Consider the following 1,078,363-nt stretch of genomic DNA (forward strand, 5'->3'; position numbering starts at 1 on the left):
TTCATTATTTGTATTTCATTTTCATTAAAAATATAAACGACAGTATTTCTTATCAGAGTTGTCTGCGGTTCATTTCAAACATAATCACAGCAAATTTAAACCGGGAATTTTTCTTTTATGCCTATTATAGAGGAAGTACTATTGTTTCCGACCTTGGAGGGTATCTGCTCCAGAGAGTGCACTTAATCAGTTATATATATTTTTTTTTTTTTTTTTTTTTTTTTTTTTTTTTTTGGGGGGGGGGGTCACTTCGAAGGTGATTCTAATTTGTGATTACATGCTCTTCACTTTTGTATCGATGCATTCCCTGGTAAAAATTTGCAGTAGAATCCGTGCTCCAATATACCATACACCTAAAGCCGGCTGTTAGATTTTCAATAGCTTCTTATAGCCTTTTATAGCCGATGGTGATTAAGCAACAGCCAGGCGATAAAGTGTATGCTAAATGTTACTAATTACGGATGCTAGGACTTAGTGAGTTTTTGGACTATCGCTCTAATTCTCGGCCGTAGTATCTTGATTTATTTTGCGCGGAAAGTTCCGTACTTTTGAAGGATGCCTGCCATTCCTAATATGATGGAGCGCCTTCCATTTCGTATGATACTGTGCAATACTTCTGGTATGAAATAGTTGCTTCAAGCGCCGTGGCACGCTGCGGCGCAGCGCGGCGGGCGGGCAGCCAGCGCGAAAAGCGCATTAGCGCCTACAAACCTAACAGGGATACTTCACGCATTGCGCAATGCGTGAAGCATCCCTGTTAGGTTTGTAGGCGCCAGTGCGTCGCCGCTCCGCTCTGTGTTAGACTCCAATATATCTTAATCTCGCGAAGTCAGCGTTTTTCAACTCATGATTTTGAAATGTTTGCACATCCTGTGAGGATTATTCTCATATTAATTGATGAAAAAAAATATGTATTAAAGGAAAATATAATGTGTGTTTTATAAATATTATGGTGGTTCTGTATCAAACTTAATGATTTCCAAAGCACACGAATTTCTACACAATTTCTTACAGCCTTTTATAGCCGATGGCGATAAAGTGTAAAGCCCGGCGATAGGAACTATAGCCCGGCTGTATACTTTTTTATCGCTTCGTATAGCCCGGCTGTATGATTTGCTCCGCTTTCTACAGGCAGAAGCTATTGCCTTCTTTAGCCGGCTATAAGAATTCCTATGGTATTTTGAAACGCAGCTCCTTTCGCCAATTTTTACCAGGGTTTATTTGCTACGACGCACTGTTCTTGCATTAAAAGACATTTTCAATGGCAGGAACGTTTTTCCAATAAATTGTAAAAATAACTGACAACACGAGATTTTTATATGAAGGGAAAACAATCGCTGGCACGTGTTCTAAAAATGGTCTGATGGGTTTAAATCCTTGGATTTTCTTACAACACCTACTCTTGGGAAACCAGGGAGCAAAGCTTTTCCCACTTTTTCCCGCCTTTCTAGTCAACGAGAGCTCCACCAATCGCGTGATCAAGTGACTCAGGCCTACATCTAGCCTACATGCGATTAAGCTACGTCATGGTTCCTCCTCATAGGTTGATCATCCACCAATGGCCGCCGAATGGAAATTGCCCTCTCCCTCTCTGCAATCGTGGTCTTTAAATTTTTGCGTTGTTTTTGCTAGGTTAAGTTCTGTAACTCACTGATTGTTTATTTTTATAAAGTTTTTTATTCTTATCAGTTTTTCGTCGCAATCGTAAGATTTTAGCTGTAAAAGCATCTACGCAGTTTACATTACCATGCTCGTTTATCACCTTGGCGAGTAACATTCCTCGGAAGTTGCGTGTAGTTCTAGAATGGTGTCAATAGTCCAAACATACATGGTAAGTTATTTGCCAAAGTTCTTGGAGTATAACTTTTTCTAATCTTTTATTACTCTTCATAATGGAATTTAAACTTGGTCCAGCACTATTAAATTCAAATCGAGATAATCAGGAATCCGAACACAATGTATTGCAGCAACACCCCTTCAGGACACGCGCCCATGAAAGTGTGAACGATGAAGAATCTGACACAATTTGCTTTATCACTCATATGGCTGTTAATTTTATATTCTCTCAGTTCATTCTTGAGCATTTCACAGTATTACAGCGAAAAATTGAAACTTCTCCAACTTTTACTGTGAGTGGCAGATTCACCTTGAACACTGAGATAGATCAGCGTATATCTGTCTCACCCTTGCCATCAAGAACACAGTTGTCTCCAACAATAGTGCTTTATCATGCGAAAATTAAGACCCTTTTCATCAAACATTTTGATTCAGTTTGATAGTTTTGTCGAATTAGGCTGAAGAGAATATACACCTATGAATTTGGAGTAGAGTTTGCGAGAAATTTCTTCGCCAGGTACGAGCGGGCAGCCAGAGATCTTTTGGCTTCATTGCAGAATTGAACTTGGTTTCAGATCTGTGAGTTATCTTCTCTCCAATTGTAAGTTGTAGAAGTTTGCTGGGGAATTTTGTGCGAACTGAAGGATTCCGATCATAATTCCATTCAGACCTTTACTTCCGATCATAATAGACCATCTTATGACTGTTGGTCACCATGCCGCATTCTTATTCGATTGGAACGAAGTGCCACCAATCATCATTTCTTGCTGCACGAAACATTTTTACGCACCAAGTTTTTATTTTAATAATGGACCGATGACTCCAGATATTTGTATGAGAATTGGTACCGGAATTTGATCGTCTGTCAAGGTCTTACTCATCTGTTTGTAATTGATGTCGAAGAATTTTTTTCCAGGACATGTTGTAAAGTCTAGGTAGTGTTACCATAGGTTTCTGTGGTCCTATTTCACTCTCCATGAGTGTTCATGGTTACTCTCCTGCCTTAACTGCTCAAAATCCGTAGCAGTACTCAAAGTCACCTAGATCATCTGTTACAGAAGTGAAATGATGCTAAATCATCAAAGCAATATGTTATACTTACAATAAAATCACTAATATATTTATGTAATTTTCTCATTATCTTCCTGTTTGATTCTGTGTTTCAGGAGATAGAAGGTTTTCGATCTTATCTTGACGAACTTTACTCACCAGATCCTGAAAAATGCCTCTCAGCTGTCCTGTGAGTTAACTTGCACCTACAAATATTTGAAATCTAGGAGAAAAAGTTACCTTATCTATAACTCTGGCAATCTGTATCATCTGAATCATCATCGCCAACATGAGAATCTGTTCGATGAATGGCCACAATGGGTCAGATCTGACTAGTGACAGAATAGTGTTTTGATGGCTAGAGCTTATAAATTAGCAGAAAGTACAGCGGTCCATTCAAACGCCAAGTTTCTACATCCAGTGTCAATGGAGATTTCGATCATTAAAAAATATGGTATATGATGTTATCCATCATGGTAGTGCATACCATGGTTTCATATTTGACATAAAAAGTTAGCATTTGAACTGATCGGATACAAGTTTGCTGATCTATACCATTAAACCACCAAAACCTGATCCTGTGGCTAGCGCAACTGATCCATTGTGAGAAATATTAGTTTTGAGGTCTATGCTCATTAAAGCTGTTTTGCATTACATTAGAGCAAGACCTTGATTTTCTAGTTCAACTAAGCTGTTGCCGGTACTTTATTCGAAAATAATTGAAAAATAATCAAGTCGTGATGGTTATGTTATGAATGGAGTGTTGCATCTATATTATGGGAAATTAGTCAAAATCAAAGTAAAATTTACCGTATATTGCCTGAAATAAACGAATTTTTTAAATGCACTTAAAATATTTTAGAAGTACAGAATTTTATACAGCAATATACTGTAATTTTAATTTTGACTCCCTTCATAATCTTCTAAAGTCAATTAGTATCTGAAATTTTAATCACCTGTACAGTAGAGCCTTTAGCACCTAAGTCCCGCTCTTTTAAAATCTCAATCATTGAAACAAACTTATACCATCCTTTCTATATAACCAAAATTTTTTGATTCCTTAAAAGTTCTCCCTCATGAAAACTCATTATTCGAAGCAAGCAGAAGGTTATCACTAGAAGAATGAAAATCTCAAAATTGCCAGCAGCGATTCATTTTACCTGCAAGACCTAGAACTCTCTTTACAATGAAATTGAGAAGAAGACGTTCTACCTTTGCCGTAACTTCTTTGGTTTTATCACTCTCTTATTCTTAAATTTGTGTTTGTTCTATTTTGTCAGGAGTTTAAAAAATTCTGTCATCGGAAGCAATCGTCAAAAAGGAAACATGATTGCTCAAGGAGTCGTTACAAGGCTAATGCAAATTTTAGGTGATATTGGTCTCAAAGCAGAACTAAGGACAGAAGCAGCCTTTACATTGGGGTCATTAGCAAAAGGTTCTGAAGCCCACGTTGGTGAACTCATCAAAATAGGCGTTGTACCTCTACTGCTCGATAGTAAGATTATTTATTATTTTACTCTTTATCCCTAACTGAAATTTTTAATAACCTGCAATCTCCATTTGTTGCCATGAAATTTGCAATGTAATGAATCCGTTGTATGATCCAGGAATCACCTTAATATTAGGTATTCTCAAAGTAAATTTTACCGAGAAGAGCACCTTTCTATAAGCTGAGATGCTGAAAATAGCTTTTTTGATTGAAAAACATATTCTTAATGTTTCAGTAATAAAAAAACTATTTCTCTTCAGCTTGAAATTTGTGACATCTTATGAAGCAACAACTCATGATTTCAACCACCTCAAAGCCAATGCAACATGACTGCTGCACCTGTGTAATTCACATCACAATAAAAGAATTTCACTCTCATAACAGCAAAAATATTCACTTTAAACAGCAATGATACTGCAAGTTGGTTGACATAACCTCTCATCACAACTGAGACCTGAACATAAATGAACAAACGTGGATGAAAGGATAAATTGGTGGTCAATTCTTCTTGTAACGCCACAAGATCTGCTGCCACTTTATTTTTCCATTCAAAGTGGGACTAAATTTTCGACAGCTTTGAAAGGCATGTCTTTTGTTTAAATGGAAAACAGAAAAATTGTGGTACTCTCATTTTTTACATTCTCTCTCAAAATTCATTTAAAGAATCATGTTAATTGTTATTTGGTACACTTTGCAGTATTACAATTGTCCAACAAAAAATTTGAAGCTCATACGTGATGAATTGCCTTTTAATTGCATCAACTTGGTGTATAGTACGTAATTAATACTATCGTAGGTATGTAATCTTTGCTGACCCATATGCATCAAGTTAATATTTAGTGCAGCTTCGTTTTCAACACCATGAATTTTTACTCTATCACAATTTATTTTTTTTTTTAATGTTTCATTCTTTTGTCAGCTCATTTACTTTTCTTGGTTATAATTTCAGGCATTTTAACCAGTGAGGATAGCAAATTAACTGAAGCTTGTCTGCGGTGCTCTTGTTCGATTTTCAAACATCCAACAGTCCCTGTAGAGCTAGTTTTCCAGAATAGGCAACTTGTATCACACTTACTTCAATTAGCTATGAATTCAGTCCCCAGTCAAATTTGTGTCATGACAATTCTGGCTGCATCATGCAAGGTAACCAATTATCTCACTGAGTCTTATGCATCTGCGATAGGTTGAGCGATTCTTATAATTAGAATTTTATTTCGGCTTTTACATGATTGGGAATAACCAAATATCTTTCACTTTAATAGCGTAAAAAAAAGACTGAAAGTATTACTGTAATTATCAAAAATGAAAAATTAATTAAGGTAAAAATTACTAAATGTAGTATAGAATTAATAAACTACTTACTTATGTTCTAAACTTAAAGCATTGTATATGCTTTATAGTATTATCACTGTTTTTTTCTGGAAGCCCTGTCCATATAAGCAAAAGTTCACAAAACTAAGCGCGAAAGTTAAAGCTGATCTTCTGTATCACTTAATGACAACAAAATTAGAAATTACTGTAATATTATTTTTGGGAAGTCAGAGTTTTGCCGCTTATACCAGCTGATAATATTTTTTCTGAATCTAAATTTTTTCATTTAAGTATATCTATGTTTAAACGAATTGCAAAATTTGCCGCTATGGGCTGTGGCCCGTGTGGCCCCTCCTAAATCCGACTCTGTTGGAAGAAACTGATAATTGTGTCTCTTAGACTCTCTCTAATCTTTGTTGTTTCTTTAGATAGTTTGTCTGTTGTCTATATTTTGAGTAAAAGGAGTCGTATTCTTTATAGAAAGTAGTTAATCATTGACTCGCATTGATCAAAGTGCAAAATTTCAATTGAGCTAATTTTTATAAATTAACCAATTGAATTCATAAGCGTTTTTTATACTTCTCCTTTTTGCAGAGTCAAGACAATCAAAATATTTTAAATGATGAAGGAGCTGTTTCGTTGATTGCCTCTCTCTTATGTTCTCCCCACTACGCTGTTATTATGCCCACCCTTCATTGCCTGGCTAATCTCTGCTATCAGAACCCGAATATAGCTGCTATAGTTTCAACAACCAGGTCTGTAAAATTAGCATAATTCTAAAGTTGTAAAAATTAGAAATTTGCTGCTTGTAAATTAATTTAAGACAACCTCTGTAAGGGCTTGGAATTTACAAGGATGCAGCGAATGCAGAATCAACAGATTTTAAATCGCTAGCAGTGTTCGGAAAGCGAGAGGTAATTTGGAAAGCAGCACCCTGCCCCCCTCAATTTTGGCGAGCATAATTATGAGAAGAAATAAAGCACAGAGAATTTTTGGTAAAAACTTTGCAACAACAATTTTGTGTGAAATTTTTGCAACTGCCATCCTTGATTGCGCACAAGAATCTAGCGATTTTGATGGAGAATTCTGATTTTGGAATATTTTGTTGCATCTCAATCCACTGGTGAGAATTTCCAAATCCTAATTCTCCAACTGATTTGTAAAAGAGAATTGTCATTCATGACACTAAAATTAATTTATTTCATTTTTTTCTCGTACTTGGGAGACTGTTCTCTAGGAAAGATCTTTCCATCTCCTTGTATAGTCAAAGAGTACTAAAATATTTGTCAATTTTTAGTCAGGGTTTACTTTTCTGTTTTTTGCACAGTCCACACACTGTTTCACGTAAGTACGGACTAGGAATAGACCAATATTTCAGAATGTTTGAACTCTGCTGAAAGGCAAGAAGTACATGCTGGCTGAATATCAACGAATATTTTAGTCCACATCTCTTACCTTTTTGTGATTTTTCTATGTAAGGAAAATAATTAGAGTGGCTAAAAGTCACATTACTAAGTTTTTCATTATACAAAATTCCAATTATGTTATTGGATCAGTGTGAAAATTCTTTCACTGCTACTGCTGTGAAAATATAATATCAAGATACGGCCCTACCTGACTGCGCTGTGTGGGGCCCGCTGTGGTTGTGAAAAAGCCACTCTGACTACCAATCTATGTACTTTGAGACAATTTTGGGATGCATTTTGCATTCTTTTCAAGCTTCATATTGTAAGGAAATAAGAAACATTGCAGTGCTCTTTAGGATAAGATATCCATGCTGGTTGAAAAGCAAATTCCGAGGGGCACAAAAAAAATTGTCCTTTCTGACTCACCCAGAATCCTAAGATTTGCTTTCATACTTTCCCTCTTTTGCACCTCTAACCATTGAAATATCCTCTACCAAGTTTTGGACTAGACCTACTAAATACAATTTTTTTTTCTGAAGTGAAATGCCGCTGTTGAACCTTTACTGTGGATGGAATTAATGTTTATACTCTTGTGTATTTTGCTGATTCTAGTTATGGTGGCAAAAGTATCCCAGATTTGCTTGTTCCTTTGATGTCTCGTGACCAACCCTCAGACACACAGTTGGCTGCTGCAAAATGTGCCACAAATCTGCACAGAGCCCATGCACTAAGTGCGGAAGACCCTAGAATACTGTACAAGGCCCTTCCAGTTCTGGTAAGTTCTTTATAATCATCGCACGGTCATAAACGTAATTAATCATGTCAATTGGTGAGCCTTTAACCAATTTTATTAGTCCAGTTTATAATCAATAACAGTTTCGTAACAACACTCCCCTTTGAATTATTTGAATTCTGAGCAACTTTCCACTGTTTTATACATTATTTTAATTAACCATCATAAACTCAATATAATTTTACTGACAATGTCTTTTGCAGGTATGTCTCTGTAAAAAAGAATGTAAATGGGAAGAAAGAGTGAAAGCTGCCGAAACATTGGCATTCTTAACAGAAGTAGACACCCAATTACAACAGTTGGCCTCAATATCCAACCATCTAATACCCACGCTAGCTGAATTCTTGCATTATCGACCGGAAACCTCAAATTCAAGTTTATCTCCCTCAGACCATGACCATATTGCTCGAGAACTGAAACAGGCTGCTTTTCGGGTAATCATCTTCTCTTTTCTAAGTTTAAATTACACCATCACGTACTGAAAGCGTGAACTTTTCCTAGACCTTGGGAAAGAAAAGAATAGACAAATCTGATTCAACCTGAAGTGCATCAATCATCAAGTAGCACATTGATTAGCATATAAATTTCTGTTGAATGGTCCATTTTCTGATGTAACCTTTGTCCATGCTTCTCTTTTCTCTGCTTTAGTTTTAAATATTGATTTTATTCAATCAAAAGTAAATATTTAAATGCAATTTTTGGGATTGACTCTGCAGCACCAAATTATGAAAGTCAGCTGTCGGCAGTTTGATAAAGAAATTATCTCCCACCTTTCAGGCTTTCTCATCACTGGGTGCAAACGATGAAGACATCCGGAAGAAAATCATCGAGACGGATAGCATTATGAAGCATATTGTCTCAGGACTTCAAGACTCCTATCTTAAAGTTCGGCTTGCCGCCATCCGTTGTTTGCACTCTCTTTCCCGGTCTGTTCAGCAACTGCGCACAACTTTTCAGGTACTCAATTTTTCCATTTTCACTTTTCAAAGATTCCTCTTTTTGCTGCTGATAAGGGTGAATCCTCACTTATTTTACCAGGTAAAGCTCAAATTAGTAAAGCAGTTTACTTGTGAAAGTGTTCTCTCAATGCCAGTGAAAACTTGCACTTTTAGATCAGTAGGTATGAAGAAAAAGCTAATTAAATATGTTGATAACTATGTAAGTCCAATAAGAGAAAACATACTATCGTCTCATTTTACTGATTTTGGCCAGAAATTCTCACTTTTATCCTCTTCTCTGTCTAATTTGAAGACTTGTAACGTTATTTTTCTCATGATTTTTTTTCTAGGATCATTCAGTGTGGCGGCCATTAATGAATCTGCTTCAACACGCCACGGATGATATTTTGACCGTGAGCGTAGCTTCGTCCACATTGTGTAATCTTCTCCTAGAATTCTCCCCTTCTAAAGAACCTATTCTTGAATCTGGAGCAGTTGACTTACTTTGTAGCTTGACAAAAAGAGACGATCCAGCCTTGAGGTTAAATGGAGTTTGGGCATTAATGGTATGCATGATTTATAATTTGTATGACTTTTTTTATTCAATTGACAACAATGAATATTTCTTTAGGTAATTTTTCAGTTAAGCTCAATTAGGTGCAATTAGTGTATCAGAATTTTATCAATACTGTGCAAATAATGAATACTTCATAGTTAGAATAAAGACTGTTAGAAAAAAATACTGTCAGAAAAAAGACTATTAAAAGGGTCTAAACCTAAGAAATCATGAAAATCAAGTGTTCTAATCACCTCATTTCTCTATTTCCAAAATAGAGATTGTAATCCTTGGTATGGGCTTAATTTGCAAAAAAAAAATTGGCTATTTACTCATCATCCATGCATGCAAATCATGCTCAACCACTGGGAATAGCTTATAATCAAAACCTCATTTGGACTACATTTTGCTATTTGGAACTATAAATTCCGGCCTAGTTTAAAAACAACGTATGTGCCATTAGTATCCCTATGCACATAAGTGTTTTTTCAGATGAGCCAGAAATTATAGGTCCAAATTGCAAATTGCAATCCATTTCATCTTCATCAGTTCCAAAGCAATTGAATTCCGGCCTCTCTGACTAGCATAATTTCAGTAATGCACTTATCAATACTCCAGAGGCATGAGGTACCTAACTCACATTATTGGAAATATTGAGTCAGTGGAATCAGTGTGGCGGACCAGTGGTTCCCCCTTGAAATCTCAAAATAGCTAAAATGGAATTGGGTGCCTGTCAAATCTGGGGCACTGACATCATGTGTGCTCTCATATTTTCTATTCAGAAAAAATGCATAATTTTTATAATACATGTTGTTTTTATCATTTTACAGTGATAATTTGTTTAATTTCATAGAGAATTGGATGGTATACAAATCGTCAATTTTGTAGCCCTAATGGCGCTTTCAATACCACTTATGATAACCATTTCAGCATCACTTTTTTTATGTCCTTCTCTTTTTTATTCTATAAATTCTCCTTGTTTTTCAGAACATGGCATTTCAAGCTGATCAGAAAATAAAATTACAAATTTTACATACTCTCGGTACAGATCAGCTCTTTAGATTACTTTCCGACTCTGAAGTAAATATCATAATGAAAACTTTGGGTTTACTAAGGAATTTACTCTCTACCAAACCTCATATCGATCACATAATGGGACTGTGTGGAAGTCAAATTATGCAAGTAAGTTTATGTTCCGCCGTATTGCTGTAGTCTATACTTAGCTTGAATGGACCATATTGTATGTTATTTAAAATATGAAGGATGTCATCATTCAAATCAGTCAATAAGATTTAATGTTGAATTGTGGTAAAATCACGTCATAAAATTTTGCCGAATCGAAAATGCACACCAATCTAGGTGAGCTTTTGAGAGCTTTAGCCACAGCTCAGGCTGGATCTTGTTAGACATATGTTCTGAACATTGAACATTGAACCATGTTGTCTTGCTTCTGAAATTTGAGTCACCCAAGAAATTTAATGCAATGCAAGTCAATTGTATTGTGAGTGCAAGGCAAAACTAGTTGCAAAATCATGAAAATATACAGTGAACTTGTTCCACCCAAGCATCTAACACTTCCTTTCCTCTCTAAAAATTGCTATCCTTCTGAAGCTTGACAGTCAGCTTTCTCAAGACGGAAACATATCCATTTATTCTAATTGAAGAGTAGTAAAAATTTTCTTGCTTTTGCTAACATCAACCACAATTTTGAAAGTTAATCGCCAAGTTCTACAACGTCCTGCACTAACCTAACTGGTATACTATCCATTCTAAAAACATCAGTTCGGTTTTGGCACTATTACACCAACACTTTTATTTGATTATTATACTTTACACGTGAAGATTGTAAATCCAGATCTGTGTCTTGTGAATGGAAGTTGATCTAATTATTTTAAATTAAAATGTTTTGCTATTGTTTATATTGTAGCAAATTCTCTGCATTAAAGCCCCAAAATTGGCATCTGCACAGAGAATGTAAAGAGAATCATTTCTGAAACAGGATAGCCAAATCAGCAGTTATGAGAAGTAGTCAACCCTTTCAAGTCTCCATAAAAGAAAACGAAACGTGTATCATAAAAATTTTATATTTTCTAGGCTGTAATTTTAATTCTGGAAGGAAACCATTCAGTGGAAGTCAAAGAGCAGGCGCTTTGTATTTTAGCCAATATAGGAGATGGCATTACTGCAAAAGATTATATTATGGCCAATGAAGATGTTTTGAAAAAACTTCAAGATTATATGGTGAGTAAAGAATCTTCATCCGTCCGCAAGTCAGGTTTGTTAAAATGGTGATTTCCTCAAAGATTGTTTTTTATTTTTATTTTTGTGCTACTAATGGTATTTATCAGTCAGTGTCAAACTGAAGGCAGCAAATGCGCAGAATTAAAATTCATCACTTTACAATGATACTTTTTATATCTATAAAGATGTTTCCCTCAGCAGGAGACCATCATTTTGATTTAGCCGACTGCACACACAGCAAATGGGGACCTGCAAGTGGCACATCGATGCCGCTGTTTTGAGTGTTGATCACTGATGTAACCAATGAGCCACTGGCAGTCACTTACAGGTCCCCATTTGCTACATGTGCAGTCAGCTGTCATCAAGATTCTCTCCTAATGAAATCAAGTAGTTCTCCAAGTACCTTAATTCAAAAATCTTAATGGAATGCAGGAAAAAGTCTGCTTACCTCTGTACGGGGATAATAAGAGACTTTACAGGAGTTTAAAATTTGATGACTTTCATTGTTAAGTTAAAATGACTGAGTGACTGGAGCACGAGGATATCCTTGGTTTCCAAACTGAAAAATTATTGGACGAGATGTCATAAAATGATCTAATCATCTGAAAATATGTTTGTCATTAAATGATCTAATCATCTGAAAATATGTTTAAATAGAATATGCTACCTGATGAAATCAAGATTCTTTTAAATCATTTTTTTTTTTTTACTGTTTTCTATAACAGAAAGTAACCATAAGAATACTGCGAGATCAGCTCATTTGGCATTCTCAGATGATTTTTGTGCAAATGCTCCATTCTGCCGTCTGAGGTAAAGAATGTTTCAGTAGTGAGGATATACACTGTACAATTTAACTGCCCTGTGAATTAGCACAATGTCGTAGAGCGCTAATGAGCATGATGAATTATCATTCAGCATGATTCAAAGTTTCGACGAAACAAGAAGCCCAAACATACAGAAGAAACAAAAGTATTTAAGTACAAGAAGAAATTATTTGAAGTAGTTAGCCTGATTTTAATCAAATCTGTTCAGCAAAGACTCTAATGTATTCATAATCCAATGGCGGCAGCTGAAAAAACAAATAGGTTCAAAATGGAAATCTCATAAAAATAGTCTCATTTTCATTCATTGTTTTAAGAAGAGGTTTCAACTTACAATTAAAAATACTTTCTTTCTTTTAAAGTATCATCCTGAAAATTAATATGTAACATTTAGGATCTTTGCCAATGTTTGGCCAAAATTTAACACTTGATCGCCCTCTAGAACGAAATCCAATCAGTATTAAATACGAAATATGTGACAGTTGATTCAATTGGAATTGAAGTCTAAATGTACTTCTGTTGATTGGCTTTTTATTTTGATTTTCAGTTACATAGCAATGAAAAACTTCAAATAGCAGCAATATTCTGTATTTCAAATCTAGTATGGAAAGAAGACAGCGGCTCTGCTGAAAGACAAGCAAAGCTCAAAGAAATGGGAATCTATGCTCTCCTTCAGCAACTAATAATCACTTCCGATGCTCTCTTATTTGATAAGTAAGTATGACGGTTAACTCTGTTTAAAACAAACTTGTATGTTGTCTTATTCTTTTTGCAGCTTTGACTTCCTTTTATTTTCCATTTTAAATACAAAAATGTTTGAACTTGTACCATTTACCAAACAGCTGTAGTTAGGCTTCAAATGCCAACATAATTAACAACTATTTTAACTTGGAAGCTTTATCATCAACAACAGGCTAAGTGCAAAAAAGTTGATTTCGAGTCATTCATACTTTTATTTTTGACAATTATAGTATTCCATGAATCCATGGTAGCTCATTAAAACTACAAAAGTTGGGTTCCTTATTCCACAAATCTCTTAAAAATAAAAATGGATAACAAAAATTTTCCGACTTCAAAGATTCAACTCCTCTTTTAAAACGCTGTTTTCTTGTACCATTATCTATAAATTAACACACGGAAAAAAATGGATTGCTGATTAAATTATTCAATTGTTAAAAAAAGTGACTGCAATGTTTCAAATGTACATTTTACAATAGTGGAAAGCTAATTTAACCACGGGGGTGATTAAAATACAATTTTTGTATGGTAAAATCTACATCGCAACATTGCAGTCACGTTTTTTAACTACAAAATTGTTAAATCGGCAATTGAATTTTTCCCATGACATACCATCATCTTGTGACCTCTAATCCTAATTTTTTTTCTTTTTCTCACAGAGTTAAAACCGCAATGACTCAATTCTCTGATGCGTGACATGCTGACGCTGCTGCATTATGCATCCACCCCACTTTACTTTCTCCTTCAGCGTGGAAATTACCCTTCAAGTTTCCGTAGTGTAATGAACATCTCAGCCCCTCCTCTGCCAATTGAATATCAAAAGAATGAAGTGCCACTATTTGTTGTGTGTGAAAAATTAGGAAAGCTTATGAAGTTTCCCCCCTACTTTTTTAATGGTTTGGAAATTACGCCCAGAATTTATTTGAGTAAATAGAAGTCATTATCACTTCCTGGAAAAATATCAACCAAATTCTTGCTCCTTTAAATCAGCAAGGCATCAGAGATTTTTTCATACTGTCGGGATATTTTTTAGTGCTCTTAATATTTTGAAAGCCCTTGTTCTGAAAAAACTTTGCAGTTCAGTTGTACGTAAAACCCATCACTGTTTTCATTTTAATTGCCCCAGATTAAGAAGGCTTATGAATCACTTTCCCAAAATGGATCAATTGACTCAACAGAACCCAATAACTGTATATTTAATGATTTTAGCACTACTCACATAATCAGCCAGAAAATACCAGTGTTAATATCTGCTGGAAGTATCAGCGAATGTAGTTTTATCAAATTTCAAAATAAATTTTTTTTCCCTATAATGATCTGGAACTTTGAGAAAGACTGTTGCCTTTTAAATATTTCTATAAGCAGCAATGTGCCTGTTCTTAAAGTTGTTCTATACATATTCCTCATTTCAGTGATCAGTTAATTAAGGATGAAAAAAAGATTTCGACATCTTAAAAATTTCTTTTAAGACTAATGCAGTTTTATCCCCGTGATTTTAGGCATCATTGTGCACTAACTTATTCTTAACTGTCTCCAAGAGCTGTATCTAAGTTAAATATCTTATGAAGAAAGAATCTAGAATTTACGCTAATGTATCAGTTTGCAATCTCAAGTCCTTGAACTTTCAGCAGATGCAAAAGCTAAAGTAGCCAATAGAAAGAAAACGTCTTCAGGAAAAGCTTTCTAGGTAGCAAAGAGAGCTGAGGAAGATCATGTATGTACCTTAAAGCTGAATCACAAATTAGAAAAATACATGAGTTGATTTTTGCCAAAGACCCTCTAAAAGAAAATTTGACTCTCAATTTGCTCTCAGTTACAGTTACGCTTACTCCTTGTTTCATCTATGTCATCCTGCATAATAGATCTGAGTTGCATGTAACAAAGTTTGTGGGAAACGTACTAATCTTCTATTAATGTTCCGTTTGTAATCTTAACTTTATTTTTAAACTTTTTATTTCATCTGATTTTATTCCATTGTCAAACCTGAGAAACTATACAATTTTCCGTCTTTTTTTCTTTTTCTTATTGTTTAGTAATGTGATTCACACTGTCAGTCTTTAGTAAAAAGAACTTGTCTGTACCCACAACCCAATAGGAAAAACTGTATCAAAATACATCATTGTTTTGAAATTATGCCTTTGTCATTGCTCTTTCACACTTAAACCTATGGTTTCTGAAGATAAATATGTCTACAAAAATCAAATTAAAAATATCTAACCAATATAATCATGTTCATCCCAGAATAATCAAGTTTTTTAGAGCCTCATAAAAATGAATATGCTTCCCTTCAATGACCATTGATTCATTTATATTCTCCTACTTATTTGAATGTTCTGCCACCAATTTTTCACATCATGCAAATTTTAGTACTGGCGCCGTCATTTTGCTGCAAATAACTTCATGTTTTATGTGAAACCGTTCTGCAGCAGGAACAGTTCTCCTCTGCTCCTTCTTGATGGTGAAACTGCAGGAATGCGTGTCTTGTTTATGTTGTTTCGAAATCACTAATTCCATTTTATTTTAAGAAAAGAGAACAACTTAGACCTCACCAGAAATGTTCACAAAAGTATTCTTCAATCAAGGAGAAATAATTAGGGATGCGTTCAAGAAATGACATTGAGTATTGAGGACAAAAAGAAGTCGCGAACCGAAAAATGCGTTTTTGCAGAATTACTGTCTTATGATAGGTGTAACACTGGCCTACTAATTTCTGTTACAATCAAAATTGCACAATTTTATCTGCAACTGAATATCATTTAGAGGCTCAAATTTGTCCCAAACAAATAAATGTATCTGTAATTAATAGGTACTCGCTCCTTTGAATGATTATGTATGTATGCAACACCGCGAACTTGACCAGGGGAAGAAAGGTTAAAATTGAAACGAAATAGTCAAGACGTTTCGTATGGAGGTATGTATATAAATATAATGCCGAATCTTACAAGGCATGTAAAAATTACAAATCGCGAATTCAGAATTTTATTAATGAAAAATCGCTCCAACTATTTTTCAAATAACTTTCAAATCGCGCCTTTTATGTGCCAACATGATGGTGTTGCCTACGGTCAGAGTCCTGACAGTTTTTTACTCTTATACGTTTTCTTAGTTTGAATTTCCATTTACTTCTATATTTTTGTTGATTTTAAATAATTTTTTTGAAAAGAAAACACAGCGCAGAGGCCATCATTGAGTCTTAGAATATATTTTTCTTTTACATTCTTGGTTTGTCTAAAACGGCACCATGCTGAGGAGTGAGGAAACGAAAGTAAGGTTATGTTGTCAAATAGAGTAAACATTCCGACTTCGATCACTCTTTTTATGCATTTCATATGTTCTTTTTCCTAGTTCGGTGTGATTTTCCCCCTCATCATAGATTTTCTTTGAATTTTTAATTAAAATGTATATTCTGTGTTTCTCTGCACGTGCCCATCATATTATCCTCTTTTAACAGTCCATGGAATCCTGGGAAGATACTGAAGATGAATGTGATAACAGCTGTGAAACTATACCTCACCAAAATGACCGAAGAAAGCGGACCAGGAATGAAAATCTTAGTGATGGACAAACAAACAGTAAGGCTCCCCAACAAAGCATTCATCCCTGTCTATTTCCTAAGCTTCCTCTTGTAGTTGTCCTTTGGTTTGAGCGGAACGACTCTAATGAATCCTGTACCTCTTTACGAGGAAAGATTTCATTAGAGCACAATAACTCTGCACACTCTCTTCTATTCATTTGTCCTTATGATCTACTTTTCATTGGTCAGCCTCTTTGGTTTTGGCAAAAATGCAGTGCCTCCAAAATTTGGAGAGAACGTTTGGCAGGTGTGGTATCTTTCAGTTGCAATGAAGGCTTTTCATTATCCATGGAATGCATGGATCGGGGTCTCCGCGTTTTGATACAGGCTAAGATTGCACACAGCTGCTTGCAACTCATGTCGAAAGAAGGACTCCAGTGTTCCACTGAAATGCTAGGAACAGGCTGGACCACGCCAGTGGACAGTCTTTCACTGTGCCAGTGAACAATCCTTTATAGTTCAGATGAAAAAAAAACTCTACCGTGATTGACTTTAACAGGAATGCTCCAAGTTCCATCAAGTTTGAACCCAAAGAAAGAGATTTGAAGTTTTATTCCTATCGTAGAGTCAACATGAAGGGCACAGTTTAAATAATGACAAATGTCGTTTTCAAAATATTTTTTTTTCTACTTCAAATTTTTGACAGGATAACTTTTGATGAGCTGAGTTCAAAATTATTTCTAACTCATTTTTGTTCAAAATACCATTTGGTGCGTAACTGTCAAACCCTGTCCATTCAAAGACGGCTTGTCTATCATTAAGTACTTTTCTTATTTTTCTAGACGAGTATCACAACCATGGTGTACAGTCAATCGGAGATGCTCCAACGTGAAGTCTATCTCTTTGAACGTCTGGATATGATCAGTGCCCGAGAACCAATGAAGTATCTAAAATGCATTGCATTCCTGCGGCCAACGAAAGAAAACATCTCTCTCCTCAGCAAAGAACTCAGGAATCCAAGATTCGGAGTTTATTATGTTTGTAAGTTTTTACAGAATTCGTTATCTCTGAATTAAATCTTTTACTTACTTCTCTCATTAGCATCCCTTACATTGGGGCTAAGCAAAACTGAATCAAATTAGTTGAGCATTGCGTAGTCATCTCTATGGTGTCCCAACCTTTCCCACTAAGTGATGATGCCCTCATACTTACTGCCGTGAAACCCTAAATTCATGAAGACAACGCTTTTCTAATACCAAAATGCTTTTTGAGAAATACCAATATCAATCCTGCATTTGGAACAAATTATAATTAGGAAATAATTTAATTTTCCGAAATCTTGAAAAAGAGATTTAGAGATTAATGCTCATGGTTTCGACTGCTATAAAATTTGGTTTTTGTTTTTTTCAAATTACTCAAAAAGGTGACATTTTGTTAGCTTTACAGTGACATGTTCAAGTTGTGCTCATTTACTGCTCAATTTTTCATTTTCAATTCTTAATTGATAAGGGACTGCAATCATTTGAATTAGTTTCAGTTCTTTTTGATCTGTTAAAAAAGCTCTCATGCAGTCTACTTCACTGATGTATTATTTGTCTGCACAAGGCCTCAAACGTGAAAAGAACCAATTATTGAGAGGAGTTCTGGAGAAGTAATGAGTTCTGTTGAGTTAATTTATCCAGGCCCTTTAAAAATGATGATCGTCATACTGGTCATTATAATTAGGTATGAATGCTTCCACTGATTAGGAATGCATCGTCTTTGACCAGTTTGATGTCATCTTGATAAACATGTTTTCCTCCAATTTTTTGTTTGTTAATGTAATTGGCGTCAGCGGAAATATATATAAATAGAAAAGAATAGCATTCATAAGCATTCAAGCAAGTATTAGCAAGTATTAGTATTATAAGCAAGTATTTTTGCTTTAAATATTTGTTCCTCAACCTTTTATGACTATTTTTTCAGATTGGAGTAATATTGTAAGAAAAGCAGATATAAAAACCATAGCCGAATGTGACGAGTATGAATCTGTCCGTGAGGTAGAAGAATTTTATGCTGATTATTTGGCAATTGCCCCTCACTTATTCTCCTTGAACATTCCAGTATCTTATCAAGGTGAGATTATCTTACTGTTGGAGATACTAACTAACACAACCTATAAAAAGCATGGGTCCTCGCACAACCGAATATCATTTATAGCTTGTTCCAGATTATTCATAATAGAGTATCCACTTATTCAGTGTTGCGATTGTCAGTCTGAATTTTTGAAATTTTTTATTAAGTAATAGGTGGCGTAGGTTATGTTAGCTATTTAGCACCTGCAAGTGTTAATGTACAAAGTTTCAGGAAAATACACGTTGACTGTCAAGTTGATTATTCACCTCCGTGAATTGAGAGAAAGTGAAGTCTTCAGTGATTTGTGCATCAGGCTCAAGTATTTTTCAAATAGAACCAAGGAACGTTGAATTTTTACTTTTTAAAAAGGGAATTTTATAATGGCAGAACTTTAATATCTTGCATCTCCACCTTGAATTTGTGGCTAATGGGATTCTCCTTGTTTTTCTAGATTTAGCCTGGGACCCAGTAGAACTGCTTCGTAGTACGCAAGGGGTTACAGCTGTGCTCTTGTCATTAAAGAAATGTCCAAACATCAGATATCAAAGCTCCTCTGAAATGTGCAAAAGACTTGCCGAGAAGGTTTGTGCCTGCTGTATCATTTTTATGAAGTAATACCTGTTGGCAGATCTATATTCCTATTCATGTGCATATTTAATTTTTAGTCGAATGCCAAGTCAAAACCTATGAAAAATAGTCCTAAAATTTGAATTCCATTCCATAGCTTCAGATAACCGTAAATATGAAAACTGAAAATCAATCAATATACTAGTAATAAAATTAATCGAGATAAAAGTATCCAATTTGTTGCATAGGCGGTTCGTTACTAAATTATTTTGAAAGGAGGACCAGTCTGAGGTATGCAACTTATGATCACATCAAATCATGGTCCTAGTTTGCAATTTGTGCAACTACAGGATGCTTCTAGCATATTTCAGATAGGAAAAAAGGTGATAGGTCAAAATGTCCAAAAGTCAAAATGTCCAAACCCTGAATGCCCAAAAATTTAAAAAGGCCAAATATTAGTAATGTCCAGCAGACAAATAAGTCCAAAAGTAGGCAAATGTCCAAATGTGAGATTAGGCATAGGTTGAGTTGTCATTGGATTTTTTGGACCAAAAAGTTGCTACTTATGACCGAGGAACATTGCCAAAGTTTCAAACTTCTATCTCAATTAGGAAAAAAGATACAGGGGTGGTAGGTGACTTTTGGATAACCCTGTACATTGACGTTGCTGAGAGCGATCGACTTGTGCTGCTGACACTGATTCTGACGAAGATGTCTGAAATCAGTCAGTATATATTTACTCTTTCCATTAATTTGGACATTCGCCTACTTTTGGACTTATTTATCTGGTGGACATTACTGATATTTGGCAGGGTGGCAAGCGTCAGGGAAAACCGGGAAAACCGGGAATTGTCAGGGAATTTTGAGTGACCGGGAAAAGTCAGGGAAATGTCAGGGAATTATTGCCGCGGTCAGGGAATTTTCGTAGTGCATCAGCGCATCTTATGAACTAACGTGTACATTACGTAGCAAACAGAGTTCCGTCCCTCCTCCACATGGCAACAGTGTTCCACGATCGGTCATTTCCGTCCGACTCCGTTGGGTGTCGTTCCTTTTCGTCGGTCCCCCACTCCTCCGTCATTGTTGTGACTTACCAACCTATGCACACTAAAAGAATGATCCTGTCGGTTATTTCGTTGCGCCCGGCGGCTTTCGGTAGGGGGAACCAAAGACATAAAGACGGAGCGCTCGTATCTAAAAGCACGGGGAAAAAGTGAAGCTAGGTTCGGCGCTGCGCGCTTGTGTGAGTGTGTAAATGAGCGCGGGAATCCATGGCGGCAAACGGAAATTTGATTTGAACTTGTCCTCTTGATTTTTGCACATTTCTTCTTTGAAACGTATTTTAAATTCCTAAAACGAATATACTAAGAAAGTTCGGTCTGCGTCCTAATATAATACACCTACTTTTGCTCGGTAACAGGCAGTAATCTCAGATAAAGTTACTTTTTCTTCTGCTCATGGTGGTTCTGCAGGTTCAAACAGGCCGTTACAGTTCTAGATCAACGTTACTCCCAAATGAAATTAATCGGTCGACGACGGACTGAAACTAACCTAAAGTTAAAAAAATATGAGTGTGTACCTGAATTTGGGCAAAAATCAACCTAAAATACTTTGTTTCCGCAATTTTATTTATTAGTTCCCGCCCTACATTTGAATTCAAACTTGTCCCGATTTCGCCGCCAATCCTCTAGCCAATAGTAGAGGTGATTGAAAAGAAGCTCTAGAAGCTTCATTTTTTGCTTTTAGTGCTCCGTCTTTATGTCTTTGGGGGGAACTAACAGAAACACGCGCGTATCGGATATCGTTGACAACCGTGTACCAATAAAAACTAGTTTATAATAACCGCGAAGTCAGGTCCGCGCAGATCGTGGTGTGTAACTATCATAGTTTTCGATTCTGCGCGTGTTTTGGTGAAAACATGTCAGCGTTGGTGCACTGCATGGCTGGGCTGTGAAATCCTCCTAAACGAACATCGTAAATGAAGTGGTGCTGGGGCTGAACGAACTGCCGTATTTTCGGGATTGGTGAGACAAACCAGGATGCGCAGGTAATTTCGAATACTTCAGTTCTTTTCTTTTTCTCATCGCCGGAATGAAATGATGCTCAGTTGATATCACCGGCCGGACCTAATGAGGTGGCAAGTCATTCCTGCCCTCTGCATGGTTCGTAGTTTTACTCTAACTCAGGATGGAATCACAACGATGCCTGTGTAAATGATACACCTCTTGTTTTAAATTGAATCGATTACAGTATTTGTTTAGAAAGCGAACCTCGTGAAATTTCTTTTTTTTGTCAATGTTGTACTTAGTGTACTTGAGATAATAAATTCAGTTGCCAGACGTCTGCATATTCAAACTTGAAATTGTAACCATTTTTCCAAATATTTTTGTAGTGAAAATACATATATTTCTTCAATTATTTTTCTCATGAGGCAAAGTATTTAAGCGGTACTCATTATTGTTTTGCCTGTATCAAAAATAGCATTACTTTTTTTTTTTGGATCTCAGGATCTCTGACACTTTTATGCGCAGAATACTAAATTATCAGTTTTCGCTATGTTTGGTTTATTTATTCCAAGGAGGTAAGTCGGGTCACGCATACTCAGATCATTACTACTTTTATGATTTCATTGATCGTGTTTCTAAATGTCTCTTCTAAATGCTTAAGTGCATAATTGTTTTCAATTTAATGCTAGTTTCTTGATCTCCCAGACCTAATATGGGTTATTTGTTCCTTTTAATTTAATAAATTATGAACTTTTTTCTGTGTTCAAAATCTTGTTTTCTTGCTTTCTGCTTTTGCTCCCTCATACCATGTTCACTTCTTCTACAAAGTACTCCCTGATTGGCTAGTGTTATTATCTTAGGACAAATTTTGTAGCTATTACGCACCATCTCATAGCTTTTGCAGCTGACCGATTCATGGATTTAATACAGAGACTGATTCATCGTAAGCCACTCCTTCCCTTCATACATATTAAGAAGTTTAATGAAAATTTAAAATTTTAATATGTGTGTAATTTTTTTTTTCTGAATTTTCTTGATTTGTGAAATGTTAGTCTCTTTTTATCAAATAGTGTTAAAGAAGTGCATTCCAGGCTATAATTCATTCTATTATCAGCACCGAATTTACCCACATCATTCTGAGTGCTACGGCGCGTCGATGACTTTATAAAGTCAGAAATAATCGTATTCAGAAAAGTCGCGGTCTCTTGCCTACAAAATGTCAGGGAATTTTATTGTAAATTCAGGAAAGTCTGGAAAAGTCAGGGAATTTTGAATTGAACTTGACCTTGCCACCTGTATTGGGCTTTCAATTTTTGGCATCAGGGTTTGGACATCTGACTTTTGGAAATTTTATTTGGACATTTTTTGACCTATTTCCAGAAAAAAAGAAAAAAAAACAGTATCAATTGGTTTTTTTGTGTGTTCTGAATTCAGGTGCGAGATGTGATAGTGACCGAAGAGTCTCTATTCAATTTCAAACAAGATGACATAACACCTGTACTGTTAATCGTCGACCGAAGAGATGACCCCATCACCCCTTTATTGAATCAGTGGACGTATCAAGCTATGGTTCATGAGCTCCTTACAATTACGAATAATCGAGTAGATTTAAGTCACGTCAAAGATATTTCCAAAGATTTACGGGAAATCGTCCTCTCACCAGAGCATGATGAATTTTATGCAAAAGTAAGTTGCTCTGCAAAATTTATTGGATTTTTCCTTTCAATTGAACTTAAACGTAATTATTGAGCCACCATTAAGGTCAAGTTTTTCTTCAGCAAGCTTTCACCTACATTTTAAGCCAGGAATGGGTTCATGAAAACCCACAATCAGACCCTCTCTCTCTTTTTTACCTAGTTACATTTTCTAAGCTTACAGCTAAACTCCAGAAGGTGACCTGCATTTTAAAAGAAACTTTGATGACTGGTGTGCCTTGGTTCCCTCAATCTGAAAATAACTTTGGACAAACCTTTAAAATTTTTTAGGTCAAAAATTCTGGTTTTTCTTTTCTTTTTAAGAAAAGCTTAATCTAAAATGAGATGAACACTTCTTGAAGCGTACGATTTTGAAAATATTTTTTAGCTGTTTCCAAAAATGTTTAAAAACAGAGCAGTTTTAAACGGACTCAATTTTGCCTCCTAAAATAAGCTTAGGGGTGCACATGTGAATTTAAATCTAAAATAATCTGGCATAAAATTTGTCAAGTCTATCAATTCTCCAAAAATTCCCATCCATCTCTTATGAGATCGCAATGACACACTTACTGAAAACACTCTATCCGCAGACTAGTTTCCAAAGTACTATACATCTTTTTAATTTAATGTACATACCTAACACCTGTTTCTATTTCTTTGCAGAATTTATATTTGAACTACGGTGAGATAGGACAAACCATGAAACAGTTGATGGAAGAGTTTCAAAGGAAAGCTAAAAGTCAGCAAAAGGTTGAAAGTCTAGCAGACATGAAAAATTTTGTAGAAAATTACCCCCAGTTTAAGGTAATCTCAGTGCATCTATTTGTGGTTAAAATATCTTACCAGGATTTGATCATTTTTAGTCAATTCCTGTTTTTATTTTCTAAAACACTCTTTCGACTTAAAAAGAGAACACTTAAAATTATGTGTGTAAAGGCTGGAACTGTGCTCGTATTCGTCGAATTTCAAGTGTGCATCTGAGCACTAAACAGTGGCGCTACAGTATGGTTTAATTACAGAATAAAAAAATTGATCGAATTCACACACAGAAAGTACCGTGCTCATTTCTTTTGCTCTTCATTGACGGCAACCTTTAGAGGTTTTTAGTTTTCAAAATCTTGGGAGTAGTAGATTTTCTATCATAATGGGTCAGTTGCACAAGTCAATTGTCTTTTGATTATTTCAAATTATAGATCAGCTAAAAATAGTAAGATCTGTCCAAAAAACAAGTTTCAACGTCCAACGTTACTGCATCATCCACCACAGTATGGTTTCTTTGTCCTTGGTTTCATCCATTTTAAAGTGCAGCAACCAGTGCAAATGTGTGTATCATCAATTGATGAATCCAAATTAAAAGGAATCGTAGTATGTTGCACCGCCTTGGATAATGTCATACACCTATGTTTTTCAAAGGGCGATATTTCTGTTAATGTTAGATTTAGAAACTAGGTGTTTGGACACCCTGTATATTTTTGCTAATCTATGAGCATAAACTATCAAAACAGGATTCTTTGATCAGCGCAACTAGCTCACTCCAATCAGGGCTTAATTTTGTCCTTGTAAGAGTTCTATTACAGGGTTTTTGATTTTCTGCCTGATCATTGCCTGTAGAATCCTCTATCAATTATCTTTTCATTTGTTTTTGGTCACAGAAAATGTCAGGAACAGTTTGCAAACATTTGGTGCTTGTCAGTGATTTATCCAACACAGTTGCAAATAATAATTTGCTGGAGGTTTCGGAGTTAGAACAACAACTTGCTTGCCAAGAATCACACTCTTCGCAGCTCCAGGTACTGTTACATGCCACAAAATTCTTTTCCGCTTTTAAGTTGCAACACTTAAAAGTAATACGCCTTACCTTATTACCATTTGTGTTGAAACCAACGCTGAAATTGAGAAGCTATAACAATAAATGCAGAAAGTATTTTCCAGATTAAGTTGCTCATCAAAGTTAGGAAACTCTGCAAACACAAGAGAGCTATAAATAGACGCATTTATGAAGGTGACTTGTCAGTTGCTGTATAAAAGCATTAGTATTATATCAAAGGATATGTCGCAGTTTATATCCTCTTAAAATGCATGAGCCAGAGACATCTACAGCAGAATTGGCGATTTGAGAGTTGCCTGAGTTACTACATCCTACAAGCTTTCTTTTGTAAATTCGGCAAGAAGCGACAAAATATGTGGGCATGAAAGGGTTCTCAAACGTCATCAGAAGAGTCTACTGATGTTGTGGTGCAGAAAATAAGCAGTTTCGATGAAATGAAAACTAACCTCTAGTCTCAATGCCTGCTCGCACAGCAGAAGTTGTTTGTATCAACATCAAAATACGTTGTTTAAAAGATATAAAATATTAATAGTAAAATAGTTATAATAGTATGTTTTAAGAAAAATGTTTGTCTAAGTGGAGCATTGCTTTGAATCTTTACCTCTGAAGAGGAGGAAGCGAACTGTGTACCTACATTTCTTACATTAGTTTGTATGTGTTTTTGCGTAGGCTCATCAAACGGACCTTGAATTTCTAAGTGATTAATTGGACAGCATCTATCAACAAGGAAGCTTATGAGATTGAAGTCTGCACAATCATAAATAGGTTTAAAGAGAACCCATAGTAAAGAATAATTCTCTCGACAAAGTTTGGCAACTAAATGTTTTTGTGCTTTTAAAATTTTTGCCATGAAACAATATGTTTCGTAGCGGGTCCAAAACTACCATTAATTTTTTTCTTTTTTTTTTTCTAAAAAAGAATGTCACTATTGGTTCCCTTCATTAAATAGTACTCCACATTGTCTCAAATACAATTTTTATTTCTACAGAATTTACGAACGCTTTTAAACAGTGGAAACGTTAGGCACAAGGATGCCACAAAACTAGTCATGTTATACGCACTGCGGTACGAACGGCATAGCAACAATGATATAGACGGTCTCCTCAATATTCTTAAAAAGAATAGCGTACCTGACTCATTTATCAAGGTAAAGTAGTACATAATTACAGAAGCAGTTATCTCTGAGGATTAGCCAATGAGCATTTGTTCTTGACAGTAATCTATCAGTAGTATGCAACTTTTTTTTTAGATTCAAAAATACAATTAAACAAGTAATGATTTTTTACATAAAGTGGAAAAACCAAGTGGTGGATGACTTTTTCCATTGTTTTTTCTTAAATTACGTTAATTTTGACTTTATGTATTCTATGATTTGCTGATGTTTTCAGTTGTAATTGGCCTTTCTTATAAACTCTCACTCCATGTTGTTAAACGCCGTACAAAGGTTGTCAGACACTTCCAGAAAGAATGAAAATCTTTGGCAGGTACCCTTCAGAGAAACAGGAAGTGTAAAAAAAATGCTATAGTTTGAAAATCGATTGGTAAAAAAGAGTGTATATTTTTTTTTATTTTCTTTAACTGAGGGAGGGGGTTGCACACCCTGACTTAATTTTTGAGCATTGTGGTCTAGAGGTGCCTAATAAGAGGGACTGGTAAAAAAAATCGGACTGAAAGCTAATTCGATTATTGAATGGCATCATATCTCGGATCCACTTTTCCAATATTTTAGTGTTGTCCGTTTTTTGTGCATATTTTCTATTGAGAAGGCTGAAATTTATTTATTCTCTGTTGATAGATGATTCCTCGTATTTTAAAATTCAGAAGTAAAAACTCAAGACTGAATGAAACGTTTGATACCCAAGAGGCCGTTGTAAAGATTACCAAACGCTTTTTTAAGGTATGTACCTCAGCTTTACAGCCCAAGCAAACAGATTAGACAGAGTAAAAAAGCGCTTTTTGGGGCACCCATTAAATTTCATTGTCTTATTCTGATACGGAGATGCTGGCTGTAGTAGCATCTCTCCTATCGTGTCAATAACAGATTGGTTCATCCCAATGTGTCCCTTTGTCAACTTAATCTCTGGCTAGTGGCTGCAAAAAATTTGCCCGATGAATTTTTTCAAGCCCTAAAAATCTGTCTTTTTTTCACAAATTTGGATTCTCAATCAATTCGCAACACCAATGAATAATATACCTGTATAATTACTAGCAAACAGTGGCAAGGCGTCACTGACCAATTATCGATTTTTCCCCATTTGAAGCCATGGTAAAGGATCGATTATTAAGGTCTTCGTTGTGAACACCCTGTTTATCAATCCTTTTCCATAGGTTTAAATGGCAAATCAATGGATATATTGCAAAGCATGCCACGCCACTGCTAACCCAACCATAAGTATCTAGACTTTTTGGAAAACTGCCAATAGAAATTAGCAAATTTTGTGATACAACTTAATTTGCCATTAACCATTATTAAATTTTACTATCTGAATGTAGTACATTTTTATAAAGCTCCTCTGATGGTGTGGAACATATATGTATATTACTCGACGATGTTTAAAGAAAGTGCTATAGTTCATAGTGGAGTCACAGCAATGTTGCTAGAATTGCTGTCAGTGGCATATTAGGTAATACCGCAGTAAATTTGATATGTACATCCTTGTTAGATGGGCAGCAGCCCATGTTGAAGATTTAATTGTAAAATTCCTTTTGATTCATGTTATGCTACTTTCCTACCTTGATAGATCTGGGACAATAAAGGTTTCAAAAGAATGTATACATTCAGTGTCTTTCCTAAACAATGGAAAAGTTTTGAAGATTTCTCTTGCTTCTCATCTCACATTCTCTAGACAGTACATCCATTTAATTTTCTGTAAGATTGTTTTGTTTTCCCCTTCCTTCAAGGTTTTTTCGTTGTTTCCAGGATTTAAAAGGAGTGGAAAATGTCTATACGCAACATGTACCTTTACTAAGAGAAACCCTTGATGACTTAATCAAAGGTCGGCTTAAAGAGACAACTTTCCCCTTCTTGGGAGAAAACAGTGCTCAAATATCAAGACGGTAAGTCTTTTTAATTTGTGTCTCAGCCTTTGGACTGACATTTTTCCTATGGGTCCAAGCGCTAAAATCCAAGTCTCAAGAGAAACGGAAAAAAGTGTGCCATTCGGCGTGTCTTCAATCTTTTGAGCCAAGCCTCAACAGGTATTCTTTAGACCCATACATATTTTGGGCTCAAGAGAAAGAGCGGATGCTAAATTTCACATTTCTCCCTGTGTTCCTTGAAAATTGAACAATGATGTATGGGCTTTTAGAAAAAATATTGGTTTATTTGTGTTTTCCTGCAGTTTGTTTTGCCTCAGGAAGTTAAATTTTTTGAACAATTTTCAATATGAATTATTTTCTGCTTTGTATTGGCATTATAATTAAAGGTTTTAGAACTGTTCATTACCAATGCCCAGCATTCTGGACTGGGTTAGCTATTCTGTTTGTTGCTTAGCAAAAACGGAAACTAGGAATATGGAAAGAATTCGCAGTTTGTGTATTCGCAGTTTTCCCAAGAAAAATTTTCAGAATTGAATCAATTTCAAAGCGTTAACTAACAACTAATAAGTGGATTGATTTTTAGGCTCTCTTTGATGTTTAATGGTTAAAGTATTTTTTCGTCAACCTCTTTTCACAGGATCAAAGATGTGATCGTTTTCATGATCGGTGGAGTTACTTATGAGGAAGCTCTTGCTGTTCACAATATCAACTGTTCTCATCAGAATATTCGAATCGTATTAGGTGGAACAACCATTCACAACTCTGCCAGTTTCTTCACTGAAGTTCAGAATGCTACAGCAAATCTTCCCACGACAAGACATGATAATCGTAGAATGTAATAACTCATTCTGTAGTTGTGATGGAAATTGAAGGCATCAACAGAATTTTATGTCAATCTTGCTTGCTGCAAGAAGCAAAGTTCAAGCTTAACTCATGTTAGAGTGTGAATCCTGAATCTTGGAAAATTTAAGTTTCACTAAACTTCGAAGGTTGATGTATCCAGTCATGAAATCTCAATTCAATCAATACCTGGCTGTGACTTTGTGTTTAATCTTCTATTTGATAACCAAGACTTAGAAAATTCAGCTCATGAAGCAAGATTTTATGAAGTTTATACATTTGATCAGTGAACACTGATTTGTGAAGGACTTATTGCTATTTGCTGTTTTTTCAACAAGAGAAATTTTACCAAAGAACCTGTATTTCATATATTTTGTTTTCGTAAAATATTCATCCATGATTGAGCCAAAGATTTCGTATAATCTTGACTTAAGACGTACAAATATTGCTGTTGAATGAATTTCGGACTTAGCTCAATTCTACAGTGAAATTGCAGGGACGTGTATCTCATTTGCGGTGTTTCAAAATCTTCGCTTTCACTTTATTTCATCAAGGGTGAACAAACCAAAACTGCTTCTTGATGTTTCCATTGATTATTCTTCTCACAGAAAAGAAGAATTAGGAAAGCTTTCAAGAGATGACTTCAAGTACTTTTCTATTAAAAAAAATAAAGTATGACAGGAAGCCTGCAACGTTGCAAATGGAGACACGCGCTCCTGCAGTCTCATCGCCGAATTGCTACCTTTCCTGCAAATGTTAAAAATCTGGTTTTCTTCCATTCAACATTTCTATTTTGTGCTTTCTTGCTCAGCTGAAGCTAGAATTCAACATCTCTCTTCTATTAATGTATAATGATATCAAGTTGCAGTATTTAACATGATTTGTTACTTTAAGTTATGAATAGAGATTGGCTATAGCACTCCAGACTATGGCAGGCTGTCTCAATTATTACCAGAATAGATGTGTGTTGAAAAATTGTCGCACATTTAATGCCCTCAGTTTGTATGTTGCTAAAATAATTTAAAATCATCATTGTAATCGCTATTCCATTATTTTTTTCTCTGTTTTTTTATTCATTTATTTTTTGTTGAATGCATGTGTAAGCACCATGAATCTCAATGTAATCTTGTAAATTACTGCAAATGGGTATATTTTGAACGTCAATATCATCTCTCATGAAGTGTTTAACGCTACGGGAAAGCATCTCAAGAACATGTCGAAAGCCAACTTGATCTAAAAGGACTACGCACGTAATATCAAGCAATCCAGCTTCAGCCAAATTTTGATACATATTGTTCAATATGATGTTCCTCACTACCCTCTCGAGCTTTTTGACAAGCTTTTATAATCAAACATTATTTCTGCCAATAAGGTGAAAAGTGGAGTTGATCCATGAATTCTCTGGATTTCTTACCTGCATTTTCTTATGGAGGTGTGGGGCTGTTGATATGCGTGGGCGGATGCTGCTCTGTACTCAGTTATCATTAGGAGGAATTTGATTCTTTTTAGCTCTGTTATCCTCTTGACCAGAGAAGGAACAAAAGCTACCTTTGATCACTAATGTTGCAACATTTTTACTGGCTAATGCGTCTAAGAGTGCTGAAAAATTCACATTTCTTGTAAGGCACACAGTAAGTTTGATTTTCAAAGCTTATTGTGCTCAAGAGATTCTGAGGAACATCTTATCAAATAAAATCTAAATTTGGCCAACGCTGCATTTCGTGGTGTTAGTTGGACCACATCACCAATTGCCACATTTAATTGGGCAATATAATTTTTTTAAATGTAAATGGTTGTACAGATTTTTGTGCAAATTTCAGTGAATTTTCTGCATATTAGGAAGCAAACTCCGTAAAATTTTCAAATGAATCCGCACAATCGTTTCATGCAAAAAATGAAATGACCCGGTTAAATTTGGCAATAGCTGATGTGGCTTGGTTCCTTTCTGCTAAGCGCAGTCCAGTTGTGTAGTCCATTAATTATTGTTCATTCATTTAATTTTTTTTAATGCTCATATCGATATTTTACCGCCTCTCACTTCATCTAGAAATCTTGTTATCATTGAACTATTTTATCTTAAGCCTATGGCAGGAAACAAAGCATTTTCTGTTACCTATCTTGTAACATAAATTATTAATTTATCGTGGCTTTTCATACTGTAGGAAAATATAGTAATTGAATTGTTATTGTGTTGTGTTCATTCTCTTTTACTATGAACCTAGGGTTGTCATAAATCGATGGCCCAAAGTGCAAAACCACATATCGCCTCCGCGATGTTACAAAATTTCCACTACTATTTTTTTAAAATGAGAGACGAGCTAAATTTATTGCTCGAATTATAGAATATTCTGCTGATAGAGAAGAAAAATCAAAGAAGTTTTCAAGATTGACTAGTTTTCCAAAGAAAAAATAAATTATGACAGGAAGTCTGAGCATTCGTGAAAAGTGCGCAGAATTTCTTTGTCAAATTGACTGTCCCCAAGAGAGAGTAGTATAATGATTTTGCAAGTACACTTAATAGAGAGGACTTTATATTCTCTAAGAATACAATAAAATACTGAAGAAGTTTCTTCGAAGGAGATAGCTCACAAAATGTTCGCAAGATTCGTAAGGGTGAGACAGTGGGGAGAGCAAATTTTTACCTCCTTAGCAATTGATGACCACCCTCTGATACATGTTCCAGGATTTTTAACACCTCACGGATAAACAACGCAGACAATTTTTAAATTTCTTCAAAATTTTCTACCTATCGCAACGAGATTCTGAACCTGTACCTACGTTATCGATTCTCCCGAGTTCAACATTTGAAAGTGGCGCCAAGTCGTCTGATTGGTTGTTGATTCCAGCCTCAGAACCACTTTACCAAACCTCACAAAAAAGCCAAGAAACCAAAAATTGTCTAATTTTTTGTAAAAAATACACATGGAGCCTGCAGAAATTTTAGCTTTATTGCTAAAAACGGTTTCATTATGATGAACTTCTACTGAACGACATCCGCTTGAGATAAAACGGCATTCACTTCTGTGATCCTAGGGGATTTTCGTATGGTGATGTATGGGTACTCCTGCTTGCGCAAGAGTTTTCGGTCAAGTGAAGTCGAGAAGAAGTTTGGAAATCTGATGTGAAATTTTACGTCGGTCTCTGTTTTTTTCCGTTAAATAATTACTATTTGTCGTTTTTTCCCTCCATACTTAATCTTTTAATAGACGGCCGCAGTTACCATTCTTCGCCGCTTTTATTCTCCCGTAATAAATGTGGTGAATTACTGTGAAATTTTATTTATAGCATGGCCTTAGGTTCTCAAGTGGAATCCAATGATTACGGGACTATCACCAAAGAAAACACAAGTGAGTGCACACAATTCTCTTTACACCTACAATTTGTCATCTTTATGCAGCTGCGGTAGCGATATTCTTTAGATACCTAATCCTACAATTCCTTAATTTTCTCGTCGGCAGCCGGAAGAACCCGTGCGGCCGGGAGGTTGTTATCATTCATCCACACTAGCCATTGTTTTACTGAATAATGATGTAATCTACTCCTTCAACCATGTGCACTTTTCGGCATTTTTCGTGAAACTCATGATCTGAAGTTACATTGAGCTCTTAAAGGTGGTTCTGAAAGGAAACTGCTCTATGGGCTTATTTTTACCGGAAACCAACGAATTTTCTCAATTCCACCTCTCATGTCTTCAGCCACTCTAACCTCATTTTCATTCACTCGTCTTCACCTTACATTCCCTCTTTCCACCCTCATAAAATTCCAACAATCCAAAGATTTCCGTGTACTGTTTAGCCTTGTAAAGTATTGCCTCAGTGCTGCAGTTCTCTAATCTCTACTGCCACTGCAAGATAAGACCATTTTCATGTTTGAGACCTCGGGTGCGCACCATGTGACCTTCAACCTTTAATTTCTAAAGTTATCTAGGCGGTGTGCTAACACCTATTCAATTGCTTGTGTTGCAATACTTTCACTGACCAGTTGATCAAAGGGCCATTTTGCCATGCCGGGAGGAGAAACACCATGAGTTCAGCACGAATTGAGGTTGGGAGAAGTCAAATCCTTCTTGAACATCCAATGCCCATCCTCATCCAGCTAGTGAGCTAGCCCTTCCAAAACTACCTCTCCCAAAATTTCCAAGCGTCCATCGGGAATAATTTCTGACCTACCAGGAATTGAGAAAATCCCATTTTAAAGTTCTGTGTTTAGGCTGTTTTTCACTTGATCTTACCTGTGTTTCTCTGAACATACTAATATTTCTCCTGTGTCAGTCCTAAATGGTAGCCAAACATTCATAAAAGGTCCCTAATATACCTATCTCGGTTATAGGTCCCTAATATATCTCGGTTGCGACTGATTGTGAGTTGGAACCTTCGTCAGCTTGTTTTTTCTTAACCGTTTTCATTGAATATTCCTACCGTTACAACGTAAATAATAGTTTTTTTTTCTTATTTTTTTTTAATGAAACAACATTTTAAATGTAGATAGTGAAAAAAGGTATTATTGCATGTACCCATTTAAAATGATTTTTCATATCCATGTGGAGTAGGTCAAAGGACCCATGTAGTGGAGGCTATAATTGTTCAGTAAGTGCGGCAAAGAAATAGATTCGGATTTAATTAACTATTTTCAGATTTGATGCCGAATGTGCTCTATTTCTATCTAGAATATCGAGTCAATATTTGAAGCCATAATTTCTACCATTGACGATGTCATAGGCGTTAGTAATTACTCACTCTCTTAGCTAACTACAGCGCTGGCAAACTTCGTCAGTATCTTCCTCAAAGGTGCAATTTATCATTATCAAACGAAAGCATTAGTTTACAAACACTGTTCCATGGAACTTTATGGAACCCTTGTGTTTGGAAGGTTTTGGCTTTTGTTATTGCGTCAAATGATGTAGAATTATCTTGTCCTGGCTGAAGTTCAGTTATTTGTTTCTTATTTTTCCATCTGAAGGACCCTTTTGCCTCACTTAATTACGTATTGTGTACCCACCATACCAGTTTTTAGTCAATTCACATTTTAAGAAATAACATGATCAGATTGAGGTTCAACGCATGAGTCATTCAGACAGAGCATTGGTGATTTTGCCTTTCTCTTCTTATGCCTTTCTTTTCGCCCGGGTTGCCATCCTCCTCCCTCCCCTCTTCCCCTTTTCCATGAAAAGTCAGCAACAATCTTTGAATTTGCAGGGGAAGGGGGGGAGGAATTGATCCCCCCCCCCCCCTCCCAGGGATCCTAATGTTTAGTTAAAAAATGAAAAGCAATGAAAAGTTCTTCCCCACACAAGAAAAAACAAACAACAACAACAGCTTCAGATCAACATCTTACGCCAAAGTGTGCGCAGAATTATTATAGAGTGTGAATTTCTTGTGACTACCTCCCACTACTGGCACACAAATTATCTGAGCCGTGTGCGGCCTTATATGTACGATACTAAAAGAGAGAGCTTTTCAGTCGAACTTATTCTCAACTCTACTAGCTTTGTTTTGACCTCAAGAATCTACTCCCGAAATTTTGCCTCTTAATCCTGAGACACCCTGTATTGTTACCTGTGGGGAAAGTCCTAGGGTTTTACAGAGTTCACGCGATTTCCGGAGAGATAAAATACAAATTTTCATCCCCTCCCCTTCCCCCGCAGCATGGGAGTCCGGAAGCTGAAATGGGCTGCACAAGTCCATTTACATTTGCACTCGGGGCCTCAGTGGAGCTTTGCCTTCCAGTGATTGAGGGTTTCAACCGAAATACCCACGGCGAAGGCCTCCCCAAACTCGTCTTATTTTACCGACGGACGTCGCGCCGCGTCGCGCCTTGCGCGTGCGTTTGAATGTCTCCGGTGACCGAGTATCCCTCTCCGTGTCACTCGAACCGCTTATGAATATGGATGAAACAAACGCACCGTAATGAAACACCATTCTTAGTAAAGCAGACGGTCTATCCTGGATGTTTCAAATTCGGTTCGTCCGAACTCCTTTTCTAACTTTTACGTTCGTAGACTCCAAACACTGGAGAAAAAAACACATTGGATCTGGAGTCCAGACTCTTGAATACATTGACAAGAAAAAACACTCTTGATTCAATCAGATTTTTGCTTAAATCAAAAGGAAATCCGCTCAAATTAAGAGGCTTGGTTCTTGATCTAAGCAAAAATCCGATTGAATCAAGAGTACTTTTTCTTGTCGATGTTTTTAGGAGTCTGGACTGGACTCAAGATCCAATGTGTTTTTTTTTTTTTTTTTTTTTTTTTTTCCAGTGAATCTAACATGCTTTCACGTATGCTGGGAATTTTGAAATAGCCAATTGAGGAGCTTTCTGGAAAAAGGGCACATAGAAAAAAATCGCGTTGGAGAAAAATGCATTTGGAGCCTCCATCATTATTCTATGGCCACTGATTGTGACTTACGTTCTCAATCGGGAGTCCAAGCAGCGATGTAAGTTACCATCAGTGGCCAGGAAGTAAGAATGGAAAATTAAAATTCATTTTTCTTAAACGCAATTTTTTGCATATGTGCCCTTTTTCCGGAAAGCTCCTCAATCCTCGGCAGTGCCGGATTCATGCACTTTTTTCTGGTCACAGATTGATCCGATTGTGAGCAGTTCGTAAAGCAGGGTGTCTACAAGTCCAGAATTTCCGGAAAGCCCGGATATAGTACTGATTTTTTAAGGGCGGTCTGGAAGTACTGAAAAAGTATGGGATTTCGCGAGAAAGTCCGGAATTTTCGTCATTTTTGTCGCAATTCGAGCGAGAAATTCAAATTTTCAAAATTTTCGTATTTCGTCAATTTGGGGTACTTACTGAAAAAGTACTGAATTTCTCTTATGAGGAGATACTGAATTTCTTGGGAATGGACTGTAAAAGTACTGATTTTTGGCCAGCCTGTTTTAGTAGACACCCTGGTAAAGGGGGGGATACCCTCAAAGCCAAAGGGGGATCTGGAGGCTGATCTCCAAATTTAGTTTAATTTAGTGTCTTTTAAACGGCATTTTTAGTATATTTAGTACTCTCTGGTCCCCTATGTTTACCAACAATTTAGTGGAAATTCACAGGGCTACTGACTGTTTCAGCCTTCCCATTTTCCTAATTGGTCTTCCACTTTCGAGTACCATTTTTTCCTTAAAAATTTCAAAGTGGTGTCCCGTTTTTTCCCCTTCACGTAGACAGTGTCAGGGGTGCAAACACTTCTCGACCATACGACCAGTTGGTCGCTTGTGTAAGTGGGAAAGCCCCGAAAAACGGTGTTTTCCAGTGGGAAAGCCGGGAAAATCGGTTTTTTTTTTTTTTTTTTTTTTTTTTGCGAAACCGCTGTATAAATCACGTGTTTTTCGCGAGATCACGGCAATTTAAAAGCTCAGATCTATATGAGAAAATCATCTTTTTGAAATTTTTTGGTGAGAAGGGGTTTTGAAATGGGAAGGCCAAGAACTTTCTGCATCTTTGGACAAGTGGACACTGTCGCAATTCTGCGCAATTTGTACGATTTTTATCGCGGTTACATAAGTAACATGCGATTCGCACCTTGATTTTGCGGTGTTTCTCGAATTTTGAGATCGCATTCCTGTTTTCAGGAGACTAAAGAATTCACTCATCAATTTTGACAAACAATTCAACGTGATAAAGGCGCGGTTTTTTTTAGAGAGAAAATATCGCATTCGAGTGCAGTTTCGATATCAGTAATGAAGGCGACAATTTTCCTCTATAAAAAACCACGCCTTAATTATGACGTCAAGTTTTTTTTGTCAAAATTGATGAGTGAATTCTTTAGTCTCCTGACAACAGTATTGCGATCTCAAAATTCGAGAAAAATGACGAGTAGCTGAAAAAATTGGAACCAATTGACGCGATATATCGCATGTCGTTCTGACACAAAATATGATGTCCATCGAATCATCTTAAGGCGTGGAGATAAACCATTTAGGTTTGAAAAGGTCTGCCGCGTGAAAAGATGAGAAGGCAAAAAGTAGAATTCGATTCAAATTAATGTATGAGAGGAGAAGTCAGCGGACATGTTGAAACGTTTCATCCGCGTTTCAATGCCTCAGGTTGCAACGGGCATGGTCACGTTACATCCGCGAGTCCATCATCACAGAGTCAGAGAAGTAATGTTGTAATGATGCTTTACTGCCGTGCTAAGGAAGAACGCCGTATGAATATTCGAGAGTTGCCAAAGTTCCCTCAATTAAATACTTATTTTTGAGGAAAGTTGTGAATATTTTTCCTTGAAATTTTCAGGTGCTTTAGTTGAAATTCGGAATAAAATTATCCGAAAAATTCGAAGGATAATAGTCACATAGGTTTACCAGGAAATTCGTGTTTTATCAAAGGAAATTTGGCAACGCTTGAAGGTTCATACGGCGTTTTTCCATAGCACGGCAGTTTACTCTTCTAGTTGAGGCACACGCTCAAGTTCAGCGCGGTTTGTTTTGGCAGTGACGTGAGGGTTAGGGGGACGAGACGTGCGGGGGATCGGGGACCGGGGGGAGGGGGGGGGGGGGGGGAGAAAGGGACAAGAAAAGAGTAGACCGTTCGGAAGCAGCGAAAAGCATTGACTATCGCTGCATCGCCAGCTTCTGAATGGCACGAGAGGGCGGAGGGAGAGGAGGCCAAAGAAACGAATACAAAAATATCTTGGCATCTAATTTTAAATTCAAACTCGGACTCCGTAGTTAGTTTAAATGCAAGGACCCTACGAGTTGTAGCGTAACATCAGGTGAAGAAAACGCGCCTGTCGGTACGGGGAACGGTACCGCCGTGTTGAGGAAGAACGCCGTATGAGCCTACAGACGTTGCCGAACCTCCTTCGATAAAAACCGAATTTACTGGGGGAAATGTAAATATTTTCTCCCACAATTTTCGGACGATTTTGTACGCAATTTAATCTAAAATAACTAAAAATTTCGAGGAAAAATACGCCTAAAATGCGTCAAAAATGCACGTGTTATCAAGGGAAAGCTGGCAACTCTCGAATGTTCATATGACGTTCTTCCTTAGACGGGCAGGGTACCTTTTGGGACTCGTGAAGCCACAGCCTGGAGGTACACTTGCAGAGTTTGTTAATGCGTTCCAGCACCACTTCGATGTAGCCTGTCATCATTTCAAACAGTAAAGGCATTTTTCTCGTGAAAGGGAGGGGGAGTGTATGCACATTTTAACACTAGTTCTTAGCGCGTCAGGTATTGCACCACAAAATTTGATTGAATTTAAACACACGTATTTTAGCAGATAACATCATTTTGTCATATCTTCTCCAATAATTGTTCAATTCATGAACCAATGGTATCCTCGTGTTCAGTTCACTCAGTAGTTTCCATTTAAACACGGAATTCATCAAATTTCAGACACCTGCAAATTCTCCATCGGTGAAAATGTAATTTTTTTCCCCGTCTGTGACACTGTGGACTGTGGAGGCCTAAAATACGGGAACCAATCAGAAATGGATTTACATTGTCTTAACTCTCAGTACAAAGGGACTCTACTCTACACTCGACAGGGTAATTTTCTCCAAGAACCTCGGCCCGCTATCGAAGTCATTCTTGATGAGCTTCCCTCGTGAGTTCCAAATCCGTTTCTCGGAGGCTCTGAAACATTTAATTTCCGTTTGCTGGGAGCCGACGCCGATGGTTGTCGTCGATTCGAGCGTAATGGACTTACTTCAATTGTCTGTTGATTCATCAAGTCGGATGCCGACCAGTTGCGTCAAGCTGTCATCAGAAACGCGCTGCTGAGACGCAGCTCGTTGCGTGCTGCGTACTCTATGTTCTCATCCCCCTCCACCTGCTCGGTTGAAGCTTCCAGTCACTTAAGTAATCAAGTTCACTTCTAGGTTTCTCGTTTCGTGATTATTCAACCCAACCCGCTGTGGAGTACGCACTTAAAAACATTGAGATCGGAAAGAGATACCCGGTGACCGCAAGCGATAGACAGGGTGTCTAACGACCTGGGAAATCGGGAAATGACAGGAGATTTTTCAGGGTGCATGTCTACATGTCCGGAATGGAGATGTTGCATGTGTGAGGAATTTGCGATTTGACTGATGATTCTTATGTAAAAGTTCGCGAGAAACATGATGGTGCCACTGGTTCTCTCTGAAATCAATTCCCAAGCTCCAAAAAAGCTCAAAAAAAGCTCAAAAAGAGGCCAAAATGGAGGGGATATCCCACCCTACCCTGAGAGTCCACGTCTACATCAAAACGAACTCTCTATGCAAAGATAGGGAGCAAATACATTGACAGGGCTGCCACTTTATTTGGGGACTCCAAAACTGAAAACACGGCAACCCTGCTAATGTATTTGCTCCCTATCTTTGCATGGAGAGTTTGTTTTGATGTAGATGTGGACTCTCAGGGTAGCGTGGGATATCCCCTCCATTTTGGCCTCAACTTGAGAGCTTTTTTTGAGTTTGGGAGTTGTATTCAGAGAAAACCAGTGGCACTATCGTGTTTCTCGCGAACTTTTACATAAGACTCAACAGTCAAATCGCAAATTCCTCACATATGCAACATCTCCATTTCCGGGAAGTCCGGAAATAGTGCTGATTTCTTAAGGACGGTCGGGAAGTACTGAAAAAGTGCGGAAATTCCGCAAGAAGGTCCGGAATTTTTGTCATTTTTGTCTGAATTTGAGAGAGATATTCAAATTTTTGACATTTTTTGAAGTAAGGCACTGAAAACGAACTGAATATCTCTATTAAGGAGGTACTGAATTCCTTGGGAATGTACTGAAAAAGTACCGTAAAAGTACTGATTTTTGGACAGCCTGCTTTAGTAGATACCCTGTTTTTTTTGCAAACGATTTCCGTGTCAGGAAAACGTCAGGCAAATCGAAAAACACGGATTTCTTTTGTTTTACTATCGAAAATTGACGGCGAATCAAGTTTCAGGAAAATGTAATCGACACCAAAATTTCTACCAACATTTTTGATAATGAATTTTAAATTACCTTTTTAAAGGGGATGCTTTTTTTTCAGAACAGAACTTCGTTAAAAGTGTGTAGAATTTATTGAAGTTTCTGATTTCATCAGTTCAGGCTAAGAACAGACCTGAGCCCCCGAAATAAAAATACCCCCTCTAACCTAGGCATCGCTACTGAGTGGGTCGATACGTATGTACAGAAATTTAGGAATAAAGAGTTTCCCACAAAGAAGTGGCCCCTAAGAGTACACGCCATCCGGGCCTTTTTCCACCTGTCCGGCGCTGGATACCACTATTCGATCACGTGGAAGCTCGTGTTGCCTACATTGAAAACTGAAGGCAAACTACGACCGTGAGGCTTGATCACCGTTCCACGCCACGCTTGGTGAATTATTCCTACTCTCTTCCTCGAGCTGTGGTCACATTTGAGGGTGGTGCCACTATGCGGCCACGTGCACGGAGAAAAAAACTTCGTGCGTGGGACCACCAAGTTCAGGTCATATGGATCTCTATAGTTTTCGGATTGAGCATTCGAACACTTAAGGTCCAGCTGCTGAGGTTTGGATCACACATCTGAAACTTCAGTTCTCATGTCTGAAGTACTTCGGTTTTCACATCCGTAGAACTTTGGTTCTCACATCCGAAAAACTTCGGTTCTCACATATGAAGTACTTCAGATGTAAGAACTGAAGTTTCAGATGTGTGATCCGAACCTCGACAGCTAGACATTAAGTGTTCAGATGCTCAATCTGAAAACTTCAGAGATCCATATGACCTAAACTTCGGGTCCTACGCACGAGGTTTTTTTCTCCGTGTGGGAGCTCCTGTCTCTTATGCTAAAAACTAAGGGCAAACTGAGAAAGAGTTAAATTCAAATTCACGACGTTTTTAAAGGTTTTTGTCGATGCTGCAAAAATTCCCCGATAGCTCTCGATTGTTCAAGTTGCTAGACTCCCTGGTATTTCTCGTATTTTTTGACGAAAATGTGTCTTCCGATGAAGACTTTTTAAAATTAGTCAGGAGGATCCCCAGGCCCAGTCTTCTCGGGGGCATTCCGTACCCTCCGGCCCCCCTGGTGTGGGGCCGAGGCCCTCTAGAGGTGTACGCCTTCCGCCCCTTTTCCCACTAGTCCGACCACGGTTTTGATCGACTTATTTCCAACGTGCAGACAAACAGCTACATACCTATGGTATAGAGAGTTAGGATCATGAAAAGTTCACTGGTATCCCATAGAGCCTCCGAAGATTGCATTGGAAAGTAGACTTTCTTTCGCACTTTTTCAACTCTATATTTTCAAGATTGATATGCATAAGTCCTTGGTTTTCCCCATCGTAGAAACCCTTCGCACCTCAATAATTTCGTAGCGATTCCCTTTGATTTTGCTCCTCATATTTGTCAAATCACCACGATTTTGCGAGAAAACGTGCTTTCCACGGCAGTATTGTAAGAAACGCGCGTTTTTCACCTCGATTTCACGGAACATACGCTACAGCGCGCCGGCTTTCCCATTTTTAAAACCATTTCTCGGAGCCGGTCAAGTGGTCGAGAAGTTTTTATGCACTCCTGCATTCCTGCAATAATTATTAATGGACCTATTTCTGCTTTAAATGGAACTAAAGACGTGCGGGAAAGACGGGGTGTGCTCGTGATGAGCTGCACAAGAAACAGTGTAAAAGTGGACGTGATTCCTTTTGGCAAAATGGAAAAGTGGGAATTTACATTGAGTCGAACGGAACTAAGCGCCAACCGTGTGCTATCTCATGAGCCGTGGGCATGTTACAAGAGCGTTATGGACAGGGCTCATGAGCTAATGCATCATCGTTAAGCTCGTCAAGCCCGGTCGTCGACACTGACGTCACCGGCGCTTTATAATTCCCAACCATTCTTACAGTCCTTAACTAACGAGCACACCCCTTCTTTCCCTCCTGTCTCCGGTCCCGTCTAGCAGAAACACGTCCTTTTGATCGATGGATGTTCAACGATCAGTGTTCGAAACTCACCCTGGAGTTTCAGGAGCCATGTGGCGCATCAAGCTCAATTTTTAGGGGCCAAATTGACTTTTTGCCCATGTATCTTGGCGCGTTTAGTGGCAAGTTAGACGCATGATGTTTTAGTTACAGAACTAGTAGCTGTTACTTGGGGGAAATTTCGAAAAATCACCGTACAGAAAAACTAGGATTTTTTTTTTTTTTTTTGGGGGGGGGGGGGGGGCAATTTTTAGGGGCCACGATGGCGCAGAGCCTTCATTTTTTAGGCGCCATGGCCGATTTCGTTGGCGCGTTGGCGCACTGTCAACAATCCTCTTCATCTGAGTGTTGACTAAAACTTTTGACTTTTTTTTTTGGCAGATGGAGTAAACGGTGGTGTTACCAAAGAAATCAAAACAATGGCTGTGTCAAACGGTATCCCGGACAACAACAACAAAACGATGACGAACGGGTACCACACGAACGGTTCGAGCGAAGAACACCAAGATTCGCCGGTCAAGCAGACGGGCTCCAAGAAGGGAGCGAGCATGGTCACTTCCGTCAACAACAACGTCTCCGTCAACGGCGAAGGAGAGGGCACGAAAAAAGACACCTGCTGCTCAGGCTCCAAGCACGAAGAGTCCTCGTCGACCGTCGAGAAAGGAGAAGTGGAGGCGAGCGAGAAGTCCGCCGAGAAGAAAGAGGAGCCCGAAGTCGTCTTCATCCAGGACATGGGCTTCACCGTCAAGTTTGTGTCTCCCGGATCAGAACCTTTCCACATCCAGGTGAGTTTTCAGCAGGGCCGGATTTACATTTTTAGCGCCCTAGGCTAAACTTAGGGTGGCGCCTCTAAAAGTTAGCGCTCTCGCGGGGGGGGGGGGGGAAGTCCTCCCCAGACGCCCCTCCCCTCCAGATCAGAAGGAGGATGTTAGGTATCCGGGAAATGTTCAAATTCACCTTTAAAAAAACACCTTTGTCAACCACAACGTAGACATTTTTTAATAAACACGTTTTTAATAAATTTTCAAAAATGTTGCGCTCCTCAAAATGTTGTGCCCTAGGCTGTATCCTATGTAGCCTATTGGTAAATCCGGCCCTGGTTTTCAGCGATAGTCGCGTCTGCTTGTCGTGCTCCTTCAATCTCGGAAGGCATGCAACCAGCCGAGTTCGTGCGGTGCCCCTTCAAATTCACGGGTACTCCACCGGCACACAGTGGATCGAGTCAATTAGAGAGGTCGGACCTGAAATTTTTGGACTAAAACTGCAAATGATGTTTATTTCGTCACCAGGGTGTCTACAAGTCCGGAATTCCCTGAAAGTCTAGAAAAAGTACTGATTTTTTCAGGGCGGTCTGGAAGTACTGAAAAAGTGCGGAATTACGCAAGAAGGTCCGGAATTTTCGTCATTTTTTGTCGCAATTTGAGCAAGAAATGCGAATTTTTGAAATTTTTCGAATTTCTTCAATTGAAGGTACTGGAAAAGTACTGAATTTCGTGGGAATGTACTGAAAAATTTAAAAGGACTGATTTTTAGCTAGCCTGTTTTAGTAGACACCCTGGTCACGTCTTTCAAGGGGTGCTATTCTGGAGGAAAACGTGAGGAAACCAATGAAACTACTTTTAGAACCTCAAATGTTTGTTTACATGGAGCCATAAGCGTTTCAAGTTTCCTCATTTTGTCCGACCTCTCCTATTAACTCAATCCCTTGTGTGGCAGTTCATCATAACGGGGCAGGGGTCGCAAGAGTCTATTATGTGAAATACTAATCTGGTAATAGTAGAAGAGGTTGAAATAAATATAGAGTAATTCCTCTTCAAAATATGTCAACAAGTCAAGATATTGATATGCAGTTAGTAAATTATTTAAGCCAATTTATTCTCTAACTATCACAGCATGTGCTGTGCATTTGTCCAAATCAAATATCATGAACATAAACTGCAGCTGTCATTTCACACCAGATTTATCTCAAGTCTCTATTTCTAGTTTACTCCACTCTCTAAAAAACCATAATGTAGCCAAAATTCGATCGACTTTTTTCAATCCTAGCTAGAGAATACCTGAAGAATTTATAATCAGATTATGTAGAAGGACTATATCTTTATAACTGAAAGAATTTCAAGTTTGTGTAAAAGATCTAAGCCTTAAATCTTTGTTTTTCTCATTATTCAGGTCTCAAGTATGGAAATGGTTCAAGAAATTCACCAGTTATTAATGGACAGAGAAGACACTTGCCACCGTACTTGTTTCTCACTCCAGCTGGATGGAAATACATTGGATAACTTTGCAGACTTAAAAAGTATTGAAGGATTAAATGAAGGATCTGTAATCAAGGTATTTTGAAAATCGTACACCATCTGTAGCTCTAGAAATTAAGTTTGTTTTAACCATAGCTCTTCAATTGAGCCAAAAAACAATGTGCAGTCACCAGTTTTCTTGGTTAAAGGTGGTTTTTCCATTTGCCTGTTCATGAGCCTGAACAACTATTTGCCCATCATAAATAGCAAAATTCAAAGAAATTACAACAGAATTTGTAGAAAATCACCAAAAAAGTATTGCATCTTGAGAAAAGTAAATCACCCTACAGGAAGTTCAAAAATCAACTACCAAACAAGGTACAAGTGTTAACAATTAACATATTTTTAATGGGAAAATACAACTGATATCATTTGTATAATCTAACGTCTATTTGATCTGTATCAAAAATACATGTTGATATCTCTCAGGAATTCATTTCTGAACTTCTCTTTGTGTGAATCGTTTTCTACGTAAGATTTTGAAGAGAAAACAGGTGACAGTTTTTTCCAACTCAGACCATGTCTAGTGGTTCATAGTTGTTCGCCCAAACTCAATGTCTGAATTTTCGATTCAACGGATGTGACATAAATTTGACCTTAACCAAATCCCAAGAAGAATCATTCGAAGCTTCTTCAATTGTTCCGCACTATGTGAAGAAGAAAAGAACACCCCTAAAATGAAGTTTTGATTAACCTTACCTGTCGAAATACATGTGATCATTATTATAAACCAACAGGATAAGTGGGGCTAAAATCCCAGTTGATCAGTAAAATAAGAAATCCCTTTACCTAAGATTAATTTTCATTTAATTGACTATAACTGAAGTTGTACATTTTTCTTTTTAGGTTGTAGAAGAGCCATACACAATGCGGGAGGCTCGAATACATGTCAGGCATGTGAGAGATTTGTTAAAGTCATTAGATCCTGCAGACGCATATAATGGCGTTGATTGTTGCTCATTGGCATTTTTAAATGTTATCACTCAAGGTGATATCCTAGGTATGATCTACTTCTTCTGCATCTTGATTCAAATATAAAAGCACTGTTAATACATTTCCTGTCATCATGTTGTGGCATATGTATACCCACTAGACTTACAATAAAATGTCAAAGTGTGATGGCTGTATAATTGTCACAATGTCGCTACCTTATGATAAGGTTCTAGTACGCATTGTGTGATTATTTCCATGGTAGACCCGCAGCTAGTGGTTTTACCTCTTGACAGCTGGATAGAAACACGCTGCAGTCTGCTACAATGATTAACTTTTTTATGAGCTCGTAACTTCGTTAATACTCTCTAGATGGAGTAACCAGAAAGGTGGAATCTCCCCACTTTTACACATTACATGTAAAATCAAACATCCACATCTTGATGATAAAGCCATCTTGACTTGCTCCCTAGATCTCCATTTGAATGGAAGCAAAAGAAACAAACACATCAAAACAATTAATTTTTAACTTGGTCTAAGTGATATAGATACCACTTTAAGCCCGAGTGATCAAATTTGGCAAAAGTTACCCATGATGTCGACTAACAAGAAAATAAGTTTTCCCTGTAAGTCTCATGGGATGCAAATGGGATTTTTCTTGTCATGTCCCCAAACAGCATTCCTTTATGTTCCAAAATTCATCATGAATAGTTGGAATATTATGGTTGGAATTGAAGAAGTTGACCCTAAATTTTTTGTATACAACTGTAAATTTACTGTAAATAGAAGAATGAATTATTAATTATTATTTTCTGTTTTCCCCCTCTCCAGAGAAGAAAAAGAAGAGTCAAGAAAGTGTTGATTGTACTCCCCCCGAATACATTATGCCTGGGTGTAAGGAACGACCCCTAATGCCTCTACATCCTTTCAGCAAGGAACAGAAAGGGCCTCAGTGTATTAAGGTAAGTTTTCTCAAGTTTATTGTTTGAGACTGTAGGAGCAATATTAAAATAATTGCACTTTAATTCATTGAGATTGATTTTTTTCACCTTTTTTTTTTTTTTTTTTTTTTTTTTTTTTTTATCATCTTCATGACTGCTCAACCCCTTTGACAAAAGTATCTCCCCTGAAAAAATCAGTTTTAAGCTGCAGGGAGAAAAAGAGAAACAATCAAGTTTAGTGTGACAAGATATTTATCCAAAGTATACCCATACCTAAACTGAGAAAAATTAAAAAAGCGACTCATAATTTTTATCGAAAGCTTGAGACTCATTTTAAGGTTATGAAGTGTAACGAATTCTCAGTGCCTCGAAAATATCAATTTGGATTTAAAGCTCCATGAGATTAACATCATGGTGCTGAATGAAAGCAGAAAGAGTTCTGAGATTTGTGAATGTAAGTGACCAAATTGTCTAACAGACTAGCCTTATAACAGTAAGGAGCAAGAGAAATATGTATATTGAAGATCTATCGAGAACTGTAATTTTAAGATCAAATTAGTGTCATAACAGTGAGGAGCAAAAGCATTTCACTAAAATTTTATTGTAAAAGGTAATTTTAAGATCCAGAAGTGTTTTAATTTTCAATCTGAAGAATGTTTGCAACTTGCCAACTGCATCTTCTATGTCCTATTATTTCACACACGGTAGGTTTTCAGTCTTAACAAAATTATTTAGCCTTAGATATTATCCGTTTCAAAGTAAAGAATAAGCTCTGTTAATACATATTTTTTATTCATTCTCTGTCCATTTAGGTTCTAACGACGTCTGGTTGGAACCCTCCTCCTGGTTGCCGCAAATTACATGGAGATTTAATGTACCTGTATGTGGTAACGTTAGAAGACAAACGTCTTCACATCACTGCCTGCACTCGTGGGTTCTTCTTGAATCAGTAAGTACTCAGCTTTTCTAAAAGTGTTTACTGGTTCTGTTTCAATTGAAAACTTAAGAAACTTGTTTGTTGATATACTCAGCCACATCAAGTATATGAAGGTTCAACTGGGATCCTCCAGTTACACCTATGGCATAGCACCAATGCCCCAAATAATGTAATCAGCATCTCTGCAGTGATTTCTTGTGAATTTGTTCGCATGTGATGATAAAATTACCTGCTGCACCTAGAAATAGAATGATGTCTTTAATATAGAAAAATACTTTGTTGCTCTCTATGAAAAAAAAATCACTAGGATTCACTCAAGTTAGTAACAGAATACTCCAAAATGGTATCTAGTACAATGCTAATAGTGCTATCAAAAAATTGGAGAAAATTGACAAAAACAATCGCCCCTCAATGCTGCAAGATGGCTCAAGTTAACTCGTTAATGCATTTGCGTCCCAGGCGCATCATGATGAGCAAACTCGTCAATACATACAAATGGGTTAAGTAAAGTAGGAGCTCCTGCATATTAGTCTCTTTATTTCTTAAGTTGTATCAATTAATTTCACTGGTTTGATTAATATATTTTGCATTTGCTTTCCTCAGATCGTCAGAAGAAGAATTTAATCCAAAGCCACTAACACCTAGTCATCTCAGTCATTCACTCATTGAGTTATTAAATCAGATCAGCCCTGGCTTCAAAAAGAACTTCTCAATCCTACAAAAACAGAGAACGTCCAGACATCCATTTGAGCGTGTTGCTACACCTTACCAGCTGTACTCATGGGCTTCCCCTCTCTTGGATCACACGGTGGACTCCATCCGAGCTGAAGATAGTAAGTTGATTTTCCTTCTCTCAGAAGTCTCCTGTCTGTGAGCTTTTTGTCCCTGTGGAAACTCAAATTAATGGAATTTTAAAAATTATATGTTATCTTCTCAAAGTGGCTTGTGTTTAGCTTTACTTGTCTGCTACAAATACCACAAAAATCTCTCTGTACCTAAACGCAGCCCTCATTCTAAGGGTCATCTTACCCTTCAATCATTTCGAAGTTTTTCAAATTTCTCTTCTCATAGTCATAGCTTGTTAAAATATTCATCCATGTATGAACATGACTACTATGCTGTATGAGCTAGCTCTTACTATGAAGTAAGAGTGATACTTTTTTTCACAACTGATTTGCTATGTTCTTATAGTATTCTAAACAAGCAAAAATATAAGCCTTTTTTCTAAGCTTCAAAATTTTTATTTCACAACATTGATGTCTGCAGATTTTTTACACCATTTTCTAGCATCGCTACAATGCTCTGATAGCTGCAGATTTTCAAAGGAATCCATTAATTAGCTGTTAATTTGTAGGTTGTAAATCATCTGATCATAAAGCAAGCTGTAAATATTATCTTTAAATACCATCTCTGAGTCAAAATTTTTGTTGCAGGCAGCTCAGGAAGTTGTAGATTGTTCCATTTTGTAAATTTCTCCTCTAAAAGAGAATACTTTCAGTCAGCATTCTTGCAAGAAAGCGAGTAATGAGTTTCTGTCATAAATTAAGGAGTATTTTCAGTCAATAATAAAATATATTTTCCTCTTGCAGCTTTCTCATCAAAATTAGGCTATGAAGAACATATTCCTGGGCAAACAAGGGATTGGAATGAAGAATTACAAACGACGCGAGAGCTACCAAGAAAAAATCTACCTGAGCGACTCCTAAGGGAAAGAGCAGTTTTTAAAGTAAGCGTTTTAGTATTTCATAGTTTTATCTGTCCGTCAATTTGTCAAGCAACTCCTCAACTATCATCGCTTTTAGCATGCTAGAGACACAAAAATTTCTCTTGTTTCCATTTGAATTTAGTAGGCAATTTGCGATGATGAGCTAGCACCTCTGAAGACCAGTGGATTTATTTTATTTTATTTTAAAATTCTCATACATAAAAACTGCAATTACAGACATTATATAGGTCAATAACAAATGAAAATATTACAATAACAACAAAACAACTAATTAGCATGAAGCATATTTTTTTAGAAGCAGCTCATCAATACTATAAAAAGCTTCTCAAAGTAGGAGCTGTTTTAGCTCCAACATGAATGATGCGGAACCTGTTTCCTGGAACAGGAGTTCTAGTCTTAGTGGCAGCAAATTGAGAAATTGAATAGATGCAAATTTGATATTGCTTTCGGACTCCTTTAATGAGATTCTGATGTTTTTGATGTTCTAATGCCTGGAATTATAATTGTGGCTGGGAAGCAGATTAGATGGAGAGATTAAATCATTATTTATTGCCTACTTTAGACATTCAAAGATGCAGAGTGACGAAAGAGTGAATAAACCATGTCCGATGGACAACTGCCTGCAGGGATACTTAAATAATTTATTAAATAAAATTCTCATGACTTTCCTCTGTTCAATGAACACAGACTCCGCACCGGTAAGCCTGCTAAATCCACAGATTTAGCAGGCTTATCAAGATATAGGCTACTGGAATTTCATGTGCATGCTGATTTCAAGGTAAAATAAGACCTTCCTCTGAGAACATCTTTAATTAACAACAATACGACGATCTTCATTTAAAATAGCTCGAGATTTCCGTTCCCCCACTCCCATCTTACGAGATGAGAGTGGCAGTGACATCATCCTCTCCTTGAACCAAGCTTGCTGACCAGCTGAGCCGACGCCATCTTCTTTAGTCAGTGCTTTGCTTTGCTCTCGTTGAAAACAAACAAAACAACGCTGCTCGAAACAATGGCTGTGATCAAATGATTGCTCTTTGGCAGGAATTCCAAATAAATCAAAGAACACTCGCAAGGTTGCCCTACTCCAAACCATGTACCGACAAAGCTAGTTTAAATCTTTCAAATTTATGAATGTAGTGTTCCTTTGCATGTTATCCGCTCTCAGAAAAGTCTACGAAACCCTGATTCAGACGTTTTTGTTGATTTTGGGATGGTGAATTGCAGAATTATCGCAATTGAAGTTCAGTGCAGCTCAATTTGCATTTTAACAGTTGCAGGTCTATTATCCTAGTTGACAGTGAATTCTTTTATTTTCTAACTATTTTTTATCCCAGTCTAATTCATGAATTCAAATTTTCTTTCCTGGCAGGTTCATAGTGATTTTGTAGCGGCAGCAACGCGAGGTGCTATGGCTGTTATTGATGGAAATGTGATGGCAATAAATCCAGGAGAGGAGGCTAAAATGCAAATGTACATTTGGAACAACATTTTCTTTTCACTCGGGTTTGATGTTCGAGACCATTATAAACAACTTGGAGGTGATGCTGCAGCTTTTGTTGCTCCGGTAAGGAATATCAATCCCTTTTATTTTTGTTATTGTTTATTGTATCAGCACAGAATTGTCAGATGCATCCTATTTCATTCTCTGCCCGCGTACGGTCACAGGCACGACCACCATGTATCATTAGCTCAGCTAACTGCCCTTCGGAAAAGATGAATCTGTAGCCTCCATTTTCCTTCCCTTCTTCTTTTTCTTGAACCTGAAAGAGGATGCCATCCAAATCCAGGCATCTCCGCAAATTCATCCGGAGGCACCCCTGTTGCTTTAGTAGCAATGGCCAATCATATTCCATGGTTGTTTCACATTCATGTTCCATGGTCTGCGGAAGCGTTCGCATAGTTCATATAAATTAGATGCACTTCCCTTCTATAGCCAACTCTCTCCTGTTTATCGCCTAGAAAAAGAACTAAAATCCTCATTTCAAATCTCTTTCATTTTAATAACTTGTATGTGTTCATGATAAATTCATAAATGAGATTTTGGAAACAATTATTTTACAGAGAAATGATCTGCAAGGTGTACGAGTCTACAATGTGGTTGATCAGCCCGGTCTGTACACGCTAGGAACTGTTGTGATTGATTATCGAGGTTACCGTGTCACTGCTCAGTCAATTATACCTGGTATCTTGGAGAGAGAACAAGAACAGTCTGTCGTATATGGATCCATTGATTTCGGGAAAACTGTTATCACCCACACAAAATACATGGATTTGGTAAGATTAGTGATATTTTCTAGCATATTCTAAGCTTTTCTGGTTAATATATGAAAGAATGCCTAAACAAACATCTTTTAACCTGTAACTCACGTTTTTGATCATTAGAAGATTTTTTTTTTCAATCAAATTCTAATTATCAACCTGATACTTTATTTTGAGAAAACTGGATCTGAGTAAATTCACCAAGAATTTTCCGCTACTTCAACCTGCATTTTCTCTTCATCCCTCTTGAGAATAATTGTCAGTCAGCCTATAATTCTTACTTTTTTGCAGAATTGAAGTGCGTTAAAGCACTATTTGATTTTCAGTCCGCTGTAGTATTTTTCGATTTTTGATCCACACCATTTTTCATCTTTTTCATAGCCTCAAAAAACTAGAGCTTGTTCGGGAAACTAATTTTGAGATCCTAGGTGAATTCATTAAGGAAATTTTCCAGCAGGTCTTAGTATATAATTTAATTTTAACCAATGAATCATCAAATTTTAAAATTATATTCATCTTGTGTTTTGGTTTTTTCTTTCAGCTCAGTAAAGCTGCTCAGCAGTTGAAAATATTACCTCACAAAGTTCTAAATGATAAAAATGAGGAGGTAGAATTATGCTCCTCTGTCGAGTGTAAAGGCATAATCGGTAATGATGGTCGGCATTACATTTTGGATCTATTGAGGACGTTCCCTCCGGATGTCAACTTCTTGAAATGTAAGCAAATAACTCTGACTTTTAAAGTAGCGCCTGAAGAATTTTGTTTTACCTTTTCTCAGTTACTTTTTCCTAGGAGGAACCTCAATCAAAACCATTCTTAAATCATTCAATATCCAAGCACAATTAAACTTTGACCTACTGACCCTCTATCCTATGATCAATAATGTCTTTCTTAGATCTAACAATGATTGGGCTTTGTGTTGAAAATGCACTTTCTCTTCAAAATAACATTTTCGAAACCAGTGTTGACGGAAAATAATAAGTTATCTTCAACTGGTGAAAGAAAAAATGGCTAATTTTTGCAGACAACTTCAAAAACATTCCAAATCTTATCTTGCTGCAGTATGCTGGGGATCAAATGCCATGCTGTAATATGCAGTATCCCTTTCATCACCGCACTTGAGAATTTTCATTTTGCTCAAAGCAAGTGTTGTAAATAATGCCTGACAATTATAATTTTGCCCCACACCTTTGCATCTCCTGCTCTAGCCTCCACATGCCTACATAAAATTAAGCATGTAGAGTATGCATACTGTTGGCAAGAATATGAATTACAATAATGTTTTTTTTATTTTTTGGAAGCTTCATTGCTTTGAGTGCTCTATCCACTTTGTTCGTTCAGTCAAAGGGCCTTGAAGACTGAATTTCTTGTTTTTGATCAAAACACCAAATTTTATCAGCTCATTTATTTTTCTTTCTGTTTTTCTAGTGGAGGATGAAACGTTGAGTGATGAGGTTCAGGGACAAGGTTTTCCTATCGAACACAAACATAAACTTAGTTGCTTACGTCAGGAACTAATAGATGCCTTCGTTGAGTAAGTAAAAAATCAGTAGGTACTCTTATCTCTTGCTAAAAAATTATTGAGAGCCAAAGTAATGAGGAAGGGGTTGTCCTAAAATAAGTGGAGTTAGAATTTGACTCGGTTGATGTGATTAGAGAATTTCATATGAACCTATGGTCTGGAGTAATTGTATCTAGTTCAATCTTTATGTAATTCAAATATCCAAGCTCAAGAAACGAGTCAATACACTTGACATGTGTTCAGAGAGCTCTCATGCAGCCCTCCTATTTTTCCAGCTAATTTCCTCATTTTTAACCAGCCGTTTCCATTCTTGAATCTTCCTTTCCCCCAAAATTTTCAAAGCTATGGACCGTTCTTATATCCTTCATTCACAAATAGCCACGATTTTGTGAATGTCATCACAAACATATGTGAACATCAACGCGATTTTATCTTCATTATGAGCAGCTTGGCAGCTTGTTTTACAGCTTTTCTACTGTCATTAGAAAATCAAACTGGCAAATGCTAGACATTTTTAGCAGTAATTTGGTACTTGGGACAGTCAGAGCTTGTCAAGTCAACTTGCATAGCAACAATTATCGTAAACGTTTAATAAGTTTTTTTTTTTTTTTTTTTTTTAACCGCAGATCAAGGTATATGCTGTTCATTAAGTATGCCGCCTTTCATCTTCAGCAACTCGGTTTGAAGGAACAGAGGGATAGAGAAGTGAACCCTCCTTCTCAAGATAAAAATGTGCCTGCCATTACAGAAAAGGTATTATATATCTCCAATTTCTTTATTATTATTAACCTCTTATTTTCACTCTGTAATGTTTCCAGTCTCATTTTCAGGAGAAAGTCAAAGCTTATTTTTAGTTTTGATTTGATTGTAAGTTTGTGAAGTTTTCAGTATTTACACAAGTTTCCTCCCTTCAAGTATTAGCCCTATCCTTTATTAATCAGCAAAATTTTTACAGAGATTTGTTCTTCTTGCATGGTGATGATGTCTGTCAGTAATAGGTTTCATTCAAGCTCAAGTAAAGTTTAATTAATATACTTTTGTTAGACTTGTGTAAAGTAAAGAGCTCCCTGCAAACAGGGAGAGAAAAGTGTCAAGTTGTTAGAGTACCTAGAGAAAAGATGAGAGCTGTAAGTGACAGCTGTTGCTTAAAAATCAACTTAATTTTCAAACTGAAAGTGCGTATTGGTATACATTAGCTAGACAGTAACTTTAATCATTTTGTTACAATTGAAAAAATATCATGCCCTATGAGATGTTTAGATTATGCTAAAATTTACATTTGAAGTTCAGCAGAAATATACATTAATCATCTACCTCAAGCTCAGCCTAAATATTCTTTCTTTTTTCAAAATGATTGTTTTTCTCTTACAGGAGGTAAAAAAGACTGACAATTCCACGACTTGTACTGAAATTGAGAAAGTAACAGGAGAGAATTCCTTGGAAACGGATGAAGCAAAAAAGATTGTTGAAAGTATGACTGATTCAATGACTAATGGTAATAATATTTGGAATTTAATTTGTTGATTAATTACCCTATTGGTAGAGGGATTTTAGCGATTTTTTTCTCTATCATTTCATTGGATAACAGTTTAATTAATTGTTCTTCAAATTCAGATAAATCCGGTTAATGAGCTCAGTACGTTCGAAAGTAAAATTTCGCATACTCTGATTTTTTTTTTGGAACAAAAATCTAGACAGTTAAAACTCTGTGCCACTAATGATTATATGTATATATTAGAAGCATTTGGTATGACTGGTGAGGATACCTACCAAAAATATCATAGCACAGTTCCAGCTCGATTTATTGGATAAATCCGGAACAACTGAAAAAGCCGGTAATTCTGTGAAATTGAGAAGTCAGTTTTTGGGGCATGGTTTTTTATCCATTATTTAGTGCAAAATTTGAAGTCCAATTCTCTAAATGTTTTTGTTTTTTCATTCGAATAGTCAAAGTGTATTGTGGGGTGAACCTCAACAATAAGCTCAGGAATAGCAGAGATTAATTAGTTAACACATCAATTTGCCAGTGTTTTTTTTTTTTGCCGGTACTCATCCCTTTACTGTGTAAGCAATGTTAAAAAAAAAAAGTTTGCCTTGGCCAAATTTCCACATCGATGAATCAAAATTCTTGACCCTGATACCCAACAACAAACTTCCACTTTATTACACTTTACCATGGTGATTAAAGGATGATAACGATCAGATGAAGGAAACAAAACAGAATAGTGTAGTATCTAAGGAAAAAGTGTTTTTTTACTTTATTTTCAAGTGCATATCTCACACATTCTGTAAAATACTTATCACATCTGCTGCCATGGATTTTAGCATTTATTTGAATCTTTTCTTTTCTTCTTGTTTGCAGTGGAAGAAAGTACAAAACAAATCGTTAAAAAGGCTGCCCAAGCAATAGGTTCTTTGAAAGACACAGAATTTGACGTTCGATTCAACCCAGATGTTTTCTCCCCGGGAGTGCGACATGCGGATTCTGAAGATCAACTGAAGAAAGAAAAGAAGCTAGTGAAAGATGCGGCTGAGTTTCTTGTCATGCAACAAATACCAGCCTTTGTAAGTGTTTTACTAAGCTACAACAAACTGATTCCATGGTTTGTTTGAACCATCAGAATGCTGACTAAATTTGTTGTATTTTAATACCCCTCAGAAACTCACAGAAGTTTTACATGAGTTCAAATTCTCCCAGATTAATCATCTCCAAAGTCTTGTCTTCATTCTTCTCACTGACCAATAAAATGTCACATCTCTTGCACAGTCTCTTGTCCCTAACACTGTATTTAGACGTAAGAGAAAAAGGGAAAAGGGAGGGATAGCAGGAAATTAGAACACTAAGGATCAGCGTGTTAAGGCCATGCCCAGAGTGAACAGAAGAAACAGTAACAACAAAATACAAATACTAGATACCCCCACACTTTTGACCGATGCAATAACTTTAAAGTCAAAAAATAGTTGGCCCTTTAAAAAGGTACCAGCCTCGCAAAGGATACTCATATAATGACAAACTTGGAAAATTCCCATGAGCCTACAGGCAACTTGAAAAAGATACGTGGGCAGAAAGCCGCCTGCTCATGCGCATACTCCAGCGACAAAAACAGCGGGCAAATTGAAAATTTGGCTGGTCGAGTGTGATAGATGATATAAATAGAACTAAGAGGGAAGGGGAAGAGGGTATCTACTTTTCACCCTCATGCACATAGCATCTTTTCCAAAGGTTCATCGAAGTAACACTATTGCTTTAAAGAAAATGTTTTGCAATCTGTGACAAAGAACATCGCCATGAATTTGCAAATGTTACTTCCTCTATTCCATACAACAAGATGGCTTCTTGAATACTTTTTCATACTGCCCCTACGATTTTAATTCACTACAATAAGTGCATGTGTATCTTAACGTGAGGAAACCAATTTTTTGTCTAATTTTCAGATTCGAGACTGCATGGATCACTCAGGAGCTCCGATGGATGGATTTGCATTGTCCGAAGCTATGCACTCACGTGGAATAAATATTCGTTACCTTGGAATGATCACAACAATGCTATCAAAAATTAAACAGCTAGAGTACCTGTTGAGCATAGCTGTCTCTGAGCTGATAACAAGGGCAGCAAAACACTTATTCACAAGTTACCTCCAGAACACAGAGATGATGTCCTTATCTGCAGCTGTTGCCCATTTCCTAAATTGTTTCCTGTCCTCTTGCCAATTCAACAATACTCAATTCACTACAGACGAGTTGAACAACAAAGTCTTTAAAAAACGGACTACCCAACGCACCAAACGCAAGAGCCGCATCAACCGACTGGTAAATACAGACAGCAATGAGTGGATCACTCTGACTCCTAAGTATCTTTGGTCTCAAATTGAAACAGAACTTAAGTCCTACTATGCTTGGGAACTAGTTCCTAACTCGATTGAAAGTGTTTGTGAAACATTCACGTTGCAGCGCATATCGCTGTTGCGGTCATTTTGCATCAAGACTGGTGTACAGATATTACTCCGTGAGTACAACTTTGACAATAAGAATAAGTTCACTTTTGTAGAAGATGATATTGTAAATATATTCCCTGTGGTGAAACATATCAACCCCCGTGCAAGCGATGCATATAACTTTTACACAACAGGACAGTCCAAGATTCAGCAGGGCTACTTGAAAGAAGGCTACGAACTCATCAGTGAGGCATTGAATCTGCTCAACAATGTTTATGGAGCAATGCATCCCGAAATTGCCCAGTGTTTGCGCATGCTGGCACGACTCAATTACATCATGGGCGACCATGCAGAGGCTATGGCGTATCAACAGAAAGCTGTGCTTATGTCAGAACGAGTCAATGGCATTGATCATCCCTACACTATCACAGAATATACTCATCTAGCACTCTATTGTTTCGCGAACAATCAAGTTAGCGCAGCTTTGAAACTACTTTATCGAGCAAGATACTTAGCATTGATAGTATGTGGAGAAAACCACCCAGAAATAGCACTACTGGATAGTAATATTAGTTTGATCTTACATGCTTTAGGGGAATATGATTTGTCACTTAAGTTCTTAAAGAAGGCATTGGCATTGAACATTCAATTCTATGGTCCAAAGTCCTTAAAAGTTGCTGTCAGCTATCATCTCATTGCACGAACAGAAAGTTGTATGGGTGATTTCCGATCCGCGTTAAATAATGAGAAAGAAACTTACACGATTTACAAGCAACAATTTGGAGAGGATCATGAAAAGACGCGAGAGTCATCCGATTGCTTGCGGCACCTAACTCATCAAGCGGTCATCCTGCAAAAGAAGATGAATGAGATCTATAATGGCAAAATGAGTGCCTATTTCCCGCCCATCCAAATTCAACCTCCTTCAATGGGGTCTGTCCTAGACATGCTGAATGTGATCAATGGAATTCTTTTTGTTCAAATTAGGTAAGTCAAGCTTTTCATCTTTAAAAAGTATGCAAAGTTGCAAGTTAGCGAGCGTGGTAACGTGATCAAGTTGCCAGTTCTTTTACCCTGTACGAAAAATTTGAATTTTAAAAATGAATAGTAAGTTTCAAAGCACTTGTATCAGGGCCACAGTCAGGGAAAACCGAGAAATGTCAGGAAAAATGACGAAAATGTCAGGGAAAATTTGTTAAATCACCTTCATTTGCTTTCTAGAATGGTTTGAGATTTTGAACAAGAAATTTTGACTGAAAACTATTTTCAATTATGCCCTTTTAACCATCCGTCACATTTTCAGTTGTCAGGGAATTTCACCGAAATGTGTCAGGGAATTTCATTTTCTAAATTGTGTGGCAACTCTGTTATATTCACAATTTACTGTAGACTTAGAATGCAGTACTTTAGGTTTCTAGAATACTTTTCAGAAGACTTTGATTTTTAGTATGTTTACGATTTAGTTGATAACGTTAGTTGTTAAGCATTTTTTTCTGTTTCAATATCTTTCAGAGAATTTGATTCTGAAATCCTACTAAAAATAAATTTCACCGTGAAGACAGAAGAGGTTGGATGATAATGAAATTCTGAAAAAATTACAAAGGTCTTATAAAAAATTTCTTGCCAAGCAACTCCTTAAATATTTCAAATGCAATTTTCCAAGGCAAATTTTGGTAAGATAGAAAAATTGCAAACACAGATGGATATTCTCTTGTTAAAAAATTATTGATCATCTAAGACATTGATATGTGTTTATGGTAACAAGTTTCACTGCAAGTGATAAAAAATAATTTTTTCCTAGCCCTCTAGGCTTCATTTGGGGAACCCACCTGAGGTGCCTCTCAATTTTATTTTCGAAGTTTTACTTGGATATGAATTTACTATCCATCTTGCCAGCATTTATGCAATGTTTGTGAATCGGCAATTATTGATTGTTTTTCCTTTTATCTTTTAGCCAGCAAGATATTGAGAATTTCAAAGCAGAAATGGAGAAACGTGCTGCTGCAGTCTCAGAAATAACAGATGAGAAAACGGTTGCAAAGGATAAGCATGATGAACCAGAAGGAGACCTTGAAGCAAAATCAAGAAAAAGCGTTGTGAATCAAGCTGTGAAAGAGGGTGGTTAAGTATAAAACTATTCCTTCATCTTCACAAATCAGTTCCATTGTCGTAGTGAAAGTTAATGTCAATAACTTTGTAGTGTTTTTTGTATTTTTTACTTTTTTTTTCTTAGTTCAAGTTATTTCAGTGTGAAAACCTTTTTTTTCCTTTTCATTTCAAGTTGCCTTATATTTTTTGAAGGATATCAGCTTTCAAGATCGTCCTTCTTTCAAGCATCTAGTTTTCATCCTTAGAAAATAGAGTTTTAGGATTTTAAAAAAGCAGGTGGCCATAAAAAAAGGCATAAATATGTTAAAGGCAAAAAACTGCATAAAAGTCCTCTGACTTAAAATTTACCCTCATCACCCTCCCCCCCCCCTTTTTTTTTAAAAAAGTAATGTCTTATTCTTGTTTCTTTATTCAAGGAATATTTTCCAAATCACTCTCTCATAAACATTTGCCAACATTGCATTCCTCAGCTCAATTGATTCTTTTGTTTTCTATCAATTGGTTGTTCGACATGATCAACTTTCCCCTTGTTTTTGGCGATCCCTCTCAAACTGTAGATGTGCACCAGAATTGCACTGTTTTTTAAATGACACCGGTTTTATTTCTTCTTTTTTTGAACTCATTGGCTCAGAATTTTCACACACGATTTTAAGATTTTTTTTGTTCTAAGTTTTTTCTCTCAGCTACATACTCCGCAGATGCAATATGCTTGCTCGAGTATTACAGTATCAGAAAAACCAGAAATTATGTAACATGAGCTAATGAATGTAACTTTTCCTCTTTAAAATTAAAAGGAGCCATGCAATTTCTGTCAAAAATAATGTGGGATAGATCGGTCAATTGTATCAGAATGCAGCCTCATCAGAAGAACCAACCGTGAAACAAAACCAGTAGATCAAGTTGCTCAAGTTTGAACAATTTCAGTGTGTCGTTATAGACACGAAAGGAAAATTTCAAACATTTTAATGTGATTTAATCTGAGCAACTCTCATACTACAGAAATAAATCAAATACCCCCAGCCTCTCCTACTATTGATCCTTCAGCTCTGAAGTTGAAATTTAAATAATGTTGCACTGAGTGTTAAGGGTTACCAGGGAAAAGTATGAACACTATTCTTTAGAAATGACTCTGCAAGCAAGAGATTTGTCCATCTTTATCTCATTGCCAAAATCACCATGTAGGCATCGTGTGAATTCAAAACGTAGTATCGTTGTTCTAAACAAATTTTGTTGCTGATCTTTGCATAACGTTCTTCCTTAACCACTATATTGCCATTCAAAATCGTGTCAGAAATGCAGTATCTCAGACTTCTTTCTTTTTGTTCAATCATCGTTATTATACAATGTTAACTGTTTTTTTGGTTGATACCATCTTCAATCCAAAGTTATTTTATATGTAGTGCTTTCCCCTCCCCAATTTTCATGGTTCAAATAGAGGTGGATTTAAATTGTAAGCGACTGAGTACTATCTAGTTTAGTTTTAAGGTTTTAGTTAATGAAACCAACTGTTTCTTTTTTGTTTCACTATTAGTCAAAGCTTTTTGTAAATCTTGTTAACTTTTGTTAATTGTTTGAATTGTTAAATCAATTATTTTTTCTCTGACAGGCGTCCAGACTCTAGACATGGTCTGTACTTTAATTTCTCATTTAAATATATTTTGCACTATTTGTTGTTAGCTCAGTACTATTCTTCTTTCAAGCAAAATATAAGATGAATTTTGGATTGTAATCTTTAATCTGCTTCTTTGGGTAAGTTGAACAGTTATGCGTAGGATCATATAGTCTATAATTCTAGAGTTAAAAGAGATTCAAGTGGTTATTAAAAAAATTAGTTGAAAATTATTGACAATTAACCGATCAAGTTTGAAAGATCAATTATCTTGTCTACTTCATCAATTTTTTTTTCATGTAGAAACTATGTCTTATCTCTTTGTATTTCTGTCATGCAATTTAGTAGGTCTCTAAGTTGCCAAGAAGCACTATGCTTCTAGACCTATCAGAAGCCAGAACTTTGTAGTGGGACTCATCTCATTCAGAACAGCCAAAAAGTAGCCAATTGACTGCCTGGTGTCACTCAATTCTCAAGGAGTGTTCCGTAATTCACTATTTTGGACATGGAACTAAAGCATTGGACTGAATGAGACATTCCTGAATTCACCCTTGGCACTGACTAAGGGTTATTTACTTTTCAGTCAAAATCAGAAGTCATTTGTTAGCATGGAGCCATCTAATTTTCCTTTATTCTCTTGCGAAAAGTTTAAAATAGTATCCATGAATTTCGAATAGTTTGCTTTTGTCTGGAATATCAAGAAAAATGACCTTCCATTCTTCCAGAGTCATTCGTCTCATTTGGCAGGGCTAACTGGGGAAAACTAAGAGGTTCAATTATTTGCCATTGCTTTTGACCGGTCTAATGGCAATTTTTGGCCATTTCAAGTGAAGTCCACGCCAAGTGAGATTATTCATTTTGTGATGTGACTGATGGATCTCACTCCGATAATAGATAAATGTATTTGCTGTGAACTTAATTCTGGATGCCTGGTTCTGCTCATTTTTTAAACTCTCCTGGAACAGAAGGAAGTTTTGCAATTTTTTGCAAGTTTATTACTGTAAATTTTATTGCATATGAAATGGTTCATAATATCCCTTGCCATCCTATCTTTCTCCTCTGAAATTGAAATAGAAACTTTTTTGATACCTCCTAAGCCTTTATACTTAATGGTGAATAGGACAGAATAATTAAATGTAAATATCATCAAGTAGTCCAAGTAATCTGAAAACAGTGGTCCTTGTGTCTTAAATATTAGTTTGTTGATCATTCATCATTCAATTAAGTCCAGTTTCCTTCTCTCCTCCTCCCTCTTTTTTTCATTTTTCATTCAAATCTAATTGTCTTTGCAACAGCCCTTGCTCTTTTTAGCTCTAGCTGTGGAAAATTATTTTCGTTATTTGGCAAAGACTTTCGTCTCTGAAATTTTGCCCCAAAATGATAAGTACCATTTTAAGACTAATTGAATCCAGCATAAAAAACAAAGAGCTCTAAAAAGTATGAAGTATGTTTCGCTGTAAATTGTGTTGACCTCAGCAAACGAAACTGCTTGCCGCGAGTTTCTCTGCGAAAGATTGTATCCCATGATAGAAGGAAAACAGCTAATGACAGAGGACTGACTTTCCACTGATTGGTTCATCCAGCTGGTACATCAGATACCTCAATGTTTTCCTCTATCATGTACCTATACCAGTTCGATCTCAGGAAAGGCAATCAGTGTTTTAAAGAAGGCAAAGTTGCTCAACTTATTCAAGGAGACCATCAGAGTAATTGTTGGAAGTAGAGTTTCAAGTTACTATTGTCTGTCTCAGTTTTTTCAGCCATATTTTTATCATAAAATTGAAAACAATATGAGAATTCCCCATTTTTTTCCTGCTGTTTTCCCCAGCATTGAGACATAACCTCCTAGGAATTATGCAGGATATACTCACCAAAAATATTTTCTTTTTTTCATTGAGGTCAAGAACACCTTCAGTGTGCTTGTGTGTTGATTTGAAAATTGAAGAAAAAGAGGTGAAAGACTGGATCTTTGAGTTTCTTAATTTTTTTTTCAGTTTTTTTGGTTTGATTTTCTTGTGGCGAAATGAAGAAGTCAAAAGTATGTTTCCTTATATTTTACTATTAGTTTAACTTCCTGTATCTTGCTGTTGTTATGAGCTTTACTTGTTATATGACTGTATTGTTAACATCATTTTGTTATTTTAATTCACACCTCTCTTAAAAAGTAAGTATTCTCAAGTCCCATTGTTGGTCCGATTTTAGCTGGCTCTAATGATATAAGTGTACACTTAATAATGTAAGTACACTTTTTGTACTGATAATTTTACGACTCGAAAATATTTACTCGAGAAGAGATTTACCTAATTCGAAATCAGCATCATATTAGAGATAGCAGGTACAGAAAGTATCTTATTAACACTATATAGTAATAAACATCAGGTCAGGTGCTCTGAGACTAGTAATATTAAGAGTTCATCTTTGAATAGCATATCAAAAGTATGACTGAGCTAAACCTTGACCTTTTTTTATTTTATTTTTTATCCAAGGTATCAGCACAGTTTCTGTACCACCTTTTAAATTTATTTTTAAACCGCTTAAATATGAAGGTTTGCCGTTCACTGAAACATAGTTTTGTTTTGTGTTTTTCACACTGTCAATTTTTTTCTTCTTTCTTCAAGTTTCAGCATGTAATTACTATGTTTGAACTTAATTCCCCTCAATTGAGTACTGAAAGAACTTTCTTAATTTTTTGCTTTAAGGGTATTAAAAGATGTTCTGATCAAGAAGAGTCAAAGCCGTTCTCCTCTAAAAGAACAATGGTTGGTGCAGCAATTGAATTGATCAAATATAAATATTTTGGTGCAAATAAGCTCCGGGCTAGGATTTTGTTGGCTATGGTTGGCTGTAAGTTTGGGAATCTAACTTCAAAATGTGAATTATAGGTAAGCAAATTATACTCTAATCTTATGCTATATGCAAAATGAGTTTTTTTTTTTTTTTTTTTTTTTTTTTTTTTTCACAGCAGCTAGAGGTACCATTAGTTCCTCAACAGTGAAGACCATTACTCAACAATCAAATAACAAATTCAACTTCCTTGCCTCAACTTGCAACCAACCGCAAACCTGCCAACAATATTCGGCCCCTGTACTCTTAAGACGGTAGTCAGTTTTATTTTGTAGTCAGTGGAGAGTCTTCAGCTTGTCCTTGTTTTGGTGACTCTACTTGTATTTCTTGTTAAGTTTATTTTTGTCAAAAGAAAATCGTGAATTTTGCACTTGGGCTCTATTCCCGGTTATTGGTATTTTTCACCGAGAAAAATTGCGCGGTACAAACAAAACAATCAAAATTTTCTTTATATTAACAACTAAGTTTTACAGTTTTTTAATTCTCTTCTTATGTTGCCACAGATAGTAGTGGATATTCGTTAAGTGCGGTTTTCTTGTCAAGATCTTGCTCTATCTCAAACACCTTGCAATTTTATTCTCAATTAGTGTAAAATATGGTAACATCCAATACTTAAGTGTCCAAATGATTACAAAGCTCATATTTTGAACCATCTGTCTCTCTAGTCGCAAATTTACGTCAGATGAACAATCTAGCAGCAGGATTTTTGAAAACATTCTCAGTGTAAATGTTAGTTTTTATCTTTTGCTTCTCCTAGAATACCTGTTAACTCCTTGTTAGTCCCATATTTATTTTTTTTATTTTTTTTTTTTCCTACAAAAGGAAGAAACAATATTTGTATCCACGCATGTTTCAGTTTAATTGGCTAAACGTTCAAGTTGTAAATTCCTGAAACTGTTTTTCTCCAGTTTTTTCTCTCTAATTGGCAGTGAATTCTCTTATAAATCCTCATGAAATGTGTACTATGTGCTCATTTTTTTTTTTTTTTTTTTTAAATTGGTCCTCAGAGAAGCCATGAATTTATTATTCCTGCTATCTCAAGAACAAAATGTTACTTAAGAATCGAAAATTTGGCTAGATCTATCATTTTTTTGGGTATTGAAGACATTGTTCACTCTATCTACTCTAGTATTGTGCCATGCAAGGACTCAAAGTACAGAGCTGATCGCTATCTAATTGGTGATTAAAAAAGTCTAATGGCCCTGAAGTGTTCAGTCAGGATTTATTTCCCTATGTCTAAAAAATGATAGCTTTACTCTTGAATTTTTTTCAACTTCAAATAGTTATTGTTTTAGTCAGAAAGAAATCCCCTCAATTCTTCTAAATTTGTTCATCTTTTTCAATTCTGTTTGAAAAAATATTTCATTTTGTGATTCTGTTTGGTTGGAAAAAACAATAATTGAATTTTACTCAGACGTGCCTTTTTTTAAAAAGTTTTTTGTTCCAAGGACTAAACTTTCTATCATCAACGTAATTTTTCAGATTTTAATTTTGTAAAATTAATGAAGAAAAGATGATAAAACCATTGCATCGATTTTTGACAACCTTAAGAAAAATTACCTTATTTTAGTCAATAAATTGTATGCCATGCAGATTTTTGCAGCTTGATAGTTGCTAAGAAAGTTTTCTCCTTTTGTTTTTTGTTTTTTGTTTTTTTTTGGTGTGTGTCGACTAACCATTTTAATTAATTAGATACCTGTAGTATCACTGTGATTGAGTGTAAATTTTAATTTAATAATGTCACTTAGTAATATCATTGTAGATCAAACCATTAGCTGCTTTTCACGTAGTGGTTTTGAACCTAAATAATATCCAGTAAAGTGTGGGTAGATAGTGGTCAGGGGTATGCCAAAAACAAATTTCATCCCAGCGTATGGACAATACATTCAGAAACAACTTTAAGAGCTAGTCGAATTTTGGTTTGTTTTTTTTTCCTTTCTTTCCTCTACCTCTGACTGAATTGGTCAAATTCTGTTTTTTTAAATTTCCACTAACTTCATCAATGAAGGGTTGCAATAATCTTCGATTGTAAATTGAAATATCTTTTCAAGATTTTCTCGTATGCATTATTTTACACTCACATTGTTGTAATTCTATGACACAAACATCTTCTAATCCATCTACCTAATCCATATTATTATTTCTCCTTCTGAAAATGTTCAAGAGAATGCAGCCTTTTTTAAATTTCTCCATCTCTAGGTCAGCCACGTCTGTATGTTTTTGCACCACAAGTACAACAATTCCTTCAAAATTCCTGAAATGCTCAATCATAATCATACCTACATTTCAGTCTTAACTGATGTGGTGTGTCTAGATAATGCTTTCCTTAGCTTTTCTGAGGTAGCTTCACTTTTTTGCCAGAGTTTTCACTTCCAACCCATACAGTAGAAAGAAAGGAATTTGGCAATCCCAGTAAGCCAGTCAAGGAAAAATGTGTACCATTTAAGAGTGGTTAATACATCCTCCGTCATTTATGTTGCATATTCCATTGTACCTATTACTCTCGGCTGAAAAATGAGGCTATTGAATGCTTTCATCTTCCTCTGTTTCAATCAATTTTCTTATAATCTATTTTTAGTTCAGAATTGGTATCATAAATTTTCTCCAGCACTTGGCATTTAAAGAATCGTGAAAAGCCAAGTGTAGTCATAGTGAATTACAATTTTTTCCAAATGTTGTTGTTAGTCAAACTCATTAGTTTAGTTAAATTAAAGTAACAAATGTTACTAGATCTAATATGCGCCTAGAAAAATAATCAAAGCATCTTGTCTCTGATGCTAAGGGTTTTTTCTTCTTTTTTTTCTCTCATACTTAGTCCATGAAATTTCAGGCAACTTCCTGCTGTTAAGAACCATTGTTAGTACCTCCCTTGGCTCTCAAGAAATTTTTATTTGTCGTTCTCTTATGTTTCTATCCTTTAACATTTATTTTATGAATACCTATTCTCTACTCAAGGTGCATAAATATTTCATGTATTGCATTAGGCATTATTATCTTAAAGATAGTTCGGTGTGAACTTGTAATTGTAATTAATTACCATGAAGTTTGTTTATTTCATGATATTTCTCAAATTCTGAACCAAAACCCTTGTAAAAAGCATTTTCCAGAACTCTTGAACCATCAATAGTTTTGGTGTAGAACCATGTTTTAAAACAAATTCTACTAGTATTTTCTAATCTAAACCACTGGTTTTTTCTCAGACAGGGTTTCTTAGCCTCATTTTGTTAACTTATTCAATTTTTAGTAGAAGAAATAATTCTTTGCATCAACAAGATTGGTGCAATAATTTATTGTTGCTCTAATGAGGTTAAATTTTTCGTCAAGGAACTTCCATTTTCGGCTTTTTTCAGAAACATTGTATGTGTATTTCCCAATGCATATAGTTGCACTCATTTATGAGCCAGAAATAGTAATTCCTTAGCGCAACATGAAGTTCAATTCTTGTCATAGAGCAGAACACTTAGGTTTCATTCTTGCATCAAAATCTTGTCCATAATGCAGGCATTCGCTGGGAAAAACCCCCACTTATTTTACTGATTCAAAGTTGATTTAACTAGAATAAAATATTTTAGAACAAAGGAGGGTGCTTGCATGCCTGTATAATACAGATGCAATAAGATGGTGTTTAAAAGCTGTACATATTACATCTGTGAAGTGTTCAAAATATGGCCGCAAGAAATTATGAAGAGGAATTTTCCAAGTCTCTTGAAAATTGTCCTACTCATTTCGATAGAACTTGGTCACATTAAAGTTTAAGAACATGACATGCTTCTGGACTTTAAATAACTTAATATACCACCGAATTCGTACTGAAAGCAAGACAGGTTTTACTCAACAAAACGTTTTACTTTCATAACCTTCTTATGATTATTTTATAGACAACAAGCAATAATAGTACAATGAAGATGCTATTATCTACAAGAACACATCTTTGAAAACGGTTTTTCAGAATTGCTGATTTTACTTTATTATTGTAAGGAAATATTACTATGAATTTTAGTACACACTTTTCAAAAAAGGTTCTTTGGCGGGCTAAGAAAATTACACAAAATCTTTCCGTAAGTGATGCTCGGTTACCTTTTGAAATAGCGAAGTATGACAGAACATCTGCAACCCTGAAAACCGAGATACACGTTTTTGCAGTTTCACTGTCAAGCAGGATCAGATTATCCTAGTTCACTCATAATTTAGAATCTCTTAGGCCTTTTACTTCCATTTTTGGTCTTAGGAACCGGAGAAAAAGGAAACCTCTGAAAGTGGCTCGGAATAGATTTATAATATAGGTGTATTGGGTTTTTGATAGTCTGACCCCTTCTCTTAATAAATATCCTTCTTTGAGCATACAGAAATTTGAACAGTCGACAGCTCATTTTCAGCCATGCCAGCACCTACTATGTTTGTTCTAGATCACCGTAGGTTTATCCAAGGAACCAAACAAAATATGCAGAAGCTTATCTTATGTTCCAAAAAAATTATGTCTAGACTTATTTCACAGCCTCAAGGGCTAATCTGATCCATTGTTACATCACTGAAATTGAAGTATAAACATGAGCTCCTGACTTGAAATGGTTCTTTTCTCAGCTATTAGCTACTTACTCACTAAGCCGTTGAGAGGTGGAGCTGATGAGAATTAACACAAGATTTTAATCACCAATAAACTTTGAAAATTTACAAATTATTTTGCATTTTCTGAGGAGTATTTTAACATGTTTATATTGTTTTTCTTTTCTTAATTTTCACTTGAACTACCAGGAGATCTGAAAATTTAGACAGTTTGCAGCAAAATTTCTTATATTTCATAGAAGTTCAGTTAATTGATTTGTTAAATTTCTAAAATCATAATCATCCTTCTTTTTTTTCGATTAGAGACCATCATTGTCAAGCCATGTCATTCTACTACTATCTTCTGTGAGTCAATTTAAGTGCTAGTTTCTTTAGAGTTTAATATGTCGGTTAGCTTCCTCTTAATTTTGATACAGCTTGTTTCAAGAGGTTAATGTTTGATGAGAGGGTGCGAAATTAGTCTGCTCCGTTCAGGTACTTTTTTTTTCTTTTTTTAAAAGCTGTAATTATCTCATGCCTTAGCTTTAACCGCTGCAGTCATTTGCCATGTTTAATAGCGTACGGGGAAAGTTAGAAGTAGCCATGGAAAATTTAGTAGATCCTTCAAATTTTTTGTTCCGTCAGAAAGATGTAGATTTTTCCTTTCATTATTCTGTTTTATGTAAATATACACATTTTATATTTTTAAGAATTGGTTTCTTCTTTGTATTTCATTCTTCGTCTTGTTCAGTTCTGGGAATCTTATGAACATTTCCAGACTACAATTGCAACGTTTCCACCAAAAAACATGTACAGCAGAGTTTTACATTCAAATGTAATTTCAAAACCGTAGCCCTCACCCACTACTACTTGCCAAGAAGGACCACATTTTTTATCCATCATCTCCTTGATCATTTTAGCTGCTGCCTAAAAAACAAACAAATAATTTTCTATGAAGAAGACACTAAAGACTCTTATCTAGGAATTCTGATGTATTATTCTCATAAGATTCTATGAATGAGTCAGTTGAGCTTGTTATGGAGTCTAGTTTTGCCTCTAGATGAGAAGTATGGCCAGACAGCATTGTCTGATCAATTTTAACTGAGATATCGCTTTTTGGTAATCATGTCGGAAAATGTAATAATACTTGTGAAAATGTGTTCATGCACATCAAGATTTCCAAGAACTTTTTTCTATGAATTTTTGGCTTCTGCTTCTTTTAAGTCTTACACTTTATTTCCTTTTTTTCTGCACTTAAAAAATAGCTAATCGAATTTATCCATTCATGATCGATAAAGTGAAGGTGATACCTTGGTATTACTAGAAGCAGTAGAACACCATAATTTTCCGAAGGCGATATCTCATAGTTATTACTGGACATAAAAATTTGGCCTTTGGCATATTGTTTATCAACCTATGAGATTCAATCGTGAAAACTTGACTTGCCTTGATCACTTTCTCAGCCAAAGATTCCGCAAAATAAAGTAAAAATTATTAGAGACCCTTTCTGAGCTACCTAAAACCTAATCTTTTTAAAATGCCAAATCATTCTAAAATAGTAGCTTTGCCACATTGAAAACACCTTTAAATCTTCTTAAAAGCCTACACCCTCAAGGCGTATCCTATGGCTCAAGAACATTCAAAGATCCAGGAATAACTTCAAGAGTCAAATCATCCATTCGTTCAAATTGTGCAAAGTTATAATTACGGGCTTCTTTGATAAAAGAGCGCATGAGACTTCCAATGCTGCTAAAATTGTGCAAATATTTATTTAATTGGACGTATTTCTATCAAACGGAACTATGTGCTTTAAGACATGAGCCCTGAGGCTCATAAGAATATGTGCATAACAGGGCTCACGTCATAATGCACGTCGTTCCGTTTGATAGAAATACGTCCAATTACAAGTAGCCCATCCAGTAGCTCTGCCATGAATTTTCCCCGAATCTGCTCCGAATTTTTCCTCACTATAGTGTGGAAGTAAGTCGACTGTGAATGAATTTCATTATTGCTGCAAATGCTATAAAAACCTGTACAATCTTAGCAGCATGCGATGTTGCTGAGTAACCTCATACGCCTTTTTATCAAGGGAAGAAGTGGGACTTGGTCTTCACTAGCTAGTTGCATTGTTAAGTTTCAATCAGTTACCTGAATTAGCAAAAATAAGATTCACCCACCTCATTGTTGGCATTGAATTTTTCACACGCTGTCACACACATTTCTATTGCCTCAGACTTCATCTCATCACTCATGTCAGACTTCTAGAATGTCAGATGAATATTCAATTCAAAATAATAGTCAGGATAACTTCATACATAAAATAGCACATCTAAGCTTTTTACTTCTACCAAAAATCCATCGCCAAGCTCATAGCATGAAGTTTTGTAGTGTATTATTTTCGATTCTGTCATGCCAATTCAATGAGAGTATTTTTTTATTTGAACCTTTTCTCTTGAAAATAAATCTATTTAATCGGTTGATCAAAATCGGAAAACAATCGTGGAACCTCACATTTATGTCTCGAGAGTCGAGGCCAACTTATTAAAAACAACAAATCATTAAATTTTGTTGTACATCTTTTTTCATTCTTGGTTCTTCTACGAAATCTTCTAAACATTCTCCCCCTGAAATTAGATTTTAGAAGGCGAACTATCAGGTATTCGTATCCTACTCTTTTCCATACCTACATATTGAAACTCTAATTTTAGCTCGTCAATTCAAATGTGGAAGACAAAGTTTAACGCCTATTTTTACGTTCGAAATATTTTTTCTCGACTTAGTATTTTTGCTATAAGGAGGAAATTTACTTTTACTTGAATTTATTCAGAACTAGGTGCTTCCAACTCATTTTTTTTTTTCTGTAAAACTCGGTTCATCTAACAGGAATTGATACTCACAACAACCAAAGGATATGTATGGATCACTTTTTTATTTTCATCCTCCTTCTTCCCCTCTCCAGCATCTCCCATAGTGACTGTATATTGCTACTTGGCTATGAGTAATATTTTCCACACACACACACACAAGAAAAACAAAAACATGAAAATTCCAATTACAGCAATGGAAGCTTTAAGTAGTTTTTCTTTTCCATCTTATGCTGTAGTACTGGTCTGTATGCGCCTGGTTTCATCAAGTGACTGCATGCCATCAATCTCTCTCAAAATCCTGCATCAACAGATGCCAAGTCAATAAAAAAATTGTATGTACTTGTACTTCTTTGTATTCATAGCACAGGCTAAATAGGAAAAAAGAAGAATATTTGATTCATGTTAGATGCACCAATTTTGAGGAATCAAATACCACCCAGCACAGTTTAAATTGAAAAAATACCAGTGTGAAATAGCCCTGACATTGATCCCTTAGCGACAGAAGTTGTTGATTTCAAAGCCATGATGTAAGTAGGTATACTATAGGTAACATACCTACCATGGGTGGGGAGGATTCTATCCGTTGAGGAAGTTTCAGTAATGAGACCTGAATCTGATTTTATATTACGGATTGATTTTTTTTCAAGGATCCAAACTAACTCTCAAAGTAGTCTGCCCATGCATCCTTCCTAGATCGCAAATATGAGTTTAACTATCTCACCCCCCCCTCCCCCCCCCCCCCCCTTCGCAAGAAAAAAGATCACGTCAAGATTTGAAATTCCCGCTTACAATGCATCATTGCTAATAGAAAAAAATATCGCATAAAATCAATAGTATTCTAGAGGGAGTTAATACCTAAATCATTCAAAAAATAATTCATAAATTATGCAGAAGTCTAAACGAGATTCTTCCCTTCGTATTTTTCTTTTCCTTCTTTTCTTTATCGTTAAATTTGAAAACCTCCCTCAATGGCAGGTTAGCACCCCTGTATAAAAAATTAATAGATCGTATTCGATACATCAAACGGGTGAGATTGTATCGATATCGATTGGTTCAAAACATAAATATAGCCTCAAAAGTAAATTCAGAAATCTGAGAGAACGGATCTTTTGAAACAGATTTTTTATTCTTTTGAGTACCAAATGCCAATGCAAAGTGAAATTGTCAGGAAATTTCTCATTTTCAGCTTTTCCAATTAAAATCCTTACAGTTTGGTTTGAGGTTATGTTCTATTGTTTTGAACCAAACGATACATCGAACCGTTATCGAATACGGTCTATGAACGTTCAAATTCAACAAATTGCTACATTTTCCCAATTATTCCTCTTTTCGAACAGAAGGAATCTTAACCGCAAATTCTGAACCAGACGCTTTGATTGGTCAAGAGCGGTTCATTCCATTTATACCGAGTTGAACCAAAATAAGCGGGAATTTCAAATAATTCCGGATATCCTGTTTACCTAATAATTTCCTTTTCCGGTAAAGCGGTGTTGTCAGTTTTATTTATCAATTCTCAGAAAAGCGACAACACTGTTTACCGGAAACGGAAACGATTTGGTAGACAGGATATCCGGAATTATTTGAAATTCCCGCTTGTTTTGGTTCAACTCGGAATAATCGGAATGAACCGCTCTGGACCAATCAAAGCGTCTGGTTCAGAATTTGCGGTTAAGATTCCTTTTGTTCGAATAGAGGAATAATTGGAAAAATAGGTTGTACTGTGATTAAAAAGTAAACAAAACACAGTTCTAACTTCTAACCTCAAAGTGAATCACGCGGTCCTTGCAAGTTGAAAGTTTGAAAATTTGAAACAAGGTTGAAACCTCTCGTAGCTCCGGATTTATTACTTTTTTCAATTTTCTTTAAAAAAGTAAATATCTTACTACTCTTGGGTATCTTCAATAACTCAAACCAGCTCGATCCCGGCCAACCACTGCATGAATTGAAGCAAAATGTGTAATGTGACCAAGAAGAACTTTACAGAGTGCTTATCGAACATCAAGGATGAATTGAAAACTGCCACCTTTGTCGCAATTGATTCAGAGTTTAGTGGGTTATTATCAGACGCCGAGTTCAAGAGTAGGTAAGTGTCAACTAAGCTGTGACCCATTAAAGGCATCTCAGCTTTATTGTAACACAGCGCTGTTGTTTTGGTTCAGCGCAGGGATGGTGTCCCAGCGGGACAAATTCCTGACAAACTGAAACAAGCGTCTAGCTGTGATCACATTACCGAGCATCGAAGCTTGCATCAGACCAGTAGAGGTAACTTCCTATAAGTCATCTCTATCAATGCTAAAATCATTGCGATTCAGTTCAACCTAGGAACTGCTCAATGAATAAAAATTCTACAAATTTCTGGTTTGTGTAGGCATCTGAATTTCCGTCAGGCCACGCTACAAGCTGAAGCAGCACAAGCCTTTATTAGCAGATAAGATCCTCCTCCACCTCATGGCATAATGATCTGCATAACAGGTCTTCCCTCCCCCTCCGCGCTCCTTCCTGATTTTTTTGCCATCAGTAAGGGAAGCACAATGAAAATTTAATCACACTGAAAATGTTTTTTCATGACGTCAAGATCTACAAGATTTTTTTTTTTCGGATGAGGAGAAAAATTAGCTACAGTGCCCCCATCATGAGGGTCGCCAAAGCTCCGCATGAAAGGGGCACACCAAATACCAGGACGGCAACGGCCATCAGCTGGTGAAGAGCCGCCGAAGCGACCCCTAACCGACCCGACTGCTGTGAGATGGACAAAACCCGGTTATGTAGGGGTGGAGCACGCCGCCATGTTCCGTGCCCACTAAACGACCCCTTCAGGCCACACCCCGTGCAAGTGTGGCCCATCGGACGCTCTATCCTCCCGTCAGGTGTCCTTAAGGCACTCTTCGAACGGCAGTCCCCAGCCCCGGTAAAGCCGGCGCCTCTCAGGCCCCCCACTTGGGGGAGGGTCCCCCCATCCTCGGGACTGATCTGACGAAGCCATCATTTTACCCAGAGTCAAGGGCGTAGGAGGAGAGCTTAGGCGCAGCTTGTGGCAACCCCACAGCAGGGCTCTGGAGCCGAGGACTGGAGGGCAGGGAGGGCAGACCAGCTACGTCTCGCTCAGTCCTCAAGGCACCAGATCTTATGCGGCCCCAGAAGGGGGCAGCCTACACATAACTCAGCTACGCAGGTGCGTCGAACCCGATATCCCCAATTGGATAGCCTGCGGTAATCTACAAGATTTGCCGGTATATTTTGTATCATCAAACAGCGTTTTTCAAACTTGGTGATTTTCTCCTTTCATAGGACCCTTCTTAAATTTTCACATGTTTTTCCTTCGTACTCACTTGATAAATTTTTACTCTGTCACTTAAAAATCATAATTGTTCTAATTACCTACGCATGAATTTTTTCAAAGTAAATAGCTTCGCATCTTTCATTGAAATTCTCAAGGTGATTTTTCGTTGTGTTTTCCTTAAAAACAATTAAAATAATTTTGAAGGAAGGAGATGCCTCTCAGGTATATATGTTATGACAAGGGGGTAGATATGAAATCATTCATTAAACTTGCTCAACGTAAGTTCTGTATGAGAATTGATCAAAATGAATTTCATGTTTTTATTTTTGTCTCAGTCTATTTGACTCGGGTGATGATCGGTACTTGAAACTTAAATCATGCCTTCAGCAAGTTATCATGATGGAAGTTGGTCTCTCAATATTCAAGTATGATCGAGATACACATGCGTTCAAAGCTTCGGTGTACAATTTCTATGTTTTTCCACAACCATTCGGATCCATTGATGCACGGTTTCTCTTTCAAGCCTCCTCGGTGCAGTTTTTGTGTCTACACGGATTTGATTTCAATAAGGTAAGTAATCAAACACTTCCAACAACAATTCACAACTCTTAAATGAGAAGTATCTAAACTTGAAACAAGTCACCCTTTCTGCTTCAAAGCTGATCTTGTTTGGATAGATTCTAATAAATTATCATTAACTTTAGGGCATATTTCTCCTTTCTTGAGAGAATATCACAAGCAACAAATTGTCAATTTTACAGGAGAGACATAAGTAAAACTTATTTCTAACGGCTAAAAAAGTTATTTTGGTTTGAGTTTTGGCACCAGGGTATGGAATAAGTTCCAGAAGAAAATCATATCCGCAAAGAAAATTGGCAAATGTAATATTGTGCTCTGAGAGGATTTTGTGAGCTATTGTATCGGATGTAATAGGTATTATGCGTGTTTCTTTTCCTCAGTTTTAATTCTTGCATTTTCTATTTGAACCTTAGTTGGAAGTTAAGCATAAGTGAATAAATTGAAGAAGGCTTCATAATTCTTCTCATTGTTGTAAAACTTGGCGCTTGTGATACTTTTCTTCATACGAGGCTCATGTAATAAGCATATTTTATACTACAACATTTTTCAAAGGATTTAAGTAATGATTATAATTTAAAAAAATCTATTATCTTTGCATGTAAGAGTATCCAAAGAATTTAGAACTGTGAATAACTCAGTTTCATTGAAAATAGCATTTTCATTACTTTTCCCAGAAGAGGATGAAATTCAGAATTTTTTAAAACTTTCGCTCTCCCCACCTTCAAGTACGTTTTGTTCTGTCCGAAAATCTCTCTTTTCCTCTAAAATTTGACTGAAATGATGTTCCTGTTCTTTAGTTTCGTTTAAAAGTCTTCTCTGAGTGTTTTTCCACTGAATTTGCTGTATGCATTTTAAGCTTTTACCAGCCCTCTCAACATGGTGATTTCAAACTGGCTGAGATTTCTAGAGTTTACTCGAAAGATGATTATCAAGAAAATCTCATGATTTCATGAAATAGTTCGAGAATTCTTAATTTAATGGTATTTGGTGGAATTGAAACATCAAATCCATTTAAACCTTCCCAAACCATTCAATACTTCTTGAAAAATCCTTGATAAATAGGTCACTGCCAACTATAGAGTGGCTTAACAAATAAATTATATAAATGAGAGGATTGCATGCCTTTGTACTCTCAAAAATGTGTTTACTGCAGTACCAAAAAAGTGTTTGAATTTTACAGGTGATGTTCGAAGGTATTCCATATTTAAATGTAAAGCAAGAAATTCAAATTCGAGAAGAAATCCAGAAAGGTTCGTTGTTCCGTCATCTAGAAAGGAATATTTCAATGGAAACTGAGAGAATTCTGCAAAATGAATGCAGCAAAGTTGCTGAATGGGCCTCCACCTCTATTGTTGGAGACGATTTACTCCTTAAAGTCTATTGGCTGGGAGAAGAACCAAAACTTATGAATTTTATACTTCATCAGGAAATTCGAAGAAGATTTCATAACTTATGGACATACACTGCTCCTGAAGAACAGGTATTTAATTTTACTTTTTTTACACTACTCCTGAAAGACTCCTGAATAATAATTTAAAGGGGAGGGAGGGGTATTCAGTCATTAACTTTGCTTGGAAAAACTATTAGAGGCTAACGACAACAAAAAGCACCAGAGACACTGAAGTGTATTAAACGTTAGGGTCTGTTCTTAAAGTTCAGGGCAAGTTAAGTTTGATGTGTATGAATGATGTATGACTCATGTACATTGTTTTTATTATTTATACTGGTTTTGAAGTGTAAACTTTTTTACCCTACTGAGAAGTGAACCAAAGAAAACTTCTCACATCATGCTATCATTACAAGCAGTGGTCAAATGATTTTGTTTTCTTTTTTCTTTCCAGGTCCGTGTCGTTAGAATCACTGAGAGCCAGCACAAGGATTTGGTCAAGAAAGGTGTTTCGAAAGACCTAGAAGATTCTGTGATAGATGCACTCGTAGGTTTTTCAAAAATTGTGAAGCTCCTAATGGAATTTAAAAAGCCCATTGTGGGTCACAATTTACTTTTGGATTTGTTAATCCTGCATAACCAGTTTTACCTACCTTTACCAAGTAAGGTTATCACATTCTTAAACTTAGTTATGTTCTATTCCTCTGTAGGCACCTTTAAAAAAAGTTACCTAATGCTGTCTCAGAAGTTTCAAGATGTCAGAGAAAAGCAGCTTTTCTTTGGACACAAATAGCAGTTTTTCATCTCATCTGTTTCATCTGGTCATTTCATGCGTTAAATAAAGTAATTAATCTACTAACATAATAGTAACTTTACTCTGTGTTACAATATCGTCCTTCAAGTTCCATAGCAGTGATGACAATATTTTTCCTGACGTCACACATATGAATATACTTACTATTAATCAGCCGTCGTAATTTAAGAAAAAAAAAATAATGTGACAAACCTGTGGCACAATATAGATCAAAAGCCTCAATTAATAGAAAGCTTCAAAATCGTGTGACTCTCAAACACAAAGGTTGGTTTTGGTTGATGTCAAAGAAAGAAAAAAAAAACTAAAAAAATTGAGGAAGTTGAAAAGATTTGACTAAGGAACTGCTGAAGATTTTCAGGAATTCTACGGAAAACTAGTTTAGAATGTGGACAAAATTTTGCAGGCTCAAAGGTCAATTTAGTGAATTTGCTACAAGCATGTGCGGAAGAAACTACTCATTTAAAAATTTTGAATTGGACTTCAAGATCATGAAGAAATAGTCTTATTCCTCCAAAACATCTAATCATTAATTACAAATAAACTTCTTCAAAATTGAACTGCTTTAGCTCCAAATTTCAGTAGATTACCTTTTATCATGCAATTGCCTTGAATATTGACTGAAGCATGGTGAATTCTACTAACGCTGCATGCCCCTTTAACAACAGAGGACACCAACAGCCTCACTCATAAATGTTCTCTCTTTGTTAGAGAGGGAATGCAAGTGGACATACCCCTTTTTTAAAAGAGTTTGAAAGCTTTTTTTGAGCTTCCCTATTTTTGAAAAACGTGCACAACGCTCCAGCTTTTCCTCATGTTGAAAAGGAGAATAATTCTGTTTTGTAGTCCGTCCCTAAGGGCTGATTTCAATTCGAATTATGTGTTGGTTGGTTAGTGAAGTAAACGGCTGGATGGGTGTTTTGTAGCTTGCGTGTTTGTTTGTTTTTAAATATCCTTACACCAGTTTAAGTCGGTCTCTGCCTGGTTTGTTGGTTTCTTACAAAACCTTGCGTTTTCATTTTTTTCTTAAGTGTGGTAGTTCTGTGGGGCAGAATGAACACAATTTTTCTTCCATAATCCGCTTTTGATATTCATTTTTTCTTGTTTTCAGAAACGTACAAAGAATTCAAAGCCAGTATACGTTTGTTGTTTCCTCAAGTTTATGATACAAAATTTTTGAGCTTCGAGCTGAAACGGCTGTTGAAAAAAGAAGGTAAAAAGAAGTTTTTTCAATTTGTAATTTTAGTATTTTTTCCGTTTCACAATTTTTCCTCTTTACAATTTTTTCAACCAAATACCAGATGAGCAGTGACAATATTTCCAATAAAATGGACGTGGTACTCAAACTTTCATTTTTGTTATCCTCTCAGGTGCCAAAAAAAATTGAATTTTTCAAAATTCTGGACAAATAGACTTTAACACAATCTCAAGGTGTGCAGACTGTTCCAAAATTAACCTTTTCATCACAAAGAACACAGCTTCTGCAAAACCATATAATTTCCCCAGTATTTCCGGTATGGACCACTAGACAATGTACAAAGTTAAGCACTCTGATACATTTTTCCTGACCGAAATTTCACATAGAACACAATTTGCGCAGTGAAAATTACTGAAATGATCTCTTAACTAAGATTTTTAATGTTTCTTGACATGTAAATTCAAACCTTCCGCTCATGGAAAAAATAGTCTACGTGAGTCAAATCGCATACTAAACTTTACCATTACAATCTCTGCGGTATGAAAATCTGGAAAGCTCAGTCGTTACGCTTTGGCTCAGCTATAGCAAATTGTTTACACTTTGAACGATAAAGGATGGGGAAGGAACAATGATCGATTGAGAAGCCTGCCGTAACTGTTGTAGTTCGCAATTGGACTCTTGTAGAGTATTGCGCTTCTTGTGACCGGGCAATTCAAAGTTCCCACAAACAATGTAAAATAGAAACGTTAATACCTTAATTAGGAGTTCATCCCAGTAATTTTCGATACAAGAATTGTGTTCTACAAGAAATTCTAATTAAGGAACATGTATCAGAATACTTAAATTCGTACCATGTCTAGTGGTCCATTACTGAATAACCTCCACTCAGAAGTATTCATAATTGTGGCTTCATATCTGAAGAAGATGAACTACAACTCCAGCCCATGTCCCGGCAGGGTTCACCACAGTTTGTTTGATAGGCATCCATTTTCCATCGTGAGGTATGCGGGCGCAGAAACTAGCCTGAGTATGAGAGGGTAAAAATTTCATAAGTCTTATTTTGACCCGGAGAACTCACTCTTCCAGCCTGGCAGTTGAAACTTGGATCTCACTAGATAGTTACCTTGAGGTTTAATGAGGGAACTATGTCATACCTAGAGACACTGGTTTTTTTTTTTAAATAAGATAAGATATTGCTCATTACTGGTTTGTTGCAGATGCATGGACTGTAAACACTTTGCAAGAGCTGTATAATTATTTCAAGAAAGGGAAAGGCACCTGTATGGTCATATACTCACCATCCATTAACTTCACTGATGACATTGATGGTAAGTACATTTCTGGTTTTTTTCAGGAGGAGAAGATTCCGGCCTTAAACAATGACCATGAGAAACAAACAAATTATGATTTTATTCGTGTCCTTTTAGCAGACATAAAAACTACTATTGTTCTCATCACTGTATTTACCTTGCTCCTGTGGCTTTCAATGTTGGCGACTAAATCAATTTGACTCCTGCAACTATATTTATCTGTTTCATTCACAGCTCATTATGTGTACTGATTTTAACTCCTTCGATGAACCTCCGTAAACTTGGACTCTACTGTCATCTCAAATACTATCTCAAAAATTTCTTCTTCCAGAGAGCTCTATAAAATACCATGAGGCTGGTTGGGATTCTTTTGTGACAGGGTACTGTTTTGTCAAAATCGCAAACATGTTTGCTGTTTATAAGGAGAACAAATTTTTTCAAGCCTCACGAATGTTGACCTGCACTGAAATATTTAACGCAATCAAACACATGCGAGGAAGAGTAAATTTAATTCGAGCGAACATTTCCAACTTGGTAAGTTCTGGGTCCTTTAATATCTGTCAGTATTTTTTAGTTTATAGATTTTCTTGTACTTGGCTGAGCAGACAGAGGTGAGAGGAAACTTCACAGGAAGTCCCTCATTACGGAGATATCTATGATTATTTCACAGTAAATCTTTCAGGTTGGAATTTTTTAAAGCTTGTGATTAAAAATAGGTTCCACCTACAGATGCTTACTTCAAGCACGGTATCAAAAGTATTGAAACCTGGACTATAATGCTAATAAGTGCTAAAGGCTTTAAAGAATATGGTGTGTTTGTCTCTGAACGTCCTGTTTCACTTCAAAATCAGCAGTTTTTAAACTATGTTCCATGTGCCCATAAGAGTCTGTAAAACAGGAATCGGAGCAATATCAAAGAAAGAAAAAGAGCAATAATAGTAGAAGTAGTAGTAGTATTAGTAGTAGTAGTAGTAGTATTAGTAGTAGTAGTAGTAGTAACAGTAGTAGTAGTAGTAGTAGTAAGTAGTAGTAGTAGTAGTAGTAGTAGTAGTAATAGTGGAGACAAAAAGAAGGAATAAAAAACAGACGTAATTGGAAGGAAGTGCAGCCTTAGAAATTCAGGCCAGCAATATTTTGCAATAATAGTAGAAGTAGTAGTAGTATTAGTAGTAGTAGTAGTAGTAGTAACAGTAGTAGTAGTAGTAGTAGTAGTAGTAGTAGTAGTAGTAGTAGTAGTAGTAGTAAAAGTAGTAGTAGTAGTAGTAGTAGTAATAGTGGAGACAAAAAGAAGGAATAAAAAACAGACGTAATTGGAAGGAAGTACAGCCTTAGAAATTCAGGCCAGCAATATTTTGAATGATGTAACCATGGTTCTGTTTTTAAAAATTCTCTTTCAAAAGAAGAAAGATTGTGTCAGATTTTACATTTGCCTTTCTTACTGTACACTTTTCCTCAACTATCATAATTATTTCTTTACGCATCTCGCTATATTACTTTGGGTAGGTACTTATGCAAAATTTTCAAAAAACGTAAGGCAAAAGTACCACAAGTGAATACATGAACCTCCCAAGAGATCCGTTGGCACAAAGGAAAGGGAGTCAATGTTCAGTTACATCCCATGTTTTTGTAAGTTACTTCTCGTTTGTTTCAGGTTACATTTTACTCACAAAGATGAACTCACTCAGAGTGCTAAGATTTTTTTTGTTCTTTCCTCACTCTAAATTTCCTTATTATTGTCTCTTTTCCCAGAATCTGGAGGGTGATGATCCACTTTCAACCAGACCCGAACTTCTATATGTGGCTTCTAGAAATTTTTCTTGTCCTATCGATTTAAACAAGGTAATAAAATGTATAGCAGTGAAATATTATCACATTGTACTCAAAGCTGCTGTTCCACTTCCTTTTTTGCCTTCTCTTTTATAACCCCAATAAATGCAGAAAAACTAAAAAAAAAAATTGTACCTATTGTACACCGGTTAGAATGTAAACAAAGTTTGCAAAAATAATGGATTGTTTTAAAAGAGATAATCTCTTCCTTTTTTCAAATAACTCTTTACATTGTGGTGGTGAAAGTAATGAGTTTTTTGTCCCTTACATTCTCAGTATCCCACACTTTCTACTAAACATCAAACTTTGTATGTGTCAACTATTTAGAGCTTTACCTTTAGTTAAATGACCCTTATCATAATTAATTCATATTTTTTAATGCGCTCTGCCTGAAATTCAATTAAAATTCAATGGAGAATCAGATTAGTACAAACAAAACAAAACAACAACAAAACAAAATTCTGTGTAAGTGTATGAGTTATTTAAAACTTGGCGGGGCGTATAAAACCTCCAGATAAATGAACAGCTCAAAAATCACCAGTTAATTGCTCTTGATAGCTGTTACTAGTTTGGTAAATTACGTCTTTACTAACAGAGATGGATCTATATTTATTTTCCAGGTTACAGAGTTATTTGCAAGGTATGGTTCTGTTGATGTGAAACCGTATTCAAGTGGGTCAGCATTGGTTGCTGTATCAACGCATGGATGGTAATTATCAATTAGTCTCAACAATATTTCTTGAAGCACCAAATCTCTAAGTGCTGTCAAAGAGTTAGTTGAAAAAAGATTATTTCACCCCTTGTTTAATAATTTTAATGGTTGGGTTCGTTGCTCGGCAGCGTGCGACCCTCGCAGGCCAAGAGCGTGTGCCCTTACAATTATATTCTCTATTAGAGTTTCTCTCCTGTATCTTTTTACCATTTTCCTTTTTGTACTTCATGCAGCCTAGCCTAATAATCCTTGTAGAGTGAATCCCTCCTGCTTGTTTTTTAATCTGATTTACATTCCTCAACTCCACCAGAAAGTGGTGGCTGATCCTCGGATCTCTTCAGATCAGCTACCAACAATAGCAAAATTTGACCCGTTTAGTCTTCAAGAATAACTCCAGAATATCTTCCAGAAAAGTCCACGTAGTGCTTATTTGGTCAACAGTTTCTCAAGGTATGACGTTGTAAAGATAGTTTGCCAATAAGGGGTACCCTTGCAAATTTTCAAATAGTTTTTTGAGAAGAAAACAGGGACTTCACGATCAAGCTGTAAAAGCTTGTTTTTAAATCTATTTTTTCAAATTATTGCGTATTTGCTGCTTTAAAATACTTTTTTTCTTATTTTTCAGTGCACAAGATATCCTAAGGGACTTCAAAAACAGCAAGCACCTTAAGGTGTCATCTTTTAATAGGTTTAAGCATTCGCCAATAGCCAAGGCAGCTGTGTGGTAAGTCAAAATTAATTAAATTTAATTAATTAACTTTTGTTGTAATTCTAAAAATTAAACACTCGATTCTCTCTAAAACTCTTTTAGAAAAAATGTTTTTTCTGGTAACAAATTTTGATTTTTCAGATCCTTGTTAAACTGCCCTTAGAAATAATATAAAAATATTTGGTTAACTTGATCAGGGCTCATTATTACATTGATAGCGTATTGTTTCTACTCAATGAAAAAGAGGAACACGTGATTAGGTAATTCGCATTTCAGGTACTATTTAACCCTTTTGCAAGCGACCTTGTCAAATGTTTAATTGTTAATAACAAACAGCTGTGACAACTTTAAAACTTTCGTTGATAAAACTTTAATTCCAAACCGATAAAACACATTAACATTTTAATTGCGGCTTGAGAACATAAACAATTAGGACTTATACAATTATACAAACATTAACAATTAGTGCCCCATTCCTCACCTTTGGGGGTCGTTTTTTTGAAGACAGTTTTATTGGATGTTCTTTATATAATTTTCTCTAATTTTTACTGTTTCAGGACTGGAGTATTAGCCATGACTAGTCTTTGCTCTTGGCTAACATACAAACATGTTTTAAAGAAATGATGGTTCATCCCGATATCAATCTTTCCTAGCCTCTTCAATTTTGCTTTTGAATCTTCTGATTTTCATCACGCAGAGCACAAAATCTATTGTTAAACTTGTTTCTACCATTTTTTATTGCTTGCATTGTTAACATCAATCCATACAAGATTTCTTTGACTTTGGAAGAGTGCAGTTTCAAATCCAGGAGCATTTCAGAAAGATTTTGGCCCCTAGAATGGGCATAACATTTGTCGTGCTTGTGACCACCAGGAAAACATACTGTCAGCTACTCAAGTAGTTTGATCTTTGCTAATTAAAATTTAGCGCATGAGCTCTAATGGCTGTGACGTAAAATTTTCTAATTCTGACAAATTCAGTGTTATTCTTAGGTTACTACATATAAGTTGTCTCTGTCTAAATATTAAGTTGTTAAATGTTGTTGATTACACTTACTGAGATGTTATATTGAAGGTGAAACTGCAGAAACGCACATGTCACTTTGCGAAGTAGCAGATCTCTTGTTACAATTTATTTCTCAGAGGAAAAATACTCGATGTTACCTCTCAAAAACTTCCCAAATTTTTTCTCCCTGGGTGAAGACTATCCTGTGAAAATTTCAAGTAATAGTCTCAGTTAGCTCTACTATGATTAAATAAAACGGGAACGGAGATTTTGAAACACCACCATTTTGATACGCATCTTTGCAGTTTCACATCAATGTGTAGAAAATCATGAAGAAACTCTCATAATTGTAGATTTCTACTGAGTGATGATTAGTGATTGGGAGCCAGAGAATTAGAGGAAGTTTAATAGCTCGCCAAGAATCCCTTAAAATTGTTCGCCGCTCTTTACTCAAAGAGTGATTCTCTATCAACCCTACAAATATTTTGATGATAAGGCTCAGGTTAAGAATAGCTGATGTTGGGTAAGTTCCTGCATGTAATAGTAAGTTTTCATCAATATGTTCTGAAATAATTTTAAGTTTTCCTTTTATCTGTAATAATCTCATTTGTGGAAGTATGTTAAGATTTCAAAACCCTTATATTTCTCTCAGGTTTCAACTTATCTTTCATCTCATTCTCTTTGTAAACCTTGATTGTTGAACCTTATGATCCCAAGAATTCAGAGTTGTTTTCAAGGGTCCAGCCCCCCCCCCCCCCTTCCCTTCATTGAGAGCCTTCTGCTAGAAAGCAGCATCTTTGAATGCCCATTCATTCTTAAACCTTTTTTTTGTGCCTTATCCTCCCGATCATTTGTTCATATTCTTTTATTTCTCATCAATTTCTCATAGTTTCTTATAGAAATTCACTCATCATCCTCAGGAGGAACCAATAAAGACTGAAATCAATTGTATCTTTGATATTGTTTTTTACTTGAAGAATAACGATATACTGCAGACCAAAAAACGAATAAAATTTTCATAGACTGAATTATTGTTTGATAAACTTGTTTATTTCAAGTGAGCTTATTTAAATGAAAGTAGAAGTAGAAAAACTATTTGCTCCTATTGCTAAACATCGGCCATTGTACTTTTTTTTCTAAGAAAACAATTGGTCCCACTGAAACAAACAGAGAACCAAACTAGGACGGGAGTTACAAGAGAGGAGCAGAATTTCAATATGTGTGGAAAGTTCTCTGAAGTGATTTCTCTGCAAGAAGGAAATGTGTCAGTGAAAAAGTACAACCAAACACCAGGAGGTCTCTCCAGGGAAATGCAAGTGCTAGATTTTGATGCTTAAGTACTCCGTGTCTTGTCTACTATCCGACTGTCCTAATAAAAAGCGCCAGCTGGGAGGCTTGCTTTGGGTGATGCATACTTCTGATGAGCAGTGTCATTATATATGTGCTCAAGCAAAAACATGACGGAAGACTCAAGGCCTGGAAAAAACCTGTGACTTAAAGTAAAGCACAAAGTATAAGAAGAATTAAAAAAAGTAGAGAAAGGCCTGTACATCGAGTGGAAGTAATGACCGACTAGCAAGTTTTCTTCCGGTAGAAAATCGAAAGACAAGGAGATCAATTGAGAATTCAAATTTCCTGTTCTTAGTTCAGTTTGTCAGAGCGCAGATCATCAATCCCAAGGAATCCGGATTTCATCGTCCCAAAACCCTCTTCCTCCTCACCGGTTCACCCTTGGTTGTGATCCTGATTTTAAATTTCAAGGTCCTGAGGCATAACATTGAGATGAATCTGTAAAAATTGGGACTTACTGAGAATTTTAGCCAATTTTGACATGAAAAAGTATAAACTCGGCCTATCCATGTCCAAAATACTGACCCCTCCGAGGGGGACAGAAACCCCCCCTCCACAAAATATCAAATTGATGCAGATGCTTGAAAAAAGTATATTTTCTTGGTAGGAAATTGGCTCCAAAAAATCTGAATTTGATAGTACTCTGGCCCCTCAAAGCTTCACCGGTGAGGTATTGGAGGACCTCAAGCTCGCTACATTTGGAAGGTTTAACTCCCGTAATTTTTGAGAGAAACGCCTGGTAGTCAAGAGGGGTCTTGATCACTCGTATGTGTTCGGCAGAACTTCTCTTTCCTTCATTTTCATTGTTTTCTAATAAATTGTGGACCAAAAGCGTTATCCTTTTGAAATTTAACCTCCTTCCTGCATGCGCTATGTAATATATGAACTCTCTTTTAAACCTCTCTAATCTTTAGATTCCTAAATAACCTGTTTCAGTTCATGGCTTTTTATAGAGGAATCTTTGCCTTTTTGGATGATTTAGAGGGGGAAAAAACAGATCCACAAATAGTGTGTCCCCAGAATACATAATTGTTTAGTCCTATTTCCTCATAATAAGTTGGAATTGTATAGATAGACGAAAGCTTTATTGTTTAAAAGATGGTAAGTATAAATGTTGGTAGAATTACCTGAGCCGTAAAATGGGCAACTTTTAGGCAACTTACCTACTTAAATGAAAAAAGCATTCATAGAGACATTCATTCAGTTAAAGTAAATGTTCACCTCCCATGTATTTAATTTTTTGGAAATCATCCATTAAAAACTCGGAGATCATATATCCGTATAAACTAAATGCGTGCAAACCTTGGGCTTAGTACCTAAATGAACCTCTAGTCATGTGTTAGCGAGTAATTCAAACTGTGCTGCGATATAGAAGAAATCATTCTTGAAGAAAGCGCTCCGCGCGTGTTCATTTAGTTTTTTAGATCTTCCGCCAGCTTATTAGTTTTGCCGCTATTCGATCCCGCGCTTTTTGCTATCGTGTTGCCATCCAATCAGGCAATGAATTTTGTGAAGCCCCTCCTTCTTTACCCCTACGCTTTATTTTCGGCATCCTAACCTCAAACAATCTGACTTTCGAGTGTTATTGCAAGTGGTGCAAGCAGGTGCTCAACTTTATCTATTCGTATTTAGATAACATCCTGAAACAGAGATAATATTTGTAAAATTAACTTCATGTTTGGGTTTAAAATACGTTAAGACTTGTGCTCCGTGCATATTGCGTCACTATCGAGCGGTATGCCGCTTGACAGCGTGGGTGAAGGTGTGATCAGACTTCAGTGAATAAAAGCTAGATGATAGCACTTACTATTTTTGTGGAATTAATCGTGAATAAATTAGTCATTTTACCATGATTTTGGACGACGTTTGTGGTCCCAACTCTTCTTTTTGGGTAAGTTCATCTCCTCATCATTCAGACAATCCATCAAGCATGATTGGCATGCTTTTTGGTTTTCTAGGAGTGCATACCAGTGGTAGCGAAAGGCTGAAGGTTATGTACCTCATGTTGCATATTGTCAGTAACGACTCACGACTCACACCGTCCACTCTTTTGACCATCCTAAATTTTGTCCCTTGCTTTCTCTTCAAAAGGAGGGGCTCAATTGATACTTTCAGACCGAAACGCTCCGTTTCCCTTCTGAATATAAATCGTAGGATGGGAGCTCACACTGTGTGCTCCGTGTGAAAATCAGGCATAGGAATTTTATTTCCTCACTCTTCATTCAATGAAAAGCATTGAAGGCTTTGTCAGATGAGGAATATATTATTTATACTGAGTATAACTACACTGCAGACTGCTAAAACTTCCTTGCAGCTCTATAAGCTGAAAACCAATATCATCAGTTTATTTAGCTCTCTTGTCCTTTGTGGCGATTTCTCAGATCCACGACTAATTGAGAAAGAGCTGAGCATCAAGGAAAAGAGACGGTTGTATTCAGTCATAGTAATAAGTTAATACCTCTCGAATCCATGAATAACAGTCAGAATATACCTACTCACAATGGTGATCGTCTCAAAGAACGCATCTCAATCTGTAACATTCCAGGTCTCATGTTGCATGTCCTATCCTCAATAAAAAAAATCAACTAAATCTACCATTTTTCTTCATTCTGCACAGTATATTATGTCAAAATTTCCAATTATCACGCTGCTTGCATTTTCATAATAGTGAAACTATAGTGGAGGTTTAGAAATGTCTCAATTTGAGATACGCTTTGCGACTTTCGTGTCATAACTCTCACCCATATTTACATTTACAAGTTGCTAGTGCTTTTGCTGCAACCAAGGTCTCTCTCGGTGTTGAGTGCAAATACACTAAAGCAATCTTGATGCTTGTGAAGCGACTGCATACAAACACTCAAAATTTGTATTCCTTTTTTATTATTAAAAAAACTTCATATAAATTTAAAGAACCAAATAAATAATTTGTTATCCTCCCTGTCCACCCAGCCCTCAAGTAATCGTCCAGCTTTCTACCTAAAAAATATGATTCATTGTCTTCAGTCTTTTCCATTTAATACTCAATGTTCATAATTTCTTACAGGATCCTGATGTTTCGTGGAACACGCCCGATCCAGATTTCACTCCCTGCTTCCAGAAGACAGCTTTGACGTGGGGACCTTGCTTGTGTTTTTGGATTTTTTCACCAATAGAAATTAGTTACCTAGTCAATAGCAAGGCTCAGAATATTCCATGGTCATGGCTAAACATAGCGAAAATGGTGAGTTAAATGAAGTATATCAACTTTATTTCTATTTCTGTTTGCATGAGATGCTTTCACCCCTGAGGAAAATGTGATAGATGAAGAGCAACCATACTCTCTCTGCAGCAAGTATGCCCCTGCAAGCAGGACCCATCTTCATTCTAGAACCTGCAGGACAATTGTTAAATTTTGCCCTTTTTGATGAGCTATGGTAAAACTAACCCATCACCTTCTGTTATTTCTTTCCCCAGTGGATACTTCCAAGGGTGGAATTTGGAATTTCTTGTAAGAGGGTGCCAAGGAGGGGAGGGCACCTCATCCAGGAAGGTCTGGGGCTCTGGGGGGGGGGGGGGGGGGCACAGAGAGGCACCTTACCAAGTAGTGTCTAAAGGCATTTCTGCAGCTTTAAGGGTGGATCCAGGGTAGCGGAGGCTCCCGGGGAGAATTTTGAAAATTGACATGTCTTTGGAGGAATTTTGAGCTCTTCTCAGTGATAAATCTGTCGAAATAAAATTTCAAATGTGACATGTGTTGGTTTTTTTGCCAAGTCCTGAAATTTTCTGAAGGGGCGGAATAGAATTAGGAGAACGGACGGGGGGTGCAGGCGCTCACAGCTTCTCTCTAGTTCTGCCCACCGACACCTTTATTCAACTCTTATTCAACTGGAATCATCACCCAATCAGCTCCATGTAATTTTTTCACTCACTTTTAACGTTCTTAACTGAATGTGTTTAGAGTGCTCTATAAGTCAGCAAAGGATCAGATTAATGGAGGAGATATGAGGGGCTTGGAGGACAAGGTGCACAAGTGCAGTTTTTGCTATTTTGAGAAATACAAGTATAAAGTCTCGAAATTATAGGAATCCTTGTGGCAAAAAAAAGTTCAAACTGACTTTTTGGCGCTTAAAAATTAGAATTCGGGAGCAAATTTTTCTCAGAATGTGCATCAAGACTAGTTTCACTTGAAATCATTCATATCTAAATTTCTTTCAAAAACTGCACTTATGCACCCAGTCCTCCAAGCCCCTTTTAAGTACAAGGTACTGAAAAAGTTCTTTAAACGCTTCTCTCTGAGGAGTGTAAACTTTAAGCCCTAAGTATCGGTAACAGGAAGTTAAAAAATATACGCCTAAAGCGGAATAGGAAGTATAATTTCAATTGCATCGGAGAAAATCTCACCCACAGTATTAGGGGGCTTTAACTAGTGCACCACATTCTTGGAAATTCTTGGTCGTAAAGGGAGTGATAGGTTATGAAGAAAGATTCAGATGCCTTAATCTATCACAGTTCTGTTGCGGTGGTTGCATTTTAGTGGTTTATTTTAATCACAGTGGTTGTATAATGTTTCACTCCTACAATTTCTTTTAGCTATCGAGTTGATTTATCCTCTTACTTAAATGCCAAACTAAAAATTTTTTTAAAGTTTTATTGTAAGGGATGGGTGGGTGTCAAAAAATTGGAAAAGTCATGTTATGTTATTTATTCTCAAGCGGACTCGAGAGATCACTCATCTATTTTACAAAACAAATCATCTCTCTCCTGTCTTTTATAATGACGCACCCACTGCTCCTGGATACTCATGCAAACAAAAACTAAATAATTCTCTCAGTGAGGTTGTTTTTGAGCATTAACACCCGCTCTCCCCCCTCCCCCCCCCCCAATATTTGCCTAAATATTGTAAACATTTTGTCCCTAAACTGCAGGATTAATTTTTTTTCTCTCTGATCTCCAGGGGAAGGAAATTATCTGAACATAATTCCCGTCCTTGAGGAGAAGAAGTAGAAAAAAAATATCTCGTTCTCGCCTTTCCATTTTTGAGTATACTTACTCGAAATTATCTGTGCAAGTACTCTCAACGCTCTCTTTCCCTCGCCCAACCACCCGCATCCCCGCGCGTTTTGCGTTCGCGAATCTTCAGTACCCAACTTATCACAATATCTGAATCCGCAGCTTTTAACTTTCCTCCCAAGCTTATCGTTTCATTCATTGTGAGTGGAACAAAGGGGGAAATTATGAGCTGCGGCCAATCATTAGTTAATCATCTATTATTAACTTATCACTCCTCGCAAAACTTACTCATAATCTCGATAAAGTTGTGTGTGTGTGTGTGGAACTATGACAATAGGAAAGGCGAGTGACGTAATGTTGACGCAGTGGGTCAATTTGTCGCTCCTGTGACGTAAGGGCGTATCTCTATTTCTAAATGAGCCTCGAAAAGCATGGCGTCATATGGACAACAGGGCTCAAGTGGAAATCGAGATACGCCCTTCCGTCAGAGGAACGACGAATTACGCAACCTCCCGAACTAGAAACCTGAAAGGGTGCTCCTGTGTACCTACTTCACGGCTGCAAGCTTCAGTATCAAGTGTCACAGGGGCCGAATTTCGTTGGTCCTTCCACCTTACTTACTGAAATATACTTAGGACGAGTCTCAACTGCACTTAAGCCCGGCTCAGCGCTTCTGATTGGCCGACAGTGCGGTTTGGACTCAGCGATGGATGTTGCACTTCATGTGAAAGAACCGACAAAATTCGGCCCCAGGGTTTTCCGAACTTCGTCGTTTCGGAATATCGTTTCAACTATCATGATTTAAAAATCGATGTTGTAATTTAAAAAAAGAAAGAAAAGAATAGAAAAGAAAACCCTGTACATAAACTGACAGGCTTCAAAGTTTCTGCTCTTCATATTGACAAAGTGAGGAACCACCAAACCGGACCACAAGGCGTTAGCCGAGATTTTGCAAGAGGAGGCTGAAATTTTCGCCTATGGTGTAAGCGCCCCCCCCCCCCCCCCAATCACTGTACTTTAGATTTTAGTTCAATTCAAGTAGATTCAAAAAAATTTTAGGAAGAAAAATTTTGGTAAATTTCACTATAGGGGTGGTGGTGGGAGAGCCTCCTGGTCTCTGCTCTGCGATTTGTATGTAACTAGTCTTGCTCCCACTTCATCAGTATGCTGATACTGCGGGGGTGACGAGAAACGGTACTGAGGTAGGTTGCATTAAAAAATTGAAGATTGTCAAGAAGGGTTCTTAGTCCCCGAGCTCGATTAGTCAAGCCAAGCTGGAGTGCTGGAGCTGGACTAGTGTTGGGATTTTTTCAAAATAATCGATTAATCGAATCGATTCGATTTTTAAAAAAAATCGATGAATTCGATTAAAATCAACCAAGATAAATCGATTTTTAAAAAAATCGATTTCCCATCGATTTTTTAAAAAAACGATTAGAAATCGGAAATAATAAGCGCGCCGAGAGAAATTTCTTCGTGGAAACTCGGTTTAAATCGGTCTTTCTTCGTTTAAATCGATTTTGCTAATAAAAATCGATTTACACGATTATTCGACTCAGAAAAATCGATTCGATTTTTCCGATTATTTTATTGAAAAAATCGATTTTGTGAAAAAATCGATTAAAAATTCCCAACACTAAGCTGGACTGTCTATCGAGCAGATTTTTTTTCACCACCTTCTCCCTCCATGCACCTATCGAGTTCTCCTTCCTCTCGGTTACGCAATATTTTAAGTGGAGAAGTCGCATTTTGACCCACATTCACACTCGTCGATCGTCGTGATCCTTCACGAAACGGGCAGTGGCGTGGCGTGAATTGCGATACATCGATTGTTAGGCCATTTAAACCTATGGTAAAGAATCGATTATTAAGGCGTTCGCTGCGAACACCCTGTTTATCGATCCTTTTTCACAGGTTTGAATGGCATAAAAATCGATATATCGCAAAGCACGCCACGCCACTGGAAACGGGAGTCTCGCCCTCAGCAGAACGTCGCTTCGGAAAGCACACACACTTGTCGTTAAGTGGATTTGGTTTCTTCGATTCGAAAACGACAATACTGCCGTGCTAAGGGAAAACGCCGTATGAACACTCGAGAGTTGCCAAATTTCCCCAGATAAAACGCATGTTTTTGAGGAGAGTTATTCATATTATTCCTTGAAATTTTCAGTCGTTTTAGATCAGATTGCGAACAAAATTGCCTGAGAATTTTAAAGTAAAATGTGCAAAATGTTCCCAGTAAATTCGGCTCTGGTTAAAGAAAATCTGGCAGCGTCTAAATGCTCATATCGACGGTGAAACTACCAAACCACGTATCTCGTTTGCGGTGTTTAAAAATCTACGCTCGCATTTTATTTTTTTGAAGTCGACCAAATCAGTATCATTCCTTGAAATTTTTACAGAATTTTCTCCGCACAAAGAGGAAAAATCACAGAAATTTTCAAGACTAGACGTTAAGTAGTTTTTCATTTAAAAAATAAAGTATGACAGGAAGTCTGCGACGTCGCAAACCGAGATACGTGGTTTGGTAGTTTCACCGTCGATATGTCGTTTTTCCTCGGCAGGACAGGATAAGACCTCATTCATCGTCCTTTTTTTACCCAGGCCCGATTATATGACTTGTGGTTCAAAATCCTCCAGTTTTTGACTTGTTCTGTAGAGAGCTTTCTAAAGGTTTTTAGCTCAAAGATGTTCGTTGATTCCAAATTCCAAGTCGTGCTTTGCCAAGAGGATTTTTTCTAGCGGTGGTCGGTGGTAGTGCCAGACTTTAGTTTGGTGGCAGGGGTGCGATTTGTGGCTAGCTTTCATCTTAAATGCTGAATCTCGGAAATGACCATGTCTTTTTCTCGATCATCCAAAAATTTCCCGAAAATCTAGATTTTCCTAAAAAAAACGGGGTTTTCTGGGGAAAAATTCAAATTTCCAGGCTAGTGGAACACGGACAGCTAAAAATTCCTGACAAAACTTTCCATTGCAGCTCTGTTAAATACCTATGTCCCATGGGTTCCCATGAAAATTTCATGGGGATTCATGGGAATTACACTACCATGCTAAGCAAGAACGCCGTAAATCCATCAAGATATTCCCTCGTTTTTTGGAACTTTATACTTCATACTTAAAATTAAAACTGTTTTACCCATGCACCTCAAATTTTCAGATTAAGTTCTCGATAGTATTTGCAAAATAATTTTGTAAAAAAAATTGTCCCAAGGTACACAAGTTTTTTCGCTATGAAACATTGTTTCCAAAAAATGTAAAAAGGCGTTTACGGCATTTTTGCGTCGCACGGCAGTACGTGGGGACCTATGGGAGCTCATGGGTACCGGTACCCGTGAGGAAGAGTATGGTGCCCATGGAGAAGACAAGGATGTTCATGGGGAAGACCGGGGTGCCCATGGGGACCCCAGGTTTTTCTGTGGGCCAAATTACCATGTGCTCTTGTGGGACATTTTTAACAGGGAGGCCGTACAAATTTTCCCCTCAGTTCCTAAGAACAGGGTTAAAACTTGTCAATTTAGAAAATTCAATTGACCCGTAAACTGGTAGGTGATGAAAGTGAACCGATGTCATTTTTAACTGCAGCAGCAAAAATTGGCAGGGCCGGCTCTGTGAGATGATGAAGAAAAAAGTGTGTGCGTTCTTTTTAGACCGTGGACGCTCATTTCGCGCCAGGGTTAATTTGAATATCATACAAACCAGTATTCTGGAATTTTTAACCTCTGATTTTTTTCATACTGTCGGGTGTTTTAAAAACACTATGCCCCTTACGAGTTACAAGCTTATAATAAAGGTGACCTCATCAACTCCCCCCGGTTTTCTCGACGGTTTTTCGTGGCGCAAGCCATTATCTCTGCTCGCGTGCTTTGATTAGATAGTATTTCCAATGTAGCGGCGCCAATTTTGGCATCGAAATTCGCTCATTTTTCGTAGATCATGTACGAAAACATACCGTAGAAGAGGAATGAATTAATGATGCTCCGAAAATTGGCAACTGTGTTCTGCACACTGTTCAAGTGAGCATGGTGACATCAATCATTTCCGGTGCAATAAAAATCTACCTGATATTTCCAGCCGGAAAAATTAAAGATTCCTAAGCGGTCACAAATAACTATTTTTGGTCGTGAACTCGCAACTCTAAGGCCATTTACAGCCAAAGCCCATCAAAGGTGTAACTTTTTCGTCCATTTTCCCCGTTTTTTTGCTGTAAAAATGCTGTCAAAAATGATGGCAATTTTGCAACTTTGCCCCACCTCCCATTTCTCAACTCTACGCGTATACTCCCAAGCTAAAATTTTTACCAGAGTTTTAGGGTATCATGAGGTATCGATCGGGCCCGGTTTCAGAAAAATCCCCTCGGACCCAAATTGTGCCAAAAACGGTCGTAGGTATATGCTAGCTGCTGGCATATCCTCAATTGTCACGGAATTTCACCAAAATGTGACAGAGAAATCAGGGAAGTGTCAGCTAATTTCATTTTCTAAATTCTGCGGCAACTCTGATTTTTCGCGGAGTGAGTGCTCAGAATCGCAGAGTGACTTGTTCGTGTTATCAGTCGAAATTAGATCCCTTCACCGAAGGATATCGCCAGAAAGAGGAGATAGAAGGAATAGGTTATTTTTCCCATCGTCTTCTCTCTGATTAAACCTCCCAGGGTCTACGATTTTTATCGCAGCCTATTAGGTATCATTAGGATGTATACGGCCGTTGTAAGCAGTTGAGTATCTTCTCACTTACATACTTTAATCTTGACCGATATGGAATTTTTAATGTCGTAGACACAGCTACCAGCTATCAGCCCCTCTTACTCGGAGTATCATTTTATTGTAATCTTAGTAAGAGGGCAGATCGTAGACAGAGGTGTAACTAGGTGCCTCAGTGAAGGAGGCCGGCCAGAGTGTACATAATTTTCAGGGGTAAATTAATATCGAAAAAGAAATAAACGCTGAGAGAATCGGAGATACTCGGATGCTTGAAATTTTTTTGAACATTCAGCATTTACGGAAAATTTGATACTTTTTGAACCGTGAACAATTCCAAGATTCCCGGGTATTTTTATGATAGTCCGTCGTTCCTCTCACAAAAAACTTAACCGCATTCCAATGTTGCCAAATTTCCCCTCGCAAATTGCACTTTTACCAAGAGAATTTTGGGAATTTCTACATGAAATTTTCACTGGTTTTTCTCCGTATCTCATGCAAAAATCAGGAAAGTTTTGGACGAAAATTTTACGGGTATGTTCTTGTGAAAAAATGCGATTATTTGAGACAATTTTGCAACCTTTGGATGGAGTTACGTACCTTCGTGCGGGAAACGACGAGTAAACACTTAAAATAACTGTAGGGTCACGAAATTCTAGATTTAGCGGAGTATTTTTGACCCTCCGCTTAGAAATATAGGATAGTATTTAAGTTACTCTCGAGAAGAATTTTCTAGTTGTTGCGTTCCTTTCTAGCAATGGCGTACTTTCTTCTCTGAGGAGGCAGGGAAACTGGGTCTGAAATTGATCCTCTGGAGTTTGGAAAACCCATGAAAGGTTAATTAACCTACTTGCAGTGACGCATACGAATTTTCTTTAAAAAATTACTCCTTTAAGATCCGATTGTGCTCGGAGCTTGATGAGATGAACTGAAAATTTTAACCATGGCAATGTTGTAACAGAGTGTCTTGTACAGAGTCTTTTAAAGGCGGTGTGTTAACATTTTTACTCTCTCGCTCCCATTGTTTTTTTACTTAAATGCTACATATACTGCTAGGGTAGGGATTCCCCCTGGAAAGGGTATCGGGGGTCCTTCATGCCATGATTAGGGTGGGGAAATTTCGGCCGAAAATTTAGCGGCACATATGAACTACACCCAGACATCAAATCAGCGAATGCAGTCGGTACGGTGTTGTAAACGCATCAAAAGATTGGCTATCATAAATTTCGCTTTCTTAAACGCTCCTTGACGCTGCAACCGAAGACTAAAATGATTTTCAAAGTTCCAGTCTTACTTTTTATTGTGTCGGCTCAACGTTTTGGAATTGAGTGTCGTTGTTAATATTGCCGTGCTAAGGAAGAACATCGTACGAACCTTCAGGCGTTGCCAAATTTCCTTAGATAAAACGAGCATTTCTTGGTAAATTCTTCAATATTTCCCTCCCAATTTTTCAGATAATTTAGATCGCAATTTTACCTAAAGATTCTGAAAATTCCAAGGGAAAACATTCAGAACATCTCTCATAAATATACGTTTTAACGAAGGAAATCTGGCAACTCTCGAATGTTCATACGGCGCTCTTCCTTAGCCCGGCGGAATAGCCCTTGCGCCTCGGTGTCCACGCGTACGTAGGCACATTAAGTACATACTTTAGCATGCGAGGTCAGCGAGGAGTGAAGGCTTTCAGCTTCTCCCGTTCATGACCGCGTCAGTGACCATGCCCGGTCAGAGAGAAAAATAGAAAAAGACTAAATTATCATCATTAATGGCATCTCCCAGTCGCGCTTTTATTGTAGTTATGACGGGACGGAACGCTCTTGCCTCGCCGCCACACAGTGGATCGAGTCAATAGGAGAGGTCGGACAAACTTTCGAATCTTTAAGAGCTTACAGTTCCATCTATACAAAATTTTGAGATTTATAAGCGGTTCCATTGGTTCCCTTGTGAAATTTTTTACAAGAAGCACTCCTTAAAATTTAAGATGTGACGGAATAAACACCAAAATCTGCAGTTTTAGTCGAAAATTGTATGTCCGACCTTCCTGATTGACTCGATCCACTGTGCGCCATCAAGCTCTTGTCACACACGTTGTCACGACTGAACGAGTCATTGGGGCACATTTACTACCGCGCTCTGGACCAACGCCGTAAGAGCCTTCCGACGTTGCCAAATTACTTTGATCAAATACGAATTTTCAAGGCAACCTGCCAACATATTTCGTCCAATTCCTCAGAGAATTTTATTTGCCGTCAGCTCTAAATTTTCTGAAAATTTTGACAGAAAATATTCACGACTCTTGTTAAAAATAAATATTTTACTGGAGGAAATTTGGCAACTCTCGAAAATTCATACGGCGTTTTTCCTTAGCACGACAGATTAGGAGCTCGTCGATTGACTCGATGAGGAGTGGGAAGAGATTTTTTCTTACTCGTATAGTCATTTCATTTGAGACCGAGATTCAATCGAATTCACCTAGTTAGTAATTGACCACTCCCCTCCCCATCCCCCCCTCTTAACGCCCTTCAAGCGAAGTCTCTATCTCTCATTGATGAGGCCGCAGTCATCGGTATCATCTTCGGCTTCCTAAATTCCAATTCATTCAATTAGATTTTTATCAAATTTTATATGATTGAATTTTTTTATTTTTTTTTTTATCACATTATCGGGTACATATGTGCCTAATGCTGTATGCATGTCTGATCAAACACTTGCCCGTTTGAATTCGGTTGTGGGTGAAAAAGATGTGGTTTCAAGAATGAAACTTGAGAGTTTCTGGTGGTCTGGAAAACTTTGAAAATCAGGGAATTCATGGCGACTTGGAAAATTCTGGAAATTTCGCGAGAGCCTCGGTTCAGCAACCTCAGCTGATGCCACTCCAGAGAGCGCGAGCAACTTCCAAGTGTCTTCCTACGTAAATAGAAGTGGAAACGTTCTAAGTTTAGCGAAAGCAGTCGTCCTTATTTGAGGGGGAAAAATCCAAGAACAAGGTTTATTCAAAGGTCAGGGAATTTGGATATTTTGGAGCCAGACAGGGCCGGATTTACCTACTTGCCGCTCATGGGCCGCCTTTATTTTGCCGCCCCTTCTCATTCGTTTTGAAACACCGATACAAACCATCAAGTAAGCGTGCCGGAGGAGGAGGGGTGCATAAGACGCGTTTACTCGCAATGGGCCCATTTTTGATGAAAGCCCTGTCAACACTAGCAAAAGTTCACGGAACTTTGCGGACACGGAAGTTCCGTAAACCTATCTCTGCGAGGCCTTTCATTCATAAGAAAAGAGCGAACAAATTTTGTAAGACTAAACATGAATGTGGTTTAATATTTTTAATTTCCGCCACCGCGCCAACCGCACTGCGTTTGGCGCAATGCGTGAAGTATCTCGACAGTCTTGTAGGCGCTATGCGTTTGACGCGCCGATCGCTGCTTTACCGCACTATGTTTTAACGCGCCGATCGCTGCTGACCGCACCACGTTTGACGCAACGCGTGAAGTATTCATGGAGTCTTGTAGGCGCTATTATGTGTTTAATGCTGACCGACGCGCTGAGGGCTTCTCCTTCCCATCTCAAGTCCTCGTCATCATTACTCTCTGCGCCCGCGCCGCGCGCCGCTCCGGGCCAAATTGCGTGTTTGGATTTTCTCTCAACTTCTGTCTCTTGTATCACCGAAAGACGAACAAATTAGAAATTACTGTACTTTAACTCTCAGGAAATGAGAGCTTTTTTCGCCTTTTCTCGTTTGATATCTACTTTTGAAAAAATTACAACATTTGCCGCCCCCCTAAATTTGCCGCCATGGGCCGCGGCCCATGTGGCCACACCCTTAATCCGGCCCTGGAGTCAGAGAACAGCAAAAAAGTAGGAGAATGGGAAAATTAATTCCTATGGTAACCCTGTAATTAAAATCTAAAAACTTTCAGAATCGTCCATAAATGAAGTCACGTGGTGGTTTAGAATTTCAGGCCCCGCTTCTCCCTCTGTGTTGTACGTCCTATGCAGGCACGCGTTTGCGCCACCCCCTCCCCCTCCCCCCCTGCCTATGGGAGTTGGTAGTAAGGTATATCAATTGTTTTCTGGATCCTTTCCACTTAACACTAGAAATTGGCATTTTTTATCAGATCTTGTCACCGAAAAATCTTCCAAAAATTGTCGCCTCGTGCCGTGATATCAAGCAATTTTAGATGCCTCTCGCTCCCCTTGTCTAGTCCTGGCCACGCCGGACCCAACCCTAGGGTAGAGCGAAAAGCACTTATTTCCGAAATCCCTTGACGGCTATACTAGAAAAATTTCCTCTCGTAATATAAACGGACCAATGTTTTTTTTTCCGAAATTCTAACTCCTTCCGTCGGCACGGTCCACCTAAAGTTTCGAATTCAACGAAAAAATATCGTTTTTTTCACCTTAAAAACGGTCTAGCGCCGTTTGGTTTCAACTTTAAGTCTTGAACCTGTCGTATCCCCTTGATTTTGACACGCCGAGTTCATTTATGACCATTGCAATGTTGCCAGAAATACGTAAATTGTAAAATGTCGCCACATCGCACATTTTGTAAAATTTGCCACCCGATAATTGAGATTTTTGACGATTTGATGATTTTTTACAGGGACGAAGCACTCATGCTTGAGCCCCGAAAATTTCGAATTTCGGAAAAAGAAAAAACACGGATCCGTTTATATTACGAAAGGCAACTTTTCTGATATAGCCGTCAAGCAATTTCGAAGAAAAGTGTTTTTCGCTCCACCCTACCATACCCACCCTTTCCACCCCCCTAAAACAGGATGCAATTTTTGAATGACCTATGCGCAAGAATATTCTCAGAGGTCCAAATATTATTACTCAGTGCCTGGCAAACGAAACGTTTCAAATTGAGGAATTTTCCCACAAAAAAAAATTACTCTGCTTCAGGACAAGGAAATAATATTACAAGAACAAATTAAAACTATTCATATCATAAGAACTTTGAAGCGCCACATTCATCCTTCAAAGAGCTTATATAGTTTGTACTAAAAATGATTTTGAATGACAAAAGTTTTACGGAAACACGCACCCTAATAAAAATAAAATTATCCGGCAAATATGAATGACATAACGTATTGAATACAACATCAGAACAAAGTTTCACTAGCAGAATTTTAGTGGGTATCTAATTAGATTTATCGTCAAAAGATTGAGTCAATACAAGTATATTACAGTATGTTGCTTTTTTGTGTTTCAGGTAGCAACCTCAATTCTAGTTTTATTATGTTTAGTAGATGTAGGATTTATATTCAAAAGGCTGGTCCTAGACGGTAGCTATGTTGCCACAGTAGACGAATTTACACCACTAATTAAACTAATAACATTTGTAAGTATCCGTTCAACCGATTTTAAATCTTCTTCATTGCTATTGATAAATAACGCCCACTGATTGTATGCTATCTAATTTGTCTTTTTCTTTGCCTTTTTCTTTTGATCTTATGACCAAATAAAGTCCTGAGAAATTTTTGTCCTCCTCTTAATTTTCATTTATTTTTTTTTTTTTTTTCAAGTTTTCAAGAAATTGTAATGATTTCGGTCATCAATACTTTAATTCGACGCTTCCTCCTTTTTCTACAGCTACCCATGCACGTATTCTAGATAATTATTAAACTAAAGAAGTACAAGTACCCCTATAAAATTTAGGCAATATTAATGACAATGAATAAAATCTTAAATGCAGTGAACAATTTATGAATTGAATAAAATACTGGCTACATTCATCACTTAATGATGAGCAACAGGTGGAAATCTTTCTTTTAAAAAATTATGTATGTAGCATGTGTATCAGGGTACACTTTCTAGTATCTCAGTGTGAAAAATATAGTTCTTTTCGGCACGATTTTCAACAGGTATAAAAATACTGAGAAAATATCTGATGATAAACCCTTACTAACTGTACAAGCTGTGTTTTGCATATCCTTTGAAACACTCATTATTGATTTCATCCAGAAGAAGAACAGAAGCAGCAGACAATAACAAGAAGCATGTAGAGTACTCAAGGCAGTCGTTATCAGAAATTTTAATGAGGTTATTCATTTCATATGTATTAAAGTTAATTAATAAGTGTTTGTTAATTTTTCCCCTACAGATAATGGCAGGAATTTTCGTGTATGCTAACAAAACTCGAGGGATGCGTACATCAGGATTTCTCTTCCTCCTGTGGCTCAGTTTAGCAATTTGTGGGGTTGCTCAATATAGAACTTTGTTACGATTAGCTTTAAACAAGGTAACAACTTTTTCAATCTTTTCAATAATTCCAGATAAATAGAGATACGAATTTGCATGTTCAATGGAAACAGCGCAGTAGCGCAATATGTTCCTAAGATGAAAAACACACTAAAAAAGGGTAACTATGACTGAAAAAGTCAGGAGCTTACAAAGCCACGTTCTTGGGTCCTAGCGAACTCCATTTTCAATCGGATAAATGAAAAATAAAATTGAAGAGGAACCAAAGCTAGAACCTATTCGAAGGCTCATGCAATGTACCGTTTTAGTACAAGCGATATATTCACCCATTTGTTCGAAGACTGTTTGTAATGATTAAGTTTTTACTTCAATGAGCTGAGTTCTTAGTAAATTTTAAGTAAACTTCATGTTTCCTTGTACTTTCATGTGCTATCAATGTATCTATTCGTGAGATGTATTTATTTCTTTATTTATTCATCAGATATTTTTTTTTTTATAGGAATTAATGAATCCTGTGTATCCATTCGTTAGTTACATGGTTTACTATCCAATTGTTTTGGCATTATTCATTCTAAATTTCTTCGCAGATGTGCCTCCTAAATCTTTTGATTATCCACCTACAAACGTAAGTATCAATATGAGTCATTTAAGTATTCTGATATGTATTGAATTTTGTCTTCTTGATCCAAGACCCAGTTTCCTCTTTTCTTTTTGTTTCTTTAACTGAGCTCTGTTCTCTCCCTGCAATTTTTCTTCCACTGAAGAGAATAATTACAAATGAAGAAAGTAAAATCCAAGTTTTGGCATCAATTTCTGGAATTATATTTGCTCTTTTTTTTCTTTGTCATTTAATTACTGAAGTTTAATTACTTTAAACCAAAAATCTTAATATTTCCAATATCAAACAATTTTTATTTTGCTTAAAGTATTTTCATACTTTTTTATGGTTTTTTTGAGTATTGTATAAAAAGCTGATCTTCTTAATTCGGACATCACCAGTTTTACAGCAAGTGAAAGAATTACTTGGTAATTTCTTACTTCCTTTTTCTTCTTCTTCTTCTTCTTCTTCTGTTAGTCCTAAAAATATTTAACATGGTTCTAAAAGACTCAGTCTGACACCTTAATTTCCTTTACATCAATCTAATGTCAGTTTCAAAAAAAAATATTGTTCAAATACTGTCCTTAATCGAACTGTGTAACCTCCTCCAAAAATGTATTACCCCTTAAGTCCGAATTATTTGATATTTTCATGAGTTGTGTAGTCAATTACTTCTTCTGATATCAAAAACTTTTAAATAACGTGAGACGTACAACGTTTTCAAGCTAATAAAAGGGTTGCATTTAGCAGAAGGGACCAATGAGATTATAGTGTTTTGAAATCGTGCAACTTCTTGCTTTAAACATCTAAATGTATCAAATTTCCCAATCGTTCTTCTTTAAAATGAACAATTTATTGGTATAAAAACAAATATCATTTGCTGTTTTAGGCCTTTTTTAGATAAAACTGAAGATGCTTAATTTTTACAACACTGCAATAGGGTTAATTCCTTTCTGTTAAATACAATCCTAATAAGATACCATCAAGAAATATACTCTTTAGGTTCCCATTTCCCTCTCATAGTATGAGAACCTGTAGAAGCAGAAGAATTGCTGCAATACAAATTCCAAATAATCACCACTAAGCCATTATTTCTTTTCTCTTTTTTTTTTAATATACGGAAAAGAGGGAGAAAATAGAAGCCCCCGTTTAGTAAATTTTTAGTTGGCTTCTCATAAAGTATCTTTATTTTCTCTGTTGCTCTATTTTCTGTAAGCTCAGAATTTAGATAGATGAACCATTGATCCTCATACTTGATCAATCAAATTTGTAATTTAATGAAACATTATAGTGCCCTAAATTCAGGATTCTTTATTCATTTCTAAATTTTTATCTTAGAAGCCGTGCCCAGAACTAGCGGCGTCCTTTCCATCCAAGCTTGTCTTTGCATGGTTCGAACCCTTTGCAAAAAAAGGTTTTGAAAGGCCACTGGAAGTGAAAGACCTATGGAGCATGAAAGATGAAGACACAGCTCGACAAATAATTCCCAAATTTGACAAATACTGGAGGAAAACAGTAGCAAAGCAATCTAAGTAAATTCCTTTTTTTATTATTATTATTATTTTGCGCTTTACTTGTGATAGGCAATTTGAAATGGGGGTCCTTAACACACAATCTACTGTGACGCAATGTGGGAAAAGAGCTCTTATACATTAACACAATATTTGCAAAATTGAAGAATTTGTATGTTGTGGTCAATTATCCATCGACCATTTATTTAATGTCTCAAACGAAGTTAACACGTTGCATGTCATGCTGGGCCTTCAAGTTTGGGAAACATTTGGTTCTTGCAGTGCCTCCTTTGACTTAATTTTTTAACAATAAGCCGCTGCATGGAGCTGAATATTCACCCTTAAATTCAGGCTGCTGATCATTGCACAATAGTATATATTAGGCATAATATTGCCTGATGAAGCTTACCACAACCACAAAATATTTCCTGTCATTCTAATTTTCTTTTCTGCTTTTTGCATTTATACTGATAGAGTAGCCATTGGCCAGTAGTATTTCATGCCTTTATCTTAACTAGATCTTGAGGATGAATTTCTGCATGCTAAATTACGGCTACCAGCAGTCATTGTCTGTGGCCAGTTAGTTTTTAGTGATGAAGAGGTGTACATTATCTCATAGCCTCGCCTGATGTGAAATGCTGAACTAATTACACCGCTAAATTGCTTATTCTTTGTAAATTACCTCTCCTTCGTATCTTTAACTTCTTTTATATTCAGCTGTGTTACCAGATGATGACAGAATGGTTGATATGAATAGCATGACATGGAACTTTTTCAAGTCCTGTTGAAAAGTGATAATGGACCACAGAGGGTCGAGTATTGAAATTTTACAGCAGTACGATAAGACACCAAAATGCGATATGTGGCATGGTTAAGATAGGACTAGTCTTGTCATTCTAACATACCTTCAAACGAATCGCTGGACAAAGTACGAATTCAAGCTATTGATACATGTTTCCTCCTCAAAATTTCACGTGAAACATGATACGCAAAAAGAAAATTTAATAGAACAATAGCTGTCTCTCTCTGTGAAGGCAAATTTTGCTTTCACATTTACCTCTTTCAAAACGCCTCCAAGATTAAAATTCAAGTATTTAAGATTTTCTCTAATGAAGTGAACATTCAGAGTATTTCACCTCTTATACCCTACAGATGTTCTCATCAAAAAGGTTGGTTTCAAAAACATAGGTTTGTCCAGTGTGTTGATAGTTAGATCTAGAAAACAAATAAGCTAGTGTTATTTTGAGGAGAAGTTAATCTAGGGAGTAATATTTTTGGGAGAGGGGGAGTCTTGCCTTTAAATTTTATCTCTCATGTAGTAAATGTTCTATCTGACATTGTCAAGTTTTTAGAGACTTGTAGCTTCTCTATTTTCTTCTTGTTTTTTTTTCTCTCTCAAGTGAATAAGATTGAGTCTCAAAATCAAATTAAAATAACTGGATAAAACAGTAGATGCGACAGGTGATTCATGTAGACTGCATGAAAAAACGATCCAAAAAATTCCATATAAAGCCATTATACTCTATTTTTGAATAGCGAAACTGCCTTTAAATCTCTCTCGTCCTTTTTCATCCAGACGCTCTACTAATTTAAAATTAGTATGTATATTGCCGAACAAAAAAGTCCCCGCAGAATTTCCTAGCAGTATCAAAAGTTTATTCTTTTTGTTAGTCTCTTAATAATTCTGTCATGAGAGCTTTCCAGATGATAGCAAAATAATTATTTCAAGATTTGAGACATGTTAACAAGAATACTTGTCATGAGAAACTCTGTTAGGTAATTTCATCCACATTGTACTTGTAATGAAAAGCAAAGGTTTTCATCTATTTTTTATAGTCAAAGTTTTGTCCATTTAGTGTCCTGACCCCATTAGGAATTGTAATTTTTAGATAAAAAATTGAAACCGTCCGGAAAACTGACCCCAGAGCTTTATGGCTCTACCCCTCATCACAGTAGAATTTTCCCTCCCAGATAGTTTTAGTTTAAAATTTTTGAAATATTTATTTTTTATTCTTAGCTCTGGAAAGTAATTGTCTTCATTTATTTGGACTTTCAGTTCAGCAGGACATAAAGCATCCTTTTTAAAACGAGGAGCTAGTATTCAACTGGAATCTGGAGACCTTTCCAAAGGAGGCAAGGAAGGGAAAGCCTCTATCTTACCTGCATTGTGTAAAGCCTTTGGACCCACTTTCGTTTTTGGATCACTTCTGAAACTGATGCAAGATTTACTTACATTTATCAGTCCTGAATTACTGAAGTAAGTGCTGAAGGAGGCCTGTCAGTTTTTACTTTCTCGCTACCCTAGGGTAGAAGAAGTATTGTCATTCTGCAAGGGGGGAAAAAAAGTTTTTTCATTATGGCGTTGGCATGGAAAGCTTGTGAAGCAAGACTTTGACGACTGTTAGACGAATGAATAGCCTCCTAATAATATGTGTTTTTTGCTGCTTTTTGGATATATCAACAGGCCAATGAAATATGACTCTAACGAAAGCCTGTAATGACTTCTTCAAGGCTTCAGGCCTCTGAAAACTTCAACGGAAATATCAGCATCAGGCAGCTTTTTAGTTAGGTCATCCATGTATTTCCAAATTTATATTTTTTAAATACTGAAATATTGCAATTCTCTTATACTAAATTGGTATAGCTGAACTCAACAAACATTTTTCTTGACCTGCAAGCCATATACCACTATATGACAACAATATGCCTCTTGGTGAAAGGAAGAGTCCTTAAAATCACAGTTTTTTAGCATTCGACTTGAAAATATCTTCATTTTATCATAAACCATCCGAAACATTCCTCTGAAAATTCTATTTTGGTCTCAAACAGCAATACTGCACTGTTACTTAACAGTATGCCCTGTGTATGATGTATGCAATCGTAGTTTTCAAAGGCTAGAAGTATGGTATTCGTGCAATGACCTGCAAAACGATTTTGACAAAATTACTTTATAAAATAATTTGACATTGATAAATTCATTTTTTCGTCAAATAGCAATTCTTCACTATCGCAAGGCTATATTCAGCCTACAGCCAAAGAAACAATTACCGGGTTTCCTTGGAGGGAGGCTTGCGTCAGGTTGTCAGCCTGGTAGCGGTCTCCATGAATGATTGGAGAGAGGTGCACAGTGCACATGATGGCCAATGAACCTGAAACTAGTCTCTTGGTCCTCTCTCTGAATCAGGAACCAACGCCTCACTAATTTCTCAATTTTTAGATCTGCAGCCATAGCACAGGCTAGATCCTACTAGCTGCATGCTCTGTTGCCATTTAGAGGTGCACTTCTATGTGCCAACGCGTTGATAAAATGACGTGAATTTTTTCACAATTCAAGGTCAAATGCATGTATACATTTTTTGTCTATACCATCAGTTACAGTATTTTGCATAAATTTTCTGTTTAATAAGAAGTATAATTTGTATAGGTAGACTCAGAGATAATGATGTATTTTAAGAATGTTCTCATTTTCAATTTTAGGTTGCTGATCAATTTTATCCAAACGGAAAGTGAACTTACCTGGCGAGGGTACTTATATGCTTTTGGTTTGTTCTTCACTGCGACCATCCAGACCATCTTTCTATCCCAATACTTCACCAGGATGTTTTATGTTGGGCTTAGAATACGAACAGCCCTGATCTCTGCTATTTACAGGAAGGTAAAATCATTATGATGAGCCAAATCTGAATGCATCATGTGTTTGCCTCTCACCTTCACTTTTTCATCCATCGCCACTAGGAGATCTTTTAAAGAGCATGATGTACAAACGCCATTTTTGACCTCATTAGATCTTTCCAAACACTTTCAGTCAATTATTTTTAATAGAGCTTTCAATTCCCAAATTTTCAGCCCCTTTAAAAATATTGAGGGAACGCTGAGAAAGCTCAATGTCTGATTCTTTGTCCTTTGATATCTCTGAGACTGAAAAATATTTCGAATTTTGTTTTTCAATATACCTTAATTGTGACCAAAAGCCTTTTCCTTTGGTTGTTTCTCATATTCCAGTTTTAGCAATTTTTCAGAGTGACGCATATCGTATAGTTATGGCAGTTAGGGTCATTACATAGCCACATTTTTTACTGTTGCCAGCATTCTGGCTTGAGTGTGTGTTGTCTCATTATCATGAAGAGGTGTCAGAATGTGAAAAGTTTTTAATAAAACGTATTTTCCTCAGGCTCTAAGAATATCCAGTGCATCTCGGAAGGAATCAACTGTGGGAGAGATTGTAAACTTAATGGCCGTTGACGCACAAAGGTTCATGGACTTGTTGACGTACCTTAACATGATTTGGTCAGCGCCTCTGCAAATCACCCTTGCAGTTTACTTTCTGTGGGGGATTTTAGGTTGGTAATTATTTTGCTGTTTTTAAAAATTCACCCTAGAAAAGTTAAATTTTCATCCCATTGAAAAGATAAACTCTTTACTGTGCAAAAGCCCCTACACCATGACAAAAACAGCCATAAGAATTTTTTCTAAAATTTTAGTCAGGAGTCAGCCTTTTCTTTACAACAATGCTCAGTGGGTCTTGTAGCTTCAATCAATGCTCACCAAATACCTTAATGGTTTAAGTGGGGGACCTCGTATCTCCGTTTCTTGACATATTTTATTTTTTCTCTGGAAATCTAGTCACCTTAAATTCTTGAAAACCTCCTTGATTTTTCCTTTCTATTGTCAGAATATTTTGTATAAATTTCAAGCCATGTCTTCAAAAAAATGAACTAAGAGCGGAAACTTTGAAACATTACTGTGGAGATACTTCGTTTCGCACTTTGGCCCTCGATATAGCATCATGCAACCACATGTAAAAGGAGTTGAAGGCACAGCTGTTAGGACACACAGTAGGCTCCACCAAAGCTGTGAGGAAAGTCTTCAAGTTGAAATATCCAGTTCCTCTGCAACACTCAGTTTCTCTCGAATAAGCCATTTCAGCATGCAAATTAGTTAGGACAGAAAATTGCAAAGTTGGACACAGTTGTTACTAGTTAACTTTTATAAATTAGTCAAGGTAAAGGTGAGTCACGGCATACAATAGAAAAGATAAGGAAACAAACTTGACCTGCGAAACATCCAATATCAGCTCAAATGTTTAACCTGGATCAGTTTAGATTTTCTGAAGAACCGAACCGGCTACGAATTGAAGAAATTAATTGATCACCAAAATTAAAATGATTTTTCTCCTAATTTCTATGATAGGACCAAGCGTTTTAGCGGGTTTAGCTGTGATGATTGTCATGATACCAATCAATGCTGTTGTGGCTGCCAAAGTGAAAACTCTACAGATCAAGCAAATGAAATACAAGGATGAAAGGGTCAAGCTCATGAATGAAATTTTAGCCGGAATAAAAGTGAGTTCCAACCAAATTATCAAGATCTATTTATCCTGTTTATCTTGTACCTATCATTTAACCCTTTTTATTTGACAAAAATAAATACAACTTTACCTTGAAACTTTTTTAAACTCTGACACAGTGGTCAAAGGAATGTTAAAGTGAAAAATGTTAAGCTTTCACCGCCAAGTACATACATTTATTTACATCAATCATAGAAATTGTGAAATGATTGCAGGAAAATATAGTATGTCTTAGCTCACGCATTGTATAACTCTATCCCTAGTTTTATTCCTGCATACTCACCGGCAGTGAGGAAATTTTGCGATTCTGAGTCGGGAAAACAGTGGCCACAGAATGATACAGCATAAAAAGCTTGTTAATGTTCCAAGTACAAGCTGTAGGGCCTCTCACGAGTAAAATCCCCTTAACTGGTTGTAGATGTCAAAGAAAGGGAAGCTTCAAGCCACGAGTTTCTCTTCTATGTAAGAGAAATCTGTTTGCTCTATAACTGAATTTTTGCAAAATGTTTTTAAACCGTGTTTTAAATCAAGTCCTTGAAAGGACTGAATTAATTTTTTGGTCGAATGATTTTGGGAACAGGACTTAATTCTCAGAAAAGTAAACTTTAGAAATAGTATTAATTCCTCTGTGCTTTGACATTAAAGAGACTCAAAGGTATAATGGAGTGATTTTCTCTCAAAAAATGAAAAACTTCTCTGCCGTCTTGTTGCGATAGTGCACTATATATATAGGGTTGTTGCAGCACAGTTTTTTTTTGCTCTGAAGTAGCCCTGAAAAAGCAGGTCAAAAACAAAAAGCTTTTCCCATCAGTTGAGAGCTTATTAAAGTCATCTCTAAGAATACTCATACAAAAAGCATGAGGGAAGGATCAGTCTCATCAAAATCATGGGCGCAAAAAGGGAAATAGTGATGACCAGATAATGAAATTGAATGGAATAAATTATTGTGGAGCGTGGTATTGAAAATCCAACTAGAGTCTGCCCTCTTTATATCCATCAAAAATATTTTATTAATAGCTGCCTTCTGGAGTCTCAAGTGTATCCTTTTTTTCTAGGTCCTGAAATTATATGCCTGGGAGAGAAGTTTTGAAAAACAGATTCTGAAAATTCGAGACAAAGAAATTAAAGTATTGAAGAAAGCTGCCTATCTCAATGCTGCCACTTCTTTCATTTGGTCTTGTGCTCCTTTCATGGTGTGTCATATTTTACTTCTATTTCTTTTTTTTTTAATTCGAAAAGTTGTAAAAAAAATTTTTCAGTTGTCTTTCCAAAATACTTTTCTGGGAAAATGAGGAGTGCGTTTATTGGGAGTATATTTTCATATTGGTGTTACAAAGATATGTGCACAATTTTTAAACTGAACATCCCATCCTGAATTCTCACATTGTTTTTTACTCCAATGCCCAATATTTCCGCAAGGTTTCTCCCATAGACTTGATAAAGTAAAAAAAAAATGATGGCACTTATTTTTTAGATTGTTTGAAGTGTTTTCAGTGCATTTTCCGAAGAAGATACATTTTTGTGTTTTTTTTCTGTTTCCTATTCTTTTCCAAGTTTTTTAATAAAAAAATTGATTCCCTTTCCTTACAGGTATCTCTTGCCACATTTGCTGTCTACGTGCTTATTGATGAAAACAATGTTTTAGATGCAAAGAAAGCATTTGTCTCGTTGGCTTTGTTCAATATTTTACGATTTCCACTTTCTATGTTACCAATGTTGCTCTCTAATATTGTTCAGGTAGTACTCTTACAAATTAACACTAATTATAACCAATTACAAAATCTTAAGAAGTAAAGCAAAATTAATTTTAATAAAAAAATTTAAATAAAATTTAATTAATAAGTTAAATTTTACCTAAAAAAATTGTTCTCCAAGCTTCAGCAGAGGCAAGCTCTTCGGTGGTTTTAGGTTCTAAGGCTATGGTTGTGTCGCTTATTATACTCAGCTCTGTTGTTTCTAGACAGATTTATAATTTTCAAGGCTACAAAGTTGAGAAGGTATTTTCCATTTTTCAGAACAGATGATTTCCTAAAATTTTGAGATGCTGGAATGTCAGGCACAAAATATATTACACTAATTTTTTAGGAAGACCACTTTTTTCAAGAAATGTATTGTGCAAATTTTAACAGATTTAGTAATTAAGATCTACTTGAAATCTAAGGAGGAAAGAAAGAAAACAATGGAAATTACTTAATTAATTAATTGAATAAATTTACTGTCTTCTCATGCTGCAGGCGAGTGTCTCTGTCAAAAGAATCAACAATTTCATGAACTTGCAAGAGTTGGATGTCAATGCAGTCAGTCATGATGAAAATGAAAGTGAGTGTTCGTCTATTTTTATCATCTCATGATTACTCAAAATCTATGACTTTAGCAACTCAACATCTATGACTTTAGCAACTCAACATCTCTCACTACCCAATGGTCTTAATTGTATTAAGTTACATATTGTATCTAATTGAAATGAATTGAATGTCCAAGATGCCTGCATTTGGTTGTCACATCCCCTATCTTAGTGATTTGCAGTAGTTAGCAATTTAATCAAGAAAATTTTTCTACCAACAGACTTTTGATATGGAAAAGAAATTGACTTAAGCTTTGCCCTTTACCCTTATTTACATTCCTTTTTGTAATCTTCTCGCATAATTACTTTCTCCTCTTTCCGTCAGCTTTATTCAGAATTTTCATTCAAATTTATTTCCTAAGTTACAAAAAAACAGTAGTTGTTAAATTAAAGTTAAATTTTGTCTTTGTAATTTGATTTCTACAGAGGATGCTCTTATCATTGAAAATGGAACGTTTTCATGGGATGGGCTGGCTCCAACATTGCGTAACATCAATTTGAGTGTTGCTCCCAATGCTCTTGTTGCCGTAGTTGGCACTGTTGGATCTGGGAAGTCGTCTCTATTAGCTGCATCTCTTGGTGAAATGGAAAAAATGTCAGGACGAGTCAATATCAAGGTATTGTTGTCGTTCTTATATCCATCAATCAAGAAATCTTAATTGTAGTCGACTGACTATTTTATTGTTATTTTGAACCAAAGTCCATCAATCACAGTTCTCAATCATATCAGAGGTATCCCTAAGTAAAATGGACTTATTTATACAAAAAGGTGCACAAGGTTTGCTTGCAACATAGTTCCTTAGGGTGCGTCAAAAAAAATGAAAGTCTAAAATGTTCCGCTCCCCAGGCGGCAATCGATGACGTTTGGTAAAAAAACATGTTTGCCAAAATTTGGGCCGATTTCAACCATTTTAAATGGTGCCAAAGATTGATTTTGTGATGAAATTATGATATTTGGGTTTAGACCTCGGTTTCGTACAAAAAACTCGATTTTACGCTGAAATCGTGCGTTTACGAGAAAAATGCCACTGAACTCAAGTTGTAGAGGATGGAATTTTACACTGGGAAGACGTCTTTGTAAAAGATAAAAATCAAATTGAACTATAAAACTCACCTCGGTATTTATTTTTTTGGTCCTCGGAATTTCCGAGGTCTTACAAAGTAGCGGTTTAAAAGACTCATTCTTCACGAAAATAAGTCGAAAGAGGGTATAAATGAACTTTAGGCAAGTGTTGAAGATGCCAATGTCATCAGAACTTCCTCAGTTTCAAAAAAAGTTCCAACTATTTTGCACAATCCTCCAAAAAGTGTATGGCTCGAGAAGCAGGATCACTTGCCTAAAGTTCATTTATACCCTCTTTCGACTTATTTTCGTGAAGAATGAGTCTTTTAAACCGCTACTTTGTAAGACCTCGGAAATTCCGAGGACCAAAAAAATAAATACCGAGGTGAGTTTTATAGTTCAATTTGATTTTTATCTTTTACAAAGACGTCTTCCCAGTGTAAAATTTCATCCTCTACAACTTGAGTTCAGTGGCATTTTTCTCGTAAACGCACGATTTCAGCGTAAAATCGAGTTTTTTGTACGAAACCGAGGTCTAAACCCAAATATCATAATTTCATCACAAAATCAATCTTTGGCACCATTTAAAATGGTTGAAATCGGCCCAAATTTTGGCAAACATGTTTTTTTACCAAACGTCATCGATTGCCGCCTGGGGAGCGGAACATTTCAGACTTTCATTTTTTTGACGCACCCTAATAGTTCCTACGTCTAAATGATTACCACTATGTTTAAATAGCTTGAATAAATCTTTATACAAGAAATGGCGAAAGGAATTTTATCCTACCAGGGCATTGATGCCAGTGACTTAAAAAATGTCTTCAAGGATGTAATTTAAAGATGTCTCTGAAAACTTCTTTGGCTCAAAATCTCCTTGAAATTGCCGCAAGGAACAGGGATACCAATGCAACTAATCATTTATGAAAAAGATGTCAAGTTGAGGGGGTTCCTGGGTGCATCTTAAAATTTTAACCATAGTTTTATTGCCATCTTAAATCGTTCTTTTAGTCTTTATGTTAGTATTTTTCCTCGGCATGATTATGAACAAATTCAGTACTTACCTTAAAAAGCGAGTGAAAGTTCCAAAAAGAAAACCAGCAAGATTATAGATCAATCTGCTTTCCTTTGGCAAAGTTTTTATCCGTACTCTCAGTTTTACACCCGCTTCAACCGCTAGCGTTGTCTTTTGTTACACAATAGCAATGTCAACTTCCAATGCCTTGTTCTCATGGAAGATATTTGTATTTTTGGCAGGGATCTGTTGCCTATGTTTCACAGCAAGCCTGGATTCAAAATGCAACGCTCCGAGAAAATATTTTGTTTGGAAAGCCCTTCAATCTGAAACTTTATAATAAAGTTATCGAGGCATGTGCTCTTCGTCCAGATTTTGATATGTTACCAGCAGGTGATAGCACAGAAATCGGAGAAAAAGTGAGTAAATGCTTCTATTCTAAAAATTTCTACTTACAAAAGTACTGAAATGAATTCAGTTTTAGACTCAACAAGCTCAACCAAAATCAGAGCTTTGTCTTCCTCGGATCAAAATTTATTCTACAAAAAAAAGTTCAACCATTTTAGAAGAAAAATTAACCAACTTTTCAAACATCTCATGGGAAAAAATTCACCGTGAGCTGATTGGAAGTGGTAGGCAGCTGAACAGGGTTTCTCGTGATCTTGGAAACCAGAAAAGTCAGAAAACTTTCAGCGGCCAGAGAATGTCAGGGAACTCAAGGTAGTAGTCAGATTTTGCAAGTAACACATCTCCAACTTCATCCGGTTTCATTCAAGAGAGCTGTAGTCTTTGCAAAGGTGCGTCATACACAGCATCAGAGAGTATCTTTATGATGAAAGGTAAATAGAAAATATTTGTGTGGAAGTTGTTTTTGAAGATCAGGGAATAGTTTTAGCTCCTAAAAGAAAAAAGTTGTTTAATAAAATCCTGAAAAATGTCAGTATGAGTGTCAGTGACTTTTGGGTTCTCCTCACACTGCAGGTATTTTTATTCCATCATCCATCAGGTTGGGGGAAAAAATAAGGTTTTTATGCACTAGGATTTTGCTGCTAAGTTTGCATGTAATGAAATCATGCCTGTAAAGTAGCGTTTCTTTTTTCCCTTTGAGTGTTTAACAAGCAAGAATTGGAACTGCTTCTGTTCAAGTACTCTTGCTGATATGTTTATTTTTCAAAGCTAAATGTTAAGGTTTTTTTATACCATTCCAGTAATGTAAAGTTCATAGCTAATCGTCAAGGAATGAGCATTTTAAAGCCATTTGACTTTTCCAGGGTATCAATCTGAGTGGTGGTCAAAAGCAACGAGTGAACTTAGCAAGAGCGGTGTACAATGACCGTGAGGTGTATCTTTTGGATGATCCTTTGAGTGCTGTTGACAGTCATGTGGGTAAACACATTTTTGAAAATGTCATAGGACCAAAAGGACTGCTTCGCAACAAGGTGCCAACATTTATTTAGATTTTGTGATGTTTCCGAAAGTTGAATATTTTAGATTTGTCTGGTGAGACACTCTCAAAGTATTCAGTTGGGTTTTATAATTTACTTGTTCGAGATAAAATGTTACTAATGTGTTTGTATTAGACCGCTGGAAGTATATAGATTCAAGCAGGTCTCTCACTAAAATAGATTTTAGATTTGTCTGTTCGGATTTTATGCCTTCATCCAGCAGAAATTTACCTGTTGCTTTTGTACATACAAACTATAAAGCAATCTATACACTTATGCAACAATATTTCCTATGAATATAGTGGACCTTAGGAGGCAGTTTCAACTGGACAGCAATTTTTTTTTATGGCAATCAAGAGAACGACTCCTCTCAAGTTTGTACAAGGAGTGTTCAACAAGCTTTTTCAGCCCCCCTTTCCTCTCTACCAGGTCTGAAATTCACAAAAATGGACTAATTCCCTTGATCTTTGGTCCAAAATCTTTCTATGGACATATCAAGTTCAAAAATCAAAACCGCAGAACTAACGGATAAAACGTACCCTTATGAATGTAGCTTCAAGTTTACGCAACGGCATGCAGCTCACAAACGATATCTGGAAGAAAATGAAGAGTAAGTGGATCTCTCTTAAATTTTATGGAAACTGAAATATCTGAATAATTAGGATAGAATGAGGGCATACTTTTCTTTTCCATGCAGGCACAATCTCTTGTCAGTGCAATTCTGAGACCGAGAGGCTAGCTTTATGATACTGCACATGTGCAGCAAGCCCAACAACTTCTATGCACTGGAGATCGTGAACCAGGCCTTTCTGCACCTGAAGTAATTTGATAGAAGTGAATGGAAAGGAAAATTAAGGTATGTCTTTATTTCACCCTCGTCATCCACATTTTTCAATGTCTGTAAAATTTTGTGATGGGTCCTCTTACTGAGCATTTAATTTCAAGTTCCAGATGAGATAGGAACTCAAATATCTCATGTAGCGGCATTTCATTCAATTGATCTTTGATATTGATTCATGTACCTAAAATACTCAAGGAAAAATTTTAGGACAGTGATCAATAGAATTTTACACGGGAAACAAAGATACTCAAAGAAAGCCTTGTTGATAATCTCAAAGTCTGCTGCTGCTTTTTAATTTATAATCTCTTATTTAAATTTTAGTTATCAATGCGAAAAAAGCAGCATTTTTCCACTGATGAGAATATTTTTATCTCAGACAGTGTTTTATTTGTTGGTAGACAAGAATATTGGTGACACATGGACTCACATATCTTCCAGATATGGATCAAATTTTCGTAATGAAAGAAGGAGAAATATCAGAAAATGGTTCGTACAAAGAGCTTCTTCAGAAAAAAGGTGCTTTCGCTGAGTTCCTGATCACTCATCTCCAAGAGATTGATGATGCTGACGATGAGCTAGGTAATCCTCTTGAACCAACTTAATCAAATAATGTTTACAGTGTCTTTGCTTCAGCAAAATTGCCTCCAGAAAATGCTTTGCTGGCTTCAGGACCATCAGATTTGGATTTTTTTAGGCCTATTATCCATGGAAACGCCTTTTTCCTGGCTTTTATGTCAATTTAGTGCCCTGGCATTTTATCAAGGTGGGGTTCTATCCCCCAACTTCAGGGGCCAACATTCCAAATGGAATTGGGCCAATCTTGGACTTCATGGTATCAATTTACTTTGAAATCACCTGTACAGTGCATTTTTTGACCCCTACCTATTTTGACAGAATAATTTCAAAATCGTCAGTAAAACCTTGGTTTTAAAGTTATCACTCACCTTTTGGCGCCTATTAGGGACCAGAAGGGGCAGAGGCTATGAGATGATGAACATCAGACTCTTCGGGGTCAGTTTCTCCTTTGTTCCTACAGTGTTCAACTTCAAGTGACTTTAACCAAACAAAGAAGCCTGGTATGGGTGGTCTGGGCCACCCTGTACGTATCTCATTGTATCCTGTTTTGTTCGTCACTTACCTGTGTCACATTATTTTTGAGAAATAATGGGCTCTCTCCTACATTTCCTTGAAATAAATATTTATGTATCAATTTGGTAAAAATGTGAGTCATGCTCTCTGTTAAGAATATTCTGATTTCTTTTTTGATACTGTCTCTTAATATCAGATGTGCCGTAATTTCAGAGTCAAATAAAATGATCATTACTCCAATTTTCTGTTAAAACGTTTGTTTCCAACAAGATTTAGAAATTCTTTTCTTTGTATAGACTGTTTCGTCTCTGGTTGCAAAATGTGTATGACAATACATTCAACATAAACTTCTTTTAAAAATCTATTGGCTACTTCTAAAAACATTATTCTCAGTATTTATAATCAGACTATGTACCTAATTTAATTCGCTCTTGGGTCTAAAATTTTGTCAGGATTGAAACAGCAGCTATTGACAACGCCTGGATTGGTTCCTCGGAAGGGACATAGAACCTCCAATTCTAGTGAGACAGGTTCAACTGTCTCCCTACACAGGTAATAATTGTTTTATTTTCTTTCCTCGATAGGTCTGTTAAAAGAATCAAGGATCTGCGAATTTAATTGGGCCAATTTCCTGAAGAACATTAGCCTAAGACTATTCTATTGGTTGTCAGTAAGCTACCAAAGCAGCTCCGTCAAGAAAAACTTACGATAAGAGCGCTCTTGCCGATAGCGATCAGAGTTTTCAGAGCTGACAAAATAAGCTATTGCCATTTGTACATCCATTTTACGCGCCGCTGCACCAGGCAATCAGATAAACCGACACACAGGGCAACAATGCATTGAGTGCGAGCTCTCAAAAATCCGTTAAGGCCAGCTGTTAACGATATCATCGCCACTGTTGGTACTGCCGCCAGTTTCGGTAAGAGACGATATCGATAGTGTTCCGGCAATAATTCGTTTGAACACCCCTACATTAGCCACATTAAAAATCTTGAAATCATCATCCAAACTCAAAAAAGGGTGCTTTTGGAACTGATCCATTCAAAACAGTCACTTTTGGGCAAGAATGAGGTCGATACACTAGCTATGTCACAGTACATGACAAACCTGGTTACTACTGGTCAGCAAACCTTGATTTGAAATGAAAACCCCTCTTTTGATCCTAGATATCCTCTTCTTCTATAAAATTTGTAGCAGTGTTCAAGTAATGACATTTTATGTTTAATATTTTCAGACAAGCGTCAGAAGATGAAACAGCAAATGGATTGAACGCCAATAATGTAGCAACTGGACAAAAATTAATAGAAGTTGAAAAAGCAGAAACTGGAAGTGTGAGTATTTTTATTTCTTAAGTCTCTTTTCACTCTGAATTAAATCATAAATTTGATTGCCTTTTAAAATGTTGAACAATTCAGCAATTGTTCCTGCATCCTAGTGCATCAGCTGATATAAGTTTTCTATTCTTTTTGTTCAAAACTTCAGTGAGAAAAATTATTCAGTGATGTCCAATGGAGCAGGTGAAAAAATAATTTCTTCTATGCGAACCAAAAATAAACCCACGTGGAGCTATAACCCTACCAAGTTTCATTGGGAAGGCAGTCAATAATTTAATCAACTGATTCAACGGACCACCAGAAAAAGTGCAAATTTAAGCATAATAATGTATTTTTTCTTGTCAAAATTTGATGAATCGTCTGTAAGGTAAAAATTATTGAAAGTAACTCTTAACCAAGATATTGATGTTTTCAATGAATAAATTCAATTTTACCTCCCCTGATAACACCCTACCTGAGCTAAATCGCTTTTTAAACTTCATATTAAAATTTTGAAGAGGTATATATGTTGGTATGCTTAAATTTGTACCTTGTCGAGTGGTTCTTTGGCAAAACAAAACAGCTGAAAATTAGGGGGCGGGTCAAATTAAGATTACAGTTTTTAAATAGCACATCTAATCAAGAAGTAAAAAATCCGAAAGTTGCCTTTTGACAAATAGACATTTTTCTGCTTGTAGGTTCAATGGCATGTATATCTCCACTATTTCAAAGCCATCGGATGGTCTTTGAGTTTAGCTACGATCATCTTAATCATCATGTTTCAAGGATTCTCGATTAGTTCTAATCTGTGGCTGTCAAAGTGGTCATCAGATAATCAGACTAGTTATTCGGCCTCTGAGAAATCGGAGAAACGAAACTTATATCTTGAAGTTTATGCTGCATTAGGATTTGGACAAGGTAACAAGTTAAACCTTTATTACCGTTTCTACCTTTTTCATGATGTTTTATAACCTCCTCAGTTTTTAAGTAAGATTATAAAAATGAAGGGTAGGAAAATTTTGGACTCTGGAGTCCCTGTATCCAAGCGGGTACTCCAAAACTCCTCTATGTTTAAGCGAGGCAGGTAACAAATTACATAAAGCCCTCGAACCTTACAATACTTCCAAAATTGGGGTGCCTAGCTAGTGCCAGGTAGAACAAATAAATGTACTGCCGCTGTACAACCATGAGATTTTCAGAATCAGTCCAGTATCTTTGAAAAGAAGATAAATTGCCTCAGTAACTTTGAAATATCTTTCAATACAAAGATCCACTTCTACTGAATCGAAATCATACGCTCTGCATGATCATGTTTACTTTTAACAAAGGACTACTTCTTTTCCGTAATTTAAACTGAGCGCAAGAATTTTTGTTCAGTAGAGTCCATTTTAATTGGCATTTTCACCCTAAAACTGATGGGTAGGTAAGTGGAGATTTTATTAAGCTTATCTAGATGATATGAAGCAAATTTTCATCCTTATCATAATCTTTTAACTTCCAAAAAATCTGCCTCAAGAAAATTGTACCCCTCCTTTTAATACATGATATTTTCAAACAGTCGCTATACCCCCTTTGGTGCCTGGAGTACCTACTTTAAGCCAAGAATTATAATGGAAACAAAGAGAATGAACCCTTGTTTTTATTAAGTTTTCCACCTTCATAAGTTGTATTATAATTTCTTGGAGTTTTGAGAAAGATTAAAAAAATGTAAAAAGCCATACAAATGTGGATTCCAAAGTGCTAAAATAATGTCCTCTCATCAGCCTGAATTTCCCATAACTTTCGTTAAAATTATGGTGGTGTTTCTTTATTGTGATCTTGATGAGCTTACATATCTCTAGGCAAAGCGAAAGGTTGAACTCCCTTCTCCCTCTCTATGCTCGTAGTTAACTTTTTCAAAATAGGTGAAACTAGTCCACTAAGTTATCTAAAATCATTTCTGGACCAATGGTCATGATGGTAAGTGCCTAGATGATAGCTTGAAGAACATATTGTCGCCATTCAGCTTGGCAGACCTTTCACAGGGAATAAAGTTAAATTTCTTATTTTTATGAATTCTTCCGTACAAGCTTTCTTGGAAATAATGAAGCAGATAGTAACTTATTTGAATTGTCACAGAATCGTCATGGTTTATTTTACTCTCCAATACTGAATATAATCATTTTATTTTCATTCATTTTCAATCTTGACTTTAAAATATTTTCGTCAATTGTTTATTGTTTTGTTGACGTGTTCATTTCCATCAGCATATCACGAATAGGATCTCAGGAGACGTTTTCAGTTTTTACAGGAACTAAGCATTTTTAAACTTTATTGGGTCAGTGTGCAAATTTTTGTTAATTCATTTTCCTAGAGCTCTTAGTGAGCCGACTGCCCAGTAATTTTTTCTGATTTTTTTTTCACTAGAAATGATAGAGGTAATCGATTTTGAAGTTTCCTAAATCAGGACCCGTTCAAAATGTTTTTGGCCGTCTGTTATGACGTAGGTGGGCAATAAGTAGGTTCCCATTCGCTGATTGGCTGAGGCATGAAGCTCAGCCTAAGATGCGGCCTAGTTTTGTCATTATGACTGTTGGCCTTTTGGTTGGTCAGATTTTAATTAGGTTTGCCTCCCTTTAAAAATGCCTTCATAAACTTTTTAATGGACTTTTTGGACTCATGTAGGTAAATTGTTTTGAAAACTCCAAAGAAATTCTTAATTTCATCACTGTTTAAGTTTAAAGATAAAGGTATACCATGCGTGATGCAAGAGGAAGTATTCCGATGATCTATTAAAGTAATCTGTCATAAAGGTAATTCTTCAGTTACCTCTTTTATCTGCCCTTGGAAAAACATGTATTTTCCTCTCATCTCATACATACTGGATATGCTCATTTTGAAATGAATTTTTATTTAAACAGCGGCCACTACATTGCTTTCATCATTCAGTATCGCAGAAGGGACACTGCAAGCAACTGCTGTTCTACATTTGTCTTTGCTAACAAATATCCTCCATGCACCAACAAGTTTTTTTGATACAACGCCTGTTGGTCGAGTCGTGAATCGTTTCAGTAAAGATATCGATACAGTTGATACAGCTCTGCCCCAAATTATTCGAACTTGGCAAAACTGTCTTTTTGCGGTATCGTTGAAATTTTCATTTTTGATTGGTTGAATGCGCTTTTTGAACCTGTGAAAGGTTTTTCTTAGTAGATTGCTGGAATTAAGCATGCTACTCAGGTGTTCGTTAAATCTCAGTATTTTTGTTGATCTTCCTTTTTCTGTCATTTTTAAAGGTCCTCTTTTTCCTGTTCTATTTTCAAGTTTCTTAAATGCAGCGTAATATTTTTCCAATGAGTTTCCTAGAGCCTAAGAGAGTCCTGCTTAAAAAGAGAGGTTCCTCCATTGTTATCATCATAATTTTTTCTCTCTCAATTTTACTTCTACTTTCAATAGGGCATAAGTCTCAATAATGAAATCATTACATGATCATAATTTTTACCCCGGCAAAGTTTCTTTTCACATTCAAAGTCTATTGTCAATCAATTAGCCATTTCTTTGATATTAGGAACATTCCTCTATCATTTAAAAAAAATGTATGCCTGATTATCAAGCCCCGACCTCCTTTTTTGAATTCTAAAAAATTCTCTTGAATTTAATCAGAATTTCCCAAGAAACATGACTGAATGCTTATTTCAACTTGCATTATGAGGCACTTCTCTCTCTTTAATTAAAAATTTGCATTTCTTTCATTAAGTTTTGAGGCTATTTATTGACTATTTTGCATTCACATGAATCTCTCATCTTCAGAATGAACAAAAAGAAGTTTTTCCCAGGAATCTCTTAGAGCAAAATATTTAGTTTTTTTTATTCTTCCCTTAATGTAAACTTCATCCTTGTTTTTCAGGTCGTTTTGGCTACTTTTAGTTGTTGTTTTATATCTAACCAGCTTAGTTAATAATTTCAATCTCTCGAGGTTGTAATTTATAACTTATATGCATACTACCTAATTAAGTATTAAAGTTCCTCTTTCTTTGCAAAGTACCGCTCCGTGAAATTCTGTACTGTACTTCTTCTTTTGCCCTAAAGCAGCTGCTTTTGAATTCAAAATATGCCTGTATCTTGTTTTATAGAAAGTTTAAATTCTTTCTTGGCAAAACATGTGAGCGGATAGCACTATTAGTCAAACTTCCTATGAAGTCGTTTGTGGGATTTCCTAGTGTACAGTTTAATCCCAGCTCAAATTCAGAGCCAAATTAAATTCTGAGAATTTGAACTTCTGAGCTGTAGTATTAAATGCAAATTTATGGTTTCAGGGCAGAACTCTTGATCCATGTCCTTTTAATTACTTTTTAATAGCGAGGTCTCCTTACTTTACTTCCCAGGAAGTAATTGAATATCACAGAATGGTTCTTTTGGAATGGTCCCTGAACAAAGTTCTCTGCTCGACGTCTCCAACCTCTTTTTGAAGGTGTAGATAAAGGTCAACTCCAGTAATTATCACCCCTTTTCAGTGATAAGACGACCCAGAGGGGTAGTGCTGGCATTAGCTATTGTCCGAGGAATATTTGGGCAACTCAGAGCACAGAGCAAGAAGCAGAAAAATTACCAGACCATTCTGGAACGTTCAATTCTTCGCTGTGTTGTTACTTGACTGTGATTGCTCAAAAATTATGAATAAAATTATCTTTAAATATATTATATTGTTTAATGGAAGGTTAGAATATAATCTTGCTTATTCAGAAATTGGTTTGACCTGTCATTGACTCTTATTTCGGTCAAACAGCTTGTTTGTTAGCTGCTCAGCATAGTTAGATAGGCAAGGGAGACAAGCAGTCGCTTGGACTGGTATACTCGTCCAGAAAACACAAAGCATGATGCTTAATCAGAGAATTCCATCATTTAAGTTCCATGCTGTTGATTATTGGTTTTTAAGAGTTCTGCTAGCTTCTGATCATTCAATGGTATGTTCTCTTTATGCTTAGCTCTGCTCTTCATCATTATTGACCTAATCTCTGCAGAAAGGAATGTGAGAGGGTCGCACGTGCTCCATAATTCGCTTCTCTTAAGTGCATTTCGCTGGCCAGTAGCATTTTTTGATGTAACTCCCATTGGGAGGATCTTGAGTCGATTCAGCCTTGATATCGATAGTATTGATGTCAGACTCCCTCCGTGTTTTAATAACATCGGTCATCGTTTCTTCGGGGTATGTTGTAATTTCATCCTTTAGGTTAATCATGCAAACTCAGCCAAATGCAACTTATTTGGGTAACTTACTAAATAAGTTTGTAACTCAATTTTAAGAAAAGCAACTAGTATTTATTATCATAGACTATTTTTGTTATCAAAAATTGTGAATTTGTATCAAAATAATTATTGAATGGAACTGCAAAAGGTAGGCACAACAATTGTTTCTAGTACAATATCTTTCGTGTATTTGTAAAATATGAAGGTAAGATTTTCAGTTTATTAGGAGAACTTCATTTGCTCTTCATTAGTTAACAAGACCAACAATCTTTACACAGCTTACTGGTTTTCCATTAATATTGAAAACTTATAATTACGTTATCTGTTCTTTCCTCTATGTCTCAGTCGCCCTCAGCATCTCTATTGATTTTGTCTCCGTAAAGAGGAATGTGGGAGGATCCCGTAAACTTCATAACTCTCTCTTGTCAAGTGTCTTTCACTGGCCAATGGCACTTTTCGACACAACTCCAATCGGGAGGATCTTGAGTCGGTTCAGCTCTGATATGTATTGTGTTGATTTTGCACTCCCCATGTTTTTTAACCAGATCGGTCAGAACATATTTCGGGTACGTTTTAATCCCTCCTTTAGATAAGGTTCAAAACAGCTGCCTGAGTATTGCTTTTCCTCCTTTAAAATTGTGACTTAATTTGGTGCACCTTTCCCTTTGCCTTAATTTGAATGAACATGTCTACTGAAATTCTAATAGCTCTGGGTGGAATTGTGTTGATGTATGGACGGACTATTTATCCCCAGGCTTGACGAAAAATACAACATGCTAACAGAAGCGAAAAATTAGTCATTACAGCCCCTTAATGATGAATTGATTTGATCACCATATTAAAATTTATTTGATTGAATACTTCTCTGTCCACAAAAGTATAAATTTTTCGTAAAGATTAACAGTTATGTTACCATACTTGATAAACTGGGAGTACCAACAACAGGTTTCCTTAAATAAAATATCTGAGGAGCAAATTTCTCGAAAAAGGCACTACTGTTCGAAAGTTTTCAATTGACTCCATTCGGTCATGTCTTGTGCATGACCCAAAAATGGAACAGTTACCAAGTAAGAATAGGAGTACCAAACTCAATTAAGTTAAGTCTGATAATCCTTGTGTCAGAAGTATAAGTTCAACCACCATTTGTATTTTATCAAAATTTGAGTAGAAAATGATAATAAGTAAATATGTCTCGCTCCCGATCAAATAAAGCTGGACTTTCAAGTATGCTGTCTTTATAAAAATCTCCATCAAATGCAAAAAGAGTGGAATATCCTTTCATTAGTTGCTGAGATAAAAGTGGTTGCTTCAGAGGGGCGGATTTGTGGTGGTGGGTAAAAATCAGCTGATTACAGCAGCAATACAAGATAAGTGAGAAAAACAAAAATTTGGGTGAAATATTTTTGTCTTATCGCCTCTTAAACTGTAACATTTCTGACGTTACTTTTTACAAGCAGTAGGGTGCATGCTCATTCCTGCAACTTTCCAGCTTTTTGAATCGTTACTTACACGAAAATTGCATGATAGAATTTTTGTTAATCCCAAATGACTTCACTCGAATCAAGTCCTGAGAACCCTCTCATATATTTGATAAACAGTATCGATCGGAAGTAATTCATGATTGTATTTTATAGAGCTAGTTTGATAGATGGAGGAAATGAATAGAAATGATTGGTGCCAAAAAGCTACCATAATTCATAAATCAAGTCGAAAATTTTTTTTCTAATAGGGGTTTCTCTCTGTGTGTCCCAGCAATTATCGTCATAGTGATAGACATTGTTTCTACCCAAAGGATTGTAAAGGGATCTCACAAAATTCACAACATGCTCTTATTAAGTGTATTCCGCTGGCCAATCATGTTTTTTGAATCTAATCCAGCGGGTAGAATTTTAAGCCGGTTTAGTTCAGATATAATGAGTGTTGATCTCGTATTACCAGACTGTTTGTATGGCGTTTGTTTTCGATTTTTTAAGGTATGTCTCTACCTGTTCGTTTTATTAAATTTCAAGCCACTGTCATTTTCCACGCTACTCTTTTTGTCATTCTCTATCTTATGCCACTTTGTGTGAAGATGCTATTCTCTGTTCTTTTTTGGAGGATCCCTGTTTGGAGGTGTTTTTCGCTACCATTGGCAACACTGAAGCCAACCCAACTCAAGCACTGGGCTTTGAGACTAGAAATGTAGGAGAGAATTTTCCCAAATGGGAATATTTCCGGGAAAGATTACGATATTTCCTGGCTTAAATCTACTATCTTGAGACATACTGATCCTTAACATTGACAGATAGCCAAAATCCAGGCTTATCTCATCGTAACTCCTTGTGATCTCTTGTTTGTTTATCCGTTACTCATGAAAAACTTGTGTTTTTTTAAATGAAGTGTATTTTTACCGATTTTGCCTCAACGATTTGATTCTTCATGAAGTATTATTTATTTTAATAACAAACACAGTTCATAAGTTCACAGTTCATAATGGAGGCATAGAGTGCTCTCTATAATCAAGATTTTTTATTATTTACTCCAGAGCAATCCCACTACACATCGGTATTGTCCTTCATGGCTGAAACAATGAAACATCGCACATTTTAAAAAAACCTTTCTATCATTTTCATGTTCCATTCGAAGCTTAAATCAAAGAACTCCTCATAGAAAACCATTTAGTTCGGCCCCTGCTCAATTTCACTATTATGCATTTGGTATGATATTCTTTACAACCTCTTAAACTAGATGAGCCTTCACAATTAAACTTTCTGTATGTCAATGTAGAGCAAAATGGAGCTGGAAAGTGGATCTTTAGATGAGATTTTTTATGGAGCCATCGCGCAGTGACTGTGTCAACCTGCACAGCTTTTTTTCTGGAGTAGTTTTCAGGACCGTTGAAAGCTTGTCTAATCTTCCTGGCTGGCTTGTAGCGCGGAAGAAAGAGCTCTCCTTGTTCACCAAAATTTTTACATGATGCTTGTATAAATTCTGAAAAATTCCCTTTTCAACCTTCCTTATCTCAAAATTGGCATGCCAAAAGTTCGATTTCCAAAAGTTATTGCGTTCAAGTGGTCATAAAAGAAATTTTTATCACATATGAACAACATTTAGTGGGCATTAAATCCCTCGGTTTTCAGTGTAGAACCCTTTGAAAAGAATTTGACGCAAGTTATCCAAGTGAAAAATTTTGATTTTATTATCGGGTACGCTGATGAAGGGAATGATTGCCTGGAATAACAGGGTGATAGGTCAGCAATCAATGCACGGTAATGGGGTGGGCAGTTTGTTATTGTTCATGGTTCTTTTTGATAGCGTTATTGAATAGTTGCCAACTGCAGTTAACAAAGAAATTTTAGGGATCTTTCGAAAGTGATTAGAGTTTAATCTGCAATCTATGTTTTATTTTATTATTAAGTGAGGCATATACTGAATTCTCATTATTTGTTGGTATGTGCTATTTGATCGGATCTAACAACAGATTAAAAGATACCCATAATTAGGAAACAACGTAAAAAATTTTATTGCAGGTTCTTTTTGCCCAAGATTTTTACATTATTTCAATATGCCCAGCAAATTTCACCAAAATCTAAGGTGTCCATGAAAGTTCATTGGTTGAATTGACATGGAATAACCCATTACTTGTGTGAATGAAGGATGAGTATAATTAGCCTAAAAGACTGATTATTTCAGGTTTTCAAGATTTTCCAGCCTAGAATTGAGAGTAATTTGTGTCTTGAAACAACAGAAAAATCAGAATTGCATCAATGGATTAGTTTTTTACCTTCTTCTTCATGCCTGTCCTTTCTTAGTTACTAATCAAACTGTCTTCAATTTCCACTTTACTCTATCTTGTATTGGCGCTAGTCTACATTAGTTTCACAAAACCTTTTGATTAGCTGCAAATTTATCAAAAAGGTAAAAATTGCTAATTGAATTTGGCAATTGAATCAACTCCCTTCCTGTTTTCAATCAATATTCATGACAATAAAGAGTTGAATTTGCTGAATCTATAGTCACTTTCGGACCTCCTGTCCCTTTTTCTTGAAACTCAACTGGAGACACCCCTGGAAATTAACATATTTGGTTCAGATACTGAAACATCACCAATCTTTATCTGCCTACAAAGTATTATGTTAGGTTGGTCGGATTGCTTTTCTCCACATGTGTGCCGATAACAGTGTTTGGGAGCCTTTAACAATTTATTATTTTCTAATAATTTGGTTTTCCTGTTCTCTGTTTTTTTTCTGTTTTCTTAATTTACTACTAGTTTCATCGGATATCCTTCAAGTTTTATGCTTCTCACTTTAAACTTTATTCAGTTTGGTCCCTAACCTATTCTGCAATCCTGCGTATGTCTCGACACAGATATGTTCTTTGGTAGTAAGATTACAAGTATAAGTCAAACAAAACTGGTCTTGTAGCAGTGGGAGTTGGGCGTGGAAAAAAATATGTCACTCCTAAACCAGTAGAAGAATTTTAAAAAGTAGGGAACTTTTGGAAAGCTGAGAGATTGTTGGGTGAGACTTTTTTTTTTACCAAATCTAATTATCTTCATTAGTTTCAAAGATAATCTAAATGTATCCTTGCCCCTCGTGTTTTTAAAGCTCTCTTATTGGAATCTAATTCAAAGGTGCAACTGTCATGTCTTTCTCCGAGACCAGTAATTTTAGAATAGGTATTGATCATTTTGCTACTGAATAAGTTTAACAGCAATATTCATGCCTGCGCTAACAGGTTTTACCATGGCCATCTTTGAAATATTTTTTAATGTTATTGCATTTGTTAAAAAATGAACCTTGTATGAAATGTTCCTTTTATTGCAAAGAAGTACTGCTTTTTTTTCACCAAAAGTTTTTTTCCTCCTTTCCTGCGGAAAATCAACAGAGGTTGCTTATTTTTTTTTCCTCTGAAAAACCTTAATTAGTAAGTAAGTTAAACCCTCTGTTAAGAGATATAAATACAATACCAATTGATCGTTTTAGTATCACCAACAGAATTCTCCAAGTTTTATTTTGTACTAATTATTTTAATATTTGGTGAGTTTTCTTTGCTATTCTCTGCTTTTTTTATGTTATTGTGAGAAACAATTTTATTTTTCCTTTTTTTCATTTCTTCTTCGATAAGTGTCTATTTATGTTCTCCAGACATAATTTTTATCATGTAGCTTTAGTTTCAAATCATCCTTGGAAAATTGTCCTTTTCCTACTTTCTTTTGACACTTGTGTGTCATTTCAATATTTCCACTGATAAAAATAAGAAAAACTTTGAACGTGGATAAACTTTTCTTTTTTAATGAGGTTTTCCTTCTCTATTTCTTAGCAATTATCCTCATAACGCAAGACATAGTAAATGCTGAAAGGAATGTAAGGGGATCTCGCAAAATTCACAATACTCTTTTAGCAAATGCATTCCACTGGCCAATGGCATTTTTTGACTCGCGCCCAATAGGTAGAATTTTGAGTCGGTTCAGTTCGGATATAATAAGTGTTGATCTCCAATTACCAGCCTATTTTATCGGTGCAGCTTGGCAATTTTTTTCGGTATGTCGTAATTTTCTCACTCTATCATATTGCAAGCTCCCTGCTTGGCTTTCTCTCTTCCTCTGCCATGCTTTGTAAATGTCTCATACTTTTCGTAGCCAGTGGTAATAAGATGTATTCTGTAGTTCCATTGTTTGGTGTGTCCATGACTAAACGGTGAACAGTTATCCAACACTGAGTTTTCATTCTCAGGAATTGGACAAGTTTTTCACTCTGAAACACGTTTTTTCTCAGGTGAATAACGTCTGAACTTTAATGAACAAATCAATTAAAAAGGGAAAGCCAATGTAAATCTTCATGAATATTAGGTGGTTGATACCAGACTATTGCCCACTCCTTTCAAACTTCATTGTAAGATTTTAATATTTGTAAAAATGAATGTATTTCATTTTTCATAAGTACCTAATTTGTCATGGTTGGAATCCTCTGACTAAAAACTTGTTTAAGGAGGTTATCATTTTAGTTTTCTAGCCATTGCTCTTTGTGTATTTTCCACTTTCTGGGATGCCTTAAATCGTATTCACTTTCCTTTTCACTTATGTTTTGAGCATTCAAATGCAATAGGTCAATATCCTTAGGCTAAATGTTTGAATTTATCAATGAATGCAATGAGAATCAGAAAAAGTATACTTATCTGACAATTATGAAAGTGAAGAGGCAGCACCAGTGAGTAATGTAATGACAGAGGTGAAGACATGAATTACTGATGCATCTCAAAAGATTAGTCAAATCTTGATGTTGAAACAAAAGAAATCTTAAGAAAACGAATTGAAACAATGGCACTGATCATGAAAGAGATACAATAAAAGATTGATATAGGAACAGGGAGATTAACTGGAAGAGAAACAAGCCTGCCCTTTTGTTGACCACATGCAGTGCTTTCCCAACTCCAGACAACACTTAAAATTTTTTCTTGGGGAGAAGAAAAAAATCAAATTTTTAACCCTTAAGTGCAATGTACATATAGCAGGAGCTTAATTAATTCAAGGTGAAAAATTTAAAATTATGATTTTATTTTTTTTTACATTTACGTACCTTTTGTGCTGCATCGCAACACGTCTTCAAGTTCCAGACGCTAGCAGTTGCCACTGCAGATTTTTTTTAGCTTTTCTATTCTCAAATTCTTTGCCACTGCTTGCGCATTGTATGTTGGCACCAAAGTCATTTATGTTCACAAAAACCTTCAGAACAACAGGGACTCACTTTGTCCTCAACATACATTACGCAATTGAAAGCCCCGCTTTAAATGCTTAACCCTTATGAAATCGCCTTTAGCTTTGAACAACTCATAGCTTTACTAATCTGATATTTAAACAAAATTGACACAATAAATTATAATGTGGTGAAACCAAACTAACTGGTTAATAAAAAGGAATAGAGATGAAGGCTTACTCCAAAATAAGTTTCCACGAAGGGTACCTACTTCGGCGTTTTCTTTTCCCTCTCTTCTCTCTTTGTGCGCCACAAAGTGGTCTCTAATACTGTTCAAAAACCCGATCATCATTTGAGAGGGTACTGAAGGGTAAATGGCAGACAGGACCCATTTTGGAAAAGCACAAAAACGCGATGTTAATCATTTAAACCTTTGCCAGGAACCTTATCAAAAATTCCAAATATGGAGATGTAGAGCTCCTTTGAATCAAAACGTTTTTTATTTTGGCTTTTCAGCGTTGAGTGCAGTTTTTGGAAACTATTTTCCAAGAATAGGTTGTCTCTTGGCAAGTCGTTCAATATTCTTTTTCTTTGTTGACGGTGTTATAAATGCACCTCTCTCTTTCATGGATGTAACCCCTTCAGGACGAATTTTAGTGCGCTTCTTAAAAGATCTCGATGTTATGGACTACTCTTTGCCTTTGATACTCCATGATATGGTTTACTGTCTCATCCAAGTATGTCTTTATTTTTCAATCTTTTGAAAATGGAGGTATTTGCATACAAATTCTTGCAAGCAACTTTTTTACGGAATGATGTCTATGTTCTCTGGAGTCAAGTCTGTCTGGGCGTCCTGCTGTTGGGAATCCATGCGTTGCCACCATCCAGGATCATTTTCAAAGATTTAATCTTTTCTGAGTGGTGCTAATGGCGCCTACGATTTAAGCATTCAGCAGGCATGATTTGAATTTAATGGAAATTTTAAATTATCAAGACCGTGTTGATTGCCGTTTGCTAGTTGCATTTTCCTCACGTTTCTTGCATGGAACTATTCAATAATTGTTTTCCGTACAATTTTGTCGTGAGATTTGAAAAAATATTACATAGTAAGTTCTATCACACATTGTATAACTGTCATGAGGGACGTCCAGCCACTACTAGGGTTCACAGATCAAAAAGCTGAAAATTGTCAGTATTATATGTAGACTGGCACACTGATTTTTGCAATGTCTGCACTACATGAACGACAATGGGTAGGAAAATTTTGTGTCAGCCTCGAAAAAACAGCCGCAGAAACTTTTTCAAATCTTTAAAAAGTTCTCAAAGGCTCAGTTGCTGGTTACTGTTCAAGTTGTTAGCGTTTTCATCGTTTAAAGAGGGCTAAACTAAGCACAAATTGCAAGGAGGTCCTAGTGCCCCTGAATTCATGATCACCAAATCTGCAATTAGTGCAGCTAGCATAATTGAATCCGTGGTCATTCTCAAAAAGACTTAAGCGCCAAAATTATGATACCAAAAAAACCCTTTTAAATCGACCTGTTCCAAATCTCATAGCTCCCATGTATGAAAGCATTTAATTAAGTAATCACATCATCACTTCATTTAAGATTTAGAACTGGTCAATTAATGCTGTTTTTACTATTCTCATTGCACTACCATTTTTGACGCTTGAGTCTTCTTGAGAATGACCGACTTCACAATGGAGTTTAATCATAGCATTGCCATCAATCAATTAACTCATCAGTTGGCTTGAAGTCCGTTTCTGCTCATTTCAACACTTGATGATAACTGACAAAGGCCTCCTTGCAATCTGCACTCATTTTAGTTCCCCTTTTAAAATGATTAAACCATCAACAACAGGATTCGTGAATCACAGTCTAATACTAGTTCTGAAAATTGAAAATGAAACATGAAAACAGTGATATGCAATTAGAGGTACCTGCCATGCTACTGAACCATCAATCATCTGTCCAAACTTGCATGTAAATGGCATCTGAAATTTCATTGATCTTCAATTATCGCATGACCTGTTTGAGCTATACTTCTCTATTTAACGTCCTCTGTCTTGCTTGAAGGTATTGAATGCCTGAAATTTTGATGAAATTTAGTGCATTTGTCTTGTAATTGCTTTTTTTGTATCTGTAGTGTTGCTTAGCTGTCACGAACAATTCCGTAGCATGATTTATCTCAATGTTTTATTTTTCATTCATGTAAAAACTAAGTTTTTTACAATTATGTCTTTCCCAAGTTTGAAAATTTCTGTGAAGAAAATCTCCTTTGAAAATAACTAAGCTTGTTTTTCAGTTTTTCTCAACCTGGTATGGCTTATCAAAATTGGCAATAGAATTTCAGAAAGTGTCACGTCTAGTATAACCTTAAAATAGAGTGTCCATATCTTTACTGTTGACTAGAAAGTTAATTATTTTTCATATCATTCTTGAGGGATCAGAGGCCAAGTGGTACGCTCTATTTGCTTTGTGACTTGAAGTGTATTGCAACATTGCTAAGCTACTTTAATTATTTTTCCCCTGATTATAAAACTAAAATAAAAAAAAATAAAATAAAATAAAAAACTTGATACTCCTTTCACTAATATCAAAATATGTATCATCATTATTATTAGTGAAATACTCATAGAGCAATATTAAGAAAAAAATTACTTCTGAGTGAGGTCCGAAAAAGAATAAAAAATGATTGGAATTGCATATTATGAAAGAAATTATAACGTCTCGCCAGCTTTTATTTCCTGAGTACCGTGATAATGGATAATTATGTCACTTTAGTAAAATTTTGTGACCTCTAGTTTGGTCAATCCAGTTTTTCAACATTAATGGAAAGCGAGGAAGATGATGTAAGTCATTAGAAATTGCATCATGGTGGATTTCATCTTCAAATCTATCATATGCAAACCATTTTCAAACCATCATAATGATGTGCATGTTCATTAGTTTTAATGTTAATTTTTTCTTCCAGGTCATAGCAACGCTCTTCGTGATCAGCTTTTCCACCCCATTGTTCATTGTTGTTATCTTACCAATCAGTGTTGTTTACTACCTCATCCAGGTAAATTGTCTAGCCATGTTTTTCACTTCCTTAGGGAAATTAATTTTGCAGCTGAAACTAGGTCCAATGAGGTCCAAACTCCATAGAGAGACTTTGCTTTAGTTTCGTAATTTGTCTGTGTAGTAATGATCGTAAGAAGAAAGAGTTGACTATTTTTGACAAGTGGGCCACCCTGATATAAGATGCACATAAAAAAATATTTTGTAAATGGGAATTTCCTGTGAAGCTCAATATTTTTGACAGCTTTAAACAAAAAAAAAAGTTAAGCCTTGTAATTGTGAAGGCTATGATCCAGGATGAATGCAAAACTAAGTCAGTAAACAATTAGCTCTTGTTTGAGAGTTCATGCCTGATCTTTTAATCATGTGTATCTTTTTTTTAAGTAACATCTGAGTAAATTTTTTTCATTATATTCACCAGAATTTAAAAATTTTATGATACATTTATAGTCTCCTCCAACATTTTATTCTGATTGCAGCGATTCTACGTGCCCACCTCCAGACAGTTGAAGAGATTAGAATCTGTATCAAGATCACCAATTTATTCGCATTTTGGTGAAAGTGTCACAGGTATGTATCCTTATTTTTTCCTCTTACTTTTTTCAGAGACTTCAGACTTTTTTTTTTTACTTTTTTCTTTTCTAGAGACTATTTATACCAGTGAATTAATATTTTTAAATCGATTAAAAAATTTACCCAGACACATCTCGAACAAGTATTTAGATGCATAATAAAGATTTCTCAACACATGTGTTACTGCTGAATACTTTCAATCTCTGATACCTTCTGATCTTTAATGTCACATTGCAGAGGAAAATAGATGATCTCCATTTCATCCTTTTCAATTGTTCTTCATTCCATCAAATAAGGCAAACAGTGTACTAAATAATATTGATACATATAATTCAATAACAAACAAATTCCATACAAATAATTCAAAATAGAAGTCCTCAGCAGATTAACATCCAACCGAAGTTGTATTAGTTTTATCCGTATCTCCTCCATAAATATGAATCATAATATTGTAGGTAAATGAAATAGGTTATAGTAGGTGAGGTCTTAGTTTATTTGGAATTGAATATATCTCTGTTTGCAATAAAGATTTACTGTCGCAGGTTTACAAATTGAGACAAACAATATTTATGCTAAGGATAGAGCTAACGCTAATGATAATCTCAATTCCTTTTTCACAGGTGCTGCAGTTATCCGTGCATTTGGTGTTCAAAACAGATTCATTGCTGAGTCAGAACAAAAAGTTGATTTTAATCAAGTGTGTTACTTTCCAAGTATCATTGCCAATAGGTAATCATTTTATATCCCATTCCGTTTGCCTCTTGAAGATCGCCAGAAGCATTTTTATTTGAATTAATGTAACCCCCTTTTTTTTTTTTTTTTTTTTTTTTTTTTTTTTAATTTAACTGTTTGTCTAAAGTAAAAGAGAAGATAACATGGATGTGATCTGCTTTTACTCATAAAGTGAGTGCTTAAAAACTCAAAAACTTGAAGTATTATCTGTAATTTAGATGAAGGGCTATTGCACCACTATCAATGTCACTCATTTGCTTTGAATTACAAGTACCAAACATGATAGAATTGGCTGTGTGTCCTCAATCCTCTCTACCTATTGTCTAATTAATGTCCACTTTTTCAATTTTTTTTTCACCAAAAAGCACTGATGAAAACTGTAAAAGTCTTCAAATTGCAGAATGAATTAGTAGCTATTAATGAAGGCTAATTTTTTCACTGATAGATCACAGAAAACTGTATCTACTCATTTTGAGTCTTCTTTACTCTTGAGCTGCAGTAATTTGAAGAAAAAGCTATTGAATTCGGATATCTTTGCATGCATGCTACAAGGAAAAGGGGTATAGACATAGCAATGACTCGGCTCTGATTGGTTGGTCTGACTTTTATGTCTCAGATCTGAAAACGTTTGAAAAATTGGTGAAAAAATCCCAAAGTTATCATTGTCATGCAGAATGGGTCGGTTGCGCTGATCACAGAATCAAGTTTTAATGCTTGATTCTTGTAAATTAGCAAAAAATAATAAGATTTGTCCAAACGGCAACTCTTTACATTCTATATTATCACATATAACATGATGTGTGCCAACACACAGTTCTAGATGCTCTCTGTCTTATTGTGTCACACTCTAATAGTGAAGAAAACAGACCAGAATAAGTGGGTTTTAGCTCGGTTGGAGATTTGGAACGTGCAGAAATCTCTCCTGCAAAATACTCAAAGTTAAATAGGGTCATAAGGTTTACACAATCTGATTCAACTCTGTTTGATCCTTTCAAGATGGTTGGCTGTTCGACTGGAAAGTATTGGCAATCTAATCATCTTGTCTGCTGCAATTTTTGCGGTTTTGGGAAGAGATACTTTGAGTGCTGGTCTAGTAGGTCTATCTATCAGTTATGCTCTTCAGGTAAATGAATCCACTCTCTCTATCCTGGTGAATAATTCACTCAATTTTTTCCATGTCCTCTAAAGACTTTAAGTCACTTGACATTGCTTTGAGACATCTCTTTGAGATAAGCTATCGCGGAGCTTCAGCAATGCTTTATCACTTTTAATTAGTTAAAATGAATAAAAAATTACACACACGCACCTCAATAAGGAAGGAAATCATTGTGTTTTCAAGTAGAAAAATATTTTAAAAAGCTAGGTAACGTGTGCAATAAGGTTGATTTTTATCAATCCTTTTTTTCTTTTCTCTCTCAGTTCTGTGCACAATAGCCATAATTTATTTCATTCTGTTCTAAAGATGACGGAAAAATGTTTTTTCTTGATTTTGAATGATTTTAACCAGTGAGGCATCAATCGTTCAGCCATCAAGTTTTCAGTTTTTTGGAAGGTATGATTTTCCTCTTGAAGTTGGAATTCCTGGTAAAAAAAAGCCTTCTTCTCTGGTTTTGGCTGATCAATCTAGTTTCGATTGTTCATCATCTGCAGGATGAAATTTAACTGATTTTTGCTATCACAAGGATGAAGAAAAATTTGTTTTTCATTTCATTCCATTATTCATGCCCGTATTGAAAGGTATAAAAAATTGAAAAGCTCCCATGAGAGACATAGAAAATTTCCTTGTTGAATATTTTTTCTCCCCTCGATTAGAGGACTAGCCCTACAACCCAACACCACAATCGGCCACTAACTTTGATGCGTGTTCGTTACAGATGACTCAAACCTTGACCTGGCTAGTCAGAATGACATCTGATGTAGAGACTAACATCGTTGCAGTTGAGAGAATTAAAGAATATGGAGAAACTAAACAGGTATGTCTTAACTGTGTCTGGGCGTGCCCTCTAAAGGGTGTCAACGGTAACAGTAGTCGGTGAATTTACCGGTAAGGCACCCTCTTTGACCTAGGCAGCCGGCATACTTCTCATTATGCCATCTAAATAGAACTGAGAAGAATTGAAGTGGTATGGGTACCTGTGACAGATTTTTTACTGTCCTCAAGAATTGTTTCATCACCACACCATAGAGATTGGGTCATTTCCTAATGATAATCTGAAGATATTAAAATATTGCTGAAAGGAAATCGGTGAATTTTTTCTGTACAAATCTTATTTCACGTTTTAAGAATTTGTCTACTTTTTTTTCATAAAACTATCAGCTGCTGTCTATTTCATTGTATATTTTTCATGAGTATGGTTACTTTTTGCTGCTCCTCGATCATCCTTTAGTCATCGTATTTTTCACATTTATTCAATGCTTAAATTTTTTTTTTTTTTAAATATAATTGGCAATAATTAATATTTTATGATTTTTTCCCCTCATCAGGAAGCAGCTTGGAATATACCAGAAAAAGCTCCACCATCTACCTGGCCAGAGAAGGGGCAAGTTGTTTTTAAAGACTTCAAAGTTCGTTACAGAGAAGGTCTGGAGCTTGTTCTGAAAGGGATTAATTTTACTGTGGAAGGAGGCGAGAAGGTGAGTTTTTTAAGCTGTTTGCTAAGATGTAAATAGGTCTTTCAAAAGAAGATTAATATCTTAGTGATCCTTGTGGTTATTACTTCACCACTAAGAAGCAAAAATGCCAAGTATTCAAAAATGTAAGAATGTTGTTGAAATAAGCAGTGGCGTCGGCGTTTGACTATATCGTAGGCGTTTCTGTGTAGGAGTGTTAACTATAGGGGGGGGGGGTGGTCGGAAAGTCACTTCCCATCCTTAAAGGGGGTTTGGGGGGGCCTCCACCGGAAACTTTTTAAAAAAATGAAGCCGCAAGTACACGATTTTAACCATTTCTAGTGAAATTGTGCTGGTTAAAATTGTCATTGTAATTTTGTTTTTTTTACCGTTCGTTTTCCTGTAATTTATTTTGTTAATTGTAATGTATTTTCGCAACCGCACTGCGAGATAGGTGGGGGAGCAGGGAGACTGCGAAACTGGGAGATGCAGGCCCCTGGCAGGCGCGGGGGGGAAGCGGAGGGCGAATCGCGGTTATAGAGAAATTCGGGCGGTTCGCAAACACCCTGCGGACCCATTGCTATAGGAAAACAGCTGAACTGATGAGCGGCTCTCCCTCTTGGTTCTTTTCCCTTCTTTTCTCTCTGCTGTGACGAGCGCGGTCCGCACTCGTCTCCGAACCCAATGCTCACGCTCCGCTCTGCGCCCGCGCGCGGTTGCCTTTCCTCTCCTGTGTACCCTTTGCCCCTTCATCATTGCACCTGGCTCTGCCCAAGTTCTCTCTCTCACCGTACGGGATCATCCAAGGTTGGGTAGCCGGTGCGGGACGACAAGTCACAGGATTTTCTCTCTTCCGCCGCGCCACATTGCTGCTGTCGGAGCCAGGCGCCCGATACTTATTTGCGATCTACTATTCCGGATTCTTATTGCTTTCCCACTATGTCTTAGCCATAATTTATTAATTGTTTCAAAATATTTTAGGGTGTTCGGCGAACACTGCGAACCTATGGACGCCACGCCACTGGAAATAAGAAACATATTACGCCATTTAGAATCTATTTAGTGGTAACTTTCACTAAAATCACTCAATGCTAATCCCTTCATGCTACTGGCACGCGGTAGGGAACTCAAGACCAAAGTGACACTCATAACAACAGCACTGCAAGGAAAGGGGCAAGAAATCATTGATTAGGCTCTAGTTTAAACAAGCATTTATTTCTACCTTCTCAATAGAAGACTTTTCAGACTCTTTGGAGTTTTCTTATTGCAAGCTTTAAAACTGAATGTTTATTTTTGTCATTGTAGTTCATAGTAATGGGCAAATCCTAGACACATGCTGGAATAAACACCTTAGTGATCACACCATAAACACTATGATGATCTTTTGATGGTAATTAAGCAGAGCTTTTCTCAAAAGTAATTTCTAATTTTGTTTTTAGGTAGGAATTGTCGGTAGAACTGGAGCTGGCAAGTCATCATTAACTCTCAGCTTGTTCCGTATTATAGAATCGGCCGGAGGAGCTATTTACATTGATGATGTAGATATTTCTACAATAGGTCTGCATGACCTAAGATCCAGACTTACAATTATTCCACAGGTAAAAAGACAAATGGTCATATTTATTCTTCATACTGTGTGTTTTGTGGTAGCATAATTTAGAATGCTCAAGAAAAATCCGTACCATATGTGAATCTTACAGTAATTGCTACGCTTTTTCAATTCATCATGTTGCTATATATTTAGCATTGTGTGATTGTTTAGTACCTTGAGTAGAATTGTGGAAGCTCAATAAAAATCCAACTGTTGCCTGATTCTTGAATTTTATGATTATCGGCCAGACAAGAAAAGACTGAGGAGGAATAGAGTTATGTGTTTGGTTGGCTTTGTCAGTCATCCTCTTTGTGGTGGCTATGGTGGGTGTATTAGAAACGAAAGTCTCCTTTTGAGTTGCTAATAATACTTGGTTGTCAAATCCACCTGATATAGGGACAACAAAGAGGACGACTGATTAAGCCAACCAATCATATAACTTTATTACCTCTCAGTCTTGTCTTGTGTCTGTTGACAAACTCAAAATCGCGACAGTCAGGCAGCTGCTTGGAGTAGCATCTGAACTATCATTATTGCAGCAATGTTTTTGCATCCTCTTGGGTGTGTTCTCACAGAGGACTAGATAGATTAGTCTGGTGGTAAAAGCAAAGAAAGGGCTACTAATTCTGAGAAAAATTAAGAATACTCACCCTTAGTTAGTGCTGATTACATGTTATTGCTGTGCTGACAGAAATGTGTGATTCCATTTTTATAAGAGCCTCAGAAACCATGGATCAGCATGACTTATCTTGAAGTGAAAATTCAGGTCTCCCTTATTGTTTGTAGAAATTATACAAGTTGAAAGTTTTCAATTTTCATAATATTTTTATCCTCTGAACATTTGTCTTTTCAGGATCCCATCCTATTTTCGGGGACCCTGAGGATTAACCTAGATCCTGTAGGTTTATATTCTGATGAAGATGTCTGGCGAGCATTAGAACTGTCTCATTTAAAGAATTTTGTCAAATCTTTACCCGCTGGTTTACAGCAAGAGGTTTCGGAAGGAGGTGAAAATTTAAGGTAAGCCGATTTACCAAGCCAGTCAATTTCATGTGAAATGGTGATTTTCTCAAAGAATTGTTCACTGAGTGTATTTAGCCCTGGTCATAATAATTTTGTAATATACCAAGGCACTTAAAACGTTTCATAATCATGTAAAAATCACCATGTTAATTGAACGGTGTCAAGAGAAAACTGCTAATGTCCATTTTTCCAGAGCTACTTTGGGTTGATAATACTTTTCATAGTAGAATAGAACCATGGAAGTGATGTGAAGACTCATTATGGAGATATCTTAATCCCAGAATGAGTCCTGACACCAGTTTCATGAGTGTATCGATTTTTTAAAAGTATTCTTTACACAAACAGACTCAAAGATAAGAATAATGGACTTTAGCGGTTTTCACACAACACAATTCATATGAAAGCCTCTTTTATCTTTTCCAAAAGCTTTACAGAGCCTCATTTTGCAGACCTTTGTAAGACCAATTTATGTGCAACAAATGAAATGAAAAAGTTTTGCCCGACAAAGAGAATTGCCATTTTTAGTCGTGCGGCGAAGCCGTATAGACTCTAGGTTTCGCCGGAGGCTAAAAAGTGTCCACACTTTTAGGCTAAGTCCAAGAGGAGAATTTTCGAGGAACCAAGTAACATATGAAGTATTGATATCGGTGCATTTTGGCCCAATGGAGATGTTACATGTGCGAGGAATTTCCAATTTGACTGTTGATTCTTGTATAAAAGTTCGCGAGGAACACGATGGTGCCACTGGTTTTCTCTGAAATCATCTCCCAAGCTCAAAAAAAGCTCTCAAGTTGAGGCCAAAATGGAGGGGATATCCCACCCTACCCTGAGAGTCCACGTCTACATGAAGACAAACTCTCCATGCAAAGATAGGGAGCAAATACATTAGCAGGGTTGCCGTGTTTTCAGTTTTGGAGTCCCCAGATAAATTGGTAGCCCTGTCAATGTATTAGCTCCCTATCTTTGCATGGAGAGTTGGTCTTGATCTAGACTTGGACTCTCAGGGTAGGGTGGGATATTCCCTCCATTTTGGCCTCAACTTGAGTGCTTCTTTTTTGAGCTTGGGAGATGATTTCAGAGAAAACCAGTGACACCATCGTGTTTCTCGTGACCTTTTACACAAGATTCAACAGTCAAATCGCAAATTCCTCACACATGCAACATCTTTATTATGCCAAATGGAATTTCTGATCATTTAGCCATGGTTTGGTAGCGTTTAGCAATCAACTGTGACCATAATGTAAAGAACCCACACAGGTGCCTTTCGGCGGAATGTCGCCCTATGGCATTCTTTATCATCAAGTCACTGTTGAACATTTACTGTTAAGTAGCGTTTAGCAACCAAGTATAGCCAAAATTTCCAGAACTCATACCTCAGATGTTCAAAGAGTGTTAACATGTGTCGCCAAATGGAATTTCTGATCATTTAGCCATGGTTTGGTAGCTTTTAGCAATCAACTGTGACCATAATGTAAAGAACCCACACAGGTGCCTTTCGGCGGAATGTCGCCCTATGGCATTCTTTATCATCAAGTCACTGTTGAACATTTACTGTTAAGTAGCGTTTAGCAACCAAGTATAGCCAAAATTTCCAGAACTCATACCTCAGATGTTCAAAGAGTGTTAACATGTGTCGCCAAATGGAATTTCTGATCATTTAGCCATGGTTTGGTAGCTTTTAGCAATCAACTGTGACCATAATGTAAAGAACCCACACAGGTGCCTTTCGGCGGAATGTCGCCCTATGGCATTCTTTATCATCAAGTCACTGTTGAACATTTACTGTTAAGTAGCGTTTAGCAACCAAGTATAGCCAAAATTTCCAGAACTCATACCTCAGATGTTCAAAGAGTGTTAACATGTGTCGCCAAATGGAATTTCTGATCATTTAGCCATGGTTTGGTAGCTTTTAGCAATCAACTGTGACCATAATGTAAAGAACCCACACAGGTGCCTTTCGGCGGAATGTCGCCCTATGGCATTCTTTATCATCGAGTCACAGTTTAATAGCGTAAATAAGCAACCAATGGTGGCCAAAATGTCAAGACTCCAAACTGGTGCTTTTTGGCTGAATTTCGCCCAATAGGATCTTTGATGATTTATCAGTAATGGTTGATGTTTATGTTGATTAATTATTACTGTCTGAAAGTGAATCCTGTGGGAGAATATTATAGGGTTGGTTCAAACAAGTTTTAGAATTTTTTTCCTTAGCGCTAATGGACCCTAAGGGACAACTTCAATTCATCGAACTAAAAGTTTTCAATGTTCATAACCATTTTTTAACTGTCAGAACTCACTAGACCACATTATATTCATGATGAATTTAAAGAATATCGCTGTCAAAAGTTGAGTTCTCCTCTCCTTCAATTTAGCACTTTTTGTCATTACCCTAAAGACCATACGGAAAGTGCTAAATCTACGGAAAACTCAACTTTTCACAGCGATATTCTTCAAATTTATCATGAATATAATGTGGTCTAGTGAGTTCTGACATTTAAAAATGGGTATGAACATTTAAGGCTTTATTTTCCTTGAATTTAAGTGGTTTTTCAGGGTCTACCGTAAGAAAAAAAGTCTAAAACATGTTAAAAGTTACTTGAACCTACCCTATAATGTTGAGCTATGACTTCAACTTTCATGAACCCTTACTTGTGCCTTTCAGCTTGATTTCGCTGAATGGAATTATTTATGATTGAAGTCGTGTTTGAGTTTACTATGCTGATAAAATATCATTGGAAAATTTAGGTTTCACCATCATAGTCTTCTAAAAATAACCATCAGCATTACTGCACCAACCAAAATCTAGCCCAAAAAAAAAAATAATTCGGCTGAAAAAGTGGGAGAAGTTGGGATGTGCAGTCTCAAAATAAAAATACCTAGCTGTGATTGGACATAGCTTTGCTTTCATTGAGACTTTCAAATTTTATGAATAAAAAACAGTAAGCGTTTAGCAAAAACAGTTAGTTTTGTCCTTACCCGTAGACCATACAAAAAGAGCTAAATTGAAGGAGAACTTAGCTTTTGACAGCGATGCTCTTCAAATTTTTCATATACCTATACAAAGTGTTCTAGTGAGTATGGATGGTAAAAAATGGTCAGGAACATTTAAAGCTTTATTTTCCATGAATGTAAGTTGTCGTTCAGGATAGATTCTGACGACTAGATCCTTACTAGAGTAAGGAAAGAAAGTCTAAAATTGTTAAAAGTCACAGAAAAACGCGAAAAAAGAAAAAAGTCGGAAAAGGAAGTCAAATTTACATAACAATTAAATTAACATAAAAACTTCGTAAAAAGTATTGGAAATTACGAACAAATGTATTTACGTAAAAACTATTAAAAAGAAAGTTAATTTTAATTAAGAAAAATAATCTTGGTAAATCAATTTCTCACGTAAATTTGACTCAAAATTCATTTAAAAAACAGGGCCGGATTTACCCACTTGCCGCCCATGGCTACTTGCTGCCTATGGGCTACCTGTATTTTGCCGCCCCCTTCTCATTCGTTTCAAAACATCAATAAAAAACAACTTAATCGGCCCGAAACAGTAACAGAGAAACAACTTAAAACGGGACTAAGGCCGCAAATAATAGAAAGAAACACATAAAATATAATAAGAAACCCGGGACGTTTCGCAGGGATCACACCCGCATTTTCAACCGGCAAAACAAGAAAAATTAAAAGAAAGGACACTATGCCCCTCACTACTAGCAAAAGTTCGCACGGAACTTTGCGTGAAAGTTAAGTTCCGTGAACCTATCTACATATGTGTGAACAAGGCCTTCCATTTGTAAGAAATGAAGGTAAAAATTATGCAAGAACAAACATAAATGTGGTTAAATAATTTTAACTTCCGCCGGCGCGCCGCGCTGACCGCACTGTGTTTGGCGCAATGCGTGAAGTATTCCTACAGTCTTGTAGGCGCTATGCGTTTCACGCCGACCGCCGCACAGTGGATTGAGTCAATTAGAGGGGTCGGACATGAAATTTTTGACAAAAACTGCAAATGTTGATGTTTATTTCGTCACATTTTAAAGTTCAAGGGGTGATACTGGAAGAAAATATCACGAGAAAACCAGTGGAACAGCTTGCAGAACATTAGATTCTTGTATAAACGGAGTTATGAGCGTTTTAAGTTCCCAAATTTTTTCCGACCTCTCTCATTGACTCGATTCACCGTGCGCCGCGCTGAGGGCTTCTCCTTTTTATCTCAAGTCCTCATCATCACTGCTGCACCGCTCCATGCCAAATTGCATGTTTAGTTTCTCTCTTAACTCGACTAATTAAAGGTGCTGTCTCTTGTGTCACCGAAAGACGCTTTCTCGTTTGTAATTTTTTTTTTTCTGAATCCGATTTTTTTTAAACCTACATTTTAAAAAAATGCAAAATTTGCCGCCCCCTGCGTTAAGAAATGAGAGATGCTGTACTTTATTACCCAATGCATCTGACGAGTTTTTCAATTCAAAAAGGAACGTATGACACTCCACAAATAAATCACGTTTGAAGCGCAAACCGGAAAAAACACGATTTGTCAAAAGTATTCATTAAGTATTGCACTTTCCACAGAAGCATATTGCACAAAAATGTCACTGTAACGACTTCCGGATATGGTTGCGACCAACTTAAGGCTCAAAATTTTGATTTGTTCGCTCCCTAAAAAAAATGGTCCATCTCTGTAACTGAGCTCACCAAAACTGACACCCAGGGTCACAGGCTGGCAGTGGTCCCGAGAGGACATTTTTCAGGGTTGAAATCCTTCCTCTTATTTAATTGTTTTTTAAATAAACTTATGCTAGGACACTATCCCTGAATAACAAACAGACCAATTTGGCTACAATGCTCCGAGCCCTGCACGTGTGAACTTGAGTCATTCGTTTTTACGACTTTTCCGAGGGTCGGTGGCCGCTAGCCTAGCGGAGCCGCTGTGAGGCCCGCTCGGCCGCGATTGCAGCCTTGGGCCCCTCTTTGAGACCCGCTCGAATGAGGCTCAATTTGGGTTCGGGCTTCGGGTGCGATTATTCTATCGTTTGACGACTGGCCGCTACGCGGCCCAACCCCTCGAAGACGCTCCGCGCCACCAGAATATCGATTTTTTAGACCAAAAACTCGTATCGATATTTCAACGTTAATATATCGTCCGTATCGATACATTTATCTCTAGAAATATCAAATCGATTTTTCTTTCTTTCTTCTGCTGAGTTGTGTATTTTACACCTCGGAAAATCGGAAATTATGGTCAATTTTTCATAGTTCGAATTTCGGATTTCGCTGGCCAAGTTGTACAGACCTACGTCACAGGGTAAACAAACCACAAGATGCAAATACCTCCTTTTTTTCTCTATGTAGGTATAGGACTTTTCGCGTGGCTGCTCGACGGTTTGTTAATCTGTGGAGGTTAAGCTACATTCACGCGTCGCAAGCAACCTGGCGCGTCTGCTTCTTGCTACTGCGAGCGCGCCTTCATTTCCTCCCGCACGCAACAAGGACAACCGCGATGATAAAGAATTCCATTCGGCGAAATCGAGCCGAGAGCAGGCACCACGAGTATATACATTATGGGTTATTTTAGTGATGGGTGGGATTTTTTTTAAAATTCCTAGGAATCCTAGGTATAGTATTTACTGTAGTAAACAATTATCATTTATTCCATCACTTCTTCGGATTATTTATTTTTAATCAATCTATATTCATGTGAAGTGTAGCTCTTCTGCATTTTTCTTTCCCTGGAACCTAAATGTATATTATGAGTTTGAATCCATCAGAAACTAAGTCAGTCAAAATCAAATTTAACTACATACGAAGTGAAAACGATTTGTATTTCGCAAATCAAAGTGATAGTTAAAGCAAATGTGTGTCAGAAATGTTCCCAAATTACTAGGTAAGGCTTTTATCAGCTCATCATCTGATCCAATAATTTTAATTGTGGCATTTCATTCGGCATGTTGCCGCACGACTTCTATGATACTCAAAGTCTCACATATATAATTTGAAAGGGGGGGTCTGGGGGGGCGGCGCCCCCTCAGCAGGTAGCTTTTGCTATTTGTTTTTACTTGTTCATGAAAGTTTTGGTTAATAAATGGCATTTTAGTGGAACTTATTTAGTGATGATACAAAGCATCAGCATCCTCAAGCTGTTGAAGTTGCGAACTGTCGACTCAGATAATAGAGAAATTTCTCACAGAATCAATGCAACCTCAAAAATTATATTGTAGTCTGAGGAAGGTCGAACTTATGTTCAAAATGTGATGTATGAGTCAGCTTGACCCTGCATCAAAAAAAAAAATAAAATCAGACTTCTACTGATCTAGCATTTCATGAACGGTTTTTGAAAAGTATGATGGTCAGCTTGACAATTGATAGCGTAAATAAAAAGGAATTCAAACTGAAGAAAACTAGTAATTTTTCTCCTTATTTGATTTTTAGTGTGGGCCAGAGGCAACTCATTTGTCTTGCTCGAGCCTTGCTCCGCAAAACTAAGATTCTGATCCTGGACGAGGCAACTGCTGCTGTAGACTTAGAAACTGATGATTTGATTCAAGCAACTATTCGGTCCGAGTTCAAAGAATGCACTGTTCTCACAATAGCCCATAGACTCAATACTATCCTGGACTCAGATCGGTAAGTACTATCGAGGCCTGCTGTTCTATCTCATGTCCACAATTCTCAAACGTATTGTGACCCTAGTTTTCTACATTTTTCCAGAAACAGTAGGAAAATCTAAAAAAAAATTTAAAATAAAATTCGCACTTCCCTTAAAATTTCCTCACATTTATATTGTAATCCGTCAGTATCTCTAAAAAGTCAGCCACTTGCTCAGGTCGTGAAGATAAAGTTTTTTGTGATAAATTGCTACTAAAACCTTCTCTCTCAAGGGTGTAACTTATCTCCAGACCATGAGGTAGGTTCTTGACTCTTACTATATTATCTGTAAGCAGATGGTTGACAGGTCACTGCTGAATTCCTGATTTTTTTTTTTTTTTTTTTTTTTAACACTTCAAAAACCACATGAGGGGTAATCCTCAGCCCTTCAGTCTTTAGTTGAAGCCTCAACTTCTTCTCGATCATGTGAACATGATCATGTGGCCGCTTGTATGAAAAGTAGGAAGGCTATGAAAATTAGGAGGGCCAGCACTCATTTGCGTCAAATTTCCATGTTTATTGAAATCCTGGTGAAATTTATGTTTTGTCGGACTTGCGGAGTAAAATATTTGCATCTTTTTTTAGTATCGCAAGGAAATCCTTGTGTTTTTTGCTAAATTGTGGCTATCTGTGAACAAAGGCAAAAAATGGCTACTGTTGAAAATTTTAGGGAAAGAAGGGTTTTTAAAATGGGATGGCTGGTTCAAAAAATGAGAAGGCTAAAAACTCTCTGCACCCCCCAGCTACGAGTAATCTAAGTCTAGTGACCTTGAGCACATAAGCAGCCACAATTCAGGCTTCTCTAGTAATTCAGACCTGGCTAGTACCCTCAACTAGCCACTCATCCTTATTTTGTAATGTTGTGGAGCACTTATAAAATATTTGTTTTCTTCTGTCTTTCTAACAATTAACCATACAATGATTATTTTTCTGCTTCTAGGGTGCTTGTTCTGGACAAAGGCACGATAGTAGAGTATGATGCACCAACTAAACTACTAAAGAATCGTAGCTCTGTGTTCTATTCAATGGCAAAAGATGCTGGCCTGATATCAGAGGTTCCGTCCATACATCCCGTTGAACAATAATTTGTGCGCTAAGCATTTACTTGTCCTAATCTTGTTCTGGTTTCTCTATTTCTAGATTAATTTGTACTTACTGGCAACTCCTCAAGATATCCTGTCTCTAGAGATCTCTGAGATCCTGTCTCTAATGTGTGGATGTTTGCTTTATTTGTTTAGTGTTCAAGAAAGTATACATTTTTATTTCATCATGTCATGAAGAGTGTTACATCCGCAGGAAGGCACTGCTAATGCTGAATGCTCTTCTTACAATTGACTTGAGGGCTTTACAGACCTCAATCTTTAATATGAATCGGTGTTATTTACAATTATCTTTGATTATTACCTTGACTTTAGAAAAAAAAAATCAGTGCAATATGTTCCTTACTGAGAATTTTATGAATTGCTTAGGCAAGATTTTCCCATGTTCGTCACTTACGCATGATAACATTTCAATTTATTTATATATTTGTAAGGATGTTCAACCAATCTTGTCTAGAATTATTATATTTGGCAAAGTTTTTCTGAGTTGCCTCAAAACAGCATCAAATGAAATGTAAAATTCACCGTGATCATTGTTTAATGATCAATGATTAGATTTTTTGATGATTGCTTTTTATTGCATACCAAGTGAATGAATTTTGAACCACTATTTTTAATTTAAATGGAAGAAGAGTTTTCTCAGAATTCTGCAAATCCACAATTTGGATTCCAGCATTCAATTTAAGGAATTCTTGGTACATTTTATGCTCTCCATCTCTTTTTTTTTTTTATTACCTCATCATCTATCCGAATAATATATTAAGCCCTTTTTTTATTTTTATGTCATCACAGTTTGAAGTTTGAAATAATTTTTGCACATAATCCTTGCATCATTAAATGGGAAAAAGAAAACCTACCAAGCAAATTCAGAAGAATATGCGAAAATTTCACCCTATTAATGTGTAATTAGCCTTAAGGAGTCATTGGGTGGATTGAAGAGAAACTTCTTTTTTGCCTTCATCCTAATAGCAAAATGCAAGCATCAAATGTAATAAAACTGACAAGTATGAAGTTTTAGCCCTCTACGTCACCCCTAACATAGAGTCCTAGACACTTCAATGGATGGAAATTAAAATAAATTTTCATTTTTTTAAAAATTTAAGCACGTCAGTCCGCAAGGAAGCCAACGTTCCTTTGCAAAAAATTTCAACCGTTTGGACAAGCAGAGAAATGAGTGAGTTCCAATTGACAATTTTCGGGGCTTAAAATAGCTCTTTTGTCAGTATGTGGAGGAAATTCTGATTGCATTCAAATTTTGGCCGTATGGCAGGCAATCCTGTATGACATCACTAAGTTAACTAACAAAGGGCAAAAATTTCATCAGCTGTGATGTATCTTAAAGCATTTAACCACAGATCACGATCTAAAACGGTGCAAAACTATTATATTGTTGCTGTCACAAGCGCATCAAGGTGCTACTTGAGGTGCAGCGACAACAGGACCATGACAACACCACTGCAGTAATTTTGTGCAATTTTAATTCTTGATTTGTGGCTTAACAGTTCTTGATATGTCAAATGCACACAATGTTCAACCTTGCTGTAACAACTTGTTGATTTCATGAGGGATAGAGTTTAATATCGCCGAAATTTGTACATCCTCAAAAGTCCCTTAATGGAGTGACTAAAAAGGTTGTTTGTAGCCCCAAAAATTTTCATTTTGGGCTTGCTCCTTTCTTTGCATTGAAGACGTTTGAAATTTTTGTTCTAAGAGTCATTGCCCATTAAATTCCTTGCAGATTGACTTTTCATTTTTTCAAAAAATGCATATTTTTATTTTCGTTCCTTATAGTGCCCGGGAGTGTATGTCAGGGGTGGTATGAAGGGCTGAAACTTTTTTACATGTGTGAATTTTATCACCATCGACACTTGTTTTTTTGTTGTTTTTTTTTGCATTCATGGTGGAAACATAAAAAAAGTCTTTAACCTGTCCCAAGGAGTCACTGTACTTGCCGATTCCAAAATCTTTTAACCGATCAATTATTACCTTAGTTATTTTATTGGATTGTTTCACTTAGTTATTTTACCTTGGTCCCTACTTTTACTTATACATTTTTATAAAATTTCACCGAAGTGCCACAATTTTTTTCAATTTGATCTTCTTAAGTTAGTGTTGCATCACAATCAAGTCAAGTAGTCCTCAAAAAGTTTGAGCTTAAAAGCTGCAGCTAAATGAGGAAGCTAAAATGCTCAAATCTACCTGATGAAATCCTTCGTAGATTTTTAATTGAGGATTATTATTTGTTTACATTTTTGTAATTTTTGTAATTGATTATTTGTTAACAATTTTTCTAATTTTTAGATCAAATATTATCACATCACCTTGTTTTCAATTTTATGGTACTCTTGCTCAAACGTGGTGCCTGCGTTTTGTATTGTTACATTCTTAAATTAGCTTAAAAGCATCCCTTTAGGAGGAATTGGGTGATGAAAAAACGTCTACCGGAAACTTGAATTGTACCGAGTTAAAAAGCTTCTTGTAAAACATAGGAAGAAGAAAAATGCCAAGGCTTTCAGTGAAAGTGCTGAATTATTCATTATCAATCATTCATCATTTTAGATGGTAAATGTTTATTTAAAGCCGCCACAATTTTTGAGTGAGAGTGCCTATGTTGCGTACTGAAATTGTGTGTATCCATATTTACAGAAGGTTCAAAGTGTTCCCTCTCTCTCTATTCTGTAAATCTTGATGCCCATGTTAAAGGATTGAATTGTGATATGTCTCTGTGAACACACGAGTCACCTAAAATGCCTGTAACAACTCTTTTTAACTCTATCTTTACCCCTAATTTTCATCAGGTATTACCTAGTTTATCTTCGGTTGCACTTTCCTAAACTTACCTGCCAGCATGAATTTTTTTAGTTATGCTAGTGGAGTTTTTGTCAATTTTAATTTTACATTAGTTCCTCATTTTAACACCATGTCCATGTGACCAACATTAGAGGATGTTTTGTTAAACTAAGTACATACATATTCAGTCCTGTGAAGTGATTAGTTTTCAGAATATACTCTCTCACATTACCGCAGCCCAGTCAGGTGCTTTTGCAAGTTATTCCTGAATCATTGTGAAGTATGCCATTAGTATTGTAAGAAAGAAAATTTTATCGGTAAGTTTTTTAAATTAAAATTTACCTGTTACCTCTCCTGAATGAGGATTCTTCGTTGTTCCCTAGTTTTAGATTTATTGTAAAAATTGTGAGATTGCTCTTTTTACTGCAAGTAAAATAATTTCTTTATCATTCTCACAGTTGTTCGTTTTTTTTATCCATGTTGCAATTAGTAGCAAAATTATTTCAGTAGCCAGTCATAATTTTATCAATATGGGAAAGAGGAGAAGCCTATGTATTTCGCCACTCCGCACCGTAACCCTTCTTATTCATTCGTTTTGTGCAGTTCCCAACCAAAGCATTCCAGAAATATTTACAATATCATAAATTATCTTTCAATCTCTCTCTCCCCTTCTCTTTCGTCGTTATTCTTTCTGCCAATCCAGTTTTTCCCTCCCTCTCTCCCATAGTAGTATTATTTTTTTTACATTCAAAGACAGTAATGAAAAAAAAAAAAAAAAAAAAAAAAAAAAAAAAATTGTACGGAGAATGGAAGTATTCTCTGTAAAACGGGCGATCTAACAGAATAAATAAAATAATTTGTTGAATGTCAAAAAAATCTCCCTTGTAAAAAATTGAAACAATCGTAAAAAACAATTCATCCTTTTTTAAGACTGACAACATTTAATTAAATTTATTTACCTGAAGTTGAGTTAAACAAGAAAATTTCTAGGTTAGCCCATTTATTTCTTCCTCTTTTTTCTAATGACTTAAGTACCTTTCAAAGGTTGGAGATAAATCATTTATTCTATAGTATTTATTTCCTTGTTCTCTCTCCTTCATTTGATTGACAAGATTGTCTAAGAAATTTGGTGCTCCTAAAAGCATGATGGGCCCTATCTTAGTTAACTTTTTTTTGTAAGGAAACTCCACCTGAAGATGTACCTAACATCGTGGATAAAGAATGACAGTATTTGGCAGTCTGGAAAGTCAGGAAATTCCGTGAGTAGTGCCTTGGCTCACAATCAGCAACTTCACCCAGCACCTTCCGGCGATAGAGTGTGAACAAACATCCTTTAGTGCCTTTTTTTAACATTTGAATCTCCAGAAGTAAGAAGTTTGGCAGCTGTAGGAACGGACTCAGGAGATGTAAAGAGCAACGGATATGGATTTCTGGAGGGGGTCGGCTGGAATTTCTAGGAGAGATCGGGTCCGCAATGAAAGAGTGCGTCAGATCATGGGAGTCGAAAATGACATCGTATTCGACGTCATGTCCAGACAGCTTGTCTGATATGGTCATGTCAATAGAATGACGGACGAAAGACTGCCGAAGAAGATGCTTGATTGGATTCCTCCTGGGAGGAGACGAAGGGGACGACCAGTGAAAGGGTGGCGACAGGGGGTCTTAGAAGAAATGAGGACGTGCCAACTTCCTGAAGGGCTTTGGAAGGATAGAGGACTTCGGCGGCCAGGTGTCGTAGAGCGCCAAAGAGCGCTATAAAAGCGGCTTTATTCGACGGTGTAAGTCGGCAATCACATAACTCGTTTGCAGTGTCTGAAAATCTCCGCCTCTATTAAATTATTTTAAAGGAGAACAAATTGACATCATTCCTTGAAGTTTATGTAGAATTTTCTTCGCAAAATAAAGTATGACGGGAAGTCTGCGACGTCGCAAACCGAGTTATGTGATTGCCGACCTACACCGTCAATATACATATCTCTAGGAGTAGAGGTTTTGTCAACAGTTCTGCGGAAGTCAGCTTAGTAAAAAACCAAAAAAATTGAAGTGGAAAATGATTGAAACAGGTCCGAGAATTCGGAAATAGAGTCGAGGAAAAGTAAAATAGTCAATGAATTGGAAAATAAAGAAATTATGGAAACCCTGGAATGGCTAAAGAGACGTTTTAATGGAAATGAGGGGTCCCAGCAATCAGTCGCTGATATGAGCCCCTTCAACCGTTCATATCGCGGAAAGAGCGACGATTTGAATCTCCCGCGCCTAGCGCGGTTTTCAGTTGCATCATAGTTCAAAGTACAGCCGCTATCGCGCTGCGGTAGGGGAACATAACAACACGAACGTCGCTGCATGGTCACTACATCTTTTGTTTGAATGCTGACGCAGGATTTTTCACAATTTTCTTCTGCTGCCACCTTGGCAATCTTCAGTGAAATTTCAGTTCTCAAAGATATATTTAATCGTCCCTTAAAAAATCATCCATTCCGCGTGTTATCAAAACATGTCGACTAGCGAGGAGAAAGAATGCAAAGCTGGGCACCCACCTGCACGTAAGCATATACTTTAGCCATAAGTAAACACTTCTTATCACCTAGATTCTCGCAGTTTTCGTTAAGTCAAAAAGATTGACTTTTTGACCCATCTGATCCGATGCTTATTATAAGTCTCGTCAATTTTTGAAAGCTTCCCCCTTCTCTGAAAAATTGTCACCAACTTTTGTGAAGGATGTCATCCTTCTTAGAAGATCCTCATTTTGAAGTATATCTGTCTTAGCAATCAGATTCATGAATCCACTTTGATACTACGATTGACTTTTATAGACAGTGTGGAAAATCAACCTAGATATTAAAGGCTCCTCTTTCTTGTAATGATTCATGTACGTAAATGCTCACATTTTCCAGCCTGACAAAATTGACAAATCAGTAAAAGTGCGAATCCACAGAAATGAAGGCCAACTAGTTTATGGTAGGTATGTCGAAATGGTGAGCTCAGCTCCAAATATGATTTCAATGCACACACTTGGATGCCAAAAACTTAGGCCTTTTTCACATATTCCTGTTCCAATGATTTTTCCTCCTTTTAACTTAATGCCAACAGTAGGGAAGACAGAATTGCAAATCAAAACTACATAATGGTGGCATTATTTCCATCAGAACTTATCAAATTTTAAAGTAAGTTTTTAGCATTTGTTAATGGAGTATCTACACCCCCTTTAGTACAAGCATCCTCTGAAAAAATTCAAACTGCATTAATGTATTCAAAAATAAATTTTGATCATCAATCGTGATCGATTCGTTTCTGAGAATTTAATGTACATAACTGCACAGATTGCCAACTAAGGTTTAGGTTTTTGGGTCTTACATTTCATGAAAGCAGTAACTTTAGAATCTTGTAGATGAGCGGGAAATTAATTTTCCAAGTTGATGTTAAAATTGACCATTCCATACTATTTCTCTTGTGTTGCCGAAAGCTCACAAGTGGTTGTTAATCAAACTTCATTCATTACATGAGAGTCCTAAGTTTGAATCGTTTTTCTATTTTTTAACTTCTTCTGTTAATTTTATTTTTTGACATTATTTTGCAGAAAAAGCAGGAGCCATGAGGATTACTCAACACAAGGGGTCCAGCCACCACAAAGAAGGAGAAGTCCCGGATATTGATAAGAATAGCGTGTTTAAAGTTTCGATCAGGTGAATGATTGTCTCAAGTACTGAGTTTCTCCAAAATGTTTCTTACAATGAGTGACATTATTTGGGGAGTCCATAGACTTTTATCCACTTTTTTTTTGAACCTCATATTCTAGGAAGCAAAAGTGTTTTTCGATTGATTTTTTTAACAAGCTGAAAGGGAATTTAACTTTCTTTGAGAAATATTTTTCTTGAAATATTCTTCAAAAATCAACAGCTCATAAAAAAAAATGAGGAAAATTCCACTGGTCTATAGATATTTTGCCACGACTTTTTTTAAATCATGCACTCTCAGCGGCAAAAATTTTTTCAATGTATTTTCTATTACAAGCTGACCGAAAATTGTACAGCCTTTGATGAAAGCCGATCTCTAAACATTTTCTTTGGAGTTAACCACCTTAGTGAACAAGACAAAGGATGACTGATTCCAAGACTTTTGCAACTGCCTTTTTTCGAATCCTTATTTTGAGTCCAAAAAATTTTGTTTTAAATTGGTTGTGTGTAGAAAACTAAAGTATAAATTTCACATAATCTGATGAAGGTCTCAAACATCTCTTCAAGAATTAAGGGTTTGAAAGATATATCAGAAAAAAGACCTCTGGTTTATGAATTTTTTGCTGCTGCCTTTTTCAAATCCTCTATTTTCAGCCATGGAAAGTCGTTTGGATGCACACTTTGTAACCTCTAATATGAAATTTTGCATTTCTTATGTAAAGTCTCAGAATGTTCCCTCTTGAATCAACCACCTACAAAGTATTTGAGAAAAATGAATTTGCTCCAACCCAAAGCCAGCCTGGATAATCACCCCAATCACTCTCCCTCCTGCTGCATGTCGTATCATGGTGCGTCTGAGAAAAGGGTAACTATGCGCAAGCGTGGTGAGAAATGGGAATGCACAGTTTGTAAGATTTAATGTCCTTAGTTGTATTTCATCAGTTGTTTTTTTCATTCTCTCAAGTGAAGGTGTCGAATCCCATATCAAAATCTTGACCACCTCTAGGACTTGTAACTGCAGTCTGAAGTGCAACATAGTCTTTTTCTTATCTCACCAAACTTGAGCCTTTATTGTAGCATTCCGTAGCAATACTAACTTTTTTGTTTGTTTTTTCTTCGTAGTCCACCCAAATCATCAACTGTTGTTTCTGGAGTGCCAATCCAGAAAGTTTCTGACCAGCCTGTCGAGGCAATCCAGTCATACCATGAAAAACAGTTACCTACACGTGATGCTCACTCCGCCCATGCACCGAAACCGGTCATTCACCAACCTAGGAAGTAGGCTAAGCTATCTTTTACCCTTCCATTGTCATTACTTACAATGCATTTAATATTTTTATCCATGTTAAAATCTATATTATATTTTTTTATTTGAACCGTGCAAATTTGTTTTTTTGAGCAACTAGTGAAGAGTCACCTAGTGTGAATATGCTCTGAATCCATTCTGGAAACTGTTCTAAATTACAAAGTATTTTCAGTCTTTGGTGTAAACAAAAGATTTATTGATATGATTGAAAATAGGTATCTAAAAAATCAAAAGAAATTTTGATGTGGATGCTATTTTTTATTTGGACACTACTGATGCCTCAGGTAAATGCAGTCAACCAAACAATCTGCCCTAGAAAGTCCAGGAAAGGAAATAATGATATCAAGACTTTTCAAGAGCTTTTGAATTCCTTACCTACTACTCAGTTAATTTTCTCAAAACCCTAGTAAAACTGGAGGCTACCATTCCTGGTACCACCATTATTATTTATGTATGGTGATTTAGTTGCCAGTAAATGAATATCAGTTGTGCCAATATAAATTTTTATTTACTCACTGATGGTTTATGAGCCTTGGAAGTTGATCAAAAATTGCTAGTTATTGCTCAGCGTGAATATTGATATGGTTAAGCAAACAACATTACAATTTGAATCTTGGGTCTGTTTTCCATAATACCTATAAATGTAAAAACTCAAGTTATCCTTTCACATAGTGGGGTCCCTTGAAGATTATTTTTCCTTCGCGTAAATGTAAGTTAGAGCTCACGTTCCTGATGACAACCGCTTATTCTTCTAGTTGAATAACATATGCCCACATCATTTGCAAGAAGAATCTTATTCCACAAAATGGGAATTAATGCGTTATGTAACACTTATGAAATAAAAATATGGATCGCAAAAGTTAGTGCTCACAACATCAGTGTACGTCTATAAACAGAAAGCACATGCATAATGCACTCAGTCTGTACCTACATTTTTTGGCTACATTTGTACTGATTATTCATCTTGCTTAGTTTGATATCACTTTGTTCTAATTGGCTCCCACTATCAACATCATGAATGGATGTTATGATCTCAATTTTGATAATTCCAGACTTTGTTTTGCATTTTTTTTAAAGGTTTCAAATAAAAAACACAAAATTAACCAGAAAAAAAACAAAAAAACCTCTTTTTTTTTTAAATTTAAACCCTAGCCAAGAATATTTCAAAAGAAGAAGGTGCATAATATTTTTACTGCGAAATGTTGCCATCAATCAAATTAAATCAAATCAGAAGAAATCCTGAATAATGGCTGAAATCTATCCTACAAGAAGGGAAAGTCATTATTGCTTGTATAAATGCTAGCTACATATAATGATGCTCCGTTAGTATGCGGTATCAGACCTCAGTATGTGACCTAGGACACTCTCAGAAAAGCTCTCAGAAATGTAGACTTTAATGGTTGAAGTAAGTTTTTTGTACCCTGCTCCTTTCTAAACTGAAAGCTTTGAAGAAAAAAAAAAATACACTGCCAAGAAAGGAATGTCTCGTAATATTTGAAGAGAAGTCTGTATAATAGGCAGAGAATTTGTAGATAATCTTAAGATTCTATGACTTTTTAGCCTTAAAAATAATACATGCAACTCGCATGAAAATTGCACAATCCTCAATGTGCCTTCATGAAGACTTCAATGCAACAGCTTTGTTCCTTGATTATTATAATGACCTTTACTAATAGGAAAGAGGTTCCTATAGCTTAAAAGAGATTTTGTGACCATCAGGAATCCTTTCAGATTGGATCTGTAAGCCCCTCTAAATTATTCCTTGTGAAACATGCCATTTATAGGTGATTATAGATCTTAAGTAAAAAAATGAATTGAACCTCTCTTGAACTCTATACTCTAATATGGATGTCACAGTAAAGACCTAGAAGCAAATCTTCAAATTAAAGTACCACATAGAGAAAAAAAAGGAGGTGTTTGCATTTCGGGCATCTTGGAATTTTTTTTGATGATGTCGGTACTGCGACGTTTATCATCGATTTTCTTGGAAATGGTGTAATTTATGGTAATAAGTCATTCTATAAAAAGTGCTCGAAATTATATCATGAGTTGATTTAAGTAAAAAAATCTGACATTATGGTCCGTTTTTCATATTTCGAAGTCCGGATTTCAAAGAACGCAAGAAATGTTGAGGGCAACTGAAATGGATTTTTGGCGGCGATCTGCCGGCATTTCGAGACGGGACCGTGTCCGTAATGAGAGAATTCGCCAGGTGATGAAGGTTGAGAAAGATATTGTGCACGACGTCATGTCCAGGCAGTTATGCTGGTATGGACATGTGCAAAGAATGTCGGAGGAGAGGTTGCCCGAACAAGTTTTGGATTGGGTACCACCTGGGAAGAGGCGACGGGGACGTCCCGTAAAGGGTTGGCGGCAGGGCGTTGACGAAGAGATGTCACGGTGTCAGTTGCCCAAGAACCTCTGGGAAGACAGGCATATGTGGCGTTTGGGTGTCGTAGAACGCCAGAGTGCGTTGTAAAGCGACTTCATATATATATATTCCGGATTTTGCTGGCCAAGTTGTAGGTACCGACCTACGTCACAGGGTAAACAAACCTCAAGATGCAAACACCTCCTTTTTTCTCTCTATGAAAGTACCAAGATTTCTTATCTGCTGTCTTCAATAATACGTGGTTGCTATTCTAGAGTTAGTTCTGTTCTAAATATTTATTATCTAAAGACTGCTGTCGGATCTCGTTAAAGAGAGAGGAGTCAGCTTTTGTTAGTCTACAATATCGTTGGGTTCTCTCTCTGAATTGATTTTACCAACAGGGAATATGAGAGAGACCCAACTGTGCCCTTGGTTCTTCTCTCTGCATTAATCGAGCTCTTATTGCGTTAAGGAGAGGGGAACCAAGTTATTGAAAACTAGAAAAAAAACAGTGATTTTTTACAGAAGACTCTCTTTGTCAGAAATAAAAAAACAAAGCTCCTACATTTTTTTTATAAAAATAAAAATTGTGAAAGGAAAAATTTCACTCACCCCTGTAAGTAGCCCTGCATTAAGACTTTTCTCATTTTTTAAACCTAACTTAAATTTTTTTCTCCTTTACTTGTAATCACAAAAAATATAAAGAAAACCAGTTGAACTTGCTATGATACGTTTTGTTGAACCGTAGAGTAATTCCCTGTTTTCTTGCCAATTTTCTGGCTGAGCACATAGTTTTCTCCCTAGGAAGCATAATCTGAAAATCTTCATCGAAGTGAAACTTCATAAACTCTCTACTGAAGCCAAGCTAATTTTTTTGCTGAAATTTCATCCGGCAACAACCCCAGGTGCAAAAGTATAGGTTGATTTTCAGCTTTTCAAATGTATCATGACAGGGTTATTCTTTCCTCCTCTTTTTTTTCATATTATTACTTTAAGATAAAAAATTGATAGAAGTAATAAAATAGCATTTGGCACCAAAAACTTCAAAAATTTAGAGTGATTTTCTCATGGTGAGATGGAACTCGAATACTTAGGCACTTAAAACTAATTGAAAAATAAAAACATGAGTGGTTCAAAAACCTTACTTTCAGAATGATCGCTGTGCTATGATTCGAAAATTGTAACACTTCAGAATTCCTATGAAATTGCTGAAAGCTTAAATCTTCAACCTGAGATAGAGCACCTTTCCATTATTTTTTTCGGGAGTAAAAACCTGAATTTTTGAGTTCAGTTTATTATAAAGTTGAGCTAAGTTCAAAAACGCAATAGTGTACTTTCTTCGGAAAATACACTAAAAATATCTTCAGCACAAAATAAATTCTTGTGCCTCCGCTTTGGCCGAGAATGAAGAGAGAAGGCGCTGAGACCCTACCCTCAGTCAGGAGTAGGTTTACGACATCGAAGTTATATATACAGATTTTGTTTTCTCTTTGGGGTCCCACTCAGTGGTTCTTGTACTTAGTTGTTGAGTGAAATCCTCTTAGAGAAGGGAGGAAAAGTCTGTTAAAACATCCCCCTCCTGAACCACTACGTAAGGCCTTAATAGGCGTAGTCACGGTGAAGTGGTGATATTGCATCTGGCCAAGGGTGGCAGAAACTCAGGTATGAGGAGGAAGTGGGGAGACCTGCCAGAATTTTTTAAAAAGTTTGATATTCTATTGGAAAAGCCCAATTTTTCAAGCAAAAGGTTTGTTTTATTTTCATTATTATTATTTTACTTTTCATTTTTTTTGGTCGGAGGAACCGATCATGAATTTGGGTGAAAAAGAGAAAAGGTTTGACCTTTTCTCTTTTTCACCCAAATTCATGATCGGTTCCTCCGACCAAAAAAATGAAAAGTAAAATAACTTTCTGTACCCCTGCTCTGACCTATCTACTGTAATTCCCCTGGAGGAACAAATAGTTTCTGATCAGAAGAAGTCAGGTTTGAGGTTTAGGAAATATGTGTCATCCTTTCTCGAGGGCAAAGTCTGCTCCTCAATTATTCATTAAGTCTAAAGAGGGTCACGCTGTCCTTCGAATTTTCAAATATCCGCGCCTTACGGAACATGGCAGAAGTGCAGCTACCTAGCGGGCAAAGTTCTACATCTCCGATTCGAAACAAACACACAAATCAGCTGTTTGATGTAAACAAAAGAAAGTTCTACTCCCCTCCGCTTCTATCCCCTCTTATCTTTTTTTCTGACGTCATTTGACAGCTGACCATTAAAATGGCGTATAAACAAACGTAAATAAAGAGAAGAACAAAGGGATTGTTTATTTATTTATCAGTGACATCGTTTGCAGTGCTACAATTATTTTTTTTTCATTTATTGTCGACTTCAGTAACAATGTTAGAGTTAGAAGTTGTGCCAGAAACTTCCCTGGGATGTGATCAATGGGAATTCGTGCTAGGTTTGTCTATTATCTCTCAATTCTTCTTGAAGCTCTCATCTTTTCACAGAAACTTTTCATGAAGTTTCCAATATTCTCTTCAAAATGTCCTGTATGCAGTTTGCGCAATTGCACCTAGAATCACCTCTCACTAAGTATATCACTTGCCACAAACTGACAAAATATCAATCATCACCAATGCATGATGCGTTGGACGCCTCCTTTTTCTCTTAACTAGAAGCATTTCTTTACTTCTTCTCATACCCTTCGCACTCAATTCCCACCGCTCTCTGAATCTTACTAGGCAGTGGAACTCACTCACAGAGCAGTTTATTGTACCCACTACAGTCTTTGAATGTTTTAAGAGGTATCATCAACAAACTTCTTAGATGTCCTTGTACTTTGTCCGCTTACATCATTTCCATTTCTCAAAGCTTCTCACACATACGGATTAATTATCCTCAATTTTTTTGTCATTATCTATACTCAAATGATGTAAGAAGCTGCTTCTGCATCATCCTAAAATATTTCATGCTTTAGGATTGTAAGAATTCCATTGTAAAGGCTGTGTCCCGCAATCTAACGCTCTTTAAAGTCGGAAATCTCAGCACCCAGAGTTTAACAACTCTTTGCTTTTACATCAGCATCAAAGAAATATCCATATCTATCAGTGTCATTAGTAACTTGAGTAATACCCAAGTGACTTGGTGAGGATTTCAGAAATATAATCAGCATATCTGCCATTTATGAAGACATCTCTATCACTCGTTTAAATGCTTAAGGGTGAAATTTTGGGGATGCGTGATGGAGACGAAAATTCTCCTCTAATGAGAGCAAATTTCTGCAGAGCATTGTCATCAGTAAAAGTTATAAAATGAGAACTGAAGAGATCTCCTTATCTGATCCTTTCTATGTTTACATGACTTGGTTGATGAATATAGTTCCTACCTTTGTTACACTGCAACGAGCCTTTGAATAAACATGGTCTCTTTTTAACAGAATCCCAAATTTACTAAACCTTCTTTATTTTCTAGGAATGCACTTTTCACAGGCTGTTGCCATCATTCAATCTCAAGTAGGAATTATCAAAGGGGTCCAAGTTTTGTACAGCGACTCAGTAAGTTAGAAACTTTTGATTCTATTCAATACTGAATACTTACCATGTTCTTTGTATGATTTGTTCTTACTTTGGAAGCTCTGAAATAGCTCTAATATTTAGACTGTACAGAATACCTCAATTTTTGGAATATTTTCTTGAAGGTATAGTATGTACTATCCAGACTCCACGAATATCATTGAACATCACTATAGAGCATACAGGGATGTGGAAATGCTTGAGGACGCGAGCTGATGCTTGCATCGTGAGTTAGGAAATCTGTGAGCTTTAAGAATTGTTTTTTAAAATTTTTTTGCTCAATATGTATTTAAGATAGTTTTGCTGAGAAAGTAAATTTCAATGTAGAGATTGCGATTGACATTTGCTCTGAAGAGCTTCTTGCACTGCTATCAAAACAAAGTCGAGGGTGTTTTATTATTACAGCCTCTTAAAGTTTAAATCCTGGAAGTTGTAACAGGGGAAATTATATTTACTGTTCCTCGTTATTAGGTACAGACTATTTATCGGGAAAAGGAAAATAGTGTAATAATTGCGAGGGCTTTCACTCAAATGATTAAGGCATTCCTGTAATCATGATGAGGCAATATCTCTCATCAGTGTCGTCGTTTTGGCATTTTTCATCATTCCCTTTTTTTTCAGGCTCCTCTAGAAGCAGATCTCGTGTTGAGTTTACCCCAGGATGGCATCAGACTTGTATTTGACCCGATCTCACAACGTTTAAAGGTTAGTTTTCCCTCCTCTTGCATGGTTTAAAATTGAAAGGCTTCGATTTATTTCATCAAGCCAATCGCTTTCTTTTTCCTCTTTTTTTACTAAAGATAAAAAAATTGAAGAATGGAATTCTGTACGTATCTTTTTAAATCCCATCGATTGGACCATTTTGATACCGTACCATGAACGGATAGAATGTGCCTATGATGCAATGAAAAAGCTAGTTAAACTGATTCAAAGAAGGAGTAAAAATGTTTCACATTTTTAATCAGCACTTGAAGAACGAGGGCGAAACACTTGCCAGCCTTCATTTTAACTAATTATAATTTGTAAATTAGTTTTCTTAAATGTATACATCTAAGTATTTACTTATCTAACTCTTTTTACTCTCTCAGCAGCCTGATTGTTGAAACTCTACCTGGCTTTGTCGGCAAGATAAAACACAATATAAACCTGCGCCTATGATATAGATCTGTACTGTACAATGTATCGATGCCTTGACAGTAATTTTAACAACCAGGCCACTGTTCTTCCAAATCATTTATCTTGTCTCTCATTTTTCAACCTGTCTGACGGAGGTTTTAATCTAATGTTGTATAATTTTTTTTTTTTTCAGATAATTGATATAGTTAATATGAGATTAGTGAAATTAAAATATTGGTAAGCACACTATGATATTATCAAAAGCTCCACTAGCATATGTATATTTTATTTTTTTCATTTTGAGAACCATTCATCATTAGTATTTCCCTTTAATGGAATGGTAATTACTGGTTCACTTTCTGCCCAAGCAGAGTTGAGCTCTTACTGTTTTAGAACCTTAATTTCTAGTCCTGAAATTTTTCCATGGATACTTTAATTTTTTCAAGATTGAAATTTTACTTGTATTAGGTAGTTTGAAGTCAGAATTCATGACTGAAATAAAGAGAAGAAAGCTGTAAGAAAATCGTTTCACAAACTTCCACGAGAAGGAGAAAAGAATTAGAAAATAGAGTGACTCAAATTATCAGTACTCCAAGAATCCAAAATCAATGGTGAAACTGCAAGAATGCGTAACTTGGAAAAAATAATTTTTCAGGAGAGCTGAAGTACTCCTAAATTCCCTAATTTGACGTTCGAAAGGTAAAAATTCATTGAGATGGCAAAAATTATATGCTTTTCAGTTCTGCAAGCATTCATAAAAATAACTTCAAATATTGGGAATTATGAGAGAATAAGCGAGATATGCATCTTGCAAATCAGGTTCCAATACTTCGTACCAAGATACGCAAATATTGCATTAAGGCTCTGAGCCAGTATTTAACTTAATTTAGTTTTATGAATACCAGACAAAGACTTCTGAAGAATAGCTAAAATCAATGGTGAAACTGCAAGAATGCGTAACTTGGAAAAAATAATTTTTCAGGAGAGCTGAAGTACTCCTAAATTCCCTAATTTGACGTTCGAAAGGTAAAATATTCACTTATGGGGACCCTAAGTATACTAAACCCAAGAAATCACTAATTGGGATATTTAGCTCTAATGCCAGTGAATTGCTAAAGGAGCGTTTGCATATGAGTTCATAGTGGTACCTATAACAGCAGCTAAGGTAATTACAGACAGGGAAGGCAGCGCTTGATTTGATTACTCTATGAACACTGGTTTTTTATGCATTCAGGAGAACCACACAAAGCTAGCATGAGATTCATGTTATGGGAATCAGCGCCAAGATAGGCACTAATTGAATAACATTCTTGAGTATTTACCTGATGAGTTCAGCTCTCATTTTTTGCAAGATTAAATTTTTCCTTTTTAATTAGGTCTTGTTCCATTCTCTCCTTTCCAGTGGAATGTTATTCAATACACCTGAAATACTGCCGAGCATCGAGCAAATTGAACACTCATTTGGAGCAACGCATCCTGCAATATACGATGCTGAGCGACAAACGTTTGTTCTAAATTTCCGCGGTCTTTCCTTTACTTTCCATGTCGATTCCAAGCTCCAGGTAAATTATTTTCTCTTCTTATCAAATAATTACAGGAAATTAACTAGCTTACCAGGTTTGTTGATTTTGACATTTCATAACATTTTTTGACAGTTCAATCAAAGCATTTTTAATAATTTTGAACTTTCAAACTGAAATTTATAAATCAATCAGTGAGATTACAAACCTTCCCCTAACCTTATACTACTCAATTTTAGGAAGAACCCTTGCTTGAAACCTCTTGAAAAGTACTTTTCAGTGATGGTAGTACCTCTTTTCTTTGCTATCTGTAGAAACAGAGAAAAATACAACTGGCAATCAAGAAGCTTAAACATTTGAAATTTTACTGTTTCAATTACTCCCCTGTTTTACCTTTCCTATTTATTATTAATTTTTTTTTTCAAATTTTGCTTTTCTTAATAATTCTTTATCTGAATTTCAGTCCAACATATCCCATGCAGGGTTGACATCTCTCAAATTCCCGAATGGACTATCCCCAGTCGTTTCACAGCTGAGTGTGTATGTTGGCAACAAACTTTCTAGCGCTTCTCCTCCACCATTGCCTTTCTCATGCTACCAGCATCTCATTTTTCTGGAGCAGGCTCATATTTTACGAGATAAGAACTCGACTAAAGGTCTCAGACTGCATCTGTTTTATGAAGGTTTGTACAACTAGTTTTCATTGTGTACGGCATGAAAACAGTGCAATCAGTTTGATTATTCGAGGAAAGGACCTTTCGTATCACTGGAGGTAATTAAATTAAAGATGAAAGCAGAAGAAAATCAGATTCAGGGAAGAAAATAGAATAAAAATAAAAAAAAACACCCCCTCAACCAAATTGCTCTGTGTACACTTTTTCCTTAATGCATTAAGACAGACAAAATCTCATTTTACCTGGCTTTTAATCTGAGTAAAATACTTCACATTGTCAATCTTCTTCCCCCCCCCCCCTTCTCTATTATTTGTCTGAGTTCTCGGGTATTATTCTGCAAGTAAAACTTTACTCAACCTGACTGACATGTAATAAATATAAATTTACGCTGGTCTATCAGGGTTAAAAATTTATTTTAAATAGATCATCTTTATTGTTGCCTATTTCATCTTATTAGTATCTTTACTCTGTTTCAAAAGTCAACTCTAAACTCTCTTTTTTGCAGGGGTCAGTCGAGGAACAGAGAGCAAGAAAAATTCCCTAGTCACTGAAATCTATTTTAATGCCACCTGTCAAGATGTTACCACAATTCTCGGTGCTCCATCACGCGTTTTTTACAAGGCAGAGGACAAAATGAAGATTCACAGTCCCAACGCACATAAGCGAGTGACACGCAGGCGTTCTGATTTCTTTTTCAACTACTTTTCTTTGGGCCTTGTATGTTTGTTCTTTCACTTCCATGTCTTGTGTAGTGTTCGATATTTTGAAGCAAATTGTCAATTATAATATAGGAATAATTATGACCAAGGTGATTTGTGAGGCGCTACGTGGCAACTGACAGACTTGTCATGCTACCAAAGAATTATTGATGGTAACTGTAAGGTATTTAACAAAGAAGAGCCTTTTCAGAAATATTTTTTCAATGTACAGTCCGTGCTTCCCTTAAGGTGGTTTCCCTGAGTAATTTCTCTTTTACCAAAGGGTATTTTCCGAAAATTTCAAGTCTATATCTTAATTAATTCCAAAGTTACAGGGCTGGTGTGGAATTTTTGGATCACCCTGTATGGCCAAGACTGTGCTGTACTTTAGTACGAATCTTCTAATCATATTAGTCTTATAAGATAATAATTTTTGCTCATGTTTCCGCGATTCTAAGTTTGTTTTGGAGGCAAACCACATAAAATTATTTTGATTTTTGTCAGATTTTGAATAATTTTTAAGTAAATATTAATTTTTTGTCAATTTGATTAATTTGCTTATTTTTTGTTCAATCTTCAGGATATTCTCTTTGATGCCAAATCCCAAAAAGCGAAGAAGTTTGTCCTGCATACCAACTACCCAGGACATTATAATTTTAATATGTGAGTACTTATTTTTCATATCACATTATTCATGATACAATCATTATTTTGTAGTAATTGGGCCTATTGATGCTCCTCTGACCTCAGGGCGTATTTCAATTTTCATTAGAACCCTAGAAAGCACGGAGTTATATGGACAATCAGGCTTATCTATCCCAAAATGGAATTACACCATATTAGAGGGGCAACGATATGGTTTGATGAATTAGTTCCATAACTCCCTCCTTTACCTTGTGCATCACAGGAACAAATAGATTCTCTTTTCATGAAGATTGTAACAGTTCCACCAACTTCTGCGATGTTTATGAGAGCTATGTTGATGTATTTCTATGAAAATGCAAAAGCTTGAAGAGTCAGCACAATGTTGTCTGGTGCATATGAATCCAGGCGTTGTTGCAGGTGCTCAGTATAGACGCACCTTTGCCTGTGAGAGGGTAAAACTGAAGTTTGTTTTTACATCAATCATATTTGAACAAATAATCTTGCAACCTCCCTCTCGTTCATGATTTTCGTCATTTTTGAGCATTTTGTTCCTTCTCATTTCTTTGCGTTGCAAAAAGAGAAGCTTTAGTTTTGAATCATAGTAAGAAAAGTTTGCAACAGTTTGCGAGATTATTTATTTATTAAGGTTAGATTTTCTCAAATCACTGCAGGCAAACTTGATTGCTAGGTACAAAGAAAAACTGTCCGCTGACGGGAAATTTCAAAGAGCTTGTTACAAACTCTGCAGATGGCGCGTAGGGCTGTTCTATCGGTTGTCGGTAAGTTACCGAAACAGTTCCGTCAAGAAAAAGTTACAATAAGAGTGCTCTTGCCGATAGTGATCAGAGTTTTTGGAGCTGACGAAAATAAGCTGTTGCCATTTGTACATCTATTTCACGCGCCGCTGTGCCAGGCAATCTGATAAACCGACGCACGGGGCAACAATGCATTGAGTGCGAGCTCTCAAAAATCCGATAAGGCCGGCTGTTAACGATATCATCGCCACTGTCGGTACTGCCGCCAGTTTCAATAAGAGACGATATCGATAGTGTTCCAGCAAGAGTTCGTTTGAACACCCCTAATGGCGCGTTAAGGATTGACTTTTGGACTGTTTTTATGTGCTCATCATGATTTTCCTGCAATTTTACTGTGTAAAGGAAACATATTAATGTTTTTATAAACTAGTTAGGTTTGAATAATTATTATATCTGGGCTAACAGAATTTAAATTTATTGGAGTAATGTGTAATATGGAAGTATTTTTATTTTTCGAGTTGAAACTTCTGATTTTTATATTTGATTTTTTAAAAATTCTGTGAGTTGTGATCATAAAATTTGATCAGTTCATTATTGATTTAAATGAAAAAAATTTACCTACAATTTGATTGGAGGAGGTATGGGAGAATTTCCCATTCACGTAAAAAATCATATGGCTACTGCCATAGGAATTATTGAAAATATCCCTTTGTTACGAATAATTCTGCAAGACTTAGAGTCTACGTCACTCGGCTTTATCTCTTGAATCATATCCATTGAAAGAAATACGAATAATTAATTTTTAAATGTTTTCCTCTCTTCAGGTATCATCGTTGTGAGTTCAATCTCAGTCTACCAGCTTCCCAAATTCAAACTTCCAACACAGACATCACCGAAACTAGGTGTACAACTCTGCAGGTAATAAAGACAGTAAAAGAATGTGAAGAATTTTCTAAAGCTACGTAACACGAGTGTGAAGTACAGTAAAATTTGCAACTCTTAAAATGTAGCCCTACATAATTTACACTGAAATCATATTCCTCCATCTGATACTTTTTTGTGACTCAAAAGCATCGAAATGAGATGCAGCATATTCCTGTTTAATCTAAATGGCATGATTTTGAATGGTGATTTGCTCCCGTCTTTTATGGTTTCTTTTTCAAAAAAAACAAGGAATACTTGTTGCAAGCATGTAAAACCCAGGATTTGAAAAAAAATAATGCTGTCAATAAAGAGTTAAAATTATGAGGCCCTGCTCATGTGAACTCAAATAAGAGCTATTGCTCTTTTCTCCTTACTGGAAGAAATTGGGAGGAAATCTTAAAATTTTCGAAGACACGAATACAAACAAAAGAAAGTTTGCCTCAGGAGGAATATTGTTGAAGCCATCGAAAGAGCAGTGATTTTGAAAAATCTTTACTATTTCTAAAATTTAGTAACTTTTTTAGATAGTTGTTAGCACAACAACATTTAATGCTGAATGAGCTAAATGACGGTTACCCTAACTTCTTAGTCGAACCCCTTTTTCTTAATATTACTTTATTTTTGCCCAATTGAATATGAAGCCGTTATATTATGCCGTTTTAGTCTTTGGCACAAACACCATTTGACATAGTATTCTGTGCTGAAGGCCAACCTGATCAAAACCTGATATTGGTAAGGCTCTTTACTGATGGATCTGATGGAAACGTTTGCTGGATCTTATCCACGTGGTAGATACATTGACGTATAATACAATCTAGACTGTGCATTAGAAAATTTTGGCGAGACTAGAGTCCCTTCAGGCGAGACGATAGGCAACCCAGCAAGTGAACCAGCAATATGTACCGAGACAATGGAAATGCCAGTCTTGCCAGTGCCGTTAGCCGTTGCCTGGTACGCTTTGTTCGTATATCTAGCTGTATCAACTAAGCTGAAGGCGCGTCTTTACCCTGATTTACCCCGCTAGCTGTCTTACCTCCCCCGCCTAAAGTCGGGCCTAGTGCGCGGTCTGGATTGTGTTATAAGTCAATGAGTAGATAGCTCCAAATTCACAAGGGACTCATCAGAAAAGTTTGAAATTCACTCTAAACTGCACAATCTGTGGAAGAAATTTGCGCATTTCTAAGCTTCCTTCGTTAGTGACTGTAATACGGTAGAGACATATTGATTCTGAAAAGTAACCTCAATTTTACAACTCCTCAAGAAACAGCCGCCATCATATTTTGCAATCAAGATCAAACAACATAACAAACTCCACACATCCCTCATCCTCACTTTCCTGCTTCAAGTTAAGTTCAACAAGCAAAAGTACTTACGTTCTTTGTTTTCATTCAAAGAACGGTGTCACATGAAGGGTGACCATCTTAAGTTTTACATGGAGTTGTAAACCTGAGGTGAATTTTCTTTAACAAAGTATGTTATTGTTGTACTGTAAGTTTTGAAGCAAGAAGTTTAAAAATGCCTCAATTGTATAATTAGGAGTAAACTTTAGACTCTATCAAAGTGCTCATCATGATTTCTGAGTAATGGCAACTAGTAGCAACTCCTCTTTTCAGTTAAGTGAAAGTTTGCAGCAGACTCATTGCCCTTGCTATGAAGTGCATTATGTATCTTTGGCGAAGAGAAAACCCACCAGCTAGCCAGCGAGCCAGAATGTTGGCAATCAATGTACACAAAATATGACACATATTTATAGACATTGTTAAATTATTTACATTTTAAGACATTTTAAGACAAAATAATTTTATCTATTCACCTCACACCAAAAATTGAAAATTTGTACAGCTTTAGTAATAACAGTCATAACGAAGCTAATGCTAATTTGGGCTCATTCTGCTTGATTAGGTATCAGCGTATACCAAATGGGACACAATTTCAGAGTACCTGAAACCAAGTGAACGACCAGTCGTCCTGAACCGGGCATCTTCTACCAATACGACTAATCCATTCGGTTCAACATTTTGCTATGGTTACCAGGATATTATATTTGAGGTAAGCTGTAGGTTTGCAAAACTATTCAACTTTTCTATGCAATCATGGAGGTAAATTAGTGCCAAGAGACAAAGAAATAAAATTTCATTTTTGGGTACCTCCCAAATAATTTTTGATAAAAGTATTTTTATGGTAGATAGAAGACATCTCCCACAGCTCATTTATGCAGCTGACTCCCAACTGACTATATTGAAGGTTCGTCGTTTTGTAAACCCACCATCAATAAGTAAGATAGTCATGTAGATGAACAAGGAATTTTGGGGAAAAGACTCATCATGCATCATTATGTTACAATTGGCAACATGTATTAGACACGTAGCAAAGTTTGAATAGACACTGTTCCTGCATTGACTTTCTTTCTTAGATCTGTTCTACATAATTCTTAGCCGTTATTTTTGAGGTACTTTCGCAAGCAGAGGAGATGTACATTTTTCTTGAAATCGCAATGGAACGAAAAATCACCGATTTTTGTTTCCAAATATTTCCCTTCATGAAAGCATTTAAACTCCATTCTGAATAATTTTTTTTTTTTTTAAAATTCTGTGTGCCTTGCACTTGTCATGATATTGGACGCCCCAGCTTTTCTGGTGCCTATCCAGTTCTGATTTAAGATGAATTTTTGTTAAATATTTCTCTAAGAGTATCACCTACACAATCTTGTAATCTTTTTTTTGTTAATAAATGAAATTTCACTTGTTTCTCTTAATGCTCTCGATTTTCCAGCATGGACTTGAGCCTTGTGATGTCAGTAAATACAGAACTTACCTTAAATTCCATCACTCAAACCTTGCTCTCTTTCACCGTACACAGCTAATGTGATCTCCTGTTCTGTTTTAGGTCATGCCAAACAATCATATTGCATCCATGACTTTGTATACTCAAGAATTAACCATTGGCCCCGATCAAGTGAATGATGAGGTATGACGATGGCTTACCGCCACTGTCGCCACAGTGTGCACGTTGGCGGGCAAGTGTTGATAGTTGACAGCTGTCAAGTGAGTATTTCTAACTTCTGATATTAGTTTCGAACATACCTAATTAAACATAAGGCCCTAACACTTAAAGCTTGTAAGTTCTGAAAGTATAGATTACCTTCATTGCTTTGGTCAAATCCCTACTTCCGTAAAGTGTAAGAGATGATAATTTCAGTAATCTGAATATCCTTACCTACACCAACACAGTTTTTCTCTGCTAAGAAATTTCAATCATATAGGACCCACTTATTTTCTCAAAAAAATCTCACTTCCAGTTGAATACTCGAATGGGAATTATTACCAATTAAGATTATGTACTGTTGAAATAAATCACTAAAGCCATTTCAGGATCTGACGATTGTCTTTTTATTACATATAAAAGTAGACGAGCACATGGATAAATCATCTTAACGTAATAGGCCACATTACAGCTTACAGCATTACACAGAGATGCACACACACACACATTGGATACAGAAGAGAGGGGAGAATAGCGTTGGCCCTGCATGGTGCTGCTCTCTATACTCAGATAAATTTACTACTCAACACACCTCCTTAAATTTATCAAAATTTTTAGACTTGAAAGATTGGAGAACAAATAATTATTAAAAATGAACAGAATTTGAATACACCTTAGCTTTTACATATTGAAGACATTATACTCTGAAGTAATGACAAAAAAATATATTCAATTTAAGTTTGAGCTCTCTACAAAGAAAATTTATCGATGACAACATATTGAATCTGAATTTGAACTCTGGGCAAGGAAAATGTACATGTAGTTCCATTACCCCTCCTTACATTTTACTTGAACAAGAAAGTGAATTTAATCTGAAACAGGTTTCACATTACATTAAATTTAATTTATTTCGCAGTTTTTCAAATTGTGCCTTACCTAACGGTTTTGTAAGCAAATCAGCTACATTTTCTTCAGACGCAATTTTTTGAATAGCTATTATTCCTTTTTCGTAATTTTCATTGACAAAGTGGTATTGGATTTCAATGTGTTTAGAATTTTTTGTGAAGTTTCCATTTTTTGCAATATCTATTACGCTTGAGTTGTCTTCATAAATATTAACAGGATTTCTGATAATTGTGTTAAAGCTTACGAGAATTTCCTTAATGTACAAAATTTCAGACACCAATTCAGATAGTGCTACATATTCAGCAAAAGTGCTAGATTTGGTTACAGTACTTTGTTTTTTGGTCTTCCATAGGACTACATTTCCATACAATTTTATAACATATCCTGAAGTTGATCTTCTATCTGTCCGATCACCGGCCCAATCTGAATCAACATTACAACCAAGAATTTCTGCTCCGGGATTCTTCTTAAATGTTAATTTTAAGTTTTTTGTTAAATACAAATACTTCAAAATTCTAAGAGCATACCTAAAGTGGGTATTATTATAACTGTTTTGGAATCTGCTCAAATAATTTACTGCGAAACTTATGTCAGGTCTACTTGCTGAACTAATATATAATAGAGCTCCTAACACATTTCGAAATTTTAAATCAGAATTTGGCTCTTCAGCAGGTTGAAGTTGAAGTTTCTCTTCCATTGGTGTTGCGTACAACTTAGAGTCTTCGATTTGGTACTTTTTCGCTAAACTCTCAATGTAACTTACTTGACTTAGAGTCATGTCTCCTCTCTTATTTTCAAAATTATAATTAACTGTAATTCCAACATAGTTTTTCACTGGACCCAAATCTTTCATTTTAAACCTGCTTGCTAATTTGGCTTTAGTCTTTATTACTTCTTTGAAGTCAGAACAAATTAACAAATCATCAACAAAAATTAAAATATACACAACCTTGTGGTCATCAGTAAGTTTAAAAAATAGACAACTATCATGTTTACTTCTTACAAAGCCTATTTCAAGTACATAGTTATAAAAAGTATCGTACCAAGTTTTAGGACTTTCATTTAACCCATATAGAGACTTTTCTAGTTTAAATACTTTGTTAGTACCATCTTCAAAACCAGGTGGCTGTTTGACATAAACCTCCGATCTAATTTTTCCATTCAGGAAAGCAGTCTCAACATCCATTTGATGAATACACAAATTATTATGATGACAATAAGCAAGCAAAATTTTCAACGTTTCAGCCCTAGCCACAGGTGAATACATATTTTCTAAAGAAAAATCTACTTGTTGAAATCCTTTAACGACAAGGCGCGCTCTGTGAGTGTCGGGTTTTTTCTTAAACACCCATTTTACATCTAATACTTTAGAGTCAGTTGGTCTGGGGACCAGTTTCCATGTTTTGTTCTCCTCGATATTTTTCAACTCAGTTTTCATTGCTGTTTCCCACTCTTGACGTTCTGTACAATTCATTGCCTCATCGTAAGTTAAAGGTGAGGAAGCATCACAATAATTGACATAAATCAAGTTATTATAAATGAAATCATCCTTTTTATTGGGTTTTCTTGGCCTATCAGATCTCCTTAAGATTGCATTATCTGTGTTTGTTGTATTTTCATTCGATTTAATTGTTTCATCTAATTCATCATCTGTTTCACTTACGTTTTCTGAATCACTGTCAGTTTTCAAATTAATACACTGTTTATCATCTTCAATAAATTCAACATGTCTAGCAACAACTATTTTACCATTTACGAGGATTCTATATCCTACATCGGCATATCCAATCAGGATTCCCATTTCTGCTTTGTTATCAAACTTCGACTTCCTTTTTACCTCTGGTGTTCTTACAAAAGCTTTACACCCGTACAGTTTTAAATTCGATACATTTGGCTTTTTTTGAAAGAAAATTTCATAAGGTGTCTTACATTCAGAAGTACTTCTACTCAAAATTCTATTTTTGAGATAAGCGGCTGTTTTTACTACCTCTGGCCAATATCTCACATTGACTTTTGACTCAGACATCAAACATCTAGCCATATCCATTACAGATCTATTGTACCTCTCGGCTACACCGTTCAATTCGTGTACATACGGTGGGCACGATTTCAAGTAAATTCCTTTTTCTCTAAGAAAATTAGACACATTTTTGTTTATATATTCTTTACCGTTGTCACAGATTACTTGTTTAACATTTTTACCTGTGAGATTTTGCACCAAATTCACATAATCAACAAAACAATCATATGTTTGATCCTTACTTTTTATACAATAAATTTTGGACAGCTTACTGTAATCATCGATAAAAGAGAGAAAATATTTTTCACCTGAGTTACCAACTGTTGAATGGGGACCATTAAGGTCTGTATGAACAATTTCAAGAACATCCTTCGCTTTAGAGCGATTATTTTGAAAAGGCAAATTATGCATTTTACTTTCCAAGCATGTAGCACATTTCATGAATTCAGTTTCCATACCTTTAGGGGCTCCATCTAATAAATCCTTTTTAAGCATGATATTTAAGCATTTAAAATTAACGTGGCCCAGTTGGCGATGCCATTTTTCTTTCACTGTTAATCCTGCATAACTTTCACAAGAAAAAACTTTTGGCTCAGTCGGAATGAAACCTCTTAACTTATATAAACTGCCTTCTTTAACAGCAACAGCTATCAATTCTCCATTTTGGTTATAAATCTTTGATGTATTCCCTTTAGATATTATTTTATTTTTCTGTGTAACTTTGGCATAACTAATCAAATCAGCTTTCATTTCTTTAACATAGAAAACATTTGGAAGAATAACTGGTACATTTTGTCCATACACTGAAAATGAAACTTTTACCTTTCCTACTTTAGTTGCTTTTAAGATTCGGCCGTCACCAATCCTAACATCTACTGGATCCTTTAATGTGATACTCTCACTGAAATATTCGTCATTTCTGATTATGTGGTCTGTGCAACCACTGTCTAGGAGCCAATCTACATGATTATCATCGCTTAAATTAGTAGTATTACATGAAATATTTGTTGTGTTCACCACCACGTTAAAGCAGTTACCGCTAGTACTCACTTCAGAGCTGTCTTGATCCTGCCGTCTTTGTCCCCGGTTACCTCGATACCAGCTCCGTTGTCCTCTGTACTGACCTCGATGACCTCCACGAAAATGACCTCTTTGACCATGATGGTGACTTCTGTTTCCCCGGAATTGACCTCTTTGATAAGAACCTTTGGCTTGATCACAGAAGCGTTGAATGTGTCCAGGGCGATTGCACAAGTAACATACTTGTTGGGCATTCTTGTTGTTTCGCGACTCAGCTTGAAATACATTTGATTTCTCGTCCACTCCTGATGCCTCCACTGATTTTGTTTGTTGCCATTTCAATAACACTTTGCTTTTGACGTATTCTGTCGTCTTCTCTGCTTCTGGTAATACGTCGATTAAATCACCTATGTGACTGTATTCTTTAGGGAGCGCTTTCAATAGATAGTTCAATTTTTCCGGCTGTTTGACACTTGCTCCGGCATTGATTAACTCGTTGTAGATTCTTTCAAAATCATCAAAGAATGGCGTTGGATCAGAATCGGATTTCAATCTAAGAGCTTCCAGGTTGTTCCGACACACAATTTGCAAAGCTGTGGAGGGTTTCAGATACATTTCGTCAAACTTCTTTAAAATTTCATACGCTGTTTGCATACTAGCAACGTATTCTAACTGCTTATTACTAATAGAGCTATAAATGTAGTTAGTGGCTTTAACATCCAGCTCATCGAACCTCTCCAGCGTGTTCTTGTCTTTCTCAGCATCAAGTTTCTTCTTAGATTTTTCTACAACGCATTTGCATTTCTTGAACTCTAAAAACTTTAGCAGCCTCCTCTTCCAGTGCACGTATTCTGACCCATCAAATATCGGCAAAACAATTTCATCGAATTTCACGTACCTTTGCGCCATCTTAACCTCAGAACGCACTTTCACGATCACGCTATTTTTCACTTTGCAGAAACACGAAACTTAGTCGGTTCATCGCGAACTTCAATCACGGACTGCTACCATGTTGAAATAAATCACTAAAGCCATTTCAGGATCTGACGATTGTCTTTTTATTACATATAAAAGTAGACGAGCACATGGATAAATCATCTTAACGTAATAGGCCACATTACAGCTTACAGCATTACACAGAGATGCACACACACACACATTGGATACAGAAGAGAGGGGAGAATAGCGTTGGCCCTGCATGGTGCTGCTCTCTATACAAAAAATTAGAGATTTGATTAGTTTGACATTCCGTCTTCTCTTTTGTTTCAGCCAGCACTGAACGTTGGATGCCAAAAATTTTGTCTGACACCATGGAGCACAACTGCACTTTGGATTTTTCGCAACTTCTAATTAACCTTGTTACATGAAATCTCCTCAATGCAATTTGCACAAGTCTAGATTATCTACGAGTACTAACCTTGCATCGAACTTGGTGGAAATATGCATCTCCAAAATCTTCTCAACGTAGTGAGTCTCTAATATGAAGATCATCGTTGTCTCTTTATATCAAAGAAGTGTCTGTAAGTAGGTTATTAAGTTCTCTCTTTCTACAGATAAGAAATGCCATAAATGTATATATTTATTTTAGCTGTACTGTATCCGAATGCTTTACACATTCAAAGAACTCTGAAAATATCAATCCGCCAGGTGAAGCTTCTGTGCTCTGTTTAATGATTCGCTATCATTGAAAAATTGGTGTGTATTTGTATCCCTTAGAGGATATGTATAAGCAAGAGTTTGTTATTTACACTTTGTCTCATCCTTTGAGGCGCTTTGTTAAAAAGTTTCTGATCTTAAAAATGGAAATAAAACCCGTGAGTTATCAATTAAAAGGAACTTGTCCTCATATCCCTTGATTTTCGTTTATTTATTTTGAACCTTGTATTCATATAGAACCTTGCGCTGAGCTTATGGACCCATAACACCTTGTAACTTAGGAATGAGTGTTGTACAGATGGATTTCATTGATTGTCCTAAGTAAGAAAAGCTCCAAGGATGGTTGCGTTTTGTGGCTTGGAAAAACCATACTCAACTATCAAACTTCATTACTTTCCTCAGGCTTTGAGAGGAACACAATTTATTTAAATTGTTCAAAGTCTTAGTTGTTGTATTATAGAACTATTATTTAGTTTCCCCCCTTCAAAGGTAATTTATAATCTTGTCAGAAAAAAGTCAGGACAGAGGAAAATTCTTCCATCATAAAATACACCAAAATTAGTTTAGTGCTGGATTTGACTTGAGGAGACTTTGGTTTTGGTGTAGCGGGAAGTGTGAATTAACAAACACGCAGACCGTCATTTTCTCACTTATGAGTTGCAAATTTTTAATGCAACCATCGTCTTCTACATAAAATTTCGCTGAAGAAACATACATAGGGATGCTTAGTTTTGTACCCTTTCTTGTGGTCCATTGCGACCTAAGAGTAAATAAACAAACAAGGGTGAAAGGATACACGGTAGTCAATTCTATTAGTAACAACACGAAATCTGTAGGTGCAATATTTTTCAATTCGAAACAGGGTTGGATTTTCAGCAACTGAGAAAGTTTTTACCTTGGCTAAAATTTGATTAAATGAAAAACTGAAAAAAGTACGCATTCTCAATTTTACATATGTCCCAAAATTGAATTAAATAAAGTGTGCAAAACTCCCATTATTATATAGAAAATATAAATCAGTCGCTACTTTTACCTTAAAACTATCTTGATTTCATGGAATTACAAAGATTGATAAACTCAGTTTTTGTTTCCTTACACTTTCATCACTCTAAAAAGCGGGTAACAAGGCTAAAATTTCACACACAAAACTAAAACGTTTCGGCTGAATTTTCAGCCGAAACGTTTTGGTTTTGTTTGTGAAATTACAGCCATGTTACCCGCTTTTTAAAATGTTTTTTATCGTATATCTTGTCACAGGCTGCGGAGCATCTATCATATCTCACTCTAAAGACTGATTTAGTGACTGTATACATTCATTAGATCGATGTATCAGCTGGTCCAATTGTAATTAAAAACATATCCTCAATCTCAAAAAATTTAACCCTCTAATTAGCTGTTTGAATTTTACTGCGCTTTCAAAGCGCAGCATCAAAATTCAAAAGGGCATATTAAATTTAAATTATATTATCGCTATGTATTGAATGACGTAGCTACTAAATCAATCGATGGCGGAAGAACAAAAAAAAGACCGAGATAAACGAGACAATGCCAAAGTATCACAAGCACCATTTATGCTCAGACGCTACATTGCTCAACATCTTAATATTGTTATAATTTTCTTTTTAAACTTCTACACTAAATTTCATGAAATAAATTCTGCTTTTAATCTTGATGAGGAAAGAAATATCAGGTAAAATTTTCCAGTGACTCTGTTCATTGGTTTCTCCGTAAAAAAATTGGACAAGTTAGAGAAGTTTGACAGCCCAGTGCCTAGGCACAAATGGCGCTTGTGATACTTTGGCCGGAAGGTGACGATATGAATTTAAATCCTTGATGGTAGGAAGAAATAATTGTTTAACTTCTTTCTGAATTACTCTTGTTGAAAATTCACTTCAGCTTTATTTCTTTAGGAACTGACTCATGAAATTTATAATGGTAAAAAAAATATCAATTTAATAAAAAAAACCAGATTAGTCGGACTCACAGTGCGAAGCATTGGAGCAGCCACTTTCATCTAACGGTTGAGATGGCACAGGGAAGTGCCCCAATTTTGCTCTAATGACCATCACAGACAATATCGCTAAACTTAACCACAAACTCACCGCAACAAATGACATGTCAAAGATACACATGAATAAATAAAAAAATGGCAGCAATGCCAAATATCCATAAGATGCTAAAGATCGGAGGCTTAGTCGTGGTGGGAGGAGCCTGGAAACTCGCGGACAATATCCACTTTCAGAGTGTTTGTTGTAATAATAGATGACTTGCGGCCCACAGAGTATTTGCCTTGCAATCCCACCAACAAGGTCCTCTCTCCAGTATAGTTCCTTGAGTGTGTCTTTGAACTACACAATAACAGAACAAGAAGCTTAGGCGTTTTCGAAATGAAGTAAGGGTCTAATGAAATTTATTGAATGCATGTTGCCCGCATTATACTTGAACTTTTGGGGTCTCCTTGTAAGCATATTTGCAAAGAATACTTGTATTTTGGTTCACTTACACCATCTATTTAGATTCATTTCACATGAGGTAAAAACTGAATTTCAAGAATAATCAGCGTTTCAAAATTTTTTGCACCCCTGCCACAGAGTCACTTTAACAATTTTTTTCTCTCTTGAATATCATTGTGAATAATGTTCATACGAAAAAAATTCCCGGGAAATACAATGCAATAGAATTAAGTCTCTTGTTTCTCTTATAAATGAATGGCTATGTATCTCCACAAACAATGTCTGTAGGAGACGCTATCAAAACTATTTATTACTATTTGTTATCCTGAAAACTGCGGTTGTAAAAAACCCTATCTTTTACAAATAAGATTGGTTTTTCTATTCTAAGTTCAAAGAATAATGATCAAAAATCAGTAATGGTTGTGATCATCGAAGAGTATAGTTACCGGTTTCCCAGCATTGCGTGGGCATGATGAAAACTAGACCAAAAAGTTACCTAAAGGTTTTTTTTTAAATATATATCTAAAATGGAGAATTTGCACGCAATTTTTTTATTGCTTCATCTGAAAGTGCCTAATGAGCTGAGTTCGCAATATTTTTCATAATTTTTTTCTGACATGGGAAATTGGAGAAAAATTGATTTAAAAGTGAGAAAATGCGCCGCCTTGTGACGTCATCTGGCGGCATTTCCCATTTAAACACATGTATTTTAGCAGAATCGGTTATTTTGTCATATCTCCTCTAATAATCGCTCAATTTATGAATCAAGGGTATCTTCGTGTTCAGTTCACTCAGAGGATTCCACTTAAACAGGAAATTCATCAAATTTCAGACCCTTGCAAATTCTCCATTATTAGATTAATACTCATTTCTCGTTGCTTTAAACATTTGTGCTTTGCCAGTAGCACAAGTTTCCTCCAAAACAATTTTTAGCCGCCAGAAAAAAGGATCAGCAAAAACAGCATATGAAAGCTTTTTTTTTGCCCCTGTAACTTTAACTATAATGAAAATTTGTAAAAAGTATTCTTTAGAGGAGTGTTTGCTCTATATCAGAAACATGAGTAGAACATCCACTGTACAGATGGCTTCTAAATGCATAGCTCCACAAACTTTAAATGCAATTTTCTCAAAATGGCAAAACTCTACATCTGATATTAATTCGTATGATGCCTTATATGCGGAGGGCACTGATGGAAGCCCAATAAATGCATGTGTAAAATCTTATCTTAATAAGAAAGCTGACCCTCTAAGTGCTCCCACATTCTTTGTGAATCCACATGACTTGAAGACAAACTGAAATCGAATAAGAACAACACTTACCAGAGTATTGATGCAAAATGATAAATGAAACAGTATCCGAACGAAGACGGCACATTCCCAACTTCGGATGGGCTGCAGGTCAGGATCTCCTTGATACTTCAACTTCAGTCTTTTTTGTTTTCTGGATGAATTCTGGGGAAGCAATGAAAAAAATAAATGAACAAGACCACATTAAGCAGAGGAATTGGACAATAGCTAATTGTTTTTATTATGTAATATGATGTTCTTCATGACCTCATGGGCACAAAAAGCTTTAAAAATCAGACTTCCAGCGGGAAAAGCGAATTTTTTGGGCACATTTACACACATCATCTGATAGAAGTGTTGTAGTGCCAGATTACGATTGGTACTCAAGGAGAGCAAAACAGAGAAAGGAATGTGGCTCAGGATAGCTGGAAGAGACATGGATGGGAAAAGGACAAGGGTGCAATGCATACCTTTCTCTTCATGCTCTGTTGGCAGTGTGTGTTTTGTTTTGATTTGAAGTCAAGCCAAAGCATGAACGAATATGGGATGGCAGAGGACATAAGTTCAATCCCAAGGAGAGATTGAGGAAGGTAACATTTGTGCTGAGAGACAAGCTAGAGATTCCATTTGCCTGTTAGAGGCTGGTCCATTCAAATTTTATGGTTATGTACCACCATTAATTTGTCTTTTCTTTGGTCACCGGTTCTCTAAAGTACAAAGTTACATATGTAGAAGGATTTCATGCGGAAATTCTTTAAAATGTCTTCTCAAATCGTGATGCATGATTTACATCATACTTTTCTCTAAATGTAAAATTTTTCCCTTAGTATTTTTCGTGGAAACCTAAATACTAAAATCTCACCAGGGAGTCATCATCTTGATACCGAAATGATGCAGATAAGAAGGAAGAATTTATGAGATCACTTGAAAATGGCACAGATGAGTCAACGCAATCGAAGTTCTGAAAAAAAAAGAAAAATTATTTTAGATATTTTTTACCTGCAGAGGATAGGGCTGTTGTGCTAAGTTTTGGGCAGTAAATCCATATTTTGCCGGAGGTCCACTAATTACAGAATACGATTCTGCTTGTTTCGAAGAATAAGATATTCTTAACATGAAAGCCACGATTGAAACATTTATGCCGATAATTACAGAGATAAAATTGCGACTTCTCCTTCGGACCCCATATATTAAACATACTACATTTGTGTATTACTGTAAATTCGAAATCCTGTACTTACTGCTGACTGACTTAGCACAGCACAGAGTACTTGGTGTTCTGATAGCTATAACGTTCTCTGAACACATCAAGTGGAAAAAATCTTCTTCCGATCTAACATTTTTATATAGAAATTGTGGTGAAATAATAGGTTTACTATTTTCGTACATAGGAATTACTATTAAATATTATTTACTATGGAAAAAGGGATTTAAATTCATAGAGGCAAAAATTTCAGAAAAAACAATTTGTGTGAAGTTGGATCGAAAAATAGAGCTTGAAGATTTTCACCGAAAACCATTTATAGTGTCCTAAAAAATAAATTGCGAGCAAAGAAGTTATTTTATTTTATTTTATTTTAAAAGTCTCTTGCATAAAAACTGCATTTACAGTCATTATACAGGTCAATAACAAATTAAAATATTACAATAACAACGAAACAACAAATTAGCATGAAGCATACTCTTTCTGAAGCAGCTCATCATTACTATAAAAAGCTTCACGAAGTAGGAGCTGTTTTAGCTCCAACATAAATGGTTCATTTTTCGTTCATATTCGTGCCCAACGAGGGCGTAAAATTTCATAGAAATCTGACAATTTCACAACCAGAACATGGCAGTGTGTCACGGCTTTTCGACAGTTTTTTCTTAAAGCTGCGTTTTTTAAGCTATTTACTTTAACTTATGGGCGTTTTCCAACTTAAAATGTTTGTAGAGGACTCCTCTATGCAATGATATTAATAAATGATTAATTATGTGGTGTTGTGGTCTAAAATCCCTTTTCCTGTAGAATAGTCCAGTACCACATGTGCATCCGTGTGCAGTTTCGTGGGTAAAATTGTTGTGATATGTCATTCTCTTCTTTAGGATGTCTAGAATCAGAATTTCGATGGTGTCAAGTTCAAAAATTGAACCGACGCCCAGAATTCAAGATGGCGTCCAAGATGGCCGCCGCCATGGTGAAAGTTTTAAATTTTGCGGATAGCGTCGAGTCAGATGTCGATTCCTATGTAAAATGACACGAGGAATCCGAATATCACATTTAAAAACACCCCCGACCCAAAGGAGGGCTCCAAATCCAAGATGGCGGCCAAAAATACCACTCAGGGGTACTAATTTGCCTATACGGGTCCAAGTGCATAGTGATGTATCAATTATTAGGTTTTCGGGGTCGTAGAGTCCGAAAATGAGGTCCATTTTTCGCTGCGGCCCTCCAGAGACCCTAAAATCAAATATGGCGCCCAAAATGGCCACCGGTTTTACGGCTGAAACACCAATTTAGCGCAGCTATGATAAGCAATACGTTCAAAATTTAGTTTTGTGGGGCAAGGAGTTCGAATAGGAGATCAAATGTTTATTCCTACAAAAAATTAAGCCTCCGAATCGAAAATGGCTACCGACATGGTTGCCAGTTAGAGGCGCAGGCCGGTAAATGACTATTGATATTAAGGGGATTTGCCAAAGGAGCTAGGGGTTTCGATAAGGGCCGTTTTTCGGCCCATACCCTGAAATTCTTCAATTTTACGATTTTTTTGCTTCTTGGGAGTCTAAATTTTACGGAATGTGTCATGCTTTTGTCATTTTCGGCCTATTTAGGGGTCTAATGCTGGCCTAAACATGAGTCTGAAGGCTAATTTTTGCGGAAAATTCGGGTTTCTTGGCATTCGACGCGCTGCGCCCGCTGTTTCATAACGATCAAATATCATCGGAGGAGCAAATTTTCCTTCAAGTATGTTCTTTAAGGGTGTAAGATATAGTCACTCTGGCCAACTTTCGTCGATGGCAACCCTTGTGCTCAGTATTCGAAACTCACAGGCGCCAACGCGCCAAATGCGCCTAAAACATAGGTCATTGCTTCTAAAAAAGAAGGCTCTGCGCCAACGTGGCCCTTAAAAATTGCCCCTTTAAAATCTGAATATTCATATTAGGTGATCATTCGAAATTTTCAGCATTACAATTAGTGAGAGCTTTTTCTATTCTTCACGATTTCATCCTTAGTGCTTTTGTCTTCACCAAGTCACAGCTACCTACTAGTTCTGTTACAAAAACATCTAAATTTGCGTCTAATTTTTCACTAAATATGCCGTAATATATAGGCAAAAAGTCAATCTGGCCCCTAAAAAATCTTCAATGGCGCCTAAAATTCAGGCTTGATGCGCCCCATGGCTCCTAAAACTCAAAGGTGAGTTTGGAACACTGCTTGCGCTCATAGTGAAAACGAAATTTTTAGACTTTACTTGTTTTTCATCATTATTTAGATGGCGTCTGATTAGATCACAAATCTTAGAAATGTGTAATCTTATTAGGCGCAGTTCGAGGCTTTCATAGCGCAAATTTATCATAAAATGCAGAAAAATTACGCTTTCGTACCTTTAACACAACATACTTTCGAATTGTTGCATTTAACAAATCTGAAATTTGTTTGAAATTTTAACTCTGTTTGGACGCATTTCGAGGCTACCGTAACACAGAGCTTCATGAATTTCCGCAGAAAAACTTTTTTTTTACCTTAACACGAAATACTTTCGAATTGTTGCAATCAACAAATCTGGAAATTGTTTGAAATTTAAACTGTATTTAGACGCATTTTTTGACGAAAATTTTATAAAATACTAATCAAATGAACACTGTGGTTTCATTTAAGACTCTACATCAAAAGAGATAAATATCTTCGAAGGCCTCAAACTTTTTCTTTTCTCGTCTTTCCTCATCATCTTCTGTCTCCTCTTTCCTTCACTCTTTCCCCCTTTTTTTTGCTTTCGGCGGGGAGGGGGGGTGGGGGGCTTGAGCCCCGTACCTGAAAGTGACATAGAACCCTGTGGGCATATCCGGGTGGTATTACCAACGGCAGGTGGACGGTAGAGTCGTGGGCTGCCCAGCGCATATTGCATCTGTCATCTAGTACCTCGCTCATTACAGATATGAGGCTGAACTAGAAAAACTAAGCGTTTGCTAGATGAATACGCGTCATTTCTCCAAAATTCTACAATGGTAGCTCCAAATGAGTTGTCTGATGGGAGGAACCTGATGAAGAGGCAACAGATGAGGAAGCGGTAAGGAGGCTAGGCAGGAGTGAACCAGGAAAACCAGAGTTTCCAATTATTTTTGGGAAGTAGAATTCTGATCGATCGCAGGCAATAAAAGTGACGGAGGGCAGGGCTTGTCAGGGTGGGTAAAAAATCAGCATTGAGAACTCGTGATTCTGACACATGGCTTACTTTTTATTCGGATCCCAGATCACGGTCAATGTTTCAAAGTTGCATCTTCGTGCGTAAATATCACGTCAAAAATTCGTAAGATATTGGGTCGCCTACAAGCCCAAGATCATAAAAAAAACTTTACCTGCAAAAAATATGATCTATTTGCATCCCTGAATACAGTAATTTGAGTCCTACGTATTTATTTAATGCGCGTAATGCGAAATAATGGCTCAAATCTTGGGCCAACTCGGAATAATTTTCTCGATTTTTACCGATGATATGTGGCAATGCCGCGCCGCGATGGGAGTCTCTTTAGATAAGTACATGTAATGAACAAAATAATAATAGATAAATGCATGTGCATATTCACTAGTCATGTGATCGTTACGTATGAAAAATCAAGGGTTTTGAACTTTGCTGAATGAGCTCGACGAAGAACAGCCTCCAAATACTGAAATAATCACAAATAGTTTTCTGTGATTTTAGGCAACAAAATATGGCAACACCGGCTTTTTCTTTGGAGGAGGGGGGGGGCTTTTAATTCCATAAAGTTTTTTGGAGGGCTACGTACAATTTCCGCCAAGGAATCTATTTCTGGTTCAAGATGAGTAGCCCTTTTTTATGCCATTTTAATAATAATGATGAAAAACAAGAAAATTCTAAAAAGTTCGTTTTAACTATGAGCGCAAGGGTTGCCATCGACGAAAGTTGGCCAGAGTGACTATATCTTACACCCTTAAAGAACATACTTGAAGGAAAATTTGCTCCTCCGATGATATTTGATCGTTATGAAACAGCGGGCGCAGCGCGTCGAATGCCAAGAAACCCGAATTTTCCGCAAAAATTAGCCTTCAGACTCATGTTTAGGCCAGCATTAGACCCCTAAATAGGCCGAAAATGACAAAAGCATGACACATTCCGTAAAATTTAGACTCCCAAGAAGCAAAAAAATCGTAAAATTGAAGAATTTCAGGGTATGGGCCGAAAAACGGCCCTTATCGAAACCCCTAGCTCCTTTGGCAAATCCCCTTAATATCAATAGTCATTTACCGGCCTGCGCCTCTAACTGGCAACCATGTCGGTAGCCATTTTCGATTCGGAGGCTTAATTTTTTGTAGGAATAAACATTTGATCTCCTATTCGAACTCCTTGCCCCACAAAACTAAATTTTGAACGTATTGCTTATCATAGCTGCGCTAAATTGGTGTTTCAGCCGTAAAACCGGTGGCCATTTTGGGCGCCATATTTGATTTTAGGGTCTCTGGAGGGCCGCAGCGAAAAATGGACCTCATTTTCGGACTCTACGACCCCGAAAACCTAATAATTGATACATCACTATGCACTTGGACCCGTATAGGCAAATTAGTACCCCTGAGTGGTATTTTTGGCCGCCATCTTGGATTTGGAGCCCTCCTTTGGGTCGGGGGTGTTTTTAAATGTGATATTCGGATTCCTCGTGTCATTTTACATAGGAATCGACATCTGACTCGACGCTATCCGCAAAATTTAAAACTTTCACCATGGCGGCGGCCATCTTGGACGCCATCTTGAATTCTGGGCGTCGGTTCAATTTTTGAACTTGACACCATCGAAATTCTGATTCTAGACATCCTAAAGAAGAGAATGACATATCACAACAATTTTACCCACGAAGCTGCACACGGGACCTCTTATTTGTACATGTGGTACTGGACTAGAATATTAGAAATAAAAAACAAATAGTCTACTTGTTTATGGTTAGAAAAATATAAAAATACATAAAATAGGAAACGACTGACAGATGCTATCTAATTGTTTCGATGGATTCTGACAAAAAATTGATCTGAGTCTCAACACTTGCTGCTTAAACTGACAATGAGACTCTTGTACTGCTTATACTTGTTTGTCTTACCCTTAAGTGTTACTACACTATAAAAGAAAAGCGTTGCAACTTGATAAGAATGCACCAGCAGAGAATTAACAGATTCCTTGAATAAGACAAAAACACAACTAGTATGAAGAAACTCTAGGTAATTTTAGGTAAACTTACAGGAAAAATATTACGAAGATGATTCAAAGATTGAGATAAGAAAAACGGTGTCTTTTTCCTTTCTTCAACTGATTCCTGAGCGTCATAGTTTGTTGTAAAAAGAGTTGACCAAAAGCTTTTTTTTTCCAGACTTCGATCTGTTTCCAATCTAGACTGTGCAACATTCAATGCTTGCTCAATGACAGTTTTGAAGCCGACGAACTAAATTTAAAAAGAAAAGAGAAACATCATTCAACCAAGATAAATAAAATCCTACGGATAAAAATAGAGGGGGAAAAATTCAACGAGCTGATTCTCTAGTCTTTTGTGGTGTGAATGGCAGATTCTATATTCACGAGAGTATAAAACATTTTTCTTGGTCTGATATCAATTCAACTTAGAGAGAGACAATTGGTTATCTCAGTTTCGTCAAAGAAAGCTATTCATGTTAGGGGCGTGTGAGACTTGTGAAAGGATACAAATATTTTTTTTCTTATGATGATTATTAAAGTGTACATACCAGATTAACAGAAGAAGATCCAGTGATTGGCTCATAAATGAAGTTAGAACCTTCCATGTCTAGAATTGATTGCCGAGCAATTACACCCAGGCTACTGCTTTTATTCAACCCGTTTTCAACTTCCTTCAGCGAGTCCATCAAATTAGGCGTTGCAAATACCTAGATTTTAGACAGATTAATTATTATAAAGTGCAAATTGTATAGTCTTATAATAAACTTTGTAAATTATCTTGATTTTATTTGCCAAAGGTTGTGTTAATTTTGACCAGGAAAGTTACGAGACTTCACAAAGTGGCAAGGAATTTTTTGATACATATGGGTTCCCTCTCCGCTCAGCATATATTTGCTCCTATTTCAATGGAGCCTTCCTTTGCACAGCCATGAAAATAAATGGAGCAAAGGACTCCAAACGGAACACCGTAGAATTTCGTGCCCGCTAAATTGTGTCATTATTTGATATGATGTCCTCTACGACCCTCTAAGCTTGGTAAGCTTTTGAGATCAGACTTTTTTTTTCAGCCAATTTCAAAAAAGGTAGAGCTGAAAAATGAACTTTTGGAAATTTGTGTACGAATTTTCTTATAAAACAAGGCACTACTGCTGTCAAAAATGTTGTCCTGTTATGATCCCATCATTGTAGAGCAACTGACGCTCAGTTACGTAGCATCTGTCTTATCTTTTTGGGCGGCGAGCAGCAAGGAAAGGGGAGCTCTAGTCGATCATTAACAATTCTAATAGATAATGCATATTAAAATGCCAAAAAAATTCACTTTTCAGCCTTGTCATTTTAGATTTTTATGCACAGAAAGTATGATTTTAAAAGCTCATCGTTCTCAAGAGGTCATGAAAAACATCAAATCAAAGAATGATTAAGTTTGACTGGCACAGAATACCTTAATTTTTCGTATAAACCTATGGCTCCTAGTAACTATGGTGGGATTATTAGGCTAAGAATGAAGAAAGTTTTGGGCCTCCTTATTTTCAAAACTCCTCATTTTCCTGAATATTTCGAAAGAGCTGACCTTTTTATTGTGCTTGCAAATCTCTTTAATTTTGCAAATGGTGCATGGTTTTCACACTAATACAAAACAGCCACCTTATTTCTAAAGTCTTTTTTTATGAGCATTGCATTTTATTCATTTAGAAAAAAACAAGCTAACAGCATACACAAAACAAGTGTAAGCATTACACAGTATAGAACCAACCAGTGACATGATGAGGAAAATGAAAACAAAAAAGAAGATAACAGCAAAAAAATAACAATCTCAGTAAACAGAGAGAATCTTGTCTTTGATGAAATTCGTAAAAAAAAAAGTAGGAATACGTGGTCATTTTCAAAATGTTTTTCTTTACAACCTTTCTATTTTCGCATTCAACTCTTTTCCTGAAACCATCAATTCGAAAATACTTTTTGAGCGTTTATGTGACTGATCAAAAACAAGCTTACTTGTAAAAGCCTGTTCATTTTTCAAAAAAAAAAAAAAAAAAAAAAAAAAAATATTCAGTATGTAATTCATTCAAAAACGCAAAACAGAGAGTGCAATTGCATGACAATTCAATTTTAAACCTGAAACAGAAGAGAAAAAAAGACATCCGGGTTTGATATTACCTTCGTGAACCTGAAGAGCATACAGGAATTTTTTGGTGTTGCAAGGTCTAGCCTAGCAAACCGTCCCACAACTTGCTGGAAAAAATATGTGTAGAGTAGAAGATTGCTTGCTATGAACTGCAACCAAACGCTGTCAATTGGCTCTTGACTAACATCTTCATTTAACCTTGACAGAAAACCAGAAGGAGCAATTTAGTGAACAAAAACAAAATACTTCCTCCTCGTCCTACCTGTGCGAAATCATGTTTTGTGCTCCTTTACAGGTACTTCTTTTGCTATGATAATTTGTAGGTCATTTTGTAAGTACGTTGTTTTCAACATGGTGAGTGAGATGAGTGGGATGTAATAAATACTTCTCATTATTATTTTCTTCTTCTTAAAAATAAGAAAAATTTAACCGATTGTCTGTGCGCAACAAGACAAGTGCGCATGAATGAGACAAGTGCAGAAAAGTTCAATACATATGTGATGCAATGCAGTTACATACTGCCTTGCATACGAAGAAATGCTGTAAGAGCAGTATTTCTCCCTCACTCAATGATCTCTATTTCATGTCTTTTTACAGAAATATGTAAAAAATTTATATCATTGGATACTTTATGGTACAAGGACTCAGAAAACGCGTCCTCCCTGAAACAGGCGTACGCAAGTATACATTTTTTTACCAAAGAGGTCCTATATTATTTTCTTCCCTTTCAAAAAAGCAAATTTGAAGTGTTCTATTACAGGGCTTCAAATTTTCTACAGTTCAAATGATTCACCATTGCCTTGTAAAGTGTTGGTGAAGAAGTGTCCTTTCACATACCAAGACATCGGTCAATCTTCAGGCAACATTGATTAAAATTGCAAACTGAAATTTGAAATTTTACAAAAAATGAAGGGGAAAAGAGCTCCTTTCAAACATTTCTGTCATCCTCATCTGCTCGGGAGTTGCTAATAAAAGCTTATTTTTTTCTCTTTTAACTGGAAAATGTCATGCATTACTGAAACTGAGAAATCACATTGCTTGATACTTCGCGCTCCAGAGATCTAAGATGATACAATCCTCAAGAAAATCCAAACGAATGTTACAACTCCTGTCCAGTAACACTACTTGTTGAAACAGTGACACAATTGAAAGGATTTTAGTAACTTCTCCATTTTATAAACAATCTTTTTTCTCAATTACCTCCAACGATTTGATGTGTATCTCCATGGTTGGATATAGCTGAGCCATGTTTCTTCGACAAGACGAAAGGAAGAATCAATGGGCCAATGTTGCATTGCTTCTTTCAGGAACAAATAAATATTCTTCTGACATGATATTAAGAGAGACCTGTTGATCATTAATAAGATAACTATGATAAGTGATGATCAATAAAAAACAAGCAGTGAACTCCAACACAATGTGTTGATAAGGCGCGTCATTAACTCGCACATATCAACCCCTTTAGTTTTCATTTACAGAGATTTCAAAAAAGGCAAGCAGCACAACAAGAGAATTCACGATCCAACAGTGCAAGGTCAACGACGCACCTTGACGAGACCGTGTATTGTGAATCTAGAAAGCTATTCGAACAAATTTAAGTTTTTTGATCTGCCTCAAGCAAAATCTTATCAGATTCTTGAAGAAAAGTGCTACGGAAAAATTTAAGCGAAGAAAGGAAAAATTCTGTCGAACTCCTAGAAGATAAAGTCGATTTAAAGGTATTTTGGGGCTAAAATACCCAAATCACCGGTATTATAAATCCCGTTATATTATTGAAAAGAGATTTACTCGATATAAATGCAATTGTATTAAATATGTCTTGATTTTTTTATTTTAAACGTCTTTTCATGCAAAGAAGCTTAACCATGTCCATGCTTTATTCATTCATGAATTGAAAGTAAGCAATCCACATCCCGAAAATCTACCGATTTGCCGTGAAAAATTGCAGAAACTTGATATACCAGGTCGATGTACCCACTCTTTGAATTTACCAATCGATTTAGTGAGTGCACGTATGTGAAAGTCAAAATGCTATAGTCATTTTGGGTGCATTCATTTTTCATGAAACAATTGTAAGTAATTTCAATCCCGAAAAACCATACATTTTCCGTATAAAATCGAAAAAATCAAAATATGTCGACTCCCTGACGTGAAAATTAAATTCTACGTGTGAAAATACTTATGTATCGATATGCTGAACAGAATGCCCGCCTCTCCTCGTAATTTACAAACCGTTCCTATACTCATCTCAAAATTTTTCTCAGAGCTTTGTGTTATTATCAGCTTCCATTTAAACCCCGGTTTGATGGCCGAATCGGCTGCCCAAAAAGCAAGCCATTTTTGAAGGGCTCTATGAGAAATTCGTGATATTATCAGCTCTCAGGAAATCACCCCATGGGTAAAATTGCTGGTATAAATTTTCGAGAGCTTAAAATAATCGTATTCAAGAAACTAAGGCATTAAACTATGGAGTCAATTTCGTTTTAATAATGTAACGGGATTTACTTGTCTTCAGGTCAAAACTCATACAAGGAAGCCCCTTGCAAGAGGCTAATTTTTTGTAATTTCACTCAATTTTTTCTCCTTTTTATAATTGAAATTGCTTGTCACATTCTGAGGTCAATCATATTAAATTGTAATTTATACATTTCTTTTTTTCCCCCTTCATTTTATTTTTTGTTTGGAGAAGTTTTGTTGATTTCTTCGGATTTCGAATACTGTAACTTCTCTTCTATTTGGCCGATTTTTATGAATGAGACCTCTTTTAATTCGTGTTTCAACGGAGAGTAAGAAAAAAATTGCTAAAAACTCGCGAAACAATTTTTTTTGAAAATTGGGCGAATCCTAGCGTGACGGTGAAATGGTTAATGAAGCGTAAGTAATTGGGCGAGGGGCTGAGGATCCCGGCCTAGCTTGGCGACCGTCATTAGCTATTGTTCGTCGAGACGCCGACGCAGTGATCAGGAGCGTGGGGAAGAGAGGGGTAAGTGGATTCCTGTATGAGCCACGTTTAGCTAATGGTCTAATGAGTCTCGAGGCTCATCACAGATTGCACTTACACAGATTGCACTGTATTTCTTAGTTTTAATAAGAAATAAAATATAATTCTGTAAAATTAGTAAATAAATACCAAGACAATTATTCAGGATGTCAAAGACTGACTGAAAACTTTTTATTAACCTCATATGATAAGAATATTATTATCAGCTGATACTGACATTGTTGTCAGATGAACAGCACTATTAGAGCACGGGTACCAACTTTTGAAAAGTATAACAGAGGTGTGGAGATCTGTCAGAGCAACGTTTTGAACAAAACGGAGGAGTTAAATTCTCATTCCGAGAGTGCCGACCTGCTCAGCCATCCTCGAATCAGTTCGCTTGATTCTGCTTATATATGCATATTTTAAATCAGCGCGTCGTACTCTTAGGCTTTTTTTAAGAAAACCAAGTAACGTAGACTCTTGGTATTCACTGCACATAAACTAGAGAGCCCCAGAATGAGAAACAACTTTAAATCATAATTATTGACGGATAAATAAACTTTTTACACGCTTTGGAAAATCTCAGAAGTTCGCGGTAGTCACTTTTCGGTAAGGAACTAAGGGACTCGGTTATTGTATCGAGCAGGGTTCGAAACGATCGCAAAGGCGGTATACTACGTATACGCGCCAAAATGCTCAAAGTCAACTCCTGCTGAGGGTAAAATAACCTGCACAAGTGAGAAACCCCACTAAATGAGTAAGATCGGTTGGTCGAGTTTTTTTGCCCATTCATGCAATGGTAACAAATTCCTTGATAAGAGAAAATCCACCCAGCCAAGTGAGCAGATTTTCTTGGTCAGATATTTCGCAAATCCCGAATATGTGAAGAACTTTCACGTTTTTCCCTCCAAATTATTTTTAGCTCATCCAGTTTTCAGATCTTATCTTCCTTTTTCCATAACTTTTTATTACTCCTTTTCGTTTCCGGTGCGCAATGGCGAGGCACCATCACTCGCCACCTCGGTGACTCAGCACTTGCTGTTGGGATTCATAACCACTGGAACATAAGGCGAGTCGATGTGATGACCATCTTCTGTCCACATCATTATTTATCTTTCCCCACATCAGCCGGGATATTACTAATAATGCAGGCGCCAGGCATGCACTTGTCTGCAGGCTACAGGGCATGGGGGGGGGGGGGGGGGGGCAGACCAGTGTTCGAAACTCACAGGTGCCAACGCGCCAAATGCGCCTGAAAAATGAAGGCTCTGTGCCACCGTAGCCCCTAAAAATTGCCCCCCCCCCTCCCAAAAAAAAAAAAAATCCTAGTTTTTCCGAAATTTCTCCCAAGTAACAGCTACTAGTTCTGTAACTAAAACATCTTGCGTCTAACTTGTCACTAAATTCGCCGTGATACATAGGCAAAAAGTCAATTTGGCCCCTAAAAAATCTTCAATGGCCCCTAAAAATTGAGCTTGATGTGCCACATGGATCCTGAAACTCCAAAGAGAGTTTTGAACACTGGGGCAGACCGCAGGGGGCTGCAAGAGATTCTTAACTGACGTATTGCATCGGCAGCAGTGGAGCATAAGGGATGTATTGCCATGTGGGACAGCGGGCACTTCTCAAGCTCCCTGATGCTTTATAGTTGGAGTTCCAATTATGCGTTATTATAATTTATGCATAGTTCAACCCACAAAGATGCAATCTATGGGTCCATAATTAACTAGGGTGACTTTGCTGATGTTTTGATGCAAAATTTGAAAGTAAGTCATGGAAAATAGGAGATTTCGTTAAAGAGTGAAACCTTGTTGAGAGAGCACAGAGCCCCGATCTCAGTGTGTGTTATCACTTAGCAGGAGTTGACTGTACTGACTTGCATTTTTCCCCGGCTTTTTCAAGTAAAATTTAAATATATATTAAAAGTGCTGCTAACTTCAAAAGTGAATTATTACTGAGTGAAGAATATTCCTTAGTAAGCCTAATGTTACCATTAATCAAAGGTTTACTTGTCAAATGGATGCAAAGTTTTGTGAAAAATATTGATAAATTCTCTAAAATAGGTACCTCCTGAATTCTAACATGGCTTCAGAACCATCAGCTCTAGAATTGGAAAAATAATGAAAATGTTTGATCATGACTCTAACTAAACGAAAATGTTCAATGGAGGTAGTAGAATCGGTAAATTTCCTGGCCACCTGAAACAAAAAAATAAAAAATTAAGGCATGTTATCTACATGCAGACTAATGTAGAGTTCTCTCCTTGTACATTGAGATGACTGTCAATCTCAAATTAGCTTTATATCCTATCCTGTAAGTATGTGGGTGCATTCAGATGGCACGATGAATAGTTAGACTAAAGATCAGCCGATAGTCAATCAATGTTGTTTCAGAGGAGATTTGCCTTTGTCTTCAACCTGCAATGACTGAGCTCGAACAAAGATTACTTTGAAAAGTATTATAGATGTAACTATTTAGGTAGATAAGATTCATTGGAGGTAATTGCTGAAATTTCAAGGCTATCACTAAGAGAGTTAAAAGTATTTCCTATGAACAAAAGCCCTTTGCAGCTTATTCTTTTGCAGACTAGAGAGAGTTTCCCATCAAGATTTTAAAATAAGATTTTTCAACCTAGCTCGACAAAAATTGATCCACTGGAAATTTTATGTGGAGGACTAAGTTATACGTATACTATCACAAATAAAGAACATTTTTTAATTTTTCAAAACTTTTCTGTTATATGTTCACCTTTTTTTGCAGTATTAACTAGACTTTCCTTGGAAAAACAATAAGAGGATGGCAACGCTTCGAGAAATGAGTGGCCTTGCATATAAAGCTTAATGGGAAAGAGATAAGAAATTGGGTATACCGCTTACTTTAAAGGTTGATGAACTTCTAACATAAGAACCCCCAACAGGAGATTTTCGAGATCGGGACAAAGTTGGTGAACCAGGCAACTAGAAAGAGGAAAACAATTAAAAATCATTAATTTTAACCATCTGAAAATATTAGGCACATGAAACTGGCTCCACTAGGGAAACCTAAAATTACACAGTTTGGATGTTTGAGATTTTGTCTCGAGATTTAAAAACCAAAAGCCTACGGGTACAGATCATCTTTTATCTTATTTAGTGGAGGATTGAGATCCCATAATTATATAGGAATGCATGTGCAAAAGTTGATCCTATGGCGCAATTCAGCACACTATGACATATTTCTTGCAGTTTTGGATGTAATAAACATCCCTTGGCTCTATGTCGCAGTTGCTATGTAGCCCTCACAACAAGCTTCTTTGTCTTAGCCATGCTTACGTCCAAGTCCCATTTTCCATATTCTTCTACCAACTAGCACATTATCCAATCTAAATCTTCTTATTCATTTAGGGCGATTGCGACCTGATCATCCGCAAAGCATAGAAAGTAATTGGATCGCCCATCAGTAAAGGGAAAACCTATTCTGGAATTTTTCTTTTCTATCCTTTTAAAAAATCCTTTAAATATACTTCAAAGAATATCAGTGGCAAACTAGAGACTTGTTGTAATCCTTATGTGACTGACAAGGAGAAATCTCAAGTCTGCAATTCTACCTTTTATGATATAGTATTACTGAATAAGTAATGGCGAAAAATTGCAGAACACCATGTTCCTCATTTTTGTCTTCAGTCTCTACTGTGTGTTCGGAGCAAACACACGTCCTCACTGCTACGCAAGGCTGCACTTCTAATTTTTACAAAGTTGGACCACTAAACTTGACCACTAAAGTGTGTAAGCAAGAGTTGCATTTATAGTGTACTAGGGCGCTTTGAGACACCTAGACACTACTGGAATCTACCAAGGTGGAGATTTTCCAGTCGCTGGTATTTTGCCATCTCTTCCTGAGTGCCATCTATGCATCTTTTAGTTGGACGCCCTCTCTCTGACGGCCCTCTGTGATGTAGACCTGGAGGTGCCCACTCTGAAATCTTTTTGGGCAATGCGATATCAGCCATTTTCTGCGCATGCCCATAACAAATCAACTATGTACCAACTGCTTCATCATGATATCATGCGTCATTGCCTCTTCAATGCCCATCGTCTCTTGCACACGTACATTTCTAATATGTTCTCTCCTCAAGATTCCACTCCCAACAAAAACGCACCATTGAAGTGCTAAGTATAAGATATTTTTCAATTGAACACCTGTAGGCCTATAGGTGATATAAGACTGAGTTAAAAAATGCATCGAGTTCAATCGCATTACCAGAGATTACACTTAATTACATCTTCCTTCTGTTTTGATGTAAAATATTTTAATGAATACTTTTATTTTTACCAGATACATCCATTTTTATGATAATAAGCAATTAACCAGTAGTTGCTTTACCATACATTATTTCTAACTTATGATAATTGTATATGTTTCCTCTAATTGGAAGTTACAATAAATAAAACTCTTTAAAAAAAAAAAAGAAAAAGAAAGAAAAGATACATCCATGGAAAAAAATTACACTTACTTGAGAGCTTTGACTTGGAATGTTTAACCAAAAATCAATAAGAACTTGAGCCAGTAACTCTGAACGCCAAATTTCCGGCCTTGATATTTGACTCCTTGTGCTAAGGGTAGGGGGCGGTTCTTGCAGAAGAAAAACTCCTGGCTTGAAAATGGTGGATGACCTCATCGTTCTAAAAAATAAAAAATCAAATGAGCACTAGGGCTGTCTTCAAATGACTGCAAGGTCCTCGTAGGTAGAAGGGGGGGGAAGGGAGTGGCAAGGGGAGTCAGAAATGTACCTGACTTGAGGAGGGGGGGGGATTTGAAAAGAAAAGCCTGACATAATTTGAGGGAGACTCTACAGTGCAAATTTACAACAAATGTTAATAAAAACTTTTAACAGCTTCATCTGAGTACTGAGCAACTAAGCCAATTCAATGCTAACTTAAACAATCATTAGGGCCTTTACTAATTCACTCACAGACTCAGAACTTGATCAAAATTATGAGTGACTTCATTAACAACTGAGTAAGATCTTGAATCAGTATTAATAACACTAATCCAGTCGATATGAAAGAGGCGGTTTTGTTAAAAACTCTCTAATCAGCCAGAGATGTGCGAATCATGTAAATTTGAATTATGAAAATAATATGCTAAAATCTGTATTTTGTATTTAATGTTGTATAAGAAGATATCCAGAACTCTAGGCAGGCATATTGTGAAGAGACTAAGCTTAAGAAATGCTGAAGGCTGCTGATCATGCTGTATTTTTGAACGGTAGGACGAGATGGAAACCTAAGTGAGAGATGTACAGTGAGCATTCTTACGCATGGTTCAGATAATGCGCTTTTCTCAACCCTAGAATTATTCAGTGCTGAGATGAAAAAGTATTATGAGTTACCTTGGTGAACTTTGAACCGGACTCCTGATTCGATGCATGCTAACAGAGTTGTAAACTGGAGGTAGAACTTGTGAATTATCAATCGGTAAAAATGCAAGTAGATACTCGTGCGTCAGACGTGCATATAATGACTCGACATTTGCGATATCATAGAAATCTGCTGAATTAGCAATCCACGGGTTCACCAGATGATAACCAAAGTTGAAAAGAAACAGTTCCAAAGGATCTAGAAAATTTGTATTAAGGAAAAATTACCTTGAAGTAAGCTCTTACATTAAAATTTTAGTTACAAGACCAAGTATGTATTATTATATATTACAAAATAAATAAGCACTTAAGAGAGAATTTACCAACTTCTCAAAGATTTTCTGATGAAATTTCTTTGTTGTCCATGGTAGTTGAAGAAAACCAATTAATACAGAGAGGTTTGGAAGCTTACGGTCTCCGCCCAGACGGATTTAGCAATATGGCACCATTTTAGCATCTATGATGGAAAAATATAAGCAAGATCAAGCAATGAAAGAAAATAATAGGAAGAATTGAGACAAAACTAATTTTTTCCCCGACCAGAAGAACACGATTCACACAACAAAAATTGCTTAAAATTTAACTCTAACCACAATATTGGCACTGGTTATGAAAACTTATAATTTCCTGCTTACAGGAAAAATCATAGTCTACATGAATCAAACCGGGCATTACGACAGCGGGCTTATTGATCAAGCAGTGATCCTTTAATTTTAAAATTGCGACAGCCTAAAAGCAAAATTCCTAAAAAGGGTTTGGAATAAACTCAATGAGTCAACTCAAATGATAACCTATTTCAGTAAGAGATAAAAACATATAAAAGTAAATTTTATTAAAAAAGGATACTCAAGGACAAAGAGACTGGATTTCTCGATCGGTGATCTATTTGAGCTCTTGACTGATAAAAAGATGAACTAACACCATTTTCAATTTGTTGACAGACTTGGTCCTAAAAAACAACAAAAAAAGGAGAGATTGTTACATAGGTTGATAACAACAGAACAGAAAATTTTTCTATTACCTACCCCAAATCCCCCCCACCCCCAAAAAAAAATTAAGTTAGGTAATGTCACACAGAGAATACATGAGAATAGAGAAGTGGTTACTGTTGTCCCGACAACAGTTGAAACAGAAATAATAACCTGTCAATAATAATTTGTCTCTACCAGCTCAACATTTTGCCTATCCATATCTTCTTTAAATTTTATGGACTTAATCACTATGACTTGCTGCAAAGCACCTCAGCATAGTGAATGGCAGGTACACTAAAATATGCTTGACAGAGATAGAAGTTCATGAAACAAGCCAAAAAACACAAACTGTGTGAACAACTGCCAAAACTACAGATTTTTGTGACGTTATTGAATACATTGGAACAATTGCTTGAAATCTTTTAAATTTCAGGCAAATTGTTTTTCTCTTGAATTTCCCAAAGTGATTAGTGCACTGCTTGCAGGCTCACCTTCATATTTCAATGCTTTTCATTAATCAACTCCATTTGGTCAAAATATTATACAGAATCAGATGTCAGAGTTAAAAAACCCACCCAGAACTTGAGATGTTCTCAGTTCAAAGCTTTGGAACACAAATTTTTGAACGAATGATATAATTAACTGCATTTAGTAAAAAACGAAAAAAAAGAAAGACACAAAATAGTTGCAATAAAATGGAAAATTTCTTAATTCAAAAATTATTAAGAACATACAATGTGTCTGGCTACCAGGAAAACCGGTATGGGTGCTCAGGAAATGTGGTGGCCCTGAAAAGGGCCGTTTTAGAGATGGTAAGAAGCTGGATGCCTGAAGGCTGGAGCGAGTGAGGGAGAGCAGGGGCTGCGTTGCATGATTCGGCTGGACTGGATGACTGAGCACAAGTGATCGTATCATGGGAAGCCGGGGGCGCTGCTCTTATACCCCCGGGGAGTGATCGTGTTGGCCAATCACAAGTGAGCGCAGGACGCGGTGCTCTGGAGAGGCGGTGATTGGCCGCCACAGGTCACCACTATGGGTGCTCAGGAAATGTGGTGGCCCTGAAAAGAGCCGTTTCAGAGATGGTGAGAAGCTGGATGGCTGAAGGCTGGAGCGAGTGAGAGAGAGCAGGGGCTGCGTTGCATGATTCGGCTGGACTGGATGACTGAGCACAAGTGATCGTATCATGGGAAGCCGGGGGCGCTGCTCTTATACCCCCGGGGAGTGATCGTGTTGGCCAATCACAAGCGAGCGCAGGACGCAATGCTCTGGAGAGGCGGTGATTGGCCGCCACAGGTCACCACTATGGGTGCTCAGGAAATGTGGTGGCCCTGAAAAGGGCCGTTTTAGAGATGGTGAGAAGCTGGATGGCTGAAGGCTGGAGCGAGTGAGAGAGAGCAGGAGCTGCGTGGCGTGATGCAGCTAGACTAGATGAATGAGCACAAGTGATTGTATCGTGGAGAGCCGGGGGCGCTGCTCTTATACCCTCGGGGAGTGATCGTGTCGGCCAATCACAGGCGAGCGCGGGACGCGCTGCTCTGGAGAGGCGGTGATCGGCCGCCACACCGGGAAGTTGAGTTGGAAAAGAAAATTAGGGAAAATCGGAAGCCAGAGGGTAGGGAAAGAAAATTTTGCCAGATACCCTCGCGCATAAAAGAAGCATTGGGTCTTTTCGATACTCCAATATGTAACTTTAACATTGATATGCTCTTCGTTACTGAGTAGATCTTTTGATGGTAGTATGGACTAAGCCGTGAAGGGTGCTCATCGTGTGGTGGCCCTAAGAAGGGCCGTTGGAAAGAGCGAGCCGGCCGGCTGCATGATGTCCGCTGCGTGCTGTGTGGTGACGTGAGTCCCGTGTGACGTACGGGCGCGGAGTGACAGGTGAGATGAGCTCGCGGCTACATATAGCCGTGGCAGTGTCGAACTCCAGCCAATGAGCTGCGCTGGTTGGCGGAGTGGTGGCTAGCCGCCACAGTAGGTAAAAGGGGAAACTAAAATTTTTGCAAGAAAAAAGACTCACCGGCAAATATTGGAAAGGGAAGTCATATTTCACACAACTGTCAGATAAGAGTTTATAACAAAGTTTCAGAAATGGTCCTGATGGATGGAAAAAACTCAACAAATAGTTATACGTCCTAGGGTTGGCACTATAATGTGTTGTTCGCAGACCCCATCCCATTGAGTTGAGACCAAAAATGTCTGCGATCAGTACTGGAAACAATTCCTCTAATTCTTTGATTGTGAACTCCTCAAACAGTTTGGTAGCATACTCTGCCCGTTCCGGAAGAGGAAAAGCAAACAACTGTTGTATTTTGGCCTGTGAACAAATATGGAAAGCTTAATTAAAGCACGGTAAATGTATTCTTAATTTATCACAGAATAGAGCTAGCCCATATAGGGTGCCTTTGAAATTATTCTGCGTTTCTGAGTGCACGTCCAACTGAAGTACAGGTACTAGAGTTCCAAACCTATTTGGACATGGCATAAAAATGTGTTCAGGATATCAGGTCAAAAGTTTAATAATGAATCAGAAAACTGATTTGCTATCTGGTTACTTGTCAAGTTTCAGAGAATAGTTATTTAGCATCAAAATATGTAATTTTGAGCAATTAAAGAGGGGATGAGAAGTTTTCTTTAACTTAAAATGTTCGTGACTTTCCCAGGGTTTTAAGACTGAAAATGCTTTGTGCAAGAAATTTTTTTTTTTTGGAGTTACTAACACTGAAAACCGCATGGGTGCAGAGGGTTCTTTAGAGCAAAAGGTAGTCACATTCTCAGCCTTAAAATGCCTTCATTTTGGAGAGATATTCTCATTTTGCAGGAAGGTTCTGAGTTTGCATAGAGCTAAGCTATCTTAAGAAACAAAGCGCTGACCTGATTTTTCTTATTCTTCCTTGAGTAAAATTGGAGACAAGAGTGAAATAATAAATAAAGGAGTACCAGCTTTCATGTCCTTTGGACCGACAATAAGTGCCAGAGAGAATTTTAAAAGTGGCTCTTGTGTTTCAATGTGTGTAGTCATTTCAAACGGAACTAGCGTCAAATAAGTTGGCGGTTGTTGACCAACTACCACTTCTCAAATGTAGACCAGGCCATGCAACTGTGTAGGGCAGCAATAGCGCCTGTGGTCAATCCTTGATCAGCACTAAACGACCAGGAAAGAGTCTCTAGCAAATAGAAAGTAAATAGCTGCCAGCTTTTCTGATGCTAGTTCCACTTGAAACAGTACTTTAATAAATTATTTTCCGATTCATTTTTTAAATGAAGACAAGATATTGGCATTTGCATAGTTGCGGAAAACTATTGACTATTCTTCCTGAGTTACAATGGAGCATTACTTAGAATTTTTGGTAGATAAAGATGATTTTCTGGAATAGTTTCACCCTGGGCTTCCCCAATGTGAGAGATTACTTTGTTGATTTTTTGACAGTCTATCCAAAAGATAATTCAAGATTTTGATCCTAGTCATAATTAATTGGCTGTAATTATGAGGACTTCCTTTGAAAGGTCAAATCCTCCCACTGGTATTAACAGTGCAACAAGCCATGCGCCTCGTATTGGACATTAGACTAAATTCAGCATCCCGAGTGCCCCCTTCAACGCAGGAGCATTGCTAAGGAATTATGAAACAGGGAAAATTTTTGGGAGTATCTCAATATTTTAGCTAGAAGCAGAGTTCATAAAGATTACGGTGAGTAAGTCTCATAAGGCATGAAAAGCGGACAGAAGTAACTTACATTCATGGTAAACATTGGGACGTAGAAACTAAAGGCCAACACTCTTAATTAATTCCTTCCAAACACAAAAGAGAGGCAGATTTCACACTAAGCAGTATTCAAAAAAAGTTAAGAAAGTGATATCGAAATTAATTTTGATGTCTCCGGCAATGAATAAATTTTTGAAAATGTGTCTGTAATCTACTATCAACGAGAAACAGAAACCTAACCAACCAAAGAAATTGTAACCGACCATAGAGTACAATAGAGTCGCAAAGTACTGGAGCGCCGATGAAGCCAATCCATTAACAGGCGTTTCCGAGCCACGTGTGCTCCGAAAATAGTGAACCATTTGCGAACCCAACGGCATTTTGTAACACGGCGGCTTATGGAGAAATCAAGAATTGCTTGTGTTTTTTAGGTATTTTATAATTCAATCAGCATTAATTTTTGCAAATTTTGCTATTTAAAGGTAGTCAAAGCCATAATGAATCCATTGATGTATATTACTCCTGGATAATATTCATATTGGGATTTAATTTCTGACTTATACCAAGTGTGAACCAACCGGCATTTCTTATCACGGCGGCTTACGGGGAAAGCAACGACTGCCTGTGTTTTTTCGACATTTTTTATTCAATCGATATTAATTTGTGCAAATTTTGCTATAATTAGATAGTCAAAGCCATAACGAATCCATTGATGTATATTACTCCTGGAGAATATTCATATAGGGATTTAATTTCTGACTTAACTACCAAGTTGTGAACCAACCGGCATTTTTTAACACGGTGGCTTATGGAGAAATCAACGACTGCTTGTGTTTTTTCGACTTTTTTAAATTCCATCTATATTAATTTGTGCAAATTTTGCTATAAATAGATATTCAAAGCCATAACGAATCCATTAATGTATGTTACTCCTGGGTAATATTCATATATGGACTCAATTTCAGACTTATTACCGGCCTACTTAGCTGATTCAATGTGTGTGGACCTAGCCGACGAACGGAGCCGAGTCGGGAGTGGGGAGGTGGGGAGCGCTGAGCGCGAGTCTCTGCGTATGCGTCGTCGCTAGTCGCCGCACACTAGTCTCCGGAGAACTGGACAAAACAGCCTCGAAAAGTGACTTCAACGGCGATCCAGTACTTTGCGACTCTATTGTACTCTATGTAACCGACATACTTCCACGTTTCGTGATTCAATAAAAGTACGAAAGACAGCGCTAGTGTCTGTGTTTATGTAAACAATATAGGTTAGGATTGTCTCATTCATCATCTCAGTTTTCACCACTTCACCACTATTTTCCATTCACCAGTGAGTTATCGAATCTGAAGTCGAGGAAAGTAACTTTTTCAATTCGATCTTAACTCTATTTGATTATACTTTAATTTAAAATGGTCTCAGAAGATGTAAAAGTTGGTCATTTTGGTAGAGAAGCCATTGTAGGTAGTGTGGTGTTGCCTGGTCAAGTTGTCGAAGAGGCCTCATCAGCCGAGCAAAAAAAAGTTACATTAGGACCTGGGGTTGAAAGAGTTAAAGAAAATATTGTGGTTTGTAATAGTGGAATTTTGAAGAAAAGTGAACCCAACATTTACTATGTTGATAATTTGCAAAAGAGGTACACTCCTGTGCGGAAAGAATGTGTTATTGGTGTAGTTACGATGAAAGCAGGTGACATTTTTAAGATAGACATAAATTCAAGTGAACAGGCATCATTATCATATCTAGCTTTTGAGAATGTTTCGAAGAAGAACAGGCCACGTATTGAAGTTGGAGATCTGGTCTACGCTCAAATTCTTTCTGCAAGCAAAGACATGGAACCGGAACTCGTTTGTGTTAATTCATACGGAAAGCAAGTCACAATGGGTGTACTCCCAGCAGAAGGATTTTTATTTCAGTGCAGTATCAATTTAATAAGAAAAATACTTAGCCCTGAGTGTCCCTTGCTTTCCAAACTGGGCAAAAGAATACCATATGAGACGGCTATTGGAATGAATGGACGAATATGGATCAAAGCCAAAAACGTAGATGCAACTCTCCTGATTGGTAATGCTATTCTAGCCTCTGAATATGCGTCAACAGAAACAATCAATGAAATTTGCGATAATTTGCTGAAAAAATTGCCAAATGTTTAAGGAATCAATCACCTTGGATAATTTTTTTTTTTTTTTTAAAAAAAAGGAAAGGATGTTTTTGTTAGGATTTAATCCTTAATTGTACAAAACATCTCCTAGAATTTGCATAAGATTATTTGGCTGTTCTTTATGACTTACTTTCAAGAAGTGTACCGCAGTCAACCATTTTCTAGCAAGGATTGACTGTGGGGTCACTGCTGCCTTGCGTAAATACTCAGGTTAAACGATCTACTGAGTGGCAGTTGGATGTATTTATGCTAAAATGACCATATGTACTTGAATTAAATCAAAAGAAATTGTTTAACAAGTAAACCCTATGCAGATGGTTCCCTTTGATTTCATTCATTTTCACATATTTCATTATCGCATAATTACATCCAGTTGAAAGTAAACAACTACTGAGTGATAAAATATGAGTTTTAGCACAAGTTAATAAGACATTTGCAAAAAGTTCCAGCACATATTACTATGAACAAAAAATTTCAGGGTATTTTTTATCTGTCTTGTAATCAAGCAAGAATTGGGGTTGCGTTTGTTCCGCCTGTAAGCTAATAAACTAGTTGAGGGCCAAAGAAACATTAAAATAAATATTTCCTTCTTTTGAAAGAAAGCTAAATTTTTTTTTCTTTCTCTTTTATAGTATGAATAGGATTTTTGGTCCATTTCATGGAAGAGTCTCTGCGACTGAAGTATCATAAGTGCCATTTGTACCTAGGCACTGTATTTTCAAAAATGTCCAATTTTTCCCAGAATAAATGATGGACAGAATCACTTAAACTAAATAAATATTTCTCATATTATCAAAGTTAAATCTTGAAAGAATGTGCTAAAGTTTTAAAGAAGGAATTGAAACAATACATGTATTGTAATGTCCGGTAACATAGTGTCAAGGCGTAAACACCGCTTGTGACACTTTGTCCAGAAAGTTGACGATATCAACTCCTCCTCATTTCTATCAATAGTTCTCTAATTTAGCGCATCTTTGTATTATTGCATCCCCAATATCGGACATGATTTTCAAGATTAATAGTAAGTTGTAAGGAGACTACCTGGATAGTCAGAGAAAGAAAATACCGATCATGAACAGATTTTATCTTTATTTTATGTCACTCAACAATACATAACTTATCAAGGCTTGCCTACTCAGGTAAGTACAGAATAAGAGGAGTAAGCATTTCACCAGGTTGATGGTGAAGTGAGACTCACTGTCTTTTTCTGAAACTTACTTGAATTGCTTCAACTAGAGTACCTGTATAGGGAGAGTATGGACAGATCGGTTCATGGAGGGCTTAGGGCCCAAAAGTGCAGCCACTCTTCTGAGCAACTTCTAACACACAAAATTTCACTGCCAGCCTACAGATTTCAATTCTAACCAAGATGGCTAAGAATGTATATAAATGAGCGTTCTTTCGCAAAAATAAAAAAATTTATGCAAAAAGTAAGCCAAATACATGCTTTCTAAACGACGGTTCGTAACAATTGTATTTGTAAATCGCTCTGGACACTCGAAATTCATAGGTTGGCTGCCCTTTTGGGCCCTAACTTTATTCGCGGAGGCATTGGCGAAGGTCTGATGGACTTTCGGAGTTCCAGATCTGTCCATACTCTCCCTATACAGGTACTCTAGCTTCAACCAGTCATTACGTATAGTTTACAAAAAGATGAATTTTGTAAAAAAAAATTTAGTGCTAAGAACACCTCATTTATCTCGGATGTGATTGGCTCTCTTTCATCTCCAGTTTTACAAAATATGTCAATCATTTCTCAAAACATACAAATGACATGCTTCTGAGTTCAGTTTAAATAAAAGTGAGCCCCTAAGCACAGCGACTTGAAGTGAAGAACTACTTAGCGTTTGCTTAATTTTCACTGATTTCATTCTACTTGGCAATTAATATTTAGGTTCCATTAGGATAACATTTGAGTTCATAGAAAAAGCAGTCAAGCTAAAAATTTCACTTTTAATAGATCACAGCATGATAGGCCACATTCTTTTGTGTTTTTTCCTCCAACTATGTGGTTTCAACTCATGAACTAGAGTTATTATATTTCAGCAGGCAGATATTTTGCCCTGAGTTATCATTTTGGTTGGACATGACAAGAATAATTTAGGTTCTCTGTAAACTTACAACTTTGTAAGTGTATCAAGAATTATCAGTGGAGCACTAGGGGAGAATTTGAATCACTCTAGAAGTGAAACTACTGAGTTTCAAACGAAGGTAAAAATACATTCATTGAACCTGAGACATCTGTTTTGGATATCATTACTAATTCCCTTACAGCACATTGAAAATCAAGCTTGTTTTAAGTACGCTTCATTCTTATCTTTAAGAAACTTTTTTGGGATGTTAAAGAATGTTTCTAGGCAAGTTTGGGAAACAACTTCGAGGCATTACCTGATAATTCTGAGAACCATTTTTTGAATGCAAAATAAAATTATTTTATGTTTACTTTTTAAAATAAGAAATAAAAATTTTTCATTTTCTTTTTCATGAAAAACCCTCTTAAAAAACCCCTTTTAGAATGTAAAAAAAATTCTTATTTATTTTACCTACATTTCAAAAATCCTTATGGCGGAAAGAAAGTTCAAACTGACTTTTTGATGCTTAAAAAGTGGAATTTGGGAGCGGATTTCTCAAAACATACGCATCAAGACTAGTTTTACATGAAATCATTAGGTACTATTTCAATTCTTTAAAAAACTGCACTTATGCGCCTTGTCCTCCAAGCCCCTCGATTTTTTTCATACATTCTTCATAGGGTTCTTACCTACTTCTAAACAAATTTTAAACATTTTCAAGCGCATTTGCATTTGGCAATTCCTGCATATCAATTGAATTTGAATAAATTTTCGAAAGTAAAAAATGGATTGAAATAAATGCCGAGTTACTTGGAAAAATTTTCAAGAGGCTACATAAAACATGTTCTATGTATTACTCACCAACACTCACTTTAAAAAATTTAATTAAGAACATGGATCAGAAGCTGTGTTGGAACAGCAGGCCAATTAATGAAATTGTGAGACAAAGCGATAGAGAAAGAAGACACATGGATAGTGAAGCGATCCTATTGGTTAAAACAGGTGATTCTTATTCGCTGGCTAAAAGGTACCTTGTGGGTTGCCGTTTTTTAGTCTATTACCATCTGTGTCCATTGCAATCACAAGCTTCCACCAATAGGATTGCCCTATTTCCTCTTGGTCTCCTTTGTCTATCTATTTCAATAATCAGCACCCTGGACTTGGGACATGCGCCCTACTACGGCTTAAATGCAACAGCATCAGGGCTGAAATTTTTTAAAAGCCTTAATTCTGCAATTTCAACTATTTGGCATAGAATAAAGTAGGTGCATTTGCAGAGCTTGAATAACCATATTCTTGAGGCTTGAGACCTATTCTCAGCAACTGCATGACCTTCCATCCAAACCAGATAAGCAACGAACACAAAAAGCACTCTATAAAAAACTTTAATATTTTAAGCTCTCTCACATACAAAACAGTATTACTGCTCCCTTGGACTGTGTGGTGAAAAGCTATCCACTTCAACCAAGTATCACTATCGAATTTCAGTTGAAAGATTGGAATGATTTTAACCAAATAATTGTACAATTACTTAGATGACAGGTTTTTTATGCAATCTTTTACATAAAGAACAAAAAACAAAAGCTATTTCTGTAGGAGTTCAAACAGATAAGGCCTCCTAAGGCGTATGAGGTGGCTCCGATCTTGTACAAGCTTCAAGTTACTCCATTGAATAGAGGTCTGAAACCTCTGCCTAAGTCTCTGATTAACTTCAATTTCAGGCATTTAGAAAGCAAGTTTCTTTTATCTCAAAGGCTTTAAAGAATTAACCATGGAAAAATAGTTGATACGAGGAAACAGAGGGAGATAAGTGATTTATTGTTAAACAATTCCTCACCATGATGACAACTTTTTTTTTCTTTTTGAAAACGTAAAATTAAAATTTTCAAAACATCTCATCATTCTTTACTACAATTTTAACTGTGTATGATAGCATGCCGAAATTCCTGCCTTACTAGGAAATCTATTACATTTCATAACTGACTGCATGACTGAAATTTTGCTCTAGACTTATCTCAAAGCAGTGAAATACCTAATCAATGAACATTGTTGGTTCAAAAAATAAATGTTAAGTAAAGTACAATAAATGAATATTTTATTAACTTCAACTGGAAAATAAAAAAAATTAAATAAAATTAACGCCTATGAGAAAAAGGAAAAAAGGGAGATAAGGAAATTAGAAGTTGGATTTCAAAACCTCAGGTCGAGATTCAAAACAACAATGTACAAATTAGAGGGGAATTTAAAATAAGTAAAATACAAAATGTATGTACAACAGGAACGAAAATAGAACAAGAAGAAGCTATTAGATGTGAATGCCAAGGGGGGAAAACAGAAATTCATTTGGTTATGGGACAAAAGAAGCCTGCGCGAAAAAAAAAACTTTTTACAAAATTAACTTATTTTACTTCCGCAATCGCAAAATGAGGATATCTTTGAAATTAAAACATAGTTTCGAAGTAAGAGGAAAAAATCTACAATTGTTTATCTACACAGTACAATGTACAGTTAAAATTACTGTAATATTCACAAGCGAGCCACCTGTCATGATGACAAAAATAAATAGTAAAAAATTTGCAAAGTTAACGTGCAAAACGAAAGAGCATAGCGGTGAAGTTGTCGTTCCAATTGATTTCGAATCGGCACGGTTTGATTAACGGCACTCCCAGACCTTGATTGTTTTATCCACACTACCAGTTATTACATATGGCTGGGTCCTGTGAAAGTCTACAAACAAAAAATTTCAGGGTAAAATTTATGATAACTGAAAATAGTTCTGCAAATCTTAGTGATAGATAAAATAATTGCGCTATTCTACTTGGAAAACAGATAGAATGCATGGTAAGGTACAGCAGTGAATTGAGAAAAAGGAGGGTACAATATAAAGGTTTCCTTATGTATGCTTACTTTTTTCCAACTCAAGGTTGGACAAAAAAAAACTAAGGAAACCCATGCTTAAAATGTGAAATGTTAAATGTGTCTGAAGCAATGTTGGACGCGGACCTGAAGTTATAGATGATGTGAACGCTGCTCTTATGTATCTTTGATCTATTGATTCTTAGCATCACTCAGCTAGAGAATATATTTGCAACTAATCAAATTTTTTGAGAAGTTAAATGGGACTAGCGCCAAATAAGTTTCCAAGAGGAGTCTCTTTGAGTCTCCAGTGTTCACACATAGTTTGTGAAGATTTTTCCAGATCTATGCACAGGCAGGTTGCAATCAAATTTAGATTCAAATGTTTACTGGTAGGTAGTTTTCACTTTCTAGAGTGACACTAGGACCCAGGTTGTTTCAGAAAGTTTGGAAGTTTCGTCCACTTAAATTAGTTTTGTTCCACGTGTCATGAAAGAGTCAATCCTCAAACTAGTCTTCTGTAACTGGAAAAGTTGAGTAATATCGCTTCTTGTGAAAACCCTAAGTCTCTCCCTACTGGTTCTGCCATTCGAGTTGGTTCCCCTTAGTTGCAACATTAGAGAACTTCATCCCTGGACCCGTTAAGTAAGCAGTCCGTTGTGTCTCTTCCCCATGCATTGTCACGTTTTGGTCAGTCCATCAAATCTAATTTCACATTTTGATTTACACAAGTGCTCCAACTACAGTTTCCTTCGAATAATTAAAATTATGTAACATCAAATATGATTTGAACTGCAAAAAAACACAGTATTTATCCAGACCAGAAAAATTGTATCAAGTGAAAGAAATTGTTTCATCAAAAGTCAAATTACACTGTGCTCACAAAGAGGAGAAGCCTGCATATAGCGCCGGATACACCTGCGAGTTAGAAGCACGTCTTGAATGGCGAGAGGGCCTTTGGCCATGTCCGGCAATCTTCGTGGCCAATCAGGTTGCAACTCGCCGCCAGTAACTCCCTCAAAGTAGGATCAGATTCTTATTTTCGCTGCTGGATGCGCGTCTAGCCAGCAGGTGTATCTAGCGCTTTAGGTATTCAATCTTACCTGTGCCATGCCCTTTCCCTGAGGAATACAAACTGATTTTGTGAAAAGCTGAAGCTGGCTCTAAGGTATCATTTTTTCTCTCTTTTCATTTCTGCTCCTTCTCCGCATGAGGGACCTCAAAGAAGTAGCCTGATAGCCTAACCCAGTTTTCTGTCAGTTGGGCCTTCCGAAGGGTTACTCGACATTCATTTTATTTGACTTCCTTGATGGATTTCTAGTCTTTCATGGGTATTTAAAAACAATAATCCCTCATTGACACAATTTGGCAACGCTAATGCTCAATTAAACTTAGATAATTTTACCCTTGAAGTGACAATAGCTCTTTTCACATTCAACAAAAGCTTTGTTCACCATCACACTGACGATTTCAGAGGCTAGTGATGCAGTAAGGTAATAAATACAGGGAGCCTTACCGAGGGATGTACAGAAATGCGAATGAGCGTCCAGTGTTTTCATATTCCTCTTGTTGCGAATATCCCACACACGAAGCGTTTTGTCATCACTGGCTGAAATTATGTACTTGCCACCAGGATGGAAAACTACACCTCGGACCCAATTATCATGGCCTATGAGGGTGAACAAGCATAAGCCAGAACTAACGTCCCACACCTGAAAGCAAAATAATTTCATGATACAAGAAAAGAAAAAACAAAAGGAACATTCGTATTCATAATCTTTTCTTCTCTCTGAATCTTGAGAAGAAAAAACAGCCTTTAAACTCTATGAGAACCAAGATTTTACTTTATGTGTTAGTTTTGATTTGATTTTCAGAGCCATGAACATACACTCTTGGGGCTAAAGTTTAGAAAAACCTAAATTAAATAATTTGTTATAATGTAAACCTAAAGGCAGTGAGGAAATATCCTGATGAGCAGTCGCTAACATTGTCTGACAAGATTCAAAGTAGGTAATGCACATAATATCCTCCTTCAAGGATTGTTTCGCTTATTCATCCCATCTGCTAGGTACTTTGAGGTAAATCTTGTGAGGGACGAATCCTATATAAAACTGAACTCCTGTCAGAGCCGATGTAAAAATCTGAGAGCAATTGCTGGTACTGTAACTTCGTGTATTAGGATCCTTGCAACTGACTGCATTTATCAGATGTCAGGCATCACAAAAAGTATGTCACAAATGGCCACCTGAAATCCGTCTTGATCATCCATATGGGACAAAATCAGGCTTTACCTGGTCATAGAGGGTCGGAAAACGTCAAAAAAATATTTAATTCTCATCACTATACCCACCATACACGTTATTTTCAGACTCTCAACTTAACCTCACTTTTGGAGCTCTTGATGGATGGGGCGAGGTTTGGCGGAAGGAACCTCTGACTTTACAATGGTCTCAGGCGAGGTTGCGCTGCAATTGGGCTGCCATGACAATATGGCATCTTGTAGAATTCGTCCTTTCTTGTTAGTAAATCATACAGCTGTGAATTCTTCCATTGATCAAGAGTAACATGCTTTCAGACTATTAAAACTTCAGGATATTGTCTTGTGATATGTACCTAATTGTAGGATTTCGCTAATTCTTAGATACTTGCATTTTTCAAATGGTAATTGTGGATATCTGCAATGGACCGGTAGACAAGTTGCGAATTCAAGTATTATCTTGCATGTATCCTGACCAAAATTTCACACAGAACACGATTCGCACAACAAAAATTACAAAATCAACACTCGACTAAGATGATAACGTTTTAAGTTAACATTTGTTACAGGAAATTTGAATTCCCCACTTACAAGAAAAACAATAGTTTACATGAATCAAATCATGCACTCGAACAGTTTTGGTAGGTTTCTTAATCCAATGATTTTTCATTTTTGCTATTTTTTTGTTATAAAAATCTAGAAACCATCTTAACTTCTAAGATGAGAAGCGATCAAAGTACTTACTCTCAGTGTTTTGTCTCTGGAACCTGAGACGAGGAAGGGCCCTTCAAAAGCTCCTTTCTTGTTATCACCCCCAGCTGCTTCGTTGATTGCAGAATTTGCTGACTCGTTAGCCCATGCTATACATTCAACTACATGCTCATGATCTCTGAGTTCCACCTATAGGATAGTGAAAGAAAATAAAAAATTCGTCTAAGAGAGATTGAGATTGACATAAGACCAGAAAATCTAAAAGCCTAGCAGATAAAATGGAAAAAATATTAAATCAATTGAAAAAAAATCACAGACTGTAAGATTTTAATCAATTTCTACTTTGAAACTATCACTATAGTCGGAGTTTTATCTTCTACACACATAAAACAGAAAAAGCCCTAAAAAATTGAATTATACATGCCACTAAGAAAATCAATGTTGACTTAATTAAAACATGCGTTTCCTACACTGCTGTACAAGTAGAGCAATTTATTTCATCATTCAACATTGATTTAAATGGATTTTTCAACATCACAGACACTTGGGTCAATCTTTAAACAAGAAACAGATTCATGGCCTCATAAATATAACTGAGCAGAGGTCGCCCAAATAAACTAAGATATCAAACTTATTGTAAAAAGGTCATGTTAAGGCAATTGTGACGATTGTGCAATTTTAATATTGATAGCAAAATAAGAGGCCACCGATCAAAGTGAAAAATTTTTGGTTCAAATTTTAGGTTGCATTGTCACTTCAAGCGTTTTAAAACTCTGGGCTCAAAAGTATATCCTTCCTTTCTCATATAGAGTCCAAAGTTATATAAAAACCAATTTTCTTAAATTCAGTTTTCCTCGAGAAAGTAATTCGCGGTGTATTCTTGATATTTCTTGGAAAAAAAGAAAAGGATAAGTATTTAGGAGATTTTTGGAGAAATATGTGCCTATCGATGAATAAATCTTCTGCTTGCACAGATTGAGCAAGGAAAATACTCTCATTAGGAGAAGGAACGAACAAATAAAGAATCTTGTCCTTGGGATTAACAGTTTTCAATAATTGTTCAAAGTTTGAAGGTTTCTATCAAAAGTATACTTTGAGCTGGGACAGCGCAATAATTGCAAGATAACTGATGGATTCTTCAGCCTCCTGCTGCTGTACGAAGACTGAGGCAATTTGCACATAAAATATTGAAACCACAATCAGAAAAGAAAAAAAAAACCTTATTATTTACGCACTTTGCATTCTTTCGTAGCAGCTACCCACACTCGGACAGTATGGTCATTAGAGCAGGATGCAATATAAGACCCATCAGGCGACACTTTGACTTGTCTCACCCATTCTCTATGACCAGAAAAGGTTTTTACACAATACCTGCAACAGACATCGTATCGCCAATTAAAAAATGAGGACCATGATAGAAAAAGTATTTGTATAGTTTTAAGTTATAACCAAAGAACAAGAAACATTAATTCTAATTTCTCAAAAAGTCTACAAATAACCGTCTTCTAAGAGCCGGCCACCCATGATTATCGAGTGATATTTTATTACCTTTCCCAGAAAACTCAAAAAGGCTTTTTTCATTTCATTTGCAAAGAGGTTGTTGTGGGAACGTATTAACAGGGGTATAGGAAGTTGTTAAGTTAACGCTTCACGAGGAAAACAGATTTTTTATATGCCCTGTTACAAAGTGCAATCTGCATGACTTAGAAAAAAAATCAGCAGCATTGAAGTAGTTTGGTGTAAAAATCAGTACATCTGCAGTTCTTTAGAAGTATAATATGAAGGCAGCCACTTCCGTTCCTTTTTTTTATTCAAATTTCCTATAATGCAACTGCTACAGTGTGCATTGCGTTAGCTGAGTGTACTCTGTGAGATGTACCCAACTGGCTTTAGTAAAATCTGCAAGCTTCACAAACTATACACAAGAATGAGTTAGTTAAGCTCCGGAAGGATTTGGCTGCAAATAGTCAAATCTTACAGTTTTTGGTACGAGAAGGACGATGCACACGTTAAAATTTCACGAAAAATTGTCTCTGCGGAGATGTAATGCTCCCTTTTTAGGGGTCCTCGAAAACATGTTTGAACCGACCGCCGTGAATCTTCAAATCTACGTGTCATCGATGGAAGATGGCGGCAGCAAATCCAACCTGCTTACTACCACCATACCATGCTGTCATTGTTGACATCTCGATTTTCCGTTTGAAGTTAAGTGAGTTCTGTGCTCTGTTGTTGTGTTGCGATAACGTGAGTTGAAATTACGTTGTGCAATGACATTAATGACAGTTTAATGCTCTTAAGAAATGACACAAACAAACAAACCTACATAACCTCAAACAGTAACACACCAGCAACGCAGACGCGATGCCGCCGTGTATTCTTCCACTACGCATTCCACCGCCATATTGATCGTGACGTGTACATTGGAAACCTACGAGCACGTGGTTCAAACGCAGTTTTAGGCCACCCTAATTTTTGGCACTTTATTTTCAAATAAACTTTTCTTTCGTTTGCAGTCATCAAAAAAAATTAGGAAAAAACTGTTAGCTTCGGTCACTTACTACTTTCGAATGACACAATAAAAAAAAAAAACTTAATTGACTCATTATAATTTGTTCACACAAATATAGTGGTTTCTTACCCTGTAGCAACTTCCCAAATTTTGATGGTTTTGTCCCGGGATGCTGACACAATGAAGTCACCATTGGGCATAAAAGCTACTCCAGAGACATTGTGATCATGACCGTGCATAGTCTTGATACACTGGTATCCTTGAGTAAAATCCCAAATTTTAATGCTCATATCGGCACTGCATGATACTGCAACAAGGAAGAAAAAAATGTATTCACTAAATAGCAAAGGCAATCTGTATTGTATTGCGGCTCTTAAAAAAGAACGACTACTACATTTATGGCCCATTTGTGTACCAGCATTTTTTTGTTCCCCTCCCCCCGCACATAGCAGTACAAACAAACAGGAGGGTTACAGAATACTCTTGAATGATCTTTAGAACAATACCTAAAGCCCTATCAATCAAAAAATTGGACAAACACAACCAAAACAATTGTCTAGCAACCACGCGAGTTAACTCATACATGCACAGTTGTCCCAAAACAGCGCTGATGAGGATGCTTCTTAATCTACTCGTATTAATTACTTAAGAAGCACTTTGTTATTTAATTTCCTTAGAATTTTTCAGAAAAACTTCATTCTGGTAATAATGTTTTGTTCGGAAACATTCTATGTTTACTCTTAGGGAGGGGTTTAAGCACCTAAAAAAGGGAGATGCATCTTGTTAAAAATATTTATTTTGGGGAAAAAAAGGATTGGCAGATGCAAAATAGATTTGAGGTAAAGTCATTGTAATTTATTGAAAAGGAAGAACTCAAAAGAAAAAACTCACCTAAAATTTTACCAGTATGGTCAAACGCTATGTCCTGTATTGAATCAGTGTGTCCTTTCAACGATCGCTCATATTCCCCTGTTTCATAGTCCCATACTCTAATTGAAGCATCTTCACTAGCAGACACTATCAGACCAAATACTGGATGAAAGATAACTTTGGTTACAGGGGCACGGTGACCTGACAGACAGAATTTTTCAGGGCCTCTAGGGATCCATTCTGTTGGTGACCGCTTCGCTCGCGTCGGAGCTCCTTCAATAAACTCCTTCTCTGCCTCAGACAATTTTGATTCTAGTTCCATAACCTATTAACAGAAAAAAGAAGGGTAATACATTTGAGCACTCAAAATCTGACTCTGTAAATAGGTAGATTAAAGACAAAGGTAGAACTTTATGGAGTCCAGAAATTAACTGACTAAATCTTAAAATTAAAATTTTGGTGGCCCAAAAATGTATCCACGTATTACATTCCATGATTAATTATCCAAGATTTATATTCTTGTTTCATTCGCAAAACATTCAAAAGATGAACTTATTTCTAAGATTCAAATTAATGCCTAAGTGGGTCGTGCTGGGGTTGGGTGTGAGGGACTGGGAGATCAAATGCAGCATTAGCCCTGAGGTTGAGAGATATTTAAAACTTGATTAAAAGAAAAAAAAGGCGGCGTTACAACTGGAGGTTAAAACAGCTTTCCAGATTATCAAGGAATCCAAAGAGCGCTTTTTTTTTATCTAAGTCTTTACTAAACTGACTAAACAATGGAGAAAACTTACAAAAATGACTAAAAAATCGAGGAATGATTAAAAAATTATATAAAATCGAGAAAAAGTCGAGGATTTCAAAATTTTTCCTGCCCATTGAAATGTGTATGTGACTGTAATTTTAATGTACTTTATTATTTCCTGCCTTTGATATGGAATGTTGCTCATACATTTCATGAATCTTGAGCCGTCGTGGGGAATAAAATAATTTAATAATAAACAACTTATGCATCCAAAAGATTGAAAGCCACCCTGAATATTATGCAAATGAATACTACATTCTAAATGATTAATTGAGAAAGTACTTTAGTAGAAGGAAGAGAAAAGTGAACTTACTTTTTTCTGCAAACGAATGACTGAAGTCCATTTCTTTTCCAGCAATCCTCCATACTTCTTTTCCACTTCTCCTGAGATATCTGCATCTCTCTTTAAGCCTTCAAGGGCAGTTGTGTATCCGTTGCTGGATAGGTAGTCTGCAATTGCTTTGTTTCTGAAAAATACAAATAAATGAACAGATTAAACAAACGAAACGAACATTCTTAGCTAAAACTGACCAGATAAAACAAACACCTTGATGAGTCATTTCTAATGCTACCTAGCTTTCATTTTTAAACATTGTTAGTTATCCAGCAGATTTCTCAGGTGGGAACATATGTGAAGTTCCTATCTTCAAAATGGTATAAAACATGTTGTGTTCCTTGAAAAGCTTGTGACAGCATGAGCATTTATTTCACTGATGTGAGTTTTGATCAGGGGTTGATAAAGTTCTCTGCTTTCCAAAATTTTGCGCATGCCGAAAATGTTTTTCCACAAAAAGTGATGAATTTTTTTTTTAAGTGGTCAGGTTTTTTGATCAACTGGTGAAAAGGAAATCTTAATATGGTAGTAAATAGGGCTTAATCAATGCTTACTTTACAATTTCTATGCCAGAAGTCGCCAAAAAAAAATCTGAGGGCTGTCTACAATTTTCCAGCAAGTTGGCTCGCAGAATCAGGAATATTATTGACCACTGGTTTTGCTTTAATCGGACGAAATATTTTTTACTTTGCACAAATTTTAATTGACAAGTCAAGAGAATGATAAGGATACTTACAGCTCCTCTTTCTGACGCTGAGATAAAACCATTTTCATGATCTCTTAACGCTCCGAGAATGACGAACAATGCGGGGTTGGGATGAAGTGACTTCAACACTTAGACTAGCAGGAAAAACATCATACTCGCTGAAACAGAGAATCATATATTATTAGTGCTGAGACTCAAACAAAAATAATTGTTCTCAAATAGAAAAGAAATTCATTACTTAAGAAGACAGAGGAAAAGACTTCAAAGATTTTACTCCCACGGATACAAAAACTTTCTTAACTGGCAATATTTCTCATAATTTCTCCCTATGCCTCACAGCCTAATTCGAGATTTGCCTCACGTTTGCTAAGATCCACTGACTGCAAGATAGACCATTTTCCACACTCCACTTACAATTTGAGAGAATCGATAATTCACCATTTCTATGATCTTTTGGATCTTGGTCAATGTTGATAAAAATTTGATGGGATTTTTTTTTCTTTTTGGAGAAGGTTATCAATGTCCAAGCAATATTAATCTTTCCTAGAATAGGAAGCACAATGTAAGTTAGTACTTAAAGTATCTATGTGGTTCCACTCTTTTGAAAGCTGAGAGGGAAGAAGAACCTCAAGGAGGATCATAGACAAATTTTTCAACTTAGAAAACTGCTGACACCTGAACGCCTGCTGCGGTTTACAAATCATAGTCAAATCAGATAAAATTTTTAGAGTTTTCAGAGATGAAAAATGCAAAAAATGAGGATTGCAGGTCATGTTTGGGAAGGCAAGGGAAATTGGTAAGCCTCAGAACACATCGATGATGAAACGACAGAAATGCGTAAATCAGTTGGGGGCGTTGCAGACTTCCTGTCATACTTTATTTTCGGCGAGGAAAATTAACAAACGTCATTCCTTGAAAACTTCGGTGATTTTTATTCTCTTTGTGATAAATGTATTATGGGAATTTCAATCCATAATGTTGGTTGGGTCTCCTTTTTAAACATAAAATTTGAGCTGAGATTTTGAGACCCTGCAACCGAGATACACATTTTTGCAGTTTTACCATTGATATATTCTAGGTGGCGGTAGCCACTCCGGCCCAATCCTAAAAAACTCCCCTTAAAAAGTTGACGACCCAAAAAAAAAAAAAAAAAAAAATCACTTGACTATGAGAACTTCACAATGTACTCTAAAGTAAGATTTTTAAACCTTTCTAGCGAGTCCAAAACTTACTGGGGAGAAAAAATTCATCAACTTAGTGTCTCAGGGGACAAGCCTGCTTAAATTTTAATACATCCAAAAAATTTACAAATTTTTCCAGAATTCAAGAATTTTGGGCTTTAGAGTGTTTTTTAAGAGACGTAATTCGTGCAAAATCCATGCTCTGACCCCAGAGAGCATGGGTGCAATTAAAATCTTTTGAAAGATTTGACAAAATAATATAATTCAAAGTTTACCTATTTATTTAAGGTGCTAAGCAGATAATGTTGGTGCAGGTTAAATATTTTACAACATTACTTCGTTTTATCCCCTCCCCCCATAAGAAACTAATCTTGCTTGACACCTAGTGGGAATGACAAGCAGCTATGAGTTCAGAGGAAGTGCCTTGAACAATTGGATGAGTGAGACACTGAGTTGGTTTGAAGGTTTGGTAGAGAATTTCCTGACTTTTCATGGTTGAATATCTAAATTTACTAAATTTTCCAGGTTTTCCTCGAATTATCAAGAACTTCTCAACGTGTCTTATCTTCAGAAAAAATACCGTTCTTTCTATTATCCCATTTTTCAAGTCTTTCCTTAAAAATTAGGAAACTCCTCAGAGGCCCTGATCTTGGAAGATAAGGAAGTGTCCGAGAACTTATAGTTGTCGTAAGATCTTTTCCTCTGAAATTTCCTGCTTCTGTTAAAGCAACTGTGATACTGTCAATTTTCTGCCAAGAAGTATTTTTCCCCCATTTACTCCCTTCCCGTGGATTGAGAAATTGTTTGAAAAATCTCAACCGAAGATATTACTTACTTAGATTGATTCGGAAGAAAAATCGGTCAGCACTAACTTCAATGAATTGTAAACATAACTCGTATCAATATTTAGACTGAGCTACATTCTTCAATGCAAAAATGTCTGTGCTTATTCTCAAAGGAAAGGCCCATAGGATTTCCTTTCATAGGACCGGTTTTACCCTGCACCATGGAAAACTCGAAGGTAAAGTTTACTCTCATTTCAAAATGGTACCAAAGCTGACTTTCTTCTTTATCTTACTAAACGTGACATTATGATTATTGTTTTGGATTCGCCGATTAAAGTGACTGCACAATAACCGCTGGGAGACATAAGCGTAGAAAGTATTTATGGCTGCAAACTATTTGTCAGCCAATTGTGGTGTCTGTATTGAGTGAGAGGATCCATTAAGTCTTTTAAAGTTAAAAAAATTCAAAAACCTTAAGCTGATGACTAGTAATTATTACTGTTATTCCAAAGGGAAAAATTAGGATTTCTGTCAACAGTAGGTAGTGAGGAAAAAATAATAAAAATGGACTGCTAGTTTTTCTGTACAGTAATGTAATACAATAATACCATAATGAAAAAGAATCTAGAAATCTTAATGAATTTTTTGGTTAACTTTAAATTTACAATTTGGACACTAAAGTCATTCAAACTCATCTTGTCTTTGTCAAATGTCAAAAAGTAGCATTAAAATCTTGTTCTAATCAAAGACCAATAAACTCCCTCTTAAGTATTAAAAAAAAAAAAAAAAAAAAAAAAAAAAAAAAAAAAAAAAATATTAATGAGACAGATGCGGGGCAAAATGAGCCCGGAATCTAGAAAAAAATTAATCGTTTTGTATACCATTAAGGCCTTCCATTATTCTTAAAGCACTCCCCCCCCCCCAAAAAAAAAAAAAAAATTGTTGCTCATTCATAACTCAAGATGCTGAAGCCTAGATAAATTGTCACATATATCTGATACAACTCCATTACTTAGGATTCAAAAAAAATTAAGTGAAACAGTATAACTTCAACAGAATATAGTAATGTTTAATACTGAGCAAAAAATTTGACTGAAATGTAAAATTTCGACTTGGTGAAAAAATAGGTATGATAAAATAGGAATAAGAAACAATAGCAGATCATGTAGAGCAGTCTGAACGTAATGGATGAAAAATGTTAATGAGCATGAACTTAAATAGAACATTGTTTTCCTTGAGATTTCAAATAAGTAAATGCAAGTAACCAGATATGTCTCCAAGGCTGTAAGGATTCTACTCATTTAAACCCCATCTTTGAGATTATTGTCTGAGAATTTTCCCTATAGTAAATGATATGTCACTGAGATTGAACACCTAGTGGTTAATCAATAGTTTTTAAATTGACTCTCCTGCGCTAATGGAAACGTGAGACTGATAAAAAATCATTGGTATCTTGTTACTCTACCTTGAGAAAGACAAGTTAAAAATGCGCTCCTTCTACTAATAAGAAGAAACTGATGGACATCTAGGAAAAATCAGGCGTACAAGACATTTAATTAAAATAATTTGCTGATGTGACATATATGTTCTCACTTGTCTGAAATTAGACTTAGGCGGCTCATTGACTTAAACGTCTTATGTCAATTCCCATCAGGCTCTTGCAAAACTAAACTAGTGCTTTCTGCTAAGGACTCAAAAAGAATTGATCAAGTGAGAAGTATACAATAAAAAATGCAGCTTTTCACCAGATGTTGCTTTCGGGACACAGAACACGGTGACTGATAAACAGCCTCATTAGAGATTCTAATTCAGCACAGGGACTTCTTTCATAGTGTGGCATTCTGTCAGAAGATGCTGAGAATGCATTAATAGTGAGTCTTAGTGTGTCCATAGTTTATAAAAAGCCTGCTGACAATACATCTACATTTAAATTTACAGGGCATCAAGAACTAGTAGCAGTACATTAACCTCCACCCCTTTCATTATAGTGAAATAGGGGAAGGTCCAGGGAGGAGGTTTGAAAATTAAAACCTTGCAAAAAAAAAGGTTTAGACAGAAAAACGAAAACAAAACAGGGTTACGAGGAAAGAGGGATACTCGATAAAATAGGCTTCAGTTCTCAATATGTCAAAACAGATATTGATAAAAATATGCTTATCTTCACCTGATTTCTGACGGCTGGAGGTTCACGCGAAGTGGGACTGCTTGAGAGGGAGGGATCCAAGAAGCCTCAGACAAAACGAAAACACGATTAGATAAAAAAATAAACTATCAAATAAGTTAAAAAGACATAAAATCACAGACCATGATAGGTTTCAGACTGTAATACTGTATTCTTTCTTTGGGATCGAGGAGACGACGACAGGACAGACACAGATGAAATTACAAAGGTAAACATTCTTTATCAGAATGGTGGTCGCATTTCGATTTTGGCTGCCATCTTGAAGCGCTGTGACGTCAAGAGGGTACGGTTTTTGCCATGCAATTCGAGGTTGAGCCGGCTCCCCCGGCCTCGGCCGGCCCATGTACCCGATACCGTGTGACGTCCAGAGGGTACAAAATGCGACCACCATTCTTTTATCCGCCTCCCCAACAAACGAACATGGAGGAATCTGCGGGATATAGGCAGGGGGGGTAGGGGTATTCGTTCGATGACTGTCTATGATATTACGATCTTATTTTACAATCAATTCTTGTGATTGTGATCTCAAACGTTTTGATAAATAAGTAGCTTTCATAATTTTAAAGTCCCATGGATTAATTGTTTGGTTTCAGGCTAGTTTTAGCTTATTTCGTCAATTGTTCATTTTGTAGGTTATGTTTGTTTGTTGGGGCACATTTCGACTTTCGAGATATCGAACCACCATGATAAGAGATAAGAACGTGTTAGGTTAGATTATAAAATTAGAGCTAGCTAGGTTTAGGTTTAAATTTTGATTCAATCTCTGTGCACTTATTTAAGTTTCCATGTCACCTATACATTGCTGGAAGGTGTAATTTTCCGAACATCGTTTCCTCTAATATGCTTGCTTATTGATGAGAAGTTTCAAATTGTCCATCGGAAAAGGCGATCATACATCATGCAAGCCCTGAACATCCTCAGATCCGGAGTAGTATCCCGAAGGTTTGTAATTTTACCCCAAATTTTTCCATTCTCAGTCAGTCCTTTGATGCTTTGAATGCGTTTGCCGTCTGGTTTTCAGCGAACGCAAGGGTTTGCGTCAGCTGTAATGCCACTAGACGCGGCAGCTACACACGGTCCTTTGCCCAATGGCTCAGTGCTAGCCGTTCGTTTCATTGATAACCAGGACATAGTGAGACATCACTTTCTCTGTGTTAGTAGCTCCAGCTGCTAAGAACTGGCTGTCTAAGTGGAACGCGTTTAGCAAAAAGGAACCAGCGCAATCACAGTGTTGTAAGAATGTTGCTTCTTTACAATTATCTATAAACCTCTCAGAACAGCAAATATATTTTGCTTCCCACCAAAAAATTGTTAATTTTACTGTCAGGAAAATAATCTTGTAAATGTTGGTAATTTACCTGTATTGGAAATTTTTATAAGGACAGAAGAAGTCGCACGATTTTGAAAACACTGGAATGGCGCTGATTCCTTTTTGATGAATGCGATCCAAGTCTCAGTGCCAAGTGTTTGGTTCAAATCCTGCACTCAGGAATGGCCAATACTCATTAGATTTAGCCTGATTTTTAACATTTCTTTCAGTGCCTTCTAAAATCGATGTTACATGGCATAGACAGGGCTATGTCTTGTCTTTCTTGCTGACAGAGGCAGAAATAGATTAAACGATCAGGCTGCTAGGGTCTTCACGGGGTTGATCTCTGGGTGGTGGGGGTGGAATCGAGAATTTTTGAAAGATCTTCTCTACTGGAGAGAACTAGGCTTATTAAGTGAGGCCATGGATGATGGAAGACAATAGAAGTATTAGTACCTTGAACCTCCTAATGAAAGGGGCTTGAGTAAATACATTACAGGTGTGAGGGTTATGCTGATCGCAATCAAGTACGCTCTTGAGAGCCTTTTACCAACTGTGAAAGCTCTTCAGGGAGCCGATCATGAGTCTACAGACCCTTAAAACATAGTTAATATTGAATTTAAATAGATTTTCTCTGCATCTGCATGGAGTCGGTCCAACCCCTGTCTGTCCACTGAGGAGGCGTAATCTCAGCGATGTTAACCGTCAGTCAGGAGGGGTATATCCTCCTTGACCGAGCAAGATATGCCTCTAATTATTCAAATGGTTCACCTAAATCTCAGGGTGAAGCTCCTCTTTGGAAATTTATCTTCAGAAACTGTATTTTTATATGCAAGTGTTCTTTTTGGTAAAATGATGACACATATGGACGGACAAAGTACAAAACCATGTATTTCCGTTTGCGATGAAATAGATTTCCTGTCATACTTTATTTTCCCTTTGGAAAACTAGTCAAAGTACCTAATTTCTTGAAAACTTCCTTTATTTTTCACCTCTATTAGCAGAATTTTACAGACAACTTTCAAGCTGAAATTGGCTTGTCTCTCTTCAAAAAAAGGAAATAGGAGTGTAAATTTTGAAACATCACAATGGGGGTACACGGCTTCACTTCTTGGACATCAATACACATCCAACCCAATTATAGTGTCCCATTTTCTAATGCTCATGATTTATATTATTTTCATTTCAGTTATTCTTTTCTGGAAGCCTCCAGGGCGTGCTGGGATAATGATGTCTTCCGCAGCTTCTCACGAATTAACTCAGTTCTAATGTATAATGAATATAACTGGCAGAGACTCTATAAAGAACCCCGTCCGTATAAAAGGCCTAGAACACCAACCAGAGATTACATGCCTAGGGCAAATGAGCAAAAACGTTTGGTTACACATGGTTGGTTGGTGCGCATGATGACTCCATCTGGACGAAGGACCATCATGAGGCGGATTTTAAAAGGCAAACATGTCCTATCTCACTGAACTTATTCATAACTAGTGATGCCCTCTTATAATATTTAGTTTTTGTATGTGTATACTTGTATTATGATTAAATGTTTTAACAAAAATTTTTGCTTTTTCAGTATAATTCTTTCTTACCCCATACATTTCTTAAACAAACAGATGGTCTTTCAGCAAAAAAATATCTCTTATCTGCTTCTAGAGAGGAGAGGAATACCATTTAAAAATTTCCTGCAGTTAAATTTGTTCAATTGGGTACTTAAAATGTGATAAAGTCAGGCAAAAACATGAGTTCAAAAAGAAAAAACGTTGTTGAAGTTTGTTATCGTCGTCAGCCTACATATCGATTCAGTCTTCATGCTGTGATTAAATATAATATTATTTATAAGTTGCATTAATTTTAATGCCAATTATGGCTACATATTTGGACCAAGTGTTTTTAAGAATATTTAAAGGCATTTAGAATAGAGAACTGATGATCAATATTTTCCATTGAATCTTTCAAACAATTTCGAGTTTTCACTCCATAGACCTTTTTGCCTGGCTCTATCACAGACAAAGGGGTAAGAGACTTGGTCGCTCAATTGTATTGGGGCTTCCAAAAATTTCACTTGACCATTATGTCATCAGTAACAATTGCTAATGGACCCTGAACACTCTTTATGGAAATGTGTGCCCTGTTTGATTTCCAATTTTTTTATTGCATTAAATTCATCGATGGATGCTGACCCAAAGTCATCATTGCACTTACTTTCTTCGAGCCATCCTTCTGACATATCCCGCAATTGAAAGTTTTGATTATTTCAAGGACAGGACAGCTGAAATCACAACGCAGCGAGTTTCTGTCTGGTAAAACATGGCACAAAACATAGCACACAGCCCCATAAGGAGTGTGGAAGGTCCTTTTCCGAAGGCAGTTGAAAAATTTCCCATAAATAAGTAATTTCATAAACATGTCAATTGACTGCCAGATAGAAAGAAACTGATTTGGATAGTGAGAAGAAAAGGTGTGTGGAATCAGAAATAAGATTGTTGCTCGGCTGCTGGTCAGTTTTTCTGCTTTATGTCATTTACACAAACCCTTACAACCCAAACTGTACTCGATCTGCTAAAATGAGGGATCTCTTTCACTTTTTTTTGCAAAAACGGTTACTCGTGGAATGTTGGCACAATGATGACTTTTGGTCAGCATCCATAAACAAGTTTAATGCCATAAAAACTGGAAATCAAACATGGCACACAGTCCCATATGGAGTGAGGGGCGTCCTTTTGCGAAGGCAGTTGAAAAATTTCCCATAAATAAGTAATTTTATAAACATGTTTTTGCCCACTGAAGAAAGAGGAAATTCAACAAAACACTAAGGAAAAAGGAACAAATAAAACTCTGCAATGTAGCAATGCAATTAAACTCTTCTGCCCCTCATCTCTTATAAGTTCTAATCCTAAAACTCTTTTAATATGATCAATTGTGATTGAAGTGTTGGGTGTAGAAAGAACACTTCTCTGTTACAGGTTGCAGAATCTTTACTGGTAATTAATTTTATGAAGCACTACCTTCAGGTTGAATTTCATGCAATGTTTCGTTTAGAGCTGTAGAATAATAAAGAAAGATTCGTAAAAGTTTCAATGAATCACATACATTTGCTCTGTGGCCAAAATGATCGGAATATTGGTACAGATTCCGGGACACCGCAATCGGGAAGTGCCTTTTCTGCACCAAGTGCTAAGGATTATCTCGGTATCTAATAAAAGTGAAGTTATGATAAAAAATTGTGCTGATTTCTGGGAATGAGAGGTACAGCACTGAATATTTGATTATGATGAGAGGATTGAGAAAAAAACAAACTACAATATAAAATAGAATATCTGGTTCTAAAATTACTGAAAGGGGGAGAAATAATTAGATGATGCTCCTTGGAGCCAAAATAGCGCAGAGTTTAGATTTAGCAACAAAAACCTATTTCCAACACAAATAATATAACTGATTAAGTTTCTATGGTAATGATCATTAAAAAAAACTGAGGGAATATAAAAAGAATGCCACCATATAAAACTTAATACTAACATCTGATCATGAATAAGAGGGAATAACCTTGATCTGGTGCCAAAAATAAAGCTGATGGAATTGATACAAAGCCAAAAAGGAAATCTGCAAATTCATTGGTTTGACCGTTCTCATTTGAAAGTAGCTACCAGTAGAAGTGCCATCTGCCTGAACTTCATATTACATAGCTCAGCGGGAGGATCAGTTATGTTAATAGAATCACCACTGATTTTGCATTAAACCATGAAGTACCTAAGTTCCTCCTAAGACAGGTGAAATTCGAAACAACTGTTAAATTAAACAAAAATTCAGGTACACAAGTGCGGACATGATGCTATCACACGGACAGCAGTGACCGCAGTCATCATGGCTACATTTAAAGCCCGGGATAGACAATCAAATTTCCGAACCTATTCCGATCAAAGTAGCATCAAAGTGTCGGGAGTCATCAGTCTTGAACTCATTAATTTGCTTCATTTTAAAATGAAAACTTGGCAGAAATGTTTCCTGTGGCAGAAAATGATGAATGGTGGCACTCCATTCTGATCTTACTTTTAACAAATAAGTGCGACCCGTCAAAATTTGATGGTAGATGGTGACCATCAGTCATCAGCATGTCTACTTTGATCGGAATTGGTTCGAAATTTGATCGTCCATCCAGGGCTTCACAAAAGAAAATTTCTCCGAGTAGCTTTACTTTTTTCAATAGATAACCAAGCTAAATGGTACCTAGAAATTTAGTCAAGCACAGTCCTTGTATTGCTCCGGGAGTTTCAAGGTTTGATGCTGCCAAGTTTTTGGTTAGAAACAAAAATGATACGCTAGGAAATTTTCTGAAGAACAAAATGTAGAGAAGCTGGTTTCAATCAGAGCTGTCCATGTGTTATTGCTAGATCTCAAGCAGATTGACCACCACTGCTGATACTTTGCCACTGCTTAAATTAATTGCACGCTTTTTCCTGCTGGCTTTTACAAAATGGCACACAGGATAAAATAAACTTTATCTTGCTAGCCAAAAATGTTAAAACAAAGATATTAATTTACTTAATATGCTTCATCATGGCACATTTTACAACTTATTATAGAAGCAATTGATGTGGAGAAACTAATACTCCGCAAGAGACTAATTTACACAATTTGGCGAGATTAAAGAGCACAGATAAAAATTGAAATAAATTCGCTAATTACTGTACAGAAATAACAGTATTTCAATATTGCCAAAATGCTTCAATTCTCATCATACAGGGGCGTAGCATCACCCAGCCGATCGAGGACTTGCTACAGTCCTGAGGGTTGATCTGCCTGAGTGAGGGGTTGCAATGGTTGGAGAGCCTGAGTGTCCACCCAGAGATTTGTACATACATATGAATGGACATCAAACTCGACAATATACTCGAATTTTGTATTAATGACCCCTGCGGCGGCCATTTTGGGCGCCAGGGTCCTTTTTGAACTTGACAACATCGAAAATCGAATTCTACACGTAAAAACGAAGAGAATGATGTATCATTCAAACTTTGATACATTAGCTGCACACAGGAGTCTTTTTTTGTACATTTGCAACCACACTAGTGCTCCTGTGCACTCTCTGATATCTAATTGTTTCTCATGTCTATCTACTCTGAGGAGGTCTGGCAAATTTCAATTTTCTAATTTTTGTAATTAACATCAATTTATGATTGCTAATGCATACTCAACAGGGAGAAATATGAAATTAGATAAGGGAGGTGTCACCGACTGGTGAAAAAGACGTTTGTAGGAGCAAAAACAGCTTGCAGAAACCACTTGAGGCTCTATTAAAATTCATGGCCGCATCAATATTATGAATACTTTTGTATGTATGTCTTGCAAGTGTAGTTAAATTTCCACTCAAATACTATTCAGCATGACAGAGTTATCTACATAAATGCTGCAGAAAATGGTTCAATCTACCCAATACCACCATTTAGGCTACTCAATGCTCAATTTTCAATTATGCCTGTGGCCGTAAATGTAGAAATACTCAAGATCCAGGCTCTATATGAATAAATTTAGGCAAAATTCATCCGCCAAATAGATGGACTCTCTAAAGAAAAAGTTAAATGTAGACGTGTCCTGTTTACTGAATTCCATCCATTGCACTTTGAATGCCACCCATTAAAAATTTTAATGGGGGTCCTTTAATAGACCATTAGCCAAATATTTCGAATTTTCAAATAATCTGCTTTAGTAGTATTTTTCTCTTTGTTGCCAGCAACCAGGCTAACCAAGAAAGAGATGAAAAGGATAGAGAAATAAGCTGATTATTTCTGTTTTTTATTTAACATAAGTAACTCACTTTGTTGGGATGCGCCAACATGGCTGCAGCTGCATAAGCCACTGGAGTCTGCGGATAGTGAGGGGTATGCATAAGACCCATTGGGAATGGTACCCTTTACATGTCTACACTCTGTCTGAAACATAAAAAAGGGGGAAATATCATCATTAAAGAAACATAACAGTTGCTATTTTCGTATTCTCTTCCTGCTCATCATGATGTCTATAATAATTACCGAGTTACTTAGAAAAGGCTGATCGCACAAGTCTTCAATTGGTATTGAGATTTTGAGGTGGTGTTGGAGAAGATGAAAAGGGTTTTAGAACGACTAGATATCTGGTTGAAAAATAATTGTACCGAATTCTTTTTGTGAGGGCCCAAGCCCCAAAATCCAAAATTCGAGAAAAGCGGAGAAAACTGTGCTATTCGGCATGCACTCAATCTTTTGAGTCCAAAACCGATATTCAGAATGCTTATTTAGGTAATTTGAGAATGTAGTTTGAGCCTAGGGTGCGTTTAATAAACTCAACATCAACCTAAAATGAACAGGAGATATGTAATGAACGGTGAACATGATGTCACCATCTCTGGCCCTTGTCTTATTCATGTTGCTCTCGTTTATTCTCATTAATGTTACATACAGGAAATCGATTTTTCCTTTATTTTTCAAATAAAACAGATCTTATTTCACCGACAGATATTGTTGACTCTCATTTACATTGCCTGAAAAGAAAAACAAACAAGAGAGCAAAAAATTGGGAGAAAGCTTACTCAGCATATTTGGTGTGTGAGGCTGGAATGGTGTGCTTTTCATGTTTACAGATCTCAGAGTGCTTCGTGTTTCTGGAATAGCATCTCTGAAATGTTCCTTGAACCAACGGAACAAGCTACTTATGCTGTCAAATATTTGTCCTCTATAACGATATCCTTTCGCTGTCACTGTTACATACTCATGTTTGCATCGAGTTTGTGGCAGATACGATAATAAGAATTTTCCAGGGTAGTCCTGAAAGAAAAAATGGTGATGAAGTCGTTAGATTTTGATGGGTGGTGAGAATTTGAGACTTTTGGGCATTTCGATGGTTCTCAGTAACTGGAACTTTGAATAGACTGAGAGACTTTTTAATAAAGGGGTTTAAGAGCATAAGAATCTTAAATTGGACGTATTTCTGTCAAACGGAACTAAGCGCCAATTTGAGTTCCTTTTGAGGGATTTAGAATGCCGAATAGCGCGTTCTGTCAAACAGAACTAAGCACCATGGAAAAGCATTGCGAGTATAGGACAGAATGAGCCCGACCAGTGGCGTGGCGTGAATTGCGATATATCGATTTTTATGCCATTTAAACCTATGGAAAAGAATCGATTATTAAGGTGTTCGCTGCGAACACCCTGTTTATCGATCCTTTTCCATAGGTTTAAATGGCATAACAATCGATATATCGCAATTCACGCCACACCACTGAGCCCGACGCCCGGTTCCACCGCTAATCCAAGGCCCCCTTTACCTTTCTTTCCCTATGATGCTTAGTTCCGTTTGACAGAAATACGTCCAATTGTAACCTTGGGAAGTGTTGGTGTAAAGTACGTACTACTTATGAGGATTTCAGATTTTCAGACGATTCTCATTCTCTTTGACTCTTCAAACAAAGGGATCAATTAATCTTATCTCTCCCAGCCTCAATCTAGCAAAGATCATCTGATAATTATCTCCCCCTATGTAAATATATGTGAATCTACTGCATGTTGACAGAATTGTATGTAATAACTTTCCAAAAAAGAGAAAAGGAAGGTAGATAGACAGAAAAGTTTGAAAAAATAGTATCTTTCAAAAAATAAGACATTCATCTTGTGTCACAATCACATTTGAAAAGAAAGAACTCAAACATATTTCCCTGTAAATGAACTAAATTTAAACGAAGAAGGATTAGGATGGAAACGTTTTAATCTTTCCTTCAGAATTGTACTGTTGAGCTCCAAATTTCAGAAAACAAAGACATCAATATTGTTGACGTCTGTCCTCCTGTCTGGATGTCTCTTCCTCCAAACAGATAACAACACTACACATCAAACAATATCAAACAGTAATAAAATCAACTTTGAGAGGCTGTTGTATACAATACTGAAACTGGATTGAGTGAGTTTAATGGCAAAACAACTGAGCTAATATAGAGCTTGCATAAGTCAGATTGTTGAAATTGGGAGAAACTGATGAAAATTATGAAGAAATCTGCCATGCAATAAAAAGTCCAGAAGGGAGGTGTTTGGAGTTGTACTTTAAAGGGAGAGGGGGAGAGGTGAAAACCAGACATAGTGAGATACGTATTTCTGGATGGCCAATGAAGACACATCAATATTCTTACCTTGCTCACAGAGATTATGTAGTGGATTTTGGATGGATTTTGCTTTCTTTCTTCCTTAATTATTTCTTCAGCTTTATCTTTCAAACCTCCATCTGTGTTTCGGTAATACCTAAATGAAAAAATATCCCGGCAGTATGCAGCCATGGGGTTAATATGTAGTGCAATGATTTCATCAATGTCCTCAAACTCCTCATTATCAATCAGCAATGTTGGCCCAAGTGAAAAAGCATTTCCTTTGTCCACTTCTTTGACGGCAATATGTTGACAAATACCATCAGCGACCTTCCACGTTACTGAGAGATTGTTAGCTCCCTGACTGGATGGCCGAACAATAACTTCACCGGGCTCCATTGAGGCCATGAGAGCTTCTGCTTCTATATAGGAAATGTGGTGGAAGGAGGGATGGAATATGACTCGTTTGATATGAGTCTGCCGCTTCTTTTGTTGCATGGCATCATCTTCAGTCTTCTTATCTTTCATTCCCGCTCCTAGGTCATAGAGAGGGTCTTTGGGGGGTCTCCACTTACGATTCTTGTCAAGCAAGTCTGAGAATTTGGAGGTGGCATCTATTGAAAACCTTTCCACATCGATTTTTATTATCCGACATTGGATTACTTGATTTCGCTGCACCCTCTCTTCAGGATCCGTGACACACTTGTCTGATAGATTTTTAATATGAATAAAGCCGGAGACGCCGTTGTCTAGCCTGATTTTGACTCCAGTTGCAGATCCAGGACAGCCTTTGGAAGTACTGAAATGATACCATACTTCTGACAATTCTGGGAAATCATTTTTGAAGCAAAGAGGACATTGCCACAAGCCTGTTTCTTCATTTCGAATAGGGTTGGCTTTGTCAAGCTGTTCAGGCGTTGCCTGCTTTCTTGAGATTCCTGAAACGACTGCTGAAATCATTTTTCCAATATAGAATGTTTCTGGGGTCTCTTTGGTCAACATATTAAATAACTCCTCTGGATTTGGTGACCGATAAGGAGTACGCAGATCCTTATAACGATGGTTCAACTCAGCACGGATGTCATACAGAGTATTACTCATGTTGCCAAAACCTTGTCGCTCCAACTCCTCAGCAAATGCGTCTAAGTCCAAGTCTTTTAACCTTTCTGGTGCTTCAAGAACTTCTTCTAAGGCAAAAGCTGGATTTGCATGATTATCTTCGTACTTCAGGGCATCTGCTGCCATTTTTTGGGCCCATTCATACCTTTCTGGATGAATTCGAGAACCATCCAAAACTTCTACATACGGATCTGTACTATCACCAAGCGAAGTGATATCGATTTTGATGAAACCTGCACAATTGGTGAATACTTTAGGACCCATATGACAAGAGGTGACCAGTTGAGTTCGGTTTTCTAGTTGTTGGTTTGTTTGTTTTAGTAATTTTAACAATGCTGCAGCTTTCCTGGGCCCCAACCCACAAACAAATTGAACTAGATTGCTGGCGTAAACTTGCTGCACAGTTTCATTGATGTCCACACCTACTTCGTTGGTTCGATTCACAAACTCGATGGTCAAGGCATCCAAGAGCTCTTCTTTGCTTAGCTGGTCTTGTAATGCGTGATATCGAAGGCATAGAATTTCATCATCTGATGTACATAATTGAGAGAATTCTATGAGGGGATCTTGCAGGCGCCTGGCAAGAGAAACAGCTTGCCGTAGTAGGAGAGGATATTCTCGAAAATCACTAATTCCTTTATTTGAATTGGCATAGATCTTTGATAATTCATTGTCAACAATTTCAACAGGGATCATTGGAAACTGCTCATCCTCTACTAGATTTGCGATGATCTCTTTTACATCTGCAACAATCATGAGAGCTTCTCGAGACTCGCCACCCACACAAATAGCATGCGGTTTTTTTGTAGAAATGAACTCTCGTAAGGCACGAAGGTCTGCCTCTTTGAGAGCTTTGTCATCCACTCTGAAAGAATGCTTACGTTTCAACACGTATGGAAGCCTTATATGCTTAATAACTTCACCTTCTGGGGAGATCACACAGCCAAATGCTGCTTGGGAGAGATCTGGCTCATAGGCTATACTCATGATTCGGAGTCCTTTGCTCGTGTCCCACTCCTCATCGTCTCCATCAAAATCGACGGAGAACGGAGCAACCTGCAAACATAAAAATTAATTCCTTTAAACAAAACTTAAACTCAAGATTGTATTTGGGACAGATTTTACTCAATAATTTTGAAAAGGCAAGAAAAATTCATTATCCTGAGCTATATATGTAAAATGCAAAATTTCTTCAATTTAATTTTGGATAATAATTCTATTGCTGAAAAGAAATATACATATGGTAGTTGGAAAACCAGTTGCATGGCGTGCTAAGCAATATATCTATAGATCTGTCATTCAAACCTATGGAAAAGGATCAATAGACAGGGTGTTCGCAGCGAACACTTTAACAATCGATTTTTTACCATAGCTTCAAATGGAGAAATATCAATAATCGATCATTCACGCCACGCCACTGTGGAAAGCATCAAATCTACCAACATTTTATTGTAGTTGTCCATAATTTGATGTGGGTATGGTGACTAACAGTAAAATAATAGAAAAGTCAGAGAATTGTGTTTTTGTTTCTTATGTTACTGATAATATGTTCATGATTTGCCTTGATATCAAAATTAGCACAGATCTTAAGAATTTTATTTTGCAGTCTTGCAAACGAAAGTATTTAGATTCCATTGATTTTGCAAGAAGGAATCATGGAAAACTTCACTGCTTGGCAAAACTGCCTGCTTAGGTGTAAAAATAAAAATCATCATGACTTGGAGACTTCATGTCTACATTTTAGCAATCTTCCTTTCACTACTTAAAATAAATCTAACTTTTGGACTATTAATGCTAATACAGAGTTTCCGTGATTACTCCATTTTTAAATTCTCTGACTTCTGTTGTTTTACCCTGATTCCAAAATTTCCAAATTAAGTGACATTCACTAACTTTGTCTGGCCTTCAACCAAGACCTCCACTAAGATTTTTTCTTTTGATTACGCTGACTTTTGCTGAACCATATACAAGATCTCTACTTCTACAAATTCAAATTAAGGGAGAAGGTGCTCGGAAGTTGTCTGCTTCCTCTCAAATGGCAAAAGCTGAAGTTGCTGAGCCAATGCACTTCCCAAGAAATTCCCCGACTTTCCCAGGTTGTAATAAATTCTTTACCTTTTCAGGTTTACAAGACTGCCGGAAACTCTACATGTATTTGAAAACTCTCAGCCGATTTAAGTATCTTCTGTTCATCTTCTAGACTCTTTTATTTTTGATTTATATTGAAAATTAGGGGTAAACAACAGTCAAAAATCTAAAGTAAATAAACTATAAAAATTACCTTCAGCCAATTGAAGAGTTTATCACAGCAATTTTTCAGTACAGATTCTTTCGATTCATCTAATAAGATTGTGCGAAGCTCTTTGCAAAGATTGGGGAATAGAATTTTGGAGAGTGCTATTTCAACAGCCTCCAACCTGAGCTTGTTCCATTCTTGGACATGTTTACTGCACTCATTACGATAGAAGAGTTGCTTCACCTCCTCCACATAGGATGAATTGTGGGTGATACCTGGAAAAACAATGTTCACAGTATGTACGCACTGCTTTGAAATTGTAAATGACCTCTCTTGAAAATTCAATCTTACTTTGAGTACACAAAAAACTCCATTAGTGATCACTTCCAAACAGAGGACATTCTCCCATGAAAAAATATCAGGCAGCATTTGGTGAAAGGAAACCAAATGACATGTTTAAACAATGAAAAATAAGTTATCGGCGATTTTGAGCTCTTCTAAAAGCAAATTTTTTTCAGTAAAATCTTTAAAGTCTGCAAAAATGTTGAATAAAAATGAGCAATAATTAAATTTAAAGTTTGAGGATTCATGGAGGAGTGAGCATTGCGTATTTTATGAATGGTCCCTGACACTTTGGATTCATCTTCAGTACTGCAAAGTATTCTGCATCTTAACATGTTTTATACAGTGGAAATAGCTGCATTGGCTATAGACAGCTGAAGCAATGCAAATTCATGTTCTCTCAGGACCCATTCCAAGATATTTGTGTGAGTATCTTTTTTTCATGATTGGACTATCGACATATGGGTATTCTTGTTGGAGCGGATACACCAACTTTATTGACAATGATGAGCAGTACAAGTTTCCTTCTTTGGAGTCAATAAATGTTTATGAACACAAAGACATCAAAATGTTGGTAAGAATTTCCATCAAGATTATTCAGAATTTTTGATGTTTAAACACTTACATGACTAACAAGCAAACTCTTTAAATGGAGAAACTTTCTCAAGTCCGATAGATGTCTGTTCCTCAAGCACTAGATAACACCCAGATTTTCAAACATGGATTCAAAAATTAACAACCTCCCTTACAAAAGTGCTTGCGTTTCTACAGATGTCATTACCAGGAAGGCATGGCACTAATGGCTGGCACAGATTGACGCCAAAGTCAGCAAGCAAAATTAGCACTTACAATCTGTCCGAATCGAAAAAACCCAGAAATTGAAGCAAAGAAGTCGGCTTGACAAACAGCTTGCACAGCTATCTCTTTGGTGCCACACATTGTGCGTTGACAGGGCTTTACCTTAATGGGTAATATGTTCAACATGAAAAACTATTGTAATCATTCTATAAGTTTTGCGAATAATCCTATTTCTCCTTTTTAAATTTGTGATAATTTTTTTTTAATGATACTTTTGAAAAACGAAAAAACTTACATACCTTCAATATGTTCGTTTATTATTATGTTCACAAGCTTGTCTTGCTCTGCAATTTGAAGTTTCATAAACTGCTCTCCCCATAAATCCCTGACTGGTTTTCCCTTAAAGTATTTCATGGCATAGCAGCTGTGGTTTTCGTCAATCTCTTTCATTCCTTTTTTTGTTGGTCTCACATCGATTTTTGCCCGCTCAAAAAAGGTTTCTCGCACGCAGCTTTTGACTAGTGGCTCTTTGGCAATCTGCATGGCTAGCATATATTTGGCTGCTAGCACTACGTCTTCAGGAGACGTGAACCGACTGAAAAAGAAGGTGGAAACGTTTCAGCAAAGTACCAAGTAAAAAAAAAGACAAAAACAGACTGAAAAAGTCACACATTATGAAGCATCAACAAAGTTTAATTACTTTATTAATTATTTTCCGCAAAGTTATTAAAGGGAATGTATTGATTGGGACCTTGTCCTACACATGGAAAATCTGCTTTTTAAGTCTAAGAATGGAGCTTGGAAATTTTATTGGGTCTATCAGCCATACCTAAGCTAGCTTGTTTAGTAAATCTTTCTTATTATAAGTAGAGAGGGGACAGTTTTAATTTTGCAATTAAGGCTGCTAAATTGCTGAATTAGGGTAAAAAGGCCCATAGACTTGAAAATCTTGTGACTTAGAGCTTTAAAATTCATTTTAATTTTGCTTCTAGGTGAAAATGATCAGGCCTACTGGAGGGTACTAGTTCTGATCATTTGTAACAATTTAATTGGTTCTGACAAGGGAAATCCAGGCAACCAGCTTCCATAGGAATGTACTGTATCCACAGAATCTCTTGTTCCATTCAGCTTCATATTGTCAATTTTATGTCGACTATCAACTTTTAGATAATCTCTATTGTCATTTAAAGCTTTTCTGGATTCAGCCACCCCTACAATAGGTGTCACTTCAACTTTATTTCTGCGTGCAAGATATTCCAAAAATACTATTTAAATTCGAATGATATGAACTTTGATAATTTTCCAACACTTTTTGCACACTTGCTCTCTAAAAGGTACATAATGAACCACAGGACATAAATAATTAGTTGAACACAAAACATTGGACCTACCTCATGGTGTCTAGTTTTCTTGGCAAAGCTCATTCCCTGATTTTCCCTGATTTTTTGGAGCCCATTCCCTGATTTTTCCTGATTTTCAGGAGCTCATTCCCTGATGAGAAACCAAAGTTTTCTCCCATTTTCCCAGGATTTTCTTGGGGAAAAAAATATAATTTTCCAGAGTTTCAAATATGAATATCGATTTTAATTAATCTTACAGTCATTTTTTTGGCGCACATTCAAAATTTTAATTCAAAGAAGTTCTTGATGTTGATATTATCTGGTCAATGGAAGCTTCTACATTATTTTGATAATTTGAAGCTTTAAATGCGGCACTCAAGAAGTTAAAAAAAGCGGCTCGGGTGCAATAACATTGCGCGATAATTGCCGAAGGCTGACGGACTAGCCGAATAGCGCTCGGTCAGATTAGACCGCCAAATTTGAGAATGAAATGATCCTTCGGTGGTTGGAGAAGAGATTCCTGGTTTCTGGAACAAATTACCTGATTTTCCTGGTAAATTTTCATTCCCTGATGAATCCCAGTTTTTAAAAAACTAGACACCATGACCTACCTAGAAGTGTATTCTTTTGCTAGCACCAAAGGTCCAACAGGCTCTTGTTTGACTTCATTCCGTTGATACTTATCTCGCAGGTTCTCAGCGAACTGTTCTGGCAATAATCCAAACCTTTTCACGAAACCACCTGAAAATTGAAAAGAAAAAGTTTCATGTATAGTGACAACTTTAGTAAGGTTTTCACTATGTGTGCTTAAATTGGCTGAGGAAAAATCAGCTCTTTCTCAGTAGTTTCCCAATACATTCAGCATCTCCTCAACAGAAAAATTCATTACTTGTTCAGTACCATCATGTGACAAAATTCATCCGCCAAACGCGACAAAAATGACACAAGTGGCTGCACTATCCTGATCTGACAGGCAAATACCGCACTATGAGAATTAATATGCAAGGGATCGCAGACTTCCCAGGCTGTCTTAAAAGATTTGCATGGCCTCAAGCAAAAACTTCTGGACCTTTTTGCAGGATTTCCATACTTTTTCAGTCCCTCCGGACCACCCTCAAAAAATCAGTGCTATTTTCGAACTATTGAGACCAGTAAACACCCTGGGTTTTCCTATTCATTCTGGTTCTTCTTCATATATTATTTCAATAAAAAACAAATAAACAATACCAAGCTCCTTTAAAATGGATAGTGAATAGGAATGTAAATACAGTGGAAACTTGATTAATCAGCTTATCGATAAGTCGGAAATTCAGATTTTTTCACTGGTCCCGTCAATTTCTCTGTATCAACAGTGTACTGCGTTTCGAGGTAAATTGAAATCTCCATTTTGGTCTGAGTAGGAAATTTGGCACGGTTTTATCATTCAGTTTTTTGATGCTTTGAGTCAAACAAAAATGCAAACAACATTTAACAAACATGAGACAGTCTGACTTTTTTTTACAAATAAAAAAAAGTTTGGCTTTAGCTCACCAGAATTTCAGTTGGCAATTTGGGCTTCTGCCGCCAAGAGAGCCTTTAGCTCAGAAAAGAGTGCTTTGAATACAGTCTGATTATTACCCTAGCGATATGCTTCAGTCATTGCATCTACGTATGCTTGGGAGGAAATTTCACCAATTTGAGGTTTGAGCCAACAGAATCCAGTATGCAATGGCACATAGTGTCTAGCCAATTGAAGGCATAAGCAATTTGCGATCCATAAGATTAAATGAGTTGCCAAACGCAAGGTCCATCCCACCTAGCAAGTCATGGTAATCCTGCTGCCTAACCTTGAGCCGCACAGTTTGCTCTTGAGCAAAACTTTGCTGTGATGGATTGATTACCTTTGGTGCTAATACTGATCTCCAAGCAATGAATATTTCAATAGTTGGCACAGTCTAGATTGATCTTTGGGTCCGGCTGATGACGAGCGCGCACATGCCATGCCATTGCACGCCACAATCTGCGTGTTCAGATCTTTACTCGTTAAAGTCTGAGAACACAAAATCTGGCACACAATGGCTCGGCTTGAAACAGAAATTAGCCAGAAGATGACGTAACTTCATTCAAGTCGGAATAATCCACCCATTCTGACTTGGTTCGATTTATCGAGATTTTACTCTAACATGAATAGGACTGAACTAACCAATTCCAGCTTTGCGACAAAGACTATAAGGACTTCGCCGAACAGCTGGTTTGACCACCTCTGGTTCCTCATCTTTTTCTTCTGATTGGGTTTCTGGCTCTGCTTCATCATCAGTTACCTCAACCTCTACTTCGTTTCCATCATCATCCATCACCATCTTCTTCTTTTTCGGTCTATCTTGCTGTTTTTGCTTTGCAGCCTCTTTCTTCTTCTGTCTTTCTTTTTCTAGCATTAGGGGAATTATATTTGAGTAATAAAGCAAGAAATGTGAGTGTACATCCTTCAATTCCTCTGTGGTTTGAACTGCTTTCAGCCGATCTACGTCCTCATCTGAGATCAGCCGTACATTCTCTGGAATAGGGGCATCGAGGCTTCCTTTCATTAATTCTTGCGACTGAAATTCTTGCATATTCTCAAAATGTTTCTGCAGAGCACTTTTTCGAGCCTTCAGTTGACACCACTTAGCATCGAACTTGTATACTCGCCACAAGTCATTTATCGTCAGTTCTGGTTGCACATGTTCTTTCCGGTAGAGGGCAATAAAGGGGACTTCAAAGTGCTGATTTCTAATAAAATCAAGAGCTTTCTTGATCTTTCCGATTGTCTGTGGCCCTTTTCTGGATTTGTATCGCGGATCAACTCCACCAGGGTTCTCCTGCAAAGTTAAAATTGAAGTAAAGCTAAGATTCAATTCAAGGACAGAATTTATGCAAACTTTCATTATTTAAAAATAAATGTATTTACAAGTTAAGCCCTTTCTCCTTGTTGCAAGTGGGAGCTGAAAATGACATGAAAGTGGGGTCATCGGTGCAGTGTTGAGTGTTGATGCTCGAACTCACTCTCAAGCGTGTTTACACGGAGTTTTGCAGGATAAATCGATCGATCTGACCAATGAACAAGCTCCGTTTTGTTTACATGTTTACTTCGATCAAAACACCGGGTGCAAGGAGTGATAAGAGTTTCCTTGATAATTATTAAATAGTGATTTTTTTTTGTGGAAATGGATGAATTTGTGCCAATGATGTTCCTCTTCTTGCTCCTTGCTGCTCTGCTTCTGGCTCAGTGGGAGCCAAAAGTGCATTTTGGTACGACATCTGAGAAGAGATGCAGGGTTTGGGATTCAAGGTACTGCGGCTGTTGGTCGCATAACAATTTGACAGGCCTTACCATTGACAGAATTGGCAGCAGGCCGCAAAATTCGGATTATTTGCAATCTGGGTACGTGGATTTCATCCATGGCAAAAATTGTACACTAGTCACAAACTATTTACAAATTCTCTTTTACACGACACACTCCCGCGTATTTACTCTATGTGGCTATAAATGGGGATGTGATTGCTGTTGATCCCCGAAGTCACAGGTGATCAACAATCAACTTTCAGTTCATTTTCAGCTCCCACTTGTGACATTAAGAAAGGGCTTTAGTGCCATGCTAAGCTAGTGGACTCAACAACAAGGTGTTCTTATGTTGTGTTCTCAAGAGACTGACTCCGGCAAACTGATGTCAGTTGACAAACATTTTTTCATCTCAAGTTTCAGAGTTCATTTCGTGACAAAGTTTGCTCCTTTTATCATGAATGTTTTCTTTGAGCTATACTCACTCACCAATGGTTGCTGAAAAGGTTGCAGATTTGTTATGGAAACGTTGCCACAACGTGGTTTTTGGCTTCATTCATAAGAAATGTTGTAGCCACATTTCTGCAACCTGGCAAATATTGCCATTGCCTGCAAATAGGATTATGTATAAATACGTTGGTAGGAAACATATTCAATGCTTACCAAAGAGAATTTGTCTGGCTCTCAGCTGAGGCTATTTTTGATACTGAAAGGAAGTTTAAGCAATCTACACACAAGCTCTAAGGGGATGTAATTTTACTGTAGATCAGAATAATTGGATGAAAAAATAAATTCTATGTCCTGATTAATAAAGAGTAATGAGATTCACTTGCAAACACTCCTAGTGAAAAAAAAACTTTTGAAGGAGAGCGAGTGTTACCTGCGTAGATATTGTTGGTTTACAGAATGCTTGTTTGTAGATCCATTCCGCCTCATGATCCAGCTCATCAGAGCCCTCCCACACAGAGAAGATAGGAAACTCACGTAGTTGCATTCTTTCAGGAATATCTGTGTTTCCGACCTCATTATCAAAGTCAGTGAAATGCCCTCGTTTCAGCTCAATTGGCTCATACAACTCAAAGATGGACTTGCGCGTCGCTTTGCGAGCTGTTTTCTTGCGTGTTTTTCGAGGTCTGTCCACATCCTCACCAGCCTCTTCATCTATATACTCATCATCTTCCTCCTCCTCTTCCTCTTCTTCTTCATCGTATTCATCGCCATATCTGTCAAACTCGTCGAAGTCGAAATCCACCCCGAATATGTCTTGGGCTTCTTGGAGGGCAGCATCTGCAAGAATTGGCTTCTTCTTTTGACAACTGGCTATTGGGCGACCTTCATCTTCCACGATGAAATCATCTGCATCTAAGTAGTCTCCCTCACCATCTTCTTCTTCCCCTCGTTCTGATCCACGTTCTTCTTCCTTTAGAGGACAATTCATTAGTTGTGTCCTTACAAATAAAATACATCAATAAAGAGAAATTAGTCTTCAAACCTTGTAGGGCGGGGGGGAGGGGGCTCTAAACCTTTCCAAAAAATTTGTGGGGGTGCGAACATTTTTAAGATTTGTTGCTGGAAAATCAGAATCTTAGAAATGAATGGCAAGCTGTGATGTTATTCTTAATTGGTCTCTGTTAATGGAAAAATCAACATAAGATACTATAATATTGAAAGTTGGGAGGTTTAATAAAAACTTTCCGTCCAGCTGTGGAAAAATGGCAAGGTAAGTATGACAATGTTTGTCATTGGTTTTTAGATTGTTGTTCAAGGTAAAATTCATGGCTAACCTGGGAACAAATTCTGTTCATTGATATACGATGACAGTGATTGATCTAGTAAATTTTTTTTTAAAAAACTCATTCAATGGAGCATCATCATAGAATAAGATTTTGAGCACGCATCGCAAGAAAACAATTTGTGTGGGTTCTGATACCAAGTATACTGCAGAAACCTTTTATCAACACAGTTGCTCGATCCAAAGAAGTTGGAGCTGGCGTCAAGCAAGTTGATACTTATTTATTTTGACAATGTTCTGACTTCACCAGGCGCCACACTCCAAGTACACCTATAGATGAGGCTTTGTTGCCTAAAAGCTTAGAGTTTTAGCCGAATAAGTTCATAAAGAGTCAAATGTAACCTGCTGCAAATTCTTGAAGCAGCAATAGTGCACCATGCCCATAAACACAAAAAATCATTTTGGACCTTAAAAAAATTGTTGACTGCTCCTATAATTTTACGGTGAAGTTGGAACACTGCCTTTAAACAGGTGTGTATAATTGACCATATTACACATTCTAGATTATGCAGTATCAAATTTGGTATTGACAAAGCAAGTCTCTCCCACCTTCATTACATCTTTTAAAAATAAATAAAAATTGAGTTGCTATCAGAGTATAATTCATAAACAGTATTCCACGCCTAAATGAATTAAAATAAAACTGCATTAAGTGCACGAATTTATAACTCAATGAACTTAATCAATATAGTAATGAATTTTAGTGGTATATGATAGTCTGATGGTTACACAAAGGTGGCGGTGGCCTTCGATGCGACGGTTGCCATTAACCAAAATAAGTGAGAGACTGCAAATTCACTTGACACCAGCTCTACACGAGAAAAGCCTTAAGTGCAGAAAGGGCGCTTTTCAGTCTCAGCAGAGTCTTAGAATTTCTGCTGACATTTCATTCATTAAGATCAAAGCAACTGTATGTAATGCATTGAAACTTATATTGAATATTCTTTCTTATTTTACAATGCTCTAGCCCAAAAATTTCAGAAAATTCACCGAACGGTTCACTCTCTAAAATGTAAATTAACAGTAAAGATTCTGAAACTCTGCAACCAAGAAGTTCCTTTTGTGCACCCAACGCCTCAATTGCACACAAGAATAAGCCAACTCTTCAAAAGCACATTATTCTTTTAGAGCCAATTTGTTTGGATTTAGTCTCACAAAATTTGACTGTTCTTGGGAAAAGGAGCTTTAGTTCACGATAAATCAAAATTGAGTTGTCAGTAGCGGAGCATAGAAGAGTGGTTTAAGAAAATTTTGGGACAAAAAACGCCAAAAATGGACAAATCAAACCTGAGTTATATTCGTTTGAAGTTTGCAGTTCTAGAGCACAGTCTTGAGAAACTGTTATTTAAAATCGTATTTTGTCATAAACAGGGCAAAAAATCACGAGAGTATAAAGCAGCTTCACACTGTGAATTGATACAAAAAATGAAATAAAATGCTCGCAACTAATTCCTCGGGACACCGGAGCATTTTCCGTACAAACCTCAAAATCTGGGCACAAATATAGATAGCTGTGGTTCACTGCAAGTTCCGAAACCTAACCTCTAGATTCACTAAGATTCCTAGATCCGCTAGATTCCTAACCTGTGGTAAGGAATGAGATGTATTGTTTTTGTTCAGATTAACTGAATTTGACCGTGATACTAAAAACAAGAGACTTTCTTTGAGAACCTTAGCACTTAATCCCTTTCGAAATATGTCGGAAATCTTAAGAACTTTTTCCTAAACTTTATTCATACTATTTATCCAATCTCAGTACTTAAAGCACAAATTGCACACAGCCAAGAGCCTGCAAGTATCCTTTTATACTCTGTAAAACAACAGAGGCAAGAGCAAAATGAAGCTCCAAGTATCATACCCATTCTGAGTTGTAGAGGTCTTCACCATCCTTTTCTTCATCTCCTTGGCCTTTTTCATCTCCTGACTCGTCACCTTCTATTCGACGCAATCTCTTGAAACGATTGAAACGTTTCTGGAAAACGATAAATTAAGTTTACAGAAGAAAAATAAAACCTTAACCTCATACTGTCAAAGCTGGTTTTGCACAATACAAGATTAATTCTCAGCGATATTCCTTTCTGTGTCCAGGATGTAAAATAGTTTACAGCTGTTGCCTTATTAAAAAGGATCAAAATTTTTCATTGTACACAGGTGTGCAGATGGTTATTTGCCTATACATTCCTTGAGGTTGCCCTCACATTGCTGTCCTCATAAGACTTGCACGTTTCACTATTTCCTACACAGTTTCCTTCACAGAAAGCTATGAGCTTAGCAGGTTTATACATTATTTTTTTTACTACTTCAAGTAACCCACAATGGCTAATCCTGCGCCTCAGCCCCGTCCCCCCTTTGCCCCTAGCAACTAGTCCCAGGCAACCATTGTTTGAGACCATCACACTCGGGTCGCCTAGCCGGGAATCAAACCCGGGACCTCCCGATCATAGAGCTGGCGCTATAACCACTACACCATAGGAGGCCGACAATATGCCTTCTGCCCTCACATTTTTCCCCCTTCTCCAGATCCCTTCACATTTTTTAACCCCTTTTCAGATGCTTTCACATTTGCTCCTTGATCAGTCTACATTGTGTCATCTCAATCGAGCATTTTTGGCACCCCTGATTGTACAAGTGAGTTTCTGGGATTTCTCTCAAGTTTGCTTCAAGTAGTTTGGATTACAAGACACCAAACTTTAAAAACCTATTGATTCAAAAATGGTTTCATATTTTTTGCAACTTAGTAGATAACTTGGCTTTAAATTCAGATATACATATGTTCATTACATTCTGGAGGGAATTTTGTGATTTTTAGATTAGCTTTTTTTTAATAAATTATTTAATTTTTCTCCTTCTTTTACTTACCATTGAAGATTACACACAGTGGAATCAGTAAGTACTTAAGCAGAAGATTATTCCTGATTGCATAAGTCTGTTACCAAGTAATAACATTCACAAAACTCACCTTCCTGGATATTTTGTGTCCAAGATTTTCTTCCAGTAGATCATAGTCATCATCTTCCAAACGGTCATCATAGTCATCTTCTTGATCTGACCTCTTACGCTTTTTCAATCCAGATCCATCTGATTCTTCACCATTACTCTCACAAAGCCTTTCCTCTGCCTCCGAATCAATGAAATCAGCCATCTCTAGAAAAAAAAAAAATAAAACATCGTAGAGTGAGCAATCACCAGAATTAAATAATTTGGCTGCTTAAAAATTATCGATTAGAGTTCCACGGTCATAAATTGCAACTGGGACAAGGAGCAATTAAATGTCTCTTCCTACATAATCCCAATTCTAAAATGCAGGCTGTGAAGTAAGAAACTCAACTTTTTTATAAACTGAGATTCAACTTAGTTTATTACTGCAGCAATTTTTTTTTTTTTTTTTTTTTTTTTTTTTTAGAAAAAAAAATCCATGTTAGCTATGATTTCAGAGTTTCTTAGCTGTAACATTGATTCTGACATCAGACATTGGATCATTAGAGTTTATAGTGCAACTAAAGCATACTCCTGCCGTAAACATTGGCTAACTCCGAGTGAGACATTCAGCAGGCCTTTCGCTATTTGTTCAGCATGTACTTTAAAAAAGGATGCTGTAGGATAAGCAAAGAATGCTTAATCTCACAAGCTGAAAATTACAGCAAACAAAAGGTAAGGAAATCATGAGTTCGTCACCTTCCAGGCAAAGTATCACAAGCGCCATGCGACGTTTAAAAATTTCCGCCACCATTTTATTTCTTTACTGAGAAATTGTTGGTTGAATCTGTTTGGAAATTTCACTAAATTTTATCAGCAGCACAAAGAAAATTCAGTGAAATTTTCGGACAGCTTCGTTGAACAATTTCTCTGTAAAAAAATAAAATGGCAGCGAAATTTTTAAACGTCGCATGGCGCTTGTGATACTTTGCCTGGAAGGTGACGAGTTGTGAAGCAATTTTCAAACTGATGACCAATTTTTCTCTTAATTGTAAAAAAAGTGGGAAGGATCGAACATAAGGCTGAGAGATTGTGCATTTAGTAATGCAGGGTGCACATAGTTTTTTGCCTTCACATATTTTAAGGCTGCCTTCAAATTGCAGACCATTTCAGACTGGGCACTTCACTATTCTCTTTGTATAAGACATGAAGTTCACAATTTCCTTTCATAAAGCTATTGCACTTCGCAGTTTTCCTCTGAGATGATAATGCGTTTGTTAGTTTCATTCACAAAAAGTAGCGCTGCCCTCATATTATTTACCCCTTTCCAGATGCAATTGCATTCAATGTGATGACCTGTAGCCTTAGAAAAAGGTAAGAGAAAGCCATTCTTACTTCCTTCCGTCTATAGCAGAAAACGTGGCAAATTAAGTGAAATTATGCTACAGGATTATGGTGACGCAACTTCAAATTAACATCATCCTATTTCCACCGCACTTGGGTTCCAAAATGCTCCGTTGGGTCATTGTCTGTCTCAGTTCCCGGGTACATGTTCAAGGAGAACTGGAATGGTCAGAGGTTTGGAACTGCAAAAGCCATACGAGTAAAAAATGACCTTCACTAGATAGAACTATAACATTCATGAAACCTTGGGCCACTTGTTATCAGCCTTGTAAAATGCCAGACTGACCTAGGGAGAAGATGCCTCCATGCCGATTTCCGATCCAAGTCTGACCGTTTTCGTGCACCCTTCAAGTTGGGGAGAACAAAAGCTATTGAAAGTTGAGAACACTGAGGGTGAAAAAAATTATCAAAAATAAAAGCTGAGAGCAGAGGCTACAAGTTTATACTGAAGAAAAACTCAATTTTCTTACCCCAAGCTGGACATTGCCGGTGTAGCCTTCCTTATTATTCTGATTCTATCAGAGTCAGATAAGTCAGATCAGAAGAGGAGCACATGTCATTCAGATTCAGAACATAAACAAAAATGGACGATGAAAACAAACCGCCACGATTACCTACTCTGGAACACTAAAATTCTCATTCCTGATAAATAGCGAATGCGGGCGGGGATTTTTCTACAAAGGCTCAGAAGTTTGGAAATATGCATGATATTCTATATCATTTAAAAGTAGATTTTTTTTTAAAAAAAAATTGCCTAATTTTTAATGGTCCTAATTTTGCTTGCCTTCTAAAGGAAAGTATATTTGAATTCAATTTTGGCAAAAAATTTTGATCTCTACGAATGGGAATTCCATTTTTTATTGCTAGCACACCTGCTGTGTCGGCCATTGCTGTAATTTCCTGAAAGCTCGGTGGCGTGTTCCCGAAATTCCGCTTTCAGTCAAAGTTTTACCACCATGGCTGAGCCGGACATGGATAATAAAGCCGTCAAAGAAGTTTCCGACTACGTTTCTAGACGGGTAAGTCTCGATCAGCCATTCTATATCTTTCAATCTTATTAACCGAGCGATTCCTATTGTTGTCCCTCACCGCGCTGCCACTCGCACACGTGTATTAACATAGGCCACCACGGGAGGTTTCTGCCGACGTGCACGCTTTCAACATCCCTTACGGGGTTATTCATAAAAATCTCGGAAAGTTCGACTTGTAAAAGCACCCTTGCGTTAGATTCAGGTGTTCTGCAATCCTCCCATACTGCTACTTCACCATGTTCCTCAGCTCACCGACAGCTGCAAGTTCGCAGAAGGCTCAATAGCCTGCCATGTTGAGCGATGTAAGCTACTGCGACCATTCCATATCGGATGCACACTTTTCAATTCTATGCCCCAGCTTTAAAAAATCCAAATTTTTTACCTTGGCCCGAACATTCTATGTTGAAACTGCGTTGTACTACGTCTATCACGCGCAGCACACGCGTCAACAGTGTTTACATCCTAGAGGATCTAGTTCAAAATATCATGCTGTTTTTTAATGGTACCCTCAACATTTCTTGTGCATTTTTTTGTTGCAGAAACTAGTCATCGATGGAGAGGGACACCTCAAAGGACGTTTGGCCTCAGTTGTGGCCAAAGCTCTTCTTCTAGGTCGAGTGGTTGTTGTTTACAACTGTGACAAAATCTGTATCACAGGAAAGTTTAAGAGGTAAAATGCATCTTTAGATCAACCAAAGTAACTCATAAGATAGAACTGGGGAAAGAAAAGAAGAGATAAATGTCACATTCAAAAATTGCACCGTTCAACAGATATTTACATGCTAACCATTGGGCCAATAGATGATTGATGCATCCCTACTGATGTGACCTTTGTCTCTTCTTTTCTTTCCCCGGTTCTAGCGTCATACTAGAAAAATGCCACAGCACCTCATTTTCATGGCGTACCAACTATCTAATGAGAAAAAATTATAGACGCTCACCCTAAATCTGCTTTTAAGCACGATTCTTCTACACTTTTCTGTAGTAGCCTCTACCAGCAGTTGCTATTGAATCAAACTTACTTATTTCTCAACCTGCGGTATTCCTGAAATCGGAGACCATCCACCATGACCAACCCACACAAGTCAGTTATCACTGTTGACAATTTTCAAGATTCCTCTCCTCAGCAATATGCATCATCTATTCGCAGTGCTTTTCTCATGAGATCAGAATCTCAAAATGAGCCTATCTTTTGTTCTTACCTGCTTTGTTTTGATGTGTAGGGGAAGATGTGTTGTGACTGACTTGCATGGATTGGTCAGGCTATCAAACTATTTTACAACCACCCCGATCCTCAGACAATTCAATCCATTGCGTTCTGCAAAGTGAGAATAACAGCCCTCATGTCTTACTTTCACTGAGGTGAAGGAAACTTTCTATTTGTTATACATTCATAACACTTTCATCATTGCCTTTCACGTCGATGAAAGGAAATATGTACTTGTTTTATAGTAAGTAATGCAAAGAAAATCTCTCTGTCTCCATGAAACATTTTTAGGTCAATTATCAGAAAATGATTTCAATTGCAGGTTATAGTTAAATTGGCATCACACTTGTAAAGATAAAATAATCCTTTAGTGTTTATTTAGAATTCACATTATTCCAGACTCTTCATATTTTCTCTTGTCATTTTGTAGGAGTAAACTGAAATGGTTCAAATTTTGGGGTCAGAGGTGTAATGTCAACCCAGCCAGAGGTCCATTCCACTACAGAGCTCCAAAAGCTATTTTCTACCGATGCGTCAGAGGTAATGAAATCTCTTTTTTTGGAAAATCTATTCTCAAAGTCTTCTATTACACCCAAAATTCTGTCAAACAGAGACAATCGCTTATGTTTGCTCTCATTTGTGAAACTAAGTTTAAAGTGAGAAGTGCATCAAGTATATTGCCAAATGTATCTCTAGCTACCATACCGTTGTCTCTAAAAGTCTATCACTTAAGTCGCAGAATGACCCTTTACCATTACACTACATAAGGACCCCAAGCACTCCTTATGGAAATGTGTACCCCGTTCGATTTCCAATTTTTTTACTGCATTAAATTCGTCAATGGATGCTGATTCAGAGTTCTTATTGGGCCAACTTTCTACAAGGCACCATTTTCACACAATCTGTTGTTGAAGTGTCATTCATTCCTCTAATGAAAGATGGTAGTCCGACAACCAAGGGTCAAAGAGATGCCTCTTTTCGGCATTTGAGTACAGGTTGGGAGTGTAAATAAGGTAAGCCGAAAAACTACAGCGCATTTCGGTACATCATGATCAGCAGCCATTACGGTCAAATAACAGTAGCCTGGCGGATTCCGCATGCCTTTTCTTTTCAGCAGCCAAATCAGTTTCTTTCCCTCTCATCCTCACCAGACGGACAAGCACTGCGTTTTTCCTTGATTACAGCTGGCCTGTCCTGGAAATTATGGAAACTTCAATTGCGGATTGTGCAAAACGGTGGCTTGTAGGAAGTTGATGCTGTGATGACCTTTAAGCAGCATCCATAGACAAGTTTAATGCAATTCAAAACTTGAAATTGTCCAGGGCACACATTCCCCTTAGGAGTGTGCAGGGTCCTTTAAATCCCGAATGTATCAAGTAATTCCTTAGTGTATTTTCACTACTGTATTCTCCCCTGATTTCAAACCAGATTGAACTGGGGGAAAAAATGAAGAGACAAATGTCACATTAGGGAGCAGCACCATTCAACATGAAGGACCCTGCACACTTCTCATGGGAAAGTTCACCACAATCGATTTTTATTAATTTTTTTATTGCATTCAATTCATCTCAAGATGCTGATCAAAAGTCATCGTAGCGCCAACTTTCTACGATGTACCGTTTTCGCATAATACGCCCAGAACGCTTCAATTATTTGGTGATAAAGAGTCGGAAAGATTCCTCATTTCAGCACTCGAGTGACCAGTCGGCTGTGTGTCAACAAGGAAATCAGGGGAACTCCAGCACTGAGCGGCAGTCTTATCTCGGATTCTGCACGCCTTTTTGCTTGATCATCCAAATCATACTTGCGAGGAGCTTAAAAACAGGAAAGTCGGAGAACATAAGTGAACGTCAAACGGGGGAGAGTGGGAGGGAGATAGCCTCAAAGTAGGCAGGAATATTTAAGAAGACAGACAGACACTGCTACGGTTTTCCTTAATCACATCAGACCTGTCCTTGAATGCCTTGTTCTTTTTGACTCATCACCGAATAATTGAAGCATTCCGGGCTTATTTTGTGAAAATGGTGCATCATAGAAAGTTTGCGCAATGATGACATTTGATCAGCATCTTTAAATGAATTAAATGCAATGAAAAAATTAATAAAAATCGATCGTCGTGCGCTTTCCCATAAGGAGTGTGAGGGGTTCTTTATGTGGTAACTAATTGGCCAACTGATGATTGATGCATTCAGGTTGATGTGACATTTGTCTCTTTTTTCTTTCCCCAGTTCTATATCTTGTTAACTTCAATCATATCCTCAGTGCCAAGCTATGCTTAGAATGTTTGCTTGCAGCGAACTTGTATCTTAGGCCGCATTAGGGCCTTTTTACCGAAATTTCAACAAAACGGAATCATCATTGCTGCTACACCTGAGTTATCCTTGCTGAAATGTTTAAATAGTTGCATTTGTTTGATGGCATAATCCTTTTATTTTTTCTAGGTATGGTGCCGCGTAAAACGCTGCGTGGACGTAAAGCCATCCGAAACCTGAAAGTTTATGAAGGTATTCCACCCAAGTATGCCAAGACCACATCTTTGGTTGTTCCCTGTGCTATGAGGGTACTTAATTGCAGACCTGACTACAAATGGCACACAATTGGAAAACTTTCCTCTGATGTTGGTTGGAAGTATGGTCCTGTCATCAACAAGTTGAATAGGAAACGCGAAGAGAAGGAGAGAATTGCTCTTAAGAAGAAACTGAAGATTAAGGTAAGTTTGAAAATTCTTTTCAAATAGAAGCCTGAGTAAGCTTTTGCCATATGAGGAGATAGTACGCACTACGAAACCCCAATTCAATGGTTTTGAAGAGGGGCTTAATCAATCTCTTAATCTTCCCAAGCCATTCTGTAGATTTTGACGGAAATACACTTATCCAAATCCACTAATCAAAAAGAAAACACCAAGAAATTTCTGCTTCCATGCTTAACAGTTTCAGTCAATCTAGACTTAGGTTTTATGTTAAAAGGGAAGCATATTCAAAGTTGTTGGTTAGAATTACTTCCCTGTTCTATCTGAGCATGCATGATGATCATTTTACCCTTACCTATTCTGAAAATTCATGATGAGGTACAAATGCTGATATGCTCTGAATGAAAAACTCTGTCAGGGAAACTTTCCCTCGCCTATCAACCGTTTTCTTTTTGACAATCGGGATTTTGTAATCTGTTTGCTTTAACATACAGATTCAATTTATGCTGTTTTGTGAATGGTTACAGATGGTAACCTCAAATCTCAGCTGAAAATTTTCTTGTTTTTAAAATCCTCCTAACCATAACATGGTACCTAGGGGGCCGCTACTTGAAAAGAAAAAGTCAGGATCTGTGTTTCCTTTCAAAGGCTATTGCATGTTAGGGGGGCTCATAAAATAAAAAACTCCTTTTAAAGTAAAAACTACGAGGGGCGTTCAATAAGTAAGTATCCCCCCTCTCTAAAATCGACATGAATGGACCAATTTTAAAAAACTTGGGCTCAAAATCTTCCTTAGGATATATTGAGTTCAACAAAACAAATCGCAACAAAATCGGACCATGTGCGGCCGAACGCGAGTCGTTTGAACGCGCAGAGGTGCACGCTGCTCCCGCCGAATCCGTGGAGATTTGAAGTCCACAACAAGAGAAGAGCTTCTCTGCCAACGCTTCAGTCGTTCATCACTGACGAAAAATCGACGAAGTTTTTGTAGAATAAGGTGCTTACCTCACCTCTCCACATAACCAGCTCGATCCAATTAGGCCTGAGACTGATTGTGAGACTAAGAGAACAGCTTTTGGATACCATGCCTGTAGAAGTCTTTCAATTGGCTGGGATGAAAGTGTTGACGGCTTGTTTGACCTCTTCCACTGATTCAAAATGAGCTCCCCGAGTTCAGATTATAGAAAGGGAATAAATGGTGGTCTTTTTTGCCATTTATTACCGTATCTAGTATCTGAACGCGGGGGAGTTCATTTTGAATCAGTGGAAGAGGTCAAACAAGCCGTCAACACTTTCATCCCCAGTCACTTGAAAGACTTCTACAGGCGCGGTATCCAAAAGCTGTTCTCTTAGTCTCACAATCAGTCTCAGGCCTAATTGGATCGAGCTGGTTATGTGGAAAGGTGAGGTAAGCACCTTATTCTACAAAAACTTCTTTGATTTTTCGTCAGTGATGAACGACTGAAGCGTTGGCAGAGAAGCTCTTCTCTTGTCGCGGACTTCAAATCTCCGCGGATTCGGCGGGAGCGGCGTGCACCTCGGCGCGTTCAAACGGCTCGCGTTCGGCCGCACATGGTCCGATTTTGTTGCGATTTGTTTTGTTGAACTCAGTATATCCTAAGGAAGATTTTGAGCCCAAGTTTTTTTAAAATTGGTCCATTCCTGTCGATTTTAGAGAGGGGGGATACTTACTTATTGAACGCCCCTCGTACCTCAAAGTTTCAACTCCATAGCCTCATTTGAAGAAGTTATCAGGACCGTGCGAAGCTTTTTAGTATCTTTACCGCTACCATTTTGGACAATTGAATCGTTCAGTTGAAAAATATGCCATCTCCCTTTTCTGATCAAGCTGGTCTACTCTAATCTCCATTCCTCCACAGGAAAATTTGTCTGAATCACTCAAAATGCTAGGGGTGCAAAAAATTTTAGACTAGCTGTCACTTGGTCGCAAATAGGGGATCCTTCCTGAGGGCAGAAAAATCTATTGGAATTTTTTGAAATTTTGTTTGTACAGCTTTAATTTTTTAAGGAAGATGAAGAGATTCGGGGGAAGAGAGGTTTTCCCTCCTTTTTCTCTATTTTCTTTCATTATGTCTAGAGGGAACTGTTTTCCCCCCCTTTTTTTCTAGTTTCTTTCTTAGTGTCCAGGGGGAACTGATTATGAATTTTGAATACCTATTGACTGCGGGGAAAGGCCAAGGACTTTCTGCGCTCCTTCTAATAGCATCCTTGCTGTTGGAATTGGAGACGGCAAATGAGAAGCATCTAAAAAAATAAAACAGGAAAAAAGAAACTTTTGTTTTTGAAGTGAATGATTCAATTCAAAATGAGATGTTGTAGTGGATTTTATGGTAAATTTATTTAATTTTCAATATGAAAGAAATTCATTAATACATTCAAAATGAATCCATTGGCAGGTATGTATCAGGGTATTTCAAAATAGGAAAACAACTGTTTCTGTGGTAAGATCGGAAAATTACTCTTCCTGTACTGAATTTAAATTCCCCAACAAAGAGGTTGTTCCAAAAACGCCGATTTTGGCCCCCCCCCTGGATTCGGCCCAAACTTTGCTCAGATGTTGTACTAAGTGTTCCCGATGCTTGGGCAAAATTTCAGCCCCCTCGGATAATTAGGGGGGAGGGGGCAGGGGGGCAAAGTTGCAATTTTTTTAAAACTTTAAAAATCGATATCTCGCGAACGGTTTGAGTGTAAGTGTTGCGGTTTGCGCTAAAAAACGTTAAAAAATATTCTCTACAAGAATATTAATGCTGTTTGCAAGGTTGCGTAATTTATCGCGGTCATAAATCGATTTTTTCGATTTTGAAGGTTCGACTTTTTTTCGTTTTTCGTCTCCCCTCTCCAGGCGATCGTTGCTACGTGAATAAAAACCGGTTGAGATGATTCTCCATGAAATTCTGCATCTGCTACACTTTGTTTGACCTTGGGGAAACGATTCGTTCGTGAGTTATAGCGATTTTTCTGCGCGTTACCGGTTACGCGCGGGCGGCATATCGGCGGCGCTCCATCCCGCACGGGCGAGGCAGAGGTTGTTTCACCGCTAGGGCCTTATATTCATGCTGTAGGCTGTAATTATCGATATTTTCTCCTCCCCCCACCCTTCCCCTCCAATAAATATTGTTTTAATACTTCGTTATACAGGGTGTCCCAGACCATCCGTAACAGGTCTTTTTCTCGGTTGGTTTAGGTAGTACGCAGTGGGGGACCGCGGGGTTATGTAGGGAATTGACCCCAAGGAATCCGAATTTCACGGTCCCGAAACCCCCCATGCCCCCCCTTGGAAGGTAGGTGCTCCCCTTGGGGTCATGATCCCAAAATTCGGGAGACATTGTGCCTCCCCCTTTTACGCCCCGAGGGTGGCTAGGGGGGCCTCGGGACCATAAAAATCGGATTCCTTGGGGTCGATTACCCGGGAAATCATCTTTTTTCGGAGAATCAACGTCAATTTTTGACCAAAGGGAAATTATGGAGGAGGCCGATGTCCCCGTTTTGAAGAGATCATTTTTGGGCGCAAATTGACGTAGACCCTCCGGAAAAAGATGATTTCCCAGGTAATCGACCCCAAGGAATCCGATTTTTATGGTCCCGAGGCCCCCCTAGCCACCCTCGGGGCGTAAAAGGGGGAGGCACAATGTCTCCCGACTTTTGGGATCATGACCCCAAGGGGGGCACCTACCTTCCAAGGGGGGGGCATGGGGGGTTTCGGGACCGTGAAATTCGGATTCCTTGGGGTCAATTCCCTACATAACCCCGCGGTCCTCCACTTCGTACTACCTAAACCAACCGAGAAAAAGACCTGTTACGGATGGTCTGGGACACCCTGTATAACGAAGTATTAAAACAATATTTATTGGAGGGGAAGGGTGGGGGGAGGAGAAAATATCGATAATTACAGCCTACAGCATGAATATAAGGCCCTAGCGGTGAAACAACCTCTGCCTCGCCCGTGCGGGATGGAGCGCCGCCGATATGCCGCCCGCGCGTAACCGGTAACGCGCAGAAAAATCGCTATAACTCACGAACGAATCGTTTCCCCAAGGTCAAACAAAGTGTAGCAGATGCAGAATTTCATGGAGAATCACCTCAACCGGTTTTCATTCACGTAGCAACGATCGCCTGGAGAGGGGAGACGAAAAACGAAAAAAAGTCGAACCTTCAAAATCGAAAAAATCGATTTATGACCGCGATAAATTACGCAACCTTGCAAACAGCATTAATATTCTTGTAGAGAATATTTTTTAACGTTTTTTAGCGCAAACCGCAACACTTACACTCAAACCGTTCGCGAGATATCGATTTTTAAAGTTTTAAAAAAATTGCAACTTTGCCCCCCTGCCCCCTCCCCCCTAATTATCCGAGGGGGCTGAAATTTTGCCCAAGCGTCGGGGACACTTAGTACAACATCTGAGCAAAGTTTGGGCCGAATCCAGGGGGGGGCCAAAATCGGCGTTTTTGGAACAACCTCTTTCCTGTCAGCAACCAGTAAATTGCTTACCCCCAGAATCAGCTGAAAAATAATTAGCTGATAGCAGATGAAGATAGGAACATGCTTTTTCAGTACGGGAGAAACTTTTTATTTAGTCAATAGTGATTTCTTTCGTTAATTTTGTTTAGCCTAACTTTTTCTCTATTTCTTTGCAGCAACTCAAGTACATTTCCCGCGTCCAGACCCGTCGCGATACTTCCAAATTGGAGAAAAAGATCCGCAAAACAATTAATCAAGCACACTTCAAAACTTTTGACCAAGGCTACACACTGAAACCAGCCGCTAAGCCCAAACCCAAGAAGACAAAAGCATCGAAAGCTGCTCCAAAAATAGCAGCAAAATAGAGCTCTGACTTTGTTATCTATCTTTAAGTTTTATAACTTTGATCAATAAAATTTTGTAAATTATTTCAATAATTGTTTTATTTTTCTTCTCCTTTGAATCTGGGGTCCTCTTTCTATTCATGGAAGTACATACGTAATAACCTCATTCCAAAAAGACAAAGATTCCGACTTAAATGCAAAAAATGAAGTCAGATCTCTTGGGCCCGACCCTTTGCCATCCTAGGGAGGAAGGGTACTTTTCAGTCATGGTGTTTCAGAATCTACTAAGAAATCGGCTGCTACCTCAAATTTTATGGAGGGAACTAATGGACCATTTTTCTAGAATTCCTCCATTAGGATAGTGTGGATTGATACAGAATATGTAGCCAGTTAAAGTTTCAATGAGATGCATGCATTCGTTTTTGTTTCGAAGGATAAAATGTTAGTGGACATTCTGTGACAGCTTAGCTGAGAAGTGTCCTTTTCGCACCCAGTGCCTCAATTGGTCTCAACAGAATTAATGTTCGAGAGAAAGATGATTTTGATGTGGTTCTTAATGAAATCTTGGCAGCAATTTTTAAATCCTCGAGTGCACCTTTAGTGTGTAAAAATATCATGAGGTAGAATACAAATGGATTGCATTTTGCAAAATGGAACCAAGAGTATTCCAATGTTGTTAGGATTGTGCAACATACATTCTTTGCAATAAATTACTGAAATAATGAATAAAATCAAACTTACAAAGATAATTTTCATCTTGAATTCATGGTTTATTGTGAGTAAACGAGTAAAGATAAAACTTGTGTAGATGATCAGTTTACATTTGCTGGGTCAAGGCGCAATCTTAGCGACTTTGGAGTGCTCCTGGTTTTTTTTTTTTTTTTTTTTTTTTTTTTTTTTTTTTTGCAAAATGCAATCTAAATATCTGTTTTTTTTTTTTTTAAAGATCTCCTAACAAACAAAAACTGCAATTGAACACCCTATCACTTAAGATCCACAGAAGAAAAGCAGAAAGTGATTGCAAGCTAGCTTGTCCACTTAAATACATGGTTGATGTATATTCAAAATAATTTTAGTCCAATGCGACAGGTTAAATTTTTACGTACCATTATAACAGATGATGAAGAAAGTAACACCTACTTGGCTGATTTTCGACCTAGTGGCATCAGTGGGTTCAAATCCTTCACTCACAACCAACTTCTCTTCTTTCTCTACAACAAATTCTTTTTTCCTATGATAAAAAGTGCTTCTAATCTTTCCAAGAAAAGTAGGTAAACACACTGGAGAAGTCTCCCATTTCAAAATATATTGATATGGTTGGGTGGATTTGGTCCTAAAGACATAGCCCCATGTCTTCATGCAATATGAATGTTGCATTTCAATGTCTTATTGTGCTACTTGAAGCTCTCAATAATCCGTCTGCAGGGGTTTCCTGTCAAATGTAATAACTGCAATGATCCAGGCTTCTACAGGGTTTTTGCATTTGAAGTTGTCAATGTAAAAGCCCAAATTATCGACAGAGCACAGGGGAGAATTTCATGAGCCGTCCGCAGAGTACATGGCGCACGACCCGCCTTTCATTATTACACTTTATCTGGCGCTGGGAGTTCAGTAATTACTTCACATGACGAGTGTGTAATTTCAAAATTTAAACAAAAAATTAAAAAAAAAAAGTTAAACGATGTACGAGTTTCTCCGCCAGGGAGCTCTTCCCGCTAGAAATCGTTCACCGCCCGCCCGCTGCGCCAGGAGTGCCGCGCCGCGGCGGGTGTGCTGCCAGCGCAAAACGCGCACCAAGGCGCACTGACCCTTACAAACCTACGGAGCTAATCCACGCATTGCGTAATGCTGGAAGTATCCCTTCAGGTTTGTAGGCGCCGATGTGCATTTCGAGCTGGCAGCAAGCCACGCCGCAGCGCAGCGTGGCGACCACCATAAAACCAAACCATAAACCAATAACGAAACTTTCGTGTGATCTCTCAGTCATTATCCGGCTTACTTCTTCCTATTCTTGAGTTTTGGACCATAGGGCGGCGGCTCATGGAATTCTCCCCTGTGCTCAATTGCTGAACAGTGAGCCAAATGCTGAAACTAGAGATAAACTGGATTAAGGCTAATATTTCTAGCACTGCCTGAACTGTAGGAAAGTGATGTAATTTCCTTAGCAGCAAGTTCTTGAGCTTTGAAACAGTACATCAATTTATTCCATTGGTCAATTTAGAAAATTCGGCTCAGCTTCACCCATGGACTAACTGGAGCTGGAGCCCTTGATTTAATTCCTAGGAATTTAAGGCTCATTAGATGCTTTCATTTTTGTGCTAACAAGGCCTAAGTAAGTTGATATCAATAACTTGGCTGGTTATCCTTTTGGGAGAAAATTTTCCTTTTCTTCTTGCAAGGTCGTGTGCCACGGTTTCCTACGATCTATAAAATTTTGTCATGGAACTTCAGTGCTAATATTTTCCTCAATTTCTGAGATTTTAGGATGAAACTGATGCCAATTTTCTAGATTTTCTTCCTCCATCAATTTGTTGTAAAAAGTTACAGAAAATTTTTTCCTGGAATGGGTACCTTTTGGAGACTTAATGGTTTCCCCAGTTGATACCTAATTCTCCTTCTGGAAACGGAAGAAGCGCAGAGTGTACTGTAACCTGGTTACTTTTACAGCTCATAGAGACTGGGCTCAATCATAAATGCAATTTATGTTTTTCTGCACTTACTGATGAGGCAAAAGAACATATTGCACAAGCAGCGAAGGTCTGCTTAAGCTGTATGGGGTTTTTAATCTCAAAATTGAAAGTGACAACAGCAATCCAGCAAAATGTTTTCGATCTCATAATGAGGTCAATTAAGCTCAAAATAATTACTCCTCCATTGAGCCAGGTAATGAGTGCAGAAGAAATTAATATAAAATTTGTATCTAAAAACTTTTAATTGTTAAAAAGTATACAATAAAATCCAGTGGAGCACAAGTGTGCTCCTTGTAAACTTGATAAATTACATAAAATTTTAAAAATTCCATAAATACAAAAAAACTCAATTTTTAGACATTGTTGGACTTGATTCACTTAGAAACTAATCAAATTGATATGTACATGTAACAATTACCTACTTCATTTTTCTAAACTAAAATTAAGTGAGCATTTTATCAGGTCTTAATATCTATCAGTGCTTTCGGTTTCATCAGTCATTAATTGCAAAAGCTGCTCAGGCAAAATGAGGCGTATAACTTGAAAGCATGCATGGTTTCTAGCATGTGAATTGTCTTTCTTCATAAAATTGAAATCTTCATCTGCAGCCTGATTGTTGAAATTCATGTCGGCACGACAAGAATCAAAAATCGATGTATTACACGGCGTAGATAGGGCTATGTCTTGTCTTATCGTGCCGGCATGGCCAGTTAAAGTTTCAACAATCCGGCTGCTGACCTGTGATACTATCTTGACTTTGAGAGGATGTGCTTTCTTGAAGGGTTAAAAATGGACTACTGGCTTTACCTAATTCTAAATTTCATTGAAGATTCAGTGAAGATTTCATTAAATATTTAAAAGGATATTCATTTGACAGTGGTTCCAGGTTCCCTCAGGGTTACATTAGTACAGATGAATGGATAAATAGCAACCAAAATATAGGTCAAAATAAAAGACATCTTAGATAGAGGTACACTCGCCCACTTACTGACAGTTTCCTCACCTGTTTCTTTACTAAAATCATTTTTCTTCATGCCTGTTAACCATTGTACAAAGTAGCATTGCTTGTCCAGTACATGTGCTGTAGTTCTAAAGTATTATAATTTTTCCAGATAGACTTCATAGTTCCTACAGCAAAGAATTTTATCTTCCTCTAGATAGAATCATGCATGGTGAAAAGTTTTTTAAATTGCAAAATTCCCTGATTTTTCGCACATGATTTCTCACAAGAATGCTTTTAACCATTTATTTGTTGGGCACAAAATCTCTTGAAATTGTAAAAAACCAAATGTTTTGGCCTGCAGAAAGAACTTCAAGGTTTCTCAGCGAAATTCACTGATTTTTTCAGGGTTGAGCGAAATTCCCTGACTCCTCCATGTTTTCTCTTTTTTTTCAAGAAATTGTCACCCTGTTATGTGAAAACAATTGACTTTCTGTCAGTGTTAACAAGCAATTTATAACAGAATTTTTTTCATTGCTATGCTATTACCATTATAATTATTCAGATTAGAACAATTGTTACAACCCTGAGGTAGAAATGCGTGTACATACAAAACGTTGGCATTAACAGAATTTTGCCTCTAAGAAGTCGATTAGAAGAAGAAGAAAAAAAAATTAACCTTTCTCTAGGGCATGTCTGTGGTGACAAGAAACAGATATCCCTGGAGAAGTCAAACAAAGAATAACAATTCATGCAATTTCGCCGCAGCAGTATAGAAGAGATAACGCCATTATGTACATGCTTTTACCCACTTTTAAAGGGGTGGAATTCCTTTGTTCAAGTGATGTAAAACAGAAAAATAAGGCCTCACTTTTTCCTAGCTTACATTGTATAATGGATGAAACTAACCTATTGAAAAAATCCATTTACGTAATATTTCTAATAAATTTCACAAAACTTTCAACTTACGTTTAAAAATGGCATCGTAATTTGGACGAATTCAATTCATCCAAGAGAAAACTTTTTACAAAAATTAAAGGGTGACTACAAGATTCATAATTTACTTGAAATAAACTCCTCTTTTTATAGAGACAAAATATTATTGATAAAAACACCTTTGGCAAGCCAGTAGAGACGAAGTTGCAAAATTATTGACATTGGTTGATTCATCAATATAAGTTGTCAGGGATTTTTCTTCTTGCTCTAGGATATGCGTTAAAATAAAAACGAAATGCATTTTTATAGTTCCTCCGTTAGTTCATTCCAGTTCTGGCTATAAAGTCTGTCTTTTAAAAGGGAAAATTAGGCAGTTGATCAAATCAGCAGCGGAAGATGTTTGCGTTACAGAGGAAGTGATTCGAGTTTCAGAGGTCTCAATTCTTGTTAAAAGGGAGTGCAGTTTTAACTGGGATAATGAATAATTTAAAATTGCATCATAAGAAATATTAGAATGAAATTGAACTAGAGCAATATTTCCCAAAGTCACGCAATAATGTTTTCTGAATCAATTTGATGAGTTACATTTACGTTCCTCAAATGTTGGGATGATTTGATAAACGAGCGAATCTCCACTTTCTTAACATAATTCGGAGGAAAGTAGAGAAGAAGGTACCGATAAAATGTAATGCCAACTCCGATTAAAAACCAAAACTTCATTTTCTGATGATCAATTGGGTACAAAAATGTTTTTGTCAATTTTTTTAAAGTTCTGTTTCCCTAATGAGAAAGTCATTTGAAAATTCAATGAACCAACCGTCATTTAAGTTGACCAAAAAAATTTATATTCAGAAAAGACTACATTTATCAAAACTGCGAAAACAAATTTATCAACAAAATGATTATTTCAACTGAAGATTCACCAGAGACTTAAACCTTGACTGATGATTACAGTGAATTGGAGCTCATCTACCTATTAGTTTACTCTCAATTTTGTTGATTGGACAAGGATGATTTGCAAAAGAGAAGCTTTGCACCAAATAAAAGATGCGTGATAAAACAATGATAGGTGTCAGCGATTCATCTGTTCAACTTTTCTTTGATTTGTGTTTAACATTAATCAGTCTAGAAACAGCAATGTACACAGCAATAACATAACAATAAAAACAACAGATATATAAATAAAAACTAGGATAACATCTTGATATGCTAAAATACATGGTAGTATTTACAAATTGTTTGAAATAATCCAAGTTACATACATCAGAGTTTCTCTTCGAGAGAATATTTATGTCATTCTTTAATATTTTTTGAATTGAAAAATACCCTGTTCTTCAACCACAACAATTATGGCCAAATATAACACAGAAATAAGTACACTCAAATCAAACCGAAGAACAGTCACACTACATAATATCCAAATAAAAAAGTCTTTTCCTCTCATTTTACTTTGATTGAAATGTAAAAATGTCAATGTAGTATATTTTGCATTTTGCAAAGATTAGAGTTAATTTGTCTCTTTGAAGTGTACATACAGCAGATTAATTGACTCTGTAGAGTATTATCTGACTGATAAGTGTTCCTGTTATAAGAACTGTATTGAAAACCAATAAGAACAGAAAGTCATGGACATTTTCACCAATGGTTGGCATAACTCGATTGATGAAGTTGCACTTCCTTAGGAGGCCCACAATTCCAGTTTCAGGTAATGTATTCGAGGGATGTTATGTCCATAATAACGGAACAGTGAAAGAAAAAAAGGATAGGACGATTTTCTTCTGCAAGCAACGCTCACAATAGTTGCTGAGAACAAGCAACGCATTTTGTTCAAAATTGTTTTGCATTGTGGGGACAGGGCTCATTCTCATGCGCAAAATTTGTAAACTCCTGAAGCAACAATGTTGTACAAGAATTGCAACAGGCTTAGAGGCAAGTTGTTTTTGTGCTGTGTTCCCAATCCATGACAGGAACACTGCTCCAGTCGTGAACTTGAACGACTGAACGTGGTTCTCTCTTTGGCTGTTGAGAACTGAGTTAAAAAACCAAGAAAAGCAGAAACATTTTGTTGCTTTGAACAAAATAAATCTATTAAAGGACAACTGTACAGATAAAAAAACACAGGATAACAGGGAATGGTTCTGAAAGAGACAAAATTAATTTCTGACTAATTGATCACGGGTAGAATAATCAAATTTACAAGTTTAGTTCGGAGTGTTAATACTGTGATACCAGTTAAAGATTAGTACAAAAATTAACTGAGACACATTTTGTCGCTCTTCGGACAAAAAAAAGTAGCTTAATTTCCATATGAGCTTTGGAAAGCATGGATCAAAGGGCTAACATAAAAATATAGATACAATCTCACGTCAGAGGAGCGACGGTTTTTCAATCAAGTTCCACAACTAACAGGACAATTATGAGTTTTTCAATATGATACCTTGCTTAATTTAAAGTAGATCCACGTGCATTTGATTCATAATTTTAAAATTAGGGTCCTACATAAAGTACTTAACATCAAATTTACAGTTTATCGGCAGCCACCTCATGGAGCACTAGAAGAGAGACGCTACTAACCCACCTCATCCTAAGAACGCAGAAAAGCGAGATACTTTTGTCAAATGGACTTGGATTGCCACAAGAGATGGAAAAATGTATATATTTTTTTGAAAAACAAGAGTAACAAATTATTAATTTCTCATCGTTTCCTATTATGAATGTAAACCATTTTAGATGAGATATTGTTGAATAGTTTTCCCACTCCCAAAAATGCTGCATGATGATAGTAGATTACCCACTCACCACCTAGAGTAGAAAAGTTTTAGGAGAAAAATTCTTAGAAGAAGCAATTTACAATAGGTATTGCAATTTCACACTTGTCCATTGGTACACCAGGTGAATGAAATTCAAGTAGCCACAGCTCAGTGTCATTTTGCAAAGTCTAGGCTTACACAATGCCTTTGTAATGAGGTTCAAGTGTGACAAATTGTCTTACTTCTTGATTTTGCTTTTGGAGGCTTGCTTTGGCCTAATGAGTTATCTTAAACTTGACGATTTCAAGTTTACAATAGTAGTATTTAATGTACTGCAGAATGTTTTCAAATTGAGAATTCTTTACGTAAAAATTGGTCTTGAAAATTGTATGATGATCAATACCTATACCAAATCAACCCATTCAAAATTAAAGTGGTGATGAAACAATTATAACAATACATACAGCTTTGTGGATCTAATTTAAAAGTTTACAAAAATTTCATACTTTGCTTTTTGGTAAAATCTGAGCATAAGAAATTTAACTCAATATTCATTTGAGGTAGCAAAAAACTCCAACATCCCAAATAGCAAAAGTTACAATAAATTGCTATTAAGCAGTAAAATTCATGCTAACCTAGTGGAAATCCACCTCGCACAGAGAATAGGTATTGACCCCATGCAGCAGAAGGTGAGTTCCCATCACCTCAAGCGACCATGAGTGACCGCCTGCAAAAGACGGGATTCCCAAAACTATGCCTTTGTTTCGCTTTCCTCTGCACGGTCTAACGCGAGGTGCGGGACATAGACCATGGTCCACCTCCTGCCGCACGAGGTCGACTTCCACTAGGGTAGAGTCCTTGCCAAATATATATATATATATATATATATGCAAGTTACGAGTGCAACTGAGGATCAGCTATCTTCAGTTTAACATCAAAAGTAAATGCAAGAATCAAGGTGACAGATCTTTTGTCGCAGTCTAAGTGCTAAAACTTATTCAGCTACACTCTAATTATACTAGAGTGTTGTGTATGTTGTGTACCTTCTAATTAGAGGGGCTCCTCTTACTTAAATTTAATGCAATCAAATTTAAATAAGTAACAATTTTTTCAGCATTATCAGTTACCTACCTCTCTCACACATGAAACTCATTTTGTTATGATAATTTAAGTTTGGCACTTATCAACTGCATAATGTAAAAATATTGCAATTCCATGGTAAAAAAATTAAAATGTTCTTTCATTAAATTGTTAAATTAATTCAATATGTTCATCGCACCGTGCTACTTAGGATACTTAAGTTGCCATTTTCAACAGTTCAGATAGCCACTGGACTGGGTTTCAGTTCAAGAAACTGGAAAGGAACATGTAAACTAGTATTACTGTGTTCTACTACTAAGTGTCCTCGCCGGTTTGAAGCACCTACTACAACAACCGTGTCTCCTTTCATCAGTGAAACTTCGCCATTTCCATCCTCTGAAAAGAAAAAAAAAATTAAAAATTAATATAATGAGTCTATTCAAAAAGAATTAGTTGCAAAAATAATACGATTTGAATTTTACAGTCGTTTCAACAGAGAAAACACCTGTCATCGGAGGCCTGCTTCCCTAACGCTTTTCAAAAATCAGGGATAACGTTACATTTTCAGTCCTCCTAGGCTGAACTTTGTTTGGCACCTCTAAAAGTAGGTGCTATTGGGGGAGGGGGGTGTCAGGGACACAACCAGGAAGTTCACAGGAAGTTTTGGAATTATTGGCAAACAAAACATTTAAACCTCCATCAAAATAATTGAATGGTCATTGAGTTAAAGACCAACTCTAGATTTCTGGTATAATTCTTGAAAGGAAGCGAAACTTAACTTTGTATAGGTACCCACTTTGTTACTGGCAATCTTGGTCTAAACTAGTGGATTTTATGAATAAGATTTTACCTGGGAAGGGCATCTTCATTACTCTGGTCTGAGGGTATCCTAGTTTCGTGTTTCCTGCGACTGTATACGGTCGACTAGGCGGAACAGGTGGAGGTCGTTCCTGAAAATAAAATAGAACCATCATTAATTCAGAATGACCACAAAAATGAATTGATCTTGTGTCTCAAATGTTTCATTTTCAAAACTGATGAAGACAGTTCATTTTTGTAAAAATGGTGCACTAAGAAAACCTTCCAAGAAATTTTACGTAATTTAATTGGTCATGAGAGGAACATCCTTTGTTTTCTCCCCAAAAATTTGCCCATTTGTTCGTCCATACAAGAATAAACGGCCAGTGGTGATTCTGTAGTATTGCAATGGACTTACATCCTATGCAAAAATCTACACAAATAAAAGCTTAATAAATTCCTCAATAGCTGATAGAAAGAGTGATAACAACTTCCTGTTCAAGTCTCTTTGACTTGCGAAAGAGTGCAATATAAAATGCAACTCAAATATGTATAAGTACAATCAAATATTCATTGAAAATAATTATTGGTACCTTCAGAATACTATGTATTATAATTTTTTATGTAATTTTGTGATAAACGATGGTAAGAAAGAGTTGGAGAAGATTGCAAAATTAATGCTTAAAATGTGATTCAATATTAACCAAATGAAATGCTTTTTAACTTGAACCAGAGGCACTACAGACAGACAATCAATTCATCCCATTTTAGCAATGGACTTTGCTAAATAGCCGTTCCCTAGGAGTATTCAACCGATCCATTAGCGCTGAAAATAGCTTGAAAGGGGCGAACATTATTGTCCAGTTCTTCAATTCTCATACACTTTCATGTGTGAACCCTCACATCTTAGGTTACTAAAAGCTCTTAAACGTTAAATACCAAGGTTAGATGGGACAGTTAAACTAGGCAGATCATCAAACAATTTAGTTGAGTATAGGTAGGTACAACAGTGATATTTGTGACAGAAAACACTGCCTCTCTTCCCAAACATACTGCAATGATTAACTGTTACATAGGGCTGTGCGAATATTCGCAATTCCGACTATTCGTGCCGCGAATATTCGCTTCGTCTGCCTCGCGCACTATTCGCCGATTTCGACTAATCGCGCCGTCGCGAATAGTGAATTTTTGAACTGACTTTTTCAAATATTCGCGCCGTCACGAGGAATGAATTTTCAAATATTCGCGCCATCAAAAATAACGAATTTTCGAGTGGCAATCGTGAAACGTGAAACGCTTCTACCCGAGACATCGTGAACGGCGGATCTCCTATGATCTGCACCGACTTTGCCGAGTTTACGAACAGCAAGCGCGATTGGGATTGGGGGAATGAGCAAAGAGCCCAAATTAAGGATTGAAAGACACAGAAATGTCTGAAATTGAAAAAAAAAAGTTCATAAACACATTTTTATTTACACAAAAAAAAATAAAATACTAAAATGTGTCTAGTGATCCTTCGATACTACCTTGACTGCCCGAGCAGTTATCTTCAAATCCTGGAAATGCATACGTAACTGCAGGGACAGTCAAGCCAGCATCCAGAGATCTTCGAACAAATTCTTAACAGCCTAGGCTACTATCATAGCATTTCATTGTTTTCTGTGCAGGCGTATGAACAAATGGAAAATTCTTAAAAAATTAATCACATTTTTTTTGTAGACTTTTGTAATATTCGCGAATTTTAACTCTTCAAAAAGTCATTTCCAATTATTCGTTTTACTATTCGTAGTTGTGAATAATTGACATAAATTATTCGTTATTCGCTTTGCTATTCGCGAATAGTTACTGAAATTATTCGCTATTCGCTTTGTTCGGAGAATTCACTATTCGCACAGCCCTACTGTTAAATTGTATAATTTTAAAAATTTCACTTTCAAGATTTACACTGAAAAGACACAAGGAACAGTTATCCGAGGTTCGGCTCTGTCCATTTTTATTTGGTGCCTAAAATTTTATGATTCTTCAGTTTTGCAATTAATCTCTGGAGTTCAGTCTTTGCCTTTAAAAGTACATTACCTGACGCATAGACAGAAAAGAAAAGGAAAAGGCATGAGAAAATAAAATTTACCAAGTCAAGTCCAAACAAAGTGCAAGTCTGTTGTATCATCTTTTGATCACACTTTTCATTAGGGTCTGGGGGTGGAGTGCCTGCAATGGGCTGTGGCCGCGGTCGACTCAAAGTTGCAGTTGTGTTTCCACTGTTTGATGCGTTACCAGACCTTCCTGAAATGCCAGTTGTTCCTCCTGAGGAAACACCAAAAATGAAATGCAAACATACATATTTGATAGTCAAGAAGCCTCTTAATAAGGACTATAAAACGATTAAAAGAAATTTGATTAGATTAAGTTGTAAAATTGTTGGTCAGGTATCAATATCGACAATTGAAGCATGTCTAATTTCCTTCAGTGCAAGCCCTTCCTTTTTGAGGGCGCAAAAATTTGTCCGTTGTGAACTGAAGGCAGTAGTTCAATTTAAGTAATGAGATGGTAGAATAGTGCCCAAAAATTCCAAAAATTGTCATTGGATTAAAAACTTGAACTCTACTGAATATCAGTGCAAGACCGAAAATCTATATCGATTTGGGTCTTCTTAGATCCTCATCAGTACCCAAGTAGCATTTCTCAACGGACAAATCGCTGTATATTGCAATTTCATCTGCGATAAAATCGCCAGGATCATCAACATCTGAGCAATTATCCTCAATCTTATAACGATAAAATCACGCTTCCATTGCCCGACAATTTATCGCGATATTTTCGAAATAAAAAAACGATGAATGGCAATTTAATCTCCATTTCATCGACAAAATTGATAACGATTTTATCGAACCAAAAATTGCAATGTGTAGCGATTTAGTCGCCATACATTGCAATTTTTAATGCAATAATGTCTCGATATATTGCCACTAATATAATCGCGACAATCAACCGATAAAATCGATATTTATCGCAATCACTGCTACTTGGGTAGATCATATTAATACCACAGCTTAAGTTACTCAGAATAGGAGTTGCTACAGTGCTGTCCGAATCCTACTCCAAATAGTTCTACAGATGGGAGAAGCTAAAAAATAAAAAAGTTTACCTCCAACGTTGCCAGTAGGATGTTGTAGTTCAAGCGATCTTTTCAGGGCTGGCCAGCGTTTCCTCAGATGCCAACCTCGCCATTTTGTCTGAATTAAGGTAGCTGCGTGTTGCCTAGTATTTGTTCTCAATGTCTCTAACTGCTGTCTTAAACCTTCGCTGTAATTGAAAAGTAACAAAATTCAGACATTTTCCTTTTATCAGAATGCAGATTGACAAAATTAGATCTTCCGCTTGTTAAAATTATTTAATTCACTTCCTTCTCAGAAATAAAGAAGAATAATGATTGAAACTGATGAGAGGATAGTTACACTCCTAGATTGAATGCAAAGTTATGGGCATATTGGGAATTTCTCTCCTCCCCCTCCCCTCTTTAAACTTCTAGCTGGACCATGAGGCAGAGATGGAAAAGAAAAGTTGGTTATAATCACTCTGGATGGTAAACACAATTGACTTTGTGGTGAATGCAAATTCAGATTGCTAGCACTCAGCCCATTTTAATAATAATTAAATGATGAAATGATTTTTCTGACTTAGATTCAACATCTGTAAACAAAATTCTGTAAAACTTAGGAAAAAGTAACAGGGGATTTGATATAACAGCTGTTGCAGAAGAGTCACAGACAGAGGGGAACACTTTAAAGAAATGAGAGATATTGATATTCTCCATTCTTTGCACCTTTTTCCTGTAATGGTTTAAAAAGCGTTTTTCTCAAAACTTGAACATTTTTTAGAGCAGTTATCAAAAAGTATCCGTAATCATTGATACAAATTGTTGAGGGGGATTTTTATGACTTTTTCTTTCCATAAAGTAATGATTACTGTGTATTTACGTGTAAAATAAAGTCCCCAACCCGAAAAAAATAATATGGAAATCTTGTGCATCAATCGAATACCTTAAGAATATGTGCCTTTTGCCGAAGGCCCATGAAACGGACACTTCAGACTGCAACTGTTTCAGTTGCTGTTTCTCCTCCAGTCGATGTAAAATTAGTTGACAGTCTTCTATTGCTCCTTCTTCGGACCGGCGCAATTGTGTGAATGGTGCTAACAGCCTATACCGTGAATTGAATGCCTTAAATCTCATTCTGTGGGGGAATCCTGCAGGAATACATTAAAATTAGAAAGCAACATTCAGACAACAATGTAAACGTATTGCAAAACTTATGCTTTCAATAGAAATATTTAACTATCCAGCCCAACTTCACTTTTGCACCATTTCATAAAGAATTTTTTCTTCAGACAACATACAGGATTCTCTGATCAAAGACTAATACTTGAAGGATCCATTCTCTGAAAAAAAATGAAACTTTTCCGCAATACATAATTTAGAATAGCTCTTAGGATGGCTTAGCGGGAAAAAGGTAGTGGAGCAAATAAGTCTTATTTTGGCAAAAATAATTCTTCTCTTACATATCTGTATCTCTATTTGAAACATCCTGTGTAAACAATTTCACAGAATTGAAGAGACTATTTCTGAAGCTGATAAAAAGAGGAGAAGTTTGCCCATAAAAAGTATGCATGTTAAGTTCAATGTCAATTTTAATGTGCAAATAGGAATGTTTTGAACAGTATAGCTACTAAAGTTATCTTCAAAAGTAAGATGACAAAATTCTTCCTCTTTCTTTTTTTCATTTTTTGTTGCACTTTCATCTCTAAATAATTTTACAGTGGCCAAGGATCTTGCTGTTGATCTTGCTTGCATGAGTTCAGTCGATTAACGAAGGAAAAAAAGTGATACATATCTTGAATGTAATATGGAGATGCATCGCTTTATATTCAAAGAAAATTTTATTGACGATCGATCTTACCTCCAACCATTAAATTAACTGTTTCTAGAACTTGCAAGGAACGAATTTGCCTCATGACAGTACTACGATCAAATCTTGCAGGGCTCTCTGCAGAATTTGCCTTAACACAGCGTACAAAGTGAGGTCGTGCATGAACTAATGAACGTAGTAAATTATCTAAGCGAGTGTGAAAGTCTTGAGTCAAAGTTGAAACGGGCTCATCACCATTTAACCTGCACAATAACAAAAAGGCACATCCATGTTACACAAAAATGACAAGTATATTGTTGGAACGTGACGCAATATGATGAAAATGTTTGAAATTAAAAGTACATTTAAAATTTTTCCCTATATCAAAATACCTTTATGGAACTTTGATTTAATTTATTTTTTCCTTCTTTTACTTTTTTGCTTCGTTTTTCTTATCACAAAACCTGGCTTAAAGAACTATTTTAATAATTTGACAAACTGCCTAAAGTATTTTGAGGATGGTGAATTTTTAAAAATTAAAATTACTATTTCCTTAATTGCAGCATATCTTTTTTGGCTTGTTCTCAGAAATAATATGCGACTGGTCAAACATTTTTTCATTCTTAATTAAGATCACCCAGGGGCTGGAAAAAATAAGAGAAAAAAATTTAAGGAGGAAATTATTTTAAAATGAATATATTTTCTTCATTAACTTACATGGAAACCCATTTCTTTAACACTCCTTGAGTTAACTTTTCAATGATAGATTTTAGAGAAATAATTGAGAATGTTTGGTGTGCTGGTTATAGGTAAGAGAAAAAAATCCTCCATGACAGGGGCCTCGGCAAGAGAATGTGACGGTGTGGCTACTGAATTACAATTATGTAATTCTTTCCAATATAGGCTCGTGTTCAAGAGAAAAAAAAATTATTGAAGTGATGTCTGTTCTTGTCTTAAATGATCAAGAGGATACTCACAAATCAGAATGCGAAGTGGGAGAAATGCGGAAGCTAACTCCTCTTGGAACTGTTTCCAAAGAAAAAAGTGCTTTTAATTCGCTGCCAAATAGGTGTGTTGCAAAACCAAAGCTACATGTTTGTTTATGAAACACAGCAACAAGGTCATCTGGTACCACATCTTTGTTGGTATCTGAAATATCATACAAAATTATATTAATTTCTCTTACCTTCCCTCAGTAGTCAATAGGTAGATTGCTAACGGAGAGAAGAAATATTCACTGAAAAAAAAAAAAAATCTGACGGAAGGCAATCCAGATGGACTGAATGGATTTTCATGGACTGAAATATATTGGCCTAGAGGTGTTGTCAGCTAAGTTGGCAGTTGTTTACTTTTGTTTGCAAGCAACAGCAATGCAGTCGTCCAATAGCCATTGACTGCGAGCAATGCTGCCACCATGCACGGAAATGTAAATCAGTCTACTGGACTGGACAGTTAAAAGTAAGCAACTGCCAACTTAGCTGACAGCACCTCTGCAGATTTGATTCCTTGAGGATACTTTTTTCTGGTGTGACCGTCCATGGGAGAGGATATCTTAGTTTACAGCATAGTTGCCAGTTGGTGCTGAAAAACCTGCACTTTTCCATATTTGAGCGCATCTGTTGACTGCAAATGACAACAGGGTATCATCAGCAAGCCCAATTGACGCAATTATACCACTGCAACCTTTCCCTTTGCTACCTCATACTAGTGCTCCTGCGCCTCTCCTGTAGAGTAAAATTGTTTCCCCTTCCACTTTCCACTATTTTGCGAGAGGCCCATCATTCTATGACAGATTCAACTCGCCAATTATACAGGTAAAGCTTTTCCTAATGTAAGAGTTTTTTCTTTTCTCTAGTGCCCCCTCCCTCCAAAAAAGTTATTGGAATACATCTAATTTACAATTTATGGCTGGGTTATTCTTTTCCAATTTTTGATAAAATTATTTTAAATATTTAGGTACCTAAGAAATTTGTTGCATCATAAACCACTCGTCCTGCAAAGTGCTGGATTCCAAAGGATCTGGGCTCCAGAGGTTTTGGTTCGTACAAGCGTGAATTATGTCTATGTTGAGCTTTGACTTTGGCAATATAGGACTCAGCGGAACCACGAATTGAGCATTCAACATCTAACATACTCAACAAACCAGTTCTCTGAAAAAAGTAGCAAACTAAATTAATGAAAAATATTTGATAAAATCCATTCCTGTTAGGCACACGGAAAAAGACAACTGCATTCATTACAAACAAACCATAATTTTGGAAATGAGTTACATATATAATTGTGACTTTGTAAATGTTTGTTTTCATGGCCGAAGAATACAGTGATATGAAAACCTTTTCTTTTCCAATCAAAAGAATGATTTTTAACTTAGATACGAATATTTGTTTGTTGGATGAAAAAGAGGATGAATCTCTTTTGATTATTATATTACAGGATAGAAAATAAAAAAATGAAGCACTCACCAAAGAAGAAATCAGATCAATGCACGGAACATTGTCAGTATAGTCAACTTCAACATCACTATGAATGCCTTCGTCTCGGCATGACTCGATGCTAGATTTAAAGATATGAGTGTTGTAAAAATGCTGCATTGTTTCTGCACACAAATTGATGCAAAGGTGCTCCAATTGACTTGGCTGAAAATTGATAAAGCAATGAAAATTGGAAAATGGCTTTCATTTGAAGGAAATATTTGTAGATGCAATGATGCCGAGGCTATTTTGCTGCCTCCACAAAAAAAAAATAAGAAAAAAAGAAGAAGAAAAAGAAGAAAAAAAGGCTACAAACTGAACAAGCTCCAATAATTATTTCTGAATATTTTCCAAGTTTTGAAATTCAACAGTTATGACTGCTTCTTCAGATACAATTGACAATTGAGAGCATTCTTGGTAGAGTTTATATAATTAATATTTGGAGACTTCAAGCGGTGTGAAAAAGATAAAATAATAAGATTCAAACTTTTTGAAAAAATCAAAGGAAAAAAATATAAAAACCGATGGAATAACACTAAAATTGAAAGAGGTATGCAGGATTCTATGAGCTCAGAGCTTGAGAACATTCAATTCTTTGAACTTAAAAGGAATTTTTCCACTCCTAAACTTTTTCTAGCAACACTAGTGATAGATTCTATTCATACAATATACTATATACCACATACTATATATACACAACTTACTTTGGGTTCTTCAAATCCGAACATGTCAAGGATGCCGATTGACCCGTCTGTGGCATGCCGCACTGCATTGTTGAGAGCCGCCATTGATTTACTAGACTTGGATCCCGCAGTACCAACAGTTGATGCATGCTGACTGGCAACCTAAAGGCACACCAAATTCCCAATTAAAATCATAGAATAGATCCAACTAAGCGACACTGGAGAAAACAAAAAATCATGTCTAATATTTCTTGCTGATTCTTAACACACACACACAAAAAGACGTAGCTCTTGCAAAATTTTTGTGAGATTATGGTGCTAAAATGGTAAGGGAGACTAAAATTTACTCAATTCTATTTTTATACCCAGGTGAAACTAAAGAAAAATCTGGGGCAAGTGAAGAGTAGTTGTGAATAGTAGTCAGAAGAGGAAGAGGATGGATTGGACTTATGGAAATGGCTTTGAATAAGAAGAAATTACTTACATCAGCTTGGTTGTGAACAGATTCATTTGAGTCACTACTCAGCGTTCCTAAAGTTGATCCCAGACGTTTCAGACTATTCGCTCGTCGCACAATTGTTGCAACTGTGCGACAGTACAGAGCTTTTGCTAGAGAATCACGAATCATGTTTGACTAGAAAGAAAAGCAGAAAAAAACTTAAAATACTAAAATACCCGAGGCACATTTTTATGAAATACCTACAGCTATTGGGATGTTCATAAAATATGTGACGCTGTAGGTGGGAAGGGGGCGCAGGCTTGTGGTACTGGTACGATATAGTAGGAGATGGAGGTGTCATAACATTTGACTTCCAGCATTAAGCACATTTTGAATGGCCCCTTACCCTTACATTCTTATAACATCTTGCTACACTTAGTGGTCTCCCTTCCAAGGGGGGTATTACACGTATTTGTTAAGAGCTCTCCATTATGAAGGCAACACCTTTCCTTTGATAGCTTGCTGTATGATTAGTTAGCTGTCAAAAATAATAAGTTATTTAACTCTTATTCTTCGTTGAGACCAAACTTAAGCATCACAGCTGCTTAATATATCGGAACTTTCAATAAAAATCTGATTATGTTGTGATTCATAGAATATCATGAAAATAAACGCACCAGCTATTTGCTCACAATAGAAACTTTCAAAAAATTTGAAAAATCTGAATTATAAAAATTAAAGAAGACCATGCACAAAAAACCAAAGAATGCGGTGCCGACTAAATTTTTTTACGATTTGATATTACCTATGTTAGTTATGACCTCTTGAACATAATGAGCTTTTAAAATTAAACATTCAGTGTACCACTTATGATAAAAGCAGGGCTGAAAAGTGATTTTCAGAATTTTTAAATGTATTAGCCAGTAGAAATGTTTCAACATTTGAATGAATTATTGAGGAGAGTTTTTCTTCCCTCAATGGCAGAGAAGACAAAACAGATGAAAAGAATCTCTAAAAATTCCTCTCAATTATAACAGTGTACAGCGTAGTGTTCCAAATCTTCTATAGAGAACTCGTTTAAGAGTGCGGGAAAAATCGCTTTTCAGCCCCACTTTGCGTGTTATTTGCACAAGTACAGTTCGATTTTGAGAGCTCATTGTACTCTAGAGGTTGTAAAGATTAGCATATCAAATAATACGTAATTTTAGCCAGCACCAAATTTTTTGGTATTCCGAGCAGGGTGTACCGTTGGACCGGTGGAGCAGGTTGTTCTGTTTACACAGGACCCACAAATAAAGGACCCACCCTGCTCCCTTCTTTTACAAACAAAGAAAGGAAAAAGTTTTATTACAGCTTGGATAGGGAGAAAAGGAAACTGTTACTCATTGTTGGGCAGCAGAGGTGGAAATTATTTTTTTTTCCAATTTCACTTATCTTTACAAACATTTTACAGGGGTTCTTGTCCAGGGGGGGAGAGACCTTTTTTAAATTCTAGATTTAGAAAAAACTCACCATGTTAGCATCACAAAGGGATTTCACCAGCTGGCCTCTGGCATTGTGAGTGCGAGTTGTAATACCTCTGAATAGTGCTGATGCTGTGACGCCCAACAAACCAGCTACTGCAGTCAGCTCTGCTTCACCATTCACTATCACTTCCCCTACCGTTCCATTAGGTCCAGGAACTTTGTCAACAAACTGCATATTACCCAAAAGTAAAACTGCAGCTAGAACTCTGACAACATCCAAGAATGGAATTCCCAGAACACCTAAAAAGCGCAAAATCTATTATTCTCTCTTAATGAATTCAAGAACACAGTTTGTTGTCCACATAAAATTAAATTTTTTTTAAAAAATTGACCTATACTATTTTTTGTTAAAAAATTTGTAGTGAATTAGTGATATCAATGTTGAAAACCTTTCCAGATAATTTGAAGAGAACAAAATCTCCACTTTTTTCTTTCAGTGTCAAAACAGGAACATATAACAAAAGTGAAATCTGAAACCATACAACTTATTGTTATTTCGAAACGTTACATAGTTTCGGTAAATAATAATGTAGTTCAATGAGGGAAAATTGAACATTTTAATCTTCAATAATATTGAATACTTTTTTTTTCATGGGCATAGAAGTATCCTTGAAAAAATCAGTTGTTTTTCCTTTAGACAAAAAAAAGTTCGATAGAAAATTTAGAACCATTGTATTAAAACTCGGAGTTTTCCAATTTCTCTGACATTGAACTAATTAGGAATTTGTTTCAATATCATTTTTTTCCAACAAATGTTGATGAAGTGCACGAAAGGATCTAGACAACATACCTAAACAAGCTTTCCATGCCAGAAATCTTGCAGCATCTTCAGCCTCATCTTGATAGGTATCTCCATTCTGCAGGTAAAATAAATTCAGGGGAGAATAGCCCTCCAAGTTCAATTTAACTGAAAATACGGAAGAAAATACAATTATAAACAAATGCATAAATTGAGGTTCTAAGCAACTTAAAAAAAATTATTATGTCAGTCTAAATACATCTGGAATATTAAACATTTTGAATGACTTCTGTAGACTTTTGAAAAAAAGATATCTGAGAAATGGATTGTGAGGAGAAGAGTAGTTGCTTGACAATCAAGAAACCAATACGAATAGAGCCTGATTGTCTGGTAGCCCAGTTCATACATTAACGATACAAGTATCTTTAAAACTCATTGTAAGAGCTATTAAATAATAAGAAATCAATATCGATGGGAAACAAATCTCCTCTGGGTCATAATGTTAAATATTATCTATTCTGACTCAGTGGTTTCAAAGATTTCCACTGGATTCATTGAGAATCATTTTTTTATTTTCTTTTTTAGATAGCATTTAGTAACCAGCTAGAAAATTGATTGAGATTGGGAGAATTTAAATGATGAATCCAACCAAGTATTTGGAGGAATTAGTAGCTGAGGGACTTCAATGACAGTAACAGCTCTATTAAAATATTTTGTTTTTCTGGGGCTCCTACCTCTTTCTTCTGGCGTTAAACCGGCAAGCATCTGATAGAAAATGTGATAGTTTTTCTCATTTGGTAGAGGACGAATAACTCGAGTTTGGTCCAAAAAATAACAATGAATTTTTGTGCGGTACAACGCTCCATCAGTGACTTGAACTTCTATAAAATGACCCTAAAATAAAAAAATAGCAAATACAAATTGAATGAGATAAAATATAAGACCACTGCATGTTGGACTGCTTGGACATTGCTATTACACACTGCCTAAATGTATTTCAATAGTATTTCAATTAATATTTCAATAATATTTCAATTTTGCAATTGCAGAAGCGTAAATATGTTCAAACTTGATGGTTTCAAACTTTGAGTCATAGTATCATTTCCTCTTGAATATTTTATGGTTTCAAGTTAAAAAAGTCTGGTTTTCATAAATCTCTCAGGAATCTATGAAAATGTTATCTTAAACTGGGACTAGATATTTTCAATTAAAGTCTAGTTGCAATCAGTAATAACTGAATTGTAACCGAGAGACATTTTTTGGAAGAGTTAAAACATTTGAAAACTAATTTTTATGGAGAGGAGACTTCATTAAACACTATCTTAAATGGACAAAACAGAACATTTTCCTAGCTGTAACTGAAAATATGGACAGAATCCTTTCATGAGGGATTGAATTATTTCATGATTATATTTTGAAACATAGCTGTGAACAATATACTTTGATAAAGTGTGCAGCACAGCAGATAATATAAGGCACAGAAGTGTTAATTCCGAAATTACACGAATCCTTCCGGCAAAGAGAAAGTTTAAACTAACTTTTTGATGCTTAAAAATTGGATTCAAGGCGCAAAATTTTTCACAGAGTATGCATTGAGACTAGTTTTACTTAATATCCCAATTTTTTCAAAAACTGCACTTATGCGTCTTGTCCTACAATTAAGCCCTTCAAATGAATACTTGACAAATAGTGTAGAAAAGAGGAATGACTCTAGGAATTAAAATTCTGAAATTTAATGAAAGTTGACATGGTGAGGAAAATTGGTCTTACAATGCGACTAGATTCCGAGTTGGAGGTGGTTTTGGCAGATCCGAGTGAGCGGAGGACAGTGAAAGCAGCAGCAAGATGCTTGAAGGCATCAGTTTCTGGGCCTCCTCCAGCGACATCAAACAATTGCCTTAATAATAGCATGGAGCAATATGTCTTTCCACTTCCACTGGTACCTACATCACATAAAAAATTGAGATAAGGTAAATAAACGTTGCTGAAACGGAGAAAGAAGACTTAGTGAGTTGGTAATAAGAGCATCCGCTTTTTTTGAGATCAGATACCCTTGCAGATTGCAGAAATCGAAATATGAATTTCCCGACATTTTTAAGGTAATCAAAATAATTACTACGCATAAGACTTTTAGAAGTAGACAAAAAATGGTGAGAGAAACAAAAGTTTTCAGCGCATTGTCTAAGCCATTAAATTAGGGGTAGTTCCATTTTACTGAGTTTAAGAGTTTAGTTAAAAAATGAACCAACATTTACCTAAAACTTGACCTAAAATAAAATAAGATTATCATGTTTTTCACCTTGTAAAGATTAGTCCATGATTTATTCTAATTGCTCTGATTTGCTTGTTTACAGTATCTAATGTCAATGCTTAACATGCTAACACAGGAAAAAGTGGGCTCAGATTTATATTTTCCTCACACTAAAGAGATTAACGGTCTAAATATATTGTATAATTGAGAGTTTGAGATGAACGAGATAAAACAATACAAGGAGTCTAATTACAAAAATATACGTTGGGGGGGGGGGGGGGCTCAGAAAAGAAGATCTAAGTGTCTTCAAAATTTTTAAATTGTATGCTTGTTGTATCAAGCTAGAAAATCGTAAGTCGGAATCAGTACGAGGAAAGGCGGTTATTATCATTGGCTCCTGACACACCAAATACGCTTTGGGTTTCTGATTGCCTTCGATCTTCAGGGTGTCTACCAAAACAGGCTGGCCGAAAATCAGTACTTTTACAGTACTTTTTCGGTACATTCCCAAGAAATTCAGTGCCTCCACAACAACAAAATTCAGTACTTTTTCAGTGAAATTCGTAAAATTTCAAAAATTGGAATACCTCGCTCTAGTTGCGACAAAAATGATAAGAGATGAAAAACATTCCGGACCTTCTTGCGGAATTTCCGCACTTTTTCAGTACTTCCGGCCCGCCCTTAAAAAAATCAGTACTATTTCCGGGATTTCCGGAAATTCCGGACTTGTAGACACCCTGATCTTGTTCAGACGAATAAAGCGCAAGGGAGTTTACTAGTTACCTGAGAGGATGATGGCTTGGGGGTAGCCGGTCTCCGACTGCTGACGCACAGCGTCCTGGACGACTTTGAGTAGCGACGCGCTCAGCGTCACCCCGCGCATGCTCGTCAGCGTGAGTGGGTTCCCTACGTCCGTGTACGGGTTGATCGACAGTAGAATGGGGCCCATATTCGTCTGTAACAGACAAATCAAACATCAAGTGAAAACAAAGACAAGAAAAGAAACTTGAGAAATGACACAGTAGGTACGTGGGATGTGGAATGAAGGCAATGCAAGTATATTTGGATGACATTTTGCAATCAGAAACTACAATTGTTTACTCATCCGTAAAAACAGGGTGTCTACTTAAATAGACTGGTCAAGAAAAAGTACTTTTTCAGTACATCCTCGTGAAATTCAGTATCTCCTCCAACAAAGAAATTCCGTACTTTGTCAGTACCTTCATTTGACGAAATTAGAAAAATTTCAAAAATTTGAAATTGCGACAAAAATAACAAAATTTTTTAAAAAATTCCGGACTTTTTTGCGGAATTTCCGCACTTTTTCAGTACTTCCGGACCGCCCTTGAAAAATCAGTATTATTTCCGGACTTTTCGGAAATTCCGGACTTGTAGACACTATCTCCGTAAAAACCCGAACGCCCACGAATCATGAACGCCGTATGGACATTCGAGAGTTGCCAAATCTTCTTCGATAAAATGTTCATTTTTCAGGAAAGTTATAGATATTTTTCCTTGAAATTTTCAGGAACTCGAGTTGAAATTGCGAACAAAATTGGAAGGAAAATTGGAAGGAAAATATTCATAAGTTTACCGGGAAATCCGGGGTTTATCAAAGGAAATGTGGCAACGCCTGAAGGCTCATACGGCGTTTTTCCCTAGCAAGGCAGTATTAGAGAGTAATCTAAACTTTATGGCAATCTCTATTGTCTATTTCGCATTGGCGTGACAAGTAGATACAATAAAATGAAGGCTCCAATAGTGCTAACGATGGTTTTAAAATACTTCGTGTGACAACTGAACCATACGGCCGTGTACTTCGGTGGTACATCAGTAAATTTGAAGAGGTTTCCTTCAAGTATCCATGAAAGTGCGGAGCACCATGGAATATAACGCAGACATCAATATTATAAGGAGGCCGCGAAATAAAAAGGTCAAATACTGGGGACGAGGCCCGTCCTTAGACGAAGCTCGCTTAGTAATAACTGAGCAGAAAACCTGAGCCACTTGCTCGGTAATTGGGTAGAGAACCACTTTTTTTTCGGATAATTCGATCGCCTCAAGTTGTGGCGAAGACGGGCGCTCCGTCAGAGTGGCAAGATTTATGAAAAATTCCGACTTTCGAGACAGTTTTCGCTTTGAAGAATCTTTAGGTACATTTCCATAGGTCTAACTGGAGAAAAACAATGTTGCCACTTTCCTGGATCCGCCAAAATTAGACTTGATCCCCGGTTATTATGAACGAAAGTAATGCACTCAACACAAATAAGACGTCGCAAGCATAAGGTTTCCCATTATGCACGGCTCCTTTTACAACAATTAAGTCAGAGTATCCTAGTGTATCATATTTCAAGATGTGATACAAGTACAAAGAAAAGAGAGGGAGAGATACAGGGAGAAGGCAACTTAAGATGAAGGGGTTACATTTGACCTGACCATATTTTGTCGCTTCTGATGTAAGAGCAAGACTATTTTTGAGTTCAGCTCTATTGTCTTTATATCTTCATACTTTTCAGGGCTCAAATTGAAATAAAGACAAGACCTTACGTCTTAGAAGCTGGGATTTCACTGCCTAAAAGCATTGGTTATGCCAATAGGAAAACTTGGAATGCAAGATCATTTTTAAATTTTCTTACGAATTTCTGGTCCTTTGGTGGTGCATGTGCGTTATTAAGTCAATTACACCATAGGCAGCAGGGCTGCAGGGTTGGTTGGGTTGAATGCGACTCTTCCCATTGATCCCTGACTGCGTTGCACACCTAAGCCCTGGTAAAAGAGGTGTGCTTCAAGTCGTCATTTGATTGGTTTTCATGGTTGTAGGATCCCTAAAATCGCCACTCGATTGGTCTTCATGGTTGTAGGATCTCCAAAGCCGCCATTTGATTGGTCTTCATAGTTGTAGGATCTCCATGAAATCAGTCAGCAGCGCGAGGCGCGGCGTGACCGGTTTATACAGCTTTAGAAATCAAAACGGCTCTTCTCACCTTAAAAGAAGTTCTTATGAGCTTCAAATCTAAATGATTTGAAACCCTTTGATGAAACCAAGGATTTAAGGACTACAGATTGGTAGTGACCTATGAGGAAACGCCCTTCAGGGCCCTGAAAACTCCATGATCTATACTCTCAAAATTATCAACTTGTTCACAATCGCCAGAGACAGGAGACCCCACTCGTATCTCGTGGAAGCTTTTACTTTTGGGACTTCAACAGGAAACTGTCGACTTATTTACATGGTTGATGTTTAACAACGTGTTGGTAGTTTCGTTTTGCAAACAAGCCGAAGTTTGGGAAACTTGTTTGGCTCATGACGTCACCCGGGGCTCATCATCCACCATGTAGGCACGTCAACAGCCGAAAAAAGAGTGATGACTGTTGCTCGCTTATGATTGTCCATGAGGAATTGTTGAATCCCCGAAAGTAAAAGCTTCCACTTGTGGCCAGGAGGCTAGTGGAGAGTCTCTGTCTCTGCTACTCTCCCAGGGTGTCTACAGGTTTTCGAAAACCAATTTCAGAACTTTTTCGGGACCTTTTCAGAACTTTTTCAGGACCCTCGGAGTCTACACTTACTTCTAATTTTAATGGAAATCGAGTCCATCTTTAAGAAAATTGCTGATGACTAAAAGAATCCATGATAAGTATGTATAATCGGGGACATTTTTTCTACGTAACAACTACACTTTGACTCGCGAAAACCGTGAATTTTTAAATTTTTCGAGACCTCGAGTTAAATTTCCGGACTTATTCGTGACTTCGGGACCGGTCAAGCGAATCTGGACTTTTCCAGGACTTTCGGGACCTGTAGACACCCTGTCTCCCCACACAGGTACTCTAACTTGGGCTATCGCATTTAAGTCTTTGTACAAGACGGAGAAAACGCGTGGATGAGCTTCTACCACTGGGCAACGACGCACGAGGAATCGCTTAATTCCGAAAGAGGTATGAGTGAGTACCCTCGCGAAAACTCAAAACCGGGTGAGAACCGAGGACTCGAACCCACATTTCATGGCCGCGGAAACCGCTGCGAGGAAGGATCGGATCCGACGGCCCCACTCGAAAACTAATTTCGAGTCGGAGCGAAGGGCGGGGGGAGGGCGTCCAAATCGACCGTACATCAGGGTCGCGGCGCCGGGCGTGGAAATTGCAAAAATTACACGCTGAGGGCCACTAAAAATGATGGATGGCCCGGGCCCGGGTCGCCCGGTCGCAACGGCCGGTGCTTTCCTCCGCCGTGCTCAGGAAAAAAACCGTATGAGCCTTCCGACGTTGCCAAATCTCCTTCGACAAATCACGAATTTTCCGGAAAATTGGTAGATAATCTCCTTCCGATTTTGCAGAGAATTTTGCTCGTAATTAGATCGAAAGTATCCGAAAATTTCAAGGGAAAATATTCATGGATTTCTTCAAGAATAAACATTTTATGAGATGCAATTTGGCAACATTCGAATGCTCTTACGGCGTTTTTCCTCAGTACGGCAGTTCTCACCGTCTCCTCGGCCGAGGGCAGCCGCAACCCGGCATGGATGCCGCGTGGCTTCGTGCGATTAACTCTCTTCCAAGCGATATGTGGCCGGGTGATTTGCATTCCGCCTCAGATGCGACAACACCATTGTCGGGTCACACCCGATCTGCGTGTTCTCTCTATGTCCGTCTATAGTCGACAACTGCGGGCCATGAGTTCGACGTCACAAATGGTATCGATTCAATCAAATCGGTTCCTGAAACCCTGAGTCGAAGAAATACTACATCTGGCCGCAGGGGAAACGAGAAAGTAAAAATCGAGAGGATGAGAACGGGAAAACACTATTAAGAATCCTGGAGTAAAATCTTCCAAGCCTGTTAATTTTCTGACTTTTCGGGATGGGCAAAATTTCCTGACCTAGCAGATTCACCCTGACTTTTCAAAACTTGTCACCCTCTATGGGAAATTTTAATCTTCATACTAGGGGACTTCGCCCCTTGACCAACCCCCGGAGATTGGTGCCGCTACCCACGGCCGGATTAAGGGGGTGGCCACATGGGCCGCTGCCAGCCTTCGGGCTAATTGTTGAAACTGATAGACAAAGCGATAGACAAAAAGGATGTGGAGGGATCCTCTTGGTGGAAGCGAGAGGTTGCGATGAACAAAGGAGGTAGGTGGTAGACAAACTAGGAAGTCCATCATTTCCTCCTTTAGTCTATGAGAACCACCCTATTAACCAATAGGATCGCTCCATTCTCTTAAATCATCTTTGTCTATAGCTGTACCTATCAATTTCAAAAATCAGACCGCTGATTAGAATTGTGGAGAAAGTTTGAAGAAATCCATTTCAGCAAACACATGGAACCCACGATGACATGATTAAGAAAAGAGGATTGAACGATTGGAATACATTTCCCTTTGAGGAACTTTTTTTTTAAGGCTCTTGTCATATCCAAGTGAAGCGGACTGAATATCATCCCAGTTCTCTTCTACATCAAATAATTAATTTAAGCGACACGATTTTCATTTTCAAACTCATTTTGTCATTTTTTACTACCCTCTTCGATATTGGAATCATCCGAGTATATCCTGTAGAACTTCCTTAGGCTCCTCAGTTAAAAGAGAAAAAACAGTACAAACAAAGTAACGCGATATGAACCAACAATGTCTTTCCGAAACATAAACTCGGCATCTGGATAGTGCGCGGAGCGTAAGACCATGGAAGGATATTCGATGTTGGGTTCGGACCCAACATGCAACTATATTAACTCCGCGGTAGGCCAAGTTGCATACGCTCGATTTTGCGGGCGAAATCTCAGATCCGCCTACGGCTTTTGCGATACGGAACGGATGCACGGTGCAATCAGAGTTTTCCTTGAGCGTGACGTCTTTTTCGGCCAATTACTTTGACGGGCTGCTCTCCGTATCCGAAGCACAAACTCGGCGTTCGAATAATGCGCTGAGCGTAAAACAATGAAAAAATATACTGAGTTGGGTTTCGCGAGGTTCTACATTCTAATATGCCATGCTCAAAGCACAATATTTCCGAGTTAAAATACAACTTTACTCCTTAGTTCGGCACAGGAATCAAGGATGCCATAATTTATTCATCTTCACATTCCCTGACTATTTTTGCTTTTCCTTAATTCCAAAACGGTCTAATTCCCCCCTATCCCAGACCTTTGAACACAATTTCCGACTTTTTTTCCTTTCTTAAAATGCGGCAACTTTCGCTGAACTTTGGACATTTCTTAACAAAACTGACATGTTGTAAAAGGGTAAAAGTTGGGGAAGATCAGTGATAAGTTTTAGTGCTTAATGTGTGTCAAGATTTCCCTGACTTTATTCGGCCTTTGAAAATTCCCTGACTTTTCCAAATTTTCCAGGTTTTGTAGACCGCCGGTAACTCTAGAAATGAACTGAGCCGCTCACGACTGGTTTTTGGGATACTGAAGAGATTTTGCCGGTGGAAATCCAAAATCCGATCTGATTTTTCGATGCGACTCCATACAAATCGTTTTACTGAATATTTTGCCTCCAAGGATTGGAGTCTTCTCCTGTGAATGGCAAATATTCTGCAATCTAAAAGCGGAACTAGTAATTTGGCAAAACGTGTATGACGCCAGCATGTTTGTTTACGTTGACTGAGGATCTGTCTCAAAGGCATGCGGTTCTATAAGCTGTGTAGAAAAAAAATTGCGAGATGGGGAGATGCCTGTAGTCGAGCGCTATCTGCGGCGGCATCTGGGAATCCAGTATCCTCTTGGACGTGCTGGCAGGCACAGTCATAGTTTATTTCACGCGTTAGAACACAAATGTGGGGAGCCATTCAACACAGATGACTCGAAACGGCACTGAGAAAAGCTCCGAGAAGAGAACACCGCGCCGCACAGTGGATCGAGTCAATAGGAGAGGTCGGACAAAATTTGGAAACTTTAAACGCTTACACAGGGTGCCTACTAAGACAGGCTGGCCAAGAATTAGTACTTTTACAGTACTTTTTCAGTACATTCTCGAGAAATTAAGTATACCTCCTCCAACAGAAAAATTCCGTACTTTTACAGTACCTCCATTTGACGAAGTTAGACAAATTTCAAAAATTTGAAATTGCGACGAAAATAACAATAAGGTCAAAAAAATTCCGGACCTTTTTGCGGAATTTCCGCACTTTTTCAATACTTCCGGACCGCCCTTAAAAAATCAGTACTACATCCGGATTTTCCCGAAATTCCGGACTTGTAGACACCCTGGCTTAAAACCCCGTTTATACCCAACTTTGAGGTTCTAAAAGTGGTTCCATTGGTTTCCTCGTGAGATTTTCTGCTACTGGCATCCCTCTAAATTTAAAATACGACGAAATAAACATCAAAATTTTCAGTTTCAGTCAAAAATTTCAAGTCCGAACTCTCTAATTGACTCGATCCACTGTGCGTCGTGCAGCAGAAAAGGTTACGGCCGAGTGGTCAGTGATAGCGGAGAGCGTAACCTGATACCCGTCACTCGGTGACGGAGGAACACCCGGGCGTTATGTGTTTGCATACGAGGCACGGCGCCGGCGCTTGTCAGATCCCATCTTGACGAAGGGACTTCGGAGTGCGGGGTCCTTATAAAATCCAAGAGTCTTTAGCACTCTTTTCTAAGGTGCCACGGTGATTTAACCTCTATTTTGATACTTAAGATTTTCTACGCTGAAAAAAAGGCACTGCGGCTAACCCTAGTTGATGCAGTACTCTACAAAATTTGACGTGTCACGGTACATGGACCAACCACTACCATACCGACAATGAAAGTTAGAGTGACGCAAAAATTTAGTTGGTGTAGAGCACCGGTTGGGTTGGCTGGGTGAAAACCAGGCATATCGGAACTTGAGATCCACGGGGTAAAAAGTGTTAGGGGTTATCCCCTATAATTGTGGTGCTACCCCCAACTTGTTGCAGTGCTTCCATTTCCCGGAACTAGTTCCGAATTCAGGAACTTTTGAGACTATTTGATTTTTTCCCGGAACTTTTGAAATTCCGGAAGTGTTCCGGATCTTTTGAATGAATCTAGAATTAATCCCAGAACTTTTGACGGTCATGGAGTGGGAGGAATTTGAACAAAAATGTTTTGAATCCAGGAACTTTTGACGGACATGGAACGGGAGCACTGATTTGTTGCATGATATGGACATTTCCAATTAGTTTATTGTGGTAGTCCGGCAACATTTGGGTTAGTAACCTGATTTATTGGGGAACTACTACACTTAATTCGAAGTGCCCATATTATCCAACAACCCCTATCTCCTTTTTTTCAGCTTAGACATTTTTATGTAAATTTTCTGATCCCTAGGATCTTGAGGATTTCTGCTAACATTATTCGTAAATTGAATTAATTGAAATTCGGAAAAGAGAAGAAAAAAATATTGATTTTTGGTTAAACTTTTTCTATTTTTTTATTTATTTATTTTTATTTTTTTTATATTCTTCCTGAGAGGAGGTCTCTTTAGGAGAGGAGACGGAGACATCCCAATAGAGGCAACGGTATTCTTAGATAAATTAAGTCAAGTTCCTCGCCGAAGAAATTAACTTCTTAACAACTCCCTTCCGTCGTGAGGATGAGACGCAATTATGCTAAAAGAAACTTTGTGAAAATCCATTCAACCAAAAAGAATCTACAACATTCAAAAGCTTCCTATTGATTTAATCCATTCGTTAACTATTCCTTTCAGAATAAATACGTCCAATTCGTCGCTTGGCTGACATAAGGGCGTAACTACGCATTGCGATGAGCCCGGAAAAACATTGAATTGTATGGAGGACAAGGTTCATTGCAAAGTGTACTTGCGCCCTTGTGTCAGGTAGGCGACGAATTGTTCATTTGTCATATGTTTTTAAGGTGTCTACTAAAACAGGCTGGCCAAAAATCAGTACTTTTACAGTACTTTTCCAGTCCATTCCCAAGAAATTCAGTGCCTCCTCATAAGAGAAATTCAGTACTTTTTTAGTACCTCCAATCGACAAAATTTAAAAATTTTCAAAAATTTGAATTTCTCGCTCGAATTGCGACAAAAACGACAAAAATTCCGGACCTTCTCGCGAAATTCCGCACTTTTTCAGTACTTCCGGGCCGTTCTTAAAAGAAGCAGTAATATATCCGGACTCTCAGGAAATTCCGGACTTGTAGACACCCTGATTTTGAGTAGAGACTCACCGCGTAGCTCACAAAGCGTCTTCTCTCCTTCGTCTTCGTGGTGTAGAGGTAGAGAGGGGATGAAAATGAAAGGGGCTGTTTCGTCTGCAAAAGTGTTATAAGAAGAGGGTGGAACTTACGAAAAACTGTGCGGTTGCGAATCTGGCGTGGAGGCATTTGAGGACGGCGTCCTCGGTGAGGGGCCCGGGCAGGTAGATGAGGTCGTCGAGGTGAGGGCTACCGTGGGAGGGGCGCATCGTGCCCTTGGGAAACTTGTCGCCGGGCGCGGTGCCCGTGGCCGTCGAGACGGGGGCGGCCGGCGTGGGAGGCGCCGCCGCCGCCGCGGGGGCGCCCATGTCGCCCTCCATCGCTCCGCCTGACGAATTTCGCTTCTTCAGCGAGTCTGCAACAGGCGAAGAGGACATCATTAATCATAACAACACACAAACCGACTCTGACTGAATTTTCCAACTAAGAACAACTAGCATTGCAATGTTCATAAGATGGTGCAACTTCTTTTGTTTGGGGAGAAAAATACGAACACTTAAAAAGTTTCTACAGTACACATTAAAAAAAAAAAACAAACTAAAAAAATCCCATTAATTACATGTCAGTATAACGAAGAATAAAGAATCGTAGCTCTGATACAATGCTCATGGTCGATTTCAACCCCCATCTACTTTGAAGTCATGGTTACAATGTATCTTGTAATGACTGGACTACATTTTGCAATTTGGAACTATAAATTCTAGCCCGGTTTAAAAACGACGTATGTGCCATTAGCTTCCCTATGCACATAAGTGTTTTTCCAGAAGAGCCAGAATTTATAGTTCCAAATTGCAAAATGCAGTCCAAATATTGTTTCGTTCCCCGAAACATTTTTGTTACGGGAACTGAACTATATTTTATCACGAATATAACATTGCAACTACTTGAAAGTGCCAAATTCATTATTTTCTGGATATTTCATTAGCAGAGGAAGGGGATGAAAATTCGACGTTAATACCTGGGGTGGATTTGAAATTAAGAGAGCGAAAGTTACTGGAAAGAGGCCAAATCTGCTTGGGAAAAGGGGGCCAAACTTTGGAAAATCTAAAAAAATCTTGAAGATAGTTCACACTGAACAAAATTACCAAGAGTAAAGCTGAGCTTTTAAATGCAGAGAGGAGGGGAGTTCCCCCATTAGCCCATTTCGGCGATTCGTGCAAGTTGGCAACACTCTTCTTTCCATTTAAATGCATGCTAAACAATCGATCCCGAGTGAGGTAGCCATTTCTTACCTAGAATTGGTGCTCCCATTCCATGTTCGTCATAAGTTCCGGGATCCGGAACATTTTTGTTGCAATTTCTCCTACTCCGTGACCGTCAAAAGTTCCGAGGTCCCTCTTAGATCTTTTTAGAACTAACGAGAAAGTTCCGGAAAATGCAAAGATCCGGAACATTTTGGGAATTTCAAAACTTTCGGGAAAAATTTTAGGAAAATCTCAAAAGTTCCGGGAAACGGGAGCACTCCCTAGAATCGATATATTGAATGGATTTACACGGAAAACTAACAGTGTTGCCAACTTGCTGGAATCGCCACTGAATGAAGTTCAGAGCACTGGAAAAAAACACACTGGATCTAGAGTCCAGACTCTTGAAAACATTGACAAGAAAAAATACTCTTGATTCAATCGGATTTTTGCTTGAATCAAAACGAAATCCGCTTAAATTGAGAGGCTTGGTTCTTGATTTAAGCTAGATTCTGATTGAATCAAAAGTGCTTCTTCTTGTCGATGTTTTTAAGAGTCTGGACTCTAGATTCAATGTTTTTTTTTCTTTTTTTTTTTTCTTCTTCTTCTTTCAGTGAGGGAAAATACACTAGATAGGATGAAAACGTACCTGTGGCCTGTCCGCCGGTGCCGGGGGCGGATAGGGTGTGAGAAATGGTAAGTGGGTGCTTGGGGACGACGGGCGCGATGAGGCTATGGTTGAGCGGGGCGCCGATCATGCCCTGGGGTTGCTTCGTGCCGTTGGCGAGTGGTAAGGGGGCCGCCGGGGTGCCCGTGCCGTGCCGGTTCCCGTTCCCGCGACGGGTGGCGCCGCCTGGACGTGCAACCGGTTTCGCAACGTCACCAACTCCGAGCTCAGGCTTCGCAGAGTCTGCTGCAGCCGCACCGCCTCGTTTGACGAGGAAGCATCTGAAACAACCGAAAACAAACCACCGTGAGGACACATCACTCTGAGAAACATTTACCATTAGTTGTAACGAACCGGTTGGAATAGCTGAACCGTCCTGATAAGAGGAATCGCCGTATGAACATTCCAGCGTGGTCAAATTTCGCCCGATTAAATGGATTGCATTTGGCAAACAGGACCAGGAGCATTGCATTGTTGCTAAGATTGTGCAACTTCATCCTTCGCAATAAAACTTATAAAATCATGCAAAGATATGAAATGTACATGGTAATTTTTGTCTTAAATTTACAGTTTTCAGCGTGTAACATGGAGACTGTTCATACAGTTTATGGACTGGGTATGCTATCATTTTGAAGGGCAATCACGGAGACTTGAACGAAAGGATAAGAAAGTGACAAGTCCACTTCCTCTTCGGATTGATAATCGAAACAGAGTCATGATATCATTTCGCTGATTTCACTCAATCCTGCCTTAAAACAGCCCTACAAGCTCTTAAGAAACTCTCATTTGCGTCTCTACATGTAACACATGTACCGTGCAAACAGAAATAACTTCGGTATGAAATAGTTGGGAATAAGCTGTAACCTACCAGCTACGTTCGTGCAAGAAAAGAGGTCCACTTCTTATGAAATTCTAGGTTTACATTCATACTCTTAAGTTATTTTTGTACACTGGAAAAAAACACATTGGATCTAGAGTCCAGACTCTTGAAAACATTGACAAGAAAAAGGACTCTTGATTCAATCACATTTAAGCTTAAATCAAAAGGAAATCAGCTCAAATTAAGAGGCTTGGTTCTTGATTTAAGCTTAAATCTTATTGGATCAAGAGTATATTTTTTCTTGTCGATGTTTTTAAGAGTCTTGACTCTAGATCCAATGTGTTTTTTTTTCAGTGTAGAGGATACCCTTGGAGACTTGAACGAAAGGGTAGGAAAACGACCGGTTCAATTCCTTGTAAGATCGATGGTTGAAAAAGAGCCATGATATCATTTCGCTGGCGTCATTCAGATCTGCCCTACAAGCTCTTTGCTCTTAGGAAAATCGCATATGCGACTTTATGTGACGTACAGGATGTCTTGAAGGTCCGATCAACCCCGTCTAATATTTTACCGATGAATTATATTTCGAAGCGAAACTTCGGGGATGTTCAAGAATCAGTGTACGCTACTTTTGGGGTCCTCAAAAATAGGCTTAGACGGTAGATGACTGTGAGTTTGCCTCAACTTTGAGAGCTTTTCGTCGTATTGTGAGTTCATTTTGAACAAGACACGGGGCACCATGATAGCAATAACTCTTTGAGTTTTCGGAAGATACAGTTCCTTTTCTCAGGTCCGGTCACAATTAAATAATTTATGTCATAGGAGAATCATTGTAACTATGACTGGAAAAATGGGTGGAGCCCAAGCCAATTATGATAATAATTGTATAAGAGCAGTATGTCTTGTCTACAAAAACAGGCTGGCCAAAAAGCAGGACTTTAACAATATTTTTTCAGTGCATTCCCAAGAAATTCAGTACCTCATCAACAGAAAAAATTCAGTACTTTTGCAGTACCTCCAATTGACGAAATTCGGCAAATTTAAAACAAAAATTGAATTTCCCGCTCAAATTACGACAAAAATGACGAAGAAATTAAAAAATTACGGACCATCTTGCGGAATTCCGCTCTTTATCAGTACTTCCAGACCGCCCTGAAAAAATCAGTACACTGGAAAAAAAAAACACATTGGATCTAGAGTGCAGACTCTTAAAAACATCGACAAGAAAAATTACTCTTGATTCAATCAGAATCTAGCTTAAATCAAGGACCAAGCCTCTTAATTTAAGCTGATTTCGTTTTGAATCGAGCAAAAATCCGATTGAATCGAGAGCATTTTTTCTTTGTCAATGTTTTTAAGAGTCTGCGGACTCTATAATCCAATGTGTTTTTTCTTCCCAGTGTACTTTTTCCGGACTTCTAGACACCCTGAAGAGCATCAAGGACGCTTTTTTCCTGCGTGCATCACGTCCCACACAAAATTTCGGACGGGCTGACCGGATCAAGTGCCTAAATCGGTAGATGTGAGAAGTTGCCTGCGGGTCGATTATTGAAATTGATAGACAAAGCTATAGACAAAAGAGACAAAAGGGATATGGAGGAATCCTATTGGTGGAAGCGAGTGGTTGCGATGGACAAAGGCAGCAGGTAATAGACTTCATAACCACACACTTCAACCGATAGGATCGCTCCATACTCCCTATGCCCTTTTTGTCTATAGCTTTGTCTATCAATTTCAATAATCAGCCCGCTGTGCTGACAGAGGATTCCCGCGAGGGTTATTGCCCCGGTTACGGTAGGTGTGATGGAGCGCCGTATCTGCCGGGTGATGACTCCCGACTCCTGCAGTACTCCTGCACCCCGGACACCCCGGTGCGTGGATGCTAATTCCACCTCTTCCACGCTGCTCGTCGGCGGCGCGTGCGTCGGGCGTCGTTCGCGGCGGGGTGCTCGCCGCACCCCGGGCCTGCGCATGCGCGACTCGATCCGGCAACCGCCAATTACGCGCCATTACTCGCCTTACCGGGCTCCCATCAGCCGCCCGGGCTCCCGTTCCGGAGCTCCCGTGCGGGGCGACGGCGAATTAGGCGTAATGACGACGATAAATTACCCGGAATCAAATATTTAAACAAGATCGTCCTCCCCGGGCTCCTCCGCCGAGCACTGTAATCGCTCGCTTCGCTCCGCGCCCATCCCGACTCCGCCACCGGGAGCAGACGCGGGTGATTGAGACCCTCGCAGCCTGACGTCACGGGATTCAACGGATGCTCCGTGGGTCTATACCAGAGACAAGAGACCATCCACTAGTATCTTGGCCATGGTGGAAGCTTTTACTTTCGGGACTTCAGCATTCTACTGTTGACTTACCTACATGGTTGATGTTCAACAACGTGCTGGCAGTTTCGTTTTGCAAACAAGCCGAAAATGGCCGACGTTTGGGAAAGTTGTTTGGCTCATGACGTCATCCGAAGCTCATCATCAACCATGTAGGTAAGTCAACAGCCGAAAATAGGGTGATGACGGTTGCTCGCTAATAATTGTCCATAAGGAATTGTTGAAACCCCGAAAGTAAAAGCTTCCACCTGTCGCTAGGAGGCCAGTGGAGGCTGGAGGGTCTCTTGTCTGTGGTCTATACTGTACCCTGTGATGTATTCATACTTAAGATCCTTACGGTGTGACGTCATCAGAGTTCATAGAGTCGTAATGTAAATGGAAGAGCTGGCGCCACTTTATAGCAGGTTGGCGTGTTCTCAGTTTTGGAGTCCCCGAACAAGGTAGCAACCCTGTAAATGTATTTACTCCACATCTTCGCATGGACGAATTGACTTGATGGAGAGGTGGACTCTCAGTATAGCGTGGGATACCATATCCCCTCAATTACGACCTCAACTTTGAAACCTCTCTTTGAGTTTTAGAGTTACTTTCAGAGAAAACCAGTGTTACCATCGTTTTTCTCGCAGAATTTTACACAGGGATCGGTAGCTTGATCGCAATTTCCTGACATGTGCGAGATCTCCAATCAACGGATGCCAGATAGGTGCGTACATGGTGAGTGCGTGGTGGTGAGAGTCAAAGGGCGCTCAATCCTAGTGCTCGTACTCGAGGACGTCTACAATACTGAGGGACTCAAGGTGTGACGTCTCGAGACTCAATGGTTGCTCAAAGCAACGAACTACACCTCTAGAATGGCCGACCAGTGTTAGAGACCCGGAACGTTTTGAAGTTGATATAGGTTAGGTTTACTTGGGCTCACACAGCAGGCTGCCATCTAAACCCATGTCAGACGCTGCCCACATTTTGCCGAATATTGTTGAATAAAGTGATAGCAATGAAAAGATTGCATAATAATCGCACCTCCAAAGGTTTTCTTAACCCAAAAAATAGGAACTTTGAAAGCAAACCTCAAAAAAAATGAAAGTTTACATAGGTTGAAATTTTCACATGTAATCCTTATGGGCAAGACGCAGCAGAAATGGAGATTGAGGTTAGCTATACTTGGGCTCCCACCCCCCTCCTGCCTTCAAAAACCGGCCCATGCGCGTTACGCAGGTTTGCTATCTCGCGGCCATTCTAGAGGTGTAGTTCGTTGGCTCAAAGAGAGTACTCATAAGTCATAAGTAGGGACACCGACACCTATGGTATGTGACGTCACAAGAGTAGAAGGGAACTCAGTACATACGATATCCTCACCTATTGAGGTTGAGAAAGTCAAGCTATGACGTCACAGGTTTAAATGGATGCCCGATGAGATTTCATTGGTGTGCTCATTGATTGGGACCCTCATGATGTGACGTCACTAGAATCAACAGGTACAGGTACACAGTAAGTAAGTGCTCAAAGGTGTCTTCCTCTATTGTTTTTTTAACCCAAAATGATTTTAATTATGTAGGAGGGGATATATAAATACATAGATATCTTTTAGTTGGTGTCGAGAGTTACTTGTTATCAGGAGGATAACATCATCAGCTTAGGAATATCCGTTCTCATCGGAAAAAGATACATATTAAGAGTGGTTATTCTAAACACCTTGAGCCCCATCAAGTGTTGTTAGCTTGTGCCAGAAGCTATCTAATCATACGAAGAGCGGCACATCAGACATAGCATATTCGCATGATTTGCCATCAGGTGCTTCAAAGGCTGAAGGGGGTGTCTCTTTCGCTCTACGGAGATCCAGTGGTCAGGACCTGCATTCAGGGAAAATGCCCGCGTCAAAAACTATGAAACCGAGTTATTAAAGCTGAATAAGTAAAGCTGCGTTCGAGTAAACATGAAGGTGTGGAATCTTCGCAACACCTGATGGCGTTTACGATACTTTGAATTTGGACCCTTCAGTGGTCCCTCACTCTCTCGGACGAAAAACGCGGCAAATTTTCTGCGGACCTGCAGCCTGATTGTTGAAATTGATAGACAAAGCGATGGACAAAGAAGACAAAAGAGATGGAGAGGTCCTATTGGTGGAAGTGGGTGGTTGCGATGGACAAATGGGGTAGTTAATGAACTAAATAACGGCAATCCAGAGAGACCCTTCATTTAGTCCATCGTTTTCTCCCTTAGTCTGTAAGAGCCACTCACAGGGTGTCTAGTTTTTTTCCACTTTGGGAAATCCTGATTTTTAACCGCTAAATCCTGATTTCATACTTTTTCCGGATCCTGACTTTTTGCGGAGAAAAATTAACGGACGGATAGCGAATAATTAACGTAAAATAGGCGGACGGCCGGCTTTTCTCAAATCCTGATTTTTGGACCGATTTTTCTTCAAATCCTAATGAAATCGGGATTAAATCCTGATGCAGACGTCAAATCCTGATACTAGACACCCTGCGCCCATTTCAACCAATAGAATCGTTCCATCTTCCTCATGTCTCCTTTGTCTATCGCTGTGTCTGTCAATTTCAAGAATCGGCCGGCTGACCTGTTTCCTGGCGTGCGCGCTGGGCGGGGGGCTAATCGGGTGCGATATGGCAGCCCCGCTGGGAGTCGGGGTCCGGCGAGGCGGGCTCGGGCAGCGATCCGGGTAACCGTTTGGCCTGCGTTGCCTGCGCAGGTTACCCGTTTAGCGCGTTGACGAGCCGGCGAGCCGGGGCCCGAGCCTGCGCCGGGTCCGGGAGCCGCGGCCGGCTGCCCCTGGAGTGGTGCACCCGACCTGCGCTACGCTCCCGCTCTTGCCCGTGCCCGTCAGTGGCGTGGCGTGCTTTGCGATATATCGACTGTTATGCCATTTAAACCTATGGAAAAGGATCGATAAACAAGGTGTTCGCAGCGAACACCTTAATAATCGATTCTTTACCGTAGGTTTAAACTACATATCAATCGATATATCGCAATTCACGCCACGCCACTGGTGCCCGTGCCCAATGCTTGCCGAGATGGCGATGGGGCCATTAGATTCCTCGCCGTCGCGAATATATTATTATTAAACGCCTGGTAGCCGCACTGCCACTCCGCCACCTCTCCGCGCCGACCCTGCTCCCTCCTCCCTCCAGCCCCCCCACCCTGTCACCATTCCGAGCCGGCCATCGGGTCTCTCTCCACTTTTCCTGGATCGTCAACAACGCCTCGGCCTCGGGGCTCCTTCGCAAATTGGAGTCCCTTCATGGAATAAGAAAATTGGAATGTACCCGAGTAGAGTACCTTCACTTATTGACAGAGCTGGGACATTGGGACACACGGGGATTCATTTCTGAAGGGCTCGACTGGTTTCGGGCTTCCTGGCCTATAAACAAAACAAAAATGGCGGACATTGCATGCAGATTATTCGAAATGACAGGAGATGAGGTTTCATTTTTTGTTTCGCTATCAATTTCACTCAAATCACTTGGTTAGGAATATTTCCTTGGTTTTAAAAGAAATTTGTGTTTTGCATAGGATGAAATTTCCAACCACACCGCTACTGTGACAAGGTAGCGGTAACAAGTGCGGCAGGTAGTAATCGTCAAATCTTGGCAACAATCTCTTTCCACCCTGAGTCGCCGCCATTTTTAGTTACCCGGTGTATATGTATACATCGAGGGAACCGGGAAGGGGGGGAGGTGTTACGGGGCTTATGCCCTTCCCCCTCCCCCGTCTGCCCGCCAAGAAGAAGGAAGTAAAAAGGGACGAAGATAGAAGGTTGGAACGGAGGAAAGAAAAAAGAAGAACCCCCGGCGGACAGGTATTTTGACATGAGAAAAAAGAATTTGACGTTAGATTTTCAAAAAAACCGAAATTTCAAAAATGGCCGCCGGTTAAAGTTCAAAATGACCGAAAATCGATTTATTTAGAAATCTAAGTTCAAATGTGTTAATCTTACCTATGCCAAAATACCCTCAAGTTGCAAGTTTTAGGCAAATCCATCAGCAAAAAATCGAGGTGGAAATTTTCGGTCATTTTGAACTTTAATCGACGGCCATTTTGGAAATTTCGGTTTTTTGAAAATCTAACGTCGAATTCGTTTTTCTCATGTCAAAATACCCCCAGAAACCGATTTTCGCGCAAATTCATTGAGATATAACCGATGTGAAGTTTCGGTCATTTTGAACTTTAACCAGCCGCCATTTTGAAACGGTTTGAGATACTGACTTCGGGTTTGCGCGGAAAGTTTTCTTTTATTATGCTCTTTCAAACGAGCTATCACAAAGAGGCTCTTCCTATTAGAAAAAAAGTTGGGATCCGTTGCCTCCAAGGGAGGCCCCCCTGAAAATTTTAGGGGGCTAAAAGTAGCTCCCTTGGACCTAGGAACATTCCCCAAGTTTCAAATCTTTACCTCAATTAGGTAAAAAATTAGAGGGGGTGCAAGGGACTTTTGGATCACCCTGTACAGTTGAAATACCGTCATCTGAATAAATTGATGCAAACTTCGCACAAATGGAAAATTCAAAAAGAAAATTAAATTGGCGATACAAGACTAACTGCATGAATTCTACTGATCAAAGGGGTCAAGTTCTGTAAGCAGTTTTTTCAGCTCTAGGTAATACGCAGTTTTTGCAACTTGATCATGCAAAAATGTACGACACGTGGAAACGTTCTGATTTGAAAGAATGTCGGAATAGGTCAATGTTGATCCGACTCGAGCTCTCACCAAATTTAGGCGATGAACGCCAAGTAACTGCGGTTGGGTTGGGTATATGTGTCAACGAAGTTGCATTCGCTCTGAAAACAGAGTTCTGTGACCAGCGCGAACTTTCACGTGACGTATTCCGCGAATCGGGAGTTTCTAAACCTTGATTTATTATGCGACTAAAATGCCCGACATTCGATGTCCGCTGTCACACGAAGCGCGGGAATGAGGACTGGGGACCCCCTCGCCCAAGGTTGCAATTTCTCCTCTCTCTGGACACATCCGTGTAATTACACCTCCTGCTCTTAGGAGCATCATTTAAACAGGGTAACGTGTCATCTAAGTTCACTCATTTTTACAGTTGATTTTCGTACGTTCCGAACGGAAAAAAGAGGGGTCTAGTTCCAACTTGGACATTCCAATTAATTGTGGTAGCACTCTCAATAGATTAGGTTAATAACCCAAATGTTGCGGAGCTACAAAAATTAATTGGAAATGCCCATATCATCCAAAAAATTGGGGTAGTGCCACAATTTTAGGGGACAGCCCCTAACATTTTTTTCCCTGTGTTCGTGGGTTTTTAACCCTCCCGCCCCTCTCCCACTGTTTTATCTCTCACCAGGTTTATCGATGTGCTTACACTTCCGAGAATCCTTGATTTCAATGCATAAAATCGTAAGTAGTATTCAAGGATTATTACTCACTAAATGGAGCGCACTGGAATGTTTCTAGGGAGAAATGAAACAAATCCTGGAAGATGCGGTAGCACAATATACACGGAAAACTTACGAAAGTTCACGATGAGTTGAGGAAAAAAACAGAGGTGGTTTCAACGCAAGTCCCCGTATTCAGCATCCACGAATACATGAGCTTCTGGGTTCAAATCTCGGTCAACAGTTGCATATCTTTTGATCTTATAAGTTTTCATTTGAGTTCTCGCCACAATCCCAGCTTTCTCTGCTTACTGTTGATTTCGGAGGCACTACTCGTCACAAAAGTTGCTTTAAGGTGATGAATGGAGACATAGGAGAATCTACTTCACCTCAGTTTACTGCAATTTTGATTGCAATTAACGGCTAAGCATAACTGAACAGCAGGACAGCAGGCTGCAGGTTTGTTTTTATACCCATGCGTTCAAGTCTCTGAATCGGTTACGTGCGAAGCTGAGGGTCTCAACTTACCCATTTAATTCCGAACGCTCGCGCGTAAATGTAATGCAAATTTTTTATAAGCAGGAGGAAAAATAGGCCGTAAGTCTAAAACAACTATGGAAAATCATCATAGATCGTTGTATTTGTATTGAAACCTACTGAGCGGCTGGCACACTAGAAAAAAAAAAAAAAAAACACACACATTGGATCTAGAGTCCAGACTCTTAAAAACATCGAAAAGATAAAGCACTCTTGATTCAATCAGAATCTAGCTTGAATCAAGAACCAAGCCTCTTAATTTAATCGGATTTCGTTTCGATTCAAGCAAAAATACGATTGAATCAAGAGTATTTTTTCTTCACGGAAAAAACGAGCTTAGCGTTGGGACCTACATGTTAGTGCTGGGCACTAACGAGGGTTAGATCAAATGGAGCCAGCAAGTCAGAGGAGTGCTGGGCACTAAACAGCTCGAGGCTGGGTCACTAAGGAAGAAGTAGTGTCAAGCCCTAAAGTTACTTTGGAGCGAGCGTAAAATATGAAACGCCTCCGCCTGGGATCGAACTCGGGTTGCGCCGGTGGAAGACCAGCGCGTTACCACCAGGCTATCGTGACTCCGACGTCTCATGGGTGAATTTACACCTGTTAAGCGCAACTACGTCTCGCAGCATCTGATTAGCACTACTCATGTTCAGTGCCCACCTGAACTGCCTTCCGGTGTTGAGCTGTACAGCGCTTAGACGCCAGCCCTCAACTACTCCCCACTAAACGGCCAGTAGTGCTCAACACTAGTCTTGTTTTTTCCGTGTTGTCAATGTTTGCAAGAGTCTGGACTCTAGATCCAATGTGTTTTTTTTTCCAGTGCAATGACTAGGTCACTGTTTGAGTTAATTTACGGAGATTTGAAGTTTGTAAGTTGTTTATAATTGTTCGTATATTTTAAAGTATTGCAGGCAAATTCCTGGTGGTCGGGAGAGAGGTGAAGGGAAGGCAAAACTAACCCTTCGACTCCGAACCAATTTCTTTGTGAGCCGATAAACATGGCGGCTGCACCCGGCTAATCCATTGCATAGCTCCATGGTTCATAAATTCATACGGTAGTGGTCAGCAATAAAAAGTTTAAAGACCAGCGAACCCTCGGAATGGAACAAAAGACTGCTCGAAAGGGAACATCGCCGAGTGCAACATTTTAAGCCCGATCTATTTTCATTTGTGCGTGGCGCCGTATCGGAATGATCTCGACCCGTTGCGGCTTCCTCAGACCTTAAACCCTGCGGTGTTGCGGTAATCTCGTTTAATCCTTTCGGATTTAGCCTCCAAAATATCGATCTCTCGAGTTGAATCTACTCGATTCGATTGTTTCCGATTGCCAGTTTGATGAAACATGGATGCAACTTTTTTTCTTGCACTGGAAATAAAACACATTGGATCTAGAGTCCAGATTCTTAAAAACATCGACAAGCAAAAATACTCTTGATTCAATCGGATTTTTGCTTAAATCAAGAACCAAGCCTCTTAATTTGAGCGGATTTCCTTTTGATCCAAGCAAAAATCTGATTGAATCAAGAGTATTTTTTCTTGTCAATGTTTTCAAGCGCCTGGACTCTGGATCCAATGTGTTTTTTTTTCCAGTGTGGTCCATTTTTTTTCTTTTTTCAAAATCCAAGAAAATGGAGGTGTTTTCTATTGAACTTAGTCCGTGGAATGAGTAATTTCACCATCAACAATGATATATATTTTATGTTTAGATTTCTGTGTTTGCGTTCGTCAAGGCCTAGCTCGCTCGAGAGCAAATCGGTAGGAAGTAGAGTATTGCTTCTCGAGTCCTTTAACACTACCATTTTCCTGAAGCTAGCATAGGTTTACAAGTTCTTGGAAAAAAGGAAGAGAGAAAAAGAAAAGTATTACATTTTGACACTGGAAGGATTTTTCAGGTCAAGTTGGCGGTAAAAAATCACTGAATAGTGCTATTCCATGAGAGTTCAAAAGGAAAGACCACGGATAAAAAAGCAAGTGAACACTGCTAACAGTAATCGGTATTAGGTTAGGTCATAGAGCTTTTAGGGCCCAAAAAGGCAGCCAACCTATGAATTCAAATTATCCAGAATGCTTTACAATTGTTAAGACCCGTCGCTTCTAAAGCACGTATTTGACTTCAGCTTTTGCATAGATTCCCTTATTTTTGCGGGAGAATGTCCTAAACATACTTGACCATCATGGCTTGTTATTAGAATCTCGTATTTTTCGTGTTAGAAGCTCGGCTGCCCTTTTGGGCCCTAAGAGCTCCATTTTACGACATGTCCGTACTCTGCCGTGCTGAGGAAAAACGCCGTATGAGCCTCCAGGCGTTGCCAAATTTCCTCTGGAAAATCACTGATTTTCAGGGAAATTTTTGAATATTTTCTGCCGATTTCTCAGATAATTTTGTTTGTAATTTGATCTGAAGTGTCTGAAAATTTCAATCGAAAATAATCATAACTTTCCTCAAAAATAAACATTTAATTGAAGGAAATTTGGCAAGGCCTGATGGTTCATACGGTGTTCTTCCTTAGCACGGCAGTGGAAGAACGCCGCATGCACATTCGAGAGTTGCCAAATTTCCGCGGATAAAATGTTCATTTTAGAGGAAACTTGTGAATATTTTTTCTTGAAACTTTCAGACACTTTAGATCAAATTATAAAAAAAAATTATCTGAGAAATCGGCAGAAAAATATTCAAAAATTTTCCTGAAAATCAGTGATTCGCCGGGAGGAAATTCGGCAACGCCTGAAGGCTCATACGGCGTTCTTCCTTAGCACGGCAGTGTAGTAGATACTCTATTTCGTCCCTCAGAGGAAACCATCCGTTCTTGAAACCCGACCCCGCTGAGATAGATGAAAAACAATCGATTAATCGAATCGAATCGAGAGATCGGGAGCTCTACCCCTGGGAGCGCGGGATGGAAGCTGAGTTGGAGAGCGACGGCGACGCGGCAGGCGAAGAGATTCCTCGCAGGTTCATGGCCAACGGCCGACTCCGAGTCCAAGTCCAAGACCGCAGACTCAACGCCGAAGAAGCCGGAGCTGGGTCCCCATCGCCCCCAGCGAAAGTGCCTATCCAGCGCCCCCTTCCCCCTCCCTCCCCTTTAGCCCCCGTCCCGCCGTCCTCCAGCGCTCCGAGAGGTCCCCGTTAATTCTCCGTCCTTTTCGTTTTTTCCGCCTCCGGATCGCCGCTGCCAAACCGCCGACTCTTCAGCGGCCCGATCACTGCCCCAGGGGTGCTTTTACTGCCACCTATGATGCAATACGTGTGGATACTGTCTAGCCCCCTGCACCCCCCCCCCCCCCTCCCAGAGAAACGCTCTATTAAGTCGTATTTTGTTCGAAACAACAGAATGTACAACAACTGCAACGTGCTCAGAGCAAGTCGTCCTTATGTTGTTCAAAAAGCAACGCTGTTTTCTAACCTGTAATTGGAAGTTGCTCTCACATTGGTTGTTCAGAATTACTGGAAAAAACACACATTGGATCTAGAGTCCAGACTCTTGAAAACATTGACAAGAAAAAGGACTCTTGATTCAATCAGATTTTTGCTTAAATCAAAAGGGAATCCGCTCAAATTAAGAGGCTTGGTTCTTGATTCAAGCACAAAATCCGAATGAATCAAGAGTATTTTTTATTGCCGATGTTTCTAAGAGTCTGGACTCTAGATCCAATGTGTTTTTTTTGTGTGTTTTTCCAGCAATCGCGTAAAAAAAATTAAAAATGAAAAAAAAATCCGTTTTTTTCTTGTTTTTTACGCGATTCTGAACAACCAATATAAGGGCAATTTCCAATTTCAGGTTAGAAAACAGCGTTGCTTTTTCGAACAACATAAGAACGGCTTGCTTAGAGCACGTAGCAGCTGTAGTACAACAATTTTGCTGTAGGGGTTCCCAAATTTTGCGCGCGAAAATAAGGCCCGCCCCCACAACACGAAACAACTTTGAACGAAATAAGACTTTATTAGAACGGATGCAGTTAGCACGAGTATAATTGTTTCGTTCGAAAATGGCCCGACTCCGAAAATGTCGAAAATTCGTTTTACTTGTGGGACGATGTTTTTAGAATTATACGCTAACTTTTCCTAAATTTTTCGCCCAAGAAGGAGTACTGTTCGATCTTACGTCGTAAGCAAACCCAGGCACCTCGAACCGGGAGGGATGGGAGGCTTCCCCAGAAAAGAGGGCAGTTTGAAAATTTCAGGCTCATTGTGGAATCTTGCTTGGAAAGAGAGGAGAATGATGCTAAAATGTTAAGAAGTATCTTGAGAGTTCCTCGATGGAACTAGCATTGGAATTTTCGAAGGACGTCCATTACATGGTCTCGAAGAGACACCCTGAAGTATGTTTATCCTGTCCGTGGAGTTTTTGCCAGCAATGTTAGGCAGATTTCAAGAGTCTATTTTCTCAGAAAAATTAAATTTATGAAAACTTCAAACGACACGAAGACTTGAAATATTAATGCAAGTTTTTAAATACTTTTACAGGCGATTTGACATTCATTAGTAATGGAATTATAAAGGTTCTGAAGATGATATACTTTTTATTAAGCCGTTTTCACAGCGCAGCCTCGCGCTCTGCAACGCCCAATCGTCAGTGCCCCCTATCCTCCCAGAGATCATCAGGCAATTGGCACCTTCTGATCTCCTCCTCCACCCCTTGCCGCCGAGCTTTCACAGGAAGTCCACGCCGTGATATGTAACCATTCTAAAATCTCTGTGGATACATCAGGGGTGGATAACGTCTGATTTTGCGAGGAATTCTGTTTTTTCTTATCCGTGCGTTCGAATCTTCTAGTCCTGCATGACGATAGTTGGTGCGGTTTGATTGAACGATTTCACCGAATACCATCATTTCTATCCTGGCGTTTAAGTCTCTGAACTGTGTGCACTGATATCTCGTGCGTATGCGAAGCCGAAAAATTGATAAGAGATGGAAACTTTATTTCTTGTACTTTTCTCGAGGTATGCTCTTGATATAAAATCACACCGTATCACATCATGGCGCTATACGGTTGCTCGAAAAAAAACTGTCCCTATACATGGTCAATAAGCTGCTGAAATTCAGCAAGAGAAACGTCCTGGTTTGGCTGACATCACGATTCTCCATTTTGAGTCATTGTGAAAAGGGGGCTATAGTTACATTGATACTTCATTCATCAACTAACTTGTAGGAGCTTTTTTTTAGATTTCAAAGCAAAGGCACCCTATTTGAGTCCCTCTAAAAAGTTGAAACGCATCAAGGAGCTTGGCGGGAATATGGCAACGACTGAAGGCTCATACGGCGTTCTTCCGAAGTTCGGTACGGCGTGGACTCTAGAGTACCTATATAGGGAGCGTATGGACAACTCGAAATATGTAGCTCTTAGGACCCAAAAGGGTATAGGTAACCTTTGAAATAAAAAATGTCACTGGCAATCTTCAGACTCCAATATCAAACGAAAATGGACGAAAAAATTCATAAGTAAGCATTCTTCCGCAAAAGTGAGTAAGTTTATGCCAAAAACCAAGTGAAATACGTGCTTTACTAGCAACAGTTCCCAACAATTGTGATTATAAATCACTCGGGATAATTTGAATTCATAGATTGGCTGCCTTTTTCGGGTCTAAGAGCTCCATCACCTAACCTTAGAATTTTCGACACGTCCATACTCTCCCTATACGGGTGCTCTAGTGGACTCTAAAACGCCGATGAAGTATATTTTCGGGACTAAGAACGAAGAAGCCATTATTGGCCGTCCGTATTAAGAGTAGTTTTCTAGCCCGATCTGAAGACTGTGGCCGAGTATTCTCCTCTCTTCATCTCCATCCCCGACTGCCCCCCCCTCCCCCCCGTCCAGGCCGAAAGGCCGTGGCCTCGCCTCGCTCCCGTCCGTCCCATCCCATCGCCGTCTCCGTTCATCTTTCGTTTTCGTCGTTGAAAGCTATCGAGAGGCCCGGCTCCGATTCTTTCAACAGATGAACACTGTTTCCAAACATCCGTCCGGATCGGCTCCTTCCAGAGCCAGCGCAGGCGCAGGGCGCCCCGATAAGCGCCGCGCGCCGCACAATGGACCAGCGGACCGATTATCGAAATTGATCGACAAAGCTATAGACAAAAAAGACAAACGAGATATGGAGGGGTCCGCTTGGTGGAAGCGAATGGTGGCAATGGACAAAGAAGGTAGGTAAATGGACTAAGTAACGGCAACCCACGAGGGACCGGATCGTTAGTCATTTATTTTCTCCCTTAGTCTATAGGAACGACCCATTTCAACCAATGGGATAGCTCCATACTACCTATGTCTTCTTTGTCTATCGCTTTGTCTATAAATTTCAATAATCGGCGCACCGGTCAATAGGAGAAATCGGACAAAATGCAGTGACTTTAAAAGCTCATAACTCCATTAATGCCAAGGATCGAGGTGTTCCACACTGGAAAAAAAACACATTGTATCTAGAGTCCAGACTCTTAAAAACATCGACAAGAAAAAATACTCTTGATTCAATCACTTTTAAGCTTAAATCCGAGGGAAATCCGCTCAAATCAAGAGGCTTGGTTCTTGATTTAGGCTTAAATCTTATTGAATCAAGAGTGTTTCTTCTTGTCGATGTTTTTAAGAGTCTGGACTCTAGATCCAATGAATTTTTTTTCCAGTGCATTATTTTCTCCCTTAGTCTATGGGAACCACCCATTTCAACCAATGGGATAGCTCCGTGCTCCCTATGTCTTCTTCGTCTATCGAATCGTCTATCGATTTGTCTATCAAATTCAATAATCGGCCCGCCGGTCAATAGGAGAAATCGGACAAAATGCAGCGACTTTAAGAGCTCATAACTCCATTAATGCCAAAGATTGAGGTGTTCCATTGGTGTCCTCGTAAAGTTTGCATCAAGAAACGCCCCTTCAGAATTTAAAATTTGACGAAATAAACATTACAATTTGCAGTTTTAGTAAAAATGTCATGTCCAACCTCTCTCATTTATTCGATCCACTGTGTGCAGGCCGTTGTGCATTTGCTACGGCCGCCGCTCTTCGGTAGCGCTCGAGGATCGATTGGACCTATCTACGCTGGAGAAGTCATCTGCTATTGGTTCTCTGTATAGATAGACTTCTTTTACATGAACGCGTTCGGATGTTCCACAGCATTTAGCGGTAAAATCTTTAAGGTGTCCGGAATAAAAGGAGACGAGTAAAGGCGTGGTTAGAGAGGCGTTACAGAAAGTCCAGGATTCCCCTCCCTCACGACTGAAAAATTTTCCCCCAAAATACCTCATTTTTCGTGGTTTTGAGGAACTTTTCACCTTCCGGCCTCCCTCCCACAAGAGAAATGTTGACCGCCCCGATCAGAAATTTCTGGCTACGCCACTGGAGATACGTCTTTTTGTGCTTTAATACTTTCGTTTACGGCATTTACTTTTGTATTGACTGGAGATACGTCTTTCTGTGCTTTTATATTTTCGTTTACGGCATTTACTTTTGTATTGACTGGAGATACGTCTTTTTGTGCTTTAATATTTTTGTTTATGGCATTTACTTTTGTAATGACTGGAGATACGTCTTTTTAGGCTTTAATATTTTTGTTTATGACATTTACTTTTGTAATGACTGGAGAAGGAGATACGTCTTTTTGTGCTGCAATATTTTCGTTTACGGCATTCACTTTTGTAATGACTGGAGATACGTCTTTTTAGGTTTTAATATTTTCGTTCATGGCATTTACTTTAGTAATGCGCTGTCACGCTCTTCTTGAGGGCCCTTTAGTCTTTATATTTGTAACGCACTTAACTTACGCTTGAAATCACACGAGCTCTCTGTCGCAGGAAAGGGCCTCGGTATGAAGTGAAAAATTGGAGGTGTCATTAAGACAGACGTAGGAGACAGGTGTCGTGCGCATCCGAAATTACTCTGACATGCAACTCGTGAGACAAGTCTGTGTTCATTAACATTCTTGGAGCTCGCGCGACGGAATGCACATTCTCTGCTACAAGATCTTGAGGTCTTGGCGCCTCAAAAATGTGTATTTGGATGTAAAACAGGCGTAAATCCTCTACGACCTTCCGAAATTACCGCTATCTCCTCACTTTTTTTTAAAAGGGAAGAGGTATTAATACTAGGTTAAAACATCGAGAGGAAAAAATGCGGAGGCAATTTTGTTGAACATCTATATTTGCCCATACTTGAAGAACCAGCTACCAGCCCAAATCATGCCATTTCCGAGATTTTCCACGGCACTGTTAAACGTAACTAGCCTGTGTCCAAGTTAAAGAAAATCCGAATTTTGATTATAGATAATTTATGACTAATTCTACCTTGAAATGAAACAAAATTTACGATATTTAAAAGAAAATTACGGCATTTTCTTCATTATTTTCAACATTTCTCACGTGTGATTTCTGTCGTTGTGGAATATTCGATTTCAAGGTAAAAAAAATAACAATAATTTAAAATGGTTTTCTTACATGAGGACGGACATGGTTGCCAACATTCAATGAAAAAGTACGGGATCTTTGATACATCGTCGGAATATGCAAATTTTATCATGATGGCATGAATTTCGGATGTCCTGTGTAAGACGGACTGTCGAGGTGGTGACCTCATAGTCGACGTAGACCATCTTCAGAACCATTAATTTTAGAAAACTTCTTACTTACGTTACGAGGAGGAAAGGATGCGGTCTTACCTGAAACAAACAAACAGGAAAATGTTAAAAACTATTCAACATGAAGTGATAGACGAGATTTTATGTGGAATATTGGAGGCACAGCCAAGCCTCTTAATTTAAGCGGATTTCCTTTTGATTCAAGCAAAAATCCGATTGAATCAAGAGTATTTTTTCTTGTCGATGTTTTCAAGAGTCTGGATTCTAGCGTAGATCCAGGCGACTTTTTATCCAGTGAAAAACCCTCGAACGTACTTCACGAAAGAGGATTTCTGACGTAAAAAATGCCCCAAAAATCGCAGAGGCGAGGGGGGGGGGAGATTTACATTTCTCATGGGGTACAAATTGCAAATCACTGAAGGAGAAGGGGGGGGGGGCGAAGCCTCCCCAGACCTTTCCCTTGACCCCGCCTTTGCGCAACCGTAGGATTTTCTCGATCAATAGCCCTGAACATCGCGAGTATAGGAACCCGATAACACGTTCTGAACCAGGGGAAGGGGGGGGGGACGGATCGTGTCCTGCGGGAGTTGTGACCAAGCGCGGCGCGTGGGCAGAGCGACGACGGTGGCGACACACGAGCCCTTGCAGGTCTCAGGCTGCGGTATCCGGTAGGCGCAAGACGGGCGGACTTGATTGGGCGTCGCGTTGGGCGCCCAGTGCCGATTGGAGGGGCTCAAAAATTACAGTCTTTACCCTAATCGCCCGCAATCCGTGTTGTTTCAATCAGCGCAGTGATGCATAAATTGGAGCCCGATAAGCGACTGCAACTCCCCGGGCGGGCGGCCGCGGCGGATTAGCGCTCAACAGTTGGTAACGCCCGGCATTAGTCCGGTAGCACGCCCACGTCACGCAGATCCTCCGCCGACATCCCATCCCGTTTCGCTCGTATCTCTCTTCTGCCCATTTCAAATCTGCGTCCTCCAAATAGATCGTATTCGAAAGTGGTTCGATGTATCGTTCGGTTCAAAACAATAAAACAAACCTCGAACAAAACTTCCAGGATGTACGTGGGGAAAGCTGAAAATGAAAAAATTCCTAACAATTTCACTTTTCATTGCCATTTTATACTCAAAAGCAGGGTGTCTACTAAAACAGACTGGCCAAAAATCAGTACTTTTCCGGTATTTTTTCAGGACATTCCCAAGAGATTTAGTACCTCCCCGACAGAAAAATGCAGTACTTTTTCAGGACCTCCATTTGACGAAATTCGAAAATTTTCAAATATTTGAATTTCTCGCTCAAATTGCGAGAAAAATGACAAAAATTCCGGACCTTTTTGCGGAAATTCCGCACATTTTCAGTACTTTCAAACCGCCCTTACAAAATCAGTGCTATTTCTGGACTTGTAGACAGCCTGTCAAAAGAGTCAAACGTCTATCCCAAGAAACCCGTTCCCTCAGATTACTCAATTGACTTTTGAGGCTATGTATATGCTGAACCAATCGATATCGATACGATCTCACCTGTCTGATGTATCGAATAGGATCCATAGTTATCGTGGTGAAAAGTAAGTCCATACCCTATACTCTCTTTCCCGGTACACCCAAATGCTGAAAATTATTTTTCATTATTTTATATTATTATTTTCTCAGTTATGAAACCAACTTTGTGCGTTACAATCGAAAACATATCTTCAACTTGGATCTACACGGAGAAAAAAACTTCGTGCGTGGGATCCGAAGTTGAGGTCATGTGGATCTCTGAAGTTTTCGGATCACGTATCTAAAACTTGACGTCCAGCTGCTGAAGTTCGGGTCAGACATCTGGTGTAGTTCGATACATACCGAAGGGTTCGGGTCACACACCTGAAGTACTCCGGTACATACCGAAGTGCCTCGATGTCTGACCCGAACTTCGGCAGCTCGGCAGTTTTCGGATGCGTGATCAGAAAATTTCAGAGATCCATATGACCTCAACTTCGGGTCCCATGCACGAAGTTTTTTTCTCCGTGTGTATTACGGCAAGGTTGGCAACTGGTGTAGCAGGTGACGACCGGCGAGGATTTACAACGACACCCTTGCAGGGCGCAAAGTTTCCCGGGAAAGTCAAGTTCCAAGAACGAGAACTTGCCAGGGTAGGAATTCGCTCTTGGCATAAAGGGATCCATAGCATAGCGGATCTGGCATAGGCAGACACTTCGAACAGCGGGGCTTAGGACAACTCCCAGAAAAGTTTCGACATTAGAAAGAGCCTAATATGCAGTTGGGGTCAATATAGTCATAAGTAATTACCAAATATAAGCGTCCTATCATATCCTTTTCTCCATTTTTTTCGTCTTTCCCGTTTCTCCCTCCATTTTTCGGCGAACGAGGGGAGGGGGGGGAGGCGTGCTCCCCCTGTATACTCCCCTCTTGAATTCGTCTATGAGCCTTTCATTTTACTATCTCGTATGTGCTTCAGTCAGTATACCAAAAAACTGTAGACATTTAAAATATAAAATCGTAAAAAGGACGTGCAGTCTACTTTCTTAACCTTGCGTTCAAGTCTCCGAAGTCATGTCAGGGACTCTATCGTAAAAAGGACGTGCAGTCTACTTTCTTAACCTCGCGTTCAAGTCTCCGAAGTCATGTCAGGGACTCTATCGTAAAAAGGACGTGCAGTCTACTTTCTTAACCTTGCGTTCAAGTCTCCGAAGTCATGTCAGGGACTCTAGCTTCCACGTGACTCCTTGGACTCTATTTTTTGGACCTTACGGCCTCCCTCACACGATCAATCCATATCATTGAATAATAGCTACCAGAAGGGCAGCAGTCAGCCATGTTTACACTAGCTTCCACCTGACTCCTTGGACTCTATTTTTTGGACCTTACGGCCTCTATCACACGATCAATCCATACCATAGAATAATAGCTACCAGAAGGGTAGCAGTCAGCCATGTTTGTTCCGATTCTTGATGTTGATATCCCCGCGACTCCCGCTCAGCCTGCCGTTTTAAATTTTGTAGGAAAACTCTAAGTCACTCCCCATACGTCCTACGTCTCTCTGCCGTTTCAAAACTCGCGGGGAAACGACCCCGAGTCCGCTTCGAAAAAGTGACTTTACGCGATCTCACGCGTCACAAAATCGTGTTTTCATGCTAATTAATTCTTGAAATTTAGCTAAAATAATAAGATCTGTTCAAACCGCGACTTCCTAACTTTCAATAATATTGACCTTTGAAAAGTCGGGTTTTTGACGTCATCCACCGCGGTGGTGCCACCCTTGGTTTCTTCCACCTTGCTTTCATTCAAGTTTCACGGTTGAGTAACCAACGCGTCACTGACTGATGAAAGCAAGGTGGAAGAAACCGAGGGTGTCACTACCGCGGTGGATGACGTCAAAAACCCGACTTTTCAAAGGGCGATATCTCGGATAGTGTTGAACGTAGAAAGTCGCGGTTTAGACAGCTCATTATTATGTGTATCTAATCTACAAGAATCAACCATCAAAACACTGTTCTAAGACCAGCGCAACTGACCCATTACTCTTCTGGCAGCTATTATGCTGCGTCTATACTCTTCCCAATCTAGGTGGGTACTCAACACCCATCCGTCGTCACTGCCACATCTTGGGGTTCTACAGTCTCCCTGAAGCCGTGTCTCCATACTCTCTCGATACAAAGGTTTACTACAGGGACCAAGTTACCCTCCACGTGGCAACTTGAGGCTTTGGGCCTTGGCTACGGAGAGGCGAGTGGTGGCAGAGGAGGGCCGGTTGGTGCGCAACGCAGCGTTGCGTGTGACCTTCTGGAATTTGTGCCCGAGTCGGAGTGAGTCCAGACGTCCGCGGAATGCCCGGTACCCGCAGCTGCCGGTGCCGCCGCCTAGCCGCCACTCCTGCAACATGTTATTATCGCCGCGCCGCGCGCCGCTTTCGTCCCGTCCCATCCCGACCCTGCCTCATTGCGCGCCTCACCGATGCCCACATCAGCTCCGACTCAACACCGACGTCTCACTACCCCGTCTGAATATCCGATGACTTACTCCAAGAGTCGTTGAGTATTATTCTGCAGGTGGTTCATACTTAGGAATTGGTGAAAAATTGCCTACGGTCAAAACATCATACTTCTACGACGCGGCTCAACGGAGATGACGCCATCTGAAAAACACGGTCGATGACGTCATCTATGGCGTTAGGACGTAGAATACCCGATGACTCCAAGGGTTGTCGAGTATTATTGAGCAGGTGGTTCATACTTAGGGATTGGTGAAAAGTCATCTACGGTCAAAACGTCATACTTCTATTACGCGTCTCAACGGAGATAACATCATCTGAAAAACACGGACGATGACGACATCTATGGCGCTTAGGCGGGGCGCGAGTGATCGATTATCGATATTTCCCCATTTGAAACTGTGCTAAAGAATCGATCATTAAGGTGTTCGCTGCGAACACTGTATATCGATCGTGTTTGCTGCGAACACCCTGTATATCGATCTTTTTCCACATATTTAAATGACAGTTCAATCGATATATCGCAAAGCACGCCACGCCACTGCTATGGCGCTAGGACGTAGACGCGTGGATGCCATTGTTCCTCCTGATCCGTTGTAAACGTGGAATGACTGGTCCTGTGGAAACTTCCGTCATGAGAGTTTCTGGATCAATTTTTGTCAGATAAGGTTATGAGGAGAGATTCAATTGGAAACGTGCCCGTTTCCGGGAAATTCTCAGTTGAAACATACTTTCCCGATTGAAAATTTGACAGGTGAGCTGAGCATGCAGAAACACATGTTAATCACTAAAAATTTCAAGAGCTACTCGGTACGATATCGAAAACTTTCCTATGAATTCCCAAGAGCTTTCGCGTTCCCCTTTTCCGACATTATACCCGGGCACACTACGACACTAAAGCTTATGTTACAAGAGCAAACCGCACTATCGATTGATCCAGGTCATGTGTTTTGATTGGTGCTAATTATCGAATAAGCCAACAATAGTCTTTGGTGGTATGTGATCTCGCCCGTTTTAAGGCTTGATTTGATCATGTGACCAGAGTTTAACAGTATCCTCGGACAACTTTGATTTCTTGCTATGATATCCACGGGCCAAAGACTACAAACCTTGAAAATCACTTGTAAACATGAACATTTGGTGAGCGGGGGATTAGATCATAAACCTTGAATACCACTTGTAAACATAAACGTTTAGTGCGGGGGGGGGGGGGTTAGATTATAAACCTTGAATATCACTTGTAAACATGACAGTTTAGTGCGCGGGGGATTTCAGGGCTTCCTGGCATCCCTGTCCGGCGGCCGAAACCGCGCAAGTGAGAAGTAATAAGCATAAAGGCACATACGCGCAGGTTTGCCAGCTCATCGTGTAAAATTCCTTCTAATTACGTTGTTTCACATGGTGCTGATCTTGGAATGAAAGGCGATTTGGCAACATGAAATGGGCGCACGCGCATGCGCATTCTTGGCGCGCCGCCGCACGGTGGATCGAGTCAATTGGAGGGGTCGGACATGAAATTTTTCACTGTAACGGCAAATTTTGATGTTTATTCCATCACATTTTAAATTTCAAGGGGTGGTTCTGGAAGAAAATGTTACAGGGAAACCAACGAAACCACTTTAAAAACCTCAAATGTTTGTATAGACGGAGTTATGAGCGTTCGAAGCTTCCAAATTTTGTCCGACCTCTCCTATTGACTCGATCCACCGTGCGCCGAAGATGACTTGTGGCTTCTCCGTACTCCATCTGCCTTTGGGCTCAATCTCCACTGGGGCTGCCGCGGTACGCGGTCGTTTTGCATGCCAACAATCTCTGTTTTAAATGCATGAGTTCAGGGAAAATGAGTCTCGCAGAAGCTGAATCGGCGGGATTACGTAATAGACCTAATTATCTCATCTGATAGCTCTAATACATGAAGATTTTAAGACTATTCGGCTGATTTGGTGGCTACTTCATTTTTGGGATATTTGAGCTGTCAGGGTGTCTACTGAAACAGGCTGGCCAAAAATCAGTACTTTTTACAGTACTTGTCCAATCCATTCCCAAGAAATTCGGTATCTCCTCATAAGAGAAATTCAGTACTTTTTCAGTACCTCCAATTGACGAAATTCGAAAATTTTCAAAAATTTGAAGTTCTCGCTCGAATTGCGACAAAAATGACAAAAAGTCCGGATCTTCTCGCGAAATTCCGCACTTTTTTAGTACTTTCGGACCGCCCTTAAAAAATCAGTACTATATCCAGACCTGTAGACACACTGTGGAAAACAATCCACCAATTGGAGTGGAAAAAATCAAACCACAGGTGCCATTTCACCAAAAGCTCCCGATAAATCAGCCATGCTCCTGGTCAAACGTGTCCGCAATCCTAATTTTTCTGATCGGTGAATTTTCGTCAACCTCTTTTTTCGGAATCTATCTTTTCCTTAGTTACGGCTGCAAGTGTAGCTATACTTACATCTTATGTATAATTTTTCACCGAGTGCACCGTCATATGGACAAATTTCAATTTGGCTCGCCTAAAAGGTCTTTCATGGCGCTTAAAAATTTAGCGTAATGAGCCGAATGGTTCCTAAAACTCAAAGGCGAGTTGGGAACACTGCTGTTGATACATCAACAGTAACGCCCGGTTGGTTTATCATATCTTCGTGAGTTGCGTGAAACTTTGCGACACCCCCATTGATGAAAGTAACTGATTATGAGTGTAAATTATTCTCTTTAAAATAAGGTGTATCGTTGTAGATATACGATACGAGAACTAATAGTTACAACTTCGAGATGGGTATTTTGCCTAAGCTGTTAATTGAAGTCACATTTCTACAGCAACATGCATCACTGCATCCAGATATAATATAGTCTTCAAATAAACTAATGTTTAGAAGAGATGAGAAAAGGATGCGGCATTCCCTGCCGGACAGCCTGAATCATATTCGCCAAATCTTCGGCAAATAATGTAGGATCAGGCAATTATCCACGGAAGTTTGCCAGCTAGGTCTGAATCTTAAAACAGATTGGCTGGACTTCAAAGACCTTTCCTGTGACCCACTCATCAAAGAATACGATCTTTCAGGGATGACAAAAAGAGAGATTTTAGCGTTATACTGAGGGTAAAATCAAGGAGCCCTAACAAACCCGAAGAACTGATTAAATATGCCGGGGCGAAAATCTTGAGCGGATGACAAAAATACATTCGATATTTCACGTGTTACTTTTGGCAGCTATTGTGAACAATGTTTGACTCCATGTGATCAAAATTATAAAGGGAGAGAGGGACGGAGAGTGAGAGAGAAAGAAAAATTCTATATGCTCATCTCACAATTCTCACAATCAGTCGACAAAAGGGCGGAAATAATGATGGAATAATGTCTCAAATATTGAACAAAATTAAAAATATTCATCCTGGATTTCAGTCAGGAGATCTGCGCTTTTTCCACGCCTCTCTAGCAGCTTCTCACCCTTCCAGCGGGCTGATTGTTGAAAATTGTAGACAAAGCGATCGACAAAGAAGACAAAAATGACATAAAGAGATCCTATTGGTGGAAGAGGGTGGTTGAAATGGACAAAGGAGGTAGGTAATAGACTAACTAACGGCAACCCAAGAGGGACCTTTTAGTTTTAGTCCATCATTTTCTCCCTCAGTCTATAGGAGCCACCCGTTTCAACCAATAAGATCACTCCATACTCCTTCTGTCTTCTTTGTCTACAGCTTTGTCTATAAATTTTAACAATCCGTCCGCAGCCTTGTCATAGACAATTTCAGAAGTGGCACCATCAACACGGTCGAATAGAGTACCTATATTGAGAGAGTATGGCCACTGGTGTTACCACCTCTGATTGGCTCAGCCATCTTAGGCTGAATGGAGCCCTTAGGACCCAAAAATGGCGGACGCCATAAATTAATGTAATGCAAAATGACTCAAAATGTAGTTTTCTTTGCTTATCGTAACGAGTTTACCCAAATGCACTATTGCGACTTCTTTACATATTTTTAAGGCTAATCGTGTGCAATTTTTGAGAAAAATTATCTTAGATGTAGTAAGGTTGGCAGCAAGTGCGGTTGGTGAAAACCGTCAAAAGTTGGCAATGACCCCCCTCCCTTCCACAAAAACCAAAACAACGCACCGCCATTTTTGGGTCCTAAGCCTCTCCATGGGGCCCAGTGGCCATACTCACTCAATATAGGTACTCTAGACAATTTTAGAAGTAGCACCATCAACACGGTCGAATACTGATGGAAGCCTATTGAATAAGCCACCGCCAACAATAATGATCCCACTCGAGCGTCTACGCGTTGCGTCACTTTCTCCCCCTGCCCCCTGCCTGTAATCAAAAAAACGGCGCCTCCAGAAAATTGGGGCCCTGGACGCTAGACGGTTAGCAGACAGAGGATATCGTCCGACTCCGAGCCGTGACAATGGACTACGCGTCAAGGCGGATTATTTTCCAGCTCGAGTCTATTAGTCGCGCCGGGAAAACTGACGATCCGTCCACCAGATCAAGGTCCTTGACGGATGCGCGAGGAGAAGATTGTTAATCTAACCTAGGTAGCCTTTATTGAATCATCGACTCGAAATTTTTCTCTCCATCCAAATACCATAGGGCTCATGAATTGTGGTGGAAGCAAGGGGTCCTTAGCAGGGCCGGATTAAGGGGGTGGCCACATGGGCCGCGGCGCATGGCCACAAATCTAAGGGGCGGCAAAAATTTGCAATTTTTAAAAGTGTAGGTATAAAAAAAATCGGGTTTATAAAAACAAAATTGCAAACGAGAAAAGGCGACAGATTCTCTCATTTCCTGAGAGTATAGTATTTTCTAATTTTGTCGTCTCTTAGAGATACAAGAGACAGCACCCTCAATAAGTCGAGTTACGAGGGAAACCAAACACGCAATTTGGCTTAGAACGGCGCGACTTGAAGATAAATGATAACGAGGACTTGAGATGAAAAGGAGAAGCCCTCGGCGCGGCGATCGGCATGTAACACATATTAGCGCCTACAAGACTGCACGAATACTTCACGCATTGCATCAAACACAGTGCGGTCATTGCGGTCAGCGTGAAACGCATGGCGCCTACAAGAATGCATGAATACTTCACGCATTGCGCCAAACACACAGCGGTCTGCGCGGCGCGGCGGCGGAAGTAAAATCATTGACCACATTTTTGTTTGTTCTTTCATAATTTTTTCGTTTATTTCTTATGAATGGAAGGCCTTGTCCACACAGAGCGAGATAGGTGTATGGAACTTAACTTTCGCGCAAAGTTTCGTGAACTTTTGCTAGTAGTGTTGACAGGGCTTTCCCAAAAAATGTGTTCAACACGAGTAAATGCGTCTTATGCACCTCTCCCCCGCTGGCACGTTCATTTGATGGTTTTTATCGAGTTTCAAAACGAATGAGAAGGGGGCGGCAAAATATAGGCAGCCCATGGGCGGCAAGTAGGTGAATCCGGCCCTGGTAGAGGCCGTTCATAAATTACGTAACGCTCAGTGGCGAGGCATGCTTTGCGATATATCGATTGATCTGCCATTTAAACACGTGGAAAAGGATCGATTATCAGGGTGTTCGCAACGAACACCTTGGTAATCGATTTGTTACCATAGCTTCAAATGGGGAAATATCGATATACATCGAAGCACGCCACGCCACTGGTAACGTTCTAGGGGGAGGAGAGTGGTGTCGAGGAAAGCGTTACACCATTTTGATTTTACATGTTGGAAGATATGGACCTAAGTCAAACAAGTGTTACGAGGGGGGAAGAGGGGGTTAAAAATGCCGAAAAAGTGCATTATGTAATTTACGAACGCTCCTTTATACGGTGAAAAGTTTTACTGTGTGGTGCGCTGGTACAGCGAACCGAACCGAGTGGGGTATAATACTTGATGTTAATTTTCAGTTTTTGATGCAAGACGCTCTCTGCAACTCTTATGTAACAATTTCGGGTCAAAAATTCAAGCCATGATCATTGATCATAAAACGAGGGCTTCAAATGAGCGATTTCTGAGGCTGGAAACAAGGCCGGCTAACTTTCTGCGTGTTTTTCTCTGAGAGATTGACCAGTCAAGTCTCTCAAAGGGTCAGTTTTTTTCAATTTTTTGGTCGTGAGTACTTTACGGAATCTGATGCAGAATTCGCCTCTCTGTGCTATTAAAAATCAATTAGTACATAATAGAATGCAGGGGTGCAAAAAATTCTTGACCACGCGACCGGGAGGGTCGCGATCAGTTGCGTGCGAAAATGGGAAGGTCCCGAAAACGGTGTTTTGAAACGGGAAAACTGGTCAAATTTTTACCGCGGTTTCTGCAAAGTCGCGGGAAAAATCATGTTCTTTTCATGAAACTGCTGTATAAATCACGTGTTTTGCGCAAAATCGCAGCAATTTATTTGAACAAAGCCATAAAAAAGTTATATTTTAGACATTTTTGGAGAAAAGGGGGGGGGGGGGGTTTCACAAATAGGGAGGCCAATCTAAAAGTAATAAGGTCAAGGACTTTCTGCTCTCTTGCAGAATGGAATAAATAGAATAAATGCTTTCTTGCTGAATATACCAGTCATTTAAGGTTGCTTTTAAAACGACGAGCCTTAGTCGCAGATGCCTAACGATGAATTGTTTTGTGCAATAAATATGTCGAAAAATTAAGTACGTACAGAAAAAAGTGTCTTCATTGAATAAAAAATACATCTAAATTAACGTTCATCACTTTTCAATATAAAAAGGGCTGCCAAAAGAAATAAAAAAGGGAAACGAAGTGAACTCATCAAAAGGGGATTAACAGTAGGCTGCGCCAAAATATAAATCACATTTGAGGAAGGATGGAACACGGGAATCGAAGGGACCCCGCCATGTTTAACTTGCGTACCGCTAATTTTTAGGTGGTTTATTACACTTTAACGTGCGAACATTTTGTTCCTTGCTCTCATGGTGAAATCATGTTCTCATACGCGAGCACTGGCCTACTTGGCCGGCCTGGATTCCGTGTGCGTTACGCCTTTTACGTCCGCGGGCTCAATAAATAATGTAAATTGACTCAACCTAACCTAAAGGCACTTCTTCGCAAACTTGAGCTCGCTCCGGCTATTTTTGTAGATGTATAATTTCATAGCGGCATCAGATTACTAGTTTCGAAGTTACTGGTCACCGGGGAAGAAGCGCAATGCTCCTATCATTTCAACTCAATCTGGACCTTGACAGTGATTAAAGAGTAATCTCTTTTTCCTCCTCAAACCTGCAAATTAAAAACTGAAAATAAACGGATTCGTTTGTTGATTTTTGTGTAGTCCGACTTTAAAACCTCCTCTATTAGCGGAGGTAATGGTAGTCTCGAATTTTTTCTCGATTAAATTAAATTTGATGAATTTAAATGAGATTAAAGAGAGATCGACGACGCGTATTCTCGGTCGATCCTTCCGGGCAATAGAGAAGAATAACACTGATCCAAAGCAGGCTACTTCTTTACAAATTAGCAGACTCATCATCCTCTTAAAAAAACTAAAAAGCTTACGTCTTGCACAATGTTAGTGTTACTCGTTACTTGCAGTCTAATAAACTGTGAAAAATGAGCAACCCTTTCAAATACATGCATCATTTCAATGAGCCCGCAGTTTTGCCATTAATTCAACAAGTCGTCTGCGGCCAATGTATCAAAAATGCTAATTGAGCGCCGATCTCCATAAGACTAATTTAAAACGGAAAAAGGTAATCACGGCTGTTATAAACACAACAAAGACTTGAAATTTTAAATACATGTTCAAAATTACTCTGATTTGGATTTGGACAAAATTGGAAGAAGAAAGTTAAATTGAATTTCCATTTCGGCGCTTGTAATAATCTCTTTTTAGACCTAATATACATCTTAAAACGGGTCGATTGTTACTGTTTCCCCCTTGTTCTCATTTCTGCCGCTTAAGTTTCTTTAAGAATAACCGACTCAATTATTGGCATTGGATATACTCTGGCCTCGCGTTCTAACATAGTGTAACACAGTGACTAACATTAGTTCTAACCTGAACTTAGAAAAGCGAAAGAACCTTCAATTTTTGAAAATGCAACACGCACATCCATGGCATACGAATAGTTGCATTAAGGCGCCACAGTCAACTCAGTCTAATCTTTGTAATACTAGAACATCTCTGATATTTGAATATGAAACACGCACGTCCAAAATGCTGGAAATTATGAGCATTTTTTTTTTTTTTTTTTTTTTTTTTTTTTTTTTTTTTTTAAGAAAAAGTCGTAAATTTGTGATAGGTAAAAACTTCTGAAATTTTTTTCTTTTAAAAAAACAAAATTTTAAAAGTTATTTACATAACTTGTAAATTGTTTCGATAGTCCAAGCTCCGTTCAAAATATCACGATTAACTTATTAATAATCGGCCAGTGAGGGAAATTCGTCGGTTAGCGTATGGATTGCATTTGAAATTAACGCCAGACTCATTGGCGTGATTTTCAGACTTACGACCGACCAGTCCGCGGACCGGCTGCCCGGTTCCAGGAATGGACAAGAACACCGGCCAGCAGTTCGCGGTCTGGGAAACAGGGGTGACCTGTCCGCAGCGGGACAAAAAAGTTGCCCTGTCTCCGGACTGGGCAATTTTGCCGACGGGGTGTAACAGAGACACCTCTAACTCCTTTAATTCTTCAGGCTTCTCAGTAAGACATTCACCAACACTCCTATTCGATAAGATTATCTCACCCTACTTTCGTATTCCAGCGTTCAAGTCTCCCAAAACATCAAAGTAGGAGCACCTACAATTATTTTAAGGAGTTTCATTTATTTATTTTTTTCTTCTTTTGGATAGATTCTTGAGAGTTGGACATGTTATCTCACCAAATTCATGCAGAACACGATTCACAGAATGATTGAAATGATTGAATATTTAACGAAGATATTTAACGTTTTTTGATGCATAAAATAAAATCTTCCGCTCATGAAAAAACAAAAGTTAAGCAAGCTAAAACGCGCAATAAACGTTATTGTAACAGCCTGCGCTGTTTGAAAACATGGCAACCTGAATCTCGGTGTGTCGGCTCAGCTGTTGTAGGGTCTTCAAAACTTAGAACAACGCAAGGAGGAGCAGGAACACCGATCGATTAAGAGGCCTGCCAAGACCGTTGTAGTGCGCGATTTGATTCAAGTGCACTGTTGTGTTTCTTGTGAGCGGGAATTTAAAATTTCCGAGCGAATCGTGTTCCGAGTGAAATTTTGGTTAGGAAACATGAATCAGGATGCTTAAAATTGCACCTTGTACAGTGGTCAGTTCGCACCGTTTAAAAGGTGAACTCCTTCAGCTTCTTCAATGCTTAAAAGCTTCTTATTGAGAAAATCGATGGACACTATCATGAGATTATCTCACACTGCTTTCTTACATTAGCGTTTAAGTCTCCTGAATCATCAAAGTACGGAATTGCAATTCAACGATTTGCAGGAGTTTATTTTTAGAGAGAGATTTCTGAGAGATGAAGATCATGATCGACAACGGCCACAATGCATTTACCTCACCAACTGGGAGGTGAAAAGGGTTCTTTTTATTGCATGCAAAGCAGAACTTTAGTTTCACAATTCGCACAGTTGAAATGGAGAACATAAACTGACGATTACTACATGTTCTCCGGAATAATTTGCACGACACCTTTTGAGGGGGTGTCTTCGAACGCTTCAAAGCGTAATAAACGCTTTAGCGATTTTTCGATGCAGGGACTGAAATATGATGATTTGAAAAAACCGAGTTCGCCGGGCGGTAAATGGTAATTCGAACCGCACGCTTTCGCTTGGCTGGTGTAATGGTGCATAATTATTGTCATGCAAGCACCCACTTTCATATTTGCAACCCCGGGTACTCGACCGCACTTGACAGTTTTTGCGAGGTTTTTTTTGTGCTTTCCGGTGCGCGCTAACGCCTCGACGGAGGCTACGGAGGCACTCCCATCGAGGGATTTTTAGAATCAAAGTTTATTCGCAGAGAAATGTAGCTGTATATAACACCCATACGACGTTTTTCCTTAGCACGGCAGTATAAGTGCTCTAGAATGAACTTACTCCGGAGTCCGGATGACCGGACTACTAATAAAACAGGCTGGCCAAAAATCAGTACTTTTACAGTGCTTTTCAGTACATTCCCAAAAAATTCAGTATCTCCTCAACAGAAAAATTCAGAACTTCTTCAGTACCTCCATTGGACGAACTTCGACAAATTTCAAAAATTTGAATTTCTCGCTCAAATTGCGACAAAAATGCCAAAAAAATGAAACAAAATTCCGGACTCCTTGCGAAATTTCCGCACTTTTTCAGTACTTCCGGACCGCCCTTAAAAAATCAGCACTATTTCCGGACTATTCGGAAATTCCAGTGTTGTAGACACCCTGATGACACTCCCAGGACTTTTAACAATTCAAGTTTTCTTGACACGTGGTTTTTCAGTAAATTGTACGAAGCTGCGCCGCATCAAGAACGAGAGAGGAAAGCCAGCCGGTGCAAATGAAATGGTCTGGTACAATTAGATCTTGATTTACTCATCGACAGCCCCCTTCCCTCTTCTCTTCTCTACGAGTCACGACGGTCTCGCGAAGGGCGAGAAGACAACCGCTCGTAGCATTAAATCCTGAGTAAATTCAAATCGACTCGTCTGGTGTTCATTTTCAACCGAGTATGTCTCCTCTTCCCCACTTCGCTTTCTTCACTGGTATGATGCCAACGTCGTTGCCAGCTGGGGGAAATTTATGGAAAGACCTTGAAGTAATTTCACTAAAAAGCATCTTGGAGTAAAATCCGGAGTGCATGTTACTATGAAGCCTGTCAGCAACCAGAAAACGGCCATCGTGGGATCCAGCCAGTTGACAATATTGCCTCCTCTCTATTTAAACCTTACGTCATGAATCGATTCTCGGATGGGTCATAGCCTCCAACAAGAATCGATTATTCGACACAGGTGTAAATGGAGGAATACCATTGTTGCCAACCTGCTAGATCCGCCTCTAGGAAACCCCGGTGATAAGAGATATGACCCGTCATTTAAATCTACGGCAAAGAATCGATAAACAGGCGTTCGCAACGAACACTTCATGATCGATTCTTTACCCAGGGTGTCTACTAAAACAGGCTGATCAGAAATCAGTACTTTTACAGTATTTTTTCAGTACATTCCCAAGAAATGCAGTACCTCCTCAACAGAAAAATTCAGTACTTTTTCAGTACCTTCATTTTGACGAAATTAGGAAAATTTCAAAAATTTGACTTTCTCGCTTGAATAGCGACAAAAATTACAAAAATTCCGGACCTTCTTCCGGAATTTCCGCACTTTTTCAGTACTTCCGGACCGCCCTTAAAAAATCAGCACTATTTCCGGACTTTCCGACAATTCTGGACTTAAAGACACCCTGCTATGACAAATTATCGATAAAGGTTCACAACGAACACCTTCATAATCGATTCTTTAGCATACCTTCAAACAGGGAACGTTGAAAATCGCTTATTCACGCTTCGAGGAACTGTTTACCACCGAAAGGCACTTAAGTCCAGAGGAGACCTTGCATAGATGCGCGTTTTTATGGGTTTGGCGACCGCGACCGAGACCAAGAGACGTCGCGGTCGGGCCGCCAAAAGGACCCAGGATCGGATTTTCAAACCAGTCGACTCGTACTGGTTACGATCAAACGGTCTTTGACCCCGCTCCCCCTCCCCCCGGTCACCCAATAGCCCGGCCCGCACCCAACACACATTCGACCGAGTCGCAGTCGGAGTCCAAGTCGCTTCCACACAGGAAAACCGAGCGAAACCCCCTAAAACGTCCGTCCGATCAGATACCACTCGCCTTGCTCCGGGACATTTGAATAAAACTCCTCGCACTCCAATTTCAACCGTGAACTTGACCTGCAAAACTCAGCAGCTTTTACGCAATCAACTCTTCTTCGCCGTCCGACGTCCGGCCTCCGGCGCACAGTGAAACGAGTCAGTAGGAGAGGTCGGACAAAATTTGGAAACTTTAAACGCTTTTAAATCCGTTCATACAAGACTTTGAGGTTTCTAAAAGTGGTTCCGTTGGTCTCCTCGCGAAATCTTCTCCCACAAGCACCCCCAGGGTGTCTACTAAAACAGGCTAACCAAAAATCAGTACTTTTACAGTACTTTTTCAGAACATTGCCAAGAAATTCAGTACCTCCTCAACAGAAAAATTCAATACTTTTTCGGTACTTACAATTATTGACGAATTTTAAAAAAAATAGAATTTCGCTCAAATTGAGACAAAAATGACAAAAAAATTAGAAAAATTCCGGACCTTCTTGCAGAATTTCCGCACTTTTTCAGTACTTCCGGACCGCCCTTAAAAAATCAGTACTATTTCCGGAAATTCCGGACTTGTAGACACCCTACACCCCCTTGAAAATTAAAATGTGACGAAATAAATGTCAAAATTTGCAGAATTAGTCAAAAATTTCATAACTGACCTCTGAAATTGACTCGATCCACTGTACGGCGTTGCGAAGATGCCACGACTTATTCAAGCGTGTTTTCCTTTCCTATCGAATTCCCTATTTAGAGTCCGATCACCCCGTTAGCCACCATTTCCAGCGTCGGATTTTGTCGGCTCTGTTGCACCGAAATGCAACACCTACGGGCTGATTATTGACATTGATAGACGAAGCTGTGAACCAAGAAGCGATAGAGAGTATGGAGCGATCCTGTGGCTTAAAATGAGTGGCTCCTATAGATTAAGGGAGATTGATGGACTAACTATGGGGTCTCTCGATGGGTGCCTTTAGTTAATCAATTACCTACCTCCTTCGTCTATTGTAACCACTCGCTTCCACCAATAGGATCCCTCCACATCCCTCATGTCCCACAACCACCAGAACACAATATTATAACATAGTTTATCATTAGCGTACGTTTAGTGATGTGACAATGAAAACTTTACTGAGTTCCAAAGTCAAAATTCCCGGAATCGAGCCTGAAAAAGTAAGCAGCTGGACTCATAAAAAAATGAATCATCGTGAAGGAACAAGTCGTAGAAATTGACAACGTTAGAAGTGGCTTGCGTTTGGGAGAACTTGGAAGGGGGGGGGGGGAGTTCCTTCAGGGTGTGCCTTTTTAAAGAGATTTTATCGCTCCGTAATGAGCAACTACGTATTAATTCTCATCGGTAGCTTGATTATGCTTTGAGGCTACGGTGAACAAAATCGTGGTTCTTTCACCTACTGAGTACAAACATGCAATATTTCACGACTGTAATGGTTTTCCGAATTAGACGCTGAACAGCGGCCTTCACATCGATAAAATCGTTGACACTGCCGTGCTAAGGAAAAACGCCGTATTCACGGAAAAAAAATAGGGTAGTCGACACAATCAGCGGCTGGTTAAAAATGCACCAGCTATCGTGCGGTAGTAACTACCGGGTTAGTTGTGACCTCCACCGCGGTAGTTATCGTAACTACCGCACGGTAGCCGGCGCATTTTTAACCAGCCACTGGTTGTGTCGACTGGGTACCCTATTTTTTCCGTGTTCTAGAGTTGCCAAATTGCTTTCGATAAAATGTTTATTTATGAGGAAAGTTACCAATATTTTTCCGAGAAATTTTTCAAGAGCTTTAGGTAAAATTGCGAACAAAACTATCTGAAAAATTGGAAGAAAAATATGTACAAATTTTCTCGAAAATTCGTGATTTACCTAAGGAAATTAGGCAACGCTTAAAGGTTCATACGGTGTTCTTCCTTAGCACGGCTGAACAGGAGGAGTTGGCCTCTCTGCAGGTGAGTTTCTCAGCCAAGGCTTCTTTTATTTTGATATTTTTTTAAACCGGTGGCATCTAAAAAAAACGGCCCCACTGATCGAGGGCCAAAAGCTGTGCTCAAGGTGAGTTTCTCAGCTAAGGCTTCCTTGATTTTAATATTTTTTTGAACCGGTGGCATCTGAAAAAAAGGAACGGCCTCACTAATCAGGGGCCAAAAGCTGTGCTCACCTCCGTGAGTCGCGAGGATGAAAAGTGTGACAGGATTTGGAATGCGGACCGCTCAAAAAAAGGGAGCCGGGGATGGGTGGAGGGGCTCTGCATGATTTATTCTAAAAAACTGCGAGGCGGCAGGAGACGTATTTGGAAGTCACAGGAAGCATCAAGTATCAGAATCGGTGGATTCCTGATGACGAGTTGCCAAACACTCTCGGAAATACGCAGACGTTTGACTTAAGAAAACGTATTAAGGGACGTTACTTTTACAGGGTGTCTACTAAAACAGGCTGGTCAAAATTAAGGACTTTTACAAAAATTTTCCAGCATATTCTCAAGAAATTCAGTACCCTCTCTGACAGAAAAATTTCGTACTTTTTCAGTATCTCCATATGACGAAATTCAAAATATTTAAAAAATTTGAAATTGCGCTAAAAATGACAAAAAATTCAAAAAATTCCGGACCTGTTCGCGGAATTTCCGCACTTTTCCAGTACTTCCGGACCGCCCTTAAAAAATCAGTACTATTTCCGGACTTTCCGTAAATTCCGGACTTGTAGACACCCTGCTTTTATTCCTAAAAGCTCACCTTACGCAGCAATTGCTTCAGTGACTATAATCATTTTTTGTTTTAACAGAGGACGCGTTATGAATAATAATTTCCTGAGGGATGTATAATAATCTAGCATAACAGAAGTAACGATGACGTTAGGTCTGTTAACAGTATACGGCGCTCCTATACTTAGCGCACTCTGCGACGCTCAAACGCCACATGTGCCATTCTTCCTAAAAGTTAGAGGGGGCAACTGACAACGTAACATCTCCTTCATTAATTACAATAGATTATTCCAAAGTCACCTGACAAGTTAGAAATTAGCGTTCTGTAGATATTAGAACTTTTAGACTGCCAACAAACCACAGACTGCTGAAGTCAAATCTTGCGCTGGACTATAATTTTAGTGCTCTTGAAAATAGGAAATTTCTTGAGGTGTCGAACAATGTGTAAAAACTTGAGAGGCATTAAGCAAAGAGGTGGCCACTTTTAGAGAGGAACCGAAAAAGTTCGTTCTCAATGGCCTATTTGACCTACGTCTTTTGTTTTTGCTGAAGCGAGAAGTTTAAATTTTGACTCTGAACATTTTCTCGCTTATACTTACCTAAGTCGAGTTAAACAATTTTCAACGCGTTCGATCAGATTGGCGTTTCCAAGTATCAAACGTTCCAAACTTTAGACAAATTCGTGAACAGTTCTGGTTTTCTTCCCTCTTTCTTCTTCTACAAATCGGTCGACTATTTTCAGAACACAGAGTCGCACTCAAGACAGTCTCAACTCCGAGTAGAAAAATTCCCAAACGCCAGCAAAATTCCCAGACTATTTCCTGTTTTCCAGGTTTTTCAAATTTCCCGAACGCAGGATTGCCACAGAATTTAGAAATCAAATTTTCCTGACATTTCCACGACACATCTTGGTAAAATTCTCTGACAATTGAAGATATGCCAGACGGTTGGAAAGACATGATTTGAAATGGTTGTCAGGCAAAATTTGTGGTTCGAAACACCAATCTCATTGTGTAAAGTGATTAAAGGTGGCTTAACAATTTTTCCCTGACTTTTGAAATTCCCTAATATTTCCCGGCTTACCCTGACTTTTTAAAATTCCCTGATATTTCCCTGACTTCTTAAAATTCCCTGATATTTCCCGGTTTTCCCTGACTTCTTACAATTCCCTGATATTTCCCAGTTATCCCTGACGTTTTAAAATTCACTGATATTTCCTGTTTTTCCCTGACTTTTTAAAATTCCCTAGTATTTCCCGGGTTTCCCTGACTGAGGCAACCCTGCCTATCCGATGTATTCTAAATATGTGAGCTTTTGATACAAAATAATATCCTGGGATTCGTGAATTTTCACTCTGTCTATTCTTGTGATCCATCTGAAATGGGACGTCTGGATAGCGGCAACGCCGTGGGCCTGTGGGCCCCGATGGGCCGTATGACGCCACGCCGCGCCGGGTCGAGCTGCGGGCCCGTGCGCGCACCGTAAATTGCTAATGACAACTGGATTCCTGCACATTTTCAACTTCCATCTCAGTTTTTCAGTCCACATTCAAGCGCAACCATTTTCTCGCTCTCGCACCGCTTGTCATCTTCAGTTAGATCCCATTTTTCCACGTCCATCCCCTCAACTTTCATCTTTCATCCGAGCCAATGTCAAGAGACTTTCATACACGAAGGCGGGCAGCGTGGGAATTTTTTCTACCTCTCGTCACGTAGGATTCTGGTAAAGAGCATTCCAGTTTTCTCCGATCGTAAATTCGAGGGGGAAACTATCACACAACTCATTGAATTTCAGCCAAATTCTGGTATCATGCCATATTATGTCAAAAATTTCCCGGATAACATTATTTCTAAAACGTGGGTCCTAGATTTCTTTTATTCTAAATTTCAGATTCCTTTATGTGGTTTTTAGAAGCACGAAGTAAAAAAGACTGGAGTTTTCTTTTTAAAGGGTATGCTTTCATAAGTAGGTATATTTATTTTCCTTCTTTTGGTATACATCGTATACAAATTTTCCTTAAGGTGGACTACGTGTAACCATTTTATTTTCCTCTCTCTGGCTCTCCTATTCGTACCTATGACGAAGTTGAAAAAGAGCCAACTGGATGAAATATGAGTTGTACGTAATTGCAATAGGCAGTCAAATATTGCAAGTAAAAACTAATTTTTTGCAATGTTTTCATACATAGGCTTTCTCTTAAAAAGGGTTACGAGAACTTTGGCCCTTTGGTAGACTTTTCACGCGACCTTAATTTTTTTTGTACCTACTTACAACTCTCTAGTTTCCGATACAGAACAGCAGGCAATGGGAGGATATTGGGTTAATATATGCAACCGATACGATAGAAAATTTGCCAGGCTTCTTCGGAAAATAATATGATGGAATGCAAGGGAGAGAAGGTGGCCAAGGGTGTATTCACTCATAACAAATCCCCTAGGTCCCTTCATTACACAGGATTAGGCCAATACTAAGAGATACTCGACGTGGTTCACATTTTAGGAGGGATCGAGCAGAACATAATATAATTTTCCCAAGCATATTTCATAGGCGGATCCAGACGCTTCGAGCGGGGAAGGAGGGAAGGTCCGGAGAGCTTCCTCCAGAAAATGTTCAAAATTTAAAAGAGTCTAATGTGCAGTTTGCGGTAACTTTGTCATGGATAATTACCAAACTTAAGCGTCTTCCCCTTTTCTTTCCTCCATTCTTCCTTTCTTCTTTCTAATTTTTTCGGGCCAACAGGGGGGGGGGGGGGGGGGGTTCCGCCAATGACCCCTGTATTTCATTACCCAACGACAATTAGTGCGTATTAAAGAGTGTTGAAGCCAGTATGCCAAAAAGTTATGAGCATTTTAAATATAAAATCTTAGTTTACTTTTCTAACCGTCCGTTTAAGTCTCCGAATTTTACTACTCAGTACCTTTATTGTGCTGTATTTAGTGTGACTTTTGACCTTAAAAACTAAAAAACTAGCTTTCACCCCAATCTTCAGATATCTCATTGCCTTGAGACTAATGAACAACGCTCACTCTGTCTTCCTTTGAAAAAGGAAATAATACAAATCATCGGAACTTGAAAATTATATCAACAGAGTATCTGAACTGCACTGGAAAAAAAAAAAAAAAACCACATTGAATCTAGAGTCCAGACTCTTGACAACATTGACAAGAAAAATACTCTTGATTCGATCGGATTTTTGCTTGAATCAAAACGAAATCCGCTTAAATTAAGAGGCTTGGTTCTTGATTCAAGCTAGATTCTGATTGAATCAAGAGCACTTTTTCTTGTCGACGTTTTTAAGAATTTGGACTCTAGATCCAATGTGTTTTTTTTTCCAGTGTGCCTAAATTAAAGACTGAGGAAAATCAGTTTGTCTTAAATACGCTTCCAACAGTTCATATTAAACAGTGGAAAAAATTCTGAAAGCAGTGAAAGGAACTAAAGTTGGGCTTACAATAAATTAGTGTGTGTCCACATTAATAGTTCAACCTCATTTATAAGAACCCTCTGCAATCTAATGTTTAACAAAAGGTTGTTCAAATATCCCCGGTTTACAAGTACTCATGCTGATGAGGATTTGTGTATCAGTAAAATATTTGTGACAAATTTTTTTCCAATCCCTGTAGGAGAACTGTCAGTTATCTTCTAAACATTATCAGACCTGCGCACATGAAAGCTGAGCTATATTTTCAGTGAATTCAGGCTGGACCAACAAGGAACTTTTCAGTCTGAAAAATACTAGGTGCCTACCTATTTGAATTGAAAAAGAATCAGCTTACTTAACTAAAGTTACATTGTAAAACCAGAATCATCATTTCACGGACGGACAATGCTCCCTACAAAATTTGATTTCTTGTCACATAAGTAATTATAACAATGCCTACGTACACGATACATGATTGAGGGTATTGTTGATTGAAGCTATATCATCTGACATTCAAATGCACGATTCCAAAAAGTGGAGATTCACAGTGTTGATTATGAGGCTTCCCACTTGCGAACAGAATTGCCGAGTGGGAAAAAGCGGGCTTATTGGTTATTTCTGCATTGTTATTAAAAGTGGTTAAAAATTGCGATGATAAAGAGCAGATTTAAGAGGACAAATGACTTGAAAGATTCCTTGTCAGTTGAAATTCACTTTTAAAGCGAAGTATATTTCATACAGAAGTTACCAATTTACTTACACCCACTACAACGAAATACCAAATTCAACCGTTTGATACAACACATGTTAAAGACGAAATGAGCATTCCATCTTTTAAATTGCCTATTCACTCAAACTCGTATAGATTAGATATTGATCAATTTTGGCTTTGGGGAGTCTGCTTCAGTTATATAACATTGAGAAACTTCAGCAGAGGATGGCTGATGTCACTGCATTTACATTAGCTACTTTCACACTAGAGTCTCCTTAACCCAGGCCATATGTTCCAAAATTGCATCAAAGGATAGAAAATCTGTCGGCGTAAACGGTCACAATTCATAAAAATAACATGGGTTCTTGGTCCACAAACAAGATGGACAAGACCTCATTTAAACTACAGAGGATTCGAGGGCCAATGTAATTTCAATGACCATATCTACAGAGCAGCAGTTTGAGCGTTCTAATTGAATGCGTCATACATTATACCCATCATACTTTGAGACATAAGTCGATATCTGATCAGCGCTGGATTAGAATAACTTGCAGGCTCAATGAATTTGTTAAGGTGACACCCTTGATGCACCAATTCAAGTCTTGCGCATAGCCTCAGTGTACTACGAGAAATCTCTGGGACAAGGATTCAAAGTACCAAAATTCCTCACCTTCTTAACAAAAAAAGCTAAGACAGAATTCAATCAGAAGAGTTTGTACAACCAGTGGGTAGATGTATCATCTCTAGTAAACTACAAGAAAGACGGTAGAGTGACGACAAGGGACCTTCTCCTTTAAGGAGCCGAAGTTGAGTTTATCATTTGCCTTCATAACTCATGAAGAGACCGGTGGTAAATGCAATGACCCAAATGGGTTTAGGCCACGAAAGCATGCATTCTAAAGCTGTATTGAAAGTATCATTGGTTGGTAGAGAAGCTAATTTTGGGTGGATGTACCCTCTAATGAAGTAGAGGGCTACCTGTGCTGAGCCAGAAAATTTAAATGATTGATTACCTTGCAATTTCTTCTCCGTCTCCCAAAACTTTTGCAGCTCAGTGAAGTACTTGTCCAATATGAACACCTTGGATAACCCTAAAGTTGCCATTACACTTGTGAGTTTTCATTTACTGAAAAATGCACTTGACACCGAACCAAAACAACCGGAACCAAGGATTTGTGGGTTAAGCGCCAAACGAGGACAACTTTCTCACAACACCAAACACAATAATCACACGCGATAATACAGATAATTAGGTCGGAAAAACATTAGAAACGAAGGTGCTCCGTGGAGAGCCGATATCAATATTTACGACAACGAAAGTGGACGGCTTTTTCTTTTCCCGAAGAGGCGAGTCCTAACCTCTGTCGAAACAATCACACCACGATTTTGGAGCTGGGGAAGAGAAACCGAAAACCGAATGTTTACCAACGACAAACCGACGGAAGAGTAACGTAAAACGACGGTTGAAAAGCACTAATTACAAGGGAAAACAACAGAAAACTCGGCTCAAAGTAACCGAAAGAAAGTAAGCCGCAGCCGACACTCGTACGCTCTCGCGAGGCGCTCTCTCAAACAATAACAACATCGCTGAGTTCCCGCGGAGGTATTCCAGCCGGTCCCTCTTGATTGAAATGGACCCTTCCTATTGGCTGCAGACAGTCAATAAAACAGGTTCAGAGATTGCAGGTTTTATTGTATGCTCCCCCTGCCCGACAGTCAGGTGTTATTGTCTCGAATGAACTTTGCCTACAATGGACTGAAGTAGGACTGGGGGCTCTCAACACACACACAGGTATCACCGCCCCCCTCAAACCAACGCAACCTTCCTTCGCCTGCGCCGTATCTCTCACTCCCTACCCTTCGCTCCCTTCTTCCTCACAGGTAATCTTTCCTTCTCCCAAAATTCCTGACTCTCTTACTATCAGGTTCCCTCTGATTTTTTCATTTGTTATTCCGGGATGTTATGACAGAGATGAAAGAAAGAAAAAAATTCTACCTATTATAGCTTCAAATTTGTATTCAATTCAATTCTTTTTTTCTTTTTTCTTTTTCTTTTTAAAAAATTAGGTGTGACAAATGATATTATTGAGGATTTCTAATTAGGAACATCCGCGAATTGAATTTAAAATTTTAAAGAAAGGGGAAAAACAGTGACTTACAAAATTATGGATAGACTTAGGTGTCCCCGAAAGATGGAATATAGATATAGCTACAATAGTATAAATGGCCAATTTTAGAGAAGACGAAAAAATGATGTCATTCGAAGGCAGTGCTTTCGTGTTATCTCGCCCAATGACACCGAAGAAAAAAAAGATACAAAAGAAGGGTAATTATTAATTTGCTTGGCTTGAAGCAGTAACACAAGATAGAGAGTCAGGTGTAAGGATTTTTCCGTGGTCCGGAGACATGGTTTTGGAATGCGTATATAACAGAAAACTTGCATGCAAAAAAAATATTTTAATCAATTTTTTAAGAGATGCTGGACCAACTTATATTAAATTATTGAGCTTCATTTGCTAATCCCACACTACAACTAAATACTCTCTCTCCCTCTTTTCTTTGTGATAAGAAATAGTCTTGCAAGGTTTTTAGGTAATGCACGGAAAATTGGAGGAAATGTAAAATAGGTACTTTTTAAGAATTAATGAAGAGTTTGAAACACTAGTAACCGAACGCTTTATCAGGTCAACAGCAACATAAGCTTGTTAGTTACCAATCGAAGAGGAAAGTATTGAATGCAGCTATCTGGTTGCTCACAAAGTGCCTTCAAAACCGTATGATACCACCCAGCGTTTCCGGAACATTAAAATAGTTGCCTACCTCAGCGCCTACGTGTATCCTTACGTATCGAGATCGACCTAGTCTAATCGTAATTGTAAGTGCTCAACTGGCAAAATAAGTAGAACGACGTATAGTGGATGAAAAAAGGAGTTTGAATATCAGACATAGGATATTTTTTTTATGTAACGTACATTATTTTTTTTCACTGTTCGCATTAAATTCTTCAGGTTTGCTGTCTGATTCTTATTTTTTTTTAATCCAAGCAGCTTCTTTGTCTTTGAATTGAAAGACGTAAACATAGTTGACATTCAGCTTTACTGTTAACTTTCGGCCAAGAAAATGGAGGGACCAGCAGTCTGGCGATCTCAAAATCATGCCAAGCTCTTTGTCGGGCGACTCTCATTTTTCTACCCTTGCGTTTGAATCTCCGACGGTGACTGCCGACGCAACGCACAGTGGATCGAGTCAATAGGAGAGGTCGGACAAAATTTGGAAACTTTAAACGCCTGTAACTCCATTTATACAAAACTTTAAGGTTCTAATAGTGATTCCATTGGCCTCCTCTTGAAATTTCCTTCCAGAAACACCCATTGAACTTGAAAATGTGACGAAATAACCATAAGAATTCGTAGTTTTTGTGAACAATTTCATGACCGATCTCTCTAATTGACTCGATCCACTGTGCGACGGCTAAAAACCACTATCAAACTCCTAATTTTTAACTTTACTGAAACAATTTTGCAGATTCGGAGGATTTTTTATGGAGAATTTACGCCTCGTGTTTTTTTTATGCCACGGACAAATAAGTATACTATTCCGCTAGCGCTAGAATTTAATGGCACCGAGTGATCGATATCTTTTCTTGCTTCTCATTATCCTTCTCATCATCATTCGTCACTATTTTCCTGACTTTCCTATTCATTTTTCCTATTTACTGATTACCTTCTTTTCTGTTTATCATATTTCATTTATATTCTTCCATTCTGTTACATGCAGTTCCGTTATAATTCCTTTTATTTTTATTGATCTTTCTTTCCTTCCTTGTTTTTTTTTTTTATTTTTTTGCAGAGGATTTCTTTAACTGCGCACCGCATAGAACTGAACAAGGATTAGGAATCAAGCACCTGAATATACATGTTTCCTCTTTAAAAATCTCGCATAGAGGACCATGAAAACATCGAACATTTGAAAAGTCAACTCTGAAGGATGAAATCAGTGTTTTTTGAGTTCATCATTTTCCTCTCGCAAAAAAAACCCCTAAGTCTACTGCAATTAAATTGGTCACTAAAATAATATCAGAAACTACTTTTTCGGGGTGTTGAATTTTGGGAGAAATTAGATTTTCGTCAAACCAAACAGAGGTTCCTGCCAAGTGTTTACGTTCGTTGCTGGAGGTCATTTCGATCAATGTTGATCATGCCCACCCCCCCCCCCCCTACCTCATCTAGTTTGCAAGCGAGAAGATCAGAGCACCAGATTTTCAAGTCAAAAATCAATGCTGATCTCTCTTGAGAGTTGACTCTAGGAAGTTTCAATATATTCAGTGTATTTTGCATGATCTTCGGATCAAAAAACTTGGTTTAACTTTTAGGATCTTTAATTTATCACCTTATAAGTGCGTGGTGATTCATTTGACCCCCAGACCAAAAAACAAGGGGAGGGGGTTCATAGCTTCGCAGAGGATCCACACTCTCTTTCTCTAGAATTTCGAATCACCCCACTTTGTCAGGCAACATTCGCTACGGAAAGTTACCTCACAGTAGTGAGCCCGTGTAAGTAGGATAAGGCAGGGATACAGGGTCACGATGGAATGGAAACAGGAAGACCACGGAATATATCAGCTAGTGGTAGGGGCTCGACAGATGAATACCATCATTTGAATCCGATGTCTCCATAGATCGCAACAGGCGAGCTTATGAATTCTAAAAGCCCCTCTTTGAATTGGAACTGGGCGATTGTTCGCTGAACTTGACACTGCCCGTAGCATTCTCGCTATCGAATCCCGGTTATCCTCAGCTAAATGCTGATCCGCTTGCCCATTAACTATTTCAACAATGCAGAATGTTTGTGCAGGCAGCTAAACTAGTAAACTCTGCTGCATTCAGCTTGTTGCCAACTTACACTCTTCAATGTCGCGCAATGCCGTAAATCAAGAGGTCTTTTATTTTAGCTTTGACTTTCTCGCGGGTGACAAAGTAGGCAATGGATACTCGTATACCATATACTTATTTTATACAGTAAGAAATTGGAACACGAATATGGCAAAAAAGAGATATGTTTTTGATACACACACACACGCACTGGTACGTATCAAGTCGGTGTAGTCGGCTGGACTTTACTTACTCAGGTTGCTGTTATTCGCCTTGGTATAGGTAATTGGAAAACTTGGTCCACCTATGCGCTTATGCACTGCTACACCTGAACAATTGACATTGGTGGCTAAATGAGTGATGGTAAGTTCAAGGGACTGTTATAATTTTACGTGCTATCTGCCAGGATCAAATGTAATTTTATTTATTTATTTTTTTGTTTGTGGGCGCAATCCATTTGCATGTGTGTAGAACAGATCGAAGTTTCTGCACAAAAGCTTACATTTTTCTCTCAAAAGCATGATTTTAATCATTCTGAGGCTGATTATAAAATACTTCAATGTAAGTCCTCTATTTGACCATTAAAATCTACGTGCTTGTAAAAATCAAGGGCGTTTGAATGTATAACTACTTTGGCGTCGCAATGTGTGCGAGTGGTATCAAGTCAATTTTGAAGGCGTTTTGCAATCAATTCTAGTTTTGTCATTGTGCTTGGTTTGATCCGGAGCTCAATGCATTCAGGGAAAAGAGTTTAGTTATGGAAATATATATATTTAAAAAAAGGGGGGAGGGGAAATCAACAACATTTGAACGTATATTTCTGCCAAATGGAACCATGTGCATTAAGACATGAGCCCTGAGACCCATAAGAATACATACTTAACAGGGCTCACGTCCCAATGCACATAGTTCCGTTTGATAGAAATACGTCCATTTGAGCTTTGCTATCGAAGCTTCCTCTCGATTCTACTGCAGCTATTGATTATTTTTTATTTTAATATTTGATCCTCCGTCTATTCAACGATCGATATGGATGGCCCAACAACCTATTTAACAGCCTGAGAGACGGCGCAACTATAAGTTTTCAACGAGCCTCACTATCGACAAAATGAGTTATTTCCGTGAATAAAAAAGTGTAAAGACTCTATTCGGATGCTTTTCAAGTTTGTAGACGTTTTGAAGTTTTCTGCGTTAAAGATACTTTCCATAAGGAGAAATTGCATAAGGAGAAATTGCATATTGACCATTCGAATGTTGTGCAATTTCTTCTGATAAAATATTTATTTTCGACGCAAGTCATGAAAATGTTACCTATCAATTGTCAGAAAGTTTGTAATGAATTACTGGTTAAATTCGCTACAAAATTCAAAAGAAAATATTCACAAGTTTTCTGAAAAAAATCGTATTTTATCCGAAGAAATTTAATAACACCCGACTGATCATGCAGTGTTCTTTTTTGACACCTCAAAATTGCTGTCTTCACCTACTAACATGCCTCGATATCGATGAGACCGCCTGGATGCAACTATTTTAGCTCGAGGGATGTCTGTGTTGCATACTCACAAAATTGAAGGCGTTCCGGGTTTCAATGCTCGCGCTGTGACTTAAACGCGCGACAGTGCACTAATGCAGGTGGGCCGGACTTTCTTATCACTCACCAGGTGTTGTTGCGATGTGATTGGCAGATCGTAGGAGGAAAGAGTCAATTACTCTCGTATCGCAATTTGCCACTTACATTACTACTCGTATTTTGATCTCCTTCCGCTTGCGGTATTTATAAAATTTCATTGGCTGATTTTAGAAAAAAAAATAATTTGCATGCATGAATGTTCGATAACATTTCAAGGCGGATAATTGACCCGTGGCGGAATGTTCTCTCACGATACACGAGTTTCACGAGTAAACCCATCGTTTCATGTACATCTACACGACTTAAAATTTGAGCCTCTCACATGAAGATCCTCCAGTAAGAATCTCTCTCACTGCTTTTCCCCATTATATATTCTTGTGAATTTAAGGTACATATCCATATCCTCATCTCATATTCTCATAAAGCAATCTGCTAAATGACGTCATATGACCATCACGACTCGAGTTGCATTTGAGGTGTCGCTTGGAAAAGTAGTGTCCCATTGGTTCTCCGGGGGCATGACGTCACCAACTACCTCGCCGCGGGTGTGGCCATCCACGTGTGCGGCTCGGTCATGATCTCGCGAAGTCGCTCATCCCTGCTTCTCGTTCTCCTTCTCTCTCGCTTCTCTCCTTATTTTTCGCTCTCTCCCCTTCTCTTATACTTCTGGGCTCCGAGTCGCCTGAGGGCTGGCACTGGCTAATGCCGGGGCAGGGATACGTACATTAGAATCCACACGCGCCCTTGCCAGATCACAGGGTGAAAGTTGCACACACATATAGTGGCCGTGCTAAAGAAAAACGCCGTATGAACCTTCAGGCGTTGCCAAATTGCCTTTGATAAAACACGACTTTCCCGGTAGACTTACGAATATTTTTCTTCCAATTTTTCAGATAATTTTGTTCGCAATTTCACTCAAAGTTCCTGAAAATTTCAGAAAAAATATTATTAAATTTCCTATAAAATAAATATTTTAATGAAGAAAATTTGGCAACTCTCGAATGTTCATACGGCGTTCTTCCTTAGCATGACAGTACAGTGGGTACACTCGTGGTGATGTCATGTAGTAAAATTAACGCTTGGTTGATTTAAAATTGAATGTACTTCAAGAGGTAGTACATGAGCATGGACCAATTCGGTACGTGGACTTATAGTTGAAATCGGTAGACATAGGTATAGACAAAGAGGTCAAAAAGGAAAGAGAGGGATCCTATTGGTGGAAGCGGGTGGTTGAAATGGATGAGAAGATAGGTAATATACTAACTAACGGCAACTCACGAGAGACCCTTTAGTTAGTCCCTCATTTACCCCCTTGGTTTGTAACAACCACCCATTTCAACCAATAGGATTGCTCCAAACTCCCTATGTTTTCTTTGTCTATCGCTTTGTCTATCAATTTCAACAATCAGCCCGCAGAGAAGGTAAATTGACGAAGTCCCTATTTTAAGCAGTCTTATAATGTAACCGTTCCTAGTGGCAAGGTGGTAAAATAGTGTTGGGTCCACACTGTTTTACGAGGAAAACAAGGCCAAAAAGTTCAAAAATTTTAATGAGATCCAACGATTTTGAGCTCTAATGAGTATCAGTACAAGACTGTGGGGCGTACTAGATTATGACATATTCCAGTATCTTCGCAATTTTTATTTTCGAACATCTTGTCCTTGTCCGTTAGTTGAAGAAGAAAGTTCAATATCATATTTGAAAGTGAATATCACACATCCTTCGCAGAATGTTGGTCTTTCTAATACAGTCCATCATGGATTTCATGTAAAGGCGCAATGCAATGGTTCTACCAAATTTTAACCGGAAATAAGGAGGTTGACGTGGAAATTAACCACAATCTACTGGACGAGCATCATTATTTAAAGCGAACAAGCAAATCTTTAACTCACTTGCGTCTGGGACAAATCTATTGAATCAGAAAGCTGATCTGTCTTACAAGCGTGGTGGACTGTGGCGTTTACGAGAAGGAACCCCATGATGACCATTGACCAAAATCTTCCGAAAATTGATATCGTCTCCTAAAGACCTCATTTCAAAATTGGAGAGATAACCCATACAGACAGAGGGTTATATAAGTGAATGGAATGAATTTGTAGATTTCCTCGTGACATTTTTCATTCTTCATTTCACTGGTTGTTGCTGGTAGATAACTCCCTCTTCCAACTGCATTTTTGGTCAAGGGTTGTAAAGTAAATCGTAATAGTTAGTTGACCCACCCTTTTCTCTCGCTGAAGAACTTGGTGCTGTTTAAAATCTTTAAGCGGCAGATGGTAATCCGATGGGGACTCCAAGGAAATCCCCCGCTCGTGGAAAAGATAGACGGCGGGGGCAAGGGGGGCTAGGGGAATGACCTATGAAAGCAATACAGGTCAAGCCCGTCCCCTGTCCCCGGTGCCCCCCTCCCCCCTTGGCCTGCCGTGTCGCGCTCAGAGTCGATGTTGGACCAGTCAGAGAGGAGGAGGGGGCCGGAGAAGTGGTCACAAATGCTGCAAGGACACCGACACCCATTTGTTTTCTCATACAGACCGCCTAGCGAGAAACTAACAGTGTTGACAGCGGGGCAGAGTGGTCGATTTGCGGACTACCAGCGTATCGGTCTACCTCCTGAATAATGCCAAGGAGGGGTTCGATCACCCGCCCCCTCCCCTCATTTCAAGGATGCAGTATTTATAAAATTCAAAATATTTACTAAATTGTAAGCACTTTTAAGTGAAAATCACAGAAATCACTTCAAACTAATTTTAAGACGGGGTTCGGGCCCCCCCAAATACATCAGTTCAAAGGTGATTCGATTTTCCCTCGAAATGACCCAATTTTCCCCAACTAGTCTTCAACATTATCTCAGTAAGTTCAAAATTAGTTCAACATTTCGATTAAAGCCCCCAAATTTCGGGCGATGCTCAAAAAAACGAAATTTAAACGGTCAAATTTAATCACCTAGGTATATTGAGTGTGAATAGTCAGCTGTTGCAAACACAAATTATTCTCACTCGATAAACATTGCTAAACGAACAGACCATATTGAGACGTCGTTCACTTTAGATCGCCTTCAATTTCGCCACGTAGCAAGAAGCGTACTGGAGCGCGAATTGGTATCTATTCGGAAAACGCACGGTTGTTGTGTAAGCTTCGATTGAACGGATGAACTATGTTGTGAACCCTGCAAGTTAGATATCATCCCTAATGTAATGTCGTACCTTATCTATGCCTTAACCGCTGGATCATGTGTATTTCTTGAAGTTCGATTCTAAATTTATAAGAGATATTAAATAACTCAAATTAATAAAATCGCCACCGGAGAAGTATCCACTAGCATAAATTCCGAATTTGCAAAGTTAAATGTGTAGCTTTTACTTTGTTTTTATTTTGATTTTGTTCAATGTTATCGTGAATAGGTTTATTTTAATGAACTAGTTGGTTCAAAATTTGGTAGCAAGTACAAAGAATACTATTTTAAAACTTTGAAGTGACAGTTATTATATTCCAAATACCAATGGAACTCCAATAAGAAAAGAGGAGACTAATTTTTGAGAAGTGTGGGTTTGCATTTGATCTATAGTGTGGTTCAGGAGGAGGGGAAGACGGTTAACAATGACTAAAGTTTCTTACATGACATGAAACTTACCCTTAAATCAAATTTAACTTCATATATTCGCTGATGGAACCTTTATTTTTTTTAGAAAACTTTTTTGAACCGGAGAGGAAACTTGGGAATTTCCTCGATGATTTTCTTCCTTGGAGAGAGGAATTCTTAATCTAATTGTAAGTGAAACTTTTTCTTACTAGGGCGTTTAAGTCTCCAAGGTATGTTACAGTTAAGAAGTGTGATGGGACATACTTTTTGGGAATAGTTTTCCTCCGGAATTTCTTCAATGATTCCTTCCTCTTTGGAGAAAGGGGCTTTCAATCTGAGAGGAAATTTTTCTTACTCGGGCGTTCAAGTCTTTAAAGTATATAATAGTTAAGCGTATTAGGAACGTTGCTTGTTAACTTTTGAGTAGAGTAGTAACCACGAAGGAACTAAGTGGTCCCCAGTGCTGTGGGGAGGTAGGAGAATTTTTTCCGAAATTGAGAATCGAAATACACGAGAAATGAAATTTCTAACTATTTACACTTGTTAAAATTATCAAGCTATCTGTCATTTATAGTTTTTTACCCGATGTGTGCCACAATGTATTTTCTCAGCAGATAAGTGTAGGTAGGTGCATGCGTACTTCCTTTTCGTTTTTTCTTGAAAAATGACACATCGTGTCTCATGCAAAATTTCTCGAAGAAGTAATGCTCAAATCAAACTAGGCGATCTCTCAATCCGACGTCAACTATTGTCCAACAAGCTGAGAAAAAAAAACGGGAAAAAATCCTTCCTCTTTGTGAATATGCAACTGCACCCAGCTGCACCCATTCCGTGCTGCCGCTGTTGAGTCTTTAAAAGCTGCACTTAGTTGAAGAAATGTAAATGAACATCGGTGCGTTGAATGACTTAAGTATGTCATATTTTTTTTAGACTTTTCCTCTTCCTTTGGAAGGGACGAAAGAGGCATTTTCCGTGCAGGCGATTTGGATATCCATCGGACAGGAGATAACGCTCTTGACTTGTGGTCTTCTGGATGACCCAAGTCTTGATCCAACGTTATAGGAATAGACGGGAAGCCTCGCAGATCCACCAATAGAGAAGCCCGCAGGGTAAGAATGAGGAGAAGAGGATTTGCAAGAGAGGTCTGCGCACATTAACAGGCTTCTACGCACCGCGCTTTCTGTAAATGGCCGACAATTTAATCAAACGCGGTGATGCCAGTCGAAGCGAGAAAAGTCAATCATTCAAAAAACATGAGAAATTCGGGAAATTGATTTACACGATGTGTAGGTACGCGGTTTTTTTTTTTTTTTTTTTTCCTTTTAAATACCTAAACTCTTTAAAATGCAAACTCCTACCAAAATTAAACGATTTACGAAGTATCTTTAACATGGTCCAGGAGTGAATAAACCGGTGCAGCTATCGTTATATCATACTAATTTCTTTGCAGTACATTCATAAAATATTTTTTGTGAAGCACCAACATTTTATTTTATCATTATTATTTTTTTTAAAAAAGAGAAAGAAATCTACCTACATTGCTAATTTCATTCGAGGCTTCAGTGTTCTGGCAAAAATTGCACGAACAAGCGAACGAAAAACTTTCAATGACAGTCAATAAGTATAGATAACTGTGAAGTCAGCAGTAAATTTTCCAGCATTAGAGACCATGCGATTCTGACATCAAACTTTACAGATTCGAAATTGTCATTATTTTCGGCCTCAAAGTGGCAACATTGCTCAGACGCACATCGCGGCACGCTGAATCGCGCGGGAAAATGGCAAGGCAGCGGCGCAGTCTGGCGGACATCGGCAAAAACTCGGTGACTTGCTATTCCGAGTGTGAATCGAAATAACCCGAGTTTTGAATCTCTGTCTTTTTCTCCGCTTCTTCTATTGTAGGTAAGCGGTGTGCGGGGATGGCATGGGACAGAGCGGACCCAGCTATATGATTCTCTGTCCCCTATTATTCTATGTTTAAGTGCGAGGGGATGAGAGAGATGGGAATTTCTCCCGCGACCCAAACCGGTTGCGTGATAGAGCTGACCGCCGCCGCCGAGTGGGCCGCACAGTGGCCTTGATCTTGGCCATGATTCGGGTTATCATGGCCTTAATTACGACGATCGCGGCTTATGCCGGGTGTTAAGAGGATGAAAGCTTCAGATACGCTCAAAAACAGAAGCAAGCGTATATACTTTTTATGAAAAAAATCCGAAGTTGTTAGGAACTTTCTTGGGCGAACCAGATAACATACTTACCTACCCTTCACCAACGACGAAATGAACAAGATTTAGAGAATCTCTCCTTAAAAACTTGTGCTCGAGTTTGACCACTTTATAAGACGGAAGTTGAAGATGCTCATCTGGGAAATAATTGGTTCGAGGAAACTGCTAAATCCTGACTCATTTATTGGCTAAAAAAAAAAAAAAAAAACACTCAAGAAAGTAGGTAGGTAAGTACCTAGAAATTTTCTTTGAAGTGTACCCATTGTTCATTCATGAGAGGCAAATTTGACACTGAAATTTGTAGGTGCACCGTGATCTTTTTTCGTGCACGCTGACGGTCAAAAATATTTTCGTTATTGACTTATTGTTGAGACAAGGGTTGGTAAGCTAAGTTATTTGCTTCTTTTGCTTCAGTGTCGAAGAATTCAGGAAATTCAATTTTCATTTTATGGGAAACAATAAATAAAAGATAAAAAATAGGATAAACACTCAGTTTTTTTTCACACAAATTAAAAAGGAGAAAACCTCTACGAATTAGGAATTTTCGGCTTCGTAAATGTGCAACATTTTAGCCACATTTTTCATGAAATTATGTGAGCCTGATTCAAATTTCGAATACTACACTATACGAGGAGCTCTACAAATCTGAGGACGCTCTTTAGGTATGTGTGAGTCTAAGTAGGTATGGAGTATACGCCCACAGAGATTTTTCGTATTTACGTTCAAAGATTGTTGTTGAAAAGTTATCAATAATTCAGTGGCGTAGGTGGGTTCAGTATAGACTTCTCTCCGCCAGGAAAGAAGCCATTGTAAGAGATCGAAAGGGTAGGTACCCGAGTAGGTCCTGACATCTCAAGTATCATAAGAAGGAGCTCGGTAGAATATAAGTCAAAAACATTATCCGCGTTACATTTGACGTTATAATACAGTCACTTCAAATTTCTTCTTTTCTGATGCGATCGTAATAGAATCGGCTGATGAATGCACAGCACTGCGAGTTGTTATTTTAGAATTCAAAAGAAGTTGCATCCATACCTATTACTTTGAAAATTTAATCTTAAATTTTTAAGAATGTAATTACCCGCACAAGAATGCTGTCTCCTGCTACCGTCACCTCCCGGTCAAAGTATCACAAGCGCCATGCGACATCTCAAAATTTCCGCCGCCATTTTATATTTTTATAGAGAAATCGTTGATTGAATATGTTTGAAAATTTCACTGAATGTTATCGGCAGCGCAAAGAAAATACAGTGAAATTTTCGGACAGCCTCGTTGAACAATGTCTCTGTTAAAAATAAAGTGGCGGTGGAGATTTTGAAACGTCGCATGGCGCTTGTGGTACGAATTTCATTTAAGCTCATTGATTTCGCAGCTTTGAGAAATCCTCTCATGTGGCCAAGATCGTGATGGTCGGTGCCTACTTTGTGGCCGGTGGCCGGTGAGTGGTCGCTAAGCTATCAGCGGGTCTGCGTGCAGCCTTGGTGAACTTGAGACTGCAGAGGTTAACAGTTAGCACCCTGCGTCACAGCAGAGTGCAGCGTCCCGCCACGGCCGTAGTGCAGTCGGTGGACGAGTCTCCACGCTTTGCACCGTGAGAGCGCGTCTACAGGGTAATTCCGATTTCGGGTGAAAGACGTTGCTCTTGAACTCCAATGTTGTTATAAAAAACAAAGGTGAGTAAAACTCGAATGGAACCAAAAAAATTATGCACTTGGCCACTATGTCAACGGTGTAAGTCGGCAATCACATAACTCGTTTGCAGTGTCTGAACATCTCCGCCACTAGGTTATTGTTTTAAAGGAGAACAAACTGACATCATGCCTTTAAAATTTTGCAGAATTTTCTTCGCACAGAAAAGAAAAATCACGGCAGATTCTAACAGAAAGTTAGAAATGACAACAAAAATATGGAACGAGGGGCATGTTAAAATAGCTGCGATTCTTACGTGACTCAAATTGCATAACCGTCTCGATGAAGGAGTTTTCAAATTCATGATGCCCATACATGTGCCAGTCAGGAGAGATTTTTCTACCGGTAACTATTTCTTAAAAGTTTACCCACTCCAAAAGAACTAAGCGTACCGTATCCAGTGGAGGGTAGAGCAAAGTTGATTTTATTTTATACATGTTGACCAGTTTTTGGAAAAATCGTACCATTATTTAAAGCGTGCTCGGTTTTGGTTCAATTTGAATAATGAATAGTTGTTTAATAGTTGACGATTCTGAAAAGGAAAATACTACTGATGACGGAGGAAGCTTCAAATGCATTTCGCAGAATGATAAAATACAGTAATTTGCTTCGTAGGCAAAATACCACGTATTCATAACACGTTGGAAAAAAAAAACACATTGGATCTTGAGTCCAGGCTCTTGAAAACATTGACAAGAAAAAACACTCTTGATTCAATCAGATTTAAGCTTAAATCAAAAGGAAATCCGCTCAAATTAAGAGGCTGGCTTCTTTTTTCCAGTGTTATTTATAACAGTTTAGTGCAAAACGCATTCATTCTCCTGTGTTTCATCGCTTCATGTTTCTTAAGAAACTTGTTATTAGGTACGTTTATGAATTTTTCGGCTCAGATCTTCGTCAAAAAACCGTTGTAGATTTAAAGGCACCCTGTATATACCGGGAACCCGGCGTGCTGATCTCAAATCACGTCACTTAACATAGCAGACCAATGCCGCAGTTGTGAATTCACTCAATTTCCACGACGATGAATCCGGTCCCATAATCATAACCATGTCATAACCATGACGTAACCATAGTGCACTCCAGAAATTACGTTTCAATCTACTACAGACCATAAGTTAATGCGGATGAATTCTTGTAGTTTATTCGTGATGATCCATGCTAGGGCCGTCGCTTTCATGCATCTACACGTTTCATTGAAAGATGAGCTGTTCGACTTGAACAAAATACGGAATAAAAGAAACAAGCAGAAGAGGGAAAGTATGACTCGCCTGATGAGACAATTGTGTTTTATAGAGAAAGCCTGATCCGTTGTTAAAAAAAACAAGTGAGGAAAGATTTAAAGTGACAAGCTAGGGCTACGATGTGTCTTCATTTTAAGAGACTTTTTCCTATCCGGGTGTTTAAGTCACCGAGTTATATCACTTTTAATACAAGTGAGAGGACATGCTTTTAGGAGCGTTTTCTCTCAGAATTCCCTCAATGATTTCCTTCCTTTTCAAAGAAAGAACTTATGAACTTAAGAGCAAATTTTTCTTACTCGGCGTTCAAGTCTCCAAAGTATATTATTGTTACGAGATGTATGAGAATTGGGAAGGCATGATTTTAGGAACGTTTTCTTTCGGAATTTCCTCAGTGATTTTCTTCTTTTATAGAGACATAACCCTTTAACCGAGGAGACACTTTTTCTTACTCGGACGTTTAAATCTCCAAGGTATATTACAGTTATGGGATGTGAAAAGACATGATTTAAGGCGCGATCTCTGTCGAAATTTCCTCAGTGATTTTCTTCCTTCATAGAGATATAACCTTTTGACCTAAGACACACTTTTTAATACTCGGGCGTTCAAGTCTCCAAGGGATATTACAGTTACGGGGTATGTACAGATATGATTTTAGGAAATTTTTCTTCGACATTTATTCAAATCTATGCTCCCACTGTTATGCATATTCATCACAAATTGAAATCCTGGAATTCGAAGGAATATCAAAATGAGTTCAGGTTTATAAGTTGATCAGAAGATTTTAGGGAGTAAAAATAATGAGGTCCTCGATTGATCAGCTAATTAGAATGTGGCTGGTGCTCATTTTTTAATGTTTAAGAGACAACTTTTAAGAGCTTTTAATCCCTCTTAATTTTCTGATAAATTTGTTATATAACCTAAATGTTTGTGTCGTAGATATTTTTTTATAATAAGGCAAAGCGCTTCACTTTTTCGAAAACTTTTCATTCTGTAGATCCACATTGTATTAGACCTCGCTGAGAATGAATGCGGCGATAAATTCTCACAATTGTAAAAGAATTTTCCTTCTTTTACATAGGAACTGGTATAATTCTAAACCTATACCTATCGTCCTCTAGTTAGGTTAGGTCCTAACCTATAGATCGTGAAAAAAGAAAAGAGTAAAGGAACGTTAAAATTCAACCTGGCGTATTCGGGTTGAAGATTTGAGAATAAGAAAAATCATTAGAGTAGCATATTTTACAAGTACCGAATCATGTCTATAACGTGCGGCTGTCCATACTCAAGTAGAGCCGAATACTGATCTCTTAGCGTTAAAAAAGGAAAAAAGGAGAAAAATGGTTTATTTGAATCGCGTGGTGGTGTACACACGATGCATTCTGTCGGGGCAACATCAACGTCCGCTCGACCTGAGTAGAAGAGGTGGCAATGAATATAATTCCGCGATAAAACGCCGGCCACATAGACCTCCATCAGAACGCCCAAGAAGTTGCGCTGTCTCACTTTTTTCCAGGCGAATCATGTTGATACGGAACTGTCCGACTTCTAGATTACCTGCTACTGCACTATTTTACCACCTTGTTTCACAGTTTGGACCACGTTCCACGTTTCTAGAGCCTTTTTCCTCTTTTTGCTCCTGATTGTAAGGGAGACGGTCGACAAAATCACAATTTAAAGGCGGAGCTAATAAACTGCTGTTTCACAGGATTAAACCAAGCTTAGGAACTTTTGACATATGCTTCCTAGAAGTGAATTTTACGTTCTTTTTAGTGAGCATAACAGTTTTGTTTCAGATAATCGTGACTGGAGATATGAAGCAAAGTTTCACCTAAAATCAGCAAAAATGCTTCTTATTTTAGCTAATTTTTTATGAAAACGTTAATTTTACGACCAAAAAATTAAGCTGGAAAAAACAGGGGAGGATGATTTCGGTCGGAAATTTTATGTTCTTTCTGCTGAATATTTTGTTGTTTCGTGGGCGAACTGTTGAGAAGATATTTGCAAAAATCTAATTGGGAGTTTTCTCAATTTTGAAAAATTCAAAATGGCGGCGCCCTGAGCATCAGACAATTTTCCTGAAGTTAATATGGGCATTTTGCGCACTTCTTCAGCACCTACGAATCGAAAAAAATTGGTTTGGTTCGAAGGACAAACCATGCAAAACCCGAAATTTGTTGTGTCGTGTTATTTGTGTGACGAATGTGAAACGAAAGTGATACCGTCCACGGTTAGGTTGGGGCGAAAAATTGGGATTTGGGTTGCCAAATGAAAAAACTCCTTTATTATCCCGAAGAATAAGTCAGGAGCGGCTTCACCACCCCCCTCCCACCCCTCCCCACCCACAATCAGGATGCAATGCAGTATTAAATTAAACAAATTTAAGTCTGATTTTTAGCAAATTGACAATGAAACTCGAGGACCACGTATCTCCTTTGCGGTATTTAAAAATTTTGAAAAATTGGTATGGAAAATTCCCTTTTCATTTTTTTGAAGGAGAACAAATCAATATTATTCCTTGAGATTTCCACGGAAGTTTCAACGTTAAGAGGGGAAAAATCACAGAAGTTTCACAAGAGCTCCAAGATTAGGCGTTGAGTTGTTTTTCATCAAGAAAATGAAGTATGACCGGAAGTCTGCAACTTCGCAAACCGAGATACGTGGTCTGGGTTAGTATCATCGCCAATATGCATTTGTGTAAAGGCTTATGGGTTAAAATGAGTGATTCAATTCATAGGTTTACTATCATAACTTGCCCCACTAGAAGAGGTGAATTTTTTAAATACATGGTTAAATCATGTCTAGGCAAATTTTTGATGAAATTGATTTGCAAAAGTAAAATTCAGACATACTATGATGGGTCTTTTAATTTCCTGATACCACCGTAAGTTCCGGAAGAACCGTAAGTTCAAGTTTGACTTGTTTGCTCTGTCTAAATTGTGTAGGTTTGTTTTTTTGTAAGAAGGCGGTAAAATAGTACTAGGTTCTCATTCATCAAAACAGTTTCCTAAATTCAAGGCGACGCCGTTTTGACCTAAGAAAATTGGATACTTGAAAAAAGTGGACAAGAAACGAAGTCTTGAATGAAGAAAACGGTATTGCCTTGGTCGAAGAAAACGCGATTTCTTGAACCAAAACTCCTGTTACATTGAAGCACGAAAACGTTTCCTTCAAATTAGGAAACACCGCCGCGCGAAGAGTTTCCTAAAAGTAAGTAAGTGTTGTGTTGTTTTCAGGAAACGCTTCCTCAAAAAAAAGGAAACAGTACCTGCAAGCGTTTCCTTAAAATTAGGAAACGGCCGGTTCCCGCCGCGTCGCTGCCTTGAGGAATCGGCTCCCCGCCTAGTGTCCATATCCGTTGAAGCGCATACCCCTATTGTTGGTACTGCCGGGGATGATTCCTTTACGTAGTTGACGCGCTTCGCGCTCCCTCTGGTATCCTGATGAAGAACTCCGTTTCGCCCTGGCTGAGATTTGATCCTGTAACCTTCGACATTGTCCCGGGAAGAGATGAAATTCCGACACCGTAGTCCACTCGGCCATCCTACCCTCGCGAGCGATGAGGAGTTATTTTGCTATGTTAAACCTATTCGCATCTATCTCTTTGGCTAAACAGATGCCCACCTGCTACCGTTCAATAGCACTTGGGTTTATCTAGCAAATACTACCTCAATTATCATTTAAATATATTAAATATCCACATATTTCCCTTTTCTCTCTGTTTATCAGCCGGTTCTCAGATATTATTTAAAGACCGTGGGCCATCGCCGCCATGACTTAACCAACGTATTCCTCTTTCTTTTTCATTTGGAGATAGTATGATCATGGAGTAAATTATTTTTTTATTTAAGTCTGGTTAAAGGACAGATTTTCATACGTGCCTCTCAAGGTAAATTATCACTCATTCGATTATCCAATCTGACGCCCATATCATTAAGGTTAATGCGTAATCAAGGAGGCTCATGTGAGAACCGCTTCTCATACTGAAAGTAAATATGATTTAAAATTCTAATAAAGTATAGACAAAATAATCTAAGATTATTTAATGTTGGCTATAAAATTGGCACATAAAAGATAAATGATCTTTATGGAGTTTTCAAAATGTACTCGGAATAGCGGTAAAGATGTGGTGATGATAAAGGCATGTATAGGTAATACTTTAATGAGTACATATCGGGCCGAGTCAAGCTTTCTGGGATTTGAAGACACTTAAAAATGTTCGAAGCTACGACCAGATTCAAAGAGTGTACTTGCAGTAAAATGTTGAAAAGCTTCACATTATTTATTTATACCTACATTAACGGACGCACGCTTTTCTATAGAAAATTTAAAGAAATTTTCGTCGAATTAGAAAATTCACCGAAAAATATTAAAGGAACTTTGGCTCTGATCCGTGCATTTCTAAAAAGCATTCTGACATTTTGGACTGAAAACAATATTTTTGATAAGGCACAAAAATTGCGTTTTATCAAAACCTCCACCTTTCCGACGCGTAAATCCTTTACGAACAAGAGATTAATTGATTAAATTTAAACATACTGAATTTGTTTGGAGTGGAGTGGATCTTACGAATAACGCCATCCAAGCGGTTCGGTCGGATTTCTGTAAAGGACCGTTCAAATAATATGTAACGCTCTAAGGGAGAGAAAGGGTCAAGGAGAGAGTTACGCCGTTTTGTTTTTACGTGTGAAAGAATAGGGACCTACGTCGCAAAAGTGTGACGAGGGAAGAAGTCAGTGGGGGTCCAAAAATTGGAAATTTAGCGTTACGTTTTTTATGAGCGTGATGTCACTCATGGGCGTAAGGGTGCATCGAAATTTTCACGTAGGTAAGCCGTAGAGAGCATGGTGGTATACGGACGGAAGGGCTCATCATCTCAAAGTGTAGATGCGCCCTTCCGCCAAAGGAGCGACGGTATATTTGGAAGGCCCCTCTTGAGCAACTCGCCGAATACATGGTGGTGTACGGCACGTTGCATCCACCTCCTCAGTAGGCGTTTGGTAATTTTTTTGTTTCCTAATTTTAAGGAAATGGGTTTCTTCGATCAACATCACATATATCCTTAAATTGAGGAAACAGGAAATGCTATGCCCGTTTCCTAATTTTAAGGAAACTGATCTCTTCAAACGACACTCCATGGATTCTTCAATTCAGGAAACGGCTTTGCTTCTCTCCGTTTCCTAATTCTAAGGAAACAGGGTTCTTCGATCAACACCACACGGATCCTTAAATTTAGGACACAGAAGCGATTCCCTCGTTTCCTAATTTTAAGGAAACAGTTTTCCCGTTTCAAGTATCCGTTAGTCTGTTTCAAGAAAACGTATACGTGGTTCAAGAAAGCATGGTTTTCTTAACTCAACACAATTTTGTTACCTTGGATCGAGATAACTGTTGGCTTGTTCCAAGCTAACACCGTGTTGGAATTAGGAAACTTTTTAAGGATACATGTTTCCTTAAATTTAGGACAAGTTTTTTTTCAAGCCAAAAATTTCAAGTAGGGTCAAACATTATGAGCTGTAATAAAGAATGAGCATCAATACAATACTGAGGGGGTAGAGTGTTCAGCTCAGGTAGATGCAATGGAATAGTATTAGCCGAGGGCCCCAGCAGATGGAATTTTTTGGCCTTGTCTACCCCTCAAAATAGTGTGGACCAAGCGCTATTTTACCATCTTGTATATACAATTCGGGTCATGTTTCTTCGTGATTTTTTCTTGTTTGTTTATGTTTATACGTCGTTGCTTGATACAATTTTCGGTTCAACATTTTTTGTGATACTTCTTTCATGCGAACGAAACTCGCGAGAGATCCGGCACTATTTATTCCCTCTGTTTCCTACGAAAACTCTTGGTGCCGGAAGACTTCTTCCGCTTCATGAATAAGAGAGTCATAAAACGTGTAATAGAATTTTAAATCATCTCCTTGCAATTTACCGACGCTCCTTTCTATTAATCCTCAAAGCTTAAAATTTGACCATAATCATGCAAACAGTATCATAAAAAACTCGTGTAACGGGAAGAACCTGGGCTATGAGAACCAAAAAATCATATTAATTTTGGAGCATTGCCAAACCTTCGGAAAATTATGTATTTTTTTACAAGACCCAACAAATTTGTTGATTTTGTGGAGTGCCAAACATAGTTCCAGGTTTTAATATGACGAGAGTATATCACGAGTACAATCAGATCATCCTTTCGTCATTCTCGTCCAAACATTTTCGATGGTGCATAATGTATTTATTTTAAGAAAAAATGGATAGAATGTAGTAATTTATTAATACCAACTGTTTTTAAAAAATCAGTCCACGCTGGGGAGAGAAAAACAGGAAAGGAAAGGGGGTAGTGTATAGAACGTCAAATTGTCTTCAGTAAGTTGTAGATACTTAATGTAAGTGGAGTTACTTAGATGCGGGGTTTCAATCAGTTTTATATTCAAATCATTATTTAAAAACCCATATTGACAATTGCTTTCTTTCAAGCGATTTAATCCCGAAAGACCAGAATAAAGCCACCTTATTTTCATTCACGTGTGTTGATTTGGCAACTCTGATATCAGTATTCCGCGGGGATAGACGCGGCTCGCTGGCTCGGCGCTCGCCATGTATTGTAACCTGGAAGTCACTTGCCGTTCTGAGGGAACATTTCGTTTTGTTTCAGTACACACCGTCTAAAATAACGCGCAAGTTATCAACTTCGTCCGACATTGTCGTTCGAAAGTCGGAGAAAACCCTGGCATCTACCATTTAACCCTTTCAAAATCAAGAGGACAATGCGACCTGGCAACACACTGATTGGAAGTGGTGCCTCCAGCCGTGAAGCTCAACACTGACGATGGAAGCCGCGGTGCGCGTCACCAGACTTGTGACACACTTGTCGTTCCTCCGACGTGAAGGAGTATTTCCATTTACCGATGAGCCTTGAGAAACATGGAGTTACATGGACGGAAGGGCTCATCTCAAATTCCAGTTGCGTCCTTACGTCGGAGGAGCGACGGCTTGTCACCGCTTGGTCACTGCCATAAGAGCTTGTGGTTCGTCGGAAAGTCCTCAGGTGACCAGTCTGAGTTTTCCAACAATCTCACGCTACCGTACGGCCACGGCAGTGCTGCCGTGCTAAGGAAGAACGCCGCAAGACCCGTCTGGCGTTGCCAAATTTCCTTTGGCCAAATTATGAATTTCCACGAAAATTTAGGAATACATCTCCTCCTGTTTTTCAGAGGATTTTGTTCGTGGTTCGATCTTAAAAGTCTGAACACTTCAAGGAAGAATATGCAGAGCTTTCCTCAAAATTAAGTATTTTCTGAGAGGAAGTTTGGCAACATTCGAATATTTATACGACGTTCTTTACGACAAAGTGGTGGCACGGAAGCAGAGACATCTTCATTCAAACATACTGAGAACGGCGTCTTCAACCGTATGCAGTTTCGTGCAACTAGAATCGGAGGATTCAACAACAGAGAGCTTGTCAATAGAGCTCCTTACTTGTCATTGGAAAGTTGTATCGAGATGTATAGAGATTGTATCGCGAGATGATATAATTATAATTCATGCATTATGTCGGTGATTTTTGGATTAAGATTCAAATTCGAAAGTACTTTACATGGTGATCGAGTCTCTGTTGTTATAAAACCTGCCGACGCAGAGTAAATCGAGTCAATGAGAGAGGTCGGACATGATTATTTTGACTAAAACTGCAAAATCAGATGTTTATTTCGTGATATTTTAAATTTCAAGAGGTGCCTACGGGAAAATTTCACGAGGAAACCAATGTAACCACATTTAGAACTTCAAAGCTTTGTATAAAGTTGTAAGCGTTTAAAGTTTCCAAATTTTGACGGTCCTCTCCTGTGGACTCGATCCACCGTGCATTGCGTCGGCCGTCACTGTCGGAGACTCAAGCGCAAGGGTAGAAAAATAAGAGCCGCCCAATCAAGAGCTTTGGCATGATTTTGACTATTGACTCGATCCACTGTGTGACATCTCGGTCAAACTCGGCGAGCTACACAGTGGCATCCGTGTTTTGCCTGTTTTCAATAGGATGATCCTCTGTCGCTGTGTTGTATATACTTTACATGATCGAATTAACCTGAAGTAATGACATATTCTGGCGGTTAAATACAATATACCTCGGCAACCTACAGGCTGATAGTTGAAATTGATTGACAGAGCGATGGACAAAGAAGACAGAAGAAAAATGGAGTATTGGTTGAAACGGGTGGTTACTATAGACTATGGGAGAAACGATGGACTAACCTCTCATGGGTTCCCAATTTTTAACCTACTACTTACCTCCTTAGTCCATTGCAACCATACGCTTCCATCGAAGGATTGCTCCATTTCCCCTTTGTCTCCATTGTCTTTCGCTTCGTTTATCAATTTCAGTAATTAGCCTGATATTTGGCCGTCGGCGGATCCAAACACTTCAAACGGGGGGGGGGGGGGGAGAGGGGTTCGAGGACTTTTTCACAAACTTTTTGAATTTTTGAAGCATCTAATATGCAGTTTGAGTCAATTTCGTCATGAATAGTTATCAAGTGTAAATGGCTTTCCTACGTTCATTCCTTCTTCTTCCTTCTTTTTTACTTCCTCCTTTTTTCGGGCGAACTGGCCCAGGGGAGGGTAGTTACGACCCCTATGTACTGCCGTGCTAAGGATAAACAACGCATGAACCTTTAGGCGTTGCCAAATTTCCTTCGTAAATCACGAATTTTCGGGAAAGTTTGTAAATATTTTTCTTCCAATTTTTCAGTCAATTTTGTTCTGAGTTTTATCTAAATTATCTAAAAATATCAATGAAAAATATGCACCACTTTCCTTAAAAATATATACATGTTTTATCCGGGGAAATTTAGCAACCCTTGAATGTTCATACGGCGTTCTCTCTGAAGGGGCAAATACACCTGCGAGCTAGACGCGCGTCTTGAGCGGCGAGTAGGTCTTCGGCCGTGTTCGGCAATCTTCGTAGCCAATCAGGTCGCAACTCGCAACGCGTAACTCGCTTAAAGTAGGATGGGATCCTACTTTTCGGGTCAAGACGCGCGTTTAACGCGCAGGTGAATCTGACCCTTTAGGACGGCAGTGTATTGGGCAGTTTACTGAGTTTAAGAAGGCATCTACATTCACATCCGAGATACGACGATCCTTTTGGAGAAAAGCGAGGAGGCTTACCATTGGTGTGACTGCTGGGATGACTGTTGTGGCTGCCGTGGGTGGAGGACCTGGCCTGCCGTTGGGGGTGGTGGCGGCGTTGGAGGGCGGCGACGTTCTCGCGGAAGCGGCAGAAGAACTCCGGCCGGATTCGGTAGCGGGCGAGGAGCTGGTCGCAGGCCTGCAGCACCACCTCCTCGCACTCCTGCTCCTTGTACGTCTGGTCCGGCAAAAGCATAGCCACCGTCATAGTCCCGTTACGCACCCTCCGTGTCTGCGCTCTTCAGCGCCTCTCGAGGACCGCCATCTTTGAAAAGTTCCCCTGGACTTCTGAAAAAAGAAGAAAAATATGTGCTGAAGTCAGGCAAAAAGTCAACAAAAAACGCAATAAAAAAACTATGCCAAAACGAATAGGGTGGTTTTTAACCTTCATGAATTGCAATCCTTCATGTAAAGCTTTGCGAATAACATCTCGTCACCGTTGTACTATAATTAAAATTGTTGGGAATAAAAAAAAGGTTAAGGTCAAGATTAAGGTAGAAATCCAAATCCGTTTGTAAACAAAAATCTTAAGAGTAACGCGTAGCGCAGAACGCTCAAGACGCAAAGCGTCTCGGGAGGTTGTACTAGCTGAGTGGTGAGGGGGTGTGGCGTAGCCCACTAGTTACAGGGCCGGATTAAGGGGATGGCCACATGGGCGGCAAAATGTAGGGGGCGGCAAATTTTGCAATCTTTTTGAATGCAGGTATCAAAAAAAGAGAGCAAAAAATCGGATTCAGAAAATAAATTACAAACGAGAAAAGACGACAAAATCTCTCATTTCCTGAGAGTAAAAGTATAGTCATTTCTAATTTTGTCGTCTCTCGGTGATACATGAGACAACACCTTCAATTAGTCGAGTTAAGAGAGAAACCAAACACGCAATTTGACCTAGAACGGAGCGGCGCGGCGGTCAGCATGAAACGCATAGCGCCTACAAGACTGCATGAATACTTCACGCATTGCGTCAAACACACTGCGGTTAGCAGCAGTCGGCTGGAAACGCTTAGCGCCTGCAAGACTGCATGAATACTTCACGCATTGCGCCAAACAGTGAGGTCAGCAGCGGTCGGCGTGAAACGCATAGCGCCTACAAGACTGCATGAATACTTCACGCATTGCTCCAACACAGTGCGGTCGGCGCAGCGGCGGAAGTTAAAATTATTGACCTTATTTATGTTGAGAAGATATTTAATAACTATTAGCAATAGAAGAGGAAAGATAGAATAATATATATATATTTCTTTTATGTAAAATCTCATTTTGTACACATGATGAGAACACCGCACAATCTTAATGCTACGTTAAAAACCTGTACATTAGAAGCGCTAAGCGCCTTGAAGGGTGGACCGCGGAATATGGTCAATAATACGAATTCTCTGTTTTTAGCACTATTTCCCTCTAAGACTATTGATAGCATCCGATGATTGTTTTATGTCATAATTTACCTTAATATGGTTACTGAGAATTTTTTATAAGAATAATTTCTAATTTGACAACAGCGCCGTAAAACTCTTACCGTGTTTTCCCCAAATTCTCAATTCATTGTGTCTTAACCTTGAAATGTTCGCAAAAGATCAAGTTTTGGAATTTTTTGGTGTCCCTCGTGACAAATCATACAAAATTACCACTGAAAGTTGACGTAGGGTTCTCTCATTTTTAATCCTGCCAGAGAGTGTGCCCTTGCAGATTCCGTAGAGTGTCGAGGATACATATCATTATTTAATATAATTGAATGTATGGGTATTTAGCCCAAAAATTAATTTTTACAGATCCCGAGACTCGAATTTTATCAAGCTCAGGTTAAGTCCAGGACCATAGTGCGGCGCGGCGCGGCGCGGCGCCGCAACAGGTGACCTACGCTGTGGTGTGGTGAGAAAGATAGAAAAGCAATTTGGTTGTCGGCGGGAAACAAAACCGTGACATCTTCCTGTGAAAGCATTGTTTTCGTCAACGAGGCATCAAAGGTATTTATCATGCATATTACAGGAATGCTTATTAATTTAACCGTTCCGACGATTTAATAACGAGTGATTACCAAGATTTATACTAGCTCCAAGTCGAGCAACTGCGGTGTTGTCAATTTCTCTTCGCGAGTTACATCATTGGGCGGTTTTTTCACGCTCAACATCGTTAGAAGTTGATTTCAAAAGCTGCTTGGTGGCGCTTTGGGCACTGATATGGCCTTGTCTCCACGGGACGTTTCATGGGATTCGTCCTTTAGGGAAAAATCTCATACTTGCAAAGCTGGGAAATACACCGAGTCAGTCAATGTTACTCACAGTACCGAGTAGACTCCTTGTGGAATCATGTAAGAGCGACTCAGAGCGGAGAAGAAGAAATGTTGCTGTTTCGTGTGGGAAAGTGCCCAGAAGTTTCATTCTTGCTATTGGAACTTGGGGACAATCCCATAAAACGTCCCGTAGAGACTAGAGTACCTAAATTGAGAGAGTATGGCCACTGGTGTTACCACCTCTGATTGGCTCAGCCATCTTAAGCTAAATGGAGCCCTTAGGACCCAAAAAGGGCGGACGCCATACATTAATGTAATGCAAAATGACTCAAAATGTAGTTTTCTTTGCTTATCGTAACGAGAAATTTACTCAAATGCACTATTGCGACTTCTTCACATATTTTTAAGGCTAATCGTGTGCAATTTTTGAGAAAAATTATCTTAGATGTAGTAAGGTTGGCAGCAAGTGCGGTTGGTGATAACCGTCAAAAATTGGCAATGACCCCCCTCCCATCCACAAAAACCAAAACAAAGCACCGCCATTTTTGGGTCCTAAGCCTCTCCATGGGGCCCAGTGGCCATACTCTCTCAATATAGGTACTCTAGTAGAGACAAGGCCCACGATGGTTCCATCACTTTTAAAATACTAGGTTATCCTATTCGCTTCAATTAAAGAATTAACTCTTGACCAAATCCTTGGTCAACTCCCTGACTCAGAGTTAGTACTTGTCACTAAATTATTTCATAATTTCTGAGGAATTTAGAGAAGTAGGCTTCCTACTGAGGTTTATAGGAATAGAGAAGTGTTTCCATCTGTTTTTGCTTTTGTTTCTTGTAGAGTACCTATATAGTGAGAGTATGGACAGATCGCTTCATGGAGGGCTTAGGGTCCAAAAGTGCAGCCACCCTTCTAACCAACTTCTAACGCACAAAATTTCACTGCCAGTCTGCAGATTCCAATTCTAACCAAGATGGCTAAGAATGTACATAAATGAGCGTTCTTCCGCAAAAACGAGTAAATTTATGCAAAATTAAGTCAAACACGTGCTTTATAAACGATGGTTCGTAACAATTGTATTAGTAAAGCACTCTGGATAATTGAGACTCATAGGTTGGCTGCATTTCTGGGCCCTAACTTTATTCGCAGAGACATCGGTGAAGGCCTGATGGATTTTCGGAGTTTCACATCTGTCTATTCTCTCGCTATACAGGTACTCTAGTTTCTTGTCAACCCTTGTAAATTCAGGTATATAAAAGTAGATTTGGCGACGGAGGACGGCGCAATGGCATTGATGAGCTGCGATAACGGCGCTGGACATAGGCGGACGAGAGCTGTCTTCGCTCTCACTCCCGCAAACGGACCGTGCAATTACTGTCTAGCTCGTCCGAGTCTCCTTGTTCGGCTCATGTCGTATTTCAATGCGCAGAACAGTATGCAAGTGCATGGACTTGGGTGCATCCACGACGGAATGGGCTCATGACTGATGATCCTCCAATACGTGGGTCAGTGGGAAACTCCCTAGGCGTCCTCCATAGGTCGCCATTCTCAGTGGGTGTATTTCACGGCGGACGGCCGGTGGCGAGGCGAGAATGATCGATTATCGATATTCCCTTATTTGAAGCTGTGGTGAAGAATCGATTATTAAGGTGTTTCTTGCAAACACCTTGCTATCGATCTTTTTCCATGGGTTTAAATGGAAGATCAATCGATACATCGCGAAGCACCCACGCCACTGCGGACGGCTTCGTCGCAACTATGGAAGTCGCATTTTCACGGTATATATGCACGCGCGCAAAAATTGGACGGAGTTACGACGGAACGAGAGGCTCATAATCGCGGTTTCTTCATAAACATCATATACACGTGACGGGGTTTCCCTGTAAATTGAAAACTACAAAGTCTCCCATTACATTATTAGTCAAAGGTGTCTAAATCCCTGTTATTTTTCTCTCTTTTTTTCTGGTTCTTTCCTTGTTAATGGTGAAAACGCTGTAAGGATTACTTGTCTCAGTGAACATAGACGTGACACTTTACGAAGGAAAATTTAATATCCACTTATCATTTTTTCGACGCAGACTTCATTACTGATATTTCTTCATGTATTTCGTGAGTTTTTCTTCAACCAGTACAAAATGCTTCTCAGTTTAACTAGAAAACTGTTTTGATTTCTTGCAAAATGAATGTGTTAAAAATTAGATATATGCCATTATAATAGCGGAAAGTGAAGAAATGAAGGCAAAAAACTCTCTATAACAGCACGGATGTGCCTTAAGAATGTGGCTACATCCTTCGGATATCTCATATTTTTCTTCATTGAGTAAGAATCAGGAGTAGGCACCAAGCTATAAGCAATCGAATCTTAAACGCAAGATCTACAAATATACATGCTCCGTTCTGTGACAAAAATTTAACGTTACAGCTCATGGCAAACGGTACATTCGATAACTTTAAAAAGAGTATATTCCTCCGTGCGACCTTCCGTTGTGTGATTTTTACCCGTAAAATTTTGAAGTGAACGCATGTTTCGCTGTGTTTTAATTCAAACATTGTCTAGAGGTCTATTGCACCTTTTCTCTAACCGAAAGCAATCCTTCCCCAGACAATTTGTCCGAGGAAATTCCCGATTCTTTCCGTGGGAAGCAGTCTCTTCACAGCAGTAGATTGTAAAATAGACTAATGGTATCAATCGAAATGGATCTGTCGTCAAGGGCACATTATACTTCAGAGCGAATTGCTATGATGCCGTGCTAGGGAAAAACGGCGTATGAATAGTCGGAGGTTGCCAAAATGTCTCTTGGAAACGATTTATTTTCATGAAAAGTTTTGAATATACCTCCTTGAAATTTTCTGACACTCGAGATAAAATTACGATCAAAATCCTCTGACAAATCAGAGGAAAAGTAGGTCCAAAGTTTCCCGGAGATTTACAGTTTGTCGAAGGAAATTTGGCAACGTCTAAAGGTGCATACGGCGTTTTTCCTTAGCGCGACAGCATGGGAGAGGTAGTCTGCCGTACTAAGGAAGAACGCCGTATGAAAATCCGAGAGATGCCAAATTTGCCTCGATAAAACATGCTTTTTTTATGACATTCATGCATATCTTTCCGTCACATTTTCAGATATTTTAGATTAAATTGTGTGCAAAATTTTCTAAAAAAACTGGAAAATAAAATTCGCAACTTTCCCAGTAAAATCGGTTTTTATCGGAGGAAACTCGGCAACGTCTGAAGGCTCATAAGGCGTTTTTCCTCAGCACGGCAGTAAGTGCGGAGCGGTCGACCTGCTCTTCACGACTCGGAGGCGCAGGCGCGGCAATAAAAATTTTGGGCGGCTACTTTCCGAATTGAAATTCGATCGGGGAGGGGCGCGGGGGGCGGGTGGGAGGGAGTAATTTATTCAGCTATCCGACGTAATAAACTCGGGCAGCGGGCAATAAAACGCCGTTGAGCCGGGTGCCGGGAGTCCTGGGCTCGGTGACCGCTTTCCATGCTTTATGTCCACTCCCGGTCGACGGGACGGCTAAGTGGGCCGGAATTTATCATTGCGAGCGGGGATTCCGAGAAGCGAGCAGATACGCGATCGGGCGCGATTTGATCGAACGGCTTCGGTTCGACGGCGACAACGGCGAGGACGACGCGGAACAAGCGGATGCATCGAGATTAGCGAACGCGGGCGCATTCGAATGGATTTGGGTTACCCGAAAAAGTGGGTGTTGAAACATCTCGGAGGCCAGGCTCATTGTCAGCACTAAAAAAACACATTGGATCTGGAGTCCAGACTCTTGAAAACATTGACAAGAAAAAGGACTCTTGATTCAATCAGATTTTCGCTTAAATTAAAAGGAAAACCTGTACATTAGAAGCACGAAGCGCCTTGAAGGGTGGACCGCGGAATATGGTCAAAAATACGAATTCTCGGTTTTTAGCACTATTTCCCTCTACACTGGAAAAAAAACACATTGGATCTAGAGTCCAGACTCTTGAAAACATTGACAAGAAAAAGGACTCTTGATTCAATCAGATTTTCGCTTACATCAAAAGGAAATCCGCTCAAATTAAGAGGTTTGGTGCTTGATTTAAGCAAAAATCCGATTGAATCAAGAGTATTTTTTCTTGTCGATGTTTTTAAGAGTCTGATTTTTAGATCCAATGTGTTTTTTCCCAGTGAGTTGCATGTACCATAGAATCATGCTTTTGGGATTGGATCTCATTGGCTCTTGGTATGGTGTAGCAAGAAATGGGCCTGTTGCGAACTTTTGTTAGAACAAAAATAAGAGTTTTTCCTCATAGAAATGGTCTAAAAAATCACGACGAGGGCATTGGCAAACTCTGAAATGCAGTCCTAACTTCATAATCTACGTAAGAAATTTGCGCTTTTTGAGATTTCCGCTTCAAAAAAGATACTACAGCACAGGTGAACATTTAGTTAGAGGAGTCGTTCCATTCAATCCCTGCTCAACATGGCCAACGCTTCCGCGCGCAAGTTGAAGAGAGCACGAGGTCAATCAAGGCGGATATCTAACAACGCGAGAAAGATGAGAATTTACATTCCTATTTTACGTGTAACTCCCTTAGAAGCGATGGTCGGCTCGATTTTTAGACATACGCACCTCTTTCATGGACCTCTTGAGAGACCTTTAAACATTTTTCTTTCTTTTCAAAATGACTATTGATTTGGACATACCATAGCATACCTCAGACAAACTTAACCTTAATTTATCTCGAAATTAAAAAAAGAGACATCTAAAGTGTAAACGCGATACAACTATTCGCGCAAGATGGATGTCCACATTACATATGAAAAATGTAAGACGCGATGGCGTGAGTCGTAAACTCGCAATGCTCTGCTCTATGCTACTAGTTTGAAGCACCATTACGGATAAGACAAACGCATCGAACACAATATGAAAAAAAAAAAGCAAGGGAAAGGATGAGGGAAACGACGGCGCAGAGATACAACTATTCGTACTTGACGGACGTCCGTGCTGCATCTGAAAAATTGAAGGCGCGATGACGCGAAGCGTGAGCTCTTAATGCTCTGATATATGCTGTCAATAATGGGATGTCGCTCAGATTCGGGAGAAAAGTTAAAAAAGAGGCCCCAACACATCTCTCCTACCTTCGGCTACGTTACTCACGTAGTGCTTGAAGCACCATTACGAATAAGACAAACGGAAACAAACACAATATGGAAATAGAGGGAGGGAAAAGATGCGCGTTTGCGACGGCGCAGAGATACAACTATTCGTACTTGATGGACGTCCGTGCTGCATCTGAAAAATTGAAGGCGCGATGACGCGAAGCGTGAGCTCTCAATGCTCTGCTATATGCTGTCAATGAGGTATCGCTCAGATTCGGGAGAAAAGTTAAAAAAGTGGCCCGAATACGTTTTTCCTATCTTCGGCTGTGTTGATACTTCTTTTCTTTTCAGGATTTGCTTGCAGACCCACGTCTTCAGCTCGTGTAAACCGCAGTACTGATTCGGTTTTTTTTTTTTTTTTTTTTTTTTTTTTATTTTGGAAATAATGGTGCTTCGATGCGTCTAGTGGCTTTAATTTTTTATGTTTTCTTTAATTTCAGAAGTCTGTCGGTTACTTCAATACGTTCAATTTTGCAATTTATACTCTCTACGATTAATAAACTTTGAACCTGAAAGTAGCGTAAACTTGTGCTGATTTGCCAAAATTTTCCGAACCCCTCTCCACGCAGGGAATGTACTACCACGAAATATCACATTACGCCCCTTTAATCAACCAAGGGTCTACGCCCTCAGATGCGAGCCAGTCCGACCATGAACATACCTTGCGTTCGCTTCGTCAAAGGTCACACTTCTTTACCATAGAGCACGATACTTTTCACAATGGCATCATATCTGGTGCTTTGTTTGCCTTTGAAATGCTCTGATCCTAGAGCACCCCTTTTGTTTTAAGAGTTCCTCGATAGGGAGCATAACCAACCCCCCCCCCCCCCCCAAAAAAAAAAAAATTAATTAGTCACGGAAAATTGCTCTTTATGTGATCAAGTCTCAGGATGCACCGGGTTTCCAAAATCCTTTCGCATTCCCTTAGTCACACGCTCGTTTGATAAAAAAGAGTTAGTCTAAGGTCATTTCTTTGTTGGTTTTAGTGATCTACATTCCGTTCGGAACACACAGCCAACATTAAGTTTATTTATTGTTCTTGGACAAAAAAAGTCGGCATGTCGATGATCCGGGCTTCTCGAACTTTAACTTTTGACTCTCCAAAAATTAAGGCAAGTATAGTTACCTGTTTTCAGTGGACACTTCAGTCAGTTTCGTGAAATTTGTCACCCCTACCAGGATTCAAATAAGGAACCTATTAGCTTAGAGTTATAGACACGCTATGGCCACTAGGCCAACACTCCCGTGCTAAGGAAAAACGCCGTATGAACATTCGAGAGTTGCCAAATTTCTCCGGATAAAACATGTATTTTTTAGGAAGGTTATACATATTTTTCCGGGAAATTTTCAGATGTTTTAGATCAAATTGCGAACAAAATTATCTGAAAAATTTGACAAAAAATTTTAACAATTTTTCCAGTAAATTCGATTTTTATTGAAGGAAATCTGGCAACGTATAAAGGCTTATACGGCTTTCTTCCTTAGCACGGCAGAAAAGATACAGTCAGCGCCATGTTTTTGCATTTACCATCAATGAAGTTGTCGCCCGTCAAAAAACACAGTAAGTGACATCATTCACCGAGCCAATTCATCGCAAGAATTCTTCTACCTTGGTCTCATTAGTTATGCAAAAGGAATGACCAGTGCAAATTGCATCTATCATTGACTAATGGCACCAAGGTGGCGCAGTGACAAGGCGGACGCCGGCATCCGATATTAGTTACCCTGAGATGCAACTCTCAAAATAGAATTATGTGCCACTTATCACCCATTTTGCATTAGAAATGCGAAGCAAAGACGGAAAATCTTACAGATACATCTCATATTTCGGATGTTATTTGCGATTCCTAACTCTAATCTCCGTTTAACAATGCTCAGGATAACATTCATTTGCTGAAACTGACATTCATCGGTCATAAATGAACCGCGTTAAACAGAAAGGAGCCAAGCCGCATCAGCTACTGCCAAATTTACTTGGGCAATTTAATTTTTCACATGAAAACGGTTGCGCGGATTTCCGTGCAAACTTCAGTGGTATTTCTCCATAGTACGAAGGAAATTCCTTACAATTTTCAAAGAAATCCACACAAACGTTCTCTCTTAAAAAATTAAAATGTCCAGTTAAATTTGGCAATAGCTGATGTGGCTTGGTTCCTCTCTGTTAAACGCGGTCCAAATAGGCTAAGATCAATCCTTATGAGTAATTATAGTCACTCGTTTCATGTATCAGTAGACTGCTTATTTATTATATATTGAAGCAGTTCGTTGAATACCCTTAAAAATTTCTTCTAGAGACACGTTACTGTTTGGTAGAGAGAAGGTTGACTTTCATACCCTTGCGTTAAAGTCTCTGAGGCTTGTCAGTGCACCGATAAAGATTGGGGACGGAAGAAGGTAATGCGGTTAAGCGAAACCTAGGATTGGCATTAAAGGATGATTACGTAGTATAGTCTCAACAATCGTGGCAGTAAACTAGTTTTTCTGAGTTTTCTTTTGACATCATGATCATCCCGAAATAACCAAGTCTTTTATGAAATGACGAGCACGATACTGACAATGACGTTAGCAACACAAACTGATACTTCTTTACGATGTCTTTCTTTCGGAGTCCAATTTTCCATGCATTATATATTCTTACCAAACTTAACGGAGCGAACTTACCTTACTCTAACGTAACTTTCAGAACCATGAATCGTCGACATTTTGTTTGAAGATTTTTTTCGATGACGTTTTGACCTTTTCCTCACTTCCCCAATATTGTCTCACAGATTACGCGATTGTGTAGAATTTGAACCATCGTAAATGAAAGGTAATGTTTGTTTGTTCTGAGAAGGCGTGACACTTAAAGTGATCAGTGGCGTGGCGTGAATTGCGATAAATCGATTGTTATGCCGTTTAAACCTATGGTAAAGAATCGAGTATGAAGGTGTTCGCTGCGAACACCCCGTTTATCGATCCTTTTCCATAGGTTTAAATTGCATAACAATCGATAAATCGCAATTCACGCCACGCCACTGATAGTGATACCACTATCCGACCACATAGGAGCCCATATTGCCTACTCTAAAAACTGAAGGCGAACTGACATGACGTTAACGCAGTTTTTCTCCCGATATAGAAAAATCTATTTTTTTGTGATTGTTCCGAGTATCATGCAATTTCACGATGGTTTCACTATTCGATCACATGGATCATTATTTTAAATATTTTGTCATCTTTGTCATCTCTCTAACGATCACAATATACTCTCCTATTCTTCTTATTTTGTGATTTTTCAACACAAGAATGGTGGTCCTACGGAGAAAGGTCTTTAGTAGTTAAAAAGGCTTTTTAGGAATGAAAATAAAAAAATCGAAAGATAATCCAAGCATTCTGGCGAGGTTATATTAAATAAAAAGCCACCTCTTTCCTAGAAATATCTCCAAGAAGACTAGCGCATTTTCTATTCACTGACTGCGAATGCTTCGTCTATTTCGAGTCCAGTCACGATTTCGAAGACGACTGAAACAACATAGGGTTCACGGCTCGGATGCTCAGAACAATATCGAATATTTGAATATGACAAGCTTATTGTTAGGCGCAATGGCGTGGCGTGCTTTGCGATATATCTATTGATTTGCCATCTAAAACTATGGAAAAAGATCGATAAATCGGGTGTTCGCAACGAACACCGTAATAATCGATTCTTTATCATAGCTTCAAATGGGAAGATATCGATAATCGATCATTCACGCCTCGCCACTGGTTCAAGTAGCTTCTCTTCTTCCCTCCAGATAAGATCAGGACACCAGAAATGAACAAAGGAATGTTGTAAAATTTGTACGGGTACATTATTTTATCCACACGAAAGTATGTGACCGTTGGTCGTTGGTCCTTAGGGTGTTGTCTCACCGCAATGGCTTCACCGTTTTTTTACTAAAAATATCTACGTAATGTATATTGAATACTTTATCCATGGTCAAAATGTGAAACGACTTATATCCGTTTGCGACGTTGCAGATATCCTGTCTTATTTTTTTTTTGTTGGAAAACTAGTCTACTTAATTTCTTGAGAACATCCTTGATTTTTCTCTTCTATTGGCAGAATATTCCGTAGAAATTTCAAGCTTTATGTATTGTTGACCTGTTTCTCCTCGGAAAAATTAAGAATGAGTAGAGATTTTGAAACACCGCGATTGAGATGTGTGGCCTCGATGGACGTATCGATGTATAATTTTTGCAAACATTTTGGTTTCAGGTGACCAATCCGCAGTTCAGAGCATTTATGTGGACTCCTGAGCAGTGTAATATTTCTCGCATTTTGCAATAACTGTATTGCGACTGAACTTACATTACAATAGTTAAGTCGTTATTTTAGAGTACTCTTTTATCTTTTGTAAAAGAGTCTAAAAAGACTGTAGGTAGGCTAAATTGCCGTAAATAACAGACTGAATGACTATCACACTCACAGTCTGTATTTGATTAGCGCTAGATCATTAACTTTTACAATGACTGGTTTATATTGTCCAAAGAGGATATCATTGCTTGAGGGAACTTCTGAAGAAGGATTAACTTTGGAATGAGGTTATGAGATTATTATAGCTGAGGAATCTTATACGGTCCTCTTAAAATTTTAACCCGTGAAACAATTTACTCAATTTTCCTCTTATAATAATAATTTGCCTCTCTCAGTTGATTTCGATCAATTTTAAGTACGCCAAATTGTCGGTCATGATGTGAAAAGAACAAGCGGATGATGAAACTTTTATTTTTTCAATTGTTATCGGGACAATTTTTAGAAAAAAAATACCCCCCACCCCCCAAAAAAAAAAAAAAAAAAAAATATAAGCAACACTTCAAAGAATGATGTGTAATAAGAATATTTAAGCACTACACTTAAGAAAAAATAAATAAATAAATAAATAAATAAAACTGAACCCGACAAAAAACTTTTCAAATGAATCGAGTCTCTCAGGATTTTTTGCGAGATTTATTACACACAACATAACCATATAAAAACGTTTTGTGTAACAAGTGGAACAATAAGAGGCACCGAAATAAACAATGGAGCGTTGATTGAGAATCGATTCATGGTTCCTCCCCATGGAACCGAATAGAAAATGATTAATTTAGCTGTAATCGAGCTGGGGCGAGGGGGAGGAGAAAAGGGCTGAGAAACTGCAAGGTCGATAGCCAGAGGCCAAGGCGCGAGAGAGGAGAAAATAATACAAGGAATGATAGAAAATGAAAATGTTTTGACATTGTGTATTCTAGGCAGCGAGAATATAGTGTAGTGCCCAGGCTTATTGCCAGGTTTTCAAAGAAGATATTATTATTCAAATTTACACACGTCCGAGGGTCTGCATAGGGTGTTTCAAAAGTGCGAGTCTCTTTTTGCGTTTCAGCGATTAACTAACTGAAAATGTGGATGAAATCTCTGAAAGAAAAGTTTTAATAGTGTTTTCCTTCGAAAAACACACTAAAAATAGGCACGGCTGGTAGAAGTGCTTGGCGTCTGTTAAAAAAAGTCCTTTTGACAATTCGGTATTTTCAATAATTTAGTGTTTATCGATTGTAGTAATAATTTCTTCAGCTGATATTTTTTTTTGCATTAAAATATCGCCCCACCTTTTAAAATGGAAATGGTGGTGGTTTTCAGGCATTCTCTTGTACGTGGCAAGTTGATGGCACATGTGGATGACCACTTCTACATTGCAGTGGTTTCATTTTGCCAATCTGATTAAATTTGAAGACTTTTTTTCTCGATCAACAGCTATTTATAATTTATAGATCAAGTCGCTACCACTTCAAAGCTTGCCGCGTATTTGCTGTATGGTAGAATAGAACATTGACTCTCTATTGTCACCTATCTATCAGCATCGACATAAAATAAAGTAAAAAAACATTTTCTTTTTCGTGGCATAATTGGCGTGGTTTTTAGTAACTCAAGTTGATCTGCACAACTGGAACTGGAGTGGAAATAGAGAGAAGGAGGATAGGCCTCTGGACGAGGTATGAATTAAAGTACTCCTCAACGTGTTTTTTTTTTTTTCAAAAGTACCCGAGGAACATTAATCACACACAGAAAGGTCCGGGATAATCAACTCTTAAACAATAAGGTACAAAGATTTAGAAGTAATATTGATTAGATGGCAAAATTGTAAATGACGTTATTTGGATAACTGCATGACTTTCATTTCATCAGTTTTAAAAATACTTGTCAATCATAACTCTGTCAAAACTTTCCGTTGTGTGAATCGTTTTCCTTGTAAGATTATGAAAAGAAAGTATGCGCGGTTTCTTTCTAGTTCAGACTTTGCACAGTGGCCCTTTTGTTTGATTTGGACTTTCTATTTCCTAAAAAATGAAACAAATTGAGCCCGATTCTCTGTGATGAAATAAATGGCCTATAGTGAACACAGAAAAAAAAAACACATTGGATCTAGAGTCCAGACTCTTGAAAACATTGACAAGAAAAAATACTCTTGATTCAATCGGATTTTTGCTTGAATCAAAACGAAATCCGCTTAAAATAAGAGGCTTGGTTCTTGATTTAAGCTAGATTCTGATTGAATCAAGAGTACTTTTTCTTGTCGATGTTTTTAAGAGTCTGGACTCTAGATCCAATGTGGTTTTTTTTCCAGTGTAATTTATTGTGCGACGAGGAGGGGAGATATCCCCCCCATTTTTCATTTAAACCGACCCAAAATGGCAACATTGCAATGTGCTAGTGACTCTCTTCCTCACGAGGGCGGGGGCGGTACAGAATGGTGGTTTGGCGAACGTGCACGGATGAAGCGTATGGGTAGGCTTGAGTGATTAATGTTTCGATCCTTTAAGGGGGAGGATTGATCAGTCTCCAGGGAGGGGGGAGGCGGGGGAGGCGGGGGTGGCGGGGGAGCGGGGGCGGTTCGGGACACGATCGCGAACTCCGCTCGTGCATCGCGCCCAATCCACCTGTTCCCTTCCGTCGCGTCCGCGTTCGTCTTCATATAGTTGTCAGATTGTGCAATAAAATGAGGATACCTCACATGGGTTTTAATGAGGGAAAGTGCTGCAAAATCAGCACTATCTGGGAACGTGGTGTCTTGGCGAAGTTGAGGACCCTCGCCAACTTGAAGATTTCGTGGCCAGATTTCCAACAATAGTCTTAATTTTCCCGGATATGTAGTTTTTCTTGACGTCTTGGTGGATATTTTGAAGGAGGGTATCCGTATGTACTGCCGTGCTAAGGAAGAACGCCGTATGAACCTTCAGGCTTTGCCAAATTTCCATTTATAAAACACGAATTTCCTGGTGGACTTATGAATATTTTTCTTCCAATTTTTCAGATAATGTCGTTGGTAATTTCACTTAAAGTTCCTGAAAATTTCGAGGAAAAATATTCATAACCTTCTTAAAAAATAAACATTTTATTGAAGGAAATTTGGCAAATTTCGAATGCTCATACGGCGTTTTTCTTTAGCTCGGCAGTATACCTAAGCACGTCACGCTTTGGTTACCAGCAGAATGAATTGGAGCCTGTGCAGTAAAAATTCATTTCCGTGTTCATGGTTACTTTGAGTTACTTTTTTTCGGTGAGGGCAACCAAAGAGACTTGGTTGATTGACCTTAGACCATGACTTTAGACGGAAGGACGTCGCCAACTTTTCATGAATAACTCCTGTTTGACTTCTTGCCGACCTTTTGCATAATAGAGGTCTATGTTGAAAATGTTTGTCTATGAGGAATTGCTTCACAACTGATAAGACATATTTGTGTATGTAATTCGAGGAACAATAACGACGCGCTCTACAAATAAAAAAACAAATTTACAATCATTTTAAGTCGTCCGTCTTAACACTCTCCGCCATTTTTTTGAGGCTCTAGGCACCCTTATGAAGTCTCATTGAAAGATGGCTAATACCTTTAGCCAGGAGTCAATCAGAAACGACGCCCTGAGTCCTGAGTATCCATTTCAATTGCCTGTGTCACACTATCAAAACTAGCCATCAAAATATCAAGGCCAGGTGTTGTGATTGGCTTATTCGATGGCTTGGACCAATGACAGCACTTGACCTTGACATTTTGATGGAGTATTTGGATAGTGTGACACAGGCGAATCTTTTTGAATAGCAACGGCAACGAGAGCATGGCTGCGGGGGGTGGGGGTGGGAGGGTTAAGTTCGGAGAAGTTCATCGAAAATTGTACTTTTTTCAATACATTTTTGAAACAATTTTCCCAAGTTTGATTGTCGTACTATTTCCATCCTGAAACCAAATCCGCCATTCCTATCGTCCTCTCCTAATGTGTGCCGTGGCGTGATGCGGCGACCCTGGCGCCGTCACGGACAGCGGACGCGTCGCGTAGCTCGGAGCCGACTGACAGCGACCAGGGCTTGTGCTCTAATCCCCTTTGATCCCCGGTCCGACCTCATTTAATCCAATTAAAACACTCTATTTTCATTACCGACCTGCAGCGTTGCCACCGTCACCGCAAATGACGTCATATCGTTGCGTTGCCAAGAAACGAGCTCTGATAAACTCAGACCCGTCGTGAGGGGTACAAAATGTCCCGGGGGCTTGGCAGGGTCTATGCAAGGCGCGAAATCTATCATGCCTTCCTATCTCTCTTTCGTGGAAGAGACAAATTAGGGAGAAACTTAATGATAGTTGAAACATTCACGGCTCTCTTCTATTTTCATGATTCCTTCCATATTTCCTTCCATTGGCATTTACTGCATGCTTCAAAAGCGAGGTAGAAAGTATATTCACTCACTGCCTGGAATGAGAGAAGCTCCCTCGGAACTCTTATCAAAATGGTTTTTGTTGGATCGGATGATCCGAGACACCAACCTTGACTCACGGAATTTGTTTCCCTGATTTTGATTATGAATTTGAAGTAGAAGTTGAAGGGGAGGCTGTGAAAATTGAGGAGTTTTTCTCTGAAGAAAAAAAAAAAAAAAAAAAAAAAAAAAAAAAACCTAATGATAGGTGTCTCTGTGTGTGATAGTCTAGCTTCTTTGCGACTTTGAAAAATTAATAGGATTGGAGATAAAGGGGAAATTTCGTGATTCAATTATTCCATTTAGCAGCGACATTATCTGATCGAGTAGTATTAAAATTTGTCCACGTCAAAAAGAGGAAAAGAGGGGAAAATATTGGTCACCCTAAATCTTGACCTTCTCAGGCGAACTTTTCCGAGCGGACATCGTGCAATTCTTGAAGACTAAATTGAGAACACTGGAAAAAAATCACATTGTATTAGAGTCCGACTTTGAATCTGCAGAAAAATACTCTGATTCATCGATTTTTCTTGAATCAACGAAATCCGCTAATTAGAGGCTTGTTCTGATTTAAGTTAGATTCAAGTAGATTCGATTGATCAAGAGTACTTTTCTGTCGATGTTTTAAGAGTCTGGACTCTAGATCCATGTTTTTTTCCAGTGAAAAGGTAAAATTCTGCTTAGCTAAGTGTTCTCGTTCAATGACTCTCAGGCAGCGTATGCGTCAGTCGGCATTCTACTCTCGCATTCACGTTGGGAGAAGGGTCGAAAATTAATTTTGGATGTTGTCGTCATTGTTGCCACCTTAAAGGACCTCATATTAGTTAGAAAAAGTTTAACAGAAACACCAAGTCGCACCATTGCTTGCATTGCATTGTTGTTTATCGCTCCATTGAACCCGATTTCGAAATCAAAGTTTAACGACTGTTCTCTCGTAGAAATAGTTTTTTTTTAAAACTTTGAACTATGCTTGATGACTATGCACAACTAGGCGAATTCAGAGTAGGTACTCAAAACTTATTTTTTCCTCAAACGTACCAGTAGATAAGGTACGGATTTAAGATTAGCTTCCACTACTTTCTTATCCTAGCATTTAAGTCTCCAGAATTATCATACTAAGATTGCAGTGAAACGATTTTTACGATTTTTATTTTGGAGAAATTTTATAGAGTTGAACATCATAACAGACAACAGAAACGACACATCCACCATCACCTCACCACTGGGAAATAAAAAATGACTTTTTATTGCATCCACAGCAGAATTTGGTGTCCGCAATGGAGCACTGGACAATGCACGAATTTAAGCTTCCTGATAAATGTTCCTTATCAAAATTTCACGCCAAACACGAATCGTGCAACGAAATAACTGCAGAAATAACATAAGTGGGTCGTAATTATATTGATAACCGCGGTTACTTCAACCAGCGGGCTGATTGTTGAAATTGGTAGACAAAGCTATAGACAAAAGAAGACCAAAAGAATATGGAAGGATCCAATCGGTGCAAAGTGGGTGGTTACAATGGACAAAGAAGGCATGTAATAGACTCAGCAAGGACAACCCACGAGAGACTCTACAGTTAGTCCATCATTTTCTCCCTCAGTCTAGGAACCACCCATTTCAACCAATAGGATCGCTCCATTCTCCGTCTGTCCTCTTTGTCCAGAGCTTTGTCTATCAATTTCAACAATCAGCCTGAAGGCAATGCCTGCAGACAACAGAAACGACACATCCACCTCACCAACCGGGAAATAAAAAAGGAACTTTTCTTGCATTCACAGCAGAATTTGGTGTCCACAATGGACAAACTGGACAACGCACGAATTCAAGCTTCCTGATAAATGTTTTTTATCAAAATTTCACGCCAAATACGATTCGTGCAACGAAATTTCCCGAAAATAAAAATTGTGGATATCTGCGTTAGGTGCACTGGAAAAAAAACACATTGGATCTAGAGTCCAGACTCTTAACAACATCGACAAGAAAAAATAGTCTTGATTCAATCAGATTTAAGCTTAAATCAAGAACCAAGCCTCTTAATTTGAGCGGATTACCTTTTGATTTAAGTTTAAATCTGATTGAATCAAGAGTATTTTTTCTTGTCAATGTTTTCAAGAGTCTGGACTCTAGATCCAATGTGTTTTATTTCCCAGTGTATACAAGCAATTATAAACAACAAAAATACTTCAAATCTCCGTAAATAACTCAAATAGTGACCTGGCCATTGCCAGCCGCACAGTAGGTTTCAATACAATTACAATGATCTACGATAATTTTCCGTAGTTGTTTTAGAATTACGGTCTATTTTTCCTCCTGCTTATAAAAAATTTGCATGCATTACATTTTCACGCGAGCGTTCGAAATTAAATTGGTAAGTTGAGACCCTCAGCCTCGTACGTAACCGCTTCAGAGACTTGATCGCATGGGTATGAAAACAAACCCCCCTGCTGTCCTGCTGTTCCTAACGCCAGATACCTAACGCAGGTATCCAACATTTTTTGGTGCGTTTCCATTAAAGCCGGTCCAATGGGCAGAAATCCAGTAATATTCTCGCGGAGGTTGGCACCAGCTCCGAAAAGTGAGTCGATTCCGCACGCGAAAATTCGTCTTTTGTCTCCTCAAATTTGAATCGTCCTCGACGCGCGTTTCCGCTGGTTCCAGGCGGGCATGGGCAACGACCTTACTTTCCCTTGTTTCCAGCCGACAAACCTGTTTTCCGCATTTAAGCCGCTCCCGCGCCCCCTGTTAGCCCTTTTCCGCGCCGGACGGAGACCCGCGACCGGCCTCCGAGTGTCCGAGTGTCCACCCGGGCCAGCGAGCAGCGATATTTATCCTCCCGACCGTCATGTTTCATCTCATAACAACATGATCACTCCGGAGTTGTCAATGCGGAATTTCCCCGCACTCAGTCGCAAGTCACGGAGCTGGCTTATGATGGCGATTTTTTTTTTTTTTTTTTTTTTTTTTTTTTTTTTTTTTTTTGCAAGAATCCACCCAACAATCGGTATCGATTCAGACCTTTCGACCATTCGACCTTAAATCAATCGATATTTGAGGAGATCGATTCCCTTTAGTTTTGGGATTGGAATGAAGAAAAATCTCCGGAGTCGATTTTTTCAGAGTTCCGACTAATAGTTGACAAAAATCTTTTGATATTAATTGTACATTGATTTGAATCGTCAATTGATTCGAAAGATCGATTCCAATCGTTCCGATTTTCAAATTTCTTGGGTCGAAAAATCAATTCGCTGCGAGGATTAGACACAGGACCTTGATAATGGCACAATCAAACACTGGAAAAAAAAAAACACATTGGATCTAGAGTCCAGACTCTTGATAACATTGACGAGAAAAAATACTCTTGATTCAATCAGATTCTTGCTTAAAACAAAAGGAAATCCGCTGAAATTATGAGGCTTGGTTCTTGATTTAAGCAAAAATCCGATTGAATCAAGAGTATTTTTTCTTGTCGATGTCATTAAGAGTCTGGACTCTAGATCCAATTTGTTTTTTTTTTCAGTGAACCAAAAAATTATGGTCGGAATTTTAACGTCCAATTAAAATATTTTCGATTTTCTATGATAACCTACGGACTCCTCTTTCTTTTGCTTAAGCGTTGTTTTATACGTTCTGCCTAGGGATACAGTTCGTCGCTTCTCTATTGAAAAGGCATGCATCTATCGTGGTTTGAGATCTAGCGAGAATTGAGTTGTACGGATGACACAGCTTATCCAAAAAATTAGTTCCGTTCTTATGTTGAAGTGGCGACAATTTGAGTCTCGCTCATCCGCGGTAGCAGTAATCTGGCCACACAAAAAGGACTTGAAAAACAAAACTTTACTGCATACAGTCAAAAAGAAACAACATACGCATTACTCAGTGTCGATCAGACTTTTCAGTTCCTTAAATAGACTTCTCAGTTTTTGTAACAGTGTATTTACATTGTAGAGCTGACCCTCCAAGTATGACCAACCTGAAGTTTAGTAATTGGAATTTTTGCCACACAAACCAAATTGCAAAAAACCACTGACGCGTAAAATCTGCGTCGTTTTTCGGCACTTTTGTAAAAAAAGGGAAAATAAGAAACGGAGGAAGAATAAAAACAAAAGGAGGACGCCATCGGAAACACCTGGTGATTGTTAACTTTTTTTTCTGAAAAATTTATATTCCTGTTTCGGCACACATAACCGCAGGTGCTCTCAAAATGCAGGTCGCCGAGAGAATTCTAATCCCATCGACTAGACCCTTGTTTTATGGACCTTGACGTAGTTTAGATGCAGCTTTTGTTCACCAACAACGGGTCTATACCATGTTTCCCTCAGTCTACTCACTGCAGTGATCCTATTACAACCTCTTTGTTTCCAAGTGGAAATGCATCGCTTGTTGACTCGCCATGTTCCCGAATAAGTTTAAAGCCACCTCCATCAGTGGCGTGGCGTGCTTTGCGATATATCGATTGATCGGTCATTTAAACCTATGGAAAAGAATCGATAGGCAGGGTGTTCGCAGCGAACACCTTAATAATCGACTATTCACCATAGGTTTAAATGGCATAACAATCGATGTATCGCAATTCATGCCACGCCACTGACCTCCGTGCTGCCGTGGCGAAGAAAAACGCTGTATGAGCCCTCAGACGTTGCCATATTTCGTTTAATAAACAACGAATCAACTGGGAAAATGCTGAATATTCTCCCTCTGATTTTTCAGACAATTTTGTTCGAGTTTAATCAAAAATATTTGGAAATTTCGAGAAAAAATAAGTATGAATTCCATCATAAATAAATATTTTTTCGGAAGAAATTCGGCAAAATTTGAATGTTCTTACGGCGTTCGTCCTTCCCACTACAGTATAGTTGATACGCATCTACATACACCGGAAAACCCGGTCTCGGTGGCGGTGGCAATTGATCGTATTCGATACGTCAAACAGGTTAGATTGTATCGATATCGATTGGTTCAACATGTGAACATGGCCTCGAAAGTCAATTGAGTGATCTAAGAGAGCAGATTTCTTATGATAGATTTTTGAATTTTATGAGTATAAAGGAAGTGAAAAGTGAAATTGTTAGGGATTTTCTCATTTTCAGCTTTTCCTGCTCAAATCCTACAATTTTCGTATTGAGGTTATATTGTATTGTTTTGACCCAAACGATACATCGAACCACTATCGAATAATATCCACGGTGATCCTTGCAAGTTGGTAACCTTGCGTTTTTCTTCCGTTTAAATCTATTCTAAATATCGATTCTCGGCCTGATCCAGAATCGATAGTTTTACGCACATTTAAAAGGAGGATGAACAGTGTTGCCAATTTTCAACAATCCTCGCTGTTTTACTATATGAACGTGAGAAAAGCCTAGGAGCGTTTCGGAATCGCCATACAGAACTGACAACGTCACAGCTTGTCGCGCTTTCATCGGCGCGCATTCCCCCGCCGTTGATCCGAATAAATCTTGGAGCGCAAAAGGCAAGAAAAAGAAAGGGGGAGACGGGGGCGGAAGAAAAGAGGAAGGAGGAGGCGAGGAAAAAGAAGGAAATGTCGGCGCCGGTATGGAAGTTTGCCCCTGCGATACGTGGTGGTTGATTGCGCTCATATGCGCATTTGCTTTCGCATTCCAGTGTTGCCGGATTTTGAGGAAAAACGAGAATTTTCATCTCTGAACGTTTTAATTCATGTTCAAGGAAAAAACGGATCGCTAGTTTAACGATTAAATCGTAAAAAATAGGTCCAACATGTTTCAAATTTAAATTTTACAACAGTCGGAAAAGCTAATTTAACCACGAAGGTGGTTAAATTAGCACTTTTTTCTTATGCAAATTAATTTTTTTTTCAAAAACAGATCATACTAAGATGACTTACTTTTTTATTATTAAGTGATAAAAAATTGTGCAGTGTGCTACAACACAGAGTTGACTTAGCATTTTTTAATTGTAAAATTTGCTTCGAAACATGCCTGACACTTTATTCAACTAAAAAAATTGTTAAATCTGCAATTTCATTTTTTCCGTGCTGATTCGGTATAGTGTCTGTAAAAAGAGACCTACTCTTCCGGGAGTGAATTTTCCAGGAGGTCCGAATGTGAAGGGAGAACGCCAAAACTAAGCGAATTTTATTGAAAGTCCCGAACCTCTTTCGGAAGTCCTGTCCCGGTTTGTCTCATCAATCAACAACACCAGTGGACAACGTCGTTATCAGATTCGACCAATCAGATCCGTTGGTTTTCGATAGGTCGAACCTCTTTTAGACCCACCTCGCGAGGTGGTACCAAAATCACGCAATAACGTTGCGATTTGTTGGCCACCGAATCGGAAGTTCCGAGCTCAAATACAGTGGCAGCTCGGAGGTTCGGGCACAAAAGTAGTACCGAACCTTTAAATAAAATTCGTTTATTGGGGATTTAGGGATCTTGACGCAGGCCCGCCACATCCCATCTCAGGCCCTGGTACCAGTTTTAAGGCCCGGGCCCCAAGCACGGGGGGGGGGGGGTCCGAGGGGCATCCCCCGAGAAATTTTTGAATTTATAAATCTGTTCCGACGCATTTTGAAGCTTCTATGACGAAATTTTCCATCAATTTCTGCGGAATAATTACGCTTTTTTTCTACTTTCAGCAAAAAATACATGCGAATTCTTGCATTCAAAACATCTGGAAAATTTTTATTTTTTTGGGGGGGGGCATATGATACTATTTTCAATTCTAAGGGGGCCAGGCCCCCGTGGACTCCCCCTTCGTTTGTCTATGGCAAGGGAGTTGAGCCATGAGCCATGAAGTTGAGGATGCCCAGACTGGAGACTCTTAGCATCTGACGACAGGAGAAAATGAAACGCGCAGTTACTAAAATTATCCTTTTGTACTGAAAATCTTGAAAATAGATAAAAATTTTCCAAGAATTATACTTCTTTAAAAATTTAAGAAGAATCCTACAGTGCCCCAGCGTGTTTTTGAAAACACCTTTAGCGAAATTTTTAGGGTAAATTTTTCACTTTTTCCTACGAAACAAGGGTTGCATGTGAATTCGTTGTGGTTTCTCACGGGCAGCACGGGCCCCCTCCGGGGCCCGGGCCCTGGTACCAGGGACCCAGTATCCCCCCCTTTGTGGCGGGCCTGTCTTGACGGGAAACGCTCTCGAAAACCTTGGGAACAAGGCTACGCGCAGTTTTCTCCACAGCGGACACTGGCTGTTCCTTTTCTGTGCGCATCATGCCAGAATTTCGAATCTAAATTTAACCTAAAGCGTTAGCCTTCAAATTTTACCTAAATACTAACGTTGATCTTAAAATTTCACATAAAACTCCAAAATTCTTGTCTTGGAATCTCAAGACACCATATCCATTCAAATTTTTGAGCTTTCTGGGTCAAACTTGCGACAAAATATCCAGATTTTCTTCTTCTGTGCAGTGGTCTTTATAACTGAATTTCGTGTTTTTGGCATAGGGCCCTTTTCACAGATTCTGTCAGTTTATTGTACACCGATTCGCACGCGAGAGATACGTAACGATCAGAATATTGTAAGAAGGATATAGGATATCAGGAGATATAGGAGATATATAGGAGATAGGTGAAAGGATATCATCTAGCAGGCTGAGCTTTCACTTTTATCGCGGAAATGCATGCCATTAGACCCGGCTGAAATCAAAGCGGAAATGGAGTAGTATCATACAATGGCTGGTTTGAGCACGTTCGGTGAGCATCAAATGGACTACATTTTGCAATAAGGGACTACAATTTATGGCTTAGTTTAGGAACAACATATGTACCAGTAGTTTCCCTTAACAAGGAAGTATTTTCACTGATGAGCCACAAATTTTAGTTCCTGTAAGTGCAAAATTTAGTCTAAATCATGAAACCGACGTGGTAGAAACCATTCGTCCGTAAGACTTCACCCGCACTATGATTATCATGGGGAGAATGGAGAAGTGGCATGCAATTTTTTTATTACTTTATCTGAAAGTGCTTAAAGAGTTTATTTCACAGTACTTTTTATATTTTTTTCTGATATGGAAAATACTGTAAAAATAGATTTAAAAGTGAGAAAATGCACCGCCTAGTGACGTCATCTGGCCGCATTTCCTATTTACCTAAACACATGTATTTTAGTATGATTAGATCATTTTGTCATATCTTCTCCAATGATTGTTCAATTCATGAACCAAGGGTAATAGGGTATCCTCGTGTTCAGTTCACTCAGTAGTTTCCACTTTAACACGAAATTCATCAAATTTCGGACACTTGCAAATTCTCTATTCTCCCTAATGTTGGAGCCCGACTTTGAGTTTGGACGGACCTCAGTACTTTTTGATATCCAATACAATTTGAGTGACAGTGCACAAAATTTTGCAACCGTCCATTTCTCATTTTTGAAGATTATCGTATGAAACAAACGGAAATTGTGAAAAATGGTGTTAAATCTAAAATGTCCCCATTTATTCTCCGTTGCCTACGGTTTATCCGTTTTACTACCTACGTTTGGAGCTAGCGCAGAATTATGCAGGAGTCCATTGCAGATGGCTAGACTGAGATGTCGTTGGTAAGGCAACCATGGTGCAAACAGTGAACGAAATGTTAATGACGGTGGAATTTATATTCCAATTAATCCTGCGTCCGCATTCAGGCTCAGCTGAGCGGCATGCGTCACTCTTTGTCCACCCGAGCCGCGCCGTCTGTCCATCCAGGCCTCATCATTCGTCTCCACATGGCGGGAAACTTAAGCCCTAATCTATGATTGGATGCTGATCCATAGCGATATGGTCTTTTTTCGCGTTCATTGAATCGAATTTACGGTAGTTTCATCTAGAATGGAGATGTTGCATGTGTGAGAAATTTGCGATTTGACTGTTGGTTATTTTGTAAAAGTTTGCGAGCAACACGATGGTGCCACTGGTTTTCTCTGAATTTCAACTTCCAAGCTCAAAAAAAGCTCTCAAGTTGAGGCCAAAATGGAGGGGATATCCCACGCTATTCTGAGAGTCCAACTTTACATCAAGACAAACTCTCCATGCAAAGATAGGGAGCAAATACATTAGCAGGGTTGCCGTGTTTTCAGTTTTGGAGTCCTCAAATAAAGTGCAGCCCTGTCAATGTATTTGCTTCCTATCTTTGCATGGAGAGTTCGTTTTGATGTAGAGGTGGACTCTCAGGATAGCGTGGGATATCCCCTCCATTTTGGCCTTAACTTGAGAGTTTTTTTTGAGCTTGGGAGTTGATTTCAGAAAAAACCAGTGGCACCATCGTGTTTCTCGCGAACTTTTACTTAAGAATCAACAGTCAAATCGCAAATTCCTCACACATCTCCATCCTTATATAAGGAGAGTACGGACACGTCGAAAAATGGAGCTCTTAGGGCCCAAAAGGGCAGCCAACCCTCACACACGAAAAATGTCACCGCATGCAAATCTTTAGATTCCAATACCAAACCAAGATGGCTAAGAATGTACATAAATGAGCGTTCTTCCGTAAAAATGAGTAATATGTATGCAGAAACTAAGTCGAATACGCTCTACCAACGACGGGTCGTAACTATTGAAGGAACATATCAAATCTGGAAAATTTAAATTCATAGGTTGGCTGCTCTCATGGGCCCTAAAAGCTTGAGGCCTGGATACACGCTCAAATTTCCGTCTATTTCCGATCAAAATGATGACAAAAATGACGGTCAAATTTTTGCAGGCCGCAAAAATTTGATGGTAGATAGTGCGCACCAGTCACCATTTGATCGGAAATTGATGGAAATTTGAACGTGTATCCTGGCCTTTGGTGGCTCAACATAACTATTACCGGCATGTCCGTACCCTCCCTATATAGGTACTCTAATTATTGGACGTGTAGAAATTTGTTAAAGTTGAGGTCTCATAAAAATTTTGTGAATTTTGTCGGCCTCTTTTCGAAAAAACTAAGGTAACTTTAACTAGAACAAATTTTAAAATATACTCTGTGAAAGACTCATTCCTGAAATCCAATTTTTAAGTATCACAAGTTTGTTTGACTTTCCATTCCGCCATAAGGCTCCGTGTAATTTTGAAACTTTAAAACAAGTATTTATTGAAATAGTGAAAACTGCACTTATCCCACTCGTCCTCCAAGCTCCACAATACGTGAACTACTGAGAGAACAGTTTCATGAGCCGAAAACACGGTTGTGAGGACTGAGTGGTACGGTTGATATTGAACACCGGACTTTGGTTCACAAGGCCAAACTTTGTCCCATGGCGTAGATCAAATTTTCAAAATACCAGTGTCAAACATTGTTTCTCTCGAGTTTAAAATAAAACTAGAGGGTTAAAATGCGAGATATTTTCCTCTTCTCTATTGTCGCGAAAGAAGATCAAATTTCAAGCTGTCAGCCTCTTGTAAAGCCTGTGATGACCGCGGTGGTCAACAAACGTCAAGATAGAGACAACGTGACAAGACACTCCCTAATAAAGGCTCTTTAATTGGATTTCGCTGCGCTATGATTGAGTGAGAAGGAAACAAAAGGTTTTTGAACCCAGCATCCCAAATACCGTGTAAGATAAAGGGGAGTGTTGGGAATGAGGAGATGGAGAGGGAAGGTTATCATGTTTCTCTCTGAACAATGAATATGGTGGTAATCAGTCGGATACATTCCAGCCACCTGACTTGCTTTCATTAGTGGGGGAAAAATAACTAGTCGGTTTGTGATCCGTTTCATTTCATTTTTTCTCTACGAGCGTCGAAGTCTCCAAACTATCCTGCCTCATAGAGAAAGGTAGAATACTTCGTTGGTTACTACATTGTAATTAATCAAATGTGATGAAGTCGGGCAATTTGAGGGTTAAGACGAAAGCTTGCAGTTTTCAGCACCTCAAACCCATACCATAAGTTAGGTTAAATTATCTATTTTCTCTTTTGATACTGATTATTCCCTTGTAACCTCAAGGAAACAAGGTTTTTTTTTTTAAATTTTAATTTGATTATTAAGGAAAGAATAAGTGTTTGAACTGAACCGTATCTAAAACCGGGAACAGTGCCTTCAGTCTCTATCCTGGTTGAGATGAGCAGTACCTGCGCATACACCTTTTTCCATAAACAGGACAATTAGTGTAAAAGTTTTATATTCAGAGGCTCCTTTTCAAATGGATGCTAAAGTACGCACATTCACCCCAGTAAGACTGTCGTAAAACTTTTTTTCACGATTTTTTTATCCCAAACTTGCAGTTTGAAATGCTCTCGAAGAGGCATATTTTGGATTTTTTGGCGCCAAAAGATGATGATGTAACCCATCCAAGCTAGCTGTGATATGTTTTTTTAGATTCCCACACAATGTTATGTATTTTGTCGCAATCCATAGCAAATATTGGACATACAACTTTCTACATGGAGAGCGAGTGTTTCTAACATTTTTGCCATAACTCCGAGTTATAAGGATGATCTAGGGTAAAAAGGGTGCGAGATAATTTGAGTTGGAGAGTTCAAATTATTGTTATTAGCAAAAATATTCTCTTAGGCAAAATCTTCTTCTCTATCATTTTGCGCTTTTATGACGTAGAAAAACGTGAAAGTCTTGAAATTTTGAGCCATTGATTGACGTGCCAAGAAAATATTTTAAAAGTGGAAAACAGATTCGCAAAATTTCATTGTGCTCTGAAATTTTTGAAGTTGATTTATTTTATCACAATTGGCTTTCTGCTGGTCATAATTTGGAAATTGTGATTGATGAACAATATCGACCTGTACATTAAGCTTTTCTCAATAAATGGTAATGAAAATTTGTTCATAAAGGAATATTAAAAGGGTTAAGTTGAGACTATGTGGTGTCGGATCCCACATCCGGAAACTTCAGAGATCCAAATGACCTCAACTTCGGGTCCCAAGCGGGAAGTTTTTTTCTCCGTTTAGGCAAGAAATGAAAATGAGGAAGAGAAAGAAGGAAATTATATGCTACAGGAAACAAAATTCTTTGGACTGAAAACAAAAACCTTAATAAAAAAATAGGAACACTTAAAAGAGAAACTCTTCATCCCAAAGTGGCATTGCTGATCACACCAGAAAGTTAGGATAATTGAATAATTTAAATGAAGATTCATATGAACATACCTCTACTTTAAAAGTTATCCTTAAGCGGCAAAATGAGCGATTTTTTCTGGAAAATTTTTGACGGAGCACCAGTTTTTTAAGAGACCAAGTAATTTGAAAAACGGTTCACTGTAATATTGTTAACAATCACTTTATTCCAAGTACGAATTAATGAACTCGCGTAGTCAGTCATTTCAGGAGAGAAAAAATCCTCTGACATATATTGCTGCTTTTTACTTAGGTTGTTTTTCATAACATAATGAGAGACAAATTTATTCCCATTTGCACGATTACTTTAACGCACAAGCCACTAAGTATGAAAGTTAACGTGAGATTAGTCTTAGAAACGCCTCGAGCCAAAAAAGAAGGAAAAAATTACATGTTTAATTTCTTAATGAAATTTGAAAAAAAGCACTGATACTTTTTGGAATCCAATTTAACTTTGGAGAAAAACTTCTCGTAATTCTAAAACACTAAACTGCACAGACGGTGGTTGCTTTTTTACGATGCACACCATTCACTAAATCCGAGTTTTGCAAATGTGTCGAGAAATCGTATATCATACGAGGTATAAATTTTTGGCTGAACATTAAGGATTGATGATACAATCATATAAGTCATGTGTTTTTCTGATGAATGCATAAGTTTTCACGCAAAAAAAAGGGATTCAATAATTAAGGTTCACAATGAACGATAACTATTTTATTATAATAACAGTGCCGGCGACGTTTCAATTAAAGGTCATCCAAGTCGAGGTTGAAGATGTCACACATTAAGGCACAGACACGCTTTTTTACGAGAGAGTCGCGATCACAAAAAGTGCAGCTTGACACAATAAGATCATTCCGACAAACGAAGTTTCAAATCTAAGTTTATGAAACTAAAAAGAAAAAAAAAAAAAAAAAAAAACGCACGGAGCATTCATCTAAGACGCGGGGGAGGTACCGAAAAGTTCACGGCTATTCTCGCGAAACTCGCACATGCAGGAAAAAGCGCGTCCCTGTTGAAAAACACAATGTGAAAGACAAACGCGTGGCTTAGTCAGCGCGAGAAACACGAATGGAAACATAACCTCATTTATGAATCAGCTGAGTTGAGGATGCCGGCAAAAAGAACGCGGGCATGCGCAATGCCGCACCAGCGCAGTTCGTCAGACGCCAGCCGAGCCGCGTAGTGACCCCCCGCTCCCCCCTCACAATTCCAAAAGAAGGGGACGAAGGGGGCAGACATCATCACAAAGCTCTTCCGCTGCTTTCGATCAATCTCACTCCTCCTCTTCAACCTATTGTCATCCTACATCTTTCCACTGGCTGCCGTTCGTCGGTTTCCTTATCCTGGCTCACCCGGTTTTTACTTGGTTATCAAGCAAATCAGCATTCTTATCTCTTAATTACTACTTCTTTACTTTATCTACGTATTTATGAAAAGAAGGGATTTCTTGTACTAGTGGGATTTGGACGACGACTTTTTTTTTTTTTTTTTTTTTTGAAACCGAGTGTAGCGATGCGTAACGATTGAGATTAGCTCACACTACTTTCTTATCCTAGCATTTAAGTCTCCTGAATTATCATACTAAGATTGCAGCAGTAAAACTAGGATCCGTCTGCGAGGATTTGCCTAATGCCACCAAATTCTAGTCTCTGAAATTTCTCCACTTTTTTTAATTTACTTGTATTTTTATTTATTTACATTTTTCTTTTATTTTATTTTTTTATGAGGTAAGAAAGGTTTTGTTAACGTACAAGCGCTGTATTGAGGTTTAGCTTTGCGCGATCATTCGCTTCCAGCTTCCGACTCCGCTCCCGTCAAAGTCTTAAAAATTCATCGGAGCGCCTCCCGATATTTTTGAGAATTTGCAGGTGTCTTAAATTTTGTGAATTTCATTTTTAAAATGATACTACCAGGAAAACTGAGTGCGAGGATATCCTTGGTTTCTGAATTGGACAATTAATTATTTGAGAACATTTGACAAGATAACCTAATCTGCTTAAATGCATGTGTTTAAATGAAAAATGCCGCCAGATGACGTCATAAGGCGGCACATTTACTCACTTTTAAACCTATTTTTCTCCAATTTCCTATGTGAGAAAAATATTATGAAAAATACTGCGAACGCAGCTCATTAGGCACTTTCAGATGAAGCAATACAATTTTTGTGTGCAAATTCTCCACTTGCAGCATCAATAAATGTTGCACATTTTAGACCGATCCTATGTTCTAAGGAGGCAATTCTCAGGCTTGACTAAACAACGTGTCAGTGACTATATTTGTGAGGGCTGTTTGAAAACATAAAAATGAAAAACTTGAGAAGAAACGCTGACTTAATTTTTTTAAAGGCCTTTCCTAAGATTTTATGCCGGAACTTTGGGCCGGCATCCTTTAAATACTTCATCGTTGATTCGGTCCTTTATGAACTAAGTCCATTGGTGCTCAAATTCGACGATCTTCAAGCAATCAGTAACGTAAAACATATTTTCTACATCAGGCCCTGCCGCATCCGGCTCTGTAGTTATCAGGTTGACATATATTTCTGATCAGAATTTTTTCTAACTCGCCGACGAAAAAAAGAAATACAAACAGGACCGAATCAAGGGGATGGCCACATGGGCCGCGGCCCATGGCGGCAAATTTAGGTGGCGGCAAATTTTGCAATTTTTTTAAATATAGGTATAAAAAAATCGGATTCAGAACAAAAATTACAAAGGAGAAAAGCGTCTCTCGGTGACACAAGAGACAGCACCTTTATTCAGTCGAATAAAAGAGAAACCAAACACGCAATTTGGCATAGAGCGACGCGGCGCAAAGGGCAATCAATGATGATGATGACTTGAGATGAAAAGGAGAAGCCCTCAGTGCGGCGGTCGGCATGTAACACATATCAGCGCCTACTAGACTGCATGAATACTTCACGCATTGCGTCAAAGATAATGCGGTCAGCAGCGGGCGGCGTGAAACGCATAGCGCCTACAAGACTGCATGAATACTTCACGCATTGCGTCAAACACAGTGCGTTCAGCGGCGGTCGGCATGAAACGCATAGCGCCTACAAGACTGTAGGAATAATTCACGCGTTGCGCCAATCTCAGTGCGGTCAGCGCGGTGCGGCGGCGGAAGTTAAAATTAATAAACCACATTTATGTTTGTTCTTGCATGATTTTTTCGTTCATTTCTTACAAATGGAAGACCTTGTCCACACAGAGATAGGTTTACGGAACTTGATTTTCGCGCAAAGTTCCGTGAACTTTTGCTAGTAGTGTTGGCAGGGCTTGCGCAAAAAATGTGTCCAACGCGAGTAAACGCATCTTATGCACCCCTCCCATCCCCTTCCGACACGTTCACCTGATGGTTTTTATTGATGTTTCAAAACGAATGAGAGGGGGGCGGCAAGTAGGTAAATCCGGCCCTGAGTACAAATGCTTTAGTTTTCCCTGAAACGACCATGAAACGACTTTGCCGCATTCATCGTTCATAGGTGAGAGAAGGCAGGGGCCGCAGCCCACATTTTAGGACGGCAACGTTATTAAAATTAAAAAAATTAATAATGTCACGATAAAAATCAGTAACGGTTTACCTCATCGATACAAAAATCCAAGCATTATTCGGAAAATTGATAATGTCGCCATAAAAATCAGTAATGGTTTACCTCATCTGCACAAAAGGCAACACGGCAATTATGTGCAAGAGACACAAGCAAAACACCCCTCCTTGGTTAGCGTCCAATACGACGAACACCCTTTGTAACTCTTGGATGCAACTATTCGAACTCCATGGATGTCCGTGTTGCATACGCTCGCATTTGAAGGCGTTTTGACTGTCCAGGCACTCACCGCTTCACCCGCAGCGCGGTGTGGCTCCAACGCAAAGGCGGGTTTTCACTGGAAGGATCTAAAATGGCAGAGCGCTTTCAATACTTTGCTTGAGATATCGCCTAGGCACGAATAGTTGCATATAGGCGTAAGAAGTGAGCATCTTTTGTGCTTCAGTTCTGATGTGCTGAGTATGATTTGTGGAGCAACTATTTATGTCTGAGCTGACTTTGAAGTGTAAGTGAAGAATTGAAGGCACTTTGTCATTTTATATTTTCGTAGTAAAGCCCGCCGCAAATGAAACGAGTACTTTTTTTTAAAAAAAAAAAAAAAAAAAAAAAAAACATTATGTACGATCAAAAGAGGATTCTATGACCCGCCCAACTGACAATTCGAATTGGAGGTAAGATCTATAAAGTAAATTCAAGAATTTTCTGCAACACCTGATCTCTGAACTAACATGCATTTTGACTAACTAGGTTTCACTGAATAAATTGACCTCTAGCTTTAAAGTATCTTATGTGGAAAATCAATCTAGCTGGAGCGCAATTCAGCTATGCATTCACGACGGCAAATATGTCGAAGAAAATCGACAAGCCCAGCGTTCATGGAGGCTATTTCCATTTTAATCTTCCGTCACATTCTTACGGCGCAATGATACAGCTATTTGAACTCTCCGGAATGCGTGAGGTATCACGCCGCATTTGAAGGCGTTTTCAAAAACAGCCAAGTTCCGATACCCGGATTATCGTTTTGCATAGTTCAAATTATTTTGTTTTCATGTCTAACCACTTGTTTCTTCTTAATCCTCGTATAAAAACCACCCATTTGCTAAATACGATTCTAGCTGGAGCGAAATTCAGCTATGCATTGATGACTGCAAAAATGTGAACGGAATTCGAAAAGGCCAGCGTTCATGGAGGCTATTTCCATTTTAATCTTCCGTCACATTTTTGGCGCAATGATACAACTATTTGAACTCTCCGGAATGCGTGAGGTATCACGCCGCATTTGAAGGCGTTTTCAAAAACAGCCAAGTTCCGATACTCGGATTATCGTTTTGCATAGTTCAAATTATTTTGTTTTTATGTCTAACCACTTGTTTCTTCTTAATCTTCGTATAAAAACCACCCATTTGCTAAATACAATAATTAACGAACAATTCTATGCAATGAGATAACCTCACACTACTTTTGTGTTTCAGCGTTTAAGTCTCCAAATCATGATTTCAAATCATCACTCGTTCCTATATGAGTGGTTCTTCATGCAACGTCTTTTTTGATTGATTTTTTACTATATTTGAGTAAGAATAGCCCTTGTTTGTAAGAATAAACAAAATTAGATCTGGTTTTGACGCTCAACCTATTTGTGAAGGTTTGTCAAACCAATTCATCGAAATAGTTGTAACTAAGTTATATCTGGCTTGTTAAACTAGTTTTGTGTAAGTTTTGCAAAGGTTCACCCGTCTTGACTGGGCCTTAAAACTGGAAATTAGGAGAGTGTCACATGCATGTCAAGTTGTTGGTTGCATTTGCAAATGCAAAAATTATACCTTTGAATTGATTTCTTTTAAGTGTCAGCGCGCATGTCTTGAACAGAATTCATATTTATCCATTATTTCTCACTAAAATTTGATTTTTTTTGTTCATTCGATGAAAAATAAATAAGAATAAATACTTTAGGAAGATGATCACCATTTATTTGGAACGAAAGACAGAGAAACTATTTCACAGATATTAGAACAGATGGTGCGTCTTTACATGCGACTTTCTTCGAGACGAGGGGCCTTGCTCTATGAAGCAAACTTTTTTTGGCGAGCTCAATTTTTGTCGAAATTCGAAATTTAAACTTTTCACCTTAATCCACTTAGTGGTATCCTAATGGATATGTTGTAAGCGGTTCGGCTCAGTTATGTATTAATGCGGAGCGTAGGAAGGTGAAATTTAATTTGACAATTTTGAGCTTCAAAAACTGTGGATTTTAAATGACAAAAAATGTTTCTCGAACAACGTTAGAGCCCCAACATTTCATTATGACTTAACATTTTTAGGCATTCTCTGCGCCATAATTTTCAAATAACACTCTTATTAGTGTAATATCAATAGTGTCTGGATTTTTAGTTGTTTGGCTTAAAGATTCCGCAGCTCGCAAATGGTTACAAATTGAATAATAAAAGAGGGAAAAAAAGTATCCAAAATTACAAATTTTAACTATCGTGAATTTAAACAAGACCACTCGAGAAGAAGTTATCCTAATGTTATACATATAATATTTATCATGTAGTAGAGAATTGGTACTTTGAGATATCAAGAGGAACTGCCTAACTATTCAACGGTTTCCAAATGCCGATGCATACACCAACGCTTTGAGGCGAATTCGGAAACTTTTCTCTTCAAGGCCGTTCTGATTAATGAATTGACATGAGATGATTATTTTTAAGCTAAATTAAAAGTCATAAATGAATTTGGCACATTCAAAGTGAGAAAATATTCACATTGCTCTCAAAGAAATCTAATGAAATAATGAATACTTAATGGGTAAGTGAAACATGGAAACCGGTGTCAAGTACTCTGAATATCATCAAATAGGGTGTACCGACTGTCTCTATTAGAAATATTGCTAATGCCGTTTCAAATTCTTACACATAACGGGAATAAAACAATAATTATTTAATTGCAAAACTCATTGTGTTTTTCTTCTAGCACCTTTGCCACTCTCTGTTTGTGTCTCAAGATGGCTTTTGAATTCTTCAGAAAAGGGTCAGTAAAAGAATATGTTTTACACAGGACGACAGCAGATAGCATGGTACTAATGAATTTCTAACTTCGATTATCAATATTTTATAGCCGGTGAAATTTTATTCAACTATACCTAAGCTTAAAGTAAACATTACGTGAGAAAACATGTTATTCTACACCTTTGTCAAATCTTGAATCGATGGTAACCACCAGGAAATAAGGAGGTACGCTTTTCCGAAGGAGCTCTAGCATTTTGGCAATATAACTACGAGTTATGGTTGCTTTTCACCTGCATTCAGTACGTCGTTTTCCGGACGAAGAAACGTAACGTTATTCCAAGTCGCAGGATTGACTTAATGAGTTAAATTTTGTACGTGTAAGTACCTATGAAATTACTATCCAAAATCTGTCTGATTTTTGCAAGAGTTCTGCAGGAAAATCGGTCAAATTTTCAGTTACAAACGCCTAGGCTCCTGCTGATGTAAAGGCAATTAAAAAGGGGCAATTTCGCAACGTTGGAATGTAGTTACGTTCCTTCGCGAGTGAAACGACGCGTTATACTGCCGTGCCAAGGAAAAACGCCGTATGAACATTCGAGAGTTGCCAAATTTCTCCGGATAAAACATATATTTTTTTTAAGAAGGTTATGCATAATTTTCCGGGAAATTTTCAGATGTTTTAGATCAAATTGCGAACAAAATTATCTGAAAAATTTGACGAAAAATATTAACAATTTTTCCAGTGAATTCGGTTTTTATTGAAGAAAATCTGGTAACGTTTAAAGGCTTATACGGATTTCTTCCTTACCATTGCCCATGCGTGAAACGCGCGAGAATGAACCTGGCTGATGAGGAAAGAGAATTTACGCAAAACAAGCGGAGTCACATAAAACTAGACGATGCCATAAAATTATAAGTTATAGGAACTACGAGATTAACGGAGATTCTTATCACAGTACATTGTAGTTTACTGGTTTGATTGGCATCAACAGGTCTATAAAATCGATGAAAGTTAAAACAGACTTACTAATGACTCTCTAGGCGGTGGAAAAATGGGACTATCTTACCCTTACACTTACAAAACGATTTCCAATTTAAAAATTGTTCTACAATTCTTAACGAAACTGCGTTCGATTAAGTTAACTTAATCAACGAGCATGATTGATAATTAAAATAGCTCTATAGGAAACTATCAATTAAGGTGTCTTATCTCATGAACCTTTTATAGTAGCTGAAAATAACCTGCCGCATAAGGGTATACAACTAGTTGATGTTACTAACAAAAATATGTTAAAGTTTCGGTTTTCACAAGGCATAAATCTAAATTTTCTCGATGATTTAAAAAAAAGAGAAAAAAGAGAGAAAAAAAAAACAGCTCAAACCTACTTAATCTGATCTCTTTTCAAAAAAGTATGTTAATTTTTTATGCTATGTCCGTAGCGTTATCTCGGAAAAATAACCATTCAGCTTTTATCACAGTAAAATCGTCAAAGGAAGGTTATGGGTATCTACGTCGATCCATAAGTTTAATGCGACATCTTATCGAATGCCCTATTTGTGAATAAGATAATCATTAATGGCAATTACAGTTAATTTTACTGACTGCATTTCCATTTATTTATTTGGTATTGTTAACGGATTTCCTTCTCTTCTTTCATTTCGTGAGTCATCTTTTCGCGACCTCTAAAATCAAATGATCAACGAGATACTTCAGTATGAAGATTTTAGAGCAGTTGCGGGCGTAACGCCTTTTGCCTGCGCTCATAATGAAGGCGAACCCAACAGAGTGACATTCTGACTTACCAGTCACCTCGTATGGATTTAAAGCAAATATCATAACGACCTCAAATGGGCGGTTTCAAGATAAAGTCTATCAAAACAATATGGTACGTTCCTGTATAAATGAAACCATTTCAATTTCATTTCAATTTCAAAATTTAAATTTCAAACGTAGACGCGCATCTCGGTGAAGTGGATAATCTCACACGACTAGGAATGCATGCCAAAGTGGAGACAGCTCTATTTAGCCTTTATTCTTTGGCTATCGTAGCGATATCAATATATAATATCTTAAATTGTATTCACAGAAAATTGTATTTATGGCTGATTTAAGAGACAGAAAAAGAAGGTTCATAATGATGCGGAGGACAGCATCATCCACAGTGTTCAGCAAGTCGTGAACATCTATCAGTCTAAATGGATTGCATTAATTAGAATTAGTCGAACTACATCAAGCATAGCCTAATTTCCCTTCAAGCTTTATTTTACCAAAGAAACTAACATTCTGATTTAGAATTCTATGAGTATATTATTTTCTTAATTATCTTAGGGAATTAATACAAAGTTTCAAAACGTTATGTTATTTGATTATCTTGTTAAAAAATGAGTCATAAGGAAAAATTAGGTTTTGTGAAATGTAGTTAAGCTAATTAGACTGCATTTTACAACGAGGAGCTACAATTTCTGGCATATGAATAAAAACACCTATCTGCGAGGGGAAACTAATGGCACATACGTTCTTCCTAAAATAAGGCAGGAATTGTAGTTCCTAATTGCAAAATGTGGTCCAATTTTGATAAATCCATAGTTAAATGGACCACATTTTGTAATTTGGAACTATAGTTGCTGGTTCATTCGTAAAAACACTTATGCGCATAAGGAAACAAATGGCACATACGCTGTCTCTTAACTGATCCAGAACTTGTAGTTCTTAATTGCAAAATGTAGTTTTAATTGTAGATGAGCAATCTGGGCGTTCTTTGTTTTCAGGATCCTTGGAACTTAACTACGAGATCGTGTAACAAGATCTTCAAGGGTCAATATTTGACTAGCCCAGGGACCATGTTATCATGTGAGTATTGCCTTTTCGAAGGCCTCATGCTTCACGCTGAGGTCTCGTTGAAGTTGACAGGCCAGGCCCAGCGCAGCGGTGCGAAATCGTAGTCCCACGTGTCCACTTGGCCGATGTGCGGGGTGTTCCTGATGAAGCTCGTGGACCAGCTGAAGGGTTCGACCACCCTGTCCGGTGCCCAGGGGGGGCCCGCGGCAACTCGGAAATCGAACTCGCTGGAGACGACCTTCGTGTCGATTAGTCCGTTGTAGTCCACGTTCGAGCCTACGTCATCCATGGCGCCTCCTCCGAGCATGAGCGCCAGCCGACCCGAGACTTGCAACGACAGATCCACCGTTTGCTCCGAATCGGATCGGCTGTCCTCATCGTTGCTGTCAATCTGCATCGTTTCTTCGTCATCACTGTCCTCCATCCCCGACGAATCACTCTGGTTATTCCGTCCTGTGCTGCTTATTGTAGGTTCAGACTTGTTTCCGTTGTTTAAACTTTCGTCGGATCCATCATCACGACTTCGAGATCCTTGAGGCTCGGGAATTTGCGGCTTTGATTTGATATTTCTTTTTCTCAAATCCTTTTCGATACTCACACTGTCGATTTGCTCGGAGGAACCGACGAGTTTGACTAACCATTCTTGAGCCTCAGGATTTAATCTCGCAGAGATGTCGTCATTTTCTGCCGGAATCCTCGATCTGTCAGAGACTTCTTTGTTGGTGCGCATGGCTCGATCTAAAATATCATGAATTTCCCGAGAAAGTTCTAAAGAATCAGTTACTTTTGGTCTTCGTGGCTTCGGAGGCTGTATTGTAGGCACGGCTACGTTTTGGTGCGCATTTCCTGCGTTGTCATCTACTGGCTTATCTGTTCGTACCTTTTCTTCGTTCTTGTTAACTCGAGACTCTCCAGAGGAATCATCGAGGATGTTAGATCCTTGTTCCCGTGGCTCTATCCGCAGATCACTCGTTTTATTGGAGACTTGTTTCACCTCATGGTTTTTGTCGCTGATTTCCCCAGTTGGACTAGTCCCATCGTTCCCATTTTCAAAAATCTCCTCACTAGAACCATTCACTTTTGTCTGTGTACCTTTGATCTGGATATTCAACTGTGCTTCACTAACATTCGACGTCTTCTCATACGTCCACTCTGAGTCCAGTTCGTTTTGGGCGGGATCTTTACGGCTCAGAATAACCCTTTCTTCAGAATCATCCTTCATTCCTCGTTGATCACCGGCACTGGCAGATTCAGGATTGCTCATCGTCGAGTTTTCACCGATGACCGCTTTATTTGAGGCTCGGTCGATAGGATCTCGGCTGTTAGCACCGGTGGGACCAAGTATGATTTTCAAGAGGCTAGCAGTATCAGAAGACTCGTGACTTTCCTTCGTAAGGTTGGCAACATCACGCAGGTCATCGGTCGTGTTCATGAGGTCATAACCAACGATACTCTTCACCAGGTTGGCAGCCAAAGCTGGTTCGAGGTTCTTCAGCGTGAGGTTGGCGGAGGTGTCGATAACGTGCGTCAGGTTTGAGGTGCTGGAAGTTTCGTTCGATGCGTTGGTGGGGAGGCTGTTGATAAGAGTGAGGGTGTCGTTGGCGAGATGTTCTTTTTCTTCGGGGTGGAGTTGGCGGAGGAGGCTGTAGAACAAGGCGGAGTCGCGAACGCCGAGGAGGTCGCTGCGGCCCACGATGGAGACATCGGGGTTCCTCAACATGGTCATGAGGGAGGTCAGGTCGGACACATTGGCTTGGCCTTGGATCAGCGTGTCCGCGGCGGGGTTGACATCGCGTAGTTCTGGGACTGGAACACTTCCGTCGAGTGCCTCCCTCGTCGAGTTATCGGTGGAAAGCTCCGCAACCTCACTGATCGACTGCAGCTCCTGCAAAAGCAAGCGAATGGGTAAGAAGTGGCTTTACCTCATGAAATGAAGGCTACAATGGACCGCGTTTAACATAAAGGAACCAAGCCACATCAGCTATTGCCAAATTTAACTGGGCAATTACATTTTTTACGAGAGAACGTTTTTGTGGATTCCTTTGAAATTTTAAGGAATTTGCTTCGTACTATGGAGAAAATCCGCTGAAATTTGCACGAAAATCCGCGCAACCGTTTTCATGTAAAAAATGGAATTGCCAAATTTTTGGCGATAGCTGATGTGGCTTGGTTCCTTTCTTTTTAACGCGGTCCAAATAACCCATTGAATGACGCACTGGATACTACCTGCACCAACCTTCCATTTTGTGAGGTTTATGAGAGGTCATTCATCAAAAAACGGACCTTGGTCCACAAAAACTTGAAATTAAAACTTTTATACTTTTAAATTTTGAATTTTAGTATGAATAGTGGCGAATTTGCAAGTTTGCAGCCTTGTTTTTCCTCCTATGAAATCCATTAAAAATATTCATTTTAGGGGAGATAAGCTGCTTGGAAAATGCCTGGAAAGATGGAGGAAAACCAGGGTTTCCAAGTCTTAAGAATCGCCATTAGGCACAATGAAGTATCCTGCGAAAATTTCGGGATTAAAAAGTCAAGTGTCCAATCTTACTGGAACTACTGCGTTTTGAAATTTGAGTGATCGTAGTCGTGAGAACACGCTATCTGAAAGTTCATCTATTGACATGACGCATGATGGATGAATCGCGCAACTGTTCGTGCCCGATTATGCGGTGATGCAAATTGCATACCCATCGAATTTTAGGAGTTGCTCATTGATGTTCGCTGACAATGAGCAATATAATCCAAATAATTGTGGGGAAAAATCGCCTTAAAAGTTGTAAAAAATCTTACCACCTCCTAATACAAGTAAAAATGAAGAAATTCATTGTTCATCGAGACAGTGTTGCTAAGTTGTGATGCGGACAATTTTTGTTGCTGTTTCCCCGAGATTTCGCCTTTACTGTGGCGTAATTTCAGGTAAAGAAACAGAATTTGCACCTTTTACACAATCCAACAACATTGCCTGGACGATTATTAAAGATATTTTCGTGCCTTTGTGATCATTTATGATTTTTTTTATTTTTATTGCGGATTTTCTACACCTCGAGTAAAAACGCATGTAAGCAGCATGAAGGTTCGTGCCTCAAAAAAAAAAAAAAAAAAAAAAAAAAAAAAAAAAAAAAAAAAAAAAAAAAAAACCTGTTGCAATTAAACTTTAAAGCGTTTACTAGAGCATCAATACCTTCACGCATTATGCCATTAATGGATGGAAATTCCACTTCATTTCCACTTGTTTGTCCTCGTGTTTAATATGCTTTTCTTTCGTAGGAAAGTGTCTAAGAGTTTCAAGTAAATTTAGGATTTTGGGAATACGTAAGGAAAATCAATGCTAATGAGAGGAAAGCCACCAAAGGTATGTTAATTAAATTGAATATCAATATTATTAACGGTGTTTTGCGTGGAAATCACGACTCACTCGAAAATGTGGGCGATTGCTGCTGATCCAGAATCCTTTCTCCCGCAATATTTGAGTTACTTCCTTTGATTTTGAAATTCCCGGCAACATCTCCGTGACCCATATCCTGATTTTATCCTTTTCTGGTTTCAAGTAGAGCCACTGCTTATTTCCGGTTCCGCTATTTTCACGAGCCGCCATTGTGGACCACATCTCTCCATCCACTGATAGTCTGTTTGCTGCTAAAATGCGGGGTCCGACAATGATCTAGATTAGGGGAAACAGGAACATCTTAAAATTATTTATTTCGCACATGATTAAGCCAATAAGCCAAATTTATTTACGTGACGATTGCGATTCCAAAAAAAAGCGTAATTTTGATAATACCATTAAGAGTATTCTATCTCAAAATTTCAAAACACCTATACTCAAAGTGGCTCTGTTAAATTTGATCCTTGAATATTTCATTTGGATGCAGAGTCTCGGCGTTTGTAAAGATCAAAATTCTACTGACAATAAGTGATTTATAAACTGGAGCTGTCAAAATGCACCAATATGACTGATGGAATCAACCAATTCATTTCTAATTTTATTTGGAGGGGCTAACCAACGATGCACATTCATTTCGGGCAAACATATATTTTTAAAGTAATGACCTAGTTCAGTCAGAATGCATATTTTATATTTTTTTTTGAAAATTCCATGCTGAACAAAGTCGCGAGTTTTTTGAAATGCCGCCTTGGCCGTGAAAGGCTTGGCAACCAATATCCATACATATATTTTGTAGCATTTAGAAACAATTTGGGGTTTGCTTTATACCGGGTAAACGAATTGCAATGCAATTGCATGCAATTAATTTTTAAAGAAAAATGAGGAAAAATATTGGGAGGACCCTTGCATGGTTTAGTTGCAAAGTAAACAAAAAACTGCACAATCTGAACAGCACTGCACTACCGTGCTAAGGTAAAACGCCGTATGAGCATTCGAATGTTGTCAAATTTCCTCCAAGAAAGCATTTATTTTTTAAAAAATTTACGCATTTTTAAAATTTTTATTTATTTTTTTCTTGAAATTTTCAGATATTTTAGATTGAATTACAAACAATATCGTCCGAAAAATTGGAGGAAAAATTTAAACAAGTTTCCTATTTAATTAGTATTTTATCAAAGGAATTTTGGGCCTGAAGGCTCATACGGCGTTTTTTCATAGCAAGGCATGTGCAGGGCTTATACGTTATTTGGACGTATTTCTGCCAAACGGAACTATGTGCATTATGACGCGAGCCCTGTTGTCCATATATTCTAGTGGGTATCAGGGCTCATGTCTTAGTGCACATAGTTCTGTTCGGCAGAAATACGTCCATTTTAACAGAAAATGGCTCAATTTATGCACGATCTCATGGGTCAAAGGTCCGTTCTTATTTTTAAGAAGTTTCTGCAAGTGGTACAGCACCTGGTTAGAGAGGTCGGTGCGGTCCCATAAGGAGGTGTTGAAATTTTGAATGGCCGTGCCGATGACGAACAGCTTTTTTCCTTTGTCCGATGCAATCAAATAGAGGTCGTCCTGAGAGTGCAGTGAGCCCGGGTAGGAGGAGAACAAAAGAGTTCGCCCTGGCGCCAATGCTGACTCAGGACTCCCGGTTCTATGATATCCGAAAGCATATTTCTTCTGAACGCGTAGCATTCCGCTGTACCTGAGCAGATTTAAATTGGAGCATTATTTCTTCACTCATAAATGGTCGTGGAATTAATAAATTTTTTTCAATTAATTAGTTTGAGTGAGCTCCCATACAGGAAATGTACAAATGCTTATTGAATAGTTAAGGTGAATATATGGAAAACAGAGCAGCCCGTAACGTTTCTGAAAGAATTTACAAAAAGTAATTTAAATTATATATATATGGGAAAATTTTTTTGTAAGACCCTAACATTTTGAAAAATCATAAATCTTTTCGCAAGAAACGACAAACTACACAAGTCTTCGGTTATTGATGCCAAATAGCTCTGGAATTGTTATTTATTATTATTTTTTGTTTTAAAAAAATGAAAAATTACACTTATAAAATGGAGGTGTCAAAACATTCTTCTTTTTAAGTTTCAAGAGAAAGTTGTCCTTAAAGATTGATCAATGATCAAGTTGATCTTGAGCTTGGGTGCAATAAAATGATTAATACTGAGTAAATTTTCCCCTTAAATGAAAAAGCTTTGTACTGAATTTAATTAACTTTCGAGGAAGTTCAGGTTGCAAAGATTTTTTTTTTCTTTCTTTCTTTTCTTTTCTTTTTGGAGGCGCATTGCAACTGAGCAACTGATAGTCATCAGATATATGTTTATACATAAAGAGATATTAAAGTCTCCCCAGGAAAAATGTGAAGGGAAAAATTCCCTTCTCTTGAGCTGTTACAGTCTTAGATTGGAAGCCCCTCACGAACGTTTAAACTACAGGGGCCGAATTTTGTCGGTTCTTTCACACGGAGTGCAACATCCATCGATGAGTCCAAACCGCACCACCGACCAATCAGAAGCGCTAAGCCGGACTTAAGTGCAGCCGAGACTCGTCCTAAGTATATATAAGTACGGTGGATGGACCGACAAAATTCGGCCCCTGATGTACATCTAATGGATGCACTTGACTTATAGATCGAAAACCTGACTTACGATCCAGCTGAAAAATGGCCGAGCACGAACTTGCTCATATCATCCGGAAGTAGTTTGACGATTGCAAGGGCCAGAGACGGTTTCGAGGGATTAAAATCTCGAGAACTGTTGAATTTTTTCTCCAGGTCACGCAGATCTGAGGCTATGTTAATCCATCTGAAAATATAAAACAATTAATGCTCATGTGACAGTTCTTAAGCGATGACCGTGTTCCAGAGTGGCACGAGCAGTGCAACCAGAACTGCGTGATAAGAGAGGCGCCAATAACGCGCCCCTTTAGTCCTAGCCTATCGAAGCAATGTCTTGCGGTGATTAAATGGGGTTCGCTATTGAAGCAGGGTCTGGATAATTGCTTTCATCTCTCCGTTCACTCATAACGCGCAGTCGCTGGGCAGGAATAGATGCCAGGGTGTTACAATGGATCGTATCTTGAGTCTCGCCGAAAACTCACATTATGTGCTCACACTACTCGTCCAAAGTTTTGCACTGAGCAATAATTTGGGGATACCAAAACAATTCATTCTGTTATTTGTACTACTAGTGCGTGCAAAAATAGTTTTTTAAATTATCACGAGGTAAATAAAAGCACAATATATATGAAGAATACTCTGATAAATGGAAATGTCCTGGTAGATACGTGTCCTCTTTGAATAAATAATGGAATGAAACCTCCTCATGCTAAAATATTTTTCAAACGTTAGTTATAATTTTGAATCTTACAGGAAATCGATGAAGTCCAATTCCTCCACGTTTCTGCTTCTGGCCCTCCTGATTCCAGCCAAGTAACCATACATCAGACCATCCAATTGATCGTAAAATAGTTTTATCTGGTGAAAGAAAAGTAGTAATATTGTACATTTAGCGAAAGCGTTTTCTTCACGCCAAGAGATATAATTTTAAAAGACAAACTATACGGGAGATGATGAAAATTGCAAAGCGGAAAAGCAGTGAAGAAAGTTTGACTCTAAATGGTCAATTGTTGGGTAAAAAGTTAGCAGCGGCCAAATAGGCAGACAAGTATTTGTGATGAAAACCAGTTACCTAACATAAAAACCCTGAAAGTTGAAATTAAGTAAAATTAAGTCACCGAGTAAAATTTTCGTCCGAGGTAAAGATTCAGATGACTCAAATATTTTATATAAATGTGAAAAACCCGTTAAAGTAATCAGTCATTGACTTTAGCTAAGCTTTTACGGGTGACAAGGGGAGAGGGTGAGTGAGAGAGATGGGTATAAGGAGGATCTTCACTAATTGCATTCGAATATTATGATATAAAATGTAATGACGTCAGGCTTTTTTTTTACCAATTTTCATATTCCTCTTCTTTCATTTGACTTTGAAACCCTGGCCCTAAAAATTACACGTCAGGTTTGCATCAACCCACCCCAGATTAAAATTATCTTTAAAATTTGTTTTGAAAATCTGTAATCGAAAGTTACTTAAAAATAGGGAAAATCCCGACGTCAGATTCGGTTTGACCGATGACCAACCCCCGCCCCCTCACCCATCGTTAGGAATATGAAAGGCTCATCTCCTTCAGGATCATGACGTCATTTATAGACGGTCTCTAGATGAGTCATAGTGACAAAAGATTCACAATTATTTTCAAATTGACTCAAAATTGAGAGGGAAAATTAGTGTGGGAGAAAGACAGAGAGCTGAGTCAATACTCTCACCTCTTTGTAACCGGTTTCTTCAATTATCAAATTTCATAACTGATGTAATACATTTTATAAGTAATTCTGAAATTTTTTTGAGGACAATTAGTATTGTTTCAATAATCCAGTCAATCAAAGTTGATGCATACTCATTACTTCTTGATACTTAATGCTCTAAGCGCGATGTTAATATTTATTTATGCGGAGGCTTTACTCTAGATAGCGCGTCGCATAAGAGGATTTTCGCGAGGGAGACGAAGAAGAAGAGGAAAATTTCCTCAAAAATCAATTCTATTGTTTCCATTTTCTATTACCAACGATTTACGTGGTTTTCCCCCTTCTGTTCTCTTGTGCCGATGTGTGTAAAATCTGTTGAGCGCTTGTAGGTGTGTGTATGCGCATTGATATCTTTTAAGCTGTAGGCAGAACGATTCATTTTTTATTCTTCTCTTAATTGTCTGTACGTGAGATTTTTTTAAATTAAAAATTGTATTAAGTAATTTAATACATGAAACAAAACCTGTGCGTATAATAAGCAGAGTAAAATGTTTTAGACGCCAAAATTGAGCAGCTTTGATTTCATCTCTATGTTTTTCCTCTTATAAGAATATACTTACACCTGAATCCTAGAATGTATCAGAAAATGTTTAGGAGGTAAAAAATGCCTTTCGGAATGGGGGATCTCTTTTAAAAAAATCAATAACTTTGAAATTAAAATATCGATTGAGTATTTATTGGATTGAATGCGTTTAACGCGAACTTTAGTTCTAATTGGACTACATTTTGCAATTTGGAACTATAAAGTCCGGCTCAGTTTAAAAACAACGTATGTGCCATTAGTTTCCCTCTGCACATGAGTATTTTTACAGATAAGCCAGAATTTATAGGTCCAAGTTGCAAAATGCAGTCCAATTATGATGTCGATTTGCGGTTCAAGACGTTTTTCCTCATATCGAGGGGGAAACTTTTTTAGGTACTTTCCAGTTTTTGATCCCCTCGGGGGAAGGGGGAGGGGGGCATTGGAGGCAACTCAAAAATTTCAAATGGCCACCCCCCTCATGGCCAGTGGTGCGTGACTTTAGAATAACCCTGTATCATCTGTTGTAATTTTTAGTACCCACACCCAAACTTACTCTGGCGCTAATCATTAATTTTTGCTGAGGTCATCAGTTTTTTTTTGCTGACACACGAGAACATCCTTTTACCTGGATAAGAGATCCTAATTCATCAGTCTACGTCTAAGGGGAAGGATGAAGGGTTCATTACATTGCAACGGCTAGCCTTTAAAATATTTTACTTAGTGCTATCTACCTGATGCCAAAACGGATCTGTTTTGTGATGTCGAGTGGCCCTCTGTCGGATGTAGTCTGTGTTCTTGGCGAGGGCAGTCCTGATGGTCTCGCAAAAGTCCTCTCGATCGGTGCATGTTTTTTGGACGGTGTTTTGCCAGTGCCAGTAAATCAGTTGCCAGGTGAGACTTCCCTCCAGGTATCCGGCTGCGTAGGCTTGCACGAAATCCGGGTATTCTTTTTGAGTCTCGATTTCCAGCACAGCGAACCTGATTTAGATTAAAACAAAACATTCATTGTGGTGCGATCTCTCAGCATTGCGGTGAAAGATTTGAGCTATAACCAGTCGATAATTGCTAGATTTTTGGGCATATTTTTTAAACAGTCTTCAATGTCACATCACGCTGTAGTTCAACTTGGGTATTCGTACCAAGATTAGATCGAAAAACACCTTCAATGATGAACCTCCAATGAATGGGGATATTTTTTTAAAATGTCCTAAAATACAGAAATTATTATTGAAACAATTGAATGCTTTCCCTAGGTTCCCACTAAAGATCCACCGTAAGACGTTGAGGTTCTTCTTTGCTGTCAGAGGGTGGTAAAATTTTTTTGTAATACATTGAAATGAGTGAATACCGTGTTACTTGCGCAGATCAGAAAAAAATGTTAGGTCGGGAGAGAGAAAAAAAAAACAGATTTGAAATATCATCTGCATAGACATGGATCAGTTTCATACATACTTAAGAGTCGCTCTCACAGCGCTCTCCGGCGCTCTGCGACGCCTAACCGCCACAGAACTCGGTCTTCCCAAAGGTCATGAGAGTTCAGTTTCAAGGATCAGTTTCAACACACGCGAAATAGACCACGTTGAATTCATGTTTTATCATGTGTTCATTATTTTCTTTGCGTTCAGAAATTGTCCATAAAAAATGAAGAAAACTCACCCAGTCTCGGCCATTTTGGATTGATAGTATGCCCTGGCAACGCCTTTTTTGATCGAATCTGGAGCGTTATTCTGTCCAAAATAATCGCATCTGTAACCACTGCCAAGAGTCCAAGATACGGTTGCAGCGTAGTTACGATCTGCTACCGCACTGTGTTAATAAAGGAGAGAGAGAAAAGCGGATTAATTCTCGCAGGAATACGGCCATCAATAGTCACTAATGTATACCGGTATTTCGCTCTCAGGAATAAAACGCCTGCAAATTTTATAGATGCTACACGCTGCACACAACTCGGTAGAGTCATTTATACTGAAGAACCCTAACATCTCCAGCAAGTTAGTTCCTAAATTACTTGTTTATAATGAATACTAGGGCGCTACTCCCCTGACCACTTTGCATTCTAACCCCCCGAAGAACTGCGCGCCTCAGGCGTTATGCGTTACGCGTTACTCTTCTGATTTTATATTAAAGAGAATGATTTACGCAGAAAAGTAGATTTTGGAAGAACCATAGCGTTTGGGAAGAACTATGAGAAGATGCGTGGGTAATTGGGTATGACTTCGGAAAATTTTGGGATTGGAACCAAGCATTTACGAGTAGTAGCAGATTGTGGCTATGGTACAGGGTACAAGGTTCAATAGATTTGACAGATTGCGATCTGATAGACAATATTCAATGCCATGATTTGTATTCTTCATTCAAGACTCAAGAGTAATTTTTTATTATAAATAAATAATAATTTCAGCAGCAATTTGTTTTGTTTCGAATTATTGTTTCGCACTGTTAACATTTTGAGATCAAAAGATTGTTAATGCATTTTCTACTTTCGTAATAAACCAACAATTCACATCGTGTTATGGAAAAATCGGAAAATATTTTCAGCAATATTTTCATTTTTCATGAGTACCGTAAGACTTTTTGTCTATGTTGAGGAAAAATTTGCACAAACTTTAATGAGAATCTAGACGATGATTGCAATGGCTCTAGTTTAAAATAAATCGTTCTATAGTCACCTCGGGCGTCCTCCGCAATATACGGTGATAAGTCCTAATACTGCCACACCAGCCAGCAGCCACCAGCTCAGCCGAATTTGATTCCAGGAAGCTCCTACTACCTTCAGCATTGTCCTCCTGTTGAGTACATTGACTTCGATTAAACATATTGGCTTATGGCGCCTCTCATGACAATAAGTCTCGAATGAAAGGATGATATCTTTTCTATCGTTTTTAAGCGATAATTTCAATTACGAAGTGACGCAATCTAATTAATTTTTTTTCATTCATTCTTCTTGTAGGTTAACATGAAAGAAAAAAATCAAAGAACCAACTGACTAGGGATTTCCTATAAATGGGCAAGATTAACTTTTTCCGGACTGTTGACTCATTTCTCTTCATGTTAGCCCCTTCTCCCTCCCTCTCTCTTACGAACTTAAAGGGGTTTGTTAAATAGTCCTAGACTCAGTTTCCCCATGAGTAAGTATTCTAATAAGGTATTTATGGACAGGCCCTCAGCTAGGTAAATGGTAAAACACCAGTTCTTTTTAGTAGTTTCAAACTTGTTTACTGTTTGTAGAGATAGCCAAAACAGTATGCAAATCGCAGAAATGATGTCAAAACGATAGTGTGAGAGTCAGAGTGGCATATTCTTATCAAGAGTATAGATGGTTTTCAAGGAGTTTACAAGTCTTGCATGATTTTTTTCAAAAACCAATCAATTTTAGATTATTTTGAAAACACGAATCGATGTGATCGTTGTGTGTCGAGTTTTTCTTGTATTTCACTATTTATCACGTTTCTCAAATTATTTTACTGTCCAAATAGTAAACATGCTGTCATTGTTTTCAAACTTCAAAATTTAGAATACATGACAATCGAAGCGGGAAAAATCATTAACTAACAAACCTACTATCCACAATTTTACAGACATTTTTGTTTTCAATACACGATGATACTTTTTAAAAAATTTCAAAAAGCCTAAAATTTCTGGACCGAAAGAAACTAAGATATAATGATATTACTATTCGCCGGTATAGAAGATTGATAAAATATCTTATGTGACTGTTCGCCGTATCTATCGAGTAAATCAAAGAAGTTTTCGTCTCTTGAGAATGTGCTACAAGTCTTACCGTTCGAGTATCGGCTGGGCTCAGAACTTGAGAAAAACGTAGATTGAATTTTAAATTTGATTCCTCTGCCAGTTCCACCAGGCTTTGGATCCACAATTGCTTTCAACCCATTGAATAATGGGGAGGAAAATTGGCCGCTTCAAACCGCCTCCGAACTCCGCTTCACACTACGATCCAGTATCGTCTAATCGGCTTCTTCTTTTCTCCTGCAACAGAGAACATCGTGCGTTTCTTTCAATCAGTGGCAAGCCGTGAATGATCGATTGTCGATAATTCTCCATTTGGAGCTGTGGTAAAGAATCGATTATTAAGGTGTTCTTTGCGAACACCCGGTTTATCGATCCATTTCCAAAGGTTTAAATGACAGATCAATCGATACATCGCAAAGCACGCCGCTCCTTGCCACTGTATTCAATGAATACATTGGGTTGAAGGAAAACAAATTGCGGCCATGCATGGCTCTTCTAGCACAGCATACAACAGAATACATTGCTTATGATAAAATGAGATACACCCAAAGCAAATCGAATGCGTAGAAATGGACTACATTTTGCAATGAGGAACTTCTATTTCTGGCTCATTCGCAGAAGCGCTTATCTGCATCTGCATAGAGAAAATTATGGCACATCCATTGTGTGTGAAAAGTGGGGAACGGTTGAAGTTCTTGTGTTTTTAAAGTTCTTGCTGAAGTTCTCTTTCGACGGTATACGCTCATTTTATTTTCGTCTCTTTCCATATTGCTCTAGTATTAAAGCATGGTTCCACTCAGATTTGAGCAGCATTTAGCGGAAGGGAACCAACCTGATTTCAATGTTTTAAAAATTGTGTATCTTCATCTAAATCTACAATACGCTTCAAATATCAAACTTTTTTGTTTAAAAGTTAGTTTTCATTTTTCATTTTTTTTTCAAACAGTTTTACCTACATACATAAGAGTCACTCTCACAGTGCTCTGCGACGCCTAACCGCCACAAAACTCGGTCCTCCCACAGGTCATCAGGGAGTTGGCACTCCCTCATCTTATCCATAACCCCCTAGCGCCGCGACCTTTCATCGGGCTTCTCCTTCGTCTCCTCCCAGGAGGAACCCAATCAAGCATCTTTTTTAACAATAGTTTTATCTTGTAGCATTAATTATATAAAACACAAAGAAAAAGTTCAATGGTTTTGAAAACTCTGTAACTGTGTTGGTTTCCCTCCGCTGAATGCGATCCATTTCGTCGCTTGGCTGACACAAGGGCGTAACTACACATTGAGATGAGCCCGGAAAAGCTTTAAGTTGTATGGATGACAGGGCTCATTGCAGAGTGAAGTTACGCCCTTATGTCAGGTAGGCGACGATTTGTTCCATAGATATATCTTCAGGGCTAATAATACTAATTTGCCACCGGTGCGGCACGGTGGCATTTTCACTTACGGTGTGTTTCATATTTTAATCAGTTTAAATGTATTACTCCAATGTTGAAGACAACTCTATTAATTTAATTTGCTATATTTGTTTTGTTATTTACTCGCGAATCGAATGCGCGATAACCGAGTCAAAAGTTCAATTATCGGCTCAAGCCTCTCCGATAAATTCTGACCGAGAAAATCATGAATTCGTCATACTCTGCGCCACGCGCTTCTAACCTAGACGATGATCGCAAGACTTGACCGAGACAGATGTAATTTCAGCCATCTGCATCATCAGCTTATCTATCTGCAACTCATCTTCTCAGCTGGCGAGGCAAATTAAAAAGGAAAAGGAGAAAAAAGAAAGGAAAGGAAGAAAAACTCGTGTTAATGTTGATCTCACGAAAAAAAAAAAAAAAAAAAAAAAAAAAAATTGCTTATGTCACTAGAAAATGACATTGAATGATAAGTTACGAGAGAGCATTAGTGCTGCGGTATACCAAAAAAGTATTAATTACCTGATGATGTTGGCTACACTTTGATTGAAATTTGGTAAAAAATCAGGAACTTTGATTGTTAAAAACAAAAATTACAAACTTAGATAGAAATCCCCTTAATTTTATTAAAAATTCGATTGAATTTTGAGGATATTGTAAGCTAATTAGATTTAATCTTAACCATAATCACAAAGTTTAGTGAAAATTTGAAAAAGTTTGTAAACTTAAAAAATTAACTCTGCATAATTTTCAAGAAACTATAAATTTTGAGGATTTTAAAGCTTATTCGATAAAAATTTTGTTAAAGTTTGACGAAGTTTACTGTAAATTTACGTCTAGTAAGATGTCCAATTATGGTAATGGTAGAGAACACAGGAACTGCGGAAAATATTTTAAACGGAACACTGATTTCACGAAAGAAGAGAAATATGTTTTTAGTCAGAGACGAGCCACAAAAATTAATTAACCAGGTAATCAGCTGATCGCGAGAAATTAGCAGCCGTGTTATTGTGAGGACAGCTTCATACACAACTAGACTGACACCGAACTTTTATAGTATGGATAGATGAATGAGTGAATTTGCATATTCATTTTGCGGCTTCAAAATCGTTGAAAAAAATACGTAATATGTTTCTTTGAATGCTTCAACGTGTAACCATGTTAAAAAAAAAAAAAAAAAAAAAAAAAAAAAAAAAACCATGTTTATTTAGCTACAAATGTATAAAGAAATATGCAGACTAAGTTGCATACCTCCTCATTAATATGCGGATAATGATACGAGCAGAATATATTGAATGAACGGTTTTTAAGCTTCAATTTTTTAACACGCTGTTTTTTTTGTTGTTGCTATTTTTCATTCATATTGGAGTCAGTTGGCAGTTTCCTTAACTGATTATCAATGTCGATCCAGGAAATCAGCGTAAGAGTGTTAAGGATAGCATTACATACGGTATTACAGAATATTTAATCTGAGATGATGATGTGTAGAAAACAGTTCAAAATGAACTTATGTTATATATTTTGTAATGCTTTGCCAAAAGACTGTAAGTCACTTACCATGAATAAATATAACTGTTTCCATGCACGGAAATAAGATGCAGTGCGAATTAACCGATATTTTGCTGATAAAAATAGAGGTCAAACTTAAGGAAATACAATTATTTTCATTAAAAATGCTTCCAATTTTGAGAAAATATTTATACAATTCTAATTGTAAGTAAAAAAATTCAAATCCGAGTCGCTATTTTCATTTTAAGATCACGGCACATTTTATGATGTGCAGTGTGCAATTAATGGGACCTTGAAAGGGAGGTTGACAAGAAGTAATAAACAATAATACTTGAAATGATCGGTATTTTTCTTTTATTGATGACCAAGATAAGAATGTGTTTAGTTTCCTCCAGTCGCAATTCATTACGCATCTTGACCTATATTTCGTTGTAAACATAACCCTCTTCCCCTTATTTAAAATTCATCCTTACAGCGACAACCATCTAAACTAAACGCAGGTGCGCACAGAGAACGGGTACGCCCCTATGGTTAACGCATAGTGTAACATAAGATTGAAGCTGTTGTGCGTAATGCTGCGTTATGCAATGGATTTTTAATAGTTTTCGTACTTTTTTCACTTTTCAATCAATGATTTAATGTTTAATATTTGCAATTCCCTCCTCTCTATCTCACTGTCAAATTATATAGATTTACTCTGTCTAAAAAACAACACATTTCATTTGACAAATTAACTAACTTTTTTGAAGACAACTAGATGCTTCAGATTGCTACGCTCGCTTGCGCCGCTAGCCGGGGGCCTCACCTCCCCAATGGGCCCATTGGGAAATGGGGGTGAGGGAGCTGGGATTATCCAATTATTGAAGCAGGGTCAACGATACATGCATTGGTTGGGTGAATGAAGAACCATGAAAATGCAGAGTACTCGTAATTTATAAACGGCCCCCACCATACGCGTTCCATATGATAAATCTGACCCTGGTATACGAGTGTCTGAATTGCACCTTTTTCTGCTTCAACATAATCAATTGATGTGCTTAAGTCCGCTCTTGTTATGACAAAGCGAGAAACGCAAAACTTTTCGAAAAATTGAAATTTCAAGTTCACGTGACACCCTTCAAACAGGTTTCTCGATTGCAGTACTTTCAAAATTCTGCTAACCGTATCACTACAAAAAGAGAACACTCTAAAACTGTAGTCCCAGACGAATTGAAAATGAAATGTATTCGATTTATCTTTCCGTCATTTGAGACACGTGTTTATCTAGTGCGATCGTTAAAAGCCTTATTCCCGTGCCTGGCGCTACGCTAACTTAAAATATACTCTAAAATGTAATCTCCTGGTGCAAATCAGTATAGGTATCTTTCGGGATTGAAAGTTGGATCAGACTAGCACGTGTTAGCACTATGCCTCGCTTGGTCTCATTTCAAAACCACGTTATATAGCTTCTCGAAAACGCGATTATACGTGCGCGCAGACGTCTATGGCGCGCGCGCGTCATCGCGCGAATTCCGCGTCGATCTCTCGCGATTTTTGCGTTACAAGTTGAAAAGCTCTCTGATCCGCAGTGATTGACGACGACTGCTGCCGATAAATTGGAGATCAGGACATTGTAGCATAAAGCACGCAACACGAGTCATTCACATATTTACACTCCACTTGACTTCGATTCCGAGGTCTAACGCAGCTTTTCTTCCTCTTGTAATTCGTGAGATAATCCTCAGTTCAAGATCCTTGCTCGTACTTTTGTTTTTGTTTTCCCTCTATTTTTTATAGAAAAAAAATGGCAATATTGACAACTGGGAGCAAATTCTTAAGATGAGAGTTGGCAGTATGTGCAACTGTCGTTATCTTGAAGTTTAAATCCGAGTTCGTCTGAAGTCTGAGCGATCCTTCAATGGGGATGATGATTGGAGGACAAAATGACTCCCAAAGGAAATTAAAAATGATTGAAGTACAATTGTCAATTTTTGACATCATTGGGACTTTTTTTTCCAGATTCGTTCAACTGCACGAAAGCTCCTCATAGAATGTAATTTGCGTAAAAATGAACAGTGCCAGAACTCCTCACCTACACTTTTTCACCTGAGGGACTATTCACCCACTTGTTTTCACTTAAGACTTTTTAAGCCGCGGGTATACAATACACCCACGACCCTTTTAACCTATGTGTTTTGTTTTATCTCCAAGAGCTTTCATCAAGTTGCATAGTTGCAATTATGTTAGACTTGAACACCGCTATAGCGGTCTTACTTGAGGTCGCTCCTAGATCTGTAAAGTTGAATTTAAAAACCAAACCCCCCCCCCCCCCCAAAAAAAAAAAAAACAATATGACCCCTTAAAACACTTCTCACCGTTGCTAAACTTGGCCCATGCGACACCTCTTCCATCAGACATGGCACTTGTGACAAGTATTAAAAGTTTCTTTTAAGAGCATTAGCAATTCCAATTTAAACCCCCCCCCCCCCAAAAAAAAAGAAAACTTTTCTATTTGTATATGTAAAAGTATATCTGAGGAATCTGAAATTATAAATAACTAAATTTCAGTGAGAAAGGAATTCTGCAAGAGAATGGCTTCGTACGCCTGACCTTCACTTTTTGAAACCTCATTTTAACTCTTCAGTTTAGCGAGGCCTTGGAGGTCATTATATCAACAATCAAAAGAGACCTATTCTCGTTGGATTTGCGCATATACCGGAGGTCCCCGACACGATTAGCTTTATCCAGCATTAGCTCCGACATTATTACTGCATGACTGTCATGAGAGTCTGCAAGATACAGACCCTGTAACCAATAAATTAAGACACGTAACACCCGAATGACGTCAGACGGTTTATTTCTGGACCACAGACAAGAGCGATAGTACCATGACTTATTCTCATCCTCTGTGAACTTAGTGGAGCCATTCACCCTTTGGGAAAAAATGACACACACAAAGTAGGTTCTCGAAGTAGACGGTCGCGACCTAGCGACATTTTAAGTAGGTATTTACCGTGCGGGAACTGTGTGTATTATGACGTGAGCCCTGTTACGCTTGCATCCTTATGGGTCTCAGGGCTCATGTCTCAATGCACATAGTTCCGTTTGGCAGAAATACATCCATATGATAAATATTTCCTTTACTGATTCAGACAAAACCAGTTCCCTGGATCTTTTTCACCCGCCGCGACGGGTGTTGGCGCTAAGAAGAGGTTATAGACTTTACCATTGACCTTCATCTGTCATCCTCATAGCATATGGCATACGCACCAACGTGGTTTTTCACACGGAACACGTCCGTTTCTAGATGAACTCCGAAAAGTATCCTCGTTCAATTTAGAGTTCATCTAAAAATAAGCACGACAGAGTAAAATATGAAAAAAAAATAGGTAAAGCATGGCTAGAATATTAAAACACTTAGAGGCACTGCCGTGCTAAGGAAAAGCGCCGTATAAACCCTCAAGCGTTGCCAAATTTCCTTTGGTTAATCACGAATTTTTGGAAAAATTTGTAAATCTTTTTCCTCCAATTTTTCAGATAATTATGTCCGCAATTTTGCCTAAAGTTCCTGAAAATTTTAAGAAAAAATATTCATTTCTCTCCTCAAAAATAAACATTTAATCGAAAGAAATTTAGAAACTCTCGAATGTTCATACGGTGTTCTTCCTTAGCACGATAGCATTGTGCTTTTTTATGTGTGTAGTGTCCATTTTTTGCTTGTTGTTACTCCCCTCCCTCTTTTCTTTACCTCTCTTTAGTGTACGTAATACGTATAGATTTCTCTAAATTCCTTAGGTATAATGGCTATTAATGTATTAAAGACACCTTTAAAATACACTGATAAACCAACCAACCATAACATTCGCGTTTCACATTAGATTTGACTTTTGACTTTTTTAATTACAGTCGGAAGCATACGTGCTCTCAAAAATGGTCCAATTCTAAAAAGAGGAATCTCCTTCCCCTTAAATCGAGGGTCCAATCGAAAGTCATCTTTAGAAAATTGTAAAAGTAGTTCAGAACGTCATAAGAGGGTTCATTTCCGCGTAGATCGATAAGTCTGGACCACCGCAGTTGCGCTACCGCTAAGAAACCCAAAACGAGAGCAAATTGATCGGGCAGATTAGTGCAACAGACTCTTAATCGAGATCCGTAGAAGTTGCGAGGCGTGAATGATCGACTAATGGCATTTCTCCATTTAAAGGTATGGTAAAGAATCGATTATTAAGGTGTTCGTTGCGAAAACCCTGCCTATCGATCCTTTTCCATAGTTTAGAAGGCAGATTAATAGATATATCGCAAAGCAGCCACACTACTAATTGGCAATAGGGAAAATCGCATCAGTGACCCTCCTCAAAGACTGCACTTCTCTTATTCAGCATGCAGCTTGCATTCATGTTTTCTTTCGACTACCTGGGAAAGCTTCCACGCAGCGCTTTAAATGCAATATCAGCTTTTTCGGCCCCTGATAAAAAGCTTCGAAGTCTCGATTTAACTCTCATTCGGTGAAATGTTGCCAACCTCCAGATAGTTCTCAGAATTGTTTTGCTGTATACCGATGTAAAATAAGGTTTTAAACTAAACTCGATAACTCTGCCAAAGCGGTCTTTGCGTGTGAATTTTCCGATTCCATTCAACGAACTCCGATTCTGAGATTTCGGAGTGTGAGAAATCTATATGCGCTAAATTTCGCGAAGAAAAAAAAATTGCTGCTGCTACCATGCTCATGGTGGATTCCAGATCCCACTTACGTTCATAATCCTACTTACAATGTTACAATCGTGGTAATAATTATTTTTGTTTCTGTTTAACGTGTAGAATTGTCTTAGATCTATTTGTTACCGTTTGTACCGAACTATTTTTCAGAACTAAAATAACATACTAACAATGAGTAGGAAGGTAAGCGGGACCTGAAAATTAATATGGGCATTCCACGAGTAACGATTACCCCCCCCTCCCCCTCCCCCTGTGAGATTGGGCTTCATTAAGCGATACTTTATCAAAGAGGCTTATTGTCAAAGAGGTTTAATTTGTTACTAAGGAATCTCTTGAAATCCCCATCATACCCTAGGAAATAAAAACAAATCTCAAATTAAAGTGGAATTTCAGGGGATCTTCAAGCTTTCGGGGTAAAAAAATTAGACCCCCTTCATACCCTATGAGATCCATCATTAAGTTGATATATTGATATTTGTGAGGGAATTGATGAGTTCAGTGCTACAAGCTGTGGAAACTTGTCATTTTCATGAATTTTGAGCCATGGTTTTCGCCAAAATTCAGCAAGACAAGCCGATTTTTTGGGGGGGGGGAATTTCAGGGGATCTTCAAGCTTTCGGGGTAAAAAAATTAGACCCCCTTCATACCCTATGAGATCCATCATTAAGTTGATATATTGATATTTGTGAGGGAATTGATGAGTTCAGTGCTACAAGCTGTGGAAACTTGTCATTTTCATGAATTTTGAACCATGGTTTTCGCCAAAATTCAGCAAGACGAGCCGATTTTTTTTTAAAAATTGAAGGCCGTGGCTCCGACAGTAGGCGCCTCTCGAAGATTTTTTTTCTTATTGCTTTTTTAAAAGAAAAGGCTTATTTTGACCCTTTGAACGCGCCTCTATACTTCCGCGGCTAGATCCCGAGACACTCACTATTGTGAGACCGTGTAGCGCGATTTTCCAGTCTATTGTCTTTTTATATTCTACGGAAATGAGAAATAATAGGACCGGTTGCGGTCTACGATCTCAGGCCGACTGGTGCGAGAAGAAACGGTTTTCAGCGTGAACAAAGCCATCATAACCCGAAAAATTCCAAAATTCTATTCTTTCGCCATGAATTTGCGGAAAATCGTTGGGAGTCAGTGCATGACACTCAAAGAAAACTGTGATATTTTCAAGGTCTGGTATGATACTTTTGACAGTTTTTGCAGAACAATTGAATTTGATTAATAGTGACAGCGGAGACTGGCTAACTGCCTTGTTTTGTTTGGATTGGGGTTTGACAATTTATCTTAAAAAGGCTCAAAGGAGTTTCGTGGCGGCAAGAAGGTTATGTGCACCTAACGAACTGCCCCCGGCAACTTAATCGGTTGTTTTCAAGAGGGAACAAGTTCATTTTTGCATGAGCCATGAGTCGCATAAAGGGACATGCTAACTAGGACTCGTCAAGAGATGGACATGTCCCCTCAGAGAACAACTGATTCATTTGCAGAGCGGCGCTCTTTTTCTTTTGAGAGAACGAAACGTTTCATCGTATTAGTTGCTGTTTTTTGTGCCTACGTCATGTAAGAGTACACAGTTAAAAATATTTTTCCTTTTGATTACTTTCGATTACTTTCTTTGCGGTCAGATCAACCAATAGGTCTTTGTTTTTAGGTCTTGGTTTCGACGAGATTTTCAGTGAAGTCGGCTGAAACCTTTGGTTACTCTAAGACATCTAGAGATGAAGAGAGTATCCTGCTGAACTAATTATGTAGTTAGAATGCAATCTTGATTGATGTCCCTCAGAGGTTGAGACTTGCGAATGACTAGCGCGTTGGAACAATCGACCCTGCCGGTTCGCGTGTAAAGTTTATCGATGTTGCAAATTCTCAACACGAAGGTTCGGTCAATGTTACCGAAAAAAAAACCTAACGATTAGCTTAATTTGTATTCCATTTCCCTTACTGACATAAAATGTCGGTTAATTTTCCTGATTGTATAATTAGGAAAATCGTGTGTACCTCAGTGTTCTAGCTTTGTAGTACATAGCCGATGATTTTTTTTACTTATACGCTCAGTGGTGAAATTTTGACTTCCTCGTCGATTATGAGGTTTTCACTCTAAGGCTCTATCCGCTTGATTACCAAAGGCGCGACTTTACCTTAAAAAATTATAACGATTTCACATCGAATTACACTTGAATTGATCAAAAAAATGTGCGAGGTGTCGTCTTTCAACCGTTGTACACTATGTGCTCTGCTACTGGAAGTGACCATATGTATGAATTAATGACTATCTGTCTTATGGAAGAAACTGCGCACCTGTGTCTCTGATTAAGGAAAACTCGGATTAAAATCTACGATCTATCTAGCTGTTTTAGCGTTTTGGTGCTCATATATTTTTTGTCTCCATTCTTTCCTGTGACTAGGATTAGCGTTATCGGAAGCAATGCATGTATTTTCAGCAAAGGCTGAAAGCGGCTTAGCACAATGAACCACACACTTCAGTTATCATATTGCAGTTGAATAATCCCCAACAACGGCGCCCAATTTCAAGAAAAACGTAGGATTTCAGATTGCGTAATGTGACAATTTGTCGCAGTGAAAAGAGCGATGACATTTTCCCGCGAAAAATGATGGGGTTTTAGTGGTGGATATTTTGAACTGCTGTACACGGCAATGCGAATACTTTTCCTTGCCAAGCACGCCATTGAGGACATTTTTCTCGGGTATTCTCCCGGAACGCAGATCATTTAAGGACTTTCCCGGCTATTTCAATATCAACGAATAATCGTGTGGTCTATACTTAGCAGAATACTCCATTCAAAAATAGGTGTGAAATATCATTGAATTTTTATTGGTCAAGCGTTACTCAGTTTCGGTAAGTAAGTACTTATATGTTTTATTTCATTTTAATTTTTATTTTTATTTATTATTTTTTAAAAAGCCCGATAAATCTCAAAAGTGCTTGTTTAGTAACAGACTTCAAAAGGGTCTTCAGAAAAAAATTTAATGAGTAAGCATTTTGTCATAGCAATATTGTGTGCGTGTTTCTCTTAGAACCCCAATTTCCCGAGTAAAACTCAGTTCGCCGAATATGGAGCGTTTGGCACGCTCTGATTATTAATGAACCACATAATTCGCTATTCCGGGGAACTTGTTTTGCAACTTAAACCGCTGTACCAGGAAACTTTCTCTTCCGCTCAAATAGTTTACCGCATAACTCTTTCCATTACCGAGTTCCTTTTACCAAAATACTGTTTCTGTCGCTTTCCTTACCATGCTGGAGAGCTTTTTTCGCTTGTACTTTGCGGACTTATTTTGTTGCACTCTAGGCAAAAGAAAAGCATTGGTCTAAACACACTGGGATTTTGATCTTGATTTAACACTGAGAATTTTTTCTACACCAACTGCCCATTGATTAACCTCAGGATGTCAGCCTCTCACCAGTGAAAATCACGCGGGCAAAGTATTAATTATCAAAGACACAATAATAATTCAACCTATTTGAAATTTGCTTGCAATTCTCCAAAGAATCCGCTAAAATAGCACGACAAGAAGCTGAGAAGTAGGAATCACGCATAAATAGATCTGCTCTTTAACTTCTGATAAGACTGCAACACTTATCCGGAAACGTTCATCACATATCTGCGTGCTTCATTTGATGATATCAACAGATAGAGAGATGCTAAAATCGGAAGCAAAAATGTGTGGTAATAAAGAAAAAAGTGGCTGTCATGACGAAGCTCACACCAGGTTTAAGCAAGTTCTGGTCTTATAGACGGTAAGACTTTGATGTACTTCGATATGGTGAAAGGAACTGTTTTACCATTGCAAAGTGATTCCAGAATCAATATTTTATTGATTACTCTGAACAATCTGAAGCCGATTTTTGAGAGTATGCAGATAGCTCACACTGGGTGATGAGGCAGAGTGAATTTCTTGACCCTTTATTCGTATGTGACGAAACGAGGCACCAGGCCCAAAATGGACAGGGTTCTGCTCAGCAACAGCCCTACCTAAAGATGCAGCACAGTTGATTGAGTCAATGGGAGCAGTCGGACAAAATTGGGAAACTTTAAAAGCTCATAACTCCTTTCATTCAAAAGTTTGAGGTTTTAGGAGGTTATCCTTCCAGAGGAAACATTTCGAAATGTGACGAATTAAGCATCAAAATTTGCAGTTTTTGTAAAAAAATTTATGCCCGACTCATTATGCATTGACTCGACTCACTGTGTGCCGTCCGAACCTCGATTCCGCATGTGATGTAGAGGCTTCCTTTCCCACGTAAATGGAAAATTTGAACATATTTTCCAAAGAAACCACTAAGACACTTCCTCAACGAGACTGCATTTGCAATTAGGTACTAAAATTTCTGGCTCATTTTAGATTCAGATTTTTCATGGTAGGTGCTTTTATGGATGATCCAGTAACAGTGCTTCCAGTGTCTATTTCGTTCGAAAATTCCTGGGGGGCTAATACAGTTTAGGCTCCTTTCCAACCTCACCTAAAATCCTCCTTTATGTAGGATTTTCAAGTTTTGGGGGGTACCCTTAACTATTATTATGTATTTATTATTATTATTAAGCTATTGTTTAAACTTGTTCTTGATTCATGCAAATTTTTGCTTTAATCGAGAGACCAGCCTCTTAATATAGTTGTATTTTTGATTCGACGAAAAATTCGAATGGATCAAGAGTATCTTTCTTGTTAATTTTTTTTAGAACCTGGACTCTCAGAGGCGGATCCAGCAATTAGGCGGATTCCCTCCATTTAAACGTAGATTAAACAATCGATTTTTGTTGGAGCACCTGACCTTTCCAAGAAGCGATACATTTCCGTGGATTAAATGGAGAAAAACAATGTTGCCATAATTTGTTGGATCCGCCAATGTAGACTTTGGATTCAAGAGACTTTTTTTCCAGTTCTAACTACCGATATTTATAGTGATGGAAATGCTGGTAAACTTACCGATGAACAAGATGCAAAAACTGTAAAGCTCCGTCACCATTACACAAACACACAGACGATCTCACTCTCGATCCCGAAACCGGGGGATACGATCAAGCTCGATCAAAAACGACTTAATTCAAAATCAATCCTCGCCTTTAAGGGTTCTCGAATTGGACGACATTTTCAACTTAACTATTTTTTCCTGCTGCAAAATTGAGTATTTGTCGAGGAGGGAGGGGGGGGGTTGAGTTTTCAATCTGCGATTATGAGTATTATTCGATTTTTCCGGTGGGTTCGCGAAGTGCTGGATATGAGGAGATGGATGGCGCACGTTATGCCGGTAGGCGCGCAGCTGATAAACTAAATCATTTCGAACTGACGACACATCTCTCAAGTGAAAACCGGCCTCCGGCTCGGACGATGGTGCCACTTGTTGCTCTAGATTTTTCTCGAAAAAACTTATGGTTATGATTATATCGCACGAAGACGATCACTTGAGGTTAAGTAGGGAGTGGATTATTTCTTAAAATTCAAATGTTCTGGTGTTCTGATTGAAATGTTCTGATGATTTTTTTTCTTTTTTTCTTTTTTTTTCTGTTTCAGAGCTCTCATTCCTCCTGAATTGAATGCATATTATTTTTTTTAAAAAAAAAATCCGTTTGAAATCAACCATTAAATACTTTATAAGAGTTGAACACTTTCATCTGATCATCCCTGGTTACAACCTCAGTTTAATTTTATTTTTTAATTTTTTTTTTATTTTTAATAATTTTCAGATGGTTGAACCATCTTAATTTTCTTTGAAATTCTCACCTCGATTCCAAAGATTACCCTTCCTCCTCAGCACAGTTTGCCGTTATAAGTGCAGGTGGAGCGGAATTCAATTTAAGGTAGTAGTCGGAGCCAGGAAATAATTTTAGTAGTCTCATAACGTACTTAAATTTTCATTAATTTCCTTGTTTTTTGCACTTTTCAAGAGTAAAATTGTTTCGAACGTATGCTCTTGTTCCACGGACCAATGAAGCAATTGTGCCAATATTTTTCAGTTTGATCAATTTTTTAAGTACCTGCTCATAACATTAAGATTTCCCTTATGATTTTAGAAAAAATTAAACGCACGTCGTGCTGTCTTTTTCGGTACCTTCCAAAAAAGTAAGTCTCTGAGAAAAGTACCAACCGTTAAAAACATGTGGATAAAACAAAATGTTGCTTCTCAAAAAGATGTGTTGAGAGAAAACTATTATTTTTACCAGTGTTGACCTCCGAAGCATGAATGCAAAGTCTGAAAATTTAAGACAATCTAATTTTAAGGGGGATATTTACAGCTGTTCGGAAACTTTGAATTAACCAGTCGAAGGAAATACATCGTGTTCCAGATATTCACGTGATAAAAAGGAGATACATATTATACATTTTTTGGCCACTCTAAAATGACTAATGACTATCTATAATTACTTATGTGACACACTGTTGAGTCAACCTTCATGTTTCACGCTACCATTTTTGAAGTTGATTTGTAGGGCCAAATTTACAATATGTTAATCTTGGCAACAATGGAAAAAGGAGACGCTGTAGCTTTGTCTACTCCTGTCTCCCGTTTAAGCGAGACTATAGATCGAGACAAGGTCTGGTGTTGTTGTCTAGGTCGATGGAAAACTACCCTGTCACCTCTTTCTAAAAAGTAATCGAGAGTAGGTAGATACACTACTCGATAGTCCTCCATTTCTAGACCGTTCTCATGCAGTCTCGCAGGTAAAAAAATCGCTGCTAATGGTCAAACCCCTCGGTCATATGCTTCGATGGATAATGCACCGGTTATTTAATGCATCAAATGCTTTGGAGCAGAACATCAGCTCATAATACTGCTGTGCTGAGCCGTATGAGCCTTTAGAAGTTGCCAGATCTCCTTTAATAAAAACCAAATTTACTGGGAAAATTGTTAATATTTTTTGTCAAAGTTTTCAGATAACTTTGTTCGCAATTTTGTCTAAAACAACTGAAAATTTCACGGGAAAATATGCATAACTTTCCTAAGAAATACATGTTTTATCCGGAGAAATTTGGCAACTTTTGAAAGTCCATACGACGTTCTTCTTTAGCACGGCAGAATGCGGAAGAGGATAAAGACAATACGTCATTTAATTTTTATTTTCAAATATTTTAATTCAAATTTCCTGATCGTGCTCAAATAATAATGTTAAAACAAGTTCAACTAAACGTTTTTGGTGGATTTATTTCGACCATAGAGCTGAGATGAATCCATAGGAACATGGGACTTGGAGTGGGAGAAAATAAAAACGAGCCGAGCATACCTTAGTTTGAAGAGGTCCGTAATGAATATTGAAGCAAGAAACACCCAATAGTTCCAAAACTTGATTTTTTTCAAAGGCGATTCTAAGTAAAGACGAGAAATAAGGAAAAAGGAAAAAAACGCAGACAAATCTTTAAGATAAGTTCTCTTTGAAATAAATTCAGTTTTGTTCATTTGCCTACGTATGAAAAACAGGCATAGGTATGCATGTTCATGTATCAATTTATGGAATTTTGAACGTTAACGTAAAAAAAATGCGTAACTTTGATTGCGTCATTGCAAATCTTCGCTCAAATTATACGACTTTTTAGAAGAAAGTAAATCGACAATTTTTTCCTTTTTTTTTAAAAAAAAAAAAAAAAATCTCCGTGCGCTGAATATTTAATTCTGAGACTACTCGTCCACAGACTGATCACCCACGGTATAATTCACCCAGACCTTTACACCCACAACTCTTAAACCACAGAATTTAACCCTTTGCGCTGTTGTATCGATGAATTTTAGCAAAGAAGAAATTTTCACCAACATCTGTCGAGTGTTATGGAAGTCGTAGTCGTAGGGGAGGTCGAGTCGAAAGCGAACTTGATTTAATCCACTTCCTAGTTATTCAGACGTGTCCGCGAGAATGGTGCTCAATTCTAGTTTTTGCAAGTTTTCTTAAAATCAATATCAAAATATTTTTCTGTCGCGAGAATCGAGTGACAGTTAGGTACTGAACTTTTTGCTGCAGTGATTGTAAACACAAAGATAACAACGAAATTCACTTGTCTCTGCTAACTATCATGCGAAACTAAGATGCGTGATACAAATATTTTAACTCCTGAGCCGCTCAAATTGCATCCATCAAGTTGAAGGCGAACTTGATTTCTTGCCTTGTTTTCTTAGCATGATCGCGAGAGCGGTGCTCAATTCTAACTCAATTATCTTTATGGAATAAGAATCATTTACCTACCACATTGTTGTCTTACTACGCAAGACACTTAAATCATCATGCGTCTTGATGACTTGAATGACAATTTCTTCTTTTCCTCTCCGTATGAATTTACTTCGTGCTGAGGTCCCAACAATGAGTCATTAGTTTCCACCTTGCAACGACACTAGCCAACTCCATGATATTTTGGATGTGACGGGGACACACCCGATTAAAAGATTGTCAATACCGACACTTAAATGTTATGCACTTGTATTTTTAGTGTCGTAAAATTAACGGAAAGATGGAACAAGCTAGATTCATTTAAAAGTTTTTCATTTTCCACAATGGCTTCTCCACAGATTTTTTCACATTCAATGTTAACTGGATTACATTTTGCAATAAGGATCCACTATTTCTGGCTCAATTTAGAAACAACGCTCATGGCATTGATTTACCTATGCAGATATGTTCTTTTATGGAAGAGCCAAAAATAGTGGTTCCTTATTGCAAAATGTAATCCAACTATAACGCAATTTTCCCCTTTCCTTTTGACAAGGTATTAATAAAATACAAGCCGTATATACTCTATGAATTCAATTTCGTGAAATGTACCTCTTAGGTATAGTTGTGTAACCCTCAGTCGATTAAGCTTAAAATTTAATGAAGCACCTTCGATTAGATAGTTATAAATATTGACGTCCAAAAATGCCAATTACCGTGAAAAACTGAGGTGGGCTTCGATAGAGGGGATATTTAATTCCTCAAAACCAAAAATGATCTTGGCACATAATTAACTCATTCAAAGGGACCCTGGAAAAGATTTGTAAATTTGTTTGCTCATAGGGTTTACTTTGATCGTGCGTTGCGCAGATACCTAAACCGAATCTTGCTCAAAACCAATTCTCGCGTCAATTTTGAAAGAGATGTGAAACATAATGAGTACAACTTCTACCTTTGATGAGAAGCAAACAGAGGCGGATCCAGCAATTTGGCAACACCGGATTTCCTCCATTTAAACCTATGCTAAATAATCGATTCTTGTCGAAGCACTTGGCCCCTCTAAGAATTTATACATTTTCATATGTTTAAATGGAGAAAAACAACGTTGCCAATTTGCTAGATCCGCCAATGGAAGCAAAAACGCACTTTATGAACGGCGAAACGTCCAAACCACGTATCTTGTTCGCGGTGTTTTAAAATCTCTACTCCCTTTATTTTTCGAGGAGTAGGGATGAATCGGCAGCACTCCTTAAAGTATTCACAGAATTTTTTTCGCCCAGAAAAGAAAAATCACAGAAGTTTATAAGAATTGACTTTGGGTGGTTTATATTATTTAAGAAATAAAGTATAATAAGAAGTCTACAACATTGCAAAACGAGATACGTGGTTACTGGTTTGGGAGTTTCACCGTCGTTATGCAAGTGCCAATGTCGATACTTCTCTATCATCATCATGCAACTAATTATGAAATTACTCTCCTTCGAGAAATTTGGGAATTTTTAGGTGAAATAAGTGCTTACACGACAAATTCTAGCCATTCAAAAGAGATTTTATTGAAAAGAATGGCCCATCCGATAGTCTGAAAATTGTCGGCGGAAAGATTCGTGTACACAGGAAAACTGAGGCAATAATCGTGTCTACATATAACGTCTCAAAAAATAAATTGATGAAGTAAAAAGTGACAGTCCCTTCAAAGCGGTGATGTATTGACGAAAACGGACATTTTTAAGGAGAATACGGCTTCAGAGGTTGAAAATTGGACATGACTCGGTGCAAAGAACGGCGATGCAATAATGGAGTGGTAATTTTGAAAATTAAGCCAATGTTTGGCTCAGCTCTGAATTTATTCAAATTTACCCATGTTTATCATACAATATAAGATTATTCTTCTCTATGAAAAATTGGGTCTATGGCAAAGAACAAAATAGGGGCATAGTACGGCCACAGCGCGCGTTACAAATGATTTTGGCACATTGCACATCTATAAGATTCGCTGTAATTTTGGGCTAAAATTGGCAGCATAATATGAATTATTATTCGTGGTCCACACACAAGAGAGTGTTCTTGAAAATTCGATTTAAATTAGCTATGTACATCAATACCAATATATCATAAGAAACATGAAGGCTCGGGCACTTTTCGTTTTTTTAATAATTAATACAATCTATAAACTTTCCCACTAATCAGCAAAACATGACATCACAAAGGGTTGCGTCAAAGAGTTTAACTCCATAAGGGAAATCATACTCTATGTGAGCTTCCTCCTCTATAACGAGTAAAGAGACGTATTCTTGGGATGATCACACAATCAACCAACTTTTACATGTATAAACATGACATGCTTGAAAGGTTTTTGATTTGATTTTCTACCTCGCTTTCTGTGATCATTAATATTTGAGGTGACAGGAGCAAATACAAGGACAGTATAGCATTCGCAGAGAGCACACATTCCTTGGATCTAAGTATATGCGTGTGTCCTTTGACGTGAGAATTGTTAACAAACTTTGTTTTTTGTCTTTTTTTTCATTAACACCATATTCGGTTGGAAATCAACTTCATAGATTATTAACAATGCAAAATCTCAAATTTAAAAAGTGTCACTTAGAAAATCTGGTTCAGTCAAAACTAAATTTTTCCAACGGGACACTAGTACAGTGGCGAGGCGCGAGGCGTGAGTGATCGATCATTGATGCTTCCCCATTTGAAGCTGTGGTAGAGAATCGATTATGAAGGTGTTCTTTGCAAACACCTTACTATGTTCCTGTTGCTATTTGTTTTATTGACTTGACGAATCTTTACAGATAATTATTAAATTTTTAATATTTTGTGCTTGGCACTCGAAGGCTTGACAAACAGGGCCATGCCCTAGTTGTTAGTAGAAGAAGAAGAAGAAGACCTTACTATCGGTCCTTTCCCACAGGTTTAAATGATAGATCAATCGATATATTGCACAGCACGCCACGCCTCTGAAACAAACAGAGTATAGAAATGCCTTAATGCATATCTTGCATCTGTCTTCCGTTTTTATGTACTTATGCATAGTTTGCGGCGTTTTTTGTAAAAGTGTAGTCAGATCTGAAAGGGTGGATACTAGAAACATAAACATTTCTCAGAGTCACTCCTAAAAACATTAAACTCCTCATATCAATTTAAACGTTGAACATGATTTCGGCGCCCAAGATTTGTTTACATGCGGGAGTAGTGGTCTCGCCCTTCACACATCACGAACAAAAATAAATAAATCGAGTCCCTAGATACAAACAATGAGCACATTTCTGAGGATACATAACATCGAAAAGAATAACAAGAATAGACTTATTAGAAAAATAGTTAACATTTGAACTCGGACTGGTTCGTCAGTTAGAATTGTGTTTCGGGTGACCTTCGGATGAGACCATCTCGGAGCTTTCGCTGGAGCTTAGGGTTGTGTTGGAGCCGAGGGGGTCGGTGGAACTTTGAACGGACATGGAGCGTCCTTGAGCGGATCTCCTCACTCTGTTGGGAGAGAGCTTTCCGGGGTCCACGCTTCTTGGGTCTGCCTGCCAAGGAATAATGCATTAATCTTAACATAAGAAAGCCTGTGAATGTTGATAATTCACTTCAATTCCATTAAATCCTACGTGAAGAAAAAAACCTCGGCCAGACACATAGTAAGTGAAAATTATGTATGCTCTTCCCCACTCATTCGGCCAGAACTAGGTACTCTAGCCAGAACTTGGCTTTCGGCTCCCGCCGGTAGAACAATGGCGCGAAACTTGAATTTCAATAACTTTGCGGTCTTGGTCGAAAACAAATATGAACGTCTGCTGTTGAATGCATTAATGAAAATGAAAAAATGAAAAACAGCATAAATACTAAAAGCAAATGAAATTTCACTTTTAAAAAATTGGCTTGCATTGAATTTGTTTGTTTTTATCAACAGCAGACGAAACTGCAAAATTGTTGAAATTCAAACTTCGCGCCACAGCTCTAGTTACAATTAGGGAAAGTGATAGAAAATGTAATAACCTTGTGCTCTTTTGGAAAGGAGTCTAAAAAATACTGGAAAATTTTGTTGAGCTGTCTTAGATCCTTTCGCGTAGTAGGGGGAGATGGACATGCTTGGGTGGGGGAGGAATGTAGGTATGGAAATATTTAGCTACGATTATAATAATAATATGTCATAGTACATGAAGTGCTCATCATTACACACACTAATGTGGGAAACGGAGAAATAGGAATTGCGGCTCTTAGAATGTGTAGGTATATCTGATTTGGAACGCGACAACTTAGAACAAAGTCACAGTATTTCTCTTGTGATACCAATTTTATTTCGGTCCCAAGAACAAAGCACCACTGTTACGACGGTTAAAATAATTATAAACGCAAAAGTAACATCGAGACTTAAACTAGAAATGTATCTTTGACTCAAAATTATACGTTAGAATCGTAAGAGTGGCGCTACCGCACTAATGGAAAATATAAGTATCATGGGAGGCGGTAGTCACCTCCGGACAAAGTCTAAACCAGGCAACAATGGAATTAATGGAACAAACAACGTTGAGCTACTCAAAGAAAAAGAGGGGGAAAAATCATCTAATAGATAAGTTTACTCCAGTTGAAAAATTTTCGTTTGGAGAAAATTCGCTAGTTGCTCTGCGGAAATTTTTAACTAGCGAACTATTGTTAGCACAAAATCGGTTTTTGCGTGAAATAAAAAATTTTGATCTGATGAGGATCAGACTTCTCTTTTTTCTTTCAATTTTCTCTTGGATTCTGAAGTTATTGAGTGGCATGCAATGATGATGAAGAATCACTATCTTGACTTTACCACCTTTTTTTACGTTTTATTTGTTTTATTAGCTTTCAGTTGCAATGATTTCTCCACGTAAGTGAAAATGAATTTTATGTGAATCGCAATGGAAGAGAGTGATGAGAGATACAGAGAGAGCAAATCCAGGGTCAAAATTGGGTGATACACGATGCAGAGGTTAAGAAAAGGAACAGTTTTGCATAACACACCTGGTAAGCAAGAGCATTCATAATGATGTCGTACGGAACTAGCGTCAAAGGGTAAATTTCTCGCATTAGGACGTTGGCTGGAACCTTATGAAACTGAATGAACTCTAGAAAACTACCTACGGTATCCTTTAGATTACTATTAGAATTATTATCACAATATTTTTTGCTCCACATTAGTACAGCCTGCAACAGAGAAAACAAACTATTGGAAAAAAAATTCAAGATGGTTATGAAATTGGTATCGATCTTTCAATACTAGAAATATTCCCCTCCCTCCCATACCTAAAGAAAAAATCTACCCGCGGATTTAGTGAACGATAGAATAAATACCATCTGAAGGTAGCATAAACATCAATTTTTGTTTCTCAAAAAAAAAAAAAAAAAAAAAAAAAAAAAAAAAAAAAAAAAAAAAACAATTAATCAGAGCCGACATCTGTACCTTAATAGATCCGATCAAATTAATAGGTCGATCGAATCTTTGAAAGTCTCCGACGATATTTACTTTTTTAAAAGAAAACTAACAAGAATCTCTGTTAATTTGTTTGAATGAGTGAAGAAATGTCAAGGCAGACTGTTTGTTAACTTTCTTTAAAAAAATAAAACATTATACCGGAGATTTGCAACGTCGCAATCGGATATGCATTTTAGAATTTCAGTATTAGTTTCGCATATAGAGTACGTTACTTAAAGAATGTGATGATGTCAGGTACGTAAGTAGGCTTAATCTAAATTTCCGTCGTCGGAAATTTTCGAATTTCGGCCTAGGGTATTTTAGCTATGAGAATAAAATAATAAAAGAATATGATATCAATGTTTTATATATGCTTCCTCTTTTGCCTAGAGGAAAACGTGTCGCTGGAAAAAAAATTCTGTAAAAATATGCATACTTTAGCCTAAAAGCTGGAAAAAAGACAGTAAAAATATTAAATTTTAACCTGAAATTTAGTAAATTCATCGGCGCGCAATTCCTCTCGAGCTAAAATTAGCCGCACAACATGTTGAGGCAGAAGCGTGAATGAGCCCAGATTCAGCACATCATTACCGTGTTCATCCACAAATTCTAAAACCTGAAATGAAGAAAAAAGAAATAAGAACAACAATGTATCGTCGTGTGCTTTCCATTAGATCCGATAAGAGAACTTTTCCTTTTTATTTTTATTTCTTAGATCATTTTTTTGTACCTAGGCCTGTTGTTCAAAATGGGGGTGTGATCTGAGTTCTTCCATATCAACGGTAAAATTCCGAAATCTTGCAATTCAATTTAGGCGTTTCAAAATGTCCTCTGATATTCCATTTTTTTAAATAGAGGACGGATGAGTATATCATCCCTTGAAATTTTCATAGAATATTCTTTACGCAGAGCAGAGAAGTCATGGAAGTTTTCAAAACACGCAGTTTCAGACATGGCCAGATTCACCTACTTGCCGCCCATGGGCTGCTTGTATGTTGCGGCCCCCTCCTCATTCGTTTTGAAACTCAATAAAAACCATCAAATGAACGTGTCAGCGGGGGAGGGGTGCACAAGACGCATTTACTCGTGTTGAACACATTTTTTGGGAAAGCCCTGTCAACACTACTAGCAAAAGTTCAGCAAAGAAATGAACGAAAAAATTATGAAAGAACAAACATAAATGTGGATCAATGATTTTAACTTCCGCCGCCGCGCCGCGCAGACCGCACCGTGTTTGGCGCAATGCGTGAAGTATTCATGCATTCTTGTAGGCGCTATCCGTTTCACGCTAACCGCAATGTCCGCACTATGATTGATGCAATGCGTGAAGTATTCGTGCAGTCTTGTAGGTGCTAATATGTGTTACATGCCGATCGCCGCGCCGAGGGCTTCTCCTTTTCGTCTCAAGTCCTCGTTATCATGGCTCTCTAAGTCGCGCCGTTCCAGGCCAAATTGCGTGTTTCGTCTCTCTCTTAACTCTACTTATTGAAGGTGCTGTCTCTTGTATCACTAAGAGACGACAAAATTAGAAATTACTATACCCTCAGGAAATGAGAGATTTTGTCGCCTTTCCTCGTTTGTAATTTTGTTTTTAAAAACTCGATTTATTTTATACCTACACTTTAAAAAATTGCAAATTTTTGCCGCCCCTTAGATTTGCTGCCATGGGCCGCGGCCCGCGGCCCATGTGGCCACCCCCTTAATCCGGCCCTGGTTTCAGAAGAAAAAAGCAACTCGCAGTCTTATATTTAATTGATTACAATTGTCATGTTCTCTACATATTTGCACTTACAAATATTTTCATAAGCTTGGATATCGTAATATTTTTCGAAATTCAACTAGACACACTGTGCCCATGTTTAAACGGACAAAGCGGAGAATGCTGCCCTGAAAAGAGTAAAATTGTATTTAAACGAAGGTCTCATAGTTACCTTTTGTACTAACGATTTCGTACATTTGTACTGAATATATCTTTCAGCCGAAGCGAGAAGTGCACAAACGGTATCGACATTGATGCAACATTGCACGAAACCAAAACACGCCCGTCTCAACTCGTCCAAGCCGTAATAGTCTGCAGCATTCATTACACCTAAACAAAGCAAAGTCGGAGACATAAAAGTGCTGCTTCTTGACAAGCTCGCCTCATACTGAATATAGGAATCGAAGAAACAGGGGGGGGGGGGGTGTCATAAATTGTTGTTTTTCGGAAAAAGGAACGTAACGACATTCCAACGTTGCAAAATTGACCCGAACAATTCAATTGTTTACGAGAATGTACCTGTGCAATTCTCGTCCAAAAATTTTCTGATATTTGCATCAGATCCGAAGAAAAATCTATGGGATTTCTAGTTAGAAATGCTTAAGATTCTCATGGTACAAATGCACTTTGCCAGGGGAAATTTGGCATCGTTGCATGTGGTTACGCTCCATTGTAAGAGAAACCACGAAATTACATAATGCATGCACTTTTTCGAAAGTTTTGGCCGCTCATGTAACGCTTTTGTGCCGCAGGTTCCGTTCCTCTCCTTTAACACTTAAAAGCGAAATGGCGTAACGCTTTCCTTAAGCCCCTCCCGCGTAGAGCTTTGGGTAATTTATAAACAGCCCCTAACTGCGTATGGTTTTATGACTGAATTTTATTTTTAAAGTTAAACGTATGTGGACGAAATAAATTATTTATTTAGAATGTGATTTTTACATTCAGTCTTAATGTGTTTGTGCATGACAATAAAAATTCTAACCTGAATATAGGTGGGTATGGAATTATGGATGCGTGGTGTAACATTTTTTGTAGCAAAATGCAACAGAGGTAGGAATACGGTAAGACTAAGCCAAACGTAAAGGGGGTAGTCGGGAAACTGTCAGGGAGGCCTGAGGCTCTGTCAGCCGGACAGGCCCTTAATTGCTACGACCGCGACCCTGATGTAGGAAGCCTAATTCCTAAAAGCTCTTTTACGGGTAACAGCTCATTAAAATTGGGTTCTTTTAGCAGCTTTGTATGGGGGTCATAAATTTGATGTACATCTTTTGTGATGTTTTGAAATGTTTTCTATATATATAATTTCTTCACGGGGGATGCTAATGTGGCACCATTTTGCTAATGTTTATATCTGATGTCTCACCGAGTAAGGTCCGTGGTTGAAGCGTGACACACCCTGTGTGGATGTATTCTATCAGTTGCCTAAAAACGTCAGGCTCGAATTCCTCAATAATTTGGGTTTGATGCTGATGGGGCTGCGGCTGTAACAAAATCACGTTCCGTTATTCATCGATAATACAATCTTTTGATCAGTACCTCTTTTAAAGGCACATCAGAAGAGTAGTGAGATGATAAATATGACTGTAAGATACATAAATAAATTAAGTGTGGGGGCTCATAATTGAATCAGTGGCTTCGAAAACACACCAACCCGGTAACTCGAAAATACTCAATTTTCATTCAAGACAGTCAATCTTCATAAAGGTCATTGAAGTTAGCGCATCTACTCCAACTTGGACCTTTAAAATGTCCTTAAGTGCTTGTATTGCGGCACCAAAAATCTTTTTTTCAGACTAATTTCTTCATCTACTATGCATTTTTGTGTGTGTCTTGATTACTTTCATTTTTCCGAGTTGGTGTGTTTTAGTTCTGACTGATTCAATTAGAGTGAGGACTCTTCGGTCAGTTAGTATTTCCCAAATTTTGTTGATTTTTTTCTAATCTTATTTACATGATTTATTCCTGTGGAATTTTTCGTGAAATTAAATAATTTTAGTAAGAAGTATATTACAAAGACTGTTGTCTCTTCAGTGTAGGTCTATAGACGAGCAATAAATTGTTGTGTGCTCTTCATTGAAACGGTCCTTAAGTTCAAGCCACAGTTGTCGGTATTACAACATTCCAACATTTTCTGTGGCTCTAATTAATGGAAAAAGAGAGCAATTTTCAGAGATTCTGCGAAACATAAAACTGACTATTTCTAGGGAAAAACTTTGCAGGGCTACGCCATCAAGGAAGAGAGTTTGGTGCGTTTAACCTCAGAAAATTCTCTAGAGAACAAAACTCTTAGATTTCCTATCGTATTTATTTCAGTGATCTCCTATATGAATATATAAAAGAGAAAAGTAATAGTAACCAGGTAAATGATGTTAGATATAAAGAACGGCAATAATTGGATTCAGAGCCCTCAGCTGCTAGCGCACCTGTAATATTGCTGAATACGGAACATACGATGTTGATTGTTTAACTTATAGGATGCAACTATTTCTACTCAGTGATTGCCCTTATTGCGTACCAAAGACATGAAGGCGCTTCAAATTTTTTTTCTTCACAGGAATGCTGAAAGTGCAATACGGAGTTGGAAGTCGCTAATGGGATTTATATCACATAAGGGATACGGCTCTAAGGCGGATTCAAGGCAGCGTCTTTGATGTCATGAAGCCCCGCATGAAGACTCGGGATGATGCGATCTTTTTACCTCTCTCTCGATCCTAGTGAGAGCTAAAAAGATGCTCGATTACAAAAATGCTTGTCCGCAGTATCGACTCTTTAAATTTGCCATAAGCATAATGTAATACAAGAGTATTTTTAAAATCAATAAGCTCATCCTAAAGAAGAGGTGGAGGAGGAGGAGGAGGAGGAGGAGGAGGAGGAGGAGGAGGAGGAGGAGGAGGAGGAGGAGGAGGAGGAGGCTGCAGTTTCGCGGTGGAAAATTTTCGAAGGAGAGACTTTTGTCAAATTGGCGAAAGATTTGGTACTTAGAATTTCCGAGGAAAAATCCTCTTCACTGCTCAAAAAATAAGTCGAGAGGGTTAATTTAATTTTCGCGTCAATAGCAGACAAAAAGATATGCTTCACTCCGACGACTTTAAACCTTAGGTACGACAAGTAAATTCTTAAAATTGTATTCTCTTATACTACTGGCGTAGTTACTGACCAAAACTTTTTTAACTGAAGTTTCACACAGTTGCAACTTTCTTTCGGTTCGAAATGGTTGAGCCAAAACGTCCGTAAAAGCTGTACGCAGTGGCACCAAAAATTCGATACAAATATGTTTCCAGCATCAAGGTCCCTCATCCTTTGCACCGTTGCAAATGCAATAGACATTTTAATTCGAATTTGAGTATAGTATTTGCTTATAATCGGAATGCCTTAGAACCACGTGGATACTTCTTAAAGATTATTCTAGGTTCCAATCATTAATTAGGATTTTCGTATTGTGACACCCACATAGTTGGTTTAGGGGGTTCAGTATACGCAACTTAAACACTTAAAACTAGTAGATGGATGTAGAAGATGAACAATGAACGAGCTGGAAGTAAGCACACTCACACAGTGACACACCACACGTACCGAAGCATTAGAAAGAAGCTGAGTCTATTTAGATCATGGAGGAACATAAATTGCAACATTTATCTCGATGATAAAAAATAATATTTGTTAGAGGTTCCCTCTTGAAAGAAGGGAAGACAATTGCAAAAAACACTGGACAAGTAACATGCTCTTTTTATGACCAATTTTTTTAGTTCAATATGAATTTATTTTAACCTCTTGTATCTCCGATTCAACGCGCCCGGCCTTCGATACTGAAAATGAAACACCAAAATTGTCTTTAATTTCTAGGATTTTCTTGTAATTTTGGAAGTTTCGCGTTTTGAAAATGGGATGACATGAATGAATAGATGGAATGAAATTATTCTCGGTGAATTGAACTATACGACGACTGTCAGAAATGCAATTTCTCCAACCATTGCATAAATTTTGTGGCTCCTCCAACTTTGTATTTTTTAATAATTTGGCTATGGCTACAGTAATTTAAAGAATATCGCACCCCTAATTTTCCTATTCTCATACTGATAAAGTTTATTTGAGATTTTTATTTTGGATAAACTCGTCCACAGTAGCTCATGTTACAAGATTGCGCGCAGAACTGATTATTTTAGAGTCAGAATGAGCTTTTTAGCTCACTTGCGAGGGGCTATACTCAGAAAAAAGGCTTGACACAATTTTGGGAAATATTTTCACGAGGGGGAAAAAATCAAAAGAGGGGTGATTCCTTATATTTGTAGCTCTAAAAATTTCGCAGTCACACCAATAGAAGAGAATATTTTTTTCTTTGTAATAATTTACGGATGATCTTTGCGGACAATGAGCAGATCTATTCACGCAAACGATTTCTACTTATAGCGGTCCTCCGACGGAATAACATTATTTTTAATAGCATTATTATAGCCAATAGCAGTATTTTTTTGGCAAAATTGTAACTTAACATGTCTCTGTGAAATTCCCCATTAAATAACATTTAGCAATATTTTTGATGGAATCCTTATTCTTGCAGTGTACATCTACGTCAGGTCTCGAGTTAGGAGAAGGAGGATACTTTGGTATTCTAACAATCGTCGTATTTTGATCGAAGGCAAATAGACATTGAAAAAGTTACCTCTTGAATAGGTGCAAGTTGCTGCGTATATCCTCGCTGCGACACAGAGAACACACGGCACATATACAGATCATATTTGAAGAAAGCTAGCAGCAATATACATTAGGGGCAGATAAATTAATGGGAGACATAGAGATGATCTTCAATCTAGCACAGGTTAATTTATATTTCAAAAACAATCACAAGCAAAAAGCTCCTCGTTTCGTTGAGTCCTAGTTTCTTGGCAGGAAATTGAATTTAAATTTAAAATAATTTAGTCAAAGTATTGTACATAGTTTTACGGAAGCATAACCACCCAAAAGAACTTTAATTATTCTTAGAGGAACTAATGATAAAAATAATCAAAATTGAAAGAGTAAAAATTTGAAGTAACTGTTTTTGAGCCTATAAAAATCATAAAATTTGAAGTAATTTCAAGCATAAAAACAAAATTCAAATTTTCTAAGGTGACGGAAAACAGGAAATTAAGTAAATAAAAAAATAACATTAGGAGATTGAAGCTAGCTTAATTTGGAGGAGAAGGAATAAAGTGCATTTATATTTGTAAAAAAGACCGAATATTCCGGCCTCTGACTCCTATATAAGGATTATAAGGGTCTCAATTTTGCAGTTATCTAAGGTTCCTTTCAGGGCTTACTTCTGACATGGACCGTTTCATGTTTTTGGATGGTTTACATTTAAATTAAGATTATAGCTCGTGGAAACTCGGCGCAGTTATATTGTTCACAAATGGAAACTTTTGACAACTTGCAGCGGCCGACCTATTTATTTAGTTATTTATTTTATTTCGTGGCATGCACCAACAAAAAGTTACAGGATTTTGAAATAATTTAGGACAGAAGTTTTTTGTCACTAGGCAGTAAGCTTACTCCAACATGCAATAGAAAATAAAAGCCTAACTACGTTTTATAAAAAGCAAACATTAATATACCAAAGAAAAACGCCACCGCAATCCTAAAAAGCAACGAGTCTGTTTCGTCTCATTATCCGACAAAGATCAGATTTTTTTTTTTTTTTTTTTTTTTTTTTTTTTTTTTTTTTTTTTTAAATTGAGTCCCAACGAATCGGACCAAAAACTGTCCCCCCAAATATGTATGGCTCCTTCTTGTATGACAGCGAAACATTCTACTAAACGTTATAGTCTCATTAAAATTACTCCATCGAAGTATGCGTCAAAATGCACGAAGCGCCCACAAATGGTAATTCCCGTTGTTTCAAAGTAAATTTGACAGAGTGTGATCATCATCACTTTCCTATAGTGAAAAAAATTGTTGAAAAAATTGTTACATCTTGTAAAAGGAAGGGAAGCACATCTACATCAAAGGGTACACTGAAAAAAATGTGGAGCATTAATAGAGAAATTAATCACAATTTTGCTTTAAAATCAAGAGGACATCACACAGCAGGGGAGCAGGAGCACATAGGGGAGAGAGAAATAGAGAGAAGGAGGGGAAAGTAGGAACGTATACCTTATACTATGCGTGCACAATCCGGAAATCATGAAAGCTTTTAAAAACACTTAATACGTAGTAGTCGTGTTCTACATCTAAGTTTAAAAAAAAAAAAAAAAAAAAAAAAAAAAAAAAAAAAAAAAAAATGAAAGCCGTCGGTTACACAAACATGGTATTGAATTCTGAGGTATGTGTCCACTGCTCCCGATGCGATACCAATACCAAGAAAAATAGAGCCGTAGATAATTCAAAATTCATTCTGATTATAAAAAGAAAAAAGAAAAAAAAAAAAAAAACTTATCTATATGGAAAAAATTGAAACACCCACATTAACTTCCCGAATTTTTTCGTAAATCAGATCGAAATAACTGGACAAAGCTTGGCGTCTATGGATACCAAATTGTCAACATTGCAGTGTTCCATCGTAGCATATGAGTAGATCGGCCAGCTCAAAATAACGTAATTAATTATTTTTTCCGGTCCCTTTTGTTCAAAAGAGCAATCAATCATTGATCTTGTTTGACTGCAAATTCCACCCCAACTGGAGGGTTGGTGATTGGCGAAATCAAAGGAACAAAACATATTTCTCCGATCCGGTTCAGCGAATGACTCATTCAAATCTACATCAAAAGCTGACATTGGTGCTTGCCGTTGAGAGTAAAATAAAAAGAGCTTTTGTATTTTTTGTGCGATCGATCAACTGGAAGAAATATGACAACACATGGGTGCTAAGAAAAATCCCTTACCTGACTGGTAGAACTTTGTGAGTTTAGGAGAGGTTCACTCCTTCTCTTTAGAAAGAGACGTAGTTTCTCGGTAGAATCTTTTTTCCTCTGAGGACTTGGAGCTTGGTATAATATTTTGTAAAATACTCTGTAGCCAAACAGTAAAACAATTACAATTAAATATATTTTTTTTTCTTAAAATACCGCTGAAAGTTGTGATATTAATTTTTAACTTCTATCAGAGTAGCCCGACTTTAAATTAAGAATTGAACAACTTTCTGGGAACAACGATGGCTCAAAATATTGCAGCTATGGTATACTTTTTTGTATTATGTAACTCCATGTCGACAGTAAAACTCACAAACCAGGTATCTCGTTGGCGGTTTTTAAAAATCTCTTCGTCTGTCTCTCTATTTTTTGAAAGGAGAACAAATCAACATCATTCCTTTAAGTTTTCTCAGAATTTGCTGAACACTGAGAAGAAGAGCCAAAGAAGTTTTTAAGAAGAGGACGCCTTGCCAAATCATGGACTGAGGGAATACGGCAGAAAATAAGGAGGTGGGATCTGCCGGAGGAGCTCTGGCAGGATCGCTATCAGTGGCGGTTGGATGGAGCAGAGCGCACAGAAGCGCTCTAAGAGCGAATTGTTAGTGGTAGTAGTTTTTAAGAATTTGCATTGAGTAGTTCTCTAAAAAATAAAATATGACAGGAAGTCTGCAACGTCGCAAACCAAGATACGTGGTTTTCTCAGAACCATCGATACAGCACGTACAGCGTTTGAAGAACTTCCAATAATTAGCCTATCGAACACTATCGTCGACCATTAAGATTTATCGATCAGTCTAAAAATCCGTTCGATCTTCTCTTCAGTCTTGCCTTGCCGTTGAGCAGGGGCCCTTGTTGTTATTCATCAAGTTTTTCATCGGTTAAAAAAAGGCATGTAAATCCCGAAACGTCCCGAAAAATCATCGCTCCTCTGACGTAAGGGCGTACCTGTAATTCCACATGAGCCCCGGAAAGCATAGGATTATACGAAGATCAGGGCTCACGTAGAAATCGAGATACGCCCTTACGTCATAGGAGCGACGAAATATCTGTCCTCTTCTCAGCTTGTACCCCGATTTTTATGCGTTTTCGTTTATCAGTCTATATAGGTCGATATAACTGGATTTTTCGGAGTTAAAAAAATACAGACCTGCTTCGTGCGGCTAGGACCGCTTTGACAGCGCACACAGGTTCTCGCGAATCGCCCACGAGAAAAGTTATATCGCAAAGCTCCGGCATGGAGGCGAGAAACTTCATGTCCTCGGCCAACCCAGATTTGTTCTCGAATTTACTCAAATCAGACTCATCCTCGATCACCTCCCCGCCGGCTCCTGCTCCTGCTGTAGACGCAGAAGTTCCCGCTTCGTCCATGATGACACCATACTCCATCTACCGGATCATCCTGGAAACACGAAAGCAATATTACCATTTAATAGATCTAAGGATTTGTGGATTATCACGCTGCACGATGCCGATTAATAGTGAAACTAGAATGCACTTAAAAACAGTGCGGTCAGCAGCGCGCAGCGGTCGGCGTGAAACGCATAGCGCCTACAAGACTGTAGGGGTACTTCATGCATTGCGCCACACACAGTGCGGTTAGCGCGGTGGCGGAAATTAGAACCATTAAACCACATTCATGTTTATTCTTTCATAATTTTTTCGTTTATTTCTTATAAATGAAAAGCCTTGTCCACACAGAGATAGGTTTACGGAACTTAATTTTCGCGCAAAGTTCCGTTAACTTTGGCTAGTGTTGATAGGGCTTTCACAAAAAATATGCCCAACACGAGTAAACGCGTCTTATGCACCCCTCCTCTTCCGGCACGTTCACTTGATTGTTTGAATCGATGTTTCAAAACGAATGAGAAGGGGCGGCAAAATACATGCGGCCCATGGGCGGCAAATAGGTAAATCCGGCCTTGATCACAGGAACAATGTTTTCTAAAAACTTTGAAAGAAAAAATGTCCTATCAGTTATTTTTAAATAGGAGAACACAAATGATGATAGAGGCGGGCAAAATAGTCCATATGGTAAAAAAAAAAAAAAAATAAGGGTGGGATAACTATGTACCTCAGCTTAGAGAAGTTCTTGATGTAATTTGGAGGGCAAATAGTACCAACAAATTTTGAAAATCAACCCTTGTTCAAGTTACAGAACAATAAATCGGGCGTTTAATAAAAGCGCGGTCCCAGTTTGCTGGCACTTTTCGTTATTAAAAAGTAAAAACCATCTAAATGCAATGTATGACTGGAAATTTTGATCCGGTGTTCATACTAATTTCCGTGAATTTTATTTTCTGCGCAAATAATGAACCGTGCGAAATTTAAACTTAATAAGTATGAGGTCGACGCTATACTCCATGAAAAAATCAATTCAGATGGATTTGTCTTGTGCCTATTCATCTCGATGCAAATATTCACCAAAAATAGTCACTTCTCGTGCGACGCTGATGAGAGAAAAGTAAGGGGAACCATTAAAAGCCGCCATGGTGAAAAACACAATTCACCGTGATTTTGTCAATTAAACGTTGTTGAAGTATAACTGAGTACCTAATTTTGATGTAGAATCGCGTTTCTAACTTTCTCTCGAGGGAAAAAATAAAGATGTAGCTGGAGCAGTTTGTTCGAAACATCGGATGTTCTAACTTATATGCATTATGTAGATTGAGCTGGTGTTCAATCACAAAGTTTAAACCGCCAAAAGAACGTAAAAAAGCAACAAGACACAAATTAAAGGAGGTTTGTGGCCACAACCCCACTCGAGTGTTAATTGAACAGTCAATTATGCTAAAACCGATGGAGGATTCACAAATAAATACGTTTCATCCAACGCAGCTTCACACCTTAACAATTGTGCGTCTTGAAAATAGGTCACTGGGATGCGTACCCAGGCTACGTGCGCTACAAGTCTCGGCATAAGTACCTCTTGTGTGCCGAAGTTCAGCCCTTCAGTATCTCCTCTTCTGATCCCTTTTATTTTTAAAACTTTAAGTCTAAACATTTCCAGAGACACGCGGGACTGTTTTAACTTGCTTATCAAGCGGGCTGTCGTTCCTTTCCTCACTTGACTCATTTAGAAAAGCCTCAGCAACTAATGTTCAATCATGCTCTATAATACATAAATTATGTGTACATTTAATGTCATCCGTTTAATTAGCCTAACCGGATATTGAAGACACGAAACTTATAATTTTTTAAAATACAATTGATAATGAGTCGTAGACACCTGTTTTTCAACATTGCCTGAAATCAAACTGTATAGAGTCATTCCAGTGGGGATGCTCATTACCCAATTAAATCAACTTATTTGTAAGCGAAAATCCTCTTCGTTATTTCTTTGCCAAAAATGGTATTTTCTAATTCGTATAGCGAGGCTCAATGCTAAATCAAAGAGGTTTCGTTTTTTTTTACTTCTAATTTTTTCGATATTTTGAGAGAGGATACTCAATCACCGCATTCTATAAATCGTGTGTCCAAGAAAACGTGCATCTTGTCGATTAAACATGCCAAAACATTGATCAACGTTACCTTTGGGCGTTATCCAAAAAACCGATGTCATGACACGAGGCTAAACGAGACTATCCTCGAAGGGCGGAAGATTTCTCCTCCTCAAGAGAATTTCCATATCAAGCGGCTCTCCACCACACCGGGGCGTATCGTGGGAGTTCAGAAATAACACGCGACACCGTTAATGGAACACTTAAACGAATTAAGTCGGGACTTTCATAAAAAAGCGATATTTCGGAAAGGCGGCGAACGGGAGTTGGACAGAAAATTGAGCGGGACACTGTTGCTCGCGGGAAAGGGCGCAAGCCCGCAGAATATCAATAAGTTGGTGGGCGGGAGGGTAGGTGAGTGTCCGGGGCGGGGACGGCGGGGGGAGGCGCAGGGGGTCGGAGGGTGGTCGCGCATCCCCGCGTAAGATGCGTTACGCGCATGGAGGATCTCATCAATGGCCCACCTTCCCTGTGACCCAGGGGGTGACCTACAATTCCCAAGCCTCCCCCTTCATCCCGCCCCTCGACTCCTCTTTTAGGCGGTCAATTGATGAAAACCTGCAGTTTTCTCAATCGCTTTGCCACCCACGCAAACTCCCTGGCTACGCAGTGACGTTATTTACAGCCTACCTTATTACATGTTGCAAAATTTCGGTACCGAAAAAAGCAGTCACTGGAAAAAAAACACATTGGATCTAGAGTCTAGGCTCTTAAAAACATCGACAAGAAAAAATACTTTTGATTTAATCGGATTTTTGCCTAAATCAAAAACCAAGCCTCTTAATTTGAGCGGATTTCCTTTTGATTTATGCAAAAATCTGATTGAATCAAGAGTATTTTTTCTTGTCAATGTTTTCAAGAGTCTGGGCTCTAGATCCAATGTGTTTTTTTCCCCAGTGATGACTCCAGAGATGAAGTCTCCAAAAAATGAACCTAAGCATTATTCTAGCGGACAATTTTTGGCGAATTTATTTAATTACTATCACTATTTTTAATTATTTAACTCAGCAAGAAATACGACAAGAACTTCTAGGGCCCTTGGAGTCTAAATGAGAGAGGTCTTGAGACTGTAATTTTCAGTGTTTTAGGCTTCTTAAATTTTAGTATTTGGGGCCCCTGATGACAATCGGGGACTTGAGAATTTAATACTGAAATTTCATCAAATTTAGGAAATCAGCGTTTCGCAGGCCCTAAGTAAGAATATTCCCATGGACTCCACGGTTCTGAATTTAGTTGTATTAAAGCCCCGAATATCGATGTTTTGGTGGGTCCCTAAGAGCAAGTTTTTTAATAGCCGCTGAAGTTCAAACTAAAGATTTAGAGACATTCTAAGTCAAACATTTCGGGGCCATGAGGCCTTCAAAACCCCAAGTCCAGGATTTCAACTAGTTCATCAACTGCAAGCACGTTTTTCTAAATTAAAAATAATTAAAAATAAACTCCGAGCGTTGATATTTGAAGATCTAATAAAAGCCTAACTTTAAAGGGAATGCATCGACGTAGAAAAAAATCTTCGATCGGATTGCTGTTTCCTCATAAGAATTCAAGAGGCCCCTGCTTCTTTATGTAGTTAAAAATGTTCATGTCTTGAAATGACATATTGTGTGTGGCATTCCTCATTCGTGTTATTTTAATATTTGAGCGCAGGGGGCACAGCCGTAATAGAACTCTCGGTTGTTGAGAAACTTGAATTGCCTTCAATTTTGAGAGTATGCGACCCGCAAATGAGCGGGCTTTTTGTGCGCGCCATCATCCCGGGCTCCTCAGCGCTAATCCGGCTATTGCTGTTTTTTTCTGAAATGACGTCAAATTTTGCGCTCTTCCTGCTTCCTCATATCCCTTTCTTATTTATAAAATGCATTTTGCCATTTTAGCAAGATCAGAAGCTGAAGGAAGTAAGTAACTTCTATTGAAAAAGTTGCTTTACTATTTTTTTTTTTTTTTATTATTTTTTTTAAACCCAACAGTCTACCCGGAAATTTGAAAATACCAATTAAACTGCTGATGAAGTAAACAAAAAAAATAAAAAAAAAAATGAAGAAAATTAAAAATACAAGAAAAAGGATCAAGTACGCAATTTAGTGAACAACAAAATACCCCAAAGGCGTTTCTTTTCTACAAGGATTGATAAGAAAAGGAAATTCGATTATATAATGTAATATCAATACATGTATAAATATGCAATACGTACAAGACATATCTAAAAGAAAAAAACAAAAATAAATAAATAATTAAACAAGCCTACTCGGAATATATTTTGAGGTACGTTCTACCTCAATTTCGACTTTGTGATGAAAAGCGTTGACAGTTCAAATAATCAAAATGAACATTCATTAAATGAACGAGCAATGCAACAGGTAAGTGATTCAACAATGCGCAGCTGGAGTTTAGAACGAACTGCTCTTTAATTCTGACTGTACATGCTTATTCTAAACAGGTGATGCATCGTGTCGCCATGGAGACCGGGAGTAAACAAGGGCAGGCGTATGCGCACATGCCACTAATGATCTTCTCATGAATGTCTCAATAATATTTTTTGTTCATTCATAAGTAACACAAACATCATATCAAAAGTATTGCTTCGCAAAAGTATATAACTTCGATTGTGAAGGGATATAATTCATGCTCGTAATGTAAAATTAATTCCCTTCGAATCTTCTCTAAGAGAATGAAATTAAAAGTGCTGCTCAATAGACATTCGGACTATTCAGGACCGTTGGTTGCTGTTGGATGGAGTACATCTGAGGAAGTGTTTTTCTGCAGGTGAGTAGGATTGATTCATCAAGTACTTATGAAGTTGTAATTATGTTTTAATTTTGAGATTTTTTGCGGACAGTTTGAAATTTTGAATGAATTACCTGTATTTCGTGTCACTCAGTCCATGTAATAAAATCACACTTATAAGTACATATTTAATTTTTGTTTATCCTTCGGAATGTTCTTCAAATAACCTATCTTTACGTTGTGCCCGAATTATTTCTGCTCCTTGCGTTGATTTATAAAGCCCTAGCAGCATAATTCGTTTTTGAAAATTAATATTCGTTTATTTGTTCATACAGTTGATACAGCGGAGAAGCGGAGATGTTAATTTGTCGCTAAGTAGGTCAGAATATAAAATATTATATATTTTCTACATTAAGTAATATTTTCAATGCTTGTTATTGTATACCTATCGTATTATTAGAATAGATATCTATATTTTGAAAAAACTCACAAAAAATGCTAGGTATAGTTTTCTATTTATTTGTTTTGCTTTTTACTTTCCAGCGATGAACACGTTCTTCTCAAGTGGAATCTTTCTAACAAAGAGACTGGAAAGGTTTGTGAATTTAAAAATGATGTCCGTCCAACCGGCTTCCACGCATTTTCTAAAGCTCAAACGTCGAACAAGAAGGTTGGTCTTGAGCAAATTTTACTCACTTGTGCGGACGGTAATTTGAAGTTTCTCTCTATCTTAAGAATACCATACATTTTTGAACCAAGGGCAGTGAAATACTTCATATTTTTTATGGCTGTGCTTCATTAATTCCTCTGAGGTTGTAAATCAAAATCTAGTCCTAGATTACCGAGGAATGCCAAGTTTACCAGAATTTATTGAATAATAGTAGGTACATGGAAGATAAACATCAAGAGTTTGAAACATATTTTAGAAAATTAATAATTAACAGTCAGCAGGAATGGGTAGTTTTCTTCACATGCAACTCGAAGGGGTTTAGGAGGATTGAATTATTTCATTTATTTATTTTTTTTTTCATTATTAAATCCAAATTCACTGATTCAGTTTTAGTTGAGTTCATGAATATTTACATTTTTTCAAAAACCGCTCTTATGTGCCTTACTTATCCTAGAAGCCGCTCTAAATGATGTGCTTTTGAAATTTCTGTATACTTGTTTTGTTTTCGAGCAGGGAAGTTTCTTTTATTGGGTCGAAATGGCCGCTTTGAAAAATCAGTTACGGCTCACGACGGTGCTATCCTTGCCGGTCTGTGGAACCACGATGGAACGGGATTTTTAACAGGTTCGTCCCTTGAAACTATCGCAGAAGTTTTACTTGCGTACAATCTTTAGTATTATTGTACGTTGAAATCGATTTTGTCTTATTATATTAATTTAATCTTATATTATAATTGTGTGTTAGCATATGTTATGATACATTTATCATCCAACCTAACTTGAACTCACACACTCGCCGAATCATTTTCAAATAATTTACATTTTAGAGTAAATGAAGCTTAAATTAGTTTGTGTCTTTGTAAATCATATAAGGGACTTGGGAACCAAGGCGCATAAGTGCAGTTTTTGCTATTTCGAGAAATACGTGTTTGAAGTTTTGAAATTGCATGGATCTTTATGGCGGTAAGAAAGTTCGAACTGAGTTTTTGATGCTCAAAAATTGTAATTTGGGAGCGAATTTTTCACAGAATATACGTTCGGACTAGTTTTACTTGAAATCATTGGTATGTCGATTATTTTAAAAACTGCATTTATGCGCCTTGTCCTCCAAGCCCCTCATAAATTTTTGCCTCTGTAATTCTCTTCTTTTCTTTAGTTTTTTTTTATGGGACGACCAGTATTGAAAATTATTTTTAGAAAATTGATTGTGTAAAATTTAATAATATGCTTTTTCTACCTATTCAGCTGGCCAAGATGGTAACTTGAAAACATGGTCACCCTCTGGTCTGCTAAGAGCAACGATTCTTCAGGGTGGGCTTCCTGTATTGAGCGCTGCATGGGGCCCTGACTCAAACCAAATTCTTTATACGCAAGGAAAATCCTTGATTATCAAGTCCCTCGTGCCTAACAGTAAGCCAACCAAGGTAAATGCCTATTTTTATCTTTACCTTTTCAAGACGCTCATTCATGTCAATGCTCTGAAGTCCTACACTGAAAAAAATAGTATGCTGCTTTAGCACCTAGGATGTCAAAAATGTGTCTGGTGATCCCAAAATGCTGCCTTAACTGCCCTCGCAGTTAATTTTACATCCTACGAATGCAAATTCAACTACGTGGGCAATCAAGGTGGCATCTTAGGATGACCAGACACATTTTTGACATCCTAGGTGCCGAAACAGCATACAATTTTTTTCGGTGTAATGTGGATTTCGGTTGCTTTAAGCGAGAAATGTCTCAACATTTCCCTTTGAAAATACACTGGAAAAAAAAAAAAATTTTGCCGCCAAGAAGTATTTTTTCTTAAATCAAGAATTTTGCTGCTTAGCATAGGTCCGGATTAAGGGGGTGGCCACATGGGCCGCGGCCCATGGCGGATAATTTTGCACTTTTTTTTAAAAAAAAATCGGATTTTGAAAAAAAAAAAATTACAAACGAGAAAAGGCGACAAAACCTCTCATTTCCTGAGACTATAGTAATTTCTAATTTTGTCGTATTTCAGTGATACAAGAGACAGCACCTTTAATTAGTCGAGTTAAGAGAGAAACCAAACACGCAATTTGGCCTGGACTTAGAGAGAAATGATGACGAGGACTTGAGATGAAAAGGTGAAGTCCTCGGCGCGGAGGTCGGCATGTAATACATGTTAGCGCCTACAAGACTGCACGAATACTTCACGCATTGCATCAAACGTGAAACGCTTAGCACCCACAAGACTGCGTGAATACTTCACGCATTGCGTCAAACACGGTGCGTTCAGCAGCGGTCGGCGTGAAACGCATAGCGCCTACAAGACAGTCGGAATACTTCACGCATTGCGCCAAGCACGGTGCAGGCTGCGCGGCGCGACGGCGCGACGGCGCGGCGGAAGTTAAAATCATTAAACTACATTTATGTTTGTTCTTTCATAATTTGTTCGTTCTGAATGGAAGACCTTGTCCACACAGAGATATAAGTAAATCCGGCCCTGCTGCTTAGTATAAACTACTTTCTCGCTTAACCCGACTATTATATATCATGTATCAAGAAACATTCAGCTTAAATCAAGATAAAAAAATTCTTGGCGGCAAACTAAAGAATCATTATGCTTGAGCCAAGCACCTTTTTTTCAGTGTATTCGACATTTTAAATCAGTTTTGTTTCACTTGACTGAACAGATAGTTATGATGACCATTCATAATTTTGACTGCATTTGCTGAAGAACAGTAAAATGTCCCTCAATTATTTCTTTGTTGATGCCGTCTTCGATGTCATCGTGAATTGTGAAATTGAAATCCGCTCTTCGATATTGAATGGTTTTAACTACTTATCAGACATTCATAAAATCTACTATACGATAATCTACTTATTATATAAGTCTTATTTGCTTGTTGTATCTTATTCACAGTGGAAAGCGCATGATGGATTAATTTTAAAAGTTTCTTGGAGCTCCGTGAACAGTTTAATTGTATCAGGGGGTGAAGATTGTAAATACAAGGTAAATTTGTTTATATATTTTGAGTGTTCTATAGCATTGAACTTACATAAAATAGATCTGAATACACACACTCATTAAAACAAGTTTTTTTGGGGGGGGGGGGGCGCCAATAGACGAAAAAAGGCGTATAAAATTTTGCAAACATCTTTTTAGACAGCTGTGTCCTGCCTTTTTAATTAAGGACTGCACGTGGTTATTTGTATGTAGAATCACGCCTGTAATGAAAATCTCCATATGATAGTAAAATTTGGTAACATGAAAGGTGTGTAGTAACATTCAAAATTGTTTTTGATGCATAGGGCATACGTCTAAATTGCATCTCTATTTGTCAGTCAGGTAAAATTGGGAGAATTGTAATCAACGTTTACATGACGAGTCGCCGTGGGTTTGTATTCTGTATTCATAAAGTTTCGCAATTTTGCAAAATCACTTTCGCAACAATTTATGGGAAACTTTGCCTCCTTACATCTTTCAAGAAGTTAGATTGAAACTTATAGCTATCCTTGTGAATCATCATATCCGATGATTGATGACAAACTAAGATTAAATATCAATGTCAGTAATAACAAAAAAACAATAGGTCCCTCGTATTTTTTTTGTTCCCTCTTCCCTCCCCTTATATTCTAGGTGGCGGTAGCCACCGCGGCCCAATCCTAAAAAAACTCCCCCTAAAAAATTGACCACCGAAAAAAAAAGAAGAAAAAAAGTTGCAAACGGGTGGCTGCTGCCTAACTAGATGTACACGGAGAAACTCAATCGAGCTCGCCTGCATTATACTTTTACAGTGTTTATTTCCTAATGCATCACGTGATTAATGCTTTTTCCTTGATCACTCTTCAAATAATAATACGTCATTTTCCTGTAGATTTGGGACGTGTACGGACGCCAAATGTTCAGCAGTGTGGTGCAAGATTATCCTGTTATGTCCCTAGCATGGTCTTCCAATGGCGAGGTGTTCGCAGTTGGGTTTCATAACGCAATTCGTTTATGTGATAAAGCAGGAGTAAGTGCTTGATGGTTTTTCTTGTTGATAAATCACGCAGTCTTATACGAACAACGCTTTCAATTTTTTTTCAAAACTTTGCACGTGCTTCCAAATTTTTTACAGTATCCAAGTATATCAACGATATTTTATAGGCACAAGAGCATCCACCGAAGCTATTGAGAAGAATACTTTTTGTGCATTCCAAATTTAAAAGGCCTCTTTGCGAGTCCTTATATCCACAAAAACATGGGTTTGCTTGCACAGTGTCCTATTTTCCCTTTCAACATCATTTACATATACTCCTCTCAGTAATAATCTTCCTTTTTAACCGATTTTTTTTAAATTAATCTTTTTTGTTCTAATTTCTTTGTTGATTTCTTGAAACGCAGTGGAGTCATTACTTTGAGAAACGGGAAGTAGGAAGTATCTATAACATATCTTGGGCCACGGATGGAACTCAACTAGCGGGAGCTTGTGCTAATGGAGACATGTTGGTGGCTCAAATAATTCAAAGGTAAAAGCTGCTTTTTACTCATATGTTAAATTACAGATCAAAGACAGCATTGTCAATTCACAGAAATGTCACAGAAAGAAATTCTCAAGTCACGAAAAGATTAAAGATGGGGAACACATTTAGTGAGAATGAGAGACCTCAAAAAGAACAAAAAAAAGCATAAAAATACAAGATAATGCAGAATAGAGACAAATTTTACTCTTTCCGACTTATAATCAACACTATGGTCCTTTGATAACTGCAAATGTCCCTAAATAGTACAGAATGCAAATTGTTTTTCTGGCTGGTATTATGATTTTTTTATTCCAAGTAAATGAATACATTTTTAAATTTTAATAATTTTAAAATCATTTTTTAAATTTGGCTGGATAGGCTATTAAAGACACAATGAATGATATTAAAATCGAGCTAAAATCCAAATAATAAATATTTGACTTTTAGCTCGATTTTTATGATTCACTATGTCAATGAATAAATGAACATACAAATTACGAGAAAAATTACACTATGTGCCTACTTCCTACAGTATATTTCCATGTAAGTGTAAGGTAAGCTCGATGTTTTACAAGTCGCTGTAGCGCCTGCATTTCAGAGAGTACGCAACAAGTATCTCAACAGTGTATTGTTTGCGGTCCGAATTTATTGAAGGCGTTTCGCAGACCTATCACTGTTCATGAGTAAAATACAAATGTAGGATTTAAGAAGGTATTCCAGCATGCACAAGCTACATTTATCTTTCTCTATGGTCCAAAGCTATTATTGTATTGTATTATAAATGATATTATAAGATTCTACCGGATATATACATACTTTCCCGTCCATGTGATCTCTTATGTTATATAGAAGAGTGGAATGGCTCAACTACGAAGCGGTCACAATAAGCCGAAAAGTGATTAGATTCAAAGATGCAACCCAAGATGTCCCTGAAAAATTAGAGTTTTCTGAACGCGTTGTTTGCATGTCTCTCAACTATGGTTATCTCATCGTCATTACTCTTTCACACTGTCAAATTTACCGGGTTGATCACTTGAATACACCTTTTGCCTTCCAATTGAAAGAGGGGTCTGTCTCGTTGATCCTTCAAGCTAACAGGTAAATCTTATCATCATTATTGATTTTTCCGTTCATTAAGTCGTATATTTACTTTGGACGAAGGGATGGTCAGCGGCAGATTTAGCGTAATTAACTCACATCCATTACCAATCGCCGTATACAAAAAGTTGGTTTATTTCGTTTTCATATGCCAAACTATAGCCTAATATTGTTATCCCGAATGTTTTATTTTAAAATAGTATTAATTAATTTTTAATTCGTATTATTATAATTCGACCTAATTTAGATTGCGTTATATCAGCGGGTTTTTTTTTACTTTTTGATCAGATCCTCCTTATATTCATTTGTATCAGAAGGAGATTTTAGGGCATATTTCATTTCCGTTTGATTTTTTGAAAACATGCTTTAAATGCCGTTAAGAAAAAGCGTTTTAATGAAGAAAAATATTTTTTGGGAAGAAATTTTGAAAAGGAAACATTTATCAGAAAGCTTAAATTTGCACCCTGTAGGTATAGTGATTCATTGAAGCATATGAGGAGACTTGAGGGCCAGTATAGCAGTCAGTTAACTTTCAAATATATTTTTAAAAATCGTCTGTAATTAATTACTAATTGATGACTTAATATTGAAAACAACTGCTTCCTCCAAATCATTCAGTCATGTAATTATATAAGTATCTTTCCTCCTTCAATCATTAGCATACGACTTACTGAAGCACTTATGATGTACTGATGTCTAACATATTCCTCGTAAAAATAATAAGATTGAGAGTTGGGTCAGTTTCCCTTAGGCTGCAGAAAAGAGACGCAATAAAATAATAACAACGATTGTAATGCGGACGTGATTTCTCTACAGGAATTTTCTCTTGGTCGAAAAATCTGTGATAAGTATTTATAGTTATGATGGAAGACTGGTAGCAACTCCAAAGTGGCCAAATGTACAGAACGAGCAACTGAATTCTGCAAACATATCTTTAAGTCCAGAAACTGTAGCAGTTCGCGATCACACTGATGAAAAAAGTAAGCTTCGTTATATCTACATCCTTCGGAAAGAACATAAATTTTATTCTCTGAGAAGTTGAGACTAAAATTCATCTACAATATTCAGAATGAATTTTTACAATTCAATCCTGTGATTCCTGATATAAACCGTTGATTAGGAGCTCCAAGTTACTAATTTTATAAATTTCAAACTACTACCAAAGCAAGTCTTTCAGTAACTGTTGAATCAACTGAATTAACTCTTGCAGTCTTTTTTCATATTCTCACCTTTAATTGTAGCAGGCTGATTCCTCGCCGTCGAGTTTGTCCAATCTCATCGTTTGAAACTCTTGCAATGAAGTGCTAGGGTTGAAAAGACGTTACTCGTGCGCACCAAATTTATTGCGAACGACCTGCGACTACTAAAAGTCCAGTGGAATTACGCCGTTAATTTCCGGATTATTAATTATCAATACACATGGTTTGCTACTTCCTCAGAGAAAATTGATGCTTATGAAAATGATTGATTAACATCCTAATATTTGTTCCTGAAACAACTGTTCTTTTCTTCTTCTTCAAAACAGTCACTGTTTTATAATTACTATGTTTTCAATTTATAGTGATTCATTTGTTAGAGATTGGTTCGACGACAGCAGGAGCCCCTTTGCTTCATAGTGTTGAAGTTACCGACTTAGCTTTAAACCAAGCTGGTTCTCTAACGGATCGACACCTTGCTTTCATCGATAAGAATAGAGACCTTTTCTTGGCGTCAGTAACTGCCAAAGGGAATGTGTCTTACAAAGTTGATAAATTGGGTAAGATTTTTCGGACTTTACCACTATCTTTTAACTGCCGCGTAGAAAAATGAGCTCCCAACAAGTTGATCGAGAAGAGTGTAATTCGATAGGTAGGCTACTACGTTTTCATTGACACAGTTTATTGCTATATTATCGGAGCTTGAAATTGCGATATTTTCCGGATAATTCTAATCATCAAGTGATTCGCAACTTCATGGATACTGATTTTTGGCATTATCAGTGTAAAAAAAGAATTGGAATTTTTTCGAATTCCAACAGCAATTGTAGCCGAAAGAATACATCACGATAAAATTATTTGAAGTCGTTCCAGTATTAATGATCCTCAAAATTTGTTAGCAATAAAGTAGCGAAAAATTCATAACATTATTTGAAAAAATCGAAACTTATCCATTGATAATGCTGTACTGAAAGTGAAGTCTTAATGTTGAATTTTATCTTCAGCCAAATGCTAATTGCCTAAGCACTAGTTTATTGGTGGTTTTTTTTCGTGACGTGTATAATCATCTAATCTGGCCAAAAATATTTAAAAATCGCATAGGTACTGGTGCATTTCGACTTAATGTGCTAAATCTACAACCTCTCAATTCTCACGAAGAAAAGTACATTATCTAAAATAAATTTACGAACATTGTTAGTGTGCTGGTTATTTGATACGCCAAAGGCGTGGAAAATATCATTTGCCCTACAGATTTTTTGGATATTTAAAAAGTACCATGATTTTGAATAGAAATTCTTCCAAGTAGCCAAAGTCGAAGCGTGAAAGCGATTGGATGACCAAATATAAAGTCTCTTAATCATCAGCGGGCTGATTGTTGAAATTGATAGACAAAGCTATAGAAAATTAAGGCATAGGGAGTGTGGAGCGATTCTATCGTTTGAAATGGGTGGTTCCTACAGACTAAAGGGATAAATGATGGATTAAACATAGGGTTTCTCGTGGGTTGCCGTTAGTTAGTCTACCGAACCTACCTCCTACGTCTATTGCAACCACCCGTTTCCACCAATGGGATCCCTCTGTATCCTTCTTGTCTTTTTTGTCTATATCTTTGTCTATTCATTTCAACGATCAATCCGTTGGTCTATAGAACGAATTGATTTTACACTTATTAACGGGATGTGTCTTCAAATCCAGGTCTGATGGTTGAGAGTATTCTTTGGAATAGTGATGTCAACATGTTGTGCGGGATACAAGATACCACTCTCACTGTCTGGTACTTTCCTGCGGTGCTTTTTATTGATCCTCGTTTACTTCGCAGGACTGTGGTCATGAAAGACGCCGGGTATGTTTTTTTGGTAATTACCAAGCTGTTTCAAACACGATGTCATCTTCGACCTCCATAATCTGATGCTCTACATACAGACACTTAACAAAGAGGGGGAGGGGAAGCTTCCCCCAATTTTTTTTGAAATTTTAAAGCATCTGAAATCCAGTCGAGTCAATTTCGCCATGAATAATTGCCAATTATAAGCGTTTCACTTCTTATTTCCTCCATTCCTTCCACCTTTCTTTCTCCCCTTTTCTTCTTCCGATTTTTCGGGTGAACGTGTTGAGAGCTTACATCCAGTGTTCTGCCTTTCCCCTAAAACTTTAGGATCCACCTTGGCCAGAAAGCCTAATTTTTAGGAGCCATCTACTATTTTTTTGAGCCAAATTACATTTTTGCATACGGGCCATGGCGAATGAAATTTTTGCGGAAGGCATGAATGCGGAGTTGCAGTGTACTATATCAGGCCAAACACTATAGGATGTTCTAAAAAAACATGCCATGCAAGTTCAATCTCTCGAATTTTTTAGGCGCCACGACGGTCCAGTTCCTCCACTTTTTAGGCGGCAAGGTCCGATTTTTAGGCGCATTTGGGCCTGGAGCCCGGGAAGGGCAGAACACTACTTACACCTCTACACCTCCCACTTTGGATCCGCATATGGAGCATATATTCTTCATATTTGAGGGAAATTTTACAGAAAGGAAATTTTTAATGTATGTGTCACGTATAGAACGTAAAAGGAAATTAGGCTTCGAGAAATGCAGTCAGGGAGATTTTGGTTCAACTCTCCCATCTGTTCATTTCTCCCGTTAGTCGACTAATAATGGTCCGTTTTTTTTGAACACAGTGAATTCGGTCGGAACCCTCGACTGGAGAGTTTTATCCGGGGGCACATCGGGGTGCGGCGCTACGACGGAGCCCTGGTCTTCAGCGCGGTCACCCCGTTCATCTCGATGCTGCACAGTCACGCGGCCACCGGGAGCTGGGACGACGCCCTGCGACTATGTCGAATCGCCGCCGACGACACCGTCTGGGCATGTCTGGCCACCATGGCCGTCCACGCCCGACAGCTCAACGTCGCGGAAGAGGCCTACGCCGCCATCGATCAGGCCGACAAAGTCTTCTTCCTCCAGTATGTCAAGGTAACGAGCTCCCTTCGCCTCGCCGGAAATTGACGGTTCAGCAAAGAGGAACCAAGAAACATCATCAAACAATTTTGCGTTATATCTGCTGCGGGTCAATTATTGAAATTAATACACGGAGAAAAAAACTTCGTGCATGGGACCCGCAGTTAAGGTTATATGGATCTCTGAAGTTTTCTGATCACACATCCGAAAACTTGAGGTCGAGTTGCCGAAGTTCGGGCCTGACATCGAGGCACTTCGGTATGTATTGGAGTACTTCAGACGTGTGACCCAAACCCTTCGGTCTATATCGAAGTACTTTAGATGTCTGACCCGAACTTCGGCGGCTGTACCTCAAGTTTTTAGATACGTCATCCGAAAACTTCAGAGATCCATATGACCTCAACTTCGGGTCCCATGCACAAAGTTTTATTCTCCGTGTAGACAAAGCTGGAGACAAAGAGGACAGAATGGATATGGAGGGATCGTATTAGTGGAAGCGAGTGGTTGCATTAGATCAAAGAAATAGACTAACCAACGGCAACCTACGACCCATTCAATACGTACGTCAACCAATAGGATTGCTCCATATTCCCTATGTCTTCCTTATCTATTGCTTAGTTTATCAATTTCAATAATCGGCCCGCTCATTTTATGTATCAAACGAAAATGTTAATCTAAAAGGTGATAATTAGAATTTTACTTAAGATACGAGGTCAGCATGAACCCGTGTTTCGATGACGTCGTCAACAGGTGGTCACTGATGTTATAAACAGTTTACCCGCGATGACGTCATTTATGGTTGCCTCGATGACGTCATCAACGGGTGCTTCAAAGACGTCATCAGCCGGGAACAACCGAAAATCTCCATAGCCACTCAACTGTTCTTTAACACTATCCATTCAATGCACAAAGTTAACTCGAAGTTTATTTTTGTGCATCGAGATTCACGGGGGGATGAGATTTCAACCCCATTTTCCACAGTTTTGATTTCAGGTAGCTTATTTCCCTCTCGGTGAGCTTTACCCTTATTTAAATTAAATACTTTAGATTATTTAAATTAGTTATAAATAATTAAAATTGAGGAAGATGACACTGTGTTCTTAAAAGGAAGAGCGCAACTCCTTAAATTATCATAAGTATAGGACACATCACTTCGCACAGAATAGCGGGAGTAGGTGGATCAGACCCACATCTACGTGCCTCTCCCCACCCCAGGCCAGCGGGAATAAAGGATGGAAGAAGAAAAGATAGTGCGACATGGTGATGACACCAGCAAGAGGGCAGTATTTGACGGGGGCGGCATTGACAGGGCGGTAGAGGGGTGGTGATGTGTGGCGCAAAAGACAGATGAAAATAAAAGATGTGATCAATATGGCAGTGGCTATTATATTCTGAGTGATGAACACAAAAACTTCAAACCAACTCCAATTTGCCCTAACAAGACCCTAACGAGACGCTGCTCTAAGAGGGATGTCTGCACCTGTGTTGACTGTAATGAGGATGGTATTTTACTTCAGATCAATAATGAAATGAAAATATATATGGACAGATTTAACGAAAATAAGTCCAACTACATCATTGTGTTATTTTATTGCATTTTTTGTTCCTTCAACCCTTAAATTCCCAATATTATTTTTATACGCGAAGTCCCGCGTAAAGTGTTGCTCGCAATGCCCTTGTAGCACCATTGAAACAATAACACAATATGGAAATAAAGCGAAGGAAAGCAGGCGTGTTGATGACGGCACAGAGATACAACTATTCGTACTTGATGGATGTCTGAGTTGCGTCTGCAAAATTGAAGGCGCGACGGCGCGAGGCGTGAACTCGCAATGCTCTGCTCTACGCTGTCAATGAGGTGCTACTTAGATTCGGGGAAAACATTTAACAAACGAGGCCCGATTACACCTTTCCCGTCTTCGGCTGTGTTGCTCGCAATGCCCTTGTAGCACCATTGAAACAATAACACAAAATGGAAATAATGCGAAGGAAAGGAGGCGTGTTGATGACGGCACAGAGATACAACTATTTGCACTTAATGGATGTCCATGTTGCATCTGCAAAATTGAAGGCGCGATGGCGTGCCGACTATTCGTGCTCGATGGATTATGTGATGAGTCAATGTATGAGTATGTATGTGTACGAGTATTAAAGTTTGCACTACTGTAGTGTATGACATCATAAACCAAGTATTTTAGAGGGCCTTACTTTCGTTATTATTGAATTTTAAAATACTAGGGGGCTGCGCCCCCTGACCGCCTCGCGGCTTAACCCCTCGAAGCGCTTCACACCTTGGGCGTTATGCGTTACGCGTCACTCTTATGGTTTTACATTTTGAAATAAGATTAAGCTGGACTAACCTTATTAATTTTTGCTACTCTGAGAACAACAACGATTTATATATAGACATGCTTCTACAAGACATGCGTCAACTTGTGCCATCTTGAAACTTTAAAAAAAAAAAAAAATTTTATTTCATTCGTTTTGATCATTTTATTTATTTCATGTATTTTTATTACTTGCCACCTTGCTTACTTTTATTTTTGTTCCCATCTGTTTCCTTATAATTAACTTACTCACCCGCTATCCAGCCTCAGTGCATAGCGCATGGTTAAGGCGGTTCACTGCGAGCGCCGTGAGCTCGAGCACTCGAAAACGCGTCTTCTAAATGCACGGATGACTGCCATTTCAGTAAGCTATATACTGATGGTGTCTATCCTTTGGAATGGACAAGGCAGGGGAGGGTCATACATAATCACTATAAGTGATATTCAGTTCACACTGTTGGGTAGTTTTGTGACAAAGTCGTTGATCATACGTGGTGTGCGCAATTATGCGCGTCACTTATCAGAGACAGATTGAAGTAATCGAGTCAAACGGGTGTCTGTTTTTATATGACCTTCCGTTGGACTTATCAAACGACTGTGGAGATTTTCGGAAACATGAATTTTATCCTTACAGCTTTGAATTGAGGCACAGGGTCCAAGCGGCAATGTCAAGGCCTTGAGAGGGCATCCTGTGGGGTTCAACCACAACTACCATACTACTTAATTTCCTCGGGGTGCACCGTTTTTTTCATTTTCTTCTTAATTTTTTGTTTATGTATTTATTGTCTTGTGAAAGCTCTCATTTTTTAGTGTCCGTTAATTTTATACGTGTTCCAAGAGGATGAATCAGATTTTTAGTAATAATTGTCGGAGTGTGATCAATAGGTGTGAATGAGGGTTTTGTTTACCTAAGGACGGAGATAGCTGAAGATACGAGTATACCCATTAGCTATTTTAGTCGACGATGACGCAAAACCGCGATTGATAGGCGGTTAGCATGCAACTAATATTGCTCTTCTGTTATCTGTGTTGCATATGCAAAATATTTCAGGCGCACTAATATACGTTAACAGCAAGGCGCGGCGTGCCAGATCGCTGATAGAACGACTTTTATTCGTCTACACTTAAAGTTTGGCTTTTAACTAGTGTTTTTTTTCTTAGTAAAATCAGTATTTTATTTCATGCCACTAATTTAAAAATATCGCTTGGAAAGATTTTCATTTCACAAATAAAATTCGCTGAATCACTTAAATAATTTATGAAGGGGCATGAAACAACAGTATTAAACTGGTAAAATATGCTGGTATCATTCATCGTACAAACATTTACAAACTTGACAATACTCTACTGTAGCGAATAAAGTTTACCTCAAACTGTGACTTTTTACCTACGTGGCTCACGCTCTCTAACCTTCTTAATTTGAATTTCAGAGTATACCGAACCAAACTGTGCAACTCTCCGAGATGACTTTACTGAGCGGAAATTCACAAGAGGCAGAAGCGATCCTGCTGCAAAATGGATTTGTTTTTCGAGCTGTGCTAATGAATATACAAATTTATAATTGGAATAGGTATGCTCTCTTTTACCTCATAGAAAAAGTGGTTTCGATAAAAAATCAGTGAAAATAAAATTGTAATCACTTATCCATGCATTTCCTCCAAGAATGCAACTTTGTAATTAGTCATCACCTTGCATTCACAAGTGTTTACTTAAAGGTTAAAAATTATGTGCCCTATAATTATTTTTCCAAATATCGTATGTTATTCACTGACAAAATATTAAGCGTAAAGTAATGGAAATAAAAATTCAGATATAACACACCTGACCATGCATGCTTTAAACTTATGCCGCCCAAATTGCCTCATTGTGAATAAACGGAAGTTTTCTTTGTAACTTAAACAGAATGTATTTAGGTACATCTTTGCGTTAATCGTACCTAAGTTTTTACTGATAAAATTTGTTAAGAAATTTTACTAATTATAAGACAATTCTTATTTAAATTATATTATTTGTTTTCCAGAGCCTTAGAATTAGGATCTAAACACAAAAATCATTTAGAACTTGTGCTTTGGTTTAGAGGCCAGTACCTAAAAAGTTTTGATAAGGAAGAAACAAATGGAGCTTTCTTAAAGTACAACCTGGAGGTTAGTATAACATCCTATTCACTATGTATATTTCTCATATTTTCTTTTCCCCCTGTTGAAACTGACAATTAATACTTAATTACTTTATTTTTATGGCATGAACTGTTCTTGAAAAAGTTTTCAGAGAGAAAGTGTAAAACAAAGAGGGACACCTACATTCAATGATAAACGTGTATTTGGGTGAGAGATACTTTCCTTTCATCCATCTCTTTGACATTTTTGAGTACTAGTGAAGAGCTTTTAGTTTCATACTCTGGTTAGTTAGGTATTTTAATTTACGACGATCAGCAACCAGGATTATAAAATTTGTCTGAAGTAAATATTTTAACACGGGTGAAGAAATACAGAACTGAAACCGGAAACTAAAATGGAATATTATTGTGGAAAAGAGACTTATCAAATATCATCAAGGGTTACGGGGCCCTAAACACGCGTTAGTCCTCTGAAGCTGAGAGGTGGTCTATGTTTGCAATCCGTAACGATGGTGTTTTTTATTTATTAGTTCATTTTGTCACCAGAAAAGCCGCTAATTTTAGAACATCACAGGCGCTGCATATGCGCCAGACCCTTTTCCACGGTATACGTACAAAACGTTAAGTTGCTTCATTTTTTTTTCAGGATTATGAAATTACGGACGAGAAAATAAAACAGCTCATGGCCATAGAATTTGACAAGGAGAGGAAATCTGTGTAATGTATTAGTGTAAGCTGTTTTAAAAAATTGAGACTTCATTATGAGTTGCAAAAAAATGGGGTGTCATGATAGTTTTGGAGTGAATTGTATTTTTTTAATTGAAATAAAATTCAAAATAAAGCCAAAATTATGTTGTCAATTATTAAACAAACTTTTCTCCTCTGCTTTTGACCTGATTATTTGTATTTTTCTTTTTCTTTAAATTTACGAGGCCAAAAAAAAAAAAAAAAAAAAAAAAAAAAAAAAAAAAAAAAAAAAAACTTTTTCTAAGGCAAAATGATCCTGATATTTTTGACATGATGTTTTGATAGCTTCTATAAATTTTAAGAATTTCTTAGGTGATTTCAAGAAGTTTTCTTGATCGATAGAGAATCTTAAAGTGAAATAATCCCTCCGTGTCATTACCTTTCAACTTTCGCAAACATTTCAGAATAGAGGTGGGCTTGTTTGCACTCGTGCGTTCTCATATGAAAATTATGAGAGAAAAGGAAGATAGCTGCCGTGCCAAGGAAAAACGCCGTGTGAGCCTTTAGACGTCGCCAGATTTTCATGAACGAAAGACCGATTTTACCGGAAAATTTTTCAATATTTCTCTTCAAAATTTTCAGAAAGTTATATCGCAATTTGACTTAAAACACCCGAAAATTTCAAGGAAATACACGAATAACTTTCCTCAGAGACACGTGTTTAACTTTGGCAACTCTCGAATGTTCATACGGCGTTTTTCCTTGGCATGGCAGATAAGAAGTGGTAGAGGGAAAACTATCACCTCCCCTTCCGCACGTTGACTGCTTCCGTGCCTTCATAAAACCATGACAACCTCAACCGACCATTCGTCAATACCCTCCCGAGCGTACGCGCCCAAATATGCTAATAATCCCCGACAAAACAACGGGGTAAAAACAAGGGTGAGCCAGTCAATCTTCCCCCGATTGAAATTTATCTTAATCTCCACCCTATCCGTTCCGAAATCCCACCCGCGCCTACCCGCCTACGCAAGTATCGACACCGGCGTAAATGCGTCGCGGCATGGCAGTAGTCGTGGGGCAGGTGGTCCGGTGGGGTGAAACATGATCGCAGCCAGGGCGGCCGTTGTTCGCCGCACCATGGTTCGTCGTCTGGATTCAGCTTCAGAAGAAATCATAATTTCGTTTTTTTCTCTCTTCTTCATTTCTGTCACCAAATAGGCAAACTGACACTTGGGAGTAGCAATGGAGGTATTTACTATATTTTTTACTTTCCATTTTGTGAAAGTTATTCATAAATAATGCTCTTTTAACAATCTCCAGTAAAATTAGTTTGCCTCCATTTTATATGAGATTGGCAAAAAGGGGCAGACAAGATCTGCAATAGTTGTATTTTTACAGACTAACCATGAGCTTGGTACCTCGCAGATAGTTAGAATAGAGTCGATTGATAAGTTGCGCACGTTTTCCTTGTTTTTACTGGAGCATTGGTGGTTTCGTGTTGGCAGTTACACCATTGAATAATCTCAACAGGAATTTCATATAAAAATGTCGGTTAAATGATTTCATCCACCTATTTTCGCAATGAGTTGAAAGGAATTCCCCCAGTGGCAATCCCTGAAGATGATGCGAGGAAATCATATTTTTACTAAAAAATAACAGAAAAATACCACTTGTATCATTGAACTTATTTATCAAGTGATCATCATCAATGAAAATTTCTACCTCAACGCGAACATTAATTTGAAAGTCTGCCAACCATTCACAATAAGCAAAACTTCTACACTGAAAAAAAAGTAGCTTGGATCAAGCATGATAATTCTTGAATTTGCCGCCAAGAATTTTCTTTATCTTGCGCTTTAAGCTTGACTTGTTCTTGATTCAAGAAAAATAATGCTTGGGTTAAGCAAAAAAGTAGCTCATATTAACCAGCAAAATTCTTGATTTAAGAGGAAATACTTCTTGGCGGCAAATTTAAGATTCTTTTTTATTCCAGTGTACGCTTCAAAAAAGGCGCCCCCACCAAATGACTCCTAAGAAATTAGGTTTGCTCACAAACTCGCAGTAATTTTTTCTGCAAATCGATGATTGCCAACCTAATCCGAGTCGCGTACCTTTGTGCGGCGTGGCGCGACGTTGTCATCACCTGGCGCGGTCCACTTCCTCCGGCGCGGCGCGCCGTCGGCGTCGACGTCGGGTCGCGGGCCACGGCTCTTCCAGTCGACCACGATGCGGCGCCTCGGCGCGGCCTGCGCTCTCGTCCTCCTCCTAGTCCCAGCCCTCGGGCTCATCGCGCGCAAGTGCTGTCACCAGGACCAAAAACTCCGACTCCTCAACGCCACCTCCGTCGAGTGTGTGCCGGCCACCGGGCACCAGCTCTTCTCGCACTTCTTCGCCTCGCACGCCGTCGTCTACGGCATCCCGCCGGCCTGCCCGGACCCGGAGCTCGTCGACCTCTCCGAGAAGTACTTCGTGACGTGCGTCGACGTCGCCGGCGACACCCCCGTGGGCCTCCACTGCGCCCAGCTCCCCAACTACATCACCCCCGCCCCGCGCGTCGACACCCTCAAGAAGTGCTGCCCCCAGTTCCGTCGCTACAACACCGCGCGGCAGACATGCTGGGCAGGGCTCCACAGCCCCACCGCCACCTCCGAGCTCCTCCGGGTCGTGTTCTCCAACTTCACCTCCGGGTTCGCGGACTTGAGCTTCGGGCCGCCGGAGTGCGCGACCGGTGACGTCTTGGTTGACCTGGTCGTTCCGCGGACCAGAGTCTGGTTCCAGGACAGCGGTTCCCTCCTCGTTCACCCTCTCGGAGTGGCCCATCCCACTCTCATCGTCCCGGAGAGCATGTGTGTGGACCTCGCTGACGATAGCGAGAGTGTTGTGGTCCGGACGTGCCAGGACTACAGAGTCGTCTGTCAGCTCAATAGGAAGCCGTGCGTTCGGAAATGTTGCCGCGATGGCGAATCGTTGTTCGGAGCTCGTTGCGAACGCTCGCAGCACGTGGCGGATCTGCAACTCCACAAAGTGCACGGGAGAGACAGGATGCCGATCCCGGTGCCTAGTGCGAGGCCGGCGTTCAGCTACGGCCTGGGGTGCCAGAAGTACCCCTTGAATCCCTACGAGGACGACGCGGATCAGAATTTCCTGCTCCTGAATGATAGTCTGTTCCTGCCGTATAGTTCCCAGGTGGTGCCTTCGGAGAGGTATTGTGTCGAGCACGTGGTTTCTCACTCGGACGAGCTGAATGGGACGCACGCCTTCGTGTGTTTCGGGGAGTATTTCCTCGCCGAGACGAGTTCCTGGCTGGTGACCTCGCCGCTGTATATCGGGATTTTCGTGCTTATGATCATGTCCTGCGTGTGTTTGTTGCTCACGTTCTTGGTGTACATGTGTATCCCTTTCTTGCATGGGAGTCTCCATGGGAAGACCCTCATGAGTCACATTGCGGCCCTCCTCGTGGCTTTCGTTTGTCTCACGATTCTCCAGAACGAGACGAATGGTACGAAGAAAGGAACCTTTCTTTCGAACGAAGCTTGCACAATTTTAGGTAAGAAACCTAAGTTCAGTCAGTATCTTAGTGACATAATATCAGTAAGATCTCAAGCTACTCTGAAAAAAAAACTCCGGCCGTGAGAGCCGCAATTACGGGCTATATAGACATTCCGTCCGTTTCGGGCGCAAAGGTGGAAAATTCCGGCTGCTGAAGCCGTAGCTTCGGCCTCTGAACCCGGAGCAATCAAAGCTACGCCTCCAGCAGGCGGGATTTTCGGCCTTTGAGCCCGGAACGGACGGTATGCCTACATAGCCCGTAATTGCGACTCCCACGGCCGGAGTTTTTTTTTTCAGTGAACTGTCAAAATCATTCAAACCGACGAGGCTGAAGTTTCTACGGGACTCTATTTTTCCTCGTTAGCACACAGACAAAACGGTCTGTAGTAGGACATATGACGTCATCTAGATTTTGGATCGGTACCAGCCCTGCGCCACGTCCGGTTTGGTGTCTGGCCCTGCGACTGTAGGGCTGGTACCAACACAAAATTTAGGTGATGCCACTCAAAGATCTAGTTCTAGAGTCATTTTGTCGAGCAGTATGACTTATTTCTCTTTAAAGAAAGTCTTGTTGGGTAGTTTACCTAGAGTTGGTCAAACTGCTCAACGCGTCATTCGTATTTATTAATAAGGGGCAATTAGTGTTGATCCTGGAAGTAACTTTCAACCATATGCCAAAGAAATTACGCGGGACTTTTGGTCCCAATAAAAGGGTTAAAATTCTAGTATTACAAGTATAAGCTTCTTTTCCAACTGGAGTATTTTCGCAAGAGAGAGAGGGGGAAAAACAAAAAAAACAGCAGCTTGTCGTCGATTTCGATCGCTGATTGACTCCTGTACCCTTAATAGGCATATCCATAAAAATTATATTAAGAAGTTTTTCTCAAGTCGAATCAGAATTTATTGTAAGTTTCAGCCGACTAATTTTTACACTAACTTTCGAGACGATTTTGAGATTTTCCTACCTTATACCGGCTTAGTGAGAAGATTAGTGACAAAATAACCAATCACATCATTGTTTGTTTACATCGGTATCTAAGGACTTCGTAACTGAGTGATTTAGGCAGTGATATCTTCCCCAGGATACTTTACCAAAAGACATCCTACCAGGGGAAATCTGTGTGCATTCTTCCCGCTCCGCAGATGGTCCATGTAGGAGGAGGAGGGGGGGGGCTCTTCCGGAAAATTCCGGATATATTAGGACGTCTTAGAAGAAATTTTTAGCTGTCATTAAACAAAAATTGTGTTGTATTAAGACATTTAAAGAGTGTCTCGCAGTCATTTTGCAGAACCCCGTCTGCTTTCCAAACGGAGCAAGTAGAATTCGGGGGGGGGGGGGGGACTATCCTGGCTCCCTCCTCGGTCCACCTATGCCAGCATGAGTGTAAAATAACACATGTACGGATGTAAATATCTAGGCCTTCCTGCGTGTCTAACATGCGGAGAGTATACGAACATTAAGTTGATATAGCCGCGTATTCGCATCTCAGATCATGAGATGCAGTTACGCGTTTTTGTAAACGAACTATCCGCGTGATGAATTAGCGGATTGTTGGTCTTTAGCAAACATATGAGAGACGGTGCATACCATTTACAACAGCGGAGTCCAAACAAAAGTGGCCTTCAGCGCTGATTTCTCCGCACATCTAGTCAGCATCGGAGCATTTATGTCCTGTTATATATGCTTAATCTGTGTTCATCATGAACATTGAACTGGATAATAAAAGTTGCGGTTCCACATTTCTCATCGATTTAGTTTTTCAAATATAGGTAATTCAAAGAGAAAGAGTTTCTAAATAAATTTTCACTGGCCCAATGAATCCACTGCATAATTGGCGGTATCAATTTCCTTAATAGACGCATTAAAATATTTGTCAAACATATATCAGTAAAATAAAATGGGGGAAAAACGAAAATTGGAGTCAGTCTCAAATTGTATGCGTCAAGTTTACTATGAAGGAACGTTTAAAACATTAAAATCATTGAAAGGTTCATTTATTTTAAGAACAAAAGTTGAATTCACAATTGCTCATACTGATCGCAGGATGCATGCTCAAAGTATTCTGTTAAGGATGTTTGTCTATGAGATTCTGAAAGGAGGATCATATTTTAATTTCTCTCTTTTCATCTATATTAAATGCAAAATGTTTCTTTCAAAGGAAGAACGCTGCGCCTATCCACGCAATGTGAAAATCAAACGACTTACTGCACATGCCATTTCCCCAAGATCTACAGAGTGGATTATTTTCAATTTATTTTCCTGATTTTTTAGGACGACTTCATTCATTTGACATATAATCGTTCTGATTTGTTGAAAATTCATCCTTTAATAGATTTTTTAATATTTAATTTTTTTCTTCCAATTTTAAATATTAAAATGAAGACAACAACTTCTTATAATTCTCATTCATTAAAATTCAAGAAGATAACTTGTCAAGTGAAGGGAGACATTCCAAGGAATCAGGCAAAAATATATAAAAAGAAAATGCAAAACCCACCCAGAAGATACTGAGGAAAAGGTGCGTAAAGTGGTTTGATTGCAGGGGGCATGTGAAAACATACCGGTCTCTCTCAAATGCTATACTTCAACAAATTGATCATAATAAGGACGTCAGAGTGCAAAAAGATATTTATAAATTCCTCATGCAACCTATCGATTATACGTCTGTCCAAAATGCAGATTATCTGCCCACTCTAACGTCCACCGTTCTTATCTTGTATGGATTCCTACCCCTACTCATATACTCTGCATCACTTATGTGTTTTCTGGCACGCAAATAACACCGTGGACAAAATATTCAACATAAACTAAAAATGATAATTGATAACCACGAGACATTTGAAAATTTCATGGATCAAGAAAGTCTTAAGTTTTTTAAAGGGGAGAATCCTCATAAATATGCATTATACAAATCATAAGATCATTCCTTGCTACCTACACGACTTTTGAAAAAAATAGAGAAAATCACTTTAAGGCTCTATATACACTAATTTAAAATAACCATCCTGCATTTTTCTGCCAAATGCAACTGTAACATAAGAAAGTGTGCGAATACAAAAATCATGTTACACGCCTCATAGTTCTCACCGGTTCACAAAAACTGAGGCACGTGAATTTTCTAGGTTCTAAAAATGAAGACTGCAAATAAATTCCATGCCCAGGTCTCTATACAAGAAAATTAAGATATTTCGTTCGGAAATTAACACGTGTGAAAAAAAGTGCAAAGCTAGGTGACTAAGTCTTTTGTTATGGGTCTTTGATTTGTCTCTGAATGCCAGGAAAAAACAAGAGTCAGCAAACATTTAGATCCCGGATGTTCGGCTAAGCAATGCAAGAGTAGATAGAATGTCAGGCTCTGCTTTACGAGCTAGCACATGATTATTTAGGAGAATATAAAGTGCCAGGGTACATGTTTGTGAGTTATTGACTTTTAGCAGCTTCATAGATTGACAAAATGTTTTCACTTTGAAAAGCATTCTTTGATTGGTACATAATTCTTCCCTTTGTTTGGTTTCAGGATATCTCCTTCATTACACATTTCTGTCTGCATTCTTTTGGCTAAATGTCATCAGCTTTGATATCTGGTGGACTTTCGGGTAAGGAACTAAATAATTCACGTACTAACTTGATTTAATGAAATGTATCTTTACTTTGAAGGATGAAACCCCTCAGTCGAGTTGAAGTACGAGCATTGCCTCCCCAAAATATATTAATACAGATTTTAAACTGAAACAATGGAATTTTAATTATTCTATGAGGCAAAGTGTAGTAAGTGCGATTGCCTGTGATTTGACCATGGTAGATTCTCTGGGCACCATATAAATAAATGTTGGCTGTCTATATTAGCTGGGGTGACGGGGTGCTCTGTAGCACTTCGGATATCCGGCCCCACGGGCCCCCTGGGGATTTTGGTTTTACTTTCAGGTCCTTGAAGTATAAAAAGTAGATTTAGACAGGTCCTAAGCCTGGAATTTTGGGTGTCATGAGGCCCTTTTTTAGGATTTGGGGGTCTCCAATGACCAGCATCTCGGGTCGCTGAGTGCTATTCTGCAGCCTGACCATTGAAACTTTAACTGGCTTTGTTGGCAAGAGAAGACAAGACATAATAGCCCTATCCACGCCGTGTATTACATCGATTTTCGATTCTTGTCTTGCCGACATAAATTTCAACAACCAGGCTGTTGATGACATCTGAATGCAGATTACAGGTGCACATATTTAGTGGAACTCGATAACGCCGGGGTCGTTTTGAATTTCCAATCGTCTTTGTCAATCCCAACGCAGTTTATAGGATGGTTTTCCTAAATTCTAAAAAAATTGAAAAAGGAGACCCTCAAATCAAAACAACAAGAGGGGAGACAGAGCCTCTCCAATCCTATTTTCTAGAAGTATAAAAAATATTTGTTATAAAGTGCACTATGTTTGATCATTTTCGTTCCAAGTTAAGGAAAGAAGATGGCCACTGGCCAGATACGTGAAAATGAGCGAATCAGATCCGCTTGATGGAGCCCGTTAATGGCTAGGGGCGATCATCCTCCGACGTCACACACCGCGTCTCCAATTTTTGAGAGCATGTACACTCCAAAACTGAAAAGGTTATCCACAGGGCAATAAACTAGTTTCCCGGTTCATGGCGGTAGACCGCGCGTCGCCATGATAATTCCATCACGCAGGTCGGTAACTCTTTGTTACAGGGTCGTCAAATTTTTCACTGTTTTAATTATTGAACTGTAACCAACGAGAATCAAGGTCAAGAAGTAAAATGGATTTTTTTTCTCTATCTCTGATATATCCATTTTAGCTAACAATAAGTAACTTTTCGCGGAAAAAAAAATGGACAACATTTTTTCGTCGTCCATACATTTCAATGAAGTTTAGAAAATGAAAGTCAAGGTTATTTAAGAAGTTACCTAAACGGTGCATTGCGTTGATCAAAGTAATATGCACTCATAAGTGCTATGACACTTTTATACCTTCCTATTTTAGAAGAAGCACAAGCTGGTCCGACAAAAAAAGGGGACAAAAACAAACCTTTCTTTACAGACCGCCTTAATCTGAGATGTCTGAAGAGGCACCCAGTCGCTGGACCTGTTCAGTGATCTATTTTATTTTTTCTCTAGTAGCGTAAAATTATAAAATAATTTTTGCACAATGTTCTTTTAAGTTAGAAAATAAAGAAAATTATAATAATTTATAATGGTAAAACTTCGATATTCGGCTAGGTGTTGCAGAGCGCCAGAGAATGCTGTAAAAATGGCTTTTACAAATAAACTTTGATTTTAAAATGTATGTCCCTTAAAAAGAATCGCCGTCCCAAATTGGCTTCTGCTAGTCTCTAAAATTGTCGCTTTTTAAAGGAACAAAGACCAGTCTAGATATTTATTTCCACCCAGGAAAGTTCAAGCTTAGTTTTAAAGAATTCTACTGAGTACCGCGTAGAAACTTTAAACAATCAACTCACCTTCAATAACTCCTTGCCGCTCATATGGGTATTACTTCACAGTTACAGCCGCTAACTATAGTTACTTTATGGACCGATCATGGATATAAATTCAATGAAAAACATTTTAAAGTGGTGATTGTTCATACTCTTCTGATGTCAGCGGCACGCAAGACCCAAAATAACGAAGCAGTTTAGCAACAGCGTGGCAGACACCTTTTTAAAGCGTAACTGGTCGAGGGCAGGGGGTTCAGTGCAACAACAATAGAAATCAATTCGTTACCGCACGCCGAAAGCTTCCTGTGGCAAGTCCGTTGAAATAGATTCTCGTTGACGGAACTGGGAAAAGCTGGGAAGAGATTGATAGAGGGTGGAGAGAGGTGCGACGGAGAGCCGTACACGGAATGGGGGGACATCTGATCCAGAGGGGGGTTGCGGTTGACCTTAGGATGCTCTTCATTATCACCAAGTACAGCATAGTCAAGGGAATCCAACACGGCAGTTGTCTAACTACTTTTAGGGTCTTAGGGTGGAATGAGTCGAGCTGCATATCGTCCAGTTGAGTGTTCCAAATTTTGACTCTCCTTCAAGACTTTTTATCACGTTAGTTTTACAAGAAGGTCCAAAATTTGTCGTTAAAGCTTAATAACTTTTTTAATATTCAACTAAACTCAAAAAGGGTGGACATTATGAGTAGAGCTGAGCATCCTCTACCCAAATATTATAGGGTTTTTGGGATTTACTCTACGACTGAACTAGCAGGAGACTTAAATAGACCGCAAACCGTGCAATTTTTGGGTGAAAATACCTGGCCTCAGAAGTTTTAAAATGCAGGAGTAATTAGATTTTTTTCGATGAAGCTCTCCAAAAGTTTAGAGAGCGTATAGTATGATCTACAACTTAGGTAACATCCCGTGCATTTGATTAACCTACTTTGAGTCGATACTTTCATCGTATTTTTTTTTCTAATGCCGGTGCTTTCTGTCCATTCGAACGAGTACTGATCCACACCCATCAGTCTCATTACTCAGTGGAGTTCATTGTTCCCAGTGCTGACCGATATTTGCCATTTTAACGTTCACGAGATAAGTGGAGAAATACTGAAACGCACATTTCGGCAACCCTGATTGCAACTTTTACAGTTCCACAGTTCCTCGACCAACTCTACAATGTGAGAACCATGCTGAGAAATACCCCGTGCTGTCCGACATTTTTGATATGTAATACCTCACCAGTCACCAGCACGATGGTGAAACTGCAGACGTGAGTATTTCAGAAAGCACGCTTTTTCAGGAGAGCAAAAATCTGTCTGCATTCCTCCTTATTGTCATTAGAAGGGAGATAATTCTTGAGGATAGCAAGGATAAGATGCTTTTTCGGAGTTCATCAGCATCTTGAATAATGTTTCAAACTGTCAGAAAATCCGGCAAAAATACCGCGATTCGCGTTTTCGGCACTAAGAATTCACACTTATTGACGAGACGCGCATTTTTGCAATTAGTGTTTTACGTAAACCTGTTGTTGACCAATTTTGATCATTTAAAGATCGAATAAAGTTGCCACCACACGGCGCGACGCAAAACGCGCTACGATCGCTACCCTGAAACATGGTTGCCGCATATTAGTGTTTAGGATATTGCCTACGGTTTAAACTATAAAACAGTTTAGTGCTCACATGCAGTTAGTGGTTGAATGGCATTACCTAAATTTTGAGTAGGTGTCAGCTCGGCTCGGTTGATATCTAATCCTGCGACTCTGCAGGGGTTGGTACCTCCCCAAAATCTAGGTGACGCCACTCATACTGCCGTGCTAAGGAAAAACGCCGTATGAACATTCGAGAGTTGCCAAATTTCCTTTGATAAAATGTTTATTTTTCAGGCAAGTTATGAATATTTTTCCTTGAAAATTTCAGGAACTTTAGGTGAAATTGCGAACAAAATTATATGAAAAATTGGAAGAAAAATATTCATATGTTTACCAGGAAATTTGTATTTTATCAAATGATGTTTGGCAACGCCTGAGGGCTCATACGGCATTTTTCCGTAGCACGGCAGCATAGGACTCAACCCTGGAGTCGTCTGTTTTCTCCTAATTGCAACTATTATTCTCCAGGTAAATAAGGTTATATCTCGATCGGTCTGGTCACTTTCACCTAGTTAACTTAGAAGATATGTTTGCGTAAAATAAAATTAGAGTATTGAAGTATCCCACACATGCTCACAGAACTGCACCCTCTTTGTTCATAGTATCTATGTGTTAAACGTTCTATTCTCTCCTCATTTGGCTTGCTCCCAAGCCACACTTTACTGTTGGCAATAACTGCAATTTTCACGCTATGACTAATGATTTCGAAAAACTGTCGCTCTGGAGGACGTCACCTACAGCTCCGTCTCTTTGTCAACACATCGATCAACTATTAATTTTGATGTTCGGGATGGTAGGGTGTGTGTTTTTAGGTCCAACGCATATTTGCTGAAGCTTCCAGAAATATGAATTCTGATACGATGAGCTTAAGATAGGGTAAGAAATTAAGAAATACAGCACATATTTTCTCCTGAAAATTTTACCCAGAACACCAGAGGTGAGGTGTCAATGATTGATAATCAATATTTCCCTACGAAAATAAAACGGAAAATTGATAATTCGAAAAACTTTTTCGCCTTTGAAGCCGCACAAGAAAATGATCAAATTTTCTTTAAAAAAGTCTCTTTTGCACGTCAAGTTAATTTAGTTGCGGACGCGTTTCGCTCCCGCCCGTGGAGCATCATCAGCGCGGCTTGTGCTGATGAAGTCTGGTACAGTCGCGCTGATGATGTTCCACGGGCGGGAGCGAAACGCGCCCGAAACTAAATTAACTTGACGTGAAAGTGAGTCTTTTTTAATTTTTTTTTGGAATATTTCCCTATTTGAAGCTGTGGTAAAGAATCGATCATTAGAGTGCTCATTGCGAACACCCTGTTTATCGATCCTTTTCCATAGGTTTTGATGGCAGATCAATCGTATCGCAAAGCACGCCAAGCCACTGCCAGAACACGCTGAACGTATCGAAATACTCGGAATATGCCATCAAATAGATCGTTTTCGATACATCAAATAGGTGAGATTGTATCGATATCGATTGGTTCAATATGTAAACATAGCCTCAAAAGTCAACCGAGTAATCTGAGGAAACGAGGTTTTTATGATGAATTTTTGATTTTTATGAGTACTAAATAGCGTCACAAGGTGAAATAGTTAGGAATTTTCTCATTTTCAGCTTTTCCGACTGAAATCCCGAAAGTTTTGTTTGAGGTTATGTTCTATTGTTTTGAACCAAACGATGCATCGAATCACTATCGAAAACGATCTATTAGTTTCCTGAACCCGTTGATCCATCCATGAAAAGTACCGATAATCTTGAGTCTTGACGCAACATTTGGGAGTAACTCGATCGAAACACAAGTTAAATTATATAAGTAGATCAGAATTCATTCTTTCCTCGTGAAATGAATGAGACATCTCGCGGGGAAAAGAAAATCTTCCGGATTTTTCGTCAGTTCGTGCGCGCGCATTTGACTTCATTGTGGAAACTAATCAGTCGATTATCTTGAACGGCATGAAATCCATCCAACATCTTCATTGTTTCCACGCTTCATCACTTGACTCCCGTGACTCGTGCGATTAGTTGCGGTTTTTTTTTATTCCCTTTTTTCTCTCCCTTTTGGCTGTCATACGATTGTTACACAATCTACGTAGGTTATTTGTCATTTCTCGATTTTCAAACGCTCAAACAAAGTGTCAAATGAAAAGAGCCCTTGCAACGTCTCATGCACGCATTGCGAGTCGATTCTTGGGGTCACAGGAACAAGTTCTGATAGATGTGATAGGGTTTATTTAGCAAAAAAGATCTATTTCGTAATACACCTGAGCAGCTTTTCAAAATAGGCGCTTCTACTTTAACGTCATAGTGAGTCGTCAGAGGTGTTTCGAGTCTAAAATAAATATATGCAGAAGGTATCTAAAAATTCTCCTTCATTTTGCCGTGATACCAAAAAACTACATTGGAGCTCAAATAGTTGCATGGTCAATTTACTCTTCCTATTCAACGTTATAGTTACGGAAGTATTATAATTTTATTCGTGTTAGCACGTTAGGTCATATCGAGTTATTTCAAATTCACTCCGCAGCCTCATATTGCGTCTTGAGAGTTCTACGTCATAAAATTCCATCCAATCCTTGTGCAGTTCAATGCTGAACAGTTTCGACTGCGTACCATGCAAAGACGCAACAAATGTATTCGATAGCTCCCTCCAGTCTCTAAAATGTAGAGAAACATTTTTTGGGAAAGCCCTGTCAACACAACTAGCAAAAGTTCACGGAACTTTCCGCGAAAGTTAAGTTTCGTAAACCTATCTCTGTGTGAGCAAGGCCTTCCATGTTTGGCGCAAAGCGTGAAGTATTCTGACAGTCCTGTAGGCGCTATGCGTTTCACGCCGACCGCTGCCAAAGTCACTGTGTTTGGCGCAATGCGTGAAGTATTCATGCATTCTTGTAGGCGCTATCCGTTTCACGCTGACCTCAATGACTGCACCATGTTTGATGCAATGCGAGAAGTATTCGTGCAGTCTTGTAAGCGCTAATATGTGTTACGTTACATGCTGATCGCCGCGCCGAGGGCTTCTCTTCTTCATCTCAAGTCCTCGTTAACATTTCTCTGTAAGTCGCGCCGTTCCAGGCCAAATTGCGTGTTTGGTTTCTCTCTTAACTCGACTAATTGAAGATACTGTCTCTTGTATCACTAAGAGATGACAAAATTAGAAATTACTATACTCTCAGTAAATGAGAGATTTTGTCGCCTTTTCTCGTTTGTAATTTTTTTTTTGTCTAAATCTGATTTTTTTATACCTACACTTAAAAAAATTGCAAATTTTTGCCGCCCCTTAGATTTGCCGCCATGGGCCGCGGGCCGCGGCCCATGTGGCCACCCCCTTAATCCGGCCCTGTGCAACAGCTCCGAGCCTTTCTTGACTAAAACCACCCAAGATCATGTCGAGTCAGATTCACATCACAGCTCATTTACACTGCATTTTTGTGTAATCGTTGACTCCTGAGCGATTATTTTCTTGAAGATTCAACATGTGGCACCGTGCTAACAAATCCTCTCCTCGAATTTAGTCATATTAATCTTCTTAGTGCGATTAGCGATAGGTCAGTATGTCCGTTTGACCGTATGGTTTGAATAGACTCTGTAAGTCGTAAAAATCAGGACCTCTCTCCCGTCTTCTTCCGATCGATGGTCTGGGTCCTAGCAGCCGATCCTGCGTCCATCATTAGAGTAATGCTGCAATGAGTTTCGTTTTTCGCCAAGATAACGGTTCGGCTTGTATTCAATTTTACTCCGTCGCCGTTGATTGATTAAATCGATGATTGTTGCCATTCTGAACAGAATCATTTTCATTTTTTATTTTCAAGAGATGGTTTCAACCGGTTTGACAATGCAGAAATCTCGTAGGATAGCAGTAACGGCGCCTTACTACGATTTTAGGAAGCGACCATTTTAGCGAGACAGAGTCATTTTTTGGAAGCCATTCAATGACAGTAAATAACTTATTTTCACTGGTACCAAAATCGTCTTCGCCTGATCACTAAATTTTGCTTACCTCGACCATTTCGCAATAAACCGCTCACGGTGCCCCTGAACTCACTTTAAATGCGACTTTGTTGTACATCAAAAATTCAAGTTGGAGGTTGTAGTGGGGTACTCCCTGATGGGTTTTTGGGCAATTTCGAAATAGGTTGTCGGAGCTCCTCGAAAAATAATCGCATTTTTGTGGTTTTTTAGGGGTAAAATAGCAAAATTGGCCTCCGGGCGACAAATTAAACCCCCTCTCCCTCATCCTTGCCTTGACCGATCTGAATTTTTAGTATGTTTTTACCTGGTATAAGATGGGACTTTTCTGAAATTTTCATGCCCATACAAATTTTTTTGCTCCCGCGGCAGCGTTGCCAAGTTGCGGACTCCAAAATATCGAATTTAATGATAAAATGAAGGTTTCGGAGTGTGATTTCCATTCAAAATCAAAAATTCAAATTGTAAGTTGTAGTAGGGTACTGCCTGATGGGGTTTTGGCCAATTTCGAAGTAGAGTGTTTGAGATTTTTGAAAAATAATCGAATTTTTGCGGTTTTTTAAGGGTAAAATAGCACACTGAGCACGGGGCGGCAAGTTGAACCTTTTCTCTCTCATCCTTGCCGTGACCGATCTGAACTTTTAGTATGTATTAACCTGGTATAAGATGTGACTTTTCTGAAATTTTCATGCCCATACAAAATTTTTTGCCCCCCGCGGCAGCGTTGCCAATTTGCGGACTCAAAAATATCGAATTTGATGATAAAATGAAGGTTTCGAGGTGTGATTTCCTCCAAAATTTCACGAAAAATGTGCAATCTGAGAGTTTCCGATAAGAAAAGGCATACTTGAACAATTTAGAGTTGCAGTGTTGCCAGCTTTTTATTTAAAATTCGTCAAAATGACCCAAATCGCGTTGCAACCTCGAGCGCTGGATTTTTATTTCGTTCAGAATTGGTTATTACGGTTCTTCTGTACTCTATGCATTTAGGTACCATGAAAACTATGCCATTACTTACTTGATGGGTGCAGCTAACTCAAAAAGGAGGCCGGATAAAGCGATGAGTCGGGGGAAAACGAGCGGTTCGGGTTGACAGAAAGTTCTTAAATCTACTCCATCACCAGAAAGTAGAATTTGAGAACTTTCTCCCACCCCCCAAACCTTATCCCTGTTGCAGTCAATCCTTTGAACATCTGATCTGAAATTTTGCCCCCGAATTTTTACCAAAAACATGATGTGTTTTTGCACAAAAACGTGTTTTTATTTTTCATGTTTTTGGTAAAAATTCGGGGGCAAAATTTCAGATCAGATGTTCAAAGGATTGACTGCAACAGGGATAAGGTTTGGGGGGTGGGAGAAAGTTCTCAAATTCTACTTTCTGGTGATGGAGTAGATTTAAGAACTTTCTGTCAACCCGAACCGCTCGTTTTCCCCCGACTCATCGCTTTATCCGGCCTCTCTTTTTGAGTTAGCTGCACCCATCAAGTAAGTAATGGCATAGTTTTCATGGTACCTAAATGCATAGAGTACAGAAGAACCGTAATAACCAATTCTGAACGAAATAAAAATCCAGCGCTCGAGGTTGCAACGCGATTTGGGTCATTTTGACGAATTTTAAATAAAAAGCTGGCAACACTGCAACTCTAAATTGTTCAAGTATGCCTTTTCTTATCGGAAACTCTCAGATTGCACATTTTTCGTGAAATTTTGGAGGAAATCACACCTCGAAACCTTCATTTTATCATCAAATTCGATATTTTTGAGTCCGCAAATTGGCAACGCTGCCGCGGGGGGCAAAAAATTTTGTATGGGCATGAAAATTTCAGAAAAGTCACATCTTATACCAGGTTAATACATACTAAAAGTTCAGATCGGTCACGGCAAGGATGAGAGAGAAAAGGTTCAACTTGCCGCCCCGTGCTCAGTGTGCTATTTTACCCTTAAAAAACCGCAAAAATTCGATTATTTTTCAAAAATCTCAAACACTCTACTTCGAAATTGGCCAAAACCCCATCAGGCAGTACCCTACTACAACTTACAATTTGAATTTTTGATTTTGAATGGAAATCACACTCCGAAACCTTCATTTTATCATTAAATTCGATATTTTGGAGTCCGCAACTTGGCAACGCTGCCGCGGGAGCAAAAAAATTTGTATGGGCATGAAAATTTCAGAAAAGTCCCATCTTATACCAGGTAAAAACATACTAAAAATTCAGATCGGTCAAGGCAAGGATGAGGGAGAGGGGGTTTAATTTGTCGCCCGGAGGCCAATTTTGCTATTTTACCCCTAAAAAACCACAAAAATGCGATTATTTTTCGAGGAGCTCCGACAACCTATTTCGAAATTGCCCAAAAACCCATCAGGGAGTACCCCACTACAACCTCCAACTTGAATTTTTGATGTACAACAAAGTCGCATTTAAAGTGAGTTCAGGGGCACCGTGCGCTCAGTTCAAGTATAAATCAGCTCCAAAAATTGCAAAAAACGATTATTAGGGTCCAACGCAGTCTTAATACATTTTTTTTTACCTTTCTGAGGGTTGACATTGAAGGATTTCGGATTTTACAAAAGCTACCCTTCTCCGGAGTACTCAATCGCCCACTCATTCTCACAAGACCCAAAATAATAAAACGAAAATTTTTTGGCACCACTACCTATCGGTCCCTCTACAAAAATACAACTTAACAATGTGTCAGAACATTTTGAAAACATCGAAAATTCTAGCTTCCATCAGTTTTTTTTCGCTATTTGCACTTTTCCCCCCTTATAGTGGGTCATTTTTAAACTGAACGATGAACCTACCCCTACTTAAATAATTTTCTCCCAGAGGATAAGATCCCTTCAGACAGATGTCACAAATTATGACGTACAACAAATGACATTAAACTAATTTTCAAAATCTTGCATTAATCATTTTAACGGTCACGTAGGCGCTGACCTTTCGCGGTACGATCTTCATCTTTCAATATTACGCGTTTACGTAACTCGTCCCTCGTAAAAACGAGCGGGACTTTGTCCTTGACGCGGATGGGTGTAACGTTTCGTGTTAAAACCTTATTGCTGACAGCGAAGACAAGGGACTCGATACCACAACTAACCTAAATTATTAATTGGAGACTAATTTCCTGTCTAGGTACTGTCGGTTCTGAGACAATATTGGTTCTTACGACGCTCTTCGCTCGGTGTTGATTTCATCTTCCCGTCAGAGTGACACGTGCTTCTTGGGTGGGAATCGCAGGAAGTTGGTGTAGGTTATTGGCTGGTTTTCTTGAGAAAGTTGGCTAGGGGTTGTGGTATTTATACCGCGGGACATTATTTCAGCGCTGCGGGGCTTATTAAGGTGAGATTGTAGTCAAAAAATCGAATTTTGTAACATTTTTTGTTTATATTTTTTTCTTATTCTACGTATCTTCCTGAGTATTTTGGTATATAATAGTATGGGGTTTGTAGGAAAATTAATGAACATATCAGCATTTATATGTGGAAAAGCAGGAATCCAAAAATTTCGATTACAAACGATCATATATATAGCTTATATAACTTATATATATAATATTATATAAATTATATAATATATATGTTATATATATTATATATAAATATATATTATATATTATATAAAAAAAACTTCTTGTTTCGCGGCGTGATTGTTTATGTGTGGATAAACTTTTCAAGGTCAAGGTCAAAACCATTTAAAGACTTTGAAGTGCTCTCCTGAAAAATTGTGATTTTTTACCTTTAGGTACACTTTTCTCGGGAAATATTTGACCTAGAAGGCTCATTTTTTTTTAAAAATTTCGGATTTTTTAAACTCTACAGGTCTAACCTGCTTAAAATGTTGAGTAACAATAAGATTATTAATGAGACTCAAATAGAGAAGGGAAAAAAGTAAAATTTAATAAGTTTTTTCAAAACCAAAAATAAAATTTAAAAAAGTAAAAAAAAAATTTAAAAAGTGGTTAACTCCCATCTCCTTATTATGACACATATGCATGCCAAATTTCAACTTCCTAGGGCAGATGATTCTCTCAAAAACTGTACCTGAAGTTGACCAAAATTACATGGGGAAAGATAGGACTACAATCTCACCTTAAAATGTATTAGAGCTCTAAGATGCAAAATAAGTTTCTTCGTTTTCAATAAAACCTCCGAGAGAATACCAACTTCATTCATAAAAATTCTGCCAATTTTCCAAGCAAGAAAAAAATTTGTGAGACTCGTTTGAAAGCTGATTTTCATCCGGTTGTTTTATGGTTTTATACTGAAAATGAGTACATCCTTCAAAACTGTCAAGTAATGTTTAGATAACTAGCTTTTATTCTACTTTTTATGAAAACCGATCAAGTTATTTCATTCAGTATAAATTATACCCCTCACGGAACTAGTGATAAGTAACTTTTGTTCAGTATAGGTAGAAGTTGATCCTAATGAATGATTCATAGTCATGAGGTAATAAAAGGTTAAAGTAAAAATATAAATAAAATCGGAAATGTTACCCACTATGAGTTTTTTTCCGAAACGTAATTCATCAAAAATACCTAACCATTAAACTATTTCCCCTCTTCTATATGATAATTAGAATAGGAACTTGACATTATGAACGAAAATTATGAATCACTAAAATGCAAAATTGTGTTTGAACTTAAATAATCGATTTGTGATTTTGGGAGAGGAACTAAGAATGGTATGAGGTATTTAATACTTTGGTGCTTACAGTGCGCTGTTCGGCAGTGCCGTCTCGAATGTGGAGCGATAGGAGCGGTGTAACTGGGCGCCCCCGTATATTCTGCAGAGGGCGTCAAAATGAAAAAGAAAGAGGAAAGGAACGAAGAGAGAAAAAAGGAAAAAAGCAACAAGAGAGAAGATGAAAAGAAGGTATACGGAAAGTTATCGGGCCTCGTTTTTTGACTTTTCTGCCGAGTCCGTGCGATACAGCACCTCATTGACAGGAAAGAGTGAAGCACTACGAATTCGCATCTCGCGCCGTCGCGCCTTCAATTTTGCAGACGCAACACGGACATCCATCAAGCACGAATAGTTGTATCTCTGCGCCGTCAGAAACGCGCGACCTTCCACTCGCTCTATTTCCATGTTATCGTGTTTGTCTCGTTTTTCTTATCTATAAAGTTGCTTCAAAGGGCCACGTGAGTAACACAACCGAAGATAGGAGAAAACGTAATCGGGCCTCGCTTTTTAACGTTTCCCCCGAATTTGAGCGACACCTCATTGGCAGCATGACGCGGAGCATTGCGAGATCATACCTAGCGGCATCGCTCCTTCAATTTTGCAGATGCAACATGGACATCCACCAAGCACGAATAGTTGTATCTCTACGCCGTCATCAATGCGCATTGTCGCTTATTTTTGATTGGAGAAAAGTTGAAGTTGGTTTGCTCAAAATATACTATTGTACGTCCGAATCAATATTTATCCTGAAAAAGAAGAAAAGTAAAAACTTGTTGGTAGGTCTCTCAAGCGCCCAAAAGGACGCACGTCTAAAAATTGGGCTTTTAGATAGAATTTTGTCGCGTTAGCGCAAGTTTGATAAAGTATTTCTTACCTTCAAAAATATTAAAATAATTTTGATAATACTTCAAAACTATAAAAATCAATGCATTTAAATAAGGGTCAAAAAAATTTGATTCGACTTGGGGCGTTGCGTACAGAAAAAGTCTTAGGCATCTAAGGGTTAATGCTGCGATCAAAATAATATAGATTCAGTGAATTTTTGGTTTCCACTCACTCTCATTACCTTCTCTCAAATCGAATATTTGGTAATCATTTCATCGCAATTAAAATATCTGCACTCGACGTTATTTGTTGGACCTTGTTGGATATAGAACGAGAGGTTTCAGGTTGCTTATGTAAAGCGCGAAGCAAGCATAATTTTTCGTTTGATGGAAATGCCTTCAAATGGTTCTACTTTGAATTTTAAATTCTAAGAATTTTCGGAAGAGGATTCCGCACTGGAGTCGAAGCGCCTAACGGTGCGTTTGCTTCACGTGCAAAAATACCTCGCGACCGCACTGCCTTTCACGACACGGCGAGAATGTTTTTTTTAAAGAATAAAAAGTAAAAAAGAATAAAAATAAAAATAAAAAAATAACAATAAGTGAGGGAAGTCAGTATAGGTAGGTATGCTCAATGTTCATTCCTAGCATTGATGTTTCTTGCTACAGTTTTATATTCACTATCACTACGAAAAAAACTAGTTTTTTCTTCTTTTTTTCGTTTTTTTTTCTTTGTGTGAAACTTCGAATTGATTTTCGTCTCGTCTTTTCTTTCAGGACAATCCGGCCATTCATCTCGAAAAAAGCTGACGAGCGTCGGCGCTTCATATTTTATTCAATCTATGGATGGGGCTTTTCCGCGCTTTTGACATCTGTGACGATTTTCGCTGACACCCATCCTAATTTGATTCCTCGAGTGCTACGACCGGAAATGGGAACTATCTCGTGCTTCCTTTCTAGTAAGGGCAATACTGATCAGTTTACAAGTTGCATTGGGTGCTTCAAAAAGTTTCAACATTTTGAGTAAAGATGCCAGTGCATTGCTCTTGGATCCCGAGGAAAGATAAAATTAGCTTTGTTTCGACAGTCCACATGCCTGTTGAGGAGTGCAGACAAATTGTCACCGTGTGCGAAAATAATGTCCTGAGGATAGCCGCCGGCTGGACCGGTTGGACCTTCCGGCCAAAGTATCAAGCACCATGAGACAATTAAAAATTTCTGCCGCCATTTTATTTTTTTGCGGTAAAATTGTTCAACGAAGCTTTCCAAACAATTCACTGAATTTTCTTCGTGCTGTCGATAAAATTCAGTGAAATTTTCGAACAGATTCAACCAACAATCATTCCCTATGAAAAATAAAATGACAGCGAAAAAAACGTTGCATAGAGCTTGTGATACTTTAGCCGGAAGGTGACGAAATAAAGAAAGAGGCTGTTGAGGCAAAAATGTCGTCCACCGACTGATCTGCCGTACTGATACTATACATCAAGTCATTATTTTTCTTCTTCGTCATCGATTTAGCAAAATAAACTTTTTTTTTTTTTTTTTTTTTTTTTTTTTTTTTTTATGTGGACTCAAGAGGCTAAAATTTGTTAAAAAGGCCATGGTTTCAATTTGTGGCAATCGATGTCATTTAAGAGTCAGTTTTACTGAAAGTCTTCTACATATAATTTTCATAGCATAGGTACTGCAAAGCCTCGCGCCTCTGACTTAAATATGATAGCAAGGTAGTTGAGCAGCAGGCGAGATAAGCACTTGATTGACCGATATTTATCGTCATAATTTTAAGGAAAGGTTATGGGGAAAATGACTAGGTCACTTTAAAACTGTTTTCCTCTTTTGGAAGAGAAAAATTTATTTTTAATAGAAACATTTTTTTTAAAAATTGTTTTCACTGAAGTTGACTTGCAGTGAAATTTTTACATTTAAAAAAACTTCATCGATCTGTTGATTAAAAATAGATGAATCTATTCGTCATGTTTGTGAAAAACTGAGATTTACAAAAACTTCCTCTGTTTCAGCGCGGACATATGGCCTACTGGTATTTTTCTGCGTGCCTGTTAGTATAGCATTTTCGATGAATATTACTCTTTTCATACTTACGGCAAACTACTGCTACAAAACTAAATCAAGACTTGAAAAATTGGCCGTTACCGACCCGGCAAAAAAGAAGTACAAAACTGACAAAAACAAGTAAGTCTTTCAGGTCAACATTGAAGTTACAGTGAGTTTTGCGCACTAAGGTCGTACGCGATGGGTATGGATTCGATCGACATGATTCGATCGAAAAATGAAAAAGTGAATTGATCGACACCGACTCGATCGACAAATGATGAAGAACCGGTTTTGCAGGGCGTCCTTAGAGATCAGTAACTGAGAGTATTCCTACGGCGATTCTTCGGGCCTTTTTGTTCAATTATTGTGTCCTTTTTCGAGTTTTCCGTGATCTGGGAAGTAACATTTCGACAGATGAGATTGTTTTTTCAAAACCCACCATTTATAGCATTTAAGCAGTGACAATAGAGTGAAAATTGAATTTTCATAAATAGTTACAAACGTGTAACTCTAGGCGTTAAAACACACTGAATGTAGTGAAAATGGTAATGGATGCCATTTTCGGGGTAATTCTTTATATCGTAAAAAAATTGAAATTGAACGAGTTCTTTCTTTCGATCGGGCTGAGGAGAGGCTATGGCATCCCCTCCTCTCATCTATGAGCGACAAGACCCTGTATGAAAGGTATTTTGGTGCCAAAAGAAATGGCAGAGTTGAGAGGGAAACAGGGGTTATTCTACTGGCGAGTGCAACCTGAGGTTGCGAGATCAAAAAAACGCCTTCAAAATGATGAGTATGCAACCCCACAAACGGTTGTATCTATCGGTCCTCCTCACGACGCGACGGAAAGCGTGTGCAAGTGCAACTCAGATGAAAAAGTAAGCGAAGATCCGCCGAGGTAATTTAATGAAGGGTTCGAGTATCAATATCCCCAAAATAATGTTTCAAACCAATTAGGCGTACTTACTTAATAAGGCTGTCCAGTAAAATTAAACCCCGAAAACTTGAAAAGTTGAAGGATTCTCGGTGAATGAGAGTACTCGAGCCACTGAGCGTGATTGAGCCCAGAAATTACCATGTATATAAAATTTCTTGAGGTAGATATTTTCATAGATAAGGGGGGGGGTGGTGTGTCATAGGCACGTATGGCTTATGGAAGCTATTTTTGACCCCACATTTGTGATTGATAATGCATGTCCATTATTACTGACGTCTATGTTCGAACTTATGACACCGATTAAGGATTGAGTTACACATTGAAGCCACTAATTATTCTATGCTTTGATGAGATGTATTTATTTTTAAAATTTTGAGATCACATATTTTTTATGGGAGCAGGAAGCCACGTTCAACGTTAATTGATCATCTAAGTTCACTGATTAATGATGAGCAAAGATAATTAGATAGCTTCAAAGGATGATTTAGATTGCATTTTGCAAAAAGGAACCTCAAGCGTTCCAATGTCGCTATAATTGTGCAACTTTTTTCACCTTGCAAATGTAAACTGTTCATCAAAACAAGTTTTATTCTAACTCCCATAAACCATAAATTCAATAAGAAAATTACCATCGTGAATTTAATTATTTTGCAAGGTTTCGGTGATTTTATTACAAGGAATATAAATTGCACAATCCTAGCAACATTGGAATGCTCATTGTTCCTTTTTGCAAAATTCAATCTATTTCACAAAGCCCAAAAAGAAATCTCAATTTTTTTTTTTTTTTTTTTTTTTTTTTTTTTTTTTTTATTTTTTAAAGAGAATGCAGCAATTATTTCTGAACTAGGGATGGTGGAGTAGGCACTAAACTGCGAAAATTCTGTTTCTCAGGCTTATCGTGATGGGCAAGCTGATAGTGATGATGGGGCTAACGTGGGCCGTTGAGGTGATCTCTCGCCTGGAGTTGTTACCCTTACAAGCATGGTATCTTTGCGATCTAGTCAATGCCCTTCAAGGCTTCCTTATATTCATTACCTTCGTGCTGAAGCCAAGAGTGCTCTCAAGCCTTGCCAACAGACTGCGCTCTCATCAACCCAGCACGTCCACAATGTTCACGACAGCTGCATCAGATTCAAGAATTAACCACAGTGGCAGATCATCCAGCAGAGCTTCGCAATAAAACATGAAAGATGCCGGGACGTCTGAAGATCCATCCAAGATGATGGTCGAGAGGATGAAAATTAATTAAAGGTTGATAGGAGAATGATAGGTTTTCTTTATTTTTTTTTTCCTGTCTTTCCTTTTCATCGTCACTCTTGAAGCAAAAGCTTGTGAAAAACGTGGAAAAATTTCATAAATGTAAGAATTGTAAAAAAAGAGGCTAGTTGACGAAATCTGAAACGTACTTACTTTAAAAAACAAACAAAAAAAAAACAAAAAAAAAAAAATTAAAAAAAAGGGAGAGAAAAAAATGATTGATTGGAAAAGTATCTAGTTTGATTGGATTCTTGATTCTCCTATGAACTTTTAAAATGAAAAAAGAAGAAAAAAATCACGAAATCGTGAAAAAGAAATTACCTACATGTTAACAAACACGGAAAAGTAAGGCCAAGGAAGCTGAGGAGATTGGGTAAAACATAAAGGTTAAGAATTTCACACTTTTCATAATATTTCACGAGTACTTTTGTGAGTACGAACCCGATAGTGAAAAAGATGTACCCAGGTAATAACATACCAAACGGTTTTTTCACGATTCTTTTAAAATTATTTTATAGCTTGAAATTTCTGAAAATCAACTTGCAGAAATAAAATAAGTAAATTTTATAAGTAAATTAATATAAGTAAATTCTGGCAAATTTGTTTTTACAACTTTTTCATGAAATTTTTCTCAACGCAATTCACAAGTTTTTCACGAGCTTTTGCTACAAGGGCATTCATTTTCAATTTTACTTCAATTTTCCTTTTCTTCTCCTGTGCTAGGAGTTTGATCTGCTTAAAAAAGGGGGCTAACAAATTTAAGATCAGATTTAAAACTCCTAGGTACAATTATAATGTTCCATGGAAAGAGCAGGGCATGGACAAAAAGAGTTTTTAAGTGGGGAAAGGAGCATTGAAGATAATTTACTCTTACTAAAAAATGTCCAAAAAAAATTGTTGATTTAAGGCTATAAAAAAGCTCATGACAAATTAAGGCTCTGAAGTGCTTTAGTATTTTTTGAAAATCAAATAGAATGATGAAAATTTCAAGCTAGGTATGTATACGTATGAGTACTGAGAAAAGGTGGGTATTAACCATTTTTAGCAGGAATAAAGCACTTTTTTGTGTCTGTCAATGAACTCATTTGCACAGGCAGTATGCCTTTTACCAAAGTGATATCATTTAGTAAATCTATTTGACTTTGGACGGAGAATTTTTTTTTTTTTTTTTTTTTTTTTTTTTTTAGGAAAAGTAGTTTTTGCTATGTTTCTCACATAATACTGGGATTCTTTTAATGGCTAAAAGATTAATATGGAACAGATAGGAGTCTGGTAAAAACTTGCACAGTGGGGTTTGTCAGTAACATATTTAAAGATATCATTGGAATGGTAAGTCCAAGTTGTCAATGAGAAGGAAAATAACTTAAAGGAGCAAAAGGCATAGATATATTCAAACAAATTGTGATAAAAGTATGAAACACATTTAAAAATCGAAATGCAAAAGTAAAAAAAATAATAATTTAATATACTGTTACTTAAAGCTCTCCAACACAAACAGGAATGTACAATTTTTATGTTTTTTATACTCTGAATAAATTGCAAAAACGCAAATGAAAACTGAGTTTCGTTTTATTTCGAAAATACCCGAGACAGGAAAAAATATATTGATGGATGAGTGTGATTTGGAGGAATTGGCTCAGTCATAAAAGCTAATCTAGTATAACACTTCTTTTGGTACATCTGCTCAATGTTTAAATATCTGCCGAACAGTTTGCTATTTCACCAAATATTTAGGCAGAACAGTAAAATTTATTGTTGTTTTGCAAGAAAAAGCTAGTAGATGTAGCAAAACGTTCGGCAGGCTTACCTGAACAATAATGTAGAATAAGCTTTCTGACACATGCCTGAATCAGCTACCTACACACTTACATATATGAGCAACCTTGTGATGCCAAATGACCTGCAAGCACAGGCGAATCAACAATAATTTTTCTCCAGCATGAGTTCAGATTTTTAAAAAATTCATGATGAAACTGCGATAAATTGGAAATGGATCGAAATTAAAACTAGCTAATTTGTTCTTTATCTTTTCTTGTTCATTTTGTGAGCAGAGCATCGCATGATGTGGATTACGAGACTCAAATAAAACATCCAATAGAGTATGTTGATCATCATCTATTATTTCATTTTTCATTTGACTCAATTCATCCTTGCAAGCTTTTTCAAAACGTCTCAAGGCATCACAAAAATTTTCAGAAAGCAGGCTCAGATCGTTTTCATTTTCATACCAATTGACAACCTTCAATCTTGTTACATGTTTCATGAGGATCATATTCAGAAAGCTGTAATCAACTCGGCGAGACATAGCTAAAGCTAGGGGAGTCTTTCCTGAGGAATTCTCTAGACTGCAATCAGCTCCCCAGTGTATGAGGGATTTTACAGCATCAGCGTTGTTGCATAAAACAGCATGATGAAGAGCAGTTTCTTGCAAGTTTCCTTGCCAATTGATGTCAGCATTGCATTTTGATAGGGCGGAAATAGAATACTTGCTCATTGCTCTATTAATAGGGGTGTCACCTTCTTCGTTGACAGCATTGACATTTGCATTGTTTTCCCACAAAAACTGAATCATACTGGAATAAGAGTTATCTTGAGAGTAATACTTTGCTGCCAAATGCAGTGGTGTGTTCCCATTTTCGTCAAGGGCATTTACTTCAGCCCCTTTTTCCAAAAGTAGTTTTACAATGCTAAGACGACCTCTCTCCGTGGCAAAATGCAAAGGAGTTCTCCCACCTTTGTCAGCATAGTCTACATCAGCATCATTATGTAATAATATTTCGACGACTTCATCGCAACCATATTCAGCTGCAAAGTGCAAAGGAGTTCGACCATCCCTGGTAGTAATATTTACATCCACTCCATGTTCTAACATTTTTTTTACAATATCCTCTTCCCTGATCATTATGTGCAATGGAGTGCGACCACAATCTGTTTTGACATACATATCAGCCTTGTGATTCAATAGTAATGAGACGGTTCTCTCCATTTTAGAATCTGATGACGCACTAATACCAGCAAAATGCAGCGGAGTTTCTCCCCTAAGAGAGACAGAATTCGGATTGGCTCCATTCGTCAACAGCAAATCTACGACTTCTGCGTGCCCCTTGGTTGCAGCAAAGTGCAGTGGAGTTTCATTCCTATAACTAGTTGCATTTGGATTAGCTCCATTCATCAACAGCAAATTAACGGCTTCTGAATGCCCATTAGTTGCAGCTAAATGCAGTGGAGTTTCATCCCAATGACTAGTTGCATTTGGATCAGCTCCATTCGTCAACAGCAATTCAATAGCCCCTGGACGGTTCTTTGATGCAGCTAGATGCAATGGAGTGAGAAGTTCGGAATCAACTTTATCAACTAATGCACCTACCCTGAGAAGTAACACTGCCAAACCTTCATTTCCTAAGCTGGCAGCATAATGAAGTGCGGATCTTTTTTTTTTATCGATATCATTGACAGATGCACCTCTTTCCAGGAGCATTTCTGCAACTTCACTTGCTTCAACTTCTGTGTCATTGGGACACTGAGCTGCTAGAACAAGTAGATGACTATCATAGACTGTTGGTGAACTCTCACGGTGAACATTAGCACCCGCCATCAAAAAAAGCTTTGCTAGCCAAAGTTGATGTGTTTTAAGAGCTCTGTAAAGGAGTGCATACCCTGCTCCATTCTGAATACCTTGATCGTTGATCATGCCTTCTATGATTCCATCATGAGGACCAGGAAAGCCGCGAAAAACAAAAAATTGTCTTTCATCTATTATTCCGCCAATTGCATCCATCCATGCTTGATCATCCATCCTTGTCCTTAAGCGTCTCTGACACTGCAAAAAAACACAGTAAAAAGTAAATCAAAGAGTGAAACTAATAAATCCTACTCATCATTCATTTCAGACAGTATAGGGGCAAAAGGATGTTGCGCAGTCTTAACCTTGAAACGATGAGCTTGAATCTCTTACAGAAAAAAAAAAAAAAACAATAAGTTGATACCCGAGGTTTTCAATACATACTTTATAGAATGGGTATTGAAAGGGACTGAGGATATCTTTTTTACTTGCACATCCATTTTGTGGTGCCAAAGCTTAGGGCAAATGAAGTGTTTCTTTTCCTTAATGCATTGTATGAAAAATAGAGCAAATTGCTGTGAAGAAAAAGCTACACAGTCTAAAATCACTATTTTTGACAACCAGTTTATTTAGAGAGCTGCAATTCGCTACGGCTCAGCTTGACAAATCTGATAAGGTTGCCCATCTCAGGGTAAACCTTCCTGCTAATGGTAAAGTATGCATCAACTCAGTAATAATTGTACCAATTTAAAGGAAACAGCTGCAATTGATCCTATCTTAGGTCATGTATCAACCCATAAATGAAAACAAAATCTTAAGAGTTTAAGTTTCTACAGGGGCAACTTCTGAAAGACTTTCCCGATGAGGTTTCATTGAATAAGAAGACATTTTTTTTTTCATTCCTGGGCCTTGAGCAGAATTCAATTCAATTAAAATAAGAAAGCTGAATTAAGATTGATTAATTCTCATCCATAGTCAAAAAGTTAAATGAATTAGTGGCTGTTCGTTCTAAGAGACCTCGTATGATCATTTAAAATTGTAATTGGAGCCTCTGCTTGAAGAGGTAAGTATTTTGCTTCGATTCTGGCACAAAAAAAAACCCTAAAAAATGTCAAACCACACCAGAATGGGCCACTAAAAAAGACATGAATTGTGGCACCATTCAAGATGTTTCTGAATTTCATGAGAAAAACAAACCGAAAAACCACAAGTCTGGAAGTCCTACTTCTCAAAATCCTACTAAGAAAACGATTCTCACAATGGAAAGTCTGAAAGTCACCACTGAACAAATATTGACATGTCTTTTGAGCTCGGATCAAATGGACTACATTTTGCAATAAGGCGCCACTATTTCTGGCTCATTTTAGAACACTACATATGCCATAGGTGTCCCTATGCAAAAAGGTACTTTTAGGGAAGAGCTACAGATAGTGGTTCTTTATTGCAAAATGTAATCCAAATTTTTTTTCGAACATGCAAGTAAACGCTGAAGTATACAGAGAGAGCGGTTTACATAGGAGACAGAAGACTGGTAGTTTGGCGTTACCTGACTATCTTGCACCCCACACCTGCTAGGTTCAGGCTAACAACATACCCCATTTGTAGCTCAGTCCTAAACCAGCAGGTTTAAGCCTAAAAAAGTTAGGTAAAGCCTGACCTACCTACCTCTCTTGTACCTACAATGCAAGCTTGTTTCTGCTGTGAGAATATGACAACCCACAAATTGTCGCTCTTCTGACGTAAGGGCGTATCTCAATTTTCACGTGAACCCTGATTCACATATAAATCCATGCTTTCTGGGGCTCATGTGAAAATCGAGATATGCCCTTATATCAGAGGAGCAACGAAACGTTCCAAACTAGGTACTTAATGATTTTTGATATCCAGTTTTTTTTTGTATTTTTTTTTATATATTTTCTATTAGTTTCTGGGTGTTGATGGCCAAAAAAAAAATAAAGAGACATACCTTCAAAACTTGACAAATGAGACTGCACCCAGCAGACACCTTTTTATCCTGATAAGGATTCCTCAGATTAGTAGGCCAGGATGATTTCTTCAGTTCTGACAATTGAAAAGATGTTTTTATTCTTCGACAGCAACTATATAACCACAAATTGTAAGATGTGAGAACAGATATGACGGTCCAAAAGGGATCTTTGACACTAGCTGTAACAGAAAAAATTAAGGATTAAAATATTTAGAGTGATTCGCAGAATGGTGATAGGGGCATTAAGCGTCACATTTATAAAATTCGTTCATATGTATTTAATTATTCTTAATTTGGGTATTTTCCTTCCAAGTTCCATGAAGTAGGTAAGGCTTCATATTTTTTGGCAAAAAGTCTCTTTTTTAACTTTGGCTGATTGATATATGGTTCATTTTTCAAAGATACTTACATGAAAACAAGATGACCAAAAAAAAAGGAACTTCATTGAATGCAAGCATGACTGAATTTACATACTTGCTTTACACTTAGCTTGAAGGTGTGGTTAGGTGGAGTGTGATATCATGCCATCTGTAAAGTACGTACCCAATATATTTTTTTACAGATTTTCTGAGTATCTCATTAACAATTTTGTGCCTATATAAGTCGTACATAGTGCATCTATATTGGTCTATATTAAACATCATATTGCCCCTGATTCATCCAGATTGAGATGCCACGCCGCCCTCCCAGCAGCATGGCGTTCGCAACAGCACCCTGCTATCTTAGCTCTTCTTTTTGCTCATTTTTTGCCACCCCCAAAAATTTGCTACAGCCTTGACGGCCTGTGTGTAAATTTGGCCATTAATTCACAGTTGATACACCGAGGTCAGTTTGTTGAGAAAGTTAAATGTCTGATAATTAAATATCTGTTGATCTGTTGTCTGTTGTGAATGATCTTTCCAAAACTGCAATAGGGGCTGTCAGCGTTGCCAAAGAATTTCTCCCATTTTTTTCCCACTGTGCTGTTCCTCTAATTAAGTTACAATCTTTATTCTTATGCAGATCCGGGAAAACTATGCAACAGAAAAACGCAAATATGGGAAATTAGTTGCCAAATTGAGAAATTCCAAAGGGCATTATGTTATCTGATTGATCTGGATCTATTGACCTTGATTGAATGAAAAGTTGAATAGTATGAATTGGGCTTAATGTTGAACTTTGGAACCTTGACTTGCGTGGAACCATACAATCCTGCAACTACATATCAGGTGAACACCAGAGAGATGTTACTAGATATATTGCAATTAAGATTCACCCTTGCTTGCAATGAGAGACATTGCCATCTTAATTATTCAAAATGTTACTAGGTATCAGGTGCATCATGTTTAAATCGAAGCTAAATGAGGAGTGAGAATTAAGGAGGAAGAGACACTTACAATCTGATTGATACGTATATTGATACGTAGTACGTAGTAAGTAATACAGTTATGAATTCATCTAGATAATCGCATCGAGTTAGAGGTATGGCGTTCACAATATTTACCGGAAAAAAACTAAGGAGATCGTGAAAATTCAACACTCAAAGAGAAAAATGGAATGACTGGTCTGCTGATCAAATGAGATCCTAAACCTCAGCACAGACCGAAAACTTTCTTTCTAAAGCAAAAACTCGATGACTCCAAATAAAAGAGAAGGAATGAAATTAAATTCACTTGGTAATCTGTAAACCTCTTGAAAATTGGCTGATAACCTCCTGCGAGGAATAGAATCACAGCTTTATCACTTATTTTCATCATTTACATTCACATTCCGTCGAACGTAAAGAAATAAACAACATAACCTAAAACCTAAAGTAAACAGAGTATGGAGTAAACAAAACAAACCGAATCTTGAGAGTTTCCGGTTTTCTGTCGTTTCCGTTTCCGTTTACCGCCAATTTACAAGTGAATGCGCGCCAATTTTCAAATTCATGCGCGCCAAATTTAAAAATGCGCTCTTTACAGTATGAGAGCGCTCATCTCTCCACTGACTGAAATCGTGAGAAGCGTATACTATCTTGGCTCCTGCGCAATCGAGTTTCGTGAAAATCTAAAATAGAGGGTATTTTTGAAGGGAAACTCGAATATTTAGTTAAATTTTCAGAATTGGACCGCGTTAAACAGAAAGGAACCAAGCCACATCAGCTATTGCCAAATTTAACAGGGGAATTTGATTTTTTACGAGAGAACGTTCGTGCGGATTCCTTTGAAAATGTTAAGGAATTTGCTTTGTATTATGGAGAAAATTCATAGAAATTCGCACAAAAATCCGCACAACAGTTCTCATGTAAAAAATTAAATTGCCCGATTCAATTTGGCAATAGCTGATGTGGCTTGGTTCCTTTCTGTTTAACGCGGTCCAATTCCAAGATCAAGATGTCGGATGTGGCTTAAAACGCTATCTCCGTTCCTGTTCCATCGATTATTGTGAAACTCAGTGCTATGGGCTATGGATGCAAAACTCAAATTTCAAGTCAAATCTTTATAAACTTCTGAAATCTGAGATGGCCGACGTGGCCTGAAGAGGTATTTTTGCTTATCAAATTGTATCTGTCCTTGCAGTTAAAATATGCACTAATTTTCTGTTCGTTTTTTTTTTTTTTTTTTTTTTTTTTTTTTTTTTTTAAATAACGATCAGTAATAAAGACTTTCGTTTCCTGTTTCCATTAGTATAAACATGTTGCCCATGAAGTATGATTTTTTTTTTTTTTTAAATTATTTATTTTAATTTGTGACCTCAAACGAAGAGGAGGACATTGTAAGATTACATGACTAAGTATATACAAAGGTAAGCAAACAAAAGACAAGTTCAAATTTGATACGAGACAATTTGATAAAGACAATTAAACTAGAGACTGGTTTAAAACATCTCTGGCGGGTGGATGGCCTAAGGGGGAGGTTACACCGGCATTACTTTGTGGTTTATCATCGGTTGAAATATTATTAAGGCGATAATTAAATTATATTGAAACCACCTAAGACCTCGAATCGAATGAGAATCGTTGCTGAATTTTGCGCGTGACGCGCAAAATTCGGTCATCGGGCCGATGAATTCCACATTCAAGCCACATTCAGCTCCCACATTCAGCGTGTGATTGCGGCATTCGATATGATGAGCGGTTCAGGTTTCCGGGCATAATCGTTATTCAACGCAAGCGCAAGCGCTGTGATAAGGAGAAACGGAGGATATGCAAAACGCGGGCTGACATTAACTCTCAAGTGAATGAATAGGAGCAGTTTAATATCGCACTCCCACTCCTCTGATACTGTAATCTTAAATTTAAAGTACTTATGAGAGGCGTTTATCATTAGTATCGTTCAAGCGATTGTGAGTGACTTTTACGTAGTGTACGTATCGTATATCAAGGTATGTAACCTTGGTATGCTTAGGTGTGGATGATATTTTCTACATGAAAAAGGTAATAGCAGGTGTCTCACATAATTTTGTGCATTCCCTTTTCGCATTATTAAGTATTACATTAAAATAATCCACATCTCAGACTGATTACACAGACTGTCGTAAAAAAGGAAAGTGATCCGGATTTGAGAAAACTATTAAAAATATCGAGATGTGGGTCAAGGGATTGTTTGAAGTATCTTATCATCGCTCAAGAGAGCCTTCATTGAGCTCATTTTGTTTGAATTTTGCAGTCAAGAACCATGTCATATGAGGTTATGACAGAAAAAAAAAGAGGATTGAAGTTTTCCTTTACCATACCATAACACGCAATGTAACAAAATAAACTCCGCAGTTCGGATTTGAGGCAATATGGGCATTGTTCGGATTTTTCGGCAAGAGAGTTTAATGTACTTATGTATATAAAGTTGCTCCTACAACGCAATCAAGGAAATTTAAAATCGACTTGTTTTTATTATTTTTTAATCGATTCAAGACTCACACTGTGAAGTTTGCAGACAGTCGCGGCGGTTGAAGCTGAAATGGACCTCCAGTCGTAGGTTGACGGATCGTCAAAAACAAAGATAATGAAACAAATTCTTAAGTCGTTGCACTGACTTTAGGAGAATTTTTAAGGTTTTTGGTAGGAAAGTAAAGCTCCTTGAGGTTCCTCTCGATGGGGGAAGAAATCGGGGGTGCTGGTGGCGAAAAACTGTTGCTACCAGTTGTGATGCGAGTCCTCAGTAAGGGACAGCAGCTTTAACTAAATACGAAGCACGGTTCAGCTTTCAAAACTTCGGCACATCACACTCTGATGGTAAGAGAATCACTTGTATTACCGAACGATGATTGACAGAAGGATTCCAAAAATAGATGTAGCAGCTTTAAATATGCTCTAGTCGAGCCGTGGACACTCATATTGCTCGGGGGTAGAAAGCTCATTAGAGCTGGGCCGCGAAAAGGGAGTCCAACGCGAATTGTGAAGCCATGAGTGCAAATTTTGGCTGATGATACTCATCGTGATTTGAAGGGTCATGCCAGATTGTGCGGGTGTGATAGGGTGATGAATCCAGAGCCCGTTTTATGGTTTTTTTTTACTTGGTTTAGACATTACTGGTGGGACTAGTATGGCAGTTGCGCTGAGTCCTAAAACTTTAGGGTCCAGCTCTACAGACTATAGGTCTCAGCAGCATTGCCATATTAGCTGGCTTCATTTGATCTAAAAAGTTAGTGCTCAGCACTATATCGCTTTTCCGTGTAATATTGAACTTAGAAAGTTGCTGTTCGGACGGATCTTTTCTTTTTTTCTAGCAAACCTATACAAGACTCAAGCATCAAAACACGATTCTATGACCCGCGCAACTGACCCATTAAGATACTTTCATAATAAGGGCTGTTTTTTTTTTTAAAAGGCACCTCTAGAAAATCAATTTTTTGTTTTTCAGGGTAAAATTGACAATCAGACATGAATTTTCGGGGAAAGTGATCCTAATTACCGGCGCTAGCTCAGGGATAGGAGCTGCCACTGCCAAACATTTTGCTCAATTTAACGCTTCTTTAGCTTTAGCCGGTAGGAATCTCGCCAACCTTAAACAAGTGGCGTCAGATTGTAAAGCGATCAGCTGCGAGTCCCCATTCATATTTACCGGTGATCTGACAAATGAAGAGGAGACAAGAGCACTCATCGAATCAGTTTTAAACCACTACACACGCTTAGATATCCTCGTTAACAACGCTGCAACTGCGGAGCTAGGTTCGATAGAGGACACCTCCCTAGCACAATATGATCGCGTGTTGAACACGAATGTTAGATCAGTCTACCATCTAACCATGCTAGCAGTACCGCATTTGATCAGAACTAAAGGATCGATTATTAACGTATCCAGTGTGAGCGGTCTGCGTCCCTCTCTCGGTTTCCTTGCTTACTGTACTTCCAAGGCGGCCATTGATCAGTTCACCCGCAGTCTCGCTCTGGAACTGGCGGACAAGGGTGTGCGAGTGAATTCTGTCAGCCCGGGAGTGATTTTGACCGGGATCCACAAACGAGCTGGCATGAATGATGCTGCGTATGCCGAGTTTCTTCAAAAAGCGGAAAAAATTCAACCCCTCGGACGTGTAGGTACCGCCCAAGAGGTCGCAACGGTCATCGCATTTCTTGCCAGTGAAAACGCGTCTTTTTTAACGGGAGTTATCACTCCTGTTGATGGCGGAAGACATGTTTGAGGGAAAGGTTCTTCTAACTTTATTGGGCCTTCAAGTTTAATTGTAATTTTAACTTACATCATACAAAAAAATTAAGAGACCCTTTTTGATTCTTTTTAAAAGAACTGATTGTAAATATTTGTAAATAGAGGTGCGTAAAAAAAATATGAGCTTCAATTCTCAATTTCAAAAGAGTTACATGCGCTTATATCATAAAGAAAGTCACGCCTTGTAAGCTTTAAAATGAATTCAAAAGTATGCTTGTGAGCTTCGTGTTACACTCTCTTTTGTACGAAGGACGGTGAATAAACATAATTGCAACAACTATGGCAAGAAAGGATCATTTTCTGTAGTTTTTCGGGTCTGCATACACCTATGGACTACCCCTCCCCACCCCCCTTCATAAGACTCTCCTCCTTTCTCTTGATTATGACTTGGTTTTTGACACCCTTCTTCAGTGAAAATTTCAGGTGAGGATACTGGGATGTGAAGGGGATGATAATAAAGTAGTTTTTTTTCCAAAGAATGCATAAGAGTAATAACAATGATTTATAAAATAATTTACATTTATATTTACAAATTGCTTTTCCGTTTCACCTACCAAAGACATACAATATTTCGTAAGCGGTTCCGGTTTTTCCCATGTGATGTATCATTTCCATGATTGAGCACTGTTTCACGTGTAAGTATGGTCAAAATGCCTTGCAAGGTGCCTAGATTTTCCCTAGCATTACAATTTTTATGTTCTCTAAGAACCACGGAAATACTGAGAACCATTATAAGCTCAAAACTATAATACAAATACTATTTTTCACAAGGTCAAGAAGAAATGAAGGTAGGTCTAAGACAAAAGATGATGTTATGCGCTGTGTGTCTGCCAAAATAAGTCCTGAAATTGACATTTTTGCATTACTTATGTAAGGTTCCTCCCATATTTATTACATCCCGCAGCAAACATTCTGACAATGTTTCATTGCAACACGTCATATACCATAAAATCAGCTTCCATGACTTCATACGATTCTTGGAGCTCACTCTTGCGCAAAGGGTGCCAATTTAATTAAAAAGTCATTAGGTGTTTTTAAAATTGTTAACATGAAAGCAAAAACATAAACTAAAAAAACGTAAGGAGAAAGAAGGGGTTATATAGATGAGAAAACTTTTAATCTAGTCAAGATATGCATCATTTGTATTATTTGGGATTCTGAATTCTGCACATGAGGAGATATTTGTCTTTCCTTTTTTCTATCCGGGCGGTGTCTAACAATTTTAATTGGTAAAAAGTTTAATTCCTATTTATGCTCTCTCCTCTACTTATAAGTAATGGTTGACAGGGGCTGTGACAACCCATGGCTGGCCAAAATGATCGCTCATAGTTATGTGGCGCCAGAAAGGAAGGCATTGTAGAAATATCTCCAAAATATGAGATTAATAAGAAGGAAAGGAAGTAGTATCCTCAAAATAATTTAATGTACATCCAAATATTTTTAAAATTTTCTTCTGGTCGGATTTCCACAAATTATCGTTGCAGATGATTTTGAACTTGATATGATCATTTTTTGTAGCGACAGATTTTGTACGGTACTTTGTCGTATATCTGGATTAAAAGTCGTCGTTACAGAGTCAAATTTCTTAAACATTTTATGGAAAACCGCCTCACTCCCCTTAATCTGGACTCGTCGTAACCAAAGCTTTGAACTATGTAGAAATAATAACATTTTCTGAGGTGAATAGAAAAGCCCCTGCGAGTCAAAAAGTGAGTTCTTAAAACTCCTGCAAATTTTTACAATATATAAACTTGGTGATGATGGATTTAATTTTTCTACAATAAAAAATATCCTTTAAAATGCAGTTTCTAATTAAGGATACTATGATTCCATTTTTCTAATTCATTGCTTCCTGAATGTATGAAACACAGCACGGATTATCTCGATCATCCAAGAGACGAAATATTCTAGATTATACCTCGTATTATGTTTTTTCATAGTGTAAAAAGTTACTTCCGGGAATTCTCACCCCTGTCTTTTACTTTAGCGACGTCTCTAACGATTTGAATTACAAGCAAGTACCATTCTAAGAAACTATGTACACAAACTACTCGACTTGGCTGTAATAAGTCATCATTTCGTTAAGATGTTACTGCTACAGAGATATCAAATCTCCAAAATAAGGTTTTACACCGCCCGTTTTAGTAGCTCGAGTAACGAATGTGAGGCCCTCTATATTGGTTATTTCACTGAAAAATTGGTTAGCAAATTTGTGGAGTACAGAAAAAAAGTCTTTGATTTAAATAAAAATTGTTTTTTCCTCTCTCAGAGAAACAGTAAATGATGAACATTTTAACTATAAGAGATAATTTTGCTTTCAATTCAAATGAAGCCGTTTCTTCAGGTATTCAAGAAAATTAAATCTGTCGATAATGGACCAGTGGACAAGGTACGAATTTAGGCATTCTAATACACGTTTCTTGGCCAGAATTTTACGTAGAACACGATTTACGCAACAAAAAGTATCGAAATCAATTCCTAATCAAGATATCAACGTTTTAATTTTGCATTGGTTACGAGAAATTCGAATTTCCCGCTCACAAGAAAAAATTGTCTAAATAAATCAAATCGCGCATTACAACGGTTTTGTCAGGCTTCTTAATCGAGCAATGTTCCCTCTTGGGCTTGTGTCGTTCAACGTGCATCAGCTGAGCCAAAGCACCAAGATTGAGGTCGCCATATTTTAATACCATGAAGACCGCTACGCCAACATTGAGTGCGCAATATGACTCATGTAGACTTTTTTCTCATTAGCGAGAGATTTAAAACGCGACAAGAAACATTAAATATCTTAGTTAGGAGTTAGTTCAGTGATTATCGTTGAACGAATCGTGTTCTTCATGAGATTTTTGTCAGAAAACACGAATCAGAATGCTCAAATTCGTGCCTTGTCTACTGCTGGCTGATTGTTGAAAATAGACAAAGCCATAGACAAAGAAGGCGAAAAAAATGTGGTGGAAACGGATGGTTGCAGTGGACAAAGGATGTACCTAATGGAGTAACTAACGGCAACCCATGAGAGACCCGATAGTTAGCCCATCATTACACCCTTAATATATAGGAACCGCACCCATTTTAATCAGTAGGATCGCTTCCTTTCTCCCTATGTCCTCTTTGCCTATCAATTTCAACAACCAGTCCGCTGGTCCATTGAGAAGTTACAGATTTCTTTGAATTGATAAGAAAACCCTCATTCGCATTGAAAAACAGAAAAAATTGTATCATTAACACTGGAAAAAAAAGTAGCTTGGATCTAGAGTCCAGTAATAAAAACATTGAAAAGAAAAAATACTCTTGATTCAATCGGATTTTTGCTTGGATCGAGAACCAAGCCTCCTAATTTAAGCGGATATCCTTTTGATTCAAGCAAAACTCCGTTTGAATCAAGAGTATTTTTTCTTGTCATTGGTTTCAAGCGTCTAGACTCTAGATCCAAGCGGCTTTTTTTCCAGTGATTAGATTTTTATTTCTTTGAGTAACTATTTTTTTTAAATTAGAAAAAATTGAGCGGAACAAATTGAATTCAAATCAAAGACAAAGTTCTTCGATAAATAAAGAAAATCCCTTTTTTGATCCAATTTTTCAGTGTTCTCTTGGGATCGATGGCTGATCGCATGGTCCATGGTTTCAGCCTAACCTCAGCTGGATTCCTCTTTGCGCTCGGAGTCGGGCCCTGGCTCAGGGTCCTCTTCATCCATGGGCTCGTCGGTGATGGTGATGTCACGGAGGGAGGGGCGAGCGCCGCGACGCCATCCCTGCGGCGGCGCCGGGGATGCCTTCGTCTTGGTCAGCAATCGCGTCCCGGTCATGGCCAGGATGAGCGCCCCCAGCGGTGCTGTCATCAGGATCGAGAGGATACACCCTAAGGACATCGTTCGGGCGAACTCCACCTCCATGTCTGACCCCTGCATTTTCCGCACTGTTTCCAATGCCACAGGAGCCAGCGCCGCCTGAAAGCAAACCCAGGTTTTTCAGGACAAGAGAGAGATGAGACACAATAGCCTGAATGCAGACAACAGTAAAAACACATTAAAATACACACTGAAAAGAAAAACACATTGGATCTAGAGTCCAGACTCTTAAAAACATCGACAAGAAAAAATACTCTTGATTCAATCGGATTTTTGCTTAGATCAAGAACCAAGCCTCTTAATTTGAGCGGATTTCCTTTTGATTTAATCTTAAATCTGATTGAATCAAGAGTATTTTTTCTTGTCAATGTTTTCAAGAGTCTGGACTCCAGATCCAATGTGTTTTTTTTTTTTTTTTTTTTTTTTTTTTTTTTTTTTTTTCCAGTGCAAAAACAAATGGGTATACATTATACAAGGCCAAGGAGAAATAAAACAAACCAAGACGTTTCAGGCCAGTTACATGCCCATTTTCAACTGGAAAAAAGCTAAAAATGTAAAAATTAAAACAAGAAAATGAGCATGCAACTGACCTAGGTAGGAATCAGTTTTTGCTCTGTTTTTCTGCTTGCACTGATTCCTTCCTCGATCAGTTGCATGCTCATTTTCTTATTTTGATTTTTACATTTTTAGCTTTTTTTCTAGTTGAGAATGCGCATGTAACTGGCCCAAAACGTCCTGGTTTATTTTATTTTTCCTTAGCCTTGTTTACCCATTTTTTTGTGTATTTTAATGTGCTTTTATTGTTTTTCAGGACTCATCCATGAAATTGTTGAACTTTCTGGGTGCCTTCAATTTACGAAGTAGCAAATTGGGACTAAAATAAATTAATAAAGACTTTTTTGACCTCATAACACTCCATAATAAAGATCGACTTCGAATTTATGACAGAGAAAATGAACGACTGATTGAGTTCAAAACTACTCTCAACTCATGTCCCCTCTCCTCCCAAAAGAGGAAGAGAGAAAAAAACTGGAAAACTTTCTATACTCAATTTTCCTTATATAATAATCGTTTCATGTTGACTCCCATACGAGCAACGTTTAACGGAAGTAGAAAAATTGATTTGTTGTTGTTGTTTATTTTTTTATTTTTTATTTTTATTTATTTTTTTTTTTAAGGGAGCAAGAGGTTTAATCAGTACTTTGGTTGGTTGGTTGGCCGGCCAGCTGGCTGAAAAAATGTACCCCAGGAGTCAGTGATAATAATAGAAGACTTGCTCTATTTTTGTAAAATTAATTCTACTCTGTAGAAATTCGGTAGTATTTTTTTTTTCCTACCGAACGTCAGTTCATATAAATGTTGAAAAAAGAAAAAAAACCTCGATTTCATCTGAAATGAAATATATTGGACACAAAAAACACCTCATTCCTCGTATAATTGTTTGTCTCTGTGATTACATTAATGTACTCATGTAAATTTCTACTAATTTCTTTCAACAGACAAAGGTATTCTCTGTCATAAATGTTGAATGAAACTATCTTTATGCAAGATTCCTTCTCACGGTTTTTTTTTTTCAATAGGTAATCAAGCAGTTATCAGTCAGAATGTATCGAAAGATTATGGTGTCAATGTGACTGCAAATCTGACACAATAACTATTGCCCACTGTTTTGACAACTATTTTCCTGGTGTTGGTCAGAAGCTAAAATAAGATAAAACTGTTTAAAAAAATGTTTCTTGCTTCCAAAACTTCTTCATTCCATACTGTGTACTTAAGTGCTTCAGAAATAACCAAATGGAAATACCTGCACCGAGGCTTTGGTCATACAAGCAAATCCGGTAAAAATTTTCTCTTTTGTATTCAGTTTTGCTCCAATGCAGACGATCAGGGTGATCAACATTCTTGCCTAAAGGGAAAAAATAAACATTCAATGACTGATTGGTAATTTTTTTCCTGTAAATTTACTCAGTTTCACATTTTGGACGTTCTGCCTCGAAGTTATGAAACACCTAGAATGTGTCAAATGGTTTTCATAATAGTCCATCATTCCAAAAGTGGCTATCCCAATCGCACAATTGGCAAATATACATTAAAATATTACTCAACCACGACAAAATTTTGTTTAGTGAGCATTCGGACAAAACCAGTTATTTAACTATTTTTCCTGAATATTCTCTGATTCTGTTTAAAATTTGATGTAAGTAGCTCGCATTTCTTCCTTTTATCTCTTTTTCATACTCTCAAATTCTGCAAATCGTATTTTAATTTCTCAGCGTATTAGACTCTAGCTGAAAATGGGTGAAAAGATACATATTTCACTATATTCTTGGCAGGAAATGTAGGACGCAATGCACGATCGGGACAAAAAAAAGGCTGATTAATCAGGGATTGATATTGGCTTGGAAACAAAAATCGCCTTCAACATTTTGAGTATGCAACCCCTTAACAACCATGCTTGAAAGTTATCTCCTTAAATGCAAGGCGCTTTTTAATGAACACTTTTCATTGGGACTTTTCAGTAAGATATACAGATATTTTGATTGAAAAAATCTGAAGCACGTATCAAAAGTAGCTATAATTCAAATTCCTCTCCATTCATTATTTCAACGAGGAAACTAATCTAAGTTGTTTCTTAAAAGCGTCAGAGACTTTTCTCAACATTGTCTGGGAAAACTTGTTCCTTAAATTTTTAAGCAGTGAGTGCTTCCAATTGCTTCTTGCAAAATATTGCTGAAGGATAGGATTTATTTATAACTTCGGAAGTAGTAATGGTTTTTTCTGAACTTCAGCCGTCAATTTGTCATTTTGCTGAAAATGAATTGTGCATTATTTGCACATCTTTTACAAATTTCTTTATGGGACGTGTATTTATAACACAGATTTTGACATAAGAGAGTATGCAAATCTGGGGTAAGGTAATAAAATATTTACGAAATCACATGATAGACACGTCAGATTTGCAATATATCGTTGCATTCTACTACACCTATGATTATTTTCTTTGGTATCTTTCGGAATGCCGAATTATGTACTTACAACAATGCTGCCCAGTAGAATAGCGCCCAGCATGGTCGTATCTTGAGGGTTCATTTCATTGATTTTGATTTGTGTGCCGGTCAAACCGAAAAGAATGGGTTCGAAAATCATCCAAAATATTTCGAAAGCGGTTGAGACTGGATTCTGAAAATGAAAAGAAGTTATTCAAACAGGATGACTCCACGATCTCTTCCGCGACTATATCACACTTTTCAGATGAGAAATAAATTCAGCTTTCTAACAATCAATTTCAAAATGGTATTGACTGGAATCTTGTTACGGATATCTCAAGAAAGAGACAGTTTACGCGTATTTAACTTTCCTTCCCAAGTAGCACAGTGCAACGAAAATATTGAAATTAAATTGCAATTTGATTTCAATAAAAGTGTAACTTAATTACCATTAAATTGCAATATTTTTACATCATTTAGACTGCATTTTGCAATTTGGAGCTAAAAATTCTAACTCATCTGAAAAACATTTATGTGCACAAGGAAACTAATGGCACATATGTTGTTTTTAAACCGGGCCGAAATTTGTAGTTCTTAATATTGCAAAATGCAGTCCTTTCAGTCGATTTATGTCGATTTTAAACAATCAATAAAATGAGCTCCATGCATGAGAGAGATAGGCAATATTCAATGCGATGAAAAATTGCAACCAATCTCAATTTTATTGCAATAAGTTTCAATTAACGGTGCCCCTTCATATAGGAGCTAGGCAACATACACAACACACAGTGGCATTGCAATATTTTTACTACATAATTGCTACTTATTGCAATCTGTGGTACCTGGGTGTTCATTTTCCAGATTTAAAACTTGAAAAGAATACTCACCTCTCCAACCTCCCACCCTTGCTTGGACCAGAACAGGCTGCACATAAAGGCTGCAGCGATGACACCGAGGGGTCCAGCCCCCTCCATACCGAGGTACTCACTACCGAACACGGCAATAAGTCCTCCACCTAACAAAGTGAGAATCCTTATGGGCACCACGTACGGCTGCAAAATACGAGGAGCGAGCTCTTTAAAACTTATGTTACGACAAGTGAGGTACAGATATAGCACGAAGCCACTTTTTCCAACTTTTAAAAGCAAAAAAACTATAACCATTCTTCAGCATGATGAGTTTTTATCAGCCTAAGTTTAACTGCAGCTAAGACCGAGTGTGATTAGAATTGATTTTCAAAAGTCAAAATTGATATTAAAAACGCGGATTTCTAAGTGTGACGTTGCTTTCCAGTTCAGACGCTATCTAGTCGTCATTTTCCGGACGGATGACCGTAACTCTATTCTAAGATTGCGAAATTAACCCAAACAATTTAATCTTCTACAAGAATGTGCCTGTGCAATTTTTTTCAAAAATTGTCAGATTTTCGCATGAGATCGGAAGAAAAATCAGTAAGATCTTCAGTTCGAAAAGCCCATGATGCTCCAGTTAAAAATGCAAAATTGCGGGGGAAATTTGGCAACATTGAAATGTAGTTACGTTCTTTCGTTGGGGAGGGACGCAGTGGCGAGGCGTGCTTTGCGATATATCGATTGATCTGCCATTTAAACCTATGAAAAAGGATCGATAAGTAGGTTGTTCGCAGCGGACACCTCAATAATCGATTCTTTACCACAGCTTCAAATGGAGAAATATCGATAATCCATCATTCACGCCTCGCCTTTGGAGAGACGGCATAGTGGTCCATTATGCTAGTAATTATTTGCGTGCGTATCTTATTAAAGACCCTTCATACAATGTTCTGTAGCAAAAACTAGAATTGATCATCCCGAATGACATTCACCCTCATCTCCGGAGAGGCTCATGTGCAGAGGTTGCGAATTTCTCTCCCCCCTTCTTTAAACGCAGCAGTTATTCTACATTTGCACCAGAAAAACATATAATTTAGGAGAGATCTATTGCATCCTTCGATAAGAGGTTTATCATGAGACCTGATCCGATACGAAGTCAGATTTCCGTGTTAGCGGAGGCAGCAATGCGATGGTTTGCATGCGATCACGGTTGGATATTGATGCAAAAAACTCGAAACAAGTGGATGTGGAACATGAGATTTTATCGTTGTGGCTTTTAACTGAATGGTTGAGCGTGATACTCTAGATTACTCTGATTGTAACTGCCGGTGAGAACAATTGAAATGACGCTTTGTACCGAAGTCAACTCTTCATTTTGACGTTTTACGTCTCCCACGTGCGTTATTGACTGATTCAAAACTCAGCGTAAGTTGGCAGGCCTTGTACAATATTGGTTGATGAAATCACCCTGATAACACGGAAATTGGAAACTTCTTGTTGTCTAAAGTTCCGTTTTCAAAGGAGTAAAAAAAAATATCTACATGAATGAAATAAGAAGAATGTCCCGAGAAGATATTGAGATTTCTTCATAAAAACATGGGAAAAAATCGTTAACAAACTATGTACTTTTTTTTTGAAACTGCATAGCAATTTTCACCTGAGCAAGCCATATCATGCATGTACGTGAATTCTAATGGATCTCAAGTCTCACGCCAGAATGGATGTAGTCCATTTTAATTTAAATAGTCCAAATATTCAGAAGTGGAACACATTTTAGCCTGGTCGTTTTACTGACTGACGAAAATGAAGACATTAAGTTCTTTCCGCTTTCCCTGCTTTGTACCGGCTAGTTGCATCTTCATTTGCACCTTACAAGTGAGCACGCAACTTTTTCGACACGTAAAGGCCCTTTCATAAATTATTTAATTCTTTTTTATATATTTAAACTCCTCTTCCCCCTCGTATTGCACCCGACAAACTATCCATGCAAAGAAAGGGAGCAAATACATTAGCAGGGTTGCCGTATTTTCAGTTTTAGAGTCCCTAAATAAAGTGGCAGCCCTGTCAATGTATTTGCTCCCTATCTTTGCATGGAGAGTTTGTCTCAATGTAGAGGTGGACTCTCAGGAATCAGGATAGCGGGGGATATCCCCACCATTTTGGCCTCAATTTGAGAGCTTTTTTTTGAGCTTGGGAGTTGATTTCAGAAAAAACCAGTGGCAATATCGTGTTTCTCGCGAACTTTTACACAAGAATTAACAGTCAAATCGTAAATTCCTCACATATGCAACATCTCCATTGTGGACCGCATTGGTTTGTTGACCATAATTTTATACCCCCGCCAGCAAATTTTATTAAAACGTCGTAATTTTACTAGAAATTGCATGAATGCATGTTTTTGATCTTTCAGAAAATATCATAGATTGTCACTTACATCCTCTTTTTCCGGAATGTACTTCGAAAGCAAACCCCACATTGTCCCGAAGCCAATGCCTCCAATAATTGATATGGGGCCAACGAGAAGGGTGTAGGTGAAGGACTCTAAAACAAAGAACAAGATTAAGTTGATTATTTTTTATTGTGATTAATTCGTTTGTTCAAAAGAAGTCATTGTACATTTTTCGATTGTGTAAAGTACGAAAATGTTGCTCCGATGATGACCACCAGGTCGAAAAGGCTTTGAGCAATAAAAAAATTCAATATTAAATACCTTTTGTTTAATCAGTTCAATCAATAAAATTTGGCGATGTTTGACATCAAATCACTAAATGATTATTTTTGTTTTGACAAATGAGAGTCCCAATAATTCGCAAAATTTTTACTACGTTCAGACTTGAGATTACTGAATTTTTAAGCGTGCTGTCGTGAAGTAAATGACCGAAAGAATCGCGGGTACAGTTATGTGAGTGCACATACACTTGCGTCTTTATTTCCTTGGTCATGAAATACGAGTGCGTAATCATGAGGAGGTATGCGCAGGTGTCGGAGCGTGCCCGTAAAACGTCCGATCTCCCATACGCGTTCTTTAAAAAGTCGCATTTCCGTAATATACCTGAAACACTGTTCGTATGACATCGTTCGGTTGGACACTAAGTTGATGGCTTAATGGTTTCGGTGACGCGTGCGGCGTGAATGCGAGATTGCCTGGACTTCCTTAAAATTTGCAATATGGTTAGACAACAGAGTGTCAATTTTTTGAATAGAAATAAACGGTGAAAAAAACGAAAAAACGAAAAGAAACCATGCAACAAACAAAAACAATCCGCTCAGGTAAAAGATTAAGTATGATGAACTACAAGATGTAACCGCAACTGCACGAAGGAATAGCAAAATTCCTAGGAAAAAAATTGCACACAAATGGTAGGTAGACAAAAAGCAACTGCGCTGCTAAAGTTCTGAAAAATGACCCTAAAAGTTCGAGAAGAGCACTAAAAGATTAATTTCGGACTTATTACTCCCTTTGGAACCGCTCCTGCATTGTGTTGGTCACTTTATCCGATTTTTTACCCCCATGTCCCCATGCAATGTTTCAAAATTTTCACCGCCATATTATTCCTTTACAGAAAGATAGTTCACCGAAGATGGCCGAAATTTCACTAAATTCTCTTTGAGTTGCCGATAGAATTCAGTGAAATTTTCAAACAGATTCAACCGACAATTTTTCCGTAAATAGATAAAATGGCGGTGGAAATTTTGAAACGTCGCGTGGCGCTTGTGATACTTTGGCCGGAAGGTGACAGAAAGTTGAGGCCCCCACAAGCACACAACACAAGGCCACCTTATAACCACAATTGAAAATGGAAACGATATGGGGTCCCCTTAGGGAAAGCAATTTTCCAAGGAGCAGCTACAAACGACCCTCAAAGAATCTGAACTTGCATGTGAGCAATCGGTGCAGTTCTGAATATTCCATGTTCACATCCGATTTAGGTAATTTTCATTAGTTTGGCAGTCAAAGGAGTAGGAACGATTTTTGGCACGATATCCGGCAATTTTGAGGATAATCGGTAATTAGACGGAAGGACCAGGCACGGACGGAATGCAATGCCGCGTGCCTGGAGGTCGATCCATCATACATTGACGGGTCAGTGACGATGACGATGGCCAGGGAGGTGCTTGATATGTTGAGGCCAGGATGAAGTTGTAATATCAATGACTGTAGACAGGTATCGGGCACCGCGCAGGCCTAGTAGACTCAGGGTACATCACACGTGATCCGTCATAGAACCAGGGTTACAATATTTCTCTTAATTGAAATTTTTTGCACTTATCATGAGTGCCATTAAATAGATCAAAGAGAACGTTTTTGAACGTTTTTTAAGTGAAAATAATGTTTTAATACTCACAACATCTCAAAGAAATGCTTGAGATGGAAATAATTTGAAATTTTTTTGTCATAAATTCAAAGTTTTTTCAATTTCAACAGTTTCAATTTCTGTGGGGAATGGTTCCTTCTTTCCTTTAAGAGTCAATTTTATTTTTATATTTTAATCAGAATTCATTATTTTATTTTTTTCAGCTGAGGACATATTTTCTGCACGGCACAACAGAGAATCAACGTGACAGAACATCTACCCGGAAGTTGAAAAAAGTATTAAGGCGATTTCTAATCACCCAAGGAAGACTCGAAGCCATTTAGTATATTCACCAAGTAATGTTTTGTGCGTTTAACTAGATTTTAGGACTTCTAAATTGATTTCATGTTTTCTATTCTATGTTTTACATCGGATAGTTCAATTATCCTTATACACCATGGCATTACCTTGAATAAAATAAATTCAATCAATATCAATAAAATCAGTCATCAATTGGACCACGTTAAGCAGAGAGGAACTAAGCCACGTCAGCTTTTGCCAAATTCAATTGGGCAATTTAATTATATACATGAAAACGGTTACGCGAATTTTATGCAAATTTCAGTGAATTTGCTGCATATTAATTACGATGCAAATTCCTCAAAATTTTCGAAGGAATCCACATAAACATTCTCTTGTAAAAAATTTAAGTGCTCAGTTAAATTTGGCAAACGTTGATGTGGCTTAGTTCCTTCCTGCTGAATGCGGTCCAATTCTGCATCGTTTTTCTACTCTAAAAATTGAGAAGTACATGAAATCTGGCAAGCGGCTTGGAGTTGTATTTGGAAAAGAATGCACGTCCTCTTGCGCGGTCACTTGTCTATTTGGAGTCGGAATGGGACGCTATGGCTGTGCACCACAAAAACTGGCCAGAATATTTAATTTTATTACACCGTCTCAAGGAGAGTAATGTTCTTGTTCGACGAAATTTCAATGAGAATAAGACCTCAGATTCTAGGCACGGACACAGTGTTCAACCAGCTGAGGAGAGGTTAGAGCACAATTAATTAGGCTTCTTTGGCACCGGGAGACGTATCTGAAATTTACACCAGTGCCGCCGGCATGACCTGTACTTTTTAATGATAATATTCACTAACTGCGCAAGATTTATAGCCCATTTTTGCGACTAGGTCAAGGAGTCAGTCAAACTAAGGGAACTGGTAACAGGATTGTCAAGAGAATGCAATTGGAGTCTAAAATAAATTGAAGGGAGGTCTTAAAAATGAAACTTGCGAAATTATTTTTTCCCGTCTCCATCACATTGAATCGCGCGTTGCGATTTTAGTTTAACCCTGAATGGCATGAACTGATTTTGGATCTCAGAGTTTAGGGGACACTAATCTATTTTGTAGCTTGCATAAAAAACTAGAGTGCCAAATTTGTGTTCAAAATTTTAAATTTAAGAAAATCAATTACTCAAAAAAAAGAAAAACCAACGAAATTTTGCAAAATCATGCCAGAGGGGCAAGATTCGATAATTATAAACCCCAAAAATACATTGTTACGAATTCGTAACGATATGCCATAGAGGTAGATGGGTTAATTTAACTGTCATTGAATCGTGCCGAATCACCACAAAATTGAAATTTTTCCAGTCATAATAATTTTGGTGAATTGATAAAACGTTGAAATTTGTAAAGAACTGTAGTAACAAGTATTTAAATATCGAAGAGAATGGTATAGGCTCAGTCTGAGTCCACTCCGGGCGAGTAATTTACTAAAGAATTGAAGAAAAGAAAAATGAGAAAAAGATTAATACACGTCTAGTCTTGTGTATTTCTCAATCTAGTACCTTTCAAAATTTATAATGCATCTTTTTGAATATAAATTTAGGTACCATAAGCTCTATAGTCCCCGAAATTTTCATTTTTTGTCACAGTTCGTTCTACCTTTCCACTGTGTTGATTTACATGATTTTTGCGCCCTCTGATAGGTGATAGTCCCTATCTGCGCCCGCTATTTTCAGATTTTGGAAATATAACGCGGATTTTTTTTTAATTATTATTATTACTCGATAAAGTTGTAAATTCTTCCATTTCTTCATTTCTTGTCACAGTTCTTTCTAAAAATCTACCGGGCCTATTTTCATGATTTTTGCGGCTGTCGATAAGCATTAGGCTCTAAACAAGCCTAATCTATTCAGATTAACTCTCATACGCGCGCACTTGTTTCCTGGGGGGGAGGGGGGGGGGCTACGTGGCGGCCGCGTGGCGTTACGTTGCCCCCTGGATTCTATATCAGCTGCAACTTATGACGTCTCTCAGACAAAGTCATAAGCAAGTCAATTAGATGCTTGCAAAAAAGTTCATCGCGTGGGGAATGTTCGACTATTGTTGACTCTGTCCCAAGCTCCGTCCCCCTTGGAGAACCCTCCCCCCGTCAATGACCTTCACACCTGCTCCTGTCAAAAGTCCGTGTGTCAATGAACAGAGGGACCTGCATCTAAGTGTCAACCATTAAAACCGTACCGTAATGAAGTAATGACCGGAGATACAGTTCATTTTACTGTCCACTTCTGCTCAACGCTTTAATACCAGCGAAACAATTTCAGTCACGATCAGTTCACTTCCGTTAATTGAATGGCAAATCGATGACCGGAAGTGAGGTTGCTGAGTTGCCAGATTTTTGGCGATTCTCAAATTGCGTGAATCAATCGATATGAATGGAAGGAGAGGGAGTGTCCGGTATCGAGAAAAAAATCGATGACATTGACCGACATTTTTGTTCTACCTCTTTCCTTCAATTAAAACATTGGAAATAATGCTTCTTACTTTTTATTAATAATCAGAGAATTTTAAACTTGCCAAATAAACCGCGCATCTTAAAAATGGGCGTAAGGTCTTGGGTGACTTTTCGATGAAAGTTCAACGGATAGATTGAAAATAAAGTCGAAAGAAAATACCTTTTGAGACCCCCCTCCCCTCCATTCTCGCTCGACTCTTCCCTGAGCTGTTACTCCCTTCCATTAGCTTTTTCATTGCGTGAAACTGCGGAAGGTGTGTCTATGTTTGTCGAGGTGCAAACATACGACGAGCCATTCCCAAGCTTAGGCAATTTTAGGTTTGTTCGTTTTTTTCTCTCAAAGTTTTCGGTTGGGTGACCCGCCGGACCTAAATATTCTTAGTTGTGATCACTCGCTAGTAAGGGCAGTTTGACAGTTTAAACCCTAGCTAAAAATCATCTAAATACCAAGTTGTTTCCGGGTTAACCGGGCAAACGGTAATGGACGAAGTGATGTACTTGCGTTGGTTTGCATATGAAAACTCGTCTCCGACAAAATTGTTTTTGGAGAGATTAGGTTTTCTTATTTAGTTACTCGTACGGGTCTAGTGGTCTGATGGATAGCTCAAGCAGACAGTAAAGTTGCAAGGAGAAGCTCTGATTGGCAGAGGATTTTAAAACTTTTTTTTATATAATTTGAGAGTGGGTGTAACCAACGACATTACGACCACTTCTAAAAGTGGGAAAAAGAGCAAAATTTTAGAGAGAACAATGAGAATAAATATTACAAAGATCAACAAAGATGGTAAGCAATAAATTTCGCTCGACTATATACGTCCATTTTTCCGTTTTATATAGTAAGTAATTTGAAATTGGCGATTATTTTCCCACCCAGTTTTGACTCTCTTCAATTAAATCTTAAATTGCTTCTTCTCTTACTTTCATAAATTATGAAGAATGGACACCGCCTTCTTTCATTCTTAATGAAACACCCTTCCCAAATAGTTGTAATTACGATAAAGTCCGATTTATCTAATTGGAGAATGTATCGCGGTTATACCGACATCGATTTATCGTGATATTATTCGTTAAAAAATTGCGGTAAATTACGATTTCATCGCATAAATTTGCAATAAATTCACAATGTTATTGACGGGAATTATCGCAATATTATCGAACAAAAATCGTGATCAACTGAGATAAAATTTCGATTTCATCAAACGAGTTTAAGATAAAAAAAAGTTGAACAAGTGTTTAAGTTAAAATTGCGACAAGATCGAGGACAATCGCTCAGATTTTGATGATCCTAGCGATTTCATCGCCAAAAATTCGTAAAAAAATCGCCACTTAATTGCAAAATATTGTGATTTTTCCGTCGAAAAATGCTACTCGAGTTAGTGTGTATTTTTCTTGTATAAAGAGCAAATTGTCTATTCTTACGGCTAATGATGGGACTCCCATGCACAAAATGAAGAATAGAATAGAAATGGACAAAATTATTGGCGAAATTTCGCCACTCGGCAACACGGGAGCAGAGAGTTTGGCGTAGAACTTACCTTCAGAGAATATGGCATTGTAGAGGATTCCAAAAGCAACAACGGATGCTGCATCGTCAATCCCGGAAACAGCGATTATCAATGTAGGAATCCCTTTGGCTATGCCGTACCCTTTACCCCGCAGCTTGAGTAGTGCCGGTACAACGACCGCCGGAGAGACTGCCGCAACAACGGATCTGCAACACGAGGGCTCGAGTCGAAAATCAGGATATTTCAACGGATTTACACATATTTATAGCAGTGACGAGAAAGAATAATATGTTTTAATCTGTTATTCAAGTTGCTCTTCTTCCAGAATTGCGTTTTCATCGTTAAAGTTATATTTCGAAATGAGCGGAGTCAGGATTGCATGAAATGTAAGAAAGAAATGAAAGATTTGAAATTTCAGTGAAATATTTCATGAAATTTCACGAGGCTGTGAAATATTTTATTTTTTTCAGGGGCTAGAGTATGCAACCCGCACTTAAACACACAAAATAGAAGAAAGTCCCAATTTTTAAATTTTGATGCAAAACATGGAAAGGAACCGGTATTTTTCAGTATCTTTCATAAATGTCTGGAATTTCATGTTCACGTGAAATTTCAATATTTTATTTTTCATGAAATTTTGCTAACCTGAGCGGAGTTGCCAAATGTGTTTAGCTATAAACGAACTTCGACAATGAACCTGCAGAAACGCATTATTCAGAGGCGGATCCAGCAATTTGCCAACACCGGACTCCCTCCATTTAAACCTGTCTTAAATAATCGATTCTTGTCGGAGCACCTGGCCTCTCCAAGAATCGACACATTTCCATGGGTTTAAATGGAGAAGAACAATGTTATGAACTTATAAAATGCTGAATTACCCGCTTGGCAATGCCAAGAGGTAAAACTTTTTCAACTAGAATAATTGTGAATCCTTAAGTTCGATTTTTCTTAAATTAAATGAAAACATTCTTGAAGACGAAAGGGGTTTCCAATTTCACGCTACACGGTAATTTGCATTGAAAATTCCTCTATAAATTCGGACATTCCTATTTAAATTGACGTAATATGAGTACTTGAGTCACAATTTATGGGCATGTATCTGACAGAAAGCACATATTCAATATTTGATTTTATAGATTTACCAATAGCTTTTTGGTGAAATGGGCGCATCAATGCTAGAAAGGATTGGACCAAAATGAATTATGAATCACGCAAATCTTAAGTTCGCGGCTCCTTTTGATTCAATTAATTTTCACTTAGTTTCCTCTGGTAAAAATACGCCTAAATCACAGCTGTCCACTTTTTGCGCATTAAATTTCATTGAACACTATCTACCTAGTGTCAAGAACAACAGTGAGAGTTTTTACTTGTTTCCGAACACTCTCTCTGAGTTGACAAATGCAGCGTAAACGCGGCGCCGCACAGTGGATCGAGTCAAGCAGAGAGGTCGGACATAAATTTTTTAACTGAAACCACACATTTTTATGTTTCTCAATTCACTGTGCGTCGATGGAAACGCCTGGATAACTATTCGCACTCAACGGCTATTCGTGTTGCCGATACGATTGAATGAAGGCGCACTAGCCTTTCTTACATTCAGAAGGACGTAATGCCGATGAAAAAGAAATCGGTTCTGTTGACTTACCTACCCAAAAAGAGTGGCCCAGAGCCAGGGCATGCCAAAGATCCAGTAAGCACCGCAAGAGACGCAAGCTGCCTCCACAATCCACGGTACGAGACCTATCCTCAATATCGTTCCGCATAGTTTATGCATCACCGATGGGTCCAAATCCAGTCCTGCCCGAGTCAATAGTACCACTAGCGCAATTTTCCTGCAAAAACAAGAGGCTTTTCTTACTATAACTCTTTTCTATAACTGTTTTCCCATAAGAACAGGGCCGGATTACATGGGCTGCGGCCCATGGCAGCAAAATGTAGGGGGCGGAAAATTTTGCAATCTTTTTGAATGTTGGTATCAAAAAAAGAGAGAGAAAAAAATCGGATTCAGAAAATAAATTACAAACGAGAAAAGACGAAAAAATCTCTCATTTTCTCAGAGAAAAAGTATAGTAATTTATAATTTTGACGTCTCTCGATGATACAAGAGACAACACCTTCAATTAGTCGAGTTAAGAGAGAAACCAAACACGCAATTTGACCTGGAACGGAGCGGCGCGGCGGTCAGCATGAAACGCATAGCGCCTACAAGACTGCATGAATACTTCACGCATGGCGTCAAACGCACTGCGGTCAGCAGCAGTCGGCTGGAAACGCATAGCGCCTGCAGGACTGCATGAATACTTCACGCATTGCGCCAAACAGTGTGGTCAACAGCGTTGTGCGTTGTTGCAGTTGTGTCAGAGCGACGTGCGATAAATCGCATCGATTAGTTTCATAATTTCAGCTACTTGTCATTTGTTTCGAATTTTATGATCGCAATTTTGCTGTCACGAGACTGAAGAACTCATTTACCTTTGACAAATAAATTCAACGTAATAAAGGCGTGGTATTTTTAGAGGAAAAATATCGCATCCGATACTGATATCGAAACTACACTCGAATGCTATATTTTTCCTCTAAAAAAAACCACGCCTTTATCACGTTGAATTTCTTTGTCAAATTCGGTACATGAGTTCCTCAGTCTCATGACAACAGAATCTCGATCTCAAAATTCGAAACAAATGACAAGTAGCTGAAATTATGGAACTAATCGATGCGATATATCGCACGTCGCTCTGACACAAAAAAATGGCGTCCGTCGAATCATCTCAGAAGGAAAACAGAGTGAAAGTGCATGACATTTCAGAGAATAATGGTACATAATTATATATTTCATGGTAAATATCCGAATTGTCTCACTCACCTGAAAGTGGCCACAACTTTGACGTATGGAGGGTGTATATCGATGAGTCCGATATTCTGGTAGAGCATACCGACGAGGAGCATTCCGACAAGAGGGGGTATGGTGAGCATTCGGAAGACCCACCCCCCGAAATTGGCCGATATACAGAGGAGGGCGATGTTGAAGAGCTGCCCGCCTGGCGCCACGTCGTGGCCCATCAGCGTGTACAGGATGCCCCACAGCAAGAAGCCGAGGATGAAGTGTGATACCACCCGCGCTACGTGCCTGTATGACGGGCAGAAGGGGTGCGGGCAGACGCTCGTCCAGAACCATGGTTCCCAACCCGGGCCAACCTCTTTCTGTCGACATTTCAGGCAGAACCAAAACCAACAAGAGCTGCGAGCAAAACCAGAAAACCATAGTGAACGAGTGTTTAAAAACAGGATTATTTTGGGCCTTGTCTCCACTGTCCGCGGGCCGTTTCATGGGATCTGCCCAGTGTTCGACACTTACATGGCGCCATTGCGCCAAATTCGCCTAAAAAATGAAGGCTCTGCGCCAACGTGGCCCCTACAAATTGCCCCCTAAAATTCTGAATTTTCATATTAGGTGATTATTCGAAATTTTCAGCACCACAAATGAAAGCTTTTTCTATTCTTCACGATTTCATCATTTGTGCTTTTGTCTTCCCCAAGTTACAACTACTTACAAGTTCTGTTACAGAAACATCTTGCGTCTATATTTTCACTAAATGCACCGTAATATATAGGCAAATAGTCAATTTGGCCCCAAAAAAATCTTCAATGGCGCCTAAAAATCGGGCTTGATGTGCCACATGGCTCTTGAAACTCAAAGGTGAGTTTCGAACACTGGATGTGTCCCAAGTGGAAACGCAGGTTCCGAAACTGAATTTTCTGTTAATAATAACGATATAAATGATAATATCAGACAGTTATTAATCCTGCATTTTTCTATCTATATGATCTTAGGTTTTTTAGATCTAGTGATTTCTAGACTTTTCGAAATGCATGATCCACACAGGTTTTTTTTTTAAATTTTAGGCTTAATTGGTTCCCCGTCTTCTTAATCCTATTATTGAGTGTTTCTAAATGTTGGTGTTTAAATTCTTCGACTACTTGTTTCTACATTTATCCATCATCATTGGGTCTTGGGTCTATGATCAAACATTTCTAATGGGGGAGGGGGGGGGGGGGGTTGAAGGTTTAGATGTACAATTTTCCTGAAAATCACGAAAAAGGACTTTTCAGGGCCAATTTACTGGTTGCGTGGGGTATTGGGAAAATTCAGACACCGCCACTCTTTTTTTTGCTAGAGAAGAAATAAAAGCTTTTGATTGAGAAGAAGAGACGACAGGAAAATTATGCTGGTCTGTGCTTCTTTAATTATACCATCCACGAATCATGATGAAGTCAGTATTAGTATTGGAATTTGTTTCCTCTATCCTGCTTCTGTCAATAATGCTTGGTGGTGTTGCGTGGTGATCGGTAGCTGTCGGAGAGAGCACAACCACATGACTTCAAAAGTTCAACGAAGCGTATCGATTGATAATGACTATATATAGTTGCAGGGAATCAACATATTCTAACTTGGATTAAGTTTGTTTACGTAGAATTTATTAATGACGAAGACCACAGGTTTCCTTCAGCTTCCCAATAAGTTATCAAATGTCAATAAATTGAATCTTATTTGACTTGATCCTCAAATTTTTAATTCGATCAAGTGTCTCGACTGCTTTCCTCAAACTCAGCCTTTACTTTTTATCAATCATACGTCGGTGAATATGAGGTCACAAAAAATACGAAATGTCGCTTCAAGAGATCTTGTGTGAGAAGTTGACATTTCCCCTTCACTTCCACTTACTCGTGTTCTTGTATTATTCTAGAAGCCTCGAGATGACTTGGTCAACATTTAAGCTTAATTTAAAAGTTCGATCTTTTTACACGCAATGATAGAACCTGAAAAAATGATTGTAGGTAAAGGTTCAACTTACTCTTCTTGTTTTTCATTGTCTGTATCATCTAGAGAATATGACTTTCTGCTTGAGTTGTGCATACAACTTTTACCTAAGTCTGGAAAAGTAACAATTATTGTTAGAATAACATATTTAAAACGCCTCCCAAACAGTTTTGAGATAATTATTTTATAATAATAATATATATAATATATATATCGTTGGCTAAAGTGTGAAACCACGTATTAATGTTACAGCGTTCCTATAACTGTTTTATTTTTTCGAGGAGGAACAAGTCGACTAAGTATAGCTTGAAATTACAGATTATTCTGCTAATAGAGTAGAAAATCAAGGAAGTTTTCAAGAAATTAAATTGCCTAGTTTTTCAAAGAAAAAATAAAGTATTACGGGAAGTCTGCAGCATCACAAAGCGTTAGCGTAGATATACGTGGTTCCGCACTTTAATTGGCTATCGATTTCATAATGTATAATATAATAATTTCATTTTTTTTTCTTAATTTGCAATGATTTGAAATTCCATATCTAATCGTAAATTACAAAACGCGTCGTCTGAAATATTCATTTTTTTAGGGTGCATTATCTCATAGTACAGCCCTCGGAGCGGGGAGAGACACATCCACGACAATACCGGTTTTGCTTCAAATAGTGCTCCTTAACACGATTAGTGTTAATATACCATAGTTTGGATTGTTCGAACGGATTATTCATCCCAGCCAGAGGCGGATCCAGCAATTTGGCAACACTGGATTTTCTCCATTGAAACATATGCTAAAAAATCGATTCTTGTCGGAGCACCTGGCCCCTCCATGATTCGATACATTTCCATAGGTTTAAATGGAGAAAATACAATTTTGCCAATTTGCTGGATCCGCCAATGAGCCCAGCATTGCGATGTAATAACTTATTTTCTTAGCGTGAGTATGTACATTCCGCAATCATGAATTTATCTGTAGTTTCCTCAAGAAGGTGTACAAGTGAGGCCCACTCGGTATGGCTTCTCTTGCAATCATTGCGATCACACGAGCTGTCTTCACCCGTAGATGACTATCAAATAAATGAATGGGACGCACTTCATTTGACACCTGAAATTCGTTGTCAGTCTGACACCTTGTTAAAGATACGTATCGATCATCTCTCATCCAAAATTAGAGTTGTTGCTCACTGGAAAAAAAAAAAAAAAAAACACATTGAATCTAGAGTCCAGACTCTTGAAAACATTGACAAGAAAAAATAATCTTGATTCAATCAGTTTTAAGCTTAAATCAAAAGGAAATCCGCTCAAATTAAGAGGCTTGGTTCTTGATTTAAGCAAAAATCCGATTGAATAAATAGTATTTTTTCTTGTCGATGTTTTTAAGAGTCTGGACTCTCGATCCAATGTATTTTTTTTCCAGTGCTCATTGGATAATGGACCACCAGAAAGCCTGGGAAAATTAGCATCACACTAAATGTTTTCTCGTCATTTTATGTACGAGGAATATGGCGACCGCATCGGCGCAGCGCACAGTGGATCGAGTCAATTAGAGAGGTCTGACATGAAATTTTTTACTAAAACTGCAAATTTTGATGTTTATTTCGTTACATTTTAAATTTTAAGAGGTGCTTCTAGAAGAAAATTTCACGAGGAAACCAATGGTCCCACTTTTAGAACGTCAAAGTTTTGTATAAACGGAGTCATAATCTTTTAAAGTTTCCAAAGTTTGTCCAACCTCTCCTATTGACTCGATCCACCATGCGGCGCAGTGGTTAAACTGCAGAAATGCGAGTCTCGGTCGCGGTACTTTGAAAACTCCGCTCTTAATTTATTTTCAAATATGGACTGAACCAACATCATGACTTGAAAATTTCACAAGACATATCCTCCATACAGCGAAGAAAAATTACCGAAATTTTCAAGATGTGACGTTTAGTAGTTTTCTATGTAGAAAATAGAGCATGAGAAGAAGTCTGGAATGTTGCAAGCTGAGATCCGCATTTCTGTTGTTTCACCATCTATGTATATTGAACGATTCCAAATTCAATTAATGATTAAGAAAATAGCGTTTCTGGGTTAGTAATAATATGATAATAACTCGCATCACGCCGATAAATGTTTTGTTAATTGACCTAATACGTCGAAATTTTAACAGTATTCCTACGTCTAAGAAAGCTACTTATTGGCTACTTAAAATTTTGGATGGATCGCAGAGGGGAAAATATTAAATTTTGAATGGCAGTCCTTCCTTTTAATACTGCCGTGCTAGGGAAGAACGCCGCACGAACATTCGAGAGTTGCCAAATTTCCATCCGGAAAATGTTCATTTTTTAGGACAGTTATGAGTATTTTCCCTTAAAAGTTTAGGACTTTTCGGTGAAATTGCTTTTATAGTGCCGCCTCGCGCTCTGCGGCGCCCAATCGCCATTGCCCCCTATCCTCCCAGAGATCATCAGCCTGATTGTTGAAATTGTGTGTTTGTCGGGACGACATAGATGATACAGGTAAAAAGGCGGAGCGTGATTGGTTGGCTATGTCTTATCGCTGCTTTGTCATGCCTATGTCGGGTTGAACACACGACAAGCTAACGGCACCTCTTAAGTTCCCGAAAGTATGTCGTTCATTTCACCTGACAAAGGCACGACAAAGTAGCGATAAGACATAGCCGACCAATCACGCTCCGTCTTTTCACCTATGTCATCTATGTCGTCCCGACAAACAAACAATTTCAACAATCAGGCTGCAGGAGGAACCCAATCGAAGACCTGCTTGGGCAACCAATCATCTGCCATCCTTCGCACATGTCCATACCAGACCAAAACTGCTTGGACCTGATATCGTGCACGATGTCCTTCTCCACACCCATTATCTCGCGTACTTTTTCATTGCGGATACGCTCTCTTCTCGATATCCCAGCAGACCTTCGCCAAAAGTCCATCTCGGTTGCCCTAAGCATGTCTTCAGTTCTTTTCTTGAGTTGCCAGACCTCACTCCCGTAAGTTACGATACTCTTCACGATGACGTTGTAAATTTTTCTCTTAGTCTCCTTAGAGATACACTGGTCCCAGAGAACCCCATTTAGCATCGCGATAGCTTTCCTGCCTTGCGCATTCCAATCTTTAATTAAATTTAATTCGTGTTTTATAAAATGAAATTTGGCAACGCCTCAAGTTTCATACGGCGTTCTTCGTTAGCACGGCAGAATACATCGCTAGAGGTACTCTATAAAAATAAGGTCTTACCTGCCCATGAAGGTCGTTTGTGGAAAGCACCAGGCGGTCCAGATCCGTTGATTCCGCCCTCGGAGGACGTGAAGGAGGGATTTGTGTACTGGTATCGGCTGTTTATGGAGTTGGGGCTGCTGTGATCCCCGTGCTTCTGCTCGTCGGCTTGGATGGCGTCCAGGGATATGCTCACCCTCCGCTTCGTTTCCTCAGGGACGCCCAGGGTCGCCTGCAACACCGACGCCATCGTCTCGCGAGGCTGAGGAGACTCCGGGCTGACATCGTTGTCGCCCGAGTGGGGGGACAGGCTCTTCGTCATCTGAAACATTCAAATTCATGATTCTGAGAAAACAATTATGTTAAAAACACAAGAAACCGGGTAATCAAGGCTGGAAACAATGAGCACCAAGCCTAGGACGTTACGGGGTGGTTTCAACCCCTCTCTCGACCAGGAAACAAAAAATATATCAAGACCCATGGACCCCCATTTGTGACAACAAAAATAAAACTATAGGCCAATACTGCCGTGCTAAGGAAGAACGCCGCATGACCGGATTTACCTATTTGCCGCCCATGGGCCGCCTGTATTTTGCCGCCCTCTTCTCATTCATTTTGAAACATCAATAAAAACTATCAAGTGAACGTGCCGGAGGGAGAAGGGTGCATAAGACGCGTTCACTCGTGTTGAACACATTTTTTGCGTAAGCCCCGTCAACACTACTAACCAAAGTTCACGGAACTTCGCGCGAAAGTTCAGTTCCGTAAACCTATCTCTGTGGAGAAAAGGCCTTTCATTTGTAAGAAATGAACTAAAAAATTAAGAAAAAACAGACATAAATGTGGTTTAATAATTTTAACTTCCGCCGCCGCGCCGTGCCGCGCTGACCACACTGTGTTTGGCGCAATGCGTGAAGTATTCATGTAGTCTTGTAGGCACTGTGCGTTTCACGCCGCGCCGACCGCTGTTGACCGTACTGTGTTTGACGCAATGCGTGAAGTATTCATGCAGTCTTGTAGGCGCTATAATGTGTTACATGCCGACCGCCGCGTCGAGGACTTATCCTTTTCATCTCAAGTCCGCGTCATCATTTCTCTTTGCGCCGCGTCGCTCCAGGCCAAATTTCGTGTTTGATTTCTCTCTTAACTCAACTAATTAAATTATATTAATTATATTTTTAATTATATTTTATTTAATTATATTTTTGACTCTAATTTTAATTTTTGGTATTTCTTGGCTTTGTTTCCCCGCGAAATGGTGTGGACCCAGCACCATTTCTCCACCTTGTTACATACAGTTTCGGGCCACTTTTAGTGTTTAATTTTTTAATTTGTACAACTAATTAAAGGTGCGCAGTCTTTTGTATCACCGGAATACGACAAAATCAAAAATTAATGAACTCTCAGAAAATAAGAGATTTTGTCACCTTTTCTTGTTTGTAATTTGTTTCTGAATCCGATTTTTTGTACCTGCATTTAAAAAAATTGCAAAATTTGCCGCCCCCTAATTTTGCCGCCATGGGCCGTGGCCCATGTGGCCACCCCCTTAATCCGGCCCTGGAACGCCGTATGAACATTCGAGAGTTGCCAAATTTCTTCTCAGAAAATAGTTATTTTTGAAGAAAGGTATGAATAATTTTCCTTGAAATTTTCAGGAGCTTTGGGTGAAATTGCCGAGAAAATTATCTGAAAATTGGAGGGAAAATTTTCCGCGCAGGAAAAAAATTCGCGCTGGATTTTTTTTTCACGCCGGCTATTCACTCATTGTCAGAGTAAATCATTGATTTTTAACAGTGTACCAATTGTACCTACCAATGCCCATAAATATACCTATCATACTGGTTTCAAGCAAAGCCCCACTATTAGTTTTACAAGTTACAAGTTGCCCATCTGAATAATTCAAACTCCCGAGAACGAAGTTGCATTCCCGCTCGCTGGTGCTACCGTGCTTACACGTGTATACCCTTATTGCTAATTTTCTACGTTCCACTAAGTGTGAAAAACTTTATTACTCCAATTATTCTTACATGTGTGAGCATATCTTATTAAGTTACGTATTTATGAAATCATTGCAGCCGCGATCATATTTCATGACGGCTTTCCTGCGGTCCTTTCGTCGTCCCTCTGACGTAAGGGCGTATCTGAATTTGCAAATGAGCCTTGTTTCACATATGAATCCATGCTTTCTGGGGCTCATGCGGAAATCGAGATACGCCCTTACGTCATAGGAGCGACGCTTTGTCCCGCAACCGAGCAATGAGCATCCTAATGAGCGCAAAGAAGTCAACACTGATCATATATTTATGATTATAATGACTGTATTATGACCGAATGATGGAATGAGCTTTGAGAGCATTTGACGTGCGGGGAAAAGGGGCTTTATTTATGTGCTCGGCAATGACGTTTAAATGCATTGCTCGTTTTGCAATACTCAGTTATGAGTGAAACAAAACTTTATTCTTACAAGAAACAATTCCAACGCGACGTTTTGTACACTCACCAGTGTTCGAAACTCACAGGCGCCAACGCGCCAAATGCGCCTAAAAAATTGACCATGGCGCCTAAAAAATGAGGGATCTACACCAACGTGGCCGCTAAAAATTGCCCTCGAAAAATCTGGATTTTCATAGGAAGAAAGAAAAACAAATCTATTTGAATTAAAAAAAAACTCGGAATTTTCAGCACTACAAGTGAAAGATTTTTCTATTCTTCACGATTTCATTCTTAGTGCATTTTTCTTCCCCAAGTTACAGCTACTTACTGGTTCTGTTCCGAAAAAAATCTTTTGTCTAACTTTCCACTAAATGCGCCATAACGTACAGGCAAAAAGTCGATTTGGTCCCTAAAAAATCTCCAATGGCGCTCTAAAAATCGGGCTTTATGCGCCACATGGCTCCTAAAACTCAAAGGTGAGTTTCGAACACTGACAGTCACGTTAATGGACGACGCACTGGTGGCAAAAAATTTTGCTCGACGTTATTTTTGGTGATAAATAAGAGAAAAAAAATGCATTATTGCTAAATTCTGTGCAGAAACTTTCCGCTCATTGGAATATGAGAAGGGTCCGGAGAATCTTCTCATTTACAGCTGTTTTAATTGTAGCAGTGACGTAACCGTGATTTATGTGGTACACCGTTCATCAGAAAGAGAGGGACTAGCGGCCATCGAGTAAGATGAGGGATAGAGGGGGCGAGAGGGAGCATTATGTAATTAACCTGAAATTTGAAGAAACAATTCTTGTATGAATAGGTGCGTACACAAGTATGTAGTTCCTGCTATCTTGTTGACATTGCCATTCAGCATATTTAAAATGACAGCCACTCGTCCAGTCCAGATAATCTTTTCGAATTCTTTGCCAGCCTAACCTAACCTGCGCTTCTGCCTCTATCGAGTAAAAGAAGCAGCAGGGAGGGTTTTTTTCTTTCTTTCTCGTGCTTTAGCCGAATATTTGCACAAGCACTCAAGCGCCATCTGTTGCAAAGGCACTTAAGTTATTTATTTACGTTGATTTTAACAGATTTTAGGAAGAACCTTCGAAGCCCAACGAGAAGCTACTAGAAGATTAAAGTATAATCGAGGTTGCCAGTCTTTAATTTTTATTCAACATTTAACAAGTAGGCACTATTATTAGAAATTGTCATGGTATTTTTTACTAACGAGGCGAAGTGGCGACTTGATTTTAAGCATCTCTGAAAAAATAAAATTATGTTGTGGACAACATTAATAAATGATTAACCTTTATCATGTATATATTCATCCATGCCTGTATCCATTTTTATCGATTTGCAGCATTAAAAGTTCGGATCCACCTCAAAGACGAAAAGGTACAGTTTTCTCTGAGAATCTTGCATGTGCCCACATTTTGAGCCATAGGTTATATCACCAAGCCTTGCTTCAGACCCGTGCTAAAAATAAAAATATTTTATTGTTTTTGAATTTGCTAATTTATAATTATTGGGAGATTGAGAACAGGTGGGAAGAGGTAGTGTCGGCTATGCCCACCCCACCATCATCATTATTCCATTCAAATTCCTAGTTTCTTAATTGTTGAAATATTTCTAGTTGGATATAGTTTCAGAAGTGTAATGAGGTAGTGATTGAATTCATCTGAACCTTGTCGACTGCTTTATGATGGTCTTAAAATTATGACCAGACTTCCGTCCCTATATATTTTCCCCCAAAATTATGGCAACTGTGCGATTTTATATCTCTCTCAATTTATACCTGCACTTGACACTTGAAATTCGAGTGTTCACAAATCCACGGACTGAAGAGTAAATTAGATATGAGTTAATTCTATTCCATTTATTTAAAAGCCTCTCCATATTCAATGAACTGTTAATAGTTTTATAATTATTGAGTATGTGGATATAAATGGATTAAAAATGCATAATACCGCCACTCGCGCCGTTTAGGAAAAGCTTTGAAGTTCAATTCGACATTTAAACGATGGACAAATTAACTTTTGTTGTTAAAGGTAAATATCGGGTCCGTCCTTTCTAGGTTACTGCAACCGAGTTGACACTATTTTGAAAATTTTTTCAAATTTTGTAGTAAAGTATTTGCGGCGGAACATTTTTGGCGGATGACTTTTTCTACCAATCGCGTGTTTGTAACACGTAAAACATATCACAAAATCATATTTTTCTTTAATGACCCCACCACTGAGAAAAATTGTTGGAAAAAATGGGCTCAAATATTTCAATCCCTTGTCCAACATAAAATTTCTTGACAAAGCGTGGATCAATACGCTAAAATCTTGTTTGATTCACTGTAAATATTCATTTTCACTTTTAAATGTTCACATCGTTGATGCCGTTAATTTTATCGGCAGTGTTTTCCTCTAGATGTCTAATTCCTCAATTCATTAATTCTTTGAATTCCAAATTATTTCGTTCAAAATTGCTCCAATCTGCCAACACTGTACGCAATTTTGCTTTCACGCTCAGTTGAAAAAAAATAATTGTGAAATACAGTTATTATGAAAGTCGTCACATTTTTTGTATTCTTCCCTCGTGGTAGTTCCTCAAGTAAAATAAAATTTTTCGCGAGTGAACTCGCGTACCGATAGGTCATATCACATCATTTGCGCTATTTCTCCCAGAGCCTTGACCTGATATCCCAGGAATTCGCACCTTTACAAAAGTTTTTTTTTCTCTCTCTAAATTGATCACTCGGTCGGCCTCTTCCTCTCGAGAATCTCAACTGTGGAGCAGCAACTTGCTCATATTTTGCATCGCTTAAATGTAAAATGTAAATGATCGAACGAGAAACTTAGTTTTGGCACGGCAAAAAAAGGAGAGGAAAAAATCTAAATATAGAGCACTGAACAGGTAGAAAGCGAGGAATTTAAATTAAAGAATACAGAGATGGTGCCAAGGAAAGAGAGGAGGAACATTCGAAGCGGAGGTGAGGAGGTCAAAGATTCGTGGAATGTCATAAATCGGATAATCCGCATATAAAAGGTGTCATAAAAGGTGTCTAATGTAGGCAAGTTGTTCCGAATCTAATTGATTCATCAGAATATTTCGTGAAGATATCCAAATTTAGTTTTAAGTGCTATTCAAAACCAAAAATTTCGAGAGTTAGAAATTTGGAAATTTTACCCAGAGCTGCCTAAAAGAGGAACCCATATTTGTCTTTTTCGTGGATGGATTGAAGCTCTTCAATTTTTAAGAACAATAGGGAATGGTTCACTAGAAAGCTAATTTTCATCCGATTCGGAACCTCTAATTTAAATTCTGCTATATTTTCCCTAAAGTTCCGTTTCAATAGGCTTCAATGAGAAATTATTAGTGAGATGATACTATTAATATTCAAAAAATCTTCACCTTAGGTGCATGTGACCAGATGATTATGAATAATTCATGGCTTAAGTGATTAATTGTGTGAAATTACTGCGAAACTATTGCGTTGTAACCGTCACCAAAGGCCATTTCGTCACCTTCCGTCCAAAGTATCACAAGCGCCATGCAACGTTTAAAATTTCCGCCACCGTTTTATTTTTTACGGACAATTTTTTCAACGAAGCTGTCCGAATAATTCAAGGAATTATCTTTGTGCTGCCGATAACATTCGGTGAAATTTTTAAACAGTTTTAACCAAAAATTTCTCTGTTGAAAAATAAAATCGGGGCGGAAATTTTGAAATGTTGCATGGCGTCTGTGATTTTTTGGCGGGAAGGTGACGATTTGAGTGCTACACTAAATTGGCAAGTCAAAAATCTGCATGGCTTCCCTTCCTCCCATCTGACAATCGTTCAAGTGATGGTTGGTTACTACGAAATTCTTGCGTTTGCGACCGTAGGCCACGCAGAATTATTTGCAGAGTGGAGAGCTGCATTTTAGCGACATGCGGGCAGCGCAGACGCGCCAAACAGTGCGAACTCCCGATTTGCAATGTTGTGGTTGATTGAGTTATTTGTTTGCCGATAACGTGTGAAACCGGACGGATTCCAACCAACTGCAGAGAAGTTTCCTTCAGTTGAGCCATCAATATGGACACAATGAGTGGCAAGGTTACAACTTCGGCCGATTGTCAAGACGAATGCGCTTTCTGAAAGGGGACAAGGCTCTCGTTATCGGGAAAATCGAAATTCGCGTAGTTTCTTTACGAAAGCTGTAGTGATGGACGTAATTTAAGAAGAAATGGTAAAATAATGTCAAAAAAGCGTTGAGAGATGGTTTAAAAATTGTTTTTCCTCCTAAGTCCTGGGGACAAAACGTCTTGCCATTTTTTTAGTAGACCCGATGGAAAATCGACCCACCATTTCAAGTTCTGATTTGAGCTGCCAGAGCTTTAAAATGACCCCTATTGAATAGCTTATAGGCGAGCTCTGTTGTTTTATTTTATGTTGCGAAGGGGAAATTAGTATTATATTTTTATTTTTGGCACTAGGAAAAGTGAAAATGCAAAAAGTTAAAATAACCTCGGGGCCGAAGCACCATGAAAATTGTGACAACTCCGGGTCCTAGGAGGTTATAAGAGTTTCAGCCAGAATTAATCACCTATGTGGGTAACTAGCTAAAATGAACATAATTTCCCTTAAATTTTAGTGCGGTTTTTTTTTCTAAATGACGAATTCTAAATATATCGACATGGAAATTAAGTCATATTTTTGGGACTTCAAAATTCACCCCTTAAAAATCTTATAATTTGACGGATTTACCCAAACGTAACCCTAATACTTCGGAATTGATGCCAGTCTAGTGTCCAGATAAATACAGAAATGTTTCCTTGGCCATTAATATTCAAGTGTCTTAGCACGGTTTGAGGCGTGGCGAACTTGAAATTAACAACAAAAAACGCCGACAGCTGGTTAGGGATTAACAAAGAGGGCGGACAATCAGTACCTCGACTCACGTTACCACCTAATTAGAGAGCCAATGAGACCGTCTCTTTCCAGAATTATTACAACTCGTAACAAGACCGAAAATGACTGTCGAGAGGCCAGTTTCCAAATTACCGAATTTAGCAAAATGAGCCAACTTAATTTAGACATCATTGAATTTTGACACCATCATAAATATATCCGTGATGTAAAATATCGTTAAAAACTTCAAACTGTGATCATGTTTTTGTTTAAAGTTTTATAAAAGCTCTGATGATGGCGTAAGCTGAGAAGTACTTTAGGAATTAAATTGTTTTTAACCACAACATCTTGGTTCTTTTCATCACCTTAATTATTCTAATGGTCATTGTCAACCCTGGTAAAACTTGGCGATAAGAGCTGCATTTCAAAATACCATAGGAATTCTTATAGCCGGCTGAAGAAAGCCACAGAAAACCATATAGCTGGCTGTAGAATGCGGAGAAAATCATACGGCCGGGCTATACGAAGCGATAAAAAATTATGCAGCCGGGCTATAGTTCCTATCGCCGGGCTTTACACTTTATCGCCTGGCTGTTTTGGCTGCTTTGGAAATCATTAAGTTTGATACGGAACCGCACCTTAATATTTACAAAACACACATTATATTTTCCTTTATTACATATTTTTTCTCATCAATTAAAATGAGAATAATCCATACAGGATGTGCAAAAATTTCAAAATCATGAGTTGAATAACGCTGACTCCGCCAGATTGAGTATTAGAGCCTAACACAAAGCGGAGCGGCGACGCACTGGCGTCTACAAACCTAAGAGGGATACTTCACGCATTGCGCAATGGGTGAGGTATCCCTGTTAGGTTTGTAGGCGCCAATGCGCGTTTCGCGCTGGCTGCCCGCCTGCCGCGCCGCAGCGTGCCACAGCGCTTAAGGCAACCATTTTACACCAGAGGTATTGCACAGTATCATACGAAACTGAAGGCGCTTTAATATATTAGTAGTGGCAGGCATCCATCAAAAGTACGGAGCTTTCCTCGCAAAATAAATCAAGATACTACGGCCCAAAAAGAGAGCAGTATTCCAAAAACTCACTAAGTCCTAGCATTCGTAATTAGTAACGCTTAGCATACACTTTATCGCCTGACTGTTGCTTAGTCGCCATCGGCTATAAAAGGCTATAAGAAATTGTGTAGACGGCTATAGAAGCTATTGGAAATCTTACAGCCGGCTGTAGATGTATGATATTTTGGAACACAGATTCTACTGCCAATTTTTACCAGTGAATTCTGTAGTATAAGTACATTTTTATTTTAGGTACATACAGTACTTTTCTTCTCCTTGCTTACTGGACATAAAATGTAAAGTTGAAGAAGGAAATTAACAAGTTCTCTCGTTGTATTCGGTTAACAACGATCTTGTCAACGGGTTTAGATTTTAGTAGCCGCATTTGATCAACTCAATAATTTTCACTTGAGTGTTTCTAAAATAATGTTCGTTGTACTTGGTATCAACGATTGAACTGACTTGTTAATTCGTAGAAAAATTTATCCGTGGCGACGGTTCCGACAAAGTAAAAGCTACCTACTCAACTTTATTAATTTGTAATTTATGCAAGAGGATACTTCTTAGATTGCGGTTTACCTCATTTTAGTGAAAAAATATTATCTTTAGATTTAGAATAGACGGATTAATTTCAGAGAAATATGCATGATACCCGAGAAAAGGTAATAAGTAAAACACGAAATCAAATAATATTCTGATGGGTTCACAACATCGTTTATGGCTTTAATGAAAGCCTACGGAGCGGTATAAATGAACGTTTTACAAATGGATATTTGCGCTGCCAAGGAGTGTTTGACGCCTATGTGGTAAAACTGAGGGCAAACTAATGTGGCCGATGTCTATCAATGGTTTACACATGGTCTATTCGTTTTGCAAAGTTTATGGAACAAGATGAAGTTGTGTTTATTGAACAGAAAACTATTTGCAATCTGCGGGGTGTTCGTTGCCCACGCAGAAAACCGAAGAAGGTTTTCACATGGGTGATACCTACCAACGGTTTGACACCATCGTTTTTCGGTTCAATTGAAACATATGGAGTGACACTTCGTAAATGTTGAATATATCCCCCAGCTCCCATGAATGTTAATTGCCTATGCGGTGAAATTGAAGGCGAGGTTTAAGTGAACGATATTCACTAGCGGAATCACACATCATTCATTGGTTCAGTCCAAACAAGCAGCAGAATGACTGTTTTCGAATAGCTTGCTGTTCGTACTGTCTGTTAAATTCGATCCTCATCGTTCTTCATTTGGATATCATTTTGCAATTTGGACCTATAAATTCTGGCTCATCTGAAAAAACACTTATGTGCATAGGGAAATTAATGGCACATACGTTGTTTTTACACCGGGCCAGAATTTATAGTTCCAAATTGCAAAATGCAGTCCATTTGTTTCTCTACTTCTTCATATCATTCACAGAATTCAAACCTCATTAGACAGATATGCTCTTCATGCGCCAATCTGTATCAATCCCGTTACGATGTTTCATTGTTTCACATTGGAATCACGTACCGGCGACAGTGCCAGTGTACCGGTGATGCGCTGAATGTGTTCTTAATAATAATAATCCACTCCTAGGTAGTAAAATTAAAAAAATGATTTTTGATTTAGAACAATGGTCTGATCGTATGAGTATCTTTTTGTAACGTTCAGTTGTAGTCCTAAAGTCAATGACCCAAGCGGATAATCTTAACGGATAAATCGGATCTACGTCTACAATTATTCTTCCAGCTGTCAGGGAATATACAACTCATTGTTTCTTGAAATCATAGCGTTTTCGTTCCTGAATGGTCTGCGATGATATGACGCCCAACTTTCCTTATCGCAGTGGATGTTGCGTTACATTTCGGCGATAATAATCAGCTCAAGTCGTGCAAATGTTAGTCCTTGTCCGTGATACTGGGACTACTCGATATTGAACACACCCGTAGATTGTACGCATGGTAAGGTAAAACCCGGGAACTTAGGCAGCTTAGCCCCCAGAGAACGCTTTTGCAGCCTTAAACGATCACTTCCTAAAGCCACCTTCAAAAATTTAATGAATGCTAGCTCGTCCAGAAATTTTTACCTGTTGATATCCGCAACACCAATGAAAATGACCTGGTGGATTTCGAGAGTGAACCATGAAAAAAACACGTACGTGCTTCTCCCCTCAACAAATTGGAGGGAAAGTGAAACTCAGTGTGGAATATCGCAATCAAAAATCAGTGCAGAGCCGATTCTTAGAAGTTCATCGACCTTACATTCTAATTTTTTTTTTTTTTTTTTTTTTTTTTTTTTTTTACTTCTATTTCCTCTCACAATCAGAGTATAGTGGGGTCAAAAATGTTTTAAAAAAACCGATTTCATTCATGGGCGATTAATGCGCAGTGCGCCACATTATTGTTTTTGTTTTTTTTTTTTTTTAAAAAAAAAAAAAATTATCACGTAGATAATACTCTTGTCATCTCCTCAACGAGAGCGCTTCCCAGATTTTTTGAGGGAAAAAGAGGGTTTTTCTCACAGCCATGTAGATCCAGTTATCAAAATGCACTACGAACTAATGACTACATTCTCGGTTGGGAGATTAGACAGTTGGCTCTCTTTCCATACACAATATGTAATTGAACAAAACATCCGCAGGATTAATGAGCGATTTTTTCGAATTTCGTCTAAAGTGGAGCCATATATGAATATCATTATGATGAGTAATTGGGCTCTCTTTTTTAGTTTGACAAAATTATCTCATTTGGTACACTATCAATAGCAATTTCACAATTACGGCGAATTGAATTTTTTTCAATATACGCCGAGATTAAACGTTCATATCCCCGCGGATCATTGAATGTGCAGTGAAATCATTGCCACAGCAATCCAACTCTCGAGGTATACTGATGCCAGACAATGGTCATTCCAAGGATAAATGTTTGAGCACCATTTCATGATCGCATTAACAATTAAATTTGAGATAAAGCTTCCTCTTTATCGGCTGAGTTTTCAACGCATCATCACACTTTTAATTTTTTAGAGTTTTTTTCTTCTTTTCTTGACGCTTGAAGTATATGAATTACTATATTTGAACTTTTAAAAACCGTAATTTAACAGTTGCCATTGTTTAAATCTAGGGAACTATGAATAATACATCTCACCAAGCTCGCATAAATTTATCAAGCACACACAAAGAAGAGGATTATAATTATTCGCAGTTATAGAGATCAGTGCTTGAAAATTTTAGATGCAATTTTCGTGATGTCAACATACATTAGGAACACAAAATCATGAGTTTTGGGTCATTACTAATTAAAGTCTTAAAAAATTTGAGCTAGTGTTGTGAGACTAAACATTTTTGACATGCCATGTTTTGGAACCTTATTTTCAAATCATATTAGAACATTTTTGTTGAAATTATCCCGGAAAATTCCTCGGAGGGAAAAGGAAGACCGTGCAAAAAGACAAGACGAAGTAAAGCACCATGTTTTCCAGTATTTATCATGCGTCGCAAAACATTATACAATGCTTACAAACTCGGGCCATTAATGTGACTTAAAAATATGTTCTACCTCCCCCTTCCCCCTCTTTGTTCCGCACCCTACTATTTCTTTTAACAGATGCACTATTCTGCATATTTCACTTCCGTTCGGCAGCCTTGAATTTATCGAGTTCAAGGTTGTTGCATTTTCCTCCTCCCGGTAAAACAATTCCGCGTTTTGGATATTAACCGTTCCTATATTCACCCAAAGAACACACTTAGGATTTCTAACCGCTTGACTTACCGAAAGAAAAAAAAAAAAAAAAAAAAAAAAAAAAAAAAAAAAAAAAAAACCGATACATGTTTTTTCTAAATAATTATTTTCCTGTTTAAATCCTACCATCGACAAATATATTTAACGCTTTGAGTACCGTGACATTTTTGTGCAAGGTTAGGTGTATTGGGAGGAAAACGGGACGATGCCTTCAAGAAAAAGGTCAACATTGGGTTCCATTACAAAAGTAAGGGAAGATGAAGAAGCAAATCAAAACTTAATAAAACTAAAAGAACCGAAGGGGAAATTCGAAACACACATACATTCCAGCTGACAATGAGTGAAAAAAACATCAATCTATGAATATGAAAATGAAATATCATAGACAGAGTACGAAAAGGTGACGTACATACGGGTAATTTGACGGTATTTCGTAAAGGACTGAAACTGATTGGCCGTAGAGGTTTTAAAGAAGAGGGAGGGGACAGGTTTTTATTTTTTCATTCGCCGACTTTAAAGTTTTCTTGAAGAGGATGGCATTGATGCGATGTATTTATATTTTCTAGAAGTCTCCCTATAAAAACTTTAAAAATTGAGAATTATATAGAGCCAGATTATTCCTCCAATCCCGAGCACTTTTAGGAAGTTAGTTTCCGCGTTTTTCAATCTCTTGACATTCGTATATTGAGTATTCAAAAATAGAAGTGTCTTTATTTGAATACTAGGGGCTTATGGGGCTGCTTCGCAGCCCCTTATTTTTCCTGTACACTTTTCACTTTCACATGTTTTTTTTTTTTTTTTTTTTATTTATTTTCATTTAATTTTCTGTTTTGTTTTTGAATCGGGTCTAATTATTTTTTTGAGAGAATAAATATAACAAATGTTTTCAAAAATTGTAATTTTATTTAGTAAACTTTAAACTAAAATTTTGTTTTAATCTTCATACAAAATTATTTTTTCGGTTTTACATTTGTTTTCAAACTAATTTTAAAGAAGATCTTTTTTTATTTTTTAAATACTTTGCTTTTTTTTCGATTAAATTGTTGATTCTTCTTTTGCCATTTCTGTCCTGCTTTTCTTCCTATATTTCCTACAACTTTGCTCTTCTTCTTTCCTCCTTTTGTCTTTTCTTTTTTTGCTTCTTCTTTTTCTTCTTCAGTAGCTGTTCCTTCTGGTTCTTCTTCTTTTTCTGCTCCTGTTTTAACTTCATCTAATTTTTCCGCTTTTTCTTCTTCGTTTTTTCCATGTTCAGTCTGCATTCTGGTTCCGGTAATAAACTTACCTATATATGGATCCTTGAACTTTAAAGCAATAAGGTCCATCACCCGGAATATCAATTCGATTTGCAGAGAAAGAGGCAAAAGCAACAGCACTATTTTAATTTCTGATATGCTTTATGAAATTTGGAGAATATAAAAATAATGATTTCAAATCGGTATTTGTCCGAATACTCGGTAAAGAAATTAAGCCATTTTGGCAGCAGTTATTAAAATGACCATTGGACATTTCACCCTAAAAATGGCGAGCATCACAATGATGACAAATTATATTCATTGAACCGACTGAAAATTTGGTAACAAAATTTTCATCAAAGTTCTGATCATCAATTTTATACTTCCGAAATGAAGAAATGAAACTTTGATTTTCTATACTAATAACAGAGTTAAGTTCTTGCTTCACTAAACGAACATGCAAAGAATTCTGGAAAACGCGACCACGTTTTGGAGGACGACCGCCTCGGTCATTGAAAATTTCACTCATAACAACTGTTAAATTTAAAATTAAAATTAGTAAAAATTATTATTATTTTAACAAAATCTTAACTGAAAAGTTCAATTTTTAAATTAAAAAAAATAAATCAGAAGAAAAAGGATGAAATGAAAATGGAAATTAATAATAAACATATTTATACACATTGAAAAGAAACAGCGTGAAAAGTTCTGATCGGAAATGAGAAAAAAAACGTGGAGGTTATTGACTTAAGGAGGAAAAATTGGCAATAGGAAAAAGATGGAACCAATCATGAAAAACCGTAAAAAAAAAAAAAAAAAAAAAAAACGCGGGAAAAGAAAAATGTAAGTTGATGGCAGTTGAGTGTTGGAAGTAACCTCACTTAATGATGATTGTTGAATGAAAACAGCTGATAAAAAGGCAGCAAACGGTAAAGTAAGATGCGTAGCAACAAAACTTTTCCGAAAAACAAAAAAAAAAAAAAAACCCCACTTCCCCTCATCCAATTTATGAGTTTTTAGGGATTTAAAAATCGGGGACGAACCCCAGAAAATAATTTATAGTTTTCCCGAAGCATTGAGAACAACACCTTTCAAATGAACCAACGCCCCTCGCAATTAGTACAGTGGTTGATTCACAATTTCATTCTATTTTTCAAATTAAATATTAAGATTTATATTGAAATATGTAAACAATATACCACAGTTTCTCACTAAATTACAAGTTGGTTTAGCTTTTTTCCAATTTGCTAAACTAGCACAAACCAAATTTTCACAGGGTGGCAGGGCCTGCATTTTGAGGGAGAATCTGGTCTTACGTGTAATATGACCCTCAATTCCAAACAACATCTCAGAGGACTTAAAAAAGATAAGTACAAAATATTGTCCGCCCAAGATTCTTCTAGATCATTGCCCTCCCCCACTCCACCCCGCACCCTCCTCAAACAAAAAAAAAGTTATTTACAAAATTAATTGTTTGGCGAATTTTAACCTCAGTGCTCCCTGAGCCTAGTAAATTTACACGGATCTTTATGACATAAGAAAAAAGTTTAAAATGACGTTGCGGAAATAAATATTTAGTGCTGGCATTCCATTGTTTACATTCAATACTTTGAGATTAGCCCTGCTCGAGACTGTTGTTACCTAGATTGTTTTTTAAAAAATGTCCCTGAACGTATTCACACACTTAACTTTGTGCGGAAGAAGCCGAAAACTCAGTCATTGATAAACATACTCGTATTAACTTGGTTTATATTTTAATCTGATTCGGCATAGAAAGGCGTAACTGCCACTCAATTGTCTAATGAAGCTTGGAAGTGTAAAAACAGAATGGGTCTTATAGAACAAACACGAAGTTAAAGACGAAACTAATAAATTATTTTTCTAAATTTTGTATTCAAAAAAGTTAATGAGAAATCACAAGGGGTCTCTTGAGACATGTCAATTAAATAAAAATTCAACAAGCAAATTTTTTCTAGCCACTTCCCAAGTTTACCAAACTTCAAAGTAAATAAAAATTTTAATGGTGCGAATGCATGAGTCTGAGCGGATGCTGAGCACTAAATTTAACATTTTTCGTGTGCCTCAATAATTATTATATTCTTGTTTGCTTTTGGCGACAAGGAACATACGGAAATGAAGATCAAAATAATGATTAAAATACCATGAGACGTTTTAGGGTGGTCAAAGATAAAATACCCGAATCCCAGTGATAACAAGGGTTGTTCCTATCCTGTAGAATGGGACAATTTTAATCTCACCCACCAAGATTGACCAAAGAGCGAAAACGGAGGGTTTTTAAACAAAATCCTGTGCTACAATTTATGAATATATTTGTTTATTTTTGAATGGAAAAAGGGTAAATAAGGCTAAAAATATACACACAAGTCCCGAGGAAGTTTTGGGGTGGTTTCAACCCCCGTGCAAACAAGGAGACAAGAAAATTAAAATCAGTAATAATTTATAAATGCGAATTCCCTATTGGCGATAACAGATTCGATTCGATAAGATACTATTCAAAGGAGGATCATTTCAATCATGATCATTTTAACCACCCACCTTATCACAGCAACAAAAATTGAAAACGCGGAAAAAAGAGGTAGGGGTTGTTGGATGATACGGGATTTTCCAATTAATCGTGGTAGTACCCCAAAAAATTAGGCTACTAACCCAAATGTTGCCACAGTACCACTATTAATTGGAAATGCCCTCACTGGAGAAAAAAAACAAATTGGATCTAGAGTCAAGACTCTTAAAAACATCGAGAAGAAAAAATACTCTTGATTCAATTATATTTAAGCTGAGATCAAGAACCAAACCAATTTGAGCGGATTTCCTTTTGATTGAAGCAAAAATCTGATTGAATCAAGAGTATTTTTTCTTGTCAATGTTTTTAAGACTCTGGACTCTAGATCCAATGTGTTTTTTTTTCCAGTGCATCACAATTTTGGGGAATGTCCCCTTAAATTTTTCCCCCGTTAAATATGGATAATTCAGGACGTACCTTATTTCATTGATCTGGATCACTTATCAGTTACGAGTTATCACTGGTCAAAGTAATTTAACACTACAGCGCGTCAAATAATAATGGAGACAAGAGTAATCGGCACTAAATTCATGGATAGCCGGTCGCGGACACGGCACTCTGGTACTCGGACGGGTATTGCGGGCCGACTGGGGCGACCGGGCTCAGGTGGACGCGCTTCGACGTCGGACGCGACGATGACGGATGACGGATGACGATGACGGTGTCACGGGAGCCAGAGTCACTGACTCGCCAGTATCCGACGAATAAGAAAGCGCGAGAGGAGCCCAATTGTTAGCGACAAGATGCTAACAATTAAACTCGTAAATATGTAGTTGGTTCTTCGTGTTTGCTCTCCGGGTTATCGCCGATTCCCCCGTCCGTGTTGTCGCTCTGGGTGCACGTGGGAACGTCCAGTCGGACGTCCAGTTTCCGCATCGGCGCACAATGCTGCCGTGCAAAGGAAGAACGCCGTATGAACCTTCAGGCGTTGCCAAATGGAGATGTTGCATGTGTGAGGAATTTGCTATTTGACTATTGATTCTTATGTAAAAGTTTGCGAGAGACACGATGGTGCCACTGGTTTTCTCTGAAATCAACTCCCAAGCTCAAAAAAAGCTCTCAAGTTGAGGCCAAAATGGAGGGTATATCCCACGCTATCCTGGGAGTCCACCTCTACATCAAGACGAACTCTCCATGCAAAGATAGGGAGCGAATACATTAGCAGGGTTGCCACTTTATTTGGGGACTCCAAAACTGAAAACACGGAAACCCTGCTATTGTACTTGCTCCCTATCTTTGCATGAAGAGTTTGCCTTGATGTAGAGGTCGACTCTCAGGGTAAGGTGGGATATCCCCTCCATTTTGGCCTCAACTTGAGAGCTATTTTTGAGCTTGGGAGTTGATTTTAGAGGAAACCAGTGGCACCATCGTGTTTTTCGCGAACTTTTACATAGGAATCAACAACAGTGAAATTGCAAATTCCTCACGCATGCAACATCTCCATTGCCTATGATAAAACACGAAGTTCCCGGTACATACATACAAGTCGCTTTACAGCACTCCCTCGCGCTCTACGACTCCTAACCTCCACTGCTCTCTTTCAAACCACAAATCTTGGGGGATTGAGCACCTCAACATTTCTGCTTCAATCCCGTCCCTCCAACCTTTCATTGGGCGCCCTCTGCGTCTTCTCCCAGGAGGAACCCAGTCAAGGACCTTCTTCGGCAACCTGTCTCCTGCCATTCTCTGGACATGACCATACCAGATGAGTTGTTTTGTCATAATGTCATGCACGATGGTCTGCTTGGCATCCATGATATCCCGTACCGTCTCATTCCTGTGTAAACTTATGAGTATTAGAAGAAACAACTTAATCGGCCCGACGGACCGACAAAAAAACAACTTAAATCGGGACGAAGGCCGCAAATAATAAAAAGAACACACAAAATAAAATATAAAGCCCGGGACGTTTCGCAGGGATCACACCCGCATTTTCAACGGGTAAAACAAAGAAAATTAAAATGAAGAACGCTATGAGCCTCACCGTTGTTATTGTGAGACTGATGGTGCAACCAAAATAAACGATCAAGTGCAATTAACTTATGAATATTTTTCTTTCAATATCTCGGATAATTTTGCTCGCAATTTCACCGAAAAGTCCCAAAAATTTCAAGGGAAAATATTCATAACCTTCCTAAAAATGAATATTTTATCGCAGGAAATTTGGCAACTCTCGAATGTTCATACAGCGTTCTTCCTTAGCACTGCAGAATGGATCGAGTCAAGAGGAGTGCCCGGACAAGATTTGGAAACTTTTAGCGCTGATAACTCCGTTTATAAAAAACTTCGGGGTTCTAAAAGCGGCTCCATTGGTTTCCTCATGAAATTTCCTTCTATAAGCACCCCATGAAATTTAAAATGTGACGAAATAAACATCAAAGTTTGCAGTTTTTGTAAAAAATCTCACGTCCGACCTCTCTACTTGACTCGATCCACTGTGCGGCGCGGCGGGAGTCGACTCTCGCGTTACGGGTGCGTTATTACGCGGCGAAGACGTACTATCGACGAATTTAGTTTTGCGCATAGGCCGCTCCAAATCAAATGTAAACTGTGCGACGAGGCGCAGCGCAGCGTGGCGCGTTTCGGACATATCGGGTGCTGACTGGACCTATCTCATCTCATGCCAACGAGGAAAACGGAGGCACATGGACGATTGACAAATCTACTACTTTTTCAAGAAAATATCCCTCAGACAAGCATCTACAGGTGCAAACTATGATAGACAGCGCAACACCGCGGTCACTCGAAAATAGAGCTAAAATTTCATGAGGTGCAACTGATTTTTTCTTCTAGACGCCGGCCGCCGCGCCGGCAAGTTACATGGAGTTCTTTGGGACAAAGACGTATGCGCGCATCCGCCCTTTTTCGGGAGAACGCGTTTACTGAATCTGGATTCTTCCTAGTTTCAGGGAATATACATAGTGTACTAAAAAGTCCCCCCTCCCTTTTTTTTTACACAGCGATCCACGTTATCATGTAGGAATCATAGGGGAATGTAGTCACAATGTTTCGTTTTTGCAAGTATACTCTCAAAGACTTGTTCTTTTAAATTAATTAAATTTCGTGCGAAGATATTGGCTACAACCAGCGCTATACACTTTTGAACTTTCAAAAGCGGTTTCTGCGGAACTACTTTTTCTAGTATACGCCCTTGTTCCAAAGAATTTTTTAACTCAGGATACACTTTTTCGCGCAGGAAGTTTAAAAATGACGCAAGACTGGTCCGCTGTTGACTATGGAAGATTACACAAGTATGCACCGAAAAAAAAGTTAGTGCTTTAAAAGCGGATTCTCGTGTAATATTCAGCCCTGGGTCTACATATGACCTTGGTTTTTCCCTGTCTCCGCCATTTTCCAGGTGAATTGGGATTATTTAAAAATGAATTTTCCTTGGAAAATTTGATTGTCTGAAAATTAATGCATGATTGAGAAAAACCAAAGTAATTCTTGAATTTAGGAGCTAAAGATACTTAGCCAGACATATTTCGCATACCGCATGTCTAAAAAATATGCCACCCTTTTTCTGATAACGAGTATGATATTTCCCGGGGGATTCGCCCTCTACGCGGCGGGGGCCCCAGAAAAGTTTGGAAAATCATCACAATTTCAGGCTATTTTCAGGATCAAAATTGATTGATAGCACAGAGAAAAAATTTCAAAATTGAACGTGTAAAAGTAACGGATAGACTTGTGAAATGAAAAAGAAAGAGAACAAATCACAGCTACTAGCAGCATCCAAGCACCGTTATTTCTAGAGAAACCGAGGCAGAGCTGGCGAATTAAATTATTGCTTTAATGTCTTATGTCTGAAAATTATGAACCCAAGAAACATGTCAGCTAGAAAGATCTTTTTAGCCTCCTCGATCGGAAAATGAAACATGCAATCAAGTGAGTACAATGTAAAATTTTGAAGGAGAGAGAGGGGAGAAAAGAGTGTTGAGTTTGGCTAAGAACAATGTGTTCAGTAAGGCAAGTAAAAAAAGAGATAGGAACAAATCAATTGAATGCATCAGAGGTCTATAGCAGGAAGTCCCATTCAGGAATCATTTTATTGGAAATGAGAATATTTTCAGACGTGACCGAACAATTGGAGCCTAATTTTGTGAGATTGCATTACCAAATTTTATTAAATTCCCAGACTGAATGACCTCTTTTGGATCCAATCCTGACTTTTTGCGAGGTCTATGCAGTCATTTTAGTGATATTTTCATAAATCCTTAAATGCTGAAGCCGGGTCAAATCGACTCGAGGCTTCCTAACAAAACTTGCCCCGCAGATTGTATGGGGTCGGTTCACGCGAGCTTTAGATGTTGGTCTGCAAATCATTCCAAAAAAGAATTGGACATGGACCTGAAAAAAAATCGCTTATCAACTCAGCCGAAGACAGGATCTGAAGTTCGAGATTTCAAGAATAAATTCGAGTGAAAAAAAAAGAAAGAAACAATCAAAGTGGATTATAATTATAAAAGATTTTCGCCCGGTGGTGATTAGTTTTAGTCTGCTCGGTCCTCTATGTGAAGTGGAGGTATTCATCCACTTGTATTTCCGTTGATATTTGTCAGTTCACACCGAGATGGTCCTCAGATCTTGTGCCCCAGTTTTTGTGCTCTGCCTTATCCTTACTGCTGCGCAGGCCACAGCGACCCCGTCAGATTCGTATGCATATTGAAAGCGTTTTAGCACAAACTAAAAATGAAAGAATTACAAATTGATAAAAACTGAGAATGATAAAACGAAAAAAAATTGGCTGTACTGTCATGAATAATGCATTGGGTCGTTAATTTTAAGTAATGTTGTTCTGTCTTTTTCAAGGAATAAAATGTAATATTGAACGAGACAAAACAAGATCAAAAATCAACAAGAGGGAGTAACTAGATGGAGCATTGTTTAGACTAGGGGTTAAAGATTTGATACAATATTGAAAAGATTGTACATGAGAGATGTTACATGGCCATGATTTACAATAGTAGACTTCACTTTTTGATTGAGATGAGGCTAGAAAAGGAGCGCCTTTTTTAAAGATATTGACTAAAAAAAAAGTCAAATATGAGGCTAGAGAAGGGAATGCCTGGAGAGAGTTTGATTGCGGAAAGTCAAAAGGAGCCGTTTTGAATGCGGCGGTAGCATTTTTTTACTGACTGGAATCAGAAGGAACACTAAGAGAGGGGGAGAGAGAGAGAGAGAGAGAGGAATGTTTGAATCAAATTACGAAAGAGTGCTCGGGGAAAAAGAAAAATTTTGACAAAAAAGAAAATGTACTATTTCATGAATGTAGACAAGAAAACCAACTGACAGTCTCAGAGAGTACCAATGCAAATCTATTGCTAGAGGTGAAGAAGAGGCTAACGGAAGGCAAACTGAACCACAAAACATGAGAAAAAGTATCAAAGTAGTAATGAAAGTTTAAACAGGGGAAAGCAAAAGGGTTAAGATGTGTTGAAGACAAGAAAAATTAACACTAAAAAATAATGTCTGAAAATCTCCTGACTGAAACACATCCAAACGGGAAAAATCTACACCAAAAGTCACGCATTTCGCGCTACGCAACCGAAGTGAGACAAAATAGTAAAAACTGAATAAAATAAATTAAAAGGTAAAAAGGTATTCGAAAATTGCAGCCTACCGCAGCTCAGGGTGAGGAAACTTGGCATTACGAGATGCTTTTCAAGTATCAGAAGAACTACCAAGCAGAAAGCAAAAATCAAATAGGGTGGAGGGTGGGGGCAAAAATTGCAGAAAAATAAATTACACGAGCAAAAATTTGATAAAAAGGTAAAAAGATTCAAACATGTGAAAGAAAATGTCCACTAAATCGCAGCCAGCTTATCTAGAAGCATACACTTCGAGTTTAGAGGAACCTGCAAGCCTTTCTAGAGGAAGTTGCAGTACAGGAATGTCCTTTCGAGAGGAGTTATTCCAGGGGTGTACTAAACCTTTGCGCTAAGGAAAGTACAGGGGTCGATGCGGAAATCGACGGTGTCGGTAGGAATCGACGCTAGTGTCCTGAAAAACGTACGTTTTACAAGGTGACATTTGCTACGTGTCACTTGACTTAAGATTTTAAGAGGAAGTCGGATCGGAATCCAACTGAAGGAAAAACATCTCAAGTGAAGAAAACTATGGATCTAGGCAAACAATGCAAAGTTACAAAAAAAGAAAGGAAATAAGGTGTGTTGGTAAGACTCAGGAGACTTGGGAGTTAGATACGTTGGCGATTGAATGAAAATAGAGCGAAAAATCAAATATGGGGATAGAGAGGGTTGACTGTTGGGAATGGCAAGAAAAACAAGAGCAGGGTGGGCTCAATTGAAATTTCCTGACATAGACAAGAGACAACGGGAAAGTTATATCACAGTTGCGTATCTCGCGCTACGGAACTGAAATAAGACTTAAAATAAAGAAAAGAGAAAGAAATCAAAAACAAAGATAAACAAGTTGGTTTTTGCAATCGCTAGCGATAGCAATATTCGTCATGGGAACTTTTGCTTCTGGGATATGAAAATTTTAAGGTACAGTTCGTTTGTAGTATCTTCAGAATTGAAGGGGCTATGTAATTTTGTGTCGACATCTCTTTTTTAACATTTTTAATTTTCTTTCTTTGCATACAAGAAAGCTGTTATTCACCAATTATTTATTTTCGTTGGATTATGTATGGTTTTCGGAAGTTAACGCATTTAACTTTCAGTTTCGTTTTTTCGGCGTAAAGTATGATATTTCTACTCTACGCATATGCCCGAATACGCATCATAAGTGACCTATGTGCTTCCTAAGTTGCCATTTTTTTCATTCAAATAGATGTAACTGAAATGTTAGATGTGTATACTAGGGTGAATTCAAATAAGGGTCAAATTCCAGGTTCAATTTCCTCCCAAAATTTTTTTGTGAATTTTTGGGCAAACCAACCTTTATTTTGACTCTCATTAGGTGTAGACTTAGGAAATTTAGCTCGTTGAGCTTAATAGTTATGCTTAAACCCGAATTTCCACCGTCACGTGTATCACCTCCCAAAATTTGCTCTAATTTTGCCTGACTTCCCAAATTTTCATCTCAGAGGTGACATATAATAAGTACTTTTAATTGAAAATTGAACGCAATTGTCATAAAAGCATCGTCGAGCACTAAATTAAAGTATAATTGAAAACATGTAACCCTTTCATATCTTACAGAACCAAAAAAATTCATCCGTCATGAAAGATATCTGGAGCTTATTCTGCTTATCTTTTAGACAGTTCCGTCTGTTCATCCTACTGTTTTCCTTTAACACGAGAAGAAGCTTTTATTTCTTGGAATATTGCAATACAAAATTGATCAAAAACATCGAATTTTAAAACTTCAAGTGGGCGTGTACCCGCTGAAGTGGAGGTAAAGCCAGGAAAAGTTTGAGGAATTGCATTAACATATCAATTACACTGGTCAACGTTTTTTTTTTTTTTTTTTGATTTTCCGAAGATTTTCCAACGGTTTTGGAGTAGATTTTTGGCGCTGATTCCGAAGATCACCTCCATTTACCTGTATCAGTGCGACTTATCCCGGGAAAGTTCGGAATTTTTCCGGAGAAATCGGAATTTTTCCGGAGAAATCGGAATTTTCCTTAAAAATCTAGCTTTTCCAGCAGAGTCAATCTTCCGGGAGAATCTGTGCACGATGGAAAAAACCTAGGAATTTTTCGATTACGTAGCCTAAGACACATAAGAAATCATGTATTGCACCCCTATTAAAATCTCCTTTCTTTTCCTAATGCCAAGGTTTTCCGGTCCAGTTTCATTAAAATCAATTAATTAGTTACTGAGATAGCATTTTAGGCAACGTCCGCCATCTTGGATTTTCGAATTTTGAAAATTCGACTAAGAATTCGAGTTTCCTATTCAAAAATACCCCCGGGTACCAAGTTTCGCGTAAATCGATTGATTAGGCGCTGAGATAGCATTTTAGGTCATGTCCGCCATCTTGGATTTTCGAATTCCAAAAATTCGACTAAAAATTCAAGTTTCCCATTGAAAAATACCCCCGCGTACCAAATTTCACTTAAATCGGTCGGAAAGAGCGCCTACAGGGCTTAAACAAAGAAGCCTCAGTTGATTAGGCGCTGCGATAGCATTTTAGGCAATGTCCGCCATCTTGGATTTTCGAATTTTCAAAATTCGACTAAAAATTCGAGTTCCCCATTGAAAAATACCCCCGGTAACTGAGTTTCACTTAAATCTGTAGGAAAGAGCGCCTACAGGGCTTAAATAAGCAAGTCTCAGTTGTAACAGTTTTCCACTCTGTCCCACTGAACTGGGACATGGGACAGGATGGAAACATATGGGACAGGATGGAATAAGCTGTTTTTTAAGCTTATCTCCAACAATAAAGACAATTTTGGTGTTTTTTTTCACGGAATATTTAGTAGCACGTCCTAGAGGATCGGAATAAGAGAAAATTTTCCCTTACGCACACTTTGAAAGTATTTTACGAGCTGATATTAGTGTGTGTGTGTGTATGCTTGACGCCCTGTTAGTTATCGTGTATAGCATTCTGTTTGGCATCATTAATGGCGTTAATCTTGCACAAAAATTTGCGAATCTCAGAATTTTTGCCATCTACGACGTGTGAACTAGTCTATCAAAACAAAAAAAGTCGTTTTTGGAAAAACCTCAACGTTACGGCAATCATTTAGAGCTTATTACATCGTTGCCGCAATGTCTCTCCTGACTGTTGCTGACTGTTGCTCGGGACAATGATTCTAGCGCGTGAAAAATTTATTGATGGAGCAAAAAATAAATTGACATATTTTTTTTCTCAAATTCAAAAGCATTACCTATCATCTCCGATAAAGTTTTTTTAAATAATCACTCTAGTTATGCTGCAACATCGATTTAAAGTCAAGAACCAGGCACGGGGGACACGCAAATTTGGGACAAATGTAGGCAATTTGCACATTCAAAGTTCTCCTAAATTTTTATTTCAGTCCAAATAAAGTGGGAAACAGCATGTAATAGTCAACAATAGTGTGGAAAATGAGAAAAACATTTGATCTGCCCATGTTTCTTAGATTATGACGATTAAAACAGCTGGGAACACCAGATTAGACGCTTATTTGAACTCACCCACTACCTATACTACTTTCATGTCATTGCTTTATTTATTTATTTATTTATTTATTTATTTATTTATTTATTTATTTATTTACTTTTTGCGTAGGTATAAATTGTTATTTTTTGCTGAATTTTGGAGAAAATATTACTTTAAGAACGTGGAATGTAAATTAATTTTATTGAAAAAAGAAAATACCATCATTAATTTGGGCGAAGAGAGAAAATATACATCAATATTTGGGTCAACATCTCCCTGATTATATAAAGGATGAATATATTAGTATTTCTGTATCAAAAAACTTAGCTTTTGTCTTCAGAGATATAATGATTCTAGTCCCAGTCAATTTGTTTTATTGAAAAAACAAAAAAACAAAAAATAAATAAAAAAAACAACTGAAATGTTAGACATACTATTTTCATGTCTTTCTATTTGTATCAATAGGTACTTTTTGCTTAACTTACGAACGTTGAATGCAAATTAACTTTATTGAAAAAAGAAAATAACGTCATTAATTTGGGGGAACATGTGGCTGATTATATGAAGGAGGTATATTCCAGTATTTATGTTTAACATATTAATTCACGAGGAAATGTTCGTACATTTATCATCTAGTATTAATTATTTTTTGATGATTAGTCTAAAACATTCAATACAACCATTAAAAAGTAACACCCATCGTCGGGTATCGAACTCCCGATCGCCCATTGCCCGCACTTACTAAAAAATATGAGGCAGTTTAGTCAACTAGGCTATAACAAATCGGTGTGTGCGAGAGTTAAAATAGCATTTAAAAGACTCGGGCAATGGGCGGGGCTTATCACAAGAGATCTTGCGACGCTTTGTTGCTGAGAGAAATGAACCAAGCGCATTGCTGTAGGAGCCATGGTTCGCACTGTTTTCATGTCTCCCAGGGTTCATCTCAACATGCATATGTCATCGCGGCAGTAAGCTGAGGCGATATTAGTTTATCCATGAATTAAATCAATCAATCGAGCTCTGATTTTGACTTCTTTGTCCGTAACGAGTCCTCCAGAACAATTTTCCACCTTGTACGATGGTTATTATTTCTTTACTTCTATTTTTCAAATTTGAGGTGGGATAATGGCGGCTTCTCAAGAGCACCGAGGTAGGCGATCTTTTGCACCAACGAACAGAAAACTGATGGCGAAAAATAACCAATCAGAACCTCCCAAAAAAAAGAATTTGCCTAAAAACGGAACTTCGTGGTTCTGCGCAGATTTACCAGTCAGACACGACATCTCAAGGTGGAAAAAAACTCGCTGAGAGCGAATTTTAGCAATCAACACAACTTGACGTAGAGACATGATTGGCTAAAAAATACAACGGTTTTTGATACATCGGTAAATCAACCAAAAATCGGAGACTGGGCGAAACGCTCAAGGTCGCAGAGGTATAGGGAATCCCATAGCGAAAGCAACGGAACGATTCTAATATCATGGGGAACTCCGTTCCCATGACAATAAAGAGTAAATTGAAAGATAAGGGAGACGTTTAAATAGTAAATTCTCAAAGAACGGAAAGAAAAACTAAGGTAAAATATTTCGATGACAAAGTTGGAATCGCTTTCCACAGCCCAGAGAAATGTCAATCGCACTAGGCGGTAGAGACAGATGAGGACGTGTAATCGCAAGAACAAACAAAATCACACGAAACAAAAGAAAGTACGGAAATTATATTGAAAAGAAAAATTTCGAAAAGTTAAAAAAAAGAAAATAGGGTCAGGGAGTCTTACCAAGCACAAAAAAAAATTTAGATAAAGCAGGTCAAATCAAGAAAAGGAAGTACACGAAAAATTGCAAAGAAAATTAGAAAAATAAGAATGAAAAGTGATGGACAAACCTTGAGCGGAGAACTCACAAGTGTCTTTGAAAACTGAAACTAAAATTAATACGAAAGAAAAGCAAGAAATGGTGAAAATCTGATCGAAAAAAAAAATAAAAATTACTAGATTGAAAAAAATTAGAAAACAATTGAAAAATTACTAAAAAAAAGTTACTTTGAAAAATTTAGAAAAATACTGATTGATGGATCGCAAAATTTCATATGTACGAAAAACTAATTTTACAATCAAAAAAGAAAAGGTAGTAAAGATAAAAATTTAGAAAATACTGTTTGTTGGCATGAAGTAAGTAATAAGATTAAAAATGACTAGAAATGCAGTGAAAGACAAAACAGTTACTAGAGTGTAAACTTGAAATTTTGAAAATTTACGACAAGAAAAGAGAAATGACCTGAAAAAAAGAAGAATTAGACATGACAGTAAATAAAAAGAAAAATTTAGGGCGGTGGGAGGGGGAAAAAGAAATAAAAGAACACTTGACCAACCTTAATCACTACAATTCCACTTAAGCACCAACACAATGAAGTTTACCAAAATATCACAGATGGAGGCGATGGAGAGATAGAGAGAGAGAGAGATGAGAAGATCCACGAAGCGAGGCAGCAGGGATGGAGTCCAAAAAAAACCAGAGAGACAGTGGCACAGATGTTGTAAAAGGATCTCCAGAACCAGATCTTAGAGACGTCTTTTTTTCGCTTCGCAAATGCACGAGGAAAAGGGTAACTCCGTAAAATCGCCTCGTCTGTTCCGGGTGGAACAGGAACTTCTTTTCTTTTCTGTTGAAAAGGAACTTCATGTCTTTTGGTTCGATCTGAGCTAAAGAGTCAGAGAACGGGGTTCGGCACCATGTCACGTCTATGGGATTCGGTTGTGGTCCCATGTCACGGCAGTGGGATTTGTTGAGTTTGAGACGGACTGAAAACATCTCAGAATCCTTGACGCGGCGGAAAATTAAAAGGTTTCTGTGGGAGAGCAAAAATGAGAATATTTGGAGGGCCGAAAAGATTGATATATTAATATTGAGAACAGATTTACAAGAATTAGATTTGTCACACAGGGATGTGCCATAAGGGCGAGAGTGGCACGGCGTACATGTACGGGTCAGATGGTAAAGGACCAAGATTTTGGGGCAGCGCAAGCTTTTATAGACTTGCTGACGTCACAGGTGGTGAGACAACAAGTCTACACGCTATTGGCTGGCTATAATCAGTGGAGCTATCAGCTGCAAGTTCAGTAATAAAATTAATGGGCGATTGTAGGAGATGGCTGGGTGATAGAAGTAAAAAAGAGGAAAATGGACAAAATCCAGCCATCCCTAATGAGTTAGTGAATATGCATGAGAAAATAAGTTTAAGAAAATAACAAGTTTCAGGTATTCAATACCTGTGACCCTCGTAGTAGTATCTGAAAATTTTCAAAAATTTACGTTTTACTGGAGGAAATTTGGCAACTCTCGAATGCTCAAACACCCAAGTAGCAGTAATCGCGGTAAATAGCGATTTTATCGGTTGATAATCGCGATTATATCGGTGGCAATGTATCGCAGTATTATCGAATAAAAAATTGGGATTAATGGCGATCAAATTGCTATGCATCGCGATTTTTTGCTCAATAAAATCGCGAAATTTTCGTCGATAAAATCGAGATTAAATCGTCATGTATCGCAATTTTTGTTGCGATAATATCGCGATAAATTGCCGGGCGATAAAATTGCGATTTTATTGCAACAAGATCGAGGATAATCGCTCAGATGTTGATGATCTTAGCGATTTTATCGCCGAAAAAATCGCAACGAATCGCGTTTTTCCGTTGAAAAATACTACTTCGGACGGCGCGGCGTTCTTCCTCAGCGAGTCAGTAAAGGCGTAAGTATTCTGACTTGGTGAGGAAAAGTGTCGTATGAGTAATTCCATGTTGCCAGATTTCCTAATATAGGAAATGAGGCGTATAGGATCAACAAACCAACTCCAACTCTTCATTTTTCGGTCCCCTCATAAAACAGCACTTAAATATATTAAATCTATAAATAAAAGAAAGGTATTAATCATTAGCAATGTCCTGGGGGCAACCTCCTATTATAAGGCTAGGTTACATCATTCTGCATATATTCTTATTTTTTGTACATAGGAGATGAATAAATTGCCATTTATAAAAAAAATACTACAAATTTTTCGGAAAACCGCAAACAACCGTAATTTCGGTATTTGCCGGTGTTCTATGTTTTTTAAGTAGGACTGGAGACGTTGCAAGAACTGACAGGAATCAGTATACTGAGGCCCCGAAAATTGGTAGGTTTTTCAAAGAATATAGGAAAAGAATAAGAGATAGTTTAGAATTACAACCTGATTGCCTTCTGCATGTTGTGGCGTGACAAATATTGTTACAGAGTCTTTTTTAAGCTTAGAAACTTGGTTTAAACACACAGTTCTGCAAAAGCAATGATGATAAAGCAAAATTTGAATTAAGTTGAAATTTACATATTGTAAGATTTTTAAGAAAATTAAACTGAAACAATTCCAAATCAATCAATAATTAAAGAATATTATTAATATTCGTTAATCCTCATGTTGGAATTGAAATTGAAGTTGACATTTTAGCATAGCTTTTGTCGTTTGTGATCTCAAATCGCAAATTTTTACGCGGGTTTTGTATTTTTTGATCTGATCGACCTTTATACGTGAAAAGAGCGCAGAAAATCTTCCGAGTTACAATATTTCACTCAGTTACTCTCAAAAAGTGGAGTTATTTGTCTTGGTCGCACACGACTCACATGAAGTTCTATAAGAAAAGTTTTAGAAGTTAACTTCTTTGAAGTTCTTACAGACACAGAGTTAAATTAGGAGTAATATTCTCTGACACAAATTCAGAGAAAATATTTCAAAAGACATCTGGAAATCCCTTATTTTGTCAGGAAAATTGGCAACATCTATATATTTATGCGACGTTTTTCCTCAACGCGACAAAACTACTTACAAGTCAAGCGCTGAGTTCGCGCTGCAATTACGAGAGCCTAATACACTGATAAAAGTATTTGTGATAATAATAAAAAGTTGTAGATCCTTAAAAGTACATCCTCTGTAACCATAATAATTATGATCCAATATCCGCAATGAGCTAAAATCTACGATTTGCCAACGAGGTTAAGGCAGGCGTACAATGTCGTGTGCCCTCGCTTGGCAATATCCCGACTTTTCTGGTGGCACTGGTGATATTTTGAAGCTGAGCACCTCAGGGACAAAAGAAGGAGTATCTAAAATCTCATCTTGATGCACGAAATGACGAGATGTCATAAATCATCGCTGAAACGGTATCGGGTGGGTTTCAGCCTGCGCACCTGTCATTTGCATCGTCTGAAAGCTACTTGAAGTGTATCTCCAGCGGGTCTATTATTGAAATTGATAGACACAGTTATAGATAAAGAAAACGAAAGGGATGAAAAGTGATCCTATCGATGGAAGCAGGTGGTTGCAATGGACAAAGAAGACATGTAATGGACTAATTAAAGGCAACCCACGAGAGGCTCTATAGAAAGTCCATCATTTTCTCCCTTAGTTTATAGAAACAGCCCATTTTAACCAATGGGATATTTCCACACTTCCTATGTCTTCTATGTCTATAGCTTTGTCTATCAACTTCAATAATCAGTCCGCAGGAGGGCAAAAAAGAAGAAAAAAACAGAATTTTGAATAGGCCGTATCCATCCTTGAAATTAATAGGTCTTCTTTCGACAAGCCTAATGTAAAATAATTCTGTACTGCTTACTGACGTCTAATTAAAGGTTACATTCCAGCCTTTCCAAATGACATTTGGGCCAACAATTGAGCATACCTTCAAATAAATTGGTCTGAATTACAAACCTGACAAATTTAGGGGTCGAATCTCAATTACGTTGTCATCCTCCTCTGTCTCGTGACTTTTTGCAGCCGTCGCAAACTTTTTGCCCAGAGCTGTGTGTCAACATTTCTGACGTCAAACGAGATGTTATTCAATGGCACTACATCGTAGTTATTATCGGCAAAGCGCTAATTACTTGTCTGCACCGAAAACATCCAGCCTTCAAGAATGTGCTAACTGGGAATCATTTTTTTCGATTTTGTCCGTCCCATTGACATTACCCATCAGTTTATCCAGATAATTAGAGCAGTGGCTCGCTTTGAGGAAATTGTGATCACTACTGTTCAGATTTGAGTCAGTGGAACGTTGTTTTTGTAGGGAAGATCATGCACACATAGAACGAAACTAAAGAAAGTAAATATCTCTCCATCAGGGATTTCGGCAACTTACTTCTCTCGCTCCCCTCTTTTTCTCTCATGCATTCAGGACGCATCCTCAGGGCGTGCTGGTATACATTTTTCTGATAAAATGTTTTGTATCCGGGCACGAAAAGATAATAAAACGGTAAAACTGTTTAGCGTATGGACTGTTTCCTAATTAATTTTCTGTGACGAAGTAGCTAATGCAAAGGACATTCCAGCAAGGAAGTGTACCGATCTCGCCATTTGCGTTTGAATATGATGCAATCATGCATAACTTTGAATAGTTTTGATCCGGATATCGAAAATCACGTTCTTTTCTTTAAAATTTTCATGAACGGGGAGCTTTTTTTCTGATGATGTATTTGTTAGAGCAGCCATTGTTCTATTTTTAAAAAAATGTAAAGCTCAGAGAGATGTATTGATCTAAATGAAACGTTTATTTGGAGACAAGTTTCAGTACTGAAATCTCTCGAGGCTTAAATACCGTGCTATTAAAAAGGAAATCAAGGAACGCAAGGTCTTATAGTCAGGGCTCTCTCCTTAATTGACGATTCATAAGGTGAATCATGCGTCCACCAACATTTTTTCTTACAATTTTGTCATGGGAACGGAGTTCCCCATGATATTACAATCGTTCCGTTGCTATCGCTATGGGATTCCCTATGCCTCTGCGACCTTGAGCGTTTCGCCCAGTCTTCGATTTTTGGTTGATTTTCCGATGTATCAAAAACCGTTGTATTTTTTAGCCAATCATGTCTCTACGTCAAGTTGTGTTGATTTCTAAAATTCGCTTTCAGCGAGTTTTTTTCCACCTTGAGATGTCGTGTCTGACTGGTAAATCTGCGCAGAACCACGAAGTTCCGATTTTGGGCAAATTCTTTTTTTTGGGAGGTTCTGATTGGTTATTTTTCGCCATCAGTTTTCTGTTCGTTGGTGCAAAAGATCGCCTACCTCGGTGCTCTTGAGAAGCCGCCATTATCCCACCTCAAATTTGACAAATAGAAATAAAGACATAATAACCATCGTACAAGGTGGAAAATTGCTCTGGAGGACTCGTTACGGACAAAGAAGTCAAAATCAGAGCTTGATTGATTGATTTAATTCATGGATACGCAAATATTGCCTTAGCTCAACTGCCGCGATCGGAATGCATGCTGGGATGAACCTCGAGACACATTAAAACAGTGCGAACCATGGCTCCTACAGCAATGCGCTATATCCCAAGCGTCAAGGTCTCTTGTGATAAGTCCCGCCCATTGCCCGAGTCTTTTGTATGCTATTTTTACTCCCTCACACGCCAATCCGTTATAGCCCAGTTGACTTAACCGCCTCATATTTTTGATTAGGTGCGGGCAATAGGCGATCGGGAGTTCGATACCCGACGATGGGTGTTACTTTTTAATGGTTGTATTGAATGTTTTAGACTAATCATCAAAAAATAATTAATACTAGATGATAAATGTACGAACATTTTCTCGTGAGTTAATATGTTAAACATAAATACTGGAATATACCTCCTTCATATAATCAGCCACATGTTCCCCCAAATTAATGACGTTATTTTCTTTTTTCAATAAAGTTAATTTGCATTCAACGTTCGTAAGTTAAGCAAAAAGTACCAATTGATACAAATAGAAAGACATGAAAATAGTATGTCTAACATTTCAGTTGTTTTTTTTATTTATTTTTTGTTTTTTTTTTGTTTTTCAATAAAACAAATTGACTGGGACTAGAATCATTATATCTCTGAAGACAAAAGCTAAGTTTTTTGATACAGAAATAGTAATATATTCATCCTTTATATAATCAGGGAGATGTTGACCCAAATATTGATGTATATTTTCTCTCTTCGCCCAAATTAATGATGGTATTTTTTTTTTCAATAAAATTAATATACATTCCACGTTCTTAAAGCAATATTTTCTCCAAAATTCAGCAAAAAATAACAATTTATACCTTATACCAAAAAGTAAATAAATAAATAAATAAATAAATAAATAAATAAATAAAGCAATGACATGAAAGTAGTATAGGTAGTACACATCTAAAATTTCAGTTACATCTATTTGAATGAAAAAAATGGCAACTTAGGAAGCACATAGGTCACTTATGATGCGTATTCGGGCATATGCGTAGAGTAAAAATATCATACTTTACGCCGAAAAAACGAAACTGAAAGTTAAATGCGTTAACTTCCGAAAACCATACATAATCCAACGAAAATAAATAATTGGTAAATAACAGCTTTCTTGTATGCAAAGAAAAAAAATTAAAAATGTTAAAAAAGAGATGTCGACACAAAATTACAAAGCCCCTTCAATTCTGAAGATACTACAAACGAACTGTACCTTAAAATTTTCATATCCCAGAAGCAAAAGTTCCCATGACGAATATTGCTATCGCTAGCGATTGCAAAAACCAACTTATTTTTATTTAATTTTTTTCTTTAAATAGACGAGGTCTGGAGTACGTCATCAGATTGTACACTTTTTTATTTATCAAACTTTCACGCGAGGAACAATGCAAGTGATAAGAAATCTGGAAATCCTCTATCCAGAATTGAAAGACGAACGCTCGCAGTAATAATGAAAATAATGCTTAATGCATAATGCTTCAACTGATATTGTAATTTTCTATGAGGTGAGTGAACTAATGAGAATTTTAGAGTTATGGGTAACAAAAACTGAAATCACACGGATCAAAATTTCCGGTTGGCTCAATTGAAATTCCAATCAGTAATCTGGATGAGATTTCTCGTTGAATCGACACAGTCCGGGAGGTCACAGTCATTTTAATGTCCCACTCCAAAATGGACACACTTGTGAATATTGACAGACCTTCTCTTCTGCCGTGCAGTATGGCTCTGAAGGTGAGAGAAATGCCAGGAAATGTCTCATTTCAAAATGAGGCAGACAGAGTTTTCCCAATCCCATTTCTTGATCCCAAAACAAGTCGTCTGAAAAAGTAGCATCAAGTCTACTGATTATCTACTGGAAATACTTAACATTACGGGTTGCACCAGCTGATGTGACGAAAAACGCTGGATATTTTTGACAAATATTCAGTTGATGCTGTAACTTTCGCGCAATCAGAGTGTCTCTGGCAATCCGCAGATGTAACCAAAATGCTGAGTATTTCTGGGAGATATTTCCTTGACGCTACTTTTTAAGATGACATATTCGGGGACCATGAACTCAAAAATGACAGCGACCTCCTAAACTAACAGGAACTCTCATCGTTTCAAACGGTGTATCTATTATTTCAAACAGACGTCCTGTAACTATAGTGTGAGATTTCGGGTTTGAATCTAGGAGGACTCTCACCCGGAGTTATTTTCTGGAAAAATTGACTCAATTTAGTAATGATGACATTTTATTTAACATGATGTCAAAGGTTGCGCGTTATAATGTGTATTAATTAGCCATATGATTTTAAACTTTTGAAAATTACACAATGTTGGCCGATGCGCAAACTATTTTCACATACATTTTACAATTTGACGCGTTTAATTTTATTGGAAAAATCATACAGACTGCTACATGATTTCGCTGTGATAATAGAGGCATTGACAGCACCGAAAAAGTTTGAAGTATACAGCGATATGTCACGTCATTTTTGCAGTGAACCTTTCACAACAATCACCACAACGCGCGGGTAAGGGCTTTTCGATAATTGGTGCAAACCACTCGGTGTCAATTACCACCGAGATGTGTTAATTGTTTACAGCGTTGACAATTCATAATGTTGCCAGCTGCAAAAAAGCGCTCCGGTATGAGATTCCGCGGAGTCCAAATTACAATACAGAGCCCTTGTTTGGCAACACTTACTGCATAATATTTAGCGTAACAGTAGATGAGTATGAATAATAATTTATTGGCATTATTGTCTAAACAGAAACAAATATGCCTTAATGACCTGCAGACCGCTGACAGATGAACAGAGTTGTCGGTCATCGAGATAAGTCCCGAATTTCATTCGGCGCAAATAAAGAAAAGACTCGGCTGAAAATGATTGAAGCATCAGTGGGAGCATCTAAATATTTCAGCCCGGGTATTATAGACCTGTTCTAATGTCACACTCAGTACTTCATAAAAAACTTGGGGATGGTGTCAGAACACCTTAAGTGGGAGAAAATGAAATCAATTGAAAAAAAATTATCTCGGATCCAGAATCCAGGCTCTCAAAAAAGTTGACAAGAAAAATTACACTTGATTTAATCAGATTTTGGCTTGAATCGAAAGCCAAGCCTCTTAATTTAAGCGGATTTCTTTTTGATTCACGGAAAAATCCGATTGGATCAAGAATATTTTTTCTCGTTGACTTTTCTGAGAGTATGGACTCTGGATCCGAGAGATTTATTTTTTACAGTGATGAGTTAACTATTTCAGAGCTCAGGAGGTATAATTTAGCATCATTTGGCGTGAAAGACACACATTTCTTCCAGAAAATCAAAATAACGTCCACGATCCAATTTTTCTTTTAGTGCATACAAAATTGTTTGCCAACGTTTGTTGTCATCTTTAAATCATAGATTATCATTTTGGTTTTTGGAATTCTCTTTGTAGATCGATCCCTCTCGCTCAATATGAACTTCAATTGAGGTTCACAAAACATCCGTTTAATCAGTTCCGCTTTACGTTGTTGCCCAGAAAAGAGGAGTACGTAAGACAAACTGCAAGTACAAAACTACCGTGCTAAGAAAGAACGCCGTATGCACCTTGAGGCGTTGCCAAATTTCCTTCGATAACACAAGAAATTTGTATTAAACTTATGAATATTTTTCTTCTAATTTTTCAGATAATTTTATTCGCAATTTCTCTTGAAGTTCCTGAAAATATTAAGGAAAAATAATTATATTTTTCTTCAAAAATAAACATTTTATGGGAGGAAATTTGGCAACTCTCGAATGTTTATACCGCGTTTTACCTTAGCACGGCAGGAAAGAGGTGCACATCCTGGCAAAGCGAGCGCTGTAAAGCGCTTTAAACAAGATTCTCAGTCTGGATTTTTGTTTTTCGTTTTACAGCCAGTGGTGAGGCGTATGGGTATTATGATCCATCTCATTCATGGTTTATGTAAGGAATTTCAATTTAGGAATCGTGGGTCTAGCTCCTCAACAATCTCAATCTTTTGTGATGGATTGATTTACTAGCATTCGATGAGTCCAATCTCGAAACAACGCATGCAGAAACTGTAAGTAATGATCTGATTTAATGATTATAAGTCGCCTATTGTTCCTTGAATGATCCAGAGCGAGGAAAAAAATTTGATTGGTTGGTCTGGATTTTGCCACACATCGGAAGGAGGAATCGATTATCTATTCATGTCGGAAACCATAGCAAAATGGGTTGCGGAATCCTATTTCCGTTTGAGCTGATAAGAAGATTTGCCGGAATGTCTTAACCCCCCCCCCCCCTTTCTTCCGCTTCGTCAAAGTATGACCCAAAGTAGTTTCGATGCGCAATTACCTGCGACCTTAAATTTCTAACTTTTGGACCGCTAATGTCACTTCTTTTAAAAAGAATCTTTTCTCCCCTCAACTACGAAAAAATTCTAGCCACACCACTGGCTACTATGCGTATCTTTAAGGGTAGACAGACCGAACATGTTTTGGAGTTTGCGGGCATTGGGCTAATATTGTAAACTCAGCATGCTCAGCTATAGCGCTTGAGTCTTTGTAAGAAGGACCGATTCAATGATTGGCCTTAGCTACTCTGGTCTCGTGTCACTAACTTGTAACACTCTCCTTTAAAAGTAATCTGTGATGAGAGTGCCGCACATCTCCGAGGAAGCGAGTAAACTGAAAGCGCCTTCAATTTTGAACATGCAACACGCACATCCGTGGAACACTTATAGTTGCATCAATGGGCTACATTCAACTCAGTCTCGTCTTTTTGAAGCTGAGGCACCTCAAATTTTTGAATTTGCAGCACGCTTATTCAAGATACTAAAAATATTTACTAAATTTAAAATACTCTTATAAATTATGAACTTCTGAGAAAAAATAAGTTGTAAAATTTATTTACATTGCCAGTAAATTGTTTTGATATTTTTTAAGTTTCACTGAAGATCTCGCGAATAGTTCAACAGAAGTCGTTCAGTGGAGGACATTCATCTATTAGTATATAATATGCATTTAAATTTAATGACCGGCCCGTTGACGTAATTATCAGACTCTTAGATAGCCAGTCCGTGGAACGGGTGCTTAGTTCACGGAATGAGCAAGAACTTCGGCCAATTCACAAACCGGGCAATATGGATGGGAGAAACGTGTTATTGAGAAAAATTAAATACGAGTGAATTTATTATATTTTTAGGTTGTACGTCGTTTTTACGGGACTCTTTGAAAAGGCAACATGTTTTATGGTGTTCAATTTTTGCTCTCTCTAGTGGCTCATTCAAAAGACAATAAATCGCAATGAAAATCGTAATGACTAATCATGATGACTCAGATGACGGAAAGTTTTGTAAAAACATATTTGAGGCTGAGGCTTAGTGATGGAAAAACGTAACGTGCCATAAAATAACTGTATTCACCTGATTTTTCATTTTTTATGTATTTCATTATATTCTTTTTTACATTGCAATACAATAGCGGATCTTTTAGCGCTAAACATTTGATCTCCAAATGCTTACACATAATATCTGGGTGGACAATGTATTTTATTAGATAGTGATCGAAGCACATGGTGCCAACAAAAAAACACACGATAAAATCGTGAGAGTTCGCCGCTAGTTTCTGAATAGATACGTCCTTTTGGTAAAGATGATGGGGAAATTGACTCATCTTTGTCTTCAATCTGTGAACGAACGGTTGGTGTTATTTTCTTCCTGTGGATTTACATAATTCAATTCCCTAGAGGTTCTTTAGGTTCAAACTGCTCAAAGACTCATTGTTTCACAGTCTTGGCTACCGCGTCGACTGATTTTCTATTACGTCTAAGATCCAATCGAGAAACGCTGTTGTCCTCGTATATACGCCAGGGGTGTTCGCTTTTCCACAGCCAATTCCAAAAGAAACGACGCCGATCAAATTGAATGTATCATTCAACTCTGTCATCAGAGGTCCACCGCTGTCACCCTAAAATGAAGTTACAATTAGTAAATTACAAATCACTTTACATTTTTTTATTTTTTATAAATAAAATGACGAATAAACTTGTGGAGTAAAAACGAGGAGGACATTTAGACGTAGTTCTTCAATGCAGAGTCTATCTCTCTGACCTCAGTAGACGCACGAATTTAAAACTCCTTCAAAATCGAATGATACCATTTCGCACACACAGGTCGCACCTCAAGTCTCAAGTCCTCAACTAAATTCCGTGCTTCTATCTAAGGTAGTAAAGGGACCGTTGTAAAACGTGGCTGGGTCATGTGAAGGTCTGATCGTGTAACCTGGTATTGCGGTAAACATTACCGGTCAACATATATTAAAGCTTACGTCCTGAGCAGCGGTTCATAAAGTTTGGAGTAAAAAATTACGAGGGCAAAGGGAGACGAAAATCATGTAATTTTTAATACTACCTCCAAAAAAATATGTAGTTGATTTAACATTCTGGATGTAAAACAAGTGTGCAAGAACTTAAAAAATGCTGAATTACCCGCCACCGCAGTTAGGTCTACATCTTGGCATTGCTAAAATGACTGCTGTAGCGAGTAATTCAGCATTTTATAAGTTCTCGAACACTATTTTTACATCTTGAATGTTAAATCAACCTCACTTTTTTTCGGTGATTAATCAAATTGTGTATCTTTTATTTACCTAAATTTATTCTGATTAGCAGGTAGTTTTAAATTTTGACATTTTACAGTACACGATCGCCAATTCGAAAATCTCGATATTCCAAAAGAAAGCCGGTCTCAGTCATAAAACGCTACATTTTTTAGGAGAAAATGATCATGTATTTGTACTCTGTCGATTCACATTTTTTGGATTTCCAGCAGTTGAATTCTGCTCGGTAACTCCAAATGAAGAGGCTTGGACGCTTCTGTATTTCGAAATTAAGATCGTGCGTTTTGTATTTTAGACGTAAAATGGGCACGAGATTTCCAATTATAATTTTACAAATAAAATAGAGCGCAAATTGTGAAGTTATGAGTTAAATTCTGATTTTTCAGATGCGTTAAATGTGTATCTTAAACCAGTTGCCTTAAAGGGCAACTTTCAATTTCGATTCGGCGAATGATTGCAACCCATCAATTCAGTATTTTTATTTAGGCCAAATCCTAAAGTTGCATTTATATGACGCATCTTAGAACCACCTTGACTTTGAACCTCCTGTGGAGAGTTCCTTCTGCCCACTGAAAAGCCTTAGACTTCCGGTAGTTAGAGGCGTGGATACAAGCTCAAATTTCAGTCAATTTCCGATCAAAATTATGACAAAAATGGCGGTCGAGAGTTATCTAGATTGATAGGTAAAATTAATTAAAACAGCGTGCTGTTTGAAATGAGCGTGAAATAAGCACGGTTGTGAGGAAATCAGATTACAAATGAGACCCACAGTTCCATCATCTACCATCAAATTTTTGCAGGCCACGAAAAATTTATGGTAGATGGTGCGTGGTGCGTACCTGTCACCCTTTGATCGGAGATTGATGAAAATTTGAGCGTGTACTCAGGCTTTAATAAACAAATTTAAGTCAAGGAGTTGTGAGGGAGCAGGGCCGGATTTACCTACTTGCCGCCCATGGGCCGCCCGTATTTTTCCGCCCCTTTCTCATTTGTTTTGAAACATTAATAGATCGTATTCGACAGTAGTTCGATGTATCGTTTGGTTCAAAACAATAGAACATAACCCTTAAAAAAAATTTTAGGATTCAATTTGGAAAAGCTGAAAATGAGAAAAGTCCTAACAATTTCACTTTTCATTGCCAGAGAGTAAAAATTCAATCATTTAAGACCCGTTACCTCAGATTTCTAAATTGACTTTTGAGGCTGTGGTTACTTATTGAACCAATCGATAAAAATATAATCTCACCCGGGTGATCCGTCGATTACGATCTATAAAAACCATCAAGTGAACGTGCCAGTGGGGAAGGGGTGTATGAGACGCGTTTACTCAAGTTGGGTACATTTTTTGTGAAAGCCCTGTCAACACTTACATAAGTTCAGTTCCGTAAACCCATCCTTGTTTGGACAAGGCCTTCCATTTATAAAAAACAAACGAAAAAATTATGAAAGAACAAACATAAATGTGGTTAAAAATTTTAACTTCCATCGCCGCGCCGACCGCACTTGGCGCAATGCGTGAAGCATTCATGCAGTCTTGCAGGCGCTATGCGTTTCCAGCCGACTGCTGCTGACCGCAGTGTGTTTGACGCAATGCGTGAAGTATTCATGCAGTCTTGCAGGCGCTCTGCGTTTCCAGCCGACTGCTGCTGACCGCAGCGTGTTTGACGCAATGCGTGAAGTATTCATGCAGTCTTGTAGGCGCTATGCGTTTCATGCTGACCGCCGCGCCGCTCCGTTCCAGGTCGAATTGCGCGTGTTTGGTTTCTCTTTTAGCTCGACTAATTGAAGGTGTTGTCTCTTGTATCATCGAGAGACGAAAAAATTAGAAATTACTATACTTTTACTCTGAGGAAATGAGAGATTTTGTCGTCTTTTCTCGTTTGTAATTCATTTTCTGAATCCGATTTTGTTTCCTCTTTTTTTGATACCTATATTCAAGAAGATGGCCGCGGCCCATGTGGCCATCCCCTTAATCCGGTCCTGTAAGGGAGCGAGCGTTTTAAAATGTTCTCCGGAGGATTTTCATAATAATTTATTTCGCTCTTCAACTGCAGGTTTATCAAATCGTTAAGAATGATCCCAATCGATAAATTGCCTCGCGAAGATAAAGATTCATGGATGAAGGTTATTCCATAACGATTCAACGACCGATCCCCTCGGTTTATTACCAAATGAAAGTTTCCTACCTGACAAGTGTCGATTGCGCCGGTGTCTATACCCGCACAAATCACCCGTTCGTCAATAACAGCGCTCCTTTCTTCCGCATATGCTGTTTTACACTGAGCTGTAGAAACCACAGGCAGCTGAGCGCGCAAGAGCTCCAGAGTAGCTGGTCCACCTGATTACATTTGTAAAGTTATTCGTTAAGGTTTATCTTATAAGTTGAATGTAAGCTGTTTAAATTTGTAATCCTCATCTATTGGTATTTTTGTACAAAATGTAAACTATGTACAATTAAAAAAAAACCTGATCACATTGAAATGAAGACAATACATAACATTTACAATTACATTGTATTTTAGATATCATTCATCACAGCTGAAGGAGGGTGTCGCGTGTTACGCAAAATTTTCTTCTAAATTTGCCCCGAGACAGATTTTTCGGCTATCCTATTCTCCCGCATTTCTTCTGTCTCTCTTTCTATTTCTCCATGACAAGCGTATTCGTCACTTTCTCATTCGCTTTCATGTTCACACTTTTCTAGTCACTTTTAAGGCAAAAAATAGTCAGCAAGGTAAAAGAAAACAAAACTTTCATGGAGCGAGTTGAGACGTAGAACTAAAGGCCGCACCGTGCGCAGTTATTGCCCACCCTATCAGCTCATGAGACGCGGTGTCCATGCTGCTTTCTTATTTTATTTGATACCTACTTTGATTTTTCACGACATGAAATTCTTCTGCTTATGTAGACAAATCAGTCAAGACGTTTACTCACGGAATTCTTTTGATCCCCAGCCAGCGATTTGTGACAGCTGGCCCTCAAAGAGGCGATTCCTATTTTCTTGCAAAACGGGTAAACAAATCGGTCCAACATTTCCTACAAACGTAAAAACATTATAAAAGCAGGAATGAAACATTAACAATATTACGGGATATGACATGACAAAAATAAAGGATGACCCTCATCTTCCCTCCCTGGTCCGCACCACTGCACTGGAGTAAAAGAAAAAGACAATCTGTATAAATCAGTCCATACTGGAACCTCGAGAATATTTACGCAATTGCGGTATTTCAAAATTTTATGCTTTATTCATTTGTTTTTTTACGGAAATTAACCAAAGTTGTTCATTGTTTTAGGCACTGTGCTGCAAAACATGTCAAATCGTTTTATTACAATATGGTATTTTTGCATTCAAATATTTTTAGAAGGAAATATTTGTAACGTCAAAAATTGATACATGTATTATCTTTTTCTAATTTACCGAGAAAAACTAATGATTTATATAAATATGTATAATGTAACTTACTGGAGAATGACACAATTCTCTCCAGAACGGCCATAGCAATATCATTTGCATAAGATGAAACTATTAATCCTCGATCATAGCTCGGATGGACGATCACTTTTTTGATCGGTATGTCCTCTGGCGACGCACCATCTTGTACATTTTCATCAAGATTTAACTCGCCAACCCTAGCTACAAACCTGCAACATTAAACAAGTCTAAAAAACAACCATAAAAAGTAACTCAGTAAATTTACTAAAGTTTACTCAAATTTTAGAGGAAAAATACTAAACATATTAATGATTATTTTATTTAAATATAAATATCATTGGCACGATGACGCGACGGTTGAATTCTAGTTCCACCAGATTTCAGAAATTCTGGATTGCATTCCATTTTTCCTAATTTTCTAACATTAGAGGGAGAGAACTCTTTCAACCTCCAGCCCCTCGCCGATGATTGTTTCCAACTTTGCTCTCTGAATCGAGACTATATTACACCTAAAGAAAGTGTGTTCAGGCGTGGCAACCTTAGTTTTTCAGAGTATACATTTATCCGTATCTACTGGTCCACGATTGTGGAGATAAGAGCCGCGGTTCGAAAGAATCAGGTTTTTGGTCGGAAAAAATTAGAGGTCCAAGTATCGATCCTTGTCCTATTCTACTTGACACCTGGAGGGTATGTCCGACAGATTTTCCGGAAAAATAAGATTGAAGTAGTTTTACTAGGTATGTGACATTTGATTATCTGGAGAACGCATTATATCCTTCCAGTTTAAAGAGTTAAAGGCGTTGGAGATATACAGCGCAACAGCGAGCAAGATACCTCAACCCTCTTACGTCAGTTTTTGATCTGCTCAAAGGATCTTTTTAGACATTGCAGGGCCTGCACAGTATGAGCGACCCTCAAAGAACCCAAACTGTCTATCCCTAAGTGACACATTGGAAAGCAGACGAACTGAGATCACGTATTCGAAAATTTTGCTAAAGGCAGAAAACATACATATCGGTTTATATTCCCTCGGAACATTTTCCCCAGATTTTGGAAGAAGCACCAGTTTTCCCTGTTTCCAGGGCTTGGCGAATTCTCTGTATTTAAGCATTACGTCGATGCATTATGGCAATAGCCTTAGGACTTTATTTGTGTTTTAATGTAGGGTAAATAAAATAAGTATGTTAACGTGCTGTTTATGTACTAATATATTTAATGTTGAAATAAACGTATTCGAAATCGATGAGCAGGAATCCTTAAATTCTTCAGTACTTTGCAATTAAACATTTTTCTTTTTCCTTCTACTTCCAAAATTTATGTGCCCTTTTCTTGACGCCTCTATGAAGTTAAGTTAGAACTCACTTCAGGTGCCATACAGCCATTATACGGAAAGAAATTAAATGTTGATTTAGCATTTATACTGTTAAAAAGATGTCTGACAAGTTTCAAATGCTGATTTTACATTTTAAGAAATGTTAACGTAACTACGCCCACTGCAAAACGTACAAATTAAAATGTTATGTTAGCATTTTTGTATTGTAAAATCAGCATTTGAAACTTGTTGGACATCTTTTTAACAGTATAAATGCTAAATCAACATTTAATTTTTTTCCGTGTGTGGAGCATGATACATTTTAAAAACCACTACTACAAAATGTAATTTTATCGGCAGTTTTTGCGATATTTCCTCATATTTTTCGACTTCAACTTTTGGAGGGATAAATGGGAATAAATTACTTGCATGATCATGTTTCTACCATTTCTGGCGCAGTGAGCAGCAGTTACAACGTGTCTGTCAGTAATCAAAGTGCCCGCACAACTCCACTTAGGGACAGCATCCGCAATAAATTGATTCCGGAATCCCAGTGCAACAATCCAAGGATATTCGCCTAAAATTGAAACAGATTTTATAAAAGAGGGAAAATAATGAGAAAGGAATTATGAAAGAAAGCACTCTCCACTATAATGCTCAAAAATAGGGAAACAAAAGCTACAAACTGACAGTATGCAGAAAATATGATGAAAAATAATGATACAATCAAAAATATTACTAGACCTTTATCGTTTTCTGCATTTTTCAACTGTAATTTTTCATTGATCCCTCCTATTTTCATCGGTAACCTAGCGATTAAAAATTAATGCGGGAATGAATGGTTGGATACAAATACATAACTAGCTTAAAACACACATAAATTGATTGCTCCACAGTGAATACATATTTTTATTTTTCAAACATCAATCCTCATCGTGATGTTATTGCACTAACATACTCAGATTTTATTGAGAAAGAAGGTATTAATCAGAGTGAAATAAATAATTCCTTCATAAGTTCTTACAAACTCTCTGTCAGTCAAGGACTGCAAAATTCTCTTAACTTTGTCTTTCTTCTTTATGACCTCCATTACTTAGATAAATCGATTCTTTGTGGTCATTTTAAACTATTTACCGAACACGATATGCTTTTTAAAATGGATTTTTAAATTTCGAGGGAAGGTCGGTCTGGCGTTAAGGCCAGCAAGGCATTTCAAATCCTCAGATGCAGTGATGATGTGAATAATCATCAAATCATCTTCCGGCCAAAGTATCATAAGCGCCATATGCGACGTTTCAAAATTTTCGCTGCCTTTTAATTTATTTACAGAGAAATTTCTCAACGAAGCTGGCCGAAAATTTCACTGAATTTCCGTCCTATGCTCTCAATGCTTTTCCATGGCGCTTAGTTCCGTTTGACAGAACGCGCTATCCGGCATTCTAAATTCTTCAAAAGAAACTCAAATTGGTGCTTAGTTCCATTTGACAGAAATACGTCCAATTAAGTGTCAATCACCACTGACACTTTTAGGCAAAGCTCCTCAATACATACATACATTATGCCGCTTTCACAGCGCAGCCTCGCGCTCTGCTACGCCCAATCGCCATTGCCCCCTATCCTCCCAGAGATCATCAGGCAATTGGCACCTTCTGATCTCCTCCACCACCCCTCGTCGCCAACCTTTCACAGGACGTCCACGCTGTCGCCTTCCGAGAGGAAACCGATCGTTCCTCAATACATGCAATTCACAAAGTTAACTCACCTAAAACAGCAGGTTCACCTCCCACGACTTTTCTTTGAAGCGGAGACACTTCTCTCTTCCCGCAATCAGACGGCAACAGTTTCATTCTCTCGTTGATTCTTGTTAAGTTTTGTGACTTATTCGGCCCCGAGGTCGTCTTCGACCGCATCGTGGTTGTTGATTGAGGCCCTCTTGTTGTCGGCCGAAACTCATCTATCGTTGAACTAGACGTGGTCGTTGTTCGTCTTGACTCTGTGGTTGTTGACGTAGTCCATGTCGCTCTAGTAGTCGTTGGTCTGGATGAAGAAGTCGGTCGTCTAGACTCAGTCGTCGTCGGTCTGGAGCTTGTCGTCGACGGTCTGGAACCCGATGTTGGCGGCCAAACCGGAGTAACGAATTCGGTAGAATTCGGTGCATTCGTGGGAAAATCTATGGGGGCTGAATTTTGGGTGCTGGAGGTGGGACGAGATGGATTTTTCAAATCCCGGTTTGGGCAGCACTTCAGGTTATCAGTCTTGCATGTGGATTTCTCGAGATAGTACGTTGCTCGCGATTGGGCCGGCTTCTGACCGAGGGCCAGGAGGGACTGACAGTCCTCCAACCGCACACAGGTCCCCACTTCATTGCTCGGTGTGAAACAGCGCTCGCCACGGCCAGATGTCAATAGGTCATCTGCAAAAGGAACAGATAACTAATGAAAAGTAATATTTCAAGACAGGGGATTAACGAAGCGATTTTTCAGAAACATACTTTCTAATTAAACACAGGAGAATGTGTGTTTGCAAAAATGTCAAGGTCCAACTTAGAAACCTAAATACAAAATGCACCTTTTTGAAATAGAAGGTTTACCGACGGTATTACCGACAATCTGGGCCACATCTCTGTGTCCATATTCTGTCGTCCTCACAGCATAGCGAAATTACTTTTCAAGGTTGTCAAATGTTTCTTGGCAAGTTGCATTTTCACCAGGAGAAACTTGGGCGTCTCTAACTAAAAATTCCACTGATTTTTCTTCTGACCTCTAGCAAAAATCAGACACAATTTGGGGAAAAATTGAACAGAGACATTCTTGTGAAAAATTTAATTTTTATAGTCAATTTTGCAACCTTGGAATAGAGTTATGTTCCTCTATATGGGAAACGACGATTTTTCCGTAAAAGGTAAGTCGTTGCTTTGTATAAACCACCTTCTTTCAAGTCAAGGTAATCAATTAGTGCGATGACGAAGTTTTTTCTTTTAAATAATGAAAAATAATATCCATTAGTCGTAAATATTAATCCGGTCAGAGTTTTTGTGATATATAAATGTCAAATCCTCCAAATCGAATGATTAAACACTAAAAAACCCGACGTTTGAGAAGTTTTTTTCAAAAAATTAAACTAGATTAGTGTATGCAGGATCAGTCAAATGATAATATCACAGGTCCGTTCTGTCGTGCTAAAGGAGAACGCCGTATGAGCCTCCGTCAGTTGCCAAATTTCCTTTGATTAAATACGAATTTTCAGGAATACTCGTGAATATTTTCCGTTCAATTTTTCAGAGGATTTTCTTTAAAATTATATCTAAATTATTTGAAAATATCAAGAAAAAATATTCATAACTCTCCTCAAAAATATACATTTTATCGCAGGAAGTTTGGCAACGCTCGAATGTTCATACGGCGTTTTTCCTTGGCACGGAAGTGTTCAAAAGGTTCGAATTCGATGAGGAGTATAATTTTAAAATGGAACTAAATGTAATTCGCTGAGTTGGTTGGTGTGCTCGACCTCCAGGATGAAATTATCATGGAGACTTTAACGCAGGTATAGAAAAGTAGACTCGTAAGAATGCACTATCACATTTGCTGTTAAAAAATGACCCATGGAAAAGATAAAAATTCTTACCATAGGGTCCTCACCAGGAGAACATCTGAAACACAACAAGAATAAGGGCTTCTACTAACCAACGATGAATCAGTTATCTGGCATCTCTGACTTGACATGACAAAGCACTGCGAGTGCATAGATTTAATAATTCCGAGTTCTAAGCTTTATGCTGGGATGTGTCAGCAAATTGAAGGTAAGAGGAAAATGTCTGAAAGGCTCACTCAAGCATAATTATGAAAACTTTTTTCCCCAACAGCATTCCAAAAACACTCATACGACTTTTCTCATAAGTCAGCACAAAAAAATTAGAAAAAGTAATAAATTATTTGCATAATGGCGGCACTCTCTCGGTGATTTTGATATCATTATTTTCCTCGTGGTATTCCATAATTGTTTTATCAATCATACATATCTTTTTAGACTGTAACGACGTCTCATTCCGCCAGAGCACGCTACAGTCGCCTCATTGCCGCTCCGGGTATTTTTATAGCCACGTTCTTTGGCGAGTCCAAAAATGAGACTATACGTTGATTTACATATTGTGAAGGTTACTTTTTCTTCTGTTTTTAGAAAAAATGAATTTTAAAAAAATTCGAGAAAGTTTATTTCACTCAGTCTTTACACTCAGAACCCCTAAAAGTCTGTGTAACTCTCTTTTTTAAGAATGATTTTTTTCATGTCACGAGACCGCTTAGGTACACGACGCGACGCACAGTGGATCGAGTCAATAGTAAAGGTCGGACAAAATTTGGAAACTTTAAACGCGCATAACTCCGTTCATACAAAACTTCGAGGATGTAAAAATGTTACTATTGGTTTCCTCGTGAAGTTTTCTTCTAGGAGCACACCTTGATCTTCAAAATGTGTCGAAAGAAACATCAAAATTCGCAGTTTTTGTCAAAAATTTCATGTCCGACCTCTCTAATTAACTCGATCCACTGTGCGACGGTTAAATTTTTCCGATAAAGATGGATATGACATCATGACTGAAGCAATAGAATAAATTCAGTCACTTCCGTTATGATTGTAGGTAATTTTAAGTATTTTCAATATATTTTAGATAAAGCCAACGGTTTATTACACCTCACCGAAAATCATAACCATGGATTTGGATTCCAAACGAACCCTCTGCAACGTAACCAATCTGAGCATACTAGCTATTACAGGAGTTTCCTTTTTTTTGCGAGAAAAGTACATTATTTGGGAATTAGGTGAAATTGAACTTTGATAGAACTTACTTTGCGGTGCTTGAAGTGTACACTGAAGACTTAAGAATAATGATGTGAAGAAAGTAACTTCCTTAATGAATTTGAGGCACGGCATAATTGAGGCTGAAAATAGGAAAGATTGTGTCATTTTTTGTATATAAGGTCTGCATACTTTACGAAGGAATCAAAATATAGTAGGCACAATTGCAGTTTTCGTCGTGCCAACAGACGCGCTGTGGGTTAAGTCGTGTAATTTTTTTTCATAAAATTTCACGTGAATATCTTTGAACTTGAAACAAATATTGAGATAATTAACTAATTGAAAATAAACCATTTAAATGAAAACATATACCCTCAGGATTTCTTTTATTCATTGTGATCGTAAAAATAATTAATTTAATGCGAGTATTGGGTGAGTTCGTTTCAGAGATCATTACAATATGTTTTGCATCAGTGTTTCCATGAGATTGCACAAAGTCAGTAAAATTTTATTCATTAAGCACCGATTTTTGCGATTTTTCCCCGTTCTTTTAAAGTTTCACCACATGTCTCACTATTTTTTGCGTTCCCCATGCATTTTCAATTATTCAGCCTTTTCGTAGCCTGTACGAAAGTTAAACGCCACAAATCATAAAGTAAGGCCTATGTAAGGCCTGACATGTACTTTCTTAAATTGAAATTTTCAATTTAAACCAATTAATTAGCCAAACAAAAACTTCAGTGTTTTGTGGGGCTCGAAATGCTAATTTCTTTATTTTTTATGAGTGAAAAAGTTGAAGCAATTTGGAATTAACTTTATTGCTTTTATTTTTTTCCACGCAGCTCACAAATTCCAAGGAATACATGTATAACTGAAAATATGATTAAAATTGGAAAACATTAAAATGACTTTTGAAGCGTCATTAGTGTCTTTTCCCGCATCTTTTTCGTCTAAGGATTCAATAATGATTCAGTGGGACCGTCCATGATTTAGGAAGTCTATAATCAGATTATTTTCTCAGTTATACTTCTCCCTCACCCTACACGTTTTGAGAAACTTCTGCAATGAAAGATTTTACGTAATTCATGAATGACCTCTAGAACAAATTAAATTGTAATTGCAACAAATGCCGTACCTATTTCAGAGACTGTACCTAAAAGTGATTACAAACGCCATGACCTCTTTTAGATTTCAGCATTTCGTTTGTTTCCAAAGACCTGGAATGGAAATAAATGAGTCATATACGTGACATGATAAATGTGACGGCTTATATGTATAGTATGTAAAGGTGACGTAAGATGTTCTTCAATACAGCCGTGCACAAGAAAGACTTTGTGCGAGCCTATGCTTGCCAAATTTACTTCATACAATACGAATTCTCGGGAAAACTTGTGAATTCTGTCCTCCAAGGTTTCAGAGAGTGTTATTTACAATTCAACCTGATGTAGGTACAAGGAGAAATATTTATATGCTTCCTCGAAAATAAATATTGTATCGGTAAAAATTTGGCAACGTGCGACATACGGTGTTTTTTTCTTAGCACGGAAGTATGATCTTAAGGATTGTCTTTAATTCCACTCATTTTACCTCCAAAACGAGCAGCTTCTATTTAAGGATCACTTTCTGTCCGCCCGTATCATGAGTTATGATGATCCCCTAATTAACATGATGAGTATGCCTGATTTGTCTGACTGAGGCGGTTAGCGAACCGACAGCAAAGAGGATGTCCTCGACTTCAGTATTCCCTCGATACATTTTGGTACACTCAACAATCAATTAGTATTCATGACTGAAGTACAAAAAAGTATCAACAGCCACAACTATGGATACACAGTGATGTTACTTCGTGGTATTTAAATAAATCTCAATGGACATAATATGTGTGGTCTTTCCAATCTAAAGTAGCATTTCAATGTAAATGTTGAAAAAAAGACTGAAATAAAAACTTTGCGTAAATATTTGTTATAGCTGAGCCAGCGGAACCATAAGTTATTCTCACATAATTAATTTGTATGGACTCAGTATATCGACCGTGAAATTCCCAAATTGCGTATCTCTCGTCTATGGCGTTTTCAAAGCACTCCACTCCTATTTAATTTTTTAAAGGAGGACGTATTAGCATAATTACTTGAAATTTTCTCAGAGTTTTTTTGCGTGCAGAGAAGTAAAATTGCGTTAATCTCTAAGAGTTGACGTGGAGTACATAGCGTTTTCTATTTAAAAAATAAAGTATGACAGAAAGTCTGCAACGTCGCAAACCGAAGCACGTGATTTGGAAGTTTTATTATCGCTATATGTATAGCTATCAGAGCAAGCTAGAAAAATCTGACTAATATTTACCGCTTGGAAATCCCATCGGATATGTACCAGCATTGCACATTCCGTGACTTACAGCGTCACAGTTCGTGTCTCATTAACGTTTAGCCATGTTTCTTCCATTTTCCTCGTAATACGATGGAGAGATGGTCATTCCAAAATCAAAAGTAATTCCCTACGTATGAGAACGTGAATACGAACCGGGATCCATCATTACGTTTTACTGATTATTCTGTGCCCTATCTGTTGATACTAAATCTCCCTTAAATAAGAGGGAAAAACATTGAGATATCCCTAAAATCATTGAATGAGAAAAAGTTCTACTATACACGAGTATAGTTGCTGATCGTCGTATTAAACAATTTACTTGACTAATTTTCTCACTTACGACGTCAGATTAGTCAAAATGACACCTCAGCTCTTTAATTATTGATTGAACTTAATAAAATTAGCATCTCAGGTTGCACAATCTCATTCGTCATTAAGCACCACTGACTGAGAGAAAACGAATAAATTCAGTCGAGACTCTGACACAGGTGAAGATGACTAACCATTCCTGCGAGCAACATTCACGTGCGACGGCAAGAAATCAAAAGAATATATCGCAAAGATTCTAACTACGCTTACTTTACGCATTTTCGTACAACCAGTTTTTTTGGTATACACTCTGTATCATTGTCTCGGCTCAATCAATTTAAGCCTTAATTCTGTAACAACTATCCACAGAATTCCATACTCCTTTGTCCTCTCATTCTTTTTACACCTCTTTTTCTCCCACCGAGAGTCTTTTATACGGGCACACAGAATGATATGTTGCAGGTTCTACTCTTTAGAAAAATGTGATAAGAACATGATTTAGAGGCATCAAATCGCAACGCACAATGTGTATTTTCCAGTTTGACGAATGAATATATAGCATTGAAAAAAAGAAACCCACAAGACACTAAAGAAGACACACACGCAAAATCACGAAACCTCTGTCAATGACAGACTGTCATGGTATTCGCGCATATTCATTTAACTAACATTTAACACTACAATACAGCTTCTGCTAGAACCTACCAGGTCTTTGGTAAACTTGGAAGGATCTTGAAAAACAGTGATTGTGAAAATTGAATGTTAGTAAGGTTGATTCCGGGCGATTGTGGTGCCTACGATCAATTTGTGTAAAATTCACAAAAAACACTAATAAATATATATTAATGAATACTTAAATCACAATATTTTACACTAAAACAAATGATGTTGCGCCAACCGACCGGCACAGCGCAAAACGTGAGCGATAATTACTGAGACTTCGGCGGGCGCCAAGAAAAGACTGGGTTTTCAATGTCGAGTGCGCTCATCATCGCAGTAATGCGGCAAGACTGGTTTCAATGGTGCCAATTTGAGCATATTTTGTCGTTTTTGTGATTCGACGAGGAAATCTGTTAATAAAAAACCCTCCCATTGAAAATATTACCTCCCATTTACCTACGTATAATTTTTGAAATTCGTGGAGTGACTACCTGCGCACACACGCTTTTTTTCTTCCTTGTTTCCTTTCCTTTCCTTTTCTTTTCTTCTTTAGGACCATTAAAACGGAAAATTGTATCCATGCAGACGATGTCAAAATTATGCCATTATTTTTTTTCTTTTTTGTAGAAGTTCAGTCAACGTGCTCTCAATCCTCCCTTTAATAGTACCAGTCAAATCATGTAAATTTTTTTCGTTAAAATCAATTTCTTTAATTGGAATGAATTGAATTAATAATTCAAAAGTTCCACCTGCATGTAAATATCATTTGAATGTACGATATATACATTTTTAATCGAGAGGCCTGCATATTTGTGACCTTGATTTCCAACTTGATGGGCTTCTTCACCCATTTAAGCCCTAGAATATTCACCTTTCAAAATTCTTCATTATAGTTACTCTTTTCGGAAGAAGCCATTGATGAGGAAATGTGAATGCTGAAACTAGACTGCCTGGCGTGCGTGTAACTTACAGGTACACAATACACATCCGTGCACTGTAATAAAATCATTAATAATGAAACAGTGTAGCTAGACAAAAAGAGATAAACTGTGGTTCCGATGCTGCATGCAGACTATTTTATCAAAGCTATTGTTGAGACATTGCCCTTGCCCATCCTGTTTAATGTAAAGATAACAGCTCCAATTCCCGAATATGACTGAAATATTAACATAATTTCGTTTATTCTGATACTGGAGTATTTCCGCTTTCGCTGATTTGCTCCGCATGTTGATCGACGAAGTGGCTTGATTTTTTAAGCAGTGCACTTCTGGGGGACTGGACTGATTGTGAGACGCACTGAGTTTTTAGCCGACTGTCATATGTATTACATTTTGACAAAAAGAACCAAGAGCATTCCATTCCAAGAGCATTGCTAGGACTGTGCAACTTACATTCTTTGCAAAATTACTAAGATCCTGCAAAAAATTACATTGGCAAAGGTAATCTTCGTTTTGAATCCATAGTTTATTGGGTAAGGATGTGTAATATCTGTAGATGATCAGTTTATTTTTGCAAAGTAAAGAAAGTTGCACAATCTTAGGTACATTGGAATATGCTCTTGATTCCGTTTTGCAAAATGTAATCCATATATCATGCTTGCCAAAACCGCTAAAATCTACTCGATTTCTGTTTATTTTCTGAGGCGTAAAGTTTAAACTCATGGATGAAAAACTAATTGCAAGATTTGAGAGTAGGCGTTTCATTACGTAGCACGTGCGCTTATATGAAAGCATTGGAATTTTTAAAGGCGTGAATAAGTTTCAATGTGGCTGAATCAAACTTCAAGACAGGAGAGAGTATGAGAAAGAATAAATGAGTGATTAAATTTGATCCTCACACATAAAAATGGATTTTTCTGAATGTAGCAAGTATTCGGTTTCCTAAACAAGAGCGTTATGCTCGAAATGAAGAATCTTAATAATTTATTGCCACTACTAATTAAGTTTTGCGCTTCGGCAACCTAGCATAAGTATCATCAAAACCGGTCCTGAAGACGCTCAGGTAAGCATTGATATCAGTCACAATAATAATACTTGATGAGCTTAGACCAGTTCCTCACCACAACTCTGCACCGCTTCTACGTTACTTATGGCACATGATAAAAAAAATTAAAATGAGGAATACACACCGACATGGAACAATGTTGAGACCACTTCGGTGCCATTTTGATACCATGATACACTCACCAACGTAGTTCAAAACGGCCCATGTTGGTGACAAGATTTCAACACAGCTTTCAAGATTATGGTTTTCAGCAAGATAAGATAAATCAGTAATCAAAAAACAATTTTGAACGGTAGTTTCTTGTCTAGTGCTTATTCCTTTTCATTAATTCCTCTTGTTGTTTTACTAAGAATAATATGGAGCCAACTGTAAAGGCAAGAGTATAGGGAAGTGCCAAGGAAGGGTGAATTCTTTATGCGTACCTAATGAGTGCTGGTTTTGATTAATATCATGGTATTTTTGCTCGGTCTAGGCCGACGAACGAACGCTGGATTCGAAAGTGAAATAATTGCTGCATCTTCTGGACAGTCTCTCACACAATTTAAATTATAATTTTACATGATGCTTTCTCATGTGCTGTAAAATTAAGCGGCATGAAAAATGTTTAGAGGGCATCTTCTTTTCATTAAAGCCCTTGTGGAAAGGGGAAAAATTCCCATGTACCTTCTTAAATGTGACAGTTAATAAAGGTGGGTATGAAATAAAATAAGGTTTTAACATGAAAACAGTAAGAAATATACTTCAAAATTACAAAAAAATAACAGTCATCAATATTTGCAGTTTTCAACATTTTCAAAGTGACAGTCTAACGAACTAAAAACTACCTCGAGGAATGTTCTCTGTAATTGAATCGTGACGAAAATGTGAAGCAGGAATTACTTTGTCTCTTATCACTTATGTATATTATTTACAAATCGAGTATTCTTTATTGTCGTGCCACTTCTGTAGCATTTTAATCATCAAAGGCGAAACTTTGATTTTCACAATACAAATTTTTTCCAGATAATGTAATATTAATTGAACTTCGGTGGGATATGTCTCTTAAGACGTACAGCGTGGAGAGTAAAATTTTGCTGCCTAGGAATAATTTATCGGCAAAACAACTTAGGTCTAAAAATTTGAGATCGAAGACTCAGTTCTAAACTTTATTGGCAATCAGATTTGTGAAATGTCAAGGTTTTACGTGAAATTATTTTAAAATTTCTTTAAATGCCATCACGTTTGTGCGTTTCATGATCTTCTTTAGATACTCCTTTTTCTTAAGCATGAAAAAACCTGAATACCTGGTACCTGAAAAATACATAGAGTAAATTTACATCTTTCTTATCATCCTTTCCTTTGATTTTTCCTATGATAGAATGAAATGAACTGCAACATAAAGGAACTAAAATACTTAAACATGTCAAGTGTGCGATTTTTCGGCAATTTCTTATTAAGTATTTTTATTTCACATAAATCCTGTATCAGCCAACTTAAAAGTCCTCGCTGCTCTTTTCTGGCCACTCTCTTCATCTACCTACCGAAAATTACCAGGTTTCGTTATTTTTATCACAAGTTTCGATACTTATAAATTCTTAACTCGTATCTTGCATTCCTATTTCAGACATACGCAGGGAAATCTAAAACAATTCAGAATCCATTGAAAATTATGGGTATCAAAGAGTTCTCAGAAAACAGTAGAATTTCTAAATATTTACCCGATATACTGTAGGATGGACTTTCTCTGAAAGAAAATCTACCTAATCTCCAACATAATTTGCAGAGATGTAGATTATGGAATCGTAGAGGCCAGGTTTAACAAAGCTGAAATCCCTACTTTTGGTTCACTTTCAAAGAATACATAAAAAATGGTATCTTTATAAATATGTATGTAAAAGATGAAAACGATATGATAAAATATATACAATAACATCCCAAACCGTTTAATCAGAATGGCACATTCTTACCCTTGCAATGATATCGACCAGTAAAAATGGAAATGCAAATTTTATGTTGCTCTGAGCTGCAAAGAGACTAGACATCGGTGAAAGCGTTTCTGAATTGTTGAAACAAAAGTTTCTCGAAGAATCGGAGCCTGAACTAAATATTAGAAAATTTAAACGGTCAAGAACAAAAATGAAGTCAAACGTTTTGAAGTTCAACAGTTAGTCAGATTTGGACGTTTAAAACAAGTTTGATATTTTTTTCTCTTTTTTTGGAACACTCATATTTTATTCCATTCAATGGAGGACAAAATTTATTTTATTTGTAAGAATTAGTACAATTTTTTTCCTCTCCTTACCTAAAAAAGTTTCTTGGAAATTGTAAAAAGATTTGTTTTATCCGCTTAAAAGAGTAATTAAATGACGCAATATTTTAGAAACAATACAATAAGAGTTTTATAATGTAGCTCAACTGATGTGCTCTTTTTTAAAGTAAAAAACAAATTAACGTGAAATTTGATTAATATATTTTGAATAAGCTAAAGATGTTAAAAAGTAAGAATCGTAGGTATTTTTCTCTTAATTCTGTGATTCGAGGAATATTTTGTCGATGAACTTCCAAGGATGAATTCAACACTTTGGCTATCAAAGCTTTCGGATTGTCTAGAAATATTAGTTATGTCTCATGCATGAATAATGTAAGTAGTACGTCATAGACGTGTAATGCAAGACTTCATTCGCAACACCATTGGTGCATTTTCCTTTTTCGAAGGCGACATCATAGATTTTTGAAGTTGCCATTTTGATTTAACTGCCTTGCGATAAAACAATTTTAAAATGGTAATTAAGTACAGTCTAAATATAAAAACTTTGAAACAAAATCTAAAAATATTCTGAGCACTTAAGTTTGATTAACAGAAAGGAATTGAATATTCAAGTGTTCATAAAAAGGTCGTCCCTGGATGAGACAAGAAATACAAGCATGATAAAAATTGTTGACGATTTGTTAAGTTCTACTGCTATCCCGTTTCTGCAACCCCCTGAAACTTTCGTTCGATGAAAGTTCAAGTGTAGGATTACCGTTCTTCTTTGCTTTATTTGAAGGTAATGTAGACCGAAAACTGCAGGAGTAAGAGACGGGTCACGTCTAAAAAATCTTCAATGTGGTGGAGAATCGGAAGATATTCATAGTTGCATAAAATATGGGAGACGGCAAAAGTAATAATATACTCTAAGATCTTTCGCAAATATCATAGGGTGTACCACTTGTACCAGCGGATGTGAGAATACATCTGCCAGTATATAGTATGCGTGCTTCTATAAAGATACTAAATTACACGAATGATGCCATACGACCATCAGAATTTTGGCTGAGAATATAACTGCAACCATTGGACTTTTCTCGTTTTCATTTTAATGTAATAGAGGAAAATTAGGCGATTTTACGTTTTTATACTGAACCATACAGGGACGACCTGAACAGACAATGTCTGATCGAAGTAAAAACCAGAATACTTTGAATTTATCACCACTTACGGGAAAATTTATCCATCGTCTTTTTTTTACCGTTCTAATAAGGTTTCAAGTAATTTTCAGTCATTTTTGCATGTGTTGGCCCACGTTGCATTACTTGCAAAATGAAGGCGCACATCATTAATCATCTTTGGTCCTGAAAAACTTCCTTGAACATGGTATAATGGTATAAATCTTCTGGAAGATACTGAGGACCAGGATCTTAGTTCTTTTTTTGTCACACCAGCAAGCTTCATCACAAGTCTTGAGGCAAATCCAAAAATATCGATTTGGTAACACACGATACAAATTCCTTTTTTCTCGATTGAAGCATTTAGTTCTTACCAACATTCACCTAAAATCTAAGCTTCTATCTCTCAAATCGATTCTGATGACAAGTCATTGTAATTTGCCATATCCAAGCAATGGCAATCAGAGTAACACAATCAGTTTTTGGGAGACCATGGGGCGCACCTTACTTAAAATAAATTATCACTGGTAACTTGTGTTAAAAGGGAATGTAATTACGGTTTGGGAGACTCATCGAGAACCGATAACGGAATTATTACGCATATAGAAAAAGGAATCCTAGAGGACCCACGACCCTTCAGAATGCTTAATCCTCGAATGGACATGGTCCTGATTCCCAACATTTCCCTCGGAAAACAATTCTATGCCAGGCTCATGACAACGTATGTTTAGGACGGGTGCACAAAACGCGCGGTTCAAATATGATTGAGGAATGGTTAGCAATGCTACATTCTCAATGGAGATTACAGAATTTTGCGAGAGTCAAATACAATGCATCTAGCAATCACGACCATCCTTTTCCCCCGGGTATCTTCACATGTTCGATTGACTGAAAATTACTTCAAAGCCCTAGCAGCGGGCCGATTAGAGAAATTATGTGGTCTTCAACTAGGGCAGGTATTTTAATAAGGAATGTTATGGTTCGGCTATATCCGTAGGTTTTTTTTTTTTTTTTTTTTTTTTTTTGTCGTTTCTTATTTCGGTTGCAGTTGATGGGTTGATGACAACGTATCATCGGCAACCCAAGAAATGTTTTAACTCGTCCTTAATTCTATCCAATATGGCCTCGGAGGTGAGGAATCCTGACAAGACCGGTCGTAGCTTTACGCATAACGCAATCCAAACATATACTGGTTAGAATCTAAGAATAAAATCTAGGATGAACTTCAATGAAGGGGCCATCTACGCCCAGTGATTCGAGAGTGGGAGTGGAATCAACTCTTTTTGCGGAGTAAATGCCGCTCCTATGGAGTGAAATTCACTCCTCTTTTGTATCACTCGAGGTTAAACAGATTTCGGAATGAAATGCACTCCGAGCTTGGCGCCAACATTTTGAACCGTGGAATTTTACATTACCCAGATGACAAACACAGAATTTCAATAATCGGAGCGCTAGACTGCCGTGCGAAGGAAGAACGCCGTATGAACAATCGAGAGTTGTCAACTTTCCCTGATAAAACATATATTTTTGACGACATCCACGTACATTTTTCTTTGAAATTTTCAGATAGTTTAGATTAAATCACGCACGAAATTGTCTAAATATTTTGGGGAAAATATTCACAATTCACCCAGTAAATTCAGTTTTTATCGAAGGAAACTTGGCAGCATCTGAAGGCCCATACGTCGTTTTTCGTAGACGCGGCAGTATACGGAGAAAAAAACATCGTGCGTGGGACCCGAAGTTGAGGTCATATGGATCTCTGAAGTTTTCGGATCACGTAGCTAAAATCTTGAGGTCCAGCTGCCGAAGTTAAGGTGAGACATCGAGGCACTTCGGTATGTACTGGAGTACTTCAGATGTGTGACCCGAACCCTTCGGTATGTATCGAAGTACTTCAGATGTCTGACCCGAACTTCGGCAGCTGAACCTCAAGTTTTTAGATACGTGATCCGAAAACTTCAGAGATCCATATGACCTCAACTTCGGATCCCACGCACGAAGTTTTTTTCTCCGTGTAAAAAGGCGGCAACTCGGCGAGGGGTTAAGGCAGTTAGATCTCAGCCTTGTTGAAGCTATTGGGCGAGTAGTGTAAATTAACAGTCTTCATGTTGTCATACTGGTAGGCGTTGAAGTTGGCGTGGGGCTTGTGGGGGAAGGTGAGGTGGAACTGCTTGGGGTAGTAGTAGGAGGAGGTGAGATCGGGGTGCGAGGAGTAGGACGTGTCGTGGTTCTGCGCCTGGGACTGCGAGCGCGAGTAGGAGTTCATCCGACTCTGCGAGCTGTTGGCCGCCCTCGAGCCGCCGCCGTGGTTGCTATGCCTGTGCTCGCCCCCGCCGGAGTGGTGGCTGCTCATCTGCTGCAGGTCCGCGAACATGTTGAGCGACTCGCGCGAGGAGCGGTACGCCGACGAACGCTTCTTCGAGTCCCGCTCTCGCTCGCGATCCCGGTGCGACTGCTGGCTCCCGTGGTGACGCCGCTGCTGCTCCAACAGAACAAACACATCGTCAAAATGGTTGCGCAAACACAAACGGACGTATTTCTGCCAAGCGGAACTATCGCTGAAAAAAAAAAAAAATTGGATCTGGAGTCCAGACTCTTGGAAACATTGACAAGAAAAAGGTTTCTTGATTCAATCAGATTTTAGCTTAAATCAAAAGGAAATCCACTCAAATTAAGAGGCTTGGTTCGTGATTTAAGCTTAAATATAATTTGATTGCATCAAGAGTATTTTTTCTTGTCGATGTTTTAAGAAACTGGACTCTAGATCCAATGTGTTTTTTTTTTTTTTTTCCGTTTGATCCGTTAAAACGGATAAATCCGATTTCTATCAAACGGATAAATCCGTTTGATAGAAATACGTCCATTTAGAAATGAAGTCTCAAAAATGTTGAGCCCTTAGAGTGTTGCGCCCTTAGGCTACGCCAATAATATCCTGATGGCAAATCTGGCTCTGCGGCAGGAGGGATCGCTCTTGATTGGCTCCTCCATCCTAGATTTCTGGAAGCTCTTAGGACCCAGAAATAGCGAACTTTGGAGGCACATGTAGACTATTATAACCGAGAATTTCATTTTATTTGCCTTTAATGACCATAAAATTGGTTTTTTGAACCTTCGGATTTATTCACACTTAATTATTATTTAAATTTTGGTGTCATTGTTAAAAACCTACTTTTACCATGGTTTACTTTTGTGGAAAAGTTGGCGGCTGGTATGGTAACCAGGGCCGGATTTTCCTACTTGCCGCCCATGGGCCGCCTATATTTTGCCGCCCCCTTCTCATTCGTTTTGAAACATCAATAAAAACCATCAAGTGAACGTGCCAGCGGGGGAGGGGTGCATAAGACGCGTTTACTCATGTTGAACACATATTTTGGGAAAGCCCTGTCAACACTACTAGCAAAATGTCACGGAACTTTGCGCGAAAGTCAAGTTTCGTAAACCTATCTCTAATGGACAAGGCCTTCCATTCATAAGAAATGAACAAAAAAATTATGAAAGAACAAACATGAATGTGGTTTAATGATTTTAACCTCCGCCGCCGCGCCGCGCAGACCGCACCGTGTTTGGCGCAATGCGTGAAGTATTCATGCAGTCTTGTAGGTGCTATCCGTTTCACGCTGACCGCAATGTGTTTGATGCAATGCGTGAAGTATTCGTGCACTCTTGTGGGCGCTAACATGTGTTACATGCCGATTGCCGCGCCGAGGGCTTCTCCTTTTCATCTAAAGTCCTCGGCATCATTTCTCCCTAAGTCGCGCCGTTCCAGGCCAAATTGTGTGTTTCATTTCTGTCATAACTCGACTAATTAAAGGTGATGTCTCTTGTTTCACTGAAAGACGACAAAATTAGAAATTACTATACTCTCAGGAAATGATAGAGTTTGTAGCCTTTTCTCTTTTGTACTTTTTTTTTCTAAATCCGATTTTTTTTATACCTAAATTTAAAAAAATTGCAAAATTTGCCGCCCCCTAGATTTGCCGCCACGGGCCGCGGCCCATGTGGCCACTCCCTTAATCCGGCCCTGATGGTAACCGGCGAAGTTTGGTAGTGGTCTCTCTGTTCCAATATTGACGCTATTTTTGGGTCCTAGAGCCTCCATGAGACAGTAAAGAGGCGAGATGACAATACTATCTTAGTAAAGGTAATAAGCGCGAAGGGTCGTAATTGGACTATTTGAAATCCGATATCTAGGCACTGTATCATCTAATGGGCCTGATATTAATCGACGTTGAATTTTCAGCAGCATTTTCAGTATTTTAAATAATAGAGCTAAAACCATCCATGTGTGTTCTATCATCCATGCACCCAATATAGAAAACCTGGACATGCGGTTACATACAGCTACTTGAAAAACAGGAAAAAAAGTAAGGAACGTCATGCAGAGCAACTAAAAGAAACATTGCAAGTTTGAAATTAGGAGCGCGGGTGAATATTCAATTAGTTTCTGGACGCAATATTTAGTTTCACCTCCTTTGTGTAGTAGCGCGAATTGAATTAGAACTGGTTGGGATGAGATTTTTTCGAACACAGCTGGACAGAAATTTTAAATAATGTGAGACTCGGACATACACAGACTGCAAAAAACTCAACGCAGTCAATTTGCTCACAACTCGGTTACGGTCTCATAGAAAAGGTGCAGCAGAGACTTTTCAAATAACTTTGAGGTAGTGAATAAATGTTGTACCTAAAGAGGTTCATTTCAATTTTTATGATCGTAAAAATTTACAGAAATTTTAAAAAAAGCATTTTTGGTTTCAGACAGCAACCGTTTGTGACGTAGAGTGATTCTGCGAGATATTTTGAGAGCTCATTTGATACTGTGTTACTTTTAAAAGGTGGCCTACGTTCGAAAAAGAAAGAGGGAAAACATGTACCTGAAATTGAATGTTGAGAAACTGAACGTCTTGTTCAGTTTCTCGACATTACATCCAACCTAAGATTTTGGATCCAGTGCTTCGTCACGATGTAAAGGAGCTCGTGGGAGAAAAATTTACTCACGGGTGAAAAACGAAAAAAACATGATTATAAAACTCTCCCTTTTTTACTAGCTGGTGCGTGACTACACACGGCTGTGCGCCCTTTCAAATCAGTACACTTCTGGAAAAGTGAATTAAAAACTTACTCAGGTTCTCACTTTCATGGCTCCTGGGAGAGAGAATGATTTTTGGAAGGTAAAATTATGAGATGCTCCTGTTGATGACGGACAGCGTGCAAGAATCATGCAGGAATGTGGTCTTGGGAATTCGGCAAAAATAGCTTCTTATTGCTTAAAATTTGAATGAAATCATTACACGATTTGAGGTTTGATTTAATAAGAACATAAGCTAAACTAAAATAGTGACCTGCCATCAGGTATCGAACAGAGGATTGCTTTCAGAATACTCAAAAGCTCAGAAAATGTCCCATTCCTCATTGTCAGAAATGTCAGATGACGTTTTGCACGTAACGTATGGACTTACAAAGGAGGTAAGGCTGCGTGCCGCCTAGTTGATGTTAGGATAATTAGATAGGTATTCTTGAATAATCCATGGTGAAATTTTGTCTTCCAGAGCTAGAGCGTCTAACAGAGTACGCCCAATATTTTTCAGGTTAAGGTAATTTTAAAAAGTCACGCTCAATTCTACCATACATGAACGGCTGTTTAGCGTCAACATGTACACTTGAAAGTCAATTTGGCGTGCTATAAGTAGCTAAAATTTCAAAATATATAATGTTGAAGATTAGCCGACTTACACTTTTGAGGAAACACAGATTCATGATTTTGAGGTCGACTAGTCATTATCTCCTACCCCTTATAGTTACGGTTACTTAACCTTACTAAAATAAACCACTGACTCTAACCTTTGACATTTCAAACTTGTTTGGGCACGTAGAAGTGCCTTAATAGTTTCAAAAGTCGTCTCTGTCTGATTTTGAAAAGTTGAGGTTCTCATGAAATAGAATAGATCCATTTGTCCATTTTATTTAGTGTCCAGAGAAACAAAATACGTTTTGTGTGTAGGGAAGTATTTTGACGTGGAAAGCTGCGGGGCAATGAACAATATTGGCGTTTTTTGGAAAAAAATCGGAGGAGAATGTTCAGACGCGATATTTAGCCAAAAAAGTCTTACTCTGCATGTCTACGCTTTAATTTATCACGGGGAAAATATAATTTGATGGAGACATTAATTAGGATTATGGTTGGGGAATGTTCACGAATTACATAATTCTCTGAAGGGGGAAGGGTTAACAAACGCGTTACGCCATTTTGTTTTTACGTGTTAAAGAATAAACGCTTACGTTACAAACGCGTTTAAAGGGTAGAGGGTTGCCAAGAATACTGAAAAAGTACGTTACGTAATTTAAGAACGCTCTCTTCAAAGGGGAAAAAGTTCCACCTGCAGTTTTCATACTCTTTCGCAAGGACTTTCTTTTCATTTCTTAGCTTTTAAAATCTCACCTCCACTTTACTACTTGTATAGTTGTGAATTGTTGCAAGAGATGAGTATCTGAGACACTCTGCGGAAGTCCTGAGAAATAAAATACCTACGAGTTTGATTGAAATAAAATTAAAAAGAAACTAAAAACAAAACTCCTAGATAATACAGTTTATTAATTACAAAATCATACAAATAATAACAAACAAATAGGAAAATAAAACGGAATTTCTAAAGTCTATTTAAAATTAAAACAAAATTTAAACTTACAATAATAAGGCAGACATTTACAGAAAAACTGTCATGGAGACGAATGTGCACTTATTGCTCGATTGAAGAATATTATTTTAAATGGAGAAAAAATATGAGCAGTTTCTTAAATACAGTGTTTGTAATAAAACAGAAATCCATTACTTTTTCAATATATCACGTGCACTTAAAAAAATCGCCTGAAGTACTCAAAGTTGAAGATAATCAATTCTTTGTCAGGTCACTCACAATAACTTTTCAAATTAGGATATTGTGACAATTTTTTAATTTAATACCATCGGGTAACGTCTTTTTCTAAAGAAACTGAATTTTGATACTAAAACAGAATTAAAAAGTACGAAATATGCTCTAATAAGTACTATAGTTTTATCAGAAAATAAAAGACGACTTTACTCACATTCCGAGTAAAATTATAACTTTAAAAACATCAGATGTTAGTGGTTCCAGTTTTCTCAAACAGTAAAATGGCACGACAAAACAGATTAGAGAGTGAATTCCAAAAATTATACTGACAGATACTGAAAAGTTCCACGAAGTGGAAATCAGAAGTGTGTTTCGCTTTTATTTTATTTTTAATTTTACGAAAGGCCGTAGGAAATTCGGGAGTGAAACATATATCTGATATGGATAGCTGATTGGCTCTCTCAAAAAACTCTCTGAAACACGACTTTTAATTATATGATTTCTTTGATGAAAAGAAAAGGAAAAACTACGCAGTTGCGACAGAGTAGATCAGTTTTTGAAGCATTTCTTTTATGTAAGGTTCTTGAACTTAGGGAAAAGATAAGAGATTAGACTTTGCATATTAAATATAAATATTCTATCTGATATCACGTTCACCTTTTATGAGTAGAATATTAGGCAGTTTATATTGGTTGGAAAAAAAACAAAAATCAAAATTAAATTTAGGCGAAAAAACAAAATTGGAAATAATAAAATCGAAAGAACACTCTTTTGTGCAGCAACGAGTCGTCAAAATGACTAGCTGATGATAAATGCATTGAGATTACGTTCCAAATGCACGTTGATTTGGTCACATGGTTTAATTTAAATAAAAGCGAGCTAACTTTAACAAACTAACGCAAAAATATATACAGATAATTGACAAAATCTCACTTCGAAAAGTGCGTTTATATATACTAATATTTATAAAAATTTACAGAAAACCTTGGTTTATGAATTACAAATATTTGGGATTTCAATAAAAACAAAACAAAACTTTATGAGAGGGCAATTTTCCCAAAGGAACATGCAGGAGTGATCATTTCTTTATTGTGATACACTTTCCTTAGCTCGAGAAAATTCGTAAGATTAAGAAATACTTTGGGTGGTTCCTTATACAAATGTGTAGAGTTAAATATTTTTCCACTTTAAATCTTGGGAATTGCAGTCATTCACTCACACGAGGTTAAAACCAAGAGAGAATGAAAAATGGCTATGCAGCCCAACTTAGAGGTGCCTCTCCATCAGTAGAGCTACCGAAAACCGTTTTGGAAATCCGCGTATTTTGCTAAACACGGTATCGCAGAAAATGACAATTATTAGTAAGTCAAGCGCGTCGCGCATTTCAATATCAAACATTTTATGGGGCTCAAAACTAGGTTCATGTGTCTTGAAACATTGTACACTTGATACGTAAAAAAAACATTTTCCGGGCCACGATATTCGGTGCCAAACAAACTAATGTGAAAAGGCACTTCAAATTATACAGAATTGCGTTTGTATGGGCGATTGAGGGTTGTGTAACTGCTTTTAAGCGTTAAAAAGGTCAAGAAATAAAAAAAAAAAAAAAATGGCGTTGCAGCAGTTAAACCCGAGCAAAAAAAGTATTACGTACTTATTGAAAAAAATGTTAGGAAGAACACACGTCTTAATATGTATCTACAGTAAAAATAATGATACAAAAAGAAACACAATGTGGAATATCCACAGTTCATGATAATAACTAAAAATTGAGGTATCCAAAAGTGTAAAAAAATATAAATGCGGTAATACTGCTTACGCATGTTCCAGAGGTTAGAGGACAAAATAGCAGTTGAAACTCTGCGTTCAATTTTGAAACAGCCATAGCACTAATATCCTTTTTTCAAAAGGGGAGAGGGAAAAAGAAAAACGGATCCAACCTTGCAGAGTGTAAAACCATTCTCTATTCATAGTTTCTAACTTAAAATGGTTCTACGTAGAAGCGATTTTTTTCCCGCAGAGATTAGCTATTCAAAACTCGTCGAAATTAAAAAGCTCATCATACTGATATATATATACCCATATTAGACTGACCATTCAAGAGTGTTGACAGGCTAAATGGGGCTGAAAATTGGCGGTCGATGTCAGCTATGCTTTAGAATTGGTAACTAATACATGTTATATCAATATTGCCTCTGAGTGAGATCCTCTCGTACTAAAGTGGTTGATCTACCTGTAGGGAAGAGCGGTACTTAAATGATTCTAACCCTAAAAGATAGATCTGCAGCAATAGCTGACATCTAGATGACATGGAACTATAATGAATTCCCTTAAAGCAGCCTCGGTAATTTCTTCTCTGGTAGGGTTCTGCGTTAAATCAACCATACCTCCAAATACGCGCAAATCTTTCATCCTGGTTCGTCCTTTTTCTCTTGTAAACAGCATCAGTGCATTGCAATTACGATCTAAATCACTTTAAATGTGTTTGCCAGTTTCGTGCAGTTTAAACTTTTCTTAACCGTATGTGAGCAGACGAGCAGATATGTTGTGGAATTGTGAGGTACACTTATAGTAACATCAATTTACATCGAACACATGCATGATCTATCTTCAGATAAACATTTCTCTGTAAAATATGCTGCATGCGAGGGATATCTCTGACAAAGATCTTAAAAATTGGGTTTCGTAAAGATCTCAACAAAGATCTTTACGAAACTCAAAAATGCATAGGAAAGAGAACATAAATACTTTCAGACCAGATTTCAAATATGGCTCTATATGTGCAAGGAGCTTCTGAAGGGGCTCATCTGAAAATAAACATGAATATTCTCCTAAAAATTTGGGTGCATGAAGAGTAAGTGAAAATTGTTTTCATTCAATGTGGTAAAAACTTGTTTAAAATACTTTGAAGGCAATTAAAATACATTATGAAGACTTACGTTTTCTTATGTGCGGGGACTCTTTTTTAATCAGCTACCAAAATAGGTTTTGAAAAAAGTATACATATTTTAACGTATGCACGCAGATCTGGAAAATTTAATACTCTTTTGATACACCTTAAATTCTTTGGTTAAAATTTCACAAAATACTTACATTTATTCAACCTCGGACGGGTAAACATATTTTACATTAATCTAAGAATGAAATAAAGAAAAATTACCTATCTGATTGGGAACAATGATCGATCGAAAAGATCCGAAACAGATCTGGAGGAACAAAGTCCATTGTCTCGATGGATCTACGTGTAATAGCCGTTAATCATGGCTATTATTCTACTTTCAATATCGGAAATGTAGATTATTGCAAATATCTCTTACATCTAGAATAATCATATAATAATAAAAAACTATGTAACAGAGCGCTCTTTATAAATTTCAATTCTCAATGTAACTCGGTAAATTCATCTAATAGAATAACAAGGGGCATCCCTCGAAGCCACGGAAACTGGGAAAGAAAAGACTTGACTGAAGCTACTCTCAAGAGAATTGATCATGGTAGTCATGAACGTAGTTGGGTATCACCATTGTTTTTTCAAATATTACTAGGAAACGAGTAGGTAGACAGTTTGTGATGAAGGCATTGAAAAACAGTTCCGAAATGAACTTGTTTTCCGAGACAAACATGCAACATACTGCTTTAAAAGTTTGTAATTACATTTATTGTAATCTACGAACATTTTTTTAAAAAAATATATATTACAGCAAAATTTTGCTTATTGATCTTTTCAAATAATAAAACATGATGGGAACTTCGGTGGCGTGAAATGCAATTAGGTCAATTCTGGTTAATTCCGTCCTGTGTTCGTGAAGGCAAAACAGTCTTTTCTTTCAAAGGTGCGCGCTTCAAAAGAGGCCCAATATACTACCGTGTAAAGGAAAAAAATCGTATGAGCCTTCAGGCGTTGCCAAATTTCCTCTGGCAAATCACTCATTTCCAGGAAATTTTTTTCGCCAATTTCTTAGGGACCTTCGTTTGTAATTTGATCTAAAGTGTCTGAAAATTTCGAATAAAAATATTCATAATTTCCCTCAAAAATAAACATTTTATCCAAGGAAATTTGGCAACGCTCGAATGCTCATACGGCGTTCTTCCTTAGCGCGGCTCAATACTGCCGTGCTGAGGAAAAACGCCGTATTAACATTCGAGAGTTGCCAAATTTCCTCTGATAAAAAGTTTATTTTTAGGGAAAACTAAGAATATTTTTCCTTGAAATTTTCAGGAACTTTAGGTGAAATTGCGAACATAATTATCTGAAAAATTGGAAGAAAAACCTTTAAAAATTTTCCCGAAAATTTGTGAATTACCGAAGGAAAATTTTCCTTGGCACGGCAGAATATTCCTACGCTCAAGCAAGAAATATAAACTGTAAAAAAATCTAATGACTATCACAACGAAGCAGAAACTACTTAAACGCGAAGAGTGCGACGCTGGGGCCGCGCGAGAAACATGGATGGTTGCAAGACGATCGGGAAACGTAAAATAATGTAAAAATAATAAATAAAGCGTTAACAAAGATTGAGATCATAACAAAGTGACGAGTGCCGAGGGGGGAGCATTACAATCACAACACACATCGTGCTACACTCTGGTGGGTGGTTGGAGTACCATGGCTGCAAGTCTCACCTTCATCGCCTCAGGGGACCCGCCGGCCGTGATGATGTGCTGTTGGGGCGGCCTCCGCGCCGGCGAAGAGCAGTACATCGCCTCCCCGGGTATCGACATGGGGCCGCTCGTTATCATACTTGATTCTATCCTAGGCGTCTTCACGCATGTGTTGCTATCGATGTCACTTTTCTCACTGAAACAAAACAAAACGAACTTTGATGAGGATCGTCGTAAATAGCACAATTTGAGATTAATCTGAGGTATGGTCGTAGGTTACCCTGAAGACAAGTGCGTACACTTGAAAAAAAAAAAAAGAACACATTGGATCTAGAATCCAGACTCTTAAAAACATCGACAAGAAAAAATACTTTTGATTCAATCGGATTTTTGCTTAAATCAAGAACCAAGCCTCTTAATTTGAGCGGATTTCCTTTTGATTTTTGCAAAAATCTGATTGAATCAAGAGTATTTTTTCTTGTCAATGTTTTCAACAGTCTAGACTCTAGATCCAATGTGTTTTTTTTCCAGTGTAGGGACAAGTGGACTGCATTTCGCAAAAAGGAACCAAGAGCATTGCAATGTTGCTAAAATTGTGCAACTTCTCTTGTCTTGGTAGAAAAACCTGGTCATCTATAAATATTTTCCATTTCACACGCTAAAAACTGTAAATTGAAGACAAAAATGTCCATGTAAATTTTATATTTTTGCATGATTATAGTAATTTTATTGCAAAGGGTGAAGTCGCACAAACTTAGCAACATGGCAATGCTTCTGGTTCCTTTTTACAAAATGGAATCCAAGTAAGGGAGAAACATTGATTGTCAGCTTCCGGCCAAAGTATATCACAAGCGCCATGCGACGTTTCAAAATTTCCACAGCCATTTTATTTTTTTACAGAGACATTTTTAGTTGAATCTATCTGAAAATTTTACTGAATTATACCGGCAGCACAAAGAAAATTCAGAGAAATTTTCGGACAGCTCCGTTGAAAAATTTCTCTGTAAAAAATAAATATTGCGGTGGAAATTTTGAGACGTCACATGGAGCTTGTGATACTTTGGCCGGAAGGCGACGAGATGTATCGATAACGTTTTTCTAAACCCTTAGATGCACGCGCTCCCCTTGAAAACAGGTACCCCGCGGGTTGTATGGGGCCGGTATGAACTGTAGACAAAGGTCTGCAAATAAATCCTTAGAAAAAGAACCAGACATCAAATTGAAAAAAAAATAAAAGAAATAAAGGAGTGTCAACGCAGCCGAAGATGGTATTAAACTTTCCTCCCAAATCTAAGAGATGGAATAAGTACGTCATTGACAACATAAAACGGAGCATTGCGAGATCACGCCACGCGCCATCGCGCCTGCAATTTTTCAGACGCAACACGGGCATCCATCAAGTACGAATAGTTGTATCTCAGCGCCGTTATCGACGCGCGTCCTTTCCCTTTTCTCTTATCTGGGGGTAGAGGCACTTCAAAGGCTACGTGAGCAACACAGCCGAAGATAGGAGAGATGCAATCGGGCCTCATTTTTTAAACTTTTCTCTCCATTTGAGTGACACCTCATTGACAGCATACAGCGAAGCACTTCGTGTTCGAGCCTCGCGTTGTCGCGCCTTTAATTCTGCTTGCGCAACAAAAATGGGATTTGAAATTTTAGATATCATATGAGATCTGAGATAAGAGACGTATGGAAATTTAAAGAGCATGCAATAGTCAATGTTGAAGTTATAACTTAGATCCTCATTTTTATTGTTTGCATTCATAGGTTTACTCGTCTAATGGCCGGACAACCGTGAATGGCATTTTACTTTTTTAGTTATTTTTTATTCATTTTTTCCGGGGTATTGATTCCTCTATGTGAGTGACGAGATTTTGCAAGAAAGTAAGGCGAATGAAAAAAAGGAATAAAATGCTACATAATTTATGACAACGTTTGCGCTGTCATGATGACAAGCATACATATATGATTTTCTTATTTTAGGTTCTATTTGTGTCAATGTATCTCACTTTTATTACTCAATGGTATGAGGTGCATTTGCAACAATCCTAAATCAGATTTGTCTCTCATGGTGGAAACGACTCTCAGAGCAAATAAGAGCGGTGAAATAGCTCGCATGCATCGAGTGAGTGCTACAGTCCATTACTCTCAAACGACAAAACATCCAAGTTATTTGTGCATGCATTGCGTTCTTAATGACCTGGCGAAATTCAAAAGGAGCGCTCCATTATTTTTTATGGGCTTATGTATTTTATGAAAGAGAAATGTAACTTATTTCCTCATCCATAACTTAAGTTTTAATTATTAATTACACGTTGGTTGACTAAATTCCAAAAATCAATAACCATCAAATGCATTTTTAGCAATTTTTGTGGACGAGAGCGCGGCATGAAACATTGCGAGTCCGGTTAAGCGGTGAAATTTCTAAAAAAAAAAAAAAAAAAAAAAAAAAAAAAAAAAAAAAAAAACTTACCTCTCTAAATCTGTTGGCCTAAAATCGCCTCTCCCTGAAACAAAACGAGAAAATAGACTTTTAGATAAAAATATACTAAAAATTTGTAGATTTGTGCTGATTTTCCACCAACTTGCATATGATCGGTGCAAAAATAAGATCATAAATAAATGTAAAGTAGGTACACTGCCTCTGAGTAAAATTCGAAATGTAATTTACTCTGAAGCCCAATTTGCTCCCCATAATCCGCATGAGAAAGGAATGACATTCGCTCCGTAACAGAGGAGTTAGCTCCGCAAGGAGTTGATTCTCCTCTTACAAAGCGATATCGACTCCGCAAAATTAGTAGCTATTTCAATCCGGGCTGATATCACTTACTTCGTTACTCCTCTGGCATAAGGGCATGTTTTAATTTCTACGTAAGCCCTGTGTTGCGTATGACTCTATACTTTCTGGGGCTAATTTTTAGGGGTCAAATTGGCGCAGAGCCTTCATTTTTTTGGCGCCATGGCCGATTTCTTAGGCGCATTTGGCGCGTTGGCACCTGCGAGTTTCGAACACTGTTCCAAAATCTACGCGCAGACACTACAATCCTCAGAGAGATCTGCTGCAATATCACTGGGTGCCCATCTCTTTTTGGATTCATCGCTGATGAAATATGAGAAGTGGGCGGAGACCAATAAGGAGATGAAGGAAGACAGGAATTTCATAGTCTTGCATCTTAGTGCATGTGACGTTTTTTATTTTCGCTAAATTTGAGCGAAAAGATGAACGGAGGCAATCGGGATGAAAGATGTGTGCAGAAGCAGCGCCGGCGCACAGATGTATTTTGAGCTGCATAATTAAACAGGATTGCAATAAACACTCCGGAATAAAAGCCTCTGTCGCCGTAAATCAAGGGGAATAAAATTAGTGGGTGATAAAATAGTCGGAATAACGGCACTCTCTCAATACTCCGGCGCAAGTATAACGAGAGAGGAAGCAGGCTAACAAGGTTAAAGCGGGTGATCATAATTCATCCTGCTATGAGAGCTTTGAGGACGGGGTTGCACGCCAACGAGGAGTGGCGCAAGTTTCGTCGAAAAGATTTTCAGATAACGCGTTAAATAACGCTCAAGGGAGACTTCTCCAATTCTCCATCTCCACGTTGCGACCCGGAGCTGATAGCGCAAAGCCCTTCAAGATTAAAATGCATGAGAGACTCGTCCGGCTATCTATTGGGATCTTCAACATATGTATTTCGGTGGTAATGTCACTTATTCTAGTGTCATTAAATGGATTGCATTTTGCAAAAAGGAACCACTAGCATTGCAATGATGCTAAGATTTGCGCAACTTCATATTTTTCAATAAAATTGCGGAAATCGTGAAAAACTAAGAAATTTAGATGGTAATTTTTGTCTTAAATTTACAGTTTTTATCGAGTAAAATAGAAACTATTGGATAATCGGGTTTTTCCTCTGAGACAAAAGAAGTTGCACAATCTTAGCAACATTGCAATGCTAGTGGTTCCTTTTTGCAAAATGCAATCCAAATGTTCAAAAGCGTTTGAAAGAAAAAAGGTACTTCATCAGTGTTGCACGAGCCTGATCAAGCGATAATACGTGTGCGTCTTAGAAAAACGGAAAATACTCAGCTTGAAAATGTCTACCATTTTACACATTTGCGACGTTTGTAATTAGATGAGGCTTTAGTTACGAACAATTTGAAAATGTTTGGTATCTTCTCGACAGAGGAGGAGAGCACAGCATGAAAAACAAAATCTCAAAATTTCCACCGGTACTTAAGGCTTACATTCAATGGATACATTTACAGTGACTAACACATAAGATCTGCATTTAATTTTTCAATCTCTTAGTGTTTCTCATGATTGCTGCCCAGTTGAATTTTCTCAATCGCACGAAAACTAAGAGAGGAATCCAGTGATTGCCTGATCATTGTTTCTCCTTGTTTTACATCAAGTTTCCTCTCCTAGGCTCGGTAGCCAATAAGACACTTTGCTACCATCCTAAAACATATCTTGAGAATTTGCGTCCATATTTCGCCCGATTCACTGATTCTGTTTGTTTTTAATTCATTTTCATCTTATATAGTATGCATGCATAAAAAATAAATCCAAAACACTTACTAAATTTATTTCCAAAACAGCACTTTTCAGTGCGAATTATATAAAATAAAACTAGAGCTGCCACCAGGAGTACTAAAAATGCAGCAGCTGTAACGCTAAGAAGTGTGACCATCGTCAAAGGCTCTGAAAAAAGGGAGACGAAAAGAAAATTAGTATTATCAAACACTTGAGTTTGCCTGACCCAAAACCAATTGAAACCAACAGAATTGTGCATTATAAATAAGTGAATCGTCTTTCATCAAACGATTTTAAACACAATGAAGACGAAGGTGCAGTAATTCTGTGACTATGTCAAAAAACAACACATGCATCCTGACTTCTTTATTATTCATTATGTTTGTCTCAAATATCCGGTACATTTATTCGGACTGGAAGCGAATTTACAATTTGCTTAACGAGATGTTCAGTCGTGCGATTTTGTTTACGCGGTAACTCACGATTTTAAGGTTTGAGGTTGTAATGATATTAATCACGATGAAATGGATGTATAATGCCACGATAATACAAGTAACGGTGAATGAAAGTTACACGGCCAAAAACTGAACGCTGACAACATCTTTCAATTCAACAGAAACCCCGCGTTTTGTGACAAGAGCACTAACAGCCCCTGATAGCACACCAATTAACAAAGTTTGTTTTAAAAACATTGCATTGTAACTTTAAAAAAACCAATGTTTATGAATTCCTGAATTCCTGATGTGAAGTTAAAAACGAATTGGGAATTTTTACTTTAAGTAAACCTTTTTCAAAAGTTGAAAACATGTTTTTTCAGGTTCAGTTTTGAAAATAAGAACATTTTGACAATACCTTTGAAACCCCCATTTTGGAAAAGACTTCAAAAGTGTGTTAAAACAAAAAAAAAAATTAAATAATTAGATTTACATACTTTCGAAAATATTTTCACAAGACTTTTTAAATATCTGTCAAAATGGAATAAAAGTGATTTAAAAACTTAATGTTCCTTAATGATTTTTCAAGATTTTTACATGCTTTTAAAATGAGTTAGTTATGACTTTTAAAACATATTAAGATACATATCATCATAAGTATCTCCTTTGACGTTTAAAAGTCGTAATTGAGATTTTCTAGTGTTTCCCCCGTTTAAAAGAAACATGTATGAAGCCTTTCATTTTTTTAACCGATATTTTAAAAAAAACAGTTTTTTTGCGTCACTGTACTATCAGGGATGAAAAATAGCCTGGAGGAGCAGTCTCGTAGTTTCCACTAGCAGCGTCACTCGGAAAAAGGCTCGTTTGCAATTTTAGAAAATACCGCAGCACTTCTCACAAACCCTCGGCTCATCAGCGGAAGAAGATATTTCTCGCGGAGCCGCACACATCGTCGTTTTTCACCGAAGGCTCGGAGGCACGGTTGCCAGATTATACGATTAAATGGGTCTAAACGGAGAAGTGAGCTACGTTTCCAGCACTTTCTGGCAACAACGCTCGGAGATGAAAAGGGCGCTGCGAGAAGGAAAAAGCATATCCATCTGCCAAAATTCTAAAGAGGCGCTTAATGAGCTTAAAATAAGGAACATAACGCCAACGCCTTTGAAAGGCTTCGAGTGTTGGCAAAATTCTCACCCAATTCCGCATCCGTTACGCATGGGCCCTCGGGCTCGCCTTCGCGCGCCCTTATCGTAAATTCGCAGTGACTCGTCTGTGACGTCACCATCCATCGTAATCTTAGCGTCATTCCCTTCTTTGTGCCACGAGCCGCGTCATTCAATCATCTTTTGTTTCCGGGCACTTTTGCCGAATTGCAGCCGCTCTTTAGCTTCTCAGCGCACGATTAAGAGAAAAAACGGCTCATTTATCGATGCAGAGTGGCAACGCTGTTTCCGGGTTTTTCAGCCCGGTTCTTTTCAAGCTGCTAAGAGAGCGGCCGTAGTAGAAGCGTAAATTTGCCGAATGGAGCCTATAGAAACTATGACGACATCTACATCCTCCAGGAACATTTTGGCGTTTGACAGAGCGTTGCAATAAATCGAGGCTGCTAGAGTTAATTTGGTCGAGAGACGATGACGGCCGTTTTGGCGTCTGAGTGGAGATTTGCAGAATCTCGTGAGTTTCTCTTTATTTGAATTTTTTTCTAGGGCAACAAATAAGACAGGGAAATTGATATTCGACCAATCGGAATAGTTTAAAGACTTTAATAAATCGATTTTTATGAAAAGCATCTGTCCTCGTACTCCCTGGACATGAATTGCTCTAAATCAAAATTATAGAAACTCGTTTAGCCTCCCATCTTATGAAACATCTATACTGCACTGATTAAATTTTTTTTTCTTTCAGTATAAATTTGCTGAATAAGAAATCCGGTTGCATTGTCTCTATTCGCCCTGTTAAAATGTTTGAGTGAAGGTTCCCCAAAAAATCAGAGGGGCAGCAATTAAACATTAACCAGCTCCAATTACTCAGTCCAAAAAAAATTTATCTGCGCGAGAAAAATTTTGTAAAAAGGACTGCATCTCAAGGAATAAAAGAACGAGGACATGGTTGGAAACTGTAATGGAAGATATTCATTTTTAGAATCTAGCTGTATTTAAGTAATGTTCTTTTCTTCAAGTTCTCTTCAGTGATGTGAATGAAAGTCTCCTTTCCAGCTCGAAATCCTAAAAGTGACATTTGAAGAATCAATGTAAAAATAGCACGTAATAACTTTCAGGACATTACAATATCCGCCGCTAGGGGATTAAGCTCAACTTTCGGTCTCTTCTTTTTATGATCTTCCTCTTTTCGGCGGACTAATCGCGACGATCAAGACTCCGTTGTGTCCGGGCAGCTTTATCAAAGCGATCGGATATCGGCCATGGTAAAGTAGATTTATGGTCGCCGAGCACTTTTCGAGATTTATTTCGTCGGTTTGAGTTTCTTCCATAAATCAGCGCAAATTTGTCCGGAGCGGTAAGTTCCGGGAAAACCCTCATCCGCCCCCGCCGCGATTCACTTAAACCGATCGCGTCGAGTCAGCACCATAAACAAGTCTTAGTTTTTCTTATGACTCTTGTCCCACTCCGATCCCGGATCACGACTCCCGTTTTCTTCAGTAGCGTGGCGTGCTTTGCGATATATCGATTGTTATGCCATTTAAACCTGTGGAAAAGGATCGATAAACAGGGTGTTCGCAGGGAACACCTTAGAATCGATTCTTTACCATAGGTTTAAATGGCATAACAATCGATACGTCGCAAAGCACGCCACGCCACTGTTCTTCGTGCTTATCCCGACGGAATATTGAGCCGCGCTAAGGCAGAACGTCGTATGAACCTTCAGGCGTTGTCAAATTTCCTTCGGCGAATCACGAATTTTCGGGAAAATTTGTAAAGATTTTTCTTCCAATTTTTCAGATAATTATGTTCGCAATTTCACTTAAAGTTCCTGTAAATTTCACGGAAAAATATTCATAGCTTCCCCTAAAAATAAACGTTTTATCAGAGGAAATTTGGCAACTCTCGAATGTTCATACGGCGCTTTTCCTCAGCACGGTAGTATTGAGCCGACGTGTTGAATATTCGAGAGTTGATAAATTTCCTTCGATAAAATGTTAATTTTTGAGGAAAATTATACATATTTTCACTTGAAATTTTCAGGAACTTCGGGAGAAATTGCGAACATAATTATCTGAGAAATTGGCGGAAAAATATTCAAAAATCTTCCTGAAAATTGGTGATTTACCAGGGGAAATTTGGCAACGCCTGAAGGCTCATACGGCGATTTTCCTTGGCACGGCAGTATTGAGGCGTACATAAAAATCGCATACATTCATGGCAATAGCAATTAATCTAAATCACACTGAAACACAACATAGAGCGGTCTATACACAAGACGAGAAATGTCGTGCGAGGGTGATTTCAAAATGGTGAATGGTGGTGCTGAGTTGGCTGAAATCTGGCAAGACTCTACTGTGTACACCCAGAGCATGTGTTTTCAAGCAAAATTGGGGAAAAGAACAAGGTTGAAATGGGAGAAAACAACTTTTTACATGACACACATTTTGCTCTCGTATTTGTTTTTCGCCCCGTTGGAATCGATAAGCTCTAAATCTTCCCAACATATTCTTCCTTTGCTAAGTCTCGCAAAACGGCAGAAAACGAATATTCCGAAAAGCAAAATGAAAATAAGTCATTCATGTTTCTTTCTTCATTAACCGCCCACTTCATGAGCCACCATAACAATCAACTCAGCTTTGGTGATACCAAATTACATGCATGTGATATATCGTCGTTTCCGGACAAAAGAACGTAACTCCATTCCAAGGTTGCAAAATTGACTTGAACAATTCAATTTTTTTACGGATGTAACCATGCAATTTTCGTCCAAAATGTTTCTGATTTTTGCATAAGGTCAGAGGAGAAGTTGGTATAATTTTTAGTTAGAAATGCCCAAAACTCGCCTGGTAAGAGTCGAATTGGTGCTGGGAAATTCGGCAATATTGAAATGTAATTACGTTCTTTTAAAAGGGAAACAACGATATGATGCTCCACGGGGAAGAACTTGGAAAAATTAAGTTTTTGGATTTTGATGGCACAGTAGTGCAGATAATTTGCGACAAATTCGGCAAAAAAAACGCCTGAAAATAGAATTTAATGCCTAATTAGATTTAAAAAAACGGTGAACAGTAGATAGTGTCAACGGGAGACGTCGAACAAAATTTGGAAACTTTAAAAGCTCATAACTTTGCTCATACAAAATTTTGAGGTTTTGAAAGTGGTTCCATTGGTTTCCTCGTGAAATTCTCTTCTAGAAGCACCTTTGAATATTTAAAATGTGGTGAGATAAACATCTAAATTTTCAGTTTTAGTCAAAAATTTCATGTCCGACCTCTTCTAAATACTCGTTCCACTGTACCTACGGCGTTTCAGTGGCGTGGCGTGCTTAGCGATATATCGATTGATCGGCCATTTAAACATATGGAAAAGTATCGATACACAGGGTGTTCGCAGCAAGCACCTTAATAATCGATTATTTACCACAGCTTCAAATGGGGAAATATCGATATATCGCAAAGCACGCCGCGCTGCTGAGACGTTTCAGTCAGTGGCGTGGCGTGAATTGCGATATATCGATTGTTGTGCCATTTAAACCTATGGTAAAGAATCGATTATTGAGGTGTTCGCTGCGAACACCCTGATAATCGATATTTTTTCATAGGTTTAAATGGCACAGCAATCGATATATCGCAATTCACGCCACGCCACTGGTTTCAGTGTTTCAAAGTGTTTTTGACTGAAGCCCGTACATTCAAATTTGTTTTCCTTCGAAACTTTTTCCCCAAGAGCTATATAACGATTCCTTTCCCCGTGGAACATATCAGATAAATCGGTGCGTTAGTGGTCAAACTTAAGCATAAAGATTAGTGATAAGAATGAGGAGCCGCATTGGCAAAATGAAACGAACCGGCATACGAACCCCGGACGGCCAGCCTGACCGAGTGCCGGTCAGTGCCGCGGTCGTTATGGACTTCGAGGTAATAGTTCCGAGAGTCTTCCGGCGAGACCTCTCGGACGTGGAATCGAGCCTCATAACAGTCCTCTCGAGTATCCTGAAATCAAAGAGGAAACATGAAATCATTACAGAGATTGTCCCAGAGAGGATAAACACATTTAGAGAAAAATAAGCGAGAAAACCTCTTTCAATGAAAATGGAAATGTAACGGTGTTCGGCGCGAAACTCGGATTAGCGCCGACAAGACTGCAGGAATACTTCACGCATTGCGCCTAACGCAATGCGGTCGCTGGTCGCCGCGAAGAACATGAGCGCCTACAAGAAAGCTGGAATGCTTCCCGCATTACGCCTAACGCAGTGCGGTCGCCGATCGGCGCGGAAACATATTAGCGCCTACAAGACTGCATGAATACTTCACGCATTGCACCAAACGCAGTGCGGTCGCTGGTTGGCGTGTAATGCATAAGCACGTGCAAGGTATGAGATATTTGCTCTCTCCCCTGCTTGAGTGCTTTTCTTCTGTAGGATTCTTCGAGACCCGTACATGGCCTCCCATGTTAAGGCACATCGTAAAAATAAACTGATTCACTTCTACTACTCTTTCACAAATTTCTGATTCCCTGTGTTTTTACTAATATTTCCAGGTCCCATCAAATTCCCTGAATTTTCCCGATTTTCCAGATACGAATAAAACCTAGTCTGGATTGGACGATTGGACAAACATTCCAAGGAAACAGGCATCTCGATGGTGAAACTTCGAAACCACGTATCTCCGTGCGCAGACTCCCTATCATACTTTATTTTTAAATGAAATTTAAATTACTCAACGTCAATTTAATAACCCTCTTTGATTTTTCTTCCCTGTGCAGAGGAAATTCTGTGAAAACTCAAGGAATAAAGTTGAATTGTTCGCTTTCAAACATATAAAAAGGGAGCAGAGATTTTGAAAAACCCCATACGAATTACGTCAGGGTTACCACAAAATGAAGAAAACATTCCCTAACATTTTCCTGTCACGTTTTGATAAAATTTCCTGAAAATTGAAAAAATGCTAGATGGTTGAAAAGACATAATATCAAATAGTTTTCACTCAAAATCTATTGTTTGAAACGTCAACCTAGTGTAGACAGCAAATAAAGGTGACTTGACAAATTTTCCCAGACATTTTCAACATTTTCGTCATTTTCCCTGCCAATCCAGGTTTTCCCTGATTTTTTTAAAATTCCCTGAGATTTCCTGGTATTTCGTCACTGTGGCAACCCTGATACGTGCTTTGGGAGTTTCACCGTCGCTATGCCGAATGACGTTGTTGATGGTAGACGGCGGTACTCACTTGTATGAGGTTCTCGGCTTGATACCTTCCTTGGCCGGCGCCTGCCTCCAACTGGAGCGAACCCCAGTGCCAGGCCGCCCTTCGGGGTCGGGGGTCAGCGCATACGACCAGCTTGAGCAGGGCATCCTCCCCTCGACGGGCAACCACTTCTCTTCCTCCGATATTTCGAACCACTTGTGGGGCTCCTGGAACACAATAAAAATGTAAAGAAATTTCAATCAAATATACAGTTAAATTGGTGAGACGGATAAGACTACCTGAATTCAAGTAAACTTTCGTCAATTTTTTCAATATTCGTCAAGCGGAATCGGGAAAATTAATTAAAGAAGTCTCTGTGGCACTGAGTGAAAAATCAACTGCCGCAAGAGTCAACCAGAAAATGCAGACTCTAGTTTACTTGGGGGAAAAATTGAAATTAAATTTCTATCTTTATCAAATTGATGTTTTCTTTTTCAAATATGCTCAAGAAAGAGACTAACGGTGGAGAATGCAGGATGATACAGGTATCCTAGCACAGCGATTTCAACTTACATGATATTTAACATTGGTTTAGGGATTCATTTTGCAGTGCAGAAAAAGTAAATATATTTAATTTTGTTTAAGAGGGCTTCATTTACACGTGAGCACTTGGTCTTTCTTGCACTTTCGAAAGAGAAGAAAGAAATTTTAAGCGTCTTGCTCGAGGTTAAATGAGAGGAAAGCACAGAGAAACAATCCCTGAAAAAAATTGTTCCAGTTTTTTAACATTTTTCTAAAGGTCCCTTACCAACATTTCCGCAAATAGCTTCGTCTCGTTTTCAAAACATTAGCTCGGCCTCGAGGCGTTAAAAAGGCATTAAAGCCGCCGGACATTACAGAGCCGAGATTACGCCCCGGATTCCGAGGCATCGACGGATATATTGACGATCAAAGCACGCCTCACTGCCGATGAGCCACCCTTAAATTAAACGCCGTCCCGAAGCAGGACGGGGAAAAACGAATAATTAAATCCACATTGTCTGCCACGACCGACCGATCGGGTTCCAACCACAGGAACGAGTGCGAAAAACGAGTGTTAGCAACAATTTCGCAAGGGCTCATGATTTCACCGGACACCTCGCGCTTGGGCTTATCGCCTTCCCTCTTTTTGCGCCGTTGCCAAAACTCCTTTGGAAAAAAAAACACATTGGATCTGGAGTCCAGACTCTTAAAAACATTGACAAGAAAAAATACTCTTGATTCAATCAGATTTTTGCTTAAATCAAGAACCAAGCCTCTTAATTTGAGCGGATTTCCTTTTGATTTAAGCAAAAATCTGATTGAATCAAGAGTATTTTTTCTTCTCGATGTTTTCAAGAGTCTGGACTCTAGATCCAATGTGTTTCTTTTCTTCCAGTGTCTGAAAATATCGCTAAGCGATGAGCAGATTCCACGCAGCAAAAAAATATCCGAATGTTTGGAGCGTAAAAAAATTGTTTCTTGGGTACAATGATCATAGTTAATTTTGACGATTTTTTGGTAACGAGTTGTGCTTGTTTGCCGGTAACAGAGAGTCTACTAAAACAAGCTAACCAAAAATCAGTACTTTTACAGTAATTTTGCAGTACACTCCCAAGAAATTCAGTACCTCCTCGACAGAAAAATTCAGTACTTTTTCAGTACTTCCAATTATTGACGATATTTAAAAAAATTGAATTTCGCTCAAATTGAGACAAAAATGACAAAAAAAGTAGAAAAATTCCCGACCTTCTTGCGGAATTTCAGCACTTTTTCAGTACTCCCGGACCGCCCTTAAAAAAATCAGTACTATACTTCTGGAAATTCCGGACTTGTAGACACCCTGGATGATTTTAATTGACGTCGCAAGACAACGATTTCTGTTGTTACTGTTAAAAATCAGGAAAAGCTTGAGAAAATCACTCCACATGGCAACCGTGTTCGATAACTTTTTTTGCCGCCCATCAAAACCCAGCATTTAACCGTGCTCCGCGTATTCCGATGGCTGGACGTAATTAATGTTGGTTTGTTTGCTCCGGCGTTGCCAACACACCCGAGTTATAGGCATTTTTTATGGCTTTTGCAGGACATTTCGGGGGTATTTTTAGTCGTCGGCAACGTCGTAACGAACTCCACGGCGAGCGAGCCCGCAGCTAGAAACAAAGAAGGAAATAACGTCGACGCGAAATAAAATAGAAAGTTGCCGCTGTTAAGTCCTGAAAGTAAATACCACTGGAGAGCCGAGAAGCGAGTGAAAAACAGGCCGTGAGAGGAGGGGGGAGGGCGAGGGGAGAAAAATTGAAAGCTTGGATGACCTTTTATAATAGGAGCAAGTTTTCCCCGTTGGCTGCCGGGAAATATTTTATATTTTCCACATTGGCGCCTGCGTCTGTGACAAAAACGAAGGTCAATTATGGTTTGGACTGATTATGCAAATATGCAGTCACAAAAATGCCTTTTAGCGTATATTCACAGGAGGGGGGTATGGGGTGGAAAAAATCAGGTTTCATCATATAGCGTCGCTCATTTTATTGGGAAAATGATTAGTTTTTAATGAAATGTTACAACCGGCACGTTCATGCGAGGATCGCGAAAAAAAAGGGACGGCAATTAGATCATACGGTTAATTTAAAGTCGTCAAGCCTGAAGCTCAAACATTTAATATAAACACGATAATTATCGACACCGCGATTTAAAGGGCAAAATTTTGCAGAAAATTCGTAAAAGAGCTCTCGCGTTGTAATTACTCAAACCTTTACCATTTCCCAGGCCATCTCTCTTCAGTACGTTTAAAAAAGGGAGAGAGGGAGAGAGGGGGAGAGAGAGAGAGAGAGAGAGAATGGGGGAGAAAAAGGAAAAACTTTGTTTGGATTACGAGGGATTTTGTTGTTACGAAATTCGGATGAGTGTTTGTTTTTTGGTTCGTTTTTTCTGTTTTCTTTTTTTTTTCTTCTTTTTTTTTGTGGGATGGAAATGTATTTATGAAACATATAGTATCCGTTACTACCAACCAGAGACAACCAACGAGGATTGGGCAAATCTGGGTGATGCCTAAAGATACAACAACGTGAACGGAATGAGGCGATAATGAAAGGCAATCTGACTAAAAGTTCCATCATCTCGGGTCTTCACGAGGTAAGAGAACTACAAAAATTCCATAAAATTCCCACTAACTCGGTTTACGATGAGAAATAAACCGAGAATTTATCACTGACACAGAGAGATAATTGACGTTACATTTTTATCATGACATTATTAGCGAGACGTGCAAGTAATATCTAAGACATTCCATATTGATACGTCTTTCCACAGAAGCTCTTTTCGTAAATTATGATGTTGGATGATATTATAGCTCCTAATAATGTCAGTTTATTGCGGATTTTAGTAGATAGAAATTCCATTAAAGCCGGGTTGAGGATTTCTATGAACTAACGTGTATCATAGAATGAACTACAAGGGTTTCAAATAGATTGTACGGTGCAACTTCATTTAGTTTCTTTTGAAATCGGGAAAATTAATTAAAGAAGTCTCTGTGGCACTGAGTAAAAAATCAACTGCCGCAAGGGTCAACCAGAAAATACAGACTCTAGTTTACTTGGGAAAAAAATTGAAATTAAATTTTTATCTTTATCAAATGGATGTTTTCTTTTTCAAAATTGCCCGGGAAAGAGACACACGGTGGAGAGGATGATACGAGTATCCTAGCACAGTGATTTCAACTTACATGATATTTAACATTGGTTTAGAGATTCATTTTGCAGTGAAGAATAGGTTAAATAGATTTAATTTTGTTTAAGAGGGCTTCATTTACACGAGAGCACTTGGTCTTTCTTTCGCTTTCGAAAGAGAAGAAAAAAAGAGAGAAAAACTTCGTGGAAGTGAATTATAGTTTGGATACACGGTGATAAAAGGAGACAAAAGAATAAAGAGAAAAAACAACAAACAATTACGGCACAGCGTTTTTGATTAGCTTCAAATACAATGAAGAGATGTCCTGCCGCAGAACGCCTGCAAACGCTTGGATATGCAATTAGCGATCATTCTCAAGTTGAATAAGTTGCTTGCGTTCAGAATTGAAGGCGCTTGCAGGTTAGCGGCGCGAGAGGAGCTTGTCTGCAGTCGTGGGTGTCTAAAATACGAGATTCTTAATACACCTAGAACGCAGTACTGTCGTTTAACAATCATGCAATAATACAAGTACCTCATAAGACTACGCGTCCGGCCGTGAGAATACTGACATTAGTGCCGAAAAATTCAACACAGAAATAAATCGGTGTGATCACTTATACCAAAGGATTTTGGCGGTCTGTAATTTTAACGAGTTTGCAATAATTTTTCAACCTGAATATTGGGACAATATAACCCAAATATTTAGTCAATGTAACCCAAAGGAGAACTAACCAAAGATATTAACCGCACGTGTAGGTTGCTTTGTGTTCTACTTTCCAACTTAACACAACATGTTAGTGCTGTTTCTCACTGGAGAGTAGGCTCTTGGATCCGGGGGCCAAACTCATAGAAAATTTGACAAGAAAAAATACTCTCGACTTGACCGGATTTATGCTTGAATCGAGAGTCAAGCTTCATAATTTAAGATGATTTCCTTATAATACAAACAAAAATCCGATTGAATCAAGTCTATTTTTCCTTGTCAATTATTTTAAGAGTCTGAACTTAAGATCCAAGAGACTTTTTTTGCCGAAAGTGTACTATTTCGGATTCATTTTAGAAGCATCGCATGTGCTATTAACCTCCATTTGCAGATAGGTGCTTTTGAACGAAGCAAATATAATAATTTTGCATCGAAAAATTCAGGGAATTTAGCCCTGGAATTGATAACACTGGAAAAAAACACACTGGATCTAGAGTCCAGACTCTTAAAAACGTCGACAAGAAAAAATACTCTTGATTCAATCACATTTAAGCTTAAATCAAGAACCAAGCCTCTTAATTTGAGCGGATTTCGTTTTGATTCACGCAGAAATCCGATTGAATCAAGAGTATTTTTTCTTGTCAATGTTTTCAAGAGTCTGGACTCTAGATCCAATGTGTTTTTTTTTTCCAGTGAAGAAGTAAGATCATTAAAAATCATGGAGATACTGACCTACGACTTGAACGGAGATGGCTTGGCTTTGGACTGAGCGCTCGGATCCGCCGATGGAGTTGGTGACTCGACAGACGTAGTCGCCCTGGTGGTCGTAGGTGACGTTGTTGACGTAGAGCTGGGCCTCGGAGCCGCGGACGTAGACGGTCTCGTCGGAGGTGGGTGTGATGGTGGGAAGTCGCTGGAGCCACTGGTACGAGGGCAGAGGGTTCCCGTCAGCCTCGCAGTTGAACCGCACCGGTGAGAACAGGGGCGCCGTCACCACCTTGTCCGGACCCACTTCGCGGATTGAAGGTGCGTCTGGAAATTCGACAAAAATTAGTATGTTGTTGTTGTCTTGTTTTATACATTTATTTGTAGGTGCTTTAACAAAGCTGGGTCATTGACATCTACAGCAGAGATCAAAGGAGAAAAGTACCATCCACGTGGAAAATGAGAATAAACAGTTCGACCAGCCCCCGTCCCTACCAATATTCGGACTGGCATAAAAAGAACTGAAGTAACAAGGAGTCAAAAACTTAATTTTTTTTTTTTTTTTTTTTTTTTTTTTTTTTTTTTTTTTTTTTTTTTTTTTTTTGCGAGGGACAGTTTATTGAAGAAGCACCAATGATTAAGGGGACAAGATCATTTTAATTTGATGGGAATTCCATTGAATATATACCTCCTAGAAGGAGGTCAGGTTTTATTCAAAAATAAGTTAGGTTGCTTTAAAGAAAACGGAGTTTCCAGGTATTTTGAAAGGAAAGTCCACGCGATTTTGAAGTACATAGTTCTTTTTAATACATGGGTAACGATTTTCAGGAAAAGTGCGATTAAAATTCCTTATGATTTAAGCACGAATATTTCTTGATGGTACATTTTGGCCAATGTTACACCGTTCCAGGGACTAAAAAAACTGAAATTGCACTCTACAATACCAAATCATAAGTGTAACGGGTGTCACATAACGCCTAGGACGCGAAGCGCCTCGGGGAGTTGAACCGCGAGAACCCAAATTATCCTCAAACGAAATCAAAACCAACTCTCTTCAAGACACCATCTCATTGTCCTTCAAAAACCGTACATTGTATCGTAAAAAATAGTAGCTCCCATCTTTGGCGCTCTAATTAACAAAACACGTTACATGCAGCTTTTCCCAGCGCTTGAGTGATCTTAATAACAGGCATTTTCAGGCCAACGGAGCTCCGCTCCACTTTTCCCCTTTGATTTAAGCCGCTCTAATCCCACGTATAAAATTAACCCCTGGGTCGGTGATAAACCGGAGGAGGAGGACGTCTCCGCTGAAATTAATTTTCGGACTGAGAATAGATGAATTCGCGGGGCTAAATCCTAAGGCGGCAAGCAAAGGCTTGGATTGAATAGCGGCCGTATTCTGACAACAAGTTTATGGCGCTTTCATTAGAGTGTTACATCACGCCTGAGCAAACAAAGATAGCAGCGAAAAGAGAGACTAAATCGAATTCCGCGGAGCGCCCCGGAAAAACTATTGCGGAGAACACTCGTGAGTTTGTGCTGTTCGTTTTACGTGATTCAAATGAAAATAAGACGTCTTTCGTCCACGGAAGCCTTCATTCTCATTTTTTTCCCCTTTTTATTTTTATACGTTCGCCCCTGCACGCACGTTCGTGCGTGCTCCAACTTGCGAAACTCGTAATATCCGAGTTGCTAAGTTTTTAATCGGGGGCTCATAAACTCCTTCGATCTTATCGGGCCCCTAATAAAAGTCACTCCACTTGCCGGAGAAAGGAAAGTCTCAAAGTTTTCCTATACCGTGGAAATCGTGGCTGCGATCAACTGTAGGGACCTTTGATTTTTTTATGTTATTACTTATACACTGAACAAAAATTACGGGCTGTATAGGCGTGCCGTCCGTTACGGGCTCAGAGACCGAAAGTTCCGGGTGCTGGAGCCGTAGCTTCGATTGCTCCGGGTTCTCCGGCCGTAACTTTTGGCCTGAGCTCGGAACGCGGACGGTATGTCTATATAGTGCTTTTTATTCTTTCATACTTTTAACATCACAAAATATTATAAGATTTAGTATTAATCTAAACTGTTTATCAGATACATGCTAGAATGTGAATATTTTAGATATTTTGGTTTGGAAATTATCTTCTAGGCCTATAAAAAACACTGAAGAACATAAATGCCAAATTGTTGATTGATATATTTAATTGTATATTTAGCCTACAATATAAAAGGAACTAGAGAATTCAAAAAAACGGGTGTTCAAATAAATTTTGGGGAAACTTCGGATAAGCACTGTGAGTTTCAGCCTTCATTATTGCTCAAATTTTACGTTTATCAAAATAACAAATTAGTTGAATGTTTTATTAAACAGGTTCGGCTAGATAAACGTATAAGAACTGAGGAGCTCGTTTGTTAATTTATGCGATCGGAGCCAAAACTGCGGGGAACCGCGAGTTTCGGTGGGATTAAGGGGGAAACTCCTGCAAAATTCTAATCAAAACACTTTTTTTGCAAATTAAAAACAGGAAAACACAAAAAATGCACTTTAGGAGGTCTGAGTAACAGCTGTTGGCGCTGATTAAAAGCGCACCGCTGACGGAAAATCGGGAAAATAACCTCGATTCGATAATTTCATTTGCATAAATCTCAACGCGGCGGAGAGCGAGAGTCCCCCGGAAGGGTGGTTAAAGGGGGGGAGGGGGTGGCGGGGAGGGGGTTGTCGTTGGATACATGATGCTAGGAATGTCAGCGAATAAATGCCATGGTAATGTATGCAACGGCGTCGCGATGGGACGCAACGTTGCCAATTTATCGTGAGTTATCCTCTCGATTACATCCCTCCGTACGGGAAATTGAGATTTGCTCGAGAGCCGCCAACATTGAGCGATGCGATGCGACATCGTGCAGCGACGGGTGATGAGTGAGCGGCCATCGGAAACGGGGACGAATGAGCTGAAACAGGCGGTGTTGCCAGTTTCAGAGTTGTATCAAAATCAAATTAATTTCAGGCGGAAACCATCGTTACAGAATTTCCGTTTTCCATAATTTGTCTTGCGGGAGAATGAGAATGAATTACACGGAACGCAAATGTGCATACTGGTAAAAATAACCTCTTGGACCAATGCCGCGGTGCATTGACTTAAGAGTGCAGTTTCTTGTCGCCGGATTTAAGAGTCTTGAACTCTTGTTTCAAGCGGATTTTGTATTGATTCAAGCGGATTTTGCATTGATTCGAGCGGATTTTGCATTGAAACAAGAGTCTAGACTCTTAAATCCGGCGACAAGGAACTGCACTCTTGAACCAAGAGGTTTTTTTTACCAGTGATGGCTAAATTGCCATACTTTTTTCGATCAGATGGGTGATATAAATGATATCTAATTAGAATGGGTCGCCCAAATAGGCGAAACTTCTATGTGCATTGAATAGAGAGCTCTGAGGACTCAAATTTTTCATTAAAACTAATGTTTTTAGTAATATTTTGTGCCAATCTGTATCTTCGAATTCCCGATCATGTTTGCTCTTCATTACTCTCCTGAAGTAATCATGTGCTTTCCTTGAATTTTTAAAGAAAGCTTCCGTCAGAAAATGGAGGAATTGAACAAAATTTTGACCAAAAATAGGAGGATTTTTCTTCCCATGATACTTTTAAGTACCGAAGTAGCGGAAACTTTGTGTTATTATAAGTCAATGTATCCATTTTCCTATATTTCTAGTTGTGTAAGCTGCGTGAAGGTGTGACGGGACAATCTTAGGAATATATTTTTTAAATAACGGTAAACTGTTGCTGTCTCTTCGTCTATTGCACAAAACGTGACTATAACGATAGCTAATGAGCATTACTTGCCTACTTGGTGGACCAAATCATTAGATAATTACATCACTTAGCATGAATCGTACCTGCATCACGAGTGAGACAAAGAGACGGCGAACAAATAATTGCATCATACGCAGTGATGAGGGTAAAATGATTTTGCATCTCAAAGAGAAAAACGTCGCGGAGGGGCGAGGACGAAAGATGGTTGACACAGAATTAAAATAATTGGAAGAGCGAGACAGGGGCCTGCATCGTCGACAGAGCGAGTAGTTCGTATTCCGGGCGCCGCGCCGCGCTGCTCTCGGCTCTCGGCGCGGCGGGAGGAAAAAACCCCGGAAATAATCAACTTTCGACAAACTCCCCGCCTCTAATTCTATTCAAGCTGTTTTGCCCTTCTCCTTAATAGTTCAACTTGGTCTATTCATACTCCGAAAAATTGCATTCGGGACTAGAATTTTAATGGCCGCTTCTGCAAGTTCAACCTCAAAGCCCCCGTTTTCAGAGCATGCTCCTCGGATTATCAAATTATACGCTTACTTTCGAAATAATGGGGGGAGTGAGAGCCCGGGAAAAATAAGGGGGCAAACTTCATTTTACGGTGTTTTGGGCTCCAGTTTGCACTTTGAGAGAGGTCGGTGATGATACGAAGAGGCCAAGAAGGGGAGGGGGGAGAGGTTATGTGTCCTGCTTCCTTCCAGCAATGATAAAAACAATCAACCCGACGCGGCTTCTGCTTGTATGCACTGTTTCAAAAAGCACACAGTGATGCAGTTCAGCCCGGCATATTGTTCAGTGTGTGTGAAAAATGAAACACCAAAGGGAATGAAATTATGAAAGTAAATTATGGAAAATCCGCCCTGAGGGAATAATCGTTCTCTTAGCAATGGAAGTTTTTGATGTCAAAGACAACAACTCCAAGCGTTTTAATCATATAACGGGAAGCCCCTCTATTGGAGGGTTATCTAAGCTGGGAATTTCGGGAGATGACATAATAACTCCAATCGTGGATTTGATTGGAGAGTTAGAATTTTAAAGTAATTGGTGCTTAAGCGTAGCATTGTGTTCAAATGGGCTTAATTAAAAAGAGAGATGCGACATAATTGGAGAATAGAGGTTGTTTCTTTAATACACTGGGGGAAAAAACACATTGGATGTAGAGTCCAGACTCTTAAAAACATCGACAAGAAAAAATACTCTTGATTCAATCAGATTTAAACTTAAATCAAGAACCAAGCCTCTTAATTTGAGCGGATTTCCTTTTGATTTAAGCTTAAAGCTGATTGAATCAAGAGTCCTTTTTCTTGTCAATGTTTTCAAGAGTCTCGACTCTAGATCCAATGTGTGTTTTTTTTTTTTTTCTTTTTTTTTTTTTTTCTCAGTGTAGCTTATCCAATTTTGCATTTCCGAAAGGAGGAATATACTGTACTATTTAAACCCAAAGATACCCTTAACTGAAGTATATTTCAAAATGAGAAATTGTAATTTATCTTGATCTTTCAGCAATGTGCTAACATTATAAATGTGCTAAAGTAATAGCTCTCTAGGCGTGACATCAACTTAATATTCCAATGCAACTGCCAGAGTTAAGAACTCTCCCCTCTCAGCCTCATACTAATACTCATTGGAGCTCAACATCTTGGACTCTAATTGGAATTGTTGGCGTTGTTTTTCCCAGAAAATAGTGTGAACTCAATACTATTTTACCACATTGCTACTAAGAAACCATACATATTAACATAGTAAATCTAACCACTAATTATTTCTAATGCGACAGGAGCATTACACGAGATGGCATTTAGAGGCACTTTAGATCATTCGCCGAGTCGGGCAATTTTCAAATTTTTGCAGCCTTTCTCCCGATTCCCTCTCCAACCAACTTCGATCTCTCCTCAACAAACCTCTCCTCTCTTTTGACGAAAACGACGCCCCAGCAACGTGGGCAGAATTGTTATATTTGATTTAAAGCCGCCCGACTTTCAGGAGAAAATACTCAACCTGAGCTCGGCTTTGCGGGGTGGCTTAAGTCCCCGCATCGGACCAAATCCGCAAGTAAAAAGTGTCTTAGATTCGAAAGGCGACGTGGGTGCGGCGGCGTGACGCGCTTCGCGATACATCGATCGATCTGCCATTTGGACCGCGTTAAACAGAAAGGAACCAAGCCACATCAGCTATTGCCAAATTTAATCGGGCAAGTTAATTTTTTTCATGAAAACGGTTGTGCGGATTTTCGTGCAAATTTCAGTGAAAATTCTCCATAATTTGATGCAAATTCCTTAAAAATTTCAAAGAAATCAGAACAAACGTTCTCTCGTAAAAAAATTAGTTGCCCAGTTAAACTTGGCAAGAGCTGATGTGGCTTGGTTCCTTTCTATCGAACTCGGTCCATTTAAACCTCCGAAAAGCATCGATAAACACCCCGATCGCAAAGGAAACCTTAATAATCGATTGTTTACCATAGCTTCAAATGGGGAAATATCGATTCTAGAATCGCCACTGCGTAAGTGGGGGGCGCAAGAGAACCTTAATGATCGATTCTTTACCATAGCTTCAAATGGGGAAATATCGATCCTGGAATCGCCACTGCGTGGGTGGGGGGCGAGGGAGGAATCGGAGAGTGTACTTACACTTGACGTCGAGGCTGACGGTCAAAGGCTGGCTGGTGCCGACGTTGTTGGAGGCTTGGCAGGTGTAGACGCCGCTGTCCTTGCGGTTGACGGGGGCCAAGCGGAAGGACTCCTCGGTGCTGCGGATGTCCCCGTTGGAGCGGCGCCACTGGACGGTCGCTGGTGGATTAGCGTCCGTTATGCAGCGCAGCGCCACCACGTCCTTGCCCTCCTCGATGTCCGTCGTGGGCGTCCCTGTCAAACGCACCTCCGGCGGATCTGGAACACGGATTTGAAACAGGGATTACACACGCGTCATTCCACCTACTTACGCTCAGATGGGAATAGAAGTATATAGACTAAAAGGAAAAGAAGAAATGGGGTGGGAGGGGGGAATGGACTAGAGTCCCTTTATACTGAGAGTCAAGACAATTTGAATCCATTTCTGATTGGTATCGTATTTTGGGCCTCCACAGTGTCACAAACGGGAATAAAGATTACATTTTCACCAATTGCAAAGATTATAATCTGGAATGGACCAGGGAATTACGGGTTCGGCAAGGAACAAACGGAATGAGAGGAGGAACGGAGAAAGGCATTTGAGAATGGGCCGATCAAAGATTACGAAAAACGTTCAATTTCTGTAATCTTTATTCCCGTTTGTGACATCCATGAGCCGAATTGTCTTGACTCTCAGTATAAAGGGACTCTAGAATGGACAAGAAAGCTCTTACTTTACTTTAAGAAAAGGATACACCGAGAAAAAAAAAAAACACGGTTATTCTACCGTTACAACGGTAGTAATGTCACACGGGATTCCACGGTAGTAGAACCGTGGATTTTGATTCTGGTAACGATGTATGAGCACGCGCACGGTGATAAGACCGTGTTCACCGTAATATTACTGTGGGCACAGACATGCTATTATGTGCATGGCTATGCTACTGTGCTCATCAATAATATTACCAAAATCCACGATTCCACTACCGTGGAATCCCGCGTGACATTATTACCGTAGTAACCGTCGAATAACCGTGTTTTTTTCTCTCCTTTTGTTTGTACAAACAAAAGTAAAAACACAAAACAATGGGTAAACAAGGCTAAAATCAGAGACATGAAAACAATCTGGGACGTTGCGGGGGTGGGTTCGTTTTTCTACGTCTCTGTTTTTAGCCTTGGTTACCCATTGTTTTGTTTTTTTCTAGTTAAATTATTCGGGCTATCATCGTGTATTATCTTCAAAAGGAAAAAGAGGAACATGACTATTTTCACGGGGAAAAAAGAAATTGTTGCTCTTATTACAAAGACCCGTGTGGAATTAAAAACCTACCAATTTTCCGACAGTCGAGTCGTGATTAATTTTGCGCACCGTATACAATTCATAACGCACAAGTTTTAAGGAAAGTGTGCAATGAAACGACACCATCTTGAAAAAAAGAAAAGGAGGAAAACTACTTGTCTCATTGTATCGATGTCTCTGCCTTTAAAACGCCGTGCAACTGAACCTCGTTTCGATCCTGCAGTTTACTTATCCGATGGAAAATGGAGCTTTGCAAAATGTCGTGTTGCCGGTTTAGATCGAAAGTCACCCACCCAAAAACCTTAGGGACGGTTGGAATAAAAAAGTCGCCCTATTTTAACTACATAATTATTTCACTCTCACCTCTGCTCCGATTTTCATTATTGCCGTATAGTTATGCTAGTTTCTAGGAATCTATTGGATTGATATCCATGATTTTTCGCCTGGTAAGACTAATTTCAGAGTACCAACCAACTCTAGATGAGTCCGTTGTTTTTAAATTATCAAGTTGGGACCAAAGTTTTTAAAGCAGGCACTAAAAAGACGCGTAGCGCTCATTGACGGTCCATGTAGCAGAGTGAGGAAGAAGAGGGCAAGACCTTTATTAAAATATGCCCGCCTATAAAAGATTACAAAAACATTTTGAAATAAAGAGAAGAAAGCAAGAGCTTCAGTGGGTCCCAACGTGGCATAGTTTCGATCAAAAATGCATAATCTAGAATGGCTGCAAGACAGCTGAAGCATAGAGCGGAGCAATGCGGAGCATTGCGAGTTCACGCCACGCGCCATCGCGCCTTCAATGTTGCAGATATACAACACGGGCATCCATCGAGTGCGAATAGTTGTATCTCTGCGCCGTCGCTTTTTTCCCCTTGCTCTGTTTCCATATAGTGCTTTTTTCCGTTAGTCTTACTGAAAATGGTGCTTTCATTTGACGTCTCTCCCAAATACGAGCGCCACCTCATTTCAATCAACGCAATGTATTTGAATACGGGTCAATTTGGTCCAACTTGGAACTTTGGAACTTCGTTTGTAAAAAAAAGTCCTGGGTATCTCAGGGTTAATCGGTGGATGTATCAATTTATTGTGTTGGAAATTCATTATTTAAATGGATATTTTAACTGAAGACCTAGTTATTAACGGAAGATTAAATAAATATTGAAATTATTGCCACAGTCTGCGGTAAGTTTTTGCCTTCCCCTACCTTTTCCGTTTTTATACCTCGCTAAATGCATACGGATGATCGGTTTCTGAGAATGCAGCTGATCTAGCAACGTGGCCTCTGCAATTCAAGAGTGCCGATTTCATGAAAGTATACTTGAGGTTAAAAGGGCCACGCAAAACCAATACTATTCCCCCCTCCCTCCCCTCGCCATCATAACCGCCTCCAGGTCGGAGTTTCCCTCTGCGAGTAGACTAACATACCCACACACGTAAACATAAAGCGACGGCGAAATGAAAAAGCCGGGCGCTGCGAAACACATTTCGAAGTTGTACGACACTAAAACACGGAGGTTGGGCCAGGGATGGAAGGAAAAGGTAAGGGCAACAAACACGTGATGTATCAACCTCCCTCCGCTCCCGATGCATTCGACGTTGCTCCGAACGATTTGTTTAATGGTCCAAAACATGTCCGGAAGGCATTCCATTTCCGCTCAAGGAAGCAAACGCAGAGCCCTTTTCCGAGCACGCGGAATCAATTTTTCCCGCCGTTTTCAATCGGGGGATTTTTTTCATTAGCCGCTAAAACACGATAAATAATACACGTGGGTCAGCGTTGCCGAGAGCGCACGTGTTTCGAAATGATTCACGGGATGCACGAGAAAATGTATGTGATCCGTGGAAATAGATTTACGTGGACTTTTCGTTTATTTTCACTCAAAGGATGTGTCCCATTGAGGTAGGTATTTTGGCCCTAACTTTGGTCGAAAATTGAAGCAGCTCAGAATAATGTCATGTATGGTCAAATCGACTTTCAATCATCTGCCCTGTGAGAACTTGCCCTTATTTGAGGTGTTTTTGAAAGGTTTTTGCCTGATTTACCACCGCAAAGTAGTGAAGTTCTGCGGTTTTCTCGAATAATTGCTCATTTTCGGTCCTGAATTAGATTGTTTATTGAAAACTGCCAAACTTCACTACTTTGCGCTGGTAAATCAGGCAAAGACCTGTCAAAACCACCTTAAATAAGGACAAGTTCTCACAGGGTAGATAATTAAGAGTCGATTTGACCATACATGACATTGTTCTAAACTGTTTCAATTTTCGACCAAAGTTAGGGCCAAAATACCCTCCTTAATGAGACGTACGTACACATCCTTTCAATTTTTTTTTAAGATCACCGACAACGACCAAACTCATAGAAACATATTTCATAGCATTTATTTCTCTCCATATTCCACTATTAGTTAGAATAAAGAGCATGAGAGCATAAAGAGCTCCGCAAGAAGGTTGACGGGAATCAGGAAGCTCCTTCATTTTATGGATGTATGCAATTTTGGCTACAGAGAAGTTAGTTTAGTTGTATCCTGACTCATGTGTAGAGGGAAGATTTCTTAACGCGTGCGGAAAACGAGCATAATGGGTCAGCCAAACATAACTTAAACGGATGGTAAATATTTGATTCGTTCTAATTTTTCATGAGAATTCCGCACCGTGCGAGCTATTCTTAGGAATGTGTTGATTCTTTCAGAAAACAAATCAACACATTTATTTAAAATTGCACGAAAAAATTTAAAAATTCGTGTGAGTGCTTGATTAAAGTCCTATATACGAGCGCAAGGAAAAATATTTATCTGATCGACACTTTTTTCGAAGATTTGTCCTAGGCTCTTTCTCTTAAAACTTTTAATTTTTTTTTTTTTAAATTTCTCTTCCTCTTCTACGGGTCCTTTTCATATCCAGATGTGGAACAAATTAATCCTATACAGAAATAGGAAAATACGGTAGTCACTTTGAATTTTGTGAAACAGGCAGAGACCAGTCAGGATTTACTAAAATAGTTTTACTTCACCACGTGGAAGCTGAGATAACTTTAACACTTTTCTATTGCTAACTTAAAAGAAATCCTTTACTGCGGAAGTTGACTTAATTCCTTATTGAAATAACTTTGTTTATTTTGTTGGTATCGAAGTCAATTCGATATGGCAACGATGGATGAAAGTGAGCTGTCGCATCAGGGACTGTTCTCTTCGATTTCCTCCACGCTTCGAATAAGTTCATTCTTGGGGAAAAGCTGTTTTCGTAGCCGTCACGGCTTTTGTTTTGTTTCTAAAGGTTTCCATTTTCTGCCAAATCCTTTTTTCGCCTCTTCGCAAAAACGCTCAATTTCATGGAAACATACCTTTGAGCGGAATCGCATACCTTGTGGCAGATTTGATTCACTCTGGGGCAATTGGATATTGGCGGAGATCAGAGAGCAACTTGTGTGCAGCTGTGAAGTGTTTGTTTTAAATTTATCAAGCCAAGATTTTTATTCGATTGTAACTACAAGGGAAAATCATGATAGAATTCAGTTTAGCCGAAAGGGAAAGAGACGCCTTCATAAAAAAAATGAAACAATTTGAATGCACTACAGAGGAAACAGTGCAAAACTGCATTCACATCCAACAAGGTTTTTGAAATTCACTTTTGGGTAGCGTAAACTCGGGAAGAACTTGGTAAAAAGTTCAAGTAAAAGAAAAGGGGAAGTTATTTTAAACCATTTTATTGTATACCTACTTGTACTAAAACGAAAATAGACTGAAATTGAATTGTAATGATTGACAATATCTTGTTCTGATGTAAATAAAAAATGATAGATTAAACTAAAAAGTATGGAACTATTAAAGAAAAAATCGAAGTGTTAATCGCTGCTAGAAAAAGGTAGGCTGTATCCCCGACTTTTACCACCACTAACTTCACAATTCCACGATTTGAAGGGTAAAAGAGCGTTCTTACTCTCTATTCTCCGACAATTCGAAACCTCAACATAATTTTCTTCCTTTCATGCAGAGATAACAGTTTCAAATGACAAATTAAAGAATCCAGAAATGAGACTCTTCTTATTTTTGCAATTTTATCATTACCTTTGCAACAATAAATGCTTTCTTACTCTCACGAGAATATATAAAAAAGAAAGGTTAATCTTCTCTAAAAATTACCCTCAAATCTAAATAAGTAAAATGTTGCACGAGGACTGACAAAAAAAAAATTAAATAAAAATAATGTGAAACGAATGCTGGTTGTGTTTGATGCAATCATTGGTAAGAAAACCTGATGGTCTAGTTCGGAGAGGTTGAGAAGATGAGAAGATTAAAAGATTAAAAAAGAAAACTAGAGGTAAAGACAAGAATTGAAACAAAGGAACAGGACTCATTATACGACTTAGCGTCTGAAATTAAATTAAAGAGCAAAATAGAATAACAAATTGAGGAAAAAATTAAAATTAGAATGCGTTTGAGGAAAGAGATTACGGGACTTCTAGTTTTCTTCTGCTTTCTTTCGCTTTTGAATATAATTATATTTCGCCTTAATTCATTAGCGAGAACCGACATTTTACCCGGCGCGGATAAATTAGCAGCAACACCGTTTCGGAAAGTTTGTCGAGCAAGTTTTGAATATACTCCAGGGTGCAATAAACTGGTCTGAGCATGTTTCTGCAGCATGAAAAATAATGCGTGGGAAACAAAGAGAGTCGTTCGGATCGGATTGAGGGGGATTAAATGGGCTTTGATTCAACTTTGTGGATAAAAAGGTGACGCGACACCACTTTCAAGCTTTAAAAATGGAACTTTGTAAACTTTATATCGGGTCAATATAGTTTTCAGGCTCATTATCTATGCTCCGCATGCATGAGGAAGGGACTGGGGTGTAATACATCTTCCTAAGTACGAGAAAGGCACTACGGTGAAGTTTTTACACACGCTGTTTGTCTATGATACCTAAGACACCTGATAGCCTGACACCCCTGCTTGCGCGTCAAAAAAAATTTAAAAAATAAAATAAAATAAAATAAATAAATAAATAGATACAAATAAAATAAAATAAAAAAACAAACAAAACAAAAATAAAAAAACAAGCAAAAAAAAAAAAAAAAACAATCTAATCGACTAAAAAACTGCGGTTAAGGCTACGGTACGCAGGAATATTCCGATTCATGACAGACAGGAACGCGAAAAAGAATAAGAAGAGGGAAAATAAGGGAAAAAAAGAAGAAGTGGAAGTAGAAGAAGAGGAAGAACACGAAGAAGAGGAAGAAGAGGAAGAGGAAGAAGAGGAAGAAAAGGAAGAAGATGAGAAAGAAAAAGAAAAATAGGAATAAGAGGAAGGGGAAGAAGAGAAAGAAGAGAAAGAAGGAGAGGAAATTGCAGAGGGCAGGGAAGAAGCGGAAGAAGAGAAATTAGAAGAGGGTGAGGAAGCGGGATTTGTCAGCGTGGTCACAATAATAGCATAAACGTTGTTCATAAAATGGGCCTAAAATATCATTCCTGATCGTAGAATACAGTCCAAATTTTCGTTTAGAGCATGAAAACGTTGAAGGTGCAAATAGGCAAACGATTGTTTTTCATGCCAGGCGTAGCCGCATGCAAGGGGGAGCGTTTTCCGACGCGATCTCGCTCGAGTCGCTATCATTCGACTGGGATAGGGGATGAGCCGCAACCGATCATCATTTTGATACGGGGTTTGTTAGTATGACACTCAACTTGCTGCCGCGGTGCTCAGGGTACTTAGCGCGGCGAAAATGACGCGTTTGCTCATTACTTGAAGCGCCCTCGACGCGCCCCTTCTTTCCCGGCGACCGAGCTCGTCAGACCAACACCGACAGTCGAACGTGATTTTTTCCCCGTTTCGCCTGCATAATAAATCCCACGCTCATTTCCCCCGCCCCGCCGCCGTCCGTTTGTCAATCTTGACGCCGTTCCCAACTTAGTCTCCTTCGTCTGTCGAGACGTCTGTCCAATTTCCCCGCGTTTTTCCGCCTGCAAGCGGCTTATGAGGAGCTTCTTTACTGCCGTGAACTGTATTGCTCCGAGCGGAAAATTACCGATTCCGACTAGGAGGGCAACCGCATGACATAATGAGGCGATGAGCGGACAAAGGCGCTTACACACGAATAATAAGGAAGCGTGGCTTTTAGAATGGTCATGCTAGACATGAACAAAACGATGAATTTTGCATTATTACTTTTGTATGCTATAAAATTATACATAGGTTGGGTTGGGTCAGGTTAGGTTAGTTTTGGTTTGGTTACGTTAGGTTGGGTTAGGTTAGATTTGGTTGGGTTGGGTTAGGTTAGGTTGGGTTGGGTTAGGTTAGGTTGGGTTTGGTTGGGTTTGGTTAGGTTAGGTTGGGTTGGGTTGGGTTAGGTTAGGTTGGGTTTGGTTGGGTTTGGTTAGGTTGGGTTTGGTTAGGTTTGGTTGGGTTGGGTTAGGTTACGTTAGGTTAAAAAGAGTACAGTTAGGAAGGACGTGAATAATTGTTACCATGAATTTAATCGTAATGTTGGGGACTTTCACAAAAGTAGGTAATACTGAAAACTCGGATTTCTCAACCGCTCTCCTCGTTACGCACCCGTGACACATGTAACGCCCCCCCCCCCCCCCCCAAAAAAAAAAGAAAAATTAAAAAAATTAGCGCTTAGAATTAGATTTTGGATGAAAAAATTGCTACTTGCGTCGATTTAATGAGCGTTACGGAAGGTAGTCCTGCACTGCCCCCTCCACCTTACAATGCACCGGTAACTCTGGCTTATTGCTAGACCCCCCTCCACCTTAAAGCGTTACGTATTTTATGAGCGGCCCCAAAGCTGACAAGAAGATACACCATACTTCCTCTTAAGTTGTCATTACTTGGAAGTTTAAGCCCATGCTGGCTATTTGATCGTTTTCAAAAAAAGTTCCCTTCGTATTGACATTACAAAAAGAATGGTAAAACTAATTAGACTAACTTTCCCGATTTTTCACATATTTCTGTTTGCTCAAGAACCTTTCAGCTCCAAGGAAGTATGAGGTATCAAAACCGATCCACATGGAAAACCGAGTTAACGTGAAAATATTTCACATTAATTCAACCTCTCTGCATGCTCCTAGCTGAGCGTCACATCGGATTTCGCGCTTGGTCGGCAAAGCGTAAGCGTCAGTGGCGCGGCGTGCTTTTCGATCTATCGATATTTCCCCATTGGAAGCTGTGGTAAACAATCGATTATTAAGGTGCTCGCTGCGAACACCCTGGTTATCGATGCTTTTCCATAGGTTTAAAAGGCAGATCGATCGGTATATCGCAAAGCACGCCACGCCACTGGTAAGCGACGTTCAAGGGCTCCATTTGGATGCATATTTCATTAAAGTTCTGCGAAGATCTTCCGCGAAATGTCCCCTCGTAACGGGATTCGCCAAAACTGGGACGGTCATCCATCAAACGAGCCCTACTCTGCCGTGCTAAGGAAGAACGCCGTATGAACATTCAAGAGTTGCCAAATTTCCTTAGATAAAACATGTATTTTTGATGACATTTATGCACATTTTTCCTTGAAATTTTCAGATAAATTAGATTAAATTGCGTACAAAATGGTCTGAAAATTTGGGAAAATAATATTCAGAACTTTCCCGGTAATTTCGGTTTTCATCGGAGGAAACTTGGCAACGTCTGAAGGCTCATACGGCGTTTTTCCTTAGCACGGCAGTACTATCGTAGGGACTTCTGCCGTGCTCGGGAAAAACCCCATGTAAACTTCCGAATGTTGTCAAATTTCCCATGGATTAATATTTATTTTTGACGGACGTTATGAGTATTTTTTCCTGAAATTTTCAAAGATTTCAGATAAAATTGCAATTAAAATAACCTGAACAACTCGGAGAAAAATATTCAAAAAGGCCCCTTAAAATAAATGGCGACTCAAATGAAACTTGGCAACGTCCGAAAGCTCATACGGCGTTCTTCCCAAGGACGACAGAACTGGGTCCGCCCTGCATAAATCCAAGTTGCCGGGCATTGGCCACGCTATTAAATCAAACGCTTTAGGCCCGAGAATGACGTCACAGCCCGTCAACTACGGATCGCGCAGTTATCTGCTGTCCCCAGCCTGGACACCGCGCTTAAGACCCCAGTGACAAACTGCCGAACGACCGGTGGCTTCGAACGATGGAAGCCGATAGGATGAAACTCGTGAGCCCTGGATTCTTCATTGTCGTGGGGGTTTCAGGACTCATGAGATTTTGTCTTCTGCGTCATTGTTGGCGGCAACTCATTTGCATCCTGAGGCGGTCCGAGCTTACAAGTCCCGTGACTAATTAGACCATCAAACTGTCGCCGCGCCGCGCCAGTCGAGTCTCCGAAGCGCCGTAGGCCGAGTTTGAGGGTTCTCCGTCCCAGCGCTGTTTACAAGGGTGACAGCTTGGGGTTGGGGTGAACCGACGCGATGAGTCCCCCGCGGCGATTATGGTACGTCTTCGCATCATTCCGGATTTTAACTTTCGTCGATGTAACAACGATGGCTAGTAGGTCATTAGGACTGACTTGTGTGGTTAGGAAAATCGAATTTTGGAGAAAGCTTGGAAAATTCGAACTCACGGGGCGGTCATTACAATTTGTCTAATTAGATTTCAGATTTACACAGTATTGCTTCTGATGAATTTAGTAAGCGATGTCCTGCCAATGATTTTTCGTTGGACGTACGGAATATTTAATGTATTAACGCAGGTATACTCCATGCCCGGAAGATAGTTCATCTCTCTTGCCCTATATGGTTTCGTTACTATTTTCATCGCGTTAGCAGCTGCGTATGGTTTACAGACAGATATTTTCACTTCGGTTACTACTCTCTATGTAGCTTTACGTAATTTTCGTCGTGGTGCTGTAAAATAGACTAAAATCTATTATGACCTTAAACCATAACTCATAGATATCATGACCTTAATCCTTAATTTGTCATTTAGGGAATCTCTAATTGCGTCCGATACAATTATCCTCATATTGGTCCTAGAGTTGGAATTATATAAATGCGATTTGCGAACAAAAATAGTGTTATTGAACGTTACCGAAGGGCTAGGGTGTTTCAAAAACTGTAAATTTAGCGCTATGAAATTCAAGAACGGAGGCGAAATTGCCGGATTTTGTGAATATAATCTCAAAAGCAAATTAATTACCCCTCCAGGACACCGGAAATTGGTAAAGGTGAAGTTATTTGTGATTAATCCAAAGCCCGGGATAAAAAAGTTAAGAACTTTCTTTTACTCCGTAACGAAATGACCCCAGAGCTCAAAAGTAAAGCGATAGGCTTCTTCCAGAGTTCTGAGCACCGTAATTTCGAGGAGCTTCCTGCATATTTCGAGCACTTTTTACGGACGGGATTTCGGCGCAAAGCACTCTTCGAGGACTTTCCAAACTACTTAGTCTTCACCACCTCTGCTCGCCGGTTGGGAACCCGAAAAAGGAGCCAAGCGAAATAAAAGGGCCCGGGGTGGACGGGTAAGATGAAGCCGTTAAATAACGAAAGACGGGTAAAGCTAATGAGTTCTGCGACCATTGTTGCCACTCCAGAGAGGAAAATCGTCATTTTCCATGAACTTGCTCCAGATGTAGTGGTGAAGTTGGCGACCCCTCCGGAGACTGCAAATCGATGAGATGGCGAGTTGCGAATAAAACCAAGCTCCGGGCGGACGAGTTGAGGTGCGAGCACCCCGGATCCTGGATGGGACTTGGTGACTTGAAAATTGGTTTTATCGGAAGAAACCGGGGTAGTTACAGATAAGCAAATATTCGCTGCCGAGTAAATTAGGAGGGCTGCGGGCGGGTGCCCAACGCGACGCTCAGTCGGACCGAGTCTGAACTTCGTGGCATCCACATCGTCGCCAAAGAGAGCGAAAAATTAACTAAATTTGGGATAACGTTCCGTTAGGAAAAGCAAGTAGATAGGTCAAACAAGCTCAACGAATGAAATTGTTAGAAAAACGTTTAACAAAAATTGAATTTGATTTAACGAGGTTTTTTTTTTGCTTTGTGCCGAAATCCTGTTCGTAAAATGTGCTCAAAGTAAACAGGAAGTTCCTCAAAATTATGATACACCGAAGAAAATGTCTCTTAACTCCTGATTCAAGCCTCTTAAAAAATTTACCAAGGAAAAATACTCTTAATTCAATCGGGTATTACTTGAATCAAATGGAAATCTCCTTAAATTAAGAGACTTGGTTCTCGGTTCAAGCAAAAATCCGCTTAAAGCAAGTGTATTTTTTACCGTCAAATGCTTTAAGATCCTGGACTGTGGGTCCGAGAGGCTTTTTTTTCAGTGTACTCAGAACTCTGAAGGAAGCATATCGTTTTATACCTACGCACTAGGATAATTTCGTTACCAAGTAAAATAAATTTTTAACTTTTTTACCTCCGTATTTGGATTAATCATAAATAACTTTACCTTTGGCAATTTATAGTGTCCTGAAGGTGTACTTAATATGTAAATGTTTGCTTTTGAAATTGTATTTACAACATCCGGCAATTTAACTTCTGTACTTGAATGACATCGCGGTATATTCGCAGTTTTTAACACATCCTCGCCCTCCCGTAACGCTCAATGACGCTATTTTTGTTCGCAAATCGCATATATTTAACCCCTACTCTAATACCAATATAAGAATAATCGCACTGGATACCATGAGAGATGAAAAAGATTAAGATGATGATATTCACATGACACTCAAAATGAGCCTGAAATGTGGTTGAAATTATCTTATGAAAACAATATCTTTGGCGAATAACTAGGTATATAGACTAAAACGAAGCAAAAATCAATTAAATATCTTAGAATAGATCAATTAAGTAGTCAAAACTAAATACATTAATTTAGGGGATTGAATTTGCGGGGGATAATAGGTGTTATTAAGTTAGGGGGTTCAAGTTTACTTGGTATACATTTCAAAATTGTCTCGGTTAGTTTTTCCTTCGTCTTGCTAAGCAATATGGCAGCCGTGAGCATGTGTGGTGCGCAATATATCGACTGTGAAGGAGTAAAGACGATCGATGAGGTGTGCAGGGGAGGACGCGCGGTCGAGGGGGAGGGGCGAGGGGGGCGTCTCGAGTCGGTTGATGACAGGTCATTTCATTTTATTGCAGTTTTCCGGTACGTTAATAGTCATGGTCGCAACTCCCGAAAAAGCGGGCGAGGAGCCGAGAAATCACTGTCGCCGCCGTCGAGAAAAACGAGGCTCCATTCTTTCAAAGAAAATTCCTCGCCGCACCCGCACTCCTCCGTGCTACGGAAGAACGCCGTATGTACATTCGAGGGTTGCCAAATTTCCTTAGATAAAAAATGCATTTATCAGGAAAGTGGAGCATAGTTTTCCTTGAAATTTTGAGGTATTATAGATTAAGTATTATTAAAGGCATTTTTGCCAACTTTTTGACCCTCCCCTCCCCCTGTAAGGCATCCGTAAGATATCTCTGACTCCCCCTTTTGAATTACGTAAGATTGGCTGGGACCCCCCCCCCCCTCACTTTTCAAAGAAATAAAACAAAGAAAGCCTGGTAAAATAGCTGGAATTACTGGAATAAATTTATAATAATAATAATAATAATAATAATAATTTATTTTATTTGTAAATGCACATTTATAACGGCGAAAACAAATATGTCAAAATTAGTTAGGATAAAAGAAAAAAAAAAAAATGAATAAAAAAAAAAATAAAAAAGAAGGGAAAAGAGATTACAGAACTTAATCTAAATATTCTGCTACACTATACAAACACTTGGCAATAAAAAATTGTTTTAGTACACTTAGAAAATTTGGGTCCCTGTATTTGGATTTCAGGTTTGCGGGAAGTTTTTCAAAAAATATTCGGCCACGCCTTAGAGAGTGGCTGTTCCTTGTTGCGTTAGTCATGGCCTGGAATCTAGTGTTTATTTTATTATTACTGAGATTTGTAGGAGCTATGGAGCTATTCATATCGACTATAAAATTCGAAATGGACCTATAAATTACGAGGGAGGGAACGGATAGAATTTTGAGATCAATGAAATGATTTTTGCAGGACTCTCTTGGCGCTAATTTTAACATGGTTCTTAGAGCCTTCTTTTGGATGATGATTTAAGGCTTTTATAAGAGTATTTTGATGAAAATCGGCACAAAAAGAGGCAAATTATTGTTTAACTGTCAGGGTGTTCACCAGTTATAAAAAACCAAAATTGGGGACTTTCAAGGACTTTTAGGGTGTTTTTTTTTCAAGAAAATTGGTTTTCATTTTAATTTTTTTAAACAAGTAGCCCTTTTTTACAGCGGAAAGCTTACGTAAGATTCGGCTTGACCCCCCTCCTCCCCCTTCCCCCGAGAGTCTTACGTAATACTTGAATGGCTTCAAATTGCGTAAAAAAAACTGTCTGAAAATTTTAGAAAATAATATTCGCGATTTTCCCGGTATATTCGGTTTTTATCGGAGGAAACTTGGCAACGCCTGAGGGGTCATACGGCGTTCTTCCTTAGCACGGGAGCACTGCTCTCTTCCTTCCCCCGGCCCTGGTGCGGGTGACGAGTGAGTCTGCGTTCGCAATCAACGACGCATTTGAAGGCTCCTTTCTCCTCTGGAGCTTGAGCACCCCGTTTTCCTAAATATATGTTCCGGCTCGGGGAGCCCTGAGAGCTCTCGCGAAAACAATTTGCGAACGCCACGTTTCGGTCGGGAAATGAAAAAATTCCCAGTTATTCCGTGTCGTTTTCTACGGTGGCTTTCGCATTGCTTCGCGGGGATGTGATGGGAAAATAACAGGATCATCGAACCAACGTCCTTGTCGGCCCCCTGTGTGGTATACTGGTTTTAGCGCTGGCTCTATGATCGATTCTCAAGTTTGATGGTCTCAATCTACAATTGGCCGAGGGCTGATTATTAAGATTGATAGGACAAAGCGATGGAAAACGAAAAAAATGGAAAATGGAGAGATCCTATTGGTGGAAGCTGATGGTTGCTTTTGACAAAGGAGGAAAGCGAAAGACTATACTTAATGACAGCACACCAGAATCTCTACCCTGTAATTAGTCCAGCATTCTCCCCCTTAGTTTACTACAGGCACCCATCTCAATCAACAGGAATCAACATCATCCTTTTGTCTCCATTTCGCGAATTTTTGCGAATGGCTTTGGTCCAGTTTTTTGACCAAAACGGCAGAGTTTCAAACCAAACGAGAAAAACACTATTAATGGTTAATCTATCATTTTCCCCTTAGCCTAAGACAACCAATAGGATAATGTTTCAACCAATAGGAACATTCCGCTTTCCCTTTGTCTTGTTGGCCTGTCGCTTGTCTATCGATTTCAAGGATCAGCCTGTTGGGGTGGGTTGTTTCGTATGGATTAAATGACTGTAATGACTCTAATTGCAGCCACAGGTTTTCCTCTTCGGTGATATTTAAAGTGGTAGTGACTTACATGTGACGTCAAGGCGGACTTCGATGGACTGTGACTTGGCCGGATATGATTCGTGAATTGCGACGCAACGGAGGATGCGCCCATGCTGGATCTTTTCCACACTCGTCTCCAACACCGAGGACGCTACCCATGTCCGGTTGTTATCCGCCTCGGGCACGTTCGTCTGATTTCCTCGCGGAACCAGCTCCTGGTCACCTGTAACATCCGACAAAATCAATGAGACTCTTGCGTTAAAGAAAAAAAAAAGAAAAAAATTCAAAAAGCACGTAACACATGTGAATTCCTGGATTTCTCCGTTTTTAATTAGGACTACATTTTGCAATTTGGAACTATAAATTCTAGTCCGGTTTAAAAACAACGTATGTGCCATTAGTTTCCCTATGCACGTACGTGTTTTTCCAGAAGAGCCAGAATTTATAGTTCCAAATTGCAAAATGCAGTCCATTTAATCCTGAAATGCCCAGGACTTTTTTCATTCGCGAAGACTCGAGTCGGGTTAAATCGACCCGTATTAAATACGTTGATTTTGATCAATTTTGAAGTATTATCCATGTTTTATCTATATTTTTTAAAGCGATAAATACTTTTTTTGATGAGATTTTCACCTTTTTGGAAACAAACTGGCGCTTCATAACCCACCTTCTCACGTGTTGGTGACGTAGCCCTTGAAAAGTTGCTACAAATACTCATAAGACGAGCGAAACCGACACAGTACGTAAATAGAGCCAGGGAAATGACGCGCGTTGATGACGGCGCAGAGATACAACTATTCGTACTTGATGGATGTCCATGTTGCGTCTGCAAAATTGAAGGCGCGATGGGACGACGCGTGAACTTGCAATGCTCTGATGCTCTATGCTGAAATCTTTACTGTTTCTGGAAAATTAACACGTGCCGACATAACGGTGGCAGCACAGAAGCATGTACCCCTCATTTTATTTCATCCATTCAAGAGTAAGCTGACCGATGGTTTTCCATTAAATTTTTGGTACATTTTTAAAATGCTTCAAAACAATTCCGGTAAAATTTGCGAAATAATGATTAACTTGCTTTCCTCAGGTTATTGGGTTATTGAGGGTGAGGATAATGAAAGAATCTTACCGAGCAACCATTTTAATTTGGCAGGCGGGTTCCCGTACCGACTGATACATTTCACAACAGCAGTGTTCCCTGCCCGAACGGTGATGTTATGGTTTGGCAGAATATGACTCGCGTTGTATTCAATGCGAGGTCGCTGTGGTGCCACTGTAACAAAAAACATTTGAAAGACAATTAATTATCGTTGTTTGACTAAAGGAGAATAAAATGTTTCTTAGAGCTTTAACATTTTAAAGGGAAAAAATCGGCTTGTACATCCAAGCTCTTAAGATAGAAAAAATACGATCGTTGGAAAAAAACGAAGCCCAAGAAATATAACCAAATGGAAGAAACAAATTGGCACACGGAATACGTGACAAGATCCTGATTGGTGATAGCAATTATTCATCTTTATGAAAGAAAGGGATACGAATCCAAGGAATTAAACGATTTCAGTAGTTACCTTTTATTTTTTACTGTGATTCTTTAATTAGAAGTTGTGACTGGTCGGAAACCTCAATGCCTGTGACACTGTGACACACAGATAGTAGAGTTGACAACACAATAGCTAACCTTTTAATTTGCATTCCTACATTTTTCATCAAAGGGAAAACAATTCACAGATATCAGGTCTGGAATGCGTCAAACGTTTCAAACCGAATCTAAATGACCTTTGTACTTTCGGCGCTCAATGGGTCGAAAAGATAACTTTTTGGGATTGAACACACACATAAAAGAGACTCACGCGGAGGATTGGTTAGAGTGTGGCTTGACACTGTTACAGAAAGAAAAATAAAAATGTATTACCACTACAGGAAAAAGGAGAGAAATACAGAGAGAGAGGTGACGCGTTGTTTGTTCTGTTTTTTGCTTCAGTCGTAAAAATATATTAATGCTGGAAGTTTAAAAAATGCTTTAGATCTGTGACGTCATTGTCTCCGGTGATAGCAAGGAACTTTAGATAAAGTAGAGTTAATGAAACTAGTGCTCGTGTTTATTTTTGGATTTCCTTCCAAAATGCTCTTTTTCTTGTTGGGTTTGCTCTAAAACGTTTTAAAGTATTTTTTTGGAATTCGTTTTCTTTCGAATAGATAAATAAGGCTTGAATAAAAAGAATTTCATACTGAAAAAAAAGAGGTTTAAATAACAATACAAAAATTGTCTCTATTTTGGTGGCAGGTTCTCTTGGATTTTTAAATTTCCAGATTCGTCTATGCCTTTTCACAGTTTTTGAACATTGAATTCCCTGACTTTAAGGCTAAAATGCCCCGTCTATTCTAGGTTTTCAATGACATATCAAGAACTTATCACACAACATTCGTTTCTTGGCAGAGAATTTTACAATTCCTGTTTTTTTTAGATAATCAACGTATTATCTAACGTTACCCTGTAATATTAATGCAATTCGTTTAGTTTTAGTTTTAAACCATGTAGATAAATACAGGGAAATACTTGTAGTAGTTACGCTATGTTTAAATAAAATTCCTTTTAAAAAAAAAATCTTTTATTAAACGAAACATTCAGTCATAAATTAGAACATAACCACATTTTACGCAAAAAAAAAACAAAAAAAACAAATCGAACATATGGAAAGTTCCAAACTTTTGGACGCTTGAAACTGTGTACTTTCCACGAGGCGGCGCGCGGCGCACGGGAAAGTCGGCCACCTCGAGCGGCCGGGCCGGGCATGGGCATAAATGCCGAGGGAAGCCAGGGATTAATACAAAGCAAACATATCAGAGATGACAGTTTTATTAAAAACCGAGCCAACGCATGGTTTTTTGTTTCGCTCCCGCCGCCGCCACCGCCAGCGGGATTAAATACGTGAACGGTTTGCGACGTCGTTCCGGTCCCCAGCACCGAAGAAGCCGGGTCCAGGGGGTAAGACGCACACAACAACGCTAGCAACTCACTTCAAAGACGACACAACACCGGGCTCAAGAAAAGCATTCCGAAGCGCCAAAAAGAGGGGGAATGCATGCACCGAGCACACTTTTTTTATTATTAACGATCTTGGGTACATGGACCAATAAAAATGAGATCTGAATACAAAATCAACTTCCAAAACAAAGGTATATAAAAACAAAAATACGTCGTTTTCCGCAGGAAGGGAACTATGTGACGTACAGGGCGATTCGAAAGTCCCGCACCACCCTTCACTCAAAAAAAAAAAAAAAAAAAAAAACTGCGGCTATGGAAATCGTACTTACGGGTTGTATAGACATACCGCCCGCTTTCCGGGTTCAGAAGCCGAGAATTCCGGGTGCAGCACCCAGAGCAGTCGAAGCTACAGTTCTAGCACCCGGAACTTTCGGCTTCTTAGCCCGGAACGGATGGTATGTCTATATAGCCCTAACCTTTTTCCAGTGTTTTAACCCCTGGGGTTCTTGCACCATATCAGGATAATCCCTTTATTTAGGGGGATCCCAAAAGGCGAATCCTTGGACCTTAGAGCGCTCACCAAATCTCAAGTCCGGATCTCACCTTGCTCAAAAGTTGAAGGAGTGATGACTGGTGCTCTACCGCGCCAAGTAAAAAAACAGTGTGAACATTTGAATGTTGCCAAACTTCTTCTCAAGGAACAATCTGATTTATTAAGAGTCCATTTTCTTGTCAATTTTTTCAAGAGTCTGGACTCTAGATCCAATGTGTTTTTTTCCAGTGTCCCTTACTACGGCAGAGTGCTAATGGTGCGTGATTTTTGGATCACTCTGTATAGTCCAAGATTAAAATATTAGAAGTTAACGAGGATTTTAAAGTACGCAAGAAGTGCTGGAAACATTTTAAAAGGTGTCACGAGGGATTTCATTCACACCCCTTCGGAGGCGACCACGGTGAAACGGGGCTCGAAAAGCAATCAAACGCGCGAAAGTGTGCCCGCGCGTGCACAAATATGAGCGAATCTATCCGTCGCGTCGCGTTGTCGTCGAAACGCAGCAGAAACCCCGGGTTCATAAATGTACCGGGGGAGAGTAAACATTTAAGCAGGGCTCGCTCGAGCGTGTTTTGTCGAGAACCTGCCAAGTGTCATGCAAATCGGTCCCCTGCCCCGATGCACGTTTTCAATCGGCGTCACCACATTTCACCCGATTCCATCCGCTAATGGCGTCTTTCCAGCCATTTCTCATGAATAAACCAATAAAGGTAAATACTGACGAAATTTTTGATCATGTCCTTGACAAAACTGATTCGTGTGGTTGTATTCTTGACTAATGTTAAATTTTACCTATTCGTTCGGTAGAGAGTTCAAAAAGCAGAGGCCGCAAAGTATAGGTAGTTGAACGTATTTCTGCCAAACGAAACCACAGACAGGTAGGGAAGAAGGGTTGTGCTCGTGATTTGAGTGCCACAAGAATGAATGGGAGATACAAAGCGAGACCGTCTATGGATGAGTCAGGTATAGTGACCGCATTTATTGCGAAATGTAGTCAACTTGTGATCATGAGACCCTGAGATGAACGGGCTGAAATTCTACCTTTGGCAAATAGCGGAGAGCAGCAAGAGCCTCTGGAAAAGAGGGCATTTTACTGTCCTTTATCTGGAATTCAGAGAATTAAATAGACGTGAAGCTCATGATGGAAACCTTATAATGAAACAAGCCATTGGTAAAAGTTCTACCATAAGTTGACAGCAGGTTTTGATGGAACAAGTTTACAAAATTTATATTGCTGAACATTATGGAATGTTAGTTGTCTATACTTATAAACACGAGTCAACGGTATAGTAAATTTAAAGCTTCTAAAAGAAAAACCAGAAAGAATTTAATCTATTAATTAAAGCATAAAAGCTTTTTTCAATACATATAAGGTTGAATTAATGGATTCCAGGAAATTTCGGGAAAAAAGACAAGTTTTCAACAGACTCTTATGTTCCTCCTGATGTTCTGATTTTCCCTCAGTGAAAACAACCCCCTGACCTAGCCTAAATTGATAGGGTCTGTCAACGTTGCAATGCCACCCTTGAGATTTGAGGCGAACATGCCGCAAATTTCGAGGAGAAAATGAGTGGAATATTTCGACGGAACTCGGGCAAGACGGGAGCGAAATCAAATTCCAGGAATGTTCCGGCGGGAGTCATCCGATTCCCAACTTGCCAGGACCCAAGGTGGATGTGCATGGGATATAGAAGTATAAAAAATCTCGACAGAGAGCAAGAAGGGGGCGAGGAGGGGGTGGGAGGTCGCGGGACCAGTAATCTGCTAACGGATATGCACTATATATTTATGAAATGATGCAGATTCTGGAGAGGGAGTGCGTTTGAATGGTCCTCCTCCACAGTCGGCGGGTGCTTTTCACATTTTTTCCTTTCTTTGTCGCGACCCCGACCCTCCCGCGCAAATCGCACGGTTGCCAACGTGCAAAAAACCCACTGGAAAGCTCGGCGCGTGGTGGATCGAGTCAATGAGAGAGGTCGGACAAAATTTGGAAACTTTAAAGCTCATAACTCCGTTTATGCCAAACTTTGAGGTTTTAAAAGTGCACTGAAAAAAAAATCTCGGCGTTTTTACCAAGGTCCATTTGCACCTTTACCATCTCAATTTTTTTACCAATTATTGGTAATTTTACCAAGACAGACTAGTAAGCTTACCTAAAAACCGGCATTTTTACTGTTTTTTTTTCAGGTACGAATAACACTTTCATCGGTAATCAATTCCCGGTAACTTTGCCATTTTATCTCGGTAATTCTACCACAGTCGATAAAAAATATTGGCGTTTTTCCGGGGTCCAGTAAAATTACGGAGAAAGTCGACAATTTTACCGAAATTTTTCGGTAGAATTACCAATTCCATAAATGGTAATTTTACCAAGGAAAAACTGGGATCAAATAGAACCGTGAATTCTTCGTAATTTTACCCTTTTCTTAGTAATTACACCGATATTTTTTTTTCAGTGCGTTTATGCCAAACTTTGAGGTTTTAAAGGTGGTTCCCTTGTAACATTTTCTTTCAGAAACACCCCTTAAAATTTAAAATGTGGCGAATTAAACATCGAAATTTTCAGTTTTAGTTAAAAATTTCATGTCCGGCCTCTCTGATGGAATCCATCCACTGTGCGGCGCGCAGGATCTCGGCATTGAACTTTGAACCTGCAGCGCTGTTACTGATTTCCGAGCGAAATTCATCTTCTTTGCGTGGGGGCGAGCCTTTTGTAAAAAAATTCGGAGCGCATATACGGCAGATGCACAGATTAGCCCGTTTCGCGGAGTTGACAGATTTTACGAAAGTTTTTGGATTTGATACTTGGAGGGAGCAGAATAATGACTCTCGAATTCCACGCCATTTCGTTTTACGTCACTGTTGTGAGTTCATTAGGAAATCTAGAAGCAAGTGTTAGATTCCTGGTAGTAGTTTAGATCTACTTATCTACTTATCTATTAGACATATATTTGACACCATCAGAAATCGAGTATTTGCTGCTAGATTTCCAGGAGATTCTATGCAGCTAGCTGACACTGAGAGAAAAATCACTCAAAAGTTCGTGAAATGTGCAAAATGGAACTCCAAGAACCTCGAGTCTTCGGACGATTCTAGGGTTAGCCGGTTTAAATTATCGTTTCCCGGGCTAAATTCAGTAGAAATAAATTAGATCAGAATCAACACAAAATTTGGGTAGGTTTGTGTCTAACAAGAAAAAAACACTAAGAAACGCGACCCGAACTGTATGTGACAAGGTGGTGAAATTGTGCTGGGCCCACACTATTTTGCGGAGAAAACATGCAGGGTCAAAAAGTCGACAAAATACAATAACAGGTTTCAATTTAAATTGTGTTTATTTAATTCACTATATTCAATAAAAGTAACACGGAAATACGACCAATTTTCTCGATGTGCTGCGGCCCACGATTATTCTTTCTTATTCGTATATGAATACCATGCATAGAATATTTTTATACATAGACTATAAAATTGAGGATAATCGTAGTGAAATCTTACAACGCCGACAAGGAAGCCGTGGCCTAAAAATCGGACAGCGCCCGGTCCTCCTACTCCAATAAATTATTATGATTAAAATACACGTACGTCTCGATCCTCCAAGATGTGTATTGTGTATTGTACGGGGCACGAGAACTTATTCGTGGGCAAGGCGACGACATGTATCCGATTACCACGACATACGGACGGAAAATTCCTGGGTTCCCTACGCGGAGCATATTGACTCCCGGCAATAAATAAAATGCGCCAGCTCTCGGATTTTTCCTGCGAGTTGTATTAAAATTTTGCGGGCCGATACTACGGGAATCCAGCCACGGTGCAAAAGAAAATAAACGGTGTTTTTTTCACACTGGAAAAAAAAAAACACATTGGATGTAGAGTCCAGACTCTTAAAAACATCGACAAGAAAAAGTACTCTTGATTCAATCAGTATCTAGCTAAAAATCAAGAACCAAGCCTCTTAATTTAAGCGGATTTCGTTTTGATTCAAGCAAAAATCCGATTGAATCAAGAGTATTTTTTTCTTGTCAATGTTTTCAAGAGTCTGGACTCTAGATACAATGTGTTTTTTTTTCCAGTGCACTAAGAAAAATATTCGTGCATTATTGTGTTACTTTAGGTTAATATAGGAAGTGGAACACAAACCAACCCAAATTTTGTGTTGATCTCGGTTAATTTCACGTTCACTGTGGCACAAAAAACAATGGTGAACCAAAAAATCCCACTTTCAACCCAACCAAACTATGGGTTATTTTTCTTCTGAGGATAGTGCATAAAACGTCGCTCCTCTGGCGTGAGGGCGTATCTCGATTTCTACGTGACCCCTGTGATCCGTATGACTCTATGCTTTCTAAGGCTCATGCGAAAATCTAGATACGCCCTTACGTCAGAGGAGCGACGAAAATTGAACAAGAGACTGTGCCCAATTCGTAGGGTCATAAAATGGCAAACGGTCAGAAAAGTCTCGAAACATTTTCACGCTGAAGGGAAGAAACTTTACACACTTGATTTCAAAAAAGAAAACATTTGAAAATAAATTAAATGAATGGAACAAGATCATGCATTTCGAAACGCAGAATTTGAAATTTGCGATTTGTTCGATGTGTTCAAAAGTGTGAAGGTGCGCTAGCAATCTTTTCTTTTGCAACGATGCGGACTATGTCGTATCGCAAGGATGACGATCGCACGAGTTGTTGAAAATGGGATTCCATCATTTATCAATTTTCGTTGAACCGCGACTTCTGCGGTGCAGACCGCGTTAATGAGATATTTAATGATAGTGAATGCACTTTTGAAAAGAACCGTCTATCAAGAACCCGATCGCTAGGGGAAGGTGGATAACGACTTTCGCGACTGAGCCATAATGCACTACTAACAACTGGAGGATTTTAATTTTAAGCTGTCATTGCTTCTTCATCTTATTCCTTCTTTACCTTCTCCCCTCTCCTACTTATCCTTTCTTCTCTTGCTTTGTTTTCAAAAATGTTCGAAAAAACTTGATGCTATCAAATACTGTCATCTAACGTTCTTTTCTATGGTGAAAAACTGCAACATCTTGGTGCCTCATCATCATCATCATCATCATCATCTGAACAACAACGACTTCGCCTTATTTTTTATTATTTGTCAGTGACATGGCGTTGCGATAAATTGATTGATCTGCCATTTAAACCTAAGGAAAAGGATCGATAAACAGGGTGGAACACCTTAATAATCGATTCGTTGCCATAGTTTCAAATGGGAAAAAAACGATACTTGATCAAGGAGACGAGGAAGTTTTTGCCTGGTCGGCCAGATGATCTTTTCTCTTAGATGACAAACAATCGGTATAAATGGGGAAAATATAACACTGGAAAAAAAACCACATTGGATCTAGAGTCCAGGCTCTTAAGAACATCGACAAGAAAAAATACTCTTGATTCAATCGAATTTTTGCTTCAATCAAGAACCAAGCCTCTTAATTTGAGCGGATTTCCTTTTGATTTAAGCAAAAATCTGATTGAATCAGGAGTATTTTTTCTTGTTGATGTTTTCAAGAGTCTGGAATCTAGATACAATGTGTTTTTTTCCAGTGAATGAAAATAAGTAAGTCCTGGTCAAAGTTGGCTGAACTCTGTTCTCACGCTTTCCCCAAGATCAAATTTCTTTCTTTTTCGACCCGTTGTGAAGTCACGTTGAAATGGTCAAGTCAGATTCAAAGGGTCAAACCGACCCTTTTGACTTCCGTGAGCTGCCAACCGCCGCGCCGTCATTCAGCGCCTATCACCTTTGAGAGTGTGGTCGGGGAACGCAATTCAAATCTTTAGTTTATGTCTTAATTAGTTGCACCGCAAGAGAATGTTATCTCGCCAGAAATGAAATAGGGGAATCAGGCACGCTCAGAATGACAGCCCCGAGCAGTTCCACGAATCCTTTTATCACACCCTTATTTACCAACCGCCGTAAATTGTACGAACTTTATGTTAATGAGGAGAGCGGATAAAAGCTGCGATAATTTGCTTCCTGCCATTTTCCGACTTGCGAATCGGATGAGGAACAGCTCCGGAAAATTGGATGATAAAAGCGACGCAATCTGAGAGCGTTCTGTAACGTCGCGGGATCCTGATAAGAGAAAACCGCGGAAATTGCCGAGGGAATTATGAAAGAAAACTAAACAAGAAGCGTTTACCTCTGTATATTGATATTCTATCGACTAAATTGGAGAGACCCGGCCGGAGAGGGCTTTACTTGGGGGTAAGGATTAATATAGCACTACCCTTTTGACAATAAAAGAGGGTGGCTATTGAATTCAAAAATATGAATTCCTTGGTTTTTCTAGGAGACGAAAATCCCTGATTGATTTCGTTGAAATTTCCTGACTTCAAGAGAGAAAAATCTACGGCCGACTGGAATGGCCGCTCAGTTTGGTCTTCTATCCAAATGAATAATAATTCTTGATTTTTCATGGTTTAATAAGATTATTTCCTTAACCTTTCCACGTTTTCCAGGGTTTCCTTGGTTAGACCATTCTGTAAAATGCTTTTAAATTTTAAAAAAAAAATTGGGGGGGGGGGGGGGAGAGGTGTCACCGATATTTTCTTTAAAAAAAATTCTTTAATTAGGTTTCAGCTGAATTGACGGTAGATAATAATTCCGGAAATCAGAAGGAAATGGCGACACATGTTTTATACTTTTAAAACTTTACCATTTCATAGATGAAAAAATTAAACCTTAAGAAGTAGCCCGAACTGTATATAACAAGGTGGAGAAATGGTGAACACTCTCCCCCCCCCCCCCCCTCAGTTTCGTACTGGTGCGCATTAGAGTTCAAAAAATTTAATTTTGACTCTAATTTTAATTTTTGGTATTTTCTTGGCTTTGTTTCCCCGCGAAATGGTGTGGACCCAGCACCATTTCATACATATAATTGATAAATAAATTAGGTAATTCCACACGCTCAATTGAGAGAGCGTTACATTGCCTATGGGCGCATGCTCACAGAGCGGAGTTAGCGGGGATGAAATTTCGCTACGCTAGGTGATAACTCGCCAAATTATCTCACATAATTCGATAACCGCTCGAACAAGCCCGGATCAAAGTCACACTCATATTTCATATGCCCCCAAGATTGCGCCAAATCTTCCGAATCCCCTCCAGCGACGAACCTGACACATTTTCAGGGTTTCCCTGCGAACCGACAATTAATTTTACAGACAGTGTTAACGCGGGTGAAAAATCTATCAATTTCATCCGGGCCCCACGCGAGATCGTTCGGCCCTCGAGTGAAAATTGGCAACGTGGATCAGGAATGAAAATTGGGCGAGGTTTTCGAGGACTGGATGATCCAGCCCCGCCCGATTTGTTACCTTCACTCATTCGCGAAGTTTCAACCACCTTTCACAACTTATAATCCCTCAGAGTTGGGTTGAAATTAATTTTGAGCGAAGCTCCAAGCTCCTCGGCTCAAACGTACCCCGAGGCGGAATGATCTTTAAAAGTGCCTAATTGACTTTCAGGCTGCGTCAAGTGCACCAATTTTCTCCTCCTTCATTCCTTTCAAAGTGAGACTTTAGTCTATCCGAAAATTGTTCTACAACTTTAAGGTAAGCTTGAAAAGGGGCTCAAGGGTTGTTTGTGTCAAGTTAAGTATGAGGGATTATCTAATTCCTTCGTGAAGCTGATGAGGTATTATTATTCAGGGTGTTTATCAACTAGACCGCGGTTCTGCGCTCAACAAGTATTTTTTTTTCTTACTATCTTTCCCGTCGCTCCTCCATTCAAGGTTGACAATTTAGTCAGAGTATGAAGCGGGCAAATGGTTGCGATGGGCGATGACACACGGTTCGGTTCGTCGATTGCGGCGTCGAATACAACTATTCGCGCTTGTTGGATGTCCGTGTTGCATACGCGAAAATGTGAAGGCGCTCCGCGTTCCCATGCACACACGACAGCAAAGACGAAGTTCAAAGTGAAGATAATAGGAGGCCGCTTTCAGTACGTCTTTCAGGTCATACATATTATTTCTTCTGAACGGAATTTTCAAGATATCAATCAGAGAAAGTCATTTACCGACATTTCGACTCAACTTGATAACAACAAACGGAAGCAACTACGATCAAAATATTGAGTTATGATGTAGTAAGAACTCCTGCATGAACATTTCCTTGTATTAAAATATGCGAGGCAAAGACTCAAAATTTTACCATTTAACGTTGAATTGAAAAACTGAATTTACCATTAATTCCGATAAAGGATTATACTTTAGAGCCTCCTCTCTCTCATAAAATTAATATACAGTGGATTGGCTCTATCCAGTCTACATGACTCGTCCTTTCTCTCGAGAAAGAATGTAACCACATTTGAATGTTGCCGCATTTCCCTTCGCAAATATCATTTTTACCAGGAGAATCTTGATGATTTTTAACTAACGATTTCCCTGATTTTTCCTGATTTCAGGCAAAAATTAGTAAAATTTTAGACAACATGGGCATTTTAGGCACGGGTACATCATGGGAAAAATTGAATTAATTGAGTTAATTTGGCAACCATGGAATGTAGTTACGTTCCTTCGCGCGGGAAACGACGAATTGTTGTCGGGATTCGGTGCGCATTTGAACAGCAGGTGAAGGTCCGGCCGAAAAAATGTCCGGTTCAATGGGACGGCTACGAATTCGCACGTAGCCTCCATTATTTATCACCGAGTTCAGGATTTGATGAATGGATTAAACACCGAGTTTTGACAAGTCCGAATGCAAGTTGCAGGGACACGACGTGGCCGGGCGCGGGGATGGGCGCTGGGATGGAAGGGATATCGTCATGTCCCCGCACGGCAACGGGTAAGCTGCCTCGTTACACGTCCGCGAGGCGTTGCCATATTTCAGGAAAATTAATCATCCGGGATTTATTGAGCCTCTCCAGAGAATAGCTAACGTGAAAACATGTAATTACTTTCATCACGGGAAAAAACACTGAAAAAGAGTTACGGGCTGTGTAGACATACCGTCCGCTCCAGCGGGCCGATTGTTGAAATTTATAGACAAAACTATAGACAAAGATGACAAAAGGGATTTGGAGGGATCCTACTGGTGGAAGCAGGCGGTGGCAATGGACACAGGAGGTAGGTAATAGACTAACTAACGGCAACCCATTGAAGACCCGACAGTTAGTCCATCATTTTCTTCCTTAGTCTATGAGAACCAACCATGTCAACCAATAGGATCGCTCCATACTTCCTATGTCTTCTTTGTCTATCGCTTTGTCCATCAGTTTCAATAGTCGGCCCGCAGGCTCAGAGGCCGAAAGTTCCAGGTGCTGGAGCCATGATTCGGCTGCTCCGAATGCTACGCCCGGAACTTTCGGCCTCTGAGCCTGAAACGCGGACGGTATCTCTATATAGCCCGTAAGTACGCCTTTCCTAGCTGGTTTTTTGTTTTGTGTGCAGTAATAAACAGCACCGACTTGTTAAGCTAAGTTGGGAAGTAATTTTTTTGGAGGAAATTTTGGTAGAGTCGCAAGAGCTACAAAAAAATGTTTCACGAAACTTTGTTCTAAATGTTGCTAAAAGTTATCACCGAGAAAGAAAGTTCGGTTTCAGCTAGGGACTGAACTTAAGTTCATACTTAACATTGAATGTCTCCGGCTCAGGTAATCAAGTTTTTGGTCATATTGGAATCGAATTTTAATAAGGTAAGAGAAAAAGTTCGGTTGCAGGGATTGCCTTCCAATTCATATTGAAAACTAAACTTTTTCGGATCAGGTGACCGAATTTTAATTCCCTGGGAAAAAAAGTTCGAATGCAGGATTCGTTGAAGTTCGGTTCATACTTTGGTTCCGGTGACTGAATTTTTCGGTTTGAGGAACCGATTTTCGGTGAGCTGGACAGGAGTTCAGTTTTTGAGCGCGCAATTTGCACGGTATATGACTGTGATAATGTATAATGTGGATGATTTCGGATACTTGTAAAAAAAGAAAGAGTTGCGCAGAATCTTAAGCGATGTTGACTGAATATGTGCTGTTCGGTTGGAAAGGTTCTTACATAGTTTTCGACAGTAAATTTATTATCTTTAAATGCAGATTACATTCATTGACCTCATAAAAAGGGCTTTAATTCATATACGTTTTTAACATCCATGATTCTCTGAAAGATTCTTCGAGTGCATGCACATACGGTATTGCTGCAAACATACGAATCCTCCGGATATTGAAGCCACAGTAGCCATTGGTGAAGAAAATTAACAATCAGTAATGGCACCTTCAAATAAAATGAGCTGTAAAGATTATGCGGATGCAAAAAAGTAATACAATACACCTCGGTAATCTCGCTAGCTGCCATGTGGTGGTCTTTACGACGCAAGTTTAAAACATAATTTGGCAGCCGCGCTCAGGGGTGCGGGGAATAGGTTAAAAGCTGGAGTAGATCAAGCAAGCGGTGGTTACAATGACATTTCGGCGTTTTCCAGCCGTATGATTAACTGTGTCTCCAGTTTGTCTGCCTAATGCTTAATCGCGGTTTCCCGACGAACGGTCAAGCTCTGTATTACTGCCACCCAGTTGCGCCATTTCCGGCTAGCTGCCCGCTTCCAGTTTCACGCCCGCGGAATATACGATTCAAACGTACTGACCAAAAATCGCGGACCTATACTGCCGTGCTAAGGAAAAACGCCGTATGAACCTTCAGGCGTTGCCAAATTGCCTTCGATAAAACGTGAATTTCCTTGTAAACTTATGCATATTTTCCTTCCAATTTTTCAGATAATTTTGTTCGCAGTTTCACCTAAAGTTTCTGAAAATTTCAAGGAAAAATTTAGATTTCCAAACTCTCTATCGGAGGAATCTCTTTCTAAAAAAAATTTTGGAGGAGGATAAATATAAACTGCGGTGGTTTAGTTTATACCTTGTCTGGTGACTTATCCGAGTAGTGTATCATAAATGTCAATGTTGTGCTTTATACATGTTTCATTAATCAAGGTGATCCTGAATAATGTTGCGAATTTTTTAAGAACAATAACATTTTTTACGTAAAAGAGGTGTTCATTAGAAATATTTTGGTTTCAAAATTTGAAACTCTGCGCTGGATTAAGAAGCCTCGGTTCTACCCTCAAAATCAGTGAAAGATCTCCTTCTCTTCCTCAATTTATTCTCAGAGAAAATTTGAAAACTTGTGCGTAAAAATGACAACACTGTGGTCCAAACAAGGCGGCGCGGCAAGTATGACGGTTCCTGTCCCAACTTTTACCAACTTGAGGAACTTCTAATTCGCTTAGGAACTTTAGCGCCGCTTACAAGTACGTCGGGAATATATGCACTCGCATTGCCATTGCGCCGTCACGGTGAACATGATTTGTGCACGGAGCGTCTTCCTTCGCGCCTTGCATGAAGTTCGAATCCAAAGGAGCCCTCTCATACAATTCAGAATGAGGTTTCGGTTGCACCCTCGAAAAACTGGAGTGAGCCCCAGACTTCAATAAAAATTTCGTGTTTTTTGATACATATTCCTACGTGGGTAGTGAAGTATTAAAATAATTTGAATTTTCCCCCTTAAAATAATGCTATACATCTTCCGAATTTCTTATCTCAGGCTTTAAATTCGTTTTAATCCCATTACGTGCTCTCGCGATTAAAATGAGATCTATACAAATTCCGGTAGACCGGCGGAACTTTTGAACGATCAATATACGAGAATCAATATTGTAAATCGAGTTTGCATGAATGGTTCTGTCGATTGAAAAAAAGTCTGAACTCGTATTCGGTCAGTGAATGAGACGACAGGCAAATGATGGCGATAAAACATGACTCGTTGAATCCAAAGACAGATACAACTATTCGCGCTTGTAGGATGTCCGTGTTACATAAGCTAGCATTTGAAGGCGCGCGCTCCGGCGTTCCCATGCATTCACGACAGCCAAGACGCAGTTCCGGACGCGACGAGGTGCCGTGCTAAGAAAAAACGCTGTAAAATCATTTGAATATTGCCGAATTTCGTCAAAAGTATGTAATTTTGAAGAGAGGTATGATTTTTTTCTTCTTCTTTTGGAAATTTTCAGAATATTTCGATTAAATTAAGAACGGAACCTTCCGAAAAATCTGAACAAGAATATTCACAAATTTTCCCGAAAATTCATGATTTTTTGAAGGAAATTTGACAACGCCTGATGGCTCGTACGGCGTTTTTAATAAAATAATCGAAATTTTTGAAAAACAGTAAAAGCTGTTTTAAAAGTTTCGTGCGGCGTTCTTACGTGGCACGGCATAGAAGCAAGCCGCTTTCAGCGTGGCTTATCGTTTCGGTTTTGTTAAAAGTGCTCTTGTGCCCGTTTGATCATACATGCTTAAAGTGTGTTCAGAATTATGTTTACGATTACTAGTTCGAAAAAAAAACCGGCGCCACACTCGTTATTCTCCTCGATGGCCGGTTTTACTTCGGAAACTGGATTCCGGAGCGCAAACTTTGTTTTGATTTCACTTGTAAATTGGAGAGCATAAGTTATACTGACGTTGATATTGAAAATTCCGAGTTTGAACTCGGACCGGGAACAAAGCGACGGCTGAATTATGAGATCTTATCCGGAAATTTATTTGAAAGATAAGGCGTGAGGAGCCGTGCAGCGCGGCGTTGCGGAGAGATTTGTGAACTTTGTCGGAGCAGACAGCTCGCGCGCGGGCAAAAGTTTCAGCAAATTAACTGAACACCTACCTACTTAATTTGGCGCGTTCAGACTGAAGAATGCTTGAATTAATTTCTTTTAAGCTGTTTAATTATCACGCGTAGAGCGGGGAGAGTGAATGACTTTGAATGCGGGCTTTTCGCCGGAAGTTCTTGGCTTCTCCGCAGTCGAACCTTTCAACCCCAAGCATGACGTTCAAATACTCAACAACCTCGGGACTTTCGCGAGCAACGTCGACAATATCTCTCCAACCATTAATTAAATTTGAGGCTGTCCGAAACGCAGAAAGGTCGCAGGCAATTCTTCTTTGTATGAGCTGAATTTTGTAATACTCGCAAAAAAGCAAAATTGCATTTATTTATGTCACGAATTCAGCTTCATCTTTCCAGTCATTAAAAAATGTAATTGAAGACCCACTAGAAAAAAAAGAAAGCAATACTTTTTTCAGCTTAACCTTTTACATCGGTTGCTTTGAGTCTTTATCTTGTCTTGAAAAATTAAGATCAACATTTACGGGAACGCTACACATTTATAATATAACGCACAAAATAATGGTCAATTTGCAATGGTCGTTCATAGAGTAAATAACTTATTAAAGCCCTCCACTGTAAGCATCCATAAATAAGTTATTTTTTGATCATGATTAAATCAAAACTACTCACGCATTTATCATGGTTATTATTATTCATTTCACTACGGATGATTTATTTCATTTTAATACGCAAAAGATTCATAGAGCTTCTCCATAATTTTTGGTGTACAAACTTTGAATTCTGAACCTAATAAAATTTAAATGGAGAAAATGGGATGAAAGTAAACATGAATGAGGACAAGCAAGATTATCTCCTGCAGATAAAAGAAATATAAATGCTACATATTTTACATCAAGCAGTTTCCACATATAAAACACTTAAAATACTATTATCGTCGTCTTTTTCTAAAGCGTGGAGACCAGTCAAAATATTGGCGACATTTTAAAAATATTACCTCCTCGCTAGGAATAAGAGATTGAAGCAGTTTGAGCGACACGACTGAATAAAACGGCGAATAAATATAAATGTAGGTGGCTGGCAGTGGAGTGGTTGTGGGTGGGGGCGAGGGGTTGAAGAGTGCGCCTGAGTTTGACTGAACTCGAATATGTTAACGCGAGAGAACGCAGACATAAAATAAACCCTCGCCGGCTAATGCATGCAAAATACTTGTGTATTAACTTTCACACGCAGACGACACGTTGTAATCAGTTTCAGAACTTGTTTACAACTCTCATCTAGACCTGTTCTTTTAATCGTAAACCAATTTGAACTGATGATACACACAGGAGCCGAATTTTAACGTAAACGTGGGTTTTTGAACGTCTATAGGCATACTTTTACGTTAGAATTGGCGCTCTCGCTGCTTTTGTTCCCAAAACGCGGGCGCAGTTACCAGATTTCTTCTTAAATTCGCCTTATTTTCACAATACGTAGTTTCTCTCACGAAAGAAAGAAACTAAATTTCAGAGTTGCCAAATTTCTCTTCGCAAATTGTGTATTAACCAAGAGTACCTCAAGTGTCCCTAACTGAAAATTTCACTGATTTTCCCTCAGATTTCATGCACTAATCAGAAAAACGTTGGATTAAAATTCCACAGCTACAGGATTGTAAAATAAATTAATTGTTTGAGTTGATTTGGCAACCTTAGAATGGCGTTACGTTCCTTCGCATGAGAAACAACCAGTGGCGTGGCGTGCTTTCCGATATATCGATTATTATGCCGTTTAAACCTATGGTAAAGAATCGATTATTGAGGTGTTCGATGCGAACACCCTGTTTATCGATTCTTTTCCATAGGTTTAAATGGCATAACAATCGAAGTATCGCAAAGAACGCCACGCCACTGGAAACAACGAATACTAGCACTCGGAATGGTAGGAATTTGTCAACAATGGAAGTACGGGCGGATCTCACCTCGCTGGTTTTAGCTTCTTCTCGGTTTCAATTAAACTTGTAATTTTAAGAAAAGTGTTGCGAAGACGCCCGAGGGATACCTCTCTGCAGTCGGTCCCTACAGGAAAGACCGGGGATATAGATTGTCATCCTAATTTGAAGGAGAACAAAGAATTCCGTCCAAAATTTGCCCCTTTGTAGGAGGGCTCCTTTGATGAGGTCCTACCGTTGTTGGAGAAGATCTCCTTATCGTATTTTTAGATTGAGAGGCTCGGAGTGAGATTAGAAGAATGAATTAAATCGTGGATCCGGATTAGTGCAAGGCAACGGAATAATTTCCGTCTTGGATATTGAAATTTCACGAGAGCTCGTCATCGCGTCTTATTTTTGCGAAGAAACTTAGGGGTAAACCGCGAGTATTTCGAAGTCATTTATGAACTCATTATTTCTGGGAAGTATTCGCCGATTTTCTGCTCCATAAAAGAGGACATTTATGTTAAGAATTCGGGCCTCTCTTGATAAAATGGCGGGATGACTGAAAAATTAGATTCTTCAAACACCCAGCATGAGAGTAAAAGTTCACTTTTGAAAATTAGGGTCTAATGATCTTGAAATTGCAGAAAAGTATGTTGCATGAAAAATCTTTGCAATGTTAAAAACTGAGTTTCCTTGCAATATTATCAATCTGATTTGTGAGAATGTTAGTATGTCTTCACGGAAAAGACGGGGTTGCGTCTGGCGATATAACTTCTTTTGCGACCCAAACCTACTGGTTTAGGGATGAGACGCAAATCAGGACATGTTGCGACTCAGAGGGTATTTAACCGGTAAATGCGGTTAAATAACACTAATAATTGAGAGACTTGGAGGACAAGTGCAGTTTTTGAAAAAATTGAGATTTTCATAAACCCAACTAAAACTAGATAAAAGTATATTATGTGAAAAGTTCACAACTAAAATCCAACTGTAAAGCATTGAGAAGTGAGTTTAAACTTCCTTTCCACCACGAGGCTTCATGTGACTTTGAAACTTTAAACACGTATTTCTCGAAATAGCAACAACTGCACTCATGCGCCTTGTCCTCCAAGCCCCACAATTGACCTATCTTTGAGTCCCAGATGCCAACCGTTTTTTTCGCCATGCAAATCCTTTGATATAGTGTTATAGTTTTTGTCGCTTTCAGGTAAACTTGGCCACAGTGTCTGAAGCCGTCTCAAAATATAGTTAAAGTGTGTTTTCTATTCTCTGCTTTAACTCAATGAGCTTTCAATATTTCGGGACGGGTCTCCTCAAGGATGATAGGGGAGTCTGCCCGTGACGCTAGACGACGTCGGCGAAGTTATCGAAGCTCGCGGCGCACAGTATACCAACGAGAGAGGAGTTTAATCAAGACGCATTGATATAAAAGATGCGGATGATGGAAGTAATTGCGCGATGGAAACTAATTGGGTTCCCTGATTAAGGGAAATCTATTCCGCTCGTGCACTAATGAATCCCCCATTTTCTCAGGTGCTCTTCTGCGGGGCGTCCTTAATTGAATCTCGGATCCGCGATCCTAAATCGAGTTGCGCGAATAATTACGATCTTGATTGTCGATCCACACTCGGGACGAGTCCCGGGAAAAAGGACACAAATTGAGTTAGGAAATCATTCTGATTTTATGCCGATCCGGTGATTTATGTCTTCTGTTTCCCGGGTTCATCCGGGATCGCGCTGTTCAAGCAAAGGAAAACAGAGAGCGAAAAAAAGTCGGCGGTGCATGCTACTGGCTGAGTGCGTAGATCCTTGTATCATATACAGTGAAAAATATTTTATTTGTGGGTTTGAAACAGAGACGATATTTTTTTAGTGACCTTGCACTAATTATTGATCAAGGAGCAATGTAATCGAGTGAGGCCAAAGTTATAAATTCGGACGACAGCTCCATTTTTCATTCATGAGCAACTTGTTGCGTACAAAATCAAATAAAATAAGAGAAAAAAGCGGACGGAATTGATAATATCCCAAAAAGAGGGCGGGAAAGACAACCTGCCGCCAAATATTGACGGATGAATGAATATTGAGGTGTGGATTGGGAATTCTGGACCAATGGCTCACTCTTCGATCATCAATGACCATTTAGCGACTCTGAGCGTTGATTTATTTCCAACAGAAAGGAACTTTCACGCTATGGGTTCGAAGATGGTAGTGTAGAATTTTCGAAATATATTTTCTCTGTTCTAAAATCGCAAAATCAGTGCGTTTGATCGTAAACAAAGAAATCGCTTTGTCAAAATGCACAGAATGACGTCATGCAAACCGAGGCATCTTCCAATTTTGTCTCACACATTCAAAATATATACACCGATGATTTATAACGACCAAGCTCGATGAGATCACAGAATATACTAACATGCTGAATGACTCAAAAGTTCACACTTCGAACGAGCCTAAAGAGTCGAAGTAATTTTGAAGTTTTATCAAAATCATAGGGAGGTTGCTTCTTTCTTTCATGCGCCAGAGGCTTTGACCTATATTTGTCGAGACTACAGTACGAACCTTTCATCAATGTATAAAGAAATGGTGATTTTCCCTTCAAAATCGATGTCAAAGCTGCATTTCTCTCCTTCATATAATTCTCGGCCAGACTTCGAAACCTAAAACAGCACACCACGATGGCGAAGTTTTCATTTCCTTTACCGCCACTTCCTTATTCAATTAACCCTCTCCGAAGTTGAGATTCACGCCAGAGTTGCCAAACGGCAACAATTCTAAATATGAAGACGGATGCTCGGAATTGCGCTCAATCCGCCCTGAGATTTGGCAACACTATACACATTGATGTCGATTGGTCGAATTCTCCATTTTACGTTTTGAAGCTGCTATGAATGTAGGCGTGAGTCAATCGACTTTACATTACGAACAATTACTCGCTTGAATTGAAGTTTACGAATGCATTCTTAATTTAAATTAAGATTATCAATAGATATCGTAACGATTTCTGAGAAATTAAATCTCTGGATCTTGGGAATAAAAGCCTAATTTTCAAATCTTGGTGGCTTTATTGACAAAATTACTCTTTAATTACAAAGTAAAATAAGAGTTAAACAAAAAAGACCCCTGCTTAATTATTTCTATGGCCACGTCCAATCGCCTTCATTTAGTCGTAGCTGCCAAATAAACGCTCGCTCTTCAAAAAAATCACATATCTTCGTTCCCTCTCTCATTCCATTTGCTCCTTGCCGTACCTCCAATGTCCCGGTTTATTCTAGTTTATAATCTATGCAATTGGTGAAACTGTTATCTTCATTCCCGTTTGTGACATTGTGAAGGCCGAAAATACGGGAACTAATTAGAAATGGATTCGCACTGTCTTTACTCTCACACTGGAAAAAAAACACATTGGATCTGGAGTCCAGACTCTGAAAAACATCGACAAGAAAAAGTACTCTTGATTCAATCAGAATCTAGCTTAAATCAAGGACCAAGCCTCTTAATTTAAGCGGATTTCGTTTTGATTCAAGCAAAAATCCGATTGAATCAAGAGTATTTTTTCTTGTCAATGTTTCCAAGAGTCTTGATCCTAGTTCCAATGTGTTTTTTTTCCAGTGCAGTATAAAGGGACTCTAGATGAGCCTACAGTGGAAAATCAGGATAAGGGTAAAATGGTAAGAGGAAACATCCTTGAAATAGGAAAATTGAAAATTTGAACTGACATTGGCAGCAGGGAGAGACTTGGGACGAGAAAAAAAGCGGAACCTTCCAACAGGTCTCGCATGTGTACCCGGGCAAAGGGCAGGGCCCTCCCCGATAATTCAAGCCGAGCACGGAAAGAAAACAGTTTATTAATTTCGCCCCGGATCCGTCCCTCCGGCGCAGGCAACGGATTTGATACCTAAAATTCAATTACCCCACTCCCGAACGAAGCTGCCGTCAACCGAAGGTAAATCATGACTTTCCGCCATGAAAATAATGTCACAGCCGCGGATATTAAAATACGTTTGGCAATTCTGCCCGCGTCGGATCAGCTCACGAACCCCGGTCTTATCCCGTTTATTTTCTCAATTACGACGATTTGAGCCCCCAAAGAGGGCTCCGTTGACCTTTGCACGAGTTCAAATGTCTCTGTTTAAAGAAGCAAAACCACTGAGACGATTGTAATTACTTAACCAGTCACACGTTCTGAGAAAGAAATAAACTCCCAGGGTATGAGATCATTCTTAATCCTCAGGATTTTCTTTGCCCTTACATTTTATTTCGTTTTATTTTGTTTTATTATTTATTACCTATTTGGTGAGGGGTGCCCCCATAATGGCACACCTACACTGTACTGTACATGCGCTTTTTCATCCTTATAAAGTAACACGCTCTACAAGTTTTCCAGCTAAAATGGAGAACTTGCACAAAATTCCTTAATTTGATAGCATGAAAAAAATAAAATGAAAAGGAGACTACCGTTTTCAATTTGTTTTCCCTGCAACTCCTGCAGGGCCAGATTAAGGGGGTGGCCACATGGGTCGCGGCCTATGGCGGCAAAATTTAGGGGGCGGCAAATTTTGCAATTTTTTTTAAATGTAGGCACTGAAAAAATCGGATTCAGAAAAAAAAAATATCAATTAGAAAAGGGGACAAAATCTCTCTTTCCTGAGAGTATAGTAATTTCTAATTTTATCGTTTTTCGGTGATAAAAGAGACAGCATCTTTAATTAGTCGAGTTAAGAGAGGAACTAAACACGCAATTTGTCCTGGAGCTCAGCGCATCAGAGAGGAATGATGACAAGGACTTGAGATGAAAAGGACAAGCTCTCGGCAGGGCGGTCGGCATGTAACACATATTAGCGCCTACAAGACTGCCCGAATACTTCACGCATTGCATCAAACAAAGTGCGGTCATTGCGGTCAGCGTAAAACGGATAGCACCTACAAGACTGCGTGAATACTTCACCCATTGCGTCAAACACAGAGCGTTCAGGAGCGGTTTGCGTGAAACGCGTAGCGCCTACAAGATTGCAGGAATACTTCACGCATTGCGCCAAACACAGTGCGATAAGCCCGGCGGCGGCGCGGCGCTGTGGCGGAAGTTAAAATTATTAAACCATATTTATGTTTGTTCTTTCAATTTTTTGGTTCATTTCTTATAAATGGAGGACCTTGTTCACACAGAGATATGTTTACGAAACGTAACTTTCGCACAAAGTCCCGTGAAATTTTGCTAGTAGTGTTGACAGGGCTTTCGCAAAAAAGGTATTCAACACGAGTAGGTAAATGCGTCTTATGCAGCGCTACCCCTCCGGCACGTTCACTTGATGGTTTTTATTGATGTTTCAAAACGAATAAGAAGGGGGCGGCAAAATACGGCGGCCCATGGGCGGCAAGTAGGTAAATCCGGCCCTGAACTCCTGCGAATTGACCAACACTATATTAATGTAAGGATGTGTTTGGCAGCGATATGTATTCAATTCTTCTTTTTAAACAAAATAAATGATGTTATATTTTCCTAACTGACTAACCTAACTGATTTCTGATTCAAAGCGTTCGTTTCTTCCATGCAGAAATTAAATAATGATGAAAATTAGGTGCATGAAAATATATGACGAAACAACTCATTTGTTATGGCCATGTTCAAAGAATGGCAGGAGACATGTTGCCAAAGAAGATCATGGATTGGGTTCCTGTGGAAGAGGGCGCAGAGGGCGCCCGATGAGAGGTCGAAGGGATGGGATTGAAGCATGTTAAGGTGCTCGATGTCCGAAGGGTTGTAGTTCGACAGGGGGCTAGGGAGCAGTGGAGGCTAGGTATCGTGGAGTGCCAGAGAGTGCTTTTATGTAGCTATATAAATAAAGTAGGTAGGTGATATAAAAGCAAATAAGGAAATATAAACTTTTTGTTGACATTATTTCAATATCTTCCGCTAGAAATCAACATTTTTACGCGAGAGACCACATACTGTATGGATAATGATGTTTTTTTAACAGACGACATCGAAAAAGTTGTTACCATTTACTAACAGTTAAACGTTCCTCAATTATTTACACCAATCTTGCAAATATCCGGTCAGTTTCCGGGTTGACTCTCTAGTTGGCCAACATAATCAGCGAGTAAAGAGAAAAAAATCTCGTTGCTCCCAGTAATTTCACAAGTTCTACAACGTTACTCCTCCTTTTTTGTTGGGAGCGCGGGTTCTCGACGAAAGACAAAGACCGCCTTTCTGTGTGCGTTCCGCGGAGGGAAATTAAACACGGACGAGATGAAATCGATCAAAAATTAATCAAAGCGAGGAAATATTACCTCTCCTCGGCTGACATTTATACGGTTCGGGTTGAAACAGAAACCAATGCAAACATCCCATTCGGATCGAATATTAAATTCGCTCTCAAATTAATATTAATAACGTTTGCTTTCGCAACTTCCAGGCTGACTCCCACCCGCTCTGCCCGCCCTCGCTCCTCCGCGGATCTCGTGTTTACAAGATAGTATTTTGACAGCCTGTCGAGTCGGGATACCTCGGCTCCTGCCAAAGGGGCCTTTGACTCTGGAAAACTCGGGCTTTTGTTGGACGTGTTTACGCAGCCGTGAATGTTAGGTGCCGCACTCGTTTGAATTTTATTTACATCCGAGCCGAAAGTTTCCGGTTGATTAAGATTCTGCAGGAAGTGACCAAAGCAAACACGGTTAAAATAGTAAGATTCTGTTCCCGTACTGAGCGTTAGAGTAACTCAACTTCTACGCTACTTTCGGGTCGATTCATTTCGTTGCATTTGCCATCAATTGACTCTACTAACAAGATCGTGTTTTGACAGCCTGTTGAGCTGGGGTATCACTGTCAGAGGTTACTTCGGATTAGTTTTCTTAAGGTCAGGTCAGTAAAACCGATTTGGTTGCTCAACACAATCGAGACATTTTTCAGTTAAAGGGCGTATGAGACTTCCAATGCTGCTAAAATTGTGTGAATTGAGTTCTCTGATTGTAAGTAACTTATCCGACAGTTCTGATATGAATTTTCCCCTAAATCTGATCTGAGTTTTTCCTCACTACTGTACAGAAATAAATTGACTGTGAATGAATTTCTTCTGCTGCAAACGCTATAAAAAATTGCACAATCTTATCAGCATGCAAGCCTCATACGCCCTTTTACCGAAAAAGTCCTTTCTTCCTGGTTAAATTAATCGAAACCTTGGGTTACTCTGAGACACCTGAGGATGAAGAGAGTGTCCAGCTTAACTAAAGTACTCTTGTTCTTCACGATGCCTCTCAGAGGTTACGATTTGCGCGTGGCTGGCGCTGGCGCCTTGGAATATCACCGATTCGATCTACGTTCGATCTACGATTCGCGGTTCATGCGTAACTTGTAATTTTTCGCGTAAGTTGCAATTTTTCAACTTACAAATTTGATAAATATAACCCGAAGAACAACTAACCAAGAAATAATAGCTGCCAAATTGATTTACTTTGCACCGCAAAAAAGTCTCTTAGATTCTGAGTCCAGACTCCAGAAAAAATACTTTTGATTCAACCGGACTTTTTCTCGAATCAACAGGAAATCCGATTAAATTAAGGGCTTGGATCTCGATTCAAGCAAAAATCCAGTCGAACCAAGAGTATTTTTGCTGGTCAATTTTTTAATCAACACAAAGTGTCGGTTAATTTTTCTCACTGCGTGCCAGTATATTGTTCGCAATAAATAGAAGAAAGTAAACATAATTCCCGAGAGTACAGCAAGAAAAATTATATTTCGCCAATAATTTAGGTTTCAACAGAGGTGACGTCATAGGAGCCACAGTAGCTGCTGCAGTGTATTACAAGGGCCTTTTCTGTGGGAAAATGTATCAACTCCACTTTCCCTGCGGCCTTGAAACGAATTTTAATGCCCCGAATTTTCCACATAGGGTGCCGTGATCGGTTTCCTTCTTCGCGAGCAGGCATTTCGAGCGTTTGAAAAGCTTCACAAAGAAGAACAACACTTCTCATGAATGGCGCCAAAGAGCCTCGCTTGAAGGGCTGGGGGAGGGGTGAGGGGATAAGGAGGGGGGTTGAAAAGGGGGGGGGGGGGGGGCTTTCAACCACAACCGCAGCCGCTCTTCGGAGGAATGAAAAGCGACAATTGGTTCCCGTCTAACGTGTGAGCCAAGTTCCGAAGCCATCGATGACGGTGCAAGATTGTGCTCGCAAGCGAGTTTTATAGTCGTACTCCGGAGTTAATGCAATTATGATTTTCATTTATTCGTGAGACACGCACGTCGACCTCATATCGTGGGGCTTTCCGGGGAAAAGGCTCATAATAGTTGGGCTGTGCTTGTTGCTCTGTGCGGCCAGAATTCGGATAAGCGATAAATAGGGCATTTGAGATGATGCCTGCTTTGCAAAAAGAATATCGAGTTCAGGGTGTCGACTAAAACAGGCGCGTCAAAAATCAGTACCTTTACGATACTTTTTTAGTACATTCCCAAAAAATTCAGTACCTCCTCAACAGAAAAATTCAGTACTTTTTCAGTACCTCCATTTGACGAAATTCGAAAAATTTCAAAAATTTGAATTTCTCGCTTAAATTGAGGCAAAAATGACAAAAAAATGGAAAACATTCCGGACCTTCAACGGAATTTCCGCACATTTTCAGTACTTCCGGACCCCCGTTAAAAAATCGGTACAATTTCCGGACTTTCCGAAAATTCCGAATTTGCAGACACCCTGGAGTTGGAGAGGCAAATTGTATGAATTTAATTTTATTTAATTTTTTTTTTTCTCCTCGATAACTACCAAATTTCAAGTAAAATCTTTTTGTAAACCCTTTGATCAAGAACTATCGATCGAAAGCTTTCGAATAAGACTCTTATACCTAACGGAAATTCAAATAATTTAATTGGTCATTTTGTTTGAAGTTACACATAATGAGAAGAAGAATAAACAAAGGACGAATCTGAGGAAGAAAAAGGAAAAGAAGGAACAAAAGAAGGGGAGAAAAATCAGAAGGAAAGAAAGCAGCAGGAAAAACAGCAATGGAAGAGGAGGAGATAGAAGAATCAATTTTTCTTCCTTTTTTTCTCCTTCTAGATGAATGCGCAAACAACACGGTGCGCTGTCCATTTTTAGAAATTGCACTTCAAAGTTTCAGCTTAAAGACTTGTTTATTTTGAAGAGCACGATATTTATGTATTCCCATTTTTCTTGGCGTAAACACAAATTGACACCAGTGTAACGATTTGGAACACGGCGAATGGACGCACCTCCGCCAGAGTATGACAGAAAACCCGACATATCCATATTCTCGGACCCTTGGTAGGGGCACACTGCCGTGTTAAGGAGGAGCGCCGTATGAGCCTTCAGACGTTGCCAAGTTTCCTCCGATAAAAACCGAATTTACTGGGAAAATTCCGAATATTAGTTTCTACAATTTTCAGACAATTTTGTACGCAATTTAATCTAAAATACCCGAAAATTTCGCGGGAAAATATGTATAAATATTGTTAGAAATACATGTTTTATCGAGGGAAATTTGGCAACTCTCGAATGTTCATACGGCGTTTTTCCTTGGCACGACAGAGTGCACAGTCTTCGAGACGAAGCGCGAAGGGCGGGCAACGTCGGGGCCCCGAGCAGCGCGGCGCACGGTGGATCGAAATAATAGGAGAGGTTGGACATGATTTCAAAACTTTAAAATCGTATATCTTCATTAATACGAGATGTTGACGGTTAAATGTTAGCTTCGTTGGATTCCTCGTAAAATTTTCTGTGAAAAGCACCCCTTAAAATTAAAAATCTGACGAGATAAACGTAAAATTTTACAATTTTCATGAAATATATCATGTCCAACTTCTTCCAAAGACTCGTTCCACTGTGCGGCGGAGGGATGAGATAGAGCCCCTATTACACAGACGACAGACGTGCACTATACAACCGCGACACTGGTTATGATTGATGGAGGACGCATGAAAGAGGTCTATTGGTTTTCTCGCACCCTGAATAAACTTTGGCTTAGATTAGCGGGACGGCTTCTCGGCCGCGGGAAGCTCCGCACCACTCGGGAGCCTAATTCCTCCTGAAAGCTCCGCACGATCCTATTGATTCAACCCTGCTCCTTCCGCGGGATAAAGCCTTGATTAATATTTTAAGAGATACGCATCGACATGGAAAAAACAACTCCGGCGATTCCGCAGAGACTTTGTCGTGTGTGTCACGAAACTTTGATCAATACGGAATCGCAATGACTGCTGCGTTTCACTAATTCTACCGGAAGGAGGTATAAGGTGCTGTGAAAGAAAACAAGTTGATTTTGGAAAATCATAACTTCATTGCCTTCGAATATACTTCATTACGGAAGCCACAAAACAAACCACCTTTCTGTACAGCGCACTGGAAGAAAAAAACACATTGAATCTAGAGTCCAGACTCTTAAAAACATCGAAAAGAAAAAATACTCTTGATTCAATCGGATTTTTGCTTAAATCAAGAACCAAACCTCTTAATTTGAGAGGATTTCCTTTTGATTTAAGCAAAAAACTGATTGAATCAAGAGTATTTTTTCTTGTCAATGTTTTCAAGAGTCTGGACTCTAGATCCAGTGCGTAGTATATGATGCTGCGTATCAAGATACGTTAGATTAAAAGAGCATGAATGAAAAAGAAAAGTTTAAAGGACAGAATTATTGGGATGGAACGACACGAGTGAACGAGCGCAAAGAAACTTACGTTATTAGCTTCTTTGTTCCTCCAAAATGGCATCTGGAGCGGCGTGATATAAATGTTAATTAGTTGTAAAAACTCAGCGGAGCCTATTGTATCTGACAAGTGTAGGAGTTATCTGTGGGATCAAATGCGATTGAGGGGGGCGGAAAGTTGCCTCCCTTCTCTGCTCGCCCCTCCATGAACTTGTATAAAAAAAGGCAGGGAAGGCGCGGGAAAACAAAGAAAATTAGGGCGCGTGTTATCTGGAACTCGATTAAGATTTTGCTCACTTTCCTTTAATGCTAGGCTGTATGGGGTGATTTTAAAGGAGGTTGAATATCAGAGCCTCAGTATTTTCCTTTTTCTCAATTTTTAGAAACGAGATGTATGTGGGTGAACAGATTTTTGTATTGAAAAGAAAACTCATTAACCGCAATACTTTTGTATTACTATTGCACTACACTGACGTCCAGGTGATATTCTGCTAGATTCTGCATGAATACTTATACCTACTCAAAGTTGAAAGGATATTACATTATTTGGCTTCACAAAAGCTCCATGAAACGGAACATGAAGAATTTTTTATTGCTCAAGATACGAACATTTTTACAAAATAAATAAATATTTAATGACTACAAATAACAAAAATTGAAAATCGATTGAAATTTTACTAATAGATTTATTCTCCTGACAAGAGGCTTGGCCCTGAATATCATAATGCCTAGTTTCTCTATGAATACAAAATTTCCTCAATGTTCAAAAGGGGTTTTATTCTAAAGCCGTCCTTCATTGCATAGTCGATGCAAGTTAAATAAAATATTCAAAATCGTGAAATTTGATTGGAAGAAAAATTTGTGGTATAAGAGAAAAATTTTGTAAAAACCACCCTGTAATCACGCCTTTTGTCCTTCTAAGCCACGCTCGGTTCGGTATTGCTATTCCTCTTCCTCAGATTCGCGTATTTCAAATTAACTCTGGCGCAAAAATTAAATAAGTTACTGTCCATTAAGACAACGTCGGTGTAGTGGGTATGCGTGGGCCATGTTCACCCAGAGGACAAAGGACAGAAGTGAGGACCGAGACCTACATTTACTCACCCACAAAAAAGGGGGGAGGGGTTGAGTAATGAAATCACAATGAACGACGGAAATATGTTTCATCCCTTAGCCTAAACTAAATGAAACTCCTTTCAAAGAAAACCGCCGGGAGTGGGAAAATAGGGGAGGAAGGGGGAGGGCAAAGAGCTTGGCGGGGCTGAAATATTAGTAGACACTAAGCAAGGGCGTGTCTGGCTCGAAGAAAAGATATATGCACGGTCGTTTCCTCGAAATGATGTTAATTAAGCTGAAAGAGGTCAAAATTCCGCAATAAACTGCGAGGATGTACTTTTACTGCCGTCCAGAACCTCCACGCTTTTAAGACGGAGTTATAAGCATTAACTAAAACAAATATGAGCTTTTCGGCCCGAGTGCCGCACAAGAAAAATGAATCGAGAAACTGTTCCTTCCTTTACATTTAATACGATAAAGTATATGTACTAAGCGTATTAAATTCCCCTAAATTGGAAACCTTTTCTTCTTTTTGATAAGTGTTGTAAACGTATTTTTCGTGTATTTCATCGTAGCAGATCAACTATTCAACCGTGCTAAGAAAGAACCCCGTATGAGCCTTCAAGCGTTGACAAATTTCCCTTGATAAGATACGAATTTACTGGGAAACTGTTGAATATATTTCTTCCAATTTTCCGGAGACTTTAATCCGCAATTTGATATAAAGTATCTGTAATACCAAGAAAATATGATCATAAACTTTCTTCCAAATAAATAATTTATTACGAAAAAACTGGCGACCCTCGAATGTTCATACGACGTTTTTCCTCAGCATGGCAGTATTGATCTCAGATCCGTAAATAAGGTATTCAAGAATGTAAAAAAAAAGCGAGACTAAAAAATATTTTAGGACAGCGTTTTTGTGAGGGCAGCAACTTCACTTATTGATAACTCAAATACACCCCGATGAGCAGACTATACAAAGAGAGTTTGTCAAACGGATTCTCGTTGGTTCAAATGTTTACGCGACAAGTTGTTCGTCGTTCATCATTAAGCGAAGATTAGTCAAGTTGATTCCCGGGGTAACTTTCAAATGAGGAAACCCATTAGTGCAGGTTCTCTGAGACGGATTGTCTCTGAACAGTGTTGCGTGATAGGGGTTTCCTCGTTGTATCTGGGGTGGGTTAAAACACCCTTTTGGCTCAGGGCGAGAGAGAAAATTTAATTTAGTTTATTAAATGCGACGTTGCGGAATTTTGAGGAGTTGCCATGTTACGAAAGGATACAAAGTCATACAGAATATCACTATGTACTATTTAGTGCCGTTTGTTTTAGTTCATTTGTGTTTCCTTGTAATTATCAATGATTCTCATGTGAATAAATAAGAATGGTTCCTTTGAATCACTGACGAGGAGCTAAAATTATCTATAAGCTTAGTTGATGAGGAATAACTGATAACTATAAAATTAATACTCAGGATTTAGAAAAATGCTTTCTGCTGGATGAGAAGAATACTTCCTTTCACTTGCTACTGAAAGTAAAACAATGCGCATTGGAAAGTATCCAAGAAGATTGACCTTACGCATTGAGCTTGAGCACAATGAAACGGCGCTAGCATACAACTATTCGTACTCAATGGTACCTTATATTGCATACGGATGGAAACGAAGGCGCTTCTCTTGCTCATGTCATTGCATTGGAATTAGGGAGACTCAAGGAAACATGACGTTTAATTTTCAATACAGGCAGAGTTAACTAAATAAGAACTACGGACATTTATAAAGGCAAGCAATTTTTTTAAAGGCGGCATTTTTTTTCCTGTGTGAATGGAGCAATGATTTATGTGTTCCAAAGTTTAATTAGAAACATACAGTTAGAAGTGGCTGGCTAAAAAAAACTTCATTTTTAAAAATATGTTGATATCATTCGTATTCAATGAGACACTATCGCTTTCCTCCATTTACAGACCTTTATCCGGTTTGCACAAGTTATTGAAAATATTTCTACCCAAAGCAAAGTTCAAACAAGTTCAAAGTTGAGAGATAAAAAAAAAAACAGGACTTTCTCGAGGGAACATGCGTGGGGGTTGCGCGAAGAATAAAAACCGAGGGTGTGAATGTGATTTACCCACTCATCCTTCGGAGGAGCATGCGGTGCTGTGGAAGAGGAGCAGAGAGCGGCGGCTCAAACCTAATTTTCCTCTTCAGAAAATCGAAAACTGCTGACCAGAAAACTTCATGCATTTAATTTCCCGGAGGAGGGTACAGTTAGCTCTATTCTGAGCCTTGGAAAACCGTCGATCGGCGATGCATACATGCCTCCAAAGTTTAACGACCTTCCTGGATATGATAAACTTTCAATTCTCCGCAAGAAATTCCTGGGTCAATTCTCTATTGCTTGATTTCCTACTTTAGAACTACATCTCGGTTCGATCGGAAACACGCAAACAACAGATTTTCCTCTTCTCCCTTTCACTCTTTCTTCTCAAGAGTTTTCAAACTGCATGCGCTGTTAAACGAGAGGAGAATCATGGATGCCCCTTTCAACGCTCATGGTCCATTTTAGACACGATCTACGTCAGTTGAGGTCACGATGCCATTCTTCAGAGGACAATTATATTGGTCGCATGGAAAATATTGAATGACATTGTTTAAACACCACTGTCCGGGTCGTTAAAGCGAAAATTGGACTATACTTTGTAATAAGGAGCTGCCATTCATAGTTCATTCCTGAAAGCACCTATTTATATAAGAGAAAACTAATGGCAGATATGTTGTTTGGGAAGTGGGTTAGAAATCATAGTTCCTCATTGCAAAATTTAGTCCAATAATAAATGCCTCCTCAACCTCGCATCACAAAGTCATTTATTATGAAATTTCAGACAGAGCTATATATCAATGATAGGCGCACATCTTTTTTTTTTCCATAAGGCTCATACGCAAGACGGCATTAAATTACTTGCAAAATTCGCTTAAATTATTAAATTTCAATTTGAATAAAAAATCAAAAAGGGCCGCTAGTAACGGTTTGACCATAGCATTACGTTGTCTAATGTCTATATATACTCCTCAAGATTTCGAGTGGAAAGCGATTTACGCGACGGAAGTTCTAAAATCAAATCCTAATTAACAATAATCAAAGTGAGAAAGAGGCGTACAAATCATGTTTTAGTCATTAGTATAATGTTTTTTTTAAAAACACTGTTGGCGCGTACATTATTGCCATAAGGGCTGATTATTTACCCTCTCGTCATGTGTTATTACGAAAAGTGGAAAAAATAAATAACAACAAAGTGGCTATACTATTTTGTACCAAATCTAGAGTGACGTATCAAATTATTTCAGTTAATATTTATTCAGGGTTGCCACAGAATTTAGAAAATGAAATTCCATGACATTTCCCTGACACATTTTTGCAAGATCCCCTGACACTTGATTACATGATAAATGGTTAAAAAGACCTAATTAGAAATACTTCTCCGGCAAAATTGGTTGTTTGAAACGTTAAACCCATTCTAAAAAGCAAATAAAGGTGACATAACAATATTCCCCTGACATTTTCGTCAAATTCCTTAACATTTCCAGGTTTTCCCCGACTCTCTAAAATTCCATGACATTTCCCGGTTTCCCCGACTGGCGACCCTGCTATTCAACGCTTTATCTGTCTCCCTCCGTTAAAAATGCCAAATTTTTGATATTCTTTATCAGGATCCAATTCTTAGAAAGTTCCTCCTTTCCTGTATTCTGACACCGAAAAGCTTTTCAGTCGAATTAATCTCCGCATTTTCCTCGTCCCAGGAAGTCTCGTTTTCGGGGCTAGCGTGCTCCCGAGCCGAACGATTCAATTAGATATGCACAAAGACCGAAACGTAAAAAAAACATAAGCTGAGGTTTCAATTTTAATGCTCCCGGAGCTAAACGTCAGTCGAACCGGAGCGAAGACCGCGCGCACTTCATGCCAAGAGCTTATATATTATCATGCGCTCGGCTCGTCATGTGGAGGAAACATCGCTGGAAAAGGACTCCCGCGGAACACGCACCGGGAAAAAAGGAGAAGGCTGGGGTGAGGGGGAGGGAGATAAAAACCCTCTTAAAACAGCCCTAACGAGATGCAGTTGCGACGGGGCGAAACTTTTCAACTGCGAGCTACCTGCGGATTCGGGGTTATAGCCCCTATTCCGCGGAAACGCCCTGTGAACTAGGAAATGTGGTCGGCTCATTAGGAAATGAGAGCCACAAGAGCACTTGATTGAATGGTCAAGCACTGTTGCCGAAATTCCGAATTTTCCGCGTTCCTCCCGTATTTTCTCCGTTTACGTCGACCGTTACCTTTGAGAGTTCGCACTCGGCTTCGAGGGGCTATTATGATCGATAGGAAGGCGTAAGCAATTGAGGGAATTTAAAAGACGTAAACCTCTACGTCGGGATCTTGGGGAAGAAAAAAAAATGAGTAAAGGGGTAATTTAGGAGGCAAGAAGAATTTTCACCGTGTTTCTGTAGGATTTTAGAGCCTACGCTGGTGTGAAGTGGTTTCCTTGGGCCGAAAAGAGAATTAGTCGAAGGGGAAAAATATTTCGGAGGGAGAAATATAGCATGCTCACTTTCTGATACAACTACTCTTTAAGATCAACGTTAAATTCTGTTCAGAGTTTGGGGTGTATTATTTCTATTCGTTCTTTAAACAGCTCTTGTTCCTTAAGATTTCCAAGCTCCTTTAAAATGTGATCGAGAAAGATTTAAGGAACCTTTCATGTAAGCCTTGTGTAAAATGATCTTTTGCACCAAAATTTGAGCTAGATCATCACGCTTTACAGACTTAGTATTCGGATTGTTCTCTGTGCTGCGAATCTTGTGAAAAATGAGGAATACAGGATCTCGCCTCATACGGCCATCGAATTTTTGTCCATATAAAACTCCTAACTTCCGAGCAGCTGCCCCCCAAGCGGGAACTTCAACGAATTCTAAATGATCCCCGAACAGGAAAAATAAAGGTATCTACAACTCCCAGGGCGAATTTCATGTGCGTCCGTTATATTGATGCGCTGGACCCTCACTAAACACTAGGGAAATCTTTCGGGATCGAAAATCTCGATACACGATCACATGACAAAAGAATTTTCTTCGAAAACGTTCGCATTGCTGCTCATTGTTGTCCTGACGAATATCGTTTACAAATCGTTGTAAAGAACGTAATTGGAAAATTTTACTTTCATTAGTTAAATGTTCCCTTACAGGATCATAATAAGGTGAGCTGAACATTTGGCACTTATTTGTAAAACTAGTTCCGGTGTGGCAAATAGGTTTCTCGGCGCGCCAAAATCAGCCACGTGCGAAAAATGTGGTGATCTGTAGTATGATTTTTACGATATCTGATTTTGAGGCAAACCGAACTTTCTAGTCGCAGTTACGATGTTCAGTGGATGAAAAAGGGGGAAAACGGGAAACAAGGCTAAAATACATAATTAATAAAACCCAGACGTTTCAACTCAAAACTGAGTCATTTTCAGTCGGAAACAATAAAAATTTAAAATAAAAAACGATGAAAACCCTAAGCCCGGACCTACATGTAGAGCTCAGGTTTTTCATCGTTTTTTATTTAAATTTTTATTGTTTCCGACTGAAAGTGACTCAGTTTTGAGTTGAAACGTCTTGGCTTTATTAATTATGTATTTTAGCCTTGTTTACCGTTTTTTCCCCCTTGTTTTTCCACAGTTACGATCTTCTCTGTGTGGTAACGGCTATTTTGATCCCGGCAACAATACGTTAAATCACAATGCTTGTATTGCTAGGATCGAATTCATTAACATTAAAAAAATAAAACTGAAATTACCACTGGCCTAACCTGAAATCAAACATGAGGACTGTAAGAACCACGATCCGATTTGTAATTTCTCTTTCTATGGAGAAATCAAGCGTCAAACCCTTTTTAACTCGATTCCAACTTGGCGCGACTCTGTTCCTTTCTATTCGTCGGTCCTCCGACAAAAAGACGTATCTCGTTTTCCACGTGAGCCCTGTCCTCCGTACCTATAACTCCATGCTTCTCAAGGCTCATGTGGAAAATAAATACGCCCTTACGTCACAGAAGCATCGTATTGAACTCGGTTTTTATCACTTCTGATTCCAAACGTGTTCACAACGGGCCCGGGCCAAAATTGCAACGCTGAACCGAACATCGGGGCACCGCTCCGGATATTCGCGTGGAACGGCCGCATAACTTTGAATTAACGGGAAAGCCGTCAGACCCAGGAAAACGTTCCCACCGCGCTGAACACCCCGATCGAGACCAGATCACTTCGAATAAATGAAAACATTTTATTTCGCGGCGGATGCCCGTACCCTCCGGAGGTTCGGGACGCACGGTTCTGAGCCTCTCATGGCCGCAGCGCGCCGTGCATCCCGAATTCAAAATAAAATGAAACCGCCGAGAATGAATGGACGGGCCGCGGTGAAACGGGTTCAGATGGGAGAATAAAACTTCCATGAGGATTAAGCAGCGATAAGGAGAATCTAAATCGAGGGCTGGTCACTAAAATGCTGTAACTTATTTTATCTCGTAAGCCCAGCGGCCAATGTTCATGCAGGACGTGAGCTTCGAGAATTACCAAGAGTAATGCCATGAAGTTCGCTCCTGACCATGAAGCTGATAATGCTCGTGTTTTGAAGAGTGGACAGGGTGAGTGGCAAAGTTTCATTTTATCATTCCCTGACTTTTCCCTGATTTCTTCTGATGTATTTTCCTAACTTTTTTACGATGACTTTAGGGCACTTAATTAATGCGGTCAAAAAAGGTCGGCACAACAACGCAACCGGAGGCATTTGCGGATCCAGCAAATTGGCAACATCGTTCTTCTCCAATTAAACCCATGGATATGTATCGATTCTTGGCGAGACCTGGTGCTCCGACAAGAATCGATTCTTTAACATAGGTTTAAATGGAGGCAATTTGGTGTTGCCAAATTGCTGGATCCACCTCTGACCAGCGGCCCGTTGTGGACCCGACTATTACGTGGAACCGACTCGACCAAAAATTTCTCTGTAAAAAAATGGCTGCGGAAATTCTGAAACGTCGCATGGCGCTTGTGATACTTTGGGCGGAAGGTGACGATTTGCATTCCACGTTTCTTCCGTCAATCTGAGGCATTTCTAAATTGTGTCCCGTTCTTTTTTCCTTCTTTTTCGTTTATTTATCTGGAAATCAGCTCGAGACAAATTTCAATCGAGGGTGGGAAAGACACTCCGCAAAGTGCTTCAACACGCAGATGGCTCGCTGTTTAAAATCTCGTTTTTCGCTTGATGAATCTCAGCCGGGGAGCCTCGCATAAATATCAGTTATGGGTAAATGATTATTTGTTAAACGAATCCGAGAGTGGAATCTTCTCCTCGACTGAATTTCGAGAAGACGAGCGTCGCACTGTTTTAATGTTTTTTCCGAGTTCACGGGAAATTAAACAGCCCCGCCGCCGCGCCGTGGCGGAGTGACTGTTCTTTGCACCTCTTCCCACCCCCAAGTTGCCGTTTTTCCGGAGAAAACTGCCCACTCAACGATGGGATCCTCGAGAGATTCGGCCGACTCCACGCAAATTGACAGCATCGTCCACCTCTTCCAAAGAGTGGTGAAAACTTTTCAGTCTCGAATTTTCACCGAGCCACCACTCAGATGGAAAACCTGATACAACTTTTCCCTTTTTCAAATGAGGGTTGCCGATCTTACCAAATTTTAATTACTTTTTATATAATACCCAGCCAAGTGTCTACACCAAAAAAATCACACATGTATTGTTGACCTCGCCATTAAAAAATACCGAGCCTCTAGAGTAAAATTCTAAACCTTATGTATCATCGATTAAAAAAAGTATTGGTTTCATTTGTGTGCTTGTCACTACTGGGATCATTTGGACTGCATTTTGCAATTTGGAACTTTAAAGTCTGGCCCGGTTTAAAAACAACGTATGTGCCATAAGTTCCTTTATGCACATGAGTGTTTTTCCAGATGAGCCAGAATTTATAGTTCCAAATTGCAAAATACAGTCCATTTAACCGTTATTGGGTATCTCATGGCTAGCAAATGTATGACGGGATGGAAAGAGTAAGAAACAAAGAACCAGGAGCCGTTCATATTTTTATACATACATTATCTCGATTAGGAGATTTTGAAAAGTTTCTATTTTCATTATTATGTACTCGAGATTCCACAAATTATGTGAGAGATTTTTTTTTAAAACAAAAAGTTGATAATAATAAAAATCGCCTGACTTTTTAATACGCGTATACCTTATGCTATCCTATCACAGAGCTAAATGCAATAATATACGGGAGCGGTATGGTTGAGCAAACGCATGGAGGATAATTGATCCAAGTTGCGAGCATTTAGCCCCCTACCTACTCCACCACCCATGCTTGACTCGGCAACAACGCATGGAAGTTCCAGCGCTTTGCAACTTTTGCAAGATCGGCGGTTTCAGCGAAAACTACGACAGCAGGACCTCGCAGACGGAGATGGTGGAAGAAAGTTAATCAGTCAACATTCATCAAGTTAGCTCAAGAAAAGGAGTCGAAAAGTTTGTTATTAATTATTTACCGGAATCAGAGAGTGAAAGGCGGATGGTAAATCCATTATGATGACGTCATCGTAGGAAAAAAATTAGGCTTCATCCTCCGTGCCCCCTCCCACAGATTTGGGATCGGTCAAAAGTAACCAGTTTTTTTTTTTTTTTTTTTTTTTTTTTTTTTTGTAAATATGCTACTGCTTTAAAAATGGCAAAATATAATGATCAGTTTCACTGCGAAATATTCATAACAGCGCGCGAGTCTAATTGAAGTTCAAAGTTTCAATGATTAATTATAACCAGTATAAAAAGAAAATAATTGTTTGTTACTTTTCCTTCAATAAGTAAAATGTAGTATTTGCTGGATGAATTGTTAATGTATCCTTTATTTTGTCTTATACCGAGGCCTTGAGCGATGCTTGCTTAGTCGAAAGTATGTGTTCAATGACTGATCCTACACTTACCATAATTACAATGTTACAAATTGGTTTGTGGTAATAAATATTTTCAGCGTAAACCCAACACGGAGCAAAGAGTTAGATAAATTCGGCAACAAAGCACAGCTTATCTAAGTTAAAGTTTCTCACTTTTCACGTGAAGATTTTACTTGGTAGATGGATGAACGCGGGGACATTAATATTCATCGATCAAATCACAGCAAGGGCGAGACGCCATGTTTAAGCTGGGTTTCAAATAGATTGGAACATGCTAGAGAAGTATTTAGCGATGAAGCTTCGCAAGTGTCTGTGGGTGTAAATTGCAACTTGCAACCCTACCATACAATCATTTTCCCATTTTTCACTTCTCCGTGAAACAATTTCCTACGAAGCATGTGTTGACACAATCTATTGACTGAGCGTTTGAAAATTTTCTCATGAGCAGAACCTAATGCATATCCTTTTACCTAAATATTGCTAGCTAGAGTGGATTTTGGAAACTATGAAATTAAAAAAGCTGTAAAAAGAGAAGACACGAAAAAGGCTAAATCCATCTATCATTAATTTTGCAGCTAATTATTATGAGCCTGTGATAGCTTAAAACTTCCTACCTTTATAGTTTCCTAAGATTGTAGCCTCGTTTAACCATTTTTTTTCCCAGTTTCAACGAGTACTTTGTCACGTCTCTATTTTCGGGCTACTTCTATGCATTTCTCTTTCTTTCATTGTTTTAGGTTAATTTGTTTAACTGGCTGTGATACATAAGCTTTGGTTTTCTCTCTTTTTCTTTTAAATTTATTTATCAGGTTGGCAATAAGATCAGGACCCCAAAAAGTCTCGGCCTTTTAGCACATTTAATTTTCAGCCATAGTCACCCACGTGGATTTTTTTTTAACCTTTGTCATATTTTGTTCTCTTGCGTTGTTCTCATTTCTGTGCATGTGTTTAACTACTAGTTCGTTATTCTACTTCTTCTATACAACGTTCCATCATTTACACTTTAAAACAGATGTAAATTCTTATACATGATATTTTACAACGATTAACTCTGTTACTAAGAATACTATTTCAGTGGCTCGACTACAAGTAGTCACCGGGTAATTTTTCTTCCCTCTTAGAAAAAAAAAAAATATTTTTCGTAGCTTTAGGGATGGGAAGGATCTTCAGCAAATCATACGTACAGGGTGTCTACTAAAACAGGCTGGTCAAAAATAAGTACTTTTACAGTACTTTTTCAGTACATTCTTGAGAAATTCAGTACCTCCTTCAACAGAAAAATTCCGTACTTTTTCAGTGCCTCCATTTGACGAAATTAAAAAAATTTCAAAGATTTGAAATTGCGACAAAAATGACAAAAAATTTCAAAAAATTCCGGACCTTTTTGCGGAATTTCCTCATTTTTTCGGTACTTCCGGACCGTCCTTATAAACTCAGTTCTATTTCCGGAAATTCCGGACTTGTAGACACCCTGTACGGGCAGCTATTTGAAAATAAATTGAAAAGCTACGGGTAGAACCTCGATTAACGCTGCGGTCGACGCTTGAGCGCAAGAAAATGACCAATGGTTGAGAGGAAGACGCAGAGGGCGGTTACTTTCAGCTGAGCACGAGCATGGATCCTAACTGTTATGGGATAGGCGATGGAGGAAACATAATTAGGATTTAGCAGAAACAATACGCACAAACGCTCCGAGGTGCACGACTTGGGAGACTCACAACCCTTCGAAATGCGAAGGGGGAAGTCGAGGGTTCTCTCATGGGACTCCGAAAAGGAAGCCCGCAAACATTAGGCGGTTGCTGTCTTCGCCTTTCGCCACTTTAACCCAACCTGCCGCGCGCCGCGGCCGCGCCGCTCACCCAATAGTCTCTCTCCTCCATAGTCATACGTACGAATTCTGTCCGTTTTGTCAGATCGAAGTTAAAATCCGCCTTACATTAGTTCCTGAATTCAAGAATCGGATAAATTCATTACTATTAAGGTCTCTTCAGATCACTGGAAAAAAAACACATTGGATCTAGAGTCCAGACTCTTGGAAACATTGACAAGAAAAAATACTCTTGATTCAATCAGATTTAAGCTTAAATCAAAAAGAAACCCACTCAAATTAAGAGGCTTGGTTCTTGATTTAAGCAAAAATCTGATTGAATCAAGAGTATTTTTTCTTGTCGATGTTTTTAAGGGTCTGTACTCTAGATCCAATGTGTTTTTTTTTTCCCAGTGATGGATCATCAAAGTTGGAACGATGCATTTGGGTGCGATCGATGGATTTCAAATCTAAAATGCCAGAATATTGTTTTAGGAACATCGGAATGTCAGTCTCTAGACTAATCACTATGGGACGATCATTCCGAAAGTTGTCTTTCAGAACCTGACAAAATTGTCAAAAGTACGGTTATCGCTAAAAATCAATGTTCGTACATCGAAATCGGTGTAACATTTGAAACCGTGCTGATGAACTTGTTTCAAGACATTAAAATTGATGCTTTTCGCGCCACCGTTTCTTGATAACTGGTCCATGTACTGACATTTTCGAATTTCCTGTGAAAGTACTTAAAATAGCTAAATTTAAGTAGAAAAGATATAGAAAGATGTTGATTTATATGTACCTTGTCCAAAGGCCCACATCCCCTGTAGTTTATGATATAATTGAGGCGCTTGGAGGACAAGGCGCATAAGTGTAGTTCTTGAAAAAATTGAGATATTGATGATTTCAACTAAAACTAGTCTTAATGCAGACTCTGTGAAAAATTCGCTCCAAATTCCAATTTTGAAGCGTAAGAAAGTCAGTTTGAACTTTTTTTCTACCATAAGGATCTATGTAATATTGAAACTTCGGGAACGTATTCTTAAAGCAAAAACTGCACTTATACGCCTTGTCCTCTAAGCCTCTCATTTACACTTTTGCAATTTGCATTTTCCGACGATCTTAGTTGGATATAGATTTGGCGTCGTTTCCTCCGGTTGTGCCGCAATGTGGGGATTCATGTCTCCCTTAAGCGACTGCAGGCCCCTCTTATCAGCTAAACGACTCCGCTTGTGGTTCCTCTTTCAATTAGTTTCAACGCGCCTGCAAAGCTAGCCTGATAATCAAAACCCGAAGCATCACACTGCGCAATGCTTATCCGTCCAATCTGTCTCGAGCCCCTCAGCTCCTCAAAATCTCACGAATCGTAACATTTTTCAAGCACCTTCTAGTTGCAAATGGTTTCGGATGCATTGCAAATTGATACTGCCTGCAGCCTGTAAACCTGAGTGAGTTTCTAGAGTCGTGGCATACTAGTGCTCCCATTCCATGACAGTCAAAAGTTCCATGACTCGGAACTTTTTTGTTCCAATTTCCTCCACTCTATGACAGTCAAAAGTTCCGGGATTCCTTTTAGATGTTTCAAATGTTCCGAGAAAGTTCCAGAAAACGCAAAAGATCCGGAACCTTTCAGGAATTTCAAAAGTTCCGGGAAAACCCGAATTTGCTGGGAAAATTATGAATATTATTTTCCAACATTTTCAAAAAATTTTAAACGCAATTTCATCTAAAATATCTGAAAATTTCAAGGAAAAATATGCATTAATGTTGCCAAAAATACCTATTTTATCGAGAGAAATTTGGCAACTCTCGAATATTTATACGGCGTTTTTCCTTAGTATGGCAGAATAATGTAACGATATTTTTGCTAGGGTTTAAATAATCAAGCCGATTGGCTATGTTTCCCACTCGAGAATGACCCCTGTGCCAAACAATCATAAAAAAGTTGCAACTCGTGAGCATTGAGAGGGGGAAAGGGGGGCCGCGGGGGGGGGGGGGGGGGGGGCTATGATAAAGGGATAAGACGATTGTCACTAATACCTCTCAATTATTAAATGTTTCGGGAAATCGGGTCATGGGAGCAAAGGATGTTTCTCCACTTTGGGTCTAATCGAGCCGGATTATTATGCACGTGTTATGCTAAGCTTATTAGTCTCCAAACTCCGGTAGTTGAAACACGGGTGATATAAAAGCGGTAATTAAAAGTTTCCTCGCCGGCTCCCGTCCGTTATATCATCTATTAACCAGGGGCCGGGGGGTAACCACCGGTTGGTGCTTTGCGCCTCCCCCCCTCCGACCCCCCGTGCTGAGTACGAGTAAATAACTTATCGCTCGTTCGGAAAATTATACACCACAAAAAAGCAATGAATTGCTTCACGCGAAGTTGGAGTTTTACGTGTGGAGTACTTATAAGCACAGGGTGTGTCGCAGATAGAGTTTCCGTTTAATTAGTGGGAAAGGCTCGGCACGACTGTAGGGACACGAGTGGGTACGGTGAACTCGGGGTTTTTTTTTTTTTTTTTGGAGAAAAGTACGCGAGATTGTTGAATATTACACTGGAAAAAAAACACATTGGATCAAGAGTCCAGACTCTTGAAAACATTGACAGGAAAAAGGACTCTTGATTCAATCAGATTTAAGCTTACTTCAAAAGGAAATCCGCTCAAATTAAGATGCTTGGTTCTTGATTTAAGCAGCTTAAATCTGATTGAATCAAGAGTATTTTTTTTTTTGCCGTTGTTTTTAAGAGTCTGAACTGTAGATCCAATGTGTTTTTTTCCCGGTGTAAGGAATAGCGTTAGGCGTTAGGGCGTCGCGGCGTTAGGTTAGTTGCGTACTTAGTGCTTCAAATGTGAACTTGAGAAATCATAATTTGATGATTGTTCTTTAAAACTGGCAATATAAAAGACAATACGAGAAAAACTGAAGGATAATAGATTTGTATTAGAAATAAAACATATTTCTTGAAATTCAGTGGTCTTCTCTTTGATGAGTGAACCTTTACGTAAAAGGAAAGGATTTTAGTGTATCTATCAGTCAACATCTCACCTATTTAATCAAAATGATTAAGAGGGAGAGTGTGTTTTGAATGTATGTCTCTCGATTTATTCAGACAATTTTTCTTATCAAGAGCAAAAGTGGGAAAAGGTTCTGGTGGGAACCAAAAAAAACCCTTAAAATTGGAGGGAAAACACCTTGGTAAAGATACTGGATGAAAAATCATGGTGAATGTTAATTGAACTCTAGTTTAATACCACGAATAACATTAAATTATTCATGAAATAATAAGATGATGATGGGTGACAGATTCAGCGTAAAAAGAGCGGCCGAAACCAGCGGCTGTCTTCATTCGGAAGCCGCAGTGCATGACTACTTTGCATCACGCACCGCGAAGCGCCTTCATCTAATCGATTAGGCAAGATCACGACACTAGAGTTCAAATAGTTGCTTCCCGCAGAAATGAAGCATTTATCACAGGCTCGCGTGCCGGACAGAGCGAAAAGAGAGGTTCCACCAAGAGGAATCTTCCTATCTGCCGATCATATACTTTCGGGAATATTATCTTAAAAATTCTATACCTGTTCACATATAGTAGAGTGTCAGACTTTTTTTTTATATGTATTGATTTTTTTAAATTAGTTAATTAACTAATTCGGAACTGGAGGGAACTTTGAACCCGCGCGAGCAAAAGCACTCCAATCAATCAGCAATATAGGAATTTTTTTCGCAATTTTTGAATGATGAATACGACACACTTGGGAAAAGCGGGGGTATGTAATAAAAAACTTTAATTTTCAATTAAACTTCTGCAGGCGCGTGAGCGTGAGGGTTATTTTAAAATATTCTCCGTGTTTATTTTCAGAATTTCAGCAAGGAAAGTACATACCTCTGACGACTAGTCGGACCGGGTTAGAGGTGAGGGCATCTTGAGTGATGAAGTCGGAGGCCGTCACTTGGCACTCCCAAGCTCCGTCATCGAAGTCCAAAGAGGCTTGCCGTATCCACAAACTGCAGTCTCCGTCCTCTTGTCTCCCAGCCCACTCGTATTTCTTCGCATATATACCTACGGGCTGCGGACACAAATATATAATTCATATATTAATATTAGAAAATTAAACAAGTGGTTCTTGGGCGGAGGTGGTAGTTGGAGTTGGAGGTGGTACTTGAAGGTACTTGGTACCTCCTGGGAGAAGACGCAGAGGGCGCCCAATGAAAGGTTGGAGGGAGGGGATTGAAGCGGAAATGTTAAGGTGCTCAATCCCCCAAGATTTGTGGTTTGAAAGAGAGCAGTGGAGGTTAGGAGTCGCAGAGCGCGAGGGAGTGCTGTAAAGCGACTTGTATGTATGTATGGTACTTACTGTGGTACAGTCTCGGGTTGTCCGTAAATTACACTCTAAGGGATAGAAGGGTCTCCGTAATTTACTAACTGAGCGCGACAGAGGTGAGAAGGGTGTCAAGCTCAGTGTTACGTAACAGTTATACTGCCGAGCTAAGGAAAAACGCCGTATGAGCCTTCAGGCGTTGCCAAGTTTCCTTCGATAAAAACCAAAATTACTGGGAAGATTGTGAATATTATTTTCTCAAATTTTCAGACAATTTTGTGCACAATTTAACTTAAAATATCTGAAAATTTCAAGGAAAAATATGTATAAATTTTGTAAAAAAATACAGGTTTTATCAAGAAAAAATTGGCAACTCCCGAATGTTCATACGGCGTTCATCCTTAGCACGGCCTGGATTTCAACTTTTTATCATTTATCGTCTTTGGTATTCATTATTTCAATTGTATTGTTTACAGCATCTCTTTCCAACTTGATATTCTTTCCTTAATACATATGTTTATGTCTTAATTTAGTATTAGTGCTTCAAAAATTCATTCATCCGCAAGCGCATTTAAATATGAATAATCAGTCTTGCCAATTAATCGATGCCATCCATACGTATGCCTCTTTCGAGTTTTTTTCTTTTTTTCGTGGAAAAAGGGGGTGGGGTGACGAACAAAGTATTACCTACGTATTTACTTTAGGCTTGTCTACATATACCAGCGCGCAGCGTTGCGAACGCGTTTCAAGGGGTGGGGGGTGGGAAGGGGTCAAAAAATCGCATTACGTAATTTATGGACGGCCCCTCTGCGAAACAAATAAAAATAACAATAAATTAGTCCAAAACACGTACAATGTGGCAAAATAAATGGTGGACTAAAGGCCAACAGAGATCTATCTTGGAGAGGACAAAAACGAAACGCCACCGAATCATAGGACGTCAAAATTAAAACGAAGCGCGCCAAACTGATAAACGTCCAAACGAGAAAATCGGTAAATCCGTAGGCTTGAATGTTTCATAAGCCGGATTCATTAAATTAGTTTATCCGACAAATGAATGTTAAAACATGCGGAGGGATACATTCTGCGTCCGGGAAAAAAGAGTTGACGATATGAACAAGTTTCGGAAGTGTTTCACAAAGGCGGCCGACATTTGGGTCAGCTCACGTTTATGGTATTGTTCACCTCAATTTATTCATTATTCAGGGGTTTTCAATGATGCAATGAATGCGAGACTGTGTTTCCGAGAGCATTTTTCGCCGTAACCCATTTTCAGCCGGATCAAAATTATTCAAATGCATACAAACTGGAGTGACAGTTTGCCGGGCAAAACAGGAGTTTGGGGCGCTTTTAAAGAGTTAAATATGGAATTATTTTCCGCCTTTGGATTTTGGGATTTGTTTCACTCTCCACGTTTGCATTCTGTATGGAATCATTCGAATCGTATTTTATCTAGAGAAGGGGGAGGGGTATCAGGCCACAATATGTTTATTTTAGCGGGAAACTTACGATCAGATCGTCAAATCATTCCTAATTGACATAAAGTTCGGATACTAAAAATAGTAGTATTGAAAGATTTATTAACTTGATTTCATTTGAGTATTCTGAAATACTATGATGCAAATAATTAGGGGGTCTAGCATTCTTACCGCACATAAAAAGACAGAGAGGTACAACTTAATAACATCAAACCATGCTACAGAAAATAATCATTTCATGACAGCGAAGGTGGATAACGTAGTTGAAAAATCAAATAAACGATGTAAATAAAAGCAATTCCACAGTTTTATAGTGGAAGAAGTAAGGAATTCCACTTTTACCTACCCCAACTGGCAATGAAAAATTATATGGCTGGTTTTTTAAGCCATTTCGTAAAAAATGTAAATTGTTATAATCCCTGTACTAAAAAGGAAAAATATAACCGATGCACTCAGCTGTAGCGACTACACAGACAAACGTAAAAAAGGTAGTTCCCATATTTTTATACAGAATGTTGTTTTTTTTTTCAGATTAGTTTCATGATCTTAACGTTAATATTATGCATATTCTTTACAATACGACCATCAATGTATTTATTAGCAAATTCACTTCAGCGCTTTTCTCACGGTAAATACTGTGTAGTTGCATGGACACCTAGCCCAATTCCCCATCTTCTGCAGTTGAAACGGTTTAAAATATGTTGAAACAGAATGAAACAACACAGCTCGCAGAGGGCAATCGAATTGTAGATTACCGTGTCAAAACACTTTTGAAAGCTCGCTCGCACATATATGGATATGTTCTTTTATTAGATCAAAATTTAATCACAGAAACGTTCGATTGAATATCACTGCGATACCACCGATGAAAGAAGTTATTTTTGAGAAGTGGGTCGAGGACGCTGAGGTTTTCTTTGAATCAACGCACTTGGGTTTCCACCTCGGACGATCCCACACTCCTGGGGATGACCTTTCTGCCCGAGCCGCGTGGGAGGATAACTGCAGGGTTATCAAGTTGATTAGAAAACTAGAACGACGCGCCACTAAACTTGGTAATTTTTGGATCATTTATTGCCCTTCGATAACCTAGTTGACGAGTGAATATTGCACGGTTTTCGGAGAACGTCCTGAAAGTTTACGAACATTGGAGGCGAATTGGACAACTTGAGAGGACATTTTATTACACTACGTTGCACTACTTATTGACATGCTTCACGAACTTACTCCACATTGAAAACTTTTAATAATTATTGTATCAATAAGGGTGGTGTTCAACCCACCGTATGTCCCCGATGTGGAGTTCATCTCAGTGAATGAGTCATTTCATCGTCAACCCTTCAAATTAGATTATGATCTAATTGGATCTATATATCCGTTGACATTGGACGTAGAAACTTGGTTTTTGGACGGATCTTATCATTTTTTATTGATCTATGATCTGAATTCATCAAAATATGATTCGGACTTGCGAAGCTGACCCATTCACCCCTTAAAATAAAAAACAATAGTTTTCGTTCTCTAAACTTTCTAATGAAACATTTAGAATGCAAGTAGCAGCTTTACTTAAAAATGACAAGGTGGAGAAATGGTGCTGGGTCCACACCATTTCGCGAAGAAAACAAAGCCAATTAAACAGTTCAAACAATTTCAATTTGAGTCGAACAATTTTTTAGCTCTGATGAACTCGAAATGTGTTACATGCAGTTCAAGTCATTTCTTAGTGTTTTTCTCTCGCTTAAAAAAATCCAACGTTAGGTCTTCTACAGCACCACTACAATGCTAGGGAAAAACACCGTATAAACCATCAGGCGTTGCCAAATTTCCGTTGGTTAATCACGAATTTTCGGGAAAATGCTTGAATATTTTTCTTCCAATTTTTCAAGTAATTTTGTTCACAATTTTACCTAAAGTTCTTGAAACTTTCTCGGAAAAATATTCATGACTTTCCTAAAAAATAAAAATTTTATCGAAGGAAATTTGGTAACTCGCGAATGTTCATACGGCGTTCTTCCTTAGCACGGCAGAGCAGCAAGTGGAATATTTAAAATATAAAAGCGGCAAGCCTGCGGGTAGCCTTGAGGCTGCGTCTGGGACAGCGTCGTCGTCGCGAAATTTACAAGGAGACGCGACGGGTGAAACCGGGAAGCTTTGCCAAAAGCTCGCTAAATGAACTGCGAAAACAATCGGACGCCTTTAATTAAAACTAACGGACAATTAAGCGAACGCGAGCCGGAAGTAAAAATTGGCTTGTTTCGTAGTGACTCGCCATCATTTCAGAGGCCACTTGCGAAAGGTCGCAAAAGCCAACAACGCCGTCTCCTTTGAAAACTCCACGGAACGAGGATCTTGTCGAAAGATTATACTCTCGCTCACAGAGACAAAATTAGGCATTAAAAGTTGAGTGGGACGCAGTTAAATCAGAAGGAACTATAGCCATTCGGCCGTGCTAGGGAAAAACGCCGTATGAACCATCAGGCGATGCCAAATTTTCTTGGATAAAACACGGCTTTCCCGGTAAGCTCTGATGGGCCCCCAAAACTCAACGATGTAACTTAATTGAAGATAATTGTCCTGCTTACAGATAATTATTGTGAGCCCCAGAGTACATTTGAATGATTTCCAAAAGTACCTGCTGTTTTACCGGGAAGAACGTACACAGAGTTTAAAGCGTGGAATGAAACAAATCACTGATTGCAATTACCATACTTACGTCTATACTGATGTCACATTACATAAAATTTCCTTGTTTCAAAACCTTTTCAATTTCACGAAAAGTAATTACACTACGCAGGCTGTAAATGTGGGTTTGTTTGGCTTTTTATCCAACTTCAGAGAAAGCCTGAACATGTGGAGCCCAACTAAAATTAGGGTCGCAATGAACTATTTCCCCTTCAAAACAAATGTGTGTGCGTTCTGCCTATCTGCAACTAAAGTAATTGACTGACTATACAATAAACTAATTGTCAAAAGTATTTGCTTGCCTGCATGGCAGTAGCAGAAACTCCAGAGGCAGGAAGATAGAACGGTGAAAAAGGGTTGTAAACAGCCATGAGGGATCGTAAAACTAGGAGCAGCCAATGAATCATATTTTTATGGCTGAAATCACGTCCTCCATCCACGCCGACTGCCATAAGAGCCAAATCGACTGAAAAACCTTGAATTTCACGTACCTTAAATCTCTCAGAAAACAAGGGAAAATAACAATAAATTTGGCGGTCGGGCAGGTGTAAATCAGCTGATTGCGCGCGAATTTCTACTTTGTAGCAAATAATTCACCGCCGAACGCAATTATGTGTGCGCACGGTATTTAATCGTCCCGTTCGGGTATTAATAAAAGCTCCCGCCATCCACGAGATACACGGACCGAGAAATTTCGGGCTCGTGATTAAAGTTAGGGAATGAATTCTGTTTGCATCGGTTAATTTTGACTGGGATGAATGATCTTTGGAATTTTCGATGTCGTGTACATCAATGGATACGCCTCGTTCCAAAGGTGTGAGAACTTAAAAAATAGAATCAATTAATTAAAAAATACGATCAAAGCCCTTGCCAAGAAAAAGTGGTCAAGGATTACTGTAGTATATTGACAACATGCAGAACACTTCATATTTTTAAAAAAATTACGGATATGCCTCGTCGCTAGGATCTACAGATTGGTTATTGATACACCAGCAAAAATCCATGACTAAGTCACGGGTCTAGATGCTTTGCCATAAACTATAATTTTAATAATAGCCTACTTCATTAATTGCTGAATTTTCTAGAATTCAGAGGAATGATAGACCAGGATTTTTTTTGTCCTCTACATAGTTTCATCGAAAAAGTAGAGCCCACCCGTTTTTCTATTATTTCTCGATAGAATCTATGTGTCGACCGGTTCAGGCTCATATGCCTCCACCGATTCTTGTCGATTTGGTACTATCTCGATCTATTCGTTTCGTAAAAAGCTCTTATTTGTGTTCTTAGTGAACTTGCCATTTAACGACGATACCACTATTCGACCACATGGGAGCTCGTCTTGCCTACACTAAAGATTGAAGGCAAACTGAAATGACACTTAGGTTACCTCAACCGGTTTGGTAAACTGCTATATTTATTGAGTAGATTCTGAATAAACTTGCGATTTCACGATGATATACCACTATTCCACCTCTTTCTTATTTTTTCCTCCTCATTCTCTTTTATTCTATTTTTCTTCCTATCCTCTAAATTTTATGTTCTTGCTTTTCTTATAAAAATTTACCGATGTTGTTTGTGACACATTCTGTATTAGATTGTAGAGGTGTGAGAAACCAGGATTGCGAAGGCATCTCTTTAAAATAGAAGGCTTCTTCAAATTACCTTGTTGTCTTTTTGCCACGAACAGGATCCGCGATATACCACTATTCCACCTCTTTCTTATTTTTTCCTCCTCATTCTCTTTTATTCTATTTTTCTTCCTATCCTCTAAATTTTACGTTCTTGCTTTCCTTGTGAAAATTTACCGATGTTGTGAGACATTCTGTATTAGATTGCAGAGGCGTGAGAAACCAGAATTGCGAAACTACTTCTCTAAAATAAAAGGCTTCTTTAAATTACCTTGTTGTCTTTTTGCCACGAACATGATCCGCGCTTATTTAGAACGATGCAGTCGAGTTTTTTATCTTCTCCGGGGTTCACTTCCGTGTAAATGGGTTGCCGATCAAACTGCTGCAGGGCCATCACATCTGAAACATAAAACACACGAATACAATTAGACTATATAAAAAGATACAAAGTCACATGCTCGAACATAAACAAATTTACACGGACATTAGCATTGATACGTAAAAACGTTCAACGATTTAACCTCGTCGTATGATTCTCGAACTTTCATTTTCCCAAAGATTCGAATTCATCTTAGGAACATCTCAAAAATAACGAGGGAAATTGTGTTTCCTGAGGAGTCCGCTAGAAATGGAGTTTTCTTTCCTGTTGATTGCCTTCCTTTTCTAATTAGTTAGCGATCTTTCGCGAGACTTTAATTCTCCTTTCATCTCGCTTTGAAGAGACAAAATTCCGGGAATTGAACTCCCGGTATCCTGAAAACTAATAAACTTTTACAGGTTTACGATTTCCTGGCCTTTTGTGCTGCCGTGCTGAGTAAAAACGCCGTATAAACATTCGAACGTTGCCAGAGTTTTTCTTAGAAAATATTTATTTTTGAAGAAAGCTGTGAATATTTTTCCTTGAAATTTTCAGAAACTTTAGGTGAAATTGCGAACAAAATTATCTAGAAAATTGGAAGGAAAATATACCTAAGTTTACAAGGAAATTCATGTTTTATCGAAGGAAATTTGGCAACGCCTGAAGGTTCATACGGCGTTTTTGCACGGCAGTGAAGTGATATGAAATTGAGCAGAGACCCCGCGATGAAGCGGCTGGAGAGCCGATACCCGGCGAGATTTTCTAACAAGCGACTCATTTTTTACCTCTCCGCACGCTTGACACGCAAAGAATAATTAAGTTTCCTGGAATTGCCCTAACAGACGTGACCTCTCCGGATAAAGGCCGTGATGAACGCTTTTCGCCGATTAAAATGAAAAATAATTGTTTGCCGGCGAGCAAGGCGAACAGACGTTTCGTTAAAAATGTCCCTTTAGCTGAAAACCAGGTGAATAAACAGGGAGCAGCCGGTATTAATGACGTCACTAAGAGCCGCTGACGTCGTTGACTAATGACATAGCGCCTCGGGCCCGAGCTTCATTACTGAAGCCAGCTACTACCCTTTTCACCGCGGTTTCAGCTATCTCTGCACAACGCCCCGCTAAGAGTCAGTTCATTTGTTCATAATGCAATACTAATTTCTCTCAGCCATCTGTTCTCCATTCATTGTGAAATAACTCTCAGACTCCTCTTTTTTTATTATTTTCCACATTTTTCAGAAATGAGAGCCGCTTCCGTCCGCTCTGTGCTAACTGCAGATCCATAACCTCGATGCGAAAATCGACGGTGTAAGTCGGCAATCACATAACTCGTTTGCAGTGTCTGAAAATCTCCGTCTCTATGCTATTTTTTTAAAGGAGAACCAACTGACATCATCCCTTGAAGTTGTTGCAAAATTTTCTTCGCACAGAGAAGAAAAATCACGGCAGATTTAAAAAATTGCCGTTGAGTAGTTTTCCGCTTAAAAAAGAAAGTATGACAGGAAGTCTGCGAAGTCGCAAACCGAGTTATGTGATTGCCGACTTACGCCGTCGAAATGGGGCATGTGGGGGTGAGAAACATGAACGGGGGAATGATTAAGGGGGTGAGATGGGTGTAAAGGGGGGGGGGGCGGAGTAGCTTTGAAACCTCGGACCTCACTAACTTTGGGTTTTATACGCCTCAATTTATTTGATAAAGATACTCATAGTAATTTCTTTGATAAAGTTACCCAAAGTTTCAGTTCCAAAACAAGTTTTTTGGTAAGAGAGCATGAAAAAGTTAACAATTTTAAAGTTAGTAAGAGTGTAGCAAGTACTTATATGAAAAACTAGCTGTTTGGGGCGCGTTCCCGCAGCTCAAATAAAGCTATGGTGAAACTCCCAATCCACGAATCTCGGTTTGCAACGTTGCAGATTTCCTATCACACTTCATTATTTAAACAAATAACCGATCAACGTCAATTCTTGATAGACCCCGTGATTTTTCTGAGTGCAGGGCAAATTCGGGAGTAAACTGCGAGGAATAATGATTTGATCTCATTTAAAAAAATAAAATGGAAGGGGAATTTTTCAAATGCCGCAAAGGAGATACATGGTTCAGGGCCGGATTTACCTACTTGCTGCCCATGGGCCGCCTGTATTTTGGCGCCCCCTTCTCATTCGTTTTGAAACATCAATAAAAACCATCAAGTGAACGTGCCGGAGGAAGAGGGGTGCATACGACCCATTTACTCGTGTTGGACACATTTTTTGCGAAAGCACTGTCAAAACTGCCTGCAAAAATTCACGGAACTTGGCGCAAAAACACGGAAGTTAAGCTCCGTAAACCTATCTCTGTGTGGACAAGGCCTCCCATTTATAAGAAATGAACAGAAAAATTAAGAACAAACATATGATCGCAGTATGGTTGGCGCAATGCGTGAAGTATTCCTGCAGTCTTGCAGGCGCTATGCGTTTCACGCCGACCGCTGCTGAACGCACTGTGTTTGACGCAATGCGTGAAGTATTCATGAAGTCTTGTAGGCGCTATGCATTACACGTCGACCGTTGCTGATCGCGTTGTGTTTGATGCTATGCGTGAAGTATTCGTGCAGTCTTGTAGGCGCTATATTTGTTACAGGCCGACCGCCGCGCCTCTGATTCTAAATTAAAATAGCTAAATCCAATCGTACAGAAACAACGTGTACTTCAAAAGCTGCTCAACATTAAGGACTGCAAATACATTTCATGCTCAACATCCGTTCTAAAACTGGACTTGGTTCTTTTTCGCTACACAATGTCTGTCCAAATTTCATTGAAAAAATGGCAATTTCAACAGCACAAAAGATCAAATTCATTTATATTTGCTTCATTGAATTGGATAGGATTTTTTTGAATCCAAATTCAACTGCCGGTTAATTACACCGGAGCTACGGAAGAGTTGATAGGGCGCAAAACAAATCAACCTTACGCAACGCGGGTAAAGCCGGGATAATCACTAAAGCGACTGACTATCCATGCAGGATCATCAATGCCTGTATCAATCAAAGTCAACCCGTCAAAACCAATCTTTCTCGCGAGCGGGCAAAAAAATAAGCCCTCGTTCCGTTGGAAACCACCTCCACAGCAACTCTTTTCTTCCGGGGATGATTAAAGATCCCTTTGTTTATTCAAAATTCCGACGTGACATTTTCAGGTCCCCTCCCCCCGCCCTTTGTACCCCCTCCGTCCTACTCCATGCTATTGTGCTGCGCCAAATAGCGTTGCCGTAAAACTAGTGCTTTTGGTTCATTGAGAGACAGTCAAATGGAAAAATTAAATATAAATACTCCACAGACCCGGCCTGAGGGTGTTGCCTTGTTTTTTAGTTCAACTTTGTCGGCTGCAATAGATTCCAGTGAATTTTCATTGTCACGACAAATGTTACGAAATAAATTCATTTTTAACGAAAATGGCTGAATGTACAGTACATATGTAGAGAATGTACATTGATTTAAGAGAAACTTTTTGGGTATTTTTCGATCAAATTTGAGTAAATAGTGTATTCAAAACTCTGAATATAAATGTTATTTTTTGCCAGATAAAGTGTCCGCAGGAAAGTTGACAAAATCTTTCCAAAAAGTAGTTTTTATAAAGGTTCTTTATTCGCGTGGATATTATTTTTAAATATCTAAGAATGGTCCCCTGAAAAGATAATTTGTCAACATTTTTCTTAGGAGATCTTGAAGAGTACGTACTGCTTTTGAACGATCATTGATACTAAAAACACGAGGTGTAGAATATTTTAATACATGACAAATTTTGATAGTATACAGTTTTTAGAATGTAATTTTCCGAAGCAAACAATTTTTTTTCACCAAGCTTCTACATGGAAAAAAATAGGCAAGAAATTACTTGGAATCGTAATAAAACAAAAACTTAATTTTTTTAAAAATAAATACAACACTTGGGTTCAGAAGTCCATTTAATAGATACTTTAAAATCATGTGAGTAGGATTCTTTTTTTTTTTTTTTTTTTTCAAAATTGATAAATGATTCTTATAAAGTTGGATTCGATCCATCCGAAATCATACCCGACGTCCTATTTTCGATGGAAGTCATTAAAAATAACGGCTTTGATATCAACCTTAACGATATTTTCTGTTTGTGCATGTGCAGAAACGAGAGAATCCGCATTTTTTATGCCGTGAGCCATACCTCTGAAGCGTAGCTGTTTTTCTCATTGAAACTTTTTCACTGTTCGGGAGCTGGTGCATTTTCAAATAAAACTAGACGATTCTGGTTAAAATAGTTCGTATTTTACTTCAGAATTTTCTGTTTCCGAAAAGAATCACATTTCAGAAAAAATGAATTTTACGTGCGTTCCGTTGTTCCTTAAATTCCTCCTCAACAGACTTTCACTTGAAACTTGAACTCTCGAATCCTTGCAATCATCTCGTCTGACGTCAGAGTCGGGTGGTCAAACCAAAATTTGCTCGAGAATTGTTTCTTGCCAACTCCTCTTCAAGCTTCGTTTCCTTCTCTGCCTAAGTTTGAAAACAGGGAAACACCGGGGTTAGATGAAACTAGATTAAACAAAGCGCCTTGGGTCTTGAATTAGCATCGTGATTACAAATTACGGGCAAGCTTTTGTTGATCATAAACGCCGGCTGCGGTGACTGACAAGCATCCTGCAATAAGCGGTGATGCCTATTCAGCCGGAATTATTCGAATTTTAGGCAGGGATCAATGCAATCTAGACAAAATATTGTCCTGTATTTTTTATAAATCCCACAGCCACAGGAACAAAAATATGTACATGCCATTTGAATTTGCTTGTTTTTCGAGACTTAATACGTTTCCTTCAGAATTAACTAAAAGGCATATTTTCTCCCTTCTTCATCAGAGAGTTCGCTCAAATTTTTTCAAAATCAACTTTTAAGATGTTTATCCACAGCTTCATGTGATAGTCAGTGAATGGACTTTTTAAACGGAATACACCTCTTTGACTGTACCTCAAATGGCGTTAAAAGGTCATTTCATCTTTTTAAAGTGATGATTTCACTTTCTTGAGTTGAAAAATTATATTAGATCATTAAAACAATATCCGTGTGCTTACAATTTCGTAAAAGATATTATACATGAATGAGAGACTAAATTCAACATCGTGTGATAATTTTTCTGGTTAAAAGCGGGTTTTCCTTAAATTCTTATGATTACGATTGATGCGGTGGTTTCATAAATACAAAGTTATTTCACTCATTTTATTTGCATTTGCAAATTATCGGCGATTTCGGCGAATTACGACAATTTTGCTAGGCGGCAATATCCTTTCACTAATAAGGATTGGGGCGAAGGGTCAAGCAGAAACTCTTCAATGCAGCGATCGAAAGTTGGTGCCATCGGCAGGTGAGGGGTGGTTGTGACACCTGAACAAAAATCACTTCCTGTTCCATTCAACTCTTCGCGGAATCGGCTGTTTTTCTCGAAATCTGGCGCCCCGGGGTGAAGTTCGAATTCGGCAAAACTTGCAGGCGGAACTGCCAACTTCAAAGCGAATTATTGGCGTAGTGTGGTCAAACTAGAATTGTGCAGTGCTGCCGAATTTTGTCCTACGATTTGCTAATTTTTATTGGCTCTTCGTGGAGAAAGTGTTGAATTTCTGTGAAAATGACATCGTTGTTTGCGGTGGATTCTCAGTCCCCGCTTCAGGCTCATCCACGAGTTCGGCGTTTATGCTATCTGATAGCTGTCTCAACTTTACCTATAACCTGGTCGAGCTTTTATTTGAGTTTGGTCCATCATTGTGGTATGGGACTCGTTTTAATCGGACTTCGAGATAGATCAGTAGTCGTACTGCACCTTTTAGTCCTGAGGATAAGTCACCGAGAGAACAGAAACCAGAAAGAGTTTGACACTGGTATTTTGTCCGTCCATTTGACGTACTATTTAACAAAGAGACTGATAAAGAGGAGGTAAATAAAGATACTCGTTACTGGAAAATAAAATAAGATTTCTACGATAAGATTACTCAATTTTATAAAATTGACAGTTCTTCTAAGTTGTCATCAATGTTGCTGATCTTATTTTCGCCAGAACCAATTTTTCTTGAGATTGACTTAAAAATGTATCGTAGCACCCATCAGAGACCTCATTTGAAACCTTTTTACTTTTCTTGTACATTGATCGTCTTTTCTACGAACATTAAATAAAGAGCACCCAATCATCAGCGATTTCTCACGTGATGTCTGCGAATTTTACTATCTACGCATCCGCAGAGAGCACATTTTTCCCGCAATTTTCGCACTTATTTAAAAGCATTTACATTAGTAATGCCAAAACGTAAACACTTGAATACGTCAAAAATATGAATCACCAGTTGAGCTTGATATAACCTTCTTCCATTTCTTTCCTGATAACTCCTAATACATTTCCCTCACTTTTACTGGCTAGCAGTAACGAAGCAGATAAAGATTTTTTCTCATCCCTGTCAAAAGTCATATTAGATTACGCTTTTGCCTAATCGACAAACGTTGAATAAGAGGTAGAAAGAGAGAGAAAAAAAATCTTCATAGTGCCATAAGAACGAGAGCTACTCAGCTTTTTCAGTAAAAGAAACTGGAATGAAATGTCTAAAGTCACAAAACGAGAGAAAAACAAAGTCACATTCACTGACTAGCAGTTAGGCACCAGTCACCTCTTCTCATCCCTGTTAGGATAGGTCATCTTGAATTATACCCATACCTGGTCGACCAAAGCGGGAGCAGTAATATAAGTATGAAAATAATTACTTTATTCGCGGCATATTTGAGAGAAAGAAAGATAGAAAAAAAGAAAACCTCTTCAATATTGTATCATCGATAAAGATTGTTTTTTCGGCAGAAGAGCAGAAAAGGAAACGACTGAAGTCGCAAAACGAGAGGAAAATCAGGTCGCATGAAAAATAAAGCGAAAAAAAGAAAATGAAAATGAAAAAAGAGACGAGCTAAGGTGTAAAAATTGATCAATCGGTGTTGGGATAAGTATACTGTCGCAGAGGGAAGGGATCTTTAGTGGTAAGAGGCGGGGGAGGGAGGAAAAATCAACGGACTAAATTGAATTTACGGAGTCATTAGTGTTAACGATCCCGAGTCTTATTTTTTAAGGGCGATAAGACAAGACTCCGATGGCGAAAACAGGAAACTTGACAATTCAATAAAGGTCCCGCGCGGGAATTTTATTAGCTCCGGAGTCGAGATCGAACGACTCGGAACTAGCGCTTAGCCGTCGGAAAAATAATTATGCAATATTTTAAAAATAAAGCTCGCGGTGACTTCCAAGGAGCGGGGGAAAAACCGTAAGGGTGGGGGGGGGGGGGCGGGCTACAAACTTTTTTCTTCCGTTCGGTTCGGTCCCGCGCCCTGGCCCGAACACAGAATTATTGTTGCGACCGGTGAGTCGTTTTCCGAGGCGAACTTTGAGAATTTTAATCAAACGCCCTGAGAAATGATAATGCAAAATTGATCGCCACACCTAAAGACGGTTTGGAAAGGCGTCATGCCCGTAATTCTTCTTTTGATCGCTTCGACTGGTTTTTATTCTTTCGTCGTTTATTTTTCCCGCTGAGAATTTTAACTTTGGTACTCACTTCCGGTAAAACTTTGAGTAAGTGCTCCAGCCACATCCTCATCTCTCTCTTAGCGATAATTCTTTGGCGCTCGCGACGTGAACAAAACTTATAACGTGCCTGCTCGGTGCTTTGTGTGTTCCCAAACATAACGCTTAAGGCCTCGGCCGATTGAAAAAGAAGGAAGAAAATCTTCGGTATCACTCGGTGTTGCCACTTTTCTTTTTAATCAGTTTGCATGCGAGTATGAAATATCGTACACGAGTTCTCCTTCAACATCAAAGGTGGGCAAAAAATACCTCACAGAAGCTGCAATAGTGGTATCTGCCTGTTTGACTCCGGAATTTTAGTTTCGTGCACTCGTTTTTTTCATTTATTCTCAATTTTTCCAAACGTATTTGAGGAATAAAACAAATTGGACCTTTCCAAAAAAAGTATGAGTGTACCTATTGACTGAATTATTTTGAGACAAGTTCATTTCGTAACGAGCTACCTTCTTTCCACTTGAAATGTGTGCGAGTACCTTTAATCCTTTCAGGATAGACACACGCTGAGAGAGTATATTGCAACAATAATAACGACACTTCCTGCAAAAGCGAAAATCTTCCTTTTTGCGTTTCATATCTGCTTGGATCTCACACGTTACCTAAACAGTCAACGCTCAGAAGAATCACGGCAAGATATACGAGGAGAAGAACTTATGGGAGTCGAAGCGCTCTCTCGGCTGAAGCGAATCTGAAACTATTACGCCACGGTTTATTCTGAATAAGTTACAAGTTGGACATTTTCAAAGTTTTAAATAATACTCTTACAGTTATATTCCTTGCGCTCGCTTCTCCTGAAAATATCGCCGCTCTGTTTGTGAAGGAAACAGCGATTTGTCATCCCTCGCGACTCCTACACGATACTTAACGCCTCAGTTGCCACTTGAGCTATTATCATTTAAAAAAATGGTATTGGTTTAAGGAGTGGTTTTTAGTCATATTTTAATGATATTCTAAAATTTCCATTATAATTTTGGGGATTTTATGAGATTTCGGGTTTGATTATAATGATAGTGAACGATTTCTATTTAGATACTGTCCACTGAATAGCGAGTGTCCAGTCGCTTACTGCTAATAAAACTTCTGTACTTTGAAAAAAGCGACGATTTTTTCCCCGGGATTTTGGAACCATAAAATTTCGAATTTTCGGGATTCCAAGTCCACTACACCATCTTTTTCACAATAGTAAGTGTAAATACTTCAACCTGGCATGCAATAAAGAGAGATCCATGTCCTAGCTTTAAGGGACCACATTCACAACTGAAATGAGTCGATTTTTCGTCTGAAAAGACTAGCCTCTATAATTTTGATGAGAAGATTCTTGAGCTCCCCCTCTAAAAATATGAACTTCCCATTTACATCCTCGGCGCATGGTAGGGGATGGTTTTAGGACTTAGGCTTTTGGATATTTTCACGGTGAATTCCTCTGCCGAGCTTATATTTTTCTTTGAATAACAATAAAATAAAATAAAAAATTCCTAACACAAGCAAGTTAGGGCGGTCCAATGGACCTTTGGAAAAATAACGAAATTTTTTTTAAGGACTTGGGACTTTTTTACCCACAGCGATGGAGAGAGGGTTCTTCCTCTTTGATATCAGCATGGCAACAATGCTTGGCATCTCGCATCTCTCTCCTGCATATGATCGTCATGGCATCAATTGATATAAACAGTTTTTTCACCACCACCCCCTCTCTTTCCCATCCTCACTCTTCCTCCTTCAATAACTTAATGCTCCGGCTTTTTATCTTCATCCCCCGGAGAACAAAAAGTTACGTGAATTATATGGGTTCTACAAACTTTCGCATGCCGTTTTCGGACTAAAGACTGTCATTATTACACAACTGTTGGCCTGAATTGCCTGCATTATTCCCCGACATGAATCCGTTTTATTTTTGAATACGGAGGCCGACCAGACGAGAGCTTGCAGAGTTCTTCCACTTTTCGCCGGTTAATGTCTTCAGTTTTTCAGCGACGCAGTTGAGAGCCTTTGTATAGACAGGAAGTTCAATTCAGGTCTCCATTCGTACCCAGTTTTTGAGTGTCGTATTCTATTCAACATTTCTGAAGCAAAATTTACCAATAATATACGTTGCTTTCAAGCAACTCCTCGGTTGAGGCCGAAAATGATGATAAAAGATTTTTCCGTCGTTCGCGACTTTCCGCGCCTGTATTACCGTATTCTAAGAGACAATCTTTCGAAACCTTCGATCCCATTCTCAGCAGCATATTTTGGCCAGAAAATTTTACGCAAATGAGTCAATTTTTCTCAATTTTTTTTTGTTTTTTTTTTGTTTTTTTGTTTTAAATAATTCGAGACTTTTGTAGCCCCCTAACGGTGTTCGTGGTAGGAAAACTGAAGTTCGGTGTTAGAGAGCAAAGTATAAAATACATGAGAGCCATTTTCACGGAAAATTCTTATGGTTCAGAGATAGAATAGAACAAAAATAAATATTATACAGAAATATTAGACTACCCCTCCTTCTCTACTGCTAATTATTGTTAAATATCTTCTTTACATATATTAATTCAATATATGTAAGTGCCGTTTTGTATGTACAGCACTTAAATATTATTAACTATATTCTTTTCCCTACACATATACAATTCCACCTTTCCTTCTCTATTGAGGAGATATCGTCGCTTCTCTGACGTAAGGGCGTATCTCTATTTTCGTATGAGCCCTGTAAAGCATAGAATTATACGGCAAACAGAGCTTACGTGGAAACTGAGATACGCCCTTACGTCAGAAGAGCGACGATATCAGTCATGGGACAAAAATGTCTTTATCCGTTCCTTCTCTCGGGTAATTTTCGTCCAAAAACCGGACGATTCGCGTGTGTACCACAGCTGTAGTGTTCCCGTGAGAGGATTTACCGGGGAAAATGAGGAATTTTCACTTGGAATCTCACAGGGAGGATGAAAAAAAAAGGGATGGCGGGGGAGCGGAGCCGATGGAGCAACGGGAGTTATTAGAAGCAGCGACATCATTTACACCCGGAGAGACTCATCAATAATCGCACAATATTCAATTTCTCTTCACCTCGCAGTCTCATAAAAAGCGGGTCGGAGTCTGCACGCTGGTAGTGGAAACTGAGCAAGGAAGGAGCAGAGTCACGGAGATAGAGTTAATAAGAGTCCAGGTTGTTCGGATATTGTTGCCTCCTTGTTGCAAGGCTGCTAAGTTGCACGGCCAAATGTCACTTCTTTCCGGGGGAAGTGATTCCTACTGAATTGAACTAGAGAAAAATGGCAGATTTGTACAGAGTAGACAATGCGAAAATTAAATTACCCGACACGAGTTGTGCATCATGCAGGTTTATATGGTCTGTATGAGATAGGGATTCTCACAGCCGAGGACAAAAACATACCTTAAGGATACAGTTTCTTACGAGAGGCTGCTACTCTCACTACGTGAGCAATCAGCAAAGGAACTGGCAAATGCATTTAGAGCTTGTTGAATTTATTGGGGGAAATTGATACCAGAAATTAGGGGGCTTCAAGTCACAGAGATTTTATTAACGGACTATTTCAACACGGGAAAAAAGGTGTAGGGGTTAAGTCCCAACTCGGACATATCCCATGCATTGTGATAATCCCACAATAAATTAGGTTACTACCCTAAATGTTGAATACTGAAATGAATTAGAAAACGTCCATATCATCCAACAAATTGGGGTAGTACCACAATTTTAGAGGATAACCCCTAACACTTTCTTTCCGAGAATGAATTGCTTTACCTGGCATCAGAAAAAATTGATCATCAAGATAGGTCCCTTCCCCCTCCTCTGAAAAAACCGATTCTTTAAAAAAATAAATAGCTAGTGCAAAGCGGGATCTACTCTTTACGCGGAATCAGCACTGCTCTCGCAAAGGGATCAACTCTTTTTGCGAAGTTAATTCCACTCCTACAGAGCAGATTTCATTCCTCATTCAAATCATTCGGAAAAGGTGTGGGTTAAAATGTTCTTTAATTAAACTCCAAAATTTCTCACAGTGTAATAATGTGGCCCAACTATAGTAAAAAAAAATAAGGCCTTCTTTGTGTGTACGTCCGTGTCATTTCGCATTCTCATTGGTCTTTCATTAACCAATCATTAAACGTCATTGAAAATCCCCGGGAAATTTAAATGTATTCTTCCGTAAAGGAATTATTGATAGGTAGACAGGTATAAAAATGGGATGTATTTCTTCTAATAACCAGGATAAAAGGGAGGATTATTACCTATACAGGATAGTCCTAGAAAAACGGGATGTACCTATATTAATAAACCGGGATAACAGGAAGGATATCGATCATTGTGTATCGATATTCGATACATCGTTTGTTCTAAAGCAGTATTGACTGGGATAAAACGGGATTTCTTCATAATAACCGGGATAAAAGGGAGGAATTTTACATCCTATACGGGAGAGTCATGGATGAACGGGATGTACCTATATTAATAAACCGGGATAACAGGAAGGATATCGATCTTTGTGTATCGATCTTCGATACATCGTTTGTTCAAAAGCAGTATTGACTGGGATAAAACGGGATTTCTTCATAATAACCGGGATAAAAGGGAGTAATTTTACCTATACAGGATAGTCATGGATGAACGGGATGTACCTATATTAATAAACCGGGATAACAGGAAGGATATCGATCTTTGTGTATCGATATTCGATACATCGTTTGTTCTAAAGCTGTATTGACTGGGATAAAACGGGATTCCTTCATAATAATCGGGATAAAAGGGAGGAATTTTACCTATACAGGATAGTCATGGATGAACGGGATGTACCTATATTAATAAACCGGGATAACAGGAAGGATATCGATCTTTGTGTATCGATCTTCGATATATCGTTTTTTTCTAAAGCAGTAATGACTGGGATAAAACGGGATTCCTTCATAATAATCGGGATAAAAGGGAGGAATTTTACCTATACAGGATAGTCATGGATGAACGGGATGTACCTATATTAAGAAACCGGGAAAACAGGAAGGATATCGATCTTTGTGTATCGATATTCGATACATCGTTTGTTCTAAAGCTGTATTGACTGGGATAAAACGGGATTTCTTCATAATAACCGGGATAAAAGGGAGGAATTTTACCTATACAGGATAGTCATGGATGAACGGGATGTACCTATATTAATAAACCGGGATAACAGGACGGATATCGATTTTTGTGTATCGATCTTCGATATATCGTTTTTTTCTAAAGCAGTAATGACTGGGATAAAACGGGATTCCTTCATAATAATCGGGATAAAAGGGAGGAATTTTACCTATACAGGATAGTCATGGATGAACGGGATGTACCTATATTAAGATACCGGGAAAACAGGAAGGATATCGATCTTTGTGTATCGATATTCGATACATCGTTTGTTGTAAAGCTGTATTGACTGGGATAAAACGGGATTTCTTCATAATAACCGGGATAAAAGGGAGGAATTTTACCTATACAGGATAGTCATGGATGAACGGGATGTACCTATATCAATAAACCGGGATAACAGGAAGGATAGCGATCTTTGTGTATCGATCTTCGATACATCGTTTGTTCTAAAGCAGTATTGACTGGGATAAAACGGGATTTCTTCATAATAACCGGGATAAAAGGGAGTAATTTTACCTATACAGGATAGTCATGGATGAACGGGATGTACCTATATTAATAAACCGGGATAACAGGAAGGATATCGATCTTTGTGTATCGATATTCGATACATCGTTTGTTCTAAAGCTGTATTGACTGGGATAAAACGGGATTTCTTCATAATAACCGTGATAAAAGGGAGGAATTTTACCTATACAGGATAGTCATGGATGAACGGGATGTACCTATATTAATAAACCGGGATAACAGGAAGGATATCGATCTTTGTGTATCGATCTTCGGTGTATCGTTTTTTTCTAAAGCAGTAATGACTGGGATAAAACGGGATTCCTTCATAATAATCGGGATAAAAGGGAGGAATTTTACCTATACAGGATAGTCATGGATAAAACGGGATGTACCTATATTAATAAACTGGTATAACAGGAAGGATATCGATCTTTGTGTATCGATCTTCGATACATCGTTTCATTCTAAAGCAGTAATGACTGGGATAAAACCGGATTTCTTCAGAGTGACCGGGATAATATGCAGTAATTTTACCTATACAGTATAGTCATTTATAATAGTGGATGTAACTATGTTAAGGAACCGGGATAAAACACATCAAATGCATCATGAAACATAGCAAACACATCAAACACATCATGAAACACGTAAAACGCAATATACACATCATGATACACCTAAAACACATCAAACACAACAAACACATCATGAAACACAATCAAACACATTAAACACAACAAATACATCATGAAACACAATCAAACACATCAAACACAACAAACACATCATGAAACACAATCAAACACATCAAACACAACAAACACATCATGAAACACAATCAAACACATCAAACACACCATGAAACACAATCAAACACAACAAATCGCATGTATCGATAATCGCACGTTTCGATAACCGCATTTATCGATTCCAAATTCCCCCAAATTTCCCCATTTATACAAAAAATTACGAATCTTCCTATTTCTCTACTGTTCGAAATTATATGAATTTAATTTTTGATCTTTAATAATTGTATGTATTTCATTACAATTCTTTTCTCCTATCTTTGCGACTTATTTTTCATTATCAGTTGCATTACTTCATTATCATGTGATGAAAAACAGCTGAGTATTTTTCACCACTTGGTTTTTCAGTTTTAACCTTCAAAAAACAAAATTAAAAAAAATTTCGGAATGTCTTCTTTCAAAAAAATTAAAGATTTAAATGTGTATGCTTATAATATCCAAATTAAATGTAAGGTAATTTCAAAATCACAAGTGAAAGTTTCAAAATCTGGTTCGGTCGAGTTTCTCTTTTTCAATTTACAAGATGAATCTGCCACTGAATCTGGCTATGGCCGCAACATGATTCCCAAGTGCGAATTGCCTCTATGTAGATGGATCGGCGCTTCGCAACCTTACAACTTTTTACATTGCGTTGACTGACACCGAGTTTTCATTTGATTTTTTTTTTTTTTTTTATTTTCCCTCCTCTGTACTTTATGAAATACGTACTGTACTTTATGAAATACGGTTGGTAAAATGAGGTTCTACTGGTAATCTCATCATTCTGTCTTTGTAAAATTACCAAGAATAGTGAGATGGCAAAGATATCGATGGACCTTGGTAAAAACGCCGATATTTTTTATCGCCTGTGGTAGAATTACAGAGATAAAATGGTAAATTAAGTTACCGGGAATTGATTACGAATAAAAGTGGTATTCTTACCTGGAAAAATCAGTAAAAATACCGGTCTGCCTTTCTGACATTACCAATGATTGATAAAAAAAAGAGATGGTAAAGTTACCAACGGACCTTGGTAAAAACGGCAGCGGCGGCGGCATAGAAACATGTTTCATAAGCGTCATTCGTGCGTTAGTAGACGTTGATGAAAAATTGCAATTTATTGCAATTTTATCTCTATAAAATCGCGTTCGATAAAATCGCGATTTTATTGCAATTTATCGCGATTTTTCTCCCGATAATATTGCGATGATTCGCCGTCGATAAAATCGCGATTTTTTTATCCGATAATATTGCAATAAATCGCGACGTCGATAAAATCGCGATATATTCTCCGATTAAATCGCAATTTATGGCGATCACTACTACTCGGGAATTGCAGCAGCAAATCCAAAAATTGTTACGCATCACCGCCACTCTTTAATTTAAATATCAAACCGACCTGTGGCCTTTTATCAAGGTTAATATAAATACATCCCGTTTTATTAATGACAAACCTATTATATTTCGTTTATATTATATTATATTCTATCCTATTTGCTTTCCATCCATTTTATTTTATCCCATATAAACCGTTTCAAACTGATTATTCACCTTTTTTTTAAAACTCCAACCTTAATTGAAGTAAGTTTTTAGCTAAATTGAAGATGATCTTTTGAATGAATAAGCACTTAACAGAACTTCAGCAGTATTAATATTAATACAATTTACGAGAATAATGTAAATTAAAAAAAAATTAAGTGATATTTTCATAACGAATTGACAGAATATACGAGGGGGTTGGGCCGCGGAGCGGCCAGGGGGCGGAGCCCTCTAGTCTTTAAAAAAATAAATAGCTAGTGCAAAGCGGGATCTACTCTTTACGCGGAATCAGCACTGCTCTCGCAAAGGGATCAACTCTTTTTGCGAAGTTAATTCCACTCCTACAGAGCAGATTTCATTCCTCATTCAAATCATTCGGAAAAGGTGTGGGTTAAAATGTTCTTTAATTAAACTCCAAAATTTCTCACAGTGTAATAATGTGGCCCAAAAATTGTGAGTAATCAATGAGTAAATCAAATGACCGGGCAAACTAATCTTCGATTTACAAAGCAGGTTACGTTAAGTTCCGACTTGATGTTCTTCTACACGACATGGAAGTAACGATTCTATCCGAATCTTTTCTAGGGAACAATCCCCATGATAAATCGGAAAAGGCTTAAGTAAATGAGCAAACTCAGCGATGTCGTAACGTGTGCTTGCGCCGCGCCCAGACCGGGGCCGCACAGTGGATCGAGTCAATGGGAGAGGTCGGACAGAATTTAGAAACTTTAAAAGCTCATTACTCCGTTCATGCAAAACTTTGATATCCTAAAAGTGGCTCCATTGGTTGCCTCGTACAATTTTCTTCTACACTGAAAAAAAATTCTCGGCGTTTTTACCACGGTCCGTTGGTACCTTTACCATCTCACTTTTTTTTTACCAATTATTGGTAATTTTACAAAGACAGACTGGTAAGCTTACCTAAAAACCGGTATTTTTACTGTTTTTTTCAGGTAAGAATGCCACTTTTATTGGTAATCAATACCCGGTAACTTTGCCATTTTATCTGGGTAATTCTACCACAGTCGATAAAAAATATTGACGTTTTTACCAAGGTCCAGTAAAATTACCGAGAAAGTTCAATAATTTTATCGAGATTTCTCAGTAAAATTACCAATTCCATAAATGGTAATTTTACCAAGAAAAAACTGGAATCAAATAGAACCCTGAATTCTTGGTAATTTTACCATTTTCTTAGTAAATAGACCGAGATTTTTTTTTCAGTCTAGAAGCACCCCTTGAAATTTAAAATGTGACGAAATAAACATCAAAATTTTCGGTTTTAGTCAGAAAGTTCATGTCCGACCTCTGATTGACTCGATCCACTGTGGCCCGGCCGGAAGCGCGGGAAAAGCGTCTAAATCTAATGAGCTTAGCCCCAATCTCCCAATCCCTTAATGCAATGAAAAATGAAACGGGGCTGCACACGAGCGGCAAAGGCGATTGCAGCGCTCTCTGCCGACGGATTCGGGACTCTCCGATACGAGTCGACGAATTAAATTGCGCTAAACCTCCTCCGAGGGCGGAAAAAATCGAGATGGAGTGATTTTCTTCCATCAAAAGATGCGGTGACTTGCCAATGCGATCGGCTCCGCGTTGCCGGGTGGGATCCTAGCCCAGGGCGTGCGTCGACAGACAGTCTGCCGCGCTAAGGAAGAACGCCGTATGAGTATTCGAGAGTTGCCAAATTTCCTTCGATAAAATGTTCATTTTTAAGGAAAATTATGAATATTTTTCCTTGAAATTTTCAGAAGTTTTAGATCAAATTACGAACAAAATTATCTGAGAAATTGGAAGACAAATATTCGAAAATTTTCCTAAAAATAAGTGATAAGCCAGGGGATATTTGGCAACGCCTGAAGGCTCATACGGCGTTTTTCCTTCGCTCGTCAGCATTCAACCCTTGCTCCGTGCAGCACATACGGATTCCGAAGGAGATTGAATATGCAAGGCAATTTTTATATTTTATTGACTCTTGGCGAGGATTCGTCTACCAAGAATCTTACCAGGTTCGTATATTCTTATAAGTATATCGATAAATTGGACGCATTTCTGCCAAATGAAACTATAAGCATTAAGACATGAGCCCTGAGATCCATAAGAATCTATGCGTAACAGGGCTCACGTCATAATGCACATAGTTCCGTTTGGCGGAAATACGTCCAATTGCTTGACGGGAAAGCCAAGGACAGCTCTTGATTTACTAGGTTACTTTTTGGGTCATTCCTCTCTCAATTTGAGACCTTTTCTACGTTATTTTGCGATGCGCGAAACTCTCTGAGCCCCTAAATTTTCATTTTTAGTCACAGTTCGTTCTGCCATTCTACTGGGCCGATTCCCATAATTATTGGGGTTAGCGATATGCGACAGTTCCTAGATTAACTCGCTCTGTTCAGATTTTCCAAATATGACCCGGGATATTTGTATACGTTTGTCACGTGATAAAGTTGTGAACCCTCTAATTTTAACAATATAAAAGTTCGCTTTTTCGTCACGGTTCGTTCTAAAGACGACCATGCTGATTTGTATGATTTTTGCGGCTATCAATAGGAGATAGTCCTCAGATGAGTGCTGCACATCAATCAAAGTTTTTCCGTTTCGTGAACTAAAACGATTTGTTTCGTTCGGCTGAGGCTCAACCCTTTGAACTGAAAAACACCTGCTACACAATTCGATTCGTAAGACCGAAGTTATTTTTTCTTCTGATGTGAATTAGTACACTAGAAAAAAAACACATTGGATCTAGAGTCCAGACTCTTGAAAACATTGACAAGAAAAAGGACTCATGATTCAATCAGATTTAAGCTTAAATCAAAAGGAAATCCGCTCAAATTAAGAGGCTCGGTTCTTGATTTAAGCTTAAATCTGATTGAATCAAGAGTATTTTTCTTGTCGATGTTTTTAAGAGTCTGGACTTTAGATCCAATGTGTATTTTTTTTACAGTGATAGGTAGGAGATAGTCCTTGGACGAGTGCTGCACATCAATCGAAGTTTTTCCGTTTTGTGAACTAAAACGATTTCATTCGCTCGACTGAGAGCTCAACCCTTTGAACTGAAAAACACCTGCACAATTCGATTCGTATGACCGAAGTTCTTTTTTCTCCTGGTGTGGATTAATAAGCATTCTTCATTTTTTTCACCTCGGGACCATTTTGCTTTACGTCACTACATTTGAAAAAAAGACAGGTATCCATTCCCTGCGAGAGTTAGAATATGTTTTCACTTGCATGGGGGAAAAAAGAAGATCCGATAGAACACGCGGAAACCTCGCCGGTGCGCAAGCAAGTCACGCTTCGATAAAGCGATTTGCGAACCTGGACGGGTTTCCGCGGCAAAAAATGTCATTTTGGGCTAGCGGCGACGACTGGCGAACCGCAATTAGTACGAGCCCGAGTTCGACTGGATGATAAAGCTTCTTTGCCTTTTCATGGCTCCAACTTTGAGTTACTTCGGCGCGATTGGCTTAATTAAGTGGCCTATTAAGTGCGCCGTTCGGTGATTACATTAAGCTCCACGGGGAAGGCGACTCTGAGGAGAGATTGTGGGAGGGAGATGAAGACTTAATCTGGGCCGAATACATTCCACTTGTTACAATCGCTCTTTTTTCTCGCTGGATTTCTCTTTTTTTCCTGTCGTTGACTGCTCCTTGTAAATTGAGTTTTAGACGTTGCCAGAACTGGTCAATTTCCAACAAAGTTCACGTTTCAGACTAAAAAAATACGTCTTCTGTTTTTTCTTCGTCCAGCGGTACCTTTCTTGTGAAATTCTTGATGTAAGAATATATTTTAGATCCAACTTTACCATGAGCATCAATATCTTACACCTGAAATGTTGAAAAATGACAAGCATTTCTTCATCATTGATCGGCTGGTATCGTAAGTTCAGGGATATGAATGATCATCAGCTACCAGTGGTAGTTTAAAAAAAGGTCTCATTTCGGCCCAAAAACAGATTCCGAGTTTAACAGAAGCGCACTGACAATGAGTCACATTGTCTAAAAAAAAGAAAAAGAAAATAATAGCAGAGGTGTTTCGCGCACCTGGCGTTATGCATTAAGCGTTACTCTTATAATCTTGTTTGGCACCGCTCGTTTGATAACTCAATCAGCTCGTTTGATGTTTGGGCATCACTAGCGTCTTATCAAAGTGTTATACGTGTTATGTAAGGGAGGGGGATTGTCGTAAATGTTGTAAACCGCCCGCATCTGGTACCTTGAAAGCGAATTACGTTTAATCCTTACAGTGAGTTTTTATCTTCAGGTTCAAGTTTTACCGTGATTGCCGCATTATTAGATTGATATCTCAAGGTTTTTGTCAAAGTGCAAAGTATCGTAAAGAACGATGAAGTTTTCTTGGAAAACTTAGCGTGAAAGTGGCCGAAATATGAAACGACTTTTTCCGCTTGCAAGCGAGATTTACAGAAACACTGTTTTTGGGCGGATACGACATATTCCCTGACGACTTAATTCGAGCCCTCCGATCTGTGGAAAATTGCAATCGCCAGCATTGCTTGAATTGCCGAAGTAAGTTATACTTTTATTTCTAAGTATATTTCACACTGCCAATCGTATGATAACGTACAACATGTGTTCCGGGAAAAAGCTATTCTCTTTGACGAGGGTTCAGATTTAGTCACAGAATATTGAGTTTTCGCTCTGAAGGCAGTTTCTGATATTTTCCTTGCTCAAGACTGAATCCGTGTAGTTTGCCAAACATAAAAATCGCCAAACATACCAAGAGACCAGCCAGAAATATAGTTCTCCACGTAAAAGGGGTGTATGCAAAATCGACAAAATTTCCCCCCTCATGGATGTTGACCAAATTTCAGTATGTCATTCCTCACTATGGGATACGCCTTTTCCCAAAATTTCAAGGCCTGAAACGAATTTCTCTCCGCGTAGCAGCGTTGCCAAGTTGAAAACCGTTGAGTTGCATATCTTTTGAACGAAAAGAGATATTGAGGTGCGGTTTGCGTTAAAATTCTCAAAAAATTGCGTTCTTTTGAAATATGTACTCAATTTGATCGTTTAGGTAATTTAAGATTGCAATGTTGCCATTTTTCACACTTTCTTAAGGGTCAATTTTTTTTCAACCCTAGTACATCGTCAAATGCCGGATTCTCGATTCGAAAAAAAAACTGTTCATTGTATTATTCGTACTTTTCCATTTCTTTTGATATATTATAGCTCCCAGGGAAACGATTAGTAACGGAGATATGAGCAATCTGAGTTTACGCTCCGCGCGCGCCGACTGGAATCCGGGCGCCGCTCGCCGCTCGGAGTCGTTTGCACACTCCCCCCCTTAAGCTTTACGAGGTTATTCCTACGTATTTTTTTGCGAACTTTTCATTTCTGGCCTTTAAAAAGGCCTCCGATGAATTTTTCGGGGCCTCGCGGTCCATTGTTGCCATTTTTGGCTCGTATTTAGGGTTTTTTCCAATTTTACTCTCAATTCTACTGTAAAATCTAATGTGAACTGAAAAGTGTGCGAGTTGAGGGAAAGAACGTAAAAAAGAATAAACGTTCATTTATAACTTTTTCCTCCGTTGCCAGATTTTCGAGAAAAATCGTACCAAAGAGCCAAATATTGGAAAAATTGGATAAATCGCCACGCCATTGTTTAAGAAAGTGGGGCGCAACTGTAATATTGCCGTACGTAACAGATCTTACCCATCTATACCACATATAAAAAAGCATAGTTGTATCTGGATTCCGAAGATGTGAAAATTGTCCATGATGTCACCTTTTGCAGCCTTTTCTTATGTGTAAGACGGATCTTTTGAATGTTTTTCGACCTTTAGTCATCCTTCGTAGGAATGTATCGTTTGTATTTTTGCTTTGCTTTTCTTTTTGGCAGTATAAATTGCTTGTAATGAATTTTAAGGGGCCTTACGATCCATTGTTGCCATTTCTGCCAATTTTAAGAGTTTTTTTTTCAATTTTAGACGTGTCAGACTTAATCCAAAACCGTGTACAACGTGCACTCACATTTTATGAAAGAACGTAAGAAAGTACATCATTCCAACGTTCTTTGTAACTTTTCCTTACGTTGCCAAATTTCGTTCAAGGTTTTAGCAAATGAATAATGACTTTCATGCAGAATTTTGGGACACTCTGATCTTGGGTAAGCGGCCTGTAGCATTAAGTCATGATTATAATTATAATATAATATATCAAGGTCATAATTCACTTCCAAGAGACTTCTACGTCATAATAAATCCAATTTGTGTCACTTCAGGACGATTTTTCTTGAAAATTTGGCAACGTAAGAACAAGTCACCGCGAACGTTAATCGTGTACTTTTTTACGTTATTTTCAAAAATGAAAAGTGCAGCAAAAATACAAACGATACATTCCTACAGAGGATGACTAAAGGTTGAAAAACATTCAAAAGGTTCATCTTACATATAAGAAAAGGCCGCAAAAGACGTCATCCCGGACAATTTTCACATCTTCGGAATCCAGATGCAACTGTTCTTTTTTAATATGTTGGAACCAAAGAGACTTGTAAAAGCAGCCCGAAACGGAAACGACGATCGAAAACATAGGTAAATGCGGAAACAAGGCTAAAATACAAAATACAGAGGCAGCTGGACGTTTCTGTCATCCCTGCAGTCTCATTTCAATACCAATCCCACCATGTAACGCCGTTTGTTGGTTTTTATTTTAATTTCTTTTTTATTTTTAATTCTATTTTAGCAGTTGATAATGGTGCCGTAAGGTACCAAAACGTCCTACCTTTGTATTTTAATATGTTGTATAGATGGGTAAGATCTGTTACCTACGGCAATATTACAGTTGCGCCCCACTTTCTTAAACAATGGCGTGGCGATTTATCCAATTTTTCCAATATTTGGCTCTTTGGTACGATTTTTCTCGAAAATCTGGCAACGGAGGAAAAAGTTATAAATGAACGTTTATCTATATATTTAATATCCTAAGGCCTTTTTTGGCCTCCAACAGTTTGTGCTAATTCGATCTCGGAAACTACTGGACCGATTTTCCTCGGATTTGTTTTAAATTAAAGCTCTTAGGCTGTAGACGTGCCAACATCCCTTGGTTTTTCGATTTGCGCGACCGACGATGCAAAATTTACCTCGATTTGATAACGACATATTTGCATTTTTGACGCTGGACAGTTTGTGCTAATTCGATCTCGGAAACTACTGGACCGATTTTCCTCGGATTTGTTTTAAATTAAAGCTCTTAGGCTGTAGACGTGCCAACATCCCTTAGTTTTTCGATTTGCGCGACCGACGTTGCAAAATTTACCTCGATTTGATAACGACATATTTGCATTTTTGACGCTGGACAGTTTGTGCTAATTCGATCTCGGAAACTACTGGACCGATTTTCCTCGGATTTGTTTTAAATTAAAGCTCTTAGGCTGTAGACGTGCCAACATCCCTTGGTTTTTCGATTTGCGCGACCGACGTTGCAAAATTTACCTCGATTTGATAACGACATATTTGCATTTTTGACGCTGGACAGTTTGTGCTAATTCGATCTCGGAAACTACTGGACCGATTTTCCTCGGATTTGTTTTAAATTAAAGCTCTTAGGCTGTAGACGTGCCAACATCCCTTGGTTTTTCGATTTGCGCGACCGACGTTGCAAAATTTACCTCGATTTGATAACGACATATTTGCATTTTTGACGCTGGACAGTTTGTGCTAATTCGATCTCGGAAACTACTGGACCGATTTTCCTCGGATTTGTTTTAAATGAAAGCTCATAGGGTCTAGATGTGCCAAGACCCCTTCGTTTTTCGATTTGCGCGACCGAAGTTGCAAAATTTACCTCGATTTGATAACGATATATTTGCGTTTTTGACGCTGGACGAGTCATATGGGTGGGGGACCTCCCACCCTCTGATTTTCCGTTTCCCTCTCCACGTAAACCCATCCCTACCTGCTCACAACACGTGTCACCCTTCTACCCTAGCATGGGTCCTACGGCAGTTTCACTCATGTCGGGGGTCGGCTCATGTCTTCTTCCAAGAGAATTGGTGATTTATCTTCACCCTTTCGCACCGTTACATTTTCAAAAAGTGTTCTGATTTTCTTTTCCAGGAGTGTTATTTATTTTTCAAGGTTGTTTCTTTTTCTAAAAGCGGGTAATTTTTAGTTTCCTATTCTTTGTTTTTGAATTTATCATTTTGCCTCCAGGAAGTCCTCTAAGCACTGGTAGTAGCAAAATTTGGCTCGCGAAGCGAGCCAACAGTTACTCGCGGAGCGAGTAACTGGGGGTCCAGGGGGCTTGCCCCCGGCTAGCGGCGCAAGCGAGCGTAGCGAGCTGAAGCAGCTAGTTCTTTTTTACGTTCTTTCCCTCAACTCGCACACTTTTCAGTTCACATTAGATTTTACAGTAGAATTGAGAGTAAAATTGGAAAAAACCCTAAATACGAGCCAAAAATGGCAACAATGGACCGCGAGGCCCCGAAAAATTCATCGGAGGCCTTTTTAAAGGCCAGAAATGAAAAGTTCGCAAAAAAATACGTAGGAATAACCTCGTAAAGCTTAAGGGGGGGAGTGTGCAAACGACTCCGAGCGGCGAGCGGCGCCCGGATTCCAGTCGGCGCGCGCGGAGCGTAAACTCAGATTGCTCATATCTCCGTTACTAATCGTTTCCCTGGGAGCTATAATATATCAAAAGAAATGGAAAAGTACGAATAATACAATGAACAGTTTTTTTTTCGAATCGAGAATCCGGCATTTGACGATGTACTAGGGTTGAAAAAAAATTGACCCTTAAGAAAGTGTGAAAAATGGCAACATTGCAATCTTAAATTACCTAAACGATCAAATTGAGTACATATTTCAAAAGAACGCAATTTTTTGAGAATTTTAACGCAAACCGCACCTCAATATCTCTTTTCGTTCAAAAGATATGCAACTCAACGGTTTTCAACTTGGCAACGCTGCTACGCGGAGAGAAATTCGTTTCAGGCCTTGAAATTTTGGGAAAAGGCGTATCCCATAGTGAGGAATGACATACTGAAATTTGGTCAACATCCATGAGGGGGGAAATTTTGTCGATTTTGCATACACCCCTTTCTGTGAGCTCATTTGCGTTTTACTGTGTACCCAGCACTTAGGAAATATTATATAATGCGCAATTTTATTGGCAATCCTGAGGTGGTTTCAAGTATGAATGTTTCACAAAGCATCTTAATATGCCATGTTTGATTGGTTCTGCCTATTGAGTTTGGGGTAAAGTTAATTAAGGATGTGCGATAAATTTTGCTTGGCTAGCTTAGTGACCATGATGAAAAGGTTCTCAGGATCTAACAAGAACATACCGATCGGAATTGTGATCGACCTTATTACGTTCTGCGAATCCCTTTTAAACTATCTTCATGACAACGCCGCTAGGTTTAAAATCGATTAAGAGGTATGCGCGAACAACGAACGAGTTATCGCTGAGGCGGGCGAGGGGGGTGCAATTTAAATAATAAATGAGTGAAAATGTGAGCGCGAGAAATGTTATTCCGCGATAAAGGAGAAAAAAATGAGCGTCGATGATGAAAATCGGGAAATGATTAAGGCGAGGGGAAGAAAACTGAGTGAAAAGATTCCTTGCCGGGCTTCGGTAACGAAGACGAGCTTCGAAAAAGCTGCATTAGCGGACGGCGCTCTTCCGGGGATGCATAAAAGCGTTATTGAGACGATTACGAGCTAAGCGTTATTTGAACAAGACGTTACAGTTAATTGCCGGGGTTATGTTTATCTTCGAGGGGTGGGCTGTCTAAGTATCGGGTTTTATTCAACGAAAGTTGCACTTCATGGCTGAGTATTTTAATTTGATTAAGTCGGTCGATGCGTGTTTGATAAGTTTGCTCGAGCTCCTCGCGGTTCAACTAAATCGATGTATGTTGTAACCGAACATGTCCATCATCTCATGAGCCTTGCGGTGTGCGCATACTTAACAGGGTCAGAGCTCATCATGAAATGAATTTGTTCCGTTTTAATATTGACCGATTTCACTATTGACACGACTTCTAGTGCGGACTCGAAGGCTTTGAAGTCCTTTTCATCCGTTATCGTGTTATACGGAGGGGAAACACTTTTAAGCTATCATTTCTCCAACCTGCTAAACTGAGTCATTTTTATTTAACTTCGCGCAAAGGATTATTCTGACCGACGAGGAGTATTACCTGACCAGAAAATTAAAAAGAAAAAGGTAATACTAGTTGACAGTGTAGGTTAAAAGTATTGGAAACGGCTAGTGAAAAGGTCTCAGGGTGCGTTTTTTTAAAAATTAATTGAGTAACGTTAGAAGGTTTCCCTCGAGGAGGTGCGGTACATCCACACTGAGGAAAAAACTATGGTTATAATCACCATATTAGTGGTGTTCAATATGAACTCTTAATTAGTAGTTTTCATAACCAATAATAGAGATAACTTAACCATTAAATGGTAATTCTACTACCACACACTTGTAAAATTACGATTGCTCCAGTAAAAATATCACTATTATTGGTTATGGCCACTACTAATTAAGAGTGCATATTGAGCACCACTAATATGGTAATTATAACCATAGTTTTTTCTCAGTGCAGGTATTTCAGGAGTTTTCCTTCGCTTGAAAAAAAAATACGGAGAAATATAATTTTATTGACTTTAGAAGAAAATTGTATTTCATTACGTCTTCTGCTAAAACTTCTCACCTTTTTCACTTTCATGTGAATTTTCAGATTTCCATTTTCGATCCTACGGCTTCTACGGAAGAGCTTCATCCAGACCATATTTTCTTCCATGCTGGTATTGGAAAAAAATCTAAAAACATTAGCTCGCGTATTTAATACGGAAAAATGCGGCGATGTCGTAAGTGCCGTATGAACATTTGAGAGTTGCCAAATTTCTCCGAATAAAACATGTATTATGTAGGAAAGATACGTTTATTTTTCCTTGAAATTTTTAGATATTTTAGATTGAATTGCGGGTAAAATTATCTAAAAAATCTAAAGAAAATCGTAACAATTTCCCCGGTAAATTCTTTATATATTGAAGGACATATGGCAACGTCTGAAGGCTCATAAGGCGTTCTTCCTTAGCACGGCAGCATAGCCCTCTATACCTACCTATGAAAACACGTACGCTGGACACAACAAAAAATCCTTCAAAAGTTTACGCCGTAACCGACACGACGCTCATGCATGTTTAGTTGCCTAAGTCACTGGTCGAAGGCGCAACATGACAGCGGAGAAAGACCGCTCTCGACCGCAAGTGTGGGTCACGCTCACAGGCATTTGCTTGATGAAGAAGACACGCTATGGTTCTGCGAGGGTTTTGCGGTTTTCGTTAAGCATTTTGCTGGTCCCGACCTGTTGTGGGGAGGGTGGGGAGGGCAGGGGGGAGGGGGAGAGGGTTTCGCATCTCGGCTTAACGAGCAGTCGCCCAAGTCAAAACTTATTACGGAACCCGAAAAATGGCCCGTGTCACGGAGCAAGCGCCGGGGAGGGAGCGGTCTTCCTCAAAATGTGACAACTGCAGTTTATGGTTCGGCCGTTAAAGAGATGAGCTTTGTTTACCGCCTCGAGGGCTCGACCGCATGGTTGCCTAGTCCCGAGGGTTGATTTAGGGGCCATGTTATCCTGTTCATCATCCCCTAGCATAAAAAAATTGACCAGGAAAATGCGGGATTCCGTTCGAGAAATATTTTGTACACATCGACTAATTTTGAAAATTACGTTTAAGTTGAATTATTTCTCTGAATGATCTAAAGCGGTGCGTTAATTATGTATGAAATTATGCTTGCTTGTTTTAGATGAGAATACAGGATCACTGTTCTTAAAAGCACATGCAAATTTTTTCGAAAAATATCATTGGGGTAGATACGCCGTAAATACGCGGCGGACAAGGAAAATAAAAACTGTTGCTAAATTCATGGAAAGTGTTGTTTAAAATTATGCTAGAATTTATAAATGTAGAGTAAAACACTTTTTATTCAGTATTTATTAAAACTGTTAGGGAACTGTTTACAATGGCTCTGGTGACTTATCATAGGAACACATTCACACGTCTCCTTTCCTTGAAAATTATAATATACTCTTAATAAAAAAGAAAAAATAATAACACTCCGAAGTCCAGAAATAAGGAGACAAGATGCGAGAAAAAAAAGTCTAAACTTCATTAAAGGTCTTTCTGTTTGAAGTGTTTTGATTTTATATCACACAAAGATCGTCCTGTATGGTTGCCACTAATTATAAAGACGAAACTTCAAATTCTCGCAGGAAGTGGAACTTATCTTAAAATAAGAAATGCTATAAACTTCATGAAGAGGCAATATTAGTAAAATGTACCTTAAGGAAAAACAATTCCTTTCTAACTTGACGATTCGCATATGTATTAACAGACTGTCACAATCATCAACAAACGTACTACGAAAACTATTTGTGTTTTTATGTTACTTTAGGTTGGTAAAACACAATCCAACCCAAATTTTGTGTTGATTTTGGCACAGTTTGTGGTAAAATCAGTGCAGAAAACAAAGGAGAGACTGGGAAACCCTAGAGTAAACCAGAGGCTTGGGTTAATTTGTGTTCTGCTTCCCCTATTAACCAAACCTTTTTAATGAGTTTTCTGTCTGTGTGCATGGGATTCTTCACTGCTCCATAATTAATGGCCAAATTTTGCAACACTACACGTCAGCGGGTGTATTAACCCCGTCGCGTTCGCAACCCCCAACGACGCTATTAAAACTTGGGGTGAAGATCGGTAAGAGCGTTACGGAGAAGCACTGGTTAGCCCGCGGGAAGACAAACTGCGTCAGTTTGATTTTTAAATTGAGTCATAAAAACTGTCCCGCTCAAATGACTTAAAACATAAAGGGCACACACGGGCCGGGCCGCCCGGCTAAAAAAAGAGAGCGGCGGCTCTTGGAGTCAGCACCGCCGCTTTCAGGAGAGATGAATTTCCCATCCCGGTTGATTTCCGGTAAGCATGAAAAGTATCGTGCACTGGCGCCAACTTTTAAAAAAAAGTACCGCACAGAACATACAAAACTGGGGTAAAAAATATTATCCACTGACTTAACCAACGGCATGTGATGGTAGCGCTTTGCCAGGGGCGGGAGGACAAACAGGGGGAAAACAGAACACCCCCCCTCCCCCCTGTTTTCCCGAAAGGAAGGAGGAAAAAGAGGAGGAAGAAAACAGGAAGGAACGGAGGTAAAAAGAAGGAAAGAGTCTAAAATTTGGCAAGTATTCACGACAAAATTGACTCAAACTGCATGTTAGATGCTTCAAAAATTCAAAAATTTTCTAGGAAGGGAGGGGGGAGATGGTCCCCCTTTCGCACCCCCCCCCCCCCATTCGAGGTGTTTGGATTCGCCTATGGATGCACCTATCTATTTTAGGGACGAATTTTATTCAAAGCTTGTCGCAAAGATATTGGATGAAAAGGCTCCCGTCTTGGGAACAATAAAGCAGGGTTTCAGTAGATGTCTACATACAGCACTATAAATGAGTGTCCTTGAACACCTTAACGTTTAGCTTTATTTGGTTAAACAGTGGTAGGAAAAAACGCTTAAGAAAAAAGGCATACGTAAAGGAGAGTTGATAACCTCTACATAGCTTCGGATCATTCATATGGCGTGAGTGATTCTCTTGCTTAGCCTTTTTAACCACGCTCTCTTAAAATAGTTTCAATTAATTTTGTATGCGTTCTAACATATGTTAACTCCGGCAAATTATGGCAAACATTTTTTGCTCTCCCATATCCTACAATGTAAATAGATTCCAACTGCTGAAAAAGCTCGAAAACGCTGACGCATTTGGACTCACATCATGGAAAAGCGGCCTTCTGTCAGACGTTGCCAAATAAGCCTTAAATTCCCTCGAACGAAGGAAAAATTCGTTCGATTCTCCTGTAATCTTGATTTTCAATGCTTGTGCGCTCAACTTTTTAACCTCATCACTCATATTTATTTCACTTAAATTGGCAATGATTGCTCATTGATGATACGAAAGGGGCAAACTTCTCATTCCGAGTATTGCTTTCGATTGTATGAAGCGTCGTGGTACAGCTTGATTTGATCACATCTCAGAGGTAAAGAGCGACCGTCTCCGTACATACATCATGTTACAGTCCAGTGGCGTGGCGTGAATTGCGATATATCGATTGCTATGCCATTTAAACCTATGGAAAAGAATCGATTATTAAGGTGTTCGCTGCGAACACCCTGTTTATCGATCCTTTTCCATAGGTTTAAATGGCATAACAATCGATACATCGCAATTCACGCCACGCCACTGTCAATAGTATTACATCCAATGTTGGTGTGGTGCACCTTGGTGCACATTAAAGCACCACAGTTGGGTTGTATTATAGTTCTGTTGCTCAATATTGGAGCCGCGTTAGTTGTCATGATCACAAATCTGAATTTTACCTAAAATGCATACCTCTGAACTGTGTATGAAAATAATACTGTACTAAAATATTAGATATTGAAAGTAAATGAACCATAATTCTAACAGACTGCACATCATTGGTTTAGATAATTTGGGAATTTATGATACGTAGAAATGCAAGTTTATGGTGAGCAGCACAATAGCAACGAGTTCGTCGAATCCAACCTCAAAGTTCAGAGGAAATTACGCACAATAAAGTCAAACTTAAGAATTGGTAAATTGGTTCTGCCTGATACTCTATCGGAACCTGGAATCCTTGGAAACCTGGTCAGCCTTTGAAAATAAATGCACACTAAAAAAAAAAAACTTCGGCTAGAGAGGCCGTATTTACGGGCTATATAGACATACCATCCGCGTTCCGGGCTCAGAAGCCGAAAGTTCCGGGCATAGCACCCGGAGCAATCGAAGCTACGGCTCCAGCACCCGGAACTTTCGGTCTCTGAGCCCGGAACGGACGGGATGTCCGTATAGAACGTAACTTTTTTTTCAGTGCATGGACGGACTAAACGGCGGAATGTGACAACATTGGACGAAACTTCACTGCAGATTCTCATTATTTATTTCCCTTGGAAGCGGGGCGAAACGTATCGGGCACGATATCCGTCATACGAGGCTGCCCCACGAAAGATGGGATATTACGCTCCGCGCTTACAAATCGTCCCTGGTTTATATGCATTCATTCATTGTGGAAACAATAATGACCATTTCAGGTCTGCTTTCGACGGAAGAATATGAGCTTAAAGTCTGTTGACAATGGAATAAGCAAAATGAAGCCAGCGCTCAGCTTTCCTTCCTCTCCGCGCATAACGGAAGCTTTCCACATCAACGAAATCTAATTTATGGCTTTCGAGGAGCCATAAACCAAAACGAACTTAACGTATCAGCTCTAATATAGGATCATTAAGAATAATAAAACTATTAAACGAGTGTATCAAACTAGGGGTACGCCCGCTGGCTCCCGCAACCCCCAGAGAGAGCTTTGCGCTCTCTAAGGCCCGCTTTGCGGGCCCCCTTAGTTTATCTTAATAGAACGGTTTCATTTAGGGACTTTTCCGGAATAATCATAAAAATTGCCCCAATAGGTAGACAAAAAATGTAATAATTTACACGATTTAAATAAAAAAAATGCACAGCTTTATCAAGCTATGTATCATATTTTCAAAATCTGAATAGCGCTGGCTCATTTGGGGACTGTCACAGCATCAGAGCCGGATTTACCTACTTGCCGCCCATGGGCCGCCTGCATTTTGCCGCCACTTCTCATTCGTTTTGAAACATCAATAAAAACCATCAAATAAACGTGCCGGAAGAGGAGGGGTGCATATGACGCGTTTACTCGTGTCGGACACATTTTTTGGGAAAGCCCTGTCAACACCATTAGCAAAAGTTCACGGAACTTTCCGCAAAAGTTAAGTTCCGTAAACCTATCCCTGTGTGGACGAGGCCTTCCATTCATCAGAAATGAACAAAATAATTATGAAAGAACGAACAGAAATGTGAATTAATGACTTTAACTTCCGCCGCCGCGCCGCGCAGACTGCAGTGTTTGGCGGAATGCGTGAAGTATTCCACCAGTCTTGCCGACCGCTGCTGAGCGCACTGTTTTTGACGCAATGCGTGAAGTATTCACGCAGGCTTGTAGGCGCTATCCGTTTCACGCTGACTGCAGTGACCACACTGTGTTTGATGCAATGCGTGAAGTATTCATGCAGTCTTGTAGGCGCTAATATGTGTTACATGCCGACCGCCGCGCCGAGGGCTTTTCCTTTTCATCTCAAGTCCTCGTCAGCATTTCTTTCTAAACCGCGCTGTTCCAGGCCAAATTGCATGTTTGGTTTCTATCTTAACTTAACTAATTAAAGGTGCTGTCTTTTGTTTTACTGAAAGACGACAAAATTAGATTTTACTATTCTCTCAGGAAATGGGAGATTTTGTCGCCTTTTCTCGTTTGTAATTTTTTTTTTTCTAAATCCGATTTTTTTTCTTATTCATACATTTAAAAAAATTATAAAATTTGCCGCCCCCTAGATTTGCCGCCATGGGCCGCGGCCCATGTGGCCACTGCTTAAATTCGGCCCTGCACAGCATGTCAATAACCGTAAAATCAAAAAAATTGATCGAATAATAATATATAATAATTGGTCGAATAATAATTGGTAGAACGAACTGTAACGAACATGAAAGAGCGACGCCAAGAATGGCACAATTTGGGCCAGAAGGGATTTTTCTGAAACCGGGCCCAAACGATACCTTATGATACCCTAAAACTCTGGTAAAAATTTTAGCTTGAGTATACGCACCGTTTTTGAGAAATGGGGGGGCAAAGTTGCCAAATCACCATCATTCTGGACAGCATTTTTACAGCAAAAAGACGGGAAAAATGGACGAAAAAGTTACACTATTGATGGGTTTGGGCTGTAAATGTTCTTATTGAGCCCCCGTGCATGTAACTGTGTTCAGTTTCAAAAATTTTGGACTCACAGTGGTCCAAAATGGGGAGAAATCGGTGGACAGATAAGGATTCTTTGTCAAACTTTTTAAAAATGGAAGTAAAATTGTTGGTCTCCTGCAGAGATCATGTGGAACAATGTTCTTATCGGTCTTCGATGCATTCATTTGAGTTCAGTTCATCAATTTTCATCGCACAATGGTCCAAAATGGGAAATCAGTGGACAAATTAAGATCTTCTGCCTAACTTTTTAAAAATGGTGTACGACTATTGGTCCCCTGCAGAGATCATGGGGAACAATGTTCTTATCAATGCATTCAATTGGGTTCAGTTTATCAAATTTTCATCGCACAATGGTCCAAAAAGGGAAATTGGTGGACAAATTAAGATCTTCTGTTGAAATCTAACCTAACCTAACCTAACCTAACCTAACCTTTCCTAAATCCTTAGAAAGGATTTATTGTAAAGTATTATTCTAACTACAATTATTCTCTGACAACTAACTAGGACAAAAACCACCCAGTTAGCCGGATTTTAAGGATCCAAAAGCTAAGTTCCTCCTGAATTATCGTTTCCAGACCTCATTTGTTCAGTTCAAAACAGTGAACATGGATAGCTTTTATTGCCTACTAACTTATTTTGAATTTACACCTTTCGAATCTAGTGAAAAACCTCATAGTTTCATGTTATTTTTCAAAAATTTCAACAGAAGATCTTAATTTGTCCACTAATTTCCCATTTTGGACCATTGTGCGATGAAAATTTGATAAACTGAACCCAATTGAATGCATTGATAAGAACATTGTTCCCCATGATCTCTGCAGGGGACCAATAGTCGTACATCATTTTTAAAAAGTTAGGCAGAAGATCTTAATTTGTCCACTGATTTCCCATTTTGGACCATTGTGCGATGAAAATTGATAAACTGAACTCAAATGAATGCATTGAAGACCGATAAGAACATTGTTCCACATGATCTCTGCAGGAGACCAACAATTTTACTTCCATTTTTAAAAAGTTTGACAAAGAATCCTTATCTGTCCACGATTTCTCCCCATTTCGGACCACTGTACGTCCAAAATTTTTGAAACTGAACACAGTTACATGCACGGGGGCTCAATAAGAACATTTACAGCCCAAACCCATCAATAGTGTAACTTTTTCGTCCATTTTCCCCGTCTTTTTGCTGTAAAAATGCTGTCCAGAATGATGGCGATTTGGCAACTTTGCCCCCCCATTTCTCAAAAACGGTGCGTATACTCAAGCTAAAATTTTTACCAGAGTTTTAGAGTATCATAAGGTATCGTTTGGGCCCGGTTTCAGAAAAATCCCTTCTGGCCCAAATTGTGCCAAAAAACGGTCGTTTTTGGCGTCGCTCTTTGGTGGTTCATAGCGCCCATGGTATTGATATTATTTCAAATTATAGTGTAATCATTGGCAATTTATTCTTAAATTTCATCAGTTTTATCCTGATTGGATCTTGTAAGGAATCCAAAATGAGAACCTTCCTGTTCTCAGGAGCGGAATCTCTCTCCGGAAAGTTCCCTTTCGCTGTAAGACGCTGAAAGAATGGGGAAATATCGATAATCGATCATTCACGCTTCGCCATACAAAATACGAACTGCCAGATTTTCATCATTCGAGGCTGTTTGTCAAATTTAAAATTCTCGGGTTAGTTTTGATTTTGACCGGACAAGAGAGCGAATGAGTGTGCTCATTCTCTGGTCGATTCGCTCGGGTCGATGAGAAATTCTTCGGAGATTCTCCTCAGTGTTTCTTTTCTGCAACTCACTCGTTTATGATTATGGAAAATCATAGCGACAAGTTTCGAATATGAGTCCCGGAGACGAATGGCCCTAGGAAGATGGGACGTCCGCACTCGCTCCATCGGAGAAAATGCCCGTGACAATCGAATGAAATTATTATTCACCTACACCAGATGCCCATGCGAGACACTGCACTCCCATTGAAATTCGGGGGCTCTTTCTATTTAGCACTGTTGCCATATTTAAAAATCATTGTTTTTAAAAAAAACACGGGGGAATATTAACAATATATTTAACTCTCCTTTCATTTGATTTTGCCACGTATAAAATTGCAATTGTGAATTGATGGGACATTTCGTAAATATCATCGAGGTTAAATTGGTTAGTTGATTCAACAGTTTTTTGGTTGGTGTCATGATCAGCGAAAAATATAGTTAGCTCTGTATTCCATTTTCCTCCTGTTTTTAGATTCTTGCGTTGAAGATTGCAAACAATTTCCGAGTTGCGATGAATCGTTGCTCGAGGGAACTTTCCTGGAGGTGCAAATTCTGAGCTACCCCTACGAACATGTGCTTTTGGGTGGTCCCCATCTATTCTAGTCTACCTAGCCGAACAAATAAATATCAACAATATCAACAAAATCAGGATCAAAAAACAAAGTTACGTTAGCAACTCACATGATTAAAATGAATATATAGGACTTTTTAAAGACCTAAGCATGATACAGATTATTGTGGAACATCCTAAGTATCAATCAGTGACGAGTCGTGAATGATCGCTTATCGATATTTTCCCATTTGAAGCTATGGTATAGAATCGATCATTAAAGTGTTCGTTGCGAACATCTTGTTTATCGATCCTATTCCACAGGTTTAAATGGCAGATCAATCGATGTACCGCAAAACACGACACGCCACTGGTATCAATGCTGCAAAATGCCATCAAAATAGATAATTTTTAACTATTCCCTTTTTGGGTCCGTTTAATAAATACATGACTCTAAATTTCGGATTTTACCACCCCCCCTCCCATTCAAGCTCTTGACACTTTCGTGGCGTAAGTCCTTGTCCTTTGAAACAAAATTTAGCGTTACGCTCTTTTTTGAATAGCACCTTCCATCAAAAAGGAGAGATGCGAAAAGCGTCCAGCCAACATTCAAACTGGGGCTCTCAAACTGGCACCAATTCTTCCATCTCTCAGCCATTTCAGCACGGAATTCCTTGAAAATTTCAAGATCTGATCCGTGAAGTATCCCGAACACATCGCTTACCTTCAAAGTTCGTCGGGCCGACGATCTTTGAAAGGCACCAGTCAAAAGTTCCACCGATTGGCCTCTTTGAAGCCCCTAGTTCGAAGGTGGGCAGGACGCTGAAGAGTGGTCATGTGAGGTCATCACCGTAACTTCCGCACCGACACCGGAAACCGCCCGCTGCTGTAACCGGGGCTTCCGGTCCGCGATCAGAACCGGCGACACCCGGCAACATCGGCCGCGGGCAGAAGAAGCTCGCCAGTTATGCCACCACTCCACCGATTCCTTCTCGCTATTATTATTATTATTCTTTTTTTATTTTTCGCCCCCCCCCCCTCCCCCAGGCCGGTCGATCAGATCGCACTGGACGCGAGTACAAAAGGAGGTGGACGTAATTGATAGGTGAGACGTGGGAAAACAGTATCATAGCGTGAAATGACGCCCCTGCCCCTCGCGCGCTCTGCGGCCAGAAGCTCGTACATGACACATTATGTGCCGCACCGGGGTCCGAGTCGGACGAGGGCGAGGATTCGTATTGGGGCATGATATGTGTTCACGCCGGGCGAGTCTGCGGTTCACCGCGCTGCGTTGCGGCCCGGCCGGTGCCGCTGCCGCGCTTACGGATCCGCAGTCCTCCGATTCTCTTGCGTATTCCTCCCGTCGTCGTCCTTGCTGAGAAACAATCCTTTCCGAGAGGGCATGACGTGACGATCGCTTTTATTGGAAACCACCGGTGGAGCTAAACGGTCAACTTATTGGACGTCTTGTCCGCGCCGCGACACCCGGTCACAAGGCAGGGTGGCTACAGGAAACTGAACGTATTGATGCTGAGAGGAGCTCTGCCGTGCTAAAGAAAAACGCCGTATGAGCCTTTAGACGTTGCCAGATCTCATTTAATAAAAACCGAATTTACTGGAAAATTTGCTAATATTTTTTGTCAGATTTTTCAGATAATTTTGTTCGCAATTTGATCTAAAACATATAAAAATTTCACGGAAAATTATGCGTAACTTTCTTAAGAATTACATGTTTTATCCGGAGAAATTCGGCAACTCTCGAATGTTCATACGGCGTTCTTCCTTAGCACGGCAGAGCTGTGTAGAATGGTTGAAATAAAAGCTATGAACTTATGATTTGCGTGACACATAGTTCCTTTTGATCTAATGCATTTGCAAGTAGTTCCTTTCAGCATAAATACGTCCGATTAGAATTGAGATTTTCTGACTACTCCACGTTTTTCCTCAACAAGTTCGAGAAAATTCCCTGTTCTTTTTATAAAGAAGCTCCAGTTTAGGTGTGAAAGAGATCGGTATTAGAAGAACTGAAGATGCTTTGTCACTCAACCTCGCAAAAATGCCTCCGCCGAGGTCGACGCGCCGTCGCAGGTGAAGTCCAATCGAAGCGGTGAGTGCATGGAGCGTCAAAACGCCTTCACTCCCGCGCGTATGCAACCCGGACATCCGTGGAGCTCGAATAGTTGCATTCAGGCGTTACGATGAAATCGGTTCAGTGTTCATCGTGTGCGAGTATGCGACTGCAGGACACCGACTACTGCAAAATTTTAGATAAGCAATCCAGATAAATCGTGAGGAATTTTGAACAAAAACTAAGATCATTCGTCTTCCAAAATATTTAATGCGACAGGATATCACAAGCCAAAATAAACGTACACGATTTTTTTATTTCACTGGTTAAACTATTGCACGATAAAATCATATAAATGGAAAAGTACCAATCCGCATTGGGAAATTAATGACTTTTTTTCTGAAATGAGCCAAAATTATTAGTTCCATATTCATTGTAGACCGATTTATGAACGACCTCTTTTTGTCAAAAACGTTTTACGTGTGTGTTGTTAGAACCTATGATCGTTTCACTAATCGGCTCACTTGGTAACTGTAAATTTAGAGTAAGTACACCTGGTGGCAGTTCGTCCAAAATGATTCAGTCTCGATGACATAATTTTGCTTCAAATACTGATATTCGTTTACGAAGTGCGATAAAAAGAAGAAACAAAAAGAAAGCCGTTCAGAGGAGGAGACACCCGCAGGTTGAGCGCTATGAATGACTCTTTCGACTTTTTGGCAAGGATCGAAGATGGTGTTTGCGTGCTTGGGATCGTAAAATTTAACGTTCACAACTGCGAGCTGTGAGGAGCGCGGAAATAGTGGAGGCGAGCTCGAGGGAGATCGGGAAGAGAAAGGAGCTCGGGAGGAGACGCGAGCAATTTGATCGGAACGAAAAGGAAAATTAATGCGGCTTCAGCTTCATTCCGTGATTGAATTTGAATTCATTTCTTTATGCTCCTTCCTGACAAGTTGCGGACGCACGGCTCCGATGCCAAACCATTGCTCTGCCATGCTGAGGAAAAACGTCGCATGAACATTCGAGAGTTGCCAAATTTTCTTTGATAAAATGTTTATTTTTTGAGGAAAGTTACGAATATTTTTCCTTAAAATTTTCAGGAACTTCACATCAAAATACGACCAAAATTCTCAGAAAAATTGGAAGAAAAGTATTCATAAGTTAACCACGGAATCCGTCTTTTATGAAAGAAAATTTGGCAACGCCTGAAGGCTCATACGGCGTTCTTCCGTAGCACGGCAGCATTGCTCTGCCATGCTGAGGAAAAACGTCATTTGAGCCATCAGGCGTTGCCAACATTCCTTCGGCAAATGAAGAATCTTCGGGGAGATTTCGGGATAGTTCTCTTCCGATTTTTTTTTAGAGACTTTAGCTCGTTATCGATCTAAAAATTCTGATAATTTCAAGGAAAATATCCATAACTTTCTTCAAAATTAAATATTTTCTGAGAGGAAATTTGGCAACATTTGAATCGGGGTTGCCGCAGAATTTTGAATGTTAAATTCCCTGACGTTTCCCTGATATATTTCGGTGAAATTCCCTACCAATCGAACAAATGGCAGATTTTTAAAAAGTCATGGCTGGAAATAGTTTTCAGTCATTTGTTGTTCAAATGCAATCGAGAAAGCAAAAGGAGGTGATTTGACGATTTTTCTCTGGCATTTCAAGGTTTTCCCTAACTTTCCGAAATTCCCTGACACTTCTCGGTTTTCCCGATATTCCCTGACTGTGGCAACCCTGTTGAATACGTCGCTCATACGGCGTTTTTGCTTAGCACGGCAGTGCTGAGATTCATACACGCCTCTTGAATTTTGATCTATCGCTCGATTGTCACGCCGGCGGTGCCGACACTCGTCCCCTATTCGCATCCACACATGGACGCATTTTAATCAAAAGGAACTATATCCACGGTGACATGAGCCCTGTCATGTATGTATTCTTACGGATCTCAGGGCTCAAATCAGAATGGATATAGTTCATTTTGATTTAAATGCGACCTCGTCATCGCGCTGTCCGGTGGATTTCACACTTTTCCGAATATTTCAACCACTCTGGATCTCTTGGACGGCGATAAGATAGAGAACTATAAATATATTTGGTGGCTGGCTATGTCATTATATTTCGATATAATATCGATATTGGCGCCGCGCTTCGAACGGAGACGGTGGAAGAGGGGTTCGGGTGGATTCCTCCAAAAAATGTTCGAAATTGTAAAGAATTTAGTATGCAGTTTAATTCAAATTTGTCGTGCATAATTACCAAAAGTAAATGTCCTTCCCTCTTCCTTCCTCCGTTTCTTTATTCTTTCTTTCTTTTCCTTCCTCTTTTTTTCGGGCAAAAGGGGAGGGGGACCTCTACGCCCTCCCCCTCCTTGGATCTGCCTATGACCATCGATCATTTAGTGTTTCAAAACCAAAACGGACCACGGACTTTTTTTTACAGCCGATAAAAGTTTTTCTCGTAGTATCTGTTAGATTCCTAGTGAATAACCTGAAAAATTGACCTAATATGATCACGACTGATCTCTCTTTATATAGGCCCCACGATAATGACATAAAGAATTCAACCTCAAAAACCAACTAATCCTTTTTTTTTGGAAAGAATGAAAAAAGAAACCCGTTCGACTATAAACATAGGCCACACACTAAATCGATACTACCCCCTCCACGCGTTGGAAAGAGAAAATTCCCGCGCGTGTTCCGGACCGAAAACGACCGTTACGAGACACTCAATAACACGTGTACCCCCATAAATAACGCCTAATTATGCGAGGTAATTACGGTACTCGACGATCAATTTGAGGCAATCTACCATAAAACTGCCTTTATGACATCTTGTTTACGCTCGTGGTCAGCTAGGAGCCTTTTCTATGCAATTGTAAAATGGGTGGGCGGACCGGTATATCACCACCATTTCTCCCCACTCCTCCTGCCTCATCCAGTTGAGTACTCACATTAGTTTCTTATTGGCCAGCACTGTTTCATCATTTGACAGTGCAGAAAAATGGGTTTGAAGTTAGAGAAAAGCCAAACGGAAGAGAAAAGTTCCTAGCACTTTTAACAGTAGGGTCAATCTCTCAACGAATTTCCATGCAATGGTAGAACTTGAACAACCTACATTACCAAAATTTCAAAAATGACCAAACATTCTGAATAACGTCCAATTGTATAGTCTCGATCATAGCTTGTGAGAGCAAAGCTTGCTTTTCCTAGGTTGAATTGTTTGAGCATCATGACAAAATTTCCATCGCGGATGGTGCGAAAATTCTAGTTTTGGCCATTTTAACGGTATTTTTGGGGTAAACACTGATTGTGTGTCGTCTTGAGTTATTTACTCCGCACTGCCTCGTTCAGTACAATATGATGTACTACACTGGAAAAAAGTCGCTTGAATCTAGAGCCCAGACTCTTAAAAACATTGACAAGAAAAATCACTCATGATTCAATCGGACGTTTTCTTTGAATCAAAAGGATATGCGTCTAAATCAAGAGGCTCGGCTCTTCGATTCAAAAAAAAATAGGACTGAATCAATAGTATTTTTTCTCGTCAATGTTATTAAGAGTCTGGACTCTAGATTCAAGCGACTTTTTTTCCAGTGTACCGATTAAGAAATCATGCTATATTACTGTGGGAACTGTATCTCTAGTGGGGCGGGGACAGAGGGACGTAGATCCGATCTCATGAGAGTCACCGCTGTCGGGTCACAAACAAACAAACCGTTCGTGATCTGCTCAAGGAGGCCGTTGGTACATTTACGGCGCTCAATAAACGTGTGCCCGATCGTTACGAGCGTATTAGTAGAGGTGAATAATTTAAGGCGAAACGAGGTAGGATGAATTGCGGCTAATGCGTCATTACACTTTTATTGGGCATTCGCCATATCCCAACCCGCTCCCCCCCCCCCCCCGGTCAACTTCGTGTGTGCATTATGGTGTGTTAACTCACGCTTAGGTGCGTTGCATCAACGAGCCAAGCGTGCGTTTGCTCATAGAGCGATCAAGGCGATTACGCACAGTTTAGGGATGGGAAGGGATCCACGGCTCTCCATATGCTTGTGAGGAGCAACAACATGACATAAACATGTAAACCACGTTGGGCTAACATGTTGTAAAACTGTTGGTTTGATTAGGTTGTCTTCTCGTCTTTAAAATGGAGAAAAAACTTCAAAACCACACCTTGGATCATCAGATGGGCCGATTCAACGACCTGAGCCATTCGATCATTTGAACCGCGAAATGTAATTTGAATGAAATCTTGAAATTGATATGTATTTTCGTCCTCCCAAGAGGGAACAAGGGAACATCATATGATCCCTAATGTCATTGATATACAGGATGCTATGAAAGTCCCGCACCACCAACACTAGGCATAACATTTGCAATTTTTGAAAAAATTGAGATGCAGACTTGGGATTTCCAGAATGCTCCTAGATCAGAGAAAATGAATTTAGGAGCATCCCAAAATTTTAAGGGGGTCACCTTGAAAAATGGCAAAAACAGGGTGTCGCAAGATTTTCAAAACGAAGTTTCCTGCTTTTTCCCGTTTTTCAAGGGAATTGCCAGAATTTTCCAAATTTTTCAGACGCTCATCAAATTTCCTGATTTTTCTCGGTTTTCCAGTCCTGTAGACACTCTGAAGAAACCTGGGCTATAGGGGTGGTGCAAGTCTTTCAGAAAGTCCTGTACAATTTTGAGCTTTGATGAGCTTTTGTAGTTAAATTTGAAGGAAAACTATGACAACTGACCAATTCCCAGTCATCTGCAGCAAGAGAGACTTTACACAAACGCTTTATGACGTTTATACGTGTGGACTGATACTGAACTACTGAAGGAACGTTGCCCCGGAAGAAACAAGAGTGCAACGGCCACTACGGCGGCGGCCGGTGAGGTGAGGTTGGCTACTGGAATTGAGCCCGGAGCCCCACCTCAACCTCACGCTCTCGGCGCGACACTCGCAGCCGGTCGCCGCTCGGACGTGCCTGGCGCGCGAGGGGCTTAGCGGTCATTAAAATTATCACATACATTGGCCCATTGTCCCCAATTGTTCGCCGCTAAAAATTCATGGGACTCGTTCATTAATTGTTGTCACGTTCTCCGCAACCCCCCCCCCTCCGACTCCGCACCCCTCCCCCGCGCTGTGGTGTTTCCCCTCTTCATCGATTCCGCTCGTGGATTGGTGAGTGAAAATCGCGCCAACGATCGTTCGGGAATTTCGAGCTTGGCACCGGAGGTGTCTGGTTCTCTGAAAATAATTTCCGGGAGGTTTTTTGCCAGTAAATTATACAATATTGTGTGCAGAATGTTGAAACGGCCGATTACTCATGCCTCGATGATGTATTTGTGGTTAGTCCTGTGATGTGGTGTTTGCGTGTTGGTTGTGTGCTTTTGTGTTACCGTTTACACTGGCTTTCTAGTGGACGACTAGATAGAGTAAGAAACTGAACACTAAACTACAAGTTTATCAACTAAATTTCAAGCCGAAAACGTTAAACATGTCAACAAATTTCAGAATTAGCTCATTAGTGAGACATAAACGTTCGTAATTCAAATTATAAACGATAAATTCAACTTCCACCTGGTGGATAAACCGCAATCGACGGATCAAAATGCATTAATGTCATAAGTTTTAAGCAATTGTTTCCACACATATTGACAGAGCATACTCTAATAGAGGGTACTTTTAATATTTTCCAAATAAATGTTGGTGCGCAGGAAGATATTCCATCGTTAAATGTACTGAAAATAGTTCAGGGCTCGATCTGTCTAAGTAGACTTAGGTTTTCGTGCGAGAGGAAACTTTGAATTGATATACGACGCAGGAGTTGGCATTCACCGGCGATTTGCAAGCGGCTCACATGCTCTTTTAATAAATTGCAATAACACGCATCAACACAAAGAAAGTTTGATGGATTATGGTCTTCAAAAGCATCGATCTGGGCTTGGAGCGCCTTCAGTTTTTGTGATACTCTACGCTTTGTCACGGAGTTAGTTTATTTGCTTATCCGAGCCAGAGGGTCACGGATTCCACTACACATTTTCCTGAAATCCTGTTAAAAACTTTAATATTCACTTTGGGAAATTTTAAAACCAAGTTCAGGTTATGAGACTGAACCAAGCACTTTTGAAATGTTAGTAAGCTGAGAGATTATTTGCTATCCATACTGGTAAAAAGTTTCTGGCTTCAGAGTCCAGACTCTTAAAAAAATTTGAGCAAAAAAAATTATCTTGGTTCAATCGTGATTTTGCTGATTCAGATACCTGGTTATCATACCATATCATCGGATATCTCTGTTCCATGGAGCAGAGAGGAACCTGTATGTGTATCAGGAATGTTCCATAGTTCAGACAGTTAGAAATCCTCACTTACGTTTGCTGCAGAAGTCGTAAAGAAACGATTCTTACTGATATTTTTCTCACCTGTAACAAAAGTAAGACGAAAACATTTAAAAAAGTTAATTGGGGCAAAGTGCGCAAAAACATTAAAATATGACGCGAATTCATTGGGTAAAAAACACTGGAAAAAAACACATTGGATCTAGAGTCCAGACTCTCAAAAACATCGACAAGTAAAAGTACTCTTGATTCAATCAGAATCTAGCTTAAATCAAGAACCAAGCCTCTTAATTTAAGCGGATTTTGTTTTGATTCAAGCAAAAATCCGATTGAATCAAGAGTACTTTTTCTTGTCAATGTTTTCAAGAGTCTGGACTCTAGATCCAATGTGTTTTTTTTTTTTTCCCAAGGAGCGTAGTAATCATGAAAAATTTCATTTAAAAAACACAGTAATGAGAAAGAACCGGCTGCACGACGGACTCGGAATCAGAGGAGCTGCGCCATTGAGGCATGCAAAATCCAAGAAAACAAAGGTCTCGGGCTCAGAGCGCCGAAGCGGCTCGGCGTTCGCATCGGAACAAGGCGAACAAAACATTTCACCGGTGAACCTAATTGGACTGAGGACGAATTTATAATTCACATGCGTGTATCTTAATCAGACGAAAGCCGGCTACTTCGTAATTTAATGACTCTATTAATATAATTGAAAGGGGGTGGGCAGCCGAACGGGGGGAAGGCGGGGGCAGGCTTGGGTACGAAGCTCAGCTAGTTCGGACATAGGCTGGCCGAGAGAGGCGCGGGAACACGCAACGTTGTCACGTGAGGCTCAGGGGTAAAAAACAAAACGCACTTACAAAGTCACAACGAGAGGGAACTTTTAATTAAGTGATTTATTAAAGTTATTATGACTAATGGGTTGGAATTAGAGGAGTGGGGACATAAAAGGAAAGATAAACGCACTTTCAATGAAATAAGATTCTCAAAGATGAGAGTTCCATGAGTTTAAATCCGAGGAATTAATTGAAGTTTTAAATGGTAAAGTGTATGCCAGGAAAATTGCAGAAATAACCGTCGAAAACACTGACGAAGGTTAAAAAAAGAAAAGAACCTCAATAAACTTTGATGTTCACTGGAAAAAAAAAAAAAAAAAAAAAAAAAAAAAAAAAAAAAAACCATATTGGATCTAGAGTCCAGACTCTTAAAAACATCCACAAGAAAAAATACTCTTGATTCCATCAGATTTAAGCTTTAATTAAGAACCAAGCCTCTTAATTTCAGCGGATTTCCTTTTGATTTAAGCTTAAATCTGATTGAATCAAGAGTCCTTTTTCTTGTCAATGTTTTCAAGGGTCTGGACTCTAGATCCAATGTGTTTTTTTCCAGTGTTTGTTTCATTTATTTCATAAATTACCGATGGTTCCTAGGCCTTCGATGGGATCCCAGATTCCATGAAATTGAATTATTTAACTCTCAGCGCGACTGTATTTTGAAGAGAATCTGAAAATATTGCGTTTAAAATAGGAAGAAAAGCGTGAATATGACTGGATCGGATACTTTCGGGGATGAAAAGGCCTTCCGACAAGGATTAGGAGAGCAATCGTGCTGAGTTCTTCCGATGCTTCTGATTTTGAGACAGCTGAAAAGTTGCAGCTCCTAATAATTAACTTGTCTATCATCTTTGATTACATCCTGCCATTGAGCTAGGAACATGGAAGCCGTGATTTCAGGTTGAATTGAAAAAACGAGTAGCTAAACTCATAGTTTATAAGCAATTAACTGGAAAGTTAGGTTCCATTAAGAAATGTTTCTCTTTGTCAGCATACTCCTTCATTCCCAAGACCAAATTAATACCTAGTAAATTGAATATCCACCTGGAAAATTTTGAGTATTCTTCATTGAAAATTTCACTGATTTTGCTTCTCATTCCATTCAATAACCGGACAAAATTTGGACAAAAAATGCACATGTCTATTCTTGTGAAAAATTGAGTTGTTTGGGTTAGGTTTTCAACTTTGAAACGGAGTTACATTCCTTCGTATGGGAAAAGACGTTATTACATACGCGAGATACGGCTGCTAATTTAACTTCAATATAATCAACGATGGGTTAAATAATAGTACAAACCAACCACGACTTGACGAGGATGTAGAAATAATCAGTTATTGAAATAAAGGTTGGTATTCAAATGTCCTGTGAATGGACTTTTTTTGCAAAGTGCGATCCTCCTTTACAATATACGACACGAACAATCCACGTATAATCCACTTGCAGGTCATCTTTCGAAAAAGACCCTCCTAAATTTGCTTCAGGCTAATACGTCATGTCTTCTGTTACTTGGTCACCTGCGTATGGCAAAGCTGAATCACTCAATTTATCCCAATTCGGTATTGAATATTCCGATATTCAGTATCCATATCCAATATTCTGTAACCAAATCAATTCACCTTCTCAATTTAGATAGACATCTTTGCCATAAGATAAGTCCACCAGAGGCAGATGCAGGTGCGTTATTAGTTACACTGATAAGAATTACGCTGATGCATAGATCGATTTCGATGTAATCCACATCTACTTCGATAGAAAACCGGTGAAGCGCTGTTTCTTCTGAAGGAAGATCATAAGCCAGTCCCCCATGCCGTTCGATTCGCCTGTTCCACTCGCAGCTCTGTGCTTTCGAGTAGTCCATTGACCACTTAAACACTTGATAGGGTAAAGAATTAAGCAGCGCAACAATATATATTCTTCATCAAAATTTTATGTAAGATATACAATGGACGAATTAGACATTTCAGAACCCAACTCATTTGTAAGAAAAATACTCGTGGCTTCATCGTATTCTGCGTGAAATTTTGATGAGAAAGCTATGCTTAATCCGGCACCTTGTGGAATGGTCCATAGACACACCTGTTGGACCTCCACGGACGTGGCGCTTCCAATGCCGGTCGGTGGGCCGCGAACAGACCGGGTGGCAACCCTGTGGGGGCTAAAGAAGTCGTTGGAGCTGGAGTGGTCGGCCGGGCCGGCTGCCGCTGATCGCCGTGGTCCATTCGACAAACGGCCGGGCGGCGGCGCAGTGCGGTTGCGCGGTGGCGCGGCGGCCCAGCCAGCGCTGCGTCTGCGCAGAGCATGAAAGTAAGAGTCGTGCTGGGCCACCCAAGCAAGTTAATGATAATGTCAGCTCCCCACCTCCCCCCCCCCCCGCACTCCCCACCCGAATCGCCCCGCCTCGCACCACCGAGTGCTCTGTACCCGGCCCCCTCTCCCGCTACAACCCTCCCAGCGACAGTGATGCCATCTTGCCGGACTGTATTTAAATTAGCCTCATTTTGTTTTTTATTTAGGAAAGACAATTGAGTGTTCATGCTTAAGGAGAAGGGCAAAATGGCGTTGCCTGGATTTAGGGCAGACGCTAGCAATACCCGCTCCAGACTAGACACTATCGAGGGGGGAGGGGGGGGGGGGGGGGTGTTGCCTACCCAAAGTCTGAGTAGTGTCAATGGACCTTCTCAGGAATGAATGTTAAACCGTTTTACCTTATTCAAGCTATTTTCTGGTTATTTTATCTTTTCTTTCTTTCTTCCTTTCAACAAAACTTTAAGTTGTGAGATAAGTATTTTTGGAAGAATTTAGTGTGGCCCAGACCTTCCATACCACGCCTTTTCCCTGATTCTTTTAGGTAAGGCGAAAACCTCCTGGTCAAGACCTTCCGCGTCGACGAAAAGGGAATCGATCCTAAGGAATCTGAATTCTTGGGTTCGGAGCCCTTCCTGTTAAAAAGGGGGTGGGTACTTCAGAATCAGAAGTTTGGATTTACGTCAAAATTTTGAAATTATTTAATCGGAATCAGAGGTTGCGAAAAACTTAGCCTACATCGACACCAAGAAATCCAAGATAATCCATCCCACCTGTGTCCGACATTCTGATCTCTAATCAACGGCTTACAGATCTTGGCAACGCTATTTTTCGCCAAATAATGGTCCATCCATAGGGATTCTCCATTACATCGAATTTGATCCAAGCGAAAACAATGACATAACCACTTCCAATGCTACCAATGAAGAAAATCGATATGAATCGCTTTTCTGTGACGTGGCACTAATAGACCGTATTCGATAATGGTTCGATGTATCGTTTGCTATAAAACAATAGAACATAACCTCAAACCAAACTATTAGGATTTAAGTTGGAAAAGCTGAAAATGAGAAAATTTCTAACAATTCCACTTTGCGTTGGCATTTGGTACTCAAAAAAATAAAACATCTGTTACAAAAGACCCGTTCCCTCCGATTTCTAAATTGACTTTTGAGGCTATGTTTATGTTTTGAACCAATCGATATCGAGACAAACTCACCTGTTTGATGTATCGAATACGATCTATAACGACTATAGGAAAGTTAGCAGTGCGGGTTCCGGTATACATTGTCTTTCGAGGAGGCCTCCTAGGTGATAATAAAATAAGGGTTTAGATGGGCAGGACGGCAACGCGGGTATATCTACTAGCCTAGTCGCTTCTCGCGGGTGGTCGAGCGCCCTCAGCCTGAGCCAGCCGCGCGGCCGCGCTATGGATAATCAAAATAATCTTTACAAATTGTACACCTTCATTTTCCAAAATAAATCTAACTTTTATTTCCCCGCGCTCGGCGTGGCGCGCGCGCCGCCCCGCCGCCGCTCCCCAAGGTCCTCAACCCGGCTCCGCTAAACGTCGCTTGCCACTCTGACCTCCCCCAACGTCGCCCGCCACCGGAGACGGAGAACTCCCCGCGAAGCAGTCAAGGGGCTCCGCGGAATATTCGCCACCCAGACGGGTCCCTGACTCCAGCTCCGGCTTCCCAACTTCCTGACGAACAGCGGATAGCATAGCAGCAATTGGAGTGCTCGCAGTCTCCTGGGTAAGATCTGAATGGATCAGTTGCGGCGGTCCCAGAATTGTGTTTTGGTGGTTGAAGAAGATCCGCCCAAATGCCAAGTTTCTACATCCAATAATAACGGAGACACTGCACCGTAAAGAAAGTGAAGTTAATTTAACATTTGTGATGTAAAAAAGTGTGAGGGAACTTAAAAAATGCTGAATTATCCAGCAAAGCAGTTAGTTTTACACATTGGCATTCCTGAAGCACTGGGGAAAAAAAAAAACACACATTGGATCTAGAGTCCAGACTCTGAAAAACACCGACAAGAAAAAGTACTCTTGATTCAATCAGATTTAAGCTTAAATCAAGAACCAAGCCTCTTACTTTGAGCGGATTTCCTTTTGATATAAGCTTACATCTGATTGAATCAAGAGTCCTTTGTCTTGTCAATGTTATTAAGAGTCTGGACTCTAGTCTAGATCCAAAGTGTATGTGTTTTTTTTCCAGTGAGAAACTGGTGCAGCGGATAATTCAGAATTTATAAGTTCTCGCACACTTTTATACAAAAATGTTAAATCAACTTCCCTTTCTTTCCGGTGCGCTCGTTAAAAACACAGCGAGTGACTTCGTCCACCGTTTATACCGTGATTTCTACCACCTTGGTTTCACCAATCGAGGAGTCCCGAAATTGCACATCGAACATCATCGAAACATGTAATTCTTTCGTGAGAATGAATAAATTTTTCGTAAAAAACTACGAGTTATTAAAATAATCTACATATTGAAAGCATTAGGTAGGGTGAAAAAGGGGTAACGAAATGACAATCTTATTCTCAAATAATGACTGAAAAGACTAAGCTTCTGAACTTTCTTGGTCGAACTCGATCTAAACTCTTTATGGTTATCATTTATGAAATATTATGGATAAATCTGTCGACCAAACTATTTTTTGGCCGATCGTTTGTATGGTTCAATCAACAATCCATCATTATTTCAGGTAGCAACGCTTTCATCATTCCTTGATGTTACCAAGTAACCATAGTGCAAACGCTAGCGCTTAGCTTCGGATCAATGCTCAATGCTCATTTGACCGTCGGACTAATTCAATTTCGCGAAAGCTCGACAACCGGAGGGTGGGTCGTACAAAAATGCACCAACTAGACGCATTCAAATCAAAAGGAACTATATCCATTTTGACAAGAGCCCTAAGATCCATAAGATTACATGCATGACAGGGTTCATGTCAAAATCGATATAGTCTCTTTCGAATTAAAAGCGTCCGACTAATCCCGCATTGAGCTCGATCAAATCTCTAGACCGAGTACACGTTACCAAACAAGAGCTTGCGCTGCACCCACCCGCTAACCGCGTGCTTTAACTTGACTCTAGCGATAATCCGCGATTCAATTGGACGTATGCTAAAAGGAACTATGTTACACGCAATGCCTATGCACATAGTTCCTTTCATCATAAATGTGTCCAATTCATCGAAAACCTACCTTCAGAGAAGGTGCATTCGGTTACATCATTCAAGATTCCTTCTACCTACTCGATTGACTTATCATCGATGTTTCAGGGGTGCAAAAAGTTCTTGAACTTCCTCAATTTGTAATTTCCCTTCCCCAGAATTTGATGTTCTGCTATAATTGCTCCTCCACATAAAACAGCGCATTTTACAGTTTCCTTCAGCGCGCTTGAAAGGCATCCAACACAGAAAACAATGTACCTACCACACAGTTTTCTTCCCAAAATTGATACAAGTGAGTTGTTTAAGAAAGTCCTCCCCAATTTGTACAGTATTTCCAATTCTCACAGAAAAGACCATGAGATCATACTTGCATGATAGAGAAAATTTTGCAGCTTTGCGATAATTCACCGGAAGTTGAATTCAAAAGGAGTATTCTACTCTATGAAAAATTAAGGGTAATGACTATCAAAGTAAGGATATTCTAAATGAGCTCTTATTTAATGGTAAGTATCAGAAATTCAGAATAAGGGAGTTACGTGTGTGTATGGTTGGCTGCCACCTTTTTCGTTTGGACGCTTTCCAGTAGTGTCGAGTTCAGACTTTGTCCGGAGGTGGCTACCGCCACCCATGATAATGGCGGTGCTTATCATTAAATGATAATTCTACCACTACTACAATAAAATCATCATTTATTGTAGAAATACCATTTTTTTTAGTTATAGCTGTTAGTAATTGAGAGTTTATACGGAACATTATTTCTTTGATAATCGTAGTAGTTGATGTTATCAAATAATGTTTATTTTACACTGAAAAGCGTAAAGGTGTAAAACTGCAGATCTATTTGAATTTGGACCCAAGTCGACTTTCAGGTGAAGTCCTGCTGACATTTATTACTTCGTAGAAATTATACGAGAGGCTAGTAAATGCTACAAGGACATTACAATTACCTTCACCAAGCAGTCCATACCTCCTGCCAAAAATCAGTTCGTTCGCCGTGCTTGTTTTTAACGCACTACTAGTTCGGACTTGGCTCCGGGCTCATTAGATTGAAAACAACTGCAATATTAATCGCGGACAACGTGTCTTTATTTATCTAACGGATAATCAACTTTGCCGACTAATAAAATCCAATTAATTGATTAATTAAACATTCCGACTTCGATTAAATGGCGATATCTAACGTTGCGCTGAGTCGCGCACAACCTCCCTCCCATCCTCCTGTCGCCGGCGGCAGCGGTGCAGCCAAGGAATAACATGTTACCGTTGAGTTATAGGACTACTGTTTTACGCACGGCACATTAAGGCTCCAGGTTTTGTGAGCCAGACGACCTTTCTTCTCAGTGGCAGCACGCCAGCTTTTGCGTGTGTAAAAATTCTTGTGCATAGATTACTTAACACGAGTAAAAACGGTGATACAATTATTTTAACCTCCCCGCAGCAGCAATTGCATAACAGTGAAATTGAAGGATCTCTCACTGTCATACTCTGAAGTGCATATCTGTGTCAGAAGTGTGAGATTGATAGGACAGCGGGACGCTCAGACCACTGAGTTTTTGGCAAAACTGACACTACGATGACCTTTATTTTTCAGTCCTCTTATATTTTTGGAATATTTTTTGAGCCATGTTGATAGTCCAGTCTGAGTCGACGTATTATACCCACTGACAATCGTAGATACTTAATTTATTCAAGTTTCTCTCGAGTTTTTGAATGGCCTCAAAAAAATTTAATGAAAATTACAGAATTAGAATATTGTCCGTAGGTTACTTCAAAAATGTTTTGGGTGAAACCGAAGAGATGATACTTCAGAGAGAGAAATAAAAATGTTCGTGCTTCTCTTTTTCCACAATTTTGATAATTTTGATTTTTCAAGGAACATTTTGGACTTGCATCAAGTTATTTACATTATATAACTCACATGTAAGTTTTAGATGTAAATTTGTGTACGGAATTTTATCAAACATTGGAGTTTTGATACGTGATTATACACGTAATTTTTAAAAGTACTTATACACCCTTTTACTTTTTTCAATTTTGTAAGGAGGCAAAACTACGTTTCAGAAAAAAAAGACTGTCTAAAAAATTTGATCACCCTCTTTCAACGTATAACAGTTTGTGAACTTTCACCTCTGGCCAGAGGCTGTTCTTAAATCATGACTGCAACTTCTTTTTCCGGGTTCAACTTTGCAGCAATCGAGGAATACAATTTCAGAAGTTCGCATTCGGAGCGAAACTCCAACGTCCAAGAAGCTGTACTGTGACTCCTTTAAAAGCCGTCACTCGATGGCTTTTTTTTTTTTTTTAAAGTTTGTTTTTACTTGAGCGTCGTGTTTAGCCGTGCGGTCAACTCAAATCTCTAGGTGTGAAGGTGTCGCGTCGACACGCGAAACTTCGTTTCTTGTCTCTTGGCGCGCGGACAACTTTTTTGGTCAGTTATCGACTCGAGCTAAAACTTCAAGAACAAACTTCAACCTTAGTAAATTCGGACCTTTACTTTTATGTCTGGCTCTTTGCTGTAATCCCCGTTGTTTAGGCACTCTTGCAAAATGTTTTATCCTCCGAAGTTCCGTACTTACTCCTTTCTCTGTTCAACAGTTTCGGCGTTGCCAATTTTGGTGCGAAACTCCTTCGTCCGTCTTGAATTCTATACAAATGTCCGTCAGATTTTCAATTGACATTCGACAAAGCTCGTCGCTTGGCTAATGTAGGGGCGTAACTACACATTGCGATGAGCCCGGAAAATCATTGAATTGTATGAAAAACAGGGTTCATTGCAGCGTGTAGTTACGCCCTTTTATGTCAGGGAGGCGACGGATTGATCGAAACAAAACTTGATTGAGATATTTGAAATAAAATATTACAACTTTCCGCTCCCGTCAATGGTAAAATAGACTTCGGATAGTCGAACTTTTGGATTTATTACATCCGCAACCTGCGTTTTCCGAAACGTAGTACACATAGAAAATTGAATTGTATACACGAATGCTTGGCATTACTCTTGAAACTAACAATGGTGAATCTCGCAAGGGAAAATTATTTCAGAAAAAATAAATGGCTAAAATCTGCGTCAAATTTAACATGGGCTATTTAAGTTATCGCACATTAAAAATATCATGGGGCAAATATATATTCATGCAATTCTTTAAAGCCGTGTCGTGCGTTTAAAATTTGACATTTAGATGAGGTGTACCGGAGTTTCCTGACTTCCAAAAAAATCAGAGAGAAAAAACAGTTCATTGATAGGTTTATCTGGAGCGCGAAGCGAAGATAAGTAATTAGTAAGAAGGAAAAGGACAGTGAAATCGGGCTTCAAAAGCTATTAGACAGTTTTTTTTATGGGGCGAATAAAATTTATCCTAAAGAAAGTGATAGTGAAAAAAAAATACAAATAAAAGTCCGAGCCGGAAAACTGAGTCCGATGAAGAAGACTAATGAGCGACAGTGTTGCAAGTCTGCAACAGAAAACTAACAATAAGAAGCTCATATGCATCGAAACTAAATTATTTAAATTCATCAGCTAAACATTCGGCATCCCTGAAAAATCGTGATACCGACTCCTCTTGTTGGCGTTGTTGCATTACCTTTACACTTTAAACCATGTTCTTCAATGTAGAGAAGATGGCTAATGGTTAAACCAAGACCTTCATGATGTAGCCGAGCAAATAGCCAATACTCAACATGTATCACATTGTTTTTTTAGAAGAAAAAAAGACTAAATTGCTGCGTGGACTATAGGATGGTTTCAAGTTTAATGTCATTTTCGGCTACGCTAGCAGTTAGACAATATATATTAGTACCACCACATGCGGACATTACCTGCACAGAGACATGAGATCTCCATACTTAGGAAAAGAGATCAACTATACGATTCCGAGAAGACTAATATTGATAGCAAGACAAGGATAAAGCTTTACTTTGAGTCGCCACGAGTGGCCCTTAAACCACCGAAAAATACTTCTTTTGCCTGTCAATAGGCTGACAAAGAAAAATACTTTTCTTTCCTCCATTAAATAATTTGTGTTGCTCTGATAGTACATGTATAACTTGTCGTGATCAAACATTTTGTGAGAAAAAAAAAAAAAAAAAAAAAAACTTTGACAGAAACGATTATATTCTTCAAAAATGAGTACTGAGACTACAGGTCCAAAATATTTTAGAGAAATACTGCAAAATGTTTTAATTTAAAGAATATGTGATGACAATAATTAAAAAAATCAAATAATTTGAAAGATATACTACAAATTGTACTAAGACTTTGGAACCCACGGATAAAGGACCGAAAAAGAACAAAAAACAAGTATAAATAGAGTAAAAACATAGTGCAATTGACTGTCACGTCTGCAATAATTTACACATTGAAAAGTTACGTCAGTTTGTGAGAAAAGAGAAATAATTAGAAACAAAGCCACAAAAGTGCTAATCCGGCAACACGCTCGACTAGGAGACGATAAAAAAGCCGTTGAATCAACCTGGGGGCTTTACACCTAAAAGGAATTTTACAGCTCTTGGAAATTAATTAGGAAAAATAAATTAACAGATTTTTACTATCCAGATTAGGATGTGCTTCAGTTTAAAACAGCGATCAAGTTGAGCCCCGGCCCGACAAGAAAGGAACCGAGTCACTACTAGTTTGGTAGAAGCTGTTCGACAACTGGAAGCCAGTAGATTCAAACTTTTAAACAAAGATCTGAGCCGAGATCCTGAGCATGCGAATAAAAGTTGAGAGTTGGGCTGAATGGCTGTCATAACCTGACTTGTCTTATCTCCTTGCGTTACATTTTTGTAGTTCCACGAGATAAAAACTTGGAGAGCTGAGTGGAGGAAAGCAGTTGTTATAATACTTAGCGGTTTAGGGGTATCTAGGCACCTCGGAATATTCAATAAATTTTGATAGCCCTTAAACAAACTCATCAAAAAGCTCTGTCAACAGTCATTCGAGTTTTATGATACGAAGGAGTATTTTATTCCCGCCTGCATCGGCGAGAGGTTCACTCGAGTGAGGTCGAGGCCCTGCTTAAATCATGTGGAGTATCTGACATAACTCGTCAAAATCAATGGAATAAAAGGCGCCCAGTTTTAGTTTCCGTTTCCTCTTCCTCCGTCGTCGGGTTCGTTACTCAAGAATTTGACAGAATTCATATCATTTATGTCGTTCGCAGAGGTTTAGACCTCTGCCATGAGACCTTAAAAAGGCCCAGAAACTAGAGGTTGTCTAATGAAGAAAGTCACACTTTACCGGGAGCAAACTTTTTTCTTGAAACTTTCAAATAAAATTTTACTACACATAATTTTTCTAAAAATGTAATTGAAAAATCTACAATTTTGGCAGACGCTTAGGGAAATATAGTCTTACCTGACACTTTTCATAGTTTGCAAATTCGTAATTTTTCAAATTTTTTCTGGCGTATTTTACCTTTTTGTTGTATCAAATCGTTGTAATTTTTTGTAGGGATCTACTTCCAAAGTTGAACTTTTTAATGTGCTAGATATTCGTGAAAATTGCTCTTCTTATAATGCTATAGTAAAGACTGCTTAATGACCTTCGTCCTTAGACTCCTTTGTCGACCTCCTGTGGTGTAGTGGTTGTAGCTCTGACCCTACAGCCAAGAGGTCCCGGGTTCGATTCCCGGCCAGGTGACCTGAGTTTGATGGTCTCAGACAGTGGTCACTTGGGGCTGGTGGTAAGCGTGGGACTAGTCAAAAGGGGCTATTTGAAGTTTGTAAAAAAAAAAAAAAAAAAAAAAAAAAAAAAAAAAAAAAAAAAAAATGACAGTAAAAAACGATTCGACGGTGAAATCACGTATCTCGTTTACGGTGTTATTAAACTTACTTTTATTTTTGTTTTAATTTTAAGTTTCACCATAAATATTACGGTGTTATTGTCCGCTCCTATTTCTTCTTTTAAAAGGAGAGGAAGTCATTAGCATATCTTGAAGTTTTCCTAGAATTTTCTTCTCATGGAGAGGAAAAATTACAAGAGTTTTCAAAAATTGACGTTGAGTAATTTTCCATTTGAGAAATTAAGTATGACAGGAGGTCTGCAACGTTGCAAATCAAAATATGTGGTTTGGGAGTTTCACCATTGAAATATAGGACCCTTCTAAAAGGAGTTGTTCAAGGAACAGCTAAAACGGCCCTATTAGTCACTATGAGCTCTACGCAACCCTAACTTTAATTGCGCTGGCGTAAAGACAGAAAAAACTTTCGAAGCAACGCTGACAACGGAGGAGGAGGAATAAATATCAAACGGAAACGTAAAAGCGGGGGCCAGCGAGGACCATTGATTCGAACACGCGAACGGTGGCCCTTTCCGGAGTGTCGAGGAGCGGCTGCTCCCGGGGAACTCGAAGTCATAATCGTAAGAAGCAACAAGCAACAAGGCCGGCTCCTTGTTCCGAGGGCCCTCTAATTGCGCCCGTCGAGGCCCGGGTATCGGGAATCCATAAATTTACCCGGGCCGGCGGGGCGGTGGGGTGGCGGGGTCTCTGCGGGGGGAGAGATGGGGGCCGAGTTTTTTGGGCGATGCACTCGATTAATCAAAACTCGACGGGTAATCCAAGGTGCGAGGCTCCGAGGGAAGAGTGCGACACGAAGGAGCCGGCCGGCGCGCGGAGCAGGGACAAATTGAGCCGGCCACGACATGTGATGGAATTCATGAATGTGTTTCAAATTAATTTCGTATAATTCGACCAGGACCGCGCCACCGCCTCCCGAACAGGTTGCCGTTGACCCGCGAAACAGCGCTATCCGTCGTCGTTGCCAAACTGACTTTATCATACTTTTAAGTATATCATACCCATTTTACCTGAGAGTATAGTAATTTCTAATTTTGTCGTCTTTCAGTGATACAAGAGAGAGCACCTTTAATTAGTCGAGTTAAGCGAGTTAAGAGAGAAACCAAACACGCAATTTGACCTGGAACGGCGCGACTTAGAGAGAAATGTTGACGAGGACTTGAGATGAAAATGAGAAGCCCTCGGCGCGGCGATCGGCATGTAACACATATTAGCGCCTACAAGACTGCACAAATACTTCACGCATTGCATCAAACACAGTGCGGTCATTGCGGTCAGCGTGAAACGGATAGCGCCTACAAGAATGCATGAATACTTCACGCATTACGGCAAACAGTGCGATCAGCGTGAAACGCATAGCGCCTACAAGACTGCGGGAATACTTCACGCATTGCGTCAAACTCGGTGCGGTCTGCGTGGCGCAGCGGCGGAAGTTAAAATCATTAATCCACATTTATGTTTGTTCTTTCATAATTGTTTCGTTCATTTCTTAAGAAAGGAAGGCCTTGTCCACACAGAGATTGGCTTACGAAACTTAACTTTCGCACAAAGCTCCGTGAACTTTTGCTAGTATTGTTGACAGGGCTCTCCCGAAAAATGTGTTCAACACGAGGATTCATTTTTAATTTGTTCACGTGGTAATTACTAGATTTTCGGTCAAAAGAAACTTTATACAGGATTGGACTCTAACGGCTGTTTGAACAGTTTGATTAGACCAATCAAAAAGGTAAATGAATCTTAAACCCAAAGTAATAACACCAAAACATTGAAAAAAAGTAACGCCTGTTTCAAAGTTTAGAGACGAAGATTTTCTGAAAGTAAAATAATTTAATTGGCCCTGGTAACTGCCGTTTCTTTGCTACATTCGCGGTTGTACAACATCATAATTGAAATTCGCGATCTTACATTACAAACCTGAGGTAACACGGCCTTAATTGAAGAAAAACTTTACAGCCTCACATTTATTGCATTCATACTTATATCATCACCGAGACGGTCATTTTATGTTCTTTCCTTCCGTTTCACAAAAGTGGGAAAAGGCGTTTTTTTCTAATTGCAAAAGGCAACGCGGCTCGTAAGTAGCCAGCGCTAGCTCCTGGCCTGCTCAACGGTGCTAATTAAGTTTTGGACTGCGGGGGGATTGAGATATCCGTCCATCCTCCTTACAAACAATAAAAATGTCACACTGTTACGGGCGCCTCCCCATACGCGGGCATAAAAAACCCTACACCAAATAAACACGTAATGCCAAGACAAGACAACCGTACTCAGCTCAAAAGACTCGTAAAAAGTCGAGTGTACTTCACTGGGTCGAGGAGAGCAGGCGAGGGATAAAGAGGGAGAGAGAAAGAACACAAATTCCACCGTCATTAAGACGTGTATTGAATAAAATTTTCGGCTGTGTTTTATTATCGAGGGGAGTAAAGCTGTCTCCTCGGGTAACTGGTGCCGTAAAACTACAATGTCGTTTTCCACGGGGCGTTTGCGCTGCCGCAGGTGGTTCCGTGGCCATATTGCATGGGTTTTCATAATCGTGTTCATTTCCAGTGCGTCCTTTAAGTGCTTTCACCTGCGGTATTATGACGGGAAGTGCACGATGTGATCCTCTGCAGTTTCAACAAAATGGATAAACGATTTTTGTTCCATATCAGCCTTCTCTGTGAGAATTTTGCTGCCGGTAGAACAGTCGATAGGGTGCAAATCTAAATATTACACTCAATTTTCTCTCTTCCAAATTATTTCTAGTCATAATTTCAAACGATCAAGAAAAAATGAGACCAATGTCTTAAACTTTGGGTGGTGAGTAGAATAGAAAGTTACGAGAGGCTAAAATTGAAAAATATATTACCCCCTTCTTATATTTCTTTATCTCTCCTTCTTTTGCCTCTTTATCGGTTCCTTTTCCCTCCTTCTCCTGCCTCATCCTTCTAGTCTTACTTCTATTTTCTACCCTGTTCTATTCTTTTCTTTTTGGTGTTTTTTTTCTCCTTCAGCTCCTCACCTACGGTACATTTTTAACACTACCTTTTTAACACGATAGGTTTGCACTTTCAACCGAAAAAATGGGTGGGAGAATTCTAGCTCCAAAAGTCTAATGTACGTCACCTACATCTAAAATGTCATGTAAATACAAACCTAGGTAAACTTGGTTTTAAATTATTAATAGAGAATCAAATTTTTCACTTCCTCCAGATAATATGAGATTAATAAAATAAAGACACTGTCTCCAATCACAATTTCTAAAAGAAAACGAGAAGGAGAGGAGAACGCGTGGAATAACAACCTTCTATTGGCTCCTGCGGTGAGGCGGTCGATGTTCGATATTTCCCCATTTGAAGCTATAGTAAGAAATCGATTATAATGTGTTGTTGCAAACACCCTGTTTATCGATCCTTTTCCATGGATTTAAATGACCGTTAAATCGATACATCGCAAAGCACGCCACGCCACGCCACATATGGGCTCCCCTCTTGAAGTCCTTATCCAGGAAATGACGGGCTGGGCGTCTAATCGTCTAGATGTCGGCTTAATTTCATCGTTCGTAATTGGATCGGCCGTATATTTTTCTTGATCGCTCTTTGTTTGTTTGACGTTGCTTCGTGTAACCCGGTGGGGCGGAGAGGGAGACGGAGGAAGGGGTATCAATTCTGGACCCCTGGGGTTCCGAGACTGGTTCGATGGTTTCGGACGTCTGATGTGCCCCACAGGCTCCCGGTCTCCAGCACCCCTTGGAGGTGTTGAAGGGGTAGGCACTACCCCTCTTGCTCCTTGTCGGAGATTTATGATATAAGAAGAGAGACGAGATAGTCAGGCTTTGGTATTAGTTGGACGTATTTCTGTCAAACGGAACAATGTGCATTGTGACATGAGCCCTGTTATGCATATATTCTTATGGGTCCCAGGGCTCATGTCTCAATCCACATAGTTCCGTTTGACAGAAATACGTCCGGTTTAGAGTCCCACTATTACTAGTAGATGCTAATCTTGAGCTGTGACGTGGATTGGCTTTGAAAAGTGGCCAATGAAGGTACTCCAAGATTCTAGGTCGTAAGAATTTACATTAGAAATACTTTTCTTGAAGATTTGTTTGACATTTTTATTGTTTATTAGTATTTATGTACGTACCTACTTGTCGCTTTATACCGTGCGCTCCCTAGCGCTCTACGACTCTTTACCGCCACTTTCCTACCTAACCAACCATATACAACCGCAAACCTTTTTCAAATCATTCAACCGTAAACCTTCGAGAATCTCTCACTAAAGCATTTCTGATTTAAGATCATCCCTCCATACTCTCGTTGGGCACCCTCTACTTCTCCCAGGGAGAACCAAATAAAATATTTTATAATATATATAGATAGTTTAGAGGTTTAGTTTTACATTTTTCGGGTTTTTCTTGTGATTTTGACTCCAATTTTAATTTTTGGAATTTCTTGGTTTTGTATCCCCGCAAAATGGTGTGGATCCAGCACCATTTCTCCACCTTGTTAAATAGTTTAGTATGCATTCATTGGAAGGTATACATTGTCAATAAAATATGGACAGCTTTGCAATTCTGGTCGTTTCTACTCAGGGATCTTTCTACATGTATCCATCAGTTTCTATAGCACTTCAAGAGCAAAAAATTCAAAATTGCAGACAAATTTAAAAAATTCAACTATCAACAACTTATCCAAAATGGATGAAAATGAAGGAAAGAAAAACAAGCAGTGAACTCCAACACAATGTGTTGATAAGGCGCGTCATTAACTCGCACATATCAACCCCTTTAGTTTTCATTTACAGAGATTTCAAAAAAGGCAAGCAACACAACAAGAGAATTCACGATCCAACAGTGCAAGGTCAACGACGCACCTTGACGAGACCGTGTATTGTGAATCTAGAAAGCTATTCGAACAAATTTAAGTTTTTTGATCTGCCTCAAGCAAAATCTTATCAGATTCTTGAAGAAAAGTGCTACGGAAAAATTTAAGCGAAGAAAGGAAAAATTCTGTCGAACTCCTAGAAGATAAAGTCGATTTAAAGGTATTTTGGGGCTAAAATACCCAAATCACCGGTATTATAAATCCCGTTATATTATTGAAAAGAGATTTACTCGATATAAATGCAATTGTATTAAATATGTCTTGATTTTTTTATTTTAAACGTCTTTTCATGCAAAGAAGCTTAACCATGTCCATGCTTTATTCATTCATGAATTGAAAGTAAGCAATCCACATCCCGAAAATCTACCGATTTGCCGTGAAAAATTGCAGAAACTTGATATACCAGGTCGATGTACCCACTCTTTGAATTTACCAATCGATTTAGTGAGTGCACGTATGTGAAAGCCAAAATGCTATAGTCATTTTGGGTGCATTCATTTTTCATGAAACAATTGTAAGTAATTTCAATCCCGAAAAACCATACATTTTCCGTATAAAATCGAAAAAATCAAAATATGTCGACTCCCTGACGTGAAAATTAAATTCTACGTGTGAAAATACTTATGTATCGATATGCTGAACAGAATGCCCGCCTCTCCTCGTAATTTACAAACCGTTCCTATACTCATCTCAAAATTTTTCTCAGAGCTTTGTGTTATTATCAGCTTCCATTTAAACCCCGGTTTGATGGCCGAATCGGCTGCCCAAAAAGCAAGCCATTATTGAAGGGCTCTATGAGAAATTCGTGATATTATCAGCTCTCAGGAAATCACCCCATGGGTAAAATTGCTGGTATAAATTTTCGAGAGCTTAAAATAATCGTATTCAAGAAACTAAGGCATTAAACTATGGAGTCAATTTCGTTTTAATAATGTAACGGGATTTACTTGTCTTCAGGTCAAAACTCATACAAGGAAGCCCCTTGCAAGAGGCTAATTTTTTGTAATTTCACTCAATTTTTTCTCCTTTTTATAATTGAATTGCTTGTCACATTCTGAGGTCAATCATATTAAATTGTAATTTATACATTTCTTTTTTTCCCCCGTCATTTTATTTTTTGTTTGGAGAAGTTTTGTTGATTTCTTCGGATTTCGAATACTGTAACTTCTCTTCTATTTGGCCGATTTTTATGAATGAGACCTCTTTTAATTCGTGTTTCAACGGAGAGTAAGGAAAAAATTGCTAAAAACTCGCGAAACAATTTTTTTTGAAAATTGGGCGAATCCTAGCGTGACGGTGAAATGGTTAATGAAGCGTAAGTAATTGGGCGAGGGGCTGAGGATCCCGGCCTAGCTTGGCGACCGTCATTAGCTATTGTTCGTCGAGACGCCGACGCAGTGATCAGGAGCGTGGGGAAGAGAGGGGTAAGTGGATTCCTGTATGAGCCACGTTTAGCTAATGGTCTAATGAGTCTCGAGGCTCATCACAGATTGCACTTACACAGATTGCACTGTATTTCTTAGTTTTAATAAGAAATAAAATATAATTCTGTAAAATTAGTAAATAAATACCAAGACAATTATTCAGGATGTCAAAGACTGACTGAAAACTTTTTATTAACCTCATATGATAAAAATATTATTATCAGCTGACACTGACATTGTTGTCAGATGAACAGCACTATTAGAGCACGGGTACCAACTTTTGAAAAGTATAACAGAGGTTTGGAGATCTGTCAAAGCAACGTTTTGAACAAAACGGAGGAGTTAAATTCTCATTCCGAGAGTGCCGACCTGCTCAGCCATCCTCGAATCAGTTCGCTTGATTCTGCTTATATATGCATATTTTAAATCAGCGCGTCGTACTCTTAGGCATTTTTTAAGAAAACCAAGTAACGTAGACTCTTGGTATTCACTGCACATAAACTAGAGAGCCCCAGAATGAGAAACAACTTTAAATCATAATTATTGACGGATAAATAAACTTTTTACACGCTTTGGAAAATCTCAGAAGTTCGCGGTAGTCACTTTTCGGTAAGGAACTAAGGGACTCGGTTATTGTATCGAGCAGGGTTCGAAACGATCGCAAAGGCGGTATACTACGTATACGCGCCAAAAAGTTTTTAGCAGCAATCGTAAATCTTCTGAAGGTTTTATTATTAATTATATTGCATTATTATTACGCCTGTCCCTTCGTGCAACAGGAATTAGTTGGTAAAATCAAGATCTCCGGAGATTAAAACAGATAATTGAGTATAAATACACACTTTCGGAAACTAATTGACAAATCTCAAAAATTCTCAAGTGAACGCTCAAATTGAACCACGCTCATTGCACGTTTTTCTCATTTCAAAGCCAGAATATAAACCCGAAAAATCGATTTTAATGGGTACAGAAATTACATTTGAGACGACTGTTGGCAAAAATGGAGGCAACAGGTAAAGTTTTGAATTCGTTGACCAACAATGCCCGGGAAGGAAACGGTTGCGAGTGGGAAAGGTGCGCGGTGGAAGGAAGGAGATGAAATAGAAGATGGAAGATAAGGGAGCCACGTTTCCCGTCCATAATAACTGCTCGATGTTGGTGCCCCTGTCTATTTTCCAAATGAGCTCGTCATCACACAACGCTGCGAGCTGCTCACCATCTTACACCATGTCGATCGGAAGAACACAAGTACGAGTATAGCGGCTTGCTTGATTCCAAAATTAGCGGTGCTTTTTTCCTACCCGCTCGTTAAAGTCTCTCGCGTGTGATACTGAACACGGGCTCAGGAGGCTCGCACTCTCCCGCAATCCGCGCTAATTCCTGACTTCTGCTCTGCCGCGCTAGGGAAGAACGACGTATGAGCCTTCAGGCGTTGCCAAATTTCCTTCAATAAAACCTTAATTTACTGGGAAAACGTTGAATTTTTCTCTTCAATTTTTTCAGACGATTTTGTTCGCATTTCAATTTAGAATAGCTGAAAATTTCAAGGAAAAATATGCACTAATTGCGTCAAAAATACACGTTTTAAAAGGGGAAATTTGGCAACTGTCGAATGTTCATACGGCGTTCTTCCTCACAGCACGGCAGTATTCTAAGGTCAGGTCTTCACGCTTTTATGTGCTTCGAGGCGTGAATTGGCGAACTTGTCAACTCCGTTTTTGAGGAAATCAAACAAGAAGGGTATTTAAAATATTGAGAGCAAAATTAAAAATCAATTATTGATCAATCGACTCATATTAACCATTTAAACTATCGCTGGGTGAGTACAAAACGAAATGAAAATTACATACCAACCCTGGAGAGGCACATTTTAATAAACTAAATGGTGACTCAATAATGCTTATCTCCAGCATGCATTCGCTGCTTGCATGGTACCTACCGCATTGAGTTGGGCCGATTCTTTTGTTAGCTTCAATTATTGAAACTATAGAATATTGAAGAATTAAAATTATTTTTAAGCGGACGAAAAGTAGAGTCGAATATAGTTTCTGTTTTTCTCGCAAAATCTAGAGGCTTGGTGTTTTGAGCTTGGTGTTTCGTGGATTCTCAAAATTTAGCAGACGCACAGTGGATCGAGTCAATAAGACAGGTAGGACATGACATTTTTGACAAACATTTCAAAACTTTATATTTATTTTGCCACAAATCCAATTTCAAAGGGTGTTTCTGAAAGAAAATTTCACGAAAAAACCAATGAAACTACTTTTAAACATGAGACGGAAATGGACATGAAATTTTTGTCAAAACTTTATGTTTATTTTGTCACAGATCCAATTTCAATGGGTGTTTCTGAAAGAAAATTTCACGAAGAAACCAATGAAACCACTCTTAAACATGAGACGGACATGGACATGAAATTTTTGTCAAAACTTTATGTTTATTTCGTCAAAAATCCAATTTCAAAGGGTGTTTCTAAGAGAAAATTTCACGAAAAAACCAATGAAACCACTATTAAGCTTATTTGTTTCATATTTTCGAAAATATACGCTCGCAAAGTTTCCAAATTTTGTCCGAATTTTCCTATTGACTCGCTCCAGTGTGAGGCGTTGAGAATTTCGCGAATCCGGACACAGAGCCTGAGAAATGCCGAGTAGGTGTTCGCTTGCCAACAAGAAGTTTGCAACAGCGTTTCCGAATCCGCGCGAAGTTCGCGGATGCCGAGGCTCCGAAGCCGGCGGATCAATCACGACTCGGCAAGGTGGGTCCCAAACAAGCGCCGCGCGGAAACTCGCGAAAGGAGAAATGAAACGTGAAGTAAACAAGGAATCGCTACGGAAAACATGTTTACTCATTTTCTGCGACGCTGCACACGCCCTGCGCGCGCCGCTTCCGGGCCGGCAGGGAAATAAGGGGGAAATACGGGAAATAAGGGTAGGAACCAAGCCAAAGAAAGTAGCAATTCCGGACGAGAAGCGGGCTTCCTGTCAAAAACAGAGACTCGTCTTTAAATCCGCTGGAGAGATGCTCGATTAGACCTACATGTGTTGTTGTGGCTTTGTATTTTCCAGGATTGTCGCGAAATAAAATTAGGAAGATTTCTCCTTCACTGGGGAAAAAAAAACACATTGGATCTAGAGTCCAGACTCTTAAAAACGTCGGCAAGACAAAATACTCTTGATTCAATCGGATTTTTGCTTAAATCAAGCACAAAGCCTCTTAATTTGAGCGGACTTCCTTTTGATTTAAGCAAAAATCTGATCGAATGAAGAGTATTTTTTCTTGTCAATGTTTTCAAGAGTCTGGACTCCAGATCCAATGTGTTTTTTTTTTTTTTTTCCAGTGTTCAATGGAGATGTTACATGTGTGAGGAATTTGCAATTTGACTCTTGATTCGTATGTAAAACTTCGCGTGAAACACGATGGTGCCACTGGTTTTCTCTGAAATCAACTCCCAAGCTCAAAAAAAGCTCTCAAGTTGAGGCCAAAATGGAGGAGATATCCTGTGCTGTGAAGGTTCTGTCATAAGTACCGACGATTTTTTTTGCGTGATACAAATCATGCTCGAAGACGTCTTCAATCTATATTCTATTTATCATCACGTGAGCCATTTTCATGCATGGTTCTCCTTCTCAGTACCACTGTCCGAGGCGGAAAATCATCCACAGACTGACCGAGCGAACGTGTGACGCGGCAGAGGGGGGCATCGCGACGACAATGGCGCTTCGATTCATTATACATTTTCACACGATCCGACATGGAAACCGCACTCGGATTCTCGGCCGCGCGTCGCCGATGCTCGATAATGAGTCCCGATCCGGAATTCGGATGCCGCTCCGTATGCAAACGAACGCAGCCATCGCGGCTGCCAAAATTCGCCCCCTTTCCCTACGACTCAAGCGGGAGTAGCCGGGTTTCCGCTGCCATCAGACAGCGACCCGCGACAAATTCGGATGCGTCCGGCGAATGAGTCTCCGCTGCCGCCGAAATTCAGCCTATTCCACGAGGGACACATCGGAGAAGCGGGGTATTCGCTCCGATCTGACAGTGGTGACGCTAACGAAATTCGATTTGGAGCGGTGACGGGATGTGACATGTGAAAGGAGAGCTCGGGAGATATGCAATGGGAGGACGCGGGAGATCTTGTCTCGATCTAGAAAATAAAGGCGGTGTGCATTTTAATTCTGACAAGCTGTGGATGCACGCGGTCAATTTTGTGGCTAGAAACTTTCCAGAGTAGGATTTCACGCAAAAAATCGTTTCAGAATCACTGAAAAAAATTAAGTAGATGTGACACAGTGATCCGAGTTTGGTAATTAACACCAGATTGTGTGGTAGCATTCACCATATTGTGGTAAGAATCACCTGAATATTCTGGTGAATACTACCATAATTCTGGTCGTTTTCACTGCTTAGTATCACTGTGTACAAAATCAAGTAGACCTATTGTAGCCTTTACCATACTAATTTTTTCAGTGATAGGAAATTTCAAGGCTTAAATTCGTTCATATAGTCCAAAATAACGATTTTAAGGAAAGTTTTCCAACTAAGGGGTGCAGTTGAATTTTCAGGTCTGGGTTTGAAAAGGGTAGAAAGACGACAAATGGACTAGTATGTTCAGTCTGGTAGTATATCATGTCTTCATGGCGAAACTTGAGCAGAAGCAAAAGAATAATCAGATGTGCTGAAAAACTACGAATTTCATTTCGAGTACCGCACAAAAATTTTTAAACAATGATGGGATTTCTCAAATTGTGAAATTTTTGAACTTTTCTTTTTCAAAAAAGCCTTATTCAAATTGTTCCCGATGTTTCAAGGATGCTCGAAAAAAGAAGCTTTTTATAGTACATATCATATTTTGACTTGATTTCTTCACCCCTCGTGTGGAACTCAAGCCTGTACTACAATTCAGCTCATTTTGGGATCCGACCCATTCAATAATCTCGCCTGGACAAGATAACAATTCGAGGTTTGATGACAAGTTCCCTGAGTTTTTGGGGTCGAATAAAATTTATCGCCATCATTTCATGATTTCTTAAGGACTCGTCCATTGCAGTTGCGGATGCGGGATGCCCGGAATGAGACAAACTTGTCACTTGAAACAATAGGAGCCGAAATCGTCGAATCATCGAGCGAGCCGTAATAAAGACGCGCAGCGCACCCTGCAGCGCTCGCCGTCCGAATGAAACCGATCTGGGCTCGGCCGCTCGGCTTGGCGAGTTAAGATTTGGTTCGGTGGAGGATTAGGGGATCGGGTGTCCGACTGAATACTTAATCCCCCCCCCCCTCTCCTAGGCCCCTTCTTCCCGTCCACTGCGGACAAACTTGATTCCGTCGAGAAAATAAAGCTCAAAGACATGCGGGAACATCCTTGATAGCCTCGGACAGGTTGGGATATCTCAATCAACTGGACCGCTCCCGCGTTGCCGTCCTCTTCATTCATTTCAAATCGGTTCAGACTGTCCTTCGATTTGTTTTAAGTAAAGGAAAATATCCTATTCTCTACATGTGACCATCTATGGGAAAGGGATACACTGGGCAAATCAGGGTGTCTACTACACTGGAAAAAAAAAACACATTGAATCTAGAGTCCAGACTCTTGAAAACATCGACAAGAAAAATGACTCTTGATTCAATCGGTTTTTTGCTTAAATCAAGAACCAAGTCTTTTAATTTGAGCGGATTTCCTTTTGATTTTATCAAAAATCTGATTGAATCAAGAGTCCTTTTTCTTGTCGATGTTTTTAAGAGTCTGGACGCTAGATCCAATGTGTTTCTTTCCCAGTGTAAAACAGGCTAGCCAAAAATCAGTACTTCTACAGTACTTCTTCAGTACATTCCCAAGAATTTCAGTACCTCCTCAACAGAAAAATTCAGTACTTTTTTCAGTACCTTCATTTGACGAAATTCAGAAAATTTCAAAAATTTGAATTTCTTGCGCAAGATTGTCAAATTTGGCAACAAGGAGTCGCGGGTGGGTCAGCGCTCCGCGGGAGACCGCGGGGAAAGGGGGCGGGGGGATTGGAACAATGGCCCAAAGTTTGGGGCGGGCGTCGTCGCGGTGTAGCGAGGCAAGGGCCCGGTTAATACAGGTGAGTTTCGTTCTCCGTTCGAAATGAAGTCAATCTCGTGCCATTTTGGGCATTTTACGAGGAAAAGCGGCAGTCAACACGTAGGTCAAACGTTAAACAACATGTTTCGACCGTCAACCTTCCTATGACAAAATTAAAGCTCCGAAGTTAGGTAGTTCTGCTGTTTTATTTACGGTTCATGTCTTAGGTCCCCCCCCCCCCCTTGGATCCGCCTATGATACACAAAAACGAGGAGAAAAAACCATACCGAATCTTGCAGGGTGTCTACTAAAACAGGCTGGTCAAAAATCAGTACTTTTACAGTAATTTTTCAGTACATTTCCAAAAAATTCAATAGTTTTTCAGTACCTCCATTTGACGAGATTCGAAAAAATTCAAAAATTTGAATTTCTCCCTCAAATTAAGACAAAAATGAAACAAATTCCGATCTTTTGCGGAATTTCCGCACTTTTTTCAGTACTTCCGGACCCCCCCCCCCCCCCTTAAAAAATCGGCACTATTTCCGGACTTGTAGACACCCTGGTCCTTCCTTTCCTTTATGCTCTGTTCCATCATTCTTTCTTTCATTTTTTCGAGCGCATGGGGGTGTACGCCCCCTACACCACCCCCCTTTGTATCCGCCTGTAACACACAAAAAGGAGGAGAAAAACCATACCGAATCTGGGTGACAAAAATCCTAAAAAAGAGCGCTGCATCCTGCATTGTGCTCGTCACAAAATCCGCGATCAAACGCGCGACGCTCTCGCCGGCGGGTTTATTCGGGCAATTTTCCAAGCTCATTTTTTGACAGCCGTCGTTGCGTCCCATTCCCAGTCCCGTCGGAGCGAGCGCCCTTTCGACAGTCGTCGGAGTCGCTCTCGGTCTCCGCCTCCATCTCCATCTTCCGCGGCGTCGGCGGCGAGGAGCACGCGGCTAACAAGCTGTACGTGATTTTGAAGGAGCTCGTCATTTCCGATCCGGGGCCGCACTCCCTCGGCGCGGATTAGATCTCGTCCGGGTCCCGGGCCCGGGTGTCCGGGGCGTCCGGGTCCCCCGCCCGAGTCCCAGTCGCAGTCGGTTGCAGCGGATTAACAATTCAGGACTCTTGTTAAAAATAATGTATGCAAACTGAGGGACCCCGCGCTCCGGGCTCCGGAGTCTAACTGTGCTCTCTCCCGTCATTATCGTCATACACTCGCGGATCTCTATGTCGCCGCACCCGTCCGTCGTCGCCCGTTACCGCTCTAGAAAGTTTTCGCCTTTTATTTTCGCCCAGGAGCCCCGCTATTCCACAACCATAAGGAACAACCGTCTATGAGCATTCCTATCTTGCCAGATTTCTTGCGATTCAAAACGTCCTCTCTAGGAAATTTTGGACGGTTGAACTAAAAAGGAGAGTGCGGACGTGTCGAAATATGGGCCTCTTAAGACCCCAAAAGGCAGTCAAACCTCTAACACGAAAAATGTCGGGGCTAATCTTTAGATTCCAATATCAAACCAAAGTGGCAGAAAATGCACATAAATGAGCATTCTTCCGTAAAAATGGGTAACTTTTGGCGCGTATACGTAGTATACCGCCTTTGCGATCGTTTCGAACCCTGCTCGATACAATAACCGAGTCCCTTAGTTCCTTACCGAAAAGTGACTACCGCGAACTTCTGAGATTTTCCAAAGCGTGTAAAAAGTTTATTTATCCGTCAATAATTATGATTTAAAGTTGTTTCTCATTCTGGGGCTCTCTAGTTTATGTGCAGTGAATACCAAGAGTCTACGTTACTTGGTTTTCTTAAAAAATGCCTAAGAGTACGACGCGCTGATTTAAAATATGCATATATAAGCAGAATCAAGCGAACTGATTCGAGGATGGCTGAGCAGGTCGGCACTCTCGGAATGAGAATTTAACTCCTCCGTTTTGTTCAAAACGTTGCTTTGACAGATCTCCAAACCTCTGTTATACTTTTCAAAAGTTGGTACCCGTGCTCTAATAGTGCTGTTCATCTGACAACAATGTCAGTGTCAGCTGATAATAATATTTTTATCATATGAGGTTAATAAAAAGTTTTCAGTCAGTCTTTGACATCCTGAATAATTGTCTTGGTATTTATTTACTAATTTTACAGAATTATATTTTATTTCTTATTAAAACTAAGAAATACAGTGCAATCTGTGTAAGTGCAATCTGTGATGAGCCTCGAGACTCATTAGACCATTAGCTAAACGTGGCTCATACAGGAATCCACTTACCCCTCTCTTCCCCACGCTCCTGATCACTGCGTCGGCGTCTCGACGAACAATAGCTAATGACGGTCGCCAAGCTAGGCCGGGATCCTCAGCCCCTCGCCCAATTACTTACGCTTCATTAACCATTTCACCGTCACGCTAGGATTCGCCCAATTTTCAAAAAAAATTGTTTCGCGAGTTTTTAGCAATTTTTTCCTTACTCTCCGTTGAAACACGAATTAAAAGAGGTCTCATTCATAAAAATCGGCCAAATAGAAGAGAAGTTACAGTATTCGAAATCCGAAGAAATCAACAAAACTTCTCCAAACAAAAAATAAAATGACGGGGGAAAAAAAGAAATGTATAAATTACAATTTAATATGATTGACCTCAGAATGTGACAAGCAATTCAATTATAAAAAGGAGAAAAAATTGAGTGAAATTACAAAAAATTAGCCTCTTGCAAGGGGCTTCCTTGTATGAGTTTTGACCTGAAGACAAGTAAATCCCGTTACATTATTAAAACGAAATTGACTCCATAGTTTAATGCCTTAGTTTCTTGAATACGATTATTTTAAGCTCTCGAAAATTTATACCAGCAATTTTACCCATGGGGTGATTTCCTGAGAGCTGATAATATCACGAATTTCTCATAGAGCCCTTCAATAATGGCTTGCTTTTTGGGCAGCCGATTCGGCCATCAAACCGGGGTTTAAATGGAAGCTGATAATAACACAAAGCTCTGAGAAAAATTTTGAGATGAGTATAGGAACGGTTTGTAAATTACGAGGAGAGGCGGGCATTCTGTTCAGCATATCGATACATAAGTATTTTCACACGTAGAATTTAATTTTCACGTCAGGGAGTCGACATATTTTGATTTTTTCGATTTTATACGGAAAATGTATGGTTTTTCGGGATTGAAATTACTTACAATTGTTTCATGAAAAATGAATGCACCCAAAATGACTATAGCATTTTGGCTTTCACATACGTGCACTCACTAAATCGATTGGTAAATTCAAAGAGTGGGTACATCGACCTGGTATATCAAGTTTCTGCAATTTTTCACGGCAAATCGGTAGATTTTCGGGATGTGGATTGCTTACTTTCAATTCATGAATGAATAAAGCATGGACATGGTTAAGCTTCTTTGCATGAAAAGACGTTTAAAATAAAAAAATCAAGACATATTTAATACAATTGCATTTATATCGAGTAAATCTCTTTTCAATAATATAACGGGATTTATAATACCGGTGATTTGGGTATTTTAGCCCCAAAATACCTTTAAATCGACTTTATCTTCTAGGAGTTCGACAGAATTTTTCCTTTCTTCGCTTAAATTTTTCCGTAGCACTTTTCTTCAAGAATCTGATAAGATTTTGCTTGAGGCAGATCAAAAAACTTAAATTTGTTCGAATAGCTTTCTAGATTCACAATACACGGTCTCGTCAAGGTGCGTCGTTGACCTTGCACTGTTGGATCGTGAATTCTCTTGTTGTGTTGCTTGCCTTTTTTGAAATCTCTGTAAATGAAAACTAAAGGGGTTGATATGTGCGAGTTAATGACGCGCCTTATCAACACATTGTGTTGGAGTTCACTGCTTGTTTGATTTTGTCTTCACCGGACGTTTCTTGGGATTTGTCCCGAGGAAAATTTGTTTTCGCGAAGTTGAGAAAAATATTGAGTTAGTCACTGCTAATAACAGTGCCAAGAAGAGTCCTTGAGGAATCCTGGTAGCAATTCAGTGAGGAGAAGAAGAAATTTTGTTTTTTTTAACGGGTAAAAAGCCCCGAAGTTTCATTCCTGCGATTCGAACTTGAGACAAATCCCAAGAAATGTCCCCAGGAGATAAGACCAAGTCAAATACGTGCTTTACAAACGACGGGTCATAACAATAATGTTGGAATGTTAAATAATTCTGGATAATTTGATGTTACAGGTTGGCTGTTCTTTTGGGCCATGAAAGCTTTATGACTTAACCTCAAAATTACCGACAGGTCCGTACTCTGCCCATCTGAATGCTCTAGATTTAACCAGATTCAGTCTGAATACACCAGGGAACCAGGGCCCTCCATAAAATACGTAACGTTCTACACCGTTAAAAATGTTCGTGTTGATCATGGTTAATTCGGGGTTAGCCAAAAGAATTGGTAAATCTATGATGACACATCGTCACCTTCCAGGCAAAGTATCACAAGCGCCATGCGACGTTTAAAAATTTCCGCCGCCATTTATTTCTTTACTGAGAAATTGTTGGTTGAATCTGCTTGGAAATTTCTCTAAATTTTATCGGCAGCACAAAGAAAATTCAGTGAAAATTTCGGACAGCTTCGTTGAACAATTTCTCTGTAAAAAAATAAAATGGCGGCGGAAATTTTTAAACGTCGCATGGCGCTTGTGATACTTTGCCTGGAAGGTGACGACATAGGTTACTTTGTGTTCTAATTCTGAATAATTTGGCGACGTCCAAATACCTTTACGGCGTTTTTCCGTAGGATGGCAGAACGCTGCTCTGTTAAGATTCCGTTCTAGGTTCCGGAGTAGCGACGTTTCCGGAAGTTGACGTCGTGACACTTCTACCGGATCAGAGGCGACGAGTTCTCGTGATATTCGCAAAGTAAATTGTGAAAAAAATATCGAGTTTTGAAAAAGGAGGTGATAGGGAATACTAACGAATCGGTCTATGATAATATTCAGCTTCCCTGACAGATCTTGTCGAATGATTGCCTGATACACGGAAAAAACAGAGTTGGGGTTGTTGGATGAAATGGACATTTCTAATTAATTGGGGTAGTACCCGCAATAAATTAGGTTACTAGCCCAAATTTTGCAAAACTACCCCATTTTGAGTTGTGGCACTATCACAATTGATTGGAAATGTCCATATTATCCAACTAATTGGGGTAATGTCACAATTTTAGAGGATAAACCCTGAAAATGTTTTTCCCGTGTAAATATGAACAATTCGCGATGTTATCGATCAAAATTGCGGAATGATTTTTTTCTCATGATGCTTCATGCTGGCACTTTGGGGTGAAATATTTGAAAATATTGACTGATGAATTCGATGATAAATTATAACGACTAAATATATTAGCAGAGTTTTCTTTTCACGCATGCCCCCATAATTTTCAAAAAACGCAGAAAATATATGAAATGCGTATCATACTAAAACAGATTAGAAACATTAAAAAAAATAACTAAATAAATAAAAAAATATCAAATCGAAAGACTGTTTCAAGAAGATATTTTTTAAGAGACCCTTGGTGTTTCTTTTCAGAATTTAAATTTGTGATCCTCAGGGCTACGAAAAATAACTGTACCCACTGTACATAACGAGGCCCGTTACACGTTTTCCTTGATTAGGGCACTTGAATCGCATTTCTTCACCCCAGCAACAGACGAGAGGAACAGGGGACGCTACGTGATTCTAAACTAGCCACGAATCTGGATGATGGCTTGCTTTTCAGAAATTGGACCGCGAACATATCTCAGAGGGCCATGAAAATGAGCCGCAATGCTACAAAGATTCTCTTATCGGTGCTGCCATCGCGTGAGAAATTATGCGTACCCAGCAAGAAATTTGATGCAATTTACTCCATTCGCCAAGAGGGATAGCGTTACAAAATTAGGGATGTTTGAAATGCAGGATTAGGAAGAAAATAACGGGCAAGCCTATCAAAGTGAGACTTAATTGTAGTCTACGACATCGTGCGAGAAAAAAACCCGATAAGATGAAGTTATCAGAATTAAATGAAGAATAAAATAAAGTCACTTCATTGAATTTCACTCTGACGTGATGGAAAAAATAAAATAATTCGTCGAGTCCTGGGCTCATTAAAAACAAAAATTTACAAAATATAAAAAAGTAGGAGTTTATAATCAAAATTCCCGAAGGAGTGCTTCAAACAACAAGTAAAAAATTGCACGATTATTGGTGCATTTCCTTAAATTCTTTCTCTTCTTTCTCCTTTTCACTTATTTTACAAATTCAATAATACATAATAGCATACCTAAACGAATCGTTTAACTTATATACGAGTGAATTGATGATAAAAAAAATGGAATTCTTGAAACGAGGAATTAGTTTATTCCCGCTAAGAGAGCACAATTCGAAAGCTTCTCAATTCCCGTAAATAAAAACTTCAGATCATCATAAGTGGGAAAAATGCGAAGAGCGGTGTGCCGCAATATTAATATTTCAGTTCCAGGAACAATTTAAGCTCACCACTGCACCAGTCGTTTTGAGATTCCTTTTCTAGAAGAATCGTGTTCCTAAGGTTGCCCATTAAACTTACAGCCTTCCCTTAAGTGGTACTCTGAAAATAGATCCTCTTCTTCTGTTCTAAGAAACGCACCTTTAAAAACGCTTTAAAGTTCCTTGAATTTCAATTATCATGGTACTTCCACGAGTAAGCGCTCTGAATATTTATGTAATTTCCATTAGTATCCTTCCAACTTGTTTTATTTTACATCATCCTACGCCAAACTTCATCTTTTCCGCCATACTTCCATTCAACATTATTAATTTGAGAATTTCCAACGAAATTGGTAAGCTGGATCAAAGTTCTTCATTATAGTGAATCACGCGCTTTGGGATTTTCAAAATTTTCATCCAACCGCGTGCGCCACGACAAGAATTTTATATTCCACCAATCCTATTTCAATTTTCTACAGTTTAGTCGAAGTTGACGGAATGATGCCTTTCCCTAAGGACCATTTCCTACTCCAAAAAGGCGTTTAATGTTGGAGATAGCTATTATACATAGGCTTTCCTGAGAATTCATGATTTGTCGAAGGAAATTTCTACCCTGCTAAGCAAGAGCGCCGTAAATCCATCAAGATTTTCCATCGTTTTTTGGAACTTAACACTTAATACAATAAAAGCTGTTTTAACCATACACCTCAAATTTTCAGATTAAGTTCTTGATAGTATTTGAGAGAGAATTTTGTGGTAACATTGTCCCAAGGTACGCAAGTTTTTCTTCTATGATACATTGTTTCCGAAAAATGTAAACCGGCGTTTACGGCGTTTTTGCGTTGCACAGCAGCTTTGGCAAAGCGTGATGGCTCATACGGCGTTCTTACGTACGTGGCATGGCAGTATAGGAAGGATCTTAAGATCAGCATCTCGGTCAATCCACTCTCAGCGTAAAAACCTAAGAATAAAGATTTCCTCAATACCGAGCGATTGTTAGATTGTTTACCCACCTTTTCCGTTGATTCTTCCCCTTACGCAATTTAAAAATCGGCAACGTCCGGTCGGCGGAAGCTGGGCAGGCCGCGCGACAGCGGACAGAGCGAAAAGAAAAGCGTGAAAAAGAAAGTTTTTTGTTTCGCCGGCGGATTATTTAATGTTTGTCGTCCGGATTTAGGAGCCATCCGAGCTGGAACCGGAACAAAAGAATGTTTGTCGTATATTTCGGGGGAGCTCGAGCATAGCAATGTGTAAACCCGGGGACGCGCGGGACCCCCTCTTAATTGCGAGCTTTGTTTCGTAATTATGCTCGAGTGTATTCTTTTGCCCACTTAGAATTTGCGCTTTTTTTATACGGTCTTTGAGGAAAGCCTCGACACGCTGGACTTGCATCTCGCTCTGCGCTTTTTTTCTGACGACTTTATTCAGTTTCCAGATTATAAATCCGAGGAAACGCGCAGCAACGTTGCCGATTCGCGTGCTAGAAAGACGCAGTTTTTCTTTTTTCTACGATTCGTAGAAAAGGGGTAGTAGTAGTATAAGGTTATTTTCGAGGAAAGCGTTAATATCTGAGGCTATTCACACCACTGATAAGAATTAGCATTAGATTGTTAAAAAATTGGAAAGGAAGAACGTTACATTAAGAGGATAGAAAGAAATACGAAAGGAAGTTGTGATTGAACGCTTATTCGACTAGTTATGAAGAATTTCTGTTGGCCTATGGAGACATGTTCATATCATGGGGTATCCTCCGCGACTTACAAACACACACAAAAGCCGCTTTCATAGCGCTCTTTGGTGCTCTACGACACCATGCCGCCAAAGTTCCCTATTCTCCCAAAGCCCTTCAAAGAGTTTGCACTTCCCCATTTCTTCTAGAACCCCCTGTCGCCACTCCTTCACTGATCGTCCCCTTCATCCCCTCCCAGGAAGAACCAAATTGAGCATCTTCTTCGGCAGCCCTTCCTCCACCATCCTGGTATCATGACCATACCAGACATACCATCCTCGGCTTTACACGTCAAAATAGATGATGTTAATCAAAATGAAACCATTCCGGGATTCCAGGACGATCTTGAAAGCAAACTCCAATTTGGGAAAGAAAAGTTTCTCACTTTCATATCGTCAACATGCTTACAAACAGTAAGCTTGTTAAAATGCGCATCAGAAACTAATGTTCGACAACCATCATAGAATTTTATTTCGATTTATCAAAGAGGAGGGGACAAGCTGGCCTGATTTTGGATTCTATCGAAGACACTGCGATCATGAAACAATGGACCGCGTTTATCAGAAAGGTACAAAGCCACATCAGCTGTGCCAAATTCAACTGGGCAATCAAATTTTTTACGAGAGAATGTGTGTGCGGATTTCTTTGAACATTTTAAGGAATTTATTTCGTACTATGGAGAAAATTCACTGAAATTTGCACGGATATTCGCACAACCGTTTTCATGTAAAAAATTAAATTTACCAATTAAATTTGGCAATAGTGGATGTGGCTTGGTTTCTTTCTGTTTAACGCGGTCCAAATTAATAGTTGAATAATTTAAAGTCTCAGAATATCGCGGAGGCTCTTTTGTCACTCAGCATTTGTGAATTGTGAAAAAAAATTGCGTCTCCCGCGATTTGGCTACAAGAGCTGTGGCTGTGTCATGATGACGATAATTAAGTGATTTAATTTATTCAGTCCTCCCTCGCCGGAGAAAAGCTTCCTCCGCTGAGCTTGGCTCTGTTTTCAGAAAGGAGCCACCTCCATTTCGCGAGGCAAAGAAACGCTTCAAAATAGCGTCTAATCCCCTCGCAGGCCTCGCAGGAAATTTCATTGAGAGCAACTTAAATTTTCGGCGTTCGCGGCTGAAAAACGCTGTTTTGCACTCGCTGCGACCCAGTTTTGCTTTCAATAAGAGCCCACCTCGCAAATCCTGTTGAGCCCAGGTGCAATCCAAAGGCAATCCAAACGGCGCGTCCGCAGTCATCCGTGAAACCTTTGATCTCCTCGAAACAGACGTAGTTACCGGAAATTTTCGCGAGGAAATACTGGGAAATTGAACGAGGGTATGAAAATCTGTTCGGATTATATTAAGTTGAGGTCGGAACAGTTCCATGGTTACACAAGTAAATAGATAATTGGATAGAAAAGTACATTTGTCACAATAGTGGTGTAAAGCTGATTCATGATCTTATACAATTAGTTTCTGCAGTAAATGGTGAGACACAGCTTTCATCTTGGAAATTTGAATTGGGTCAATTTTTCGGTAGTATGCTCTTTTTAGGTGATCTAAACCGCTGTGCTGAAGAAGAAAGTCATAAGTACGTCGAGAGTCACCATATTATCCCAAATAAAACATGCATTTTCCAGGAAAGTTATGCATATTTTCCATTGAAATTCTAAGATAATTTAGATTAAATTGCGAACAAAATTGCCTGAAATTTTTGAAGACAAATATTCACAATTTTCCTTATAAATTCGTTTTTTCTTGAAGGAAATATGGCAACGTCCTAAGGCTCAGGGCCGGATTTACCTACTTGCCGCCCATGGGCCGCCCCCCTTCTCATTCGTTTTAAAACATCAATAAAAACCATCAAGTGAACGTGACAGCGGGGAAGGGGCGCATAAGACGCGTTTACTCGTGATGGACACATTTTTTGGGAAAGCCCTGTCAACACTACTAGGAAAAGTTCACGGAACTTTGCGCGAAATTTAAGTTTCATAAACCTATCTCATTGTGGACAAGGCCTTCCATTCATAAGAAATGAACGAAAAAATGATGAAATAACAATCATAAATGTGGTTGAATGATTTTAACTTCCGCCACGCCGGCGCCGCACCGCGCAGACCGCACCGTGTTTGGCGCAATGCGTGAAGTATCCCGACAGTCTTGTAGGTACTATAATTTTCACGCCGACCGCTGCTGAACGCACTGTGTTTGACGCAATGCGTGAAGTATTCATGCAGGCTTGTAGGCGCTAATATGTATTACATGCCGATCGATCGCCGCGCCGAGGGCTTCTCCTTTTCATCTCAAGTCCTCGTCATCATTTCTCTCCAAGTCAAATTGCCAAATTGGCCAAATTTCCAAATTGTGTGTTTGGTTTCTCTCTTAACTCGACTAATAAAAGGTGCTGTCACTTGTATCACTGAAGGACGACAAAATTAGAAATTACTATACTCTCAGGAAATGGGAGATTTTGTCGCCTTTTATCGTTTGTAATTTTTTTTTCTAAATCCGATTTTTTTTATACCTACATTTAAAAAAATTGCAAAATTTGCCGCCCCCTAGATTTGCCGACATGGGCCGCGGCCCATGTGGCCACCCCCTTAATCCGGCCCCTAAGAAAATGAAAAACTTAAAGGGTACACAATGGTTGGAAATTTCCCTTTTCCTTTTTTCTTTTGAACTTTTTTTATCATAGTGTTCTTTTTGCCCGTGCTTAAAAACGTATTTTTTCTTCAAATTTTTGTACTGAAGTACATGCAGTACTCTTAAATTGTTCTTTTCTCGTTGAGCCCTTGAGAAACTGAAAAACTTCAAAGGGTACACAGTGTCCCTTTTCCGACGAGACGAGGCTAGTTTTTCCGTGGACACGAGTTGACCGTAGAAGCCGCAGCAGCGCTAGTATCCGAGGCGGAGTAATTAAGAAAACTGAATTTGCATAACAAAACTGATCTAATTACGGGACGCAAGTCTCCTTCGCCGACATTAAAATCAAGTCTTGGGCACACGCCGAGGAAACGAGATGAGCTACGAGAGACAACGACCGCTGAATCCGATGACGGTTCTGGCTCATCCGTTTTCCCATCCCACGATGTTGCCGCCATGACGCCCTCTTCTTGCGATTCTTCCAAGTTGGTGAGACTAATTTCCTCCATTCTAATGAATTTAGAATAATCGATATTTATCAATAGATCGTATGGGCCGTATTCGATAACGGTTCGATGTATCGTTTGGTTCAAAACAATAGAACATAACTTCAAACCAAACTGTAAGGATTTAAGTTGGAAAAGCTTAAAATGAGAAATTTCCTGACTATTTCACTTTGTATTGGCATTTGGTACTCAAAGGAATAAAAAATCTGTTACAAAAGACCCGTTTTCTCAGGTTTCTGAATGTACTTTTGAGGCTATGTTTATGTTTTGAACCAATCGATATCGATACGATCTAACCCGTTAGATGTATAGAATACGATCTATTTGATGTTGGTTCGATGTATCGCTCGGTTCGAACAATAGAACATGACCTCAAACGAAAATATTAGGATTTAAGTGGGAAAAATTAAAATTGAGAAAACTCCGAACAATTCCACTTTTTCATCGTCATTTTATACTCATAGGAATAAAAAATCTATCACAAGAAACGCGTTCCCACAGATTAGTCAATTGACTTTTGAGGCTATTTTTCTATACTGAACCAATCGATATCGATACAATCTTATCTGTTTGATGTATCGAATACGATCTATGCAGACTGCCTCAACTAGACTCGAAAAATTGTAATGGATTTAAGTGAAAACAATGCTATACCAACCAGCTAGAATTCGTCATTTCCCGGATGAAGGAACGTAATTCCATTTCAAGGTTGTAAAAGTGACTAAAACAATTCGATTTCCTGCATTAATGTACCTGCGCAAAAGTGTTGAAAAATCGTCTGATTTTGGCACGAGATCAGAAAAAAATTCGGTGAAATTTTCGATTAGAAATTCGGAAATTTTCCTGGTTCGAGGGCAATTGGCGCGGAAGAATTTGGCAAAATTGAAATAGAGTTACGTAGAAAACCGACGAATTGTCATCTGAGCCTCCAATTGTTCCGGATTGCAGAAAATCCCTGCTCATCGGAGAACAAACGGAAATGAGGTGAAATCTGCCTAGATCAAATCGGAAAGGATCCTCGTCATTCTCAGAATGTTAGCGAATGATTGGCTGAATTTTCACGACGAAAATATTGCAACGTGTACGAAACTATTATGTCAACCGTCCCGTATCATTTCCGGTGACGACAGTAATCGGTGGAGATGTCTTAATTACTTCTTGCCTCAATGACGCTTTGCTTCTTCTGCGAAACGCTGGAGTTGGGTAATCTTTGGATGATCTGACAATGCGTAGCCAAATGTAGAAAACCATTCCAAACCAGAAAAACCATTAGAAACCATTCCATTCAGAGTATGATTTAATCATTAACCAGCAACGCGATGCTTCATTCCTGACGCTTAAGGGAAAAATCATTGCTGAATTTTAGGATTAATTACTCCAGAGTAGCAAAAAAGATAATTCCCGTCACAATTTTCAATGTTTTGAGTTACTATAACCACAGGTCTGCGATAAGGTTGAAATGTTTTACTTACGAATAATTACTCGAGAAGAAATTGTAAACATTATGCTAGGTAGACTTGCCTGCAACAGAAAAAAAATTTAAACATTAGGACCGAAATGAGATGAGAGAATACAAATTAATAAAAATTTAAAGTATTCTAAAGTCAGTTATTTAATTTGAGTCTCGCACATAGGGATAATAATCTAAAACTGATGATAAATAAGTAAAGAAAAAAACTCCTACTCAGGTACCTAAATTATGTAAAATCGCGATTATCGTATAGATAAATGCAGTTTGGAAAGCTCCATTACTTCAACAGAAAATGCGTCCTTCCCTTGACCACTTCTGTTTAGAATGAGAACAATCTAACTTATGCTCCTATCACCTATATTTGACCATATAAACCTATATATTTGAGAATTTACTTTCATTTAGTATCTGTAAAGATGCGTCACTCTACGTGATTTTCTTGGCCTCGGAAATTTGTTTGTCTAAAAAAACTACAGCATACTATCTATCTTCGAATGTGGGAAAGGCCACACGTTCGCACAGACGAGTCCACTCGGATTTGATACAAAATCTGGAGTTCCACAACCACCTACAATCTTCCCACGGGGAATGGACATAGCTCGGCGGAAGCAATCTCTTCCTGAATCGAATATTTACTTTCAACAAAATACAAAACCACTCTCAATGTTTACTTCATCAAAGAAACACGCATTTTCTTGATTCTAGAAATGTTTGTCGCTTAAAAAGCACTTTCAAAAATAGTTGATTTTTCATTTCTCTTTTAATCATAGCTTTAAATTGCAAAATAAATAAGCACACTACAACAAGAAAATTAATTTACACGGAAAAAATTAAATTGCTGATTTAGTAATTCAATTGCTGAAAAAAGTGACTGCTACAAAAAAATCTACATTGAAATTTCACAGCAAAAAAAGCTTATTTAACCGCTATTGTAAGCTAATTCAACCACGGGGGTGGTTAAAGTAGCATTTTTATGTTGTAAAATCTACATTGGAACATTGCAGTCACTTTTTTTAGCAATTGAATTATTGAATCAGCAATTTAATTTTTTCCATGTACTGCAGCTATTTAATTTATGACACCGGGCAAACGTTACGTAAGATGATCTTCCTGAAACTATATTTCCGATAGACAGTTGAAAATAAAAATTTACCTCACTGTCAAACTTAATTAAACATTTAAATTGTGAAGAAATTGAAAGAAAATTAGAAGACGCTCCACTCCTTGCATTATTGATAAGAAATTCGATAAAGGACAAAAATTTTAAAACGATTATCAACGATGCGTGTTTTCAATGTTGGATGGTGAGTGTGTTTAATTAAATTAATTAAAGGTAATAGGATCATGCGAACGTTTTATGCAAGCATTTCAAAATGTCATCACGTAAGCGGAAACCTCGCAAACAACTATCAACCTAACGGCGCGATCCCAGAGAGGAAAGGGGTTAAGGGGGTTCAGGGAAGGAGGCGAGAAGGAGGCTCCAGTTCCCTGGAACATGATTCGTAAACACCGACGACAAAAGAGGCTTCATTTGTAATTACAATCCAACTAATTCCTCCTATTTCTGTTAATGCCTTGAAAGTTAACGGCTTCGCTTACAGAGCCTGTTGGGCGCCTTAATTCGGTTTCTGACTCCTGCATACACAAGGAATTTCACGCTGCACTCAGACGGATCCCTTCAGACTGCCAGATAAGATGGTCGGGATCAAAAGTCAGGATATCGCTAGCGAATTAGGTTGAGAAAGATTAACGAGTTTTCTCCCCCTTTAAGGCGGGGGGGGGGGGCTGTTTACAAGCTGCTTTTTCCTGTAACTGGGTCCTGCTCACATCAAGATTTTTCTCCTTGATTTGCAAATGTGATCAAATCTTATAATTCCATCAAACAAAGAAGAATCACTAAAATAAAAAATAGTGACGATTTCGTTGAATTCTCGGACCTAAAAATAGTTGAAACTTTTGGTAACTTAGTAACACAGCAAATTTTCCGGGTTTTGTTGTGTTTTTACGAAATGAATAATTTGATTGAAGAGTAGTTCTCTGAGGTCATTTTAAATTGTTGAAAGGCTTGAAAAGCGTATACTTATGAGAATTGATGAAATTGATCCGAACAAACGAAGTGCACGTTTACTCTGTACTTTTCGGAAGCTCTGCTTCATATTCCATCATTCATTTCCTGCAGTGAAACTACTTTTCGCTGTTTGGTAAATACAGTTTTTAACAACTGACGATTCAAATCAACCTGGAAAAGATCCCCGGTCGCGGCGGCCTTTGAGAGAGCCAACGACCTCTAGGATGGCCATTCCGCCAAGGAAGCACACAAAAAACACGTGATTTCAACACAGTGCTCAAAGCGGGGAGCAGTGCATTATGAAGATTAACATCGACCCATGCTTAATGATATAGGAATAACAATGTCGGCAGCGCTCTGAGAGCTCTCTGCATTATTGAATAACGCTTTCAGGCTCAGCCTTCCTTCGTTCAATATTTGGAGTATCCAAATTATTTGTTTGTGAAAGGCACTCTTGGACAAGTACCGTACGGATTCTATAATAAGCTTCCACAATGCAATGTGCAATTTCACCAACTAAGCGCGAAATCAGAAACATCTACACAATGATTTTGGTTTTTCGAATGGCCATGCATGTTTTATAACTTTCCCAAGGACATTGAACAATATTTTACGGAATATTTCAAGGGAAACCCTCATGCGAAAGAAGCGTGGTAAGTTCATTATAAATCGAACGGTATACTGTTGCGAGAACTCTATCAAGCACGACGACTTTACATGACATATCACTTTTCAAAGGTCCAAGATTTCCCTCTTTTTTACCTCGTCAAAGCAGCTCTGAGAGCTAATTTGAAAGTGGGGACTTTACACATACACCTTATTAAATGTTTTTAAAAGAATATTACGCTCTCAAAAGATTATATCTCTGTGTGTATCTATGGGAGTTTCGCACTGGTACGCATTAGAGTTCAAAAAATTTAATCTTGACTCCAATTATAATTTTTAGAACTTCTTGGCTTTGTTTTCCCCGCGGAATGGTGTGGGCCTAGCATCATTTCTCCACCTTGTTACATACAGTTCGGCCACTTCTTAGTGCCCTTCCCCCCCCCCCCCCCCATTTGTGTGGTTAGACAACGGTTTACTCTGTAAAAAGCGAGCTAGTATCATTGTATGTACGTACTATTGTTGAGGTACATTCACTAAATGATTTTTTCACTGAAAATGTTCAGCATGAGCTAAACTCTTAGAGGTGATCTATTTTCTTTAGTAATCATTTCGCAACACGTATTTAAACGATTGTTATAAATGATTACCGATCGGTCAAATCTAAAGATCTATTTCAGAGTTTTAACTTTAACTTCAAGCCTACACCAGTGAAGAGGATCTGCTGAGAGAGAATTCCAGAATCAGATTTACGATTTCTCCATGAGGAAATATGACGGTACGAACGGCAACACATAACAAGACTGCTGAAGCAAGAGATCAACACTGACCTATTTCATCCGAGTGTCACATAACCCCGAAGTTATCGTCACGCACCTGCAAAGTTGAACAATCCAAAGGCCCCAGCATCCAGGCTGGAACTCTTGACGGCGGCTCTGCGTTCCCGCGCGTCATTTTCAAACCGGAAAGCGGAAAAGGGGGTTTTCTGCGCGTTACTTCCGGGTTCCGGCCCTCGTGCCGCACCCTTTGACCGCCTATTAGCAGCACATGTTACCCAGCCTTTATACCCGCATTCTCTGATTAAATTCCCGCCCTCTCGCGCCCCTTCCGGGGATTTTCACCTCTCGACAGGTCCCCGTCCCGTAACCTATTATGAGGTTGAGTGTAACGCCTTCTTGTGAGGACTGCCTCGCGGCGGGGACGGAAGGAGACGGATGAAAAGTGTGCAGAGAGCGTGATGAATTTTTCCTGAGTGACTTGTTTGTCGGGGTCACTGCAGATTAAAGCACTGAGAGTAAACTCTAACTCGTGTGAGGAGAATGCACTTTCCGAGATGTCGGTCGACTGCAATTGTGTGAGGCGCTTTCATCCAAAATATCACTCTCAGGCGTAGCCAGGAATTCTTTAAGGTGGGGGAGGGTCCATTCAAAAACGTGACGGTAAATTTACATTCTTTTGTGTACGTCCCTGATAATGTTTTATGTCTGCCATCCAAAAGTAAAAAAATATGTACAATTAACGAGGCTGGAGGGGGGCCTAGACCCTCTGCCCCCCCTCCCCCTTGTCTGCGCCACTGATATTACCAGTATATAAAGTTAAATTAATCACGAATTGGGTGTAATACATGTGGTATTCTCTAAATTGAACGGCTTACTTCGGCAACTGTGCGACTTTATTACGACGTTTTTGGTTCTTCCTAATGTATTTTCCTTCGGAGATATTCATTCATCGACTTCTTAATAAAACCTCTTACGGAGAAATGTTACAATCTTTCTACCAGCCTCACTGGCCGCATACATAATTCTCATACATTAAAACTTTAGTAGAAAAACTAGAATGTCGCAAGAAACGTGAGCATCTTCGGAATCTGCCATGGCAAGCTAAATTGCAGTTTTTCTAAAAACGAGCCCTAGAGCATTGAGATGTTAGCACAATGTGCATGCTGCGTCTAACACGTCAGCCATGTGTCATTCATGTGTTTCACTAAGGCATCCTACTTTCAAAAAGCGCTTGTAACGCGCAGGTGTACCTGGGCCTTAAAAGAAACGCGGTAACGGAGGGATTATGACGTCAGAAGTGACCATCCTCCACTATCCCTAGGGACTAGTGGGGCCAGGAGCGAGATCCAGAACTTTTGTCCGAGTGCACTGACGCGACGCAGGGACGAGCAGAAGAAAATCGGCTTCCGTTCATTCGGAAGGGCGCAACTTTCGCAAAGGGGCCAAAGTAAGTTGCAAGCCCCGCTCTAATTAAACTAAGTTCCATACAAAGTTTCATAAAGCGCAACTTTTTCCCACTTCTTTTCAATTTCTTCCCTCGCCGGCCTACTTACTTCCGGCCGCCGCGGGCTGTCGTGAGCCTCCCGCATAAAACCCGACGAGCATTTTCAAAGGGTCTTCCGCCCCTCCGCCGGTGCGGTGGTTCGTCGCGGGGGCTATAATTTAACTATTAACTTCCTCCTTAGTTGTTTTTGAGCTGGGCAATTTCCCGCGTGCAGTTTTCCGTGAGGTTTTTTTTTTAGCTCCACCGGCGGAAATTTTCAGGCTGACGAGCTACCACCGTGATGGGAGGCATGTGGATGAATGGGCTTGACAACTTATTGTCAAGGGCGAGGGAAGTTTCGCCCCCTCGAGATAACGAGGTTTGAATTTCGCCCTCACCGCGAGAGGCGAGACGGGATGCCCGACTTTTAAAGTGGGTCGAAATTTGGGGGGCTCACCGTTCGCAGGTTGATGATACTACGCCACTATCTGTTGGCTAATCGTTAAAAAATATGTTGATTTATTGCGTGTTGCAGGACGCTCGTATTTTTTCTCCGTCTTCAAGGCACCGACCAAGCTGATACTTGTGTGCTGCTCTGACGTGCTAAGGAAGAACGCCGTATGAACATTTGAGAGTTGCCAAATTTCCCCGAATAAAACATGTATTTTTGACGAAATTTAAGTATATTTTACATTAAAATTTTCAGATATTTTAGATTAAATTTTTTTTAATTAACATACGTTATAAATTCACTGATATTTACTGACGCAGGACTTCATTGGGACTATACGAATCTTAACCTCTGGTTGGAATTTAATACGTTCTAAGAGTGTCTGTCAAGCATCCAGAACTTAAACTCATCACAGGAACTGAAATAGAAACTGGGCTTTTAATTCATGGACAACAGGATCTGATAAAATCTAGAAGTTTTGGTGAGCTTGTAGTGAACAGTGTTCTAACGTCATCCCGAAACTTTAAGAGCCATTGGGCCGATGATTCTACGTTTTTGTTGGGAGCAGGGGGGCAAAAGGTTCACGCAAAACGTGAGGAATCGACAGCCAGCGAAATGGTTTCTGCCTAAAATATTTAGAATTACATATTTTGGGGGCAAACAGTGGTCATAAAACATCGAAGGTACTATTTTTTGCCTTGAACTGCTTTTCCCGTGGAAGTAAAATACTTAATAAGAGCTGTCTGAATGCCAATAAATTTTAACGTATCCGATATCAATATAGATACCGTACTTACAAATCTACCGTGTTTTTCAAAGGGGAACCCTTCTGAGAATATTGATTCTGGAAACTTGGCTTCGGATACGTGTTATTATCTTCATTCGGCTATTAGATTCGAGTATCAAAGCTCGATTTCGTGGCAAACGCAAGCTTTCCGGGAAAGAGGAAAAGTACATTTCCGGTTCTTTGAAACACAACACATCCCCGGTGCGTACAGGAAGCAAGGAGGATTTCCATCGACTATGCTGCCGTGCTAAGGAATAACGTCGTATGAGCCTTCAGGCGTTGCCAAACTTCCCGTGCCAAATCACAAATTTTCAGGAAAGTTTGTGAATAGTTGTCTTTGAATTTCTCAAATAATAATTTTGTTCAGAATATCGTCTAAATATTCTAAAAATTTCAGGGAAAAATATTCGGACCTTTCCTCAAAAATAACCATTTCTTCAAAGGAAATTTGGCAACTCTCGAATGTTCATACGGCGTTCTCCCTTGGCACGGCAGTATGAGATTCAACACAATCCGAAGCCCGGCACACAGTGGAACAAACTAATCGGACATGAAATTTTTTACTAAAACTGCAAATTTTGATGTTTACTTCGTCGTAATTTTAATTTCAATGTGTGATTCTAGAAGAAAATTTCACGACAAATCGAATAGAACAACTTTTAGAACTTCAAAATTTTGTATGAACGGAGTTATAAGCGTTTAAAGTTTCCAAATTTTGTCCGGCCTCTCCTATTGACTCGATCCACTGTGCGGCACCCGACCCAGGCCAGGGCTCACCCTCGAGAGAATCTCGCCCAAGCGATGCATCGCACTCTAGGCTCAGGGCACAGAATAAACTTGCACATTTTTCCGAGCCTGCGAGCTCAAAACAATCCCGAATTCCATTAATATTTCCGCACTCCTGCATGTTCCTCGTCGGGAGGCGTCTCCAGACCCGTCTCGCGCTTAACTTCGGTTTTGGCGAAGTTGAAGTTTCGCGCGTAACTTTTTAATCCTAACATTTCAAGTTTCCAGCCGCGAAAGGTTTTAACCCTCGCGCCCTCGCCGCCGCAATGCATCGGCTCTGTATAAATCTTCGGCTCAAACTTCGCGGTGTCACGCTTGAGCAGCTGTCTGGGGATTGAAAAACGGAGGTGCGATATTTCCCACTTTTTTTCCCCCGGAAAATAAGTTTCTTTGAGAAATATGTCCTCGGGGAAAAGGCCCTGGGGAGTTTTCTGTGGAACCGACTGGTGATAAACCTTTTGTGTCTCAGTATTCATACTTTTGTGTCTGTGCACACTTGTGCGACAGTACTAGTGAGCAGAGATGGAAAGTAAAATTTCAAAGGGCTCGAATTCATTTCACAAAATTTGAAATTTAGTACTTTTTTTCGCAATTGAATCAGTGAGAACGAAAACACACCAACTCAGTAACTCGAAAATGCTCAATTTTCATTAAAGACAATCAATTGTAATAAAGGTAATTGAAGTTAGGGCATCTGTTCAAACTCGGACCTTTAAAGTGTCTTTAAGTACTTGTCTTTCGACACCAAAAATCTTTTTCTTAGACTAACCTTTACACTTACTGTGAAGTTTTGTGTGTGTCTTGATTATTTTCATTTTTTCGAGTTGGTATGTTTTCGTTCTCAGTAGTTCAATTATTAATGAATGTATGACCTAAAAACAGTATATGCATAAAACGCGAAGACTAGATTTGAGGCAGATAATACTATAAAATTCTAAGGGTAGTGTTGCTGCATGAAAGAAAATTCCATGCGTACCACCCAGTTACTTCAAATCTAATTGCGAAAAAATGTGTATTTAAGTGGTTAAATCCTCGAAGAATAATCTTCAGGAATCATAAGCCTTTTTGTGCAAATTCAAATAATGCAGCGTCTGATTCAAATGTTTCACACTCTCCAGATATACAAAATGCTTTCCATCTGACATAAACTGCTATCATATTTCCGATTATCTCTTCATTAAATTCTTGGCTTCTTCATGTAGGTTCTACATGTGCTCTTAATACTCTCCGGGGCTACGACATTAATACAATTTTCCGGGAGCTTTGTTTGGAGAGGAAAGTGAACTCTGACGACCCTGCACCAGCGATCTAAAAAAACGGAGAAAAAAAGGAAAGCCATTTCCAATACGGGATTTAAGCCCAAGGAAAGGTTATTTCCCGGTGCAGAGGCAATTTAACTTGGCCAGCGATATGATCACGATTGGTGACCTAAAACTAAGCTGAGAAGCAGTGAAAATGAGACTGGGTAAATGGATTAGCTACACGGCCGTGGTAATATGCTCCGTTGCTTCGTTGCCGCGTTCGGACTAACAATAAGCTCAACAATGAACATCCTCTGGGATGGCTCTCAGGAGTTCAATTATTCTCCATTTTATCTACAAATACACGATGAATTTTGATCCGCAGTTTAAAAAAACAAGCACAAAAAATCCGTGTAAACATCAAACCTAGAAAAGAGTTTCCTCAGAGAGTCTTTTGAATATATCTCAAATTTTAAGTTAGGTTCACCAATTTTCTTCCACATGCTTAAAAATTGACAAAATCAGAGAAATTAGAGCTTCCTTATCGGAGTGTTGAGAAGAGAAAATAGACATTTTCTGCACTTTAAGTTATGCGTGCATCAATAGTTGTTTCTTAAACATTTCCTTCATTCTCCAATTTTGTTGTTAACAATGATTGGCCGGCTCACAAGTTAAAAAAGGTTGTCATTATCTCGGATCACTGGAAAAAAAGTCTCTCGGATCCAAAGTTCAGACTCTTAAAAGTTTGACATGAAAAAATAATCTCGATGCATACATTGGACTTTTGCTTGAATCGAGAGCCAATGAGCCTCCAGATTTAAACGGATTTTCTTTCGATTCAGGCAAAAATTCGATTGCATCAAGATCAGTGTTCGAAACTCACAGGCGCCAACGTGCTAAATGCGCCTAAGAAATCGGTCATGGCGCCTAAAAAATGAAGGCTCTGCGCCAAAGTGGCTCCTAAAAATTGCCCTCCTCCTACCCCCCCCCCCCCAAAAAAAAAAGAAAATCCTGATATTTCAGGTTCGTGATTTCCCGAAATTCCCCTCAAGTTGGAGGTGCTAGTTCTGTAACTAACACATCTTGCGTCTATCTTTATACTAAATGCGCCGTGATATACGGGCAAAAAGTTAATTTGGCCCCTAAAAAATCTTCAATGGCCCCTGAAAATTGAGCTTGGTACGCCACATGGCTCTTGAAACTCAAAGGTGAGTTCCGGACACTGATCAAGAGTATTTTTCCTTATTAGATATTTCGAGAGCCTTAGACTCAGAATCCAAGAGACTTTTTTATCCAGTGCTTCAGGTTTTCCGTTTCTTCACTGAAAAAAAAATCTCGGTGTATTTACTAAGAAAAGGGTAAAATTACCAAGAATTCAGGGTTCTATTTGATCCCGGTTTTTTTCTTGGTAAAATTACCATTTATGTAATTGGTAGTTTTACCGAGAAATCTCGGTAAAGTTATTGAACTTTCTCGGTAATTTTACTGAACCTTGGTAAAAACGCCAATATTTTTTATCGACTGTGTGGTAGAATTACCGAGATAAAATGGCAAAGTTACCGGGAATTGATCACCAATAAAAGTGGTATTCTTACCTGAAAAAAAAAACAGTAAAAATACCAGTTTTTAGGTAAGCTTACCAGTCTGTCTTGGTAAAATTACCAATAATTGGTAAAAAAGTGAGATGGTAAAGGTACCAACGGACCTTGGTAAAAACGCCGAGAATTTTTTTTCAGTGTAGACTCTGAATCCAAGAGACTTTTTTATCCAGTGCTCCAGGTTTTTATGTATATTTTGCTGTGGTGCAGTGCGGCACCGATGTAATTTTCTGAGACTCAGCTGGGCTCGTACCGGGGGGGCCGGGGTCCTCCGTTGGTCGTGGTTTTGTCGATCCTCCTCCATCCTCGTCGATAGATTAGCCCACGATATTTACGCTCCGCCGTAGTCCGTAGTGCATTTCATCGTTCCCTACGTAAGCCCCGATTCCAAGTCACCAGTCATCTCTTCACCGTGTGCAAACACCGAACGGCAACCACCATGACATGACCTCTCAATTTGCTCCCGGTCAAATCGCGCTCAAGATTGTGCTTCGATACAACAGTTTTTGACATCCTCCGGTTGAATATATTCCAATTGCCGAGCAAAGTGGCAACAGAGAGGTTGTTATCATGTATTTGTTTAATTCAATTCATGTAGTTATGATCACGAGGATTTCCTTCTAAAAAGTTAAAATCAGACTATACCTGAAACGACTGATGTTCAATCCGCTCCAAGATTGGAATGAACAGTTATAATGTTGGTCATTTCCGATCAATCGCGGGAAAAAGTACAATACCGGCTGTTCTTCGAGTAAGGAAAACTTTTGGATTAGGTTAATCCAAGTTCTGATTTCATTAATGCATCATAATCTCGCATATATTTACGACAGCACAATTAATGCTACCTGAGGTTCGATTGCGTATTTTCACTCAGAAGTCTACCGGCGTCCAAAATCAGGTAGATGCCCGGTAAAACTTAGCATACTTTTTTTCGTGATAAACAACCGAAAGTTAAAGTTTCTGAAATATTATGCTCTTTGAGTATTGAAGGCAAACGCATGATTTTAAGAAAAAAACACTCGAGGTTTTGGAAAGAAGAAATAAGTTTCTGAAAACCTTGTCTATAAAATTTTTCATCGACATCTACGGCGCAGATGAGGGTTAAATGAAGTTGTAGAAGGGTTTCGAGTAAACTAAATGTATTTCCCCAGGAGAAGAAATTGGATTTTTTTTTACTCCATTTTGGTTCTCTTTAAATTCTAACGCGTGATAACTCAAAGTCTATGGGTCACATCTTCTAGCTCAGTCAACACTGCCCTACACAAAGAGAGAGAGAGAAATAACACAAAAGTTCGGATTTTGTTTCTGTAAGATTCAATTCACTTCTGATGACAGAAACGACCATTCTGATTCTCTAGATTATTTGCAACCGATGTTATGTTTAGATGTGCAAGATCTGGCAACAACGTAACCGATCTCTCAATCAGCTCTTTTTACGACCTGCTCTGAGTGCGGTTCTAAGTGTCTTCTGCCACGGCTGATTTTGGGGAAGCGAGGGGCAGGAGGGGGGGATTAAAAAAATCATGATTTTTTGATGGGACTCGCTCTCATTTCGGACGATAGAGAAATAAGAGGCTTAAGCAGGGAAAAAACATACTTCGCGCGGCGCGGCGGCGCATCGCGCGGTGAAATTTACTCAGCAAAATAATGTGACTATCACGCTGCATTAGAGTCACAGACTGCGGTTTGTTGGCCGGCCACAACAGGATTTCATACGGTATAACAGAGCCAAGGCTCGCTCTACCGCAAGCTCCATTGAGGGGCTAAGAAGTCAGTTTTTAGAATCTTACGCCGGGTCGTTTCGAAGCGAGTATTCCGAAAAATCGGGGTTATGAAAGTCATTCGTCAGTCTCTGTAAGCGAGCTTGATAATTTTATTCTGTCCGAGTTTCGAAGTGGATCAATGTGAGGTATCCACATCGCATAAGGCTCATTTCAGTCGGCTTTAAAATTGGGACGATTTGGTCGTTATTTTTAAGGCTCTGGCCACGAATCTCGGAAATGTTTGTTTACAAATGGATACGGCTAGAAAGACGTCGTGTTGGTGAAACAAAGTCAGTTAACTACTTGCATCGAAGAAAATTGGGCGCTGATTCATGCTAATCCCTAAAATTGACAGCAGAATCATACAACATCTTGCATGTGTGCAGGTACAGGGTCTCTCATGACTAAAATGATTGATGTATTATATCATCAAATTGTTTTATTGGGACATCCAAACGTCTAAACCTAAATAAAACACATTTAAATCCAAGTATTGTACAGTAGGGTGGCCCAATTATACACAGGAAAATTTATTTTGCAAATTTTTTTGGTCTTACCCCCTAGAGCTGTTCCATTTGATCAAAAAACACTCTCTGCCAAGTTTCAGCCAAATCGGATAATATTAACCCGTGCCGACAGAGCCATCTTTTTTATAAGGGATTTTACATTGAAAAACACGTTTTTCCAGAAAAATTCATTTTTCGAAAAATGTGTAGTTCCTAGATAAAATCTGAGGTCATATTCGGCTTCAGCAGGAAAAATTGAGTGGGGAAACATGTATTGGACACTTCAAAAAAAAATTTTTACCCCCCGTTACAGCGGCGAAACAACTGAAACATCTAGCAAACGCTAAAACAGGGTAAAATGACGGTGATAAATCCCAAATAATTACGTACGTCTGCATCCGAAAACGAAGCTCGACATATGGTAGGAGTTTCGTATGTACGTTTTTACGCTGAGTCCGAAAATGCTATCTATTTTTCTCTATTCCATCAGGATTTTCCGGAAAATCGATTTTCTTGTATAAAAAGAGGGTTTTTCGGGGAAAACTCAATTTTCAGGATATAAACCTCAACATGTGATGGCTATTTTTTATGTGTTTTTCAACGCCGAGTCCGGAAATGATGTCAAAGTTGCTCCATTACATCGGGATTTTCCGGAAAATCGATTTTCTTGAATAAAAAGAGGGTTTTCCGGGGAAAACTTATTTTTCAGGAAATAACCCTCAACATCTGACGGATGTTTTTTGTGTTTTTCGCCGCTAATCCCGAAAATGATGTCAAAGTTGCTTCATCACATCGGGCTTTTCCGGAAAATCGATTTTCTCGTAGAAACAGGGTTTTCTGGGAGAAAACTTAATTTTTAGGTAATGAACGATCGACTTGTAATAGATGATTTTAGTGTGTTGTTTAACGGTGAATTCGGAAATCATACCCGTTTCCCTCTATGCGACTAAGAATTTCTGAGGAACTAAATTTTTCCCGTAAAAAAGGTAATTTTCCAGGGGAAACTCGGTACAATCGATTTTCCGGAAAATCCCGATGTAATGGAGCAACTTTGACATCATTTCGGACTCGGCGTTGAAAAACACATAAAAAATAGCCATCACATGTTGAGGTTTATATCCTGAAAATTGAGTTTTCCCGAAAAACCCTCTTTTTATACAAGAAAATCGATTTTCCGGAAAATCCTGATGGAATAGAGAAAAATAGATAGCATTTTCGGACTCAGCGTAAAAACGTACGTACGAAACACCTACCATATGTCGAGCTTCGTTTTCGGATGCAGACGTACGTAATTATTTGGGATTTATCACCGTCATTTTACCCTGTTTTAGCGTTTGCTGGATGTTTCAGTTGTTTCGCCGCTGTAACGGGGGGTAAAAATTTTTTTTTGAAGTGTCCAATACATGTTTCCCCACTCAATTTTTCCTGCTGAAGCCGAATATGACCTCAGATTTTATCTAGGAACTACACATTTTTCGAAAAATGGATTTTTCTGGAAAAACGTGTTTTTCAATGTAAAATCCCTTATAAAAAAGATGGCTCTGTCGGCACGGGTTAATATTATCCGATTTGGCTGAAACTTGGCAGAGAGTGTTTTTTGATCAAATGGAACAGTTCTAGGGGGTAAGACTAAAAAAATTCCGACATTGCCAAATTTGGGCCACCCTATTGTACAGTCATGCTAAGAAAAAAACCCACATATGAATATTCACATGGTGCCGAATTTTTCCGACAGGATACTAATATTTTAAGAATTTTTCAGGTATTTTGTCTTCAAAGCACACACGCTAGGTACTGCCGCAAAATAAACTCTCTGTCAAATGGGAAGGAAAATACCTACAGGTTTTGAAGGGATTTATATTGTATTAGAGTACCTTTATGGACAGAGTATGGCCATTTCTGTGCCGGTTTTTCATTGGTCGCGAGAAAATGGGCCTACACGATGTTCTTATGGCCGTAAATAAACAAGCACGATGGCTGTTATCAGCGAGCAAGTTTGAGGTTACGCACATCTTACATCCTCCTGTGATAAAGGCGAGAGGCGAAGAAATAGTGTTTTCATGTGTTATTCGTAGATATGCTAGTTTAAGTTGTTACTGCCGTATAATTAAGAAATCTGTCAAATTTAAGCTTCTTATCAATGTTGCGGTGAGTCGCCATCTTGTTTGTTTATTTACGGCCGTAAGAGCATTATGAAGCCTAATAAATTGTTGACCAATCAAAAGCCGGCATAGTTTTCCTGTAATAAAAAGATACGAATGTATCTTAGTCTATGAAGACTCTGTCTATAAAGGTAATATTGTATCAGAGGGCATTATTTTGCCAACTTCCCATCTTCCCAACTTCTTTTGGCTCATATGACGTCTTTTCTTCGCACGGCAGTATAAGAGCTTCACGACCAAGATGTACATTTCCAATCAACGATTACTCTGATGCATCTATTGACCCCAAAAAAGGCGCTTTATCATTCTAGCCGCACCCGAAAGTTGGCCGGCGGCTGAAAGTCCCCTGCCAATCTGGCAGATGGGGAACAAACCTGAACGAGCCAATGAATTAGTATTCGGGAGAATAGGCAAAAGCCACGCACCTGCGTCGGGCATCGTCCATCGTCCATCGAAAATCGGGTATCGACCGGACACCGATGACCGGACCGACTTGCCATTGTGCCCAATCCAGCCGCTCGTAAGCCGATAGTTAGCCCAATCTGTCGGTCGTTGTTTATGCTACTCGCGCCAGAATGTACTTTTACCGTTTCATTAACGAGGCATCTACCTCCGCGTTGCCTCAATCCTCAAAAATTAGCGTCTTGAATGAAGACATTCTAGTTTCACCCGTTAAAGATGGAGGAAACCAATAGGAGATAAGAGAATCATATATCGGTCCAACTTTTTGTGTCCACACGAAAAAAAAAAAAAAAAAAAAAAAAAAAAAAAAAAAAAAAAAAAAAAAAAAAAAAAAAATTGGATCGAAATACACGTCCGACTTATATTTCCTGTGGTAGGATTCTATTCGGAGCAACTGAATTCAGTATTTGGATATTTCTAGCCGTTTCTAAGAAGGTTTCATAGTTGGATAGAACGACTCCTCTTACGAAATGTTTAACTAATATCGTTTTAAAAGCGGGAAGCTTTCAAAAACAAATACTTCTTGCGCAGATTGTGAAAGTAGGAATGTACCCCAAACTTTCTCGTTGCACTCATCGTGATTTTGGAGCCGCATTTTTTGTAAGAAATAACTCTTCTTTTTCCTCTAGCTAAAGTTTGCAACAGCAGGTCGATTGTTGAATCGTTATCGAATGACCTTGATCGATAACTCCCTATCTTAACAACGCTATTTATCGATCAATGTCATTCGATAACGATTGAACAATCGAGCCACAGGCCCATTCCCAAATTTTACATGGTGGAACTACAATTTGACAGAATTGCAGCCAAAGGCTTCTGTGTTTCCATTCTAAATTTAAAGCTTATTGTTGTGGTATTTACATTGGTTAGTTCCGATATTATCTTCCACTTAAATGTTATCGCTGCTGTTAATTCGTTGTGTAATGAAGTTCCTCAGTTTTCTTGATTCCCAAACTTTCCGGTTGACACTCAGACCTGTTCGTCGAGAAAATTCTGGACATCTTCCAAAACTTTGAAACTGAAACCTGCGATTCGAAATTTTTTCTTTAAAAAATCGGCTCGTCGGATTTTATCCACCTAAGGATCATACTGAATTCTCAAGATATCGGTACTGAATCTGACGTTCCATTCACGCATTTCTGTATATTTCACCGGGAAGCCCAGGCGCCGGCATTCTTCAGTAGACGTGCTCTTCATTCGTGCCCTGATTGACGAATCAATCGAGAAACATCACGATGCATTCCGACGGAAAGTCCCCCGGACAGAACCACCTAACTTCAAGGCATATCTCGTGTAGATGAGCGGTTTCTGCCTAGGACGACAGGTGAGTCACCCGACGACCACAACATTTAGCACACTGCTCACACCTGAGATTCTCGCAACTCGCAACGATTCCGTCCAAGGCAACGCTGGTTGCATCCCGAAGTAAGTTGTTGCGTTCGCGGAAGTGTTGCCAAATTTCCGAGTTTTCCGCACGCCGACCATTGTAAACGGTGGATATTTGACAACGGTGGACCGGGATTCTCGGCCGACCACGTCCAAGTCCGACTGATACGTGCTCCCCCTCCCCCGCCCCCGCCTCTGCTTCCCCGCTGTTAAATTACGCTTACGAGGGTGACAGCTCTATAATTTGGGCAGCTCTATAAATCTGCTCCTTTGTTTCACGTCTCTTTTAAATAAGAGCAAAGCACGGAACGAGAACTACCAGTTGCCGTGCGGTTGAAAAAAAAAATCACAGTTACACGACAAATCTGTAGATTAATTATATGGGCTGCGTTTAGCAGAAGTCGCAGAGTCAAACTTGAACCGAGATAAAGAGGTTTAGAGTTTTATTCCTCGAGAAAACTCGATGTTAAAGACTAGGTTTCATGCCTATTTTCACGTTGAAAATATTTTTTCTCAACTTTGGATTTGTAACTGGGAAAAGTTTACGACTGGTTTAATTTAAAATCACTGCTAACTTAGTTTTTGGGCAAAATGCGACTTGAAATTACTGCTGAACTCAGGCTCTTACGTGCATCCCTTGGATTTAGAGTGCTTCAGGTCGATGACCATCCACGCTTTGAAACTTTGAAGGAGTGGTGACAGGATTTGAAATTTTCGGCCATTTTGCTTACCAATTCGGCAGGGTGGACTCGAACTCAATGAAATTATGCTCCACGGAAACATAATTGGTGGTTTGTCTCAGATTAAACTTAATTTCAAACAAAAACTGTGTTGGAAAAATCGAGGAGTGGAACAATACTTTTCGGGAAGGAGCCCCGCCGAAAAGGTGAATGGCGGCCCCTCCTGATAAAGAGAGAGAAGGTTCAAAAGATAGCTTGAGAGGCCCGGGAAAAGAGCGAAGTGTGTCCGCCTTCATCTAGGCAGGTATGCAACATGCGTACTTTGAAGTTAAAATAGTGGTATCGAATTTTCTTGCCTTGTACAGAGTAGAGGTCATTTGAAGTCGTGAGGCAGTAAATGAAGGTAGAGTAAGAGTTTTAAGTGAATTCTCCAAAGTTTTCAAAGAGTCACATATGATGATCGAAATTAAAACCCTCCCCGAACAAGGCACGTCATTAAAAGTAGCATGATTCTACTTAGGGTACCTATATAGGGAGAATATTGTCTCTGGGAGAGTATGATAAGTCGGTAATATTGAGGTTAGGCTATGGAGCTTCCAAAGCAAAAAAGTCAGCCAACCTATGAATTCATAATATCCAGAGTGATTTATTATTACAATTGTTACGATTCGTCATTTGTAAAGCACATATATGAATACGCTTTTGCATAAATGTATTCATTTTTGCAGAAGAGCGCTCATTTAAGAACATCCTTGGCCATCTTGGTTTGATATTTAAACCTAAAAATTGACAGTGAGATTTAAAGCGTTAGATGGTTGGCTGCAATAAGTGCCCTATGAGGCCCTGAGAGCTCCCAAGGTACTCTCTACTCAGTACGTCAACTTGGCTCTCACGCACTCCACGATTCTCTGCCTTCCATCATTATCGTAGGCCAAAAGCTTAACGCGCGCCTGCGCATGGGTATTGGAATTAAAAAATTACGAAGACCTCTGCTGCGCATGCACACTGCTAATGTGTTCCCAGATAGAGCATCTCGAACGTGGCCGCCCGTTCCTTGTAATTACAGCAAGATTACAAAAATACAAGCCACTGGTGCTCCCTGATCCCAAGCTCTTTCAACTTGAAGCGAGGACTCATCATCTCATATAGGGAGCCGATGAAGCATGCACATCGCTGAAGGGACGGACTTTGCCCAAAACAATGATAAATCTCCTAAAATTGGATTACATTTTGCAATTTGGAACTATAAATTCTGGTTCGGTTAAAAAACAACGCATGTGCCATTAATTTCCCTATGCACAAAAGTGCTTTTCCGGAAGAGCCAGAATTTAAAGTTCCAAATTGCGAAATGCAGTCCAATTATACTTTGTATCACACGGGTTTTCTACAAAGATTCAGGGTGTCTACAAGTGCGGAATTTCCGGAAATAGTACCGTTTTTTAAGGGGGGTCCGGAAGTACTAAAAAAGTGCGGAAATTCCGTAAATTGTCCGGAATTTTTTTCATTTTTTGGTCATTTTTGTCTCAATTTGAGCGAGAAATTCAAATTTTTGAAATTTTTCTAATTTCGTCAAATGTAGATATTGAAAAAGTACTGAATTTTTCTATTGGGGAGATACTGAATTTTTTGGGAATGTACTGAAAAAGCACTGTTAAAGTACAGACTTTTGGCCCGCCTGTTTTAGTGGACACCCTGTAGATAGATCAAAATATATTTTCATTCACAGACTTGGACTCGAGTCGCAGACCTAGTTCGTATACATGCTTCACATTTCGGACTGGTCATGTCAAAGGGCTGTTGGTGTGAGACGACGCCGCGCGCCGCGATCCAGTTCTAATTTCGTCGTTCCTCTGACGTCTGACGTAAGGGCGTATCTCAATGTCGACGTGAGCCCTGCCGTCTGTACAACTGCATGCTTTTCGCGGCTCTATCGGAAAAGAAAATACGCCCTTACGTCGGAGCAGCGACGTTTTGAGGTACTTTTACGACCCCGAAAGGAATTAATTAGAGACTTAGGGGTTCATTAATAACGCTCGAAGCCTGGATCGACCAGCCCGGTCAAGATGAGGTTAGGAAGAGAGCGTGTGTGGTCTACCCGTCGTCTTTGGATCCTTGACCGGGGGGAGGGGGGGGGGGGGCACGGGGTTCAGACCCAAGTTCACCTGAGCGGGCATACACGATTTCAAGAGTTTACTCCACATGAATTCAACATCGTAATAAATAGCGCACCGACGCGACCACGCTGCTGCCCGGTCTGAAGTGCAATTCGCCAGTCTATGATAAATAGAGAGCGGGTGAGTAGGAGAGGACTGTTCGATTCAGAATGCAACTCAACCAATGATGATGGTTATCATGCGTGAGAACTAAGGGTGAACCCACAAAACACGTTGATGATGGAATAATAGCCTTGCAGCTTAGTCGCGGCATATCAACATTTTCACCAGTTCTTTTTCTTTTCATGATATTTTTGAATGGTTTTTAGAAGAAAGTAAAGGACGTCATGCAAAATGTTCAATATTAAATTTTAATTATCATTTTTTTTTCAAAATTAAATGTGATAGGTAGTTTAGAACGTCCAGAGATATAATACATAGTTTTTTAGATGTTTTATGTATTTACGTAGTTACCACGAAATTGAGCATGTCTGGTTTCTAGAACTGCCCGACTGGGAAGGACTGAAAATTCCGTTCAATCGAAGAAAAATTATTTTTTAGGATCGCGCGCATTTCTTTTTTTCTCTGATTTAAATGAAAAGATACGTCAAAAGTTCATCTTTTTCGAAAAGGGCTTGATTCTAAGGTTTGTGAATGCTCGTATCACACTTGGCTGAGGGGCTTTTTTTTAGGAACTGAACAACATCCGCCAAAAATACTGTCCTCTCGCTGAAAATTTTCGGCTGAATTCAGTTTTTTGATTCACCGTATTGTCTTTTATTTTGGAGTTGAACATGTTTTTTTTTTTTTAAAGCAAATGATTTAATTACAGACGATTAATGATACTAAGCTGGACTTATTGTTAAAGGCCTCGATAGACGATCAAATTCCCGAACCAATTCCGATCAAAGTAGCATCAAAGTGTCGGGAGTCATCAGTCCTAAACTCATTAATTTGCTTCATTTTAAAATGAAAACTTGGCAGAAATGTTTCCTGTGGCAGGGAATGATGAACATGGTGGTACTCCGGTCTGATCTTACTTTTTTTTTTTTTTTTGCTGACCTTTATTTGTTTATTGGTTACTTGTAAATGTTACAGAGGTTATGTAAAAAACAGACAAAATGAGAAAAGATTATACATAAGAAAAGAAGTACAATAGAGATTAAAAGTTGTGGCTATAAGAAATCAGGTGATCTGTTGGGAAAAGGTCTCACCGGAACTACCAGTAGGTATACCATCGGCGTGGGGGGGTGGGGGTGGGGGGTGGTTGGTCTGGGTGGAGGGACGGCTGCTGCTTTGATTTCAATCTTAGGACTTTCTCGATATAAGAAGAGATGTGATTCCAGTTGTGTTGCGATGAAAGAAGAAGATCTTGAGTTGAGGCGAGAGTAAAAACAGTCCCTAGAGAAGCGTTCAGCAAACTGCGTTCCGAGAGGAAAAAAGAGCAGTGGTAGAAGGTGTGCTCAGGAGAATCTCTACTATTACAATTAGGCATAGGGCAAAGGTCATCAGGGGTCAATTTAAACCTGTGAAGATAGTCCCGGAAATTCCCGTGACCACTAAAGAATTGAGTTAGGAAGAAATTTGTGTCACCAAAGGGTCGATGGATAAAACTGCGGAGGTCCTTACTTTGAACAAAAAAGTGCGGCCCGTCAAAATTTGATGGTAGATGGTGACCACCAGTCATCAGCATGTCTACTTTGATCGGAATTGGTTCGGAATTTGATCGTCTATCGAGGCCTTACCAGTACCGAGTATTCAGCGTAAATTGCTCGCACTTGTACTTGCCGGATAAAAATAATTGTGAGCGTTAAATTTTTAAGTTCAACGTTGCGGAAAAATGAGTTTGCGTGAGGTTTCAGGGGAACAGCGTACTCAGTACTGCTTAAATTTTGACCACGTTTAATGTTCCATTCCGTGTCCAGTTTCGGCAATAAAAAGGGTTAGACTGTTTCCCGGCGGCGCCGTGATGGCATGCGGTCGGTCTTCCATGTCGCGAGGTGTTAAAAATCCGGTTTGGATTCATTCCACAGAGGATCCATTCCCATGCCGCACACGCACCATCCTCAACGCTGAACTAAACCTCGGTTAAAACTGTGAAACGAATACGAAAATCCACTTATTTCGAATTGATTCCAATCACCATGGGTAGTTTTAAAAATATGACAACATTGTAGGTGTTACTGTTGCCAAATAAACAAAGAAACTCGCCTAATTCAACGCTCGAAAATCGATTTATTTCTATAACTTGGCTGAGGGTCTTGACTAGCCGCGAAAGGAAGATGTTCGAGTATGGCCGGAGGCTTGTTTTGGATCACAATCAAAATACAGCGACGCGAAAGAGCCTTCATAGCCTTAACTTAAGGTTTTAACTATCCACAGGTGGAAATGACTTCTCATACTTTTGAGCGGAAGTCTAATACATTTCTACTTCATAATTGACTTGTTGCCGGTATCCACAGACGTTACGTCGTTATAGGAATACAGATGCCCACAAGAAACTATTAACTAGGTATTTTGTTAAAGCACTAGCACCGGAAGTCTAATCGTAAAGAATAGAACGTCTCAGATATATGTCAGAATTATTGAACTTATCAGACCTTTATGCAACAAAACACTTACCTGACTTAATCAAATGTTTACACTAATTCTATGGGTCAATAGTTTTCAGCGTACATTTCATCCCTCCAAAAAATAAACCGTTCAAACTCTTAAATGCCAAAACTTGGTTCATTATTTTAGGACCAATCGATGCTTCGTTCTAATACTGCCTTTTCGCTTTAACTAAGTTGTTTTTTCTTTTAAAGGGCACATTGGAAAAAAAAAAACACATTGGATCTTGAGTCCAGACTCTTAAAAACATCGACGAGAAAAAATACTCTTGATTCAATCAGATTTAAGCTTAAATCAAGAACCAAGCCTCTTAATTTGAGCGGATTTCCTTTTGATTTAAGCAAAAATCTGATTGAATCAAGAGTCCTATTTCTTGTCAATGTTTTCAAGAGTCTGGACTCTAGATCCAATGTGTTTTTTTTTTTTTTTTTTCCAGTGCATGTATAATTCATAAAGCAATAATGCGAAGAAGACTAACGGTTTCAGATAGAAATATGCGGTATTTTTAATTTAGGATCCTGTGATCTCCTCTACATAAAAACCATCCAGAAAGCCACAAATTAAGAAATTGCAACTTTGTAGGGCATAAAATTTACTCCCCCGCGACTCTAAGAGGCTCCCTGTGAAAAATACCCCTATCACTCCGGAGCAGGATTGCACTCCCTCATTCACGGACACGCATTACAAAGACCATATCTCCCATCCTCAAATTAAATAAAAAAGAACAAGATGCAATTGCATATAATTCTTCCCCTGTCAGACACTTGAGAGCGAAACCCCTAGATTCGCGCTTAAAGTTCTGGGTTAGGTTAAAGTCACTTTGAAGGGGTAGGAGGGCGGTTTGAGAATAAGCAGGGATTTTTCCGCGGAAGCGTTTAAAATTCATTAAAAACCCAGGCTAAGAGGCATTAGTAAATCATTCTAAAAAGGCAGTGGAATACTTCGCCGGTCCGACCGTCGCTCGCGTCGGCGATACGAAGCACTGCGTTACACAGTGGTTGAAATTCTAAGTTTCGATGGTCGAAATGTTTGGTCATGGGGATTTGTGAGTTGAGATATGCGTATCCAAGGGGAAAAGCTTGAAAAAATTTCTGGTTTTTGCCTAAATACGAACAGAGATCATAGTTTCGTCGTAATATGCTACATTAACGTCAAAAAAACCGAGCACGCGTGCATTGTTTTGTAATGATCGGTTCTTGGGGGATACTGAGGATCGTTTTCTGACTATCACACGGTTTAAGCCCAAACAAGCTGTTTTCGGAATGTCACTTTTTAGTAATTAAAACACCTGGATTAGGATCTAGAAAAACTGATAAAATCCGGCTTATCGACAGATTGCCAATAGTCCAAAAATCATAAAAATAGGCCCTGTAGATCTCGAGGTGACTATTAATATATGAAATAAAAATTTGGGTTGGGGGTGACCTTATTTGACCTTAGCCAAACAGAGAAAAACTAAATCACATTTTTGATAAAATTAAGTTAGAAGTAGTTTTCAACTTAACGGGCCGCATATTTCTGTCTGATGAAAAGTCTAAATCGAGGAAATTTTCAGTCAAAATTTTTATGGTGGAATAAAACTGAAAGCTTCTCTTTCTCGGTCCAAGCTTGATGCCTATTGGTTTCTTTGTATTGAACTCTGTATACATTTTGATAATTCGCCCTAAGTAAAGTGCCGGTATTTGCGATGTATATCAATGCTTCTTGACTCATGTTCATATGCAAAGAGACCTTCCTCGCACTAGAAAAAGGTCAATATGTCCCAATTCACTTTCTGGTTTTCGACCCCTGAGAATGCCTGATAGTTTTTATTTTACCATGTTTCCAAAAATTCGGCCTTCTTCTTCACCAAACATGGTAAAATTATGGGTGGCGGGAAGGGATCGGTAAAATTACCAGGGACCAGTGAAATTACAGGAAGACAGTAAAATGACGGAGGATTCCCAAGCAAGGAAATCACTAAAAGTATCTGACTTTTTCTCAGTATACAAGGGCGAACTTTTCATTCATCAACGGGAGCTTGAAATCGGACAATAAAGCTCTCTGTGCGGTGGATGGTGGTAAGCTATCGGGGCGCGATGTAATGTGGCACGGTGGCTCATACCCGTGCTTAGCTTCAAAAGCATGATTCCTAGACGCCATAAATAAATTCGGTTCACTCTTCGGCTACATTATGGTCCCTCCACCGCCGGATGGGTGCCCAACCGATTTCGAGCTCACGACGAAAACACCGAGATTTTCGGTCGAGTGCGACAATGACGCAGCTCTGCAATATTTTCACGTTCTAAAAGAGACAAATGCCGCTGAAGACGTTAACCGACGACCTGGGAATAAGTTAAACTTGTTCGTTCGTCCTCGGTGGAGGCGAGGTTGCGGCAACTCCCTTTGCCGCGTCTGATGGGAGAGAACCCGCGTTGAAATTACCGATCGAACACATGATATCGTATTGAAAGATAATTTTACGAAACAATTTCTTCTATTTACCATAAAATATAACGACTGCACATCATCAATGTCATTCTGTGTTTTGATTTCCGCACAAAAAATAAGAGGATCTTTTCTATCGGGAGGAAACTTGGGGATGTAAGGATTAAAACGAAGATCGTAGATTTTTAGAGGATGGACGTTTCCACTCCATAATCGTAACAAATCCTTCTTCGAAGATCCTGAGGGACAGTTTCATTCAAGAAGTTTATTCAAAAATAGATAACTAGGAATTTCGATCGTTAATGCTTAAAGATCCCTGAATGTCCTAATGGTTTTACCTGTGTCTTCTTCTACTTACTGATACAAAATCTGTGAAAAATTTAACGAAACTAAATATTGACGAAAATGCACTACAATTCTCAAACAGTCAAACCTGAAAAAATCTTTAAACATAGCGTAAAAAGCACGAGAATTTCAAATAGATTTTCCACTTTCATGACTGTCACTCTGATTTGAATGCATTACTACCGAGCATGCTTGCAGCTCCTTCATTTTGTATACAAAGCAAAAATATAATTCAATGGGTATAACATAGTGAATGTAAGACGCTATGTAATTGATTATCACGAAAAATCATGATCATGTTTAAAAAAAAATTTAAAAAAACCACCGTTAGCCAGTTCTTATTGAAAAAATATTTATTTCCTTTTGGATTTTTGCGAAAGTAGATGAGTGCAGGAACCGCAGTTCTTTTGATTTCAATTCAATTGAGCTAATGTCCCCTTAACTCATCAATTTGGTTAGAATAAAAGAAAGAAACCAAATAATCAGTTCGAATTTCTGATAAAAACACAGACAAAAAATCGCACATCCGCCTATGCAAACCAAAAGCTCCTTTGAAACTTGGCACTTACGCTTCCGTTTGAACCCTTCCCCTGGCACCCTGTCCTTTTCCGCCCCAACCCCATTCCTGGCTTCAGCTGACTGCGACGAAGCTAGATTTATCGCGGAGCGGAAAATTTTATCTGACTCGGAAAATTTTAATTGCTCCTTGAGCAGCGTTCAAACGTTAGTTGTCAGCGTTCATGTTCATTTGACTGCGGTTCGGATCCACCCGCCTAAAAGCGAAAGACATCTGAATCGGTCGTTGGTAAAACCTAGCATGGCCAATTCCTGATAAGCCCTAAATTTCACTAGAGCGCGTGTATTCTGGAGTTCATCAAATGCGCGGTTTTAACATCGACCTATTCATTTGAAATAAAATGTAAATCGAGGTAATCCAACATCCCCCGATCCAGTGGCGTGGCATGAATTGCGATACATCGATTGTTATGCCATTTAAACCTATGGTAAAGAATCGATTATTAAGGTGTTCGCTGCGAACACCCTGTTTATCGATCCTTTTCCATTGATTTAAATGGCATAACAATCAACATATCGCAAAGCACGCCACGCCACTGCCCCGATCGCGGGGAGACATGCCAACATGCTCATGCGTGACGTCTGCTTCCTTTCAAACTTTTTATAGGTTGTTGCGATTTATTCTTCTTTTTTCTCTCCTATTTGAGAAAAAGAAGCATCGATTTAAAAATTAGGTATACGCGGTAAAATTTAAATGATATTGGGGAGGGCTCCGTTATCCGCGACATAGATTATCCGCGACCGGGAAGGCTCCTTCACTCGAGCACGGTGAGCACTTCATTTCACGAATGTTTTTGGGCAATTCCGCGTTACATTATGGATTACGCGACCTTTACCGTTTACAGCGGTTGTTTTTATGATTTTAAGGTAATTTTTTGTGGTTACTACAAGGTATATTAACCGCATTATGATTCAATCTCACGGGAAAAATTAGTCACGAAGATGTTTAAATTGTACCATTCTTATGGCCAAGGCACGGCTCAGTCGGGGCAAGGAATCTACAAAATTTAAATGGAGTGGAAACTCCTGTCTCCCCTACTTTTTCAAAAGTTTTGAAACGCAATTTGGTGTTTCTCTTCTGAAATTTTAGCATTCGTAACCTGCTCAAATTACCATTAATCACGAAAAAAGAGGTAGGGGTTGTTGAATAATATGGTCATTTCCAATTCATTTTAGTAGTACCTTAATAAATTAGGTTACTAACCCAAATGTTACAGTACCACCCAAAGTTGAATTGTGGCACTACCAAAATTAATTGAAAATGCCTAAATCACCCAACAAATTCGGGCAGTAGCTCAAAATTAGGGGATAACCTAACGATAATCCTAACAGTTTCTGTTCCCTTACCTTACTGATTCTTTTCTCGAAATGAAAATTGTCAAACCCAGTCTTGAAAATCAAATTGCAAGCCCCTATTAGAAAACGCCCCCACAAAAACGTTCTTTTGGACTTGATGAACGAACTCGGATAGTACCTCAATTTTAGGGAATGACCTCTGACACTGTTTCCCGAATAATGAAATGTTTTCTTCCTCATTCTTTTTATTGTCAGAAACCGACCCACCCCTTATCCCCGATCTAAATCGAGGCCTTTCAATTGAGCAGCTTGCCGCATATCGTGATATCCACGAGTCGAGAGTAATTTGATTATTTCAGATCCATGTTCGGGATGTGCGTGCAACGATGCAATTTCCCCGTCCCTTTTAGTCGCTCGTTTACGTTTTGTGACCAATTTGCTTCCCTCCGTTATTCTTTATTGCGCAAGACCCAGCTCCATTAATTATAAAACAAAGACGCAGAGGGCGCGCAACGACACAGATAAAGTTAATGCAGTTGCCGAAAAGTTTATGATTCTGTCATCGAGCCGTAAAGCTCCGCAATGAGCGGAGGGCTAGGCGCGCCGAACCATAAACAAAGTTGTCGGCCGAAATCATCGGGCGGCAATATACAAGTTGTAAAAATTAAAGCGCAATAAAGCGGAGCTTGTCAAATTAGCGGCGATCAAATTTGATTCGGTTTTTATTGGAAAAATGAAAATTCGAGCCGGGGAGCCCCGGCCGGCAGCCGATGCCCGGGTTACGATCGCCCTTTACGTCGAATCATCGCATCTGCAAGTGAGCTGTAATAAATTACACTTTAATTTGACATCGTAACGAAGCGATATTATCGCCTCTGCTCCTCGCCCCCCCCCCCCCCCCATCCCCCACGCGACGCCACACGGCGGGGTTTTTTTTTTCTCTCGCGGAGGGCTTTATTTATTTAGAAGGAAAAAAGGAATAACCAGCTTCCAATTTTGGCTGGCATCCGACGAACGCGTCGAGAGTTTCGCGCGTCGAGTTTTTTTTTTATTTTTTATTTTTCTATTTTATTTTCGTAACAACTTTATTTGCCCAATAGCGGACGGCGATAGAATGATGGGCGGGGAGGGGCGGTGGAGGAGGGGGAAGGGGAGAAGGGCGGGTTAGTGCCCACAGCTCAATTTGAATTGGTAACTCAAGAGCCGTTGGATTAGGGCGCGAATTGAGTTGGTACAGGGAGACGCAGCGAAAGCTCCGGGTAGCGCGGGTGGCGGAGTGATGCGGAACGGACGAAGGAGTGTTTGATTTTGCGAAAATCGCGCTTCGAATTTTTCCCCGGTCGACGCAAGGACAATCGTAAAGTTGAAACTTGGTGCGGAAACGAAAACAAAAAATAACGCAGAGAATTCGTAACGATAGGAACGCTCCGCTCGCACAATTGCGTTCGGTAAACTCATTAGCAGATTTAAACGCTCCTAATGTGTTCCGACTTTTTTTTGTCGTCTCTCCTCTCTTCCCTTTTCAAATATCTGCATGACTCTGCTGGGTGTTATTTTAGACTCGAAATGCCAAAAATCGATATTGTTTTAAATTTGGAACAAACAGGATCAGCTGCGAATTATATTCAATAGAGCTTTCTGGAAGTAACGAATTGTTTAGCTTTGTAACGGATTCAGTTTTATTCAAAGTAATTTTTAGGTTTGGTTGATGTCAGTTTGGCCATGTCATTTTCTATTACCAAAAAAACAAAACAAAAAAATCAATGAATACTTATTTATAATTAATTTTGTACCAATAAGTGTCAAATTTAAGAGGTTCGAACAAACAAAATAGAGGACTTACTTTCAACAAGTACAAGTACTAATTTTTTTTTTTACAAACAGACTAGCTAATAGGTTCAAAACTAATTTTGAAACAGTTAATTGCTCTCAGAGTAAATATTTAAATTAATTAAATTTAATTAATTATCTTAATTTAAGAACATGAGAAAGTAAAGGATAATCTAGATGCGTGTCAAGGGCTCAAAGCCAGCTGATAAAAAAAACCAAGGTTCTATATTTAAGATTTTAAGGACTGGATAATGGTAGCTTTCCAAAACCGTTTGTGACGCATCATTGCAATCACAAGTCACCGGCTGAATACCTTCCCACATCACGAGGCACAACAAGAGGGGTTTACACGAATACCGCTCGCAATAACTAAACGATTCGCGAGCATTGTCAAGGGACAGGCACGCGAAAGGTTGACATTAAAATAAAGTCGCTATTATGCATCTGTGACATCTCGTTGCCGGAGATATTATCTCCGTCTTGCCGTCGCTTACCGTGCCCAATCGATGCGCTCATTACGTTCGCGATTTGTATAATCGGTCCGAGCATTTGGACGTATTTATGCTAAAAGGAACTATGTGCAAAGGGATTGCGCGTAATATAGTTCCTTTTAGCATAAATACGTCCATTTGTCGGTCGGGAAAATCAGGCTCTGAATAAAATGTGAACTTTAAAATGGGCCGCACCGTCAAAGGACGATGACGCGCTAGGCAGGGATCTTGATTTTCCTCGGAGCGAGCGCGTAGACAGGGAAAATACAGGAATATGCGGGACCTCAAACGAGATAAAGTGGCTGAGAATCTGAAATATTTGTGGGACAGGGAAATGCTGCATCCATAAAACATAAAAATTAATCAGTAATTATTTTACGAGTCGCACAAGAAATGTCGAGTTGTCAGCGTCTGAGATGTTTTTAAACTTACGACAAATGACCTGCATCGAAGATGTTAATCTGGCGAAGAATTCTCAATCTTGTGTTTCATGTATATTTCAACGCTCTTGAAAAACGCTTATCAAGGAGGCCCTTCTCGTGTAAAGAAGGATGATTCACCACCCCTTTCCTACTGAGACGAGTGGCATTAATTATTTCAACTGTTTCTTCTCTAAGAATGTGCGGTTTCATATTTGTCACTTTGTTGTTTTGAGTCAATCAGGCTGTAGTGTTCTTTTGAGGAGTTAACTAAAATTTTGAACTCACTGGAAAAAAAAACACATTGGATCTAGAGTCCAGACTCTTGAAATTATTGACAAGAAACAATAAGACTCTCAAGAACTTGATCAGACTCTTGATTCAATCAGATTTATGCTTAAATCAAAAGGAAATCCGCTCAAATTAAGAAGCTTGGTTCTTGATTTAAGCAAAAATCTGATTGAATCAAGAGTATTTTTTCTTGTCAATGTTTTCAAGAGTCAGGACTCTAGATCCAATGTGTTTTCTTACCAGTGGACTCTTCAAACACCTATTGTGAAAATAATACCAATGTTCAATGTTTATTTCATATTTTTCCTCGCAGACATGTCAGACATTAATTTTCAGCATCTCAACAAATTGTGTATTAAGAATTATAAAAATGAATTCAAATACATTAAATTAAAATACGAATCATATTCAGGAATGAGCAGGATAACGCTTGAATGTGATCAAATTAAATTATTTTACACAACTTTTAGCTAGAGCTGTGCTCAATTTAAAGAATGAGATCTACCCTTAAAATGAGCATATTGCGGCTTTTGGGCTGAATGCTTTAGAAATAGACTTTAGAGATGATTTTACGTACAAATAACAGTACAATCTTCAGCAATCAAGAAATATTATTGGGAATCTCATACAATAAGTCGAAGTCAGAGGGAGGAAAAAATATCAAAGTTCAAGAATATTGAGGGGCTTAAAAATCAGAGATTTTCATCAATGTAATTTCAAAAGAACTTTTCCCGTGAAGAATCATCTCCTCGACCTTCCATTTTAACCTGCACGTGGATAAAGAATGGACTAAAAGGTTAAAACCAACCCCCTCACCCTCACCCCGGCGACTACACCTTTCGCTGTGGCTTTTGCTCCTGCCGATGAGGGGGAGGGGAGGGGGTGGTAAGGGACAAGATGTGAGGGAAAATCGGGCGCCTCAAGAGTAGCTTTGAAGGCTTCGACCGTAATCGGCGGGTTTACGGCCAGCGCTCCCCATAAACAACTTAATTAATGTTGCACAAAGCATTAGCAGACTCCGCGCAACAGTTCGAGTTGTCGCAAGCAGTTTGGCTCGAGAACCAATGCGGTAAAGGCAATAACCTGGGTAACAGATCGCTTTGGCGCTGACGCTGACGTCACACATGGGATTTATTGGGTCGATAGGCGCACTTGTAAACACGGCCAAACCGAGTTAATTGCCTACCCTTCGCAGAAGTTAAGCCCTCTTAATACGCACTCTGCTCCGTTGAAAATTTAATCAGGAAACCTTGGCAGCCAAGTCTTTGAGCAATCATCCACCCTCCCCCCTTCCTTACTTACCAACAATGAGTGAAAAAACCGGTGATTACTAAGAATTTTTCTGCTTGGAGAATCGAGCAAAAGACACAGGACGTTCTTCTTAAAAGCGCACTAGGAACTCGAAGATTACAACGAAAGTCACTCGCCCCTGGACATTACGGTATACTAAAATGCATGATACAACTATTTCAACCCCTGAGCCGGCCAAATTGCGTCCATCGAGTTGAAGGCGCGCTTGACTTCTCACTCCAGTTCCCAGTCATTCAGACGTGACCGCGAGAGTAATTCTAACTTTTGTAACGTATCTCAATGTCAATATCAGTATGTTGTTCTGTGGGGAGAATCGAATAAAGGTGCTCGACGTTCCAACTGAGAAAATCAGTAAGAACAAGAAGATTACAATTGAAGCCACTCGGCTTTCGAACATCACGCTAAACCAGAATACGTGATGCAATTATTCAAACTCTTAGGCTGCTCAAATTTCATCCACGAGGTTGTAAGTTTAATCAAGTTAAATCAAACATTCCCTGACTTTTCCATAGGTTTTCCTTTACCCTTGCAACTCTGCATAATTATCATTCAAATTCTCTGATGGATCCTAAATTTTCCTCCGTACTTCAATACAAATGGATCGATTTTTTCCTTCTCCTTTCTCGTAATTATGTTGTGCTGAGACAATGCGAACCACCAAATTTATTAGAAAAATTGTTTCAAAGCGAGGAGGAAAAAAAATCCTTGTTATTAGGACAGCTCCCCGGCTAATTTCCTCATTTCTTCGAATATAATTTATCCCCTCACGGATGCCGATACCCTGGTTTTTCAAATTTCAGGTCCTAGACACCGGTAGCGAAGCGTGAATGATCGCGACTATCGATATACTCCATTTGAAGCAATTGTAAAGAATCTGTTATTAAGGTGCTCGTTGCGAAAACCCTGTTTCTCGATTCTTTTCTATAGGTTTAAATGGCAGATCAATCGATATATCGCACAGCACGCGAGACACCAATTTCCAAAAGATACACGATGCGGCCTGGGACTACAATCCTGGAAGGAAAAAAATTGGTCATTTCCGCTCACTTCAAAAAAACGAAACTCCAACCAGTGACGGGGGGGGGGGGGGGGGGGGGGTGTCACGAGGAGAAAATCCAACAGGCGGCGGGGAGTCGATGGAGGGTGTATGTACGTGTATCGTCGGGCGTATTCCGAGCACGGGCAGAGGATGCGCAGACAGTTAGTAAACAAATTTTTCCCACTTTGTTAAAACGGCGAAAAGTGCCGGGTTTCAGGCCGTCGCGATGCATCACAGAGATACCGGGCGGGGCGCGGGCCGACTCTCCCTCGCACGGCCCGCTTCGTCATCGTCGAATTCGTCGACGTTGTAGTCCTCGGCACGGACGGACGGAGTCGAGTTCCTTTGCTAGACGCGACGAGACGCGAGGCTCGACTCACGGAATACAAATGCAGGAACGAACTCCTCCGCCTCTGAAAGCTCCACCGCTGTTGCTACACCGAGAAAAAAGCGGGTGGAATTGACGGATTCCTCGTGATCGATAACCATCCGAATTTCCGAGGATCTTACTGCCGTGCAACGCAACACGGGAAAAAAACAAATTGGACCTAGAGTCCAGACTCTTAAAAACATCGAAAAGAAAAGTACTCTTGATTCAATCAGAATCTAGCTTAAATCAAGAACCAAGCCTCGTAATTTAAGTGGATTTCCTTTTGATTTAAGCTAGCTTCTGATTGGATCAAGAGTACTTTTACTTGTCAATGTTTTCAAGAGTCTGGACTCTAGATCCAATGTGTTTTTTTCCAGTGAAAAACGCAGTAAATGCCATTTTACATTTATTGGAAACAATGTATCATAGCAGAATAACTTGTGAACCTTAGGACAATGTATTTACAGAATTCTTTCGCAAATGATATCAAGAACTCAACCTGACAATTTGAGAGGCATGAGAAAAACAGTTTATATTTTATAAAGTGATAAGTTCCAAAAAACGCGGGAAAATCTTGATGGATTTACGGCGTTCTTGCTCAGCACGGCAGCTTAGGGTGCGTTAGTTTCATAGCAAGGAAAGCTAGAGAGTTGTTGGAATGAAATGGAGAAGGCTCGGCGCGGCGCGGCGATCGGCATGTAACACATATTAGCGCCTAAAAGACTGCACGAAAACTTCACGCATTGCATCAAACACAGTGCGGTCAGCCAGCGTGAAACGGATAGCGCCTACAAGGATGCATGAATACTTCACGCATTGTACCAAACACGGTGCGGTCTGCGCGGCGCGGCGGCGGAAGTCAAAATCATTAAACCACATTCATGTTTGTTCTTTCATAATTTTTTTGTTCATTTCTTATGAATGAAAGGCCTTGTCCACACAGAGATAGGTTTACGAAACTTAACTTTTGCTAGTAGTGTTGACACGGCATTTCCAAAACATGTGTTCAACACGAGAAAACGCGTCTTATGCAACCCTCCCCCTCCCCAACTGGCACGTTCATTTGATGGTTTTTATTGATGTTTCAATACGAATGAGAGAGAGGCAGCAAAATACAGGCGGCCCATGGGCGGCAAGTAGGTAAATCCGGCCCTGGCGCAAGGGTTGGATGGAATAACTCGAATCTTCCTACGAGAAATGTTCACCTTGCCGTAGTAAAGTTTTTAAAGCGAGAAGCTTAAAAAGATGCGTAATTCTAACGCAAATTGGACGTATTTCTACCAAACAGACCTATGTGCAAGTGAGAAATGTGGGGTGTGCTCGTTAGTTCTCTGGCCGTAAGAGTGAATGGGAATAATTGTGCGCCAGTGACGTCAGCGGCAATGATGACGCCCGCGAGCCAGGGGAAGATCGTAGTCGGGGCGCTTTAACTCGTGAGCCCTGTCCACAAGGCTCTCTTGCCATGCCCGCGGCTCATGAGTTCCGCATTCAGTTGCACATAGGTCTGTTTGATAGAATGCAACATCCCGCTTTTCCAATTCTTCAAAAGGAACCACGCCCACTTTTACATTGCTTCTTATGCAGCTTTCTAGAGCACACCCCACATTTCTCACTTGCACATAGGTCTGTTTGGTAGAACTACGTCCAATTGTAAAGTTAGGGCTGTATTTTAGACTCTGCCGATCACTAACTTGTCGTGATTTTTGAGCCATTTTCTGTAAAAATAAATATTCTTATTTTTGCTTGAGACATTTGAAGCGAGAAAATTTTAGGTAATGGAGGACGGTCCGAATCCAGTACTGAGGTGTAATAAAACTTTGCGCTCACTCAGATGCCATTGCTCAAGATGTGATGTATGGGTGGGAGTGAGAGTGGCAAAATGGATTGGCACTGACTGAAATTACCTGCAACAAAAATGAGAAATAATTGATTAAAATAATTTCAGAATAAACGAATCATTTCACTTAAAAATTTTCAAGAATAACTATAGAACCATTCCAATCATAGTCCAATAGAGTAAAAAGTGAGAATGCCGTAATTTCCAGCTGAAACGAACAAACTAACAACAAAATAGGCTGCAGCCGGATTGTTGAAACTTTAACCGCTATGTCGGCAAGATAAGACAAGACATAGCCTTATCTGCGCCGTTTAATATATCGATTTTCGACTCTTGCCGTGCCGACATAAATTTCAACAATCAGGCTGCTGGTCCATCGATGTTTTTAACAACTTCACCCCTCTTCTCTTCGGCGCGCGACCCTTCAACCCACGCCTCTAATAAAAACCCGGGTGACAAGATTGCCGCGTCTTGAAGGGCCGGGGGCGGCCGGAAAATTAGGCCACGGAGGGGGTCCCGAAGCATTAGCCAAGTATTACTTTGTTTTAATGGTAAACATGCGGGGGAGAGAGGTCATAGTTAAAGCATAATAAAGAGGTTAATTACGTCGGCCTGTTTGAGAGTGGTCAAGGGTCCACATCGACACTTGACGCTGCACGCACGTTGAGGATTTTCGAGGGGCGGAAACAAAGATTACCTATCTCGAGCGATGATAGGATGCTTGATATGACCCCCATCCCAGGTCCCCCTCCCTCTATGATAAACACCGACGCTGAGACTGTGCCTGCCTGGGCATCAAGTCACTTGGGTGGTTGCAAGCATGGTTGCCGACTTATCTTTCATTGTTTCGAGCTTTGAGATTCTTATGATTTCTTTGACGCTCAGAGGCAACAATTGTAAACATGGAAAGGACTTAGACTGGATTCTAATCCATGATTAAACGAAACTCACCTAAACGCACGCAAGCATGGACACACTTTTCTCACCGTTTTTGGGGAGGTTTCTTTTTGCTCTTGATTCTTAAGTTTTTCTCATGCATTTTAAAGTAAAGCAAGCACCTTTACAAAATTTATACCTAATAATACAAGCGAGAAGAAGGAAGAGAAGTTAACCATCACTGAGAAAAAAAAACACATTGGATCTAGAGTCCAGACTCTTAAAAACATCGACAAGAAAAAGTACTCTTGATTCAATCAGATTTAAGCTTAAATCAAGAACCAAGCCTCTTAATTTGAGCGGATTTCCTTTTGATTTAAGCTTAAATCTGATTGAATCGAGAGTCCTTTTTCTTGTCAATGTTTTCAAGAGTCGGGACTCTAGATCCAATGTGTTTTTTTTTACCAGTGATGTTTTTCTATTTTTTCGGAGTATAAAGGGGAAGGGACTTAAGTAAATTTCAGTTCTACTACTTCTACTGGTGCATAAATCAGATGGTGGATGAGAGGTATACAATGACAGCAAATATCTAAACACGTTTATTAGAAGCAGTGACTCGTTAATCTTAAAAAGCCAATTTTATTTGTATGTATTTATACTAAAGAAACTGCGTGCAAATTAATTTTATCATGAGAAAATAAGCACATGTTGCAGGCAGTTGGCAATCGCAGGCAATTTGTGAGCGGCTTACACGTTGTTTCAATAAATCGCAATAGCACGCATCGGTATGATGAAGATTTGATGGATAATGGCGTTCAGTAGCACGATCTCGATTTGGAGCGCCTTCAATTTTTGTGATACTCCACGCCTTGTCTCGGCGTTAGTTTAGTTGCCTGTCCGATCTGAACTCCACACGGGTCGTGATGTTCACTACCTGTTCTCCCGAGTTTACCTGGCACTACCATATTTTACGGAGGAAACGTGTCTACTCATATTAATTAAAGGAAAAGTAATGAGTTCTTTGATCGTGTATCTTTAATTCGAAGTCTTATGTGTTTTTTTTATTTTTTCACTGGTAGGTTGCCAGCGATCACTATTTGCCTGCGACACGCATGAAATTTTCGCACTTTATAAGTTCTGTTTATTTTATTCATCTTTATATGGTTCCTTACACATGTCCACTTATTTTCTTCTGTGACTCTTAAAAATTCATGATGAGTACCAGAAGGAGAAAATTAATACAAAATATAATTTTCGAGGAAAAAATATTTAACATTTGTAGGAGAAATTTCGGCTGAAGTCTTCCTGAAGAGAAACACGGAAAATTGGCGATCTACAAGAAAGCATTCATTCGAGGATAAGCCGCAATCCTGGAGCGTGAAAATCCAGATATTTACCGGAATGATAGAATCGAAGCGCGAAAGCTTTGAAAATCCAGAAAACCGAGAGTATACCCACTTCCTCATCCGGACGGCTGAGAAAGAGCAGGCGGAATAATTCCCTGGGATTTTCCGTCCTTTCGCGTGGCAGCCCTGGGAGTTGGGACGGTCGCTGCCACAGACAACTCGACCGCTATTGCCAACTCACGAGGAGAGCCAGGGATCTCACCCGGGAACTTGGAGCCTCCCCCGGGCGACGAGTCAACCCTGTCCGAACTTCGTGTGTGTTCCGAGGGTCGGGGCTTCCTTCACGTAGATGTAATTGTAACCCCGCCACCCCGCCCGCCTTTTGTGGTCCAGATCACGGCGGACATACACTTCTGTCAAGGGGTAATTTATAATGCATTACGTCGATAATACATTAAAGCTGGTTAAAACTGAGCCTGGGCCGATATTTATTAACTCGCCAAGGCTCGGCGTCCGCGGACGACTCGAGACACATCGTTTTCGATCATTACGTCTATGTAAGGGTGTATAGAAGGCCCAAGAGGGCGCAAATATCACATGATTTCTGATTTTTACTGACTTTATAACTCCCTGCTGGAGTTGATGTTGTGTTTCCGATTATAAAAAACTTAAAAATTAAACATAACACTTGTAAATGTAATACAAAATCGGGGAAAAATGAATAATAACCAGGCTCTTGGTTACAAAGATTGAATTATGAATGTGTGCATAAGTCATGGACGGATCCAAGGGGGGGGGGGGGATAAGGGGTGAACGCCCCTTCCCCGTTCCCTCGAAAAAAGAGGAAGAAAAGAGTGAAAAAGAAACAAGGGTGGAACGGAGGGAAGAAAAAGAAAGGACGCCCGTACTTGGTAATTTTTCATGACAAAATTGACTTAAACTGCATGTTATATATTTTAAAATGTCGAACATTTTCAGTTTTCCGGGTTCCCTTCCCCCACCCTCCGTTCGAATCGACTGCCTATGGCATAGGTAAAGTAATAGAGGAGAATGAAAGTTGACCGTGTTAAGCAAAAAGGAACCAATCCACATTCAGCTATTGCCAAATTTAATTGGGCGATTTGATTTTTTACATTAAGACGGTTGTGCAGATTTTTGGGCAAATTTTGCTGAATTTTCTACATTGTGCGAAACAAATGTTTTAAAATTTTCAAATGAATCCACACAAACGTTTTCTTGTAAGAAATTAAATTTGGCAATAGCTCATGAGGCATTTATTGTCTGAAACGTTAAAAGCAAATGAAGGTGATTTGACGATTTTTCCCTGACATTTTCGTCATTTTCCCCGACATTTCCAGGTTTCCCCTGACATTTTAAAATTCCCTGATGTTTCCCGGTTTTCCCGATATTCCCCGATTCTGGCAACCCCGTTGTCAGCGTGTTTACGCGTGTAAAATACATACTTAAAAGTCACTCCTGGAATAAAAATACTCTTTGATTCTTCTGTTAGTGTACGATTCCGATTGTAAAAACATGCGTTACAAAACGCGGGGAGTGGGAACGGGAGGTGCCTGGCACCAGGAGGAAATTCAGCCATTCGTTCCGGGGCTGGAGCCGCATGAGGTCAGAGAGACTCATCAGAGGGGAGACGAAACGGAATCCAAGGCGCCCGAAAACATATTTTTTATTGACGTAACCGAAGGGAGTATGATCAGTGAGCGTTAAATTATGGAAGAGGAAACGGCGGCTGAATATGGGAAAATTGTTTTAATTTGATGAATATTCTAGTTCGATCGCCACGGCTGCGGGGCGACCAACGCCCTTTCGAGTAATTGCCCGGAACTTCCTCCGATTTGATAATTGCCCCGCAAGTCCTCTCCTCGGTCTCATTTCGGATGATCCGATGACGTCACGGAAGGGTGGTGCGCCTGCGCCCCAACCAGGATGTCCGAAATCTATGTTCACCACCACGCGAAGCAGACATGACAATAGTTGTTGCTGTCGTTGTTTTTTAAGGTAATTGCTCCTTCGTAATTTACTTTCGTTGTGAAGGAGCTCGTTAGTTGATCAAAGAAAATCTGCAGCTGTAAATTGGAAAAATGTTCCAATGCGACGTCACACAATTAGATTGAACTGAATCGGGACGTAAGAATAGCCTCTAACGATCTTGCGCTTGTCATGGCATTAGCCTGAGAATATCTTGTAACGATAGTTCAGTTCTATATTGAAACTAAAATTTAAACGAAAAGAAATTAAGAATGATTCCAAAGAGAGAAGAGAGAGAGAGGGATACGTCGTTTCCTCCTCATTTGATCTTTGTCCTACGTAGAATGGAAAAAAAATAAAAAAAAAATACAGTACTGCGGGGTTTATTCAGAATTTTCCTGTTTCTATTATTTATGCGAGATCATACATTCTTGAGTGACATGCGCCAGAACTTCAATTTACTATCAGAATTTCCTCAACTCGACCGCAACCAGATTTGTTCTTGTTCGTGTCTATAGATCAACGTTGAGTTTTTGTGAACGGAGATCTCTTCAAATCACCCGTGAAAGGTCAATCTGAGTGTGCGTTATTCAAATGTTTTTACATACCTTACAATTTTTCCACGGTGATAATCCCCCACTCATTCTCCCCTTCCTCTACCCCTCATTCCCTCTACTCCTAATGCCTTTCATTCATTTTATTTTCGACGTGATTTTCAGGAGAACAGGCAACGCGTCCGTGGAGTCATTCACACTTGCGACCACGCACGGTATCACACGGGACACGGGGTCCAGCCCATGGGCCCGATGGCAGGGTCTAGGTCTGCGCTGGGACGGACGCATGATCCGTGACGCAATAACAAAGGCACAGACGTACGTAATATCGCGACACTCCAAGCATAAATCCGACACAGGGCAACTGCGGGCTTGGAGCACCACGCCATCGCTCTGCATCCAATTAAGCACCCACTTTGCGCAAACGGATGAAAACGGAAAGGATAAAAAACTCTCGGCAGCGATTATGAGTCCGACAGGTCACCCTAATTATATCGCGAAATGTTTCCTTTGAGGATACGTCACGGGAAGTAAAGCTTGCTTCGGTGGTTTCCTAAGCTGTAAACACGTTTCATGAGAGTCACGGTGTCAGATCGGCTTTATGCTCCGCATATGAGAGGCCTTTCAATTTTGAGGCTGAAATTCTGAGAGACTAATTACCAAAGAGAGACGGAAAAATTACTTTTTACGTTTATTCGAGTGACTAAAAATTTACGATTTAGAGAATACTTGGAGTTGGATCATCCTCTATGGTCGCACTCAGGCGCTTACCTCTCCTAAACCACCCTTTGCCAAAATTAAAGGGAAAGGGAGGGGATGCGGGAGAAAAATGTGAAAAATCTCATGTTTGGGTCAATAACTTATACTTGGCTGCGCCAGATGGCTGGATTTGCTCTAAAAGCCCTCTTTCAAATCGAAAAAAAATCTGTAGATAAATTAAATGATTTATTAAACATGCGGAAATTCTAACAGCCACAGCGATAAAATTCTTCTTTCTACTACTTGTAGGCTAACTGAAAAAGAGAGAGAAGAAATTTTGTCTAAATGCTGAAGTTATACGTTCGTGATTACCGCAGACATGTCCTGTTGAAACTTTGGGATTCATCATGTCAGCGCACAATATGGTTTATTCCTCGATCCCTTTGATAATGAAATGATGGACCTATTGACCTCGTTACATGAATTTTAACTATGGAAATGCAATCAAATTGAGAGGTAATCGATGACGTTTTCGGGCCTCTCAGTGACCCATACAGATCTGATTTTGGTCAACGATTACCCTATAGGTTCGTTCGTGTTTCCATTGTGTATCAACAACCTGAAATACAAAAATAGGACGACATCCGTCCTTAATTAATTGATGAGACTGAATCGACAGAAACCATGATATGCACTTACGCATTGAATGACAGTATCCCCTGTGTTTTGCAAACGGTAGTTTTTGCCCCTAACTTTGCCGGCTTTAAAAATTCCATAACTTTCCCCGGTTTTCACACTATATCGTTTCCTAGACGCAGAAACGTGACTAAATTTAAACGTTGCAAATTCTAATTTTCTCTGACAAGCCATCGGGAATTTTTTGATAACAAATTTCACTGCTTATCCCTCTAATCACAAGCATATTCTTGTAAAGAAATGAATTCGAGTCAATTTTGCGATCTTACACTGGAAAAAAAAACATTGGATCTAGAGTCCGGACTCTTAAAAACATCGACAAGAAAAAGTACTCTTGATTCAATCAGATTTAGGCTTAAATCAAGAACCAAGCCTCTTAATTTGAGCGGATTTCCTTTTGATTTAAGCTTAAGTCTGATTGAATCAAGAGTATTTTTTCTTGTCAATGTTTTCAAGCGTCTGGACTCTAGATCCAATGAGTTTTTCTCCAGTGTAGGGTGAGGATACGTTCATAATTCTGGGAAAAAACAACTTGGAGCCCTCAGGGTTGGATCCTTTTAGGAGTGGCAGATTCATTCTAGGTCACAAGTTTCCACCCGAACGTGGAAAGCATGTTTTACTTGAGGTACCTGCGGAGACTCGGCAACCTGAGGGGATTCCTCTCCTGCAAAAACGAGACCCCTCAAGCTTTTAACTTGGCCACTCGATACGGCATCTCCTTTTCCCCGGCGACGACACTTTCGCCCGTCCAATCACCCACTTACGCCGCCGTTTATCCCGCTCCCGCTACAACGCCACTCATGAAAATTCTCCCACAGTTCAGTTTCGGCTACTCGGGTTTCCCGTGCTTTTCGAGCACTCGCTAGGTTCCCCCTGGGGGGAGGGGGGTGCGGGAGGCGCACGGGGTGCTCTGGAAGGGAGGCAGATATGCGATAATTTCCCTTGTTGAATCCGGGACTGCATTGTTGGCTTCATTGAGTTCCTGGCTGAAGCACCATTAAGGCGCTCATTCCCAACCTCCGTTTACCGGAGTTTGATTCGCAGTCGATATACGATATGGTGCTGCCGTGACCGAGGGCCCTCTCGCTCGGCTGGCTTCTTTTGACCGACATGTTTCGCCCACTTCTGACGTGGAGGGGCTCGTACACGACAGCGGTATGGCTCAAAAGCTCGATCATTTTTGGAAGTTACAATTCAAAATATCTATAATATCTATAATATATCCTCCTTGCTTCGAAAATAATTTGTCAGAAACATGGGAGTTTATAAGTACCTATGAATTCAAGGCAGAAAAAAAGGAGATAGTAGAAAAATGGAATAAAGTGCATGGTGCCATGACTTCGTGGAAAACGAAGGAACATTTGGAGCTAAATCGGAAGTTGCATCGAAGAATCGCATTTTCAATTCGTCTTATCAATTTTAACTGAGATCTAGCAAGTGAGATTCCAAAGATCATTGCCCCGGATCAGCTCTGTTGACTATATTTTTAACCCAAGCCATGACTTGGTCCAGAAAAGAACAATTATTCCTCATTTCATTGTATTACAATTTACGGGATCCTATTTTACCAAATGTGATTTCTTCAGTTTAGATTTTAACGACTTGTGGGTCGAGAAAGTGGGCCAGCCAGAGAAACAATACCTGTTGAAAATTGTCGTGTGGCAACTTGCTCATGTAGTATGAAGGAGAAGCCATTAGCTCCTCCAGTAGACTTTGCTTCCTTTTTTGGCGTCTCTATCACGTCATACTCCTCCAGATTTTCTGGCGAGTGCGCACGTGCCGCCGTCGTAGATCCGGTGGGGGACCGTCGCCGCCGGAAGACGGAGGTTATCCCCCCTTCCTGTTCCTGACCACTGGCCACGCCGCGTCGCCATGCGTGATCTCCAGGGAATTATTCACCCACGCAGAGTGCTTGAAACTCCACTGAGAACTCACTGTAACACACCCTAGATTACTGCTATATGAAGGGCTTGAGGACAAGGTGCATCCAAGTGCGTTTTTTTTTTTTTTTTTTAGAAAAAAATTGAGATATGAATGATTTCAAATAAAACTAGTCTCAATCAGGGGTGCAGAAAATGCGGGCGCGTAAAAATGTGGAAAAGCCCCCAAAATGTGGAAGGAGGGAAAATTTTAAATAGTCAGTCGAAAGGCAAATAAAAACAGGGAAAACTGTCATCTTTTTTTAAATTGGTGGGAAATTTGGTGAAAAATCGATGAAAAAAAATGTGGAAAGCCCGTGGGCGGGCGCGTGAAAATGTGGAAGTTTGGAAGATTCTGCAACCCTGGTTAAATAGGCGTCGCGAGAAATTAAAATGACTGGACGACCCGATGTAACCTGCCACCGCTGAAAAACTGTGCTACGTCAGCGAATCAGGAGCCAAGGTTTAAACGACAAATTCGGACGGCATACCCGTACCCTGCAGACTTTTTCCGGGACAAAAAAAAGAAATCCTAATAACTGCACCATGAAATAAAAATGAACAAGCGGGGAAACCTTTTCCAGAGTGATAGCCTGGAAGTGTCCGAGAAGAAAGGTCGCTGGGGACAGAGAGGTGGAAAGTGTCCCTTTCCTCGCAAAGCCGTGAAACCCCTGGGGCGCGGTTGAAATGAGCGAAAGCTGCAAACTGCAACCTCAGTCTTTCCCCGAACACGAATTATAAACTGGAAAAAAGGTGCGGCTCGGGGGAAAAAAATCCTGAAAGAGGGTTTATGGAGGCGGGAGGTTTATAATAAACGAATCCGGGCGGTGCGGCGGGGAGACGAGGGGGTGGTTATTGGGTGGGGTTCAGCGCGGACGGACGAGGGATGTAAGAGAGCCGCTAGGAGTATTTAAATATTACAACTTCAGAATTTACGGGTGGGTGGGTGCTAGGGTTCAAGCACACCGGAATTGAATGACCGGACGAACGTCACGTCCCAGTGAAGTTGCATACTCAGACTTGGTGTCCCGGACCCCCCGACCCCCCTCCACTGGACCCCCGAACGACGGCCTCTCATGAGCGGTGTTGTCACTGCCTTCCAAACGAAAACCGAAAAAAAATTAGGTTAGATGGGCATTTTACGTATGCATGGGTACGGTCGTCTTTTTGGGGAATCTTAGGAAGGGGAGGGGTAATAGGTGTTGCTAGGAGATGAAATTTTTTTGGAAGAGAAGAAGGGAGGAAAACTTCAAAAAACCGTCAAAAATACCACAAAAATTATTTTCACAAAATTACCGCGAAAAACATTTTCTTTAAAGGTTATGTAGGTCAAATATATTAGGGTCCACTGGAAAAAAAAAAAACACATTGAGACTAGAGTTCAGACTCTTGAAAACATTGACAAGAAAAAGGACTCTTGATTCAATCAGATTTAAGCTAGATCAAAAGGAAATCCGCTCAAATCTAGAGGCTTGGCTCTTGCTTTAACCTCAAATCTGATTGAATCAAGAGTATTTTTTCTTGTCAATATTTTTAAGAGTCTGGACTCTAGATCCAATGTGTTTTTTTTTTTTTTTTTCAGTGTTAGGGTCTCCCATCAATTTCAAGTTACACAGCAGGAGCTAGATATGTACCCACTTTAGAAAGGCTGTAATTATTGAGTCATGATAGCAGTCTCGGGCAGATTAGAAACGTAAGAGAAGTTCGGAGATCATATTTAGAGGGCGGTGACTTTTCTTATGCGGACGGCTGCATAAGTTTGTTTGTATTTGTCACTTGATCGCTGATTAATGTTCTGCATAGTCTCACGTTCATGAGGGCAACAACCACGAAAAACTTATATGACGGACAACTAAAGCTAAACGTATCATTCGCGCTACACACAGAAGCCCCTCCTTGTGGTAGTAGCTTATTGTTACGGTTAAAAGAATAGCTATGGTTATATATGGGTGAACATGTTTTAATACCTCGTATTATAATAATAATAATGTGATTTTGTTGCTGTATTGAAAAAATCCTCAACGGAAAAATTCAGTACTTTTTCAGTACCTCTAATTGACCTCTAATAACTTCGAAAAAGTTCAAAAATTTTAATTTCTCGCTCAAATTGCGACCAAAAAGGCAGAAAATGAAAAAAATTCCAGGCCTTCTTGCAGAATTTCCGCAGTCCTTCAGTACTTCGGGACTGCCCTTAAATCATCAGTACTATTTCCTGACTTTCCGGAAATTCCGGACTTGTAGACACCCTGCTGAGCTGGATATTTTGTCCCCAGTTGCAAAATGCGGTCCCTTCGAGCATGGGAATAGAACCCTCATTGTAGAAATGATCTACGAGCTGGTCAGGGTCTATGCTGATTTTTTGCCGCGTGTGCAATTCCTAACATGACAACACGGTAGCCCGAGGGCCGGCGTCCGTATCCTGTGCACTTTATGAATCTCGCATCCCCGGATAAATTTCTCCATGGCTTACCCCGTGCTCGTACCCATTCCTCCACCGCTTTAGCTTCTTCGCGTCCCCGCTCCGTTAAGCGGGCACTCTTGGTGATTCCGCGTTTTACGGTGCCGCGGCCCGAACCCGATACCCGTAGCCACCGGGCAGGACACCCGCTACCTGCCGCTCCGGAAAACAATGCCCCGCCGAATCCCGGCTGAAAACCGATCCAATATTTCAATGCAACGCTGAACCGCCGCCGCTTTCCCGGGTCCCCCCCCCCCCCGTTTTCCCGGTCCTTCTTTCGGGTTTTTCGAGCGTGACCGTAAAGTCGAGCCGTTTATCAAAACCCTCGACTTTGCGCTTGTAAACAGCGAACGGCTTGGCTTTCTCCTACAAGTGTAGTGAATCGCTGGCGTGTCACAGAGTGCATTGTCGCTGTCCCCAGCATGCACCGGTGAGGCCACTTCAAAAGCGTATTCTGCCGTGATAGGGAAGAACGCCGTATGAACACGCGGGAGTTGGCAAATTTCGCTTGATGAAACCTGTATTTTTGACAAAATTCATGTGTATATTTCCTCGAAATTTTCCGAAATTTTCGATTAAATTATGTACACAATTGTCTGAAAATTTGAGAAAATGATATTTACAAATTTCCAAGTAATTTCGGTTTTTATCGGAGGAAACTTGGCAACGTTTAAAGGCTCATACGGCGTTCTTCCTCGGCACGGCAGTATTGTGGTGTCCGCGTGCCGTGCCGCAGGGTGAGTATGCAATCCTATCGGTGTCTTTAACCTCCGTTTCAGATATTTTATAGCCCTCGACCGGGTTTTTTCGAGTTTTGACACGAGTGGGTAAATGAAAACAAGAGAGTCCGAGAAGAGTCGCACGCAAAGCAGGTTGTAGTGTAATACTATCCTGTAGCTTGTTGTTGTAGTGATCCGATGTGCTTGTTAATTTCGCGTTTTTGCCCTGGCTTAGGCATGGTCCACCTTTTTCAGTAATCTGAGCATGGTTTCAGGAATCGCCGTTCTGGCAAGTTGGCAACCCTGTTTTGCCTCCATTTAAACACTGAGAAAAAATTATGGTTTTAATTACCATAATAGTGGTGTTCAATATGAACTCTTAATTAGTAGTTGCCATAACCAATAATAGAGATATTTTCACCATTAAATGTTAATTTTGCTACCGCATACTTTTAAAAGTACGATTGCTCTGTAAAAATATCACCATTATTGGTTATGGCCACTACTAATTAAGAGTGCATATTGAACACCAGTAATATGGTAATTATAACCATAGTTTTTTCTCAGTGAATGTATGTAGAATAATCGATTCTTGGTGAGGCAGCTTGATTTGTCTAACATTGATGACCATTAACGTGCCGGTAACCATCTAATTTTAAAATCGATCTAGAAAAGGAGCTTAAAAAATTCAAGGAGGAAAATTCACTCTAAAGTTACAGAATTCCCCTCGATACAAAAAATGCCTAAGTCACCGTAAATTTTGAGAATTTGCAACCCTGCGATCACGTTTTTCCTGCGTCATGAATAATTCGTCGTTTTTTCGTCGAAAGGACGTAACTAAATTTCAATGTTGCCAGATTTCTCCGCACAGATTGCATTTTTACCGGGAAAATTTTGAGAATTTTCGACTGAAAACTTCACTAATTTTTACTCTGATCTCATGCAAAAAGCAGACAAATTTTCGACGAAAATTGTGCAGGTTTATTCTCGTAAAAAACTGAATTTTTCGAGTCAATTTTGCAACCTCGGAATGGAGTTACGTTCCATCGTGCGAGAAACGACGAATTCGCCGCGCCCCTGTAGTAAGGGCGTAACTCTAACTCTACATGAGCTCCAGAAAGCATAAAGCTCTATGGATAACAGGGCTCACGTGGAAATCTAGCTACGTCTTTACGTCAGAGGAGCGACGAATTGTATGAGTTCACAAATGAATCTTCTTCACGTATCCCTGTATATCTGATGCCGGGGGCTATAATTAGCCAAATCTGCCTTCAACAGGACGACCAACGACCAACGACCAATGGCTGAGGAACGCGCATAGCGGAGAAAAAAAGGAGGGGAGGGGGCCGAATACATGGAGAATAAATCACACAATAGCGATGCGTTAGCGCTGGACAGCACTCGACTGGGGTCGTCAGATCGGCGAGCATCGGGCAATGCTTGAGCAATAGTAATGAAGTGATTGTCGGGCTAGACAGACGCAGCCACTGAACGCGACGTTGCCATGGTGGATTTTCGAAAATCACGGGGGGCGTAGCCAGATACCGAAAAAATTCGGAAAGGATCCAATGGTAGAGATAATCACTATCCTCAGGGATTTCCTGACAGTACACTGAAGCCTACGTCACACTATCAAAATACTCCGTCAAAACGTCAAGGTCGAGTACTGTGATTGGTCCAAGTCATCGAATAAGCCAATCACAGCACCCGACCTTGATATTTTGATGGCTAGCTTTGATAGTGTGACACAGGTTTAGCCAAAGAGTTCGATAGGTGTCCCTGATTACCGTCGCCTGGCTGACAAAAGAGCGTACACTGGAAAAAAAAAAACACATTGGATCTAGAGTTCAGACTCTTAAAAACATCGACAAGAAAAAGTACTCTTGATTCAATTAGAATCTAGCTTAAATCAAGAATCAAGCCTCTTAATTTAAGCGGATTTCGTTTTAATTCAAGCAAAAACCTGATTGAATCAAGAGTATTTTTTCTTGTCAATGTTTTCAAGAGTCTGGACTCTAGATCCAATGTGTTCTTTTTCCAATGTAACTACACATTGAGATGAGTCCGGAAAAGCATTAAACTGTACGGACGCCAGGGCTCATTGCAGCGTGTATCGTTACGCCTTTATGTCAGTCAAGCGACGAGATGTTTCAGGTTGTTAAAGGAGTCTCCCTTAGAAGATGCAGAGTTCCGTTCTCCAGGAGAAAAATTGGTCCACTTTGACGTATGTGAGACAGAAAATCCCCAAACGGCCATTTCGGGGCTCGAGACACTCGGGGGGCTCTGGGGGGACAATGGAGATGTACTTACATGCTCTGGAAAAAAAAAAACACATTGGATCTAGAGTCCAGACTCTTGGAAACATTGACAAGAAAAAATACTCTTGATTCAATCAGATTTAAGCTTAAATCAAAAGGAAATCCGCTCACATTAAGAGGCTTGGTTCTTGATTTAAGCGAAAATCCGATTGAATCAAGAGTATTTTTACTTCTCGATGTTTTTAAGAGTCTGAACTCTAGACCCAATGTGTTTTTTTTTTTTCCAGTGTGGCATTGGAGGATGAGGGCGCGGAGAGGGCGAGCCGAATCTGGACATCAGCTAAAATCGACGCGAAATCTCCACTTATACGCAAATTCTGATCAAAGACAGCAATTTTACTTGGTGCTAACCCAAAATTGAATCAATTGTTGAAGGGGTTTCAATGCTACCTGGGGGGGGGGGGGGGGGGGAGGTCAGGCAAAAAGCCTGAAGTCATTGAGAACGGCCTTTAAGTTTGTTCAGTGGTACAGCAGCCTCCGTATATTTCGTCTAAAACCACTTGGCTCCTCACAATGTTGCCAGATCCAACGAAAATTCCAAGCGGCTCAAATAACGAAGCCGGGCAACGTTGGATAGCCCGAGTGGCCATCCATCAAGGGGCAATCCAGCAGGCTTAGCTCTCGCAGTGGATGGCCACGGTGCGTATCCCCCTGAACAAACAACTAAATTTCCGCTCCGGGAACCCGCGACCCGAAGTCCCGAGTCCCGCTCGTGACTCCCCCTCCCCCTCAGCCCCCCTCACACCGACCCCCTTCCAAAGGTCACGCACGACTTGCATAGAAAAGCCCTAGTCTGGTGCTTCTGCGGCCCGTCGGGGCATTGCGTCCACTGTAATGTCCAACGCATTGCCCGCTGACGTAATTAAGATTCCATAGAGGCGCGAAATTCGAAAAATTTCCCGGGATCTAGGGATGATTCCATCGTTGGGTGCTTTGTTGGCGTTATGTAGGGTTGATCTCAGAGGCAAGGCATGATAATCGATACTGTCCTATTTGATGCTATGGTAAAGAATCGATTATTATGGTGTTCGTTGCGAACGCCTTGATAATCGATCTTTTTCCATTGGTTTGAACGGCATAAATCGATACAGCGTAAAGCGCGCCACGCCACAAGTGAATCTGGTTCAGAGACAATAAATTGTAAAACTCCGAACGTAAGAAAGTAAGAATCCCTGTCTAAGAATTCTTATTTTCCTATAGAGTGTCATTTCTAGAAGTCATCGTTCAAATTTGCCTCTTGATGATGATGACTGATGATCAAAGAGTTGAGCAAATGGTTTTTCAATCCTAGCATAATTTTCAGAATTTCCTCAAGCAAAAAGCTAATCCCGAAATTTTTCGATCATCATTAGGCGAATTGTATGCATGATTTAAGCAACCAAAAGAAAAAGCTTAATGAGAGAAACTGTGCCGCGACGGTAACTGCTCCAACACTTCCGACTTGCCACTAGGCGGCTGAAAATGAGTTTTCTCTATTCGTCACTGATCGATAGTTGTTTTTCATTCTTCTCGATATATTTCTCTCTTTATTTTTATGGATGCGTTCAGGCAAAATTCGGTCATACAGTCGAACTTTTTCTCTTTCTCTTCTGGTGCTTATCACTGGCAGTTAATGATTTTCAAGCCAGTTACCCACCCGAGGAACACCTTCCCCGATAAAAGTGTAGCGCATATGGAGAGCAACTATCCATCATGGTCTCGGGGCTTACACGAAATCTCATTGAGGTCGAGTCAAAAAATCGACAGAAAATTTAAATAATAAGTTCCTAAAAAACACCAAAATCAAGTGATAAAGATAAGTATCAACTTTCTCGGCACGTCTTCACATTTTTAGAAATACTTGAATCATACAGAATATTTTAAGTTTGAAGGAAAAAATTGAAAGATTTCCCTCAAAAGCTATAGGTGTGACAGAGAACTTGTGTCGACGAAATAATCAAAGAGAGTATTTTTAATGATCTTGTTATTTCCCCTAAGAATATGAAGCACATCAGCATACTTGACAAAAATGTGTACAACTCGAGAACGGTCGCGCATGCTGGCCTCGTGAGAGGAAAACCGCATGCTTGCATACGCCTTTCAGCTGTAGTTATGTATTTCTTGGTGACGAAGCCAGATAATATGAAGCATTGGCACAAGGTAGACGGCAACTGTGGCAATGGCATTGAGTACAGCTGGACATGAATGAAGGAGTGAGGTGTACTCGTACGCGTTAGCGGCTACTGGTCATCCGTCCAGCTCTCGCGTCGCACAGTTTCCAGAATATAAACTTATTCAGCCAAAACAAAGATTCTATCCGCGTTGTGACATTTTTTGACGACGGTATCTGTGATTTTTCAGGAAATTGTAAAGTGGTCTCTTAAATGTTTTTGGAGAGTTTTAGAAAAACGGGAAAAAAAAAATCATTTCAATTATAACCTAACATGACACATATTCACACATATTTATTTCGCGATACTGTCAATTTTTCTCAACACAATAAAATCACTTTAGGATGTTTATTGATGTCACGAGGGGCGTTCAAAAACAATATTATTGGCACTGTTTTTTTTTCGTTTGCACTATTAATGCTGACCGTCTATGAGATTTTGATTTAAAATGGAGCAATCAGAACCCGCTCAGCTTAATTTGCGTCATTCTCACCATCAATAGACTAGCGAATAATACAAATAATACATTTTTCTCCTTTTTTTTAAAAAAAAAAAAAAGCAAAAATGCTACCCCAGATCACGCAGTGCTACAACGTCTATACTTCTTTTTACAACAAATATTAAGTGAAAGGATTATGAATTACTCGCACATACAAAGCAAAATGGGCAAGTAAAACTTCTAACATACGAATAACAGGGCCGCATCTGAGAGTATATTTGAACCATCGTATGTAAGAGAAGATTCTTTCTAACTTATGAATAAATGCACCTATCTGCATTAAAAAAAACTAATGCTGAACAATGATTTTCTAAAATGAGGTAGAAATAGGTGTACATCTTCAATGAAAAATGTAGTCTATGAAATGCAATTAAAAGCTGCGTCGGGTGTTGGTTTTGGTCCGAAACGCTAAAATTTTGCCCACCGGGCGGCGGAGGCGCTCATCACCAGCTACACTTGTTCTGAATGACTGCAGAATACACCTCTCGACGACCCCCCGCTCTCCCGGGATCCCTCGACTTGATGTTCGCTGAATCGTACGGAAAAGCGTCACTCAAAAAACGTTTAACAGTACTCGGGCGGCTCGGAGTCACAAGTACAAGTACGTTGAAACTAGTTTTTCATCGGTGACCCCAGTCCCGGGGCGATGAGGTTGCACTATCGGCAGAGGAACGGGTTCTCGGCTTCATCAGAGCGTGCACGATCAAACTGGTGGCTCATCTGTCCGCGACCACGCCGGGATTTTGGTCATTTCTATGAGTTTATGAATGGGAGAAGTTGTTGGGACACCATTATATCAAATTGAAAAGACAAGGAGCTTCAAGCGTAAAATCGTAACATAATTGCTTACGCCTTCATCAGAATAACCAAAAACTTGGAATAAAATAAAATTTTCGATTTAAAATTTTTTTGGAAATATTACGGTGTTCGTTAACGCCTGGATACACGCTAAAATTTCCGTCAATTTCCGGTCAAAATTATGACAAAAATGGCGGTCAAATTTTTGCAGGTCGCAAAAAATTGATGGTAGACGGTGTGCACCAGTCACCATTTGATCGGAAATTGATGGAAATTTGAGCGTGCGTATCTAGGCCTTTATATTAGAACGTCAAAACATGACATATTAGACTGTTCACGAGGCAAAACTTTCAGTATATCGGTATTTGTTGGGTTAAGTTGAAAATTCAGAAGTTCTTTTACAGAAATTTCAGCTGAAAACCCTTACTTTCTTACCGAGTGTGCTGAGGAAGGTTCAATTCATTTCTACTTTCTCTATTCCCGTGGAGATAGAGAAAATATTGTCATCCCTCCCCCCCCCCCCCAAAAAAAAAAAAAAATGTTTACTTGAAAAATCATCATTTCTAGGCGGTTTCTTTTCCATCTTCTTGCATAAAATTAGTAAGTATTACAAACCTCATCATGAGCTGAATATGTGGTTAGGGTTGGATTATCTCAGTTTACAAGAACCGACGGAAAGAGGGACAATCGTGAGCAATGCCTTACCTGAAACGAAGTAAACACATTAAAAATTAATTAATTGTAGATAACTAACAACGTAAAACGCCATAGCATTTGATGCTTATTCCATTGTTTAAGCAGTTCAGTTGAAGCGAGTTGTTCGAAATGTAAAAAAATTCCCGTTATTTAAAAAATTCATTTCAATTTACTTTGCTATAAACATGTGGAAAAAGCGATAAATTAAAACGCGTTAATTTTTTCTTCCCTTTTATGACTTTTCGTTTTTTTTATCAGTCTAATCTTTACATCGATCAAAACGAGACTTGCGCGCTTCGCAAGATTATTGCTCAATGCTCTGTGTCCCGACTATTTCTTTTTCCTCATACGTGCGGTTTCCCACAATAAAGACTTTTTTTCAATTTACGTCGTAGGTGGTATGAATTTTCTTCCCCATTTTTTTCGCCAAGGGAACGCGCATACCGCAAACTAGTTTCTTTTATGTTTATAATAATAGGATAAGAGCTGAGGTTTATGATCGGAAACGCTCGCCCACGCTCGTAGGCCTGAGAATGAGCTGGACAGGGCCGGAAGTTTGACGAGATGGATCACTGAGAGACTCCAAGATTTTACACCCCTTACTGATCGAATATTTATTTATGCAACACGAGAGTGAAGTGCGGGTCTGAATTTGATCTCTGTGAAAAGGACGCTTTCGAGCGCCAGATACAATGGGAGGTGGTTCCACCTCTCTCGACTCGTCTGATAAACTGGCCGGACTCCGGAGGACAAAGTTTTAATTGAAAAACAATTAAACCGCGTCCACTTCATTTCGCAGACAAAACTTCGGTTGCGACGAGAAGTTCGAACACCAACTTATAAACAAGATATGAACGTTTAAGATGGTAAACAATCAAATTTGAATGGGTCGCGTCGTCTGTTCCCGGCAAATTTCTTGGGAGGAATCCAAAATGAAGAGGGTGGAAAGGAATTTTGAAAAAAAAAACAAGTAAGAAATTAATAATCGAGTTTGAATTGTCGGATTTGACTCTGAGCCTATTCGGAACGTTAGTTGGTCTCCGCATTTTGCAATGACGAGCCGCTATTTTCAACTCGTCCATAAAAGCACCTATCTGATCGGGGAAATTTATGACACGTATGTTGTTTCTAAAATGAGCCAGAAAAGGTAGCATCTTAATGCTAAATGTAGTCCAGATGGTGGCTCGCGCTGGGCGCTTTGGCGTTGCATTTTGCACTAAACGCACACATTTTACGTCCAAAGCTGCGTTGAAAAATAATAAAAAACAACAACATCGACAATAAAAGGATTCGTCAGTGATCATACAACTCTAGGGTGCAATGATTTTAGTTTCCCTTTTTTTTCTTCTTTTTCTTCTTTTTTTTTAAAATTGTACCGTCGGTGAAACTGAAAACCCTACATTTCAGTCTGCACAGTTGCTAACATCCTGACAAACACCAGGTATTTTAATAAAGACAAAATCCAATTATTCCGAATTCGCAAATTTTTGCAAGAATGGCTATACTTTATTATCTAAAGAACATTCTTCCAAAAAAAAAAAAAAAAAAAAAAAAAATCATGTTAAAATATTCGTGAGCTTCCTTGTGTAAAAGAACGTCAATTACAAAGTTGGAAAAACGGCAACAAAGGCACATAGATAGGTTCCAGTACTTTCATTGTCATCACCGATGTATGAATTAGGACTTTCCTTCCCGATGATATTTTATTTAAAAGGCGAGAAAAAATGATAACTTGATAGAGAACCACGTTGTGATGAAAACTTTACACTGAGCAAAAAATTGCATTTAAAGGTTATTCTGATTTCTTTTCTGCTGAGCTATGCTGAAGGTGATCCGCAGAGGTTCTGAAATGATAGAAACTAAGTTTCGACTCGAACTCAAATTATGGAGGTATCAAGCCTTATTGTGCGCCGACCTGACACGAATATCTTGGCTGCTTCAGTTAAATTTGCCAATTTTCCGAGACTCGGCATTGAATTTTCATAGGAAGCTTTACGGAAAACACAACATTTAAATGCGAACTTGACAACGGTGCACACACTGAAACTTCCCTCCGCGACACGTTTGCATAACTTAATTATTGAAGTGCGTTAACTTCATTTAAACGCTGTGATGTGGCGAAGATTGGCCCGAGGCGCTGTGCGGGGTGGGTGCACGTATGACTGTGGGGTGGCGGGTGGGGCAAGGAAGAGGACCCGACTCCGGAACAATAAGTAATTAAAACGCAGGAGGCACATAACTTCAAGACTGAGGTCGTAGGAGAGGCTCCAGGCTGAGAACGTGCCCGGCCAATCAGTAAACATTCAAGTCAAGACTTCCAATGCTGTGATTCCGGCTTCAAACTCGAGGGAAATGATGAGCACTATCAAAAGACTCGAGAGGGATCTATATATCCGGTTGACTCGAGCGCTGAAATTAATATTTTGAGGCGTCGCAGGGTTGCACCGATTTACTTTCGCAATATGTCTTCCCCTTTTCTCTCGGATTCTCTTCAAATTTTCCTTTGAGAACACAGATATTCTTTATTAAAGTATCCAAAATTACAATTTTTTTTTTCTTTTATGTGTGTATGCGTGTTTAAGTTTTTTTCTGAAATGGTACTCTTTCAGATAATTATTTGGGGAAAAAGAGAGAAAAAGAATAAAACTTTGAAAATAACACGGGAGTTTTGTTTTTCAGTAAGGATTTACCGCTTTTCTGATGAAGGCTGAACCACAGATCAAATTATAGGGAAACTATCTAAAATTTGGGCAAATTGAGTCGTTATATCACAAATTCTGACCGGCTATAAAATTGAACTTTTAAATACATGCCCGAACTACTTTCTGCAGAATGAATCCTTCAGCCGAATAGACGAAGTTTTTTGTACATCATCGGCTCTTCCGCACTCAAGTCTCAGACAAGCAGCAGGTGCATCCTGAATAATTTTCCTTCAATCAAAATAATAGGCAAAAGGAGCTCCTACGAACTGAAATAGATTTATTCCTCTTCGTTCGCATTTCTTTCCGCAGCAAAAAGAGGATTTGACAGATTGATTCGCCTTCAATTATCAGGATAGGCAAAAAGGGTTCTCACAAGCTCGAATAGTGGTATCGATTTTATCTTGTAAGATGAAGTGTTTCAGCACCATGGAGGGTGAACACGTCGCTCTTTCAACGCACTCTGCAGTTCTGCGACACCCAAACGCCACCAAGCCATGTGTTATCAAAGGGAATTGAGCATCGTAAATTTTTTTTTGTCAACACCCTTACAGATGTCGACATCGGTGCACAGGATATAAAATCTTACTTGCAAAGCATCTTACAAGTCACCTGCGGAGAATCTTCTCTTAAGAGTTTACTCCGTTTAACTGAACATAACCCGCAATGACCTCTATCGCTGAAGAGTGCTAGGAAGTTAGTGCATCCCGGGTCAAAGTAACTTGCACAACCTTAATTGGACGTATTTATGCGAAAAGGAGATATGTGGAAGTGGAAAGATGGGGTGTGCTCGTTAGTGGTCGGGCCATAAGAATGAATGGGGAATAATTGTGCGCCAGTGACGTCAGCGGCAATGAGTGCGCACTCTAACGACAGGGAGATGGTCGTCGGGGCGCTCTAACTCATGAGCCCTGTCCACAACGCTCTCTTGCCATGCCCGCGGCTCATGAGTTAGCATATTTTGGCGCTTAGCTCCTTTTGATTTAATAGAAAATCCCGCTTTTCAATTTCCTCAAAAGGAGCTATATCCACTTTTACATTGTTTCTTATGGCCCAACTAACGAGCACACCCCATCTTTCCACTTGCACATATCTCCTTTTAGCATAAATACGTCCAATTTCGATACACAAAGGGGTTCGCGAAAATATTAGAAGCGCCGAGAGACGAGTATCGCCGTAAAAAAAACTCGGAGGAACCGGGACGGCGCAACATCTTAATGCAGTTACAGCACCTTTGCACGAGCGGAGAGAGAGAGAGAGGGAGGCCGACTTTCAAAATTTGAAACGACAACAGTTGCATTATTCATGAGGACGGAGAGTACACGTGATAGGAGTTTGGAGACGGAGGAGGCGGGGATCCTAGACTCCCGATGAGCGCCGCGGGAGGCGGGGGGAGGGGGCGGGGGGCGGGGGGTGTTGAAAGTTACAGATCAGGGATTCAGGCTTGAGGCTGGATACAGATTACAGGTGGATGAGGTGGAGTTACTAGCGTATCGTCCATCAATTTGGAGAAGTGAAAACGCTCTCCGGCGGAGAGTGGGTCAGTGTGCTAACCGAATCGGTTCGTTCTGCCGATCCCTGGTCCCTGTATTTGAATTCTCGGTCCGGGTGCTTTTAGCGCCACGTTCCGAGCGAAGAAAGCGTCGCCCTGGGCGCACTGAAATTGGTGCAGAGATCCGAACGGAAGCGTGCTGCTTTGCACGAATAAGTCCATGTTTCGGCTTTGGGAAATGTAAAGACATTGCGATAGTCTTGGCTAAGAGGAAGTGAATTTAATCGTGGCGATTATTCAACGACTGGGTCATTTTTGGTCGAATAGGCGAATCTTTGAAAGAGCTTTACAGTACAAGAGGAATGAATAAAGAAAACAAGTACATAAAAAATAGGTGAAATACGTTGAAGGATATGAAAAAATTTTAGCTTTGAAAAAAAAAAATTTAAAAATGCTCCTCGCGTTGTACATTAAAATAAAAGTTGATAAAACTAGATCACGCAGTCATTCAAAACGCGTGGATAACATTATAACTGCAACATATTTCAAGGTAAAAATTGAGGGAAATACTATCTAACAACTATCCAAACGATTACAAGTACCGATTGGCCGACCATCAACTATCACGTGTGTTCAACCAATCCGGAGTAGGCAACATGTGTGGCAGTAGCCAATCATCAATGAGGGGTGAGCGCAAGACATCCAATGGGAGCAGTTCGTATTGCACTCACCCCTCATTGGCTGCCGCCCCATATCGTTGTGTCTCTCACGAAAGAACGTACGCACATTCCAATGTTGCCCAATTTCTCCTCGAAAACTGCAATTTTAACTGTAGCATCTTGGGCACATCTGACTGAAAATTTCACGGATTTTCCATCTGGTGTCTCATGCAAAAATCAGAAAATTTTGGACAACGATTGCGCAGGTAAATTCTTGTAAAAAATTAAATTGTTTGAGTTAATTTTGTAACCCTAGAAATAAGTTGCGTTCCTTCGTCGGGAAGACGATATGTATATTCCATCATTGAATTGCATCATATCACTATGTAGTTGCCGAGGTTTTTTTTAACATATTTTGATTTTACTTTTAATTTTTTTTTTTTTTTTTTTTTTTTTTTTTTTTTTTTTTTTTTTTTGCAGCAGTTGATAATGATACCCTGATGCGTCAAAATGCCGTGCATTTGTTTTTCATGTTAGTTATCAGCCTGCTTCCCTCGCTCTTTCCTGGTATCCCATATGTATATCCCTCCGCGCAAACCGAAAAGAGTACGTGACGTGCGATAAAAATTGCAACGGCGCACTATGGTCCACAGACTGGATTTAACGGAACTTTATTCGAAAATGCACTGCACCGTTATAAAAGGTGTTGAATCTTATGTTTTTTGGGTCGCTGATTTCATTTTACATCTTAGTTTAACAAAATATTAACATCCTGACCGAGAAACTTAACCTCAAATGTGATTTCTGGCGCTTTTAAGACTGAAGATTTTTTCCACCCTATTTTGACATGTATAAAAATAATAACAAAAGTGTCTCTCTGTCGAGATCAGACTATTCTCATTTATTTTTAGGCGGTAAATCCGAATATGACCTCCGTTTTGGTCCATCACCCTTAAATTTTCCGGAAAAGCCGATTTTACCCGGAAAAATGGACATTTTTGGTGTTTTTGCGACTGTTGACCTCTGCAACATGTAGGTAAAATTTTTTCCAGGTACTAAATAGTACTAGTTCGATGTACTTTGATCTACTGAGTCCGAAAATGACCTTTGTTTTTTCTTATCACCTCTCTTTTTTCCGAAAAAGCGACTTTTTCCCGGGAAAATGAGCAATTTTGACGTATTTTTGTCATAATTGCAATTCATGTTGATAAATTATACTGGACCCGTGGTAAAGCGATTCTGTCATGTATATTAAGCTGCTAAATCCGAATATGACATAGGTTTTGGTTTATCACCCTCCAGTTCTCCGATAATGCCGATTTTTCCGCGCCTTTTGAGTAAAACCTTTCCCGGACTCTTGTGTTAAAAATACGGTTTAAAATTGATTTCGATGTTTGATATATCGATTCTTATGTATTTTGACTTGCTAAACCCAAATATGACCTTAGATTTTTCCTATCACCCCTCATTATCCCGGAAAATTCAATTTTCCTCGGAGAACGAGCTTTTTTCGGTATTTTTGCGCCAATTTTCCTATTCTATGGAGTTGTAGCGATTTTCCAAGTTCCTCTTTAGGTCTTCTCTGACGTCTTAAGAAACATTCAACCGGAGTTCGACCTCAAATTGCCTCTTACAACCCCCCGTTTTCCTCAGAATACGGAAAATCGTCGCAAAAATACCAAAAAAGCTCGTTCTCCGAGGAAAATTGAATTTTCCGGGATAATGAGGGGTGATAGGAAAAATCTAAGGTCATATTCGGGTTTAGCAAGTCAAAATACATAAGAATCGATATATCAAACATCGAAATCAATTTTAAACCGTATTTTTAACACACTTAGAGTCCGGGAAAGGTTTTACCCAAAAGGCTCGGAAAAATCGGCATTATCGGAGAACTGGAGGGTGATAAACCAAAACCTATGTCATATTCGGATTTAGCAGCTTAATATACATGACAGAATCTCTTTATCACGGGTCCAGTATAATTTATCAACATGAATTGCAATTATGACAAAAATACGTCAAAATTGCTCATTTTCCCGGGAAAAAGTTGCTTTTTCGGAAAAGTGAGAGGTGATAAGAAAAAACAAAGGTCATTTTCGGACTCAGTAGATCAAAATACATCGGAATACTTTTATTTTGTACCTAGAAAAAATTTAACAGTCGCAAAAACGCCAAAAATGCATGGAATATTCCACATTTTGATGTACGGAGGTGCACTCCGAAAAAAATTAATTTCGACCGTTAGGCGCAAAAAGGCGCAATTTAAATTGGCATCATTTTAAAGTCAAGGATATGTTGAACAAGATTTTTCAATCCGCAAAGCATTAACTAGAATTAAAAAAAAGTTAGAGCTTCCTAAAAATTACGAATTTCACTGATTTCTAGCATTTTTTGGCGTATGTTTGGAGCGTTCAAAAGCATACAAATTTCGGTTCAAAATTAATGAAACGGGGTGAAAAGGAAGTCACTTGCCATCAGGTGGATCCATGTTGCCCAAAAATTTACATAGATGAGGCGTAACTCGGTAAAATAAACACCCTGTAACGCACCACCGAATGCGGCTCACAATCAGCTAATGAAGACCTACCGCGCGCTCTGTTGTTAGGGTCCGTCACAATCTTATAAATCATTATTAGTCGATGAAAACTTAGGTGACGATCCATGAGAGTATGTATGATAAAACCGTAGTGCCAAACTTTAATTTTTTCCACCCTCAAAATTTGACTAAAGTTCCGTTAAATAGGGTCTGTGGACCATAGTGCGGCGCGACGCGGCTCGGCGGCGGGAAGGAAGTGCGACTGTTTGGCTTAGCGGGACAGGGGTATTATTCATTATCAGCATGCTCCATCTAATTCCAACCATCAATTGGGTTTTCGCCCCGATCCATTGGCTGCATAATCGCCGATGCGGTTATTACGGCCCGGCCGTGACGTGCGCCAGCGCTCTCTGCCCGCCGCGGACGGGGGACGGCAACGTGCCCAAAGCCCCCCCCCCCCCCCCGCTCCGCTCCCCGCACTTAGTCCCCGAACCCCCAATTCATTTTACTCTCCTTTTCCCTCCGCGTTACTCCCAAAGATGTTTATCGGCTACTAACCGAGAGCATGCAGCTGATCACCACGGAATCATACTTGTACTTCCTATTGCCAAATGGACAGAGGAATGAGCATTCGTACCACGTCTTGCATGTCAATCGAACCGAATCAGTTTGTAGATAAAAAAATGAAAAATAAAGGAATGGGTGTATCATATAAAATTGCAAAGAAGAGAAACAGAGAGAATTTAAAGATGAGGAAAAAGGCCAAGACCGCTATCGAGTGCCAAACAGAAAATACTAGAAAAAGTAGAAATGACGAAACGAAATTGCGCGAAAAGTAGGAGGAAAAGAACCAGGCACTGAAGGAAAGACCTGAGGGTTAGATTTTACTTGTTCTAGGGTACGGGGCCCATTTCATAAAATCTCATTTATTTCAGTATAATTTGATGAAAAGTTTCACAATGGAAAGGAAACATTTCCCCATGAGGGGAAGCCTAAAGATGAAATGATTTTCAGACACCACAGCAAATTTGTCTAAAAACAACTTATTTTAGTTTGAAAATTCTTTGTGGTTTAATGTTTGTAAAAAGTATGTCCCTAAAGTAGAAAACAACTAAAAATCCAGCTTTATAGCCCAACAACTCCGAAGAATTTCATGTGACTATCACGCTTCAGGATCCTATGATCACGTGTTTCCTGCAATATTACACATTTTGTTACCTGAAGGATTTTTAAACCATTTTGGATTTCTTTGCGTAAAAGAAAAATAGGGATAAACAATAATTTACCCGGTTAACAGAATTAAATTCAAATATTTGAAGAAAGGAAAAAATAGAAATGGAAACAAAATAACCAAGGATTCTGAAATCTGGCAGAAGCGCGATTCCGACAATCGATTCGAGGCGTAATTGGACAAATATGGGTCACAACTCTGCAGTGTTGTTGGCGCCAAATTCGAATCACCGCCTCGAAATCAAACTTAAGTGAGCGATGGTGGGCCCTCGGATCCACACGCTACGCCACCAGCCCTCTAATTTGCGTTAACATGCTACAGCACGACGACCAATCAGCTGATCGCTCTCCTATCACCTTCTTCGCCACTAGCACAAACAAGCTGCAATCATTAGCCGGAACGATCTTTGAATCTCGACTGAATCTACCAAAAAAACATCATACAATGGAGATGTTGCATGTGTGAGGAATTTGTGATTTGACTGTTGATCCTTCTGTAAAAGTTCGCGAGAAACACGATGGTGCTACTGGTTTTCTTTGAAATCATCTCCCAAGCTAAAAAAAACTTCTCAAGTTGAGGCCAAAATGGAGGGTATATCCCACGCTATCCTGAGAGTCCACCTCCACATCAAGACAAACTCTCCATGCAAAGATAGGGAGCAAATACATTAGCAGTGATGCCGTGTTTTCAGTTTTAGAGTCCCCAAATAAAGTGGCAGCCCTGTCAATGTATTTGCTCCCTATCTTTGCATGGCGAGTTTGTCTTGATGTAGAGAAGGACTCTCAGGATAGCGTGGGATATTCACTCCATTTTAACCTCAACTTGAGAGTTTTTTTTGAGCTTGGGAGTTGATTTCAGAGAAAACCAGTGGCACCATCGTGTTTCTCGCGAACTTTTGCATGAGAATCAACAGTCAAATCGCAAATTCCTCACACATGCAACATCTCCATTTTGAAAATTTTCGATACTGCAACGTGCTGTGCATACAATTTCAATTCAGAAACATGGTCGGATTGCTTCATATCTTGCCCCGTCTATTGGTCCATTGGGCGTCTACAATTTGACAAGACTGGCCTCTAGAAGCTGCTACACGTAAGATATGCAAAGTCCCTCGGCAACACCGGCGACGCAGCGGGTAAGACGGACGACGTGCGTATTAATCTTAAGCAAAGAGTCGTAAAGGTTACTCAGTCGGAGGATGCTCAACGGTTGGGCAGCGGGCAGCGGGCCGTCACTTATTATGTCGGGGATCGCTTAATTTCGACGCGAGCACCTTTATTAATCGCCTCGTTATGATTCATCGCTCATTTTCTGGGGTTTCGCAGCCCCGCGCGGCCAAGCGAGAGTACGACGTCTGCCACGACGGCCACGCCGGACCGCGGACGGCGGCTGCATCCAGATGACCGAATCAACAACGCTCATTTTTCAGGAGGCCACGCGGTGTCATAGTGCCCGGCCGCCGCCGACGCTAAGTGGGCGGAATGTCAGCCGTTCGGACCTGGAGAATACCTTTATAAGGTGAGTATACAGTATAGACACTGCTGCCGTCTTACTCAATGGGTCTGTTGCAAGCACGAGATGCAGCCGAGTGAATGCACCTTGGAGACAAAATTCGCTCGAAAATCACGTTGGGCACATCAAAAAGTCTGCAGTGTCTAGTTTTTTTTTTTCATTTTGGGAAATCCTGATTTTTGACTGCTAAATCCTGATTTCATAATTTTTCGAAATCCTGATTTTTTTTCGGAAAAAATTAAAAATTCTGCATAAGAGTATGCGCACTGGAAAAAAAATACATTGGATCTAGAGTCCAGACTCTTGAAAACTTTGACAAGAGAAAGGACTCTTGATTCAATCAGATTTAAGCTTAAATCAAGAGCCAAGCCTCTTAATTTAAGCGGATTTCCTTTTGATTTAAGCTTAAATCTGATTGAATCAAGAGTATTTTTTCTTGTCGATGTTTTAAGAGCCTGGACTCTAAATACAATGTGTTTTTTTTTCCCAGTGGAAAGCAAAAGTTCACAAAAATAGCCCGATAAAAAATCCGATCGGACGGCCGACTTTTCTCAAATCCTGATTTTATGACCGATTTTTCCTTAAATCCTGATGATAAAATCAAGATTAAATCCTGATTGACCTCAAATCCAGATAGAATCGGGAAACTCGAAAGAAACCTGATACTAGAGACCCTGGTCTAAAATCCACTCCTTAGCGCGCAAGCTGCGTTGTTTTTAGGATGCTTTTTTTTGGTTTCCACTGATCAAGTTTGCACAGGCAGAGGAGTAAGAAAGAATTACCCTGAGAGAACAAACAAAACAAAACGAGTCGTTTAGACATGTTGGTGATTCAGCTAACTTGCGTGAAAATTAAGTATGAAACTGGAATTCTTGTCATACAGAGCAAAAGTTGATTCGAGCACAGCTTTCCTTCGAGGAAATTTGATGTTTGGTGCAACACTAGGTAGACATTGGTCTATGGCAAACTGTGCTCAAATAAGCTTTCTCTCTTTGATATGAAAATTTCAGCTTTGTACTTGATTTTGAGTCACATTTGCTAGATCACCAACGCTGTCGAAATCCGGTATTGAATACTGCCCCGAATACCTGGCAAGCACAGAGCGCATAGCTGGCGCAGCGATACAACTATTTAAACTCGTGGGAGTGCGGATTGCCTACACCATCAACCGAAGGCGCATCTTGCTGAATGTTTTGATAACTCCAAAATTTGGAAACAGCACGTTCCGAACCAGCTACTAACAATCCTCGATGGGAACTCATTCCGCTGATTCAATAAGGTCGAATACTTCCCTAGTTACAAGTGCACATCATCCATCTAAAGCTTCATCCCTCTTTTTCCAACGCTGAAAAATCATCCTTTGAGCAGCAGCACTGCACCAGTGTGTTAATATTATAAATGAACCCGAGGAATTAAACAGCTCAGTATTTAGTACGTTACGCCTAACCAGACGCTCATCGCTTATTCGTTGGGACTGAACCTCTGCGAGGAGCTTCTCATGCCACGAGGTTGCCGAATTGCCTCAGAAAATGCTAGAATTTCTGGCATTCGGTGTTGCACACACCGCGCATCCGGCAACAGTGCGCCGGAGGATTACGCTTTGATTAATTCAACTTCTTGGATCTCCAGATTCGTTGCTACGGAGGAGCGACTTATGACCCTAATCCTCGGAAAAGCACTCGAGAAAAAGCTAGGACGAGTTTGATTAACCTGCTCCTTGCTTTATGATTTCACAAACCTCGCAGGCACCAGATTCAACCGATTTGATATATGGTCTGATGGAATATTATATGCTCCGAGAAAAATGTATGACTCGGTAACGCTCTTTTTGTTTGGCGATGTTACGTTTGAGCTCGAGGAAAAATGGTATACCCGAGAGAGAGTATACCATGAATTGCACTCTCCAGGTAAATCAATTTCAGATGAAAACGTTCAATTAAGTAACGACTAGATCGAGAATTGACGAGTTGACGTTGATCGAATGAACGAAAAGAGACCAGCCAACATGTGCGAGATCGGACAACCCCGGGGGAGAAAATTGACGAAAAGAGCTGTGTCCTGGGTCGTCTTAAGTGTCGTCTAGCGCCAGGGATGGCTGTAAAGCGATATGCAAAATTGTAAAAGACAATATTAGAATAAGGCATACTGTAGCGACTGGAGTGAGCATTTTTGCGTCACAAGTTTTTACCAAATTAAACGAGTCAAGGCTTAATGATTCGAAAAGATTATTCGGCGTTACCGTACCGCCGCAAAATACGTTATTCGTGATTTAAATATTGAACTATTACGAGGCTCAAAAATAATGCAGCCGGGTAATACATCTATGCACAATTTTTTTTTATCAAAAGCTGAACATTTGACACCAGTTTTTACAACCACGTAAAATGAAAAAGATTTAAATTTTGGCGCCTATATCAAAAAGGCGTCACTACCAATAAGGTAACATGATATGTAATGTACCATGTATACGTGGTACATCAGGGGGATACCAACGGCTGGAAAGGGCGCATCTGGTAACCAGAGGCGCCCAATACTTAAGCAGGCAGAGCGAGGACCGAGTAAAACGCGATTTGAATATAAGTCTGTTATCAAGTCTGCAATCTTGCAACTTCCAACGGAACTGGAAAAAATCCGTTTCCCTCACTTCCATCCACACTGAGAATTTCCTCTTTCACAGAGTAAATAGATAGAAAATAAAGTAAAATAAAATTTGCTCGGCTGAGCGGGAGAGATATTTTGCCTCGACCTTTCCTCGGTGACAATGCGTGAAAATTCGACCCGACGCGACGGTCAACGGCGGGAAAAAAGGGGGATAATTCCGGCTGAAGAGGGGGCGGGGCGGAGGGGAGGGGTAAAGCCGGAACCAAACGCGAGATGCTGAAAAATAGTTGACATCATTTCACGAATGCCGGGCAAGAGATAGTTCCTTAGTTTGAATGCGGCGAGTCTCGCGGGAAATCCACCGACTCGCTGTTACCAAGTTGCGCAAAATAAAACCCCTGTAAAAATAAAGCGTGACTGACTGTCTTATTTAAAACTTGTTAGAGCTTTAGGTTTCCCGAAAATAGTGTGCAAGAGCCATGTTTAATGGAAAAGATGGATTGCTGATCGACCAATTAAAGTGTTAAAAAATATATCCGACATGTATCAAAAGTACGTTTTACAATGAAGGAAAGCTAATTTAATCGGGGAGGTGGTTAAATTAATAATAAAAAGTTATACGCGGACCAGTCGTGACTAGAAATAATGTTTTTCGACGGAAAGTTGCAGAAAGCGGGGGGGGGGGATTAGATTTTATTAACTTGTAAAAACCATCGGCCTCATCTTTTGAAACTCAAAAACGCTTAAAGTTTTTTAAGGCCTGTACCGTAAAATGGATAAAATAAAACTGAGATTTTTTATAGAATTCCAAATTTTCGGATGAAATTAATTGGCAGATGACAGGTTTTGCTATTTCTTGTTCAATGCAAAACTTTTTGGGGAACAACTGACAACAAAGCTCAAGCTATATTTGTCCGTATGCTCCGCGTTCAAAAGCAAACCAGAAAATTGCAAGTGCATAGCGTCCCTCAAAGCACTATAAAATTGCCAAGCTCACCAATTTTCCGGAGTTAGAAATTAATTTTTACTGGGGCTCTTCTACTACGTAATTTTTTAAAATGCTTACTACGACAATCTCCTGAATGTCTGTATCCAATAAAAAGAAATGGGCATTAAAAGAACGCACGGAAAAAGAACCAAGCCTTCAACAACATTTATTACTGTAAAAATGCGAGATTGAAACGCGAATGAGAAAAATGGGAATTAATCCACTTGTATGGCAACAATGGTTAAATTGTTTGGCGTTCTGCGCGAGGGGCGGGGCTTTCAAAAACATACGCGAGCTTGCTGGAACTGAGGGTTTCGAAATGGGTGCGTTTTTTTGTTCAAATGTTAACCAAACAGCATTTCCCAGCGTAACCAATCAGTTCAATTCATTTCTTTTTATCATCCTTTCGAGGTTCTTGTCCTGTTTATATACTAGCTTCATAGCAAAAATATATTTACCATCCTTGCCTGCTTTATGAGACACTGGTATAAAGGAGAATACTTGTTACAATGAATTAGATGAAAAAAACATTATGTAATGAAAATATTAAGACGAATTAATAATTTTACGAATTCCTTGAATCAAAGTTTTTATGACGAGGTTTCTGTTATATTCCTTACAACGCAGACCTCTCACTTGCGCATACAAGCAAGGTAATTAAAAAGTAAGTTTGACTTGATCACTTTCGAGAGAGTGCATATATTTTGGCAATATTTGAATATCAAAAGAGAAAGGGTAGCATGAGTAGAATTTTGTCGCTTAAAATAGTGTATTTTTTAATTTTGAATCATAATCTTTTGAATTTCAATCCTAATCATTATTTTAGTCTTTAAAATTAGGTTAAGAGATCTGTAATGATCTTACCTAAAGAATGAACCAAAACCAAAAAATCTGTTCAGGAAAATTGGCACCAATGTAAAAATGTCACTGCTCCCTAACTCCAAATAGATTTATTTTTTCTCCGTTTTAATTTTTCCACACGGAGAAAATTGACGGATGAAAAATATTCTTCCAAGATTGAAACTCCTGAACTACAAAACCAAACCGTTCATTATAGGAGCAACTGGGAACTGGCATAATTATACAGACAATCCGACACAAAAGTTAAAAAAATCGGGTGGGGTGACCGGATCCCGAGACATAAGGACAAAGGTAAGGGGCCCGGCCACCAGAGAGCTAATTTTAATGACAGCGTGGAATAAACACTTGCAATTACTACAAGCGACAGTTTAGTCGTACGCACCAATTTTCTCGGCAAGTCTTCATTTCCCGCTCGGTAATCGCATTCGCCAGAACGGCACACCGACACCTCGCCGCGCCAGAGCAAACTGGAGCGGAGCTACACCTTAAATGTAGCCTATAATCACGAGGAAGACCACATTCGCAAAAATGTTGCCAATTCCAGCGCAAACCATAACGGTAAGCACAATCATCTATTTTTTGGACGGTTTCTATTTTCGAAAAGCAAGCTTAGGGAAAACACGGCAGAACGAAAAATAATCCGTTAAACTGAATATCCAGGATTCGACTATATCGTGAGAGCAGCCTGCAGAAAAGAAAAATGTGGCTGACACGGCGCGCGACGCAACTATTCCTGCTCGAGGGATGACTGTGTTGCATATGCGAAAAAATGCAGGCGCTCTGGCTATGCGTGCCGTTGACACAAATGACACAACCACATTTTCCGTTTTCGCAGGATAATCTCGTCATTTGTAACACCTACATGTTTTGTCCAAATTAGGGACACTTACGGCAAAAAAAGGGAACGTCTCTGCAGACCTTATCATTGGGATAAAAACAAGGTATAACTGATGATTTTCTTAATTATTTGAAACTCTATTTATATACCTTATAGAAATCAATTACTCTCTGACACGAAGTAAAGTTAGGAATATCGAAGAATCATATGAGTCGGAAAATGCGTTTTTTCATTAGCGATTCTGATGTAGCAAGTCTCCGGTAGCTCAAATTTTTTGAAACAACACTACCCAAAAAATTATTTTAAAAGGTTTCTTCACTCTTTAGAACACATTATGAGGAAAAAGTCGCATTTTAACTTCAATGTTGATTTCTGTTAGTTCTTTTTAGAGAAATACAACGGGAGATTTTTAGACGTTGCGATGGAGACACACGATGTTCGACTTTAGCTCTCAGTTTGATAGCTTAACAGAATAATTTTTCTTGGTCTGCACTCCTGAAAAGAAAGCTCAGATTTTTCAAACCCGGCATCAGTACCCAGCGCACACGAACACACACACACACCCCAAGATGTCACGCAAAAATTAGCACCTTTAGCGAGCAAATTCGCCCTATATCCACGGGACTTGGCCCTTCCCAGTAAAACAACCCATGTCCACGGGCAAACAATGCCACATGGGCCCTTACTCCAGCCATGAGAAGACGACGCTCTGTGTGGGACGGCGGCGACGACAATAGGCGTATTATGCCGGGCATACTATGCCGGCGACTCTATACTTTGCTTGACAGAGCGCTTACAGTTCTGCGGCTTATCCTATTGTTTTGGAGAGCCTCAGCCCACCCCGCCCCCGCCCCCACTCCGTCGAGTCAATTTGCGTAATTGCTCCGGCAATTATTTTATGAATTCCGAGCCCTTCCTGCTTTCCGGAACCCCCGGCCGCCCCTTTCCCGGTCAGTCGGTCGCGGGAAATATCATAACAGAAGTTCATAGAAGCGGGGAAAAGTTTTCTCCGCGGCTCGGGGCTTAGTGTAGACGGCAGATTAGATTAGTTTCGACAAAATTTCATACCCGGATGGAGAGAGGCAGAGGCAGAGGCCTCATAGACGCGTGTATTCTGCAGCTCAAACGTCGCATAGTTGGAATACGTAAACGGGGAAATCGAATTGCTTGATCCCATTTATTCTTCTCAGAATTGGCGTTGCTTCTATATCTTTACCGATTAAAAACAGACTAAAAGAAATCACGATATTCTGTTTTTATTATTTACTCTTATTTTTTCTTAGAAAAAAAAAAAAAAAACAAGAAACAAAAAACTATCGTTATTATAATATCTGACTCCGTACTATCATAAGAGTAAAGCGCAACGCCTCAGGCGCGAAGCGTTTCGGGGGGTTGGACCGCAATACAGTTAGGGGACACACCCCCTAATGATTAAAGATTCCTTACAGACGTTATGGAGCAGAAAATTTACCTACAAAGAAGATTTTGAGAATCAAACCTTTTCGTCAAATACAGTGCACTTGCGATTTTCTCAAAACGTGGTTCGTTGATGATTGATGGATCTCTTCTGCTTCATGATGTCCAATTTTACTATCAATTAAGCGTGGGTAGTCGACGGTCATAAAGATAGTTTAGTAAATTAATATATTTTGTTACTTAATCATCTAGATCAAATTATTTTTTATGAATGAACAATCGAATGCACGCGATGCAACGGGTGCAATTATTTAGTAAACCCACGTAGTATGCAAATCGCTCTCCGAAAAGACTGAAGTTGTAAATGTTGACGACAGTGTGGCGTAGCATTGAAATGAATTTTGAATCTTTCTGATGACCCCATAAGATTTCTCGCGTGGTTCCAGGTAGCAATTGATGGTTTATTTGTCCGCAATAATATCGTAAGACTTCCATTGAATGAGCATAGAGCACGCCAGATGATTAGGTACCTCTCTTTCAGAATATTAAACATCCAGCGTTGCTGGAAACAGCAACAGATCGCTTTGCGTCAATAAAAGGAAAAAAGAAAAAAGTACGAGAAAAATTTATTAATTTTTACGGAGCAATCATGAAAAAATAATCACGTAAACAAATGAAAATGAAACTATGAAAAGAAAATTACTGCATTTTCCAGAGAAATTGAAAAACATTTAGTGCGATTGATTACACGTGCACGACTTCTTAGGAATCTGTAAGAGTATCAGAAACGCGCAATAATGTATTGTTAAGAGGAATTTCCGCAATTAAAAATTAGACACAGTATTCGATAAAATAAAGACTATTTTCATTAAGACCTCCGAGTGCTTTAAAAGTTCATGGTAAACGAATCTGTAAAATTTTTCTGATCGTTCGAAAAATTAGCAGCATTTTTTGTCCAGTTTACGCATCTGCCCGCGAAAATTAAGAAAACAAAAATTCTGTGAAAAACATCGTAGGTATACTGAGAGAACATCCAAAACCTGTTAAGCGCCGTCAAAAGTTGCTAAGATTGTGCATCTATTTCTCTCATTTAATTCAACAGATTCAGATTAGCACTTCGTGTCATGAAAAAGAGACCAAAGTTCAGAGGAAATTTTCTGGTGAAAAACCATGAAGCGAAGGTATTTAGGTTCTTTTACAAATAACAATAATTTAGTCTGAATAACATGTGATCCTACTCGTCGGGTATCCAATTTCCAGCCCTCACGTTAAATTTGTACGGGTGGTTTCCTATAATTGGACGATGCAAAATTTGACAACCCCGAAACATCCGTTGGTGCTGGATTAAAACCTTTCAGCGGTATTGGGTCGAACACGGCAAAAATCTCGCTGAACCCTGGAAACATGCCTCATTTTTCCCTCCCTTTTTGAAGGCTTTTTTTCCTTTTTTCTTTTTTTTTTGGAACTGCATTACTCAGCTCGGCTGTCCTTTCAATCTACACAGCTGCCGAAGAGCCGGCGAGGTCCGGCTATGAAGCTATGGAAGAGCACCGCGCGATTGCCGAATCTCCGATCATCTGTCAGTTTCGGGAAAGGGAATTTGAATAAATGACAAAATGTGACAACCCCGGGGAGGTGGAAGTTCCATTGAGCGCGAGCTCCGGGCTTTTCACATTGATGGATTGCGTTTACACGGTTTGCATTACCGGATTTGAAATGTGAGCCCGAGTAGGGGTTTTTTAAGGTCACATTTTCCGCATGGCCAGAGAGAAAAATCAGACAGCAACAAGAGGCTGGGACATATACTTTTTCGCAAAGCGGATGGTGGTCGGATCTCTAGAGATATACCGCATATGTGAGTTGTAAGTACGATGTGCGTGTTTGTTACTCAAGGGGTGGAAAAATTCTATAATTCTCTATTCTCTAATTCTCTATATTCTCTCTATTCTCTATTTCTTCTATTTTCTTCTATATTTTCTTTCTTCTAATTCTATTGTGGTTCTATTCAGAACCACGAAGTTCCGATTTTGGGCAAATTCTTTTTTTTGGGAGGTTCTGATTGGTTATTTTTCGCCATCAGTTTTCTGTTCGTTGGTGCAAAAGATCGCCTACCTCGGTGCTCTTGAGAAGCCGCCATTATCCCACCTCAAATTTGAAAAATAGAAGTAAAGAAATAATAACCATCGTACAAGGTGGAAAATTGTTCTGGAGGACTCGTTACGGACAAAGAAGTCAAAATCAGAGCTCGATTGATTGATTTAATTCATGGATAAACAAATATCGCCTCAGCTTACTGCCGCGATGGCAAATGCATGCTGAGATGAACCCTGAGAGACATGAAAACAGTGCGAACCATGGCTCCTACAGCAATGCGCTTAGCTCATTTCTCTCATATCCCAAAAGCAAAAGCGTCAAGGTCTCTTGTGATAAGTCCCGCCCATTGCCCGAGTCTTTTGTATGCTATTTTTACTCACTCACACGCCGATCCGTTATAGCCTAGTTGACAAAACCGCCTCATATTTTTGATTAGGTGCGGGCAATAGGCGATCGGGAGTTCGATACCCGACGATGGGTGTTACTTTTTAATGGTTGTATTGAATGTTTTAGACTAATCATCAAAAAATAATTAATACTAGATGATAAATGTACGAACATTTTCTCGTGAGTTAATATGTTAAACAAAAATACTGGAATATACCTCCTTCATATAATCAGCCACATGTTCCCTCAAATTAATGACGTTATTTTCTTTTTTCAATAAAGTTAATTTGCATTCAACGTTCGTAAGTTAAGCAAAAAGTACCTATTGATACAAATAGAAAGACATGAAAATAGTATGTCTAACATTTCAGTTGTTTTTTTTTTATTTATTTTTTGTTTTTTTGTTTTTTCAATAAAACAAATTGACTGGGACTAGAATCAGTGTATCTCTGAAGACAAAAGCTAAGTTTTTTGATACAGAAATACTAATATATTCATCCGTTATATAATCAGGGAGATGTTGACCCAAATATTGATGTATATTTTCTCTGTTCGCCCAAATTAATGATGGTATTTTCTTTTTTCAATAAAATTAATTTACATTCCACGTTCTTAAAGCAATATTTTCTCCAAAATTCAGCAAAAAATAACAATTTATACCTACGCAAAAAGTAAATAAATAAATAAATAAATAAATAAAGCGATGACATGAAAGTAGTATAGGTAGTACACATCTAACATTTCAGTTACATCTATTTGAATGAAAAAAATGGCAACTTAGGAAGCACATAGGTCACTTATGATGCGTATTCGGGCATATGCGTAGAGTAAAAATATCATACTTTAGGCCAAAAAAACGAAACTGAAAGTTAAATGCGTTGACTTCCAAAAACCATACATAATCCAACGAAAATAAATAATTGGTAAACAACAGCTTTCTTGTATGCAAAGAAAAAAAATTAAAAAATGTTAAAAAAGAGATGTCGACACAAAATTACATAGCCCCTTCAATTTTGAAGATACTACAAACGAACTGTACCTTAACATTTTCATATCCCAGAAGCAAAAGTTCCCATGACGAATATTGCTATCGCTAGCGATTGCAAAAACCAACTTGTTATTAATTATTTTAAATTCTATTGGAAACATTGTCATCAATAGAAAGGAATCGAGGTCTGAACGAAAATCGAAGAGGTGTAGTGAGAAATTGGTATGGCTACAATGCTACATGTGACCATCCGTATATATATATATATATATATTTTTTTCTTTTTTAATTTTTATACACTCTACAAGGAGATGATCTAAATACTGTGCCTGTAGATTGTTGTTATTTCACCCCCAAAAAAAAAAAATCACAGGAAAGTTCTCTCTGGTAGCAGATCTGATTAAAGTTTGACTTTTTGGGAGTGTGAAAAGTAGTGCTTTTCCTGGCTTTTTCTTCATTTTCATTTCATACTCATTCTCCACGAAAAAACATCCGTTATTAATTTTCAAGCTTACGTGATAAACACATTTCAACTATTCTCCTTTCCTTGACTGAAACCTCTATTGAAGATAGTTCCTTTGAAATCGCTGGTAAGCTGTTTAAATTGTTCTCGAATATAAGAGATGATGGAATCGGCTTTAACGACATCGGGCAACATCAGCAAAGTTGATCAACTTACCCACCGACCAGGGATCAAGAGGGCGAGTCATTTTTTATTCGCGAGAAGTCAAGATTTTACGAGAAATATGAAATGGCATCTTTCTAGGAGAAAAGGCAGTATTAGTCTCTCTCCGAGGAATAGCGAGGGAAAAAAAGGAAATTCTCGTTGGGATGGAAACGATGTGAAATGAGGCAAGTGCAGAGTCAGAGGCCGTATCTCGAGAGCGTGGCTCGGTTAGCGGCTGTCATTTCTGCTGTAATTACTAATTACATTCAATATTTCAGCGGCCGGTTGCGGGACCGCGGGCTGTTTGAACTGCGAGAATCAAGACCTAAATGAGGATGCCTGACCCCACCGCGCTGAGTCTTCCTACTTTCGGCCGCTTTCGTGTCTAACCCCGTCGTGCTAAGGTAGAACGTCGTATGAGCATTCGAGAGTTGCCGGGTTTCCTCCGATAAAATGTTCAATTTTCAGGAAAATTATCAATATTTTTCATTGAAATTTGCAGACTTTTCAGATCAAATTACAAACAAAATTATCTGGGAAATTGGAAGAAAAATATGCACAAATTTTCTTGAAAATTAGTGATTTAGCATAGGATATTTGGCAACGCTTGAAGGCTCATACGACGTTTTTCCTTAGCACAGCAGAGCTCTGAAAATCGTAGGATTTCGCTTTTATGAATCCACACACAGTGAAAAAAATCTTGTTCCCTGTAACAAGGTGGGATATTAGAGAAACCTCATTACGCGTGTTAAGAGTGATCAGTCAGCTGCCTAGCCGCCACGAGTCAATTGATTTTTTTTTATCAAACTTATATGGTTATTAATCCGTAATGAGTGAAATAATGTCTCCCAAATCAGGTCATCGGTGAGATGTAGAGTGGTCACCTAACCGACAAGGAGGGGATGGCCTACTGTCTCACCTGCATTATGACCTGCTGGTGCTGATGCACAAAGAGAAAACTTAACACCAAACTTTGGTTAGTTGGGAAGTAAAGCACATAATAAACCGCGTTAAGCAAAAATGAACCAAACCACGTCGACTATTGCCGAATCGAATTGGGCAATTTAAGTTTTTCCGTGAAAACAGTTGCGCCAATTTTTGGGCAACATTCAGTGAATTTTTTGCATGGTACGACGCAAATTCCTTAAAATTTTGCAACAACTTGGTTTCTTTCTGCTAAACGTAGTCCAAATGTCCCAAGTCTTTGGTCGACTCCGGGGTTTCCTAGTCCCTCCATTGTTTTCTGCGCTAAATTCACCGCAAAGTGTACCAAAGTCAACACAAAATTGGTTTGCGGTTCACTTTCTATATTAACAGGTATCACGAGAACAAAAATATTTTTATCACTGTGGGTTGATTTTAATTTTTCAAAAATGTGACTCCGATTTTAACTTTGGGAAAGAGCACCGGGAGCACTGACAAATGTGAAGCCTAATCAATTTCCTGTCATAAATGCGTCCGAAACCACACCAAAACGCCTGTGACAGAGCTGGACTCCGTTAGCAAGACAGCAGCGTCGTAAAATAAAACCATAATAGGAGCTCCGCAACATTCTTAGGCATATTCGAAAAAAAAACATAAGCTTATACGTCTCGTAGAGGGTAATCTGTTGACACCTGCTACGATATTCCTCAAAACCGCGAGAATGCAGATCAAATTAAAATTCCGAACTAAAAATGCGTTTGTCGGTGCCCGGGTTCCCTCGACAAACTGAAAAAATTGGCCGCGAAGAGGCTGGAGCGGGACTCCAGAATTTGTCGTTAATTAAACAAATGGTTCGTAGCACGGAGATAGAGGAGAAATATAATGATACCTACGATGATCAAGAGTGAAAAATTTTCAATCCGGCTATCAGAGCTGTCGTCCCGGCTCTGCTGATGCATTCTATTGATTGGATTTCGACATTTTTCCCCGTTTTTTTTATCGATATGCATTGTTTTAATGGGCCGCTTCTCACGTAACAAAGAGTTCAACGTTCATAAATCTCAGGAACGTCACCGCAAGCGTCGACCAATCGAGAGCTTTCATTTTATCAACACCTCCATGACAGGGCAGTCGCCCTGGTACTTTACTTTTATTAAGTATTTTGAGCGTTAGGATGGTGCGTGACCGGTTGAGTGAGATTTTAGGTGTGACGTCATATTGACTTTTTTGGAATGAAAAGCATCAAATTATCCTTACTTTTGTAAAATTTGAGGTGAATGAACAGCCGAGTTCGAAATTGAATGGAAAACCTCTTTGAATACTCACTAGAAACTTTCATAAAATCAAAAATAAATTATGCTGGCGAGTTCTACTTACTAACCTTATGTTTCTATTAAGTCTCTGTGATAAAATTCCTAAGGGTATACCTACTCAAAAAGTAATAAAAAAAGTTTCAAATTTGCATTATTTGTTTTTATGAACTCTAGTATTCACATTTTTGTCATTATATACACGTGAAGACATGCGTTTAGAACAAAGCCTTTACAATAAGTGCAGTGATTTTCAAACAGGGCCCGAACATTGAAAGATAAAGTATGCAAGTACAGGCCAAAAAAAAATCCTAATGTCGCATTCTAATATTTTGAAGGTCGAAAAAATGACTTCCCCAAAATTTGCAGCTTTTCCTTTCCAACTTTCGCTTCTTAGACTTCGTCCAATACTCGTCCAAAAAAAAAAAAAAATGCATTTCTGCTTACTTCCATCCAAGTTCGGTCCGAATTCTTTTGATTGCTCGTCACAGTCTCTCATAGAGTTTTTTCCCACATCTGTCACCACTCATCATCCACGGAATGCCAAATGGTATCTACTTTGATTCACAGCACAAGAACAAGCTTGAGAATCGCAAAAATCGAATTTTGTCAGGAGACCTGGATGGATGAATGTGCCGGGACGTAATGTATACTGACACATTTCTCTCAATGCAGATTTCAATAACTCCGGCATGGATCGTGGTTGTTGCTTTATCTTCTTGCGCAGCGTGCGCGAACGGTCCATCACTGGGCAAGGTTGCCTTGCCGATCAACGTTAAAAATGTTCTCTCCTTGTGACGAGGCAGTGAGAAAGCACTTTGCATCCTGATTCGACGATTCTATTCCGAAAACAGAATTAGGTTTCAATCGGATTCGTCACAACGCATGCAAATTGGTTTACGATACCGAGCGATAACTATTCGTGCTTCGGAGACGGAATTTTGCCTATTCAATTTTTTGAAGGCAACTTATTCCTTGTGACAGTTGATGTGAGGATTTGTAATTGAATGGTGTTGTGCGAAAACTGTTAATGTCCGTATTTCCAGTCTTAGGTTTTAAGGGTTGATAATACTGTTAGTAGTTAGATGCAACCACGAAAATGACGTTAATACTCTTTTAGGAGTATTTCAATACCGAAATTAGTCATTGCACCACATTCACGATTATACCAACTCTTGAAAAGTATGATTAATATAAAAGAACTGAAAGTTTGAAAAATGGACACAAGCAGTTTTCGCAGGAAATGATTCAATGACGAGACGAAATTCAAGACGAAATGGACTCAGACTGCATATTAGAAATTAGAAGATATAAAATTTTGAAAATGTTTTGGAGGAAAGTTTCTCGGACCCCCTTTCCGCCCCTCTGCGCGGTGGGTCGAGTCAATAAGAGAGGTCGGACAAAATTCGGAAACTTTACACGCTTATAACTACAATCATACAGAACTGCGAGGGTCTAAATGTGGTTCCATTGGTTTCCCCGTGGAATTTTCTTCAGGAAGCACCTCTCTTAATTTAAATTTGACGAGCTTCACATCAAAATTTGCAGTTGTAGTCAAAAATTTCATGTCCGACCTTTGTGATGGACCCGATCCCCTGTGCTCCGTTCGAAGTGCACTGGGAAAAAAACACATTGGATCTGGAGTCCAGACTCTTAAAAAACATCGACAAGAAAAAATACTCTTGATTCAATCGGATTTTTGCTTAAATCAAGAACCAAGCCTCTTAATTTGAGCCTTTTGATTTCAGCAAAAATCTGATTGAATCAAGAGTATTTTTTCTTGTCAATGTTTTCAAGAGTCTGAACTATAGATCCAATGTGGTTTTTTTTCCATTGTGGCTGGATCCGCCTATGCTGTTAGGATAGGGAAGATAGAAACGAGAGTTTTCGCGATTTGGTCTCTGGTGGCCGTCTGCCGTCCAGCAGTGCTTCAAGAGTTGATTTAGGAACTCTTCAATTCGTTCATTCGGTTGTTGAAATTTTCATGAGGGGAACTTGAATTGCTGGGCTGGAGTTGTCTAGCGATCGGTTCCGTCGGATCTGGCATCGCAGTGGGTGTGCTCAACAACAACAACGGCGGCGGCGTGGCCGGCCCGGCGTGGATCTCCCAAGTAGAATTCGATCCGAGTCGGAGGATGCCCGACAGCGAAATTGATTATTTATTACTCGCGCGATTCGTAATTAACTTCAATCCGAATGAATTCGCTCGAAAGCGAAAACTTCCCCGCTTTGTTTATCCCGAGCCACAGATGTCTAACTTTCGAGCCCCCCTGAGCCGGCTCCACGGCCCACCGCGCGTGGCCCCGCAGCCTCCTTCCCATCCCGCTTTCCTTCCAAGTCGATCCAGCAATTTACGAGTTTACTATGCGTTTTCACCCGCTTTTCCTAGGCTACATATTTAGATGTGGGCGGGAGGCGTTGATGGAGAGGGATGTAAATAAGGAGAGAAACTAAACCAACAAATGATGAAGATGCTGTGAGGAAACGGACAAAAATAGTGGGAAAATTTGAAGACCAGAGCGAAAATTTCTGTATTCCTTCGGTTTAGCCCTTAAGGACTGGTTTATAAAATGCAAGGAAGGGGGTCTGAACTTGCATTAGGGGTGTGCCACAGGGTGGAGTTAAGGTGATTCGATGGACGCCCTATTTTGTGTCAGAACGGCATGCAATATATCGCATCAATTGGTTCCATTTTTTCAGCTACTCGTCATTTTCTCCAATTTTGAGATCGCAATTCTGTTGTCAGGAGACTAAAGCACTCACTTACCAATTTTAACAAAGAAATTCAACGTAATAAAGGCGCGGTTTGTTTAGAGAGAAAATATCGCATTCGAGTGCAGATTCGATATCAGTATCGAATGCGATGTTTTCTCTCTAAAAAAAACCACGCCTTTATTACGTTGAATTTCTTTGTTAAAATTGGTGAGTGAGTGCTTTAGTCTCCTGACAACAGAATTGCGATCCCAAAATTGGAGAAAAATGACGAGTAGCTGAAAAAATGGAACCAATTCATGCGATATATTGCATGCCGTTCTGACACAAAATAGGGCGTCCATCGAATCACCTTAACGACGCAAGTTTAAACACGAGATTACGGTAAAGTCTTAGTTTATAGGGGATACGACCAGAAAAAAATGAATATAAACCACGACTAGACTTGCTCCATTGTTTTGGATTAGTTGCAGTTGTTAGCTTTGGATTTTGATGAGATTTGTGCCGTGAGGAAATATAAATGGCACAATGAACATAGGCGGATCCAGGCGAGGGGCGCACGCCCCTCCCGTTCGGTCTAAAAGAAAAGAGACAGTAAAAGGAACAAAGAAAGAAAAAGGGACGAAGAAAAGAGGAGGGAAGGACGCTTAGATTTGGTAATTATTCAAGACGAAATTGACTCAAACGACATGTTGGATGCTTTAACATTTTTGAAATGTTTTGATGGAGCCCCCGGACCCCCATCATGCCCCCCCCCTCCTCGTTGGAGGTGTCTGGATCCGCTTATGACACAGAAAAAAACGGTTTGATCATGTAGACCATAAGTATGGCGTTATGTATTGGCCGGATTCGGTTCATGTAATGCTCAGTTCTGGGGAACCATATCCTCGGTTTTCGCAACCGTCCATTCGACCAAACCGAACTGTAGGAAGAGCTCGGTAACATGAACCGAAGGTGCGGTTCTTTGGACCACGAGTGTAGTTACATGAACCGAATATCGCGGCCGATGTACAAAACCGTAATTACGGTACATCAGGGTGTCTACTAAAACAGGCTAACCAAAAATCAGTACTTTTACAGTACTTTTTTAGTACATTCCCAAGAAATTCAGTAACTCCTCAACAGAAAAATTCAGTACTTTTTCAATACTTCCAATTATGGACGAAATTTAAAAAAATTGAGTTTCGCTCAAATTGAGACAAAAACGGCAAAAAATTAGAAAAATTCCAGACCTTCTTGCGGAATTTCCGCACTTTATCAGTACTTCTTCCGGACCGCCCTTAAAAAATCAGTACTATTTCCGGACTTTCCGAAAATTCCGGACTTGTAGACACCCTGTGCATACAGCCAGAATGCTTGCTGTACGTGTATTGAAGCCTGGAATGTAGTAAGTAGACCGTTAATGTGGGGTCATCTCATCACATCAGAAGTTCTGGGGCCACTAACTAGATATAAGCCGGACGCAGTAATAAGCGAATGTCAGCCTGGATCCGGAACTCAGGTGGTCCTTCCGTGTTTGGGGAACATGGTCGAATTATTCACGACGAGGTGCGATCCGGATAATCCCGTGGTCCGTGAAGTGTGGCCGGCACAAAGCCCGGGCGGGGCGGGGCCCGGGGGGGATCCGCGAAGTTTGCAAAAGCGCGTAAGTGCAACGGGGTTCCCTCGGGGTTTACGCCTTTCCCGCGGTGCCCGATCGGTTGTTGCTGCTATCGCCATCAATCCCGGCGAACCAATTGCGCACAGGAAATAGTTCCAAATGCCCCCTGATTTACTATTGTTTCAAAGGGGTTCGCTTTTTATCGGATCCTCCGCTACACTCCTTCGATCTATCGCTGTTGCCAGCTTTCCGCTCTCGATATTTACCACTTGCTCGTGATGGTAAACTTTTGAGGCAAATATAATTCGTGTGCGTTTATGGGGAAACGGAGGGGAGACCTTTGGTCCATTGGGGAGTTTTCGATTAAGCTATTTTTGTCAAGTTGGCTCGGAAAATCGGATTTTGAGATTTCCACGGAAAAAATCTCTCTAATAGTGCTCTAAAGAATGAGTTGAAAGCTGTTGGGTTCATTTTTCCGAGAGCAGCAGAGGTACGGTAAAAATTTGGCAATTTTGTTCCTGGAACACGTCAAATTAGAATTTTGTAAATCTTTTTATCAAAACTACGTTTTTGGAAGCTTCAAACCGCCTTTACTTTGGTCTGGTTTGATATTTCTAGTCGTATATTGTAAATTTACTAAAAACACTTTTCTACGCCCTGGTGAAATGACTCAATAACTTATCGTGGATAATGGTCTCATTTTCTGTGGACAGTCAAGGTTGCAACAATAGAACAGCCAGTTATTTCAAGAACTAGAAAGTTCCTCGCAAGTAGTGCTACCTTCCGATGACTGGCAAGCAATGCTGTAAAATTATGTTGAGTCTAGGCAATAGATTGGTTGACACCTTATTAGTATTCGTTATTCGCCAAAGATTTTTGAGTTGATTGTGGAAATTAACCAGGGTCTAGAGAATCTCTGTGCCTCAGGCTATGAGCAAAACTAAACCCGGAATAGGCTGGCTATTAGTGTAGATAAAGTCAGTCTTGATAACTCTCTCGTCGATAATGAATTCAAAATTCAACTGTTTAGATGCGGATACTCAAATCTTCGATGAAAAGATTGATGTGACATTTTTAGGAAAAACAAATTTTTAAACTTCTCGATCATGACAGAACGAATGTTTGGCACCTAGAACTTACCGGTCCCGCTATCTATTCCCATGAGAGTCACGATATTTCTTACCTGTAAACATAAAAAAAAATGTGGGAATTATTCAACTGGAAAGTGAAGTAAAACATCCTTTAATTTTAAGAAATAATAGCATATTCTTAATTTCCCCCAACGTCATGCCGCGCAGTGTAACAAGTCAATAGAGGTCGGACATGACATTTTTGACTAAAATTGCAAATTTTGATACTTATTTTTTTCACAATTTCAATTTCAATGGATGTTTCCAAACGGAAATTTTAAGAAAAACCTTGTGTAACTACTTTTGAACTTCTCCGTTTCATATTTTTGAGGATATAAGTTTTGAAAATGTCCGAATTTTGTCCTATCTCTCCCACTGCCTCGTTCCACTGTGTGCCGAGGGGTCCCATTTTGTGCTGTCGAGGCCCTATGTGAGCAGCGCTGCGGCATGAAGAGTTGTTACAACAACGGAGCAAAAGGCTCTCGTGAGATCCTGTGAGCAATCATATCGATGCATTCGACTCTTATTGAGTCCGAGGTCCGGAATCCTCATAATTTCAGTCCGTCGCATGCAAACGAGTCTTCGATTACACAGGAATCGTTCACTAGCATGCAGATGCAGAAACGTAGGAGCCATTCAAAATAGTGACTCATTTATTGAGGGCAATATCTGGTTAATGTACTCACAGCACGCGGTTTGAACTGCGGTTCAACTTTAAAATCCTCTGTCAAAGTTCACCAGAAAAGTTCATGGCGTACGTTCTGCCATGACTGGAAAGGACCCTTTGAGCCATAATCCAGCTTGTTACAATTTATGTCAACCTCGTTATTTCAAATTATTCAAAATATTAGACAAATAACAGAGAGGAGGCTTTACAGTAACAATTATGAAAAAGGCACGAAAAAGGTTATGTCCAGTCCACACTATTTACAGAAAGAAACCAGCTTTGGAGCATGGTAAAAAGAGGACGAGGTGGTTGGATGATAGACATTTTCAATTGATTGTAGTATAGTGCCCCAATAAATTAGGTTAGGTTGTATACCCAAATGTTGCAGTACTGCCACAATTAGTTCGAAAGGTCCACATCATCCAACAAATTGGGGTAGTGTCATAACTATAGGGGTTAACCCCTAACACTTTCTTTCTGCGAGTCTATTACAAACTGAGCACAGTTTAAATGCGAAGAAATTTTCAAATTTTTCGTTCACAATATAGTTCAAAACCACGCCAGCTTGTTTCCAATAAAGTTTATCGACAATTCTTTACTTTTTTCCCGTAATCCATTAACTTAGGCTATCGTTTGTCATTTTTTGATAGTAGTTAAAGAAATAAGGACTTTTAATTCTCCCATGCAGAAAAATGTCAAATGTACCGTTTTTCATGGGGTTAAGGAGGGTAAAACCGAGAACCTCAGCGAAGAAGTACGTCCCTCCGTTCACTCTCTGGATATGAATGGAGTAGGGGTCGTTGGGAGGGGGGGCAAAATATGGAAAGACGCGGCTTGGTATAGGACAAGGAGTTGAAAAGGTAGGCCACACACACAGCACATACATCGGCCGGAGAACAATGGTGCGGATCAAAATGCATTATGCGAGCATCGAACGGCGGCTATTGTTTATACGAAACAGTGAGCGACTCGCTCCACGTAAGAATATTGCTCGGAAACCGCTCTATATAGCTTTGCCAGATTGCTTCTCGCGAAAGCCCCCCCCCCCCCCTCCTCTGCTTCTTCCAAAAAAAGGGGGAAAAATAACTAATTTTGGTAAGAAATTCGGAGAGCATTCGACATCGAAAAATATTTTGCCCCCCGAAAAGTTATGTAGATGTAGATAAGGAGTAAAATTCGCGGAGTTGACTCAAAAAAGGGGTTGGATACACTCTGTAGATCCGGAGCTCACTCCGGAAAAATGGTTATTTATAAAAAACATTTACTAACACCTGAGCGCTTTTCTATTACGACAGTATTAGAACTTTCCCGCTTGTTTTTTTTTACTCTTTACTTTTAAAAGTAAAGAGTACAAGGTTCCATTTGGCAACTATGACAACAGTAACTGCGAATTCCCGACCTCTTCTCGGCTGGTCCATCATTGCACAATATTTCTCGAAGCCTCCATTATGCTCCAGCCAGTGTCATCACCACCATACCGAACATGCACTTGTACCCCCCACTTTACACTCTATCAAAGTCAATAAATTATGTCACCCCGAAGATGAGGGTGGTGAAAATCGAATCATATCTATTTTATACTTGAGAGCCGGGGGGTTATAACTCAGTTCTTTCTATCATTTTGAGATAAAAGGGGTTTCAACATCATTGCCCGCGATGTAATTCGCATTTTTTTTTAAAAACTTCCTCCCTTGATATCGGCATCCGATATGAGATACCAAATTTATTGCACCTAACAGGCGCAAAAATTATACGAATGATTTTATCGAAGTGAGCCTATGGGTTTGCAGAGAATACACTGAATTCCGCGATATTATATAGTTCGACAAAAGCGTGACATTGGTCTAAAAAGAAGCATGTGAAGTCCTCTTTGCAAAAAACTAAAACAGCGAATAATTAATTGAAAATTCAAGTGCAACCGTCTGACATTTTACTAAAAGTCTCATCATGTACAGTACACTGTTGCAAACTATAAACTCGCTTCACCTGCGCATCTCCATGTTGGCAACGAGTCAATGAGTGAACTTCACTACTCACTCATAGGCGCAAAAAAAATTTGAAGCTCAATGACTACACTTTAAATTCGCTAGGCATTTAGTTTTGTCTTATGCATGCAAGACCTTATCGCAGAGTATTAGAGACGTCGAACTGCTTATGCATGATAACTTAAGCACTTATTGAAATGCATATTATTGAAATGCATACTATCGGAGACAAAACACCTTAGGATATCAGGGTTGGACTTCTTCACCTCCTGGACTAACCTCCTTCAAAAGCGAGACCTAATACTTGAACGCATTCGCGTAAAGTCAACATGAACGAAGCATACATGAGGAATTGTCCATAAATGGACTTCATCTTGCAATTGAGAACTACAATTTCTGACGTGGTTTAAAAACAACGTTTGTACCATTTGTTTCCCTATGCACATACGAGTTTTTACGGATGAGCCAGAAATCGTAGTTCCGAATTGCAAAATGTAGTCCAAATAACGTCAGGCATTTCCCCCATGCATTTTTCAATCCCCTGCTTCCTCTGATCCTCTCCCCGAAAGGATTTTTGGGGTAATCCTGCCCCCCCTCCCAAATACCTGAGGTCATTTACAGAGAGCCCCTAAGTTACTTTCAATGATTGAGTATCGATTAATGAAAATGACGATGCTGGTGGCGAGTCTATTCATGTTTTGCTCGAATAAAATGCTGAGCACGCCACTGACTCCTCGTCATTAGGCCAAAATATTTGTGGACCCCAAAAAGCATGTTCCAAACTACAGGAGGCTCTCCAAGTGGGTCTCTAAATGACATTAGTCTCTGATTCCAGGTTCCAAACTGTAATGGTAAACCGGGCGAAGCACGTCCAGCGTCTGACCGCGAGGCGAGAACTGCAGAGGTGACCAACTGCGGTGCACTAATTGTCGCGCATGATGCAGGATGCACGCTGCACCTCCGAAATCCTGAGACCCGGCAGATAATCACCCAGCCGTAAACCGGCCGCAACCCCCACCGCGATACCCCCGACTTCGATACATCGAAGTTCGATAAGATGCCCGCGGAAGATACGCGCATCGATGGGTCGAGGTCCGGCGACCGGCGCGCCTTGGTCAGGGGTAATGAGTGGTTCCGTGGGCTCCATTGTTAGCCTGCATTACGGACGGTAATAACTCAAAACATAATCAGATCCCGCATGAATTATGGAGTTTCGCTCCGGGTCCGGTTTTTTGGCAGGGGCGCGCCGCCGAGAAGTACCGAGCCCCGCCGAAAACTCCCGAAGTCCAGATCTGGAGACCTGATGCCCCCTCGCAGTTCCCCCGGCACTGATTGAGACGTTGCCGCGTCTTCAGTAAACTCGATTGATGCACTGGAAAAAAAACACATTGGATCTAGAGTCCAGACTCTTAAAACATCGACAAGAAAAAGTACTCTTGATTCAATCAGAATCTAGCTTAAATCAAGAACCAAGCCTCTTAATTTAAGCGGATTTCATTTTGATTCAAGCAAAAATCCGATTGAATCAAGAGTATTTTTTCTTGTGAATGTTTTCCAAGAGTCTGCATGGACTCTGCTCCAATGTGTTTTTTATCCAGTGTGAGGAAATAGTACTCACTACACTGCCGTGCTGAGAAAAAACGCCGTATGAACTTTCGAGAGGTGCCAAATTTCCTCCGTTAAAATTTTCATTTACAAGGAGACTTATGAATAGTTTTTCTTGAAATTCTTAGAAAATTTGGAACTGAGTACGAATAAAATTCAGTGAAAAATTGAAGGAAAAATATTCGCTGATTTCCCTGAAAATTCGTATTTTTTCAAAGGAAATTTGTGCGTTTTGGATACTCGCAGCTTTAATGCAGGTATTTCAAAAGATATTTCGTGAGATAACTAGCCGGAAAGTGTTTTTGGCCGTGATGGATACGTTTGTGCCAAAAATTGAAAGTTAAACCAGGGTTGCAGAAAATTTCGTTCGATATCTCGGTGGTTATTACTTTACATTCCTGCTCTGGATTCACCTCAAGGTTGCGTCACCGACGTGCTCTTCAGCAGCAAAAGGTAAAAAACTCGGATATGGTAAAAACCGTTATGGATATTGTGCGATTTCACCAAACATTTAAAATTAAACCATGGTTGTCGAAAATTTCGTTCGACATCTCGTTACTTGCGCTCCTGCTCTAGATTCACCTTAAGGTTGCGTCACTGATGTGTTCTTCAGCAGAAAAAGGTAAACAAATCGGAGATTCATACAAGAGCGTTTTCGTAGTTTTCGGTAGAGTACCTATACAGCGAGAGTATAGACAGATGTGAGACTCCGAAAATCCATCAGGCCTTCTACCGATGCCTCCGCGAATAAAGTTAAGGCTCAGAAATGCAGCCAACCTATGAATTTGAATTGTCCAGAGCGATTAACTAATATACAACTGTTGGGAATCGTCGTTTTTACAGCAGGTATTTGACTTAGTTTTTGCATACATTTACTCATTTTTGCGGAAGAACTCTCATTTATGTACATTCTTGGCCATCTCGGCTAGAATTGGAATCTACAGACTCTGCAGACTATCGGTGAAATTTTGTGTGTTAGAAGTTGTTTAGAAGAATGGCTGCACGTTTGGGCCCTAAGCCCTTTATTAAGCGATCTGTCCAGACTCTCGCTACATACGTACTCTAGTTTTCGGTAGCATTATGATAAAAGGTTCCTATACACAGTGAAAATTCAAGTTCGGGATAGAGCCGTTTACAAGATCGGGCAACAGAGCGCGCTGCACGTTGGTAAGACGAGTTATCGCGCGGCTGTTAATGGCACGGATTAACGACAACGTTGACCAACAAGCCAAGTGCAGAAGCGGGGCCCGGGCCCGGGCAGCGGCCGCGCCGCTTAATAGCGCCCATGCCCGCTCCTCGTAACCTCCGACTAAGTATGATATACTGTCCAATTAACCGTCACACACTAATATAATCCCGACTCAAAAACCCCCAACCGCCGCCATCGCGCACCCATAATTGCAAGTGATATACTCACTGTTTTCAATAATCGGCCCAGCCCCAACTCGCCTCCCCGAATATCGAACCGGTCCGGGGACCGGCTACCCATGCACCCGGAAATTTTTCGCGGGGAGCGGCTCTGCATTCTAAAATTTAGTGTGGGGGAGGTTTAAACAGAAATAATTCCTGACAATCACGAGAAATGAAGCTTGTGAGGGTAAATTATTCTAAAATTTACCCCCCGAAGAAGTTTTTACAATATTACGAGTCATTTCATGTTGGGGTGGGGGAAAATCTATGGTCAAAATATTCTCTAGAGGGGGTTCAAAGATGAACAATTCCTTACAGTCATGAAAACTGACGTTTTTTGAAAAAAAATTCCAGTGATAGAAAGGGTGGCCCAGATCTCGCCCAGATCAGCCAGTCACAAGGCGTCAAATTCTCTCACTTTTGAATCTATTTTTCTCCAATTTCCCATCTTAGAAAAAAATTATAAAAAATGCTGCGTACTCAGCTCATTAGACACTCTCAGATGAAGCAATACAATTTTTGAGGGCAAATTCTCCATTGAATGATGAATTCTGAGATTTTTAGTTTTCAGTGCTGTAAGAACATGAAGAAAATTCTGTAAAACTTAAACTAATTCCATTCTTTTGCTTCCTTTTTAGTGGATGAAATATTAACGGAGATCCTGAGACACCGGAACCAAGAAATGTTTTCTCTGCACCCAGCGCTTCAATTTAAGTGCGTTCAATGCAAGAATTTCAAAAACATGCAGCGCTTTGTAGAAAGTTCCCTCGGCTACTGAGCGCACAATTAAAGATTACCCACACACAAGACTAGCTCTTCCTGGAGTTTGCAATAGCCGCCGCCTGGCGTTAGTTTTATCTCCCGTAAACATGAAGCTCGCCGATTTCTTGCGTTCGAACTTATTCGCGCGGGAACTTTTTATCTGGGCCCCCAGTGATGCAAGCTAGCGGCTTCTAATGAACCGTGAACATGATAATACAACTCGGAAAAGAACCGGAATTTACGGTCGTCTTCTCCCACGCAAACATTTTAATCTGGCCCCGGATCTACCGGTCCGCCGTCGCGTCGCACTGCGCCGGGCCTGGCCCTGGCGTGCAGGGAAAACTCTAAAATATTCAGCAGCACGGAAAAGAGTTTAGAGATAGCGCTGCGAACAAACGTCGAGCCGAGATAGGATCCAATATCGCCGAGGAAAGTGTCGGCGCTTCTCCCACGGAGCTCGGGGTATTTCCGGAAAATTTTCAAGACTTTCCAGGGTCCTCCGAGGGTCCTGGGTCTCGTGTGCAGAGACCCTTTACTCACGTCTCTTTTTGCATATCTGGAAGCCAAAAATGTCACTTTTGGACTGAAGGAATAAAGATATTCTCTTGGAAAAGGTGCATTACATTGATGCACTGGAAAGAAAGTCTCTTGGATGTATAGCCAAGACTCATAAAAAATTTGACGAAAACTCTTGATTTAATCAGATTTTTCTTGAATCAATAGGATATTTGCTTAAATTAAGAGTCTCGGCTCTCGATTCAAGCAAAAATCCGCTTGAATCAAGAGCTTTTTCTTGTAAAATATTTCAACAGTCTGAACTCGGGATCCCGGACACTTATTTCCCAGTGTGATGTAAGGGGAAAGGGATTGAAGAAAATCACAAAAAACCACAGATACTATTACAATCGACAAATGATGATGTTTTGGAGCTAAACTTGGTATTGAAACTGATAGACAAAGAGGACATAGTATGGAGTAATCCTATTGGTTGAAATTGGTGGTTCCTAGGACCAAGAGAGAAAATGATGAATTAACTATAGGGTCTCTCATGGGTTGCCGTTAGTTTGTCTATCACTTACCTCCTTTGTCCATTGTAACCACCCGCTTCCACCGATAGGGTTGATCTATTCCCCTTTTGTCTTCTTTGTCTATCGCCAATATATCAATTTCAATAATCAGCCCGCTGGCCCCCAGCTTCCTTTAAATCTTAAATCAGTCTTCTAATGCGTAATCAAAACCTGCAAGAGGCTAAGTGTATTTCAAACCTTGATCAATTTTTTTTCAGAGCCAAGCATGGAAAAAAATTAGAAAAAATCTTAAAATTTTTGATCGAGCACAAGAGAGCCTGAACACGGAATCTAACGTGTGAGTGTGCGGAGTCCGAAAAACACACATCGATTCCTGATCCTCTAATGATAATGTTTTACATGTTCTCGGAAGCGAGCGGTGATGGCCTCGCCTCTCGGAGCCGATGACGGGCGGATTAATGAGTCTCGTTGTTATAATTGCTTCCCTTCAATCTCGGGCTCCACGAAAAGAAAGTCCGCGCCGCAGATGATGGCTGGCCACGCATGATTTCAGTTGAAATGGGAATGGGCGAAATGTAATGATTCTCAACTAGCGGCGAGCCAGCGAGACAGTAGCGGGTCGTTCTTTGCCATACATCGTTTGATCTGCCATTTAAACCCATGGAAAAGGATCGATTATCAGGGTATACCTTAAAAATCGATACTTTGCCGTAACTTCAATTGCGAAAATATCGATAGCCGATCGCTCGTCTCACAACTGAAGCCGGAGGACGTAGTCCAAATCGCTTGCAAGTTCCATGTATTGTAAAGATATTGAAAGGTCTTCCACAGGAACATGAAATTATTCCGATGAAGACAACATTAAAATCTAGATTGTACTTGTTGAACTTTTGATGGCGATATCGGGTAGCCACAAATAGAGAATTTTCTGGAAAAATCCCAATTTTCCTGAAAATTTTACTGATGCAATTAGAAGGATAATAACCTGCTTCTTTTAAACCCGAACACACGGTATTTCATTTTATCGAAACGTCGGACACATTCTGAAAAGCGATGGAGGCCGTTTGACGATTTTTCCCTCACAATTTCGTCCTTATTCATTTCATTATCCCGTTATTCCAGCACAGTTAACAATTTTGGTGTTTCATGCTACTCTGTGTTACTTTTGGTTGGTGTCAGATCAACCCAAGAGACTATTGGCTGCTCAACACGACTTTAGGTTATATACACCCAAACCGGAGGTTCCTCTGACACATGGGAAATGAAAAAAATGTCATGCGGAACTTTTGTAGGTACGCTTGTTTTCCTCCCCATACTTGCAATGTTTTTAAAATTCCAAAACATTCCCCGGTATTCTTGGCAACCCTGCAAGAGATCCTATACAACTATTCATTATTAAAAATCACAAATACGTTTAGCGGTCGGTTTAAGTTCTCTACAGGTCTCACATGTACGAAAAGTACTTCCCTGTGACAAGGAGCGTGTTAAGTCGAGATGAGCACTCGGAGATAGAAATCTTCCGAAGAAGAGGCTCCCACAATAACAAAAAATATGATTGCCAACCGGAACGGAACGATTACGCTGAGAGGCAGTCTCCAGTCGCAAACGGATCGCCGTAAAACGGAGAGGAGCAGAATTACATAACTCATTAGCATCATAATTAGCCTAAAATATATTTATAATTGCGCTCCCGTCGAAGAATGCGGAGAAAGTTTTCCCAAGCCTCAGCGGCCGACGGGCAGCGGCATGCCGACCCACAGCGACACCAGCGCGGTCTCCGCTGGAGCGACATTTTCAGGAAATTGAAAGCGTAAGTTTTAATTCTGACAAACGTGATTTCGCTTTCTTTGATTAATTAACAGATAACTCGAGCCTCAAGTTTCCACTACCATTCGAGTGTAACGGCTGCACTCTGAGAACAGGAATGGGTGCCGCAGATGACTCTTGAGAATTATTGCAATGCTGGGATCTGGATTGATTCTGCTTCAATAAACGAGATATTCCGTGCTGTTTAGACACGGTGATAAAAACCCAGGTATTATTCAACCGATGAAAACTAACCGAGCAGAAGTTACTTTCAAGACTGCAACGTTGCCCTACGTGTCATAATGTCCTTTATCAATTTTTGCGTGATGATTAATATCATCAAGATGAACGATCAGCTAAATTCGTCAACTGTCGAAAATTCCTTAAAATGTCAACTCACTATTTATGAGGGAAAATCAGTATGCTTTACGAAAGTGACTTTCACACTGTGGAGAGACTTCTGAGGAGAGACCTGAGGGTACACACGTTGTTATCGTTGTACTATTTTCTTCTGTTGTTGAAGTTGGAAAAAAGGAGAAGAAAATAAAAGGGGAAGAAAGTAAAAGGAAAGATGTGAAAACTGTATTGCTAGTCAATTTCTTACCATAAGCTCTATTTTAGACATTTACACCTGAAATAGCACGACTTGCGGCACAAAAGCAGTTGATATTTGAACAAGTTCATCAGACTGAAATCAATTACCTGAAACAAACAAAAAAAAACCCAGGAAATTAGAACTTGCAAAAAAAACTTAGATTTGTAGTTTATTCGAAATATTTGTTTCTTTTTTCTCTCTTGCCCCGACAGCATTCCGATGAAAGAAGTGAGAGTTGCGCAATAACTGACACGTTAGGTATAATTGGGTGGAATTTTAGGTGATGTTGACATTTTAATTTGGATTGGAATACACCGACGATGAATGATTATTGATCTAAAGAAATGTACCATATGCATCTGTAAAAGATAGACATTTATACTTGTGTTATTTTTGTATAAAAGGAAAAAGGCTTGGTCGGGGTTCCTCTACTACCGGGAGGTCCGGGGGTCCTCCCCCGGAAAATTGTGTAAATTTGTGATCTAATTAGACGCATTTTGAGGCTTCCGTAACGCAAATTTTCCATCAATGTCTGCAGAAAATTTTCGTTTCCTTTTTGAACTTTCAGCAAAAAATACATTCGAATTACATGCATTCAGATAGGTGGATCCCGAAAATGTTTGAAATTTTAACTCTATTTGGACGCATTTCGAGGCTTCCGTGACGCAGATTTTTCATACATTTATGCAGAACATGTACGCTTTTGTACTTTTAACACAAAATACTTTTGAATTGTTGCGTTCAACAAATCTGGAAAATTGTTGTAATTTCAACTCTATTCGCACGCATTTCGAAGACTTCTGTGACGCAGATTTTTCATAAATTTATGCAGAAAAATTGCACTTCGACGGTCTCAAACTTCTTCTTTTCTCGCACTTTCTCATCTTCCGTCTCCTCTTCCCTTCACTCTTTTCCTCCTTTCTTTTGCTTTCGGGGGGGAGGGGGGGGGAGGCCTTGAGCTTCCGAAGGCCCCCCTCCCCGGCTACGTGCTTGGACGTTACCTTTTATTTGTGTAATTCTAAGGATATCGCTGTCGCAACTCTCTTCGGTTGGGATTGGACTAGGTCATTTTGGCTCTGAGATATCACCATATCAATTGCTGCAATATGAGGTTTTACCTTTTTTCCACGTGTATATATTTTTCCAATAAAAATCTTCTGCGAAAAAAAGTGTACGCGTACAGCTGGTGATCAAACATCGAACTTCCCATTGCCGAGAATGAACATCCTTTCCTGGTAAACTTTTATGAGGAAGTACGTGCAGATGCACACGTGTCTACACATTCACAGATGAATAAGCACAGGAATTTTCATTCTCGTTTTTGGTACCGAAATTTCCGAAGAATCTTCGATTCTCAGCTACGGCAACGATCCATGTTTAGAAAGTAAGTTTTCCAAAACTTTCTTGGTTTGTCTTCGATAAACACTGTCAGTAAACCGGTACAGTACTGCCGTACTACTGAAAAGAGTAGTAATGCACAAATTTTCGAAATCAAATTTCCTTTAAAATTCAATCGATCTAATTTAAATTAACTGATTCAAATGAATCAGCATGGTTTATCATATTGGTGACAGAATAAGAGCTACGAGGAAGCAGTAAGTCAGTGGCGATTCTTGAAAGTTGGCAGCTCTGTTTTTCTTCTATCTAAATGTATGTGAAACAATCGATTCTTGGTGAAGCAGCTCGTCTCGCCTAAAATCGATACTTTTGATGGATTTAAATGGAGAAAAAACAGTGTTGCCAACATACAAAATCGCCACTGCTGCGATTGCGCAGAATGAGGCACTCGACCCATCCATCTCTCTTTGAATGGGCGTCTTTATGCTAAAAGAAGCTACAGGATGTCTACTAGAACAGGCTGGTCAAAAATAAGTACTTTAACAGTACTTTTCCAGTGCCTCTTCCAACAGAAAAATTCCGTACTTTTTCAGTACCTCCATTTGACGAAATTATAAAAATTTCAAAAATTTGAAACTGCGACAAAAATTCCGGACCTCTTTGCGGGATTTCCACACTTTTTCAGTACTTCCGGACCGCCCTTAAAAAATAAGTGCTTTTTCCGGACTTTCCGGAAATTCCGGACTTGTAGGCACCTTGAACTACAGCAACAGGGTTAGCATGCAACATACTTTCTTCCAGCATAAATTCGTCCAAATGATTTCCCATCGACTATACCAAACACCGCGCATCGCAACACCGAAATTTGACAGGCATCAGCATGAAGTCCACGGATTTTCTGGCACCGGCAGGGAGCGGGGGACAAAATTTGGGGGGAGCATACTCCACGTGGGCGGGGGGCGGGGTGCCGGACGGCGACCCGGGTTCAACGGCGGGGGAACCCCACGGCGACTCGAATCCGGCGCGATCCGAAGAATAGTAATCACGAATTCGTCATAGCTTAGTTACAATTAGCATTTCTATCGCAGCTTTATTTCTGATCCCCCGAAACCTATTATTTCCCTCAGCGGTGGCGACCACTGCCAGCAGCACCGCGGCGACGCGACGCGCCATGCCACCTCCCGGGCTGCCTGATTGGAGCATCTCGCTCCGCCATGTTCGATTTGTCCGGAGGATCAAGCCACGGGAAATTCATCTTCGGCAACCCTGGTCTTACTGCGCATATTTGGGCACAGTGTTGCCCCTCTCCGCTTTCCAGCGGATGTGATGTTGAAGTAATTCCAATACACTATAGCACTGCACTTGGCTTCGGATCATGACAATGAAACATTCACGCCACACAGACCAAAACGAGAAAGTTAAAAAAAAAAAAATATCTCATCGAATTTAGGGCGGTTCTTGAACACTTCCCGGGACGATTCCATGGACGAAAGATCAATTGACAATAATTTTGGATTTTTGGACATTAAAAATTTCCGAGCAATACATCACACTGCTGTATGTTAGGTATTTATAAAACAAATTCGACCAAGCAAAATTTTGAAATCACTCCAAGAGAGTACGTCCTGAGTGAACGTCGCAAATCTTTTCCCCTCTTGGCTTGCGATGTTTACTTTCTACGAATCTTAGAAGCTATCGCAAAAATTTGTTCAAGTTTTGAGAATAAATGCCTCCTGCACTTCAGCGCGATGTGATATTCGGAAATTTCTTGAGAATTTCCTAAAATCTAGAAATTATCAATCGACAATCAATCATTCTCTCAAGCGCTAAAAATCCATTCTATTTTGTCGAAAGGAATATATCGATTGAAAGAACTCGCAAAAAAATGTGATTTTTCCGAGTTATCCCTGACTTTTTTAAGAACTTGTCCCCCAGTCTTAGAAAAATATATACAAAACGCGGTGGAACCCATTCATAGAAAACGATTTAAGATTAAGATCTCAAGAGTTGAAAGTCCGCTATTAAAATTATGTAGTTGATACCTATAGCTAATTTCTGTTGAACATTTTACGGCCTAAGTGTTAGTTTAACTACTATTTTATTACATTTCTGAGAATATACTTATGAATATACTAGGCTGAATACGTACTTTACTTACAACGTTCTTTTCATGATCGGCAGACAACACTGCTGTAGCTTTAGTCACCCTGGATCCCGCATTCCCGCTCCCTGACGAAAGCACTCCTGTCGCGCAGTGGGACAGCCCAGCTCCGAGACCCGGGCGCGCGGTTCCGGCCAAGAACACTTCCTCGGGAATCGAATCCTTTTATCTACAAGTGACAAATTACCGGGACTTTTTTTTTCGTGTCATCATAACAATCTGCATTATTCTCCTCCCGCTTCTCCTATTCTTCTTTTTCGATAATTGGCCCGATTTGATTACTCCCATCACTCGGCCTTCCCACTCGTCTCGGCCCGGGTCCCGGTGGGTGCCACGTCTGGGTGCGTGTGCGCTGTTGCCCGATTTCGCCCCGAAATTTTGAATTTTTTACACGCCCAATGTATGACTTTTAAAAGGAAGTTCCACGTTATCGTTTTCTATATAAAACAATTGAATGTTAACGTGCTTACAGGAACTATGTGCAAATTAATTAAATTAAAAGGAACTATGCAGGAACGCAGATGGTTCCTATCCTTCCCATTTTCAAAACCTCCCTTCCCTCAGAGAATTCAAAAGGATGGCTTTCTCATAGCTTTGTGAGAGATTGCCGTGATCTTGCAAAATACAAGTAATTTTTACCACAGTTTTAAAAAAAAAACTGCGATTTTTGCGGCTTGCCCGTTTGAAAACAACGATTTCAGGATCTTCCTATTTTCACAAGCGACCGATTGCGACCCGCACGGTCGAGTGGTCTGGAAGGTTTTGCACCCTTGGAACTATGTGAATGGGGCAGAAATTGCCCAAATATACAAAATACGGAGAGGTCCTAAAAATAAATTAACCATAGCTTAGTTGGCTCTAGGGTCTCCCGGGTTTATTTTCTTCAGTGGCGTGGCGTGCTTTACGATATATCGATTGTTATGCCATTTACACTTATGGAAAAGAATCGATAAACAGGGTGTTCGCAGCAAACACCTTGATAATCGATTCTTTACCATAGGTTTAAATGGTAAAACAATCGATACATCGCAATTCACGCCACGCTACTGATTTTTACTTTCTCGCTCCCATAGGGTAGAGAGGAAGTATTGTCATCCTCCAAAAAAAAAAAAAAAAAAAAGTTGAAATTTCATCATTTCTAGACGTTTTAAGGTCCCAGGAGTAAAAATAACCATACTTGGAAAAATGTGTGTCCGTCCGTCCGGCGTCCCCCAAATCTGTCTACAGCGATATCTCAGAATCTATCTGTTCGATTTCATTCAAAATTGGCACAGGACACCGTATCTATGGTCTCCTTATGCACGTCCAACGATTTTGAGGTACGCTAAAATTTGGGGGGGCTACGCTCAATTGTCCATTTTTAGCAAAATCACACGGAAAGCTCATTTTGAAAGACTGTAAATTTTGAAAAATGTCTTTAATTCTTTAACAATGGGCATCAAGCACATCACCTGGGTCATTAATTTAAGTTCCAAAAAGATCTTTGGACTAAACTCAAAATTCAAGAGATTACGAGGCCCAAAAGTAGGCACTTTGCTCCGCGAAACAGCTCATTTTCAAGGACTGTAAATTTTAAAAAAAATAAAAAAAATAAAAAAAAATGCCTTCAATTCTTCGAAAGTTGGCATAAGAGCACCACCTGGTTCATTAATTTAAGTTCCTACGAGGTCTTTGGACTAAACTAAAAATTGAAGGGTTACGCGTCATATAGCGAGGAGAGCACTTCGGTCACACGGAGAGCTCATGGACTGTAGATTTTGAAAAAATGCCTTTAATTCTTTGAAAGTTGGCTCAAAAGCACCATCTGAGTCATTAATTTAAGTTCCTAAAGGATTCATGGACTAATCTCATAATTGCAGAGGGGCCGATAGGAAACGCTCAATTCTCTGATAAATGAGTCGGAGCGCTTCTAGATAATAGCAGCAAACGCTTTGAGTCAGGTGAAACCTAGGAATTCAAATGCATTATATAATGCATCATATACTATTTCCAAAATTACTCCGTAGGTAATCACAAAGCAAAATTAGACAACTAATTAGATACATACTCACATTACAAAGGTACTATGATACTATGAATCATCAAGCTAACGCCAAGAACTGACACTTAGATCTTTATTAAAAACTAATATGTTTGTTGTTAATGAATTTAGAATCCCGGCAGATTCCATCTTTTGCGGTTCCTTTTTACGAGGTACTAAGCACAAATATAATGTAATAATTCGGCACAAATATGACTGATTTAATGCTTGTTAATGAGGAGGTTATAATTGTTATAACGTGACGTTTGTTGACTTGTCTCTGGTTGACGTGTGTCGATGGCGCTCTCTATTGTTTTCGCTTTGAGTTACGGGGATACGCGGTAAGGAGATGGCGCTCCTGGCGGGCGTGTCGTGAACCTTCCAGCAGGTAGATTCGCCCGCCAAATTTAAAATTTGGGAGATGCTAAGCGAAAACCGTTTAGTTTTAAGACTATTTGAACATCGAATAGTCATTCTACCCATTCAAGTAGATATTTGATGGCTTTTGACCGTGCTTAAGGAGAGATTATAATATAAAATCGTATCTGAAGTATGATGTCAATGAATCTAATGGATCCTAATGAATCGTAGAAAAGCTAAGATTTTTACGGATCGCCATCTTTGACAGGAGACTTAGTTAATCAATTACATATTTAATTGAAGATGCCTCATAAAATCAACAAGTCGAGTCCGAATATATGAATTCACCACATATCGCGAAGACATTTACAATGAAGTTCAATGGTTTGAATAAAAATTTCATAACTATTATCCTGTGATCAAAATTCCAATCAAACTTTATGATTTTGTAAAATTGGCAGTATTTTTCTAAATATTCCAGTAAAAGTGTCTATGCCGTCGCGAAGCGCCGGCTCGAGCGAGAAAGTCCCGTGCGGTCCCCGCACCAATCCGCTAAGCGGATGGGGGGGCGAAGCCCCCCAAATGCCGGCGCGAAGCGCCGCGCATAAATTGGCCGGAGGCCAATTTTTTTTCATTGTTTCCTGTGCCAAAAACGAAGGCTTTACAAAGATCGACAGTAAATTTGGATTCGTTTGTAATCTTCATTCCTATTTTAACCGGGAGTTACACAGGATCCAAAATATCCTCCTTAGTGTCAGTGTGATGGAAACCAAAATTTACGAGTCGCTCCGACAACGGCCCCGCATGGAGATTTGTCGTCAGGACTCAGGAGTCGGTTGTAATTTTATTCGCGACGCTCCGAAGTGGCGTGCTGTTTTCAATCGGCGCGGCGGCGCGGCGCTCTGTCGCGCTGTCCTGTCGTCTGGCGGATGGTGGATCGCATTGGCGGATCTAATCATCTCTGATTCGGTATCTCGCATACTAATTCCATTTCACACGTTCCTATGCGACTACCATGCCGCACACTCAACACGACGGGAACACGAACGCTTGTCCCTGCTCGTTGTGACGGTTCAGCGGGGTATCTCTGCCGTGCTAAGGAAGAACGCCGTACGTACATTCGAGAGTTGCCAAATTTCCTTCGATAAAATGCTCAATTTCGAGGAAACTTATGAAGATTTTTCCTTGAAATTTTCAGGACTTTTCAGTGGAATTGCGAGCAAAATTATCTGAAAAATTGGAAGACAAAAATTCATAAGTTTACCAGGAAATTTGTGTTTTATCAAAGGAGATTTGGCAATGCCTGAGGGCTCATACGGTGTTTTTCCTTAGCGCGGCGGATCTGTCTCCTGTCTCGCGCCCGTCATCCACCGCCAGACTCGATTGTGTTCGGCAACAATCTCGCCTAACTCGTTTTGCATAGGAGCCGTGAATGCCGTGATTGGAGCAATAGGCAACACCAAAGTGATTAGTATGACATCGTCAAGAGAACCGGAGACGACAGTCACGGCATCTATCTCGGGGCTGATCCGCTAGGTAGTTGGCGGAAATCTAACCTCTGACGAAATTAAATCGAAAAAGAATATGATCTAGGTGTGAAGTAGGGCCGATGAAACAGCGGATCCAGGAAGTCTTGGAGGCAATTATAGAGTGAGATTTCTATTGTAGATCTGCTATTTCCAAAGAGAATTGCGTCAGAAATGATACGGTGCGGGAGATCATGCGGATGTCAAACAGACCGTCGTACGTGACATTATGAAGCAAAAACATGCAAACTATGTATGGTCATGTGCAAGAAACGGCGATGGAAAGGTTGCCGAAGACGGTCCTGGGTGGGAGCCTTCCTGAGAGCAAGCGCAGGCAGGGGGCGCCCAGTGGGAGAGTGGAGATAAAAGGCCCGAGTTTCGAAACCGAACTTCTAAAATTGACAGTAAGTTGGGAAGATCATACTTAAAAACTCAAGCTGTACGCAATTTGGACTTTTTCAAAGCTCAAGAATTTGTTCATAGCGCTGTATTAACAACAATAATACGTCAATGCATTTAGAAAGGCTAATTTCGCAGCACATGGCGTACTACGTATGTACCTTTTACAATTCAAAGTCTTTAATTTTGGTGCTTGCGGCGAGTATAAAAACATGACGGTTTCGTTTTTTTTTTTATAAATTTCCTACATGACTCCATGGCGTCATGTCCGATGTACTTTAACAATCATAAAACACATTAGAGCAGAACACATTTTACGCGGGTTAACCGCAGAGGTTTTTAGGTAGCATCTTTCGGCAGAAAATAATATTCGTATGAAAATATGTGTCAGAAAATCTAATTTTTTTCTCGGTGCAACGACCTACGACGGGGGCGCCGAAAAACAAATTTAAATATGATGCATACATAACAGCTAGGCGTGTTAAAATAGTAAAACTTAATCCTGGATTTATAGCAATAACGGCGTCCAAGTTAATCATCCACGACGCTTAACTTTCAGGCTGGTGCATCCTACTCAAATTCGGGAGCGCGCTCAGGAGGACCAGCGTTGTCCTGTCGACTACAAAATCACCATATTTCGCCATTCAAATCTTGAGAATCTGGCGATTTATGACAGCGATTCGGCGCCTCATGCGGGCACGGAGGGTCTAAATTAAAATAAATGATGATTTTGTCGGAGCCGAGCCCAGAGGCGTGCGGAAGCCAATTAGAGAGAGCAGATTTGAGAAACGCAAGCGCCAAAGGCCCCGGGCGAAGGGACAGGAGATAGGGTTCTAGCGAAATTTGAATTAGAATCGAGCAATCTTGAACCGGCATGCTGAACCAGCGGTTATGAATAAGGGTTGTAAAGACGTCGGTCGGCAGGAGGGGACGGGGGTGACTAGGAATCATGCTCTCGTGTTGGAAACTTATTTCATTTTCTGGGTGTCAGGCTCCTGCGGAAGTGGGGTTACTAAGTTCCTGAATTTGTTTCGGATTTCGGTGCTTTTTTTACGAAACTTTGCACACTCTTTGGTAGTCGGAAAAGAGGCGTAAAGATGATTACTCTTCAAAAGGAGCTGGTATAGGCGGAAATTCTTTCGAACGAATTCTTTTGAACTTAGTAAACTTGGAACTTGGTTAGAGAAAGCCCGTTGAAGAGGGTTGCGTATCGTTAGAAAATTTTTATTGGATTTCTACTCTTTTTTAAAGAACAGAAGTCGGACTTTTGGGGAAATACCAAAAATCAATCAGATAGACGGAATTTTAAAAAATGCGAAGGATATCCCATTCGGTTGAGTGAAACTTCCGCCTCTAAAGTCTCAATTTAGACACCGAATGGTTTTTGTGACAATGAGATCACTAAAAGATTCTATACAAATGCATAAACAAATTAAGCAATTTAATGTAGACAATGCTCTGGGTGGCTTGCTAGGAATTGGGGAGGAATTCAATTTTATAACCAGAATCTGTTCAGTTTGGTTAAATATATATCTTATTCTCCAACGACTCATATTTTACTTTCTCCTATTCATTTTTGATACACTATTAATTATTACACGATGAATTGAGGTGACATTTTCATCGATGATCCAGAATTATGAAAGTACACTGTACTAAAACTGAACTCATAGAATATGAAATGAGAATTTTAGGACGAATTTTGAGCACCTGTTCTGCAGCATACAGGAATGTCCTCAAAATCCCCCATTGACTTCTTTCACGATATCAACAACAGAAAATTAGAGTGAACCATTATTTTACTTATATTAAAGTATAGAGATTATGAGTGAAGGCAGTACTGGAAAACGACACTGACGCCCTCGAAAAAAGTCTTGAAAGCACTGCTAAGAGGGCGTGTATATCATCCTCGCAAAAAGCAGTTTGGTTTAATTAGCACTAAATTACCTGTAAGATTCCTTGAACTTTTAGAATACTAAATGAGCAACTTAACTTTGGGGAGTGCCGCTCCGCGGGCAGAAAAGTTTCACGCCAACAACAACTATTGCGCTAAGCGGGCGATAAGCTGCGGGAGGGGTGGCTAGGCGAGTTAAAAGCGGGCGAGCTTTGCTAGGGGGCAGGAAAAAATAAGGAAATAGATGAAAGAAGGGTGGAATGAGCCTCCAGGTAGGCGGCAGGGGGGTGAAGGAACACACGTTCGGAACAAGCAACAGGTTCAGAACGTTCCGGGCGGTTCTGATTAAGCCCCAACTAAGAGGGGCCGGGGTTCCCCCGATAGAAACAACGGGGATTTAAGAGCAATTCAATTTCCTTGACCTAATTATATCCAGGGAATTTTCCTTCCTTGAAATTGTTTCCGGTGTTGCCGATTCGTCGGCGAGCCGTGGGTGCTCTTCGGGACTATTCGGCGAAGAATGGCAACTTGGGTTGTTTCCTGGTCCTTTTCGCGCCGATCTGCGGGCACAATTTCCGTCATCTTCGGGCTCGACATAACCGCCCGATAATCCGGTTAGATCTGAGTGGTGACCATGCGAACGCGCAGGCTTGCCGGATTGGGAATTTCCTAATTTCTCTGCTTGCCCTAGCGGATATTTTTAATTGAAAGCTGTCGACAGGGATTTGCAGGAAGGATTAGGGACACACCCTCGTCCTCCATCTCAAAGTCAACGATGATGTTTGGTCGACAGGAAAAGCTCTTTAAAAATGTACAAAGAAACCTTACTCTCGACACTTTTTGATCGAGAAATCCCCCCCCCCCCCCCCCCAGTTGATGAATCATAAGAGAGAATTTGCAGGTGTATGAAATTTGGTGGCTTTCACGTTTAAACTATTAAGATAACGACCACAAGAACATCTTTGGTTTCTAAACTGAAGATTCGAAAAAAAACGAATCTGCTAAAATATAGGCGTTTAACTGGGAAATGTCGCCAGAGGACGTCACAACGCGGTAAACTTTCTCACTTTTAAATTAGTTTTTCCCCCAATTTTCCACATCCCAAGACGGAAAGCACTGCGAACTCAGCTCATTAAGCACTCTCGTGGGCAGAAATACACTTTTTTCGTGCGAATTCTCCATTAGTTTTACTTTTAGAAAATAAAGTCTATGATCAATACTACGAATATTCGTAAAATTGGAGGATGTTTCGATTAGAATGATTTCTTCTCAACATGATTGATTTACTGTAACGTTCCCTCAGCTAATCGCTCCTCATGAACTGTTGAAGGAGAAATGCTGACATTTTCATTGAAATGATTTGTTTCGTCACCTCTGCTTAAGCTGTCGATGGATTTCGAAGAAAAGGACTACGACAAGTTGAGGCGCACGGCCTTTCCTACCGACTTCATCGCCGGATAATGGTTTCTCTGGATTAAAGGAGATGGCTAAATCAACTGAGAGTGGAAATTGAATTGCAGGAACCGAGCATTTTCCGAGGGGAATTAGTGTCAACTGGCGGGATGGGAAAACACTGGCGCTTCAATGAGATATCTGCGGTTGCCCCTGCACTTTGAGCTCGGCGTTCGCTAGACTTTAAGAAGTTCCATGCACGTTTATTCATTATTCATTTGAATTTACAGGAATACCGTCTGTATTCAGTTCTTTAGTTCTGCAAACTCATTTCCAGTCGCCAAATTGAAAAATCTTGGAAAACTTGCCCACAGAAAAACAAACCAGGATAGTCTCTTCCCTCATTTCAATCTATTCTGAACCACGGTATGACAATATTTAGCTAGAAATGCATTAATTGAATAAAAACAAAGACTTTCCGCACAGGTTAAATGTATCTTTAGAGCTTAGGGAGCCTAAAAATCATTAATAAGGATTTGTTTTGGCCTTCACATGAATGTGGTAGCAACCCCAAGTACCATGCGCCAGTTATTAGAGGAGAAAAATATTATCGAGTGGCCAAATGAAAATCCTGAATGTCAAATCCGTTGCATCCTCAGAAATGGACATGTATGCATTACGTTCTTGGAGAATGGAGGATTTATGACTGTCTGTGACAATCCGCGTTTCAAACTCAAAACTGGTTTGATGCGCTCTGTCTGAACAAACGAAACATTCATTACAGTGTCACGCGTCAGTTTATGTTTTGGGATGTGACAATGCTCTATTGAAGGGGCTTTGACGGGACTGTATACTGTAATAATAGCCATTTCAACTACAGAGTAAAGTAATCAAACTCTCCAATTTGCAGACGGGGTAAGATATCATATCCCGTCTACACATATTCCTTTCGACTCTAGGTTTTTTTTTCGATTTCCATCAAAAATGACTGCTAAACGGCCTTATTGCAGCTAAACCCTGCATTCAATTTGCTCTGTCTGACGGTTCAGTTACTGATCCCGCGTCACAGCACAGAGCGGAAACTCGAATGGGCCAGATTAGAGATTGAAATTGGATACACTCTCATTTCGTCGTTTCTAATTACCGCCTGCAACCTCCCCCCCCCCCCCCTTAGCCCCTTCATCATCCTACCCCACCCCCCTCTTTCTCTCGAGCCGCCTGTGCGCACAGAAACGAGAAATGGGTCAAAACGCGGAAGAAGATGCTGCCGTCTACAGGTGAGGTGCTGTGTTGCCAAATTCAACATATTCATCGGCTCGGACAAACGAAGACGAGGATTAGTTGGCGAGGAAAGCGGCATCACTGGATGAGCGATTTGGCCGTGCATCCCAAATCTCCTCAGAGTTCCCCGTTGGATATTGAGAAATAAGTACAATGGTACGCATGAATCGACAATGCTGGATGATGTGACGGAAACAAGACGAGATGAAATTGCTGCATGCGCGACGGTGAAACAGTAGCTCGCGAGACTGGTGGGGGGGGGAAGGGGGTGGGGGGGGGGGGGTTGAGACGACAAACCGCAAATTTTAGACTATTAGCAAACATCGGTCTCGTAAGGAACCAAACCGCAGCCGCGGGAGAAGATTTATAGAGGCACTACCCGTTGATGGAATCAGGAATTAAGGTAGCGCGGAGTCACAGAAGGTCTAATGTCAATTGAAGCCCTGTGAGCCACGCCACCGCCGAGAGTACATCGCAATGTTGCGGCAATTGAGCGGCTGAGCTTGAGACGATTAGTTTCTTGCAGAAGTCAGAGGCTGTTCTCAAAAAATGTCCTGATTTTCTTAATTTTTTAGCATAACCATTTAAAAAACAAGATGTTGCGGCAATTGAGCGGCTTCGCTTGGAGACGATTAGTTTCTTGCAGAAATCAGAGGCTGTTCTCAAAAAATGTCCTGATTTTCTTAAATTTTTAGCATAACCATTTAAAAAAAAACAAGATGTTGCGGCAATTGAGCGGCTACGCTTGGAGACGATTAGTTTCTTGCAGAAATCAGAGGCTGTCCTCAAAAAATGTCCTGATTTTCTCAAATTTTTAGCATTACCATTTAAAAAAACAAGATTAAAGATCCTTTCACACAAATTTTTACTCCGAAATTTTAAAACTTAACAGTTATGAGAAGATATCCTTATGAATTTGGCTAAGAAAAAGGAGAAACAACTCACACGCTCGGTGAGTTATAGCTGATTCTTTCCTCAAGCAATCGTGACTTCTGACAGTGATACCACTATTCGGCCACGTGGGAGCTCGGGTTGCCTGTACTGAAAACTGAAGGCAAACTGACAGTCAGGTAAAGTCACCGTAAAATATGTTTGCTTTCTTCCACGAGCAATCGTGACACCTGAGAATGATACCACTATTCGGCCACGTGGGAGCTCGGGTTGCCTATTTGAAAACTGAAGGCAAACTGACAGTGAGGTAAAGTCACCGCAAAACATTTCTGCCTTCTTCCTCGAGCAATCGTGACATCTGAGAGTGATGCCACTATTCGGTCACGTGGGAGCTCATGTTACTTAAAACTGAGGGCTAACGGACCATGATCTTTTTCAAATTTTTCCCTAATGCTAAGAAAAAGATCACCTTATAATTTTCGATTTCTCAGACCTCTAGAAGCCCCGGTATTCATCTTATTATTTGACAAAGTTCATGTCTGACAGTTACGGTAGAGGATTTTTAAAAATTAGTCAGGAGGGGCACTAGACTTTATTTGGAGGGTTCGAACCCTCCCTCCCCCCCCCCAAAAAAAAGAGGTCCTGGCCCCTTAGAAGTGCACGCCATCCGGGCCTTTTTCCATCAGCCCGGTCCTGTACCAGTTTGAAAGTCGTCACACTAAGTCCTGGTAAGGATCAAAAGATAGGTTTCTTCGACTGTAACTCGCATTCGAGTCGTGAGACCCGGCCATGCCATGCGAACGCATTAGGACTGGCCGTGCCGTATGGAGTGGACGGCGGTCCGGCTGTAAAAGGAGCCAGGAACGGTGCGGCGGTGTGGCGCAAGTAGCGCGGAGAGATGGAGCAGGGCAGGGTGATCCAGTTGAACCGTGTGAATTTTTCTTGTGACAAGTGGTCTCAACTGAAGGTCACTTTCCTTGCCGGGTTCCGTTACCATCGACCGACACCGACCGGCCTGATACGACCCGCGACACAACCAACGACCTGCATCCATGCTGTGACGCTGTGCCGCACCGGTGCCACCGTTGCCTCGCTCTGTCAAATTCCGCGCATTCCTCTGTTGAGTTCGGTTTTCGGGTGGATCCTTCTTATTTTCAGAGTGAGACCCGGAGTGCATATCACTCCGGAACCTCAGCTACCAAACAACGGAGTGCGGAGCAGAATCTACACTTGATGGAGTCAACTCTGCTCTTCTGAAGCAAATTTTGAGTACTTACATAGGGATAGTATGGACTTTTCGAAATATGGAGCTCATAAGTGTCCAGCCCACTTACAAACTAGAGGCTCAGGTTCATCGATGCCTTTCCTGGCCCTCTCATTGGTCAGCGGTTTAAGTCGGGGCAATCGATGAGTCTCTTTGAAGCCTCTAGTTTGTAAGTGGGCTGGACGCTTTAGGCTATTAGGGCTCATAAAAACACCCAACCTTTTGACTCGAAAAACATTAGACAAATGCGGCTGCCTACCTTCAGATTCCGATTACCAAAGTAAGATGGCGACGATTAATCATAAATGAGTGTCCTTCCACAAAAATGAGAAAATGTATGCGAAAACCAAGCCAAATACGTATTTTACCAACGGAATCACTCTGGATAATATGAATCCATATAGGTTGGCTGCCCTTTTGGACCTTAGGAGCTTCATGAATTAATCTTAAAATTACCGGCATATAGGGAGAGTACAGACTCCCCATTTGCAAGTACTCTAAGCAAAATCAACTCTTTTAATTGTGATTGGTTTTAATTGAGGGTTCAATTCGGCACCACCGGCGATCAGCAAAACGAGCGTTGTCAATTCAGGGGAGTTTTGGGAGGTGCTTTTTACAGACGAATATCTACTTAGTTTAATTTGTGTGCACCAACAGGCAATTCGGGAGCGCATGCGGTAAGCGGACACCCTGCATGCGATACGCCCAGATGCAACCGTTATTGGAGGTGATCGACAGTTCTATGGCCCCATTCATCAGTTGTTTCCAAACGCAGGTTCAATGAATGCCCACATTAAATCCGGAGCCGCGATTTTTGACATTGCCCCCAATTTTTCAAAGCGCCGAGGCAAATGCAGGCTTGGGAAAATGTACTGGAGAATTTTTAGTTAGCGATTGGACGACATGTTTCTGCCAAAGGATTGGTTCCTTTCTGCTGAACGCGGCCCAGTTGGTCCATCATTTTCTACTCAGTCTATAAGAACCACTCATTTCAACCAATAGGATCGCCACATACTCGCCACATACAACCGGAAATTTTGTGTGTGAACATAGCAAACTAAATAACTTGAAAGCTAAGAACTTTCTCGACCTATATTCACCGACCAAAAATGTGATCTGAGGGCTCAGAAGGATCTAACGATCATGCTGGATCCTGAAGAATAGACCGCCTCCAGACTTAGGAGTACCGCTAGATTCCGTTAAGAGCAAACATGGGTATTCCGAGAGTAATCGCAACGTAGCGTAGCGTCTCACCTTAATGGACCCACCATCATCGTGACAATCCGAACTAATCGGGATTCGTTTCGTTTTTCTTCGGCTAATTCTCTCACTCCGTCAAGTTCGGAGCGCGAACCTTACTGGCATTTACGTCAACTAATCGCCCTCTCACGGTTGTCTCAAGGTCAAGAAGCAGCTAATGTTCTAGGCAGAGTTTTTTTTCAATTTTAATGAAAACCCTAGTCATAAAAGATGATGAGGGGCATCTTGATTTTTTGCCCCCTCAAAAGCGTTGCGAAGCTCTGTCTTTGAGGGAAATCTTGAATTGTCAGAAAATTGTCTCATGGACAGTAGTTCCTCTGGTTTGGACAAAGGCGGATTGGGCGGAAACATTGTCTGTGTCGTTTCCGCATGACGATCAGTGGCGTGGCGTGCTTTGCGATGTATCGATTGTTATGCTATTTAAACCTATGGTAGAGAATCGATTATTAAGGTGTTCCCCCTGTTTATCGATCCTTTTCCACAGTTTTAAGTGGCATAACAATCGATAAATCGCAAAACACGCTACGCCACTGATGACGATACGCAACAATAAGCATGTTCTGCCGAGCTGAGGAAAAACGCCGTATGAGCCTTCAGGCGTTGCCAAATTTTCTTTGACAAATCATAAATTTTCAGAAAAATTGGTAAATGTTTTTCTTCCAATTTCTCAGGTAATTTTGTTTGTAATTTGATCTAAAAAGACAAAAAATTTCATGGAAAAATACTGATAATTTTCCTTACCAATAAACATTTTATCGGAGGAAATTTGGCAACTCTTGTTCATACGGCGTTCTTCCTTAGCATGGCAGAGTTTCCCACAAACTTTCCAAGGGTTAACGTGTTCGACCGAATCTGACACTCAACTTTTCGTCCAATTCTTCATTTAAGGCCTCGAGAAAATGCTTTTGATTTAGTCGGACGGGTTCGACAATCGTCCTAACGAACATAAATCTTCCCATGACTTTTTTTCTCGATTTAGATTGAAGCGAACGTCAAAAGTCCTCCTTGCTGGAACGCAATCTGGATTCTGATCTCCGAGCTCGGGAGATGTGTAACGCGGGTTTTAATCTCTCCTCTTTTATTTTCGTAGTCTCCCGTTGTTCGGACTGTTTGGAAACACTTGGTGAGAAAAGTTCGCGCATTGGTTAATTACGCCCATAAAAACTTGTCTAACAAGGTGCTCACAGGTCCACGAGCCGTTTGCCGTTGATGCAGCTTCAATTACCCGTCCGGTTGCCGAATTTGCCGCGGATCGTAACTTCTCTGCCGTGCTGAGGAAGAACGCCGTATGAGCCTTCAGGCGTTGCCAAATTTCCTTGGATAAAACACGACTTTCCCGGTAAACTCATGAATATTTTTCTTCAAATTTTTCAGCTAATTTTGTTCGCAATTTCCCCCGGAGTTCCTGAGTATCTCAGGACAAAATATTCATACATTTCCTCAAAAATGAGCGTTTTATCGATGGAAATTTGGCAACTCTCGAATGTTCATACGACGTTTTTCCTTAGCACGGCAGTTCTCGGAAGGGACCGGTTAGTTTTTAAGTTAGATCTGGCAATGTTGTCGGGTACCCCTCACTCGGAAACCGATCCCTAGCGTAAAAATATCAAAACTTTCCGCGGAGAGAGAACGAGGGCACCGTTGGAATTATTTGCATGGCCGGGTGGGGTGGGGGGGGGGGGTGGCGAGGAATTAGGATTGACAGAAATCTTTTGAGTGAGTCGAATTGCTGCAAATTGCATTCCTTACGAGAATGGAACATGCCGCGACTTGTAATGAACGCGGCGGCGGTGCTGTCAAATATAGCGGAGGGAAATTGGGATTTGCATCTGGAGCAATCTGCGGTAACTTATTAAAAAGAAAGGAGCCAGTAGAATGCGAAAGGCATTCAATCGATTTTCCGGTATGCATACTTCAACTTCGGTATCGTCAGATTTTACTGGATTTAAGATGGCTTGCTCCACAAGGTAAGGAAATGTTTCTTGAGGAAATAATATCTGACATTTTCAGGTAGATAATCTGCAAAGTGCTATGTTCGTGAACGCTAAATACAATGATTTAAAATTTTGCTCGGAAAAAAATGTGAATAGGAAGACTAAATTTGACACTTCTTGCCAAAAATGTCCAATTTAAAAAACAGGAAAAAATTCGAAAACTTGGTGAAATTGCTTTAAACATGAAACAAAAGAAGTCTTTGTGGGAATATTCCACTACAGTTGATACAATGCAAATAATAAAAAGAATGAACAAAAAGGGGATGCAAAAAATCGTGCATACGGTGTAAAGAAGAATTAATTGCAGGCAGAGTTTAAAAAAAATTTCATAAAGCGCGGCTTCGTGTATGCGTCAATGTTTCTCGCTCATTTAGTATTTAAGAGATATGTTTATTCAAAGGAACTTTGTGACGAATTTATTGTTTCACTAAAATTTTGACCCAATCTGGACATTAAAGTAACTAGCATACAAAAAATTACTAAATTTCGGTAAAATATTTTGTTCACATCACATCAAGTATTTTCTGTAGACTTTTATGAAATCTTTCATGTTTCACCGACCTAATCTATGCGAGATATAAAAGAAAAAATTATGCTAAAAATTCGTCAAAATGCCACAAAATTAGTGACTTCAATCCTCAAGGGGCGAAGATACGCTCGTATCACACTTTACCCCGAAGTAGACTGTTCATTCTCCTGTAGAATTTTACGAACCATTCATTATAGAACGATTTCCACATCAGGGTGTCTACTAAAACAGGCTGGCCAAAAATCAGTACTTGTACAGTACTTTTTCAGTATACAATCCCGAAAAATTCAGTACCTCCTCAACGGTAAAATTCAGTACTTTTTCAGTACGTTCATTTGACTAAATTCGAAAAATTTGAATTTTCCTCTCAAATTGCGACAAAAAGTTAAAAATTCCGGAACTTCTGACGGAATTTCCGCACTTTTTCAGTACTTCTGGACTGCCCTTAATAAATCAGTACTATTTCCGAACTATCCGGACTTGTAGACACCCTGCACATCTAAATTTATGTGTCTATGGACAAGAGTTCGCGCAGAACATGTAACAATTTTTTCTGCATGTTCTATTTATATCATTCATAAAACTCCATTTCCCCATTGAAATCTGGCAAGTAGGGTGGAAGTTCCTTGCGCTGCCCGCGTTCACGAAATGATTCACATTTGTGCATCCTTGATGAGATTTTTTATAATCCGATTACGAGTAATCACGGAGTTTTTGTGAAGTTTCCACGATTTACTCGTATTAATGCATCATTCGTTCAAACGGCGACTGCGACGCTCCCTCCCTCCTTCCATCTCGCTCCCGTCTTCGCGGTTATCTCTCGCTTTCGCGCGATTTAATTTCGCCCGGGAGACAGAAAAATCCTGCCAACTGAGCGACGTCTCCGTTTCTCCCGTCTTTGTGCCCGTCAAAACACCGACGAAGGGTGGATGGACTGTTTATTTCCGCCGGGGGAGGAGGCTAGACGTTTCGTTTGCACAGGGTTCTTTATCTCTCGCGACTGAGGCATAAAGTGTCTCCTCCTTATCGAAAACACCGGGAGGAGAAACACGGTAAAAAATTATCCACGAGGAGTAAAACGGTTGCACGGTGTATACGCCATGACTTTAAGGGAGGTTTCTTCATAAGCAACTAGAGGGCTCCGCTCCCTTAGCGCTACGCGCCCCCAGAGGCTCCTTCGCGGCTAGCGAAATCGTTGAAATCTTCCAGACGAACAAATTGAAATGGAGATGTTGCATGAGTGAGGAATTTTCGATTTGACTGTTGATTTGTATGTAAAAGTTCGCGAGAAACACGATGGTGCCACTGGTTTTCTCTGAAATCAACTCCCAAGCTCAAAAAAAGCTCTCAAGTTGAAGCCAAAATGGAGGGGATATCCCACGCTATCCTGAGAGTCCACCTCTACATCAAGACAAACTCTCCATGCAAAGATAGGGAGCAAATACATTGGCAGGGTTGCCACTTTATTTGGGGACTCCAAAACTGAAAACACGGCATCACTGCTAATGTATTTGCTCCCTATCTTTGCATGGAGAGTTTGTCTTGATGTAGAGGTGGACTCTCAGGATAGCGTGGGATATATCCTCCATTACGCCCTCAACTTGAGAGCTTTTTTTGAGCTTGGGAGTTGATTTCAGGGAAAACCAGTGGCACCATCGTATTTCTCGCAAATTTTTACATAAGAATCAATAGACAAATCGCAAATTCCTCACACATGCAACATCTCCATTGCCTAAGTTGGACTCTGAACTCCCCTTCTTCAGCCCAGCCCATTTAACGTCTTACTCCCCTTCCTCACTTCATCCATCGAGCATCTTAAAAATGATTTTATTAGAATAGAGAGGATGATAATTTCACGCTACCTGTTAAGAATACAAAGAAAACAACGCGGAAATTCAGATACAGTTAAATATCATGCAGAGTAAACTTACGTTTTTTACCTCGCAAAGAGGTTGTTCCATCTACCATTGAAACTGGGCCCAGAATGAAATCTCCTCATCTTTTCAGGTATCAAAGGGCATGGTCAGGGACACCCAAAAATGGTTGAATTTTTTCCAAATTCCCCCCTGGGGAGGGGGGGCGGGGGGTTATATGAAAAACGGTTTTTTGGCTCTAACTTTTGAACGGTTTGAGATATCGATTTGAACTTTTTTTTAAATGAAAGGTCGTTTAAAGAGCTTTCTTTTGGTATATTATGTTTAATAGTTAGGTCAATTTTTGACCAATTTATGGCCTGTCAAAAATTTTCCATGAGTCCAAAAATCAGATTTCTGTAGTTTAGAGCAGCGACGATCGCATGCAGATGAACAAAAAACTGTTCAACTTATAGCCCTCTCTCTGACGGTTAAAATGAGCCCAAGATCATCTTGGGGAAACGATTTGTCTCCGAGTTATGCTTCTTCAAAGTTGGCGCGGCGGGGTCCGCTTCCGCGGGGCAGCGCTCCGGAGTACGATAGTTCACTCCCACCCCCCTCCCGTCATGCCACGCGACGCAAACCGAGGAAGACTACCTTTAATGATCATTTGAACAGATAAATGCACACAATATACGCTATTATGTTGTACAAGTATTATTAAAATTATATTGAAAACGCTCTATAAAATGAGAAGCAATATACCTGGATCCGGCAATTTGTTTGACGACTATCGCATAGTGTCCGCGATACATAATTTATATTTTCAACGCCTGCAAAGTGATGGTGACGACGCAAAAATTGCCATTCAAATGCTCCAAAAATTAAATGAGCCGAATATTGTGCAACAAATTGTTGAGGACGAGAAATGGCTCCGAAAAAAAGTAGTTTTTGAAAACCTGACGACAGATCATTTTAAACAATTAGAACAGTGGAGGAGCGAAGATCTTGACACCCTCTCGGGAAGTTATCAAATTGGACTTGCAGCAAGTTATATTGCAGACCATTTTGCTAATGGAAAATATTGCTTTCAAGTGACGAAGGATAACTTTTTGCCAGATTTTCAAAAATATGATATTTCCGTAAATTCGCCTCTTTTTCTTCGATCGCGGATCCTATCGAGGCATAAATCAAAAAAAGAATATCATATATTTATATTAATCGACACCAGTAAAAAATCCAGCGAGGCCATTAAAGCAAGTTACTGCACATGTAAGAACGGTGCGCGTACCATCAATCCTTGTGCTCACGTCGTAACTATACTGTGGTATTTGTTTTACGGGCGCTATCACAAAAAACCAGCGCCTTCAGCCTTTTTGAACGAGTGCTTCCCTCTCAGAAAAGTCGATTTTGGCTTTTCAGACGACGAAGATGAGGATGAAAATGCGGATCACACTGCCGATGATCCTATGGATTGCGGTGATGATAAATTCGGTGAGATTCCACTCTTCTATTTATTATATTAATATAATTTTAATAATACTTGTACACCATAATAGCGTATATTGTGTGCATTTATCTGTTCAAATGATCATTAAAGGTAGTCTTCCTCGGTTTGCGTCGCGTGGCATGACGGGAGGGGGGTGGGAGTGAACTATCGTACTCCGGAGCGCTGCCCCGCGGAAGCGGACCCCGCCGCGCCAACTTTGAAGAAGCATAACTCGGAGACAAATCGTTTCCCCAAGATGATCTTGGGCTCATTTTAACCGTCAGAGAGAGGGCTATAAGTTGAACAGTTTTTTGTTCATCTGCATGCGATCGTCGCTGCTCTAAACTACAGAAATCTGATTTTTGGACTCATGGAAAATTTTTGACAGGCCATAAATTGGTCAAAAATTGACCTAACTATTAAACATAATATACCAAAAGAAAGCTCTTTAAACGACCTTTCATTTAAAAAAAAGTTCAAATCGATATCTCAAACCGTTCAAAAGTTAGAGCCAAAAAACCGTTTTTCATATAACCCCCCGCCCCCCCTCCCCAGGGGGGAATTTGGAAAAAATTCAACCATTTTTGGGTGTCCCTGACCATGCCCTTTGATACCTGAAAAGATGAGGAGATTTCATTCTGGGCCCAGTTTCAATGGTAGATGGAACAACCTCTTTCGCCCCGTGCTGACGTATAAGCCAAACCGCGAATATTAAAAAAAAAGAAGAAAAGAGACATCGAGGGGGAAATTCTAGCTTTTGCATGCATCTGCGTGGAGTACGCATATTTGGAATATCCGTGCGGTGAGGGCGCGGGAAGCATGAGAGAGAGAGCGAGACATTCGAAAAATGTTTAAACTCCCGTGAACAGGCTAAACAAACATAGATAAATATATGACTGGTCTTGCATGGCGGCGGAGTGAATAAAGATGAATAATAAAAAACATAAAAATACGAAAAAAGAGAGGGGGAGAGACGGATGCGGAACGGACGGCTATAAGCACGGGAAATTAAGCAAATACCTACCGAGCGAAAACACAAACAAACAGTGGCAGCTCTACAACAATTTTACCCTGTTTGTTTTCGGGTAGATATTATTTTTGCGAAATGCAATTGAAACTGTTTCCAAACCAAACAGAAGTTGGATACGCCTACATTCATTATTTGAGCTTCGGAGAGTTGAGCGCGAGTAAAGACCGGGAAATGCCATCGCTCCGATACCCTGCATTTTGCTCGGTGTTCTTTATTTTTTCGTTAGTCATAAAATTGATACCATTTGTGTTCGGTTCTCGGTTGCGAACAAAGTTTCCGACGGTTCGCTGCAGTTCGGAGAAATGGAGGGGAAGAGAGCAAACTTAAATATTTTACCGAACGGGTAAAAATCAGTGGCGTGGCGTGCTTTGCGATATATCGACTGTTATGCCATTTAAACCTATGGAAAAGGATCGATAAACAAGGTGTTCGCAGAGAGCACCTTAATAATCGATTCTTTACCACAGGTATAAGTGGCATAATAATCGATGTATCGCAATTCACGCCACGCCACTGGTAAAAATGAAACGAGCATTCAAGCTCACAACCTCTACCGGTAATTCACCCTCTCGTACCTAGAAATTCCGATTCCACGCAGATATCTAGTTTCCATTCCGTTCCGAGCAATGTATGCGGCTCAGATTCATAGCAGAATTTCGCGGTAAATGGGTAAATTATAGAGAGAATGCGTTTCTAGTAAGTCGAAATTAATTCGATCATTCAATTCCACTCTGTCGAATGTTACATTTTGAAAATCAGTTCTGGTTTCTTTATAAGCGACGAAATAAAACTTAAACTATGCTATCGGTATGCTGTCGGTTATACGTAGGCTGCAACACAAAATCTACCAGGAATTCGGGTATTCTGCATACCCGCTCCTGACTATCATTGTTTATTTTTACCGTCCATCGCTGCTGAGGTAACATTTAGCGCACAATTCGACACCACATACTGAAAAAAAAGTAGTTAGATATAGTTAGAATAGAAACCATTTTTAGTCATCTGACGCTAACTCATTTTTTTCAGTGCACAGTTCGTAAAAAAAGTATACCTACCACACATATGTACTGGCTCATCTTGTTCAAATTACTGCAATTGAGAGGCTTAGAGGAAAAAACGCTCAAAGGCAGGATATAAGTGTATATAAACGCAGGAATAAATGAGCTATTAGTGATTTCATAGCTGAAACTATAGCTTCAAAATATATTCTTTGAAAAATTCACTACTAAAATCTCATTTTTAGGCATAAAAATGTGAGTTTAATGTCTCTCTCTGTGCCATGAGGCTCCGTGTTATTTTGAAACTTGAGACACGTTTTTTAGGTAGATTTCGAAGAAATATCTACCTATTGCAGACGGTACGACCTCGTAATTTTCCGGAATTTTCGCTCAAAGAGCATCGATCCTGAAGCCCTGAGTTGAAAAATGTGGGTCATAAAAAATAGTATATATATATTTATATATATTATATTATATATTTATATATATATAATAAACTGGGATCTAACGAACCTTTGCGACCGTTTTTTTCCGGAACTATCCGTACGATCAAAACGAAACTAAGCATGGTTCTTCACTGCTATGAGGTCTAGATCAAGTTTCCTTTTTCGTGAAAATCGGTCCACCCCTTATCCGGAAAATCTCAAGTCCAAAGGGGGATGATTTTTCAAACTCGTCCGATCTTAGTCGGCGATACGTCAAAAAACTCGTCTCGTCGTGGCCTTCAAAACAACCTATTTTCACCTACCCTCTAAAACCACCCCTTATCTGGAAAATCTCAAGTCCAAAGGGGGATGATTTTTCAAACTCGTCCGATCTTAGTCGGTGATACGTCAAAAAACTCGTCTCGTCGTGGCCTTCAAAACAACCTATATTCATCTACCCTCTAAAACCACCCCTTATCCTGAAAATCTCAAGTCCAAAGAGGGATGATTTTTCAAACTCGTCCGATCTTGGTCGTTGATACGTCAAAAAAACTCGTCTCGTCGTGGCCTTTAAAACAACCTATATTCACCTACCCTCTAAAACCACCCCGTATCCTGAAAATCTCAAGTCCAAAGAGGGATGATTTTTCAAACTCGTCCGATCTTGGTCGTTGATACGTCAAAAAACTCGTCTCGTCGTGGCCTTTAAAACAACCTATATTCACCTACCCTCTAAAACCACCCCTTATCCTGAAAATCTCAAGTCCAAAGGGGATGATTTTTCAAACTCGTCCGATCTTGGTCGGTGATACGTCAAAAAACTCGAGTCTCGTCGTGGCCTTCAAAACGACCTATATTCACCTACCCTCTAAAACCACTCCTTATCCGGAAAATCTCAAGTTCAAGGGGGACGATTTTCAGACCTGTCAGGCTCATTAGGCGCAATTGTTTTCATAGAAACGATTAGTCGAAATCTACCTTTCGTTTCCACTGTGGCTGGAAAGCGTTTTTTTTAAAGTAGCGGAAACTGTACACATAGGTGCGTCTTCTCGTCCAAGCCCCTCAATTGGACTTTATTTTGCAATTTGGAACTACAATTCCTGGCTCAGTTTAGAAACCGTATCTTTATGCGCATAAGTGTTTTTACATAAGAATATGAGCCAGAAATTGTAGTACCTGATTGCAAAATGTAGTTAAATTGAGAGTAATTGAAGTTACTTCTGTTTAGTTCAGACAAACGTTCTCCTTAAAAACGTTTCAACGGCTGAAATAAGCGTTCTTCGTGAGTGTACGTGTAACTATTTGTTGAACCGTGTTTGACCGTGGCACTATTCGCAGGCGTCATGTGGCTAGTCTGCACCAGAATGTTGATCTCCAATGGCTCATAAAGTGTGAGTCACTTTATGGCCTTCGCCGCTGCACACAGGCCTTTGACATTTCAATCGCTCTACTTCTATTTGTTAAATTTGAGAAATGTCTGGAGGCCTTTCAACAATCCCGTCCATGAAGGCTCCATTGTCATCAGAACAAGTATTCCATTATCAATTTGATTTCATCGTTGCCATTTTCACAAAAAGTCTTTCTGCACTGCCCTAGATAAATTAGTTTCCAAACATGTTTGCCATTAGACGTGCATTACATAGTAGTACAAATATGAAGGTATTTTTCCGCACTTTGTAATCTGCAGTTATTTTTTTTGGTCTTCATTTCCGGAATGGCGATATAAAATGTTAATTATTAAAGTCTCAAAAAGTTTAAGCCCTGGTAAAATCATTATAAAGCGATATTAAATTTTTTAAACTGTTCCTCTCATTTAACTGTAATCCATGCAGTGACTATGACCATATTTCGTAGAGAAAACCAAACTCTATTTACAATTTCTCGATGTGAATTCCATAACCCTTTTCTGGTGGTCCAATTGGTGAGCGATTTTCCTTATGCGCGGTTACAAAACAATATTCCCATGTTTTCTGTCAACGTTTAGCATCGAAGGAACTTCAATCGTATACCTTTCAGTCCACAAAAATTCAATGAGATAAAAATGAACTGCGAGCCCACTGGATGTTTGTCAACCCGGCAACTTGGCTGTTGTCATTGAACCGCGTCAAATCACAATCCGTTGCTTCCCTTGAATGCACTCATAAAAGCGCCCTTTCCAGTATCTCAGAAATTAGCTTCGTTGGCGAAGCGTTTGAACTTTAAAAGTGAATAAACTCGCGGAAATGGAAGGATTAAGTCGGGATCGGTTTGACGTAAAGGGTACCGTAAGCGCAACATGCATGAGCGGACAGACGTGTGTCGTGTGCGAGCATCACCAGTAAAGCGTGCATTCTTCGCGCAGTTTCAGAGGTGCTCAAACCCAGAGCGAACTGACGCAATTCCATTGCATAGAATGCATTGATATAGGTTTGGAGTGATATGTGCAGAAATCTGTACTGCTTTATGAAAATAAGTTAGAAACAAAAGAATTACAAAAAAACAAAAGACCGTGAGGGTGATTAAATGGCCATGCAATGAAAAAAAAAAAGTATGTGACCAAGAGTTTAGTCATCAGTATAAAAGTTAATTTACTAATTTCGAATTAGACGGCCGCAATGATTTTAGTGTTATGTATACTTCGATGATAATGTTACTTCGAGGAACATTTGACATTCACAGAGGAATGCACAGAGCAAATAGAATTTTTAATGTGTGATAAGAATCGATTTTTCAATAGATTTCTTCAGGACAGCCACTCAAACTGACTCTCGCATCGTTCAGGTCTCTGGGAACCTATCATTAGAGGTAAAAAAAGGATGAGAACGTAACATTCGACAGTTTTAAGATCAGATACATTATTGAAACATTTGATCAACTCTCAACAAGGCGAAGGTGTTGAGAGCCTGCTTACCGGGTTGCCAGTTTTACGGAATTAAATATTTACAGGTAAAATCCGACAATCCTAAACTATCATTAGGTTGATGAAGTCAACCATAGAGGTGAGAGGAAAATGGCTATGAACTTTTTTTAGGGAATCCACAGAAATTTTAAAAAATGTTATACAGGTCGAGAAAGTGGATTGAAAAATTCAGAGATGGAAATTATTAGTGTGTTTAATGACACTTCCTCTTCATTAAAAATGCTACCTTGCACTTTTAAAGGGTTTGAAGTTTTACCATTTATTTCCGTATTTCACATGAAATTTTATTCTTTAGCGATGAATCTTGTGCTGTTTTTTTGACATTTACCATCAATATGGGTGATTCTTAGAATTTAACAAATTGTAGATGCCACTTGTTTTCATACTTGGACATACTTGGACATGCTCGTGCGCTCTCTGTATTATAGGGACTCCAAAATACGGTAGAGTACCTTTACAGCGAAAGTATGGACAACTAGAAAATTTGGAAGTTAGGTTTGATCAGGTCATGTGGCTCTTGGGGCCCAAAAGGGCGGCCAGGCCATGAACTCGAATTATCCAGTGGTACTAATTTTCTCGATTCAACTATTCACACTGATAAAAAATTATAAAAGGGCGTATAAAACTTTGATTTTGCAATAATTTTCACAGTTTTCATGTCTTGATCCTTTAAAACGCTTGTTCAGAATGCGATGTCGGCCATATTGATCAATTTTTCAAATGCGCAGGTTGGCAGCGGCACTTTTCTAGTGCTTTCTGTTTTCACGTTGTCGCCCTTTTAGGCCCCAAGAGCTACATAAATCGAGTTGTCCATACTCTCCTCATAAAGGTACTCTAACATACGCTACACTAGAGTCCCTTTATACTGAGAGTCAAGACAACACCCCCTCATTAAGTCACAAACGGGAAAAAGATTACACAAATTGAACGTTTTTCGTATCTTTGATCGCCCATTCTCAAATTCCTTTCTCCATTCCTTCTCTCATTCCGATTGTTCCTTGTCGAACCCGTTATTCCCGGTCCATTCTACATTATATCTTGCAATCGTGAAATTTAATCTTTATTCCCGTTGTAACACTGTGAAGGCCTAAATACGTAGCCATCGAAATGGATTCACATTGTCTTGACTTTCAGTGTAAAGGGACTCTACACCAGACCTGTGTACAAGTTTTCAGGGCGGAATGACAACCCGGGAGCCGGAGCGGAGAAGGACGGTGGGAAAGCGGCGCGAGGATCGGAAGTTCGGAAAGCGTAAACACGGGATCCACGGGGCGGAGGAGCCGGCGGACGGCCGAAGGACTACTTAGACGAGTAGACGCGGTAGCACTCGAGGACTCGACACTTTAACACTTAACACAAAAGCTTCGTGAGGGCGCGTTTGTCGGGGACCCGGGGTGGGCAACGGCCGGGTCGGGCGGGACTCGGTGGCGAGATGAAGATATTAGTCCTGGATGAATTCGGGACTCGACTTGTTGACAGGGAAGGATGCCGATATGACTCAGCTGATTCCCATCAGATTCACGCTTGCTCCACCGATCGACCATTGCCGGGTTGAGGTGAAATTACCGACTTCGGTAGTTGAGCCCCCTGGCCGCTACGCAGCACAGCTCCTAGAGGGCGCTTTGCGCCCTTTTGCGCACCCCCTGGAGTTTATCCACATAGAGTACATAGAGTCGTAATGTAAGTGGGAGAGCTGGCGCCACTTTTAAGCATTTTCCATGTCCCGAATTCCGAGACTCCTGTGTGACGCCGGGTCACTTTTTCGATACATAATCGATTGTTTGCGATACACGGGTACCCGGCCATCCGATGACAACAACAACAACAACAACAACAAAGGAGATAGGAATTACCACGTATTCCACACCGCCATTTTGGATCGAAAATGTATCGAAAAAGCGACCCGAACTCGGCGCACACCGGGCTCGGAATTCGTCGAGCAGAGCATGGCGCCAGCTCTCCCATTTACATTACGACTCTATGTACTCTATGTTTATCCATTCACGCAGGGACTAGAGTCCCTTTATACTGAGAGTCGAGACAACACCCCCTCACGGAGTCACAATTGGGAATACAGATTACATACATTGGCAGTTTTTCGTAATCTTTGATCGGCTCATTCTAAAATTCCTTCTTCCGTTCCTTCTTTCATTCCGTTTGTTCCTTGTCGAACCCGTTATTCCCCGGTCCATTTCAGATTATAATCTTCGCAATCGGTGAAAATGTAATCTTTATTCCCGTTTGTGACACTGTAGAGGCTTAAAATGCGGGAACCAATCAGAAATGGATTCACATTGTCTTGACTCTCAGTATAAAGGGACTCTAGTAGGGACTATCTCCTATCCATAGCCGCAAGGAATCCGAGAATCGGCCCGGTAGATCTTTAAAGATACAAATTTTTACGAAGCAGCCCGAGAAAATGGTAACAAAAGAAAAACCAGGGGGAAAAACGGGAAACAAGGCGAAAATACAACAATTATAAGCCCGAGACGTTTCGACTCGAAGCTAAGTCATTTTCAGTCGGAAAATAAATTGAATTTTAAATTTTTCTTCGGTATTTTTTAATTTTTAATTTCTTAAAAACGAAAATGGTAAATTTGACAACACATCGTTTTTGACTCTCATCTTCCAACTGAGGAAGGAGCATCTTCGATTCTCCTGTGTGATTTGAAGACCAATTCATACCCATGCCAGTCACTTGCTGAGAGGTTCGAGTCGTAGAACGGATCTTCGATGCGGTTACATCTAGCAGAAATAAAAATGCTGCTCATTCCGATGATGATTTGAAGAGGTAACTCAAATATCTGGCTCTGTTGACGTTCAGCAAATTGTGATCGACGGCGAAAGATACCCGATTCAGCTTCCACAGTCCACCCTGATGGAAAACGGGTAAACACTACAGGGGAACCCATTGATTCCTAGCCGATATACCGACTGATGGTAGAAAATGCGTACAATTTTGAACTGCACAGTTTAAAAGCACAACTTTAGAAAGTTGGTGTGAACAGCGTATGTAAAACCTCGAAAATTCGGCTGACTGTCAAGCGTAAAACAGTAACCAAGTCCGGACAGTGTGGCAGTGCCGCTATGTGTCCACTGTCCGCCAAATTATGATTACTAGTTGACTTTCAAGCATAACTTAAAGGACGTTATACCACTCTATTTACTGAAATTTAGCAGCCCGGCATGCTCTATTAAAAATGATATTGATGAAAAATAAAACTTACGAATTAGGATGATTAACAAACCCAAAAAAAGAGTCATTAGTGACCTGATCCCTGATATTATGACATTCATACGATCTCTTACCTGTAACAGAAACACAATTGGATTAGTATTTTAAAATTTAAAACGCAACACATCATAATACAGTTGGTGAAAAATTACCGTTATGCACGCTTTCAGATTTATACATTTGAAAGCATGACTGATATGATAGAGGTGGAAATTTTTTCTGCAGTTGAGAATCAAGTATCTCGTGGAGATGCCTTCCCAAATTCCTCTCCTTGTGCCCAACCCAAACCCTTCAGCCCTTTACCAAGCTATAATGATAGTGGTAAGCACAAAAAAAATATGCCTACACACAAAAATTAGACCGATGAGTTGTATACGGAGACAAATGAACATTTCAATAGTGCAAAAACAAACTGCAAAGGAGAATGTCACTTTAGATGTCCCTAGATTCGAAGCAAAAATTTCAGCCTATCATTAATTAGGATTTGAAAAATTGTAGCCCTTTCTATTGCGAACTTTACAAACGGAGAGTTTTGAATGGAAATTCGAAATTCTTCGGTGATTAATGAGTCCTGGGTGGAAGGAGTCATCAGACTACACGGTGCAGGTGTCCCGGCAGGGGGAGGGGGGTGTTTAAGTTCCAGGCTGACGCAACGGAGCGACGGGACCGAGCGTCCTGCGTGACGCGCTCAAAGGATACAAAAAAGTCAATAAAGCACGGATCAAGCCTGGACTCTTGTGCATTAATGGGATGTTAATATTCTAGGAAAGCGTTTGGCCAACTTATTGATAGTATCACGTACTCCAGCCGGCCTATTGTTGTTCCCGGCGAGGCGCAACCCGTTCAGCCCGGCAGCTCCCGACCCGGGAACACAGGGTTGCCGACGTAGGAACTGGGTCACAACAGAGAATAAATCAACTCAACTACTAAATAAATAGTACTAAGAAAATTAGTAGCTTCTACATTGGGCCTTCTTAAACAAAGTTCTTTAACGAACGTATTTCTGTCGAACGGAGCCAGAGACAGGTGGGAAAGAAGGGGTGTGTTCGTTGGTCGAGGGCCGTAAGAAGGAATGGGGATAAAAAAGCGCTAGTGACGTCAGTGGCGACGACCGAGACGCGGAACGACGGTCATTAACTCATGAGCCCTGTACACAACGCTTTTATCCATGCCCATGGATCATGAGTGCCATTTTCAGTCGGCAGTTAGTTCCGATTGGCACAGTGTAAAATCTCGCTTTCACATTTTTTCCAAAGAAATTGGTTGGCTGCCCGTTAAGGCCCTAAGAGTTACATATTTCGAAATGTTCGTAATTTCCCCATGTGGGTACTCTAATTTCCGGTGCATCCCGGATCATTCCATGCTTCAATCTTGATGACCCATGAAACATTGTAAATTGTTCCCAAAAATTGGGCTTAACGTCTGCATGGATCCAGAAGTGTTGAGGCGACGCAAATGGATCGAGGTGGTCGGACATGAAATTTTTGGCTAAAACTGCAAATTTTGACGTTTATTTCGTCACATTTTAAATTATAAGGGCTGGTTCGAGTAGTAAATTTTACGAGGAAACCAATGGAACCACTTTAAGAACCCCAAAGTTTTGTATGAACGGAGTTACATGCTTTTAAAGATTCCAAATTTTGTCCGATCTCTCCTATTGACTCGATCATCCACTGTGGGGCGGTGCAGTACCTATCCCTCGTTGATACAAAAGACTGTGCAGCTAAAGCAGGTGAAAAAATACAAATTTTTAAAGACAGTCTGATAACGGAGCAAAGCATGGACGGCGCGGCGCGGCGGCCGGCTGCCACTCAAAACTCACGTTCCACGACGCCCTGGCCCTCCCGCCCTCGCCTCATCGCGCACGCACTCTCGCCCATTCAACTTTTGGCCCGCTTTGAACCGCTTACCAAGCTCTTACTCGGGTCCTTACATTTTTATTCAAAGGAGTACATGCAAGAAAATTTCGGACGAAAACTTCTAAACCGGATGCCACACGAATCAGGAGAGTTCAAAAGTCAGTTGTCCCCCTAGATCTCATGTCGAACGCTCCAACTGCGAATATAGATTCTAAAAAAACGTCCATCCGAGGAATTTCGTTCTTTTCGTTGAGTTTCAATAAATTAGCGCGATTACTCTATCCAAGTGACCCAAGGAAGAAGGTGGAGAAGGAGGAAGAGATTGTGGCGGAGCAAGGGATGGGGGAGGAGGGTAGAGGGAGAGGGAAAGGGGATTAGGTGATAAGTAGGAAGATGAAAAAAGAAAAGATTGATGAAGAAGAAGAAGGAGAAGAAGAAGAAGAAGAAGAAGAAGAAGAAGGAAAAAAGAAGAAAAAGGAGAAGAAAAGGTCAAGGCAAAGGAATAAGAAGGGGTGGAAGAAGGAAAAGAAGAGAAGAAGGACAGGAATCGCAAGGACGAAGAAATTCTTGTTTGTTTCCGCTTATCTCCTCTGATCTTCTCCTTCATCTCCTCCTTCCTCCTTCCTCCTCCTCTCCTTCCTCTCCCTTTCCTCCTTCCTCTCCCCTCATCCTTCCTCCTCCTCTCCTCTCCTCTCCTCCTCCTTTCTTCCTCCTCTCCTCCGTCCTCGTTCTCTCCTCCTTCTTCCTCCTCTCCCCCTTCCTCCTCCTCTCCACCCCTATCTAATTCCAATTCCTCCTCCTCCGATTCCCAGTGCGTCCTCATTTGACATTAGGACTCCTACGATCCGAGTCCGTCAAACTAGAGTAATAGGAAAAACTCGATGGGCCACGAATGAAGGATGCAATTCCGATAGCGAGGAATAGGCATTCGGCAAGCGAAGAGGACGTCCCTAAATCAGAGAGCGGACAGCCGGATACAAATTAAAGAGCCGACTTTGGGCCGGGATGCCCGCTGCCCACTCGAAAACCGGGCGATATCCGAAAGCCGAAAGCCGAGCGGCTAACGACTCAATTTGCAGGCGATAGGAAGTTGACACTGCGGCCGCTCGCCGGTGCCTTGACTTACGGCCGCGGAGCCGCGGGAGTCGATTAAGTGAGATTCCGTGTTTCCCGTGTAAACTAATTTGGGTTTCAAATCGGAGCCACCTACTTGCGCCATCCTCGTCGTTTCATGAATAACCCCCTTTTCGCCGGAGTACCGCCACCAGATGCACTTCCCCGAGTCTCCCGCGCCGGGCCCGTGGCTCTAACCGCCAATTTTCAGGCTAGACCCACAGACAAGAGACCCCCCACTAGTATTTGGCAATGGTGGAAGCTTTTACTTTCGGGACTTCAACATTAAACTGTTGACTTACCTACATGGTTGATGTTTAACAACGTGTTGGCAGTTTTGTTTTGCAAACAAGCCGAAACTGGCCGAAGTTTGGGAAACTTGATTGGCTCATGACGTCACCCGAAGCTCATCATCCACCATGTAGGTAGGTCAAAAGCCGAAATAAGGGTAACTGTTGCTCCTTTGGAACTGTCCATAAGGAATTGTTGAATCCCCAAAAGTAAAAGCTTCCACCTGTCGCGAGGACTCCAGTAGAGAGTCTCTCGTCTCTGGCTAAACCATACAACTCACCACCGCATGGACACCGTCCAACCGAAAGGGACTAGGTGACCTACACTTACATCAGTCACACACATGGGTCTTTGAACTTTGAGGACTCGATGTAAACTTTTTGCCGGGAGTAAATACTGGAGATCTCCGACATCCCTGACTCAAATTTTCTTGAGAATTTTGGACCTTTTTGTTCAAACAACCCAAGGAATGTCAAATTGTCTCAGCATCGCTCCTCTGGCGTAATTTGGACAGGCATTATCTGTAGCTTTACAAGAAAATGTTAAATACTTTACAAAGGGTATGGATCTTTCTCGAAATTCCTTGGAAAACTTGAACAGAAATGGAGAGCTTGTCACGGTTCTACTAAAGTTCTACGATTCTACTGACTTTCATCTTTCTCCGTGCGGAGGGTGGGAAAAACTTTGGAGTTTCCAAAATCTTGAGAATACTTGAAGGCAGTCTTAAACCCTACATCCCTGATTTTTTACAGTAAACGCCCACTGTGTTCTCAGTGCGAGGGTTTAAGGGTGGCACCAAGAAGGGACCGAACGCAAGCTCGAGCTAGATGCAGAGCAACTGCGAACAATCGATGGCCGGATATTGGCGTGTTGAATCTTGAATGTTCGCCGACGACAATTCCGTTTTGCGTCACTCTCCGGCTCAAGTTCTTGCGAGCTTTTCCACCATGTCAACCGAGCTTCGAATTAAGATTCGCCAACTTTCAACTTATTTTCCACGCGGAACTGGCCAAACGCCGACGCGTGGAATCGAATATGTCACGACAAATGCGAAGAAAAGTATTTTCGTGAAAATCAAGCCACATCGTGCACCGATGCACCGTGTTAAGACCGAACTTTGTGGTTGTCATTTAAGTTTTCCAGATAACTAATATGTTGTAAAAAAACATGTTAGAACAATGTTTTATAGTATTGATTTATTCTTAATTTTTAACGTTAAAACAGCTAAGAACTTTTATTTCTAAAGTATGCGAGTGTATGCTTGTTTCTTTGGGATCGCTTGGTATTGATACTTCCATTGCATTGCAAAAAAATTAAATGAATATCGATAACAAAGTTGAATTACTGACCACGTCTAGCCTGCTGTAGTCTTAAGAATCTCATCCTCTTGAAAGTAATGATACGATTCTTAGCAATGCAGAGTTGATGCCGTGATGATAATCGTAGATGCAAGCCACGATTGAAGGGAAGAGTCTTCACAGGACGTACAGACGTGCGCTAACACGGCACAATATAATGATTGCTAATTTCTGGACTCATTTTTTTAAAAAAAAAGAAAAAAAAAACGAAATTTCACTGCTGACGCGGAATGCGTAACAATAAAGAACAGCGCGCATCACCTCTCCCCACAACGGCTCTGTAATATGGGAATGCAATGGGATATCGAATCCCTCCACTCGGAGCCCGAATTACGCTGGCGGCAAACTTTCATTTACAGACGGCTACAAGTATTATTTACCCTCGTTACATAATCGCTGACTGATGATTTGCACTGTTGAAAGTTTACAAGTGGGTCTAATTAACCGAAAATAAAGTTCAATTTGCGGACGGTTCAAGTTTGGAATATTATTCACGCGATTTTGATTTGAATTTGTAGGCTACATCGACCAAATTCACGGCCGACCGCAGCCGGCAGAAGCGCGGCTTGTCAATCTTTGCGATGAATCGATTCTTTGACGATTCACATTTAAATATATGAAAAAAATCGATTATCAAGGTATAAAATTAACGATCGATTCTTTGCCATTGCTTCAAATGGGGAAATATTGGTGTCCGATGATTCACACTTCGCCTCCACTGCCGTGCTAATGAAAAACGCCGCACAGTGGATCGAATCATTAGGTGAGGTCGGACAAAATTTGGAACTTTAAACGCTTATAACTCCGTTCATACAAAACTTTGAGGTTCTAAAAGTGGTTTCATTGGTTTTCTCGTGAAACTTTCTACTGTAAAACACCCCTTAAAATTTAGAATATTACTAATTAAACAACAAAATTTGCAGTTTTAGCCAAAAATGTCAGGTCTGACCTCTCTGATTGACTCAATCCACTGTGCGCTGTTTGACCATTCGAGAGTTACCAAATATCCTCCACTAAAATTTTTATTCTCAATGAGAGTTATGAACATTTTTTCTTAAAAATTTCAGATAATTTAGATCTGATTGTGATTAAAATCCTCTGAAAAATTGGAGGATAAATATTCACAGATTTCCCTGAAAATTCGTATGTTGACAAGGAAAATTTAGCAACGTGTAATGACCCATACGACGTTCTTCTCTAGTATAGTAGTCTACCACAGCCTTAACATCATCACTCCTCTGACGTAAGGGCGTATCTCGATTTCCGCATGAGCCCTGTTCCCCGCATATTACTATACTTTCCAGGGCTCGTGTTGAATAAAAATACGCGCTTACGTCAGAAGAGCGACAAATATGCATTTCCCCTTCCTCCAACTGAACGAATCAAAACAAATAAAAAAAGAGTAGCGCGTGGCGAAGACACGGCCGGACGAGGTATGTTATAAATTCAACGGAGCCGAATTAAAGACAAGGAAAAGTGCAAAGGAAGCGTGCCGCTCATATTAGGAGCCTCAATTAATTAGGCCCGGATAAGGGCAGAGCGCATGCGCTGCGCGTCCGTCACTTTCGGTACAATTACGTCACAAGTTTCATTTCCGTTCCTCCTCTTTGATTCGCATTCATGATTTGACGGGTGGGAGAGGGGGGCGCGGACGCTGCTTTTGACAAGGTGAAAGAAGTCGGTGCTCGGTGCACGCCGGACGAGTCGAGTCGTGACTGCGTGTGCGACCAACATCGCCCAGAACAACCGCTCCGCACGGGCCGTTTCCACCTCTGGGTACTAATGGATGCCCTGGAAATTTGAATTTTCGGTCGTTCGAACGTGGAGAAAACCCAGGAGGTTTAGGTGGCGAATAGTTGGAAAGTTGCAGCTACTAACCAGGTCAGGAAGAAGAGTAGACGATCAGGGACGATATATATTGGCAGGGTGTCTACTAAAGCAGGCTGGCCAAAAATTAGTACTTTTACGGTACTTTTTCAGCGCATTCCCAAGAAATTCAGTACCACCTCAGCGGGAAAATTCAGTGCTTTTTCAGTACCTCCATTTAACGAAAATAACAATTTCAAAAATTTGAATTTCTCGCTCAAATTGCGACAAAAATGATGCAAAATGGAAAAAATCCGGACTTTCGTGCGAAATTACCGCATTTTTTCAGTACTTCTGGACCGCCCTTAAAAATTAGTACTATTTTCGGACTTGTAGACACCTAGATTGGACACCCCGCATTAATAATCTGTGCAATGTTATCGGGTGGGGCCATATCGGTTTTTGCCATCGTCACACTGAAAGAAAAACTCCGACTGTAGAAGCAGTACTTACGAGCTAAATGGACACACCGCCCCTGTTCCGGGCTCAGAGGAGACCGAAAGTTCCGGGTGTAGCACACAGAGCAGTCAAAGCTTCGGCTCTGAGTCAAGAACTGACGAGATGTCAATTACAGCCCGCGGAAAAAAAAAAAAAGTGTCAGGGGTTATCTCCCAAAATTGTGGTGCTACCGCAATTTTTGGATGGGCATTTGAGGGCAATTTTGGGCATCGATTAAATGCGGTCGTACTGCAACTCAAGTTGAGGTAGTACCGTAACATTCGGGTTCGTAACCTGATTTTTTAGAGGCACTACCAAAATTAATTGGAAATGCCTAACATGGGTCTTAAAACGTAAGTAATTGACATTTCATTTACAGGAACTACGGGGGTAACACTAGTGAGTGATGTCCTCTTTCATTCTTATTCTTTGTACGCACCTTCAAAAGAGCCAAATCAAAGATAGCCACGCATCGCGGATAATTCCCACCATCGGCTAGATTGAAGCATCAGAGCCCTGAGTGCTTCCTCGTAATCCAGTTATCAACGTCAGTAATTCCACTTTCCTGATGGTTTTAGCGGCCGCTAAACCGACGCGGGTTCCATCAAGTTTCCTGACCCAAAAACCCGGGTTCAGCCTGTTCCCGGCTGTGCAGTGTGCGTGGCCTAGGCCCTCGGTGAACTTTGACGAGCGGGGCCCAGCGGAGCCCGCGAGAGTGGATTGATGGAGCGTTCCGCCGTGCTAAGGAAAAACACCGTATGAGCCTTCGGGCGTTGCCAAATCTCCATCGATAAATCACGAATTTTCGAGCAAAATTTGTAAATATTTTTCTGCGAATTTTTCGAAGGGTTTCGCTCGTTGCAGGTGTCTGAAATTTGATGAGTTTCGTGTTCAAGTGGAAACTAATGAGAGAACTGAGCATGAGGATACCCTTGGTTTCTGAATTGGACAGTTATTGGAGAAAGGAGGAAATATGACAAAATAACCTAATCTGCTAAAATAGTGTGTTTAAATGGAAAATGTCGTCTGATAACGTCACCAGGCGGTGCATTTTCTCACTTTTAAATCTATTTTTATACTATTTCCCTTATCAGAAAAAATTATAAATATACTCTAAAATCAGCCCTTTAAGCACTTTCCAGGGTGTCTACTAAAACAGGCGAGCCAAAAGTCAGTACTTATGCAGTACCTCCAATTGACGAAATTCGAAAAATTTCGAAAATGTAAGTTTCTCGCTCAAATTGCGACAGAAACGACAAAAAAATGAACAAAATTCCGGACCATCAAACGGAATTTCCGCACTTTTTCGGTACTTCCGGACCGCCTTTAAAAATCAGTGCTGTTGCCGGACTTGTAGACACCCTGCTTTCAGATGAAGCAGTAAAACATTTCCATGCAAATTCTCCATTTAATCTAAAGTGCCTGAAAATTTCAAGGGAAAATATTCATAAAGTTCTTTAAAATAAATATTCCGTGAGAGGGAATTCGGCAACATTCGAATGCTCATACGGCGTTTTTCCTTAAGACGGGAGTGCTCGCCCGGGATCAGGACTCTGCTTGCCATTAGGGCCGATAAAGCGGCCGACACCCGTGATTTTACCGCAACGCGCAGCGAGCAGCGAGCAGCGAGCTCGAGCATTCGGAATCGGGAATCAGGGTAACGATCCGGGGCCCCGACTCGGCTCAGCTGATTACGGTTATGCAATCAGAATCCGCGGCCAATGAGCACTTGTCGAGTCTATCGCGGGAAAGTCGCGGGGCGGCGAGGTGGAGATGGTGGCTCGGCTCCCAGGTAATAAGGCGTCTCCTTGTAATAGGTCAGGCAACGGAGGATTCAGGCTCCGTTGCCGTCGCAGGACACCTGCCAAATTCGTCGTCTTCGCTCGTCCGGAAGGATGAGTTTCGAGTGTATCTGTCACCGGGAAACCCGGATGTTGACGGATCTGGTTGAAAACCTGAGGCCTGGTGAAAAAGTTGGCCGGTGAGGTCGATTTACGAGTAAAATCAAGTTAACTGATACTACATTGTGGGTATCGTAGACTTACAGCGAGTATATGGTTAATGAGAATACAGGAAATCGAAGTATGCCAAACTATTTGGTAGGCAAACCTGAAATTTTGAGCATACAATCTTTCTCCGGAAATTCGTAAAACGACACTAGGAAACTCATATACACGGAGAAAAAAATCTTCGTGCATGGGACCCGAAGTTGAGGTCATGTGGATCTCTGAGGTTTGCGGATCACGCATCCAAAAACTTGAGGTCCAACTGCCGAAGTTCGGGTCAGACATCTAAAGCTCTCGGTATGTACCGGAGTACTTCAGATGTGTGACCTGAACCTATATACCGAAATACTTCAGAGGGTCAGAACCCGAACATCGGTAGTTAGACCTCAAGTTTTCGGATGCGTGATCCGAAAACTTCAGAGATCCATATGACCTCAACTTCGGGTCCTATGCACGAAGTTTTTTTCTCCGTGTACGGTATTTAAAATACAAACACTCACGGAAAAAAGAGGAATGGGTTACGTCCCAACGTGGACATTTCCAATTAATTGTGGCAGTGCCCCAATAAATTAAGTCACAACCCAAATGTTACAGAACGACCCCAACTTGTGTTGCGGTACTACAAAAATTGATTGGAGATGTTCATATCATCCATGATGTAAACACATCAAACACATTGGGGTAGTGCCACAATTTTAGGGGATAACATCTGGCACTTTTTTGCCGTGCTCAAATAATTAACAATTAATTTGACGATTTTGAAAACGTCAGATTTTCTTCATTGCTGCCGTACACGCCATGAAAAGTTACAAAGAATTGATAATAAACTTGGATACCGAGAACACGAAGCATATGATCTCGATGTGACGGTACGGGAGAGGCGGTGGCGGATAGGGCAACGGCATCGGGCTGCTCTCTGACATGTGATGTGAGCGACTTGCTCCCGCTTCGGCGCTGGAGGATCGGGCTTACGGAGCGGTACGCGGGTACGTCATGAGCACGGTGCGTCTAAACTTGGATTTAAGCGGCTACGTGCACTACGTGCGCCGCTATCGAAACTATTACGGCTCCGGGAGATCGAGTACATGATAGACTGCTCTGCCAACTACGAAACTCGCTTACCTCACTCTTATTTCCAGGGGTTTACTTGCAGGAGCCCGGCGTGCTCCGACCTCGCGTAGCTTGCACAACTTCATCGCCCGGGAACGGATAGGTATCTGTATCTTGCGAGCCACCCCCCGAAATTGGACACTCTTTCGATTATTTTAAGACGGCGAGTGAACCAGGTGCATGGCAGATATACGCTTAGAAAACGATTTCGGTCACATAAACTGGAGTGAGATGCAAGGTAAGTCGAACGAAGGTTTACTCTATACTCCAAACGGAGAAAAAAACCTCGTGCGTGGGACCCGAAGTTTAGGTCATATGGATCTCTGAAGTTATCGGATTGAGCATCTGAACACTTAAGGGCTAGCTGTCGAGGTTCGGATCACACATCTGAAACTTCAGTTCTTACATCTGAAAGTACTTCAGATGTGAGAACCGAAGTTTTTCGTATGTGAAAACCGAAGTACTTCAGACGAAAGAACTGAAGTTTCAGATGCGTGATCCAAACCTCAGCAGCTGGACCTTAAGGGTTCGAATGCTCAATCCGGAAACTTCAGAGATACCTAAACTTCGGGTCCCACGCACGAAGTTTTTTTCTCCGTGTACCGGTACAGACCAACCAAAATCGACGAAACAATCGGTTGCGTTGGTTTTTTTCCAGTCTTGACGCGAAATTTTCTCGTGGGGAAAAGAGAACCAATGAGAGTCGAATATTGCAATTGTAAACCTACTTCAAACTTCCCACTAAGACTGAAACGAAATCAACGCGACTCACAAAGCGTTCTGTCGAATTTAGGCTGGGTCGAACTGGTCCCAGTGGTGCGGGGTGGCGATTGATACCCAGGCCCAGATGATAGTAAAGGTAGAAATAAGAATAAATAGACAAGAATAGAGTCAATCAATTTTAAGTATTTGCGTTTAAATTTTATACTTGTATTTATTATTTGCATTTATTTATCTACTTATTAATTGTTTCTTCATCATTAAAATATCGCGATACACAAATACAGTAGTTTAGGAACAAAAATTTTCCCACAGAGCGATTTTAAAGTGATAAGCAGCAAAATATTTCGCGAAAAATAAAAAAATACTAGAGGTTTAGTCATCGCTCTACACTGGGTTGGACGTTCGATGAATTTCCCTGCTTCCTTCCTCGAGCAATCTCGTGACATAAGAGTGATACCACTATTCGGCCACGTGGGAGCTCGGGTTGCCTACCCTGATAACTGAAGGCGAACTGACAGTGAGGTAGAGTTACCGGTCCGCACACCAGATTTTGACGAAATATGTTTCGGCATAACATTTGGGATAAATAACTTTCCTTCATAGTGAGTACGTCCACAAGCTGAGCCTACGCCCTTCATTCACAGATCCATTGAATCGAACGAAATGTTGGAAATGATTAGGAGAAAAAGTTTTGTGAGTTATTGATATTATTCAAAGCTTCGCCGATTCAGCAATCCTTTTGCGAGCCAGTGACACGACAGATGCAATGAATATTATTTCGAGAGAATTAAGAGCTAAACGCGATACACAATGCGCTGATATTGCAACGGGCTTTTCTAATTAAACTTCGTGCGAGAGAAAATATTAGAAAAACATTGGTGTGCAATAAAGTTTGTCTACTTTTTAAATTTATTTGAGAAATATTTAATTAAATGCTACTCCACAGAGGGAAAGAAGAGGCAGACGCTGCATTCGAATCGATTGTCGCTCCGGAGTAAAATTATTATCCTTTCCCAACCTTTTTTCCCTCCTATTTCTTCCCGACTCCGACCCCTCCCCCCCCCCCGTCCCCCAACTTCCTCATCCACTATTCATAGTCCGTTGCTGCTAATGAAGAATGCAACTTTTTGAGAGTAAGCAAAGCGAGATTAATTCTCGGCTCAACTTGAACGAGGGAACATCATTTCATAAACTTACTCGATCGAACGGAACCGGAAAAAATTCAATAAATTTCACACCTCGAGGATTTCCGGCGAGGAATAACCGTTCTTTTCCTCTCTCTGCCGCGCTGGGTTCCGAGGTGGAGACAATTCAGCGGACTTTTCGACAGATCCTCAGAAAGTTCCCGGCATGATAAAAATATTAAGTTGCAAGTTTTTCCACGCGGAGATGCCCGGACTTTAGTCAGCTTTCCTCCTTTTCCCATCTGCAATAGCGCTGCAGCGAATATTTCCCCAGAATGAGAGAATGAAAGAAAAACCTATCGTAACATAACCAGTCTTGTGACTAACTTTCCTTCCGACAAATTTCCACAGGATTAAACCAAATTTTGTTTTTAAAAAATGTGTCCGAGCACTTAATTTCTTCCAGTTGAACGCGGTCCAAATAGTCATATGGAAACGTTAAAATAATTTTCTGTAGCTTGGAGAAAGCGACTTGAATTCAAAAACACTTTAGAGCCTCACCACTCCGTGTGAAAAAAGATCCCACCGGATTTGGATAAAGAGGCGCTTGATGCGTCTCATTCTGCGTGGGGAGGAAACGGTTCGTTCGTCTGTGTATCAAAACCCATTACGAGTCGAATCAGGAAAGAGAGAGAAATGATCAAATTAGCGAGGACGCAAGTTTTACTTAAAGGGCTAAATAAGGAGCCACCATGATTTTTTGTACATATACATTGAGAGAACACCAACGGTTACTGCCTCTCTCCCCCCCCCCCTTCCCGAGGTCGGGATTAAAGTGAGAGGGGCGTGCGTCACTCGGACTCAAATCGGACTTGACAGTTGTCCAATCAGGCTGCCGGCCCCCCTTTTTTTCGCCTTTCCATCGGTGATTCCTATTCAAATGTGTATTCCTTCGCGGATTAATTTATTCGGATATTTATTCCCTCCTGCCGGAGAAAAAAACTCGTCACACCTTCCTCGTAGGCCCGAGCGGGATAACATCTTCGCGCCACCATCGTCGCGGTTGGAATTTGAATAATTGAGGCTCCACGAATTTGTCCTCGACATACGATTGACTTTCGCTGCTGGACGATATTCTGATGCAATTCTTTTCTTCCTAGCTGAGTGGAACATTATTCTCGGTTTGCCATTTTTTCCTCTGCCTGGTTTTTGTCTATGTAGCTGTCAAGGCAGTTGTTACAATTTTGATTTAAAAACAAAAAAACAAAAAAATTCTGGGATATAATACCATCGTCCTAAGGAAGAGCAGCGTGCAACATATCATTCGAACGTTGCCTATTCCTTCGGATAAAATACGCCTTTTCCAGAAGACTTTTACTTAATATTTTTCCTCGAATTTTCCGGTGGATTAGATTCGCAATTTTATTTAGTCTACTTGGAAATTTCAGAGACAATGGACATATTAATGCTAAAAGGATCTATGTTATACGAAAAACCTATGCAGATAGTTCTTTTAAATAGGTACGTCCAAATATTCATAATCATAACTTTCCAAGAGAAGGAATATCTTATCGAAAGAAAATTCCGAATGCTAATGCAGCGTTCTCCCTTGACATGGCAGAATATTTCCTCCAATGGTGTGGTATTCCAATTTTCGCCAATTATTTAAAAGCATTTGAATCACACCCGATAAAAAATAAGAGCGTTTATATTTTTGGTAAAGTTCACCTGTAACATTTTTCACTTTTATCCATTAGATGATATTATTTTTCCGAAGGTCTAAGATTTCCCATTCGTTGTTCCGAATGGAGCTATCTCAACTTTATTTGGAGTGGGTCTTCTCCGAAAATGCAGAGATCCTTCCGAGTGTATGAGGGGCTCTACAGCTTCAAAGCGCTACAGACTTGTTTTCAACAAAATTTACAGCACGGACGAAGAATTAAATCGCGTCGACGGCGAGGCCTCGGGGAGTAACCCTACTTGGAAACCGAAAAGAAAGTTATGAGTAATTCGGACCACGGAGACTATTATCTGAGACCGAGCCAACCCAAAAGTTAGACAAAAGCCAGCCACGACCCAAAAGTGGATCATGCCAGTTGGGGAAGCTCAGTGGGCAGAAATAATGCGTCAACGTAATTTGCGCTTCGGAAAGCAGGCTTCCGGCATTGCGAAATCTTCTGCATTCCAATGGAGAATTTGCAAGGGTCTGAAATTTGATGAATTTCCTGTTTAAGTGGAATCCTCTGAGTGAACTGAACACGAAGATACCCTTGATTCATAAATCGAGCAATTATTAGAGGAGATATGACAAAATAACCGATTCTGCTAAAATACATGTGTTTAAATGGGAAATGCCGCCAGATGACGTCACAAGGCGGCACATTTTCTCACTTTTAAATCAATTTTTCTCCAATTTCCCGTGTCAGAAAAAAATTATGAAAAATATTGCGAACTCAGCTCATTAGGCACTTTCAGATGAAGCAATAAAAAAATTGCGTGCAAATTCTCCAATACTCAAAAGAAACCGATGAATTTCGCGGGAAAATTCGCTGTCTCCAAATTGGGTATAGAATACACTATGGTCACAATGGAACAAACACCCAAACAATGGCAGAAGCTGCTGGCAAATTACAATCTTGTTGAGTAAAAACAAACGTAAAAATTCGGGAGAAAAAAGAAGGTAGAATGAGCTGATTATTATGCTTGAAGTTCAAGCACATGCTTTTTTTATTTTGAAATGCATTGTGCCATCTAGCATAATGGCACGAGCAGGGCGTGTAGTGAAATCCGCGACTTTAGTTGCGTTTGGTTGGGATAGGCAACTAAACTAACTGTCTGGTAAGGCGGAGAGTATCACCGAGATTGAAGGCGCTCCAATCCGAGGTTGTGCTTGTGCCAATGTTACCTTTCGTCAAGGCCGCCTTCTCTCATTCCGTTTGTTCCTTGTCGAACCCGTAATTCCTCTCTCCATTCCAGATTATAATCTTTGCAATAGGTGAAAATGTAATCTTCATTCCCGTTTGTGACACTGCGGAGGCCTAAAATACGGTAACCGATCAGAAATGGATTCACATTGTCTTGACTCTTAGTATAAAGGAACTCTAGAGCGGGGTTGTGAAAACATGAGAGTATCGGGGACGACGAATGTGCAGGGCCGACTAAAGTCCCTTTATACTGAGAGTCAAGACAACACCCCCTTATGGAGTCACAAACGGGAATAAAGATTACACAAATTGAACGTTTTTCGTAATCTTTGATCGACCCATTCTCAAATTCCTTGCTCCGTTCCTTCTCTCATTCCGTTTGTTCCTTGCCGAACCCGTAATTCCCGTTCGTGACACTGCGAAGGCCTAAAATACGGAAACCAATCAGAAATGGATTCACATTGTCTTGACTCTCAGTATAAAGGGACTCTAGGGCCGACAAGGCGGCAACCCTGGGCCGCATGGGCGTCGCGTCGTCTGGCCCGAAGGAATGCGGGACACGGACGGGGCCGCACATTGCGCTGCAAGTCGCCCGACGGTGCCACCGTGAAAACGCGGCTCAAAATTGCCAATTATGCAAGCATGAGGGAGCTGAAATACGGCCGGCCTTTTCGGTCACTTCGCTCAGAACTCAGGCCGCCGCGCCGCGCCGGACGGACTGCCAAGACCGCGGGAACGTGGAACCCACACTCACACGACCGCCACCGCCGCTTGTAAACAATGTCGGAATTTTTGTCCGTTTCGAAAAATATCCGAAAAATTTCCGCGTTCCGCGAAAAAGCCGCGGGTTCCCCGGAAAAAGTTGAGCTAGGCCAATTCGCGTCCGGGTTCCTCGAGTCGGCTGTACTTCGCTGATCCGACGAATCAGTTTTTCCATTTTTCGGATGTTTTATTTTTTTTCACTCTAAAATGGACGCAATAAATCAAAAGGAACTATATCCATTGGATATGAGCCCTGTTACAGATGTATTTTTGTGGACCTTAGGGCTCATGTCAGAATAGATAGAGATACAGCTCCTTTTGATTCAAATGCATCCAAATAAACTTTGCTTCGAAGACAAATTCCTTCGTTTTAAAGGACGAAACCTAACTTACGAGTCCTAAATTGAGAAACTCAATCAGCAAAACACGTTTCTATGAGGGGTATTCTACTTTGGAATGTTCTTGACCATTTTGGAACAAAATGTCTTGTCGAGGAATACTATAAGAGCAGGGGTGCAGAATCTTCCAAGCTTGCAACTTTTCATGGGCCCGCCCGCCAGTTATCCACACTTTTCTCATCAGTTTTCCACAGAATTTCCCACCAATTTCAAAACTGAGGACCTTTTCCCTCTTCTTTCCTTTGATTTTCCACTTTTGAGCCTTCAAAATTTTCCCTCCTTCCATATTTGTAAGGCCTTTCTACACTTTCACACGCCCGGGCGGGCGCGTGATCGGGCATTTTCTGCACCTCTGCATGAGATACTTCAGATACATTTAGCACGCAGCCAATGCATGCACCATTCACCATCACTAAAACGGGAAATTCAGACATCGGACTTGGCAGTGAAGGTGATTTGATCGGACGACGGTAAGAATCGTTTTCACCGATAGAGCTTACCTGACCAATGAGCAGAGCGTATTGCCCGAGCAGTTAAGGAGCGGATACGGTGGAATAAGAATCCACCGATGGTCCAAAGATGAGATTCATCCTCTTATCACAAGGACAAAACCTGGTCTCCATCACACGCTTATCAGCAAGTAATAGGGCTCGATTAGGATAGGGGATGAAAAGTCACGACGCAACTTCCCTCTTTCATTCAAACGATTCCTCGTATTGTTACTCTCGGTTTTGTTTCCTCCATCCCCCGCCCGGTCCCCGATTTGTAAAGGAATCACGTAGGTAGTCTATTTATGCAGGTTCGACATGCCCCCGTTGGGGCTACGGAGAAGCGGCGGGGGCGGGGGGTCTCAACGGCGCGACCGGGTGGTGCAGCCTGCGCCACGGCGACGGATCGCGGTTCGAATCCCGCGATTTTCAGGCGGGGCCGGAGGGAGTTTTCGGGAGATTTGGCAAGCGCGCCGCCCTTCGATGTCCCGGAGGTTCGGCGGGTCCTCCTTCTACCTGCTCGCTCCACCGTCTTTTTATCCGTTATTGTTGGGCCGTGAGCAGGAACAATTCCCTTTGAGCCACCCCCCAATTTTGACTTTAATTTATTAATCTCGGTTTGCGCTCCGATTGAATGATGTCTCTATTACTGCGCCTGCCTAGTCAAACTATACGAGAACCCGAGCGCAAAGCCTGGATCCACTGTTGCCGGGTTGGGATGATTGGAAAGGGAAACCTACTGGATATTGGGTTCGCCTTAGGCGACCTGTTATACAATTCAGTGGCGTGGCGTGCTTTGCACTGGAAAATGAAACACATTGGATCTAGAGTCCAGACTCTTAAAAACATCGACAAGAAAAAGTACTCTTGATTCAATCAGAATCTGGCTTAAATCAAGAACCAAGCATCTTAATTTAAGCGGATTTCCTTTTGATTCAAGCAAAAATCCGATTGAATCAAGCGTATTTTTTCTTGTCAATGTTTTAAGAGTCTGGACTCTAGATCCAATGTGTTTTTTTTCCCCAGTGTGCGATATATCGATTGATTTGCCATTGAAATCTATGGAAAAGGATCGATAAACACGAACACCTAAATACTCGATTCTTTACCGCAGGTTCACAAGGGGAAATATCGAAAATGAATCATTCACGCCTCGCCACTGATACCATTTATTTCGCGGGAGAACTTTGGGAATAATCGGAGGGTTAGTATTGTTGGCTAGAAAAGAGAAGTTTTCGAAAATCGCGTGTAGCAAAAATTTTCATCCTTCCGCGACAGTTTCCATTATTTGATTAAAAGAATAAAAAGCTCATGTCATCTCTTGAAAGAGTTATCCGAGAGCAAAACACAACAGGGTTGTTTTTCTAGTAAGAAGAACAACCTGCTTTTTGCTTTGATATTACTCACGGTGTTAATTTTCAACTTAGAGATGTATATTTTTTTACGGCAGGGAGTGTCGTTGTCTTTGAATAATTATTATTTGTACATGAGAGTTATGCAACACAATGATTTGGAACTTCTCCTTGATTTTTCCTAGATTTGAGGAATATCCTCTCAAAAGTTGAGAGCAGAGTGTATCTTGGTTATCTCGTAGAAAGTAAAACATGGAAAGAAATTAGACAACGTGTAATAATGTAATTAGACTGGTTGGTAAAGCAGTCCATTCTGCATGTGTAATAATCACCAGCTTACTTCATAAAAAGACGTACTGCGTAGTGATTTAATATTATCCCCGATTCATTCCACTGGATCCTCACCGAAAAAAGGGATTTTCGAATGAAATCCGACGACAACGACTTGCTACATCCTCTATTTCACTGATGCTGTGCATGCATCCCGGTCCTTCTCACAGCTCACTCTTTCTATCGCGCATTCCTTCCTTTCCCTCGGTCAGCCAGAAAATGCAATAAAATTCTCCACCTGACCAACGTTTGTTCAAAATATTATACGACGGCTTTATTATCCGGCGTGACACACGTTGGGTTCCTTGATAAAGATCCTCGGACTCCCAGGTGGCTAAATATTTCTCTTTTCACGGGAAAATTATGGCTGTTGACGTTCTGCAGTCTACACAAACAGTTGGCTTGATTCTCGAGTTCATATCGTTCTCGGCTGGTATTATATTTGGAGACGGCTCAGGGAAGGAAGTAGGTAAATAGTGTGTTGTGGTGCGTGTTGCCCGAACCGACAAAATGAAGATGCTTGTTCACAATTTTCGAATAGTCGTAATAGTGTCCTCTTGTGGGGTCTTTCGTAGTAATGAATAGCATCGATGTGGTTCCGGTAGCAAAAAAAGTAAGCAAAACAATAATACAAAGCATATAAATATTAAACAAGTAGAGAGTGCGCCCCCACAGCCACTATGCGGCCCGATCCCCTAACAGTGCCGTAGCAAGAAATATTTCAATGGAAAGAAGTCCGAAAGTAAAGGAAAAAATCCTGATAAGGTTTTTTTTTGGGGGAGGAAAATTTTCTATTTACGGAGTGAGGGGGTCTAGACCCTCTGCACCCTCTCCCACCTTCTAAATATATTACTGCCCTCAGATGATACTTCAAGCCCTCAAAAGGCCCCTTCATGCGCAGAAAATTCATAAAAATTATTTCAGTAAAAGGCCACTCATTATAGAAAATCATAATTTTTTAAAAAAATCCACAGTAAGTTGGAAGGTCGAAATACAGTAATTGAATTTTACACTTAAGTGCATTCAAGCGTCGCACAATGGATCGAGTCAATGGGAGAGGTCGGACAAAATTTGGAAACTTTAAACGCTTATAACTCCGTTTATACAAACCGTTCCAAACGTGGTCCCATTGGTTTTCTCGTGATGTTTTCCGCGATTAGAACCCCTTGAAATTTAAAATGTGACAAAATCAACATTAAAATTTGCAGTTTTAGTCAAAAATGTCATGTCCAACCTGTCTCATGAACTCGATCCACTGTGCGTCGATTACCGGACAAGAAAACTCCATTTGCAAGTTAATAAATTAACTCTATCACTTCAATATTTTTAATGAATACGACTGCAATTTGTATCCAAAATTTGCTAGTGATCAATAGAAAACTCGGTGAAATTTTCGATGAAAAACTACAAACATTTGAGTAAAATCAAAATTGTGAATGGAAATTTTACAAAATTCAAATATAGCCACTTTCTTTCGTCTGGGAAACGACGAAATGCAGGCTGACTTCTACATTTCGACAGCCGCACTTACGTCTGAACAAGAACTGAAGGGTGTGATATCCTCGATGACAACAGCGACATTAATCCATCCAAAACCACGAAAATAGCCCCAAAACCCTCCTCGAGGCGTCCAAAAATAAAATTCGCCTCAACAAGTCTCATTGATTTATGCACGGAGCTTGGTGAAAGACGCTCGTGCCCTGATGATAGATGCACCCTGAGACCTGCCCAAAATGACTCAAAGACAAAACGTCTTTGTCGCAGTCCTTTGACTGTTGATCGTGCGGGAAGATGATCTTCGAGCCGTGATTTGTGGTGGGAGGGGTGCAGGGCGCGGGGTGCGGACGCGAGGGGCCTCTTTGTATCCGTCCAAAAACACCGACACAGGTCGACCCCGACAAGGAGAGAAAAATCACACCCTCTCTGCCCGCTCCTTCCGTTTTCCGGCCGTTTTCTTCTTCACGGAGTTCCCGTAATTGATGGCGAGCACGTGGCGACAGCGGGGTTGCCGTGGTTTTTGCATTATTTTCAATCAGAAAGACATTTTTAGAATTCCCGCATTTTTTTAAGGGAAAAACGGAAATAAAGTGATGCTGAGTATACCTACAGGATTTGCAATTTTGGGGAATAGAAGCCTCATAGCGATGGTGGGCGCCTCTCATAGAATTAGAAATGGTCTGAAATATTTTCTGAAATTTTCAATGGGTCAATTTTTGGGAAGGAAAAATCTTGAAAGCTTACACCTGGATTTTGAAAAAAAAAAAATGAGAATGGGTTTTCTACATTGGGGTGAAAAATACATCTTTTGAGGTCTCTCTCACCGATAACCGGTATCGGGACTTCCCTAAATACTTCGAAGATGCCCTCTTGCTTCTTACACATTATCGAAGGTGTTTTTTTACTAGCGAAGTCTTTCACTTCACTCAAGAATCACGAGGTAACCTCTGTTAGACACAACGATTAAAACAGTATGGTATTCATGCCTATGGCACTAGATCAAAGGTTGGCATCTCCTAAATGTCTGGTTGGTACCAGCCTCCTGCCCTGCTTGGTAGTCTAGTCCTGCGAGGTTAGAATTGCCACCTCATCCAAAAAATCTAGGTAACGTCATAGGTAACGACCCAGCCCTAAATAATTAAGTTTTCTGTGAATAACCATCCCTACCCCCTCAAAGCGTTCAGTATCTCTTCTGGCGTTCAGTATCTCTTCTGGCGTTCAGTATCTCATCTGAAATTCAATATCTCTTCCTGCAAATCGTCTTCCTCCCAACATAAGAGCGTAAATACAAACAGCAAGTGCGCCATGTCGTGCATACAGTTCAATGCTTTTCCAGGCTCATCTCAATTACCAATTACGTCCTTTTGCTAGTTGGGCGACGAGATGCATAAGTCTATTTCGGAGATGCACCGAAGATTCCCATTGGAGTCGCTGACAGAATACCCCAGCTCGAAATTTACCGGAAAATTCCCGCAAATTTGGAGCGAAGTGGCGCCCTCGACGGCACGCTCCCGAACTGCAGAGGCAGAGCGAGGACGATGTGACGCGTCTGAAATGGTGATAAATTGTGCCGTCTTGGCGATGGCGATGGGATGCGGCGGGAGTTTATGTCCCCGGTTGGGGTACATGTGTAGCGGCACGCTCCGATCCGGGGGGAGTCATGCGTTAATGCGGTCCAGCGCAGCGCCCTCGCGCCTCGGCACGGTCTTGTCGAAACAGCCAGAGCCATGATCGAGTACCTCGTGTCCATGACTTTTTGTCTCCCGACACGTTCTAACAGCCCTCCCAAATTTTTCAACCTCCGCCTCTGAATATAGAACGAGCCTTGAGCCCCAGTTGTCACCTCTTCCGATGCTCGTTCCGGGAGAAGCCGAAAGTTGCATCGCGATGACTGAGCGCGCTACGGGGACGGTTTTTTGTTTTTTCGATTCTTTTGAGACGTTTCAGAAAGCAGTTTTCGATTGGGTTCCTCCCGGAAGGCGAAGACGTGGACGTACGTGAAAGGTTGGCGATGAGGAGTGGAGGAGGAGATCAGGAGGTGCCAATTGTCTGATGATCTCTGGGGGGATAGGGGGCAATGGCGTTTGGGCGTCGCAGAGCGCGAGGCTGCGCTTCAAAAGCGGCTTCGGCGCATGTTGCAGTTTTTTCTTTCTTTTCTCTTTTTTTTTAAAAAAAAATAATGGAGGTGATAAATAAAAGCATAAAAATAGGATTTCACCCATGATTGTTCGAGGGGGCAATTTTGGATTCTCGTTGAGGTCCCGCTATAGATGAGAAATTAAATGAGAAAAAAAGTTCTGCTCCCAAAACATGCGATGGTAGCCGAAAAACGAGAGAAAATAACCGATTTTTGACAGTTGTTTCGATTATGGAGGGGTTTTTGGGGGGATCCCCATGATTGGTCGAGAGGTCAAATTTGGATTCTCGTTAAGAACTCCCTATAGATGAGAAATTATATGAGAAAAAATTTCTGCTCTCAAAACGTGCTCTAGTAGCAGAACAACGAGAGAAAATAACCAATTTATGACTGTTTTTTTGATGTTGGGGGTTTTTCGGGGGGGTTCCCATGATTTGTCGAGGGGGTAAATTTGGATTCTCGTTCAGGACCCTCTGAAGATGAATAATTTCACCCTACTTTATATAATTCTAATCGATTTCATGCATTCTAGGCAATCCTGAACACATATCTTGAGGGGCAATCTCAAAGTATGCGAAAACTCAATTAGGTTTGGAAACAAGTTTCATGGAGTTGACTCAAAATTGAAACAGACGAAGCATACAGTACTGATGGTATGATGTAGTGCAGAATACTGGCTTGTTTCTGCCATGTTTCATATTCTGGAAAGATCAAGCATCATAAACTAATGGGAATCAAAAGATTACAAATCACGATTATTAAAAGTCGGCTAAAATACAGTAAACCCACTAAAAATCCTCTAAAATCAGCTCTCAGTGAAAGAATAAGCAACCATATTAAACAGTTAAGAATCGGCCAATTCCGGAAAATTTGGTATTTTACAAATAGGCAACGCCTGGGGGAATGTGTAACGATGATAAAGGACTGTCTTCAGCTCATTCCATCGGCAACCACCGATTTAAAGGGTGGAAGGGGACAGAAAAAAATAATAAATACACGTCACTCGTTCGAGTATTTCACGCTTTTTAACGCGTGTTAACGGCTTTGTTCCCTTAATGTTTTCGTTGCCTCGGCATTACCGCATTACCATCGGGGATGCTTACGAAAGTGAGATAAGAGCTCGTCTTAAGACTAATCCACGTCTCCGTATCTTCAACGTGCGAGCTTGGAGAATAAGTCACCCATGCTCCTGTCCCTTACTCATCAGTGGACGTTATTTTGTAATAAGGACAAACATTTCTGACCCATCTGCATAGAGAAACTAACGGCACATACGCTGTTTCTAAACAGAGCCAAAAATTGTAGCTTCTTATTCTGCCGTGCTAAGGAAAAACGCCGCATGAACATTCGAGAGTTGCCAAATTTCCTTCGATAAAATGTTTATTTTTGAAGGAAGCTGTGGATATTTTTCCTTGGAATTTTCAGGGTATTTAGGTGAAATTACGAACAAAATAAACTGAAAAATTGGAGGAAAAACGTTCACAAATTTGCCCGAAAACTCGTGATTTATTAAAGGAAATGAGGCAACGCCTGAAGGCTCATACGGCGTTTTTCCTTAGCACGGCAGTAATGCCGAGTGCAGTCCAATTGCGAAACAGGGTTACCTCGGTCTAGTGAACGTACACTGATAAACATGTTTGTGTTCTTGTGTTACTTTTGGTTATCATAGGAGGTGAAACACAAACCAACACAATTTTTTGTTACTTTGGGTATAGTTAGTGGTGAATTTAAGGCAGAAAACAATGGAGAGACTGGGAAATTACATTCCTCCGAGGAGGAAATGCAACTTGCATTGGAGGAATTGCATTCTTCCTGCGACGTACGAATTCACCACGCGTTTTTCATTAAATTTCCTCAAGAAAACTAGTTGACATTTTTTCTTGAAACTGCCGACCGTAGGCTACGGCTATATTTTTATGTTTTACATCCAATATTACTAAACCAAACTTCTGGGTTGATTTTTCTCTCCGTGTACCTTTCATCAACAGAATCAGACAAGAGAGCCTGGCAACTTCGTGTATGCAGTTTTGAGTAAAACATACACTCCGACTTTAACTCCGATGAGCCTAAACATGCACGCTTCTCTATCACATGATGCATCCACCTGACCGATTGATCTATTTGCTAATTGCAAAAATTTAATTTTCTCTCTCCGCCGGCGCCTTTGAACACAACACACCCGACTGCGACGCGACATCCATTGGATGTCCATTTTGGCGTCGGAAAGGATCCGGCTGCAGAATGCAGATTAGCTTCTCTCATAATCAACCCCTATCGTGGAGTAATTAAAAGGCACGGGCGAGGGAGAGGGTGGGTGGGTAGCTGGCAGTGACCCAGTGCTCTTCGCTTCGCCGCCGCCTGCGTTTGGCGACTTGCGCGCCCTTTAATGAAACTGTCAATAAACGAAGAGAACTTCGCGATAGCAGAGCGCATTTAAGGGTAAAATAGAACGTTAAACACTGACTCCAACCCCCCCTCCTCCTTCATGTTTACGACGGACGCGGAGGGTGGGGTGGGGGGGGGGGTCCCCCACTTAGAAGCAAAATCGATGGAAAAAAGGGGCGGGGGTGCATCGCTTACGATCGGAAAATGTCACTTCTCAGCTTGGAGAAGAACCGTGCGGAAAACAGCCGATCGGGGTGATGAACGGTGGCAAAGCGTGGATCAGCTATTGAAATTTTCCCATTTGAACCTATGCTAAAGAATCGATTATTAATGTACGCCTTGATAATCGATCTTTTTCCATGGGTTTGAATGGAAGATCGATCGATTCATCGCAAAGAACGTCACGCTAATTGATGAATCAGTCGCGCTACATTATATTTACCCAATTATTGAGGATTCGGAAGCGAAAAGGGTATACTGCACAGTTTCAGGGTCTTAGGATAGGTATCCTCTTACATTTCGCTGTTTACAGGGGGGAAAAATGCTTGTAGAGAAAGTTCACTAAAAATTCTGCATAATTGGACGATATCTTCTAGGATAAAGCTCAGTTTTAAAAATCAAGTTCTCTTACACAAGAACAGTCTCCATACTTGTTGGTGAAGATTTTGAAACACGATCATAAAGAAGTGCTTTTTTTGTGCTCGAGTCCACTGGACAAGGTATGAGTTAAAGCACTACGTAACATTTATTTCCTCTCCTAAATTTCATGGGGAATAACGGACCATGCAATGAGAAGTCTGGCGACCAACTCTTGAACAAGCCATAGATGGTTAAAATTAACATTGGATTTATGGCAAATATTCGAATGACGTCATTTGTAAATTTTAATTTCTACTTGACATTTGTTGAAAATATTTGTTAATATCTCGTTCAGGAGTTGATTTCTTAAATTCCCGTTGTAGGAATCGTTTGTCTCGTGAAATATTGATCGAAGAACAAACATGTGACGTGAGTTTCTAGTTCAGACCTTGTATAGTTGCTCAAGGCCATGTCAATGATTGGGGTTTAACTGATAATCCACACTGGAAGAAAAAAGAAAAAAAAACATTGGATCTATAGAGTCCAGACTCTTAAAAACATCGACAAGAAAAAGTTCTCTCAAGATTCAATCAGAATCTAGCTTAAATCAAGAACCAAGCCTCTTAATTTAAGCGGATTTCGTTTTGATTCAAGCAAAAATCCGATTGAATCAAGAGTCTTGTTTCTTGTCAATTTTTTCAAGAGTCTGGACTCTAGATCCAATGTATTTTTTCCCCCAGTGCATTCGAGTAAGTTCCCAAGAGAGCAGAGGACTTCGCTCGTCCGCGGGAAACCTGAAGGTTCAAGCTAGACTTAAAAAAAAAGTCCGAGGCGTAAATGCGCTGAATTATAAAATTTAAATTCACTCGGGAGTGGGGATACGAGGCGAATGAAACAGACCGCTGTTTCCTTTGATGTTGATCAAGCAGTCGGCCTCCCTCCCGGGCGATTTTCCGTCTTCTCTGGCACGATTTGAAATGCAAGTATGCTTAAACGGCGAATAAGAATGAAAGTAAAATAAAATATCCAAACGATTAAAAGAAAATATGCTCGTAACAATAGCCAGAAAATACGCCGACGGTGAAATTAAAATATAAAAAGTGCATAGGCAGTTTTACAATTTAAAATATGAGTACACTCTCGTTTAAGCTCAAAAGGAACCTTCTACGATTCAAGCCAGAATGTTGCGCCCTTTAGCGACCTGCACTGGAAAAAAAAACACATTGGATCTAGAGTCCAGACTCTTAAAAACATCGACAAGAAAAAATACTCTTGATTCAATCGGATTTTTGCTTCAATCAAGAACCAAGCCTCTTAATTTGAGCGGATTTCCTTTTGATTTTAGCTAAAATCTGATTGAATCAAGAGTATTTTTTCTTGTCAATGTTTTCAAGAGTCTGGACTCTAGATCCAATGTGTGTGTTTTTTTTTTTTTTTTCCAGTGTGTGTCCGTTCCCTTACTTGGTACGAGCGTCAGGTACCGAGGAACTGGAAAACTACGAGGATTTTTTTTGACAATCGTTTAATTATTCTACTCATCAATACTCATCGCAGCAAACAGTGCGACATGGACTCATTGAAAAATGTCACGAAAGACCGCAAACGCAGCATGAATTTAGGGAATATTTCGAGCTTGGAATTATGAATTGCGACCCAACGACGAATATTGCATTTGCATCCCTCGAAATGTTTTACATATATTTTCATAATGAGGTCGGAGATTCCATCCGCATAAAAAAATGCGATCAAAAATCTGAATCAATGTCAAAAGCAGTTTAATTTATAATTATTATTATTTTTACATGCACACATATCAAAGATTTTTGAAATCCATTTCAGGCCATTGACAATTACTTATTACGTCAGATCTGACTTCACTCTTGACATTATATGCAGCCGCTTGAATAATAAGTATAAATCAAATTCAATATACGACGTTTTCCGGGAACAAATTACTCATGTGGAAAAAAGAAGAGAAAGAAAGATTCAAAATATACAAGTGAAGATTTTTTGATGGTGCGGTTTTATTGATCTAAATTCAGTAATTTAAACTTTCTCCCGCCATGTCTCCTTCGCTCTGAATGGTGAATGTTTTTGTTATTCAATGAGCCTCCTTGGCTACGGTGACATGAGATCTTTCACTCTAGGCTGAACTAGCTAAATTTTAGCTCTGGTATCACTTTCCAGGTGGATCAAAAAACAGGTACACTTAGTGGAAAAAATGCCTGACTCTAAACACTCCGCCATACTGTTAACCTCCGGTGTCATTCTCATACAGTCGCTTCACGTTACAATCTGAAAAGAGCACGGTTTTACTTCCAAAGCAACACAGGATCATTAGCCCAGCGATCGATGCAAGAATGCACCACTCCACGCCGCGAAGGGAATACCTTCTCATAGTCTGATTTATTTGCAAGTCACCGAGTCGCTGTGTTAACACTTGGAATTTTCGTGTCAGCATAAGGTTTATCGAGATTATTTCTGCCGTACTGGGGAGGAACACCGTATGAGCCTTCAAACATTGCCAAATTTACATTGAAAAAACGCGAGTTTTCAGAAAAACTTGGGACTATTTTCCTTTCAATTTTTCAGAGAAATTCGTTCGCACTTTGATCTAAAGTATGTCAAAATTTGAAATCGAAATCTTCATAACTTCTCGCAAAAAATAGTATTTTATCAGGGGAAATTTGGCAACATTCGAAGATTTATACGGCGTTTTTTCCTATCAAGGCAGATGAAATGCTATGCAGGTGCACGATCAGTAAACCTCTAGAGAGCCATTAGGAAAAAGATTTGCTGTGCATTTTTATATCACGTCTACAGAAACGCTAATTCCCTGACGATGACTTGATTCGAGAAATCTGAACACCTATTGTGTCCAACGAATGGGTCAATTCCCAAAGTCCCAACCATTAATACCACAGCCTCCATCCTATGAAAATTATCGTCATATTGAAGTGTCACGGGAAAACATTTTTCGCTGGTGTTGAAATACAGTCTGCAAATGTTGAAGTCTCTGTGCTTCCTCTGGCTTAAGGCACAAAAATATTTTACACACGAAGAAACCTCATGCAGCTGCAACACAGAAAAATAATAATAAAAAAAAAACAAAGTAAACTGCTCATTGTCAAATCTTTTAATACAATTTCGCTACAGAATTATACTTGATTTGAATACCCTCTGTTATACTCTTCCCTAGAAAATCATAAAAAACCAAGGAAATCATCGCTTAAAGCGAAAATCTATGCCTCATTTCCAATTTTCCAAAATTTTGAGATCACCGGAAACCTCGATTTTAAGAGAATAATATTCGACAGTATAAGGGTTAGACATAGATTTGACAATCATCTGGAGTAATCCTCATAATTTTTTGTCGGCAGCAAGGATGGTGTATTTCACTCAGGCAGCCGGGGAACTGTGCACATTATAGAGTGAATTAGTTGCTTGTTATAAGGATAGCGTGACTGGAAAATTTTCTTAAGAAAATTACACAATTTTCTTCGAGGGGCAGAATACATTTTCATGTTCCTATACAGCCATTTTACGTACCTATGTTTTTTTCGTATTTCCCCCTCTTTAATAATTAAGAGGAAGAAAACGTTTTTCTCCCAAACACTTCCAAATAACGAAGGTGAATTCTCGATCGGTCAATTCCTACTCTACTACTCATGCCACTTTCGTGAACTGTGAACTTTACTGGCCGAACTAATTTGAAATATGCGCCTTTAGAATGATAAAAATGAGATTTGAAGCGTAAGGTAAATTCGAGAACCAGCATGAGCGAACGCATGTAGCGCACAGTGGGCAAAACACGTAGTTATTGAACCTGCAAAATGCGGAAGAAACTGATGAAATCCGATTTGAGAACTGCTTAAAACGTGCGGGGTAATTACATACGGGCTACGCCATGCACTGACTCCCAGGAATTTTTCCTTCCATTTTCCGTGGCACTTGACTTTCCCAGCGGGCCGATTATTGAAATTGATAGACAAAGCTTTAGAAAAAGAAGACAAGATGGATAAGGAGGGATCCTATTGGTGGAAGAGGGTGGTTGCAATGGAGAAACGAGGTGAGCTATAGACTAACTAACGACAACCCACGAGAGAATCTATAGTTAGTCCATCATTTTCTCTTGAAACCAATAGGATCGCTCCATACTCCCTATGTCTCGTTTGTCTATCGCATTGTCTATCAACTTTAATAATCAGCCCGCAGGAGACTTCGATCTCAATCCGAGCCTCGCTAAAATTCCCAGTGATGAAATTGTTATCTTTGAGGAGAACCTCCTCCGTTTTTCACTCGACAGTTTTGTCGGGAGCGAATTCGAATTTGGGCCACAGTGCGGCGTCCGCAGCGTAGCGTTCATTCATCGCGAACGCAGCTCAGCGGCTGTGGAATTCTCGGGCAGCGGCTCCGGGGCTCCGGGAGAGGTTAATCTAAAAGGTTTGTTTGGCTCAAGAAAGGTCAACCGACGTCGGATCGACGGCGTTGAAATTTGCCGGCCTGCTACGATACTTTGTATTCTCCTATGTTTATGATTAACTCCCTTGATTATTGATCATTTGATTTGCGGCCGACGGAAAGTGCACTGGCACGCAGTTGCGAGAGAGCAAGAATAACGGATCATTTACGCCAAGGATCTGTAATCATGGACGCGGTCGGGCTTTCAACGGCTCCTTTCCTTTGAAAGGCCGTATGGTTCAAGTCGCGAGTACGGAAAGTGTGAGGTGATTCTTGACCGGGAATTCACAAAAACCTACACTGGAAAAAAAAAAAAAAACACATTGGATCTAGAGTCCAGACTCTTAAAAACGTCGACAAGAAAAAATACTCTTGATTCAATCGGTTTTTGCTTAAATCAAAAGGAAATCCGCTCAAATTAAGAGGCTTGGTTCTTGATTTAAGCAAACATCCGATTGAATCAAAAGTATTTCTTCTTGTCGATGTTTTTAAGAGTCTGGAGGGACTCAAGATCCTGGTTTTGACGTTTAGGATTTCCATTTGGCCACTTGATACTATTTCGCTCATCGAAATACTGTCCTGTGCACTGAAAAAATAAACACATTGGATCTAGAGTCCAGACTCTTAAAAACATCGACAAGAAAAAGTACTCTTGATTCAATCAGAATCTAGCTTAAATCAAGAACCAAGCCTCTTATCTTAATTTAAGCGGATTTCGTTTTGATTCAAGCAAAAATCCGATTGAATCAAGAGTATTTTTTCTTGTCAACATTTTCAAGAGTCTGGACTCTACAGCCAATGAGTTTTTTTTTTCCATTGTGGGGTTTGATATGGCAGCACTGCACATCATCCGCCGTAGAAAGATCCGCAAATTCACCGGTGGTGACTCGTCTGAAATCAGCTCGGAATTGGTTAGATGTGGGTTGATGAAGTCTTGATGATTATTTGCACAGAAAAATTGAGTCTGTCCAGCGATGTGGGTCAACCAATATTGGTCTAACGAAGTTTCGCACACGTTTCTCCGATGGAGGATTATGATTAACTGCAAAATTGTGGAGACATCTCTATATATGCATGTTGAGATGCGCTCCCGTAAGTATCGCAAGAAACACGGGCATTACGGGCATTCATAACACACCCTTTTATTAGCCGTTAGCCCGGCTAGGTAATGCTTGCATTTTGAAGCTGTATCTGCCTAATTCGCCTAAAATTTAAACGCAAAAGATTATTTTTCCTTAAAATTAAAGTCATAAAGAAGGGGAAATTTTGCGAAGAAGCGTAAGAAAAGGGGGAGCTCAGATGTCTCTACATTGACGTTTGCAACATTACTAGGCAATTATGATGTTTTGAACAGTCATCAAGACAGACATCAGACAACAGTCAAACAGTCATCATCAGAGAGTCGACTTGACGTGTTTTCGACTTTTATTCATATTTTAACTTGCACATAAAACTGTTTACATGTGAAGATAAACGTTAAAAGTGCGGGGTTTTATAAAGGAAGAGATTATTAAACTGCAGTATCCGTGACAGTTCTTTCCTCTGCTGACAAATACAAGAATGAACAAACATGTTTCCCATTCAAAATAGCGAAATCCTCACACAATAGGTGAAAAATATTTCTGACACCTCACACTCTGCCTCCGCCACCGGAGCACCGAACTATACTGCCTTGCTAAAGGTAAAACGCCATATGAACATTCTAGAGTTGCCAAATTTCCTTCGATAAAATGTTCATTTTTGAGGAAATTTATGGATATTTTTCCTATGAATTTTCAGAATCTTTAGGTAAAATTGTGAACTAAATTATCTGAAAAATTGGAAGGAAAATATTCGTAAATTTACCAAGGAATTCACGTTTTATGAAAGGAAATTTGGCAACGCCTGAATGTTCTTACGGCGTTTTGCCGTAGCACGGCAGAATACGCAAATCCTACTCGCGATATTCTTGCACGCGTGTCACCCGTGAAAGAAATGACACACTGACGAGGTCTCCAAGAAACCTCTTAAAGAAAGGCGGCCGGCTCGGCTTTCTTTCAATTTCTTTCTGATGACATTTCTTTCTCAGCGCGTGGAAAACCGTGAACGGATCCAGGTGCCTGATAGTCAATTTGTGAGCGGAAGCGGAAGAAAATTTCGGGAAATTACTATACGCTCTTTCTCACAATTGGGATGGCAGATGGAAATCTATCAGTATGGTACTATGCGGGTAGGTATCGACTTCGTCAAGTTATCAATTTAGTCGGTGTCAACGGTTATTATTACTTCCCGTCAGAATGTGAAATAAGTAAATGCCACTTTATCATTTTCTAAAATAGTAAACAGGACTAAACGTTTCATTTTGATCCAATCCACTCGCAAAAGGAAAGACATTTTCTTCTGGGTCGGATCTTACACTTCACTACAATTTTCCTGTCCAAGAATTTAGGGGGTTTTCAGTATCCTTACTTATGTTTTTTACACGTCTGAAGTGCTAATAAACTTCTGAGAGAGAGGCGAAATTTTAAAATTATACCTCACTGAGTCAGCCTATTTCATAAATTCATCCTCTCAGAGCAATTTATCGACTAGAATTTTCATAATTCAATTGGAACAAAAATTTGAATTGACTTGTCATAGAGAAAATAACTTACTCTTATATGATTGGTTATTTTCTTCCCTCTTTCCTTTTCTCTTTTTTTTTTTATTTTCCTTCTCTAGACTAAGAAGCGTATTTGTCACGAATTTTGGCGAAAAATTATGCTTTATTCAGCCATGTGAAGAAAAAATGATAATGTCACGAAGATTGTCACCCATCACGCAGATTGAATCGAGCGGCTTCATTCCTGATTCGAGAGAAAATTTTCACGACGACAAATTCATGTCACTCCTCTCCGATGTGACGGTTGATGATGAATAATAAAATATTTCGCATGTACAACTGCAAACGCGCATGTGCTGAGTTGATTACGCTGAAATTGATGATTTACTCGGCTGCATCGATCCCCGGCGAGGAGGCCCAATCGAATTTCACCCAATCAGGCCTCGATGCGTAGCACACCTCGCCTCGACGAAAGTAGAATAGCAAGGTAGCAGCACGAAAATGATCTCATTCAACGCTTATTTATCACACTTTGATCGAATTATTCCCATAGGTGGAACTACCGTCCGCCGACTTCACACTCCGGTTGCAAAATTTGCCCGGAAAACCCGGGTTTCTGGACCGGACGAACGGATAGATCGGTGATTTATCGCTACACCTGGTGGCGGCGCTTTACATGAACTTGGTTTATGCCCTGTCATCGCGGTGTTATTAAACTCGGAATTATGTAGCATATGATACTCAACGCTCGCCGATGCGATGCTCCGAATAGCGATGCATATTGGATGTCTATTCTACTTTCTGCGCTGTTTCGGATCGAATTCCGAGTGGACTCGCTCGCACTTGCCAAGACGTCCCGCAAACAAGCCCTTATTTGCCAAGACCGTTCGCCCGTCCCCGTCGCGTCGGTCGAGGCGAAAAAATGGGTCCAAGTTAATTATTCCAGCATCCACGCGGAGAAAACAGTCGATGACTCATCGAAGACATATATTGTGTCCGTCCGTCAAGCTTTGGCGAAATTTCACCGTACCCATCAGATCAAAATGGACTGCGTTTTGCAATGAGGAACTATAAATTCTAGCCCGGTTTGTGCCGTGAAAACAACAAAACAACGTACAAGGAAAAAAAGTAAATGATGATTTAGCATTTACATTGTTAAAAACATGTCCGACAACAAGTTTCAAATGTTGATTTTACATTTGGAGAGATGCTAACTTAACTACGCCCACTGTAAAACGAACAAATTCAAATGTTCTCTCAGGATTGTTGTATTGTAAAATCAGCATTTGAAACCTGACGGGCTTTTTTTAAACATTTTATATGCTAAATCAGCATTTAATTTATTGTTGAGTTAGAATTTATAGTTTCAAATCGCAAAATGTAGTCCAAAATATTTGGACGCATTTAAGCTAAAAGGAACTATGTTGCACGCAAACCCTATGCACATAGTTCCCCTTGGCAAAAATGCTTCCATTCGAAGATTTCTGAAATAGCGTACGCAACCAGAAATCTTGCGCTAAGGGATTTGTTTACGGGAAGGATTATCCTGAAATAAAATTGTTAATGAAAATCTAAATGACTAGAGAATTTGTAGTTTCCCTCACGAAAAAACTTAAGTATATTCCAATGTTGCCAAAGTTGCCCTCGTAAATTGCGTTTTCATCGGGAGAATCTTCGGCATTTTGACTGAAAATTTTACTGGTTCTTTATAGATCTCATGCAAAAATCTCAGGAAATATTGGACAGAAACTACGAAGGTGTACTTTTATTAGAAATTAGATTGTTCCGATCAGTTTTGCAACTTCGGAATGGAAATACATTCTTTCGTCCGGAAAACGACGAAATGTTGAAAATTAGGGCTCGTCGACAGAGTGGGTCAGTAAACAAAGTTTGCTTCAAAGACACCATTTTTTATGTTCCACTGAAAAAAAAGTTCGAAATTCATTTTCTCACTAGAAGAGACTTCCTCCCAACTTGAGCGTGAAATAATTTCCCTAGACGAAATAGATTATTCAGAAAAGCCGGGAAGTTTTCGCCGGGGTCGGTGGAGGAAATATGTGTGGAATGAGAGTGGGGAGGGTGGGAAAATCATCAATTCCGATCTTTCAACGCATACTTATCGGAGCGGAGATTAACATGAGAACGGAAAACATGGGAAAAGGTCCCGATGTGACGGTTGCGGAGCGAGAGGGTTGATAAAGCCCCGGATAACCAGGATAATGCCGTGGTTTCCGAAGGCCCCACCACGACCGCGGGGAAAGAGCCAAAACTGCGTGCGTCCGACAGTGATTTAGAGGGTTCCACCACGCAGCCATGAGCAAGACTTCCACAAGCGTCATCATTGATCACGTCCCAAGTAGACAGATTGTTCCCAAAAATTGGATTTTTGTCATAGTAAGGGTAGTGAGTGTTACCAGCGATGACTAGTCTAGTGGAAAAAAAAATTCGAAAAAGACAAATTCAGGTACCTGAGAATTTATCTATTTGAGGCTAAATTTTTCTACGAGCCAAAATAAAACGGTGTAAGACTTCACAAGCGTCATCATAGATCAAATCCTAAATAGACAGATTGTTCCCAAAAATTGGAATTTTGTCATAGTAAGGGTAGTGAGTGTTACCAGCGATGACTAGTCTGGCGGAAAAAATAATTCGAAAGAGACAAATTCAGGTAAGAATATATTTATCGCAGGCTAAATTTTTCTACGATCCAAAAGAACGGAATTTTCTTTCTTCAAAAAATTTTAAGTTTTAGGTAGAACATTTCGAGGAAAAACAGAAAAAATTCCTTTTCTATGTTTTGAAACTTAATTAGCGGACACTCCTGCAGTCCAAAATATAAACGCCGTAACTCGATTCAAAAGTTTTCCATTTTTTTCTAACAAAATGCTGTTTTACAAGAAAACTAACAAAATATTCATCTTTCATTTTTGAGTCGACTCTGGCATACGAACTCAAAATAAAATAAAAAAATTAAGCCTTGAGGCAATTGGGTTTTCTTGTAAAAGAGCAGTGCGTATGAAAAGAAAAAAATTAAATTTGGAATGAAGTTTTGGCGTTTTTGCTTGAGACGCCAGATTTGGGGACCTCGGAGGCTCATACGTTGTACTTCAGCATGGCAGCGTAGCTCAACGGACATCTCCCGGTCCCAGCAACCGCGCTTACGGCGCACACAGGGGGTGGGAGTTCACGACAGGGGTGGAAATATAGTTATAGGTGTAGATTTCGTCGGAGTCTATTTGTAATTTATACTTGACAAGGGTGACTCGGAACGTGATGTTTCTATCCTCGCCGAGCCGGGGAGGTGAAAGAGGCGACCTCCGGCGCATGATCTCCCAAAAATAGGCCGGCTTAGCTGGCGGATTCAAAGAATAGAAATGTCAAAAATCTGATTCTCACACTTCTCAGCCTACCTGGACCAGCTCTGCACGGGGATGCACGGCCCACCTGTTTTGACACCCCCCCCCTCCCTCACCCCCACCGATACAGTCTTTCTCCTCCGCCACCTCTCTCCCTCCCCATAAAAAATTACGTGGGTTAGTAATACTTGGCTCGCTCTTGCCTTTTATTAGGTTCCGTAAATTCACTTTTTTACCTGGTTCTTTTTTCTCTTCATCCCCTCCAGGGTCATTATATCCAACTCTTCACTCCTCATCTACTGGGTCCACCTCCAGCTATTCCAGGGGTGCCCAATGTAACGAATCCCTTTGCCGTTTGACTGCATCTCATTTCCTCGACGTTTAGAGGGTGGAAATTCAAAACTGGTAATAAGCGCCATGAGGGGTTGATATTCAGATTTTGGCATGTTTTTCTTTACTTCGAGTATTATTTTCTATTGGTGTCTCCACTGCTTTCGGGGGCAAAGAAAATTGATGCTTCAATTTTTTCCAGTGATCTCATGGAAAAAAGCTATGAAACGTTTATAATACCTGTGAGGAGCCATCAGAGACAAGGAGGGGTCACATCTCTTTATGCGTGACCATTTTGTACCCTTTTGCACTCCTGATTGTGCATCCGAGTCGTAACTTTTAAGGGTTCAAAGGTCCTTTGAAGAAACAAAATTCCTTTAAAACAATATTGATCTTGGGTAAAAATGGAAGTGTAAGATAAGAAATACAAAAAAAAATAGTTTAATTCAACGAAATGAACCAAAAAAGGTGAGCTCTGGAGCTGTATCGAGAATATATTGCCTTTTTTGATTAAGATAATGCTACACCACAGATAAATTATTTAAGAGTACAACTGATCGTATAAAATTGACACCATGCGTCCGTGTAATTGACTTTAGCTAAAAAAAAAGCGAGATTTCAGACGAAGAGAACCTAACTACAGCCGAAGAGAGAGAGAGAAACGTTCACTTTAGGCCAAGCTTTTTCATATTACAGCAAAGGAGATATTTCTAACCTAAATCGGATTTGTTATGGCGACCACTGACTAGGCACCCCTGCTAATCCCGAGTCTTCACTCTTTATTTTCTCTCAACGGCCCCTCTCTGACCCCCTCCCCCCCCCACCCGCACTTTGTGCACCCTGACCCCGGCGGCGACTAGTTAATGTCTCTATTTCAAAAAACGTATTCCCTGCACTACCCACCTTCCAGTCCGTTCCAATCTTCCGCCATCCCTTAATTTTCCCTTTTAAATCGGCTCTCTTCCTTCCTCCTGCCGCACCCTTTGCAGAGGATTCAGCTTAACATGCTTTTTTTCATCCGCTGTACAGTTAAAGCCTCGTGCGAACCGGAATAAAGAGAATGTAACCTCCTTAAGTCCACCTGAGATCCATGTATATAAGTTCTCCGCTACCCGTCAACGTTGGTAGCGGGCATTCGCGTTTTCATCTTTTGCCAGACCAAGCGGAACAAGACATTCTGCCGTCTCTTTTGACCCTTTGAACGTACAATTCAGATACCCTTCCACAAAGAGGGGTTGCGCTGATCTGAAACCGTCTGGAAAGATACAGTTTTACCTCTTTCGTATCTTTTTCGATGTCTTTGTCTTGCGGTGGGTTACTAATACCGATAATAGTTATTTCAAAGAGCAGAAACGGAAACATTAAACAAAAAATGAAATTCCCTTCCTCTCTCTTTTTATCATTTTTTTCTTTTTAATCCTCCGTGGACGAAGATCTTTGGGAAGGGATGAAAATAAAGCTCCATTCAAAATTTAAATACATCTCAGCTGTGTACCTACCATATTATCTTTTTAAGCTGAGATAGGGCGCAAGCAATGAGCTTCAAAAACAGAAATTACCAAATTTTCTTGAGGATCCATTCAGAAAAAGCTTAAACTTTCCAGGTTCAGCTATGTTAGCATGCGTTTAAAGCCGCAGAGACAGCCAGTTCGGGTTTAACAGAAATAGGTGAACAAAGTTTTTGGAAAAATAAGGGGGTCTGCTTGTTGTGGAATTTCCTTTAACTACCTGAAAAAAATTGTGCTTACAAGTTTTTAATTGTAGCGAACAGTGAAGGCTTTATCTGTTTGTGTGGGATCGAGACTGTCAGACTTTGCAGTAAAAATTATCATTTCTTTCGAACACTGGAAAAAAAAGAATCTTGGATCCAGAGTCCAGGCTCTTAAAAAATCTGACAAGAAAAAGTACTCATGATTCAATCGGATTTTTGCTTAGTATTATTTTCAAATTTTTTAAGCGGCTGGACTCTGGATCCAAGAGACTTTTTTCCGATGAACTTTTAATAACTTGGCCCTCCTCTACAGGACGTAAAAGAGTTAGATTCATTCAAAGAGAGCCATACCAGTGACTTGGTCCCTTTCACACATTTCCAGCTTTTTTCTTGTCAGTAAGCAATTCCCATCCCCTATTCTTTATTGATCAACGAAACTTGCTCATTCTCATTTTGAAAAGTCTCCAGCCTATACGAACTCGCCGAATCAATTTGAGTGAGGTATTTTCTCGAAGTTTAATTAAGAGCCTTTGGAGGATTTTCCGCGGTGACGTAAACGGCGATGGCGGGCGTATCGGGGCGCAACACCATGGGCAAGATTTCCATAATTACAGTGCGGATCCGTTGGGACGGGTGAGGGTAACAATTATTAAAATGAGAACAGGAACACGGCTATTGCTCATAAATCACAATGATACATCGCTCCGCGCGTGGACGCGACATTTCTTGTCCGCCTCCAACTCGCCAGCGCCACTTCGGCCACTGCCGTCAGAGGCCGCCAAAATCGACGAAGTTGAATATGAACTTCTGCGACAGACAATCGCGGGGTTTGAAAGTGACGTCATCGTCTCGTCAAAAGCAATCTGAACTTGATCAATGGTCGTTGCGGTGAAAGGCTTCTTTACAAGGGCGAGGCAAAGGCATGTGACGTATCAAGACTCGGCATATGAGCACAAACTTAATATTGTGGCAGTGGTGGAAGCTTTGACCTCTGACTTCAGAGGCTGTACGTGACAAACTTGATGTACCCAAAACTTATTGGAGTCGTCTCAATTAGCTAGATCACAACTCCAATAAGTTTAGTGTTTCAGTAGCAATAAATCAGTGCACAACACCAATTTGGACTTCATTTTGCGATTCGGAACTACAATTCCTGGCTCTTCCGTAATAAAACAGGTATATACATAGGAAGATTGATGGTACATACGTTTTTCTAATCTGAGCTAGAAATTGTAGTTCTGAATTGCAAAATGTAGTCCATTTGAGTTAGCTGAGTCAAAATCGTCCAACTCTCATATTTCAGTGTACGAATTTTGTGCTGCGCACAATCATTTTGCCTCCTCGTTACTTAAGGCAGACTCCAACCTGCCAATTTCTGAGCTAGATTCTATTCAGGTTTACATGATTCATAATAAATAAATGAATGATGCAAATGCAATAATTTGCATCCCTTCCGTGCAAGCAGAATCCTTCCGCCGTAGGTTCATTCATAAACCCTGAGGGTAAAACAAAAACTTGCGCTCTCGATGATACGAAACGCTTAGGCAAAAAAGCCCAAGTGCCAACACATCGCATCGTGAGAACCTTGCGCAATCTCTGTCCGAAAAAAGATCACCGCGGTCTTTGTTCCACTCACGCATTCATCTTCCACGCTTTGAAGCCTCGACACCGTCGCGAGATCTCACTCAAAAAATGCCCGATTTCCTACAATCCTCCGGCTGAACCCACCGAAGATTTTCCGGGGCGTGGCAACCTCGCGGTAGGACACGGGACACCCGCAGCGTATGCAGCGCCGGTCAATCGATTATTACATCGCCGATCACCGAATACGCAACGGGCAACTCCATTGCGACGAGCTCATCTCTTCATGAATCGTTTTCGACTTCATCCGAGGACCCGCGCTTTCATTCATTTGTTCCTCGAGCCACAAGGAAAGTTTTACGTCACTCCACCTCGATCCCCGGGCGCTCCTGGCCGTGTGTCCACTGAGTTTCATTTTCCTCGACGGTCGAACCGCATTAGCGGAATGGATCTTTTCACTGCTACGTCACGCTATTTGGACGTAATTCTATCAAACGGAACTATGTGCAATACGACGTGAGCCCTGTTATGCGTATATTCCTATGAGTCTCAGGGCTCATGTCTTAATGCACATAGTTCCGTTTGACAGAATGACGTCCATTTGTGAGACTGCTTCGTCGCAATAACGTTGACGCGACTTGTGCTTGTACACTGCACTGATTCCAAGCTTAAAGAGGGTGCGATTGTTGAGCGTGGATCCTCAAAGCGGCCCGCTTCCTTTTGATGTGGAACCTCGAACCATCGGATTTCGCTCGACCTATAAGAGGAGCCCTCCTTTGATTGTGGCATTGTGAGACTTCTTAAGGTTGTGCATGAGGTGCTTAATGCAAAGAGTACCCAATGGAGGAAAACTTTGGAGAAAATTGGATGCTACCCTGTTCGATTAGTGTTTCAGCATGCCACAGAGAATCGCAAGTCATAATATAGATTTTCTTGGAATGTCTGTGACGTGTAAGAATACAGTATACGATCAATCCTACTTAGGACATTGGACAAGGACAAATAATCAAAATACCTGAGATGAACTATAGCCGATTGAAGTATCCTTCTTCGGTTTAAGAAAATCAATCATAGGAAGCTGGACTCACCTAAAAAACAGAAAACGAAAATAAAATTAAATTTGATAATAAAACTCAAAGGAAATTTATTGATTTTTAAGGAAAAATTCATGGGGAAATTGCGAGATCGGATCAGAGGTGTGCATGAGAATTAGATGTTCAGAAAAAAAACTTCAAGTGCAATAAAATTATAAATGATCAAACGGCTTGTCTGTTATAGTCCTGTGAGCAGAATGACGGAGGTGAGTCGCCAAAAAAGATCCTAGATCACATTTCTCCAGGAGGAAGACGAGGGAAGCGCCTAGTAAAAAAATGACGACGAGGGGCTGTACAAGAAATGAGGGAGTGCCAGCTCCCAAAGGGGTTCGGGAGAATAGGGGTCTGTGACTGTTGAGCGTCGCAGAACGCAAAAGCGCTGTTACTGCGGATCTTCAAATTCGACGAACGCGTTTATCCTGCCAGGCGCGATCAATTCGAAGACCCCACACGCATCTAGCGGCGCAAAATCATCAAAAGATCCCACCAATAGCAATGATCCTCTGTCACTACATACAAGTCTGCAATCATCCCTCCTCCTGTCCTGAAAAATTCCTCGCTACTTCCTGTTCTCTGGCGGTCCACGCAACTCCGAGACCCAACAGGTGACTAACAGTGGCCGCTGTGGAGTTGGGCGAAAAGCGCGACCAGATCGCGAGAGGAGCCACCGGAATCAGTGACGTGGCGGGAATGATCGATTAACGATATATCGCCATTTGAAGCTATGGTAAAGAATCGATTACTAAGGTGTTCGCTGCACACACCCTAATAATCGATCTTTTCTCATAGGTTTAAGTGGCGTATCGATCGATATATCGCAAAGCACGCCACGCCACTGACCGGGATGAGCGTGTGGAGGGTGCCGCTGATTAAGGGGCGGTGTGCGGTGTGGTCGCCGCTCAAGAGCAAAGAGGCAACCTCCCATGTGGCCGGCGCTCATCCGACGCCCGACTCCCAAGTGGCGGGGGAGGGGGCAGCATGATTCGGCAAAAAACAAAGGCGGATCCATCGGATATTCGCCATGAGGCCCCGGAATCGAGCATCCTTCCCCGAATTCGCATTCGTAAGCGGGGATACCCGACGACTATTATTGAGCGGTCGTTGGATGTTAGTTTATTGCAAGAACTGCAAATTTTTATGTTTGCTTTGTCAAGGGGTGCCACTTACGAGACATTTTATGGGAAAACTAATTAAGCCATTTTTAAAACCTCTACGTACTGAATTGCCGAACACTGGAAAAAAACACATTGGATCTGGAGTCCAGACTCTTGAAAACATTGACAAGAGAAAATAGTCTTGATTCAATCAGATTTTTGCTTAAATCAAAAGGAAATCCTCTCAAATTAAGAGGCTGGGTTCTTGATTTAAGCTTAAATCTGATTGAATCAAGAATATTTTTTCTTGTCGATGTTTTGAAGAGTCTGGACTCTAGATCCAATGTGGTTTTTTTTCCAGTGAGGATATGAGTTTAAAGATGTTCACATCATGTCGACTCTGCTGCATGTTGATCGGTTCAAAAATCAAGAATGAAATATTTTCGAATGAAACTAGGTATGTTTCAAACTTTATGGTGGACAACCTGTTTTTTCCCCATTAAGTTTTAAACTTGCAACCGTCTCTGTAAAGTTGATCATCGGGAAACTTCGACTGTATGCCGATACTTTCTTGTTTGAAAATGGATTTTAGGTACCTATTTTACATTTACATGCCATCTACTGTGTTATATACATGGTGCAGAGATGTTGAATATCCGCGGTTGGCTGGGTAGTATTACTCCTTAACTTTTCTGAAATCTTGGTGTAATTTCAATCAAATGAAATACGATGGTAACAGTCTTCGACATTTTCTTGCAAAGGGTTCATTAAAGGTTTTCATTAACAGTGCAGGTATCATTTTACTTTGTACAAGTCGAAAATAAAAGAATAGCGTGGAAAAAGAGGATGAGAAGGGTGGCAAGAGAGGAAAGGGGAGAAATGAAACACACAGAACGGAGCAGAGCGAGAAAAATGAAATAATGGTAGAGAGAAAATGGGAAAAGAACTTTTTTGAGAAAAAAAACCGAAGCAAACTAAGTAGTGTATGGAGAAAATCAGTACAAATTTTTAGAAAAACAATGCTAAGTAACTGCCAAGTTTTTACTATCCGCGAACCGAAGCCACGGAGAAGACGGGCAAATAAGGCCGTTTCTAATAGGACCACGAGACAGGGGAAAAATTCCCGGTCCATCGGGGGAACCTAATTATCCCTTCATCTCTTCATCTGCCCCGTAGCCCTTGTTTGATGTTTGTCCCTATAATTACCATCTCGGGGTCAGTTTATCCCGCCTCGACCCAACGCACGCACAAGCACAGGCCGGCAACAGGAGGAACAAAAAGAAAAAACAAAACCAGGAGAGGTTAATAAATCGAAGACGGTCCTACCTGAGATAATGTATCAATTTAATAATCCCCGGCCAGACCGAACGAGAGAGAAGGCAACAGATCGGAGCATTTGAATCTCGGAGGAGGGAGGGAGAGGGATAGACACGAATCCTGCGGGGGAGGAGGGAGGCTTAGACAAGGTTATTAAGATGTTCTGAGTGAGAAGTATTTCACTCCTGGCGCTGTAATACTAACCGAGCTCCGGTGTAATTTGTAAACCAGACGTAGAGTTAAGACAAACAATAATAACACGGCATTGGCAGCGGGTTCGGGCCTTCGTCGATGTCGGTTGGTTTCCACCGCGGTTGCTACATCGCGGAGCGGAATACGCCTACATTTTATCGGAATTCATTTAAGATGGATCTTCAACACTTTGTAGAAAGATTCGATGGTCGATCGACCAATCGGACGTATTTAAATCAAAAGGAACTATATCCATTGTGACTTGAGCTCTGTCATGCATGTACTCTTATGGATCTCAAGGCTCATATCAGAATCAACTAAAATTGTAAAACTCACTTGCACGTAAAAATTAGAATTTCGACGCTATTGCACGCAGTTGCGCGCAATTTAACTAATTTTGACGTGCAAGTGAGTTTTACAATTTTGTTTGATCAATTATCTTGTGCGGGTCTCCAAACGAATCTTGATCATATCAGAATGGATATATAGTTCCATTTGATTTAAAGAGTCTAATTGGACGTATTTACGCTAAAAGGAACTAGGTTACACGCAAACCCTAAGCACATAGTTTCTTTGAGCATAAATACGTCCGATTGATGACTTCATGGACCGACTTCTGACGAAATATTCGCGAGATTTGAACGAAACTTAAAAGTATCAAGACATTTATAATTTTGATTAAACAGGTTGTAATAAATTAAACAACGTTTGTTTCATTTTTCTCAGAAGTTCTTAATAGAAATGTTTGCAATCCATTTTTTTAAAACATTTTGCTCACATTTTCAGTATCTGGGATGTGCGTGTTGCATACTCAAAAATTGGAGGCGCTTCCGCTTTACAAAAATTAGACTGAGGTGACTGTAGCGCCTTGATGCAACTATTCGTGTTCCACGGGTGTGCGTGTTGCATATTCAAAATTGAAGGCACTTACGTTATTCTCACTTTTTAAAACATGCACAGCAGCTGTTGTTGGCTGTGCCACCCAAATAAACGATGTAGAGATATTTTTGCCATCTTTTTTAGCTACAGAAAAAAGTGTCGTTCTCTGTTTGGCCTGCGAATTCAGGCTTTCATGGATTTTTTTATTTCCAACCTTAGAAATGATTTCTGAACAAAAGATATTTTTTCGAGATTCTATCCTTTTTCTGTTAGTTACACTCATATCTCTCTCGATAAAACGAATTTCTGTTGAACGGTCTTGCTTAGTCGGTTACCAGACGGGGTAACGGGGATGATCGTTGACCAATCAGCGGACGAGGCAAAACATTTAGTCATTGTCAGTCCGCGAACTGCAACGGGACATGGTGTATAAGTCATGGTCAATAACAAAATATTTGCGGATTTTTGAGATGTCGTGACATAAGGACCCTAATGCGACGGAGTCAGGAAGAGGACAAGACCAAGGGATGATTGTGGCGAGTAAAAGACGACGGGTGGTAAGCAGGGAAGAGACAGAAAACACATAAACCCAGGAACAATGTTTATCAGCAAAAATGATCGCAAGGGGTGACGGAATGAGTCGCGCGAGTTGTAAAAAAGTGATAAAACATGTGATAAAGGGCCTTCGTAGCCAAAACAAATTACATCTTCAGTTTCCTCTTCGCTCGTTTTGTCCAAATGCTCCGTTGTCAGTTTTACGGTGCAAACGAACGGGAACGCCTGACCAATTATTCACGTCGAGTGGAAATGAAGGAATGGACCCAGTTCTGGAAAATGGAACTTCGGGATGCCTTTTCATTTCACCTGCAAAGGCATTTTAGCGCAAAACAACCTTATAAGGATGTTACATGTGAGGCTTTTTGTTTCGGCACCTGGAAAAAGATTTTAAACCAGCGACATTCAGTTTTCTTTTTACTTTGTTTAGATCTTCTCTGTTGAGTTCTATTCACGTCATATCGTCAAGAAAAATCCCGACAATGCGTTATCAAAACGTATTTTCGATTTGGTCAGACAGATGGTCCATGTAACATATTTACTCAACATCGTATATCAGGACAAAAGAAAAAGACATTTTTTTAAATTTTTTTCTTCCGTTTTCTTTTAACACTACGACACTTTTTAATTGAAAAAAAAAAAAATTATACTTCAATCGGTTGTTCTACATACTCATCATGTTATTTCATCAACGTTCATACATAAATGCATGTGTTCCTGTTCCGAGGTCATAAAAATAAAAGAATCTCAGTTATAAAAGAAAAGTGGCATCACAGCGAATGACCTCAGTAATCAGCTCATCTTGTCATCTTACATCTTCATTTTCATTTTGGGCGCCGTATAGTATATCTTCCCCATAAAAAATGAACCGAAATATCCTACCATCCTACACCAGACAGATTAAGTTCCTGGTGATGACAATAAAACAGCAAGGGTGATAACACATGAAAGCACCCTGAATTGATTCCCAGGTCTTCAGGACCTGCATGTGCCTCCGTGTTTGGTATAATCCTCCAGATAAATCCCGGAATCCCCCCTCCCTCCCAGAATCTGTTAAAATTTCAAATTTTAAAAATTGAAAGACTGAAATGGCATCACTGTAAATAACTCCAATCATCAGCTTATCTTGTCATTTTCACATTTTTATTTTCATTTCGAGCGCCAATGCGTCTTCTCCATAAAGAGCGTAAACCTAATTATCCGACCGTCCTGGATGGGCCAATGGGGGCGCGTATGCTCTTGGCGATGACAATAAAACAGCAAGAGAGAAAACAGATAGAGCCACTCTACGCTCGACCAATTAATTATACCCTGCTTATTCGTGGCAGCTAATAAGGATACCGGAGCGGATATTGTACACCCGCTCATTTTGACGCTGTCGCAGTGTCACATTCCACCCGACAACGTCAAATAGGGGAAAATAAGACAATTTCAAAGCGAATTTGAACCAAATTGAATATTGGGTATTTGTCCGCAATCAAATATCCGAAATTTCGCGTAGTAATTAGCGCTCATATCCATCAGGCGCGTTGGAAACTAACTGATCAACTGAGAGCCGTTGAATAAATTTGTATAGAACATGTTAATTTTAGAATGCGCCGCCTGTAGAGTGGGAAGGTGGGAGGGACTACCTGTACTGCCTCTCTGAGTAAAAACGCCGTGTGAGCCTTCAGACGCCGCCAAATCTCCCCCGATAAAATATTTATTTTTGAGAAAAGTTGCGCGTGGGTTTCCTTGAAATTGTCAACTATTTTAGATTAAATTGCAACAAAATTGTCTGAAAACTTGGAAGAAAAATATTTAGACTTTCACCAATCATTCGTAAAATATTCGTAAAAATATCGTAAAAAATCATATCATAAAATATTTATTTTTGAGAAAAGTTGCGCGTGGGTTCCCTTGAAATTTTCAGCTATTTTAGATTTAATTGGAAAAAAATTGTCTGAAAACTCGGAAGAAAAATATTGAGACATTTACCAACCATTCGTTTTTTATTGAAGGAAATATGGCAACGTCTGAAAGCTCATACGGCATTCTTCTTTAGAGGGCAGTGCAGTTCCCACACAGTTTTGGAGAGCGCATAGAGATGCGGCGGATGGGCTCGTGCCCATGCTGAGGCTCCGGACACTGAGGCGTTTTACGTAATTTATGAAGGGCCCCCTTTGCTTTTTGATAAATTTACTCAGAGAATATTTTCCAGTTTCTCTAACGATTTGTAATTCATCAAGGGAAATTCAGCAACGCCTGAAGACTGATACGCTGTTTTTCCTGGGCATGGCAGTATAACACGAGGTTTCAAATATTTCGTATCAGGGCCACTGGCGATTCTTGAAAGTTGGTGACAATGTTTTCCCTGTATTTAATTGCATGTAAAACAATCGATTTTTGGTGAGGCAGCTTGCCATCGATAAATATCAATATATTTGATGGATTCGTATTTGATTCATCTAACAGGTGAGATTGTATCGATATAGATTGGTTCAAAAGTAAACATAGCATTAAAAGTCAATTGAGTAATCTGAGGGAACGGGTATTTTGTGCTAGATTTTTTAATCTTATGAATGCAATTTGGCCATGAAGAGTGAAATTGTTAGGAATTTTCTCATTTTCGGTTTTTCCAACTTAAATCCTGAAATTTTGGTTTGAGGTTATGTTCTACTGTTTTGAACCAAGCGATACATCGAGCCACCATCGAATACGATCTATTTAATGGGACAAAGAGGGAAAAGTCCGAAGAAAACCTAGGGCGACCGAAACGAAAGGGAGAGTCATGGCGTGGAGAGAGACGCAGTAGTTATCGAATTAGAGCACGTTTCGCTTGCCTCGCTCGGCTCTGACGCGGCGCGGCGCGACGCGCGTCGCAAGGGTGAACGCAGTCTCTAGGACTCTAGGCGTGCATTGATTGCACTGACTTGACTTCAAATACCAATTAATACCGGGTAATTAAAACAAAGGAAACCGAGCGGAAAAAATCCAGATCGCCCGCGTTTTGACATCGCCGAAGGTCCCCCGGTGACTCCTGCGCACTCCATCGTTGCCGCTTCTCCGCGAAAAAACTGGAATTTGGGCTATCGACGAATTAATAGACACCAAGTAGACATATTGGATTGCATTTTGCAATCAGGAACCACCAAGGTGTCTACTAAAACAGGCTGGCCAAAAATCAGTACTTCTACAGTACTTTTTCAGTACATTCCCAAGAAATGCAGTACCTCCTCAACAGAAAAATTCGGTACTTTTTCAGTACTTCATTTGACGAAATTCGAAAAATTTCATAAATTTGAATTTCTCGCTCAAATTGCGACAAAAATGACAAAAATTCCGTACCATTATGCGGAATTTCCGCACTTTTTCAGTGCTTCCGGACCGCCCTTAAAAAATCAGTACAATTTCCGGATTTTTCGGACTTGTAGACACCCTGAACCACTATATTTGGCCCATTTTTTAAACAACATATAAGCCTTGGTTTTCCCTATGCAGATATTGGCTTTTATGGGAGGGTCAGAAATAGCGGTTCCTTACTGCAAAATGTAATCCAGTTCGTCGGATGAACTTGCTGCAGTCCTCGTGTTGTGGTCACTAAAAAAAGGGTTGAATGCTTTCCACGCAGCGACCCAAATTGGTGTTATGAACCTATTGGAGTAGTGCTCTAATTAATAGGAGTCGCGCTCTAACTATTTGGTGTTGCTGCTGCACCAATAAGGTGGAGTATAACACCAGTCATCAATTTGGATTAGCTGTGTCGAAATTATCCAATTCTCATTTTTCGCCAGTGGATTTACAAAGTATATACACGGAAAAAAAGGTAAAGGTTACAAACTCAAATGTTGCGGTACTTCCACTATTAATTGGAAATGCTCATGGGCAACAAAGTGGGGCAGTGCCACAATTTTAGGGTATGACCCCTAACACTTTTTTCCGTGCAGCTGGAGCTGAAACGCACACCAATACTTCCGGTTGGATTCTATCTTCACGGGCAGAAACTTGACTACTACTTTCATGGCAAATACGTTGTTTCTAAAATGAACTGGAAATTGTAGTTCCACATGCAAAATATACCCAATCCATGCCTTTCTCGCGGTTTATTCGAATAGAGGTTTAGGATGAAGATGACTTTAACGACTTATCCCATTTTTTTCCTCGGATTAAACGCGTGCCACGAAATTTAATGACCAGAATCATGCGGAGCATCTTTGACCTTAACACGCCCAACATGATTTTTACGACCGCTCCACCTGACCGATGACATTTTTATTTCGCACATCTATAAATTCAAGAATTCTCAGTTCTGTTGTTGACTTTGCAAATTACTCGCAGAGTAATGGTGGTCAAAGTAGCAACTGAGTAAGCGTGAATATCGCGGCGGGATTTTTAACAGTGATGGATAAAACCAAAAGTAACAAAAGAACATGAATAGGAATAGTTGGGTAGTATATGAATAGTTGGGTGCGTCTCTTGTGTACCACACAGTACCACACAGCCTACACTTTTGGCGACACATCCTGTGAGACCCAATGCACACATTTTTTGCACCATTTCACAACCTTATCAGTTGCGTCACACGGTCGACAGTAAGCCTAGTCCTCCCTCCGCTGCTCTCGATTTTCCCGACTCATTTTTCCACGCTGTCGGGAGCAGAAAAACTCCTCTCGGCGAAGATTTTAACAAACCTATTCACACTCAATCAAACATCTCATCAGAATCATGAAGCACCCTATCTTCGGAGAGCAGTTATTTTGCTTTCGGAGTCACTCTCCCGACAAGTTGGAAAATAAAATCGGGTAAATGCTCCACACAAAAATAAACAACGTAAACTTGGATCGTGCATTATGCATTGGTATAGAGCGTTTCTTCAACATACCCCAAATGAGGGAATTGACACGAATAATACGGGTTAATGGGCATTCTCAGAAAAAATGGAAACTTATTTCCCGCTCATATCGAGAATAATCGGGTTCATTATCACAAGAAAACCGTTTCCGTTGGCAGTTCTTCGAAGCGCTGGAGAGAATACTTGTTGCATCAAGGAAGCAAATCCTTAAATCGCCGTTATACTACCCCACTGTAGACGAATATTGGGACTTTACTGGGAAAATGTTGAATATTTTACATCGAATTCTGCGAACGTTTTTTTCGCAATTTAATCTAAAGAAGCTGAAAATTCCAAGGAAAAAAATGTATAACTTTCCTCATAAATACATATTTTATTCGGAGAAATTTGGCAACCTTCAGTCGTCCATCGAGCTTTCTTCCTTGGCAAGGGCAGAATGAGCTTTCAGGAAAACTCGACGTTAACCTTAGCCTTACTCCAAGGCGTCTTTTCATCTTTTCTTTTCATAAATATTTGCTTTATAATTTTGACATTAAAGTGTTCCTCTGAACGCGTAAAGTAAGAATTAAATTTAAAAAAAAACAACATACACCGCAAAATCATATTTTTCCTCTACGCGCTGTGCTCTTTCTTCGCAGAGCAAGTATGGTGAACGGACTCGATTTGATCCGATACGGATTGGATTGAACGACTGGTTGACGATTGGTTGACTCGTCAACTTTCGGTTACTGCATTGACTACTCTCTCAGAAAATTAATCTATGTAGCAACTGAAAATTTGCAGAGATACGTGGATATATCAGCTACGGAAATCAACATTTTAGATACACGTTTCGCTAGTCCACACAACTTCCAGAGCAATCCATCCGCCCTCTTTCCTTTCCTACATTTCCATCACATTACAGCGAATACTGTCTCCTTCCTCGCTAGTTGAAATCCCTGTTCTTTTTCGCGAGTAACTAAATTAATTTCATGTTTTAAACATTCAGTCCGTGTTAACATGCAGGCGCCCTTCTCCACCGACGAATACGTAACTAGCTGACGACGCGACTCGAAGCAACGCAACGCTCAAGATGTGGCGGGCCGTCGCACACGGGATCGAGTTCATAGGAGAGGTAGGACAAAATTTGGAAACTTTAAACGCTCATAACTCCGTTTATACAAAACTTCGAGGTTCTAAAAGTAATTTCATTGGTTTCCTCGCAAAATTTTCTTCTAGAAGCACCCCTAAAAATTCAAAATGAGACAGAGTAAACATCAAAATTTGCAGTTTTAGTCATAAAGTTCATGTCCGACCTCTCTGATGGACTCTAACCACTGTGCGTCGTCGTCGCGTGGAGTTGCATTCTTGGGAAAGTTTCTTTCCCGGGCGCTCCTCTGTTTGCCGCATGTACTTTTGAATATGAAGTGTCTTCGGGATAAAAAAATTACAGACTCTGTATTTTCTAATTCACTTAATTAACAGACAATGCGTTCAAGTTGTTGCGAATTTGCTTTATGAAATAATGATAATAACATCAGAACGTGCAACTTTTGCTCAAAACTCCCGTTCCCATCACGAAAGCGAGAGTGAAATGTGTTTCGGGGCGGATGAGAGCTCGTGAAAGCTTGGAAGAAGTTGAATTTTAGGATTGGAATATCTTTTGGAGCATCTCAGTAAAGTTGCTGAAATTTGGGAGTTTTTTAAAAAATTATGAAATAATTGTGTAAAAAATCATGCAAAAACCATGATCACATGAAAATCCGTTGTCGTGGTGAATGATTTGACTTGTAAACTTGTAATATTTCGTCAAGAGATCCACAATTCTACAAAAATCAATCCTTTTTCCGCTATGTCCTACTTCTCGGGGATTTTAAAAGCGCTGCTTTCAGGGGAAAAGTCGCTGGAAAGCTGGCGAGACCGTCTTGCACTGCAATGAAATAATCTTGAGCTCCCAAGACCCGGTTTGTAAGGAAACACCCCTAAACAACGTTCGAGCTTCCTTTCGGCGATCCAACGGTCTACCGTCGGTCGGGGGTGGCGGAAAGGGGGCAGGGGGGAGGGGGGGGATTGTCGGCGGGAGACTTGAGACTTCAATTACATCCCGTTTGCCTCTCGCCGCTGCCAGCCGTATTCCCATTCGGCATGAGTTTAGCCGGCTGTTAAATGCCTCGAGCAATGATTATTTTCGTGGCCGACGCGAATCCGACTAACGGCAAGCAAAGCGGGTAAACCACTTACACTTGCGCTTGTGCAACTTGCTACCAGTCCCTGCAACCTACCTTCGCCGTGTTGTCGCTTTCCCTCGCCGACCGGACCGCCAAAGCTAGGCCTCATTATCCTCCTGACTCCGTGTCAACATGCCGTGGTCAAATCCCAAAACCTGGTCACGTTGGAATGGGACTAGGCAAATCCTGCGATCGAATATACTGACCCTTTCTGGTTTGGTCAGATTTTTTTCGGTTGAGTTGGGTTTGATTAGGCTAGATTCGAGGATTCTCGTTGGCTTCCAGGATTTGAAAATTACGAGGCTGTTCAGCTCCAATCTGCTAGTATTATTATTGATTTTGTTTAAGCAATACAAAGAGGAGAGGCCACCCGAGAAGAAGAAAGTGAAGAAGAAGTAGGATAAAAAGAGTAGAAGAAAGAAGAAGGAGGATGACGAGGAGGAGGAAGTGGGAAAGGAGGAGGAGGAGGAAGAGGAGGAAGATACGAAAGAAGTGGAAGAGGAGGAGGAAGTGGAGGAGGAAGTGGAGGAGGAGGGGGAAGAGGAGGTGGAAGAGTAGGTGGAAGAGTAGGTGGAAGAGGAGGTGGAGGAGGTAGAAGAGGAGGAGGAGGAGGAGGAGGAAAATGAGGAGGAAGAGGAGAAGGAAGAAGAGGAGGAAAAGGAAGAAGAGGAGAAGGAAGAAGAGGAGGAAGAGGAAGAGGAAAAGGAGGAGGAGAAGGAGGAAGAGGAGGAGGTTGAGAAGAGAAGGAGAAGGAAGAAGAGGAGGAGGAGGAAGAAGAAGAAGAAGAGGAGGAGGAGGAAAAGGAGGAGGAGAAGGAGGAGGAAAAGAAGATGAAAGAGAGAGAGGACGAGAGGAAGACGGAAAACTTTACGATTACTGTAACATTCATATCCAATAAGGCTGGTTGTGAGCTTTACTCAAATCCATCAAGGAAATGGTGATTTCATGCCACTAAAAACGGCAAGCCTGCACCTAAAATTGCACTCTACCGTTTTGCACTTATTACAGCTATCATTAATTGATTACCCTCTTTCTGCAGCGAAACGGCGCACCTCTGCGTACCGCGCTCGGCTTGGCGCTGTGCGGTAAACGTAAAGGCGCCCCTCCCCTCACCCTCCCGGACTCCCGCGCAAACCTTTTGCAGGCCGCTCAAAGTTCCGCGCTTCGGCTGAAATTGAAACGGAACGGTTTTCGCTTAATTCGTGACTCTTGCGGAGTCGGTGAACCGAGAATACGACGTCAGGGTTATCCCTCCGTCTGAAATTTGGCGTTGAGGAGGATGCACGGATGCGGAGACCTGCGCTCAGGTGAAATTTCAAAGCGCCTGCCCTCTTGTATGAGTAGTGCAGACTCAGGTTTTTATTTTTTAGCTCGGAGCGTCAGCTGCACTGACAGGGTTGAAATAAGAACATCCCTTCGAATTATCTAAGCGGAAAAACGGAGGGGGCAACCTAAAAGCGTGAGATGCTGAGAATGTTTTGAGAAATTTTGTGGATACTTTAAAATGTTTGCACATAGCTATCGCACACTGAAAGAAAAAATAATGACAATTTAACCGTATTAATAGCTGATTCAGCCAACAACTAAGAAATATGGTTAAACCAATCAAACTGCTAGTAGACTGAGTCAATTTTTTAGTTATCCCCGGATGCGGAAAGATTGTTTAACAAAATTACTCGTTTGGTATCAAAATTGGGTGTAAACGTGGTTGAATCCATTTTTTTACCGCATCAGTTTAAGGCAAGTCTGATAAAATCCTAATAATTCCGCATATTTTTCAGGCATAAAACTTAAATAATTTCTGAAAATATCCTTCCCCACAAAAACCAATACGAAATGTGAAGCCTCGTCTGATTTACAGTAGAAATCGAATATTTGGCCCCGGCAAGAACTTTGATTGCAGTGGAAGCACCTCTGCTGAACGCATTTCATGTCCGTTCTCCCTGAAGCTCATCCCACACGATTGTCCAGCGCGTGGTACAGCCGTCAGAGATCGCCATTAATTATGGACCAACAGGACGAACTGACGGTGTATAGGACCAACTGCTAGCTTTAGATATCTCGATGAATTAGGCAAAACGTTGTCAATTTTCATTTTAAACCATCAATTACTTCACAGAAGCTAGATAAATGCTCAAAACTAGACGAAAACATTTACAAGAGGACTGGATCAAGTACATCAAGCACATGTGAGCATAATTTCGAGCAAAGTATATTATTGGTTCTGGGGCAAAATATTACTGTCCTCGTTTCCAATAGCGGATTTGACACAATTCAATGAAAATCAAAGGAAGGATGGTGAAGATGTCGATAAACTTTCGAATGATCACCGTTTTTACAAGGAAAGAAATGCATTCACTGCTTCTAGTAATGTGCATGATGCGTATCAATTTCCTGCCTGCATGGGCAGGGAATAATTGAGCGATCTCTTACTTGCTCTCATGCTTCATTATCTTTGAAAAATTACTTACTTTTTGTGGATCGATTCTACTTGTCAGTTTTCAAAACCCATTCTTTGAGGGGCCTAAATTCATCGACGTTGCGAAAACAGGCGTGCTCTATTCCTCTTCACAAACGAAAACCGTTTTAAAACAAATAAGACCGAACCGATTTACTCGTTTTTAATTTGCGACCGAATTCGATGGAATTACCAATAATTCATTCTGGCGCAGAGCGAATTTTTGGCCACAATATGAGGAAACGTAAAAAAAGTTAAAAGTGCTAGGCAAACACAAAAAACGACGAAAAGACTTCCGGATTAGGGTGTTTTATTTCAATGTTAATTTTTTCCGTTGATTCACATGGGAAAAACTATGGTACCTACCTCTAATCTCGGCAACGATGAGTATGAAAATGATTTACGATGTCAGATTTTTGTATAAAAACCCGTCTTCATCATATTACTAAACCGTAGGATTGCACAGAACTCTGCATGGAATCTGAATCACTCTAGTAATTAGGTAATTACCGACTGAAAAGACGCCAAAGCTGATCTTGACAATGGATCATCTTGACAGGTGCTCTTTTAAGACCGGTCCAAAATGTTTATAGTCGCGTTGACCAGATGCGACAAGGTTTTAACGGGAATCACAAGACTCGAAAAAGGAATTTTTGCTTACAAATGTGTGCAAACGTCTTCCTTTGTTGGTTTCTTCACAATTTCTGTACGGCTCAAAAGTAGCATTTTGGATTATTTTTGAAGAGTGTGAGGATTAATTACCGAGGCGCTGAATATTATCAGGGTTTTATTCAAGCTTTGAAATTTGTTTTATTATAACTTCTTCAGGGTTCAGTACGCAAAACTTTCCCAGGAAAATTGATTTTCATAATTGAATCACTCGGACTTTGATATGGAGAAATGCAGAAAAAAGAAGAATCGGTGATTCGTTGCCCTCACAATACTCCAATGTAATGTGGATTTCAATTTCAAAACCTATAATATACCGAGGTACTTTTTCAGTGATATTTATACAGTCGTACTTTTGTGGTCACAATGGTTTAATCCGATAAGAATGCTGATCGAGACGACATTATTATTTGAACTGAAATAATTTGTACTTACCACAAAAATAACACCGCAACCACAACTAACCTGGCTTGAAGTCGACTAGGAACATTGAAAAATCCCTGATTTGCTTTTCTATTCCTGCGAATTTCAAAACACCCATAACCGTGTTTCCTACGTTCTTATCCTAGCTTTTTTTAAAATTAAGTCGTTTATCCTCAGAGTACTCAATATGATAGACGATCATTGGCTGTCATGGTGCCAAATTAAAAATTGTTACCGCTTGAGTTTCCCAGTCATTTTGGCAACCCTTCATTACTTCCCGGCTGATATCGGGTGTACCAGAAGTCAATTGTATACGCCGAGAAGCATCCCGAATTAACACCCCAGTATTGACACAACTCGAATTGGGATGCATCACTGCATCAGAGCAAAAACTACCAACACACACGATGAAATAACAAGAAGTAGAAACTCCTCATTTGGATCCTACTTATCAGACATCGTCCCTGCCGAATGACCGTAAAAACGGGTGGTTTTCCACTCGGAATGTGTCGGTAACGTCACTTTCGACGCCATAACTGGCAAACTCCTCGGAAACGAAGCCCTCATTCCACACGTCAATAAAATGAGTTGTTTTAACACTTTTACAAGGGAGTTCGGGAGCGGAGTGTCGAAGAGACGCGTTGCCGCTTCGGTCAGAACTTTCGGGATTTCCGAACCGGGATGATGCGTGGTTTCACCACTAGGGGGCGACACTGCGCCGGGTCGGGACGGAATCCGAGACAGCTCAAACAAACTCCGCTACCATAAATGAAGAAGCAATTAGAACTTGAAGAACAAACAAGGGTCTGACGATACGACATGACCCCTCCCCTAGTTGGGCGTCTTTGTACCCCGAAAAACGGGATTTAGGAATGCGGGGTAGGAAGCTCCCGCTCTCAAGTCCTCGTGGACAGTTATGAGCGGTTGGTTTATGGCTGACGCGGAAAAAATGATGAGATGCACAAAAAGGGCATTGAATCTAAACGTCTCTTAAAGCTTGGCCGAGGGTCTCTCGGCTGCAATTAATTAACAGAAACAAAGCTCGGAGAAGTTCCATAACTTTCATCGCTTTTGAAATTGTTGACTTGAAGAACTTTAAATTTCAATGTAGCATGCACTTTTAATTGCGCGGTGGCGTTTTGAATTTTAAAACGTCTGAGGAAATAAAGAAAAATTATTTCGATGGAAGAAAACTTGAAGTTGCTCTAATTTGTAAGTGTATCTTTCATACAACCTATGTTACATGAAATTTTACCTAATGGAGTCATCAATAGTTTAAAACATATATAAAGTAGCGACTTTGAGTGCCGAGGATCGACTGTAAGCATTTACGGTAGCTAATTTTAAGTGCTTCCAAAACACGTAGGAAGAAACAGCCGTGTCTCACGACCTTACTTATTCTACATATAAGAACCACCTATTTCAACCGATAGGATCGCTCCATACTTCTATGTCTATAGCTTTGTCCATCAATTTCAAAAATCATCTTGGTGACGTCATTTACGAACGACCCCTTATTTGGATCATTACTTCATTCCACATCACGTCCTCCGCGATCCTTTCGGAGACGAAGATTCCATATTCACGGGGAACGAGTTAAACGCGGTAGAAATAATAATCGGGAGACAAAAAAGGGGCCGCGGGGAAGGACCGAAATATTTTTCCACATCCTGGGAAAATCAAAGCTGACATCTCTCCGGAACTGTGCGTCCAGGAGGAGAGGGGTTAAGTGATTCCTTCAGCAAGGGTGAGCACTGAGAATTTTATTCCCGGCTCCTGAGACGTTAAACAGAATTAAGATATCAGGGCCGGCTGAGGCGAGCTAGCGACAAAAAATAGTTGCCTTTATCCCGTAGTTATCTATTGCGTTAAGGCAGGTCTTTCTACGCCGCTGAGCATAGACACGCACACCCTCACAAAAGCATGTACACGCACACACGTAACAGCGCTGTGGCTGGGCATTAAATCGAAAACTCGAAACTGAGCCTCCGGATTAACGACGCACGGGGGGCATCTTCCCTGTTTCCTCGGTTTTTCCCCCCTGGTTACAGGACTTACAACGCCTGCGGTTCTTTCATTTTCTGCATTCGTCCTTGATAACTGAAGGTCCTGAAGCTTGAGGAAATGAAGTTATTTTGTTAAGTTTTGGTTTCGCTCGTCATGTTATGACAAAAGTTGAGCTCCTCTTGGTGAAGTTTTCTTTTTTCTTTGGATTATTTCTTTCTTTTCGAGGCTTAAACATTTTTTCACTAGACGTCAGATCCAATGAACAGATTTCGAGTTTTATGGTGGCAACTTTGGTGTTTGGATTTTCATCAAACAAAAACTGGAAGTAAAAAAAAAAAGAAGAAAAAAGAAACGAAAAACCAGCTAATACTTAGACTTCCATTTTTATTTTTCGAAACGAACTTATGAGGTGATAAGAGATAAAAAAAAAAAATGCAGCAAAAAACTCGGTTTTTCCCCCTGGTTACCTTTCCAAACCCCTTCCATCTTAACAAACAAAACATCAATCTTACCCAATCACCCATACTTACCAATAATCAATATTACCATCCTAACAAAATAACCTAAAATTAAACTCACCTACAATAAAATCCCCCCTTATCTCACCACAATTACCCTAAACAAACAACAACTTCAACAAACTAACCAAAACTCTAAACCCCCAAAAAAACCCACTACGACCTCACCACATCCCATCAAACTAGAAAACAATTATTCCCCAAATTATAAATTCAAAACCACCCCCCCCCCCCCCCCCATTCCTACCCCCCCCCCCCTCCTCCCCCCCCTCCCCTCTTCCCACCCCTCACCACAACTACATCCCCCAAAAACAAAAACCCCTCCCCTCCAACATCTTATACCTCTCACCCCCCCCCCCCCATCACCCAGCACTCTCATCTATTTAAATAAAAACATACCACCTCACCCAACTTCCCCCTCACACCACCCTCACCACCCTGTTTATACCCTCCCTCATCCCCCCCCCCCTCCTACACCTCTCTTCACATGTCTCCCAATCCCCTCCTAACTCTCTCGATATAGTGACTCCTCCCTCCCAGATAGTGTGTCGTACTTAAGCGTTCTGCTAAACTGTATAGAGAGTCGTGCGTCTCTACGATGTGAACCATAATCCTTACCGTCAGTCCCTTCACCACACCTCCTCAAACATCTCCAGTCTCATCAGTCCCAAATCCCACATCTCCCACCATGATCGCGATGTAGTAGTCTCTCTTTCAGTGCATTGATACTCAAACACGCACACATCTCAACTGTGTCACATCATACCACCCCCCACTGCACGTCTGCACGCTGTCACACTCAAACAAAGTTTGTGTGTAGAATATCTGTGTAATACAATCTCTGCAGCGCAACTCTGTGCCAACCCACATAGACAGCTTCACATGTCCACTAGTCGCACCACTCCACTAACTGCATCTCATCCACCCATGTCTCCACTCTTCAGTGCATACTCTACTAGTCCGAATAACTAATACACACTGCAGAATGTGATACGTTCTGAAAGCTAACCGTCACACATACGCATCAGTGTCCTCCGTACTCTACCTACCTCACCCCCACTGAGATATACCACGATCCCCAGCCCACACATCAATCTCTCACATCCTGCCACCCCCACCACCATAAACGATCGTCTACCACCTCCCCACACATTATACTGAGGTGTCTCTTTCTACTGACTATAACAACCTGTCCCAATCTCGTATATTGTTTGAATAGAGTCACCACGAGTGACTACTCTAATCCATCTAAGTAAATTTCTTGCACTATTGATTATCCTAGTGTGTTCTTCGTCTACTGTATCCGTTTGCTGTGTAATACCCATAATGAGTAATGTCGCCCCAAGTCCTATAGACCAAATATGAGCGCCTGAAACCCTCCCACACGCTTAAACTGTCTGCGTTTCACTACCGTATTCTGTTACCTTTCTCAGTATTATCTATCATATTCTCCGCACAACTCAGTCTCACCTCTCACAATGCAGACTACTCCGTTTCACACAGAACCTTCAGTCTGTATCACACTAACGTGTGTACTCACTCGCACGATAAACATTACTTTGCTATGTACGTTAATCGATCACCACTCACTTATGTCCACTAAAAGATACAGCTGTTTCAGTGTTCCTATTAGACGTCATCGTAGTCCAAATTCACCCACGTTGCTAGACTATGTCACTAGAACGCTGCTTCTAACGTACGGCCTACATAACCTTTTCTATCCTACCTCCACGTTGCAAACATTACCTTTACGGACTCCGCACACACTGACATATATGACACTGCTAGTGACTCTCGCACCACGTTACTGTGTGTATGATAACCGTGCTCCGAACCTCATCTTTCCCTCCGACTATTACATTCTTTAACTTATCTCCATAAATTAATCTCCTACCCTAATCTAAAACCCTTTCCCCCGCCCACACCCCACCCTCCCCCACTCCCACCTCTATAGGAGACTAGTGACCCTCTACTGTTCACCTAAATCGTTGCTTTACGTCCTCCCCGGCTGACTCTTTCATTCTCTTTTAAAATCGGGTAGTAGTATTGAATGTTCGAAGCTCGAGTCTGCGGTGCGGGATCCACGAGTTTTCTGTGGTCTCCATCTGTGTGTTGTCTCTCTCTCTCTCTTTTTTTGTGTTGTCACTGACTGTGTCTTGTCTTTCTGTCCAGATACCCGTATGTCGTTGGGACGTGTCCACGTCCGGTCGCTCGGATAACTCCGAGTATGAGGGTATCCGAGCGGACTTAGTAACAGTATCACGCGCCTTAGAACCGCATGGCTTGTCTGTGCTCTCGTTCTACTGTTGAGGACAGTAATGAGCAGCCCGGGTCAAGAGCGCGTACCTGCTAGAAGCATTATGTGAGTCAGATCCAGCTGTTTGTACTTCATCACAGATATAAATGTTCTTAATGGTTTGTCTAGAAGTTATGCGCGTTATGCTCTAAATGAATAAAATGTGATTCACGATACAAAGTTTTACTTGACATAAGATATTACGAACCTCCATAGTAATGTGTCTCGCTAGTGAAATGTCAGGCGAGATGTGAATGAAATGTAGAGACGCTACGAGATCAAAACGCGTGTGCCCTCACGCTATAGAATAGCTCGTGGATTTTGACTAAAAGGCTAAGATTAGGGCTAAGTGCGTGTGAGAGGGTGTGCTACCAGTTATCGTGTTCGGTATCGCGTCACTATCTGTGCATCGCCTGGAATCGCGGAGTACTGCCTCGCATCCGTGCAGTGGTGGTGATGGAATGATGCTGAAATGAGCACGACACGGGTGTCCAAAGGTGAGGGTGTCATCAGCGCGCCTGAGATATATAGTTTGAGTCGCGGTCACGGCGCGTAGGATATGACCCTACGCTTGACACGAGTCAACTGGGCGTCCCAAACGATTATAGATAGATAGGTATCAGCGGTTATTCGGTGAAGATGCGACCATGGGCGGTTTTTTGTGATGTACGGGTATGCCCTCATCCGGTCTCCGAGAGAGAGAGAGAAACAGAATGATCGCTTTGTCAGACATACTCATCTCAGTTGAAGATTGAGGACACGTACTTCTTGAGAGTACTGGACAGTGAATTAAGTATGTTCTGTGGGCTGGGTGGCGCTGCAGAAGATGTAAGTCTAGTGTGAAGAGAGTCGGTGCACACGCGCCCATTCTAGAGTGTCTCAGTTGTGGCATAGTGGCAAGTAGGCGGCCTCGCACGCTAGCTAGAGAGCGGGGGCGCTATACGCGCGCTCACTAGCCTTATGCTGAGATCGGTGTGTTTTTTGTGAAGAGCCGAATCTGCTAGGCGATTGTCAACTTGTAGTAGAGTAAGACTCGTACAGAGCTTGAGAGAACTGCAACGTCGTCGCAGCTCCAGGAGTCAAGTGTGTTGTGTTTGTGTGTGTTGTGTGCGTGTGTGTGTGTGTGTGGATACGGTGGACTGTGTTATTGTTGTATCGCGATTGGATACGCTCTCGAAAGTGCAGTATCATTGTCGAAGATCCTTGTGGCGCTACGTGAATCTCATAAGTGGATGTCAAAGCGCCTATGTGTTATCTCTACTCGCGAGGAGTGTGTTTCTTGGTGTGGAGTTTAGAGAACGGTTTGCGCTTGTATGAGATATAGTTGTGTTTTGGCGACACGTCAGTGACGCAGCGTGGAGGGAGATCTCCGCAGATAGGAGCGGATGTCTCCGCATCCTGTATCAGGCCTAGATGTCCTACATCTATCGGGTGAATGGCGCGATCAGTCTTCACGAATCAGCAGAATGCTCTGATATGGTGATGATGGCACACTCAGTCTGACAGCAGCGCGGTTTCAAGGCTGCTCTCGACTGTTGTCGCATGTATTGCGATTGCCGAGCTGGAAGATATGTGCACATAAGTGTGATCCGCGCGCAGTGTGTGTGATGGAATAGTCACTTTTGTGTTGTATGCATCGCCCGCTATACTCTCGATACGGATAGTACTGTGGCTAAAGAGGGTGTGAGACACTTGGTGTGGATGACGTGACTTTTTGAAGTTGATGGCCCTGGCGAGGATAAGCCAACTAGTTTTAAGAGCTCGCTTCCTCTGTAGGGCTCTGATAAGACAGTATTTCGGCGCGGAGAGCCAGATAGTAAGATGGGATGGTCATCCTAAAGGAGGCCAAGGATGCACAAGGATGCCATTTGAGAGAATAGTTCACCTTGAAGGATGACCAAGGATGCACTGTGAGGATGCGCCTCTTTAAAGGATGCGCCAAGGAGCATCGCGAGGGTCGAGGCGCGGATGGACCGCACTTTAGGAAGGATGACCTATGCTGAGTTGAGCGGGCTCGGTACTGATGAAATACGCATCGAATGGTCGGATGCCACTTTAGGGATGCCAAGGAGCCACTTTGAGGATGCCACTTTGAGGATGCCAAGGATGCCACTTTAAGGATGCCAAGGATGCCACTTTGAGGATGCCAAGGATGCCAAGGATGCCACTTTGAGGATGCCACTTGAAGGATGCCAAGGATGCCACTTTGAGGATGCCACTTAAAGGATGCCAAGGATGCCAAGGATGCCACTTTGAGGATGCCACCTAAAGGATGCCAAGGATGCCACTTTGAGGATGCCACTTTGAGGATGCCAAGGATGCCACTTTAAGGATGCCAAGGATGCCACTTTGAGGATGCCAAGGATGCCAAGGATGCCACTTTGAGGATGCCACTTGAAGGATGCCAAGGATGCCATTTTGAGGATGCCACTTGAAGGATGCCAAGGATGCCACTTTGAGGATGCCACTTAAAGGATGCCAAGGATGCCACTTTAAGGAAGGATGCCAAGGATGCCACTTTGAGGATGCCACTTAAAGGATGCCAAGGATGCCACTTTGAGGATGCCACTTTGAGGATGCCAAGGATGCCACTTTAAGGATGCCAAGGATGCCACTTTGAGGATGCCAAGGATGTCAAGGATGCCACTTTGAGGATGCCACTTGAAGGATGCCAAGGATGCCACTTTGAGGATGCCACTTAAAGGATGCCAAGGATGCCAAGGATGCCACTTTGAGGATGCCACCTAAAGGATGCCAAGGATGCCACTTAAAGGATGCCACCTTAAGGATGCCACTTAAGGGATGCCACTTGAACCTACCCCTACCTTTCCGGGAAGGTTAGGGTAGGTTTCTGCGATAACTTTGATAACTTGGATAACCTGGATAACTTTGATAACTTGACAGGCTCCCCGAGTCCTGTTTTTCGCTCCTTTTTAAAATAACTTTTTTTCTTTTATTTTTTTATTTTTTTTTTTTTTTTTTTTTTTTTTTTTTTTTTTTTTATTTTTTTTTTCCTCGCACCAACAATAGTCTCGTAATCATTTTTCGCTCTTCCCCATCCCGTTCGTCCGTCGTCGGAAGAAAATGAAGAAACCGATACGCTTCGGATTCCTCGGGGACGGCTCGACGAACCCGATTCCCCATAAGAGCCCGTGTATTCGTAGCTCGTCAGGGATTGGAGGTAGGAGAAAAGTGCTTGGGATAAAAAGTGTCTATTTTGGACCGGGGAGTTCGGATCCGGAGCCCGAAGTCCGTCCGACGAACGCTGCGAAAGTTGGATCGGGAAATTCGCGAATTTCGAGGAGGCCGTTTCCGGAAAAGTCGAACCCGCCGGGACGAGGTCGCGCTTCCGGCTCCGAGTAGCTCTCGTCGGGAGCCGCCGAAAAGGTGGTATGGAGTTTTCCCGTCCGGCGCGTTTTTCGGCATCCGACGGGGGTCGGTACTTTTGGGCGAATTCCGGAAAATCCCCGATTCACCCCCGAAAAAGTGCCCGGACGGGGAAAACGCTAAGGACCAAAAATGTCGGGCTCGGCGAGCCGCTCCGGGTGTGCCGCAGGTCCGGAGGCGATCGGAGCCGCCGGCCGGGCGCCAGAGCCGAAAAACCGATCTCGAAAAAACGGGAGCGGGACGGGTGTTTATTAGCTCCCGAGTCCTCGCTCCGAGCGTAGAAAACGCGAAGAAAAACCTACGGCGCAATTTCCGTCGTAACCCGAAATCGGTCGGATACGATTTTTTTTCGCGGAGGTGGCGTAGAGCAGACTCGGATTTCACTGTGTAAAACAAAAAAAAAAATAAAAAAATAAAAAAAAATAAGTAGAGTCGCGTGTCGGCCCCCGGTGGGGTCGCTGGTCCTCCCGGGTGCGTAATGACGTTTCCGGGTGTAGCGCCTTCATTTCCGTCGATACGCACGCTAGAGTCGACTTCCGGTGACGTTGCGCCTTCATTTCGGTGTCGATACTCAGTATGCGCACAACCCGCCGACTTTTCCGGTACGTCGCCCACTTCTAATCCGGTCGATACTCAACGCCAAACGACTTCCGGTACGTCCGCCCGTTCATTTCCGGTCGATCGGCACGCCTACGGTCCACTTCCGGTATGTTCGCCCCTTCATTTTCCGGTTCGATACCGCACCCTAATTGTACCCCCCCGCAACTCCCCCCCGCTCCCCGGTTGCAGGCCGCATCTTTATCCTTTCCGGATACCGCACGTAGAAGTCGAGACTTCCTGGTACGTTGCCCGTCATTTCGGATTCGATACCGCACGTCTTGACGTCACGTAGCGATGACGAGTCACGTACGCGGGATGACGTCACGCGCGCCCTTATGACGTCACTCGCCCTTATGACGTCACGTAACCTTATGACGTCACGTACCCTTATGACGTCACGTACCCTTATGACGTCACGTACCCTTATGACGTCACGTATTTTGATGACGTCACGCGCCCTTATGACGTCGCGGACTATGATGACGTCACGTATTTTGATGACGTCACGTATCTTGATGACGTCACGCACCGTGATGACGTCACGCGCCCAAGTGACGTCACGCGCCAAAGTGACGTCACGCGCCGAAATGACGTCACGCGCCAAAGTGACGTCACGTATTTTGATGACGTCACGTATTTTGATGACGTCACGTACCGTGATGACGTCACGTACAGTGATGACGTGACGTATCTTGATGACGTGACGTATCTTGATGACGTCACGTACCGTGATGACGTCACGCGCCCAAGTGACGTCACGCGCCAAAGTGACGTCACGCGCCCTCATGACGTCACGTATTTTGATGACGTCACGTACCGTGATGACGTCACGCGCCCTCATGACGTCACGCGCCCTTATGACGTCACGTACTTTGATGACGTCACGCATTTTGATGACGTCACGTACTCTTATGACGTCACCGACTATGATGACGTCACGTACCCTGATGACGTCACGTGTTGGTATGACGTCACGTTTTTTCATGACGTCACGGGAGCGGAATCCCTGAGGATGCCACTTACAGGATGCCACCTTAAGGATGCCACTCAAAGGATGCCAAGGATGCCACTTTGCGGATGCCAAGGATGCCACTTTGAGGATGCCACTTGAAGGATGCCAAGGATGCCACTTTGAGGATGCCACTTAAAGGATGCCAAGGATGCCACTTTGAGGATGCCACTTTGAGGATGCCAAGGATGCCACTTTAAGGATGCCAAGGATGCCACTTTGAGGATGCCACTTTGAGGATGCCACCTAAAGGATGCCAAGGATGCCAAGGATGCCATTTTGAGGATGCCACTTGAAGGATGCCAAGGATGCCACTTTGAGGATGCCACTTAAAGGATGCCAAGGATGCCACTTTAAGGAAGGATGCCAAGGATGCCACTTTGAGGATGCCACTTAAAGGATGCCAAGGATGCCACTTTGAGGATGCCACTTTGAGGATGCCAAGGATGCCACTTTAAGGATGCCAAGGATGCCACTTTGAGGATGCCAAGGATGCCAAGGATGCCACTTTGAGGATGCCACTTGAAGGATGCCAAGGATGCCACTTTGAGGATGCCACTTAAAGGATGCCAAGGATGCCAAGGATGCCACTTTGAGGATGCCACCTAAAGGATGCCAAGGATGCCACTTTGAGGATGCCACTTTGAGGATGCCAAGGATGCCACTTTAAGGATGCCAAGGATGCCACTTTGAGGATGCCAAGGATGCCAAGGATGCCACTTTGAGGATGCCACTTGAAGGATGCCAAGGATGCCATTTTGAGGATGCCACTTGAAGGATGCCAAGGATGCCACTTTGAGGATGCCACTTAAAGGATGCCAAGGATGCCACTTTAAGGAAGGATGCCAAGGATGCCACTTTGAGGATGCCACTTAAAGGATGCCAAGGATGCCACTTTGAGGATGCCACTTTGAGGATGCCAAGGATGCCACTTTAAGGATGCCAAGGATGCCACTTTGAGGATGCCAAGGATGTCAAGGATGCCACTTTGAGGATGCCACTTGAAGGATGCCAAGGATGCCACTTTGAGGATGCCACTTAAAGGATGCCAAGGATGCCAAGGATGCCACTTTGAGGATGCCACCTAAAGGATGCCAAGGATGCCACTTAAAGGATGCCACCTTAAGGATGCCACTTAAGGGATGCCACTTGAACCTACCCCTACCTTTCCGGGAAGGTTAGGGTGTAGTCCCTGGTTTGCTCACTTTACTCGTGGTTATGTTGGTGTAGGCGAGGTTAGAGAGGGTAATTTCATGATTCCCAGCATTTCGAGGAGGGAAATCGAGGGGAAAAGGGGTGATTCGACGAGGTTAATTATGGAGGGATCGGAGATTGGCTCTCGGAGTACCGGAAGATGCTCACCAGGGTCGGAGACGAGGGGGGGTTCCGGCCCGAAAGAGCGGTGCGTGGCGGGAACGGATCGGAAAAGGGTTACCCACCCACCTAAAAATTGGAGCGCTGGAACGTGGTCAGAGACGCGACAAGGATACTCGTTAGTTCATAGGAACGCTTTTCCGGGGACTTACGTAGAATGGGCATAATTCGCCCCCCCCCCTTCAAAAAAAAAAAAAAAAAATGAAAAAAACCGAAAGAAAAATTCCTCAGACAACGCGTTGAATTCTCAGCGGAACGGCCGACTCAGGCCTCGCGAGATATTGAGAAATACATGAATCGACGGTAAGGTATGTGGTTCCGACGATTAGTTCAAGAAAAGGGAGGATTTTCGGATTTTTCGGGTTTTCGAATTTTGAGGTGGATTTCGGGACACTTTTTTTTTTTTTTTTTTTTTTTTTTTTTTTTTTTGCTTATTTTATTTTTTACCCTCCGTACCGAGTAGCTCTCGTCAGGAGGAGCAGAAAAGGTGAGAGAAAAATAGAGTTTTTCCGTCCGACGCGTTTTTTCGGGGGCTATCGATTTTTTTGATTTTTTTTTTTTCGGGGATTTTTCCGAAAAAATGGCCGATTTGACGGCTAAGGAGTGGCCGGACGGGGAAATCGATAAGGACCGAAAATGTCGGGCGTGAAAAGACGCATAGGATGGCGGAGGTTCCGGTGGCGATCGGAGCGGTCGGTCGGTCGGGAGAGTCGAAAAAACGGAGCCGGAAAGGGGAAATTCGATTTTTTTTCCCCTCCGTTTTGACGGGGTTCGCAGCGGGGGCCACCGATGGGTCCAGGAAGGAGAAGCGGACGGTTTCCTACGTAAAAAGATGCGTACTTTCGATTGCGATAGGTGGCGAGGCGCGGAAAGGGGTTTTCAGGGCGGTTTCGGCGGTGGGGAAGTGGGTGACTTATCATTCGGAGGACTTTCGGAGTTGTCAACTTGGACGAGGCCGTAGGGGCTTTTGCGGTGGTCTGAGGAGGGCGGTCCCATTTGAGTTTTTTTAGGGGACCGGTAGGGGTATCCAGCGGGCCCGGAGCCGAAGGGCTGGGAGGCGTTTCTTATTTGGAAAAAACTTCGGGCGCGAATTTACGGCGCTGTAATTGCCTGGCGGGCACCTTTGACACGAGGTAGTCGACTTCGGGAGAAACGCGGGTGTATGCCGATGGGAGGAGGGAACGCTGGGGAGGCGGAAAAAGATGTCGCGCCCTGGAAGAGGGTAGAGGGGGCGGGACCCTTGGGAAGGATACTATAGAGAGGGGGTTTCGCGGAAAGGATTTGGAAAAATGAAAAAGGCTGATCGCCGCCGCTCTGGGCGTGGTTGTAGCCGGGTGAGTTTGAAAAAAGAAGTGTAACTTTTGAATTAGATGTGGTCGGAGGGCAATAGCCCGAAACTGTGCCAGGTATGTTGTTAGCGGTTGCCATGCGAGGTCAAAACTATTGAGGAAAAAATTTTGTGGACTCTCTTTTTTTTTTTTTTTTTATTTGTTTTTTTTGTTTTCAGATAGTGGTTTCTTTATGTGTCTGTGTGGGGTCATCACTCGAGTTCGGGACGTGGCCTATAGAGTTAGTCCGCGAGTGGACGTCTTAGATCGGGACTGCGGGGTGGACGCCCGGAGTGGCGCGCGGGTGGCGGGAAGAGAGTCAGTTTACGTAGGTTCTTCACGCAGAGGGGGGTGGAACATGTGACGCGAATTTTTCAGTTTCTTATTCCAGTTTGACGCAGTGAAACGAGGGTAAGTATAACCAAACCAGACACACCACACAATTGTAAGACCACCCACTTGGAGGCATGAAAAAAAATTATACCTATAATAATTATAGGAGCCTTCAATTACCTCCTATTAACCTTCAATTATAATTGAATTTGAACCTGTAGCTTCAATGTTTCCTGGAATTCCACTAACTTCCAAAGATCTTCGATTGTAGGTACTGATCGTATTGTTTTGGCAAAATTTAACGCAAACTTATTAATTTACGGTTACAGGCTCAATTACAGTTACAGGCCTTCTACAAATTCTCAAATTCATGATGGTAAACCTTAACATTTTGGATTATAAAAGGCTTGTTTCTGAAAGATTATGGGTGTATGAATGCGTCAAAATGTCCAAAATACCTACAACAATTTCTTTGGCCTAGGTGGAATAAAAAAAATTCTTAAAATCAAAATTTCTCACTTTTCTCTCGACGCGTCATTATTTATTTGCTTGCTTGCTAATAGCTGTTAAAGATGAGGCACAAATGACTTAAAATTGAGTGCGAAAAAACAGTTATTAAGACTTAATATGTTCAGCTCTTACAGCTTGAAGTGATTCTCAAAAACGGGTTTGTTGGCATTCGTACTAATATGATACAAAAAATTGAACGAGGGTCGGATACATTCACTTAAGTGTCTCAAGTTGCAAAATTTATGAATTCATGCGAGCGAAAGAATTTTTCTTGTTTGCCGAGAGAGCAGTGTGGGAGTAGGAATACCGTCCGGATCGAATAAAGTAGGCATTTTTGTGGCTTTATTTGAGGAAAAAAATAACTGAAAGATGAAAATGACAGGCGTAAGACAACGCTCTGGAGACGGAGCGCAGAATAAACAAAGGAATGCAAGAATGTGTGTTTAATCAGAAGGCATTTTGGGCACCCAAGAACCATTTGAATGAATAAGGGGGGGGGGGTGGCGGTAGGGAAGATATGAAAAAAAAACTTGCCCTTGCCGAAGTGCTGAAAATGCATCACTCACGAGGAACAATTCGCGTGTGTAGGTGATGACCAAACCACAGACGTCGATTACGAGGTTTGATAATCATTTTCGATCACATTTTATTTTTTCAGAGGGATACTGCATGACATTTTCGTGCAAACTTTCTGGAGATAATTCTTTTGACAACGAAGGAAAAGAACACGAGATTTTATGCAAGAACCTCTGCACCGCCTTCTGTATAAAAAGATAAAATGAGACGAGAGATTTGAAACGTCACTAAACGAGATACGTGGTTTGACATAATTTCAGCGTCAATTTTGAAAATTGCATGTCAGTAAGCAAAGTAAATACTTAGTTACCTACTTGGCTTCTTCAAAACAGAAGATCTCAACTTCAGAGCAGAGTCATCGGAAATGTTAAGACATTAGTCGAGATTTGGACTACATTTTGCAATTTGGAACTATAAATTCTCGCCCGGTTTAAAAACAACGTATGTGCCATTAGTTTCCCTATGCACATGAGTGTTTTTCCAGAAAAGCCAGAATGTATAGTTCCAAATTGCAAATGCAGTCCATTTATAAACGTCCATTCATCTGACTGCGTGTATCAACCTGTTGAGAGGGGCTGATTCAGAGCTAATCGGATATTGACATTGCCTCAGCATGATGACTCTGCGCTAAGGCTAATAAGGGAAATACAAATACCTACCCTGTAACTAAAGGTAAGTACTTGTATCGTCTTTTATCTATCTCTCCTGCCACAAATTGTTAGCTCTAAAAACGCCTCAGCTAAACTTTAATACACACAGAAAATTGATCCAGGCCAAGACTTTCAGAGTGTTCAAAAGATGAGGATTAGGCAGGAATACATAGGGGTATAAAAAACCGCCTAGAAAAATCCGCTATTTGAAACATAAAAAATGAATGATTTTCGCTGTGCTCTATTAGCTTCAAACGTTAATACTGATCCACCCACAACAGGTACCGGTTTCAGGATCAAAATTGAACTACGTTTTGCGATTGGGAATACTGCGATCTCTGGTTTATTGTAGAAAACAACATACTTATAGGTAAGCCATTAGTTTCCCTGTGCAGATAAGTGTTTGGGTGAATGAGCCAAAAATAATTGTAGCTGCTTATTTCAAAATTAAGTCCGATTTGCAAGTAAAGAAAGAAATAGAAATTGATTATTACCTTCACATTGCCCTTCTATTCAAATTACCAGATAGGTAGGTAAATAATTTTACGAATGCTCCGTGAAATCTTTATTGACAAGATTATTGAAAATTTCACGAGAGTGTAAGTTGTAACTGATGTGCTTAATATCATTATTATTATTTCCTGTTATTGCGTATGAAATCGCGACCAAGAACGAAGAAGAAAAAAAAACCCATCAAAGATTCTTTTTTCCCGTGAGGGCGGGGGGAGGGGCTGACCATGCATCCACAAACATCGATCCTTCGTCGAGCAAACAGTAGGTATTTTCTAAAAAACGCCCCAATCAGCAGTGCATGCCTTGAGAATGTTGACAATGGACCACTAGATAAGGTACGAATTTCAGCATTCTGATACATGTTTCTTCACCAAAATTTTACGTAGAACACGATGCGCACAACGAAAATTACCGAAATTAACTCCTTACGAAGATATTTAATGATTCTTGATGCGTGAATTCAAACCACCTGCTCATGAAAACTCAATGCTCTACGTGATTCACATCGCGCGCTGAACGTTATCATGACAGTCTCTGCGATATAAAAATCTGGCAACCTCAATCTTGACGCTTTGGCTTAGTTATAACGAATTGCTAAGTAATGGTTTGAACAACACATGGTGGGAAATGAACATTGCTCGATTGAGAAGCTTGCTGAAACCGTTGTAGTGGGCGATTTGACTCCCGTAGAGCTTTGAGTTTCTTGTGAGCGGCAGTTAAAATTCCTTGTAACCAATGTGAAATAAAAACGTTAATAACTTCGTTAGGAATTTGTTTCAGTAATTTTCGTTGTGTGAATCGTGTTCTACGTGAAATTCTGGTTGAAAAACATGTAGGTATCAGATCGCTTCAATTCGTGCCTTGTCTAGTGGTCCATTTTCATGCATGACAATAAACCTGGGAAATAAACACTGATAATTAAAATGAAACGCAAACAAGATGGCGTTTGCAGTACCTAAACTTCAAAGTGACTGGAGCTTACCTTTGAATATGCTGCAGCAGAAGATGAATGTAATCCTTACGATAAATTCTGACAACTCCATGATCAGTTGAAAAGAGCGCACTAGGAATAACAAACAGAGCAACAGACGGTAATTCTTTTGATCTCCTTTCTCCGCCGAACAAACCTCATAACACGAAAATCACTGCTATCTAGGCAAATTTTTTTTGCCGACGCGATCACTGATAGCGCTGATAAATGTGTCAAACATGAATCTGGTTTAACTTGTCACTGATACTTTAAAACACATGAAAGTAGGTACATTTTGGCGAAACATTTACACTTCCTTAGGCTGAAAATTCAGATTGAGAAAATCTGCCGGTATATTCCCTTGGAAAATAATTGCGGGTGCAAACTAAACAAACCTCACGAATTGTTGCGCACTGAGTCATAAGACATCCTATAAATGTTCCGCGATCAAGAGCATAAAAAGACACAAAATTACAGTGATAGGCCTTCAGTAATAAAATCGCGATAAAATTCAACCGAATTGGTAGCTTGATATTTTCGCGGACAGGGTGAGATAATCGGAACAATAAGTTGATCAAGCCACAAATGAAAGAATCGTCACTCGAAATGAAATTTAAACAAATAGACCGATCTCAAACAAATCCCATCATGTACGTCAAGGCTCATAAAAACTCGAGTAATGTCGAAAAATCACGAGCAATAAACTAACACACCCGTAAATGAAGAGAGCACACCAATGATAATCAAGGCAGTGAACACGATTAAAAGCACGTGGTGGGGTTCACTAAATCCGTGTGTCACAAAATCAAAATCCAGAGAGAAACGGACTTCCGAAGCCGGCGAGGTGTCTGAACAGATCGCGTGGAACTTGCGTATTTCTGAGCGGGACCGACACACGTCCAACCGTCGACAACGCGCTGCGGTTACTGAATTCGAAACAGCGCGGCGCGCGGTGCAACCACCCGCCCGCCTAGGTGCGGATGAGAACGGTCTGCGCGCAGATCCGATCGCCGAAAGGGAGGGGGGGGGGGGGGGGGGCGAAGAGTTGACATGTGGAGTCACCAATCGAAGTCGGTTCATTTCCCCCGAGCGCGATTTTTCGCGGATAGGCGGATTTCATCACGTTATCCGTCCGGGTTTCCAGAGGGCGGAAGATATTTGCATGTTGCAAAATTGCGGAACTTGGGGTGCTGACGGCCTTAATTCCTCTGGTTTTGAAGAGCTGAAGTTACTGAGATCAGTTGGATTGCATTTTGCAAAAAGGAACCAGGAGCATTGGAATGTTACAAATATTGGGCAACTTCTTTTGTCTTGGAAGAAAAACCTGATTATCCACTGATTTTAATTTTACTTTTCATTTTATGTCTTATTTTTTCAAGAATTTTCCTTGTATTTATTATTAATTCTTATTTTTATAGATTTATATTGTTTATATTATTTATGAGAGGTACTGTGGTTCTTTTGGCTTACATGTGTGGTGTAATCATTATTGAAAAAGTTTCTAGAATTTATCAATTTTGTATAAGACTTATCTGAATCTTAGCTTTTACTAGTTTATTTGCTCAAACTATTAAATCTAATTTTATTTATTTTTCTACTAATTTTATTTATTTTTCTATTTTTATTTCAACCTTTAAACCTCTATCTTACTCGTTAAAACTTGTAAATACAAGACAAAAATTACCATGTAAATTTCATATTTTTCATGATTCCAGTAATTTTATTGCAAAGGATAAAAATGCACGATCTTAGCATCATTGGATTCCTTCTGGTTCCTTTTTGCAAAATACAATCCAGTTGGTCTACAATCTATAATTAGGAACTACAATTTCTGGATCATCCGTAAAAGCACTTCAGTGCATAGGGAAAGTAATGGCACATGCGTTGTTTTAATCCGAGCCAAGAAGTTTAGTTCCAACTTGCAAAATGCGGTCAAATTCTTTTCCGCCTAAAGGAGCTCAGGATATTTGTAAATTTGTTTTGGACTTGCATGCAATCTCCTGAAAAAGGAAGTTTGAAGTTTGAAAGTACGGATTTTGCAGTGCCGCACCAGATTCACCAATGATGTACTTTTTTCAGGATAGCTGAGATAGCTCTACGTCAACCTAAACGTCGATTTAACGTCTTCAGGAGCCGAATATTATATCAACAAGTATTGACACTGCTCATGTGTTCAATACTTCTTCGGAAAAATTTCGGAAAGACTTCATAAAAAACCAACTTTGACCTCCATCCATACTGCTTCAGACTGGGCCAGAGTACATTACTTCAAGTTAAGTTAGGGCAGATATATTTCGATTTTAGATTGGGTAAGATAAGTCAGATTATAAATATTTAGGTGCGGTTAGGTTCGATGAGGTTGGGTCAAGGGTATGATGTGACGATTGATCAAGAAAGAAAGCAGCAGGAATAATCCTCAACGAATGTTGAGCGGTGACTGTAGCTCTTTGTCAGTTTTCCTTCAGTTTTTAGTATAGGCAACACGAGCTCCCAGGTGGTCGAATAGTTGTATCACTCTCAGATGTTACGATTGTTTGAAGGGATATGCAAGAACCGACTTTACTCAGCGTGATTTAGTGAACACTAGCGTGAGAGAGTGAGAGGAGATGCTTTTCAGAATGTGTATTAACAATTTTAATCGATTTTCGATTTTGAGAATGGAACTTCAAGGCAGATGCGCACGAGAGGTGCGAGAGGTCACGTAAAGTATGTTTTAATTTAAGTTTTAATTTAACTTAAATAAGATGAAATGGAGTGTATGGATGGATTTGATCGACATGAATCGATTCGATCGAAAAAATTCGATCGATTCACCGCAGGTTTGTCGATTGATTCACGGTTGTCGATGGAATCACATGTAAAAAAAATGTGCGAAAACTTAAAATGCTAAATTACTCATCACAGCAGTTAGTATTACATCTCGGTATTGCTAAAGCAACCTCTGTAGCGAGTAATGCAGCATTTTATAAGTTCTTGCACACCTTTTCTACATCCAGAATTTTAAATTAACTTCACTTTTTCTACGGTGCACCCCTAAACGTCGTACGTCGACAGTGAGACAAGCACGTTTCCACGCATGCGCGCACCAAATTTAATCCACTTATTTCCTTTATAGCCACTGCGCAGTGGTCGAGTACTACCCCGAGGACCCTGAGGTATGTTGAACGGTCAAAAGATAGTTGTGGTGCTCTCGAGCGTACAGAAGATCCAGCGCGGATCGCATTACTTCCGAGACAGTCGACAGCGGGCGCTGCGCCGAAGAGGTTACACGTCTCGGCCGCGGCGTCGCGTCGCGCCGTGATACGGAGCCCCCGAAATTCCCGATAAGCGGTCGACAGGAGGGGCCCCGAATCCAGAATCGGGGGGCACCGATGCACACCCGGGTGACCACCGCGCCGCGCCGCGTCGTGAGACATCGGATACAGAGTCGAAGTCATCCGAGTGGAGTAATCTCGACGGAATCCCGCCGTTGCTTTACGTCGCGTCGCCTTCGTTGCCGTTGACGGAATATTTTAATTAAAAATTAAAGCCGAGGCCACTTGAAGAGGGCGGGGGGCGCATGATGATGTGGGTTTACAAGACTCGTGTGGTCGCCTGGTTCGATTCCCGCGGTGCGAGTTTTCGGGGACTCGTCGGTTTTCGAATATATTCGAGTTCGCAGGTTGAAGGTGGCATGAAATGTAAGATAGAAATGAACACTGGAGAAAAACACATTGGATTTAGAGTCCAGACTCTTGAAAACATTGACAAGGAAAAATACTCTTGATTCAATCGGATTTTTGCTTGAATCAAAACAAAATCCGCTTAAATTAAGAGGCTTGGTTCTTGATTTAAGCTAGATTCTGATTGAATAAGGAGTACTTTTTCTTGCCGATGTTTTTGAGTCCAGACTCTGACTCTAGATCCAATGTGTTTTTCTCCAGTGAAAGATTGGAAATTTCAGTGAAATATTTCATGACATTTCACGAGGATGTGAAATATTTCATATTTTTTAGGGGCTAGAGTATGCAACCCGCACTCAATCACCCAAAAATAGTAAAAATTCACAATTTTAACATTATGCGAAACATGAAGAGAAACCGGTATTTTTCATAAATTTCTGAAATTTCATGAAATATTTCTCGTGAAATTTCAAGATTTTATTTTTCATGAAATGTTTCCTTTCTGGTTGGCTGGTTGATTCGGCACTTCACCGGTACAATCGGAATTCTGAACGTTAACTTTTATGGATGATGATTTCCATGATGATGCCGGGACGGGGTGAAAACGCACCTAGAAATCTTGAAAAAACGGGGAGGGGGTCGGGGGAAATCGAGGTATCAAAAGTAATCTTGAAACATAGTCGTATGTTTCTTACGAACGATTGTGATTACTTTTCAATTTTGTCAAATTTCCCCCCACATACTGCATTTTAACGAGGGGAATCTAGGGCATTTCTGACTGGAAATTTCACCGATTTTTCCTCTAGTTTCGTGTGAAAATCAGGAAAATTTTGAAAAAAATTGCATATTTTTGTGAGACATTGAATTTTTAGCGTCAGTTTTGCAACCTTGGAATTGAGTTACGTTCCTACGTCGGGGAAACGACAATATGAGGGGCGACGTCGTGGCGTGCTTTGCGATATATCGATTGTTATGCCATTTAAACCTATGGAAAAGGATCGATAATCAGGGTGTTCGCAGCGATCACCTTAATAATTGATTCTTTACCCTAGGTTTAAATGGCAGATCAATCGATATATCGCAAAGCACGCCACGCCACTAACTACTAACTTACTTTTAATTTGGAGAAAAGTTTATTACTAATTTGAAAGTATTTTCGCTCCAAACAGTTATCTGTCTTTTTTTCACGTTATTTTTTGGTTCTTTTTTTTTGCGGTTTTCACAAAACGCAAGAGCCTATTGGGTTTTTTTGTTCCTCATCGTCAGTATTTTTTGACCGATGGTACACGATGGCGCCTAATAACCAACCATCGAATGTATCCACAGGTTTTCATCCAATTTAGCCACCTTCCGTTTTGGCGTTTGGTTGACCGTTGTGATTGATTTGGACCGTGACTTCATCATCGAAATGGTCAATAACATGAGTAGGTATTAACAGTTTCAGGCAGGCTATTCGTCTCCAACTCGGTCTCCAATCGGAAAAGGTAGAGAGACAAGTTCCTCCGTTTGGTGCTTCCAAGCGGTAATATATTTATTCGGAAGAGGAATTAGGAGAATAAATTGAAACACGTACCCGGGGCTATTGGACGGATTATATCGACAAGTTTATTACTCTCTTGCCCGCCAGCAGCCATCGTCAACAGCCCGCGCTGCCATTTTCGGCATAAAAATCAGAGTGGAGCAATTATTTATTTATTTGTTACCGCTTTTTCTCCCATTTTCTCCCTTATATGTATCTTAGGAATATATGTGGGGGAACACCTGGCAAAAAGAAAACAATTCACTATTTCCTGATTTTGGTTCCAATTAAAGAATGGCACATTCAGCTGAATCCTATTAGTTTATGTTCGAATTGACTTTACAGCTCACTGTACAAGACGGACCATTTGAAAGCTATATTGTTAGTTATCCTGATTTCTGATCAAATGCGAAATCAGCCACAGCATACTAAAATCTATCGCATTATTTTTTCAAGCGTACAGAATATAAAAATTCAACTCTGCCATTTAATTCTTCTTCTTTTCTTCGTGAAGCAGCGTAAACACATCTCCGCATTATATGTATATTTATAATGCTAAGTAACAATGTATCAAAGTAAGATCAATGCAAATTATCGGAGTCATTGGTTCTGTAAAGTAAATATCCAAATATACATATAAATGCTCGTGCTTACTCAAGTTGAGACTTTTACAGTGCAACTCTTACTTCGCACAGATGCTTTGTCTCAATTTTGGAGCCAAGCATTGCAATAACTGCTAACAAATTATTTTTTATAAATATTCACACTAAAATCCTGTTTTTTAAACTGTTTCTCGTGAGTATACACGCGCAGACGTAGTCGTATAAACGTTTAAGTATGCGTAGCTTTGCGGAGGAGATATTATTCATATCAATGGCCAAAATGTAAAACCTTATATCTCCGTTTAAGACGTTGCAGAGCTCCTACCATACTTTATTTTTTCTGTGAAAAACTAGTCAACGTAATTTCTTGATTACTTCTTTGATTTTTCTCCTCTGTTACCAGAATATTCTGTATGGATTTAAAGCCATAAAGTTGATTTTATTCCTCTTTGAGGGGAAAAAAGAAAGAAAAAAAGAGCGGAAATTTGAACTTTACAATGGAGATACGTGGTTTGGCTCTTTAACCATTAATATGTGAGCCTCGGGATGCCCAAAGGACCAAAATAAATGTTGATACAAAACAAGATTTCCTCCAACCAAAGGGTCTTAAAAGGGGCAATTGATATTATACGCTCTATTAATAATATAGTAATTACAGCTGCAAGTACAAGTAGTGAAATTAGTAGCAGAAAACAAGTAATTAAATCTGATCAAGCAAAAAGTCGTACTTTTTTAAAACTTCTACTTCTTCACACACTTCACATAATTTTTAATTTAGGTGCGATATTTACAAAGATAATGTCTGCGTCCATTGTTATTTCATTTAGTTTCCTCCATCATCCCTGCTGCGATTCTTAGGGAAAAAGGCCGGGTTTTGAATATTTATCAAGACTCCATAGGTCGTTCTAGACCCCCATGCTTGAAAACTCGCCTGCTTGGAGGAATAGAGCGGCATAAATAAACTGAACGACACGAATTTTTAGGTTGACTGTTGTTACTAATTCAGGAAATTCCTTCCAAAACATATAAATACTAGTTTTGCGTATATTTCACCCAAAGATTTACGGTCTCTTGTGTCATTTCTAAATTAGGTAACGCTTTAAAAGATGAAATGGGGTCTTTAAAGGTGTTGATAACATCATGTTACGAAGTGTTACAAGAAGATTTCGGTATCAAGTGAAGAGACACTGTTATAAGCTTTTAGGTAATTTTTCTCAGAATTTCAAAATGCTTATCGCCTATTTTCTCCAATCCTTTAAAATTTAAAAATAAAAAGAAAGAAAAGACACCTGAGAAAACCGATTTTTTACATGTATCCTGAAACAGAAGTTCCTATAATTAGTATTTTAGGCATTGTGAATAAAATGATCTTAGAATTTGCTACTTGAGAGTGGCCTGAATTGTTGACGTGTTTTTGGTTCACAACTTCGTATCCTTTATCATCCTTTCGGTGTATATCCATCCAAAAACTTTTTCCATGCAACGTCATTTTTGGAATAAAATAGTTACATCAAAGCATTCTTTTTTTTCATACCAAAAAGGAAGAAAGAAGGAAGGATGAGAATAATACGGAGAAGAGGGGAAGGAAGTGAGGGGGTTACTTTATTCCATAACTACTTGTGCTCTGACTCAACGGCTATAAGTAATTTGGAAATGTCATATATGCTTTGAATTTTTACTGGGTTCAGATCAGAACTCCATTGCCTCGACCGTCATCTCGAATAACTTAATCAACCGAGAAAATACTCGGTTGTCAGAGAGTGCTGCTTCTTAACATAGTATCGGAAGTAACCCGTGTAGTACAAATTATTTTATCTTAAAACGGCAATCCAGAAACATTTCCAATACGTCCAACATTGCCAAATTTTACACGAAGACCTCACCATTAGGAAACCGGTTCGGAGGAGAAAATATTCTCATGAATCCTACAAAACCATGCACCATTGCTTAGACTTCACGTGAGCGACGGTATCAAAATGAACGACACTTTTCCATGCCCATAAATACTGAATAAGTTAGGGACGAATCGTTCGGCTAACGTGGTCAAATTTATGGAACCAAAACGAAACCGGTTCTTGGAGGCTGGGACACAGGGCGCGGGCGCGGGAGGGGGGGGGAGAACTAATTTCCCGAGCGCGGTAAGACGCGCGCCGAGCAATTTAAAATTTACATCTAAATTGCTTTATTTGACACTCTCCTCACACCTGACACCACCAACAATGGACCAGTTTGAGCAGGCGGCCGCGGCAAATCCGAAAAGAACGACTCTTCTTGAAATTTGTTTCCTCTAATGTGAACGAGATGTTTCTAAAAAGAATCACCTCTATTCCCAGATGAACCCCAGGCCTCATAAGGATACTGAGATTTTGGGGCTCATCAGGAAAATGGACATAACCCCCTCTAGAAAAACTCTCTTCCATACGTGAGGCGATTTAGGATGCAGAGAGACAGAGCGCAGGGGGGTGGTTGATACAACGACTTTTCGAATCCGAATTTCATCACTGAGGTGTTTACAGGAAAACTGGTCATCCGAAAAAGTGTCAGCAGTCGCCCACAAAATTTGAGCGCCTATAACGCATAAACAGACTGATTTAGTGCCTTTGGCGCTGTATGAGAATACTGCCACGACAAAGTTATCTATTCAATTGTGAACGTAATTTGTGATCGACCGTTGAAAATGACCGTTGAATGGATCTGAGAGTTGAGAAACTCAAGACTGAGATATTATTTTTGTTGCTTGGAGGAGTGTTTCACTAACATTTTGGCGCAAAAGAAGCCAAAAAAGTCAAACAGAGCCGGCGTTATCAACATTTTAAGTTTGGAATAATGCAAGATAGTTTTGAGACGGAACTAATAATAGCTGCATTTACTAGACTCAAAGACTCTCAGAATGGTTTTAAGGAAATTGGTTCCCCACAAAGTTTCTAATAGGTAAAAATTCCAAAGTAGCCGATGGAGGGTTGCAACATTCTTTTCAAACAAGAATAGAGTAGGATTTAAAGAAATAGGTAATTAATTCCCCAAATTTTTGAAACGTTTCCAATTTTTACCAAAATATTGCTTTAATAGGCGTGGTTTTCTTAAGGATATATTAAGACAGAAATTAACCGAACGAAAGTATCAAAAAAAACCCAAGTGCCCAGCTACAATTAGAACGAGGTTGTGAAGCGCGAATCGAAAGGTGATTTTCCAACTTTGAAGAGGTTCGAGAAACACTTTAGAGTCACGATGTTTGGGTTCAAAGTTGCAAGGGTTTGAAAGTACTCTAGAAATAATTTATAAAGTTGCAATGACCAGTGACCACCGAAATCGACTATAGAGCAATTTTAGTGAGGTTTTAGGAGATGAGTGTTTGCTCTTCCTGTCATTTTTCTGATTCGTTTTTTTTGCGTTTGCGTGTTTCATGACACAGTCCCTCATCATGAATAACAGCTACAAACAGTAGCTGGCAGTGAAGTTTTTTACGCACGTATTTACATGATAACTGATAGAATCATCATTAAAGCTTACAAAGAATAGACTACAAAATAATTTCAAAACTAGTGGCACCCCAAAATCTACACTTAATATATTAATTTGTTTTGAAGTAGACCTAAGCATAAACTTACAAAGCAAAATGAATACTTTTTAGTGGTACTTTATGTATACTTTTCCCATTCATGCAATTTATAACGGAGTAATTATTATCAACGCATCTGAATTGAGGAATTGCATATTGGATGTATTGCTATCTGTCTGTTGAGCCCAAACAAAATGCCGCTTGCATTAATTTATCGTTTCTTCCATTCCATATTACATAAAACTAGAGTGAGACGATACTAACTAGATTCGCTACATAATAATGAGCCTTATATCAACATCTAAAATTAGCCAACTGCTTTTTCCGCTTCAAAGAAACTCGTTAAACCGATACGAAAGCAGTAAAACAACTAAATGAGATAACAAATGAAACGTATGTGACAATAATTTCAAAGGATAACAAGGCAGGGTTGCAAGAAGTGGATGTTATTACAGATAATTAAACCTTCATTTTCAATGTACATAACATAGAAAACAGGGAAGGGGGGTGATCAACAAAGCACAACTTAAACGGACCTTGAAACATGCGCTCAAGATATCGGCCGATAAAACTCCTTCAAATTTTAGTGTATGCAACACATTTAACTTAAGCGAAAAGGATGCCTACCTGTCGTTTAGAAGGAACTTTCGTAGTCGTTTCTGTATTCAGGCGTTACGACTTCCATTTTGCGACAAAGCACGGTTCTGGCCTGTACTTTATTTCCTCCCTAGGAAATTGATAAATTTTTGTTTTAAAACAATTAAAATGAAATAAAAAAATACAAGAGTAACATATAGTTGGCAAAGGTTAAAAATCGTTGATAGTGACTTTCATTGTGCACTGTCTACTCAAAATTTCTCGGAAAATCGAAATTTTCCTCTAAAAGAGTTCATTCTTTGGGAAATGAGATGTGTGCATGTGTGTGTTTCGCTTTTGAAGTTTCCCAGGAATTGTCCGTTTCCGGGTCCAAAAAAGTTCCCGCTTAGACTCGTATGAATAAATCCCCCATATAATCGTCAGAGGGTCTCTATAGGCGAATGGAAACTTTGCATGCCATTTTTTATTGCTTCATCTGAAAGTGCTTAAAGATCTGATTTCACAGTATTTTTTATAATTCTTTTTTGATTTGGGAAATAGTATAAAAATAGCTTTAAAAGTGAGAAAATGCACCGCCAAGTGACGTCATCTGGCGGCATTTCCCATTCAAACACGTGTATTTTAGCAGATTAGATAAGTCATATCATCTCCAAATTGTTCAACTCATGAACCAAGGGTATCCTCGTGTTCAGTTCACTCAGTAATTTCCACTTAAACACGAAATTCATCGAATTTCAGCCACCTGCAAATTCTCTATTCGTTGTAAACACGATAACTATTGTTAGAATTGCGTCAGTCTATTATTAAAATTTTTTAATAGTGTGTCTTTCGGTCATATATGAACGTTGAGTTCGAATTTAGGCTCAGTCGCTTTCATAGTTTACCAATTAACGGCCACTAACGCGTGTGCTTCCTTTACGTTAATTTCTACAATATTTATCTTTTTTTTTTTTTTTTTTTTTTTTTTTTTTTTTAATTTCCCGTCAGAGGAGAAGAAAATGAAAAAAGAAAGGAGAAGAAACAGAGAGGGAGGGGAAGTAGAGAGAAGAATGAAGATGAAAAAATAAAGGGAAAGAGGAAGAAAAAAATTTAAGCGAAAGAAAAAAAGAAAGAGAAGAAGAGAACGAAGAAGAAGGAAAGAGAAAGAAGAAAGGAAGAAGAATAAAGGGAAAGAAGACGGGGATGAAGCAGAAATGAGAAAGAAAAAGGAGTAAAAGGAAGCAAAGGAGCAGAGAGAAGTGAAATGATGGTATCGTCGTGAAATATGCTTACTTGGTACACGTACGAAAACTGGCTTTTTACCTAACGGGGAAAGATTACATTTACGGCATGTCAGTTCGCCTTCAATTCACATATAGGCAACACGATCTCTCTAGTAACTGAATAGTAATATCGTTGTGAAATTGGACGCCCTCTTGGAGCACTCAAAATATTTAGCTCCCCACCAAACCAGATGAGGTTACTTTAACTCCGCCATTTCAGTTTCCCTAAAATTTTTAGTATTGGCAAGATGAAATTCTACGTGGTGGAACAGGAGAATCATCGTGAAATGATGCGCTTCCTCGGGACTTACACAAATATGAGCTTTGTACCACTCAGAAAAAGGGTGAATACGATCCTCAGGACATTATTGAGCTTCAGAAAATTGTGTTGAGGAACAGCGGTTTATGACATTCCCTGATTTTATTTTGATACCTATTTAAATCTCAATGAAAAATTTTGCTAAAAGCCTGAAACTCTACACCGACGTTCTTGAAAGTTTGCGAATTCTAAATTAGCGTTATCCGTGAAAATGAGGGAAATCAATATCCGAATTTATACAGATATGGCTTTATTACATACTACGTCCTCCATTTTTATACCTCTGCCTTTTAAACTTTAAGATCGTAAGTCCACAGTTATATTACTCGTATCCTTCAGTTTCAATAGACTGCAAGTCATTGTGTGCCATGACAGAAGTTCTCTTCTTTTTTCTTAAACGACAAAAACTTTGGAGAATGATGTAATGAAACAGTTATGGCGTGATACAGTTTAAACTGTTTTCGAATGAAAGTTTGATCGAAGCCGAAAAGAAGAAAAGAAAAAGAAACAGTCGTGTTTGGAAATCTTAATAGCGGAAGACGACGGTATAGCATCACAAACAAGTGAAATGAAACGACACCTAAAATACGGCAAAAAAGAACAGAGTAAAAAATAAATTAAAATCAACTTAAATATTAAATACAAGTGTCGTGTATTTTTTGTGCATTTTTAAATTTTTTTCATTTGAAGAAAAAAAGATTCAATTTCACAGACTTCCAACAATTTTTTAAAAGATCATCAAACTAATTATAAGCATCGTGTGAAATTGCACAAGATTTTATCGACGATGCGCTCATTTACTGAAAGCAAACAAAAAGAGAGAAGACAAAACATATAAATTGAACGTTATACAGAAGCACGGAACTATCTACACTTGGTATCATGAAGAAAGACGTAAGGGCGACAGTTCAGGACTGGTAACATAGGTTAGATATTGGAACGTTTACGAGATTGAAAGCGTCAGAAACGCCAAAAGGCATTAGACGTTCGACAACAACGGTCGCGGGAACGAGTAGTCACAAAAAATACACTCTAGATTTCATTGAACTCTGAAAGATATTTACGTGTTTTTTAACCTCCAGAAAATAGGTCCGACCTCCTAAATGTGTCACCCATTTATTTACCGTTTATACAGATGGACCTCTGTAAAAAGTCAAAAGGAAAGCTCCATTTACCCACGGTCATAAGCTCAGCGATTTTACACTGATATCCCTCAAATTCAGGCTGGAAAAAAATGACTTTTTGCTGTCAAGAAGGTTTTTTCTTGAATCAGATAGGCGTCACTTGAATTAATGATAAAGTCGCTCGACTCAGGCAGGTTTCTGTTTGATACAAGCGGAGTTCTGGATATAAGTAGTTTCTCCTTTTGGTTCAAGAGAAATTCATTATCATTCTAGACTGCGAATTCAAGTATATTTCTGTATAAATCAAGTTAATTTTTCTAAGCAGGGCTTCAGCAGAGAGTTATTTCAAATTTCGTCTCCATGGATTAAATCTAAAGCCAAATAAAGCCCTAAGGTAAGTAGGTTCTTTCTAAAAAGTTTTTTTTTTTTTATTTTTTATTTTTTTTTCTTTTGAATTTAACCTCGACGGGAAAAGGGCCCTCGGTATTGACATACTGATACCATGAAAAGATCGGTAGATACCATCGGCGCACTGGTTAGAGTTTATTCCTCCGGGTTCTAGTGGGCTACCGGGCGAAAACTTCCTATTTGCACACGGCTGTCATGCTGTATTGCATACTCACCATTGTGAAGGAACTTCTTGTGCGCCAAACAAGTACAACTTCCTCTGCTTGCGTGAAATGACATTTTTGTGCTCCGATTTTATTGTATCACACACTTTCCAAGCAAATTGCATATTGCTTTAGAAACTACGAGTAGAGGAACGATTAGCTCAGCTTGCGAACTTCCTGTCATTTTTATTTTTGAAATGAGAAACCATATTAGACGTCATATTTTGAATATTTCCGCACTTTATCTTATGTGTGCAATCATTAATTATTCAGATTATAATCTAAGATTGTTTCTGGGATAATAAGATTCGTTTGTTCCACGATAGGAATGTAAAATATAGGTCAAAAATCTTAAACGCATTGTAATACCAGTCGTGTACCAGTCACTTTTCATCGCTCTTTGTTCACATATTTCTCGAACCCTCATAAAAAGTATAAATGGACCATCACCGAAAAACGGTCAATATTTGTAACTATCAATTCGACAACGTTTTAAAATTAAGAAATCGCTATTTCTGATGTTCCGCGAGCAACATGGGTGCCATAAGTTCCTCCATGCAGATAAGTATTTTTATATAGATGAGCTAGAAGTAGTGACTCCATAAAGAATCAAAAATATTACAATGTCGATAAGATTGAAACTTTTTTTACCTCGCGAATATAAACTGATCATCTGAACAAGGTTTATCTTTACTCCCAATAAACTATAAATTCAAGGCGAAAATTAACTTTGTAAATTAAATTTTTTCCATGATTTTGGTAATTTCATCGCAAAAAATGTAAAGTTGTACAATCCTAGCAACATTTGAATATCGTTGGTTCTTTTTTGCAAAATGCAATTTAATTATGTTTCAGTGACGGTCAAGTTATCCTTTTCATCGGAGATTAAACATAAATCCCTGCACCAATTCAAAGTTCAATATTCAGAGCAACGATTAAGTCAACACTAATATTATACACTTTATTTAAAAAAAATTAACAAGAATTAAATTTTCATTTTTTTAAACTATCTGTTACGTTTTTGTTCGCCCGTGCGAAGAGTGGAATGGATGACCATATATCGTTCGCAACAACGTCTGGCAGCTCAAAAGTAGGATAGAGCCCTCCATCATTGATTTTCGAAATTTTGACGAGATTCTTAAATTTTTCCCTCAGACTGAAAGCGGGAGAGTAAAACAACTCATGGCGGAACCGGGCACAGGCTGTGGGCGCTTTTACTGGAGCTCTGAAAAAAGAAGAGAGTAAAATTGAACGTTAATTCTAGAAAGAAATTGTACGGCGGGGAATTATAATTTGGTTTCTCAATTTTATACTATATTTATGGGAGTAAATTTAACATTTTTCTCACAACATTTTCTACATCCCAATCTCACAGCCCCGAAATATGCCTGTAAAAGATGTATTACTGAATAGCACGGATCACGATTGCGGAGGTAACGAACAGGAGATCATTGGCGGATCCAGGAAATTGGCAACATTGTTTTTCTCCATTTAAACCTATGGAAATGCTTTGATTCTTGGAGGGGCCAGGTGCTCCGACAAGGTCCGATATTTAATATAGGTTTAAATTGAGGAAATCCGGCGTTGCCAAATTGCTGGCTCCGCTTCTGCCTGTCATAGCTTTACCTTATTTTTAAGAAAGCGTGATGAAAAACTCAGTAGCGTGGCGTGCATTCCGAAATATCGATTGATCTGCTATTTAAATCCATGGAAGAGGATCGATTATTAAGGTGTTCGCAACGAACACTTTGACAATCGATTCTTTACTACAGCTTCAAATGGAGAAATATCGATAGTCGATTTTTCACGCCCCGCCTTTGGAAAAACTCATCGTAAACCTCTGCGGTAGCGTCTCAAATGTCACAACCGATTCATGGTAAAGTACAAAACGTGAGTACATTAAGTCAGCGGGACATTTTCTTCATCCTGTGATATTTTGAAGTGATCTAACGGTCCGGTTGTTTAATCCAAAATTTTATTGATCGACCAGATCGTTTCAGATAAATCTCGTCGAAAAAAAAAAAAATAAATGCAAAGTATTAAACCACGTAAATTTTTAGCCGTCTAACCTTTGTTTAGGCGATGACATTCGAGGGGCTAGGAGGGCAACGTGCATAAAAGCAGTTTTTGAAAAAATTAAGATATTAATAATTCCAAGTAAAACTAGTTTTAATGCATATTCTGTCCCAAATGCTATGATCCCAAATTCCAATTTTTAAGCATCAAAAAGTCACTTTGAACTTTCTTTCCGCCATAAGGATCTATGTAATTTCGAAACTTCCAACACCTATTTCTTGAGATAGCAAAAACTGCACTTATGCGCCTTGTCCTCCAAGCTCCTTATTTGAATTCCTTCTCCGCCTGCATGAACCGAAACCTGGTCAAATGTCTACAACTCTATGAGCACCAGACGATTTTTTTTACTTCTTTTCAATCTGCGAGAACACCCACTCGGAAATAAAGATGGATCGTACCTCTACCGTGAACAATATTTTGAATATCATCTAAGAGTCACAAAAAAAATTTAATTCTGTTGAGGCCTATAGCATTTGAGCAATGTCATTTATGCAAAGTAGGAAGTTTGCTCTAGATATGAGTAACCTAGGACTAGACGTCAGACAGACGTCCTCAATGCGCGGGGGATGCCTTCTGGCGATGTGTCGCGAAGCCACCTCCAATAATGCAAATCCATCTTAAATTCTTAATTTGCATTTCACACTCGCTTCCAGATCCTTATCTAATTCGTGTCTTTTCTTTGAAAAAATATATCCTCACCCTCTAGGAAGTGAATTTTGCAAGTGTGACGGACAAACAGGGAAACACAGTAAATTTGACATGTTTGGTGTTTATCAAAATACATTGTGAACAGGATGACAAAAAGGCGGACGGAGTTTCAGACGAAGACTCGGCCAACTTTTTTAAAGTAAAATGGAAAATTGATTTGGTGGATAGGCACATCACAATCACGACTCATCAGATGGGCATCTCTTAGAGTAATTTAGAAACCTTACGCTTTTCTAGGAATGACCGATTATTGAATATACTCAAGGACCTTGTAATCCACCGGGCTTTCGGGGGGGGGGGGGGGGTAAAAATACACAGCTCCGCAATTGTCAGTTGGACTTATGCGGGCCTGCAATCGACATTCACTCGACGTGTAATCTAGCGGAGAAAACCGTTAGATTCTGATCAGTTTTTTGAAGAATCGAACGATCACTGAAGGCATGCCGGGTTCACCTCAGTTTTGGTATTTTCAATGATGATTTTCTCCGAAAACTGTCCAACTTGGAAAAAATAAGAATCTCATTTTATTGCGGAAAAACGGGTTTTAGGGTCACACGCATCTTTTATTTATTTCCATCCTGCATTGAAAATATATCGGTGAAATTCATTTCTGTCAAAAGTGTTCCATTCCGAGGTTCAAGAGCGTGTATATTACACCATTAATAGACCAAAAGGTTCTATTTTGTAGCTACGCGACTCTCTTTGAAAACTGAATAAAAAAATTCACGTGATTTTTTTTTCTACTTTTAGGATTTCCCCCTCCTTTTTTTGGAGTTGTTCGAAAGAAGTATTTCACTTGTAAGTCGACCCCCTCCTCTTTTGGGGTCTTCGTGATTATTTAAAAAACAATTATAGGGTGTTCCATTGTAGAAAAGAATAAAATTGAAAATAAAATCATTAGATCGGCTTACATTTCAAAATTGAGATCCTTGTACTTGGTAGAACAGTATTCACTGTGCAACCGTATTGAGGTCAAAATGGAATCCGTCGTCCAGTATATCATGACATTGTCCAGCAGAGCATCAAGGGATAATTTCTTTGTGAGGCCTCCGTCTGGTAAGTTAATATTGGTAGGATTCGTCAGAGTAGCGAATTTGCCAAGGATATACGCAGCCAAACCCGTTGGAGAGTCAAGCAAAGCAGCCCCTAAAATTTCAATTTCATAAACTTATACTAATAGTTACTTGGGTGTTGCAAAGCACACGTTTTATTAAGTTTCGTGAGTCATTGAGCTTTTCCCCCCTCAGTCAAATATTTGGGTTTATTCCATTTGTGCTGCTTTCTTTCAAATGCATAGACATATGTTTGGTCAATTCTTTGCGTTCCATAGAATGGAAGGGAATCCTCAATTCCAAATATGCCCCTCCAATTAATACTATATATTTCAACCACATGGTCATTATAATAATGCACCGGCACCCGTTTTCATTTTTACATAATATATTATTACTACGAATAGTGCTATTATTTTTAGCGTGAGAGACGTCTCTATTCTATATTAACGAACAGTATTCCCCTCTTTGTCAAACATTTTTCCTTGGTTGGCCTAAAATGCGTAGAGAAATCAATTTGAAACGAAAAAAATTCTACTTAGCAAACAACAAAAGTCTCTCATAGTAAATCAGTATTCTCATAAATATCAAGAAAACTTTCATTACCGATGGTGTCTGGTTTTGTCGCGTGTATATGCGCATAACCAGTTTCCGTCCACAACCAGGTGAAGAAGTCTCGCAGAGGATACAATCGATCATGATCTTCTTTCGGATCCTCGATTAATGGTGGATAGATGCTTCCGAGGAATATGCGTGCCTAGGTCCACACCAGGTTTCTTGGAGTCAGATCGAAGTCCGTACACATCGTAGCGTGCAGCCCTAGGACACTGAAAAAAATAAAAATAAAATAAATGCATTTAAAAACTGTACAAACAAGAAAAGCTGCACCAAGTTTCAGCCATATTGTATCTTGAAACTTGCATAATCTTATATCGTCACCTTCCTGCCAAAGTATCACAAGCGCCATGCGACGATTCAAAATTGCCGCCGACATTTTATTTTTTTACAGAGAAATTGATGGTTGAATCTGTTTAAAAAGTTCACTGAATTTCACCGGCAGCACAAAGAGAATTCCATGAACTTTTCGGACAAATTCAACCAAAAATTTCTCTGTTAAAAATAAAAGGGCGGCGAAAATTTTGACACGACGCGTAGCGCTTATGATACTTTGGCCGTAAGGCTTCGATATCCTAAGACATTGGAACTTAGTCATCTTTATTTTATCCAAAAAAATTTGACTCGAAGCAAACGTAGCAATAACAAAGGAATATAACTCCGTCTCAAAGTTGCAAAATTGACTCAAACAATAAATGTTCACTAAAATAGGACCGTGCGATCCCTGTCCAAACTACTTACTTATTTTTGCGTGTCAAAGAAAAGTCACAGTAACTACGAGTTGGCAATTCCCAACAATTTTTTATTAAAAATACAATTCGTCAGTAGAAATTTTGCAACGTCAAAACGTAATTAGTTTTTTCATCTGGTAATAAAGGACGCCTTACTGCAATAATAGCAATCATGATTGACGTTTTTCTCTTAGTATTGATAATATCCTCTTCTATAATATGAGGCATGAGAACCATGCATAAATATCTGCATAGGCAATACATTATTTTAACAATATACATTCTTTTCTGTGTTCATAAACTTACTTTTCGGGATAAGAAATGGACATATCTCGACCTATCTTGAATCCCCAGTTCCCGCCATGAACATAGAATTTTTCATGGCCCAACTTCTTCATCAGTTTCTTGAAAATGACGCCCATCTGAGCAGTCGACAAACCTGAGATAACGGCTGCCTCAGAATATCCAAATCCGGGCAGAGACGGGGCGACAACTTCAAATATGAAATCAAAATCTTTTCTCGGAGTGACTAGCTGCGGAATAAGTTCGTAGAACTCTCTGATTGATCCAGGCCAACTGTGCAGCAGTAGAATTGGGATGACTTTAAGCGATTCTTGTGAGGTTACGGCAGGTTTAACGTGCGAGGGTGATTTCACGATAATAGGAATAGTCGTGTCGCCGTGGGTTATGAACGACATAGGGCAAAACGATTGAAAACCAAATTAATTAATCAATAGGAATGATGTCCCTGAACCTATCCATGCTAAAAAATATGATGAATTATTATTATATTTAATAATATGATACTTTAAAGGCCGAAAATGTCCGGTCGGTTACGCGTCGCCAACCCCGATTTTGAAGCAAAAGAGCAATTTGCGGTAACATATCAGTACTGATCATGAACTCTTTGGCAATATTTGCTGAATAGAGACTCTAGTGTTCAAGAAAATTGCCAGTTTGAACTGAAATGTTTATTATTGAGCGAGAAAAGTCATAAGAAAGAGGTGTTGCCACATTTGGCAACAAATTTTTGCAGTTGTATTAAGTGCAGTGTTTATCTCGCCAGATGGAGTCAGGAGTTTCAAAACTGCCATCAAATTGTTCGCTGAAGTCTTCTTGACAAAACCATTACTAATAAGTCAGTTTTTTTTATAATGAAAACTTAAATTATTATGAAAACCAGTGATTTTTACGTGTGTAGCACTAATTCCTCACTACGCAAAAACCTCAATTTAATAGTATTAAACTAAAACGAAGTCTCCAAAGTTTAGAAAACTTTTAAGGCAGCATTAATTCCACCTCATAACTCAAGAATTGCCAAGTTTCATCTTTTGTATCAGCTTTAATCTCACATTTTTGAGTGTCGGTTACGCTGTGTCTGTTACGTAACCGACACAATTTGGCAGGGCCGCCATGTTTGCGTGGACTCCAGCAGTCCCGCGGAAAGCGCTGATACCTGATTCAATGGCTTGTTTATCAATCACTTTAACTGTGCACTGAATCAAAATAGAGCGTGCCAAAGCTGGAAAAAGGAAGTTTAATACCTTTAGAATGAGGTAATGAAATCCTGTTAAAATTGGTGCACTTTTATTTCTCAGGTATTTCACATTTTAACTATTCCTGTTATCGTGAAATCACCCGCATGAAGTGGATGTCTAAACCTTAAATTAAAAAAAAGAAAAAAAAAGAAGAAAAAAAAATAATACCAACGTAATTACTTGTCTAAAATTTTAATACAAGAAACGCATTTTGTGATTTGGTATCTATTTTATTTTAAAAAAAGTCGTTGAATATCATAAAGAAGTGATGAATGGTACTTATGGTACTTGCCTCCATGTAATATCAAACTACAGATAATGCCGTTTCAAACTTTAGGACGAATGTTTTCTGGACATTAAAATTAAGAATAGGTACTTAGAGGAGATTACGAGGTTTGTGCACTGAAACAATCTCCGGGCTCTATTGAGTATAGACACACGATTCGTTCTAGGTGCAGAGGCCAAAAGTTCCGGCCTCAGTGGCCAAAAGTCAAACCCAGAGCAGCCGGAGTAACGACTTCTGAAGTTGAAACTTTCGGCCTCTATAGACCCGGAACAGATGGCACGTCCACAGCCCGTAACTTCGGCGCGTTTAGAACTTGAGTTTTTATTCAGTGAGTCATTCGGTTTTTTGACTATTCGCTGGATCCTTTAGGTGATTGTTATAAAATTCTGCACGTTAGACAACTCAGTGCAATAACAATTATTTTCTGGGATTTCCTTACCCGATCATAATCTATAGGTTCATGCGTATTTAAAATGTATAAAATACCTCATAATAATTATTTCAGCCGAGAAGGGATTTAAGCATTGTGAGCAATGAACTTTTCGTGCTTTCTCGGGAAAGCAACCTCAGCAATTTAACCTTCACTTTCATGCGTTCTGTGAAGCGATGTCTCTGGTATTAATAACACCGTCTTTTTCTCGGTGAACTTACAACCACTTTAGTCTGATTTATGCATGATCAAAAAGTCATCAAAAATCTTGTTTGAATAAAATAAAGTCAATAACAAAATCCGAGTACCCCATTTTCTTCGAAAAAGTAAAAATGAAGCATAATATTCAATGAAACTGATGAAATAAAAAGTTAATCAAATACTAAGTGAACACACCTGAGACTATTGCTTTAAAATGAGGAAAACTGTTCAAAAATTTGACGCGAGCGTTCCAGTCGTATTTATTCAGCTAGTAAGATCTAATTTCTTTGAGGTGATCTAAGTTAAATCCATACTCAAAATTGACTCCTTTCAGAGGTGCATGAGGAAATTTCGTCTCTTTTAGTCGTTTCTTCAGATGCTCCAAAACCTGATAGTTGAAAACAAATAAATAGTAAAACTTTCTCCTGTTCTAGTTCACATAGCTCACATACAAAAAATTAAACTCAATTTTCACTAAAAACTGTAAAAAAATCATCAAGTGGCACGGGACGCAGCCTTAACCCCCCCCCCCCCCTTCTCTCCGGCTTTTAGTTGTATTTGTGATACAGATCTTTCTGGAGAATCTAAATGATTTCATTTCCTATTCAATCAAAGATTTGAATAAAGAGGTAGGGCTCTCCTGAGAATCCTCATAATATCCAATACTTGAAAATAAGTGATTATTAAATAATAATTAACGTAAGATGCGATTACTATTGGACATACTTATGCTAATAGGAACTATGTGCATAGTATTTGTGTGCAAGTTAGTTTCTTTTAGCATAAATAGATCCAATTTCAGAGCCTCTTTATCCTGGTAAAAAATGGCAGTAGAATCTGTGTTCCAAAATACAATAGACCTACAGCCGGCTGTAAGATTTTCAATAGCTTCTATAGCCGGCTACACAATGTCTTACAGCCTTTTATAGCCGATGGAGATTAAGCAACAGCCAGGAGATAAAGTGTATGCTAAACGTTACTAATTACGGATGCCAGGACTTAGTGAGTTTTTGGACTACTGCTCTCTTTTTGGGCCATGGTTTCTTGATTTATTTTGCGAGGAAAGCTCCTTACTTTTGATGGATGCCTGCCATCCGCAATATATTAGAGCGCCTTTAGTTTGTTTTGATACTGTGCAATATCTCTGGTGTGAAATAGTTGCTTCAAGCGCAGTGGCACGCTGCGGCGCGGCAGGCGGGCAGCCAGCGCGAAACGCACATTGGCGCCTACAAACCTAACAGGGATACTTCACGCGTTGCGCAATGCGTGGAGTATCCCTGTAAGGTTTGTAGGCGCCAGTGCGTCGCCGCTCCGCTTTATGTTAGGCTCTAATATTTAATCTGGCGGAGTCAGCGTCATTCAACTCATGATTTTGAAATGTTTGCACATCCTGTGGGTTATTCTCATTTTAATTGATGAGAAAAAAAATATGTATTAAAGGAAAATATAATGTGTGTTTTGTAAATATTAAGGTAGTTCCGTATCAAACTTGATGATTTCCAAAGCACACGAATTTCTACACAATTTCTTATAGCCTTTTATAATCGATGGCGAAAAAGCAACAGCTAGGCGATAAAGTGTAAAGCCCGGCGATAGGAACTATAGCCTGGCTCCATAATTTTTCATCGCTTTGTATACCCCGGCCGTATGATTTTCTCCGCATTCTACAGCCAGCTATATGATTTTCCGTAACCTTCCTTAGCCGACTATAAGAATTCCTATGGTATTTTGAAACGCAGCTCTTATCGCCAATTTTTACCAGGGTAAATTTATTGTCTTCATTTTGAAAGTTCAGCGGATCATTATCAATGATCCAAGCAAAATAAATTGCAAATAATTTGGTCGAGGTTGGGACAGCTCAACCGGTTCTCAACCATATAAACATTCTATGTCATCAGAATCTTTCGGCTATGTTTTTCGCAATTTTTGTACTTATTCAAAAATAAAATCCTCTCATTTTCTAACTTATCCCTGATTTCCTTTTTCATACAATAAACTCTGAAATAATGAAAAGTACCGCTTTGGCATCCTCCCAAATAAACTCTCTCTTTCTGTTTTGTCCTCCGCCATTTTCATTTTCTTCTTTTCCCCCTCATCCTATTTCTGCTCTTTTCTTTTCTCTCATTTTCTTTCTCTCCTCTCATATTAGCGCCCTTTGTTGTGATGAGGCCTAGCGCAGCCGCTCCTCATACGCCACCCTTAATCCGGCTTCGGGTGTGGCAAATTATTCCCACTCGATTTGAAATCAGACATCACGCGAAAATATTTTCGGAGAAGTTTAAGCTTGCAATAAAATGACATCCAATAGATTCTCCGAAAAGATTAGGAATTAAAACTTTTTCTACTGCACTGCGAAATTTTAAAATATGCATGGTGATGGCATTTGCTCTGAAAGGTGTTAAAAGATTTTTGAACTTTAAGAGCTCTATTGTACTCTTGGCGTTTCTGTCTAGTGCGTCTTCTACAACATAGGCACGGTTCATATTATTTTACCTCTTCATTTACGAGTCGCTGCCACGGGCTTGTCACCATAGCCTACCAGAGGATTTCTACTCTCTTCTCTTTCTTTCTCACCGTAAGTTATGAACTTGACTAAATTTCAGTGGAGGAAAACGAGATTGTTTCGACAAAGCTATAGTTTTGCCGAACCTTTACAATGAATAAGGATGCCAAAAACGCAGTTTGGAGTGATCGACAAAGCGTTCGTTGTCTTTTTTTGAAGAGTCCAACAAAAATAAATCTTACGTATATAAAACCGCTTTCACAGCGCTCTTTGGCGCTCTGCGACACCTGGCCGCCAAAGTCCACTATCCTCCCAAAGCCCACCAGGAAGTTCGCACTCCCTTATTTCCTCCAAAACCCCCTTCGTCTCCTCCCAGGAGGAACCCAATCAAGCTTCATCTTCGGCAGCCTTTCTTCCGTCATCCTGTTGACATGACCATACCAGAAAAGCTGTTTGGTTATGACGTTGGATACGACGCCATAAATAAATCCTTCAAGTATTAAAAATAATGGTCCTCTATGCTCATTTTGAATAAAATTGAACAAATAGTTTTTGAGATTCTAACATGCACACATTTTCCGGGACGCCGAAAAAACGGACAGACATTTTTAAAATATGTATTTGTTTTTTCAAGGTGCCCTTAAACGCCTAGAAATTATGCAATTTCAATTTTTTTTTTTTTTTTTTTTTTTTTTTTTTTTTTTTTTTAACAAGACTTCCTTTGCCCTTTAAGCTCTAAATGGTCTATATTCTTGTGAGGAAATTTTTTAACAGCTTTTCCGTATATTATAAAGAAACGCAGTATTTCTTTCCGTTGTTTGCGGGCGCCAACGGCAAATTTTTTCGAATTTTTTTTATTTCAAAAGCCTCGAATGAAACTTGATATTGCAGTTCGAGAAAAACTGTCCAATGATACTTTTTTTCAACCATGAGAATTTTCGGAGGCAGTATTCTTCCAAGTCGGGGGTTTCGACATTCAAAATTAAAAATTTTAAGTTTATACTCACCGATGGTGAGGTGGTGATTTTGAATGGACGGATCTCATCCTCTTTCACCGATTCCGGTTTGGGAGCCCCCCAGTACACATCCTCCGGAAGAGGACCGACAACAACTTCCGAAGAGAAGATTCTCAGTGCTTCAGGGTAAATCAAATAAACACCGACAGCAAGGACTATACCATATAGTGCCTTCGGGAACATCCTAAAGATTGGGCCAAAAAACATAATTATTCTAAAAAGCATGAGGCGCACTTTGATGGAAAAGATCATAGCCCGAGGAAGGGGAATAGATTGTTCTGCAGGTTTGCTTTACGGATGCGTTAAGGGAGGGCGGGAAGAGGTCGAGGGCCGCGTTTTTTACTGTTTTTAGAGAATATTTTGTTTTAATCATTTTCTTTCCCATTGTAATTTATTTTACTTTATTATTTAATGAGGGTGTTTCTCAAAGTTTACTTTTTATTTCATCACCTTCCTTTTCTCTGTGAGCTGTACAGTCAAAAAAAAAAAAACGCCACAAGACTGTCCCAAAATAACTGTCCATCGTCCTAGTATACTAGAAGATCATGATGAATATCGATATGCGATTTAAAAGAAGCTCTTGAATAACTCGTTAGCTTTAGAAAAAGTCCGGGATGAGCTCAATTGATTAAGAATTGACGAATATGCAGCAATGTGTCGAAAATAACCCAAAATGCCCACCAAAAATGTTTAACTTTTTCTTCTCTTCTTCGTATTGTTCTTCTTCTACTTCTTTTCTTCTCCTCCTCCTCTTCATTTTTCTTCTTCTTCTTCCGGTCTTCAATCGCCCACTTTTCTGGACGGTCTAGCATTCACACGACATTTCCGACCGGCATCATGTGGAACTAAGATAATCATATCATCTCCAAAAGCTTCTCCCATCATCTCATCAGCAGCTTGAGGAAAGTTAACCCTCTACGAAAACAGTATTGAGTAGCACATCGCTAAGCAGCGCACTGCTCTTTCCTTAATTCCGCGGGAGGATATATTTGCCGCGCTAAGGAAAAACGCCGCATATATGAACATTGCAAAATTTCCTTCGATAAAACGTCTATTTTTAAGGAAAGAAATGAATATATTTCCTTGAGTTTTTTAGGACCTATAGCTGAAATTGCGAAAATTTTTATCCGAAAAATTGTAAGAGCAATATTCATAAGTTTGATAGGAAATTCATGTTTCATCAAATGAAGTTTGACAACGCCTGAAGGTTCATATGGCGTTTTTCCTCAGCACGGCAGACATGTGGTGTCAATCGCAAAAATGTCGCTTGAATCTGACTGTCCTCATTCCTCACAGCACTAACCTGCCGCGGGTGATTGAGAAGGAAGGTATTAAAAATTACCTCGTCGTCATATCATCTTCTATTCCTTTTTTTTTGTTCTCACTTGAAGAGCAAAATATATCGTTATTTGGGTTTAAAAATTAAATCCTAAAAAGTTCCAGAATTACAAGGTTTCTTCGCTGCTCAAATTTGTAGAACACTTCCTATCTGCAGAACACCAATTGGACTACATTTTGCAATTTGGACCTATAAATTCTGGCTCATCTGAAAAAACACTTATGTGCATAGAGAAACTAATGGCACATACGTTGTTTTTAAACCGGGCCGGAATTTATAGGTCCAAACTGCATAATGCAGTCCAATTACGCCTTTTAACACAGGGATGTCATTACTGATTTTTGAACCGTAGACAAAATTGATTTCCCCTCCATTTTCAAACTCTCCGTGTACCGAGGTAAATCAGTACCTCGGAGGGAAATGATAGCCATTTGATTGCATGGAGGAAAGGCCACGTTACTAAAATAAATAGAATTCAGGTACAGGAAAAAACGTGGAGAGAGGTGAAGAAAGCACATGGAGGGATAATGTAAACACTTGGCAAGTAGTGTGTATTCTATATGAATATTGAACTTCCATTTATGCTGACCTTGAAAATTGAGGGTTCAAGGATTGAGTTCTAAGTCGTGGGCTGCGGCTGCCGTCCCGGTCCACGGCAGACACGCAGTAAGTCCATTCTAGATTTGTCTGATTTTTTACGAACAAAATATTATCCCATAAGGAAATCAACGACCAATAATCTCTCATATTCTCAGAAAGATCACAGCAAATTGTTGGGAACTCAAACTGAAAAACAATGAAGCATGGTGGCGATCAGGTTTGCAATAGAGCATTTCGTCTGAATGCAAAATTTAGGATGAACTTACGGCATTTCTTCCACGGGTGGTAGTAGATGTTCCAAGATTTAAAAGGTCTCTGCGCCAACATCAATTATCAAAGCAGCTAATTCCCGCATGCCAAAGAAAGGGAAAAGAAACTTTGAATTGGAAGGAAGAAGCTGGTTTTTACAGGCAATGAGAGGGCCTCCAGGAGGAAAAATTGGAGACTCTTTAGAATTACCGCTATACACAGCCTCGGAATAATGCAGCTTTCCTCACTCAATGAGGAGGAAGTTAAGCGGATCGGAATATAATTGTGTGTGCTATTCATTAACCGCGCAATTTCTCGTTTCCTTATCAGTTTTTTGTATATATTTGTTTATTTGTTTATTTAATTTTTTTTAAAACGAGGCTTGGCGTAGTCCAAGGAGCAGGAAAAGAGGCAGAATATCTAGTTAAATTTTGTTTAGTTTTAAGTATTTTAAATGTGAATACATTTTTATCAAATAAATTTACTTACAACTGATTTCTATTTTCTACGAAACAGTTGGGCGGCGAAATATTTACTTTTTCCTTTTTTTCAGATTATCTCTCTGATCCCTTGTTTTTTTAATGAATTATGTACTTCACACCCGAAAAAATATAAATAGTAACTAGCGCGTTATTTACCGTACTTCACATACATATTACATGCGCAGGAGTATAAGTATTATGATCACAAACAAAACTAATACGAAGAAAATTGATCTCCCGATAAAGTGACCGAAAAAACTTTCAATCGAAAAAAATGTAAACTATTTATTCAAAATATAAAAAAGCGAGCCCTTCTGGCACGCTTAAAAAATAACAAAAGGGGGACATTAAATCAGAAAATGAGGAAAACTTAGCTATCAAATAAGATCTACCTTACAACACACGCATTCAAATTGTAAATCAGATCACATACCAATCGAGAAAGACAAACTAAATTCAGTAAATAGATCTAGTGCTAAAGATCTCTTGTAAAAATTCACTGCTGTTTCAAAACTTTCGCTCATATTTTAGTTCTCTAAATTATGTGTTCTATTCTCAAAAGGTTATGCAAAAAAAGACCTAACTAATCCTTGAACAAAATTCACCGAAGAGGATGAAAAAATGACTGAATGAAGGTTTCCCGCAAATAAAATACTTCAGATCCTCTTGCTCGCACACTGTCAATCTTAATCGATCGTACGTTTAAAACATGATTCAAACAAGCACCTATCTGTGCAACTATGCATACAAAATTTTAAGTCTCATCTCTATGTCTCATGTTCTTCAGAGAGTCTTACAATTTGTAATAAGAATATTTATAAGATGAGCATTGACTAAGTATATATATGAAGGAAATGTGAAACTGACGAGACACATCTAAAATTTTTTGAAACCTTCAATTCAATTTCTATATTTTTCACATCCTAGTTTTCACTTATAATAGAGGAAAAATTTACGAAACAAATAATGGGAACAGCTTTTTTGAAGAAAGAATACTCACGTGGCCGATGCCAATTAAATTGTAAACCAAACCCAATCAATGGTTAACGCACGGTATTTGAAAGTGAAGGTTTACCCATGGGCACTGTTCTGAATTCGATGGCAGTTTGTCGATTGGAGGTGTGCAAAATCATCAGTCGGATTTTTGAGGGGGTCCTAATTTTCTTTTCTTTTTTGTTTTTCGGTGGTTTTAGGAAAACCGGTTTGCTTGAGCGGAGGGATTCCGAACGAGCGGCGAAAGAGGCCTTTGAAACTCTCTGTGGCATAGCGTCACGAATTCGTAACGACGCGACGCGCTCTGTTATCTTTTAAAAATCGAGTTTCGCGCGCATTTTCCCCGCGAAACTTCCACCGGGCTCTTCAGTAAACAGTAAAAGAAAAAAACACCACAGGAAAATGATTGCGGTAAAAATCACCGAGATGCCTTTTCGAGAGATAAACTCGGCAATAAATAACTTGGCGGAATAGCAAAGAGCGTTAAAGAGTGGAAGGCTATTCGAGGTTAGGTTCGAACCTAACATGCAACTATTTTAACTCTGCGGTGGGCCGGGTTGTATACCCTCGATTTTGTGGGCGATATCTGACACTTGCCCACGGTTCTCGCGATGGGGCACAGGTGCAATCAGTGTTTTTCCCAAGCGTGACGTCTATTGCAGTTAACGATTTCGACGCTCTTCACTGAGAAAAAACTATGGCTTATAAACCTATTAGAGGTAAATATGGAACACCACTAATAGTAGTACCTCTACATATAATAATAGCACATATACCTTAGTTATGGTACCTGTACCTCAATTAGGTACAGAGACCTTAGTATGGTTCACAGACCGAGAATCATTAGTTTATTTACGACTATTATAGGTGTTCCATATTTACCTCTAATAGGTTTATAAACCATAGTTTTTTCTCAGTGTTGTCGCACAGATTAGATTAGCAAACTGAGATGCTTTTCGAAAAACGAATTCAACCTTTGAATAATTGCGTTAAGCGTAAAACAATGGTGGGAAATACGAAGTTGGATTTGGACACGACATGCAGCTATTTTAACTTCGCGATGGAACACTTTGTATACACTGAGAAAAAACTATGGCTTATAAACCTATTAGAGGTAAATATGGAACACCACTAATAGTAGTACCTCTACATATAATAATAGCACATATACCTTAGTTATGGTACGGGGTACCTTAATTAGGTACAGAGACCTTAGTATGGTTCACAGACCGAGAATCATTAGTTTATTTACGACTATTATAGGTGTTCCATATTTACCTCTAATAGGTTTATAAACCATAGTTTTTTCTCAGTGTACGCTAGAGGAAAATGCTGATCGTATCTGTACCCTTTCTCTAGAGCCGTTTATTGCGAGCGATGTAGGCCGTGGGCAGATCTTAGATTTCGCCCGCAAAATCTAGCGTATGCAACCCGGCCCACCACTGGGCTCAAATGCAGGTGGTTCAAATAGTTGCATGTTGGGTTTGAACCCAACTTCGTTCATTCTTTCATTGCTCATTGCGTTATATTCAGCTGAATGAATGTTCGGTTATCTACGATGCTAAAAAAGGCTCAGATTTTATCGAAATGTTAACTATAAGCATTCGTAGTTTATTCTTCTGAGCTGTAAACCCATAGAAATGCACGTGACGTACAGCAAATTACTCTACTTCGAATTTTTCGACTCAAAAAAATCTTAAATCCCGCTGACCTCTCAGTGTTGCCGAATATAACAGGACTTGTCTAGTACTTCCATGTCTATATCCTTGCATTTGCGCGCTCAACTGACAACACTAAATTGTACAAATATTAATTTTTCGGGTTGTGATTAAAAATAAGAAAGGGTCTCTGAGTGCACAAATTCTTGCTGAGTGATACCATTGGGAGATATTTCGTCCAAAAATATTGCGTGACCCAAGTAGCATTTTTCAACGGAAAAATCGCGATTTTATCGCCGATAAAGTCGCGATTATCCTCGATTTTATCGGCGATAAAATCGCTAGGATCATCAACATTTGAGCGATTATCCTCGATCTTTTCGCGATTTTATTGCGATTTTATCGGCCCGAAAAAATTGCGATTTTATCGCGATAAGATCGAGGATGATCGCTCAGATGATGATGATCCTAGCGATTTATAAAATCGCCAAAAAAAGGGGGTTAAAGTTGTCAGCCGATTGCCGTTAGGTTCAGCCGTCAGGTCCTTTGACGAAGACGAGCGTAAAATCCCCGGAGCCTCCGCGGGGATTCGAACCCCAATCGCTACGGTGGAAGGCCAGCACATTGTCACTATGCTATGACTACTATATGACTTGCGTGTGCGAATTGAAGCCTCTTATACATGGATCGGCGCTTCGCAACCTCACAACTTATGTCTTTGCGTTGACTGACACCGATTTTTCATTGGATTTATTTATTTTTTTTTTTTTTTTTTTTTTTTTTTTTTTTTTTTTTAATTTTCCCTCCTCTGTATTTTATTTCATACCTTGAAATACGGTTGGTAAAATAAGGTTCTATTGGTAATCTCATCATTCTGTCTCTGTAAAATTACCAATAATAGTGAGATGGCAAAGTTACCGATGGACCTTGGGAAAAACGCCAATAGTTTTTATCGACTGTGGTAGAATTACCGAGATAAAATGGTAAAGTTACCGGGGATTGATTACCGATAAAAGTGGCATTCTTACCTGAAAAAATCAGTAAAAATACCGGTTTTCAGGTAAGCTTACCAGTCTGTCTTTGTAACATTATACTAATAATTGATAAAAAAAAATGAGATGGTTAAGTTACCAACGGATCTCGGTAAAAACGGCGGCGGCGGCGGAATAGAAACATCTTTCATATGCGTCATTCATGCGTTAATGAAAAATTGCAATTTATTGCAATTTTATCTCTATAAAATCGCGTTCGATAATATCGCGATTTTGTTGCAATTTATCGCGATTTTTCTCCCGATAATATTGCAATAAATCGCGACGTCGATAAAATCGCGATACATTCTCCAATTAAATCGCAATTTATCGCGATCACTGCTACTTGGGGACTGCTGTGGTCAAAAATATAGCAGGATATGCGAGAATTATAAACAACGCGATTCAGCTGACCTGTGCGTAATTTATTCCATTCGCGGGCGCGTCTACCAGCTTCAAACTCCAACATCCTTAGAGCTGATTGTGAGGATAATGAAATTGTTGGAGTAGCCGGCGAAAGGCGTCTGCAAAAGATGAAGTACATACATCACGCGCAGGTAATGTAAGTCGAATTGCTTTGTTTAGAAACATGTCTTGTATGGTTCTCCGAAATTAATTTATTAGCGTGAATTAGTTTCATTTCATAACCGAATCGATCCAGCCGAGGTGATCTTTAACTCTATAAAAGAGGATTTTAAATGTCAAGGAGACAAGTGAACTGCAACATGAGTACGATGCATCGTTTCTCTTCCGCAGAGAGATGATATAGGAAGTTAGTCTTCGCCGAATTCTCTCCGATTATATTTTAAAGGCTCGTCTCAAAACAGCAGTATACAATCTTGCTTCCCCTGCAGTAACATGTTAAAACATCTGTTTCAATATGATATTGAATACTACGCAAGAGATTATTTAAAACTTCAAAATGAATTCGACGAGATTTGGAGAGAAGTATCATTGAATTACCACTGTTTTTGCCGAATCGGTTAAGTTGAAATTCCATAAAATTTTCCATTCTAATTTTGAAGTAGTTTTTCAATGTAGTTCACAGGTATCGTCACGCAGGCGTTTCCAGACGGTGCATGCAATTCCGCAAAACAAATTTATGGTAGTGTAAAAATATCCACTGCCGAGTAGAATAAATGAAAGTTTGTAAAATCCAACCCTCCTCCAATGTCCTGCCAGTATTGCTCCTGAAAGTAATACCTCGACAAAAAATCCTCGATAATAATGATTTCGTCGCAGTAAAGCTAAAAAGCTTGTTTGTAAAGAACAGCAAAAATTGGATTGGAGCACTAGCCTAATAACCCACAGGCGCGCAACCCACCGGCGCACGATGGATCGAGCCAATGACAGAGGTCGGACATAAAATGTTTGACTAAAACTGCAAATTTTGATGTTTATACTGCCAAATTTCAAATAATAACCCCCTCTAGAAGAAGTTTTCACGAGGTAGCCAATGAAACCACTTTTAGAACCTCAAAATTTTGTATAAACGGAGATATAAGCCTTTAAAGTTTCCAAATTGTGTCTGATCTCTCCGATTGACTCGATCCACTGTGCGGCGCGCAACTCACCGGCGCGTAATATTTTCGCTTTGAATGTAGTGGACCATGTCCAACAAAGACGCATCAGGTCACATTTTAGGAAAAAATAAGTTGGGAGTGGTTTTAAACTCAACAAGTCGTAAAATTTACTCATGCCAAAATTCAAAGTTAAGATGAAATATATTTTGAAAGTGAAAGTATAGTCATTAAATTTTGTCCTTAACACTGAAGATTAAAACTTTAAACCACGCGGCGTTTTCTCGGTTCAAACTTGATGCGTTTATGTTAGGCCCGCGGCTGTTTTGCGCAAAAGTTACTGATGCATCTGAACGCACTAAAATTGCTGATTGTTTTAAGGCACACCCAGCCGAGGAAAGTGTCCTGGAGGTTCTCTGTAGACAGCTGTCTCCAGGGTTAACCCATACATTAACCCCTACAATAGGTTAACCCACAACAAATGTAGGTACCGGTACTCGTACTATCAAAAATAGACTTTCCGCTCGGCCCAATCGTTCAAATTCACGTGATTTTAAATGCGAACTTCTTCAATTAATTGCCACCCTGTTTTGTCATCAACTTTGATCGGTTTTTTGAGCTTTCATTGAAATTGTATGAGCGTGTTGGTCAGTTTGTAATCTGAACTTTAAAGAATTTCAAAATTATGGCGTAATTAAATGGGTAAATTTTCGAGTTATTAAAAATGAAAAATGAGTCACTGAAACTTTTATTTTTTATTCAATATTCTAAAAGTACCGAATGAGTATATTACGTGGTGATTTATTGCGTATTTTTGGAGCCAAAATCTCGAAAAAGCCTGCTCTTAATAAGTCCAAAGACTCAAATGAATTTCAATCGCGTCGGAATGGTTAAAAAATGATGGAAGTGACGTACCTACTAGGGCAGTCAAATTGCAAGCTCCTCTTATTTTTCACATATATTAATGTGAAATTTTTACTTTTTATAACATGAAGGAATTTCGATCCTTTGCTTCTCAAGGTATACGTGGTTTCGACTTTCCTTTTATTTTCATATACGAGGAGTAGAAAGAAATTTGACGGAAGTTATAGAAACCCACGTACACTTCTGATTGGTACCGGATGACATCATACGGTTTGGCGCGAAACCGGGGGGTTCTTTATTTGCGAAAAATTCTCCCTTTTCGAACTGCGTATTTCTTGGATTTTTAGTTACTTTTTCGCGCTTTTTTAATGTGTGCATAGTGTTCTACGCGTCGTTTACCATCAGAAAATGTATTCGTGAGCAAAAATTTGTTCATGGTTTAGTGACCCATTCTCCAATGTTTTGCTCATGGACTTGTTTTCGCGCGCTTCAAATCCGGTTATCAATCACAAAGTGGGCGATCCAGCTCTGGTGATCATCTATGTGGCGACCTCATAATGTATTGCATGAGTCAAATTGCCACGAGTGGATTCGGTTAAGTTTATGACATATTGCAAACCGCCGTTACAACGTTACAACAAGACGAAATTCCCTCCGGGTGACGGTGCGGTGCGCCTACAACATTTGGTTTTCATTCTGGCAGCTGTGACGACCACATCCAAAATTTTCGACTCACCTCTCGAGGCGGGTCGAAAAATAGATGGATGCAAACGTTAGCTAAAATTCATCAAACAACTGAGTTCAGTTCCTAACCTTAGTTTCAGTTGCATCCTTGTGAATCCACCAGTTGTGTCTTCTTTGGGTTGCATCCTTGCTGGGGCGGATCCAGCAATTTGGCAACACCGGATTCCCTCCGTTTAAACCTATGTTATTAAATAATCGATTCTTGTTGGAGTACCTGACCCCTCCAAGAATTGATACATTTCCATGTAGGTTAAAATGGAGGAAAACAACGTGGCCAATTTGTAGGATCCACCAATGCATCCTTGCCGATGTGGTCGAAAAATCTACCATGAATCCACCCGCAGAAATTCGCTCATGCCGACTCATTTTTTTATTGATCAATCGCTTCTCCGAGATGGACGTGAAAGTGCCAGCGCCGAATTTTATTCATGGTTATCCTACCTGTAAATTAGTCGAAAAATCCAGTTTGGATCAGATCGAAAATCCAATATTGCGCTCTTTGAGAGTGCAAAATATGCGTAAAAAACTGTGGGGGAAAAACATGGTGCTTTGCGATAAATCGATTGATCTGTCATTTAAACTTATGGAAAAGGATCGATAAACAGGGTGTTCGCGACGGACACCTTAATAATCGATTCTTTATCATAGCTTCAAATGAGGAAATATTGATAATCGATCACTCACGCCTCGCCACTGCGGTGCAAAGTTAACAGCTCTGTGTGTTTCCGGCCACGCTGGATACTCCACCGTCTTTTCCCGCAGATTGAGGTCCCTTACAATTGCGTATCAAAAATGCCAGCAATTCCCTACAGACTGTAGGACGATACAGCAACATTTTTTCTGAGACTAAAACCGGTTTTTTCATGCTGCATTTTCCCTGATTTTTGTGGTTTTACTGCAGATGTGAAAAGTTCTTCTCTGGTGATGCGCACGCTCACAAAAATGAACAAAAATTCAACGATACATTTTGATGTTGTTTTTCCTCCTTAGAGGTTTCCAGCAACACACGATTCTGCCATTTATATTTTGTATAAAATTGTTTACAAACGTATTTATTATGATTTATCTATTAGTACCGTTGTTCATCTAAGGATTTATGTTTGCATGGTGAGCAGGATTAGACATTAAATAATTTTCGGGTAGAAGTTAAGGGCAATTTAGGGCGAAGACCAACAGAGCCTTATCCAATCAAATCTGATCCATTCAAACTAACCTAGGCGTGAGTTGTTAAGATTTGTGAATTGAAAATGCTTCTGACCGTTTCGCGGTCTAACCCACCGAAGCACCTCGCGCCTCATGTGTTAAACGTTACGCGTCACTCTCATGATTTTATATTACAGAGTAAGATTTTTTATTTTTTGGGTAAGGGATGCCGTTTGTTTTTGAGGAGATTTTAAGTGGAAAAGGAGATAAATTACCTACGGAAAAGCAGGTGCGTTAAGGGGAGATACTTCATTTAATCATTTTATTTTCGTGAACAATCCAATCTACAGGTATTAATATGTCTTGAAAATATCGTGGTTATGCACGTTTTAATGTCTAGAAACCTATTTTTCCTCCACCAATCCTCTGTCCTCCCTGAAAATGATGCAGTAGAATGGCTCTCCATGAAATCCTCCTTACATAAAAAAAATGCCTCCCTTTCTCTCTCTCCTCTGTTTTCTTCAAGCTGACAGAAAATGAGTGGAGGAGACTGAGAGAGGCTTTTTACCCCTCTCTTAAATTCGTCACTAACTACGTCAAAACGTTATTAAACGTTTATTTTTGGTTGGGGGTGGGTGGTGAGAGTTGTGTCGCACTCCACTAGTGATATCAAAATGAACTCACTGGGAAAAAAGTCTCTTGGACGTCGAGTCCAAGAGACTAAAAAAAATTTACTCTTAAACAATTTAACAAGAAAAAATACTATTGATTCAATCGGATTTTTGCTTAAATTGAGAGCAAAAACCCTTACTTTAGGCGGATTTCCTTTTGGTTCAATCAAAAATCCGATTGAATTAGGCGTATTTTATTTTTCCAAGTTTTTTCAAAGTCCAGACTCTGGATCGGAGAGACTTTTTTCCAGTGATCGCTCACACCGCAATCCTCAGGGCCTGACTCTACCTCCCCCTATTTCGCCCCAGGCTATTAGCAGAGAGAAGGTCACCACTTTAAAACTTTAAAGACTGACATTTTACTGAAATGAGAGACACCAAAGTAAAAGGAAAGAAAAGAAAAGAAAAGAAGAAGAAGAAAATAACATTAACACTGGACTCTTGCCCATGTTTTTTTTTTCACCCTTTTCTCTTTGCACGGTGACGTTGCAATCTGCGAGCGCTCTGATTGGCCGCCTCTGGAAGAGCTTTTCTTTTCTATTGACATCGCATTGCTGGAGCATCAGCGGGCGGATGCGTTGACGCCCGCGGGAGACAAAGACCTTGATGACAGCTTTTAATGTGGCGGGCGGCTGGACTCTTCGTCAGTCGTTCCTCGTTTCGTTCCGGTTGAGGTCGATAGTCTCCAGTCTCCAAATCGCAAGTAAGTCTCGAGTTAGAATCAGCATCATTAGTCCTGGGGAGGATTACTGATTTGAGCAATGGGAAACACAAGAAAGATTCTTGAAAAAACAAGACTCACGATAAAACATAAAACTAAGATTAGAGGATCAAATATTATAAAGGCAACTAAGAAAGTCAACCCAGATAAGACAGAAATATTTAGTCAATATTTAAACAATATTGTTTTGATATTTATGCAAACAATTGGTTGGCCAATATTGGTTAAATTTTGAGCCAATCTTAAAAGTGTGCACCATATTTACTTTTGGCATAAATACTGTGCCAATACTTTAAAATACTGTGAAATACTGTGCCAATACTGTGAAAATATTTTTATAATATTTTGGGTAACCATATTATTTTTAAAAATACTGAATGAAGATTCTTTAAATTTTTAAAAAAATAATTTTGATTAAAATATTTTCAAAATATTGTCAGTATTGCGTAAAAATTGCGACAATACTGACAATATTTGCCCAATATTGTAAAAATATTATGTCTTATCTGGGAAGGATTTCAATCAGTAAATAATTTAAATTAAAAAGAAAAAAATGTGACACGGTGCCACTAATTGAGGCGTTGGGTGCAGAAAGGGCATTTCTTGGTTGCGGGATTCGGAATCTCCGCTGCTGATTGGGTCGAGTTTATCAGAAAGGAACTAACCCAAATTTTCGAAAAAATTGAGTTGAGAATGTTTTTGAGTTCCACTAGTCGTATATTTTCTTCTGCCAAAAACTGAAAGTCAAAAAATACAAATTACCTAATTCATGGAAAGAGGGGTCAATGTTTATTTTCTACATTGAGTCTTATGGAAGAATACATTTTCAAACCTCTTTTTCTCAGTTTCAACTTAATGTGGGTTGGTTCCTTTCTGATAAACTCGGTCCAGTTGGACCGCGTCTAGCAGGAAGGAACCAAGCCACGGCAGCCATCGTTAAATTTAATGGGACATTTTAATTTTTTACATGAAAACGGTTGTGCGGGTTTTTGTGCAGTTTTTGTGCAAATTTCTGTGACTTTTTTGCATAGTGCGAAGCAAATTCCTTAAAATTTGCAAAATAATCTACACAAACGCTCTCTTGTAAAAAATAAAATTGCCTAGTTAAACCTGGTAATAGTTGATGTGGCTTGGTTCCTTGCTGCTAAACGCGGTCCAATTTATTTCTAGAGTGAAAACTTGTTCTTTTTAGTTTTATGCATAGGAGATTGCTTTATGGCACGGAAAGGAACGACAAGAAAAAAATATTCATTTGGCATAGGAAATAAAACCCATACAGCAAAAAAAGGGGCCGCTCATAAGATACGTAATGCTAAAAATTGGATTTTCATCCCTCTCTCCCTGGATAGCGCACTTGTACTGTAGATCTACACCCCATAGAAATACTCACGCTCCCCTTCAAAGCATAAAAATCAATTATTAATCTCAGTTTCTCCCTTCTTTTTTTTGTGGAAAACATGAACAGAGGCAAAAAGAATTTAAAAAAAAATAAACGTAAAATCAGTGGTCTAAACCTTTTTCAATCAAAAAACTTTAAAAAAGAGAGTAATCGATACGAACTATAAACTGAAAATGAACATCAAAATAAAGTAAAATAATAAAATGAAAAGAAAACATTTTTAAGAAAAAAATAATATAAAACGTTCAACGTTGACGTGGGCCCAGACCCCCTTCACCTACCCGTCCGCTCATGAATACACTCGAAATGCAGGTTCAAAACGAATCCCCTACCAGAACACTACATGTTTAATGAACGGTCCCGAACCGGACAGGGCCGTTCTAAGAGGGATACAGTATATCAATAATTTTCACTACTTAAAATATTTTCCGAACACGCTTGGGAGTTATACTTTTTTCATTTTTACTAATTCATCCAAGAAAACATTTTTTGAGCTTAAAATCTCATTTATTCAAGATATATTTGAGACTAAACTATTAACCGTTTTGACCGACTTGAATTATAATACGATAACTTTACTCCTCGATAAACCTCAGAAAGTATCATAACGCAACCTACTTGAAAACTTTCCTAACTTTTATTTAAGACATTTAAAAAACCCGTTTGGAAATTCCAGCGATTTTTTATGTCATTCCAAGAATTCTCCTCTTTTGAAAAGAATGATTTATTATATGACCCTCTTAATGGGTTATTGCTTCCATAATTTGTGTGATACTTAAATCTAAATGTGTGAGGAATTGTTCCATCAAACCCTTGCGCACTAGGATGCTACACGCTGACGCTTCCGCGCACCATGGTCTTAATCAACGCAAAGAAAATGTAAATATAAACACACCGGTTGGTAAATTCCTGTCTGTTTTGGCGGGTTGGCGTTGACCATATTAAATAATGCGTGGCATCCTAGTGCGCAAGGGTTGGCTGGAACGACTCCTCTCACGGATATTCACCTATGCCGTAGCATCATTTTTGAAGCGAAAGCTTCAAAAAACGCATATTTTTTGCGCAGATTGTGAAATTAGGAGTGTATTTCAGACTTTCCTGATGCGCTCATCGTGATTTTTAAGCCGTTTACCACAAGAAGTTACTCTTTTTTATGCTCCATCTGAAGTTTGCTACAGGCCCATTGCAGTTCTAGAAACGTTGTCTTATTTTATAAATACCTCTAATTAAACTATCAATTAGAGTAAATCATTCCTACTCAAACTGCTGACTGGTTATTAAAAAATTCACTGATGCTGAACCACACGAAAGCTCGCGAAGACGGCAAAATTCAAGAATCCCTTTAGAGACTTTAACGCAGTGCAGGAAAAGAGGCGTATCGACAAATGCGAATTGGCACGCGAGTCATTGAGACATTATTTTTCAAAATTTGCTATCTCTGAACCACACGAGAGATCGTCAAAACAGCAAAATGTGTCTCTTCAGAGACTTTAACGCTGCGCAGAAAAGTAACAAACGCGACTTAACGCATGGAGACATTTTATTAGAGACTATTATTTAAAACTTTGCTCATGCTAAACCACACGAGATGGATTTAAGTATAGTATCAAGGATCATTAATTTTCATTTTAAATTTCTCACGCGTATTGGCGCTGCACCATCAAAGTGAAGCATGTGGACAGGAAAATTGTTATTCCAATGAAAAATGCGTGCCCATGACCATTTCGAAATTTCGGCCAGCTATGTTTTATTCATTTCCATCTAACTTTAAGAACACTTTTAGGTAGGGAAAAATGTGCGTCTTTAAGGCGAACTTCTTGAGAGGTTTCTGAGAACCTAATGTTAAAAAAGCCAATTTGTTTGGTATAAATAATTCTTTCTTTAACTTTTATTAAATTAATATTTATAAACTTGATTCACACCTATACGTCAAAGTTCACGCCTTACCTAGTAACAATTCTGGCCAATGCAAATGAGTTTTCTGTGTTTCCTGTAAAATGACGCCTTTTTGAAAGGAAACGAATTATTTAAAACTTCGGAAGTTTAATTTAAAAAGGAGAAAATAACGTGTATCTTTCAAAATTGGTTAAATTGCATAGTTGAAGAGATGATCAATCTTCTCGAATGTTGTGGTAGTCGGTAAAAAAAAAAAAAAAAAAAAAAAAAAAAAAAAAAAAAAAAAAAAAACCATGTAGCGTTTTCCTTGTATGATCACTTGCTTGTCCACAATAACAGAGTTTTTTTTTGCCTCGAAGCTTAAGTCTTTAGTAAGGTAGGTAATTGACATGAAGAAGAATGCTCTTGCAAAGGAAAGAAGGTCAGCATGAGGCAGACACGGCACACCCACAAAAGCTTCCTAATGCCTCGACGCCACGTTAGTAAAAAAAAAAAAAATGTCAGAGTCATCCACGCATCGAGACGTATTCTTATTGTTGTCTCGATAACCGATGACCCACTGAACGTCACCTTAGAAAAAAAAAAAACTTTCTATCTAAGGATAGGGAGCAGACTTGAAAAAAAAATCGGCTTCACTCGTTCAGTAGGTTTGTTGCAAACAGAATAAACAGCCAATTATACTGTCGTGCCAAGGAAAAAGGCCTTACGAACCTTCGTGCGTTGCCAAATTTCTTTTGGTAAAATACGAGTTTTCATGAAAACTTGTGATAATTTTCCGTCCAGTTTTTCGGAGAATTTTCTTCGCACTGTGATCTAAAGTATCAGAGGAGACCAAGAAGAAATATTCATTATTTATCTCAAAAATTAATATTTTAAGGGGGAATTTTGGCAATTCTCGAATGTTCAAACGGCGCTTTTACTTAGACTTGGAATGCGCCATAAATGTTCTTTTCTTACTATCTCTCCAATGATGAGACATGAGACAGGTGTCCGATTTTTGCAACAACTGAATCTCACCTCTGGTAGCTCTCAGCCAAGCCAGCCTGCTCCTCCTTGAATACAAAGGCTGGCAATTAATGACTCGGTTTCGGATATTTCGTGTGGAAAAGGTTGGCTGACTTTTTCGGCCCCTAGGTTTTCGAGACGATCTGTCCCTACTCTCTCCATCTGGGTGCTCCTGAAAACACCGGGTGTTTTTATTTTCATAGATTGTCGTTGAACATGTCACAACATAATACACTTTATCTCTTAGAGCTCAAAATGATATCGTTGTACGCATATTACTGTTATTTCTGACGAGTGCTTAAATGCTCACGTGGTATTTATGAACTCATTCTTTCATTACAGAGAAGCAAGAATCCCGAAGGACATCAATTCCTAAAGACCAAACTAATTACACCCAAAATTTGATTAGTTTTCAAGGGAAGGGAGCTAAAGCTCTTGCCTTTTTTCTAACTTCCCAAGCACCTCTCTGATACAAAAGGAAACATGTTCAAACGGGTTCTCTGCTGATCACCACTTTGCCGAGTTCTGGAGAAGTTTCGACCCAACGGCGATTTCGACCAGTTTTGACGAGCTGCAACAATGGCGACAAGAGCAAGCCTTCGATTTGACAATACGACAGAGCCCCATTTTTGGGAGGCCTTAGCTGATGAAATCTCTCAAGGTTAGTCGCTCCCGCATTTTCTTGAGAATTCGCACAAATTATTCATTCCATGAAAAATATTCGTGACTCCTCCTGCATGCAACGAAACGGAGAGAAACTCTTAATATTTCAATTGTTGATGATTATTATTCCTACGAAATAAGGGCTTTTTCTGGAACTTAAGCAAAAAATGAATGCAAGGAAAGAGATGCAAAATATGGAATTAAATTTTAAAGTTCAACCAGTGAGTCAGATGTTAAGATCAGAAGAGAATTGCAGTTGGCAGGGTGGCACGAAACGTAAGAAAGAAATGAAAGATTGGAAAGGGTATCCCGGGATAAGCATGTCAAAATGCCCTTGTGAATGGATTTTTATTTTAACCATTTTAAGTCATCAAGGGTGTCCTAAAACTTAGGTTTTGGGGGATTTTAGCCCCCCAACCCCCTCCGCCCCCCCTCTGACCCCCAAAAACCGCTTTTTTGGGCTATTTTTGACTATGCTAACGTCATTTCCTCATAACTTTCGTAATTTTCGATAGAATTGAACCAAAATTTGTCAGAATCTACATCAATTAGCTTAGTTTTTGTAGAAAAAAATTCATTATCATCGGATAATATTTTAGCCTCCAAAAAAATTCGTAAAATTTTTGAAAAAATCATTTTTTTCCCTTTTTTCGCGGCTAGGTGGCGTATGGAAACATGTACACAAACAAAAATTGTCTCTTTTCTTAATTTATACATCCAATAAGATACAGTAAAAATTTCGTGTTGATCGGAGTGGTGCGCCATACTTAAAAACGCAATTTTCTAACCTCAAAACGGCCTAAATGCCACCATTAGCCTCCTTTGATGACTAGGCGTGGAGAAATGTAGAGAGAAATATCCGGTTTTATCGTCTCACCTCTTAAATGATCCACTTAAGTACCTTGAGTCAAAATTTCGAGTCGATCAGAGTGGTGCGCAACACCCAAGCACGCAATTTTCTAACCTCAAAACGCCGAAATTGCTCATTTCGGCACCCATTTTCACTCCGTGTGAAAAAGTAAGAAGAGGTACATCCGATATTATTGTCCTACCTCATAAATTAGACACTTAAGTGCATTTAGTCAAAATTTCGTGTCGATCAGAGTGGTGCGCAACACCAAAGAACGCAATTTTCTAACCTCAAAACGCCCAAATTGCTCATTTCGGCACCCATTTTCACTCCGTGTGAAAAAATAAGAAGAGATACATCAGATATTATAGTCCTACCTCATAAATTAGACACTTAAGTGCATTTAGTCAAAATTTCGTGTCGATCAGAGTGGTGCGCAACACCCAAGCACGCAATTTTCTAACCTTAAAACGCCGAAATTGCCCATTTCGGCACCCATTATCACTCCGTGTGAAAAATAAGAAGAGATACATCCGATATTATAGTCCTACCTCATAAATTAGGCACTTAAGTGCATTAAGTCAAAATTTCGTGTCGATCAGAGTGGTGCGCAACACCCAAGCACGCAATATTCTAACCTCAAAACGGCCAAAATGCCTATTTCAGCACCCTTTATCACTCCGTGTAAAAAAAAGAGAGGTGGGTACATTCGATTTTATAGTCCTACCTCATGAATTAGACACTTGAGTACCTCGAGTCAAAATTTCGTGTTGAACAGAGTGATGTGCAACACCCGAACACGCCGCTTTCTAACCTGAAACCTCCCAAAATTCCCATTTTGGCATTCATTATCACTGTATGTCAGCCAAGATCCCGCTTGAAAATTGCATGATGTACATTTCAAAGTTTATTTTCGCACCCTGCCGCGTAGCAGACCCGGTCACTCAGGGAAACCTCTAAACTCCTAGGATATATATGACTTTAGGGAGGCTCGCTCATCCCCCACGAAGAAGCGTTCCCTCGTCCAAACTTCCATAATACGTAGCGGTGCAATGAGTGCTGGCAAATTCAAGTCAATAAATTAACAAGAGGTTAGAAAGAATCCTAAAGTCAAAGGAAAACACTTTTTCAGTGAAGAAACTTTGTTATGAGTGAAAGAAACGGTTTTTTTTTTTTTTTTAAATATAATTAACATTTACAATTGTAGAGATGACAAAATTATTACTTAAGGTAAGACATGATATACAAATCGGAATATAAACAAAAATCAGTGGCAAGAAATAAATACGAGTGATCAATGGTTTTAAGTTGCTCCATTTTGCTAGTGTCAATCGCAATTTTGCGTTTGAATTTACAGGATAGATTTTTTTTAAGAAGCACGAGATAAATTTGACCTAATTTGGTTGGTATTTTGTATGATTTCTTCTTGGCAAAGAAGGTTCATTTTGTCAGACTTTTTTTTTTTTTTTTTTTTTTTTTTTTTTTTTTTTTTTTTTTTTGAAGTGGGTCAGACTTCACATAGTGCGTCTGGGGATTCATGAAGGGAATCCCTATGGGCGAGCTGAAGGGTATACTGAGGCCAATGCTAGACCACGGTAAATACAACTATATTACGATAAATACGTCTACTGTAATCCGTTAAATTCGACTAATTGTCCTAAGTATTACGTGACAGATTGACTTGAATTTGCCAGCACTCATTGCACCGCTACGTATTATGGAAGTTTGGACGAGGGAACGCTTCTTCGTGGGGGATGAGCGAGCCTCCCTAAAGTCATATATATCCTAGGAGTTTAGAGGTTTCCCTGAGTGACCGGGTCTGCTACGCGGCAGGGTGCGAAAATAAACTTTGAAATGTACATCATGCAATTTTCAAGCGGGATCTTGGCTGACATACAGTGATAATAAATGCCAAAATGGGAATTTTGGGAGGTTTCAGGTTAGAAAGCGGCGTGTTCGGGTGTTGCACATCACTCTGTTCCACACGAAATTTTAACTCGAGGTACTCAAGTGTCTAATTCATGAGGTAGGACTATAAAATCGAATGTACCCACCTCTCTTTTTTTTACACGGAGTGATAAAGGGTGCTGAAATAGGCATTTTGGCCGTTTTGAGGTTAGAAAATTGCGTGCTTAGGTGTTGCGCACCACTCTGATCGACACGAAATTTTGACTTAATGCACTTAAGTGCCTAATTTATGAGGTAGGACTATAATATCGGATGTATCTCTTCTTATTTTTTCACACGGAGTGATAATGGGTGCCGAAATGGGCAATTTCGGCGTTTTAAGGTTAGAAAATTGCGTGCTTGGGTGTTGCGCACCACTCTGATCGACACGAAATTTTGACTAAATGCACTTAAGTGTCTAATTTATGAGGTAGGACAATAATATCGGATGTACCTCTTCTTACTTTTTCACACGGAGTGAAAATGGGTGCCGAAATGAGCAATTTCGGCGTTTTGAGGTTAGAAAATTGCGTGCTTGGGTGTTGCGCACCACTCTGATCGACTCGAAATTTTGACTCAAGGTACTTAAGTGGATCATTTAAGAGGTGAGACGATAAAACCGGATATTTCTCTCTACATTTCTCCACGCCTAGTCATCAAAGGAGGCTAATGGTGGCATTTAGGCCGTTTTGAGGTTAGAAAATTGCGTTTTTAAGTATGGCGCACCACTCCGATCAACACGAAATTTTTACTGTATCTTATTGGATGTATAAATTAAGAAAAGAGACAATTTTTGTTTGTGTACATGTTTCCATACGCCACCTAGCCGCGAAAAAAGGGAAAAAATGATTTTTTCAAAAATTTTACGAATTTTTTTGGAGGCTAAAATATTATCCGATGATAATGAATTTTTTTCTACAAAAACTAAGCTAATTGATGTAGATTCTGACAAATTTTGGTTCAATTCTATCGAAAATTACGAAAGTTATGAGGAAATGACGTTAGCATAGTCAAAAATAGCCCAAAAAAGCGGTTTTTGGGGGTCAGAGGGGGGGCGGAGGGGGTTGGGGGGCTAAAATCCCCCAAAACCTAAGTTTTAGGACACCCTTGATGACTTAAAATGGTTAAAATAAAAATCCATTCACAAGGGCATTTTGACATGCTTATCCCGGGATACCCTTTCAGTGAAATATTTGATGAAATTTCACGAGCCTGTGAAATATTTCATATTTTTCAGGTCCTAGAGTATGTAACCCGCACTCAAACACCCAAAACTAGAAGAAAATCACATTTTTACATTTTGCGAAAGATGAAGAGGAACTTGTATTTTTCAATATTTTTCATAAATTTCTAAAATTTCATGAAAAATTTCACGTGAAATTTCAAGATTTTATTTTTCATGAAATTTTTCCACCCTGGCAGTTTGACTCTGCATTCACCTGAAGGAGGGATATTGCTTTTAATATCAGACCTCACGACCTTTTTTAGCACCATTTGAAATGATTCTGTAACATCTGACACTGAGTTCATCTACTTCATGGTAATTTGATAGCTAAACTAGTTACATTAGAATTTTGGAGACTTAAAACAGCGGCCACGTTATTGATGTCTTCCGTCATGGTTGTACACTTTTTTTTGTATGAAAAAAGGTGTGTGTGGGTAGATTATAAAACACAATTCTTACATTTGACCAAACATAGAGTTAGGATTGAGCTCGTTCATGAGCTAGGCAACAGCAAAAAAATACCTCAACATAACCTGGCCAGCCATCAGGCGTCTTGCTTTAACCAAAGTTTTATTGTAGCAATCCAAAATCGAGAAATTTTGTCATCTTAATTAGTTGATACCCATTTAAAAGGCAAACGAACGTAGAAGGTTTATTCGATGTTTAAATTTGGGAAATACGTATTTTAATTGCAAGGTTTAAAATCTCGGCTTATGTTTTATTTCCCTTAAAGAAAACGAATCAAAATGTTTCCCTGAAATTCTGTGTGTTTTTCTCAGAATGAATGAGGCAAATTGACAGAGAATTTTGATAGAAATTCTTGATTTGCTCTCCTTTAAAAATATAAGACATAAGCGGAGATTTACAGCGTCGCAATTTGAGATACGCATTTTTCGACTTCAGCCATCTATAATATCCGTTGCTGTTTGCCAATTGATTTCTATTCATTGATAAATCATGAGAGAAACGAACAAAAAAGATTTGTTTGAGTAGGGTTTGACCTTACCTGCCTATCATTCAAATAATGTCTTTAATACCATGCGCATGGAAGTAGCGCAATTTTGTGAGATTGATAAAACTTGAATCCTCCCAAATAATGTCCTAATATCTCCACTAAGGCAGAATATTCTCTTTTTTTAAATCATAAAATAAAACTTATGGTTTGAGACATTTCAATGACTGGAGTTGAAACATGTTTATAACTACTACAATGTTCAAAAATAACAAATTTTGTTCGATCATATTTTTAAAAGAAAGAAAAAAGTTTACCAAAAATCGCGTTAAAATTTCGAAGGAAATTCTCTCCGAGTATAAAGAAAGAAAAGAACGAAGATTTGCAATATCGCAATTTAAGATACTCATTTTTTCACTATAGCCATCTATAATTATGTATCCATCGTATATTTTTTTTTAGTTGGCAAGATTTCCGTCTTCCGATGTGCTATAATTGCAAACTCAAACTACGCTCAAACACCTCATTATTTGAGCACATTCATAAAAAAGTGCTGGATTTCTTTTTTGCAACCTAATTACTAATATTTGCGATTCGTATTTCGCCGAAGCATCTTCGATTCCGCTTTTTCCGTAAGCAGATGCATGAGCACTGCTTGAGGGCACGCATGAAAAGAAGAAAAAATCCATCTTGAGAAAATAAACCTCCGCCCTTTTAAAATATAGAACTTTCATATACATAAGAATGTCACCAACAGTTTACTTTCGTCATGCATCGCTTTTTTACTCCATTTGTGTAATCTTAAAAAAAGAGAGGAAACAACGAGTGAAAGAAAAAATTCATTTTGCTCAAATAAAGGGAAAATAAGTGTAGCCGTGATTCACTACATTTAAAAAATTATTCCCAGCATAAATAATTAGTTCCTTGTGTCAATCAATGATACAGTGTTGCCGACTTAGGAAGGTACGAAAACTTTTACCTTGTAATTCTGTGACCTAGTTTGACCAGTAACTTCTTGTGCACATCTGTACTTGCCCTTTTAAAGTAATATTTCTGAAATTGAGTTACTGTTTCTGTATAATTTTTGATAATGCGTTCTGAAACCCAAACATTCCAAAATGTACATATACCTAACAACTACCAATGCCACCACAATACAATGAAAATATATCCTGGGAGTCATTAATCTATGGTTTTCTTGGTACACTAAAATCATGGCAATTCGTAACTCGCAAAACTAGGTACGTTAAGAATGAGAATTTTTCACTTCAACTTTTTTTCTTTCGTTATATGTACTCATTATAATGTTTCTCCCCTTTTCCTCTAAACTCAGCTGTTTTTTTTGTGTTTTTTTTAACACTATTTTTGAAAAAACAATATGCTTATTTCACTATTTCTAAAGGAGCATAAAGACATTTTTAATTGACATGTTTTTTATGAACTCATTGCAGATGAGAAAATCGATTCGTGGCCTTTGATGGGTTCCAAGTGGCCTATGATAGCTCTGTTTTTGTTCTACATACATTTTTCCACAAAGTTAGGCCCGAAATTGATGAAGGATCGACCGACACCCAACATAAAATGGATAATGGCAGCTTATAATGTGCTACAAATCTACCTGAATGGAGCTCTCTTTTTCTACGTAAGTTCACTCCGATCGCTACCTCTACTTTATCCCCTAAATCTTTATCCGAAAATAAAGTAAGAAAATCATTTTATTTTATATTCTCCAGCCTTGTGAATGGGTCACTAAACCATGAACGAATTTTGACTCGCGAATATATTTTACCAAGGGTAAATGACGCTTAAAACACGATGCGCCCATTAAAAACGCAAATAAGTAACTCAAGACCGAGAAATACGCAGTTCAAAAAGCTCAACTATTCCAAAAATTTAGAACGCTCCGGTTTCGCACCGAACCGAATGATGTCATAATTATGGTACCAATCAAAAGCGAGCACTGGTTTTTACGTCTTCCGTCAAATTTCCTTCTACTTCTCGTAAATGAAAAAAATTGGATCATCAGAACTACATATTTAGACTCTAAGTATTGAATCTCATTCATATTATCTGTAGTAAACTAGCAACAATTCCACTCTGAAATACGTTTTATTTTGACAAATACCTATCAGTGGAAAATGAGAGGAGAGAGATTTGACTACCGTAGTACATCACTATCATCATTTTCCCGCCAACAGATCACCAATAAGATACCACGTGGTATACTCACTCGATACTTCGAGAGTATCAAATAAAAAACACAAGGTTTAGTAACCCTTTACACGGATAATTATTTTCCTCGTCAAATATTTACGAAAAAAAAAATACTTGCTGCTGTTACAATACCCATAGTGGATTCAATGTTCCTCCTGCATTTCTGTAGTCACAGTCACAATGTTAGCTTTGGGATAGCATTTCTTTTGGTCCGGGTAACAGTTCTGCATTTTTACCGGGACTGGAATAATGTAGGTACACACTTAAGCATTTTGATCAATGTTTCTCATTTAAAAACACGACTTGTACACTATGAAAATTGTTCTGAAAGTAACTCTTAATAAAGAGATTAACATTTTTCAACTCATAAATTCAAACTTTCCCCATCATAAATAAAACTGTTAAAACCACTCGAGTGCACACTGATGAACGTTACCGTGATGGCTTTTGCAGTGTAAAATTATGACAACTTCAATATCAACTCTTCGGCTCAGTTATTGCACGTTGCTTACACTTTGAACGGCACTGGATGGGGAAGGGACACTCTTATTGAGAGGCTTGCTGGAACCGACATAGAGCGCAATTTAATTCAAATAATGTATGGTTTTTCATAGAGGCGGGATATTCTAATGTTTCGTAACCAATCCTAAATAAAAATGTCTCCCTCGGTAAATGTAATCTTGGTTAGGAGTTCACTTCAGTAATTTTTGTGACTATAGAAGTGTTCTACGTGAAATTTTGAGGAGGAGACATTCATCAGAATGCTGGAGGTTGTATCTTGTTTACCGGTCCATTGTAACTCCAAACAAGCGGGAAAGTTCTAATACTGTCGTCTGTCGTATTAGAAAAGCGCTCAGGTGTTAGTAAATGTATTTAATGAAGAAAGGACGTATAAACTCCGTCGACTTGGCTGGGAAATGGAAATAAAACATCAGCTGATAGCAAACAAAGGTTACCAAGGAAATCGTAAACGCGTATTTTTGTTTCCCGAAAATGAGCTCACCGTTGAGCTCATCAGGCGCGTTTTTTTTTGGCTTCACTTGAGTTCAACGATCAATTTCGATAAGAATTGCTCTACCGCTAAGAAATTTTCTCATAGACAAACGATCGAAACTACCTGCGCATTACGTTAAAAGCATAAAATACAGTTTTTACAGCTTTATTTATTTTAAAAATGGACCCCCCAAAAAGCCTACACACCGATGAGCTGGTGCGCCATTTAAACGCATTAGCAGTTAGCACTAGTATACTAGTACTCAGAGGCAAGTCGAAATCAAAAAGCGTTGCCTATCGACTAAGCGCTTAAAAGCACAATTGTAACTACAACCAGAAAAATACGTAGGACTAGTTTCAGAGAATAAATATGTTTTATACTTCAATGAGTATTAAAAACGATCAATTTTCATTTATAATCAGTTTGAAACTAAAATATTTTGAATTTTTTCTTTAGTGTTTTTGGAAACCTGGGTTTGCCTCGTTCGTCATCGAAGCATCGTGTGAAAAGCCACACGTATTTCCTCGGACAGCAGATGAAGCTAATCAATTGCACCAAGTAAGAATTTTACTATCCTAAAAAAAAAAAATTAAATAAGTAAAATTACTTTTCTGCGCCCTGAAACATCTCAAAACGCAATGATTGTCTTAAAGAATGCAGCATAGACTTTTCGGCTCATGCTTTTAATTTTCCTTTCTTTTGAGCCGTTTGAAATAAATTCCAATAGTCAATTTAAATATTCAGTTGGTTCTTCTCTGCTAAACGCGGTACAACTAAAAACAACTGAAAGTTAGCCGATTGTCGGAAAGAGAACACTTATTATTTTGGACTTTTCAGTAAAATCGTTTCGGTAAGCTCAATTATTATTACATAAAATAATAATGATTCTGATGATTCGCATAATATTAATTGGAAAAGACATTTACACAGTTTACCCAATGATTAAACGTAGTTTTCTCTTTAAAAAAATAAATCTGTTCTCGTGAGAGGGTTGTAATCTCCTACACTGTTTAGTGTATTTTCCAAAGGAAATACTTTAATTCAATCAACCCTACTTATACTGTCCTTATAATTGCTCTGATTTTTTCCCCGTAGTTTCACCGAGGCGCCTGGTACTACCTCATAACAAAGATGTTGGATCTTCTAGATACTGTAAGCCTTTAGTATTTACTGATTTTTAATATATAGTATGGTTATATTGTGAGGGTATATAGTTTAATTTTAATCCCCTCTAAAAAATCCCTCTGAATCAAAGAGGGAAGCAAGCATACACTGCATACACGTTAGAAAAAATCTCCCGAACAAATTCTATGCTTGAAAATATTAAATCGAACGAATTAATGTTATTACCTTCCCCAATGTTCTATTTCTCTGGCTTCGATTGTTTCTTTAAAAAGTACAAAAGCACCTTAAGCATGTCCTTCCACTTTATGTATTGTAAGGAGACACAACGCAGTCAATATTCAGTAGGAAACTAAACTTCTCGTTACTGAGGGGGGGGGGGGGCAGCCCATTCGAGCACAACTTTTCCTAATCGAGATATACTGTTTGGTGCAAAGTTAGCTAGACCAATCAGAAAGCAACTGCCGACACGATTGGTGTTTATTTGGACCCATCATAGGTACATCGCAACCACCCGATTTTCTGCTTCCAGCCTTGAGGCGGTTGTAAAAACCAGTCCAATATTTGGGCAAGCGGCCACGTGCCATTAAGTTTTGCACCAAGCAGCATATCTCTATGAGGGAAACTTTTTCTCGAAAGAGCTCTTTCCCTCTGTAATGAGAATTCCGATTTGATACTGAATTTTGACGCACCTCGGCAAAATCACCAACCTGTCGTCACTAAGTCACCGGTATCACCCCATGGGAATACAATCTTCTCTTTTGTTACGCGGGTAAAGTTTTTGGGCAGTGGTCCGTGACGGGGGGGGGGGGGGTGGCTTCGTCGTTATTACTACAACGTATATTCAAGTAAATCAGAGGTAATGATAGAGTTACAAATCTATATTCTGTAGTTTGCGACGATGCAAAAACAACTTTTTAGCCTTTTTAAAGATATAACTAATTTTCACTAATTTACAAAACATTGCATTATTTTCTTGGACTATTCAAATATTTTTGCTCCAAAATTCAACTAAAATCATCCCATGAAACCCGACATGAGAATCAATTGCGGGTCTCTACTATACAGGGTGTTTCAGACCACCCGTACCAGGCCTTTTTCTCGGTTGTTTTAGGTCGTACGAAGTCTGAGACCGCGGGGTTGAATAGGGAATTGACCCCAAGGAATCCGAATTTCGTGGTCCCGAAACCCCCCCTCCCCCTTGGGGGGGATAAAGGGACGGTCACGATGCTAAAAGTCACGGTTCCCGACCGAATTGCGGATTAATTGCATCAGAATTGAAAAGCATGGGAAATTTCACGTGAAATTGACCCCTAAAAATCCATAATCGGCCCATCCAAGGCCCAAAAATGACCCCCTAAAGAGGGGGACAGTACCCCCCTCCATAATTTCTCTTTGGTCTCAAAATTGACGTAGTTCTCCAGAAAAAGATGGTTTCCCAGGTAATCGACCCCGAGAAATCCAAATTTCATGGTCTCGAAGCTCCTCTAGCCCCCCTTAGGGAGTAAACGGGGGGCCCAATTTTAAAAATCGGGGCTCCATTCCGAATCGCAAATTGATTGCATCCAAATTGAGGAGCAGAACACTTTTACATCTTAAGTGACCCCCAAGAATTTTAATAATTGACCCCTCTGAACGGCAGAAAGTAACCCATGAGGAGGGGGGCTCCGCTCCCGCCAAAAATTTCTCAAGATTCCTCTTTGGTCGCAGAATTGACGTCGATTCTCCAAAAAAAGGCGGTTTCTGCCCAAAAGGGCGAGTAGCGGAGCTTAGGGACCATGAAATTCAGAGTCCTCAGGGTCTATTACCTGGAAAACCGTCTTTTTCTGGAGAATCTACGTCAATTTTGCGACCAAAGAGAAATCTTGAGAAATCTTTGGCAGGGGCGGAGCCCCCTCCTCCAGATAAACTTTCAGCTAACCTTTGTGTCAAATAAAACACCAATTTTGGATCCCAAACCTGCATACACCTAGATAAATCACCTACAAAAATCAATCCCACCAATTCTCAACTTCACCGCCTCCCCTCTAAAACCAATATTTCCCCCCTGTAACCCCCCCATTTTTTTAGCTTATTTGTTCCAATCAAAATTCATAAACTTTTTCTCAACCCAGTTAACACATCATAACATGTGTATAAATCAACTATCCAATAAAGAGTACCCCCCTCTCACAAAATTATATTTTACAAGACACCACAAAATGTTTACAAAAGAAATTCAATTCATTTCTACAACATTCATATTACTTTTACCCAAACCCTTTCCCAAAACCTTTCAAAATACCCAACATATCGAAACAACTCCCAACTTACTTTCCCACTATCCAATACTCACGATCCCCCCAACCCCCCCAATTGTCATTATTCTTTTCATTATTTTTTTTTAAACTTTCCCCTCCCAACTTCAACCAATTTTACCAACACAAACCCCACCTCTTACTCTTCAACTATCTCCCACCCCACCACCTATCCCCCTCCTTACCTTACTACATCCCCCCATAAACATCAACCCCACCAAATAAACCTAACAACCCACTTATACCATTAAAATCACCCCTCCCCCCATTCAACACCCAAACACCCCCAACCACTCATCATCCATACTACAACAAATTCAACCCCCACCTAACTCCTACCTCAAACCCCTCAAACACAAACAAACCAACCCAACTTCCCCCCCCCCCCCCTACACCATCTCCCTCCAAAAACTCACACACCCAATCCACCACCCCCCCTCCTTCCCCCCCACCCAACAAATCCAACCATCAACCCCTATAACCCCCACTACCACCCCCTATCCAACCCCACCACCATTCCCCACTACACATTCAAAACTCACCCACTTACCTCCCAACACTCCCACAAATATCACCCCCCCCCCCCCCCCCAAACCACTAATATCCACCCTTCTAACAATTTCACTTTTTAATCCACCACACCTATCCCCACAACACCCCCCCTTCCCTAAAACCCCAAATCAATCATTCCCCCTTCCAATATCACCTCCCATCTCCATCTCCCCCACTTCCACCATCCCCCCCTTTTCTCCTACACCATAACCCACCATCCATCACATCCCTTACCACTCTACCCAACCCCAATACCACCTCCACTACCACCCCTAACTCACCTCTACCCCCCCCCCAACACCCCCCCTCCCCCACCCCCCCATCCACATAATTCCCCTCTATCCTCCACCACCCCATAATTCCCCACCCACACAAAACCTACAAATAACAAATCCACCCAATTACCAAAAATCACCCAAATTTCTCCCCACAATCAACCATCCCTAATCCATACCCAATCAAAACCCTCAACTACCCCAACACAATCAAAACCTATCACATCTTCCAAACTCCCTCCCTATCAAATTTCTCCCATCTATCCACTCCCACTCTAATCTAACCACACAGTCTAAAGTGCCAAGAGCTCAGCTGCTACTATACTCCCCCTTAGATACATTCTAGTCCTAGACGGTCACTTGTCTGAAGTGAAAGTATACTTACCCACTCTTATCCCTAGACACTCCTCGAGAGAGTACGAAGATGTACCGGAACCCCTCCCACTATGGTCCACACCACACACTGTACCAACTGCCCTCACCACCTACCATTACTCCCTATGTGTCGAGTGGTTCGCCACATATCAGTATGAAAAAGTCACGTCCTGTCCGGCTCAATGTGCAGTAAGTCCTCTCAATAAGCATGCTTGTAAATCCTCTATATCTGAGTCTAAAATCCGACTCTATCCAGATATGTATCATGGTGTGTGTTCTCCCTGTTTAGATCCCACAGATTAAAGTAGATCCCTCTGTCTGCATCACTTGTCTGCACTACAAGATATCACACTCGAGACTGCCTTCAACAGATTCTCCGTAACCTGCTAGTCGCTAAGAGAGTCAAATCTATGGCTATAATAATCTATACTGTTGTCGTCACGATTGAATCCCCACACTCCTTGATGTGATTCACACACCTACAATCTTAGAGTATACCATGCATGTGTGTGTGCAAGTCCACGACAGTGTTTCCCGCCCGTCGCCCTGTAAAATTGCTCTTATGCGCACTGTGAGCATGTTCTCTCATCACTTTCCCACCCACTCCCTCACATCCGCCACCTACGTCGCTCCAATCTTAGCCTTATAGACCATAAGATCTAGTCCACTTCACCACTGCTCCTGTAAAGTGCTAGTCTAAGAGTCTGATTGTGTCTTGTCCTTAAAAGACTGTCTATCGTGTACTCCACTGTGCACTGTCTGAAACACCTCATACTCTTGTCTCACAACACTAGGATCTTATCAAGTAACATCTCTGTCCAATCTCTCGCAATGTGTGTATGTGACATGATGTATATCATGACTCGTGGCTAGCTGTTCCATATAGAACAGATCCTATTTAATAGACCCGGCTTCTCACATATACGTGTACATAGAAATCCTCACACTGTGTGTAGTAAAAAAAATGTACGTGCGTATCATCTCCATACCCCTCCACTACTCTCAAATATCACCGCTCGCGCTGTCACCTCACGATGCTACCACCTCCATCCCACCAGTACACCCTCAACAATTGGTCTGTCTTACCGCGAACGCCGTGTCATACCCACTCTTTCTACACGCCATACACACCGACAGTGCCATCCACACGACTTGTCTCTCTTATGGTTACTCTCAGAGTGAACGATGAGAGTCCAGTGAACCAAAGTCGTATACCACACTGACCCTTGTTATCAATGAACTCGTCTCACTGCGTGCTCACTCACTTCAGAGATGCATTCCCTCTCAGACACATGTCCCTCTATCTGTACTTCCTAGATATGTGTATAGTCCCAAACCAGACATCTACTGACTACCATACAAGACAAAGAGTTTGTGTGCATTGATACTGTGTGTGTGCATCCACTGTCACACCTTCAACCCTTGATATCATGTCAGTCCTCTGAAGACTAGTGTCCCATCTTCCCCCCGTGATCATCTATGAAGAGACCATATAATATACCATGATATACGCCCAATCACCTCCAAGTACTCCCCGTACTAGTACAGTCGCGACTAAAGTGCTCTTAAATCACTTCTCTAATAATCTCCCTTTGATTAATTCTCTCACTGAAGACAGCAGTACACTGTCTCTACTAAGAATCTCGCTCTACCGCGATCTCGTGTCCATCACTCACCACACTCTTGATCACGATCCATACCAGACTGTCCCTACAACAAACTGCTCCCTATACTGACTAGAGTGTCATAGAACTGTCGTCTGTCCCATAAATCCTCTGCTTTTCTCACCAGACTCTCCCCTCGTCTAGATCTCTTCACTCTATCCACTCTGTACTACCCCCCCCTCGTACGACATAGACCCTCACTGCAATCCAGATACTGTATATCCCCCATGTATACATATTCGTCATTACCTGCAATCCATACCTCTCCTCTCTTCCCCCCTATTACCAATATACCCTCCAATCTCATCAACATCGCACAGACTACTATACACTCAACTCTCCTCTTGAGTGAGTCACCACAAAGATGTGCGAGTGTTCCCTCACCCTGCGTCATATGTTACTACACACTCGTGCCTCTCCTCAGTCACAATGTCCGATCCCCTACTAGAGATGAATGTGCGCAACCATCTCACTCAGACACATATCTCCTGTCTCACACGACCCTGGCCTGAACCATCTATACGCTCGGTTTCCACTTACCTGATAAATTCCTCAACACTCCTCCACCTATGTATCCTGTACTAGTCTCGGTCATAACTGATACACATCAGATCGTCACACTCCTACTGTGTCTATGCACTTCTAAGACATCGTGCGTGTACCTCTAAAAGTGTGAGTCACCAAAGACCTAACTCGAGTACTCATATCCCATGACAGATGCCTATCATACTTGTTACTACTCCCACCGTCTAACGATGTGTGATCACACATGTAGTCTCAAGAGTATCATCCTGTGTATCGCCGCTCTCGTCGATCTCGTCTGAGTCTACCCCATATCCTCACGCTACTCCTCTTTGTCCGTATCTCTTGACTCACTCACAACTACTTCATTTGTACCTCCACCCATGTATACTAGTACAAGGTGTCGCGCCCACGCCAAGTCACCACCCATTATGACTCTGACTGTAGTTCTACTGTCGAGTGATGTTGTGTTGTTGCTGTGAGACACGTGTAGTCGCACCACGTGTCCTCGCGCTCTATCATCTTGTCTACCTACTCCTACGCGCCTTACACCTCAACGTGCTAAACCGCTACTCCAAATAGATGCACACCCTCTGCCATCTCTGTCCCTTCTCTCGTTCTCTTTGTTGTTCCTTGTCGTCATGCACCATGTCCGCCACTCCCTCGTTACGTATCCTTGCTGTCGTGCTCCTGCCAAATATGTGTTTGCACAAGATATAATGATCATCTATCCTTGAATTATCAGACTAGACGCAATGTACGACCCCCTAAGTCTATATATGATCAATAGTAAGTCTACGTGCATTGTGACTTACCACCATTCCTCAGATCAGATCACCTCTCTCTCCAGTCATCCTGCATATTACACTCACGAGACGTCGAGTCCACATTGTACAGATATTAGATACTCTTCCGTGATATCCATCTTACTGTGTATGTAGTGTATCGCACATAGAATAGAGACATCCTATCAATATATATATTATATAGAACATAGATGTAGATCTAAACATCGTGCAACACATCAGTCTACTCTGTACATCCTTCTGTAACACATATACGCGCCTCTCTTCCTAGATGTGTCTCGCTCTATATTGTATACTGACGTGCCGATTTGCTGAAATGACTCGCACTCATCTATCTTCCATACTATACTCTCTTAACATATCCTGCCCTCCTGATGTATTATACCCATATCTGTCATACTCTCACTGTCTCACATTGATGTGCTCTCACCGTGTACACCACCCAGTTAACTGCTCCCTCGCTCCTAACATATCCTCGTTAGTCAGTCCTACTCCATACCACATCTCGTGTCCAGCTCTGCATCTCACCCTCTCAGTACAAATCTTCTCTCCACTCATTGCTATGATGATGCTCCCTGTCCACCCGTGTAAGTAAAGTTCTCCCCACTCCCACTACACTCGTCGCTCCATAAGAAAGAGCTACTCTCGTGATCCGCACCTCCTCTCGCCTCCTACACCAAGAGTGTCGCATTGTTGTCTCTTACGCAGAGTGCCTGAGCGACTTGTACTAGAGACAAGACCCGCTCTCTCTCCACGACTCCAGAGACTCTCCAACTACCCGTACATTACATCTACCCGCTACACCCAGACATCACTATACATCCAACCTCTCACTTATCCTTGAAACAATTAAGTATCACACAAAACTGAGTGTCACTATCTAGAATATCAAGAGCGCTCTCCGCGCCTCCGCCCAAATGTGAGCTCCTCACAAGATCAGATGTTCCATCTAGTATACTCACTGCACTCTAAGAGGAGATCTCATGTAGCGTATCATACCAGCCAGACATGTTGAGAACTCCTTTCTCATAGACAGAAATCGTGATACTCCTGTCACGTATCAAGTCAAGACCCAATCCATGTGTGATCGTTGGATGTCATTACCAAATCCTACAACACTTTTCCTCCACCCACCTCGTAACACCCAATCACCGCAGTTTTAATGAATTTCCCAAACTCTCCTATACCTTACCATGTGTACACTGATATGTGATGTGCACGAGCTAGATATCAACTATCTACTATCCTCCGTCTTAACCCAGTGCACACGCGCCGATATGTCCACTCTGACACGTCCGCAGCGTAGTAAAAAGGGTGTAAACTCCACTACACGCATAGCGAATCATTCCCTTATGTGGCTGCCACCTAGTACAGCGATATGCGATAAGTAGTGCCGTGGTGAATGACTAGGAGAAGAATACACGTATTTGAAGATCAGTCGCTGGAGTGATCATCCGGTCTGAGTCCTCGCGCAAGCTGCTCTCTCTGTGCCTTGGACTAACATTAACCCGTCATCCTAGCACGACATAGCCCAATATACTGCACTCTCGTAGTGAATGCGCTCGAGAAAGTTTGTTATTAATACGCGCGAGCTATGTATCGACGCCGGCGAAGTAGCGTATTCTTGAGGAGATCGCGCGCGAGAATAGCATATAGCACACTAGCAAGCTAATCTCTCGCAGAATAGCGAGTGTGGTACGGGAAATTTGAAAACTTCCGCAGTCGACGTCGCCAAACTTTTATAGGGCAGATCGCACGCGTCGAGACTAAAGTGTGGGAAGTGGCGGCCCCGCACGCCTCGTGCTTGACTCTAGCGCACTGGTTGTTTGGTGGGTGTTGCTGATTGTGTTGCGCAGTTGACGAGAGCGTTGTTGTGAGCGGCTCGTGAAAGTGCCCAGTCAGCGATCAGTATAGTGCGCACACTCCGCAGTGGCCTTAATTTTGCATAGGGGTGCTGGCTGTGCCCAATAGAAAAGATCATAGTCTGCGTGCTGTTCTTCCAAAACTCCGTGTTTCTTGTTTTATTCTCAAACTTTTTCATCAAATCATACCTCACCAGCGATAAGAAGACAAAGCCTGAAATCGCCGCTCCCAAGAAAAAAGTTTCATAGGACAGTGCGTCACTTGGACTGGCTATTGTTTGTAAAAGTTCCTTTTTAAAACCTTTAGTCTGTAGTTTTGAGAGAATTGTTCAGAAGCTGCTCTTTTCAGGGTTACTAAGGATAATTTAACAGAATGGTTAGCTATAGAAAATGAAATAATGTCTCCCTGTTCCAAGAATGAGGATTTCCGTTCTCACTTCTCGAAATGGCAAAAAAATGACCTCGATGGTACGAAGAGGCTGCTTCAGATTCGGAGCAGACTCTATCTGAGCCCTTAAAATTGTATGAAATTCTGTGATAACACATTTTTTTAAGTAATACATACGCTTAAGGGCTAACATAATTTAAAAGTACTAAAGCAAATCCCGAGGACTTGTATAATCTGAGAGATGTACAAATCCGCAGGTAATTCAGAGAAAAAATAAAGGTAATAATAAAATCAATGGAAAAATCGGGGGGAAGGGGTGTATTATGTTGCTATTCTGTCGAAAAGCCAAGAACTCATGAAGCATAAGCGCATGTCTATATGCATATTATAATATTTTTGGATATTAGAGATGAGGTGATTTTATTTGGTATGTGCCATCATTTCAGGTTAAAGTTCAGTTTTTAAATATTAGTGTAAGCATCTCTGATTTATTTAATGTAAATATATTTTGATTTTTAAAGTATTTAAAAGTTTGGAGTGTGAATCAGAGGAACTTACATTTTATTCTCGATCGTGCGTTGGCTGACCTCTTTAATGAGGCCCGCACTCATTATTCTATCAACTTATCCCATATGTGAAGGTATGGAAGATATACGACATCATTCATTCGTAATATTCACCAGAATACATAAAATAATAATTATTCTAAATGACGTGCACGATTGAGTTTACTTAGTTTCTGAGATTTTTTCTAAGTCTAACTTTGTGTACATAATTTGAAAATTTTAAATGTCTTTCTTTTGAAATGTAATCAAACGTAGAAAAGGCAAAGAAAAAAATATACTCAAAAATTTCAAATGCAATTCGCCACATCTTTTCCTTTTTCTCAGTTTTCCTCCTTTACGACCTTTCTTAGCAAGGTAATTCAATGATAAGGAACAAAATTACGTTCCGCTTTAGCAGATTAAACCGACAAAAAATGTCTGTGTTTTCTCCTCCTAATTCATTCCTTTTCCGCTTTCCTCTATACACACACTATAGGACTCAAATAATCTGAACTAATTTGATGGTCGGCCGACGATGTGGAGATCACTATCGCGAGCTTAATTGATACTCTGCATTCGTAAGACGTTATAAAGTAATAAATAATGAAGTAAAGCAAGTTGGGAAATACGGGTGCATATTATTACGAAAGCAAACAAGTGGGGAATGAAAAGGATTTGTAAGTTCAACAATGGATTTGTCCTGCTCGTTGAGAGATAATACGAAAAACCGATTAAAAACAGTCCTACCAAAAACTACAAACTCTAAACTCACATACAAACGAACTCTAAACTAAAAACTCAGATAATCCCTAGTACAGAAACCCCGTTGTTCGGATAATCCGAGATCTAGTGTATTACATTCCGTCCTCTTTGAAGAACAACGAAAATCTGATAGAAACCAAAATAACGCAGGATTTAAAGTAAATAGATTATTTGATACTTTTGGTCTGTGTATTGATAATGCTTCAAAATTTTTCATTCGTCGAAGATTTAGTTTTGTGATTTTGTTAAGTCGAAGTTCATGTAAAAAAAAAAAAAAAAAAAAAAAAAAAAAGCCTTGAATTTTGATTCTAATCACGACTGTGAAAATTTACATTAACATGTTCGTGGAAATTCGTACATTGGTTTCAATAAGTGTTAGGGGAAAAGTGAAAACAATTGAAAAAAGTTTACAAATAGTAAAAAAAATGATTTAATTGAGAGTTTTCATAGATCAAAATTAATAATGGTCACAATAAAATGTCATGTTTTACAAAATACTGTCACAAAAAAGAATTATTAGCTTTCCGCTTGGTTATTTCTCTGTTTGTTAATCACATTGCGTCCATCCAAACTTTCTTCCAATTTTAAAGACCATCACCTCATACATCATAAGAAAACCAACTAAATCTCGATTGTTATGCATTTTAATATTTATAGACTTTGTTGTAAGCGGAGACGGTCAACTCAGCAAGGCAGAAAGTATTTAAACGCGATCACTGATGGATATTTTCCTTCGGAAGGGGGGAGGGATGTTTCAGCGTAGAAAAACTATTTCCTTCAATTTTAAAAATATAACTTCCAAGGTTTGGTCAAATTAAGGTGAAATGAAAAGAACTATCGTTGAGTGATGCAACTTGCGCACTATTTTTTCCTTCAAATTCTGTAAGAAAAAATTTACTAACAAATACAATAAAAGTGCTGATCGATTTTCAACAGGCAACATCAACTTTATACACGCGATTGATACAAACGCACAGTTCTTCGTTCCCCAGGCAAAGGAACGTAATTCCATTCCTACATATACGTTGTAAAATTGACTTGAACAATTCAATACTCTTCAAGAGTACTACTGCGCTATTTCCGCTTAAAATTTTTCTGAGTTTTTAGTGTGATCAGAGGATAACTCAGTACAAATTTTCGTTAAATTGACCAACAGTCTTCCCACGGAAATTCAATTTGCTGGTGAAAATTTTGCAACTTTGGACTTTTGTTACATTCTTTTGTCTGGGGATTGGCGAAGTTTTCAAAATATTTACACAAACATTTTTATTACGATGAGCCACTGGATGCGTTTTGACGTGCCTTCAAAAAGAGCGGAATGGATGTCCATATGTCGTTTGCGACAATTTTTGGCTCCTCGAAAGCGGCATAAAGCCCTCCATCGTTGTACTTCGAAATCCTGACGAGATTTTTGAATTTCCGATTGACTCTAAAATCAGGGGAATAAACTAGTTCGTGGGGGAATCGGGCGCAAGCAGTTGGCACTTTCACCGGAGCTCTGGAGGAATAAGAGACAGAGAGGTATAAAAAACAGTGCATGATTAGTATAACACATCATATACCTGTATAAAATTTCGCTGATGAAAAATGTATCGAGCCTAGTAGGTGCCCTAATCAGTTATGCAGCATTATGAATCTGAAATTGAAGACGGTTTTTCACCACCTTGAGATTTCCTGAAAATTTGGTGGATGGTGGAAAAACTCAAGACCATTTTTGAATTTAGCGGCAATCGTACACGGCCATGTGAGATTGTCAAGCCTGAGAACTTTTCCCTCTCATTCTGATAGTGCAATTTCTCTGCCCTTTATAGTTTACCTGCAACTTAATCCGTATTTAATCACAATGTAAATCTTATCCGACTGAAGACTATTAACCGTTCAAAAGACAGGATAGAAATTTTTTTCTGGTGCGTCTGATGGGTATAGGACCCATACGTAATGTTTGCCACTGAATCCGAGCAACTCCAAAACCTACCCTTTCCCACCATCTCCAAAATACAGTTAGAGTTTGCTAGAATGAATTGTCGAAGGATCGGGAAAAATTGTGTCCTAAGCGGCAGTTGGAGTGAACCGTTTCTCCACTTTAGACAAATTCAGCGGAAGGGTACCTATATCGTCACCTGCCGACAAAATTATCACAAGCGCCATGTAACGTTTAAACATCTGCACTGTCATTCAATTTTTTTTACAGAGAAATTGTTTACGAAACTGTCCGAAAATTTCACTGAATTCTCTTTGTGCTGCCGATAAAATTCGGTGAAATTTTCGAACAGAGTCAACTGACGATTTCCTGTGAAAAATAAAATGGCGGCGGAAATCTTGAAACGCTTGTGATACCTCGGCCGGTAGGTGACAATATGTACTTGTATATAGTCTGATAAGCGTCGTTCGATTTAGTAAACTCTTACTGTTCTTTATAATAGTTTCAATTATTCTCTTAGACATATTCCTGCTAAATCTACGGGTCGGTTTTGGTTCCGTTTGTTTACTATTCAATTTTTGAGTTAAATTCGTGCAAGACCCAAAGCATATGAAATTAGACCCAAAATCTGAGAGAAAGGGGTAGGGACAGAAAGAAAGAGGAGGAGAGGGGGAAAAAGGGAGGGAGCGAGAGAGGAAGAAAACTAACGAGAATACAAGGTATAAAACTCACGCATCAAATTTAAGTTTTATGTAGTCGTTCGATAAATATTCGCTGTATAGTCTCACTGCCGTTAAAATGGAATCTGTCGTCCAGTATATCATAACATTGTCCAGAAGAGCATCGAGAGTAAATTTCTTAGTAAGGCCTCCGTCCGGTAATTTCCTGTTGGCTGGGTTTGTTAGACTCGAGAATTTATCCATCAAGTATGCAGCTAGACCAATGGGAGAGTCAAGCAGAGCTGTTCCTGTAATTTATAGATAACAAATTATGTCATTAAAAATAGTGAATACAAAGTGGGGTACATGAAAAAAGATGCCTTTTACTTAAACTCTTAATATTTCTTTATGGAGCCTCAAAATTTAGTTATTTTGCTGGATTCGAGCATCCCATGGGTCATTTGCTTACATTTAAGTAGAATTTACCAAAGAAGTTACTCGTAAATTGTATGGAATTTCTAAATTTCATTTCAATTTTTTGGGAGAAGATTAGCAGACATTTTTACATACAATTTTGTGGAAATAACCCTCGCACAATCAAGAAAAATTGCAAAAATTTTCGAGTGGGAATGCTAGTTATTTTTCTTCCTCAAAATTAAAATATATAGGTTTGGAATATAATTTCTTATTTCAGAGATGAGTGCTTTTCAAAAGATGCGATTCGTTTGTGGACGACCACTTAGTACACTGAGAAAAACTATGGTTTATAACCTATTAGAGGTAAATATGGAACACCTATAATAGTCGTAAATAACTAATGATTCTCGGTCTGTGAACATACTAAGGTCTCTGTACCTAATTAGGTACCCCGTACCATAACTAAGGTATATGTGCTATTATATATGTAGAGTACTACTATTAGTGGTGTCCATATTTACCTCTAATAGGTTTAAGCCATAGTTTTTCTCATGAGCACTGCGAAGGACATGGTACGTTTCTGAAAATATCACTTCATTTTCTTTCAATCGACGTGAATCGATCGACAAACCCGTGGATCGGTCGACAAACCCGTGGATTGGTCGACAAACCCGTGAATCGATCGACAAATTATGATCGATTCAGGGTTTGTCGATCGACTCACGTTTTATTTTTCGATCGATTCGTGTCAATCGAATTGAAACCGTTTTTTACAATAATTCGTCGATAGAGACGGGGTCGATCGGTTCACGTCAATCGATTCAGGTTTTCATTTTCCGATCGATTAATGTCGATCGAATCCATACCCTCCCTTCTACATCGCTACCAAAAAAATTAGAAGGAGCTTATTTACCGATGGTGTCAGGCTTCGTTGCCTGAAGGTGCAAATATCCAGTTTCGGTCCACAACCAGTTGGCATAGTCTCGTAAAGGATACAGCCGATGCTCATCCTCCTTGGCCACGGCGAAGCCAGGGATGAAGCTTCCGATCCATACGTGCACAGCGGTCCAAACCACCGGTACAGGCGCCAGATGCATATCCATACACATCGTTGAGTGGAAGCCTAACACACTAAAAAAAAGTTAGGAGATTAGTATAGAAGCCAATATTTCCTCCGTCTTTACCTAGTTGGGTTACTGAGACATATCTAGTAACTGAATATATATGGTTACAAAAGTTTCACGACACACTGCCTCAGTGCATTTTTTTTACGGTACTAAAATTCCGACTAACCTGAGCATAATAATGAAAAGTACAATTAAAAGTGAAACATTCCTTCCTCAATATCGGAAAAAGGCTCAAAACCAAATCATATTTAATCATATTCATGGTTTGAACTTCTAAAATTAAATCCTGTGTCCATCCAAGGTTGGGAGGTTTTGAGGGCCATCTGGGATGACATGTTCGCTGAATACCTCCGACAATAAACAACAATGTCAAAAAACATAAACAAGCTGTCAATCATATTCAGATTTGCAATTTTTAATCTATGAGCCTTTATGAGCATGTTGGCCATTTTTTACCATTCATCTTTTGCATCACATTGCGCTGTATCATCTTGCTGAAAAGTTTGTGTTGATCCTAGACTTGACACAGATTGTGTGATCTCTGATAAATGTAGAATTTAGTCAGGAATTCTCGGGAATTGCCTCTGTCCCCCATCCATTCATGAACATCTCTCATTAGAAGTCCCTTAAGGGACCACTAATGGTTACCACTGCCGTGCTAAGGAAGAGCGCCGTATGAGCCATCAGGCCAAAGTTCCTTTGACACATCACGAATATTCAAGAAAATTTGTGAATATTCCTCCCCTGATTTTTCAAATGATTTTGTTCGTGATTTTGATCCAAAAGTCTGAAAATTTCAAGGAAAAATATTCATAACTTTTCTTCAAAAATAATATTTTCTACGAGGAAATTTCAACAACAATCGAATGCTCATACGACCTTGCTACTTAGCACGCAGACCAAGGGTGTGTACCTACTTTTCAGGATACGCGATGGCCATATCTCGACCGATCTTGAAACCCCAGTTTCCGCCGGAAACATAGAATTTCTCATATCCAAGTTTGTTCATAAGCTTCTTGAAGATGACGCCGATCTGCGCAGTGGCCAGTCCCGAATACGCTGCTGCTTCCGAATACCCGAATCCGGCAGGATGTGCGACGACTTCGAAGACATAGTCAACGTTTTTCCTTGGGGTGATCAACTGCGGGATCAGCTCGTAGAACTCTCTGATAGATCCTGGCCACCCGTGGATCAACAGGATCGGGATGACTTTCAGGTTCTTTGCACTTGCAGCGGGCTTGGCATGGATGAAGTGGATGTCCAATCCTGAACAATATAAATACTAGTATGAATATTGATAGAGGTTTGTTATTTTTTTAAGGGCAATATTATGTCAATCTGCTGACTTTTGATAAAAATTTACTGAGCAGTCAGATAGAATGGTGAAATGTAATTTACCCTGCGCCCTTATTTGCGGCTGAGAATTTATAAATTAAGAACAATTTCAAATTAAGGGTGTATTTGTAATAAATATTCAGGAAAAAATCGATTTGCTGAATTTAAAAAAAAAATATTTCCTAAAGAAGCAGTATGTTAAAGTGGAGTAACTTTAACGCTCATCTGGTCACAATATTTCATCAACATACGACGGATGTCATAACAGTTTTAAGACATACAAATTATAACCATACACACGTACTTTGTAAGTAACATAACAGACCAAGGGATTTCAGTACCTCCAGTGTGCGGTCAGTGCAGTGAATTTTCTTCTTGTGATTGAAAAATTAAACTATTGGAATGGCTATATACTAAATCCACCAATTTTTAGTAGTGGTACTTGGTTTATACGTATGAATTAATCACTGAATTAAAATGTATTTTTCATTGGCCTTTGAAATTAGCGCTCAATGCGAAGCATATCCAAACTGAAAAAAAGTCTTAAATCTGCCACCGAGAAATATTTTTTCTTTAATCAAGAATGATACTACTAAACCCAATCATTACTTCTCGTTTCTAGAGACACTAAACTTCAATCAAGATGAAAAAAACCTCTCAACTCCATAGTCCATTTCGAGAATCATTACTCTCGACCGAAACACTTTTTCAGTGTATTGATTTTGTTATGAGTTAAAGTTAAGCGTTTAAAATAAGAAATAATAACTACGACAATACTGACCTGAAACTATCGTTTTAAAATGCGGAAGACTGTTTAAAAATTTAAGGCGAGCACTCCAATCATAGCTGTTCAACCAGTAGGATCTTACCTTCTTTAGGTAATCAATATTGAACCCGTACTCAAAACTGACTCCTTTTAACGGTGCATGCGGAAACTTGGTGTGATTTAATCGAAATTTGAGGTGTTCTATGACCTAATAATAGTATGTTTGAAAAAAAAGAAATAAAAAGAAATTAAGCTTAAAAAATAGGGTAAATCATACACCTCATAATACTAGCACGTTAATAAGTAATATAGTTTTGTCATCGATTTATATTTTTATGCGTGTCACATAAGAGAGGAACAACTGAACAAGGTAGGTTGCAACGTGGAATTGCGTCTTTTGATCAAATATAAAATTACAACTCTTTAAATCTAATAAACCTCAGCACTATCACTTTTTTGAAGGAGCATATGTTTGGAGACTTAAACGCTGGAGTAGAAAAGTAGACTAGTGCATCAGAACATCGTTACACCATCATTACACCGTTGGTAGTTACCAGGTACAAACTTGATAAAAAAAAATTTGTCTATTCTCATTCAATCTTTTTATTCTCTCAACCCCCAAGCGAGGACCCCCCCCCCCCCTCCTCGTCACCGTGTCTCATTTGCCGTCCCGAGTAGCACAGTGCAAAGAAAACTTTTAAATAATTTCGCAATTAAATACAATCACATAAACGCAATCATACATTTCACCATTTTTTTATCACACGAAGGAGGTTTCCATTTGAGAGTGTGAAAGCCCCGGAGAGGAGGGTGGGGGGGTGGAGATCTCCCTCAAAAAATTTGTCCACTTCCATTTGAGAAAGTTTCGTCCAAACTGTATGCCATATCTGCAAAGCTTCGAGATATTGACAAGTATCCATACTTTTTGTCCGCTAAGGTGTATAAAGTTTTCCTCAAGTCTAGTTGGACGATTTCTATCAAACAACCTATGTCGGTTACAATATGGGGTGCTCTAGAAATCTGCATAAGAAGCAACGTAAAAGTGGCAGGATCGTTTTGAGAACTGGTACAAGCGGGATTTCAATCTATCAAACAACCAGTGCCAACGAATGCGGGATTCATGAGCCGCGGCATGGAAAAGAGCGTGTGACAGGGCTCTGAGTTAGACGCCCCGACGACGTTCTCCCTTCGCGCTCGCGCTCGATCATTTGCCGCTGACGTCACTGGCTCTTTAATTAATTCTCCTTCACTCTTACGGCCAGAGAACTAACCAGCACACCATATTTCTCACTTGCACATATGTCTGTTTGTACCAATAAGTCTAGTTCTATTTAAGAATCTACTTAAAATCTATCTGAAACTTTTTTTGAACCGAGGTAAACGTTTTCACATGAGTGGTGGAAATGGTCAAAAATTAAAATAAAAAAAATCCGTATGAAAATGACCTTCGGGAGGATATCGGAAAATGGTGTCGGAGAGGGTTGAGATTTCATCCCCTCCCGGTTTCGACTCCAATCGATTCGCGAAGTACTTACGGCTGGGGATGTGGTAATAGTGAAAGGACGTATTCCATCGTCTTTCAAAGATTCTGGCTGGCGAGCTCCCCAATTCACGTCCTCTGGAAGAGTGGCTGCAATCTCTTCAGGGTAGGCTGCATACCACAGTTGAGTGAGAACAACATAACCGCTGATTGCGAGGACGACTCCAGTTATTGCTTTGCAAAACATCCTGTGAAAAATTTGAAAACATAAGATATCTAAAATATTGTGTTTCATTTTGCGATGCTCAAACAAATTCCAAATCACTCTGGTCTGGGGGTTCACCTAAATTTTTCTGATTTATTTGTTGCAGCCTTGAAGATATTAAGCGCGCGCGGCGTGTCAACGAAAAAATCTAATGTAATTCTAATGAAACTCAATCGCGAAAAAAAATGTGTCACCCTCGGAATGTATTGTAAGATTAATTCATCTAAAAATCAGTATCAATTATGCATTAAAGAGAGCTTCAAAGAAATCAAACTAAAAGGTTCCCTTGGAAATTATAAAAGGGTAATATTAAATGAACCAAGAAAAGTCCCCTGTACATTCTTGATTCATTGCCAATCTGTGAAAAACTTCGTTTTGGGGAGTGGATTTAAGTTTGGATTTTGAGCCACCCTTTATATATAGATAAACCAGAATCAGATCCAAAAAGAGAAGAGGTACGTGGTATTCAGGAGTTGATCAGGGTTCTGAATTCTGAATGAGGCACCACATTCTTCTGATTAATTGAGGAATCATTAAGTTCCACAAAAGCGAAAATATCGTGCAGTGAGAGGTCTGTAAATTTAGGCATATTTTTGCTGTACACTCCTTTTAAGGTTGTATAAACTGTTGCGCCGCAAGCAAGTCTACGCGAATTACGACGCTGCAGAATAATGAACGAGGGAAAAGCTGATGAAAAAATTTGGGTGGACCCTCAAGGACAAGAAAACGAGTTCCGAAATTGGAGGAATTTTCGGAGGCCGCCCACGTTATAAACGAAGAATGTCCTAAAATAACTCACTGAATACAGGGAAGAAAGTTAGAGGAGCGCGGTTGGGAGGTAGAGGAAGAGGAATGTGAGATGAGAGAATGATGAGGAGAAAATGATGAAAAACAAATGATGGAAAGAAAATGCTCAATTGTAGGTACGTCAATTAAGTAACCATATCCATATCATGAAATTCCAAAAGTATGTAACGCTTTGTTTTCCTTTTCCCTGAAATTGGCGTTCTATGCTGAATTTAATTTAGATAAAATCGTCCACCCTGCAGTGGTTTTCTCATCTTAAATTTTTGAAAATCGACGGTTTTAGCGTTACGTACAGCAGCCTTGAACTTTCCCTCTCCCTTCCTGTAACGCTGAGGCAGACCCATGGGAATGTTCCGTGTTTTTACGGCCCTAAAGTCATAGTAGCAAATCATCTCAACTGACTATCTCACCGGCGTACTAATAATCTATTATTTATTTAACAATGAGGGACCTTTCAAAACGGATGAAGAAATAGGAGATTACCAAGAATATGGAGAATGATTGCGGGTCGTAAGTGAAGAAAATCCATTTCCGGCCCCAATGTAAAGTTGCGCGAATGACATATCATGTGATAGTTGAATATCTCGTATAGATCAGCAAAAAATAACAATATCTGTATGGACAGAAAGTTTTGTGATTAACCTGCAGTTTAAGCAAGCCTTGTCGATTGTGAGCAGAAGTGTAACTGGTGACTAATCTTTTTTTACAGAGATTTTACACTCATCGGGATTGGTGGTGACGTAGTCTTTTTTTAAAGAGATTTTTCAGTTCATCGGGAAATTGGTGATTTTATTCACTTGCGGTACTAAAGCGCGTTTGGAAAAAAGGCTCGGAATTCCTCGAATCAAAGATTTTTCTGGCACGCAAAATTCATGAGAATACCTATATGCAGGGAAGAACAGAAAGTTCCAACAACAATTACTGAGCAGGTTTTTTTCCAAATTAAGAAACCGCCTTTGACCTTGTCCAGCGATTTAAAGAGAGAATTCGGCAATTAATGAAAAACGTGAGACTACATACGTCATTATTGCAAATGAAACTAACCGACCTTTCAAATTGTTGATGTTTTTTTTAAAGTATGCATTTTTGGAGAAATTTTAGCGCAAATAGCGCCAAAAACTAACGATTGTCAAAAGTGTGAGTAACGCTAGTCCGTGCACAGATACTGGTCTTTTATATTTCCAGATTAGGCGAATTTTATGCAAATATTAGACAATTTACTATTGTTCACATTTCAGAGTGGGAGAGGTTGTTGATTGATAAAAAGATTTCATTTTCTGTGAAGAAAGATTAGCTTGAAATAGAAATTCGTAAGAGCGCGAAATGAAATAGATTCAACCATACCCTCTAAGGAATCTATTCCTATAGTTTCAAATACCGGTGTTGAGCAAGGAAATATTTATATAGAGATTGAAGAAGGTAATGGTATTTTTTTCCTTTGTGTTTCCACTTTCTTTAATATCGAGAGAGGATTTAAATGTTCGAACTCGTGGCTCTGACAAAAATTGTTCCTCAAGTTTACCGACCAAAAACTGTTCATCCAGGTTATTCAGAGGTGTGCACCATCATTTCCTTTAGGCGATTTGCACATTGTCACTTCCCAAAATGAAGAGGGTGGAGTTCCGCAAATCATTCATTTAAAAACAAAAGAAAAAGAGAAAAAAAATCATTTTTCAAATGAAAGATAACTAGTCCACAAGCGCAAAAGTGTGACGAGTAATTTCACAACTGTAACACCCCCCCCCCCCCTCAACGTTATAGTTACATTTAAGAACAAACTCTGGCCATTTACATGACAGATGGCTTAAAATATTGAAATCTTTTGCATAACTGATGTCAGGGTCATAGAGGTGAGCAGGAGGATCGTCGTGATGAAGGGGTACATGTACAAGATCATGACATGAGAAAGTATCGGACCGTATTTATGGACGGTCCCTTTTTCAGATATGTCCATAGGTAAACAAGTAAGCAAATTGGTTTAGGAACAATTTAACTAAAGTTTGCAATAAGGATCTACTATTACTTGGTTCATTAATAAAAGCACTTATCGCAGGTATAAGAAAACTATTGGCACATGTGGTTTCTAAAATGAGTCAGAATTATAGTAGTTTTTCATTACAAAATTTTGGTGTATCTACTGAAATCGCGGAAGAAGGAAATTCAGGGTTTTGAGTCGTGAAAAACAGGTTATACCGTTCGCCATCGAGAGGTTAGTGGACAAAGCTCTGATGGTTGTAAAAAAAAAACAAGAAGAAAAAATCCAACATGAGTATGTTGGAAAAGCGTGCCGAATAACTGAAATGTTGGACAAATACCTCTTATTTTCACGTCTTTGCTTTTTGCATCAATTGGTACTTTTTGCTAAATTTGGGAGAAAATATTGATTCATGAACGTTGAATGTAAATTAATTTTAAAGATTCCGTCCAATTATCTTGATTTTAAGCTGATATGCGGCATTTGCGCACGACCGTGATTTGGGCGAACTGCCGTGCATCGAAATCGCGTTCAGTTAATCTCTTTGGATTTCGAACTGTAACTTCTCTCCTATTCGGCCGATTTGTACAAATGAGGTCTCTTTTTATTTGTACTTCAACGGAAAGTAAAGAAAAACTCGCTAAATAGACGGAAAACAATTTTTGAGAAAATTTGGTGGATCCTGGCATCACGGTGAATGGTTAATCGGTTAATCGCCTCGCCGTCTTTTATTGCCTTGCTCGAAACCGGACACCCAAAGCTATATCGCGAGATAACTGTAGTGGTTTAAGTGGATTTCGGCAGGGGCCATGGTTAGTACATAGTATAATGAGTCACGAGGCTCATCACAGATTGCACTTACAGTGCAAGACGCTCATTGGCTATAGAGTTTTGGCGGGAAAGAAGGTTCTAGAGTTGAGTCCTCCGAGCGTAAGAAAGCTCCTATGAGGTTTCTGTCAAATTGAATAATACGGTTTTGACAGAAAAATGTTCTCAAGGGTTTCCAATTAGCAGTTCATTAGATTTTTTGGTAAAAGACCATCAGGGCTTGACAGTGTAATGGTTCAAAGACAAAGAAACGGGTGCGAGGAAAAAAGTATTTGGACGACCCGTTGAATAGCATTGGTTGATCTGTGTGCTGTACTATGGTACATCCGAGTGATTTCAAAAAGCGAGCCCTACTGGCACGCTTAAAACTAACAGCTCTGTGCCTAAGCCCGACGTAAATGATTTGAACCCGAAATGGGTGATACAGTTCTGCATGGCCAGCATGTTATGTTTTTGTTTCAGTCAAAGAACATTACCCCAATTTGATCCAATTAAAACATTTTAAAACAAAACCTTTAAAGCTTGTTGCTTGTAGCTTGCAGCTTGTAGGAAAACTTTGTAAAAAAGTAAAACTTACCTTCCACACCGGCGAAAAACGTGCTGATAAAATAAGAGGAAGAGAAAGCACGCGAAGAAAAAAAAGCACTTATGAATAAAAGAAATATTAAAAATGAAAAGAAAAACGTTTAATTTTGCGCGCCAACGGGTGTTGATGAGGTTTGGTGAGGTGTAGGTGTAAGCCCGTGCAAGAGCCTACTGATTCCAGTGATTGCAGATCGTCAAGCGACGACGCCCAAACTTGAGACCATCGCGCCGGTAAGCCGGCTTCAATTTTTTGTCGCACCGGCTTAATGTAAATAAAAACTGCGCAGGAATCGTAATTACCTGTAGATAACGAGGTCAATGTGAGAGGAAGGGGATGACCATGGTGACTGGTGAAGAATCACGCTGTTTTTTGACACCACAACAATAGCGAGTTGTAAGCAAAATATTCTCAGTAATTGTTCTCTGTCATAAAAATATACTCAAACATTTTAATTTAAGGTCTGAGAAAGCTTGAAATCGTGTGGACATCGTTTTCTTCAATTTCTATTAATTTTTGCTTTTTGCAAAGAGAAAAGCATGTATAAAAGGAGAATTAAGGGGTCGGAGGACAAGGCGCATAAGTGCAGTTTTTGAAAAAAATGAGATTTTAATGATTTCAAGTAAAACGAATCTTAATGCACATTCTGTGAAAAAATCGCCTCCCAAATTCCAATCTCTAAGCATCACTAAATCAGTTCGGACTTTCTTCCTGTCATAAGGAGCCATGTAATTTCGAAAACTTCAAACATTTATTTCTCGAAATAGCAAAAAACTGCACTTGTCGCTTTGTCCTCCAAACCCTCAATTGTACTTCACTTTATTACAATTTTTGTTACATCCCATCCACTAATTAAGTAGCTTGTATCAAGCAGATAATTCTTGAATTGCCGCCAAGAATTTTCTTTATCTTGCTTTAAGCTGACTTTTCTTGATTCAAGAAAAATAATCTGGCTAGCAAAAAGTAGCTTATATTAACCAGCAAAATTCTTATTTAGAAGAAATACTTTTGGCGGCAAAAGATTTTTTTTTCGTGAGGTCAAAATGTTACCGCATTCATACTTATACATACATATCGATTTCCGGTGAGAAAATTTGCCTCACAACGAATCGATTGTCTTACATACATTTAAATGGAAGAGGAGCAGTGTTGCCAACTTTCAAGAGTCGCCGCTGTCCACGGTTCATCGCATCAAGTTCTCGGGTGATTTTTCTTGCCGTGCGTTCAAGTCTCCGAGCGATATCATCCGCTAGAAACGCATTCTTGCTCCAAACCAAACCTTCCGTCTTGCACCTGCTTATAAAGGGAAAGACCTAGTATTTCTAACTCATATTGATGGCCAAATTTTCGAAACCACATATCTCCCGTCAATGCCGTTTGTAAAATTTTCCATCATACTTTATTTTTGTTTGGAAAAGTAGGCGACGTAATTTTTGGTAACTACCTTGATTTTTCTTCTCTGTGATTGGAAGTATGTTCTGGATAAATTTCGAGCTATAGAGTTGACTTGTTTCTCTTCCAACCAAAAAAGAAAGGGAAGGGGGGAATTGGGTGCCGAATTTTTGAAACAACGCATCGGAGATACGTGCGCGGTACGCACTTTGGCTATGGAAACAAAGCGGAGGCTCACTTTAAATAAGTATCCTTCTTGTACCGGACACAGTATTTACTAATGCTGAAAAAGAATGATATGCTCGTCTTTGATAAAGTTTATCTTTCGTGAAAATATTTCAAAGCTAAAAATGCCCCTTTTTAAGTCCCCGAGAATACCGACATGGGAAGGGTACCATTATGAAAGGGATGATACCTCGACCAACAACGAAGAAGTAACCCTCAATTATTTTCATTTGACATTCTAATACCTTCCCTCCTCTCTCCGGATGAAACCTTGGGTAGGCGCTCCACCGCATCATACACAAAAAATATAAAACTGAAAAGTTGCAACACAGGAAGATTGAAAAGAATTCCGAATCCTGTGTTCGTCTGGATGGATCGTAACCCCAGTTGGGTCGAGCAGCATTCTCTCAAGGAAAAACTAGCAGAAATAGAAAATCTCACTTTTCATGAGAATTTTCTTTTTTATCATGAATTAGATCCACGATGTCAAATCTACAATTTTTCTCTCTAAACGCCGCGTGCGTTCTTTCTCGCTTTTTTTGGCTATAATGAAAATGAAGTTGACACCCCTTTTTCGCGTTCTGTGTGAGGAAAGAGAGAAAGCATAATCAAACTCAATTCAATGCCAACGCGCCGGCGGGACGTAGCAGTTCATCTTACGTAATCGATAATTTCAGCACTAAATTACGACCAGCAGCATCTGGCTTTGCGCTTCTTTGTTTTATTGCGTAGTTAGTAGACGGAAAAGCATTGTTTTATTCCAAAGGACTCGTAATGAGTCAACTCTGTGCAACTGTATTTTCCTTCGAGTGTTGTTCGTAAGTGTGGAATTTGGTGGACTTATACTCGGAGGAACACGTAGCTCAGCAACTAACACGAAGGTAAGATGATTGCTGTTTCTCGTAAAAATATATATTGAGTCTCCTGGACGCAGGACTGATAAAATTTCCCGCCATTTCCACCATACTAAGGAAGGGTTTCTATTTATCTCTGCTCAGGAGGCAGTGTGAATCTCTATCTTCCGTTTTGTCCTCTCACCAACGAAGTTACCTATAATCAAAAAATAATTTTCTTCTCGGAAATTGGATTTAGTATAGAGAGTTAGATATTAGTAGGACGAATTTATGATAAAAGGAACTATGTGCATGAAGATTTGAGTGCAACATAATTCTTTTTAGCATAAATTGTGCAATAGAAATATAGATTGTCGTGTTTCGGTCCACGGTTCCGACAACAGTGTCTGTAATATCGCCTGAATGCAACTATTGCTGCGCAGGAGATACCTGTGTTACATATAGATTAAAATGAAGGCGTTTGACTTTCCTCGTCATCTCATTGTCAGTTTGTATCTGTCACCTTATCTAATCGTCTTCAAGAATTGAAAAATCAAGCTTTCACGCCATTTAATCATAAGAAGTCCAGACTTAGAATTAAAGCCAGAACATAATCGTAGGAACTAACTTGATTGGAGATAGGTGCAAACTATTATTGATCGAATTTTGACACTCACGCCCTCAAGCGTGCTACCTTTGAATTTGAAATGTAGTATTTTAAAATGAGTAAATTTGTCATTTTATGCAACAGCAGAGCACTTACAAGTATGGGCGTAGGGCCCCCATCGAGGAAATTCCACCAAAAGCCTTCAAACGAGCTCCCTTCACTAAGCCTCCATTCACTCATGACGACCTCAGGAAAGCTATTCCTCCTCACTGTTTCCAGCGCTCAATCCCTCACTCTTTCCTCTACTTATTTTACGATGTAGCCGCTGTGTTTACCCTCTACCACGTAGCCACCGATTTCATTCCCCTTCTGCCCATCCCATTAAGGTATGTATGCAACGCTAAAGAACTCGACAAATAAAATAAGTGTAAGAGTCGTACGAAGGAAGATAGCAAAAATAGCGATGGGTACTTATTTTTGGCTGCAGGAATAGAGACTACAGTAAATGGAACTCAAATTCGATCTTAATTTTCTCACAGTTTATGAATATTTATTTGACTATTCCGATCTAAAAAATCTTCTTTTAATTTTCGATGAGCGCGCACAGTTCTGCTCTTTGAATCAGTGTGTGCCAAGTAAAAACTCACTGGGAGATGCGCGGCGAGCGTGTGATTATTTTTTGCAAAACGCGCTATCAGAGATTTCCTGTTTTGCATTGAGGAGCCACACTGAAAAAAAAATCTCGGTGTATTTACTAAGGAAAGGGTAAAATTACCAAAAATTCAGGGTTCTATTTGATCCTAGTTTTTCTTGGTAAAATTACCATTTATGGAATTGGTAATTTTACCGAGGAATCTCGGTAAAATTCTTGAACTTTCTCGGTAATTCTACTGGACCTTGGTAAAAACGCCAATATTTTTTATCGACTGTGGTAGAATTGCCGAGATAAAATGGCAAAATAACCAGGAATTGATTACCAATAAAAGTGGTATTCTTACCTGAAAAACAGTAAAAATACCGGTTTTTCGGTAAGCTTACCAGTCTGTCTCGGTTAAATTACCAATAATTGGTAAAAAAAAGTGAGAAGGTAAAGGTACCAAACGGACCTTGGTAAAAACGCCGATAATTTTTTTTCAGTGCACAAGCTGGTTTCAGCTGGATCACTGTGTATCTGCGAAAGAGCTCTCATAGGCACTTACGCCCCTTCTCTTAGAACGCAGTTGCTTCGAGGCAAACAGACCTCCTCTCTCCCAACAAACTCTGGTTTCTTCTTGTAAAGTGCCATCCATTTGTACCATTAGTTTACTTAGTTTAGTAGTAGATACGTGGTTTTATGGATGAACCAGAGACAGTGGTTTTTTGCTGCATAGTGTAACTATCCATGGTTCGCTTGAACGGAAATGAACTACATTTTGCAGTAAGGATTTACAATTTCTGGCTTATTGTAGAAACAACACATGTGCCAAAAGTTTTCCTACCCAGATAGGTGTTGTTATGTATGAGCTAGAAACTGTGGCTCCTTATTGCAAAATGCAGTCCATGTAATCAGAATCAGGCTAACTACATCAGATGGTTCGTATTCTCTAGTCAGTCTTGTACATTTGGACGTATTTCTGTTGAACGGAACTAAGCGCCAAATTGAGTTCTATTGGGGGATTTTGGAATCCCGGATAGCGCGTTCTGTCAAACGGAACTAAGCGCCATGAAAAAGCATTGCGAGTCTAAGACGGAACGAGCATCGCGTTCCACAACACCCGCCAATCCAAGCCCCCCCCCCTCTCCCTTCCTCCTCCTATGGCGCTTAGTTCCGTTTGATAGAAATACGTCCATTTACAAGCCCATACTTTAAATCTTTCAAGATGCCCTTACTCTCCCTCTATACCCAGCACCTCTAATTCTGATAAACGCGTTACCTTGATGTAGCTCTCTATAAGACGTCTTTACTCTTCCTCTATACCCAGTTCCCCTAATTCTGATAAACGCGTTATAGTTTGATGAAGCTCTTTACTTTTTCTGACAGATACTTGGCATGGCTGGTGTACTGGGTGGCGCAAGGCTGCGTCCTGGTGGGGATCTCGGAGATAGCCCACGGGTGCGGTCACCACTCTTTCAGCGACCACGAGTGGCTTGACGACGTCGTAGGGTTGCTCCTCTTCTCACCTCTCCTCATCCCTTACTTCTCCTTTCAATTCTCGCACGGCAGACACCACGCCAACATGGGCTCCATCGGCCGCGAGGAAGCCCTCGCCACGAAGCGGAGGGATGCCCTCAGCCAGGGAGGCGAGAGGATCTTCCAGTGGCTCCGCAAAACGCCTTTCAGGCTCATCATCATCGTCGGGGGACTCCTCTTCGGGGTCCAGCTCTCCCTCACCGTCGGGTTCGGTGGCAGGTAAGCCGTAAGCTAGCCTCGATTCTTATTAAGTGAATGCAGCTCGATGGACGGGACTGGGACATGTCGTCGCTCCTCCCACGTAAAAGCGTGTCTCGATTTAGCTCGATTCAGCGACGGTCTCAAGCTCCATATAACGCCATACTTTCCGGGGCCCATGAAAAAAACGGAGTTATGACCAAGACCATACGTTGGATGAGTAACGATTTGTGACAGGGCCTAGGAATTGTGGACTCGAAACAAAAGGCCAAGCTTTACAGGAGAGCGTATAAACGCGATTTGTGTCGAAATTATCGCAAATTCCTCCGATTGCCTACCTCGTAGGTGGGGGAATATTCTCAGGATTGGCTAAGAATATGCCAAAAATGATTTGGCAGATCGTCAGGAGAGTACAATTTTTGAGGCAAATCTCTCCGTGAGGAGAGAAGGATTCTAAAAAGATTCTTAGCGTACTCCTAGACAAAAATATGCCAAGTACATTTTCAAAAGAACCATGAGAGACACTTACAGTGGGGTTTTTTTAGGAGCTGTGTTTAGTTCTAGAGAAAGGCAATAGTAGGAATATTCGAGGAAAATTCTGAGCAGATTATTACATGAAAATAGTATTCCCGGAATATTCTTAGCGTAATTCAAGCAAGTTTCTTATATAAATCGTGGAACATTTTCAAACTATAGCTTACTGACAGAATACTCTCAACATAAATGCTTCCTAATCTTTCCAACAACGTTTTTCCTCTTCTTTTTGACAGACAATATAACCAAATCTCCAGTCTCCTCAATCCTTGGAGTCCGATCTTCAGTCGAAAACAGCGGCTCCAAGTCGTCATATCCGACGTCTTCCTAGCAGCCGCCCTGTACACGTACTATCAAATAGGAGCGACGCAAGGGTGGGAATGGTTCTTATGCGTTTACGGAGGCCCTTACGTCGTCCACAACGCTTTGGCAGTCATGATGGTATCCCTGTCACACATGCACCCAGCGCTGCCGCGTTACGACGCCGACGAGTGGGACTGGCTCCGGGGATCCCTCAGCACGGTCGACAGAGACTGGGGCGTCCTCAACCACACGTTCCACCACATGCCCGACCTCCACGTGGTTCACCACCTCTTCCCGAAGATGCCGCATTACCACCTCCAGGAGGCCACCCATTACGTGAGGCCCATCTTGGGCGAGTATTATCAGCGCGACACAACGTCTATCTACAAAGCCCTCTTCAGAGAGGTTCAATGCTTGGCTTTTGTCCAGAAAGATAACGACGTTGAACATGGAGGTGTATTCTGGTTTGCCATCGATAAATCATGATCTTCTGGCATGCACAGGAAAAAAAGTATCTTGCATTCAGAGTGCAGACTCTTGAAAAATTTGACAAGAAACTATATTCTTAATTTATCGGGCTTCAATCAAGGAGCTCACCTCTTAATGTAAGCGGATTTCCTTTTCATTCAAGCAAAAGTCCGATTGAATCAAGAATATCTTTTCTCGTCAAATTTTTTGAGAGCTTTGGACTATACGGGATCCGAGAGACATTTTTTCCGGTCAGGTAAACTTGGAATTTAGTAGGTGAGGAGGGGGAGGGAGACCGAGGGATGTTGACCGTAAACAATTTGGAAACTCTGTCTACTTTAAGAACTTAAAACGAGCTACCAATTTTTTAATAAGTCTTTGGTTATTAGCTCATTTTTCGTGCTATCAGAAGTTTTATCGTTCTGATAAAAAAACTAGATGTATTTAATATTGTGTGTTTTAATGTAAATTCAAATCTGGTTAAAAGTAGAATGCGCAAGTAGAAATTGGATGTATAAAAGCACATCTTGTGTTCACATATTAGGTAGATTTGTTGTGTACAATGCCAAATGTTATAGGTAACACATTTTTTTGCTTCAAAAAGGTTTAAAAAGGTTCCCGTTACCGCATATTTTGAAAATAAAATACTTCCACAGAACATTCAGCAGTGTATTTTTAGCATTGATCTGCCGGAACGCCTGTCACGTTTTTACTCATTTACTTACTCCACTTATTTTTTATGTTATGCTCTTTTTCAAGACTAAACATACTAATGTTGCGTCTGTCGCAGAAAAAGTTCTCTCAATTTTTCTCATATTCTTATTTTTGATTGTACTCAAAATCATTACCTAATATAAAATATTTTAGTTCTTATTTTCATTGACCATTGCCATGAAATGAGCTCGACACTATGGACGAATTTCTTTTATCCTCTCATGTCCATAATAAGTCTATACCAGGATAAAAGAATACAATAATAGGTTGGCTAAATTTTAATCAATATAGGGGAGAAAATCATCAATAGTATCCTCAAATTCATGCGATCTACTCCGGTGGATTTGAATTTGCCTTTAAGCGTATCTTTCAAATATCGAGTATGCTTAAAGAAAGAAATGATCATATGTAATAAAAATAAATGAATAATAATTTAAAGAATGAACGAAAGAGAATGAGCGCAGAAAATGGATGCATTCGTGCCCATTCCCCTCCTCCCTATATTAGCCGCTCACGGGTGGAGCCCGCCAAAAATTTGAATTTTCGAGAGGACGCAAGCGCCCTCTAGCAGATTTGTTTTTGTTGTCTGACATCTGGGGCATCTGTTTACATTTACATTATTGAAATGTTCTGGTTCAACGTTCTCGTACTATTATAATTAATTTTATTTTTGTGTAACTCTTTTTAACACCTATCTTTCCTCTAACATATTTACATGATAAGTGAGATTTAACAAAATGTTCTCAGTGTGCTTCACTCACAACAGGTGTTTATTTTAATTCTAACTGAATGATGAATAGCTCATTGTCATACTTCAGTCAGCCTGAGATTTACATTTACTTTTTCGACTCCGACTGCCATGATTTCCATTATATTGGCTCATTGTAAGTTCGATCACTACACGGTGAATTTTTAGAGTGAGTATTAGAGTGATTTCGTGATCTGCTCCGGAAGAAGCTCGAAAGATGCCCACCAAAGTTTACACGAGGAAGGATACCAGCGAAGTCAGCTGTTGCTTGAAGTACATCATCTTTAGTTTCAACGTTCTGTTTTGGGTATGTTATCCCCCTCTAATTTCTCCTGAACTGCTTATTGCTTGACTCGCGTTTGTATGCCCATGAAGTGGAACCTGATATCGTTAGTCCTGAAACGTCACTAGGTTAGGCGCTGTCCTGGATTAATCACTCTCTGTCCTTGTCAGCATTTTCCTGGCATGATGTTTTTCCTCTAAACTTGTTCCACTGCTCTTTCAGTTTCTTCAATTGCTCTCTTTGCTGAAAAAAGTATATTATAGGATGATCAGGATGCAAATAGTAAAGCACATCCTTCAAAGGTCGTGTCATAGTGCTAAACAGTAGTAAGAACTTGAAAGAGTCACTTCCCAAGATTTATTCCTGGAACTATTCAGAGGCAGCATTTGAGTATTAGATTTGATACCCTCTCGGAGAATCAGTCATATAAACAACACTAAGATATTTATAGATTAGTTACTAACGGGTTATTTGTTGAATGTGCTGAAATCCATTACTATTTGATAATAACCAGGTATGAATAAGATACTTTGTAGACCTTATGATTTTGACACAAAACCTAACTTGATCTGTCATGAATATTCTTTATTTTTTTTTTTTTGTAAAAAATGAAATTGCAGCTATTTGGGTACATTCCTGAAGCCCATCAAAAGAAACTTAATTTAAGTCTATTTAGTGACTCTCTAAGTACGCTGTGTTAGACTACTACAGTTTACATCCGCAATTTTTACTCCTTTACCCTCCGCAGCTCACTGAGTCTACAACTCTCCCTCCTAGCTTCAAAGTAGTAAAGTACAAAGTGGGACTTTTTAGGTCTAGGGGCTTGGGAGGCGGTCAAACCATAGGAAATTCTCACGATTTAATTGTAAAAAATGAGTCTATACAGTAGTGACAGTAGTATACAGTATACAGTAGTATAGTAGTATACAGTAGTAAAATAGTTGCAAGCTATCTCATATTTTTTTAAAACTTATTTTGTCTTTTGGTAATAATCTTGACACTTTAATCCTCACATTTTTTTCCATCTGGCACAGGATATAGAAATATGTTAGGTCTTTGAATGACTAGCTCTAAGTAGGCTACAAGCTCTTAACCAACCAAGCCATCTGTTGTGACTTACCTTTTTATAAAAGTAGCTTTCCTCAAGAGCATATTCTCTTTTTCCAAAGGCTCCTCCTGCATCTCTGATAGACCCACCGCCTCCACCTCCTTTTCCTGCCCCATCGCCTGGCTTACCACAATAGTGTCTCGCAATGTGGACAACATTCCTGCAAAATTAACGAACTTTGTTCAAAACACATTCCTCGACATGCTTATTAATAATTTACAAGACTATTCAAAGCTTCGACCTAAATGGAAAGCTTGTTTAAGGGCTGTTCATAAATTACGTCACAAATTTTGGACCCCCTCCTCTCACGTCATCCCTCCCCCCCCCCCCCTCCCGAAAAATCTCCTCGTTCCTTTTGCATAAAAATTCCGCATTTTGTTTCGATTTTTGGCCAATGCCATTGAACTTTTTTCTTAAAAATAAAAAATCGGCATTCTGTGCCAATTTTCTTCGAAACCTAAAAATTTTGTCCTCTAGCAAAAACATAGCATTTTTTCCATTTCATGAGACTTGATTTTCAATTTTTCGTGAGTATAATTTTCATGAGATTTTATGCCATAAAACATCTATTGGGGGAAAAAAGATGAAAAAAATCTAAAAAATTGATACGTGAGGGAAACAACAATGTGTCGAATCCCTGCAAAGTCAGGGAATTTTGAAATCCAAGAAAAATGGTCATCCTCATTGTCATAGATACTCGTAGCGCGTATGAGGACATGGTTTTTTCTGTTTCGTTTTTTTCTTCATAATTTACTCCTCCTCCAAGTCAGTATTGTACCCAACGATTGCGAATGCTATGCGAAGTAGCGCAGTATGCTGGATACGATATGTAATGAATCACCACGCAGGCTTTTACATTACAGGTTGTCAACCTTGACTTATCGGAGAAGTGCAAAGCTAATTTCGTGAAAAAAGCTTCCACTGAAGGTGTGTCGTTTTAAGTCGTCAATCGTTTCTCGTCAGAAGAACGAAATTGAACCCGGATACGAATCTGGGCAGACGCCGGCTATTATACTGTGCTAGTAAGAACGCCGTATGAGGCATTGGGTGTTGCCAAAATTTCTTCGACAAATCACGAATTTTCGGGAAAATTTACAAATTTCCCTCTTACGATTTTTTAGAGAATTTTGCTCGTAATTTGGTCGAAAGTGTCTGAAAATTTCATTAAATGATATCCATAACTTCCTTCAAAAATGAATATTTTTGGGGAGGCAATTTGACAACATTCGAATGCTTTTACGGTATTTTTCCTTAACATCGCAAATCGTCAGAGTATTTACACCTTCAGGAGTTCTAAAATTTCCGGATCGCGGGATTTCTCATCGACGACCCGATTATTGAAACTGTATCGGCCTGACAACACCGTACTTAGCTCTATCTTAACAATGAAATATATCGCATTTTGATGTTTTATCGGGCTGCTTCAAACTTTCGCTAATCGGCCCGCAGTTACGTTAGAAAAGGCACGGGTTATTGAGAAAGCAGCGATCATATAGTTCTCAAGGGGCCCAGGGAGGGTGGGCTTAGGCAAAGGGATTTTTGGATTCCTCGTCTCCTTCTGTATACCCCAAGTAGCATTCTTCAACAGAAAAACTGCTATATTTTAAAATTAAGTTCGATTTCTTTACGATTTTTGGCGATAAAATCACCAGGATCATCCACATCTGAGTGATTATCCTCTATCTTGTCACAATTTTATCTGTACAAAATCGAAATTTTATCTCAATTTATCACGATTTTTTGTTCGATATTATTTCGATAAATCGCCGTCGATAAAATCGTGATTTTATTGCAAATTTATGTGATAAAAATGCAATTTATCGTCAATTATCATCCGTTAATATTGCAATAAATAAACGTCATCGATAAAATCGCGATACATTCTCGGATCAAATCGCAACTTACCGCGATCACTGCAACTTGGGACTTACGTTATCACTAACCTTGATTTCCAGGTTGATATCGCACTGCATTTCTGCATTTTCGTAGTTTTTGTTGACAGTCGGAATATTTGCTGGAAGATCTTATTTTCCATCGTTTACTTTTAACAACCTAAATTATCACCATGGAGTTCTTAGTTATTATTGCTGCCGCAAATCATGTGCTCAGCTGTTCGAATGAGTGAGCATGGAAGGTGTCAAAGCTGAAGCATTTACATCTTTTCTCACTCTCCTTCTCAGCTTAAGTTGGAAACAATGTTCTCCAGAGAATGATCTGAGGGGCTTGGAGGACACGGCGCATAAGTGCAGTTTTTGAAAAATTAAGATATTAACGATTTGAATTAAAGCTAGTCTTAATGCATATTTTGTGAAAAATTTGCTCCCAAATGCGAATTTTTAAGCATCTAAAAGTCAGTTTGAACTTTCTTTCCGCCATAAGGATCCATGTAATTTCGAAACTTCAAACACATATTTCTCGGAACAGCAAAAACTGCACCTGTGCGGCTGTCCTCCAAGCCCCTCATTTTCAAGCGCGACTCAAAACTCGTATATGTATTTCCCGATCGCCGAAACTGCAGATCTTACTGCGGGAAATAAGAGATTTTCGGGATTTTTTTCTTCCACTGAAAAATTGACATTTTATTGAAGAATTTTAAGATCATATTTGAATTTTGCAGCCAAAAATACGAAGGAATTTTTCACGAACGCCTGAGACTTTTCCGAACTTTCTTAGGTAGTAAAATTCCTCCCGTCTATCGACCCCATCCGCCTCACAGTGGATCGAGTCAATCAGGGAGGTCGGACATGAAATTTTCGACTAAAACTGCAAATTTTGATGTTTAATTCGCCAAATTTTAAAGTTTAAGGGGTGCTTCAAGTCGAAAATTTCACGAGGAAATCAATGAAACCACTTTTAAAATCTCAAAACTTTGTCTGAATGGAGTTAAAAGCGTTTAAAGTCTTCAAATTTTGTCCGACCTATCCTATTGGTTCGATCCATTGTGCGCCTGTTCACGGTAACGTTGCATGCTACGTAATCCTATTTACCACCGTATGAAACTCATCCGATCGGTTATTCTGTGCTTAAAAAGTAGGTTGATAATTTCCTTGGACAGCAGGCTTGGACGCCTGGAATGTTATTCTTGCCGTTAAAGACGAATATTAATGTACTTTTTATCCAGCATTTAGGTACCAGTTTTTCGGAAACTTCAATTTCAGTAGCTGAGACCAAAAATGGCCTTAATTTTTCTCACGTTGCACCATTTTCTCGGAAAATCTAATATCTTCTCAAAAGAAAGAAAGAAATAAATAGTTACACAATTTTTTAAGGAAAATTTCGATGTTTTTATTTATTTTTTTTTTTTTAACGATCTGAGTTGATGGATAAGCACAGATATCAATTTTAGAATCGATTCCATAGACCCATTCAGAATTAGCTTCTTCAAATTTGGAGGCAAAAGTTTTTTCGTCTGGTGTTATCATCAGGGCCAGATTTACCTATTTGCCGCCCATGGGCCGCCTGTATTTTGCCGCCCCCTTCTCATTCGTTTTGAAACATCAATAAAAACCATCAAGTGAACGTGCCAGAGAAGGAGTGGTGCATGAGACGCGTCTAATTGTGTTGGACACATTGTTGCGAAAGCCCTGTCAACACTTCTAACAAAAGTTCACGTAACTTTGCGCGAAAGTGAAGTTCCGTAAACCCACCTTTGTGTGGACAAGGCCTTACATGTATAAGAAATGAACGATGAAATAATGAAAGAACCAACATAAATGTGGTTTAATGATTTTAACTTCCGCCGCGCCGCGCAAACCGCACTGTGTTTGACGCAATGCTTGAAGTATTCCGACAGTCTTGTAGGCGCTATGATTTTCACGCCGACCGCTGCTGAACGCACTGTGTTTGACGCAATGTGTGAAGTATTCATGCAGTCTTGTAGGCGCTATCCGTTTCACGCTGACCGCACTATGTTTGATGCAATGCGAGAAGTATTCGTGCAGTCTTGTAGGCGCTAATATGTGTTTCATGCCGATCGATTGCCGCGCCGAGGCTTCTCCTTTTCATCTCAAGTCCTCGTCATCGCCGTTCCAGGCCAAATTGCGTGTTTGGTTTCTCTCTCAACTCGACTAATTAAAGGTGCTATCACATGTATCACTGAAAGATAACAAAATTAGAAATTACTAGACTCTCAGGAAATGAGAGATTTTGTCGCCTTTTTTCGTTCATAATTTTTTTTTCTAAATCCGATTTTTTTTATACCTATACATTTCAAAAAATTGCAAAATTTGCCGCCCCCTAGATTTTACGCCATGGGCCGCGGCCCATTTGGCCACCCCCTTAATCCGGCCCTGGTTATCATCAATATTTATGATAGAAGTTTCACAGTTTTCATCATCAGATATCCTAAAATCATCATGAATTATCCTCATAATGAGCTATGTTGTAGCTATCTCTTCAATCTTTCAGTACATTCCACACGCTTTGAAATAACCAATAAAACCCCAATCTTGCCTCCTAAATGAGTATTTTTTGAAGTTTTGAAGCCCAGGACTGAATACATCAGGTCACCTCTTTGCTCTTGAGGGCATTCTCATTTCAGGAAACTCACTCAAATTTTAGAAGTTGTTCTGCTACTTATTTGAAACGCTGAATTCGGAACCAAAATTTTTCGTCTAGAGGAAATGAAAGAAGGCAGCTCACCTTTCTATGCCCTCATCCTCCCCTTTCGTCTACTCTAATTTCCATTTCCACGTCTACTGATTTTTTCCTTTTTTTCAATCTTGTTTCAGATTTTCGGGTTGGGCATTTTAGTCGTCGGAATATGGGCCTGGCTAGAGAAAGATACTTTCAACAATCTAAGTCAGTTAACTCATATTGCTCTGGATCCTGCCTTCATTTTAATACTTGGTGGTGAGTTTTTTGGGTTGAATTTTAGCGTAGCCGATAAAGTTCATGTAGTGTCTAAGCCTTCATTTAGTATTATTTTCCTAAAGTCCCAGCACTATTGCAGTTATTTGCTTAAAGTACCCATTAAATCTCAAATATGGTAGTACTCTTTATCTTATCATACGACCCCTTCCATTTTATTTCTCCTTTCTTCTATTAACTGAAAGGAAGGAAAGGGTTTTTTTATTCTCAGTTTTAGAAAATTAAAATATCATTTTCTAGTAGATCAACACTGGATTTGCTGATAATTCCTGGTGTGTAAATTTTTGGGTTGTGGTTTTCCTCTGTCCACTTTTTTTATTAATTTTATTTTACCATTTCAAGTATCTCTTTTTCTTTTTTTCTATGCAGGAACTCTTACATTTGTAATAGGTTTTACTGGATGTGTTGGAGCTCTCAGAGAAAATACTTGCCTGTTGGCAACGGTGAGTTAATGATTTTTATTCCTTTCCTTAATGTCCTCAACTTTCATCGGAGGCATATTTTAATGTGTTGTGTGATTTTCTGTATTTCAAAGCATGCGGCTTTGTTACATCACTGATCCAGCAAAAAACTGAACTATAATCTGTCTTATTGTGTGTCCCGAAGATGCATTTTGTTGCATTGTAAGATGTCATGACAAAATACAGTTAAGAATTTCCATCGTGTATAGGCCTGTTTATTTGAAAGCATGCGCCCTTGTCCTTTTCTTTTCTAATTTTTTAGCTTCTATTGTCAGATTCAAGAAAAATAAATCAATATTTCTAATTTTCAACCCCCAGAATTATATGATTTTTCAATTTATTTACATACTTACATATTCTTAACTTATTCTTTGTTTCTTTTCCAGTATGCAATTTTTCTTGCCCTAATACTTCTTTTTGAAATGACAGCTGGTACTCTTGGTTTTATTTTCAAAGACTGGGTAAGTCACTAGTATTCTAATTTGATGCTTGGTTTCTGTTTGCTTTTATGTTTTAATGAATCAGTATATCTTGGTCTGCTGCTTTTAAAGAATATGATATATCTAGGTAATCACTTCAAATATTAATTTAAAATTCATAGGAAGGTTACGCAACAAGATTTAAGAGCAACTTTGAGCAAGATGATAGTTGCACAATTTCTTTATTGAGAAGTTGCAGGGAGGCATGCATGAACATCCAAGAACATTGGATCAACAGCAACAAGTAGACGTGAAGAGATAAAACTAAATTTAACATCACAGAATCCATTAAAGCGCTTTTCTCAAATCGATATTCCAATGCGTTTGTTTTTTTTGGTTCACTGGGGAGGGTGGTGTTAAAATTTTTATTAAAAAATCTGAAAATATGTTTACCTTCATCTGGATGCCAGGCTTAAGTGGGGCACCGGTACCCATTTGAAAAAAAAGAAAAAACCATTGAGCAATTGTAACTTGAATTCCACACTTTCCTTTCAAACTTTTACAACATTGGTCCAAAACAAACGCTCTCACAAGCAAGAAAGAGAAAAAGTTAATACGTTCTTTTAAAATGTAATTTTCTAGATAAAAAACCAAGCAACTGGAGGGTTCCAAACTTTCATTGTGCATTACAGAGAAGATCCAGACCAGCAAAATTTAATCGACTGGATTCAAGAAGACTGGGTAAGTGAGCTCCTTTCCACTTAATACACCATTCCAATCTATTATTGATATTCCATTTTTGCGTGATATTTTGTACCTATCAGAGTGCAGCGCATGGTTTGATTACTTTGATGGAAGAAGAAAAAGAGGAAAAATTTCCTTTGATAATTTAGGTTTTTCTTTTTTTTATCTCCCCCCCATTGTTCACATTGTTTGACCCGTGCAGGAAATCTTTCCTCTCAAATTGAAAGAAGTGGTTTGAAATCCGTTTACCTCAGAATAATAGCAGGCCGAGAGTTAATAAATAGCCTTACTGCCATGAAAAACGAAGTTACTGATAGTAATAGATATGATAATACCGAATTACAGTGTTGGTATCACACCACGAACTGGCCAAATGGAAGTTCAAAATTCACACATCAGTATGATTAAAAATTCTATTATCTAAGTTTTCATGAAAAGCAGGAGAAGAAAAATGCGCCCAGCTCAGGGTTTTTTCTACTCTCCACTTAATATCTTTACCCCCTTAAGAACCATTAACTTAATGCTGTTATTGGTCTATGTTATGTTACAGTTACAATGTTGTGGCATTGAAGGACCCAAAGACTGGGACAAGAACAACTATTTTAATTGTTCTTCTCATGATGTTGGAAGCAGAGAAGCATGCGGTGTGCCATTTTCTTGTTGTCGAAGGAAACCTAATGTACGTTCTTTCCTTTCTTTTTTTCTGGCGCAATTATTTTTCTTTTTCAGTCATGACTCTTATACCTATCTCGCCGTAATTGGATGAGTCTAATGAAATAGAAGTGTCCACTGGATGAAATCTGCAATTTTTTTGAATTTGTTAATTTGGCCTTGTCTCAAAGAAGGAAGCAAAAGCTTTGAATGAATGGGTATTCCTCATTTTGGATGTTTGAACAGCTATTGAAGGAGATCACATCTGTTTTTAGCAGTGAAAGGGGTACAATTTTTCTCTTGACTCATACTACCCAAACTCTATTACTGTCACTTTTATTTTCTCCTTTAAAGTATGCATATCGTCGATTCGAAATACATGCAATCAAAATGTAGACACTGGTTCCCCCAAATCATCATAAAACATTAAGATATGATGAAATTACAGTTTTTATCCCTCTTTCTATCGTTTTATGTTTTTATGACAATTTTACTTCCTCTACCTGCATTTCTGCAAGGACGCGAGGAATTAAAAACCAGTCATGTGTAAATTCACAGGTCTGAAAACTTTATTAATATCATTTGCTACACAAAATTGATTCCCTGCCGTCAATATGTAAAAGATCTTTTTAAAAAGTAAGACACCTTTATGTATGTATGATTTCCAATAATGATTCTTTTGACTTAAATGATTTTGAGATTCGTAGAAAAATTGCTGTTTTTAAAAATAAAGGTTCCTTACTGTGGGTTTCTGCAATAATATCTTTTATTCCTTTGATGCACTTTTACTAACCTTTCTGTTTTTGTGCTCATCAGGAACTGATAAAAAATAAGCAGTGTGGCTATGATGTGCGGAAACCTGGCTATGTAAGTATTTCTAAATAGTTCAAAAATTACCTCTTTCCATTTCCAACTCGGTTTCAACAAAGCTATTCAACTCAAATTATAAAATTGAGCTGCAGGAATTTCACATAGTTATGAAACATAAAAAAAACAACAACAAGGATGAAGAAAAATGTCTTGTCGCAGCAGCAGAATCCCAATGCTTTGTCTGCAGAGAGTGCTCATAAAATGTAATTAAAAAGCAAGGCTAACACATTTTCTACACTCATCTGATCTTTCTGAGTAACTCTGGTTGACCCTAGAATCTCGAGAATATTGCAGCCATTTTTTTTTCTTTATTTTTTTATTTTTAAGGGTTGACTCATTACTATTTAGTGATTTAGTGCGAGTTTCGACTATTCATCAATATTTTCTCAGTTTCAAAGTGCCATTGACTGTGAGTAAGTACAATTAAGTATCCGGATCTGTGAAAAGGGACCTCATCTTCCGGAATAAAATTTTCAAAAAATTTCAACTTTCTTCAAATGCATAAAGGAAGAAAATTTGGTAATTTTTGCGCAAGTTTGACCCTGAAAGCTTGAAATTGAAGAAGACTTGAGTTTTGAAGTTCCAAGACTAAAAAAGTTGTAGAAAAATGTGTTGTTAGCCTTTGAAAAAATCAACAAATACCTTCTGCCGGAAGGCGAAGCACCTTGTCACAGATCCAGTCACATGTTCGATGCTTATGAAAAGTAGAAACTTAAACCGGTTTCTTTTAAATTAGTTTGCTGATGGTTGGACCAATCTAACTCCAGCACAAATGCAAGAACCAAACATTTTTGAAAGAGGTTGCTTACGTGCTGGGGAAGAATGGATGGAAGCTAATATGATAACGGTGACCAGTGTGGTCATGGCATTTGCCATAGTGCAGGTATCAAGTTGGTCATCAGTTTGCTGTTAATGTAATTTTTTTTTTTGAATTTGAATTTGAAAAGTAACCTTACCCAGAGACTTTTTATTTGTTCCATTTGTCTGTAGTGTCTGTTTTAGAATGTATGCTATTCCCTCAATGCACTTTTCAATTTATTTTTTAGATGATATCTCCTTCAAATTAATGCCCTCATGTAAATGTTGTGTAGTGGTCTCAATTTTTATGATTTGGTTATTTTAATCCTATTAGCATCATTTAGTGTATTTCTGCTAGCATTTTGATTACATCAAAAACAATCATATTTTCCAAAAAAACTTCATTGTTTCTGCTTTTTGTTTTTGTTCTTAGAAGCAATTTTAATTTATTTGTATTTTTGTTAGAAACTTGACCCTGCAAAGATAATTTATCAGCGAGGCTGTGTAGATGCGGCAGAAGAATGGGTAGAAATTAATATTTTATACATCGCTTCAATTTGTTTTATATCTGGATTTTTTAAGGTATTACACTCAAAATATCACTGCTTAATTTTTTTAATTGTTCATGACAGCTGCAATTATATTTATGCCTGATTTAGCTATGGTGTGTTTAATGCATGCTTTGTTAAAAATTTCAAATTTGAACGGAATAGTTGGCCAGCTACTTGAATAATTATTTATTTTTATACTGAAGAAAAATTTGTTTGTTGTAATGAAACCATTTTCATAAAAAATGTTAAGTCCTAAGATACACAAGAACATAAGTCTCTTGGAGCTCTCAGGTAATAATTGATCTCCCAGTCGAAAATACAAATGTTTATTTAAATTAAATGTTTAAAATTCCTGATACGCCTGGGTGACCAGTCAAGTTATGTAATTATACATATCACTTTCCAAATTTTGCATTAATTTCTGTTTGAAAGTAGCTGATCCTAATATTCTGCCACTAAAATATTTACCATCAAGAGTGCATAATAACATCTTCCAACAACGATGGAAATTGGCGAACTCACCAAAATTTAGTATTGAACATCGAAAATATAAACTTCTTATTTAAATGTGCTCAGAGCGTTTCCTAATTTTCTTATGATCTTTCCTCATTTCCCAGTCACAAAATTCTTTGTCTTTTTCTGATAACTGAATAGTAATCTTTAATTATTCCTTTCTTTTTCTTTCCAGATTTTAGGAATATGTTTTGCGCAAAATCTGAGAGCAGACATATTTGCTCAGAAAGCCAAATGGCATTGACATTCACAGATGCCCACTATGGTTTAGTGGACCCAACTTTACTATTTATCCGTAGCTCGTATGTATTCATTAATTTATATATTACTATATTATTATGTATCCTCAAATTTAAAGCCGATTTTCTCTTTCACAGTAATTTTTGAACTGCCATGATGAGTATTTAGTTTTTTCAGGCATTAGGTTCTCATTTTGCCCTAATTTTTTTCGAATTAGAGGGCTAGTTCTAGGACAGTCGTGACTGTCCAATATTTTTCTTTGACAGAATATTTTTTCCCGTCTGATCTTGATTCCTGTTAGGTTTTTATCAGTAGAACTCAGATGATCAATAGTATTAAAAATCGGCTGAGTGTGTGATATTTAGAAGTAAAACTTTCATCCAATGTATTATTACATCATAATCTTAAGTGTTGAAAAGTAAATTTATTTTTTCATTCATATTAAATGCAATAATAATGTGATAGTACAAACAATCGTATTTATACATGATGATGCCATGGTCATGCTTGGAAATGTATAAAAGATTTAGGCACCCGCGTATGTGAAATGGTAGTCCTGTTGTGTAACTGGTGTTTATCGGCTTGATACTTAATTTGATATGTAGGTCTCTTGTTAGTATTAGAGGAACAAGATCGATTCAACAAAGAATTGTTTTCTCAGATTTGCCTTGGAACGAAGTACTGAGTATTTTTCTTTTTACAACTTGCCTCCGACCATTTGATTCAACTTTTTCCACTCAACTTCTCCAAGAAGAGAGAAAACTTCAACAAGCTTTCTACTTTTTTTTTTTTAAAGCTTGTGCTATTCTTTCATCCAAGTAACCGAAAATTAGGATTCAGTCGAGCAAGTGCTGCAAAAAATTGCAATCGAGAAAATGAAAAAAAAGTACTTAGCTTCCTTTCTATTTTAAATGTTTGATTTTTGGTTCGTCCATTCCAAACTCTTGATGATCGTAATTCTGCTTAAAAATGTTTCTTTCAAAGAAATGGGACAAAGAAAAAGAAGTGAGTAATTTTTGCTTTTTTCCTGTAAAAAGACCGATTTTTTCACTCATACACAAAAAATGAAACAAAAACTCACTAGATGTTCAATACACTGCTTTTACTTAAGGTCGTGTATTACTTCTATGATCTTATATCCAGTCAAAATAAATATTATACACTCCGATGGCTAAACCTGGAAACCTTGTGCTTTCTTACCAGTGTTTCAAAATAGCAGTTCCACTTAAATTTTTTCGAAAAGGAACAAGCCAAATTGTCTTTATTTAGAGTCCTTTTAAGACTAGCTCTGAAATAGAGATGTGAAATCACAAAAATTTTCAAGGAACTACGTTCATCAATGATACAATAATACAATGAAGTCTCTTATGGCGCAGATAGAGGTATGTTGTTTCTAAGTTTAGTCATCAATATGGAACCTTCTCTCATTTTGTTTATTCATGCCTTCCCACTTAAAACATATATTTCCAAGTGTCAATATTTTAATACTCCTATTTATTTTTAATAGCCCTAATATTTGCTTAATAATTTTTTTTATTATTTTGCATGTTCTATTAGTGCTATAAGTTAAGATGCCAATCTCATCCCGTCTTTTGGTGATGTATTACTAAGCTTATGACTGTTTTGCGGGATCATTGTCGTCTTTATGTATGTAAAGTGTCGGGCCAGAACTCATCTCCATTTGTAGTATCCAGTGTTGTATGGAAATACATGGCTCATCATGAGTTTTTCTGCGAATCTGAGAAAATACTTGGCAATTTGCATTAACTGGCTGTGTGGTCCGGACTTTTCCTACTTTTTTGTTTTGTTCCAGTTTCCTCTTAATATTGACCGAAGTTTGTTTCCCTCAATTTTTGAAGCTAACTTCAGTTGTGACCGGATCTGTGGAAAGGGCCGTATCTTCTGGGAGAACATTTGTCTTAACTTTTTTCAAATACCTAAAGGGAGACAATCTGGAACTTTTGGCGTAAGTTTGACCCTGAAAGCTGAAAAATTGAAGGAGACATGAGCCATGAAGTTTCAAAGCAAAAATTCCCAGGTTCAAGTAAAACGTGGTATCAATTTTCGCCAAAATTAGGGAAAATTTTCTCCCTAAAGACAAGGTTTCTTTTCACAGATCTGATCACGAATGCAATCCATGAAATAAGTTGTAATCCTCGCAAAATTGTCCACTTTTGCCCTGTAATTATAAGCCAATTTCTATGTTTTTCCATGAGATGTGTGTGTCAAAAAAGAGAGTCTAATTAGGCAGGCACATAGTTGAAGCTAAGTTCGGCAAAAAGGGAAGTGTTTATCAAGGTTATGTGCAATGAACCGTAGACTGGCAAAGTGGAAAGAATGATCTTCATAGGTTTGAAGCCAAGTATTCATGAGTAGTATTTGTTGGAGTAATGTTTATGAAAAATTTGAAATCCAAAACATGTTTTACTTCGTATAGTTTCCTCAATTGACCTCTATCGCCCTCGTCCCTTGTAGTCGCCCATGTTTCCTTCAACTGAGGAACAATGAGAGGAACTGTATAAAAATAAGCTTTCAAGATTTATTCAAAGATATAACTTTTATGTGTTCCTTATGCCTCTACTTATTACTGTTTTCATCAGCCTTGTTTTAATTTCTTTAGCTGATAAGAAATCTATTACCGCTGAATTTAAATTCAGAGTGCTTAAAGCCTGAGATCTGCTCAAGCGTAATTTTACTTCAATAAATTGATTTAAAATCAATTATTGAGTAGGTAGGTAACGAAGTCTTACTTTTTATTCTGCACTTTCATTAAGTTTCTACTTTTCTCTCTGTTACTGCCAATTGTTGTTTGTTTTTCTATGGTTTTATTTAAAATCTCTTCGCTGTTTATTTGTGTTCATTTGTTCTTTGAAAAGAAGTTGGATAAATCTAACTGAATTTTAAGCGATTAACTTTGCCATGAGTCATATAAATTTTAGATCTCTACTAGCTAATTGTAGGTATATTCAATGAGAGTGTCAGAGATTTAGGAAAACGGATTGAATTAAGTGAAAAAAAACCCACAAATTGTGTTTGTTTTTTGCGTAATGCCTCCAGGGTGCAGTGCAGAGATCTTTTAAAAGCACTAAAGAAGTGAAGGGAAAAAACCTAATAGACTTAACATTTTCAAATTGATTCAACCACCTTCTTTTTCTACTTATTCTCATTCTGTGCCACCAATTAGATATAAATTTTATTTTCACTCTATTTTGCTATCTACAAAATACATTTTATTTAAGATACTTATTTGCCTCTATCGCAAGAGCCACATAGATTTTCATGTGTACTTCCATCCATTCCTATTTTCAAAGCAATATTACTTGCCTGTTAAAATTTGAGTCAATTGAAGGGAAAAATATTTTCTACCAATTATTATGTTCTCTTGTACCCACAGAGCTCCTTTGAACCTTTCACCTACTAAATTCACGATTGAAATTCTTTTCCCCGTATGTTATCATGTTCTTAATTGTGATCGTATCCTGTCAAGTACTCATGTTTGCTGTGTCTCCGTTTTGTCTCTTTGTTTTTTCTTTATATTATTTTTTTTTGGGAACAGTTTTTTTATCTCCTTCCCTTCATGGTTCTAAAAAGACTTTGAGTGAGATAATTTATTTATTTAAGTTTCAGCTTGCTTTAAAAATCATCAATTTTAAGTTAAAATTTATCCCGTTTCTTCCTATTGTTTTTGCCAGTGTGAAACACACTTAATAAAGTAGGTACTTAACTTTTTGTGAATCTATGGTATTAAACTAATTTGTGATTATTTATGTGAATAAACTATTTTCATTTTAAAATATTTTCTTTTTCTTTTTGAAGACCGAGTACCCAGTCTAAATTTTTATTTTTAAATTCCTGAAAACTGAATGTTTTCCTTCAACGACCAGAGGGTTGACAAGGATACAGGATCTCGTAAATTTGTTTGTTAATTTTTCCAAAAAAATCATGTCTCTACAAAGGAAAGGATGTGTCCCAGCAAGGGAGGTTTTTTGCCAAAAAGATTTGGGGTTCCAGTATGATGGTCTTATGGTTCGGACTTTAAACCATTAAGAAATGCCCATACTTGCTGAGTTGGTTCAGCAGTTGTGTATATGAGGAATAGTAGGCACTCGAAGTTCACTGATCATATAAATAACATGGGTCTGCAAGTAAGGAAAAAACCGTTTCAGTTTGAAACCGTTGTTGGCACACATTTTCATGATGGGTTTGTAGAGTCCTCTCATGTCCATCTACTTCTTTATCTCGAAATGGAAAATATGACATGGTATTTTCCCTCTTCTGAAAAGGTTCTGAACTGGATCGAAGCAGCATTACTTTTTAGATGAGAATGGTATAGATTGACAGTTTGTGAGAAGCTCATTTACAAAGATAAATGAACTCCTAGACGTATAAAAAAGTCAAGAAATCTTGGAAAAATAATTTTTCATCCGTTTGAAAAAGAGAAAAATACAGGAGATGTTTAAGGTAAAATGATTATTTTATTAATATCCATATTTTTATTCATGGAATTTAATAACCACTGCAAAAAAATTTTCATAAATGTAATTGAAATAAAGTTCGATGAACAATAGACTATTTCACAAAAATATTCATTGAGAGAAAGTAAATTAATAAACAGATTCCTAATGTTGATAGCTTCATAAGAAGATGAAATGGTGAAGGAAATAACAAATGCACAAAAACTTAAAAGTATTCAAGAATAACTGAGCTGTTCATTCAAAGTTACAACCATAAAAATATACATGTAAAATTTTAACAACAATAACATTATTTAAAGAAACAACGCTAACAATAATTAACAATACAGGATGAAAAGTAGGTAATAGTTTGACTTGGCTGGATTAGGTGAAGCTTAGCAATTTACTTGACAGAGGAGACATTCATTCAGTCACTTGCTAGTGTCACATAAAGGGAGTTTTGACGATTGAATTTTAAGAATGAATAAAAAAATAACCAAGATTGTTCTAAGTAAACGACAAATTATTTTGAGGAATGTTGCCTGTTGTAGAACAATGTCTGTGACTTGGAATTTTGCAATATGTATTTTCCACAGTTTTTCTCTCTTTTTCGTCTCAATCTGTAATGAATATGTACTATGATTCTTAGACGTTCATCACTAAGGTAACCAATACACAGTGAATCATGCCATTCGCTAGCTTCACTCATTACATCACCTTGTTTTTTGGAGGACAATACTTCCATCGATACAAGAAAGGGAAACTTGGGGTCTACTGTAAGTGGCGCCAATTAAACTTGTTGGCTGGTGGCTCTTTCAGGAATTTTATAAATCAAAAGATTTGAGCTCAAACAAGAATTACTGGGACTCACATAAGTTTGGGATAAACTTAAATTAGCTTATTCAAGATGAAAATTTTAAGCATCTACAACTGAAAAAGGAATAAAGAACCTTTGTATACAGCAGAAAACTCGGAGTAACAGGAAAGTCTTTCACAAAAAGTAGATTAAAATTTAATATCTTTAAGTATTAACGCCAAGAGAAAAAAATAAATAATTACAGAATTTTCAGATACATAAAGAGAGGATACGTATTTTTACAAAAAAAAAAAAAAAAAAAAAAAAAAAAAAAAAAAAAAAAAAATTGAATAAATGAATACATCACGAAGAAAAAATTGTCTACCTGACAAACAGAAGACTTTACACGGGAGTGAAGTAACAATATAAACTTAAGTAAGTCTCTGAAAAAAAAAAAAATATTAACTATAGATAGAAAGTATTCTTGTAATATCCAACAGTCCCTTCTGTAAGATCATTTCTGCCCATTACCAGAATTTAATTTAAGCGTAACTGCTCGCGAATAGTATTTGTCTTGACTGTTCTAATAGATAGTATTTTTTCAGCTGAAAAACTGTTCATGTTGAGGATTTGATAAATACAGAGGATCGAATACTTAATACATCGTGTAAACTAATTAATCTTTTATTAATTGCTACACATCCCACTTTGATTTGTAATCTATATACTATCCTTACAGTATTTAAGACATGTTTTTGATTCTGAATAAAGAACTTTATACTCCCAAACCATAGATTATAAATTGCTGAAGATTTTTGTTCTTGTTTTTTGACATTGTTCTAAAATTTGGTTTTGCCCTGCTCCACACTAATTTCCTAGCAAGATACTAAAAGGTGAATAAATAGGTGGAACCAAGACCTTATTCAGAAATATTTATATTGATTTTAATTAATTTAATTTAATTTAATATTTGATTAAAAAAGCTAAAAGGCAGTGAACAATAACGACATTTCGACTAGTCTGCAGTCGTGAGTAAAAACGCAGAAATTCATTCAGATTTGCAGAAGACTTGCTACTTCCTGTTCTGGAAGATTCAGAAGTCATAACTTTTAAATTACCAAAAAAAAAAAAAACAATGGAAATAAATACACAGATTAAAACTATCAATCAAAAATTTGGAGCAATGAGTGTATTTGTTAAGAAGAAAACTTAAAAAATGTCGTTACCTTGGAAATATATTACTGAATTTACAATGTTTTTCATAAGGATAGCGGAAGAGGAAATCATTGCAAATTGATGTTTATGAATTCCTAAATACAACTGTCATCAGAGAACTTTGTGATAATTGTGGATAAAAGCATCAGAAATGAGATATAAATGGATAGCTGATTTGTAATGAAGAAAGAATCTATACATTATTTATATATTTTTTATAAATATAGTTGCGGTGTATAGTCAAATAAAAAAATTTGAAAGAAATGAATTTTAAAGCTGGCCATTTCTGATGAAAAACAAAAACTCTATCAGCATCCTAAAATCAGTTTGTAAAATAGGCGGGACGGAAAAGAAAGATCACAAGAATCAAAATACATATGTTGAGCCAAAGCAGACTTGCAAAACGCGCTATTCATGAACAAGATAAAGTTCAAAATTTAGTCCACTTTGGATCAACCTTTATAACACATGATATCTTGGATTCAGATAGGTTAGTAGATAAACCACCACCATCCACAACCGAAGGTAAACACATTTTTTCCAACATTTTTTGGTTCCAAGCACCAAAAGCACCACTGGAAGGTACTGTATCAAGGTGATTCTTATGTGAAACTTACACGCGTAAGAGCCACTTAACACACACCTCCTCCTAAAGCCCTTCAGGAAGTTTCCTCTATTTCTTGTACAAATTTTTTTGTGTAATCTTATGCATTTTAAACTTTTTCACAATTGTTTTTCTTTTTTTAAGAACAAAATTAATTTAAAACAATGTAGTTTTCATGGCTTACAGACTCACCAAAAAATCGAATTGCAATATTGCTTTGAATAACGCTTCGTTGCGATCTAACCAGTCAAATGCTGAGTACTTCATTGCATCAAATACCGTTTCATTGCAACTTTTATGAAATATGTACCCACACATACTTTCGAACTTTAAATTATGATCAGTGAATGTATACTAATTAACGCTTTAAGTATACACCTTGCATTTTTTTTAACATGAGAATATGATGATTCAGTAAGAAATGTCTTTCATCAGGAATCACCTTAACACCTGATGGTAAAAAAGTTACTTACTTTCATCAAATTTTTTGAATTCAATATTCAATACTGACACCTTTAAACATCCTACCGTCCTCAAAAAGCCACTTACTTGATGACCATTCTCTAAAAAATATCAATAGAATGGAGGTTCTAACAGCACCACCTAGTGCATGAAAAGGAAGTATACGTGATAATTGAACAAAACTCCAGAGAAAGATTCACAGCAAAGGCAGTATTAGTAGGAGAAAAGTTCCGGGAACAGGAGTTCATACATCGGCTTTTGACCTTGTGGCGATGTGACAGCTAAACGAGATTCAGAGGATGGAGATATGATACGAGAATCTGCATTCAATTTACTGAAAATCTCATTAATTGTGGCTTGCAAAGTCTCTTCATCCTGTATCACAAAAAACACAAAATTTAGTGAACTGTTATAAAAATTCTCAAAATTAGGGAAGTCAACCTGAGAGGATGTCTTAAAAATGAAAATATTACCTTTATTATCACAAAAAATTGAGGTATCTTCCATGTTCCAAGTTCTTTTTAATTATGATGCACCGAAAAAATGAGTTTGCGTCGGAGGAACATTGTTGACAGATCAATGGGTATTACCATACGTACTTATAACCCACATCTGCTGTTTTAGGGGTAAAACGCAAATTAGGGTATGATGTGGCCAGTGGGTATGGTACGCAAAAAAATAAAGTAACGCCAACTGACCTATCCATCTTGTGTCTTTGATGCAAACTGTTTTTTCTTTATATTCTGAATTTATTCATAAATTATTAATTTGTAATTACAAAATTTAATCTTCTATTAATCTTGTTGAATTTGAGTGAACCAAAATTATGTCATAGGCTCTTATATGTTCTTATTTTTTCTTGTAATTAGACTCAACCGTCTGCAGTTTAGATGTCATGGACGTATTTCTCAAAATTACAAAAGAAGATTTAAATCTTAAGTCAAGTTGCGGCTGAGATGGCTCTTTCAGGTAACAGAAGTCTGGCTTGCGTTCAAAACCGTTAAAAAAAACCAAGATTTGGAATAATGGCATAGATTAAAGACGGATCACTTACATCAATAATATTCTTCGTGACAAGTTCATTGAACGAAGTGGTTCTAAATGTTTCATACAATTGGTTTTGTCGCTCAGCTTCCCTTTCACGTTTTGCGTCTGGATTTTCAGAAATAATTCTTTTCATTGCCTCAAATGTCAAATCTTCATTGGGATATTTCTGAAAAATTCAGTCAATGATATTAGTTAAAAGTACTAGATACATCGGTTGCCAAAGCATCAATGCTAGACTCCAATCTGGATTTACACATTTTGTTTGTTCGAATTCAATGTTCCATGAAAAATGACACAAATATTTGGCTACAATTGAAACGCAACGCTCAAAAACTGCACAAGTCCATGGTCTTGAAATTTTGTGGGTAGATAAAATTGTTGAAAGTAAGCTAAAACAATGAAAATTATGTAAAGACTCGTTTTAGGGTTACTTTCCAACACCTGATAAGTATTATCGTCACAAAGCTGGAAAAATGGACATCAGCGGTTTTTGCACGACACAATTCAATGTACCACTAGACAAAGTGCTGCAAAATGCAAATTTAAGCTTCATCATGTATACATTTTCTCATTAAAATCTAATGTAGAGTGCAATTTGTGTGACAAAAATTACTGAAAGTAACTCCTAAAATAGTAAAGAATGCCTTTTGACAATCGCAAAGAGGGGTCAGAATTTAACCTATTGTGTGTGAAAATAAAGACAAGGAATAGGATGACCGAGTGACAAGTTTTCTTGTAGTTTGAAGTTCCCTACCTTTTCCATGAATTTTCAATGTTTATTTTTTACATAATTACTCATTAAAATGCTTCTCATGAAAAACATTTGGCGCAAAGTTACTTGAAATTGGAAAAATTCAAACTTCGAGAATTAAAAGGCGGAAATTCTAACTTTCACAAATAGAGTCTGCAGGTGCGATAGAAAATGGTTAAGATTCTCGACCAGAGTAAAGAATTTTAAGGTTTCTCAGCAATATTTTCTGACTTTTCAGGGTTTTCAATGACTTTCCAAGAACTTGTCACCCTGCGAAAGGAAAATTTAATTACACAAATTTTTGACCGGAAGAGTTGGTAAGGAGTAGGCAGGTCTCTGATCAGGGACAAGGGATCGGGTTGAAGTTCATGACTTAAGGGATATGACGACCGAGGAAAAGATTGACAGGAGTGACTGCGGAGGGATACAGAGTCTTCACTGAAGCTCCCAGTTTCACATTTCCTTGCCCAATGCCAAAATTTTTTACCTGCATCCAAGACCTACAAAAAAGATGAGCCGAATTCACAACTTAACGCTGTTGAGGAGATTTTTATAGCTACTATATACAGCTAGATTTTGGGTGATGGTAAAGACATTTGAACAGTTTGAAAGCTGGCCTTCAAAATATTTAGATCATTCGTGTAATTTAATCTTAAGCTAATGACATCTTTCAAAAATCCTAGCTTGAACAGGAACTTATAAATTATGAAGCCTTCATAAAAGTTGATAAGAGTTTGAGTTTTCTACTTCAACAAAGCTGCATTAACCAGCTCTAGTTTCTAAGACTAGGGGTCTTCTAAGAAATCTTACCCTCTGTATTCCTGGTGTTGATGAGCCACTATCTAAATTGGAATGAATGTCAGTAACACTTCCTTTCATCGCGGCGGCACTTTCAACCCAACTGTGTCTGTGACCTAAACTTGTTGCACCTGGAGAGATAAAAATTAATATTAGTATTATAGTCTTAGATTAAAAATAATTCCGCAAGTTTGGCATGCTGGGTAATGCAAGGGTCACATAATTGAGGACTTTTTCCATGAAAGGGCATATGAGGCTTCCAATTCTGAGACTAACAATAAGATTATGTAACGTAATTCTTGTCAAGTAACTTGTGCGAAAGCTCTGCCACGAATTTTTACCTGAATCCACTCTAAATTTTCTCCACTTTCATGTGAAAGTAAGTAGACTGTGAATGAATTTCATTTAATGCGAATGCAGTAAAAAATGGCACAATCTTAGCAGTGATCAAGTGATAAAATCAATATTATATATTCACACCATTATCCCTCAAAAATGCCTTGATTTTTTGTTTTTCGAGATGAAAATAAGCCCTGATAGGAAAATAATCAATACATACCTGGCAACATTGAAGGTGAGCTACTCAAACGAGCAGCATCCACTCCGGCAGACTGCAAAATTTCGATCAGTTGACTTTGTTCTAATAGGCATCCATTGGGGACAGGTGTTTCTGACTTTACTGTATGCATTTCTTCCATTGGAGGTAGCAGATGGAAAGCACTGGTTGATGAACGAGTCTCAATAATCTAGAAAACCACAAAACCGCTTTAATAATCTTATCTCGGTGATATAGACTTTTTTCAAAGAGGAACTATTAACTGGACACATTTATGCTAAAAAAAAAACAATGTTGCTCGCAAACCCTAAGCACATAGTTCTTTTTGATTTAAATGCATTCATTATTGAATCATCCATGGAAACATCATTCTCATTCATCTGCATACGAAAAGTAATGGCACATATCCATGGCAAAACTGCAAAAAACCGTATCTTGGTTGCTGTGTTTCAAAATGTCCGCTTATTTTAATTTTAAAAGGAAATCAAACCAACAACATGGCTTGAAATTTTTACAAATTATTCACCTAGAGAAAAAATCACCTATGTTTTTAAAAAAAATGACATTTAGTAGTTTTCAATACAGAAAACGCAGTACGACAGGAAGTCTGCAACGCAGCAAACCAAGGTAAGCATTCCTGCAGTTTCATCCATTCACTTTCAATGTGCTGCATCTAAAATAAGCAGAAAAAAGTTGTTCCTTGTTGCAAAATGTATGGAGTCCAACAAGTTCAGTTCTCATACAGTTTTTTTTCTTCCAATGTTGAAAGACAGAAAAAATTAGAAAAAAAATTGAGTTCCTGATCAGGTTTAAATTACTTTTGATCATGCTTCCATTTATTATAAAATAAAAATAAAAAATCTTCGACAAGAATGTAGACCAGATATAAGACAGTAAATATTGATTTTATTTTTTGACAAAAAGGCAATTAAAATTAGATTAGAGAAGTTCATTTGGTGATGTGATGAGACAATTAAAGTAATACATAGCAGCATCACGCATTTTAGGACTTTAAACGATTGGTTACAGTTCTCTATTTTCTGTGAACATTTTAGAAAGCACACAAGTTTGAATACTGCAATTAAAGTGTAGATGAAGAAAATAGAAACTAACCTTGTCTGCGTAATCTTTCAATGGAAGTGGAATGATTTTTGGAATCAAGGCGAACAAAGATATGACGAGTATGTGCAAATTATACATTTGCGATTCAGACAACAATGTACTAGTTAAGGCCAGATCCTGAAACAAGGCACAAAGTATTAATTGGCTATTTAGACAGACAACATTAAAAACAGGTACTTATACAATGCTGTCTTCCAGTATGACACCTGGGTCATTCCACGCCTAGGTAGTCCGGGGGGTATTTTTTTTCCCCCCTCCAAATGACCCAACAATATTTATTTTTGGACTCCTTAATACTCCTAAATTTTGGAAATATATGGGGTTTACATCCGTTTTGTTTTTTTTCTCGCAATTTTCACGTGTTTTGTAACCCCATTGGTTAGCTCCATCCTACTGTAAAAAGAGTGACAGTTTGGTAGCAATATTTTCTGGTGTTCCCGCCAAAACCAAGTTTCAGTTTATGTTTGCAGTTGTCAAGAAACTGATTCAATGTGCTCCTGCCAAGTCTCAATTTTTAAAAGTAATCACTGTGTATTATATGTAACTTTTAAAACTTAGTGTACTGACTGTCACACCCGTTACGCAAAACATGGGTTTTTTAATGTAACTATTTTAATTCATGTTATTTTGAGATGCTAATTTTTTCCGTACGTCTTCAAGTCAAGTACAGCTTTGGAGTATTTTTTCCAAATTTTTAATTCAACAATTGATAGGCAAAACTGCGTAACGGGTGTGACACGTTACGGGTGTGACCAATGAGAAGAGGCTTCAATTATGCAGATGTTGCCTCACTTCTCACCATTTTTTCTATGGTTTTCACAAGAAATACACTCATATGCACAATTAGAGGTATGTATACATCTAATAAGAGAGAGATCGCCATTTTTTTTGCCATATTTCAGTATTTAAAGTGAATACACCTATCTCAAAAGGACTTCAAATAGAACTCGTTGAACTCTCTCCGATTGGATTGAAATATTTTCACTTTACTATAGACCTAGACCTACCGTACCAGGATTTTTTTTTTGGTTAATTTGGATCATGCGAGGTCCAGGACCGCGGGGACGAAAGGGGAATCCTACCCGAAGAAAAGCCCTGGGACGGTAGGTCTGGGCCACCCTGTAGAAAAATGTAGTTTTGGCATGTTCTACATTAAAATGCGTCAAATTGCTGATTGATTTACTGCTTAGGATTGACTACAATAAGAGTATGAAAAGAAAAGTAAGTTTTTTAACTTTTAATTTCTCTCAGAAATGATGGACCTCAGAGAGACAATCTGTCACACCCGTTACGTCACACCCGTAACGCAAACGGTAGGCCTGGGCCACCTTGTAGAAAAATGTAGTTTTGGCATGTTCTACATTAAAATGCATCAAATTGCTGATTGATTTACTGCTTAAGATTGCCTGCAATAAGAGTATGAGAAGAAAAGTAAGTTTTTTAGCTTTTAAACTCTCTCAGAAATGATGGACCTCAGAGAGACAATCTGTCACACCCGTTACGTCACACCCGTTACGCAAACTCTCCCATTTTTCAAGGAAAGAAAAAAAGATAATCGAAAACGGATCATCGGCAGATGAAGCAAAAACCCTTGGCTTCATCATATAATTTAATCAGATTTTTAAATTCATAAAATTCGCTGAGTTTTCACTTTACACTCACTGAGGAAAAACTCACTTCCAAAATCGGTCACGCCCGTTACGCAGCCTTTTAATTTTTTCCTGAGGAATGGAACAAAGTAAAAACAATTTCTGATAAACTAAAATGATCTATAAAAAAAGTTCTTTCTGCTACTGCAGATAATTTTTTAATTAAACCCCAAGAAAGAGTTCAAATTCTTGTTTAAAGTTAAATTGTTGTCACACCCGTTACAATGGAATGACCCACCTGCTCTTATCACCACTTTGATGTGAGATACACTGATGAATATGGAAATAATGTATAATTCAGTTTCGTCAAAGCAGCATTTGATTACTACAACATGTAACTTTTCAGTTAAGTAAATGCCATATTTTGATGACTAAGATATGAGTAGCAAAAGAGACAATTTATGCAAGAGTTAAAAGGGAATGTTAGTGGCAACGTAGGGTGAGAAGGAATCTGTATATTTGCATTAATCTGAAAAACAGCACACGATAAGAGTAATATCTCTACTACTCCATTTTATGGAAGACGACTTGCAGAAAACTTGAAGCAAGAATTTCAGTAATTCAAAGATTTACTCTTCATTGGATTTGTAATCTAAAAAACTTACTAACTCACCTGAATTGTTAGAATGAAGATAAGAAAATCTAGCACCATTTCTTCTGAATAAAGTTCAACCAGCAAAAGGGCTAACGTTGAATAAATTGCTTCTATATTATCTACATCATTGTTTTCGAGCTCTAAACTTTCATAGAGGCTTATGTAGAATTCGCGACCGAATTTATGCATAAATATAGCATCCTGCCGTGAACAGCTAACAAGCACCAAATCTAGATTATTTACATCAGTCCTGGAATAGAAAATAAAGGTTATACAATAGAGGCATGGTAGAAAGTGCATTGATTACGATCATTCTACTGAAAACTTAGCTTGATAATGGTCTCATTGTGATTAAATGTCTTATTAATGAAGAGATCTCAGGTAGAGTCGATGAGCATGATATCATGCTGAATTGGTAAGGCATGGCAGAGAAAACCAGTATGTTATCTGCATAATACCAGCGTGATATCATGCTGATATCATACAAATATCAAATAGGAGAATCATTGATTCACACAAAGACATCATGTTGATCGACTTTACTAGGATTATGCTCTGTACGTGTAAAAATCTGATTTGACAACCATCTTGAATTGGCAAACCTAGAAAATATTTCATTTTCTGAGATACAAATTACCTACTAATGCTTTCAACATTAGGTACCAATTTTTCAGATCAATCCTCTGAATATTTTTTTTTTTTTTTTTTTTTACATCAATACCAACTTTTCAAATATGTAAGATACAAATACCTTTATTTTTCCCCCATTTTTTTTCTTAATTTATTTTTCGGTTTGTTTGAAGAGGCGAATAGATATTACTGTATTACATGCAATGTCCTACTACTGATTCAATATTTAAAGTCAAGATCCAATAACTGAAACTTGCTGCAAATTTATTGCTATAGATTATCTCCAGAAATGGCAAATGTAGTGGGACCAGGAGGATAATTATTGGCCAGCTTTGAACAATTTCCCAATCATCCATGTATCTCTTGCATTCAATATATATCCTACCGCTCATCATCCATCCCAAAAGTATTCTTTTAAACCTTAAAGGTAACTGATATGACAAAATACAAAAATAACCAAAATAAGCAGTAATCGTAAAACTTACGTTGGTTTTGTGAGTCTACAATAATTGTCGTGTCTATCTAAAAGGGTATGCAGTATACGGAAAATTAGTAGTCGGATATCACAATCTGCTGCGGTAACCATTTTTAGCAATGGTTCTAAAAATGATTGCGGGAATGTTTGCGTCATCTGAACGGAATTATATTTTGTGCTCACCTAAATGGGAAAAAAAATACGTCTCATTTTATTACCTATCTTGGACGGACAAGAAGCTTTGTAAGTATATCACTCAAGGCAAATTGTTGTTGTTGTGATGCAACAAATCAAATTCTCTTACTTTTGTTTCTTTTAAAGTATCCTCTACATATTGAGAGAATACCTTTCATCATCATTGGTTTCAAGTCCTTTGAGATGGGACCCCATAGATGATGGGATTTCCTTCTTATAGAAGTAAATTTCTAATAAACAATTAATTAATTTTACTTAAAATGCATTTGATTCAGGGGAATTGATATAAACAGCCCATTGCTATGAGATATTATAACAGAAAAATCAACATCCTCCTGAAATCACGAAGTAACAGATGGATTCAGTGGCTATATCCTTCAAAAGTTACGATAGAGTAATTAAAATCTAAGTTGCCCGCTTGAATCTCAAATAGCTTTGCTGTACTTTGAAAGCGTAGTAAAATTGAAACAGCCGATTAGAGGATCAAATTTTTTGAGATTGAGGTTATGTTTCTGTTTACAATTGAACCGCAAATATATCAATCTATTAAATGATGTAGTCACTAAATCAGTTTATTGCATTGCTGATCCTCTTCAGACCAGAAGGGATTACTGAAATTAGAAATACGAAGGCGTACTGGAAAGTTAAGAATTCAACAGACATTAATAATATTATGGTCAGATACGATAAGTTAGGGGTTCTAAGGACGCAGAGATTTTTTGGCTTCCTCTTTTAAAAAAACCTACTTCCACGGGAATTTCAACATGATCACCTTTTCGAAGCTTTGTGTGCACATATTGCTGCAATTTTGCAAAGTGTACATGATTTTTAGAGGAAGTTTTTGCCAGCCTTACCATTTTTAGAAATTGCTTTCATTGCGATCCCATTTTCGAACGCAACCCACCCAGTTGCATAGTCAAGACGGTTGTAGTCCTGCTTCACAGAGTGATTTGCTTTTGACCATAACTACATATATTACTATGTCCGTTTATGTTGGTAACTATCAATTGGCCTTATTGAAGATATGAGATTTTGGTACGACTTAAGTTACCCTTAGCTTTTTTTCCCCAATTTCGATGACAAACTTACCATCAAAAGGGACTGGAGACAGATCCTTTGCAGAACTATATCTTTTTCTGCTAAGTTCCTGTTGCCTCCTGAAGCCGAGGGTACTTTGGACATGATAAACATCATAATCTCTATTTTTTGATAATTCGGTAAGTGAGCTGCAAATTCTCCCAAGGCATGAATCAGAGCATCCTGATACAGCTGCTCTTCGTCTTGCTCATGGCCTGTAGGACGTTGTCTACCTGCTGATGTCCGTAAATGCGCCAAGAGAGAATTGATAATTTCTAGAACAGTAGGCCCTATAAAAAAAAAGAAAATGATTTGTCAACCAGCTAGCATCAAAGAGCAGAATTTTTTTGAGAACAAACTCTAGTTATGTATCTATATTGTCTCCTGATGTTTAGAAAAGTGACTCGTCAAGAAATTATATTCACTGCACTTCAATTTTGAATAAAAATAAATACTGGAACCAGGGGTTTTTACTTCAAGCAGATAAACTATTTTTAATTATCTAAGATACTAGAAACTAAGGGTGTTCAAATGAATTCTTGCCGGAACACTATCAGTATCGTCTCTTACCGAAACTGGTGGCAGTACCGACAGTGGCGATGATATCGTTAACTGCCGGCCTTACCAGAGTTTCGAGAGCTCGCTTTCAATGCACTTTTGCCCCATGTGTCGGTTTGTCAGATTGCCTGGCGCGATGGCGCGTAAAATAGATGTACAAATGGCAACAGCTCATTTTCATCGGCTGCGAAAACTCAGATCGCTATTGGTAAGAGCACTTTTATTGTACCTTTTTCTTGACGGAACTGTTTTGGTAGCTTACCGACAACCGATAGAACAGCCCTACCAGAAAATGTAACCGCAAAAGATTTTTCATAAGCGATGGTCCAACTTAACATACAAATTTCTGATGAAAAAAAACTTACCAACACTATCACTAGCCGCAATTGCAATAATTTTTGCTAAAACTTCTGCAATGCTGGTGCGAATTTTGATTGCAGTTTTTGAATTTTTATCTAAATGAATAATCAGACTCTCCACAACTGTGTAGGTGTATTGAGACTGCAAAAAAAAAAAAAAGGACAAAAAGCTTAGAAATTGTAACAAAGAAAAGGGGAAAACGCACACTGAATGCAGATTCAAGCTATCCTGAATGGCTCAAGCAGGACAATACGACACTAATACTTGGCTTCCTTTGAAGGTGGCTCATCATCCACTTAACTGACGAGTAGCTCTGCTCAGGCCAAATGAGCAGTAGATGAAGTCTCAAAAAAGTTTGCATTGATCGTCTCGGACAGTTCAGTGGGAATTCTCCTGCTTTATTTTTGAATTTTACATTTTTTTGCTTTGAGAAAAGAAAATCTGTAAGTATATAGGCTCTTGAAGCTAAAATGATAAAATAAAGGTATCTTTTTTCAGGGGTTGCTTCTACTTTCAATGAATGAAACAAACATTTAGCATCCTGCTGATAATTTTTGACAGAAAAAGTGAAAGACAAACAGGTAAAAATGACATCTAAGAAATATTTTGAGCTTTCTGAGGCCAATCAACGAACAAACATGTCAATCTCTTATGAAATATCAGGCATCTGGAATACATGAGTTCACATTAACGGTAGACTAAAAATTTACAAAACGGATGCTGTACCTTGAAATTAAAATTAATAATGTTGAAAACAAACCTGAATGGAAAACATTAGTATTTTAAAGACATGAACAGCAAATGTATTTGGCAGCCACAATCCATGTAAATCTAAATGCCTGGAAACAAAGAAAAAACAGAGTTTAAAAATACTATGTATTTTGAATACAAAAATATACACCAATGCATGTAAAAACACATGTGCTTAAAAGTGTGTACACAAATGTTATCTGTATTTAATAATACAGTTTTAAATTAATTTAAAATAGCCCAAAATAATACAGTAAAATCACAAAACTTGGTAAAATTTACCAACATACTTAAATTTACTTGAGTGGTATTACTGAAACTTATATGGTGATGTGCGTGTTCAGAAATAACCTGAATTAAATATGCTTACAAAGAAGAACACAAATTGGACTCACCTCAGAACTGGTTTGATGACAGAATCAACGTGACCGAAACCAGCTCTACCAACAAGTTCTCGGAAGACAGTTTCAGCAGAACTCGGCGGGTCTATATCGCAGTCGTCAACTATAGGTTCATGATTTTCCGAGTCTTTCTCATACCTACAAAAGAAGGTGAGCATGATTTGTGAGGTAACTGAGATAAATAAAGATACATAAATCAAGTTAGCTCAGAGAAAGGAACTTGGTGCAAAAAAGATTAACAAGTGGTAAAATTTGATGATGAACTGTGTTACTTCTTGTTTGAGAAAACGGACTTATCAGTTAATTCTTTATTCCAGTACAAATATTTAATATATAAGTATTTCTGACAGGTTGAAAACAGCTCTGTTGAACAGAGATTTCAGAGATTCAAAGAATTCAAGAGGCATTTCTAAGATTCATGGTGAAGAATGGATAATACTTCGCACCGAGAGAGGAAAAATAATGTGTCAACACCTTTAAATTAAAAATACCAAAATAAGAAAGCATGACAAATACATAGGTACGAACCTTGAGTCCTGCATGTTGTAAAGTAATGAGGGAACAATTTTATCCATGTGAATCGATTCCCAAATATTTTCCACTAGATCATCAGAGACCGTCTTCCTGATGACTCCCTGAGAAAAGACAAAAAATACTACTAATGTAGGCAGGCTCATCAAAAAAAGCTGGTAAATCTACTGACTGTCAAATTTAAAAATAAGGGGGAGACGTAAGACATGTAGGATTTATTGAGATACTCTATCCTAAAATATTTTGGACTGACACGCTAGAAGGCAATTTTTCTCCTGACAAAGTCTTCTATTTTTTTTCATTTTATTATTTAGGTCAATGGCAAAACTATGAAACCACGTACCTCTGTTTATAACATTGCAGACTTCTTGTCCTACTTATTTTATTGTTTTTTAAGAAAATTAGTCAATGCAATTGCTTGAAAACTTCTTTGCTTTCTCTTCTGTTAGCAGAATACATACTGTATAAATTTCAAGCTATTAAGTTGGTTTGTTTGTCTTTTAGAAAATAGAGTAGGAGCGGAAATTTTGAGCACTGAACTTGAGACACATGCTTTTGCACTCTAGCCATCAATGTGTCTTATCATTTTGAAATGTAAGTCTTCCATTTAGTATTTCTGCCATCTTTATTGTGGAGGGTGGAAGTATTCAGTTAACAACAGAAATATTTTGGATGGGTCGCAAAAGAAGATTTCTATATTCAGAATTGATGCAAAAAACAGTCCTCATTTGTCTTCATGATATTTCTGCTGATGAAAGAAAAAAAAAATTGCTCTGCAGCAAGTCAAAATTTCTTTCCATGTATTGAATTAAAATTCTACAGTCGAAATCAGATAGTAAAGTACAGTGGCGTGGCATGAATGATCGATTATTAATATTTATCCATTTGAAGGGATGCTGAAGAATCGATTATTAAGGTGTTTGTTGCGAACACCCTGTATATTGATCTTTTTCCAGGGGTTTAAATGGCAGATCAATCTATATGTCACAAAGCACTCCACACCACTGGTAAAGTATCTCATTTCATGTGGGTTTACCTGGAGTCCATTGATACCGGCAACTCGTAACTGCGTTAGAGTCTCTGGAGAGGGATGGTTACTGTGGCACATGGAGGAAAACTTAGAAACAAAGAAGTCATACCGTCTGTGGTAGGAAGGAGTGTCTTCTTCAATATTTGCAAACTTAACAAACTGCAAAGTAGAAATGATACACAAATTAGCATTCTACACATCACCATACAAAACAGACTCTAAGTCACTCATCAAACCTTGAAGATACACTTTACTCCGATCAATTTTATATTTTATGCACCTGATGAAAATTACTTGAATGGTCCGAATAACAATAAAATCATAAAAAGAAAACCACTTCTTTCCTTTACGACGGTAATTATTCTTTTGTCGATTGAAATTGAGGAGATCTGCCCCCATTAACTAACACAACTAGAAGCAAGTAGAACCCCTTTTCTTCAGCATATTAATCATCAAATTTTGATCTAATCTGAGACAAGTAAAAAGGGAGAAGCATCGATATCTGATACAATATTTTCTTCAAAAATTACATTAATAAAACTTTAGAGCAGAGAAGCTGCCAGAGACGAATTTATGCAAACTTATAGAAATCAACTTTTCAGCTGAGAAATCTTTTAAAACATCCAAAAGGGAACCTGTGTAGTTTTCAAAATTTAGACATATTTTCCTGATGTGCCTAATTAACATAATGCTTCATTAACACTTTAAATTCAAAAAGTGATTCAAAGTGCCCATTAAAAACATATCAGAAGGTCATTGAATCGGCTTACTGATTGTGTTGCTAAAATCTGAAGTTCCGGTTCACTTGATTCTAATAACTTTTGAACTGTCCTCAGGAAGCTCTCCACAAACAAATTCAGCGACTGAGCATGGCATGCCTGCAGCAACTGATCCATGGCCTCCATTGCAATTTTTACAAATCTGAAGCAGATGAAATCGTACAATTAAGCAAGTGTTGGTAAGATAAGGTCAATTCTGGGACAAACTTACAAGGAAATAAGAGAAAGGAAACAACTATTCCATACTCCAATTTACCTTTCCTGGTAAAATGTTAAATTTGTTGTTGAACTGTAAAAATCAATGGTTAAATTGAAGACAGTTGATTAAAAGAAAAACTTTCAGACACCTTACTTATATTCCGGGTAATATTAATCATTAAAGAAGACTTAACAGTTAAAATATCCATTACAATATACCAGAGCGGAGATTTAAGTCATACGTTTTTATTTTATAGAGATCCAAGACATGAAGTCCCTTAAAAGGTTCTCAGAGTGTTGATTATTTCAAAATAGGTTGTACAGTAATAAAGTATAAAGAATTCAGATATCTCACCCATATCTCCTCCTTGATATGTCACGACTTGCTTTTTCCAGGAGATACTCGCCAATACGATCCAATTTTTCTGGAGATGAGATCGCATAAAATGCTAACTTTTCCATATTGTTTTTCACAAGTCCCTCCTAAGGAAATAAAAAAAAAGAATTGATAACTAAGCTTGAAGACTTATACTAAAGAGTAACAGGTGGCAAGGTTTTGTTACATAGAAACAATAAAATACATAGACGAATATCTCAAATAAGTAGGCAGGTATATTTCTTGAATAGCAAATAAATCAGAGATCAAACATAAATGTCAGATTCTAATTATTTAATGCTTATGACAACTGGAGCAGGTCTCTACCGCACATCTGATGACGGGTATTACTGTGAATTGTTATAAGATCAAAATAAAACATGAAACACTGCGGTGACTTTATATTGACATTGCTATGTCACAGAAAAGCAATATAGCTTACTTTATTCCCATTTCAATGATGAAACTGCTGACCACATATCTCAGTTTTTGACAATGCAGACTTCTTGTCATACTTTATTTTTTAATTGGAAAACTATTCAACGGCAAGTCTTGAAAACTTCCATGATTTTACTGCGCTGTGCAAATAAAACTTCAATGAATGATATTGATTTGTTCTCCTTCACAAAAATAAGATGAAAGCTGAGATTATTAGACACTGCAAACAAGATAAATGGTCTGGTAGTCTGGATTTGTACCATTGAAAAAGGTCATGTCATTGATATTGTTTGAATCCAGTCCAATAACTGAGCAACCTTAAGTACGGTGATGCCATCACTAATGGCATTCATTCAAGGGAAATGATTAGGCAATTAAAAACCTCTACGTCTGCTAGGAATGAACTATTAATCAATTTTATAGATTTACAGGTAACACATTGTGACATACCTGCGGAGAGTTTGGATAAATATGGTCTACAAGGTGCTTGTAGCGAGGGGTTCCCATTCCAAAACAACCTGCAACAATGAGTGTAAATGATTAGTTTGTGATGATGGAGGATTTCAAATAGGATCACTCTTAAGGCAATTATCATAAAACTATTGAGGCTGAAACTTAGGAACCTGTAAGGTGGACCAACCTCTTACAATGTCTGCTTCAACATTAACTGGCATAACAGCCAAACTTGATGATGAATTATAAAAAGCCATCATAGACACTTAAAAACTATAAGAAGAAGAAGAATAGAAGAACTAAGCTGCATTTTCGAAGAAAAATATTTGGGACCGTTTGCAAACGGAAGTACCCGATTCCAAATGGCCATTGACGGGTTCCGTTTGACTTACCCGGTGACTTTCGTGTTTTTACATATGAATGCCCTACGTTTCTACCAAATGCTCAACGATCTTTGGGGGTCGTTGAGGACCATTGAATTGCCATTTCCAATAGAAGAACCAATAGGAATCGAATAAGTTGACATCGGCAACATAGCTCTACTGAGGAGCAAGTAAAAGTGTACGGCTAGTTCAAACAACAGATTATATGCGACAGCTGGGATTTGCGTCCGGAAAGATAGCTCCCTATGTATATTGAAAGAAAAGTATTTCACTGGGTAAATCCGTAGCTGCCATGTGATGATTTCCACCAACAGAGCAGATACCAAATCGCAAAACTGATAAAGGGAAACATAACCTTAAATCTGCCTGAAAACATTACAAATCTAATCATGATGAATAACGCATGTAGTTCCTGACAAAATTTAAAGTTGTCAAAAGCATATTCTTTCTTGTACGTCGTTTTTCCCTCGACCATTCAAATGATCACTTTAATCTGCATGCAAGAGATGAAACACGCATGGCTTACTGCATTGCAGTAGTAGCTCACACTGCTTCATTCACATGTCTGTGATTAGAGAGAAAAGAACCTCAGAAGTAATTTTGATAGAAGCGAGAATACTTTAATCACATTGGCAGTCTTTCTGAAATATAAAGGTTCCTTCAAAAACATGATGAACAAATTAAATAATAAAATTTAGTCTTTAGTTGTGAAGTATTGAGTAAAGTTTACAAAATCCAGGATGAGATGATGAAGAGCTCCTTACCGCAACACATTTTTACTGAGTATTTTCGGACACAAAGGACGGAAAATCGAGTGGAGATTCGTTACATGAAAAACTTAAAGCTAAAAGATGAAATAATGCCCTTTTTTTTCTCTATGAAATAATGCAAATAGAAACTGATAAGGGTGTAAAAAAGAAACACGGCCTTCGCCTTCCAAGAAGAATGTCAACAAACAATTACGTCAGCTGACAGGGTCATTATTTCGTCACCAGAGAGCGTGGAGTGCAACCTATTTTATGTATGTATGTTTGCGTTATGGGGTTTTGAAGGGATTCCAGGGCTGCGTTTTCCAGTACGCAAAGGCAAAGCTTAATGCTAAAAACGCTACATCTTTTTACTTATTAGGATTTCTTTTAATTTTCTGTTGTACTATTATAATTTACTATGATCTTGACGTTTTCGCTAAGTTCCATTTTTTCTCCTTTTTTCTTTGACTTCGATAATTAAAAATATGCAGACTACTTATTTTGCCTTTATTTTCCTTATTTTTCCATCCGTTCATTTTCTTGTAGAAAAATGTCACAGAAGACGCGAAAAAATTAAAGTTCATTAAGTATTATTGATTCTTCTACTTACGGTAGGGGTGGAGGGTTTTACCATCAACACGTGATAACCAGTCTATATTTCGACACACAAAGTCCTTGCGGTATGAAATTGGACCATTGTGAAATAGTTGGATATTTAGAATAGAGGAATTTGTCTGTGATCCCGAGCTGCCCTTCGAATTCGACCGAATTTAGAGGTGATTGCCAAAAAAAGGTTTGAAGCAGGAAGTTGCTTGTTTCGTTGTGGGCTGCAGTCAGTTACGAGCATCATGAAAGTTTTTCCTGAATGTCCAAAAAAAAAAGTCCCCACCTATGTGCGCTTTCGCGGCTTTCCGGTGCTCTATTTTTTTTTTTTTTTTTTTTTTTTTGTGGGTGAGCCGAAGGAGGGGAGGGGAGGAAGAGTCCGCGGGTAGCTCCTAAAATTCAGCGATCTACCAGTTTTAGGACGAATATTTGAAAACCATTCTCTACCTTGAAAGGTCCATGGTGAAAAAAGGTTTGAAATCATCGTCTGAGAGCTATAAAAATAATCGAGGTCGTCGCAGCTTGAACCCTGAAAATTGGAATTTTGTTCAATAATTTAACGTCTAGATGCCCAAGCCTGATTAAATTGACTCGAGGATTGCTAAAAACACGTGCCCTGTGGGTTGTATAGGGCCAGTCATGAGCTTTAGATGTAGGTCTACACTCTACAAATACATCATAAAAGAAGTATCAGACATCATATTTGAAAAAAAATCGATTGTCAACACAGCCGAAGATAATAGATAATGTAATCGAGCCTTATTTTTCAACATTTCTGCCAAATCTGAACGACACCTCATTTATTGGCAGCATGGAGCGGAGGGAGCATTGCGAGTTCACGCCTCGCGCCATAGCGCCTTCAATTTTGCAGATGCCACGTGGTCATCCATCAAGCACGAATAGTTGTATCTCTGCGCCGTCATCAACGCGCGTCCTTTCCCCTGCTCGATTTCCATATTATGCTTGTTTTCATTTGTCTTATTCGTATTGGTGTACGCATCACCGCCGAAGATGGGAAAGACTTATTCGGGTCTCGTTTTATAAATTTTTCCCCAAATGAATCAGTGAGATCGAAAACACACCAACTCGGTAACTCGAAAATGCTCAATTTTTATAGAGGGCATTGAAGTTAGCGCAGCTGTTCTTGGATCTTGGACTTGGACCTTTAAAGTGTCTTTAAGAACTTGTCTTTCTGTACCAAAAATATTTTTCACAGACTATTTTTTTCACTTACTGTGCAGTTTTGTATGTGTCTTGATTATTTTCATTTTTTCGAGTTGGTGTGTTTTCGTTCTTACTGATTCAAATATGAACGACTCCTTACTGGGAGCATAGAGCGGAGCATTGCGAGTTAACGCCTTGCGTCATCGCGGAAAGAAAAAAGTATACCCTACCTTCAAAAACTTGGAAATAACGTAGATAATACTTGCAAACTATTAAGATCGATGTCTTTAAATATTGGTTGACCTGGCAGAAATAAGTATTATTCTACTCACATTTTGAGTTATTGGAGGTGCACTTGGACACGATTGGATTATCGACACAAGACTGCGGTAATTCAATTTGCCGATCGAAGCAGCACTTCACCACGATAGCCATTTTTGAACCGGTCCTTCAGAGAGAGGTGTTAGCTCTGTGAAAGAAAACAAAACCAAAAGTCAAAATAATTATTGAGTGTTCGAGGTTCAAAGAGATGAAGGTTCATGCGGGCGATGTTTAACGGAAGGAAATCGAGTGATATGGACTTGGAACTGAGAGAATTGGGTTTGAGATTTTCATCCCTTCATGACGATCACGAGGAGAAGTAAATTTCAAGGCAAATACCAAGGGCACTGTTCCTATTCCGACAGTGCCTTAGAAATATCATTCGGCGCTGCGGTTTTTTTCACTTTTTGAGAATGTACAATTGTACAATGAAAAAATACTTTTTTCCTTCAAACAGTTTGTAATAATGTCTGTGAAGCAGTATTACAAGGGAACGCTCGGGCGCCAAAGGTGCCCCCCCCCCCCCCTTCGCCCCCGTCTGACAGCTCTGGAGATGCTCTGGTGTTTTCCTTATTTTCTTCACTTTTTGCGAATACAAATAAATGCACTGTTGAAACTTTGACTTTCTAAGCCTAAAAAAATTGTAAGAATTGTTGATGTAAGTAAAATCACTGAATCTCAGTCTTAACCTCCTGAGTAAAATTTGAGCTACTTTGATTTCACGCTTGTAAATAAAAACGATAATCCTTAATTTAGGTAATAGAAATTCAACTTCACGATTTTGATAAATAAGTCGCGGGCATTTTAAGATATGTTCATGCTTGTACGCAGGGGATCTACGCACACTCTACAGAAAATGATTTTTAAGGATTGCACCAAATTTTCAAAATTTTACAGCGGTGCGTTACACGATGCTCCATAATTTTTTTTTAAAAAGGAGAATTTGAAGTCGCTTATCGCATCGGCGGAAAAAACTCATGAATAGGTAGTAAGAAAAGGCTTTATTGGTTTTGGGGGAGATATTATAGCAGGTCAATGAAATGAATAGAAACTATGACTCTCACGTGCATTAAAACAATAATGACTTCGACTGATTTCACCTACCCAAACATTAATATTAATGAAGGGCTATTCTCCGCCAAGTTCAATGCTATCCTTGAACATTTAGAGGGAATAATAAAATCAACAGAGGTTATCGTGGGGAAAATGTGGCGGGAGAAAATATTCCTCCCACAGACTCGCGAAACAAAACTTTACACATAGGTCTATATTTTTCTTTTTCTCACAATAAACGCGTTAAAATGTACTTAATAACGTATAATTTTAACGTACCTGCATCTATTATGTGAAGATTGAGTGGCTATTCCGCGAGGGATGGTAAAAAAACGTCACCATAATTTCAACGAGCGTTGTTTTGGGGGGAATTCACCCGGAATGAGGCACTGCTCCCGTGTCCCAGTTTCGGTGGGAACAAGTGCCAGCAACACCACTACAAAGGCTTCTTTACACAGTTGCTTCTATTTGCGGAGGCGTGACCCGACTATTCATCCTGAAAACGTTTCGGCGCACTCCATGAATGAAAATCCGGAGAATGAACGCAATATCTTCGTGAAGGGGAGTAGTGCGTCAAGTGTTGAATCGATTCGGTGCGAGTAAATGGGACGTTCTTCGGATGGGGCACATGCGCCCTCGAATTTTCCGCACTCCCGCAGTGCTCCCCTGGTGGCCGCGACGAGAACTAAAGAGTAAAGGGGGCACAGCGCGGGGGATTCCCGCTTGTGAAAATTGAGACATACTGTCAAACTTTTTTTATTTTATTTTTAGAGACTTTTAGATTCTTGGAGTGGAGCTTTTTTTAAAAAATAATTTCTGCGTTTTAAATTCTTTCCTGCAGAGTTGTGCCTGGATATCAATTCCGGGTCATAGGTGGATCGAGACATTTTTAACGGAGGGGGGCGGTAGGGGGGTCCAGGGGACTCCCCCGAAAATTTTCGAAATTTTTAAGCATCTAACGTGCAGTTTGAGTCCATTTTGTCTTAGATTATTATCAGATACAAGCATCCTGGCAACAAGTGAGGCATGACGTATTTTTTGAGAGAGGAAAAATTCTATATTAAAAAAACGTCTCGAGGCAGTGAGGAGAGGAATCTAAAATTCCAAATTTCATATTTTATATCTCCTCATAATTTAAGAAATTCATGAATGATTTTAGTTTATATTTAAGATTCATCTCTTCTAACTCTGATATTAACTCTTTGTCTCATGAGCTAATCGTTGATAGTGGAGAGAAAATCTACATTGCACAGTATTTTCTCGACTATAGAGTCGGTTGGAATCGATTTTTATGGTTTTTTTTTTAAAGTAAGGAGATCAGACTTATAATGTTCCGCAAAAATCATTTCTTGCTTTGATTCAATTTAATACTCCAGCATAGAAATAAAACTGAAAACCATTTGTTGCTTTCATGCAACGCTATGCAATAACGGGTTAATTCTTTGAATTATTCTTTCGCATGTAAACATGAAAAATAGAGAATACTTGGATTAAGTGAGATGAAACAATTATAATGGGCAAAATGCGGTTTTATCAATGATGGAAACCATCTGACGATTTTGCATATCGAAGATCAGAACGAGTCGCCTTCGCGTCGCATCGTGTCGTGGCCATACAACCCCCCCCCCCCCCTCCCACCCCCCAATGCATGTACAGAGCTCGCAATGCAGGGTTGAAAATTCAAACCTCGGATGAGTCTGCGTGTTTTGGTCGCTCCAGTTTTCGCAGCTCACGAAATTTACCGCCGTCGTTAGCGCTGTCACTGACCTACTGAACCCATCCCCTCTTCACGCCCCTCTTACACCCGACCCGTAGCGCACCCACTTAAACGCGCCCCTACGTGCTCAAAATGCTGCCGTGCTAAGGAAGAACGCCGTATAAACCATCCAGAGTTGCCAAATTTCCCTTGATAAAATATGCATTTTTGAAAAAATTCATGCACATTTTTCCCTGATATTTTCGGGTATTTTAGATTGAATGGAGAAGTTGCAGGTGTCTGAACTTTGATGGATTCCGTGTTTAAGTGGACGCTACCAAGTGAGCTGAACACGAGAATATCCTTGGTTCATAAATTGATCAATTATTGGAGGAGATCTCACAAAATAACCTAATCTGCTAAAATACATGTGTTTAAATGGGAAATGCCGCCAGATGACGTCACTAGGCGGTGCATTTTCTCACTTGTAAATTTATTTTTATACTATTTCCCATTGCAGAAAAAAATTAGAAGAAATACTGCAAAATCAGCTCTTTATAGGCACTTTCAGGTGAAGCTATAAAAAACTTGCGTGCAAATTCTCCATTGCGTACAAAATTGTCTGAAAATTTTGGAAAATAATATTCGCAATGGAGAATTTGCATGCCAATTTTTTATTGTTTCATCTATCTGAGAGTGCTTAAAGAGCTGATTTCACAGTATTTTTTATGGTTTTTTCTGATATGGGAATAAGTATAAAAATAGATTTAAAAGTGAGAAAATGTACCGCCTAGTGACGTCATCTGGCGGTATTTCCCATTTAAACACATGTATTCTAGCAGATTAGATCATTTTGTCATATCTTCTCTAATAATTGTTCAATTCGTGAACCAAGGGTATCCTAGGGTTCAGTTCACTCAGTAGTTTCCACTTAAACACGAAATACATGAAATGTCTGACACCTGCAAATTCTCTATTTTCCCAGTAAATTCGGTGTTTATTGGAGGGAACTTGGCAACGTCTGAAGGCTCATACGGCGTCCTTCCTCAGCAGGACAGAATGCAACTTGACGGTCGTCATCTGGGACTGAGTAGCGTTGCGACTGCAGTCACGCTGAGTTTGGAGGCTGCTTTTGATTAATATCAAAGGTCAGCTCGACGAGGCGTACCCACGAAGGGGTAGCAATTCAGGGGAGTGCTTTTCCAAGAGCTCACCCACTTCCCACGAGTCCCACGCAATTAAAGCGTTCGATACCAAGGGGCCCAGCACCGAGCAGGAATTTTTTTGCTCACGTGGAGCACCTCATACGGAGGGGTCAGAGGTCACAGTCAGTAAGGGGCTTAAGTGCATTGCAAAGTTGCACATTTTCGTCTGAAAATCAGCTATTCATTCACTTATTTGCTCACTTGGAACAGTCCATACGAAGGGGTGAGAGGTCAGAGTCAGTGAGGAGCTTAGGTGCATAGCAACGTTGCAAATTTTCATCTGAAAAATTATTTATTCACTCGAGAATTGGTGCAATTTTTTATATTTTTTTTTTTATTGTGGAAATTATTTGTGATTTAACGAGCACAAGAGTTCTTCGATATTTTCAATATAAAACATGCAGCCATAATAAATATAGAGGAACGTTTGGACGTATTTATGCTGAAAGGAGCTAGAGACGGGTGGGATATATAGATGGGGTGTGCTCGGAGCACACACTGCCGTACTAAAGAAAAACGCCGTAAGAACCTTCAGGCGTTGCCAAATTTCCTTTGATAAAGCATGAATTTCCTGGTAAACTTAATAATGTTTTTCTTCCAATGGAGATGTTGCGTGTGTGAGGGATTTGCGATTTGACCATTGATTCATATGTAAAAGTTTGCGAGAAACACGATGGTGCCACTGGTTTCCTCTGAAATTAACTCCCAAGCTCAAAAAAAGCTCTCAAAGTGAGGCCCGAATGGAGGGAACATCCCACCCTACCCTGAGAGTCCACCTCTACATCAAAACAAACTCTCCATTCAAAGATAGGGAGCAAATACATTAGCAGTGATGCTGTGTTTTCAATTTTGGAGTCCCCAAATAAAGTGGCAACCCTGCTACTGTATTTGCTCCCTATCTTTGCATGGAGAGTTTGTTTTGATGTAGAGGTGGACTCTCAGGGTAGGGTGGGATATCTCCTTCATGTTAGCCTCACTTTGAGACCCTTTTTTGAGCTTGGGAGATGATTTCAAAGAAAACCAGTGGCACCATCGTGTTTCTCGCGAACTTTTACATAAGAATCAATGGTCAAATCGCAAATCCCTCTCACATGCAACATCTCCAGTTTTAAGATAATTTTGTCTACAATTTCATCGAAACATCTTGAAAATCTCAAAGAAAAATATTCATAACTTTCCTCAAAAATAAACATTTTATCGAGGGAATTTTGGCAACTCTTGAATGTTCATACGGCGTTCTTCCTTAGCACGGCAGCATAGTTGCGCGCGGTAGTTTTTTTTTACTTTCGCTGGGTCCTAGTAATGAACACACGTCGATTACTCTCTTGTAAGAGTGCCTCTTATTCTGCAAATTTCGCCTTCAAAAACCGTGATGGCAATTTGAAAGGGTTGTATGTACGAATAGATGCGCGCAATAGTATACCCACTTTCACTCTGTCGCTGTTTTGCAGCGCTGAAAATTTTCGACAGTTGCTCTTATTGTCAAAAGAGGCTACCCAAAATATCTCCTTCAAATTCTCTCTGATTTTTTTTTAATGAAGGAAGAAAATTCACACAAAATGCCCAGAAAAACTGTTGATTAGTTTTTGCACGTGTAGGAGGATACAAAATGGGTGGCGTTGGGTCAAGTCGCAATTAGAGATATGCATTTTTCGGACTTGCTATCGATATGATGATTTATGGGAGTACACATTTGCATATTTGCACTGAAAAAAAATAATATGCTGTTTTAGTACCTGGGAAGTCAAAAATGTGTCTGGTGATCCCGAGATACTGCCTTTACTGTCCCTGCAGTTATATTTACATCCTGTGAATGGAAAGTCAACTGCTTGGGCAATCAGGGCAGCATCTTAGGATCACCAGACACATTTTTAGCATCGTAGTTGCTAAAACAGCAAAGCATTTTTTACAGTAGTTTTTTTTTTTAAAATGAATAACAATAATCACGAACCTGGAAGGCAGAATATCCATGATTGCTAACAGTAATATTCTGGTCGGCTGAAAAAACACAAGAAATATTGATAATATTCGTCAAATTCTCCGATTCAATCTTGAGAAAAAGCCACGATGGCACGGACTATGCCTTGTATCTACTTTCTTCAGTGTTTTGAACAATTTTCCAGAATGCTTGGAGTGGATAAATGTAGGGGGACATAACATTAGTTTATTGGCCGGAAACAAGACAATTATGTGCATGCGTAATGAGTTGTTATCAGTCGCGCCGACTTTGGCAAGGTCCTATACTGCCGTGCCAAGGAAAAACGCCGTATGAACCTTCAGGCGTTGCCAAATTTCCTTTGATAAAACGCGAATTTTTTGGTAAACTTATAATTATTTTCCTCCCAATTGTTCAGATGATATTGTTCGCGATTTCCCCTAAAGATTCTGAAAATTTAAAGCAAAAATATCCATAACTTTCCTCAAACATAGACATCTTATCGAAGGAAATTTGGCAACTCTCGAATGTTCATACGGCGTTTTTCCTTAGCACGGTGGTATACTGGGATCGAGAGTGCGAGCTCGATACGCGTGTTGTACTGCCTTGTAAATAAAAAGCACAGTATGTTTAGGAAAATAAGTTTTCACCGTATGTAAACACATCCCTTCCATCTCTCTTTTCCCGCTTTCTCTCGTGCATCTCTGTGGGGCGGGTTTCGGATTCCGATGGATTAGGGTATGAGCGATAACTAATTTTGGACACCACCATGGGTAAGACATGACAACCCCCCCCCCCCCAAACCGTACGTCCTTTCATTTTGTAATCTCACTCTACGCATGATAATACATTTAGGAATGGCAAAATGAACTTCTACTCTTGAAGGCAGTTCTAATCTCGGAATAATACAAATGAGGCCTTATATGTTACAATGGCGGATGTAAAAAATTACCTTTCCGAAAAACACCTAAAAAACTGTTTCGGTCACACAAAAATCTAATATGTTCGGCTCTGACATAATGTACAGATCTCGAAGATCACATCTCAAGTATTTTCTCAAAATTTTCTCGATGCCAAAACAGTTTTTTGAACTTGTTTCCAAAAGGTAATTTTTCACATCCGCCATTGTTACATTTAAGTCCTCAAATGCGAAGTTACTATGAGGGAAATATAGGTATCGTAGGAAGATATCATTTTATCAAAGGGGTGTCCCTTTACATTATGATGTAGGTGTTTGAGACCGTGCAAAACCCGAGTGTTCCTAATATCAGAGGAGGCGATGCATTTAGGGCTAACGGGGATTACACCTGAGCGTGACATCACATTTTAATTTAGAGAATTCTCACACGGAAGGGTATACGCACCGACGCAACCTAATTAGTTTTATTCAGCGTAGTTTGCGTCCTATATTTGCATAAAGTCCGGGTTTATAATTGAAGGTTTTACGTGCACCTAAATTCGTTGGGCGATTAAAGAGAACGATGCCCACGAAATTAAGATTTCTATGTTATTTGAGCATATTTTTCAATAAATCGTTGTACAATAAATCTCTGATTTCATTGCATAGCAATTTGCGTATCATTTATTTCCGAATGCGGGCATAAAGATGTGCCACAATCGGAGATCAAAAGTTGATTTGGTAAGGCAAACACCCTATGCACTGTGCATACATGCATACTGTAACTTGAGAGGCAAGCGACTTGCACTCTAGTTGCCTATATGCCGGATTGAAGGAGTTTTCAGCTTCGATTGGATCTGCATATTCACAGGAGAATCAGGAGATGAAAGAATCCTTATTCCAACAATGCTTACGATTCATTCCAGGTCCTACCTACGTTTTCAGTTATATTGGATAATTTTACTTTTACAGTAAAAATACTGCATTGTTACCTAAACCGAAATAATTGTTACCACAAAAGTAACATTATAACTACGACTGGAAAAGTAGGAAGGATGAACATTGGAAGAACAAAGTTTCTATTTCACCGAATAGGACCATGCAAAGCCTTTATATGCACCAAAGTCAAAGTGTAAAACCACGTATCTCCAATGCAGTGTTTCAAAATTTTCGCTCCTGTTTTATTTCGATGAAGAGATATAAGCCAACTTTACAGCCTAAACTTTCTACGGAATATTCTGCAAACAAAGAAGAAAAATCGAAGTAGTTTTCAGGAAATTGCGGGAATTAGTTTCCAAAGAAACAACAAAGTAGGTACGACAAGAAGTCTGCCACGTCACACACGGGATACGTGGTTTCGCACTTAATTGGCCATCGATATGCTTTCTTTGACTTTTCTGAATTTTTTTTCCTTTGCACTTTTTATTGAAGAGACAGGTGCGAAGTCCGTTAGTTCAGAAGAAAAAAACCTAGCCTCAATTTTTTTAATTAAACGTGTATATTTGAATATAAAAGGACCAACATGTGTCATATATTTCTATTCGCTGAGCTCTTTTTAGCAATTAGGTAAATAGCTTATGCCGAAAACACTTTATATTCACCAAAAATTTACGGATGAATTCAGTTCCTTCTGTTTCCTTTTTTTTTCTCTCTCTCAGAGTTGGGCACTTTTCGAAACAAGCTACTCAATTATTGTGTTTGCCTCATACGTAAGCCTTAATGGGACCGATGAAGATCTCTGCATAAGCATATTGAGATCCCCTTTTCATTCAAACTGAATACTTAAAAGTATTTCGGTATCGGATTGAGTCTCTTACTGTCGATTTTTTTTGTCATTAGTTTGGGGAGAAGGTTCACATCGCTGACAGACTTAATGCAATACCGTCGAATGATATTTCATGAGCATACTCAACATCTCTTGTATCACAATAAGTCACTTGCAGGCTCAGACGGCAAAATTGATACAACCGATTAAAAAAAATCCAAAAGAAAGAATATAAACTGGCTAATCTGAAAAAGGAATGAGTGAGGTCATACCTCAGCCTACTAATCTGTTGCCCACGTCGCGCGTTCGTCCAGTTCCAGCGGCGTGGCGTTCTTTGCGACATGTCGATTGCTCTGCCATTTAAACCTGTGTAAAAGTGTCGATAAACACGGTGTTCGCAGCGAACTCCTTATTAATCGATTCTTTACCACAGCTTCAAATTGGGGAATATCGATAATTGTTCATTCACGCCTCGCCACTGTTGAAAACGTTCTTAATGCTCTCGAACGTGTTGCCAAGCTTGCATCTTTATGGCATAGCGTGTGCGGCGAGACATTTGACCTCAGGTTAAAGCACGAATTTGATAGAGGAGCATATTCCTCGGGACAAATGCAGCTTCCTACCATGCTTTCTCAGGAGCAGTTGAACTTAATTTTTGGCATTTAGACTTATTCAAATCCAAAATTAATATTAGCCCTTGGAGCAAGCCGAGAGTTAAAAGCTATAATCCATTAGCGAAGCCAGAATGACCGGTAATTGATGTTTTCCCATTTGAATCCATGGTAAAGAATCGATTGTTGAGGTGTTCGTTGCGAACACCATGTTCATCGATACTTCTCGATAGGTTTAAAGGCAGATCAATCGAAATCGCGCCATGCCACTGCTGCAATCTTCATTCCGACGTCTAAAATTTTGACAGATATTTTAGTTTTCAAAAAGGAGACTAATAAAACGTCCTGCGTAAAATCCTGTCATAATTTTTTTCTGACTTACAGAAAATTCTTGAAAAGGTACGTAAATAGAAACTCCCCTGCCTCTTCACAATAAATTAAAACAATGGCCACAATTTTAGGCGGTGAAATGGAAATTGCAGGATTTGAACCTGAAATCCTTATAAAGAAGGCGTGGTGTGACGAAAGATGAAGGGAGGCTGTCTTCTGAATTTGGTGTTTTGGAACTTCTGTCAGCGTAAATTGTATCGTCTTATATTCTTTCTAAAAGCCCATCCCCTTTCCTACTAGCAGCACAATTGGACGTATTTCTAGCAAACAGACCTATGTGTAAGTGAGAAATGTGGGGTGTGCTCGTTAGTTCTCTTTGCGTAAGAGTGAATGGGAATAATTGTGCGCCAGTGACGTCAGCGGCAATGATAGTGCGCACTCTAACGACGGGGAGATCGTCGTCGGGGCGCTTTAACTCGTGAGCCCTGTCCACAACGCTCTCTTGCCATGCCCGCGGCTCATGAGTTCCGCATTCAGTTGCACATAGGTCTGTTTGATAGAATGCAACCTCCCGCTTTTCCAATTCTTCAAAAGGAACCACACCCACTTTTACATTGCTTCTTATCCAGCTTTCTAGAGCACACCCCACATTTCTCACTTCACATAGGTCTGTTTGGTAGAACTACGTCCAATTGAAGGGCTTGGCGGACAAGGCGTATAAGTGCAATTTTTGCTATTTCGAGAAATACGGGTTTGAAGTTTCGAAAATATACGGATCCTTAAGGGGGAAAGTTTGATCTCATACGGCTGGATCAAGGTTTGTATGATTGGATACCGCCATTTGATCACGAGATACGCATGTCTGCAACTAGTTTTTTGAACCACACTATTGCTTTTGATGATTAAGATAAAAAATGGAGTTACTCACACGTAAAACTTCTTCAGAAGCTTTCAATCAAGAGCGTTTGCAACATTACTAACAAATAGCAGTAGCTAACCCCTCTTCCCTCGACCTGTCACTAGCATTCCACTGATTTCATGCATGCTGGACTGCCTAAATTATTTTAACAGCCACAAGATGATAGGGGACCAAATAGTGAGTTATTATTATATTCAAATTCCTGCGCGAGGATTGCGAGAGTGAGAAAATAAATAAAAGCACAGAGGAGCTGATTAGCTGATGTAATGCTAATGGCAGGAAAAACTGAGGAGCACACGTTGTGCGTAGGACACGCCGAATCCAATGAAGGCGCCAGAACGAGGTACGCATTTCTGCAACTGAGCCCGAGATACGCGCAAAAACATTAGGTTTTACGCGAATTCCCGATTTTTTCGATTATAATCTCTTGATGGCAGATAGAAAACATCTTTAACAGCACGTTTGCAGGGCCGGGTTTAGGCGGTAGCCACATGAGCCGCCTATGGCGGAAAATTTAGGGGGCGGCAAATTTTGCAATTTTTATTTTCAAGTATAGGTATAAAAAAAATCGGATTCAGAAAAAAAATTACCAACGAGAAAAGACGACAAAATCTCTCATTTCCTGATAGTTAAAGTATAGTAATTTCCAATTTTTTCGTCTTTAGGTGATACAAGAGACAGCACCTTTTATTTACTAGTTAAGAGAAAATCCAAACACGCAATTTGACCTGGAGCGGCGCGGCGCAGAGAGCAATGATGACGAGGACTTGAAATGAAAAGGAGAAGCCCTCGGCGCACCGGTCAGCAAGAAACACATATTAGCGCCTACAAGACTGCATGAATACTTCACGCATTGCGCCAAACGTAGTGCAGTCAGCAGCGGTTGGCATGAAATGCATAGCGCCTACAAGACTGCATGAATACTTCACGCATTGCGCCAAACGCCGTGCGGTCGGCGCGGTGGCGGAAATTAAACTTATTAAACCATGTTTATTCTTCCATAATTTTTTCGTTCATTTTTTATAAATGAAAGGCCTTGTCCACACAGAGATAGGTTTACGTATTCACATTGTCTTAACTCTCAGTATAAAGGGACTTTAAGTTTACGGAACTTAACTTTCGTGCAAATTTCTGTTAACTTTGCTAGTATTGACAGGGCTTTCACAAAAAATGTGCCGCGCGCGCGTGTGTGTGTAAACGCGCGCGTCTTATGCACCCCTCCTCCTCCGGCACGTTCACTTGATGGTTTGTATCGATGTTTCAAAACGAATGAGAAGGGGGCGGCAAAATACAGGCGGCCCATGGGCGGCAAGTAGGTAAATCCGGCCCTGCTCGTTTGTGCAGATAACTTGAAACTGCCAGTAACTGAGATACGCACTTCTGCAGTTTCACCATCGAAATGTCGTTACACGATGCAACTATTCGAGATCCACGGATGTCCGTGTTGCATAAGCACGGAAATTAAGGCGTTTTGACTCTCCAGGCACCCACAACTCACCATTTCAACCGAGGCGCAGCAGCGGGTTGTACTGCGAGAATTCAAAATGACAGCTAGAGTGCTTTCAATTCTTAATTTATACCACAAAGACATCCACTGCGCACAAATAGTTGCACTCATGTGTTTAGGATGTGGGTATCTTCTGCGTTTCAGTTTTGATGTAGTGATGTGTTGGGCATGATTGGTGGAGCAACTATTCGTGTCTCCTCCCGGAAGTGTGTTGATCTCCCCTCCCGGAAGTATGTTGACCCTTCTTCTCGAGATCAAAACTCCCGGGAGGTGGGAGGTCTACTCCTCGGAGGGATCAACACTCCTGGAAGGGACCAATCTCGATTGTTGACCACTCGATTTGTTTTCTTTAGTTTTTCGGTCACAGTTAACTGAGGAAGGGTAAAGCGCCCCCTCCCAGATTTTAAAATTCCGTAAATTTCAGATCAGACGAGAGCTCTCAAATCAAGTGGCTGCGTTTGACGTAGGTATAAATACAACAATTTTAAGTCAACGTCATGGAGAATTGTACACGGGTGCCAAATTATTTGAAAATAATTAAATATTTTTAAGAAAAGTTTGGTGTTTTTTCTGCAGAACATTTTTTATACGGTGATCGTGTTATTTAGCATCCAATTGCCTGCCTGCTTTTTGTTAAGTGAACCGATCAATTTCGGAGGCTTTTGAATGATGGTTTAAAAGTTTTTCGACCCGGTTCGACAGCGAGGATACGGCGGGTGCTGACAGAGATGACGTCACAAGCCCCGAGCCGTGCGGCCAATGTTATTTAATTGATATTCGCTTTATATGGAAGCTGCACAGGTAAATCCCACGTCGCCAGATTCTATATCTAGGTTGCGCTTCAAGCGCCGCGGTCGGCGACAGAGACGCTCCGCACGTTGCTAAATCGTCGTCATCCGTCAAAGGAACGTAACTACATTTAAACGTTGTGAAATTTGTCCTCGTGAATTGCTCTTTTATCTGAAAAAACTTGGATTTTTTAACTGGAAATATCACTGATTTTCCTCGTGGTCGCATGCAAAAATCATACACATTTTGGATAAAAATTGCGAAAGTACATTCTCATAAAAAATGGAATTGTTTGAGTCACTTTTGCAACCTCGGGATGGAGTTACGTTCTTAAGTGCAAGAAACGACGAAATCATTTCGTCGAAATGTAGCGCTGGGAAGTTACTTTCATCGCTCAAAATCAAATAGGAGGAATAGAAATTTTTTGTTAACCCCATACTCATCCGGTCGTGTCTCGTGGGTTTCAAAACGCCCCAAAGGACGGGCTTGCTTGATACAAATGGTCATATTTTTCATGGTTATGCTGAAATGAACTATGTGCAGATGAAATTGACCCCACCGCAAGATAGAGTAAGAACTGAACGGCCGAAAGGCATCATCTGTCGTCAAAATCTCGCTCAAAATATGCTGAATATATCGAAAATTCTAAAATAATGTCATTTGTGAAAAATTAACCATTGCAGTTCATATAGTGAATAGCTCGTAATTTTCAGTTTGGTTGTTTTTGTCTTCAATTATATTTTTTCGAGGGAATTTGTGTTTTAGAGGAATAGAACTGAGGAATAGAATGTGCTTCTATCTATACTGTCGTGCTAAGGAAAAACGCCGTAAGAACATTCGAGATTTGTCAAATTTCCTTCGCTAAAATTTTTATTTTAAAGGAAGTCATAAATATTTCTCCTTGAAATCTTCAGGAACGTTAGGTGAAATTGCGAAAAAAATTATCTGGAAAACTGAAAGAAAAATATTTACAAATTTTCCAAAAAATTCGTGATTTACCAAAGGAAATTTGACAATGCATATGAACCTTTAGACGTTGTCACATTTCCTACATTGAAAAACGATTTTACCGGGAGAATGTCGTATATTTCGCTTCAAAATTTTCAAACAATTTTTTTCACCTTTTCATCTAAAATATTTGAAAATTCGAGGGAAAAATATGCAAATCTTTCCCTAGAGATACTAATTTTATCCGCGTCAATTTGGCAACTCTTGAATGTTTATACGCCGTTCTTCCTTAACACTACTGAGTACAAGGGACCCGTTTTTCCCCTAAAAATTAAAGTTGCAATCAACATTTGAGCAAGCATTGTTCGATATACTGATTTTCCCTCAGATCAACTGAGATTTTACCTTTAGGTTGAGATTGGGGAGGAAAAAGGGTTGAAGGGGGTACGGAACAAAACAGATGGCCATTAATCGTCCGGCGACTGACCTCAATTTGAGTAAAGAATCGCACCGACGACGACTACGACGGCACGGCGCACAGTGGACCGAATCAATAGGATAGGTCGGACAAAATTTGGAAACTTTAAATGCTTATAACTCCGTTTATACGAAACTTTGAGGTTCTAAAAGTGGTTCCATTGGTTTCCTCGTGAAATTTCCCTTCTGAAGTACCCTTCAAAGTTTAAAATGTGGCGGAATAAACGTCAAAATTTGCAGTTTTAGTAAAAAATTCCATGTCCGACCTCTCTTATCAACTCGATCCGCTGTGCGGCGACGGAGCCCACGACGGATATGCCGTGGCCGTACGCGAGTCCCAAGGTTACATTATTGTGGCATATATTTTTGTGAATGAGAGGCGTAAGGTATCTCAATAAACGTCGCCGTCGCCATAGTCGTAGAATGCTCTTCGTTCACCTTTTCGCAGCACGCGTTCCACGCCATCGAGCTGTGCTCCTCGCTTGGCACTTGATGAACCTTTTTTCACGATCTGCGAGTGCCTACACGGTGAGAAAAAGTAACCAATATTCTGTGGTAGTATGGAAAGTAACTGTAAAACACGGAGTAACACAAGTTGTTTCTTAATGTGTGTGTGTTAGTTTCTCCTGTGCCAAATGAGGGGCTTGGAGGACAAGACGCTAAAGTGCAGTTTCTGAAAAAATTGAGATATTAACGATTTGAAGTGAAACTAATCTCAACCCTTAGATGACTAACCGTTTTTACCTACACGAATGCCTAACCCGGGCCTACGAGGCCCGTATTGAGAATGTATGGTTATTTGATAGCTGCGATGTTTTTTTCTGTTTTTGAAGAATTTTATGGTTTTCATACTTCGTCTTCTATTACCAAGGCTCCAAATTCTCTTTCCACCGATAAACTGCCCCCCTCCCCCTCTAAATCTTCCCCCTCCCCCCTCTCTCCCCAGTCCCCTTAGATTTAGGAGCCTCTCATTATATAAACACATTTTTATGTCTTTTTTGGGATTTTGAGGAAGTTACATTGAAGAAACATTATTACCCCTATACGTATACTTGAATTTGAGAGGGAGGGGGCAAACTTGCCCCCTCCCTCCCCCCTCCCCATCCTTCCGGTAGCCAAACAAATTTTGGTTTTGTTGGGAAATTTTAATACGTCAAATATTCTCGGCCATGAACGTAACCGCGCCTTATGAGTGATGGCATTTCGTTTAGTTTTGATTTAAAAAAAAAAAAAAAAAAAAAAAAAAAAAAAAAAAAAGTTATCGTAGAGAGAAAACTGCCCGCGCAAAACAAGGTACTTGTTGGTATGCTAATCACCTCTGTTTTGTAGCGACCCCTTCTCTTCCGAATTGGTTCCTATTCTGCCGTGCTAAAGAAAAACGCCGTATGAACATTCAAGAGTTGTCAAATTTCCTTCGATAAAATGTTTATTTTTTATGAAGGTTATGAATATTTTTCCTTTAAATTTTCAGAATCCTTCGGTGAAATTGCGAACTAAATTATTTGAAAAATTTGGAGGAAAATATTCTTAAATTTACCAGGAAATTCGCGTTTTATGAAAGGAAATTTTGCAACGCCTGGAAGTTTTTACGGCGTTTTTCCTTAGCATGACAGTATTAGCGTGACAGAGTGACGCGACGCGACGCGATGACGTAGCAGTGGCGGCTGTGGCGCGGCGCCGCTGTCACGTTTTCAGAGCGAACGCGCGTCTTCCATTCATCTTTTCGTGTGTGCCGGCCCCGGGAGCCTAGACGCGTGGGCGAGTGTCCAGTCTATCACGCAACACAAACGCGCACAAAAGTCCATAATTCTTTTTCTGTGGACCTTTCCAGTTTTCAGAGAGAAAAAAAATTTGAAAAACGTCATTCAGGTCGATTGGACGTCCTTTTATCAGGGAGGATTAGGATTATCGCAGAGCGCCAGAGAGACTTGTAAAATCGAAGAAGATACGAGCACTGAAGTTCCAAGACCAAAATGCCTGCGTTAGAGAAAAACGAGGTTTAAGTTTTTGCAAAAAGCTAAGAGAAATATTCCTCTGGGAGATAAAACTCCTTCTCCCAGACTCGGTCACGTTTGAGTACGATTAAAAATGAAGGTTAGCCGGCCAGGTTGGCCTAGCGGTCAGCGCGTCTGACTCTAGACCAATAGGTCCCGGCCTCAAATCCCGGTGCGGTGCGGTGAAAAATTTTCACGGAACTGAGATCTGCAGAAACAGATTCTACTCTGCCTTAATCCTTAATTTGAAAGCTGGAGCATGGATGTGCCAAAATCCCTGTGATGTCTACTGACAATAAAAAATAATCTCTACGTTAAACTCTTGCCTACAGATGTCTGTAGATTCCTAAAACTTGAATAGAAGCGAGAAAAACTGCAAAAATAAATGAAAAAAATGAAGGATAGAGAGCAACTATGAACATAAGCTTTTCTAGCCAATGTTCAAGCTTACTGATGGACCGAATTTCTTGGCCGATCAAAGTTCTACTTCGTTTGTTTTGATGAGATTCAAAGTTTAGTAAAAATGAGTTTAGTGATTCTGGAAGATGAAGAGCAAAAACATAGCCCGAATATACGAATAAATGAGGAGGTTATAAGGAGGAATAAATGAGTGGTTACTTGATAACGGCTGGGGTCAGGTCGCCACTCAATTTTTTATTAATTTTTTTGTGTTTTTTGCAGCTGAAAATGAGCTGGTAACAGCTCGAAACGTCCTGCCTTTTAGTGTTTTTAATGTTTTATCCTTGTTTACCCATGTTTTCATTCCCTCCTTATTTAATGCTATGAGTGAATAAGTCTTAGTGATTAAGTCTAGGTATATCCTTTTGTGAATTCTGAAAGAAATTAGATCCCCCAAATCTTGAGGGGGATTAAAGATAGCTGCGGGGCGATTATTGAAACTGATGGACAAAGCGATAGACAAAGAAGACATAGGGAGTTTGGAGCGATCATATTAATTGACATGATTGGTTCTTATAGACTAAGGAAGAAAATGATGGATTAACTGTCGGATCTTTAGTTGGTTGCCGTTAGTTATAGTCCATTACCAACCTCCTATGTCCATTGCCACCACCTGCTTCCACCAATAGGATCCCTCCAAATCCCTTTTGTCGTCTTTGTCTATAGCTTTGTCTGTCAGTTTCAATAATCGGCCCGCTGGTCGCAAAAATTGCAGAAGCCGCTCACCGTGTGACGGGACCCAAGGCTCGTGCTTCTTTATCCGCCCTGCCGGACGAGCAACTCTCTCGGCCGAAGATATAAGATCCGTCCGGAAAGGAGGCAATTATCGGAGCAGGATCACTCTCCATTTAGCCGGGACTCATAACTTCCTCAGAGGGTCACACCGGCCCATATAGGTGCTACCGCCGCGCATGACAATGGATTTTCGTCTGCCCGCATCAAGGCCATCATTTTCGCACTCAAGGGAGGGGGGGGGGGAGAACGAGGTAGAGAACACAGAAAAATTAGATTTATGTAGTCTCGGTGCTTTGGTGGGCTGTAATTTATGAAAAAAGTCATACTCCATGTGAGCAGGAAATGCGCCACCAGACAGTATTATTAAATAAGGAAGCTTTTGGGCCGAGAGCAAGGGGAATTCAGATCATCGTGCATCTTTTCATGCAGCGTACTGGTGGCTACTCAGAACTTGTACTTTGGTGACATGATTTGCGTGTTGTATAGATAAGTGTAATCAACCCGATGTGGGGTATTTTGATATTACTACTCCAAATTGCGAAACTCAATTCTTTTGGCCTACGCTGTAAATAAAGGCTCATCTGTTTTTCTCGAAAATTTACAAACATACGTTTTTAGTGCCCTGGCAGACGCGTAGGGGCATAGCTACAGTAATTTTCTGGGGGTGGGCTGGTCCCTCGATTTTCCGCATTCATTGTGATGATTACTTAAGTTATAAAAAGTAAACGATGGGAAAGTAGATTTTCCCATCCCACACGGAGAAAAAAACTTCGTGCGTAGGACCCGAAGTTGAGGTCATATGGATCTCTGAAGTTTTCGCATCACGTATCTAAAAACTTGAGGCCCCGCTGCCGAAGTTCGGGTCAGACATCTGAAGTACTTTGACATATACCGAAGGGTTCGGGTCACACATATCTGAAGATCACTCCGGTACATACCGAAGTGCCTCGATGTCTGACCCGAACTTCGGCAGCTAGACCTTAAGTTTTTGGATGCGTGATCCGAAAAATTCAGAGATCCATATGACCTCAACTTCGGGTCCCACGCACAAACTTTTTTTCGCCGTGTATATCTATTTGGAAGACAAGATTTTTCGGTTTTCGACTACTCATAACGTGAAAACAAAAGTTGAGCTATTAGCCGATTTTACAAATATACGACTCAGGCCATGCTTAAATAAAATGTTGTGAATATATTAACATCCTTTTGCACATTGTTTTATTTTATTACAGCGTGGCCTGAGTCGCAATCATTGCGTATATTTGTAAAATCGGCTAAAAGCTCAACTTTTTTTGGATGTATCTCTTGCATGCAACAAACCCATTGTCAAGGTTAAATGTTCATCAATAGTGCCGCTATTTGCCAGCGGTCGTCATGATGTTAGACTCCCTCGAGCCCGTTGAGCGGGTGCTCCTATTAGAAACACTTAACAATGAGCACTGGGAATGGGTGCTCGCGAATGGCCGAAGGTACACGAACGGGTAGCGTCGCGATTAATTTTGATTTACATTTGAATGGTGGCATTAGGGGGCGGGGGGCACCGGGGGACACAGGGGGCTGGCTGGGGCTGTCGGGCAGCTCCGAGTGACGCGTGCACGGCTTGCGCTCACAGCTCACTCGAACCGCGTCGCGGCGCGGCCCGGTCTCGCGTCTTTAATCTAAACGATGGTTGCTGGAGCCACGCATGATGAGTGTTATTATTTCTATTACGATTCAATTATTTCAGTTGGGATCCCGGTTCGGAGCATCACCGCGTTGCCAGGTAAACTTCGAGGACGCGCTCTTAAAAATAGATCGCATTTACCGAGCACACTGAAAAAAAATCTCGGTGTATTTACTAAGAAAAGGGTGAAATTACCAAGAATTCAGGGTTCTATTTGATCCCAGTTTTTTCTTGTTAATTTTGCCATTTATGGAATTGGTAATTTTACCGA

The 1,078,363-nt window shown here is 39.0% G+C and overlaps 31 protein-coding genes, 2 long non-coding RNA genes and 1 pseudogene across 55 annotated transcripts; 17 read left to right on the plus strand and 17 right to left on the minus strand.

Annotated features, from left to right (window-relative positions):
• The first annotated feature begins 1,587 nt into the window (after positions 1 to 1,587).
• On the plus strand, positions 1,588 to 15,312 carry LOC109037473 (armadillo repeat-containing protein 8). The gene is made up of 13 exons (XM_019052166.2): positions 1,588 to 1,831; positions 3,003 to 3,076; positions 4,167 to 4,381; positions 5,325 to 5,518; positions 6,281 to 6,441; positions 7,705 to 7,867; positions 8,089 to 8,319; positions 8,663 to 8,842; positions 9,174 to 9,389; positions 10,367 to 10,561; positions 11,474 to 11,620; positions 12,989 to 13,155; positions 13,839 to 15,312. Exons 1-13 carry the CDS (start codon positions 1,805 to 1,807, stop codon positions 13,873 to 13,875), a joined length of 2,007 nt encoding a protein of 668 aa, XP_018907711.1. The 5' UTR covers positions 1,588 to 1,804; the 3' UTR covers positions 13,876 to 15,312.
• Positions 15,313 to 16,443: 1,131 nt separating this feature from the next.
• Positions 16,444 to 30,968, plus strand: Vps45 (vacuolar protein sorting 45). The gene is made up of 11 exons (XM_019052213.2): positions 16,444 to 16,751; positions 17,536 to 17,734; positions 18,659 to 18,808; positions 19,260 to 19,390; positions 22,816 to 23,067; positions 23,739 to 23,879; positions 24,728 to 24,865; positions 25,892 to 26,050; positions 26,699 to 26,800; positions 27,824 to 27,960; positions 28,580 to 30,968. Exons 1-11 carry the CDS (start codon positions 16,659 to 16,661, stop codon positions 28,779 to 28,781), a joined length of 1,704 nt encoding a protein of 567 aa, XP_018907758.2. The 5' UTR covers positions 16,444 to 16,658; the 3' UTR covers positions 28,782 to 30,968.
• An 890-nt stretch (positions 30,969 to 31,858) lies between these two features.
• clu (clustered mitochondria protein homolog) lies at positions 31,859 to 68,023 on the plus strand. Its single transcript, XM_019052032.2, has 17 exons — positions 31,859 to 32,129; positions 42,042 to 42,445; positions 43,830 to 43,991; positions 44,801 to 44,954; positions 45,716 to 45,846; positions 46,638 to 46,774; positions 47,366 to 47,595; positions 48,352 to 48,488; positions 49,861 to 50,055; positions 50,553 to 50,765; positions 51,292 to 51,466; positions 52,179 to 52,284; positions 52,899 to 53,025; positions 53,644 to 53,767; positions 54,635 to 54,837; positions 55,708 to 57,194; positions 58,162 to 68,023. Exons 1-17 carry the CDS (start codon positions 32,069 to 32,071, stop codon positions 58,331 to 58,333), a joined length of 4,218 nt encoding a protein of 1,405 aa, XP_018907577.2. The 5' UTR covers positions 31,859 to 32,068; the 3' UTR covers positions 58,334 to 68,023.
• LOC109037397 (dynein axonemal light chain 4) lies at positions 68,012 to 70,880 on the minus strand. Its single transcript, XM_019052033.2, has 3 exons — positions 70,209 to 70,880; positions 69,489 to 69,572; positions 68,012 to 68,238 (listed from the first exon to the last, which is right to left on the minus strand). Exons 1-3 carry the CDS (start codon positions 70,278 to 70,280, stop codon positions 68,074 to 68,076), a joined length of 321 nt encoding a protein of 106 aa, XP_018907578.1. The 5' UTR covers positions 70,281 to 70,880; the 3' UTR covers positions 68,012 to 68,073.
• A 1,066-nt stretch (positions 70,881 to 71,946) lies between these two features.
• On the plus strand, positions 71,947 to 84,024 carry LOC109037503 (pre-piRNA 3'-exonuclease trimmer). Its single transcript, XM_019052214.2, has 11 exons — positions 71,947 to 72,261; positions 73,794 to 74,028; positions 75,218 to 75,517; positions 75,879 to 76,086; positions 77,347 to 77,448; positions 78,651 to 78,761; positions 79,075 to 79,277; positions 80,493 to 80,582; positions 81,191 to 81,279; positions 81,908 to 82,006; positions 82,549 to 84,024. The coding sequence occupies exons 1-11, from the start codon at positions 72,131 to 72,133 to the stop codon at positions 82,613 to 82,615; spliced, it is 1,635 nt and encodes a 544-aa protein (XP_018907759.2). The 5' UTR covers positions 71,947 to 72,130; the 3' UTR covers positions 82,616 to 84,024.
• Positions 84,025 to 85,906: 1,882 nt separating this feature from the next.
• Positions 85,907 to 151,359, plus strand: MRP (Multidrug-Resistance like Protein 1). 5 transcript variants are annotated; one of them, XM_019052030.2, is made up of 31 exons: positions 85,907 to 86,237; positions 87,390 to 87,566; positions 99,248 to 99,376; positions 100,139 to 100,276; positions 100,736 to 100,861; positions 102,173 to 102,366; positions 104,402 to 104,602; positions 105,823 to 106,000; positions 106,517 to 106,685; positions 107,536 to 107,687; positions 108,748 to 108,885; positions 109,283 to 109,429; positions 109,927 to 110,011; positions 110,463 to 110,653; positions 112,354 to 112,530; positions 113,383 to 113,550; positions 114,796 to 114,976; positions 115,939 to 116,038; positions 116,721 to 116,817; positions 117,498 to 117,717; positions 121,764 to 121,984; positions 131,673 to 131,762; positions 132,241 to 132,331; positions 132,955 to 133,063; positions 134,063 to 134,189; positions 134,941 to 135,039; positions 135,551 to 135,700; positions 137,116 to 137,274; positions 138,121 to 138,287; positions 144,711 to 144,905; positions 145,867 to 151,359. In XM_019052030.2, exons 1-31 carry the CDS (start codon positions 86,196 to 86,198, stop codon positions 146,009 to 146,011), a joined length of 4,563 nt encoding a protein of 1,520 aa, XP_018907575.2. In that variant the 5' UTR covers positions 85,907 to 86,195; the 3' UTR covers positions 146,012 to 151,359. The 5 variants fall into 5 exon arrangements, with proteins under 5 accessions (XP_018907575.2, XP_018907573.2, XP_018907572.2 ...); XM_019052028.2 differs by lacking the exon at positions 121,764 to 121,984 and adding an exon at positions 122,371 to 122,591; XM_019052027.2 differs by lacking the exon at positions 121,764 to 121,984 and adding an exon at positions 127,327 to 127,547.
• LOC109037394 (death-associated protein 1 homolog) lies at positions 151,140 to 153,866 on the plus strand. Its single transcript, XM_019052025.2, has 3 exons — positions 151,140 to 151,359; positions 152,394 to 152,499; positions 153,613 to 153,866. The coding sequence occupies exons 1-3, from the start codon at positions 151,311 to 151,313 to the stop codon at positions 153,770 to 153,772; spliced, it is 315 nt and encodes a 104-aa protein (XP_018907570.2). The 5' UTR covers positions 151,140 to 151,310; the 3' UTR covers positions 153,773 to 153,866.
• A 4,546-nt stretch (positions 153,867 to 158,412) lies between these two features.
• LOC109037365 (PHAF1 protein CG7083) lies at positions 158,413 to 174,843 on the plus strand. 2 transcript variants are annotated; one of them, XM_019051968.2, is made up of 12 exons: positions 158,413 to 158,621; positions 159,635 to 159,717; positions 160,357 to 160,440; positions 161,045 to 161,088; positions 162,254 to 162,413; positions 162,835 to 163,054; positions 163,551 to 163,762; positions 164,324 to 164,406; positions 165,968 to 166,061; positions 167,970 to 168,116; positions 168,954 to 169,111; positions 174,265 to 174,843. In XM_019051968.2, exons 1-11 carry the CDS (start codon positions 158,558 to 158,560, stop codon positions 169,038 to 169,040), a joined length of 1,278 nt encoding a protein of 425 aa, XP_018907513.1. In that variant the 5' UTR covers positions 158,413 to 158,557; the 3' UTR covers positions 169,041 to 169,111; positions 174,265 to 174,843. The 2 variants fall into 2 exon arrangements, with proteins under 2 accessions (XP_018907513.1, XP_018907514.1); XM_019051969.2 differs by having other exon boundaries at positions 174,269 to 174,843.
• Positions 174,844 to 176,521: 1,678 nt separating this feature from the next.
• LOC109037364 (sphingomyelin phosphodiesterase 4) lies at positions 176,522 to 200,225 on the minus strand. Its single transcript, XM_019051966.2, has 14 exons — positions 200,004 to 200,225; positions 198,287 to 198,583; positions 196,142 to 196,244; positions 195,269 to 195,494; positions 194,390 to 194,558; positions 192,774 to 192,854; positions 191,965 to 192,095; positions 188,115 to 188,261; positions 186,947 to 187,112; positions 185,338 to 185,496; positions 184,839 to 185,039; positions 179,254 to 179,352; positions 178,425 to 178,556; positions 176,522 to 176,999 (listed from the first exon to the last, which is right to left on the minus strand). Exons 1-14 carry the CDS (start codon positions 200,016 to 200,018, stop codon positions 176,622 to 176,624), a joined length of 2,304 nt encoding a protein of 767 aa, XP_018907511.2. The 5' UTR covers positions 200,019 to 200,225; the 3' UTR covers positions 176,522 to 176,621.
• Positions 200,226 to 201,231: 1,006 nt separating this feature from the next.
• Positions 201,232 to 204,607, plus strand: Rrp40 (exosome complex component Rrp40). Its single transcript, XM_019051964.2, has one exon. The coding sequence runs from the start codon at positions 201,379 to 201,381 to the stop codon at positions 202,117 to 202,119; it is 741 nt and encodes a 246-aa protein (XP_018907509.1). The 5' UTR covers positions 201,232 to 201,378; the 3' UTR covers positions 202,120 to 204,607.
• Positions 204,608 to 205,996: 1,389 nt separating this feature from the next.
• On the minus strand, positions 205,997 to 219,601 carry Lis-1 (LisH and WD40 domain-containing Lis-1). Of its 2 annotated transcripts, none has more exons than XM_019051962.2 (9): positions 219,378 to 219,601; positions 215,278 to 215,405; positions 214,521 to 214,674; positions 213,424 to 213,727; positions 212,662 to 212,839; positions 211,259 to 211,394; positions 210,057 to 210,212; positions 208,572 to 208,767; positions 205,997 to 206,926 (listed from the first exon to the last, which is right to left on the minus strand). In XM_019051962.2, exons 2-9 carry the CDS (start codon positions 215,313 to 215,315, stop codon positions 206,853 to 206,855), a joined length of 1,236 nt encoding a protein of 411 aa, XP_018907507.1. In that variant the 5' UTR covers positions 215,316 to 215,405; positions 219,378 to 219,601; the 3' UTR covers positions 205,997 to 206,852. The 2 variants fall into 2 exon arrangements, with proteins under 2 accessions (XP_018907507.1, XP_018907508.1); XM_019051963.2 differs by lacking the exon at positions 219,378 to 219,601 and adding an exon at positions 218,679 to 218,702.
• Positions 219,602 to 220,067: 466 nt separating this feature from the next.
• Positions 220,068 to 222,263, plus strand: mRpL34 (mitochondrial ribosomal protein L34). Its single transcript, XM_019051965.2, has 2 exons — positions 220,068 to 220,337; positions 221,894 to 222,263. The coding sequence occupies exons 1-2, from the start codon at positions 220,294 to 220,296 to the stop codon at positions 222,177 to 222,179; spliced, it is 330 nt and encodes a 109-aa protein (XP_018907510.2). The 5' UTR covers positions 220,068 to 220,293; the 3' UTR covers positions 222,180 to 222,263.
• A 1,405-nt stretch (positions 222,264 to 223,668) lies between these two features.
• On the minus strand, positions 223,669 to 244,664 carry LOC109037359 (transcription elongation factor SPT6). Of its 3 annotated transcripts, none has more exons than XR_002009473.2 (12): positions 244,527 to 244,664; positions 242,696 to 242,880; positions 241,595 to 241,708; positions 238,825 to 239,364; positions 236,829 to 237,483; positions 235,258 to 235,387; positions 233,606 to 233,901; positions 232,212 to 232,441; positions 228,860 to 230,986; positions 227,270 to 227,504; positions 226,520 to 226,634; positions 223,669 to 224,465 (listed from the first exon to the last, which is right to left on the minus strand). XR_002009473.2 is itself a non-coding variant. In XM_019051961.2 (12 exons), the coding sequence occupies exons 2-12, from the start codon at positions 242,876 to 242,878 to the stop codon at positions 224,455 to 224,457; spliced, it is 4,632 nt and encodes a 1,543-aa protein (XP_018907506.2). In that variant the 5' UTR covers positions 242,879 to 242,880; positions 244,527 to 244,664; the 3' UTR covers positions 223,669 to 224,454. The 3 variants fall into 3 exon arrangements, 2 of the variants coding, with proteins under 2 accessions (XP_018907506.2, XP_072156586.1); XM_019051961.2 differs by having other exon boundaries at positions 226,520 to 226,630; XM_072300485.1 differs by lacking the exon at positions 244,527 to 244,664 and having other exon boundaries at positions 226,520 to 226,630; positions 238,825 to 239,392; positions 242,696 to 242,837.
• Positions 244,665 to 244,914: 250 nt separating this feature from the next.
• On the plus strand, positions 244,915 to 253,903 carry RpL13A (ribosomal protein L13A). The gene is made up of 5 exons (XM_019052223.2): positions 244,915 to 245,075; positions 245,627 to 245,757; positions 246,725 to 246,834; positions 248,736 to 249,004; positions 253,643 to 253,903. Exons 1-5 carry the CDS (start codon positions 245,013 to 245,015, stop codon positions 253,829 to 253,831), a joined length of 762 nt encoding a protein of 253 aa, XP_018907768.1. The 5' UTR covers positions 244,915 to 245,012; the 3' UTR covers positions 253,832 to 253,903.
• A 1,864-nt stretch (positions 253,904 to 255,767) lies between these two features.
• On the minus strand, positions 255,768 to 287,280 carry LOC109037481 (unconventional myosin-IXb-like dachs). Its single transcript, XM_019052184.2, has 18 exons — positions 287,026 to 287,280; positions 285,285 to 285,547; positions 276,801 to 276,972; positions 275,537 to 275,709; positions 274,501 to 274,660; positions 273,818 to 273,934; positions 273,014 to 273,267; positions 271,547 to 271,696; positions 271,084 to 271,224; positions 270,371 to 270,544; positions 269,869 to 270,058; positions 268,886 to 269,057; positions 267,960 to 268,171; positions 267,045 to 267,249; positions 266,150 to 266,307; positions 265,133 to 265,308; positions 263,057 to 263,156; positions 255,768 to 262,602 (listed from the first exon to the last, which is right to left on the minus strand). The coding sequence occupies exons 1-18, from the start codon at positions 287,132 to 287,134 to the stop codon at positions 262,445 to 262,447; spliced, it is 3,084 nt and encodes a 1,027-aa protein (XP_018907729.2). The 5' UTR covers positions 287,135 to 287,280; the 3' UTR covers positions 255,768 to 262,444.
• Positions 287,281 to 351,561: 64,281 nt separating this feature from the next.
• On the minus strand, positions 351,562 to 380,693 carry LOC140224641 (uncharacterized). Its single transcript, XM_072300680.1, has 2 exons — positions 379,850 to 380,693; positions 351,562 to 351,971 (listed from the first exon to the last, which is right to left on the minus strand). Exon 2 carries the CDS (start codon positions 351,889 to 351,891, stop codon positions 351,562 to 351,564), a length of 330 nt encoding a protein of 109 aa, XP_072156781.1. The 5' UTR covers positions 351,892 to 351,971; positions 379,850 to 380,693.
• A 5,673-nt stretch (positions 380,694 to 386,366) lies between these two features.
• Positions 386,367 to 414,179, minus strand: lama (phospholipase B domain containing lamina ancestor). 4 transcript variants are annotated; one of them, XM_019052139.2, is made up of 10 exons: positions 413,825 to 414,179; positions 401,284 to 401,489; positions 400,172 to 400,288; positions 399,159 to 399,308; positions 398,234 to 398,480; positions 395,985 to 396,091; positions 395,265 to 395,420; positions 394,060 to 394,300; positions 392,629 to 392,874; positions 386,367 to 391,095 (listed from the first exon to the last, which is right to left on the minus strand). In XM_019052139.2, exons 3-10 carry the CDS (start codon positions 400,279 to 400,281, stop codon positions 389,254 to 389,256), a joined length of 3,099 nt encoding a protein of 1,032 aa, XP_018907684.2. In that variant the 5' UTR covers positions 400,282 to 400,288; positions 401,284 to 401,489; positions 413,825 to 414,179; the 3' UTR covers positions 386,367 to 389,253. The 4 variants fall into 4 exon arrangements, with proteins under 4 accessions (XP_018907684.2, XP_018907685.2, XP_072156588.1 ...); XM_019052140.2 differs by lacking the exon at positions 413,825 to 414,179 and adding an exon at positions 410,927 to 411,435; XM_072300487.1 differs by lacking the exon at positions 413,825 to 414,179 and adding an exon at positions 404,919 to 406,075.
• Positions 414,180 to 418,558: 4,379 nt separating this feature from the next.
• Positions 418,559 to 434,933, minus strand: gprs (speckle type BTB/POZ protein). 4 transcript variants are annotated; one of them, XM_019052205.2, is made up of 9 exons: positions 434,654 to 434,933; positions 432,273 to 432,524; positions 431,099 to 431,225; positions 428,902 to 428,937; positions 425,605 to 425,722; positions 424,414 to 424,571; positions 422,967 to 423,098; positions 422,032 to 422,214; positions 418,559 to 420,565 (listed from the first exon to the last, which is right to left on the minus strand). In XM_019052205.2, exons 2-9 carry the CDS (start codon positions 432,509 to 432,511, stop codon positions 420,521 to 420,523), a joined length of 1,038 nt encoding a protein of 345 aa, XP_018907750.1. In that variant the 5' UTR covers positions 432,512 to 432,524; positions 434,654 to 434,933; the 3' UTR covers positions 418,559 to 420,520. The 4 variants fall into 4 exon arrangements, with proteins under 4 accessions (XP_018907750.1, XP_018907748.1, XP_018907751.1 ...); XM_019052203.2 differs by having other exon boundaries at positions 418,559 to 420,569; XM_019052206.2 differs by lacking the exon at positions 428,902 to 428,937.
• A 1,913-nt stretch (positions 434,934 to 436,846) lies between these two features.
• On the plus strand, positions 436,847 to 453,046 carry Oseg5 (intraflagellar transport protein Oseg5). The gene is made up of 15 exons (XM_019052202.2): positions 436,847 to 437,385; positions 437,890 to 438,053; positions 438,530 to 438,640; positions 439,261 to 439,439; positions 440,900 to 440,989; positions 441,855 to 441,992; positions 442,364 to 442,488; positions 443,332 to 443,580; positions 444,397 to 444,560; positions 445,142 to 445,336; positions 446,472 to 446,619; positions 447,453 to 447,747; positions 451,490 to 451,629; positions 452,080 to 452,203; positions 452,822 to 453,046. The coding sequence occupies exons 1-15, from the start codon at positions 437,291 to 437,293 to the stop codon at positions 452,894 to 452,896; spliced, it is 2,292 nt and encodes a 763-aa protein (XP_018907747.2). The 5' UTR covers positions 436,847 to 437,290; the 3' UTR covers positions 452,897 to 453,046.
• A 2,005-nt stretch (positions 453,047 to 455,051) lies between these two features.
• On the plus strand, positions 455,052 to 478,783 carry LOC109037425 (probable G-protein coupled receptor Mth-like 3). Its single transcript, XM_019052086.2, has 5 exons — positions 455,052 to 456,412; positions 459,933 to 460,011; positions 473,755 to 473,936; positions 474,999 to 475,170; positions 476,861 to 478,783. Exons 1-5 carry the CDS (start codon positions 455,092 to 455,094, stop codon positions 477,147 to 477,149), a joined length of 2,043 nt encoding a protein of 680 aa, XP_018907631.2. The 5' UTR covers positions 455,052 to 455,091; the 3' UTR covers positions 477,150 to 478,783.
• LOC109037426 (uncharacterized) lies at positions 478,590 to 484,540 on the minus strand. The gene is made up of 3 exons (XM_072300489.1): positions 484,152 to 484,540; positions 482,755 to 482,950; positions 478,590 to 481,046 (listed from the first exon to the last, which is right to left on the minus strand). The coding sequence occupies exon 3, from the start codon at positions 481,020 to 481,022 to the stop codon at positions 479,172 to 479,174; it is 1,851 nt and encodes a 616-aa protein (XP_072156590.1). The 5' UTR covers positions 481,023 to 481,046; positions 482,755 to 482,950; positions 484,152 to 484,540; the 3' UTR covers positions 478,590 to 479,171.
• Positions 484,541 to 485,461: 921 nt separating this feature from the next.
• Positions 485,462 to 501,842, plus strand: LOC140224616 (uncharacterized). Its single transcript, XR_011899895.1, has 3 exons — positions 485,462 to 486,172; positions 491,986 to 492,185; positions 500,608 to 501,842. It is a non-coding gene; the product is annotated as an uncharacterized lncRNA (long non-coding RNA).
• Positions 486,693 to 488,676, plus strand: LOC109037427 (3-oxoacyl-[acyl-carrier-protein] reductase FabG). Its single transcript, XM_072300586.1, has 2 exons — positions 486,693 to 486,706; positions 487,596 to 488,676. The coding sequence occupies exons 1-2, from the start codon at positions 486,693 to 486,695 to the stop codon at positions 488,371 to 488,373; spliced, it is 792 nt and encodes a 263-aa protein (XP_072156687.1). The 3' UTR covers positions 488,374 to 488,676.
• Positions 488,883 to 529,400, minus strand: Nha1 (Na[+]/H[+] hydrogen antiporter 1). The gene is made up of 11 exons (XM_019052218.2): positions 529,068 to 529,400; positions 512,742 to 513,042; positions 509,544 to 509,622; positions 507,554 to 507,928; positions 506,340 to 506,522; positions 504,721 to 504,896; positions 498,523 to 498,629; positions 496,125 to 496,289; positions 495,287 to 495,430; positions 494,055 to 494,156; positions 488,883 to 492,349 (listed from the first exon to the last, which is right to left on the minus strand). Exons 2-11 carry the CDS (start codon positions 513,040 to 513,042, stop codon positions 492,038 to 492,040), a joined length of 1,944 nt encoding a protein of 647 aa, XP_018907763.2. The 5' UTR covers positions 529,068 to 529,400; the 3' UTR covers positions 488,883 to 492,037.
• Positions 529,401 to 530,126: 726 nt separating this feature from the next.
• Positions 530,127 to 540,925, minus strand: LOC109037763 (uncharacterized). The gene is made up of 2 exons (XR_002009495.2): positions 540,075 to 540,925; positions 530,127 to 533,336 (listed from the first exon to the last, which is right to left on the minus strand). It is a non-coding gene; the product is annotated as an uncharacterized lncRNA (long non-coding RNA).
• Positions 540,926 to 550,382: 9,457 nt separating this feature from the next.
• Positions 550,383 to 564,749, minus strand: LOC109037519 (venom serine protease Bi-VSP). 2 transcript variants are annotated; one of them, XM_019052236.2, is made up of 9 exons: positions 564,498 to 564,749; positions 562,255 to 562,336; positions 561,170 to 561,262; positions 558,088 to 558,738; positions 556,755 to 556,902; positions 555,044 to 555,222; positions 554,512 to 554,613; positions 553,764 to 553,915; positions 550,383 to 550,926 (listed from the first exon to the last, which is right to left on the minus strand). In XM_019052236.2, the coding sequence occupies exons 3-9, from the start codon at positions 561,252 to 561,254 to the stop codon at positions 550,756 to 550,758; spliced, it is 1,488 nt and encodes a 495-aa protein (XP_018907781.2). In that variant the 5' UTR covers positions 561,255 to 561,262; positions 562,255 to 562,336; positions 564,498 to 564,749; the 3' UTR covers positions 550,383 to 550,755. The 2 variants fall into 2 exon arrangements, with proteins under 2 accessions (XP_018907781.2, XP_018907782.2); XM_019052237.2 differs by lacking the exon at positions 562,255 to 562,336.
• Positions 564,750 to 567,179: 2,430 nt separating this feature from the next.
• Positions 567,180 to 941,932, minus strand: LOC109037457 (irregular chiasm C-roughest protein). 3 transcript variants are annotated; one of them, XM_072300490.1, is made up of 13 exons: positions 940,997 to 941,932; positions 669,778 to 669,905; positions 663,286 to 663,469; positions 619,948 to 620,091; positions 618,847 to 619,041; positions 604,184 to 604,441; positions 597,778 to 598,077; positions 592,698 to 592,882; positions 591,317 to 591,461; positions 585,918 to 586,040; positions 583,812 to 583,845; positions 581,357 to 581,531; positions 567,180 to 572,346 (listed from the first exon to the last, which is right to left on the minus strand). In XM_072300490.1, the coding sequence occupies exons 1-13, from the start codon at positions 941,055 to 941,057 to the stop codon at positions 571,915 to 571,917; spliced, it is 2,364 nt and encodes a 787-aa protein (XP_072156591.1). In that variant the 5' UTR covers positions 941,058 to 941,932; the 3' UTR covers positions 567,180 to 571,914. The 3 variants fall into 3 exon arrangements, with proteins under 3 accessions (XP_072156591.1, XP_072156592.1, XP_072156593.1); XM_072300491.1 differs by having other exon boundaries at positions 567,180 to 572,343; positions 940,997 to 941,931; XM_072300492.1 differs by lacking the exon at positions 567,180 to 572,346 and having other exon boundaries at positions 576,437 to 581,531; positions 940,997 to 941,930.
• A 13,276-nt stretch (positions 941,933 to 955,208) lies between these two features.
• Positions 955,209 to 965,578, minus strand: LOC109037328 (juvenile hormone epoxide hydrolase-like; annotated as a pseudogene).
• Positions 965,579 to 977,021: 11,443 nt separating this feature from the next.
• LOC109037307 (very long chain fatty acid elongase 4) lies at positions 977,022 to 991,719 on the plus strand. Its single transcript, XM_072300681.1, has 5 exons — positions 977,022 to 977,392; positions 982,053 to 982,371; positions 988,799 to 988,989; positions 991,012 to 991,113; positions 991,651 to 991,719. The coding sequence occupies exons 2-5, from the start codon at positions 982,290 to 982,292 to the stop codon at positions 991,717 to 991,719; spliced, it is 444 nt and encodes a 147-aa protein (XP_072156782.1). The 5' UTR covers positions 977,022 to 977,392; positions 982,053 to 982,289.
• Positions 991,720 to 1,002,240: 10,521 nt separating this feature from the next.
• LOC109037310 (juvenile hormone epoxide hydrolase 1) lies at positions 1,002,241 to 1,009,685 on the minus strand. Its single transcript, XM_019051909.2, has 6 exons — positions 1,009,486 to 1,009,685; positions 1,007,966 to 1,008,158; positions 1,006,767 to 1,007,115; positions 1,005,636 to 1,005,853; positions 1,004,379 to 1,004,613; positions 1,002,241 to 1,003,223 (listed from the first exon to the last, which is right to left on the minus strand). The coding sequence occupies exons 1-6, from the start codon at positions 1,009,675 to 1,009,677 to the stop codon at positions 1,002,995 to 1,002,997; spliced, it is 1,416 nt and encodes a 471-aa protein (XP_018907454.2). The 5' UTR covers positions 1,009,678 to 1,009,685; the 3' UTR covers positions 1,002,241 to 1,002,994.
• A 5,945-nt stretch (positions 1,009,686 to 1,015,630) lies between these two features.
• Positions 1,015,631 to 1,020,663, plus strand: LOC109037327 (uncharacterized). The gene is made up of 4 exons (XM_072300683.1): positions 1,015,631 to 1,015,714; positions 1,017,090 to 1,017,331; positions 1,018,966 to 1,019,334; positions 1,020,084 to 1,020,663. The coding sequence occupies exons 1-4, from the start codon at positions 1,015,631 to 1,015,633 to the stop codon at positions 1,020,634 to 1,020,636; spliced, it is 1,248 nt and encodes a 415-aa protein (XP_072156784.1). The 3' UTR covers positions 1,020,637 to 1,020,663.
• A 1,192-nt stretch (positions 1,020,664 to 1,021,855) lies between these two features.
• On the plus strand, positions 1,021,856 to 1,037,381 carry Tsp26A (Tetraspanin 26A). 4 transcript variants are annotated; one of them, XM_019052200.2, is made up of 10 exons: positions 1,021,856 to 1,022,387; positions 1,028,202 to 1,028,322; positions 1,028,710 to 1,028,783; positions 1,029,188 to 1,029,262; positions 1,029,863 to 1,029,961; positions 1,030,515 to 1,030,643; positions 1,031,432 to 1,031,482; positions 1,032,222 to 1,032,386; positions 1,032,749 to 1,032,865; positions 1,033,523 to 1,037,381. In XM_019052200.2, the coding sequence occupies exons 1-10, from the start codon at positions 1,022,298 to 1,022,300 to the stop codon at positions 1,033,589 to 1,033,591; spliced, it is 990 nt and encodes a 329-aa protein (XP_018907745.2). In that variant the 5' UTR covers positions 1,021,856 to 1,022,297; the 3' UTR covers positions 1,033,592 to 1,037,381. The 4 variants fall into 4 exon arrangements, with proteins under 4 accessions (XP_018907745.2, XP_018907743.1, XP_072156594.1 ...); XM_019052198.2 differs by lacking the exon at positions 1,032,749 to 1,032,865 and having other exon boundaries at positions 1,021,859 to 1,022,387; positions 1,032,222 to 1,032,368; XM_019052199.2 differs by lacking the exon at positions 1,032,222 to 1,032,386 and having other exon boundaries at positions 1,021,884 to 1,022,387.
• On the minus strand, positions 1,022,082 to 1,025,527 carry LOC109037494 (ATPase inhibitor mai-2, mitochondrial). Of its 2 annotated transcripts, none has more exons than XM_019052201.2 (3): positions 1,025,415 to 1,025,527; positions 1,023,484 to 1,023,631; positions 1,022,082 to 1,022,606 (listed from the first exon to the last, which is right to left on the minus strand). In XM_019052201.2, exons 1-3 carry the CDS (start codon positions 1,025,504 to 1,025,506, stop codon positions 1,022,514 to 1,022,516), a joined length of 333 nt encoding a protein of 110 aa, XP_018907746.2. In that variant the 5' UTR covers positions 1,025,507 to 1,025,527; the 3' UTR covers positions 1,022,082 to 1,022,513. The 2 variants fall into 2 exon arrangements, with proteins under 2 accessions (XP_018907746.2, XP_072156595.1); XM_072300494.1 differs by having other exon boundaries at positions 1,025,403 to 1,025,521.
• A 661-nt stretch (positions 1,037,382 to 1,038,042) lies between the features above and the next one.
• stmA (Protein EFR3 homolog stmA) lies at positions 1,038,043 to 1,060,713 on the minus strand. Of its 2 annotated transcripts, XM_019052187.2 has the most exons (18): positions 1,060,440 to 1,060,713; positions 1,059,119 to 1,059,255; positions 1,055,885 to 1,055,952; positions 1,054,976 to 1,055,103; positions 1,054,414 to 1,054,564; positions 1,053,650 to 1,053,802; positions 1,052,611 to 1,052,717; positions 1,052,077 to 1,052,220; positions 1,051,692 to 1,051,770; positions 1,050,937 to 1,051,072; positions 1,050,026 to 1,050,303; positions 1,048,752 to 1,048,924; positions 1,047,655 to 1,047,886; positions 1,045,384 to 1,045,509; positions 1,044,274 to 1,044,460; positions 1,043,727 to 1,043,845; positions 1,042,173 to 1,042,331; positions 1,038,043 to 1,041,493 (listed from the first exon to the last, which is right to left on the minus strand). In XM_019052187.2, exons 2-18 carry the CDS (start codon positions 1,059,219 to 1,059,221, stop codon positions 1,041,332 to 1,041,334), a joined length of 2,505 nt encoding a protein of 834 aa, XP_018907732.1. In that variant the 5' UTR covers positions 1,059,222 to 1,059,255; positions 1,060,440 to 1,060,713; the 3' UTR covers positions 1,038,043 to 1,041,331. The 2 variants fall into 2 exon arrangements, with proteins under 2 accessions (XP_018907732.1, XP_018907734.1); XM_019052189.2 differs by lacking the exons at positions 1,059,119 to 1,059,255; positions 1,060,440 to 1,060,713 and adding an exon at positions 1,057,035 to 1,057,127.
• Between the last annotated feature and the right edge of the window lie 17,650 nt (positions 1,060,714 to 1,078,363).

Source organism: Bemisia tabaci, chromosome 5 (assembly GCF_918797505.1).
Source record: "Bemisia tabaci chromosome 5, PGI_BMITA_v3".
NCBI lineage: Eukaryota > Metazoa > Arthropoda > Insecta > Hemiptera > Aleyrodidae > Bemisia > Bemisia tabaci.

Coding starts and splice junctions, on each gene's coding strand:
- LOC109037473 (XM_019052166.2), top strand. CDS start 1,805: ATGGTGTCAATAGTCCAAACATACATG. Junction 3,077..4,166: donor AAATGCCTCTCAGCTGTCCT/GTGAGTTAACTT, acceptor CTATTTTGTCAG/GAGTTTAAAAAATTCTGTCA. Junction 4,382..5,324: donor TGTACCTCTACTGCTCGATA/GTAAGATTATTT, acceptor TTATAATTTCAG/GCATTTTAACCAGTGAGGAT.
- Vps45 (XM_019052213.2), top strand. CDS start 16,659: ATGAATGTGATAACAGCTGTGAAACTATACCTCACCAAAATGACCGAA. Junction 19,391..22,815: donor GCAAAAGACTTGCCGAGAAG/GTTTGTGCCTGC, acceptor TTCTGAATTCAG/GTGCGAGATGTGATAGTGAC. Junction 26,801..27,823: donor TTACCAAACGCTTTTTTAAG/GTATGTACCTCA, acceptor CGTTGTTTCCAG/GATTTAAAAGGAGTGGAAAA.
- clu (XM_019052032.2), top strand. CDS start 32,069: ATGGCCTTAGGTTCTCAAGTGGAATCCAATGATTACGGGACTATCACC. Junction 54,838..55,707: donor TGCAACAAATACCAGCCTTT/GTAAGTGTTTTA, acceptor TCTAATTTTCAG/ATTCGAGACTGCATGGATCA. Junction 57,195..58,161: donor ATTCTTTTTGTTCAAATTAG/GTAAGTCAAGCT, acceptor TTTATCTTTTAG/CCAGCAAGATATTGAGAATT.
- LOC109037397 (XM_019052033.2), bottom strand. CDS start 70,280: ATGGGAGATGCTGGAGAGGGGAAGAAGGAGGATGAAAATAAAAAAGTG. Junction 69,573..70,208: donor ATACATATCCTTTGGTTGTT/GTGAGTATCAAT, acceptor CTGACATTCTAG/AAGTCTGACATGAGTGATGA. Junction 68,239..69,488: donor AATTCAATGCCAACAATGAG/GTGGGTGAATCT, acceptor TTTGTTTTTTAG/GCAGCAGCTAAAATGATCAA.
- LOC109037503 (XM_019052214.2), top strand. CDS start 72,131: ATGTGTAATGTGACCAAGAAGAACTTTACAGAGTGCTTATCGAACATC. Junction 74,029..75,217: donor ACGGATTTGATTTCAATAAG/GTAAGTAATCAA, acceptor TGAATTTTACAG/GTGATGTTCGAAGGTATTCC. Junction 82,007..82,548: donor ATAGCCAAGGCAGCTGTGTG/GTAAGTCAAAAT, acceptor TTACTGTTTCAG/GACTGGAGTATTAGCCATGA.
- MRP (XM_019052030.2), top strand. CDS start 86,196: ATGATTTTGGACGACGTTTGTGGTCCCAACTCTTCTTTTTGG. Junction 110,012..110,462: donor CAGTCATGATGAAAATGAAA/GTGAGTGTTCGT, acceptor TGATTTCTACAG/AGGATGCTCTTATCATTGAA. Junction 135,701..137,115: donor CTGTGGAAGGAGGCGAGAAG/GTGAGTTTTTTA, acceptor TTTTGTTTTTAG/GTAGGAATTGTCGGTAGAAC.
- LOC109037394 (XM_019052025.2), top strand. CDS start 151,311: ATGTCGACTAGCGAGGAGAAAGAATGCAAAGCTGGGCACCCACCTGCA. Junction 151,360..152,393: donor AGCTGGGCACCCACCTGCAC/GTAAGCATATAC, acceptor ATTATTTTGCAG/AAAAAGCAGGAGCCATGAGG. Junction 152,500..153,612: donor GTGTTTAAAGTTTCGATCAG/GTGAATGATTGT, acceptor TTTTCTTCGTAG/TCCACCCAAATCATCAACTG.
- LOC109037365 (XM_019051968.2), top strand. CDS start 158,558: ATGTTAGAGTTAGAAGTTGTGCCAGAAACTTCCCTGGGATGTGATCAA. Junction 162,414..162,834: donor ATGTCGATTCCAAGCTCCAG/GTAAATTATTTT, acceptor TCTGAATTTCAG/TCCAACATATCCCATGCAGG. Junction 168,117..168,953: donor ACCAGGATATTATATTTGAG/GTAAGCTGTAGG, acceptor GTTCTGTTTTAG/GTCATGCCAAACAATCATAT.
- LOC109037364 (XM_019051966.2), bottom strand. Junction 178,557..179,253: donor ATCAAGATGATGACTCCCTG/GTGAGATTTTAG, acceptor TTGCTTCCCCAG/AATTCATCCAGAAAACAAAA. Junction 177,000..178,424: donor CATTTTGCATCAATACTCTG/GTAAGTGTTGTT, acceptor GTTATTGTGTAG/TTCAAAGACACACTCAAGGA.
- Rrp40 (XM_019051964.2), top strand. CDS start 201,379: ATGGTCTCAGAAGATGTAAAAGTTGGTCATTTTGGTAGAGAAGCCATT.
- Lis-1 (XM_019051962.2), bottom strand. CDS start 215,315: ATGAAAATGGTTTTATCTCAGCGTCAGAAAGAGGAGCT. Junction 214,675..215,277: donor CAGCGTCAGAAAGAGGAGCT/GTAAGTATCCTT, acceptor TGTATTTTTCAG/AAACAAAGCAATTGCAGACT. Junction 210,213..211,258: donor CTGCTACGAAAGAATGCAAA/GTGCGTAAATAA, acceptor ACTATCCTATAG/GTGGAACTCAGAGATCATGA.
- mRpL34 (XM_019051965.2), top strand. CDS start 220,294: ATGCAAGCCCTGAACATCCTCAGATCCGGAGTAGTATCCCGAAG. Junction 220,338..221,893: donor TCCGGAGTAGTATCCCGAAG/GTTTGTAATTTT, acceptor TTTTCATTTCAG/TTATTCTTTTCTGGAAGCCT.
- LOC109037359 (XM_019051961.2), bottom strand. CDS start 242,878: ATGGCTGATTTCATTGATTCGGAGGCAGAGGAAAGGCTTTGTGAGAGT. Junction 241,709..242,695: donor GACACAAAATATCCAGGAAG/GTGAGTTTTGTG, acceptor ATCGTTTTCCAG/AAACGTTTCAATCGTTTCAA. Junction 239,365..241,594: donor ACCTCTACAACTCAGAATGG/GTATGATACTTG, acceptor TGTCCTCTAAAG/GAAGAAGAACGTGGATCAGA.
- RpL13A (XM_019052223.2), top strand. CDS start 245,013: ATGGCTGAGCCGGACATGGATAATAAAGCCGTCAAAGAAGTTTCCGAC. Junction 245,076..245,626: donor CCGACTACGTTTCTAGACGG/GTAAGTCTCGAT, acceptor TTTTTGTTGCAG/AAACTAGTCATCGATGGAGA. Junction 246,835..248,735: donor TTTCTACCGATGCGTCAGAG/GTAATGAAATCT, acceptor TATTTTTTCTAG/GTATGGTGCCGCGTAAAACG.
- LOC109037481 (XM_019052184.2), bottom strand. CDS start 287,134: ATGATCGGCGCCCCGCTCAACCATAGCCTCATCGCGCCCGTCGTCCCC. Junction 271,697..273,013: donor CCCTTTGTGATGCTAACATG/GTGAGTTTTTTC, acceptor TTTTCTTTCTAG/TCAAACATGATTCGTGATTC. Junction 270,545..271,083: donor TCGGATTTGAAGAACCCAAA/GTAAGTTGTGTA, acceptor ATCAATTTTCAG/CCAAGTCAATTGGAGCACCT.
- LOC140224641 (XM_072300680.1), bottom strand. CDS start 351,891: ATGACGGTGGCTATGCTTTTGCCGGACCAGACGTACAAGGAGCAGGAG.
- lama (XM_019052139.2), bottom strand. CDS start 400,281: ATGCTGAAGGTAGTAGGAGCTTCCTGGAATCAAATTCGGCTGAGCTGG. Junction 398,481..399,158: donor TCCAAAATGGCCGAGACTGG/GTGAGTTTTCTT, acceptor AATCTAAATCAG/GTTCGCTGTGCTGGAAATCG. Junction 395,421..395,984: donor TTGGACTTCATCGATTTCCT/GTAAGATTCAAA, acceptor TTATATTTTCAG/ATGGATTAACATAGCCTCAG.
- gprs (XM_019052203.2), bottom strand. CDS start 432,511: ATGGAGTATGGTGTCATCATGGACGAAGCGGGAACTTCTGCGTCTACA. Junction 424,572..425,604: donor TCAACCACGGACCTTACTCG/GTGAGACATCAG, acceptor TGCTTTGTTTAG/GTGTAATGAATGCTGCAGAC. Junction 420,570..422,031: donor TGAATGCTCTTGCTTACCAG/GTGTGTTATGCA, acceptor ATTCCTTGGCAG/GCAGACCCAAGAAGCGTGGA.
- Oseg5 (XM_019052202.2), top strand. CDS start 437,291: ATGAAATTAAAAGTGCTGCTCAATAGACATTCGGACTATTCAGGACCG. Junction 438,054..438,529: donor TTTACTCACTTGTGCGGACG/GTAATTTGAAGT, acceptor GTTTTCGAGCAG/GGAAGTTTCTTTTATTGGGT. Junction 447,748..451,489: donor TCTTCCTCCAGTATGTCAAG/GTAACGAGCTCC, acceptor TTTGAATTTCAG/AGTATACCGAACCAAACTGT.
- LOC109037425 (XM_019052086.2), top strand. CDS start 455,092: ATGCGGCGCCTCGGCGCGGCCTGCGCTCTCGTCCTCCTCCTAGTCCCA. Junction 460,012..473,754: donor GATATCTGGTGGACTTTCGG/GTAAGGAACTAA, acceptor CTTTTCTTTCAG/GACAATCCGGCCATTCATCT. Junction 475,171..476,860: donor TACAAAACTGACAAAAACAA/GTAAGTCTTTCA, acceptor TCTGTTTCTCAG/GCTTATCGTGATGGGCAAGC.
- LOC109037426 (XM_072300489.1), bottom strand. CDS start 481,022: ATGGATGATCAAGCATGGATGGATGCAATTGGCGGAATAATAGATGAA.
- Nha1 (XM_019052218.2), bottom strand. CDS start 513,042: ATGACGAAGAGCCTGTCCCCCCACTCGGGCGACAACGATGTCAGCCCG. Junction 509,623..512,741: donor CAAACGACCTTCATGGGCAG/GTAAGACCTTAT, acceptor TTACTTTTCCAG/ACTTAGGTAAAAGTTGTATG. Junction 507,929..509,543: donor GACAATGAAAAACAAGAAGA/GTAAGTTGAACC, acceptor TTTTGCTCGCAG/CTCTTGTTGGTTTTGGTTCT.
- LOC109037519 (XM_019052237.2), bottom strand. CDS start 561,254: ATGCCGTGCCTCAAATTCATTAAGGAAGTTACTTTCTTCACATCATTA. Junction 556,903..558,087: donor AGGTGAACCTGCTGTTTTAG/GTGAGTTAACTT, acceptor TTTCAATTTTAG/GCGAATATCCTTGGATTGTT. Junction 553,916..554,511: donor CTGGGGATCAAAAGAATTCC/GTGAGTAAACGT, acceptor AAATGTAATCAG/GTGGACCAGCTACTCTGGAG.
- LOC109037457 (XM_072300490.1), bottom strand. CDS start 941,057: ATGGAGTTGTCAGAATTTATCGTAAGGATTACATTCATCTTCTGCTGC. Junction 598,078..604,183: donor CGTCAGCCTCGACGTCAAGT/GTAAGTACACTC, acceptor TCGAATTTCCAG/ACGCACCTTCAATCCGCGAA. Junction 586,041..591,316: donor CGTCCGGGGTTCGTATGCCG/GTTCGTTTCATT, acceptor CCCTTTTTTCAG/AGCCTTTGACGATGGTCACA.
- LOC109037307 (XM_072300681.1), top strand. CDS start 982,290: ATGGCGACAAGAGCAAGCCTTCGATTTGACAATACGACAGAGCCCCAT. Junction 982,372..988,798: donor AGCTGATGAAATCTCTCAAG/GTTAGTCGCTCC, acceptor AACTCATTGCAG/ATGAGAAAATCGATTCGTGG. Junction 991,114..991,650: donor AAGCTAATCAATTGCACCAA/GTAAGAATTTTA, acceptor TTTTCCCCGTAG/TTTCACCGAGGCGCCTGGTA.
- LOC109037310 (XM_019051909.2), bottom strand. CDS start 1,009,677: ATGTTTTGCAAAGCAATAACTGGAGTCGTCCTCGCAATCAGCGGTTAT. Junction 1,005,854..1,006,766: donor GCCATCGCGTATCCTGAAAA/GTAGGTACACAC, acceptor ACTTTTTTTTAG/TGTGTTAGGCTTCCACTCAA. Junction 1,003,224..1,004,378: donor ATAAAACTTAAATTTGATGC/GTGAGTTTTATA, acceptor TTATTCCTCCAG/AGCTCCGGTGAAAGTGCCAA.
- LOC109037327 (XM_072300683.1), top strand. CDS start 1,015,631: ATGCCCCTTTTTAAGTCCCCGAGAATACCGACATGGGAAGGGTACCAT. Junction 1,015,715..1,017,089: donor CCTCGACCAACAACGAAGAA/GTAACCCTCAAT, acceptor TTTATGCAACAG/CAGAGCACTTACAAGTATGG. Junction 1,017,332..1,018,965: donor CTTCTGCCCATCCCATTAAG/GTATGTATGCAA, acceptor TTTTTCTGACAG/ATACTTGGCATGGCTGGTGT.
- Tsp26A (XM_019052200.2), top strand. CDS start 1,022,298: ATGCCCACCAAAGTTTACACGAGGAAGGATACCAGCGAAGTCAGCTGT. Junction 1,029,263..1,029,862: donor GTTTTATTTTCAAAGACTGG/GTAAGTCACTAG, acceptor GTAATTTTCTAG/ATAAAAAACCAAGCAACTGG. Junction 1,032,387..1,032,748: donor AGGTATCAAGTTGGTCATCA/GTTTGCTGTTAA, acceptor TATTTTTGTTAG/AAACTTGACCCTGCAAAGAT.
- LOC109037494 (XM_072300494.1), bottom strand. CDS start 1,025,506: ATGGAAAATAAGATCTTCCAGCAAATATTCCGACTGTCAACAAAAACT. Junction 1,023,632..1,025,402: donor AAATCAAGGTTAGTGATAAC/GTAAGTCCCAAG, acceptor TTAATTTTGCAG/GAATGTTGTCCACATTGCGA. Junction 1,022,607..1,023,483: donor AAAGCTACTTTTATAAAAAG/GTAAGTCACAAC, acceptor TACTTTTTTCAG/CAAAGAGAGCAATTGAAGAA.
- stmA (XM_019052187.2), bottom strand. CDS start 1,059,221: ATGGCTATCGTGGTGAAGTGCTGCTTCGATCGGCAAATTGAATTACCG. Junction 1,054,565..1,054,975: donor ATATCAAGGAGGAGATATGG/GTGAGATATCTG, acceptor CATCTGCTTCAG/ATTTGTAAAAATTGCAATGG. Junction 1,048,925..1,050,025: donor GTCTCCAGTCCCTTTTGATG/GTAAGTTTGTCA, acceptor TTTCCCATTTAG/GTGAGCACAAAATATAATTC.